The sequence below is a fragment of the Jaculus jaculus genome, chromosome 4, assembly GCF_020740685.1.
Source record: "Jaculus jaculus isolate mJacJac1 chromosome 4, mJacJac1.mat.Y.cur, whole genome shotgun sequence".
In the NCBI taxonomy this organism is placed as follows: domain Eukaryota; kingdom Metazoa; phylum Chordata; class Mammalia; order Rodentia; family Dipodidae; genus Jaculus; species Jaculus jaculus.
This window is the reverse complement of record NC_059105.1, coordinates 76498836-77606229: the sequence shown is the minus strand read 5'-3', so window position 1 is coordinate 77606229 and position 1107394 is coordinate 76498836. Positions and strand designations below refer to the sequence as shown.

General features: G+C 36.9%; 5 protein-coding genes, 2 non-coding genes and 3 pseudogenes across 18 annotated transcripts; 3 read left to right on the top strand and 7 right to left on the bottom strand.

Moving 5' to 3' along the window:
• Positions 1–84440: 84440 nt before the first annotated feature.
• Gcg (glucagon) lies at positions 84441–96021 on the bottom strand. 2 transcript variants are annotated; one of them, XM_045148225.1, is made up of 6 exons: positions 95967–96021; positions 91516–91615; positions 89508–89657; positions 87722–87859; positions 86312–86455; positions 84441–84602 (listed from the first exon to the last, which is right to left on the bottom strand). In XM_045148225.1, the coding sequence occupies exons 2-6, from the start codon at positions 91605–91607 to the stop codon at positions 84596–84598; spliced, it is 531 nt and encodes a 176-aa protein (XP_045004160.1). In that variant the 5' UTR covers positions 91608–91615; positions 95967–96021; the 3' UTR covers positions 84441–84595. The 2 variants fall into 2 exon arrangements, with proteins under 2 accessions (XP_045004160.1, XP_012802824.1); XM_012947370.2 differs by lacking the exons at positions 84441–84602; positions 95967–96021 and adding an exon at positions 94589–94713 and having other exon boundaries at positions 86308–86455.
• A 7034-nt stretch (positions 96022–103055) lies between these two features.
• LOC123460388 lies at positions 103056–103162 on the bottom strand. Its single transcript, XR_006636953.1, has one exon. It is a non-coding gene; the product is annotated as a U6 spliceosomal RNA (small nuclear RNA).
• A 10544-nt stretch (positions 103163–113706) lies between these two features.
• Positions 113707–188634, bottom strand: LOC101615398 (fibroblast activation protein alpha). 4 transcript variants are annotated; one of them, XM_045148008.1, is made up of 26 exons: positions 188504–188634; positions 188093–188177; positions 168596–168694; positions 167619–167713; positions 166377–166451; positions 165402–165454; positions 162134–162206; positions 161345–161465; positions 160200–160354; positions 158454–158557; positions 155959–156094; positions 154365–154409; positions 149208–149312; positions 149039–149109; positions 145120–145173; positions 143127–143251; positions 138685–138732; positions 132679–132777; positions 132177–132246; positions 131242–131436; positions 125756–125810; positions 117845–117944; positions 116807–116871; positions 116252–116324; positions 115905–115978; positions 113707–114071 (listed from the first exon to the last, which is right to left on the bottom strand). In XM_045148008.1, exons 1-26 carry the CDS (start codon positions 188507–188509, stop codon positions 113970–113972), a joined length of 2283 nt encoding a protein of 760 aa, XP_045003943.1. In that variant the 5' UTR covers positions 188510–188634; the 3' UTR covers positions 113707–113969. The 4 variants fall into 4 exon arrangements, 3 of the variants coding, with proteins under 3 accessions (XP_045003943.1, XP_045003944.1, XP_045003945.1); XM_045148009.1 differs by having other exon boundaries at positions 160200–160351; XM_045148010.1 differs by lacking the exons at positions 188093–188177; positions 188504–188634 and adding an exon at positions 184803–184831.
• Positions 188635–227396: 38762 nt separating this feature from the next.
• On the bottom strand, positions 227397–292558 carry Ifih1 (interferon induced with helicase C domain 1). 3 transcript variants are annotated; one of them, XM_004651892.2, is made up of 16 exons: positions 292093–292558; positions 285047–285215; positions 276789–276935; positions 264296–264400; positions 258450–258670; positions 254723–254933; positions 253721–253938; positions 252508–252624; positions 244337–244460; positions 243183–243464; positions 235578–235837; positions 232774–232923; positions 232023–232184; positions 228667–228857; positions 228101–228191; positions 227397–228009 (listed from the first exon to the last, which is right to left on the bottom strand). In XM_004651892.2, exons 1-16 carry the CDS (start codon positions 292543–292545, stop codon positions 227830–227832), a joined length of 3081 nt encoding a protein of 1026 aa, XP_004651949.2. In that variant the 5' UTR covers positions 292546–292558; the 3' UTR covers positions 227397–227829. The 3 variants fall into 3 exon arrangements, with proteins under 3 accessions (XP_004651949.2, XP_045004255.1, XP_004651950.2); XM_045148320.1 differs by having other exon boundaries at positions 276789–276878; XM_004651893.2 differs by lacking the exon at positions 276789–276935.
• Positions 292559–316297: 23739 nt separating this feature from the next.
• On the top strand, positions 316298–350233 carry Gca (grancalcin). 2 transcript variants are annotated; one of them, XM_004651894.3, is made up of 8 exons: positions 316298–316457; positions 323914–324081; positions 335528–335597; positions 339733–339776; positions 340038–340185; positions 348678–348791; positions 349106–349164; positions 350045–350233. In XM_004651894.3, exons 1-8 carry the CDS (start codon positions 316431–316433, stop codon positions 350069–350071), a joined length of 657 nt encoding a protein of 218 aa, XP_004651951.2. In that variant the 5' UTR covers positions 316298–316430; the 3' UTR covers positions 350072–350233. The 2 variants fall into 2 exon arrangements, with proteins under 2 accessions (XP_004651951.2, XP_045002631.1); XM_045146696.1 differs by lacking the exon at positions 323914–324081.
• Positions 350234–361665: 11432 nt separating this feature from the next.
• Kcnh7 (potassium voltage-gated channel subfamily H member 7) lies at positions 361666–823552 on the bottom strand. 5 transcript variants are annotated; one of them, XM_045147424.1, is made up of 17 exons: positions 823246–823552; positions 821333–821563; positions 504656–504811; positions 480919–481347; positions 478957–478977; positions 478504–478527; positions 473157–473371; positions 432570–432995; positions 424888–425287; positions 418730–418929; positions 396097–396340; positions 388484–388689; positions 386148–386247; positions 375814–376077; positions 370255–370423; positions 363696–363888; positions 361666–362530 (listed from the first exon to the last, which is right to left on the bottom strand). In XM_045147424.1, exons 1-17 carry the CDS (start codon positions 823319–823321, stop codon positions 362264–362266), a joined length of 3621 nt encoding a protein of 1206 aa, XP_045003359.1. In that variant the 5' UTR covers positions 823322–823552; the 3' UTR covers positions 361666–362263. The 5 variants fall into 5 exon arrangements, with proteins under 5 accessions (XP_045003359.1, XP_045003363.1, XP_045003361.1 ...); XM_045147428.1 differs by lacking the exon at positions 478504–478527 and adding an exon at positions 417040–417042 and having other exon boundaries at positions 396097–396349; XM_045147426.1 differs by lacking the exon at positions 478504–478527.
• On the top strand, positions 514759–514884 carry LOC123460545. The gene has a single exon (XR_006637086.1). It is a non-coding gene; the product is annotated as a U6atac minor spliceosomal RNA (small nuclear RNA).
• LOC105945115 lies at positions 527977–618682 on the bottom strand (annotated as a pseudogene).
• LOC101601310 lies at positions 626300–627233 on the bottom strand (annotated as a pseudogene).
• Positions 823553–915692: 92140 nt separating the features above from the next.
• On the top strand, positions 915693–917348 carry LOC101615683 (annotated as a pseudogene).
• The last annotated feature ends 190046 nt before the right edge of the window (positions 917349–1107394 follow it).

Below are 1107394 nucleotides of genomic sequence, written 5' to 3'. Positions count from 1 at the left end.
AAATTTAAAAAAAAAAAAAAGAAGTACAAATAGTGGTAATATAGTTGCAAAATGATATGATAATCCAGAGATGGATGAAAGGCAGTTTTATTATTCAGTTCTCAGTAATTAAATATGAGCCTTATAATTATAAAATACCTTAGTTCATCATAAAGCCAATAACATTTTATGAAACAACTCATTAGTATGTTCTTGTGCCAGAGGTAAAGTATCTTGAGAAAGTTCAAGGGGCCTTTTCTTCTGTTTTACTGAGGGATGCATGATGGTTTCAGTCAGACTGGGCTATAACAAAATATTATAGATTGGGTAGTATTTAACTACAAAACTTATTTTTCTTCTGCAAATTTTGATACAATCTGTCATTATGTAGTTCAATTTCACCTTGAACTCATGGTGATCTGCCTGTCTCAGTCTTCTGAGTATTGGAATTACAGTTGTGAGTTATACGACCAATTTTTAAATTATTTCATGTATTAACAACATATTTTGTGTGGCTCCATCATGTCCCTCATCCCTGTCCCCATTCTACTGAACACCTTCCTTGGTGGGGTTGCAGGTATTTCCCTATGGGATTGTGGCTTATACATTGTTGGAGCAGCACTCAGTTTTTGGAGGGAAGGCAATGCCTCTGGATATGATGTCTCAACCTGGGGCTTGTATACTCTTTCTGCCCTGTCTTCCACAAAATTTCCTGAGCCATGGTGGGTATGTTTTAAGTTTACTTCAGTGATGAGCTCTTAGGAGCCTCTGGATCTCTGCTTTCCAACATCTATCCCTTTTATTTCTTTCTCCTGTCTTATTGTTTGGGGTAGGACTTCTATGATGCTGAAGAGCAGTGGTGAGAGTGAGCACCCCTATGTTCTTCCAAATCTCAACTCTAACTCTTTCCATATTAAGAATTATTTGGGCTTTAGGTGACTTCTATGTAGCATTTATTGTGTTGAGATATAAACCCTCCATGCCTATTCTCTCCAGTGTTTTCATCATGAAGTATTATTGCATTTTGTCAAAGGCCTTCTCTGCATCAATTTAGATGATCATGGTTCTTATGATTAAGTTTATTTATGTGGTATATTATGTTGCCCTATTTCTGATTATACCTACTACTTGATTAAGATGGATAATGCCTTTGATGAGTTGTTGAATTTGGCTTGCAAGGATTTTGTTCAGGATCTTTGCATCTAAATTCATCATGGATATGGGCCTATAGTTTTCTTGTTTCTCTGTCTGGATTTGGTATAAGGGACGTTCTAACTTCATAAAGAGAGTTGAGGAACATTCCCTGGTCTCTGATTATGTGAAACAGTTTGAGAACAATTGGTGTCAGTTCTTCAATGAAGATTTGAGAAATTTTGCTGAGAATCCATCTGGTCATGGACTTTTCTTTTGGGGGAGGTTTTTGATTAACTTTTCAATCTTGATGTATTTTATAGGTTTCTTTAGGAGATTAATCTGCTCTCAGGTTAATTTTTTATCGGTGGTATGTGGCTCAAAATCTGTCCATTTCTTCCAGATTATCCAATTTTGTGGAATAGAGGTTTTACAAGTGTGTACTGATGATTTTTCCAATTTCATTGATGTCTGTTATGACCTCTCCTTTTTCATTTCTGATTTTGTTAATTTAAGACTTCTCTTTTCTTCAGTTGGTATAATTGGTCATGGGTTTATCGATCTTGTTTACTGTTTCAAAGAACCAACTCTTTATTTCAGGGATTTTCTTGTTTCTTAGTTTCCAATTAATTAATTTCTGCTCTGATCTTGATTATTTATTTCTATCTGGAGGTCTTGGGGTTTTATTCTTCTTTTTTTTTTCCAGTGCCTTCAGATGGAATATTTGGTTGCTAATCTGTGATCTCTCTGTCTTTGTTATGAAGGTATTTAGTGCTATGAATTTTCCTGGTAAGACTGCCTTCATTGTGTGCCATCAAATTTGGTAAGTTGTGTTTTTATTATGATTCAATTCTAGAGATTTTACAAGTTCTTTTTTAACTTTTTCCACAACCTATTCATTGTTTAAAAGTGTGTTGTTCAAATTCCAGGAGATGGTGGAGTTCCTAATATGTGTCTTATTGTTAATTTCTAGCCTTAAAGCATTGTGATCTAATATAAAGCAATTTCAATGTTTCTGAGTTTATGGAGGCATATTTTATGGCCTAATATACTGTCTATTTTGGAGAAGGTTCCATGGGCTGATGAAAAGAATGTGTCTTCTGTAGTACTGGGTTGCAATGTACTATGTTTAGTTGATCTAAGATGTTGTTGAGCTCTATTATTCCACTGTTGGTTTTATGCTTGGATGATCTGTATATTGATGATAGTGAAGTGTTAAAGTCTCCAACTATGATACTGTTGTTTGTTTTGTTATGAAGTAGGTTGTGTTTTATAAACAGTCGTGCACCTGTGTTTGGTGCATGTAGATTTATGATTGTGATGTCCTCATGTTGGGTCATTCCTTTGATGAGAAAGAAGTGGCCTTGATTGTCCCTTTTGATTACTTTTGGTTTGAAGTATACTTTATCAGATATTAATATAGCAACACCTGTTTGTTTCCTATTTGCATTTGCTTAGAATATCATTTTCCATCCTTTCACCCTGAGGAGGTGTTTGTTTGTAGTGATGAGGTGGGTTTCTTGAAGACAGCCGATAGGAGGGTCAATTTTTCTGATCCAGCCTGTTATCTTTTGTCATTGATGGTTGAATTAAGACTGTTAATATTTAAGGTTATTACTGGGAAGTTTTATTTAATCGCTGCCATGATGGGGCGCTTTATGGGGTTTTGTGCTTCCTTGTGCTTTGTACATTTTTGAGCCTGCTCTATTTTTTGGTTATTAGGATCAACTTCTTGTAGGCTCTTGACATTGGTTCTTTGACGCATCTATGTGGAGTATTCCTTGAAGTATTCTCTGTAGGTTTGGCTGTGCTTTCACATAATCATAGAGCTGATATTTTTCATCAAAAGCTTTCTACTCACCATCTACTGTGAGGGATAATTTTGCTGGGTACATTATTTTGGGTTGGGAGCCATGGTTTTTAGACTTTGAAGAGTTCAATTCTAGGCTTTTCTTACTTTCAGGGTTTCCATTGAGAAACCTGAGTTAATTCTGATGGACTTGTCTTTGTATGTAGTGAGTTGTTTCTCTCTTGCTGCTTGTAGTACTCTGTCTTTGTTTTCATTGTTAAGAGTTTTAACCATGATATTATCGCATTTAACTGGTGTGGACTTTACTCTCTGCTGGAGAATCTGCTTCTCTTTTTCAGATGGGAACTAGACTTGAGAAGATAAATGACCTAGCCCACGGTGCCTTAGCCACAGATGAAACTACAGAGGAATTGGGGAAATGAGCAAGAATGCTGCTTTCTTAGTTAAGCTGATATCAGCACAAGGGTGATGGAGAAAGATATGGAGGACATTCAACACCTACCAAACCAGATACCTGGATGCTCCTAAGTGCCCATCACTGAAGTAGACTTAAAATGCTCCCAGCATGGCTCAGGGAATTTTGCAAAAGAAGGGGGGCAGAAATCTTGTTAGAGCCACAGTTGGGACATTTTGCACAAAGACATTGCCTCCCCCTCATAACTGGCTGCTGCTCCCATAAGGCATGACCCACAATCCCCATGGGGTTGACCTGAAAACCCAATGAGGAAGGCCTCTTCAGAAAAGGGGCAGGGAGGAAGGAAAGGATGGTACCAACATGTGATGTTTACATACAAAATATGTCCATATAAAATAGAAAATAGGAGATTTAAACATGTTTACATACAAAATATGTCCATATAAAATAAAAAATAGGAGTTTTAAACATGCTGTTCCTTTGGTCCTATTTGGTGTTTTTTGAGCTACTTATATCTGTTTGGCTCTCTCTTTTGCAAGATTAGGAAAATATTCTTCAATAATTTTGTTGAATATGTTCTTGTTGTCTCTGGCTTAGATTTCCTCTCCTTCTGGTATACCCATGATCCAGACATTTGGTCATTTTAGGGCATCCCACAGTTGTATTCTGTTCACATAATTTTTTGAATTTAGCGAAGGTTTTATACTCCCCATCAATTTTTTACTGTCTTGTCTTTCAGCTTAGAGGTTGTCTTCCACATGAATGACTGTTATATTAGTGAGATGTTCTAGAGAGGTTCTTAAAAGCTCCATTTGATTTTTTGTTTTCTGTTGTGTTATTTTGCATCATGTCCATCTCCGTTTTGAGGTACAATTTCAGTTCAAGGTCTGATTTTCTTGATGCTTCCTGGAATTCATTCTTACATTTGATCATGTCTTCATTATGCTTAATCAGCTGATTATCCTCTATTTGTTGACTTCCCTTCAATTCATTGATGTCCTTTTTGAGGCTTTCTTCAATTAAGTTAAGACTGGTGACAAAAGCTCTAAGAGGCAATTCTGCTCAATTTCATTTATGCAATTGTTGTTTTTTTGATGATTTGCTTCCAGTTCAGCAATTATTTTGATCAGGTTCACATCACTTGTTGTGTTTTCATTGCAGGATTCAATTTCTGTTGTTTTGTCTATTATTTCACTGGAGGCTACTATTGTGAGAATAGGCAACCTTGGTGGAGAACTTACACGATTTTTTTCCCTTTTTTAATATATATTTTATTTTATTTATTTGACAGACAAAAAGAAGGAAAGATAGATAGATATATAGCAAGAGACAGAATGGGTGTGTCAGGGCATCTAGCTGCTGCAAACAAACTCCAGATGCTTGAGCCACCTTGTGCATCTTGTTTACATGGGTCCTGGGGAATCAAACCTGAGTGCTTTGGCTTTGCAGGCAAGTGCATCAATTGCTAAGCCATTCCTCCATTTCAATCTTACAGTTTTCTCACTTTCTTTGTTTGTGTTTATTTGTTTTTGCATTGTGGTCTACCCTTGTTGGGGAACATTTTTATTTTATTGAAAGGGAAGAAAGTATTTGTCCTTGCAGGATCTTTGGTGAGTGTTCTGTTTTAAATGTGAATTGGATTTGTGTATGATGGGGTTATAACTGCAGATTGCAAGTACTTCGTAGGTACCTGGGGAAGTGAGAGGTGGGGAACGGGGAGCTCTGGCCTACTTATTCCACTTGTGTGTATTCTTCAGCACAAGGTGACCAGGGGTGGAGGATCCAGAGCTGGGAAGCTGGGAAGCCAAGGGCAAAAGGCCCATTCCCACAGTGGGTACTATACTCTCTGGCTTGGCAAAATAAGGATTTGGGGACCCAGAGGATGGTCAATCAGGAAATCCAAGCAGAAGGTCCAGGACCAGGCCTTCCCAATATAGCAGCAGAGGTACAGGGACCAAGGAACTAGGAGGTGGGGAATGAACCAGGAGCTCTTGCCTCTTCAATCTGCACACACTCTCTGTAACAGGGGAATAGGAATTTGGGGAGCAGGGGCTGGTCAATCAGGAAACTAGAGTAAAAGGCCTTGCTTTCACAGCACACATGTAGACATGAGGCTACTCAAGCCAGTAGCAGGAGTACTGGGACCAGGAAACTGGGAGGTAGGGGTTCATCTGGAAGTTGGGGACCCAGGGCTATTTAATCAGGAAGGTGGAGCAAGGGACCTCCTTCCCCAGCAAACTGGCATGGTACAGGTAGCCCTAAGCCAGCAGCAGGGGAACCAGGACCAGGGAATTGGAAGGTGGGTAAGGAACTGGAATCTGTGCTCTACTCACTCTGCATGCACACCCTCTGCAGCAGGGGATCTGGGAGTTGGGGCCCTAGGGGCCATTCAGTCAGGAATCTGGAGCAAAGGGCCTGTTTCCATAGCAAGTTCACAGGGCCCAGGCAGCCCCAAGACAGCAGCAGGAGAAAGTTTGTTTTTATTTATTTTGAGGTAGGGTCTCACTGTAGCTCAGGTTGTCTTGGACTCTGTAGCCCAGGCTGGCCTCAAAGTGAATGCAATTCTCTTACCTCAACCTCCATAGTTTTGAGATTAGAGGCTTGCAACATCATGCCCAGCAAAAAGGCAGTTTGTGCCCATCTTTAATACATTTTAAAATTCTGAAAGTCCAAGATCAAGGTGACAACACAGGTGAGTTCTGTGAAGAGTCCTCTGTAGGGCTGCAGAGTGATGTCTCTGCTATATCTTCACAAGATATAAAGAGACCAACTGAGCTTTCCCCTCTTAGTGGACCCTGGCCTCATTCATGAGAACTCAACCTCTATGATCTATTTCTCAAAAGTTCAATTTCTATGTAGACCATGTTGGGATAAAAGTTTCAACATAACATTTTAGAGACACAAACATTTAGTTGATGGCAATATTTTAATAAGAAATATTTTAAAATTTTAAACTGTCATGTATATGTCTAAAAATAACATGCAAAACAAAATTGATAATCATTGTAATTAAATCTTATAATGCACGTATGAAGAAATGAAACATTTTGTGGTTGGAAAAGTTATGGCTACTTTCCAAAAGTCATGTCCTTTTCTTTCATATTTTGGTCTCGGGTTCATTAACAATTCACAACTCAGAAGAATCCAAAACATTTCATACTCTTCTTCTGCTTGTATGCATCTGATAGTCTTAATAAAGGAACTAATTAGCATCTGATGGCATGGAGCAGTGTAAACATGAGGAGGAACCTAGCAGTCTCAGTAGTCAGAGAACAAGTCTCATTCTTTGGGAAGCAAAACTAAAATCAGGATCACAGAATGACTGCATCTTGCCTGGAAAGAAGGATGGTGTATCCTCACTGATTCCACAATGCCAGATCATAGCCCTCAACTCCTCAGGATTCTTGATCACCTCCCCAGTCAAAAGAAGCAGTATACTTTAGGACTTGTGAGACCTTGAGAGCATTATTTAGGATTTGTTTCCCTTAGAGCCCATAGGGATGGGACTTGATCTCTATCATTGTTTGAATGCTCTCCTAGATAGCCTGAAAGTCTGAAACTTTCTGTGTTCCTGAAGTGTGTTCTCTGTCCCTCAAATCAGACCCCACTTCCCTGTCAGTACTGCCACTTAGGATTACAGGCTATCAGGCCTCTGAGCTAAACTCCAGGCTGCAGGCTCCTTGTCCACATCTCTTCCTCTGTCCTTCCATCAGTTGTTTGCACTCTGTTCAGAGAGACTGCTCTCAAATGGAGGTGAATCGATTGCTTCTAATCCCTTGAACATGTCTATATGTGTGATGCTTTGCAACATCGCTTCCATTACCCTTTCACACCCACTACCTTTCCATGCCACCGTGTTCTTTATCCCAGTCCTTTGCTCATTCAGAACCCTCCTCTAAGAAGTTTGTCCATAGTAGCCTTCTATATCTTGCACCTGGGCACCCTATTCACTTGTAAAGCCTATGCTCTTCCCCCAAATCTGTTTCCCTGGTACCTCCCCCTTTTCTCCCTGTAACACTGACCATGCTGTTTTGTCAGTGCTTTTATGCCCTCTGCAATCCTCCAAGAACCTTGTAGGAAGGATGCCCTGTCTGTCTTGTTCCCGCTTATATTTCTAGCATACTCCCTAACTCAGAGTAGACACAGAATATCTGTATACTTGTTGAGTGAATAAATGAATGACTATAGACAAGTATAGAGATATACAGTAATATTCTGGCTAGAGAGTCTATCTTCAAAGAGCATGTAGTGTGCCTTATTTTTGATATGTTAGAAGATTCTTTTGTGTAATAAAATTAATTTTTAAAAATATTTTATTTATATTTTTTATTTGACAGAGGGAGGGAGAGAGAGAGAGAAAAAAAAAATGGGCACACCAGGGCCTCCAGCCACTGCAAACATACACCAGACATAGGGTCTACCTTGTGCATCTGGTTTATGTGGGTCCTGGGGAATTGAACCTGGGTCCTTTGGCTTTGTAGGCAAATGCCTTAACTGCTAAGCCATCCTTCCAGCCCAAAGTAATATATTTTTAAATTAGATCTGAGTTAATGTCCCAGCTTTATAAATTACCAGCATTGTCAATTTGAGTAATTTAACCTTCTTGAATCTTGTCACATGAATAAGGATAGCAAAGAAATGAAAAATTGCCTTATGAGTTTCATCTAAACACTAAAGAAAGAAGTGCTGAATATTGTGATTCCCATTCTCTATTTATATAATCACAAACTAATATGATTTTTAAAAATCATATTGAAGAGGGCATAGTGGTTTGAATCAGGGTCCACTATAAACTCATGTGTTCTGAATGCTTGGTTCACAGCTGGTGGCAATATGGGAAGTGGAGCTTTGCTGAAGGAGGCATAATTCTGGGGGTAGGCCTTGAGGTTTATTAGCCATGCCTTGCCAGTGTTGGCCTGGCATACTCTCCTGCTGCTATTGTCAACTTAATATTGGCTAGGAGATGATGTCCAGCCTCTGCTTATGTCACGTTTCTGCCTGCCATCTTAGAATTTACCCTCAAGTCTATAACAACATTCTTTCTGCTCATAAACTGCTTCTGATAGGGTTTTTTTTTTGTGTGTGTCAGCAACAAGAAGCTAACTGTAACAGAGGTTAAGATAATTTACATTCATTTAGACTAATATTTAAAATCCTGGCATGATAAAACATGTCTGTGTTCCTAGCACTTGGGAGGTTGAAGCAGTTAGGATGGTGAGCTGGGGCCAGCCTATGATACACAGTGAGACTATAGCCTCAACCCCACTTCACCCAAAAATCAATTAGATTTCAATAGATATAGTTCAGTATTATAGGGTAGTGTTCAAAATTTACATTACTATTAATTTTTATTATTGCTTATAACTGCTTAAACTTAATTTCACATTTTGAACAAAATTAAAATATATTAGGGGCTTGAGAGTTGGTTTATTGGTTAAGAGGCTTGCCTGCAAAGCCAAAGGACTCAGGTTTAATTCTCCAGGGCCCATGTAAGCCAAATGCACAAGGTGGCACATGCATCTGGAGCTTGCAGTGCCTGGACACCTTATAGTGCCCACTCATTCTCTATCTCTCTCTCTTTCTCTTGTTTGCTCTCTTTCTCTCTCTGCCTCTTTCTCTCTCAAGTAAATAAATAAAATTAAAATTAAAAACATATTATAATTGTATTTTCATTTACACTAATAACATACTTTAGTTTTATTACTCTGTGTAGTGGGGTTAAGTGATATGCAGGAAAAGATATATGACATCTTTCATTGCTATTATTCCTCTAGTAAGAGCATATATTCTAAAGGAGGAAAGTAGAGTGTATCAAGACAGTCTTATTTCCATAAAATTTACAACCCAAGGGCTAATTGTGCATGTTTTCCTTGCCGGCTCAATTGTGGCCAATCCTGGCCAAGTGTTTTGATGCTGTTGGTTTGGCTCTTAAATGAAAACGGATTCTGACAAGAAAGTTCAAGAATTATTGTCGGCTTCTTTGCATAACTTAGAAGCATCTCCAAAGGCATATGTACTATTGCCCTGGCAGACATATATACACGAGCACAGTGTAACACCTCCATCCTCCATGCTTGGCAAGTTAATGTGGTTGTTCATTTTTATAGCCGCTAACTTATTAGCTGTGGATTACGTTGTCACTTTGTGTGTTACATTTCCAAGCATAGAAAGTGTGAGTGAGTTCTAAGACATGTGAAATGAAGGATCAGCTTGAAAAAGCTGGTCTTGAAGGCATCAGAGAGGAGAGATAAAGACTTCCTCATGTGGTTTATGCAGCCTGCCAATTCCTTGATTGACAGCTCTCTGTATGGCAAGTCTTGAGGGATTGGGTATTTAAATCTTAATTACAAAAAAGTGTTACAGAATACTAAAAATCATTCAAGGAAACTGGAAAGCTTCTAATGTGGTATTCCTCTATTAATCTCTTGTACAGAATAAATTTGATTGACAAGATCCGTACAAATAGTGTAAAGGAATTTAGGAAATCAGTACAAAACTGAAGGGAAAATTTTAAGCCATGTGCTATAAATGTATCCTCTTTTGTAAATTAAATTACCACAAAATTGTGTACACAAAAATAAAACAGACTAAAGCAAACTTGTTATAAGATATATTCTTAACTGGCCTAAATAACAAAAATATCAACATAATTCAAGCAAACAAAAATATAATACAAATAGCTCCTTTGCTTAGAAAGAAATGAGCTAAAAGACTTAATACATAAAAGTGATTGGATTCCAAAAGATACAAATAAAACAACTCTAAAGAACATTTAAATTAAGTTTTGAAGCTGGGCGTGGTGGAGCACACCTTTAATCCCAGCACTTGGGAGGCAGAGGTAGGAGGATCACCGTGAGTTCGAGCCCACCCTGAAACTGCATAGTGAATTCCAGGTCAGCCTGGGCCAGAGTGAGACCCTGCCTCACAAAACCAAAAATAAAAAATAAAAATAAAAAAATAAAATAAGTTTTGAGCAATATTCAAGAACACTAGGCATGCTGTTGGTGTACTCATGCCATGTGTTCATTAATTCATTAATGCAATGGGCACTTGCTAGGAGGCCAGTTTAGTCTAAGCCTTTTGCTTCATGCAAAGATTGAGATAATATGGGCAGGCTAAACAGCAGTAGAATGTCATAAAAGCATAAAGGTCTCTGTACCCCCTGAACATCTGATCTTTCACATCCCTGCATGTACTTGCTATCCTTCTCTGTTTGGTTCCTTTCCTGAGCAAGATAGTCTCTATTGACTGTATCATGTGTGCCTGTGTTAGCCAGGATTCATCAATGAAGCAGAACAAGTATGAGCTATAATCTGTCTATCTACCCATCATCTATCTAACTGTCTATTATCTATCTATCTCTCTATAAATATATATGTATATAGACATCTATGATGAAGATTGGCTCATATAATTACAGAGGCTAAGAGGACTCTTGATTAGCTGTCTGCATACTAGAGGCCCCAGAAAGCCAAAGCCAATGAATTTTTTACTTTTTTTGTGACAAATACCTGACCAAAGCAACTCAAGGAAGGAAAGGACTCCTTTGGCTTATAGTTCAAGAGGATTCTGTTCACGTTGCTGAGAAGACATGGAAGCAGGAACATGGAGCAGCTAATCACATTGCATCTGCACTCAGGAAGCTATAAGCAATGAATGCTGGTTTTCAGTTAGCTTGTTCCTTTGTATACAATCCAGAACCCCCAGACCATGGAATGGTACTGCTGACATTTAGGGTGGTATTCCAACTCAATTAATCAAATCTAGAAAACCTCTCACAAAGCATGACCAGAGATTTGTTTCCATGATGATTCTAGATCCTGTCAAATTGACAAGTGAGTTGACAAGTGAGTCAGAGAAGCTATCAGTTTCAGTTCAAATTTTGAAGGCCCAAGTACCAGAAGATCAGCTGTCCAAGAGCAGTAAAGGTAAATGAATCATGGTAAATAGAGAGAAAATATTCCCTTCCCTGATTTTTGTTCTAGTCAAGCTATTAGCATGGGTCATACCCACTCATAGTAGTGAGATTCACCTCTTTTATTCAACTTGCTGATGCAATAGTAGTCTCCTATAAAAATGCCCTCCCAGACACACTCAGAAATGGTGTTTTGCTAGCTTTGAGTACATTCTTTAGCCCAGTTGTGCTAACAGTAGAATAATTCTCATAGTTCGTATCTTTGTCTTCTGGTATGAGTCCATCAACATGGCCTCTATAAGTGTATCAGAGGAAGGGAGAAATATAAGAGATACTGATGTTTCAGCTGTACTAGCTATCTCTCTCAATACACAAAAAGTCAAAGCTCTACTCCAAGTATATCCTCAAACTAGCCATCTAGGTGTTTGTTGTGTTTCCTGCCAGATATATTGTGAAAGTACAGAATCCTACAGGAATTCCAAAAGACTTTACAGAAGAAGTGACTCTGGGACAGTGTCCTTTGTAAACAGTAGGAATTCCTGAGGAGATGGGGAAATCATCCAGGGAAGCTTGAACATATGAGAAATGGATGAAGGAAAGAACAAACTGAGATAATTTAGGGGTTGATAGTGAAAAGCTTTCTATCTCCAGTAGTTATCGCTGTTTTTAAATCAAAGAATATGAGGAATATGTGTCTTGGTGGGTGTCCGAGAAGCTCTAAGACACAGTGCTTATCAGAGCTGATTATGATGTGCAATTTTTTATTTTGGTTTTATTCAAGGTAGGTCTTGCCTTAGCCCAGGCTGACCTGGTAATTCACTATGTAGTCTTAGGGTGGTCTCAAACTCATGGTGATGAACCCACCTCAGCCTCCCAAATGCTGGGATTAAAGGCATGTGCCACCAAGCCTGGCCCTATTATGTATACTCTGGAAGGTCTTATGGAGCCCACCTCTTGATAGAAAGAGTGTCACAGAACTTTGGGCCACTTTTAATACTGCCATGAGAATTATCATGTCAAACACAAAATTTAGATGCAGGACACTGAAAATGCATCCCTTTACATTATATGCTGGCCATCTAAATGATTTAGAATATTCTTATTGTGATCATAATAATAAGACTGAGTTTTTTAGGTTTTTAAAAATTGGCAATTAAGACACACACACACACACACACACACACCCCACCAAACTGAACATGCATGTGGTGGTAAGTACTCCCATTTTAGAGACTCTTTGTTCAGGTATTAAGTATACTTTTTAGCACTTATATGGCCAATGCCCTCCTTTCTTATTTCCCCTGGAAGACACAGAGACATGAGCACCCCATGGAGAAGCAGACAACACTCACTTCTCTGCCAAACACAGTCCTTTCTCAGCATGGCCGTGGTAGCTGTTTGCCATCTAGATGCTATCTCTCCACTTTACTAGGCAGTTGCAGATAACCCAACCTGATAAAGGTCCAACACAAAATGCCACTTGTATATTATTTCACATTATCTCAGACAACCTTTACAACTACGATTATGGTGACCAGTTCTACACAGACTTATCAAGCTTCCTATGAATACAACCTTGAAGCTTTCAGCTTCTGAGGAACTGTGTGTGTCCTTGAGCTCCTGTGGGGACCACTTGTGCTTAAGGCCAGTACTGAAGGGAAGGGGGTGTTATAACAAAAGCTGGGCTGCTCCTTCTGTGGCATAAAGGGCCCACATTACTGTTTGCATTATATTGGCTACTTGTCTATTTTTGACCAATGTTCTCTTCAGTAGTATGGAAACTAGACAAGATAACAGTTCCACAAAGCATAAATGTGTTCTGTAAATTATTCACATCAATATTATACAAGATAATTAATTTGTGTGGTAGCTATCTTCCAAGTAGGCCCTAATGATTCCTGTTTTCCCAAAGTCATGCTCAATATAGTCCAACCCAACTGAATAGGTCTCACTTATATAACCAAGAGGAGACTATAGAAATAATGAAGTGTTACATTTAAGATCAGGTCATAGAAGACATTGTGAATCACTTGCTTTGGAACAATTGGCTCCTTTTCCATGAGAATATTCAAGAAGCCCTACAGAGACATCCATGTGGTAAGAAACAGGTCTTCTACCAAAAGCCATCACCAAAATACTATTATTTTAAGTTCCTATTATTGCTGCAATAACTGTAAGTTTCATATCTTAAAACAACATAGATTTAACATCATGAAATAACTAAGATCAAAAGTCAAACATCACTCTTATAAAGTTAGTGATAGTGTTGGCAAGCCTAGTTTCTTTTGGAAGAACATTCAGAGAGAACCTATCTTATCACCTGCCTTCGTTGGCCCATGAGCCCTGCCCTGCATCACTCCTAACTCCTGCTTTGGTCTTTATATCTACTGTGCAACCTGATCCTCTACATATTACTCACATGGATACTATATGGAATTATGTAATCTCTCTTATCTCAGGATCTTAAGGTAACTGGACCTGGTGGTACAGGCCTGTAATCTAAGCTATTAGGGAGGGTAAGGCAAGACAGCTAAAATGCCAGGTCTGTCAAAGCTACCAAATAAGTTTAAGGCCAATCTGAGCAACTAACATACTGAGATTCTGTCCCAAAATAAAAACTGAAAAAGGAACTGGGATCATAGCTCAGCGATTACATGCTTATCTGATATGGACAATGTTCTGCGTTCAATCCAGTACTCAGCAACAGCAAAAGACCCTAGGGTAATCAAAACCCTACAAAGTGTCATTTTCTATGTAATGCATCTTATTAACAAATTTGGCTAATTGGGACATTGGCATTTTTAGAGGAGTAATAGTCACTGGACTATACCAGCTATCTGAGTGAGCCAGCTCATAGTCATAGAAGGAATTCCCCCATCTTCAGTCCACTCTTCAGATGGCTTGAAGTCTCTTCTTGAAATTGGACTGAAATTTCATAAGAAACCTGAAGCAGATACAACCAGCTAAACCATTCCTAATTACTAATTGGCAGAAATTGTATGAAATGCTGAATTTTTATTATTGTTCTAAGCCATGAGTTTTGGGACAATGTGTTTTCCAGAAATAGCTAATTAATACACAATGGAAAATATCAATATGTAAAATGTTATTTACTTTTCAGGGAAAAATAAATAGTAGTTTCATTAAGGAAATATGTCTTTAGATCTATTATTTTAATGTCAACTTTGAAAATAGTGGATTAGTTTCAAATTGACTTTAAATGTGTATGCACTTAGGTGAATAAAGTTTTATTGTCAAACTCCAAGGATATAAAGAAATAATCATTTAAAAGTTTTACTGTAGACTGAGGGTAAACTGAGGGTTTCTAGAAAATGACTCTGAATGAGTGTAAGGTTTCAATCTATTTGTTTGAGACAGGATCTCTCTGTATAATTCCATGTTTTCCTGGAATTTGCTATGAATCTCAGATTGGTCTTGACCTGACTCTCCTGCGTCAACATTCACAGTGTGAGGGGGTTATAGGCATGTACCACAATACCTGGCTCTGAAGTTTTTTTCTGAATGCTGACTTTTAAAAAAAATTAGATCACAGATACATTTATACACCCATGAATATATTTTTAAAAAATCACAGAACTATATAGCTATAAGGACATGTAAATTATGTATCAGATTAAAAATTTTCATTTGGCATTACTGATGAAGTTAGAAGTACAATCAGGATTTCCATGTGGAGAACAGGGGCGAGGAAGAGGCACAGGTGGGCTTTGATGATGCTTTTGACTTTGTTGCTGGGTGTATTCATATGGGAAATATTTATTAGACACTAAATGATTTGTGTGCCCCCTTGTAAATATATTATACTTTAGATGAACTTTGCTTTTATAAAGGAATACAAAAGGCAAGTTAGTATTGTTGAAGCCCTAAGTTCTCAGTGGTGCATGTAGAATACATAATTATCATTGCTGTAGTAAATAATGAAGGGTTACATATACAAGTAAAAATTGTGTCAGGGGCAGTAAATTTCAATGATTTTTAAGATTAAATAAGTTGTGATTTATTTGTCATTCCCATAAAGTTCTCTATTCTTTTATAATTAAATATTTTTAAAAATAGATAAATGTTAATGTAGTGTGGTGATTTGAAAGTGAATGTATGCCCACCACTGCTTCATGTATTTTGGATTAAGGTTAAGCTTCCTGCTTAAGTCTAGTAGCCCATTGGAGGAGATATTACTGGGGACACATCTGATTCCAGCCCAAAGATATGGAGAGAGCAGTTTGAAGTTAAGTCAGTTCATGCTTGCTTGCCTTTGGTGTTGGCTGGCTATTTGGTGGTATCTCTATGCTTGGATCTATGAAAGGGAGCCAGCTTCTTCTGCCACCAATGGAACTTCCCCTAGATTTGTAAACTGAAATAAACATCTTCCTACTATACATTGTCTGGTTGGATGTTTGTTCTAGCAATGAAGAGCTCATTACATATAGCATGTACACAACTACAGAATTGTAGTAGTTATTTGAAAACTTTTAATTTAAAAGACAACCAAGGCACATTATTTTAAAGTATAATATAGTAATCATGCTCACGGATGATATCTTAAGATTCCTTTTTAAATTTGTAAATATATTTTAATTTGAATTCAATGTTTAGTCTTCTTCCTCATGCATTCATTGTCTTTATACATTGTGTTTATAACACAACGCAATAGCATAATGTATAGTAAATGTGATATTTTGTTCCAATTCTTCAAAGTCTCAAAGTGAAGCCATTGTGTGCCTGTGATTAATATTATTATGTGAATTTATCAAATTTCTCAAAATGTGAGTCTCAAGAATTATGAAGGGTTGGGAATCCCATCCTGTAACATGATAACAAGTTAGTTAGTATAACTTTATAATAGGTTAGTTAGTTGACCAAAGAGTTTTAGATGTTATCAGAAGTCAAGAAACTCCTGGGTCAGAAACAAAGCAGTTTATTGTTCATACTATAGCAGAAGCCTCATTAGTTTTGCCCAGAGTTAACTAATCCTCAAGTATCACATAACACAAATAGTATCAATGTTATTAGCTCAAGAAGTAGAATTTTACAGGAGAAACAAAATCTTTTATGATAGTCATCAAAGTCACTTATGATGGACTTTGCATTTGCCCCAAGAAGAGACACTATTTCTACATTGCAGTAAACAAACATGACTTTTGTTTCATAGGAAAGTGCTATCTATTTTTCCAAGGTTTCCACTATATAAACATTCTCAAAAATATCACCTTCTTTTTATAATTTGGACAAATGAATCTTTATTTTTATTTATTTATTTATTTTTGGTTTTTTGAAGGTAGGGTCACACTTTGGCCCAGGCTGACCAGGAATTCACTAGTAGTCTCAGGGTGCTCTTGAACTCACAATGATCCATCTACCTCTGCCTTCCAAGTGCTGGGATTAAAGGCATGTACCACCACACCTGGCTTGAGTGTTTTTATTTTTTTAAATTAAGATCATAGTTTGTATTGATACATCATGTTAGGTACCATCTTTTCCTTTTGTTCTGTCCCCACAAGGGGACCTCCTTAGTGGGGCTTCTGGCATTCCCCATGGACTTGCATGCTATGTGTTGTGTGGGGGCAGCAGTCAGTTACTGGGCGGAGGCAATGCCTCTGGGCATGATGTCTCAAACTGCAGCTCTTACAATCTTTGAAACCCTCTCTCCCACAAAATTCCCTGAGCCTTGGTATTTTTAAGTCTACTTCAGAGATGAGTTCTCAGAATCCTCTGGGGCTCTGCTTTAGTAGGTGTTGAATATTCTTAACATCTGTCTTCTTCACCCTGATGCTATTTGTCAGCCTCTCCATGGAAGCAGCTCTCTTGCTCTTCTCCCCAATCCCTCTGTGGTTTCACCTGGGCCTTAACTGAGATGTGAGGGACAGTTTCTTTCCTTGGGTCTGGCTATCTTTTGAAAAAGAGATAGTTCGGTCAGTAAAGTGCTTGACTTGCAAGTGGAAGGATCTGATTTGACTCCCCAGTACCTACTTAAATGCCAGGCATGTTGTTACATACTTGTAATCCCACTGCTAGGGAGGCAGAGATAGAAGGAACTATGGGGAAATCTGCCTTGGTGAACTCCAGGCCAGTGAGAGACCCTGTCTTTAAAAAAATACCTTTTTTTTTGTCCTCTGGCCTCTACACATGCACACACATGAACCCTCCCCCCAACATGAATATGCATATATGTATGCACACTAGACATACGTACACATGCAAAAAAAAAACATAAAAAACAAAGAAAGAAAGAAAGATATATTGGAAAGTTCCCCCTTTGGCCTTACTAGAGTATCCATAATTGTTTTTTAGATGCTTTAGGTGAATGATTTTCCTTTTACCTTTGTCATGTAAGGTGAGATTGAGTACCCAGTATCTGCTTTTGAAAGAACAGCAATTTCCTAATAAGCTATCACAGCAATATTTTTTTTAGATTAATAGGTTTATTAGTAATACTAAATCCATAGCCACATCCTCATCTCACAATCTAATGTTAACATTGGATGAGGAGAAGAAATGGAGTAAAATATTGGCTGAGTCTTACAGTTGGGATGAATGATTTGGTAAATGTGACAATTTTTTTTGTAGAATTCACTCATTTTGGTTTAATACAGGAATATTTCTAAAAGGCTTTTTTAATGCAAATATGTTATCTACTTCAACTAAAAAGTAAGGATAAAACTTAAACTGTGTTACTAGTGAGACAACGACTAGTTTATAAGAAAACATTGCTGTTTAACTTAGTAGATTCTCAAGAGACCAGCAGCAAAAGTTAATGATTTATATATGTATGTTCACATTATGCACAAATATGTATGTGTGTGTATGTGTATCTTAAGTTATTTTTAAAACTGCTGAAATGTTTTAAAACTTACAGAAGAATTGTAAAATGAAAAAATGTTCTTATGTACCCTTCATGCATCGTCCCCTTATTCTGACATTTTACTTAAGTAGAACATTTGTTAAAATTAAGAAGTTAATGTCATTACAATGCTATTAATATTAACTAAAGTAAGGAATTAAAAGTAGAAATGTTATGAGCCTTTTTGCTAGCATTTTCTCAACTGTTCCAGGCTCTCCTTTTTTTTTTTTTTTTCACATTTAGCATCTGTCAGTTTGACAGTGTATTGTGAGAAGATACCTGATGTCGTGATGTGTTTCTTTTCTTTTTCTAAAATTTTTTGAAAATATATTTATTTGCAAGGAGAGAAAAGAAGAGTGGGAAAAGAGAGAGAATGGGTGCTCCAGGGTTTCCTCTAGCCACTGCAAACGAAGTCCAGAGGCATGCATCACTTTGTGCATCTGGCTTTATATGGTGTTGCAGTCTGGTTCGCATTGCTGGTAGAAATCACCCAACCAAGAGCAGCTTCTGGGAAAAAGAGATTTATTTTGGCTTACAGGCCTGAGGGGAAGATTCATGATGGCAGGGGATAATGATGGCATGAGCAGAGGGTGAACATCATCCCCTGGCCAACATAAGGTGGACAATAGCAACAGGAGAGTATGTCAAACACTGGCAAGGGTAAACTGGCTATAATACCCATATAAGCCCACCCCCAACAATACACTTCCTCCAGGAGGCATTAATTCCCAACTCTCCATCAGATGGGAACCTAGCATTCAGAACACCTAAGTTTATAGGTGACACCTGAATCAAACCACCACATTCTGCCCTGCCTCCCCTAAACTGATAACCATACATGGTATAAAATACAATGCATTCATCTAACTTTAAAAGTCCCATAGTTTTTATCAATTCTAATGATGTTCATACATCCCCATAGTCCAAGATCTTTTTTTAAAATTTTATTTATTTATGTAGTTTTATTTATTTGAGAGCAACAGAGAGAGAAAGAGTGAGAGAGAGAATGGGTGCTCCAGGGCTAACAGCCACTGCAAATAAACTCCAGACGTATGTGCCCCCTTGTGCATCTGGCTAACGTGGGTCCTGGGGAATCAAGCCTCGAACTGCGATCCTTAGGCTTCACAGGTGAGCGCTTAACCACTAAGCCATCTCTCCAGCCCCCAAGATCTTTTAAATGAGCCATAATACCAAAAAATAAGCTCAAAAAACCCATAATGTCACAGAATAAATATTCACACTGCAAAAGATAGCAGTGGGCATAACAAAGAAACATTGAACCAATACAAGATTTAAAACAACCAGGGCAAACATCAGACTCTGTAGCTTCAAGACCAGCAACTCTACCCAGTGACAAATCTCCAAGTCCAATAATTCCAACTAGCAACAAGTCTCTGGCTTTCTGATTCTGCCCCTTCAGCTAGGCTACTCACAGTCCTGGAAAACTTCACTGGGGGCCAGCAGCTCCTTAGCAGCCATCTCATGGTCCTGGCATCTTCACTGGGTCTCCACTGCAATCCACGGTTCATCCTCATGGCCCCATGGGGTCTCCATGCATACATCCAGCAAACCTGCTTCACACTGCCCATGGCCAATTCCAAAACACAAAATCGTTTTGCAAACTCAATGACCTGCATTTCTTATATTCCACAATAGCAGGGAGGGTGCCAATTTGTTAATCCAGGGGGGAATAAAGCAAACTTTGAAAAACAGGACACTCCCTGAGCACTCAGGCCCCTTCAAAAGAGTCTACATTCTTCCTGTTGCCCCAGTGCAGGTCTGCTAGCCCAGTCTCAAAGGTTGTAATCTCTCAGTTGCAGCTGAACGGGCAACAGTTCACCCAAAGATTTTTCTTTCTGTGCCATATCCCTCTGCTCACACCAGTTCATTTCTATGCAAAGCAACCCTGCACAACTTCTCAGGACATGGGCATAAGAGCAACCTTCTCACACACCCTGCTAGCCCAGTCCAAGCAAAGCTTTTCTCACCCTCATAAGCCAAACCTCACAGTCTATAGTTCTTACTGCATTCAGGTCTTTCATCCATCAAGCTGTACTTACAGCACTGCAAGGCATCTCTTAGGTCAAGGTTTCAAATCCTACCACATTCCTCTTGAAAATCACCTCCAAAAGGCCAAAGCCATACAGTCAGGTGTCAAGCAGCAATCCCACTCCTTGGTACCACTTTACTGTTGAGTCCTGTCGCATTGCTGGTAGAAATCACCCAACCAAGAGCAGCTTCTAGGAAAAAGAGATTTATTTTGGCTTACAGGCTTGAGGAGAAGCTCCACGATGACAGGGGAAATTTATGGCATGGGCAGAGGGTGGACATCACCCCCTGGCCAACCTAAGGCATAAAATAGCAACAGGAAAGTGTGCCCCGTGATGTGTTTCTTGTTTTGGTAATATTGATCACCATGTTAAAGTGGTGTCTGCTAGGATTCTCTATTGTAACCTTACCATGTTTTCCTTTATTATTACTAAAGATTCACCAGAGATACTTTGAGACTATGTGAATGCCCTGTTTCTGCTTAAAATGTGCCCACTCCTCTTCCTATCAATTGGCAGATCTTACTTTGTGACAGTCACTGTGATGTTCTAGTGGTAATTTTCTATTTCTCTTACTTCTACATTTAATAATTGGGATTTGGCCTCTGAATTTATATTTTTAATTACAATAACATATTCAGGATAGGTATAAAATTAGATCTTATAGAAGTAAACCATGTTAAAATGATTTCATAAGCTAGCATCAATGAAAAGAAAGCTAAGTTGTTAATATGTCTCAGAAAATATCATGAACTTAAGGAAAATAGTATTTATGATTTGCAAAATTTGTTCAGTTTTTTTTTTTTACTTAACACTGACTTAAAACTGAAATTAATTTTCTTTAGAAATTGTGCATCCAAACTTTTTAACAGGGTCTAAATTTATTTTACTTTGGGGATCTTTTTCTTTCTTTTTTTGTCAAAATATTGAATAATGTTACCTAGACCAGGATTGATTTAAAAGAAAAAAAGAAAAGGAAAGGAAAAAAAAAAACAGATTTTCCAGCAGAGAGTGAAGTCAGCATGGGTTAAATTCAATAAACATTATTAATTTAGGGAGAGATATAGCCTTTCTTTTAGCCAAAGACTAGTGGGAGCTTGACATTGGAAAGGATTTTTGACTCCATAGGATTCAGACCAGGTCCCCAGTTCCAGATATGGGCTCCTTTCTACTGAGCAGATCTCTTAGCCAGCCAGAAAGCCACAGGTTACTTACCAAGGCTGTGTGCCACCACTGCACTGGTATGTAGTTCTTGTCAGGCTGGTTCCTTCTGAGTAGCTTAGACTCTTGCTAGCTCACACTGTTGCGGGCCACTTTCCCTCAGTAGCTCATGTAGCACTTTCTAGCACTAGATGGGCTATTTGGGAACTGGCTCTCTTCTGTATTTCAGCCAGGTCTCTCTGTGTTCTGGGCCAGCAGCATATGTTGTCTTCAGCAATAGAGTCATGGCTTTTATCTCAGGTGGGTAATCAAGTGGTTTGACAGAAGCCTGTCTTGTTTGGGGGCCCTCCTAAGTCTCTCTGATCAATAGGTCAACCAATTACTGGTACTGCAAGTTACAGGTCAGAGCCAAACTTTTTAAGGCTAGGCTTCATCTTACCTTCTCCAATACCCTTCTTCAAAGGTGCTCACTCTTCAGTCCTGTTGAGGGTTATATCTTTTAGTCTATCTTCAAGGAGAAAGGGTTTTTTGGTACAAGTTCACTTTGGGTTTATTTTTGTGTTTATTTTCCCTCAACCTTCCCTTGTCTTCCTACCAAAACCTTCTATCTCTATTGTCTATGCCTGAAGTTGCCTATCTGGTATGTCAGCAACTCAAGCTGATCCAGGTTAAGAAGCATAAATGAGTGATCACATGAGATGCTTTTCTTTCTGTGATTGTGTGTTTTTGCTAAGTGTGATCTGTTCTAAGTCCACCCATTTTCATACAAATTTAATTGTATCATTTTTTCTTACTGCTAAGTAGAATTCCATTGTGTATATGTACCACAACTTCATTATCCATTTGTCCAATGATGGGCACCTGGGTTGATTCCAATTCTTAGCTATTATGAATTGAGCAGCTATAAACATGGTTGAGCAAATATGTCTATAGTGAAGCATGGAACATTTAGGGTAAAGGCCCAGTAAGGGAATTCAGGAAGGATCAGTTCTTTCTTCTTCCCCCTCTAAGCCACCTCCCACATCTACAAGCAATTCTCTTGGACTCTTCTTCAGAGAGAGAAAGATTGGGATTGAAGGAAATAGGGAGAATGGATTAACACTTTCCACTAACAGACGTCTCAAGAACTTGCTTTTGATGCCTTTCCTGGTCAATTTTTAAATGACTTTAGTGTGGATGTTTGATCATCTTCAAAAATATTGAGGGCCACGGGCTGGAGAGGTGGCTTAGCAGTTTAAGTACTTGCCTGCAAAACCAAAGGACAAAGGTTTGATTCCCCAGGACTCACATAAGCCAGATGAACAAGGTGGTACTTGTGTCTGGAGTTCATTTACAGTGTCTAGAGGGCCTGGTACACCTATTTCTTTCTCTCTCTCTCTCTCTCTCTCTCTCTCTCTTTCTCTCTCTTTCTCTCTCCCTCTTTCTCTCTGCCAAATAGATAAAAATAAAAGTAAATGTTAAATAAAGAAATATTGAGGACCACAAAATGCTCATATGGAATGTAGCTAATTAAAATTATTATATTACAAATTGAAAGAAAGTTTCACAACTTTGAAGAACACATTCTATGAACAAACACATAATTGGCATCATATCATATAGCCCTTTGAAGTTCCTAGTGATAACCATTCAGACAATGAGAATTAGAGTAGCAAATGATGTTTTTACATTACAAAGTTTTGTCTTCACAAATGCGACACATTCAAGTTCTCAGGGAATTTTAGTTTTTCCTATGAACTATAAAGAGAAAACTCTCGAAGATTCTCTCAGCTTCTGCATGACTTTCAAGAATAAGCCCCAACTTACTTTGTCTTCCACCCTTTCACCCCGAGGACATGTTTGTCTTTAGTGGTGAGGTGGGTTTATTTATTTATTTATTTATTTGCCTGTCTTATTGCTTGGGCTAGGACTTCTAATACTTTGTTAAAGAGCAGTGCTGAGAGTGGACACCCCTGTCTTGTTCCCAATCTCAATGGAAACTTGTTGAGTCTTTCTCCATTAAGTATTATTTGGACCTTAGGTACTTTATATAGCTTTTATTGTATTGAGATATAAGCCATTCTATGCCTATTCTCTCCAGCATTTTGATCATAAAGTGATGTTGTATTTTGTCAAAGGCCTTCTCTGCATCTATTGAAATGAAAATGTGGTTCTTGTGACTAATTTTATTTATGTGGTAGATTATGTTGATTGATTTCCATATGTTGAACCATCTCTGTATCACTGGGGTGAATCCTGATTGTTCAATGTGGACAATGCTTTTGATGTGTTGTTGAATTTAGGTTGTGAGGATTTTTTATTTATTTATTTATTTGAGAGTGACAGACAGAGATAGAAAGAGGCAGAGAGAGAGAGAGAGAGAGTGAGAATGGGCACGCCAGGACTTCCAGCCACTGCAAAATCTCCAGATGCAAGCAGCCCCTTGTGCATCTGGATAATGTGGGTCCTGGGGAATCAAGCCTCGAACCAGGGTCCTTAGGCTTCACAGGCAAGAGTTTACCCACTAAGCCATCTCTCCAGCCCAGTTGTGAGGATTTTGATCAGGATCTTTGCATCTGAGTTCATCAGAGATATAGGCCTATAGTTTTCTTTTCTTTTCTTGTTGCATCTCTGTTTGGTTTGGGTATTAGGGTGATGCTAGCTTCATAAGAGGAGTTGGGGAGCATTTCCTATTCTCCAATTATGTAAATCAGTTTGAGAAAAATTGGTTTCAATTCTTCAATGATGGTCTGATAGAATTTGGCTGAAGCCTTCCTATCCTAGACTTTTCTTTTAGGGAGTAAATAAAATAATCTTTTATAAAACAATCCTTATTTATTTATAAGGCATAGAGAGATGAGAGATGTGGAAGGGCCTCCAGCTGCTGCAAATGAAACCCAGATGCATGCTCCACTGTGCATCTGGCTTTATGTAGGTACTGGGGAATCAAACTCGGGTTGCTAGGCTTTTCAAGCAAGCACCTTAACCAATGAACCATTTCTTCAGCTCATAATGATATTTTTAAATTAAAAAAAATGAATAAAATTAATTATCTGATCAAAGTAAGGTGGGGGACTTCCAGCCAAGATGGCGACCATCTAGCTGCACTGCAAATCCTGGGGAAAGAAAGGTAAGACATTAAGGGTTCACTGAGTCTTTTGGGGGAGAGCAATCACCAATAGATTGCTAGTGGGAGGGCATGGGGGAAGGAAACAGGGAATCATGGATCCCCTCGTGGGCAGGTAGCCCACCCCCCCCCCCAAATATCTGCTGTGTCTGCTGCAGAGCGGATCTATCCCTGCCTGTGGCAGTTTAGACTGCTCCACCCACTCACTCATTTACTGCTCCTGCTGCTGCATGTTCAGTGAGCCTGGTCCCACAGCAACTGCCACACAAGCTCAGACTGTGTCTCTCACTTGCACCAGCTCAGGTGCCATCCCTTACCTGTCTGCTGCACTGGCCATCCTCCATTGTCCTGTGGCAAGGGAGTGCAGACTACTTCCAGGTCCCAGTGTTCCCAGCCAGAGTTTGTTCTGCTTCAGTGCTTGGTACCTCAGTGTCCCTCCTAGTTCGAAGGCAGGCAGCTTTGGTGCATTACCACTTGAGAATTCAGGCAACTTTGGTGCCCCCTGCCAGGCAGTAGATAGGTGGCTTTGGCAAGTGAGAGCCAAAGCACAGGCTGCTTGGCAACTGCCCCAGGCTGCCTCAGATTCCCATTGCGCTTGAGCCCAGGCTGATCCACCCACCTACATGCCCATACACTGTCATGGGTAGACAACAGCGCAAAAGAAATAACATGAAAAATCAAATGCAAGAGAATCCAGTAAGATCACCCAGTCCTACAGTGAATATATCCAACCAAAACATATAGGAGTCATTATGATCAGAACACCATCATGAAGCTATGAGCAATGCAACCCTGACCAACCTACTGGTAGAACTTGCAGGAAAGCAACAAGGGACTGATTATCATGTGGATGCTGCCATCACTAAACTAGAACTAACATTTAAGAAATTGGAAGGAGTTGAAAGAGAGTTAAGAGTTTTGAGGAAGAGTGAAAAAGGACCTTAAAAATCAGCTGGCCATGCTAAATGAAGACATAAAAAAAGGCAAGGATAAATTCCAAGAATCATCAAGAAAATCAGAAAATGATGTGAAAAGGGAGCTTGACAGAGGGATGGAAATTATACATAGAAAAGTAGTAGAAAATGCAAACTTAATTGAACAAGTCCAAAACTGTAGAAGCTCTAAAGAATAGAGTCAGCCAGGGCTGGAGAGATGGCTTAGTGGTTAAGCTCTTGCCTGTGAAGCCTAAGGACCCCAGTTTGAGGCTCGGTTCCCCAGGTCCCACGTTAGCCAGATGCACCAGGGGCCACACGCGTCTGGAGTTCGTTTGCAGAGGCTAGAAGCCCTGGCGCACCCATTCTCTCTCTCTCCCTCTATCTGTCTTTCTCTCTGTGTCTGTTTCTCTCAAATAAATAAATAAAATTTTTTTTAAAAATTAAAAAAAAATAAAAAATAAAATAAAATGTTAAAAAAAAGAATAGAGTCAGCCAAATGGAGGATAGAAACTCTGATCTGGAAGACAAGATGGAAGAAATAGTTCGAGAGTTCAAAAATGTCAGTAAGTTCAAAAGTCCCTGTGGGCTGGAGGGAAGGTTAAGTGCTTGCTTGTGAAGCCTAAGGACCCCAGTTTGAGGCTGAGTTCCCCAGGACACAAGTTAGCCAGATGCACAAGGGGGCACACGCATCTGGAGTTCATTTGCAGTGGCTGGAGACCCTGGAGCGCCCATTCTCTCTCTCTCTCTCTAATTGCCTCTTTCTCTCTCTGTCACTCTCAAATAAATATATATATATATAAATACACAAAATATTTTTTTTTAAAGTCCCTGTGAACAGAACATGAGGTAATTGTGGGATACACTCAAACGTCCTAATATCAGGATCACTGGAATACCAGAAGGAGAAGAAATTCAGTCCAAAGGCATGGAGAACTTATTTAACAAAATAATTGAAGAAAACTTCCCCAGTCTCTTAAAAGAAAGGCCCATCAAGATACAAGAAGCCAACAGGACTCCAAGCAGACTGGACCAAAGGAAAAATTCTCCAAGACATATTGTCATTAAGACTCTAAACATTGACATCAAAGAGAAAATCCTAAAAGCAGCTAGGAAAAAACAGCACACCACTTTCAATCAGAATTACTTCAGACTTCTTAATGGAAACCCTGAAAGCTAGAAGGGCCTGGGAAGAAACACTGCAAAGTCTAAGAACCTATGGCTTCCAACCCAAACTACTCTACCCAGCAAAAGTCTCCCTCATAATAGATGGTGAAAGAAAAACTTTCCATGACAAAACTCAGCTTTACAATTATATGAACACAAAAACAAACCTACAGAAAGTATTTCAGGAAATTCTCCACAGATAAGAAACAAATAATCAAACTCAAATGCCTACAAGAAGCAGATCACAATAACCAAACTCAGAGTAGGCACAAAAAACTTCAAAGTCCCTGAAAACACCAACAAACATCTACCATCACAATATGGCAGGGATCAAATCAAATCTCACAGTTATTACCATAAATATTAATGGCATTAATTCACCCATCAAGAGACACAAGCTAACAGGATGGATCAAAAAATTAGACCCCTCAATCTCTTGCCTTCAAGAAACCCACCTCACCACTAAAGACAGACACCTCCTCAGGGTGAAATGGTGGAGAACAAAGTAAGTTGGGGCTTATTCTTGAAAATCATGCAGAAGCTGAGAGAATCTTCGAGAGTTTTCTCTTTATAATTCATAGGAAAAACTAAAATTCCCTGAGAACTTGAATGTGTCGCATTTGTGAAGACAAAACTTTGTAATGTAAAAACATCATTTGCTACTCTAATTCTCATTGTCTGAATGGTTATCACTAGGAACTTCAAAGGGCTATATGATATGATGCCAATTATGTGCTTGTTCGTAGAATGTGTTCTTCAAAGTTGTGAAACTTTCTTTCAATTTGTAATGTCATAATTTTAATTAGCTACATCCCACATAAGCATTTTGTGGTCCTCGATATTTCTTTATTTAACATTTACTTTTATTTTTATCTATTTGGCAGAGAGAAAGAGGGAGAGAGAAAGAGAGAGAGAGAGAGACAGACAGACAGACAGAAAATAGGTGCGCCAGGGCCTCTAGCCACTGTAAATGAACTCCAGACACAAGCACCACCTTGTTCATCTGGCTTATGTGGGTCCTAGGGAATCAAACCTTTGTCCTTTGGTTTTGCAGGCAAGCACTTTAACTGCTAAGCCACCCCTCCAGCCCGTGGCCCTCAATATTTTTGAAGATGATCAAACATCCACACTAAAGTCATTTAAAAATTGACCAGGAAAGGCATCAAAAGCAAGTTCTTGAGACGTCTGTTAGTGGAAAGTGTTAATCCATTCTCCCTATTTCCTTCAATCCCAATCTTTCTCTCTCTGAAGAAGAGTCCAAGAGAATTGCTTGTAGATGTGGGAGGTGGCTTAGAGGGGGAAGAAGAAAGGACTGATCCTTCTTGAATTCTCATGAGTTGGTTCCTGCACTTCTACTATTCTGAGTACAAAGAGCGACAGCGAAGTAAGTGAGAGACAGGGTGCTGTTGTCAGCACTTGCACTGTGATGTGGGAAGGACACACATTTTCTTATGAAACACTTAGTAGCAGTTACCCTATAGCCATCTTGTTAGAGATCTGTCCAGATTAGTTGTCTTCTTGATGAAGAACGGTGAACATTGTAGAAATTGTAGGAGATATGATTAGGTATGTTATATATACTAGTGTAACTCCCCCAGGAGGAAACCAAAAAGTCTAGCATATGTTTGGCTTAACAGGAAAATACTAGGATTGTGCCTTTTCTGATCATTTCTATAGTGTTAATTCTCCATCCATGGCTAATTCCAAGATATCAGTCAATGCCTTAACAACCATTTTATACATTTTGGAGATTTTACCACTGGCTAATATGACCAAGCATGAGTATAAAACTCAGATGGAAAAACTTGAGTAAGTCAAGGGCAATCAGATATCATTTAACCAGGACTATGTAGTAAGTTAGCCTACAACTAAAGTACATTGTACCCAAAATTAAAATACTGTAACCCCCCCCCCAAAGAACTGGTGTTTATATTCCTGCCACCTTGATTGTGAATAAATAAGTAAAACATCACTCACTGAGTGGGGACTCCATCATTCCTTTCATAATCCTTATTCCTTCCTTGGTACTACTCAGCTGAAACATGGGGCTATGGAGGCATAAGGACCACCCCCTTTAGTCTATGGGTCATTAATCAAGTAGCATTACCAAGGAAAAGTGAAGGAACACTGTGAGAATTAAGTATTCAGTAAGTTAAAATGGATAGGACTTGGGCTGGAGAGATGGCTTATCAGTTAATGTGTTTGCCTGCAAAGCCTAAGGACTTGAATTTGATTCCTCAGTACACAAGTAAAGCCAGATACACCAAGTAGTGCATGTGTCTGGCGTTCATTTTTAGTCACTAGAGTCCCTGGCACTCCCACTGTGCTTCTGGCTTTATGAGGGTACTGAAGAATTGAACTCAGGCCAGAAGGCTTTGCAAGCAAGCATTTTAAAGCACTGAGCCATCTCCTTACTGCAATAAAAACATTAAAAAATAAAGGTAAAAGGTAATAAGGCAATATAGAACTAATGGGGTATTTGATATTTATTTGAGAAACTAATGCATCAGTATCTGCTTCAATGCAGTTATTTGCCGTTCACTAAGTTCTCAAGATGCTCACCAGATATTTTCCTTCTAATTTTACTCTTAGTGTGCTTTATTCTTGAAATAAACTTCTCACAAATGAATGTGCTTCAAAAAGTGATGTCATGAGTGTGGCTGGCTGGGAAGTGATGGGTATTTGTCTCTGGGAAAGTAGGGCCTTTCGTACTGGAGAGATGATTAGTGGTTAAAGGCACTTGTCTGCAAAGCCTAACGACCCAGATTTGATTCCCCAGTACCCACATAAAGCCAGATGCACAAGGTAGCACATGCATGTGGAGTGTTATTCCAGTGCCTAGAGGCTCTGCCATGCCCATTTTCTCTCTCTCTCTTTCCCTTTCTCCCTCATCTTCTCTCCCTTTCTCTGTCAAATAAATAAATAAATAGAATATTAAAAAAAGAAATAGGACCTTTAAAATCTAGTAAAGACATACACCTTTTCTTTAAGTTAAACATTATATTACATATCTCTGTATTACATTTGAAAATGGAAGGTACAATATTTATGTGAACTGAAAACTGAATCAAAAATATGTCAAAACAGCAATTATTGTGCTGAGAATCTTGAAATCTATTTTCAACTTCTTTTATCAAATTGAAAAATAAGGCTGCATATTTTTCACTGTTAACTGCACTGAATTTGATCAATGTGCTAAAATGCATGAAAATTTTTACCTTAATTGAGCTTGCTATAATTTCAGTATTATTTGGGATTCTGTTATGATTTCAAATAAAACATTTCCAAAGAGAATGAAATAATGTTGAGGAGAAAATAAATGGGAAGAGAAAATGAAAATGTCAGCTGAGAAAAAGTTGTTTTAAGGGACCAGTGAAAAATGTTTGAGAAAGCCCTGAAGGAAGTGAGGAAAAGACCAGGTGGTGATCCAAGGAAAGAGTGTTAAGAGAGATTTCTTAACCCCCTGCCCCAAGGCTCAGGGAATACTGTGTAAGAGAATAGGGAAGAGTGATCTGGAATTCTGTCTTCTCAAAATGAGTTGGCCATTGCATCCATAACCTAACGGTAGCTGTCATCACCTGCCAATACTGGGCCCATCAACTTGTCATCACAGATGATGAAAGAAGGAAAACAAATAAGCAAACAAAAAACCACATCAAAATAGAAGGACTAATTGGAAGAAAGAAGGACTAGTTGGAAAGAAAAGGTTTAGTGAAAGAGGTACAGGAAAAGGAGGACAGAAGAAAGTAATGAAAGGTGGTTATGATCAAAAAATATCATGCACATGTCTGAGAATTATCAATAAAAAGTTTTATTTATTTTTATTTATTTATTTGAGAGTGACAGACAGAGAGAAAGAGAATGGGTGTGCCAGGGCCTCCAGCCACTGCAAACAAACTCCAGATGCATGTGCCCCTTGGGCATCTGGCTAATGTGGATCCTGGGGAATCAAGCCTCGAACTGGGATCCTTAGGCTTCACAGGCAAGCGCTTAACCACTAAGCCATCTCTCCGGCCCCAAACATTTTTTTTTTTTTAATTAGCAAAAAAGTGGGGGCTGGAAAGATGGCTTAGCAGTGAAGGTGTTTGCCGGCAAAGTCAAAGGGTCTCAGTTCAACTCCCTAGGACCCACATAAGCCAGATGCCTAAGGGAGTGCATGTGTCTGAGTTTGTTTGCAGTGGCTGGAGGCCATGGCAAGCCCATTCATTCTCTCTCTCTTTCTCTCTCTTAAATAAATAAATAAGTATTCAAAAACATATCAAAAGATTATCAAAAAGTTGTCTGAAGTATGTTTACAACTGTGTGGTGGCCACATTCACAGCCGCCTTGAACTGTAGGTGGTCTGTAGGATATGGGTTGGATTCCTCTGTCTATGCAGTGCATATAGTACAATTCATATTTCCTTTCTTTGAAAATTTGCAAGTTAGTGCCATTTCCCTTGTGTGTTATCATAATGTGTACCACACTGGAAACATTCCCCTGGTGCTCAGTATTAGGATGAACCAGGAAGACAAAATGGTATTAAAAATAGTTTATTCTCAAGTTGGAGACAGACTGTGTAGGCACTTATTTGTGTGTTTTGTAATTGCCATGTACTATGAATATTATCTGGTATGTATCAAACATTACATTTCCAAAGAGAACAAAATAATGTTAAGGAGAAAATAAATGGAAAGGGAAAATGAGAATGTCAACTAAGATTAGAAAGAAGTCATTTTAAGGGACCAGTGGAAAATGTTTGGGAAATCCACAAAGGAAGTAAGGAAAGGACCAGGAGGTGATCCAGGAAAAGAGTGTTAATACAGGCATGTATGTGGGGGAGGGGGGGAAAGGGGTAGAACTGAAGAAATGGCTCAGTAGTTAAGGAACTTGCCTGCAGAGCCTAATGACCAGGTTCAATTCCACAGTATGCATGTAAAAGCCAGATGTACAAAGAGGTGCCTATGCCTGGAGTTCCTTTGCATGGCTAGAGGCCCTGCATGCCCATTCTCTGTCCCTCTCCCACCCTCTCCTCTCTTTCTTTCTTCACTTGCAAGTAAACAAAAATTATAATATCATACAGGCCTGCTGTAAAAGAGTTTGCAGCTCATAAGAGAAATCTACTGCCCTGACTCCTTTTAATCTTCTTTGCTGGCTGTCCAGCTGGATGGCTGCCATCACCATGACTCAGACACTCAAAACAAGTCTACTGAGCTTCCTTGAGCAAAATAAAACAGATCTTCTTTTCACTTAGTTTTTGAAAAATATGCATATACATGTACATGCAGACATACATGCACACATGGACACACAGGACTTTATGCAATAAAAAACATGGAAATGGATCAATTTGTAAGAAACATTGATTTTATTCAAAGTGCTGTAACCTTATCACTTTTATAGGGGAAGAGCATGCCAAGCACCTCTCTGTACTTTAATTTTCTGTTCCTAATTTTTTCCACAGGTTTCACTCTCCTTAGAAGCAGAACTGAGGCAAAGATGTGCACTGTAGATTTTTCTGCCTAGGTAAGGAGGTGTCTCCTGAATTTACAGACATCCTGTTATTTATCTTGGCTTTTCCCTGTATCTCCTCACATGACTTGCTCTATGGTAAATATATCTTTCCCAACCAGTCTGCTCTTAAAAATGTTATTAAAGAGTTTGCATACAATGTTATTTGCAACATGCTTTAAGTAAGGTGGCTAAAATAATAATGGTGTTAATGAAAAGCCATTTTTTAGAAAACTACTTTAAAAACTGTGCAATTGCACAGGGTTTATTTTCCTCCTTGATGGTGAAAATTTCCTGTTATCCTATTAAAGCAAGAACAATGCTACTATTGATAAAAAAAAAAATGAAGAAATTCATGGAGCATAAAGTTATTGTAAGGAGCCCTTATATTTGTTGGTGGAGGAATGACACTTTTGGCAAGGAAGCATGGCTCTGACAAACAAAATCAGTGTGCAGTGCAAACAGAATGCAAACCGAACTTTCTCCGGCCACACCCACCTGAAAGAGGATGGTTAATGCGATGCCTGAGTCTCCCAGTTCCCTAGCCAACACTTACTATTGCAGTAAAAACTGAGTGTATCAGGGTCTCTTCAGCAGCATGAAAGCCACAGTCAATATACTGACAAAACTTTAGCCCAGACACTGGCTTTCTTACATGGCTGATGTTTCCTTTTAAATTCAACTAAGCTTTGAGTACCTAGTTCTATAGGACCTGACTAGTGCTCTATAGACTTCAAACTGTCTTTAGTACTCCTAATTACAAATTTTCCTTCCTCTTTGCAAAGTTTGGTGGGGGGCTGGAGGGAGGATCAGGGATGTTATAGGGAAGGAAGCCTCGAGGGGTACTCTTCTAGCCTTCTGAATTATTATCTGTGAAATGAGAATATGGGGTTTAGAGACAGTGAAAGTGTCTTGGTGAACGGGGTAGCTTTTATCCAGCCAGGGCCTATAGCAGGCTGGGGTATTAGGAACCAGCCAAGAACACAGCATTGGTGTGTCTAGTTGCAGCTACACTGCTCTGGCAATGGCATTCTGGATTTGCAGATCAGTGCCCACGCTGACCTAAGATGATAGGTTGTCAGGCCCAAGTAGACCCAAGGCCTTCCCACCAATGAACAAGGAGACTAAGTTTGGAAGTGCAAAGACACCTACAATGCCTGCTGGCATCCAGGTCAGTGAATAAATGCCCCTGCAGTGGGATGAACTTGTAACTCCTATGCTTTCCACTCCATTACCCTGAATGCCAGTCACTTTACTCTCAATTGCATGATAAGAATAAATGCCCCAACACAGAGTCACTTCTTACTCAGATTACATGCTCATTGTGCAATGACTCAACTCTGCATCTTTTATCAGTGACCCAGCTTTCACCTGAAGCATGCAGGTATCATGCCAGGGGGAAAAGGTAGAAAAACCAGTCTGCAAACTTATATTGGAATCAGCGTCCAGCCTCACACTTATATTTCATTGGCCTAAGCTCATCATATCAAGCCTAAGGTTAGGGTGTAGCAAAATCCAATCCTTGTACTCTGTGGAGCAGACAACTGTAGAAAGCAGTAACAACGCCTGCAATTTTTTGTGAGCTTGAGCAAGTCATTTCACCTTCCCAGCCTCAGCTCTAGCTGATATATACAAAATGCTAATGGCAGTTAGTTCTGGAGTCAGAATCTATGGTTTGCTGCTTAGATGACAAAAAGAAGCCGTCTATTCAAAGCTATCTACATGATAAGAGATGAAAGAATTAAAAGACCATTCCAAGATTGCTTAATGTATATAATTATTGTTCAAAAAACTGCACAATCTTCCCTGTTCAATATTTTACTCAACATAGAAATAATTATACGGGAAAAAGCGTTTTAGTAAAGCTATTTGAAATTAAGTAACATATGTAATTGTTCAAAACTGGGTTAGTTCTCTTATGACATTTTCATACATATGTTATATAGTTTATTGACATTTACTCCACCATTACAGTCCCTTGCTTTCCCTTCTCCATACTGCTGGTTTCCTTTCATTGTGGTTTGAATGAGAAATGACTTCTATAAGTTCATGTGTTTGAACTCTTGGTCCCTGGCAGGTGGTAGTGTTTGGGAAAGTGGTGGAGCCTAGCAGAAGGAAGTGAGCTTTGAGGTTTCATACTCCAGGACACATTTCCTGTTCACTGATTGTTTCCTGACTGTTCTGCAATATGAGAAATGGCCTCTTGCTCATGATGCCCCACCTCTCTTCCATGATGTAATGCAAGAGCTTCAAAACTAAAATGTATATTATTTCAAAAATGTAAGTCAGAATAAAGCTACCTTTCCTTCCTTAAGTTGCTCTGGTCATGTATTGGGTCGCAGTAATAAATAAAGTAACTAATACAGAAAATGAGGACTGAGAAGTGGGGCCATTGCTCTGATAAACTTGACCATGTGGTTCTTGGGTCTTTGGAAGGTTTGTGTGAGGGACATGGAAGAGTTTGGAACTCTGTTCCAAAGAAGCCCTAGAATGCCACAAGCAAAATTTAAGGAGCCATTGTGGTGGGAGTATGGGAGACCAGAATAAAGATAGAGTGGAGGCTTGGCTTATAAAGTTTCAGAAGGGAACAAGAACTCTACTAGGAACTGGGATAGAGGTCATTCATGTTATGGTCTTGCAAATAATCTGGCTGTATTCCTCCCATGTCCTGGGAAGTTAAATGAAACTTAATTTAAAAATAATGGATTAGCTTGTTTGAAAGAGGAAATTTCAAGATAGACCAGCATTCAGGTTGTATTGTAAGTACTGCTCATTGTTCTTATCAAGGTCTATAGTGGAAAAGAGCAACAGAGTAAAAAGGATAAGAAAAACTGAGATATTTGGCAAGGAAGGGAGCAAGTTTTAATATTTCTTCCATAGCATGCTAAGAAAGTTGTGATTATTAAATTAAAATGATATAGATATTAATAAATTAAAAATTAACCTCCCACTCTTAACTAGGACAATAAGAAAGATGTCTTGAGCCTACCAATTGAAGACTTAACTTGAAAGCAAGCAAATTCATTTGAAAGGGGAAGGTCTGAAGGGAGAATACTGAAGATGTTCCCTGATACTACACAGCAGTTACATGGGGAAGGGTTTCCTCATGGGCATTATACAGAACCTGTGCAACTGACAAGGGGGATAGGTTTCATCCAGAGCTGGGAGCAGAACTTTACAACTTTGTCCTTGTGATACTGGTTTTATGGACATAAAAAATGCAAGATTGCGGGGGTCGTGGTATAGTTCTCCATTGTCTTAAAGAACCACTAAGTTTGGGCTACGTGAGGCAGAGTTTTACTCCCTGAAAAGAGGCCCTTGTGTAAGTCTGTGACTGTTGGGCCTTGAGAGGCCTGGGTGTGAGGTCTAGTGGAACTTCTGGAGCCTAGCTAAAGTTTGGCGACCTGTCTCTGGCCAGTTAGGACTCAGCAAGATGCCTAATGGCTTCTTGCATGCTACTTCCACACAGGAGTTGGAATTATCATTTTAATAGTCAGTTTACTATCGCCCCTTACCTCTCCCCCCATCATAAAATCCCCACCTTCATTCTCAACATTATATAGGCAACTGCTTGTGACAATAAAGTGAGTTCCTGCTTCGGCAAGACTCCCGACTCAGTGTGGTTTTTCTCCAGTGACTAGGAGAGGTTCTGAATCGTCCGATGTTCATCCCTTCTTCCTCAACCCCTTGGGAGGAACCAGCGGGCCTGGTCCCTCCTCAGCACTACCTGCCCACCAGGGGAGAGCCCGGCATCTGGCGCCTAATGTGCGGATCCGGGAACCTGGCAGACTAGTGCCCTGTGTGAGGCATTCTCATTGAGGAGGTCAATCAGTGTACATATGCGGGTGAGCGTACCCTCATAAGTTATGAGGCAGTCTTCATATTTAATGTGCTAAACTTTGCTTCTATAACCTGTACTTGCTTGTCAACATCTCTTCATTCCCTTGCTCTTTCCGTTCACTTTTGGTTCCCCAGCAAGCAGCATCTGCAGGTTTTGTATTTCTGAATGGGTCCCGGCAAGCTACATCTGTGGCTTTTGTATGTATAAGCGGGTCATATGTCCCCAGTGGACACACTGTGTGGCTTTTGACCTTTAGGCTTGTGCTTCTCTCTCTCTTTCTCTCCACCCCCCCCTCCCCAGCTTGGGCCTATGAAGGCAGGCCAACTTTTTCTGCTATTATGGAACTTCCCCTGGATCTGTAAGCTTCAATAAATATCCCTGCCTCCATAACTGTACCTGGTCTGGAAGTTTATCTCAGCAAACCTAACACTGTCTGATACAGAACTTGGTACCAAGAAATGGACTGAGATAAACCTGACCATGTGGATGTTGATCTTTTGAAACCTTTGTTTTAAAGAAAAAGGCATGGACTTGGTGCTTACAATTGAAGGTGTCTTCTGGAGTGGTAAGCCAAATTTTATGGACTATTCTGATGAGAATCTGAGAATGCTAAGTAATTTCAAGGCTTGGCTTATGAGTTTTCTAAGGAAAAGGAAAGACTGCAGAGGACTTTGTTGGAACTGGGCTACTGGCATAAGGACTGACTGCATCCTGCTGCCTGGGCCCAGAAAGTTTAATCAAGGTTAAACTTATAGTGGACTGATGTGCTTATGTAGGAAAGAATTTTCAGGCTAAACCCAAATGCCATGACTAAAGTTAGAGATTTTTCAACTGTTTACAGACTCTTAAGGATACTCTAAAAGTTTTATATAGGGACATAATCTTAATCTAAATTCATCTTACATTAGACACAGGTGATGCCTATGTTAGGTGGGTCACAAAGTCATAAATACAGATGTAATTGGAGGTTTAACCAGGTTAAACATAGACAAGAGTCTATCAGCTTGTGTTTTGCGAATGGGTAAATTTGCTATGTAAAAACAAACAATTTCAGAATAGGATAAAAAATGTCAAGATACTTATCTCTCTGCTCTGTAATTTCATTTTGCTTTTGCTTTCCAACATATGCTACTTAAATTCATGGAAAGCTGGACTCTAAAAACAATGAATAAAACCCCCTTTATCTCAGACCCCATACAAGTTTAAGCCGTGTCCCCCAGACTCTGACTAGAGACAAAATGGCCAATTGTCTCTGACAAAGAAAAAGGAGTACAACATATAACTGTGGTTCTCTTTAGTTATTCTATTTTAAACACCTAAAGTCACATCTGTTAGATAAAATTTCTCACTAGACAAAATGTTAAATAGGTCAACTGAGTCAAGGTATTTGACCAGGTTACAAACTCCTTACATAAAATAAGCATCAGTCTGACCTAATGTGTATATCAGAGAAAGGGCCCCTTCATTAAAACATTTAATTGGATTGAATCTAATGTTTACCTGATGCCAAGGTTTTAATCAATGAAGAAACTGAGTCTTATGATAAGACCTCACTCATTAACAAGTCACTGATGCAAATTTGTTATGATTTAAGGGTTATAAAACTGGCTTTAAGTCTCTCTCAGTAAAATAAATTATGTTCCTCTTTTCATCAAGGTTTTAACTATTCTTAAGATAAAGGCTCACATAGAAGTGGTTATTTTCCGGTGAAGTTCTCATACCTAAAGACATTGTAACTTTAAAAATAGCTTCTGTCTTATTTATGCTAATTCTATTGAATGGTCATAACTAGGCTTAATCACTTAGGATTAAGTGATTTTATTTCAATAATGATAACTTTTATCTTCCTGGGATATGTTAGGATAGCTTGCTTAAGCTTTATCAAATGTAAGTAATGGGTAAAATATAAAATTGTTTTACATTAATAAAAGCTTCTGTGGTACATAAAATCAATAACTATCAAGCTTAAGCCAAATTCATGGGTTATCAAATAATGTTTTTTCTTTCAAAAAGATTTATCATGGGTTATATTAAAATTTAGCTAGCTGTTTTGGTTTAAAAAAAATATCAAAGTCTATGGTTCTGTTTCCAATGTTCTCTGGGTACTTTGTACCAACACATGTATATAAAATAATCAGAGATGTTTTCAAACACAGGTATGAAAAATTTCTAGGTTAAATGAGTTAATCTATAAAGCAATTGGTACTGTTTTCAAGACTGGGGACAGGTTCTGCCTGTGTTTATAAATGTTAAGTATTTAAAATGTGAGATATTTATAAATATTAGATATATAAAATATGAGATATATCTACTTTCTATACTTCATATATAAGGCTTATACTACCATAGTACAACTAAAATTTTAAAGATAGGGTAATCAGGCTCTCAAGTCTCAATTATAAAAACAAGAGGGGAATACTTACCCCACATGACCAACTAAAAAAGGCATTATTTACCCTAAATATTTTAAATTTTTCTAAAGATCCCCTTTTCAAACTTGCATTTGGGCCCCACCTTCCCCTAATAATTCCAATATAGATGTGGGATACATTCATCCTTCCTTCTGTACTTTAAACACAACTGAGTCTAATGCTCAATGCTGCCCGCCTTCTGGAATGGTTTATGTTTGTAGAGGTGGGATGACCTATGACTTTCTGCCCACCAATTGGATGGGCCTTTGTGCCCCAGCCACCTTAATCCCAGATGTAGATATTCCTGGAAGCTAGATTCCTTGGCTGAAGTAGTCCTACAAAGCAGAAGGGGACTAGACCTACTAATGGCCAAAAAGGGAGGCATATGCTTGTTTTTATAGGAAAAATGATGCTTTTACACCAATAAATCAGGAATCATCCAGGACAAGATTAAGAGGCTCCAGGAAGACTTGGAGAGGAAGCAGTGGGACCTCCAGGACAGCCCGCTGTGAATGGGCTTACATGGCATCTTACTCTACCTCCTCCCTCTACTTAGGCCCCTCCTTCTCCTTATCCTTATCCTCACTGTCGGGCCTTGTGTAATTAACAAAATTACACAATTCATTCACCAGAGGCTAGAAGCAATAAAACTCCATCAGGTCGAGATACATTATCACAGGCTGGCAACTCAGGAATTAAGTTCCTCAGATGACCCACTGCCCCCTCCTCTGCCTTCCATGTGACCGATGATGGGTAAGATCTCAGACTGACTGAGATAACCTAAGACAGGCCATGGAGTGGGTTCTCAGTGAGCTAAACACATGGTACCCAGTGACGTGTAAGATCCCTAGAAGGGGACAACCTAAGACAGGGGCCATGGTGACTAATGCTCTTACAAAACAAAAGGGGGAGATGTTGGGCCTTGAGAGGCCTGGGCATGAGGCCTACTGGAACTTCCTGAGCCTAGCTAAAGTTTGGTGACCTGTCTTTAGTCAGCTAGGACTCAGCAAGACGCCTAATGGCTTCTTGCCTGCTACTTCCGAGCAGGAGTTGGAATTATCATTTCAACAGTTGGCCCTTACCTTTCCCCCCATCTTAAAATCCCCGCCTTCCTTCTCCAATTATATAGGCAACTGCTTGTGACAATAAAGTGAGTTCCTGCTTCGACAAGACTCCCAACTCAGTGTGGTTTTTCTCCAGTGACTAGGAGAGGTTCTGAGTCGTCTGATGTTCATCCCTTCTTTCTCAACCCCTTGGGAAGAACCAGCGGGCCTGGTCCCTCCTCAGCACTACCTACCCGCTGGGGAGGAGACCAGCATGTGACAGTTAAGCCTAAATTATAATGGAGATGCTAGGATGGGAGGGCATCTCCTACAGAAGTTTATAAAAGCTACTGCCTCTCTCTCTTGGGTCAGATGAGTGGAGCTGACCCAAGAGAGAGAAGCATCAGGCAGCAGAGCTGGGTGGGGGAAGCAGAGATACCCAAACCCCTTGGAGAGATTGCTCAGCACTTAGGGCACTTGCATGCAAAGCCTCATTACCTGGGTTCAGTTCCTTTTTGCCCACATAAAGACAGATGCACAAAGTGACACATGCATCTCGAGTTTGTTTGCAACAGCTAAAGGCCCTGACAAACCCATTGTCTCTCTTGCTCTGTCTGTCTCTTTCTCTCTGCCTCTCTCTTCCTTAATTTTTAGGTTTTCTGAATTACTGTTTGATTCTTTTGTAATGCCACTTTTCATCTATTACTCTATTGTATTTATTCTTTCCCAAGCTCTTATGGTTATATTTAGTGTTCTTCCTTTAATATGTGTAGTGTTTCTTTAAGTAAGTTCTGTAAAAATTGCTTACTTGTCAAAAATTGCTTTAGTTATGCTTATAGTAGAAAGAAAAATATGTAAATAAAATGACGTGAAGGATGGGCTGGAGAGATGGCTTAGCGGTTAAACGCTTGCCTGTGAAGCCTAAGGACCCTGGTTCGAGGCTCGGTTCCCCAGGTCCCACGTTAGCCAGATGCACAAGGGGGCGCATGCGTCTGGAGTTCGTTTGCAGTGGCTGGAAGCCCTGGCGCGCCCATTCTCTCTCTCTCTCTATCTGTCTTTCTCTCTGTGTCTGTCACTCTCAAAAAATAAATAAATAAAAAATAAAAAAAATGACGTGAAGGCAGATGAGGACTAAAATAAAGTATAACAGGTTTTAAAAGGAAAAAGAATAAATAATGCTATAATATAGTTTAAAAATCTTAAAAATAATAAACAAGACAAAGACTCAGAGAAACTTTTTTCTTTGTTCTCCAACATTAGAAACAAATCTGGGAGTAGAGGTATGTAGTGAGATGTTGCTTGTATCTCTTATAGGACCCTTCTGTTCTCCCCTTGCCTGTTAGTTCTTGATGTGGGTTGAGGATTGGGCTAGCCAAAGTATGTTATAAGGATTAGAGTTGCATTCACTTCCAAAATTTACTTTTTTTGGCACACCAGCATATACAGTTGGCTCAAACCCATTTTGAGGTCCCAGACAGATTTCCCCTTACTTTACATTTCTTCCAGGCTGTTTCCTCAGGGGCAGCCAATATCTAAGCCAATGAGTAAAACCCACAGGTGTTGGACAGGGGAAGAAACAAGAGTACTAATACCTTCAATAGAGGGGCCGACCCAGGAGATCCAGCACTCTGCAGGCTCATCTCAGGGAAGAGACAAGGCTACAGGAATCAAGTGGTCCACTGGAACTAGACTCAGAGGTCACAGGAGTAACCCTTCCCACTACCATATTGCCCCTCACAGTAGGCAGCTCTAAAGGCTAAGGAATCCTCTAGAAATTGGCTCAGAACTCTGGGGTTCTGCAGTAATACACGGGGTGGGGGTGAAACAGAGGCTGGGGCCATGAACCATTATCTATCTATCTATCTATCTATCTATCTATCTATCTATCTATCTATCCATCCATCCATCCATCCATCCATCCATCCATCCATACATACATACATACGTATGTATACATTGGGTATGGGATAGAGATACTGAAACAATGGTTTCTTGAGTTTAAGATGATAGTAATGGGTGAGAAAGAGAAGGGTTGAGAGGGAGAGAAGAGAGAGAGAGGTAAAGAGGGAAACAGAGAGGGCAAGAAGGAGGAGGTAAAGAGAGAAGGGAGGGTGTATACACCAAGAAGAGAATACAAAGATAGAGAAGAGAAAGAAGGAAGGAGGAAGAGGACAGAGGAGGAGAGAGTAGGGTTGGCATGGGATGAAGAGGGAAACTGTACTGTGAGGGGGACTTGGTTGATGTGCTGAGGTAGTTGTTATAGAGGAAGTGGCAGTTCCCCCTTTTCAGCCCAGTGATATCCCGAATTTCCACAATACAGATAGTTCCAGAATTCCAGACCTAACCTAGGCATGGTCAGGTGGGAGGGACAAGAGAGCTCAGGCATTGTTTCAGTCTATTTCATAGCTAGAGCTCCCTGATGTTCTAACTTTTAAGCAGGTCCATGTCTGTCCCCCTCCTTCTCCTCTTGTGGGCCTCTCATGGCTATTTCCCACCCAGACACTATAATAGGGTATCCTCAGACTCCCTAGTTTTTTATTGTTCCTTGTTTTCACTTCTTCAGAATTGCTCAGTCTTAAGCTATAGGCTCTCTGTGTGGCTATATCTCTCTGGGATTAGGTGACGTTGACATGGATTTCTTCTCAAATGCTGGCCTGCACATAAGATGGCCCAATGCCACACAAAGTCCTTGCACTGGATGTAAGGCTTGTAAGAAGTGTAGGTTGTTCATGAGGTTAGGACTGCCAGTCTGGTTTTACAGGGCTTTCTGGCTTGCCTTGTGACTCTGGCTCCCTCCATCCCTTCCAGAAAGCCAGGGTTGGAGACTTGTTTCCTGCTTTTCTCTGCCTTTGCTCTTTTGTTACTCTGTGCTTTATACCTGCCTTATTACCTCTTCCATGACTTTCAGTGTTCTCCCTCCTTTCTGTCTTCATAATATATACTCTCTCTCTCTCTCTCTGGCTCCTCTCTGAGTAAAATTGTTTGCACATATAAAAAGGTATTTTTTCAAAACTGTTTCTTTTGGGGGGGAATGTAGGGCTGGGGAGATTGTTTAGTGGTTAAGGTGCTTGCTGGCAAAGCCAAGGAACCTAAGTTCAATTCTCCAGAACTCACATAAAACAAGATGTACAAGATGGTGCTTTCATCTGGAGTTTGTTTGCAGTGGCTAGAGGACTTGGTACATACATTCTCTCTTTCTATCTGCCTCTTTCCCTCTTTCTCACTATCTTAAATTAATAAATCAACAAATCATTCAATCAATAAATAATAAAAACTGACTTTTTCCTTTCACATTTTTACATATTTTACTTATTTATTTGAAAGAGGGAGCGAGGGAGAAAGAGAGGGAGGCAGAGGCAGATAGAGAGATAATGGGCATGCCAGGGCCTCCTAACCACTGCAAACAAACTCCAGATACATGCACCACCTTGTGAATCTGGCTTTATGGGGTAAGAGAGAATTGAACCTGGACCCTTTGGCTTTGCCAGCAAATGCCTTAACTATTAAGGTATTTCTTCAGCCCCTTTCATTTTAAATCTGTTGTGTGACTTCCCATTGTTTCCTGCCCTTGTCCCTTTCCTCATAAAGTGATGTTTGGCCTTGATTTCTTTCCTTCCTGCCTCCCATGGAGGTTCTTCCATGGCCCATAAGTCACATATAAAGGATGATACAGGATCTGAAGAATGTGAATGAGAAGCTAGAGCCCAAAGGTAGGGAGGTAAAGAAAGCACAGAATGCCAAGAACACTGTCTGTGGGAGAGGAGATGATTTTATCTTGGAGAGGAAAGAAAATCCCCTTGCAATGGTATTCTCAGAGGTTTCAAGTAGGGAGTTTTTCAAAGAACTTTTGGAAAAGGAGACTTTTGAGATATTGCATGTAAGGGAATTGGCTTTGAATCAGGTGAGCTGTTTTTGGCTGCAAGCTATAGAACATCTTCTAAATAGTAAGTCACTTTTACTATATTGAGTATTATTGCTGGATCACACAAGTGTCCTGACTTAGGTAGTACATCTTTGTTAAGAAAGCTCCATGGTCAATAAGGGGAGCCATCTCTCCTTCTTCCCTTACTGTTGGTGTACACTTGTTCAAAGCAGGTATTTAAGCTCTGGCCAAATTTTCTTTATTACTGCACCATGAAGGAAGAAACCAAGAAAATATACCAGATCCTTTTCAGATATTTCCCAGAAAGTTCTCCACTATTTCTAATTCAACTCATTGCTAGGGATTTAGTCACATGGCCACACTTGGGTAATGTTTTACTTTATTGCAGGTAGGAGTCTGGATTAATCAGGGAGTTCTACTTCTGAGGAAGAAAGGGAGAATGGTCACCGAGTGAGTTATGAGCAGACATCCGAGAAAGGGGAAAGAACTTCAAGGAGGTTTGTGAACTGTACAAAATATACTTTTCACACTATTTGAAAAAATCAAGTTAATAGCTTGAGATGAAATCTTGATTTCTGCACTATATTCCACTGCCTGTGACACAGATTTGAGGCTTGACCATAGGAACTGTGGCTCAGTGTTCATCAAGCCATTGCAGTGGTCACTGGACTCTTATTCTGGGTTATTATGCACAAGCTCCTCCCACTGAAACACCTTCATTTTACCATTTGTATCTACATGTCAGACAGAAAAGAACTTTCTGTTCACCATTGTTTAAGTTTATTGGAATTTAAATTTTAAAGGATAGTCTTGATCTCTTGTTCTCTATGCTTAAGTGAGATAAATATTTAATTATATTTATTCCTTCTCCAGTTAGACCCCATTTTGAAAAACTAGGACTATTTTTACTTGTACTAGGTCAAATAGCATTGATGTAAGTATTAGTGCCCAAAGAACATTTGTGCTTTAGGAAAATTCCTGGAACCTTAGACTTTTTGATGTGTCATGGGATGGTTACTGCCTGTAGGAGAATCTAGAAAATATTCAGATAATTTATTTCACTTTCATAAGGTTGTCAGTGTTGAGGTCTATGAATATTACCTCCAGCTGCCTCAAAATCTACATTTCATTTTTTTGTCAAGTATTATATTACATTCTATGCATATTTGCCATTTTATGGTATCTTTAGAAAGGCTTTGTTCCAGAAATAAGTGTTAAGATTGACTCCTCATTTTTCTTTCTTTGTAGCATGCTAATTACACATGGTAGATACATAATATATTGTACTTTTTGTTATAAAAGCATAAATTTTCATTGTTGTAAATTTGGAAAAGTATAATGAAGGAGAAAGTCACTCATATCTCAACCATCTTGTTCACATTCATGGGACTTTTTCTAGTCTTTGTTTCATGAGTATATATGTACATGTATATGTATATATGTGTACATATACATTTATATTTTAAGCAGAATTGGGAACATTCTATAAACATACACTATTTTCCACTTGAGCACTTTCTATCTTCAAAGGTTTTTTGAAGGCATAGTTTTAAGTTCTGCATAGTAGTAGTTATATACACCATTAAAATAGGATTCAATGGGACTTAAGCTTTTTGTTGTGTGGTATTTAAAGTTAAAATAACCTTGGCAATTATATGATAAGGCTAAGATTAGTAGTCACAGTTACAACTCTTAGTTCAGTGGTTATTAACCACTTAGAGTATCTGAGATTAGAGGTCATGCTGCTTCTGTCCTGTTTAGGTTTCAAAGACAGCTCCCAACAAAGGATACAACCTACATCCAAGTTGCATTCAGGGCCTTGGCCATCCTTTTTTTTACAAGGAATCTGGGCTTTTCCAATGTAGGTGACAGAATTCAGTAGAAGTGATATGGTATAACTTCTGGGGCAAGGCCACAAAAGGCTTCTCAGCTTTTTCTTTAGTTTCCTTGCATTTTGTAAGAATAAAGAAGCTATTTAAATACATGGAGCTACTGACTTTAAGTACATAGGATGCTTAGTTAACAATGAAGAGTGGAAAAGAGAGAAAAAGAGGGAATGAGGGAGTAAGAAATAGAGGGAACACAGAGAGTGGATGCAGAGAGAGAGAGAGAGACAGAGGAAGAAGGAGGAAGAGGGGAAATAGAAAGGATGAGGAGGAAAAAGAGGAGGAGGAGGAGAGATTAATTGCTGAATAGCCCTGCATTTTAGGTATTTGCTAACAAGCCAACTTCGACATCTAGACCAGACAAGCTTCCATAGGATTCCAGGGTCAACCATTATCTGATTAACTCTGAGTGTGGAGTAACCTTTTTCATTTTGGCTGTAGTTTCAGAGGCTTCAGTCCATGGCAGGATCTATTGCTTACCTGATCATGTCAAGGCAAAAACATCATGAAGAGAGAGCATGACAGAAGACAAATATTCACCTCATCATGGCCAGGAGAGAGAGGAGGAGGGCCTCCCAAGCACCAAACTTCTTTTCTTTAGGAAGGCCTGTTTCCTAAACTCCCAGGGGCTCACTCAGTAGTGCCACCACCTGAGGATCAAGAATTAAACAAATGAGCCTGAAGTGAGAATTTTACATTTCAACCCTAGCCCTCTTCCTTTGACTTCAAAAGGTTCATATCCATCTCATAATGCAAATGCATTTCTGTTATATCCAACAGTCTTTAATAGTCTTGATAGTTCTACCATTGCTTAAAAGCCCAAAGTTTATTCTGAAACTCAAGATAAACACTTAGCCATGAATGGCATCAATAGTTATATGCTTCCAAGATAAAATTGCCTAGAGTAAATATTCCCATTGTATAAGTCCAGAATAGGGAAAATAGAAAGGAAGAATAGAACCAATAGGAGACCAAAATTCAACAGAGTAAATATTAAATCTTTAGATTCATGTTTGGCATCTGGGGGTCACGTTGCATGATATGACATTCAAATGACATGGGCAGCCTTACTCTATGGCTCTGTCTGGCTTCAACCCAGACAGCAAGCTCTTGGACTGGCTCTGCTCACTGCCTTCTACTTTCCTCAGAAAATATTCATGTTCCTGACATCTCTAGCTTCCTGGTTTCTTCACTGCTTCTTTGGATCCAACCTTACCACTTTATACATTGTCTTCTTGAGTCCTGCCTGAAGGATGCTCCCACTGCCTCACATTGCATGGCATCCCAGGCCTTCCTAGGACACCTGAGTGGAAGCCTGCAAGATCCTATAACAGATTCATTCTTTGTGCCTGCAAAGCCAGCATCATATGAATGACACCAAGGTCTACCACCACCTTGAGGGATGTCAGGTCCTCTTGGAACTGGAAAGGATCTGGTTGGCTAAGCATGGTGAAACAAACACTGAGGACATCACTTCCTATGTAACTGTGGGGACAGGGCCTCCAAAGGTTCTGTCTACTTAGGGAGAAAACCTTAAGCACATAATGATTGGGGTCTTGCTGATTCCTGTGATGACCTCAAGGCACAAAGTATTTGGAATTTTTGTTTGTTTTATAATACATATCTTTATCATATATTAATTGTACAAAATAGTATGCTTCATTATGACATTTTAATATATCTGTATAATATATTTTATCATATTAACTTACTCTACTACTCTTTCTTATCTCCCCTTTCTTCTTTCACATTTCTAATAGGCCCCCTTTGCTTTCAGACTCTCCCCACATTCCACATATGAGATAAAATATGTGATAGTTGTCTTTTTGAGAATAGCTTATGATCTCCATTTCTTTTCATTTTTCAAATATATTTTACTTGTTTGTTTATTTGAGAGAGAGATAAAGATAAAGAGAGAGAGAGAGAGAATAGGCACACCAGGGCCTCCAGTCACTGCAAAGGAATTCCAGGGTCCTAGAGAATTGAACAAGGATCCTTTAGCTTTGCAAGCAAATGCCTTAACCACTAGCCATCCCTCCAGCCAATGATCTCCATTTCTATCCTGTCCTAAAAATATAGTTCTGTTCTGTATGGTGAATAAAACTCCATGTGTATACATAGAACACTTTCTTTATCCACTCGTGTTTTGATGGACATCTAGATTAATTCTACAACTTGGCTTTTGTGTTTGACTACTTCCTAATGGCTCTCATCTCTTCAAGAACTATGACTGTAGCATACAGCTTCTGATTGCTGAGATGAATTTCCAAACCAGGCACAGTTATGGAGGAAGGGATATTTATTGAAGCTTACAGATCCATGGGAAGTTCCATAATGGCAGAATAAGCTGACCTGCTTTCACAGGTCCAAGCAAAGAAAGAGAAGCCACAAGCCAAATCCCAAAAGCCCCACCACAAAACAAGTACACTTCAGGAGCTATAGGCACTTTGTATATCTTTAGACTGGAATTGCAAATCCATCACCACTAGGGATGGACCCAAAGATTGTCCCAGTGACACCTCCTCCAGCCAGGTGGCTGCAGATCCAAATTACAAATTAATAAGACACTCAATATATTGGGGGCCAAATCTTCAAACTATCACATTGATTTTCTTTTACTTTTTTTTTTTTTTTTTTTTGAGGTAGGGTCTTTCTCTAGCCCAGGCTGACCTGGAATTCACTATGGAGTCTCAAGGTGGCCTTGAACTCACCGTGATCCTCCTACCTCTGCCTCCCAAATTCTGGGATTAAAGGCATGTGCCACCACGCCCAGTTTATTTTATTTTATTTTTTTGACCAAACATTTTTTGCCTGAGTCTATTCCCTATTCTTTACTTTCTTGAGACAAAACAATGAATGATAAGAAAAAAGACAAAAAATGAAAACAAGGTAGAGAAAAGATGAATATCGAGGAGGACAACACACTTCCCCAGTGCTTACATTCTTTTTTTTAAAGTAGAAAACAATACTCTATCAGAAGAAGTAGGGTTCTGTTTTCTCAGTTGTTTTTCTCTCTATTTCCATCCCTTTCAGTGTAATCAAAGTGTAGATTTTTATCATTATGAACTTTGGAAGAATAAGAGAAAGAACAGGGGCTGGGAAAAATGGCCCAATGGTTAAAGGATCTTGCAACACAAGACAGAGTTATCATCCCTAGCATCCATGCAAAAACAGTCTTGTGCACATCTATCATATCAAATGCCTATAGCAATAGGAAGTGGAGTCAGGAGAATTCTGTATTCTGAGGGCCAGCTAGTCTGGTATGTTCAGCATCCAAACAAGAGGATGTCTCAAAAACTGTGGGAGGAGAGGACAAATTTCAAGGTTATCCTCAGATCACACATACGCTGTGACACACACACACACACACTTTAACGAGAGAGAGAGAGAGAGAGAGAGAGAGAGAGAGAGAGAGGAGACACTCTTTCACCTTCCTGTGAGAAGGGAAGGTGAGCGTAGAAGGGAAATGGGACTTAGGTGGAGGTACAGCAGTGTGTGTCTACTATCCTCAAGCTGTGGATATGTTGAGGCATGACAATCACAGTCTTGGTACTTCAGTATCAAGGGTCCTGCCACTCTGCCAAGATATTCAGCAACAAATATAGAGAGGCCAACATGGAGTAAAGACTCAACCAATATCTCTTATTTCTGTGGTTCAGGCTCCTTGTCACAGGGTCCTAAATTCATACAGCCCAGCTGCACACTATTCCCTTGCACAAATAAAATAGCTCTTACAATAATACATTCTAGGATATTTACTGTCAGAATCCCTTTAGATGTTAGAGAAGGCCAAAGACTCATCCTGTCACATTGGAGAGGGCACCTATCCACCATGAACATGTGAAATATTGTTCTACATGTACATAGAACTTCCATGAATATTCCTATGACCACAGAGTTTATCCTGAGGGGAAATTTTAATAGAAATTACCAATCAATTTGTGACTTCTGTCAAAAAACTTGAAACACACTGAATAAGGTGGACCCATGTAGGTTGCTGCCAAATTTCTACTCCATAAAGTGGGGCACTTCTCTCAAGGTTGCTATAAAGGACTGGCTGCTTACTGTGCACCATGGGAGATTCCTGGGATGGCTTCTTCTCACTTTATTATTTTTTTAACCAAATAAATTCTGATTTCAGCTTTCAACATTTCTCTGCTCAGATTATCCACTTTAAACAGACAGCCCACTGACATTCCTTTGTTCTCCCAGAAACTGTGGGAGCTACTTGGTCTCACCTTGGACCAGAGAGGATTTTGCCTTGTGAAACTTGAAAGGCCCTTTAAGTTGGTGTTGGTTTCTTAACTTTGGAACCGTCCAGCTTATTATCACTTCTATATTTTTTTAGCTGATTTTTTTTTATCACACCCACTAAGTCAATCCAACAAATGTGTTTTCTCCTAAAACAAGCTACCCAAGGTATCTGCTATAGAAAGTGTGAGGTTTGTGGTATGATGTAATGTTTGACAGTGTCCCCTCTGCTCTGGAATCTTATACTTTAATCCTACTAGGAGGAATATTCAGCTACCTGTGAGGTCTCATTGCATCCATGACTCATTGGTGAAATAATGAGCCAACTTAAATAATTGATAGTAAGTATGAGGTTAAACTATGAAGCAACTGCAGTAATTTGTGATACTTTGTTATCTTTAGGATGCTCATGGGTTTTGTGACACATATTTATGGTCCTTGGAGTCTACTTTGAGGAATACTAATTTGGACAAAGTGTAGCTGTTTCCCCAGCTAATTTTTAAGGGTTAGTATCATCTGCACCCCGGGAACCTGTCTGCTTCCACAGCTGTTTATCATTACATCATCCACTCAGGAAAACAGCACTTGAGTTACCTCTGCTGCCTCTGGACCACTTTCCTCGAATGCACTTATCAAGCTTAGCTTTGACAAGTTCACAGATAAAAAGACAGACAAAAGGATGTGGTGCTAGATGTGTAATGCTAGAAGAGCCTTGGACGTAGGGGTGGATCTGCAACCCCAGGGCTTCTCCTGAGTAATGGCAATAGTGTTGTTCATCTTGAAAGTTGTGAGGGAGGTACAAATGAGATAAGTTACATCATTTTATTTAACACACATAACTGGGTGGCTATGTAGAGCTAAGTATTGTGAAACCATTCCAAAGTACTTTAAAGTACCTCCATCTATTTCATAACCGATTTCGAGGGCTGATATCTCTAACTCTACACTATTAGGCAAGACAGCCTCCTATTGTTACCTAACATCCTGTTTTTAGATTTTCCAGCTAGAAAGTCACATTTCCTTATAACTCATTGTCATTCCTACTCTGTAGCTATCTCTCAGTGCGAATACTCCTGCAGGGAACCTGAGCAGTATTTGGATGACCTTTCTTTATGATCATGCTTGGCTTAGTTTGGACTTGGCTCGGGGAAAGGGAAAGAGTAAAGAAACTTTGCACATTTATGTTTTAATAATTCAACATAGTTCCCTTGGGGGCACAATGTGGTTTTATTTTCATTTTTATTATGGTTTGTATTTCTTCAATAAACCAGCAAGTGCTTGGGTACGGGGAACAAGTTTGAGAGAATTTTAGTTTATTTGACAGCTAGATAACAAAGAAAATGTAAGATATATTTTTAAGGTTGGAGAATACTTAGGTTGTTAAGGAGTAGGCATAATGTAAGTTAATGTTTGCATGCCCCTGAAATGGTCAATGCATTAAAATATAGCTGAAAATAAAAGCTAGGGGAAAAAACAGAACTTCAGTTAGGAATATCTAAACTAAAAGACTAACAAGAACTGAACAGATAATTCAGAAAGTTATATGGAATAAATTCACTATGGTAAGAAAATCATTTCATTTGAGAACATTTCTACATTTTTTCAAAATAACTCATAACATCATTTTGTATAATGGATGAGTTTCTCTCAGTGGTCATGGTTTCATAATTTGTAAAACCTATAAAAAAGCCTAACCTTCCAGTTAGAGTTTTTATTTTTATACTTCTTTTCTAGAATGCTGTGGCATATTAAATTACATTGAGTTGAGTGCTTTAAATTCCAAAAGATACGGCTCCCAAAGGCACTCATGCATGCAGAAAGGACAGTCATTGGCTCCCAGCAGCTACTTAAGTTGATGGGTTGTGTGAGATCACAGAATGGACTGTGGTTCTTAACTAATAAAAAGACTGGGTTTCAAAATCTTAAGGTTTGCATCTAAGCCTCTCATTTTCATAGAAATCCTAATATAAATGATGTATATAAACTCAGAATCCACTGAATTTGGCCATTTAAGAAATTATTTATTATTTATTTATTTGAGAGAGAGAGAGAGGGAGAATAGACATGCCAGGGCCTCCAGCCACTGCAAATGAACTCCAGATGAATCCACCCCCTTTTGCATCTGGCTTATGTGGGTCCTGGAGAATTGAACCTGGATCCTTTGGCTTTATAGGCAAATGCCTTAACTGCTAAGCCAGCTCTCCAGCCACAACATGGCCATTTTAATGTATGTGGTTCCTGGAATGATAGCCCCCAAATCTGAAAATAGGGAGCTGGTTTTATCAGGAAGTGTGCCTCGTAGGTTGCCTATAGTAAAGGAGCTGTGCAGTCTCAGTGGCCCTTATGACCCAAGGATCACACTGCAGACATATGTGCAATGTGCAGTGTTGATGTTTGATGAGGATACCTGCACAAAACAATGGCTGCTTCAGGCAGCGGAGGGGAGAAAAAGGAGAGCTTTGGTGCTCTGTCTTTGGTGAGCTATGATGACTGTTCTACAGTGTTGTGGGCCTTCCTTAGCAACACTGGGGAAGACATAGGTAGCTATTATTGGATACTGGAGTGGGCAAACATTCGCCCAGGAAAAAGGGCAGATGTGACTGGGCTACAGCCTAAGTCATATCCAAAAACATGCTATCCTAGTGTCTGTGCCTTTGTGGCAATTCCAAAATGCAATGGCACCAAACAACCATGGATTCTTTGGTCAGAGCATAATGAAAGCAGTTTGTTTTTGTGAGGTCTAGGCTCTCCTGCAGAAGACTCAAAGGCTGAGGCTGGCATCATTTGGATGCTTGCTTTCTCACATGGCTGGCAGTTAATGCTGCCTGTTAGATTATATTCAAGTGCTATTTCTATGGAATCAATGTTCATGCTCTTCACATCTAAGTGCAATCCCAAGATGATGACACATGGAGGTGGGGCCTTAAGGAGAAAATTAACTCATAGGGGTGAAACCTTCATGAATATGATTAGTCCTCTTGGGCGGGGGAGATGGTTCAATAGTTAAAGTGGTTAAAGATGCTTGTTTGTAAAGCCTGCTGGCCTGTGTTTGATTTCCCAGTCCTTCCATAAAGCCAAATGCACAATGTGGCACATGCATCTGGAATTTGCCTACAGTAGCAAGAGGCTCTGTTGTGCCCATTCTCTCTCTTTCTCTCTTATAAATAAATACAAAAAGGAAAATACATTAGTGCTCTTATAAAAAATTGTGAGAGGGAGATACTGCCATCTGTAAAGTGCTTGCCTCACAAACATAAGGACCTGAGTTCAGTCCCTACTACTTAGGTAAAATTCTGGGTGTGGCAGTGCCCAACCACAATCCCATCAGTGGGGAGACAGAGGCAGGAAGATTCCCAGGAGCTTGGGGGATATCTAGATTAGCCTAACTGGTGATCTTAAAGCCATTGAGAGACCCTGTCTCAAAAAGAGTTGGTTAGTACCAGAAAACAAATCTTTAGCTGGTGCTCTGGCCTCCACATGTATACACATACATGTGCAGTGCACCTGACACACATGTGTAGCCACACACACATAGGAACGCAGACATACTATGAATATGCAAAAAGGAGCTATCTCACCTTTTCTGAAAATACGGCAAGAACAGGAGTAGGGCACTCACTCACATCTGACTCAGTGGTGATTTTGATCTTGGGCTTTTAGCCTCTAAAATCAGAAATAAATGCTTTCTGTTAGAACTACTCTGATTATGGCATTTTGTTATCACAGCTCAAACTGGCCAAGACAGTTCTCAACTGGAAGCTCCAGCTTCTTTGTTTGGTCTAGGTTTCCTTCCAACATGGTGGCTGGTAAGCATATGAATCAGGGACTGGCTTCATAGGCCTGTGACCTGTGCAGGTACATAGGACCTACATGAAGAGTGGCTTAGGCTTCCCACTTGCTGGAAATTCTTAATTTTGAGTAACTGAAAGCTAGAGGAAGCATAAGGAAGAGGGAGAGAGACTTAGAGTGAGGGGAGAAGACAAGAGAGAGAAGGAAAAGAGGAAAGAGAGAGGCTAGGAGAGAAAGGAGGAAAAAGAGAGGAAACAAAGAATAAGGAGGGAGAGAGATAGAGGAGGGAAGAGAAGGCACAAGGGGAAAGAAGGAGGGGAGAGAGAAGAGAGAATTAGCCAGAAGCTATATTGAGCTTTTCTTCTTTTACATTGTCTAGGGAGTCAGGTAATATTACTGTAATACCCTGAGTAACTGAGATGTTCAAAATTCAAAGAGACTAGGTCATACTGCTTGGTGGAAGGTGATCAAGGCTCAGAGAGAAGATGTGGGAACATAAATATTGCTGTGGACATCTGTGGAAAATATCATCAGCCCAACATGCTCTGTACATTTCCGCAGGTGGATTAGTTTTTATTTGGTTTCTTGTGTGACGCAATGCTAAAGTTAGAGACTGGGGCACCCAGATGGATTGGATGTGATACTGCATAGCCAGATCATAGTTTGCAAAATCCCTTCCATGATTCAAATTTCACAGCCGTTTTCTACATAAGATAGGTTGGTGGGAAGATAGACTCTAAAATGATTTCTTTGGAAAGAACAGCTATTCTATCCTAGTTTACCCTGAATTTAGTGAGTAAGGCCTCTATTGATTCACTTAGAAGGTCTTGAATCTTATTTCTTATAGTTGAGATTCTCTGAGGAGTAAGGTCCAATTTATACTTTAAAAAGTCAAAGAAGGTAGTGGCCACAGGGTAAGGTACTACTGGGCTAGGGATGTGGCTCAGTGACAAAGCACTTGGCTGGGATCAGTCCTCAACATTGCCAAGGATAAAGTGCCATCCTGTTTGTATCAAAAATATTACTTTATTAAAATATATAGTGTTGCAGTCAAGTTTGCATTGCTGGTAGAAATCACCCAACCAAGAGCAGTTTGTGGGAAAAAGAGGTTTATTTTGGCTTACAGGCTCAAGAGAAAGCTCCATGATGGCAGGGGAAAAATGGCATGAACAGAGGGTGGACATCAACCCCTGGCCAACATAAGGTGGACAATAGCAACAGGAGAGTGTGCCATACACTGGCAAGGGAAATTGGCTATAACACCCATAAGCCTACCCCCAACAATACACTGCCTCCAGAAGGTGATAATTCCCAAATGTCCATCAGCTGGGAACCTAGCATTGAGAATACCTAAGTTTATGGGGGACACCTGAATCAAACCACCACTTATACTTTATTACTTCATCTAAAAGAACGATTTAAAAGGTGGTTTCATATATAGCACAAGGATTTCAGGACACTTGAACAAATCTGTGATAATCATGCATCTTCTCTCCAAGCTCTATCTGAACACTCATCAAGGCTTCTTAGTCATTGCTCATCTTTCTCAGAGGCAAGGGGAAGGGGTCCAAAGTAGTGGGCCCAGCACAATTCTGAGTGTCTCCAGAAGAGGGGTGGCCAAGGATTTGTTTGCCCTATGCATATGGAGATGAGCATGTTACACACTGAACCCAAGCAGGAAGCAGCACTTACAGCTGCAGAATTCAAAGGCAAAGGGGTGTTCTCCATGTGTGGGACACTACTTCCCCAATGTGGGAGTCAGTGTGAGTTGATCCTGAGCTCATCCAGTAGTATGTTGGAAGGATTAAGGACCAGAAGTCAGAAGTTGGGATTGATACCAGGTAAGTAGGGACTGTTGAAGGATTCACAGGTGGCCCCTGCTCAGTCATTTTGGTTTGCCAGAACTGAGACATTCTCATGGTATAATAGGGATATTTCTGAGCAATCTTGGTTGTTCACTTTCCTACCCTTGATCCTCTATAACAGGATGTGTCTATCTGGGACCAGAGGACTATAGGGGACTGGACCAGCAAAATTCCTACAAGACACCTATAAAAGTATCCATGAAAGACAAACATGTGCCAGACCTAGAAAGCTCAAAGTCAGTACAAGAAGGACATGTACTCCCTTATCCATTCTCTCTTCTAGTTCCAATTCAGAAACTGACCAGTAAGCTGCAAGGTAGGCTCCAGAAAGGAGAACAGAAAGCATAAGGTGGAGGCACAGAGAATAAGAAATACAGAAAGCCACACACAGTGAAGCAAACATTAAGGAGGCCGAGGAAATTTAGTGCAGACTCAATTCCTGGTTCTAATTCTGTTAAGATATTTAAATTTTTCTGTTACTAGAGGGACTATGTCTTGATAGAGCTACTTTAACAAGTCTAGGAAAGCTATGGGATATTCCTGAATGTTCCGTCATGGGGAAGGCAATGTTAATTCCACTGAACACATGTCGAAGAGGAGTGGTTCATAGAGTCATGGGTGCTAAGATTTCATCACTGACCATACTTCTTCACATACCTGTCACAACTGAACTTACAACACCTTGTTCCAAGAAGAAGTAAAACAGCATGTCAAAGCAAAATGCAGTTTATTTTTTAGAAGGGTCCCATGCTGTTCATGAACGGCTTAGGTTCTTAGAATGATGATTTAGGTAAATAAAGGATGGAATTGCACCTTTCTCATTTCTTCCTCAGTCCACTATGCCTATCACATTAGGTCAAATATTTGCCTCTTCCATAGGCTGGAGAACAAGTATCTCTAGAAAGTAAGCATCACACCATCAATAGAGAGCTTCAGGTTTAGTTAGTCTCTGAGACGACTGTCAAAAATTAACCAGCTTCCTCCATGGCCACTACGGACATGAGTCAAGTGAGCTTACCTGCTCCCTCCACCTGCGCTCAACCCTGCTTCCTCTGTCTTTCATGTGCATGTATCTGTGTGGATGTGTAAGATGTGTATGTGGGTAAGAACATACCATCACACATTGTGGAGGTCTGATGTCAACCTCAGGGTATCTGTCTTCTCCATCCATCTGGCTTGTGATAGAGCCTCTGCTATTTTGTTTGTGCTGCTGGACTTCATGTGTGCTAATCCATATTTTATTTATTAATTTTAGAGGGGGGAGGAGATAGAAAAAATATGGGTACCCCAGAGCCTTTAGCCACTGTAAGTGAACTTCAGATACATTTGCCACCTTGTGCATCTGGCTTATGTGGGTATTGGTGAATTAAACCTGGACCCTTAAGCTTTGCAGGCAAGCACCTTAACCATGAAGCCATCTTTCCAGCCCATGTATGCCCATCTAGCTGGTCCATATAGGAGCTTCAAGATTTTCCTGGCTCTGCCACCCATTGCTATAGGTGTGCTAGAATTACACATACATACCTCACTTTACATCAGGCTTTATTCAGGTGCTAAGGAATCTAACTAGGGCCAGCAAACTTGCAACCAATTGCCTTTAACTATTGAGCCATCTTTTCAGCCTCCAAGTGCAGTACCCCTTTCCCTGACCCTGGCTTGTCAGCAATCTTACCTACTCCCATCTAGCCCTAGACACAGCCATATCTGAACCTCAGCCCATTACTCTTTCTGGACCAAGTGACTTGATGCTTCTCATTCTGCTGCTTCTGAGGATGCATTTTAGGGATGTGACTGCTGATGCCTGAGCACTGCTTCTTGGTTTTCTTGGATCTGGATTCTAGTCTTAACTTTGTGAAAGATCTCTTTATAGCATTAAACAACTTTATTAGCTCCATAAGTGTTTTTTTAATCACACACAAAAAACAGGTTTGCTGTCCAAGGATATTGTGAAGAAATAAACTAATAGCTGTGAAAGAAGTTTATTATAAAGATAAAGATTAAATGGACGTGTGGTACTATTACCACAAAGTGAAGTAGAGATTTCTATTTCTCTTCCCTAGCCTCTTATTAGTGCATTCTCTTGGCCTTTGTCTGGATTCTTGATATTCAGGAGGAAATATACATACATATATATATATATACATACATATATATATATTCATAAATCTGACACAAGGTCATCATCCAGGGACAGTGTCTTCTTACAGAATCAAACAAAAGCCAGTTACTCTCTTTCAATCCCAGGCAAGCCTCCTGTGGCTTCTCCTTTAGACTACATTTCTCACTGACCTAATTTGCTAATGACTACAGAAACCTGTAAAATTCCAGTTAAAACAACACTCTTCTACTTTCTTCCCTTTGAGCTATCACGTGGGAGAAAATCAGGACAGCAAGTGTCCTGGAAACCCTCAAGGAAAGAAAGCAGAAGAAAGACAGAGGATACCACATCATATTCTCTGGCCTCTGCACATGTTTTCACATATGTATTCCCATGGGGCATATGTATCTGCACACACAACATGTGCATTTACCATACACACACCAAAATTAAAAAATAAAGATGGAACAATTATGAACAAAGAACTTCTGGTTTTTGTAACTTACTGGAAGATGAGAATGGCTGTGAGGTTGTGCACATGAAGGAAGTCGAGGTTAGGAGCCCTGCAGGAGCTCTTCTATTTTTGTGGCCCCAACACAAACCACATCATCTCTCAGGGGCAGTAGCAGGAAATATGTTTAGAAAACCCATCAGAAACATACTGTCTGATATATTCAAGCTTTTCCAACTTGGGATATCAATGAAACTATTCATTTAATAATTACTGAAGAATCAAGCAACAAATTAAACTATCTAAGAAAATGCCTTAGCTTTGCAATTTCCATGAAGCTCAATTGTTTGAAAAGGTTAGATGTTTGTTTCTTTGATTCTGATAACAATATCTGTCACTGTACAAGATGTAGAAAAAATTTAAAAGAATGAGGAAAACATGTATTTATGCTTCCCAGGATGAATGAGCCTCTATAGTGCTTCCTGCATCTAGTTTTAAACAAAATTTGTCTCATATTTTATAACTTTATGCCTACTAGAGTGACTTTTAAATCGAATTTTTTGATTTAGTGATCATTTAAATTTATAATTAATTAATTCTGCTCCATATTTAATGGAGTTATAAATTATATTTGGGGTACATAAATATATTTAGTTAATCTGCTTTAATTATATGGACTCCACTCACATTTCCCTCTTTCATAATGAATTCTTAAGTGTGTACCCCCCTATATATTAATTTGTTACACACACGCACCCCAAGAACTCTGCAAATGTATATTACTGGTTCAACTGTATCCATTTTAGTGAAGGAATCAAATATTATGAAGATTTAACATCCTCTAAAATTAGTTTATGCATTTATTATTATTCCTATTGTTGAATTTATTGATAATTCCCAAATTAAATGAAGTTGTCTTGTTGGGAAAAGTGGAAACGTTTTGAAACTGAAAATATTATTTGAGAAAGAATAATGGTGACAGCAAATACTAAAATTTATTATAAAGCAATAAAAATAAAACAATAGGGTTTGGTAATGAATATTGAGACATTCCTGGGGAATATAATCTAGTATGTAAAAAAAAAACAAAAAAAAACACTATTTAATTAAAGGTAGGATGGCAAATAAACAATGACATTACTCAAAATTCAATTAACAGCGGGAAAATGCTATGATTCTTTGAGAATAAAAACAAATCCCTTTTCATTTGCTCTCACCCAAAAGGTCAAGGAAGTGTTCACAAATCCTTTTTCTAAAAAGCTAGTGTGATAAAATTGGAAGAAAAGATGTATGGTGCCATCTAGTGGTTACATAGTAGAGAACTGCATACATATTTCACTTACTCTATTGGCAGAAATTAAACCTTAAAATACTTGAGGAAGGTAAAGCATTCATTAATAAAATGGTTCATGGTTCGTATTTTAGCAGTAATTTAAGTAACTAACGATTTTAATGTTGATGATATGATTTTACTTTTTCAGAGGTTAAGGTAGCCTTTACCCAAAAGTTAATGTACGAGGAATTACAGATCCAGACATTCGCATAAACAGGCATGCCAACCTGTCATACTTTTTTTAGTAACACAATGAAACAAAAGAAAAATTTGAATAAAAGCATGCTGATTGAAAATTCATATACGAGAGCAGAACCTGCCAGCAGTTAATGCTTTGAATAAAGAACACGATTGGAGAAACTGGTTGTCTGGATTAAGTAGCCTGACGGAGCTTCTGGGCAGTGGCTAGTATGGCCGAGTGCGCCCTGGGCTCAGTGGAGACTACACCTCTCCTCCTTGACCCCAGAGACGAAGTCCGTAATGCAACCATCTCCACGCCGATTCTGCGTCTACGTCTGTGTCTGCGTCCTTCCCTCCGAGCAAGCCAAAGCTGCTGCAGAGACACGTGCACTATGTGCAAAGCAGCCCTTCCATCTTGGGAACAAGTTCTTCTCCAGCCATGTGCCTGCGGGGCAGCAGCTGTCTGCTGTGACTCACCTCTGCTCCCTAGCGACAGCAACTTGGTCCAGGGAAAAGCACCTAGACCAAGCTGTCCCCTTCCTCGTAATTTTGGATTTGGGAGTAAGGGAATTGGGCCAGTCTATTTCAGGGTTGTCTTAACTTGCACGCCTAAAATTCAGGAGCTTTGGGCCCATTAATGTAAACTGGAAACACAGAAATAGCAAGTAGAAGGGGCGAAGTCCAGAGCGGCAGCAGTGGGAGATGATTGCAAAAGCATCCAGTGCTTCTCGGTTTTATTGTCCCGCTCAGCTTCATTATTCAGTTACTTCTTGGATTTCCAGTATGTGCTCCATAAATCCCGCCTTTTGCTGAACCATTTGAAAATGTCTGATTATCCCTTGGATTCACAAGCATACTAATAAATCTTTCGAAAGGATAAACCTCCACCTGTAACGTTCATGTTCAGTGGCTGGTCATTACTTCCCCATTAAGTCCAAATTCACTTGTGTGGCCTGCGGGGTTTCTTGTGGCCTTTGAAACAACACCCAGGACTTCTTGATCTTTTGTCTCCTTCTTCTCATCCTTCATCTCCCTGTCCTCTTGCCATGCCAAGCTGCATCCAAAGATTCCAGCCCGTTTTCATTCCATGGAATATGTTTTCACCATCCCCCACCCAGCAGCTCCTTTTCATCCTTCATGTAAGAGTTTAAGCGTCACTTCTTCCAAAAATCCCCAGCTCTTTCTGTGTCATCTTACTGCGTGATATTTCTCAACCCACTATAGCTTTGGTGAATTATGTTCAAATAACCTTGTCCTCTGTTTTCTACCCTGTTGCTTTATACTGACCCTATTATACAGTCAGCATTCAAATATCTGTTCAATGAGTTAAGGAATACATACTGAGAATCATGTCTTACGGTAAGTGGGAACCACTAAGGCTTGAGTGAGTGGTAAAGTCCTTTGACAGCAGTGTCCGATTGACCTCCTTTCTCCTTAGACCAGGATTTGGAAATCTCTCATCACATTTCTGAGAGCTGCTGTTTCAGGTTTCAAAACCAATGCAACTGTCTTTTACTTAAGTCAAAGCTAAATGCATGTGAAGCAATATACAGATCATCTATATTTTGTGGACATGGGTGGTCCAGACACCCACGAGGAGATAAATAAATGTTTGAGGTGGGTCCCTCAATGATTTTTACAATGGATGCCAATTTGGCAAGCTTGACTGGACCCTACCAGTGTGAGGAACCATGATTTTGGTATGATGTTGGGGAATTTGTGGCTTCCATCTGCTGGTTATCTCACAAAATGTAGAGCTGAGAAAAATCACATACTGATTAAATCATAGAATCCCACACTTGGAAGGGACTTCATGAGCTGAAGGCCCGCCTCCTGAAGGTCAATGCATAAATCATCTTGTGCAGATGGCTGTTTATACTATTTTTAAAGCTCTTTAAGGATGGAGATTACACAGCTTCCCTTGGTAGTCTGATCTTCATGGTCAAGAACTTCCTTTTTTAAAAGCCCAGCTTCTCACTGCAGTTTGGCTCATTTCCTCTTTTTTTTTTTTTTTTTTTTTTTCCAGCTCTCTGTGAATGCGAAGTACATGATCAACCATCCCTGCTAATTATCCCTGGCCCACAGGCCCACATCTCACACCCTCCTGGCTAATTATTAAGATCTATGCTATTTTTCACTCCTCGGCAACACAGTTGCAATTCCTTTATTTTTCAGGAGACTTACCTCCTCCCATCTTATTATTTTGCTAATTTAAATTTTTTTGCCTGAGAATCTCTCCCATAGCTCACTATGCACAACTGGTAATCACATTTCTGCTTGTGGCCTGACCAGCTGTAAATAAACAGCAAGATTTTCCTATCTTGTTCCAGGATCCTATTTGCTATTTCAATCACAGCATTTCCTTGTTTTTTGGCAGATTACACTCTAAGAAATCTCAAGCCTCTTCCTGTCAAACTGCTACTTGACATGTCACATATGTGGACTGAGTCATGAACCCATCCACAGATGAACACATTCTGACCTCCAGAACTGTGAATAGAGTTCCCATCTTGGCAAAAGGCATTTTGTGTTTGTGATTAAGGATCTTGAGTTCAAGGTCCTGTGTTATCCAAGTGGGTTCAGGGTAGATACAAAAGTCCTGATGAAATGAAGGCAGGAGGATCTAGATAAGAGAGAAAAGACAAACCAAATCTTGGTGTGGGAACTGTTCTGAGGATGGAATAAGGGACCACAGAACAAGTACTATATGGATTTTTTTCAACTGTGAAAGTGGTGGGATATCAGTTCTTCCTTGGAATTTCCACAGAGAGTATAGCACTGCTGTCACTTTGATTTCAGCCCAGGAAAAAACAATTTAAGCTTTTGGTGTTTTCCCCTGTCAGTGCTGAAGGGTGAACCTAGAACCCTATGCATGTTAGACCACTGAACTCTGTATCCAGCTCTCTTTTCACTTTTTATTTTGAGACAGGGTTTCACTATGTAGTCCGGGCTGACATGGAACTCATGACATAATCCTGGTTAGCCTTGAACTTGTGAATTTACTGCCTCTCTTGTAGCTGGAGTTATAGGCCTGCACCAACAGTTCCAGTTCAATTTGGGCTTCTGACCTGCCAATTGTAAGGGAATAATCGAGTGTTGTTTTAAAATAACTTAAGTTTGTGGGAATAAGAAACAGAGATCATTTGTTAATGAAATCTCTGTGCTTAACATGAATTTACTAGCTTGAATTCCCAGACCACTTTTGGATATTTGAAGGGTCTTAATAGTACATTCCCATCATTCAAACCAAAGAAAAAACTAATGGAAATATACTAGATGATTGGTAAACTTATTACTGCTTTCCAGTTTTTTTTCAAATAACATATGTAATAAAGGGTCCCTTCTATTGAAGGGATTCTGTGTCAGGGGCTGTTCCATGACCTTGGATGCTCCATCTCACTCTGTGTTGCAACAGAACTGCAAGGATAAGAGTGACCACTTATTGGTGCTAGAAGACGGGAGGCAACATAACCACCCACTCTCAGTGCTGACACTTGAGCCATTGATCTGATTTTAAAGCTCGGCCCCTCTATCATACATGTTTGACCTGTGATGGTACTATGCCTGATATTTCTGGATAGAGTGCAGAACTGTGAAGGATCTGAAAACATCATTCACTAATTAAAGAAGATATGTTACTATAAATGCAACTTTCTGGGGAAAAAACAAAACATTGCAGGTTTCCTAGAATTGCCTTGTATTTGTTTCAGATGTCAAAAGAAAATGTTTCAAACATCCAAAACAAAATTATAATTGTTGGAAAAGTGAAAGGGATCACTCAGATACAAGGTGGGAGCAGGCAGAAGCGCATGCGCTCTGCCTTAACAGGCACCTGTGATTCCCTGGGGGAAATTGCTTCTAAAAAGAAAAGCATCTAAATTGGTTTGCAGCACAGCATGGTTTGAACTCTGATTCTGCCCTCTGAAAGTTTCTGACCTTGTTGTTCTGAAGTAGAATTTTATTCCTTACGTAATTTGACGCATGTAGCAAGGAGGGATGACATTTCACATTTCTGTCTCTTTCTTCTCAGTTCTCTCTGTTGAAAAGGGGAGAGTACAATTTTATTTTTAATACAATTCCCAACCAATATGTTCCATGTGTCCTGCTAAAGTGGAGATAATTCATGTGTGTTGTCGTCATCTCATCTTAAGCCAGCGAGGATATATTCAGTTGACCAATAACCAACAAGATACCTGACCCACTTATTCTGATCTGAACACACTTGTTTTTTTTTTTTTTCACAAGTACTCAAATGTGGTTTGAAGTTTCACCCTTCCTCCCACCAGACTACTTCTCTGATATTCCTCTTATGTATAAACTTTACCATTGACCTCAGCTGTTTTCTTCCTGGCAAACTGTGAAAGACCCCAGTGGTTTAAGGCACTCTGTATCCCTCACTTTGTTGATTCCTCTTAGTCCATTATAACTCATTCTGTTCCACCATTCTTTCACAAGACAGTTGAGCTACACACACACACACACACACACACACACACACACACACACCCTGAGTTCTTGTGGGGTGAGAGTGGTAGTGAATATCAACTAGCTAGATGCCATTTTTCCTCTATATCCCAAACAAAACCTACTATTTACCTGGCCTGTAAACATTGCTTCTTGTTCAGTATTTACTCTTCAATACATGCATGACACCACTTAGATGCTGAATGAGAAATCTAACTTGTACCTGCCTCCTTGTATCCATGATGTTTCCTTAACACTTTCTGCACCTCTTCTGATCATTCTTGGCTAGTGAGCTCAGGTATGCATCAGTTTTTAATTGAATCTTAAATTATTCTGCTACTTGCCTTCAGTCTGTAACATTGCATTAGGAGATCAACAGATTATTCAGAGTAACAGAAGAAAGAGGGCTGGAGGGATGGCTCAGTGTTTAAATGCACTTGCTTGCAAAGCCTAACAACCTGGGTTCAATTCTCTAATATCCATATAAAGCCAGATGCACAAAGCAGCACATACATCTGGAGTTCATTTGCAGTTGCTGGAGGCCCTAGTGCACCCATATTCTCTCTCTCTCTCTCTCTCTCTCTCTCTCTCTCTCAGCTCTGTCTGCCTCTTTCTCTCTCAAGTAAATAAATAAAAATGTTCTTTTAAAAAAAGGAGAAAGAAAATAGGAGAGGGACATCTCAGCTGAAGAAGATGCAGATATTTGTGGTTGAAGCAAAAGCTTTCTAGGGAATTATATAAGTTACTGTCTCATTGCTGAGACAAAATACTCAACCAGAAGCAATTTCTGGAAAGACAAATCTTATTTTGGCTTACAATTGCAAAGTGTAGTGTCCATCATTTGGACAGAGGGTCAGGAGCAGGAACCCAGGGTCACATCATCAGGGAAGAGGTAGATTAAGTGATTAATACTGGTGCTCAGCTAGCTTTCTCCTTTCTAGACAGTCCAGGACCCTCATCCCATGGAATCATACCACCCAAAGTTAGAGTGCATCTTCCTACCCCAATTAATTTAAGTTGAAAATTTCTAACAGATATGCCAAGGAATTTGTTTGCATGATGATTCTTAATATCCCGTCAACTTGACAGCCATCAAGAGATTAACCATTACAGGAATTAACAATAGAGATGATAAGAAAAGTTAAAATGGAACTGAAGAAATGGTCTAAATAGGGTCACAGTGATAGCTCTAAATTATTTGCAGACAAATGTGTTACTAAATACACCATCATATTCAATATTATGGTATAATTGAACATAATTAGATGAAATATAACCTATATAGACATGCAGCTATGCCATAGGGTTGTTTATACTGAGAAAAATTGAGTTTATAGACATTTAAACAGAATTGCCAGCAATGGCTAAAAAAATCATGGATGATAATTGTCACTGTTTTATTGTTGTGAATATTTTACTCCTTTTTTATTTTGTGTTTACTTTCTTTTTCTTGCTTACACTCTTATTTCCTTTGCAAATTGTTATATATTTAAACTTTTCAAATCTATTTGAAGAGCTTTACATTTCCAATAGTTATTTATAATAGTTCCTATTCTTTGGCAACTCCACCTGCCTATGATGGTACCATATTTCGCCAATATCCTTAGCATATATGACACCATTGTTACAATGTACATTTGTAATTACTATTGATATAAATATTGGCAATTTAGTTTTTATTTTCTACAAATTCTCTGTTGATTTTTATTTAGCAAATTTCTATTAGGTATTTTGGAGGCGTTGAGGTAGGGTCTCACTGTAGCCTAGGCTGACCTGGAATTTACTATGTTGTCTCAACGTGGTCTCAAATTCATGGTGGTCCACCTACCTCTGCCTCCCAAGTTCTGGGATTAAAGGCGTATGCCACCATGCCCCACCTTTTATTAGGTTTTTCTTTTTTTATTGATATGTAATTTTTCCACTTTTTATATATTAGTTGGAATATACTCTATTAAACTTAGGAAGTCGAAGGTTAACATTTCTGATAAATCAGCAATTTCCTGGATGATATTTTGTCTCTGGAAACTCTTAAATACATAACTTTACATTGTTTTAACTAAAACGTTTTTAATAGCAGAGAAGTGGAAGTATATATCAGCTGTCAAAGAAACTGGATTTTTTTCTCATAATATGATAATATATTTCCATGAAATATATTGATTTGCATATTCATTAATTTTTAGAAATAACCATAACCTTAATATGGAGAAAAATATGAAAACGTTAAATTTTCAAAAAGTAGTTAAAATAGGCATTTTACTGGAGGTATAGGTGAGTGGTAGAGCACTTGTATAGCATTCCTGAGGCCCTGGGTTCTATACCTATCATGGCAAAATACATAAACTAATTGAAATGTATACAATTCATGTAACACTTAAAACATACATATTATTGGATGTTACATAGGGTTTTTTTTGTTTGTTTGGTTTTTTTTTTTGTTTGTTTTGTTTGTTTTGTTTTTCAAGGTAGGGTCTCACTCTAGCCCAGGCTGACCTGGAATTCACTATGTAGTGGCCTCAAACTCATAGTAATCCTCCTACCTCTGCCTCCCGAGTCATAGTTTTATATTACATATTGGTAAGCTAAAGACAAACTTTATGGGAACATCAACACTACATTATTAACCATTTTTTCTCCTAGGAGGCAAGAAAGGAGAAAAGATGGGGGGTTAATAAGTGCCATATCTCCTGAAACTGTTAACACTTGGTTTGACTTTTAAAGATAATAATCCAGAGAAAAATATAGCAAAGCATTGAGTCTTTATACAGTCACAATAGTTTCTTATATTTTTATTTTGTAATTTTTCTTTATTTACATTGTATCATTTTAAAATATTAAAATTACAATTTTTTAAGCCGGGCATGGTGGTGCATGCCTTTAATCCCAGAACTTAGGAGGCAGAGGCAGGAGGATTGCCATGAGTTCGAGGCCACCCTGAGACTCCACAGTGAATTGCAGGTTCTAGCCTGGGCTAGAGATCCTACCTCGAAAATACAAAAAAAAAAAAATTACAAGTTTTTTATCATAATTTGAGTTTATAATTATGTAAACATTGACTATCACTTAATGTATACAAACAACAAATTTATTTATTAATTTTTAAAAATTATTTATTATTCACTTACAAAATTAAAATGGAGAGAGAGAGAGAGTGAGCATGGGCATAACAGGGCCTTTGCTGCTACATATGAAATCCAAACACCTGTGCCACTTTGTGCATCTGATTTTATGTATGTACTGGGAATGAACCTGGGTCAGCAGGCTTTGCCAGACATTTTTTTAACTACTGAGTCATTTCTCCTGACTCCAAACAACATTTCTATATCAACCCAGACTTGAAGATACTCTGTGTAGGATTCAGACTTTAGAGCTACCAAATAAGTTCTTTAATTCTGTACAGTAAAGCCTATAGGTATTATTAATGACATACATTTATTAACCATCAGTCTTGGCCTATAAAATTCTAAGCAGCATAATAAATGCAGCACTGTGCCTGGCTCCTTGTCCTCCTCTCTGATCCCTCCCAAGGGTGCCACACTATTCTGCAATTTATGCTGTTTCAGTTGAATATATAACATTCCAAGTCCGAAAAACTCTCACTTATCTAATGTGGTATTTTAGCTACTCTACCCAATTTTCAAAGTCACAAACTTAGGAGTTTTGATTCATTGTATTGTCTAATCCTGCTGTTTGGGCATGGGCTTCCATAGTGGGAAACTGCAAATATACAACTTTTCCCAAGTTTATGCTCAGTTTGAGATCTGCTCTGTCAAGTGTAGTTACACCATAAAAATTGACAAATGCTACAAACTAAGGTCTCCCTTGCCCTCCCAGAACAGCAGGCTGAAGGCTGGATGCTGCATGGCACATATCACTGCTCACTTCCCTTCAGTTCTGCAAGTTCCCCTCCACATTCTATTTTTGATTGACCACTGGTCTCACCCAATTGCTGCAATCTAAACCAAACCACTCTTACCTTTTCTCTCCACCAACCCTCTACTCAGAAATTAAAACATTTCCATCACTTCAGAAAGCTTTCTTTTTTAAAAAGTATTTATTTATTTGAATATTGTATGTATCTGTGTGTATAATGCTTGCTGCTGTAAATGAACTCTAGACTCGTGTGCCACTTTTTGTGTCCAACTTCACATTGATGCTGGAAAGTTGAATGTGGGTTGTTATACTTTGCAAGCAAGTGCCTTTAACCACTGAACAATCTTCCCCAGCCCACAGAAAACTTTCTTCCTCCCATTTTCTACTCAAATTCCTTCCCCAGAGGTAACTAGGCTATCCCAAAGTCATTGCTTACTTTGTACTATTCTTAAACTCTGTATCAATGGAATCACAATACATTCTATTTTGTGTCTAGTTTTTTTGTTGTGACACATGATTTGTTAGTGGTAGATTTGTTAATGTTGTATTATGGTGTTGCCCTGTAGTACTCCACTGTGTGACTATCCAACTTTTCTACTCTTTCTGCTATTCAACATTTGTGGGCTTTTTTTTTTTTTTTTGGCTATAATGAAAGTCACTAAGAATACTCCTGTTCAAATTATTCTGTCATTATTTACTTCTCCAATTTGCCTATGTAACTTGACTCATTCAAATAGTGTCCTATGGAGATATTTTAGTTTATTTGCATATTTCTAATTCTCATGTGTTTATACTTTTAGTAAGTTACCAAACAATTTTCCTAAGGAAGTGGTCCATCTTATAGTACCATTAAGAGCACCTGTACTGGTCAATCATTCCCACTCCTGACAATCATCCTGCCTTTTGTAGGTTTGGCATAAATATATAGTGCATCAGTTCCATTTTACTAACTGTTATCCAAAGCCTATGCAGTAAGTGTGGAGTTAATAGTGAAAATCTTCTTTCTTAATTTGGCATATAACATTAATAGATTTCCAAATATGATACCACCCTTGACAGTCTTAATCATTATATTTGATCATAATGTATTATGTATTATTGTTTTAGATGGATTATTGAATTCTACTTTCTGATTTTTTCTAGAAATTTGCAATCAATATTCATTGCTAATATGATTTTCCTTTCTTTGTTATTTTCTTCTTTATCAAATTTAAGTAAAACTTTTATACTTGCATATAGCGGTTTTCTTTCTCTCTGTGTCTTTCTTTCTTTCTTTTTCTTTGTTTTTTTTTAACTAGTCCCAAGAATAATTTTCATAGAATTATAATTACCCATATTTTGAAAATGTTCAAACAATTAAATAGAAAATCACTTGAACCTGGTACTTCTTCATGGGATACATTCTGTTTGTTTGTTGTGGTACTAGAAATTGAACACAGGCAGTGAACATGCCTGGCAGATGTTCAACCATGGAGTTAAATCCCCAGTCCCATGGGAGAGTTCATAATACTTACATTTCATCTGTATAAATTGGTTTCTCTTAGATGTTTTTCTTTAACATCTCTACTGGTGTCAGTTTTAATTAGATTTTCTTTAAAAATCATTTATTTAAATTTTTAAATTCACCAATTTCCTAGACTCTATTTGTTTTAATTTACCATTTAAATGGTTATTTTCCAATTCATTTTATTTGATAGATTACTTCCATTATTTTTTACTTGAGGTTAGATAGTGATTTTTTATTTTGTTGTTTCTTTTCAGAGTCCTAATTTTATTAGTCCTATTTTTCCTTTGTTTTCTATCTAATTTCTATCTATTTTTACATTTGTTATTTCCTTCTGAGAGTTTAAAGGTCACAAATGTGCTCTGAATGCCAGCAAATGAGTACTCTGTGTTTACTGAGAAGTGCATATGCATATCCTTCTTTTTCTCTTTCCTCACTGTTATAAATTACATTAATTGTTTGGGAAAAGATAGTGCACCTCAGAATTGCTATCACTTACCTTGTTTGTACTTTACTCTTCCTTATATAAGTTGCTACATTTTATTGTTTTCACTGGTGTTTTGTGTAAAATTTTTCATGAATCAGATTGGTCTGTGATTTTCAATTCTTGTAAAATTCATATGAGATTTTCCATATGAAAGTTATCCTGGTCTTTTGAAATGAACTGTAAAGTAAAACTTTTTCCCTGTTTTCATTTTTTGTTTAATTTTAGTGTTTTTCTTAAATATTGAAAAGAATTCTCCTGTGAAGAGATTTGGACCTAATGGCCTGTTTTTGGAAAGATCTCAAATGATATCTTTTTCTTTTTTGCTTGTAAGATTTTTAGAGATATTCACTTTTTACAGAATTAGGTTACATTGCTTCTTCTTTTCTTGTCTAGTGCTGTTAACAACTTAACAATTTTGTTTGTCTTTTCAAAGAATCAGCTTTCAGCTTTATTGATTTTTGCTATAACTGCTACCTTATTTCATTATTTTCTCATGTCTTTTATTTGCCTTTCCTTGCTTTTGGGGATTTGCTAATCCTTTTTTCTTCTTTTTAAGATAAAATTTGAAGCCCAATTGGTTTTAAAATTTTATTTATTTTACTAACATTACATTTTAAGCTATGCAATCCTCTTATACTGCTCCCATTGCTCATTACATCCTTTGTTATCTAGGAGTTCAAAGTATTTTTAAATTCTCCTTTATTACTTCCTTGAAGACTTACGGCTTATTTAGAAGTTGTTACCTAATTTCTAGACGTTTTGAGCTTTAAGATACATTTTGGTTACTGATATCTAGCCTGATTCTGCCATGGCCAGAGAACACAATGAAAAGGATTTTATTCTTTGCATTTTGTTGAAGGTTTCAATCTAGTATATGGTAACCTGCTAAATATTTTTTGTGCACTTGGAATATCGACTCTCTTGTTTGTTGTGGTGTTTGACACCTGTCAGGCTTACTTTATTGATTGCATTTATCAGATCTGATATTAGACACACTATTATCACTATTACAGCAGATTTATCAGGTCCTTTTAATTCTGTTATCTTAAGCTTCAACTATTTTGAAGCTATGCTATTTGCTGTATAAAGATTCCCAACTATATATTCCTAGTAAAGATCACTTTTGGCCTTTTGGCTAAGATCAAGTGTAGTATATTCCTAATGGATTGATTTCTTCAACAACTCTTTTTCAATCTGAATCCTACCTTAAATGAAACTTATGGAGTATAAAGTCCTAAAGAAATACTTCAGAAACCCTTCTAGAAAACAGAGACCACACAACCCCTATGGAAAGGATGAAAATAATTTTTAGCTCACCAAGGCATCTCTGTATAAAGGTCTCAGGTCACCCAAATGAAATTTTAACAATCTCATTTCTGTGCCTCACCTTCTCCAATTTTTATTTAATCAGAAGACAAAAAAAAGCCATAATGTTTGAAATCATTACAGTCTCAAGAAATTTAAAGAAGGCCAGGCGTGATGGCACACGCCTTTAATCCCAGCACTTGGGAGGCAGAGGTAGGAGGATTGCTGTGAGTTCGAGGCCACCCTGAGACTCCATACTGAATTCCAGGACAGCCTGGGCTAGAGTGAGACCCCACGTCAGAAAACCAAAAAAAAAAAAAAAAAAAAAAAAAGAAATTTAAAAAGACTTTAAGTAGCTGAGCATTCAAAACATAAATATCAAGAAAATGAGCGCACCTTAAAAGTCACTTTGCTAGTAAATAGGAAACAGATTGAGTTATTCTGGATATAATTTCCTGAAGATTTCAATCTACCTAGGGGAAATATAGCACAATTATGCCATTTTATAACCCAAGTTTAGAAAGGGCTTACTACCCAAATCAAGAAAAGTTGGGGCTCATAGGTAGTTATTTATAAAATCTCACTCCTCCTGTGGTGGTTTGAATACATGGACCCCAATATATTCAGTTTTTTTTTTAATTTTTCATTTATTTATTTGAGAGAAACAGACACAGAGAGAAAGACAGGTAGAGGGAGAGAGAGAATGGGCGCGCCAGGGCTTCCAGCCTCTGCAAACGAACTCCAGACGCGTGCGCCCCCTTGTGCATCTGGCAAACGTGGGACCTGGGGAACTGAGCCTCGAACCGGGGTCCTTAGGCTTCACAGGCAAGCGCTTAAATGCTAAGCCATCTCTCCAGCCCTATATTCAGTTTTTTATTTGTTTGCAGTTTGCATCGGCAGCCACTTGGCTGGAGGCAGTGTCACTGGGTGGATCTTAAGGTGGGGTGGTGGGTTTCAGATTTCAATCTAAAGATATGCAAAATGTGCCTCACAGGAGTTCCTAAAGTGTGTTGTACTGTGTAGCTTTTGGCTTGTGCTTCTCTCTCTCTCTCTCTCTCTGCTTAGACTTGTGAAGGTAGGCCAGCTTCTTCTGCCATTATGGAATTTCCCCTGAGTCTGTAAGCTTCAATAAATATCCCTTCCTCCATAACTGTGCCTGGTCTGGAAGCTTATCTCAGCAAACCTGAAGCTGACTGCTACACCTCCAAAATAGCATATATCTATCTACTCTGTGTTCCCTTGTCTGTGTCAAAAATACCAGTGTGGCTTCTTCAGGAGGAATGGGTAATTCAAGTTAATATAATACATCTAAAGAGAAAAATGCTGAAAACTCTGAAAGAAAGATATAAGAGAGCCCACATGGAAGAAAAAGTTCAAGGAGTATCTAATTCATTCCGAAGTCCAAGTCAAACACTTACCAATCCTTTTCCCTAAAACATCTGGTTATTGAAGAGGGGAGCCTGGACATAATGTCTGTAGAGCACACAGAAAGGACTGCCTGTCAAGGAGAAAAGAGGAAGAGGTTTGGTAGCTAATTAGCAAGTGCTTGTGCAGCCAGGTCCTTTTTGATGTGGATCAACTGACATAGAAGGAAAGGAAACCATTGACACGAAAAGCAGCTTTCTATTTGAGACTGAAAAATGGAGTGCCCTAGCTTGTCAAAAGAGAAAACTATTTATGCATATTACGGGACAGGCAGTACAGATGGGCACTTCTGTCCTTTGTTTTCTCATCAGCATCTCATCACACTTGGGCGTCTACGTGGCCTGGCTTTGTGGGTCCCAACTTCTTCTGAAGTACAGGGAACTCTTTAAGAGTTTGTTTGAATTTTATCATGTCTCTCTCTCTCTCTCTCTCTCTCTCTTTTTTTTTTTTTTTTTGGTGATACTATGCTGGCCCATCTCATCCTGAAAATTACTAAATTCATTTCAAGCCAATTCTATCTGTGGTTTGAGGTCATCTGAAAGCTTGGCATCCTTCTCTGTCTAGAGCTTCTTTACCTCCGAGGCTTCACTCGTCACACTTGGCTGTTTCTCCCCTTAGACAGCAGGTACTCCTTATCCTGTTTCCTTACTGCCTGTAACTGGGCATCCACCTGAGTCTTCAGAGCCAAAGAGCCGAACCCATCTTCTCTTCTTGCTTCACTAAAATGTCTGACTGGACTCGATCTGCTCTGACATGAGGTCGAAATTTCCATTATCCTTCTCTTGTGATTACTGCATTTCACATATTCATTGTATCTTTCAAAGGCCTGGCCATTAGCACCCTGTGGGTAGTTTCTTTTGTGGGTATTCTATCTGCTTTTCCATTGCTCCAAACTTTCTCAAGGCATCTTCTTCAGAAAGTTTTTGCTTCTTTTTTAATTTTCTAGATCTTTAAACCTTTTGTTTTAGATCTTTCAAACCTACCTCAGAGTTCTTGACTGCAAAGAACTGAACTGTTCCCTTGGTGCAGAGTGGTACATATCCAACAATAGCTCCTTGTTTTTCTGTGCCTTCTTGAATTCGGTCTTCAATTGTTTGATATTTTCTACTGTCTTTTTCTTTCTGTCATCATGTTTCCCATTCTTTTTATCCTTAACAAAATCCTTTTTCTATTAGTTTATACTTTTCTCTCTTCTTTTCTTTCTCTCATTCCCCTGCTTACTCCCATTTATTCTTCCTTGTTTATAACTCACTTTTCATGACACTTAACTTTATTGACACAGTCCTGAAGGAACTTTGATACTGAGGACTAGGTGTGAAAATCCTGGAAATCTTGCTTTAATTCTACAACTTCACCTTTAGTGTCTTCAGTGCTAAACCCAGATAGTGGGACACTGCCTTTGCATAGACTTTTCTCAGTTTTGACTTACACCTTAGGATCTCCAAATTCAACTGCTGATTGTAAGTCTAGGAAGTGTTGCTGAGTTATATTATTGTTTGGTTCATAGGACTATTCTTTCACTGGCAGTAGGGTTCCATACTCAGCATTTCATACTTCATGTGGCCCTAAGAAAATCTATCTTTTAGCTATATCACTTCAGTTCTCAGCTTCATAGGAAGGTAACCTCATCTCACTCAGTGAATTTAACCTGGCACTGGTGGGCTTCCTGGAAAAATGAGGCAGGGCTCAAGTCTCACTGAAGCATCAAATGTATACTTTCATTGTACAGTACAGAGAACTCTAACTGCTATTGTTTACCTTTCTTAACCAATACCATCACTGAGTTCCACAATTTCATTTTTTTATTCTATATGATGGCCCCTCAAAATCTCACTGAATCTTGTCCAGTGACAGGTTTGAGCCAGATGTTTGTTGTCTTCAAGCTCTGCATTGATTTCCTCAAACTTCCAGGGATTGATAGTGATTCTTCCCCCTGTTCCATATTCCATAAAGCCTTCCAGAGTCAACCCATTATAGGACTTGTGCTAAGTGCCAGCTGAATCTCTGTTCTTTTTTTTAAAATTTTTATTAGCATTTTTCCATGATTATAAAAAATATCCCATGGTAATTCCGCCCCCCCCACTTTCCCCTTTGAAATTCCATTCTCCATCATATTACCTCCCCATCTCAATCATTGTACTTATATATATACAATATCAACCTACTAAGTACCCTCCTCCCTTCCTTTCTCCTCCCTTTATGTCTCCTTTTTAACTTACTGGCCTCTGCTACTAAGTATTTTCATTCTCATGCAGAAGCCCAATCATCTGTAGCTAGGATCCACATATGAGAGAGAACATGTGGTGCTTGGCTTTCTGGGCCTGGGTTACCTCACTTAGTATAATCCTTTCCAGGTCCATCCATTTTTCTGCAAATTTCATAACTTCATTTTGCTTTACCACTGAGTAGAACTCCATTGTATAAATGTGCCACATCTTCATTATCCACTCATCAGTTGAGGGACATCTAGGCTGGTTCCATTTCCCAGCTATCATAAATTGAGCAACAATAAACATGGTTGAGCATGTACTTCTAAGGAAATGAGATGATTCCTTTGGATATATGCCTAGGAGTGCTATAACTGGGTCATATGGTAGATCAATCTTTAGCTGTTTTAGGAACCTCCACACTGATATCCACAATGGCTGGACCAAATTGCATTCCCACCAGCAGTGTAGAAGGGTTCCTCTTTTTCCACATCCCTGCCAACATTTACAATCATTTGTTTTCATGATTGTTCTTTTTTTATGAAGTTTGTAAATATCCTTCATCAGATCATCAATCATGGGCATCTAGGACAGACATTCATGACTCAGTTTTTTCCAGTATATGCTGAAGGTTAAAGAACTTCTGAGACACAATATATTGCTCCTACTGAAGGGCATCTGTCTGTCCCTGTGGCTTCTCCCGAAGGGGATCTGTCTGCCCCCATACCCTCGTATTCTCTTGCACCATTTCCTCACAAATTAGATTAGCTTCACTAAGCTTCTGGGATATGAGCTCCACTTTTTTCTTGCAATTTCTCTAAATTTGGGACCCAGCTCAGTGGGAGCACTCTTCAGCTGAATCTATATCCTTTCCCTGGAGCTAGTAGCCAGATAAGCAAGGACAGAGAAAACTCTTTTTCCATCATCTTTGTATTTTTAGTTGCTATCACAGTATTGCTTGTGACATAACCAGGCTTTCCTTCCTGCGAGTAAGTCTGCTAAGCCCTGGTATAGATATAGATCATAACATCGAAGGACAATATGAATATTTCCACCAAACAGAGTCCGGGATCACTTGACAATCAATACTGAGGCTTCCTCACCGTCCTTGTTGAGTTCTTTGGTGCACCACAAAGTTCATCCTTGGTCCTACATTTGATCCAGTATTTCTTCTAGCTTATAGTTCCTGGCTTGTATTCTTCGACTATCTAGCTGCTTTGTTGAAAAAAAAAAATTCCTTAGTGGTTCTTTTTGTTTGTTTGTTTGTTTGTTTCCATGGTGGTCCTTGAATCTTGAAACACTGTCTTCTATCTAGCTCTCCAGCTGCTCTGGCATGAGATGATTACCATTTTCCTGACTCCCATCATTTTTTAGAACAAAGGAAGAGGATGGCTTTTCTCTTTCTCAGGAAGAATTCCCAAAATTACCAAGACTCCTTACTACTCTGCTTCAAATTCAAGCTCCAGGGTCTGTGGCAGAAATCTGAACTGGACCTCACCTGCATTTTTCCAGGTGGTGGTTTGATTCAGGTGTTTGCCATAAACTTAGGTGTTCTGAATGCTAGGTTCCCAGCTGGTGGAGATTTGAGAACTAATGCCTCCTGGAGGGAGTGTATTGTTGGGGGCAGGCTTATGAGTGTTCTAGCCAGCTCCCCCTTTTCTAGTGTTTGGCACACTGTCCTGTTGCTATTGTCTGCCTTATGTTGGCCAGGGAGTGATGTCTACCCTCTGCTCATGCCGTCATTTACCCTGCCATCATGGAGCTTCCCCCTCAGGCCTGTACACCAAAATAAACCTCTTTAATCCCACAAGCTGCTCTTGGGTGGGTGATTTCTACCAGCAATGCATACCTGATTGCAACAGTACATTTCATGCTGATGGAGCCTTAGTCATTATTGATGTAGGCCTGCACAGGCTCCTCATACTTTGCCTCTGACCAGTGGCAGAAAAAGCTCTTTTATCATTGTTAAATCATCCTCTTTAACTTCTTTAAAGCTACATCCTTATGCAATTTATTTACTCATATTTTGTGACAGTTTAGAAGTTATGCGCCCAAAAAATAAAAGTGAGGAATGTTCTTGAGCTTATAAACTCAAGGATATTTCTCGCTTTTACTTCATATAAAATATATATATATATATATATATATATATATATATATATATATATATATTACATACTGGTATCCCTATTTTTAATTATTATTTCTATCTCTATTTTTATTTATTTATTATTATTATATACTGTCTCTATTTATTATTATTAACAACATATTTTGTATGGATACACATGTGTTGATACCCTCTTTTCCTTTGACCCTACCCCCACTTTCTGCCAGGGTCTCTCTGTAGTGGGGTTTCAGGTATTCCCTATGGACTTGTATATTTTAATGAGAGAGAGAATGAGATCTGGCACACTAGTGCCTCCAGCCACTGTAATTGAACTCCAGATGTGTGTTACACCTTGTATGCATATGCAACCTTGTGCACTTGTGCACTTACATCACCTTATGTGTCAGGCTTATGTGGGGCCTGGAGAGTTAAACACGGGTCCTCAGGCTTTGCACACAAGTACTTTAGCGGCGAAGCCACCTACAGAGCCCATGAATATATTTTTCCCCTTCTTATCTCTTGTTTGCTAAAACCTCATCATAAGATGTGAATAGGTGCACCTGGTCTTTTCTCAGAGCGACCTACTAGATCTCCCAAGACAAACAAGATAAAGCTCTGTCAGAGCACTTGATTACCCACCAGAGGTTCATTAACCTCTAGTTAGTAGGACCCTACTGCTGAAGATGCCATACACTGTTGGCACAGATCAGGGAGAGACCTGGTTGGAATTTGGAAGAGAGCCAGTCCCCAGACAATTAGTCCATCCAGTGCTGGAAGGCACTACATGAGTTACCCGGGGAACGTGGCCAACATCTGTCCAAGCAACTCAAAGTGTAAGTGACTCAGAAGCAAACAATCTGATGTGATGCTCACCCAACTGCAATAGTGGCACATAGTTATGATGGATAACCAACTGCTCTTGGATTGGCTAACCAATCTGCTCAGTGGAAAGGAAACCATATTTGGAAGTGGGAAACAAGTCAGAACCATATCCAGATAATGTTTCTGCTTTCTACTGTCAAGCTCCCACTAATCTTGGGCTATAAGAGGATACATGTCCTTTAAATTCTCTCTAAATTAATAATGGTTATCCAATTTAACCAATGCTGACTTCAATCTCCATTGGAGAATATGCTTCTCATTTTTTATTTTTTTTAAATTTTTTATTTGTTTATTTGAGAGCGACAGACAGAGAGAGAAAGACAGATAAAGGGAGAGAGAGAATGGGCGTGCCAGGGCTTCCAGCCTCTGCAACGCGTGCGCCCCCTTGTGCATCTGGCTAACTGGGACCTGGGGAACCGAGCCTCGAACGGGGATCCTTAGGCTTCACAGGCAAGCGCTTAACCGCTAAGCCATCTCTCCAGCCCTGCTTCTCCTTTTTTAGCTGGCAGCTGGACCTGAAGAGATAAATGATACAGTGCTTTCCTCTCTGTCCCCAGCTGAAACCACATTGGAATTAGAGAAATGAGAAAGAGTGCTGCTTTCTCTGTGAACCTGATATCAGCACAAGGGTGAAGGAGGTAGATACTCAGGACACTCAACAGCTACTAAACCAAAGATCTAGAGGCTCCTAACAGCCCATCCCTGAAGTAGACTTAAAACACACCCAGCATGGCTCAGGAAATTTTGTGGAAGAGGGGACAGAAAAATTGTCAGAGCCACAAGTTGGAACATTTTGCAGACATTGCCTCTCCCTCATAACTGACTGTTGCCCCCATAATGCATGACCTCCAATCCCATGGATTGACCTGCATCCCCAATCAGGAAGGCCTCTTCAGAAAAGGGGCAGGGAGGAGGGAAAGCATGGTACCAATATGTGATGTTTGCATACTAAATATATCCATATCTAATACAAATTTTAAAAAAATTAAAAAGAAAAGAAAAAATGTAAAGTGATTGCTTCCTTGCTTGAGAACTTGGCTACATCGTGATACCTGATATTGGAGCTAGACAAAACAGTTTAGCCCCTATCCAGAAAATTCCATAAATGATTCTGATCTGGGTCTTTGGGTGGCCTTTCCCATTTCTGGTGACCCTTAGAAGCACTGTCTTCTTCCCTTCTCTAAGGTTCTATAAACTCTCTCTAGAGAAATTTTATAGCAAAATCTTAGTAAACATAACTTTCTATAGTCTGTGAATATCATTCATTGAAATTTATAAGACAGGAACCTAAAGGCCACTGACTCTGGAGGCATTGTGTGACTGCTCCTGAATTATTGCATAGCCAAGAGCCAAGAAAGACTACCAGTCTCAAAGATATCTCAAATTTCAATATTATTTCCTTAAATTATTGTTAGCTTGCTATACACTTTTCAATTGCTTTGTTTTAGCATCTTAAATCTTTATATATACAATATTTTTTTGAATAGTTGGATTTTTATTCAGTTAGATGACCTATGTCTTCAATTCGAGTATCTGTTTATATTTTCCATCTTATTCTAGTTCTTATCTGAGATACAGTCCATTGTTATAATTCACACATTTCACATATTCAAATTCACCTACTCACTAAAATTTATTGTAATCTCAAAGTCAATACCCATAGCATTGCTATGGTTATTTATATTCAGAGGTTAAAAAAAAATTGAGTCCACACCCATCATCAATTATAGGCTCCTAGCTGTGATCATGAAAGGTAATACTCTTCTCACCTGTTAGTTCATACTTCAAGAATTCTTAATTGTTTTATTGCTGATAATGGTGTCCAAGCATAGTGTTTAAATTCTTTCTAGTGTTGCTAAGTACAGGTTGACTTCTTTGTGGATTCCGGAAATAACCACTAATATTTAAAACGCACCATGATAAAAAGCATTGCTATGAGACTAAAAGCTAAAATAGTGGGGATTTTATGTTATGCAGAATCAAGGAATTCTCAAACTCATCTTAGATAATACTGGCTGGCTTGCGTATTTCAAAAGGTGATACAATATAAAACCATTTTAAGCTTGCAGGTAAAAGAGGTAGGTTCTACACATTAAGAGGCTGCAGAAGAATTTGTAAAATACCTGATAGAGTTCTGCAGGAAGAGAAGTATGGGAAGAGCAGGTTTTTAGAGGTGATAAAACTGGCTTACTTCCCAAGGAAACTGGCAAACGAACCTACACAAAGAAAATGATATTTTCGTTGACAAAAATGTTACCAGAGGCTTTCAAAAAATTAAATCTATGTTCCTGATAGGAGTAGTAGTTCAGTCTTCAGTGTTTATGGTAACTTTATACAACATAGCTACCAAAAATATTGATAATTGTTGTTTCTTTGTTTCCTTTTTCCGAAGACTATTAATTTTGTATATTTATCTATTTCCTTCTAATAAACTAAGTTGTCTTATAGCTTGTAGTACTTTTCCTATTGGTCAATTTGTCTTAACTTTTCAGATATACAAAGATATACCTAAATATATATATTTTACTGTACTCTTGCTAATTGTGCACTTTCTCTTGTTTAACTGTATTTCTTAACACTTCTAAAACAAAGTTAAGTAATCATCAAACTAATAAACATCTTTCCTTTGGTTCTGACTCTATGGAGCATTCCTCTACTGTTTCCCATCAAATGCGAAACTTTTAAGCTGAAGCATATGTTTTATTACATTTAAAGCTATCCCTCAATTACTATCTCATTGTGGATTAGAATTTGGTATAGTATACTGTTTTTTAGTATCTTGGAAGATGATACTGTGTTTTTTTTTTTACAGCTATTAATTTGAAGATTTTTATTATTGGATTTTTCAATATAAAACTGTGTCATTAATAGTATAATTCTTTTTGGTCATTATATATATGTATATATTTGGATTATTTTAGTATTTTAACTTATTTGCATTATTAATATTCATAAGTCTTATTCATCAATAAAAGCTAGAAGAAATTTTCTCACATATTGATATCAGCATTATAGTCATTCACTTCAGAAAAAGTAATCATAAATTTTTATTCTTTCAATATACTTGACTACATTATAAATCATCAAATTATCATATTTCAAGATTAAATATAAATCTGTGATTAAACCTTTTTGTTGAGACTTTTTCATTTTATTCAGTTTTTGGCCTCATGTTAATTTGTTTCTAGTTTTTTTTTTTTTTTTTTGTGAGTTAGGATCTTGCTCCAGCACAGGCTGACCTAGAATTCACTATGTAGTCTCAGGCTGGTCTTGAATTCAGAGATCCTCCTACCTCTGCCTCCTGGGCCCTGAGTCCTGAGCCCTGGGATTAAAGAATGTATATCACCATGCTCAGGAGAGGGGGGGGGAGAAAGAATAAGCACATCACTGCAAAGTAACTCCAGACACATATCCATTTTGTACATGCGGCTTTATATGGATATGGGGAATCAAACTCAGGTCATTAGACATTATGGGCAAATGCCTTAACCACTGAATATCACTCCAGTCCCTGTTTCTAGCTTCTTGAGGTTTGTGTTTCATTTATATTTCTTTCTTTCTATATTTCCTTGTATTTCACAGTAAAACTATTCTGGAAGCTTTGTTTTAATAATCTCATTTAGATTCTGGTGGTAATTTCAGTTTCATCATTACTATTTTCTGTGATTTCTAGAAATTTTGTTTCAGTTTTTTTTAGAGTCAATAATTGTTTAATATCAAGTATAGGTACCAGAAAGCTTTTAAGAGATTTTCATTTTTCATTCCATTGTAACCAGAGAGCATTATTCAATCATTGATTCATGTGTGTGTATGTGTTTGGGTCAGTCACTATATGTGATCAGCTTGTTTGCATTGTCCACTTGTTCTTGGATAACAGGTCTTTTCTTCATCACAATCCACAGTTCCACTTACATTCCATTGTATTCAAAGAACACTATTAAATCATTTAGTTTGTGTGTGTGTGTGTGTGTGTGTGTGTGTGTGTGTGTGTGTTTATGTTACTATATGTAATCAGCTTGTTTGTATCATCCATGTGTTCATAGAGAACATGTGTCTTCATTACAATCCACAGTTCCATTTAGATCCATAAAATCCTCCTTACTCACCATGTTGTTCATTTCTCTGTTTCTTAGATTTTCCTTCATTTGCTGCACCTTAGACTAAAATGAGAGTGTTAAGGTTTATTATTATTGTATCTCCCAGAATCTGCACATAGCTTCTGCATTATATAAGTGACCAGTATACAATTGATACAAGCATATTAATAAATGTACTATGTTTTCAGTCATGAATTATAATATTTAGCATTTAGAAGTGTTCCTTTGCTTACTTATTTTTTCTTCTCCTTTTTCTGTTACCCAAAGCACAACCTCTTTGTTTTATATTTATATTTTCTTGATTTCATTTTATGTTTATTTTTAATACTTTTACTTTTAACCCTCATATCTCTCCTATGTGTAACTTTGTATATAGCATAGGGTTAAGCTTTATATAATATTCTGTTAATTCTTTCATAATATTAGATTTAAATTTATTTATATTAATTGGCATAACTTAGATTTGTCTTAGTTTCATATGTTGTATATAATGTAAGTACTAAAATTGTGTGTCACATTAACAAAATGAAGTTCATCTCATCTGTCTCTTTCACTTTGTTATCTCTATTACTTGATCTTAGTGCCACGGTTGTTGAATGTCTAATGCTGAATATTCTTCAGTGATTTTCATTGGGAATTTTACTTTTATTCACATATTTAGAGGCTATTTAATGTTTATAGACCCATTTGAACTAAAACTATTTCCATTAAGCTCTATACTCCAAAAGAGACAGTAAAGGAAGCCCTCTGCATCTCAACTCTGATGGTAGCTTTCACCTTAACAGACTATGTAACACCTACTTTCTCTTTTTCTTACTAGTGGACTTTTGGTTATTGTATAAAATGCAATATATTCAGCTTAAAAACAATATTTTACTGGCTCCCTTATAGTCAAGATATATGATGAGATATGTATCTAGCAGGTTATAAATAAAAATCTAGGGATTTCAAGGAATAAATTGGTACATTTCCTTCTTGACTGCCAGTTATCCTTTCCTTTATATATTGTCTTCCTCTTCATCCTTTTCTTCTTCCCTTCCTTACTTTTTTCCTTCATTGATTCTAAGAAATGACAGGAGCAGAGAGACGATGTAGACATCATTCAGTCTTGAAGTATCCATGGGAGGAAAGCCATTGGCGCTATTGGACCTTGAACTTTCTGCTTTTGTACAGTTTTATTTTTAAAAAATGAACAAACAATAAAAACCCCAAACACTTGCTATTTCATTTAATCCCTGTGGCTGTTTTTTTAATACATACTCACACATAATAACTAGCACATTTCTCATGCCAGTGCTATATGATAATTCATTTTCCACTGTACTTAAGTTTGCCTCTAGATCTTAATGGCAAATTCATATACCCTGTTTGTAACTTTGGGCAGTTTTTTTGGACTGGACTCATGTTGACTATCTCTTTTTCCTTTCTCTACAGCAAGTGTTTGTATCAGATAATCTCCTTATTTTTATGAGTGTATTCTGCGAGTAGATTCTAAAAGCAGCTACGTAATGGAGTGTGCTCAGAAATGCATTCAAAGGGTTGACTCTTGGATCACAAGAATGCATAACAATATATTCTACACAGACATATCAAATCTCCTGTGGCCACACAATTTGCCTAGAAATAATTTACATGAAAGAAAATATGGTGGATTGTAATGTATAAATTGCTTTGAGTTCATATGAAAAATCTAGTTCTTTGTTTCTATCAGTTGAGTGTCTCAAGTAAGATAACTAACAGAAACCTGTTTGGAGGAAGATGAGGTGGTTCTGGAGAAAGAGATATACAAAGGTAATATACTGCCTTAAGCACTTATGTGACAACCACTTTAGGGTGCTATTATTTCTGAGACCTTATTGTATTATAATTATATGTTAGAATTATAAATAAAATGCCTGTATGATATGATCATGGTTAGATGATATTAATCTATTGTTTACATGAGGAGGTTAGGCTTAAAGAACTTAAATAACCTTCAAATCCTTCTGATAGCTCTAACTTTTCTCAAATAACTCTAATCTTAAATTTTCTAGTCATCTCAGAGAAAAAAACAACTCATCATTACATAAATCATGAATGAGTTACAGTATTAAAGGTATTTCAAGTTCAAGATTGCAGATTAAAGTATATGAGTCATTTACAAACTTTGGAATCTTATTAGTAGTTAATTCTACCTTATAGGAGTGCTTTGGACTTGGATAAAATAGAAATAATACACGGTACATAGCAGAGAAAAAGTTCAGGACCCAGCCCCCTAGAGATATTTGTCATGGTAGAACTAGGAGAATGGGGTATATATTGTGGACAAACTCAGTTATCTACTAGTATAAGGCAGTTGAAGTGTTTGGGGACCAGAAATAAATGTATGAATATATGAATATCTAGGGCGTATGAGCATGAGCAGGTGTGTGTGTGTGTGTGTGTGTGTGTGTGTGTGTGTGTGTGTGTGTCAGTGACTCTTTAGAAAGTATCAGCTGCTATTTGGCCCTAAGAGTGATTTACTTTTTAGTCCCATGGTAGTTGATATATTTTATTAATGTGAGAAATAAACCAGCATTTTATATGAGACTGATTTTGCAGGGTCAGCTCAACATTTTAAGGCACAGTTAAATCCTTCAAAATATGGAGTCATTCCTGAGTATTAGATTTAAATAGTGAGCTACCAGCTTGGGAAGAATGGGTGTGTGGAAAGGGAGGCATATAAAGAGAAAAGAAACATAGTAAAGTAGGTTGAAATTTTTATTTGAGTGTATTCTGATACATTAAAAGTCAAGCATTTTTATGACTAAGGCTCCAAGCATGAAGTTCTCTTTTTAGGCTCATTACTGTGGTTAGTAGTTCTTTACCTATTATTATAATGCAGATGTGCTGGGATTGTAATAATTTACATTTATAAATTATGGCATACAAAAATAATCTGACTGCTAGATGTAAAAAGGCCAGGGAGCTTTAAAATAAGAGGAAATATAAGAATCCAACACTTTTGTACTTTAAAGTTGATATTTTATCAAGATTCTGACAATAATTTATTTCGTTTACAATCTTTTAGCTACACAATGCTAAAGGAAAATATATTTATTGGCATGCAAAGCAATATGGCTTCAGAATACACCTCTTAAGTTTATATAACTTAAAATTTCAATATACCAAATGGCCTGTAGGTGATGTTGTGAAGATGATCTTGAATAACGGCACACTTACTTCCTATAGATAAAAATATAAAATTAGAAATTTAATATAATTATAACAAAATGATATAATAAACTTTTCCAGGCGTTTCACTGATTCTTTTAGAAAAAAAAAAACTTGTTGACAGGTTTAATATATGTACATAATATATTTTGTTCATAAATCCTTCTCACTACCTTCTTGTAACCTCTCTCTACCAGCCTCCTTCCACTGAACCCCTTACACAAGCCCCTCTTCTACAATGATGTATTTTTCACCTCTTATACCATTCATGATTTACCACTGATGGGCCCAATATTATGCAGTCCTTTGCAAGTAACGGCATTAACTGTGAGGTCATAAATACATTCAATGATTCTTTTAAAATTTTTTTATATGTATGTGTGTGTGTGTGTGTGAGAGAGAGAGAGAGAGAGAGAGAGAGAGAGAGAGAGAGAGAGAGAGAGAGAGAGAGAGAATTGATGCACCAGGGCCTCCAGCCACTGTAATTGAACTCCAGGTGCATGTACCACCTTGTAAGCATGTGTGACCTTGCATTTCTGGTTTATGTGGGACCTGGAGAGTTGAACATCACTCCTGAGGCTTCATAGGCAAGTACCTTAACCACTAAGCATCTCTCCAGCTCAGCATTCAATGATTCTTACTAATATTTGTTTTTCATTCCCTTCATTTGTAAATACCTTAGTATTTCTACTCTGATAGATTTTCATTTAAGGCAGAATTTTTTAAAGTCTTCCCATCACAAAACAAAAATCTATGCATAATGTTAAAATTAAAATTCATCAATAATCTGTGAAATTGTGGCATTTTTTTTTTTTACAATTATGTTTTTTGTTTTCTAGTGCTGGAGATTGAACCTTGTGTTCTGTCTATGCTAGGCAAGTGCTTTACCACTGTAGTATCTACTCAGTCTCTCAGTCTACAACCTCACCTTTTTTGGTTTTGTTTTGTTTTACGAGGTAGAGTCTCACTCTAGCCCAGGCTGATCTGCAATTAACTACGTAGTTCCAGGGTAGCCTCAAACTCACAGTGAAACTCCTATCTGTGCCTTCCGAGTGGTGAGATTAAAGGCATGAGCTACTATGCCCAGCAACCCCACTTTTAATTTAAGTAAATAATATCACATATACTAGCATTTCACCTTTATGTTAAAATTTCAGCAATTTTCATGTGAATTTAATGTGTACTGACTCAATATCCCTATGCTTCATTTATGCTTGTGTTCCTGGCACCCTGTCTATCAGACACTCAGTGACTGCTTTGAGATTAAGTTAGTGTATTAAAAACTGTAAAAATTAAAAATAATATGCATAAACTATTACATAATTTTAAAACATACCATTTTAGTATATACAAAAGTATAAATAAATGAAAATATGTAAAATATTTTTTAATGGGCTGGACAGATGGCTTAGTGGTTAAGGTGTTTGCCTACAAAGCCAAAGGATCCTGGTTCTATTCTCCAGGACCCATGTAAGCCAGATGAACAAGTGGGTACATGCATTTGGAGTTCTTTTGCAGTGGCTGGAGGCCCTGGCATGCCCATTCATTCTCTCTCTCTCTATCAAACAAATAAATTAAAATATATAAAATATATTTTAAAAAATAAAAATATTTTTTTTAAAAAAGAGTAAAAATGTTTTCCCATATGGGAAACTTACAATAATACAATTCATGTTTATGAAACTGTTAACTGTTTTCAGGATAAACTAAAAATCAGTCACCTGTCAGTGATTTTGGTTTGAATCAGCCAGTTGATAAAATCCCTGGTGGCAAGATTATCAAGAACCGTGTTCATCTCATCAGAGAAGGAGCCATCAGCATGTCTGCGGCGGAGTTCTTCAACAATGGCGACTTCTTCTGGAAACCTGAGAAAAGAGTTAGAATTAATGTTAGGTTATTCTGCATAAATGCTATAGATTTCTGACCACTGGTAATATGTGTAGGAAGTGCTGAGAAAATAGAGATTCTGTGTATTGAGGGCCTCCAATGAAACCCCTCATACAAACCCACATGAACTGGGAGCTGTTGAAAGCCAGGAAGTTGCAGAGCTAGGATCAGAAACCCAGCCTGCATAGTTCCATGGCCTTTTCAATGCTGCAGGTTGCCTCAGAGATTTTTAGTATCTTCCGAAGATAGGAACTAATGGAAACTATCAAATTGTCGTGTATAGTAAAACCAGTAACTGTGAAAACAGCCTTGCAAAGTTAGTAAGGGGTTAAAACTTAGCATATATAAGATTTTCTTTTTCACTGATTTGTCACAGTAGAATTTTTGATATCCCTTATAACACTATAAATGTTCCATAGTGTATCAGCTCTTTTACCATTGATGTTGTCTGTATGATTGTCAATGAATACCAGATCGCTTTCATCATGAACTCTTTTTGAGTCTCTGTAAGAATGTTTTAAATCTGATTTAAAAATGAAAGTTGAACATGATTTTCTTTGATTTTTATTTTAAATGCAACTCAAAAGGGTCTTAAGAAAATTAGGTGTTTCAGGGATGTGTCATTAATATCTAAAATAAAGGTCTTAGTCCCTCATTTTTAACTTATTATGTATCTGACTGACAGCCCATACAAGGTGAGTATGTAGTTAGCTATGTTATGCTTCTACCTGTCTACTGTTGAAGTAACATTTTGTAATTAGCTAATATTTGGTCTTTTTAAATATTCACATGTTTATCTAAAATCTTTAAACATATAAATATATGCTGAAAATGTGTAATTATTTCAAGTCAAGTTATCAATTTTTGTCTGAATATTGAAATACTGTGAGTTTTCAGCATTATTTATCCTTTTTTCTTTCTCTTGTCTTCATGGACAAGTCCTAGGTTAAATTTATTATTCCAGTATAGTTACCAAAAGAATATTATTTATCCTTAAGTGTGTTCTTCTCTAGACACATCAAGGATTATTGTAACAATTATAATGAAGTAATTAAACATGACCTGTTGAAATTTATTATCAAGGCTTACTACCAAAACTTGTATAATGTTTCATGGTTTTAGGAGTTTATGTTATCACTTTTTGAGACTATACTGACTGCTTCTGAAACTCAAATTCATATATAGATAGTTGTATTCTTAAATATCTGTACTGAGGGGAAAAAAGATAAAAACTACAGACTTACTCTCGTCTTCCTCTGCCTTTCACTAGCCAGGCAATGAATTCCTTGGCAGCCTGACCTTCCAAATAAGAACTTACATCACTGGTAAAAGTCCCTTCAGCATGTCTCTCAAATTCATCATGACGTTTGGCAATGTTATTCCTGAAAGAAATGTGAAAGCTAAGTTGAAGTCTGTCTCTTTGGCAATATGGTTCTCACCTATAAGCAGTGACAACCTCAGGCACAGGAATCAACAGAGAGGGCGCCTGGGGAGTCTGGGAGATGAGGGTGGCAAGGGGATTCATCTTGATGTTACATTAATTAGCAGGATTAAAGTTTTGTGGGAAAGGCTGATAGTATTTAAGAAGACATTAAAAGGTCTATCCTTTTCCAGTATGCCCATTTTCACCTTCCTTGCATACCTATGCCATTGGTTATCAAGGCTGAACTTACCTTTTACTTTATCCTCTATCAATGTGGCTATCCATTTGTATGTGCAATTCTATCAGAAATATCAAGGTAGATACTTGTTTCAGTAAGCATGGTGGCAGAGTCAGTTAACTGATTCAAGGTAAACAAAAGACCATCTTGAAATGTCACGAGAACCACATGATAACCCACTAAAAGAAAACATGTGGTCTACTAGGAGGTAGGTAAGGTGAGCCCATGTCAAACATAAGTATGTGCAGGGCACTCAGAGGAGAAGGAGGTGGTGCCCATTGCTTTTAGCTCCACAGTATTCATCACACCTGGAAGACTTCATCTTAAACATACAGCAAATAGCTAAGGCTGAGGATTGCTTTATGTTAGTTTACTACATTATAGCATACCCACTCTAGAAAATGAAGATTGTTGTTTCCATTTTTATAAATATGTGATTTCCATTTTCCATACCTATAGTACTTGACAGAGTTCCCCATGTCTGTTCTGAACATGGTGGCCATCTTTAGTGCTAATGGACCCTCACTTTAAAATTATTTGGCTACCAATTCAATTTCTCTCATTCCTCATGCCTGCTTGTTCTCTGTCTCCCAGTCTTTCTCCCTCTTCCTCCTTCTATCTAGACACATCTCTGTCCTTTTCCTCAGTTTGAGATTCTTACAGCTACTTTGTATGCATAACTCCCCTCCCCATGTGGGCCACTCTCCAAAGAAATTGTGAAATTCCACCATCTCTGTGAAACTTTTGTGGATAATTTTCTCCAGTAGCCTAGAAGCAGCAAAACCCCCAACTCTCACCAAAGAAAACCCAGCATTAAAATGTATGCTTTTGGAGAGCTTTGTGTTCTTGTTTGCCGCCTTCTCTATGCTGTGCAGCTAGCTGGGCTGTAATTTTAAATGCATATCTTGGATTTTATTTTATGAGAAAAGTAATGCATCTGCTTCCATGCTTTATCCTGGTTAACTTGGCTAGGGGATGATTTTAATGTAATCAGCCATGGGTTTGAACCCCGCAAGTTAATGTTGAATTTGCTCTAACTTTTAGTCAGAAATTCAATTTGTAACCTTGAAGGCCACAAAGCTCAGTTTCCTATTCTAAGGTAATATACATGAGAAGTATTACTGAGACTATAACTGTGCAAAGAATTTAAGCTTCATATCACATGAGGGTATAGTAAGCATGAGACATCCAGAGGAATAATAAATACAAAAATTACAAAGATTGGCACCCCAACCTTGAAAAGCACAGAATTGAACAAGCATGTGGGCACTGCTTACTTGTTGTGCATGATCACTTATGAAAGTTAGGAGAACTTTTATCTGCACTCCGCACATATGTATACAATCTTGGGAACAGGATTAGTTCTTACCTGCCCCTCTTGGCATTCATCAACCATTGCACAAAATCTTGGGCACGCCGGGAGTCCAGATACTTGCTGTAGTCACTGGTGAATGTGCCCTGTGAGTGGCGCTTGTCTTCAGTCATCTGATCAGGGTCATCAAGGGGGGTTGTCTGGAATCTGTGAAGAACAGAGGTTGAATGGAATAAATATCTCCAAAAGTAGGCTTATTTGAGAAGACCCATCACTACAAAATATAGGGCCATGTATCACAGTGAGGCAGATATCTTTTGGGAATATCATATTTTTGTTACTTTGAAGATATTCTTTAAATTCTAGTAACAGGGTTCTCAACTGGGTTCATTGTTTTCTAAAATAGGATTAAATAAACTCTTTATTCAACTAATTAATCAACTCATAATTATGCCAACAAGGCAAAAAGAATAGTGACTTGAATATCTTAACAGACTGAGAATCTCAAATAATTTGTTTGGGCAATAGATTTATGTTCCCAAATTTATTTGCACATACTAATGTATTTTTAAAAAATAGCTCAACTGACTAGTTAATTGGTAGCTAATGGTTGAAGAAAGGCACAAAACAACCATTTGCTAATCTGAATCTTCCTGGTGGGAAATCCTTAAATCTGTAATCAATAGTTAGGTGGCATAATAAAATAAATATTATTAATAAGAAATTAAGTGCTATTCTCTTTTTTTATTTATTTATTTTTTTTTGAGGTAGGGTCTCACTCTAGCCCAGGCTGGCATGGAATTTACTCTGTAGTCCTAGGCTGGCCTGGAACTCATGGTGATCCTCTTACTGTTGCCTCCTGAGTGCTGAGATTAAAGACGTGAGCACCGCAAAACCACCTTCAAGTGCTATTCTTACTTGTCAAATTTTAGAAAAAGATTGAATATTAGGGAGGACAAAATATTTTTATACATCTTAAGGAATGGCCATGTATGTGATATTTTTGAAAGGAAATTCAGCAAGATACTTTTTCAAACTCTTTGGTTTAAACTCATACAAACCCTTTGACATATTAATTTTTTTAATTTTTATTTTACTTAGTTGAGAGAGAAAAAGAGGCATAGAGAGAGAGAGAGAATGAGTGCACCAGGGCTTCTATCCACTGCAAACAAACTCCAGACACATGTGCTACCTTGTGCCTTTGACTTACATGGGCACTGGGGACTTGAACCTGGGTCTTTAGGCTTTGCAGACAAGCTCCCTAACCACTAAGCAATTTCTCTAGCACTGGCATATTAATCTCATTATTAGAAATGTGCTCTAAGAAAGCAGTAACAAATTCACAGTAGATGAGCCAAATATTGCTTATGGTATTCATGAGCAAATCTGAAAGCATGCTGAGTGCCCAATAGAAAAGGAATACATAGATAAATATTAAATATTAATGAAATGGAAAGCATGCAACTCTTAAATATCACTCACTTAATGGATATTCTAGTGATAAAAGAAAATAGCAGCAGAATGTGAAGGTAAAAGCATGTTAAACAGCTATGAAACCTGAGAGGTATTTACATACAGTATATACAGATAGAATCTAGCAAAGCAATATAACATTTTTCTTTATTTTCAGTTATATTGAGTAGTAGAAACTTGAGCACTTAAAATTTTTGTATGTTTTTCATATTTTATATTATGGACATGTATAATTTTTATAATTAGCAAAGAGCACTATTTTTAAAACCTTAAAAGAGGGACACAAGTTAGAGTAATTAAAATAATCTGCTATGCAGTGTGTTAGTAATGAATGTAGAGTATCATTGGAAGAATCCAAAGGGTTCTCTATAGTTCCCTCTTTACATGGTTTTCAGCCTTCCTCGCCCCTCTATGGTGAAAACACACATTCTCTGATTGGTTCTCTAGAGCAGCCTAAGTTTATCATCACAATACTTCAGACACTTAACTGTGCAGAGCACCCACCCCAAGTCTTTGAAACCCTACTCACCAGAGTTCCAACAAACTGTATTCTAACCATAGCCCATATTAGTTTGACTTTAGAAGTAAATACCTGGGTTTCTCCTCTGTGTCTTGAAGGGAACGTTGCCAGCTGCCTTGCACCAGCATTATAAACAGTCCAGCCACAAAGTAAATGTTCTTCATTATTTGTGCTGTCAGAACAGAGTTGGGTTAAGAGAAGATGGGGCAACAGGAAGTAATATTTAAACATGGCAGGCTAAATGAGCTTGATTTTAACAAAGTAAACATTATTTTTGAAAATATTAATCTTACCAATTTTATTCTGCTTATAGTTTCAATCCCAACTTAATTTCAAATGTTAGATTATATTTTCTCCCATAACTTTTTATAAGCAAAAGAATACAAAAGATGTGCTCTATTATTAAGCTTTTTCATTAATGTAAGACACTTCTGTTAATGATTACAAGGCTCCTTTCCAGACTTGAAATAAAAAAAATATATCCACAATGAACATTTAAAATACCCCGTGTAGATGATATGCTGCACATGGCTAGCTTGAGTGGCACCTTATCCATAATGCTGCCCCCTTCGCTATCAGCCTGGCTTTCAATTAATTGTCCTTCACTTCCAAGCATTTACATTATACTGCATTTCAACCATTTTAAAGCAGCCTCAGGCTACAACTTGGCATACCAGCTGTCGGTTCAGATGTATTATTCATTTATATTTTAAATAGTGTAACTTGGTCTAGACTTTGTAATTATAAAGCGGCCAACAGATTTGAGGTATTTTAGGGTGCTTTGACCTGTTCTAAATTAAAGGGAAAATCATTTTAAAGACAAGCAATTTGCAACAAGAACTAATGCTTCTGGCAACTTGAACAATCACAACTAAGAAATTAGAGATTAGTATCTAAAGGAAAATTGTTACTAGCATTTGACATCTCAGAAGTCCCCAGGTTATTTTGGAATTAAACTGCATCTAGGACATGGCATTCCTTCTTAGTGACACTGTGGATGTGGCTGTAAACTACCCATGAATTCCTGCCATTATATCATAAACAGAGATTTTAGGAGACCATAATATATCCAGGGTGTGATGACGCAGTATGGATGGGGACCCACATTCACCTGGCTAGGTTGTCCCTATAGAGCAAGCTCCTCTACTTTCTGGCTTGAAACTTCCAGAGCACTTTGGTCACAGACTCCTCTCAGCCACTGTCAAAAGAACCTTTTTTTTGAGGAATGAGTATTTCAATCCAAGTTTCATTATGTTTATCCATAAATAATTTTAATGAATGTTTTAACCAAATAACATTTGGTTTGGAATAAAGATTTTACAAATATTATTATTTTAAACCATCAATCTTTTCTTTAACATAGTAACCATATTTACTATCTGTTCCTGGCAATAAAATAGAGTCTGTAATACCTGCAATGGTAATATTTTTCTTTGAGATATTAAGTCCTTTTAGATTAAATGTTCAATTATATAAAGCAATACAGTAGAATTAAAAACATACTTCTTATTCATCACATTAAATATCTTCAATTTTTGTATGTTTCAGTTTACTTGGAAAAGTTTAGAAAGTTCACAGTATTTTTAGGTAATATCTTTCGAATATACCTCTCAATCATAGTGTCTTTTTAGTAATATTGAAAAGTTAAAGCAAGCACATCGTTTTGGAGTTATTCTACCATTGAAAGATTTCTTATAAAAGACTAAAAACTATGAATTCAGTCTGAGATAATTCTTTCTACCCAAAGTCCCCAAAGGTTCTGTGATGTCATCTATTATGTTGGGTTGAGGCAGATATAGAACAGGCTTATGTTATGTGGAAGCTAGAGGATGCAAAAACAACACAAAGAAGTGAGTGTTCAAAGTACTCTGATATAATCCAGTAGGTTCTCATGAAGGGACTGGCTTTAAAAGTTTCATTTATTCACTTTTTGGAAGTTAGCAAAGTTGTTTGGATAGGAATAAAAGTAATTCAATGTTTGAGCTCTATTGATAAGAAATTAAATCTGAATGTTATTTTAGTATCAAAACTTCATTCAATAAGAAAGGAATTTCCTCTTACTTTCCTGCTGTTTAGATAGTGTAAGGAAAGCCTATGCTATTTCAAACCACACACACACACACACACACACACACACACACACACACACATACATTTCCACTCAAAATTAAAAGAATATGTTAACAATAGGATTAACTGTCTAGAAATTCTTTTATAAAAATTAACCTATAAAATAAGAAATTACATTATATTATATATGTATATGTATATTATCTATATAATATTCCTACATATGTTGCCTTTTTAGGATATATAACATTTTCCTAAGTGGTTAGCTAATTTCATTATAAATCTCTACTATGTAATGCTTAATGGTTTGCTCCACTGATATGCTTATGAATTTATTCTTTGCCTTTAGAAACTTAAGTAAGTACTTTAATGTATCTGGTTTATCTTTCTAAAGTGAATACATAAAATTTTATTCTAGAGTGTAGCTACTTGAGATTTTAGTTACAACCATTACTCCTCAGTACAATACTAATAATTATTAGTTTATGACCCATACAAAGAAATCCCCAGTAATCAATGATACATGTTCTACACTCAGTATGCTATCTCTTATGTGCAAAGAGCTAATTTTATGGTCATTGATTTTTGAAACACTCATTATAAATGAGAATATTTGAAAGATATTGAATATGTTTCTTGGAGAAGCCAGAAGGCTTTAATTGATAAAGAAAAATTGCTTTTATAGCCTCTGTAATATACACATTTCTGCTGAATTTAAAAGATGCCTTCTGTTCAAAGTAGTATGCACATCTATTGAATTCAGGAAAATATTTTCCAAGTGTTTCCACTTATTTGAACAAGCGGTTCTCATAATAGCTATGTCTTGTAAAAGCTGCATTGTTTCTTTCTCTCATATCTTTATGTTATTTCTTTGAATCATTTGCTACTTCATTATGCTAAAGTAAGTATAAATATATTTGATAACAATTTTTCATCTCAATTGTGCCTTGCATAGTACAAGTCATAAAGTAAACAAGAAAAGAATAATAACTTTATTCATAATATTTATAAAACACTTAACTGTCCCCTTCCAAACACACCTTACAGATTGCCTGCCCTCCAGTGTTCACCTTACCTTCTGATGTTGAAGCGTGGTGGAGAGCAGGGGGAGAGGCAGGCTTCCCTCTTTGGAACTTTGAGTGTGCTCTATGCCCTGAGCTCTCCACTCATGCACCCGAGGGTTGTGCTTTTATACGTTCTTCAGCTCTGTTTAGTCTCCCAGAGATTACACTGACAATATAAATTTCTCATCTGTAAATAATGGGGCTTTGTTCAAGTGATTACACTCGCCCACTCACTTTGCTCATCTTCACTCTACACTTATGTTGGGACCTCAGAGACGCAGAAACTTTATTTACTCATGTGACTCTCTTATTTGGAATGCAAAGGGCACTTAGAAAATTCACCTTCCAATTTCAGTCAGGCATGAAAAGTGCTGATGTTCTCTGAGGTGAGTTTTGATGTTGAAGAACATGACTTCATGTGAGGAGCAGATAAGAACCGTATGTCATAACTTAGCCAAGATGAATTTTCCTCAATAACTGACTATTCATTAATCTCAACAGAGAACAAGCCATTGATTCAACACACAGTGACTAGGAACACTATAGTCCAAACTATATGGAGTTAACTTGCATTATTTTGTCTGGAATTTAAGACATGGCCATTTAGACCTAATAAGTTTTGCTTTAATAAACTGGATTTAGGCATAGTATATAAAAGAAAATGAGGGGCTGGAGCGATGGCTTAGCAGTTTAAGTGCTTGCCTGTGAAGCCTAAGGACCCCGGTTCGAGTCTCGATTCCCCAGGACCCACGTTAGCCAGATGCACGAGGGGCGCACGCGTCTCGAGTTCGTTTGCAGTGGCTGGAGGCCCTGGCACACCCATTCTCTCTCTCTCTCTCTCTCTCTCTCTCTCTCTCTCTCTCTCTCTCTCTGTCATTCTCAAATAAATAAATAAAAATGAACAAAAAAATTTAAGAAAAAAGAAAGAAAATGAGGATGAAATCCAAGGTAGGTGATGCTAAAGAAAACAGTCTAGCATTTCTTTCTCATCTTACTTCATATTAAAAATATAACTTCACTGATAAAGAGTGGGGCACAACATTAAAAAAGAAGAAATGAGCCTGGCGTGGTGGTGCATGCCTTTAATCCCAGCACTCAGAGACAGAGCTAGGAGGATCACCATAAATTCAAGGCCACCCTGAGACTACATAGTGAATTTCAGGTCAGCCTGGACTGGAGTGAAACCCTACCTCAAAAAAAAAAAAAAAAAAAAAGAAGAAGAAGAAGAAATGAGAAGTGAGATGAATATTGTATATTTCTTAACATTTGAATTGCATATAGGTCCTTCATAGTCTATAGGATTTAGCATATATAATTCTTGTCATTGACATGGAAAAGAATCAGGAAAGAATAGATAGGCAACATGAAAACTCCTGTGCACATACGTACATTTTCTGCTGTGGTTGATAAGCTGTGTTAGTTTGGTCAAGTCACATACTTTCTTTGTGCCCCTGCTACTCATTTATAAGATGAGAAAATTGGTTAAATATCCACTTTAAAATGAAAGCCATATTCCATGTGACAAAATCATCATAGTACTTTCAAATTGGGCTGCAATTTTCTTATATCATCAACTTCATGTGCATTATGGATGATCTGTAGTTCACTGAGGCAACTGGAGGAAAATCCCAAGCGAGTTTAATTCTTCAGTGTTTTCATCAGGTCCATTACTGGGTACAGAACCACATGATAAGACGTAGATAGCAGTTCCCATGTCAATTGGGAGACCTTTCTGAGGGGTTTCATGCTGGTGACTATTGACAAAAAGCCTTGTGATTTAGAGTGAGGTCCAAGGAGTGGCATCACATGGGAGCTCATTAAAAATGAAGAATTTTATGCTGCAGCCTGAATTCACAGAGCCAGAATCTGCATTTTAACAAGGTCTCCATAAAATTCATGTACATATTAAGCTGAGAAACACAGCTGTATAAAATGTCCATCTCACCTTCTTCACTGTTGCAGCTGTCTTGATCCAAGGGCTGCTCTTGGCAGAACCAGCAGAGGGGGTGAAAGAGCAGAAAAAGGTGTCAAGCCTCAGGTCTGCGTGGAGTAACACTAAGGCAATAATAGCTTCAAAGTGTGGATTGCTTTAGCACAGGATTAAATTGCTCTGTCTGACTATAGCCTTCATGGACATAATAGCTACACTTTTATTAAGTGATTTGACAGAAGCTGTTTTTATTTTTCTTATTGTCTATTTGAAACTTTCTTTCCTTACTTCTACTTCCCTCTCTTGGCCCCTCCCCTGTCCCTTTTCTTTTCACATAGGACCTATTTGAGGAACAGGCCTAATCAGGGAGCTCTGCAGATGACATATTAAATTCCATAACAACATCAGCATCTTGGTTAATACTTTCTCCTAATATCACCATACAAAGTGTTGCTTTTTCTTCCATCTTAATTTGCTTTCTGCTATCTTAGAAGTAACTATACCAATATGTTTTTAAATTTTCTTTTCCCTCCGTGTCCATTTTATCAACACAGTTTTGTGGGCCTTCACACCATGAATAGTGTGAGGTTCATTTTGACATTTGTTCAGGATATAGAGAATGTTTGAGAATGCAAAGGAATTGATGCAGAATATATGCTGGTTGTAAGTCTCATGGCAAAGAGTTGGCCAATCTATTTCTTGTGGGATTTCGTTGTATTACAACCCCTTTGGAAGTCAACTTGGTAATATTTATCAAAGTTATCAATACCCATAGCCTTTGGCCCTGTAAAGATAAAGCACTATCCTAAAATTTTATTGTACACATACTTTAGCATACATATCTAATGATAGGTGCAAGGCTTTTTGTTGTACTGTTGTGTAGAATCACAATTGTTTATAGTAATCTGAGATACCATTCAAAAAGCACTGATCTCAAAAAAATTAGAAAGTCTTTATCATCATAGAAAGTCTCCGATATAAATTATTAGTTTAAGGGCTGGAGAGGTGGCTTAGCGGTTAAGCGCTTGCCTATGAAGCCTAAGGACCCTGGTTAGAGGCTCGATTCCCCAGGACCCACATTAGCCAGGTGCACAAGGGGGCGCACGTGTCTGGAGTTCGTTTGCAGTGGCTGGAAGCCCTGGCGCACCCATTCTCTCTCTCTCTCCCTCCCTCTCTCTCTCTCCCTCTCTCTCTCTCCCTCTTTCTCTCTCTGTCTGTTGCTCTCAAATAAATAAATAAAAATAAACATAAAAAATAAATTATTAGTTTAAAAAGCATAGGTTCCAAATGTGTGTATAGCAAGCCACCTTTTATGTTAGAAGGGAACAGATACATGTTTATTTACTTATAACTGCATTAAAATTGGAGGAAACAGGTGAGTGCTCCTTCCTGTAGGGTGCAGTGTGGAGTGAGAGCCACAGCGACAGAGGCAGAGTCCTGTTCACTATACATCTCTTACTAGAATTCTCTGACTGCTTGATTGAACCATCTATTCAAAGCAAGCAAGTGCCATTTTAAAAGGAATACTATAGGGCTGGAGAGATGGCTTAGTGGTGAAGCACTTGCCTGTGAAGCCTAAGGACCAGGTTCAAGGCTCAGTTCCCCAGGACCCATGTTAGCCAGATGCACAAGGGGGCACATGCATCTGGAGTTCTTTTGCAGTGGCTGGAGGCCCTGGCACGCCCATTCTGTCTGTTTGTCTCTCTCTCTCTCTCCCTCTTTCTCTGTCACTTTCAAATAAATAAATAAAAATAAACAAAAAAATTAAAAGGAATACTACAAACATTTTCGGAAGAGGATAAAAACCTTTAGAGCACAATGCCCTCTTTGACTTGGTAAGTCTACTCTTAACCTACTTCATCAAAAAGAAAAGAAAACATATGTCCACAAAAAATGTACAAAAAATGTTCAAAGTAGTTTTATCTACAATAGTTAGAAACTAGGAATAAGTGATAGACTCATCAAGAGAAATAAGTAAATTGTGACATTCATTTCATGAACCACTACTTAACACCAACTTAGAACCAACAGCAGAAGCAGGCAGCAATAAAGATAAATTAGACACAAAATATGCTAAACACACACACACACACACACACACACACACACACACACACACACATGGCAGGGGTGGTTGGAGAGAACATGAATCTAGGTACAGAAGTTGAACAACTCTAAAAATGGACATTTATATAAACCCTCGGTCTGTGGTTGTTTCCTGAATGAATATAGGAGAAGATGCCTGCAATGGAAATTTTTGGTGAGAATGAAATATGCTATATTACAATTGTCAAAATAGCAAAGCTAAAATTAATGATTTCAGTTTGCATCAGTTTTATCTAAAATTTGAAAAAGAAGCTTTTTTTTAAAGGATCACAACATTTGTATTGAAATATAGATAATACAAGCAGGGCAAAATAGAATTGTATGAGTTGATGATAATTAAATGGGTTTATTATGTGAATCTGCTTCATTGAGTATGTTAAAATTTTAATTCCAAATAGTTCAGAGTCCAAAGTGTTCACGATCTTAAATATTTATTTATTTGAGAGAGAAAAAGAGAGAGGCAGATACAGAATTGGTGTGCCTGGGCTTCTAGCCATTGCAAACAAGCTCCAGATGCATGTGCCACCTTGCGCATCTGGCTTAAGTGGGCACTGTGGAATTGAACCTGAGTACTTAGACTTCACAGGCAGCCACCTTAACTGCTAATTCATTTTTTCAGCCCCAGAATGTTCCCTATTACACCATAAGATCCATCACACAAAACATTTCAGATAGGACTATGATGGGATGGTTAGTAGAGATATTAGCACCAAATGATCAGTAATTTTTGAAGTTAAGAATCTGCCCCTTCAGTGACTAAGTAGAATCTACTTTGAAAATGAAAGTGAAGTTCAAAGAGACACAGTGACAACAGAGATCAGGGGTAAAACAGTGGCCCAGAACAGGGCCAAGGTAACAGGAAACCACTGCAGTGAAGCAGGGAGGTGAGTCACCATTTGAAGGTGCAGGACCTTTCCCTTGGTATCCCTCTAGACCCATGCTGGACTATCTATCAGATCTGTTAGGGAATCTGTCAAGCAGTACTGAGGAATCTGTGGTCCATCTCTGATTATTGGAGGTAACTATAATATGCCATGCCCTTTTTAGGTTAAGAACTCCTCCCCATAAAAAAGGGGTTTCCTCAAATAGGCATAAACCTTCAAAAGACAAAAATAGAAAATTTGAAAAAAATATGTATAATATTTGAGAAAAAAAAAACTTACATCAATTAGTTTTGAAGATTAAAAAGAGTTTGATGGAGCCAGACATGGTGGCACATGCCTTTAATCCCAGCACTTGGGAAGCAGAAGTGAAGAAGTGAGAGGATTGCCATGAGTTTGAGGTCACCCTGAGACTACATAGTGACTTTCAGGTCAGCCTGGACTAGAGCATAATCCTACCTCGAAACACACACACACACACACACACACACACACACAAAAAAAAAAAAAAAAGTTGATAGTCATTTAACAATCTAAAACTTCAGAAACTGAATATCTAAGAATATTATAATTTGGTGTCCTTCACCACTCTATGAGTGACCTGATGAGCCAAGGGATTCAGTGGCAATAAAGGAAGAACTTATGGGGAAGTTCTGAGCATGCCAAAGGATGTGAGAACTCCCCTTCCTGAGGGGTACTTTAGAATCATTTTGTGACCTTCCATCTGGAAGGATTTGGAGGAAGCCAGCTGGGGGAGGGGAGTTTCCTAGTGACATCAATGGACAGTTTTCCTGCCCTGAGGCTCTGAGACCCTGTAGACAGCTTGCTTACAAGTCTGTGCAGGGGACCGTGTGGCATCATGGATTTGCAGTCGTTGATTTTATCTTTTGCAAGATCCCTTGTATAATGAGATGTTTAAAATTGTTCGAAGTTTCAGTTGTTATTTTTATTCCTAAAGGGAACAAGAAAGAGAAAGAAAACAAAATCACATTTGTACAAAAGAAACTTATCTCATAATTTATAAGCAGAATATATATTTATATGTATAAATACATATATATCATTGGATACATGTGTTATGCTACTATTTTTTGCATATTGTAGCTATAAAAAAACAAACCATATGTCATTACATTTATCCAACCTCTTGCTCATCTGGAAAGACTTTTTTCTTCAAGCTTCTAAGAGTCTTTAATGTGAACCAATTAAAACATTGTAATTTTCAAAGTCTTCTCTAAAAGAAAGTAACTTCAGCCATTAGAAAATTTCAAATTTGAGATCTGGAAACAAAATACTGCATAAAATGTAAAAGGAGTTATCAACACTTTTTTTTAAATTCATTATGCCTTGTAATCAGACTTGCCCCCTGCCTAGAACTTGCTTAGTGTTGCCAACTCATATGTAATCAGATGTATTGTGAAGATGGGCCTAGCTTTCTGGTGACATTGAAATGCTATAACCATAGAGGATAATTTATCAATCTATCAAGCCTATTTTAAAATAGAAATTTACATAATGGATTTAAAATTTTTGTTTGGATATTCTATTCTTCAAACCTAAAAAAAAGATTTTATGTATTTTCACTATGTAATAAAATACCAAAATAACTTACTTGTATAGTCAACACCATTTCTGTGGCCAGAAGTCTTCCAATCTTGACTCTTTTCTTGCTAAGAAGTTAGTCCCTTCTTTGTTGTTATGTTGCCGGAGTACAAGAAGACTGACTTGTTAGTCACATTTTAATAAGAATACTTTAAAACTCTTATTTTAATAAAACTCCTTTTCATAGAGCTCAATAAGATATTAACTATCATATATATATAATCCATTATCCTTTTACATGTCTGACCAATAAAACTTTTTTTGAAATCAAACACTATGGTTATCACATTTCTTTTTCATTCCTTCCCCTCCATCTCTAGGCATAATTCAAAACAAACACTGCTACAGTAAATATCTTATAATTTGATTTGATTCATTAAGCATTAGTTTGGATCTTTATTATAGATAGGAGAGTTGGTGATTCAAATATCAATATAATGAGGATAAATTTAGAGCTATATATGGCCAGCACCTTGGTGAAAAGAACAGCAATAACTTATTCTGGTGGTTATCACAGAACCTACAGATCAGATTTATTTTTTTCATTTTTCACTTGAATTTACATTGCCAATTGTAGGTACAATTTCAAAAGTAGTAATAATTTGACTAGACTGGAAAACATTTATATTTATATTTATATTCTTTAAGAGCAGAAGGTTTTTTGTTGTTTGTTTGTTTTTTCAAGTCTGGGATGAGGAATAAGACTAAGAACAGAAATAGCTTACATTTACTCTAAGCAAAATCTTAGTTCCTCAAAAACTGCTCTGACTACTAACTCCATTCACAGCTATCAGATAGCAGGCAAGACTTCTAAATATTAAATAATTGGCAATTGGAGTGTTTTCTGGTGTACTCAGAGCACTGTGTAATATTGCTCCTATAATGTTTTCCACCCCAAGAAGAATGCACTCATTCCCCATTGTCTCTTTTCTGAGCTCTGACAACACAGGTCTCTGTGTATAGAAGTAACTATATTGTATGTTTTATGTAACCATTCATTATGGGCCTACATCTTCAATACTTTACTAAGATAACAATGTTCCTTCATCTCAATAGGACACAGCATTTCCTTTATTTATTTATTTATTTATTTATTGCTGAATAATGCCCAACTATATGTACCTGTAGTAGTTTGCTTACCCATCTCTCCTTGACAGACATTTGGGTTAAAATATACAATGGCCCTTTTTTCTAGTTTCTGGCATTTAGCATATGTTCAAGATGGATCCATGTTGTGCCATGCATTATTACTTCACTTCTTTTCATGTTTGAATAATATTCTGTTCTCTGTATATACCACAGTTGTTCAGCCCTTCACCCACTGATAGACATTTGGACGGCATAAACCCATCCACTGTTGTGAATAACACTGTTGTTTTGACTTTATTTCCCTAGTAGATAAGGCTTTTGTGCATCTCTTCAAGTGTTTGTTGGATATTTCAATAAAGACTTTTGCCCAATTTAAAATTGTGTTTAGGGCTGGAGAGATGGCTTAATGGTTAAGCGCTTGCCTGTGAAGCCTAAGGACCCCAGTTCGAGGCTCGGTTCCCCAGGTCCCACGTTAGCCAGATGCACAAGGGGGCGCACGCATCTGGAGTACGTTTGCAGAGGCTAGAAGCCCTGGTGCGCCCATTCTCTCTCTTTATCTGTCTTTCTCTCTGTGTCTGTCGCTCTCAAATTAAAAAAAAAAAATGTGTTTATTTTTTGTTATTTTATTTTGGGAATTCTACATATATCCAAGACACTAGACCCTATAAATAACATTTTATATTCTATGTACATAAATAGGCATATATAACTATAAAAGATAAATAAAAATATACATTTAGATATTTTTCCAAAGATGAATAAAAATTAATAGTAAAAATTACATATTTTATGTTATACATCTTAACATGATATTCACATTTTTATTACTTCACTTACTTTCTGGGTAATATTTTTTTTTTTTTACTTTTTTTTTTTATGGAACGCTTCATGAATTTGCGTGTCATCCTTGCGCATGGGCCATGCTAATCTTCTCTGTATCGTTCCAATTTTAGTATATGTGCTGCCGAAGCAAGCACATGGATAATATTTTTAAATAAAATATTGTTTTATTAGGCTCATGAACTGTAAGTTGCAAAGGAAAGAATAACAGAACTCTAAATATGAAGTGCCTTTGTAGTATGGTCTTGTATGTGTGGCAATATTAAAACACAAAGAAAGAAAGAGAGGTGGAAGACATTTTACATGGAATATTGTTAGTTTTATTTTTCCTTTATAACAACCTAACCTTGAAAAACAAAACTTTAAGTTTACACATTCATTGTTCTGGGATCTTTTCTTTCGTAGTTTAAATATACTTATAATGTACAAGTTTCCAATTTGGGGACCATTGTTATGTAATATTGTGAAAGTATTCCCCACCCTGCTCCCATCTGGAGTTCCATGGCTGTGGTGTGGGAGCTGGCAGGAGAGCAGGTATGGGAGGACACAATGCATGGGTAATACTGGTGAGAAGATATTAAGAAGGGACACAGGGTGGAGGAGAGGATGAGAAGATCAGAAAGTTTGTATCATTTGAGTGCAGGTATGAATTGGACTTACATGTTGGTTGTCCTGCTTTTGTATGCATACAGTTCTGTTGTGTTCAGAAATAAGGGGTAGACCTTCCAATAGCCAGTAAATTATTAGAGAAACATAAAAACCCCATTTTTCTAAATAACTTATAAGTATTTACTTAGCAACCATCCAATGGGCATTTCATTAATTGTACTTAAATGCTAATAATGTGTTATAAGTTCTTACTGCCAGGGTTGGGTTTATTTATATGATATATTGGACAATTGACTAATGACAATAATATGTAATGGAGGCATCTGAAAGGCATTGCACTGTTTTATTTATTTATTTTTTTTTCCTGGAATTCTGATCCAGAGGGACTGACAGTATTTCATGGGGCCATGGTGTAGTGAGGACTAGGGTCAGAGTCCAGTAGCAGTGAGGTACGTTACATAACTTATTTTCCTTATTACAAATATATGTATTTTAGTTTCTTAAATTTACTTATTTATTTATTTGAGAGAGAGGAAGAGACGAAGGGAAAGAGAGAATGGGCACACCAGGGCCTCCAACCACTGCAAATGAACTCCAGATGTGTGTGCCCCCTTGTGCATCTGGCTTACCTGGGTGCTGGGGAATTGAATCTGGGTCCTTAAGCTTCATGGGCAAACCCCTAACTGTTAAGCAATTTCCCCAGACCTCTCTATCTTAATTTTTAATTTATGTAGTTTCAAAACTTAAATGGGTTAAGATATGACACTCTCTGAGACACATTTAAGAGAAGACAAACAAATTTGTACTTAAAATGGAAACTGATATCCAGAGTTCAAATCTGGCATAGAAATACATTTATTTTACTCATAAATAAGCTGTCAAAAGTTCAAGATGAAGAGAGAAAGCAAGAAAGGAGGAAAGAAAAATTGCATTTGAGTACCCACCATCCTTCTGTTGTACTGATTTCTCTTAACAAGACCAGGCAGAACTGGCCATAACAGGCCTGCATTTCTGGGAAGTGGAAGTTTGAGACACTAGTTCTTGTGCCTGCAGATGCCCTTACAAGTTCATTAGCCTCTCACCCTTAGATTTCCAGAGACCTTTTCTTCACACTTGGATGGCTTCACTCATTCTGATTGCCTACCTAGCTTCAGAGATTGTGTGAACAAAGAATTCTGTATCAAGGCATCAGTAACATTTATCCAGTGCAAGATTTTCAACTATCAATTTAATTCATATAAAATGAATCTCACCAATGAAGGTTGGTGGTGGATTGTGATGATGAAGGCAACTCCTTGAGAATGTTCTCATTCAGAACTACCTAAGTCAAAGCATCTATGATAGCTACTCAACTAAGGATTTCCAACTCTATCCCTAAAGAATGGAGCCTCAGAAAGACCCATTGACGAACCATGCTGAGAGATCAAGGTGTAAACTTGGATCTTAGAATACGCTTAGACCCAGGGTAAAGGGGAGTGAATTAAAATATGGATTGCCTATGATTTCAATATGGAAAACTATGCATGGCCTAGGAACTGCCTTGAACTGCCCCTTAGTGAATGCAGAAGAACCCCAGTACTTGCTGCACCTGATTTGAAAATTATGAGTTCAGTTCCACTGCTGTAGCACAGTGAGAATAAAGAGGGACATTGTCCAAAACACAAAACTGAAGCTCAGTTCCCATTATTTAATGATGCCTGACATTTTTACAGGAGCACGGGCTGCATTCACCTGAATCAGTGGGAGCCTAGAAAGTTGACTTCACTCATATTGAGTCACCAGCTACTAAATAAAACATGATCCAAAATGGAGGTTTTGGAAGATGTATTTTACTGACTAGCTCTTCATGAATTCACATTTATCATCTGAATTTGAAAGAATGGGTCAACAAAAGTTTCAAGAGTTAAACTTGAGATCTGCTTGAGAGAGAAAGATACTATAAGGTCTAGACATAATTGTTTTTTATTGTAAAATAAACCTTTTAGCACCTGAAATGTACTTATTAAATATAATACATTTTAAAGTAGTATTTGTGAAAGGGTGATTTATACAACCTGAAGTGAAACCAGAGGGAAGCAGTGTTTTAAAATATAGGCTCTTAAATTCCTCAATAGCATCTCAGATACTTATTTGACATCTTCCCGTCTGAACATTCTGTGCCAAATGTCCTCAGTGTGTGGGGCCCTTCGGTGATTCATCGAGAGGCAGCACGTATCTAAGTTGGGACAAGGCAGTAGGCTGTTGCCATTTCCTAATCCAAATTATTTTTGTTTAAAAGACCAATTTCTTTTATATCTCTGGCTAAGACTCATGTCCTCCTTAACCTTATTTTGCTGCATGGGGCCACCTGTTTCTCAGGTATCTCATTTGTTTTTGTTTTTTTTTTTTTTTTTTTACCAAGGAAAACAAATTTTATTTCACACTAAGCTTTAGGAAGGGTAAGATTTGTCTCCCCAAGAAGAAGGTTGCACAAGATTCTTGTTCCATTGACTCTTCTATCCCCAAAATGTGGGGATCCATCAGCAAACAGTCACTGAACTTTTCTTATCTAATTTCTGGGACTGTCTTGGTATTGGAGGTAGATAGCTGAAATGACAGATGAGGTGCCTGGTATTTCAATAGAAGCAATAAGACATACATAAGTAATATAATTTTTGATACTTCTAAGCACTGTAAAGAAAGCAAAACTAGGTGCTGTGGTTGGAAGTCTCATCATGGAAAAACAACATTAAATTCAGTTTCCAGAGAAATTCCTTCCAGGGTAGAACTTCCTTTCAAGCCAAGACCTAGATCAAAAGGACAAAATCAAAAGCCAAGTGGAGTACTGGGGAGATGGCTCAGAGGTTAAAAGTGTTTGCTTGCCAAGACTGACACCCAAGTTACATTTTCTTTGGCATCCATGTAAAACTAGATGCAAAGCTGCCCACATCTGTGATTCCAATATGCCCATGGCAATGGGAAACTGCGAGGCAGAGCCCTCAGTGTCTGGCCACTAGTAAGCAGCAACAATTAGAGTGAGCTTTCTCAGAGGAGAAAGCGGGAAGGGAGGAGAAACGTGTGCTCATGCCCAAGCACACATATGTATACATGTCCACATGCAACAAGTGAATAATATAAATAGAGCAATAATAAAATCCAAGTGGAGAGATGCTCAAGGCTCTAAAGCAGAAATAAAGTTGGCCTTGCACAAAAACCACAAGAAAACCCAGAGTGGCTGGAGCTTGGCGAGCAATGGGAGATCCTTGTAAATCATGTCAAGAAGAAATGCTCTGTGGGTATATTGCCTTCACCTGCATAGTTCCCTGGCAATTTGTCCTCCTCTCAGATGATTCTACCACTGCTATCAACACATTAGGCTGTTCAAACAGGTATTGAGATACAAGGGTGAATGACGCATTCAGGAGTAGAACCAAGTTAGATGAGCTTTGCTAGTGGATCAAACTTTAATATTGGTTATTCCTAAAAGGCTATTATTTACAAAATAGGTCTAGTGATCTATATAAGTGACTCAAGATTCTAAACCTTATGTTAAATTCACAGAGATGAGCAAGAGACTAGATTGATTTCAGACTTAGTCTATTAATTTCTTGAGTATTAATTTGTTGAAAATGACAAATACTAGTTTATTTTGTATTAAACAAACACAAAATGTGTCCTTTAAAGTAGACACCATTAGTTCTACAAGTAATATTTATTTTAATCAACCAATCAGCTTCATGGGGTAAGAACTATTATCTCTATTTCACTTACAAGGACATGGAAGTTAAGACAACAAAAGAAAATTGATGATAGTTAACATAACTAGTATATACTAGGTTGGATTCAAACCAGGTAGTCTGACCTTGCCACCCATGCACTTACCAAATCCAGATGGCTGCCTATAAAGTGAGCCATCGTGAGTTGGTTATACTTACAAGACTAATATATGAATTATGTTGTGTTCTTTCTGAAAGAAATGAGCTTGCAATAATACCAAGTATTGCTATAATGTTATAAAGGAAATGAGGTGGCAGTAATGTTCCCTGTTGGTACAAAAATGTGTATATATTAAAATATCATAATTTTAAATTTTCACTTATTAAAATTGGAAATTTAGTAATGTGATATAAGAAAAATTGGAAATATATCTAAAAGGATATCTGAGAGGATGACTCAATAACAACTTAAATCATGTGTGAATAGATAATATATATTAAACATAACAATCATTTTGTATTTTATTAAATGCTCCATGAAGACATCCAAAAGTTTACTTTCTATAGCAGTGCCAAAAATTGCTGTTCTCAGTAATTAGTGACTATGACAGATGATATGAGCAGTACTAAGAAGGGGGGTTATCAAACCATCATGTTATGACTCTGGCTTGACTGTGCCCTTTTTTCAGTCAGAAAGCACAGACTATCAAACACAGAACAAAGATGCAGGGCTGTACCAACAAGTATTTGTTAAAACAGAAAATCAAAGCAGTTTTCTTTTTAAAGAAAGTAGTTAGCAATGGAGTATTAATTAAAAACCAATAGAATGAGATCATACTGCTTTCATATGCCAAAGACACTACCTGCGTGTCAAAAGAAGTGTTTATGGCCAGCACACTAGGATTGCATGACAATAATTTGGCAGGTGGTCATTAGAGGCATTGTTGGAAGCCAGATGATGTTCCCCTGAATAGTTTAGTGAGGTCCAGGGACCAACTCCTCCCTCAATTAGAGATCATTCCACTCTGAACTGCAGAGATAGATACCTATCCATGGTGCCAACATGGTGTTTCTGTAATGCTTTCATAGGTGGGGAATGCTTTACTGAGTTCACAATTTTCCAATCTGTTTTATTGGATAAACTCAGAATATCTGCTTTATTGAATCCGTTCAAAATCTCTGTTAGGTGCCTTCTTTCTTCCTTACAAACAGCATAATTGAAAGCATTGTTTTGGTTGAATCTTCTCAGAAGACCACATAATCACCATTTAAATTAGCCCTAATTCATTTTTACATTTGCTTATTTTACTTTCCCAGAACTACTTTTTTTTTTTTTTACAATTAGAACATCTGAATTTTAATTACATTACCATCAAGAAGCTCATTAAAGTGACTTAATTGGCAACATTTCCAAAAAAACCTTAGCTGGGTTTAATATATTTTAAAGAGTTACTGTCAAAGTATAATTTCACCATTACAAACAGCTTGGCAACAACATTTGCATAAAGATCTGTCAGCTTCTGAGAAGTGCTTAAATGTTGGGAAAATCAGATTCGTTAAGTTTCCTTTACTGAAAGCGCTTAGAAATGGAGAGATTGTCACATTTAGTCATCCTTGTAACCCCTAAAATACCCTACAACATTCCTGGAATAAGGACTAAGTATTTCTTGAAAAGAACTAATAATTCATTTATATTCTGAGGTAGATTTTTTAAGAAAATTAAATCCCAATATAAGTTTCCTCATTTGTGTTAAGTTTAACCAAATTTTTCATATGCCCACTGCTTGTTCTATACTCTCTCTAAGAATTATTAGATTATCATTTTAAAGTTTGAAGCTTTTATAAGTAGTTCTAGGGCCAGTATCATGAGACTAAAATGATATTATTTTTAGAAATAATTTTATCATTTCCTTTCACACATATTAGCATTTTGTTTTTCAGATACTAGCGTAGAATCTAAAACAGTGATTTGCATTTGTTGAATGAATGAATTAATGAAAACCTAAAGTTTGTGATAGGTGGATAATTACATTTTATAACATTAACTTGGGTGTTGAGATACTCATTTCCAAATATCAATCTAAGAATATATTGTGGTAAATATAAGTATTATAATATGCCAATATTTAAAAAAAATATTTTTATTTCCAAGCAAAGAGAGAGAGATAGAAGAGAGACAAACAGAGAGAATGGGCACACCAGAGCCTCCAGCAGCTGCAAATAGACTCTAAATGTGTGGACCACTTTGCATATCTGGCTTCACATGGGTACTGTGGAATTGCACTCAGGCCGTTCGGCTTTGCAGGCAAGCTCTTTATCCGCTAAGTCTTCTCTTCAGCCCATATGCTAGATTTGTGTTGTTGTTGCTGTTGTTTTTAGAAGTTGGGTCTCACTCTAGCTCAGGATGGCCTGGAATTTACTATGTAGTCTCAGGGTGGCCTAGAACTCACAGCGTTCCTCCTACTTCTGCCTCCTGAGTGCTAGGATTAAGGGCGTGTGCCACCATACCCAGTTCCATATGAAAGATTTTTTAAACAGAAGAGATGAAGTGTTTTTGAAGTACCCTTTAATTTGGCATTTTCTACTTAAAATATTTCCCCTTTGTCCTTTCCATACCTTTTTCTCCTCCAAGCCAATGAAGAATCTAGTAAGGCAATAGAAAATGTAAACATTAAAATGCTTCTGAGCATATTGCTGCCTTGCTCTCCCCAAAGTATTTCCAAGTGCCTGATACACAGCCAGATTCAACAAATGTCTATTGAATGAATAAATGAATAAATATGTATTGAGAGCCCTGACGAAGACCTGGATGATTCCACCTACAGAGTGAGAAAAGGCTTCATTGACAAGAATATAAAAAACAAAACAAAACATAACAAAAAACCCCTCAATTTCTCATAACTCAGAGACACTTGTTCAGTTGGTGAGCTTCTGTGATATGTCATGTTTTAAGACATGGGCTATGGTGATTTCTCTAGGATAAAGCTGTCCAGTGTCACTTTCTGTGATGATGGAAACATCATGTGTTCATACCATCTAATAAGGTAGCTACTAGCTTTATTTTTATTTACTTAAAAGAGGGGGAGGAAAGAGAGAAAGAATGGGCATTCCAGGGCCTCCAGCCACTGGAAACAAACTCCAGATGCATGTGTCACATTATGGACCTGGCTTATGTGGGTCCTTGGGAGTTGAACCTGGGTCCTTTAGTTTTGCAGACTAGCACCTTAACCCCTATGCCATCTCTCCAACCCCCGCTACTAGCTTTACGTGGCTAGTATGGTCAAGGTGCAAATTTTATCTTATTGTAATTCACTTAAATCAAAATAGTCACATGCAGTTAGTGGCTACCATAGTAGGTAGCCTTTTGAAACTTTTATAATGTGTAGAGATGTGGAAGAATATGGTATATTTGAGCAAATTCAGAGTTTGTGGAAACTGATGTGAAGAGAAAGGTCAGAAAAACTTCATGAAGGCAGATCACCAAAGGCTCTGTGTGTTATACAATTGAGTTTATTCATCTGCAAACAGTGAAGAATCAAGGAGGGTTTCAAAGTGGGCCAATGATCTAATTAGATTTATCTCTGGGAAGTTGCCTTTATGGCCATGGAAGCCCAGGTCTGAGGCTGGAGGACCACACTTCTGCACAATGATATTAGAAGTAGGCTTTACAAATTCCACTGAGATGGAAAGTAAATTGGAACAGTAAGTTGTCTGTTGCTCCTCTTGTTTATAATTACCCTATGTGCTCCAGACATGGAGCAGTAGGAAATAACTACTGATGATTCTCCTCTCCCAAGAGGGAAAGAGTGAAAGATAGGAAAACTCTGAGCCTGCTTCGGGTTTGCTCCAGTAGCTTCCACTGTCTCTCAGGGCATCAGCCACTGTGCAGGTAGAGAAGGCCTCTGGATCTATAAAATTGCATTCCAGACTCCATGACCAGCACAGGAGCAGGCCTTCCTGCTGTGGTAGGTGGGGTGATGGGATTTGAGCAGGACTTGTGGCTTTAAAAAGGAGTAGTGGAAAGAAGGCTGCACTGAGAAATATCTGAACACTATGGAAAAGATTGTACACTATGATCTTTGAAGCCTTGTGCTGCTGCAAGTTTATCCTTGGGTTGGTTCTTTTGGCTATAGAAATGAGAAAGGCTTGACAGTTAAGCCATGGGCAAAGAACTAACTAGAGAAGCCCATCACTGGGAAACATATATATGGATGAAAACTCCCTGGGGCAGTAGGGTGGTGGTTGTTTTCAAATTCATTTAAGAATATTTCCTGGTGAAGTGGAGGGATCATTCAAATACTGCGGCAATCACAGAGATGGCAGGCTGCCCATAGTTTGTAATTGATGGTGACAGTTACTGGCAGAGCATTGCTTTTGAGATCATAGGCACGCAAGATTTTTTTTTTTTTTTGCATGTTGTACATGTAGGCACGCGCACACGTTTGTGTGTGTGCGTGTATGTGTGTGTACAGACACATATATTCAGAGGCCAAAGGTTGTCATCATATGTCTTCCTCAATAGCTCCTTATTTACTTCAGCAAGGTCTCTTAAATGAACTCAGAGCTCACTAATTCTAGTCCAGCTAGCCAACTTGCTCCTCCTGTTTCCTATACCCTCTTAAGCTCTGTGTTTACAGGCATGCTGCCACCCCCACTCAGTATTTAAGTTGGTGCTTGGGATCCAAACTCCAGACCTCATGCTTGCATGGTGAACATTTATCTACCCAATGAGGCATCTCTGCAGGCCCCTAACATTAGCAGTTTCTTATCTTTTTTATTTTTTTATTTTTTTAATTTTTTTATTTATTTATTTATTTGAGAGCGACAGACACAGAGAGAAAGACAGATAGAGGGAGAGAGAGGGAATGGGCATGCCAGGGCTTCCAGCCTCTGCAAACAAACTCCAGATGCGTGCGCCCCCTTGTGCATCTGGCTAACATGGGACCTGGGGAACCAAGCCTCGAACCGGGGTCCTTAGGCTTCACAGGCAAGCGCTTAACCGCTAAGCCATCTCTCCAGCCCTCTTTTCTATTTTATTAATGTACTTTATAATATAGAACTTTATTGTGTAAATATACAAAAAAATCTCTTAGATATAAAATTTTCTTCTGCTGCTGTTGTCCATTTTATTTTATTTAGTTTATCTCAATCATTTCCTAGTAATCTAAGGGCAGGTTTTATTAGTAATTCTAGAAGGTAGTATTACTAATTCCTAAAATAGGATCAGTTCAAAATTTGAAGCACTTATTAAAAGAGAACCTGGTACACCAAGAAAGCAACACTCTTGCTCATTTCCCCAATTACTCTATGGTGGGCTACCCCACAATGCACAACCCACATTCCCCAACTAGAGGGTCCCTTTGGAGGGGGGGAGGACAGGGAGGAGGCTAACGATGGTACCAACATGGCTGTATACACACTGTGTATATAACTAATAAAAAATAGAGAGAGAGAGAAACTGAGTTGAAAAGTCTGACCTTTTTCTTATAAAGTAAACTCTTGTACCATCAAGCATTGCTGGGGCTTGTTGGGGGGGTTACCTGGCTGTGGGGCGTATTCTGAGGCTGGATGATTGAGAATGCTGGGGCAAACCAGAATACATCAATACATCAGAACTAGCCAACTATCTACCATGAGATGGGGCACCTCCAACTCATCTGCCCAGACCCAGAAGTCATTGCAGAAGAAGCAGTGACACAAATACTGCTCACAAGGCCAGTCTGAAAATCAATTCCAGGGAGATAGACACTATTGTCATTCAGACCTCATCAAAACAGAGATTCAGAGACTACAGAGAAAGCATCCCATAACATGGCTCTATCTTGCCTGCCCAGGTTCAGGGAACATAGCAAAAGAAGGAGCAAAATGAGTGTAAGGGCTGCAGGGTGCGTGGGAGTAGCCTGAGGCACCATGCCCTCCCCCACTACAGAGACTGACTAATGTCATTGGTCTGCACAATGAGTACCAATAACCCAACCGTGGAAGACCCACAGCAGAACTGGGGCAGGGTAGAAGTAATAATATAAGAGTGCAAATTTTATATAAAAAATCAATTTTAAAAAGTCTGACTTTATCCTTACCAAGTGCTTCTGGCAATGGTGAAGATGTCTTTGAGAAAATTTCATGAACATATTTTGGAGAGACAGCATTGAATAAAAACATCTCTGATTTGATTCATTGCATTTTCTGAACTGTTTTTCTCTACTGTGATCTATTTGTCCCAGAATTTGGAGCTCTCAATACAAAAATCCCAAATTGCAGCTAGATTATTCTTCAAAATGACCATCATATTATTCATGTATTTGTCTTGCATAAGCACTTCTCTCCAACATAGGAACAGACATTGCGATCAATGAACACAGACAACATGCCAGCACTTGGACTTCTGACTTTATTTTTCCCTCCATTTCTATGTCCAGAGTAAGATGCATATGCATGGCTCTCTTTCCTTCCACAGAGGATTAGAACATGTAAACAATATTGAGCTTGAATTTCTGAGCACTCCCAAGTTTGAACCAGCCTTTACTATAATGGTCAACACATATACCAGTATTTTTGCAAGATATAGAAGGAAAAGGAGAAGTCTAAGGCTTCCATGTGCAGTTTTCAGATAGTGATACAGGCTTGTATCTGCATTAATTTAATCTGATGAAGAAAAGCATTGCTTGAGGAAGTGGGTCATGTGGGTGTATAAATGGTTCGTGGACAGGCCAGAGAGCCCATGGTTCTGATCCGAGTACCACTGAAATACAAAGAAAATGAGCTTGCTTTATTCCCAGAGCTGCAAAATGCATCTAGCTTTAGTTTCTTTTGTTCTCTCCGTTCCAGATAACTGGAAGATTCTATGCAAGAGTACTTCAATAAATAGTTCTCATATAAACATTAAGAGCAGGATGATGGTAAGAGCTTTTGTTAACCTCTTCTACCATTTTATATTCTTTAAATGTATATTCTAGACCTCAGAGGCTGAGCTTTCACAGTGGTGAGTGCAGGATCCCCAGGTAGGATCAGGCTCAAAGGCAGGGATTCCAGAGCTAGCATATTAAATAGGGAAATCTGCTTCTCTAGTGCTCAGGTTCTTCTTTTAAAAAACAAAATCATTGATTTTTCCCTATTACTGCTAGTAGCTCAAAAATTCCATGAGGCTTTTAGCCTGTGAATCTTATTTGTCACTATTGCAGAAAAATCCTCCACATTTTATGTCACAAAAATATGTTATAGAAGTTAAAATCATCATTGTAAAAGAAAAAGAGGTAGGGAGCTAGAGAGATGGCTTAGTGGTTAAGGTGTTTGCCTGTGAAGCGTAAGGTACTATGTTCAATTCCCCAGGACCCATGTAAGCCAGAAGCACAAGATGGTTCTAGTCTGGACTTTGCAGTGGCTGGAGGCCCTGATGGGCACATTCTCTCTCTCTCTCTCTCTCTCTCTTTCTCTCATAAATAAATAAATAAAAACATTTTTTAAAAATAAGTAAGGGGGGCTGGAGAAATGGCTTAGCAGTTAAGCACTTGCCTGTGAAGCCTAAGGACCCCGGTTTGAGGCTCGATTCTCCAGGACCCACGTTAGCCAGATGCACAAGGGGGCGCACACATCTGGAATTCATCTGCAGTGGCTGGAAGCCCTGGAGTGCCCATTCTCTCTCTCTCTCTCTCTCTGCCTCTTTCTCTGTCGCTCTCAAATAAATAAATAAATAAATAAAAACCAAATAAATAAATAAATAAATAAAACCAAAAAGTTTTTTAAAAAAATAAGTGAGGGGTAATACAACTAAACTTCATTGTTGGAAACACTCCAGTAAGAATGTTTTCACTGTACAATGGTGGCAGTGGATAGGGTGCAATGCTATATATTTACTGAATTGAATCTATCCTTGGAAAGTCACAATAAACACCGAAAAATCGCATCTCATCTTTTGCAAAATATTAATGAAAAAAACCCAAGCTTTCAAAAGATGAAGGAATTCCCTTCCTGGATTCTTATCCAATAAAAGCAATTGAAGGAGAAATATTACTCACTGAATAGGTGACATTATGGTTACCAATGATGGCCCACACCCTTCCTTACTGCCTTCTATGATTTCATCTCTCATTCTTCAAGTAGCCTGGATTACATTTACCAGGTTCTAAGCATACACACAAACTGATTCTCTAGCTCTAAATGGAGCTGAATGAATTCAGGGCACCATTAAGGTTCTGGTAACATCATGCAATTGCTTCTTATTAAATAGACTCTTCTAGCTGCTTTGTGAGTCCTAGGTTTTGTAAGGACTTGAAACATGTACCTACATAAGGACATAGGATTGCAGAAGTATTAAATATTTGAGCTAGATTACTTAATCTCATAAATAACTTTATCTTGTATGAATCAAGTGGAAACTCTAGGTGATTTGGCTAGCCTAGAGGCCTTCATGGACTTTGTAAGAGGTCCAATATTCATTTACTAATGTTATGCTTATTTTACTCTGTAGTATGTTTTCAGGTTTTACTAAATTAAGTAAATATGTAAATAAAGAAGACTCTCTCTTTTTAGCTTAGAGGTCAAAGGTCATAAACATGCGTAAAACAACATTATGTACCATTGCCTGGAAATCCACTTGTGCATTAACCAGAGCCTTAGCAATCTGTGCCGAGTTTTGAAAATGCACATTATCTGCAACAAAGAGAGAGAGGAGTGAGAGAGTTAAAGTGCTGCTAAATACCAGAAAGCCTAGAGTGACAATGTACTGCCTGCAAATGAACACCAACAATTATCTAGTCATGCATTTGACATTGTCAGCAGTGAGTAATCACACTCAGATATGGAAATGTCCCTGACTCTTAGGTACTGACCCTGAACATAGGCATAGGAGGATGCTTAATGTTTCTTAAACAAAGTGATGCTGGCTCAGTATTTTTATGTGTAAGAGTCTTGCTTAAACCTCACCATCTGCTGTTCCGTGGATGAGAAGATAGTCTACATTTCTGAAATATTCTGCTCTTGCCATCACAGTTGAATTCTGGAAAAGAGGAAAAATTAACATTTTAGTTGCTGCAAATTCTAATAGAAAACTAGCTAAATCATTGTGCAATGGACTTAGCACCAATACTGAAATTATGTATTGCTTTGGTTGATAAATATTTAAGAGTCAGAGCAACACATTTTCATCATCATTTGCATTACTTCCATCTGATTCTTAGCCTGAAAAACTGAAAGTTTTTGTGTCATATGTTACATATGAGTGAGACCTTAGGCATAAATGATGCCCGTTCAAGCTGTGTGGGGGCTTGGGGGGTGGGGAGGAGGAATGGGAAAATGGAGGTTAGGGAAAGAAAATTGGGGAAAGAAAGAATAGCATCTGAAAGCAGTAAAATCCTTTCTAGTAAGGGTTTGTAGTTAACAAAAGAACATTTTTGCCTAGAGACACAGAATTGAAACTACAAAGTCATTTACAGCATTTGACCTAAATTAGTGACCTAGTTAAAAGGGAAAAGTGCTCACTTTATAGTGCTCCAGATTGTCGTCCTTTGTTGGGAAGCCCATGAATCTCTCTGTGTAGATAGATGCTGCAAAATTAAGAAGGATATACTGTTTGCTGAGGATATACACCATCTTACTCCCCAAATGCCTTCTAGTTTAATAACTTCTCAGTTCAGTCACATAGCAATCTTGAGATGAACTCTTGCTTTACATGGTGCAATGGTTGGCCAGAATGAAGGTATGACATTTCCACAATCCAATTCACTGGGGCCAGAGAAATATTGTAGATAGTTTAAGGATGCTTTTATATTTCTTCACTTAATCTTTCTTGGGAAATGTTTAGAGTAGAGTGTCATTATATTTTAAAATAAATAAGAAAACCACCACCATTAATACTTTTACTTGTGTTTCATTTCATCTTGTGAAATGTGAATCAGCACCATACACACATATAAAAACGCATACATTTTTTTATGAATAAACATTCCCTGAAAGGGAATCATAATTGTCTCATTTTTAACCCTGAGCAGAGAAGACCTAGCAGAGCTCATTTCTGTACAATTATTAGAGTTATTTCTGAATTCTGCATTCATGTTAATCAGACACACATAGGAAAGGGTACTTCTCAAGCACAGTGTTTCTTTCTCTCACTTCTGGAGATGAAGGAGCTGTGTTCCAAACTGCAGTGTGAAGGTAAATTGCTTGGCCCATGGCCTGACTGCACAAGATGTGCTTGAAAGTTAGACATGCTGCAGCTCTGTGCCTTCAAAAAACACAGCGAGAGCTTTGCTTTTAGAGATTTGGTTCGACAGAGGCTCCAGGTTTTAGAGAGAAAATTAGATATATTGGATTTCTGAAGGGTTATTCCTCCTTAAGTGTTCTCTAATTGTGACAGCATGATAATAATGAATCATATGAACAACTTCATTTATAGATTATATTTTTCCCAGTGATGCTGGGGTGAATTTTACCACATAATTTGTTTTCCTAGCAACCTCAAATATAGAGTAATTATGTGTTAACTGTTTTCACGGCAACATTTATAAAATGTTTCCATACCATAATATTCCCAGCTGGAGACTGGAGCCACTGCTATTCCACATTTGAAAAGACCAGTACCAGATGCGAGGGCCAGGGATGAAACATAACCACCGTAGGACTGTAGAGACATTGTTTAGAATCAGCCCCAGATAAATGCTCAGAGGCTTCTCCATATTTTTATAGAAAGTCTACTCACAACCAGCACTGCAGAGAGCTGGGGGGGGGGGATACATAAATCTATCATACAAACCAGAAGCAAGCTCCCCCAGCAATTCCACATCCTTAATAAATCAGACATAAATGGTGTGCCAATCAGGACAAACCCTTCTATAACAGGGTAGGAACAGTTTAAGAATAGCAGTAAATACATTGATTTTTGTAAAAAAAAACAACTCTATTTTTCTTTTATAGCTTTCCAAGTATGACTTTGCTAGAACAAAACAGGTTCTCCTTGAAAGAGATACACAGAAAAATGGAATTATTCCAAAAATATAAATTTATGACACCTACTAAACTTTTCAAAAGTTCTGTGAGGTACAACATATAGCTATGAATTTACTTATTTTTATAACAGAATACCAGAAGATGGACATAAGAACTTTCTAGACAGTTTCAGACAGTGTTTAAGTTTGTGTATTATGTAATTGTGTGTCCTGATTTGAAGAATTCTGGTATAGCAGCTCAAGAGAGGAAAAGCCATTGCTATCTTATAAAACCTTATATTTCTCACTACAAATTTCACCGGAAAAGAAAGAAATATAAAATTAAATACAGTACATAGAGATCTTTCCCTGAGGAATGACTAGGCAATTCAAAAATAGGACCCTGAACACCAAATTGCTATATCATTTTTATATTTGAAACTTTCTATAAATACAAAGAAATGAATAGGACATCACAACAAGGCTGCATGTCCTCCTGGAAAGCAAACCTGGTGGGAGGAGAATGCTTCTCTCAGGAACATAGATTAAGCCATCTTCTGGAACTTGGACCAAAAACAAGTGCAGGAGATAAGAAAATGATTCCCAGTGATTTTGCTTGGCATAGGTACAATCATCGGTAGACATCACAAGGGAACAGCATGACTTTCTAACTACAGCCGTTCTACCCATCGTTCTTGTTAGGAATTTATTGCCACACACTTTGGGGAATTACTTTCCTCAAGTCACAGAAGAATTTGTTTTTCTTTTCCACAGAAATAGCAATCTTCAGAGGATGGACAAGAGAAAGAGAGAGAGGAGGGAAGGGAATTTGGGGAGAGAAGGGGACAAGGGAAGAGGAGAGGAGAGAGAAAAAAGAGAGGAGACAGAAGGGCTCTGTTCTTAATCCATGAAATATCGAGAGTGGGAGAATAAGATAAGCATTCTTGTCAAATTCAACAGTTAAATGAAGAATCCTCTCAGTAGCTTATAGTTTTATGCTTCCAGCTCTAGGAAGTTTTATTGAGGGCCCTTGGTTGCAAAACACAGAATAAAAGAGGCCACTCCAATTATACCATGGCCTCTTTTTATTATACTTGGAGAACTAAACTATGTTTTAATAGGGAAATATATTTTAAAAACAGAAGGAACATTTGGGTCTTAAAATCATTTTGGTAAGTGAAAATTCTCTATCTGATTCAAACTTTCACTTATAAAAATAATTTGATTTGATTAGTATAAGAGCAAGAACCATTCCTAAGATGGAAAGGATTTTCTCCTTCCTCAACATTAAATTCAAGTGAGAACAGATTAAGTCCAAGGCTTTGAGGGAAAAAAATATTATTTATAGTTTTATTGTAAGAGTATTTACCAAAATTATAATACTGAGTACTGCCTCTCTTATCCTATTCTACAGAATAAGCAATGGCATAAAGTGTTATTTGGCATTGAAAGCGTTTGTGCACTGTAAAAAGCTTCATCAAAAATTGATGTTCAAAATATAGGGAATGATTAGTATGTGCTCAGTCAGGAACTAGAGGATAGTGCTGTGCTTACATACACCTTCGTCCATTTTCAGATCATGTACAATTCTCTCTAGGAATCTCTTACAGCAAAGCAGGTCCTGCATGCACAGCACAGCAGATGAAGGTTAAGCTTTCAATTTCCAGACAGTTTGGAAAAGCTATTCCTATTGTAGAAATGAATAGGGAGAGAAAACCTCGCATTGACTTTTTCTGCTCCCCCAAGAGTGGGGCTCCCAGGCAGAGTGGGTGGTTTCTGCAAGAGAAGAACCCACAGAGCAGATTGGCCATAAGAATATTCTAGAATTGTGTCCTTTGCACTTAGATGCCTTGCCATTTTGTTTAAATGAAGGATGTCTTTTAAAACATTCTTGGAAGGACACAGAATTTTAAAAGAGGGTTTATGGAACAGTCTTATTTGAGCTATAATACTGAAACATTTTACCTTCAAGCAATTATAATAACTAGCTAACATTTGTCTGGCCAAATTCATTGCAATGGTTTTTGCGGTTCTGCACAGTCTCCTTTCTCATTCCTTGTGCCTTCCTCGCCTTTTTCTCCCTTGGCTCATTGCCTGTCTTGCTATTCTTTGAACCCTATAAGCATGACCTAGCCCCAGGATGTTTACAAAAACCCCACATCTTCTGCCTGGATTGTTCTTTCTCCAGAAGACAGTAGACCTCACTTCCTCCTTTTGAATCTCAACATAAATGTCCCCTCAAAAGAGCCTTGGGCTTTATAGTTTAAAATCATACAATTGTACCAACTCTTCTGTACTCTCCTTTCTTGTTATGTTTTGTTTTTACATATTTTTATTGATCCTTGTCATTTTATATTTTGCCTATTTATCTTTCATACTCTTTTTTTCCCAACCATTCCTAAAGTATGAATAGAATTTTGTCTGTCTTGATGTGTGTATCCCCAACACTGAAAGTTATGGTTTGACACACAGAAGGGCTAGGATACATCTTTATTGATTATATGACTTTACTGTTAACTCCTATAATCCCCCACAGTGAGTTGGGGAGGAAATGGCTTTTTACAATGAGAGGACTGAGATCAGAATGAATTATACTGGTTATAGAGCCAGTAAGCACCAGAGCTGGGATTCAAACCTGCTGCCGTAACACATGACATATCCTCTGTTCCCCCCACACCAGGGCAGCCTCTTTTGGGAGAAATCATCTAACCTAGTCTTATTAGAAGTGCATTCATCTGACTCTTACATTGTTGACTGCACATAGTAATTCAAATTGCTTATAATTCATCACTGTGAGAGAAATGAACTAGGATAAATAATGAACTAATGCTTATTCAATGCCACCTGGCTAGGTCTATAGCAACAAAGCAAAGCCCTTAAATGAGGCTGTCTATTCAGAATTTAGGCAAAAACCCTTTCTACTCTTCAATAAAATTGCTTCAATTTTCCATTGCATGCATGTTTTTAACCTTATTGATGTAGTAGAATATGTGATTCTTTGTTATAGAGGGTTGTTCAGAGCATTGTGGAATGTTTAAATCCTTCCCTGGCCTTTTGTTCCTACATGTGAATAGCCTTCCCCAGTATAAAATCCCAAATGTCCCAGGAGCAAAATCAGCACTAAGGAATCACTGTAATAAACAGATGTCCACTTGGCAACACAATGGGGACATAATATATGTTTAGTAATCACCTCTAGTGATGGTTATAGGGCTTTGGTTTATTTGACCCAGAAAAATGAAAATAGATGTTGAAAATGTTTCTTTCCCCTTTTGATATGTATAATAGAGAAAAATGTTGGTTTTGCAGCTTATTAATTGTAAGAATGTATGTTGAATTGAGCATGAGCCATTTTACAGACCACAAAGATGCTTAATTCTACACAGGAAAGACTTTTCTTTCCTAAAATGAAGCATATTAAAAGCTAAATAACCCTTAAGGTCATTCCCAATGTCTTTCTTTTTTCCCATCTACAATTTCCAGTAGATTTTGGCTCAATAGTTTTTGAAAGAACATTCTGAGTTATAGTCTCTTTGTAATTACTGTTTGTGTTGATAATCTCCTAATCCTTTACCAAATTTATCCCTCTGCCTCAGGCCACATCTACTCTGTAGCCAAGATTATCTTTCCAAGACACCACTAGAGTGATATCACTGACTTCCATAACTCTTCTTTTAGACAAGTCCACAGAGATCTCTGTTAATGTGTATTTAGGGATGAAGAAATAATTTAAAAAATAGAATCAAGTACTTTTTGTATTAAAATTTAACTTATTCTGGGCTGGAGAGATGGCTTAGTGGTTAGGCACTTGCCTGTGAAGCCTAAGGACCCTGGTTTGAGGCTCAATTCTGCAGGACCCACGTTAGCCAGATGCACAAGGGGGGCACACACATCTGGAGTTTGTTTGCAGTGGCTGAAGGCCCTGTCATGCCCATTCTCTCTCTCTCTCTCTCTCTCTCTCTCTCTCTCTCTCTCTCTCTCTCTCTCTCTCTCTCTTTCTCTCCCCTCCTTCCCTCTTTCTCTGTCACTTTCAAATAGATAAAGAAATAAATAAAAATAAATAAATTTAAAAAATTAACTGATTCCTTAAGTAGTCTTTCATAGAACCTTCATACACTATTCTGAATAATTATTTACCAAACTACTAGATCATAGAACATTACCCTTAAAAATCTCCTAGGCTTGTAGGACAACTTATGGAGAACATTGACTTTTAGGAGTAAATTAAATTTGAACAACATGATAGATGCTTGACATGATCATACATTGTGCTCAATATTTAAGAAGCAAAGTTGAGAAAATTTCAGTCCATTCCCTTAATGAGCTTGCATTCGATAGGAGAAATGAATGGAAAGAAATGATGTGCTAATTTCTATAAGTACAAAAAGTTTTGGCGGATAAGGAAAATCATGTTGAGTTAGATCTTCAAGAACAAGTAACTTTCCATTTTTGAGGGAGGAAGAGGTGAGTAATGAAGGAAATGAATGGGCATGGATGGAGGCTAATGACTCAAGGAAATTTATGAACATATAGGAAAAGGAAATGCAGCCACAGCTAAATTACTTATAAGATATGGGCAGAAGTGGAGAGAAATAAGACTAAGAAAGTAAGGAGGAAATAGATTGCCAAGAACTTTACATAAAAGGAAATATACTTGTGCTTTATGTTGTGGGCAATGTGGGACCCTAGGAAATACATAAGGAAAAGAACTACATGTGGTAAATTGTGCCTTCCAATGACCTTTTTTTAAGCAAAATTGGAGTTTGCAAGAATAAAGTAGGTAACATAATTATAATGTGATTGAGATCATCTAAACCATTGAACAAAAACATTAGCATTACCTAGAATCTTGTCAAAAATGTAAACTCCTGAGCCTCCCTATGAAGTTCTATATATCTTAACCTCTGGAAGCTAGACTCTGGAAGCTCTGTGATAAAAAGTTCTGGATGCTACTAGTGCATTTGAAATTTGAAAAATTCTGTTCTAATATCTTTTGAAGAAGCTCAAACTAAGCCACATGAGTGGACATGACAAGAACTAATTTGTTGTCTGAACTGAAAGAATTAACTAACAGACATAATGTTATAATCAGGTAGAAGGAGATGTTAGAAGTAACTCTGAGCTTTCTGATTTGGATGACTAGATGTATGGTGAAGCCTTCAATGAAGGTGATGACTTGGTTTTGGAAGTAGACCATAATAAGGTTACTATGGAGTAAGTTAAGTTTCAGGTGTATGTAAGTAAGACAATTAGGAGAAATAATCAGTAAGCATTTAAAATCTGAATCTCAGAAGGAAAGTAGAATAGCAGCCAGGATCTGACAGACACCATTATCTGTGAAACCACAGGTTTGTTCCTATATTTTGAAGAGTATTGACAGGTTAAAGTCAGATTCAGAAACACACCAGTATTTAAAGAACTAATGGACTGTAATGACATAGAAATGCAATGATTGAAAACAGAAAGGCATCAAAGAGACATGCACAAAATTTCCTACTCATAATGTGATTAATGGTCCTTGTTATCTACCATCTACCTCTCTAGACTCCTCACCTAGTTCCTCCTCATTACACTTTACACTTTCAAAGTTTCACATATTCCTGACTAAACCACACATGTCTTGGGCTTTGCTTCTTCAAGACTTGGGCAATGTGACCTTTCTGGAGTGCTGATTCGTATCTGAAGCCTCCTTTAGCTCTCACAGCTACAGTTAACCACTCTTCTTCCTATCATTGTCCATAGCAAGTGATGTCTCTCTTAACCCTTCAAATATTGATGAGCATTGCTTTTCTGCTATATTTTCCAGCAAGAAGGTTAGGTGTATGACTTAGCTAGCTTGTCATTTGCTTAAAAACCTGTCATAGATCTAGTTGAGATCTAGTGAAAATTTACCATGATGAATAAGTTGAGACCAGAGAGAGGGTTAACAAGTACATACTGGTCTAAAACCTAAAGAACTGATCAAAATAGCATGGTATTGATATTTATTTTAGCACCTTGTTTCCTTCTACTGACTTGGGTCTGCTTAACCATTGCCTGTACTGTCAATTCACTTACTAATTACTTCTCTCAAACATGTTCTCAAAGTCTGCTTCATCATGGCCATAGCCATCTTGGGAAGTAAGCAATAAGGGTAGACTAATATGCTGTCTTTTAATGGCATTTGCACAGTTAGATGTGGTGACAATCTCTTTTTGAAGGATTCCAAAGATTCCAGGCTGATATGGATGTAATTTTGGTGATGAGTGGGTTCTCTAAGTCATCCCACATAGAAGATTCTCTACCAAACTAATACCTAGGATGTTCTATAAATGAAATGAAAAGTTCTACTTTATGGTTGTTTTAAAGCTTGCATCAAAAAACCAAGCATAATTCTAAAAGAAATGTTAATGACATATATGTGTTCATCTTGAAATAAGATTTTTCCAAAGATATACTTAAGAACTTTCATAAAAATGGTTGGTAGGAAAAGTCTTATCTGAAATAATCCACTATAAAAATATTTCACTTATTTCTTCCCATTTTAATTCCATTCTGTTTAGATACTTAACATTTGATAGTTTGTAGAAGAACCAAATGGTTTGAAAAAACAACTTTCTCCAAATTCATAACAGCCCTTCATCTGGTCACTGAGCTGAGAGTTGAGTCGAATCCTGCAGATTCCCTTCAAGGCTGGGTTTGATTCCCTCCATCTTATGCAGGCCTCTCAGAGAAAACAGCCAAGAAAAACAACCCAAGCACAACCGGCTGCAAATTGACTTGCAAATGTACAAATTCAGACCAAAAAGTGAAGCAGGAAAACTTCTTTGAAGGGTAATTATCATAATTTATAATGGGCAAACAAAACTCTTTCCAGTATTTCTCTAAACTTTCCAGTGACTTCATTGCCCACAATTGATAAGTTTTACTACTTTATTTAATGTGTATTTTCAATGACTGCAGAGGTCCTCATGCATGACAAAGTATCTCCATGACCAATAGCTAGGAAACCAAATAATACTTCTTCCAAATCAGCACAAATTTACATTGGTTATACTAAGAGAACTGGATTGCCAAAAAAGAAGAAAGAAATATAACAGCCTGGCTAAGACTATACTAGGCTAAGTCCTAATGAGTTTATGTGTTTAAAGTTCCTCAGATTTAAAACTTTAGTTTAGCTCTTCACAAAAAAGGAAACCTGAAATATAAGATTAAAGTCCAAAATAACAAATGCAATTAAATCTTTAATGATCATAGTTCAGCTCAGTATGCTGTAATTTAGATCCAAAAATTAAGTAAAATATGTGTCAACTATGAGTTCATTTGTTATGCAGGGAAGAAGCTAATTTTTATCAAAGGAACTAATGAAACCACCCCTTCAAAGCTGATATTACACAAGTTGACTATTTCCATTGACAGATTAAATTATGTTGCAGCATTAACATCTTCTAAGAAACCTTATAAGCGAACTCTTTAGAAAATGATTGCTGAACAAAATAACAGCCATGAAACATATAAAACAACTCACCCAGCCCCATATGGCTATTCTTTTTTCATCAATGAAACCCATTTCTATGAATTTTCTAAAGTAAAAGAAACAAATTTTTAGAATTTTAAGTGTGTACACATGACATTTACTTCATTACACAGGCATATTTTATCAAAAGATTTAATAGAAATGCTCCATTTTCTTTGTTTAAACACATGCATAATAAAGCTGCATGTACAAGTAATTAAAACAATATTATCATGTTTTCTGAAGGATGAAAGGATTCTATTAGACTCCACTGTACATCTTCAGTGATCTCAGTGCTCTGAAACCCAGTATTCCTGTCCTGGAGGGAAGTTACCTGAAAGTGTGGAAAGACCTGTTATAGAAATACCAGTATCACCAACTCCTCTGAACAAGAACAATTTCTAAATCTCTGAGTTTGAGGAAGAATTTTGTTTTGTTTAATGTTATTAATTTTTATTACTTTATTTACTTAGTCATTGGTCATAATCTTCATTTTATTTTAATTTGTATCTGAGAAAAATATCTATCCTCATCCTCCCATTTCATAATTAGGCACCCTCAATCTATTCATGGTATGGCCAATGGCATGTATCTTAAAACAGGGAAATTATTCATTTAGCTCCATCACATTGAAAAACCCACTTTGAAAATAATCTTAAACTACCATTTAAAAGATCATGAGACCCCTTTAAAGTCAATACAAGACAAATCTCTTTATGGCAATTTATTCCATGATCCCTGTATGGCTGGTTTCTAGAACGAATATTTATTTGGAGAAGAAAACCTAAGAGAAAGGCTGGTTAAGGATGTCAGAAGTGAATGGGGCTCAGAACAGGATGCACAGTAAAGTGAAAGAAGATAGAGGGCCAAAGTGGGACACATCCCCAGAGCATACAATGGTTTGGTCTATGGATATCTTTTAGTGACCTTCCTCATTTGTTCTCTGGCAGTAGAATGAAGTGATGTTTATTAGTTGAATAATGGAACTTTTGGGTTTTGTTTCTGTAGTGCTGTGCTTGGGACTGGACCCTGGAGTATGCTATTCAAGGGTACTGTCGAGCTATATGCCCAGCCCCATACAGTTTCTTACAGGAATTTTACAGCAACCATTTCGCTCATTGCATCGACTCAACATGCACGTTTCTGACGCATTGAGGAGTTGGGCAAATGCCCGGTACAAACAGATGGGAAGAGGCCCCGTTAGTCACAGCTTACCCGACACTGATTCTGAAGGACACTGAGGAGTGTTGGGGAAGAAATGCAGTAGCAAAAGGAAAATTGCTACCTGTATGGATGCTGCTGATGGGAAAGCAGAAGCAAATGTGCCTCAAATTGATGCCCTTTGTCCATACACGTCAAAAACAGCCAAGTAAAAGAAGAGAAGGCTTACTTTCCTGTCAAAAAAAACAGTCTTGACACTTGTGCTAGAAGACAGCTCTGAGCCATAAATTCGGCTGTGATTTTTATGATCACCCAGAAGCTAGCAATCATATTGCCTTGCATCTGGGGCAGAAAGCAAACAACAGGTGATGCACAGGAACAGGAAATTCTTAACAGCTCTTTTCCAAGGTTTATTCTCAAGGGATGACATTTACAGGACATGATAGTGCCACAGTTAACATGGAAATCAAACATTAACACTTAATGTGGCAGGATTAGGTTAAAGGTTAGCTAGATAATCTGACCATTTTGAGATCAACAAGGGCCTATAAAATTTACCTCCAAAATCTGACATGTTTCCTGGAAGGTTATCACAAATAGTGGTGATAATGTAGTTAAATCAACACAATCAGTAACAAATAAGGTATTCGTTTTGAATTTTATACTTCTACTAAATTTTATACTTCTCTGATAAAAATGGCCTAGGTCAAGGTCAACTTGGAATTCTGGTGATCAGTAATAGTATTTTAGAAACGTTTTTATTGGTGTCATGAATAACAGTGTAAGTAGCATCTTTTGCTCATGTAATTCTTTATGACTAAACCTATCTATAATGAAAAAAGTAAAACTATGGGAAATACACAATGCCAAGTATTCTTCAAATGTATGGAGTTGAACCTATCACTGAAATTTTATGATTCTTTATATATGCCATTTTCCAAGAAGCCTGAAGAAATCAGATCCTGTTTCACTAACTTCCATGACTTCATCAATAACTCCTTTAGAAGAATTCTATCATATAGATAGAAAGTGGAAGGTTGTATTGCTTTCCATCCCCTTCTATGCTTTGTTTTAATCTACTCATTTGACTTACCCACATTTTACTGATATTTCAAATCATACATATGCTTTTCTTTTTATGTATAGAAAATTTAGCTGCACTGCATTTTGTAAGACATTCAAGGGGACCAATTTCATCTCTGAGAGAAAGAGGGTGACTGTGGAAGGATTACAATTCATGTTCCCCAGGTCATGTACTTGGTTTCTGATTCTTAAAACAAAACAAAACAAGCAACAACAAAAAACAAGCAACAACAACAAAAGCAAACAAACAAAAAACGCCTTCTTGTGATATGCAGTTGGCTAATCTCCAGGATTAGCATTATAGTTCCATCCACATTGGCTTTTCATTTTTCAAAGCATTAGATTCTAAGGCCTCCTTTATACTTTTGCCTAACAATGATTTTTTCCATTTTTTTGTGGGGAAAAAAGTTTTATTTTGGCTTATAGACTGGAGTGGAAGCTCCATGATGGCAGAAGAAAATGATGGCATGAACAGAGTGTGGACATCATCTCCTGGCCAACATCAGATGGGCAATAGGAACTGGAGAGTGTGCTCCTAACAGTGATTTCAAGCCAAGCCAAAGCCATCTCTGGAACTATTTTTATTAATAGTTGCACGTCTACCATGAATGGACCAATGTGATAATTAAAGTTCCATCTAACAATAATTCTGTCCCCTCAAAGGACAATTGCTTATCCATGTTTAACAGATTTTTAAGTGCATTGAAAGCAGAGATTTCACATTGCAAAATTTCATAGAGAATATGCTTCAGTGGTATATATTAAAATTTGATATGTCATTGTTAAATGAGTAAATGACAGAACATATTCTTGCCCTATTACAGAGAAGATTTTATTTATTTTATATGGAAAAACTTAGAGAAGATCATGATATCAAGTTATGACCTCTCATAAATCTTTAATTTAAATACCCAAGACAAATTAGCATTCGTATGACAAATGGTAGAAGGTAGACTTTGTGGTTTTGTGTTTTATATATTGAGCATCAGAAATACTTTGCATATATGAGGGACTCAGATTTAAGCTTTCATTCCATCCAAAGGAAAACATTATGAAGTCAATTCTGGACTGAGGAGATGGTTCAGTGGGTAAAGAACTTGCCAAGCAGGAGGATATACCTGGTTTTGAATCCTTAGAACCCATGCAAAGCAATCTTCTGTAATCTCAACACTACTTCAGTGAGGTAGAAGGTAGAGACGAGAACCCTGAAAGCTTATAGGTCACCTAGCCTGGCATATGCAGCAGAGAGCTAGAAATCCTGCCTCCAAAGAGGCAGAAAAAAGGGCTAACACAGGTTTGTTCTCAGACCCCCATGTGTGTGCCATGCTATACATGTGGCCTATACTCACATAACATGAGCACATATACATACAAAGGTAATAAATATTTTTTTTTAGAGCAGCCATTTTTTTCTTAAGTTGGAGTACTGCATTTGTGGTGGTGGACCATTGACAATAATATAATGCCATATATTTTTATTATTGGTGCACTATGGATGATAATGGGAGAGATGATGATTTTTTTAAAGCCTTGTCCAAACCACTTTCTAAGTCTAGTAGCCTTAGAAAAGATCTGACTGAAATAGAAATAAGGCATAATTTTAATTGGTACACTTTAGTATTTAGAAGGATTACAGTCCCTTCGTGTTTATCACATAGTTCAAGTATAAGGTGCTCCTTATAAAAAATCATAAGAAATTAAGGCTACAGTGAAGATAATTGTGTTAATACTCTTGATGGGGCACAACATAGTCTATACAAGAAACTAAGAAGAGGTTGTCGCTCAGTGGTCAAGTGCTCATCTAGTATTTACAACATCCTGGGTTTGGCCTCAAGCACCAGAAACCAACCAACCAACCAACCAAACAAACAAACAAACAAACAAACAGTTATCTTAGTGAAATTACTTCTTTCTTGAGCGTTGGAAGAGATTACTCTAAACAATAGTGAAAAATGCCTGTAATCTCAAGCCATAAGAATCATGAAGACTCTAAGTAAGGTACTCACATGGTGACAGATTTTAACAGCTTATTAATTTACTATTGTTTATCAAAGCAGACTATTTTTATGTAAAAATTTTGTGTGTGCAAAATGGAATGGAAAAACGTACAAATATTTGATTTATGATTGCCTATCTATTTTTAGAAACAATTATTTGCGAGTCTAGCTTTTCTGCTTTGGCTAGAGATAAAAATACAAAGAAAGTATTGGCTGGGCCTGGATTCTAGCTGTTAAATATAATTTGTTTTGTAGAGTTACATTAAAATCACTAATAATGTCACAAAGGGGTAAAATGAATATACTTAATAACTTTTATACATAGTCCTTCACTGTGTCTCAGAGTTCACCCAGGTTGTAACTGTCCCATATGCAAATATATCCACAGCAATTAAATCTACTTACCTCTAGCTTTTAGAAACTACTTTACAAACCACTGTTCTCTAACTTCACTTTCTACCTTACAGTTAAGGGTTCAATAGCTGAGAAATACAAAAAACTTTGACAGTGTTTCCAATGCAGGAGGAGTTTCGGTGGCAATATTCTTTTAGTTTCAGAACACTGAGCCATTAATTGTGGTTGAAATATAGCTGGGGAAGAACTTAGACCTACATTTGTTTCAATATTTTCATATTATTTTCTTATGAAAAGTAGGATGTTTTGTCAAATTTAAATAATGATGGACTTTATTGATAACATTGCTAAAATTTACCGATAGTTTAACTATAAATGCATGTCCCATACCAAGAATATATAGAGCCAGTGGACACTTCAGGCATCTCTAAATATAAGAGGTAGAATTAACAATATTTGACAAATTCAAATATTTGGTTTACTGAAGATTATCCTGAGTTATACATTTTCTCCCAATTGAGATCCATGCTAGTAAATGGAAAGCAAACTGGAAAGACTAACATCCTCAAAGAGGGTATATGTCACATAATATTATCAAACATTTTTCTAAGCATGTATTAACTCTTTTTAATAAATAACTTTCCCTATATTTGGCAAAAATATTCCCTTAAAATTAATGATAGTTTTATATCAAGTTGACAAAATAGTCAAAAAAGAGTGGTGATTACTGGAAGAGAGGGTTGGGGTGTAACTCTGGGAGGGTTCATGCCTACCACGTGCAAGGCCCAGGTAGATTCCAAGAAGCATAAAAACAGAGGAAAACAAAGGAGACAAAACGCAGCAGCTCAGTTGTGCTACCACAAGTTTTGCTGAGTGTGGACAGTGTGATAAGAAGGTGCTCACCTGACAGCTGTAATCTGGTCCTCGACTTCATAAACACCCAGTTTCCGATACACTGCATACAGGAATTTGTCACCTTGGAAGGCTGTACCTCGACCATCCACCAAGGCAATGACTATCCCTTCCTTACTCGCCAGATAAGATATCCAATTAACAGCAAAGACAGACCTTACACTCTGGCTGCAGGGACCACCATACCTGAAGGAAATAAAGAAAATAGTTTCTGAATCTTTCACAAAACTCAACTTCCCACAGTGGCCTAGCACTGGCTCTAGTAATTCCCAGTACAATTATGTGATAAAATTTCAATCACAACAGCATTAGAGCTGGCTCCAGATCAAGAGGAGACCAGGCTTTTCCCAGAGGTTTGCTACAAGGAAGTTGTTTTGGGACACAGCCTCTCCTATTCCCCAAAACGGATACATCTAGGGTTGGCATTTCAAGGAATATGTGTGGGTTTTTCGTCATTTCTGCCACCTGCCACTTGCTAAAAGCAGACATAAGATATACTAAAAAAATGCATGGTGTTTTAAGCAAATTGTGTGTAGGTCAGCACTGATTTTGGGTGTGATTCCACTGAATGTATTCTGTTCCTTTATTTCATTTCTAACTCAATTACATAAGATGTTAAGATGATTTACAATATTTTTTTGGCTGCAAATACTCTATCTCAAAGGTATTCTGACACATTCGGCAATTTGCCATACAAAGGAAATTCAACGCAGAAAATGCAAGCAAGTCCATCTAAAAATCTCAAAACTTCCTCAATCTATTTTAAATAGCCATATTTTATTTACTCTGATTAGTTGAGGAATATATAAAAACAGCATCAATAGGAACTGTTACCAAGGAGAATGGTTCATTCTATTTCATAAATGTGTAATTCATCCAACATATTTTCAGTAAATAGTTTTTATACCAAAGAAAATATTACATACACTTGAATTAGCAAGGGATATTTCCTTGATCTGTCAAATTGTGGAGGAAGAATCATCTTGTACCATAAAGCTTTGAAAAAAAGAAATAAAAGGGAGCATCATCATTCCAAACATGCCCATCATCATTTTTAGTAACAATATACACTATAAAATCAATTTGCAATTAATAAATTGTTAAAGAATTAAGAATATATATTCAAGTTTACGTCTAATTTACAAATGACTAGGATTCTCAAATTACAGGTTTCTCTAGATGCATATATTCTAAAATTAAAATTATACAACCTCCTTTTTTAAAAAAAAGTCAGTGTTGAAAGTAAAGTATATGATTAGCCATATTCTTACTCATATTAAATGTTTAACAGAACCATTATTATAATAAGGTTATTTTAAATGAGATTATAATGTGTTGCCGGATTTGGACTCTAAAATTTACTCTATAATTTTTAAAAGAATATTTTTGCTGCTTCATATTTAAGTAAGGAATTTTTAAGTATCTTACTAATTTCATCCACTTCAAGTTTCTTAATCTCCTCTGTAGGCAGCTGGATATATTTCAAAGCAGTTTCCAATTCCTTGTTTTCTTCCAGGATTTTTATTTCTTAAAAAATAAAATGTTCATTTTCAGTTAATTTCATATCTATAAATAATTTCTTTCATAAAAACCCTTTGGATTTCATATGGATGAAAGTGAAACTGTATGAAGCTTCTTTAAGGTACTTCACATTAGCCATTTTAACCCAGCCTTTAGTGCAGATACAAGTTTAGGAAGGACATCATATCCAAGCACTGTACTATATATAATGCTCCTTGTGACATCAGTTAATTTTTTTTGAGCCAGGCATGGTGACTTATGCCTTTAAAAATATTTATTTATTTACTTACTTACTTAAGAGAGAGTAAAAGGCAGATAGAGAGAGAGAAAATGGGTATACAAGGCCTCTAACCACTGCAAACAAAGTCCAGATACAATTGCCACCTTGTGCACCTGGCTTTCATGGTACGGTGGAATTGAACTTAGGTCCTTAGGCTTTGCAGGTAAGCACTTTAACTGCTAAGTAATCTCTCCAGCCCTCAGTTAATATTTTTGACAGTTTGACTAGAAGCACAAAAGCAACTTGGCAAATTCCACCATGTTTACCCATTTCCAATGATATTTTTTTAATTTTCACCTTAAAGCTATATAGCTAACTAGGCAACAATTTTTTAAGTCAATTAAAAGTAAGTAGTGTGTATAATATCTAGATTATTAACTTGTCAAATTTAAAATAATTGTGTATTTATAAGTAAAAAATTGTGAAAAACAATTATATTTGTGATTTTTTTATATCTATGTCTTGAACTTAATATAGAAATTTCTCCTATTTTTGAAATTGAATACTTTCTCCCAAGGTTGGTATATAACAGCAAAGCAATATACACTATCCTCCTTTTCTGTCTTACACCTTAAAAAAAATTCTTGCCATGTGTGGTGGCACATGCCTTTAATCCCAGCATTTAGGAGGCAGAGGTAGGAGGATTGCTGTGAGTTCAAGCACCCTAAGAGTACATAGTGAATTCCAGGTCAGGCTGGGCCAGAGTGAGACCCTACCTCGAAAAACCAAAAAAAAAAAAAAATAATAAATAAATAAATAAAAATAAATAAATCTTCTAAAAATTGCTGTTTATAATAGGGCACTGCTCATGCATGTTAATCCCAGCATGAGTATGCCAAGGGAGGAAGATCTCCATGAGTTCATGGCCAACCTGGTCTGCATAGTGAGTTCTAGGTCACTTTGGGCTACAGAGTGAAACATTCTAAAAACAAACAAAACAGCAAAAAAAGACTGCTGTTTATATTTAGAGCTCAGTTATGTTTTACACTTTAATGTTTGAAACTGAAAAAAATCCATTGATCCTGAATATTATAAATTAGTAATACATGTGAACATATTGCTAGTAGTAGCTTTTATAAGCTTTATTTTGAACTGAGATTTGATATCATAGTCTTCCAGAGTAAAGTTAGTCTTTCATATAATACAGAGATTCTATCCTTTCCTGAAAGAGGTTAAGTAGATGACTCACATTACATAGTGATTGCTACAAAAGAAATCCTGAGGACTTTTTGTTTAGGTGCATTTTTAAAATAGTGGTTCTCTTAGATAGTGAATTAGAGACTGATAACTACACCAGGTTTTTAAACCATTTCCCTTGTAACTCTCAGTTTGCATTTACTCATGGCATTTGGCTCCAATGTGTTATATTTAATCTTAGCACAAGTAAATATGCTCTGGGGCTAATTTATATAAGAACAATAAATTTTGCATTTGCTTTGGGTAATCCATCAGGAAGGAGAGACTTGTGATTTACTATAAGTTAAGATGCACAAAAATGAACACAGAAGGTTGAGCAGACAGACCCTGCTCTGCACTCCATGCGGAGTTTGTAAGTAGAGCTGTCACAGGGGAAGGGATGCTGTGTTAAGCAAGCTCACACACATAGAAAAAACAGCTGATTAGGTTATTGATTTCCATTTTTAATATTTTAGCACAGCACTGAAAATAGGATGTCTTCACATTGCACGACTCTGACTCTATCTCTATTCTACTGCTGTTGAACTTCTAAAATGTAGACAATGAGGTGACAGATTTAATTGAAAGACTCAACAATAATTTTACAGTCAGAGTTGCAATTTTATGAATAGTGAGTGAGGATTTTTTTTTATCCCTACTTCAATCGCAAATAATTTGATTAAAAAGTGGTGAGAGTGAGAGAAAGTCACTGGACTTTTCTATAGGGCTCTACAATAAAAACCCACAACCTATAAGAGGTGGTATAACACCTTTTCTTCACTCACTCAACAGCTTGTACTCAGTACCAAGTCCACTGATAATCTGTAAATAGTATCTGTCATGGAGTAGGTGTTTCACATATAGTTGTAGATATGAATCCTTTTTTAATAATGAAGCTGAATTGAACTGTAAGGGCAATAGACCTTACATTTGATTTTCTCAGTCATGTTAAAGTGCTATATTGGTCATTAGTTAAATTATGTGAAGAATATGTAGAAAGATGATAACTGAAGTCAACCAGTCAATTAATTTTAATGAGAACCTTTAATGTCCAAAGCAACTAAACTTCAACAGGGAGTTTACTCTTCTGGGTTTCTATAGCATCTAGTTCAGTATGATGTACTATTTTCAAGTGAACTTCCCCTTCACAAGGAAAACTGAGGGCAATGCACTGTCTTCTGTGATAGCCACAGACTTTCATATAATTGTTCCACTAGTTTCTTCATTCTCTCCACAAGAGAGTAATCTCTTCACTCATATCTGGTCTCCCCATCCCCTCTCAACTTCTTCTAGATATCCTTCCTCTATTTCTTCCATCACCCTCCATCCACAACCTTTTTAATCCTAAAACAGGGTCTCATGTAGCCTAGACTGGCCTCAAACCCCTGATCCTCCTACCTCTGCTCTTCAAGTGCTGGAATTACAGACATGTGCCACTGCGCCTGACATTTATCAACCCCTTTCTGTCTCCTAATTTCTTTAATCTATATTTAAACATACTCAAATACTTTAAATATTTCAAAAGCAAAATAAAAATTTCATTAATTGATCCAAACTAATATACAACTTTCCTGTGCCTCTCTTCACAGACAAACCCACCCTCAACTACCATGTTTTAACACTAATTTGTCATGCAGACACAGCCTTGATTAGATCTAGCTAGTACTTCCACTGCTCTGCAGAAACTGCTCTGATCAAGGTAACTTCAGTATCTGCCTTGCTGTAGAACAGATCTTGCTTTATTTTCTACAAAAGGTTCTTAGCTGTGAAGTGTCACCTTGAAATCTTCTCTCCCTTATCTTCCCTGGCACCAGTTCAGGACTCTTTATCTTCTGTGCTTGGGTACCTTTACAGGCTCAATTTTCCTTTTCGGGTTCTCAGGCCACTGGCATCCCACATTTTGTTCCAGACTCACTTTCTATTAACTCACCCACCCACATTTTTTCCCCATTCTGCTAATCTCTCATCTCCTTCCAAGGTCATAGTCACCATGTGTTCCATCAACTAAGTAATGAGTTCTTCATGATTACTGTCAGTAAGCTGGTGCTTTGACATCCAGATCTAAACTTCCTGTAACAATAGGACCAGTTCCACTTGAGTGTCTTATCAGTGCCATAAAATCAACATTCAAAGCAAAGTTAATCATTTCCTCAAAGATCTGCTCTCCGTGGTGTGTAATTTTTCAGTACCAAGCATTTGGATATTTCAATCATGAAATAGTGGACCAGGTCAACAATCCAGATAATACCTGTTTTGTACTCATCAGTCTCGGGGTTGGCTTATTTGTCATTAGGAAATATTCCCTAGTGAAACACAGACAAGGAGCTCTGTATGAGTGTTTCATGTTTCCTGTATTTCTTCTCTCATAACTTCTACCAACTCTCTCATTAATGCTGCTCACACACCCGTGTCCTCCACTGGTCTACAATCTCCTTGAGGGAAGGTACAATGTCTAACACTGCATCTATCATTTTACAAAACAAACATATACCTTGAGCCAGTATGTGCTTTAAATGTAAGTGCCTAATAAATAATTGGTGAATGAACATTGCTGGTCCCTAACGCAATGGAAAGTGGATATAAAAAAGAACCTATAAACACAGAGAACACAGCATCTGCTATAAAATAGCAGTTGGACATTTGTCAAAAGTACAGATTCCTAAGCATGCTCCAAGAGCTACTGAACTGAAATCACTGAGGAAGGCCTGAGAATCTTTATTTGTGATAAGCATATGTCATAGTTAGAATGTGAAATGTCCTCTGCTAGTTCATGTGTTTGAACAGTTGGCCTCTACTTGGTAGTGCTGTTTTGGAAAATTGTGGTACCTTTAGGAGATAGTCTTGTGGAAAAATGAGTCCCTATGGATTGTGAAGTTTGATAGCCCAGTCCAATTCTTTTCCTTTCCTTGATTCCTGATTGCAGATATAATGTGACCAGCTGCCTCAATCTCCTGCTGACATGCTGAATACTCTAAACTCTTTTTCCAATTTCCTACTGTGTTGGGCAGTAGCCCCTTGAACTGTACTCTAAAACCCTTCTTTTCAGATGTTGTTTCCTATCAGGTATTGTCTCATAACAATGAGAAAAACAGCTATTATAGCATCTAGGAAGAGTATTGTCATTAGACATGTTTGTGGAACTGCTCTAAAAATTTGAGTTGTTTCTTAAATAAAACATATAAAACTATATTGATATATGAGTGATATAATATAACTTTAAAGGTGGTTCAGAGGTTAATATCTGTCTGAAATATAATAACAAGGATATTAAGAAATAAAAACTAAGATACAGAAATCCATGTCACAAGAAGAAAGAAGCTGACTTACATTTCATAGTCATGATAAAATAAATTTCATAGGCTGATGGTGATATCTACTAAAACAAAAACTTAGGAATTTAAAGTAGCTGTGAATTTTCTTTCCCTGAAGGCTAAACATTCTAAACCAGCAGATATCACCTGTTATTCATTAAAGTATTTTATTAGCCACAAAGTTAAATCAACTTGAAAATGAAGCTTAATTTAGTCCTACATTATGATGCCTGTCCTGTCCAGAGCGCCTGAATTGACTTTTTCTTCATGACTTTATTTTCACCTATTCTTGAGCCATTAAACTGACACTAGAACTAATCCCAAAGTAGTGTCCTGACTTGTCAACACAGCTATCCAGGGACAACTCTAGCGTGAGTGCTGAAGGAAGTAGCATGTTGGTCCCATGATATTTCTGCTCTCCAACAACTCTGCTGCTATAATGTGGCCTAAAGGCAATTCAGAAGATAACGGAAAACCAGGAGGAAGAGTATCACAACAAACAAATATTTTGATAACTCTACTGAAAGCAAAAATGACTATTCTGACCTGTGAACTCTTTTAACCAATATTACAAGTTCAGGGTAGAGGAGGTCTCTGATAATAGCAGTCAAAAATGGAAAGTGCCTCCAAATTTCAGGGCTTTCCTTTCATATGTGGCAACAACACAATATAGCTTTTAAAGCAACAACCAAAAGCTGGCATGATAACCACCCCATGCTCTGAATTGAACTGAAGAGGTTTTGTCTAGATTGTGTCTCCAGTTTGGGATGTTAGAAAACATAAAAGTAAAAAAAAAATGAAGATGTTCAAAAATAAAACAGGAATTCTTTTGGGGAAGGAAAGTGCACTGAATGTGCTAAATTTCTTTCTAATTCTAATCGTCTGTGGTTTTTATAAGGCCAGGTAGAGAAGATAATGTGATCCCTGTCATATAACTTGTCTATGTTATGCCAGAATCTCACTGAAAATAATCACTGTTTCATATGGTTAGGATTGACTCAAAAGATGACAAAGATCTGTGAAATAATAAACTGTGGTAATGACATTTCATCATGATTACTATTGTCTATGTATGCCAACTGTCCTGCCCTCTGCAGTGGAGCAAAACAGACAATTCAGGACGTCTTTAGATGCAAAAGAGAGTACCTTGATCAGTGCGGCCATCGTGAAGGGTGGAAATGGGGAGTCCAGGGCCTGGATGCAAGATGAAAAGTATGTAGTTATTGTTAATATAATTTGTCACTTTCAACAAGGATGGCTGGTTGTATTCATGATTATTGTCAAGCATAAGTAAATTTTAAAATTCTGAAGTGAACTGTTCCCATAGAAAAGTAAACATTACCTTTTTAAGTTACACTTAAACCACATATAAGATCAGAGCCCAAGAAAGGAAGAGATGTGAGCGGAGCATTACCTGTAGCTATAACAAGAGTGACCCTGAATAGCTGAGTACTAGTTCCACACACAGTACTCAGAAATGGTAAATGGCCTTCTGGGAAGATGTCATTCTGCACTGGACTACATGTGTCCATTTACTTGTGTCTTTATTACTAAAAATCTTTTATCAGCATCCAGATTACACTTTTGATCTGCCTTTTAATTTAATATTCAGTTTATTTTAAATGAAAAAAAGACATCTTTTTTTCCATGTAATTACTACATATAAAAGGACAAATGGATAAAGAATTTATTTCCTTTTCAAATGTGCTGTTTAGGCAGAGCATAGTGGTGCACACCTTTAATCCCAGCACTCAGGAGGCAGAGGTAGGAGGATCGCCATGTGTTCAAGGCCACCCTGAGACAACATAATTAATTCCAGGTCAGCCTGGACCAGAGTGAAACCCTACCTTGAAAAACGAAAACAAAAACAAACAAACAAAAAGTGATGCTTAGGTATTGTTTCATGGGAAATAAACACAGAAGAAAGTCTGTGGCCTAGAAGTTCATGGGAGGAGGAAGATTGGTGTTGAGATCCATTCCTGTGGGGTTAACAGAGGACTGGGAGGACAAGGCAAGGAGGCAGATTTCAAAGCTGTCACAAAGGGATTCATCCCACCACCACCCCCCCCCCGGATCCAGATGATCTACATAATTGACCCAATGGGGCAATAGACCAGATTTTTATCCCCCAGCATACAGCACAGTCATTGGATGTCATTTTGTACTAGAGCAATCTCAAGAGATAGGAGCTCAGATGCAAACTGTCAGCGTCCAATACTCTGAGCAAATCCGTTTTAAAGATGGTGGTAAGTTCAAGGCCACCCTAAGACTACATAGTAATTCCTAAGTCAGCCTGGTCTAGAACAAAACCCTACCTTGTAAAATCATCAAAAAAAAAAAAAGGAAAAATATGGTGGTTCTGGGGCTGGAGATATGGCCTAGCAGTTAAGGTACTTGCCTGCAAAGCCTAAGGACCCACGTTCAACTCCCCAGAACCCGCATAAGCCAGACATACAAGGTGATGCGTGAGCACAAGGTCACGAATGCACACAAAGGTGGTGCTCATATATGGAATTTGATTGCAATAGCTAGAGGCCCTGGCGAGCCAATTTTCTACCTCCCCCCACCTCTCGTAAATAAATAAATAAATAATAAAAACAAATAAATAAAGAAAGATGGTTCTGGCTGACTTACCACCATGCACTCTATATTCCAATTTTCAGCTTTTCTGTATAAAAACTAGTCATTTTAACATCTATAAACAAACACTATCACTGATCTATAGAATAAAATAATGCTTGAAATGCATTTTTAAAACAATATTTACTCAGGCACTTAATGAACTCAACACAGGTGGAAGTTGGGTCAATGCTCTGGTGATTTCAGATATCCCCTTCTAGTTAGAGGGACCCCCATGAGAGAAGTGTCCTTGGCCCCGAGCAAAGCAGAGAAGGGGCTTTTCTGACAAGTTCTGAGAAGACCTGGGTAGGAATAGTGCCTTCTGGCTTGCTCCTGGCAGCTTTCTGCCTGCAGAAAACATGCTGTAGATTTATTCCTCAGAGCTGTAAGTGTGACAGTGCCAAACCCATGGGGGAAATCCTGTAACTGTACAATTGTACCCATATTTGTGCAACTGAAATTCTGGGGTGCAATGTTAAAAAGACACACCTCAGTCTCATTTACCAACTAGTCTTTATAAATAATAGCAACTATTTTTGACTTATTGCTTGACACTTCAGTCTAACATGGGAATGTAGAAAAGGGATATTATTTGGTGTTCTCAAATGTTAACAGTGTTTCTGTGCAATCTTAGAGGGCTAGAGAATGGAACTGCAGAGTCTCATTTGAGTCAGTGCTTCTTCAAAGTCATTAAAAAGGACACACATGCATATTGCATTTAATGTAAGACTGTAAAGAAACAAGACCCGGAAGTAAATCCCTAGGCTTTAACCTATTAAAATTTTCATGGGGTGCTTTACCAATAATGAATGAATGACTGCTCTTGACCTAGTAGCCTGAGGATGTGGCCCTAGAGGTGCAATCATCAATGCTTAAGGCTTTGCTCTTATTCTATCAGTGCTACCAATATGATTATACCTGCATTAATCCTGTTCTCCAGGGTTTAGCAGCCCTTTGGAAAGTCTGAAGTTACATAATGAAGCGTTACTCTTAGCCTACAGGGAAAGATTTCAAGGTTTTTCCTATGATGGTGCAGTGACTCATTTTACTGGAGCTTCAAAAACACCAGACGATGTGATGCTTCCCACACAGTATATTTTTTGCTAAATGGGAAATTACCATACTGCCGAGGAAGAGTGAGTGGTAGAAAAGTCAGGCGATTCAAGTTCTAGAAAGGACTCCTCCACCAACTTTTGATGAGAGCTTAGTCTGTGGTTCCTTATCTCCTTAGTGGACACTTAAGCTCAAGTAGATATTAGGAAGACATGATGACATAAAAGATGGTGGAGAACCCCCCCCCCCAAGAGGTGACTGTGCTATTTGTATTTGGGGTTACTGTTGTAAATCCATGTGTGTTAATGTACTGCCACGGATGTCTTTATCAGTGAATGCCACAGCATGAAGCAAGGTTTTTGGTAGGCTTTTTAAAAGACAACAAAGCCTTTTTATGCTCCCTACTTCCTAGGTGTTTTTCTCCAAACACCTAATGCCTGCAATGTAGTTGGCATTCAGCTTAGCCATGAATACCATGATTAAAAGAAATCAGCCAGTGCTTTTTAGACAAGTAAGAAAAACAGATGTTGCTGTATGGTTAGTTCAGTGATGCTATGGCATGTAAGCTTTTGATACATGTCACATAAATATAGAGCTTAGGTTGAAAAATGTTGCATATACTTTGAAAGGGACATTTACCATTTACCTTTAAATGCCATCATCACAATCAGCACATACAGTCAAGAACGACAATCTCTTGACATTTCAAAGATGCCACTGACCAAACATTTTATGGGAGTGTTATTTCAAACTGACATCTTGTGTCATCTTGAAGGAAGCATTTGGGCTTAAACGCGTATTCATATATACATAATCCAATGGACTGTGACTACAGGTTCTAGAGTCAAGATGAAGGTAAGGGGTAAGATATGGTGGCCTTCATTCTGATTCTTTTTATGGGAAACCCACAGAAGGCCTCTGCAGCTGAGTAGTGCCCCAGTTGGTAAAAGCTTCAACTTGTTCTCTAAGTCATCTACCTTCTCATGGGAAGTTGATGCCAAAACAGGAGGTGACCTGCTTTTCATAATACCTCCTGCCAAATGCTATATTCCCTCACTTAAAATTGGGATTAACTAGGGTGAGGAGACAAAGATTGGAGAATGGGAGATTTTCCAATTTAGTTTTCCATATCCTCATGATGACTGCTAAAACCTCAGTACACTGCATTGATCTGGAGTGTTATTTTTGCCTGTTTTGTTTCTTGTCAATATCGAAGATAACATATTGTGAATAATATAATTTATTTAGAGAGCAATTATTCATGAAATGTATACATGGCCTTAACCAGAAAATATTCTATATGTTTTATTACGTATAGTTCTCTTTCCATACTTGAATGATTTATTAAAAAATATTTCCCAATTTTAAAAAGGACATGTTTAATGACTAAAGTTCACTTTTTGTATTTTTGTTGAAACTAGACTTGGAATAATGATGGTCTTCCTTGTGCAAACATCAGCTTTCTAGGCCATTGTTCTCTCTAGGTATAAAGTTTGACATTTCCCCAGCAAGTGAGGGACATGTTGAAGAACCGTTTTATCAGAGAAAAACACATCTTTCCATGATAATGCTCCAGGGATAACAGCTGGTAGGTTGTGTCTGCATGCAGCTTCATGGTGCTGTGGAGCATACTGGCTAAAAGCACAAGATTCAGAAGCACTAGACTCCCACGCTATTTCCCACTGATGCTTATCAGTGGTGCATACCTTTCACAAGCTACTGAGGTGCTCCAAACGCAAACAAGTTAGGCTAATTTCTTCCTGTCCTCTTTTTTATTTTACCCTTAGGCATTAAATATGAAACTTACATATAACCAGTACTCCAAAACCTGTAGCTAAGAACTAATCATATAGGAGTGACAGGTTGATGACAATGGCCATGGAGCTGGCAATGCTCATGTGACGTCCGTCACCTACCATAACAGATGAGTGCATAGTACTTGGCGTAGTCGCTGAAACTCGCTGTGTAATATTGGCACCTTTCTTTCCTTAGATGGCAAGTAACACACTTCTTGCTCGGGGGATAGCTTCCAATGCTAATTCTAGAGGGAAATGAAAATAAAACTAAGCTGAAATTTTGAGATTGTATTTATCAAAATGTACTACTCCATGTAAAGTGACTAATTTACATATTGACATCAAACCCACTCTATTTTTCTGTTGCCAATATCATTTAAAGTAAAGGGGAATCACAGTGTTTTGATGTAGCTTGATTTTTGATCCATTTTTGCCTGAAGAGGCACAAGCTTTGAGGGAGAAGCCCTCTGCGGTTTTCCCAAAGTGGGAGAAATATCTAACACTTGTGATGCGAGTGAGGTAGTTACTTTCCATAATGATTAATCTCTTGGGAAGTGATTGGGAATCCATAGCTCTTCATCTTCCTGCCTTTCTTTTTTTTCTATCCCACATCAAAACACACAAGGAAAATCTGGCAGTATCACCAAAAAAGGGGTCCCTGTTCTTTTCTATATCTGGAAAGGGAATTTGTAATAAGCAAATTGGAAATAAGAAGCCACAGTTCCATGTGCCTGCTGTGCTTTTCATTCCCTTCCTCAAGAAATTCAGGCTCCTGGGAGCTCATTCTGGACGTGCTGCCTTCTCCTACCCCATTCCCTGCACCTTCCACAATGCCCTGAGCTCTCTCAAGCAGAGCCTGAGTCTTAAATAGGCTGATTAGTTTCCACAGATAATGGACTTCTGGGTCTTTTGTCAAACTCAGAATTAGAATCTCTATTCAGGGACAATGGGTGCTGTTACATCAGGCAGCAGGCTGTATCAGAACCTTGCTGTGCTTCCAGAGTGACCTGTTGCCATGTCCCAGGTCCTGAGGCTGAAGCTGCCTGAGCTTGCCTTAAGTATGGCAGAATGTGTCTGGAGAGAAGTCTGGCTCCCAAATGGGAAGCAAGAGTGGGATCCCAGGAAGGAGCAGAATATGACAGAGGGGACATGTCTTCATTCTCGCTTACAGTTAGTTTCCATGCTCATTTTTATGAGAGGTCTTGGAAATAAAAGGTGGGGAGTTACAAGTAAGGGCTTAGAGGTCAGCCCATCCAAGCTCAGATCCCCACCTCTCCTGTTACTGCCGTCTTCTGGAGTTGTGGGAATTAAACAAAATGATATATACAAATCAGATAAGAAGGTGCTTGGCATCCAGTAGGCTACTAGTACCTGGGAACTGTTGCTTCTATTTCTACATCCAGAAAGGAGTGCTTCCCAATCACCAAAAGGATAATATAATGGAACTTAAATGCTAATAACTAATATTGGAATTGAGCTGCATATGCCAAGTGAGTCAGTGGAGAAAACTACATGTCTGGGAAATAAAAACAATGCTTGGCACAGAGTATATACTCAACAAATGTGCATTCAGTAAACAAATGCCCCTAATTACCTTTAAACCTTTTGAGGTATTTAGCACAATATGCATGGTATTTTGTATTTACATTAACATTAGTATTTTCTTGTTTTTCTTCATGAAACCATGTTTAATTGGCTTATGCTTAGGCAGAATATAATTTTTATACTGATGTAGTGTACACAATGCATCATTCTTGGAACATTTCACCTTGATTCATTAATGGATTTTATTGCATTTCACACTTTTAAAAGTATTGCACGCCGGGCGTGGTGGCGCATGCCTTTAATCTCAACACTTGCGAGGCAGAGGTAGGAGGATTGCCATGAGTTTGAGGCCACCCTGAGACCCCACAGTGATTCCAGGTCAGCCTGGGCTAGAGTGAGACCTTACCTCAAAAAAAAAAACCAAACAAACAAACAAGTAAGTATTCCACAAGCAATCAAATATATGACATATTTTATTCAAAAATCTATGTATTAGATATATGTGTATGTATCTAACGAACTACATTTATCTCTAAATCCATACCCACAATGCATTGACATATATTACCTGTAGATATTTCTTCTGCCAGGGTAATCTTCAAATTCATTGCTAGAATAAAACCTGAAAATATAGTCAGAAACCAAATGTAGATTAAATGAGTTAAATCCACTGGCACCAATATTAAAGTTATAAAAAATATGGGCAAACATTTATTTAACAAAACTAATAATTAACACTTAAGTATACAAATCATTGCTGTGAATAATTGAATTTTGGACATTTAATGTGACTTGGAAATCATTAGAGAAAAGTGAAATTATGCTGAATACTCTTTTACTTTCAATATATTGTATTCTGATATATTAGGATGCATGCAAAATAAATTATTATTTTAAATTAATATTATATGTCTCCTTTTCCCCTGATTAATAACTTTGCTGACCTTTTAGTACCATAGCATTCAATTTTATCTATGATTATGAGAACATTTAGATTTTGTTTTATAAGCCCTGATAATTTTGCTGTAAGTCAGAGGCACTCATCCAAATTGGGATAGCACACACCTGAGGGCATGTTAACTCACTTGAATGCAAAACAAATCACAGGAGAACCTCCTTGCTTCTTTAGTGTCCTGGTGCTGATTCTATCCTGGCTTAATATAGCTATGAAGTGGGAAATCCAGTTCAGTGGCATGATTTTCATTCCTCTGTGAATTCATCTGTATATCACAAAGTTACTGCTATTTTTTTTTTTTCAGGAAGATCATAATAGAGTGTGAAAGTTTGGAATAAACAAGGTTTGGCTTAATTCACAGGAGGGTTGATCAGTCCAAGTCATCTTTGTCCATAGTGTAATAGAAACTTTCTTAGCCCCAAAGAAAATGGAAAGGCAACGGAATGCAATGCATTTTTAGTACTGAATTTATATTCTAAACCTGCATGTGTCTAGTTTGTTTATGTCTTTACTACTGCCACAGGACTCCAGTCATCACTTACCCTTCCTTTCCCACATCCTCCCCAACAACCTGTGAATAAACTGCTCAGTCTCTCTTCCCAAGGGCCCCCAGCAGCTTGCCTAGGCTGTCATCTGTTGCCATCAGCTCTAACACTACGGCCCAGCCCACTTTCCCACTTGTCTCTCCCTTTCTTCACAGACAGGAATTTGTCAGTTTTCTTCCACTTCCATCTCAATCATCTGCCCTTTCTTCTCATTGACTTATCAAGTAAGCCTCGAATTTTTCCTATGTTCCACAGAACTAAGTGCTAAGAACATACCTTAAAGGCGGCATAATTTTGTTTTCCCAGTCTGTACTTAATTGTCATCATTCCAGCTCTGGCTTCTGTCACCCCAGAACACTATTATGACCACAGTAGGATTTTCTTGTCTTGAGTTATTTTTTTTTTTTTTTACTACTCCTGAAATTTATCTCCCATCTGGTTTTAGCTTACTACACTTTACTCTAATGATTTTAATGGATGCATCATATAATATTCAAACCCCTTTGTTTCTCATTCAGATGGTTCCAAATTAGCAGTAGGTATCTGATATGTGCCTAGTATATTGAACTAATGATCCTACTCTTGTGGTCCTCAAATTCCAGTTAATGGCAGCCAATGAGATTGTGAACAATGAAGGTGTCCTTCTGATTTACACAGCATTAAAGTGACAGACAAAAAAAATGAATACTGGGCTGGAGGGATGGCTTAGCAGTTAAGGCATTGCCTGCAAAGCCAAAGACCCAGGTTCAATTCCCTAGGACTCACATTAGCCAGATGCACAAGGGGGCGCAAGTGTTTGGAGTTTGCAGTGGCTAGAGGCCCTGATGTGCCCATTCTCTCTCTCTCTCTCTCTCTCTCTCTCTCTCTGAAATAAATAAATAAAAATGAAATATAAAAAATGAATACTTGGGCTGGAGAGATGGCTTAGCGGTTAAGCACTTGCCTGGTGTATTAATCAGTATTCTCTGGAGTAACAGAACTGCTAGAATGAGAGATTACAATCTTTAAGCCTGGGCTAGCTGACCTGCGCTGGGGCAACAAGAAGAATGTAGACTCTTTTGAAGGGGCCTGAGTGCTCACGGGGTGTCCTGTTCTTCAAACTCTGCTTTATTTCCCCCTGGATTAACAAATTTGTATCCTACCTGGTATCGTGGAGATTAAGACATTCTGGAAAGAGTGTCATTGAGTTTGCAACATGATCTTGTGTTTTGGAAATGGCCACGGGCAATGTGAAGCAGGTTTGCTGGATGCCTGCATGGAGACCACATGGAGCCATGAGGATGAACCATGGCTTGCAGTGGAGACCCAGTGGAGATGCCAGGACCACGAGATGGCTGCTAAGGAGCTGCCAGCCCCGATGAAGTTTTCCAGGACTGTAAGTAGCCTAGCTGGAGGGACAGAATTGGAATGCCAGAGACTTGTTGCTGGTTAGAATTATCAGACTTGGAGATTTCTCACTGGCAAGAATTGTTGGGACTTGAAGCTACAGAGTTTGATGTTTTCCCTGGTTGTTTTAAATCTTATATTGGTTGAATGTTTTTTTGCTATGCCCAATGTCATCTTTTGCAGTGTGAATACTTATTCTGTGACATTATGGGCTTTTTGAGGTTATTTTTTTGGTATTATGGCTCAGTTAAAAGACCTTGGACTATGGGGATGTTTGAACATCATGGGGATTGATAAAAACTATGGGGACTTTTAAAGTCTGACTGAAAGCATTATATTTTACATCATGTATGGATATTAGTTTATGGGGGCCAGGGGCAGAATGTGGTGGTTTGATTCAGGTGTCCGCCATAAACTTAGGTGTTCTGAATGCTAGGTTCACAGCTGATGGATATTTGGGAATTAATGCCTCCTGGAGGGAGTGTATTGTTGGGGGTGGGCTTATGTGTGTTATAGCCAGTTTCCACTTGCCAGTGTTTGGCACACTCTCCTGTTGCTGTTGTCCACCTTAATGTTGTCCACGGGGTGATGTCCACCCTCTGCTCATGCCATCATTTTCCCCTGCCATCGTGGAGCTTCCCCTCAAGCCTGTAAGCCAAAATAAATCTCTTTTTCTCAGAAGCTGCTCTTGGTTGGGTGATTTCAACAGCAATGCGAACCAGACTACAACAACTGTGAAGCCTATGGACCCAGTTTGAGGCTCTATTCCCTAGGACCCATGTTAACCAGGTGCACAAGGGGGCGCACACATCTGGAGTTCATTTCCAGTGGCTGAGGCCCTGGAACACCATTCTCACTCCTTCTGCCTCTTTGTCGCTCTGTCTGTCATTCTCAAATAAATAAATAAAAATAAACAATTTTTAAATGAATACTTATTAGAGAAATTTTTATCACAAATGACTCTTTCAGGATGGTTTGTTGAAGAAGTACATTGGATGGACTGAAAAGGATAAAAAACAGCTAAAGAACTCTGTGGAGGGAAACAAGAAGAGTCTTAGATTTAATATGCTTTAGATCTAAATCCTCATCTTCCACTAAGTAGCCTTTAATCAAGTTCATTACATGTTCTGCACATGAGTTTTCTTATCTGCAAACTTGAGGAAATCATTTCTACTTCACTATATTTGGTAGACAGAAATGCTTCAATAATTGAAAGCTGTTACAAATGATAACATCAATTACAAAAATCTCCATATCTGTGTGCTACTTTCCATGGATTTTAGGAACTTGCTCACTGCTTCAAGTGTTAAAGAATAAGTTTGCATTTAGAATCAATTTTTAGTTTAATTTTTAAAATATTTTTCTTAAAAAAATTGTCAAGTGTTAGAAATGACTGCTTACTAGGTATTCTTTCCAAAAAGAAATCATGTTGACTGTCTTTTATATTAATTAAATTACAGCTGTCTGATCCAAACCCTAGAGAGGCAAAGATGATTGTTCAAGAATTAGCTGAAGGAAATGGTGCCGGCCATCATTTGTACGTCCATCAGTTGGTGCCAATTAAAACCTGAATGGCACATCATGCTGCATGCAATACTTACAGTGAATCCTGTGTTACTCTGAATATATTTATGGCCTCCCACTTGCCACTTGTAATTTGAATAGCATTTTCCTATAAAAAGACAAACATTATGTTGTGTGAAGCTGAGCGTTATTTGAGCAACCTCAAGTGAATGATCTTTGAGGAGATAAATTTTGGAAGGAACGTACCACAGTGTCTTTGATATAGTGAATATGTTTGTAGCCATCCTTGTCGCTAAATATTTTGTAGTATGAAATGGCATCATAGCTAAAAACTGGTGTTGAAACAAAGAACTGAAAGAAATTAAGAAGAGAGGTTATGCTCAAAAGACCAGCTAAACTAAAGTCACAGGATTTTCTTAATGCCATGTATGGTCATGTTTATAGGAATCTGTGTGGATTGTCTCCTGTCACCAATCACATACATCTGAAATTCCAGCTCTTCAGCTTTTGCAATGCTTCTAACAGGCACTTGAGTACTTTGTCTATTGCTTGATGCTATTGCATACCCCTACTACTCCTTCTTTCACAATGTTTAACTTGAGTAAATCTCTATATTTTGTGATAATGTGATTTGAAAAAGTTAAGTGAATAACAAATGAACGTTGATAGTAACTGAATCAGACTTTAAAATGACTCTCATTAAAACTTACAGCACTTTTAATTCTTGATTCATTGAATGACAAGTACTTAATGTTAGTGATTCAGTGAAGACATTTAATGACTAGAATGTCATATCCTGCTAGCTATAAATTTTAATAGTAGAGAGGCTTGTGTGCTGGAGAGAACAACATGACCTGCAATTAGGGTGCGGGGGGGGGGGAGCTTTACTCCAGAGATAAGGAAACAGAGCTGACCTCATTAGCTGAGTTTGACCAATTCAACATTCCCTGAAGGGTACTTGCAGAGAACCACCAACTGCTTAGGGAGGTCTAGACACTGCTGTGAGCCTTGCAACAGAACAAGCAATAATTTGAGATCTTAAATGGTATGGACAACTTAAGTTCTGTAAATGGCCTCATACCAAATTTCCACCAACATTTCTTGTTGGACAAGCGTAACACCTTTATAAAAAAAATTACACTGGTACAAAGTTCCTTTACATAACATAGAGTAGATAATTCCAGTAATTCCTTAAAACAGATGTCTTTATCTGATTTCAGTCTACATTACAATATACTAAGATGTTTAGCTATTTTATGACTGAGGAAAACAAGAAATAATAACATCCCAGTATCTTTAAGCTGGAAACTTCTGATCTGATCTGAGACCGATTTTTGAGGCGGGAGAGAGTGGGGAAAATCACTACAAGTTTCTTTAATGATGGCTTTAATGGCCGCATGCGGATGTGATCTGATACTAGGTGCCGTTAACTGTGATTGTGAATATGTGACTTATTTAATGTATCTGTAGTGAACTAAATAATGTTCTTTGAAATGCATTCCACCTGTATTGAACTTTTTTGCATGTATATATGTATGTAGTATGTGTGTGTGTAGGAACACATGTGGAGGCCAGAGGTCAATGGCATGTATCTTCTTGTTATTTTGAGTAGGGGCTTTCACTGAGCCTGAAGCTTACAGAATCAGTTAGGCTAGCTAGTCAGCTAGCAGCAGTGATTCTTCTGGATCCCCCTCCTAAGGACTGGAATTTTATGCCATTGTGTCTAGCTTTTTACATGGTTGCTGGGGATCCAAAGCGATTTACTGACTGCAGCTCCCAAGCCCCTGAATGGAACCTTTAGAGATAAAATTAAGATTAAATTTGGAAGATGTGATTAAACTATATTATGGTTGACCTGAAATCCAATGAGTATAGCTCTAAGAAGAGACAGGACACAAAGCTCAATGACAGTCACAGAAAAGGAAACTACATGAAAGCAGAAATAGCTATACACCAAGGGCCACCAAGGATAGAAGGTGGAAGAAGCAAGGCATGACTCATTCCCTGTAGCCTTCAGAGGGAAACCAGCCCTGAAAGAACCCTGGCTCTAGCCATCTATCCTTCAGGAAAATAAGAGAATAAAGTTCTGTGTTTGGCCGCCAAGTTTGTGTAATTTATTACAGCAGCCCCTGAAAATTAATACAGTCTTATGCCATGGAAATAAACCATAGGTCATTAGTCTCAGGTTATCTCCAGGCATTGAGTTTTATATAATGAAATTCTACTTACTCCTGGAAGCTATAACATACTGTAATAAATAGCTGAGTTCCAGCCAATCTCAGGCAGCCAACTCATCATGGCTGGATACATGGTCAAATACAACAGGCTCGGAGCTGTAGCCAATCAGATGAGTTCTCTGCTTTACTTTGGTGGTGTTTGCACTTCTGAAGTTGAGCTCTGTGAACAACTTCTGGTTATGAGAGCTGTCTGATTCCCAAATTATTCTTTGCTCAAAACCCTCTAGTAAATGTAATTTGTCTGGAGTTTGTCTTTAAATAAATCTTTAACAAAATGTTAAATTATTTTTTACCAAAATGGAAAATCCTCCTTATAGGATTCATTGCCATTATTAACGATAAGATCAACCTAGGTAGGATTTTTCATAGAAGACCAATGATTTTGATTGAAATTAAAAGTCCAAAGGCTTAAGAATAGGAAATTGATTTTCAACTTGGTAGGTGGAATTTCATTAGTAAAAGTATTCGACAATTTTGTAATTTCAGAATAAAGTTTTGTCTTCATCCCAATTATTACATAATTGCATACAAGTGCCCTCTTTCCAACATTCTCTCAGACCCTGGTGTGAGAACTGTAACTGTTTTGCATTGTCTTAGTCATTGAAATGGAACCTGAATCACAGAATATTTTAAGGTAAAACTTTAGTGAAAAATTATTCTCCACACACCTTAATGAGTTGTTTATGAGACATTAAAAAGATTTTGTTCTGTAGTAATGCATAAATTTTTTTATTGAAAATAAAAAAAATAATAGGACAGAGTGATATTGGGCCAGGCAAACAGGAAGACTCTCAGCTAAGCAAAGGCTGTTATCTGTTCCCTATCAACTGCACATATTGAAGACAGCTGCTTTAGATGGTCAGGTTACTTGGGGGAGGTCAAGAGAGTGTGAAATATTTCCGCTCTTATGCTTCCAGAGCTAGGCCCATAATGCATCCTGAGTTAAGTGCTTCTTGTAGCACATTGCACCTGGACCTGGATAAGTACACACAACTAGCTTGACCTCAGTTCTAACAAGGGCCATGCCCAGTTTCCTTTATCATGCTTAAATTTTTCTGGCAAGTTATTCATCTCCATGTGAAGTGCAAAGCCATTTAAAATAACTTACTGTGAAAGGACAATTATTATTTACCACAGTGTCATATCTTACTATCCTTGTTAAATGACATGACTGATTCCTAACTGGAGCTAACATTTAGTTAAAAGTACAGACTTTCAAACATCAAGTACAAAGTTTACTTACTTATTTAATTACTTATTTTGAAACAAGGGGTTTAGCTAACAGATCAAAGGAGGCCTGGTGCATTGCTTAACTAGTTTAGTATAGTGTGGTCATGACTGTGTGGTCTGAGAAATAGGCTGTCAGAGCTTGTTCTCCACTTTTTAAGAGTCAAGACTAGATTCCTTTTTATTATCTGATCTTTACAATAAATTACAAGAGGTCATTTATTTAGAATTGTTATTACTTTTCTGACCAAATATCAAAGAATTGGTTAGGTTACTTACCCCATATTAAAAGTTAGAATATCAATGCTAGAAGAAAGAAAATCCAGAGTAAAGTTCCTAGGAAATCTATTTGCTATTTCTATGTATACAAATGACAGCTATGTTTTTGTCAGCAAATAATTTAAGGTGTGTGAGTGTGTGTGTGTAGTTTTGGTGATCCATTTAGGGCCTCACATATTCTAGATTATACCCTTAACCCTAATCTCACCTTTCTAATTCACAGATCATCCCCCAATTTCTTTTAGTTTAAATTTCTTTGATAAATTATGAAAGAACCACTTGTTTAAATTGATTTTTAAATTTATTCTATGATTACCATACATAATTGCTATAAAGAATCAGTAAATACTCACTGAAGAAGGGGTGGAGATATAGGTCCAGGCAGACCACTTGCCTAGAAGATGTGAGGCTATAGGCTTGATCCCCAGTATCCACCAATCCCCACATTTCCTGAACAAATGCCTGAAGTATATACTCTTATATAAGGTATCTCTGGTTATTTTCATAGCTACTAGTTTGATTACAGGTCAAAAGAAGCTATCCAACATTTTATGACCACCTAAAGTTGTTACCTGTTTCAAAAGCCACACCAGAACATACAGGGCAGGTATGAGAAGATGTGAACTTACTCCAGAAAGTTAACCCAGGAATTTGAAAATTTCTCTTCTGGAATTTAGAAACTTTACTATTAGATAGATTTAAAGACACCAAAATTATCACATACATTTCCCTTGTTGATTAATGTGTCTAAATCTCAGCTAAGCTGCTTCCCTCAGCTCAAATCTTGCTGAACTCAGTTATTGTTTGTGATAAGTGGCACTCAATACCCACATATTCTCCATTTTATTTTGATTTCTTTGGTAGAAAATGGGATATGATTGATTTCTGTGAAATATTATTTTTACAATAAGAATCCTCTTATATAACTGAATAACCCTACCCTAAGCTTACAGACAAAAGTAACACAAATTATAATAAAACACAAGTCCCTATTTGTACTTATAAACTGTAATAACCATGACGTTATCAAATTCAGTTAAGTTTAGATTAAATTTAATATGGTATGTTGCTTTCTAGTAATAAGGATCATCAATGTAAACTCTTTTCCTGGATTCAAATGACAGAATTATTAAACTGATCTTAGATAACTCAAATGAGTTATGTGTTGAAATATGTTGTATATATATATATATATATATATATATATATATATTGGTTTTTCGAGGTAGGGTCTCATACTAGTCCAGTCCAGGCTGACCTGGAATTCACTATGTAGTCTCAGGGTGGCCTCAAACTCACGGCGATCCTCCTACCTCTGCCTCCCAGGTGCTGGGATTAAAGGCATGCACCACCACGCCCGGCTGTGTATTGTATATTTTTAGAAGTAAATATTAGGAGTTGCTTGACAAGCTTGAGGTTGAGGCATGAAGAATATTTATTTTCAATAGACTTTTAAAAATATAGGCATTTAAACAGTCTGGCAACAATTCACTCTAAGTCACTACATTTGTGTTTTCTTTTTTACCTTGAGTATTTTATTTTAAAAGAATGCTACCAATTTGGGTATACTGCAATTTGGGTATACTGCAAAGAGCCCTTTGATAAGCTGCAAATCTGTTGGTATAATTAAAAACATAAGGAAAAGATAGCAAAATCATACTCCACCAGCCCATCCTGTTCTGCTTTCTTCTATATGCTCCTGGGTCTAAAAAACAAAAGGTCATATAAATAATAACAAAAACATATTTTAGAATATTTCATGTGGGCATTGAAAGCTAGCTGTCCTGCCTGAGCAAGATGTCCTATTGCTGCTTATCTACTCAAATCTTGAGTTTCAGAAGACTTTTCACTGCATTAACCCACTAAATTATTGTAATTTGCTACAGCAGTTCATTTACCTTGAAAAAACAGAATAACATGGAAAGTAGACTATCTAGGTAAGAGTAAGAGCTAGAAAAGAATAGTCAAACAAAGAGACGTACATACTTCTCTTATGAGAGGTTGATTCTTGTAAATGGTATAGAATAATGAGTTTTTTGGTTTTTTTTTTTAAAGCAATTTGGGTTTTCTCCTCTAGGGATAGGCCAGTCCCTCAAAAAGAACAAATTAGACAAGACTTGAAAGAAATTAGCAAATCTTTTTCAATTAATTACTTTCAACTATAAAGATAAATTAATTTTAGTCTCCTTTTCATAAAGTAAGAATAATATGTAAGATTTTTGATCCTCAGACTACAAATTTCTTAAGAAGCTTCACCAATCTAATACAGGTTAACTGTTACCATTTTTTGTCTCTTGTGGTTGTGATTCCCAACAGGATAATATATTGATAGATCACTGCCCCTTAAATATTTGGGTATTAAAAACAGAAAACCATACTTGTCATGATTATGGCTGTTGGAAAAGTTAAAACTGTTGTACTCAAATCTGAAAATACAGCCCATATTTTATCTTACTATTTTGATCCAGAGGTTGTTTAGAAATCTTTGTTACTTAGTTGTGATATCTTAAATGCAATTATTGTTCTAGCTATAATTTATTCTATACTTCATTGAAGGAGTACCTTATGTTCTGACCATTTAGGTGAAAGTGGTCTCAGATTTTGATAAATTGGGATCTCAGATTCCAAGTTCATCAAAGCTTGTAAATGTCAAGTTTTATTAGGTAAAACTTTTCTGGCTGGGCATGGTGCCACATACCTGTTAGGAGGCCAAGGTAGGAGGATCACCCCAGGCTAGAGCAAGACCTAACCTCAAAAAACCTAAAAGTAACAGGAAAAACTTGTTTCTACCAGATTAAATCCATTTGTTTTGCTTTGCATATCAAAATGTACATAAGATAAAAAGGTTTTAGGGTTGGAGTGATGACTTAATGCTTATGGCATTTGCCTGCCAAGCCTAATGATCCAAGTTCAGTTCCCCAGTACCTACATGAAGCCAGTTGAACAAAGTGGCTCATACATCTGGAGTTCATTTGCAGTGGCATGCCAATTCTCTCCTCTCTCTTTCTCTCTCTTTCTCCCTCATCTCTCTCCTCATTTTCTCTCTCTCAGTGTCACATTGTCCAAGTCTTTCTCTCTATTCAACTCCAAAGTAAAAGTCATTTTAAAATAAGTGATAGATGTTGCCTATTGGAGCAATCACAAATTAAATACAGCAAGTCTGGCTTTAAACTATATAATGTTAGCTATAGGTAAGAGTCTACTGCTTGGTTATCAGTTTCAGAAATTTGTGTCAGTTGTTTAATACACTTTACCTTTGGACAGTCCCATGCATGCCAGTCTTCTCTGAAATCACAAATAGACAAGACTGAGACATTCTGCACTCGTTTTAGCCACTGCAAACAGACTCGTTCATCAGTTACCCATGTGAGCCAGCTGAAGTAATAGTCACTACAAATAAATGCAACAGACAGACTTAACCACCAGCTCATTACCACATGTAAATAATTCCTTAATTTAAGTTTTCCAAAATAGATGTTTTGTTATTATGCAATACTTATTCAGTATATAATGAAGACAGTTTTTCTCTGGAGAGAGTTGAAACAGATCTGTTGATTAAAAAATAAGAGCTTATTTATCAAATGAAATAGCTTCACACTTGAGTTTTCTCTTCATTTTTTCAAAATTAAAAGATAGGGCAAAGCTTCTGATCTATCTAAAAGTGATAAAACATTAAATTTGATGTTTTGTACTAGAAAGTTCAAATTTCACTGTGTAATTAGTACAGTGATTAGTGGAGAGAGAGAGAGATGGGCAGAGAGAGAGAGAGGGAGAAAACTAAGTACAGTGAAAAGACCATCTTTGTCTCCAGGTGTGTGTTTGTAGGAAGCCACATATGAGCTGTCATCATGGTCAAGTGTTGAAATTTGTGTTCATATAATATTCAGATGATGTTAACAGCTTCAGTAGTGTTTGTTATACACTTAGATGGCAGTAAATGGCAGCAGCAATGATTGCTTGTCTGAGGTTTTGTATAGAGAATCACAAAACTTTTGAGTCTTCCTCAGAGCTAGATAGTATCCGGGGCTCAAATCTTGGCGTTGTATCTTTTCAGTTGTGTAATCTCATGGCCATTGTTTAACTGTTACGTGTCTCTGTTTCTATATAAAACACCTTTAATCCCAGCACTTGGGAGGCAGAGATAGGAGGATCGTCATGAGTTTGAGGCCACCCTGAGTCTACATAGTGAATTCCAGGTCAGCCTGGGCCAGAGTGAGACCCTTCCTCAAAAAACAAAAAAACAAACAAACAAAAAAACTGAAATGATAATGTATCTGATTTTAAATCTGAAAAGAGGAACCCAATGTTCAAAGCACTTATGAAACTATTTCTGTCACACAGAAAATGTTCAAATGTGTGAGATGTACTGTTACCACTGTTATTGTCATATTGTACAGATATCCAAGCGATCCTCTTGACTTGTGCTATTTCCATTATCCCACTTGTCCCCTAAGCAGAATATCGGGTTTTACTTGCCACTTAAGGAAAATAACAAAATTTTCTTTGTAATCATTCAAATTTCCATGAACTACATTATGGAGAGCAATAGCAAATAATTTGAATGATTAAATGCAGACAGATTATGTAAGAGTGGATTCACCTTGGAAAAACCAGCAGAAGCTTCTGATGTTCTTTTTTAAAAAAGATTATGAGCAATCATTTGGCTCTCAGTGATTTTTCTTTGTATGGTAGCAGAAGACCCAAGCCCTGTCTACTGGGCACTGGAAGGTGGCAAGAAGACATCAGTTAAGGCTCAAGGAGCCCTTGCCTTTGTAAGTTTCAACAGGAAAGAAAACATAGGATTGACCTGGGGCTGGAAGGGTGCTATTATCAAGGCTAATCACACAAACATACCTAATGCATCATTCTGCCCTGCCTGTCTATAGAGGACTCCTACACAGGTAATTCCACAGCTAATAGCTAAAACCAAATCTCATGAGGCAATACTAATATTCAGAGAGAGTTGGCTTATCTTTTCCTGTTTATAATCCACATATATCCATTGACCTTGGCTTGTGGGAAAGTAGACCAGACTTAAAAGGAGCCACACTGACGAAATGTGTATATTTATTGCCTCAAATGGAACCCATGTGTACTTCTATTCATCTAAGAAAAAAAATCTCAGATGAAAAGTCTTAGATTCATCACTGTGGTCACTTATGTATGCATAAAAGGATTACTTAAGATAGTATAAGAAATTTATTTGTGACATTTAACTTTTGTGTGTATGTATATGCGTGTGCATGCTCATGTATGTGTGAGTGCATATATGTGTGTGAACATATGTGTGCATGTGTGTATGGAGGCCAGAAGACAACCTTGGGTATTGCTTTTCAGGAAAGCTATTCACTTGTTTTATTTATTTATTTATTTATTTATTTATTTATTTATTTATTTATTTATTTGAGGCAGGGTCTCGCTTGGCATATGACTAACCAATTAGCTTAGACTGTTTGGCCGGTAAGCCCCAAACATCTTCTTGTCTCTGTCTCCCCAGTTCCAGGCATACACTACCACTCTGGAAAATTTTGTGTGGGTTCTGAGGATTGAACTCAGGTCCTCATGTTTGTGAGACAAGCACATTGCCAACTGAGTTATGGCACTAACCCTGATTTGTATAAATTTTGCAAGTTAATGTTCTTTTTATATGCACATCATAAACTCACATGAAAAGAAATATAAAAGAACTCTATGAAATTTCAGAAGGTTTAAATTTGCTTTAAAATGTGAGGGATATGAGATTACTTACCTTGAAGCTATCATTGATGGAACTGGCACTTCTATGGGGCCCACATGCTGAGGGTATATGGTATCAACAATAAAGATGCGAACAACAGGGTTCTTAGCTCCAGCCTTAAGCAGAAACAAATAACTTGGTAACATTCCATTCACCATCAGTATATTAAAGATACTTTAGAAAAGTAGGCATATGTTAATAAGCTGGTCAAGTATACTGCAATTGAAGATACTCTGTTTATATGGTGACCAGGGCCTTCATTTCAAATTTACTTGGAGAATAATTATAAATGTTGTTTTAACCATCATAAAGACATAAACATATCTCAAGTGCTTAATAAGGGTCCTTTAATTTATAGGATGAAATATTGGGGATAGGAAAGTACAGTTCTATTTTCTGATTTTGAAGGCAGATCTTCATTGTTGCTAGAATAGTAATAATTAGAACCATACCTCCCTGTGCCCAGGAAAGCAGAGAGAATATTGGTTTGAGAGGAGTAGAAGACAGAATCAAATGAAATTAACCTTTTACTCTTGCCACACAATTTGGATTTGAACAATTAGCAGAATGCTTATTCTCCTGGTTACTGGCATTATCTCTACTACCATACCAAAGGAAAGAAAAGGCTTTACTTCCAAATAATTGTCCATGGACTTTATACATTTCTTGTTTGGTATGTCCTGTGTTGCTATATGCTTAAACTTTATGTGACGATATATCTCATGCCTAGACAGTGGCTTAGAGCTCCTGTACTTTCTTACAGAAATAATTTTACAGTTATAATAAAATTTAAACCCACAAAGTTTAGGTGGACAGTGTTTAATGACTCATAGCTACTTGAATTCACCTAAAAGGTGTTTTGTATCTTAAGTTCCCCCAGGTTTAGTTGGAAAATCTTTGTTGCCTTGGAATTTTCTCCATCTAATGCTACAGGTTTTAGAAATTCTACTTCTATCTCTGGAGCCCTTTGGGATTGCAGGACAATTCACTTTTAAAATGCCACATCCAGATAGTGATTCACTGAGATCATTCATGCCACATGCTAAAAAGCATTGCATTTCTTGGGCAATAGATTAATTTATGCTTTAATCTTCCTTCACATTTCTTGTTGAAGTTAAAATTAGGACATATTACTTATTCATTGTTGACTTATCCATTCTGTTTCACATTCAGTTTTCATTTCTGTAGATTTGGGACTTAATGAAAAGTATGTGCAATGTTTACTTTAGTTTCTGTAAGGAAGAAACTGAGGTTCTTAAACTTTGTTTACCTTGTACAGCCACAAAAGAACATAGCTTGTGCCTGATTCTGACAGGAACATCAAATACAAAATGTGAATTTCCCATTCTGGTTTAAATTTACATGAGAATTCAATAGGGAATTATGGAACAGAACTTTATCCTGAATTTGGAGCATGATATATATATATATATATATATATATATATATATATATATATATATATATATATATATATGTAATTATAACTAAGTTAAGCTTGTTTTTCCTCCATGATCTAGACCATATGCTTTTCAAAAATTCTGTAATGGTTTTTGCAAAGACTACTTCATCCAACAAAACCAGATGTCCAAAGCAACAGATGTCCACATAAACAATAGAGCACAGTATAAGGTTTACTTTTGGGTGCACGAGGACAAGGAGCTCTCCAAACCAGTGCCTCCCATCTCTGTTCAGGGTAATGACTGTCCACTTTGATATCAGGGAATTGAAGGCGTCTGCTAAAAGTACTCAGCTTACCTTTGGGTATGGAATATTTATTGTTCTAGGATACTGTTCATCACCATAATAGGAATAAGCAATAATTGGAATATCTGAATCATTAAATTCTGCATATGCCAAATATTTTCCATTAGGAGACCACCAGAGAGCATATTTTGTGGCAAGCATTTCTTCTGAAAAAATAAGTATTAGCATATTAATTACTGTTATATATAAATATATATATATATATATATATATATATATATATATATATATATAAAGTATCTTAAAATCATTGTCAACCCTTGTAAGCTATATTTCTTGACTTAACTAATTTCTTTAATGTAGATAGGGCATATGCCTTACTTTTGTTATTAAAATATATTCTGAAGTAAGATGAACAGAGTGACATTGCACTCCATACCAAACATCAATTAGTCTCTCTGGCTCACGATGTTAATCAGAAATGCACTATATAAAATAAATAAATAACACACCAGCAATAATTAATTTTTCCTTCAGGCAGTTTTTGTTTTTATATAGTAACCTAAAATTGCCCCAACAGGCTATACTATAAAATTATGCAGATGAGATAGGTTACTAAATAAACTCCAAAATAGACAAAACAGGCCCTGATTGTACTGCAGTGTAACAAAGCCATTGAAAGTTTGATTTCCTACCTGCAAACAAAAAATTAAAATCCTGGGGGAATATATATATATATGTAGAGAATATATATATGTGCGTGTGTGTAATTAAGACCTGTATCCTGCAAGATCAAGAAAGAATGAAGACACAATTCAAAAGAGTATCAAACACTGAGAACATATTTTCACAAAGTTACATGGAAAGTTGTTTAGTTTGGGTGAGGGGGAACAAAGAGAAGGATATATTTCCTTAGAAAAACAAACATTGGAAAGTGCATTAACTCTGTACCTAAGGGTCATATACTTCCTGGAATATCGATTGCTAATGTACTTTATACCAATACTTATGAATATAAATTCTGCAAGTCTTTTCATTTAGAAGAAGCACATACTGTTCATAACCTAATAACAGCTTTCAGAAGTGTAGCCACTTATTGAAACAAAATAGCACTCATCCTAATATTACTGAATGTATGAAATTATTTTCACTTATATGCCTGTAAAGGCAACACCAGAAAAAAAAATACAGCTTACCTTCATAAACCCAGTCTGGGATTCCATTAAATATTTTATTCTCTCTTCCATTGTATGTTATTTGATAAGGTGGATCTCCTGGTCTTTGTTTCAAATAAATATTGTTTTGATAGACATATGCCTAGAAATGGTGTTAAATTGGTCAATGAGAGGAAATTCCTACCAACTACAATAAAAGGTATATTTTATATTCACCTGCTGTGTCTAAAATAGGATGATAATTCAGTCCCAAAGAAAATTTACAATCAAAATATTTTAACAGATCAAAAAACATAAGAAAACTATATTAACAACAACTTTGGTTTTTAAAATCTGTATCAAATAACCAATAAAGCTTACTACTATATTAGGTATTTTATTATCTAAATAATTATACATATTGACAGGCAGTCAAATAAATCTCTGAATATTAATAGCTAGCCAGATCTAATCTTTATTTAGAGTCCTTAAATAAGAGCTTGGACAAAATTTCATGTTGTCTGAAGCTAGTCTGGGAAACTTGTGAAAACCATATTTTTCCTGAGTTTTCTGGCACAGCGCATTCTGGCTGAGTATAAGGATAAAGTTTCTGACTGCGATATTTAAAGAAGTCTATCCATGAGCTGGAGATTTTGCGGAATTCTCAAACGGGTTTCAATTTATCCAAACTCTTCCCGTTTTTAACCACTGAAATAGTCATGAATGTATTTTTTTTTTTTTCTTTCAGGAAGGGAAATTTAACAAAGGCCAAAATCAAATGGCTCCTCTTTTATTTAAATGATCAAACACTTCTATAATTTAAACACTTACTAATTTACTCCCAACAGGAGACCAGCATAAATATTGAATTGGCCGAGGAAGCTCATACCCTCTTAAAAATTCTCTAGAAGGAAAAAAAAGAAAGAAAAGAGAAGAAAAGGAAAGAAACACAACAACCCTTGCTGTTCAATGTGAAAAAAAATCTGCATAAACAAAAAAGTAAACAAACCATTAAAATAAGGAACAATTCTGAGAAATATCCCTGCTTCCACAAAGCTAAAAGAAGGAATTCATGAATGTGATTGTTGTATAGTGGTTGCCATTTTTTTCCACTAGTTACTTAAAAGTCATTTACTATTTCTGCCTCAGTCCTTAATAGGGAAGTAAATGCATAATAGATTTACAGACCATCCCTAGATATTATCTAGTAGAATCCCTTCATTTTATAAAAGATAATTTTCAGGATTACAGGTATGACAATGACTTTTAAAGAGAACATTGATAGTTTTTGGAAAGACCCCAAATTAAACTCCAGTCATTTAACCCCTAAGACTGTAAAATTTGCACACACCAGACTAAGATGGTCTCTGCAGTGCCTTCCAGCACTGAAATTCTATAATTGTGCTGAAGTTTAATATGTGCTCTTCCACATTCTCATTCACAACCCCCATTTCTGTGAATGCATATGAATTTCAAATTTTTGAAAATAAGATGCCATTTGACAATCTCCACAGGGATCCGACTTGAAATCAGAAAAGGAAAGGAACATCTGATCTCAAGTTAAACTGAAAAACAGATCGTGTGCTGGGCAGTGTGCCTTAAGCTTGCAAAGTTCTCCACCCAGGGGGAAATTTCAAATATTCTATTGGCCAAGAATCTCACTTGGGTATTTTGAGTCACTATGCAAGTTCTCCATTGTGCGATTTGATGGTGGAACCTGTACAGTTCTTCAGCAAGTACACATTAAATATTTACATTAAAGAATCATAAGATGCTGTACTTAAGATTTGACTTATCCTTTTGAGGATTATATTAAGTTTAATTAATACTGGTTTTGCAGGACAAAAAGAAGGAACACTAACCTCCAAAGTTTAGTTTGAGGATACTCAAGACAAACCCTCTTCCATCTCCTAAGACAATCTTTTCACCCTGACCCTAACATTTCTGTCCTTTCTACCTTCCCTAACTTTGGCATGCCTGAATTTCCACAAAGATCTGTAATACACTTGCTCTTGACTGAATTTGGTAGATCATACAGCCGAATATTTAACAACCAATGAGAAAATGTGGCATAGAAGGATAGAAGTGATGTCCTTGGAGGAAGGTGCTGTAGTGGGAATTCTGGCCGCCAGAGGGCAGCAAATAAGCCCCAGACCTATGGTAGGTCAGGGGAAAGGAGTGAAGGTAATGTTCCAGAAGACATTCTTCACCTGCTTTCCAATTCTGTTTCAAATTTACTTTGACTGGCATTGCAACGCTCCTCTGGTTTTCTCTATGAGGTGGAATTAATCAATGCAGTGATGTAGACATTACCAAATGGGAAGTTCCATTACACATCTCTTCATTAATGGCAGCCTACCACAGCTACCACTTTCTGTTTCTATGAAACTGATAGTGTGAGAGACACAGAAGGATGCTATACTAAAGCCTTATTTCCTCAGTATTCCTTACCTATATTTTCTATGTGCTAGATTTTTTGTTTTTTACAGACTTAATATGCTTGGGATTAGTGACATTCAGTCATGCCTTGATTCCCATCAAGTTTGACATCTCTCAACTAAATTATACTATTTTGACCTGCCAAAAAAAGTCTGGAAAATTAAATAATTAAGGAGAAGAAAAAACACCCAAAAGGGGAACTCATTAATTTACTGAAAATAAGCTATATATTAATATATTTCTAGGCCCTAAAGCTTATGTGAGCCATGATATTAATATTATCATATTCCTTTGGAATGCTATTGGTAAAATACAACATTGAGAATTTCAAAATTACCAATAAAAAAGTAAGGATATGGCTAATATATGAATAAGCTGTATTGAAAGACTTAAGATTATCACTTCAGTAGACTAAGGGGCTTCTGGGGGTAATGGTACAACCTCTCAATCATTTGCATTCTCCTATATACACTTCCACACAATAGGTACTCAGAAAATACTTCTTTCCTATGGTGACGGTGCAGCTATGGAGAAGAGAAAGCCTCAGAATCCATTAAGTTCTACTTCAAGAACTGGATCCTATTTCTGAGTTTGTCAATTTAAGGAGATCAGTTATTCTTTTCTGAATACATAAAAGGAGATAACTTAATTATTTTGTTTCTTCCCTAAACAAAAGGGGAAATCGACCAGAAGATGGTTTTCAATGTCTCTTCAAACCATATAATTATTCTCTCCCTTTATATAACAGCAAAGAGGGTATCACATTAAGATGAGTAACTAAACCAATTCATTGTCCACAGTTAGCCAGGGTGATTTTTGTAAAGTACAAATCTGATTATTTCCCATTAAAAACCTTTCAATGATTTCCTATTGTCACCAGGAACAGATCTAAACTCCTTCTTAATGCTTTTTTCATTGTTTTTGGCCCATTGTTCCAAGTTTCAACTCCTTCTCAACATTACACAACTCCCACAGGGAGGTCAGCCCCTCCTCCAATTTGATTTAAATGGACATACTCAGGTTTGCTGAGCACTACTTTCTCTGTCTTTAAGAATTTATATATTCTTCTTTCTCTCTAGAATTCTGTCCCTTAGTCCTTGCTTTCCTGTGCATTAATTTGATTTTTGTTATAAGTAATAACTATATCAAGAAGTTAAAATTCAAACAAAAATAAAGCTAATAACACCATAAATGATGTTCTATATTCCATCCAAATTTAAGAGAATATTTCAAATTTTAATTGTCAAATTAAATAATTTGACATTAAAATAAATTTTAAATCAATGACTGGATTATGCGTGTAGATATAGCCTTGGTCATATCTCCTCCTCCAACCTGTGATAAAGTAGTCATCCTCTGAAAAATAGTCTCATTTTCTTGCATGTTTTCATCATTTTACTACATGTGTATATATCTATAAATAACACATGTATAAATTTATCTTTGAAAGTTACAAAACTAAAATTATATTGTGCATAAAAGTGCGAAATATTAATCAAATATATGCACATGTACATATTTCATAGGAAGAACCTGCTGTTTTATGGTCTCATAAGAAGTTAATAACAGTTACAAGATGGTGTACCCTTCCACTCAAATCAGAGCTAGACATAAAAGGGTTAGAGTTTATATCTATTAATAAGCAGAGATGGTGTGTTACCCATTTATAAGGTCGTAGATGTGATAGGTTGCTGTGTAAGAATATCGCCAAAGCTGTTAGAAAGAGGGACAAAGACAGATTACAAGTTTTAAAAAGCACATATCAACAGTGTATGACTACAGGTTATCCATTCAGAATTCAAAATTATGAGGGGATGATTCTCCCAGAGCACTCTAAAATAATATTTCAATACCTATATTTATTTTTGTTTAGTTTTACTGTCAACTTTTGTGCTTTTGGTTTCAGTTACAGAATTAATCTCAACAGTGATGCAACTTTTACTACATAAAAGTATCCCAAAGTCATTTCCTAAGAGAAAAACACTTATCTTTGACATATGCTGTCCTAGTAATTTTCCCTTTATGCTTTTATCTTGATTGATAGGAAGCCACCAATTTATGTAACATACAGGGACTAAACTTCTCCTTTGTAAAGAGAAATCTTTTAATATTGCGTGGAGAGAATTTCATATAAATAATAACATGTTCTGAAACCCTTTCCTGAGTATACATTTTCAAATAAACAGAAGTTGACAAAGTACATAGGAGACATGATAACAAGTAATAGAAACAGTAATACTACTAAATTGGGCTTTCAAACACACAAATCTAAACACTCATCTATTGACTGTTTACTACCAAATGAATAAACTCTTTTATGATATCAAATAGTTTTAGCAATACAAAGAAACTTCTCCTCCTACTAGATAGCAATGTACCCAAGTGAAATTTTCTTACCAGCAAAAGTAGTTTCCACTACTTGATAGCTAAAGAAAAGAACACCAAATTTTAAATTATTTGTGTATCATTTAGATATAAGTTATGGGCACATCAACTTCTTGAATATTTAGAAATAAAGATAAACTCCCATGGTTAGGTGGACACTTCCTCCAATTTCAGCTAAATTTTCTCTTACTTTTATAAACTAACCTATAGATTAATATAATCATATATCCTCAAAATAAATAGTTGATACCTTTGAGTAATCACTTTCGAGATATGCAAATTGCCGGTCAGGTGATAAACCATAATTTGAAGCATTCACACTTTTCTGAAATTATGAAGATGTTGGTTAGAAGACGGACAAAATAGCAGTCATAAATTTTTAGTTCTAAAAGAATATCAAAACATGGATGTACTGCTATATATTTTTTGAATGAAATTTTTGAATATTTATGTCATACCTAGTGTAAGTGTATGAACACACTAAACAGAGAGGGACATGATACAATGAAAAAGACAGACTGTGATTTTTTTAAAGTTTATAATGTTAAACTTGTAAATAAGTAACAGAAAAAAAAATTAGAAAGTTTGATGAAAGTGATTAGTGTTGCAAAAGCTTTAAAAAAGAAGTGATTGGATTGAAGTGAGAGGATAATTGGTTCCCTTTGAGCTTAAAAATTAGCAGCTGTTTGCTGGTAGAGGAAGCAGAATCAGAGCAGCATGTACCCAAACATCCTAGCTACCATGCATTGAGCATTTTTTTCTATGTTAGGCACTCTCCTCAATCTTTTTTAAGTGTTATTCTATTTAATTTTAAATTTAATTATAGAAATATTATTATTCCTTTTGTAGAGGAAGAACCTGAGGGATAGTGATGTTAGTGTCTTGTAGAATCTTACTCAAGCTTTCACTACTCTAGTGATGGGGGTTGATCCTCAGTTTCTCTGATTCAAAGGACTTTTTTGGTGGTTTTGGGAAAAGAGAAAAGTGTAGATGTCAGTGACGTTTATATACATGTTCCTATATGTGGGCACATGTGTGTGCGTGCATACAAAGGCCCAATGTTCATCTTGGGTATCTTCCCCAATTACTCTCCAGCATATTCTTTGAGACAGGACATCTGGCTGTACCCAGAGCTCACCTATTTAGTTAGACTATCTTATCAATAAGTGGTGAGACACCAGGTATTTTACATGATTGCTTGGGATCTGAACTCAGGTTCTCATGCTTCAGTACTTTATCTACTGAATTATCTCCCCAGGCCAAGAATTAGTTCCAAACTTTTATGCCATGTGATCACCACAAAGGAGAGAGGATTCTAGGAGAAAGAACAGAGCAGGAAGGCAGTGGTCCAGTGTAACTAGAATCAAGAGCACTGTGAATGGAATTGGGAAAGAGGGTTGTGTCCAGATCATTGCTAAGAATTTGGACGTGGTCCTGAGTCAGTTAGGTTCTGGGAAAGATTTCGGGGGTGGGGGATGATGTTGATACATACCATGGTGCTATTACTCAGGATGACATACGATTCTCCCGTTTCAATATTATAAAGTACTATATTATTATCTGCAGATTGATGAAGATATTCTTGTCCTTTAAATAAGAAAAAAACAGGCAAAGCTTGAAATGATCTCTCCTAACAGGAAGTAGTTTTATAACAAAAGAAATCCCTTTCATTTCACAGGCTTCCTTCATTTTTCCTCCCTGTCCAGCAATACTGCTTTGTCAGACTTCAGATACTAAGCTGGTGATGGAGAGAGCAACAGGGTTCTTTCCCACTCCATACAGAGTGCTTTGTTTCTAGTAGCAGCCCTAGTCTACCTAGTTAGGTGTGCTTGTGAATAACACTGCATTTTCACTGAGTTACAAAGAGGATAGCATTTCTTTTGTAATAATAAAAAGGAATATATATGGGTTTTGTCTGATTTAGTTCAACAACAACTTCATGTGGATTTTATGTTCTAAAGAGAAAATGAAAATACATTTTGGTAAATTGTATGCTATATAGGTAACCATAAAGTAATAAACTAGTTCATCCTTCCACTTATTTGATTAGCCCTACTTAGTCATCCTCTAACTAGAAGAACTATGCCAATTTTTCAACCCCTTAAAAGTTACTTATCTATTTTTTCAGGGTTGGGATTTGTTTCTTTTCTCGGCTACCTAGGTTAATGATGGAATGACTAAATAAAATTCACATCTCTCATCTCTGAATCTATACCACTCAATGAATGTACTTCCACAAGGCATTCACAACCTTTACTTTTCTACTTAAATTAATACTGTTCTCATTACAGTGGGACAAGCCCAGCTGGAATGGTGCTATGAAGTGTGTTGGTGGGTACCTGAATGTCCCAAATAATTTCTATTTAGGTTTATTTCATATGATTTAACTTCAGTTACCATAGAAGTACATTAGCACTAAATCAAAATATACTTTATAAACCCTCAGAAGATAAGAAATAATTCATTTACCTGATATCCAGTTTGGAAAAAATGTTTTATAAGAGAATGTCCCATTTAAAACATCCTTCAGTGTGAGTGCTCTCAGGCTGCTTCCTGTTGGGCTGTGGACTTTAGAGGAGGCAGAAACATATTATTATTGGAACAAGGTTAATGGCCCAAATAAATTCCAAACTTGGCTTTCATCTGTTCCTTTTCATATAATGATAGGATCTGCCATTGCTAAGTCTGTTTAGCTCCCATCTTAATTAAAATTTTGTAGATGGGGTAACCAAGGCTTAGAGAGGGCAGTTTGTCTCCTCTGTAGATGGGGAGATTAAAGGACCCTATGGAGGTAGGTGAAGACAGTAGAGGACCATTTAGGACAGCAGACACATTGTTCTTTAGGCAATGAAGAACTATTTCAATAACTTGGGGCCTGGAAAAACTGTGTTTCACTAAAACCAGCCTCTTCAGTATGTTCCTGGACTGATTTTTAAGTGATATACTTAAGCATCCCATTTAGTTGAATGAGATTAGCCACTCTGCTCTCTCCATCACCAGCTTAGTATCTGAAGTCTAACAAAGCAGTATTGCTGGACAGGGAGGAAAACTGAAGGAAGCCTGTGAAATGAAAGAGGTTTCTTCTGTTACAAAACTACTACTACTACTCACCTTTTATAATCTCAAAGAAGGCCTTAGTGAACATAGATAATTATCTTTGCCTGAATATATATTCTTACAAAGAGAAATTAGGCTAGAAATAGAGAAAAATCACACAATCTCACTATTTCACAAATATCAGAGTAGAGCTCTAGTGTAACTCATAAACCACATGTGATTGTCTTCTATGTGTGAATCCGTTTAAACAATCATGTGTTTTAAACATGAGGTTACTCTTAGGAACACTCATTAGAGAGACATAAGAGGTCTGCAAGATGGGTAACAAGGCAACTCAATCCCCATCCCTCGTCCTTACCACATTGCCCTTCTCCCTTCCCTCTATCTGCTCCTTCTTCAGTCTGCCACTTTTAACCCCAAAGTTACTGGAAAGTTAAATGAGTCTGGCATTTAAACTGTCAGAGATGAGAACCATAATATTATCCTTCTGCTAACAGTCTTGAATAGCTTCCCATCACACTTGTTATAAAGATCAATGAAATTGTAACCTTGGACTACAGGTCTTGGTTGGTCTGGGACAACCTATCTCCACAAACAGCCATTCCTGCCCCTCACCATTCCTTTCTAGGTGCCAACCAGGCTGCACTTTCTACTCTTTCTGCTCCTTGGTTTCCCTGTAGGACTTCTGCACCTTTCTATCCTCTTTTAGTTTCCTTATTTCTATTGAGACTTTAATGCTTAACTCCAGTCCATATCTTCCCAGAAGCCCTTCCTGACTTCCTCACTTCAGTCAGTTTCTCTTGTTACAGTTTTCTAAAAGATATGCTTCTTTCTTTCAGAGAACTTGTGTTTATTTGTAACTATTTGTGAATTTGTATCATCATTTCATTAATGTTCCTGTCACCTCTGCTATATAATGAGAACAGTCCAGAGAAAATTCTATTTTAATCATCATCTCAGGTCCTGTGTCTAACATTCATTGAGTGAGTGAATGCATGGAATGAATGATGGATAGACTATGAATGGATGAATGAGATGTGTGCTCTTCCTTTAATTCCCTGTATGACTGATCTATCTCTGGAACCCTTGCTTGCTTCACCTGTAAAATAATTGGCAGAAATAGAGTTGTTGACAATGTCACTTTAGCTTCAGTATCCTAGATGTGAATCTGTGAGTATGGGCCTGCCACGTTATTTGGGGTTATTAGAGGGAAATTGTCAACTAATGGCAGCATCTTATACAATTCTAATCTATTCCCACTGGTATGAGTATGCTGTGCATATTTGATTAAGACCATAAGTTTGCTTGGCTTCTTCATTATTTTGTTGCTTTAGTGTGGGGGAAGGAGCTGAGGGGTGTGGTGTGTGTGTATGTGTTCCCACATGACACCAAATGCACTTACCATAAGCAGTGTGCACTTGTAATGTCCAGAGAGAACACATGATGACCCACTCTATTACTCCTGCTTTTATTATTATTATTATTTTTTATTTTTTTTTTTTTTTTGGTTTTTCAAGGTAGGGTCTCACTCTGGCTCAGGCTGACCTGGAATTCACTATGTAGTCTCAGGGTGGCCTTGAACTCATGGTGATCCTCCTACCTCTGCCTCCCGAGTGCTGGGATTAAAGGCGTGCGCCACCACACCTGGCTCCTGCTTTTATTATTGAAGCTATGTCTCTTACTAAACCTGGAGCTTGTATTTTGTCTCGAGCTCTTAGAATCCCAGTGCTTCAGCTTTTCAGTGGGACTGGGTTAATGGTGCACATGGCCACATTCTGCTGTTTATGTGGGTTCTAGTGATTTGAACTCAAGGGATCTCAGGGTCTCATGCTTGTACAGGAAGTGTACTTTAATTACTGAGCCATCTCTCCAGCCCGGCTTAGCTTCTTAATTTACCAAAATTTATTCTGGTGGTCATGCTGCACGTAGCTGATAACCCCTTTGTAAACAGATGGGCTACTTCATAACATTTGTTCTGTATTTTGAATAAACATTTTTCTACACTCCATTTGTATGCTAACTAAAGTTGTATGTTCTACACAATTATTTGTAATGAAGTTTTTTGTGACTGAATAATCTTATACAGAATTGATGCCAATGACTGTAATTCACATTCCATGACTAAAAGATCATTTACCACAACAGCATTAAAACAATTATCAACAATTTAATTCAACTTTATTTAGCTATTTAAAACCAAGTTGCAATCTGTTTCTAATGTAGTCACGGGAAAATTGTAACACTATTTACACTAGAAATTACTCCCCAATGGAGATACATTTGTTTTGTATCTCTACATTTCTAAATATCCAGATGGAAAAATTAAACATTTAGTGAACCTATTAGCTGTGAGTACCGAAATAACTACATAATTGTATGTTTAAAATTGGTATTATTCATTCAGTAAATAAAAAAAAAAAACCTTGGTGATGTCTTGTGTTTTAAATCTAACATAAGTATACTTTGGTTATGGATAATGTCTTAATAGCATAGTATCTTCAATTTAAAAATCTTTTCATATAATTCCCCTGATGTATAGTTATGCCTAGTTCAGACAGTCATAACTATACTTAGTCATTTATATAGAAGGTTGCATTATGTATGATAATTCAACTTAAACACTTAGCTCTTATTCTTGGCACAGTGGTGAGTAGTACCTCAGTGTTACCTTTCAGTTGTATCATAACTTGTAAGTATTTTTATTGTCTATTTACTTATTTGAAAGACAGAAGGAGAGAAAGTCGGGGAGAGACAGAGAGAGAGAATGAGCACACCAAGGTTTCTAGCCACTGCAAACAAACTCCAGACACATCTGCCACTTTGTGCATGAGGTTTACCTGGGTACTGGGGAATCAAATTTGGGTCCTTAAGCCTTGTAGGCAAGTGCCTTAACCACGAAGCTACTTCTCCCCAACCCCTTATCAGGATTTTAAAAGGTTTTTTATTAATATTTTTTAAAAATATTTTTATTATTTGCAAGTAGAGATGGGGGAAGAGATAGAGAGGGAATGGGTATGGCAGGGCCACCTGCCACTGCTAACAAACTGCAGATGCATGTGTCACTTTGTGATCTGGCTTTATGTGGGTACTGGGCAATTGAATACAGACTTCTAGGCCTTGCAATCAAGTGTCTTTAACCACTGATAAGTCTCTCCAGCCCTCTCATTCTTTCAATATTGTGCAACAATGTTTCCTAAACAGGTTAATAACTGGATGTTTTAATTTTTGTAATTGTTGAATATGCACTAAAACCATAGTTTGTACAATACAGTTTCATGTCCGTTCTAGTTTAATAAATTCATCAGTTACACTTGAAACAGTTTGGCTATTGTGTAACTCCATAACAAAACTATTGCAATTATAATTTTAATTGCATTAGCACCAATATTGTATAAATAGTCTTTTTTCCAATTATTTGAAAATACCTACTCATTTTGCTTTTAATATCACTAGTTACCACCCTGATCCTTGCAAGTTTTCTCAAAATGATACCAAGGATTTGCCATGTTCTTTGTGAAATCTCTGAATTAGATATCCAGTAAGGTTGTACTTGATAGTATCTTTTATATTATTTCCTATTTAGTTACTTGCTAATACCGGTACCTAGTAGCTCTAAATGCCAACAATCATTACAGAAAATTTAGCATATGTTTCTATTATGACTCAAGATAGCTGTAAAGTATTTAAATATGCATTAATTATACTATTAATTGATATAACAAAAATAATCCTTACCACCACAAAGACGTACTTAGGGTATATATAACATACTGATAAGATAAGCCAGTTACATTAATGTTAACCTTTATAAACTGCCCATATGTGATGAATCCAGGTCACCAAAAGTGTAATTATGTTGCCAGTAGGCTGGATGCAGCTAAATCCATACCCAGTAAAACAGGAAAAATTTAAATTGGGCATTATTCTCTTCCTTCTGTGATTCACTGTGCTTATAACTAAGTGGAGTGATATATCTATTTTAGATTGTTGTATTGGTCCATGTGAAACTGGGAATCAAACAATATTTATGTATAATTTCTAATCCAGTGTTTTTTATGATAATATCAACGTTCATCACCAACTCTGGAATAAATAACCTTCCCTTGGGCACTATAATAATACCTATGGTTATGAGCATTTATATTTGCATATATATACATATATATATATATATATATATATATATATATATATATATATATATATGGCTAAGTATTCTATAAGGTATAGATTTCTGGTCATGAACACAGAAGCTGTGTTTGATTTTTCTTACTATTATGTACCCAGCATCTGCATACAGTGGAGGCACAAGAAATATTTGTTAGATGAAATGAATAAACTGATTTAGCAACAATTGTGTTAGCATGTTTTAGGTAAATATGTACCTTCATTTTAGGTAAATAATGCCTTTATTTTCTATGCTGTAGTCCATGTCATAAACTTTATGTATATAATCTTCTACCTATTAATGCCTTCATTTAAATACTTATTCAAATTTAAGCCAGGTGTGGTGGTAGACACCTTTTACTCTGCAGGCAGAGTTAGGAGGATCTCTGAGTTCAAAGGCAGCCTGGGACTATAGAGTGAGTTCCAGGTCAGCTACAGATAAAGTGAGTCCCTTCCTTGAAAAGACCTAAATAAATAAATAAGCAAACACTTACTCAAATTTTCTCCTTGGAGCCACATGTTAGACCTCTTTAATACAGACTTCTAAGATTTCTGGTGCCACAGGCTTATAATTCTAGCTATCAGGAGGCTGGGCCAGAAGGCATAAATTCAAAAGTTCAAGGCCTACCTGGGCTACTGAGTACATTCAAGGCCAGCTTAAGCATCATACTGAAACACTAGTCAGAATAAAAAAAAGAAAAAGAAAATATCAAGACTGCAAGATGCAGTCCAGTGCTAGAGTATTTGGCTAATATATATACAACTCTAGATTCAATTGCAAGTACGCAAACCAACCACCAAGTTTCTAAACTAGGCACACATTATAAATGGATCACATTCATAATCCCAACACTCTAAAGGCAAAATGAATGACTATGAGATTGAGGCTAGCCTGGGCTACATAGTGAATTCCAGGCAAGCCTGGGCTACAGTATGAAATACTGCCTCAACAACAAACAAATAAACAAATTTTTCATCTTTATCTCAAATTCAAACCTAATGAATTGTGTTTTCACCTAGTACTCTTGAATATTAACTCCAATGGGCTTTCTTTAGGAACATTTCCTTTGCTAATCATCTAATCCAGATTACATGTGAGACTATGGAAAAAGCATTGGGGTCATTGCATGGTAAGAGTGTGTGAGGGGGAGGTGTGTGGGTGATTATAAAATATATATTCAAAGAATCAATCACATAAAGATGTTCACATCACTGGAAAAAATAACCCATTGTTCAAATTATTAGATGAATAAATGGATTTTCTAGTCTTGATCCAAATAATGCTTAATATTGAAATATACTGTTGACTTAGGAGAATAGCTTGGGCATTTGTATTATTAAACATGAATGGTTTAAAAGAAGTAGAATGCATTTCTGGAATCAGGTCTCTCTTCAATACACACTGACACTTGTCTGATTAACACTTAATTCCTGGTAGTACCTTTAAACTTAATTGGCCTCTCTTTGGCAGAGTTACTCACACACTTCTTAAATGTTCTAATTAACTATGCTTTAATTATTTGGATTTTCAACTTATTGAGCAAAGCTGAAAGTTATTTCAATGATGTAGCTAAGAAATTACAATTCATGAAATGATTCACAAGCAAGTAATGAGTCACTATCCTCGTTCTTGCCTCAGATTTCCAGTTCTTTATGAGTGCTGTCTGCCTGTCAAGTCCTTCAAGATAAGGAGTAAACATCAGAGTACAAGCATCTAATCTTAGCTCTAATGTTCACCATCAAACACAGAAAATACACTTTAGCAAATAGGCACCCATTGAAATGTGGAACCTTTTATTCTCAATCTCACACTTGCATGGGATTGAAGCCTACATGGCTACTCCTCTGAAAGCACTTTGGGGGGCCAGGCACATGGTCCTCATTCCTCTATTAGTTCTGCAAAGAACCTACTTAAGAGGACATATCATGCCAATCACCCACTGGCCATATTTGTTTCTGGAGAAGTCCACAGGAGCAAAGTGCAGGAGATATTCTGTGAGAAATATACCATTTTCTAGCTACTTATGATCAAATGTGGGCCCAAACTGACAAATATGAATAAATGGGCTTAATGTAATTTTTCTGCCAGTGACATGAAATATTACAATTTACTAAGCGCTTATAAACAGCAAACACTTTACATGCATGTTCCTGTTAACTCTCCATAGCAATCCTCTGCGTTAAATAAATATGGTTACAGATACCATTTTCAAGGTAGGAAATAGAAATTAGAGAGGTCAAGTAAGATGTTCAGTGCTTAGTCAATCCAGGAATTAAATCATTCTGATTTCAGAGGCTGGGGATTTTACTGCTATAATTTAACACAAAATGACATTTGAAGTAAAACATCATACACCAAGGATAAAAATAAGAGCAAGAATGAAGTAGAATACAAGGGATTGAATAATTATCTCCTACAGTGTAAAATAAGATAAAATGTGAAAATTTATCTTTATCTAAAGAAAGAGGTTTCCAGCTTTATGACCCTTTTAGTATCTACTTGAAGAAAGTAGTAAGTTTTAGCTCTCAAAGTGATTCTCCATGGTTGTGTCCACCTACAACACTGAATAAATCACAAAATATTCAAAGAAATTATCAGGCTTTGCTAGTAGCCTACTGTGTGTTAGGATTGCTCTTCATAATAATTCAAACTTTATAAGATCATGGGACATGATCAATATAATGTGTTCAAAAACAGACAATCCCATTTGGTTTTGGTTTTGCTTTTTTGAGGTAGGGTATCACTATGGCCCAGGCTGACCCGTAATTAACTATGTAGTCTCAGGGTGGCCTTGAACTCAAGGCAATTCTCCTACCTCTGCCTCCCGAGTGCTGGGATTAAGGGCATGCACCACCATGCCCAGTGACAATCCCATTTGGGACTTCACAATTACCTTCTCTATTTCTATTCCCCTTTCTCCTTTGACAGGTCATCTTCTAGCTGATATTTGAAATTGTAGTGTGGCTTTTTTATTGCTATGGCATCAGGCCTGAGGAAAAGCCACCTTAGTCATTTCACTCGTTCTTACCTATCCCTGGGCTAACACAACCCCTAATACTAGTGCCCCATCTGATCCTTCACTGAATTTCTTCTCTACACTCTGACCTGTATGTTAAATTTCCACTTACACTTATCTATTTGTACTTCAAAATCAGTATGTCCAATGCTAAAGAGAAAAATTCCATCTGAGGGTATAACTTAGTAGCAAAGTACTTGCTTAGTGTACATAAGGCACTGGGTTTGATCACCAGTGCCCCCACACATAGCAATGGAAGGAGGGAAAGAAGGAAGGAAGGAAGGAAGGAAGGAAGGAAGGAAGGAAGGAAGGAAGGAAGGAAGGAAGGAAGGAAGGGGAAGGGAAGGGAAGGGAAGGGAAGGGAAGGGAAGGGAAGGGAAGGGAAGGGAAGGGAAGGGAAGGGAAGGGAAGGGAAGGGAAGGGAAGGGAAGGGAAGGGAAGGGAAGGGAAGGGAAGGGAAGGGAAGGGAAGGGAAGGGAAGGAAGGAAAGAAGGAGAGAAGGAGAGAAGGCAGTGAGGGAGGGAGGGAGGGAAGAAGGAAGGAAAGAAAGAGTGATAGAAAGAATAAAAAATTCCATGCACCTCTTTCACATTTCTTCACGAAAATGTCACTACCTACTCTCCAGTGTAATTCAAATGTTTGTGAATAATCTTTGATCTCTGTCTTTCCTTACTGTCTTTTCTAACACTGAGACTAGACAATCCCATAGACCACTATACTTCTGTCTTCTGTTCTTCATTTCTATTGACCCCTAAGAGCAGGGAATGTTATGTGAGGTGGATGCATACTCACTTCACCTTCTATTTCATTTCTAGTATTCAATGGTGGTTTTGGTTTACAGTTATCTAGTAATGAATAAATGATTTATGTGCTTATTAGTTATTTGCATATCTTTGTCAAAATATATTTATATCTTTCTCCAGGTTTTTACTTTTTTGTCATTACCTATTGAGTTGTTAGAGTTGCTTAAATGCTCTGGAAGTCAGTTGGTTATCAGATACATTACTTGCCAATATTCTCTCTCATTTTGTGGACAGTCTTTTCACTTTTGTCATGTTTTCCTTGGCAGCTCCAAAGTGCTAAAATTTGAAGAATTCCAACTTATGTATTTTGCGTTTTATTGCTTGTGCTTTTGGTCATAGTTAGGAAATCCATCCAAGGGCATAGAGATTGTTGAGTTTTAAAGCATTGCTCTTTTATTTAGATCTGTGGTCCACTTTGAGCAATTTTTTTTATATGATGTGAGAATATAGATTCATAGACATATACTTGTTCCAGCAGAACTTCTTGTTGATAGGTTCTTCAATGTCATAAATTCATATCTTTATGAAAAATTAATAAACCACTAATGCAAAGCTTTATTTCTAAACTATATTTTGTTGCACAGATTTATGTATCTACCTTTATGCTACTGCCATAATCTTGATTGCAGAGCTTTGTAGTAAATTTAAAATACAGAGTATGATTTACCTAGTTTTGTTTTCAATGTAGTCTTAGCGATTCTTGGACCTATTACATTTTCTTATGAATTTAAACATCAAAATCAATTTCTATCAAAACTGTATAGAATTTGAATAGGCTTAATCTACTAAAAATCAAAGAGTGTTATCATTCTAAAATATTAGGTTTTTTTGATCATCAAACATGAGGTATCTTTCAATGTACTCATATATTTTTTCTGCATTTTCATTGCTAATGTATATGAACATAGTGATCTTATATCCTAAAAAATTGCTAAACTTGCTTTCTTTTTGTGCTAATTGGTCTGTAATAAATTCCTGAAGGTCTTCTATAAACAAGTTTGGCTTTTTGCCAATAGAGGCAATATGAATTTGCAATATGAACACAATTTATTTATTTGTGTTGCCTAAGTATACGAATAAAATGCTGAAGAGAAATTATGACAATAGATATGGTTTTCTGTTTTTTTTAATATTGTTATATATGATTTGTATTAGTGTTTGGTATGTAGATGTATATGAATGCTTGGACATGTGTGGACACATATATTGGTCATTGTGCATGTATATGTGTGCATGTTGATTCAAGAGGTTGAAGCTAAATGTGCTCCTCAGTTACCCACTACCTTAATTTTAGAGATAGGATCTTTTTTTGTATTTTATTTATTTATTTGTCAGAGAAAGAGGGAGAGAGAGAAAGAATGGGCACACCAGCATTTCCAGCCACTGAAAACAAACTCCAGATGCATGCACCCCTTGTGCATCTGGCTAATGTGGGTCCTGGGGAATTGAACCTGGTCCTTTCGCTTTTCAGGCAAATGACTTATCCACTAAGCCATCCCTCCATCCCAAGGATCTTTTTATAAACCTAGAGCTCATAGACTTTACTAGACTAGCTATCCAGCACTCCCTTGGAATATTCCTGTCTCTAGCTACCCAGTGTTGGGATTTGGCATGAGGTACCATGCCTGGCTTTTACATTGGTTCTGGGATGTGAAGTCAGGTCGTTATGCATGCATAGCAATCACGTTAGCCACTGCAACATCTCATGGCCCATCTTCTTCTGATGTCGACCTTAGAAAGAAAGGTCTTTCATCATCAAGTGTGATGTTTATATCAAGTAGGAGTTTCTCCTATTAGGAAATCTACTTAGAGATCTCATTACATTGTTAAATTTTTGCTGTGCTTGTTGTGATATGTTTTGGGACATAATCTTTCTATGTGGGCCTGGCTGACTTGTACCTCACCATGTAGACCAGGCTGACTTCGAACCTGCAGTCTTATTTTCTATACCAGTATCCCCCACACTAGTGTTATAGGAATCTGCCACTCCCTCTGGCTCTATTCAATGTTTATATCATGAACAAGAGCTGGATTTTGTCATATCTTTTCCTTTTAATGACCTTGTGCATGCTTTTTTCTGCCCAAAAGGCTTATTCCATTTATTTAAAAATTTTAAAGCAACTTTATGTTCTTGGTAGAATCCCACTTGGTTTTGATATTTAACATTTAAAATACCACTAGCTTTGCCTTAGTATTATACTTTGTTGGAAATCTTGAAATTTATATTCATAAAATATTTTGGTCCTCACTTTTCTTCTTGTGTTATTTGTTGGCTTTAATATAAAGTAACATTGGACTTTAGAGTAAATAGGGAAGTTTCTTTCCTGTCTTTGGAAGGCATGTCATTTTTTGAGGGTGTTTCAAGTTTTAAAATAACATGCAATCACTTTTTGTTTAAATTTTATTTTATTTTTTAGATTTTGAGACAGGTTCTCATTGAATAGCACAGGCTGGCTTCACCCCTCAAACCCACAATCCTGATCCTTTTGACTCAGAGGTGTCTGTAGTTCTGGGGTCACCAAAATGTGCCAACATACCTAGCTCCAGTTCCAGATCTTAGGTACATAGCTCCATTCTAGTTTCCTATTTTTTGAGTAACTTTTGATAGCTAATATGTTGACATAAATGTGTTGGGACATCCCTTTAATTCCAGCACTCAGGAAGCTGAGGTATGAATATTACCGTGGGTTGCTTGAGGTCAGCCTGGGGCTATATAGTGAGTTTCAGGTCAACCTGGGCTAAAGTAAGACCCTGCTTCAAAAAAAAAAAAAATAAATTAAAAAAAATGTGTTTCTTTTTGACATGCAACTGTTATAATCTGTTTCTTTAAAGTATACTAAACACTTTAATTTTTATAACAAATATGAAATCAGGGTTTACATAAAAATTTAGTTCTTAAACAATATTACTATTTTATTATTAAAAGAAGAAATAAAAGTTAATAAAGATAATGAGCTATTTTGTTTTGCTATACAGTTTTAATCAATTCACAAAAGTTTAAAAATGAGTACATTTTTCTGACTATAAGGACACTTAGAAAACATTTAGAGCTGGGTGTGGTGGCACACGCCTTTATCCCAGCACTCAGAAGGCAGAGGTAGGAGGATTGCCATGAGTTCAAGGCCACCCTGAGACTACAGAGTTAATTCCAGGTCAGCCTGGACCAGAGTGAGACCCTACATCAAAAGACCAAAAAAAAAAAAAAAAAAAAGAAAAGAAAACATTTAGATAAGGTGTGGTGGCCCATACCTTTAATTCCAGCATTTGGGAGGCAAAGGTAGGAGAATCACCATAAGTCTGAGGCCACCTTGAAGATACATAGTGAATTCCAGGTCAGCCTGGCTAGAGCAAGACCCTACTTCAAAACACCAAAATAATAATAATAATAATTGTTATTATTAATTAATTAATTAATTTATTATTATTATTATTAACACACATTTAGCCTTTGATGGACACCTCTAAAACATACATTTCACCCGATTCCATGTCCTCAACTGAAGATTAAGAACATGTTTTTCTCAAGGTGTATCTATGCCTCTTTCCTTGTGTAAGGTGTAGCACAACTTGCTTTGGAAATAGGAGAGAGGTTAACTTCTCTCCGGTATCATCCAAAGACTTGGATTATTTTTATAATTATTTAGAAGTTGGCAAGCCTCAAAGAGAGTTTTCCAAGATTCATCTTCTGTGATTTTAGAATTTAAGTGACAATTAGAGAAATATAATTTACAAAAGCGATTTATTTAAACCCCACTCAAATGCTCCTTTGTATCTGTGAGTTTTCAAAGCCTTTCCTCCACCTTTCAAAGTTCTCCACATTTTCTTCAAGAGAACAGTGAATAAGTATGCTTAAAACATTTGAGGAATCTGTTTCCCAACTGCAATTGTTAATACAAATTAATAAAATTTCAAATCATACAAACATATTCTTGACTTCTTTTTAAGATTATTGTTTTCACACCAATCTTATTTTATTAAAAGTGATTTTTGAGGTTGTTACAATAGCTACAAAGTGACAAGATTTCTGCCAACAATATATTCTAAATAATTTTTTAGAAAATATTAATCTCTGTTCTGTAACCTATGACCTGAGCAATCTCCTAAATTATTATTATTTTTTTAACATAGAGTCTCAGTCTAGCCCAGGCTGACCTGTAATTCACTAGGTAGTCTCAGGCTGGCCTAGAACTCAGAGCCATCCTCCTACTCCTGCTTCTTTAGTACTGGGATTCAAGGCATGCACCACCATGCCTGGCTCTAAATTCTTTATATAAGATATTCTATCTAAATAAATAACATGGTTTGTAGTGCATATATATATAGAAAATGCACACACATATATCTATTTTACTTTCTAATTTGTTAAAATAATTTTGATCTCACAGCTCTGTCATTCTCTTTTTGTTTCCATAAACTTCCTAACTTTCCTTTTCCTGAGTCTTTGTACTTAATTTCCCTCTACATTTAGAACTTGCCATTAGGTTTTGGCCTCCTTGTCGTTCAAATTCTAGTTTAAATATTATTTCAGCAAAGCTTTTGTTGACTACTTATTATGGATGAAATCATATTCCCTTAAAAATTATAAATTGATATACAAGTTTAAACCCTATGTGATTATATTTGGAAATAGGGCCTTTAAGGAAATAAAGTTGAATGAGGTCAGAGGAGTAGGGTTCAAATATGATAGAATAGGAGCAACACCAGGGATACATATGCTCTGGGAAAAGACCAAGTGAAGATATAACTAACTGTCTCCACATCACAGAGAGCAGTCTCTGGAGAAACAAACCAACTGGAACCTTGATCTTGGACTTACAGACTCCAGCAATGTGGACAATCCATCTAGTCTAGGGAATTTTGTTCTTTTGACTAAATAGACTTGTTCAAATGTTGGTACTGACAATGCTGCTCTAACAAGCATTTGAAAAGAAGCTGAAATCTAATTTTTGTGTGTGAAATCGGTTTTTTGCAATTGGCAGCCAAGACAAATGTGGATGAGACATGTCTGGGCAGAACAACAATAACAAAAGAAAGAAAAGAGCATAAAGGTAAGCAAGAGGACTTCAGGAAAGTCTGAGGCTATCTCCTTCACTGCAAACCACCAGAGACACTGGCTGGGAGAAACTAAGAGTCTTCACACTGACGTGGGTTCTTCTTGCTCTGTTTTATTTCTCTGTTTTTTTTCTAGATTGCCTCCTGCACAAAAGTTTCTGGCGTATTTGTTCTTTCAGGGTATAGGATCAGGGATGTCATTGTGTGACAGTGTTTCTATTGTCAAAATTTAGGAAAACATACTAAAAAGTGGAATACTCCAAACAGAAGAGCTTTCTTTTCTTGCCTTGCCATCTCAAATCTTATTCTCACCAGAAACAGGGAAAATGTGAGATGTAAGAAAACATGAGGGTGGTCAGAAGGAGGAAGTCAGCACACTGATGAAACTCATCTTTGATTGTATGTGCATGCCTGTATTAGGCAAAAATGACAATTAAGTTGTAAATGCCATTGTTTGAATATCTACTACTTGTGTTATGTTGTTGACATAGCTAGCATTTATTTTGTGTTTTTTTTTTTTTATTGTCATGTGGGATAATCTACATTCAATAGAATTTAAGAAAAGGGCAGACAGATCCTATAATTCCTTTTACAAACACCTAGGAATTCAGAAAACATAAAACATGAAGCCAGGAAATGATACAGATAAGGAGTAAGATAGTTATTTTGTATTTTTGTTCTTTTTTCCTGATACATAGTTAGCTAGGGAATAGAACCTGTGTCTGATATAGTTTCATCCAAAATGACTACAGTCATCAATTTTAGCATCAGCTTCCTGCTTCCTTCTCAATCTTTCTCAGACTCAGAACACCTGTGAGCTGGCCTTTCCTGAGTCAGGACTTGAACTCACCAACCAATCAGGTCTCTCCCTTACACACTTGAGTGTGATGATGAGGCTCATCCTCACTGGAAGTCTGATTCATATAAATGTATCTAAAATACTGGCATAAGTCTTCTGGCTATTACCTCTCTGCCCCTTAGCCCTCTCTTAGGGCTCTTTCCCTATGAAAGGGGGAGTTTTTTTCTGTCTCCCCAGTCTGGCTGGGATTTGCTCTTGGCTCATGCTTTCTTAATTTGCTTTCCATCCTAATCCTATGTAAAATACATCTCTCTAATTCATAAATTTATCCCTATCTGAGCCTGTGTTTTTAATTCTTTTTTTTTTTTTTTTTTTTTTTTGGTTTTTTGAGGTAGGGTCTCACTCTAGCCCAGGCTGACCTGGAATTCACTATGTAGTCTCAGGGTGGCCTTGAACTCACAGCGATCCTCCTACCTCTGCCTCCCAAGTGCTGGGATTAAAGGCGTGCGCCACCACGCCCGGCTTGTTTTTAATTCTTTGATAACTTGGACAAGGGGCTGGAGTTGTGGTTCCCTGGTCTGAGGGCTCCTTCATCTTAATGCACATCTAATGTCTTCCGGGAATTCATGGCCATATTTAAATCTGGCTCTTCAGAATTTACTAGGACTCTGGAACATCTGGAACTTTCCAGTTCTGGTCTTTAGTTTTTGTCACCTCTGTAAATTTCTTGAGCAAGGGAAGTAAAGAGAAATGGGGAGCTTTATTTTCACTTTCTGACTGGCTACATCTTCATACCAGAGGAGGGATACAATTTATTGCTTCTTGAATCAACAGTAGTTGTGCTTATCTATTCAGATGAATATAGGAATATAATTAGAATGACTGTCAGAAAAAACCATATGTCTAAATAATTTTTGGAGAATATTTTATTACAGTATTGTATCAATTTATACATATTTTCAACATTTTTCTTATTTCTATTATATTCATAAGGAAAATATTTCTATCTGAGGAGTAAAAATTAATTTAGTAAAATTATATAGATTAAGCTGGTAGTCACTCCCATTATGCTTAGATCAACAAGATCTTTAAAAATTCTATAAATAACAATGTTCATAGAATATATCCTACAAAAAAATACAAAAGTACATAGAACAATATGGGGAGAAAATTAATGTAAAATATTAAGCACAATTAAAAATCAATATAAATAAAGCTAATTTAAATGAACTAATTCATTTTGACAAAAAAATAAAATATTTTTATATTTTAAAACAAGCTCTTCCTTATTTTCATATATAAGTGATCTAGCTGGAGCATTCTCATCCACTGCCACATAATCCTGCTTGTCCTATAATTCTTTGTGTAATTCCTCTAAACTGTTTTAAACTGAAGACTGCTTCTATGGAACTTTGTCCCTTGAAGGAAAAGTTCTTCTCTCCTCACTTTATTCCTTTCACCTAGCCCTGTGGGAAGTGATTGTCTTTGAGCACACACGGTAAGGAATTCTTCCTTGTTTACCTTTCTGAGGGAAATGGAGAATGCTATGCATTTCTAATTCCAGTAACCAGCACATCAGATAGGTAATCACTGGGACAAGGTATATTAGAATATAAATAAATGAAATGGATGAAACTTTCTTAAATATGTCTTAAATTTTTTCAAGACTTCTCTTACATTGGCCCTTATATCCTGGGCTAGAAATACAAGGACTCTTAGGCTAAGTGCGAGGTAATTGGGTTTCTGATGAAGTGTGAGAAGAAGCCTAAGTAGAAACTTACTTGGCTCCAAATTCTCCATTTTGTTCCCTTCCAAGACTTTGCTTTGTTATCTCAAATCTGTTTCTCACCAGACACTGGGAAGATGCAAGATATAAGAAAAAGGGAGGGAGGTCAGATGGAGAAAGCCACCAAACTGATGAAAAAACAGGAGATAGAAATTGACTAGGCAGTTTAGAAGGGCCCCTGGAAAGGGAACTATTTTGTTTTCTTTTGGCTAAAAGTGGGAAATATCCTTTAGCCTGTGAGGACAATCTCGTTCTTCCTTATCTCTCTTTCTTTTTTTTTTCCTAAAGGAGTTTCCCTTTCCTGGAAACCATATGTGAGGATGTGACTAAGACTGCAAGGTGCTTGGACACTTGGCATGGGTCCTAGCCTGACCAGATTATCCCCCATCCAGTAAAGCCTTATTAACTCCAAGCTGGTAATCTTCAATGGTCTTCCACTCTGTGAGATCACCCAGCTATATAGAAGGTCTGCCTTCTTTCCTTCTCTTAAGCTCCAGGAAAATATTTCTGAACTTTACCCTCTATGGCCTATGGATTTCATTATTTGAATTAACAAGACCTGGAAGCCACTGACTCAGTGGAAGTGTTGTGTGACTGAGGACTTGGCACCCTAACCTCTGAGTTAAGGTCCCATCCAAGACCCAAGAAAGGCTGTCATTCTAAGACACATCAAACTCCCTTTCAACACCAGACTCTGGGCCTGCTCAGGGAAGTATGGAGTTACTAGTTTCATTTGATGTCTATCTAGGTGGCATTTTAATAAGAGTTTCAACATAAAAGATTTATGATATAGACCAAAAAGTAGTTTTGGTTTTAGTCATGATTTTTTCTACTTCTGAATTAGTACTAAATTAGTGATAAAGTTTATCTTATTTAATGTATGGTTTTACTCTAGCAAGAGTTTTTATGGGCTGGAGAGAAGGCTCAGTGGTTAAAGGTATTTGCTTGCTTGCTAAGCTTGAAAGCCCAATAACCCGGGTTTGATTCCCCAATAACCACATAAAGCCAGATGCACAAAGTGGTGCCTAGGTCCAGAGTTCATTTGCAGTGGCAGGACATCCTGACATACCCATACTCTGTCTCTTTCTGTCTGCTTCTTTCTCACTGTCTCAAACAAATAAAATAAAATAAATATAATAAATAAGTTTACTTGTGATATTTTTTTCTATTTCTAAATTAGTATTGTGAATATCAAAGTTAATTTGATTATTTCACCCTGGCAGGAAATTACTTAGAGAATTAATTATTCATAGAAATATACAGAGAGGGCTGGAGAGATGGCTTAGCAGTTAAGGTGCTTTCTTGCAAAGCCAAAGGACCCAGGTTTGATTCCCCAGGATCCACATAAGCCAGATTTACATGGCAGCACATGAATCTGGAGTTCATTTGTGCAAACATTCCCTCTCTCTCTTCCTCTTTTTTCTCAAATAAGTAAGTAAATAAAAACTTTTTTTATTTTTATTTATTTATTTGCAAGAGAGAGAGAGAAAGGCAGAGAAAGAAAGGGAGAGAGTAGGCGCTCCAGGGCCTCCAGCCACTGCAAACAAACTCCATATGCCCCCTTGTGAATCTGGTTTTTGTGGGTCCTAGGGAATCTAACTGGGGTCCTTTGGCTTTTCAGGCAAACACCTTAGCTGCTAAGCCATCTCTCCAGCCCAAAAACAAAATATACTTTAAAAAGAGATATCTATAGAAAGTCATGTTATAAAAGTCACAGGACCTTTATGCTATAAATAGTTTAATATATTTTGAGTATGCTATGCATATTAACCCTTGAAAGAGTAAAGATTGGGATTAGACATAATTACACATAGATCTATCTGTGCAAATAAATGTAAATATAGACACAAATATTTATACTTACATATTATTTGAAATGTATAAATCTATTTCTTATTAGAAACATAATTCAATTCTCAAAGTGCAACACTTGTAGGCATGGAACATTATCCTAACAAAACCCACATACTTTTGCTCTAAAAACTTTTATTTTTGAGGAAGCAGAATATAAATTTCAAGTACTGTTAAATTTTTGCAAAAATCAGAGGATCTTTTTTAATGAATTAGATTCAAAATATCAGACTTCACCTACCATGTGATAACTACTGGGTTGAGGGAAATGTGTCCTCAAACCATTGAGGTGACAGTATGGTTTAAAAACAATTTGAACTTGAAAATGTATTTTTTTAAACAGGACCAGACATCCAAATAGCTTAGGAAAACTTGGGTGCTAGCAGAAAGTAGAAATGCAAGTTAAAAAATCAAACTACATATACAAGGACACCTTTTTCATTTTGTTAGCCTGTATTCATTTTCCAATTCTGTGAAAATCCTATGATCATTTTGAATTTTTTTAAATGTTTATTTTACTTTTCTAAGACAATAGATTATTCAGTACTTAAACATATTTGGTTAATGGTGTGCCATAAGCCTTCCTTTATGATCAGCTAACTTTTAACTGAAGATATTTATCATCTTAACTCTCATAAATGTTTAGAAGTTGTTTGTATAAATTTATACCATTTCCCAAAACAGTAAGGCACAAGATCTATTATTGTATCTTTTATTTTAGTTGTAGTTTCTCTACTTAGATAGGGTAGGAATTTTTCTAATAAAGAAACCATTGTTATTTAATATTACTATATTATCAATAGATAGTATTAAATTGAAAACCAGCCTCAGAGTTTAAAAGCATACCATCAGTTTTTGGTAACGTGAGATCAATGTTGGTCTAAGCCTGTTTGTAAAAGAATCCAATTTATTGTTATTATAATAATGCCTGCTTAACTATATTCACCTTCTTTATTTAACTGTTCATTGTTACTGCATCTAGAACTACAATTTCACTTTTATCCATATAGCTGTTCTTGAGAATTCTCAACTTCTTCCTCAAATTTTTGGAAAGACTACTTTAAAACTTCCACAGATTCTCCTTTGTGTTTTAAATTTTTACTCCTTTTAAAATTTGCCACAAGGCAAACCTAGTAATGAAAAGCAGTGATAAGTCAACATACTGCCTTTAGAAGCCCATCAAAGATTGTTCTTTACACACATTTTGGGGGTAATGGGGTTTTCCTGTTGCCGTAAATCTCTTCCTGCTGAGTCTTTAAATTTTCCTGTATTTCTGGTCTTCTATAACACATCTGTGATCTTATATGTCTTAAGAGAAATAATAGCCATACTTTGGAAAATAAGCACTTAGGAAATGTTCATCTACTTGCTATCACACATTAGCACATTTCCCAAGCTAGCCTAGGCAGACTGAGTGAGTCAGAAATTTCTTACCTCTTGAGGGACGTAAGACAATGCACATCACCAGTAAAGCCAGCACGGCTGAGGTAGCAACTCCAAACACAATTTTTAGCCATGTCTACATAAAATAAAGAAAATTAGGCATAGGCACAGCTCCTTCTAAGTAGTAGAAGTGGTAAGACTTTGTTTATACTTATATCCTCCTTCTCCTTCCCCATAAAGCTTTTGATTGTCTTCCACTGATCTGGAGATAATTGCTGGAATTCTTCCAATTCAGCCAGGACACATGTTTCTACAGTATTTTTAGAACAATTTCCCAATCCTAACACAGACCACGAAGCAAATGCACACATATCCTCACCTTCTAAACAATAGACCCTTCTGATCATACACAGTCCAGCCAACCTTCCTTCTGTAGGAATGTTAGAAGCTTCACACACTAACCTTCATTGTTCCAGATGTATCTGAAAGTTAGCTGACTCTTCCTGCAAAGCGTGGGTCACTGGAGCTGTGAAAACAGTTGAAAAGAAGCAAGTCTGTCTTCCTACTTGGAAGCTGAAGTCGGGACAAGAGGTTTTTTTTTTTTTTTTTTCCCCTTTCCACGGACTTTTAAATGCCGTGCCAAATTTCAAAAGATTTCTGTAAAATTAGAAACAGATTTTGGGGGCGTTCTTGGCCTTGAAATGAACTATGAGTGGCTCAAGGGAGGTTTTATAGCCTTCTAGTCCTTGTAAATTCTACACCAACATCTGCTTACATTGCTATATAAAAGTTATTTTTTTATTTATATCTGAGGCTATGTTTCACTTTTTCCTCTAGAAATCACTCAGATTGCTTTGGTAATTCATTGAGTTTTATACAATATATTTGAAACTAAAACATGAATTTCAAATACTAAAAGGTTCTGATATATATATATATTTAAAGCAGGGAAGAACATTGGTGATACCACATAACATAAAATTCTGTGAGAAGTACAGCATGTAACTGCACATTTTCCTCCTGGGAGACTATGAGATACTTGAGGCAGAAATGTTTTTCTTTCAGCACAATTTCTTTGTCCATATAGCACCATATGCACTTTCAGTAAATACAGAAGTTTAAAAATTCAACTGTCTAAACCCACGGCTGCTTTACTTTAAAGAAATAAAATGCCATCTGGTGAAATTTAGTATGGGTTAGGTGTGTTTGTACAGGCTAGAAAGATGGAAAGATCAGTGGGAATAATTTACCAGCAGACCTTTGGAAGAATGAAAATGGCTTTGCAAGAAGGATATTTTTGCTTTACTCCAAGAATATCTTCTGAAAATGGAGAATTTTCAGTAATTATAAAAACCTTAAAAATAAATTTAAAAGGCATGTGAAAAGTGTAGTTTTGTGTGCAGCTTCAATTTGGCTAAGTCTTCGCAACTACAAAGTGGTTGGTTAACCTGGTAGATCAGTAAAATGGTTGACTTGAGTTAAAACACACATGCACACATGGAACCCTTTCTTATGATAACCTGGCTGATTCAAAGCATTTTCTTGGAACAATTCTCTGATTCCACCGGTGCCAGTTGTTAGCCTACTGCATCTTCAGGTTTTCCACTTTGGGTTTCTTCTTTAAAAGTTTACAATGTTCTTGACCTGACAACGCAAACTTCATGGAGCACTATCATGAATGCCTCATGGAAGGTAATGAGGAAACATTACTGTAGTCTGTTTTTGTTTGCTTTAGTCGACTGGTCTGGCTACCACAGGAAACTTTTCCTAGCAAAGACCAGGCTAGTGGCTTGTAAGCTTCCTCTCAGACATTCTCCAGACAGCCCTCCCTGAATTCCAGTCTTACGAAATTTCTGTTGAGGAAAATGAATCATTAAGCACTTACTGGCAGAGAAATGTATCCACAGCAGCTCCCAGATGAGCCCCCTTAATTTGCAGCCGGTGGGCCCCTTCTTTACAAGAAGAAGCAAGCACTAAGGCATTACAAGGAACGCTGAGCCCTTGTCGGCACCTCCATGGGATGTGTCTGTGAAATCCTCAAATCCAATATAAAAGCCACAAATCTGAACCTGAACAAACCGCTCCCATGTGCCTCTCAGACTGATGGACTTCTTTGGAACATCCACACGGTACTTTCTTAAAAGTTCTGTCCCAGCCTGCTATAGTCCCCACATCCACGTGAGTTTCCATGACCTCACAATCTGGAAATAAATTGGCAGCAATAAATGATTAAGGTATAATTAAAAGGCATAGTTTGCTTTAGCAATTAAAAATGCACTGACCTGTCTGTGTGATTAGTTTGAGGGCCACTTGGGATTCTAAGGCTGAGTGTGGGTGTCCTCAGTAGACTCATTGACAGGCTTTGTGGGGAAATCGGAACACATTTAAGTTGAAACAGTTAGTGTTGGGGAAAATTATAAGGATGAAACAGTTTATTTTTGTTTGTGTTTTCCTTGGAAGGTTATACTAGTCAAACTATAACCCTTTGGAAAATTCTAACTGGTTTGAACTGTTTTAGGAAAAATATGACTGTGTATAGAGAAATAAAAACATCAGCGGCTTTTCCATATGATTTCATTGTGGCTATATTGTTTATAACAGAGCTACAGATGTTCCTTTCTGTGAGGCAATATGCATGTGACCTGATTTGTATCCAAGCAAAAATTTTTGCAAAACTGAATGTTTTAAAGCATTTTAACATCTTTTCTTTTTTTTTTTTTTTTTCTCTTTGGGGATCAAAATAAAAATGCTTTTGCTAAAGTCTTTTGTTTTTAAATTTAAGAAAACTAACTTGTAAACTTTACCTAGTTAGGGCTGGAGAGATGGTTTAATGGTTAAGGGGCATGCCTACGAATCCTAAGCACACAGGTTCAATTCTCCAGGTCCCACTTAAGCCAGATGCACACGGTGGCATTTGTAGTGGCTAGAGGCTCTGGGCTGCCCATACTCTCTGGCCCTGGCGTGCCCATATTATCTCTCTGTCTTTAAATATAAATAAATAAATAAAAGATGTGCATTACCAAACCTGGCTTTCTACATTAAAAAAAAAAAAAAAAAAACTTTACATAGTCAGTTACCATCTAGTCATTGTTTTGCTGAGAAGGCAAAAATGAATGAGGGAGAGCCTGTTTCCTTGAAAAGCATACTTTTGTACAAGTTTGCCTGGTAAGTTGCTACATTCTGCTTCCTTTTGCTTTGTGGAGCTCTAGCTGACACTGGGCTTCCAGGTGGACCTGTGCTTAGTAGGAGTACCCTGATTGGCTGGTGATTCTGTATGGACAAAAGAGGAGTAGGGAAACAAAGGACACAAGGGCTGGAGAGATGGCTTAGTGGTTAAGTTGCTTGCCTGCAAATCCAAAGGACCCGGTTTCAATTACCCAGGACCCAAGTAAGCCAGCTGCACAAGGTGGCACATGAGTCTGGAGTTCATTTTCAGTGGCTGGAGGCCCTGGTGTGCCCATTCACTCTTTCTTTCACCCTTTCTCTGTCTCTCAAATAAGTAAAAAATAAATTTAAAAAATGTGGAAGGAATCAAAACACATGACATCAGCTGTAGCCATTTTTCAGTATGGAAACTTCTCTTACAAAGCAACTCAGATCTCTTCAAATGTTATAAAAAGAGAAAAGTTGACTTCAGAGCATAAACATTTCAAGGCAAGTATTAGAATAATAGAGGCTTATAAACCGACCTCCTTCTAATGAGGGTCCTTATAAGACATTTCAGAATATGATGAAACTGTTAAGAACACTGTATAAGCTATAACATAAATCCTTGGGATATGAACAGAGATTTCTAGAACTATTTACTGGTAGCCACTGTATATATTCCAAAAATGATTTTGGTACCATTATGTTTTGGAGCTGAATGTCCTCCAAATGCTCATATTTTGAAGCAATGGTTACAGCTAATGGACTGACTTATGGTGCAGTGTTGGAAATTTAGAAGGTGGAGCCTAACTAGAGAAATAGGTCACTGGGGCATGTATCCCTGGAGTTGTATTAGGACTGTAGACCCTTCTCCATTTTTGCTTCCCAGTCACCATGAGATGAGAAGTTACACTACACTCTTGACCATAATATTCTGCCATACCAGCAGCCTAGAAACAATGGAGCCAGCAGACTCTGAACTGGAAGAGATGAAACTGCAACTTGCAGCAAACCTTTTCCTCCTTAGTCCATTTTCCTCAAGTCCTTTGTTGCAGTGATGGAAAAACAGATTCACACAGATATTAAATATGTGTTCTAAGAAAACACATTTAGCTATGCTTTCCTAGAGTGTGTAGGAGAAAAACCATGCTGAGAACATAAAAATGGGTGCTGTTTATTTGTGGGAAAAAGATAAAGAAGTATTAATCTACTAACCAAAAATAATAAAAATTGTTCTTAAAGATTTTTATTTCAAGTGTGTCTGTGTATGCGTGTGGGTGCCTGCCTGTCATGCCTCACATGGGGAGGTCAGACAGCATCTTCTCTGGAGTTCATCATCACTGTCCCTTCATTGAGTGAGGGTAGCTCTTTCTGGATCTTGCTGTTTTGTTGCACTCCCTGTGAGCTTTGGGGCAATTCTCCTGTCTCTGATTCCCATCCCTACCTCAGCATCAGCGTGCAAGGATTATAGATGCCCATCAAGGGTTTCTGGATTTTTACATGGGGTCTGTGGATGTGAACTTGGGTTCTCTGGCTTCAACAGCAAGCACTTATCCACTGAATTGTCTCCCCAGCACTGACAACATTGTTTAAAGAACTATTTATAAGTAACAAGGATGAAAGCCCAAGTAGGTCAACAGAAGCTTGCTTATATATTCTTTAAATTTAGAATATGTTCCTAAAATGCATAAATGCTGGAGGGTGCAGTGTTGTAGCTTAGTGGCAGTTAATTTTCTCAGCATGTATAGGCTCATTTGATCCCCAGTGTATGGAAAATAAAAACAAAAAAAACAAAACCTAAGGGTTTCTAAAAGTCTACCTGTTTGGTTCATCAGATTTTATTTTATTTTATCTTTGTTTGCAAAAAGAAAGCTTTATACACACACACACACACACACACACACATATGTGTGTGTGTGTGTGTGTGTGTGTGTGTGTGTGTGTGTGTGTATGTAAGTTTAGAGATGTTAATACAGAAAGTCATCCAAGGTATATTAAATTTAAATGCAAAAATGAATTAGTATTATCCTATTTGGTTTTTTAAAAATATTTTATTTTTATGTATTTATTTGTGTGAGAGAGAGATATATACATAAATAGGCAGGTATACAGAAAGAATGGGCGTGCCAGGGCTTCCAGCCACTGCAAACGAACTCCAGACAGGTACACCCCTTTGTGCATCTGGCTAACATGGGTCTTGGGGAATCCAGCCTTAGAACCAGGGTCCTTAGGCTTCACAGGCAAGCGCTTAACTGCTAAACCATCTCTCCAGCCCCTATTTATTTTTTTAATGTTTTCTTTATTAATTAGATTTGTAGTCAGTGAATACAGTCAAGTTGGTACCATTCTGAGGCTCCTCCATGTCCGACCTCTCCCCCTGGCCCTCCTTGTTGAGGTATATGGGTCACATTGTGGAGTTAGCCCACAGTTATGGGTAGGAGGAAATGTCTCTGTGTATCATGACCCAATGTGTGGCTCTGACATTCTTCCCGTCCCCTCTTCCACAAAATTTCCCTGAGCCATGTTGGGTTCATTTTGGGTCTGCTTCAGTGATGAGGTGTTGTCAGCCTCTGTGTCTATGGATGTCTGATTTGATAGGAGTTGGTTGTTCTCTGGGTCGATCTCCTTCATCCTTGTTCTGGTACCAGGTTAACCAAGAAAACAGCACCCTTGCTTGTTTTGCCAATTATTTTTAGTTTCAGTTGGGGCCCTTTTGAAGTATGATGGGGTGGTTCTCTCCTTAGGATCGGCATCTATCTGAAAAGGAGAAACAGACTCTCCAACGGAGAGTAAAATTAGCACAAGAGAAATGGGATAACCCTTATTTTTTTTATAGAGAATTTAATGGGTTTATGCCCTCTTGTAGCCCATGATTGGTGGTAGCTTGAACATGGAGAGAGGGCTCATGTTTGGATATGGTTCTGACTTGTTTCCCAGCTCCAGCTGGGTCCTGTTCCACTGAGCGGATTAGTTAGCCAAATCAAGAGCAGCTGGTTTCCCACCATGGCTGTGTGCCACTATTGCACTTGTGTGAGTATCACAATACGTTATTTGCTGCTACATATGTTAGACCATGAGTTGCTTGGACAGATATTGGTCATTCTCCCCCAGTTGCCCACGTAGCACCTTCTGGCACTAGACACACTGACGGTTGGGGACTGACTCTCTTCCAGCTTTCAGACATGTCATACCATTTTATGTGTCAACTGCATATGGTGTCTTCAGCAGTAAGGTCTTACCACTAACCTTTGGTGGTTCATCAAGTACTCTGACAGAAATGTGTCTTTCTTTTAGGAAACCTTTTAGGTCTCTCTGATCGAAAGCTCATTGTGGATGATAGCCACCTGCTGGTAATGGGAGTTGCAGTTCAGTGCCCACTAAGAGAAGGAATAAAAGATAACTAATATAAAAGAGTTGGAGAGAAGAAAGAGAGAGAGAGAGAGGCTGTAGAAGATTAAGGTCAGTCTTCATTGTACCCTCTCCAGTGCCTTATGACTCAGGTGTTCCCTCTAAGGGCCTGGTGAAGGTTCAACCATTTAGTCTGCCTTTTAGGATGTAGAATTTTATGGTATCATTGCCATGTAGGTTTAGATTTGGGTGCCCCACCCCCTCCCTTACTCTCCCACCCCCCTTGCTCTCCCCCCCTCCCCATCAACCCTATTATCTAGTCCTCGCTGGGTATGCCTGCATCTTGGGTAGATTCATGTTAGGTGCTCTAGATGAGTGAGACTGTACGGCGATTATCTTTCTGTGATTGGTTAAGTTCACTGAGAATGATCTGTTCCAGCTTCAACCATTTTTCTTTAAATTGAATTGTGTCATTTTTTCTCTTACCGCTGTGCAAAATTCCATAGTATAGATATGCCACATCTTAGTTATCCATTCTTCTAGTGATGGACATCTGTGTTGATTCCAGCTTTTAGCTATTACAAATTGAGCCACTGTAGACATGTTTGAGCAAATCTCTCTGGACTGAAGCTCAAAGATATTAGGGCACATGCCCAGTAAGGGAATAACTGGGTCTGTTCATAACTCTATAGTCAGCTTTTTAAGGAGTCTCCATATTGCTTTCCAAGGTGGTTCTACCATCTTACATTCCCACCAATTGTGGATGAGGGTTCCTATTTCTCCACATCCTTGCCAGCATTTATTGTCATTTGATTTTTTGAAGTTTGTTATCCTTACTGGGGAATGTGGGGTCTCATCGTTGCTTTAATTTCAATTTCCCTGATGATTAAGGATGTTGAACATTTTCTTAAGTATGTGTTTGCCATTTGTAATTCTTCCACTGTGAACTGCCTGTCTAGCTCTTTACTCCATTTTGTGAGTGGGTTGTTTGACTTTTTATTGTTTAGGTTTTAGAGATTAGGCCTCTATAAGTTGGATATTCAGCAAGTATTTTCTCCCATTTTGTGGGTAATCTATTGACTTTGCTTACTGTATGCTTATCTATGAAGAAACTCTTCAGCTTCATGTGATCCCATTGGTTTAGTGACTGTTTAAGATTCTGTGCTACTGGGGTTTTGTTCAGGAAGTCTTTTCCCCTTCCTATATCATAGAAAGTTCCTCCTATATTTTCTTCAAGTAGTAGCCAAGTTTCTGGTCTTATATTGAGGTCTTTGATCCATTTGGACTTGAGTGTTATGCACAGAGAGATGTATGGATCAAGTTTTAATTTCCTGTATATGGCTATCCAGTTTCTCCAGCACCATTTATTGAAGATGCTGTCTTTTTCCCAGCCTATATTGTTAGGGCCTTTGTCAAATATTAAGTAACTGTAGTTGCTTGATCCAAAGTCTGGGTCCTCAATTCTATTCCATTGGTCTATAATCCTATTTTTAATGCCAGTACCATGCTGTTTTATTACTATGGCTTTGTAATATAGCTTTAGATCTGGTATGGTGGTGCCTCCGGAGGTATTTCTTTTGCTAATGATATGCTTGAATATCTGAGGACTTCTGCCTTTCCATATGATCTTTGAGATCATTTTTTCTATTTCTGTGAAGTACAATGTTGGGATTTTAATTGGAATTGCATTAAATCTGTATACTGCCTTTGGTAGGATTGCCATCTTCGCAATGTTAGTTCTGCCTATCCAGGATCATGGGAGGTCTTTCCCATTTTCTCAAGTCCTCCTCAATTTCTTTTTTTAGTATTTTTATGTTTTCATTTTATAGATCTTTCATTTCCTTGGTTAACATTATTCCGAGGTATTTTATTTTTTGTTGCTGTTGCTGTTGAAAATGGGACCATGTCCCTTATTTCTTTCTCTGTGTCTTTGCAATTTGTATATAGAAAGGCTACTGATTTTTGTGCATTGATTTTGTGCCCTGCTACTTTGCTATAGGAGGTAATCACCTTCAGGAGTTTTGGGATTGAGTCTCTTGGGCCTCTTATGTATATAATCATGTCATCAGTGAATAGAGCTAACTTAACTTCTTCCTTTCCAAATTGTATCCCTTTTATTTCTTTCTCTTGTCTTATTGCTTGAGCTAGGACTTCCAGTACTATATTGAAGAGCAGAGGTGAGAGTGGACAACCCTGTCTTGTTCCTGATCTCAATGGGAATTCCTCCAGCCTCTCTCCATTAAGTATTATTTAGGCCTTAGGAGCTTTGTATATTGCCTTTATTATGTTAAGATATGAACCAACCGTGCCAATTCTCTCCAATGTTTTGAACATGAAGTGATGTTGTATTTTGTCAAAGGCCTTTTCTGCATCTATTGAAATGATCATGTGGTTTTTGTGTTTAACCTTGTTTATGTGGTGTATTACATTGACAGATTTTCATATGTTGAACCACCCCTGCATTCCTGGGATGAATCCCACTTGATCAAGGTGGACAATGCTTTTGATGTGTTGTTAGATTAAGCCTGTGAGGATTTTATTCAAGATCTTTGCATCTAAGTTCATCAGGAAAATAGGCCGGTAGTTTTCTTTTCTTGTGGCTTATCTGCCTGGTCTTGGAATTAGGGTGATACTAGCTTCATAGAAGGATTGGGAAGCTTTCCCTGTTCTCAAATTGTGTGGCATAGTTTGAGAAAGATTGGTTTGAGTTCTTCCATGAAGGTTTGATAGAATTCAGCTGAGAAGCCATCTGGTTCTGGACTCTTCCTTTTGGGGAAGTTTTTTTTATTACTTTTTCAATCTTGATGAGTGTGATAGGTTTGTTTAGGAGATTAATCTGTTCTGAGTTTAGTTTTGATAGATGTTATGTGTCCAGGATTTTATCCATTTCCTCCATATTATCCAGTTTTGTGGAGTAGAGGTTTTTTTAAATAAGTCCTTAGGATTCTCCCAATTTCACTTATGTCCATTGTGATCTCTCCTTTTTCATTTTGTTAATTTGAAGCATCTCTTTTTTTTGCTTGATAAAATTGGCTAGGGGTTTGTCAATCTTGTTTATTTTTTCTTTTTTTTTTAATTTTTTATTTATTTATTTGAGAGTGACAGACACAGAGAGAAAGACAGATAGAGGGAGAGAGAGAATGGGCGCACCAGGGCTTCCAGCCTCTGCAAACGAACTCCAGACGTGTGCGCCCCCTTGTGCATCTGGCTAATGTGGGACCTGGGGAACCGAGCCTCGAACCGGGGTCCTTAGGCTTCACAGGCAAGCGCTTAACCGCTAAGCCATCTCTCCAGCCCTCTTGTTTATTTTTCAAAGAACCAGCTCTTTGTTTTGTCAATTATCTTCATTGTTTTCTTAGTTTCCAGTTCATTAATTTCTGCTCTGATCTTAATTATTTCTTTCCTTCTGGAGCTTTTTGGGTTGTATTCTTCTTGCTTTTCCAGTGCCTTTGGTGGATGGTTAGGTTATTCATTTGGAATCTCTCTGTCTTTGTTATGAAAGCATTTAGTGCTATGAATTTTCCCCTGGGTACCACCTTCATTGTATCCCATAAGCTTTGGTATGATGTGTTCTCATCATCATTCATTTCTAGAAATTTTGCAATTTCATTTTTAATTTCATCCATTTATTGTTTAAAAGTGTGCTGTTCAGTTTCCAGGCACTGATAGGATTTTTGATAGACGTTTTGTTGTTAATTTCTAGCAATATAGCATTGTGATCTGATATCATGCAGGGAATTATGTCAATCTTCCTAAATATGTGGAGGCAGGCTTTGTGAACCAGTATATGGTGAGAATGAAAATACTTAGTAGCAGAGGCCAGTAAGTTAAAAAGGAGACATAAAGGGAAGAGAAAGGAAAGAAGGAGTGTACTTAATAGGTTGATATTGTATATATGTAAGTACAATGATTGTGATGGGCAGGTAATATGATGGAGAATGGAATTTCAAAGGGGAAAGTGTGGGGGGGGGGGAAGGAGGGAATTACCATGGGATAATTTTTTATAATCATGGAAAATGTTAATAAAAATTAAATTTAAAAAAAAAGAATGTTCCATGGGCTGCTGAGAATGTATAGTCTGTGGATTTGGGATGGAAAGTTCTGTAGATGTCTGTTAGGTCTAAGTGATCTATGTTTTGAGTTCTCTTACTTCCCTGTTGAGTTTCTGTTTGGATGATCTGTCTATTACTGATAATGGTGTACTGAAGTCCCCAACCATGATGGTATTGGTGGTTATTTCTGTTTTCTTGTCAAATAGGTTTTGTTTTATGAACTGTGATGCCCTATATTTTGTGCATACAGATTTATGATTGTGATATCCTCTTGATGGATCATTCTCTTGTTAAGTAGGAAGTGTCTTTCTTTGTCTTTTTTGATTATTTTTGGTTTGAAGTCTGTTTTATTCCCATTTGCTTGGAATACTGTTTTCCACCCTTTCACACTGAGGAGGTGTCTGTGTTTAATGGTAAGATGGGTTTCTTGAAGATAACAGATTGAGGGGTCTAATTTTCTGATCCATCCTGTTAGCTTGTGTCTCTTGATGGGTGAATTAAGGCCATTAATATTTAGGGTAATGACTGTGAGGTTTGATTTGATCTCTGCAATTTTATGTTGGTTTATATGGTTTGGTGTTTTCATGGACTTTGAAGGTTTTTTGTGCCTTCTCTGAGTCTGGTTATTGTTATCTTCTTGAAGTTATTCTGATGGGATTACTTTTGAAAGTGATGTGTCATTTTTCTCTAGCTGCTTTTAGGATTTTCCCTTTGGTGTCAATGTTTAGAGTCTTAATGACAATATAATTGGGAGAGTTTCTTCTTTGGTCCAATCTGTTTGGAGTTCTGTTAGCTTCTTGTATCTTTATGGGCCTTTCTTTTGAAACAGTGGGAAAGTTTTCTTCAATTATTTTGTTAAATAAGTTCTCCATGCCTTTGGTCTTAATTTCTTCCCCTTCTGGTATTACCATGGTCCAATGTTAGGATGTTTAAGGGTATCCCACAATTCCCTCATGTTCTGTTCATAGGAATTTTTGAACTTATTGAAACTTCTGAACTCTCAAAGTATGTCTTCTGTTTTGTCTTCCAGATCAGAGTTTCTATCCTCCACATGGCTGATTTTATTCTTGCTAGCTTCTAGAGAGTTTTGAACTTGTTCAATTAGGTTTGCATTTTCTACTACTTTTCTATGTATACTTTCCATGCCTCTGTCAAGCTCCCTTTTCACATCATTTTCTGATCTTCTTGATGCTTCTTGGAATTCATCCTTGCATTTATTTGTCATCATTTAGCATCACCAGCTGATTTTTGAGGTCCTCTTTTTTTCACTCTCCTTCATATCTCTTAACTGTCTTCGAACTCCTTCCATTTTCTCATGTATTAGGTCTAGTCTGGTGATGGCAACACCCACATGATTATCGCTCCTTTGTTGCTTTTCTGCAAGCTCCATCAGTAGCTTGTTCAGGGTTGCATTGCTCATAGCTTCATTTTGGTGTTCTGATCCTAATGTCTTTTCTATGTTTTAATTAGAAATGTTCATTGTAGGATTGGGTGATCTTACTGGATTTACTTGCATTTGATTTTTCATGTTATTTCTTTTGTACTGTGGTCTGCCCATCACAGTGTATAGGCAGGGATAGTAGGACTGTGGTCTCAATGGGCGGGGAAATGGTGCTTCTTTGGGGAGCTGATCTGAGCTAGCAGCAGGCAAGAAGATGGGCAGAGTGGTCCTGAGGTAACATGGGGGTGGGTGGATCAGCCTGAGCTCAGGCACAGTGGGAAGCTGAAGCAGCCTGAGGCCCTATGCTGAAGCAGTCTGAGCTCTCACTCAGTGGAATGCCAAAGCAGCCTGAACTCCTGCGTGGCAGGGGTGCCAAAGTTTCCTGAGCTCTCATGTGGTGATGACCCAAAGCTGCCTGCGCTAGCGCTTAGAGGGATGCTGAAGCACCAAGCACCAAAGCAGCCTAAACTAACACATGGTGAAACACTAGGACACTGAAGCAGTCTGCCTGCAGGACACTGGTGGGCAGCTTGCGGGGTAGACAATCAGGGGATTGGGCCTGAGCTGCTGCAGGCAGACAGGCAGAGTGAGCCTGAGCTCACACGGGCAGGGGGAAAGGGCCTGAGCTCATGTGTGGAAGGACAGTGGCTGGAGCAGTAAGTGGGCACATGGGCAGAGCAGGCTAAGCTTGCACAGGGGGGATGGGCTGCATGTGTGTGGTGGGCAGATGGATCCATGGAGCCTGAGCTGGAGGAGCCCAGTGGGAAGAGCCTGCCCGAGGTCACTGTGGGCAGGTGTAGCAGGGTGATTACCCCTGTGCAGTGAGGCAAGTGGAACTATGGTCTGGGTCCCCTTTCCTACAGTAAGTGTGCGTGTATCCTGAAGCTGGGCCTGTGGGTACAGCAGCTGTGGGCTACCCAGCAGCAAGGGAATCAGTGATTTCCCTTTTTTCTCCTCTGCACCCTCCTACTGATCATCTATTAGAGATTTCTCTCCCTTAAAAGACCCAGTGAACCCTTAATACCTTACCTTTTTTCCCCCAAGGTAGGCAGTCGCCATCTTGACCAGAAGTCTGGTTCCTCAGATTTTAAAACAAACATTTCTTCTTCACTGTGATTTACATAGTGCCTTAAGGTATAGTTTCATTTTACATAAACTCATTTTACTGATGAGAAAATAGAGTCCAGAAAAATAATAAGGTAATTTGCCCAAGATTTTTTCAGGGTCAAGTTTTAACATATTACATTGTTTCTTTATGATACTTCCTAAAGTTGCTTTGAAAGTCATGAAGGTTTTAAATGAAAGAACATCGCAGTAATTTTCTATGAAGACACACCCTAAGAGTGTGGTGGTAGAATCATTAAAACCACACGTGTCCAACCCTTACAGCCTCAGTGTGCTTTGCCATGAATGCCTCAGAGGAACACTGTCAGTCCATGAAGTTCAGATCCAAAGCTGGCTGAGTTTTATCTACTATGCTTTGTCTAGGATTTTAATTCTTTAGGTTTTTTTGTTTTGTTTTGTTTTGTTTTATTGAGGTAGGGTCTCACTCTTGCCCAGGCTGACCTGGAATTCACTATGGAGTCTCAGGGTGGCCTTGAACTCACTGCGATCCTCCTACCTTTGCCTCCCAGGTGTTGGGATTAAAGGCATGCTCCACCACATCCTGTTTAAAGTTTTTTTTTTTTTAATTTAAGGAATTTATCAGATTATATGACAAAAGGATTTCTGAGATCCAAGCTCTACTGAGTCCTGATGTCTTGCAAGTTCATTAAAACTGTCACATAGTTATAGATCTGGAAGAAGTGTTAGGACATAACATCAGAGAGAAAAGATATCACTGAAACAACTTTTGAATGGGATCTAATTCCTGAAAGCACAATTTTATATAAGGAAAAATATGAAACAACACATCTCTCAAGTTATAATTGGTACCTCCCCCTTTGTAAATGTCATATATGTCAATGGTTCATTATCCCATCGTAATCTCCTGGAGGCAAAGAGAATTAGTTATTAAAGTTGGACACAAAAGTAAATAATCCATTTCTTTCAATACTAACTAAGAGCATAAAGACCTAGAAGATAAATCAGTACTTCAATGAAGTTTACTTTATTTTATGTATGCATGTGTATGTGTGCATGTTCACATGGGTGTACATGTATGTGCAGGTACATGTCTATGCATGCAGAAACAAGAGGACAACCTTGGGTATTGTTCTTTTTTGAGATCGCAATTAGGCTAGAATGGCTGGTCAGCAAGTCCTAAGGAAACATCTGGCTTGGCCACTCCTGCATTAGTATGACAAGCCATGCTACCAAGCCTAGATGTTTTTTTCACATGGGTACTGGGTATTAAAATAAGGTCCTATGCTTGCAAGACAAGTGCTTTATTAACTGAGCTATCTTCCCAACCCCCTGAAATTTATTCATTTTGGCTTTTCATTTTTATCTCCTCTTTTTTGAGACAAGGTCTTCCCATATATTCCAAGTTGGCCTATGTAGCCGTGGCTCGCCTTGAACTCCTGCTTCTGTTCCTGAAAGAGCCAGAAGTTCAGGCACACAGCACCACATCTGGCTTTATCACATTTAAAAGTACAAATATATTTCCTGGCCTGGCATGGTGGCACACACCTTCGATCCCAGCACTTGGGAGGCAGAGGTAGGAGGATCACCATAAGTTCGAGGTCACCCTAAGACTACATAGTGAATACCAGGTTAGCCTGGGCTAGAGTGAGACCCTACCTCAAAAAACCAAAAAATGTACATATATACATACATATATGTGTGTATGTATGTATGTGTATTATTATATTATAATATATATTATATTATAATATTATTATAATATATATTACCTTGGAAGTGACCATTCAATAAGAAGATTAATTACATACTGCAAATTTTATATGTAAGCACTTCATATATTATAGCTTCTTAAAGTATACTTCTACTTAATTAGCATTGCTAGGTTAGAAAATATTACGACAAAAAGTTGATGTTTATTGAATGCTTTTATTGAGCCTGAATTTTTTTTATTTTAATTTATTTATTTATTTTGATTTTTCGAGGTAGGATCTCACTCTAGTGCAGGCTGATCTGCAATTCACTGTGGCCTTGAACTCACGGTGATCCTCCTACCTCTGCCTCCCGAGTGCTGGGATTGAAGGCGTGTGCCACCACGCCTGGCTCCAAGCCTGAAATTTTTTCTAAGGACTTCACAGTTACTATACTATTTAATCTCCAGAATGTTACTTCCATTATTATCCTTGTGGTACAGATGAGAACATGGATGCACAAAACATTGTCAGTAACATTCTTAAGTTATATAGTTATGAGTGGTAGAGATAAACCTAAGTAGACTAACTTTATAATACAATTTTATTGATCCATGTTTAAGTTTTTCTCACAGGAGGACATTTACAGAGGGAAAAAAAAAGATTGTTAATGAAGACTAGAGCAAGGAGAATATGAATACTGAAAGAAGAACTTAGATGAAGTAGTGAACTAGACATTTTCATTAATCCACAAGTATGTGTTCTGCTTTAGTCAAATGTGAAGCAGGTTTCAGCGCAAGATGTCAGACCAAGGTACTAAGAGGGATCAGGTCATATGCACAGGAATGGATGAAATAAAGGAAAGCAATAAAGATCCCTAACCAACAGATCTCAAGTAGCCATGACAAGCTAAAACATCATGTTAATATTTGAAATTAATTCAACAAAGATATATATAAAGCAACAATTGAGGGCAGGTGAGAAAGATTCTGAGTCTTATTCCAATTTTTTTAATCTAATTGCTAAAGAGACAAGAGTTCAAGATGGAAAGCTGTGCATACATATTGACCCCTTTTCCTGCTGCAAAGCTCTATTACTTGAGTCTAGAAGAGGAAAGCACTGTCAGCTAGCAATAAAGAAGATGGAGATGGTTTCATGAAAAGATAATGCAGAGCAAAAACAGAAGCTGCCTGAGATGGGCTTCGGACACCTTTGTTGGGCAAAGAGAGGGACATTCTGGAATGACCTGGTATTTACCATTGTGGGTGGGAGGGTAAGATGGAGTTGAAAACAGAGGACTAGTTGGACAGCCACAGATAAACTTGTTTTGTTTTTAGAGGTAGGGTATCATGCTAGTCCTGGCTGACCTGGAATTCACCATGTAGTTTCAGGGTGGCCTTGAACTCATGGCGATCCTCTTACCTCTGCCTCCCGAGTGCTGGGATTAAAGGCATGAGCCACCATGCAAGACCACACTTTTTTGTTTTGTTTTTGTTTTTTGTTTTTCAAGGTAGGGTCTCCCACTAGTCCAGGCTGACCTGGAATTCACTATGTAGTCTCAGGGTGGCCTCAAACTCATGGTGATCCTCCTACCTCTGTCTCTTGAGGGCTAGGATTAAAGGTGTGCACCACCACACCTGACCAGATGAACTTTTTTAAACCTTTGGATGTAAAGCAGTCTAGAGCTGGGCATTGATCTCAGGCAAAAAATAGGAGGTTTGATTTTAAGTGATATTCAGCTGCAGCAGGAGAGGCTCAGTGTTCCAGAGCTAATCGAATCATCCAGCTTCACAGCTTCATTCTATATCCTTAAATTTAATGGTCACAAACCAGGGTATATCTATCTCTACTTCATTCATATAGCTATTCCAAAAACATGGGTAACATGTATAGAAAACTGGCTTTTAAAAAAAGGGGATAAATTAACAGCCTAAAAGACATTTACAAAACACAGATGAATAAGTGAGAAAAAACATATTCAAGCAAAAGGGAAACAGAAAAAAAACTGACCATCAGATGATCTAGAAATAGAAGATTTTTTTTAAGCTTGAATTTTTAGAAGCTTGCTGAATATTTTCAATGTTAGTCAGCCAGATACTGCCATCATTTTGACACCAGGCTATGAAAAAGTTGCACTTAAACAATCTTATGATAGATTAGTTTATGTCCATATGACTGTTCTAAGGGAGGTCTGAATAACTGGTGAAATACTATTTCTGAGAATGTCTATGAAGGTATTTCTGAAAAGACTGGCATCTGAATGGGAGGCAAAGAGAATCAATCTTCACCAATGTGCGTTGGAAACATCTGATCTCTGGAGGGTCTGAATAGATCAAAACAGCAGTGTGCATGCTTATCTCCAACCACTTGTGAAGTCTCTTGTTTTCTTCTGAGTAAGGCATTGTTTCCCATTTGAGTTGGATTTTATACCATTTTTAACCAAAAATCCCAATGTGTTGCATATAGTGTATCTGGAGGTATTTGAAGGAAAATAAAAGTAGAATCAACATTGTCTATTGAGCACCAAGAGGGTTAGAAGCAAAGGGTAGGAAAAGTGGAACCTTGTCAATCTATTTAAAATCAAAGTGCAAAGCTTCATAACAAAACTGAACTGTTTGTTGTAGATAAATTGGCTTAAAGATTCTATAACCTGGGCTAGAGAGATGGCTTAGTGGTTAAGCACTTGCCTGTGAAGCCTAAGGACCCTGGTTCGAGGCTCAATTTTCCAGGACCCACGTTAGCCAGATGCACATGGGGGCGCATGCATCTGGAGTTCGTTTACAGAGGCTGGAAGCTCTGGCATGCCCATTCTCTCTCTCTCTCCCTCCTCTCTGTCGCTCTCAAATAAAAATAAACAAAAAAAAAATTTTTTAAAAAAGATTCTATAACCTGAGCTGGAGAGATGACTCAGCAGTTAAAGGCATTGCTTGCAAAGCATGATAGCCCAGGGTTTGATTCTCCAGTACTCACATAAAACCAGATGTGCAAAGTGGTGCATTCATCTGGAATTCTTTGCACTGGCAATAGGCCATGACATGCCAATTCTCTTTCTCTCTCTCTCTTTCCTTGAAAATAAAAATATTTTTTTTAAAAAATCTATAATTCACTAAGAGCAAGTTACAAAAGACTTTATAGTCAGATATATTAACAATCTTAACAAGTGTGAAAATATATGTACATTACCGAAAAGTCAGAATGGGACAGGGAAGTCAAGAATAGTAGGCTCATGCCCTTCTCTCTAGAGATCACATCAAAATGAACAGAGGAATTAGGGGTGTATAAGCCATTCTGAAAGAAGGAAGAAAGACTGAGATCCATGGAGCTCTACTAATACCCTCTGTGGATTCAATTTAGACACTGAAAGGCACCCTTTTGGGCATGGCCAGTAAAGGGTTAAGTTTATTTCTGTGAAGCAACAGTATATCAGCCATTATTGTGTGACAATGGTCATGTAATCCCTGTGCTACTGCATCTAGGTGCTTTCACCATGGATTGCAGGATGTTTTTTTACAAAGTGTAGAATTAGTAACATGAGATTTTACTGCAACTATTCAGGTATTTTTCCCTGAGAACTGAGGAAAGATTACCAGCTATTTATAAGAAGTATCTCTTCTATGGATTAGTAAAGTGAGAGTTAGTTGAACTCCATGTCTCCTTCCTATGACATTTCAATTAGTGAAATTTTAATAAATACATAATCTAATCAGTAAGTGTTATGTTCAATTGATATTCTAGTAGCTTATACTTAAAAAATCTATAATGATATCAGAATATTATTTAATTATAAAAAGTTGTAGAAATGATTTATATTTCTATAATATAAATTCTATGAATGGTGGGAGTCTAGAAAACTCACTGTGGAGTTCCTGTACCAAAACTGTAGGACATTGGCAAGTGATTTATCCTGCTCTTATTGGATGATTTTGAATCAGATCATTTTTAAGAAAGTCCTGAGCTGATGTAGGTTGTATGGGGCCTCAGAGCTCTGCAAAGCCTCCAGGGCCATCTGGATTATCCAACTGCAGAGGGGTTGGGTTTTTCTCCCCTTGGAGGAAATTCTTCAGTGGGTTCTTCCTTCCAGCTCTCTCCTCCTCCAGATTCAATTTGATGGGAGTGTTACAGGGGAGAGAGCTATGAAAAATGACAGAGAAGCACTAGGCAGGAGAAAAGATGCAACAGAGGAAAATACTGGATTCCAACGCCTCAGCCAGCCCCATAGGACCTGAGGATTTGGGATGTCACTTTAGACTGTAGTGGATGAAGAGAACAGACTGGTTTGTCCATCAGTCATCACCTATTTGGCTTCAAGTCACCTGCAATTAATAATAGTAATAGTCCTCTGGAAGGCATTCTCCACAGCCTAGGACAGTTCATTCACAGCCCTCTAAAGAAGGAAACTGGGAAGAGGGTCTGTTGGAGCTTCTGCAACAAAGATCTGAGGCTGGGGAATTTCTCACAGTTCAAGGGGCTGGAAATCCCAAGGCCAAAGCACTAGAATTTGGTGTATGGTGAAGGTCTTGTTTCCACACCCCAGATGGAAGAAAGTGGGAAGGCAAAAAGTGCTGCTTACACTTCCTTAAGCTATTATCCATACAGGTGCTAACCTTACCTGTCTCTCTTCAGTGCCTGGGTACCAATACCCTTAGGCTTTGAATGAATTGTCCTAGGCTGTGTGGAATGCCTCCCTGAGGACTATTTCTATTTGGGTGTGGCTTGAAGCCAAATAGGTGATGAGTGGTGGGGATCACAGTCTCTTCCCATCACTCCACTTTAGACTGTCTGGAGCTGGCTAAGGCCTTGGTTTCTACCTCTTAGTATTTCACATTGTTGCAGATTGCAACATGTGACTCTTGGGCAGACACATTCAAACCAAACCAGAATCCAGAACAATAAGAACACTTTAAAGAACCAAAAGAAGATGTGGGCTCTGACCACTTGGGAACTTCCAGATGTGGGTGAGTTTTCCCTGTACTGGGCCTGGACTGTCTTGGTCCAGGTCCAGCCAGGGAGGGTCCATTAGCCCTTACTCTCCACATGAGCTCCTTTATCCCTTCCAACTTCCCACATGGCAGGAGTTCTTAGAACTTTCTTTTCTTTTTTCTTTCCACACATTTATTTTTTCTAGCCACACTTTTTTCTAGGCATATGGGTACTTTTCCTTGGCTTTGTACTTCCCTTGATGCCCTTAAGAATTAAATTTGAACTTAAGGTTTAAACTGAATTTTGGCTATATCTTTCTTAAAAAGTGAAATTTCTAGAACTAACACCATCCACTATCTTGGCTGCAAACTCCCCAGCTCCAATGCCATGTCCTTAATGATAGCATTTTACTCTACTGAGATAAATAAAATAAAAAGGTAAATTGAATTTTTTTTTGTAAATTGAATTTTATCTACTTATTTTTATCTAGAAATTGTGGTCATTAGAAAAAAGAATTAAATTGGTCTAGAAGAATCTTTCTGTGTTTTTTCTTCCGCAACGTGAGGATAAAACCCAGATCTCATGAATCTAAAGTTAATATTCTAAACGGAGCTCCATCCTCTGCTCAAGAAGATGGAAATCATAAATGAGTCATGATCTGGGGCCATACCTCATGAAAGGGGTCAAGAGTAAAGAGTGCCAAAGCTATCCTTTTTATATCCTCAGAAACCTATCTCTAGATCTTTTTGGAACAGTAGCCCAATTTTTTTTTAACTGTTGAGAGATGGCAATAGTCAACCACTAGTGTCAAAATAAGACAACGTGGCCAGGGCCACACAGACACAGGACACTCATGTCACCATACTGGAGACCCAGAGTCAAGGCAACAGTGAAATGGGGCTCTGGCAAAGGCTCTCCCCCCCATTGCTCTGCTGTGCACCCAGTGGCACAGAGCCTGGAAAGTAGTCTGATCCTTCCCTACCATCCCTTTCATCCCACTGAAAGAACTCCACATTCACAGCCTCTTTCAGACTACCTTAACTCCTTAAGGTCCCATCACCAATTTCCACCACATGGATATAAGGATTTTTGCATACTTATTTATAAGGTGGGGGAAAAAAAGCTTGGCCTATATAAAGACTGAGATAGCATCGGATCACACAGCAAATTTTTCATTGGCATACTGGAAACGGACACCCAGAGACTCACTATACCACTCCTCTAGGGAAGCAGACTTTCTGGGAAACCAAAGGGCTGGCTTTATTCACAGCTAGAGGAGATTCTGGCTCACTTTAAACTGTTTCCTCAGGGCAAGAGAATTCTACCCACCATGACTCAGTCAGTGATCATGTGTAACTAGACTAGGAAACAGCTGGAGCCTGGCTAGTGAGCTGTTGGATACAATGAACTAGGAAATTCCTATGCCAGATAAATATCTACATGTGGCAACAGATGACAACTGAACAGAAGTATGAGTCATATTTAGGGCAAAAATAAGGTAATGCAAAGAAATTACTTATATTTGTTTCTCTTGCCAACTGTGCTGTACTTTTATATTTGTTTTATACATTGCCATCAATTTCATGCCAGCCGTGTTTTCCTCAGCCCATGATTTTATTACAACAGCATCCAGAACCACTCATTCCTTCCATTCCCACTGCCAATGACCAAGTCCAGATTTCCCTTACCTCAGCCAGAATGAGTGCTTCCAGCTCCTTCCTTAATCTTTTTCTGTCCAACTTTTTTTTTTCTCTTCAATCTATGATTTAGCCTGTTAACTCCTTGTAGGTCATCTTTCCCAAAACATGTCATTTCTCTGTTCAAGAAACTAGTATAACAAGAAACATGTCATTTTCTTTTCCTAAAACATGTCATTTCCTTGCTTAAGAAACTAGAATGACATCATATTGTCCAGACAGTATGGCAAGCCCAGACACAGTATGGCATTCCATCAAATCCAGACACAGTATGGCACTCCAATAGACGTGTAAAATATGTTAGTCTTTCTTCTTCTGTCTTCCTCATTTAGAACACACTTCCTATCCTAATCCACTCTTTAAATTGTTTTAAATAAATGTGGATTGAACATCTAATGTGTATGACACTATTTAAATTCCTTATTAGTCTTAATTCAGAAACCTTTCTTAAACAATTCAGGGCTTTTCTCTTAATCTCCAGCTTTTCTGAAACCTCCAACACCTACCTACACTTCGTATTAAATGCTATTATATGCTTCTCCTTTATTTTCTTCTAATTCTTTCATGCTTCTAATTGTTAAGCTCTTAACAGATTTGTTAACCCTTCAAGGTCAGAGATGCCATCTTATACCTCAACTCAGGAAGGAAATTAATATTTATTGACTCCATTCCCTGTGCCAGTCACTGTAGTATAAAATGTGTTTAACATTTGTTATTCAGGATTCTCTGCATCACTTTTCCTGTGTGTGTGCTTTCTCTTCATCATCTCCATATTGCCCTGCCAGACAGCCCTGACTACTAATGCCAAATAACACCAACTCAAGCAAGTCAGTAGCAGATTTACTGGTGTTTTGAGACAATGATGGAATTTCCACTCGTCATCACATCTACTTGGGCTGCACCCTCCTACCTTGCTTCTGAGACTCCTCATTCACCAACATTTCCACATCATTTCTAGCTGCTTCTAACTGATTCTGTTTTATGCAAAACAGTTTATCTATCTTTTGATTCATGCCCAATAGAACCATAAGAGAGCTTCATTTTAATAGAAAAATGAGGGAGTTTCTAAAACTAAAACGTTTCTATTTAAGATGTTCCCTGCAAGTCATAAAATGTCCTTTTCTTCTTCTAATGCCACAAACATAGACATATTTTCTCATTTAATATTCTCAGCAGCCCATCCACAGCAGCTAACAATAAGTATTTATTGTTTACTTGGCACCAAGGCTATTCAAAGAGCATTATCCACATTATTTGATTAAACTTCCTCCATAAACACAGACGGAGGTATTATTATTATTATTATTACTCACATTTTACAGACTAAGAGTGAAGATAAGCATCTGTGTAAGAGAACCTGGAGAATAATTGATAAGGCCAAAGTTAAAACCTAGGGAGTTTATTACAAAGCCCAAACTCTAGATGTTGCTAATCTTTCCAAGAAAAATACATTGAGATTTGAAAGGTTAGAAGACCTACAATGCTAACAGAGATGGTGACCTATGCAACAGGGACTCTTGCTTTGCCCACCAGAGGAAGACATTCTATCCTCTGCCTTGCTCTCATCCACTCAAGATTTTCATGGCCACCAAGAGTTTAGTTATTCCCATTAATGTCACAGAAATACACAGGAGAGTTAGAATTAGAATTCTTGATTTGTCTTTTTCCTTGATTTCCTGTATCCTGAACATCAAAAAAAAAAAAAAAAAGAAAAGGGAAAAAAAAAGTCTTCCACCTGTCCTTTCCATTTCCTTTACTGAACTCATACTGATAGACTTGCCCACTACCATCTAGTTGCTCACACTGCTCCTGTAATGTCCTTTCCAACTAATTCTTCAGAGTGACCGGATGGAGAGTACTCAATTCTTGCCACTCCCCTGATGATTATCTGCAGGGGCTTATGATTATGCTTGGATCGAAACCCAACGATTGATAGTGGCATACAGAGATACGTTTGACCTGGAATGCCCTCTGTTCACCTTCTTGGAAATCGTTCTTACTCATTCCATTTAACCACACTGAGCATTTTCTAAGTTTACTGAATAGAGAGAATTTTGCTCATTTGGAAATCTGTCTATGACCTATTTTGGTCTTAAATTACATTTGTCTTTCCTGTTTTCCTCCTGCCATCCTTCTCCTGCCCCACCCTGCCCCGTCTCTCTGCATGTGGAGAGCAGAGGACAACCTTAATTGTTACTCCTCAGGTGCAGTCTGCCTTTTTTTTGATACAGAGTCTTTCACTGGCCTGGAGATCACCACCTGACTATGTAAGGAGCCTCAGCGATCCATATGTCTCCACCTCCAGAGAGATAGATTTGTAAGTGTATGCACTATGTCTGGCTGCTACTGCTGCTTCTCCTCCTCCTCCTTTTTTCACATGGGTCCTATCCTTGCAAGGCAAGTACTATATCTACTGAGATATCTCCCAGTTCCCTCTCCACTCTAAGATGGTTGTCTTCTGGATATATATATATATATATATATATATATATATATATATATATATATATATCTTGGTAGATATATATGGCATTATATGCGAGGAAAGTCAAATAACTGAGGAATAATTAATAAATAGGGTTAATCCAAAGATGCCTTCTTAGTATAATAAGATATTTAAAAAACATCATTCTTCCTTTTCTTTGGTGGTGGGATGGTGGCAGTACTGGGTTTTTTGTTTGTTTTTACTTTGGTTATAAGATTCAAATACTTCTAATGCATGTAAGCAGATGGATGCTTTATTTTGAATAAAAACTTGTTTTGGCAATTTTCATACATGTGCATAATGTATTTTGATCACAATTCTACAATTCTCTCCTATTGACTTTTTTGTCCTTTGTCTCTTTCCCCTCTTCCACTGAAACCCCTCTTCTTTCCAGTCCCTGTTCTATTCTGATGTCTCTTTTATCTTCCTCTATCATAAATGATAGAATATTAATGGGCCTAATATTGGGTAGGTCTTGAGTATGTAATGATAGCTGCTGTGAGGTCAGGAAGGCAAGTGCTACTTCATGTCTGGAAGGCAGCATCCCAAAGCACACCTCCCCATCCTCTGGATCTTACATTCTTCCATTCCTCTCATATAGTGTTCCCTGGAACATATTTTCATAGAAGAAAAATGTTTAATTTTATAATCTGGTGTCAGGTAAGTGAATATTCCCTATATTTCTTCACTCAATACCAGAATACTATATTGATGTTTATCAGAGAATAATCAATATTTTTGTTAGGATCCTAAACAGTGTTATTAGTATGTTTTATTAGAGAAGCAAAGAATAAATAATTTGTGTGCAGCAGTAAGGATAATGTATGGTATTATGAATAGTCAAATATTGTTTGAATTTATAGTAATCATATTTTAGAACTCAATATCTTCTGTAGTTTAATTATACCTTTATCAGTGCTAATCTATAGGAGCAGTGGAGGTGATGGAGTAAGCCAATATAGAATGTTGAAGTAACATGATCTTTCATATATTATAGGGCTTAGTTTTGCTTCAGTTTGTGACTAGCATTACAGAACTATTTTTTGTATCTAGAAAATAAAAGTATCTAGTAATAGAATGCATTCTGTCGTCCCTATAAATGATTTACTTAGCTAATTGGTCAGATGTGTTTGAGTCATTTCCTATGGGTGTGATGCATACACACACAGTAATGTGGTATTTGGAAACTAGAGCTTTGTTCTAATTCTCATATTACTTTAGTTATAATTGTAGCAATCAAAAATCTAGAAGGAATCAATTCTATAGAGATAAAACTTATAGTAATTGAGTAGGTTAAGTTGAAGATAAATACTAAATGGGATTAGACTAATAGGCAATTAGCTAATTCTAAGTAAAAAGACATCTGAAAGCTAGCAAGAGAAACTATGTTAAGTGGCTCCCACTCTTAAAGCAGAAGTAGAGTATGCAAGGCTATTCTGAAGAAGGAATGTGGATCGCTGGTTCATGAAGCTGCCATGTGCCACTGGAACTTGTCAGACAGTGTCCTCAGAGATGCTAAATAAAACTCCCCAGGAGGCAACTCAACCTAGGCACTCTACCAAACTGCCTGAGCAGGTGCCAGCAGAGCCACTGGTTTCTGAGTACTGCTGGCAGGAGTGTACCTCAGTAGCCTGGTCCTGGAAAAAGCCTAGGATCTTTAGTCCACTTGGATGCTGGAATCACCCGTGCTGGAAAACTGGCCAAGGAAACACCCAAAAGTCACAAAGCAACCCCTTTTGCCTCTCCAACCTCTGCTACTAGCAAAGCAGACATATTTCTCATTGAGGGCTAGCACTCTCATTTATCACTTGTTTTCAGCACTTCACAGGTGATTCTTTGTATTGAATGCCTCTCACTGCCAAAACTAAAAATCAAAATAAATAAAGGGCTATGATGCATTTTCAGAGAACAGCCAAAAGGATGAGTTTGGAGATAGGAGATAATAAACTAATTGCTGGCACTTTTCTGATCTTTTAATATACTAAAATATTGTAATATAAAATTTCTCAAAAATTCCCTCCTCCCCATCTCCTACTTCTAAGTCAGAAAAACCACTTGTGGCTCAAGCATCTGCTAAGCCTGAGATAATGAACAAGAGAGGGGCAAAAAACTAAACATAGTAAAAACAGATTGACTTACCTTATAGAAGAAAGACTAGAAGAAGGGTTCAGCAAGATAAAAATAATGCAAGATGATTTTATGGAGATAATTATGAGGAATTTCAAGAAAGCAAAGTAGGAGTGGTGTAGCAGTTCTCATACAATACTGAATATTCTTTGTTGGGAAACAAAAAAAAGGATTTTTATAATATATAGTTTTTCTTTATGCATTTTTATGCATGGCAGAAACACAAATTGTGTTTTAAATAATTTAAAAATTAATGTTCTTATTATCCTAAATACAAAATCATGCTGAGAGAGATCTGCCTTTATTTGGTTAAAGTGACCATAACATTAAAAAATAACTTTTTTCTTTTATTTTCATTTTTTTTTCTTTTCTTTTTCTTTTTGTGGTGTTAAGATGTAACCCATAGCCTTACACCATCATAAGCAAGCCTTCACCATGGATTCTTTTCCTTTTCTGTGTGTATCTATGTCTATGTGGTATACATGTGGTTGTATTTTTTTTGGGGGGGTGTATGTGTGAGTGTGTGTGGATTTCAGCTGTCTTCTTTCATTCTTTATTTTATTTCCTGAGGCAGGATCTTTCACTTGAACACAAAACTCCTTCTTCCTGGTCTAGTTAGTCAGGTTGCCTCTCAATCCCCTGTCTCTGTTTTCTAAGCAATTCAACTACAAATGGGCCCCCACATTTACCCAGAATTTTTGTGTATGCTGGTGATTCCAATTTTGAAAGACTTGTTTTCAGGGCAAGAACTTTATCCACTGAGCCAATTTCCCAGTCTTTCCCCTATCTTAACAATAAGTTTTATTTGGAAATTTAAAATATAAACATGCTGCAAATCTGTTGTATTCCTATAAGGTTATCCTCCGACATCCCCTCTCCCCATTCTCCATTCCACTGAAAGCCCTCTTTAGTGGGGGCATCTGTAATCACTGTAGGATCATGGATGCACCAGCCAGTTTCTATGGTAAGAACAATGCTTCACAGTATGATTTTCCACCCTGTGACTCTTACATTCTTTCTGTGCTTTTCCTCAATGTTCCTTGAGCCTCATAGACACTGTTATAAGTCTCCTCTTTGTGTTGAGCTCTTGGCAGCCTCTGATTTGATGAACTTTGAGTCTCCTCAGTGTCTTCCAGCAACTCCCTGGAAAAGGGTCTCTGGCTAGCAATGAGAGTAGCACTCTTATTTAATCTGATGACTGACTCCTGCTGTAATTTTCTGGAAGGTGTGAATATAGATGACTCACCCTGTGCTATGCACTCAGCTTTCTCCTCATTCTACTAGGTTTAGATTTTGGATTTCCCTGTTTTTCATGACTATCTGTTGAAACATTTTCTTTTTTAAAAATTTATTTTATTTTAGAGAGAGAGAGAGAGAAAGAAAGAGAGAGAGAATGAGCATGCCAGGGCCTTTAGCCACTGTCAATGAACTCCAGACACATGTGCCACCTTGTGCATCTGGTTTACATGGGTCCTGGGAAATCAAACCTGAACCCTTTGGATTTGCAGGCAAATGCCTTAACCACTAAGCTATCTCCCCATCCCCTGTGTAAACATTTTCTAACCAAGAGTGAGAACAGCATTGCTCACCTGCTCAAAAAGGATAAATGTATGCATTTAGAAGACTTTTGCTGGCATAACTTCTTCATTTATCCAAAGGACCATGAAAGCTTCCCTCTGTGGTGCACTATCTTCCAAGCATAGTCTTCTGATTAGGTTCTCAGTACCAAAAGTGAATTCCCTCCCACTGAGCTGGCCTCCTATCCAATCAGTGAGCAGTTGATTACCCCAATAACTTCTATGCCACTATTTCCCTGGTGGGTTAATCTTGTCTGGTTGATTTTGAAGCTTGCAAGATCCACTGATTTATCAGAACATTGGTGACTTTTATCTCACAGGATCTTGCATAGTGCTTTGCAGCACTATGGCAATGAATTGGCAGAGAGCTGTTGGTCAAGGAGGACAATGAGGTCTCCAAAACAATGCAGGCAATTCCCAAAGCACATGACCCATTAGAATTAGAGGGCAAGATTGCTGAATTCACCACAGGCTGTAGTGACACGGTATTGAGAAATCAAGTGGAACAGAGATGTGAGCAGGCTTTCTGCCTGCACTGGGATTCATCTACAGCAGCCTATGGTTTTAGGGTAAAGCTTTCTCTACCCCAGCAGGGAACTTATACCTAAACTATCCTTCTCTCTATCTTTATTTCTCTTTTTAATAGAGTTATACCATTTAATTAGCACAGACAAATGGGATAATCCTTATTTTTTTTAGTAGAGAATTTAATAAGTGTAGGCCCACTTGTAGCCCACGATTGGTGGTAGCTTGATCATAGAGAGTGAGCTTATGTTTGGATATGGTTCTGACTTGTTTCCCAGCTTCAGCTATGGGTCCCATACCACTTAGGGGATCAGTTAGGGGGATCAGTTAGCCAAATCAAGAGCAGTTGGTTTCCTACCATGGCCTTGTGCCACTATTGCACTTGTATGAGCATCACAACAGGCTATATGCTGCTAAGTAGGTTAGACCATGAGTTGCTTGGACAGATATTGGTCATTTTCTCCCAGTTGCCAATGTAGCACCTTCTGGCACTAGATGTGCTGTCTGGGAACTGACTCTCTTCCAGCTTTCAGCCATGTCATTCCATTTTACGTGTCAACCGCACATGTCTTCAGCAGTAGGGTCTTACCACTTACCTTCGGTAGGTCATCAAGTACTCTGACAGAAATCTTTCTTTCTTTTAGGAAACCTTTTAGGTCTCTCTGATCAAAAGCTCATTGTGGATGATAGCCACCTGCTAGAACTGGGAGTTGCAGGTCAGTGCCCACTAAGAAAAGGAAGAAAAGATAACTAATATAAAAGAATTAGAGAGAAGTGAGTGAGTGAGAGAGAGGGAGAGAGAGAGAGAGACTATAGAAGAACTTACCTAATCACAGAAAGATAATCACCTCATAGTCTCATCTACAGCATCTAACCTGAATCTACGCAAGATGCTGACACACCCAGCAAGCAGCTCAAGGACTAGACAGTAGGGTGAGTAGGGAGGGAGGGAATGGTAAGGGAGGGTGTGGGAGACACAAATCTATTTTACTGTTTTTAAAAAGTTTATTTATTTATTTTCAAGGGAGAGAGAAAAAATATGAGTGCTCCAGGGCCTCTAGCTGCTGCAAATGCACACCAAATGCTTTTGCCCTTGTACATCTGGCTTTATGTGGGTACTGGGGAATTGAACTGGAGTCAATGGGCTTTGAAGGCAAATACCTTAACTGCACAGCCATCACTCTAACCCTCTTGTTCTTTTATAAATTCTCTTCCATTTCATTCAACCATCTGTTTATGGACTAAGTTTTTGTATATACTTACCATAATTATTGCATTTTTGGAATTCTTTGTCTAGAGTTTCCTCTAAGTAGTCCTCATTGGAGGCTTTAAATATGGGACTATACACTTTTGGTGAGGAGGTCTTGCCTTGGATTCTTGTGTTACTTGTTTTGCTTTAGGGTTTGCCCTTCTGGAGAAAATCCCTTTGTTTTGCTGAGAATTCACCAAGAGAAGCTCCAGTGTAGCACGTGTTAAGTGGCCTGGTCCACCATGCTTTGTGCAGGCCTGGACGGGTCCTCTACCCATAGATGTGGGCTGGGAGCACTGGGAAGTGTGACCAGTGTTGGGGAGGCCTAGTTGTACCTACTTTGTGCAGGTGTGGACAGGAGCTGGAATGAGACCAGCACTAAGTGGGCCTAGTACCTATGCCATGTGGGTAATGTGTGATTTATATATGTGACTGATCAGAGCACAGGATAGTGTTCACCTTGGGCTTCTGTGGCCTATATATACCACCTTGCTTGGGGTAGGAGTGATTGATTGTATGAGGTGGGTGTACTAGGTTGTGACACCTGCATCAAGAGGACCTACTCTTTCCTAGTCTGGGTGGGTGGGTGATTGGGAACAGTCCCTATTCACAGCTGCACAAGGAGGCAGTTTATACACTTGGGGCAGTGGAAGAATGCTCACCTTGAACCTGAAAGGCTTACCTTACCTTGTTCATTCTGTCACATGGTCTCTCTGAGTCTGCATTTTGGTTCCTGGGGGGTGGTACCAGTGGTGCCAGGACAGGGTTCATGAGCAGTCTATTTGAGGGGTCGATCCCAGCACAGTAGGGAGGGCTTTGACTTTTGTCAAATCTGGGGAAACTATCTAAGAAGCAAGATGAGAGAACAAAAGGGCATTCAGGAGTCACAGCCTGGGAACCAGCACCATGAGAGAAGCTGACCAAGAGTCCACCAAGAACTCACTCCTGAGCAACAGAAGACCTCGCCCTTTTATGAGACAAGTTATTTTTAAATAGTGAACATGGAATTTATTATGGAGTGTTGCCTGGCCTCAAACTCATGGGAAACCCCCTATGTCAGCCTCCTGAGTATGGGGATTGCAGGCATATGCCACCATATCCCACTTTTAAAAACTTCCTGAGCATACAAATATGACCTCATGTAAATATTAATTAAATCATCATTGCTATGTTTACTATTTCTGATTTTGTGCTGTTACTGCTGCATAGTAATCTGTTTCAAGGAGACATTTATGAATCCATCAAAGCAGGTTTACTACTTCCCTATGTGCCCATCTCCATCTTTACATCTTAATGGACAGTCCAGCAGCCCATGTTATAGAATAAATTCCATGTGATGATCTGCTGCTGCTTTGGTATCTTTACTGTAAGCTATCTTTCAATCACCCTGTTCTTCTTCCTCCTCTTCTTGCTTTGTCAGTGGCACTGGAAGCTGCCTTTCTGTTCATCCTTCCTCTACTCAAGGAATTTTTGTGAACAAAAGCCTCATGAGATATACATGCCACCCACTCTGCATCCCTCCATCTTCCTTTCTGTCTCCAGAGTGAACGCTGTGCATTCTTTAATTCAGAATAGCTATGCTGTAATGACCTCATTTGAGGCAGATGATTATTGGGTCTTTTGCTGAGGCGTTTGTCTAGAATTTTGGGAAAACAGGATTGTTCTTAGGGAATTTGAGAAAAGGATGAATGTGGTCAAAACCAAAATATCAGTTTTCCTCCCACTGCTGGTTTTATTCAGAGCACTTGACTTCTTCTCTGTTATATGTTATTTCAGAAATCAGCATTGTTTTCATCAGTTTGTTTCCTTTTCCATCACTTACAGAAAAGTTGAATCTTACTAATATTAATTTAACTATTGCATAGTTACTTAGATAAGTGAAGGTTAGTGAATTTTTTATTAAACATTTTTAAATGTGTGCATATGTTTAAATTTTGAACTCAACACAAATTTACCAAAAATTATTGAAAGTAAAGTCATGAAAATTCCAACCACAGCCAGGTGTGGTGGCTCATGCCTTTAATCCCAGCACTCAGGAGGCAGAGGTAAGAGGATCGCCATGAGTTCGAGGCCAACCTGAGAAAACATAGTGAATTCCAGGTCAACATGGACTAGAGTGAGACCCTACCTCAAATAAAAAAAATTCCAACCAGGCTCATATTCTAAGGAAAAGAATAAATTTAGTGTTAGAAACTTTAATGTGATACTGGCTTAAATTTTAAGATAACTCTAAATCAATTATTTTGCTCATTTTCATATTATACAAAGCTCCAGAACTTGATGAGAATGTTATAGACTGCTAAGGGGTTCACAGTGAAAAAGAGTAGTGATCCCAGAGACTATTCATCCAATGCACACACAGGAAGATACACAAGCTCACCCAGGAAAGTAGGAGACAAGATTGAAAGGAAATGTTGAAGTTGGAATCATGCTCTTCTTTGACTCATTATTGCATTATTTACATAACCAAATTAATTACTTACACTTGTCTCCATAAATAAAATAATGTACATTTTTGAAATATACAAAAAACTAAGATAATGAATCATACTCAAATAAGTCAGTAGGTTGGCCATGTGTATACATCAGATGTATGGTTAAATATTATTTCCTCTTAACAGTCTTCTTTCTGTGGTCCTATGTAGGAAGTGAACTTTACTAAGATGTAAAACTTACAAACTAGCCGGGTGTGGCAGCGCACGCCTTTAATCCCAGCCCTCGGGAGGCAGAGGTAGGAGGATCGCTGTGAGTTCGAGCCACCCTGAGACTCCATAGTGAATTCCAGGTCAGCCTGGGCTAGAGTGAGACCCTACCTTGAAAAACCAAAAAGAAAAAAAAAAAAAAAAACTTACAAACTAACAGTGTTCACCTCTATTCACATTTCAAATTCAAGTGAAGTGATCATGGGATAATTAATTTCATGTAAAGTGGCCTTTGGTATTACACTATAAAAAAACTCTGCTCATAACAAAGAATATCAGCAAGGTTTTCCATATTTTATATGCTGGGATCTAAGAAAAAATGAGACTTAGAAACATTAGACAAATAACATTTGTGATGAACAAAACTACTATTCAATCCAGTTCCTCTGCCTTTCTCTCTTAATCAGTTTCTGACTGAGTCAGTAAAATAGTATTTTTTAAAAACTTTATTGGAGTCAGAATTTCACTAAAATTATTCCTATGTGAAGACTAATTAAGTCAGATAGTCATTGAATATGCTGATATTTATATTTATGCCTATCTTACTGCAAATATTATTTCTTATTTCCTCAGCCATATTAAGTGGCTTAATCTCAAAATCCTAAATCTATTGGTTTTTCTCACTCTATGCTCTATGCTTAAATTCAAAGACATACTGATTCTAGCCAGGCGTGGTGGCACACGCCTTTAATCCCAGCACTGGGGAAGCAGAGGTAGGAGGATCACCATGAGTTTGAGGCCACCCTGAGACTACATAGTGAATTCCAGGTCAGCCAGAACTAGAGTGAGACCCTACCTCGAAAAAACAAACAAACAAACAAACAAACAAAAAAATATACTGATTCGAGTATGACTGTGTAAGGCAAAATGTACAAATTGAAGAAGAGAAATTATGACTATTTCAAATTAACTTCATAATCTTTAGAATGGCATCAAATGTGTCTTATTTTGTATTTGTTGCTATGACTCATATTATTCATTTACACATCTGGGGAGTGTTTTATTTTGCTCAGGGTGAATGAACAATACTTTCCTTACATGTTCTCTCTACTTCAGTTGTGGAAATATAAACAGTGCTAAATTCTGAGTTTTATTTTTTATTTCTTTTTTTTCTGTGTTGTTTGCAGTATTTCTTTTATTTTAAATTTATTAGTTTTCTTTTTAGCAAATACAGGCAGTTTGGTACCATTGTTTAGGCTCATCCATGATCTACCCCTTCTCATTGGACCCTCCTTGTTGATGTAAATGGGTCGTGCATTGTGGAGTTAGCCCACAGTTATTGGTACGATAAATGTCTCTGCATATCATGACCCAATATGTGACTCTGACATTCTTTCTGCCCCTCTTCCGCAAAATTTCCCTGAGCAATGTTGGGTTCATTTTTGGTCTGCTTCACTGCTGAGGTGTTGGGGGCCTTTGAGGCTTTGGCTTTCTGATTTGGTAGGAGTTGATTTTTCTCTGTGTTGGTCTCCTTCCCCTTTGTGCTGGTATCCGGTTCATCAGAAAAACATCACCCTTGTTTGATTCGCCAATTGTCCTTAGTTTCAGTTGGGCCCCTTTTGAGGTATGTTGGGGCAGCTCTCTCCTTAGGATCTGCATCTATCTGAAAAAGAGAAGCAGATTCTCCAACGGAGAGTAAATTGGCACCCGGAAAATTGAGATAACAATTACTTTTTTGAGAGAGAGTTTGATAGGTGTAGGCCCTCTTGTAGCTCATGATTGATGGTAGCTTGATATTGGAGAGTGGGCTTATGTTTGGGTATGGTTCTGACTTGTTTCCCAGATCCAGCTATGTGTCTCATACCACTGAGGGGATCAGTTAGCCAAATCAAGAGCAGTTGGTTCCCCACCATGGCTTTGTGCCAATATTGCACTTGTGTGGGCATCACATCAGGTTATTTGTTGCTAATTAGGTTAGACAATGAGTTGCTTGGACAGATATTGGTCATTTCCCCCAGTCGCTCATGTAGCACCTTCTGGCCCAAGACATGCTGACTGTCTTGACCCAAAATCCGGGTCCTCAAGTCTATTCCATTGGTCTATACTCCTGTTTTTATGCCAGTACCATGCTGTTTTATTACTATGGCTTTGTAGTATAGCTTTAGATCAGGTATGGTGATGCAACCAGAGGTATTTCTTTTGCTGAGGATATGTTTGGATATGCAAGGCCTTCTGTTTTCCCATATGAATTTTGAGATCATATTTTCTATCTCTGTGAAGAACACTGTAGGGATTTTAAATGGAATTTTGTTAAATCTGTAGATTGCCTTTGTTAGGATTGTCATCTTCACAATGTTAATTCTGCCTATCCAGGAGCATGGGAGGTCTTTCCATCTTCTCAAGTCCTCCTCCATTTCTCTTTTGAGAGTTTTTATATTTTTGTTGTATAGATCTTTTACTTCCTTGGTTAACGTTATTCCAAGGTATTTTATTTTTTTTGTTGCTATTGAAAATGGGACTATGTCCTTTATTTCTTTTTCTGTATCTTTGTCATTTGCATACAGAAATGCTACCGATTTTTGTGCATTGATTTTGTATCCTGCTACTTTGCTATAGGAGTTAATCACCTTCAGGAGTTTTGGGATGGAGTCTCTCGGGTCTCTTACATATACAATCATGTCATCAGCAAATAGAGCTAACTTAACTTCTTCCTTTCCAAATTGTATCCCTTTTATTTCCTTCTCCTGTCTTATTGCTTGAGCTAGGACTTCCAGAACTATACTGAAAAGCAGAGGTGAGAGAGGACATCCCTGTCTTGTTCCTGATCTCAATGGGAATTCCTCCAGTCTCTCTCCATTAAGTATTATTTGGGCCTTTGGAGCTTTGTATATTGCCTTTATTATGTTAAGATGTGAACCGGCCATGCCGATTCTCTCCCATGTTTTGATCATGATGTGATGTTGTATCTTGTCAAAGGCCTTTTCTGCATCTATGTAAATGATCATGTGGTTTTTATGTTTAAGCTTGTATGTGGTGTATTACCTTGGCAGATTTTCGTATGTTGAACCACCCTTGTGTTCCTGGGATAAATCCCACTTGGTCAAGGTGGATAATGCTTTTGATGTGTTGTTGGATTCGGTTTGTGAGTATTTTGTTCAGGATCTTTGCATCTATGTTCATTAGGGAAACAGGCCAGTAGTTTTCTTTTCTTGTGGCATCTCTGTTTGGTTTTGGGATTACGGTGATACTAGCTTCATAGAAGGAGTTGGGTAGCTTTCCCTGTTCTTCAATTGTGTGGCACAGTTTTAGAAAGATTGGTTTGAGTTCTTCCATGAAGGTTTCATAAAATTTGGCTGGGAATCCATCTGGTCCTGGACTCTTCTTTTTTGGGAGGTTTTTTAAATTACTTTTTCAATCTCCATGAGTGTGATGTGTTCATTGAGGTGATTAATCTCCTCTGAGTTTAGCTTTGGGAGATGATATGCATCCAGGAATTTATCCATCTCCTCCACATTTTCCAGTTTTGTGGAGTAGAGGTTTTTGAAATAAGTCCTGATGATTCTGCTAATTTCACTTATGTCTGTTGTGATCTCTCCTTTTTCATTTTGAATTTTGTTAATTTGGAGTCTCTCCTTTTTCTGCTTGATCAAATTGGCCAGAGGTTTGTCAATCTTTTTTCTTTTTTCTTTTTTTTTTTTTTGTAATATCAAAATAGAGCAATTTATTCATATTTTTTCAAAGAACCAGCTCTTTCTTTTGTCAATTGCCTTAATTGTTTCCTTGGTTTCCAATTCATTAATTTCTGCTCTGATTTTAATTATTTATTTCCTTCTGGAGCTCTTTGGGTTGGATTTTTCTTGTTTTTCCAAAGCCTTTAGGTGGGTGGTTAGGCTATTAATTTGGGATCTTTCTGTATTTTTTATGAAGGCATTGAGTGCTATAATTTTCCCATGTGGACTGCCTTCATTGTATCCCATAAGTTTTGGTATGATGTATTCTCATTGTCATTCAATTCCAGGAATTTTGCAATTTCATTTTTTATTTCATCCACTATCCATTTATTGTTTAAGAGTGTGCTATTCAGTTTCCAGTTGCCGTTGGGATTCTTGGTGGGTTTTTTGTTGTTGATTACTAGCAATATAACATTATGATATGATATCATGCAGGGAATTATGTCGATTTTCCTAAATATGTGGAGGCAGTCTTTGTGACCCAGTATATGGTCTATTTTAGAGAATGTTCCATGGGCTGCTGAGAAGAATGTGTAGTCTGTGGATTTGGGCTGGAAAGTTCTGTAGATATCTGTTAGGTCTAAGTGTTCTATGGTTTTGTTGAGCTCTCTTACTTCCCTGTTTAGTTTCTGTTTGGATGATCTGTCCATTACTGATAATGGTGGGTTGAAGTCCCCAGCTATGATGGTGTTGGTGGTTATTTCTGTTTTACTGTCAAGTAGGTTTTGTTTTATGAACTCTGGTGCCCCTGTGTTTAGTGCATACAGATTTATGATTGTAATATCCTCTTGATGGATTGTTTCCTTTATAAGTAGGAAGTAGCCTTTGTCTTTTTTCATTGTTTTGGTTTAAAGTCAATTTTATCAGATATTAATATAGCTACTCCTGATTGTTTCTTATTCCTATTTGCTTGGAATATTGTTTTCCACCCTTTCACCCTGAGGAGGTTTCTGTCTTTAGTGGTAAGGTGGGTTTCTTGAAGGCAGCAGATTGAGGGGTCTAATTTTTTGATCCATCCTGTTAGCTTGTGTCTCTTGATGGGTGAATTAAGGCCATTAATATTTACGGTGATGACTGTGAGATTTGATTTGATCCCTGCCATGTTGTGGTGGTAGAGGTGTGTTGGTGTTTTCATAGAATTTGAAATTTTTTTGTCTGAGTTTTATTTTTTAAAATCATAGAAAATATATGCTGAAAAAGTAGCAAAGAATGATTTCATGTTTGATTAAGGGTCAAAGTGACCAGAAAATACTGTCATAAGAGCATCAGAAAGATAATATCAATTATACCCAATAAGTGATTTGAATTGGGCAATACTAAAATATTTTTACTGTGTATTCTGTTTTCCATCTTCATCTAATTATGTTTGGGTTTCTTCCACTTCAAAGCACCAACAATGAAAAGAAACTCTAAAGCCTCTTGGTTTCATATTCAAATGAAGTGAAAACAATTCAAGAGCTTTATATTAAAGATGTTTGTACAAACTCTATACTACTGTACTTTAATTTCACTTTTCCTGAATAGATCTTAGACATAGCTACATTTCAGTTTCTAGAGTACTCAGCAGGTATTTAGCCCATAGCTAATATTACCCCAACACTGAACTATGTTAACAGACAAAATCAGCAGACATGTAGCCTGAAGTATAAACTATGAGAATGTTAAGTTTGTAAGGAAATTAGCCAATACTTAATCCAACCTCTCATGTTCCAGCAGAAGAAAGATGTTTGAGATGAAGCTGGTCAAAGACATCCAATCACCTGAAGGCCTTATAGCAACTAAATCTCAAACATTTTAACTGCCAGACAGATGTCTTTATGTCAAAAGTACATTATATTAACCAATGCTAAAATGTGAGCATTAAATTGTTCAAAGATAATTAATGTACAATACTTATCATTGCTTCTTGAATGAAATACATGCACAATAATTCATGTTTTCAGGTAACATCCCATATTGTTTTATACTATCTGAAATATGTATTTTAAAACTTTAGAGCTATTGAAAAAAAGTCAGTAGAAAACATAGATGGGAAAACCTGATATTTGTTGATACCTCAAAAACAGTCTACATATGTTACAGTAGTACATTTAGCTATCTTATACATTTGGTTTCTTGCATAGTTTCCAAAACATTTTAGAATACAGCAATACTTTAAATGGAGTCAGATGGAGTTCTAGAAAGTATTTTAAGAAAACCAAGTCTTCTTTTGTCTTCCTGTGTTTCCAAGTGCTCTAACTGATCTTTGGTCAGGTCTCATCAAGAAAAAATTCAGGCCCGGCAAGGTGGCACATGTCTAATCCCAGCACTCAAGAGGCTGAATTAGGAGGATTATCAAATGTCTGAAGCCAGACTGGACTATGAAGTGAATTCCATGTCAACCTGGACTAGAATGAGATCCTGTCTCAAAAATAAAATAAATAAATAATAGTAAAATTCAACCCCTTATATTGATTTGAACTAATTCGTCAAACCTACAGAAAGATTTTCTTTTCACTAGTTCCAACATTTGTTTATCCTTAATCATAAGCGGTGTCTGTATCTGTAAAGTAAGCCATCCATGAGGCTGGATAAGTCCCAGTCAAATTGGTCAGAGTAGTTTCTACTTGGAAAAGGTCCCATAGTGAAGACTGCTGGCCTTGTATCCATCTCTAAATGATGGTATTGGAAATGTCATCAACCAGAGTAGTTACTCTTCTGCCACAACATGAGGAATAGGGACAGTCTTTTTTATTTCCTGATAAATCCCATATAAACTGTGGACAAGAAAGTGAGCTGTTTTCTCAATAGATGCAGATAATCTAATTGGCATTAGAATTAGTGCTTTCCTGTGAATACATATTGCTTATGGCAAACTTAGGAGTGATGTTGGGAGCAAAAGATGATCCCCAATATTCCTCCCCTAAATCATATCAATTTGTCTGTGACATCTTGAATAACCCCTTTGTTTTTGGTATGGGAAGGGCTTGTGGATCTCATAGGGTAGTCACTCCTTTGTAAAGTTATATAAGGTTCCTTACCAGCTGTGAGGAGCCCTGAAGAAGCAAATAATATGTTGGGAATGAACCTTGAGTAGGTCACAGTATAAGGGCATTGTTAGGATTTTGGAGCCATTTCTAGTGGACATTTATCAAGAACAAAGGATCCCTAGTTAGATATCTGCATGGAAACTAATTCTTGCACAAATAAGTCTGTAAGGAGAGTTTTTCTTTTGTGCCTCTGGATAAGAATATATCCTGCTAAAACTTTCATCTCAGCTTTGTGAGACCCTGAGAAGAAAAAAAAGAAAAAACAAAACATGTACTTATGGCCTACAAATTAGCTGTTATATTAAATATATATTGCTTTATGACAAAACATGTGACTTGTACAACAGAAATAAAATAAAACCAACACAGAGAACATTATAGCTATTTCACTAATAGGGAGACAATTTCAGAAAGATACCCAATTTGCCCAATTAGATTCTTAAAATTTGTGGCAAAGCTAAGATTGGTAAATTGGATTTCCATTTATATTCTAGTCTACTTTCCATAGTACTATGACAGTTTACACTAATAAATACTATTGGTTGATTTTCTTTATCCCTAATTTTGCAGTTACCTTTGCATTGTTGGACAAACATACAACCAGAAGCAGCTTATAGAAATAAACGATTTATTTCAGGCTTACAGAGTGCAGAGGAAACACCATAAGTGGCAGAAGAAACTGGCTCACTTCCATAGATACATAGCAGAGAGACACCACCAAACATCCAGCTAATACTAACAGCCAGAGCTACAACTTCTCTGAAGAGTTTGATCCACCCCTAGTGACACCTCCTTCAGTATACTGCTGGTGATTCAAGTTATAAGCCTAATCAAAATACCTCAGGCTGCAGGAGGATATGCATTCAAACCATTATATCCACCAACAAATAAGAGAATTAAATACACAATATACTGTGTTCCTTTAAATAACTCAATGCAAAATAAAAATAATGTTTATTAATTCTAGCATGAGTTCAATGATGTAAAGAAAATACTAATGAAAATTATAGGAAATAATATGGTTTTGTAACCTTAAATTAAGTATTAATCTTCATCACTAAACCAACAATATTCGGAGTAGTCAAGGTCGGGAAAAGTGATAGGTAACTCTACCCATTTCTTGTATTGTTTCTTTAATGCATTATTTTTGAAAACCACTACAAAGTTCTTTATTTTCAGACAAGGTAAATCTAAGCCTTTGTGTACCATCATTGTTCCCCAAGCCTGGAAAACAAAAGAGTAGAAGGAAAAAATTAAAAGTATATTCAACTTAACATTCCTTTTAACCCAAGTAAGACCACCACAAATGACTCACCTGGCCACATTTGCAGATGATCTCTGCATTTGTTTGATAGTCTGCACATTTACTTTTCAGTGCTTTGTTTTCTCTCACGATGTAAAGTCGTCTAAAATTATCACAGGGTATGAACTGACAGTAAGAATCAGCAAACTAACAATCTGCAGCCCCTTGGTCCATGGTGGACCTGCTGATTATCTGCACACCTATGTTATCCCACTCATCCTGCCTCTCCTGTCCCCCAGGATCATGTGATAGATCAGAATGAAAGATTCTTTCCTTCCACACCTCCCAAGAGTCCCCTTGCATGGTGTGCCTACTTTGAAGTTAGTTTTACTTGGCTTTTGCCCTTCAGAAATTTGAGAACAACCACAGTTTTTGTACCTTGGATCAAGATGGCTTTTGGTCTTACATTTCCTCCTTTATGCCCTGTGCAAGTTATTATAAAAACTGACACTTATAATATGAATATAACTGGAGTACCACCAAGGGGGAAATTTGGGAAAAACTCACTTTGGTTATTTTGAATACCATGGCCCTCACCACTAGTAAAGAAACTTAGAAATCAGTCTTCCTGGACTCACTTGAACTCTGGAGTCATGTTGACATGATGCATCTTCTCTATCATGTGGATGTGCTCTCCTGAGAAGGCAAGCACACTACAATTTTTGCAATGAAAAGTTATTAATGATGGTTTGTCCTTGCAGTGCTTTGCAATGCTTCTCTTGGTTTTCATTTTCTTTTCCAATATACTTTGTACCTGCAATTCCAAAATCTGTAGAAAGAAATGGTCTATTTGAAAAAGTGTTTCCTGAAAGCCAGAGATCTTAGATAGAGTTATAAAAACATACATGAAGCTTGTACTCTAAGAATGGAAATAATGAAGCAAGGGCATTGGAAGTATTAAGTATATATCTTCTACTATAGTCTACCTACCTCCACATTCAAAGAAATGATGTGGCAAAAAAAAAAAAAGTTAGATCCATGCCAGGGGAAAGGTTTAAAATACTCAACTACAGCTAGAGAAATTGCTTACAGGTTAAGGCACTTGCCTTCAAAGCCTAAGGAGCCAGGTTTGATTCTCCAGTACCCACATAAACCAAATGTATATGGTGGTACATGCATCTGGTTGTTCATTTGCTAGAAGCTCTGGCATGCCAATTTTCTCTCCTCTCTCTTTCTCTCACTAATAAATACATATAAATTAAAAATTAAAAAAAATAAAATACTCAACTCCCTGCTAGAAGTTTGATATGATTTTAGGCTTCCTCTTGCTTAGAATAACATGTTTATGACACAGAAAATAAATACTTTCTTATGTGTCTACCCTCACTTTTTATGAGTGGTTGCCTAAGTTTTGTATTGAGAAGGATTCTAAAACTGGAAGAATGGAGATGTTCTTCTAGCAGTTATGAATAAGTAACCATGCTTTCTAGGGGTTTTAACATGGCAGCAATATCTTCCCTCCACTCCATGGTCTTCTTTATCATCCATCTGTAAAAGTCTTGGGGTGGGGGGCAGATGCCTTCCCCAAAGGATGCTAAGAAAGGACATACATCCTGGAGTCCCCAAAATGATGTCATTTATTACAGTTTAAATATGGCTTGTCCTCCACATCCAGGCAAGAATCAAATTCACAAAGTCTTTAACATGTTAATAGTAATGAGAAAAGAAACTTAATCTAGTTGTGGTGTTTACAACAGGGACCATTAGGAAGTGATTACCTTAGACTAGGACATTGGAGAGGCTCTCACATTGAATCATGATGGTTTCATAAGGATAGATGGAAACCCAGAGGCGCACATGCACACACACACACACACACACACACACACACACACACACCACAAACACAGCTGTCATGATGTGATACAACTCAGGTGTGTGTGGGTGGCAGGTGATGGGTTCTCATGCAGACTTCCATGCTATTGAACTATATGACTATGAGGCAAAACAAACCTGCTTGTATAGCAGCCTACCTTGGTTAGTTCACCAAAGTAGTGAAAAGCTGATTAGTGCAATCACTAGCAAAAAGATCGCACCCACAGGTTGCAGAGCTTGTCCTAGAGTACATTCTAAACAGTAGTCTTGAACATTAGCAATTACAATCACCTGAATGATTCATGCTCATGAGTCCTAAATGTGAGGCAACAACTTTCTAGCAGCATTATTTATTGAAAGAAAAAGTTTGGTATGTCAAAATGCTTGGTTTGCTTTATATTTAAAGTGGTTTTATAGATATAATTTGTACATAATCCTGGCCAGAAAACCTTGGAATTGGTTATAGCTTTGCACACCAATTTGAAAGCATCCCTTTCCTAAAACTCTATTTAGGGTAGAGCCAATTCTAATGTTAAGAAACTAACATTCACACCCATATGCAAGGGTGTGAATTTTCTTCTAAATGGATTGTTTGCTATTATAGTAGTTACATGAAGGATTCCCTGAAATATCGTAGAAATATATTTTTTCACTGCATTCCTTTACACAATTAAAATAACTATGTTAGTAAATTGAGCTTCAGATAGGTGACATATTATATGTATTTTAATCATGCAGAACCATCCTAAATGTGACTCTGACCCTCTAAGTGGCACTACTCAAAAGTAGCCATCTAATGACTTTAAAAAATTTTTATAATTATAATTACAATTGTAATCATAATTATAATTATAAAGGAAGCGTGGTAGTGCACTCCTTTAATCCCAGCATTCCAGAGGCAGAGTAGGTGGACTGCCATGAGTTTGAGGCCATCCTGAGGCTACACAGTGAATTCCAGGTCAGCTTGAGCTGGAGTGAGACTCTATCTTGGAAAACAAAACAAAAAAAATTGTGTTTCTCTCTCTCTTTATCTTCTCTCTTCTCTTTTCTCCTTTCCTCTTCCCTTCCCCCACCACTGTCTCCAGAATCTCACTGTGGCCTAGGCTAGCCTTATGGGGAGCCTCAGACTCCCAAGTACTAGGATTATATGGATGAGCCACTATGTCCTACGATATAATCCTTGAATTTCCTAGTACATTTATATATGATGTGTATCATGCTTTTGGGTTTTTTTTGTTTGTTTTTTGTTTTTGTCTACTGTTTGCCTTCTTCAAAGTTTACCAAGCACACAGTGGAATATCCACTTCATATAGCAGTGGTCTTGCCTACTTTGTCACCATGTTCTCTGATTGGATAATATTCCTTGATACCAAACAGGGACTTCCTCTCTCTCTCTCTCTCTCTCTTTCTGTGTGTGTGTGTTTGTGTTGAGGGGTGTATGCATGTGGTACATGCATGTGCAGTGCCCCATGCAACCACGTGTGGCAGGGTATGCTCTCTTGTACTGGGTAAAGAGGAGCAACTGGTGTATAGCTCCTACACCTGCTGTTACCTGAGCCAGAGTCCCTTACAGATTACCTAGTTTGTCTTGTTTCTCATGAGCTCTAGTAATTCTCGGGCCTCTGTTCCCCTATGGACCTAGGATTATAGATGCTTGTGGCCATTAACAGCTGTTTCTGTGGGTTCTGAGGACTGAGAGAATCAAACCATTTTTTTAGGTTTGCATAGGAAGTTCTCTTGACCACTTAGTCAGCTCTACAGTTCCCAACAGGTATTTCCTAACAATTTCTGGGGGAAAAAACGTTGTGTCTATACAAATAGATTGGATCAAACCAAAATTACCACATCAAATTGAGTAGGTGAGCTACATGAGTCTTTCTGGATCAAGGGTAGCCTAAAATTAAATTACTAAAGCTTATGTTTGGTTTCCCTGGATTTATCAAAGGCTCCTTTATAAATTCCTGCCCACCATAAATTTGGATCTTTGTACATGAATATGAACTAAGCACTATTCATCAAACAGGAACTTTATAATTAGTTTCTTTAGAAGAGGCCACAGAGATAGATACCATTGTCAACCACAGCCATTTATCAATCAATACTGAATTCAGAATACTACCTTATGAGCATAATCCTCTGGCTTCATATTTTGTACATAGTGTATAGCCTTATGCATCATCTTCTCTCGGAAATCATTAACCAACTCACGTTCAATGACACCTGAACCACTGGTGGTAACCAGGATGTAGGTGCTGTCATCAGCTCTGGCTCGACCACGGGCCTGAGAACATGAACAAAATCAAGTAAATTAAAGACTATGCTTTGCTACAGACTGTCCTGGTTTGGGTCTGGGAAGATAGTCCTCAGGCAGTATACTAACCTTCAAATGACCACTGTTAGTACAGGTAGTTATTTCTCAATAGTTTATGATAAAAAAATTAAACATACAAACGAGTTGAATAAATTAGGGAAGAAAACACAGAAAAGCAGAGGCTCACTAAGGCCTGTGTGTGGCACTTTGTCAGACATCTATGAGACAGCATGGTTCAGATTCCTGATCCCACAAGGGGCTCACAGAATAATTGGGAACAATATTATGATTTTGAAAAGTCTTAGGACCCAATAACCACCCAAACCGGGTTGTTGACTAAAACACAACAGGGTGTCATGTGAGTTAAAGAACAGAGGTGTAAAAGGCAGGGCTGCATAGCTCCTCATACTTGTCTTTCAGCCAAAAGAAACAAAAGAAAAAAGAAAAAAAAAGACAGTGACAACTAAAAAACGAGGTCTTGTGCTGTTTTACAAAAGGAAAGCAATTACAGGAGGAACACAGAAATAGAAAAGAGAATCCATGAGGTAAGAATCTGTACCTGGATCATGGCTATTTCATTAGTAATGAGACCATAGCAGATAATGACGTTGCATTCTTTGATATCTAGACCTTCTTCTGCCACCGTGGTAGCAATAAGCAGATTTATTTTTCCAGTGCGAAATTTACTAATGACTTCTTTTTGTTCATTCTGTGGAAACATTTTAATAAATTGTATTTTGTGACGCTAAACATTTAAATCTTCTAATTAGGAAAAAGACATAATAAATTGCAACTGGTCAGTGTAAATCAGAGGATTAGATCATACAAGGATTTGCTGCCATCTGTTTTTGGCATTGAATAAAGACATTATGGTGAGACAACATTTGATTTCCAATCTGGGATTACCACACAATAACAAAAATATTTCCATCTACCAGTCTGGAGGTGGGAAGACAATTCTCTATGCCAAAAAAATAAATTGATGAGTTATTTGGGAGAGAGAAGGGGGAGGATATGGCAAGGAGAAACTAAAATGCATTATTACTTTCACTTAACTACTGAATTATTTGCAGATGGTTCAGCTTTGAGTCACAAAGAAAATGTACACTGTAGACTACATTTGGACACTGAAAATATTCTGGAAAGAAACAACAAATACTCTATAAAGTACACCTGAGAATTTGAATTCACTTCCAGTCAGGGGAGTTGAACGATGAGAAGCAACATTATGTTTTAATCCCATTAATTGTAAGCAAGCTGGATATATGACCTATTCAAAGGACTAATATAGATACAGATAAAATAAAAGGTTAGTAAAATATAAGTGTTCTAAATGAAAATATTTCCACTTTGAAAGTTAATATATTAACTTTAGCATTGGCATAAGAATGATAGCTGAGTATAAATCTACCTTGATAATGACATTGAGTAATGCTACATTCTCATATCCACACTCATCAAAACTACTGGTACAGGTAGCATTTGTGCCCCCTCACACTATCTTTTTCTAACTATGCTTGTAGCAAAAACGAACCTGCCAGAGCAAATGTGTCATCCTATCCCTTCCCTTTCTTCTTTGGAGGTGGGGGGCAGAATGAGATTTATTTGATTCCTACCTGTGGGAAAGCCCTATGGAAAGATTCTTCTTGAGGGGCTGGAGAGGTGGCATAGCGGTTAAAATGCACAAGGTGACACATGTATCTGGGTTTGTTTGCAGTGGCTGGAGACCCTGGCATGTCCATTCTCTCTCTATCTGCCTCTTCCTCTCTCTCCCTCCCTCCTTCTTTTAAATAAATAAATAAAATAAAATATTTTAAAAAAGAAATATCTTTTTTAAATTTTAAATTCTTGAATCTTTGATAATTTCTACTTAATGCCTTCATATCCACTGATAAAACATGCCCTTGGATTGTAGCATATGTCTGTGCTTAAGTTCAGAGAATAATTTTCATAATGTAATTTCAGGCACAGTGCTAGGTTCTTAGAATATAGCAAATAGATGTCTAACTCTGTCTACTTTGTTTCACAAGGTGAGGCTGGTCTGTGTTTGACGTTTTGGCCTATAGCCCTTGGTTTGATAAGGAGAAATAAGTAGCTTTTCATTTACACTTAACTCTTTCTTTTTTTGCAAATAGGTTGGGTTCACTTAAGAAAAATTACAACACTAAAGCTTATAAATAGGATGTGAGTTTATATGTATTCTTTGTAAGGATTAACACAGAGGGTATTAACACAGAGACTGAATTTCCCATTTGCCACTAAGCATCCTAGAAGCAAGAGCAAAAATTCAAAATACATTAAGTAAACTAACTTTCAACCAAGAGGAAACAAAGTGGTCATCCAAGTGCTTTCTCTGGCACTAGATTTCATGCGCTCTAGCCCAAGAGAACGTATAGTATAAATTGAGCTTTGCAGTGGATAATTTCAAGTACCCCTTGTTCTTAAATAAATACTGAAGCAGATTTAGTTTGTTCCAGTGGTGGGAACGGGAACAATGATGACCATAATAGAATAGAAACATTCCAGTGTCCCACCAGACTCTGGTTGGACATGGCTTAAACTTTCACAAGAACATTTTACTATAAGAGGCCATTATTGTGCTTCTCATGTCCATATGTGTCATTTTTTTCTTTCTTAAGTATGTTTTTCTTATATATAAAATAAGTAATATAATGAATGTTTTTTATAAAACAGGGAGTAGAAAATTTCTCAAAACCCAAAGTCTCTAACATGTCAAATACTTGAATTTGTCCAAGTTATGATGTAGATTTCACCCTACGAAAAGATTTACTGCATAGTTTTACTTATAATTCAGACATTTTGGGGAGATTTAGATTTTTTGCTTGATTTTATACTTTTTTAAGAAATATTTTATTTATTTTCTTACCTATTTGAGAGATAAGGGGGGGCAGAGAAAATGGGCTTTCCAGGGCCACTAGCCACTGCAAATGAACTTCAGATGCATGTGCCATTTTGTATATCCATGTTTAGATGGGTACTGGGGAATCAAACCTTGGTCCTTAGGCTTTGCAGGCAAATGCCTTAACTGCTGAGCCATATCTCCAGCCCTGACTTATATTTTAAACATTCCTTTACACTTTTGTTCATATAAAAGTCATTAATTTTTTGCAAGAAAAACTCAACATAAGGAGTTCCTCTAAATATGTGGGGAGAACCACATTTAAGGCAATGTTTAGATCAACAAAGGTCACATATCAACTGCTATTATTTCAAAATTCCAAGAAGAGATCCCTCATTGTATGAGTGACCTTGTGAGGTGGTGAGAGAATCAATGAAAAGCATTATAAACAAGTTAGAAGAGTAATAATGGCATAGGAAAAGAAGTCCAAAAGATGCAGATACCTGTGTCATAGGCTTCACCTCACTGCTGTGTCCAGCTCCGATCAGATGGTGGGCTCTAACTCCTACTTCTGCAAATTTTTCATTTTCAGAAATCCATTGGGAAAGTGCATATGTGGATTGCCGTGTTTTTGTGAAAATGATTCCTCGTGCTGATTCCTCAGCCTTTGTAAATTGTTCCAATATAGTGTTTCTTAATTTGGTGAGCTTTTCGTTTTCATAGTTTGGGTTTTTAGCCAGTTTTTTCAACATTATCTTGTTTTCTTCAAGAAATAATAATAATTCTTAATGTTAATGAGCTTGATTTAGTTTAGCTATGCCACATCACACACATATATACTCAATCAATAAACCCTGAACACATCATACATAAGTACAAGTTATTTTGGTTTGTTTTGTTTTTTTGTTTTTCAAGGTAGGGTCTCACTCTAGCCCAGGCTGACCTGGAATTCACTATGTAGTCTCAGGGTAGCCTCGAACTCACGGTGATCCTCCTACCTCTGCCTCCTGAGTGCTGGGATTAAATGCATGCGCCACCATGCCCAGCGATAAGTACAAGTTTTATTAAGGAAGAAATTAATTTAAAACAATTAAGAAATAAAATTAGTATGAATTAATAAATTATCCATGCACAAAAAACATTATCTTCCATAGTGATGCACTATAGGTAATCTTGTGGCTCTTATAATCAGGCTGCTAATAACTAGCACATTAATCATAATTGTCTTGACAATTATAATGATCACATGATTTATTGTGCTCAGCAACAAATAGTTAACCTTGTCACATCAATTAGAAGCCTGAATTTTAATGGAATTTTTTCCTTTAAAATTAAATTCTTCAGAGGTTTCTTATGGAGGCCTTTTTAAAAAGTTGTTAAAAGACTTCTGGTTAAGATGGCGGTGTAGGCACCACGCCAAAGCAGTGTGTGTGTGTGGGGGGGGGGGAAGACCAAAAAACTCAGCAAAATACACACTTTTAATAAAAAGTGAGGTGTATAGGAAATTGAAATGGCAGTGGGGTAGTAGAAGAGATCCAGAGCATCCAGAGCCCGCACAGGCTGGCAAAAGTGGCCCCGGCATGTCCGCTGACTGTGGCAGCACAAGTGCACCAGAAAGCCACCAGGCTCAGCTTGAGCCACAGGAAAAGCCAGGTGAGGGAAGCTTCCACTCACACTGGAGCTCTCCACAACTCAAGAAATGTGAAGGGAGAGCGGCAATGAACAACAGAGGAGCACATCACAAGGTAGAAGAACATGTGGAACAGCAAGAGAACTAGAGCAGCTGCGGCTCCCTCCCCGCCCCACCGCCTGTGACTAGCTCCAGCGAACAGAGCAGTGGCCCCGGGACCTGGCCACACAAACTTGAGCTGACAGGGGGACCCAAGCAGGAGCAGAATCTGGCAGCAACATCAGCAGCTCCAGCAACGGGAACAGCAGCCCTAGCAGCAGCAGATCCAGCAGCAGAAGATCTAGCAGCAGCAGCTTTAGAGGTAGCAGAAGCGGTTCCACGAGCAGCAGCTTCAGAGGCAGCAGTGGCGGTTCCAGCATAGTAGCAACAGCAGCAGCAGCAGCAGCAGCAGTGGTAGTGGTAGCAGCAGCGGTGGATCTAGCAGCAGCAGTAGTGGTTCCAGAAGCGGGGGTGCCGATCTGCAGAGCCACAGTTGCCAGGCTCAATTTGCCCTACAGGAAAAGCCAGTGCCCAGCTCCAGAAAACAGAACAGCAGCCCAATGACCCAGGCAGCAACTTGACTGAGACCAAAACCATCCAAAAAGGTAACTGGGATTGTACCAGGGAAGGGACTCACTTGGGCACAAGTTGACTTGGATCCCTCAACAGACCAGAAATCTTAACCTCTTTGTTGATAGCGGATCTGGTTATTATAATAACTACTCTTGCATAAATACTTGGTGCTGTTTTTCATTGAATGTGTACAGTGTTTAGTGAAATTTTAGATTCTGCCTGTATTTTATTCCACTCAGCCTACTTGAATACTCCCATAGCAGGGAAACTCAACCCCTAGGAACAGTTTTGAAGATACTCTGAGAGTCTTAAAAGCCACACCGAACATCTTAAGTTCCTACCCTGAAGATATATAACATCAAATCAATTGATACAGCTAAGAATACCCACCTAGCTAGAAAATCCATGCATTAACTTAATCCAAGATGCAAAAATATATACATTATAACACAAAAACCACTAAAAAGCAGACAATATAAATCCACCCAGAAGTATTAATGCATCAGAAATGACCTCCTGTGAAAACGAATTAGAGGAAATGCCTGAGAAAGATTTCAAAAGAATGATTGTAAATATGTTCAAAGAAGTCAAAGAACTAATCAAAGGGATCAAAGGAGGAATCAAAGAGGAAATCAAAGGAATCAAAGAAGACTCAGGACACCAATTTAATGAAATAAAGAAGGCAATACAAGACATAAATAAGGAAGTAGAAATAATAAGGAAAAACAAGTCAGAATTACTAGCAATGAAGAACACAGTTAATGAAATAAAAAAACCTCTGTAGAAAATCTCACCAGTAGAATGGATGAAGGAGAGGACAGAATATCTAAGCTAGAAGACCAGATAGCAGATCTAATACAGTCCAACAAAGAGAAATAGAAAAGTATGAGTGGGAATTTCAAGATATTTGGGACACGATGTAAAGATCAAATATAAGAATTCAGGGCATAGTAGGCATCTTCAACAAAATCATAGAAGAAAACTTCCACCAAATTGGGAAAGAGGTGACAATGCAGATACAGGAAGCCTTTAGAACCCCAGCCAGACAAAACCTGGAAAGAACCTCTCCTCACCATATTATAATCAAACTTGCAAACACACAAACCAAAGAAAATATATTGAAAGCAGTTAGAGAGAAAAATCAAGTTACATACAAAAGCAAGCCCATAGGATTACAGCAGATTATTCCACACAAACTTTAATAGCTAGAAGGGCTTGGAGTGATGTATTCCAAGTTCTGAAAGATAACTGTCAACCAACATTACTTTATCCTAAAATACTACCCATTCAAATAGACAGAGAAATAAGGACATTCCATGACAAAAGCAGGTTAAAGGAGTATTTGAAGACAAAAACCAGCTCTACAGAAAATACGTGATAGAATCCTCCATGCTGAATAAAAGGAAAAGCACACATATAAGGAACCTGAAAAAAACAAGCAGCACTCAAATACCAGTTAACACAAGAGAGCAAAGGTAGAACCGGAACCACATACAAAAAATGGCAAACATAAATACACACCTTTCAATAATGTCTGTTAATATCAATGGCCTCAATGCCTCAACCAAAAGACATAGGTTTGCAGACAGGGTTAAAAAGCAGGATCCTACAATTTGTTGTCTCCAAGAAACGCACCTTTCTACAAAGGATAGATATTATCGTAGGGTGAAAGGTTGGAAAAAGATGTTTCAAGCAAATGGGCCTAGAAAACAAGCAGGAGTTGCTATCCTAATATCAGACAAGGTACACTTCAGTCCAACTTTAGTCAAGAAAGATAAGGAAGGTCACTTTATATTGATTAAGGGCACACTCCAACAGGAGGACATTACAATCTTAAACATATATGCGCCTAACATGGGGGCTCCCAAATTCATCAAACAAACACTATTAGAACTAAGGTCACAGATAACACCAAACACAGTGGTGGTGGGTGACTTTAATACCCCACTCTCATCAATTGACAGGTCATCTCAGGAAAAAATAAGCAGAGAGGCATCTGGACTAAATGAGGTCATAGAAGGAATGGACCTAACAGATATGTACAGTATATTTCATCCAAATGCTGAAGAATATACATTCTTTTCAGCAGCACATGGAACATTCTCTAAAATAGACCATATATTGGGACACAAAGCAAATCTTAACAAATTCAGGAAAACTGAAATAATCCTTGCATTCTCTCTGACCACAATGGAATTAAACTACAAATCAGTAGCAAGAAAGTCTATAAAGCATACACAAATCATGGAAACTAAACAATACACTACAAAATGATGAATGGGTCAATGAAGAAATCAAGAAGGAAATCAAAAAATTTATAGAGTCAAACGATAATGAGAACACAACATATCAAAACCTCTGGGACACAATGAAGGCAGTTCTAAGAGGTAAATTTATAGCCTTAAGTGCCTATATTAAGAAATTAGAAAGGTCGCAAGTAAACGACCTAATGCTTCACCTTAGAGCCTTGGAAAAAGAAGAACAAGGCAAACCAAAAATCAGTAGACGGGAAGAAATAATAAAGATTAGGGCAGAAATTAATGAAACAGAAACAACAACAACAACAAAAAATCCAAAGAATTAATGAAACAAAGAGTTGGTTCTTTGAAAGGATAAAAAGATGATTGATAAACCCTTAGCAAATCTGACCAAAAGAAAGAGAGAAGAGACACAAATTAATAAAATCAGAGATGAAAAAGGTAACATCACAACAGATTTCAGAGAAACTCAAAAAATCATAGGGACATACTATAAAAGCCTATACTCCACAAAGTATGAAAATCTGAAAGAAATAGATGATTTACTTGATTAATATAACCTACCTAAATTAAATCAAAATGAGATTAATCACTTAAATAGACCTATAACAAACATGGAGATCCAAACAGTTATCAATAATCTCCCAACTAAAAAAAGCCCAGGCCCAGATGGATTCACTGCTGAATTTTACCAGACCTTTAAGGAAGAGCTAACACCATTGCTTCTTAAGCTTTTCCAGGAAATAGAAAAAGAAGGAATTGTACTAAACTGCTTCTATGAAGCCAGTATCACCCTGATACCAAAACCAGGCAAAGATAGAACAAAAAAAGAAAATTACAGACCAATCTCTCTCATGAATATAGATGCAAAAATTCTCAACAAAATATTGGCAAACAGAATACAAAAATATATCAAAAAGATCATTCACCCTGACCAAGTAGGCTTTATCCCAGAGATGCAGGGATGGTTCAATATATGCAAATCTATAAATGTAATTCATTATATAAACGGGTTGAAGGACAAAAAGCACATGATCATCTCATTAGACGAAGAGAAAGCGTTCGACAAAATCCAACATCCCTTCATGTTAAAAGTCCGACAGAGACCTGGAATAGAAGGAACATATCTCAATATAATAAAGGCTATTTATGACAAGCCTACAGCCAACATATTACTAAATGGGGAAAAACTGGAAGCTTTTCCACTAAAATCAGGAACAAGACAAGGGTGTCCACTATCCCCACTTTTATTTAATATAGTTCTGGAAGTCTTAGCCATAGCAATAAGGCAAGAGACACACATAAAAGGGATACAAATTGGAAAGGAAGAGATCAAGTTATCATTATTTGCAGATGACATGATTCTATGGATAAAGGACCCTAAAGACTCTACTAGCAAACTGTTAGAGCTGATAAAAACCTACAGTCATGTAGCAGGATACAAAATAAATACACAGAAATCAGTAGCCTTCATATATGCTAACAACAAACACATAGAGGATGAAATCAGAGAATCGCTCCCATTCACAATTGCATCAAAAAAAAATATAAAGTACCTTGGAATAAACCTAACCAAGGAAGTAAAGAATCTCTACAATGAGAACTTTAAAACACTCAAGCGAGAAATTGCAGAAGACACTAGAAAGTGGAGAAACATCCCCTGTTCCTGGATTGGAAGAATCAATATTGTGAAAATGGCAATCTTACCAAAAGCAATGTACACATTTAATGCAATCCCTATCAAAATACCAAAGACATTCTTCATGGAAATAGAAAAAACAATCCAAAAATTCATTTGGAATCACAAAAAACCTCGAATATCTAAAACAATACTGAGCAACAAAAATAAGGCTGGTGGTTTCACCATACCTGATTTTAACCTACAGTACAGAGCCATAGTAACAAAAACAGTGTGGTACTGGCACAAAAACAGACATGTAGATCAATAGAACAGAATAGAGGACCCAGATGTAAGTCCAGGTAGCTATAGCCACCTGATATTCGATAAAAATGTCAAAAATACTCATTGGAGAAAAGACAGCCTCTTCAGCAAGTAGTGTTGGGAAAACTGGATATATATCTGTAGAAGGATAAAAATAGATTTTTCGCTCTCTCCATGCACAAGAATTAAGTCCAAATAGATTAAAGACCTTAACATCAGACCTGAAACTCTGAAACTGCTAGAGGAAAAAGTAGGTTAAAGCCTTCAACATATTGGTCTTGGCAAAGACTTTCTGAATACAACCCCAATTGCTGAGGCAATGAAACCACAGATTAATCACTGGGACCTCATGAAATTACAAAGATTTTGCACTGCAAATGACACAGTGAAAAAAGCAAAGAGGCATCCTACAGAATGGGAAAAAATCTTTGCCAGTTATATACCTGATATATATATATATATATATATATATATATATATATATATATATATATATATATATGGTAGACAATTAATATCTAGGATATACAAAGAACTCAAAAAGTTAAATAACAAGGAATCAAACAAGCTAATCCAAAAGTGGGCTATGGAGCTAAATAGAGCATTCTCACAGGAAGAAATACAAATGGCATATAAGCATCTAAAAAAATGTTCTACATCACTAGTTATCAGGGGAAATGCAGATTAAAACTACATTGAGATTCCATCTCACTCCTGTCAGATTGGCTACCATCATGAAAACAAATGATCATAAATGTTGGTGGGGATGTGGAAAAAGAGGAACCCTCCTACACTGCTGGTGGGAATGCAGTCTGGTCCAGCCATTGTGGGAATCAGTGTGGACGTTCCTAAAACAGCTAAAGATTGTTCTACCATATGACCCAGCTATAGCACTCCTAGGCTTATATCCTAAGGACTCATCTCATTTCCTTAGAAGTACGTGCTCAACCATGTTTATTGCTGCTCAATTTATAATAGCTGGGAAATGGAACCAGCCTAGATGTCCCTCAACTGATGAGTGGATAATGAAGATGTGGCACATTTACAAAATGGAGTTCTACTCAGCAGTAAAGAAAATTGAAGTTATGAAAAATGGATGGATCTGGAAAGGATTATACTAAGTGAGGTAACCTAGGCCCAGAAAGCCAAGTGCCACATGTTCTCCCTCATATGTGGACCCTAGCTCAGATGATTGGGCTTCTGCATGAGAAGGAAAATACTTAGTAGCAGAGGCCAGTAAGTTAAAAAGGAGATATAAAGGGAAGAGAAAGGAAATGAGGAGGGTACTTAATAGGTTGGTATTGTATATATGTAAGTACAATGATTGAGATGGGGAGGTAATATGAGGGAGAATGGAATTTCAAAGGGGAAAGTGTGTGGGGGAGGGAATTGTCATGGGATATTTTTTATAATCATGGAAAATGGTAATAAAAATTGTGAAAAGAAAAAAATAAAATTAAAATTGAAAAAATATTGTTAAAAGTATTTTATTTATTTATTTACTTGAGATAGAGAGGGAGGGATGGAGAGAGAGGGCAAGAAGCAGATAAAGAGAGAATGGGCATGACAGGGCATGGAGGCCTTCTTGAGCACTTACAGAAAGCAATAAGTTTCTGTCAGAGATCAGTGCATCATACCATCTTACACATGTTCCATTGAGTCTTACCAAAGAACAAATTCATGAGAAATGTATCAGTGTCATCCAGTTTCAATGGCTTCTTTAAACCATCCTCGTGTTCCTTTTCATGACAGTTGCCATCATCATCACAACTCTCATCACTGCTATCCTCTAAGACCGCAAACCTCTTTTCTTTCTCATCGTTATAGAAAGTTTCAAGGTGGTTATATGCATCAATCATTCTGATTGTGTCATTGATTTGTAGGGCTTCATTGTACTTCCTCAAATGGTCTGCACAAACTCGACCTTTGTGATTTCCTTCTTTAGCAGCTGATAAATAAAACATTGTAAGTGAAACAATGAGCATATAACTGTCTTATAATTGTATTGTAGACTTGAGTATATTATGACTTTAAACCCAATTCACCTTTTTTTGCATGTGCATGTGTGTGGGGTGTGTATGTATGCTTGTGCTTGTATGTGTTTGGGTGCACATGTGGTGTGTGTGTGTACACAAATGTACACTTGTGTGGGCAAGCACTTAGACATGGAAGCTAGGGGTCAACATCCTTTATCTTCCTGAGATATATTCCACTTTACTTTTTGTTTTTAAGTTGGGGTCTTCCACTGAATGCAGAACTCATTAAATTGGCTAGACTAGCTTGAACCCCAGTGATCTTCTACCTCTGCCTTGCCTGGCACTGTATTATCAGCACATGATGTCATGCCTGGCTGTTATGTGAGTGCTGGAAATCCAAACTCAGATCCTCATTCTTGGATGAACCACATCTTCAGATGTTCATCCTAGTTCTGAAATGAGCAAATTAAAGCCATGGGTTTTGAAAGAGAACAGTTTTCCAATTCTCCCAGACCTGCTGCTTGAGCTCTGCATGAGCAGAACAAGTACTTGACCTATGGGGGAATGCTTAAGAAACAAGTTAGTGAAATTTTCTTTGGAGACAGAGCTAAGTTATCAGAGCTATCTGAATAATTTAAATATGTGATAAATGTGAGTGAAACTAGATAACTTGGCACATCTTTCCCTAGATAAGGAACTGGAACAAGTTTATGCTTGTCTTACATACAACACAGAAATTGCACTTGATATTCCACTGGGATTCAGATTGCCTGTGGATATAACAAACCATCTAAAAATCTTGGTGCAAATATGAAATGAATTATTAGATCAAAATCTAAATTACCTTTCTTTTCCATTTGAATGACCCATTGCTCATACTGCTGAGTCCCAAAATCTGACTTTGGAATCATTTCACAGTAAGTTTGAATGTTTGTCATTATTTCCAGAAGTTTCTTCTTGAATGGATCCTGAAAATGAATTATGCAAGTATTTTTAACATTTATTTTGTTATAGAATAACTTTATCTGTATACAATATATGTTGTTCATAATCATTATCTAGACAAAATGGCAGGATGATCACTGACAGTGACTTCATATATTAGATTTACATTTTTCAGCTCCATTTTTACTTCCACCGTCAAGCCATACCCATACCGCTGCACACATGCAGTGGCTGGGGTGGAAGTTCAAATGTTCCTCCATTGCTTTTATACCTGGTCTGGTTTTGAACAGGTATCTCATACTCCTTACTGCTGCTGGAGCTTGGGGGAGGCTCCGAAGATTCTTGGGTCTCTGCTCCTCTGTGGGACTGGTGTTACAAGCAGGCAGGGCACACCCAGCTGTTTTATGTAGGAGTCAGATATTTGAACTCAGGCAGTCTGAGGCTCCCTTAGCCTCTCATGCTTGTGCAAGAAGAGCATTTAACCACTGAGCAATCTCTCCAGCTCATCTTAATCTTACTTTGTATTTTATTAGCATGGGCATGTTTAGGAAATCTACCAGTACACTAATAAATTTATGTGTTTTTCTGTGTGTATTATACTTCCATGAAAATGCTTTATAAAGTTCAGCACGATAAAAATATGACAAATTGTATTTTAATGATTTTAATGATTATGAGTAGAAAAATGAATTTAAACTTATCAAGTAAACCTGAATGAATAAAAAAGGGTTAAAGTACATGTAATGTATGTGATGTGCTATTACCCCTCAAATATACCTATACAGATACCTATATACCTATGTTATTGCTGCTCATATAATCTTACACAGATACACTGTGAAGGGCCACTGGCCATGGTTTGAGGCCCACTACATTTCAACCACAGCTATTGCACCTAACATTTTTTGTGTATACTTGTATGCATATGTAATGCATGAGTGTGGGGCACATGCATGCCAAGGTTCATACGTGGAGGTCAGAAGACAACCTTAGGTGATGGTCCTCACCATCCACCTTGAAGCATGATCTCTTATTGGTTATCACTGCATCCTCCAGGCTAGCTGGCCCACACTGACAATTCTGATTCTGCTTCCCTTCTCATTGCATGTGCTCTGGTATTGCAGAAGCCTGCTACTGTATCTAGCTTTACTTGACAGAATCCACACTCAGGTATTCACACTTCACATGGCAAGCCCTATATCCACTAAGCCATCTGTACAGCCCAATATCCCATCATTTTCTCCCAATAAACTTACAAGGTAGGTTGTTAATGAGATTAAGCTTATTATATATAACTAAAATTCATCAGGACTTTTCAATTAAAAAAAGAGAAAATAATGATATAGCCATTCATCATAATTTCCAAATGTCAGGTTAATTTTTTTAATTAATTAATTTATTTATTTGAGAGCGACAGACACAGAGAGAAAGACAGATAGAGAGAGAGAGAGAGAATGGGTGCGCCAGGGCTTCCAGTCTCTGCAAATGAACTCCAGATGCGTGCGCCCCCTTGTGCATCTGGCTAACGTGGGACCTGGGGAACCGAGCCTTGAACCGGGGTCCTTAGGCTTCACAGGCAAGCGCTTAACTGCTAAGCCATCTCTCCAGCCCAGGTTAATTTTTTAATTAGTGAAAACAGTTACCAGAAAAGCACCTTTCTATTACATATTCCACTTCTTTACCACCACAGTTATTTCCTAAGAAAGTCAATATGCAGATCATCATTCCCGTTTCCATTTCAAATTGTAATTTAGTAACTAAAAAATAGCTCCATGGAATGTTAGAACGGCAATCCTGGAAATCCCAAGCAGTAAAAATGAAGACAACTATTATAATCCATGTTGGGGTGATTTGAATCAGATCCTCCCTGAACTCATGTGATCTGAAGGCCTGTACCACAGCTGGAAGCATCTGTGGAGATGGAGCCTTTCTGGAGGTGGCATGTTTATGGTGACCAGCTTAGGGGTGCTATAGCCTGCTCTCCCTAGCCAGAGTTCAGCTCAAAATCTTGCTACTAATACCTTCCACTGTTTTGGCAAGGAGTGATGTCAAGACTGTGCTCTACCATGCTTTTTGCTGCCATCATGACATTTCCCCTCAAGATTGTGAGCCAAGGGGACTTCCGGTTAAGATGGCAGTGTAGGTACAACGCCAAAGCAGCCTGGGGGAAAAAAAGACCAAAAAACCCCAGCAAAATACACACTTTTACTAAAAAGTGAGATGTATAGGAAATTGAACCAGCAGCGGAGAAGTAGAAGAAATCCAGAGCATCCAGAGCCCGCCCAGGCCAGGAAAAGCACCCCGGCAGCTCCGCCAACCACGGCGGAGGTGGTGGGCACACTAAAAAGCCACCAGAATCGGCTCCAGCCGCAGGAAAAGCCAGGTGTGGGGATTTTCCACTCATACCGGTGCTCTCCACAGCTCAGGAAATGTGAAGGGAGAGTAGCAGTGAGCAAAGGAGGAGCAGACCACGTGGTAGAAGAACACATGGAACAGTGAGAGAACCGGAGCAGCTGTGGCTCCCTCCCCTCCCCTACCGCCTGAACCCAGCTCCAGCGAACAGAGCAGTGGTCCAGGGACCCGGCCATGCCAACTTGAGCTGACAGCATGACCCAATTAGAAGCAGAATCCGGCAGCAACATCAGTGCCTCCGGCACCCGTAACAGAGGCCCCAACAGCAGCAGACCCAGGAGCGGCAGCAGCAGCAGCTTCAGTGGCAGCAGCGGAAGTGGACCCAGTAGCAGCAGCTTCAATAGCAGCTGTGGCTCCAGAAGTGGCAGCTACAGCAGCAGCAGCAGCAGCTTCAGCAGCAGCAGTGGTGGGCCCAGCAGCAGCAGCTTCAGCTGCTGACAGACCCAACAGAGGCACCTTTAGCAGCAGCAGTTCCAGCAGTGGGGGTGCTGATCTGCAGGGCCACAGTTGCCAGGCTTGGTTTGCCCTGCAGGAAAAGCCAGTGCCCAGCTCCAGAAATCAGAACAGTAGCCCAACAACCAGGCAGCAACTTGACTGAGACCAAAATCATCCAAGGTAACTGGGATTGCACCAGGGAAGGGTCTCACTTGATCACAAGCTGAGTTGGATCCCTCAACAGACCAGATATCTTAACCTCTATGTTGATAGAGGATCTGGTTGTTATAATAACTACTCTGGCATACATACTTGGGGCTATTTTTGATTGAATGTGTAGTGTTTAGTTAACTTTTAGAATCTACCTGTATTTTATTCCACTCAGCCTACTTGAATACTCCCATAGCAGGGAAACTCAACCCCTAGGAGCACCTTTGTAGATACTCTGTGAGTCTGAAGAGCCACACCTAACACCTTAAGCTCCTACCCTGAAAATATATAACATCAAATCAACTGATACAGCTAAGAATACCCAGCTAGCTAGAAAATCCAAGCATTAACTTAATCCAAGATGCAAAAATATATACATTATAACACAAGATACACTAAAAAGCAAGACGATATAAATCCACCTAAAAGTATCAATGCATCAGAAATGACCTCCAGTGAGAATGAGTTAGAGGAAATGCCTGAGCAAGATTTCAAAAGAATGATTGTAAATATGTTCAAAGAATTCAGAGAACAAATCAAAGGAGTCAAAGAGGAACTTAAAGAGGAAATCAAAGGACTCAAAGAAGATGCAGGACACCAATTTCATGAAATAAAGAAGGCAATACAAAACATAAAGAAGGAAATAGAAATAATAAAGAAAAACCAGTCAGAATTACTAGCAATGAAGAACACAGTTAATGAAATAAAAAACTCTGTAGAAAATCTCACCAGTAGAATGGATGAAGGAGAGGACAGAATATCTAAGCTAGAAGACCAGGTGGCAGATCTAATACAGTCCAAAAAAGAGAAAGACAAAATTATAGAAAAGTATGAGTGGGAATTTCAAGATATTCAGGACACTATGAAAAGATCAAATATAAGAATTCAGGGAATAGTAGAAGGAGAATAATTCCACTCCAAAGGCATAGTAGGCGTCTTCAACAAAATCATAGAAGAAAATTTCCCCCAAATTGGGAAAGAGGTGCCAATGCAGATACAGGAAGCTGTTAGAACCCCAGCCAGACAAAACCTGGAAAGAACCTTTCCTCGTCATATTATAATCAAACTACCAAACACACAAACCAAAGAAAAAATATTGAAAGCAATTAGAGAGAAAAATCAAGTTACCTACAAAAGCAAGCCCATCAGGATTACAGCAGATTATTCAACACAAACTTTTAAAGCCAGAAGGGCTTGGAGTGATATATTCCAAGTGCTGAAATATAACAACTGTCAACCAAGGTTACTGTATCCTGCAAAGTTATCCATTCAAATAGACGGAGAAATAAGGACATTCCATGACAAAAGCAGGTTAAAGGAGTATTTGAAGACAAAACCAGCTCTACAGAACATATTTTATAGAATCCTCCATGCTGAAGAAAAGGAAAAGCATACATGTAAGGAACCTAGAAAAAACAAGCAATACTCAAATACTAGTTAACACAAGAGAGCACAGGTAGAACCGGAACCACAAAAAAAAAAAAAAAGTGGCAAACATAAATACACACCTTTCAATAATATCTGTTAATATCAACGGCGTCAATGCCCCAACGAAAAGACATAGGTTTACAGACTGGGTTAAAAAGCAAGATCCTACAAGTTGTTGTGTCCAAGAAACTCACCTTTCTACAAAGGATAGACATTATCTTAGGGTGAAAGGTTGGAAGACGGTGTTTCAAGCAAATGGGCCTAGAAAACAAGCAGGGGTTGCTATCTTAATATCTGACAAGGTAGACTTTAGTCCAACGTTAGTCAAGAAAGATAAAGAAGGTCACTTTATATTGATTAAGGGCACACTCCAACAGGAGGACATTACAATCCTAAACATATATGCACCTAACATGGGGGCTTCCAAATTCATCAAACAAACACTATTAGAACTAAGGTCACAGATAACACCAAACACAGTGGTGGTGGGTGACTTTAACACCCCACTCTCATCAATTGACAGGTCATCCTGGGAAAAAAATAAGCAGAGAGGCATCTGGACTAAATGAGGTCATAGAAGGAATGGACCTAACAGATATATACAGGACATTTCATCCAAAGGCTGCAGAATATAAATTCTTTTCAGAAGCACATGGAACATTCTCTAAATAGCAAGAAAGGCTATAGATCATACACAAAATCATGGAAACTAAACAATACACTACTAAATGATGAATGGGTCAATGAAGAAATCAAGAAGGAAATCAAAAAGAATGAAATGGCAGGGCCTAAAGCCCCAGGTAGCTAGAAAGACAAACAATCACAGGAGGAAATTCGCTCTTGGTGGCCAGTGATAGCCAGTGATTCCAAGCGTGGCTTTACTTGCAATAATAAACTGGGCAAGGAGAGAAGGCAAGTGTGCTCTGCTGTCCTGGTGAGGGAAACGGCTCAGCCCAAAGAACAAGTCAGCAACAAGCTTCATGCTTATTCATGAAACATGAAGTTAGGTTCGAGGTTCCAAATGCCTGTCGTGTTTCTGAGGGCAGGCAACACGACTTGTAAGTTGCAACTGTATTTTTTTTTAATTTTATTTATTTATTTATTTATTTGAGAGCGACAGACGCAGAGAGAAAGACAGATAGAGGGAGAGAGAGAGAATGGGTGCGCCAGGGCTTCCAGCCTCTGCAAACAAACTCCAGATGCGTGCGCCCCCTTGTGCATCTGGCTAACGTGGGACCTGGAGAACCAAGCCTCGAACCGGGGTCCTTAGGCTTCACAGGCAAGCGCTTAACCACTAAGCCATCTCTCCAGCCCTGCAACTGTATTTTAAGGAAAATATTCCAAGGGATTTGTAGCCACTGCCATAGGCTAACTGTGAAAAGAGCATTTGCCTCCAGGCCAGTGACAGACCCTGTCACAAATAAAGGAGGACTGTGTTCCTAAGGATGACACCCAAGCTTGTTTTCTGGCCTGTACATATACCCACTTAAAACAGTGTCTCGGGCTGGAGAGATGGCATAGCCGTTAAGCGCTTGCCTGTGAAGCCTAAGGACCCCGGTTGGAGACTCAGTTCTGCAGGTCCCACGTTAGCCAGATGCACAAGGGGGCGCACGCGTCTGGAGTTCGTTTGCAGAGGCTGGAAGCCCTGGTGTGCCCATTCTCTCTCTCCCTCTATCTGTCTGTCTCTCTGTGTCTGTCACTCTCAAATAAATAAATAAAAAAAAAATTAAAAAAAAAAAAACAGTGTCTCCCAGTTTGGAGGCTGAACATACATTCCACGTTCACTTACTCCATGGGTGAAGAAGTTCCTTATGCTCTGTGATTACAGGATGTTCCCTCCAGTCTTCTGACAGATAGATCTAAGCTAAATATGTGAAAATAATTACAGAAATATGAACGGCTTTTTCTTTGGTTGTTGTCTTTTCGTTCTTTGTGCTAGTCAATAGGGCCAAATTCAGACCACAAGCAATTTGTGAAATTTAGCCTTCTTTATGTTATCCTTGTGAACAAAGCTACTTGAGGGTCCTTTAAGGGGTCTGTGGGACCCAACAATCTTTACAATAATACTATGATGTCACATGCCCTGTGCACTTCCATCTTCCACAGTCCTATGGTGGAATTTTCTAGAGGCTACATGCCACAAGATCTCATCACTCTGCAACGAATGGATGGTGTGTTTGTGTGCTCTTGTACCTAAAACATTCTTCACTGGGGTGGGGAGATACTCAGTGGATTACAGTACTTGTCACATACGCATGAGGATCTGAGTTTGAATCCTCAACATCCATGTAAAACTTAGATATAGTGATGCACATCTGCAGTCACAGTGCCAGGAAGGCAAGGATAAGCAGATCGCCAGGGAAAAATGGCTCACTAGTAACTGCGTAGTCTAACCAACTCAATAAACTCTGAGTTTAGTGAAAGAACCTATTTCAATGAATAAGGGCTATAGAAAGGTTCCTGAAGTGAATTTCTGGCTTCCATACACACTTATATATGCACAGGCACACTTACACACATGTGTACACACACTCTCATGCATGCACACACCACACACATGCAAAGCAATTTTTCTATATATTTAATAAAACACATTTATTGGCACTACAATAAATGTTGATAGATGTAATCTGCATAAACAAAAGCTTTTGGAGTCCCCACTTAACAAGAATGTAAAGAGGTTCTGTGACATTTTATCAGGGAAAAGGGGTCTTCTTCAGACAGACTTTAGCCAGCCATGGTGGTGCACACCTGTATTTCCATCATTTGCAGGGTTACAGTGGCAGGATCATGAGTTCAAGTCCAACTTAGGCTACACAGGGAAATCTTAAATGGGGAATTTTGCATGAAATTTTTTTCAACCCATTTTCTTATTTTATACTTCTATTAAACAATCTCTTGTTATATATAAGTATTTAATAAAGTTTTTTTTTTTATTTTCAAAAAAAAAAAAAAAAAGATTGTGAGCCAAAATCAACCCTTTTGTCCCATCAGCTGCTTTTGGTCAAGTGTTTTGTCCCAGCAACACAGAAGTAACTATAATGTCTCTAGTTATATACACTCCTCCCCACCTAAATACTCTCCTCACCAAAGGCTCATATAAAGCCTATCACTACACTACCTTTTATATAAATTAGAAATAGGATAGAGAGTACAATTAACAGCAATGCCTTTCTGTCTGTTATCAATTGTTTAAAAAGTATAAACTGATAACTAATCTGCAAATATTTTTAAATATTATTCAGATGATAAAAATAAAATTTTGGGCTGGAGAGATTGCTAAACGTTTAAGCGCTTGCCTGTGAAGCCTAAGGACCCTGGTTCGAGGCTCGATTCTCCAGGACCCACATTAGCCAGGTGCACAAGGGGGCACACACGTCTGGAGTTTGTTTGCAGTGGCCAGAGGCCCTGGCGCACCCATTCTCTCTCTCTCTCTCTCTATCTGCCTCTTTCTCTCTCTCTCTGCCCATCACTTTCAAATAAATAAATAAAAGTAAACAAAAAATAAAAATAAAATTTCATTCATCACTTTTCAATTAAATATGGTATTGCCAACTTAACAGATACAAAATGTTTCAAACATACTTCTCTGTTGTCATCTGTGATTGCAAACTTCTTGCATGGCTCCTTTATTTGCTGTTTGAGTTGTTCAACATTCTCTTTTACCGTTTCAATGGTAACTGCGTCAAGATTGGCACATATCTAGAAAAGAGACATTTTTAAGCAAGTTCATTTCCCTTATAATTAATTATGTGTATATTTTTATATAAGAAGTATTTAATGTTATTTTTAGCAGAAATATCTAGCATGGAATTTCATGTAAGTAATGGGTATTACTTGTCTAAATTAAAGTATTTTAGTATTGATTCACTGTGAATCTCATAAATCAATGACCAATTGTGTTTGTGTTATATGTAGCAAAAAGAATCTTTTAAGTCAAGTTACTGGATAATTCTAAGGGGAAATAAAGGTGTTCTTCACACCCCTTACCTTCTATTCTGCAGGTGGATATTGGCCATGAAAAGAACAAAGCAATTTACAGAAGCTGTTTTTGAGATAAACATATCACATGGACTCATTAAAGGGCATTTGCTGTCCATCAATCATTACTCCCAATCTCTTTTACACACAAAGAAGATAGCGTAGAGGAGGAAGCAGCCTTAGTCTTCATGTTTGATTCAAGGGTGAGAGTTGGCCCTTAATAAATTATATCTTGAAGACACTAACTGTCTCAGTGTTGTTTACATTCATGACCTTTTTACTACACTCAATTCAACACTTAGGGATTGTAAATTCAAATGTAATTACATCTTCAGCTATGCTTATTCATTTAACATTTAGGATCCATAGCAACATTTTGGGAAGCTGCAATGTCCATCTTGAACCTCACTGGAACAGGAAATGATACACACACACACACACACACACACACACACACACACACATCATGCTGCTTTGAAGTTATGAAGTACAATGTATATTGACTAAAAACTAGCAATCCTTATAGTTCACACATGCTTCTACCAAGGAGATCATGAAGCTTAACAGAAATAGAATCATTGAAAAGGTGGTTCTACTTGCAGTTTTCAGTGAACCATTATCTGTTTTTCATAACTGTTGAGATATTTGTTTATCATATCACTGTTTTACAGAAGAGCAAGAATATTTTTTAGAGGTAAAGCAAACAAATTTCAATGAACTTATTATCTTGGCAGATGTTTTTCTTACTTAGAAAGTCTAAAGAAACACAGACATTAGATTTGCTGTTTTTTGAGTGTACACAAAGTCACAGACTTACATTTAAAATGTGTTTTACAGCTTCGGCTTGGTTTTTGGCCCCTCCAACACCAGGGGATGCTGTTAGTCCTATTATTTGTGGCAGGGGGATTACTGGTTTGTTTTCTTTCTTGAAGGTATTGTTTTTCAACTTCTGTTTCAAGTACCGTCTCATGATGTTGTTATAAACAGCTTCTTTGTGGGTGTGATGACATTCATCAATGATAATGAGGGAAAAGTCTTAAAAGAAAAATCAACTAGTTTGACATTGATAAATTCTTTGAGACCTAGAAGATTGTGTCTTTCCTTTGACAGAGTATCAGCACAGCCCTTTTTCAGTTTTCCAGTATGACTCTAACCATACAAGGCCTCTGTACATAGAAATTTCGTACACACTAATCATAACACTATTCAGTCAAATATCATCCCTGGTTCATAAATGAGACTCACAAAGTTAATATGGCTAAAAAGTGTAGATAGTGAAATTCTCATCCTGCTTTCTTATAAATAAAAATAAATAAATAAAAATAAAAGTTTCCTAAGGATACTACTTTGTTCTTGAATAAAATATTTCAATTCGGTTGATAAACTTTATTTGTAATATGTCAAGTGAAATGTTCTAATTTAAGAAGAACAAGTTGGTTGTGTTTTAGTATTATATTCAATTATAATTAATTGACTCTTTCCCTGCCTTTTTCTTAACTTCTTAACCCATCCCAAGTAAAGTAGTACCTATGGACAATAAGGTAATGTTAATAGGATCCACTTGCAAATTAAAAATAAAAATGTCAATGATATACAAAGTGTCCTGTGAGTGCTTGATTTACTAATCATCCACTTATGCAAAAGAAAATGAACTCATAAAAAACAGTAATCTATTTGTTTCTCCTGAGAAATAGAGATCTTCAGTGAAATCTTAAGAAATAGAAGGCAATTTAAATGCAGGTTAAGACTGAAAAAACATCCTCTTTTAAAAATATGATTATTAGTTTTGCTTTTTCTAAAAATAATAACATCAACCAACCTGACAACTGGACACAGGTATCTTCTCCATTTTCCTGATTTAAGAGAGAGTTCTCAAGGATTTGAGCTGTACTGATAATAACATCATAAGATTTGACAACTTCTGGAAATGATATTTTCAGCTGGGAATCACCACTTAATCCAATAATACGATACCATTTCTTCAAAAATGGATTGAACTCTTTGCGAAAAAGCTGTTCAACTAGTATTACCTTTAAAATGAAATGATTCAGAGCTTTAAAAAAGAGAGTGAAAGCAAGGTCAAAGAACAAGACATATTGATCAAACAACTAAGTATGGAGATTAAAGGGAAGCATTTACATTTAATTGGTTAATTTGGAATAACAGCCTATACATTAGTCTTTATATTCACCTGTTAGCAAACATCTTCATGTTTGTTAGAGGCAAACATTTTATAGGGAACATGAAGGTGTTTTTAGTATGGTTGATGACTTAGAGCAACTTGGTCTAGCTGTACACACACTAAAGAAGACAACTTATCATACACAACATGCATACCAAGTGAGAGCAAAAGGAAGACCACCTGACCTCTCAAAAAAAGGATTTAGAGAAAATCTCATAAGTTTTGGGTCAGTCAAAACTTGCATTGAAAGTAAGAGTGGATATAGAATATATATATATATATATATATATATATATATATATATATATATATATATATATATATTTTAATTTGTAGAGCAAGGCCAGCTGTGAATAATAAGTGGAATATTTTAAATCTAGGGTAACAGTTCACAGAATCCCTATGTGTTGAATGTTGGGATCATTTATTCCTGTTGTGTGGGGATCAAGCCAGAGGCCAACATGCCTACAAGCCTCAGAAGAGCAGGGAACCCAGAAAATATGAGGGAATATATTTGTTGGGAGAATGCATAGCAAGTGAAGGGATAAACTCCTAGAATAGCTGTGCTACTTAACTAAAACAAAACAGCAAATAGGTTTGGCAAAAGAATGAAAACATTCCATCCTTTCCAGCCAACTCTAAATTATGGAATGTCTGCTGAAAGTGGCTGTTGACACTCAATGCTACGTAAACATTACTAGTCATCTAGACTACCACCTGGACCCCAGAGGGTGAACCAGGATATCTTGTAGGTTTTATTATAGAAGGATTTATATAACAAAAGTACAAAATTGGTAGGAAGAGTTCCAATGCCACACTTCAACAAACTGGCATTCTATTCCTCATAAAGAAACAATGATAATGAGATTAGTAGTATAAAGGACATATAAGGTTCTATAACTAAGTAGAAATGGTAAAGGTTTCCAGAATGGATGTCTGGGTCAAAGGTAAGGTAAAATGAAATTTTAAAGAAACAAAATGGTTTAAAAATCCATGATCCAAGTTACTGAGTGTAGTAATATTGCCACATGGTGGTAAGATTAGTGAGAAACTGTCATTCAGAATTTTGTACTTGCTACAAAATCCCATGAGAGATTTGAAAAATGTATATTCCTGAACCCCATTAAAGAACTACTTATGTAAGGACCATATCTAATGCCAGAGCCTCAAAACTTGCACTTTAATGAAGCTCCCATATAACATGTGAAGCCTTAACATTGGAGAACCACAGATATTTTCACAAAGCTTTCCTGATTTGAGTTTTCTGTGAGTCGTCTTAAAATTGTATAAGACAGAAACAAAAATAAGTTGAAAAAAGAGTGAGAGAGAAAGAGTCTGGAAAGAGAACAGAAACTAAATTTAGTGCAAAGAAATTGTATGACTCAGAAAGAACAAGGCTAGACCTGAAAGCAGGAACCTTAGCCCCTTGGTTGGTTGTGACTATGACAAGATCTGCAACATGTCAGTCGTTTTGATTTTCTTATTCTAAGATGATTGTGTGTTAATCTGTCATGGGGCTGTGAAAGTTAGGTGAAGCAGAGGCTGGCATATTGCTGGTGACCAGAAGACTTCCGAGATATGGCGTCTGCCCTTTCAGTCTATTCATAAAGGATGGTGGAGAGAGAAACCTGGTGACTTAGAAGAACCGACTGAATTCTCATCTCTGCTGCTATTGCCTGAGTAAACCTTTGTTGGCTAATTAAAGTCTTCGAGTTTTAATTTTCTGATGGGAAAAAATGACTACCTCAGAGCTAGCAGAACAGATTTAATATGATGACATGCATTAGGGTGCTTTAAAAGTACCATAAACAGTAATTATTACATGAACATATGTCTCTCATCTCTTTCAAAGCTATAGATTCCTTGGGACTAAGGTTGTATCAGATCTGTCTTTAAATAAATTCATGATCAAAGACATCACAAATTTTCATACCATGATGAGTTAGCAAAATTAGTCTCTCCACCGCCTACCCCCACTCCCCACCACCAGTGGTAACTGAAAACTTTCCAGAGAAGCAGAGTTCTCTGATCTACAGAACATAAAAAGTTGTTACAGGAAATAGCAAGTGCAGGATAATCCTGAAACTCACTCTGGTTGGTACTGACTTCCTAGTGAAGGATATAGAGGAAGCCAGATGCAAGTCTGACATGGCTAATTGGGAGGTGTGTGGTCCTCTTGGAGCCTTTTCTAAGATGTGACAGAGTTCCTGCCAAGACTAATCAAACCCAACTGCTACCCACTTCTGCTGAATCACATGGGGCTGCATAATGGCATCTGAAGGAACCTGGGATGTATCTCTCATGATGTTGAAGCCCCAGATAGAAGACTGAAAAGTCTGGGCGCACAGGTGGTGTTTTCATTTACCCCTACAATTGAAGCCTGTAACTCTCAAAAGAATGGAGCAAAGGAAAGGAAAAGTAAAATGGTATTAGGGAACCAGAATAGAATGGGGTCTATATTAGATCAAATCTTATACTACTTTGCTATTGAGCTATATGTGAGTACACATAAAGGTTTTGACGTAATAGAAATTTAGAAATCTAAAAATTATATGAAGTTTTATAAAGTATTTACCTTTTTTCTACAAGGTAATACATGAGAATGTAAATAAGGCTACTGTTTATCATGAAAGGTACACTAAATTTTATTCCACAGATACTGAAAATTAGTATTACCAATTTGCATATTTATAAATTCACAAACCATATATCTGAATAAAGATCAAATAACTAGACATTATTTTATGATGAAACATATACCTGTTTATGAAGATCTCTATATGTCCCAATATATTAATTGTCAAAGAAAATTCAATTGTTCAATTGTATTTAATTTGTAATTGCATCAAATACTGTATGTGTACAAAAGCTTTTAACATTATTTACTTATTTAGCTTATTATAGATAAACTAAATATTCAATTTTCATTTTACTTCCAAATATGCACACACATGGATACACCTATATTCTGGATTAAAAAGACTCACTGTGTTTGATATGAGTTAATGGTTAAGGAGACTCTAAAAGACAGTATTTGATGCTATATGCCAGGGATATTTTTCAAGTCATTCATGGTCACATACAATGAGAACTTGAGTCAGTTTTAGTTGGCCTTGGAGCACATGTTGGCAAATTTAATTTGTATGTATAAATCAGACATTTGATTTAATGCTCTGGTCTTAGGAAAAAAAAATCCTTTTTTAAGGTTAATCACTTAAATATTAAAATGATATACCTTTAAAACAGACTGAAGTAAAAAGTTATACTAAGTATGTGTGATTCATTGCTACACGTTACTATGCAAAATTTTCAAAATAGTAAAACAAAACGGAAGAATAGTGCTACTTTGCATCTGCTTTAACACCTTGTTGACAAGCACGATAACTTTCCCAGGCTGTGATGCTTGCTTTTTCTTGTCCAGGTGATCCTTGGTGATGTAGACAGCTACTCTGGTTTTCCCGCTCCCCGTAGGAAGGCAGATGATGATATTCTTTCCCTCCAGGGCTGGCTGAGCCACTTCCATTTGGTAAGGCCTGAGCTGCAGTTCTGGCACAGGGGATGCTCTTTCTGCCACCTTTCTTTCATCTGAAGACCGTTTAACAGAAGAGACATAAGGGAAAGAACAAAGAAGTAACTAGGGTTAGGAAGCCTGAAATTGAACACAGAGCTCTTATGACGTAAATTCCATTTCTTATGTGGTCCAAACTAATCCATGTTCTTTTTGTCTGTACCAGGGTGTCAGCTCTGCTTGCAGGACACATCAGGAACCCTGTCAAGGAGTGAATTAACAGCATGGAAGACTAGGGAAGGGAAATGAGAGGGCATACTCAAGGAGGAACCAAAGCCATGGTATTTACTGAAAGGGCTGTGGTATGGTCTTAGCAATTACATTGCTAATGCATAGAAATTTCCATTCTTTAACTAGCCATGCTATCTGCCAGTTTCTTTTAGCCCTTTCAGACATAAATCAGGAATTAGTATTGTAAAATCCACTGTATTTCCTTGTTCTCTGCTCCTTCTTATTTCATTACAAAGAAGGTGTAATAGGGCTGAAGAGATGGCTCAGTGGCACTTGCTTGCAAGGTCTGAAAGACCAGTTTCAATCCCCAGTGCTGATGTAAAGCCACATGCACAAAGTGGCACATGCGTCTGGAATTCATTTGTAGTGTAAGAGGCCCTTGTGTGCCCATTTTCTTGCTCTTTGGGTGTGTCTCTTTCTCTCGCAGATAAATAAAATTATTTTTAAAAGAAGGTATTACAGCCTAAACCATTGTCTTTTACTTATTAAACTATTTCTTGACAACTAAATACCACAAAACATAAACCTACAATTGTCTATTGGAATTTGCAGGGGTTGGTTCCTGGATGCGCTTAGGGAACAAAAATCAGTAAGCTGTCAAGTCCTCTATATAATCTGTCACATTATTTGCATGTAACCTTCACATATCCTGTCTTATACTTTAAATTATCTTTACCTAGAATACTTATTATGATGTAAACATTTGTGAAAAGTGGTGATTTTATTGGTTTGGAGAATAATAGCATGAAAAATATCTATAGATGTTCAGTCTAAACATTTCTTACAACATGTTTTGGATCTACCATTGGATGAATTTATAAATGTGGAACCTGTGGATATAAAGGGATAACTCTGTGTGTGTGTGTATGAGAGAGAGAGAGACAGAGAGAGAGAGAGAGAGAGAGAGAGAGAGAGAGAAATCTGAAATCTTTTGCATTTGCAGGTTAATTAAGTTGTTCAGAGTCAATATTTAGGAAATAAGAATAGAAACTTTTACTATTAAGTCCTTTTAATTTAAAGGACTTCAATGACAGGTAAAGCAGAATTTTTGAGCTTTAAATTAAACTGCGACTAATTTTGCCATTTAGTTTTCAATTGTCATGTTTTACATTATATATGCATATCTCCATAAATTCAGTTTCATGAAACTGAAATCCACTTTCTGTTGTATAAAATCACAAGGATTAAAATGAATGACAGTATAAGTCAGTATTTCGTCACACATGAAATAAATGTCCTTTCTCTTATCAGTGATTGCAAGAAAACTAAACTAACATAATACCATTATCTTCTAAATACTTGCTGATGGCTCCATTTCAGCAACTGGCTACTCTGGTTAAGTGAGTTTTAATTTGTTGTGATGGTTCTGTCTGAACAGGTAGGAAAATTCACACCAAACACCACTTAGTAAGAATCATCTATTTGACTTTGCAGGAAATTTGCCTTCGGTATGGATGAATGAAACCAGATGAGTGTATTTAAACTATCATTGGGTCCTCTGCTGATTCATTTAATATGGCTTTTATGAGAAACACACACAGGATCATCAGTGTGTAATGTACACATTCATGAAGCTTCTTTCTATGCTTGTTTTGAGCTTTTAAGTTCATTTTCTATTATATGTATATAAGGTTTGGCTTTATATAGCTCGTATAGGTAAAGAAATTTTTAATTATCACCTAACTTTCTGTCAGTGGTAAACTATTTATAAAGCAAGATGTATTTTAAGCAGTATCTAAACTAAAATCTAGAAGTTTATATTGAGAAATTAACTGTTTAATTTCATTCTAGAAAAATTTTGGTACAGATTTTAAAAACAACAAAATGTGTCTTTTCTTATAGTAGTTATATGTGCTTTTTATCTATCTTTGTTTTTCATGCTTTCTATAGCTATCCTTGGGTAACAAAAATTAAATGGAGAAACATAGAGCAATTTTCTAAATCTTTTCCAGGAACCAAAAACCAAGTTACATGAGTAAAATAACAGCATCATCTAATGCATATGTTCTGGTTTGAATGTAAAATATGTTTGCACACTTGGTCTCCAGCAGGTGGCTTTGTTTTGAGAGATTGTGGAGCCTTGAGAAGGTTGAGTCTAGAAGGAAGAAGCAGGTAAGAGGCAGCTCTGTTGCCTTAGAGATTATGGCCTGGTCCACTGGTCTACTTTGGTCCCACACTCTCTGCTTCAGTTCTGTAGTAGGGGGCATAGCAAGCCACCTCACTCTTTTTTCCATGGTGCCTCGCCACAGAGGACTGTATTCCTTGAAATCATCAGCCAAAATAAATCCTTCCTCCTTTAAGTTGCTTCTTGCCAGGTATTTTGGTCATGGTGACAAGAAAAGAAATCGATATAGCATAGAAGAAATTTAATATTAAATATGAGAAGTTAGAAGGTCAAAATGGCTATCATTTGTACAATTTAACCTCGGAACTAATTTTATGAAATTTCACTGCTACTTAAACTGGTCATGTAATTCATTTAGTAGGCACCTACTACATAGCTTATACTGCCAAAATACATTTGTTTCCCAAAGGACTTCAGTCTAGAGAATTACACAGTTATTACTTAATATATTTAGCTAAATAATTAGATTGCTCCACAGTTTCCTTTGGTTTGTTCAGTTCAGAATAGAAGGTCTGATGGGTAGCCCCAAGTTTTAAAGCTGATAAAAAGCAAATCTGGGGGAAAAAATTGAAGTTGAATTCAACGTGAGAACAGCATCCAAAGGAAAAGAGCTGGATGAGTGCTAAATATTCCACCTGATTCTTGCCTTATCACATCTTCTGACATGGAGATGGAAGAATTTATCCACATAAGCAATGAAAAAAGAATTGTATATTCTTTATCACCAGAAGGAGAAAATTAGGCTAGAATCAATGAACAATGAGCCAATTTCCATTAAAAAAGAAATGTTTGGGGTTGTTGTTTATTTATTATTGGCTTTTTCTGAAAATCATAATCAATTAACATGATAATGAAAATAGTATTTTTAAAAATATACAGGCTTGGAATCACGTTGTGCCCTCCCTTTAACTCAAGAAAATGGTTGAAAAATCTTAAAAATTACTTCCCACCACAAAAGTGGTCAAAAATAAAATCAAATAAGGTTTAAATAATACTATTCTATTGGAACTACACCATGTGGCAAATTTCATTCACACTTGGATTTTGACAGCTGAGTTATTCTTGGAGAGAAAAGGTCTGTCACTGCATGTGTTTGAAACTGACAAATATTCTTTTACCTATACTATGGAACCAGAGAAAAATACACCATTCCTGTTGGACAGGTATTAATAGCATTATTTTAGAAAGGGTAAGACTCACTTTATATATATATCAGGTCAGTATATGGTAAAAAAAAATGCCTCACTGCTTTCAGAAGCAATATATATTTTTTAAACTGGGAAATGAGAAAACAGGGACCTTTAGAAAATAATTAGTGTATGTAAAATTTAGAAGTAATGGTAATCATGCTTTGCTGTGACATCATGGTTTTAAAAGGTCATGATATTACTGTTCACACACCTATTTTTTTGGTTCCATTATGTGACTTTCGAAGGAGGACTAAGGGTGTTTAGAATAATGTCCATTTTGATGTCAGCCTATAACACTGTTCAGTGAGTCAATGTGTGTTAGCTCACCAATTTACCAAAATCTTTTATTAAAATGATTTCTATATCAATTTTAGCATGCATTGAAGGGTAAAAATTTTTCATAAATATTAGCTAGCATTTAAAAATTTTACTGTCCACTATGCAAAATCAATCTTTGTTCCTAAACACTTATCCATCTAGACCATTAAGGGTATTCCCTTGAAAATGTATTTGTCTTAAAAAATGTGTTTGCTTTCGAAAATGTATTTGCTTTTTAAAAGTAGGTTGAGTTCAGAGTTATCATATCTTTCATGCCACATTGAAGACTAAAAATCAGCAAATACATTTGCTAACTGCTCTAAACAGACAAAACACCCTGCAAACAGAGGGTGTGTCTTAGATATTTATTGAATGAATGGATTTTGTGGAAAAGCCCTTATTTAGACAAAGCAGAATAAGGATGAGGCACAGAAGCTTAAAACAATCCATATATTGGTTAACTACACTAGCTAGAGAATCTTTTGAGTTCTAGCATAAATACCATATAGTATAAATATTGCTAAATGATCAAAAACCAAATGCAATGCACAGCAAGAGGCACCTGCAGAATTTAGCAAGAATTAAACATATTAAACAGAAAATTAATCATCTTTTTCCAAGGAGAAAGTCATGACTGACATTAGTTGAAATGCTTTCTGAAACTAAATTATTTGAAGGGATTCAGGAGTGTGACTGCGAGAGAAGAATACACCAATAGAAGTAACTATGCTACTCAATTTAGAAGCTTTTAAGGCAGATGACTATGTTCATATAAACAATTTTCCCTATTGTACAATATATTTCTATAATTCTGTGAATGCCAGATAATACTAAGCACACAGTATCTTTCTAAGCAGAAATAACTCAATCACAAATTAATTAATAGTGTTTTTTAATTTGTCAGTTTAAATTTGTGTCTTAGCTGGCCCATTGCTCAGCATTTTTGTTGGTAATTTGTTAATTTTAACTGTGAATTAGTTCAAATATATGGTCAAGTGAATATTGAATAGACATTAAATAATTTATCACCCAGACTTAAAAGATGCTGATCTTAACTCAGGAACAATCAGAGAATACTCAACCAAAAAACAGAAAAAAAATTAATTTAAATCTATAAAACTGATATGTTAGGAAATCTCAAGATGATGCACTGGTGAAGGGTAAGTGTTTGGAAACAGGTGTTCTCACTTGCTATAGGTAAGAGGTAGCCAATAGGGAGAGTAGCTTGGAAAATACCTAGTAAAGTTTTATTTATTGGTTGATGTATCATGTATGTTCTACGCCTATTCAAGAGTCATGTATACAAATCATAAATCTTCACACTCCAATGTTACTACCAGGTTTTCATTTTAAGTGGGATTCTGTTTCTTACCTGCAGTTATTCTTTTGATTGATAGTATTTTTGTTTAAATATATTTTAACAAAAAAAGAACTTTTGGAAATGGTAAATGTATCATAATTGCACAAAGAATTTAAGTGCAGGAAAATTAGTTGAAGCACATATGTAAATAGAATAGATGACATTATTCTATAAAATGGGGCTTATAAAAGATGAAAAGAAGGCTAGATGTGAGATCAAAATTAGAGTTTGGTCCTAAGACTTTATTGGGTTGTACTTTTGAAGAAAGTAAATGGCAAAATTCCAAACTGACTCGCTGTAGAAAAGAATTGCTTTAATTACATAAATACATTAGGGAGGTATAAACAGCCCCCGGGCATCCCACTATATGGTGTCTTATTTCACACTTTTTAAGGTTTGCACAACAGTTAGGCAGTACCTGAATCACTTCCCATGGTGCCTGAATCACTGCCCATGTTGCTGTTATGTCCAAGACTTTCATCTAAGCAGCTGACACTTCCTTCTGCCAAACTTGTGTCTGATTCTGCAAAGGAAAACATTTTAAAATATTTTAAAAATATTTCTGAGAATAAACGTATTTTAACTGCACACCTCTACAGCACACAGTACATACAGTTCAATGCAAAGTGGAGAAGGCACACCCAGACAACGATGAATAAAAGGTAATAGCTCCTGGCAGGCTACACTAAAAACACCCCACTGTGGATGAGCAGCTGCCGGCAGTGACTCAAATACATATTACCACCTACCTACACCCAGCACGAGAGCTCCTGAGCCTTTATGATTCTGTAGTATGTGTCATCCTTTTACAAGAAGATCCTGCCCCCTAAAACAGGACCAAAGTTTGATAGTGGCTTTTATTTATATTTTTTTGAGTTTCACTCTACCCAGGGTGATTTTGAATTCACTATGTAGTCTCAGAGTGGCCTTAAACTCACCCTGATCCTCTACCTTTGCCTACCAAGCATTGGATTAAAGGCTTGCCCCACCAGGTCTGGCTGTTAGTAGTTTTTTTTTTTTTTAAATTATAAACATATATAAGTACATCTATATGGAGAAAACTAAATAAACTAAAAACCAATAAAATATATAGATCTATGGATCAACTATAAAACAACATTTCAGGGGTAAGTATAAATTCAAAAATCTCAAAAAGAATCTTTTCTAAAATAATATCACTAAAGCTAGATATCACAAGTTCTTAGAAGCATATGTGAAAGCTTGGAAGTGTTTTCTTTTCCTGAATAAACTAAACCTCCATTAACTGGTTGTATGGCAAAGTGGATATCCATCCCTAAACCAATATTCTGCTTTTTGTCACTGGCATGAATTCTTATTGAAAAACTTTGTTTCTTCCAGAAACAATATATCCAATATATTCTCATTGATATTCACAGCCTTATATTCAAGGGTCAGAACCACCATTAAACTGGAGAAACTTGTGGCACAGGAGTTTCTGAAGTTGGCTTGGAATCAGAAGAGCTTGAAAATTTTCTGTAGATACTTCTCTGATCCCAGGTTCCTCTCATGTACGATGCACACTATACCATTTACCTCACAGCACTGAATAAGATTATGTAACACTAGACACAATCAGCTCTTGACATACTACCTTTATTACTAATTATTAGAAAATAAAGTGAAAATGAAGTGGTTGGTGAGTGACTATAACAGGCATTCCATGAATGATGCTCTTACAATAATAATTCATAATATTTATACTTGTTATGTCATTATTATTTAATCCTATATTGCTCCAAAACACTAATCAACTATATTAAAGTAGCTTTTATCTACCTAAAATTATTATTGAAATCATATTTTCAGAGCTGGAACAAGAAATGGTTGAAAAACAAACACAGTATGCTCTCAGGAAAACTACAGAAAGAGATAGCATATAGGGAAACCTGTATGTTCTTCAGTGAATTAATGTTTCTAAGTCAGATGATGTATAACTTCATTGTGAAAATCATGCATTTCGTGGATGGTTGCTGAGTCTAATCAATGGGACAGTTCCTCATTCCCCTCACCCTATAAATCTCCACAAATGCCTTAGTTGTCAATACCATCCTAATATCCCCTGACAACTGGTAATCTAGTTTCTGATACTATAGAATTTCCATTTCCACAATGTCATATAAGTGGATTTAAGCAGTATATAACCTTATTTAACCTAGCATAAATACTTTTGAGACCATTCACATTGTTGCATATGTCAGTAATTTCTTGCTTTTTTGTATACTCCTATTTCAAGGAGTACCTATTTGTGATATCTGAACCATCTATCTCAGTTTGACTTGGTTAAGTCCATTTCAGTTGGGAGAAAGAATGAAATTACAGGCAAAGTTAATGAAATATGTAAGGCATATTTCTTAAAAGTTAGAAGAAAGCTCATAAGAAATTTGTTGAAAATTCTCAATGGACATACATACTGTTTAAGTACATTAGCACAACATAAATATACTAATGTGAAATACTGTGCTTATCAGTTGTCATAGATTAGCTCTAAAACTCAGATTTGAGGAATCCCTCATGATCACACGGGAAAACCTGTGTATCTTGCAGAAAGATTCTAAATATGGCACTTTGCAATTCCCAGAGGTACATCTTGTTAGGAGCTCAGAGGCGAGTGTGGGATAGAACTGTCAAGTCAGAGAGTGTTTGGGGCAGATGTACTGATGAAAAAAGATTATGATTTGTAAGGAAAAGGCAAGGTGTAAAATGAGATGGGAAAATGTCATTGCAAGGATAATTCTAGATCTTATACATATAGGCCAAGACTTTTGAGGAAAGATGTAAATGTTGATTTCCCTGTGAGATTTTAAATGTAGAATCAAGAACTGAAGATAATACCAAAATGGCTGAAAAATATTATCAGAGACAATCTGAAAGCTAACATTGTTGCTATTGAATAATATAATATAATATAATATAATATAATATAATATATATATAATATATATATATAATATAATATAATATAATATAATATAATAATAGAAATGGAAGTAATTTTGATTTTCATTTCATTTACTAATCACCAACAGCTAAGCCATGACTTTAAACCTATTATTTGCATATGTAAATTCTAGATTGTTAAAAGTTTTGTTCTAAGCATGTATATATTTTGGGGGGAGGGATATATTCACACAGTAAGTACAAATAATATATTGATAATAAAATTGTTATCAAAATAGGATATTATGAATAGTATACCATGAATTAAGTTCATTATGAAATCTGCAATGTTTCAGAAAGACACTAGGCTCAGAGCTTTCCCAGATATAATCTACATTATGGCTTAAATTCTAACATTCTCTGTGGTAGGTATCCATTATCAGCTCAATTTTGTAAGTGAGAAACCAAGACTCAGAGGGTTTAAATGCTTTAGTCACGTCACGGAGCTCTGGGGCAGAGTCCCCATTTTCTGAAACCAAGCCCAGTGTTCTAGTGCTTTTTAACCAACATGCAGCTCTGCTCATAATTCGTGAGAAGCTGTGCAAACATGCAAACAGTCCTGCAACCACAGGGTGAAGTGAAATGAAACTCATTTCAAAAAACAGCAGCAGACATTTCCATTGTGATGCCTTTGTCCATAAAAATCAAAACAGAGATTATCTTTCAAAGAAAAATTAGAGATAACTGTATTTCCCTAACATTTCTGATTCCAACAGACACTCATTATCCCGCTCATTTTGCACACAATTAAAAGAGGAGCTCTTCTGTCTTCATTGCAAAAAAGACATTGCAAGAATCCTGTTAGAGACCACTGTCAAGAGGAAAACGAATACAAATAGCTCCATTTCTTTGTCATTTAAAGGGTATATAAATCTCCAGCTTCTCTTCACAAAAATAATTTAGTTTCCTAGGCAGCAAATTCTTATGCATTTTGATTGTTTTCTTTCTTAGAAATGGAAGTACTAAGGGAAATAAGTTTAATAGGAGAAAATGTATTGTACCTCCCAGAACATTGATACTACCTCCACCACCTGGTTACTTTCTGCATTCAATTTAAAAAGTCTTATCATGCACACATTTGTGTACAAACACACACACATGTACACACACATGCACCCATGCACACTCACATGCATGCAAGCAATATCAAAGTACATAAGTGCTAAAAACAAGCAAAAATAACTATTGAGTTAATGTAACAAAAATTGCTACAACTGCTTTAGTTTTGGTTGTCTTTTTTATCTGTACTTTTCAAGATCTGTCACTGTGGATTAAGGCCCTAACAACCAAAATTATGTGTGTATTATTGTGAAGATGATCATATTAAATAGAACCAACAGGAGGCAGGGTGCTGATGTGAAGAGAACATGGGCTTTGGAGTCCGTTGCCAGTTTCTAGACCTGAAATCAGACACTGATCACAGGTGTTTTAAAACAGAATACTTTCTACACATTTTTATGTATTGTAAGAATGATCCTGTTAAATCAGAAAAGGGAATCTTGGAAGAAGAAAGTAAATCTAATTTTTTGTGAAGTTGCTACTTAAAAGATATATTGAATATTAGTGACATAATGTATAATGGGTTTAATTAGCTTTCACATAAGTCATTTCCTCTAGGGGAGTTAAAAATCAATGCTAACAATAACATTGATTTAAAATTTCTATTCAAATAGCTGTCCACACCAAAATACTGGAACCAAATATAATTATTTTTTTAGCTAAGATATAGTATTTTAAGAGCAAAAAAAGTTATAATAATTTCATAAACAAGATAAAAGCAACAGCTTTTCTAACATCAATAATAACTGTCCAAGAGCAGGCCATAAGCCATGGGGAAAATTGCTTCATTTTGGAAACACATCTTGAACATTTTGCTAATAGGGAAGAAATATTAACCTAAGGAATTTCACCTTTAATTTACTCTTGTTTCAAATAATTGAAAATATTTTAAAATCAGTTAGAAGCCAAGAAAAATAAAATAAAATAAACAACTAAAAAATGCAAAGGAGCGCTGGGCATGGTGGTGCACTCCTTTAATCCCAGCACTCGAGAGGTAGTGGTAGGAGGATCGCCATGAGTTCGAGGCCACCCTTAGACTACATAATTACTGGTCAGCCTGGACCAGAGTGAGCCCCTACCTCAAAAAAAAAAAAAAAAAAAAAAAAAGTAAAGGAGGGGGGAAGAAAAAAAAAAACCCTTGATCTTTTAGTTATTTTAATGTAACGTCTGCCCTCTGCTGGAAAGTCCTGTTATAACAAGTAGTGGACAAATGGTTTTCAATACCTGCACTTCAGTAGTTAAAAACCAACTTGCAGGGATGGAGAGATGGCTTAGTGCTTAAGGCATTTGTGCATGCAGCTGGTTATAGCTGCTGAAGACCCTGGTGTGCCCGTTCTCTCTCTCTCAAATAAATCAAATAAAAAGTTATTTATTTAAAAAAAAAAACAACTTGTATCTTGCTTCTTTCCTTCCAGGTCTCCCTCGCTTTCAGTTTGCATATTCTTTCCCTCGGCAGAGTTCTATCTTCTCATGCTTTGCCTCACTCTGCCACAGATTCTCTTACCAAATATTGTTTCTTCATTCCTGTAAGAAACAGTGCAAGGGAAAGGCCATCTGTACGGCTCATTTCTCCTGGGAACTCATGCTTCCATGGTCTTTTAGTTCACTAATTTCAATTTCCATGGTAGTTTTAGTTTATTCTACCTTTGACATCACATCCACCTACCTTCCAGTTTCATAGCACACACACACACACACACACACACACACACACACACACACACACACAGGCTCCTTAAATGTGCTTACTTTCATCGTACTAATAATACACATTTCCTTTTCTTTGGAAGTAACAATCTTTCCTGAAAGGAAATAGATTACTTTTATTTTCAGCTCTATGTATATGATACACACACACACACACACACACACACACACACACGCATACACGCTCACATTTTGGTCTGTCATATTTTGCTCTCTGTGCCAGGGAACATGTGTTCCCACAGAATGGAGAAAAGCCACCTCCACCCACCTTGCATATTCTCTCCTGGATCCAAGCTTCTAGGAAATGAGTTCCCCAAAGATAAAAATCTCTCTTAGAGCCACAAGCCCACATGGGTATCCGTGGAGCTCCTCTGGTCCTGTTTATAGAATTTTTAGTGCTGAAACATTTCAGCCAGAATTATATTTGAATTGTGCGTAAAGATTTTGTCTTGAAGTGTATGAGTGATGCCTGTTATCCTTTGCTCTGGGGTCTGAGTACAGAAGGGCAGTTATTAATATACAGTATCTTGAGGATCAATGTACCTACCAGAAGGACCCATTCATCCACTACCAATAAGTGATGCAGGTAGAGTATCATATAGTGGATCAGCTATGATTATTGGCCAGAAGACTGGACTGGGGTGGAATGTGTGGACGATTGCAAGATTTAGGTACAGCAAGATAGAAGTGAATGAATCTGAAACTTTTTAAACTTCTGTGCACTCAAGATGAAGCAGAGATCAGAAAATAAGAGGAGATAGGTGCAATGGTGTCCACATAATGGTCACTAACAGACTGTTTACAGGGATAAAAGTCATGATTGAGAAGTTCTTTCCAACTTGTATGGTGTAAATATTCTTATCATTAGCAATTTCAAGCTATCAGTGTAATGCCCTTGAATGGAGTTTCCTACAATGATCATCTGATAAGGTCACACATGCATTGTGCTGCTATTTCTGAATTAGCCAAACTATATATATTTTTTGCTTTAGGATAAGCAATTGTAAAATATATATATACTCAGAGAAGCCCTTAGCTCTCTTTGATCTTATAGGTGATACTTCTTGCCACTGTCTTCCACAAATATTTCCTTTCCATAAGTCTGGTCTGAACACATTTTGAGATGTTTTGTAGTTGCACTTTTGCTCACAATGTTCACGCAGGCTGCAGTGTGGCCTGTCACCTCTACTCACAAATCCAGCTCAAGCCCTCCAAGGCTCTGGAGCCCTGTCTGACTTTCCCCCTCAGGTGAGCCACCTCAGGTAGACTTCTTTCACAAGACTTCTCCCCCTGCTCTTCAATGCACTGATATTAGCTTTGTGAAATCACTGGTGCTTCTTTTTGAGTGCATGTGTCTTATTTCTTCCTAACCTAGATTATAGTATTTACAAATGAACACAAAGGCTCAGTATTTGACTCCCTTTATAACACGACCTGACCAGTACACCTCTTTCTTCCTAGCACTATAGCTTCAAGCCCTCATTTACATCCAAAAATAGAGAAGGTAAGTTCTGTAAACAAAATTAATATTTAAAAATCATTACTTGTTAAAACTCTGCTAAAATGCTAAAGTTTTCCTATTAAGTAGACATAGACATCATAAGCTCATACATTAGGAAGCTTTTTAAAAAAATAAGCTTGATATGTCCTTGTCCCTGAAATATGAGCGATAACCTTTTAGGACTATGCAATTATGAGTCACATAACTAAAGCACCTTGCAGAAAGTTTGTAATAAAATACAAACTTGGGAAAGCCCTTTAGCCTGCACCAGTACCATCCTCATCATCAGCCCCACCCCACCCCAAACCCAAATTATAAGCTGTCCTTGAATTCCCTCGGTAGTACTGCTAGTTCTCAGTAATCAGTGATAACTATATTTAGAAAGATATAAAAGTAGAAAAAAGAGCTGACTTACTTCAAGCCAATTCTGAAACAGTGGGGTGAGACAATGTGATTTTGCACTACGCTAGCAATGATCTTCACTTCGTCTCAAATGCTGTGGTATTTATTTCTCGAGATCCTACACACTGCTAGATTTCTACAGGTTAGTGATACAGAACAGTATTCTGGTCCTGGAGTGCAAGGATAAATGCTGTGGCACTTTCACAGAAATTATTATAGACCAAATCTAAGATTGGACTTTGGTCTATAAAAAGGCAAAAACAAACCAACAACAACAAAAAGTGCTGCAACAGATTGGACCAGGGAGAAGGAGGCTGTTTCATAAAGGTCAATTTTTAAACCCCTCCTACAGAACATGATCTATGCAAAATATATCCACAATATATTCCAAAGCATAATGTCACCGGATAAACGTAAGGAGTTGAACATATGGGGGAATATGAAAAAGAAGGTATTAAAGTCTGAAAACAAGCAGGTTGGTGAGCTCATTAGCTGGGGTGGAATTTTAAAATCTTCACGTGAACGAATATATAAATCAAAATATACACACGCATCCTTAGTCATGCGCACTGTGTGTTCACACATGGCACGCTACAGTTACATTGTAATCTTCCACGCTGGAACAGAGAAATTCTCTTTATTATAAATGTAAAGGCGCCCTCTGCTGGTCAACTAGAAGAATTGCTACAGTCCCAGAATGATAAAAGAAATTTCACTGATATTTATGTCCAGCTGCAAAAAAGTGATTATTCCTAATTCACAAATTTTTGTTTGAATAGAATATACTTTTATTGCTTTTCTTTTACCATAGTGTATATTCCTAAAATAATACAATTAAAAGATCCATGGCAAAGCAATAATAATAGATAAATAAAAATCACTGCACATTAATTTTCTGTAAAATTACAGAATTAACGATATCCCATATATTTAATGTCATATTTAAAAATATTTACTAGAAGAAAAAAAGTAGGTTTGTGTTTCTCTCTGGTGGTTTCCAGGTAAGTAAAGCCTAGATAGACACAAAAGTTTTGTGATATCTTCTTATAAAATGACTGGAGACAGAATTAATCTAGCAGTAAAATGTCACTAATAGCTGTAAAATTTTCAAATGTCATTTAAAAATTACTGTCTTAATCTAAAAAAGAGCCAGATTAGGACATTTTTGGGCTATTTTAATTAGTGATTTAGTGATTACTTTTTTAATAGAAAATAATTGATTATGTATAGTGAACAAGAAAGAAAAGGAAATGCACTCTGAAGTGTGGGTAGAAGGAAATACTGCTCTTTCAAACCTTCACCGGAAGACTCTGACATTTACCCTTATGAGAAAGGAGAGATTCTATTACAGTGGCTCTCAGAGTGCTCCACTGCTTAGGTATGTACAGGAGGAAAAGGTGATTTAAAAAACAAAACAAAACAAAAAAAGCAACATTCAACATTGCATTACATTAAAGCCTACCTAGTTAATAATCTTACACCTTTATGTTGAGGAATCTTTACATTAAGGCATAATTAGTCAACAATAGTTGAAAACAGCAAAAATACCATTCTGTGAAAAATATACAAATGGGTTCTGCAACAATAACGAGAAAGTTCTAAAATTACAAATGAATTTTTGATTTTTTCTTCCTACACATAAAAATTCATATTTACAGAATGTGTGATGCTTAAGTAACAGGTTATCTTCATTGCTACTTTGACAACCATTCAACATACTGGAGCCCAAAATAAACCTACAATATCTTTATCAGTAAGATGCACACAATTATGTAAAATGCCTATTAGAAACTACAGGATACTTTCACACTTATTTTTATAGGAATGAGTGTGTAGGCTAAACCTATCTGTATTTTACAACGCAGAAGCAATCAGATAATTGCATGGCCACGGGATACAACCAGAGGTACAGCATGTGTCCAACATGCTTGAGACCATGAATTCAATCCCCAGCACTGGGAAAAGATAAACAACAACAAAAAGTATGTGCTTTACATGTTTTTCCTATCAGTAATACTCAGTTCTTAAGAACAAGAAAATGAGCTTCTTTTTTTTTTAATATTTTTTGTTCATTTTTTATTTATTTGAGAGTGACAGACAGAGAGAAAGACAGATAGAGGAGAGAGAGAGAATGGGCGAGCCAGGGCTTCCAGCCACTGCAAACGAACTCCAGACGCGTGCGCCCCCTTGTGCATCTGGCTAACGTGGGACCTGGGGAACCGAGCCTCGAACCGGGGTCCTTAGGCTTCACAGGCAAGCGCGTAACCGCTAAGCCATCTCTCCAGCCCGAAAATGAGATTCTTGGAGATGCTCTTATCAGTAGGGCCCTGGAGCAAAGACTGCAGCACCATCAAGTTTCCTTGTTGCTGCCTTGGACAGGGTCAGAATGGGCTGTTCTGACCTATTCATAAGTCAAGGCAGCCTAGCAAGGATGCTTCAGACTAGAAGAGCCCTGTAATCCAGATGGATCCTCAGACTACATGACTACACACTTTCAGACTATCACGTCTTAATACTCGGCGTCTTTCTTTCACTGCACTTCGGGTGAATGTAGCTCTAAGGTGAGTATTGTGTGGCCAGCACCCCACAGTGGAAGAAACTTCAGGGGTGCAGGCTTGCTGGGTGTACCCAGTGGTATATATCCAACAGAAGGTTAATAAATGTTTCTAAGTAAAAGAAGTGAAAAGAGGGGAAGCAGTGAGGTCAGAAAAAAAGAGAGGGAGGAGGAGAGGGAGGGATATCAAGAGGAAAAATGGCCAAAACAAACCAACACACAGAACAAACCCCTAAGTCATATTTTAGATGAGGAAGAGATCTCTCCAGGGAAGCAGGACAGAGAGGGAACTGGAATGCATGTTATTAGAAAGCAGAATTCAGACACCGAGGAAGAAAGGGAGCCAGCCAGGGGGGCAGGAACACAGAGGGCAGAGCTGGAGGGGAAAGAAGAAGAGCAAAATACAATGACATAAAGAGGCCAATATGAAACTCATCACTTCATATGCTAACCTAAAAAAAAAAAAGATTAAAAAATTCTAGATTTTCTTTCTCAGTCTAGATAACTGCATGCTCTCCCACTAAGTGGTTCATTCACACACTAATGCCTCAGAGAAGCACTGCATTTAAAACAAACCAAAACTAAACTAAACTAAACTAAAATACTACAAAGACAAAGGAAGAGAAATATCACATGTTCTCTATTATATGTGAAAATGAACCCAAACAGAGGATCTAAAGTTAGATACTGGATTCTGGGGATGAGGTAGACAAATGCACAATGCCCACATGCAGAGGAGTTTCCAAGTGAATTCATCTGTACAAATAATGCATGCTGGTAATTTCAATAAAAACCTAAAATGCTATGAGAAGAGCACAGGTCAAGGAAACCATAAAGATATTGTTTATGGCAAAGTTTCATACCTCACATATTTCAATAGAATATAAATGTTCTAACATAACAACATAGACAACCAAAAACAACACAAAGATAATGAATTTGCAAAACACTTTCAGTAGAAATTAGAAATTTCAGGCTGGGGAGATGGGTCAGTGATTAATAAAAGGCCCTTGCTTGCAAAACCTGCTGGTCCAGGTTCAATTTCCCAGTACCCACATAAAGCCAGATACACAAAGTAGAAAATGTTATGAGTCAATTTGCAGCTATAAGAGGCCCTGTTGTACCCATTCTCTCTCTCTCTCTCCCTATCTCTCTTTCTTTCAAATCAATAAAAATATTATAAAAAGAAATCAGAAAATGCAAATAATAAAATATCACTTTATATCCATCAAATTGACAAAGATTGAAAGCAATTCCAGAGAATGTTAGGGAGGAAACAGACTCTTATACTGTGAGAGAGCATCTAAATTGCTTTAAATTCCTGCAGTGAAATTTGGCATTAAGTATCAAATGTGCTAAAATTGTATAAAACATTTGACCCAGAAATTCCAATTATATATGGTTTTAATACTAAACTATGACATGTGTACAGAATGTTATCAAAGCATTATTCACAATGTAGCAATTTGGAAACATACTAAGTGCTCAATGCTTGGGTGATTAATTATATTGCATTTAAGTGATGGGACTATTATTCAGACAATAAAAATCATTATGTGTAATATCTAAAATGAACACAGGAGAAATGTAGTTACACACACACACGCATATGCAAAAGGGTGAGAATAAGAAAATTCCACTGTTCTGTTTACTTGCAAAACAGGGAGAATATAGTGTCTTTGCTGTGTTCCTGCAATGCAGCTGTACTGTTTCCTTAAGATGAATTAATGCACTCATTAGTAGTTAGTTTGTGCTAGAGCACAGGGGTCTACTATTAAATTTTCAGAAATATTGTGAGCCATATGTTAAAATAGCTGTTTTTTTTTAAAGTTACATTTTACAATTCAGCAAATTTCTAAAGGTAGTGAATACTTAAAACTTAGCACTCATCAACCATCTGACTAGATTGCACTGTATCTTTCTTTGATGATGGTTAAGCCTAGTTTATCCGGATGGGAAATGGTGAGCTATTACACATCTCTTCCCAACTTTGTGTCTGGTGAACTCGTGGCTGAGTCCTGAAGAAGCCTTAAAGTAAATATGTATACTGGGACGACAGGCAATATGCATAATGGCTTTCCTCTGTTCTCCAGGTAGCTTCTGCTTGTTGTACCAGCACACTACACACTTTAAGCAACACTTTCTTGTGAAAGTAGAATATATGTGATCTTTTGGTAGAGGAGGAAAGAGGTGGCTTTGCTTAGTATGAGCATATTGGAGAAGGGATGGTTAAATTGACTTGTTTCTTCCAGGGCTGTTCCCATATCAAAGGGCAGACAGTTACATCTAGTGTTCACCTCATTTTGTTACTGTTCATCTTCCTTTTTAAAATAGCCTTGGTTTTGGCCACTGAAACACACACACACTTTCTCTTTCTCATAAGACATGATTATCTATAAAATAGGAGAAAGGAGAATGGCAATTTAGATGAATTAATGTATTCAAAGACAATATGAAAATAAGCACATAATTATGCTACTTATCACATTAGAATTACCACAAAACTTTCTGGAAAGTAAAATTAAACAGAAGTATGTTCAAAGTCTTATCAGTAATATTACATTCACCTAAGAAAACTAAGGCTTCAAGAGGAGTCACTTTAGTCTCCTTTAAACCTATTATTTTAGCTAAGTGCTCACATATTCAAGTTTCCACATCCCCCTGCTGAAGAGATCCTGATGCCATAAATGTACCAATCAGTGTCACACAGCATCTGCATGTGTCAAGTACCTGTAACTATAGAAGAATCTATGAAAGATGACTCTGGTGAATTGTCCTCCGAGTCTCTATCCGCTTTGTCTGGACTTGGCTGATCTGTGACTGAAGAAAGTGGCTCGTTTACTTCAGAACCATCTTTGTGCAATAAATTATCAAACTCTGTGAATACAAAGGTTTTAGAGCATAAGCGACAGCGCAACAAGTTTTCATACAGTGTGTACAGCTGTTACTGCTATTTTAAAGATGAAATGGGGTTTCCAAATGCAATTTTTTCTGAATATATTTAAATACTCTGGAACTCTTAACAGAATGTAAACTAAACTGCAATGAAAATTTCATATAATGTCAATGGTTATTCCTGTCATTTTGAAAACAAAACAGGGATCCCTTACTTTTGAATTACTATAATATTCTTTAAGACTTTGACATCTTGAAAGACTGAGAACATATTTTTTGACATGACACAATGCACACTATTTTTACTTTTAATATGAACACAATTGAATATTTTTCATAATGAACAAGTTTGTCTACAAAGACAATGGACTGAATAGTGTGCTAATCACAAGAAGGGTGAGGTAATTTCCTGCCTGACCATTGTCTTTAGGGAGTCAGCCACTGACTAGATGATGCAAAGCTCTATTTAAGACTGAATTAATGAAAATGCAAATTTGGTAGTTTTCTTTAGCTTGTTCTCTTGCCATTTTGTTCCCTGACTGCATGTTCTCCATGAGATGTACATCTGCTTTAATGTCAGACTAAATGCAAGTGCTCTGAATTCCTGGGGATTTTTTTTAATTCATTGAAATATTCCCACTTTTTATATTATTTCACTCTGCTCCTCCTGCTCTTGAGCCTTCAGGTCATGAGCACCAAGTGTTTTATTAAGGGTCTAGAGTCTCTGTTCATTCTGAAACTACAGTCTGAAGTCTGTCAGTCATAAAGAAAATTCCTTAAAGGATCATTTCAGGTTATCCCTCATTAAAGACCAGGGGGAAATATATCCGGTATTGACTACATGGAGAATTTCCTGACAAAAACAGTTGTGGCTTCAAGCAGGAAGGTCATTATCAATGCCTATAGGTAGCTATTATCTACATGCTGGGGATTCATAATTATAATAGTCAACAGACTATGTGTTTTCCATGAAGCTTTTACATATATCAAATAATTTATCTCTCAAAATAAAACTAGCTGACAAGTGATATTATTATCCCCATTTCACAGAGAAGGGAGGTGATAATCTGGGAGGTCTATTACCTGACCAAGGGTTATACTTCTAGGGAAAAAGCTAGAAGTAGATACAAGGTTCAGAGCCTGGGTTCCTATATCACACCAATACATGATATAGCGGTGGTTTACAGAAGAGAAATTTCTTTCTCAGATATCTGGACATTGGGAGACCACTCTCATGGTTCCAGGAGGGCTTATGCCCATTTAGGCTCTCATTAAATTGCACTAATGACCTTCTCACTGTGTCTTCACAGCATGAAAGAGGTACTTTTTCTTTCTTTTCTGAAAAGACCACAAAACACAAAATGTTAGGACCTTATCTTTATGACATCATTTAATCTTAGTTACTTCCTTAAGAGAATCTCCAGATATAATAAGTGCAGTTAGGGTTTCAATATATGAATTTGGAGGGGCACAGAATTTCTTCCATAGCATCTTCCCATACAAAATATATACATTCCATCCCTACAACCTTAACTCATTTTAGAGTTACTAACTAATATCTATCTAAATAACATATTATCTAAATCAGTTTTGGCTAAGAGTTTTGATCAGTTAACCTAAAATAAATTGCCCTTCAGCTGTGAGCTGTGAAATCAGACAAGCTTTGTGATTCCAAAGTATACTGTTGGGACAGACAAGACAATGCAGGATAATCCATCCTTTCAAAGAAGGAGAAGTAGGAAAAAAGAAAGAAATCACTTACCCTAAACAAGCTCAAAACTTAGCAAGAGAAGTCCTGGGCTGTGAAGGACAGCCTCACCTTACCCCCTCCCCATCCTGAACCCAAAGCATTGCCCTTTCAGATTTCTCTGATGATGTCCCACTCCCGAGGCACCTTATCAAAAACCAGATAGCTATCTCCACAACTCTGACAAAAAAGAGGAACCAGCCTTGGAGGCTGGGCCTCTGCTCATTCCTGGGGTCATTTCTTCTTTTCCTAGAAAACCCGTTTATGTTCCCAGCCACATAGCTTAATGATTAATGGTCTGGTTCAGTAGAGTACAGGAAGTCTGGCAGCTGTCCCTTATTCTATCCTGTTTTGCCTGTCCAGTTAGTTCAAACTTACACTGTCTTTGCTGTTGTAATCTAACCCTGAGCTGAAGTGACTGGTTCAGTCAGTGACTCACATCTGTATTCTCCTTCTGAGGTATTTGTTCAGCTGTACTTTTATGTTTCCCAATATGGACAAGGTAAGAATTCTCCAAATCTCTAAAAGTTGAGGTTTGGTCCCTTTTTGGAAAATGATTATTTCTTTACTTTCATTTACATTTTACCATAATCAGGACAGAGAAACAAAACCACTTTTTAAGCATTTTTTGGTAGAAATATCCTCAGCTACATATCCATTTTCGTCACACAGAATTGACCTTCACAAAATTACAGAAAATTATCCAACTAAACTCTGTGCTATTTTATGAAGGTTACTTCCTTTCCAGTTTTCAACAGTGCATTCCTTATTTCCTTCTAAGGCCTCACCAGAATCACAGTGAACATCTTTATTTCTAACTTTCATCTCAAAACTCTTCCATTTTCCTCCTACTACCTGAGTTCAAAGCCATTTCCATGTTTGTCATGATCCTACTTTTGACACCAATATTTGTATTGGCTTTCTATGATCACTCAAACAAAATATCATAGACTAGGTCACTTAAACAGCAGTAATGTTCCCACAATTTTGAGATCTGAAGTCTAAGGTCAGGGGGTCAGCGAGGTCAGTGTCTAGAGATCTCTTTTCTTGAGTTGCAGATACCTGACTTTTTGGTGCATCATCACATGATAGAGAATGACCTCTCTGTTTCTCTCTTCTTATAAGACTACATTCCTACTGGATTCTGGCCTCACCCTCATACTCTCATTTATCCTCATACTCTATTTCATGATACAGTCACATTTTTAGCAGGCACCATTAGGTTCACAATAGTTCTTAATCCCAAAAGTAATCATAGCTACCTTTATTCTTGTCATTATGCCTGCAAGGAAACTGCTCAGATATATAGCTCAGCAAACAATACCACAAAATATTGTTCTGTCTCTCCTCATTAAGTTTACTGAGATGGCAGAAATTAAGGCCTACTTAAGAGTGAGTAGGTCAGAAGTAAGGGGAATGTGTAAGAACACAGAGCCCTAGGTGGGGGTTGGCATTTTTTACAAAGTCATTACATAAAACTTAGGTACCCATTTCTACCCTGTTGTCTTTCTTCATAACTGGACTCATAACTGAGTCCACAACCATCATTACTGATTTTGACTGAAAGGTATAAAAGCACCATCTAGGAGGGTTCTTTATACTGGGGACATGAAGGGATAAAAGGGTAGTAATAATTATTACCCATAGTATTAGTTACTTTTCACATTGATACACAAAAAGGCCCAACAAAAGCAATTTAAAGAAGGAGCAAAGGGCTTATTTTGGCCACAGTTTGAGGTACAGTTCATTACGGATGAGAATCCATGGCTACAGAATCTTGAAGCAGCTGGTCATACTGTGTTCACAATCAGTAAGAGAAAGAGATGAGTGCTGGTACTCAGCTAGCTTTCTTCTTTTTGTTCAGTCAAGGACCCCACCCACCTCAATTAAACTAATCTGGAAACTCCCTCACAACATGGCCAGAGATATGTCTTCTAGATAATTCTAGATCAATTGTTAACCATAGAGGTTAGACATTATACTCCATTAGTCTTTCATGGGATTTCCTCAATTGTGTGTGTATGCCACATTGTGCATGTGGAGATCAGAGGACAAACTCAAGGTATCATTCTTTGCCTTCCATCTCTGTCTTTTTCCTTCTTTTCTTTTTTTTCTTTTCTTTCTCTCTCTCTCTCTCTTTTTTTTTCAGAGAGAGAGAGGGAGACAAAGAGAATTGGTGTGCCAGGGCCTCAGCCAGTACAATCAAATGCCAGATGCTTGCACCACCTAGTGGTCATGTGTGACCTTGCACTTGTCTCACTTTTGTGCATCTGGCTTACGTGGGATCTGGAGAGTCCAACTGGGTTCTTTAGACTACTCAGGCAAGTGCCTTAACTACTAAGCTATCTTTCCAGCCCTTCCACCTCTTTTCAAACAGGGTCTATCTCAGGGTTTTGTTGCTATGATGGCCAAGCTACTTGGCCCATGAGCTTTGGGATTCCCCTGACTGTACTTCCCATTATCTTAGGCACACTGGGATAACAGATGCATGTACTACTTGTGCTGCTCACATTCGGCTTTGCATGGGTTCTGAGGATATGAACCACAGTTGTCAACCCTGCATAGCTAGCACTTTTAACCACTGAGTCATCTGCCCAGTCCTGGATTTCCCCAATTTTATAGTGTTTGACCCTGGTCAACCAGCATATATGCACTGGCTGGTAGACATTTAATAAACTAGTCCTAAAGCTGTTTTTAAACAGGCTCATATAGGAAAACAGTTGAAGTTTCTACAATAAGGAAAATTTAAATGAAAGTTTGTTGATATTATCCATATGTAATAAGATGAGATAGTACTGACATTATATAAGATCTGCTAAATATATTCTACTTACATTGCTATTGTCCAAAAATTATCATTTGAAAATTACACTGAAGTACTGGGTACTGAGGTACCCAGTAAAGTAAAACTTAAAAATATCTGTGTGGAAATACTGCATACAAATTGAACACTCCATCCTGGAGGGAAGCTCATAAGACTAAAGAAGATAAGGAAATTGCCAAGGCTCAGGAAACTCAGACTGTTATAAGATGCCCAAGACTCTCCAGAGGTTATATAAGCAGAAACAATTGTTGAGGGAGAGGAGACTCTGAGTTTAACCTGCCTTGAAATTTTTCAGGGAGCTCCAGAGGTGTAGCTTTCTTGAGTGGGTTTCTTGATGACACATCTGTCTTTAAGTACCCCATAACTGCCAACAAACTCCTTGTTTCACCAACTAGATTTGGGTGGAATTGTTTCTGTGATCTATACTGGTATTCTATCTTGGATAAATAGTTTCTTTGCCTTTCCAGAGCAACAATGTTGTAGCAAGAAATTTTCTAGGTCAAAAGGATATGGAGACACTGTGGGGAAGATAATGATAGGCTCTACTGAACAAATTTCACCATTGGATGTAAACATAAAACAAGTGGGTTCTCTCAAACATATATGACTACAACAAGGTGTTTGCCATCTGAAAAGCTGTCTTTTCTAACACTCTTATTACACTGAGGTCAAAATTTCCTGGGAAACAAATAAAATGTAGACTGTAGTCTCTTCCTTGTGAAATTTATATCCTAGGTGATTCTTGTCCTAGATGATTCTTACAGATGGTCATGGACTTACAAGTCCCTGAGTAGGAACATATCATAAGTGAAAACCCATGTGGTCTGGACTAGACCCAGGCTCATCTTTGAGGTGTGTGTAGGAAAAATCTGGCCATATCATGGTATGTGGCTTTGACTGTAACCATGGCCAGCCATCTTGATTACACCACACTTTTCATGATTCATTTGCATATATAATGTCATTTTATAATTCTTTAATTTTTAATAGCTCATAATAAAAACAAAATATACTCTGTTGCTATTTCTGTTTTACTTTCACTGTGTCTGTCTCTCTCCATCTCATATAGGTAGATATAAGTGTAGATTAGATGAAGATACATATTCATCCACCAACAGTAGAGAGGAACACTGGGATTTGTTGGCAGAAAGACTATGGAATTACTATTTGAATTTTGAAAGTTATATTAATCATTTTTAAATAAAGAATAAAAAGTAATTTTCTCTTTCTGTACTTTATTCTAGCAGAAAAAATAAGTTTTTCATGAAATCATACAAAACATAGCAAGTATTTCTTTTACAATTTATTGATATTAGTTTATTACTAACCATTTATTTTCATACTACCTCTAATCATTTTTATTTTGCATGGGTAATTCAGAAAATTGTTTATTGCATATCTTCATTTCACTAGAAAGTATGGGTAAAGGGGCATTGCATATCTTATTTAGTTATACATTTTCATCATCTAAAAAATATTGAGTCATGCTCACTGAATGACTGACGAAATAACTGAGTGAAGAGAAGTAATGTAGGAAATGATTATAATAGTTATAATTAATTTGTTCATAACTTTTGAGTTGTTATATATACAATATTTTTTAAATAGGACACATACTATGAAGAGAAAATAAGTTAAACTAGATTTACAATTAAATGTGAAAATATATATTATTTTTATTGAAATTATTGAAAGGTGATTATTAATTTTAAAAATAATATATAATAAAGTTTAGGCATGCTGGTGATTATATGCCTTTTCTCAAATTGTTAGACCACTGTATTAGTTAACTTTTGGTTGCTGGGACCAAATTCCTATCAACTTGATACCCAAACATATAACATTTAAGTCATAACCTGCTACTCCTTTTCTCCATATATCCATAGCCATATTAAAAGGCCTCATATTCTTTAACAGTTTCAACACTATTCAAAAGTCTAAAGTCTCATCTGCTACTCAAGGTAGTGTCTTAAACTGTGGCTCTGGGATCCACTCTCCAAATCTACAAAGCAATGGGCTCTTTCCTTTGCCTAAAAGGCTGCTGTTTTCTTCCTTTCTGCCACTAGCTCTGCCCTGCTCCACTCTGCTCAGCTCCACTCTACTTTTCTGGCTTGCTTGCTTCCCATCTCAGCTTGATTACACTTGCGTTTAGGGAGGAAAACATAACACCATTTTTTGGTCTGGGGGAACTTTTCTGCTTCCCTCTGCTTTTTAGTTTAGGTCATCTTCTCACTTTGATTACTCTTCAGGATCCACCATGTGGGTAACTCCCTTATACTCTAGATCTACCATGTGGGTGCTCTCACCAACTATAGGCTTGCTACCTGTGCAATTTCTTTAAACTCAGGGTAACCATGAGTTTAACGCTCTTCATTACCCATTCCTCTTATTCTCCTGGTCTCTGTTTTGACATCTGCCTCTCATTTTTCCCCCGAGCCTCACCATTTACCTCTTAACTCCCCTACGTGGAAAATCACATGGCAGATTCCATTTGGGCTCCTCCCAAGTCTCCCTGCACAAGCCCCTAGATCCTACTTGACATGAGTTTTCAGCTCAACTCTCAACTCTCTTTAAAAGCCTCAGTTACTTTTAAAAGAGCTTTATAAACTCCTACCACCCCCTGTGCTTGCAGCTTTACTCTAGTCTTTCTCTACAAACCTCAATTTCTCTTAAATGAACTCACAGACTATGCTGTATTTTCCACGAGTGCATTTTTCCACCTCCCATGTGCTTATGACGCTGCTCTAGTCTCCTAGATCCCAGTTTCCCTTAAGTAAATCCCACAAATTGTGACTTCTCCCTAAATAAATTTAATAATACCCTTCTTGAGTCTGTTTATATCAATTATTTTTAAATATTTTTATTTATTTATTTGAGAGAGAGAGAAGAAGAGGCAGATAGAGAATAGGTGCACCAGGGCCTCCAGCCACTACAAATGAACTTGGGATGCATCTACCACCTTGTATATCTGGTTTACATGGATACTAGGGAATTGCACCTAGGTCCTTAGGCTTCAAAGGCAAGTGCCTTAACTGCTAAGCCATCTCTCCGACCCCTATCAATTATTTGTTAAAGGTAGTAGAGAACCCAAACTTGGGGTTCATAAATGTTGGAGACCCTTCCTGAACCCTAAAATCCTGCATCTATTCCATGTGGGTGATGCTTCCAAGTTCTCTGTCAGATCAAGATGAAGCCTGGTGTCCACAAAACACAGTTGTAGCAGCCTCTGTAAGGAAGGGTTTATTTCAGCTTTCACTTTCAGGTTACATTTCATCATGGCAGAGAAATCATTGAAGAATGGGAAGCCAATGACATATTGTCACATTATTAGGGAGGAAATAAAGAAAAGAAGAACAGCAAGCTGGGCTGGGTTGTAATACTTCAAGACACACTCTCAGGGACAAAGTTTATCTAGCAAGGAAAGGTTGCAACTTTCCCAAATAGCACCACTTTGCTGAGGATCAAGTATTAAGTTCTCAATCACACTATGTACAAAATCTTCATCAATAAAATTAGAAATACCTGTATTGATTTTTGAGCAATCAACACCTGTTAAATTTAGCACAAGTTCATTGTACCCAGCTTGCCGAAGAATGTTCAGAAATGTAGAAAACCACTTTTCTTTCTGCACAATCCTTCTTAGTAGCTCTCTTACACCTGACTCATTTCCATTGGTTTCTGCAGCAGAAATCTGTTATAAGAGGAAAAAAAAATAAAAGAAGATGGAATATCTTCTGGATATATCGAAGCTGGAACTACTCTTTAGAAAAATTAGACACTTCAGCATGCGTACAAATAAGGCTTACATTCAGACACTAAGGAAAACAGCAATGTTCCTTGTAGCAGGAAGAAACATCACCAAGCCAAGCCAAGCCCCCTTCTAAACATGTATCATTTTTAAGCCAAAGAAATATTCAAAATTGGCAGGAAATACAAGCTTAACCTGAACTGCTCTGAATAAGGAGAGCAAGAGAAAGCATCTTCAATCTGAAACCATGTTGTTTCCTTTTGCCAGTTTCCTTCAGTGTATCCAAGGCTTGCTATTGCCTTTCAACCCAGCAGATTTACAAATGGAAAATGAAACACTTATTATATCCTGTTCCTTTTTCTTTAGTTTACTAGGAAGTAATTACTATCAAAGATTTACATTTTTGTTTATTAAATATTTGCATTATTTATTACTGCTTTAATTAAATTGTCTCAAATTTTTATTTCATGTTATGAGAAATTTATTTATCTATTCTTATATACATATGAGGAAGAATTACTTCATTACTCGTCATTCACAATCTGTAGTTATCACTTTTTAAAAAAAATTTGTTTATTTTTATTTATTTATTTGATAGTGACAGACAGACAGACAAAGAGGCAGATAGAGAGAGAGAATGGGCACGCCAGGGCCTCCAGCCACTGCAAATGAACTCCAGATGCATGTGCCCCCTTGTGTATCTGGCTAATGTGGGTCCTGGGGCACTGAGCCTCGAACAGGGGTCCTCAGGCTTCACAGGCAAGCGCTTAACTGCTAAGCCATCTCTCCAGCCCTAGTTATCACTTGGTAAATGGGGACCATATCTATAGTCAATATCACAGAGCATCTTCCCAGGCCCTAGCTGCATGATAAGCATTTGGTGGAAAGATTAACACAAGTGACGTTAGGAAGAACTCAGGGCCTCCTCCTTCTCTGTGGCATCAGACAAGCCAACTATTCTCCCTAGGTTCCTGTTTATACACTTGGAAAACAAAACAAAAAAAAAAAAAAAATAAGCAAAAGAAAGGAAACTTCCAGGTTTCTCAGGGCTTCTTTCCTTCCTTCTCTGTGGCATCAGACAAGTCAACTATTCTTTCTGGGTTCCTGTTTATACACCTGGAAAACAAAGCAAATAGTGGAAAGAAACTTCAAGGTTTCACCATGTCAGCTACACATTAGAAGCACCCTGTGTTTAAAACACCCTGAATGTCCCAAGCTAGTCAAGGAGGTCATGATTTATTTTGTCCATGTTGGGAACTCCTAATTTTTTTTTTCAAACATTTTTCTGTATCTCATGCAATTGTATTAGCATGCTAGATGACAGATACTGGCTAAAATGTTTCCACAGCTTCTGCCAATCATCTAAATCATTCAGATTGTTTGAGTCAATTCTTTCCTACAAATTCACACATTTTCTAGTCTTAAAATTGCATTACAAAACATTACTATATCAGGGATTTGCTAATATTTTTGCAACAATGTCTGATGCAAATTTAGTACTAGATGTTGTTATGGAAGACTGAAAAAAGAATAAGGAGGAAGAGCAAAAAAGGACATCAGACTTCTCCTTTGTCCTCACTATATATTAACGTGAGTTGCACATATTTGCACACACACTTGCATTCACCTTACACACACACAACCAAAAAAATTTGTAAGTGTTTGTTAATGAATATTGTCAATGTCACAGCTAATTTCTTATTCATACCTTTTTTCTTTCTTGTTTACTATGAAGACACTTACTCTTCTTAATTTGCCTCATGAAATATTCAGCTAAGGGAAACTCACTGAGACCTTCAACTTCCTGATGGAAGAAGTAGACTTATTATCTCTCTGGGCTAGCATGGTATCTCAGTTCTGTGTCAATGACAGGCTATTTCTTTAACAAGACAGGCTGAAACATGCACCTCTCCTCAGCTGTTCAGACTGATATTAGGATAATACTGAAATGTATCAATTATGTTTCCGAGTCCGTTTATATCAATGCAAATAGATATACCAAGTTGTCATTAAGCACCCTGGGGAAGTCAGCACAAGAAAGAACCTGTTAGGGATTATTCTATTGTGATGAGCTATAAAATTACTCATATTTATTGCTAAGTCTCTAGCAGTTGGATTAGCTCCTCACATAAAGTAGAAATTCTTAAACTGTGGGTGGAGAGAATGAACCTTAATACATTTATGATTCCATCATAAGCTCCAGGAAAGTAAACAATGTCTATGTTTTCCTCTTGTCTTCTCACACTAGCATGGTGTCTAGCACAAAGCTGGCACTCAAAAAACTCAAAAAAAGAATAAATCGATAAATTAAATATGTTATTTGGAAGTTTTTGGACACAAAGCTAAGGCTCAGATCATTTTCAAAAGACCTACTAGAATTGGGGAGTAGGTACTGAGAGATGTTGGTGGGAACCCAAACGTAAAATAACTAATCAAGTAGAAAATATCTACATGATCACTCCTTTTTTTTTTTTTTTTTTTGGCTAAAGTTAAGGGAAAATTGTCTACAAGAAAAGAACAAAAAGAACATATCACTTTTATAATTCTTGATTACTTAGTTAAGTTTAACTTTTGAAATATTTTGTTAAGCTGCAAAAGTTCTGATCTAAGGCCCATAATTCATTCTTGCCTCTGTGTCTGACATTCACTTTCTCATGTGTTCTCCAGTTCTTGAGGTAGGCAACACTTTTAAATGAATTCAAACACCAAGTTAGTACTGAGAATGGACAAATTTTGGCTATTTCTGAGAGATTTCCAAGTACTCAGAGGGCAGAGGTAGGAGGATTGCCGTGAGTTCAAGGCCACCCTGAGACCTGAGACTATATACTGAGTACTGGGCTACAGTGAGACCCTATCTCAAAAAAAAAAAAAAAAAGCTAAGAGCCAAGCTTCTCCTTCAAATCAGTTTAACCCAGACTTTAAGAAGTAAATATTTGCATAAGAGGTTTACCTAAATCTCTTAAACTTCAACTTTAAAAAGGAAATATAACCAAATATGTGATAGTAAAAGTCAGTATCACCTTCATATCAAAATGTTTTTTGTTATATACAAAACATTTTATCAACACTTTTTCATTTGATATTGAAATTAGGAAAGAAATTACAACATTTATTTTAAAAGGTAATCTTAAGGTCAGGGAACTAAATTTGACACATAGTCAGACTCAAACATAGACCTCCAACCTGCACCTTGCCATGCTAAATTCTTACAAGTGCCTTGTCATGCTTTCATGCCATAAGATAGAATTCTCCAAAATATATTGGTCCCTGCTCATTGTCCATGACACTTATTTTTAGAACTGATATTATGAAGGAATGTATACCATAATGTTTGTAGACTCTCACAGACATAGCACTCCTCCTTAGAGAGCCTCAAATCAACAGCTCTTCAGTCCTTCAGGGCCTCCTTTGAAATGTGAAATTGCAGAAACTTCAGGTTGTTTTAGACTTAACTGCTGCCAGTATACAAAAGTCCCTTTACTTTCCATTTTCTTTGTGTCAAATCTCTTGCATTGGTGCTAGCTGCTTCCAAGCATGCCAGAATCAAGAACTTGGATAAAATGTAGCTGGCAGAAATTCAATACAGGCAAGACAAAAGTGATGCTGATAGGCAGACGTATTTAGAGTAAATAAGAGAAGTGCTGTTGCGCTGGCAATCGGGACATCATACCACCAAACACAAACAGTTTTGTGGTGTGACTGGACTCTGTTGCTTCTGGACTTCGTAACAGCTACTGTGGCTGGAAATGCCATCTTCCATCTCCAGCTGGCTTGGAGGCTGCATAGTTTCTTCCAAATTAAGATTCTGCCACAGTGATGTACACATTTGTCATATCCAGCTGGACCACGATAATGCGTTCTAGTTGGTTCTCAATACAAGATGACATAAATGCTACTGACAACAGTGTAAAGTAATTTACTCGTTAGGGAAACTGGCCATCAAAATTAGATGCATATTTGGCTCTTCGGATAGGTCCAGGTGCTGTTGTGTCTACAAAGTACCATTCACTAACTTTAGTCACTCATGACCAAGTCAATCACATAATCAATGTAGTATCTAGAGTTTATAATGAAGACAATGATGACTCAAAATGAAAGGAAGAGCAGGGTGTGGTGGGACATGCCTTTAATCCCAGCACTTACGAGGCAGAGGTAGGAGGACCACCCTGAGAATGGACACGTGAATTTCAGGTTAGCCTGAGCTAGAGTGAGACCCTAACTTGAAAAGCCAAAAGACAAAAAAATGAAGAAAATGTTAAAATCATATAGATGGATAAGCATAGACAAAGCTCATGACTTAAGGTTTTATTGTATGTCTACATGTCTTTCAAAGCAAGATTTTTGACCTACGATGCTGAATAAGTCAGATTCAAATAGGTCAAGTATATATGTATACATATACATATTTCCTGGTACATTATCACTTAATGAAAGTACACTTGCATTAAGTTACCTGTAAATTTTATCCAAATGCTACCCTGTTCCTCTACTAAAAATGTAAAAATCTACAACTGGGCTGGCTTAGCAGTTAAGGCACTTGCTTGTGAAGCCCAAGGACTCAGGTTCAATTCCCAGTACCCATGTAAGCCAGATGCACAAGGTGGTGCATGCATCTGGAGTTTGTTTGCAGTGGCTACAGGCCCTGGCATGCACATTCTCTCTTCATCCCGCCTCCCTCTTTTCCTCCCTTTCCCCCTCTCAAATAAATAAACAAATAAAAATATTTAAATAAAACTACAACTAACAATACATTTCTATTTCAATGGATAATTTCTAAACATTACTTCAAGAAAATGTGGAAACTCTGAATTAAAAAAGTGTGTGTGTGTGTGTGTGTGTGTATGTGTGTGTGTGGTGGGGGGCAGATATAAACAGAGAGAGAGGTTGGGGGGATGATTTCCTCACTGGGATCAAGACTAAATGGAATGATATATAGTATAGAGTACATCTAGGAGAACATTTTCTCTAAAGGGGCTGATAATAAATCCTTTTGGGGCTGGAGAGATGGCTTAGCGGTTAAGCGCTTGCCTGTGAAGCCTAAGGACCCCAGTTCGAGGCTCGGTTCCCCAGGACCCACGTTATCCATATGCACAAGGGGGCAAACGTGTCTGGAGTTCGTTTGCAGTGGCTGGAAGCCCTGGCGTGTCCATTCTCTCCCTCTCTCTCTCCCTCTCTCTCTCTCTCTCTCTCTCTCTCTCTCTCTGTCACTCTCAAATAAATAAGAATGAACCAAAAGAATTTTTTTTAAATCCTTTTGGATTTATGGGTCATATCACCTCTGCAAACCTCTAAATAAGCAGCTAAAAGAAGGTTGTAAACAAGCACAACTGTATTTCAATAAAAATTTTTGAACACTTAAAATTCAATATTCAGGGCTGAAGAGATGACTCAGTGGTTAAGGCACTTGCTTGCAAAGCCTAACAGCCCAGGTTCTGGGTTCTGTTCCCCAGTACCCATGTAAAGCAGATGCACTAAGTGGTGCATGCAACTGATGTTTGTTTTCATTGGCTAGAGGTCCTGTGCCTATTCTCCTCTCTTCTCTCTCTCTCTCCTTGCGAAATATACAAATAAAATATCTTTTTAAATAAAAGGGGGCTAGAGAGATGGCTCAGCAGTTAAGGTGCTTGCCTGTAAAACCTAACAATCCAGGTTCAATTCCCCAATCAGATGCAAAAAGTGGTGCATGCAATCTGGAGTTTATTTGCAGTGGCTAGAGGACCTGGAGCACTCACTCATTCCCTCTCTCTCTCATTCTCTCTCTCCCTCCCTCCCTTCCTCTTTCTGTCTTACCTTGCAAATAAGTAAATCTAAAGGCAGTCCATGGCTTGTGCCTTCAAAAATGAATCCTAGTGGCCTGGGTAGATGGCTGAACAGTTGAAGGTGTTTGTTTGCAATGCCTGTCTACTGGAGGTCAATTCCGCAGCACCCACTCAAAGCCATGAAGCCAAGATGCAAAGCGGTGCATGCACCTGTGATCCTAATGCTCCTACAACAATGGGAAGTGGAGCCAAAAGAATATGAAGCTCCTTCCTGAGCAGATAATGTGACAGTTATCTGCACTGAAACTTATCGGCAGTAGCAAGAGACTTTGTTTCAAAGGTGAGGCATAGACACCCCAAAATTGTCCTCTGACCTCTGTACATCCATAATAAATGAGTAAATGAGTAAATAAATAAATAAACCACTGGCAGGCTGGATTCAGCCCTGAGGACCATAGTTTGTTGAGCCCCTCCTATGGAAGCATGTACTTAAAAAAAAAAAAATAGAAAATTCAGCAACATCAGGACTTGGGTCTTAGTGACATTTGTAGTTCTGCTCTACAGACCCAGAGAGAAGAGAATCAGATTCATTGTTTCTGTACAAGTATTCAAGTTATTGATTTTAGTGTGCGTCCTGTTTAGCTACTTTAGGTTTTAATTTTCAATTTGTAAAATTGGGTTTGTATTATCAGGGTCCTATGTGGGGTCCATAATTTGAACATAAACCGTTATAACACATTTAAAAAGTTACAATAGTACATAGTCTTCATGAGAGTGACCACTGTCTACTGCACTAAGCAGGCGCCTGTAGTTAGTGTTCTACATTATTAGCATACATTCCTATGCCAATATTGTCTAATTGTACAAGGATTAGAAAATTGGTTCTTTTCTGTTTTACATTTTCACAATTCCCTTTTAAAGTTATTACTATTTTTAAAGAAGGCGTGGACCAGCTTTGCTCACAGAAGTGAAAGGACATTCCATTTGGAGTAAATGTCCATGTAACCCAGCTTGGTAAAAGCGTCGCTGAGAGCCCAGCCCCATCGGCAAGTGACACCTACCCGATTTCTGTCTTCCACTGTCAACAGCTCCTCCCCGACGCAGGCATCCAAGACGTCTCTAACCAAGAGCTTGTCCACCAAGGTGGGCTGCAGGAGCGTGAGCAGCTGCAGGCACTCATCGTGGGCGGCCTCAAAGGACGGGGAGGGCAGGTCGGCGAGCGCAGGGTCCACGTAGCGCGCGGCCAGGCCGCTGCCCGCCCTCCTGAGGGCCTCCACGAACTCCTGGGTCCAGCCTGGCTGCCAATACCCATTCTCCAGGGTGCTCAGCAGCAGATCCACGGCGGCCAGGTTCCCCGAGGTGGCGGCCCTGTGGAGAATCCGCTCCTTGGTCTCGGCAGGCAGGAAGGTGAGGTGGTCCAGCACGGGCTCCACCTGGATGGACTCCTTCACCCTGGCCCTGAAGCACGAGAGCAGGTAGCGGAAGCTCTTGTCTGCGGAGGGGCCGCGGGACATCTTTGGTTCTTCGGGACGGGGGCGGGGGCGGAGAGGGGTGTCCGGGCCGCAGGGGCCACAGGTGCGGCCGGCCGGGCGCGCGGTGGGGACGCGGAGGCAGGGGGCTGGATCTGGGCAGCCCCTCGCCCCGGGCCGCCGCTCCGCCAAGCCCTCGGCTGGCAGCTGAGTCAGGCGCTCCGCCTCCACTTCTTAAAATTTGCAGCACTGGTTTCTGTTTCGATTCTCTCCTGGGAACTTGCGGGCGGGGCGGGAGTTTCATCCCTGAGGCGCAAAGTTGTTAGTCATCACTGGTCTGAAGAGGACTTTGGTCGAAGGCACCACGGGAACCAAACCGAGGAAGGAAACTGATTCTCTTCTGGCCCTGGGGAATATAATACGATCCTACAAAGTTTTCTTTGCCACTTCACTTGTCAACGAAAATGCCAAAGGCAGAGGACGGGGAAATTCATGACCTTGGACTTTCCTCTGGAATAAACGAAGAGGAAGTGTCCCAGACTGCAATAGAAAGGAGTTACTCACTCTTACCAGGGAACGAGGCAGGCCTGCAAGGGTAAGGTCTGAAGATAGAAAGTTGGAGTCCTTTCTGCACCTTTGCTAAAATAAACCCCGCATCGTGCTTTGCTGGTATGTTAACACAGCCTTGACCTGAGCCTCCCATGGCACATGGGGGGCGGGGAAGGGAAGGGGTAACTTTAGCCACCAGTTTAGGAGGAAGCCAAGATTGAAAGCTTTCTGTCTCACGGCGTCTAAGTTCCCTGTATTCCTCCTGTACTCTTTAACAGACAACTTTATTTTAATAAAAAATAATAATAATAAAAAATCCCCAGTAACCTATTTTTGATAGAGCTGTCACTCTTCTTTTCTTGGATTCAATACAGCAAGTTTTGGCTGAAGCAGCCAGGAACTTAATTAGCAACTAATGTACCAACTTGTAGTAAACATCAACATTTGTCTATGTCATGAGAGGGGGGGAAGAGGAATTCACACTGAAAAATGGCAGTTCCATTTCAGTACAGAAACCTCATAAACCTGAAGGGCCATAAGGCTGCTGTACACCTAGGAAGCCACAAGGTAACTGGACTTGATAGTAGCACACAGACGCTATAATTGGCCCAGAATTATATGGAGGATGGAAGGGCTGTCAAGGCTATCAAAAAGACATATTTAGAGAAAGTAATGTTAGCCAAGCATATTCAGTGAAATCTGGCAAGTTCAGGGAAGCCTGGTAGCTCTTTGGACAAGAGAGAGAATCGTACAATTTTTTATAAGCATCGCAGCAGCACTCAAAATATCCAAAGAAACACTTTTAAGCATGCCCTTCTTTTATTCTCTAATCAATATTATAGAGCTAAGAGCACCCCCAGCCTCTGCTCAAAAGATTGTAAGTTGCTACCAGTAAGAACTGGATACTAAGGTCTTGACTTCTCCTGCAAATGGAAGCTTAAGAGTTGATTGTGGAGGCAGGTCTATGGTCAAATACATAAACATTCTTGACATAAGTGGAACCATAGCCTCACAGCTTCTTTGTCCTCCATTTCTTCTGCTACTGCTTTATATAATTTTTGAGTTGGCTTTGACCCAGAGAGAAGAGAATCAGATTCATTGTTTCTGTACAAGTATTCAAGTTATTGATTTTAGTTATTGAATCTACAAGGAATATGACTTTTTGAACTATCGTAAAACTGGACTCCCAGAGTCCCCCAGCTCCTGTGGGTTTTATTCAGTATGTTAGAGCACACACTAACTGACTGAACTGAAATTCTTTCCATTCTCTGGCACTTACCCTTTTATGTTTTAGTTTAAACCATTGCATAATGAGAAGGGATTGCTGAGCAAATATAGGAAACAATTTCATTTTCCAATACCTAATACCATAGTCCTTGGTGGAGAAAGCACCTAAATAGATGTTTAAATGTTTGGTATTCAAATTATATCATCCATTTATTCACTTACTTAAAGATATTTACCAAGTACTTACTATAAAAGCAGCCTTGTTTGGGTGTACTTAGTAAGTTAAACACAATTCTTATTTTTGTTGCACAAACATACATACTGAGAAGACAGGTAAGTTACAATGAAAATTTTTACAATGTGCCAGATAAGAATAACTGTTGTGAAGATTATGCTAGAGCTGAAAATGTTCAGTTATTTCACTTCTTGTATTTCCATGCAGGTTCCTCACTGAACACCCTCAACTGGCATTCTGTGATAGTCATTAGGAGTAATATTTATTTTCAAGCGACTGTCACTGTACTGGATGAGGACAGTTTGATAAGATGCCTTCTAGAGACAGGATGGCAAGGTCATGAAAGCCATGCCACAATTTCCCCCAAATTATCATCCATCTGTATTTATTACATGAAAATTTAGTTTATTTTCTGGTTTTTCTTTTAAAACAACTATTTTCTAAGGAGATGGTTTAGTCAATAAAGTGCTTGCCACCCAAGCTTAAGTGTCTGAGTGCGGATACCCAAATACCAGCCAGAAGCCATGATGGATTTCTATTATTGCAACACATCTATGAGATGATAGGGAGGGAGACTGGAGCATTTTCCAGAAGCTCATGAACCAGATAACTTGGCTCATTGAATGGTGAATCATGACAGACCCTGCCGCAATGGAGGTGGAATGTAAGGCCCTCCACACCTACCCCCACAGTTTAGGCATAGCTACACTCATACACACACACACACTACACACATACTAGAAAGAAAAAAAAGGTATTTTCCTTTCTCAAGTTTTCTCTCATTAGTTTATTTTTCATTGATTTTCATCCTCTTTCCATTTTTCTAAATGTCTGAGTTTCTGTTTCTTTTCTCCCCCCTGAGAGGGACTGCTGGCCTGTTTTTTTTTGTTTTGTTTTTTTTTTTTCTTTTCCTAGACTATTGCTTAAATCACCAAAGACCCTGTTGGTTTCTGAGTCACCCTTTAGTAGTCTATTCTCTGAACTGATAACTTGAGAAGATCCTAAATTACAGATTCCCATTATTGTCCAAGCTTATAGTCAAAGTTTTAAGAGAAAGGACAGTCATAATTGCCATGAGCAACAGTAATGCCTTTTTACAAAGAAAATGACAATAAGTCTAAATAAGATAGTATTTATAAATTGATAGTCTCTCCTCTCATTGCTTACCACATTATATCAATAAAGAGCCCACCACATGTAACTTAAAGTGTTAGATATTCATAACCTAGCAGCCTGAAGTTGTTATGTGAGAATACGCTGAGTTCACAGTGTCTGGGTGCATACCCTAGCACTATTTTTTAATTGTTGTGTGATTAGGAAAGTCACCTCAAACACATCATTAAAATAAAAGTAACAAGAGTATAATGTCCTAAGGATGGTCTATGAAGCACTTACCACAAGGCCTGAAATGTCTATATGACTGGTAAGTGACTGAAGCCCAGTGTATTTTATAAGGAATGAGCAATAGATAGTGCCAGCTCTCAAACAACACAAAATGTGGAAAGGAAATAATTATGGACATAAACACTATACAATAACTAGCCATTTAATTGAGCTTTCAGTCAGGATCTGTTTTGTAAGAATCTGATATGATGACTTACCAGGAATGTTTATTAAAAGGATACTGTCATAATATTGTTTCAAAAACATTAATAGCCCCTAAATACAAAATAAAATCATGGCTATGTTTATTAGATCTTTATATTCACTTCCTAATTATTTCCACCAACTAAATTAAATATCCAGTCACAAGTTAGTGTACACTTATAAAAAGTTTTCTAGATAACAGATATTTTTGACAAGCAAACCATATGTCAATGGGTAATGTTCTAAGATTCACTCTTCCAAAGCTGCCACCAGAGCTTGAAGTTCTTCAGAAAACCATCCTATTAGAGGTTTGTGATAGTCAGCTTCACATTACTGGGATAAGCCTCCAGACCAGACACATTTATGGGAGGAAGGGAATTTATATTAAGCTTAAAGATCCAGGGGCAGTTCCATAATGGTGGAAGAGGCTGCACCCTTTTACAGGTCCACTTAGAGAAATACCACCACTAGCACCATAAGCAAGCACACTCCAGGAATCCCAGGCAGAGCTCAAGCACTCTGCATATTTTAGACTAGAATTCCAGATTTGCCCCCACACCTTAGGGCTGGATCCTAGGATCTTCCCACAGTGACACCTCTTCCAGCCAAGCAGTTGGAAATCCAAGAAAGTTTAATAAACTCCTGAATCTATTCAGGGAGATCCATTCAGAGTACCATGAGTGGTTTTTTTTTCTTTTTTTTTTTTTTTGTGTGTGTGTGTATTTATATTTCTTTTTTTTTAAATTTTTTAATTTTTATTAACATTTTCCATGATTATAAAAGAAATCCCATGGTAGGTTTTTTTTTAAATTAAAACAATACTTATACCTCAAAAAATTATAGATTGTGCTTTCTACTTTATTTTGAAGTATAATCAAGGGCAAACTACTGTCAAATGCAGTTATACTGTCATTGTATGTAACTTGACATCTATCTGGAGACACACTGAGGATAGATATTCCACCAATGTCCATTCTGATTGAGAAGCGCTTTTTTTCTCAATATTTCATGCCTACTTTACACACAATTTTTGAATACTTTTATTTTGCTCTTGCTCATATTACAATTGGCAAAGTCTTGATGGAGAAGAGCTATGTAATGAGTTATTAAAATCTACTATTACATTAAACCAAACTTCTGAATTGCTAACTCACGGAATGTTAAGTTAATACTTAAACATATAAACCACTGATATGAAAGTTAAAGGAGGAATAGTGAAGGGAAGTTTAAGCAGGGATAGAGGATTAAAGGAGGGGTTGTAGGGAGATTACTAAAAGCTAAGAATGAATGAAAAATGTCATACAGAAAACCGACTACTTCAATAGCTAATTAAAGTATAATGAAAAAATAAAGAGCATGATGAAGGTTTCCTACATGGTTGGATAAAGCACTCCCAGAAATCATGTGTTATTGATTTTGGTGGCATGGTCATTTTCATAATAATATTGAGGTTCCTTGCCAATATACCAATACATCAACACACCAATAAATTTAGGTTACTCTGGATTCTTCTCTTACGAATTTAAAGAATTAAAACCCACAGACCAGATGGTAAGATTTAGAGAGACTTTATTAGATTAAGAGAAGGAAACAGGAGAAATTACAGAGGGCTCCTGCCATGTGGAGAGCAAGGGGAAGTACTGAGCCATGTGGGAGTAGTAGGGTCTCCCCCCTTCCCAGCCGGGCTTGGCAAAGGCGAGGGGAGACTTACTAGGACTTGAAAGATCAGGAGAGATGGACAGCCAGCAAGGAGAGACCTGCCCAGTTGACAAGAGGCTACCAATAACCTTATTGTGCTGGGTCTTACTTTCAGGCTCAGGAGAGCCAGGGTGAAGGCTAATTGGTCTGGGCTAGGGGCTGGCTCAAGAAGAGGCTGGCCATTAACTCTAGTTTTAGGGCTGAGTTTAACTGACCACAGTGCCAGCATCAGATTTAAATTCTAGGAAAAGGGAACACCCTTCCAGGTGAAGCTCAGGTTGTTTATGGAAAACCAAATCTAAGAAACTCCTTTAGTCAAGAGATAAGGATAGGAGAAATACTTCCCTGATCTCTCATGAAATGGAGATTGCAGGGACAAACTTAAGGACATTTCTTCTTATTTTTGTAGCCCAGTCACCCTAAACTACCTAACAAAGGTACATGACTCCCTCTCAGTTAAATTGAAGGTAGTTTCATGGATACTTCAGGATTCTATGCCCAGGAAAAGAGCTGGAAGAGAGCCTAGGGCTCAAAAGGGACATGTTTATATTGTGATAGATTATTCTGTTCAATTATATAACATTTGAAATTACTTTATGATTCCAAATGACCTCCTGAAAAATACTTCAAGATGAAACATTTATAATTTTGATAGACAAAAGTAAGTAAGGTTGCAGCCTGAGTGTTATCTAATACAGATATCAGAAATGTGTAGTGCATTCCATGAACAAACTGCTTATTACACATAACCGTGCTGCATAATGTTTGTTAGAAATTAAGAATGATATTTAGTATTGTGGAGTGTCCATAAAAAACTATAGAGGAAAAAAAAATGCCTGAAACATTTCACAAAAGGAATTTAAGGCTGACTAGAGTTTGCAGAAGTGGCGAAGAACCACCTAAACTCGTGAAGCCATCCCTGGAAAGTTGTCTTCTCTGAAGAGACAAAAGACACAAAGCTGTCCATGTCAAGTCCTGGATGTTGTCCCTCTTAGGCTTATCTGGAAAGGGAGTTAAGTTTGAAAACCTTCCCTAGCTTCCTCAGGCTTTTCTTACAGCGTTGAATGTTCCCTCTGCTGCCACCTTGTGGTGTCCAGAGTATCAAATCTTAGAAATCTGAAGCAAAATTGTAACTATGCACAGTCATAGATTTTTTTTTTTTTTGAAGTAGAAAATAGAAACAACAGGCACTCTATATTTCCCAATGGGAAGATAAAAACCGCAGCTATAATTTAAAATGTTATGTTTTATAAAAGCATAATTTAACCTTCTCACTGTTTATACTGCTAATGTTCTGCCCAGTTTTGGAAAGAAAGTCATTTTAAAGGAAACTGCTCAGGGGGTTCAAGGTCCTTCTGGTCCAGAGAAATGGGTTGAGAGGGAAAACATGTAAGGGGAAGGATGGCAAGCACGGATTCTGTGTTCTAGATTAGTTTTCATGACTATGCCTACCTTACCTTACCCCTCCATGCACTTGTTTCTCTGATAGCATAGCATTCTGGGCTTTCCTCCAGACATCCAGAGAGATCAGTTACCTCACTTTGTTGCAATTGTACTTTGACTCATTTGTCGTTCCTAGTAAGCTCTATAGGCCCTTGTGGTGGTTTGATTCAGGTGTCCCCCATAAATTTAGGTGTTCTGACTGCTAGGTTCCCAGCTGATGGATATTTGGGAATTAATGCCTCCTGGAGGGAGTGTACTGTTGGTGGCGGGCTTATGGGCTTTATAGCCAGTTTCCCCATGCGAATGTTTGGCACACCCTCCTGTTGCTGTGGTCCACCTTATGTTGGCCAGGGGGTGATGTCCACCTCTGCTCATGCCATCGTTTTCCCCTGCCATCGTGGAGCTTCCCCTGGAGCCTGTAAGCCAAAATAAATCTCTTTTTCCCAGAAGCTGCTCTTGGTTGGGTGATTTCTACCAGCAATTTAAACCGGACTACAACAGCCCTGTACATGTCTTTATACTTTTGAGTCCTCTTACATCACCTGCTAAGGAGATCCTTTAACACAGGAGACATCCAGTGAATACTTACTGAATGAGTGAATATTGAGTGTGTTCCATATGTTGAGTGTTGAAGAAAAATATGATTCTTTTCCAGAACTTTCTACATGTTACCACCTTACTGTTCACAATTTTGTAAGCCTGTGAATGAGTATGACACCTTTTCACGCACAGTGTTCATTATTCTAGTATTGGTGAAACTGTTCCAAGCATTTCTTTGGAGGGTAATCACCTCTTTTGCTATCATGAAATCTTGTTTTGAGTAATGAATCCCTTTCTCACAAAAAAGAAATCTCTAGGGTTTGGGTTTTGTTGGTTATTTTCTCACTGTTGGACAAACACCTGACTAGAAGAAGCTATTGGGAGGAAAGTTTTTTTTTTTTTTTTTTTTTTTTTCCAGGCTTACAGAATCCAAGGGAAGTTCCACCATGGCATAAAAGCTGGCTTATTTCCATAGATATATAGCAGAGAGACCCCACCAACCAGCCAGCAAACACATACAGCCAGAGCTCAAAATGTCTCTGAACACACTTTAGGGCTAGACCACTGGATCCATCCCCTGGTGACACCACCTCCAGCAGGATATTGGAGACCAAAGCTGCAAGCTTAAACAAAATACCTCCTGCTTAAAGTGCAATCTACCAGACACAAAATCCTTTATATTCATGACCTTGCTGTGCCTGACACTATCTACACAAGATTTTCATAATAGGAGGAAAAGATGATGACATCAAAATAAAAGACTAGGGCTAGAGAGATGGCTTGGCAGTTGAGGTGCTGGCCTGCAAAGCTGGAGAACCCAAGTTCACTTTTTAAAATCTCATGTAAGCCAGATGCACAAGGTGATGCACGTGCAAAGTCGCACATGTGCACAAGGTGGTGCATGTGTCTGGAGTTTGACTACAGTGGCTGGAGGCCCTGGTGTGCCAATTCTCTCTCACACTCTCACACACTTTCTCTCTCACATAAAAAAATATGGCCAGTCTTTTGGGCTTGCCTCAAAAATAAAATAAAATAAAAATTAATAAAAGACTAATTGGAAAGGGGGGATTCAATGGAAGGTAGATTTGAGAGGCAGGGAATGGGAGTGGAGGGAAGGAATTATGTTTTTTTTTTTATACTTATGGAAGCTGTTAATAAAATGTGGAAAAAAAAAAGGGCCTCATGCATAGGGGAGACAAAGATGGGAAGGCACAGATTGGAGGATTGTCTGAGTTCAAGGCCAACCTGAGATTATAGGGTGTCAGATCAGCTGGGCTAGAGTGAGACCCTACCTTGGTTGGGGTGTACCTCAGGCCACTGGGGCCATATATTCACATTCAAACCAAACAGGCTTGAGTAGTTGAACTATGCCTCACCTTCTAGCTATACTATCAGGTAAGGTCAGGTAAGGGATGGGCATGAAGCCCAGTAAGAACTGGAGAGATGAGAGAGGGCAGTGAGTGGTTCTCATTCAAGGATTCAGAGGAACTTTGGGAGGAGGCATCCCTCCCTTGTGTCTTAGGGGACAGCTGGAGAAATACTCTTCCTTGGAAAACTGATGGTATACCAGATGAAGCCTAATTTGATGCCAATCTTGGACTTTGGGTTACATAACTAATAAATTCCCTTGTTTATACATATTGAGTTGAAAGTTCTGTCACAACATGAAAAGGAATTAATTGATCTTCTAATAGTAAATGTCTCCATTTTGCAAAGGAGAAGCTTAGATTTGAAGAAATTGCATGATGCTTGCCAAATGTTTCATATCCAACAGTTAAACTTGGAGTCAATTGCCGTTTCAAGGATCCTTCAAGAGTTTGCATTAGAAATACTGAAGAAAACCAATTAATATATTCTCAATATCTGAATGTGTCTGATTAATGAAATCAGTATTCTGCAAACCTAAAATAATCAGTAAAGAGGAATTGTCCCAACTGTTAGTATTGGTATTGATATTGGTAGTACTTGTATTATATGGTTAACTAATATATTTCAAAAGCATGTTTTTTCCCTAGTATACTAATGTCTTTATTCCTTCTAAATATGTCCTGACTTGGGTATGAATTCATCAGTTGTTAAAACATACTTTTAAAAATTCTTTTGTTTTATGTTTATTTATTTATTTGAAAGTGACAGAGAAAGAAGGAGAGAAAGAGAGAGAGAGAGAGAGGGGGAGGGAGCACGCCAGAGCTTCCAGCCACTGCAAATGAACTCCTGACGCATATGCCCCCTTGTGCATCTGGCTAATGTGGGTATTGGGGAATCGAGCCTTGAACCGGGGTCCTTAGGCTTCACAGGCAAGCACTTAACCGCTAAGCCATCTCTCTAGCCCTAAAACATATTTTATTTAAGAAATTTAACATGACTATTTGATCTTTCTTATCTTTATATCTTTTATGTGAGCCTATATACCCCATTTTTATCTTCTTTTGCTTAATTATGATATCACAGAAAATTATTTTATTAGACACTTTGTGGGCAAAGTGTTGCATAGAGATTCTGTTGCTAGGTAACATCCTCTTTTATCTTTCCTTTCATCTTCACCCTTTTTCCTGGACTTGTTATCATAGTTCCTCTTGCTAATAAGTGGTCAAAGTCTTCCCTGAAATCTCTGTGGCTAAACAAAAGCTTTGTGTTCTCCCTTTTCCCTCCCTGCTTCTCCCCTTCTTTCCTCTTTCCCTCTCCCTACAACTTCCATATAGTCTAGTCACTCAGTCATGTGTTTACATTTAATTAAGAATAGATGGGCTGGAGAGAGGGCTTAGTGGTTAAGCGCTTGCCATGAAGCCTAAAGACCCCGGTTCGAGGCTCGGTTCCCCAGGTCCCACGTTAGCCAGATGCACAAGGGGGCGCACGTGTCTGGAGTTCGTTTGCAGAGGCTGGAAGCCCTGGCGCGCCCATTCTCTCTCTCTCCCTCTATCTGTCTTTCTCTCTCTGTGTCTGTCACTCTCAAATAAATAAATAAAAAAATTTTAAAAAAAAGTTTAAAAAAAAAAAGAATAGATACACACGAACCCTCCAAAGGCAAAAACACAACTCAATATAATTATTACATAAATATTTATTTTATATAACATATCTGAATTTTCCCCTTTCTTACATATTTAAAATAATTACACAGGTTAAAGCTCTTGTTGAGGAGCTCTTCAATTTGGGTAGCACTATGAGTTTTAGAACTTCCTTTTCTTTAATGTACTTGATATTTTCCAGCTGCCCCTGAAGATCCACCCTTCTCCACCATGCTCTTTATCCTGCGAGGTGATCTTGCATGACTGCCCCAATGGATTTGCTGCTCCTGTGGATTCTGAAGAGATACCATATCTCCAGCCCAAACAGATATTTTTTTAAATTTATTTGAGACAGAGAGAGGGAGGAAGGGAGAGAAAGAGAGAGAGAGACAGGAAAGAGAGAGAGAGAGGAGAGAATGGGAACATCAGGGCCTCTGGGCACTACAAATGAACTCCAGATGCATGTACCACCATGTGCATCCGGGTTATGTGGGACCTGGAGAATCAAACCTGGGTCTTTAGTCTTTGCAGGGAAGTACCTTAACTGCTAAGCTATCTCTTCAGCCCATATTTTGTTCATTCTTATTGCCTGGTTATTTACAAAGTTGAATGAGTGGTTTTATTTTACATACCCTCATAAAAACACTGGCATCAGCTTTTATCCAGCCCTTAATCAACTTAAGAATTTGGCAAGTTACTAACAAAAGTGGATAGGCAGGGCAGGATAGATGCTCATCAGTAAAAATGCTTGCTGTGGCAGCATAAGGATATGAATTTGAATCCCCATGTGCTGGTTTGAATATGATGGTTTTAGTGGAAATGAATATTCCCCATAGGTAGAGGGATTTTTGAATAAGGCTGTTTCCTACTTGTCGCCCACAGCCTGCTGGAGGATGTGTCACTGGAGGCAGATATTGTAGTATAGCCCCAAGGAGTATAAAGAGCTAGTTGGATCTCTGGCTGTTCATGCTTGCTGGCTGTTTGGTGGTGTTTCTCTGCTATGTATCTATGGATGTGAGCCAATGTCTTCTGCCATTGATGGTGTTTCCCCTAAAGTCTATAAGCCTAAAATAAACCCTTTCCTCATATAAGCTACTTCTGTTTGGGTGTTCATCCATCAATGAGAAAGCAACTGCTACACACACTCAATATCCACAAAAATGTTGGGTGCGATAAAGTACCTGTTTTGAGGAGGTGGACATAAGGTATTCCTAGGACTTTCTGGCCTAGCTTGTCTAGCTGAATCAGTGAGGTCTAGATACAGTGAGAGAACATGTGTCCAAAAGTAAGGTGGAGAGCAATTGAGGAAGACATCTGACATTACCTTCCACATGCATGCACACACATGTGAATGTTCACCTACACATACACATGCATGTGCCCATACATACATGCACACATATATACACATGCATATATACCACACATGCACTAAAAATGAATAAGTACTTAGAAAAAAACTGTGATGGTTGGAATCAAATGTCCCCCCATAAATGTATTTGTTTTGAATGCTTGGTTTCCACATGGTGGAAATTGTGGAGGTAGAGCCGTGCTGGAGGAGGAGACTTTCTGGAGGAGGTGTGCTTCTGGGGGCAGCCTTAAGGGTGCTATTGACAACTCCCTACTTTCTAGAGATTGGCTCACATTTTTGCTGTTATATTCTACTTGTGGTAGCAGAGGTGATGTCCAGCCTCTGCTTATACCATGCTTTCTCCTGCCATCACAAAGCTTCTCCTCTAGACTATAAGCCACAATGAAACCTTTCCATTCATCAACTGCTTATGTTCAGGTGTTTTGTTCCAGCAACAGAAAGGTAACTGCAACATTTTCTATGAAGTCAATTTTATGACTTTATACCACATTTTATCTTTATACAATCTATATTTAAAAGCATGTAAACTAGAGTAAAAATTCAAGATAGACATTTGTTTTTTTTTTTTGTTTTTTTTTTTGGTTTTTTTTTTTTTTTGGTTTTTTGAGGTAGGGTCTCACTGTAGCCCAGGCTGACCTGGAATTCACTATGGAGTCTCAGGGTGGCCTCAAACTCACGGCAATTCTCCCACCTCTGCCTCCCGAGTGCTGGGATTAAAGGCGTGCGCCACCACGCCTGGCAAGATAGACATTTTTATAGCGATGCCTGAGCAACATATTGCTTTCCCGAGGTTACCAATTATAGTGTTATAGCTATTATTGAGCACTACTTGTGTACACATATTGTGATCAATATTTCTCAAGTTTGCACTGAATCCAAACTGCTTAGTAGGGCTAAATAATCAAAGCAGGATGTGTGTGCTCAGACTCTTGCAAAGAGCCCTGTTGACACTTTTCATATGTGCACAATTTGCTAAATTGCTTCAAGTTTGTGCTTCTGCCAGCAGAGTACTTCATATTACTAGAATTAGAAAACTGTTGTTGAAAGCTTAGCTGAATAAAGGTCAGTTTGTCAAGTGCTTGGGATAATAAATGGAAAATAGCATTTATTTTTTTTTTATTTGAGAAGCTTATTTCTTCTCTCTGTCCTCACTTTTGAATAGTAACTTTACTGAAAGAAACCCTTATTCTCTTTTAAAGATATTGTTACTTAATGGCTTTATCTTGAACTATCATTTATATTATCAGATAGCATGTCTATAAACCACTAATCTACATTAAAATACAATGAACAATTGATTTTTGGAATATATATATATATATTCTCTAAGTGTCTCTTCTTTCTTCTTCACCCTTAAGATTCTATGTGATATAGATAGACTGGATTGTATACCCTCACAAATACATATGCCTTGTCCCTGACCCTTAATGCACTAACATTTTTAGTAGGGTCTTTAGAAGATAATTTTTAAAACATATTTTATTTAATTGTTTGATACAGAGACAGAGGAGAGAGAGAGTGACGGGGAATGGGTGTGCCAGGACCTTTAGCCACTGCAAACAAATTTCAGAAGCACGTGACACTTTGTGCATCTGGCTTTATGTGGTTACTGGGGAATCAAACCTTAGCCCTTAGGATATGCAGGCAAGCACCTTAACTGCTAAGCCATCTCTCTAGCACATAGAAGACAATTGTTTTTACATGATGCTGAGGTTCTCCTGCTGGGTTAGTGCTGGGATGTATAAGAAGAGACTCAATAGCATTTGTCTTTCCTCTTTCTGTTCTCATCCAACAAGCATGATGTTAGACACAGGGAAAAAAAAAACAAAAAAAAAAAACAGCTGCTTGAAGTCCAAGGCTGGCACATCACCAGCCACTGACCCCATGGGCACCTTGATCTTAATCTTTTAGTTTCCAGAATTATGAGAAATAAATTCCTATTGTTTTAACCATTTAGAATGCAGGGTTTTTTTTCATGGAAATATGATCTGAAAGAGATAGTGTGTATATGTACTCTTTCAAGCAATACATAAGCTTAGAATTATTATGTCAGAATTATTTTGTACATGTAATAGGCTCTATATTTACTTCACTATGTCATAGAGCTATTTTTTTTATTTTGAGGCAATTTCCATTCTAGCAGAGGCTGATCTCACTCTGTAGCCAAGTCTGGCTTTGAACTCATGGCCATCCTCCTACCTCAGCCTCTCAAGTGCTGGAATTAAATGGATAAGCCTCCACACCAGTTCATAGTGATATTTTTATTTCATTTTTTCTTTTGATTCTGTTATACATATATGTATACGCATGTTTATATATGTGTAGGCCCATGTATGTGGTCATGTATGCACATGTGTATATATGTGCATGGATGCACAATCATGTGGGGAGACCCGAGTTGACATTAGGTCTTTCCTGAGGTCACTCTCAACCTTATTCTCTTTGAGAGAGATTTTCTCACCAAGCCTAAAGTTTATTGATTCTGATACTCTAACAAGTCAGTGAATCCATGAATTTCCTGCCACCACCTCTCCAGCACTGGAATTATGAGTATGTCACCACTCCTGGCATTTACCTGCCTACTGGGGATTCAAACTCAGGTTCTCATGCTTGCATGCCAGTCACTTTATATACTGAGCCATCCTCTGTTCCAAGCTATTAATTTTATGGGAAATGACGCCAAAAGAAATTAATTTCTCAGCTTCTTTCATGTCTATATAAACATTAAAAATTAGTTTTCATGTTAGGATCATTTTGGAGTAATCCCTTTCCTTCTCAAAATAAACTTCTTTGTCATTTCTCAACAGTTGTTGTATATGAAGTGCAGAATACCATAAGCTCTTCTAAGACAGATGCTTTGTGTTGGTGTCCATGCTCATCAGGCAAGCTTTGCACATCCTGCATTGTTAAGTCAACAATGTACTTGCCCTAGCCAGTCAAGTCCAAATTTAATATGAGCATTACTGACTCTTCAGCCTCATCTTGTCAGGAACTGCCAGGCATAGGCAGGAGCCTTCAGGAGAGGGGTCCGAGTTTTTAGGCACTAAGGACCCCTGGCTATAGGAGGCCACTCCCTCTCCAAACCCAAACACCTGAACTTAGGCTTTGCCCATAGCCCTGTGACCTTTGGCCAGTTGCCTAGGAAACTCCTTACCAGCCAGCACCTTCACACAGCCCACCCACTGAGACCCTAGATAACATCTCCCCCCCCCCCCCCCCGCCCTCCCCCATTGCTTATGTGCTGGAATGAATGTCACCATATGCTACTTAGGCATCAACAAGGAACCTTGTACATCCAATCCCTTTTGGGCCCTCAACTGCTTATACAACCCATTTCCCTGACAATAAAGGGAGGGAGCTGTTCACTGAAACTATCTCCGGAAAGTCTTTACTCTTGTGGGCTGACCACCCCGGTTGCCTGGGCACCTTTCAGGGACTGCAGCCTTCCTGGAGCAAAGACCCAGGAAGCTATATCATCTCAGCTCCTGCAGAAAGGCTTTATCCCTTGTCATTACAGGGAAAATCTAAACCACCCAAAATCCCACTATTTTACAAATAAAATCACTTCTCTCCACCTTAACGGTACAAATGGTCCAATGGTCTATAAGCTGTCATAGGACTTGCCCCAATGTCTTTGTTTCATAACTAATTCTACTTCCCTCCCTCTGGCTCAGTCTTCTCCAGGCTCACTGGCTTCCTTGCTGTTCTTCAAACAGTTCATACAAGCTTCTACTTGAGGTCTTTAGTAAAGGAACTGAACTTGAGCATATTAACTTAATCAGTGATGGCTGTGGCATGGGTGAAAGAATTCTCTCTCTCTCTCTCTTTCTGTTTCTGTGATCTTGCATTTTCCTCACAGCCTATGAGATGCAAACTCATTTTGGAAAGTTAAGGGCTTCTGTGAAACCCTCATCCCCATCACGGCAGTCCCAGGTTGCATCAAGGACAATGTCAGCAGGCTGCAAGAAATGTGGCTACCCTAGTCATCTTACTTCTTTATTTTGTTTGTTTTTTGGTTTTCCGAGGTAGGGTTTCACTCTAGTTTGGGCTGGCCTCGAATTCACTACGTAGTCTCAGGGTGGCCTCGAACTCACGGTGACCCTCCTACTCTACCTCCCTGGGCAGAGTGCTGGAATTAAAGAGGTGTGCTACCACACCTGGCTCATCTTACTTTTGAATGCTGCAACTTTCTTCAGGAAGACCCCAAAAGGGACATTGTTTTGGATGTCAGAAGTATGAGCAGTAAAGATAGTGATGAAGAGAATGAAGGACTTAATAAGCTGCAGACATTGCAGGAGAAAAGAACACATGAAGAAGAGGAGAAGAAAAAAGAGAAAATCAAATTGAAAAAAAAAGTCTTCATCCAGTTCTACCAAGAGGACTCTTCAAAATAAAAGAAGCAAAATTATCAGAAGAAAGAAAAGAAAAAAAAGAGCAAATCTAAAAAAGGGAAACACCACAAAAAAGAAAAAAGGAAAACCATTCTTCCCATTATCATTTGTACTTCACCAAAAAGTAATTGAGTCTTCGGCCTATGTCATGAAATTTAAGAACTCATTTTTTTTTTTTTTGATATTATCTGCTTGTCCTTGGAATTTGCTGTGTAATTATGCTTCACAACAGACCCCAGCCTTTTCCATTCAGACACTTTACACATATGAGACCACTACCCCAAAGCCACAGTATTAAATCAGTCTTGTTACTTGACAACTCTGCCTCAAGAATAGCTATTTGTACATACATTGCACATTCTTTGGGTGTTTGTACTTCTATGTGTTTGGGTAGTATTATTCATAAGTTGACTTTAAAATGGATTGGTTATAGTCAACACAAGTAAGGTGCCTAGTAGCTAATGAGTATAGCTGAGTCAAGCATTCACCATTTAGTCAGGAAGCCAGATAGGGAGAAATGACTTGCTTTTGATACTGCAAGATGTAATAGCTTTATATATTGTGGTGTAATGTACAAAGAGAGTGATTCCTCACTGTTGTTTTTAAATCTAGGCATTTTTTTTTTTTAATATCAGAAAAGGTAAAACTGTTTTGCTGGTCTTGAGTATTAGTACTTTTTAGATTAATGGCATCCACAGGAAGATAATAATGAATGTATTTCTTACACAATTTCATTGTTTTATGAAGTTTAGGGTTTCCAGCACCTGACTCTTGTGTATATATATATATGGCTGTTGTGGTGGCTCATGCCCATATTTTCAGTCACTCAGGAGGTGGAGATAAGAGGATCTAGGTGGCTCAAAGTCAGCCTGGGTTAGAGTAAGACCCTGCCTAAAAAAAAAAAAAAAAAAAAAAAAAAAAAAAAAAAAAACTCTTCCTTTTGACTAGTTTAGCTTATTAGAAAGTCTGCTGAGATAAGTGAGTGTTGGTCAAGATTTTAGGATAGACTCCTGTGCCATATTGGCATGTCTTACAGTGATATCTCAAATGCAGAAACTTCACTTTGGAAGAAAGAAAAATCTAATTGGAACTGATTTTTTTTTATTGTATTTGGTGTATAAATTTTATGAAAATTGTGTCAATGGGCAATGTAATTTTTTAAATAAATCTTAACTTATATGTTTCTTATGTCTAAAGTGATTTATAGTTTCAAAACAAGTTTCACACTGAACTTTTGGTTTCATGGATAATCAATTTAAGATGTCCCTTTACTGCAGTCACAGATTTTAGTAGCAATGTTAAAAATTTGGAATTAGGGCTGGAGAGATGGCTTAGCAGTTAAGCGCTTGCCTGTGAAGCCTAAGGACCCCGGTTCGAGGCTCGGTTCCACAGGTCCCACGTTAGCCAGATGCACAAGGGGGCGCACGCGTCTGGAGTTCGTTTGCAGAGGCTGGAAGCCCTGGCGCGCCCATTCTCTCTCTCTCCCTCTATCTGTCTTTCTCTCTGTGTCTGTCGCTTTCAAAAAAAAAAAAAAATTTGGAATTAAGGATTTTATTTTGTATTTTAAAAACTTTAGTAGCTAGGGAATGGCATCATGAAAGGCTTTACATAATAATGGAGTATTTTTTTTATAATCGGGCATTATAAATTTACATGTATGATATGCCTCACCATGGTACGCAAAAAATTTCAAATTGGTCTCCTCCAGACATGCAAGTAAATTTATAATGTGAAATTGGGTTAGTACACTTGACCTCACAAGCTGGAAAGGTTTACCGATTCCTTCACCCAGCACCTATCCTGGCACGCCCCGTGAGACTTGGAGCCTCCTAACACCTCTGATCATGTCCTTACCTATGCTTAAGCTTTACAGTAACTACTATACCCACAGCCTTCCTGTGGCAGTTTGAATGTTGAGTGTCCACCCATAGCCTCAAGTGTTTATGATTAAGCCTCATACTGGATTGCCAAACGGTGAAGTCTTACTGGAGGAGGTGTGTCACTGAAAGAAGGCCTTGGGATTTTATAATCAAGCCCAGGCTAGCTAGCTCACTCTAGCTGCTTCCTCCCAGCCTGTGTGACAAGATGTGATGCCTTGTAACAAGATGTGATGCCTTGCTGTCTCTTTTTCCCATCCCTTCCCTGCCATGATGAAACTTCCCCTTGAAATTGTCATCTGAAATATCCTTCCATAAGCTGCTTCTGGTCAAGTGTTTCATCCCCATTAACGAGAAAGTAACTGCTACACTGTCTGAGTGCTGCAGTCCTGGAAGCTCTCATACTTAAAAACTTTTTTATAAACCAATTAATTTTGTGATCCTCTCAAACAGAAATTCTTTTGTTTAAAAAAGCTCAACCATAGGCTGGAGAGATGGCTTAGCCATTAAGAGGCTTGTCTACAAAGCCAAAGGACCCAGGTTTGATTCCCCAGTACCCACATAAGCCAGATGCACAAGGTGATGCATTCATTTAGAGTTCATTTGCAGTGGCTAGAGGCTCTGGTGTGTTCATTCTCTCTATTTGTATCTTTCTCTTTCAAATAAATAAAATGTTTTTTGTTTTTTTTTTTCATCATTTGGGCTGGAGAAATAGTTAGGTGGTTAAAGGCATTTGCTTGGGAAGCCTGACATCCAGGTACAACTGGCATATGCATCTGAAGTTCATTTTGCAGTGGCAAGACACCTTGGCATGCCTATTCCTCCCCCCCTTTCACTCTCCTTATAAATAAATAACATTTTTGTTTAATCCATTGGTTAATCCATTGATGAGTTCACAGATGAATGGGCTATTTAGGAAGTGGGACCTAGTTCAAGGAAGTAAACCCCTGAGAGTTTTCCTTTGAAGGGTTTTTCTTATTCCTGAAATCTTTCTCTTCTTTCTTTCTTTCCTTGTCCTTCATCTCTTCCTTACTCTCCCCTTTCTTTCTCCCTCCCCCCCCATCTCTGCCTGTCCTCTCTCTCCCTTCTTCTTTCCCTCTCTTGATAATTTCTTTTTTAAAGGTAGGTTTCACTCTAGCCCAGACTGACCTGTAATTCACTATGTAGTCTCAGGGTGGCCTTGAACTCACGACAATCCTCTAACTTCTGCCTCTGGGAGTGCTGGGATTAAAGGCTTGTGCCACCACACATGACTATTCCCACTCTTGATTCCTATTCCTCTTTCTCAGCTCTTCCTGATAGTCATGAGCTGATTAGCTTTCATCTGACATGCCTTTCTGTCATACTTCTGTACTTCCACAGGCCTAAAGACAAATGAGCCAGCTGACCTAAGCTCTTAAATTGTGAGTCAAAAATAAATCCACCTTCAAATAAACTATTTGTTTTGGGGTATTCAATCACAAGTGTGCAGCACTGACTCTGTGAGGGGATGGCTCCATCTCTATACACGGAGGCTTGCTGTGAATCAGTAAGATTCATAAGGCTCACATTTGTATGGTCCATTCATTCATAAAGAGGGAACAACACAATTAGGTGAAAATAGATAGGAGAGAAAGCTAAAATTAATTTCATGATCACGATTTTCTGGTAAATGTATTGGTTAAATGAATATCTAAACTTGCAATTAGTCAAAAGAATACAAAGTTTTGGAAGAAATTTCACAGATATGCATAATTATATAAGTTCATGATGGTCAGAAAGCATGTACCCTGTGTTAAATAAGTGATTTGATCAATTAATCTTGGTTAAAACAATGTATTTTCTATTTCTTTCTTAATTTTTTTGCATGGGTTTTTGAGGTAGGATCCCAGTCTAGCTCAGAGCTGACCTGGAATTCACTCTGTAGATTCAGGGTGGCCTGGAACACATGGTGATCCTCCTACCTCTGCCTTTCGAGTGATGGGATTAAAGGTGTATGCCATCACACCCAACTTGCATTTTCTATTTCTATAGTTAGTTTTCCTATTGCCATTTTACTTTCCCCTGTACCATTTCTTTTTATAACATAAGTATTTTTATTAGTTTGAAATATTATAGTTGGAGGTGGGGAGAGAAGGGAAAATACTTTAAAAAGACCACATAACATTCTGTAGCCAAATGGCCTGATTCTAATCTTAGCTTTTCTAATATGTGTTGCAGTCACCTTCTTCTTGCAGGGACTAAACACCCATCCAAAAGCAGATTATGGGAGGAAAGGATATATTTAAGTTTGTAGTCTCAAGGGAAAGTTTCATGGTGGACAGAGCATGGCAAAGCAGACAACTGAGCACCGCATCCTGTCACATAGCAGGTGAAGGAGGTAGTCTAAGTGAGTTGTCTCTGAACACCCAGTGGGCCAGACTAATAAAGCTCCAGGTCCCTCCACCCAGTGACATACTTCCTGTAGCAAGGCTGCACCTCTCAAAGACAGCACCAGCTGGAGATCAAGTAGGAGGCTTAATCATAAACACAGGAGGCTCTGCGGGACACTTCACACTTAATCCATCACACTATGGAACTGCAAGTAAGTGAAATATAATGCACCTTATTTTCACATTAGTAAAATGAGAATGATAGTATATGCTTGATACAGCTCTGCACTGAGAAATAGTGCCTTGCAACTCGCAGCACCTGTTACTTAGTACTCATTCTTCAAAGAGCCATGTTATAATGAAGCACTTACTAGAAAGAAAAGCATACAATTTAAAACTGTTTTCATACATTACATTTTCATTAAATGCTATTACCCTTAGATGCAAACTGAATCAAGGAGACAGATTATCACCATTATTAAATCTCTTTATGGCCCTCTTGGGAGATTTTTACTTGAATTTTATAATACTAGAAAATCTGCTTTTAAATCCTAGGTTTAGGTAGCATCTAAAGACTTCTGTAGACTGATTTTGAAAACCCTTTCTGGGGCTGGAGAAATGGCTCAGTGATCAAGGTAGTTGCACTGAAAAACTAGCTAAATTCCCCAGTACCCATATAAGGTCAGATGCACAAAAGGGGCACATACATCTTCAGTTCATTTGCAATAGCTTGAGGTACTGCCATACCCATTCACTCTCTGTCTATCATCTCTCTCTTTCTCTCCTCTCTCTGTCATGTCTCTCTCTGCTTACAAATGAATAAATAAATAAATATTTTTAAAGATAACAAAAGAAAATCCTTTGTGTAGCCATCTTCATGGTGGGAGTCTCCCTGGTAGCCTTTTCTCTAAGGAAGAGGTACATTGTCAGGATTTTGTATATTGTCCTACTTGCAAGCTGAAAAGCAACTTCTCAGTTTTTATACAAGTTGGCAGAAGACATGAGATTCCTAGGTCTGATACAAAGGGCTTTATAACTCCATGCACTAACGTGGCCCTGAGCAAAGTCTCACAAGAACACCAGTGTTCTTCATAAGCAGCAGGCTTATTATCAGACTGGAGGAAGTCTATGCTCAGGAAAATGATCTCTTAAATGGATTGTCAGCAAGCATGTCCAAACTTTGCCCTGGTAGGAAACACTTCCCTTGAGATAAGACATGTACAAATGGTAAAGAACCACGATTTGACTCTCAACCTTCAGAAATAGTAAAACTATTTGATGAAAAGGAGATACATGAGAATTCTGACCTTACATTTGGACTGACGTAACAAATGCAAACACTCAATCCTTCCTAAGCATTTCTTGGAGAATGTAATTCATAAATTGGGAAAAGAAAACTACCTTGACAACAGTTTGTTCTGCTTTCTAACATTCATCCCTTGATGCGTTAATGCAATCTCCACTCTTTCCTCTTGTCAAGTATGTTTACTCCTTTGAATTTATCCATGTTCTTACCATCTTAGTTAATATATTTGTTTTTACTGCTAGAGGAACTGACAGTTTCTCAACCATAGCTTGTACCTTTGCAATCATGTTTCTGTCTCTTCTGATGAAATGGCTTCACAAGGTTAAGAAAGTTCTTCCTCTAGCAAAGCCCAGAGACTGCTGAGTTACTCCTCTCCACCAGGCCCCTTCCTTCCTTGCTCCCTTCCGTCAGCTTTGGGCACACTCATTTTCTTTAATAGAAACTTCATTTTAACAGAAAAAAAAAAAAAAACCTGAAAATAACACAAAGTTAAGTAAACTGGTGAATGGATAAGCACACTTTTTAAACCCATACAATGGAACTCTACACCTTAATTTAAAAAGTACTGAATTGGAGCTGGGAAGATTGCTCAGTGGTTCAAGGCACTTACTTGCAAATTCTGCTGGATTTCATTTCAAAACCCCCATGTAAGCCTGATGTAAAAACTGGCACATGTGTCTGGTGTACCTTAGCAGAGGCAACAGGTCCTTCCGTGGTGTGAATACACACCACACCACATACACAAATACTTATTTTATGTTTTGCTTCTTCCCAATGTTTGTTTATTGGCCATTAGATTTGGGGGTACTGCTCTAGCCACAGAGAAATCAAATAGGACATAGTCTTAGCCTTCAAGAAACTTTGTCCCTCTACTCATGGATTTGTGGAGACTCTCCTAACTTCTATACTGGTAGAATCTTTGGTCTTTTGAAAAAATATTAATTATGTACTTTTCTGTATAAAAAATTGCGTGTTGGTTGTATTCCCCCCTTGGGTTATCCTCTTATATCCCCTCACCCTCACTCCTATCCCTCTGAGTGTCTTCCTCAGTGTGGTTATTGTTATTCACCATGGAGTCATGAATGCATCAGTCAGTGTCTATGGGGGAGGGCAATGCCTCAGGATAAACTTCCCAGTCAGTCTTTTAGCCCCCTCTTCTGCAATGTTCCCTGAGACTTGGCAGTTTATAAGTCTACTTTAGTGTTGAGCTTTCTGCACCCTCTGGATTTTGGCTTTGATGAGTTTTGAGTGTCTTCAGTGGACAGCCTCACTGTCCAAAATATATTGGCTCCTTTCTTAGTCTTCAAAAATAAGTCATATTATCTTTTCATTTGTTTGTAAGGCAATTCTACAGATGCCTTATAGTAAACTATTTAGACTTGGAGATACAAAATTCATGTGAAAATAACAGAAAATAACACTCATCAATTGCCTTTTTATCAAATGATAAAAACAGACAGACACACACACACACACACACACACACACACATATATTCAAACATGTGCATGTGTTCCTGTAAAATCAGGAGGTACATCTCAAGAATTTATTCACAGGTTCAAAAGTTGATTCACCAGTAAAATTGCCATGTAATATACTTGGTTCCCTCCATTATAAGCATATAAACAGGATTTCTGTGTCTCACACACACATGTGCATGCATACATTTGTGCATGTGCATGTATGTCCTGTACAATATTTGGGACATACACTAATTTAAAATATTTATTCAAATCAATTTCAACTAGATATATTATATTTTTATTTATTACACCTGGTAACTGTGGCCACCATTTATTTCCCAAGCCACACATAACCTTTCCTTTCTTAGGTGGCAAGTAGATTTTAGTGCAGAATTAGTCCCTTGGGGCATACCTGCAGTCATGATTTCAAAGTTCTGATGTGCCTTCTTCATTGTAAATGTAACTGAAATGCTGAAAGCCAAAAACTAGAAGTCCAGCTCCAAAGAGTACAGGGATAGAAAGGTTAAAGAAGTCACCCACAGGCCGATTTGGGATTTCTACAGTGCAAACAAACTATAGGAGTTGATAGCTTAGAGGACTTTTGCAGGCAGGGTGGGGGCTGACACAGGAAAAGCTTTCTGGGGTAAGAAGTTGAGCGAGCCAATCAGATAGCAGCAGAGAGGCGCTGGGCGCTGAGGGTAGCACTTCAGCCAATCAGCTTGGAGGAGGGCTGGGCTGGGCTCAGGGAAGGGGCGGGCTAGAGTCTAGGGTCACACCCGGCCTCCCCGCTCAGCGTCTGCTGCACCTGCAGGGCACCTGCTCGCATCTCCGGGACTGGCGGACTTTGCCTCGAGGGGGGAAGGGTGACGCTGATCGGCTGGTCATGGCCTACCCGGGCTACGGAGGAGGGGTGAGTCCCTCACGGGATGCAGTGCCCTGCAGGGCGGCCTAGGCCCGGAGCTTTCTTCCCTGGCTGGTTCCTGGACTGTGCTAGGCGCTGGGCGGGGCTGACCTGAACCTGGAGCCCCAGGTCGAGCGCGGTTCTGCTCCCAGAGCACCACCGAGAGTCTGAATGGAAACACGGGCGTGAATCTGGTTTCTACTCTTTTTTTTTTTTTTTTTTAAATAGAAATTGTTTCTAGATGGAGGAACAAAATACCCTGTTCTTGCTCTAGTTTCTTTTAAAAGTTATTTACTCTCAACCTAACAGTTTTGCCAGCGATTCTTGTTCTACACTTTTTGACCAGTTCTTGTTTTTAAAGCTAGTCATGAATAAATTAAGATGTACTTGCTCTGTTTACTAAACTTTAGAGAATTATACTTTCTTATGAAAGCGTATAACCTGCACTATAAGCGTAAAACTCTCACTTCTGATAGTTCCAAGTTGTGATTGTGGCCTCTGGCTTGTCCTTTTTGTGAAGGAAGCCAAAGCCTTTATTTAGTATACTTATCAGTGCTCCTGGGAGGGCTGAGAGAACTCCCTGTTACCATGTGGGAAGGCTCGGTGACCCATGGCAATGTGGGCAGAAGATAATCTATTTGCTATGCATATTGCTGTTGATTTTTCCCAAAAATCCAAACTGCTTTGCTGAATTGAATATAGGAGTTGGCACTGGCATATAAAGTCTGCAATCAAATTACTCCTCCTGTGAGTTAATAGTAGTTATTTTCTTTTTAAGGTAATGCATTTCCAGGCCCTTGACTTGGACATAGATGCCTTGCTAACATTAATTTTCTTAAAAAACTCACCTGAAATCTGTTTGGTGTCTTGTCCAGTATAGGTGCTATCCTAGCCCTGTACAATTAGTAGGAAAGTTTCAGATGCCCAAGGAAGGTAAATAGCTTGAAAGATTAGTTGCCGACGCAAATCCATGGCGCATTTATCTGCATTTCTACCACCTTCTACATCATTTCATTTGATTGAAACTTCTTGTTAGAAATGTGGTGGGTGCTCTTGGGCTGGTGAGATGGCTTAGCAGTTAAAGCGCTTGCCTGTGAAGCCTAAGGATCCGTGTTTGACTGCCCAGATCCTAGGTAAACCACATTCACAAGGTGGTGTGCTGTGTCTGGAGTTTGATTTCAATGGCTGGAGACCCTGGCACACCGGTTCCCTCCCCCCCCCCCCCCACGTGCACACATTAAAAAGGTAAGGTATAGTAGTCTTACTACTGTTTGTGTGGTCTGAGTTTATGAACATGGCAGAGTGTGGTGGAGAGAGTTATGTCTTCACTGAAGAACTTGTAATCGGTTTCCCTAATGGTTGTCAAAGGATTCTGACAAAAGAAAGCATGTAAGGGTTTTTTATCATTTGATTAAACATGTGGAGATCTCTTTGGTGCTATTAGCAACTGGAAAGAAAAGTTGGCTTAAACTGCTCAGGTAGTGTAGGGGAGAGACACTGATTCCCTTTTGGAAGCTTTCTGTAATTTTTATACATACTTTATTTAAGAGAGAGAGAGAGAGAGAGAGAGAGAGAGAGAGAGAGAGAGCGCGCGCGCGCGCGCGCGCGCGGAGGGGGAGAGGGAGAGGGAGGGAGGGAGAAAAGGAGGAAGAGAAAGAGAGAAGGAAAGAAAAGCAGATACAGAGAAAGAAGGGGTGTACCAAGGGCTTCTTGTCACTGCAAACAGACTCCAGATGCAAACACCACTTTGTGCATCAAGCTTTACTTGGCTACTGGGGAGTCAAGCCCAGGCCTTAGGCTTTGTAGGTAAGCACCTTTACCATTGAGAAATCTCTCCAGCCCTTCTCTAAGTTTTCTAAAAACATTTTTATCTCATAATATGTATGCTTACCTTAAACAGCAGAAGTAATACAGCTCAGTGACATTGATTCTTGTAAGTTTTCTAAAAACTTGATTTATCATCATAAAATGTATGCTTTCCCTTAGGGGCAAGGAAGCAAAACCTTTAAAGCACATCAACTGATGGTGCTAGAAATGTGCTGAGGAATGAGGTGTGATTGGCCTTGAACCCATTTTGATTTTGTCTATTGTGACTTAAGATAATTGCTATAGGCTGGGTTCTCTGAGTTTATATCTCAGAGATATATAATATCGCAGATTATATGAACCCGTTTTAACCAACATAACCATTACACAAGGAAACAAATAGCTTGAAAATACCTGGGAAGAAAATTGAGGACTGAAGATAATGCAAAAGATTGAGAAACATAAAAGTGGTATCAAAGTGTGTCTGAGATTTCTTAGTGCATTTCTAGATAGCTGTTGGTGATCATGAGTTAGGAAGACAAACAAGAGGTAAATTTATAGAAACTGTTTATAGGGATTAACCTTACTGTCCAGAGCCCTGGTTTTCCCCTCAGTTGGCCCCTTTCCATGGTTCTTCAGCCTTCTTAGAACATGGTGGCCACATTCTTCCTCAGGATAGTCTGCTCTCATCCTCCTGAAATCTTAAGCCTGGAGGCAGCATAGGGCTGTTGCAACCACATGCTCCAGATGCAGTGAAGCACATCCAGTACAGATTCAAGGGAGAGTCTGCCTTAGATGGAACAAGGGACACCCAGTGCTGCTGTATCCATCTCTAATCTGATCAAAAAGGCTCTTAGGGTACTGGGTTTGGAAAAGCTAGTGAGGCAAAGGTAGAGAGAGGGTTCTTTGTAAGTTCAAATCTTCATAGAATTGTTCTTCCTGACTTTGGCTTGGAACCCAAGGAATGTGTGTCTCCCCTTTGGGTAGGCAGGATGCCACAGCAGAGGGTCCAGAGGCGATCTTCTGATAACAATCTCCATTCACTTTCTACTAAGATCTTTATGTTTAGGTTGACTTCTTTTTTTCCTCTTCATCAAATTTTTGTGTTTAGTTTTCTTGTTTATGAGAAGCCAAGGGGAAGAAAGGTCTCCACTGAGCCTTTGACATGTGATTTTTTATATAATTTATTGAATGTGCCCTATGCCTTGATTGTCGTCCATGTCCATGCAGTGTCAATGACTGCCACATGCTCTGAGAGCAAAAGGTGATTAGAGGTTTTCCTAATTCTTTTTTAAATGTTGTATTTTTATTTATTTATTTGAGAAAGCAAAACTGGCAGAAAGAGAGAGGGAGGGGGGCTGGAGAGATGGCTTACCGGTTAAGCGCTTGCCTGTGAAGCCTAAGGACCCTGGTTCGAGGCTCGGTTCCCCAGGTGCCACGTTAGCCAGATGCACAAGGGGCACACACGTCTGGAGTTCGTTTGCAGAGGCTGGAAGCCCTGGCGTGCCCATTCTCTCTCTCTCCCTCTATCTGTTTTTCTCTCTGTGTCTGTTGCTCTCAAATAAATAAATTAAAAAATTAAAAAAAAAATAAGTGACTTAAAAAAAAAAGAGAGAGAGGGAGGGAGGGAGAGGAAGAGACAGAGAGAGAGGGGGAGGGCAGGAGGAAGAATGGGTGCATCAGGATATCCAGGGACTATAAATGAACTCCACATGTATGTGCCAACTTGTGTGTCAGGCTTATGTGGGTCCTGGGAATTGAACCTGGTTCCTTTGGCTTTGCTCGCAAGCAACTTAACTGCTAGACCATCTCTTCAGCCAGTTTTCCTAATTCTTATACCTCTTCAACCTTAGTCCTATTACTGAAGTTTAAGGTGATTTAAACATAATTGTAAAACGCTTAATTTTCTTTCCTTTTTGACTTTCTGAGGTAGGGTCTCACTCTGGCCCAGGCTGACCTATAATTCACTATGGAGTCTCAGGGTGGCCTCGAAGTCTTGGAGATCCTCCTACCTCTGTTTCCCGAGTGCTGAGATTAAAAGGTGTGTGCCACCACATCTTCAATGTCAAGGTACATCAAATTATCCTTGTGCATAGTTATTAGACAGGATATAATCTTATCTAAAATTTAAAATCTTCAATGTTAAGGTACATCACATTATCCTTGTGCATAGTTATTAGACAGGATATAATCTTATCTAAAATTTAAAATCTTCAGTGTTAAGGTACATCACATTATCCTTGTGCATAGTTATTAGACAGGATATAATCTTATCTAAAATTTAAAATCTTCAATGTTAAGGTACATCACATTATCCTTGTGCATAGTTATTAGAAAGGATATAATCTTATCTAAAATTTAATAAAATCTACTGAGGGCTGAGCGTGGTGGCGCACGCCTTTAATCTCAGCACTCGGGAGGCAGAGGTAGGAGGATATCCAAGACTTCGAGGCCACCCTGAGACTCCATAGTGAATTATAGGTCAGCCTGGACCAGAGTGAGACCCTACCTTGAAAAAGCAAAAAAATAAAATAAAATAAAATAAATAAAAATAAAAACATAAAATCTATTGACAAAGTGTTCATGTTATATTTTTATATTATATCATATATACATATACATACATACACATATACATATACATATATATATATATATATATATATATATATATATATTTCAAATACTATTTGTGGTCGTATATCTCTCCTTAGTTATACTTCTGTAATTCATCTGCCCTATGCTCTTTTGAGATAGTCATTTTGAGGTTTTAATTCAATAAACTCAGTTTTTTTTTTAATTATTTATTTATTTATTTGAGAGCGACAGACACAGAGAGAAAGACAGGTAGAGGGAGAGAGAGAGAATGGGTGCGCCAGGGCTTCCAGCCTCTGCAAACGAACTCCAGACGCGTGCGCCCCCTTGTGCATCTGGCTAACGTGGGACCTGAGGAACTGAGCCTCGAACCGGGGTTCTTAGGCTTCACAGGCAAGCGCTTAACCGCTAAGCCATCTCTCCAGCCCTCAGTTTTTTTTTTTTAATAATTTTATTTATTTATTTATTTGAGAGTGACAGACACAGAGAGAAAGACAGATAGAGGGAGAGAGAGAATGGGCACGCCAGGGCTTCCAGCCTATGCAAACGAACTCCAGATGCGTGCGCCCCCTTGTGCATCTGGCTAACGTGGGACCTGGTGTACCGAGCCTCGAACCGGGGTCCTTAGGCTTCACAGGCAAGCACTTAACCGCTAAGCCATCTCTCCAGCCCTAAACTCAGTTTTAATGTTTACTCTTTCCTTTTTCTTACTGCTTTGCTTCATAACCTAGTTGTGATGGCCTTCTGGAATGCATTTGCTGGCACTGCAGCCCCTCCTCCAGGCTTTTCCCCTTACCAATGCCCCGTCCTTCCCCCCCACCCCCCAGAGCAGCTGTACCACTGCTTGTAGGTCCTTGTGTTACATTCTGAGTCTGTGTTTCTCCTTCATTCTTGTGATTCTCTTCACTTGTCCTCTGACAGTCACCAGCTCCCTTCCAGGTTGTATGTAAAGATGGTTTTTTTTTTGAGAATTGAATAATGAATAGCTTTAAGGCCTCTTCTGCCTCTGAACTTACAAAATTCATAGTAAAGGACATTTCTAAAGTATTAAATATATATAACAAAGCCCAAGGGGAATAGGCAGTCACCACAGTCATAGAAAGAAATGAATGAGTGTACAGCTTCTGAGGTCAGACTGGCTGAAGACATGGACTCCTCAATCGCTGTTGGACCTTGATCAATTCAAGATACTATGATGTTTCAGATCCTCAAATGCAGAAAGGTCATAGTACTCTCACGACTCATAGAATTATGAAAATCAACAAAACTATGGAGAGTAATTACAATAGTACTGGAATAGAAAAAGTTCCCGCATACATATTAGCTGTTTATTATCACTGCCATTAGTGTTATTGTTATTTTTCCTGTTAGCTTTTAAGAGAAGTGTTATCAGAATTACTGCTTTGTGGATTTCATTCTTGTCAACTTGCTTTTTTTAAAAAATAAATCTGTGTGGAGAGCACTTTCATCCTCATAATTTCCCACAGTTGGGACACAGTCTCATTGCATTAACCATCTTGACAATGTGTCTTGTGGTATCCTTAAGTTATTGCAGGTGAAATTCTCTTATGTTTTTGTTTATGCTGGTGATGATGGTAAACAGTTTTTAAAGGTGCATTCATATACTTCTGTAAACAATACTTAGAAGTCAGGGTGGGCATGGTGGTGCATGCCTTTAATTCCAGCACTCAGGAGACAGAGGTAGGAGAATTACCGTGAGTTCGAGGCCACCCTGAGACGACAGTGAGTTCCAGGTCAACCTGAGCTAGAGTGAGATACTACCTTGAAAAACCAAAACAACAACAACAACAAAAAACTTAGAAGTCAGAAACTTTTATCATTTACACATCTGTTAATGTGGATAATATGTCATACGAACTGCATTTTACTGTAGGGCATCTGATAATGGGTAGTAAAAGCTCTGGTGAGAAGTTGTTATGCTTAGATTTAAAAAAAAAAATCTTTCCTTTTATTTTATTTTTTTTAATTTTTAAAATTTTTTTGTTGTTATTTTATTTATTTTAGAGCGACAGACAGAGAGAAAGAGGCAGAGAGATAGAGAGAGAATGGGCACACAAAGGCCTCCAGCCACTGCAAACAAACTCCAGATGCGTGTGCCCCCTTATGCATCTGGCTAACGTGGGTCCTGGGTAATTGAGCCTTGAACCAGGGTCCTTAGGCTTCACAGGCAAGTGCTTAACTGCTAAGCCATCTCTGCAGCCCAAATATTTCCTTTAAAACAAATTTACTGAAACCAGTTATTAGAGCTTCAAGAATCGAGTCATTGAATCCCAAGCTCTAAATTTGTGGTTACTTTTAACCGAAGAATTGGGCAAAAAAAACTGAGAAGGATAATTATTAAATTATTATAGGGAAGTAGAAAACCATGGGAAGGAATATGAATATACCCACATGGTCTGAGAGTCCATGTGGGCCTAAAAGAAATTTGAAAAGAGATTTAGAGATTAAAAAAAAGATAAAGTACAGAGGTCTCTTGCCATGTAGTGGGCAAGAGGGGATAGAGAGCCCATGTGGGAATCAGGGGGTTGGTTTCCCTTTTCTTGGCCAAGTCAGGCCAAGACAAGGGAAGCTTACTAGATCCTCAAAGTTCAGGAGCTGGCCAAGGGAGTTTGTTCCCCCATGATGAATGTATTTATAACCTTATGGTGGTGGGTCCTACCTTCCAGCTCAGTTGAGCCAGAGAGATGCTTGATTGGTCTGGGCCAAAGGCTGGCTCAGGAAGAGGCTAGCCATGATGCCAAGGTATGGAGACTGAACCTGACCAACCATAATATCAGGATTAGATTTAAATTCTAGGAAAGGGGACCCTCCTTCTCAGGAGGGACTTAGGTTGTTTGTTGAAAAACAGATGTAAGGAAGAGATAAGAAGTCAGAATACGCTTTAATCTATGGCAAAGTGGAGACTGCTAGGACTGGTCCAAAGACATTCCTGCTTCGTACTTTCAGGGACCCACTTACACTAACCTGCCTAGCAAAGCTACCTCAATCCCTCTCGTTACTAGATAGACGTTTTCTCACTAGCATTCTTCTCTCACTCTGACAGTTTGGAAGTTTTGGTGGTCAGATACCAGGAATGCAGATGGGACAGCCCGTGCCTGGTGTGGGTCCAAACATGCTCCCCGGGGGCTACCCTGTGTACCCGGTGCACTCAGACACCTGCTCCTCAGCTGATGCCTCCATGTGGACATACTTCACAGCTGTTGCTGGACAGGTGAGGGGCTCAGACTGTTGCCCAGTATGAGTTTAAGAATTTTTTTTTTTTTATTTCTGAGAAAAGCCAAATGATTTTATTAGTTTATTATTTTAAATGTTTAGGAAATGCATGTTTAACATATCTTCTTGAGTGCGAAGATGAGAGTAAGCATAATCATTTCATTTTCAGAACTCTGTTAGCACAACATATGTTATATTGTTCATCTGAAAGAGAAACCACATTCAAGAGGGAATTCTGATGGTTCCTTACGTGGCATGCTTCCTGCAGTGGCTTTATGTGGATTTTCTCCACCAAAACTCAATGTGAAAATTTTAATTACCAATGTTACTGAGAGATAGGGGGCCATTAAAAGCTAATATGGTTACAGGGGGTTCCATCTTCATGAAAATCAATGTGATTCCAGTAGGCAGTTTGAAAGCAAGTCAGGTATTTTCCCTCTTTCTGACTTGCTCATGTGTCTCTCTTCCTCACATGCCAACTTGTATTTTCTGGTTTTCTGCCATGCACAGAGCAGCAAGGGCCCTTCACCAGAGGCTGAGCCAATGTCTTTCTATATTCTAAAACTGTGAGCCAAAACGCACTTTTTTTTCTTTGTAAAATTTCCAGCCTTTGGTGTTTCATTGCACCAAAATTCAATGGAAAATATGACACAACTCTTGCTGAAATTATTCAAAAAGGGTGTTTTATTAGTGCTTAAATATTGCATAAAAGCTTAAGAACACTAACATGTGTATATCTTCTTTCTTTTGTAAAAACTTTAAATTAGTTTGCAATGAGAGAGAGAGAGAGAGAGGGAGGTAGGGAGGGAGGGAGGGAGGGAGGGAGGGAGAGGGAGAGAGAGGAGGGGGCGGGGAGGGAAGAATGGAGCATGGACACACCAGGGTCTCTAGCTGCCACAAACAAACTCCAGTTGCATGTTCTACTTGGTGCATCTGGCTTTACTTGGGTACTGGGGAATTGAACCTGGGTTGTTAGGCTTTGCAGGCAAGCACCTTAACCACTGAGCCATTGTTCCAGCCACTTATTTCATTTGAATTAAAGTTTTATCTTTATTTAATTCTTCATTACATTTCACATTGGGAGGCATCCCACTCTCCTAGAACGACTGAAAATATAAAGCTAAATACATGTATTATAGGCTTGGAAAGTTATTCAAAATTTTATGGAACATGAGAGATTTTTAGAAATATCAGTAGGTAGTCAAACAAACAGTATTTTAACTAGGACATCAATCCCATTTCAAAACATACCTTTCTATTTCAGATCAACCCCAACTATGGCAAATGGCATGTTAGCAAATCACTTAAAAACATCATGACTTTATTCAAGTTTAGAAATTACACATTTTTTCCAAATAAGATTATATCATATTTAGCAATGTTGATTTAGATTATTGGCATGTTTTATAAAAAGATCAAAATAATTATATTGTGACTTTTCTATTTATAGTGAAAATCTAAAGAAAATGGTGTGGTATGGTATTAACGTGTTATTAGTATGTAATAAATTTGAACAACTATTTAAAAGGCTGGCTTTATTTTGACCAATGGAGCACTCTGAGCCTGCCATTTCAGGAATGTGAGCTCTTTGTAAATTATTGACAGTGTTGCTCACTGTGGCCAAGTGAAGACTTTTTTTTTTTTTTAACTCTTATTTTACCTGCTGTTTATTATAGCATACTTTATTCTTTTTAAAAATAATTTATAGGTATTATCTTATAAAATTTCAAGCGAAAGTAGTCAAGTTATGACTTGAATGTGAAGCATTTACCACAGGGTCAGATACTGACATCTTGGTCCCTAGCTGGTAGGACTCTTTGAAAGTTGTTGAACCTTTTGACCATGTGGCATGGCCATGGGCCACAGAGGTGAGACCTAAACGTTATAGCCCAGCTCTGTGCCTGTGGGAATTCTTTGCTACCTGATCCAGTGAGATGTGACAAGCCATACTATAACTTTATGCCACCAAGAATACACCCCAGGCTGCCTTGTTTTACCGACCATACCTTCCGTTCATGATCGAATGGACTGTGTCCATGTAAACCATGGGCCGAAATAAACCTGTCCTCTGTCATGATGTTTCTCTCAAGCATTCTGTCATAGTGATGAAGTAAATGATTCAACTGATCCATTTTTGTATTCATTTGTGCCAGTTATCACTTACCTTTGGCCTAAAGGAAGAGTTGAGGAAATATTTACAACTAGAATACAATTTTGACTTCTACACATGTGAACATGTGAACATATGCATATATAATCGCACTTACATTATGTAAATGTGTGTACACATTTTCATCTGTGGTTCTTGTAGGTAGGGTACAGAAACTCCTATCACCCCCTGGCTTTTGACAGTTATGAAGAAAACCTCTTATTTTATCTGATAGTATTTCACAAGACCTTTATCCAGAGGAATCCTGGTTTATGCCCTGGAGGAAGCAACACTGCCTGTTTCCAGAGGAAAAACAGGATACTTTTTTTTCTGAGACAAAAATTATTGAAAGATGGGTTGGAGAGATGGCTTAGTGGTTAAGGTGCTTGCCTGAAAAGGCAGATTCTCCAGGATCCACATAAGCAAGGTGCACAAGGTGGCTCATGCATATGGAGTTGGTTTGCAGTGGCTGGAAGCCCTGGCACACCCATTAAATAAAAGGAAAAAAAAATATTGAAAGGTGATAGTCTTTTCCAAATAGTACTTGAATCAAATTCCTGGGATTATTTTCTTTCCTTTGTGACACTTGCCAAAATGCAGATTCAGAGTTATGTCTTGTTTCATGATAGGAACATGTTCTGAAGCATTAAACAATTGAAGCAGAGAGATGAGGCCAGATTCACATAATCACTTTTGAGTGTTTGCATCCAGTCACCAAGTACCTTGCACTAGGCTTGGCTCCCCAAAGGTCCCGACTCTTTTCATTTGCATCAGCCTGTGGACCAAAAATTTAACCACTGGGCTTGTACTAAGTGATAGGACTTTCTCAGCTCCAGTATAATTTTGGGGGATGACTTTTTCACACGTCAGCCTTGCCTCTGTTTGCTCTTTCATTCTTCCCTGTGGAAAGAGGACATGGTATAACAGCCACCTGTAGCATTGAAGCAAGAGCCTTGAGATTAAGCCTGTGAATGGGGAATGGAAAAAATGTACAGATTGATGGCATCATTAAGGTACTGTGCATCCCTGTTCATCCCTGTTCCAGATTTTCTTTGTGAAACCAGGAGCCCTGATTGACTTCAGCCACTTTAATAATATTTTCTATTGTTTGCTAATACTTTTTTGAGGCAAACCCAACAGACTGCTCTTTTTTTTTTTTTTTTAATGAGAGAGCAAGAGAGAGAGAGTGAGAGAGAGAGTAAGACAGAGAGAGAAAGGGAGTGAGAGAGATAATGAATGAGCAAGTGAGAGAGCGAGCATGAAAGAGAATTGGTGCACCAGGGCCTCCAGCCACTGAAGCCGAACTTGACATGAGTGCCACTTTAGACACATGCAATTTTGTGTGCTTGTGTCACTTTGTGCATCTGGCTTATGTGGGATCTGGAGAGGAGAACATGGGTCCTTAGGCTTCATAGGCAAGTGCCTTAACAACTAAGCCTTCCTTCCAGCCCTGTTTGCTAATACTTTTTACATAGCACCTCTGTGAAATTGGAATGGTAGGTAAATGTGTAGAATCAGATTAGCTTAAATAGGACTTGGAGGTATCATTTCAAAATCTTAATATGTATCAGATGAGCTAATGTTACTTCTTAAATTAATTGTGTACGTAAAGCTCTTTCATTAGCAAATGCAGTACTCCATCACTTAAACTGCTACTATTTGGTGGGGGTCAGTTGTGATTCTTCATGAGTACCAGCTCTTAACTATAAGTGTTGTAGTTACTTTGTCCTTGCTGGGACAAAACACCCAACCAAAAGTTGCTGATAGGAAGAAAGTTTTTATTTTGGCTTACAGACTCCAGGAAAAGTTTTATGATGGTGATAAAAGAGTGGCACAAGCAGAGGCTGGACATCACCTCTGTCATAGCAGATGGAGAACAGCAGCAGAAGAGTGAGCCAAAACTCTGGCAATGGAGAGATACCTTAACACACCTAAACCTGTCCCCAACAACACATCTCTTCCAGCAAGGCACCACCTCCCAAACTGCCATCAGATGGGAACCAAGCATTTATGAGTCTATGGGGGACATGTGATTCAAACCACCACAGTAGGTTTATAGTTATAGAAAGTATTGCTTAGGTTTTACTCATATAGTTCAGGAAAACATTGCACTGATTTTTCAGTCACCTACAATAACTGTTGTCATAAAATGCATAGTCATGTAATAGAAGGATGAGTGCTGACAGTGATAAGTAAATTTTAGTAAAATTTAGGTGGCTTTTTCATCTCCAAAAACTTTGAAAAAACTGCATGTGAATAGGTTTTCTTATGTTATGTTAAGTTTTAGGTTTAAAGTGTAGTCCACCCTTGAGTGAAAAGTTAAAATATTTTCAACCTTCTAAAGTAGTAAACATGCCTACTGTGAGAAATGATAGTTTACCTGAGAGCCAGCTGTCATTGCCATCATTCTACGTCATAAGCACAAGTCTTTGTACTAGATATTGTACTAGGTCTTGGGAATGTGAAGGTTCTCACTACATCTCTATGTAGTCAGGGAGGAAGACAAGTAAGGAATGCTGAAAGTGGGAATGAAGTGTGATGACATAAGTGGTTTTTTGAATTTATTTCCAATGAAGTTTATGTTTCCTTTTTCCTTTCTCTCCTGTGTCTTTTACTCCTCTCCCTGTATTGCTCTTCTCTATCTGTTTTGTGATGTCTTCACCTGGCTTCTGTCCAGAATCAGCAGGTTTCAGAAAGTCCAGGGTTTCTGCCCAGTAGTGATACTTCACAAGGAGCACTTATATCCAGTCTTTTTTTTTTTTTTAAATTATTTATTTATTTATTTGAGAGCGACAGACACAGAGAGAAAGACAGATAGAGGGAGAGAGAGAGAATGGGCGCGCCAGGGCTTCCAGCCTCTGCAAACGAACTCCAGACGCGTGCGCCCCCTTGTGCATCTGGCTAACGTGGGACCTGGGGAACCGAGCCTCGAACCGGGGTCCTTAGGCTTCACAGGCAAGCGCTTAACCGCTAAGCCATCTCTCTCCAGCCCTATCCAGTCTTTTTTTGCTAGTCTTCAGGCTCTTGGCATAGGGTGGAGGTATCCTTAGGCATTAGTCTAGTACATTTTGCTTGTTTTGGTTTGGTTTTGTTCTTTCCAAGAACCTGGTGCCCCATCTCACTTCTTGGATTTAAAGAATAAAATACTCATATCCCAACAACATGGGCAATGATCAGAGGCAAATTTCTGACTCTTTTGCAGCTCTCCTCTCACTCTACTTCATAGTTTTTGCTTTTACATAATACACAGAAACCCAGTTTAGAGAAAGAGAGAGAGAGAAAGAAAGAGAGAGAGAGAGAGAGAGAATGTGTGCACTTTAGCTTGCTGTAACTTTAAAAATAGAAAATAATACAATAAAGCACTAAGGACCAAGTACATTTAGGAAAATAAACATTCTTCTCACTTATTATTCACCTTAGTTGCCATGGAAGATTCCCTAATGTAAACTTTTGATGTAACCTTTGATTGCTGCTGTCTTGTTAATTAAATTTATGTCAGGCACATGAGATTTTTGTCTTGGACACAAAGCTTAGGAGGCTTAAAAGCTAGTAATGGGAATGAATAAAGCCATAATGTAACATAAAAAGCATAGTATGTACAATATAGCCATTTTTTCTTGAATTTTAAGTAAAAAGAGGATCTGACCAGTGCTTGCACCCATGTTTCATGTCACTTCTTAAAATAATAATCACTTTGTGCTGGAGAGATGGCTTAGTGGTTAAGGTGCTTGCCTGCAAAGCCTAAGAACTCATGTTCACATCTCCAAGTCTCACATAGCCAGATGCACAGTGGCACAAGCATGCAACATCGCACATACACCACAAGGGGGAGAATGTGTCTGGAGTTCATTCACAGCAGGCTGAAGATCCTGGCCTGCCCATTCTCTCTCTCTCAAAAATAAAAATAATTAAAAAAAATCATTGCTGTGTAAGTATACAAACCCTCTTCAAACTGCTGTGTGATTTTACATTTGTCAGACATTAAAATATGAGCCAGCTTATCATATTTAAGTGTGTATTTTTAAAGACATAATTAGGTAAAATAATGTTTTACTTCACTTACAAATATCAAAAGTTCCATCAGGTGCAGAGGCTGTAAAAGATAAGCTGGTCACAGTGGTGTCTGCTGTGCTCCAGCTGCCCAGGAGTCTAAGGAAGAAGTGTCACTTGTGCTCAGAAGCTTGAGACCAGCTGGGGAAACATATTAAGAGGCCATCTTCATCTCACCAAGCAAAACAAAACAAGTAAATAAAATATCAGGGATTTTGAAGATTTTTTTTTTTTTTTTTTTTGTCTTTTGAGGTAGGATCTTACTCTGGCCCAGGCTGACCTGTAATTCAATATGGAGTCTAAGGGTGGCCTTGAACTCACAGTGATCCTCTTATCTTTGCCTCCTAAATTCTGGGATTAAAGGTCTGCACCACAATGCCAGGCTGATTTCAAGGAATTTAATGAAAAATTTTTGGTTCTATAGCATTTTCAACTCTGACAAAGCAATAAGCAACTTTCTATTACAGGATGCTCACCCACTTCTATGCAGAGTGGGAAAGTGTACGTCATGCTGTATAAGCAGAAAGTGGAAGTGTCATAGGCACAGGAAGCTCTGGTTTATTTCATGAGACATGCTTCTTAATTTTTATTTTGTTCAGAAAGAAGCTACTAAAAATATATTTTTTTTAAATGTTCTTCAACTTAAATTTGGAGTATTTTATTCTAGGCTTCCTCTTTTTACTTTTTTTTTTTCCAAGTTCACATTCTCTATAAACTTTTTGTTGTTGTTGTTTTTGTTGAAAAGGTAATTCCACATCCTTCTAGGTTTTTCTTCTATGTCTAGAAGTGTACAATGGAAAAAACCTGACCTGTAGGGGCTGTGTGAAATGTTACTTAATAGCTGGTGCTTGAACAGAAAATTTCAGACTACACAGAATTTATTTCATTTTATTTTAATTGGATTGGTGAAGATTTTTGAAGATACTCAAATTTTTTTTGAAAGTTTTAATTTTGTATTGTCTGCTCATTGAATTATTTGTGGCATTGTGTTTTCAGTACATTGCATTATTTTTATAAGTGACAAAAATATCATTGAAGCTCAGTGATTCTCATTAATTTTACTCAAGTAGAATAGCATTGTCCTACTTAAAAACTGGAGGGAAAAATAATCTGTACCTATTTAACTCCAGTATACAACATGACATTGAAAATATGAATGATATCAAAAAGTCAGTCCTGTGCTAGAGAGATGGCTCAATGGTTCAGACAATTGCTTGCAAAGCCTGATGGCCTGGGTTTGATTCCTCAGTACCCATGTGGAGCCAGATGCACAAAGTGACACATGCATCTGGAAATCATTTGCAGTAGTAGGAGATCTTGGCACACCCATATTCTCATTCTCTCTCTTTCTCTACTTATAAATAAATAGCTATTTAAAAATATAAAAATAAGTCATTTTCCATAGTTTATTTTAAAAAGTCATTTACCATTTTCTGTGTAGTAATTGGCCACATCCTGCTGGGGTTGTTTTCCTTGTCACTGGTATTGATGGTGGTGGCTGTCAGACTTCAGAATGTTTCATTATTCATTTCTGTTCATAACATATTAGGCGCGTGTTCGTAATTTTTGAGGTCTTAAAATATAATTGTTGCAGTCAGGTTTGCATTGCAGGCAAAAAACACCTGATCAAGATCAGCTTGTGGGAAAAGAAAAGGTTTATTTTGGCTTACAGACTTGAGGGGAATCTCCACGATGGCAGGGGAAAATGATGGCATTAGCAGAGGTTGGCCATCACCTCCTTGCCAATATCAGATGGGCAATAGCAACAGGAGAGTGTGCCAAACACTGGCAAGGGAAAACTGGCTATAACACCCATAAACCAGCACAACCCCCCCCCCCCAAAGCACACTGCCTTCAGGAGGTGCTAATTCCCAAAGCTCTTATCAATTGGGAACCTAGCATTCAGAATCCCTAAGTTTATGGGCAATACCTGAATCAAACCACCGTGTTCTGCACCTGGTCCCCATAAACTGATAACCATCCATGATTTAAAACACAATGCATGCAGTCCAAAAAAGTTCCCATAGTTTTTATCAATACTAATGATGTTCAAACAGTCCCATAGTCTGAGATCTTTTAACTGAGCCATAACACTAAAAAAATCTTCAAAATAACCATAATGCAAAGAACAAATACTCACACTTGAAAAGATGGCATTGGGCATAGCAAAGAAATATTCAACCAATTACAAAATTTAAACAGGGCAAACATCAAACTCTGTAGCAACAAGTCCACCTACTCTAGTCAGTGACAAATCTCCAAGTCCTATAACCAGGAACAAGTCTCTGATGTTCCATTTCTTCCCTTCCTGCTAGGCTACTCACAGTCCTGGAGAATTCATCTGGGGCCAGTAGCTCTCCTTAACCACCATCTTGTGTTTCAAGCATCTTCTGAGTCTGCATTGCAATCCATGGTCCATTGTCACGGTTCCAGGGTCTCCATGTAGGCATCCAGCAAACTTGCTTCACATTGCCTAAGACCATTTCCAAAACACAAGACTGTGTTGCAAATTCAATGACCCTCTGTTTCCTGCATTTCTCACACTCCATAATACAAGGTAGGGTGTCAATTTGTTAATCCAGAGGGGAATAAAGCAGGCTTTAAAGAACAGGGCACTCCTTCAGCATTCAGGGACCCTCAAACAAGTCTGCATTCTTCCTGTTGCCCCAGACTCGAAGGTTATAATCTCTCTTACAATTGCAGCTGAATGGGCAGAAATTTCAGCCCAGAGATTTCATTTTTTTTCTGTGCCATATCCTTGTGCTCATACCAGACCATTTCTACATAGTGCAACCCTCCACAAATCCTCAGGACACAGGCATAATAGCAAGTTCTCACACAAATTGCTTCTGGTCCAGACCAAGCAAAGCTCTTTGTCACCCTCATAAACCAAGCCTCACAGTCCATAGTACTCCCTGAATTCATGTCTTTCAATTCTGATGAGAATAGTCCATCAAGCTGTACTTACAGCACTGCAAGGAATCTCTTACCCCAAGGTTTCAAGTTCTTCCATATTCCTCTTGAAAATCAGCTTCTAAAGGCCAAAGCCACACAGTCAGGTGTCTGGTAGCAATCCCCCTCCTCTCGTACCAACTTTACTGTTGCAGACAGGTTTCTAGCAGCACTGACACCACTCTTGATGTCAACTTTACTGTTGTAGAAATCATCTGATCAAGAGCAGCTTGTGGGGACAAAGGCTTTATTTTGGCTGACAGACTCAAGGGGAAGCTCCATGATGGCAGGGAAAACAAGCAGAGGGTGGATATCACCTCCTCACCAACATCAGATGGACAACAGCAACGGGAGAATGTGCCAAACACTGCCAAGGGGAAGCTGGCTATAACACCCATAAATCCGCCTCCAATAATACACTGCCTTCAGGAGGCATTAATTCCCAAATTTCTATCAGCTGGGAACCTACCATTCAGAACACCTAAGTTTATGGGGGACACCTGAATCAAACCACCATACTAATCCTTGGGAATTGTTCCAGGCATCATAGTAGCTGGTAGGTAGTTGTAGGTTGAATAAAATGCGACAAAAGTCCCCTGAAGTCCATGTAATTTGAGAAAACTTTTTCTAACAGAGTCTTTGCCTTTAAAGACCTGGCTTATTTTTTTAAAAAAATTATTTACTTATTGGCAAGTAGAGAGGGATAGAAGAAAGACAGACAGGGAGAATGGGCACCCTAGAGTCTCCAGCTATTACCAGCAGACTCCAAACGTGCCACTTTGTGCATCTGGCTCCATGTGGGCACTGGGGAATCAAAGTAGGGTTGTTAGGCTCTGCAGGCAAGTGCCTTAAATGCTGAGCCATTTCTGTAGCCCTGTGGCTTATTTTTCTTAAAGTATTTTTTCTAATTATTTAATTTAAAATTTAGTAAAGGTCTTCAAAGAGTGCATGACTGTAAAAGGAGAATGTAGATGGTCTGCTGAGAAGACACTACATTGGTATTTTCTAGCTCAAGTTATAGACACTGAAATTGTTCTCAGGAGTCACACCTTGGAATGCTTCTCAGCAGTTCAACAAAAGGTTTTTATTTGCTTTTTCGGTTTCTTATGAAGCACATGTTATTAATCTGACTCGATGTTTCGCCCTGCTTCATGGTTGCATGCCAGTGTTTATGATGCTTCTAAGTGAATTATTTGGCTGTTACATTAGTACTTTTCACTCTGCTGTGACTGAATACCGACAGAATCTATGTAAGGAAGGGAAGGGTTATTCTGGCTCAGGGTTTCAGACAGGTTCAGTCCATCATAGCTGGGATGACAGTGGTGGCGGTAGCATGTCCAGTTGTTGTCTACATGGCATAGAGCAGTAGTAGAGAGACTGGCAGTAAGGAAAAGTGAGTTGAACCTTTGAATATCTATTCCTAGTGACCTACTTGTGCCAACCAGGAGCTCCACAGTCTTAAAAATAGAGCTCCCATCTGGGGACTGAGCCTTTATGATTCCAGTGTCAAACCATAATACCTATTGATTTGTGTAGACAGTAGAATTAGGTATAGTATATCATGAGAATATAACCTAATTCGTTTCCACTTATGTCCATCTTGTGTTTAAAAACCTTTATTTCCCAAAAGTCACAAGAATGTTAGAAACAATAGGAGAAATAGGAGGACTCTGAAATTTTGCTAGAGGAGATGATGTGGAAGGGAGAGATATTTTCTTTCCTGGTTAAAGCTTTTTATATACAATTTTTCCTTTAGAAAGATTCTTCCTTCCCTGCCCATTCTCCCCACTCCCATAACCATAAATAGGAAAGTTTTTGATACTCTGCTGAAAACATTTTGGGCATTTGTAAGTATATTATTTTGTTTTACTTTTGGTGGTTTTTGAGGTAGGATCTCACTATAGCCCAGGCTGACCTGGAACTCACTATGTAGTCTCAGGATAGCCTTGAACTCATGGTGATTTTCCCAACCTGCCTCCCGAGTGCTGGGATTAAAGGTGTGTGTCACCATGCCCGGAAATTTGTAAGAATTTTAAATACACAAAGACATTACCTTAAACCATAATAGACAAGGTGAGTGTACTTTTTTTATGGAAGCAGGGAAAATGATTCACTACATGAGGTAAGATGTGTAGGATGCTTTTGCTGTTTGAATAATTATCTCTGGCATTTTGCCGTTGATAGTAATATTCTGAAAATTGACTGTCTTGGTGGCTTTAGGGCAGTCAGTTAATACTGTAATTTGTTTTTATTCTGTAGCACACTGATTCTGCTTACTGCTCTTTGTTAACAGGATGGTGAAGTGGATGCTGAGGAACTTCAGAGGTGTTTAACACAGTCTGGCATTAGTGGAACTTACGCTCGTGAGATCTTGTTTGTTTTCCTTTTGCCTTCTTGTTGAAATTGGAATAGGAAATTCATTTCTAACCCTTTTTGCCCCATACTTAGAATATGCTAAAAAGTCTTAAGTTCTCTGTACGCAATATAATGAGTCAAATGGTTCTACAGAACTAGTTATGAAAATAGCTCATTGTACACACATTAGTAATGACCACTTACAGAAGAGTAATTCACATTGTTTTTAGCTAATGTTATTGAAATTCACTCAAAAATTATGGTTATAGCATTATATGTCCATAGTTTAATGATTGATTTCCTGCAGTGAAAGATGTGAATTTAATTCTCTTTCCACCTTAAAACCTCCTGCCTGTCCACAGGAGAACCTTCTACCCTCCAATAAGAGTTTATGTGAAGTCAGTAATCAGAACTTATTTTTAGTATTTTTACACTGCTTATGGTTGTGTCCTGTCATAATGTGTGCTTGGTTTTTCCTTTTTCTCCATAGCTTTTTTCTTTGCCTGAAATTAACAGTTAGCAGTCTTTCTTACCATCTTGGCCCTTTCTGGGGCCTCTGTTCCATGCAGCTGTCTTTCCCAGTCTCTTGACTTACCTCTCCCTTAGTCCATCTCTTGTTTTTTTATTCTTTTTCAAGTTTAGTTTATCTTTTCAGTGAATAATAGCATTAGGTAGCTACATAGTAATAAAATGCATGGGTGGTGGTAACCTTTTGAGGTCGTATGTATCTTAAAATGCTTTAATTTTGCTATGAACATTGGGAGTTGTTTGTTTGGGTGTGGAATTCTAGGCTTCAAATCATTTTCATACAGAATTTTAAAGGTATTTCTTCATGCAGAAGGGAGTATTCCAGCTAGACAGAGGCAAGAAGGGGACTGGGGCTTTAACTGCTGTCCTAGACTCTGAGTTGTGCCTAGTATCCTACCATCTTGATACGGCTCCAGAGAATGAAACTCCAGATTCTGCTGGGGTTAAAGTAGGTTTGATCACTGTCTAACTAATAGAGTCAGGGAGAATATCACGCTTTTAAGTGCTACGAAGATATTCACACAGCTCTGTTTCTGTCCCCACATTCAGGCACATGTTCAGAGATACTGCCTGTTCTCAGACATATGGAGTCTTCTCCAAGCTAACTAGGTTGTGTCTCAGTTTTTCTACTTATGAGTAAACATTAAGTAATTCACATTCCTTGACTTTCTTACTTGCAGAATCTTCTTCTGTCTGTTGTTTCCTCTCTCATCCTCCTTTTCTTTAAAAATTTATAACTTTCTGCTGGGCATGATGGCACATGCCTTTAATCTCAGCACTTCAGAGGCAGAGGTAGGATTGTCGTAAGTTCTAGGCCACCCTGCGACTCCATAGTGAATTCCCGGCCAGCCTAGGCTAGAGTGAGGCCCTACCTCGAAAAACCAAAACAGAAAAATAAAAGAATTTATAACTTTCAAAAATCAGTTTATCACCCTTTCTAATAAGTTATATTGGAGGAAGTGATAGCTCAACTTTGAAAAAAATCTCTCTCTCCACTCTGTCAAACATATTACATATGTTTATGCCTAATCCTATTCTGAAATTTAAGATGTGATTTTCATTTGTTGATTTAGTTGTTGACATTTATTCCATTTAAATTCTCCCACTTCATGAATATGGGCCAAGTTAAGTTGGCAAAAAGATAGACTGCCACTTCAAAAGCTTCTCATGTAACTTTCTCAACCCTCAATATTTTGTGTATGGAGGAATGTCAGATGCCAGTCCTTGGACTCATCTATTATTATTATTATTTTTTTCCTTTTTTGTTTTATTTTATTTGTTTCTTTGAGAGCAACAGATAGACGGGGAGCATGAGGGAGAGAGAGAGCTAGAGAGACAGAGAGAGAATGGGTGTGCCTCCAGCCACTGCAAATGAAACTCCAGATCCATGCACCATCTTGTGTATCTGGCTTACGTGGGTCCTGGGGAATTGAGCCTTGAACCAAGGTCCTTAGGCTTCACAGGCAAGCGCTTAACCACTAAACCATCTCTCCAGCCGCACATCTATTATTTTTATGAACTTGAAACTATCTCTGAGTTTTTTATTTGTAAAGTTGGGGCTATTTTATGTTTGACATGTTTGTATGAAATCATGTCAACAATGTGAAGGTTCATCTTCATTGTCAACTTGACTGGATTTGTGATCACCTGAGAGACACATCTCTGGATGTGTCTATAAGGATGCACCATAGGGGATTAACTGAGGATGGAAGACCTACTCTGAATGTGAGGGACACCAACTATGGGCTTGGGACTGAGACTGAATGAAAGAGAAAAGGGAGACACATGAGTACTGGTAGCATTCCTCCCCCACTTCCTGATTGCAGACTCAGTCTGACTGGCTGCCTTATGCTGCATGCTTTCCCTGCTATGAGAGATGTGATTCCTCAAGCTGTGAGTCAGACCTTCCCTTTCTTAACTCACTTTGGTCTGGTATTATGTCACAACAATGATACAAGTAACTAATAATATGCTCAGACTATATGACTCATGATTACTCATTGAGTTATCACTCTGAAAATACTATAACCAACATCCCTTGCATTGACTTCATATGAAACATTTCAAGAAAAGCAGCTATTTTAATTGGCAATGTGTTTTATAACTTTCAAAATATTTTTATTGATTTATTTGTATGTGAGAGAGAAAAGATGAAAGGGAGAAAGAGATTATGGGCATGCCATGGCCTCTTGCCACTACAAATAAACTCCACATGCATATGCCACTTTATGCATCTTGCTTTATGTGAGTAATGGCGAACTGAACTTGTGCTGGTGGCAGTCTTTGTATGCAAGTGCCTTTAACCAGTGAGCAGTCACCCCAGCCCCTGTTTTATAACTTTTACAGTGACTTTGGAATTTAGCTCATATAATTTTATTTTTAAATATTTCAAAATGAGGCTGAGATAAGGGCACAGTTGGTAAAGTGCTTGCTACACAAGTAGGGAAACCTGAGTTCAGATCCCTAGAGATTTCTCAAGACTTGCAGTTAGTATGGTTGAATTCTGAATAGGCAACTGTCAGCTCCAGTGAGAGACTCTGTCTTGAAAAATAATAGGGAGAAAACCAGTTGAGGAAGACACCAGTTTTGACCTCTGGCTTCTATATGTATATTTACACACTTGCTGTCCCACACATTACACACACACATACAAAATTTCAAAATATAAATAAGAACCCAAAATAAAATAAATTTAATAATTGTTAATTCTCTCATTCATATCAAGCTGAACATAAGGACTTGGAAGTTTGACTGAACTGTACTAACATATCTTCTTGCTGAGATAAACTAGCTGAATATACTTATGATAAAATTTAAAAACATTGAAGTGTTAGTGGCCTCATTGAGTACTGTAACTATGAAAATAGTGTTTCTAATAACCTATTACTTTAAGAAAACATGTGTTGCTTTTTTTCTTCCTTCTTTTCCCCAAGACAAATGTTGCTGAAGTTCAGATACTCATTGTTTTCTTGTTTCTTTCTTTCTCTATTGCATTAAGCCACCAAATGATTTAACTTCTTCCAGTATGATCTCACTTTTAAGTCTATTCTCTGCAAACTAAATTTCATAAAATGGAATGTTTTACTTTTTTTTTTTTTCTGCTTCTTAAAGTGCCTTAGTGATATTCGTTGGTCTGAACTCTAGGGTGGTATTGAAGAAGGCTCTGAATTTCATTGTCCTTATGGGTCACTCCCTCACACGATCTTACCTTCTTGATGTTTTATGATTTCTAACTAAATGTCAAACTTCCACTTAAATCAACCCCTTGTTACTGATGATAGGAAGTTTGAAACCCTCTATTGCTATAGGCCTGAGGCAAAGCCAAGTACTTTAAACACCTCTAACAACACATCTGCTACAGTAATTTCCAGTTTTTTTTAATTGTCATTGCTATTTAATTACCTTACTGCCCCAAGTAAGTATGAGTAGTTTGAAGACAGTGATATTTTTGTCTTTTTTTTAACCATGAATGTTTAACATTCAATAAAAATTTGTTGCTTATGATAATTTAATATTGTTGGAAAATTTAATTGTTATACAAGTGATGATTAACTTAATTTTACATGGATATACTTGAGAAGGGTCTAACATTGAAATATCACATGTATTTTACAGCCTTCAGTTTGGAAACCTGTAGAATTATGATTGCCATGTTGGATGTATCCTTGAGTAAATATGGAAAATATGAGAATATAGTTATTGCTTTCTGAATATTAAATCAACCATTAATTATAAATGCCCATAAACTAGTAGCACTACTTTTATAAGATTCTGTTTGAAATTTGAACAAAAATATATTCATATGCTAGACTAGGTTAACACTTAAGACACATACTTAAGTTCAGTTTATTGATAAGGAGTTCTAAGTCAGGTGAATTCTCCCTGCTTCTAAAACTTATTTTTGTTAATGAAACTGTTAGCGAGATTTCACAGGAAAAATGGGATTCAATGAATTCAGGGAGCTGTGGGCAGCTCTTAATGCCTGGAAACAGAACTTTGTGGCTGTTGACCAAGACTGCAGTGGCACCGTAGAGCACCATGAGCTGAGTCAAGCCATTGCTGAGATGGGTAAGAATGTCAAGCTCGTTGAAATCTAGAGGTGCCATCTTTGCATTTTAATCTAGTGAATTGTAATTTCTTCAATTAGCTATAATAAAGGGATATATTTTCCCATTAGCATTTTCCTTAGCTTAGTTTAAAGATTGTAATCGAATGTTGGTCAAAGACTTCATAACAATAATTGTTGTTACTATTATTTGTTTGTGTATATTTAGGTGTAAAGCATTGAATTCTTGGCTTTCAATATATACTTTGCCACTTGCCAAATACCCAGTTCAATTATTTTAACTAAAAGTTCTCGCAAGGCAGTCTTTTATGTATGCATTCATCCTGAATTTCCTAACTATGTTTAAACTATATCTTTAGTTGGTAGTGTTTACAGTCTGCCTTCTATTCTTTTGTAGTTTGGTGAAATGTTTAACCATTAAAGGCTTATCTCAGTCAAACACAAGTCATTTGTTTCACATTTATTCATATATATTGAAAATTGAAAGACAAAAATACTTCCAAATGGGAAGATTTTATTTTAGAATGCTTTAAAAGAATGCAGCTTTATTTTCATTGCACCTCTCACAGGCAATGGTTGTTGGTTTACTTTTAAAAGTGGCAATATGCATTCATGCTTAATTTGCTTACAGATAATGCAGTTTTAATTACTTTTCTTAATTATTTTACCCTTATAATTTATTTATGCTTATTTATGGGCAAAATAAATTTTGTGTAAATTAAATTTTTAAACATTTAAAATAATATTGGAGATTAATGTACATGGACTAATCTCAAATTACTAATGTCAAAGATCAAGATACTGGGCTACAGAGATGGCTTAGCAGTTAAGTTTGGGCTTGTCTGAAAACTCTAATGACTTGGGTTTTATTTTCCAGTACCTATGGAAAGCCAGATGCACTGGATGACACATGTATCTGGTATTTTTTAGTTGAGGCTGGAGGCCCTAGAACACCTTTTCTGCCTGTCTTTCTGTTCTCTCTGTTTGCAATAAATATTAAAAAGTACTTTTAACAAAAGGGAAAGTGCAGGGGGGGAGGTATTACCATGGGATATTTTTTATAATTATGGAAAATGTTAATAAAAATTGTGAAAATAAAAAAAAAAGATAAATAAAAAGAAAAAAATACAAAATTTTTTTTTAAAAAAGTGCTTTTAAGGACTTCTAGCCAAGATGGTGACCACCTAGCTGTGCTGCAAATCCCAGGGAGAGAAAGGCAAGACATTAAGGGTTTTCTGGGTCTTCTTGTCAGTGGGAGGGCACAGAGGGGAGGAAAACAGGGAATCGCAGATCCCCTGGTGGGCTGGTAGCTCACCCCCCCCCCACCAAATAGCCCCTTGCCTGTTGCCGCTGCTGCCATTCTCTGATCACATGGCAATCGTGTGCCGATTGCATGCCAATTGATCTCTGCGTGTGGAAGCTTAAACTGCTCTGCACACTCGCCCACCTTATTACTCCTGCCACTGCACGTTCAGCGAGCCCAGTTCCACAGCAACTGCCACACAAGCCCAGACTGTGTCTCTCACTTGTGCTAGCTCAGGTGCCATCCCCTACCTGTCTGCCCTGCTGGCCATCTTCCATTGTCCTATGGCGGGGCAGCGCATACTGTTTCCAAGTCCCAGTGTTCCCAGCCAGAGTTTGGGCTGCTTCAGTGCTTGGTACCTCAGTCCCCCTCCAAGCTCTAACGTAGGCAGCTTTGGCACTTTACTGCTTGAGAATTCAGGCAACTTTGGCGTCCCTGTCAGGCAGTAGATAAGCGGCTTTGGCAAGTGGGAGCCAAAGCCTAGGCTGCTTCACAACTGCCCCAGGCTGCCTCAGATTCCCATTGTGCTAGAGCCCAGGCTGATCCACCCACCTATGTGCCCATACACTGTCATGGGCAGACCACAGCGCAAAAGAAATAACATGAAACATCAAATGCAAGAAAATCCAATTAGATCACCCAGTCCTACAATGAATACATCTAACCAAAACATAGAAGAGTCATTAGGATCAGAACATCAAATTGAAGCTATGAGCAATGAAACCCTGACCAACATACTGGTGGAACTTGCAAGAAAGCAACAAAGGACTGATAATCTTGTGGATGCTACCATCACTAAGCTAGAACAAATTAATAAGAAATTAGAAGGAGTTAAAAGAGAGTTAAGAGTTTTGAGGGAGAGTGAAAAAGAAGACCTTAAAAACCAGCTGGCCATACTAAATGAAGACATAAAGAAATGCAAGGATGAATTCTAAGAGTCATCAAGAAAATCAGAAAATGATGTGAAAAGGGAGCTTGACAGAGGGATGGAAATGATACATAGAAAAGTAGTAGAAAATGCAAACTTAGTTGAATAAGTCCAAAACTCTCTAGAAGCTCTCAAGAATAGAGTTAGCAAAGTGGAGGATAGAAACTGTGATCTGGAAGACAAGATGGAAAAAAACAGTTTGAGAGTTCAAAAATTTCAGGAAGTTCAAAAGTTCCTGTGAACAGAACATGAGGGAATTCTGGGATACACTTAAACATCCTAATATCAGAATCATTGGAATACAAGAAGGAGAAGAATTTCAGACCAAAGGCATGTAGAGCTTATTTAACAAAATAATTGAAGAAAACTTCCCCAGTCTCTTAAAAGAAAGGCCCATCAAGATACAGTAAGCCAACAGAACTCCAAACAGACTGGACCAAAGGAGAAACTCTCCCAAGACATAATAGCATTAAGACTCTAAACATTGACACCAAAGAGAAAATCATGAAAGCAGCTAGGAAAAACAGCACACCACTTTCAATGGTAACCCCATCAGAATTACTTCAGACTTCTCAATGGAAACCCTGAAAGCTAGAAGGGCCTGGAAAAAAACACCCCAAAGTCTAAGAACCTATGGCTTCCAACCCAAACTACTCTACCCAGCAAAAGTATCCCTCATAATAGATGGTGAAAGAAAAACTTTCCATGACAAAACTCAGCTTTACAATTATATGAACACAAAACCAAACCTACAGAAAGTATTTCAGGAAATTCTCCACAGAAAAGAAACAAATTATCAAACTCAAATGCCTACAAGTAGTAGATCACAATAACCAAACTCAGATTAGGCACAAAAAACTTCAAAGTCCATGAAACACCAACACACATCTACCATCACAATATGGCAGGGATCAAATCAAATCTCACAGTCGTTACCCTAAATATTAATGACCTTAATTCACCCATCAAGAGACACAAGCTAAAAGGATGGATCAAAAAATTAGACCCCTCAATCTCTTGCCTTCAAGAAACCCACCTCACCACTGAAGACACACACCTCCTCAGGGTGAAAGGGTGGAAAACAATATTCCAAGCAAATAGGAATAAGAAACCAGCAGGTGTAGCTATATTAATATTGGATAAAATAGACTTAAAACCAAAAATAATCAAAAAAGACAAAGAAGGCCACATCCTACTTATCAAGGGAATGATCCATCAAGAGGACAGTACAATCATAAATCTGTATGCACCAAACACAGGGACACCACAGTTCATAAAACAAAACCTACTTGACAATAAAACAGAAATAACCACCAACACCATTATAGCTGGAGACTTCAATACACTATTATCAGTAATAGATCATCCAAACAGAAACTAAACAGGGAGGTAAAAGAGCTCGACAAAACCATAGATCACTTAGACCTAATGGACATCTACAGAACTTTCCATCCCAAATCCACAGACTACACATTATTAGCAGCCCATGGAACATTCTCTAAAATAGACCATATACTGGGCCACAAAGACTGCCTCCACATATTTAGGAAAATTGACATAATTCCCTGCATGATATCAGATCACAATGCTATATTGGTAGAAATCAACAACAAAAGACCCACCAAGAATCCCAATGGCACCTGGAAACTGAACAGCCCACTTTTAAACAATAAATGGATAGTGGATGAAATAAAAAATGAAATTGCAAAATACCTGGAATTGAATGACAATGAGAACACATCTGTAGCAGACACATCCAGGTTCACTTAGCTGAACTTTCAGACCAGGCACAGTTATGGAGGAAGGGATTTATTGACGCTTACAGGTCCAGGGGAAGCTCCATAATGGCAGAAGAAGCTGGCCTTCCTTCACAGGACCAAGCAGAGGGAGAGAAGCACAAACCTAAAAGCCCTAGCACACTTCAGGAACTCTAGCTAGGCACACTTTGCATATCTTTAGATTGAAATCTGAAACCCACCACCACACCTTAAGAATCACCCAGTGACATTGCCTCCAGCCAGGTAGCCAGCAGATGCAAACTACAAGAAATAAAGAACTGAATATACTGGGGGCCATATATCCAAACCACCACAACATCATGCCAAAACTTATGGGACACAATGAAGGCAGTACTCAGTGTAAAATTCATAGTACTCAATGCCTTCATAAAAAAGACAGAAAGATCACAAATCAATAACCTAACCATCCACCTAAAGGCACTGGAAAAAACAAGAAAAATCCAACCCAAAGAGCTCCAGAAGGAAAGAAATAATTAAAATCAGAGCAGAAATTAATGAAGGAAACAATTAAGACAATTGACAAAACAAAGAGCTGGTTCTTTGAAACAATAAACAAGATTGACAGACCCCTGGCCAATTTGATCAAGCAAAAAAAGGAGAAGCTTTAAATAACAAAATTCAAACAGAAAAAAGGAGAGATCCCAAAAGACATAAGTGAAATTGGGAGAATCATCAGGACTTATTTCAAAAACATCTACTCCACAAAAGTGGATAATGTGGAGGAGAGGGATAAATTCCTGGATGGATACCATCTATCAAAGCTAAACTCAGAGCAGATTAATCACCTCAATGAACCCATCACACTCATGGAGATTGAAAAAGTAATAAAACCCTCCCCAAAAAGAAGAGTCCAGGACCAGATGGCTTCTCAGCTGAATTCTATCAAACATTCATGGAAGAACTCAAACCAATCTTTGTTTCTCAAATTGTGCCACACACTTGAAGAACACAGAAAGCTACCCAACTCCTTTTATGAAGCTAGTATCACCCTAACTCCTAAACCAGGCAGAGATGCCACAAGAAAAGAAAACTATGGGCCTATTTCCCTAATGAACTTAGATGCAAAGATCCTGAACAAAATACTCACAAACCAAGTCCAACAACACATCAAAAGCATTATCCATTTTGACCAAGTGGGATTCATCCCAGGAACACAGGGCTGGTTCAATATATGGAAATCTGTCAATGTAATACACCACATAAACAACATAAAAACCACATGATCATTTCGATAGATGCAGAAAAGGCCTTTGACAAGATACAACATAACTTCATGATCAAAACATTGGAGAGAATTGGCATGGTTGGTTCATATCTTAACATAATAAAGGCAATATACAAAACTCCGAAGGCCCAAATAATACTTAATGGAGAGAGACTGCAGGAATTCCCATTAAGATCAGGAACAAGATAGGGTTGTTCTCTCTCACCTCTGCTTTTCAATATAGTTCTGGAAGTCCTAACTCAAGCAATAAGACAGGAGAAGGAAATGAAAGGGATACAGTTTGGAAAGGAAGAAGTTAAGTTAGCTCTATTCACTGATTACATGTAGCCAGAAGGTGCTACATGGGCAACTGGGGGAAATGACCCAATGTCTGTCCAAGCAACTCATGTTCTAACCTATTTAGCAGCAAATAACATGTTGTGATGCCCACACAAGTGCATTAGTGGCAAACAGCCATGGTGGGGAACCAACTGCTCTTGATTTGGCTAACTGATCCCCTCAGTGGTACAGGACCCATAGCTGGAGCTGGGAAACAAGTCAGAACCATATCCAAACATAAGCCCATTCTCCAATATCAAGCTACCATCAATCATGGGCTACAAGAGGGCCTACACCTATTAAACTCTTTATTAAAAAAGTAAGTGCTATCTCATTTCTCCTGGTGCTAACTTACTTTCTGTTGGAGAATCTGCTTCTCTTTCAGATAGATGCAGATCCTAAGGAGAGAGCTACCCCATCATACCTCAAAAGGGCCCTGGCTGAAACTAAGGAAAATTGGTAAACAAGCAAGGTGCTGTTTGCCTGATGAACTAGATTCCAGCACAAGGGGAAGGAGACCAACACAGAGAAAAATCAACTTCTACCAAATCAGACAGACAGAGCCTCAGAGGCCCCCAACACGTTATCACTGATGCAGACCAAAAATGAAACCAACATGGCTCAGGGAAATTTTTTGGAAGAGGGGGTGGAAAGAATGTCAGAGCCACATGTTGGGTCATGATATGCAGAAACATTCATTGTACCAATAACTGGGCTAACTCCACAATGCATGACCCATATACCTCATCATGAGGGGCCAGTGGGGAGGGGGTAGGTCACGGATGAACCTAATAATGGTACCAAACTGCCTGTGTTTGCTGAATACAAAACTAATAAATAAAAAAGAGAAAATAAAAAGTACTTTTAAAACAGATGGAAGTACTGATATTTTTCTTTGTTGTAAAATAGACATTTTATTTTATTAGTTTTATTAGCAATGTCTTGATCATATAAACCTGTACAAGTGAATTACTGAGCCTTAATACCTAATAGGTAGATTAAAATTCATCTTTAATTCAGCATGGTGTTGAAAAAATATATGTATGTGTGTGTAAAAAAAAATATATATATATATATACATATATATATATATTTGTAAAAATACAGAAAAAAATTTTAAAAAAACCTAAAGAGTTCAAATAGGCATCTGAGGGTAAGATGGGAGTTATTCTTTATTACTCAAAATTTAATACCTTCAAAATATTTTTAGAAAATCATTAGTTATTTTGCCAAAATATTTTGGGAAAGTTTTAGGAGAGTTATCACCACATCCAGATCATAATTCACAATGTGAAATGTAATGTAAATTTTCATATAATTAGGTTACTTGTGGGTTTTGTTACTTCTTCCAGTCAATTATATTTCCATGAAGCAAGTTTCCTGGGAGGATGATTATATGTTTAATTCATTATATATATATATACACACACATACCCACACACATACATATGTGTGCATATTTATATGTACATATATATTTGTTTAGTGTTGGGTATTGAACCTAGAGTCTGATGCATGTTAGGCAGATGTTCTGTCCTCAGCTCTCTGGGTTATATTTTATTATATCTACAGGTGATTTTTTTCCCTCTGCCATTGATTTTGCCTGTAACCAGATTATTGTCAGTTTTATAAATTTAGTAATCAACTACATGTTGACTGTAATATCATTGTCCTTAGTAAAGTGTACACATTTCATTGAATTTATAGGACCATACTAGGGCACAGCAAATAGAATATATTGATTTATATTTCCATATTTTTCTATTTTTGTTTTTTTATTTTAGAAAGAGAGGGAGAGAGAGAGAGGGAGAGAGTGAGTGTGTTAGCCTGCCAGGGTTTTCAGCCACTGAAATTGAACTCCAGATGCTTGTGCCACCTGGTGGGCATTGTGACTTTGTGCTCGTCTCACCTTTGTGTGTCTGGCTAATGTGGGATCTGCAGGGTAGAACAAGGGTCCTTAGGCTTCACAGGCAAGCAAGCACCTTGATTGCTAAGCCATCTCTCCAGCCCTGTATTTTCATTTTTAATTTAACTCTTTTAAAGCTTTACTTATTATGTATATATTCACATATAATAAAAGAGTGATATATGTGTAGAATTTGAAACTCACTAAACATACAACAATGACACACTCAGAAATGTTGGTGGCAATGAGAATTGATGAAGGAGCTAATGAATTAATAAATACGTGTGAAAGAGACAAAAATTTTAAAAAATGACATTTTCCCATGTTTCACTTTAGGTACCATAATTGATTTTCTGATTTCATTTAGCTTTAAATAAACAAACTTTCAATCAGAAATTCATGACTGAATGATAGCAAAGTTCAGCAATAATGTTTGCTCTCATGTTTAAGAACTACCTAAATCCATAGTTGAAATACTGAAGTGTTAAAAAGTTACCAAATATCTAATATATATTTTCAGAAGTAACATATATATTGAATGCACAAGAACATAATTATTTTCTTTCTTTAGGTCTGGTTTTGTTGCAAAGTAGAATTGTGTCTTTTCATATTTTTATTTATTTATTTGACAGAGAAAGAGAAAGAGGGGGATGGGGAGGGAGAGAATGGGCATGCCAGGACCTGAAGCCACTGCAAACAAGCTCTAGACACATGTGCATCCTTGTGCATCTGGCTAGTATGGGTCCTGGGGAGTCAAACTTCGGTCCTTTGGCTTTGCAGGCAAACGCCTTAATTGCCGTGGCATCCCTCCAGCCCAGAATTGTGTCTTTTATGTACTATTCACCAGTGTTAATAGCAAAGATTTTGTTTTAATTTTAACATTAATTTCATTCCTAGTATATGTTGTATTGGAATCATAAAGTTAATGTATTTCATGACTTAATTAATAAGGTAATGTTGCAGTATTTTTATAGTACTTAGTTTTAGAAGTTTTAATTTCCCTTCTTCTTTTCAGGTTATAGGTTGAGTCCTCAAACATTAGCTGCTATTGTGAATCGTTACAGCAAGAATGGCAGAATTTTCTTTGATGACTATGTTGCTTGCTGTGTGAAGCTTCGGGCATTGACAGGTAGTTGGTTCAATGTTATGTGCTTATTTTTCCCTGAATAGTGCTTGTGTTTCTTTTTATAAATCTATAATACTTTCCCCTCTATCCACTATGAAATCTAATCAGTCCTAAGACTATAAAATATGAATAATTGCAACTACAGAAATATTGCGATAGTTAAATTTTAGAAAGTTTTCTTAAATGTTTCCTAGAATATTAAAATACATATGTCTTAAATGAGTAGTACATTATCAATCTTTCTACATGAAAATACTAGCTGTGGGAAATTATGGATTTTCTAGTACAATTCTAAAATGTGACTTTGTTCTTTAAAGATTTCTTTAGGAGGAGAGACTACTTGCAACAGGGATTTGTGAATTTCATATATGAGGATGTGAGTAATTATATATAGTGTACTGGGTTCTTGCTTATAATAAATTTCAATGAACCATGGTGCAAATACTGGAAATAACATATTTATAGGTAACATTATTTTCTATGTTTAACTAATATAAATATATTTCAGTGTTGGTACAATACCAATTTTACTTTATAAAATATAAATATGGCCTAAATTTTATTTAATCATTTTATTAGAGAGAGAGAGAGAGAGAGAGAGAGAGAGAGAGAGAGAGAGAATTGGCATGCCAGGGCCTCCAGCTACTGATATCGAACTCCAGACATGTGCACCATCTTGTGCACATGTGTGACATTGCACCCTTCTTTCACCTTGTGCATCTGGCTTACCTGGACCTGGAGAGTCAAACATGAGTCCTTAGGCTTCACTGGAAAATACCTTAACCACTAAGCCAGTTCACTTTTCACATCATTTTAATGGTTTAAAATACTTTCATTTTCATAAAGGATTTTTCATTTGTGACTACCTTTTTTTTTTTTAAACAGATAGGATATTTTAATCAGGACACATTGTGAAGCTGTTTATTTTTCATCATGCGGTTATGTGAACCCAATTCCAGGTGTTTTTTTTTTTTTTAAACTGAAGCTACAGGAAGTGGTATTTTATAGAAAGTGATGTTTTATACATTTTAGTTTTGTTTTATTATATGTATTGGTAGAAGTTATAATTTGGTTTTATTATATTTATTGGTGGAAGTTATGAGATTAACAATACTCTATCAGTATATATTGGCTTGAATTATAAACCTTAAAAACAAAGCTTTATTTCTGATGGAATAGTTTTATGGAATGTAGTTAATTAATAATGGGTGGAAAACTTTTTGTTGTAGCTGGGTAATAATTTTGCTTATTGTTAGTTTTTGCAGGGCACTATGACAATTTGAATGCTGGGAATTCGAAAGCTGGAGAAAATACTGTGAGGCCTTTTTCTTGATCAGAAAACTGGACTACTGAAAATTAAAAGTCTTGGATATTTTTCATATTCATACCTGTCATAACTCTTTCTTTTCTGTGTTTTCCAATTTAAAGCATACTTCAGAGCCATACATGAAATGTGTTTTTACTTGGGATGAACTACTATCTTGGGAAACATTATCACTGTAGATATGTGCTTGGTGCCATGCAATATGGTTATGGAACAAATGTCAATACTTCTTATCTTTAATTTTTTTTTTTTACATTTTACCTTACATATAATATAACACCTTCTATTCTCTCACCTCCTTGCCCTGGCCCCTGCCACTTTGGTGGTCTTCTCCTTTGGGGTCATGATGTCCATTGTGGCGCATGATGACCTCAGTCAGTTCTTGTGCGGACGAAGGGGACTGTGTCTCAGGGTATTCCTACCCACTCTGTGGCTCTTACAGTCTTCCCACCGTCTCTTCCACAACATTCCCTGAGGCATGGCTGGCTTGTTGGCAGTCTGATTTAGTGTTGCTTCCTCTGTAGCCTCTAGATTTTGGCTTTAATAAAATTCTAGAGGAATATATTTACATGATAGACTTATGAGAAGCCAAATGACAAAGTTCTAGGTAAATTATTTTTACTTATCTAAAGGTTACAAATTATATTTTTACTGTTATAGTTGTAGGAGTTTGAGAACCAGATAGAAGATGTCGGGATTCTCCCTTGACATAAGTTCCTCTCTACTCACATTATTAGAGAATGTTATGGGCTTTGCCTGTGAATAAGAACTTTCTAGTTCCTAGAAATCTATCTCAATTTGAGTCTAATGAAATTAGATATATATTTTATATCCATATGTATATTAAGTATATATTTATATACTAATTTAATTTATATCATATAATTGATTTAATTTAAATATATATTTAATATATTTTACTGTCCTCTGAGTATGAATTTTATATATAAAGTTTAGCCTAGTTTTGTGAGACAGGATCTTACTATGTAGCTCAGGCTGGCCACAAACTTGTAATCTTCCTGCTTCAGCCACCTAAGCATTCAGGTGCCAGGTGTGTATCCCTGTGCCCAATCTAAAAATTTCAAAATATAGTTTCTGTGTCTGCATTCTGTTTCATTAGTGAAGACAGAGTTAAACCAAGATAGTACTGTTATGTATTGACATAAAGTTAAAAACTTCAAGTTGGTCAGCCAGTGTGCTTGACTGCTTAGAAATTCTACATGTGGCCTGTTAGGCAGCATTGGCTAGTGGCTTAGATTTTGCTTTGTTTGTAAAGCACAGAAGCCTTCAGAACTGTGTTTCTGGGCAGTTTGTGCAGAGATGGCCAAGCAGTCCACAGATTCTTCCCACATAAGCCCTCGGCTAGAAGGTGTCACAGCTAATTTAATTCCTCACTTGGCAAGCACCCAACTGAAGATGAAACAAGCCACCTATTTTCTTATACATTAGCTGTCTTCTAGCTGAAAATAAATACAGAGAATTGGGGAATAGCTGGTTATAAAAATTAATATAGAGTCTTAAAAATAAAACCATATTTCATAGGGCAAAACATATAATTTTTGATAGAAGAAACCTTTTATAAATATGTAGAATTATAATCAGCTTTGAAAACTCCCAGATAGGCGGTAATGTGTAATTGCTTTGAAATAGATAACTCTGGATAACTTGATGGTGAATTTACTTGGTCAGTTTTATAACATTGGCTTAATAAACAATCTCCATACATGTTGCCCTCTATTGTTTTTATGGGGATATATTTTATAATGTGAGAATATATAACCGAACCATAAAATGTGCAGAATCTAACTAAAAGTATTATAGGAAAAACCAGCCACATAGTATAACATACTATGTTGAATAACAGTGGTACTATGATGAAGCAATTGTTAATCTTGCTGGGTAATAGATTGTCAATGATACATTATTACAAATCTAACACACACAATATTAGTTCCCTAATTCTTGTTTTAAAAAGAAATTCATCAGAGTTGAGGAGATGGCTCAGTAGTTAAAGTGCTTCCCTGCAAAGCCTAAGGACCTGAGTTCAGTTCTCCAGTGCCAACATAAAACCAGATGCACAAGGTGGCACATGCATCTGGAGTTTGTTTGCAGTGGCCAGAGGCCCTGGCATACCCATTCTCTTTCTCTAGCTGCCTCTTTCTCTCACTCTCTCTCAAATAAATAAATAATTTTTTTTTAAAGATGCTCCTATGAACATTTGTGGTAGATCTCTGAAGGAGTTTCCATGTCCAAACACACTTGCAATTCTCCAGGGAGTTTAAAACCATACACCAGCCTATCAGCACTTACTACTTGTAAAAAAACATATTGTTTGACCAAAACCTATTTGACAATAGATCCCATTTTTCTGGTGATGGTTAAGTTCCACCCTGACCTTATAATTTCATTATAAGGTAATTATTTGGCACTTGTGTCAAATGAACACTTTAAAATACATTAGGCATGGAAAATATTTTACTGAAATTTTCATACTGAAGTCCAATGTATTTTTTTGATGCTTTTAGAATAATTATTGTAAATGAGTATCATTTGTTATGGTATGGATTAAATAATTTTATGATGAACACAATTGCAATATGCAGATTGTTTGATAGTTTGTTCTGGCCAACTCCCCACTTTTCTTAGGATGACAAGTTATTGAATAATGTACACTTTTAATGTATAAGTGCTTTTATTTATACAGTAAACATGTTTCCATGTCATTTTCAGAATTTTTTAATAAACATTCAAATAACTTGCTGTAAAGATTTGTATCATACAAAATTTGTTACATATATACTATTATGAGATGCTTCAGTTCAAACAACAGTGCATTGCTTCCGCTATAATCTAAAAGATTGCCAAATGATTACATGTAAGGTATTGCACTTCTATTCTGAGTGGCAGTTTACACATTTTAAATTACATCAAGGGGAAATCAATACTATGAGAATCTTAATTTGGTCCACTTTAAATATAATTTTAAGGACTGTGCTCATTAACTTAAGCATGCATCCAGAAAAAAAGTAACAAATATGTATTCAAGTTATATATTTATTTCCAGAAAAGACATCTACCTTAGAAGAAAGTAGAATTTATTATGGTACTTTAGAATCTGTGCAATTAAAAAAATAATAAAATCTATATGTGATATTTCTTTAATTAAAATATACAAATCAAGTTCATTTGTAACCTTATGGCATTACTCATTGGACAAACAAAATGAATAATATTTGTATGAAATGTACTTTTCTGTGTCTTTTGTATTTAACAAACTCAAGTGATATAGTTTTTCTTTTGAAAGTTTTCTGTGAAATTGATGGAAGTATATCTGTTAATTCTGAAAATTAAATTTTTTGAGCAGAATCCGAGACTTCTTTCAGGTTAGCATATTCTTTCTCTTAAACTGTACTCACAACCATGGGTGTTTTATAACTTTGGAACTTGAGATAATTGGTACCATTTGTTTGTTTGAATGTAGTAATTTCCTTAGTGAATTAATCTCTCTCAAACACATGCACAATGCTAAGGTATCACCTAACATATGCTGAGTGTATCCATAATATTAGATGATACAAAGAAAATGGTTAGACCTACTATTATAATAATTGTTGACAACCTTTTAAATGGTACTGGTCAGATAATCTGTTCTAGAATAATATCAAATAACATCATTTATGTCCAAATATTTTTTTTATTTTAAAAATTCTGCTATTGAGACTACTGAAAATAAAACAACTTCCTAGAAAATGTTTGGGAAACAGAAAATACTTCTGACCCACACTACTTGTTGCATCATCTGAATGCTAGGAAATCTGTGCTTTTAAGCCCTTTGTGCCATGTTTCTGTCTACCTATATTTAGACATGTTTTGAATAGCATACTAAAAGAATCATGAATTTAATCTTTCCTTATCCAAATAGTCTGGAAATATGCAGTCCAAGGTATTATTGTGAGACCATTCAAAACTCAGGCTTGCTTCTGTCCATCTAGTATACAGTAAGTAGATAGACATAGCAGTGCTTCAGTACCACTTCAGCATGACACACAGTTGAGGATGTACAGAGTCCTTGCCTATGAGTCACGATTTCAGGTGTTCCCTTTCAGCAATACCAGGAGATGGTGGCTATTTGGAAATCTTACCAAAACTAAGAAGAACAGGCCTAGATCATCATTTAATAGACATGTAGACCAGGAATGAGTTCCCTATTCTGATACATTGTGAAGAGAGGAGATTAGAACCTTTTCTCTTAAGCATAAAACATAAATAGGTTCAGATGCATGCATAGTTATTTGCATTTTATCGACTGTGTTATTGATTTAGTGCTTTATTTTTTCATGATTCATCAAATTCCAAAGAATAACCCAAACTGTGCTAGTGTGACTGTGCTAGAAATATGGTAAAGACTCATGTTCTTTTGAAAAGTATAGGCTATTTAAAAATGACCTTTGAATTTAATGAACTTGTAGTTCATGTTTAGTTTCTCACAGCTATGTAAATTCAAGACCCAAATATTTTTGAGGCAGGGTCTCACTAGCCCAGGCTGACCTAGAATTCACTCTGTAGTCCCAAGCTGGCCTTGAACTCATTGCTAACCTCCTACCTCTGCTTCCTGAGTGCTAGGATTACAGGTGTGTGCCATCACACTTGGCTCATGATGGAAACTTTTAAAGTATTTTTCCTTCTATAATTAGATTCTTAGATTTTTATTATCAGCTTCACTTACAGTAGATATAATATTTTCTGCTATCTGTATTTGCTTTGGTTTTACATGTATGACAGGGGAATATTCTCTTAGTTTCTAAAAGCTTAAAGATGAAGGGTGGATAACCTTAGCCACTAAATAGATTGTACTGCCCATAACTTAATACATGCCACATAACCAAAAAATTTTGTTGAAAAGTTTCTTTGAAGATACTTTGATCATTTTAAAAACAATAGAAAAGCAACTAGGGGAGAATAAGGGAATGAAACTTAACAGAAAAGCAAATAATATATAGAAATTTTCATTCTTAAGAAATGAATTAACTTTTCATTATAAAATAAGTTATTGTTATATAAGTTAAAACCTGTTTTTCCAATGGAAATTTTAAGTAAGCAATAAATGTTTTAGCCAAGTACTACTGATTTGAGGGACAGTAAGTAAATTGATTTAAGTTTCTTTGAGTTCAGACTTTAATGCTTTTGACCTCTCAGCTCAGCTTGTGGTGACTTACTGGAACTAAGTAAAATGCAGCACTGTTGTGGTTAGGTAATGTAATGAAGTGCCTCAGCACCACCGTGCCTATATTTAGTACTGTCTCTAGTAAGATGTTGGAAAGAGTTGGCTTCTCAAGTAGAAGTGTCCTAGCTAGCTAATGAGATTTACTTTCTTTTTCCCCAAAATATTTTCTTTTACAAATTATTGAATTTTTCATGTATAAATAGATCAGAAATGATATGTTTCACTCTTAAATTGTGTGTGTATGTATGTATACTATATTTTCAATACAGCTTGTGTACTTCTTTCAGCTACCAAAAATTTGCAACCATTTTACATGAAATTTACATTTTTCATATATACAGTTATTTTCAGGTTATTGCAAAACTAGTTGTGCAAGTAGATTACACTGTCAATACTACATACCAATCTTTGAAGAAAATATTTGCTAAAAAATAAATATTTCTGCACGGAATATTTTCAAAACATCATGATTCCATGCTACATTATGTGCATAAAGACTACAAAATAGTGTGTGGTTTTGGTAGGTTGTTTCATTTCCTTTAAAGCATCCCACAACTTATCATGATGTGAGTGCATTTCTTTATATCAGATGACTGACGTTTTCAAGTGATCGCACACATTCTTTTTCAAAATACATTATTCGTTTACTGACAAACCTAATGTATAACATTTTCTCTTCAAAATTATTAAATGAAAATTCCAGTTATCAATAAGCAATGCGCCTTTTCTCAAAAATCAGGAGGATTCTAGGAGATGTTAGGGATTCTTAAGTATTTTCATTGTATTTCTTTGACATTTGGAAGAAAGGTGTCATGGCATTTTTAGGCGATTCTAAACCAATGGGCATTTGAAGATTCTGAATGGAGGATCCAATAATATAAATGATCCTTTAATTTTACTCCTAAATAAGGATATTGAAAGTGGGTAGGATATTTTTATGAACATAAACACTTAATATATATACACAAATGAAAACAGGGACAGTAAAAATGTTACAGTTCTGAGCATTCAGATGTGAGAATATTAAGATATACTCAAGAGAAGGTGCAAAGAATATTGGTTGAAATATGCTACTTTAAAACTACAGGCATATCAAATTATTTCACATCTTTTAAAATGCAAGTTAACTAATGGAAGTACATGATGTGAGTATAATTTAGGAATTTATCTAAGTTTGATTGGTTTTAAAAACAACCATGTTGATGTGGCCACTTCTTAAAATATTATATTGGGAGAATTTCTGTAATAACTTTTGCTGCTTATATTGGACTTTTTATTATGACCATCCAAAACAATGGCATTGTCCACTTGCATATATAGTTTGTATACATTGCACTTCTATAACTTCTAATATTAACAGGGAGAGTATGGTAGTTTTAAATAACTTCTAGCTAGTCATCCACTTAAGCCTTGTGGTTACTTCTTTTCATGCTCTCAGTTTCTAATAATTCATATATCCTATGTTTTTTTCTGTATTGGACATTAAAATAAAGTATATTTTTACCACAAGAGACTGTAAGTGTGGTACTTCAAAAGTCCCACTGCCCAATACTTAATAAAGCATGTAGAATGTACCTGTTTAGTTACTTAATGCCACAAGAGAATAGCTGTGAATGAAAACATGTAGGACACGTGGGAGAGAGGGGTAGAAATTGTATGCCTAGAAAGCAGCTACAGTGTGAATGTGTAATTTTATGGATGCTGGCCATCAGCAATATTTGGCAACTGCTGGGTTGCACATGCAGAGGAGGCAGCCTCAGTGTGTTAGATCTTTGGGAAGTATGTGAAAATCATGCTCTGGGTTTCTGTTACTGGGGTGAATATTCAGTGGAGGAAAGAGCAGTACAAATTTTCGGGTAGGGCTACTGCACTGCCACCAGAATGTCACACTCTGTTATAATGCAGGCTTGCTCTGTACTATGATCACGGGTTACATACCACTTCTACATGGACATGTCCAAGGAGCCTCACCACAGTGAGATATTTCAGAAATTACTCCCATTTTTATAGTTTGGACCCTAGGGCTCACTGAGGGCTTATTTTTAAAGCAAAGTAGAGAAGGCAGGATTGCATTCAGTTTTATCGCACTGAGTCTCTTGCCATTTCCAACTTCTTGCCTGAGAACTTAAGTGGTTTAAGGTCTGTATACTTGTGCAGTGAGGGAGTGAGTGAGGGGTCTAGGTTCCAGCAAAGAACCCTCACAACTGTGAAATTGCCTTTTATGTTTACCTGGAAATGGTATTTCCTTTCCAAGTTATATTGTGTAAATATATTTTCAAATATCTATCTAGGAATCTTTCCATATCCAAGGAGGCCTCTTCAGTGCAGCGTCCTTTATAGAATACATTCCAATAATTCTGAACTTGACAGGTCACTTTGACATAACTGATGGTTGACATCAATTCAGAACAGGAACAGATATATTTTAAAAATGAAATTCTTAATCTTATCATTATTATAAATAGTACTACTACTATCAAGCTATAAATGTATAGGTGCAAAATACAATTAAGGGAGATAATAATAGCTACACTTGAGATTTTTCTGAATTAAAAAATTGTTAGTTTTGGAAACAGCCACTGAGTTGGTGGCATAGCTTTTGTGCATAGCAGAATTGTAGAAAATTATTTGTCTGGTTGTTTTTGGTGTCATGTTGTTTCTGGACAAGAAACAAAGATTCAAATACTTCTTGAGCACTTACTTTGTGCCAGGCACTTTTTGACATTTTGTTTCCATTGTTTTCCTCAAAATTTAGTGAAGCAGATACCTCATGTTTTTTCTTTCTTTGTTTTTTCCAGATCCATACAAGATTCAGGGATGCTAATTTAATTTCTTCAGGGTCATACAGCATATCAGTGAAAGAGCTGTGGTTCAGATTGAGTTGGGATGGTTGTGGAGCTTTGGCTTGCTCTTAGCATTCATGAAATCAAGCTTTTAGTGTGCATAAAGATCATGTAGAAGAGTGCTTATGCTTACTGCTGAGCAGCCTCACAGGGCCTGGTGTAGTAGATTTGGACAAGACCACGGCACTGCATTTCTATGTCTCAAGTGATGCTAGTACTCAAGGACCACACCTTTCTGACTCTTGTCCACATCCTCCAATCTCCCAACTGCCTCTTTGAACTCACAATGATAAACCCATTTGTGTTACTGCAAAAATGTGATTAGAAATTTAGTAACATTTTGAAATATTGATCTATAAAATTTTTCACTTGCAATAAATCTACTTGTATGTATTGATTTGGCTTGTATAAACCCTTGAGTAAACAATGTAAAGCCTTTCCTACATTAAATGATAAAGCAGTTAAAGTTACTATTCATTTCCAACAACTGATTGATTGAACTGCTTTTTTTTTCCCTAACCACTAAAAACAGTCTGTGAAAGCATGTTGTTATTAGTAATTACTCTTGTAAATATACTGATGAGTTAATAAAATTTATCCTTGGCTACCACTGTATATGATAGAATTTTGAGAATAGTATTTGGAAAAGAACATTTTCCTTACAGGCATTTTGGAACCTATATAAAAGCTGGAACTCTAAAAGGGCTTTGTAAGCAATTGTGATATAAACACTTTAATCCTGACTCCCAGTGTCACTGTTCTGACTTAACTTTACATATCTCTAACTAGAAGGATAAAATGCTTAATTCTGATGGCCAGATGGCCACTCCATTATAACAGAATTAAAAGATTATGCTGTTCCAAATTGGCCCCCTGCTTTCCCATGTTGTTATAGCTATTAAATTAAAAATCTTATGAAAAATTACTTCCATGTTGTTTTTCTTTTTATTCTGGGTTTTCTCATCAGCTAATTAAGGTGTAGGACTCCTCTCTGGATTCTAGTGATGTGTGTCAGCTCTCTGTCCAGCAATTAATAGTAGCAGGAAAACATCTAATTCAAATTCACTTCAGATGAAAGATCACATCACATTTAGGCCATAAGACTAGGTAACTTTATATTTAGGTGCAAAGCCAAAGGTATTAATTATATCAGAGATTTTAGTTACCATGAGGGAAGGAAGAAGCTACACTGCTCTTCTGATGGCCTACTGCAGTTAGACCTGGCCTTGAACAGGATCCTAAAATGGAAGTGTTAGATTGCTTTTGTTGCAGTTGATGGGCTTTAAAAGCAGCTGTTTGGCTGGGGACAGGGGTTGTGTTTGCACATCAAGATAATTGCTTTGATTAAATCATCTGACATTTCTGCCTATTCTCTTTCTTTAAATTGTTCAGGCTGTTTTAAAACTACTGTGGTGTAGAAAATGAAAGATCATTCATGATCTTAACTCGGAGACTGAAGACTTTAATAGCAAGCAACTATTTTATGTCAAAAAATTAAGAAAAGGGACTGATGTTCTGTGAGAATTTAAGCTGGGTGCTTGTTCACCATTTCCATATGCTCATGTTTTATAGAGAAGTCTAAATAGAGGCAATAGAAGGGAGGATGAACTTGATGCACATATAACGAATGTTGCAGCTGAAGCATTCACTAATCAGAGAGTCAATCTCCATGCCTCACCTGCCAAATTCTCCCTACAAACCAGGAATCTCTACTGAATTTACTCCAAATGTTCATGGAGCTTAGATGGACAGTCCTCAGGAAATTTGTTACAGCTGCAGAAATGTGCCCCAATATGGAAATAACATTCCAAAATATATCTCTGAATCAAAGTTTACCATTTCGTGATTCTCCCCTGCCACATGCACATCAAATGTTTGTGGGATGATGGATTGAAGGGTGCATTTGATCTCTAAGTTTGTATCTGTGCACCGTCAAAACAGTTTGGTAAGCCCAGTTTAATTATACTTGTGTTGACATGATGGTACTCAATCTTATTATTTCCGTTAAATTAAGTAGGCATTAAAAACGCTCATGTTTACAGACTTTCTCCCATACAAATTAGTAAATTCTGTGACAGCTTAAAAATATATAGGGAACAATTTAAGGTCACTTTTAAAACATTTTACATAGTAAAATAGTTTTCTGCAAGCTTGAATAAATTGTGTTTTAAATTGATGGATTAGTGTCAAATATGAAGGAAAATCAATAGATTATGTTTTATCTGGAAGAGACAGATACTAAAAATTTTAAATACAGGTGCGATATTTCTCTAGTGCTATATGAAAACAGAATTAGTCAAGAACTAAGAAGTCAACAAGCTTTATAAAATTTTGTTCAGAATAAAACAATGTAATAGGCTAGTCTACAATAACTTAAAGTTTTTTGTGTTAAAGAAGTTTATAACTGACCAATCAAAAGTGTAAATAAACTCATATATTTTTCTGTATGGATTATATAGAACTCTTTTCCATCTCTCTGGCCCCTAAACAGTATCTGTCAGTTAAAGATAATAGAATGTACTCTTCTACTGTATGTCTACTATTTGAAGTCACTGTCATCAGTTCATTTCATACATAAAAGACTCTCAAGCTTCAAGTAGCATAGGTAATTAAATAACAAAACAGAAAAAAAAATTTAATGCTGGTGTGTGCATTTCCTTTCTAGGTGTGTAAATGCATAATAGTTTATTTACAGCTGGGGATAAAAAGCAGTGAACATCCTGTGCTTGATAGAAGATAGTTTAACCAAGACAAATCCCCTGAAATTTCACATTTTTAAAACAATGTATGTGAACTGTTTTGGTTAAACTGGATTGTGGTCATATATGAATCCAGTGGAAGTGGTGGATAGCTATATGTGTTGGTCACATGTTAGCAATTCTGAAGGACCACTCCCCCGACACACACACACACAAAACTTTAAGGAAAAGTACCAGTGTAAGATACTGTAGATGGTTTGTGAATGCAGCTACTACAGAGTTTTAATAAAGACACCTTTCATTCTCGTGACTGTTTTCTCATGTAATGATTGTTTAGCTGAAGACAGAAAGCTCAAGGGAAGCTTTCTGCCTTCTCAATCTGTCCAAAGCAGGGCAGAAATTCACCAAGATAGGTCTTTTCTAGTCTCCTCCTACTTTCCTGCCTAAAAGCTGAATGTATACCCTCCTTTGCAACAGACAGATTGCTTATCAGCTCAGAAACTGCAGCTCAGAGAATCTGGGAACAGACTTCACTGCTTCCCACAGTTTTCTCACCTTTGGAAGCTGGGTCCTATTTCCTCTTTGTCCTATCACTTCTCTAAAGTGTGTTGCTCTTGCTGAAGATCTTATATAAGTTGGGACACCAAGCCAGTGTGCCTTGAGTTACTCTGGAAACCTTACATGGGATTCCTCCCTTATGATCTGCAGCATACTCATTAATAAATTTGCTTTATTTTCTCCTTGGATCTGCCTTTTGTATATAGAGTTCTGTCCCACTCCAGATTTATGTTGGAGGAAAAAATTCATTTTAACTCTTTCCTATTTTTGGAGGTAACTCCTTTTGCTGTCTGAGATTTAAAACTCAAAACTTTTCATCTTTTTTTTTCTCATTATGGAGAAACAAAGATAATGAGCTATCTATATCTGTTCATAAAAGTGACTAATTCCTCTTTGTCCCCCTTGAATTCCCAAAAGTCAAGGTTCATCTAAATTGTATCCATGAACACTGTTATCCCTTGGTTTCTAATTTGCTTGGAAGGCATTTTCATAATGAAGTACTGGTTCAGTGAAAGCAGTGAGCAGGGCATCTCCATGCAAGAGAAACTGGAGTTTCTTAGCATGCATATGATTTAAAAAACAAAAATAAAAAATAACATGCCATGAGATGCTGGCCGTCTTAACATTTGGAACCAAATGCTTATGGATATTTACATCCTAACTGCACAACTTTACCTTACAAGCTTCAATTTAGGAAAATATACAGTACTTTTGCATATAATGGTACCTTGTGAGCCCCTGAGTCAAGTAAAGAGGATTTAAATACAAAAAGGAAAACAGCCATTAAAAGCACTTACGTTGCATGTGGAATAAATAGTACAAAATGATCATTTCCCTGGAAGACCAGGGTCAGAAACATGCCTGTGAAGACCCAACATTCCTACAGTGCTTAGGGAAGAGTCTGGCAAAGATGGGTGCCTGATGGGATGCAGGTATGTTTTCCTTTGCCGCAGGTGGAGCTCCAAAGAGACGTCCCTATCTTGTTTTAGAAGTGAAGTCAAGTTGTCTTCTGAAGCTGTGTTCAGATGCATTCTGCTTGAGAGAGATTCTTTGGATTTAAGTTTAGATTTTTCAAGGTCTAGGAATTCTGGACACTGGTAGAAAAAGAAAAGAAGCCATAGTTTTATAATGTACCCTAATGGCCAACTAAAATTGCACTCATGCCACTTAAAATGTGTCTTCTCTCCCCACTCATCTTAATTTGATTTGAAATTAACCAACATTTCCCTCCTAAGATGATCAAGACATGGTGTTTCTCATTATCAGTTTACATAACAGTCTTAGACAATTTCTAAAACATTTATTTCACTTTGAAGCCAGGTTAAAAAGACCAGTTTTTTTTTTTTAATATTCGCTTTTAGTTAAGTTTTTAAGACAAAGCTGGGATAGGAAATGTGTTCACTTGATAACTGGTTGGACCTAACAAGAAAAGAAGAGATGAAATGAAATCAGCGTTCCTGTCAGATATTGCCATCTATGTCAACTGAACAGAAAGAATGGACTATATAGTTTTACATGTTTTCCAGCAATTAAACACTAGTTAAAGATAACTTTCATAGTTTGGAAAGATTGTAATTACTTTCTTACTGGCACATCACCTTCTGATACCACACTGTTTCACTTCCTAGAATTCCACATTAAACTCCCACATGTAAGAATTTTCTACTAGATTATTCTGTAAGTCTTTATTGAAGTACTCTTTCTTGCTTCAATTCCACATGATGTTTAGCTGAATCTAGTTCCTCAAATGGAAATCCAAGGGAGTTAGATATATTAAGAGAATTCAAAATGCCTACTGGGAGGTCTTCAGAGGTATTTTCACACTCTGCGTATCATTCAAGTGAAAGAAATTTAGAGCTTTCTGGTGTCAAGTGGGGCCCAGAGGACTACCATTCTTACTGCATTTGAACCTTAAGTCTAGTATTGTCAACTATTCCTTTCAAAGAACCCACCCTGTTTATTGGCACTATAGCTAGTTATAGCTATTTCTCTGTTGTATCTGTTTTGGACCAAGAGGTATTTCAAATCTCTATAGTCATATGACTTTCCACGGGTTGATTCTTGAATAAAACATTTTTTTTTCCTTTTTCAACTTTGAAAGGAATAAAATGCAAAATACAGGGCCAATTAATGTAAATTCTAGCTGAGCAGAAGTAGGAATAAAATCTATTATATTCCTTAGCACCTTGGATGGGTCTTAGGTGATCCCTAGAATCATGCTCAAAGAGACATTTTTGGATGTACAGTGTCTACACTCACTTGTGAAGAGGGGCTGAAACTGCGGTCAGTCTTAATGGATGCCCTGGGGTGACTGGCTCTCAGCAAATGGAGTGTGGGCCTCTGATACTCTGCTCCCGCAGTCACCATGCTATAGGCTGGGGGGACCACCGTGGTTTGTTTCTGCAGCAGCTGTAAGATGGTTTGGATATCTGTTGTCACTTGTGATTCAAGTCTGCAAAACAGAAGAGGGTAAGAGTCTTAAAGCTTGCAACAGCATCTGAGAAAAATGTCAGCTCTGCCCACAGTTTTAATGCAGCACTGCTTTAAACAGAAAGGACAGAAGAGGGAGCACAGAGATTTTCTCCTGACTGATGCTTTCTACTTATTACTAATCATTCCAATGAAGACCACTGCTTTCCATGCTCGTATTAACAGGAAACCAGAGGAACTGAGACTATAGTTTTACTAGTTTGTATTGATTTTAAAATGTAAAATACATTTAGAATCTAATTTTAATCAGCATTTACCTTTGCTTTTTAAAGTAGGCTTTTACTCAATTTCTTGGGAATATTTTTGTTTTACTCTTTAAAGACATTGTGAGGACCTTTCTTTTAAAAGCCCATCTCAGGAAAAATTCTTAGGTGTCTCAAAGGTATATCTGCATTACTTTATCTTGTTTTTTCTTTAGTCAGCAAATTCTCTATATTATTCATCATATTCCTTAATGTTCACAGCTGTTGTGTTAAATTCCTTGCCTACCTATAGTCCAAAGTTTGTGTTTAAGAAATAACTGAACTAAAACTTGCTTTCTCTAAAATTTACAAGTAAATATGTGACTTGTTAACGTCATTCTCATTTTAAGTTAAAATTCAAGAGAAAGTGGCAAAATATAATTGGCCCAATTTCCCTTTGCTGCATGTCTTAATGGAATTAAGATAAGGGATTTCAGGGAGATAGGAACACAGTCTGGACAACATAACTCCAGAAAAGTATCATTCAGCTTATTGATAGTGTATATTTATAGTTAGGATTTATCTTTGAATGAAAAAATATAAAGAATGGTAAATCTCAGACTTAATTTTGCCAATTAAAATACATGTGGTGTTTGTGTAACTTGAAGTGAAATTAACCATGGATTTAAAAACAAAGACCCAGATAATAAGAAAATAGAGTATTTTAATTATATTGATTTTTGCAATTATAGGGTCTCTTTCTATAAGGAGGCTGGGCTGACATAGAAATTACTCCTCAGTCTCTGGAGTTTCTGGGATTATAATTATGTGTAGCCATACAAGCTCTTTAAAAAAATTTATTGACAATTTCCATAATTATAGACAATAAACCATGATAATTCTCTCCCTTCCCCTCTTCTGCCTTCATGAATCCACTGTTCATCATATCCACTTCCTCTCTCAATTAGTCTCTCTTTTATTTTGATGTCATCATCTTTTGCTCCTATTATGAGAGTCTTGTGACGGTAGTGCTAGAAACTGTGGGATCATGGATATCAAGGACAATTTCTGTCTGAACCATTGCATTTAAGCAGTCCTACCCTTCCATTGGCTCTTACATTCTTTCGACCATCTCTTCTGCAATGGGCCCTGAGCACAAAGCTCTTTTTTAATGTTAGCTAACACCCCATCTCTTCTTTCCTTTAATTGTATGTCATTGAGTTATTAGATGATGAAAACATTCAGAGGTAGGACCAAGTTGGAGCACATGGGTCCCTGGGGTGTGTCATCTGGGATTATAGTTTGCTCCCAGAACCTAGTTTTCATGCTCTCTGCTCTTTGTCACTATGAAGTGAACAGCTATTCTCCACTGTGTTCTTCTTCATGATGCTCTGCTCCCCACTGGTCCAACAGACCATGGCATGTAACTTCTGAAACCAGGAACCAAGGAAAGCCTTTCCTCCCTTTAAATGAGTCTTCATAAGTATTTATCACAGCATACAAAAAACTCACTAAAATAGCTCCTGCCTACTTTGAAAGCACCAATGCTTGTAAACCTCGTACTTCTTACTGATCATTCTGAGACTCAGTGAAGTTGACAAGCTCTCTGTGCTATTTAAAAAATTTAGAGATTTTTTTAAAATTAAATACTTGATGGATATTTGGATAGGTAATTCAATAAAAGGGACTTCTATACTAAAAACTTTTTTCACTATGCAAAAGTTTGCATTTTCATGTTTTATTTTCAGTGTCTATTAGTAATTTCAATAAAGTTAATATAGAATTTGTGAGACTAAATAATCCAAATTACTTAGGAAGAATTTAAAAAGGCTGAAACACAATCAGGTTTTGTTTTGGTTTTTAATACACAAAATTACCCAGTTTTAGGACTTTTTTGTTAGTATAACTATAAAGCTGTGGAAAATGACTGTTTTCAATCACTCAGAGACTCCCCTATATCACACGTGATACTGCGTAGGATGAGGAGATGAAAACATGGTGGTGAATAAATATGGTATCTGATCTCTCAGTGCTGTCGGGATCTGACCATTTCAGATGGAAAACGAAGGGCATGTGTAAACACTAGCTGAAACATGTTCTAAATATAGATCTAGAAGCTCTGGGTGTTCTGTAAAGCAAGAAGCCATTACAAAAAGGTTTTGCATTTTTAAGTATGCTCCTTTGACAAGAAGTATTCGGCATTCCTAGGAGCCTATTAAATTGCACTAGTTCCTGACCCATTAACTTAGGTTCCATATTTTAACAAAACTTCTGGGTATCTGAATTCACAATAAAGTATGAAAAGCTCTTTTGTAGAATTAAATATCAATAATTTTACTATGTAGGTATCTAGGCAAACTATAAAAATATATTAGAACATGTCTTATATAAACTTTTAATCATGCATATCACTTAATTGTCCATTAATATAGAAAAGAAGAAATAGCAGGGGCCATCCTAGGCATGCTGTTTATATTTGGTTTCATTATATTGTTGATTTATGAGTTTTATATTTATGAATATTTATATTTTGAGAATGAGTCTTAGGATTAGACAACAGCATACAGATTCACGCCAAACATATTTGAAGACATACCAAACATGTAGAAAATATCCCAGAAATCATCCAGAAAAATAGAGTCAGAGTTAGACTAACTGCTTCAAACATGTTTTCCATATATTTTGCATTGTAAGGCAAAGTGGTAATGTTGGAAATTCCAGAGAAGCAAAAATATGTTTTTGAATTCTAAGCTGATTTAGGCCCTAAAATATTTATGCAAATACCACTAATAATTTTAAAAATTTAATCAAAAGTAATATTCATGGTCACAATTCAAAACATATTCAGAAGCAGATACATGCTGAGGTTATGTTAAAGGAAATTTAATTACATTTTTATTTGTAGAAAGATGTCATATAAAATATGCTAACATAAGAAAATAATTACCATTATTAATGCATGGTTACAAACCAAATAGATCCTAGACATATATTGCTTAAAACTTTACACTTTGCTTTATAGAACCTATTGAAAGCAAATGTTTTAGTAATTTGTGACATATCTTAGTAGAAGTGATTGTATCCTATGACAGAACAGTAAAGCAACACTCTAACAATAATCTTGAAGAAGGATGAAAGCTTTAGAATATATGTCAAGTAAGAATATTCTCAAATGAACACCAGTAATAGAGGTTAGGTTCTTTGTTGATCAGGTATTATCCGGCTAGCTACAGATACATCTTCCACTGTGGGTTGTATTTGGAAACCCTCTAGATTGAAATTCTACACCTTCAGGTTCAATCGATCACAGATTATTGATCAAGAATATTGAAAAGTATTGCATCTTTTGTGGTTATATGAAAAACTATTTGTTATGATTCATGAAAGAGTTCAGCACAAATATGTACACAAAGTTCATATTGTATTAGGTACTATAAGTAATCTAGGGATGATTTCAACTATACAGGAACTTTCAGCTTTGGTCAGAGAAGCCATCTTCAAAATAGCCTCTACCCATACTCATGCAAGTAACCATAATTAAACTCAGTGGGACATACATGATGCACATACCCAAAAGTAAAAAAAAAAAAAAAAAAAAGAAGACATCAAAGTATACAAGGGACTAATTGGAAACAAAACAAGTTTCCATAAAAGGAGAATGGGGGAAGGGTTTGAGAGGAGGTAATGAGAGTGGCTTATGATCAAAATTCATTACAATAATTTAAAAGTTTAGTATTTGGTAGCAAGTACCATTAATTCCAACACCCAGGTTAAGGTAGGGGGTTTGTCATGAATTCCAGGCCAGCCTGGGGTTACAGAGTGAATTCCAGGTCAGCCTGGGCTAAGTTGAAACCCTATCTTGATCAAACAAAAAATAACAATTTAAAAATAAAGTATTCAGGAGAATATGTGTAAGTTAGATGCCATTTTACATAAGAGGTTTGAGCAAAAGGAGATTTTTGTTACTTTGGGGACATCCTCAAATGAATCCCTTGTAGAAACTATGAGATGACTGTACATTATTTCTGTTCTTGCAATAGCAGCATTGTAGGTGGTATAAGGAGGAGGAAATGAGGGAGAAAAAGAAGAGAGAGAGAGAGAGAGAGAGAGAGAGAGAGAGAGAGAGAGGGAGGGGGGAGAGAGAAGGAACATTTAAATGATTTCATGTAGTAACAGATAATTTAGAGGCATGGTTATCACTTACCTAGGCTAGCTAATTTCAATTACTGTGTTAGTGTAGTGCTAAAGAAATCACTGTTGTCTCTGCCATTACTTACAACTACCACCACCATGAGCATGGACAAAATGGATAAAGTTAAGCACAGATGAGAAGTAACTGCATTTAGTTTCTTTTCTGACACTATGGTCAAATACATGATAAGAAGAAACTTAAGCAATAAATTCAATCCCCCAATTTGGTCACTAATTGATTTCATTTTGCTGATTAATCTTGTCAAGTTGATGAGATTTAGAATCATAATAGAAGCAAACCTCTGGGGTTTGTCTATGAGGGAGTTTTTAGATCAATTGCAGTGAGAAGAACCTTCCTAACTGTAGTTGGTACCATTCCGTGCGCTGAAGGTCCTGGACTACATAAAAAGGAGAAAGAGATCTGAGCACCAGCATTCACCTTTCTCTGCTTCCTGACTGCCAGTTGAATGTGACAAGCTGCTTCATGCTCTTATTTTTATGAGTTTTCCTTCAGGATGCACTATATCTTCTTGAACTGTAGGTTGAAATAAATTCTTTCTTCCTTAAGGTGCTTCTTAATAGAAATTTTATGACAGTAGTAAGAAAAGTAATTAGTACATATACCTAGAATATAATCTTATTCTGGCTTCACATGTGGTCTGTGTACAGCCCTTACATCTGTGTGACATAGTCAGTAGACGCCATAGGAGTTTAGGTTTGTCTGTGAACCTCTCAAGGGAATCTTCAGCTCTGGTCTTACAACCACACTACAGTTATAGAAGGCTGATGTGGATAAGTGAACTTTGTCTACATTAGGATTGAAGTAGTCTCATTCTTTCACCATGCTTGGTGCATATTTGAAATATATTAATAACCTCTTTTTTTATTAGTTACAGACATACTCAGTATATAAACATCACTTGTTCTTACCATCCTTATCTTCATCCCTGCCCCCTCTAAAGGGATCTTCCTCATTGGGGATTCTGGTTATTCCCATAGGGATTGTGGGTCATGCATTTTGGAGGTGGCCTTCAGTTATAGGGAAGAAGTAATATCTCTGTATAAATGCTCCAACTTGTGGCTCTAACAACCTTTCTGCTCCCTCATCTGTGAAATTCCAAGCCATGTTGGGTTTTAGGTCTACTTCAGTGATGGGCTCTTAGGATCTTCCAGATCTCTCGATCGGGAGGAGTTGAGTGTCATCAGTGTCTATCTTCTTCACCCTTTTAAACTAGATTTAGTAAATCCTTGATGTGGGTGGGTTTTACTTAAGCCACACAGTGTTCTTTCTGTGACCATTGGAGTATTGTGCCTAGTGGGACACGTGAAGTCCACTATGGATGAAAGCAAATTCCCAAACACACTATCAAACAAGCAAGTATCATAGTCATATTTTTCTGAATATTTCTGACAAATTTAACTTTAAAGTACCAACACAGATTAAAAAGGGTTATTCTCTACAACCAAAATTATTTCTCATGTTGTATCATCTAGATCAAAGAAAAAGGGGAAATGGAGAGGCTATAGCCTTTAATTTATGGAGTCCATTCACATTTTCTGAAAAATTCACTAAGTAAATATTTAAATAACTGTTTTGAGTATTTAAATATGATAAAACATGACTAGCTTATCAGCAACAACTAAATATCATAAGAAGAGAATTAGTAGAATGAGAGTTTCCATTAAATTAAACAAATTATTTTGAAGAAGCACAAAGGTGGCTTTTAGGTAGTCAGTTCAGATGATTTATTAATTGTATGATGAAGGAAAAAACAGAATTCATGCTGATGAAAGTATGAAGTGTCCTAAATAAATAAACCTTGTATCAGATTATTCTCTCAACTTCTAGATTTACTTAATATGGTGTCTGGGTAATTTGGGATTACAGTAAGTGTGATTTGCTATTTATTTCAAGGATTGGGTTTGTTCTCCTTTTGTCCCACTACCACTTGTACCTGTTAAGTTGTTCTTGAAGCAAATCTAATCTTTGCTCCACTTCCCCATAGGTGAGGTCACTTTCCGTTTCAGAGATACCCCAGGCAGCTCGCTGAAGTACTGAGGGACTGGGCTCTTCAGGCTGAGCCCCTGCACGCTCTCCTTCCCAGCTCTGCATGTCAGTGATATCTGTACAAGAGAGCAAATAGACATCAACTTCTGTGGATACTCCTTTGCCCTAGTGGTACACAGACACCTTGAAAGGATCTTCAAGTATATGAAACTCAGCAGACAAGAGAACCAAAGCTATTCAGAAACATGGCCAGGTTCCACCACCAACTGTCCAGAATCATGTTTTAACCTATGTTTTATCTCCACCATTCATTTTCATAGAATTTCAAATCTACGGCAGGTAGTGAGACTTGGTTAAGATTTTCTGTTCTCTGTGAGTGCTGAGAAGATATGGATGGACAAACAAAAACTGATATGAAAGCATTGATTTTTATGTTAGTGAGTTTAGGATGGAAATGGCACATTTTGTTTGAATTGCTTTGCCTACCATTTAGAGTTTTAGGACTCTTTCCCATGGAATAATTTGTATACATTAGGACTTAATGTGGGCTCAAGAGGAAAGGAAATGCAGACATTGTGTGTGAGAGGGGCAGGAATGCTCTTCTCTTACTTTTCTTATACCAACATCAGTATAGAGCATTAAGTCACAACCTGTGAAGAAGAAAAGAATATTCAAAGTTCTCTGGTCTTAAGCTACTATTTCATGTTTTTAATGCTTCCTTGCAGCCCCTTCTGTACTTTCTTTCAATATAACCCAATTGCTTTCTTGATTTTTTTTTTTTTGATTATGGGTCTTTTATTATGAGGAACTTTTTAGTGTGAGTATGCTTTAAAATAAATTGCTTACCCATTCAAAAGTGCTTTTCCAGTGTTCTAAGTATCTGTTATGTGCTAGACACTGCTAAATATGGAGGAACTAAAAGACCAAGGCTGTGAACTTGACGAATTCAGTGTAGTAAGGTTGTGACCGTTTTCATACAGATTAATATTCTGAATGTTTTCCAGTTCACCATTTGTATCTTCAAGCTATCATTATCTATGTCAAACATGTATTACTTTCTCCTAAATTTTATTATAGGTTTTGGGTGCCTAGGCAATTATATATTAGCCTCTACAAAATGAATAAAGGATTAGAAAATAAAGCCAATTAACATTCAACTGGAATTGAGATTATATCAGAGATAAAGTATGGAAACTTCTTCACAGGACACCTTGAAGGAAGGTAAGATGAACTCAAGCTGATCTTTGCTTCCACATGGAAACAAATTTGAATTAGGCAATCTGAGTTTGGATTGATAGACTTAAAAAAAGTTTTGACATACTGTAGCTATGATTAAATATTGAGAAAAGTTATTACATAAAGTTAGGGAATTTCCATCCTCAGCTATTTTAAAAAATTGGAGATAAAGCAAGTGAATTGAGTAGGATTAGCTATGAGTCCAGAAATAGGGACTAGAATGTTAGATTTTCTTTGCTGCAGCTTGTTTAACTGTATAGTAAGGGAACATATGTGAATTCCCTTTCTCTATGCAGAAGATAGAAAATCATCTCTATGCTTCCTTCATAGATTTCCCCTCACTATCTTTTACTACTGAACACACATAAAAAAATTTCTCCAATGAGGCGGTTATAATTTCTACCTCAGTCAGGGAGGCTGCAACAAAGAAATGAATGTAACCAAGCATAGCCTGAAAGAAACATCAAGTCAGTGTTCATTGTTCTGTAGGAAGGACTTAACAGACTTCAGAGACCTTGCTGTGACATCCATCTCTTTGCTTATGGCATATTTGCTCTGTAAGATCCTGGCGTTTAATGTTGTTTTAATTTACCATTTACTTTTTAAAATTTTGCTAGGCATGCAAAATATAAGTGAACATACAAAAATGATGTATGATTTGTTGTTCACAGACATTTGAACCAATTTAAGATGCAAGCAATAGCATGGGATCTTAAAAACTAGATGTTCAGCTTTTGGCCAACAATGCTAAATCAGCACTCAAAGCATGAACAAATGGCCTGGTAATGCCAGTGATGGCCCCCATCAGGTCTTCCCCCACCACCCACTGCCAATTCATGTGTGAACATTTCTTTAGAGAATCAATAGGATAACAGCTACACAATGTCCTTGTGAATCTTGTGACAAGAGGCCTCATCAAATTTCCACTTACACTTAAAAGGGCCTCATTTTAAAAATCATCCGTGCTAGACTGACTTTTAAATGAGACTATGAATCCCATATAAAATTTGGAGGATACTGCTTTTTCTTCAATGCTTAAGTGAAAAGGATTATTTTAGCAGAAATGAATAAAATGTATACTGGAAGATTGAAGCTTCTTTGATCATAATTTAATTTTTTTTGAAATCTAGAGGTATATGATTAGCTTGTTTTAAGGGCAGTATAAAAACTAGAATTGAAAAGGGACAAATCCTGGTTAGTTGTCTTAATCAAATGAGCATCTTTGTAGACACTTCTAAATATAGCTCAGATTAAATCTGTACTTGGTTGCCTTGGAAAATGTTGCTATAGTTGCAAGATACATTTCTGCAAATGGATGAGCAGAGGCTAAACTTTCAATTTGCACTGGGTTCACAGTTTCCTTCTAGTCAACTTTTGACCTCATTATTAGGAACCAGATCGATTCAATTTTTTTTTTTTTTCTTTTTCCTTTGGCTTAAATGATCTTTTCTTTTGCCTAAAAGAGTATGAAAAATGCCAAGAATATGAGGGAGTGAAATTTCCTATGGATGGTGAAACTAAACCATGGACATTTAGTAGGTCAAACTGCTGTAGTTATAGTTTCACTAAAGTTCTTAGACATAGTATTTCATTTTGAAAATCATCAGAGAATCAACTTTGTAGCAAATCACACTTTTTCCAATTTTCCCTTGCTAAATTATATTAATTAGTAATGTTATGTGTGTCACCTTGAGTGAAGCTAAATGCTATCATTTATATCAATGATATGAATATTTGGCTATATAGTATTAAGATGATTATGTATGACTTGATGTGGTTTACATTAAAAATTAAAAAAACTATACACTTGTAGTTATTAAATCATTGAAAGCTAATTTTTATTGGGAACATAGAAGAGATAATTAAAATTTTGGAGAATAGAAAAGGAAAATATGAAGGGCATTAGAATTTGCTATAAGGGAACTCATTATAATGTCAAATAAAATATGAAATATAACTTAGTGACTTGGCACCCAAAAGTATAAAATTCAAGAAGAAATTTTTTGTTTTGTTTTGCTTGGAGGTAAGTTCTCACTCTAGCTCAGGCTGACCTGGAATTCACTATGGAGTCTCAGGGTGGCCTGAACTCATGGTGATCCTCCTACCTCTTCCTGCTGAGTTCTGGGATTAAAGGCATTCTTGAGAAAGTTCATATTTTGCTAAACTTTAGATATAGTAGAGATTGTTCACCAGCTCCTCAGAGCTTCTGACTTCAATGATGCAACCTCTTCCTATTTTTAGTATTTCCCAAAATCTAGTTTCATAAATAACTAAAATGAGACATTTAATAATCACATTTAATATTCCATTCTTTCCCTGTGATAAATGAGGGACTATTTCCATGCACTTCATCAAGATTTTAGATCTGCTAGAGTACATTTGCATGCATTCTTAGCTTACATCCATGTGAGGTCATTGCAAAAGCTGTTATGACAGGAAGGGAAAAGGAACTCTTGAAAAATATGAATTCTATACACTATAGACTCCACAAACTTTTGTTAGAGATTAGTCTTTGGAAAAATGGTTATGGTGATAGGCAATATTTACATACTTGATGTCATTATTTTTCTATCCTTCCAAGCCAAAGCTTTCTATTTTTCCCTTGTGTGCTTATTTATTTTTTGTTTTGTTTTTTGTTTTTCAAGGTAAGGTCTCACTCTAGCTCAGGCTGACCTGGAATTTACTGTGGAGCCTCAGGGTGGCCTCCAATTTACAACAATCCTCCTACCTCTGCCTCCTGAGTGCTGGGATTAAAGGCGTGCGCCATCAGGCCCGGCTGCTTATTTACTTTTAGTTTAGAGAGAGAACGAGAAACAGAGAATGAATGAATCATGCCAGGGTCTCTTACCAATGCAGATAAATCCAGACATATAACCCACTTTATGTAATTGTCCATATGTGGGTACTTGGGAATTGAACCTGGGCTTGCAGGCTTATGTTTGTAAGAAAATGCCTTTAATCTCTGAGACATCTCTCTAGCCTGTTTTCTTCACTTTTGTTATATTCTTTTTATGTTTTGTGATGACTTCTTAATTTATATAATATTTCTGGGGTTATATTAAATAATTAAAAATTTAAAATTAAATCTAGGATAAAATACTATATGGAGCTCGGGATTTTAATCCTAGAGAATTTCATTTACATATTACCTTGTTTAGTACTTGTAACCAATGAATTAGTTAGATGATATTAATTTTATCTTTCAAAAATGGATTAATCTGGGCAGAGAGATGGCCCATCAGTTAAAGAAGTCTGCTTGAAAAGTCTAATGGTCTAATAGTAGTTACTCACTACCCTTATAAAGCCAAACATACAAAGCGGCTCATGCATATCTGGAGTTCATTTACAGTGGCATGATGCCCTGTTATCATGATGTCATATTTATCTATCTATCTATCTATCTATCTATCTATCTATCTATCTATCTATCTATCATCTATCTATCTATCTAGTATCAGTTATCTCTTAAATAAATTTCAAATATTCATTGTTTGGGTTCTGAGGTAAGATCAAGTCATATACTTAGACTCATAAATGAGGTCGGGGGCAAAGCTATTCTTAGAACCCAGGCAGTTTGACCCACATCTACAGGTACATTTAATAGCTAATACAGCTGGATATACAGATCTAGCTCCTGGGATGGTAAATCAACTATTGTTCTTTGTAGACATTTTTCAATTTTCCCATTTCTCATCCTTCATAGGATCTGCATATATGAATCAAGAATTATTGATCAACACATGTATTTTCTCCAATAAAACCTCTTCATTTGGGTGGTCCTTGTGTAAATATGTTAGAGTCATCTTAAAAATATGCTTTATTTCAGGAAATTGATCCTTTTTATCATTTACAGTAAAATGCAGTTCTGCTTGGCATATTATGCAGTGTAATTTCATGGAATTTTCATAGTTTAAAGTTATAAGATTAGGTTTTAAGTATGTTTGAAGGATAAATTGGTTGATTCTCTTAAAATAGGCACCAAGCCTCTTGTTCCATTGGAATCCATTGCTTGAATAGGTTTTTCACTTGGCACAACACTAAGTCTGGTTGGCCACAAATCCTCTCAAGCAAAAATTGCTTGCAAATGATTACCACTTAGTAGAAAATTATGCACACACTGTATACATGACCTAAAATATACACACTTTACCAACATTTCACAAATTCAAACAGTTTTAACATATGGCTTATGTAGTTCTTATTGTGTGAAGAGTTACCATCCCATAGTTACCAATGGAGAGAATTAACCTGATTCTGGATCCTTGATTACCTTTGCAAGACTGACTTTTCTTATCTATGCGAATTCTTCCTGAGGTGGGGATGGTTTCTTCAAAATGGAGCCCAGAAGCTTTTCCTATTCTGGGAGTAGAATCAACTATCCCTGAGAAGAGGGGCTTCTGCTCGTCGTCAATGGAGGAAACAAAAGATGATGATCTACTTTTTTTCTCTTCAAAGTGTTTCTTGGAACTCTGATAATGTCTTATAGTATCTGTAGAGTCCTCAGGATCATTTGTGCTATTTTCTTTGCCAAAATCTATTAGAGAAAAATTATTTTTATTGTAAATAACCAAGTGTGAGAATTTATGCATGTCACACTACCTGGTTGTAAGCAAGCTACTTAAATATGTAGTTGCTTAGAAACTTTTTAAATTCAAGAGTTATCTGCTTGCCTTAGTGAAATAAATTATTCATTTAAAATCCAGAAGGAAATATGCAGTAGGAGTTTGACTCAAGAGAAACTGCACAATAACTTATAAACTCAGTTATGCATGGTCAACTCATATTTGTAGTCTTAGAAGCAGGTATACCATCTCTTTAGGGAAATGAAGAGTCAAGGGGAATGTGTCCTAATTCTAAAATATCACCACTAAGCAGTTTGCTATTAGTTTCTAATCACTGGGTCCTATCACAGATGACAGTCATTCACAGAACGGAAAGGTTACTTTGCAAACCTCTTTCTAGTAAAGGCTGGCAGGCTATGTCAGCTTTAGCTGAGTGTGCGAATGGTCCTGACCCTCTAGACAGTTTAGTTAGGTAGCATATTGTGAAGCATCTAAAGCTTAAATACAATAAGTGAGGTAGGTTTGTACCTAGTTACATGAAAGCCACTGGTACTCATTGGCTGCTGAATAGTGAAATGTCAGAGTAATTTCAGCACTGGAGGTTGAGTTAGAACATATTTTAGCAGGAGTAACTCAGAAACAAATCTCAGAACTTGTTTTTATTAGTGTCCTGGGGAGACAGTATAATTCTCCATCTGGTTCCTGCTAATAACTAACCAACAAAACTCCAAGAGGTATGTCATTTTCTAGAAAATGTTAAAGATAACATTCTCATCTACTCTATGCTTGGGTGTGCTCACTTTGTCATTTATAGAAGGTCAAATGAACTCATTTAAGGCCAGTCTTGAGAAACTTCCAACTACTTCTCAAACTTCCTGTACAGTACTGAAATTAAACAAATTTTTCCCTTTTGTTAAAACATGATGATTTAAAATATGAAAAACCAGAATGTAGTTCAAAGTATATAAATGGTGTTTAAAAATAAGCTTCCTCTTACATCATTATTGAGGAGTTTATGGCCTTTCAGTTAAAATCTAGCAAATTGTTGCTCAATTTATGTTTTTGAAGATTCCACACCTGTTCAGTCATTCCTACATTGTCAAAAATCCATAGACCTGTTCATTCTCGTGTTGTGTCTACTTATGATACCCTGACTTACATTTTATCCCTCATCCACTAATATAATTGTATGTATCAGATCAGATCCTATAAAGGTAATTTTCCACAGCGTCATTGATCTGCCAGACTTTCTCCACCATTTCCATTGTCTTATTCAACTCCTCCAAAGCTAAAAATCCCATTAACAATCTTCACATTTTAAACATATAATTTCATTCCTCAAAAAAAAAAAAGTTACAAATTTTATGTTAGTATAAAGAAAAAGGTTAAAACTTCACTTGCCCAAATTATCCTTATCTCTGATTAGTGTATGGCATGGGTTCCCTAAGTCTACTGAAGGCCATGACTTGAGTACAGTGGGATTTGCACCAGTTCAGGCTTCTCATCTTCCTGAAAATGACATTCTTAGAAATATTTTCATAGAGTCATTCTAAGCAAAATTGAATAAAAAAATAACCATTATTGTACATGCCACCAATCTAAGTATGCACAATTATACTAAATGCCCATCACAGACTAAGAAGCCATTTTTTGTCTGTCTTGAGGGGTTTTTGAATTCTCTCTGAGTTTTTAAATCCTTACACATGGCAGACTGCTTCTTACTTTCTACAAGGACCTCCGTGTTAATTTACTATCATGTAGTTCACATACAGATATTTAGTGATATGAGTCATTGGTTAACATGCATTGTTAGGCAGAGTGAGACATGCTTATTTCAGCTCATGATAGCTATTCACAAAATGCAGTAGCAATCACTAATATTCCTAATACTATATGAACAGAATGACTAATATTGATAAGAAAGAAGACAACTCTTTCACATACATAGAGCCTGAATCACTTCACAAAAATTCCTGGTAAAAGGTGGAACAATGAAAGAAGAAAAGAAGTTTGATATTCTTTAACTTTTCCAATGTATATCGATAAATACACTATGTTTATTTCTGCTTCCCACTGGAATATTACACAGGCACTATGACTTGATGTAGCATTGTTGAAGCATAATTTTCTGTTTCATTCTAGATATGTTTTCTATTATGTAAAAGGAAAGTTAAACTAACGATATAAATGCAGTTTAAAAATAGTTTCTTGGCTTGGTCTGGATGTTGGAAGGTATAGTACATGGAATTGGAAATCCACAACACAATATTTTCTTCCAGGTACTTGTAGATTTTGATGGGCTGTCACATTTATGCCTCTATTGTAGTTTAACTGAATTATTTTATAGTCATTAAATTATATTAAGTGGTATGTCTCTTGATGCTCCTCATGATCTATGTGTTCTATGTAGATTTTGTAGATATATAAACAGTATTCTGAAAACAGAAATTTAAATTGTTCATCTTTTCTAGAAATAAGATTGTATACTTGCTCCTGTTATCATCACTGACAAAGAAAAATTTTATCTGCTTGTTCAAACATCAAGTTTACTGACTTAGATGATGTAAAAATCATATTTTTCTCACCTGTTTTTATAGGCTTCCAATACATCTCTTTCTTTATCACAGGACAAAGTTTGAAGGCATTGTTTTGTGGGGAAATGTCTAGCTTCAAAGTAAATTCCAGTTCATAGAATAAGTTTCCTGAGGGAGTAACTGACCTACCTTTCTTACAAATGATAATAGAAAAAAATTTCCATATCAAAAAATCTCAGAATAAGTACTTATGATCACTCTATCTTTTATAGAATCTTCATGTCAGATTAATTACCATTTTATTTGGAAGGCCCAACAAGGAGATAAAACTTTTGGCCATTTATAGTAACTTCTAATTGAAAGAGGACCATGTAGTCTAACTATTTTTTTCTCCACAAGCACAAAAATAAACACACCTAAAACTAAAAGAAATGACGCATTGGAAGATTTCAAAGGTTACAAAGTATCCTTTTGAGTGAAGAGACTTGTGAGGCCATATAAAACCAGTAACCTCCACTTCTGAAAGTAGAAGTGAAGAATGTCTTTAAGCCTAAAGCATGAGAATCTAGGTCATTATATTTTGTTCTTGTCTCTTCTCCTCTCAAGGAGTTTCCCTTTTCCCTTTCCAAGAAAGCCCTACTTGGAAAATTATGATTCCTGGAAAGATTGCTCTTTCCCAGAAAACCTGATTCCAGACACCTGATATCAGCACTGAAAGAACAAGTTCTGTCCCTCTATCCAAAGAGCTCCCATAAAAGAACCCAAACTGCATCCCTAAATGGGATTTTTATTTTCTGAGGATTCCGTTCCTGGCCAATGCATTTATTTCTTTTTCCTTAGCTCTATTATCTTCCTTTCCTAAGCTATACTAAATCTTTCTAAACTTTACCTTCTGGTCTGTGGGTGTCATACATCAAAATTCATAGACAAAGATCCAAGAGGGCACTGACTCAGTGTAAGTGCTGTGGGACCTTGAACCTCTGGGACCCTCACACTTTAGATATTGCCTACAGCAAAGTCAAGAAAGCTCCTTTGCTCTCAAATTCCCTGTGTCAATTGGACAGCATGGTAGCTGTAATTAATGTATGGCATGCTTAAAAATGATGAGAGAGGCTGGAGAGATGGCTTAGAGATTAAGTGCTTGCCTGTGAAGCCTAAGGACCCCAGTTCAAGGCTCGGTTCCCCAGGTCCCACGTTAGCCAGATGCACAAGGGGGCACACACATCTGGAGTTCGTTAGCAGAGGCTGGAAGCCCTAGCGGGTCCATTCTCTCTCTCTCCCTCTATCTGTCTTTCTCTCTGTGTCTGTCTCTCTCAAAACAAATAAAAAAATTTTAAAAAAAATGATGAGAGAAGATGTTAAATGCTCATTCCACACACAGAGAAAAGAGGGGGATATTTTAGTAAGATAGACTATGGTAATCACATCAAAACGTATTCCTATATTGGAATAAAACATTATCAGTTTATATATATTGATTTTTAACCATGTTTCAAATAAAGCCTGAAAAAGAAAGAAAACATGTATCTATGTGTTTACTAAAGTGGGTGAGAGAAAGGAACATAATTATTTGGTATTGAGTTTTTTGTTTATTTATTTATTAGGCAATGTCTCATGCATCCTAGGCTGTTATTTATTGGGCAATGTCTCATGCATCCTAGGCTGCCCTCAAACAAGCAGGATAGCTGAAGATGACTTTGAACTTCTGATTCCCCTGCTTCTATTTCCCAAGTGTTGGGATTATAGGCCTGCACTCCTGCAGTGGAGAGGAATGCTAAGAATGTTTTCATCTTGATGTCCATCCATTTGCTTGTCATAGGTACATTTTATTTTATTTCTTAATTTTGTTTCATTTTTAGTAGAAATATTTTTGTTTTGTTTTTTAACTATGAGATTTACTGTGTTTATTACCTGGACCAATGTAGTATTCTTAGGTTGGAAAACTATTTTCTAGATTTTCAAAATTAATAGAGTAATATATATTCTACATTATTACTGTAGTTTTGAATTTTATGTCTTTAGAAATGATGATGAGGTAAGATGGTCAGAAGAAGTTAGATAATTCTTCTGGGGTCTAATTGGAACCTAAGTAAAGGTATCAATGATAGACATGTTTCTTGGGAGATTTTTATATGCTTTTGTCCTTTGATTCCACTTTTATAATGATTCATCATGACTTCTATACTTTAGGTGAAAAAAAAAGCACCAGTAGTACATTTCTCTTGAAACTTAAAATAGCAGCAGGTACTATATGTCACTTTTTCCCCCCACAGCATCAGTAATTTCCAAAGAGTAAGATCAATTTTAAAATTCCTTTTTCTAGGTTAACCTTCTTTCTTGCTCGCTTCTTGGTACAAAAATATATGGCTAAATTTTGCAGAATATTATAGTAATCTTGATTTTTACTACTAGTTGATAGAAACCATGTAACAAGAGTCTGGAATGTTGCTCAGCTGGTAAAGTACTTGCTATGGAAGAACTGAATATGGTTCCTCAACACTAGCATCGAAGTAGTAATGGGTGGGTGATTAGCAGAAACAGGAGGACTTCCTGGGCTTGCTTGCTTGTTACTTAATCCAGCCAAAGTGGTGAATTCCAGGTTCAGAGAGATACTGTGCCACCACCCCCACACACAGTTTCTCTCAAATTTGTAGTGGCTTCTCTTTTCCTATGAGGAAGTAGACTTATTTCCTCAGAAGAAATGTTTAATCCAAATTGCCAGAGGTTCTATGCACCATTTCTTTTTTTAAAAAAATTTTTGTTTATTATTTATTTATTTGAGAGTGACAGACAGAGAAAGAAAGACGCAGACAGAGAGAGAGAATGGGCATGCCAGGGCCTCTAGACACTGTAAACGAACACCAGACATGTGTGCCCCCTTGTGCATCTGGCTAACGTGGGTCCTGGGGAATTGAGCCTCGAACCGGGGTCCTTAGGCTTCACAGGCAAGTGCTTAACCGCTAAGCCATCTCTCCAGCCCTGCACCATTTCTTTTAAAATATACATTATTAAAAGTGAGTGTCTTAGTTCTCAGCACTAAGCATACTTGGGTTGAAGGCTCAAGAGTTCTTGGGTCCTGTTGAATAGGCCTTAAGATACAATGGGAGACTCAAATTCTCTCTGCCTTTACTACCTGACCACATGCTCTTTCCTCTCTTCCCCGATGCTTCTGCTTCTTGATTTCATAGGCACCAGTGCTCTTGGAATTCTACCCTCAAGGATTTGATTCCTATGAACAATAAACTAAACCTAAAGTTATCAGTGTATCTCTGAGGCATGTTTTGTTTGTATAGCCCTAGGCCACTTAGCATCAGAGTATCTCTGTTTTATGTATATATGTGTTGCTCTTCTACATGTTGATTCTATGTCCAAAAGTATGACATTCATGGTCACTTTAATTCATTCAATTAGACTTCTTTCAGGAAATGTTGCACCGGAATCCTTTGAAATAGGCTCTGAAACTTTGGATTACCGGATTTAATTTGTTTTCACATTTGATCCAACTTGTAGTAACATGCTGACATGCCAGAAAACCCTTGAACACTACAGGCAGACAAATCTCTTGCTATCTACACTTTATATAAAATGGATCTCATAGACTAAGCCTATGGCTAAAAGAAAAAAAATTCAAAATAAATGAAAAAAGTCTGGCTGCATGAACTCCTTATCAATTGTGACATGACTTTAGAGACTTATCAGTAGACAAAAATACAAGATTATTTACCTTGAGAATGAGAAAACTGAATGAGATTGAAGAAGGATTTAATAAATCTTCAATTGTATGGAAAATATTACTATACATACCACATTGTGAGGCTACTTTTCATTTCTGGTCAAATAAAACCAAGAGATTAACTTCCCTATAAGGGATTTAGATTAACTCTATGGAAAAAATAGCTTGACAGTAGTAATGCTGATTTTAGAAAAAGCCACCAAGAGAATAAAGGACATTGCAGAAAAAAAAAATACTGGCTATTTATGAGTAATTTATTACTATGCAATTGACATAAAAGATGGAACAATTGATTCAATTTGACAAATATTCATCAAGTATATTTTGATGAAGGAATCTGGAGTTTGGTACAGATTTACTAATTACCAAAGCACAAGGAAATTATAAGAAATTAGTTCCTGGGACATTCATGAGACTATGTATGCATCTAAAGTGATAAAGAAAAATACCACTGAACAAGAAGTAAAACAAAATTTTAATGAATTTAAAAGTAGTGTAGTGTGTTTGTGTGTGTGTGTGTGTGTGTGTGTGGTTGTTTGTGTGTTTAAAAACAGGGAGGTAAATCATGTTTCAGAGAACAATTTGAAATAAGAACACAGAAGCATTGCACATGGAAGAGAGAGTAAGTGAGCTAGTAGATGATCTTCCCTAGGGCAAATAGTGAGGAGAGAAAGTAAAACAAACAAACAACAAAAAACCCCACATGAATTAAAAAGACAAAAAGAAGATAATAAGAAAAATGATGCTCAGATGTTATTTATTAGGCTTTAAAAAATTATCAGGGTGGCTTTGAACTCATGGTGATCCTCCTACCTCTGCCTCCTGAGTGCTAGGATGAAAGCTGTGCACTACTATACCTGGCTTTATATACATACATATATATATATATATGTATATGTATATATGTATATGTATATATACATATTTATATATATATATATATATTCTTTACTAGGTTTCTCAATTTGGTCTCAAGCTTACAATCCTCTTGCCTCAAATTCCTGAGTGCTTTGTTATAGACATGCTTGCTATGCCTTGCTCATTCACAATTTCAACAGATAATATAACACATCTACCATGCAGCAAATACTGAACTTAATGGAAATCAAATGTTCCCCACCTCTGTGGAGTTTGCTTCCTAGAGTTAGAAAATGTTGAGAGACCATATTGTGAATAACTACAAGTGGAACAAAGGCTTCAGAGAAGATTAACAGATGGGGGAAGAACAGGAAATAATGGGGGTAGTGAAGGGTTGAGTAGTGTGATAAGACTAGATAAGTAAGAAGAGACCAACTATAGTTAAGGATACACAAAATGGGAAGTCATTACAAGAGTTTGAAAATATGAGAGACATTAACATAATTTCATTTGGCAAAAAAATGTCATCAGTAGCCCGAAATGCAGAATAGATGCAAAGGAGATAAGTTGTATGTGGGATGGTGAGTTGAAAGCTCATTTTTTAATTTCATAAAAACAGGATATGGAAATTTGTTTGAAGATTATTACTGTGGAAATGGAGAGAATTGAACCAAAAGAAGACCTAGCTTGAAGACAAGAAATCTGTGGGAGAGAGCAATGCAAAGCTGCTATAGAATTTGAAGAAGGTTGGCTTCTATATATATTTGTTGAACTGATTTGGATGGTGTCATCATTTGTAGAGACATAGGTATTGAAAGAGAGCTGTGCTTCCAAGAAATACACCAAGTTAACTTTGAAGTTACGAGTAGATAGTTTAGTAGAATGTTGGATGCATAAAACTGATGCTCAAGAGGTCTATAGTTACCATGTAAACATGCACACTTATCATGTGAGGATAAACTTAAATGTACATAAATAAAAATATCCAGAAAAAGAGTATGATATAAGTTTTAAAAAAAGGAGGACCTAAGATAATGTTTTAAGAAACTCTAGGAACTGCTAGGCATCATGGTGCATGCCTTTAATCCTAGCACTGGAGAGACAGAGGTAAGAGGGTCACTGTGAGCTCGAGGCCACCCTGACTGCATAGTGAATTCCAGGTAAGCCTGAGCTAGAGTGAAACCCTACCTTGAAAAAGAAAAAATAAAAATAAAAAAAAGAAACTCTAGCAACTACCAGATTAAAAGATGATCCTGAAATTATCTTCTGGAAATAGTGAGGTTAGGTGGAAAAATAGCAGGGGGAGAGGGAAATGAGGTGTCACAGAGGCTAAGAAAAGAGCATATTCAAGACAAAGAAAAATTGATTCAGTGTCAGATATTTTTCTCAGACCAAATAAGATAAGATTAGAATTTCTCCTGGAGCATCATGGTACAAAAGTTTACATTTCTTTATCAGATCCTCTCTTACCTACCAAGTACTTAAATGTTTCCATAATTTGTCTCCCACAGAGGTGTACTTATTCTTGTCACAATTTGAAGGTGGATTCATTTCATTTCTTGGGATCATAAGGGCTCTTTTGACCCTTCATCCAAACTGTTTTAGTTACCTTACAGTCCCTAGGACAAAGCACTTGACCAAAAGCAGCTGATGGGAGGAATGCTTATCTTAAGTTAAAGTCTTGGAGGGGAACTTTATGATGGCAGGGAAAAAGTGTCATGAGCAGAGACTGGACATCACTTCTGCCACAGCAGGTGGAACACTGCAGCAAGAAAGTGAGCTGAGCTCTGTCAAGGGGGAGCTGGATATAACACCCAAAATCTTGCCCTTCAAAATACACCTCCAGCAAGGCTTCATTTCCTAATTTACCATTAGCTGAAACAAAATATTCAAAATATGCAACTTTATGGGGACACATATTTCCACCACCACATTTTGCCCCTATCCCTATGAACTGATGACCAATCATCAGCTATAAATTTGAAAATGCACTGCATTCAGTCCAACTTTAAAAGTCCCCATAGAACCACACAATGCTGTTCAAAGATCCCCATAGTTCAAGGTCTCTTAACTGTGAGCTAGAAAAACTGAAAAGCTAATGGCACAGATTAAACATTCACAGTGTAAAAGATGGTACTGAGCATAACAAGGAAAGAGTTAACCAATACAGGATCCAAAACAAACAGGGAAAATCTCAAATCCTGTAGCTCCAAATCTGACATCGCTAGCCAGTGAAAAAGTCTCTGGAGTTCCAATTATGCTCTTCCAACTGGGCTGCTAACAGCCCATAAAGCAATGCATCTCCTTGGCAGCCATGCCATAGTTCTGGCATCTCCTTGGGTCTGTTCTATAACCCACAGTTCATCCACATTAAGACTCCATAGGTTCTCCACACAGGGATTCCAATAACCTTGCTCACATCATCCAGTGGATATTTCTAATAAAAAAAAGCTGTGATGCAAAACCAAAACCCCTTTCTTTCCTACATTTGTCATAATCTCACAGTATCAGTATCAGTATCAGGCTATTAAATTTGTTAATTTTATGGGAGTATAAAACTGACTTTAAATAGTAGGGTATTTCATTATTTAGGCCCATTACTTGCAGAAATTCTGCTTTCTTTCTGCTGTCCCAGTGCATAAAAGTTCATGGAGAAACGTGATTCAAACTACCATATTACTCAGTTTCATTACAAGTGATATCCTTGTAGATATCAAATGGTTTTGTTGAATGACACAGTTGAAAATATCAATAAAAAAACTAGAATCTGTGTCACTAGTTATTGAAAGAAAAACTGAAAGGATTTGCCCTTGAAATCATGAGTATAATACTCTCTTAAATCTGAACTACAAGTTTTTATGAGAAAAGTCAATAGCCACATGCTCTAGATTCAAGCTTTGAAAATAGAATGAATTACCTTTCTCTCCATCACTTTCAAAAGACAGTCTCCTCCTTCGCAGTTTAAAGTTGACCCCTTCAGAATCATTCATGGATTGGGATCGTAGTAAAAGATCAGCCTTTGTTAAATGGAACCCAAAAATGAAATGGAAGGTTACTAAACTGGAACATGATAAATTGTAAACTCTTTACTAGGTCCAATCACTTTATGTTTTGTTATATTTCAAGCAAAAAGCATCCATACTTTGCAAAGGGGCTGTTTCTAAGTTATAAAGTACACCAATTGAATGATTCTACTAGTATCATAATATTACTAGGCAAATTGTTGTTCGTAAAATTTGTTAGTCATGGTGTGGGGATGGGTGTCTTATGAGTATGATTGCCACTATGGATGTGTGGGAAATGTTGGAAGTTGGTACCTACATTGCAAAGCTTAATATTCCTTTATGGTGGAAAGTTTTGTATAGCTTCATAGAGTTAAAAATAATTTGCAAAGGTTTGAAGAATATGTATTACTGCAGATAAATATGTATAGAAAAATTACAATTAGCTACACTGTTTAAATTACAGAGTAATTATGACAAGGTTAAAGTTTATAACAAGTATAAAGTCTAAATTAGTAAATATTAGCTTGAGAGCCCATTATTATGCTTGTTTCAGATCCTCCTACTTATCTCATTCACTCTGTGCTATATTAATCTTGTAAATAAAATTTGAAGCTACTGGGCTGGAGAGATCACTTAGCAGTTAAGTGCTTGCCTGTGAAGCCTAAGGACCCCAGTTCAAGGTTCGATTCCTCAGGACCCACGTTATCCAGATGCACAAGGGGGAGCATGTGTCTTTAGTTCATTTGCAATGGCTGGAGGCCCTGGTGTGCCCATTCTTTCTCTCTCTCTGTTTCTTTCTCTCTCTGTTGCTCTCAAATAAATAAACAAATAAAAATGAACAAAAATATTTAAAAAATTGAAACTATCAAATTTATTAATTAGTTGCTTCCTGAACATTTATGTAAAGAAGCTACCTGAGATATTGGCTTTTTAGGCAACACCAGAATGAGGCTGGTGACATTTGATTGAGGTCATGGAACTCATTCAATTAAACTATTATAAAAATATGTTTTTAAGCTAATTATAAAAATATGTTTTCAGTAACTTGAATCTTTTTGTCACCCAAACATTTTAATTTATCAGTGATTTAAAAATATAACTTTTTTTTTATTTTTGGTTTTTCGATGAAGGGTCTCACTCTCGCCCAGGCTGAACTGGAATTCACTATGGAGTCTCAGGGTGACCTTGAACTCATGGTAATCCTCTTAGCTCTGCCTCCTGAGTGCTGGGATTAAAGGCATGCACCACCATGCCCAGCTAAAAGATAACTTTTCTGAGCGGGTGTATTAAGACGTTGAATGACACCCTAGTTACCTTAAAAAATGGTTATCTTTTAAGGCCCTCAAAGTACCTGATACTATGATTTCAGGACAAATTAAATCTTACACCTTTCACCTACATATTGACTTAAGAATCTTCATCTCTCAGTGAATACATCAGCCAGCAGGTAAATATACTGGCAAGTATCAAACCGCCAATATTTTATTTAGAAGGACAAAGTATTGAGAATTGAAGCAGCTTTTTTGGGCTTTGGGGAAAAAACCTAGTAAAAAATTGTGAGTTGCAATGTAAATTCTGTATTCTCCAGAATAATAGTTCACAAGGGCATGTCTCTCAGTGGAAGAGAGAGAGGGATATAAGAGCTAGACTCTCAGAATTCATTTGAGGTTAAAGAATTTGAAAAATTATTTAAAATATTTTTCCTATAGCATATTTTATTCATATTGATTCAGTCAGCCTTAATTTTGACTCTATTATAAGACCTCATTAATTTATAATTCAATAATTTGAAAATTATGTTGAATATTTTCTTAAACTTGAATAAGGTTGATCTTTTCATAATTATTGAGAAGTCAGTCATAATAATTTATGGCATACATGATAGCTAAGAAAATACTTTGTCCTTGAAGTAAGATAAACTCTTTTAAAGGATTTTCAATAGCATAAAATAATCAATTTACCTACAAATAATCAGAACCTATGTAAATCAAGTGATTTTGAATATGTATGATACCTAAAAGTTCTTAGAAGGTCAAGTTTAAATGAAGGCTTAAAGTTAGTCACAATCTTTGATAGTAATTTTACTGAATTTATTTTCTGTAAATGAGGATTTAGTTGGCCTTTTCTTTAAATACTTGGAATTATTTAATAATTATTGTAATATATTGCTTTATTTTTCAGAAGAATGTGTATAACACACAAATGAAATGAAATGTCATAAATAGAAAACTAAGCAAACAGCACATACCTTTGCACCCTCATGCCGTAGGTTGAAAGTCAGCTCTAGATTTGTTAGAAAGTTGTCAGAAAATTCTGGATACATATCTAAAACCTCCAACAAGTCTTCTCGTTGAATTTTGTGCAAGTCACAGTATGTAAGAGCTCGTACGTCTGCATTAGACTTGCCAGGTTTGGCATAAAGGTGAACCATTTCTCCAAAGATATCATTTTTTCCTTAAAAAAAGATAGAAAAGAAAGGCTACTGATTTTTGTGCATTGCTTTGTATCCTGCTACTTTGCTGAAGAAAGTACTGACCCTTAAGAGTTTTGAGATGAAGGTTCTCATGTCTCTTATGTCTAGAACTTAATTTGTTCCTTTCCAGTTTGTATCTCTTTTATTTCTTTCTCCTGTCTTATTGCTTGAGCTAAGACTTCCAGTACTATGTTGAAGAACAGAAGTGAGAATGGACACCTCTGTCTTGTTCCTGATCTCAATGGTAATTTCTTCAGTCTTTCCCCATTAAGTATTATTTGGACATTAAAAGCTTTATGTATAGCCTTTATTATGTTGAGATATAAACCATCCATGCCTATTCTCTCCAATGTTTTGATCATGAAGTGATATATTTTGTTGAAAGCCTTTTTTTGGATCTACTGAAATGATCATGTGGTTTTGGTATTTAAGCTTATTTATGTGTTATATTCCACTGACAGATTTCCATACTTTGAACCAACCCTGCATTCCTGGGATAAAGCCTACTTGATCAAGGTGGATAATAATTTTGATGTGTTGTTGAATTTTGTTTGTGAGGATTTTGTTCAGGATCTCTGTGTCTAAGTTCATCAGGGTAGTAGGCCTATAGTTTTCTTTTCTTGTGGCATCTCTACCTAATTTTGGTATTAGGGTGATACTAGTCTCATAAAAGGAGTTGGGGAGCTTTCCTTGTTCTCTGATTATGTGGCACAGTTTGAGAAAATTTGGTTTCAATTCTTCCATGAAGGTTTGATATACTTCAGCTGAGAAGCTATCTGATCCTTGACTCTTCTTTTTGGGGAGGTTTTTGATTACCTTTTCAATCTCAATGTGTGTAATAGGTTTGTTTAGGAGATTAATCTGATCTGATTTTAACTTTGGGAGGTGGAATGTGTCTAGGAATTCATCCATTTCCTCTATACTATCCAGTTTTGTAGAGTAGAGGTTTTTGAAATAAGTCCTGATGATTCTCCCAGTTTCACTTATGTCTGTTGTAACCTCTCCTTTTTCATTTCTCATTTTGTTAATTTTAAGCATTTCTTTTTTTTTTTTCACCTGATCAAATTGGACAAATTTGATTTGCTGGTTTTCTCAAAGAACAAGCTCTTTGTTTCATCAATTTTCTTAATTGTTTTCTTAGTTTCTAATTTATTAATTTCTGCTCTGATCTTAATCATTCATTACCAGGAGCTGGTGTGACTTATGGCACATCTTTTGTTAATTTCTAGCAATAAAGCATTGTGATAATATCATGCAGGAAATTATGTAGGTCTTCCTAAATATATGGAGGCAGGATTTATGGCCCAGTACACAATCTATACAAAATTAAGGGATAAAAATTAGTAGCCTTTCTATATGCAAAAGAGAAAGATACAGAGAAAGAAATTAATTGACATTTTCCCATTTTCAATAGCAACAAAAATTAAAATACCTTGGAAAAACATTAACCAATGATGTGAAAGGCTCATATAATGAATACATCAAAACACTCAAGAAAGAAATTGAGGAGGCCTAGAGAAAATGGAAAGACCTCCCATGCTCTTGGACAATTAGAATTAACATTTTGAAAATGGCAATCTTACCAAAGGCAATATACAGATTTAATGTAATACCAATAAAAATCCCAACATTTTTCTTCACAGAGATAGAAGAAATTATCTCAAAATTCAAGTGGAATGGCAGAAGGCCTCCTATCCAAAAACATCTTTGGCAAAATAAACACCTTTGGAGGCACCACCATACATGATCTAAAGCTATATTACAAGGCCATAGTAACAAAAACAACATGAACTCGCATAAATATAGGACTATAGACCAATGGAACAGAATAAGGGACCTGTATTTTGGGTCAAGTAACTATCCCTATTTGATATTCAACAAAGGCCCTAACAATGTAGACTGGAAAAAAGACAACTTCAGCAATGGTGCTAGATAAACTCAATAACCATATGCAAGGAAATGTAACTAGATCCGCACATCACACAATGCACAAAAAACAAGTCCAAATAGATCAAAGACCTCAATATAGGACTGGAAACTCTGCTACTCTTGTAACAAAAAAAATAGGAAGAACTTTCCATAATATAGGAGTGGAAAAAGACTTCCTGAATGAAATTAAACCATCACTCACTCATTGGGATCTCATGAAACTGAAAAGTTTTTTTTTCATAGACAAACATACAATAAATAGAGTCAATAGATTACCCACAGAATGGGATCAAATTTTTGCCTGCTATACAACTGAGAGAGGCATAATTTCTAGAATCTACAAAGAACTCAAACAGCTAAACAACAACAACAACAACAAAATCAAACAATCCACACAAAGTGGGATAGAGAACTGAACAGGGAGTTCTCAGAGGAAGAAATACTAATGGCAAACACATACTTAGACAATGTTCAACATCCCTAACCATCAGGGAAATGCAAACTAAAACAACTATGGGATTCCACCTTACCCCAGTAAGGATAGCAAACATTAAAAAATCAAAAGAAGGGTGGAGAGATGGATTAGTGGTTAAGGCACATGCCTTCAAAATCTAAGGATCCTGGTTTGATCCTCCAGGTTCCACATAAGCCAGATGCACATGGTGGCACATGTGTCTGGAGTTTGTTTGCAGTGGCTAGAGGTTCTGGTGCTCCCATTCTCTCTCTTACACACACTCTCTCTCCTTCCCACTATCTTAAATAAATAAATAAAACTTTAATTTTTTTTAAATCAAATGAAAACAAATGCTGGAGAGGATGTGGAGAAATAGGAACCCTCATTCACTATTGGTGGGAATGTAAGATGGTACAACCAGTATATAAAACAATATGGAGACTCCAGAAAAGGTTGAATATAAAGTTACCATTAGGCACAGTTATTCCCTTACTGGGCATTTACCCTAAAATCTCTATGCCTCAATTTAGAGAGATTTGCTTAACCATGTTTATAGCTGCTCACTTCATGATAGCTAAGAACTGGAATCAACCCAGATGTCCATCATTATATGAATGGATAACCAAGATGTGGTATATCTATATGATGGAATTTGACACAGCAGTAAGGAAAAATGACACAAGGAAATTTTTAGAAAAATGGTTGAACTCAGAACAGATAATTCTCAGGGAACTCACCCAATCACAGAAAGAAAATCATTGCATGTTCTCACTCATCTGTGGCTCTTAACCTGAATCTTCCTGAGATGCTGATATACCTAATAAGCATCTTGAGGACCAGACAATAGGGAGGATGGGGTGGGAGGGGAGGGTAAAGGTAGGAAAGGGTACACAAAGTTGGACCCAATTGGTATTATAAAATCCTATATCCTGAATGTCAAACTAAAAGTTTGAACTTTCATCAGGTCTTTAGAGGGAACACCTGAATCAAAGGACCCTGGAGAGGTTATGAAAAAGGCTAACCTTAATCTTCTCCTGTTTCTCTCTCTCTCTCTCTCTCTCTCTCTCTCTCTCTCTCTCTCTCTCCCTCTCTCTTTCTATTTTATGTTACCTATCTTTTTCTCCTTTCTTTTCCCTGGTTGTTGGCCTGTAACTGCCAGTACCAGGATGTGGTTAACATTGACAATGAGCTGTTGATCAGTGACGTAAAAGGTTTCACAAAAGAAGACAGATTTCTGTCAGAACATTTGATTACACACCAAAGTTTAATGGTAAGATACTACTGCTGAAGACACCATATGCTGTTGGTGTGGAAAGTGGAGAGACCTGACTGGAATCTGGAAGTCAGTCCCCAGACATCTTAACTAGTGTCAGAAGGTGCTACATGAGTGATTGGGGGGAAATGGCCAACATCTATGTGAAAAACTTGTGGTCTAAGCTACTAAGCAGCAAACAACCTGATGTGATGCTCATCCAAGTGCAATAGTAACACATAGCCATGGTGGGTAACCACCTGATCTTGAATTGGCTAATGGATCCACTGAGTGGAACAAAACTCATAGCAGGAACTGGGAAACAAGTCAGAACCATATCCACAAAATGAGTTCACTCTCCAATATCAAGCTCCCACCAATCTTGAGCTACATGAGGACCTGCACTTATTAAATTCTCTCTAAAATAGTAATGTTTACCCCATTTATCCAGTTCTGACTTCACTCACTGTTGGAGATTCTGCTTCTCTTTTTCAGATGGATACAGAGAACCTGAGGATAGAATCAGCCCATTGCACCACATCAGGTCCCCAGCTGAAACCTTAAAGTAATTGGGCAAATAAACAAGAGTGCTGCTTTTTTGGTGAGCCTGGTATCAGCACAAGGATAAAGGAGTTACACCCAGAAAACACTCAACTCCTACCAAACCAGATATCCAGAAACAGAGAGGCTCCCAAGAACTCATCACTGAAGTATACCTAAAAGGAATCCAGGTAAATTCGTGGAAGGAGGTTGGAAAGATTGTTAGGGCCACAAGTTGGGACATTATGCGCAGAAACATTTCTTCTTCCTCATAATTGATGGCTACCCCACAATACCCAACCCATAATCCCTAACAAGGAGGGTCCTTTTGAAGGGGGAAGGACAGGGAGGAGGCTAAAGATGATATCATCATGGCTGTTTATACACTGACTATGTATGTAACTAATAAAGAAAAAAGAAAATGAGAAAAGAAGGAAGAGAAAAGTAATCCACATTTAATATTTTCTATACAAAACAAGAAGAGAACCACTGATCAAATCACAAGCCCTTGCAGCACAGTTTTCACAAGTATGGTCCCATAGCCTGCACACACTTGTGGGGCTCAATTTAAGTGTCTGGATTTACTGTTCCTTGTTTGCTGAGTAGAATTTGGCTTCTAAAACTCACTGACCTGGGAGTGATATCTATCTTTATTTTGGTTCTGTGGCTAAGCATCTAGAAGGTAACAAAAGTGTTCAATTTGCTATGTGCCTGTTACCTAGAAAAATATTGTATTTAAATATACTTCCAAGTAGACATACTCTGATCTTTTCAATCCAGGAATATGAAAGGCTGTCAAGAAAATCAGATTCATGGCCATTCTGACTCAGCAGGATCATTTCTGCAGGTGATTCTAAGAGCTCCCTAAACTTCAGAACATAGTAATGCTGGAGAATATTTTGAATATGCTTTGTGTCCTTGAATAACCACTTTTGTATTTGCCTTTATGAAACTTTCCATTTGATAAAAATATTTACTTATATGTCCTCAAAATTTGTAGCTAGCCATGCTTTTGTTCTTAGTCTTTTTTTATTATCCTGATAGATCATTTTCCTTGCTTTCCTACAAAAACTGGAAGCCAGTATCTGGCTTATGATAGCCCCTCTCTGTCACCTCTGTCTAACCACATGCTACTTGATTTTAAGTCCTATTCAATGAGAATGAGAATTATTTTCAATAAGAATGAGGATTAAGTTATGAGTCAAGCACTATGATAAATAAATATATATGCTCATTGCCTCATTTTATGCCCCCAAAACTTTCTGAAGAAGTAATTAATTAGTGTACACTTTTATGAACACTGAAAGAGAGTTTAAGAGGCAAACTTATTAGTGTAAGGTCTTGGCCATTTTTCTGTTTCTGAATATATGACCTATGTACTTAATTAATATTGATAGACTATCAAGTTACTTTAAAATATCATTAATACCACTATAAAGTGATATTTTTATATGTATCATAATTCTTCTTTTAAGATTTAAGAAATATTTCTTTTGTGTTATTTTAACAATTGGTAGATAACCACATTTGCACATTCACTTTGGGAACCATTAAAGCTCTTTAAAGAATACGATTCTAATGAGTCAAAATGATATAATGTCTTTATTAAGTGAGAAGTTTAGAGAAATCTCAAATGACTAAATATCTTAACGATATATGAAAACTAACAGTGGAGTAAAATCATGAACCATATTTAAGGCAAATGCTTGTCAGCCTTTAAAAACTGGCATGGATAATCAAGATTTGTAAGGGCATTATGAGCTGACTTATATGAAACTAAAAACAGAAAATGCCATTATCTGAGAATTCTTGTTTTTGTAACTCAGTACAGATATTGTATTTTAAAGCTACAAATTAAATTAGCATAGGACTTATATCTTAATTATCTCCTGTGGCTCTCAATGGGCAAGGAGCAGGCCATTTACACAGCAAAACAGCACTCCATAGGGACTACTTCATAATAGATGGAAGCTTGTTGTTAGTTTTCTATAGAAACTAGGACTGGTAGATTTGAAGTTCAGCATACTCTATCCTTAGTAGCATACCACAGCAAGATGTCAAGACCAAATCTAGTGAAAATAAAACTTTGTTATGTGGTCTTGAATAGATGTATGTGTTTTTACTATCTATTTGTTTAGAAACCAAATTTCATACATTATCAATTTTTAGAAAATATTTAAAAATTTGTAATAATAAAATTAGTAAAATACCAAGTAAACTACTCTAACATCTTCCTTTATATATTTACGTCTTCTATTCTGTCACATTCGGGTTCCATACAATAGTAGACATATACTACCCCTGTCCTTTTGGAGCTTATATGCATATATTAGCATTAAGAGTTGAAATCATTGAATTTTAAGTGTGTTTGTTTATTTACTTACTGGTATGGGGATTAAATTTAGAACCTTATACTTATGAGGTAAGGACTCTATTTCTCAGCTGCTTTCACAGTCCTGCATGCCCACTGTTTAAATAAAGCTTAAGGAAAAAAAAAAAATAGGACAAATCTTCACAGGTACTGAGGGTAATATCACCTTGACACACATAGCTGAGGTGGCCAGAGTGCAGGAAAATGGACCTGGAGTTTATTTGTTCCCTACTCTTCCCTACTGTACTACTAGTAAAAAATGTACTAGTTAACGCACATTAAATTTATTTGTGTGGAGACAGAATAAGTTTTCTCTTACATTCTCACCAGTTTCTTACTGATTTTAATCTCATCACCTTTAGTTCTAGGTTATGATCATAGTTTTATTTTATGTAGGTAAGGACTCATATAATTCCCTTTGTAAAAGTACAAAATAAATACACAAAATTCAACTATAACAATTAGCATATGTTACCAAGTATGTCTATAACATCATATATTTCATTTATAATGTTAAGAGATCAAGAATGAATTCTAGATCTCACAAGGAAAGAAAAATTCTGGATATTTTCATATATTTAGCTTCAAATTTTAAGAATCTGTCAATAGCTAAAGAGAATCATGGAAGCATTTACATGTACACATCATAGAAAAACTGAATCATCAAAGAACACATATTTTTTGCAAGGTTAATTTGCTCTGAATTAAATTGAAACAAAGACAAAATTACTCACCAATATTAAAGTCCTTGTATATAAACATATTAGTCATTTTATCTGTTATTGAAACTATATTACAATCACTAATTTCTGTATATCATCATTTCATTCTAAAACACTCACCAAGAATAGCTACCACAATGTCATCTTTGAGGATTTCAATGGAGCCTCTGGATAAGAAATAAAGTGCAGTTAGGACATCCCCACAATGAACAAGGGTATCTCCTGGAGGTGCATGCGTGGTCTTGAACTTCATTGCCAAAGCTCTAAGGCAACCTTTACTTGCGCCTCGAAAGGCTTTGCAATTTTGCAGCAAAGTTTGGTTTAGATGTAGACAGATATCAGCTTGTAAGCATTCTGGAAATCCCTTTAGGACCTGAAATGAAAAATTAAAGAGTTTCATACTACCAGGACACTGGACACTTCAACCTGAAATAAAGTATATTTCTTGTCCCCAGAACTGCAGGTATACAAATTGTCACAAAGGAGGAGTGTTTTATAACACACATCTACCTTGCCTACTTTAATGAATATTTGGTTTGCTAAAAGTCAGATTTTCTTTGAATTAACTTTAGGCATTCAGACTCAACACAAAGACTGTCTCGTTAAAATGTTATGCCTACAAATCTCACATTACTTTTCTTTCTTCTCTGAATCATGTTATGCAGCATCCTATTATGCACAGATACAATGTAATGTGACAACTAATAAATCATAGCTAATGAAAGTTACTACAACTAGAATAATAAGCAATCTTGTAAAGTAATTTCAATTCAATTTTGATTGTCATTGCCGTTATATATCTTGCTTATAATTACTATACGTGCTGGTCCTCAAAGAGCATGGCATTGGCAATGTCATGTATAAGGGAATATCTTTTTTAACAGTAGTTGGGGCATTTATGTATTGTATATTAATTATTAAGACTAATATTTTGTTCAACACTGAAAATAGAGAAAAGAAAGGAGAACTGTAAACATACTTAAAAAGTAGAGTTAAATTTTCATAAGTGGAAATTGTGCTAGAACCTACAGTGCACATATAAGCTTATAAAGTGCTACTCTTTTGGCAACTTATTCAGGGTACAATTTAAGATTTGAGGAACTAATTGGATAATAGTATATGACAAGTAATCCTTAATGGAGTATTATTTTTGTGTGTGATTTCTGTAAAAGTCTAAGACCCTGGGTCAGAAATACTTGCTCCTGTTTCCCACTCTTTCACATGTCAAATGCAGAATTTAATTTCCATGCTTACTTTTTCCTACCAATGTAAATAGTATGCTATGAGATGGGTGGAGGGGGATTTTATAGTATAATTTATAGTGCAATAATATACTTTGGGGATTTTTTTCTTTTTTTCCCCTCAACCTCCCTATGCAATTCAATATATTGAAAAATAGTAATGAATTACTTTTATAAGGGAATTCAAATTTATTTGGCTCTTAAAGAAATCTGATTAAATTGTATTTGAGTAAAATTAAAATTATTTCTTCAAAATAGCAAAGAGTATATTGCTTCCATGAAGCCTCTGTCTGATGTAATTGGTCAACTTAATTATAATATAATATAATATGAAAGAATCGATAAAAGATGTGAAATCTAGAAGCTGTATTTTTTAACTTGTTTTATTCATTGTGTATATTCACCTTCAATAGGCACAGTTTATTTTAGAGGGAAAAACAAATAAACATGGAACTGAATTCTGGTGAAGAATTTGCCACAGTTTGACTATTGTGCAAGTCACTTTACCCATTTGTGTTTCTCTGTTAAAGGAACAGAGCCTTTACATTATGAAAATTAGCCACAAGTTACCAATAAATGATAAGCCAATTGACAGACTATTCTCATCCTGCTCCATGGTGCTCACCCTCATCATGATGAATCTCTATTCCCTGACTCAATTCCAATAGAAATAAGCTTTCCTCTGTTATATGCTTCTGGTCATGCACCTGGATGCTCTTACCTATGACTTCTGTCTATATGATTAGACTTCTGCTGGATTACCTGTCTGGACTGAAGACATCTCCATTTTAACTTTCTAATCTTTTCAAGTTCTGCTTCTGAAGCCTGAATTTTTGTTGTTGTTGTTGTTACTCTTTGATGGGTTCCTTTATCAAATTAGGTCCACTCATTGAACCAACCCTCAGGATCACTGATCCATTCCTTCATCTAAATCATTGTATTAAAATATTTGGCAAGTTGTGCCAGACTGGCCATGAACTTACTTTGAGCACTGTTTGAGTTGAAAGTCACTTTATTTTGGAATTGTATAAAAGAAAAATAATACAATTTACTGGTCTCTTAATATAACTTATTCCTCCTTAAATCCCACTTTTTTAATCTCAGCTAAATTCTTAAAAGATTCTATATGAAGAAAGATGGATAGAGTATTATATCAAGGAATAAATTAGATATGTCCATCTTTCCTTAAAATACAGCTGATGATACATCTTTCACATTGCATAAGTGGGGGAGGGTACTTCTACTGTATAGTTTGAATGAAAATACTGAGTGTGGAGTTGCTACTTCTGGCATTTTTCTGGAAATTTTCCTGAGTATAGCCAAATAACTGTGTGTGTGTGTGTGTGTGTGTGTGTGTGTGTGTGTGTGTGTGTGTGTCTGTGTGTGTGCTGCAGATGCATTTGTTGACATACTTGGAGATGGAAAGCAGAATCTGGAGAGAGGTGGCTTTCCTGATTCTTCATGCTTTATTTATACGAGCTGTGGCATTAGATGGGTATTAGCAGAAGTCCTAGCTCCTTCATATACTAGTTCTGATTTTGGTGGCTAGTTAATTTCTCTAGGACACAGTTTCTATTTGTGCAAGATTACATTAGTGATATCTACTTTACAGAATTGTGACCTCAATTAACATGATAATATATCCAATGTACAGTTAGTATTCAATTCATAATTTATTTCTTGCTTCATTTTTCAGGGAGGGTTGGGCAAGGCAATATAAATTTTCAAAGAAGTTTTTTCACCTAGATTTATGTTTTATTGTCTGAGCATAGTTTAAATGTTTTGTTACAGGCATTATCTGTGTGTGAACTTTTCCCTTGCATCTTTCTATAATTCTTATTCCTCTTTCTAACTTCCCAAATGTTCTGCTGATGTGTTAGATTTCCACTGAAACTTGACTGAACTTTGGTGTAAGAGAAGGCAGCTAATAAAATGTATTCACTAAAAGGCTTTTTAAAATGCTAGTAGTGTTGACAGCTGCCATTACCTCCACAGGTCCTGCCACATATTGAGCCCATTCTCATTTTGACATAGAGGATAAAGGATGGCAAAAAGAAAGAGATATCAAAGAAGAAGGACTACTCAAAAGAGGCAGAAGATCAGTAGAATGGGGATGAGGAAGGGGACCAGAAGAAGGCAATGGGAAGAGATTTTGGTCAAATTACAGCATGTTCATATATTAAAATGCTATTTTTTTAAAGTGTTGGAGCTGGGGCTTAGACTCCAAAGTTTGGGTCTTGCTAACTATACTGTATTGTTATAGCCTCTTTCACAATCTTAATTTATACCATATAACAGCTCCCACTATGTCATGGTATGAAATGTAGAATGTAAATTGAAGCACTTGTGAGCCACTGAAATTTAAAAAAAATCTCTAGATTAAAAAAGAAAATTCTATGGTCTTATAATTATTGCAAAACTTTAAATGCACCTGGGAAGTTTTTTCCTTGTGAAGCGTTCTTAGTGCTCACCCTTCATTCTAATAAGATGGCATCCACTTAAAGGATTCTTTCAAGTTGGAGGTGCCATAGACCTTTATTTTCATAGGATGAAGTTATATAGACATTGGCATAAACTTGTCCAGATAAGGAATTCTTGTGTGATCTTAGCCCTTCACTGACTTTCTCAATTTCCTTAATTTAGTTGTATCAATTGTGTGCATGGAAAATCAGTAAGAGCTGTAACTGAGTTGCTGGATATTGTAGTAATTCAATAGTTTGGACTTTTCAAACAAATTAAATCTGGGTTAAACTTTGAGAAAGGAATTATAACAGGGGTAGTTAGCAAAGAGGGAGTTATAGTGAAATAGAACAAGAGGTACATTGAAGAAAGTGGAAAATAAGATGTGGTTTTAAGTGGTTATTTAAGGCTTCATGTTTCTATCTGGGTTGCCTTCTTTGCTTTCTTCTTATCAGGCTTTTTTTTTTTTCCCTATGTTCCTTTTCTCTGCTAAGCTCCTTGAATTAGAATCTCCTTGTCTACTATCACACTACTGACATTGTAGCAGGCCTAGAAAATTAGGTTGCAAAAAGTCATAGTGCAAAGTAGCTAAGTTGTGATGGTTATATTCCTAACTACTATACATTCTTGTCTGTCAAGTTGTGGTGCTACAAAGGTACCTATCACTATCTGCCAGGCATTTGAAGCTATTGTTTTATGGAATGAAGCTAATTTTAAAGACCAAAAAGCATCATTCAGAATCAGTTTCATGGCATGCAGATAAGAATAACATTGCATATACTTTTAGCATATTTTAAATATTTACTATATGCTAGACTCATAAAATCATAATAAATACATAAAATATGTGCTGAAAATACACTTTGTGTTCAAGTCAGATTACACTCAATTTTTGCAGATATAATCAGAATCGCCTGCAGAGTTATTCATGCTAAATTTAGGTGTTGTTGTGTATGCATGTTATACAGTTGGTCATTCAAATGAAACCTCAAGTAAAAGTTAATTAAAGATAAGTTAAAGTCCTAATCTCAGTTGTCTAACACTACTAGTTTGGGTCAAATTTATAAAACTTTCTGAAATTACAGAAAACTGTTGTGAAAGCTGGCAGAAATAACATATATTTATTATTTTATATATCATTTACATTTTTATAAATATAAAGTTTTGAACTTTTAAAATAATTTTAGTGGGAACCTTAATAAATGAGCATAGTATAAGTATGTACATTTTGATTTTTTGTGACTATAAGAAGTTACTTTTGAATTTATGTAAATAAAAGCTTAGGTACTCTCAAAATGAAACTAATGAGAATTTGTTCATTTAAGTATGAAATAATTCCTGTTATTTCTATAATTTTATAATAATTTCTGTTAAATTTGGGTTACATCAGTTTTATAGTTTAATACTATAGAACTTCAAATTTGTGCACTTTTGAACATGAACAACAGCCCAATAGCTACAAAACAAGGTAGCATTAAATTCATTTAAAAGGTGACACAAAACAGAGAGTACAAAATTGTTACATAATAAACATCTGCCAAACATGATGTTATAAATTCTGAAGTATCTGACTTTTTGCTAAACTTCCCTAAGTATTATATATACTGACATGTACTTAGTTGCAGAAAATTACAATACTGTTGACATTTGTAATTATAGTACTTGAATTTATATTTTCTTTATATTGACAAGTAATATAGTATTTACAATTGAATGGATGTTGATGTTTTTACTAACAAAATGATATAAAATAGTTCTGTTTATATATTGGAACACAAATGATCTAGGCCTATGACTTTATAATTAAACAACTATATCATAGGCTTTGAGCAGAGAGATACCCAAATTAGTAAGTCCTTTAAAAATATGAACATGCCATTAGTATATCACCTTTCAAAAAGAATAAAGGAGTATTTATTTCCTTAACTAAATGTTACCTTGTTGTTGAAAAAAAGAATTTCTAAATAAAATTAAGTCATTCATAGTATAGTAATAGGACATGTTATTCTTAAATTTAAGATGCAGGACTCACAGTTTATTGTTTCTGATTGTAAAACACTCTCATGGTGGGAACACTTTCAAGATTCTGCTTGAAAGAATGTCAAAAATATGATGCTGTTGTTGTTGTTGCTTTTGAACCAAAACACTTACCGGGCTTCTTTCATAGTCCTTCCAGTCACTATGCTGGCTTTTTGAAACCAATTAAAATGTATTTAAAAATGCATTTTTTACATCCTGAGGTTGGTCTATTGTGTAATGAATGACTTCTTATTCATTTCACTTAGCATAACTGCAGAAGGGAGCATTCCCAAAGGAAAGCTGAATAGAGCACATTAAGAAAGGCAGCCCAAGTGTCAGCAAATGGTTCCCCTAAATAGGAGATTAATCATATGGACAACTTTGGTGGCTGTGGTGTCATTAGGAAATTTTCTAGGGAGATTCTCTGGGTCATTAACTATACTTAAATCTTGACAAATTAGGATTAATCAAAACAGAAATTAACACTCCCTATGAAACACTAAAACTCCAACATCATTATCAAATACATTATGCAAGTAATACATTAAATTTTAAGTCTCTGCCCTAGAGTACAGCTTTAATATTAATATAGCATTTTCTGATTCTGGTAGAATCACTGCTTTTTTATATATACATTCATCTTTTGATAATTTTTAATTATTTTTATTTACTTATTTATTTGAGACACACACACACACACACACACACAGAGAGAGAGAGAGAGAGAGAGAGAGAGAGAGAGAGAGAGGGAGAGAGAGAGAGAGAGAGAATGGGTATGCAGGCCTCCAACTGCTGCAAACGAACTCCAGATGTATGTGCTACCTTGTACATATGACTTACATGGGTCCTGGGGAATCGAACCTGGGTCCTTTGGCTTTTCAGGCATGTGCCTTAACTGCCAAGCCATCTTTCCAGCCCCTTTTTTATTTTCTGTTTTTATTTTTGGGTTTGTCAAGGTAAGGTCTCACTCTAGCTCAGGCTGACCTGAAATTCCCTATGTAGTCTCAGGGTGACCTCGAACTCATTACAATCCTACTACCTCTGCCTCCTAAATGCTGGGATTAAAGACATGTGCCAGCACACCTGGCTATTTTTTGTTTTTGGAGGTTGGGTCTTGCTCTAATCCAGGCTGACTTGGAATTCACTACAAGTCTCTAGTCTCAGGCTAGCTTCAAACTAATAGTGATCCTCCTAACTCTGCCTCCCAAATGCTGGGATTAAAGGTATGTGCCACTATGCCTGGCCTTGATAAATCTTTAGTACCTTTAAGTTTGTGAACCTTACTTTTTTTCTGTTTCAAAAGGCTATAGCCCTAATATACTCACTACATTCTACAATTTTTAGGTCATTCCATCTCATATTTTTTTTCTCTGATTTGGCACACATATGTTTTATATTCCATTGGTGAGTATATGTTTAATATTATATTGCAATCACTGATTATGGTAAGGATATTCTTCATAGGTACACATACCCTTATGTGTAGCTCAGATTGCATTGCCAGCTACTTTCTTATTTTTCCTCATGTGGCTGATACACATAAGCCATTACTTAATGTTTATGGTGAGCATTCTGTTCATACTATTGATCATACATACTACAGCATTATAGAATCCATGAATGTGGGAATATTTGCAAGCATTGGGAGAGTAAAACAGATTTACTGCGTGTAACTTATTAGCTTCGCTCATCTTTATATTTCTTAGGACGCAACATATCATCAGAACAAACCTTGTCATGCTTAGACATGGGTAACTGAGACAAAAAAAATCTTGAAGCAGTTTTGGTATCTGAAAAAAATGAAATGGGGTTGGGAAGATGGTACAGTGGGTAAAAACACTTGCCAGGCACAAGCGTGGTGGCCTGTGAGTTAAGAGAGCACTGAAGCCCAATCACCAGCACACAGGGAAGAAAAACCTATGGTCATGGTCATGCACATCTGTAACTGCCGTCCTACAGGGCCTACGTTGGAGAAGTGGTAAATAGCTGGGGCTTCAATGAAGAAACAACAGCTCTGGTTTGAAAGACAAACTCTATCTCAAGGAATCACTCAGGTGAGTGATAGAGGACACCTTAGGTTTGCTTCTGGCCTCTGCATGTATGTATACATATACACACATGCTTGAACAATAATATATCACATCATATCACATACCATCTATGCTTTACATACACACTGCCAGACACCAAAAAGGCATGGAATTGGTGAGATGGCTCAGACTTTAAATACACCTGCTTTCAAAGTCCAATTCCCCAGTACTCATATAAAGCCAGAAAGTGGCACATGCATCTGGAATTTGATCATAGCTCTGGTGCTTCTCTCTCTCCTCATATAAATAAATAAAATATTAAGCAAAACAGAAACAGAATCTCCTTCCTACATGCTCTTCTTCCTTTTCCCACCAACTCCAGCTAACATTTTCATTATGAAATACTTTCTTCTTTTTAGTAGGAAACTTAAACTTTAACCAGACTCAAATTAAGGCAGGGTCCACAATGAGCTGTGGTGTGGGTGATGTGTAAGCTGATGGGAATCATTGTTTTTATACAGACTTGGTGGAAGCTTGACTTCAAATGACTGCTTCAGGACTCAAGGGAACACTCCAGAAGCCATTAGAATTTCTAATGATAATAGGAGGGACCAAGATCCTCAGGACCACTTCCTGGGTTCCCTTCTTTCCTGCTTCTCAATTAACTAAAGAGACAGTAGAAAAAAGACTAACAGACGGTAACTAGAGTGGGTTCTCCTGGGTGCATTTCAGATTTTTTTTATTCTCCAAATAGTTGAATTAAAGTTTATCTTGCTTACAGAGTAAGGAAAAGGGAAATTTAGGTTTCCAGGTGACATAAACAAGAATTAAAGTTGGTATCATCTTGCACTTAAAGTACTATTGCTAATTTGAATTATGTTATGATTTCGAAAATTTTCTCATGTATTATATTTTGGAAGCAAAAATTTGTCTGAACTCTCAATATTATACATGGTATACAGAGTAGCAATTGTCCCAATTTACAACTGTGAAAGACAAGATACAGCACACTGAGGGATTTTTGTTTGTGGTAGAACTAAGTTCCCAAAGTTAAAAATTCCTTCAACTATTGTGATTTACCATAGCTGTCCTTCAAGTTGGACCTCTAACATTTCTAAGACTATGAGACACAAAATATTTCCCATTGATTTTATGCATAGATTTCATTTACAAGTTAAATGGACCATGGTCCAGAGTAGTTTCCCTCTTCATTTTGGATGAGGCATTTGCTCCTCAGAAATGTTGAGATTATTAAAAAAAAATAGCTAATTATTTTATAGGAAAAGTTGTAAACTGTATTAGCAATTTTCTAATCTGATACAAAACTGCAGAATTTTTCAAATAAGAAGATTTTTACCTGTCTATACTAGATTCTCTTCCCATACAAGGTATTGACTTTTACCTGAAATTTTGAATATTCCAGGCGTTGCACATTTCTGCTTTTACTGAGTTGTAATAGCATTAGCTATTTTCCAACACCTATTTTCTAACTTTTTTTTACATGATCTAATCATATAATACAAAAAACACAACATATGTACAAAAGAGGATGTCTCGGACTGGAAGGCTGGCTTAGTGGTTAAGGGTTAAGGTGCATGCCTGCAAAGTCTTAGGACCCAGGTTTGATTCTCCAGTTCCCATGTAAGCCATGATGCACATGGTGGCACATGTGTCTGGAGTTCATTTATAGTGGATAGAGGTCCTGGCATACCCATTCTCACTCTGTCTCTCTCCTTCTCTCTGTCTCTATAAATAAATAAAAATAAAAAAAATTAAAAAGAGAAAGTTTCCACCTTCCTTACATTATGTAAATATAGCTGGAAGTTCCACTTTTGTTCCTAATATAATTATGTACTTAGCACATCCAAAGAGTAAATATTTAAGAAAAGTCCTCTATGAAACAAATTAAATCAAAGTGATTTGATTCAAACTTAAGACAAAACCCTAGTGGGTGAAGTTAAGAATTGGTGAAAGTGGCTGAATAGAAAAGAGTGTTATACTTCCTTATCCATTAATAGGTAAACATAGAAATATTTAATATATTACATTTGTCCCACATAAACAATATTAAATTTAAGAACAAATTGAGTAGCAAAGGCAGGTATTCCTGAGAAGAAACTGATGAAACTTATTGAAGGAGATTTTAAATTTTAGATATAAACAATTGGTTTCCTCCCTGGCTACATATTAGTAGAGACTCATAAAAATTCTGTTACTCTGAGTTCGTAATCTTAAAACTACTATAAAGTGGGCCTGGAACACTGAAATTATTAAATTAACAAATTAATATAAAATACCAAGTTTGAGAACTTAATATTAAAATAACAAATATGTATAAAAATCAGAGTAACATTTGTAGGATAGAAAAGTTAACAACAGACCCATAGCCCGCTTTTTTTTTTTCTGTTCTTCTTTTCTTAAATTAGAGGAACATCTTGCAAGGAAAAGGAACCATTAATAAAAAAAACCTTAATGCCCCACTTGCAGCAAAAGCACTAAGGGCATTTGTAGTGGTATAATGTCTATTTACACAGTGATTTCAATTGGATAGGTCTAGTCAAAATTATTTATTCCAAGCAAGTCTTTCATCAATATATTTATAGGTTATTGTTATCTCAAAATGTCATGTAAACTATTTAACATAACAGTATAAAATACAATTAATGGCTAAAATTTTTTCTGCTTATATGTCATATTATTAAATATATTGTATATATCATCACATGCAACAATTTAACCTATTGTGTTAAATCTGAGCCCAAATTCATACTATATGGAAAGAAAGGGTCTTCATCTTGATGCTTCATGATTTAATATGTAACTGTAAGTAAAGCTTAATACTGATTATAATTTCTAATTCTCAGCCAAATCTGACACCTTTATCTTTCATGTATTGCAAAAAACTTAACAGGAAATATCTTGCAACTGAATAAAATAGTAATATACTTTACATTAAATAATAATGCTGTAAAACAACGAAAGAAAAGTAAAACAAGATTAGTAAGGACTGACCTATATTACGAGATGTTGAAATGTGATATTCAGCCACCAAGGGAAAGCATTTTATTAGTATGATCAGAAAGGGCAAATGGAACAGATGCCTGGCAGTCTAATCTGAACCTTAGGTAGTATATTAATTCAATGAAAAGCAAATGACTTATTAAATACATTGTATCAGTGCTATTATAACACAATAGAGAAAATTATTTGTAAAAATAGACTTAAAGCATCTACAAGGTTTTCTTTGTAATAATAGAAGAAACAAGAAAAAAATCTATGAGGAAACTCATACAATTCAAACATTTAATAGGAACTTTTAAAATAAGAAATGATCCTCATCCACTGTTGGTGGGACTGTAAGAGGGTACAACCACTTTGGAAAGTAATATGAAGACTCCTAAAAAGCTGACTATAGAGTTACTAACAGACCCAGTTATTCCTTTACTGGATAAGTGCCCTAAAACCTCCAAGCTTCAGTCCAGAGAGATTTGCTCAATCATGTTTATAGCTGCTCAATTTGGAATAGCTAAGAGCTGGAATCAACCTAGATGTCCATCAGTAGACAAATGGATCACTAAGATGTGGTATATCTACACAATGGAATACTATACAACAGTAAGAAAAAAATGACACCATGAAATTTGAAGAAAAATGGTCAAACCTGGAACAGATCATTCTTAGTGAACTCACCCAATCACAGAAAGATAATTGCTGCATAATCTCATTCATCTACAGCACCTAACCTGAATCTACCCAAGATGCTGACATACCTAGAAAGAATCTCAAGGACCATACAATAGGGTAGGTGGGGAGGGAGGGGAGAGCAAGGGAGGGAGTAGGGGACAGAAATCTGGACCCAAAGGGCAATGGTACCATAGAATTCTACATCCTAAAAGACAGACCAAATGGTTGAACCTTCACTTAGAGGGAACACCTGAGTCACAAGGCCCTGGAGAGGGCATGATGAAGACTGACCTTAATCTTTTACTGCTTCTCTCTCTCCCTCTCTTCTCTATAACGCTTTTATATTACTTATCTTTTTATTGCTTCTCTTTGTGGGCACTGACCTGTAGCTCCCAGTACCAGCAGGTGACTATCATCCACAATAAGCTTTTGATCAGAGAGACATACAAGGTTTCCTAAAAAAGGTTAGTGGTAAGACCCTACTGCTGAAGACACAATATGCAGTTGACATGTAACATGGAGTGACATGGCTGAAATCTATAAAAGACTCAGTCCCCAGACAGTGCGTCTAGTGCCAGAATGCGCTAAATGGGTGACTGGGGGAAAATGAACAATATCTGTCCAAGCAACTCATGGTCTAACCTACTTAGTAGCAAATAACCTGTTGTGATGCTCACACAAGTGCAAAAGTGGTGCACACCCATGGTTTGATCCATTCAGTGGGATGGAATCCAGAGTTGGACTTGAGAAACATTTAGAACCAGATCCAAAAATGAGCCTGCTCTCCATTATCAAGCTACCACCAATCGTGGGCTACAAGAAGGTCTATACCTATTAAATTCTCTCTAAAAATATAATGTTTATCCCATATATCTGGTGCTAACTTTACTTTGTGTCAGAGAATCTACTTCTTTTTGCCAGATAGATGTGGATTCTAAGGACAGGATCACCCCATCATACCTCAAAAGGGTCCCAGCTGAAACTAAGTATGATTGGCAAAACAAAGAAGCATGCTGTTTTCTTGGTGAACCTAGTGCCAACATAAGGGTGAAGAAGATTGACCCAGAGAACAATAAACTCCTACAAAATCAGATATCCAGAGACACAGAGGCTCCCAAGAACTCATCACTGAAGCAGATCTAAAATGAACCCAACATGGCTCAGGGAAATTTGCAGAAGAGGGGGCAGAAAGAATGTCAGAGCCACATGTTGGGTCCTGATATACATAGATATTTCCTCCTACCCATAACTGATGGCTAATCCCATAATGCATGACCCATATACCACAACAAGGAGGGGTCAAGTGGAGGGGAAGGACAGGGAGGAGGCTAACAATGGTACCAACCTGACTGTATTCATTGAGTACAAAACTAATTTTTAAAAAAAAGAAAGATGAGAATCAGCAAAAACAAATTGTATTTGAAAATGCCAAAAGGAAGATGCTCTGTATGCTAACTAAATAAAAAGATTTTAAAGAAAAAAAAAGAAGAAATGATCCTGAACAATATAAAAAATGTTGGCCAATTAGAGGATATTTAAAATAACAGCAAAAATTGTTTTCCTAAAGACCTTTTAAACAAAACTAATGTATTGAAACTGTGTTAGGAACAACATATCACATAAATGACTGATAAAGTACTAATATCTATAATTTACCAAGAACTCTTATATAGTAAAGAAACAACCAACAGATGTAAAATATTAAAATGGCAAATGCATAAAAGAAAAATTACATGTAGATTATATTTAGCCAGAGAAATGTCATTAAACTAACCACAAATTCTCTCATATCTGTGAAACTGACAAAAATTAAAAGAAACTCAATACCCATTGCTAGACAAGGGAAGATGGATAAGTATTACCATTCTTGTTAAAAATATAAATTGTCATAATAACAATGGGTAATTATCCAGGTCTTTTTGTTGTAAGTTACTTGTTTCAAAACACATCATACCTGAGTCTGTATTTCTGTCCTTGAAAATTAATATCTAGTTTTCTTTCCAAATATGTTTTCCTTCCTGCAGGAAAATCACAAGCTTTTTCTCTCATACTAGTCCATTCCCTTTTCACTAAACACCATCATGACTTGATAAAGTGTATGATATTCTACTACAGTTTAGTATGTGAACACATCTTTCAAATTACGCCAATAAATCATTAAATTTCAAAAGGTTTAATGAAGGTATCTTGCTTGTTATATTGAATGTTGTGCTTTTGTTTCCAAATAAATCAGCTGGCTATTCAGGTTAGTGGAGGGAAAAAAATATATATATATATATAAATTGTCAAACTTTTTGGAGTGTAATTTTAAAGTAACAATAAAAATTAAGATAATCATAATCTTTAACTCAGAAATTCCTTGTTTGAGAATCTACTCATATATCTTAAAGCATCATAAAAAATATATGTAATAATATTATTGCAGTATTACTTGAAGTGTCATGAATCTAGAATCAAAATTCAAATCTATTAATGACAGAATAGTTCACTATTATAAATATGGCATAAAATTATAAAATCGTGCACTATATACCACATAATTATGGTATGTAGAATGAATTGCTATAGAAAGTTATGTCAAGTAGTTTTGACTTAGATGATTTGGATAGATTTTCACAAGGCAAAACTTGAGAAAGATCAACTGTAAATGTAAATTGAATTATGCATATATCTATAGATAGGATTGGGTGCACATATAATATATATGAGAATGTGACCACATTATGTTAGAATAAGGAAAATATGCTTATGCATCATGGATAATGCATGGATAAATTCCTGATGTGGAGAGAGGGCAGGAATGGAAATAAAAATTGTCAAAAATATTGCATTAAAACCATTCACATATAAAACACCTATTTTCTTTTCTGTCATTGGAGTTGGGATTCCTTGGCTGACTTTGTGCACAGCTGTCTTCTTTTAGCACTCCATCCCATCAGCTCCCATATTCACTCTCCTTGTTGCCACCAGCTCTGAGTCCAGTGAGCATGAGCCCAGGAGCAGTTGCCTGATCCTACTGAGTCTTCTCTTATTCTTACTCTGCTTTTGCAGACACCACAGGCACCAGGGGCCAGTATACTCGAGTCTAGATACTGCCATGAAACCTCACCACATCTTTCTCTCACTCCCAGTATCTACCCACCACTCACATGATCTCACACATGAATATGAACATACTGACCAGCTCCCCACATTACCCTTTTGCCTTTGACCCCAGAATAAGTCACCCCAAACCTCAAAGATCAAAAGTTGTGCATTCCCTCTTAGCAAAACTGAGATCACCTCATCTAGCCCATCTGCATCACCATGTATCTCCATGACTGAATTATAAGCAGTACAGAGCATGGGAAGAAAAAGAACCCAAAGATTCAATCCAAATACTTCCAACACACAGGTGTTCCATGAAGGCCTGTCTGACATCCAGATGGATGACTCTCAACACAATATGAAAATAAAACAATATGTTACCTTTAAAGATTACCAGTCCCATAGTAGAGGCCACCTCCATGAGAAGTACTTGAAGGAATAACACAAAAGGATGCTTATAAATGTGTAGAAAGAACACTAAGAGGACATGGATGAATGGCATGGCTTGAATGAAATCAAAGAAAACATACAAACAGCTACATGGATGAGGAAATCAAGTCAGCATATGAAAATGGAATGCAATAAAGAGATCAATAATGAAGGGAAACCTAACTTAACTGATGCTGGAAATGTAAAATACAGTAAGTCAAATAAAAAGCTTCATGGGAAGCCTTACCAATAGCATGGATTAAGTTGAGCACAGACTATCAGGCCTTGAATGAGGAATTAGATCAGTTGAAAAGTTCAAAGGTTGTCTGAATGGGACACAAGAAATATTTGGGACAGCATTAAAATAACAAATTTACAAATAATGGGCATTGAAGGAGAACTTTAGGCCAAATGTATAAAAATACTATCAAAATTACAGAAGAAAAATTCACAATTTTATGGAAATAGATCCTAATCAGGTATGAGTCATACAGAACACTAAATAGGGCCAGAAAAGAAACTCCCCATGCCATTTTATAATCAAAATACTACATTCTCATAATGAAGAAAGGATTATGAAAGCCACAAAGAATGAGTAAGTGGCTAGACAAATCACTATACCTTAAAGAATACTAGTATATAGAATAGAGGGATAGTTCAGTTATTAAAGGCTGTTGCTTGCAAAGCCTGCTGGCTAGGGTTCAGTTCATTCCCTAGTGCCCACATAGGGCTAGATGGACAAAGTGGTACATGCATCTGGAGTTTATTTGCACTGGCAAGAATCCCTGGCATACCTATTCTCTCTCTCTCTCTCTCTCTCTCTCCCCTTGGAAATAAATAAAGAAAATATTATTAAAAGAAAGCTACTATAAAAGCCATATCTATGGGCACTATTATTTTACTATGAACTATTTCTATTTTTTTATTATAAATTGTAACTTGTTGTATAAAGATGGGTAATATATATACAGGGAACCAAGAAATGTGTTGCTATTAATTCCACTTACTATGATTCTCATGACTAAGGATGATGAAACAAAATCACGTATAACCAGATTCTTTTTCTTACAAGCAATGAAATGCCCACTGCTTTTCAAAATTCTGATCATCATTCTTGTGCCTCACCCTTTAGATATTGCTCCAAGAATATCTCCATCTCTGCTTCTTAAAAAATTTTGTTTATTTATTTATTTGAGTGAAAGAGACAAAGAGAAAGAGGGAGGGAAGGGGGGGAGAGAGAGGGGGAGGGAGAGAGAGAGAGAGAGAGGGAGAGAGAAAGATTGAGAATGGGTATGTCAAGACATGTAGGCACTCCAAATGAACTCCAGATTCATATGCTATCTGTGCATAAGGCTTGATGTAAGTAATGGGGAATCGAACTTGGGTTCTTTGGCTTTTACAGACAAGTGCCTTAACTACTAAGCCATGTCTCCAGTCCCATCTCTAATTAAAATTATTTTTCCATCTCTGATTACTTTAACCAAAGCTAGCCCATATGCTTTTGTTCCGTTTTATCAACATGGTATATTTCTCCCCTCAATTCTTTTTTTGTTAATTTATTTTTAATTGAAAATTTACAATAATTTGATTATGATCCCATCTCTTTATCCTTTTATTTGTTCCCTCTTCTACCCTTCCCCTCCAGTTAAGAACCTTTCAATGAAGGCCTTTCTCTTGACTCCTTCCTTCCTTTTGTCCTCCTTTTCCCTCCATGTTACAAAGTTGATGGGCTCAGAACTGTGCAGGGCTGGGGGTGAGGGTGGGCTATTGATAACCATTGTGGGTCTCCCCTCAGTTTTTTAGATAGTCAAAAGAAATTGACTTATTATGAATCTGGTTTATCAGTAATGGTGTTACTTACTCTTGATTATTAAGCATAGATTATAGGGCTAGAGAGCTGGCTTAGCAGTTAAGGTGCTTGCCTGCAAAGCTAAAGGACCCAGGTTCCATTCCCCAGGATCTAGATAAGCCAAATGCATAAGGTGGCTCATGGAGTTCTTTGTAGAGGTTCGAGGCCTTAGCATGCCCATTCTCTCTCTCTCTCCCTGCCTCCCTCCCTCTTTCAAATAAATAAATAAAAATAAAATATCAAAACATTTTTTAAAAAAGGAATAGTGTATAGACAAAGCATCAAATTAGACTATGAGTCAAAAGTTATATCTTGGAAAAAGGATTTCATTTTCTAAATGTTCATGCATTGTTCTTCATAGCTCAGATCAGCTAAAATGCAGAGATAAACTTTTTTTGGTTCAAATAAAATTATTACATTGAGATGGTGTCAATGAAATTCTGGTTTCTAATGGTTACCAGTAGAAAGGGCAAAATGATATACAGAATAACTTTTAAAAAATATTCATTATAGCTCTGAAATGCTAGAAATCCGCCAGTAGAGGTAATAGCTCCCCCATATGGAAAGCTTACGTTAGGTATTCACTAAGTATAAACTTGCCTGACTAATAGTAGCCAAGAAAAACTAAAAGAGGTTCTTTAGGTAAATCTGTCTTTAAAAAATGCAGTGAAAGTGTAGTTTTCCACCTACACACATGCACATGGATAACAATAATTCTGAATCTTGAGCAATTATTATAATATAACTGAACATACAGAGTATTTCCTTCTAACAGCTACATAATAATTTGGTTTAGATGGACTATTTGTACTGATTTTCATCCTTAGAAATGATGAAGAAATTTAACGCATTTGGTAATAAGACAAATACCTAGATCATTCAATATGTTTTTCACTAAGGCAAATATAAGGGTTTTATTCTGTGGTAGATTATCGATGGTCTGGTTTGATTAAATTCAGGAAATAATGCGTTTTTTCTGTATTTGAGCTATAGGAAACTTAAAACAACATTTGCCAAGAATTGTTTATCATTTAATGCTGATATGCTCTTGTTTTTTTTTAATTTAATTTATTAGTTTTCTTTTCAGTAAATACAGGCAGTTTGGTACCATTATTTAGGCTCATCTGTGATCTACCCCCTCCCATTAGACCCTCCTTGCTATTGAAAATGGGTCGTGCATTGTGGAGTTAGCCCCCAGTTATTAGTATGATAAATGTCTCTGAAAATCATGACCCAACATGTAACTCTGACATTCTTTCCGCCCCCTCTTCTGCAAGATTTCCCTGAGCCATGTTGGGTTCCTTTTTGGTCTGCTTAATTATTAGCCTAACCTTTGTTCGAAACTAACACGAAGCTGAGTTGAGTTTGAATAACTTCTTTGTTCCTTTCTATATCTCCAAACAAAGTGTCTTGAAACACATCATACCCTACTCCATGAGAAACTTACTCTAGTGTCTTGTTCAAACAGCACTATTATTTCAAGGAGTTTCCAACAAATGGAAATATCATTTCTACTTTTCTGCTCCTGAAAGAGAATATTAGTAATAAATGTAGAAACAAAAGTCCAGAGCATGTTCAATGCCCTGTCACTGATTCTATAGTGGCTGTTGATCAAATGCAGAGCCCAAGCCAGACTGTCAATATTTTGCCTGTCTCTGAACTGCTAAAGGTCAGATTCCATCTGAAGTAGCATGATGCCAGCTATAGATAAGCCAGTCTTGATGACAGTAAGAGACCAGAATGACTGAATGTCATCACTTGTGATAGGTGATTGAAAATGTACTACTTTATAACCCAGCTAAAACCACCAGATATCTATCTTATGCTTATTGCTGATCATGCCATGCAACTTTGATACTTTTTATTGTTCAGTATTATATTTTAAATAGGCATAAGACAGAGGTGTCAACCCTTTTGACACTGCAACAAATATGTTGGGTCCATAGCTATGCTGACATACATGGAGCCTTCTGGCTACCATAGAAGGAGATTTCTCTTTCTCCCTGGCAGTGCTCACTATAACTGTGTCTCTTTACTTTCCTACCTGCCTTCATGGAAAATTTATCCATTTACTCTCTGGAGGATTTATTCCTGTTGTAGTTTATAATTCTACTTACCTTCTAAATCTATCTTTTAAATTTTCCTTCACTAAGCTTTAAAATATTCAATTATCCATTTTCTCCCTATAATAAATTATGCAAAATTATTTTAGGACTTCCTATCTAATTCTGCCTTGTGCTCTACATGTATGTATGCCTTGACTCTTGCCCTTACAGTTCCTAAAAGTTTCCTTGAACCTCTGCAATCAACCATTCTAACTCCACTAAGCCCACAGGTTTTGAGATGTACCACATGCTGAGGCAGGTGTTCCATGAGGAAGACAGATACTCTGCACAGGAAGTGGAGGCATGAGCAGCACGTAGCTAATGATACACACTGAGCACAGGCAATTTCAAGTGTTTGCAAAATATTTGAAAGTGACAACTTTATTGGAATTGCAAAAGGATAAGTAACTTGTTCAAGAGTAGTGGCAGATTAAGTGGCTGGGGGCTTCTGAATCTATTCCATTTTTTAAATCATTTTATTCTATTATTTAAGCATCACTTGGCTAATGTGCAGGGGTATATTCTTAGGGAGGGGATGAATTCTCCATTAAATATACATAAAGGATTTGGTTCCATGCAAATATTAAATTATTATTTTCTGTCCTAAATAATTAATTTATCTCTATTCAGAAATTTATTCTTACCTTTATGGCCCTTTTTCCCTTTAAACAACCATTAAATTTGATGTGAGGTCACCGGATTCTACACTTACATGGAAAGTCATTTTCATTTTTTTTTTGTTAGTGTTCTAATTAAAACAATATTGTCTAATCTCAAAAAAGTTTCAGACCGGATCAAAAGAAAAGTAGCTTTGATTATGGACAATTCCTCGAGATAACATCAGTTGTATTTGAGAAAGTGTCCCTTTCTTTCTAATTATTCACAATTCTGCAGGAAGAAAAAAAAAGATTTCAAGAATTTACTTGAGTGTATACTTGGGACAATTTTATAGTCTTATGTCTGAAACTAAATTCTAAGGAATGCATTCCTTATACTATCTTCATTATCTCACCCTTTCTTTTTTATATTGTGAACTACTTTGGTTCAGCTGGAAGTCAAAACTTGTTCCTAGGATGTTTTCCATTCTAGGCAATTCTGGCAATAGTTTTCCCAAAAGAAAAGATACAAGAAATAAAGAATATGGCCCCACTTCTTGGATTACTTTGTTTCTGACTATGAATACTCTACCAAATCATCAAATGTTTTTGATTATTGAAAATATTTTATATCAAATAATACAGTGTGACTAGAAACATTTGGACATGGTTAAACAGTAAAAATGACCTGAAATGTTTCATGAGAAATTAAACACAACTATATATTTAGATGAAATAACATGGAATGCTGATGTAAAATATAACAACTTCATATACTTTATGTATCATAATACATAAATCACTTCAATATAACTGTTAAGTTATAATTTTAGAAACAATTATTTGACAAGATCAAAGATTTTTAACAATGTGGTTTTAGAGGTAAAATAAAAGGTTCATTTTAGTTGTTTTTAACCTTTCCATGGTCTAAAAGAGTACAGTTGTTTTTATCTATTCAAAGTTGTTTTACACATGGTGTTTAATAAACAAGCATTATCCATTTACCGAGTGTTCAGAGCTATCTTGCACTTTTATTTGTTTACTCACTTTGCAGTCACAAAATGAGAAATGTAGACATCGTGTACAAACAAGAAGTTCGTGCAAAGTCAAGTTCTCAAAACCACATGCAAGTCTCAGCGGCACATGGTTTAGAGCTCACACGCTCCAGGGTCATGTAATACTGGCATGCAGATGAGAGGAAAGAAAGGCACCTATGTCATGAAAATAGAGGATGATGAAAAAGAATGACATTTTCTTTATGACAGTTATCTAATGCAAACCGTATACCCATAACTTTACCAATGGGGGCCATGAAGTCAATTTAGTGAGGCATGGGAGACTGTACATAAATATTATTGGAGGTCAAGTGGTTATGAAGTATAAGCATTTCCATTGGCCTCTTTCAGGTTACCTTCCCCAGTTTCTTGCTTTGTTATTTCCTTTGCTATGCCATGCAAAAAAGGATAAGAACTAACACTAGAAATCATTGAACAAGCTCTCAACCTGACAGATAACAAAGGTGTTCTTCACAATTTACACGAGAATTAAATTGGATATAAATACCTCCTGTTCTTACCGGTGCGTGTTGTGATTCCATGTGTTAAGGTGTGAAGCAGACGGGAAAGAGATAAATCTTTCATAAGTACATTATAAATAGGCAAGTGGTATATAAACCATATTCATAGGTAATAGAATTACACAATGAAATGTAAATAGTTGTCACAAAATACTTTATCGCAAAACTTGGTCATAAATCTATATTTTATGGAGAAGGGGGGGTAAAAATAAATGATGTTTTACTATTGTTATTGAAATAATCTGGCAGTATGGAACAATGAAATTGAGTGACATGTATTTTAATTAAAAATTCTTGACACTGCCTCATTCAGACCAGCAGTAGAGATTCCCCAATAGTTTTGAATGCTGGTATCATTGAAAAGAATCAAGATAGAAGTTTAGAAAAGTGGTTGTTACATAGGTGTTCTTTCTTGCAAGATTAAAGTGTTCTCATGGGGAAATCAAGTTTTTAAATGATATTTTCCACAATGAACTTGGGACATTTGGAAATAATTCATGGAGTTAAGCTACAGTTTTGTCTGAAAATGTGTTCATCTGTTTTTTTTTTTCTTCAGATTAATAGGACTATAATGGTATGTGCTTATTTCTCAGCCAAGTACATGCCAAGAAATTATGATAAACTTATCTCTATATGAATGTGTCTTTTTTGTTGGTCATTTTTTATAATGTATCTCATACCATTACTGCAAATTTTCCACCTTTGTCTTTCTGTTAGAATATTTCTTGTCAAATAAAAAATACCAAGTTGTACAAGTATACTCACATTAAAAATACATTATACAATTAAGTATAAATTATTTTCAAATGAATTCTCATAGAGGAGAAGTTGAATGGGAGGCACCATATTTTTTCTTTTACTTATAGCTCTGTGGTATATTTTGGAATTTGGCTATGTTATATAATTTATTGACAACAATCAATCTTTAAAGAAAATTGACAAAATAAGTCATTTGAGAAGTTCTAATTTGGAAAGAGTTTTCTTGAAGCCCATTAATGGTAATTCTGTTAACTTTTGCATAAGGATTCTGGTGGTAATTATGATGTGATTTTTAATAGCAAATTTGCTTTAACAGTATGAAGTAAACTATATTCCCACCTTGAAAGGACATTTTCACCAAATCAAGTATATTAAATGGGAATATAGTTAATTGTTTGAGATTTTAAAAATATTTTTTAAAGAAACCATGAAGCTTCCTATCTGACACTGCTCATGACATACTTAACCATTCTGATCTTGCCTACAAATTTTCAAAATGTCCTACTTGAAAAATTGTGTTAACACTGAATTTCTGTTTGAGACATAATTGTCACAGTTTATTTGCCACTTCTTAATTACACATGGGTCCAGCTAACTTTTTGGGCAGTTTGGCCATGCCGTGAAAGCCCAAGTCCTAGCTAAGACAATGTTTTCTTTAGCTGGAAATGGGAACTCTACAACACACAGACAGTTATATCAGTTTGCATCATGTTATAATGCCTTTGCCACACAGTATAACTAGGTATAGCACCATGCAATGCCATGAATTGAGAATGAGAAACTATCTTGAGGGAGAAAATAAACATCCAAGAGGAAAAACAAAAGCAAGGGGCTCAAAGCTGGTGATACTGGCCTTTTCATTTTGGCTATAGCTAGAATGCCTGTGGAGTTTCCGTTTTGGGAAACAGAAATACATACCATGTTCATGTCAATGCCATTGGTGTAAGTCCATGCATGCTGGAAGTATTCTTCAAGACGTTGCCGCAGAGGGTTGGGGATTTGGTGGAAGCGAATGAACTCTTTTACTCGCAGCATCTGCATGTGGTACCTGGCAGTTCCCGAGTATAGTCTTTGAATAATTGCAGAAACGTTCCCAAAAATACTTGCATACATTAGGGCTGGATTGGATAAAAAACAAAGTTATGGGGGAGCATTTCACTTAGGCAGAGTGTATTTTCTCAGAATATTGGGCATGCTGATTTTCATTATCTACTAGAGTTATACCAACCGACCACTGACCTATGGGGAAAATGAAATTAAACTAATGCTACTATACATTTTATGTTTCTAACCATAAATAAAGTGTTCAAATTCATCATGGATTCTATGTAAAACTCAGGCTAGTTTACAATATATAATTGTAGCCAGAAGTACTAAGTATGTATTGGATACATTTAAAATAAAACATCATATGTGCAACAGAATACACCATGAGTCATAAAAAGCACACACACATTTTTTGAAGATTGTTTTATTACCTCTCTCTCCCCCCATTTGTGTAAGTGTGTGTGTGTGTGTGTGTGTGTGTCTATGTGTGTGTGTGTGTGTGTGTGTGTGTGAGAGAGAGAGAGAGAGAGAGAGAGAGTCTATATGCATGCCTTTGTTCTCACAGCAAGCATTCTACCCACTGAGCTATCTCATCAGCCCTCTTTTTAAGATTTTTAAACCACTCTTTTAATCAATGAATATTATTTCCTAAAAAATATTTTTTTTAAGTTGTGACATATCTTAACCTTATGCTTTAGTCTAACGTTGTGGTAATAACACTTAAAAATTGTAAGCTTATTTTGAACAATTTGGATTTTCTAAAGGATGACCACTTGTGTTGTAGAACATGTCACATTTAAAGTGTTAATTTAGTGCTGGAGAGATTGCTTAGAAGTTAAGGCACATGCCTGTGAAGTGTAAGGATCCAGGTTTGTTTCTCCGGATCCCAAGTAAGCCAGATGCACATGGCGGTACATGTGTCTGGAGTTCCTTTGCAGTGGCTAGAGGGTCTGGCCTGGAGCGCCCATTCTCTCTCTCCCTTTCTTTCTCTTTCTGTCATAAATAAATAAAAATAGATCTTTAAAAAAGTAAAAATATTAAAGTGTTAATTTACATGCAATTGTAAATCTATTCCAATTCACTTTCACATATTTTTGCATAAGTACATATCTCTGGCTTAGAATATGTATAAATTTAATTTTTGTAAGGAAAGACATAATGCTTTTTTTTTTTTTTTTGAGGTAGGGCCTCACTGTAGCTCAGGCTGACCTGGAATTCACTATGGAGTCTCAGGGTGGCCTCAAACTCATGGCAATCCTCCTACCTCTGCCTCCCAAGTGCTGGGATATAATGCATTTTTTTATTCATAAAACGTTTTGGTACATCTTGCTGTATATTCCACTCTTATAAAATCCTCATTAATACTTTGGATAAATCTTGACAATTTAAAATAAGCTCTTCATTAACTTTCTCTCTTTCTTTGTATATTTTTGTTTAGGATAATTCTAACAAAGAACTATTTTATACAGGAGATCACATGATTTGTGTTTCTGCATATGAATTGGGTATCTGTCAGGAACTGAAAGATGTAGTGATGATTAAAAGCTATGGAACTACAGCACATCGAGAAGGTAGGGAAACAACATTTGCTATACAAACTTGAAGTAGGTGAGAAACAGTAAAGACACTGCCTGAAACATGTGATCTGACCAGTTCATTCATCTTGAAATGAGTGTTACAAACTTTAAAAATTACTTGTCCATCTGATAAAATAAATTTGGCCAGATTTAGGTTTGGTTGAAGTAACACATTTTATTTAGTTTGTTTTCCAGCTTATCTCCCTTGCACATCTTATCCTTCATTATCAAGGCCCTTATTGGCCACAGATGTCCCCAGGAAAAGAATGTCCTTGGATAAGAAGTGGCCCTTTGTCTTTAACAATTAAAAGGGATGAAACTGATAAGAAGTGAGGATGACTTTTGTGGCAATTTGACTGGGCCACACACAGAGTTGTGAGATAATTTGACTGGGTATCACTCTGTGTGAGTCTGTTTACTTGCATCAGGAGATAAGTAAAACAGATTGAACTCTTCACTGAGGGTGGCCCTCTTCCAGTCCATTTAAGGTTTGAATAGAAGAAAACCTAGAGCACGGAAGAAATCATTCTGCCTGACTGTTTGAGGTGAGATTTCTTTTGCCCTTTGGACTTGGCTATAATGCCATCAGTTTTCTGGCAATGCTGCATAGGCCAGGTCTTTATACTAAATCTCCATATCTCTGTATTTGCCTACCAATTTCCTGTTTCCCTGGAAATGTAGACTATTTAGTAGAAGAGATCTGCAGTGTGGGTGAGTTGGCATGTGTGTGAAACATTAATTCTCACATGTCATTCAGTTATTTATATTGTAGCTTCCAAAGGAAGAGACATCAGACATAAATTGATTCTATTTTGAGTAAATTAATACTTTATTAAGAGAGTTAACAATATTCCCCAGAAGCTGATTCCTATGACTCAATGTGAGAAACATATTTACTAATTAGAAATTTTTTATGTGCTGTTAAATTTTCAATTCATTTATCATTTGCTCAGGAAACAAATTTTGAAAGCCCACGAGTACATGATAACATGGAGAAAGGTCAAGATAAAAATTCTTACTTGGTTTTCAATAGATACTATGATTTAATCTCCATATCCCCATCTAAATGAATCAATATGTTAACATCATAACTATGTAACTTTCCACTCACTGTCAAGTTGGAAAATCTAGGATATAAATAAGTAAATATTTAGATATCACCATGAAAAATAAAATACATATAACAGGGTATTCTATGTTGATATACCTTTTTAATTTTATTTTTAAAAATATTTTATTTGGCTGGAGAGATAGCTTAGCAGTTAAGCACTTGCTTGTGAAGCCTAAGGATCTCAGTTTGAGGCTTGATTACCCAGGACTCACGTTAGCCAGAAGCACAGGGGGCATACACATCTGGAGTTTGTTTGCAGTGCCTGGAGGCCCTAGTGCTCCCAATCTCTCTCTCTCTATCTCACTCTCTTTTTCTGTCTGTCCTTCTCAAATAAATAAATAAAAACAAACAAAAAATGTTTTAAATTATTTTATTATTTTTTATTGGCAAGTAGAGAGAGGTGAAAGAGACAGAGAGAATGGGGTGTGCCAGGGCCTCTAGCTGCAGCAAACAAATCCCAGGTGTACTTACATGGGTACTGGGAAATCAAACCCACCTTACAGGTAAGTATATTAACTGCTGAGTCATATCTCCAGCCCTATTTTTATTTATTTTATTTTTATTTATAACAGGTGTTCCAGGGCCTTCGGGCACTGTAAATAAACTCCAGGGGCATGTGCCCCCTTGGGCATCTGGTTTATGTGGGTCCTGGGTAATCGAAACAAGGTCCTTTGATTATGTAGGCACTTTAACCACTAAGCCATCTTTCCAGCCCCTTAATTTTATTTTTAATATTAATTAATTTATTTATTTGAGAGATAGAGCATGTGTGTATTTGTGTCAAAGATTGAGATTGAGAGAGAGAGAGGGAAGTATGCCAGGGCCTCTTGTGCCTGAAAAAACTCTCGACCTATGTGCCACTTTGTGCATCTAGATTTACATGGGTACTAGGGTGTTAAGCCCAGAATATCATGGTTTGCAAGTGAGTGCCTTAACCATTGATCCATATCTCCATCCCTCATTTAAAAATTATAATGAATACATGAGTTTTTTCTAATTTTTAGGAAGCAAGTAGAATATTGTGTTGCCAGCTAGAGAGAACAAAATTATTGTATTCTGTATACGTTATTTACTTGATGCCTGTTAATTGACTTATACTGTCAGTTAAAATTATATTATCAAAAATGCTTACATATGAGCATTACACTCTTTAACTTAATATTTCATATAGTTTTCCTTAGAAGAGTTCTACATCAAAATGATTACTAAGTTGATAAAATTATTGAAATAAAATAAGCTGATTTTAAAACTTCTTTCAACAAACTATATCCAAACTCTGGCATATTATCCAAGATAATAAATGTGGTTGGTTATTAGGCATTAGCTGAAATATGCCACTAGAGCAAGCACACTTTGCTTTTCTATTGATTCCATTTATTTAGAAAATATAACTTAAGAATATAAGTATATTGATGGAAAATTTACATATAACAAGATGATATAATTTATATATACCATGTTAAGTGTATCGTGTAGTGACAAATGTATGCATCCCAATACAGTCAAGAAAGAGACTATTCCCATCATCCCCAAAGATTTCCTGATGGCTGCTGGTGCTCCTCGTTTCAGACATTAGATAGCCCAGAGCTCTACAAGTCATCACAGATGTGTTTCCTCTCCTATGGCTTCATACAAATGCAAACATAATATGCACGCCATTTGAGTCTGACTTTTTCTCAATGAAAAGTTCAAAATCATTGCATACATTAGTAACATTTTCTTTTTTTTATATTATGGAACTGATTTGCATCATATGTCTGTATCTCAGTTAGTTCATGTCATCTCATGGTGGAAATAACACTATTTCTAAATTCTGGCTACTATGAATAAAGCTGCCACAATATTTGTGTACAAATCTTCTGTGGGCATATATTTTTATTTCCTTTGTAAACACCTTGGAGTAGAATTACTGAGTGGTATGGAATAGTTAACTTTATATGAAACAAATAGTTTGCCAAAGTTATGTTATTTTACATTCTTACTGAAGCATGCAATGAAAATAAAATGTGCTCATATTTGTAGAAAAAAGCTACATAAGTGTATACAGATTTATAGCAAGTGTGGGATTCCTGAATCATATGATAGTTCTATTTTAATTTTTATATTATTGACAATAATTGTATTAATTTATATTTCCATTAACAGTGTCCAAAGATTTCCTTTCCCTTACATTCTTAGCAGCATTTATTTTCAGGTTTTTTGATGATACAAATTTTTCCTAGAATGATGTGATATTTCATTGTAGTTTTAATTATGTTACTATGAGGTTTTCTAATGTTGGACATTTTCATATACTTGGTTATTTTTATGCCTTCTTTTGTTAAATATCTTTTTATGTCTAGTACTCATTTTAACTGTTTCATTTTTGCTTTATTGTTTTTACATTTTGGATATCAATCTCTAATCAGTTGGGTAGTTAGCATATATTTTCTCCTATTCTTTAGCCTTTCTCTGTGTTGCTTCCTTTGCTGTATGGATAGCTTTGTACTTTGTTGAAATCTGGCATGTCTATTTTGCTTTGTTTGGATCTTGTCCTTCTTAACTTACCAACTCCCTATAACCCCACTCCCGAAAATAATCTTCATCACTCATAAATTGGTCTTACAGATAGCTATATCATTTGAAGATCAGGGTTCCCCCCCCCCCCCAGTTCTTGGGATTTAAACGTAGTCTTGCACATGCCAGACAAGTGTTCTATTACTGAGCTATATCTTTAGCTCAAAGAATAAGTTTGAGGCTGGCTTTAAAAAGAAACTTAATTGCTAACTTAGTTCTGATACTATGGCTTTAATTTTCTGAGAATTCTTTTGAGTGCCTTAGGTGTTCAGCGAGGGCCTACTACCCTTCTAGTTTGATTTGACTATCTCTCATACTGTGTGAGCTCTGACAGTAGTTCAGGTAGGACATGAATGGTTCTTTGGCAGGCTTGAGGACTTTCGCCCTACATGTTTGCCCCTTACAATTCTTCAGTAGATCTGACAACATCTTATATAAGGGACTTGAGGATCCTCAGGCTTGGGTATCTGTGGGAGGTATGAGAATCAATCCACTGGGAGCACCAAAAGTTGACTTTTAGTTAGTCACTCCTCTAAAGTGAGTTCTTATTAAAAAAAACAAACAAAAACAAAAAAAAAAAAACAAAAACAAAAAACAACAGGCTTTTTTTTGTGTGTCTTCACACAGAGAAAAACAGATTCAATAGAATACAGTACCCTCATAAGTTGACCTGTTATCTCCACAATATTCTAAAATTTGCTTTGCTCTCAAAGTTCTAGAGATATTAGTTTTGCAGATATATTTTAACCTAACAAATTTAAAAAAAAAAATAGAAATCTACTTACAGCCAATCAACATGACACAAATTGAAAAGATTTTCTCCGAATTGGTGTTAGGAGACACATTTCCAAATCCTACACTGGTTAGACTGCTGAAGGTAAAATAAAGTGCTGTGACGTATTTGTCTTTAATAGATGGTCCAGAACTTGAGTCACTGTCATTGTAACGTTTCCCAATTTGTTGTCCTAAGGAATCCAACCATCCAATTTTGTCAGTCAGATATGGCCTTTCTACATTCCCAATTGCATACCAAATGCAAGCCAGCCAGTGAGCAATCAGAGCAAAGATGCACATTAAGAGCATCAGAACTGCAGCACCGTATTCTGAGTATCGATCCAGTTTCCTGGCCACTCGCACAAGACGTAGGAGTCGAGCAGTCTTCAAAAGACCAATTAAGGTTGTTGTCTGTGAAAGTAAATGTGTATGGTCAGAAACAGATGGTAAGGAAGACAAAATATGTTCATGTAAGGCAGTGTGGATGAAAGAAATGGAAGCTGAGAATGGCTTCATGCTTCCATTGTTTTAGGATTAGTTTTTCTCAAAATAATAAAAAAAGAGTTTTCAATCTATTTTGGAAAATTCTTTTCAATGTGCAGGGCAGGACACATTAACCTAGTATCTTTGCATGCAAGACTCATGACAGTGGGAGTCTATTTTGTTTAAGCTCTAGGCAAGTCCCTTGTTCATGTGTACTCAGAAATGCATTCATTCACCAAATAATATTTGAAGAACTGTTTACCTGTCAAGTGCCACACTCCAGGACAATAGGGTTGAGAAGAAATACTTTTAATAAATGTGATATTAGTTGATACACAAGGTGTCTTTTCTAATGAAGAGAACAAGGCCCACTATCTCCTCAGAAAGACTGAGAAATGTGATGATGACAGTTGACTGTGCAATGGAGTATATTGGAGTTGTGGCTTATGGCAAAGACCACAGGAAAGGAAGACCAAGAGCTTGTTGAGCAGACATTAAGTTATAAAAAAAAAAAAAAAAAAAAAAAAAAAAAACTGAATAATGAGAAGGGGTCAGTCAAAGTCAAACTCCTTCTTGTAACTGTGGGAACACTTCTTAGTTAACTGCATGTATGAATTACAATTTATATTTAAATACATTTTTCTTGTCAAATGTGTTAAATAAATAAATTGTTTCTTGAGAGCCTGTTGTTATTATAATTGTCTTTGGTTTTGGCGTATAATGTGTGTAACTAATTATGTGATTATTACTGACCAGGTAGCTAATGATAGGATACTTTTATATAATAATAGGATACTTTAGTATGGTTTGGACTTGAAATCTGATAAGCACAAATTACAAGTGCATGTCTTAGATTTCCAAAATAATGTCAACTATAAGTACTATATAATTCACAGGGCACATAATTATTCTATAGTTACATGGTATTTACCAATCAATTATCAAGTCATTTTATCTGTTTATTGTGTTTATTTTACAAAGTACATCCAACTGTGTTAAGAATACTCATATTTTAATTAAAGAAACAGCACATGAAATAACTAACATCTCCCTATCAATTACTATTGACTCAGTGAAAAAGGAACATTAAAAATACAGGAAAACTTTTCTCTAGAACATTATAGCAAATATTTTCTTTTCCTCTTATTGTTTCTTAGTGGTCACAAGTGAATGAGGACCCACAGTCTCTTGAATTCTGTAATAATAGAACAATCCAAATGCAGGAACAGTCTGTGTGGCAGGGGTAGGCTTATTATAACTAGATTGTGGTTTTGTTGATCATGAGTTATGTAGGGAGGTATTTTTTTTCCATTTCTAATCCTTTTACTATTTCCTAGATTGTAATAATAAGTAAAGATTTTTCTCTCAGATGCTTTTTCCCCTATTTTTTTTAAATAATAAAAATATTGTGCACTGGTTGTTATTTTGGGACATATTTTAAAATCATAAAAGCTCATTAGTTGCTAAACTGATTATTTTTATACAATGGATGCCCACAATGAAAATAAATCAGATAAAAAAGGAGTGAGCCATTTTATAGGAGGTTGAATTAAGGTACTTTGCTCATGATCTGTAGGAAGAGAGAAGTAAGGGATAAAATAAAAGTTTGCCATGGCTCTGTCTTATAGAAGCTACATAATATCAAAGCTGAGTTCATTTGTCTGATTGAAAAACATTTTGCTGTTTTCACTTATGTGTCACAGTAAAGGGAAGTTACTTGTACAATACTTTATTTTTAATACATTGGTCAAAATTATTTTTAATTTTAAAGGACTCTTATCATAAATGTATTTGTTTATGTTTTTTAGAGGGCAATGAATATCACCCAGTTTCAAATTTTAAAGACACATATCCACACCCATTATTAGTGACCAGAGATACTGTCTTACATTGAGGTAAGAGTTGGTTTTCTTCTCATAGTTATATATGAAATTATAATTTGGAAATATTTTATATAATGGACATGGGCTCAGAATGACAGACTATATCAAACATTAAATAGACATTCTTAAATCAAGCAATAGTCTCTCTTTATGCAAGTGGAATTCTTTATGAACAACTGAAATTTGGTAATTTATTAGTATTAAACTCTTTACTCAAGAATAAATTTGGCTATAGCTAAAATAAGAGTATTACCAGAAGAGAAAATTAAAGAATTAAAAAAATTCTTCTTTATTGTTGTAAGCATTTCCAAGAATCTTAAACTAAAATAATTTGTCTCAGAGGCTTATTCACAAGTATTTATCTATAGGTAACTGATAACAATTGTTCTTTTGTAAATGATGAAATATACATATGTGCAATTTTCCTTCATCTACAGAACTTATAAAATCAATCATTTTTGAAATATTCAGCATAATCTATCATTCTTTCCTATTTTGTCAAGAAGTATGTAGTTACAACTAGGAAGACAGTAATACCTTCCAAGTAATATATGTCATGACTCTAATTTCATCTTTGCTTTAAATTTCATTGCAGCTATTTCCTACATTGCTTCATACTTATATACATAGTTTTGTGAATTACAAAATACAGTTAGATAATGCCAAAATTAATTTATAGTGCTTCATTTAGCTATGTCAATATTTCCAAGAAAATACTCAAACCATCAAAGACTATAGGTTGAATATGTGCATAACCTTAGGGAATTATACAGTTTGCCATTTCTTTATTCATACCAAACTTTGATTATTTACAACAACAATGGCTTTAAAATTTGTTTATCATTTACTTATTTGATAAAGATGGAGAAAAAGAGGGGAAGAGAAAGACAGGGAAAAAGAGAGGGAGATAATGGGCATGCCAGGGCCTTTAACCTTTGCAGACCAATACCAGATGCATGTGCCACTCTGTGCATCTGGCTTATATGGGTCCTGGGGAAGTGAAATGGGTCTTTTGGCCTCACAGGCTAGTGCTTTAAGAGCTACACCATCTCTCCAGGCCCCAACTATGACTTTTAAAGAGATTTTATAACTTCACTGAGAAATTTCTTCCCATATTTAACAATCTTGCTATAGTTTTTAGATTTTCCTTTATAGCTAATATTCTATTGAAATGAAATTTGAATTTACTTTCTCCTTTATTATAGTACCATGGAAAACTGGTTATCAAATTATTGTAAACCTTAATATGTAAATTTTACATCAAATAAATATGATTGCTATACCTTTTCATTTGATTTGGTCCTGATGAGCATCATATTTTATGACAGCTCTATCAATATGTAGTTAATCAGATAGAAAGGATGAGACAGTTATCAACTTAAAACAAAACAATTTATTCAACTGGTTAACCTAGGTCTCGTGCTACAGAATTTTGAAGACAAGAGCAAAGTTCCAAAAAACACTCAATTGAAACTTTTATGTAGTACAAGTCAAAGACAAGAGAAAGAAATTACTTCTTTACTATATGCATCTCAACATTCACACATTGTCAAAATAATCCTTAATTTAAAATAGAACTTGAATAGGTTGCATTTTATCAAGTAAGTTCTTATAAACTAATGCCACATTCAGAAAGAATAGCTCAGAAGATGATCAGAATTTCTATATAGAGGAATAATAAGATTTTCCTTATATTCATCACACAATTCATCTGTCAGTCTAATTTGTAAATCAAATTAATGTGAACAGAAATCCTTCTTTTCTGATAGAATTTTCCTTCAACAAAGCCTATAGTTTACTTTTGAAAGATCTTTCATATTTAGAATTCATTAAAAAATAGTAAGGTGAGAAAGAAGAAAGGTCAACTAAGAAAGTATTTGATGACAGGAATATTAGTTTCCAGAGGAGGAAGGAACTAATGAACCATGTTACTAAGCAGAGCTCACTGAGTACTGTTAATATATCATAAACTAAAATTTGTCACAGATAAGCTATATAAGGGAAAATTTGAAACAGATCATCAAGGTTGACTTTCTGGAAACAAACAAAATGTTATTGTTCTTTTGCACCAGTAATACTGGGTTATTTGCTATTAGTAGTGTCATGTTTCATGATGTAAAAAGTTAGGAAATACAGAAGTATTTCCCTCTCTGGGTAGTATTAAAGATATCCACAGCACAGGTAAGCCCAGAAATTGCCAGTAGTCACATTCTTCAAAGTTTATAATATAAAAGTATTATTATTGTGAAAACATGAGCCATTATATTGTCATGTTTTTCTCTCATTACCAATATAGGTTTTACATACAAAATAATATGGTTTCAATTTTTCTCTTTAGAGTTGAATATAAGAAATAAAAGTGTTTTAGTGGTTTAACATCCAGGATAATTAACTGTTAAGAAAGACAGTAATATAAATACAAAAGTATTTTAAGCTAATTGATAATGCTAATGCATAGAAGGAAACATTTGAATAATTCAGTTAAAATTAAGCAAGTTTGAAATTATTCCTCTTAATAATTAGTAGACATTCACTTCCTCAGTTATTTACTATGCATTTTTGCATTCACTATAGAAATGCTCATCTATGAGCACATGTAATCTTTTCCCTAGACATTTTTATGACATATGGGCTACCACCGCTATGTGCCACAGCAAACACAATTGAAGTTTCAAAGCTGTCATGCAGAACTTCCATATTGGAACCTCCAGGTTTTTGAAAAAGTCTTGCTATATAGCATAGACTGGCCTCCTTGTCCCAGGAGCTGAGATTACAGGCAAGTGACAACATGCCCAGCCTCAAAATGCTTTTTAAAAATACACACAGAAATTGGTACACAGTCCTGGTGAAAAGAAGTAGCACTGATTCACACCATCCACAGATAGGATTATATCTCATTTTTGACTTATAGATTCTCTTTTCTTCTACACAGAAGTATATCTCTCAGGTTGCTTATGGAGTATCTGGTTCACCTATAAGTCATCTATAACAGTAGACTAACAAATATTTCAAAAGTTAAGGTAGTCAAAACAAGATTTTTGGGCTGGAGAGATGGCTGAGTGGTTAAATGCTTGCCTGTGAAGCCTAAGGACCTCAGTTTGAGACTCAATTCCCCAGGATCCACGTTAGCCAGATGCACAAAGGGGTGCATGTGTATGGAGTTTGTTTGCAGTGGCTGGAGGCCCTGATGTGCCCATTCTCACTCTATCTAATTGCTTTTTCTCTCTGTGTCTGTCTGTGTCAAATAAATAACTAAATAAAAATATTTTTAAAACAACAAACAAACAAGATTCCCCCTCCAAAACATACATTTTTCTTCCCAGGTTGTTACCATCTGATTAAAGACATTATGATCTATAAAAGTTGCCTAAAAATCCCCCCAATTAAGCTGCTTATGGCAGCCAGAAGAGGATGTTGGCTATCCTCTTTCACTTTTCCTATGCCCTATATCCCTGCTGCAGTTTCTCATTGAACCTGGAGCTCACTGTGTTTTGATTAAACTATCTAACCAGCTAATGTCAAAAGTCCTGTCTCTTCTAACTCAGGGTTGGGGCTACAGGTGTGCACAACCATGCTAGCTTTTTACCTTGGTACAGGGGATTGGACTCAGGTCTTCATGTTTGTACAGCAAGTAAACTTACCTAGTGAGCCATCTCCCTGGCAACCGTATGTAATTTTTTGTTGTTGCTATTGTTTTGAGGTAAGGTCTTGCTTTAGCTCATTATGACCTGGAATTCACTATGTTGTCTCAAGGTGGCCTGGAATTTACAGTACTCCTCCTACCTCAGCCTCGGAATGCTAGGATTAATGGTGTCTGCCACTATGCCTGGCTGATATGTAAATTTTTACGGTTAGTTATTAGGAAAGAGGTATGCTCATCCAAAGAGATGCAGAGGAAAAGAGAAATAAGCTTGGTAGGCAATAACATGTATCTAGAACTGGACTAGTCTTTTTCATAAAATGCTGATTTTTAAAACAAAAGCTTACTTCTCGGTGTTTCACAAAGAAGGGAAATAAAACCTTAAAAATGTTAAATAATTCCAAGTAAATAGCATAGAGAAGAAGCAAACCTGGGTCTTTCTGACTCTAAAGCAATGTCTTTCCATATTGCACCACATCTTAACTATTATGAGAAGTGATTTTAGAATTTATTTCATGAAATTACTCGGGAACTCAGGACTGACACTGCTTTTTCTGATACAAACTGCAACTTACCCTTGGTTCTTCATTGCAAAGGTGATCTGGACATCCTCTTTCCCACAAGAATTTCTTCCTACATTGTTGACAATAACTTAAGTTTCTCTTGTTTCAAAGAAAGCCTTTTGATCTAGTGATTATCTGAATCACACATTTTAATGGAATTTAAAAAAATTTAAAATTGTCCAGAAATTTAAGTAAAACTAATCTTGTAATTATTCTAGAAAGTCAAAAAGTCCAATTTTGAACCTATTGATTCCTTTGGCAGAGGAGGGTCCTCTGGTCCTGAATCCTTCAGTGTCTATGGAGCACCTATCTGTTAAGATTGTCCTTTTGTGGAAAAATTACAAATTAACAAAAGAAACAAAAGATGATGAGAAGTTTTTTTGGACAGAAAAGGATACTGAATTTTAAAAATGCAGCACATTGAGTTGAACTAGTTTTCAGCTGACTATCTTAAAACACCTTTAATAAGTTCGGTAAATCAGTCATAGAACCCAGCAAATTCATGTGTAATAATATTTATGATAATTAAAGGAAAGGGACTTTAGGAGACTTTTTTTTGGATCAAACAGTCCTTTAAAGATTAGATTATAGTTTCAGACTCTCTATTCAGAAAATGCATCAGTATACACACACTTCTACTTCCTTAAGTTTTCCAGTTTATACTGTATAGAGACAAGCAATAAGTATTTTCCAAAATGGTTGATACTGAAGTGAAATAGTGTGACCATTTCAAAAAGTGCTCTCTTCTCCATAGTGTAAAGAAAACCAGGTCCCTCCTTTCTCAAGTCCCAGTAATAACTTAGACATCTTTAATGTTTGAGAGTTTTGCAACTATGAATTTAAAGGTTTTACCTACTAGGGAGATACTGTATGCTGTATAGTACTTGTTTCAAAATTTAATTTGATGGTTAAAGAGAATATTTTGTATTTCTTGCAAAGTATAAAAATTACAGTATTTGTATGAAAAAGTGACTCAATTTCATTTTATAGCATTTCCAGGTGAAAATGAATTTCATCTGTGAGATATTGAAAGTTTATAAAGAAATTGCTTTCTTGCAGTTAAAGTGGATTTACTATTACAATTTTAATCTTTCAGAAAAATAAGACTCTTAAGCAGCTCTTACCTCATCAGAACCTGACCCAAAGATGAGCAAGTCAAAAGGAATAGCGGCAACCATGTCGATCAGGAACCAGCCTTTGAAGTAGTGGATGGCTATCTTGGCAGGGTCACTTACCACTTCTTCATTCTGATTTACATAGGTTGTTCTGAAGTTTATGAGAATGTCTATAATAAACATAATATCCACAATCAAGTCTACCACATTCAAAGGGCTACAAGAATAGCCACATTCTCGCCTTTTCTGTTCTTCTCTGTCATTGAGGAGAAAGGCTGCAGAGTAGGGAGTGAATATAGCAGTGTAAATGACCAAGAGCAAAATGAGCCAATCCCAGACTGCTTTGAAGGGGCTGTAGTGCAATATTGTAAACTTGTTGATGCGTGGTGTCTGCAGTTTATATTCTGGCAGGACGTCTGCTCCCAAAGAAAGAACCTGTATGTAGGCAAGAAAAGCATACACTACATAAAAATGTCATTTCCTAATCTGGAAGGTATACACACACACACACACACACACACACATACACACACATATATATAATTATACAGCATAATCTATCAGAAAATATTCATATTGCTTTGAAGTATGTATGAAAACTCTCATACATTTACATGAATCCATATATTTATATAAATACATATTTTGTAATATAGTTGGCTTATGAAACCTTAATAGCATTTCTTGATAAGTATGTTTTTCACTGAAAAATAATGAACACTATTCTTGAGATACTGAGAAATGGTTGTTTCTGAAACAAAGTACATGAATTATTTCAGAAAATCATAACTCAGTTTTGGCACTTGAGTAATAAACCGCTTTCATACTTAGCATAGGTTGGCTATAATAGAAGCATACTTTGATCTATACTTTGGTTTGACTTACCCATGTTTGATCCATAAATAAATCTCAATAAATCAATTGAATGATAATATATTAATATAATTATTCAAATACTTAATTAAACATCATTTCCTCCTATAACTTATTGTTAATACAGAAGGAAGCAAATGAGATTAATGTACAAAACAGTCCTTTTTACAAGGTATTTCATATTCTAGGATAATATACATCAATAAAAACTCATGAGAGTTATAGAATCATGAAAGGACTGTGCTACAGAAAAAGTTCAGATATTGATTTAGAATTTCCAGATTCTTATAGAGGTGCATGAAATACTAAGATTTGTTATATAATTTATTAACAAAAACCATAGGTCAACTAAAACAATTTACCTCCTTGAGTTCTAGTTTATCTGGAGTAAGTAAGTTAATTATTTTGTGAGTTTTAAGAAGTTTCAAAAACCAAAAGTTAGAACAAAAATATTTTAACTATAAGATGTGCCATATAGAAGAATTATGTTTAAAGGACATAAGTTTCATCTATTAAGTTTTCTTAGCCTAGATTCTTTTAAGCAGAAAATGTATTATTGGTTTTCCAGCATGGATCTTAGATAATCTGCTGGATAGTTAAATGGTACTCTATGTTTTTGGTAGTTGTATCCACTTTGAATTTATCTTGAGAATAATAATGCACTAACTAAGGCAAACTTCAATATTAAATTTATATTACTGTTATATCCAATACTTTATTTCACATGTAAATTACTATGACTATATTTTAACAAATTTGAAAAGTTAATCCATAAATAAGACGTGACATGACTTCTTTTTTTTTTTTTTTTTTTTGAGGTAGGGTCTCATTCTAGCTCAGGCTGACCTGGAATTCACTATGTAGTCTCAGGGTGGCCTTGAACTCAAGGTAATCCTCCCACCTCTGCCTGCCAAGTGCTGTGATTAAAGGTGTGCACCACCAAGCCTGGCATGAGATGACTTTTAAATGTAAATTTAAGATAAGCAAGTTTGGTTTTTTTTACATAACAATTAAACCAATTTAAAGGGTTTTGAAAAACTAATAAATGTTATGACCTGATCATTTGGCCAGCTCAGTGTATATCTGAATCAAGTATCTGTAGAGTTCAGACTTTATTTTAAGCCATTGTGGAAAAATGATAGGAATTAAGTACTAGCATCAGGTACACATAAGAAAAGTAATTGTATCACTTAAAACTGCTAAAAATCTCAGAATTTAAGATATACAAATATATAAGCATTTAACTTTCAAACCCAAATGGTAAAAAAAAAAAATATTTAATTAGTTTTCACTTGAAGAGTACTAATTAGTGTACTTGTATTCCCTTTGAATTTAGCATAGACAACAAGTGAATGACAGCTTTGTCTGAAAGAATGGTTCATTGCTTAAGCTATTGTTATATTCATTTCTCAAAATCCAGGGCCTACTCAACTTACACAAAGTGAAATCTAAAATATTATTTGTCCTTTAGCCATCATGTAAAATATGTATCCATCACATTCTCCCAGCTCTCATAAAAAGTGCACATGATCCTCCAAAGAGAATAACAACATTCCCCATATGTGGCGAACTGGTAGAAATAGAAACAAAAATGTCTACAGTATCTCGAACTTTCACTGAGATGGCAAGTTCCATACATACATTTGACATCTGCTGGTCCACTGTGATCAGAGTTAGAGACTAACAAATGGGGACATCACTGTTTCTGACAACATGGAGTGGAGGCCATGTAGGGAAACAGATGCACAGGAAAATGGGGACCTTGTTGATGTCCACTTGTCCCCAGTATCTGAGGCTGTGGGGGATGGGCTCCTCATAGAAGACTTTTAGGAAAAGATGGAAGCTGTGTTGAGATGCTGAGAACTTAAAAATGAATGTTGTAGGGACATGCATGAGTTTGAAAGGGTGGAACTGTATGAGGAGGGGAGAAAATCAACAAAGTTAAAGAAGCATAAAATAATATGTGATTTTTTTTATTTTTTATTTTTTTAAATTTTTATTTATTTGAGAGTGACAGACACAGAGAGAAAGACAGATAGAGGGAGAGAGAGAGAATGGGCGCACCAGGGCTTCCAGCCTCTGCAAATGAACTCCAGACGCGTGCGCCCCCTTGTGCATCTGGCTAACGTGGGACCTGGGGAACCGAGCTTCGAACCGGGGTCCTTAGGCTTCACAGGCAAGCACTTAACCGCTAAGCAATCTCTCCAGCCCAATATGTGATATTTTGAGGAATTGTAAGAAAACTTCATTTTTGCAGCAGGATAAAAATGTAAGATAAATAGTAATGGAGGATAGCAATGGGGAGGGTATGGGCCAGACTAAATGGGACATGTTAGAGACTTTAGGCATTAAGTTTTAGGTTAAGCCTTTTCATACTTAGTGATACTTAAGAGCTTTTTAAAAAGAAATATATTTATTTTAAAATCTGTGAGATTTATATTCCTAATTATAATTCTTACAGATGAAGTAGTTAAAATTGCTTGGATTTCACAATATGGCTGTTATGGGTTAATTTGTAAACATCCTAAATACATGTCTGAGTCCTAATCCTTTGTACCTGTGAATGTGACCTTATTTGGAAATAAGGCTAATACAGGTTTAATCAAGTCAAATTGAGTTCATAATGGTTTGGATTAGGCCTGTGATGGATTATATTAATTGCCAACTTGACGGTATCTGGAATTATCTAGAAAATTATCCTCTAGGCATGTTTTTGAGGGATGATCTAGTTTAGGTTAGCCTCTGTGCATGCCTGTGAGGGGTTAACTTAATATGGTTAATTGAATTGGGGAGACTCAACAGCAGCACATTCCGTGGGCTGAGTTCCTTGACTGGACAGAAAGGAGAGAACTGGCTGAGCACCAGCACGCATCCCTCTCTGCTCCTATGCTGTGCCGAGCGTGACCAGCTGCCTCAAGCTCCTGCTGCCATGTCTTCCTTGCCATGATGGACAACAGCTATAAACTGAAATAAGGCCCTTTTTTAATTGCTTCTAGTCTGATGTTTTGTTCCACTAGTGAGAAAGTAACTAACACAAGGCCTGAATCTAATACACGATGTTCTTATAAAAAAAGAGGTTTATATGTAAAGACATAAAGACATACAGGGAGAATCCCACAAAACAATGGAGGTAGATATAGCTACAGGCTAAGAAATGACAAATGTCAAAGCTTCTTATACCTAAAAGGGGCACATAACACATTTTTTCCACTCTATCTGGAGGTAGCCTGTTGGGCCCTCAAAGGCCCAGGCATGAGGCCTAGTGGAACTTCCTGAGCCTAGCTAAAGTTTGGTGACCTGTCTCTGGCCAGCTATGACTCAGCAAGATGCCTAATGGCTTCTGGCCTGCTACCTCCCTGTGGCAATTATAATTACCATTTCAATAGTTAAAGTTTACTATTGGCCCTTACCTCTTCCCCCATCCCAAAATCCCCACCTTCGTCCCCAACATAATATAGGCAACTGCTCAGAGTAATAAAGCGAGTTGTTTCTGCGAGTTCCTGCATTGAAAAGACTCCCAATTCAGTGTGGTCTTTCTCCGGTGGCCAGGAGAGGTTTCTGAGTCGTCCGATGCTCATCATCCCCTCAACCCCTAGGGAGGAACCAGCAGGCCTGGTCCTTCCCTTGGCACTACTTGACTGGGAAGGAGCCCAGCATCTGGCGCCCAACATGGGGCTCTGGGACCCCGACAGACTAGTGTACTCCATGAGAGGCAGTTGTTGAGGAGGTAATTGGTGTATGTGGGTGAGCATACCCTCATGAGCTATGAGGCAGTCTTCATATTTAGTGCACTAAACTTTGCTTCTATAACCTGTACTTACTTGTTGACATCTCTTTGTTCCCTTTCTCTTCCCCTTCCCCTTCGGTTCGCTGGCAGCTTTTGTATTTCTAAAGGCTTGTGCTTCTCTCTCTTTCTGCTTGGGTTTGTGAAGGCAGGCCAGCTTTTTCTGTCATTATGGAACTTCCCCTGGATCTGTAAGCTTCAATAAATATTCCTTCCTCCATAACTTTACCTGGTCTGGAAGTTTATCTCAGCAAACCTAAAGCTGTCTAATGAGCTGAGATGAACCTGACCATGTGGATGTTAATCTATTGGAACCTTTGCTTTAAAAAAATAGACATAAACTTGGTACTTACAATTAAATGTGTCTTCTGGAGTGGTAAGCCAAATTTTATGGACTATTCAGAGGAAAGTTTAAAAATTCTAAGTACAGACAGCATTAAACTTTGAGGCTTAGCTTATAAGCTTTCTAAGAGGAAAGAAAGACTATGGGGAACTTTGTTGGAACTGAAATACTGGCATAAGGGCTGGCTACATCCTGCTGCCCAGGCCCAAAAAGAGTTTAATCAAGGTTAAATTTGTAATAGACTGATATGCTTAGCTAGAGATATTAAATTAAAGTATTTAAGATTTGTTTTTTCTTTGTTTTAGTTTTTAGTTTTTCGAGGTAGGATTTTACTCTAGCCCAAGCTGACCTGAAATTCCCTATGGAACTTCAGGGTGGCCTAAAACTCATAGTAATCCTCCTACCTCCACCTCCCAAGTGCTGGGATTAAAGGTGTACACCACCATGCCTGGCTGAGACTTAAGATTTTAAGTTAAAAAACCACAAGCAAGTTAAAATTACAGGCACTGAGACAAATTTTAGGTTATGATAGTTCAATTTACATTGTTTTAGTCTTTCCTTGCTATGCCTTATACCAGTTAGAAATGTTTATTCTGTGCCTTTATACATTAGAAGTGTTTAACTTGTTTAATTTTACAAATCTCAATATCTTAAATTGGTCAAGACTGTGGAGACCTTTAAAATTAAACTGAGAACAATTTATAATATATGATAATTATAAATCTACTGGGAGCCAGGGGCAGAATTTGGTAATTTAAATAGATGGACCCCTCCTGGCAGCTTGTGGTTGACCCTTCCCTACTGGGAAATAGTGGGCAATCCACCTTCTAGGAGACTGCCACATGGCCCCCTTGGACTGATCCAGGTGGGGACAGGGGAGACATCCGCCATCTCGTGGTGACTGGGCTCAATGGCCTTTTTCTGTGCCTACTGGGCATTGGCACATGCTGAAAAAAAAGAAATCTAAACATGCCATTAATTAAATGCTTCAATGTTTCACCACTCTTGGGCTGCCTGATCAAATTAAAACAAATAATGGCCCCTACTTTGAAAGCAAGGCCTTTATAGATTTTCTCCAGACCTGAAAAATCTCACATTCCATAGGCATCCCATACAACCTGGGGCCAGGCTATTATTAAAAGATATAATCATGGGCTGGAGAGAAGGCTTAGTGGTTAAGCGCTTGCCTGTGAAGCCTAAGGACCCAGGTTCAAGGCTCAACTCCCCAGGACCCATGTTAGCCAGATGCACAAGGGGGCACACGCGTCTGGAATTCATTTACAATAGCTAAAGGCCCTGACATACCCGTTCTCTGTCCCTCTCTCTATCTGCCTCTTTCTCTGTCTGTTGCTTTCAAATAAATAAATAGAAATATTTTAAAAAATATGTAATCAAACTCTCAAATCTCAATTACAAAAACAAAAGGGGGAATCCTTACCCCCACACGACCAACTAAAAAGGGCCTTATTTACCCTAAATATTTTAATTTTTTCTAACAATTTATAGTGTGTGATGGCTATTGGGCTCCAGGGGCAAAATGTGATAATTTAAATAAATGGCCCCAATATATTCAATTGTTTATCTTAAGGTGTGATGGTGGGTTTCAGATTTCAATATAAAGATATACAAAGTGTGCCTAACAGGAGTTCCTAAAATGTACTGTGGCTTTTGGCTTTAGGCTTGTACTTTTAATGTCTAACTATCCTTCATACTCACAGCTTTAAAGTAGTTCCTAAGAAAGTTCAAACTATACCTCCCCTTAAGATCTTGGGCTTGATCCTTACCATAGATACATACATAGATACCTGTTAGATACTCTATATACTAGGGTTAAAAGTTAAAACTCGTTTGGAATGTCATATAGATTTTCAATGGATTTGTGTTACTTCTAAAAAATATATAATAACAACTAACAGCGTTGGGAAAATACATTTAAGCGATATTTGGCACAACGATAATATTTCCTTAGATCTAATTCAGTTACATTCAGAGATTTTGTCTTTACAAAATAATCAGCTTATTTTTGATACAGCTAAAACTGCTGATGACTTAATATCTACTTTTAAGTCTGCCTTGCCTAGAGGAAATTCTGTCACTTCTTGGATAGGAAACTTTACTACTACAGGTGTTTGTCTTTTACTCATTCTGTGTCTGCTGCCCATACTCGTTAAATGCCTTTTAAGATCCTTTATGGATATCCATACAGAAATACATGGGATACAGCTACAGACCCGACCCCAGCTTCCTGAGACATTATCTTAAAGCCCCTGCAGAGGCTGATAGTAAAAGACGGGTAAGATTCTCTTGAGTTAGGTCAACCTAAGACAGGGCATGAATGATGGAATTCACGTACCGATGATGGGTAAGGCCTAAATATCGTAAAGAACAACCTAAGACAGACATAGTCTTTCTGCACCGAGGCCTGGAGGGGCCCAGTTCATAAAAAATAAACAAAAAAGGGGGAATTGTCTGGAGCCATTTTGGCTGGACTTGTATCCATAGCTCTGGCCATTTGATAAAAAGGCTTTAGCAAGACATTAGCACTTACATGTAAGCAAGATTATATATATTCAGTGTTGGAAGCCATTTGGCTGGCCTTAATAGTCTTTTGTACTGAGAAGTAATTAAAATACAAATCTCTGTTAACAGAAAGGAGTTTTTTGACAGAAACTTGTGTGAAGCTCATAAAATTTTTGTCCATGGGAAAACTTTGTTTAAAAAAAAAAAAAAGACCCATTTGGGTATCAGCGAGAGACCTAAAATATTTTCCCAACAAGGAGACACTGACAATCACTTCCAGGGAGTGTCCCGCCCCTGAGGACTCTTCCTAAAATGGTCCTTCACCCTGCTAAACTAAATAACTCCCTCCCTTATAGATGATTACTGGCTTTGCCTCCGATCTGGGCCTCTCTGGCTGCTTATAGTACAATTGCCCATACGACCTTAAAAAAACTGCTCAGCCACCTTCCCCATCCCTGTCCAGCTTTTCCCAATGTTTCCTCTGGGCATTTGGGCCCTGCCTTCCCCTAATAATTCCTGTATAGATGTGGGATACATTCATCCTTCCTTCTGTATTTTTAACACAATTGAGCCCAATGCTCAATGCTGCCCGCTTTCTGGAATGGTTTATGTTTGTGGAGGCAAGATGGCCAATAACTTTCTGCCCAGCAATTGGACGGGCCTTTGTGTGCCAACCACCTTAATCCCAGATGTAGATATCATTTCTAGAAGCTAGATTCCCTGGTGGAGGTACTCCTACAAAACAGGAGAGGACTAGACCTACTAATGGCCGAAAAGGGAGGCGTATATTTGTTTTTACAGGAAAAATGCAGCTTTTACGCCAATAAATCAGGAATCGTCCAGTACAAGATTAAGAGCCTCCAGGAAGACTTGGAGAGGAGGCAATGGGTCCTCCAGGATGACCCGCTGCAGACAGGCTTACATGACTTCTTACCTTACCTCCTCCCTCTACTTGGACCCCTCCACCTCCTTCTCCTTCCTCTCCTCCTTGTTTATTCACCGGCAGCTAGAGGCAATACCACAGGCTGGAAACTCAGGAATTAAGTTCCTCAGATGACCCACTGCCACCTCCCCTGCCCTCCATGTGACCAATGACGGGTAAGTCCCCAGAGGGGTACAACCTAAGACAGGGCATGGAGTGGGTTCTCAGTGAGCTAAACACCTGGTACTCAATGATGGGTAAGATCCCCAGAGGGGGACAACCTAAGACAGGGGCCATGGTGACTAATGCTCTTACAAAAACAAAAGGGGGAGATGTTGGGCCCTCAACGGCCCAGGCATGAGGCCTGGCAGAACTTCCTGAGCCTAGCTAAAGTTTGTTGACCTGTCTCTGGCCTGCTCTGACTCAGCAAGACACCTAATGGCTTCTGGCCTGCTACCTCTGTGTGGCAATTGTAATTACCATTTCAATAGTTAAAGTTTACTATTGGCCCTTACCTCTGCCCCATCCCAAAATCCCTGCCTTCGTCCCCAACATGATATAGGCAACTGCTCAGAGTAATAAAGCGAGTTGTTTCTGCGAGTTCCTGCATTGAAAAGACTCCCGACTCACAGTGGTTTTTCTCCGGTGGCCAGGAGAGGTTTCTGAGTCGTCCGGCGCTCGTCATCCCCTCAACCCCTAGGGAGGAACCAGCAGGCCTGGTCCTTCCCTTGGCACTACCTGAGCGGGAAGGAGCCCGGCAGTAGCCACCTTGCCAACACCCTAATTTGGATCTTACAGAACCAAGATTTGGGAGAAAATAAAATTTCATTATTTCAAGTTACTCAGTTTATGATATTTTATTACCTGTAGCATTAGGAAACTAACAAAATGGAGGGAAAACCAGATGAATTATAAAATACTTGAATTCAGTGAATGATTCAAAGCTATTGTCATTAATTAAGTATTTGGTAACTATACAGAAAGAATAAACCAAGTGCTACTTTTTATGATGCAATAGAATAGGTAAACTAGGTTTTCAGTTTTATTTCTCAGCTCAATACCTGATTGAAAAATATGAATTAAAATAAAATAGTGTTACAATGTTCAAAGATGTAGTTGCTATTTCAGTATAATCCAACATAAGTCTTAAGGCACAAACTGCTCTTGTGGGGCTTTCAATATCAATTTAAATGGTATTAGTTGATACTTCTATAAAAAGTTTTATTTACTTAAAGTTAACTTTTAAGCTTTAGGGAACTATTGAAGTCTGCACTAAATGATTAATCCAATCATCTCTGACACTGGGTTTAGAAGGATATTTTACTTATTATATTGTGATATACATACTTGTATAGAACTATTGCATCCTTTTATTTACAGTAGATCTTGTTTTGGTTATAAATTGTTAGTAATTGGTGTGGTACCAAACGTTACAGTTTAGGTTCTTTTGACTTCTGCCTGGTTCCACATGTATTATATTATCATCCAACTATCATTTGACTTTTACTGATCAGATTATTTATACATTATACTTTAGTACTATGATGTCTCACTATAAATTTAAATATATTCTTGGACATCAAAATCAGGTAGGTGGAAATTCTGAGCTACTAGTTAATCATTTTCCTGATTCAGACAAATATTTCATTACATTAAAATTTTCACTAATAGCGGAATTTATGAGAGTTTTCTAAAAGAACTCGGGTCTTTGGGAATATTTCTTTTCATGAATATCAGTTTGAGAACTGTTAAATGTTAAATTCAAGGTGGCCATATATGGCTTTGATGAACGTATCTGATAATATAGTGTTTGCAAAAATCAAAGCATATCAGAGCTCAGTGAGGATTTCAGTATTTCAAGAAATATATAAGAGACAGCAGTAGAGACTAGGCATCAGAAAAAGATAGGACACGACACACCTGAGAAGTGTCCCTGATATTGAAAACCTGAAACAGGGGTAGTCATGAGCCCTAGGGGTGAAACATCTGCTGCTGTCTGGCCAAATGTATATACTATGCTCACCAAACTGCCCAGTAAGCACTTCTTTTAATGTTCATACCCCATATATTAATGCTACTCTCACTTTTGGTTGAGAATCTCTTTTCAGATGGCAGTGACCTTGGGATGACTCAGAAGGCATCATGGTGCTGAAAAGAAGTGACAGAGGAGTGTCCAGCACTACAATATCTCTATTACACCTTCCAAGGCTTAGGGTACATTGTGGAAAAGGTGGCAGAAAGAATATAAGAGCCAAAGGAAGGGTAGGACTCCTTACAATGTGCTCCTCCAGACACAAAATGGCTTGGAAATCCATGACCTCACAGTGCCTGACACTACCTACACAAGACCATCATAATAGGAGGAAAAGATCATGGCATCAAAATAAATGAGTATCAGATGCCATTATGGACTAGTTATATCTGAAACATATTTTTTATATTTTTCCCATAAACCTATCATCAAATTCGTGATTTTATTATCTAGTGCTAGCATTGTACATGCATAATCACTTCTTTTAGAATTCATTTCTAACAAACAGTTGCTCTCTTGAATGTCAAAAGGATTTATCTATTTTTAAATGACAATATTATTTCATTAATTACACTTTTTCTACTTTCAGTAAACTGAGTTTAGAATTAGCATCTTATTTTTTTTTCTATCTCCTTTTGTATTTTTTACGTAGTGTAAACGAAAATATAGTTTAAAAAGTTAATAATGTGTTTTGAGAAGAAGATAAATTTTAAAAGTCAAAGTTAAGTTAAAATTTGACATTAAAACAGTTTAGGACACTGTTTTGAAAGATGAATATTAGGTAGTTAAATACCTATCAAATTTAACAGACTTCTTAGAGTCTACTAAATAGAAATATCTACTTCCTAGTGTATTTTGTTTTCTTAAAAGTGCCAACTTCTCCCACACATTTGAGTAGTAACATACTTTAGAAGGATAAAATATGATTAATTGAACTATTATAAGAATTTTCTTTTAAGAGAGAAAGAAATAAAGGGGGGGACTCTCCCTTTATAAAAAAGGGAAATTCTATGTTCTTCAGAAAGCCACTTCTATTTCTTTTCCCCAAAAACCATTAATTAAATGTACAGTTTATCATAAATTAAAATATGGTTTTCTTTACAAGTATAATTTTTCTTCTTGCCAGCATGTTGCTATTTGTTTAACTTTTAAGTTAAGTGTTATATAAAACTAAAATCTTTATATGAAATGGCTCCATTTATTCAATGGAGATCTACTGTGAAAATTTTGTGCGAACACCAGGATTAATAACTACTCTTGTCTTTTGAAAAGTGCAATAGGGAACGATTAAGTCTTCCAAAAGATTATACAGTACTTTTGGCAGCTGCTAAACGCCATGCTGAGGTGTTGGTAGAGCCTGCTCATCTGTTATTTATCTTTTACTCAGGACTTGCACTTAACTAATAGGCTGGCTGTATTTTTATCTATGAGAAAGAGTATTCAGTAACAAAATGAATCAGATAAATTATGCAGTATCAGGAAAGATTTAAACTCCCCAACTTTTCAGCATATAATTTGATACAAACCTGAGTAATTATCACTGAAACAAGCATTTACTGATGACTACTCAGAATTCAAATAATCTATGCATAAATTTATAACATTTCAAATCTGTCAGAAAGGAAGTTATTTTTAATCAAATAAAATGTTAAAATTTGTTAGTAGAGTTACTGAAGTACTTTGAATTCAAATTATTTTCTAAGGCTTAGATTAAAATAGACTGTGATCTGGATTGAATATGAGTTATTGGATTATTTTGCAAAAATCAGAATCACTTAGCTTCATTCAGGTTCAACCACATATCAAATTTATCATTGTGTTTTGATCTGTTTTATAGACTAACCTAAATAACATTTGCTTTTGTATGTATATGACTTAGAATGCTATGTTGGAGGGAAGGAGAGGCTTAGAAAATCAAGTAGAGAAAGCTGAAATGTCAAAGTCACATGTCAACTACCCATTGTTATAGGGGCTGTGGTGGTTTGAATGAGATGTTTCTTTTAACCTCATGTGCTTAGAATATTTGGTTCCCAGCTGGTGACAATTTTGGAGGTGGAACCTTTTTAGAGAAGGTATGTTGCTCTGTATTACCATCCTTTCTCAGCCATGATGAAGGTTTCCCTCCAGGATGCAAGCCAGAACAAACTCTTTTGCCTATCAGCTACTTTAGGTCAGGTGGTTTATTTTAGCAGCATGCAGGTAACTACAATAGGAACAGGAAACATCTACTGAGAGGCAGATTCTGACCAATATTTTGTGAGCTCTCTTCTGAGAAAAACAACTGTTGCCAGTTTATAAGAAGAAGCTGGGGCCACTCATGAGATAACTTTGAATTTGGATCTGTTGACACTCCCCAATTGAAGGAACTGCCACATGCCCACTGAATGCAATGATACATAAGGTCTTGTGATCTCAGGAGATGAAGTATACAGAAGGAAGATCAAGGCATGGGCATTTTCATATACATAGCTATGGGGAGATCATCATTCATGCTGAAATAAGACTTCTCCATGTTATGACTGCTTTGGGGTCTCTACACTCTTAACCCCTAACTCTTGCTCTGTAAGTAATCCTGATAAACTCATTGGTTCATTAAAATTGGTTTTGGTGCAGCTGTGCTTTTGTTTGTCATTTGTGCCCTATCTAGGATGAATAAACACATGTTTGTATCTCTCCAGGGGAAAATATTTACACAGAAGTATAGGTTGGATGATAACTCGAACACTTATTGTCTTTAAAAGTTACTGTATACACAGAAAATGAGAGGTTCTTACAGAGCCATATGCTCTTAAATTCCAAGCAAGTCAATGGCCGGTTGGACAGTGCATCTCATCATTATACCACAGCCCTTGTACCTGGCTTCTCTGAGGGGTATATGGTAACATCATGCAGCTGATTCCAGATTTCCTCTTGCCTAATAAATAATTCATCTACATCCCTTCTCTGCTTTTACCCTTCTCTTGGAAATTATGGTGCACATTTCTCTCCATGTTCCTTATCCTTGTTTAAAAATTAATTTAATTAATAATGAAATAGAATTCAAGAGAATGAACACTTAGCACAGTTGTGCATGAGTGAGGCTTTTGCAGATGATTTTCAAAAGTACATCTGACTGAGGAGCAAGTTTGAAGATAGGGAAGCAAAGTAAAAGTTTGATTAGAATAACCTGGAATATAGATGCTGATGCCAATAGTAAAAAGGTCTGGGATAGAGCTTGGAAGGAGGTTAGAACTAGTAACTTTTACCCTCCTGAGATAATGATTAAAGTTCTGGAAAGTGGATTAGTTTTCTAGGAGACTTTAAAGAGAAAGGAAAAGCACTGGGGAATAATTAATTTTCATTCAAAAGTGAATTGTTGCTACATGGGCTTAATGATAAGTTAAGGAGGAATAAGAAAGACATAACAAAACAGAAAAATCATGGGCAAAAGTAATATATTAGAGACATCTGCTGTGAGTTAAAATTTATTGTTCTCCCTTCCATGGGGCAGAACTATTTCTAACATGTGACTACTGAGCCAAGAATCATCTTTTCCTGCTCTGTTTACAACTAGATATGGCCATGTATCTGATGACTAGCTCTCCTTGGGAAGGGCTTCTAAGAAGCCAATGTGTTTCTCCTTATTCTTCTTCCTTTCTGCTAATTTGCTTTTCCACAGGCTGAGTACTCCGTATTCTCCACACAAAGGATATCCTTTAGTTTCAGTGTTCTTGGATGATGTGTTCTGAGTTGACTTACCATATCCATTGGAGTTGAGGCAGGAGCACATGAAGGACACATGAAGGACACGTGAAAGACAAGGCAGACATATTAGAGCCATGCATGCCATTATGGTATGGATGTAAAATGTCCTCCGTAGGCTTATTTCTTGAAGGCTTTGTCTCCAACTGTTGCTGCTGCTGTGGTAGGTTATGAAAACTATAGTTGTTTGGGCTGAGTTGGAGAATATAGACCTTGGGGTTGTGTCCTTGGTGGATATGCCATGACTCCTATCTATCACATTTGCGGCTTACTGTCTGCCATGTGTAAGTGACTTTGCTTTACCACACGATTTTTTTAAGCATATTTTTAAGCCTCAGTTTAAGCCCACAACAGTGGAAACAGTCATCAATGATCCAATGATCCAGATATTTGAAAATTATGAAGCAAAATAAATCTTTTTTTTTTGTTTGTTTGTTTGTTTTTTCAAGGTCTCACTGTGGCCCAGGCTGACCTGGAATTCACTATGGAGTCTCAGGCTGGCCTCGAACTCATGGCAATCCTCATACCTCTGCCTCCTGAGTGCTGGGATTAAAGGCATGCATCACCAAACTGGCTTTTAAGTCTTTTTTTTTTTTCATTTTAGTTTTTCCAGTAAAGAAGTAGGTAATGTCACATTGGTATGAAATAACTAATACATGTTAGCATCAACAATAAGAAAAAAGTAAGACATTCTGGGTTAGGGTTTTAGCACAGTTGGTAGAATTTGTATTCAATCTTCAGTACTCATGTAAAATGCAGTGTGGCAATGTGTATCTGAAATCCCAGAGCTGGAGTAGCAGAAATAGTATGATCCCCCTAGCTTACCTAATAGCTAGGGTAAGTTAATTGATGAGCTCTAAACCAATGAGAAACAATGTCTCAAAAAGAACTAGACTGTGCTCTGAATTAAAGCAATGGAGTATGACCCTTGGGCTCCATACACACATGCATACACATGTGCACTCCTGCACCTGTACATACACATGACCACATACCTAATACACACCCAACACAACACACAAAGATAAGGTATACTAATTAGAAATTCATTACATGCCAAATATTGTTGACAGTGCAGGTTCCAGATTTAATCAGGACCCTGTTTCCTACAGCAGCATTTCCATTGCTAACCCTGCATCTGAGCATGATGTCATATATCTGTAATCTGAGTGCTCAAATTTGGCATGTTTTAGGCTAGCCTAGACTACCTAGTGAGTTCTACAACAGCTTGCACTACATAACTAGACCCTCTGTCAAAAATAAAATATCTCCCCAAGTATCTATTACAGCAAAATGAGGACAGCAATGTCTATTGGCAAGTATAAACTAATTAAGATTAATACATAAAATTCCACGTATGGTCCCTGCTTAACACAAATGCCCTTATGCAAATTATATTTACCTAAAATCAATAAAAGTTAAATGACAAATAATAGTGTCAATGATAATTATTGAATGAATTTAGTTCTTTGTCACCCTTGGAATATGTCAGTTGTGCAAAATTAGACACATCAGAAGACAGGTGATTAAGTCATTGATTACTGTGCTTACTAATAAGATAAAAAATGTTAACTTCTCATTTATCACACTTTGGTCCATGTGTCTTGGTGAAATGGTAATTCAAGGAAGCAATGCTCTCTTTAAAAAGTCATTGCTTTAAAAAGACCCGGTTTAAGCAAGGGGCAAGATATGTCCTCATAAACTCAAGTGCCCTCAAATTGGGGGACATTTTGTTGGCCTGGATGGAATAGCTATCATAAAAAAGAATGGAATATCGAATGAGTGGTTGGAGAAAATTACTTTTAAAATCTTGGGAGATTGTATGAATTTCATGATGTTACTCTAAGTAGTGAAATGGATTTTTAAAAAATGAATTCAGTAGATATTTATGGTGGCTCTGTCAGTTTTAAAGGTTTAGTGTACTTTCCAAGGATCCTATAGAAATGATATATATTGCAAAATGATTAGTATAGATGATTTCTTAGAATATTCAATTTTTATTATTTTCTTAACTTGAAGTTTGTTTAAACACACAAATTCATGTGATTTTTGCTGTATTTTTCATCATGCACAAGTTAAGGATTAAGGTATGTTAAGGGAATACATCAGAAACACTACCCATAAGAATTACAGGACAATGGGAAATATAAATAATTGTGTATGGAAGCAAACAGACAATAGTGCATTGCCATTGCCCCAGATGGATGGATAGGCTTTTGTGAACTCTATGACATTATTTAAAATAGTTTAGTTTATGTGGAGCTGTTATTTCTCATGGTGTATGTGTTTACTCTCTTTGTCAAGTTCTCAAAGTCATTTATTACCCCTAAGAAGTTCAAAAGGCTGGCAAAGGGCATGAACTTCTGTGAGTCTCTTGGGACTACAAACACAACTATAATCAGTAGGAGAGAGAGAGAGAGAGAGGGAGAAAGGAAGAGAGATATTAGTAGAACATGTGCTCAAAGTCATGATAAAATAAAGGATGGCATCTTGCCTGAAAGATAGATGGATCCCCATATTGATACACAGTTTATGAATATTTAAAAAGTGAAGGTTCTCCTATCTCAGACCTGAGCTTTGATTTGGTTTTGTGATTGGTATGTTCATTACTCTTATTTGATTATGGCGTATATTAAACAAGTAAGAAAGCATCATATTCTATTCCATGAATATATATGATTATTATTTGTCAGTAAGAAATAAAATTAAATTAGGGATATAAAGAAAGGTCATTTATCAACCTAGCTATAGTTACAACTGGAAAATGTCATTTTATCAGAGATTGAGCTAACTTCATCACTAAGTTGCCTTCACAACTGTGACATTCCTGATTTGCAATTGATGAGTCTTACTTTGTTGGGCCATATCTGATGGTTAAGAGTTGCCTTATCTTCTGTAATATTCAACTCAACTGCAGTAATCTACTCAAGTCATTTACTTTAGTAACAGGTTCCTAGAAGCCTGTTTTTGTCTTCCAGGCTTATTTTTTTGGGAGGTCTGACAAACTTTACTGGGGACTCATAAACATCAAGGAATTTTCCAGTACCAAAATAGTATAGTCCAACTAAGCACAATCATAAGAAGTAAAAAAAGAAAGAAAAACATTGATACCTTCTGTAAAATACACTGTTAAATCTTATATATTTTTCTTTCATATTTGTCCTTACTTTCACTCTCTCCTTTCTCTCCTTCCCATGCTTTCTTTTGCTTCTTCCAAAATGAAAAGACATGGCAGAAATCAAATTTGTACAAAGGATAATTATGAATTAAGTATTGGATTTGTTACATTTTATATTCCTTGAGGGCTTTAACCAGGGCTACACTATTCTCTGTACATGATATCACCTCACAACCATTGTCACCCATATTATAAACATTAAGTGACATTTTCTATTCACTGACTAACCTGTGACTTAAGTGGTAAAACATAGATGAGGATAAAGGTATTGGTTGTGGGATGGAGAGCTGGCTTAGAGGTTACAAAGTCAAAGGACCCAGGTTGGATTCCTTAGAACCCACGTAAGCAAGATGCACAAGGGAGAGCATTCATGTGGAGTACATTTGCAGCAGCTGGAGGCCTTGGTGTACCCATTCTCTTTCTCTTTTGCTCTCTTTCCCTCTCTCTTTCTCCTTGCCTATTTTACTCTCTTTCTCTGAAATAAATAAATCTCTATGAAATAAATAAATCTCTATGAAAGGCTAATTTGTTTTAAATTTCAAAAATCTTTTGAAAATGTTTTTCTAGGAATAAAAATATTTCCTAAGTGTGATATGGCTAATTTGGTTACAAAAATGAGGAATATATTTTATGGTACACATTAAAAAAAATAGAGCAACATTAATAAATATGGTTAAATAGTCATTCAATCCTCAAAACAAAAACCTACTGAATATACCTGCATCATAAGAGAAAACTTTAAAAATAATATTAGATTTTACTTATTATATATTTTCTGTTCTCCCAAGAATAAAAACAAACCATGTCTATTGCTAAAAATTGTGATGAATCTTAGAATTATCTCAGAGTAATAGTCAATCAAGAGTTATTCCTAAAAGCTGGCTAGGAATATCAGTGAAATAACATTATGGCTTAACCAACTAGCAACCATGACTTTTAAAAGTAAATCCCTTTCATGTCATATTGAGAAATTCTGATACCTTTCATTCCAAAATCACCTTTGATCTTTTTACTAACTTTAATCCAATGAGCACAAGAATGATTTGAAATAAATGAAGAGAAATAAATGTGACATTTTAGCTCATGTAGAAGATGAAGTAGAAAAATAATTTGTACCAGAAATTCATTCACTCCTTATTTTTGTTCATTACCTCACAGGGATAACTTCATAGGTGGTATTATTTTTTTTTTTCATGAATCTAAATGGTACTGAATTCCCTTTTGGCTGATATTATGCCATATGTCTCATGAGAAATGACATTTAGCTCTATTATTTTTAGAAAAAATAAACTTCAAAGATTTTTGATTCTTATCTCTGTTCATTGAGTAGGTATGAATCTGATATACCTAGCTGATACAAAAACATTATCCAAGTGTGATGAACAAATAGCAATCAAGCCAGTACATGCCTCCTGATGACTTACTCAATAATTCCTAGCTTATCCTATGTGGAAAATATTATTCTAAACATGCACCCATTTCCTTGGTTTCTTTATTCTTATGGTTTTTATATCTCATGACTGTATAAAGATATGCCAGTTGTTTTTTTTTTTTCAAATGCAGCTAAATCTACTATATCTAATTTTCTATCAGGTAGGTATAAATAACAAAAGGCACATATTATCTCCTTCATATCCTCTTTCTAATTTTGTATGAAAAGTAGGAAAATGTCCTTTAATGTAAGTCATTTTATAAATAGCTCATACTACTTGCCTTAAGCATTTCATGAGTAAAATGTAAAATAAAGGAAGCCATTAGATATTGGCATCGACATGTTTCTTCTCCAAAGCTTGGATTTCATGGTCCAGTAAAATTTGAAAAGCAGCAGGCATATCAAAGGTTCACAGATTTTTATTTCATAATTATGCATATGTGGAAAAATTATCTTTGCCATGATTATCTCAAAAAATGATATAAAAGTGAAAAAGGAATAACAATAAGAGAGAATTGTCATTTTAAACAGGTAAATTCAGCTTTATGAAACACTATCTTATTTGGCTTAACCTTCTTCATTTTGTAGTAGGTTTAGCTAATCATTGAATAACACTGCTTTGCAGCCCAGGCAGTGGGCAGATTGTGAAATAAATGATCTCAACTATAAAATAAGTTGAATGATCTATCTCTGATTCCCTTCCAGCTTTAACACTGAATTTCTCTTTTGTAGTTACTTTTTGTTCTGTTAATTATTTTACTTTTCAGTAGTACTTACTATGTTGGTGAAACTGAATGCAAGCACCAAGGGAATTTCCTATTAACATAGTTTAAATTTACTCAGCTTCCCAACATATGAACTTGATTTCCTTAAGCATAAACATGTGTCATGTGTACTTAATGACATAATTGTTGTGGCTTGGTACAACTTCATGGTATGAGGTCTCTGGGGACAAGGGTTTACACCTGAGTGCAATTTGTGTTTACTTCTACTGTACTAGGGTGAAAACTGCCTGAGATCAATCATTTAGTCACAGGGTTATTGCTCTGTGCAGAGATAATATTGCAATTAATCTATGTAACAGTGGGTGTTACTCTATTGTTGAAGATATATGTAGGATCTGACTCTAGTTAACTGAATATTAATATTATACATTTATCAAAAAATCCACTAAATAGTGCATCAACATGCATTCTATTGTACAGTCACACATCCTCATTATGCCATTTTTATCTTTTTTTCAATACATACTTAAGTAGTTTTAGATCCAACGGAGACATCCACTTTCATGAATAACAGGATAGAGGCTATTAATTAAATTTCAAATTTATCATCAGTTTTATATTATGGTGTGTTCCTTTGAACTAAACTGAAACTATGAAGATAATCAGAATTTACCCAATATTGCATGAAATTAAAGTTAATATCTCATTATTGAACTGTTTATCTTAGATTCCTTTGCTTAACTACTGCAGATATTTTTTTTTTATCTCTATAGCTTCAATGTTATAACTGCATTATGGAAATGCTTATAAATTATATCTAGACACACATATGATATCATTGTATAGATAGACAGAGTAAAAATCTAAAAATAATGAAAGAGACTGTATACTAAATGTGCTAGGGAACTAACTCTTGTTTGGCAAGAGTGCGCTATGAAAGAAAACTTTAAACACACCAAAAATATATCTCTATCACACCTTCAAATGGCTCAGGGATATAACAGAAGAGGTGGTAGAAAGAATGTAATAGCCAATGGATGGGGAGAAACATGTTGGAATGCTGTCTTCCAGGTCCAGAGTGGCCATTGTATTTATGAACTCACCAAAGCTGTCATTACCAACACAACACATGCATACTATTGAGCCCCTCAACAGGTTGTCATGAATCATGGAAAAGGGAAAAAAAAAACAACAACAACAAAAAAAAAAAAACCCATAAAAAACCAGCTATAGCACTCCTAGGCATATATCCAAAGGACTCATCTCATTTCCTTAGAAGTACGTGCTCAACCATGTTTATTGCTGCTCAATTTATAATAGCTGGGAAATGGAACCAGCCTCGATGTCCCTCAACTGATGAGTGGATAATGAAGATGTGGCACATTTATACAATGGAGTTCTACTCAGCGGTAAAGAAAAATGAAATTATGAAATTTGCAGAAAAATGGATGGACCTGGAAAGGATTATACTTAGTGAGGTAACCCAGGCCCAGAAAGCCAAGTGTTCTCTCTCATATGTGGATCCTAGCTACAGATGATTGGGCTTCTGCGTGAGAATGAAAATACTTAGTAGCAGAGGCCAGTAAGTTAAAAAGGAGACATAAAAGGAAGAGAAAGGAAGGGAGGAGGATACTTAATAGGTTGGTATTGTATATATGTAATTACAATAATTGTAATGGGGAGGTAATATGATGGAGAATGGAATTTCAAAGGGGAAAGTGTGGGGGTGGGGTGGGAGGGAATTACCATGGGATATATTTTATAATCATGGAAAATGTTAATAAAAATTTAAAAAAAAAAGACATCAATACAGAAGAGGGACTAGAAGGAAAGAAGTAATCTCACTGGTGACTAGTTTTGTTCCTCATTTAATTTGAGGAAACATAAACAGGCTTTAAATAATTGCTATTCAACCACCATACTTAAAGTTATCTAATTACAAGTGTATTTTGGAAAATTTCAATTTAATGTTAATATTTAAAACAACTTCTGAAATGGGGAACGATGATTCAAATATTTTAAATGTTAAATACATGTGAATAATATAAAAACGTTGAGGGTGAAAGAATAATTCCAAAATGAAGCAACTCATCATCTTATGGTGTCTCTACTTGTATCTTCTCTGGTGGGAGATGGTGGCTCCGTGGGTAAAGTGCTTGCTTTGCCACCATGCAAATTTCCCTAACAGCATGTTATCACCAAATAACTCTTCCTGAATTCAGACTGGCTCTTACTTCCTTGTTATGACAGCGGGAGCCTTTGTTCTGGGATTTCACAAGGTGTTGAAAGAAAAATCATGTAGTCTAAAGGATTCTACACCTAGAAAGTGGAGCTGATCGTCTTTAGGGAAGTGATCAGGCTATTAAAGTTTCCACGGAACTGGCAAGTTGAATGTGATGCTTTAACTAAAGGTTGTGAAATAAATAAATTTTGACTAACTTACAAATGTAGTTCACCATGCTCAATCAACTGGTGAGGATTTACATTTGTGTGCAAGGTTCAATTTAGACCATGTGTACACACACACACACACGCACACAACACATGCACACATGTGTGTGATGTGTTATAGATGAGTATATGTGTATTCATATGTTCATATGCACAGAGTGTATGTGTGTGTGTACAAGTTTGTGCCCCTGATTGTGGACTAGAGAGGTTGATGGTAGTTTCTTTTTTAGTCACTCTCCACATTATTCTTTGAAGCAGGGATTTTTTTTTTCTGAGTCTAGAGCTTACTGCTTCTGCTAGAATAGCTAGCTAGTTGACTCATCAGAGTCCTTGTCTTCCTTCCAAGGGCTAGAATGATAGGTGTGCACCACCATGCCTAGCATTTACATGGTGGCAAAGCAAGCACTTTACCCACTGAGCCATCTCCCTAGTCCCATCATTCTTTAGGGCTACTATAAGAAAACACCATAGGGCTGGAGAGATGGCTTAGCGGTTAAGCGCTCGCCTGTGAAGCCTATGGACCCCGGTTCGAGGCTTGGTTCCCCAGGTCCCAGTTAGCCAGATGCACAAGGGGGCGCACGCGTCTGGAGTTCGTTTGCAGAGGCTGGAAGCCCTCGCGCGCCCATTCTCTCTCTCTCCCTCTATCTGTCTTTCTCTCTGTGTCTGTTGCTCTCAAATAAATAAATAAATAAATTGAACAAAAAATATTAAAAAAAGAGAAAACACCATAGACCAGATAGCTTATAATCCCAAATTGATTTCTGATAATTTTGTGTAGTCTAGAAAGTCCAATATTAAGGACTGTGGTCCATAAGCCTTTTTAAAAATTTATTTTATTTTATTTTTCATCTTTTCACAATTTTTATTAGCATTTTCCATGATTATAAAATATATCCCATGGTAATACCCTCCCTCCCCCTGCACTTTCCCCTTTGAAATTCCATTCTTCATCATATTACCTCCCCATCTCAATCATTCTATTTACCCATAAGCCTTTTCAATGCATGTCAATATAGCTTTTCCAGAGGCTGACTTTCTGCCATTTTCCCTCAGAGTATAGGCAAAGCCCAGAAATTTGAATTTTAATAAGTACATATAATAATTAAATGTAGTTAGTTTAATACAGTATATATTGTGTGTTGGTTTAGATGTGAATTTACATGTATACTTTGGTGTATTTAGTATATATATATGTTTGTGTACACAGGCTTTTGGGAACAGGAAAAGAAAGCTTAGAAGGTGGTTTGTGGAAAGGCTGGAGGGACTAGATTTAGTGAGTCTTAAATGTTTGACTGCGGATTTGAGCTTGTGAAATGATGCAGTTATTATGAGGTTTCAGACTTCAAAACATAAAATAGCAGGAATTCAGAGAATTATTGACTTTCATCTAAATTATACCTTAAGAGATACAATGGGAAAGAATTATGTCCTTTGATCTAAACAGCTCTTGGTTGAGCAGCTGTCTCTTCAAAGCAATAGTAGAAATGTCCTTATGGATCAGGTCAGGAGTTTCCAGTGAGTGTGTGTGGTAGGATCAAGTAAAGGAGAAGGACAGAAGGATAGAGATTACACCAAAATCTTTCAAATAATTCATCTCATAAATAATTTGACTCATTTATTGAAAACATACTACATGCATGTTAGGCACTGAGCTAAACTTTGTGGATACAGAAATGAAATACTCATACTTTCCCATAATGAGCTCACATTTTAATAAATGTCATATGTAAATAGACAATGTTCAAAGTAAGCAGAGTAATTAACAATACAAAGTGGTTTATATCATGATAGAATTGCCATTGAGCTTACAGAGAAAGGTCACCTGGTCCAGAATTATATGTATGTATAATGGCTTCCTGGAAGAAAACAACACTCTGAATTAAGATACAAAGGTCTAAGGGAAGACTTTTCTTTCTTTTTTTTTTTTTTCTTTTTTTTTTTTTTTTTTTGTTTTTCAAGGTAGGGTCTCACTCTGGTCCAGGCTGACCTGGAATTAACTATGTAGTCTCAGGGTGGCCTCAAACTTTTGGCAATCCTCCTACCTCTGCCTCCCGAGTGCTGGAATTAAAGGTTTGTGCCACCGCGCACGGCATAAGGGAAGACTTTTCTAAGATCATGTTAATAGTTATGTAGGTCCAGCATGGAACTTCTGCAGGTTGTACATTATGCTATGAAATGGTTCCAGATACACTAGGGAAGTTATAGTAACAACCGTAACTAAGGTATTTCTAAGTAGTAGACACTGTGACAAGAGGTACACCAGGACGTAAGAGTGAATTCTCACAATAACTTTATAAAGTTTCAAATTTCAATGAGAAAATTTAAATCCCATGAATTTAATTAACTTGTCAGGATCAAAAATTGAAAAATGGCAGAACCAGGGTTAGAACTCAGGCAGCTTGGGTTTAAAGTTTGGGATCTTAAACTATTTAGTATTATATGCATGAAACTGCATATAAGTGATCATATACAGTCATAAGATTGGGCATTCCCCTGTGGACAGTTAGTGGGTGGTCAGTTTTTAAAGACCACTTTGTCATAACAAAGGGAGTTTGGTGGAAATTGATTAAAATTGGAGTCTCTAAAACTGACTTGAGGTGAATGCTCTTCTAGAGCAATTTTGGGCCTTAGAACTAAGGCAGCCTCTCTATGTCGTAGGCAATCACATTGGAGTTCCCCAGTGATCTTTGTTTCCTATTCTCAAGCCATGTGTAATTCTAACCTCAAGAATGCGGGCTGAATTATTGACATGGTCTTAGTGGACAGAAAGTAGTAGAAGTGATGTGTGTACTTCATCATGTCAAGTTTTAAGAAGGAAGTATCTCTGCATCATGTGCAATCTCTCACTGCAGATCCACTTTCTACCAGTTTCTTCTTTAGTCTGAATATTTAACCTGTATCAATGTGTGTAAGAAGCCACATGTCTTACACTGTAGTTACTGAAACATATATAACCCAGCAAAGAAAGAGACTGTACAGATACATACAGCACATGTCTTTGATAGAGATAAGGTTATTCTGCACTCCTATAGCAGAATTTCATGACTATATAGGATATTTATACTCCTTAAATAACTACCTTTCACATTGCATTTTCATCCAAATAGTAGACAAAGAAGAAAGCAAATTTAAAATGGAGTCCTTGAAATCCCCCACCCACCCATGATGTGTACTTTCTCCTTCTCATGAGTCACAGGCTGTGTGCATACAGTTGGCTCAGATGAGCTGGCACCCTTGGAACTGCAGCAGCTGCACTTAACAATTACCAGGCTCTAACTGAGAAAATCTCCCAAGAGGGACAAAGAGCCAGCTGGGCATTGCTAGTGCTTGTCTGGTGGACGTTTGTTAGTTTGTATGCACACTGAAATTCCCAGGGCAGCAATCAATGGGTGAGATAATTCCACCAAGAATACATTAACCCAGAAAACTGCCACTGGAGGAGACCCTTTTGTAGTGGCACTCTGTGCCTTCAGCAAATCAGGCTGTCAAGCCTTGTCCTGAGCAGTTAGAACCCTGCTGAAACCTCCTGTGTCCTGCAGCTTATTAAAGGAGGCTGATGACCATTAATGAAGCTCCATTTATCAGTCCTCAGCCTCTCCAGGTTAACTTGCTGAAATAAAGTCCTTCAACTTTCTGGTCCAAATTAACTTAGAACTCTATACTTCAAGTATTAATCTTCTAAGACATATTCATTATACCAAAGGCTATTTCAAAATGTTAATATTTGCTTGGCATTACTGTCAAATAAGAATAACTCAGAGCACTTGATATATCCAGTAATTCAAAAAATTCATTATCTTGGAACTATCACATACTTTGTTATGAAGATAGATTCTAAAATGAAGATATTTTGCAGCAGATTCCATATTTTAAGGTAATGTACACTTAAAATAAAGGTTATGAATCTTACACTGATGAAGTATTTTCTTATGAGTTCATTTTAAATTAATTTAATTTTCCTGAACTATATATAATTTGCTCTTTGCCTCCATTATTATGGATTTATTAAATATACTTTCCAGCACCTTTAAGCAAAACTAATCATGAGATAATCGATGGGACATAATGGGTGAACTGTAGTACCATCTATAGAAAGTAATAATGACAAAACACAATTTTTCATTTCTTTATGATTATAAAAAGAATATCTTTCTAGGTAATATGTAAAAATTTGAACATTCACAAAATAAGACCTTATTGTTATATCTAGGAGAGATAGCCACATAGATGTGAAAACGATTATGCACAGGAGTAAGCCCCATATTTGCAATACCAACTTTTATTATAGCACTAAAAATGCTCATGGGTAAGAAGCAGAAAACCATCAGATTTATTTACGGTTCAGGTACCACAGAACTTTGCAAACAAGACAGATACAGCTTAAAAACAATCACAGAAACTTTCTCAGTATTGCTCTGAGAGTAAAGGGGGAGGGATTTGAATTGCAATAAGAAGGAAAGAGAAACAATGGGGTTCTGGCCTGGCTCTAAATGCCAGTTAAAGACAGTGCCATGAATGTTGGGATAATTCCTGACATTCTGCAAGATTTTTTTTTTTCTACCAAGACATTTTCTCCCCTACTACAGTGGACTCAGATGGCAGGACACTTGGCCCTTCATGTCAGAAGTGCTCAGAGAGTAAAGGGGGAAGGAGTTCAAAAGGCAAAGCCAAGAGTGAAGAGCAGCACCACACACCTTCTGCTTTTGGCTCCCCTCCAGGAAGTAGGCTTCAGAAGTCACAGCCAGCAGTTTTTGTTCTACTGGCTTCTGAGATAGAATGAAGAGGAAGGGCTTAAAGGGAGTCTTTTATTTTATTTTATTTTTATTTTATATAGCAGACAGACTCCTCAAAATAATTCCTGCCATTATTGTTTTTACAGAGAAAAATATGGACACATACAAGAAAAACAAAACATAGATTGTACAAAAGTATTTTTTAAATTTCCATTTTCATTCTACTACTAGAGAAGCTATTGCTTGGTCCTTCAAAACCCTACAATTAATTTAGGCAATAACGATATACTTCTGGTTCTTTCTTGCCTTTTCAAACATATGCTTACTCTATTCACTCACCCATTCATCCACCTAACCATCCACCCATCCATTCACATAACTATCTATCTAGCCATCATTCCAAATGTAGCAGATACTGACAAAATCATGAGGAGCAAAAAAACACATAGCTCTTCTCATCACAGAGTTCTTCAAATAATGGCAGAAGAACAGCAAAGCACAGACATGAAAGCACAGATTTCATCACATCTGTGATATGCATCATAAAAGGGCTATAGTACTGGGTGAGTTTACTTCTAGACTAAAGAAGGCATCTTTGAGGAACTGCTATTTCAGATGTAGTGGGCCAGGGATGCTGCAGATGGGACATGGATGGGATAGACCCCACACAAGGATAGACCCTGTGGGGTAGGGCCTTTTATAGGCCCTCACACACCAGAAAAAAATAAATAGCTTAAGGCTTCTAATCATTCCCTAGACTTGGGAGTAAGGCTTAGAGAAGCTGTATCTATCTTTCCTTGCCAGTTCCAAACAATATCTTCCCACTTAATTGCTTTTGACAGTGGCTTATTATAGATTGTTGGAGACTGAAGTGTGGCAACAGATAGTCTAGCAAGCATCTGTGACATGCCTGTACCAGAGCATCATGTCTTATCTCAGTGATAAGAGTCTTGTAGATTTAATCAATATGCTTGGTTGAAAAGGTTTGCAGTTTGTAATTATCACATTCTATGCTTCTGGTAAAATAATACTGGATGATATCTAGTTGGTCTGTGATCTTACAGGTTAACTGTCCCTTTACTTATTAAAAATAAAAAAAAACCCTGCCTATCCACTTCACATTAACCCACTCACAAAATGCATAAAGCACTTTCAAACAAAGTCATTATCTGAATTAACTTAAATCAAAAGCCACAAGTCAGAATGAGTGAGGTTTTTAGGGCTTATTAAGCATTTTATTTCCCCCTCCAGTCCAATATTAAGTCATTGAATCATGATCCATTGAAGTTTCTGGCACTAATTTAATCCCCCACCCCCGGCCTGCCTCCAGTGTAAGGTAGACCCTAAGGCAGTTTTAGCTCCCAACCTACTTCAGCATTTCTTTTATGCTCTGGAGAGAGCAGTGTAAACTCTAGAACAAGTCATTAATCATTGTGACTCCCTGGGCTTTCCTGGTGCTTTTGAGAAGGAAGCAGAACTGATACAAATAAAACAAGTGGGGAAATTTTATTTTAAAAGCTTCAGATCTGTTCACAGAAATCATGAAGGAGGAAAGAAAAAAAAAAGTACTCTAAATTTATGTAAGTGGCAATGACTCAATTACTGAACAATTCTTTTTCCTAACTGAAAGACTGAAACCTTTAAGTGGGAAAGGAGAAAATAAGTCTCTTCAAGATTTCTTTTAACTTATAGAAAAAGGTATACAAAATCTTGAATTTTATGCCTTATATTTGTTGATAGCAATAAAATTATCCTGTAAAACAAATAATGTTCATTACTTATTAGCAAAGGAATACCCATATATATTGATTAGAGATTTTATTTCATACTATCTGAATATCATAGTCTGAATATCTAGTGAAGTAGAAGGCTTGTGATCTTTAGCTATGTACAGATTTTAAGCACACGTATTTATTTATTGACAAGAGTATTATTCAGTAACAGAGCAGAATTCAAGAGTCAATGTGAAAAGCAACTGGTTTCATAGTTAAAGCATAAATCAAATAGTGACATATACTTTTCACCTTTTCAATTTTTCTATGTTAGAAATGAAATTGTGATACATGCTTATATGATAAATAAGCACTCAAGGAACATTAATTTGAAGAAAACCAATAAATTACTTCTTAGACAGAGATAATATAGAACATGGCATTAAGGACTTGTGTGTGTGCACATGTTTAATGTGTGTGTGTGTGTACATGTGTTGTGATGACTTTATAACTAAAGGAAACGATGCAATCAGATGTGAGGAGCTGAAGAATACTCATATTTCTCTTACATGGGAATGCTGTTAGAGTACTGCTAAGAGTCCCTCTGAATGTACTTTTTCCTATTCAATTAGTTTCTTACTTTCAATAATTTTATTTATTTATTATTTTTATTTATTTATTTTGCTTTTTAGAGATACAGTTTCAAGTTTCACTCTAGCCCAAGTTGACTTGGAATTTACTATGTAGTCTCACAGTGATTCTCCTACCTCTGTCTTCCAGAGTGCTAGGACTAAAGGTGTGCACAACCACACATGGCTGATTTTTAGAATGAAAATAAGTATATGTCAATCCTTAAGATAAAGGGAGGAATTTATCTTTAATGTCTATTTAGTGACAATGTCATTTTAGAGTTTATTTGGAAGGTTTTGCAAATGTACCCTGATATTTCATGAAGAATACTTTTGTGATGGAGACTCTCATTTTCCATGGTTTTGATGAAGCTATTTTATGAAGTTAGGAAAGAAAATAGAGTTGAAGGAAGGCACTAAATTAAGTTATAGAAAGACATCAGAATACTTAGATAAGAATTTTTTTAAACTTCAGATTTATTTAAATACTAGTGTTTTTAAAAGATAACTATGGTATATACTTTTAAATTTATTTTTTCTGACTAGTTAGTACATTGTGAATAGTTCAGAATTCAGTAAACATAGGATGTCTAACAAATTCATAACTGTGTTTTGAAATTCAGATAATACCCCTTCTTCTTTTTTTTTAAATAAATTTGGCTAGGCCTGGTGGCACACGCCTTTATTATTATTTTTATTTATTTGAGAGCGACAGAGAGAGAGAGAGAGAGAAAGAGGAAGAGAGCAAGAGAGAGAATGGGCACGCCAGGCTTCCAGCCACTGCAAACGAATTCCAGACGCGTGCGCCCCCTTGTGCATCTGGCTAACATGCGTCCTGGGGAATCGAGCCTCGAAACAGGGTCCTTAGGCTTCACAGGCAAGAGCTTAACTGCTAAGCCAACTCTCCAGCCCAATACCCCTTCTTTTAAAAATATTTTTATTGATTTTTGAGGAGAGAAAGAATAATAATGAATATGGGAGTATCAAGGAACCAGGACCTCTTGCCACTGCAAACAAACTCCACACACATGTACCACTTTCTGTATCTGGCTTTACATGAGTATTGGGGAGTCAAATACAGTGCAGCAGACTTTGCAAGAAAGTACCGTTAGTAGATGAGCCATCTTACCAGTGCAGTAGCCCTTGACTACTGAAGATGAAGAAAGGACAATGCTTTAGCTGTGAGGCTGAATATACCCGAGGAAAGTGGAGTGGTAGGACTGGAGGTAGTTTATCAATAGAACCAGAAAGCTCATTTCTAAAACTTCTACCTGAAATGTGCTCATCTCTCCCTCCTATGCTTCTATCAATAAAATCTTCATTTGACTTAATGAGTTTCTCCTTCACGATACAAACAAATCCTCGTAAGGAAAAAAACTCTATTTTTCATGCAAATTTTTATATGAAATACTATAATCAAATTGGAAACATTGTGAAAATGGATTTTTATTACAATGGAAAGAACTGAAGGAATTAAAAAACTTTATAATTCTGAATTTGACATTAAAACATTTAGATAGTATACCATATAGTTGCTTGTGAAGTGAAGCACTTTGGAGAGGAAAGCCAGCCTGGAAAGATGGTTTACTTCTAGAAGAAGGCATTGTTAGGTGCAAACAGAGAAGAAAATAGGATGCAAGGAATAGGAAACTGATTCAAAAATAGAAGTTATCTCTTGATATTTATCCCACAGTTAAGTCTGGTACTTTTCCTCCCCTACTCATTCATCTGGTCTTTGCTATGCTATTATGCTGTTTTGGCATAGGAATTGGAAAATTCGGTGTAAGCTATTAAGCTTGCCACATTTAGTTGAAGATTATCTTAACCTCAGAAGTTAGAGGTGTTTGGTCCATGGAGATAAGAATAACAATACTGATAACAACATTTTAAGATATATGTATGACACAGAAATGGCAAAGGGAGCTTAAATGTGGTTACTGGACTAACCCAAACATTTGTGCTGAAGAGGAATGAGAATACAGTAAGAGAGAAAGCATGTATTGTGTCAGAGTACAATGAAGTGAGATATGCTCAAAAAGTAGTGTGTGTGTGTGTGTGTGTGTGTGTGTGTGTTTCTTACAGGATGATGGGAAGAATTAATTCTAAGGGATATATTAAAGTGAGCTCACATGGGTGACAGTTCAACAAACAGCCTATTCAGACAAATAGTTTTCTCTCTTTGATTTGGCAATAGGGAGCTAAGCCATGCTAGTGCTTTTAAACAGCCACATTACGTTTACTGGTTGTAACAGAATGCAGGTTTGCAGCAGGTCAGTCAGGTTAAGCATTAAGCCAGAGGAGAAGAAGTGACAGATATTACTGAAGTGTGCTGTTTCTTACAGCTACAGCACCCTGGGAAATTGAAAATATTTCAGAAGGTGGTTATCTTAACCTTTACAGATTAGTTAGGAATCATTTTTTTCCCCCTATATTAGGTAACTGTAATCCCCCACAAACAGTTTCATTACAAATTTTAGTGTTTGTAATTGATGCTTTCTAGAATATGTTCCAGACATCAAGGGCCAACTGAATATAATTATGTACCAGCTATTAGAAAGTTAATTGACACCTGCTGTAACTGAAAATTCCTGGAACTGCTATGTATATGTTTATGTTCCCTGGTTCTCCTCAGACCCCAATCTATTCACCTCTGCTGAGACCATTAAATTAGCATCTCTAGTACTACGAACCCAGTATCACTAGGACAGGAGGTAGACAAGGGGGCATTTCAGCTTTAGCCACTGTAGTACAGCAGAAGGTCAATTTAACCATGGTCTGAGAAAGAAGTTTGGACTGTGGCTCCTTGTTCCATTGTTCTCCCCCAACTCTCAACACAAGGGATTGTAAAGGAATAGGTTTCTAAATACACTATTCATAACACTAATATTTAAGACAGAAAAGGCAATATAAACTGCATTTTATTTAGCTTCTCTGAGCTAAGCTCTATGTTTGCCAGATGGTTAGAAATGAACCCTAATTAGACTTCAGTTTATCCACTCTGATCCATGCTATTCTCATTCTTGGCTAGAAAAATCTGCTTTTGGGGACTATAGAGATGGCTCTGAAATTAAAGGTACTTGCTTTCAAAACCTGTTGGTATGGCTTTGATTCCCCATTACCCAAGTAAAGCCAGATGCCCAAAGTGGAACATACATCTGGAGTTCCTTTGCAGTGGCAGGAGGCCTCTCCCTCCCTCGCCCCTATCTTCTTTCCTTTATCCTTCTCTCACTCCCTCATTACTTTCAAATAAACAAATAAATAAATGAGTAAATAACCTATTTTTATAGATGGTGGTGAATACCTGGATATTGGGGATGCTCAAAACCCATCAGTATGACAAGAAAAGAAAGCCAACTACCTCTCAGGGGAGGAGTCATCTCTATCACATCTGTCGGGGCCCAAGAAACATTATAGAGAAAGTGATAAACTAAGTATGATTTCTGCTCTCATGGATAACCAGAAAACCTCCTCCAGGAAGATAGCAGTAGACACAGAGGAAACTCAAAAATCATCAAAGCAGAAAATCAGGCTGCTGAGAGCTTAACACTAAAGGAGACTTATAACCTGCTCTCTGGAACAGAAAGAGTCTAAGAGCCACAGGGTGGGAAAGTATACTCTGAGACATTTTACACCCCCACAAAGACTGACTGGTGCATTTGTTATCCCACAGTGAATATTTGTAACTCACTAGTGAGGGCTCTCAGGGTATGGTGGGGAGGGAACATGAATGTAATCCAATATGACCAATTTGCTTCTTGTTCAGATAATATAGTTCTCAATAAAAATAAGCAAAAAATAGCAAGGAAGAAAATGTATTCCTATTACTCATCTACCCCACATCAATCTTCTTCCTTTAAGAAAGAATCAAAATTTCAACAAAATTCATACTTGAGCTAAACATCTAGTTCACATCTTATCTATGAGAACTCTTTTGTCTAGTGTTTCCTACAGTGTTATTGTCCAATCTTAACTCCTCAAGACATCAGTAAATATTATATGTAAACTAATAGGAAATTAAATAGGATTCTGTCTTCAAAAACTTTTAGAAATATTGTAGAAAGCAAAAAATTACATATTTCTTTAAGTCAGGACTTCTAATAGAGATTCTTGTCTAGGAAAACATTGTGAGGTCAGTGTCAAGAGGAAGATAGTTCAGAGCACTGTAGCTTGTGCAAGCTCTCTGGAGTGGAGTTGTTTCCTGGAGTGGACAGTAATTCACCATGGCACCAGCTATTCTGAGAAGTCAGCAACTGCCTTTAGGAAGTAAGTGAAGTTCTCCTTTCGATTACTTTCACTCAAACATATTAGAAAAATATCACAAGAATGTATGATTGACCCAGTGACCTCCTTAGAAACTACGAAAATAGATGCAGCTTATGAGAACAATTGCGGAAACATAAAATTCTGCTCCATGCCAGATTCCCTTGACAGTTTCATCTGAAGAATGAGGAACTGGGATCAGCTATGCTTCCAAGATTGTCTGAGTTTAATGATGTGGAAGTAGAAGTTACCAAAAAGATGTAGATTGCTAAAAGTTCTGAATTTGTAGGCTCCATTAAACTTGTTGATTTTCTGAGGATGGAGAGAGAGAGAGAGAGAGAGAGAGAGACAGATGGAGATAGACAGAGAGAGAAAGAGAACAGAGATACAAAGATATTCAATATTATTCCATTGGTGGGCAAATTTAAGGATCTCTGGGTGAGATGATACATAAAATTCTTTTGAATTTTAAATTATGTGATTACATGCTTCATAATGCACCATTTAGAAACAAATGCATTTTAGATGCTTGTGATCTAACTTCATAACTTCCACTATAAATGAGGTCTTCTAAGTAGAAGTAGAGCTAGAGAAGGAAAAGGAATAAATTCCCACATAATCAATGAAAATTTTATTAATTTATTTTACTTTACTTTCTTATATAAGTTTTATTTTCAAAGTTGATTCTGCTGGACTCAGTTCCTAACTCAAGGAATATTATGGTCACCTAACATTCTAAGTCCTTGAGCTGTTTGGATATATGAAAATATCATATGGCTCTGAGATTTTGATATCTTATAAAAATCCTTGGCTTAATTCTATCCTATGAAACATGAAAAACAAAAGCACTGATTCTGCTGGTTCATCCTCTCTCATTAGATAATCCCCCATGAACTATGCTGGTCACACGTCTAAGGCACAAGGGCAATTGAGCATAGAGGAACTCTCCTTTTGTACTTTCTTTCTGTCCCTTGGTTTGACTTTTATCTCAAGGCTCTGCTAATTGGAGGGTGTGCGGGTGGGAATGGGAAAAAATTATCTTAGCAACAGATCCCAATCTTCTGTGCCTTGGTTGCCATAACAACCAGGCTATTGCTATGTACCCTAAGCTAAATTATTTTTACCTGTCTCTCCTGACCACTCATTTTTTTTTTTTTTAATTTCGAGCATCTATTTTCAAGCAGATTTCTTTTGCTGATACAACTTTTAAAGGAGGGGCCTTTCTTTATCTTCTGTTCATTTTAAAAGTATGATGGGTATACAAAACAAAAAGGAGGTTTCTTTATAAGCAGTAAGTCAATTGCTATTAAAATATCTCTAAGTACTTTGACTTATTTTTGCATTATTGTCAACATTTAAAATATATTTATTTGACCAGAAAAGTTTGGAAAACATACTCTAGGATCTGTAGTTTCAAACTTTTGTGTTTAAACAAAAGTCCAATAGTGGTTTGAGTCACTTGTCCCTTACAAACTCAAGTGCTCTGAATGCTTGGTACCCAGCTGGTGGCAGTTTGGTAAGTGGAGCCTTGCTGGAGGAGGTGAATTGCCAAAGCGGGCTTATAGGTGTTACATCCAGAGTCCCCCTTGCTAGAGGTCAGCTCACTCTTGCTGCTTTCTGCCAGTTGCTGCAGCAAGAAGTGGTGCTCTACCATCCTTTCCTACCATACGGAAACTTTCTTGAGACTATAATTCAAATTAAACCCTTTCTTCCTATCAACTGTTTTTGGTTGGGTGTTTTGCTATAGCAACAAGAATGTAACTATAAAAGGCCCTTAAGGGAAAATCCTTGCTTTATACATAGTTTTTTTCAGCCATAATTTGGAAGACAGGCTTATGTATTCACAGATACTGAATCCCTACTTAACCTGATAAATGTGCTTTATTCCTAGTTTCAGCATCCATACATACAATTTTCATTTCAATTTGCATTGATATAAATGGTTCTACTATACTTAAGTTTGATGTTATTTTTCAAGTTACAGAAAGATGGATATAAAATGAATGTCACATATATTGGTAGTATTCAGAGAAAAATATTTCTTCAGATTTGCATTTCAATTTTATCTTGTAGTTTTGTGATTACTGGCATTTTTGGGCACATTAAGATAATCTGTAGAGTTTTATTGAGATTTATATGATATTTATACAGTTTAGATACAAAATGAAGTTTATAAGAACACATTACTCATGCTGTAGAAATATTGTGAATTTGTTTTTTGTAACTTGAAGAATTAGGAATCAGTGAATCTGTAAAAATCTGTTGAAAACTAGAATTTTAAGTTTAACTTTAAACTCAATATTATTAATGAAAACTGTTGCTATGTAAAATCACTTTAAATTTTATTTATTACTGTAAAATAATTTTCTATTAGCTAATGAAATGAAATCATTATGTCTGTATTAAAAGTCCTATATAAATTAATCTTTCCTCCTAAAGAAGTCTTAAGACAAAATTGTTAGTTCGGTGTTATTGATTCATAATGAAGAGATTATGAACAAATTTATATTGGATAATTTTCAATAAAAAGCAAAACTAAGCCTGGCATGGTGGTACACGCCTTTAATCCCAACATTTGGGAGGCAGAGGTAGGAAGATCGCTATGAGGTCAAGGCCACCCTGAGATTACAGAATGAATTTTCAGGTTAGCTTGGGCTAGAGTGAGACCCTACTTCGAAAAACCAAAAATAATTTAAAAACAGAAAAACTACCCTACTTTTGAGCTCTTCATGTTAGTAATGTCAGTGTGATATTACTTGGTGTGCAAATGTATATTGCCCAAAGAAACTAAAATCCTGCCTCCTCATGTAAATTTAGTCTCAGTAGATGGACATAAGTTTCAAAAGAACATGGAGTTAGAAATGAAGGTTCTGGGTCAAGCCTTTCTAAAAAGTTGGCGAATCTGTACCACATTCTGTTCCAGTTTCTAGAGTCTTATTTCTCTGATTACTTATTACTGTTTCGATTTTGGCATTTGGCCATTAAGCCACAAGTTAAATGTCCAGTTGCTGTGCTAAATCCTGGTGTCTTCAGGGGATAAAGGAGTAGCAGGGCAGAATCATACAGAAGGTATACTTAGAGACTGAGGACTTCCTTTATGGGGTCAGGGGATACTGGACAATGTCAGAACTTATTAAATTTACCATAATTCTATTTTTGTGCCAATAATACTCTTAACATGAGTCCTAAACTTTGGAAATACATTTTACTTTAAACTTTTATATAGCCTTAAAGATTATATGGCTGTTTAAATGTTCAAAAATTCTTTCTTAATAACTCATTTTTAGTGGTTATAGTTAAACTAATTTCTTGAATATTTTCCTCATTAAATCTATAGGAAAAATACTTATTGACTAATAAATCTTTTTTAACTTCCATTTTCCACATTCAAGTCTCTTAATTCATTTAGGTACTTTCATAAATCTTAGTTTCTGCTGATGTCTTTGTGGATTTGCATTAAATTAATTAGACATTCCTCATTATAAAGACCACCTTATAGAATAATTTGGACATAATTTGTCCAATTTTGAGAACAGGGGAATGTAAAATACCCTTTCTTTCCTAACATGATATTGCATTATTTTATCACATTAGCACTTGTAAATGCTATTTTTATAAACTATGACACATTGGTTCTGTGTCATGTGCAGTGTCATTACATTGGGCATGATGCTCTTATAGTTCTTACACTATTTATGATGGTTTATATTGGTTGTCAACTTGACAGCACCTAGAAACAGCTAGGAAATGAGCTTCTGGCTGCCTGTTAGGAATTTTCTAGATTAAGTTAACTGAGGTGGGAAGATATACTTTAATTCTTGGCAGAACAATTCCATGGTATGGCATTCTGGACTCGATAAAATGGATTAAACAGGTTGGAGGGATGGCTTAGTAATTAAGACATTTGCCTTCAAAGCCAAAGGACCCAGGTTAGACTCCTCAGGACCCACATTAGCCAGATGCATCTGGAGTTCATTTGCAGTGGCTGGGAGCCCTGGTGCCCATTTTCTTTCTCTCTCTCTCTCTCTCTCTCTCTCTCTCTCTCTCTCTCTCTCTCTGTCAAATGAATAAATAAATAATGGGCTATTCTGGTCAATGCTTGGAAGACAAGAATGCTGAAAGAATCATATTAGTTGAACTCATCTTTTGAAGCTTCATAAAGGAACAAGGATGTTATCAAAAACCAGTTGATGTGTGGCTTCTGAGTGCAATTTATCAGTGTTCTGAGAACTTAAGTGATATTGAACTCAAACATGATGGGCTTATTTTGTCTGGTAAAGGAAGTCTCAAAACAGATTAGCATCCAGGCTAGTATTGAAAAAAGTAGCTTTAATTGTTAGAGATTAGCACCATTGCAGGAAAACCCCTTGCACTGCATAGACAATAGGAAAGATGCCCTGAGGGCAAAACCTCAGCCATTAAAGCCTCTATCTTGTGAAGGTCCAAATTCATTTGAAGGAAGTAATCCAAAACTCAAGGGATTCCCTATTGGAACATAGCCACCTAAAGAAAAGTTTTGCCACGGTCACCCAGGGAAGGCACACAGAGGCACCCATAGCTGTGGTCCAAGTGAGTCAGGCCTTCCCACTAGCTCCAGAACTTGGCAGGATCATCCACGTTTTGGAGGTGTGGTGGAATGAATCATATGTATCCCACAAACTAATATGCTATGAATGCTTGGTCCCCAGATGGTGGCCATTTTGGGGAGTGAAGTCCTGCTGGATGCTGTGTGTTATTGGGGGTAGGCTTAGGGGTATTACCGTCAGCCTACTTTTGTCAGAGTTCAGCACATTTTATTGCGGCTGTTTTCCAGTTGCTGTAGCAGAGGTGATATTCACCTTTGCTTGTAATGCTGGCTGTTTTTGGTGGTGTCTCTCTCTCTGCTTGGATTATGAACAGAAGCCAGCTTTTTCCACAATAGATGGAACTTCCCCTGGATCTGTAAACCTGAAATACATGCTTTATCCTATGAACTATGTCTGGTTTAGAAGTTCATCCCAGCAATATGGAGCTGACACCACCTTTTTTAAAACACTCTTTATTCCTTCTATCCTTCTTTCCTTCCTCCATCCCTCCTTCAATCCTTCTTTTCCTCCCTCCTTTGCTTCTTCCCCACCTTAACACCATCCTATCCTAACTTTCTACCTTTTTTTTTTTTCTTTTTAGCAAACATTTGATGAATTCCCCTCTGTATCTGTTCTAGAAGGCCCTAAGCATTTTGGATAAAGGGGTTCTTTATAGCCAGTGAAAGGGGAACAATGAGAGTCATAGAAGAATATTAATAAGCACAATAGTTGAACATTACCTGTTAGATGCTTAACCCAGTGACAGATAATTTCTACCTATAGTTATCTTTGTGCTACATCAACTCTTGAGAAACTTTGCTAGTCCTTAGCGTCTTTGACTCTGACTAGGACCTCAAGCATCACTTGTTGCCCAAATTTGTAAGTAACTGTCCAGGTCCTGCTTAAGTACTAAGCCCATTTTATTTTCTTTGAAAATTCTGTCCATAAGCATTATTATATCCTCCCTAAACTGTGTTTCTCTTTCTCTCTCTCTCTCTCTTTTTTTTTTTTTTTTACAAAAAAAAAATGACTTTCATATGACTCTTCCGTTAGACTAGGATGAGATCTCCCCCAAAGTGGGTACCAACTCTGGCCCACATCTGCTTCAATCTGTTTTGGGACAAAGGACCAGCAGGAGAGGGGGCCCATGGTGAAATGATACATGATATCTTGACTGCTCAGGGGGGGATAATGTGTATTTTGTTTGCCCTTGGAAGAATTAAAAGACATTTTTCAAATTATTTTGTTAACTTTTGGAAATGAAGATATTATCTTACACTTTAAGTTTCTATTGTCTTTTCCTTGAATGGGAAGGTTTTGGAATTTTGTTGGGTCAAATATTCTCACCTGACCACAGTGAGTTGGAAATGAGTGGCAGCCTCGGCTTTGTGGTTGTGTACTCTAGCCTCTGAGACTCCTCTCTTGCCGTGCTCCCATGCCAGCTTCACTGACTTCAGCCACTGCGTGCCAACCCTAATACCTCTAACCTGTCTTCTATCGCTTCTCAGGTCTTTAAGTTTCCATATGTCCTCATAATGGTCATTATCCATTACAAGCACATTCAAGAGATAAGTAGATGCAAGTGCAAGTAAATATCAAAGCATTCAAATTGTTATCATTACAATGTGAATAACAGTAGACTAGTCACTTCGTACTGTCATACCTAAATTTATCTTTGTTAGCCTAAGAAGAGGAAAATTCTCAGAGAAGTATGCCTTATTAGCACACAAATATGAAAGTATATGCTGGGGGTGCTAATTGCTCAACTCTAATTATAATTGCTTCATGGACTTCATAGTGATCTTAGATCACATGAAATGTGTGGTTTTATACAAATAGCACAGTATTGCCATTTGTGGTAATTAAAACTACAGAAAATGCTTTTATTAATTCAAAGTCTTCGGTGCTTGGAATAGAGATTGAGAACAAATTTACCTTTATATTGGTACTATATGCAGGCTTGCTAGGCAAATATACTAACTAAATTGTTTGCAAAAGAACTGATTACTTGACACATTTTAGAGCCACAAATTCCTAACAATGTAAGTGCATTGTAAGCAAAAGCTAGATACTGCTTAGGTTGGTATTTTGATATAAGAACAAATCATCTTCATCTATTCTTTGAGGCAAGGCCTCTTCTAGACAATGCCTCTTTATCCTAATTCAAATTGCAGTATTTATTTGAAAATGATACAATATTGTGTTGTAAGATATATTGTTTCAATCTAATATTTCTTCATCTCAGACAGCTATTCCTTGTCAGTTGACTCAGATATGACTTTATTTAGTAGAGTCAGTTTAAGAAAAGGAGGCCAAAGTTAAGAATAAATCCAATTATTTCTCAAAAAGTTTTAGTAGGTTCTTCTACTATGTTAAAAATAGAACATGCTTAATAATGTGAGTTAGTAGCTAAACAATGAATGTCCAAACATGATGAATAGTAGGTTAACCATTTCCACTCAATAGGTCCAATACCAAGTTAGTATAGTTCTGCTTAGAGTAGACACTGATAAAAATCACAATAGATAGCTTTATTTATCTGTTATATTAGAGAGTCAGTCAACACTTCAAGATAATAGGAGTACAGACAAAGATCTTGCCATGACTGATAAGCATTCATAAGAGAAAGAAAATGTTTTATGGTACAGAAAATAACCTCAAAAATGGTTGAAGGTGACAGTAAAATCATGTCCTACCTGGGTTACTTTCTCTGTCACATTGTGTGTTCGATCTTTAACCTTGGGTGCAATAATAGTTTTATCTGAAGAAGGAGGGGATGAATTCTTTTTTTCAGTTTTGACATCAGAAAAATTCAGAGTGAGTTGTGGAATCTTGTTGATGGTGCTGTATTTGTTGAGGTTTGAATCTGACGTGGATCCCAGGAGGCTTGACTTGATATGATTAAAAGGCCCTAAAAAAATTGGAAAGTATTTGTAAACATAATAGCAGAAGAAATTAAAAAAATGTGGTAATCTTGAATGCCTTGCTAAATGATTGATGACCAATGTGACACTGATTCTAGTGACTAAGTGCAGTCTACTGAAACCTGAATGTAAGGCTTTAGGATCACCTTTTGACACAAGCAAGGACATATGAGTAACAAGGAGAAAACTGGTGCTAGATGCGCACCCAGACAGCAAAATGGCAGCTTTGGCTGCTAACTGGAATCTTTTATTAATAGCTGAAATAAAATAAAAACAATTAACTCTATGCCCTGCTATTTGCCAACTGTACCTTCAAAATTTTGTATGAATTTTGTTTTATAATCTGAAGATGATTTAAGAAAGAACTTGCCAATAGCTAGAGTTATGTTGCTCATGAGATTTGTGAATGGTTTGTTTACTTGCTGTAATTTAAATTTACTTTTGTCTGTGTCACTGAGAAATAACAAGCCAGTTGTTCTCTTCAGATGCTTCCACTACCTATAGGGAATGGCTTATGGAGAGTTAAACCCAAATGAAGCAAAGGAGAGAGTGTCATTGTGTGTGTGTGTGTGTGTGTGTGTGTGTGTGTACCTGAGTGTATATTTTATTGCTTTGTAGAAGATGCTATCATTCTCTGTACCTTTACATCTTCCTTCTCAGTCTATCTTTCATTTATATTTAAGAAAAAAAGACGCCTCTATTAAAAAAAAAAAAAAACAAAACTTAAGATAGATGCTTCAGCCAACTGAACAGTAGAAACAATCATAGCTAGTTAGCAAAAGGTGTCAGGCACTGTAATTCCCTGTCACTTCTCATATTCATTCTGCTTAACAAGGACAATTGGACAGGATACCAAGATCCTTGGTTTTCTTGTTGAGGATGAGGAACCTGAGCAGCACTATCCTCTTTGGGGATAATTCTATTGCTTGTTCCTTGTGGAGAGTCAAGAAATGGTTTGAAGAGTTTCTCAAGTAATGATACATTACTTTTAAAGTCATCATTCATATGTAACTATAACACATTGTGTTTTCTGTGTAATGAACTTTGAATATTAGCATATTGAAATAAATATATTTGATTATAAATCATTTTTCTTTTAGCAATCCTTCATATTAAAGTATGGGTATCATGCTAATGTTTTACAAGCAAGGTTAATGTATCTCTAAATTTTATTCAGTAGAGTAAAATGCATAATAGAATAATTGTTGAAACAAAGATACATCAGGTCTGTTCTCATTCAGACTCTCTAACAAAAATGTCATACTCCAATAATTTGCAACTTCAATGTGTCTCCAGTTTTACCTTCTTCCCTTTTATGTTAGAAAAAGAAGAAGAAAAAAACACAACTACATGGTTACTCTATTCTGTTTTCTTTTAAACTTTTTGTTTTAGTTAATCTAGATTTCCTTTTAAATCAATACAGTTAATAAGTTCATTATAACAATATACTTAACCTATTTGTGCTACTTAGTTAAGGTAAATTTAAAGACTATTTTATCCAGATGTACAACAAATATTATTCTTTTTTCTCTTGATTTTTAATCTGATGTTTATAAGCCCTTTAGCGTCTGTAAGACATCAGTGTTCCTTTGTGTTCTTCTAACATCCCATGGAAAAATTTTCCACAACTTTAAGGTAGGAATTAATAACATCTTTACCATTTCTAAAACTAAGTTGATAGAATATGAGGCTAAAGGGGCACAAGAGTGAAAGACTAAAAATGAAAACACAAGGTTTCCTACCTCCTAGGTCTACATTCAGAGAGGCCTTGGCTGAGGACTTAGAGGCGAGTCAGCCTCACTGACAGTGGGTCATGAACAGATGGGCTTAGGGTTCTAATGAAAGAAAGAATAGCCTGAAAAACAAAGGAAATGAATTTAAACAGGAGGAGTGGTCAGGAAAAAAAGGGGCATAACAGATTCAGTTGAAGAGAATATAAAACTCAAGTGTATACAGGAGCACCTGATTTATTTTTTGAGGGAAATTTGTAAGAGGGATGACCAGATTGCATTTATCCTATAGTAGGAGAAGGTGGAAAGCAGGTAATGAGGTAAACTAAATCAAGAGCTGGAAAAAGTCTTAATATGTTACAAGTGTCTGATTAACCATAAAGTTGGCTACGCTTTCTATCTACAAAGAAAAGTAAACAATAATTGGGAAGAATTTCAGATCAAACACATTTAGAGTCTACATGATGAGATTATAAATAGATCAAGTTAGATGCTAATGGAGAATGTATTCTTTTTTGATAGTACTAAAAGTATTTCTGAGAATTATATATTAAAATAATATTGCCATGTAATTTTTTAACTTGTGAAGGCCAAATGCAACATGAAAGAAGGAAATCAATTGAATTAAAGTTGTGTGAAAATCATTGTATCTTTGTGTAATATTGGGCACTGAGTTCATTTTGTTAATGTTTAATAAAACTCAGATTACTGAAGCATCTTCACATTAAGGATCATGCAAATGGAGCATGGAGCATGTGTATTTAAGCTTTTCCAAGGAACTCTGTCAATAAGCATCAAGGAGCAACTGGGACACTTAGAATGACATGTGAGAAGTGCTCTTTAAATTACTTGGCTTCAATATCCACAAATTCTGTTCCACTGCCTGATATATAATTTGCAAAAGAAAATTGTCATTACTGAAAATCAATTTGCAAATTCTTATCAAATCATGGAATTGTGGGTAATTGCATAATTTATGAGAAACAAATTGTGCCATATCATTTATTTATTTTCTGTATGACAGCCTTCCTGGCTAGAGAGCTGAATGCTGTTAAAAAATATTGTGAGCAGTGTTGTTTCTGACTCATGCTATCCTCATGGACAAGTTGGAAACTGAGCACAACAATGTAACAGGAAATCAGGGATACTTGAGAAACAATCTAGGGATATAATTTTGTTAATAACTTGCTAAAAGGTAAGTGGGATAAATTTTTTGTTAAATTTGAATGCAGAACTAAGTTTGAGGTGGTTTATGAGTGAATGTGGTAAGACTGAGTAGCCCTTTCACATGCTAGAGGTGTTACCCAAAACAATAATACAGACATCAATCATGCAATTTATTTGAAAAAGAAACAAAACTATTCTACTCCTTGAAATGCTCTGAAGTGTCATTCTAAGGTGTCAGAATGATAAACAAATTTATTAAAGGTAAAATGAAAAGAGATCTTAAGAAAGATGGTTAGGTAGCAATTACTTAGTTACATGAGAAGTTACATAAAAAAATCATCAAGTGCCAATTTGCTATGATCTGATTGTGGTGTTTGATGTTAAGATCTATAATGGACAGAATATCACTGCCTAGTGGAGTAAGATGGAGGGGATGGAAGTATATTATAGGGAGAAGGATTTCATTAGCTCTCTCTGCGTTAGGGATGAAACAGACTTCCCAGTAAAGTTAAAGTATTGCAACTTTGGAAAATGAAGATAACACAAAGGAATCAGGCAGAACCTGCATTCAAGAGAATAAACAAGGTAATCTTGCAAACTTTCCACCTGCATTTTCAAGTTATCTATGTTCTTTTGTAAAGAATTTCTTTTGGACGAAGTAGATATTGAAATCTTAACTATAATTGTGCATTTTATACTCTAGGCAATGTAGAGTTGGATCTTTAATTTTCCAGTCCTTTACTTAGATCTGGCTTCAAAGCAAACCCAACATTTTTAAAGAATACTTAATGTATAATTCTGTATCTAATATAGTAGTTGTTTTGTGAAAACTGTGACTGTAAAATTGGTGTGCCATATGAAATATATGTACATAATAAGAGCTGTTTTGTTTAGATTACTGCTATTACAAAATGGAGTAGGGGTGTGTATAAAGGATTGGTTAAATTGATTATGTGATGGAATTAAAATAAAATTATATTGACAAATTGATGAACTACTGACTTTTTAAATCATAATACTTATTTAACTTTTTAGTTCGTTAGTTAGTTCATTCATTCTTTTGCCAGGGATCAAACGAGATTCTGTCACAGGGTAGGTAGTGTTCTACCATTGAGCTATGTCATTATCCTTGAACTATTAGTTTGGTAGATAAGTCAATCCATTTTTCCAACTATTTTAACCAAATTATATACCTTTCTTACATCAGTTTAAAAGTCACTGAAAAATTCATGTCTACTAATTTACTAATCTGAAACTAGTCATATTCCATTCAAGCAAATAGACAAGACTGCATTGCATTCTGTTTCTTGAGAATATATTCTGAATTATGTCAGCTAAATCCTATAGCTGATACTACTATGCTCCTTACATACTGTACTACTACTCCTATATTATACACTATACATACTATACAACTATGAAGTAGTTTATGTGCTTCTTATATGCTGGAATATGTTTTGCTTGTTTTTTTTCTTTTTAACTTATTTAAATTTTTATGAAGTGTTCTCTGTTATCTTGGGTTACTATGACCTTACAGTAGACAGAATCATTATGTAGATAAAACCCCATCACTCTATTGGAGGCCACATGCATAGAGCATTTTTTCCAGTGCTTAAAAAATAAAGTGAGGATGAAGATTCCTTTAAATCCCTTACTTTCAAATTATCCTGAGCTGTGGAATACATGACATCATTGGTGTCTAGTGCTATTAATTCATCACCATCATTAGTGCTGAAGTCATTAGGAAAGTAAGCAAGTAATCAATACACAAAATTGCACAGTGGTCAGATTACTAGTGACATACAAAAGAGGTCAAGACAGTAAGTTCTAAGTAATGATGGTCACTGGTGGAGACATGTTCATGCAACATACATGCACAAAATGAGTCACTGTCACTATCTGCACACCCACAGCAGCATGCATGGCCAAGGTAAAAAGATAAGCCAAAAGAGTTTTCAACTTGATGAGAATTATATGACTATTTGTTTTTTATTCCTTTATATATGTGATATAGTAGGAAACAGAACTGATTTTCAAATGCTTCACCAAATCCAAATTAATCCAAAATATTGTCCAATTAACATTACCCTGTGATAGCTGTAGGTCATGCCAGTGATTTCAGACTAATATAGGACACAATTATAAATGATAAAAATATAGGAAAATAGTAAATGGGTGGCATGCATGTACAGTATACTACTACAGTAAGCTGAAAACCATACCCCCTGCCATCCACGATCGTGAAACTAGTTTTAGGGAAACAAAAAAGGAAGAAGTAAAGTGATGCTGTCATATAGCACTTTGTTCATTTTATTTAATCTTGTATTCGAGAAAGAAGCCCTGAAGTAGTTTATGTGCTTCTTATATGCTGGGATATATTTAGCTTGATATTTTTCTCTTTTTAAATGATTTAAATATTTATGAAGTGTTCTCTGTCATCTAAGGTTACATTTTTTTTTTTTACAGAAAAAAAGGTGTTCATAATCACTTTGATGACACAGCTGAGAAAGTAACAGTCTCCAGCAAAATCAAGCCGTGATGTCTCCACCAGGCACCTGGACTAGTTAAGGGCAGCATGAAGATGTGGCATCAAACAGGGCAACAGCAGGCAAGTTAACATGCCGAGTCAAGGGCACTTGAAGCATCAGATGGTGAAATTTGAGTTTGTACTTTACCTTTGACATTGCGACCATTGTCTGTTTTGAGCATATAAGGATAAAAGAGAGAAAAATATAAAAAGAGAAGACTAAAATTATACCAACCAAATTACCTAAGTAGAAACAGAGACAACAGGATATAATTATGAAAATGTCTTTCATTGAAATTAATATTGTGAACTACTCAATGAGGTAAATTGTAAATGCTAGAATACCAGCAATCCTCCTACCTCTGCTTCCTGAGTGCTGGAATTACAAGCATTCTACCACTCCTGACAGGATTCAATATATTTTCTAAGGATGACTAATATGATCAGCACTAAGAATATTCTGGTCATTTTAGTTACCATATTGAGTTTGTTGCTGGGAGTTCAATGCCAACCTGAGAATACAGAGTGAATTTCAGGTCAGCCTCGGCTACAGTGAGAACCTGCCTTAAACATGCAACTTTATTCTAATTTCTCTTTAAAAACCCCAGTTCCTTTTAAATCCCAATCTCCCTTAAATAAACTCCACAATTTGTGATTCTGCCTTAAATGAACTTAATAATTTATCCTTCTTGAGTCCATCTTTATTAATTCTTTATTAAAGGTAGGACACAGGCTGGAGAGATGGCTTAGCAGTTAAGGTGCTTGCCTATGAAGCCTAAGGATCTGAGTTTGATTCCCCAGTATCCACACAAAGCCAGAGGCACAAGATGGTACATGAGTCTGCAGTTCATTTGCAGTGGCTAGAGGCCCTGGCACACCCATTCTTTCTCCCTCTCTTTCTGCTTGCATATAAATTAAAAAAAAAATAATAAGGGTAGGACAGAACCAAAACTTGGGGTTCATAAATTTTTGGGTACTCCTCCTGAACCCACAAACTCTGCATTACTTGCATGGTCAGCACTTTGCGGACTGACCTATCTCCCCAGATCAACTATGGTCACTTAGTAAAGTGCCTAGTGTGCCTAGGAGCCTCATGTTCAGATTAATTCTATAGAAGACAGCTGGCAGCAGTTTAGGTGAGCATGGCACTTAAAAGAAAGAGCTGAAAGCCTTTCAAGGATCTAATTATGCAGAAATGAAGAGAAGGACTGGTGTGGGCATGCAGGATACTCAGGTCCCCGGATTCTGAGGACTCAGCATAGCACACTTGTAATGAGATCTCATGGAGCAAGATGAGGGAGGAAAATCGTTGCATGGATTTGAAGTTCCTAGAAAGAGGCAGCCCTGGATTTGAGGATCTAGTCAGGCTCCAACACTCTTGGGCCAATGATTTATTTTACCCACATAAAGCAGTTTAGTCATCTATAAAACTGGGTTAAAACTGGTTCCTAAATTACAGATTTGCTATTAGAATTAAATGAGACTAAATGTGTGTTAAGCACCAACATTGCCTCAGGCAGAGTAAATAGTTTACCAGTGCTATCTGTTATCATGCTAAGGGTGACTTGTTCCATTGATGCTTTAAGAATCCCTACTTTCACTCTTGCTAATAAAATAGGGATGACTTTGTTTTTCAAGTTGGTTGGTGGATTAACCCTTCTAAACTTTTTCTTCCTCCTAACTATTCCCCATCCTTGTTGATCAATAGCATACTCCTTCCTGTGAGGACACCGTTCTGTTCTTTCTTCCAGAGTATGATTATTTGCTAAATACAGCACTATTAATTATGCTTAAGAGGATCATTTTCATCACTTAACCACATCTTACTTAAATTAAGCATTAATTAATTAGCACTCCATGAAATATGCACATAATGGTTATACTATGTCAGAAACACAGATAAAAAACCATAAGGAACCAAATTACTCACTAGGGTTCAAAGAGGAAATGAGAAATGATTCTGAATGTATGATTAACATTTTTAATAGCTTTTAATCACATTTCTTCTTTTGAGACACAAATATTAATGTTCAACTTTAAAGTATCATAAAAACAATCTTTCCTGACCCACTAAAGTATGTTTTAGTGTTAAAATAAATCACAACCATACCTTCACTGGCATGTCGATCTCTAAAGATGTTCTTGGGGTGCACACTGAACCCTTCTATGTCATGAACTGAGGATGCTCTTCGTATGCTGCAGAGGCTTTCCCTTGATCTGGAGTGAGTTAGTTGGGAACTGGACTGCAGCATGTCAGGGTAGAGTCGGTCCCATTGCCTTTTGGGAGAAGAATGGTCCAGAGGTCCTGATATGTTCACCAGAGGAGAACATTGGCTGGGTTGGATCAAGGCTTTTGTATCATCTGCTTCAGAGGGACTGCAGCTCTCTTTCGTGGGAGATTTGAAATGCTTCATGGCCACTGAGTCATCACTGTGCTTTGATGAGTCTATGACTACCACATCTGGGTCTTCCTGTGGTAGGGACTGCTTTCTATATGTGAGAACTCTCAAACCAGGGAATTTGAACCCAAAAAGTTTACCTACAAAGGGAGTAAAACAATGAGAGAGAGAAAGGGAAAAAAGAAAGAAAAATAGGCATTCCTTAAAACAATGAGTATATCTTTTAAACAAACAAAAAACCTTTAATGACTGATATTTAAGTACCATGTAAAAATAATTACTAATCAATTATTTACTCAGCTATATTTGGAATTGGGAATATTGTGGTTTTGTCATGTTTTTATAATTATATAACACCCCCATGACATGAAAACATTATTTAATGACAAGAGACTTTTATTTTTAATTAATTTAAAATGTGTATTCACTGCACACCCAGTTGTAACAAAAAATAAAATAAAAAACCTAGCCATCTTATATTCAGGAAAAGTCATGGCCATGAGTGTGATTCATGTGTGGGGTGGGCAGCAGGTATTGTAAAGGTGTGGGAGTAGGAAGGAAAGAAGTGAAGTAGGGTTTGAAATAGACTTGATATTTGTTGAATGTTGTATTGTATCCGGTTGTGAGATGAGTTTGGGTGGGTAAAGTCATCAAAATGGGGTCAGATATATACTGAGGGGTTCTCAGTTTACCTGGAATTCTTGGTTGCCAAAAGAGATATAAAAATATTTATTTATTTATTTATTTATTTATTTATTCAGAATTTGTTATTTTTTTTCCAAAATCCAAGAGTGTGGCATAGAATGTAATACATATACCAGAGTGGGTACTACATATAAAAATAACTAAATATAAACATTAAAGTATGGATATTAAAAATTAAATATTAATTAATACATACAAACAAATCTTCAGCATTAAAATATTAGCTAAATAAACATGTTAGTAATAAACTTGGTAAATAAAAGAAAAGGAATTTATCTTTCTACCCTTCAGTTTAGCAGTAAATAGGGGAGGAGAGGAAGCACAACATCTAGTGCCAGCAAAGAATTCTGCTAACCATTTACTAGAATCGAAAAATTATGCTTCTCACATGGTACAGTAACTCATATTTAAGATACCACTAGTGCACATTTTCATTAGAAGGAGAATATTTGAATGGAAATGTTATTTGTTTGTTGGAGAGATGGCTCAGTTGTTAAGGCACTTGCTTGCAAAACCTAATGACCCTGGTTTGATTACCCAGTACCTACATGAAGCCAGATACACAAAGTTGTGCTTGCATCTGGTGTTCATTTGCAGAGACTGGAGGCCCTAAAACACTAATTCTCTCTGTCTCTCTTCTCTCTTTCACATTCTAAGATAACAAGTGAGTTCTGAGTCCATATAGGAGTACTATGTTAGTATTACTTGAATGGCAGTAGAGAAAAAAATATGGAAGACACTCCAAACTTCTAAATGTTGATTAGCTCAGTGAGTGTGCCTGGAATTAGAGAAAATATGCATTTTATCTTGGGGGCTTTAAAGGTATGAATCCCTATAGGTTCCTGTGTTTGCATACTTAATCACAGGCTGGTGGCTGTCTAGGGATGTTGTGAAACCTCTCAGAAGCAGAGCCTTGCAGTAGGAGTGTGTCACTACTACCTGGGCCTTGGGATTTTATGGCCTGCATCCCATTCCCTGCTCTCTGACTCCTACTTGCTGATGTGAGATTTGACTATATTTCTGCTCCACTCCATCCTCTGCAACTGTAAGCAAAATCAAGCCCTTTTTCTTTCAGAAGTTGCTTCTGTCAGGTATTTGTCCCTGCAATGAGAAAGTGACCTAGAACAGGCTGACCTGGAATTCACTGTGCAGTCTCAGGATGATCTCAAACTCATGGTAATTCTCCTACCTCTGCCTTCTGAGTCCTGGGATTAAAGGTGTGTGCCACCACACCTGGATAAAAAATATTTTATTAATGATTTTGAGAGAGTGAGAGAAAGAGGCAGTCATACAGAGAATGGGTGCACCAGAGCCTCTAGCCACTGCAAATGAACTCCTGATTGCATGTGCCACTTTGTGCTTTATGTAGGGACTGGGGAATTGAACCTGGGTATCTCTCTATCCCCTCAGATCCTTCTTATATCTCTCTCTTGTTTGTTTTTTTGCACTGAGCATACATTACTTTTATAAAGTTAAAAAAGAAAGCAAATGAAATTTTCACTTACAAAGAAAATAGAAAGGTAAAAACAAGCATATAAACTGTTATCTGTAATCTAAAGCTATTCTAAGCACTGTTAAGTGTGAATTATTTTCCTAGCATGGTAACTGAGGCTCATATCATTCATTACATGATTGTAGAATTAAATACTGCAGTTCTGGAAATTCAGCATGTCTTTAAACTATAATACTTTACACCTTTTTTGCATTCTTTCAAATACATGGGCATTAGATGCAGTCTTTAAATATATGAACTTTCAATCCATTATTGCTTTCCTTCAGTGTAAACTCCTATGGATAATCCAACTTGTTTCTTTCAATAGGAATATAAATCACTTTTCATATATTCTCAGCATCTTTGGCCATCTCCATAAAAATCATTTTCATTTTTATCTTTAAAAAATCACATCAGGGCTGGAGAGATGCCTTAGCGGTTAAGCGCTTGCCTGTGAAGGCTAAGGATCCCAGTTCGAGGCTCGACTCCCCAGGACCCACGTTAGCCAGATGCACAAGGGGGCGCACATGTCTGAAGTTCGTTTGCAGTGGCTGGAGGCCCTGGCACACCCATTCTCTCCTCCTCTCTCCCTCTGCCTCTTTCTTTCTCTGTCTGTAGCTCTCAAATAAATAAATAAAATAAACAAAAAAATTAAAAATAAAAAAAAATTCACATCACATCCAGTAGACTATATCTAGGCAAGCACTGTCAAATATATTTAAATTTTGATTTATTATTTATTGAGAGAGAAAGAAGGACAGGGAGAGAGAGAGAGAGAGAGAGAGAGAGAGAGAGAGAGAGAGGGGGAGGGAGAGAGAGAGAGAGACAATAGGTGTACCAAGGCCTCTAGTCATTGCAAATGAACTCCAGAGGCATGTGCCACCTTGTGCATCTGGCTTATATGGGTACTGGGGAATTGAGCCTGGGTCCTTAGGCTTCTTGGGCAAGTGCCTTAACTGCTAAACAATCTCTCCAGTCCCTCAAATACATTTTTCTAGTAGATCTACATACATATTTTTTTAAAATTTAATTTATTAGTTTTCTTTTCAGCAAACACAGGCAGTTTGGTACCATTGTTTAGGCTCATACATGATCTACCCCCTCCCATTGGACCCTCCTTGTTGATGTGAATGGGTCGTGCATTGTGGAGTTAGCCCACAGTTATTGGTACAATAAATGTCTCTGCATATCATGACCCAACATGTTATTTTACTTATCTTTTTATTTGCAAGAAGAGAGATACAGACAGATGACAGAGAGAGTAAGAATCAGCATGTCAGGGCCTCTAATCATCACAAACAAACTCCAGATGCATGTGCCACTTTATGCATCTGCCTTTACCTGGGTACTGGGGAACTGGGTTGTTAGATTTGCAGACAATTCCCTTAATCACTGAACTGTCTCTCCAGCCACTAGTACATATTTTTAATCTTGCTTTTAATCCAATGACTATAGATTTATATATCTAGGCAAGACTTCCATCTTGAGTACCATTCATGTGTATCTAATGGCGTCACCAAATTTCCACTTAAAATTCTTTAAGACACTTCAAAAATCTCACAAGCAAATCCTAAAGTCCAAACTACCTGATGTACCCTGGTATTTATTTATGTATAACATTATATTCCATCTAATTAGATAAGCCTGAGAATTAAGGACCATCCTAGATACTGTTCTTTGTCCCACTCAATCCCTATAGCCAACCAATATCAATTTCTTATCTATTTCATTTCCCTCTCCTTTTACTGCTTTCCTGAAGTGTAATCTCCTCTGAATAGCACAACCGATTTTTTGCAAGAGGAAATGAAATCACTTTTCATATATTCTCAGCAGCATTGACCATGCCCTCAAGAATCATTTTCATCTTTAAAAAAATTCACATCACATCAAGTGGACTATCACTCATTTCCCTTTATAACTTCCTACCATGAGACAGAAGACAAGCTATCTCCACCCTGCTACTTTCTGATTCCTCTGGAGGGTTGTATTGCTTTCAGATTCAGGGCTTCCTTGTGTGCGATCTGTGCTGCCCATTTAGATCATCCTTTAGACTATAGCCCCAAATTAACTTCCTCAGAGAAGTTCTTCCTTCCTTCTGAACCAGAACTGCCCCTTTTCATGGTTTTCATCACATAAAATCATTATAGGTTCAGTTATTTCCTGATTAACATTTTCTTGCCCCCCGCCCCCAGTAGTGGGGGCTTTGTAATGGATGATCCTGTCTATTTTGCTCACCATTGACAGAATATCTGAACATGGGAATGGATTTTCATAGACACATTCTAAATTGAGTTGATGATGTGCTTAATTTAGACTGTGAAATATCTAGAATATTTCATTATTCTGGCCATAAAAAATTAGATAATCTTAACTTTTGGAACTGTATTTACTCCTAATTACTGGAAATGACTGATTAGAAATGAACAAATAATGAACTATATATATCATGCCCTAAATACATGAAGCATCTCCTATTGTAATGTCATCATTTCACAGAGGCTGTTAATTGTTTCTATTCTAAGTCCAGAGGGTCATGGAATTGTCTTTAAGCTACTTGTCACCTAGCAAGTAGAGTTACATAAAATGCCTGTTGGAGGACATTGTAGAATTAAGCAGCTTAATTTATTATTGTAAATTTCATTTGTGGTCTAGGAATTAACAGTGTTAAATATAATTTAAATAGGCTTTATCTCACTGGTAAAAATATATGACACAATGCAAGGAAAAAATACCAAGCACATTAGGTATTGTGTTGTGAATTAATATGCAAAGATTAGAGTAACCAAAGTGTACAAATATTATTAAGTACCTTGCATGGAAATAATTGTTTTAAAAGCATTTTACATAGTTCTGCTAACATTTATATGTGCAAGTACATTGTTACGTTAAAAATCAGTGAACTGCTTCAGCTATTTGATTAGTTTTTAATGCACATGAAATTGAATTATAGTTTACAAATCAATTTTGCAAGCTTATTATAATTCACTGAAGGTCAAGGCCTACTTCTTTTCACTTTTCATCAGTTATATTGTCCTCCCCTCTTAAAAACAATCCACTGGCTTTCTTAAATTAATAACTACCCAGGCATTAATTTTGATCTTACAGTTTTGTCATATCCAAGGTGGTACAGATGGTCTTTTCTGCATCAGTAGGCTAATATGATCATGTTATATTGCATTACAGATTTAGTTGTCTCACTGTAGTTCATCCAGAAAGAATACACATTGAGAAATTTGCTCTGTGTTAGCACTTTCAAGCATAGAATATAAAACACAGATGAGTGTACTTCTGCTGTAGACTCAAAAAATTATTTGTAATCTGTCTTCCAATCTTATATTTGCTTTTGAATTTGAATAATTATAGAAGACACTTTTTCATCTCACATATCTAAACTACTCAATAAATCTGGACTAAGGAGAAAAAAGTCTTATACATTCTTAGAAGGAAAAGTAAACTACTTCTAAGAACAAAATTAAATTTGAACACATAACTTTAATTCCAAATGGTATTGATATATAAGAATATTAGATATGATAATCTTTCTTTTTAAAATTTATTTCCATAAAATTTTCTTATTTGTTGGACCTAGTCACAAATTATTTAAATATAAAAAAAGTTATTTAGATAAATAATTATTTAATATAAATAAATAAGTTGTATGTTATTTCTTTGATTCCAATTCTTCTTCAAATTCAGAACAGTGAATAATAATTTTACTACTAAACCTTATGCATGTGAATTAATGGAATTATGTACTGATAAGTGGAGAGAAACTTAAGCAAAGAGAGACTATAGTGAGGCAAGGGGAGGACTTGTTGGTGCTGAGCGAAATGAGATCCTGTGAGAAATGGAAGCAGAGGACTAGGAGTGGGGTTAGATTGGATCACTGAAAAAGACTGCTAGGAGGTTTCTTGGGAAGTGCCCTTTGGAGCTACAGCTCTAAAGAAGGACTAGGAAGTCTAAATTACACTGCTATTGAAATGCACCTGAAGCTTCCGCCCACCTCCAGGGACCTTAGGAGTTGGAATCTCGTCCCTTAGAGTTGCTGCTGCTGCTATAGTTACACTCATGCCTTGCTGCAGTGCTGACTCTCACATGCCCTCCACCACTGCCTTAGAACACATTACTCCAAGATTCAATTTTTTTTTTCTACACTCACTGTTGCTAATTTGAAGCCAAGGTAATTGGCCCTTGAATCTGTATCACTCAAGTTTCTGCTTTGGTCATTCCTTAAGAAATATGATTGACCCTGTGTAAGGCAATTTCTACCTTTGATGAGGAAGATACTTGGACCTTAAAAGAGGCAGACTTCGATATATGTTCTGCAGTCATTTTTCCCAGAAGCTGGGCTTTCATATTCAGGAGCAAGGTATCCTGGGAGTGTCCATACAGAAAGAATAAGAGAGTGGGAGAGGGAGAGGGAAGGGGAGGGGGAGGGGAAGGTGGAGGGGGGAGGGGGAGGGGGAGAGGAAGAGAGAGTACTGTCTTTTGGACTAAAAAGTTATAAATTAAATCTATAGTCATTTGTTAGATGTGTGAACTGATTCAATGTAACTTTTCATATAGCTGACAGTTAAAACCTTAAACTCAGTGTGAGAAATTCTCCAGCTAGATATCTTTGGATATGTAGAGGAGTATGGTTTTAATTCATAGTAAAATAGAAATTTTAAAACTCAAATTTGATGAGAAAATCTGAAGATATTTTTGTCTTTTCTTTTTATGATATACTTTTCATTGAAGTATTATGTAGGGAGATAAGTGTTTACTATTTCTTAAGGAGATGTATCACACTGTCTATAAGAACAGCCCAGAGCACTATAAAAGGTTTTCACTAGTAGTTACACTGAGACAAAGGCTCTTTCAGTATGAATTTAGTACTGATAAAGTGGCTACCTTGTTTAGTAATTGGCATGTAGACCAGTACAGCCAGTGTAATATTGGTCCTACTGAAGAAGAGAGAAAGAGAGTTCTGAGAGTTCACAGGCCTAGTAAACTTGAAAATAGTCAAACACAGTATCCTTTAAAGAAGATGTTATCAGAAAAAGCAGTAAAAATAAAGACTCATATGCTACATCCTTGAGAGTGGGGTACTCGAAAAAGCAAGACCTTACAAGATGGCAATGAGCATTCAGCAAATTGGAATCTTGAAGAAAGACATGTGAATTTCAATGTGCTTGATGGAGACAGAGGGAAAATGAGGCCAAAGCAAGGCATGAGAAAGATCATAGCAGAAGCAACAGTGTGCCTTTCCAGACATGATAAAACATGCAGCTGGTGTCTTAAAGGCACGGCTTCAAATCTGGACATGCTGTCATGACAACAGAAAGACAGAAAACACAGATTTGGAAGAGGGAGTTAAGGAAGAAGACAGCGCAAGCTGATAACTGCTTTTCACCACTCCATGTTAAAAAAATCTTTCAGTGAAAGAGAAGATGAATGTAACATACCAGTAATTATATATGCCTAGTTAGGTCTCTATGTGTTTAAAATAACTTTAATAAATGCATAATTTTCCCATCCTGTTACTTAGTTTCTTTTTCTGTAGATTTCTTTTTTCCAAGTGCCAAATTTAAGAATCAGTTCAAGTTTCATGAAAGTTATAACATCATAGCCCGGATTGATCTTGGATGATCTTGAAGCCATCATATTCACAGGAGCTCTGGATTGAATGTCAAAAACATGAATGAAACATAGACCAGTCTTCCATATGTTGTATGGATAAAAAATGCCTTTGTTTGACATATTGCCAGGTAACACAGTCTGCCAGATGCTACTGGGTAGGTTGGTTTGGGTGTTTGCTAACATCCATTATTGAAAATGGAATAAAACAATATTTTCAACATTAAACAATCTTATTGATGTTAGAAATATATCCTTTGTCCAAATATTCAGGAGAATATGACAAAATTTATTGCAACTTTGACTGAACTTTTCCTCTATTTGTGTTTACAGTCATGCCATGGTTCCTTTTTCTTTATCAAATTTAATCTCTAAAGAGATTTCCAAACACATGATGAAACAGTAAACATTAGTTACATTCTAAAACCTTTAATTAAATCTGAGTAGTAGATTGTTTCAACAGTAATGTGTGCCGAGTGGGAAATTCTATATTAGCACTGCAGCTCATCATCTTTGAATTAAGGAATGGTTTTCAGCTCCAGTGGAGAATAGTAAACACACAGTGAAAGCCCTTTCATAAATAAGCTATACAGAAAATGTCTTTGTATCATAGCTTGGGGTCTAAAACCAGATAAATTTGAAGGGGTAATGTAGCTGAATTGTTGAGATAAATGACTATTTTATGTGTTAATTATTTTAACTGAGTCCAAAGCATATGACGATGTTCTCAGTGGCTAACATTCGACAGATAATTGCCGACATTATCAACTGCAATTTTGTGTATATAAAGTTAGCTTTGGTTGAAGCTTTTAGGATAATTCAAACTTTTAGTATACATAAAAGTAAAATCTCTTTGGAGTATGTATTTTAATCTTTTAAAGGATAATAAGATCTCTTAATAAAATTAAATAGAAAAGTTCATTTCTGAAAGTTGCTGTCAGGATAAAGCCTACAGAAATCTTAGATTTGGGGCTGGAGAGATGGTTTTGCAGTTAAGGCACTTGCCTACAAAGCATGACTGGGTTTGATACCCTGGTACCTATGTTAAGCCAGATGTACAAAGTGGAGTTGGTTTATAGTGGCTGGAGTCCCAACACACCCATTCTCTCTCTTTCTCTCTCTGTGCAAATAAATAAAAAATTAAATATTTTTTAAATTCTTTGATTTTTTTTTTAATTTGTGAAGTATATTTACTTTCACTTCAAATTAATTTTATAATTTAATCTAAATATTAAAACAGAACATGGTTTTCACAATTTTGGGGGCATCAGAGTGGCATAAGGGTTGGAACTTATCACAGATTACTGAATTTCCATGTTCTGTATTAGGTATTGTAGCATGGGGACCCAAAATTTGCATATTTAACATATTGACTGTTGACGAAATTCTTACTTCTTGGAGAATCATTGCTGTGGGCAATCTGGTCAATGTTCATTCATTAGAACACAATAATTTAATCAGTTTATGCCAAAGTAACATGCAATTATTAATGTCTTTTATAAATATGTACTGTTATTCTTAATTTGCAAAATATTGAAAATGCTACCAAGATGATATAGTAACTCTGAATAGAGCTGAAAGGTTTCTAGCCACTGGACAAGATGGGAATTCTCCACAGATGAAAGGTCTTTTGCTACAGAAATTATAGCATTCTAATAAGACAACATGCTATTCAAATATAGCAATAGATAATGAGAGGTTATTTCAAAGATTTCACTAAAATATAGGCTGTGGTGAATGTGATGAGCAATGATACTAAAGAAGTATTAGAAACCATATTATGTGTTGCATTATGTATACACAGGGTTTGGAATCTTATAAAAGACATTGTAAAAATTACAACCAGCTGACTACTATAAGCTGCTGTCTGATGGGAAGTAATATTACATGTAATACTGAAGAAGTGTTCTGATAGGATGGGTTCAGTGATCACCAGAGATGGGAAAAGGTTTAACTTGAAAGGTAAATCTTCCAGAAATAATAGTATCTTCCATAGGACATATATACTGAATAACTAAATATATGAGACTATAGGTAATGTGATATAACTAAAGAAATTATGGCCTGAGATAGTGATTTGTGAAAAGGTCTTGATCCTGCAGGGAACAGTTGTCATGGTCCATGTGGAAGATGTGCATGTGGGATGAACACTGAAAGAAGCTTCTGGGAGATAAACAGTGCTTAGGAATATAGAAACAGGGGAGCTGGAATGTGGTTTAGGGGTAGTGCCCTTGTCTAGCATGTGCAAGCCCAGGATGAAACCACAGCACTAGAAGAAAAGCCGGATGGAGGGGTGGGAGGGAGCAAGTTAGAGCAGAGGAAAAGAGAGACACAGCAAATGTTGATATTGATTAAGTAACTTGAGCATTGATTTTGTATCCTGCTACTTTGCTATAGGAGTCAATCACCTTCAGGAGTTTTGGGATGGAGTCTCTCAGGTCTCATATACATATATAGTCTTGTCATCAGTGAGTAGAGCTATCTTAACTTCTTCCTTTCCAAATTGTATCCCTTTTATTTCCTTCTCTGTCTTATTGCTTGAGCTAGGACTTCCAGTACTATATTGAACAGCAGAGGTGAGAGTGGACAACCCTGTCTTGTTCCTGATCTCAATGGGAATTCCTCCAGTCTCTCTTCATTAAGTATTATTTGGGCCTTCGGAGCTTTGTATATTGCCTTTATTATGTGAAGATATGAACCAACCATGCCAATTCTCTCCAATGTTTTGATCATGAAGTGATGTTGTATCTTGTCAAAGGCCTTTTCTGCATCTATCGAAATGATCATATGGTTTTTATGTTTAACCTTGTTTATGTGGTATATTACATTGGCAGATTTCCATATATTGAACCACCCATGTGTTACTGGGATGAATCCCACTTGGTCAAGGTGGATAATACTTTTAATGTGTTGGATTCAGTTTGCGAGGATTTTGTTCAGGATCTTTGCCTCTAAGTTTATCAGGGAAATAGGCCGGTAGTTTTATTTTGTTGTGGCATCTCTGCCTGGTTTAGGAATTAGGGTGATACTAGCTTCATAAAAGGAGTTGGGTAGCTTTTCCTGTTCTCCAATTGTGTGGCACAGTTTGAGAAAGATTGGTTTGAGATCTTCCATGAAGGTTTGATAGAATTCAGCTGAGAAGCCATTTGGTTCTGGACTCTTCTTTTTGACGAAGTTATTTATTACTTTTTCGATCTCAATGAGTGTGATAGGTTCATTTAGGAGATTAATCTGTTCTGAGTTTAGCTTTGATAGATGGTATGCATCCAAAATTTTATCCATCTCCTCCACATTATCCAGTTTTGTGGAGTAGAAGTTTTTGAAATAAGTCCTGATGATTCTCCCAATTTCACTTATGTCTGTTGTGATCTCTCCTTTTTCATTTTGAATTTTGTTAATTTGAAGCATCTCTTTTTTTTTTGCTTGATCAAATTGGCCAGAGGTTTGTCAATCTTGTTTACTTTTTCAAAGAACCAACTCTTTGTTTTGTCAATTGTCTTAATTGTTTTCTCATGATTAAGTAACTTGAGTTGGAATATGCAGTGAGTATGGTGGCCCTGGATGTAAATGATGGAGAAGTGAGTCTAACTCAAAAATGTGAATCAGTGTAAATGGCAGCCTAGAGATTTAAGTACTGAGAGTTCAAATGGAATAGTGTGGGTAATGATGGGCATAGTGGGGATAGGCGTAGGTGAAGAAACTCCAAACAGAAAACAAGAAACCCAGCTTTACACAAAAATTAAGGAGAGATGAGGAAAAATAAGTTGAAAAGTACAGACTCCACTGGATGGGCTGGCCAGTATCTTGCACTGGCTTATTACAAACATTTGGAGTGTATAGCAAGATATTCATATTTTTTTAAAGCCAGATATCCTAATTTTAATGTGCAATGTTCCAATTTTAAAATGTTGGCAACAAATTAAACTCATTAAAACTTTTAAAAAATATGATGTGGCATAAACAAAATGTGTCTGTTGAAATGTAGGCTATTTATTCTCAGCAGATTGAGTATGAGCAACAGAGGAAGGAGCCAGAAGAAAACATTGGCAAGAAAGGAGCCACTGGAGGAGAGCGTGCATCCCAAGGGGAGCTTCTAGCTTCCCTTAGGTTCTGTCAGCAGGATGTGACATGCACTTGATGAGGGAATTCCCACCCCAAACCCTCCTTTGTGGTGAGGTACAAAAACAACAAAGGAAAGAATTGAAGGCTAAAGTCAGGAGGAGTCCTGTGGATTTGCAATAATTTCTAAGAGAACTGTGAATATGTGAGAAAATACAGTTTGATATACTATATAGTTATTGACTTGATAAAAGGCATTATCTTTCTGAAAATAAAGAAAACTAAACTGGAACCTTTTGCTTGCTAGAAAAATAATTTTAGTACAATCTTAATTCCTCATGTATTTTTTGGCAGTGATTTGACAGTGAGCAAAGGAGACCTAAATTTAGACACAACATACTTTATACTGATGAAGGAGTGATGTTACCACTTAAAATCTGTTTGCAAAGATAAATTTCAGTTCAACATTTATTTGTCTCAAACTATTTTGTTTTAAAACAATATAAAACCAGAATATATTCCCTTTCTCTTTGTTTGTATGTTGTTAAATCAGGATTTTTGTTCTTTGTTGTTGTTGCTATTTAAGGTAGGTTTTCCTAAGTATCTCAAGAAAGTTTCAGCAGATTACAATATGTCTATATGTTTGTGTTTGAATCAGAGTATAATGCTATTTTGTCATCATATACAATAGAAGAAATGTAACCTTCAGCTATACTTTTTTATCTGGGCCTTGTGACACACTCCTGTGATCCCAGCACCGAGAAGTAGAGGTGGGAGTGCCTCTTAAAAAGTTTGTGGCTAGCCTGGTCTAGGGAGCTCTGCCAGTTGGAGCAAATAAAAATCAAAATAATCAAAAGTCAAAGAGCACTTATTAATAATTTAAAATAAAATCTCAAAATTATTTTATTTTAAATAATAAGCATAGTATACTTAAGGACATTCAACTTAAGCATGAACACATAATTTGGTTGAGCATAACTATGGGCACATAATTTGGTTGTGTTCTCTATGTGTAAATATTTCATAGCCATTATATTGAGCAGAAAAACTAAAAACACATGTTTGCATTTATGTTACAATTTTCCCATGTAGAGTTCCTGGCCCTAAATAGCTGCATGTGAATGTGTGTATGTGTATGTTTATGTATATACTGACAAAATTTTCATACTCTGTTTGATACAAAACAATTTTTTGGTTATCCAGATTTACTCAGCTAATTATTCATATTACTTTTTATGACAAATCTTCCTTTTGTGTGCTTAATATATTTACCTCAATTGCTTAATCTAATACTTTATTTAAGGGATATCTAGTTTTGGGCTGGAGAGATTACTCAGTTGTTGTGGCATTTGCCTGCAAAACCTAAGGACCTCGGTTGGATTCCCCAGTATCCATGTAAAGCCAGATGCCCAAGTGTTGTGCCAAGTGGAGTTCCTTTGCAGTAATTAGGTAGAGGGCCTACCATGCCCATTCTCTACTTACTGCTCTCACTCATAAAAATAAATACTTTAAAAATAATATACTAAAATGTCTATTTTACTTCAAAATTTGCCTTTACATTGTCAACATCTTATGAAAGGGAGGTAAATTTACAGAAACTTACATGTTCAACACACAATGACTTTTCCTCATTACTCTAGCTTAAATCTCACTTATATTGGGCATGCATGCACATGTGTACTTTCTCATTTAAATAAAAGATTAAGAATTGACTAAAAGAAAATGCCATTCCAGTTTAAAATATGCTTTCATAAACTTCATAATATCTGTCACCATAACTGTGTGTCTGTTTCTGATTATTTTACATGATGCCAAGCTTACAGATGGATGGTAGGTTAAAATTAATAACAGTTTTTATGAGGTTAACATTTATTTGCAAAAGCTGTTGTCGTTGAATTTGGTCTTCTTTTTCCCCTTCTTTCTCTCCTTTTATTCCTTCTCTCTTTTCCCCTCTCTTTCCCTGCCTTTTCACTCACCTTTTCTTTGTTTTGGCTGGCTATCAAACTGTATTTGAAATAGCCAAAAATAACTATTTTCCATTGGCAGTGAAATTTTACTTTCAAGGAACTAAATTATCAGGCTTTGCTAGAGATGAGACCTAATATGAAGTAAAAATTGGGTAGAATCAGAAGCTATCAAGCATAATTTGAATCTTTTAAACTTTTCTGCCTGATTTAACAATCAGTTCTTCAAACCTGACAAAGTGAAGAGAAATACATAGCATAGAATGACAAAAGAGTACAATCAAATCCAATATCCTGGTTGTAAATAATGGGACTGAAATGCCTGGAAACAATTCTTTATGCATAATTTTGACTCTATAGAGTTATTTCATGTGTGAGTGACAACTGCACCACAGGGGAACAAGGCATATTTAGAAAGTAAGGAGTGGCATTGCCATTGGATTTGCCATGACCTCCCAGGGCATTGAAGGATTATAGGAGAAAGCTGGCTTTGTCAAGCAGTTTCAGTTAAGGATCGAGGCTCAAGGAGAACCACGACTTGAGGTGCCAGCTCGCTCACCCTGGCACCAGAAACTCTTGGCAAAAATGTTTGATTGCGACTTTTCTACAGTGTCCCTTACTGTCCACAGTCTACTGCATTACCTGGGTGGGCTGACCCTCCAAACTTACCAGCCAATCAGGTCTTCCCCTTACATACCTGAAAAGGCTGCAGCCTCTGCAGCCTTCCAGCCCCTCCTTCTCTATGGACATGACCCTCAGTGTGTGTGTGTGTGTGTGTGTGTGTGTGTGTGTCTAGTAGAGCTCTCTCTTTCTCTCTCTGGTGGTTCTGACTCTGTGCAGTCTGAATACACGTGAGTCTGGCCTGGTATTACATGTGTCTCTTGAACTAAACTTTTTTGCTCTCCTCTGCTATATAGTTTAGGGTAACTTCTCATAATTACATGTATATTTCTCTAATCTCTGAATCTACCACAGTGAGTGCTGTCAGCAACTCTAGACTTGCTACCTGTGGAGTTACTCTAAACTCAGAGTCTCCATGAGCAAAACCCTCTTCATCACTCCTTTCTCCTATGAATCTTAGTCTTTTCTTTAATATCTGCCCTCTCATTATTATTTTTTTCCCATTGAGCCTACCCATTTGTTCTCTTAACTCCCTAAAAATGCATGGCAGATGCTGTGTGGGTTCCTCCTAGGTCTCCATACACAAGCTCCTAGATTCTGTTTTTCAATTATTTGCAGCTTTACCCTAATTTCTCTCTAAAAGCCTCAGTTTCTCTCAAGTTCATCTGCTTGCAGCTTTATTTCAGTTCTCCCCCCCCCCCTCAGAGAGCCTCAATTTCTTTCCTGCTTTGACACTTTTCCTCTTATAGACAGCACACGGCCATGTGTGTTCTTTCTGAGTGTCCCTATACTTTCCTTCTTCAGGACAGCACATGGCTGGTGTTATATGTGTGCTTTCTGAGCCTCTTCACATGCACGTCTAAATTCTACTTTCCATGTGCTTACAATTCTTTCCCAGTTATTTTCTTTGTTTGCTTTTTTTTTTTTTTTTTTTTTTTTTGTTTTTGGAGGTAGGGTCTCACTCTAGCCCAGGCTGACCTGGAATTCACTACGGAGTCTCAGGGTGGCCTTGAACTCACGGCAATCCTCCTACCTCTGCCTCCCGAGTGCTGGGATTAAAGGTGTGCGCCACCATGCCCGGCTCCCAGTTATTTTCTAAAGATCTCAACTTCTCTTAAATGAACCTTACAAACTATGTAGTTTTCCATATGACTGTGTTTCCCAAACCCCACAATTAGTGATTTCCCTTAAATAAACTTGATAATTCATAATTTATCCTTCTTGAGTCCATATTTACTAATAATTAAAGATAGAACAGAATAGAAAACTTGGTGTTCATAAATTCTGGGATCCCTTCTGAACCCCCAGATCCTGCATCAACATGACATTGTAACTGATGATAAAATGGCATTATAAAGATTTTGCATAATATCCTGGGATCTAGTGTGTAGATTCCTTCTGGCTAGGGAAGCAGAGTTTCAATTATCCATCTGTATTTTAGTTTTAAAGGAACACATTAGTTCTAAATCCCCTATTCTTTCATGCTACTGATGCACCACACCATTGGTTCTTTCTTCCACTCAATTGATGGGCCTCACAGGGCAATTATTCTGTAGGTAAAATGTAGAAATTGAGAAAGCAATAAAGGAAATGAATGAGGCTCTTTCTCTACCACTAAACAATTGTTCTTACACACATCATGACAGAGACAGAGGCTGGCATTAGCAAAAGTTTACTGCAAGAGATCATGTAATAACCACTGAATTTGGCAGCAGGAACCATAACAAACTTGAAATTGATGGGATTTGAACAGGACAATATTTGGGAATTGAAATTTTCTTAGCAGTAGTTTAATTTTGCATCTAAATATATCATTTGGAAGATGGATGAACTAGTGATTTTGAAAGATTTTTCATAAAGTGTGATGTTGTTTGTGGTAAAGCTTTCAAAATATTATAATTTTATTACATTAATATATTTGTTTAATTTTTTTTATTTTTTAAAAATATTTTATTTATATGGAGAGAGCAGGTATGAAGCAGATAAAGAGAGAGAATGGGCAGACAAGGGCCTCTAACCACTGCAAACAAACTCCAGATGCATGCAACATCTTGTGCATCTAGCTTGCATGGGTACTGGGGAATTAAACCAGGGTTCTTAGGCTTCCCAGGCAAGCACCTTAACCACTAATCCATCTCTCCAGCGAAATTAATGACTTTCTTGAAAGCTGAATCTCTAATAACTCCAGACACAGACATGTCACTTTCAAATTATACACAATAATAAACACAAGAAAGTTACAAGTAACAGCTGAGCTTTAGGGAACGCATTTGACATGTAGAATCAAACAAAAAATAAACAAAAAAAAACCCAAAAAACAAACAAACAAAAAAATTGTTTATAGGATGTAACATAAATGAATGAACACATACAATTCATATGTGGATACTTCCCTACTAGTTGGCTGTTAAACCCTAATCTTTATTAGGACACTGTTAAAATGCCATTTCTTGGGGAAATTCTGTTCTGATTCAAGATAATATAAATTTTTAAATGCAGCTCTTTGTTTCTTATGATTTTATCAAAGTACAGCTACTACTTTCACTCTTTATCATGTGCTAGATATAGGGCTGTTTTCACATGCCTCTTTGATAAGGTTTCTTTTAAATATTTTTTGGAATATATGATCCTATTGTTATTTAAACATACTTAGGCATATATATATATATATATATATATATATATATATATATATATAAATAAAATATTTTACTATACATTAGGGTTTTTAAATCTCTGATTTTAATATTTTATGTCTTCCACCATCTCCTAGACAGATAGCTTAATTCCAATTTTCTCAAGAGTCCTCCCTAATAAAATCACAAGAAAAAATAAGTAAGGAGGCAAAGGAGAGGACCCATCAAGAGTGTCTATAGCATAAATACATAAAGCAACCCTACAAACTTCAATTTTCATGCTTCCAGACACATCATCACTTAGGATGAGATGTGAAGAGTTTGCTCATAAGAGGACACAGCAAGTTGCTCAAAAACCATATGACAAAGGAGGAATACAGAAGTCTCCATATATTGATAGACCACATATCCTAGAGTTCACTTTCAGAGGACTACATACAGTGAGAAAGAAATAGAAAATATGCAATGTTAATGACCAGAGCACTAGCAATGGAAGCAGTAATTGAAGGAGCTTAAAAAGTTGGTAGGACTCCAGATCCAACACCACTCTAAGTGGTCAAGTAGATGGGCATTAAACTTCTTGTCAGCATTGGTTTCTCAGTTCACAAGGCAATAAAATGTGGCCAGTTAGGTTGTATCAACCAAGGCTTTACTTCTACTGTCAAGACATGTGTGCAATTGTGTACAGTATGAAAGAGCTCTGAAAATATGTCACCCATCCTCTTTTCCCCATGAGAGTTCTATTATTTATTTATTTATTTATTTATTTGGAAATAGAGACAGAGAGAAAGAGACAGAGAGAGAAACATAGAGAGAATGAGTGCACCAGGGCCTTCAGCCACTGCAAGTACAAGCAAACCTCAGATATGTGTGCTGCCTTGTGCATATGTGTAACATTGAGTGATTGTGTCACTGTATATCCAACTGTGCAGGACCTGGAGATTTAGACATGTTCTTAGACTTAGCAGGCTATCACCTTAACTGGTCAGCATCTCCCCAGCCTCCCACAAGAGTTTTATAATTTTGCGTTTATGGAAACTGACAAAACAGCAACAACCCCACCCCAAAAAGACTGATGTGAACATTGAGTGTATTTCACTAGAAATTTAAGACAAAATAAAGGTGAATAACATAAAACATTATATACTAGACTAACTAGAAATATCACAAAAAAACAAATTGTGAAAGAATGAGAAGAAAATTCAAAATTAAGTAACATGTTCACAATACATAGTAGTCAAATAATATAACACAAACTAACAAACTGAACAGTAAATAACTAAGAATATTAAGTAACAAAAAAATATGTGCTAAGATGTATATTATCACCTAAAATTCCATTCTGGGAAAGGCAGAAAAGTAAGTTAAGAGCAGTAACTTATTATTACTTTTGCTCACAGAAAGGAATCAAAATACATTGCTTAATGGGAAAGGGAAAGATTAATGATTAGAACCAGATCTGTAAATTCTAAAAACTGTATAATTCCTAATATGTAACACTGAAAGCAACAACTATTTTATAAAGTTAACTATTAGAAAAGTCCATATTACCAAATACAAAAAGAAACAAAAGTAGAGCCAGGTATGGTGGTTGCACACCTTTGATCCCAGCACTTGGGAGGCAGAGGTAGGAGGATTGCCATGAGTTTGAGGCCACTCTGAGACTACAGAGTGAATTATAGGTCAGCCTGGGCTAACCTATAATTGCTTAAAAAAAAAAAAAAAAGAAGGAGAAACAAAAGTAGAATTAAACAAATAAAAACAGAGAAAAGAATACAACATAAGAAAATGGAACATATTAATGTAGAATATGTAAGTATTAGGAAAAATCATATTCGCCAATGACTATGCATACCCACTAGAATTGTTACCAAAGAAAAATGAAGTATAACTTCCTTATGAGTTATAAAATCCCAGCATTGTACTGTATAAAAAGATAAAAATAAGGAAAATATTAAGGATTAACTTACTTTATCAATATAAAATTATTTATATGAATATCAGTGAAATGATAACATCTAAGAAAGAAATAGCAGTATCAACACTTATGAAGCAGAACATACAAGAAATAAATGAAAGCCAGGCATGGTGGCGCATGCCTTTAATCCCAGCACTCTGGAAGCAGAGGTAGGAGGATTTCCATGATACTCCATAGTGAATTCCAGGTCAGCCTGAGATAGAGGGAGACCCTACCTCAAAAAACCAAAAAAAAAAAAAAAAAAAAATAGAAGACTCATCCATTGTTTAAATTTTCAGAATTATCTAGAAGACAGAATATAAGAACATAGAAGGCAACAAAAAAGGCAGAATTTTTAAAAGTAGAGATGAACTTAAAAAAATGTTTTTGTTCATTTTTATTTATTTGAGAACAACAGACAGAGAGAGAAAGAGGCAGATATAGAGAGAGAATGGGCACCTCAGAGCCTCCAGCCACTGCAAACAAACTCCAGAGGCAGCGTATGCCCACTTGTGCATCTGGCTAACGTGGGTCCTGGGGGATCAAGCTTCAAACTGGGGTCCTTAGGCTTCATAAGCAAACGCTTAACTGCTAAACCAAGAGATGAACTTTTCAATGCAAACAAACTCCAGATGCATGCCCCACCTTGTGCATCAAGCTTGACATGGGCATGGGGAACCAAACCTGGATCCTTTGGCTTTGTCAGCAAGTAACTTTATTTCTAAGCCATCTCCTCAGCCCTGAGATGAACTTTTTGTTTTTATTTTTTATTTTTTTTGTTTATTTTTATTTATTTATTTGAGAACAACAGACAGATAGAGAAAGAGAAGAGAGTGGGTGCGCCAGGGCTTCTAGCCACTGCAAACGAACTCCAGATGCGTGTGCCCCCTTGTGCATTTGGCTAACGTAGGTCCTGGGGAATAGAGACTTGAACCAGGGCTCTTAGGCTTCTCAGGCAAGCGCTTAACCGCTAAGCCATCTCTCCAGCCCCTGAGATGAACTTTTGAGTTCGGATATTATTACATGCAAACTTATTGTCATGTTCATATGAAGCATTAATGAAAAGTGACCAAATGAAGCACAGGGTTGTTGTTATGTAGCTCAGTGGTATAGTGCTTGCTAAGCATATGTAAGGTCATTTATTTTTAGTGACACACTGGACGTAATAGCCATGCTATTTTGACAAGACAAAACTATTCATTTTTCCTATGAAAGAATACTTTAGAATTTATGAGAAACAAAGTATAAGCAACTGTACACTAAGACAATTCACTAAGATAGTGAAGAATGGGTTCAATTCTTAGTGCAGAAAAAAAAAAAACCAAAAATCTCAGGAAATTACAAAAGGGTAAATAATGCATAGTATCTTATGAATCTATGATAATAAAAGCAGAAGGTAATAGTAAAACACGAATAATTAAAATAACTTTTTAATTGGAAAATTAATATTATTTAAATCAAAATATTACATATCTGAATTCATTGGGTATAGGTTAAATAGTACTTACAGTGAAGGATAGGGAATTTCTAGTTTAGCCTCTATGGAAATCAGCATGGAGGTTTCTCAAGATACTGAAAATAGATCTACCACATGACCCAGCTCTAGCAGCCCTGAGTGTTTATCTGAAGAGATACAAATAAACATATCACGGAGATCCTGGCCCATAAAAGTTTATTATAGCACTATTCACAATAACTAAGTTATGGAAATAACATATTTGTCCAACAAAGAGGAATGGATAAAAAGTATATGGTTATATAGACATAATAGAATTGTTTCCTTCCTTAAAAAGAATGAAGTTACATTGCTTTTAGGAAAGTATTTGCAGGTCTGGAGAGATGGCTTAGCATTTAAGGCATTTGCTTGCAAAGCCAAAAGATCTCAGTTTGATTCTCCAGAACCTACATAAGCTAGATGCACAAGGGGGCACCTGCATCTGGAGTTCATTTGTAGTGGTTGGAGGCCCTGGCAAGCCCATTCTCTCTCCCTCCCTCTCTCTCTCTGTCTGTCTCTCTCAAATAAATAAATAAAATATATTTTTTAAAAATAAAAAAAAACAGTGTTAGGCACTGTGAGGTCATGGATATCCAGGCCATTTTGCGTGTGGGGGGAGCACATTGTAAGGAGTCCTACCCTTCCTTTGCTTCTTACATGCTTTCCACCACAAGACCATCATAATAGGAGGAAAGATGATGACATCAAAATAAAAGAGAGACTGATTGAGATGGGGAGGGGATATGATGGAGAATGGAGTTTCAAAGGGGAAAGTGGAGGAAGGGAGTGTATTACCATGGAATATTTTTTATAATCATGGATGTTGTTAATAAAAATTTGAAAAAGTAAAAAAAAAAAACTAAAAAATGCAAGTGGAGACAATAATTTTAAGCAAATTAAACCAGCCTCAGCAAGACAAATGTTATACTTTTTCCCTTTTGACAGTCTAGATTTTTATATAGTTATATAAAATATAGAATGAAAGTAGATTTTAAAAATCCTGTCTAGAGGAACAAAGGAGACAGATGGGAGAGCAAGGAATAAGAAAGTATAAGAATATAGAGATTTAATATGTGATCATTATACATTATATGCCTGCATGAACACTTAACAGAAGTACAGAAACAAAATCAAGAACTAACTCTAAATCCCTAAAAATTATCAGCAAATGAAGGAGTTTGTATCTCAAACATTAACTGCCTTTGTAAAAAGCTGGCATGATTCTAATGATAAACTGCCACCAGGACAGAAAACAAACACACAAAACAAACAAAAAGTCCAGAAAGGGACTCAAATATATAAGAAATTTTACTATGTGATAATCATGGTATCTTCTTAAATTACTATGGAAATAATGTTAGAACAACTGGTGAGGGAATAATAAAATCAAAGTCTCTCCTTATGATACACCAAAATAGACTCAGAATAGATTAGAGATCCAAAAAGAGCAATAGCATACAAAGAGTAAATGAGTGATTTGATTTACCACCATGGAACAGTAAATCATTTTCTAAATTCAGTAGTAAGTATGCGCTTTACCTTTCTACAATGATACATCTTTTATTATACATCAAAATTACGAAAAGGTAGGGCTGGAGAGATGGCTTAGCAATTAAGGCATTTGACTGCGAAGCCCAAGGACCCTAGCCAGATATACCAGGTGGTGCATGTGTCTGTAGTTCATTTGTAGTAGCTAGAGGCCCTAGCATGCCCATTCTCTCTCTCTCTATCTGCCTTCTTCTCTCTTGAAATAAATAAATAAAATATTTTTTAAAATATTAAATTAAAATAAATTAAATATGTATATTTAATAAAAGTTATGAAATAATAAAGACAAAGCATTCTTTGGAACAAGGGACTTGCAAGCTACATTATATATTGGCAAGAATGTGAGGTAATCCAGGCCCAGAAAGCCCAATGTTGCATGTTCTCTCTATGTGGATCCTAGCTACAAATGTTTAGATTTATATGTGAGTTGGAGTAAAAACCGGTAGTAGAGGCCAGTAAACTAGAGAAGGACTATAAGCGGGGGGGGGGGGGGGGGGGGGGTGGGGGGGGATAAGAGGGGAGGACTAAAGGTATGGTAATGTATATACATAAGTAAATGAACAGATTAGTGGGGGTGCAATGGCCTAAGCAAGGTCATGGGAAGAGATTGAGTAAAAGAAGCGTGGGGGTAGGGTAAATCAACATTGAAGATGTTGTAAATAAGCCACATGAAAACCTAGGTTTTGGATTGCGGCACACCCAGAAGCCATATACTGTTACTAGAAAAATTTCAGTGCCAAGGACGAAAGAAATGAAGAGTTGATAAGAAAAAGAAATGTACATAGTCCTGAAAAATATGAGTGTGCCTCAACAACAGAAATATAAAATTAAAGCTAACAGGTATTATTTTTTACCTACTACTGTGATGAATCAAGAAAACTGACTTTGACTCACTCTGCTATTGCTTTGGGAAACAGGGCTAATCTGTTGTTGATTTTTAGTATAAAACAGCTCACACCATGTGGAGGAAAATGTGGAAGTATCTGAAAGATTACATGTGTATTTAAATTTGACCCAGGAATTATGGTCCTGGAAGGTATAGTTGTGTTTGGATATATATGAAGATGTATATGTGCAATTGATTCAGATATAATGATTGGATATAACCTACATATCTCTCAATAAAGCATTGGTTAAAAAATGGCTGTATATCTAAGGCATATGACTTCCACAGCAGCTGATTAATTCTATATGGTACAAACAAAAACATCAGCAATGGATTTATGACATAAAATGATATCATTTTATGAGGAAAAATGTTTTGAGAACTGAATGAAAGTAAAAACACATCTAAATTATAACCACAGTAGATGATCATCAGGAGCTTTATGGACATGTGGCCTTTTACTTACGGTTTACAGTTTTGACTGGTAATATTGGGTTTACCCTCTCTGGGGAGGTAGCATTTTCTTCATCTGTCACATATTCAAAGTTAATGATGAACATCATAGCCACACCCTCTTGGTTTTTCACTGGAATTATGTGAGTGTTACAAATGAAAGTGGACCCTAAGGAGATGAAAAATGAGTGTTAGATCAAAAATATTTTTTCAGCTTAAACTATCAGTAATATTAGAGCTAAAACAAATTCCAACAGCACTTTCTATCTTAAATTACCATTAAATTAAAATTAAGTTAGTATTTACTTTTCAATTTATTACATACATATTTATATATATTTATATATATACATTTATATATATTTTTATATATACATATAGAAAGTGTAGGGTAATTTAATTGCTACAATGTGGAAAAACACAATATCAAGTTCCATTAGCTTTACACATCCCTGAAATAATAATTATAGAAAATATCTTTTCAAAGATCCTAGGAAATATCACATTTCCTTGCACATTTCTATGTAAAATATCTTTGTAAGAACAATTAAGACAACTCAATTTCTATCATAATAGCTTTCACATTTACTAAATTATAAGCTTTCTATCCTGTAATTTATTGGGCATGGCAAATTATTTCCTATGTTATATATGTTGCAATCAATGTGCACAATGCACAGTACACAAACCACAATCTTTTATTTGCTTTTAATTTGTTGGACAATAGGAAAATGTCTATTTTTGTGTTAATTTGTTCCTTTATTGCCATCAGCTACCACTATAGATCCACTATTAATGCCAGCCACCCATGATATATGAAAGACAGTTAGGGGTTGATTTTCTATAAATTAGTTGCCTTCTGTCTGACTCCTTGGAGCTATCTGACTTCTAGTATTTTCCTCAAGCAGTTCCTTCACATTCTTCTCATCTGCGTACTTTCTTTAATCTTATTGAGGGAAACTATATAATCTAGGAGTTTTGAAGGCCTCAAAAGTACTGTAGAGCTATAGAAATGGATCAGTAGTTAAAGGTGCTTGGTTGCAAAGCTTGAAGGCTGTGGTTCAGTTCCCCAGTACCCATGTAAATCCAGATTCACAAAGTGGCACATGTGTCTGGAGTTCATTTGCAATGGCAGGAGGCCCTGGTGCAACCAGACTCTCTCGTTCTCTGTCTCTGTGTTTCTCTCTCTCTCTCTCACTCTTTCTTTCTTTGTCAAGTAAATTGATATTTCTTTTAAAAAATCATGTTAAGAATATTTGTTTGCCTTGTGATGTGATGTGATTGTTTGTATTTCTTAAAGATTACCTAAGATCATTTTGAGAGTGAAGGTTCAAGGTAGAGACAAGAATGGAGTGTGAGCAAGGTTGGGTTGGCAGGATACTTTAGAGATAACGTTGAGAGATTGCTTGGATACCTGGAGGCTGAAATGGGAGCATGGATAGATAATTGAAGGATGCAACTAGGACCCCCAATATCCACAAGGCCAGTGGATGTTAGCATTCCAAAGTGATGTACTACATCAACTCTACTACAAACAAAACAAGTATGAGCTAACGCCTTCTCCAGAACCATGCCTGTGAGCACAAGATCGGAGAATAAATTTGGTCCTGATACTCGGCTACAGGCCTATAGATGATGAGACTAGACAGCTAATTATGACGGGTAAATAATTCAATGGGTAAACAGGTTCTAATTTCTACAAGATTGCTTTACATATATGCTTTTAGAGCATAGATTCTTTATAATTTAGGAATAACAATGTTCTTCAATTATAATTTAGATTTTCAAACACAGATACAGTTCCAAATTTGAAATTGAATGGATTTTTCATAATCATTTTCATATTTTATCTAAAAGTGGCCCACATTTTTAAAGATGCTAGACAATATGCATCAAGATTGTCATGCTGCACCTTCAGTCTTCTGTTATATATTCAATTCATTTAATAAAATATTTAGCTACAGAACTTGTCAGTTTCCATGGAAACAAAAAGGCCGACTTTAGTCAACACAAAATAAGCAATTTAAGAGTGATCCATTAGAACTAAATATAGCAGAGCTCCAGGCCAAGCATCACAATACACACTGCTTAAACAGTCTGAAGGGATGTGAGAAATAGTCAGTATGTACTTTCATAATAAACCAAAATACATATTGATTTTCCTAGTTCAAATGACATTTCTTGGACCATTTAGACTATAATTGTGAATTCACAGAAGTGCTAGTTAACATGTTTAGATATTTTATCTTTTGGGATATACTGTTGATTATGGAGCAAAATATATAGCACAGATTTTTGAAAAATCAATAAATAAAAGATATGAGAATAGAGATTTAATTGTTTTGTAATATAACAGAGTAATATTGCTTTTGGTAGTAAATGTAAAACCATGCCTTTCAATACAAATCCTTAAAATTTACTGTCTACTACTGAAAATCATAAAATTACAGTGCTTTAGAAAAACAGTTTGATGCATACATGCATTGGCTCCACAGGATATCGAGTTAGTGTAATTAATCTGAGATTTATTGCCCACTACTATTGTTTCCTATGTTTCTATTGAGCAATATATCTTATTTATAGTCAACTAAAGAATCACATTTACTTGCTTTCTATTTTTAGTTTGGGGATTTAATATACCCATCAATCTTATTATCTTTGGAAGGCAGACAATGAAAGAAGGTATATGGAATTTAGATGAGGAGGAGAATATGTGGGATGTATTTTAGCTTGAATAATCGCACAACATCCAAGTTCTGTCAAAGCTCTGCTTTTGTCAAGTAACATTTCTCTAAGAAGTCATTACTGCATAAACATAAATATTTTTCTTGAATGAAAAGTCAGGAGCAAATCAATGGCAAAAATATAGGAAACACTAATTTAATGTGGAAAATAGACATATTGAATGTTTCACTAAGAGAATTAAACATTTTAGGAAAGGATGCAGGGCTTGTTAAAAAGAATTCTGTATTCAAATGAAATTAACAGTGTCAGTTAAGAAGCAGAGTATTGACAATAATTTTAGGCATTTGTCAAGTCATGCATGGAATCATATTGTCCTACTATTAGTTTGACTCATGATTATTTCCATATGTTTTATGAGTGAAAACAATCTCAATGTGGAAAATCCTGTCAGGTGGTATAGTGCTTATTTTTTTAAACAAAATCCAAGAATGTAAAAAAAAAAAAAAAAATTGAGGCAAACCCGAGAGACTGACTTATGTTTTAGTAAATGCATGGTAGTGAGAGCGAGAAAGAGAAAGAGAGACAGAATTGGTGTGCCAGGACCTCCAGCCACTGTGATCAAACTCCAGATGCATGTGCTCCCTTGGTACATGTGCAACTTTGCATGCTTGCGTAACCTTGTGCATTTGGCTTATATGGGGCCTGGAGTGTCCTTAGGCTTCTCCTGCAAGCACCTAACCTGCTAAGCCATCTCTCCAGCCCCCCAAAGTAAGTTTTGTTTTTTTTTTTGAAGTAGGGTCTCTAGCTCAGGCTGACCTGGATTTCACTATATAATCTCAGGGTGGCCTCGAATTCATGGTGATCCTCCTACTTCTGCCTCCCGAGTGCTGGGATTAAAGGTGTGTTCCCAGCCTCCAAAAGTAAATTTTTAATAGTCACCACTGAATAAGTAAAGTAGGCTAATATGAATCATGAAAAATAACCTTTTTATTAATAAATCTATGGTATATACATAGCTGCATTTGGTAATACAAGGCCCTTCCTTATGAGCTTCCTTAAAGTTGTGATGTTTCCTCAAGGAACACTATTGACATATGAGCACTGACACCAGGGGAAAAGGGTGGGAAGTATTCCGAAAGGAGGGCACCATAAACTGCACACATTTTGCTGAGAGCCACTATGAGAACTCAGAGACCTGGAGTTCCTTGAGAGATATTTTGGTGGAATAATGGTCACAAGGCTACTGGATGTATTTAAGAGTAAATGAAAGTGTAGGAAGTGGATGCAACTATAGAAAATTCTCTTAAGGTGTTTTACTAAGTTCATGAAATGAAACATAGGCCAGATGCTGAAAGAGATATTAAAGGTATGGGATTGTGTTTTGATAGAGATTATAGTGTATTTATATACATCTACAAAGTTGATTAAAATGTTTTAAGTAACTCATTTACATTTTGTTGCATAAAGACTTATTGTTACTCAGTTTCAACCAAAGTTTAAACTCCTCTTTAGGACATGCAATGTAGTTTTGTTTCCTTTAATGTTAACCAATGTCTATGTGCATAGAATCTGCACAGCATAGACTTTAGCTTACGAGTTCTGGCTCTGCATTGAAACTTAGTATGAATCCTGATTCTAGTCTGCCTGCTGAATCAACCTCTAGCTATTTTTTAAATGTTACCAGCCCTCGTTTTACTCATGTGTACTCTAGGGATAATCTGTATTTCCTGAACCTTCCATAGGATCAAATGAGTTCATATCAGTGCAGCAAGATATTAGAATGTTCTTCTTTTATCTCTGTTACACTATGCTAGTATATGTATCAGGGAACTACAGTGAGAATGACCTTCCACCCATGAGAGATTTACAAAATGACAAAACTATTGCATCAAGGATATTATGTAGCATGGGAACAGAGAGGAGAATAGTATGAGGAGAATGAGGAAGAGATTTCTCTGGAGAAAACTGGTCATTGCTATGGTTGTGAGTTTCCTTCTCTCATTTCTGGAGCTTTGCCTTCCAAGGTCAGATAATAATCAGAAAAGTTAAGAGTTCAGCTCAAGACCACTGGAATGTGTTCCTTGCAGTTTGGATAGATGGCAGGTATTTTAAAGACACTAAACAGTAGGTTGGTTGTGGATATGTGGCCTCAACTCTGCAATTGTAGAGGATGGAGAACATAAAAGCTTTCTGCTTAGTCTTCAGAGCCAGGCATTCGTGACCAGATAACTGGGTCAGGACTGTGGTTGGTCCTAGTTTTGTTTGCTTTCCTGGAACTATGCATTGGATTGGGACCCTCATGGGATAAGGAGCAATGGAACAGCAGAGGAAAAGCCAGTTGGCAAATCCCCCAGTGATAAAGACCAAGAAAGGAATGAAAAAGGAATCCTGGAAAGGAGAGAAAACCTATAGGAAAGAGCAGCTGAAAGGATAAAGGGTATTGGCAGGTCCTCTAGAGCCCATGCAAGTGTCTGGAGACACAGTGCCAGCTCTGACCATTTGCTAATCTATCTCAGAGAGGGCCACCCCCTCAAAAAAAAAAAAATCCCTAGCCAGATAAGACCTGCTCTGCTCTTGTATCTCACTGTACCTGGAGAGGAGCAAGTATGAGCCAGCCTGGGATGAGTCATCAAATGGAAGATAGCTGGCCATGGTGGTCTCACTTGAAGCAGGTCAGAAGTTAAAGCTTCAGTACTGTTTTTATAAGAGGATATCCCAGAATGGTGAAAAACAAAAGTGAGCTACATTTGAGCATTGTGCTACATACTAATGCACATGAGAAGCTTTGAGAAAAGATTTGTCATAAATCAAAATTCTATGATGTGATGATCTACTATATTCACCTATTGTTGGATGGTCTCTAGAGGGCAATGCAACCTGTAAAACTCTGTATGTCATTTTCTCCCATCAACTACCATTCCTGGGGATATAGTTCATGGTGCTTATTCATCTTCTGGGGCACTAAGTAGAGATGATTCTTTACAGAACTGATCAGTTTATAGAGAACTTGTTTTGATTCATTCTTCCTATTAGACAGAAAACCTTTGAAAATTAAAACAAATTATTAAATACCTGCTCTAGAAGGAAAAACAAAACAGCAACCTCAGGATTAAAAACAAAAGCCTCAAGTAAGAAGTAGCCTTGTTTATTTTGAAAAGAAAGTCTTGTTAGAAAGGAAAAGAGAAATGTAGAAGAAAAAAGTTGCTGGTCACAGGGACATGGTAGAGCTTGGTGAAAGCATGTGTGAGAAACAATATTTGGACTTGGTTGTATAGAATATTTAGTTTTATTGCTTTCTTTTAGCAACATTTTAGCTAGGACTGTCTACATATTCTTAGCGACATTCCTTAGTGTCTTCTAATAACAGCTGGACAAGTTGTGACCTAAAGGAAAGGACCATGAAGTGAAGGCCTGGAATGTAACTAGAATTTCTTCTTGGAGAGTTTATCTGACATCATTTAGCCATGTGCATATTAGCAGATGTTATTATGTTCCTAATAATAAAAATAAACACATCCACATCTCCATCCTTGTAATCAACTTCCTTAACTCCTCATACTGTTTTCAGAATAGAGTAGTGAAAATGATCCATGTTACAATATATTCATATTAAGTCTATATATTTCCCAAAAGACTGATTTGAACAATGTATGGACATAGGCCCTAATACACACTAGTAGCTCAATAGAGTCCTGGGTCCTCAATTTGCAAAATTATTTAGCTTTGCTGTGTTCTGGCTTCCTTTTCTGTGGACTCAGGATATAGCATCTATCTTTTAAAATTTGAACAAGCAGAGGGGACACCCTAATAGTAAATATCTACCTTGTAGTATATCTTTAACATATGGTAGCTTATTAGGTGAAGCATTTTTACTACAGTATTAGGCATAGAAACCAGATGTCCTAAAAGAGTTATGAAAATCTAGGAAATGCTAGACCTACATTATACTGCTGAGGAAGAGTAAACTCAGAGTCAACAGTTATACTTGCTAAATTAATTTTCCTTTAAGATCAGATTGTTCAGGACAACTCCTAGAACTTCTCTAAGCACTGTAGATTGAAGCAGAAACAAAACAGACCCAAAACAGACCCCTCCTGTGTATATAGTCCAGTGGAGGCACAGGAGAGAAGACAAACACATAAACACAGACATGTTGCATGATATGTAGAAGGTCCTAACCAAATAAAGGAAGGGAGAAGTAAGGACCAACGATGGGAAAAATTTATGCTTTTTAATATAAAGCAGAAAGTCTTGATGAGTTTATAAGGCATATTTTGGTACAGAATTGAGGAAAATGAGAATGACAAGACTGGAAAATGGTTTACAATACACGTAAAGGCTCTATTAGGGACCAAAATCTGTCCTTTCAGAACAGACATGAAGGACCTTTAAATATGTAAATAAATTTAAGTAATAAGGGTGGGGTTCAGTATTATATCCTCATATGGAGAAGAAAATAGGCCATGAGTTCCTAGGCACAGAGAAAAGGCCATAAGAGGACACAGAAAGGATGGCTATCTATGAGCTAGCAAGAAAGGACTCCCTAGAAACCAACCCTGCCAGCATCTTTATCTTGGACTCCTAGCCTCAAGAACTATGAGAAAACTTTCTGCTACTTAAGCTACTGAGTTTGTGGTATTTTGTTTAAGCATCTTGGGTAGACTGTGCAGAGTCCTAAAGCCAGAGCAAACCAGTGCAGCCTGTCAGTGTGATTGAAAAAGAGTAAGGTTAGGGCTAACATAGGAGGAGAGGGGAAAGTGGCAGAGGAAATAGTGATAACTGTAATGACCTCAATTGTCAATGGTCAGAGAGGCTGGATACAGTGAGGAGGGAATCTATGACTTTTGCATCTTGGTACTGAAAGAAATAGATGGGCACATGAAATTCATATATAACTATAATTGTATTATTTGTGACACTTAGTGTGTTTGATAACTTGGTTTTAATCAACTAAGAGTATATTGGGATATGACAAATTGTACTAAAATAGGAGTGTCTACTGAATACGTATTTTCATTTATGGAACACTGAAACCTGGACTGCTGCAACTACTCTTGTGACACAACACAATAGTAAACAGAAGTTCAAATATGTAGGAGATATTTACTTGATTGAAGAAACAGAGTTACCTTTCGAACGACTTTAAGACAACTCTTACACAATGCCATATGAACAAGAATATATGAAACATTCAGTTGAAGAGAGCACATATAGTCAGTTTAGTCTGATGTATGGGGTCAAACTTGACTACTGTGGGAATTATGAAGCCATCAGCAGAATTGATGGGTATTTTTCATACTTCACAAATTACCTATGAACTATAAAAAACATGCTGAAAACAAATAGGAGGAACTTGAGCAAGTTAATAAAAAGCACTATGAGAGAAGCAGTTTTGTTTCTAAAAAGGTACTCATGAGTCCCTTTGAAAAAGGCACAGGGATAAGAGGAGAAGGATGGTACCAACATGTGCTGTTTACATACTATGTCCACAACTAATAGAAAATATAAATATATTTTTTTCTCACCATGAAAAAGTCACCCACAAAGTTGTTAGTGGATCTAATAACACATTACACTTTAGGAAAGATGCTCAACATAATAATACAATTACGAACAATTAAATCATAGCAATGATGAACACATTTAGATTAGTGATGTCCCTAATGTTGTAACATGGAACTAGAATTATGCTTTTAGGATTTCTTGGAGAAATTGTATTCTTATCATTGGAAAAATGGAGAATAAACCTAATTTATATGAACTTTGTTATCACTGTTCATGTTCTGCTGTGTGGTAATATCAGCATATGTCACTGACGTTTATAGCAGGAGTGATTAATTCTTGTGTCTTATTCAAAGTATTTTCTGTACTAAAAATATGATCATGCTGTACTCTTCTTGGTCATTCACTCTGTATGGTGCATAGAATGGGTCTGATTCAACTTGTTATTTAATGAGGGTCTTAGGCAGGTATATAATTTATCTCTAAGGTCCAGGTTATTCATTTGTAAAGTGAGTAAAGAAAGATAGTACATTGTTGTAGGCACATGAAATGGGATAATACATTTATGTACTTAGCAAGAAGTATGGCATACAGGAAGCAAGACAGAATGAATGCTATTGTTGTTAACTAGTATGGAAAACTCCATTTCTCAGTTTGAAACAGTTGGTAAATATCTTCCAAAGATCTAATAATATGAGGATAATATTCAACTATTGAAACAATTCAGATATGGAGTCATCAATTTAATCCCCTTGGCTTCAGATGAGGGGGATATAACAGAGGTATGGTATTGAATGAGGCACTAGATCTCTTCTTACACATGTTGTCTTTATAGACTGTTTCCCAAAAGCATGTAGTATATTAACTATCTATAAGGTTATTCTTTCTTATTGAAAAAGTCCATTTTCTATGGAATTTGTATGCACTGAAATGTATTTAAACCATCTATATTTCTGGATTTTTTTAGTACCTTGGTCAATATTTTGAAAGTGCATTTTAGGAAGAAGGGTAGTGCCAATAGCTAACAATTACTGGATACTAGCCACTGCTTTGAGGGTTTTATGCATTCTAACATAACCACATGAAAATTTAATGATAATACACAATATCATCATTATGACCCCATAGTGCAGACATGAAGGGAGTTATGCATCCATCCATCTATCTATCTGTCTGTCTATCTATGTTTCTGTCTATCTATCTTTCTTTGTATCTCTCTCTCTCTCTCTCTCTCTCTCTCTCTCTATCTATCTATCTCCTTTCTCTCTCTCTCTCTCTCTCTCTCTTTTGGTTTTTCGAGGTAGGGTCTCACTCTAGCTCAGGCTGACCTGGAGGAGTTCACTATGTAGTCTCAGGGTAGCCTCAAACTCACGGTGATCCTTCTACCTCTGCCTCCCGAGTGCTGGGATTAAAGGCATGCACCACCAAGCCCAGCTTACCCTTTCTTGATATTTTATGGCATTGTGATTAGGAGAGAAAGCATTATCTCCAATTCTTTGTTATGCCAACACCCTGTATTCCATACTTTTCAAATCAGATATATATTGATAGATATTTTTTATTACTGATAAGCAATGTCCTGAGAAGTGCATTCTTGCTCCCCACCTCAGTCTTGTGTATTTCCACAGCATTCTTGGCCTAAGTAGATTCTCTTCCCTTGCTACCTGGAAGGCTGGTCTCTGCCTCCTTATAGGACACCACATTTCATATCAATTCATTCAGTTATGTACCAGCTCACAGTCATTGTTAACTACCTTCCTTGTTTTATTATCCTGGGGCTTTCTAAGAATAAACATGCTCTACTCTGTAACAGAACCCTTACATATTATCCCTGCAACTATTAATAACCACATAGTCAAATTATGACCATCATTTGTTCATGTATATATTTTATAAGCCATGACTTCTCATGGTAAAATTTTCTCTTAGGTGTTGTATGAATGAAGATAAGGTTAGCACTCCCCTTGAAAAGGATGGAAGAGACCCTCATGCCTTACAACATGCATATGGTTAAGGAATTTCCATCTACTTTGTGGCATGCAACCACTGCTTTTAGGAAAATTAAAAAATGAAAAAAGTACATAGTAGAATCAAGGATTTGAACTCAGAATGCCCTAGTTCATTCTTCCACAGATTACAATGTAGGCAAGTTCTAAGAGGAATTTCTATAACTAATATACAGGACATGTTCTTTTAAAGGAGATAAGCCGTCTTCAATAGTAGTAGTATCATTGGTTCAGATAAATTCTACAGGTAAACATTTTGTTCACTGCAACATTTCTTTTCACTTATGGAAGTGCTCTACCAATGAGCTATGTGCCTATCCATCCAATTCTAGTTTAGATAAATTTGTGATGAAGTCTAGCTCTGTGCAATGTCAGTGAAACACATGAAATTGTGTCATTTTCTCTTTTTTAAAGACACCCTTCTGAGAGTGTGGAAAGGAAATATCACAGGTCACCAAGATGCTTATTAAATAGGGAGATCTATAGGGAACAAGGGACTAGGTCAGGAGGGGAAAGAAAATGCCAATGGCCACTGCCACCTATTTGAAATATTTTCCCTGGTGATGATTCTTGTCTGAGCCCTCACAATTACAATTAACAAAATATGGTCATACCTGATCACACATCTAGCATCAATGATTTTTCTCATAAGCTGTTGAAAGCATAAGAAGTAACAAGAAAATTGAAAGATTATTGCTAAATAAAATAAAATAGTTTTTCACATTCTAGAACCAGTTCCTACCTCATGACAGAGATCAGGCTCATAACATAATTATTGTAGTACTGATTTTAATAAAATTATTTACTAGAAATTCCATGTGATAACTGTAAAGTGTGCAATTTTTTTTCCACTGTGCTTCATCAGGAGTCATTTCCTCTTGTTTTAAGAGTGAGAGTATATATGAATTTGTAATTATTTATTGACTATGATTCCTTTCCATTGACACATTTGTTCAGGTGTTATTTTCTCCTCATGCTTACAAATTCAGCTGTTTTCTATTTGTGATAAACCAAAGAAAAATTATTTGATGACTGAAATTACAAAGGAAACACCGTACATCTTGCTTGGCTCATAATTAAGATCTCTTATTATAGACTAGTATTGATTTTACTCTGTTCCTATGAATCTGTTCTGTTTTTGGAGTTTTATATATTGACAGCAAAGAAAATATGAGTGTTCGAACAAGCCGAGGCTGTTGTCTAGTGCAATATATTTAGTCTCCTGGAAAACCAAGGCTACATTTATGATCAGGAAATTTGAAGCATGTTTGTGATAATTTTTTAAGACTTTGTGCCTTTTGTTTATACTCAAGTAAATATTTGGTTATTTGATTCAAAATGTTTTCCACAAAATATGTTCATTTTACCAAGCCCACAATACAATGACATATCCTGCTCTCATTTGTTCAGCCAAGTTGCATTAACATGGAGCTGACTGAGAACATAAGCAAATATGCACATCATGGTATGTGCACAGGATTGTCAAGGTCAAAAGACAATGAGGATCCTGGGGCTAGCCAACCCCTATGTGGATCTCATTGCCAACTGAGCCCATATATGGATATATGAAGGACAAGCTTGCTTTATTATGCCTGTGTGGTTGTTGAAAAGAACCACGCTGTCTTTCGTTCATTTCTTTCTTTTCTTCTTTTTGTTCTCACTATGCAACTTTGGAGCAGGCCTCAAAGTTACAGAAAAATGTGAGTATCTCTTGAAATGTGTAAATATACATTTTATGTTTATAAAATTTAGCTGTAATGTGTTGAGTATCCACTATGCACAAGGCACTGCACCACAAATTGCAAGAAGTACAAACATATGTAAAACAGGGTGTCAGGACCTGTCAGAACCCACTGGTATAGCATTGGCCTAACAACAGGGATTATTGATCAAAGAAATAATCCACTCTTGGGAAGGTGATGGAGTGTTTGTGGAGAGACACCTACATCATCACAGAGATATTGGAATTTTCTTGAAAGATACATCATTTACTAGATCTTACATGTTTATGCTAGGAATTTTGAGGAGAGGCATTTCAAGCTGAGTAACTGAGCAATGAAGAAACCCATTGGAGCTAGGGCAACTGTGTGGTTTCTGGAGAAAGAGTGGTATGTGAGAAGTAAACTTCTATGTCTTTCTCTCAGTCTTGTTTTCACATGTCTATAGCAATGGGCTTTACCTGCTACCTGAGAGGCACTATGTATATACAGAGCTCCACATTTTGTTTTTATCCATTCAGTTCTTTCAGGCAACTAATTTAGTTGTCACATTGCCAAGTATTTCTAACTTTGATAACAATTTCATCCATCATCTTCTCCATGCCACTTGTCATAAGTCTCTTTTACATACTTAATCTCATCAAATCCTCACAAGAGCCATACTCAATTTTATAAGATAAATATCATCATTTCAATGAGGAACTTGAGACATAGGAAAAACAAACACAAAGCAAGAAAACTCCCCTGAGTTACATAGCTTCTCTGTAGGACAGTTAGGATTATATTCCACAAGGTAGAACTCACACCAAGGTCTTTATGCAGTGCAGTGTGACTCTTGTTTGTAGCAGTTTATAGGTGATGCCAGCGATCTAAGCTGTCCAGAACATTATATTTGTTTCAGAGTTCTACTTCAACATCTTTGAGTCCTCTACTTTACTTAACATACTGAAAGGGCAAATTTGAAAATAGTAAGCAAATCATTGAATAGCTCAGACCTTTTTTTATGTTAGGGACAGATGTAATACAGGCACAAAAAGGTGAAATTGAAGTGTATGTGTATATTTTGTATCTTAGCCTTCTACTTTTTCTTTAACAAATAAAAATCCTATCCTGTTTATATGTTGTATCTTGGATATTTTAGTTTTCTTTTACAAATGCCTACACAGTTTTGACAGGAGCAAGGGACACATAAGTATGTTTTGGTGAACTAATGATGTCAAGGCCTTTGTTCCTACCAGGAGTGCTCTCTGCAGGACCAGCATTAGTGTGATGCACCCTGCTCCTACCCTGGGCTTTGACACCAGGCCTTGGGGCATATGGCTACTACAGATGTTCTCTGCTCCCAAAGGCTCTCTGAGGCATGGGCCTATAGCAGATTCCTGATGGCCAGGGTTACTTTGCAATGATTCATTTTGCCCTGAATATGTTTTGCCAAAGGCAACAGGAGGGGCTGACCACATTTACTGCTGTTTTTGTGTCTAATCCTTATCAGAATTCATTGCCTAGGTTAGTCCTTCTTCAAAGTGACAGGGGCATGAATGCTGTGGTCCAGCTGTCCACTGAGACTGTCGAGAAAGGTATGGGATGAGAATGATGTGATATGTTCACACAGCTGCATATGCTGTCTGAGTGGCTGTGAGTGTTCCCCATATCCCTAGAGCCTGCATAATGTAGCTGCATCAGATCTCCAGAGGCTAATTCCCAAGTGAGATACTTTTCAGTGTTTAATTTTCAAATAAGGAGACTCAATGCTCTAAGGAGTTTTTCCTCATCTGTAAAATGGAGATAGTAATATATCTCACTTCATGGAATTATTGTAGAGATTAAATTACCAGTATCTGTGAAAAGCTTATAATATTGCCTTGTATACTTAGAAGGTATGAGTTATCAAAATGAAATATCACAAAGTAGTTTTGAGTTCTATAGCTAATAATTCATTGATTCAAAGATAGGTTTTAAATATTTTCAATCAGGAAGAAGAGAAAAATGGGCTTGTGGTATAGTCATTGCCCTTGTGCACTTCTGACTGCCTCTACTCCACATTTACCATCCCACTAGCCTGAAGATGCACAGTTGCCTCTCCCGTTGGTGATAGTAGTTGTGAGCTTCTCTTGAGTCTTTGTCCTTATGTAAAGTTCTCAGTGCATGCATTTATCCAGTACTCTTTCTTACATACTTGCTGGCTTTGAAACATATAGAAACTAACTTCAGATAAGAGAATAACTTCTCAGGTCTGGGTAGGAGAATTTTGTTAGGAAATCTTTGTGTATTTCAACTTTTAAAAAGAAGTTTTAAAAATATTTTATATTTATTTATTTAGTTGACAGACAGAGAAAGAGAGAGAGAGAGAGAGAGAGAGAGAGAGAGAGAGAGAGACTTGGCATGCCAGGGCCTCCAGCCACTGCAAAAAAAAAAAAAACCCCACAAAAAACCTGCAGATGTATGCATCCTCTTATACATCTGGTTCTGGGGAATAGAACCTGGGTCCTTTGGCTTTGTAGGCAAGTACCTTAGCTGCTAAGCCATCCCTCCAGCTGTATTTTAACTTTTTATATGTAACTGGAATATATGGATATAAGAGTTACAGTTAATTCTATCAGCTGAAATTTAGGTCTAAATAATAACTTTCATCCTAACACCAGTGGCTCTTTTTGCCTGATGACTTTGAAACTTTTAGTGAATGTATCAACATAGGATGAATCTGAGGTTATCTAAGTTCACTTCCTAAGTGCTTTTTGGAAATAAAGTGATACATCAGAGAAGTAATTTAATGGTGCAAATTTTAAGCACTAAAGTAAACCAATGAATGAGATTTTTTGTTTGTTTGTTTGTTTTTTGAGGTAGGGCTTCAATCTAGCTCAGGCTGACCTAGAATTCACCCTGTAGTCTCAGAGTGGCCTTGAACTCATAGTGATTCTCCTACCTCTGCCTCCCAAGTGCTGGGATCTAAAGGAAGAGATTTTTTTAAATGTCAGTGGTGACTTTTGTCACCCCTCAAATAAGAAAGAAGCGAAATAATATTAGAATGAACACACTGGTGGGGTTACAATGGACATTATAGTACTACTACTAGGGCTGACCTATCATGTATTATACTTGAAAAAAAAAGATTAAAAAAGTTTTTAAGATAAAAGAGATTAAATTTTTATATTCCTTTCTCTTACTGGCATTGTAAATTGCCAGGGACAAAGAATACTGACATTATTATGGTTTCAATGCTAATGAGAACAAGCCCACCATCTTCTCATGGTATAACATCACTAGAAGAACCTAAGAAGGTCCTGCTCCAAAATTTCACCTGACAGGAAAAGACTTACTTTAATTCAATGATAGTCTTTCCCCCTCACTTTTTTTTTTTTTCTTCTGGAGACTGGCTTCTGTTATATAACCTAGGCTGGCCTTCTTATTCAAGATGGTCCTGCTTCAGCCTCCTGGGTTCTGGGTACATGTGTCACTGTTGTTCTTTAAATCACTCTTCTATGAACTGTATATGAGAAGCTATGCACATTTGAGACTGTGAATTTTAGAGAAGGATTCCTACTAAGATGAAGTCTGTATCTTCATGGAGAAGGAAAGAATATGTCCAAACTAGCTTTAGAAGACAAAAATAGTATAAAATGCTTGGCCAAATGACAATGGGATTAGAAAAAAAAATTAATTAGTGTCATAAACTGTTTCTAATCCACAATCTCTCCAAGAAGGAATGTAGGTATCATATCACTGTATTTCTTCTAGATTTCATCAGCATGACCTTGCAGGCTGACTTTCTATCCCTCTTTTCTTCTTTGTAATGGGCACAAGATGCCACAACAATTTCTGTGATTTTTCTCCCAGTTGCTTTTCAGTCAGTGTGAAATTCCAGCAAGAAATTGAAAGGAGGAAGAAAAAGGATGTAGGGATATGCATTCCTTAGATTACAACCCTATTGTATTGCTATGGCTGTATGCCTCTTGCACAAAAGTTCATAGTACATGTTTGTCCTCAGCACAGATTTGCACCACAGGTCCTAGAAACAATCATTCCCTCTGGATCTCTTCTAATGGCTCTCTTCCACTGTTCCTAACCTTAGAGCATAAAATTGCTATTTTGCTTCTCTTAACATCTGTTCATACTTTCATGAATAATATTTTCATTAATGTCCCTTCATTTGCTTATTTAAATGCTTACACGATGGATCTTGATTCACAATGAACAAATATTACTGGACAAGGAAAGTAAATGAAATGTTCAAAGGCAGGCATTCCGTATTTTAAAAGTAACTATATAACAACATACTAGGATAATGAAAATCAATTGTACATGCTAATCAGGACAAAATAAGCTCAACATTGGGCCAGAAACTAAAGATACACCACTGCATTTGTTCACACATAGTTTGGCAGAAACCTGAATCAGACAAATGAAGGTATTGGGTATTTAGTGATGGTAAATGGATTTCAAGTTTACAATTGCATTAGAAATTTAAGATGTTTAAATACAACAGATTTAGTTCTGTGTAGTGCTCAGAAGAATAGCAAATTACTAGGCAGCAATTTGCCATGATCAAATTCAGCATTTTAGTGAAAATGAAAGAGAATTAAAAGTACCAATCAGAAAAGGACTGCTTAATGACAGAAAAGAAAGCAAAGAAACACCAAACAACACAATATTTACATTATTTTAAAACTGCCATTGCTGCCTCAGGGAAAGCCTCCAATTCATGTGAAAGCATTAAAATGAATTTTTAAGATAATAGCTTTACCTTAAATTGCGCATAGTTGAGCAGTGATGCACATGAGTGAAAAAACACTTTTTTTTTTTTTTTTTTTTTGGTTTTTTAAGGTAGGGTCTCCCTCTAGCCCAGGCTGACCTGGAATTCACTATGTATTCTCAGGGTGGCCTCAAACTCATGGCAATCCTCCTACCTCTGCCTCCTGAGTCCTGGGATTAAAGGTGTGTCTCACCACGCCTGGCTTTGTTTTTTTTTTTTTTTTTTTTTTTTTTTTTTGAGATAGGGTCTCACATTAGCCCAGGCTGGCCTAGAACTCACAATGATTCTCCTACTGCTGCCTTCTGAGTGCTGGGATTAAAGGTGTGTGCCACCATGCCCCAGCTGAGTGCAAAAACAAAAAGTATCAAAACAAACAAACAAAAACTTAAGGTATTTTCAAAGTGAAGAAATAGCCAAAGCCAGCCGGGAAACCTAGTAAGAACTGAAAGTCAAGTGTAAAGTATAAATGAAGCCAAAATAATTTGAGCCATTAATTAAAATGATATGAATTTGGAACAATCTTAAATACAGAGGTGGTAAAAAGAAAATTGTGTTGCAAAAAGCATGCTCAGGGTAGAAAAACAGTATGTCAGCAAAAAAGAATGTTGTATTGGATATGGAAGAGTTTTAGAACTACTATATATAAAAAGTAGAGCACATTAAGTGTGTTTGGAAAAACAAAAACAGCATGAATAAATCTCTTCCTATAATCAATTTTTAAAGGGCTCCAAGTTTGGTGCAGGTGCCCTAAGTATGTAATTTATTATTCTAATAATCAATGTGCTGGCTCATGTGATTCCTATAATAAGCATTTAAGAAAACAACAGATTAGAGTAGTATTTCTGTGCCAAGCAGTCTGTTGGCCCTGAAAATCAATTGTCAGGTTACTGAAGACCATTGAGAATAACGAGTTGGTAGAAAGGTGACATTTTTCTGTAAGGGAAAATCCAATCCGTTTCATCTATTGGATGTGTTTGTACTTAAATAAAAATCCAAGTAGACCAAAAAAGGAAAGGAAACCAAAATAGAAGACTAGAACGGAATTGTTAGCCAACCACTCTGGACCCAAGATTGTACCAAAATTTTCATCAAATCAGTTAAAACTTCTTGGTGTCCAAAAGGGAAAGAATTCCTACTGCCATTTTATAAAGGAAACTATCTGAAAGAGTCCTGCATCCACCTTGCCAAACTACTAATGTCTAATCTGTTAGGAAGTAGAAATCAGACATTTGCCTACATCTATCTGATTCTTGGTGCCTTATTTATTTCAATAACTTACTTAGATTAAAAACAGATACATCAAATAACAGGGCTGGAGGAATGTCCCAGTGGCTAAGGCACTTGCCTGCAAAGCCTAACAACCTCAATTCAATTCCCCAGTACCTAGGTAAATACAGATGCACAAAGTGAGGCATGCATCTTGAGTTCATTTGCAGCAGTTTGGTATGCTCCATTCTGCTTTCTCTATTCTCTCTCTCTTTCTCTGCTGGCAAATAAATAAAATATTTAAAAACCCAGATATTTGTCATGAACTTTAGAAGGTTTTCAATCACATTCCAATTTGGATGCTGTTTTGCAAAGATAAGGGGCTGATTAAGAGGAAAATATAATAGTAACAATCAAGTATTTATCTTTAGAAATGAACAGTGTTTGCTAGAGAGAGTTCTACAATGGTCCCCATATTTTATTACCATGGTATACATTTCCTCCATAATTCCAGGACTGTGAATATGATGGATATTCAACTCCCCCGTGTCATATGGATTATATGGTAGCAGTGAATTTAAGAAAAGGAGGATATCAGCTGGGTTATAGTTCTGTACCCATGAAACCCTACCACTTTGGAGGCTGGGGCAGAATGATCTCAAGTTGGAGGCTGGTCTGGGCTACACAGAGAGACTCTGTCAGAAAGCTTACAAAACAAGCAAACAATGGAAACAAGGAAAGAACACTAAAGGGAGATTAAGTTGTTTAATATAATCACATGAAACTTATCAAAGCTGAGATTTCACTGGCTTGTTCAGGATAGCAAACCAAATGTGCTCTTGCTGGCCTAGGAATAAGTAAACACCCATGTGGAAACTACTCATTGACAAGGGATTCCCTTAACAGTCATGTTGCAGTCAGGTTCTTATTGCTGGTAGAAACCACCTAACCAAGAACAGCTTTTGGGAAAAAGGTTTAGTTTGGTTTACAGGCTCCAGGGGAAGCTCCACAATGGCAGGGGAAAACGATGGCATGAGCAGAGGGTGGACGTCACCCCCTGGCCAACACAAAACAGACAATAGCAACAGGAGGGTGTGCCAAACACTGGCAAGGGAACACTGACTATAACACCCATAAGCCCTCCCCCAACAGTACACTCCCTCCATGAGGCATTAATTCCCAAATCTCCCATCAGCTGGGTACCTAGCATTCAGAACACCTAAGTTTATGGGGGACACCTGAACCAAAGCACCACAAGCTACTTGCGGTACTTGGCAGAGAACTAGTAGCACAGTGGGCACTCTGTCCAAAAACCACAGGAAATGGATTCTGCAATTAACAGTGCGTTTGGAAGATTATCTGAGTCTAAATGAGAACTTCAGCTCTTCAGTGACACCTGGGTTTCTGCCTCCTAAAATCTTGAGCAGGGAAATAGCCATGCTATATTTGTGCTCTGATCTACAGATCTGGAAGCTAAAAGTTGACACTCGAAAGCTGTGTAGTGTTTGTAGATAAGAAACTCATACTGAGAACATTCTCTCAGGAATTTGTCATATCTGACAACTTTACAAAAGTCCATTGGCCTGGTTATGGGGAATATATACATGGAGACTGAGTTGGGTTGAATGACAGAAGCTTCAGTGTGGGCAAGGCACTTCAGGAAGAATTAATATGGTTGATATTTGCAAGATGATGGATGGATTTTAATCTCAGTTATGATTATTAAAAGGCTATAGGGGATATTTTCATAGTTTTGACATTAATCTAATGCACAACTGTTGTAAGTACAAATGGGGTGGTGGTGGAAACATAAACATCATCAGGAGGGTATGGGAAACTAACTAAAGCAAAACATTTGGAGAAAAAATTATGGTAGTCTCCCAGAATGTTTGGAGAGCTACTTATCTTAAACAGACTCTAGGAAATGCAGGAGTTTAGACAAGGTCCCCACATGACAGTCCAAATAAATATCAGGAAAGACTTATAGAAAATGCATTAAATATTGAATTTACAAAAATAAAATGACTACATAGCAGGCATGTTGGCAACAATTTTTGAATCTAGTTCATGCAAGGTGTTTCTTTTCCTCTTTCTCTTTTGTCTTTCTGTGTCTAGACTTGAGACTAGCACAGCAGACCTGACCTTTCCTCACCCTTTGGATCTCTGTGCTCTGGGGAGAAAGTGAGACTTATTTGTTTGGTAAAATCTGGACAACATATTGGGCATGTTTGATTCAGCTCATTCATTTTGAGCACTGAGCATAGGCTACTTTTCTATGTTTCTCTAAGTAAGGAGCGATTTCACTCTGGGATTCAGCCTGAAGCAGCAAAATCCTTCCCAATATATAAAGTATGAACTCCATCCTAACAATTTTTACAAGTCATAAAGGTGAGAATTTACTTCAGATATTTTTTGATTTGTTTTTTAGAGTAAAGTTTGGTGTATGATAGGAAATATAGTCCTATTTATTAGGCCTCTACAGTGGTCCTCACAGTAAGAAAATGTAGCATTTCCTAATACTACCAAGAGAAATTTTAACATTTGGGATAAAGCAAAATCATAGTTTAATTTATAATTTACAATATATTTAATAATTTTGGTATTTTGAGGAAGTTGTATGGGGCTTAGTAGTAAAGTGGTTGCTTAGTGAGTGAGGCCTTGTCTTCAAGCCATAGAACCGCAAAAAACAAACAAACAAATATAAACAATGATATATACGAAATTAAAGATTTGAAGAAGTGCTTGATCAACCTAATTATTATGCAAACAAAAGAATAGAGCTTCCAGTTATAGCTCTTCTTGATCATATGACTATTGTATTATTTTGTACAGCACTCATTGTACATTTTAATTCATTTTCTCATTTATTAACCCAATAGTCAAAGTTTGCACAGTGCCTTTAATATTCAAAGAAATTTTCCAGTGTTGGCAATCAGGTAATAAATGGATAAAGATCTTGATTACTGGGTCATTTAAGTATCATAATCTCATAGTTAACTAATCATAATACTGAGAAGGAAATGTCTTCATCTAGAAAACAGAATTTAAAATCTGACCTTTTTTCTTGTTGAAGAAATTTAAATAGCCCAGGGCAATGTATTGGATGAATTTAAAGACTTCTAGTTATCTGCCCACTGAAGAATTCTGTACTTTTTTATATGACTATGTACATCTACTCCATTTCAGAGGAGTATACTACATTATTTGTATATGTTACCTCACAAATTTGTTAATACATTGGGACTATGCCTCTTCACTTATTTATGTTTATTAATAGCATGTAACTGTGGCTGGAGAGATGGCTTAGCAGTTAAGTGCTTGCCTGTGAAGCCTAAGGACCCTGGTTTGAAGCTCAATTCCCCGGTACCCATATTAGCCAGATGCACAAGGGGGCACATGTGCCTGGAGTTCCTTTGCAGTGGCTAGAGGCCCTGGCATGCCTATTCTCTCTCTTTCTCTACCTGCTTCTTTCTCTCTCTCTCTGCCACTCTCAAATAAATAAATAAATAGCAATTAAAAAACTAATAAAAACATGTAACCTATCAGTGGACAAATATTTTAATTCAGCTTAATGAGTAAATACATTTTCCATATTAGATACTAACAGAAATTGCATGACTATGATTCAGACCTGGTTCTGGCCTGAAGCAACTGTGATGGTTTACAGTATATGTGCTGTACTTTTCTTTGATATTTAGGAAATGTCCATGAGTCTTCTCTTTAGACTTCTAGCTTCAAATCACAAGTCACTTCATCTTTCCTTTAAATAGAGAAAAGTATGATCTCTAACGAAAGTCAGTGGAAGGCATATGTTACTCTGTACACTTTGTGCCCTTTGGAGGGATGCAAGTAGAAAGAAAGTGAAAACATGGTGAGGAGGGTTACAAAGTGAGATGGAACTCATGATCAGTTTAATTAGATAGGTGGTTAAATTTTTAGATCATCACATTTTTAACGTATTTTAAAATATTTAATTAATTTATTTATTTTAGAGAGAGAGAGAGTGAATAGGTATGCCAGTGCCTCTAGCCACTGCAAATGAACTCCAGAGGCATGCAACACTTTGTACATCTGGCATTATGTGGGTACTGGGGACTCAAACCTCATCCTTAGGTTTTGCAAGCAAGTGCCTTAACTGCTAAACTATTTCTCCAACCCACTTTCCTCTTTTAAAAAGTTTTGGTTTTAACTTTGTTATTTATGAGAGAGAGAGAGAGAGAGAGAGGGAGAGAGAGAGAGAGAGAATAGACACAACAGGGTCTCTTAGCCACTGTAAATGAACTACAGATGCATGCACAACCATGTGAATCTGGCTTATGTGGGTAAAAGGGAATCAAACCTTAGGCTTCACAGGCTAACGCCTTAACCACTAAGCCATCTCTTCAGCCCCTAATAAAATGTTTTTTAAAGACAGGCATGGTGGTGCGTGCCTTTCATCCCAGCACATGGGAAAGAGAGGAAGAAGGATCACCATGAGTTTGAGGCCATCCTCAAACATAGTGAATTCTATGTCAGCCTGGGTTAGAGTGAGACCCTACCTCAAGCCCCCCCCATGCCAATTTTTTAAAAAAAAATTATTTGCACATGAGTGTATGGGTGTTCCAGAGACTCTTGTTGCCACTACAAATCAATGCCATAACCTTGCACCACATTTTGTGCCTGGCTTCACTTGGGTACTAGGGAATTGAACCTTTGCTGTCACTTTGCAAGCAAGCACTTTTACTCACTGAGTCACCTTCCCAGCACTACTTTCCTCACCTCCCTTTTTTGTCTCTTTTGTAATTTTAATTGAAGCACTGCTAAGTTATTTTTTTTTAATCTGTCATAAAAGCACCAAATTTTAAAAGCTAAATCAAATTTTGGGGAGGGGAAGAAACACCATTAAGCACTTCCCTCCAGAACAAAACAGTGATATTCATTTCTCCAAATGTCTAACTCGATGGTCTAGTGAAACGAAAACAAAACTATTTTTTTTTTAAATTAGGTTCTGGCTTTTATTTTTATTTTTTTTATTATTATTATTTTTAAATTTTTATTTATTTATTTGAGAGTGACAGACACAGAGAGAAAGACAGATAGAGGGAGAGAGAGAGAATGGGTGCGCCAGGGCTTCCAGCCTCTGCAAACGAACTCCAGACACGTGCGCCCCCTTGTGCATCTGGCTAACTGGGACCTGGGGAACCGAGCCTCTAACCGGGGTCCATAGGCTTCACAGGCGAGCGCTTAACCGCTAAGCCATCTCTCCAGCCCCCAAACTAAATTTTAAAAAACCCACACAGAAATAAAAATGAAAATCACAATCTTGGGGTGGGGGTCAGTGCATAGCATAGTCTTTGCTGTGCTGTCTGATTGTCCTTAGGCTGATTTTCAAAAAGGTTAACACCCTAGCTCATCAAAATATACATTTTCCACTGGCTTGTCAAAATTAAAAATAATAATTTAAAAAGAAAGAAAAGGTTGAAGGAATTCACAATATTTGCCTGACTCGTCTTGATGACCTATAGAGCAGAAGGCAGTCAGAAAGGCGGCTCGCAGCACACTTGATTGGGGGATGCTCATCTTCAGGGATTAGCTTTCTTCTAGACTGTAAAATACTCAATTCCAAATATGAAGAAACAGACAATCTCCTTGAAAATTCCACAGGACGATATTGGCACCCAAGCTGTCCTTCATAAAGTGATAGAGCTTCCACCAAATAAACAGTTCCCCTGTGTAAGATATTTTCCATCCTGTTTCAATACTTTCTTTGAAAGGACAAGAATCAGTCTGAGAAACTCCCATGTGGAATCTTCTTCTGGAGATGTAGAAAATGGGATAGCAGTCAAATCCCTAATCACATAATTAAACTCTCTCTCTTTGGCATATCTCTTCAGTACTGGAATGCAATCTTCTATGAGGACCTGATAGCAGTCTCTTTTTAGATTGTCCAACACATCACCACATGTTCTTTACATGACTTTCTTACATCCATCCATCACTGTTTGTTCAATTTCTACCATAATAACCATCTTTTGTTTCAGTTTGACGATTTCACATCATTTGCCCCATCTCCACCTTCCAGAATCAGGACATCTTTACCAGTGTAATCTTCTTTCCCACTGTCCATGATTGCCCAGGTATACGCCAGGTCACTCTGCAAAATTAACATCCCCGCTGAGAATAAGAATACTTCCAAACTGCTTCGAGTATAGAAATTTAATGTCCCCATAAGGGGAATCTTCATCATACGCCACTACATCGATATCATACTCAAGTAGGTGCCCAACGGCAGTGGGCCAGTGCCTGAAAATGGCCCCTCCTTGAACTATGGATGGTCAATGCTTCACCCACCCAGTACTGTCCTAACTCAGTTCTTTCATTTTTTCTTCTATTTTGTTCAAAAAACTGTCAGTTTCTTCTTTGCTTTGTATGTCATTGTCATAAGTCTGGAGATCTAGCAACACCAATCTAACATGGATAAATTCTCAAGTTGGCGAAGCTTCCATTTTTGTTGCTGTAGGCTGCTAAATAGCCATGTTCCTGCCAGGTGTACATGGACTCCACAATAACCTGCTCCTGGAAAATGAACTGCAGGCCTTGTAGAATGTTTGCATCATCTGCTTTGGTGCCAAGCATGAGGGAGAGTGTGCTGTGCAGTGCTGCTGCCAAAGTGAGGCGAGGTCCTGTACCATGCCTGGGGAAGGCCACCTCGGGAGACTGGGGCACTCAGCCATGTTGTGGCTGGTAGGAACTACTTTCCTTTTTATATTTTTATCTTTAAATTTTATTGACAATTTCCATACTTACAGACAATAAACCATGATATTTCACTCCCCTCCCCAACAGTGGCATGTCTGCTCTGGGGGAAACCAAGTGTTCACTAATTGGACTGGAGGCCTGCTCTATGGGAGGCAATACATGCCTGGTACTGAAAACCTAATCAAAAGCCCATGGCAGGGGAGGTCATGTTCCTTAGGGGAATAAAGTCTTCTCTTGTCTGGCATATATTATTGTCTCCAAACTGCCCTGAAAGTACTCCACTTAATGTTCACATTCATATATTAATGCTACTCTCACTTTTGGCTAGAAAAGTGTCTCTTTTCAGATGATGGTGACCATTAGGATGACCCAAAAGGCAACATAGTGCTGAGAAGAAGTGACTGAAACATCTCTATCACACACTCCGAGGCTCAGGGTCCATTGCATAAGAGGCAGCAGAAACAAGAGCCAAAGGAAGGGAACCACACCTTATAATGCAACTGTCCAGACAGAAATTGGCCTCGATATCCATGACCTCACAGTGCCTAGAAATACCTTCACAAGACCCTCATAGTAGGAGAAAAAGATCATGACGTCAAAATAAAAGAGAGATCATCACATTCTTTTGTGACAAATTTAACATATATAGCTATTTCACCACAATGAAATGAATGTCTTTGGAATTTGTCATCACAGCATGCCATGTGGGGAATGCACTAGTTTTTTTTTTTTATCAATGATGTAACAAATTATTAAAATTTATGCACTAAACATAGTACAAATTTATTATCTTATATTTCTGGAGACCAGAAATTTCAAATAATTTTCAAATCTGCATTCTTACAGAAGACTAGAGGGATTAATCGATCCATTTCATTCCCTACTCCAGACTTTAGAATGCCATATAATCCTTGCCTTTTAGCTATGTTCATGTGTGAGTGTGCCTCAGTTTCCCTCAATTCCTCACTATCTAGGGTAGGATATTCTTTTTTTCCTAATTCTTTCCTCATACACACATACACATTTGAAATTCAGTACTTTGTTATTAGGTTTTTACATGATGTCATAAGATAAAGTTTCTCTATGTAACATGCTGAACACAGGGTGTTCATAAACAGTTGTTTATGAGATCTAATCCTACAATGCTATGGTATTTTTACTTTATTCTAGTCCCAGTCATCTTTCTTCAGAATTTCTTAACTATATACTTATTAGCACCTCATATTTTACAAAAATTAACATCTTTAATAGTATTTATCACATGATAAAAAAGCACAAGTATTCTTGCTTACTTCAGTGAAAAAGTTTACATATTTTTAAAGGATTATATTTCCTATTTTTATGTTTTTGAGAATCTGGGTATCATTTTCAAAATAAGGATGTTTATTGTTCATTACAGGTAAAATTGCCTTATAAAGTTGCATGTATAAGATCCTGGGTGGAGCCTGTTACGGTCAACTTTGTGTTGTTGGTGGAAAACAACTGATAAAGAGCCACTTGTGGGAAGAAAGGGTTCATTTTGGTTTGTAGACTTCAGTGGAATCTCCATGAATCAAACCATCATATCCCACTTCCGGCCCTCATAAAGTGATAACCATTCATGGTGTAAAATACAATGAACTTAGTCCAATTTTAAAAGTTCCCATAGTTTTTTATCAATCCTAATGATGTTCAAACATCCAATGTCTTTTAACTGATCCATGACACACACATACATACACACAAATCCCCACAATGGCGTAGAATAAACATTCATACTGCAAAAGATATCATTGAGCATAACAAAGAAAACTGAACCAATTCTAGATTTAAAACAAATAGTGCAAACATCAAATTCCAAGTCCAACAACTCTAACTAGTGACACGTCTCCAAGACCAGTAATTCTAACCAGTGATGAGTCTCTGGAGCTCCAATTCTAACCCTCCAGCTAGGCTATGCATAGTCCTAGAAAACTTCATCTGGTGCTGGCAGCTCTCCTTGGCAGCAATACCATAGTCCTGGCACCTTCATTAATTCTTTACTACAACCAACCATTCATCCTCATGGCTCCTTTGGGTCTCCACACAGATAATCCAATAAGCCTGCTTCACATTTCCCATAGGCATTTCCAAGAAACAAAACCATGTTGCAAATTGAATGTTCCTCTCTTTCCTGCTTTTGTCATACTCCATAGTAGTAGGTGGGCTACCACGTTAATCCATTGGGAGATAAAGCCAACTTGAAGAACAGGGCACTTCTTCAGTATTCAGTCCCTTTCAAAAGATTGCATTCTTCCTGTTGTCCCAAAATAGATCAGCTGGCCTAGTCACAATGGTGGTAATCTCTCAAACAATTTCAGTTGATCAGGTGCTAGTTTTGGTGCAAATATTTCATTTTTTTTTTCAGTATCATATCTTTCTGCTCACACCAGTCCATGTCTGTACAAAGTAACCCTGGACAAGTTCTCAGAACACAGGCACGCAGAATGCATCAATCCTCTCACACAAACAACTTCTAGACCAGTCCTAAAAATGTTCTTTCTTCCCCCCATAAGGCTAACCTCACAGTCCATAGTTCTTACTGTATTCAGATCTTTCAACTCTGATCACAATGGTCCATGAAGCTCTACTTATGGGCCTGCAAGGCTTCCCTTAGGCCAAGGTTTCAAATATGTCCACATTCCTCTCACAAATCAGTTCCAGATGGCCAAATGCCACACAGGTTTCTAGAAGTAATAGCCCCACACCTCTGGTACCAATCTTATTTGTTGCAGTCATCTTCTTTGCTGGCAGAAAACACCTGACCAAGAGCAGTTTGTGGGAGGAAAAGGTTTATTTTGGTTTACAGACTTGAGGGGAAGCCTCATGGTAGCAGGGGAAAACAATGGCACGAGAAGAGGATGGAAATCAATTCCTGGCCAAAATCACGTGGATAAAAGCATCAGGAGAGTGTGCCAAATACTAGCAAGGGAAAGCTGATTATAACACCTATATGCCTTCCCTCTACAATACACTGCCAGCAGGGGGCTCCCATTACCAAATTGCCACAATCTGGGGACCAAGCATTCAGAACACATAAGTTTATAGGGGACACCTGAATCAAACCACAGAATCTTAGTGCACCTCAACACATAAATATCAAATAGAACCTTAGATATTTTCATATCTATTGAACTATGAATAAATTAAAATGCAACATAATTAAGAAAACAAATGAGGTGCATTTCTATACTTTTAATGAAACCATGTCCATACACTGAAAAGTTCAAAGCTTGTCTTAAAAACTGCATTTATGATGAATTTCATTAAAGATTTGTTCATGCAATTATTCATACTTTGAAAAGAATATGGAAGGAAATATACAAATTAGCTTGTTACTCCTTAAAGCTAACATTTGTGGAATATTTATTACATCACAAGCTCTTTTCTAAATGCCTAGCATGTATCATTCTATATATTCCCCAAATGAGCTCATATGTATTTTGTCATCATTTTATAAAGAAGCTAAGTCACAGGGTGATAAAAATACTTATTCAACACTTGCTTTTGTACATAAATATCCAGAGGATACTTATTTCTACTGTGCCCACAGTCTAAGCTGAAAACTCTTAATCATTATATATATTACTTTATAATTATTGAAATGAAGATTTTCATTTTGAGAACAATGATGTTCACAAGTCAGTTGTTAGCATCTTAATTTACCTTAATTAAATTTAAGGTAATTACTTAATATGTAAGAGAACTGATATTTAACAGCCTCTCTTTCTGAGTATTTAAAATCCACAACTTTTAGCTAGGAATGGTGGCTTATGCAAGTCGTCATAGTACTCAGGTGGCTATGGAATGAGGAACTTCAGTTTAGGTCAACCTGGGCAATAAAGGAATACCTACCTAAAAAAACCAACATATGGGATAGAGAGATGGCTTAGTGGTTAATGTGCTTGACTGCAAAGCCTAAGGATCCATGTTCTATTCTCCAAATCCCATGTTAGCCAGACACAGAAAGGTGAGGCAAGTGCATGGTCTCACATGCCCATTAGGTGGCAGAAGCGTCTGGCGATCAATTTCAGTGGCTGGGGCCCAATTCTCTATCTCTCCCTTCTCTAAAAAAAATTTAAAAATTTTAATTAAAAATATTTCAAGGGCTGGAGAGATGGCTTAGGAGTTAAGGCATTTGTCTGAAAAGCCAAAGGACCCAGGTTCGATTCCTCAGGACCCATGTAAGCCAGATGCACAAGGTGGCACAAGTGTGTGGAGTTCATTTACAACAGCTTAATGCTCTGGCATGTCCATTCTCTCTCTCCCCTGCCCATTCTCCCTCTCAAATGAATAAAATAAAATAAAATATTTAAAAAATGTCTTATATAATCTTTCAAAAAATTTTAAAATCCAAGATTTCATATTTTAAAAAATTTAGTAGTTTCCCAAATCTCTAAGGATGAAATAAATCAATATTTAGTTTACATATTTTTATGTGCATGTTGCACATTCATTCCCAATAATTAATTATCAGAGAAACTTGTAAAACACATTAAAAAATATTTTGAAATCGGTGAAAAATTGTCAGTATAATTTTATTTAAAAATTGTGTTTGTTGCAGTCAGAAGTATTGGAGTTATAGGGAGAAACAATGGAGATGCCATGAAGCAGATTAGGTTACATTCTGCTTGTAAACTTTGGTATGTCAGACTCCCTCACCTCCCACATTAGTCACTAAAACATTTTTATCTCTACAAGTTCTGAGCCAAGAGGTTTCACCTCATATTTTGAAGCAGTTAAGTTTTTTTGTGTTTTCAGTCAACTGAGGGCAGGACTGGGCTAGCTCCCAACATGATATTCTTCTGCCTGGAACCTCTATCCACCTGATAGGTGGAGGCTTAGCTAATGTTACTAACCATAATACATCCAGGTTCTTTTTTGGAGCCTGGGGTTTGCAGAAAACACCTAAATCTCTAAGGGAGGTATTCAAGAAGGGAATGTTCAACAGAATACTTTCAAGAGACAGAAGTCAGAAGCAACTAGACCACAAAATATTCATCCTAGAACCAGGACACTATCAATCCTTCCATATTGTTCTAAATAAGGGACCATAGTGCCTACCTGTATCCAAGGCTGTAGAGAAATGGCTTCTACTGCTTAATGATTAGTGGCAAGAGATGGGAGAGTGTAGAGGCAATGCTACAGCTGTCATTGGAAAAATGCAATCTGATGCACAATTAGTAGAACAGTAACTTTTATTAAGTCCTTGCAAAAATACAATTTACTTAGAACCTACTGGGACAGTGACAGGCAAGGATTTGATCTCTGCATTCTGAGTTGGTAATCTTAACTAGTAGTGATTCTTGTATATAATAAGGAATATGCCAGTTTATATTTCTGATTGTGTGAGCGTGCGCACATGTGCATGCGTGCATGTGTGATTGTGCTTGTCTCAGTTTTGTCTTTTGATTGTTAGTGATTATAGAGTGAAGGTGTGTATAAAGGTGTGTAGGGTGACAATAAATAGAAGCTACTGAAAAATGAACCATGTCAATAAATGGAAGGGAAGTTTGCCAATACTATTAGCCTTCAAGGTTAATAAACAAAAGATGAATGATAATCCTTTTACATAATTGTGGCAAGACTGTGTATTTGCATATCATGTAATTTACAAAGCCTTCCTGCTTACATCCTGCTTTGAGCCTTCATGAAACAACTTCCTTTGTGGGTTAGAATATGGATGAACACATCGAGTAAATGATAACTTGAAGGACACTGATCAGGTAATGGGGACAGAGTGCCTCTGTGTTTGGGATCCTTCCAGTATCTCATTAGCAGGATTTGTGGACAAAACTGTTTAAAAAGCAGGAAAGAAAGACGAAGACAGAATGGAAAGAACAAAGGCAAACAAGCAGAGGCAAGAAAATGGACTTTTTTTTTTTTATCCTGGAAAGGAAGTAAAATGGAAATGATAATAGCAGTGTCTGTGCTGGGAAGAATGAATGGGAAAAAACACAGGCAAAGGAGGTCTTTACTAAGGGTGATTTTATTCTCTTTCTATGACATTCTAATCATAATTATCACCAAAAAATGCATGCTGCAGTAGAAAGAATGTGGAATCCGATTTTACAATATATCTGACAATTTTATTTTTTACAGTAGAAAGTTACTAAATATCTTTCTGATATTAAAATTGCCTGGTAAGCTGCTATTTAAGTTTTCCCATACAACAGTTATTTTTGGCAGGCTACATACAGCATAAGAAAATAAACTCCCAAATATGTTCTTTTCTCCAGAAATGGCTATTTTTCTTTTACACTGTGGCAGATGTGGGGTGTTAGTGGTTCTGATGACAGATCCTTCTTTGCTCCAAGATGCAGTGTAATGGATCTGCCACTCTTAGGGACATACAGATTTCATGGACAAGGGAAAATGCAACGCCATTTGAACACACCATTCATTAGCCCAAGATACGACATACTTAAAGTCAATATGATTGTAGTCAGGAAGATTATTACATCACTAGGAACAGTAAAATAGCTTAATATGGACCAAGATAATGTGAACTTAGGTTCCCAGAAAATAGCCATCTGCTATGCCTATTTCCAGCAAGGCTGAGTGTACTGATAAAGCTCCTATGATCACAGAGAGATTGATTGTTGTAAGTCAGAGCCAAATACCTTGGGCTACCTGTAGCCCTTTAATAGACATTTATTGCCCATCTCTGTGTCTGAACTAACATTCTTGTGACTATCAGTTGATCATGTGTTATCCATTTTAGAATGCAAGAACAGACCCCAGCTTCCACCAACCCAAGGGCTAAGAATATCTTCAAGGTAGCATCTGAGGCCTATGGGGGAGATTTCCTCACTTTGCAATAACTGCTCTATCTGATGGTCAGCCAATGTATTTGAAAAGTGCCTTGATTTATGACATTCTTTTGTTCTGTAACTATAAAAGACATTGGGGCATGGAATTTGGGGTAACCTACATCTGTGTTTCCCTGCCATGGTCACTCATATTGGCTCCAGAATAAACTATCTCTTATTCCCTTTGAGGTGAGAGCTGTGTCTTTTTCACTGACCATGAGAATCACATTAAGTGCAAGACTGGAATTTCCTGGAGGCAAAACCTTATATGAAATATTAAAAAAAAAAAACAGGTCTCTGTATTCAGGGCATAGCTTCATGCATGACAGGAAGCACTTGTTAAATATTAATGTCTCAATTTATCATATAGGCAAAGATTAACATGTAGTAGTTTTGCATTGTGACCCTTATCTGCCCCTGAGCCCAACTGAGGAAGCATTGAATAAAATTTAAATTTCTGCTGTTAATGTGGAAGTGTATTCAAGCATACTCTGATCATGAATAAAATGTACTTTATAGAAGTGAAATCCAACAGGGAGCATACTAACACAGACAATTAGGCCAAGTTAAAATAGTTCATTTATTCATTCAATAAATAGGCTATTAAAATGTACCATTAAAGCTTTGTATGTACCAGGCACTGAACAAGATATTTAGAGATGAGTTAGGTGCAATTCTAGCTTTTGCCCTTAATGAGGTATAATAACTTACCAGGCCAGTAGTAAGTTTCATAATGAAAAGTTTAAAGAATTAATTTGTTTTTATTTAAAATATCCTAAGGATTTGGGTGTGTGTCCGTGAATATGAATGAATTATTTCAACAAACAATTTCCTTTGAAAGTCTATTTATCCTAAAGTGTTTCCCTAATATTCTTAAGCACAGGAGGAAGCACTGCAGACAAATATCTTAAAAAGACCACTTAAATCTGAGCCAAATTATCTTTACATACTGTGTGAAGCAGCCAATTAAAAGCATATTCAAGCCGGGTGTGGTGGAGCACGCCTTTAATCCCAGCACTCGTGAGGCATAGGTGGCAGTGTAGCTGTGAGTTTGAGGTCACCCTGAGATTACATAGTGAATTCCAGGTCAGCCTGGACTGGAGTGAAACCCTACCTCAAGAAAACAAAACAAAACAAAACAACAAACAAAAAAAATATATAAAAGCATATTCAGTACACACACAAAGGATATAGAGTTCAAATTCCAAACTTTACATCATCATGTGTAGATGATTTTAAGAGATAAAATATTTTGCTAGGACATATGTTTGAAGCCAAAAGAAAATCATACAATGTTTTGAAACTCTTTCTACATTGGGGCCAGAGTCAAAAACTTTCCGTTTCTTTCCCATTCCTTCTCTTTACTTTTTTTCCTTTCCCTTCCTTTCATTTACTTTCTTCTTTTCTTTCCTAACATAAGTTTTAGATACACACTCAAGAGATATCCAGATATGATCAATGAATAGAATGAATGTTGGTAGAAACATAAAGGAACAATCACTAAGAAGTATGCCAATAAATAGGTCAGGGGGCTGAAGAGATCACTGAGTGGTTAAAGGTGCTGGAGCTGTGTGCACTTCATGACCTGCATCCAAGTATTTTTCATGCTTTCAAAACTAATATCAGGTGTGCAGCCACACAGCCTTTTTGTTAAACCAAGGGGGAAATCAGTTATGACCTTGAAGAGCAGGTTTCTTCCCAAGTCATCTCCTTCCAAGAGTTTGCATTCCCATTCATCCAGCCTTTCCTGGGTGAACTTCACCTCAGGCATCTTTTCCATTGTTTCAATGTAAAGCAGTTGGGCCACTCTTAATGGTGGTAATCTGTCTAACAATAGCATATTTAGCCACCTAAAACCAATCTCTGTGCCAGTGACTTTAACATTTCTTGAATTTTTCCTATAATGAACCATACATTTTCAATTCTGTATCTTCTACTAAGCACACCAGTCCATTAATTTTAAATTCAACCTTGATCAAACTCTTTTGGGCATGGAAGAAGAATGCAGCCAGCTTTATGCCACTTAGCCAGTTACAACTAAGTTCTCTGATGTCTTTCCTTCCCTTGTGACAGTTCATAAGCCAACACATTTCTTTTTGCACTTCCTGTTTGCAAACTATCACAGAATAGCCCATAAAATTTAGCTTAACACTCTGTATGGCTTCTTCAGCCACAGGTACCAAATCCATTAATATTCCTCCGGCAAACAATTTCCAAAAGACCAAAATCCACATGGTTAGATTGATCTCAGCAGCATCCCAAGTCTCTGGTCCCAAATTCTGTTATAGTCAGTTCCATGTTTCTGGGATGAATATCAAACCAGACATGGTTTACGGTAGGCAGAGATTTATTTCAACTTTCAGATCCAGGGGAAGTTCCATCCGGGGCAGAAGAAGCTGCTAACTTCCATACAGTCAAGCAGAGAGAAAACCCGCGGCAAACAAATGCCCAAACCAGCAAGCACAAACTTTTCCAGAGCTTCAAACTGCTCTCTGAATACCTTTGGGTTGGAATAAGATCTGCCTCCAGACACACATTTGGGCTGAAACCCAGGATCTGGCCCCAGTGACACCTCCTCCATCTAGTTGGCTATTGACCCAAGTTACAAACTTAACCAAACATCCCAGTCTATGGCAGATATAAATTCACATTCAGGCCACCACAGATATGGAACCTGAGTCTAGAGAACTTAAGGAACTGTGTTTTAGAATAACAAAATTTCTGAAGCACTTTTACTTACAAGGTCATGTTCAAAGAACTCTTCTTATTAAACAGTCTGAATGAATCATGTGGTGAAAAATCTGATGGAGTCAACTATGATCAGTAATGGCAGGATTAGTGATGAAGGTGGTGAGTTATGGCAGAAAATCCTTTCAATATCTGCTACTGATCCTAGTAGTGATCTTGTTTGTAAAACTATTCCATTTAAAACAAAAAATGATACAAGCTAATATCATTATTATTTATTCTGTCTGTAACTACATGCTCTGTAATAAAACACTCATGCCTTCTTTATAATAATAATATCTGCAAGGTGCTTGATTGGTTCCTTGGAGTCATTATAGAATTAACACTGTCATTGAAACCCCCTTAAAAATGAAGCCACAGAAAGGAATAAATGTAACAAGTAAAATAGTGAAATTAGTGATAGTTGTCCACAAAGTTGTATCTGCATGGACTATATACCTGTGTTTATGTGGATATTGGCCAGACAGTGGCTGAGGGCATGTAAATCAGAAGTGATAACAAATATATATGTGAGTAATGTACCCTATTAAGCTATATCAAAATATTCATTGCTAACAAACAGGTTCAAATTCATTCTCAATTTTAGATTGTGGGCATTAGTTAAAGATTTCTAAAAATATTTTATTTTCTTTCTGACAGACAAACTTGACCTACATACTTGCTGCAATAAAGTTTTCTTTCTTTGGTGGTAAACTGTAAAATGTAGTGAGGTTGCCAAATGTAAGAATAATTCCTAATTCTGCATGGCATCTATCCAGAACAACATGTTCCCAGAATTCAATGAAGTATGTCTCAAATTGCATTGCTACAAAATTTATGAATCAGTGAGGATTATTTTTTTCTGTTTGAAAGTTTGCACTTCTGGAGTATTTCTTTGCCATCTCTGTCTCTTGTGAGGGCTTTGCTCTCAGATCAGCTTTGTTTACTTCCATGTAAGATGATAATGCTAAAAACAACATAAGAGCAGAAGCAAAATTTTCATCCTGCACTTAAGGAGAAATAATGGAAAAATGAGGCTGTGGCCTAAAGGAAAGGGTCCCACTTATTAAGGCTGAGAAAACTCAGAGTCAAGAGTAGGATGTTAGCCAGGGCCAACAAGACTACATATAATATAATAGACCTAGATTTGTATCTTCTATGTAGAAGGGAATACCTGAAGTATTCAAAATGAAAAGGTGATGATTTTGAACCAATAAAGCTGATTAATATGCCAGACAATCAAATTTTAAATGTACAGTTTTAATGTCAATATCATTTTTTATAGCACAGAAGTTGAAGAAATACCAGATTAACTGATGTGCTTTCATGACCTCTATGTTCAATCATTAAAAATTTGGCAGAGTTGACGAAAATTGATGAGGCTTTCATCAGATTCTTTGGAGTGATTGATTCTAGGCAGCAGCTCATTCCATGATTCACTCTTCTTGAAATAAACAAGTATAAGCGACATGTTTTCCAGGATATTAGTGTTTGAAAGGTGTCTGATGTCAAAATGGAATGATTTCTATATAGAAAGGTGGAGGCCAGATAAATTTTTATTAAAATCACAGTAATAGAGTAATTTTTATGATTTGCTAATGCTTGTAGTAATGATTGAATTCTATCATGTCACAGACTGTCCCCCTCTCCAAAAGGCAGATTTTGCTCAATTCTATAATTCTTCTATTTATATTCTAACAGGACCATATTGATGCATTGGATTTGCATTGAAAATCCATGATATTTGATACATTTGCTTCTCTTTTTCTTTGAAAGCTTCCTTTTATGTATATATGGATTTATGCATGTATGCATGTATTTGTTTATTTTTCCCTGGCTGTTGCTTTTGCTATGAAACAACAGTAATCATTGCCATTGCTACAGTTGCTGAGGAAAATCAGCTTTGAATTTTCATTAAATTAGTTTTCAAGTTTTTATTTAAAATGACACATGTGCCAAACCTCATTTTAATTAGAATTCAAAATTAATGTGTAATATGGGCAATTTTATTAAAGTACAACTGACATTACATGACTACAAAATTAGATGATTAAGACAATCCATTGTAAGGACATTGGTTTGACAGTATGGCAAGTAACTAAACTAGTAGAGGTATTTATGTAACTGGCCTGAGGTTAGGCAGCTCATGTAGTGCTCTAAAGAGCTGGGCAGTGACTTTGGGGGAGCCTGAACTGTTGTTAAAACACAAATGATAAACCAGTGGGTACTAGTGGTGTTAGCCAACTCAGAAAATGCAGCTGGTTCTCAGCTCCTATGCTAGGCATAGGAGGTACACTTGCCTCTTTCTAGGTCTATTCTCCTGGGGCAGGGATTTTAGGAGTGAGTGTATTAACAGAAGGAAGAGGGAGGCTTTTAACAAAAAGAAATAGCTTGATAAGCTATCCCCAGTGGACTGAGATCCTGTACCCTAGCTCTTCTATGTCTAGTTCGCTTTCTTTGCCTGACCTATGTTGATCTTCCGTGACCCTGGAGATCTTATTTAAATGTTGTGGCATATACTCAGCCCTTGTAGACTCGACACTCGTGCTGCATGGTCCAGTTTGGCCATGGCAGCAAAGAATGTTTGCCATTATGGAAATTCTACAACCCTTTCCAAGGTTTGAGGATAAAATAGGGTTCTTGACTTTAGAGTATTTCATAGCTGACTAATAAGCACAAGGTTACTTTCATAGGGCACCTATTTTTGCCTTATATAATTTAAGTGACTGCCACTAAATCAAAGGTGGCTTATTCACTGATATTAAAGGTATAGGGCTCAGTACCTTCCAGACAGCAACCTTGAGTTTGCATTCTCCCACTTACTTACTGAGGAAACGAGCCCTTTTCTTCTGAGCCCTCAGTTCATACTAACCCCTTATCAGTTGCTTTCTGCATCAGAGCAGATGATGACTTATGGGAGAGTGCCGGACATAAATAATAGTTGATAATACTCTCAGAAGAAGAGGCATTAGTATTTTAACCACTCTAATTTTTATTGCATTCATATTGTATATGAAAATTTACAACACTTTCTGAGAGGTAATTATATTTACACAGCATAGAATATGGGACAATTGTGTGTTTTTTAGCTAACAGTTAATCTAACATGAGATGGTATAAATCTAGCAAATCCAGCCTTTTGATATTAGAACAACAAAGCTCATGCTCAAGAGTCACTGTGGAGAAAAAAAAAAAAAACACGCATGTTTTTAAAGTAATATTATGATTTTCTAAGCTATCATGGGCTAGATAAAGTTTACACTATAAACATATCTGATGATTACTGCTATTACAATGATTCAACATCTTCTTGTGTTGTGTTGAATTACCACAGATGAGTTCTTATCTACTAAGTTTTTTGTTTCAAGGAGTGTAAATGCGTTGAAAGTTGACAAAGTACAAAAGTACAAGACCCCAAAACCAAACAAAATACGCCCAGTATGTTGGCTATTGTACTGGAGCAGATAATTAGAGTCTTGTAAGAGAAATGACTACATTGCTTGTCTTCTTATGGTAATAGATACTGTCTGACATCTGCCAGCCCACAATAACAATATATTCTTCATTCTTTATCTCAACATTCTTTTATACCTGATATGTATATCGGTGATATATTGTAGTGTAATACAAAAAGTATATTTCCTGTTAAGCACACTCTTCTTATCAGAGGTTTTAAAAAATTTATTATTAATAATAAGTTTTCACTGAACATTTATTCTCTGATTAATGAATACTGGTAAAATTCAAAATTATTTTATTTCAAAAATTAATGTATATAAGTATTTCATCTTTTTAATCTATATACATCTTCATACATACCACTGTCTTTAAAAATTATTGCTATGAATAACTCATGCTTTAAATTCACTGAATATATTTCTCTTCTGTGGCTATTTTTCCATCTCTATTTTCACCTCCCCATTATTTTCAATTTAATTCTCTCTCTTTCTCTATAACCCTGAAGAACAAAGTTAGCACCTATAATTTTTTCCACTTGACTTATAGATTTGACCTAGAGAGTTCAAATGACTTCAGAAGGATGGGGAGACAGAAATTTTGCAGGCACCGAGTTCCAGTGAAAATTATCATTTCAGACCTTGAGAAGGCATATGCATTTGCAGAATTCTTCTCAATGATTTTTCTTAGTTCTGTCAATGTGATGCAGGCCATGTATGCCTGAGATAATTGAGGTCACACAGGTTAAAGAGAATTTACTAAGCCCTAAAATTGTCTATACAATGAATCTGTTCTGTTTTTCTTTCTTGGTAAACCTTGGGAAGATCCTTTGTGATCATTTTAGAGAGGCATTTACATAGGTTATATTTTTCTTGCTACATGAAATATTTAATGCATGACCTTGATCACTAACTCTTTGTGACATTAAAGGATAAGAAGGATTATTGGCTTAGGATTAAGGAGAAACAACACAATATTGCTGGATTTGTAAAATTACTACATGATTCTATTTCTGAAGTTTGTCTAAGGCTTGGTATCCACTGGGTTCCCTATTGTCCCTACATCAGTATGTCTGCATTTGCATCTGTATCATCTAGTTTCTTTTATAAAATTTCAGGAACTTGTAAAATCACAGAAGTTTTCTACAGTTAAATAAGTATAATGTTTGGTAAGGCATAATATTGAGACATATTTACTATTAAAGTTTATTTCAGCTTAGAGATGGATTCGTAATGATATATACCATTCACTTCCAAATAAGTTGTTTTAATGTTTTCAGGTTGCAATAATGCCCTCACTGTTAAGATTTAATGTCAACGAGCAGGGGCTTCAAATTGTCCATCTGTTGAGCTGGGAAAGTACCTATCATCCATGTATTGATATTACCCTTAGGAACAAATGAAGATTGTCAGTCTTCCTTGATGTTGTTCCCCCCACCACCACCACCTTTTTACTGCTTTCTAGGCAATTTTAAAACTAAAGTAACATAAAATAGATTTTAATCATGGTCATCACTTATTATATAACATGTTCAAATATAAGAGCTTTTCTAGGAAAACATTAATTAGCATTAAATTACATGATGACTTATATAAGCTAGATAAAACTGAATGTTTAAATGCAGTTTAATTATTCAATATATAACCCAAATTAAATATTTGGTATGTAAGTCTTGTTCAAAAATATGGCACACAAAAATATCTTGACATGAAGTATCAGAGCATGGTGAATTTTATTGAATAGTAAAATAATAATGGTAAGGAAAAAGTCAGCATTATATGTCTGCATAAAATATCCCATTAGTCACATGTTGAATGGTGTTATAGAATGGGCACTTTTCAGTATGACTGTGAACACATATTATGACATTGCATTTGTGAAAACAGTTCTTGGTCTACAAGAACATTACAAAGGATGGAAAGTTGCAGTCATAAAATTTTATCCTCTGAAAAGTTTTCTCCATATACTTAAGTTTGTGACAAGTTTAACAGCTAAGAATATACTACTACTGTTGTAGTCAGGCTTGCATTGCTGGCAGAAATCACCTGACCAAGAGCAGCTTTTGGGGGAAAAGGAGGGTTATTTTGGCTTGCAAATTAGAGGGGAAGCTCCATGATGGCAGAATGGCATGAACAGGGGGTGGACATCACCCCTTGGCCAATAACAGGTGGACAACAGGATCAGAAGAGTGTCAAACACTGGCAAGGAGAAACTGGCTATAACACCCATAAGCCTGCCCACAACAATACACTGCCTCCAGGAGGCATTAATTCCCAAATCTCCATCAGCTAGGAACCTAGCATTTAGAATGCCTATGTTTATGGGGGACACCTGAATCAAACCAACACAACTACCATAATATCATTCAGTTTTAATTTAAATATTAGCTTCTTTATTTTGAAGTGACCTCAGACAACTTGCTGAGCTCTTTTTCCCCTTCTGTTTCTACACCATAAAATACATGAGGGCAAATGATTTTTGTGGGGATAAATAAAATGATGGCTACAGAGTGTCTAGTATAGTAAATACTTAATAACTATTGGCTTATTCTTTAGTGATTTAAGGACTTTATGAGTCACTTTCATCTGTCTTGGAAATTTACCCTTCCACATTAATATAGTTAAAGACCAAAAGTCTCAGAATGATATGAAACCACGAGACTACGTGTCCTTTGTCATTTTCTGTTCTGTTCTTTTTCTTTCTGTTATTTCACAAGTCTCATAGACAGAATAATTGTTTTGATTTAATGACTTCTCAAAAATCTATTTCATTATAAATTATGGCCACTCTACCCAGTTCAATTTTATTTAGGAATAACATAATATTTTGGACTTTTGGGCACCCAATAAATGCTTTGTCACCATTTTCAGATTATTTATTTATGACAAGGTAAAAATGAAATTCATTTCACAGAGTGTGTTCCACACAGTGTAGCTGGTGGTCACACACTACCAACTTCAAAAGAATGAGCTTTTAAAAATATGACCATTCAGTGCAAGGACGAATGAGAGGTGGTCAACTTACTTACTTCAACAATATTTTGCTCATTTTATTGTTCATTTAATCAATATATATTTATAAAGTTACTTTCAACGAGTATCTTATATACTTAGTAAAGACCAGGTATATATTGCTTGAAGCATCAAAGGAAGCTTGAATAGAGAAGTTGTCACTATGGTGCTTTCATTCTGACAAGCAAAGGACACTTTGAGGGAAAGATTAAGATCTATGAATCATTAAATATATAGATGAAATACAGCAGTGCCCAAAGGAAAAAGATAATTCAACATGGATACAGTCAATGTGGCAGCAGAATCTATTCTTCTATATTTTTTTATTTGTGTGTGTGTGTGTGAGAGAGAGAGAGAGAGAGAGAGAATGAGATATGAAGACACAAGGGTCTCTTCCTACTGTGAACAATCTCCAGATGCATGCTACATTTTATACCTGGATTTATGTGGGTTCAGGGGAACTGAATTTGAGCCAGTAAGCTTTGCAACAGGTAACTTTAACTACCTAGCCATCTCTCCAGCCCAGCAAGTCTTAAAGTTGAATAGCATTTGTTCCATTGGATGAAAGTGGGCAGATTCATGAATTCCAAGAATAGTCTGCTAGCAACATTAATACTGTTTTTTTTTTTTTTTTTTTTTTTTTTTTTTTTTAGTGAAGAATACTGGGACTATGACTATAACTTTTGAATGCATCATGAAATGAACACTTTTTTGAGGTAGGGTCTCACTCTAGGACAAGCTGACCTGCATTTCACTATGTAGTCTCAGGCTGGCCTCAAACTCAAAGTGATCCGCTTGTCTGGACCCACTTGTAGTGGTTTCAAACAAGCAAAATGACTGGAAAATTTATTGTGTTTAGACCCAGATACCACTTCTAAGATAATATAAGCAAATCTTTAAAATTCAGTATATGTGAGTATGTGAATATATGAAAAATCTGAAATACTTTTGGTCACAGTCATTTCAGATAAAGGATACTTAGCCTGTCTAGCTCTTATTTTTTATCTGTATTATTGCCTCCCTTTTCTAGAATGCAAGATTTATAAGGGTGACTTTTTTTTTTTTACTTCTACTTACTTCCTAGAATAATACCTGACATTGAAATATTGCTCTATAACTTATATTCAGATTAAAAAATAGTGATATGGTCATTAAAAGTTTACATATGAAACAATCATTTAACACCATAAAGGAATTAAACATTTTAGAAAAATTCCACTTGAAGTTGACTAAATCACATTGAAATATTTTACTGAATCTTAGTTGAACAACATTTTTTTTTGTGGGGCAGGGTTCAAGGTAGTATATCACTCTTGGCCCAGGCTAACTTGGAATTTACTATGTAGTCTTAGGGTGGCCTCAAACTCATGGCAATCCTCCTACCTCTGCTTCCTGAGTGCTAGAATTAAAGGCATGTGCCATCATGCCCAGCTTGAACAACATTTTAATTATTATTTTCTATTTTTAAAACTTGATTGTTGAATGGCTTTGCTAGAGTCATGACTTCAGGTGTGGTGCACCCAAGGATGAATTTGGAACAAGAGTGGAAAAACTTCAAGATGAACAAGAAATGAATAAAGGCAAGGTAGGAAAATGTAATTTTGGGAGATTTTTTTGAATGATTATCAATAGAAGTCAAATGTAAGCTGAGTTTAAATACTGTTAGCAGCAGTTATGTGTTTTAAAAATAAAATTCTTGGCTACATCTAGTATTTATTTATTTTTCTCATGTATTGCAGATATCACATAACCACATGGGCACAATAAATTTCAAAGATGTTATAGCTTGGGATTGGAAAAATTCTGTGAAAACATATATCAAATGTAATAATTTTCAGACTAGATCATGAACAAATTCCTTTAGGAAATGTTATAAAAGATAAGAGAGAAAACTTTGTGTAAGTAACTTAAAATATTTTAAACAGCATCATTTATTGAAAGCTCATAAGGGAAATTATCATAAAATATTGAAGAATTATGAAATTAAATCAAAACTGGGTATGAGACATTCAAGGATAAGAATGAGATCTCATTCCCATTGCAATAGTGTCTAGACATTCAATGTCTAAAATGAGAAACTATTAAATATCTATTGATAAAATAAGTACAGTAATAATGAATATTTGCATATAACAAAGGCACTCATAATAGTTATAAGAAATAAGTGTAAATCAGCCATATAGATTAAACTTAAGTGGAAATACATCAGGAGATGGCACAAAAAGCAGTAAAATTTATTGAGAATCCACAAACATTTTACCCATTAATTAAATTATTATTATTTTTAAAAAATATTTTTTGTTCATTTTTATTTATTTATTTGAGAGTGACAGAGAGAGGGAGAGAAAGAGATAGATAGAGAGGGAATGGGCAAGCCAGGGCTTCCAGCCACTGCAAACGAACTCCAGACACGTGCGCTCCATTGTGCATCTGGCTAACGTGGGACCTGGGGAACCGAGCCTCGAACCGGGGTCCTTAGGCTTCACAGGCAAGCACTTAACCACTAAGCAATCTCTCCAGACCAAATTAAATTGTTTTTTTTTTAACATTTCTGTAGTGAATATTACTCTCTTTGATCCAATAGATAGGTATAACTATTACTGTCATCTTTAATTGTTATTATGTCACTCATATTTAAATTAACATTAATGTAATTTTTTTGAGGAATGATGCAGTATGTGTTTTGGTCAGTAAGGTATATTTAACTGTTTTGTAGAATTACTTTACTTTTTTTAAATTTTTGTAGAATTATTTTATTTTTAACTAGTAGGTAGTTTCTAATTTACTTTTTTTTAAAATAAAATTCAGAGAGGTATTTGCATCACAGTTTAATTCATGTTCAAACACACTACTGCATATGCTTACAAAGAAAAAACTCTGTGGGAATAGGTACTACACAAATTATGGATGTGTTACAAAAACAATAGAGGAAATATACTGCTAATCTTATTTTTCATTTATTTGAGATTATGGTCAAATCTCTATTACTAAATGGATAATTTTAAAGAATTTGAAAATTGCGATATATATTGGAATTTAATTATCCTAAATCACATAGCTCACTGACTATTCACTAAGCAAATCTGCAGTCTCAAGTCAGTATAACTTTTCATCTCCAAGAGATGGATAGTCATGTTTTTTAATAGGTACTACAAGGCATATATACAAGTAAGACTAAGCAACACAAATGCTTAACAAACGCAAATGTGACTCAAAGTTTTTTTGTTGTATATTTTAAACTTTAATTATTCATTCTTCAAAATAATTTTTGAGGAGTTTTTCTCAACTCATTATTTGGGGACTTTAATAATCTCTTAGTAACTTTTGCATCATCCTTTTATATCTTAATTTTATCATTGTAAAAAAAAATAGAGGAACAAAAACTCAATTACATATCTGTTAAACACTTGCTTTCATTGCATTGTACTTAAGTGACATTTTTATTTGTGAATTATCTTCAACTACCACATTTTTACCTTGGAACTTGGAAAATCATGTTTATGTGAGTTAAAACATTAGAAGTATATACATCAAAAAAATTAAATGAGCCCATAAACCAAAATACTACTTAAGAAATGAAAACCAGATTACAGAGACAATTTACAATTGAATTCTCAGCCACAGAACTGTAAGATGAACTTAAACCCAACAATTATTTGTTGAATGCTCCAAAAACTATGAGTTATACTTCAGATAGCTGGCTCAATTGAAGGGATGGGGTTATGCCATGTATAAACTGCATTTATAACCATATAATTTGGGTTTAACTTTAAATTGAGCCTTTCAGTTTTAAAAGTGGTCTGAATTTGGCAAAAGTGTATTTTTCTAATATTATCCATTCTCTGCATAGAGATTATGGCAGTTCAAGTACCTGGTAATTTTCAAATTGTGTGGTAATTTAAATTGTCTCATATAATTTTCCAGGTGACTTTATTTACTTTGTTTTTTATATTTTTCTTTCCTTAGGCTTTTCAAATGGCTGTTATTATCATTACTATCATTAATAACAAGATATTTTGTATGGATACATCATGTGTTGGTACCCTCTTTTCCCTCATTCCTGCGTCCATTCCTTTGGGGATGCTCCTCAGGAGGGTTGGAAGTATTCCTCATGGGGTTATAGTTTATGCATTGTGGGAGCAGTAGTCAGTTATTTTGAAGGGGAGAGAAGGTCCCTGGGCATGATGACTCAACCTGTGGCTCTTACCATCTTTCTGCCCCCTCTTCTACAAAATTCACTGAGCCATAATGGGTGAGTTTTAAGTCTACTACAGTGATGTGTGTATATATATATTTTTCTTTAACAATATCTAAGTGGATTAGGGCTTCTTGATCCAAATGTCAAGAAAAATTTCAGATCCCTAAACATCTTTAAAAATTTGCAGGTCACCATATGCTGTTAGCACAGAACATGGAGAGACCTGGTTGGAATCAGGAAGAGAGCCAATTCCCAGAAAGTTAGCCCTTCTAGTGCTGAAAGGCACTACATGAGCTACTGGGGAAAAGTGGCCGATATCTGTCTGAGCTATTCAGAAGCATACAACATGATGTGATGCTCACACAAGTGTAATAGTGGCACACAGCCATGGTGGGTAACCAACTAACCTTGGATTGGCTAAAAGATGTGCTCAATGGAAAGGAAAGCATATGTGGAACTGGGAAGCAAGTCAGAATCATATCCAGATAATAATTTTGATTTACAATGTCAAGCTCCCACTAATCTTGGCATATAAGAGGGTCTACATTCTTTAAATTCTCTCTGAATTAATAATGGTTATCCTGTTTAAGTGGTGCTGAATTCACTCTCCGTTGAAGAATCTGCTTTTTTTTAATTATTTATTTATTATTATTTTTTTTTTATGGGAGTGGGACCAAGCAGATAAAACCACCCAGCGCACGTCACCCCAGTCCCAGCTGAAACCACAGAGGAATTGAAAAAGGAGCAAGATTGCTGCTTTCTTGATGAACTTGATATCAGCACAGGGGTGGAGGAGATAGATGCTGAGGACACTCAACTCCTACTAAACCAGAGATGCAGACACTCCTAAGAGCCCATCAATGAAGTAGACTTAAAATGCACCCAGCATGGCTCAAGGAATTTTGTGGAAGGGGGCCAGAAAGATTGTTAGAACCACAAGTTGGGACATTATGCACAGAGACATTGCCTCTCCAGCATAACTAACTGCTGCCCACACAATGCATGACCCACAATCCCCATGGGTTGGCTTGCATCCCCAGTGAGGAGGGTCTCTTTGAAAAAGGGGTAGGGGAGGGGGAAAGGAAAGGATGGTATCAACATGTGCTGTTTGCATATTAAATATGTCCATATCTAATAAAAATAAATTTTAAAAAAATTGCAGGTAATGTAACTATTTTCTCATCTGTAAAGTAGAGGCTAAGGGGAAGTGAAGTGGAAGGAGATGATATTTTCTGCCATAAAAATATGCCAATAAGTAACTCAGAAAGATGTTTTTCATAAAGGAAGCAAACATGGGACAGTTAATGAAATCCACTACTTTCTATTATCAAGACTAACATTTTCTCTTAACTTATTCTATTTTTTTCTCATCCATGATCCCCCAAAGGCTACTACAATCATAAAATATTTCTAAACTCCTATGGTTTTGTTGTTGATTTCACTTGTTTTTATAAGAGGGTTTTACTTTCTAGTTCAAGGTTCATACACACTTATGCTCTATCTTCCTTTCTCTCTCTCTGTCTCTCTCTCACCTTCTTGATTTCTATCTAGTACATGCACCCTTCTTTTCTCTCTTCTCTCTTTCTCCCTCTACCTCCTAACTTTTCATACTTCTCTTCCCTCCTCTCTGACCACTTTTCTTCTTTATCTCTTTTTCCCTCTTCTCCTTCTCTCTCTTACTCATTAAAGTTTTAAACTCAATAAACCACATTTGTCTCAATGTTTCTAATTCAATCCCCAAATACAACAATTTTTTTCTTGACCAAGTAGAGGTACCACGGAGACAAACTGTCTTCTACCCCTGTTCTACTTTTCCTTCTATGTTTGCTATGGCCTGGGCCCCTTTCTCTATCCCACACCAACTGGCAAATTCACCTGAGCCTTGGGATACCTTAGGAACAGGTCACATAGCCCTATGTTTGACAGACGTTGGGGACCTCTATTCTTGTCCCAAAATCAGTTGAAGATTTATTCTATGTTTTGCCTTAGAGTTTCTTTTAATAAGGATATCTAAAGAGATGTAGAGACATCTGTATTTATTTTTCTTGGTCTGATGGATTGCCAGACCCACCCATCTGAGCCCTAATACATGATCAACGTCAAAAGTATCACCCAAACGTGCCTTTCACAGATCAATGACAAATGGCTCTCTCTCTCTCTCTTTTTCCACTTGCAAATCATTCTCTCTCTCTTATTATGTAGCTTCTATTTCAAATCATATTTCTAGTGTGTTCTCTATCCCTCTGCTAAAAGCTCAGCTTCCAAACATTCAAATGGGTTACACTATAAACATCTTCTCCTTGGTGACCAGGTGCAGCTTCTGCCTGCTCTGATCAGATAGCAAGATTTTCAGCTCAGCTTCTCCTGATTCACCCTTAAACAGAACATCACTTTTTCTAAAATGAGCTTATGTTTACTGACCCTTATGACATCAGTCACACGGACTGATTCACTGGGTAAAATCCCCCCCTTTTTTTTTTTTTCTTTATCATAGGCCAAGAAGAGAGCACAAGAAGTTTACATACAGGACCCTGATGATGTGTCAAAGGCACTGCTTTTGTCAACTCTTACTTTGAAACTCTTATTTAGAGTAGGGAAGAGAAAGGAGGGTCTTCCTGAAATTCTAGTGAAGGCAAATGACATAATTTCAGTTACATCTTAACTTTATTCTTTCCTCAAAGTCATATAAATTAGATAAAGAGGAATCCAAAAAAAGAGCTTAATATATTGCAAAACACCATTACATGAAATAACTTTGTGGTGATTTGGATACAAAATTTCCAACATAGCTTCAAGTGTTTATGATTCAGCCTCCTACTTAGTCTCTAGCTTGTGGGGCCTTTGGGAAATGGAGTCTTGCAGGAGGAGGTGTGTCACTTGGATGTGGACTTGAGGTTTACTGTTGTAGACCATGGGTGTTCAGAGCTAGCCCCTTCAGCTTGCTATGCTTAAGTGCTGCCCCAGATGCCTGCTGTACCATGCTATTGTTACATGACTGTGGTGGTTTGGTTCAGGTGTCCCCCATAAACTTAGGTGTTCTGAATGCTAGCTCCCCAGCTGATGGATATTTGGGAATTAATGCCTCCTGGAGGGAGTGTATTGTTGGGTGCAGACTTAAGGGCTTTATAGCCAGTTTCCCCTTGCCAGTGTTTGGCACACTCTCCTGTTGCTATGGTCCACCTTATGTTGGCCAGGGGGTGATGTCCACCCTCTGCTCATGCCATCGTTTTCCCCTGCCATCGTGGAGCTTCCCCTCAAGCCTGCAAGCCAAAATAAATCTCCTTTTCCCAGAAGCTGCTCTTGGTTGGGTGATTTCTACCAGCAATGAGAACCGGACTGCAACAATGATACAACATAACCTCATAACAGAAGGTTAAATAATGCCTTTCTTCCCATGTGCTCTTAGGATGAGTATTTTGATTCAGCAATGAGATGTGGCAATTACTAAAGAAAATTGGTACTGGGAGTGGGACTTTTGCTGTGATGAACCTGATTTGTGGTTTTTTTTTTTTTTTTTGTTCTTTTGGAATTGGTTTGAAGGAGGAATATGGAAAGATTTGGAACTATGGGCAAGAGAAGCATTGGAATACTATGAGCAGAGCTTGATATGACATTCTGGCGACAGTCTGAAAGATCTAAGGACAGGGAACAATGCGTACTGTAAAGGCTGACCCATGAGGTATGAGAGTACCCTCTCCACCACCCACACCCCCAAGAACTGGGTTAGGGGTAATTCATGTGATATTTGGCTACGTCCTTTCTTTATCCTGAGAACTTAGGCAATATTGGATTTAAAATTAATGGACTGGTGTGTTTGGCAGAGGAAATTCATAGAGCAGAAGGATATGAAGTATGTAAAGTTTGGCATAGGAAGAAATGTAAGTAAATTTGAAGTCCTAGTCCTAGCCCCTTTGGATGCAATTGGTAGAGAAATTGTTATCATTGAGGATGGGCCAGCTGTTCTGCATTGGGACCATGAAACAGGCCATGAAGGCAACACCTAACTTTTAGACAGCTTCACATTGCTGGGATGAACATCCAAACCAGCATGGTTTAGGAGAGAAGGAGATTTACTCCAAACTTACACTACACATCCAGAGGGAAGTTCCATTAGTGGTGGAATAAACTGCTTCCATACATGCAAGCAGAAGAAACCATTGGCAGCCAGAAAATACCAAAGCAATAAGCACAAACCTGCAGCAAGGAGTAGGGATCTTGTCAGCACTCAGACTGCTCTGCATTTGGGCTGGAAATCAGGTTTGCCCCCAAACACATCTTAGGGCTGAACCTGAGGATACACCCCCAGTGATACCTCCTCTAACCAGGTGGCTGGAGACCCAAGTTACAAGCTTTATTAAAACAGTTGGGGGCTGGAGAGATGGCTTAGTCATTAAGGCATTTGCCTGCAAAGCCAAAGGACCCAGGTTCAAATCCCCAGGACCCACATAAGCCAGATGCACAAGGTGATGCATGAGTCTAGAATCCATTTACAGCAGCTGGAGGTACTAATGTGCCCAATCTCTCTCTCTCTCAAATAAATAAATGAATAAAATTTAAAAATTAAAAAAAAAAACACACCTGAGTCTATGGAGGCCATACATTCAAACTACCACATTAATCAACTGAAGGATTTTCCTAGTAAGAATACAAACTTTTTGAAAGGGGATTTCCTGAAAGAAGAATAGTGAAGGAGTTTCCTGCTCAAGACAGATAACATCCCTCCTTGATTTACAATTCAAATGATGTATTTCACCTTCTGCCAGCTTTGGAAGCATGAGGAATGCAGGAAATAGAATCACTGAGTGCAATCATGGATTCAGGAACCATTGAAGTCATGAAATCAGGGTTGTAGTCCATGCATGGATAGCCTGTGATACCTTGGCATGGAGATATGGCCTATGGTGGAGACCCCATAATGTTAGAGATACTGGCAATATGGAATGACTGCTAAGGAAAGATGATGGCTTGCGAAGCTGAAGGGGTAGAGTTACCCTAGCCTTTTGGAGCTCAGAATATTTGATCATGATTTCTAGACAAGGGGCTATAGGATTTCTTATTTGCCTTGCATTGGTACAATCTTTCCCAGTGATGCCTTCCTTTGAAGTGGGAATGTATATTCTGTGCCTTTATTGTTTTGGAAGTATCTCACTTATGTTTTGATTTTAAAAAGTTAAAGAGACAGTCTGGAGTCTCAAATGTGATTTTTTTTTTTTTTTTTTTGAGGTAGGGTTTCACTCTACCCCAGGCTGATCTGGAATTCACTATGTAGTCTCACAGTGGCCTTGAACTCAAAGTGATCCTCTTACCTCTGCCTTGAACAGTATTGGTACCAGCATAAAAACTAAGGGGAATTTTAAAGTTGACCTGAATGTATTTTGCATAATGAGATAATCATGAGTCTATAGAACCAGGGTGAAATGTTGTGGTTTGAATGTAAATGCCTCAAATAGTCTTAAGTGTTTGTGATTAAGCATCTTACTTAGTCCCAGAGGTCACTTGGGGTAACACTTGGTAACTCTTTGGATGTTCAGAGTTAGCTCACTTTGTTACAGTGAAAAGATGTGAGATGCTAGTGGCCTGGTCTGCCATTCTTTTACTGCCATGAAACTATAAACTGAAATAAACCCTTTCTTCCTACAATCTGCTTCTGGATAGGTGTATTGTTCCATAAATGAGAACGCAGTTGATACAAACTTTAATTACTGTTTTTCTCCATAGACTGGACTTTGCCTAACATTCAGTTTTATTAATATAATTTTATTTAAATGATTGTTGTTTGCTAGAATAGTCCACAAGTTCTAAATAAAATGAATAAAAAGTATTTTATATTTAGTAGTGCCTGGCTTTTTCCATGTAGGTATTCATAGTTTCATTTTACAGTTGAAAAAACAGAGCACAATGAGATTATCTATCCAAGGGCATAGAACTCATAAATGACTGAGCTGAGATGACAAATCTGACCAATATCAAAGCTTATAATTCTCCCGCAGGGATTGGGTTCCAAGGACTTATGCAGACAAGGCCTTACCTACAGTGCATACTGAAGTCAAATATGCCTAAATTGATTTAAGACATTTGACAAAGGATATATTTCTACTGTATCTCAAAGTATGACAGTCATTGAATAGTCTCTCTCCCATGTGTTACACTATAGGTGCAAAATCAGATCCTGTGCTGCAAGGAGTGGAATCAAGACCAGCAGAGGACCAGAACAAAACCAGAAAAGCCAGCTCAATTTGAAACCATTTTCAAGGTCCCTATGGTTTTTGCTGTCTTTCTCAGGGATCAGTTGGCACCTGTTCTCTTTAGGGCTTTTGCTACTTTGCAATCTCTCTGTCAGAAATGGTTTTCATAAGGCATCTGTTTTTCATGTTCACATCTTACTGTGAAATTCAATTTTTAAACAAACCTGCTCTAGGAATATTCATTATCTGTAATTTTCTGTGAAATATCCAGATAGCAAAAGGAAAAACAAATCCGAATCAAAGAGCCAAGAGAGGCTTTGTATGTGTGTGTGTGTGTGTGTGTGTGTGTGTAAGCATTTTTGGAAGACAGTGGTCTCTTCAAGGCCAGTTATGGGAAGATATAAATGTGACATTTTCTCATTTATTGGTATGTTTCATTTTCTTTTTCTTTTTCTTTTTTTTTTTTAGCAAATAAATTTCTCTTCATCCAGACATCTTACACAAATTAGTTCAAGGTGAATAAACCTTTGTTTACATTTTGTTTTAAGATTTCAAATGTTCAGGCTGGAGAGATGACTTAGCAGTTAGGGCACTTGCCTGTAAAGCCTAAGGATCCATGTTCTACTCTCCAGATCCCTTGTAAACCAGATACACAAAAGGTGAGGCAAGCATAAGGTCACACATTCTTACTAGGTGGCACAAGCATCACAAGTTCGATTACAGTCACTGAGGCCCTGGCACACCAATTCTCTCTCTTCCTCTGTCTCCATCTCTCTCTTTCTCTAATTTAAAATTTAAAAAACAAATTAAACAAATATTTCTAACATTTTACCACATATGTGTAGATCTTCATCGTGTTCCTGGAAATAAAGCTATCATGAATCTTACCTCACATAGAGAAATAAACAACATCATTAACTCATTAAGGCATAGAAAAACCTGTGGAGATAAAACCCTGTGGCCTGAGGAAGACAACAAGGTAGGGCAAAACACCTATATCGTTTGAAAGCAGGAGCCAAAGCTTAGCTAGTCATAATGACAGAAGAAACTAAATTCTTCACTTACTTTAGGGTTTTTCTTAGTGTTGGCTTTGAACGTGGAACCAGAGTTGGTTATGTCCATGTATGGTATAAAAATTGGAAGCTTGTGCATATCTATTTACATGTTGGAAATGGAAAAGCAATTTCTGGATAAGAATGGCCTATTTTCCTACATAAGACTCCTTTAGCGTCACTGGCAAAACAAATGGACTTCCTCTGTAGAAATTTTACCAAATTATTATTATTTTTCAGTTCTACTAAAAATTGAAAATTAAATTTAATTCAGATTTATGAGATTTTTATATATAGCAAAATAATCAAATCTGTGTTGTCTAATTGTTTACTGAAATACATATGGACTGACTAAATAATTCTATTTATTAGTTAAATCCAGACTTAGTATATGAAGAAAACTATATTGGAGTGTCTTTTTGTGGGGGTGGGAATCTCAGAAACCTTAAGAAACACTCACATATTTTGAGCAGAACCAAGGCATTTTCTATATGTATTAAGAAGAGAATTTCTATTTGTATTAAGAAGAGAAGAATGACAATCTCAAGAAGAAAATGAGGCAATAAGGGAGATTTCCCATCATCTGAACATGAAGCTTTGCAAGAATCAAGAGCACTTTAAACTTTGGCCCATGGCTTCCTCTTGGCCAGAGGCAATCTTTACCTCCTCCTGAGAAACAGAAAGAGAGCAGCAGGCTAAATGCAGATCTAGTCATTGAGCTCTGCAGAGGGAGAAGCAGCATTTCGCAGCATTGGAGAGCTGGTGGAAAGAACTGCAGGGATCTCATTCGAAGGAGGTGATGATGTCCTTTCGGATCTTCTGCTTATTCTACAACAAAGTTTTGTTTTCTTGGAGTCATTAAGCAGCTTGAAGGAGGTTTAATCTCACTGGTGTCTGACTTATCACTCCCTGCACAAACTTCTAAGGATTTCTCATCTCTGGTACAATGAAACAAAGGGAAAATACATTCAAAGGAGACGGTGGAACAGCCAGTGCTACAATCAAGATAAAAGGGGAGAGTTGGGGGGGGGGGCAAAGTCACATTTATTGAATAGGGTGGGCACATATGAAACAGGTGCAAGCCTTTCTGGAGTTCTGTGTCTTAAATAACCACAGAAGTGGGTTAGTGAGTAGACTTAGTCAAGCCAGACACACAGAGAGTACAGAATGGTTATAGGTCAAAAACAGTCCTCCTTCAGACAGGCTGGCAAGTGACACTGGCGATGTTCATGGTCATATGGATCTGGTATTTGTGGCATACTATGGAAATGATTTTCACATGATTCTTGCTGGGACAGTAAAACTTTTCTTTGGATTAATGAAGCACCTAAGAGCTGTTTGCACTTCCTGTAGTAGTTCTCCACCTCACTCAAAGTGGATTAGTGATAAATCAATTCAGATCCCCCAGGCTATTCTCTTAAAAATATCAAGAGAATAAAAGGCTGTGACCTTTCTAGTTTGTGCTAAAGAAATCGTAGCTCAAAGTCAGGGTGGCCTTTCTAAGGTATGGCTGAACCCTTGTCCTGGAGCAGTGTGGATTGTTTACATTATTTATGGCTCATAGTATATGCCCATCACATAGGAAGGGTTTTAGAAGCTGATTCTCTGATATTTTTTTCCCCAGATTCCTACAAAGTGGAAATGTGTTGTAGTTTGGATGTGAACATAGCCTGAAGTACTTTTGATTAAGTTTGTAACTTGAGTCTCCAGCAGGCAGAACAGGAAGAGGTATCACTGGGGGGTGGATCTTAATTCTAGCCTTAAGGTCTCTTCAGAACCAGTTTGATTGCATTCTGGCTGTTCATGTTTTCTGGCTGTTTGGTGGTGTCTCTCTGTTCTGCATCTATGGAAGTGAGCCAGCTTCTTCTGCCATAGATGGTATTGAAGGAGGATAGAAAAAGAAAAATTCTTTAAGGCAATTCCAGTTAGAGATTGAGACCAAAAGAGAACCAGAAGTTGCCACCTCACCCTGGGACAAGGACAGCAATGACACTTGTGTCTTATAAAGTTTGATCTACAGCACCCCTTCTACCCACAGTCTAGCATACTATGTAAATAAATGGCCAGGTGGGCTGGCCCTGGGATCCACCCTCTAAATCTACAAACCAACTGGGTTTTCTCCTTGTGTACTTTCTCTCTTTCTTGGCTGGACTCTCAGTCACATGTGTGTCTCCCCAGCTTTCACCCTGTCCTGCTTGGGCACCTGTGAGTCTGGCTCTTGCACCCCATCCAGCTTAGCTAGGTGGAAGAACATAGAATTGCTTCTTGACCTTACTTTTCTGCTTGCCTCTGTTTTGTAGTTTGGGATAATTAGTTACTTTGATTACTTATATGATTTTCTTCTGGGCTCTGAATCTACCATGTGCATACTTCCCTTATATTCTAGATCTACCATGTAACTGCTAACACCAACTCTAGGCTTGCTACCTGTATAAATTTTAAACTCAAGGTAGCCATAAGCATAACTCTCTTCATTACCCATGTCTTCTCTGAATCTCTTGGTCTCTACTTTGATATCTGCCCTCTCTGTTTTCCTTGAGCTTCACCATTTGTCCTCTTAACTTCCATCCATGGAAAAGGACATGGCAGATACCATGAGAGTTCCTCCTAAGTCTCCCTATACAAGCTCCCAGATTCTACTTTCCACACATTTGTGGTTCTACTCTCTCTCTCTTTAAAAACCTCAGTTTATCATAAGTGAGCTTTCCCCATACTTTCATCTTTACTAGTCTCTCTTAAAAAGTTTTAGTTTCCCTTAAGTGAGCTTTCCACATGCCTGTAGCTCTACTCTCATCCTTTTGTAATTTATTTATGAGAGAGAGAAAGAGAAGTAAAAGGAGAGAAAATGGGCACACTAGGGCCTATAACCACTGAAAAAAAACTCGAGACACATGTGCCACTATGCTCATGTGGCTTATGTGGGTTCTGAGGAGTCAAACATGCATCTTTGGGCTTCACATATAAGCACATTAACCACTAAGCTATCTCTCTATCCCTCTAATCCCTCTTTAAAATTCTCAGTTTCTCTTACCTTCCATACATCTGTGGCTTTACTCTACTCTTTCTTTAAAAACTTCAATTTCTAAGTCTGCATGCTCATGCAGGTTTACTCTAATCTTACTTTAAGATGTCAGTTTCCCTTAAATCCCAATGTCCCTTAAATAAACTCTACAATTTGTTATTTCTTTCTAAATGAACTTAGTAGTTCATAATTTATCCTTCTTGTGTCAATCTTTATTAATTCTTTATTAAAGGTTGGATAGAACATAAAGTGTGGGGTTCATAAATTCTTGGGCACCCCTCTTTAATCCCCAAATCTTGCATCAGTGTTCCCCCTGGATTCTGTGAACATAAAATGATCCCTTTCTTCCCATAAGCTGTTTCTGGTAGGGGACTTGGCCAGCAACATGAAGGTAACTGTAATAAAAAGCAAGAGTTATCCTCCAGGAAGATATATTTCATAATAGCAAATTATTTCATAATACTGATTTAATAAAAAGTGACTATTTGGTTTGGAGAGATGCTTTAGTAGTTAAGGTACTTGCTTGTGAAGCCTAAGGACTCACGTTTGACTCTCCATGTCCCACATAAGCCATATACACCAGGTTAAGCAGGTGCACAATATTGTACATGTGCACAAGGTAGCACACACATCTGGAGTTTGATTATAGTGGTTGTAGGTCCTGGCATGCCACTTCTATCTCTCTCTTGATCTTATAAAAAGGGCCAGTCTTGGAGCTGGAGAGATGGCTTAGCAGTTAAGTGTTTGCCTGTGAAGCCTAAGGACCCCCGTTCAAGACTCAATTCCCCAGGACCCACGTTAGCCAGATGCACAAGGGGGTGCACGCATCTGGAGTTGTTTGCAGTGGCTGGAAGCCATGGCCCACCCATTCTCTTTCTCGCTCTCTGCCTCTCTCTGTCTCTCTCTCTCTCTCTCTCTCTCTCTCTCTCTGACACTCTCAAACAAGTAAAAAAATAAACAAACAAACAAAAAAATTTAAAAAAAGGGCCAGTCTATTGGGCTTGTCTCAAAAAAAAAGTGACTATAAATAAAAGCAAAATACATGGAAGAAACCATCACTTTCAGAAATGAACAGGAAGGCCTTTGACAATGACAAGTTAATCACCTGGCTATTTCATTTCATTTTTCACATTGTAGTTCAGTCCATTCCATTGAATTCAAGTCAAGTTAATTCACTTTTACATTGTTTGCTATAGACAGGAGCTCCAACTTTAATGCCCCATGTCTTAGAAGACCAATAAGTCACTTGGGTGATGGGAGATGATGAAGAGATGGAAACATCCCACCAACCCCACCAGAGAATATGACAAATGGAGGATATCTTCAAGAAGAGTACTTGGTTCAAGTAATAAGCAGATAACATAGTTGCTCATAGAACAACCTCTTAAGAATTGAGGAAGATGCAGGCAAAAATTAGCATTATTTATATATATATATATCAGTTATCTCAATATGTGAAGAGGAATGTGTGATGTAGCAAAATGATTTCCTCAGTTTTTGAATGTAGGTGGTGGTGGTGACGAACCATGGGGCAGACTTAACACAAGCAACATCTCAAAAATCCCTGGATATCTTTCTAATTTCATAGCAGAAAATTTTCTATTTCTGATTGATTTTAATTATAGTGATTGCCATTATTTATTTGTGATGGAGTCAAGCAAACAGAAATATAAGCCCGTGTTTTTTTAAGTTATGTTTTAAAAAATAAATTCTACTAGGGCACATAATATAATTCACTTTGGAAATAATTGCATTTTTAAGTACATAAATGATGGAAGACATTTTAATAAATCACACAACAATGGATAGCTATTTTCAGAACTGCATGAAAGATATGAATGACTGAACAATACAACAATTACTACTATAACAGCTTAGCAAAAATAGAATCATCATTTTATTATAGCTGCTGCCAAGGTATTTGGGACACTGTCTTTTAGAGGTGAGAGCTTTTTCTTTCCCTTATTATAAGGACAGATGCTGCAGGTCATATTCCCTGCTTGTCCTTTCTAACCATGGAAAATTACCTTTTGTTTTATTCCAAATATGAGGTTATTTTTTCTCTAAAATCTATTTATGTACAGATATTCCTCCAAAATGTACTTTATTTTGCCTAATTCCAAAGATTAGATTCTTAGATTGATTTGAAATGATACTTAGTGTGTTGTATAATAATTTAAACTTGATGGGATATAATAACAAATGCTAGGATTAAAATGGCAATATACTTGTTCTATGTATTAATTTATTGGGATATGGTGTGATCCATAATTTAAAAGTGTCAACAGTCTGAAGAAAAGACTGTGACCCTCTCATTGCAACAGAAGGGTTAACTTTGTCACAGAAATGAAAAGCAGTGATGAGGTACTTATGGTGAAAGTATATACTGCCGAGCTGTACCTTGTCTCATTCTTGCTTAGGCTTCTCACTTGAAAATGATTAGCACAGTGTCCCTTGGAAAGGCTGGGGGCTTCTCCATGTACAAGTCAGTTTGCAAAGCAAATGGGCTGGATAAACTGGACAGTGAGTTAGGCACAGCTGGATAAGCATGGCTGCACAGTATGTCCCTTTACACTCTAAGATTTATGAGAAAGGTGATTCTCAAAGGTCATGATTACCCCTACTGGGATAGAATGCAATGGGATAGAATGGCTCTACATGAAATTTACCTGCCCATGTGGTTTGGTTGAGGGTGGTTATTAGGCTGAGATTCATCCCCACCTCACCACAGACATTAACCATGATCTGCCATTCTTTCTTAGGGCTGACTTCTGGAGTCCTTTTATAAAAGCATGAATAAAAGCAGGAGTCATTACCTCACACTCATTGGCACAGTGTATGTAACATGTTAGCATTAGACTCTTTAGTGATAAGAAGTGGCAGAATAAAACATAAAATTGCCATGTTAGAATTACCAGAATCTTCCTTTAGAGAAACCACCCAATTTCAGAGCTTCTGGAGGCTTTCTGTCCTTTTCCTCATGGGGACAGGGGCCAGGAACTCACAGTGCCTGTAGTCTGCAATCTTACATTCAGTGTTACAGATTCGAAGCCATCTTCTCTGAAAGGGACCTGGCTGAGTCATGTTCTTTGTTTCCCAGGCTTGCCTTTCTGTGTTGTTACTAGAAAACAAGCAATTCTCAAGCTTTGGGGCAAATAAGGTCACTTCCTGCTTGAGTTAGAGCAAGTCATATCAAGTGACAAAAATTTCAAATCCTTGGACTTGAAGGCCAGGGATTGGTCTGACAATAATCAGCTGTGTGATCTTCCACAACCAGGGACGCATCCCAAGCAAACCTCATTTTTTCTTAGGTTGAGGAGATGGATCCCGACTGTTCTGGGACCAGTGCTCTGTACATCACATGTCAGCTGTATCCTGAGTCTAGGTACTAAATCCAAAAACAATACAATATAGTTTTGTTATATTGCTTGCTTGTGATCACAACTAAGTATCACTTTAAATATTGTATTTTAGCTGCTCAATAAGAATGAGATATTTCCAATCTATTTTTAGTAAAAGTAAGGCATAGTTGCTTATAAATACTAATTTTCAAAATTGTAATCCCATAGCATATTTTAAATTTTAAAATGCTTAAACTATTCAAAGAAGATGACTTGACTGTAAACTGATTATAGGTGGTTACAATAGATTTAGGGAAACTCACTTTGGAAAACTACAGAGGCTTCAGATAGTTGATCATATGGTTAGTAGAAAAGATGGGCAAAAGATTTGCTTGTTACAAAGAAAAATATAGATTTCCTATAGTAAAGGTAATTATTTCTGTGAGTGAGAAACATTAAATATATTTTCATGAGTATTTTACTAGTAACTAAAACTGTTACATAGGAAAACCTTACATTCAAAATTTAAGTTATAACTACATTATTTTGCCAAGGTAACTTTGTTAACATAACACACAGATTAGATGTCACTCTAAATTATCACCTTGCTTTCCTTTCCTACTTCCTAAGCAGAGTGTTGCAGTATCCCAAGTATGATTAACACATCTATTTTAAGTCAAGCTAGAAAAATTCTCTAGTGGCTCTCTTAGTGTTGACAACATATTTTAGGGTTATGCATGACAATATAAAATGCAGAACTAATCCAAATGTGTTCAATTCTTAATATATTTACAACTAAAATATGCTTAATACAAGCGAACAAAAAAATAAACCTGAAATCCACAACAGTTAGTTTATCATGGCATTTAGAGTGGCCTCTCTGGGGCAAACATTAGCAATAAGAATGGGGTACTAATATCTCAATAAAATGGTCAAAATCTCCACAAGTAGCATAACCTAATTCACTGGTAACTTGGTTCTATACAAAGGCCCTTGAAACCATCAGCAAAAAAGTGTGTAAAGATTAAACAGTTTTTAGTTTTCTGGTGTTTATGTTTTTTCTTTGGTAGTTGTAAATTCAGTAAGGGTTTGCTTATTAATTTGTACATCTCTCACCATCTCACAGCTTCTGTTTCAAAGTTAGCAATCATTTACACATAAAGCAACAGTTGAGTTTTCTTAGTGAACAAAATATAATGATATTATATAACATTACTTTCTGAAATGCAGTATATCTATATACCTACTTTTCCAAACTGGAACACATCTAATCATGTATATATTGTCGTTATTATAATCCAATTTTTTAAAGGGAATGAAATTGAAATTGGTCAAGTGATCTGTTAATATTACTGAATAGCATTTGTAACACACTGCCTAATATATGACTAAATCAGACTTTTTATGTTCTATAAAGGAGCACAACTGGATAAACACTAAAATAAGAAAGTTCAATTGTGCAAAATGTTAAAGAATAGCAATATTCTGCATCATACTTAATAAATTCAAAGTTATGACAGAAATATTCAGGAATACTGTTAGTATTAAGGCAAGCCACAATAGTGTTGAAATTGATCACACTTGTATTTATTTAAAAGGTAAAAAGTTACAGAGAAATTAAACAAATGTGGCAGTTTGAGAGACATAAATCAATTGGTCCTGAATAAGAATTTTCCTACAATATTAAAAACAAATACATTTTACTTAGCTAAAAAGGTTTTTTTTAAAGTAAAATGGATATTATTTTCATATGACCATAAATTCTCCCTGCTTATATATTCACACTCACTAAAAATATAACCTGGCTGTTTTTCCCGTTAAAAAAAGAAGTGTCTCTTTTACGCCCTACTGTTACCTATTAAATCTAGATGATCCTTGCATTGTGCTCAGATGAATAGAATGTTTATAATGTGTTAGGTTGTGTTGTGGTTTGAATGAGAAATGTCTCTTACAGGCTCATGTGTTTGAGTACCTGGTCCTCAGGTAGTAGGACTATTTTGAGAAGTCATAGCAACTTTTGGATGTAGGGTTATACATTCTGTCACAGTACCACAGGTGTGGAGCTACAAGTTTATAGCCATAGCAGTCTGGCTCAAGGTCTCATCTTCCTGGTATGTGAAGATGTGAACAATGCTTGATATAAGCTCCTGCTGCCACGGAGAAGAGCTGGTCAATGGAGGCACCTTCTCTGCCATGAATCTGTGAGGCAAAGTAATACCTTTCTGTCTTATGTTAGGCATTCTGTCACAGTGATAAGAAAAGCACCTAATACTCTCTGTAGTTTTCAGTATGAAGTCCCAAAAGGCCTTGCAGCTTCTAGTTGACCCATTTGACACCCAGAGAGCTGGGCACTGAAGAAAGTAAGAGTGATGACTCAAGGCAAAGAAGACCCAAACTTTCTGGTCATTACAGCCATCCCAGCTGAAACCTCACAACTCTACAAGGGGCTGCCTTAGACATCCCATGTCCAGCCAATCTGCAGATGACTGCAGCCCAGTGAAGGATGCCAGCTGGGTCCAGTCAAACAGAAGAAGCCCATGCCCAGATGACTGGAGTCTAAACTTCAGAATCGTGTGTTCTTAATCTTTTCTTATTTAAATTGTTTTTTTATTTGAAAACATTAAAATTGTTATGATTCTAAAAGTCTAAACATTTGATGTAATGTAACTTTTTTTTTTTTTTTTTTTTTTACTGTTTTCATTTATTTCCGTTAGTAATAGAAAGTTGGGCTTTGGACTCAATATAAAACAAAAATTTTAATTTTAATATGAAATTAGAAATAGTTTTATGTCTAAGGAATGCTTAGTATAAAAAAATTTCAGTATATCATAACAAATATTTAGAAAATCAGGTATACATGTATTAATTCTATAATTTAATATTATCCCTACAATATCTTTTTTACTGTGCTTCCATCATTATCCTGACTAAAATTTGTCAAACTGTCACATTCATGTAAGCTTTAATTCATGTACTACTCACATATTTTCCCCCACAAAATGAAAGACTACTTTCATCTCTATTTTATCATTTAAATGTTACTTGTAAGCAAAGCTCTTGGTTGGTATTAAATGAATTCATATACATGAATGCTGTCATAGTGTAGCTGTAATTTTTGCCTGCAATTTATGCATTTAATTTTCTGCTTGTCTATTATGCTATTTACTTTATATTTATGAATGAAATGTCATTTCCATTAGGGAAACTTGAATAGGTTTCAGCAAACACTCTGACTACCATTGTCGGAACATATTTTAGGGTCTAAGAACTTTTTTTTTTTTTTTTTCCTGGGTAACTATTTAGGATGTTGGATTCAAATAAAATGTTTAGAATACAGTGTATAAAGGTTTTCCCTATAACATATACTCCCTTTCAGTCTCTGACATGCACTCACAAAAACTTCCTGGAGCTATCACAAGCCCAATGTAGAAAATCTAATACAAAGCCCATGTAACAAATTTCACCAAGATTGTTTTTAATATCAATTTCATTGTGAAGACATTGTCTTTGTAGCATGTAGGTTAAAAGAAAAAAAAGAGTAAGCAGCTGAAAAGAACTTTGTTGTTTTATTATATGCACACATGTACATGCACACACACACACACACACACACACACACACACGTGCGATGCAAATCTTTTGTGGTCTTACGAGGTTATTTGAGTTTGCATAATTTTATTACCTCATTGATGAGAAAACTATAAGCCCCCTTACCCTCCTATTATGTTGAGTGATTCTAGTGGGAGAATAAAAACAAACAATGCTTCCTCCCACAGGATTGCCATTTTTCCTTTGTCTTTGTATTCCTTAGCTACCCACTTTATTTAGCCTGGTTTGTTTTTCTTCATTCCCAAAGAGCATAGGATGAGTCAATATATATATAAGAATATTGGTTAACAAAGCATAGATATATATGTTGATTATACTTAAGTGAGCATTCCCCTGTAAATAGCCTTTCATTTGTAGCTGTTGCCTAGAAAAGAGGGAAAGTCACACAACTGGAAAGCAGCAGTGGAGGTATTGCCAATCTGAGCCTTCTTTGTACCACAGTTACTTAGAGAGTAAGCAATTAACAAATTTAGGGATGTAGACAATTAGAACTGTATTAGATGGGTAACCTATGAAAACAGGCAAGGACCATGATGGCTTTAATATGTTAAAGCCTTCCCACCTTATATAGTACTCTCTTTATGATACCAATAAGAGAAGTTAGAGGATAGATTAAGTGCAAATTTAAATTTATTTTTCCAAAACAATAAATTTTATTGGTTTATTTATATAATTTGCAACTTGTAGTATAGATTCTAGCAGCTTCATTATCAGATTTAATGTAAACCAGATATTTTTTATTACTCTATTACTACTAATTGTTCAATTAATGAATATTTTTCTATGAATATTTTTTCTAATACTATGATTTTATGTCTACAACCATCCCAAAACAAAACTTGAATATTTGTCAGATTTAAGACATATGTAACAACTTACGGATCTTTAAAAAAAAAAAAAAAACAGATCATTTCTTGAATCCCCATGATCAATGGCAGGTGCCACCCCACATATGCATTACCATGGTCAACTAGTCCAGTATCACTAACCAGTAACTGTAGGTATAACAGGTAAGTTTTCTTCATCTTCCTTGACTCCAATATATTTTCATCACTGGACAGTCTTGATAGTTAATTTGTATTCTTAAACATGGTCTAAGTATTTCACATTTGAAAGTGTTTTAAACACATCAATTCCTACTTGTTTATTAAGGTGGTGCAGTAAAAATGTAACAAGAATTTGGAGAGAAAAACAGCAATATGTTTATGATATCCTGTGTAAAAACAAACCAGCCCCAATGGAGTTTGTATCTGGTGCAGTGGTGAGAAAGATCCACATTACTCGCTGCATTATGTATTGAAATGGTCAAAACACAACAAACAAATTAAAAAAAAATACACTTCTGTCTAAAGATAGTAGTCTCTTCAATGTTTAAATAAGGTGCCGAGAATAGATTTTTTTTTTTTTTTTTTGGCAGTCTAAGTGCACTTCCATGAGCCTAGGATTGAGATGTATGTGGAATTTGCTCATGTGGTAGATGGTACTCATCATCAAGGATAAAAAATAATGGTCATATCAAGGAGGACAAGTAAGATTGCCTTGTACCTGACTTAAGTTATACAAATCTGGAATGGCATCACACAGTTAGGGTTTCAAACTTTACTTGGTGAAGCACAAAATTATTTTACTTTATTTTATTAGATTTTATGCATATCTGTATGTGTGTGCACAAGTTTATGTGTATGTGGGGAAGCGGTCATATTTACGTATGTACAGAGGCCAGAGGACAGCCTCAGTGTTGCTCCTCTCATGTGCCATTCACCACTTTTGATACAGGGTCTCTTTTGGCATAGTTTACCAAGTATAGACTGGCTGGCCCAGGGATCCCACCTGTCTTTGCTGCCCCAAAGCTAAGATCACAAGGACAGGCCATTGTTCCTGGTTTTTTTTTTTTTTTTTTTTTTTTTCCCTTGGGTTCTTCAGATTGAATTTGGGTCTTTATGGTTGCAAGGCAGTTTGCCAACATGGCTATCTTCCCAGCTTGAGCTTCCCACATCTCGAGTGAAGCATTTATCCAGTGCACTTGGGTGGGAAGGAAGTGCCACCTCCTAAAATTCTGGGAAATACAGTAGCTATTGAGAGGAAAGAACTAGAGCAAGTTTTTTTTTTTTTTTTTTTAACCTCATGTAGAGACAGAAACAACAAAATTCATGGAGATTCACATTCTGTCTGTAATAATCCGAACAGAGTGGCATCATGGAGGTGATTGGTCAGTTCTAGATTGGCTTGGATTGGAAAGCTACCCAGCCTGTCACAAGAGATGGAGATCCACTGTAAGAGCAAAGGGAAACACCCCAGGGCATGTTTCCTGGTTTTCCAGCCATCAACACTAACTCTTCTGAATCTTTTCTTTTTTGTTTCTGAAATTGCCAGCACAAGATATCCTGTCAAATGTATCAGTTGAAAGTCCTCATAGTGGTAGCTCTGAAAGATGCACTAAACCAGTGCTCTCATCTCTATGTATTCATTACCTTATTGCCATCTCTCTCATGGGTAACAGCCCCCACATATACTCATATAATCCATTTCCACACACATCATTTAGATAATTGTTGTAGTCAGCTTCACATTACTGGGATGAACCTCCAACCAGACATTGTTTATGGATGACTGGGTTTGTTTCAGACTTACAAATTCAGAGGAAGTTCCACCAATAGTGTGTAGAAGGTCTTAATTTGGCTAACTGACCCATTCAGTGGAATGCATCCCATAGCTGGAGCTGGGAAACAAATCAGATCCATATCAAAGAAATGAGCCCACTCTCCATTATCATGCTTCCACCAATTGTGGGCTACAAGAGGGCCTACACCTATTAAATTCTCTCTAAAAAAATAATGGTTATACCATTTATCTGGTGCTGACTTCACTCTCCATTGGAGAATTTCCTTCTTTCTTTTACATGGATGCACATCCTGAGGAGAGAATCAGCCCATCACACCTCACCAGGGCCCCAGCTGAAACCAAGAGAAATTGGAGAAATCAGCAAGAGTGCTGTCAAAGAATGGTGAACCTGGTACCAGCACAAGAGTGAAGGAGATAGACACAGAGAACACTCAACTCCTACCAAACCAGATATTCAGAGACACAGAGGCTCCCAAGACCTCATCACTGAAGTTGACTTAAAATGAACCCAATATGGCTCAGGGAAATTTGTGGAAGAGGGGTGGAAAGATTTTTAGAGCCACATGTTGGGACATTTTGCCCAGAGACATTGCCTTTTACCCATAACTGATGGTAAACCCCACAATGCACCACCCACATTCCCCAGCTAGGGGGTCTCTGTAGAGGGGGGAGGACAAGGAGGTGGGTAGGGATTATACCAATATGACTGTATATACTGTGTACATAACTAATAAAAAATAGAAAATAAAAAAGCTGCTTTCTATAATTTGACCTTATGACACTCATTGTTTTAACTGCAGTGCACTTTATCCTCCCAGAACACGCTCAACTCTACTTCTGCCCTGTGTTTGCTGGTCTTCATTTTGACTATATTTCCCAGCTCTTCAATAGCTTTCTCCACCTTTTGCTCAGAGAAAGCATTGTTGATGAACCAGTTCAACACTACAACAAAGTTATTTCTTTACACATCACTGAATTACATACTTATAACATATTACTTAATATTTTGTCCTCCTGCCCTCTCTTCTGTTCTCCTTTTTTCCCCTCCCTCCCTCCTTTTTTCCTCCCTCCCTCCCTTCCTTCCTTCCTTCTTTTTCCTCTTTCTTCCTTCTTTCTCTCTCTACCTTTCCTTCTCTTTCTTAGTCTTCACTAACTAGAATAAACTTTCATTAGAACAAGGGACTTCCTTCACATTCTTCACAGAACTATAAAGATTGAGAATTATCTTGTTAGCTCAGGGACTAATCCACATGCAGCTTCTGGCAAATGGTTGAACAAATAGCTCTCAGTGAGTCATCAGGTGATTTAAATCTCAAGGATTTGGCATAACACTATATATGTATTTAAGTCTAACATACAATCAATAGAATATTTTGTTGGGTATGGTAGCACACGCCTTTAATCCCAGCACTCAGAAGGCAGAGGTAGGAGGATTGCTGTGAGTTTGAGGCCATGCTGAGAATACATAGTGTATTCTAGGTCAGCCTGAGCTAGAGTAAGACCCTGCCTCAAAAAAACAAAAAAAACAAATTAAAATTAAATTGTCATTGGATATATAAAGAAGTTTCATTTTCATTTTTGAAATATAGTCCACATTGTGCATAACTTCTTTTCTACAACTAAAAATCAATACATCAGTTTTTTTTTCTGTTAGCAACTCTTCTCCTTCTTACAGATGACATCCCTTGTTTCAGTGATATAAAGCAACCAGTAATCTACATGCTCTCAATAACTTGTTGATAATCTTGTTTGTGACTTGTAAATATTGACATAATGGTGAAAATCTCAAGTAGAACCCATGAATTTTCATTCCTTATATAATGTATCCTTCAAACAAGGTACTCAAGATTGAAAAGTTGAGGACAGGCAGTCCTATGGTTTTCCATTTTACAAAACACGGGCAAAGAAAACAGTTAAGAATAGTGTGCTAGGTTGGGGTGATTCAAGTCTCCCACAGCTCAAAAGTTACTTAATTCAGAGTTGCACTGAGGGCCCGGATCTATTCCTAGCTTTCTGAGGGACAAAGGTTTTACCCACAATCTGCAGTCAGTGCTAGAGTTATATTTAGGCAAGGAAGCTGATACAATTGGAAGTGCATCATCAAGGAAAGGGGTGGAAGCTATCAAGTAGGGAGGACCCTGCTTAATACAGCATGGTCCAATCTGTAAGTATGGTTCCCACTGGTCTGTGGGAGAGGAGAGAGAAGCAGTGAGCACACTTGTTTAATCAGCACTTCTGTATGACTCCACACCACCAGTTCTGGAGTGCTTTAATAAAGTGGTCTCTTGGCTACTGGTAATGGGTGGGCTGAGACACTTAGCAACAGGAAAGGAACAGGTGTCTGGACTTAGGTGAGCTGGTCCACTTGCACCTGAAGAGACTGCAGAAATTGGCTGCAGCTAGAGCTTAGGCTGTCCCTGCAGTGAGCTCAGATACAGTGAGCTCAGAGCCTTAGGTTATTCTCTGGAAAATTTTACACTATTTCATTTGTATATATGTACCACTATAATGCTATTGAAATGAATCTATAATTACTTATTTTGTGAATCCAGCTTATTGACTAACTGCCAAGGCTTGGCCTTGTGAACTCATTCAGCTTATGTTGAGCTGGCCCAGTTTATAAACAGAAATGTTCTCTTTCTCCTTAATATCAAAATATTGATGCATTTTTGACATCTCTTCAACTCTTTCTATATCAAAGCATATTGTAAGACTTCATGAGTGGGATAATGTCTGTATCCTCCATCAACTTTCAGTGTTCACATAGATGCATCCCATTTTATTCATAGCATCTACTTCACTAGTAACCAGTTAAATTGCACATTAAAGGAACTATATCATGAATGTCTTGACAAAAGGTTAAAGGATATATATCTAGGGTCCATACAAGGTTTTTATCATTTGAATAATTCTTTAAAAATGTAAACAACATTCTTATTCCAAAGGCCTCTTAAAAATAAGCTTCAGGCATGGGCCAACTATGACAGAATTTATTTTTTCTGGTTACTAGAATAAAGAAAATTATGAACTGGCTTCATTCAATAATTCTACATTTCTCATCCAAATAAAGGAATAATAATATAGGCAAACAGAATTGAAATATTTTGTATTGTGAAAAAGCTTTGAGAGGGCTGGAGAGATGGCTTAGAGGTGAAACACTTGCCTGTTAAGCCTAAGGACTCCGGTTCAAGGCTCGATTCCCTCAGACCCACATTAGCCAGATGCACAAGGAGGGGACACATGTCTGGAGTTCATTTGCAATGGCTGGAGGCCCTGGTGTGTCCTTTCTTTTTCTCTTTCTTTCTATCTGTCTCTTTCTATTTGTGTATCTGTTGCTCTCAAATAAATAAAAATAAACAACAACAACAACAACAAAAGCTTGGAGAGAGGATATTAAAGATTTCCAAATGTCCATAGCCATCCTAGACAACATTAGTCTAGTCCCAATGTAATCTTAGAAAGTCAGTGACCCGATAACTTTGTTTTCAAGTACCCCCCCCACTCACTTTGCTTCCAGAAAAGGCATCCTATTTAATGACGAAACTGGAAATACATCTTAAATATTGCTCCTTTTATATTCTATGAGTCTGGACAAGGAAAAGTATTACTATTCTTATATATGATAATATTATTTTTCATCTCATATCCTTTTTCCCTAATTTTAGACCAAATCATCAGTGGTGATACTGAAAGGCCCAAGAATTCAGAAGCCCAGAAATACTATCACGCTCCAAAGGGAGCTTAAGCGGGCCCCTGCATACCTCAAACTCCAGGCTTTACTCTCTGTTGGAAGCAAGTAAAGAAACCCTCTTCTCATTATATCAGAGCCCGCTCCTAATATAAAACTAGGTAAAAAGGGCATGAGATAGCCCTCAAGGATGGGAAATGAATAATAAAGTGAACCACTTATTTGGTTTCTGAAAATAGCCTGCACCATAAGCCCTAATAGCCCGCACCATAAGCCGTAGCAGCCTGCCTCAGACCACCAAGGTCATAGGAGACTGATACCACACTCTGCTACTCCTACACAAGGACCTGCACAAATGCTGACCACCAAGGTCATAGGAGACTGATTGGTCCATGAGGGGCTTGAACAAATTAAACTAATTGGCTTAGAAACTATGGAGTGGCACAAACTGACTGGCTCACACCCCACAGGCTCCTGATGTTAAAAAAAAAAAGATTGGTCTAATGCACAGGCTTTGTTAGAAACCCTATAAAAACTGTCCTGTTCCTACATTCGGGGCTCTGCAGTCCTCTACCCCTGCGTGGTGTATGACTGTGGGCCCCAGCGTGCTTGGAATAAAAATCCTCTTGCTGTTTGCATCAAGACCGTTTCTCGTGAGTGATTTGGGGTGTCGCCATTTCTGGGCAGAGTGTGGGGTCCTCGTTCTGGGGGTCTTACAATACTAATAATTACATTAGGTTCATGTGCCTATTTTACATTTTGTAGCTTACAAAGCTCATTTCTAGATGAAAATAAAGGTGTTTTCTCTAACTTTTATATTTCTGATAATACTTGTCAAAATTTAGTGTCATACTCAAGAAGTAATACTTCAAGAAAAATATCCTTAAAAAATTCATGTATTCAGGGCTGGAGAGGTGGCTTAGTACTTAAGCACTTGCCTATAAAGCCTAAGGAACCTGATTTGAGGCCCAATTCCTCAGGACGCACTTAAGCCAGATGCACAAAGTGGCACATGCATCTGGAGTTTGTTTTCAGTGGCTGGAGGCCCTGGTGCACCCATTATCTCTCTCTCTGGCTCTTTCTCTCTATCTGTTTCTCTCAAATAAAATAATAAAAAAATAAAATGAAATAAATTCATGTATTCACTGACTGAAAATCCCAAGACAAACACTCAAATATTGTCCATTTTCATTCAATTGTTTTGTATGTTCATTACAATATTAACTTTCCAGGCTTATAGCCTTGCATGAGGCTGGTTAATCAATGTAAAAGAATTAAGGATTATGACATTAGTGGTTTCATTTTATACAAGAAGTCTTCCATGGCCTTTTGTGAATAGGTATACAGGTCTTCTCTCATCAAGTAGCATTTTCTTCTGGTTATAGAGGATAGCTCCAAATTCAACAACTTGGTATAGACTTTGAGTATTTGGTGGGTACTCATCCCTCTCAATGTCCTAAAAAAATTCTACTTTACCTCATTGGCATGCTCTTTTATAAATAGAGAATACTCTCTTCATAACTACTGGCTATATGCAATTAGTTTATCAGGGTTCATTCTCTCCCTTCTTCCCCTTCCTCCTTCTTCCATCACCATATTATATTTCTTTACCAAGTTAGCATGATGTCTTCAATGAGACAGCTTTTAAAGTGAAGTCAAGGACAATGGAATATGGTTAATTAAAAATAGCAATTTCAATTGGAATACCCTCAGGTCAATTTTATGAATCCAGAATATATATGAAGCCCTGAATGCAGGATATTCTGGCACTAGAAGAAAAGCAGATTCTCAAGTGCCTCATGAACATAGATATGAAAATTCTCAACAAAATTCCAACCATATTAGACAGTGTATGTAAAGGATAGTTCACCAAGCATGTATCATAGGGAAAGTGAAAACTCCCATAACCCTGCAACATAGATAACACATAAAGGTTGGGACCAGCACAAGGGTGAAGGAGATCAACACAGAGAACACACAACTCCTACCAAAACAGATATCCAGAGACACAGTGTCTTCCAATACCTCATTACTGAAGCAGACCTAAAATGAACCCAACATGGCTCAGGGAAATTTGCAGAAGAGGGGGTGGAGCAACACTTTGAGTCATGATACACAGAGGCATTACCTCTTACCCATATAAGATGGCTAACCCCACAATGCATGACCCATATTCCCCAACTAGGAGGGTCCTTGCAGATGGGAGGTGGGTAGGATGGGAATGAGGCTATCAATGGTACCAACTTGACTGCATTTACTAAGTACAAAACTAATAAAATAAAAAAGAAAATGTTAGCACTATAATCAAATAAATTAACACTGCCCTTTTAAAACCAAAAAATACCTGCATACTGAAAATTTTGAAACATTGAAAAAAATAAATTGATACTAATAAATATATGAATTCATAAATTGAAGAATTAATCTATTTAAAATGTCCATATTGCCAAAGCAGTCTACGTATTCAATGAAATCCTATTCTGATTTTCATGTTATTTTTCACAATAGGGAAAACATTCCCCTTGTTCATATGAAATTTCAAGGTTTCAAATGGCCAAAGCAAATTCTGTGCAAAAAAATCAATTCAAAAGTCATGCTGCCTGACTTAAAAATATGTGACACAATTATTTCCATCAAAACAGTATTTTATTAATATACAAGAAAACACATGGAGCAGTGGAAAAAGGGGTAAAGTCCAGAAAAAAACCTTCACATCTGTAGTCAATTACTCTTTGACAAAGGAACCAAGAATATATATAAAGGACAGTTTCTTCAATAAAAAAAAAAAGTTTGGGAAATTTGCCATGTACATATAAAATAAAACTGGGCCTTTAGCTTATCTGTAGATAAAGAAACAACTCAAAATTAATTAAATTTAATACCAAAAGCTACAAAATACCTAGGATACAACCCAAGAAGAACATTGGTTTGAGAAATAATTTGCATATGAATCCTAACAAGGAGGGGCCAAGGGGAGGGGGTAGGTCATGGATGAGCCTAATAATGGTACCAAACTGACTGTATTTACTGAATACAAAACTATTTAATTAAATAAAAAAATAAAAAAAACACAATAAAACATAGACAATCAAAGCAAAAAAATAAATAAATAAATAAACCATTGGGCTGGAGAGATGGCTTAGTGGTTAAGCGCTTGCCTGTGAAGCCTAAGGACCCTGGTTCAAGGCTCGGTTCCCCAGGTCCCACGTTAGCCAGATGCACAAAGGGGTGCACGCGTCTGGAGTTCGTTTGCAGTGGCTGGAAGCCCTGGCGCGCCCATCCTCTCTCCCTCTATCTGTCTTTCTCCCTGTGTCTGTCACTCTCAAATAAATAAATAAATAATGAACAAAAAATATTAAAATAAAATAAAATAAAATAAAATAAAATAAACAGTAAGATTACATCAAACTATGTAGCTTCTTCACAAAACAAATGTTTCCTGGAGAAAATAAACAATCTGCATAATGGAGCAAATCCATGATAATTATGCAATCTGATAAAGAGTTAATATTCAAAATATATAAGGAACTCAACAAACTCAATAGTAAGAAAGCCACATAATTTAAGAGTGGGAAATGGAGCTGAACATACATTACCAAGAATAACACATACAGATAACCTATGGGTTATGTGAGAAATGCTCATCACTAATCATTAGGGAAATGCAAATTGAAACCACACTGAGATTCGACCTCACACCTGTTAGAATAGCTATTGTTAAAGAGACAACAGAGCAGTGTTGGTGAAAGCATGAATAAAAGGAACTATTTTAGAATGTTGGCCAGAATGGAAGTTAGTTTGCCTCTGTAGGTAACAGAAATAATAAAGTGTTCTGAAAAAGTTAAAAGTAGAAATATAGAAAAAAGAAAAAATACATGATATGTAATTTCTCCTTATGTATTATACATAAACATATATATTTCAATATATGTATTGAAATCAGAATGTGGAAGAACTATTTGTAGCCCTATCTTTAAAACAATATTTTATTTTTATTTATTGAGAGGAGAATGAGTCAGAGGAAGAGAAAGAGAGAAAAAGAATGGTTTTGCACTGCAAATGAACTCCAGATGCATTCACCACCTTGTGCATCTGGCTTACTGGGTCCTGGGGCTTTCCAGGCAAGTGACTTAACCACTAAGTCATCTTTCCAGACCTGTACCTCTATCTTAACTGTTTATTAGTAATTATGACTAAAATATGAAAGCATCTTACTGACCACCAATACACAAATGGATAAAAATTATATATCTATACACACAGGAATCACTGTCAGCCTTAAAAAAAACAATTCTTTCATTTGTGATGCGATTAATTTAGAGTATACTAGACATCAAAGAAAAACCATCATGTGATATCACTCATATGTTGAATCTAAAATCACAAAACTATAGCAATATATAGTTAGCAAAAGATAGAGAGGTGGGCAAATATAGAAGGGGTAAAGGAGATGTTGGCCCAAGGACACAAAGTTTAAGATTACAAGGAAGGAGAACAGGAAATTTATTGAACAGCAAGATGGCTATAATTGATCATAATGGTAATCTATTGTATGTTTCAAAATTGCTAAGAATATATTTTAAAGAGTCTTTCCACAAATATATGACAGCTATGTGAGATGATATATAAATAAGTTGGTAGATTTAAAAATTCTACAATCTATATTTGTATCAAAACATCACATTATGACAAACAAATACATGCAATTATTTTTGATGAAATATTGTTTTATTGAATTATTCTTTTTTCTACTACTGAAAACAAGGAATTTTTTGATTTTGTATTGGATCAAGTATGTAAACTGTGAGATCAAAGTTTGAGTTTTATTGGTGACCTTTTTCTCAGAAACTTTTATTACCTTTAAGTCTGAACATTCCTGGTCAGCACTCAGATTGTGTTTTCCATTTACCTTCAATTATTTTGTTTTCTACTCCCTTTCTGTACTTCCTTGCATACTTTGCATATAGTTAATAATACAGAAATTATTCCCCATAGTAACGGAGAGTCAGTAGTAACCAACACTAAACAAGTTAAATTGTTTCAATTAGAAAAGAGTGCAAACGAGATTTTTGAATAATTACTTTACTTGTAACACTTCTGAGGTTAATGTGAAAAATATCATGTAGTTTTTGCTTTGTTTAAAAATTAGGATATAAGATTATGGAGAGGATATTGCAACAAAATTGTCTCTAACAAATAGCATAAGCAAGAAAAATGCTTTTAATTTTCTGTAATTTATTTGAAGGATATTGCATGTTCTGCAAATTATAAAAGTCCACATTCATGAATAAACCCTAAATTGTTTTAAAATTACAAAAGTTGCTGCTAGTATTTAAGAAAATCAATATAACAAAATTATAGTGGTATCTCTAAATATGTGTCTAGAGCATGCATTTTAGGTATATTTAAGTAAATGTAATGGTTCCAATATAGAATGATTTAGGTTGATTCTTAAGTTACTGCATACTGGGCTGGGAAAATGGCTCAGTGGGCAAGAGTACTTGCTGTCTGAGGATCTGAATGGGTCTGGGTTCAATACTCAGCACCCATGTAAACACTGAGTATAGCCATGAATGCCTCTATCCCCAATCCTATGGAGTACCGTGGATGCCTTCTTCCTAATCCTATGGATAGTTACCATGGGTACCTGCTTCCTCAATCCTATATGATATGGAGACAGGCGCATAACTGAGGATAGGTGGTGAGCCTGTCTGACCCAAAACAATAGCTCCAGTTACAGTGAGAGATATCCTCCCAAGGAAACAACATGAATGAGTGATAGAGAAAGACATCTGACCTTCTCTGGCCTCTGCATTCATGCACACAGAGCTGCATAGATTGTGCATAGACATACATCACACCATTCATGCCATACACACACACATGCAAAAAAAATAATTGCTACATACTGAAGAGTATTTTGTAGCCATAACTCTTCTTTTTTAATCACCATAAGACACTTTTAGGGACTAGGTTTAAATCCCTTAGATAGATTATACGGAAGTTCCCATTGAGGTTTCATTACTTTATGCAATGTTTCTGCAATATTGAGATGTCACATATTTTTGTATTGAATATAAAGTAATATTAAGCATTTTAAAGTTACATGTAATTGTTTTGGAGGAGATTTTGTAGCATTTATGCTTTAGAATAGCTGAAATAACAAAATTGTAATCACTCATTTTGTGAACTTATTTGATTTAAACCACTCTCAGAAATTAGCATATATTCACAAAGAGAAATGAACACCTCTGCATAAATATTATACACTGTTACAAGTTGATAGAATTGTATGTTTTCTTCCCTGTTGTATCCAAGTAAAGCTATAATTTAACAATCTTAGTAAATGCTATCACTATGAGATATTATTAAATCTGAGTTTACAGCATTCAAGAATGTTTGTCACTACTATACATGAACTAATTCACAGAATTAGTTATATATATACACATACACACACATATGGTTGGAAATGTTTATGAGTAATTTATATTTCTACTTGTACATTAAGAAAGTAATACAATATATTTAAAAAATCTTAAATTCAGTTTGAAAAGCATGCAATCCTCTATTTTTCTTCATTGTGTGGTACAGAATTATGTTAACTTTATAATCAGTACAACAATGTTGACCAAAGTACAACTTAGGAATCACTAGCAGCTACCAGTTCTGTGCGCACTCATTCATTTTGATTTTGAATTTGTATAGTTGGAGGTTTCTTTAGTATGTTGCTACACAGTTGATTCTAGAGAACTCAATTTCATTTGCTTGTAATCATTTTTCAAACTGCCAAGGTCATTTTTAATTCTAATCCTGTCTTCCAAGGTGCTCACCCATCCTGATGATGTGATGTACTTGGCAAACTTAATGACTACCTTCTCCAGCTTGTAATCCATCACGCACAGCGATGTTAAATGCACCCAGGACTGATCTCTGCAGAATATCACCTGTTATGAGTTTAGGGGCAATGGTTCTACATCATGTTATTTTTAAATTCTGGTGATTACCTTATTTTTCACACTGTGCCTTAGAGATAGACAAATAGAAAGCTGTCTGCATTAAATGAAACCAGGCTCATTCTGGGAGATGGATGCCAGTAGGTTTGACACATTCCTTACAAATTGCAGCACACTGCCTTGCCATGCACTCTGGGACACGTTCACAAGCCACAGTCTTACTGTACTCTTGACTGCCAAACACTAGCAAGTTGCCCAGGTTTCAGCACAATTTTATTTTGGTCACATGAGAAGAATTTGTTCTGGTGACAACTCCCTCAATAATTTTGTATTGGGTAGAAATAGTAAAGATCTATGCTGAGCAAATTACCTGCTTTGGTTCAGGAATTGGTATGTTGGGCAAAGATATTAAAGTTTCCATCCATGTGTATTCATATTTTAATGAAGGAAAGTTCCTTTTGAATTATTATAGGCTAAAACTCAATTGCAGATTATTATAGGTAACTGTTCCCTGAAGGTAAAGATGGAAATTTAGACTGGATTAAGTAGAGTAGTATTATTGTTGTTATTATTGATATTGCTGAAAATAAATACTGGCATCATGCATCCCAAATAAATGCTATATATCAGCTCCTGTAAGCTTTTTGTTTTGTTTTGTTTTGTTTTGTTTTGTTTTCTGAGGTTGGGTCTCACTCTAGCCCAGGCTGACCTGGAATTCACTATGTAGTCTCAGGCCTTGAACTCATGGCAATCGTCCTACCTCTGCCTCCCAAGTAATGGGGTTAAAGGCATGTGCCATCAAGCCTGGCTCCTTCTAAATATTTTTAACCTGGAATATAAATTGAGTAGCTGCCTTTTAAAATGTCTATTGGAAATTTTGAGATGGATTCTATGCCTAACAGAAGAGAACAACTCATGAAGTAGCCATGTCTCCCATGGGGAGAAACCAGAGGGACAAAATATATTTTATCTTTTTGCTCCTCCTCTAGCTCATTTTCAGCCTCCCTTTGACTAAGAGTCAGTAAGAACTGAGCCAAAAACACTGGGAAACTTGAAGAACTCATATTGTTCAAATCAATACTCCTGGGACAATAGCGTCTGGAGTTTTATTTTCCTCACTAGCTGGAGAAGAGTATCTGTGTTCAAACTGTTCCAGGAAATGCGTGTGAGGTACTGATGGCCAGAACAAATGCTGTGGGCTGCCCAGAGTTCCCTCCATTTATCACCAGGCCATGCAGGTTCTTCTGTATTCATTTCTTAAAATTATTTTGGTGTATGGAATCTATTCTTATTTCTCAATTAAAATATTTCCTTTTACTTTTTATTTTCTTTAAACTTACTTTTATGGCTTCATTTTTTTCTTTTAAGATGAAAATTTTAAAATCAGGATACCAGTCACCTTTAATGATCATACTATTATTCAGTTTGTACTTAAATATCACATTCCATAATGATCAATATAACTAAACTTTAACAATTAATTTGGATGATCAATGGTAAAGTTTAATGCAACCAATCTCGTTTGATGGTTACTATTTCATTGCTTACTCTATCATAGCTGATGAAAGTCAGCAATTCTGAAAAATTGCATCTTATGAAGAAATATTCAATATTACAAACATCTGAGTCTGGATATTATTGTTCACATATTAAGCAATCCTTTCAGGACATTCACCTCATTTGTCTTTCAAAAAACTGCCTAATTTGAATTATTTCTTTTTTTAAAAAAATATTTATTTATTTATTTATTTATTTGAGAGCGACAGACACAGAGAGAAAGACAGATAGAGGGAGAGAGAGAGAGAATGGGCACGCCAGGGCTTCCAGCCTCTGCAAACGAACTCCAGACACGTGCGCCCCCTTGTGCATCTGGCTAACGTGGGACCTGGGGAACCGAGCCTCGAACCGGGGTCCTTAGGCTTCACAGGCAAGCGCTTAACTGCTAAGCCATCTCTCCAGCCCTGAATTATTTCTTAATTCATACTCAGTGACAAAAGAGATGTCAAATCTAAGAAACATAAGACTAGCTTGTAAGTTAAAATTATTACAATCCCTTTAAAATGCACATAAAACGGTAATATACTATGTTCAATCAGCAAAGAACTGTAGCTAGAAGTGAAAGGAGCTGTTGTGAGGGTGGAGGAGGCAAGACATGGGCGAGTCTATTGTGATATTTGGGAATGAAACGCAGTTTTCTTCCATTGTGCATCTGTTGCACTGCAGATGGTTTTGCCACCTACTTCCAGGTGGGTGAATAACAGTAAGCTTGGTTGGCAGTAATACTGCAACACCTAGGAAACATAAGATGGCATCTTCAACTGTAGTCTCCTGAGTCAGAACCAGATCCATACAGAAGCAAGCAGAGAAAAGAAAGTGTACAGCTTCGGGCCCTGTGAAGCTGGGAGGCTGTTCAACACATGTTTCTAAGCTGAAGACTGAGGCAAAGATGCTGAAATTGAACCAAGGTTAGAAATCCAAAGTAGCTGCTAAATGTCAAATTTTCCACCTAGTCTACATGCTCATTGGTGGCTCCGGCTTCTTTCTGTTTCCTGTTCTCCTCTTCTCACTGAAAGCCAGTCTCCGCTCTTCCCTCAGCATGCTAAGCCCACAGACTCCACCGCCAGGCCTCGACAGGTCTGTGTTTCCCCTCTTGCTCACTTTGTACAGGTCTCTGAGCACATTCTAATTTTTTCAGAAAAGTGCCACTTTGACCAACATCATCTACAGTATTGGCATGCTAATTATACATTGCTCTGAGATGATTTTCCCTGGAGCTGCTAATGTCATTTGGTTTAATAAACAATTCTTATATATTAAAGAATAAAGACAGTAGTCATAAGAGGGGAAATAAGTGATGAGAATAAAAGCACAAATTAATGTCATGTAATGAATGAGGTAAGTCAATTGGAAAGAATGAAGACACTGAAATCTGAGGAGAGGAGCTGGGGTCACTTTTGGGGTATTGCTACAGAATGGCATGGGGTTAGTGTGGGACCATTACAAGTACCAGCCAAAGTTGGAGCAGTGTGTCGCCATATGCAGAAGGTGTTTGGGGAACCAAACAGACAGAGCTCAGGAGTCTGAGGGTGAGTTTTGGAGTCAGGGTTGTGATTTTTAAGTCTGGATTTTGTAACTTTTCATTTTTCCTAAATCCTAGGACTCAAGATTAAGGAATAGAATGCACTAGAGATACTGCCACTATGCCATATATGCCAGATCATAATATAATCATGGGATGCATAGATTGTGATCTACTGAAACAGACCATGATTTTGCTGTTTATTCTTAATATAAACAAATGTATTCCCTGTGAGGACACTGATACTCCCACATTCTCATGTTGTTCTTGGATGCATTGTAGGTTTAGAAAACTGTTTTTGTTTCTAAGTGAATATTACAGTTGTATTATATAGAAAGCCATTCTTTTGTTGTATATTATATATGTAAATTGAAATCTGATAAAAAAAAAAGATTGTGAAAATGTTATTCTCACTATCTCTAATAAAGACAACAGAAACACAGTTTTCCAACAGAGGCCTATTTATACACACTTCCACATGAGGTAAAACCAAACTATCAGCCTGAAAGAATGTACTACCTGCTATAAATGACATTCTTTCTATTTGATAGGTAACAGCACTCTGTCCTCAGTCTGTTCCCTTCCAAGAATGTTTAAATAATGTCTCCAGATTTGTAGACTAACTTACTACTCTTTAATAACCTATACCAGTACTGTATTTGAAAAATGCATAAACATATTTACACTACAAATTTCATTTTTTATTGCTGGTAGTCAAACATTGAGTAGTATACACCTTAAAATAAAATTTCAGGGCTGGAGACATGACTCAGCAGGTAAGGAACTTGCCTGCCAAGTCTAAGGACCCAGGTTCCATTCGCCACTACCCATGTAAGCCAGGTACACAAGGTGGCACATGTGTCTTGAGTTCATTTGCAGTGGCTAGAGACCCTGGTGTGCCCATTCTCACTTTTTCTCTATCTGCCTTTATCCCTCTCAAACAAAAATAAATAAAATAGTTAAAACATTTTCAATTGATAAATAATTTATATATTTCAAATTATTGGGAAAAGTTGGTGTTCCAATTCTTTTTTAATTAACATGAAATTATATGATTAGAAAATATACATATTTAGATAGTCAAATTTCTCTTTAATAGTAAAGACTCTTTGATTGTTTCAGGAAAAAAAAACATATTCTCAATTATGGTTCTTTGTCTCATTACTTAACTATGATTTTTTAAAGGTGTGTGTTACCATGCTGATTTATTTATTTAATTTTAAAAAGTATTTTAATTTAATTTTATCTAAATTGAGGGAGAGAGAGAGGGAAGGAGGGAGAGTGGGGAGGAAGAGAGAGAGAATGGGCACGTCTGGGCCTCTAGCTACTGCAAACAATCTCCAGACACGTGCTGGGAAATCAAACCTGGGTTCTTAGGCTTCTCAGTCTGGTGCCTTAACCAGTAAACCATCTCTCCAGATCTTAATTAAGATTTGAATAAGGAAGTTTTGCTTAAACATAGTTAAGTCAATTATTTAGTAAATATTATATAGATAGATGTATGTGTGTATATATATATATATATATATATACATACATTATAAATATTATATATATATGTATATGTATCTATATACATATATATACATGTATATATATACATACATATACATGTATAATCTAGAACCTCTAATCTTTTGTTCAACAATGATTTCCTTTTTTAAATATGGATTTTGGAATATATTGAAGGAGTTAGATTTATTCTGATATGTCGTAGGTACATAACAATGATTCTTAAAACATCCTTTGAAGGCAGGGGAGATGGCTCAGCTATTAAAAGTGTTTGTCTCCAAAGCCTTCTGTCCAGAGTTCAATTCTCCAGTATCCACATAAAGCTAGCCAGATATATAGAATGGTGCTGAGTTTGGAGTTCATTTGAAGCTGACCTGGTATAATATCCTCTCTTAAAAAAAAAAAAAGTTTTTGAAATCCCAATTAAAGAGTGTATATACATATATATATATGGCATACAATGTTTATGTTAATACATATATATAATACTGAAATTAAATTAATAAATGTTCATGGTGAAAATCTTTGAAGATGAAATAGAGAGGTTTTATTTTTACTTTCATGTACTTATTTTTAATTTTTAAAATTAATTATGGGATACTTTAGTGGTCCTAAGGATAAGAAAAGTTCTGAATAATTTTTCATATAGAGAATGGACATTGCTTTATGCATGACTGCTTGCTCTTCTCTACTGTTCCCAATGAATCCTTTAGCATCAATGAACTTTACAGGTAGTATTTCCAAATCACTTGCTTAATTTTTAACTAATATCTTAATTTCTCTCCTATACATCACATTGTCTGTGCCACATTAACTTTACCAATTGAACCTGTGATCAACACTAAACTAAGTTAACTCTATGCCTTTTCTGTAACTATACTTCTATCTTGATGAAAACACCCCTAGCTGCTGGATATCTTGACCCTCACCCCTAATGTCAGCATTTGGGAGTTGGAAGGAAGAGGATGGCCAGGAATTTTAGGACAGAGTGGGCTACATTGTTAAGCCCAGGTTGCCTGGGCCAAAAAAGTGAAGATTCTGTCTCAAAAAAACAAACAAGAAGACAATCAAGCAAATAAACTAAAAGATAAGATGTCCTTAGCTAACTAGTGACTACTGGAATAGGAGACCTACCTATTATAGAACAAGCTCTCTTCTTCATTTTTGCCTCACCTCCAGCCTTTCTCACCTTTTGGTTTTACTGTATCTAAATCTCTCAAACATACCCTCTGCCCCCTTTTCTTATGTTGGTTTTAGCTGGATTGTCTTGTTTTAGGAAAATAAAATACGAATAATCCCATGTACCAGAAAGACAAAGGAAATTTAATGTGAATGGGAAAAAATAAAACCTCCTCCAGCAGTATGTAGAACTAAACACTGGTAAATGCCTAACAACATAGATTTGATCTAGTTTTATTAAAATAGTAGAACACAGGGAGAAAAAAAAAACAAACTTCAAATTGATTATTCCACAAATTCTTAAAATATCAACATTGCACAGTTTTCACAAATTACCATATAGTTTATTCACTTCATTCTTTTAAATATTAGAACATGGAAAAATATGAAAGAAATACAGAGAGAAAATGCATATCATATTCTTAAGAAAATGGGTAGGGGAGAGACTGAAAATATATAAATATTCCAGTCTTGTTTTGTGTTAATGAAATGAATGAGCTTCTGCATACATTAATATTACTATGACTTTTCTTGGTTTTAGCATGGTAACCAAACTACTGCATTAATTACTGACAGAGACTGCATGGTAAGCTAGAGCTCACCTTTGTAGAAGCAGATTAATTTTGCTTTTCAATTTAATTGTCTCTTTCCTTTTGAAATTTACACCTTCTGTGTTAACTTAGCTCAGTCTTCTCAACATTAAAATAATAGACATATGAAAAAGTTAACAAGAACATTTTTCTACAATGTTTATGAGGTCATAAATCTGAGTTTAACTTTTAGTAAGACATAGGTAGGACTAGAGAAAAATATTTAAAGTTCAATTTACCAAGACATAGTATATGTCTTGTTAGTGAATTTCTTACATAGTAGTTTTCCTTTTATTTTGCTGTGTTGGAAAGATTATATTTTGCTCATAATAGATTTTTTTTTTGGTTTTTCTGAATTTTTTTTACATTCTACTTGGCCGTTACTGTTGTTGTGCTTGTATATATGGCATGTGATAAAGAAAAGGTAGACATAAAGGAAAGAAAACTCTGACAAGGTAAAATCTTCAGTGAGAAATATAATTCTGCAATTTAATAAGAAGAAAAAACTGAAACAGAATTGAAGTTAAAAAATCATGTTAGGCTGAAGAAATGGCTCAGAGGTTAAGGTGCTTGCCTTTAAAGCTCAATGACCCAGGTTTGATTTCCCAGTACCCACATAAAGCCAGATACACAAAGTGGTGCATGATTTTGTAGCTCATTTGCAGCACTGGCGGCCCTGGCATGCCTATTCTGTCTGTCTTTCTTCTTTCTATCTCTCTGATTATAAATAAATAAATAAAAACATTAAAAATATTGTTTTGATTATAATTGGCATAGATTTAACTGACAATAAATGAAGACCTGACTTTTAAAAATTCATTTAATCATGTGACATTTACTGTTATATATTACTTTGTTTAATTCAGTGTCTTATATCAGTAGTTCTACTCAATGTAAAAGAAAAATATAGTAAAATTTGAATCCAATTAATAGAAGCAATAAAAGTGTTGTGAAAAATCTTCCTAACTGTTCATGACATCAATGTGAATTTTAGTCAGTTTTCAATTTCTGCCTGTTGTAACAATTCAGGCCAATAAACAGTGTTGTTGAAGACTTCAGGTTCATGTAACTATGTTTAAGTTGGATAAAAGTAAGCAAACAAAGAAACCCAATTTCCCGGTAAAGAAAAGAGACAAAATTATTTACATTTATTTAATTTTAAATTTATTAATTTGTGGTGTGTGTGAGTGTGTGTGTGTTGTATGAGTGTGCCAGGGTCTCTTGCAGCTTCAAATGAATTCCTGTCTAGCTTCACATGGATGGCTATGGATTTCAACCTTGGCTGACAAGCTTCAAATGAATGCTTTAACCACTGAGCTAAAGCATCTCCAACTTGATTTTTTAAGATTTAACATTTTGATTTAATAATTATCCTATAATCATATTTTATTAAAATTATCAGAATCATAAGCAAATATATATTTTAAAATGCTATTTTCAACCAAAAATAGGCATGCTTTAAAACTTATAATAACCAAAGAGTGACTAAATAAATTATGATGTTCATAGTTTAGAAGTTTCTATTATTATTAAAATCAAATTTCCTAAGAGTGAATATTGATCTTGAATAATCTCAAAAAGGTATCATATTAAGAAGACACACAAGCTGGAGAGATGGCTTAGTGGTTAAGTGCTTGCTTATGAAGCATAAGGACCCCTGTTTGAGGCTTGATTTCCCCAGGACCCATGTAAGCCAGATACACAAGGTGGTACATGCATCTGGAGTTCATTTGCAGTGGCTGGAGGCCCTGGTGCCCATCCTCTCTCTCTCTCTCTTACTATTTGCCTCTTTCTCTCTCTGTAGCTCTCAAATAAATAAATAAAAATAAACAAAAAAATAAACGCACACACACACATGATGTATATGTGAGCCTTTTTCTTCACAATAGGATTTATTTTTGTTTCTTTAGGTTGGTCTTGAACTGCTGGGCTGCAGGGTCCATCTGTCTCAGCCCATCCTGAATATATAGGACTATAGGTGTATAGTTTTTGTTTAGCTAAAACTAACATATAAAATAAATGTTATCTTTAAAATATATCTAGAAATTAAGATATCATAATGCATGTATTGATCATTTGTAGCTGATTGGATTACACATTATATTATTTTCTGTCTTTATTAGCCAATGTATTTGACTCACTATTTTTGATGTTTCTAAACTGAATAAATATAATACTTATATTTCTTTGACAGTCTCATTCTAATATGTATTAGTCCTCTAATTAAAAACAAATATTATCTGGGGTTGTACTGGACCTGGGTGCTCACATGGGAGTCACAATTTTTTTTTGCTTTTTTTTTTTTTTTTTAGCATTTGTGAAATAAACTACAGATAATGCTAGCCATAAACCTCAGCAGCTGGTAGGAGGAGGAAGATGGATGCAGGAAGAGAGAAAGTCATGCCTTCTAAGTTAGGGTCCAGAGAATAGTCAGGTTGGGTAATGAGGGATGGAAGAGCAGGGGGTAGTGGGGTCCTCAAAAAACACAAGAAAACCCAGATTTTCAGGGACAACATGCTTAGCATTTCAGCTGGCATGGAAGGAAGAGAAAGGAAAAAGGGAGAAGTTACTTTTGAGTAACATAGAAACAGGTAGACTCAGAAAGTAAGGGCCAGAAATTAAAGGGCCAGTAGCAACTGCCAAGAGGAGCCACATTCTGAGCCTAGAACATGATTTCTACCAATGACCATAACTAAGCAAATAGCTCAGCCAGTGATAGAAAGAGCTTTGGCCCTGAAAAGTTACCTTTTTGTGAGACATTGAAGATACAATTGAGACACCAAAACATATTCAGGTTCTTCATAAGGGGACTTTTAGGGATCTAGAAAGGGAAAGAATAGAAGTAGAAACAAAGACTAAAGAGGATTATACAAATACATTATATGCATCCATGGATATATCATAATGAATATGTTAGCTTACACAGATAATATATGCTAAAAACACTTGTTTGCAATACAGATGGTTCATAAGAGAGTACTAGGATAATAATGCCAAATTCTGGGTTATAGCCAGAACATCTTTCCCCTAGATAGTGGTTAGGCATAATATGAACATTATAGACATAGCTCTGCTCTCAGATGTTATTACTCTGATTTTCTGAACACAGATACTCTTCCATTCTATTGGCCAAGGACTTCCACATTGGGAAGTTACCATATTCATTTGATTCAGCAGTAGGAGAAAAATACATTTGGAAGTGGCAATCTTCCTCTATTTATATCTTGACTTTCATAATTTGTCCTTACAGCTCACTGAAAATTTGTTTCATTATCCTGACTTTTCTTTACTCACATCATTAATTCTACTAGAAATTATCATGCATCATGTCCACATGTGTAAATATCTGCAAGTTTCCACTTTCATTCCATCTATGAAATCCTTGAGCTTCATTTATCTCACAAATAGGCACTTCACTTGCAACTGAGCATGGCATCTCCTGAACTGTACATCATGGCTGGTTTTGTATTGCTGTTCATACATTCTCCAGCCACACAGTGTACTATTTATTTTCTTTAAAAAATGTGCCTGACTGAAAGTTCCAGACTTTTAAAAGTGCTATACCCTTTGATCAGATCATTATTCCCCTCAGATTCTCATAAATGATGTCTCTACGTCATGCTTGCACATGCACCCAAATGCACACACATGCGTACACGCACACACATGCGTGCACGCACACACACACATTCTCTACTGTTAGCTCAGATATCTTCTCCTTCTTTTTTTTTTTTTTTTCCAGAATGCACTTCCCCAAATCGGGAAGGTTCATTCAGGAGCTCTTCTGACACAAACACAGACACAAAATATTAGCTACTTTACCCATTTGGCTCCTTGTCATCACTTAACTCATTATTGGTAGTAAAGTACATAAGATTAGGAGCTCCCTTATCATTCATGAGCGAATGAATATGTATGTATGTGTGTGTGTGTGTATGTATGTATGTATATATATATATATATATATATATATATATATATATATATATATGTATATGTATATGTGGGTTGTTCAAAGTAGGATCCTACTCTAGCCCAGGCTAATCTGAAATGCACTGTGTAGACTCAGGGTGGCCTCAAACTCACATCTATCCTGCCATCTCTGCCTCCCAATTGCTGGGATTAAAGGTGTGTGCCACAATGTCAGACCTCTGCATGTATATTTTCTAAGTTTAATAACTAGGTTATATTGCTGTGAGACTAAGAAATACATCTTTTACTTTTCTGAGTTTTCAAGTATTGAACATTTCCAACACAGCATTTTAATACTCATTTTTCATATATCTTTATTTTTTTAGTACTGAGTTGGATGTTTTCTTTACATTGCTATCCTGATGTGAAATCATATAATTCCTCTCTTGAAATACCCTTGGAGATCACTTAGTCCAATCTTTTCATTGATATTTCTTTTGGATTTCACTGTGAAGATATTTTAGGTATTTTTGGCCTGGAGGCAAGATAGAGTTAGTTAAGGGAGAAAGTGCTAACAGTGCATAAATGAAGTTAAGGCAAACTTATTACCACTATTTTTTTTTTTTTTCATTTTGAAACTATATCTGACTAAAAGTAGAAGAGTGGGAAGGAGAACTAAGGATTGTGGCAGAAATTTCCAGAAGTGATCAAGATACTAAGATTGTCTCTGGAAAAGTCATGGATTTGAGAGGGTAGAAGATAAGACAGGGTTTCAGAGAGCTGAAAGTCTCTGAACTCGGGGAAATCTAGACACAGGGTTGTAGTCTTGAGTAATTTCAAGGTAAATCACATTAAAGTTAATGTGGAGCCAACTCTTGGAAGGTGCAGATTCTGTGGCACTTTAGGAAAATTGTGAGCATGGGGATATCACTCTCCAAATGTTTCTCTCTCTCTCTCCCTGTGCCCCCACCCCAGCAATTTTCTGTAGAATACACAGGACAGAAAATGGCAAAACAAGGTCTAGAGAGTGTGGCATATTACAAGGTCTGGAGAGTGTCATACCTGCTCAATGTAATTCTAGGGCATTGTTCTTAACTTTAAAAAAATTATTTATTTATTTGAGAGCAAGAGAGAGAGAGAGAGAGAGAGAGAGAGAGAGAGAGAGAGAGAGAGAGAGAAAGGGAGAGGGAATGGGTGTGCCAGGGCCTCCAGCTACTGCAAACGAACTCCAGATGCATGCCCCCCCCCCTTGTGCACATGGTTAACATGGGTCCTGGGGAACTGAGCCTCGAACCAGGGTCCTTAGGCTCCCCAGGCAAGCGCTTAACCACTAAGCCATCTCTCCAGCCCAACTTTTTAAAAAATTTTAAATATTTGTATTTATTTATTTGAGAGATAGAAAGAGGCAGTGAGAGACACAGAGAGAGAATGGGCATTCCAGGGCTTCCAGCCACTGCAAACAAACTCCAGATGTATGCACCACCATGTGCACCTGGCTTATGTGGGTCCTGGGGAGTCAAACCAAGTCCTTTGGCTTTGCAGGGAAGCGCCTTAACCACTACGCCATCTCTCCAGCCCCTAGTTTTAACTTTTGAAAAAGAACCTCATAGTCATAAATCCTGAGAGATCATGAAGGCCAAGCAAGCAGGCCTTAGCTGATTCTCTAATAGACATATGTGTTATTTATGTCCTACAGTTCCTTTATGGAGCAGCTAAATTAGCTCTCATCCCATCTAGTTCTGGACATATACTCTCTTCAGAAACCATTACTCCTGGCACTCAGAAAAGTAATCAATTTAGGATTGTTATGCCACTGAGCCAAAAAAATAAGAATAGTTACAGAACTTTAAAGGTGTATATTTCTAGAGAGAAACAAACACTTTCTAATTTTATCAAGTTATATGTGCTTTATAATTTAAGCTATCTTCCAATTTTCTAGCCTCAATTTTCTGTCAATATAATGTAAGCAAATTTATATTCTACAAAATAGAATAGGCATAAGACTGATTTAGCTGTTTTTCAGCAAGGAGAATCCACAGTTTCCATGGGAACTGAACTTTTATTTATTTGTTTATTTGCAAACAGAGATAGAGAGAAAAGAGAGAGAGAAAGAGAGAGAGAGAGAATGAGAATGGACATGCTGAGGACTGTAGCCACTGCAAATGGATTCCAGACACATGTGCCACCTTGTGCATCTGGCGTATGTGGGTAGTAAGGAATCAAACCTGGGTCCTTAGTATTCACAGCCAAATGATTTTACCCTAAGCCATCTCTCCAGTCCTGATTTAGCTATTTTCAATATTAATCTTATTTTATGATAATGTGATAACATAGTGACTGAACTGATATCCTAAAAACTACCGCTCATGTTTTCTCTTTTGCCTTTATGAACAATGTATCTTTATTCTACTTCCTCTCAAGGTAAAGAGAGAGGAATGTAGATAGAATCAGGCTTTTGTTAAGGACAATATTAACAAATATGAAAGAGCAGAGTGCTGTATGAGACAATAGGCTTGAAAAGCCAGTGAAAACATAATGGTGGCTAAAACAGAAGGTGTGTTGAAAACTGAGACAAGGGCTGGAGAGATGGCTTAGCGGTTAAGCGCTTGCCTGTGAAGCCTAAGGACCCCGGTTTGAGGCTCGGTTCCCCAGGTCCCACGTTAGCCAGATGCACAAGGGGGCGCACACGTCTGGAGTTCGTTTGCAGAGGCTGGAAGCCCTGGCGCGCCCATTCTCTCTCTCTCCCTCTATCTGTCTTTCTGTGTCTGTCGCTCTCAAATAAATAAATAAAATTAAAAAAAAAAAATCTGAGACAAGGCACACTCCAGCTCCTTGTATACATACCTTCACACCTGAGGGAGAAACCACCTGGTTCCTCATGTGAAAGTAAACTTGTAAATGCAAAAATAAGATAAAATAAAACCAGCTATAGAAAGGTGATTAGGTTTAATTTTTCAAAGGCATTTCAGTCACACTTGATATGGAAGTACAATTGAGAGTCAGGGCTCCACTAGGGGGCCTTAGAGGTAGCAAATACCTTAGGCTAGCAAATACTCAGGTGATTCAGTCCAAATCAGAGGAGATAAGATCTTGAGTTACAAGGACATGGACATCATGAATCATTGACGAGTTCTAGTAGAGCACACAACAATGGAAGCAACAGGAAATCTTACTCTGTGACGTAAGTAGCCAGATAAGATCATGCCTCTAGACTGTGACTTCTACTCTCTGTTACTGATTAAACAGTATTTATACAATATATTTACACAATAATATTTTATGTGGTTAAAAAATACAACTGTAGATGTTGATATGTCTATCATGGCTATATTGCCTGTTTTGTTCTAGTCTTTTTATTTAAAAGGGCAAATTATTAATTTATGCAAGTTTATAGAAGAAGCCATCATTCAAAAACAGGATCCAGGAAAAGTAACATCCTTGGTGGAAGGTAAAGTTGAAAAAAAAATTCAGTTTTTACTACCTACATTTTTGGGAAAAAGTATTCTTGAAAAATATTTGAATGTTATTACCATATACAACGTGGTTTAAAAGTTCAAATTTGCAATCTCTGGTTGAACTATGAGACCCCCAGATGTGCATACATAGTGTGGCATGATTGCACAGTGCAGAAGCACCTGGCAGGAGATGAGACTTCTCAAGATTCTGAAGCATGAAGTCCTGCCAAACATGAACTCTGAACTTATGATCACAAAACACAGATGGAAGAATCAACAAAATGCATATTGTCAGACTTACAAACTTCATGTTATTTACTGAAAGTACATATGTATGTGTGTAATATATGAGGAAAAGCAAGCTGAAAAATGGAAAAGCAAACTCTGTTTTGAAAAATAGACATGGTTGCAACAAATATTTGTTGAAATAAAAGCTAATAACAAATAAAATGTAAAATCCAATGAACACCTGAAATACCAGGAGACAATAGGCTCCAGCTAAAAGCATAGCAAATAAATAATATCTATCATAAGTTTTTTTTTTCCAAATTTAATGTATAGGCACATGGTAAAATATATGGTAGTTAAAGAGATTTGGAAAACAAAATGAAAAGATTTAATATGTATCTCAACATGACTCTGGAGAACAATTTTCAATGTAATCAGAATGGTAAGTGACAAAATAACCACATATGGTTTTTTAAAATAGAAAAATAGATGTTGGGTCATGATATGCAGAGACATTTATCCTACCCATAACTGTGGGCTAACTCCAGAATGCATGACCCATATACCTCAACAAAGAGGGGCTAAGGGGAGGGGTAGGTCATGGATGAGCCTAATAATGGTACCAAATTGACTGTATTCACTGAGTACAATCTAATTAATAAAAAAATTTAAAAAAGAAAAATAGATTCATTGGAAGAGGCTAATAAATCTCAAGTAAATGAAATGGAATTTATAGCCAACATACTATGTCTCAGGGAAACTACAAAGCCTAAATTCAATTGGACTATTTTAATGGTGGTCTGAGGAAGAAAGAAAACTTTTCTTCACAAGATTAGAGAGTGATTATGACCTTCTATATAGCACCAACAGGAATATGAAGATAGAAGAATGTTTTTCAGCATGTGAAAAGACAATATTGTCACAGAATTTATCAGAGAAAAATTATGTATTTTAATTAAAATATGTAAAAATTGGAGCTGGTCATGGTGGTGCATGCCTTTAATCCTAGCACTTGGGAGGCAGAGGTAGGAGGATCACCATGAGTTCAAGGCCACCCATAGACAACATAGTGAATTCCAGGTCAGCCTGAACTAGAGTGAGACCCTACCTTGAAAAACCAAAAAAACAAAACAAAACAAAAAAAGTAAAAATTGTTTCAATAAATCATTATGAATGAAAAAAAATCACACAATAAACATTTTTTGTTACTAAGAAATAAATTATTATAGAATACTTTTGTTATATTCTTATTTCAGCTTTCAATTAAATTGATTTAAAAACTTTGGCATTTTTTATAACTGCTTTTCAAAATTATGTCTTGCTATTAAGTGTATACATTGTTCTTTCCTATGTTTTTATATTACTCCAAGAGTATGGTCAAAATATATTGGAACAAAAATTGTCTAAACTTAGGTGATCTCCACAAATCACTGGTAGTCTAAAACAATAGATAACTATTATCTTGGAGGTTAAGATGTTGAACAGAACAAATTGACTAGATAAAAATGAAAACAGCACGTAAACTGGAATTGGTGGCTATCTTGTGTTATTCTAGCACTCCAGTGACTATGGCAAGGGGATTATGAATTTCAGGGAAGCCTGGGTTACACAGGGAGAGTCCAGTTCAAAGCAAACAGCAAACAAACACACATCCAGGGTGAAGGTGATTATAGAAAAATATACATGCTACTATTCTGAAAGGTTATCTCTAACATAGTGTGTGATTTTAAAAAGACAGAAAGAAAAATATAGATAATCTTTACTCCAAAAGTATTTACTCAAAACAAAACACTCCCTTCCTAAGAATTCATTTCAATAACCTTCAATGAGAAAATTAATTCTAAAGCATGGCAACTGGAAAGAATAAAGAAGGGGATGAGGCTATGTAGTCTCAGGCTGGCCTCAAACTCACAGTGATTTGCCTATCTCTGCCTCCTGAGTGCTGGGATGTAAAGTGTGTGCCACTGCATCTGGCAAGAATAGTTCTTTTATTACATCTCAGCTGTTCATAGGATCCTGTGTGGTCATCCATATTTATTTCATGGTTTTGCATATTTGACTTTTTTTCCACAATTGACCAAAAATATGTATTTACAAATACTTATTTAATTGAGAGCTTAAATGGTAACAATAGGGTTTATATACAATCACATAAATATAAATATTATATTGATATCTCTCATTTTATTGAATATTTGAAGAATTTTTTTCACTAATCAGGAAACTGCAAATTGTATTCTTACTACATAAAGCTAGCATAAGGATGTCACCTGTGGCTTTGATCATTAGGCCCTTAGCCCTGAGTCACACTCATACACAACAAAAATGTAGGAAACTTGCAGCCAATCAGAGATAACACTTCTGGAACTGATAAGCATGTAAATTTGTTGTTCTTTCTAAATTGTAAACTGGTATAAGTCTATATTTTTCATTTTTTTCATCCTGTACTTCCTTTATTATCTACAAATATACTACTTTTAAATAACAGCTAATTGTTTTTGAAATAAATGTCATTAAAAATACATAGCTCAATTAACTCAATGAACAAAGCTAAGTAGGATTTGTCTCAGTAGTCAAGGTGACTCACGTATTATTTGTTATAGTCTCCTGAGACTTAAAAAATTTATTAAGGTCTCAAATGTAAAGTAGAAATGTGAAGACATAATCCTCCTTTAAGACTTATGTTACATTCTCCACAGAACTATTATCTATTGTTCCTTTTAATTATAATTACTTAACACTTATGCAGCAGTTTCTTCATGCAGAATAATTTCAAGTCATTTTATTTATTTGTTGGTAGCAAAACAATTAAGTTATTAAACTCACCCCCAGCTTCACTATATTTTTTCTTTTAAAAATGTTTTATCAGCAGAAATTGCTAGCTGCGGGACAGTTTGTGGATGCAATTATAATCATGAATGAAAATGCAAATGTGTATAAATGTCCTTTGCTTAATGACACTGGCAAGAAGAACAACTTTTCTTTGCTTACAAGTTACTTTTTAAGTAATTTACAACAAAATGATTTCCTATTTCACACTTAAATAAAAGTTACTAAATCACAAATAGAAAAATTGCTAAGATGGGTCTCTAATATGCTTCTCTAAAATGCCCTCACATCCTAAATGTTGCAATAGTAGAGGTCAGTATCCATTTTAGAATGCCAACAATTCTCATGTATGAAGTCTTGAATAGGCATGTTGTGTCCTTCAATACTGCCTAAGTTTGTCTAGTTTATTTCCAAATGGATGCTAAGCTGGAACTCCATTTTTTAAAATTCCTATCTATGAGAATAGCCCCGTATTTCTTACATGCTATTTTTGTGGTATCTAAAAGTACAGTGGATGCCTCCTCATTTTTTTAAATTTTTTTTTGGTTTATTTTTATTTATTTATTTGAAAGCGACAGACAGAGAAAGAGGTAGAGAGAGAGAGAGAGAGAGAGAGAGAATGGGCGTGCCAGGGCTTCCAGCCATTGCAGACAAATTCCAGATGCATGCGCCCCCTTGTGCATCTGGCTAACGTGGGTCCTGGGGAATCGAGCCTCGAACCGGGGTCCTTAGGCTTCACAGGCAAGCGCTTAACAGCTAAGCCATCTCTCCAGCCCAGCCTCCTCATTTTTATATTTAGTTTTTGGAATGGACACACACACACACACACACACACACACACACACACACACACTCATACTCAATACTTTATAGCTGGTATAGTAGAGCAGTAACCAAGACTTTAGAAACCCTGGGTTAAGGCTGAAGAGATGGCTTAACAGTTAAGGCACTTCTCTACAAAGCCCAAGGACCCAGGCTTGATTCTCCAGAAACCAGATAATCCAGATGCACAAGGTGGAACATGTGTCTGGAGTTCATTTGCAGTGGCTTGAGGTCCTGGTGTGCTCATTCTCTCTATCTGACCCTTGTGTCTCAAATTATATATATGTATTTTTTTTTTTACAAAAAGAAAAGCTGGGTTACTTGGCTGAAGTATTATGTTTATCTCTTGGCATCTTGGTTTGCTCATCTGTAAAATGAGTCAGCCAGATTATACAACATTTAAAATCACTCTGAATTTTTCTGTATCACTTTTCTGATCTCCAGTTATTTATATGGGTTTCCTCATTGGCCTTATCCTCACCTTCAGTATGCCAAGGTTAGAAGAAGATTCAACATGAGAGTGATAGGAAAAGGGATCATGAGAAGGTACTGGGAAATGGTTATGATTAAAATATATTATAAACATTTATAAAAGTATACATAAATAAAATAACTAAAATAAAATTACAAGAAAAAAACAATAAAAGTAGCTTCTAGAGAACTCACTCAAGTTGCCTCTGTCCTGAGGTTCTTTAGCATTGGAGAAATTTAGAATGTGGAAAGAACTATGCAATTTGTGCTAGAGATACTTTATGCTTAGAAAAATAATCTACTTATATTATAATCTGTGCTAGATACTTTATACCTAGATAAATAACCTGCTTATTTGCTTGCTTAAAATTACAAAGACCAATTCTTTTTGCAAGAACTATTTGCAGCATTTATTATGTGTTTTACTCCATCCTTAAAGAAAAAATTTTCTTGACAATTTCATGCCTGCATATAATGCACTTTGATTCCCTACTTGCCCTCTCTATTTCCCTTTCTTCTCCCACTAACCCTTGTTCTTTTCCCTTAAATCCATGTCGGGTCAATTTTATTCTTTGACCAGTTGATTTATATTAGAATCACTTGGTAAGCAGGGGTGGGAGGTTATTACCTGGAGAATAAGCAATCCTCCACTGGCTATGCCACCATAACATATGACTTCTCTCTCAGCAGTCATCAGTTTCCACTATTTCCTTTGGAAGGTATGTGGGCCTCCAGGATCCCTCCCTTGCCTATGATGAGATACTGAAAGGCTTATATACAGGAAAGTCATCATCTTCACTTCTCATCTTCTTACTCTTACCTTGCTTCTATCTCCTCTTCTGCAAGCTTTCCAGAGCCTTTGAATGTGTGGCTTAGATGTTATGTATAAGGCTGAGGATAAATTAGTCACTTATTCTTGTTAACTTTGTCGTCTGTGGATCCATGTAATAATCTCTAGCACTTGTATATAAAAACTTCCATATTCAAGGCTGAGAGTAGTACCAATCCATAGAAACAAAAATAGATATTTACAAGGTAGTTTTACATGCTGTTAAATTAGCATAATCAAAGTATTGGGTAGCCTCATAGAGTCAAGGTTCCAAGCCACAGTCTTTTGGTAAGGTTTACAACACCAGGCAAGGTATACCTCCTGTACTGCAGTTCTCAAATCCAATCAGAGAGCAATTAGTTACTGTCATACACTTCTGCCACTATTGTACCAGTGGAGAAATCTTGCCTTGCAGGTTGGTTGGGAAGTACATAGGGTCTATATCTGGGAAAGAATGATAATGTCTCTTCCTTGGAGCAGCTTGTATAGCACTTCTGGAATTAAGACAGTGAAATGGTAGGGAGTAAGCTTCCAAATCTGTTGCAGCTTTTTTCTTTACTTCCTATGACTGAAGTATGAGTTGACTTTTAGCAGTAGGGATTTTCTGTCTAGTTCTGATGACCAACCAAGTGGAATGGCAAAAGCCACTTTGGTTTTAGGAGACTGTTCAAGCTCTCTGACAAAGGAGATTTCAGTAATGCTGACTGGCACTTGACTTTTAGTTGGTTCATGGATGTCTACCCTTCCTGTCCCTCTGTATTTCTATATCTTCTTCTTTATTTTATTTAAAAGATTTATTTTATTTATTTATTTGAGATAGAGGGATGGGGGAGAGAGAAAGAATGAATGGGTGCACCAGGGCCTGTAGCCACTGCAAACAAACTCCGGACTCATGAGCTACCTTGTGCATCTGGCTTCTGTGGGACCTGGAGAATTGAACATGAATCCTTGGGCTTTGCAGGCATGCACCTTACCTGCTAAGCCATCTCTCTAGCACATGCATTTCTATCTCTTCTAAGTGAATTCTTCAAGTTCGACAGATATTGTCATGACATGGATCTTGACAGGTTTTAAAGTAGGTGAGAGGAGGCTTTGGGAACCAGTGAAGCAAATAAGTATAGAGAACTCAAGTTTAGGGAGTAACACAGCCTAGCCTAACATCTTAGGTGAGAAGAAAATTTGCATCAAATTGGCATGCCTTTTCTAATTTTTTTTTCTAATTGCATGTGTTATTCAAAACTCATTAACAAATTATGGAGATGGATATTTAAGATTTCAGCCTTCATTTTTATTCAGATAATCAGAAGCTAAAATTTTAGGGAACTTTTAAAAATATTTATGCTATTTTTAATTAAAAATGAAATAAACAAATGGTAAAGCTTCTGGTCAAACCAAGTTTAATTAAAGAGGTATATAATATTATTTCATCTTCACAAGCATGGAATTGAAAGAACAAAGATTGGCTATACATTTTATCTAAACACTGCACAGTAACAGTAAAATGATTATAACGCCATGTAACAATACATTATTGCCACTAAAAAATTTATCTATCTCATTCAATACCTAGTCTCATACTTCTTTTGTTGTGAAAGTGAGAAATACCCAGCTGTGCTGCATGCCTACCAGTACCATTAGGAAATATAAAGCTATACTAATTTCATAATCACAGATACTGAATCTCACAGCACAGACCCTGCAGTGTCATTTAGTAAAGTAACTTATTATACAATCTGTATTTTAACATATTAAAACATACTTGCTTATGTAGATTTTTAATTTCAATACATTCAAAGGATTACTAGGTTAAAAACAAATCAAGCACTGATTAATTATGGAGGGATGTTGGATTTTGTTGAAGGCCTTGATTAAAATGAATACTACATCTACTTTTGTACAGTCAGAATAAAATAAACTAATTTATACTGAACACTCTAATCTTTTATAAATTGCAATATTATTTAAATCTTTTATATCTGCAACCTGTGCTAATTTATGAGCTTATGATTGCAGATAATAATGGATTGATGATACAATTTAATTTCTCACAGTAACAGAATTAGCTTACTGCCTCTGGTTCTCTCGTTTTTTTGTACACTGAGAAGGTGTAGAAAATAATCAACATGCAATCCAGCCTTATGGCACATTATTACATAAATGAATGAGACATAAATTTCAAGGAGTAGATTAACTGTTTTAGGAGATGCTTGATGAACATTTTTACAATGGCTCATTAATATATTTAATATATATGTATTTTTCCAGGCTCCAGTCATATCTTCCTGTCACAGATCTTCTGTCATATGATTTCTTGATACACCAATGTAGACAAATTTTCTAAGACCAAGAATAAATTTATCAGAGGGTTTGACATAGGACGCATTTGAGAAAAGCATTATTATTATTGTTATTCTCAGACAAAAGGCATGTACTGGGACTACTCTAGAAATGCAGGACATTTGGTACTTCCAAACAAATATGACCTAACCCTCTTCTCCTGATTTCTAAATGCCACCAAATATTATCTTCTCCCATGCTCTTTTCCATCTCACACATCTTTGACCATAGCACATATTCTTCTGAATAAGTACTTTTCTTCATTACCTCTACATTTTTCATTTTGAATTTTATTGTCTCTATACAAAAAATTCATTAGTGTATTTATATTTTTGTTTTCTTGCTCTTTATTGCCTCAGTATCCGGGTAAATGTATCTTTAAAATCAGAGCAATGAATAAGGTTTTCTCCTGACATGTGGAATATTAAAGTTATTCTACTGTGGAGCCAAAGTACACCACCTAGTTGATTAGCTAGAATTCCCCCTCTCTCGAGCACACTTATGAATTTGATTGTTTTTGTTCCAATATAGTGGGCAAAAAGAGTGTTAGAACTATTTAACGGGGACTGTTACACCACATCTGCTTCTCTAGGATGCTAAATGTAACTTTTGCTTAATATCTTTTTTTGAGTACTGATTATATACCATGACACCACATAGGACTGTTGTCTACATATACTTTTAGTTATAAATTTCAAAAGTATTCAATAATTTTATCATTAGCCCCTACTCTAAAGCAATGTGTATATGAATTGTAAAATTGAAAGTTTTAAGTACTCTTAACTAGTTATGTATTTTGTAATGGCCGAGATGTTATGTAAAATTTTTTATAGTAAAAAATTAACTGTGTAATATGCAAGGCAATCATTAACATTTGTTTTAGCAAATTGAAATCATTTGGTTACATATTTAAAGTATCATTATGTTTTATTCTCTTATCATCATTAGTTATGTGCATAGTGCAAATATTTCTTTTATGAGAAAATGAACCAAAATACTGAAATATGAAATAGCTATTAGAGGGTATTTTTGCCACTTCTCATGTGTCTTTTTAAAGACTGTTCAGTCTAATTTCTCTCTTGATATATAGTTTGCTATTCTATTTCTACCAAATGAGAACATTCTGTTCTATTCATTGTCGCTCTTACTTTAGAAACTGCAGAAAGGCTTAAATTAAACTCTTAAAGAATTAACTGCCATTATTATGCATAGTTATCAAATACACAATACTCCTTTGTGGATGGCTCCTAGGCATTGTGCCTTGCTGGTGAGTGAACAGCAATACATTCACATAAAACATTACAGGCAGGAGGATCAAAACTGGGTCAGGATCAAATCTGCACAAGAGACTTTATACAGCAACAAGGGAACAGAGAATGGGTATTACCCAATAGGTTATGTGTAAATGTACAAAACACTATGGTTTCTTTGAATCTAACAGCCCTTGGGCTCATTACTTTATCAGAAATTGATGTCAAGTTTTATTACACACATCCTCATAGTTTTACAGGTGTCAAATTAATCTGAATTAATTTTTAATACAGAAGAGTTATAGTTAATTAGTTTGTATCAAAGCTTTCTTAGTATCTATATTATTTTGGAAGATACAGTGAAAGAAGAACTGAATTTATTTTTCCGTGTCTCAAATGTTTCCCTTCAATGCCTGGAGTACAGTGGAGCAAATCTCAAATTTACATTTATGTAGGTACTACTAATTATAATTGATCATAGAATTTGGCAGTGGGTCCTCTAATAATAAAATCCTAATTGCCAGTACCCAGCGAATCAAGATATTTCAGTGATGTGAATTGGAAATAAATAATGAGAATTCAGTATGGAATATGTGCCTTGAGTCCAGGCTTTGTCTCTCAGATTTTGTTTTACTGATATTAGTTGTTCAATTATGCCAAGATGAATAGGCAGTAGAAGAGTATTTCATACTCTTATTGTAAAATCAGCAGTTTAAAGACGAATGAGTGTAGGTAAGTTTCTACTTCAGAGAATTTCTTAAATTGCTATGGCCAAGATGAACAGAACACAATGCATGTAGATGAAGATTTTATGCTGAAAGCATCCTTCACATTATATTAGCTGAAAAATGGGTTAAAAGCATACAGATTACTTAGCCTTATGTTCTATTGTTAATAAGCAATTATTTGCACAAAGGCATGAGAGTTTTCCACAGCATTTCCCAACAAAAGTTGGAAATATCTTTCCACATGTATTGTCTCCCTTGGAAGCAAAAACTTGTTCATCACTCACAGTTTTATTAAACCAGAGTGTTCTAAAATGTATGCATTTCACTTAACTACTTGCCCAATGATATTACAGATTATAACCCATCTCTTGTTATTTTGTAAGACTAAAATGTTTTAACACTAGCATTTTCATGCAGTTTAATACAGTGATAACAGTTTACATATGGGTAACATTTCTATTGTACATTTTTTCTAAAATCTTTTGATAATTTATCCAAAACCAGTTTGCTACAGAACTGTTGGCTATATGTAGCTTATTAATATTGTGGCCTACATGGCAATATGCTTATATAATTATGGGGTCCACTTATTGTGGCTGAGTGAAGACATTATGAATATGGATTTCAGGACTAGAGTACTTGAGCTTAAGGCCCAGTTCTTTGAATCAGGAATGTCAGCTTGTGTAAGTTACATAATTTCTTTGGATTTGTGTCAGAGAGGATAATACTATATTACAAAGTTGTAATAAATATTAAATTAACCAAAAATCATAATATTTTAGTAGATGTTAAGTACACACGATACATATATCAGCCAATACAATTACTATTGGTTCAATAGTTTAAGAAATTTTATATGTAGTATTATTTACTAAAAAGGTAGGGGCCATAGGATCAGATAAACCAAGATTCTACCTGCAATCAATATAATTTTGTTTCCCACTTGATAAATGGCCTCCAATAATGCCTAGAAGTCATGTAAAACTAGCTCTGTCATGCTTCCTAGTCAGTGGCTTCCTTTTATTTATGAATTCTCATTTTAAATTTCCTAGATTACATTACATAATTAGATTAGACCTTTATTTATTTGAGTTTTATAATGTACTTTCTTGATTTTTCTGTCATGGAATATTCATAGAATAAGAATTGTAATTATTTTTAACTACTGTGACAGCCTTGGTATCTACATCACAAACTAATTTCTAAGTCTTATCTCCTAACATTCTCTGATTCACTTTTCATAGCATAATCATTACTTTAATCCTATCAAAAGAAATTTCAGATAGCTTTCAGTAGAATGGCATTTAATGTGCAGATATAGTTTAAATCCTTCAATTCTGATCCTGGCTCTTTTGCTCATTAATCCTATGACCTGGGTAATTTATTTAACCCTATATGGCTCCTTCATCCATTTTCTTACATACATAAAAGGACAAAAAAAGTTCCTGCATCATGGAGTGGCTATAAGTATTAAATGAGTCAGTGAGTGTATAGCATATAGATCTTCTCCTGGTTATCAAGTCTTTAATGTATGTTGCCTATATTACTGTATAATTTAATAAATTGGAGACAATGGGGAGTGAAGTCATTAATGGGAGACATTGTGATTTATAGGTAAACTCTCCAATACTGATCTGCCAGGCAAGATGTGCAAACTGTCCTAATAGTGGCATGACTTTATGTGGGTAACCAACTATTTTCTGATGGTATTTGAGGCCAGCCTATGCACAAGTCAATTCAAATCAGGTACTATAAACCTGGCCAAACCTCTGTGGCCAGGGTTGATGGAAGAGCATAGGCCTTAGTGTGGAAACTAGTGCTGTTGCTTTGCTAAATGGACCTGAGGTGCCTGTCAGGTTTCTTTATGCCCACTGATTACTATTGATGACAATTTTGGTCAGAGAAACTTCTTTCTGTAGGAGTCAATGCATAATATAAAGGCTTACCACCTATGATAGTGTGGACAAGAGACTGTGAGTGGGACATTGGTATCACTGCCTTCAATGCTGAAGGGACATCACAGAAAAGGTGATGGAAAGAAGGTAAAAACTGTAGTTATGGTGGGGTGTTGTGGAAAACCATCTTGAGAGCATGGCATGGTCATTGCATGCTTGCAACTTGAAAGAGGCCACACCACGGGACCCAACAATATCCCTTCATGGTAAGGTGAGGGGCTCACAAGGCCTGACCCTTTACTGAGGAATATACATAGTTAACGGTTGCTAGGATGAGGGACTTGTGTGGTTCCAACCCTCTCTGAACATCTCTGGGCAGCCAATGGCTGCTGATGAAGTGTCATTTTCTTGAGTATCATATCCACTGGTAAGTTGTCCATGCTCTTTTAAGCATCTAAATTAAATGCATTAGGTTACAAAAGAAACAAATAAAAACAGGTTAAAAGTACACGTCAAGGGCTGGAGAGATGGCTTAGCGGTTAAGCGCTTGCCTGTGAAGCCTAAGGACCCCGGTTCGAGGCTCGGTTCCCCAGGTCCCACGTTAGCCAGATGCACAAGGGGGCGCACACGTCTGGAGTTCGTTTGCAGAGGCTGGAAGCCTGGGCGCGCCCATTCTCTCTCTCTCCCTCTATCTGTCTTTCTCTCTGTGTCTGTCGCTCTCAAATAAATAAATAAATAATTAAAAAAAAAAAAGTACCCGTCAAAGTAGAAGATTGACTAGCTAGGAATAAAAAATGTATCAGCTAGAATAATAAGAGGATGAGAGATGCTAACAAGGAGAGAATAAGATCAAAATACATCATATACAACCATCCATTATATGTATAATTATTATACACTAACATAAAATAAAAAGTACAGGTATATTTGCCTGTGATAGTTTGAATGGAAGGCCTCCAAAATATTCAGGAATTATTTATTTATTTATTTATTTGAGAGTGACAGACACAGAGAGAAAGACAGATAGAGGGAGAGAGAGAGAATGGGCGCGCCAGGGCTTCCAGCCTCTGCAAACGAACTCCAGACGTGTGCGCCCCCTTGTGCATCTGGCTAATGTGGGACCTGGGGAACCGAGCCTCGAACCGGAGTCCTTAGGCTTCACAGGCAAGCGCTTAACCGCTAAGCCATCTCTCCAGCCCATATTCAGGATTTTAATAAACTTTGTAATTTAGATCTGCAGCCACCTGGCTTGAGGAGAGGTGTCACTATGAATGGATCCTAGAGTACAGCCGTAAGGTGTGGGGATGGATTTAGAATTCCAGTCTAAAGATAGGCTAAGCACCTGAGTTCTTCCTGAAGTGTGCTTACATGTGCTGGTGGTGTGGCTTTTGGGTTTTGGTTTGTGATATTTCTCTCTCTGTTTGGACCTGTGAAAGCAGGCCAGCTTCTTCTGCCATTATTGAACTTCCCTTGGATCCATAAGCTGTAAATAAATTTCCTTCTTCTGATAACTTGTGGCTAGTTTGGAAGTTCATTATAGCTGCCTGAAGCTGACCATTTCACTGCCTTATGAACAATCAGGACCCAGGCAGCATACCCAGCCCTCTTAAATGAAATATGCTTTTCAGTTATTATAAGAATAACCTGATAAACTTGGGTAACTTATAACAAATATTCATGAAAGTGTATTTAAAACTCTGCCACATCCCACATAGCTCTGTTGTACAGCTTTTTAGTATTTTATAATGTATTTAGAAAAAGTCAGAAAGAACTACAGGCTTGATAATTACTTTAAATAATTTCTGCTGGGAAAAGAAAAAAAACTATAAAAATAATTAACAATAAAAGTAGAAGAGAAGTAGAAATAAAAAGAAATGAATTTGAGTCATGAGCAAGGTAAATGTAGTTCTGGCCACCTGGGAAGAAGACCTGTAAGGAAGTTTGGCTGCACGTTCTTGATGCCTTTTTCAATGGATCAAATGGAGTGGTTAGACTTTTCATGTAGCTGTTATTAACTGGACTGCTGTGAATGTGGGAGCAATATGTTTATATGAGTACATGATTATTTAGTTCAATCTTCAATAAATATACACATTTTCATATACACTTTCAGTTATATTCTCAGATACAAAACTGTAGTTGTATGAAAAATGGCTCAGCAAAAATGTTAATAAAAATATGCCATTTGTTAATCAAGATAATAAGTACTTAGAGATGATGAATGCCTATAGAAATTTTGGCAAAAACTTATGTAAACATTACATGTGATAATATTTATAAAACATATTTCTAATAAAATTATATGGTGCTAAAAGCATGAAACATTTAAACTAACTTATGTAAACATTACATGTGATAATATTTATAAAACATATTTCTAATAAAATTATATGGTGCTAAAAGCATGAAACATTTAAACTGGGAAATGCATCTATTTGGTATTATTTCTCAAGACAGAAAACCATAATTCTGAATGTACACTAGATTGAGTGGCTTTTTGTGATTGCACATTCAATGACTATTAAACTAAATAACATAAGTGATTGGAATGTTCAGATATAGTAAAATAACTAAATCTCAGTGAGATTGGGTGCCTTGCAAAGAATCCATTCACAGTATCTGAGCTGGTTTGAACTATAGGATAGCATCATCATTAGGAATAGGATACATAATTGTCTGAACAAGTTCAAATATACTCACTCTCAGAATGACCTTAAAGATCTTTGTAATGTACAGAAATTAGAATAATTTAGTTGGTGTAACACCAGGTGGAAATATTAAAGTTTATTATTTTGAAACATAATACAATATAAAGTAGCAGGGAAATCAGCTGATAGACAAGTGACTATGTGGAGCTATTTTTGTACATCCCCAAGAGTTAATCTATTTTCTTTGTCTGTCAAAGAGGAGATTTTAAAACCATAATGCTAGTAGCTCCTACATAGCAGAGGGAGTTTTTGGAATGAAAGACAGATAAAAGTATTTGTTACTTAGTCAGGAAATTCTGACATCATATTAGGAAGCACTCCTTTGCCACATGCGTTACAACAGGGGAATCAATGTTGATTCTCTCATCTTTTTGCAGAAGCAGTCTTCACAGAAGATTTAATTTGTCTAAGATGTAAGAACATCACAAAATGCATTTGCTTGGGCTGGAGAGGTAACTTAGTGGTTAAGCGCTTGTCTGTGAAGCCTAAGGACCCCAGTTTGAGGCTCAATTCCCCAGGACCCACATAAGCCAGATGCACAAGATGGCGCATGCGTCTGGAGTTCCTTTGCAGTGGCTGGAGACCCTGGCATACCCATTCTCTCTCTCTCTCTCTCTCTCTCTCTCTCTCTCTCTCTCTCTCTCTCTCTTTCTCTTTCTCACTTTCTGCCTCTTCTCTCTCTGTCACTCTCAAATAAAAAGAAAATTTAAAAAATGCATTTTCTGGTTTCTTCCAGATTCTGATACCAACATTGTTAGAGTAGTCCATGGTTGGCCACTATATGCATGCATGTACATATGTGTTCATGTGCATGAGTGTGTGTGTGTGTGTGTGTGTGTGTGTTAGGAATTCCAATAAGATGTTGATATTTATCCATCTATACATAGATTTTTACATATATAGGCAGGTAGAATTTTTTGTAAGTATACTGATTTAAGAAAATGCAGGGCTGGAGAGATGGCTTAGCGGTTAAGTGCTTGTCTGTGAAGCCTAAGGACCCCGGTTCGAGGCTCGGTTCCCTAGGTCCCACGTTAGCCAGATGCACAAGAGGGCGCACGCGTCTGGAGTTCGTTTGCAGAGGCTGGAAGCCCTGGCGCGCCCATTCTCTCTCTCCCTCAATCTTTCTTTCTCTCTGTGTCTGTCGCTGTCAAATAAATAAATAAAATTTAAAAAAAAAAAGAAAAGAAAAAGAAAATGCATTGTTTTATTTCAGTTGGTATCCCATTTAACTTACAATTAAAAATGCATAAAACTAGAAAAAGATCTCTGTCCTCCTTCTGCTTTGTAATTAGTGCTCATATCTATGTATGAACTATCTTTATTCCTATGGGATTTTCTGAGAGCAAACTACAGATACTTCTCAACGTGAGACCAGGATGCACTTCATCTTGTTTCACACATGGGGGCGCACATAAGTTTATCATCATTCTGAGCGTAAGGAATGCAGGCAGCTGGAATCTAGTAATGTATATGGAGAGTTGGGACAAAACAAAAATCAATAACATCTCTCTGTTATCATAGTAGTATACTCACACTTGAATTTCTTCAATAGCCAGGAACTGGGTGACAATGTGGTAATGTGGGGTGGGCAGAAGAGATATGAGTATTCTCCGTCATGGGCTGAATAGGAAAATAGTCCCATGTATGGCTTTTCCAGGTGTCTCCAAGTGGTTTCATGTCCACTGGATCAAGAACACAAGAGACTACACTTGAGTGTTCATTCTTGTGAAAACCAAGAGACACACTCACAGAGCTGGTGCCTGTGAGTAGCCATTGGCCAATACTGCCTTGGGTGAGGACAGCACAGCATTAACCAACTAACAATTTCTCAGTTCTGGTTGGTGACTAGACTCTATTTCCATCCAACTCCCCTCGATGTACCAACTTTAAGTTCTGGAGAGGTTTAGAATCATTTCTGATTCAGGAAGAAGAGGATGGCTAGCTCAAAGCAGTGAGTGAGGACCACTTTAAAGTCCCTTTGCACACACAAGCTCCCCAGAAGGGATTTGCACAACTTTTCTCAGACACTGTATGCAGTGCAGTTATGAGGATAGTTTAAAACTGATCATAGTGGGAAAAGCTACAGCACATTTTTCATATTCTTATCATTAAACATTTAGCAGGATACTATTTCTTTATGTAAAGAATGATGACAAAGATGTTGGAATGTGTATTTACCCCCAAAAGGCCAAGTAAGAGCCTAGAAAGAAGGAGAATGTTGGATAAGAATTATTTACTGGATAAAATAAGGAATTATTAAGGTTTTGAGGTGTGATCTCCGTATATGGCCAGGCTGGACTGGAGTTCCCAGCAATCCTTCTGCTTTGGCCTCAAGGGTTTATCTATGTTTTACCAGCTTCGGCAAAAGGTGATTATCATAGATATCAAATTAACTCAAGGTGATAGTAGAATTTTAGATACGATTTAAGTTTTACAGACATTCATTTGAAGCCTTTATGGGAAACAATGTGTACATTGGCAAGTAATGTCCATAGTATATATAGATTTACAGCTGGGAGGAGTGAAAGTTTTAAAATGCAATTCTGGGACTTACACTTATTATGCTGTCCCTGGGGAGATTATCTGGTAAAATATACAGTTAGAGAACAGAAGTGTGCTGAGGATATGACCTTCAGGAACAGCTACAGCTGAGAAATGGGGCAAACAGAGGAATTCAAAAGAGTAGTGAAAAAGCACATAAGAGAGCACAGATAGAAAAAATGAGGAAAATGCAACTTTACTCTCTATAAAGATGAAGACAAACTCACCCTGGGTAAAGATGAAGACATTGCCTCTGCAATTAGGAATTGCCTTTCAAACATAGTTGTCTTGATCAGGAGATTATGACAATTAATCAGTGAATGCGCTGAAAACAGACTATCTTTTAGAAAGGTTATTAAATTTCAGAGTAAAGGAAATTAAATATAAAATGGAAATATTAGTTCCGGAATAGTTCCTAAGTGTGTTCGAAAATATCAGCTGGGGGAAATTACATCTATGAGAAAATGGTCTCTGAAACTAGATGTCTCTGATCAGGAGTCAAGGGCCTAAAGTGTTAATCCAAGCTGAGCTAGGAATATATAGGCAACTCTCTGTTGGATTTTGGTCTGAGTCTCTGAGCTCTCACCTGAGCAAGGGGAGAGGATTTTGGCATAGCTGTAGTGGCTCAGAAGAGGCCTGCTTTCCTCAGGACCTTTGCAAACACATGCCATTCTCTACCCAGTCAAGGAGGCTGTCTCCATCATAGTGTAAGCTGCAGTTGGACACGCCCACAGTGAGGTTCATACCAGGCCTTCCAGGATGCCAGGCTAGAAAACTGAGTAGATTTGTTCCGGACTATTATTTATCTCTAAAAACTTGACTTTAGGCAGGCAAAAGTTGTAGGTTGCAACCTCCTGGGGTGTGGTAGGTTTCTACATCACTGTCATTTTGTGGGAGCACATGAGATCAATAGCTTGTTCCTTGACCTCACACACACCTATCATAGTAGAGCTCTCTAGGTGCAGATTCTGCACTTCTGCATATGGAGAGTTCTTTACTTTTTCTCTTGTATTTCAAGACATCTGTTAAAACACATCTACTCAGAATAATTATATGTCAGGAATGATTAATATATGGAATGCCTATTTTAGAAACCAGTTTACTAAAATCACCAAAATAAAATAGATTTTTTTTCAAAAATTTGAAGAAAAGTTTTATCTGCATTTTGTTTTTAAATGGAATGGAATATCTAAATCTTAAGAGAACAAAGTTGAAATAAATTCCTGTTATTCTTTTTTTAATTTTTTAATTAATTAATTTTTAATTAAGTATATGCTTTGTATGGATATTTCATATGTTGGTATTATCCTTTCCCTCCTCCCTGTCCCCATGCAGCTGAGGGCCCTCCTCAGTGGGATTGCTGGTATTTCCAAAGGTTGCAGGTTATGAGTTGTAAGAGCAGCAGTTAGTCATTGTGTGTGTGTGGGGTGGGGGAGTTAGCAATGCCTCTTTAGTGCCCTCCCAACCTGTGGCTCTTACCACCTCTTCTTGCACAAAATTCCTTGAACTGAGGTGGGTGTGCTTTAAATATACTTTAGTGTTGTTGAGCTCTCTGGAATGTCTGGATTTCTGCTATGTTATGTGTTTTGTATCCTCAGGGTCTGAATACACATGGTTAATATTCACTTAAGGAAATGTTCAACATCCTTAACCATCAGGAAAAATCAAATTAGAACAACTATGAGATTCCACCTTACTCCAGTCAAGATGGCAAGTATTAACACATCAAATGCCAATAAATGTTGTCCAGGATGTAGGGAAAGAGGATCCCTCATTCACTGAGAGTGGTAATATATATTTGTACAACACTATGGAAATCAATATACTCTTTAAAAAGATGTAAATAGAGCTGCCAACTGTCCAGCCACTCCTCTACTGGGCATTTAACCTAACAGCTCCATTCTTCACTGCAGAGATACTTGCTCAACCATGTATAAAGCTGTTGAATTCATTATAGCTAAGAACTGGAATCAACCCAGGTGCCCATCATTGGATGAATGGATAATGAATATTTAGCACATTTGCACATTGGAATTCTACTCAACAGTAAGAAAAAAACTGATATAATAAAATTTGTAGGAAAATGGACGGACTTGGAACAAATCATACATAGCAAACTCATTCAAGCACAGAAAGACAAACACCACATGTTCTCCATCATCTGTGGCTCCTAACCTGGAACAGCCTGCATTACTGGCATACTTGACAGACAACACAAAGGCCAGATAATAGCAATGAAATGACTGGAGGTGGGCGAATAGGAATGTGAGATTGGAAGGAGATACACAAAAAACTACATCCAAAATAAATTTGGACCATGGATACTTTTTCTCATAGATAGTAGACTAAAAGGCATAACCTTCAATTGAAGCATGGAGGGATCATTAAATAAAAAGGGCCCCAGACTGCTCCCACAATGCACAACCCACAATTCCCATGGGGATAACTGGCATCCCCAGTGAGTAGGGTCCCTGTGAAGGGGCAGGGATGAGGGTAAGGATGGTACCAATATGTGCTATTTACATACTGAGTATAGCCATAACTAATAATAAAACAAAAAGAAGGACCCTGGAAAGGATGGGATGAAGTCTAACCTTAAAACATTTGGTTCTGGTCTGTAATTCCCAGTACCAGAAATCTGTTCCTACCTACATTGAGCTGTTGAGAGAAGAGACCTATGAGGTCTCCAAAACAAGACAGGCTACTGTCAAAGCAATTGATTACCTGCCTGAGGTAAAAGGAAAGACCCTACTGCTGAAGACATCACATGCAGCCAGCACAGAACAGGGAGAGATCTGGCTGGAATCCGGAAGTCAGTTCCCAGATGGTCTTCCCATAGAGTGCTAGAAAGTGCTATATGAGCTTCTGTGGAAAAAAAAATGACCAAGAATGTAGTAAGAAAGAAGGGGACACCGATATTTAAATGCAACCAGTCTGAAAAGAATTACACACCTGTGCAAAGGTGGTGTCCAGAGTTGGTGGGTAACCAATTCCTTATTATTATCATTATCTAACTTTTTTGTGCATAGTTACTTATTCATTCAGAGTGTGATATGGTGGCTAGCTCTCTGTTTACTTTAAGATGTTCTTTAAGGTATTGTTTACTATAAAGTTCTATCAAAGCAAACATGCATATTTTTAAATTGGTAGGATAGGGTGAATCTATTTCAACTTCATATGAGTTGTTATATGTAGTTGCAACACCCTAATGAGTCTGAAACTTCACTGTGAAAAAAAACAAAGGAACTAAACACTACATTACAGTACATCACAGAAAGACTGAAATTAGCGGCTCACTGGCAGGAAGTAATTTGAAGACAAAGAGTGGAAAAATTGGCAGTGGATTAGAAATCATGTCAATAACAATTTTTAATATTAAAATAATTTTTATTTATTTATTTGAGAGTGATAGAAAGAGAGAGAGAGAGAGAGAATGGGCGCCCCAGGGCCTCCAGCCACTGCAAACAAACTCCAGATATGTGTGGCCCCTTGTGCATCTGGCTAACATGGGTCCTGGGGAATCAAGCCTCGAACTGGGGTCGTTAGGCTTCACAGGCAAGCGCTTAACTGCTAAACAATCTCTCCAGCCCATCAATGACATATGATAAGAGAAATAAAATTTAATGTATTGTGTGAAATAAGACAGCTTCCAAAAGACAAGTGGTACATGAGCTCACTCACGTGGAATCTAGAAACGTTTATCTAATGGCACATACATAGAGAGTAGAGAAAAGTGAATGGTTAAAGGAGAGATGGAAAGGGAGAAGTTAGTTAAGTGACAGAGGATTACATTTAGATTGAAAGAATTAAAGTTGTGCTCACTTTAGTCAAGGAGAAACAGAAAATAGATAAGGGGTTTCTGGAAGACTGCAAATTGGAAGAGGTGGCATCTGTTGGGGGATGAACGATAGAGAATGTTCTCACTCTGTCATGGAATTGCAAATAACAGAATAATTTCCTTTTTTGGTTTATTTTTATTTATTTATTTGAGAGCAACAGACAGAGAAAGAGAGAGATAGAGAGAGAGAGAGAGAGAGAGAAAGAGAGAGAGAGAGAATGGGCATGCCAGGGCTTCCAACCACTGCAGATGAATTTCAGATGCAGGTGCCCCTTTGTGCATCTGGCTAACGTGGATCCTGGGGAATCGAGCCTCGAACCAGGGTCGTTAGGCTTCACAGGCAAGCGCTTAACCGCTAAGCCATCTCTCCAGCCCAGAATAATTTCCTTTTATGAATGATTAGTATTTCTCTGTGGGCACATAGATACTATTTTTAATTAATTAATTACCTTTATAAATAGCATCATTTCAATGCTGCATTTGGTATTCTATGTATTGTATATTGCATTGATGACAAATGGTCATAGAGTTTTATTTTTATGTGGTGAAAATGACCTTAATGACCTTAATTTTTTAAAAAAATAAATATATGTATATGTATCAGAATAATTCTGCGTGATAACAGTTTCACCAAACCAAAGACTAGTGTTTCTATAAAGCTAGAACAAGCTGGGCATGGTGGTGCATGCCTTTAATCCCAGCACTCGGGAGGCAGAGGTCAGAGGATTGTCATGAGTTCAAGGCCACCCTGAGATGAGAGAGTTAATTCCAGGTCAGCCTGGACCAGAGTGAGAACCCACCTTGAAAAACCAAAAAATAAATAAATAAATAAATAAATAAATAAATAAATAAATTAATTAATTAGTTAAATAAAAAGGCTAGAACAACCAGACAGGAATTTTAATGTGAAGATAATATCACCTATAATAGCAGTGGCAGTAAATGTTGGTGAGAATGTGGGGAAAGAAGAACCCTCATGCACTGCTTGTGGGAGTGCAAACTTTGTACAACCACTGTGGAAGTCAATATCACGACTCCTGAAAAAGATGAAAATATAACTACCAACTGATCTGGCCATTCCTCTAGTGGGCTTTACCCTAAAGGCTTCGCACTTCACTATAGAGATATTTTCTCATCCATGTTTATAGATGCTCAGTCACATTAAGTAAGAATTGGAATTAACTCAGATGTCCATCATCTGATGAATGGATAATGAAGATGTGGTACATATGCACAATGGTCTTCTACTCTGAAGTAAGGAAAAATGATGTAATGAAATTTATGGGAAAGTGGACAGACTTGGAACAGATCATAGTAAGTGAACTCACATGAGAACATAAAGGCAAATGCAACATGGTCCCCTCATCTGTGGGACCTAAACTGGACCAGCTTGTATTACTGTCATATCCAAAATGCCACCCTGAATAGGAGCATGGAGGGATCATCTTGTAGGGTCAGTCCTGGAGAGGTTGGGCTGAAGTCTCACCCTAAAATATTGGCCCTGGTTGGTAAATTTCAGTACCACAAATGAGTTATTACCCACATTGAGCTGTTGATTGGAGAGATCTATGAGATTCCAAAACATACATATTTACAAATATGTATTATAAATAGAAATTTATAATCCATAAAGTTATGTAGCAAGGATAGTATGCCTTTCTTTTATTTAATCATTCAGGATCTTTACAGTATCCAGGACTGTGTCTCGTCCTTATAACAATAACACTCTTACTAGCTACTATTTAGCATAAATATAACATAATATTTTGTGTATTGACCATTGAAACAAGGCCTAAAAATGATGTACAGTTAACCTTAGACATTAATTCTTCATTGACAGGGAATGTACTGAGTTACTGACTCAGAAGGAACATATTCACAGTTTTGCTGCAAGTCCCTGTCACACCAGATCTGCAACATGTCCGTGTGCAAAGAGCTTCATGATGCTCAGTTGCATTTAAGCATTGTGCCAGTGATTATCGTATGAATTAGTGATGTTTCCATATTGAAAGTTAACAAGAGTAAGATATCATGTTTCACTAATCTGAAATACAACATTTTCTTCCTTCTGCATTTATTAATTCATAAATAAGATAAATTATCAGAAGAGCTAGGGTATAGTCAAATATTGTTAAAGTGGTCAGTTAAAAACTATCCCCTTCAGTTCTTGTCACCTACTATGAAGTGAACACCATGCTGCCCAACATGCAACTACTTGAGGTTGCACTGACATTAACTAAGATTAAATAAATTGGTAAAGCCATTCTGTAATTTTACTAGCTGTATTTCAAGTGCTTAATAGTTACATGCAGCTATCTGTTACCACAAGGACAATGCCGAAATGGTCCATCACTGCAGCGGCTTCTATTGAACAGTGCTGACTTACATCCCACCTAGAGGTCACATTCTGCAGCTACCTTATGATTTTGTTTCCTCAGCGAATATTTAATGCACTCTAAATCCATGCCAGGATGTGAGCAAGTGTATTAGAGTATAAATGTAGTTCAGAAACTTTCTTTCATTAAATTTCTTAAAAGTCTTGTAGCAGACAAATGTAATGAAGTAACCTCTCAGGAATAATACCAAATAATATTGATAATGATATGTTCTCAAAAGGTTACCAAATTTTGGCTATTCTCTCTATATGATCTTTCTTGGTCCCAGTGATATAATTTCTTCTTATTTCAGTTTCATCAAAGTTGTTGTGAAGGATCTATTGCCCTGTGAATCCAAGCTTAGTTCAAAATTTTGATTCTCATTTTGCAAACTTAAGTTCTGATTTCATACCCACCCACACAGGCCAGGAGCTGCCAACTGTAGCACATATTGAATCATAATTTCTGTTAATTCCTTTTAGATAATAAATGCATCTAGGATAATCTATTCATGTCCTGTTTATCTTTGGTACATAAGGAAAAAGGAAGTCTTGGCCTAGAATTCTTCCTGTTTATTTTGCACAAATAAAATGGATGAAATTATCAGCCAAATAGTCCAGTTATTAAATATTTGAAATTATTCACTTAAGGAAGCTGTTGGAAAATCCTGTTGCTCTCTCATACAAAACCAACAAGCAAACAAACAAACCTCCCATTCAGAGTAGGGTATGTTGGATCATGCCTGAATATCAGCACTCTAGAAGAAGCTGAGGTCTGAGGACAGGCTTGGATATGTGGCCTGCCTGTGCTAGAGAATGTGTTGCAGGTCTGCTTGTGATAGACCCAGCCCATGCTTCAAAAAATTATTATTAATTTTTTTACAAAAAGAAAGAGTTGGGCTGGAGAGATGGCTTAGTGGTTAAGAGCTTGCCTGTGAAGCCTAAGGACCCCGGTTCGAGGCTCGGTTCCCCAGGTCCCACGTTAGTCAGATGCACAAGGGGGCGCACGCGTCTGGAGTTCGTTTGCAGAGGCTGGAAGCCCTGGCGCGCCCATTCTCTCTCTCTCCCTCTATCTGTCTTTCTCTCTGTGTCTGTCGCTCTCAAATAAATAAATTAAGAAAAAAAAAAGAAAGAGTAAAGAGGTCATATTCTTGGAGCTTCATACACAAACCCGAAAGGTTTCAGGAAATAATGTGTAACAAAAAGAGCTACAAAATATGCTACTGTGAGCACTTTCCATTTACCTCATTTAGTAAGAGTAATTATGTTCATCAGTTTGCAAAGTACCACAAAAATTCACTTCATCTTCCATGGCGACCCATGCTCCTTTCATTAGAGTTTTCTATCTCCTCTTACTTAAGGTACTTTAAAATCTGTGTCTGGAATGCCTTTTTTTGCACTAGTGCTTTGTAATATTGATTTAGTATAGCTTTTCCATTTTCTAGCACGAAGTTATATTATTTCATGAAAATAGCCTAAATTTAACATGATCACATAAGAGGTAAAGTATAATCTCAGCCAAAGATAGAAAGAAATGACCAAGGAAATCTAAAACATTTATCATCCGGCCTTCAAGGTGGCTATTCTATCTGCCTGCAGCTTCTCCTAACCTATCGCAAGTGCTGCCAAGCAGACTTCTAGCGTCATGTTCATTGCTGCTTCCAGAGGGCTGATGGCCCCTCACTATTTACCAAGCCATGAAAAGCAGTGCTGGCTTCTGTTACATGTTATCTTTTCTTTTTGGTTAAAGCTTTCCTTTGCTGTCTGGGCCTGGATGGCTCAAACCTCTAGGACTGTAATGTTAAATAAAAGGTTGTGCATGAAAGTTCAGAGGCATAATAAAGTCCTTAAATAAGTATATTTTAAAACAAACTGCTCATAATTGCTTTTTAGGGTTTTTTTTTTTTTTTTACTCAAATTCATTGATGTGTTCCATTGATATGGATGGAAACAAATACTTGTATTGGGTTACCTCACAAATTTCTTGAGAGGAAGGAACAAGTCTCGCACCATGTTTGCAAGCCCAGCTGTATAACTGAGTCACAGAGCTGGTGTTTATCTCTGGAAAGTTCACTCTGAACGCCTCATCTTCCTCAACATGTTTTTCACTGAATTTATGTCTAGTTGGCTGCCCACTTTCCCATGCACCTCTATCTGCCATCACCACAGATTTCACAAGACAGGTCAGTTTATAGAAGATTCATTTTAAATTCAATATACAAGGAGTAACATTGGGTTTCTTATTCCTTGCAGACTCTGAGACATTGTCTACATCAAAATGCACCTTCCTCATACTTCCTGTTCTTCTTTCTAAAAGTCAGTGGTGTCATGTTCCACTTCAGTGGTGAGGGGGATCAACTTGTTTTCGTTTGGAGACTTCTTACATTTTAGCTCATCTGTATTACTTAATCCTTCTTATGTGAATGAGTCCTCTTATCTCCACAGACAAGGTCTGGAAATTATTCAGTGATTCTCTCTGTCACTTGTCAGGAAGGTTTTTGCTTTGCAGACCATCCTTGCATCATCTTGTTCTAGAGAAAGAATGCCAGCCTAACGTTCTAAGTGTCCAGACAGCTCGCTTTTATTCTTTAACCCATTGCAATATATGAAAAAGTGATGTTCTATCCACTAATATGTTGATCAAAGATTTCAACTAGAAAGAAGAAATAAGCCCATGAGATTTCTTGTACATGGTGGTTACTATAATTAATAAAAATATCTTTGAAACTTGAAAATGCTACTGAAGTAGATTTTAAATGTTTTAAAAGAAAAATAAGTATGTGGAATATCCTGTTAAGTAGCTTGATTTACCCATTGCACAATGATACAAATAGTACTTCACATTGTGCACACATATATTTTTTTTTAATTTTAAAACAGCAAAAATCTCTATGTGTTTTTGGGATCTCACAAGGGGAGGTAGTGTTTGAAAGTACTTGGTCCCTTAAGATCCAGAAAAAATATGCTTTTTCATATAGGTTGATGAAAAGTTCTAGCTTGGATTTTTTTTTTTTTTTGATAGTCTTAAATGAGAAAACTGGCAGAGTTTACTGTTACAGAGATAATTCAGACTTAATAACAGGCATTAAAATTTTTGTTTAAAGTATTTTATTAGTGTATATAAAAAGAAATGAAATAATGGATTTCATTTCAACATAGTCATATATGTAATTTTTTCATGTCCCCTTCTTTTTCTTTCATTCTCCTTCACTCCTTCATTCATCTTCTTTCTCTACCCTGAAATTCCCCTCTTCTATTTCAAAGACTTATAAAATAAATTAATGCTTGCCTTTCTGCTTCAAAATCTATCATTAAAAAAGACCAGTCTAATTTATTCAAGGTGTTGGAAGCAAAGAGGTTGACTAGTTTAGCTTATCATGAAAATGCTAAGTCCAAATGATCTAGAGATATTTCCTGAGCATTAATTTCAAATTTTTCCTTCAAAGTACAATAGTTGCATGAAAAATGCTTATAGTTAATAAGAAATCTTGCAGGAGTCTACAGAAGGGTCTGGAGGCCCCATAAAGATTCTGCCTTAGATTGGAAGCATTGGGAAATGATTTCTTCTTTCTTTCTTTCCTTCCTTCCTTCCTTCCTTCCTTCTTTCTTTCTTTCTTTCTTTCTTTCTTTCTTTCTTTCTTTCTTTCTTTCTTTCGTTCTTTCTTCTTTTCTTGGTTTGTCAAGGTAGGGTGTTACTCTAGCTCAGGCAGAACTGGAATTCACTCTGTATTCTCAGGGTGGCCTCGAACTCACGGCGATCCTCCTACCTCTGCCTCACAAATGCAGGGATTAAAGACATGTGCCACCATGTCCCGCTTAAGGGAAATGATTTCTACTCAATCATCTTCAGTAGAATTAAATTTCCTAATGATGGCTGATTTCACATTTCAAATGTTGATATCAAAACTATTATGATAACATCTTATACACATTTCTGCTTGAGGTACTTCTAATAGAAAGTATTAATGGGCTGTGCTGTAACACAAGAGGTTTCCGCATTTTGAAAGCAGAAGAATGATTTTCTAGCACTGATACTGAATGTAATAAAAAGATAAGGTTGTACAACATCAAATTTGAGGGGTTGATGAAACAGGCATGAGTTAATTTAAAATGTAACTACCAGTTAGGACTAAAAAGTGAAGACAACAATTATAGCATATATTTGATAAATATCAGCAATATATCATAGCAAAATAGTTATTCCCCAAATCCCTATATGCAAATATTTATTCTCTGGCTGGTGAATGAATTTAGATAAATTTGTATAAATTAATATGTAAACAAATGGGGGTCAAATAAGGGCTACTCTGAATTTAAATCTGGGAGGGCCAATCAGAGAAGAGATAGATCACGGTTAAAGAGAAAATGGTGATGTGGTGAATACTTTTACCTACTTGCCTCCTCTAATTCTCATAGCTCTGTGAGGTAGGTAGATACTGGTAGGAAGCCTTGAAAATACTACTTTTGTTTTAAACATGAAGAATATTTTTAGAAGGTTTAAAAAACTCATTCAAGATAACAAAGTTAGGAAAAGATAAAGAATCAAGTTCAGATTACGTTTAGAGCCCATATGTAGATGTTCTATACTACCAGTTCTTTCAATATAACTTTTATCTGATCTACCATGAAAAAAGTGCATTTAAAATAGATAAAAGAACTAACAAAATGCTATAATTCCATATCAGAAAGTCTGAAAGATTGAATGCATCTTCCAAGATGAGGGACAAGGCAAATGTCCACTTTAATGTCTTCTCCACGCAGTTCTGGGAACTCTGGCTCATGTCATAAATAATAGAAATAAATAAGAACATCCATATAAGAAAGGTGATAAATAAAGATATCCTGTTGACTACATAGAGAATCCTAAGTTGTCTGCTAAAAATTCCTAATCTACTGAATATAATAAGGTGACTGTTTTCCATATAAATGTGTAACAATCAGTTATAGTCCTTCAAAGTATCAATTAACTAATGTAAAAAAATATAGGTTCAAACAGCTCTCAATACGAAATGTCCAAATACAAATCTAACAAAATTTCCTAGAACTTATAATGCTAGAAACTTTGATGTTGATGAAAGAATCAAGGATTTCAGAAACAAGAAAATGGACTATGACCATAGGCTAAAAGACTCATTGCTCAATTTTGCCTGTTTGTAATTTTTATCAGAATCACAAAATTATTATTTTATCTTGAAATAGGCAATATTACCTGAAAATTTATGTGGAAAAGCAAAGCCAATTAGACAACATTTAAAAATGGCAATAAAGTATAAAAAATAGTTCACATTATTTCAAGATGTCATATAGGTATACTAGTCAAGGCTACACAGTATTAATGGAGGCAAAGACATATAAAATGAAACAAAACAGAGAACTCAAATATAGATCAACATAAATTTGTCGAATTTTTTTCACAAAAGTGTACAACCATTTCAGCATATTCAAGTTAACATTTACACCAAATGGGGCCAGACATTTGGCTATCCCACTCACAGACCAAACATACATTCATAGACCAAACACACACATACACACACACACACAAACACAGCAAACAATAACACCTGAAAACGAGTCACTAGACTTAACATAAGTCTACAATGTACATAGAAAAACAAGGAAAACAATTCCTAGGACCTAAGATAAGTAATGGATCCTTAGGTTCAACATCAATGCCAGTGATAATAAAATAACAAGCTTGATTTGCTAAAGGAAAAAATAGACAACTATTACTTCAAATTTAAAGATCTTTTAATAATTATAAACAGATAAAAATAAGATATGCTACATTTTATTAGTTACAAAATAAGCAAATATATTAAATACTTAATGTAAGATATGAACAAAATTACTAAAAGAAAAAAATAAAGGAAGTGTTTTAAAATTTTGAAAAAAACTTTTTGCACCACAAAGAAAACCATCCTAAGAATTAAAAGAAACAACAGACAGAATGGGAGAAAATATTTACGAAGCCTAAATATGACAAGAGGTTGAGATGTAGAATATGTTTGGAATTCTACAACAGATAGGAGAAAGATAAAACATAGTCAAGAGGTCTAAACAGACTCATTTTTTTTCAAAGAAGATATACACATGGCCAACAGGCATATGAGAAAATGTTCAACATCAAGAGAAATGCAAATTAAGCCCAAGTAATATCAACCCAGTCCAGTAAGAATAGATATTATCAAAAAGACAAAAGATAAAAAGTGTTGTAAAGGAAAGAGAATCTTTGAACATATCTGGTTAATAAAAATTAACACAGCCAGAGAATGAAAATACTTAGTAGCAGAGGCCAGTAAGTTGAAAAGGAGACATAAAGGGTGGAGAAAGGAAGGGAGGAGGATACTTAATAGGTTGATATTGTATATATGTAATTACAATGATTGTAATGGGGAGGTAATATGATGGAGATTGGAATTTCAAATGGGAAAGTGTGGGGGTGGGGAGGGAGGGAATTACCATGGGATATATTTTATAATCATGGAAAATGTTAATAAAAATTTAAAAAAAAAATTAACACAGCCAAATGGAAAATGGGATGGAAATGAACATGTAAGTGTATATGACCTTGCTATTGTACTCCTGGAATTTATCTTCACATAAAACATGTATTTGAAGTTTTATAATAACCTTATTCTTAGTGATCCAACTCTGAAATAATAGATTTGTCCTTCAACAAATTAGTAGATAAACAAGCTATGGTGTAACCATAGTATGAAACAATATTCATCAATAAAAAGAAATATATTGATGCATTCAAAATATATATTACTATCTGGAGAATTATTCTGAGTTAAAAATGCCAAGACGAAAGTGATATGTACTCCATGATCATACTTACAACACATTACTGACGTGACATAATTACAGAAGTGGCAAACGAGTCAGAAGTGAAGGACCGAGGAAGAGGTGGAGGAGGTGGTTATAAGGACAACTGAGCCCTGAAAAAAATGTTTCTTAGCCCAGCGTGGTGGCTCATGCTTTTATTCCCAGCACTCGGGAGGGAGAGGTAGGAGGATTGCCATGAGTTCAAGGCCATCCTGAGACTACATAGTGAATTCCAGGTCAGCCTGGTCTAGTGTGAGACCCTACCTCAAAAACGCCCCCCCTCAAAAAAAAGTTTGTTACCTTGACTGTACCAATGGAACTGTCCTACTTTTAAATATAAGTTTGCAATAAGTTACCAACAGGGGATATTAGGTGGAAGATAATGGAATCTCTTTACATTTTAAAAATATAATTGCATCTTTAATAATCTTAGAATACAAATAGTTAAAGATATGAAATAATAAGCATAACACCCTATGGAATTTAACAGAGTTTTATAACTGGAAAACCTTAAGCAGTATTTTAACCTTACAAGCCTTACCTGTCTTCATCACAACTTCACAGTTTGGATTCTTAAGAAATGTATTTGTATAAACAACCCAGCTAAATATTAGCCACAGGAATAAGCATATATTGATTATCATCTACTTCAAAGATATTTAGCTAAGGCATAGCAACCTTTCCATCTTTTTTCATTTAATTTTTTTTTAAATTTTTGTTTCATTTTTATTTATTTATTTGAGTGTGACAGAGAGAGAGAGAGAGAGAGAGAGAGAGAGAGAGAGAGAGAGAGAGAGAGAGAATGGGCGCGCCAGCCACTGCTAACGAACTCCAGACGCGTGCGCCTCCTTGTGCATCTGCCTAACGTGGGTCCTGGGGAATCGAGCCTCGAACCAGGGTCCTTAGTCTTCATAGGCAAGTGCTTAACTGCTAAGCCATCTCTCCAGCCCTCATTTAATTTTTATTTAATGTAATTTTCATTCTCATATTGTCTTCAATCATTTATCAAACACTGTACAAAAAGGTTGATTTTTATCTCTGAGTCTTGTGTGGCTGTTCAACAGGGCTGTATTACAATGACTTATTGTAGCAGGCATGTGATACATATTTCTGATTACTAAAAGCTTCTCAATTCAACTACTCCTTGTACTTTCTCTGGAAAATAAGACCATACATTGGGGGCTCCTAAAGGGATGAAGTGTCAATATATAAGTATCTCCATCACCCCATGATGACTTACTAACAAGAATATACCTGGTAGCAGGAACACCTGCGTATGTCTGCTGGAAGCCACAGATGTGTTTGAAGGCTACAGTAATATATGCCTAACTTAAATCCACATAAGCACACAGCTGGGTTCTTGGTACTGTTGGAGAAGGCAGGTAACCTAGAGGCAGGAGGCAGCACCAAGTAGACAGGAAAACACCAAATAATGTGCCAGAGATTTCAATATGCATTTGCTCTTATGTGGAAACAATTTAACCAAGCAAAGCAAATTGGTCAAAATTTAGGCATTTGCAGAGTACAACATGAAACAATGCATATGGTCTGAGATTTTTAAGTACACTTTCCGGAGTGCAGTGGAGAGAAATTAGCGGGGGGGAAGCAGTATTAATGCAATTACCATTGAAGCTGTAAACAGTCCACTTTGTTAACTGACAGAAAACCTGGCTACAAGGAATATCGTCCTCCTTTGAAATATTTTGATGAGCCTGAGAACTGCCTGCCTAATGCTTTTATGATAAGTTGTATCAAATAATACTCAACCAACTCATTAGTTAAGTGAGCACACTAGCACAGAGCACCCTAGCATGGTCATACTATTGATTTTGTTTTTAAAACTTTGTTGAACAATACATCAGAATTGATTTGTGAACAATATCTCAGAATATTGAATGGCATCCTATTACAGTGTACATTAATACAAAAGTATGGGGACAATATATAACAAATCTGAGCTAGAGTGAAACTGCATTTGCATTATGGAAATAGAATGATGGGTTTGATTGTTTAAAGAAAAATTCTCACTGAAGCAGACTAATACATGATTAGGTTCAATTGGCCTTAACTTATAGAAAATGTTTCTCAGGCTGGAAAGATGACTTAGCAGTTAAGTCTGCAAAACCAAAGGATTCAGGTTCCATTCCTCAGGACCCACATAAGCCAGATGCATAAGGCAATCCATGCATCTGGAGTTCACTTGCAGTGGCTGAAGGCTCTGGCAAACCCATTTTCTCTCTCTCTCTCTATCTGCCTCTTTCCCTCTCTCTCAAATAAATAGATAAAATTTAAAAAAAAAATAAAAATATTTCTCTACTTTTTGAAGACTAGCATATAATGGACAATTCAAAATAGTGCTTCAGTGGGCCACACTGTAGTGCCTTCGTTTATGGGTTGGGAATCACTACCATGAGGACTCCAATTCATGCACTACCTTATCTCATCTCAAATGCAGATAAATATACAGAATGTTTATTTTACAAAATTATTTGACCTTAAAATTTCAGTAATAATATATATTTGTATATATATATACATTTATATATTTCTGTCCTTGTGATACTACAATTAGTCAAGTTATATCTATATCTACATCTATATCTATATATATGTATTTATCATATTATATATGCATATACATATATATAGTATATGTGTGTATATTCATTATGCATATATTATTGAGACTAGATCACACACTCTTTCTCAGCCCAGTCTCCACCTTCTGGGTTTGTGATTGTTGCACTTTAGCAACCTTAATAGTTGGGATCACAAACATATCTGGTGTGATTTATTTTTTTAAAAAGTTCTAATGTATTATTTCTTTTATATTTTATTTAATTCATAATCATTGTATCATTCCTGTAATATCTATGTTTTTAAGAGAAATAAGCCTTTATTTCCATGTTTTCCCAATAAAGTTGGCTTTTTGATTGCTTTCAGGTGATTAGTCGAAGAGACCAAATCCCATGAGCTGTCTGTCTCTGACTTTTCTTTTTGCTTCCACCTTGGCTGGGGCCATGGCTGCAGCAGGAGCAACACTGGTGGTGGTGGCCACAGGGAAAGAGGCCACAAATGCAGATGGATCAGAGAAGAAGGCTAGCAAGTGGGAAGGAGTACTCAGTCTCCACAGACCAAGCCAGGACCCGCTTGTCCCATTAATGATAGAATGAGGCACTGAGGCAGCAGCTGGGTAATGGATCTTCAGATAAACACTGGCAACAGTGCAACACCCTCAAAGAAGCAGGAATTCAGGGTGTTTGCTGTGATGTCAAGTACTTCGGGGTTGTAGATGCTGCCATTGTCAAACATCTGTTGGGTGAACAGCCCAAAGGATAAGAGGGTATGTTCATTGTGTTCAGCAGGATGGCCTTGCCGGCTCCCACTTTATCTCCAGTCTTGATGAGCTGCACAGCACTCAGAGTTTCAATGGTGACTCTGCAGATTTGGTGGTGATGCCCAAAGCCTGAAAGAAGGAGGACTTCTCAGGCCCCAGACTGGTGTTCTGGGTAGGCACAATGACTTCGCATGGTGCAGTGGCACCAGCATGGGCAGCAGCTGACACCTTATTTGCCAGCAGCATGTCCCTTATCTCAGTGAGGTTCTCCTTGGTGACTACAAAGCCCACATTCCCCCGGATATGAGGCAACAGGTTCTCCAGAATTGGGTTGTTCCTCAGGTGCCCTCCAATGGGCTTGCATACCATGGTTTTCTTGACCGTCAGCACCACCACCTTCCCTTGGAGGGTCATGTGGATCTGCCACATCTGCCAGAGCCCACATTGTCTGCTCACATGATGAAGCATTATGGATAATCATCCAAGAATGGATAATATTAAGGAAGTAGTGAGGCTTCCAGGTTGCCCTGTCTTCCCTGGGCATCATGGTGGTGTGTCAGGGATTGCCATGCAGGGTTTAAAGACGATGTCACTCTAAAGAGGAAACCTGTCTTGGAGAGTTTCTCCTTTGGTCCAATCTGTTTGGAGTTGTGTTGGCTTCTTGTATCTTGATGGGCCTTTCTTTTAAGAGACTGGGAAAGTTTTCTTCAATTATTTTGTTAAATAAGTTCTCCATGCCTTTGGTCTGAATTTCTTCTCCTTCTGGTATTCCAATGATCCTGATATTAGGACGTTTAAGTGTATCCCACAATTCTCTCATGTTCTGTTCACAGGAACTTTTGAACTAACTGAAATTTTTGACCTTTCAAACTGTTTCTTCCATCTTGTCTTCCAGATCACAGTTTCTATCCTCCACTTTGCTAACTCTATTCTTGAGAGCTTCTAGAGAGTTTTGGATTTGTTCAATTAAGTTTGCATTTTCTACTACGTTTCTATGTATAATTTCCATCCCTCTGTCAAGCTCCCTTTTCACATCATTTTCTGATTTTCTTGATGATTCTTGGAATTCATCCTTGCATTTCTTTATGTCTTCATTTAGCATGGCCAGCTGATTTTTAAGGTCTTCTTTTTTTTCATTCTTCCTCAAATCTCTTAACTCTCTTTGAACTCATTCCAATTTCTTATCTATTAGTTCTAGTTTAGTGATGGCAGCATCCACACAATTATCGGTCCTTTGTTGCTTTCCTGCAAGTTCTACCAGTAGGTTGGTCAGGGTTGCATTGCTCATAGCTTCAATTTGATGTTCTGATCCTAATGACTCTTCTATGTTTTGGTTAGATATATTCATTGTAGGACTGGATGATCTAACTAGTTTTTCTTTCATTTGATTTTTCATGTTATTTCTTTTGCACTGTGGTCTTCCCATGACAGTGGATGGGAACATAGGTGGGTGGATCAGCCTGGGCTCAAACACAATGGGAATCTGAGGCAGGGCAGTTGCCTGATGAGAGCATCATATCTAATTTTTAAGAAAAAAATTACCAGGGAGGAGAAATAAAACCTTCTTTTGATGAAGTCAGTTGCAGGTTTAATAAGTATGATTGAAACTATTAAATCTAAAGGGGACACTGCTTTTTAAGTTTGTGGAATCATGGAGAACTCTATCTAAATATCTAAAAGAGTTTACTCAGTGAGCTTGGTCTAATGAAAGGAGCTCTCTGAAGCACCTTTACCACTAAGCAATCTCTCTAGCCTTATTTTCTCTATTTTATGTTTTTGACAAAGGATCTCCCACTTAAAATGTAGATCACAGATTTAGGTATACTAGTTATCCAGGTATACCTTCTCACTCTTCCTCTCTAGCAAATGGATTGTAGGTGTGTATCACATCAAACTTTTTTTTTCATTTTTTTCCTACATGTGTGCTCAGGATCTGAGCTCAGGAAGGTCCTCCTGTTTGTGTGGCAAGCACTTTAATGATAACCATCTACCTTGACCCCAGGAAGACATCTTGACTTCAGCTTTCTATGAGTGCCTTTAAAAAGACGATTTATCTAAGTTCATCCAGTCTTTGAGCTCACAGAACTGTGGGATAATAAATTACTATGGTGGTCTGAATGAAATAACCCCTATAGGTGCCTATGTTTTGAAAATGTAGTCCCTAGCTGGTGGGCAAATTAGGAAAGTTGTGGAGCCTTCAAGTGAAGCTTTGTTGGAGGAGGTGTGTCTCTGTAGAGAGGCTTTGGTGTAACTAAGCCAGCTCCAAGCTTAGTACTTGGACTACTTCCTTTATGCTAATATGGAAATGTGACCTAAGTTTCCTGCTCAGGCCTGATGTGCTTTCCCCATCATAATGAACCTTCCTATTGAAACTACCAACTGAAATAAACCCTTCTTCACATGAACTGCTTGCAGTTTGGTTTTCTTTTCTTCTTCTTCTTCTTTTTTTTTTGCCTTAGCAACAATAAGGTAGCTGCCACACCTAGCCATAGGAAAAAAAGAAATCATTTTTGATTAGTTTACATGCTTTCAGTGGATCAGTTAAGTACTTAGGAACTTCTATGGTGCATTCCTATGATCAAGAGGCTGCTGGTGGGTGGGAAAGATGGCTTAGCAGTTAAGATCCTTGCCTGTGAATCCTAAGAACCCAGGTTTGATTCACCAGTACCCACATAAGTCCCAGATGTACATGTGGTGCAGGCATCTGGAGTTTGTTTACAGTGGTGCACCCACTCTCTCTTTCTATCTGCCCTTTTCTCTCTTTGTGTCTCAAATCCATCAATAAAAAGTCTGCTGGTTTAAGCATAAAGATGGAAATTTTAGACTATGTGTCCAAATGATGGCACATGCGGTCTTGCTGTTTAGTAAGTACCTATCTCCTGGTTCCAGCTTGCAAAAGATTTAGCTTCTCAACATTACTATAGTTGTTTCCAAAATGTCCTTCTCATGCAAGTTCATGGTGTGTGTGTGTGTGTGTGTGTGTGTGTTTATGGATACATGGTCTGGTAGGGATAGTTAGACTTATCATATTCAGTAAAAGTAGCTAGCTTCTGTTACACATGAGGCTTTTAAGTATGCTTGCTTGGAATTTTAGAACCATTATGAGGCCCCATCTAAATCTGTGTGGTCACATTTACAAATGTCTTATTTTTATATCCTTTTATGGTCTATTGTTTGTTGTAGACAGTTTCACATTGCTGGGATGAACATCCAACCAGTTTTATGGGAGAAAGGAATTTTATTAAAGCTTGCAGATCCAGGGAGTTTCCATTAATGGTGGAATAAGCTGGGTCCCGTTCATATATCAAAGCAGGGAGGGAAAACACCATCACCAGTCAGCACAAATCAGCAGCAAACAGGACTATGCTAGAGCTCAAACATCTCTGTATGCCTTGGGGCTAGAATTTAGATCCCCCCAAACATAGCTTTGGGCTGGACCTCAGGATCTACCCCAAGTGGCTGGAGATCCATGTTCTAAGCTTTAATAAACACCTGAGTCTATAGGGGACATCCATTCAAACTACCACATGGTTCATTAGACCACAAACCCCCAGAGAATAAGAAGTACATTACACATACTATTACATCCTCAATTAGCCTGAAGTAGGCAGTAAATAACAATTGTTGAAAGTATAATAGTTACTATGTAGTAGTAAATCAGAGAGGTTATAGTACTGAAGCCAGGACCATATTGCAGACAAGATAATGTTGTCTCATCATGAGTGATCAATAAATAATCTGTTATAGCTGGGTATGATGGTGCATGCCTTTAATCCCAGCACCTGGGAGACACAAGCAGGATGATTGTCTTAAGTTCAAGGCCACCCTGAAACTACATAGTGAATTCCAGGTCAGCTTGGACTAGAGTGAGACCCTACCTTGAAAATCTTTAAAAATATATATATTATAAACTTGAAATTTGTAACTAAACACTAAACTTTACTTCATGGTAAGTCCACCTTGATCTAGTTTGTCATACATTTCCTGTTTTAACTTTATCTACTTCTATCTCTGTGTGTTCATGTATCATGAACATACATTGCTGTGAATTATGTCTACTTTTTCTCAGATTAAATGAATTCTTGTTCTTGTACATGCCTTATTTTAAAATAGGGGTCAAAGAATCAAGGAATCTTGGGATCATAGTCAAATCCAGCATTAGACTTTTTTTTTTAAATGCTTACTCCACAAGATAAGAGACTTTTTTCCTTTGTTGTTCCATGCTAGGTATTAAACCTGGGTGTTCACATATGCCAGAAAAATATCCTAAGCCATACCCTAATCCTACTAAGGACTTTAAAAATCGATTTAACTAGCTGCATTTTATATTTATTTTGTATTGTTTGTATGAGAGAGTGGAAGAGAACAAAAGAGAGAAAAAATTGGTTCACCAGGCTCTCCAGCCACTAAAGTAGAACTCCAGATGCATGCACCATGCACCACCTTGCTCTTGCATCATCTTGTGCATCTGGCTTACCTGGGACCTGAGGAATCAAACATGGGTCCTTAGGTTTTACAGGCAAATGTCTTAACTGCTAAGACATATCTCCCGCCCAGTAGTTTCATTTTGAATGGTCATGTAATATCAATGGCTATATAGTAGTCTTGTTTTTTGCCCCAAAGACTTAAAAATTTACTATTTGGTGCTTTTTAGGAACAGTTAGCCCATCTCTGTATTATGAATAGTTCAAATACCATCTTTCCTACAAATACCAGAGTATAACCAATGAGCGCAGTCTTCCTATAAATCTTAGTTAGCTTGCTTCTAGTCCTATTAACCATTCATTTCACAGTGCCTTGCCTATCTCACATGTAAAATGAGCAGGCATATTTAACCCGGTTTTAGCTAGATATTGTTTTCATATATTGTTTTTGCCAAAGAATAATCAAACATGTAGGGACCATTTGAGTAGCATGACTATAATATTATAAATGTTAATATTCAGATGACAGGAAATAGGAAGAAATGAAAGAAACTTGAAATTATTATGCATATCTGATTTTCATTTACCCATTGTTGCTAAAAAGGCTATACATTAAGTAATACTATTAAGGTTCCATGTTTTTAGAACATTACAAGGTATACAATTATAATATATGACTGTTTATATGCATGTTGTTTTGTAAGCTTTTTAAAAATATCTGTCCTAAATTTTACAAAAGAGCAAATATAAAAGCATAGTATAACTGAACCAAGTAAAAGAATTCTGAAAATACACAGAAGAAATACTAATAATATATTTCAAGAAATTCAAATAGATAATGATATCCCAGGACAATGATAAGGAAGATGAAATCACTTAAAAATGACACTTAATGAAATCACTTAAAAATGACTATCTGTGTATAAGAATACTGATATTCTTTGAATCCATCAAGGGGAGCTGATGACTATAAATAATCAATGTTTCAATCAACCTGGAAAGTTGTAATATCAAAAATTGTTATAATTAATAGATGTTTGGGCCTAGACTTGAACACATCTTAAAAAGAAATGTAATGTTAGGGCAGAAAGGTTCTGTGGACTAAAGTCTACAACATATACTTTTCTGAATTTTTGTAAGAAATGTGTCATAGCAAGAACCTGGAACAGAATATAAGAGAGATAGCAAGAAAATTGTATTTGTATTAGAGCCATTGAGTTTCCTTCACTTCGTAGGAATGACCCAAGAATGCCAAATACAAAGCTATGTAACGAGATTGAGTTTGTGTGAATATTTTATGAGTAGCTATTACAACTTGCTACAACAGAGTGTATTTGTAGGAGCTCAGTCAGTAGAGTTATTTGCTATGCAGACTATACTGCTATGATTCTGAGGTATTTATGAGCAAATATTATGTATTATTTATTTATATACCCTGCCTTATCATATTTGCATATATTAACTTAGTTCATACATTTTAAATGAGCAAAAGCATAAAAATTGAATCCATAAATTTTCAGTAAACCTTTCACCAGCCTTATTCTAAAACTGAGATATGTTCTTCTATGGTGACATGAAGGTAAGCACATTTAACAACCAAGTTAATATTTCTTAATCAAATATCAGTTATTTTAAAAATATTTGAAATAATGTAGAATGAAAATAGTTATATATAAGAGACTAAAACAATTTTGACATTAAGTTTTATTTATTTATTTATTTTTATTTTAGAGAGGTGTGAGAGACAAAGGGAGAGAACTGGCATGTCGGGGCCTCAGCCACTGACATTGAACTCCAGGTGCTATCGCCACCTACTGGGCATGTAAGATCTTGTGCTTGCCTCATCTTTGTGCATCTGGCTTATTTGGAGCCTGGAGAGTCCAACATGGGTCCTTAAGATTTGCAGGCAAGTGCCTTGTCTGCTAAGCCCTCTCTCCAGCCCTTCATTAATTTTAATGTGGGAAATAATACTTGCAGATACATATAGTTTGTGCAAAGTGCTTTTTAATCTTTTTATTTGCAGGGATGAATTTTTCCTGTCATTAGGCACATCTTAGTGGTAAAATATGTGCTACTTCATTGGATAAATAGATATAGGGAAATCCAGCTACATGTTCTCTGTTTTAAAATTTCGAATACATAGGTTAATTGCAATACTGAATTTGCTACTGTAAACATAGATGTTCTCTATCTGATCATGTCAAAAGTCTTAGAGCAGTAGTACAAAATCTTCAGATGTTATTTAAGACCTAACACTTACAAATTAGTTTAACATCTTTGGACCTTGTCAACACTAGGGGCAAGTTTATTTCAATTAAATAAGTAAACATACAATTGATGGATGGATGTAAAAAATATATGAGCTTAGCTAGGCATCATGGCATGTACCTTTGCTGCCAGCACTTGGGAGGCAGAGGTAGGAGGATTGCTATGAGTTTGAAGAAAGATTGTGAGACTACATAGTGAATTCCAGGTCAACCTGGGCTAGAGGGAGACCTCACTTCAAAGGAAACAAGAACAAACAAACAAAAAAGAATTTGTGAGTTTGAACAACAAACATAATTAATCACAAGAACTACATTGTTACTAACAGTATGATGTTTAACAAAATGTCTCCAAAACTATTACTTATGTGCAAGATGGGTATAGTTACAGTGTATAATTCAAACTACTGTAAAACTTTGAAGAAATAAAACATGTATAGGGCTTAACATAGTGAACATGCAATTGATTTTACACAAAATTATTAAACAAAAATCAATCCTATAAGAAGAAAGTAGTTATACTAAGTAAGACACTAATAAATATTGGCATCTTTTTTAGAAATGTATGGTTTCCTTACAGTGGCAGTGCTTTCTCATAATGTTAATGAATGCTTTACAGCTTTGAGAAGCCTTCAGCAAGTGCCTGACCTACTTATTAGGAAGAGAACTCCAATAATCTGGCCTTTACAAAGGCTCTGTTTCCCTGGACAGAGGAAATTGTATAATTAATACTTTAGACATTGCTATAGAATGCTTTCAATTACATTAAAGCACTACAGTCCTTAAAGTTGTTAATTGGTCGCTTTTCATAAATTTATTATTTCCAGGACACTAAAAGTGTCTGAAATATATCGAAGAATACAATGAACACATTTTACAAAATATGATTGTAATGTTTAAATACTCATATGTTAAAATATCTGTTCAAAATCATCTCCAGTAGAACAGTACAAATAAGACACTACTAGAGTAACACAATTTCAGTCTGTGTCTCCAAGATGTTTTTGGCCACACTGAGCATCACTATATTAGTTCTGTGCTCTGTGGTATCTAATTATATCAGAATCAGATATATTATAGTATCTCAATCTGAATATCACATTTTATAAGGGAAATTGTTAGACGAGAGTCCCAAAGGCAAGGAGCAACATAAGAGTCACAGTTTGAGGAAAATTATGCTAAAAGAAAAAAATATCAAGAACTTGAGGAGATTCTCAAGGGGCTATCAGAACTTACTCCAAGTGGAAAGATGCTTGCAAAAGGGAGAAAATTGTTAATGTACTTCTAGAGGGCACCAATAAATGAATGTCATCAATACTTGTATTATAAAATGGAAAAGACAGTTGGGAGCAGGTTTGGGTATTTGTTCACCAGCAGGGTTCCTGACAGCCACCACTTCTTTACTGTGTAATGTTGCTGCTTCATTTGGGTGATGGGCCATTGCTACAGATATTCATAATTTGTCAGTGTCTCTGACTTTCTAGCTCTATACCATTAAGCAACTTAACTTCACTTTTTTGGGAGGATTTGAGTATTTTCAGATTTGTAAAATGAAAATATTTTGAAAACGGGCCCTGATATTTAAAGATCTAATCTAAATGAAGGAGATAATTATTTTGAGAAATTTCGAAAGCAGTATAAACTTAGCCAGCTTCAATGAGTTGGTCTTGAATGTAGACTACGGAAAACTCACATAGATAGCCTTTTCAAAGAAACTCTATCAGCATGAATAGTGTTCCTATCTGAAGCTGAAGCTGAAAAATACAGGCTAATTCAAGTTAAACTATGTTGCCTAAGAATGAATGCCTGCTTCTTCACTACAAAATATTGGTTTTATTTGAAACCACTGGAGAAACATGTATGTATGTATTTATGTATGTATGTATGTATGTATGTATATTCAAATTTAGGTTGTGTATTACTCTTAGCAGCTCCAGTAGGTTATATCGGGTAATTGTACACACCAGTATTAACTAATAATATAAGTAATAAATACACAGTTCATGTTTTAGGAAAATAGAAATTTCATTAAGACTATCTCCAATGCCAATTATTAAATACCCTCACTAGTGTACTTTCTTTTTCTACCCTATTCAATAGAAAACCTCAAAAGAAGAACATGCTATATGCCAATGCATGGTGATCTCCAAATTCCCAAAGTCTTTTATATTATAACCTTTTCTAGAGTTGATATATTAGTAATTTTGTCATAACACTTTTTGGTTTTATAAAAGTTCTTATTTATACAAGTGCTAAATTGCAAAGAATAAAGAAAAATGTCAGAGAATTTAAAAATAAATTGTATTTTTAGGGTTTCAATAATAGATATCTAATACTATTTTGCATTTCATGGAATTATCTATTTTTCTGTCTCTGTCTCTATTATGGCAAGAGATCATCATGGAAGCAGATGTGTGCAGTCAAGACTCAGAGTTCATTCTCTGGTTATGCTATTGTCTCACTGAGGAAAGTACTATATTGTTATTCACAGCAATGTGACTTTTCAAAACACAATATTGAAATGACTTCACTGTAATAATTTTATAACATAATAATTCATTAAACTGTTTTTCTCTATATGCTACTTGAATTTAGAAAAGATTCTTAAAATATGTATGTTGCAAAAAAGACAACCTGGAATCTGGACTTGAGTAGCACTTTCAATGGCACTATATAGCTAATCTAACTGTGCGCCACAAAGTGCCTGACTCCCCTGTGACTAGGACTTTGCTTTTTCTAATTTTATCCTCAGGAAAAGCAAGAGCTATAAATCTCTCTCAATTGTAGAAATTGAGGCTTAAGGGACAAGCTCGAGTCTCATAGGTCTTTACCTTGTTTCACTAGAGTTAAATTGAGGAAAATAAATGCATAGAGACTTAGATTATTTTAGCATGTAGCCTGTGAAGTTAAATAAAGCTAGGCAGACTGAGTACACAGGCCTGCTGTTTATTATTATATAACACAAACGTTGTGTTAACACGATGTAAATGGATATGTCTGTCCAATACAGTTCTTTTTTTTTTTTTTTTTTCGAGGTAGGGTCTCACTCTTGCTCAGGCTGACCTGGAATTCACTATGTAGTCTCAGGGTGGCCTCAAACTCTCAGAGATCCTCCTACCTCTGCCTTCCAAGTGCTGGGATTAAAGGCGTGCGCAACCACGCCCAGCCCAATACAGTTCTTGATATCTTGGCTAGAATAATTACACAAGATACATATGCAGATAAAAGTAAAAGGTATAGAAATGGGCAAGCAATGAGTTTACCATTTACAATGGTATAACCATATTCAAAGAAAAAAATTAAAACTCCAGCCAAAAGAAAAAGTAACTGCCTAGGAATAAGAAATAATAAATTTGTAAGATACAAAATTAACAACAAAAGAATTATCAGAAATTGCAAGGTATAAAAACAAGCAGAAGTCTATAGTAGTTCTAACCTCTAATAATATACTACCCCCAAATAATTGAGAAAAACAATATCATTTATTATCCCATCAAAAATACTATGTGGGGCTGAAAAGATGGCTCAGCAGTTAAGGTGCTTGCCTTCAATATCTAACAACCTGGTTTCAATTCCCCTGTACCCAGGTAAAGCCAGATGTACAAAGTAGTGTTTGCATCTGGAATTCATTTTTAGTGGCTGGAAGTCTTGAAGTATCTATTCTCTTCCTCTATCTCTCTCTCTCTCCCTCTTCTTGAAATTAAATAAATAATAATATATTTTAAAAATATTTCAGTGAGCCTGGAAAGATGGCTTAGTTAAGACCTGAGTTTGATAGTCAACACATACATAAAATATAGGTATGGGAAGATAGACAGAAACAGAAGAATACCTGGGGCTTACTCAGTAGCTAGTTAATGAGCTCAGGATTTAGATAAAGACTATTTCAAAAAAAAAAAAAATAATAAGGTGGAATGAAGTTGAAGAAGACATCCAATGTTAACCCCTGAACACACACACACACACACACACACACCACATACAAATGTGCATGCATCTACTCACGTATACACACATGTGCACTATACACAAAAATCATTTTAGGAAAGAATTCAAATGGGGATATGAAAGACTTTACTGAAACTATGAAGTACTAGCTAAAGACATTAAAGAAGACACAAATTGCAAGATAATCTCTTTACAGATAGGGAAATATTAACATTGTTAAAATGTAGATAATAATATCCAAAGAAATCCACAGATTCCATACAACTTCTGTCAAAATACCAATGACACTTTTTTCATAAGCTTACAGAAAATATTAACATTTATATGGAATCAATAATGAACTCTAAAGCAGAAATAATCTTTCACAAAAACAACAATGCAGGTGGCATCACACTATGTAATTTCAGTGTACATTGTCAAGAAATAGATCCATGAGCATCTCTCAATCACTTTCTGACATATATAATGAGGGATAACACATAGAATCATTTCCTTAATAAATGATGTAAGCACAACTGGATGTACACATTTAAAAATATTAAGCTGGGCTTGGTGGCGCATGCCTTTAATCCAGCACTTAGGAGGTAGAGGTAGGAAGACCACTATGAATTCAAGGCCACTCTGAGACTGAATTCCAGTTCAGCCTGGGCTACAGTGAAACCATACCATGAAAAAAAAAAAAAACTTAAAAAATATGAAATTAGACCCTATTAAAATGCTATATATATAAATCATTTCAAAAATTATTAAAGGCTTAAAACAGTGTGAACTGACATTGGTTGGAAGAGTATATTTTTTGGATATTACCGCCAAAGCAAAATGCAGACAAAAAGGATTACATAAAATTAAAAACTTCTACACAGCTGATGAAATAATCAAATGATGAGATAAATAATTGGATAGCACTTTCAAAAAATCATATGATAATTGTTTAGTTTCAAAATCTCAGTTAAAAATGATAATCCCAGAGAATAATGTCAGAGAATGTGTTTTCCTTATCCAGAAGGCAGTGAAAAGCGAAGAGATAAACCACCCCTTACACATCAGCCAGGGCATAGGTTAAACCACCTTGGAATCGGAGAGGTGAGAAGAGTGCTGCTTCAATGGAGAGCCTGGCAAACCAGCTCCAGGTGGTTGGAGTCAGACACTAAGGATACTCAAAATGCACCAAAGCACAAATCCAGAAGCTCTGCTGAGAGCACAGAACTAAAGTAGACATAAAATGCACCCAAAGTGGCTCAGAGAATTTTGCAGAAGAGGGAACAGAAGTGCCACAGAGTGGAGAAGAATGACCAGAAGCATTGCCTCCCCCGCCACCTACAAAGACTGACTGCTGCTCTCACCAAAGCCATGGTGAGCACTAGCAATCCTACTGAGCAGGGCTCTCAGTGGAGTGGGGGGAAGGGAGAAGGGAAATGATGGTACCAATACATGTTATGTACATAGAAACTTTCTACTTAATAGTAATACTAATAAAAACATGGAATTTATATGCCACTCTTGTGTTGCTCTGATCACAATTTGTGACAGAAACAGCTTAACAAATTGGGATGGTTAACGAGGCCATGTTTACAGGATTTAGAACCACCTGGTAGATAAACTATAATAATTTCTGTGAGGGGTTTTCTAGATTAGGTTAATTGAAGTGAGATAACCCGTCCTAAGTTTGACTGTCACCATTCCATCGGTTGCAATCCTAGACTGTAGAAGAAGGAGAAACAGAGCTGAACAGCATCATCCTTTTCTTGGGTGCTTCATGCTCTTGCCACCAAGCTTTCCCGGCCTCACTTGACTGTGGCCTCAGGCTTTCCTGACCCTGATGGACTATAGCCACTTAAATATTCAGCTGAAATAGTCCTCCTTTCCTTTCCTTTCCTTTCCTTTCCTTTCCTTTCCTTTCCTTTCCTTTCCTTTCCTTTCCTTTCCTTTCCTTTCCTTTCCTTTCCTTTCCTTTCCTTTCCTTTCCTTTCCTTTCCTTTCCTTTCCTTTCCTTTCCTTTCCTTTCCTTTTCCTTTTCCCTTTCCTTTCCTTTCCTTCCTTTCCTTCCTTCCTTCCTTCCTTCCTTCCTTCCTTCCTTCCTTCCTTCCCTCCCTCCCTCCCTCCCTCCCTCCCTCCCTCCCTCCCTCCCTCCCTCCCTCCCTCCCTCCCTCCTTTCTTTCTTCTTTCTTTCTTTCTTTCTTTCTTTTTCTTTTTTGAGGCAAGCCCAACCAACTGGCCTTTCTTTTTTATGTGGGTGTGGGTGCGGGGGTGAGGATTGTCAAGGTTGTGCATGGGCAATCTCAGTCACTTGTGTCACTTTGTCCATCTGGCTTATGTGGACCTGCAGAGTTGAACATGGATTCTTAGGCTTGACAGGCAAGCTCCTTAACTACTAATGTGTCTCTCCAGCACCTAAACCTTATTTCTTAAGTTGTTTTTTGTCATAGCAATGGGTAAAGTAACACAAGCATTAAGATTTATTTTGGCTCACAGTTTCAGAGTTTAGTTCCCTCCTGGAAAGGAAGCACGCTGGAAAATCCTGCCATATGGCATGTGGCAGCTGCTGTTTATATCATGACAGACCCGAAAGCCTAAGATGAGGCTGGAATGAGGGCCCAGCCTACACACCCCAAAAAGGCTCACCACTTGTGACCTACTTTCTCCAGATGGCCTTTACTCATTAAGGTTTCACAGCCTCCAAAAATAGTGTCACCAGCTTCGGGACAAGCAAAGAGCAGATTTTTTGATCCATTTGTGAAAATATTAATGAGTATGATAGCTTAATCAAGGGTTATATTCTGTACAAGTCTGTAAGAAACTGCTTGTCTTTCAAAGTTTCTATAACCATTTTCCACTCACAGTAGGAAAACATGAAAGCACATGGTACTCTACTTTCTGTCAATATCAATGTTGAAACCTTACATGCTAATGGATCTGCAACTCTTTTCACTGCTTGTTTACCTTGTAATTTACTAAAGCCATATGATAATTTTTTTCTCATGTGTCTATTTTACATCACTGTTTTTCAATAATGTGTCTGTTCAAATCTTTCATCAGCCAAATTTTTTAAATAGGATTTTATAATTTAAATTTTAGACTTCTTTTCATATGTGGAAAGAGGTTTATTATCAATATGTTGTCTTATGCAAATATTTTCAGCTAATGTCTGGCTTGTGTTCTGACTTTGACAGTGTCTCACACAGGTTTTCTTGAAGTCCAATTTAGAGATAATGCTTTTTCATAGACTGTGAATTTGATGCTGTACTTAAAAAGTCACCACCAGCTGCTACAATAGAATATTGTAGCCTGTGAACATTATAAACAATAGATATTTATTTCTAATCACTTTTGTGATTGAAGAATCCAAAATAAGATGGCAGAAGATTTCATATATAGGTCAAAGTTAGATTTCTTCGTACTATAAGTTCTCAAGGCAGGAGGTGTGTAGCTCTCTGGGTCTTTTTATGAGGTTTCCTAACTCATAAACTAACAAACTACCAATGCCTCCATCCCTTAATAACATAATAGTTCCCATTAGAATTTTAACATATGGATTTCAGACAAGGAAATAGTCAGTCTATAGCACTGAGGCTATCTACATTTTTCCTTTTTTATCTTGAAAGAGATACATACTTTTGCATTAGATTTCCCAGGCCTTTGACTCAGTTTTGAACTATGTTTATGTAGTGCTGAAATACTGTGCTCAGATCCAAAACAACTAGCTGAAAAAGACTCTTTTCATTGTAGAGAATTGGTTCTATGTCAAGGAATATTTGCATGAGCTTAATTCTGGGCTCTGTGTTCTGTTCCAGTGACCTCTTTGTCCTACTGCTGCCCCGTTCTGTCTTCTTGTCTACAACAAGCAGACTTGAAATCAGTTAGTGTCAGCGTCCTGCTATTGTTCTTCACTCCAAAACTGAGCCCACACCACAGTGGCATTTACCTCCTTTTACTTCATTCAACTTGACAATGTTTTACTGAGTACACTTTGCATTTATATTTGTGAAAGGTGTATTTGATTTTGATTTCTTATAATTACTTAGCTTTTAGCACTACTCTGTTCCATTCCTATTTAAATTGTTGTATTTAATTTTATTATTTTTATTTCACTTTGATATTCTTTTACTAGTTTTGTTGAATGGTTGCTTAAATTACTAATTTGAGGAATCACTTCTTTTCTCGTATATGAATTTAATTCTATATAGTCTTCTAATCACTGCTTTCACTGCAACACACAAAAATGTCAAAAATGGGTCATGCATTGTGGAGCTAGCCCCCAGTTATTGGTATGATAAATGTCTCTGCAAATCATGACCCAACATGTAACAAGGAGGGTCTAATGGGAGGGGGTAGATCACAGATGAGCCTAAATAATGGTACCAAACTGCCTGTATTTACTGAAAAGAAAACTAATAAATTAAATAAAAATAAAATAAAAATAAAAATAAACTAGCAAAAAAAAGTCAAAAAATTAGCTTAGTTTAAGGGTCTTTCTTAATTTTTTTTTTTGGTTTCTTATACTAAATCTTCATATCTGATAGACATATCTTGTTTGGGGATGGAGAGATGGCTTAGTGTTAAAGCAAAGCCTAAGTATGCATGTTTTAATCACCAGGTCCCATGTAGCCAGATGCATAGTGACGCAAGTGTGCAATATCGCACATGCACACAAAGGGTCACACATGTCTAGAGTTCACTCACAGTGGTTGAAAGGCCCTGGCATGTCCATTATCTCTCTGTCTGTCTCTCTCTCCTTCTGAAAAATAAAATAATCAAAAAGAAATATATTGTTTAATCCTCAAATAAGTAGGAATTTTCTGGTATAAAGGTTTCTTTTTTTTTCCCAAAGATTATCATTTCCATTGATGGATGAAAATACACATTGCATCATTCTGGTATTTTAAAACTGTGACCTTATGTTTGTTATGCCTTAGTGAATACTTTACATCATCTCGAAAAAAATGCACTTAGCTATTGTTGGATGAACATTAACTATATCAACTTGACTGATTGCATTGAGGAGTTAAAATGTCTCTATGTTTCTTACCCTCTAGTGGGAAACTTTCATTTTAAAAATTATTTTAGTTATTATCTACACACTGATGAAAAGAAAACAGATAGTAGATATACTATGAAATAGTAAAGTGTATATTTAAGTCTAACATCATGTTGCAAATAGTTACTCTCTAAATTTGCAGAATACCAAAATGTTAATACTTGCTCTTAAAAATAGGGAGTAGCTAAGGTGTAAAAGTCAATGTGGAGAAAAAAAAATAAGAAAAAAAAAAAGAGCAAGCAAGAAAGCTTTTAAAAAGCTATCACAGGGCTGAGGAGATGACTGAGTAATTCAAGACACCTGCTTTTAAAGCATACCAACCTGAGGTTACATTTCCAAGTACCCATATAAAGAAGTTTGCAACTGCAAGATGTCCTGGCATTTCTCTCTCTCTCCTCTCTCTCTCTCTCTCTCTCTCTCTCTCTCTCTCTCTCTCTCTCTTTCTCTCTCTCTTTTCTAAACAAGATCTAAGAAACATCACAGATATAAATCAGGAATTGTGGTACAAAGATATTTAAGCTATTCTGATATGATTCTGCATAGTTATGAGCATCATGGTCATGATCTATAGTAAGAATCCACCCTCATCTTAATCATGAATTTCTGGATAAGCAATGAGTGTCCATTTTTAAAATGTTGTAGTCTCAATTTCTGTGGTGTGGATGGGGTGGTATGAATTATAATAGATCAGAAATGACTCTAAGAAACTATTTCTGGTAATGCAAATCTCATAAGTTTTATGAGATAACGATCATGCAATACTGAGAAGAGATAATCCAGATTTAGAAAGACAATGAACAGCAAGAACTCTGCAGTGACACTGACAGATGTGCCCAGAGAGCCACCTTGAGTGTTCCCTCTTTCTCTTTCTCTCTATTTGCTAATACTATTATAATAGGGCCCTGGTCTAAGTGCCTTTGGTTCTAGGAAAGTAAAAAATATTTATATGTTATTGCTTTCTACAGTTTAAAGAAAATTAGGGGCTAGAGAGATGGCTTAGTGGTTAAAGCACTTGCCTGCAAAGCCTAAAGACCTAGGTTCGATTCCCCAGTACCCAAAAAAGCCAGATGTACAAGGGGGCACAAGCATTTAGAGCTTGTTTGCAGTGGCTGCAGGTCATGGCTTCCCCATTCTCTCATTCTCTATCTGCCTCTTTCTCTGTTTCTCTCTGTAAACAAATAAAAATAAAATACTTTTTTAAAAAAAACAGAAAATTAGATTATATGAAAATGTTCGTTTTCCATGTAATACTAACAAAGTCACATGAATTCATTGACTGTCTTTTTTCTATCCTTTGTATGAACTATTGTGAATGATATGTTTATTTCTTTTAGTTTCAATTAAACTTGTGTTCAGACAAAGAAAACTGATGATAGATAATATATAGCACTCAATCTACAAACACATTTCTGATTTCTGATCACATCCTGAGTGAGAAGTTTTATTGCTGTATTCATTTGAAGCTATCAAATCCAATCTATCTAGTTTCTTAGTGCTTTTATACATGCTCTGACATATAACTGCAACATACTTTCTTGCTATATAGCATGACCTTTTAAGGTCTTATTTACTTGTCTTAGTTCCCAGTCAGACATACCATCTTCTGTTAACATTTCTTCTCATGCTTACTCCAATTTGTTTTCCCAAGAGTACAAATAAACACACTGGAATCAGGAACTAGAAGACTTTTGTTTACCATGGTGTATATCAAAACTCTAACCATGTTTCTGGAAGTATCCAGTATACAACAAGTCTTTGCAATGAAAATAGTAAATTCATAAATTTGTCAAGTATAAAGAACATTGAATTAGAGGTCAAAGATTTCACACTACTTTTTGAACTTCTGTTTATCTATAGAATCATTATTTGACTTGACTTGGCTATGGATGTCACTTGTAAATAGGAATAGAACAGAAGAGCTTTTCCTGCATGGTGCATATGAGAAGTAAATTTGACTGGGAATGGCAAACACTTGGTAAACAAAATGGAAGTCACTGTGGTTGTATACACCATAGCCACCACTATTACAACTGTAAATTTATTAAATGTGTGACTATGAAAGTGAACTACGTTTCCTATCAGTTTTATTCTTAACATGGAGAAGGTCCAAGCATAAATTTGTTGAATGTGCATTATCAAAAGGCGTGTTCCCAGTTATTTATTCCCATAATTCATATAATTTTACTTTACATGTTGAGAAAAAAATATGCATAAGTTTCTCTCATTATATGTTCATCAGCATTTATGTTTTCATAGCTAAACTTATTTTAGAGTAATTTATAACAAATTTTCAGGATTTGCTAATTATTTATTATATTAGACTTGAATGTCTATTTACTTTCTTCTCCAAGTAGCACATATAATTTTGATCAATTGTTGCTATATTTTACTTTAATAGGGAGCTAATTAGTTTTATTTCCCATCATTATTTTGTCCAAATTGAAAATGTTCCACAGAATCAAATGATCAGCTGTGACAGAGAATTGAATCTAAAACATAAATATAAATATTTAACCTGTGTAGGAAAGGACTGTGAATAAACTCCAAAATAGTCAGTGTGTTATAAAGAATAAATAACATGAGAAAATGTGGTTGTGACAGTAATTGGAATGTACATAGGTCATCATGGGATGATGGAGATACCAATGTCAAAGTAAAATCTAGCAGTAAACTTATGCATGCTTAATGCTATGTAAACTTACAAATATCAAGGAAATATAAAACAGAAACCACTTAAAATACAATGGCTTCATGGGAATTTGGTGGGAATTGCTACCCTATTTCTTTACACAGTTATACCTCTGACTGGCTTTGATCATTATATCTAGTCCGTCTACTTATTTTCATCAACTTCACCTAATTTTCAGTCCCATACATTATCCCATAAACTATCCATTTTGATTTTTCTTTTTTTTTAAATTTTTTATTTATTTATTTGAGAGCGACAGACACAGAGAGAAAGACAGAGAGAGAGAGAGAGAGAGAATGGGCGCGCCAGGGCTTCCAGCCTCTGCAAACGAACTCCAGACGCGTGCGCCCCCTTGTGCATCTGGCTAACGTGGGACCTGGGGAACCGAGCCTCCAACCGGGGTCCTTAGGCTTCACAGGCAAGCACTTAACTGCTAAGCCATCTCTCCAGCCCTGATTTTTCTTTTTATACTTACAAATATCTGTTTAGTTGTAATTCTGGCTCCAATACTATTCCTTTCTATATCACTTTCTGGATGCTTCCTTCACCTATTTTATCTTCTTGCTTTAAATTCAAAGTGCTCTTTAAGGATCTCTGACATCCCTATGGATATTCTGGGCATAACCTTCATATAGCTCTACGGGAAGAATAATTGTTTTAGCAATATCTTTTAATTCTCACAGCAGGAGTAGCAGTCACTCTCAGGACCATGGGTCACTGTCATGCACCAGATGTTGTAATGAGAAGTCTTTTAATATCTTGTCTATCAACCTCATGAGACCCATTTTAAGGAAGACAAAATTGAATCATCAAGAAGTTAAATGATTTCCAAAAGTTACACAATTAGTTTACTGTGGATATTTTTTATAGAGAATTTAATAGGTGTAGGCCCTCGTGTGAACCTACACTTAATTTTAAAGCTAACTTGTTCCCATCTCATTGTATTGCCTCAAGACATCATTGAGAAGAGACAGACAAACCAACAATGATAGCACAAGTTTCAGGCTAAAAAGCAAAAACAAAACACTATTCAAAACACAAAAATGCCATCTTTTAAAAATTTTTATTTGTTTTTATTTATTTGAGAGAGAGAAAGAGGCAGAAAGAGATAAAGACAGAGATAGAGAGGTGTGCCTCCAGCCACTGCAAATGAACCCCAGACTCATGTGCCCCCTTGTGCATCTGGCTTATGTGGGTCCTGGAGAATAGAACTGGGATTCTTTGGTTGTATAGGCAAATGCTTTAACCACTAAGCATTTTCTCCACCCTACCATCTTTTTTTTTTCAGTTTTTTTTCTTTTTCTAATTGACCACTTGAATAATTATAGAAAATAAACCATAGTAATTCCCTCCCCCCCAACTTTCCCTTTTCAACTCCACTCTCCATAATATCCCTTTCCTACTCAGTCTCTTTCATTTTGGTGTCATCATCTTTTTTTTTTCCTATTATAGTGGTCTTGTTTAAGTATTGTCAGGCACTGAATGGTCATAGATATCAAGGCCATTTTGTGTCTGGAAGAAAGCATTGTAAGGAGTCCCACCCTTCCTGTGGTCTGGTGGGATGGCTTAGTGGTTAATATATACCAAATTTTTATACATAAAAGTGTTAGATAATAATCGACAACATCATTTTTAGACTATAAGCAGTAAGATAGGCATGCTGCATGTCAAGTACTGAAAATGACTATCTACCAACCTGAAAATACTGATTCTTAAGTTTTTTACAATGGTCTCCTTCTTTTATTTTTAATTTATTTTTGTTTATTTTTATTTATTTATTTGAGAGTGACAGACTGAGAAAGAGGGAGAGAGAGAGAGAGAGAGAGAGAGAGAGAGAGAGAGAGAGAGAGAATGGACATGCCAGGGCCTCCAGCCACTGCAATCAAATTGCACATAGTGTGCCCTCTTGTGCATCTAGCTAACATGGGTCCTGGGGAATCAAGCCTCCAAATGAGGTCCTTAGGCTTCACAGGCAAGAGTTTAACTGCTAAGTCATCTCATCTCTCCAGCCCTACAATGTTTTCCTTCTAACTTATATATTTTTTTTAACTGAAAGGACCATCAATAATTGTTGGCTTTTGAGAGACCTACAAGTTTTCCCAAAAGAAGACTGATTTAATCAGAGCACTTGATTACCCACCAAAGGTTAATGGTAAGACCCTATTGCCGAAGACACCATTTGCTTTTGGTATGGAACATGCAGTAACCTGACGAATCTGGAAGAGAGTCAGTCCACAGACAGCTTGTCTAGTGCCAGAAGGTGCTACAAGAGTGACTGGGGGGAAATTTCCAATATCTGTCCAAGCAAATCGTGGTGTAAGTTATTCAGCAGCAAACAAGCTGACATGATGCCAATACAAGTCAAATAGTGTCACAGAGCCATGGTGGGTAACCAGCTGCTCTTGAATTTGGTAACAGATTTACTCAATGGGATGGAACCCATAGCTAGAATTGGAAATAAGTCAGAACCATATCCACAAAGTGAGTTTGTTGTTCAATATCAAGCTCTCACCAATCTTGGGCTACAAGAGGACCTACACCTATTAAATTCTCTCTAAAATAATAATGGTTATCCCATTTATCCAGTGCAGACTTCACTGTCCGTTGGAGAATCTGCTTCTCTTTTTCAGATGTACACAGAACCTGAGGAGACAATCAGCCCCATTGCATTTCATCAAGGCCCCAACTGAAACCATAGAGTATTTGGAGAAATTAGCAAGAGTGTTGCTTTCTTGGTGAACCTGGTACCAGCACAAGGGTGACAGAGATAGACACAGAGAACACTCAGCTCCTACCAAACCTGATGGCCAGAGACACAGAGACTCCCAAGACCCCATCACTAAAGTAGACCTAAAATGGACCCAACATGGCTCAGGGAAGTTCATGGAAGAGGGGGGCAGAAAGATTGTTAGAGGTACAAGTTTGGACATTATGCACAGAGACATTTCCTCTTCTCCATAACTGATGGCTACCCCACAATGTATGACCCAAATCCCTAATGAGGAGGGTTCCTTCAGAGGGGTGAGGACAGGGAGGAGGCTAACAATGGTACCAACATGGCTGTTTATACATTGAGTATGTATAAAACTAATAAAAAAAATGTTGACTTAAAGTTGCCACTGAAGGGCCTACCTATAGCCATTTTATATTTATGGATGTTATATATTTAGAATATTCCAGAGAAGCTGCCCAATTAATCATATTTGTCTTTGTCTCCTCTCCCTATTTAAGAAAATAATGCATAATTAAGTATGGATAACTAACATTTACTTCAATAAACAAAGCCTGTCAGGAGTAAAAATGTGTGGTCAATCCATTATCATTTGAAACATTCTAGCATATGAGTCAAAAATGCTAGTAAGTTAAAACATTTAGCCAACACAAATGGTCACATTTTCCTTTTAAACACATAGGAAATGTTTACAAAATTTAACTGGATTTGTAGGCATGAAACAAGTCTTAGCAAATATTAAGAGGTTGAAGTAGTGCAGTACACATTTTCTAATCACATATGATCCTCTTAACAAACAGTAGTAAAGAAATAACCAGTGTGATCCTATACTTGCCCTTTTTTTTGAAACACATGTAAATATAACGTAGGAGTCAAAAAAGAAAAGTAATGAAACAAAACTATTTGGAATTTATCAGTTAACGTATATATAGAGTAGCATTAGAAGACAAAATAATAACTCTAAATGTATTATTTTCAAATAAGAATAAGCTCAATATTTCACTTACATTGTGTATAACAATGTAACAATGAAATAACAATGAAATTAGTAAAAATTTAAAGTAATGTTGCTGACACCAATGCGGATGATGAAAAGAATTTAAGTCCACCTTAAAAAAATGTAATAAAAATTATGTCCCTAGACAAACAAAGCCAATTGCCTAATAATGTTACGTCTTCCTAAAATTAAAACATAACCCTCAAAAGCACATTAAAATTACAAACACCAATCTATAGAAATTAAAAAGCTTGATGCTGACTTTTCACTGGAATCCTGAACTACAAGAATAATATAGATGATGAAGAAGACAAATCTGGGAATGGATTTGGCATATATCAATATATTTCCTAAAATCATGACTAAAAGATATGATACAGACAGGATAGTAGACAAAAGAGTGATTCAACAAAAAAGAATAAATAGAAATATTTCATGTGTAAGGCAATGATGGCTTAGCAGTTAAGACATTTAACTGCAAAGCCAAAGGGCCAAGGCTCAATTCCCCAGTACCCATGTTAGCCAGATAAACAAGGAGGCACATGTGTCTAGAGTTTGTTTGCAGTGGCAGGAGGCCCTGGCATGTCCATTCTCTCTCTCTCTCTCTCTCTCTCTCTCTCTCTCTCTCTCTCTCTCTCTCTCTCCCTCTTTCTCTCTCAAATAGATAAATAAAAATAAAATATTAAAAAAAGAAAATGTCTTATCCAGGAACAAAAATGTGGCAGACCATTAGACTGAGGACAGTAAGCATAGCTCCTCCAAACTGTACTGAAAAGTAAATCTTGATGAACAGAAGATCACAAAAATTGACAAATTTAGAGAATTATAAAATGTAATTTAAAAAAATATCTTTGAGGTCTGCAGTAAGGTAAGATTTATTAAGCATGGTCCCAACACATTGACCATAAAACCGAACACTGGTAAATTGAATAACATCATAATAAAGGTTTTCTAGTCATCAAAAGAAATTAAAATGATAAGTTGCAAATTGGCTAAAAGATATTTGTAACTAAAAATTAGATGGGAAAATATATAACAACTCATTAAGACAGTGTAATAAAGAGCAGCATTGGTTACATTTTATAACAGCATGATTAACTAACATGACCAATTTAAAGGAGAATTTTATGTTGGTTCCCACTAAAAGCTGTGGTGGCTGGAATGGGCCTGTTGGTAATGGCAGGTTTTGAAAATAATTATATAGATTATCTGAGATTTTATAAAATGGTGTTACGCTTGTTCAGTACTAGTATTCAGTTATTATATTAACTATCTGACCAATAAATCAGAATTGGTTTGATGGTAATGAACAGGGGTGGAAAGATAAGAGAGCAGCACTTAACTCTGTTTACATCCATTCTTCCATAGCCCCTCTTAAAATTGTGGATGAACTTGAATGATGAGAAGCAGCCATGGTGTCTCCTTGTTGCTGCTAATAGCTATAAATAAGGAAGATTTGCATTGTTGGCTCTTCTCAACTTATAAAAAAGCATATGAGTATCTTGTGAAATTTCCAAAGGCCTTGAAGATACTAACTGAAGCAACTGAGAAATCTATTAGGACATCTCATTGAGGAAATGCCAAATTTCAAATAGGCTTAAATAGAAGACAATCTTAGAAGAAAATGGATATATTCTGTTTTATTTTCTATTTGCAATACAACCATAGATTCTTGAGCACTTAGGACTGAAATAAACCAATAGCAATACCAGTACTTCTGTTACTGTTCTCATTGGTTAAATAACATTGAACAATTTCAAAATGAAAAAAAAAAACATATTGAACTCTTCATATCAAGCAAGACACTTTGAATTTAGAATAGATATTCTGAAAATTGTTGTTTATATAATATCAAATTTTCATTTTTACCAGTTGAGAGGTAATACTACCAAAGCTGCAGAAATATTCCTCAAGCCCATTCAAGATATGTTCCTTAGACATGCATTTGTGAGGTTCATCCATATTGTTGCACAGCCTTGTAACTTGTATGTTCCTATTGTGTAGTCTTGCCATTTATACTTCAATATTCTTTGCATTCTGCTATGAAAAGCAGGAACATATTTCAACCAGGCCATTATGAATAGTATTCATGTGAATGCTGGTCAAAATATTATGGATCACAGGTGAATTAATAGATGATAAGGTACACATGCATGAGTTTAGTGGATCATGCCAAACATGATCCAAATTGTAACAATGTATACTCAAAACAGTGACATGTATGAAAGTTTTAGTGAATTCACAGATAATCAGTAGTTTACATGTTCTGTTGGGTATATACTAGTGTCACTGTTCAGTACAAATTTTAATTTGTATTGATAATTATTTCTACAATAATTGGCTTTAGGACACTCTTTTTGAAGTGCCTGTTTAAGCTCCTGTTTAAGTTGCCTTAGTCATTTTTTCGTAGGATTGCCAAATGATTTTTTTTTTATTAAAGAGGGAGGGAAGGAGGGATGGAGGGAGAGAAAGAGTGAGAGAGCAAGAGAATGGGTGTGCCAGGGCCTCCAGCCACTGCAATTGAACTCCAGATACATGCATCCCCTTGGGCATATGGCTAATATGGTTCCTAGGAAATTGAACCTGGGTCCTTTGGCTTTGCAGGCAAGCACCTTAACTGCTAAATTGTCCTTCCAGCCTGCCAAATGATTTTGAATACAAACTAAGAAAATAAAAATAGGACGATCTTTGTAACTAATAAAATGTTAAACAGAGATAAACATGCTTATTATTAATTAGTATATGTAAAAATATTAGTTTAAATCATTGAATGGCTCCACTTTTCTCAAACAAATGAAACTGAATCTTTTCATGTGTCTTTCTTTAAGATTTGTGCTTTCTGATGGTAGGAGATCATATATGGAATTGTCCTAGGATAGAATATGAGATATTGAACAAATTCAATAAATGAATGCTACATATTTTGTTGACTTGAGGTTGAGCCATTGAGAACCTTGATAAGTAATAATGCACCTGGATTTGAGCTCAGAATCAAACATGTGAACAGCAGCTAGCCAATCAGATCAAGAGCTCACATTTCCTGTGTCTAGTACAGCTTTGTTCAGGTTGACTTCATATATGTTGGGAATAAAAGCCATGTATGAATATCATCAGCAAATGCAGAATTATTTAGAATGCCAGGAATCCTAAGCATTATGATTTTGCTGGTAACATTATACAAAACATAAGAATCAGTGAGTATTTATGAGTTTTGCTTTCAGACACCTAAAATAAGAAACTTTTTTAAAAACATATTTTTATTTTTCATTATTTACTTGATAGAAAGAGAGAAAGAGAGAGAAAAAGACAGAGAAATAGGCAAGAGACAGAGAGAGAGAAAGAAAGAAAGAATGGGTGCATCAGGGCCTCTAGCCACTGCAAACCAACTCCAGATGTGTGTGCCCCCTTGTGCATCTCCATTACCACGTAAACAAGGCTTACGTGGGTAATGGAGAATTGAACCTGGGTCCTTTGGCTTTGCAAGCAAGTGTCTTAACCATTAAGCCATTTCTAGAGCCCATAAGAAAAAAAAAAAAAAAACTTTAACACTTACATTTAACAGAAATTGTAGGCATTTGTTGACTTTAGTGAACTCATTCCCTGTTTAACACAGCCAACAAACTCTTTCAGGACTCTTGGAAGGGAACCTGTTTTCCCAGCACATAGTAGGGCTATTAAAGGAATTAGGGTTGTATTTTTCTTATATTCAGCATTTATCCAAATGATGGATTGATAAAAGATTATAGTGTTGAGGTTGAGTGAACATGGTAGTTAGATATTACCACTCATACTGACCACAAAGTTTCAAGTGAATGTAACTGGAACTTGCACCAAATGTTAACAGTAAAGCTTTCATGTTTCAACAAAGACTTGAAGAAATATTCAGAGGCTGGGCAGATGGCAGAGTGTAGAAACTGCTTGTGGGCAAGTATGAGAACAGGTATTTGGATCCTTAACCTGGTGGCTCACCTGTTATCCTAGTACTAAGGAGACAGAGACAAGGTATTCCCAGAACAAGCTAGCTTGCAAAACTAGATGAAACAGCAAGCTTTGCATTCAGGTTGGGGGGCAGTCCAGCCTCAGCTAAACATGATGTGGATAATTATTGAGGAAGATACCTGATGGTACCCTCTGGCTTCCATATACCTACAAACTTGCACACACATGTGCCTACACACATGTGAATATACTTCATATATACACACACACACACAAACACACACACACATACACATATCACATCACATGCCCATGCTTAAAAAGAAATAATATAGGCTGAGGCAATATTTTAATGATGGCTCAGAGGTGTTAAGCTAGAACCAATTTCAGCATACAGATTATTATAGACTGCAAAATGGAAGAAAAGCATTTTTTTAGCCAAGTGGATCATAAATCCTTGAGTTCTCAAGGAAAGAGGAGAGAATCATATGCTAGAACTGGCAAATAGCATTTTCCAAGAATAGCTGATTTATTTGACTAGTGCAAAGACTAGTAAGAATTGTCATTATGTAGCCATATCCATAGTCAGCCCAGAAAACTGTTCAACAATTAATATTGTAATATTGTACACTTGTATTCATGCCTAATATGCTCTTGCATATTAGATTGCATTGGTAGGTGATGAAGACTTATTGTTTTCATTTAGATATTTGTGTGCCATGCTTTGAAGAAAGAAGATTACTAAAGTTCAAAATACTCCTAGAGTTAAGACCAATATCCTATGTTAACACATGCTTGATATGATAATTAATAAAGCATTCTGAGCAGATGTTTGAGAAATAGGATAAATTTAGAGAGTTAAATATAATATTAAACTATTTTGTTACATCATTATTCTTATTTCCCATCCTTTCAGTAATCTGAGTCATATAAAAATACTTTGCAGTGTTGTTTTTAATTATCTTTCTTTTGAGGTAAAAACCAAGGCAGGGTTCAGCTTTGGGCTAATTAATGTATTATGCTTATTTCTGTAATTCATATTTCTCCAGTTTATTTGGTCTTCTGAAATATCTTTCTGAATTTGGTTTAATTTGCTTTTAAAAATCCATTTTAAAAATCATTTGAGAATATTTACTTTGTTTCCTATTTAAGATTCACTTAAGTTAAGAAGATGAACACTTAACAGTTGTTTTATAGGAGACAAAAGCATCCCAGATGTAACCGTACTTCAGAAATAAAATACATTAAGATTAGATTGTCTACTTGAAGAGCAGATATAGATAACTCATTGGCATGTGAGTATTCAATGACACACAGTATGCAAAGTTAATATCTCTGAGTTTTTGCTAATTTACATTGAAAAATCTAAGGGGGAAATAAGACAACTTTCAGTATTTTTTCACCACACTATTCATAGAGGAGAGTGAAAGGAATGATGATCACATAGCAACCAAATCTCCCATTAATAATATTTTTCTTCAGGTCAAAGCCATTCAAAAGACTTGAGTCAGTTTAGAATGCATGAAGCATGATGAAGAGTGACTCCCAACCTGAGACATTTGAGGAAACAGAAATTACCATGTGTTTAGCAGGGATAGGTTTAAAGGACTGGAGAAGAAATGAAAGGAGTTATGTTTGTGTGATCTGCTTATTCAATGCATAAGAAGGCAAGCATTTTAATTTTTTCCCATAGAAACAAGAAGACTTCTGTACATTTGTAACTATATAAAGGATAGAGCTCTGGCTCGATTCACTCATCTATTCAACACATACATGCTAAACTCCAAGATCTGGAGATTACAACAGTAAATAATATACACTTGCGATGAAACCTTAACAATCCAGAGGAACGCTGGCAATATATCAGTTCATACACAAATAATTACATCACCCAAATCATATCTGCTGTGTGTGTTCATAGAAAATCTTGCCACAGTGGCTCAGAGTTTGAACTCTAAGGAGAGTCTTGGGTTTGTTCCATTCATGGCTGTTTAGCTCTTAGTCGTTATAATTTTGTGTTTTTATTTATGAATGGCTAGAATATTATCATCTGCTTTATAAAAATTTCACAAAATCTAGAGATCATGATATGCAGAAAGGGGGTTGGGAGAGGAGGTAAGAAAGAAGCCTACAGGACTTCATTGTTGCTATTGTCACATCCCCTAGCTTGTGTAGTGAATTGTAAATGAGGAGTATCATGTTGATTTACAGCATATTCTTATCTTTTTACCTGATTCCTTATATTGGCCATTGCAAAGCATTTTTAGAAAGAAATTAAGATGTATGACAACTTTTTTTTTATTAGTTATCTACACAGTGTATGCAGTCATGCTGGTACCATCTTAGCCTCCTCATTGCTGCCCACGCCCCCTCCACAGGGACCCTCCTCGTTGGTAAATATGGGTCATGCATTGTGGGGTTAGCCATCAGTTATGGGTAAGATGCAATGCCTCTGTGTATTATATCTCAACGCGTGGCTCTAACATTCTTTCCACCCCCTCTTCTGCAAGTTTCCCTGAGCCATGTTGGGTTCATTTTAGGTATGCTTCAGTGATGACTTCTTGGAAGCATCTGTGTCTCTGGATATCTGTTTTGGTAGTAGTTGAGTGTTCTCTGTGTAGATCTCCTTCACCCTTGTGCTGGCACCAACCCTGATGTGTTATCTATGTTGAGGGGTTATGGGAGTTTTCATTTTCTCTATGATACTTGCTTGAATGGTTTTATTTTCTGAAAGTAAACACATCAATATTTCTTTTTCTTTTTTATATTTTTGTTTATTTTTATTTATTTGAAAGCGACAGACAGAGAGAGAGAAAGAGGCAGATAGAGAGACAGAATGGGTGCGCCAGGGCCTCCGGCCACTGCAAACGAGCTCCAGACGCGTGCGCCCCCTCGTGCATCTAGCTAACGTGGGTCCTGGAGAATCGAGCCTCGAACCGGGATCCTTAGGCCTCACAGGCAAGTGCTTAACCGCTAAGCCATCTCTCCAGCCCCATTATCTCTTTGTAAAAACAGAGATTATACAAAAAATAGAGTAAAGAGTTTTCCAGTCAAGGGAAGAGAGCAAGGAAAAACTTGTACCTCCAGGGGAACATGTAAGTCTAGGATGGGGCTAAAGCTTAGGCCTCAGGTAGGACTAGAAAGTACGAAAAGAAAAATAAAAACTTGTTGGCTAAGTAAAGTTCTGATGGGGTAGTATATCAGGAATAGACAGTTGTAAATAAATACTTAATTGAGTAGAATTTACTAGCAGATAAGAAATGGCCTAAGATTTATACATTATTTGTATAAAATCATGGTTCTCTAACCATTTCTAATGAAGTCAACAAGAAGTTGCATCTTTTTTTTTTTTTTTTTTTTTCCCTAAGATAGGGGGTATAACTACATTGCCTTGGTTAGTCTTACATTCTGGCTTCATACAATCCTTCTGCCTCAAGTTGTTAATATCTTTGACAATAGGTATATGCTACCAGACAAAGTACAGAGTCACTTTTATTGAAAACTAGGCTCTTTGAATGAGCTGTGAACTCTTTGTTTAATATTAGAAAATGTTAAGAACAATTTTGGCAAGTATAACTTTATGTTAAATATAGAAAAAAGAGACATAAGTGGAATTCTGAGTGTCCTCTTGTGAAGCGAGTCTAAAGACACTGCAGCAATGGGTGAGGGTCCCAGATACCCATCACTGTCACTCAGTCTGCCATGAGAGCCACTGATGAAAGTCTAAGACTGGAGCTTAAAGTTCATCCAGCAGTATCACATTAATGTAGGAATTTAGGCTAATGGAGACGTGTTCTTTGCCAATGCACCAATAAAAAAAAAAAATAATAAACATTAAAAATTTAAAAAAAAAGGGACAGAGAGGCAGAGCCTGAATGACATGGTAATTCATCACTACCACCTAAACAAGAGCACCTTGTGCAGCTCAAGATACCCAATTAAGATCACCTCATGTCTCAGTGTTTCCTCAAGATTACTCATTCAAAATATTTCTCATTCATAAGATGTTCTAATAATAACCCATATAAATCATTGTTTGATAAAAACAATAAATACATCAAGTGATTACATCATATCTAATATAATTTAATAACGGACATGGGGTGATGGTTTCAAAATTTATATGTAAGAATATTTTATAAAATTAACATTTTATTTGAGGTAGTGTCTCACTCTAGCCCAGGTTGACCTGGAATTCACTATGTAGTCTCAGGGTGGTCTTGAACCCACAGCAATTCTACCTCTGCCTCCTGAGTGCTGGGATTAAAGGCATGCACCACCATACCTAGTTTAAAATTAACTTTTAATTTCAATATAAATAAAAAAAAATATTAAAACAGATCTTTACCTTCATTGGAGTGTTTATTACTTTGTAGCTGGTACCACATGGAATATGCAGGACTCTACGAGACTTTCAATAGTCTTTATATTTTAACAATTTACAATGGCCAAGCAGAGTAGATAAGCAAGGGCAAATACACTGGAAATCAGTCATTTGACTTGAATTCTGGAACCAAAATTTACATGCTGTATCACCTTGGGAAGGTTATGAAACCTCTGTGCATTATAAATTCCTCATCTGTAATAAGTGAATAGTAAAAGTAACCACTTAGTTCTTAATTCAAAGACTAAATAATTATATTCTCTGTTAAGCAGTTACAGCAGTTAGACATATAGTGAAAATGATAAATGTGCTATTGCTATTTGTAGGGAAAATAAGGCGTGGTATATAAGGAATAAATTTACTGAAAAAGAAAAAGCCAATGTTACAGAGTGCCATAGAAAGAGAGGTTTCATGGCAGGTTAAAAAGACATTTGGAAGTAGTGGATATTGAGCAGTCATGAGGGATGGGATAGTGTGCACCCACCATGCAAACTATTTCTGTACAACTTTCAGGAAGGAGGGGAGGAGAAAGGATTGGATTGGTCCCCAAAACTTATGGGTGTTTATGGTGGTAGTTGATTTCGTAAATGAACAACTATCTGTATATTCATTTTGTGATCATTCAAAAACCCTTAGGTTTATGAAATTTGTACTTTATTTTGTGTTTATTTAAATAAATGAGTTTAGAGAAAATGAAGAAAATGGAGAAGATTTCCACTTTGTCCCTACCAAAAACAAATGTCTTAGTAGTCAGCATCATGTCTGGTCTATTCATGCTATTTCACATTTTGTTAGAGAAGCTACTTTTTTCAAAGGGCAAGGACAACTAGGATGACCCAAAAGGCACTATAGCTCTGAGAAGTGACAGAGGAAAGTTTAGCACTGAAATATCTCTGTCACACCTTTCAAGGCTTAGCGTCCATTGCGGAAGATGTGTCCGAAAGAATATAAGAACTGAAGGAAGCTTACATTGCAATTATCCCCACAGAAACTGGCCTTGATATATATGATCTTGCAGTGCCAAGTGCTACCTTCACAAGACCTTCATGATAGAAGGACATTGAAATAAAAGAGAAACTAATGGAGAGAAGGAGGGGATATGATGTAGTATGGATTTGTGAAGGGGAAAGTGGGGGAATGGATTATCATGGTTTATTGTCTTTAAGTATGGATGCTGTCATTAAAAAATAAATTAAGGGTTGGAGACATGGTTTAGCAGTTAAGGCACTTGCCAGCAAAGCCAAAGGATCCAGGTCCAACTCCCTAGGACCCACATAAGCCAGATGTACAAGGTGGCACATGCATCTGGAGTTAATTTGCAGTGTGCCCATTCTCTCTCTCACAGTACTGCTATCTTCCTCTCTCTCTCAAATAAATAAATAAAAATAATTTTAAAAATAAATTAAAATGCTATGCAAGATGGCACATGCTTGTAATTCCAGTGCTTAGGAGTAAAAGCAGGGGACATTGATTTTGAGGTTAGTTAGGGCTACATAGTTAAACAAAAACCAAAACATGTAATCTCATGAATATTATTAATTCTAGTTTGCTTTTTCAAGTTTGTGCAAAGTCAGAAATTCAGGTTGATAATTATAGGTGTATTAAGAGCATAATAAGAGTTTGCTTTGGTAGATGATATGCATCCAGGAATTTATCCATCTCCTCCACATTTTCCAGTTTTGTGGAGTAGAGGTTTTTGAAATAAGTCCTGATGATTCTGCCGATTTCACTGATGTCTGTTGTGATCTCTCCTTTTTCATTTTGAATTTTGTTAATTTGGAGTCTCTCCTTTTTTTGCTTGATCAAATTGGCCAGAGGTTTGTCAATCTTGTTTATTTTTTCAAAGAACCAGCTCTTTGTTTTGTCAATTGCCTTAATTGTTTCCTTGATTTCCAATTCATTAATTTCTGCTCTGATTTTAATTATTTCTTTCCTTCTGGAGCTCTTTGGGTTGGATTTTTCTTGTTTTTCCAATGCCTTTAGGTGGATGGTTAGGCTATTGATTTGGGATCTTTCTGTCTTTTTTATGAAGGCATTGAGTGCTATGAATTTTCCCCTGAGGACTGCCTTCATTGTATCCCATAAGTTTTGGTATGATGTGTTCTCATTGTCATTCAATTCCAGGAATTTTGCAATTTCATTTTTTATTTCATCCACTATCCATTTATTGTTTAAGAGTGTGCTATTCAGGGGCTGGAGAGATGGCTTAGCGGTTAAGCGCTTGCCTTTGAAGCCTAAGGACCTTGGTTCGAGGCTCGGTTCCCCAGGTCCCACGTTAGCCAGATGCACAAGGGGGCGCACACGTCTGGAGTTCGTTTGCAGAGGCTGGAAGCCCTGGCACACCCATTCTCTCTCTCTCCCTCTATCTGTCTTTCTCTCTGTGTCTGTCGCTCTCAAATAAAAAAATAAAAAATTAAAAAATTAAAAAAAAAAGAGTGTGCTATTCAGTTTCCAGTTGTTGTTGGGTTCTACTTCCTAAAAGACAGACCAAATGGCTGAACCTTCACTAGACCCTTACAGGAAACACCTGAACTACAAGACACTGGAGAGGGTAGGATCAAAACTGACCTAAATCTTCTACATCTTCCCTCCCTCCCTCTCCCCCTCTCCCCTCTATCTCTATCCTCTCTAACTCTTGTATATTAGTTATCTTTTTCCTCAATTTCTTAGTGGACACTGACCTGTAACCCCCACTTCCAGTTTGGGCCTACCATCCACAATGAGCTTTTGATCAGAGAAACCTACAAGGTTTCCCAAAACAATGACAGACTTCTGTCAGAGTACTTGATGACCCACCAAAGGCCAGTGGTAAGACCCTATTGCTGAAGACTCCATACACAGCTGACGTGTAAAATGGAATGGCCAGAAGCCAGGAGAGAGTCAGTCCCCAGACAGTCAGTGTGTCTAGTGCCAGAAGGCGCTACATAGGCGACTGGGGGAAATGACCAAGATCTGTCCAAGCAACACATTGTTTAACCTAATTAGCAACAAATAACCGGATGTGATGCCCACACAAGTGCAATAGTGGTACACAGCCATGGTGAGGAATCAATTGCTCTTGATTTGGCTAACTGATCCACTCAGTGGTACTAGACCCATAGCTGGAGCTGGGAAACAAGTCAGAACCATACCCAAACACAAGCCCACTCTACAATATCAAGCTACCATCAATCACCGGGTATAAGAGGGCCTAAACCTACCATACTGTCTATCAAAAAAGTAAGTCTTATCTCAATTTTCCGGGTGCTAACTTACTCTCCATTGGAGAATCTGCTTCTCTTTTCCAGATAGATGCAGATCCTAAGAAGAGAGCTGCCCCAACATACCTCAAAAGGGGCCCAACTGAAACTAAGGACAACTGGCGAAATAAGCAAGGGTGATGTTTTCCTGTGAACTGGATACCAGCACAAAGGGGAAGGAGATCAACGCAGAGAAAAAATCAACTCTACCAAAGCAGAGAGCCAGAGCCTCAGAGGCCCCCAACACCTCAGCACTGAAGCAGACCAAAAATGAACCCAACATGGCTCAGGGAAATTTTGCGGAAGAGGGGGCGGAAAGAATGTCAGAGTCACATGTTGGGTCATGATTTGCAGAGACATTTATCATACCAATAACTGGGGGCTAACTCCACAATGCACGACCCATTTTCATTAACAAGGAGGGTCTAATGGGAAGGGGTAGATCACAGATGAGCCTAAATAATGGTACCAAACTGCCTGTATTTACTGAAAAGAAAACTAATAAATTAAATTAAAAAAAAAACACATGGTACTAAAAAAAAAAAAAAAAAGAGTTTGCAACCCGCATAAATGTTTAAATAGCATATAGAAAATCCAACTCAAGATTGGAAACTGTGATCTTTCTTTTAAAAAGTAAATTTGCTTGAGGAATATAGACTGAAAACAAAGGGTCCAGGCAAAGCATTCTGAAAATCATAACTCCCTGACAACATTTTTCTCTAATGAGAAAACAATTTTATTCTGAGTTTTTTTTCAAGGGATATTAAATTCTGACCAATCAATAAAAACAGAACTGACATTTGAGAAAAATATAGTAAATCTTAGTTTTAATGTCTATTTATGGATTTCATGAAACCAGAATAGAGTGGCCATACTTCAGTTCCTTTTAAGTCAGGATGTATCCATTCATTGAAAAAAATATTTTTCAATATTCAAAGATGATAAGTACTTTTCTTTGCTACATGACAAACATACTGTTCATGCCAATGAAAATCTCTCATAAAGCCTCATTATTGTCAAGTACTTTGTGATAGTACTTGCTTCAAGAACTGACTTATTTATAAGCATTGTTATAAAACAGGTATGGTTGCACATGCCTATAATTGCAGCATTCCAGACACGGAGGTGGGAAAATCTTTGGAAACAGAGCATTGCAAGCTTAGATGCATGATATCCTGCTGTTTTGAGAGTAAGACTGAGAAATTCTAGAAACTTGGCAACAAAGAATTTAGATTGAGCATATGATGCATTCATTTGCTATTTATTTTAAGAATTGTGCAATCCCTGTAAGATGATAAAGTGGAATTTAATACTTTTTCAGAAGATGTAGCTATATAACATAAAACACTAAAACTTTTTAAACAAATCTTATCCATGGTTATTTTACATAGTGCGGTTATATAAGATTTTATGTTCTTAGAGCTCCTAATAATTTATAGCATTAAAATACATTAAATATTTTTTGTGATCAGAGGAAAACATCAATTTTAAAGGTAGAATGTAAAATTAAGAAAGCTTTGAAATAAAGCTTGAAAAGGTCACTGACTACATCTGTGATGTTCAGTCTTCACATTTAAGTGAAATCAGATATGATGAACCATTATTTCCTGAATATTCATATTGATAAGTTATTTTTAGTCAACATAATTTAAAAACTGAGTATATGGCAGAGCACCTTACACTAAATTTACCATACTTGTTCTATTATATGAAAGTGCAAAGTTTTGCATTTTTTTCTTCGTAAGTGCATGCAAACAGACACAAAAGATTATATTGACCCAGGAGTACTGAAACAGACATTTTTTTTTATATTGCTGGTAGCCCAAAACAAGAAAGATTTCCTATTGAATGTTCCTTTTAGGATGTAATAAGATGATGAATTCTAATTAGCTATACGTACATAGACTAAATTTTCATGTGTAGAGATTAATCTTTCTCTGTGAAAACAGGAATACCAAACTTTCTAAATATATATCTATCATTTAGCACCAAATAAAGTATATAATTTCCTTTTCAGGTATCTTATAAAATGAGAGAAAAATCTCCACAACCTATATAACTGACACAGGATTATTATCTAGACTAAACAAAGAACTCAAAAAACCCTAAACTAAACAAAAAATAAAACAATCCAATCAATAAATGGGCCAGTGAAATCAAGAGATTTATCAAAAAAATGGGATAAAAATTGCCAACAATCACTTCAAGATATTTTGAATTTGTTTAATTCAACATGGAATTCATATTACTAAACCTCAGAGAAATGAAAACCAAATGGGAGTCATTTAGAAAACAACAAATGTGGGCAAGTATGTGGACAGAAGGGAAAGCTTATACACTGCTAGTGATAGTCCAAACTAGTTGAGTCACTACAGAAAGCAGTATGGAATCTTCTAAAAAACTAACAATAGTTCTTCTATTGACCCAGCTAGCTATTCCACTTCTTGCTATTTATTCAAATGACTTGGAGTTAACCTGTCACAGAGATGTCTGTACATCAATATGCATTGTAATAATAGTCACAAAAGCTAAGTTATGGGTTCAATCTAGGTACCAACAATGAAAGAATAAAAAATTCACATGTATAAAATATTTTAGCCATAAGGAATAAAGTTATATTGTTCATAGGAAAGTAAATGGAACTGAAGGTCATCATTCAATATTATTTATTTATAGTATTATTCATTTATTTGAGAGAGAAACAGAGAGAGGAAGGAGGATAGAGACAATGGGCACACCAAGGCCTCTACCCACTGCAATTGAACTCCACATGCATGTGCCATTTTGTGCATCTGGCTTACGAGGGTACTGGGGAATCAAACCTGGGTCCTTGGGCTTCTCGGGTGAGTGCCTTAACTATTAAACCATCAATCCCATCCCCTTAGATATTAATATAATATTATATTAAATCAGTTTATATATATCATGCTATCTGTCATGAGTGTAGATGTAAAGTCCAACAAAAAAGGGAACTAATGGGAAAGGAAGGGATATGAGGGGCAATATGCTCAACATACAATACATATATACAAATGAGGCCTTCAAAAGTAAATAATAGATAAGTAACATGGGATGGGTGTAGTGGAGTGCGCACCCTTAATCTCAGCACTTGGGAGGTGAAATAGGAGGATTGTTGTGAATTTGAAGCCATAGTGAGTTCCAGGTCAGCCTGGGCTAGAGCAAGACCATACCTAGAAAAAAAAAAAAAGAAGAAGCAAACAAACAAAAAGCTTAAGGCTGGAGAGACGACTTAGTGGTTAATGCTCTTTCTTGCCTGTGAAGCCTAAGGACCCAGGTTCAATTCTCCAGTACCCACCTAAGTCAGATGCTCAAGGTGGAACATGTATCTGGAGTTCATTTTCAGGGCCTTGAGGACCTCTCATGCCCATTCTCTCTGGCTCTATCTGCCTCTTTCTCTCCCTCTCATTCTTTCACAAATAAATAAACAAAATATTAACAAAGAAAAGAAATAAGGGGGGGGCTGGAGAGATAGCTCAGCAATTAAAAGTGCTAGATTAGGGCTGGATAGATGGCTTAGCAGTTAAGTGCTTGCCTGTGAAGCCTAAGGACCCCAGTTTGAGGCTCGATCCCCCAGGACCCACATTAGCCAAATGCACAAGGGGGTGCCCGTGTCTGGAGTTCCTTTGCCGTGGCTGGAGGCCCTGGCATGCCCATTCTCTCTCTCTCTGTCTCTTTCTCTCCCTCTTTTTATGTCACTCTCAAATAAGTAAATAAAAATGAACAGATTATGGGATTTCAGCTTTGCACTAATAAAGATTAATCACCAGATCTTCACAATTGCATAGTAGTGATATGGTTGAAGGATTCTCCTGTCCTGTCCTGTCTTCTGTTCTCTCCTCTCCTCTGCTCTCCTCTCCAATCCTCTCCTCTCCTCTTCTTTTCTCTTCTCTTCTTTTTCTTATTTCTCTCACTCTTCTCTCCTTTCCTCGTCTCTATTCATTTTATGTCTGTGTGCATCCATGTGGTACACCTGTGTGTTCAGACATACATGCACATGTGTGTGACTGTGCATGTGGAGGTCAAAGGACAACTTTGGTTACATTCTGCAAATTCATCATCCACCTATTTGAGATAGCATCTGTAATAGGCCTGATACTCAACAAATAGGCTAAACTTGCTAGCTATGGAGCCCCAGTGACCCACCTAACTCAGCACTGGCATAATGAGCATGTCCCACCACATTTTTATATGTGTCTCTGGGAAGGAACTCAGACCCTTATGCTCACATGACAATGGATATTACTGAATAAGCTATTTCCTAGTCCTCTTTCTATCTCAATTTGGTGCCTAGGAATGTGTACATAAACATTTCATAGCCTCCATACATGGGTAATATTAAAGATTTGTAATTATGAGAATATAGGTCTCTTTTAGACTAGTCAGAAAACTTAATTTCTAATCTTTTCAAAATATTCATAAGCCTATGCAACTGAAATTTATGTGAAATGTTTCCCAAATTTAAACCAATGAATGGCTCTCAGAATCAAAGCATGGGAGTTACTGTGACATATAAATTTTCAATATAATTCTCTATTCCTGTAGTGCTATCTCTGCAAGCAGGAATCTAGCTTCCTCATATGTTCTTTCTTTCTTTCTTTTTTTTTTTTGCTCTCTGTTATTCACACTACTATTTAATGATATACTAATTTCCATTGTCATTCAATAGGTAGATGCATATGAATCGTGTTTTAGAGTGTTTTTAAGCTGCCACAGTTAAAAAGAAAGAATTGGAGCCAGTGTGATCTGGAAAACTGGGATGAATCTTGTTACATCATTTCCATCACTTGCTGTACATTTAATTGTAATTTTATTATGTATGACATGAACATATTGCCTCCTATGTTACAAGAGCTATATGTTTTAATAGAAATTATGAATGTGGGCTAGACATATGGCTTAGCAGTTAAGGCACTTGCCTACAAAATGTAAGGATACCAGTTTGATTTCCTAGTATCCACTTAAGCCAGATATACAAGATGGTGCATGCATCTGGAGTTTGTTTGTATTGGCTAAAGGCACTGTCATTCCCACTTTCTCCCTCTCTCTCTCCTCTCTCTCTCTCTCTCTCTCTCTCTCTCTCTCTCTCTCTATATATATATATATATATATATATATATATATATATATATATATATATATATATCGCTGTCCCTCAAAAAATAAATAAAATATAATATTTATAATAAGAAATAATTAATGTTATTTCTATTTCCTTAATGTAGTGTCTGGTACATAATTCATTTTAGTAACTAAAATCTATTACTATGATCTTGTGATACTAAATGCTGAAGATACTTTTTATGATATTGAATATAAGAACTGTATGTATTTGGGTTTTGCTTATACTGTAACACATGAACTATAGAAACATATTAGTATTTCTCTTACACTGAAACAAACTGATTAGTAAAATTCAATTCAAGAATTGTGATTTGCAAAGTTCACCAAATGTAGTCATAATATTTCCAGTTAAAATATATTTAGTACCTATTAGGGCCTTTTTAACTAAAAAGAAGAAATCATGAATGCGAAGACTGTGGTATCAATGATTTTATCTGAGACTAAATGGTTTCTAGAACTCCTATACAGTATAACATACCTGAGGGAGTGAAGAAGATAAGGTATATGAGTTGAATAAGTATTTATAAACTGCTCATGGGTGGTGTCTCTCTGATGGATCTTTGCTTTCTATGGGCATCCTAGAACATTTCTGTATACAACCCAACAAAAGGAAAGAGGAAGAATGGAAGTTGGGCCTACCCTTATTGAACAGAACACAGCCAATATTATCTTTTCTACTAATTGGCATGATAACCATATTTCTTTCTTTCTTTTTTATTGATAAGAGAGAGAGGGAGTGAAAGTGAGAGGAGAGAGAATTTGCATGCCCGGGCCTTAGCCACTGCAAACAAACTCCAGACACATGTGTCACCTTATGCATCTAGTTCAAATTAGTTCTGGGGAGTCAAACATGGGTCCATAGGCTTCTCAGGCAAGCACCTTAACCACTAAACCATTTCTCCAGCCCAATAACCATAATTTTAACTTGGGAGAGGACACTTGCATTGGGACATTATCTTTTCAGTTCTACAAAAAAACCTATTGTCCAGTCCATGTATACCACTATTCTATTTTCTAGAACTTCTGGGTTACTGCTCCATCCCCATTTATTAGTTTGTGTTAAATGTTTCTTGATGCTTTAGGCCAATAGTTAAATGTTTAATCTATAAAGAGCATATTTGGAGTGAAATTTTTACTGATAAACACAACTTGAATACTGATCAAAAAGAGGATTTTTCAGCAGGCCTCATGAGAGGAATTCACACTAAATCAATATTCACATGAAAATTTCTATAATGTAATACTTTTAAAAATGATGAATTATAGTTTATATGATTAAACTTCTATTACTGTAGCCAGTCCATTATTGCAAGTTCATATGAAATATAGTTAGTAGATCATAACTATATATGGAAAGAAAAGAGTTGAAGCATGTTGTTGAGATGTTACTGGGGGTGGATCCTAGCATCCAGCCATAAGGTGTCACTGGGGGCAGATCTGAAATCCAGACCAAAGGTGTCATAGACCAGTTTGAGCTGTGGAATCCTATTTGCTGCCAGTTCATGCTTGCTTTTTGGTGTTTGCTGGCTATTGCTGGTAGTTTTTTTCTGCTTGGATTTACGATGAGAGCCAGTTCCTTCTGCCACTAATGGAACTTCTCCTGGATCTGTAAGCTTGAAATAAATCCCTTAACCCCATAAAGCTGTGTTTGGTTGAAGTTCCATCCCAACAGACTACAACAGAAATTCAGTACCAGAAAATTTGTATGTGCTACATGATGAATCTAACCATGTGGTTCTTGGTCTTTTGGAACTTGTGCACTTAAGGAATGTTGATAGAATTGGTACTTGGGACTGAAGATGTCTTCAAACATGGCAAATCAAATTTTATGGACTATTCTCATGAGAGTTTTAAAATGCTAAATACAGAGAAAATTGTATTTGGAGGCTTTGCTCATGAACTTTCAAAAGAGGAGAGATTCCAGAGAACTTAGTTAAACTAGGCTACTGGCTAGAAAGATGGCTGTGTTCTGCCCATGCCAAGAGAGTTTAATAAAGGTTTAATTTGAATATAATGGACTAGTATGCTTGGTGGAAGATGGAAGATGTAAAGTTGGAAAAATTCAAACATTTAAAGTTACTGGCACAGAGATGTTTTAGATTACCATCATTTAATATGGCTCTACTGTTTTACATGGAAACAATGGAAAATATGCCTGAAGTAAATTCCACCCAGGCAAGACTAAATCATAGAAATGTAAACTGTTTTGGAAGGAGATAACTGAAAGTATGAAATCTTGTCTGCAAGGTTAAATTTGATTTTCTCCCCTGATTAACAATGGTTGTGTTGCTGAACACCTTATATTGATTTTAGAAGCAGGAAAAAATCATAGAAATGCGTCATGAAGTACACATAATTCCAGGAATCATGGCTGCGGACCTGCATGTGAAAGAATTTCCCTGTATGGACAGTGAGGCCATTGCAAGATAGACTGTGGTTTGCAAGTAGAGAGCCAAATATGTTTTTTATATACCAATACTGTGCAACAGATATCACGGAGAACTGCTGGCTCAGGATGGAATTTTTCCATGGCTACTCAGCCTAGCAGGATGGATGGAATTGGAAATCCAGACACTTTTATCACCACTTGTGCATGTTGGGCTTGAACTACAGATGTCTGATGTTTGCCTACTGGTTATTGATTTTATATTATCCCATTCTCTCCTTGTTGTACCTTACAGTAATGGAAATTTTTACTCTGTACAATTATATGTTGGAAGTATGCAACTTGTTTTGATTTTACAGGATTCACAATTAACAGACAATCTTAATGTTGGTAAATACTGCAGGGTCCTTGGAAGTTGGACTAAATTTGTAATGTGAGCCAATTATGAGATGATGGGTCAGACTGTGGTAGTTTGGATGTGTTTCTCCTCATTGACTATTGAAGTTAAAATAAAACTTGTAAGTTGGATCTCCACCTACCTCACTGGAGGAAGTGTCAGTGGGTCAGATCTGAATTCCACCCCAAAGGTGTCACAGACCAATTTGAATTATTGGGGTCCTGCTTGTTGCTGGTTCAGGTCTACTGCTTTTTGATGTTTTCTGTATGGTGATTGTTTCTCTTTCTGCTTAGATTTATGAATGAGAGACTGCTTCTTCTTCCACTGACATTCCTCCTGGATCTGTAAGCTTGAAATAAATCCCTTCCTCCCATAAATCTGTGTTTGGTTGGATGGTCATCTCAGCAAAACTGAGAAACTGTAAACTGACTACAACTTAGGGAATATATATATACATGTGTGTGTTCACACAGGCAATGCTCATCTTACATTTCCATTAAAATAAGGTAAAATATATAAGTATATTTACCTTATATCTTCTTTTATTTATTTATTTTTTTAATTTGAGACCGAAAGAGAGAGAGAGAGAATGAGTGCGCTAAGACCTCTAGCCACTGTAAATGAGCTACAGAAGAATATGCCTCCTTGTGCTTCTGGCTTACATACAACCAGGAAAATTGAACCTGGCTCCTTCGGCTTCACAGGCAAGCACCTTAACCACTAAGTGATATCTCCAGCCCTTATCTAACATTCTCTAGTTCAACATATCTATTGAATGAATAGCAAGGTATGATCACATCTGTTTCCTAATTGTTTCAAAAAATACCTATTATTGGAGCAAATTCATATTTTCAAATCAAATAATTCTGTTTTTACCAATTAACTTAAAAGTCAAAATATTGGTTACATGGAAGATAGGTAGAAATGATTCTCTCCTTTGAGGAACATGACAGACATCAGTAGTGTTAAGGTTATTAAGATTTGATGATAGTGTTTCACTAGTTTAATAGAAATAATTACCTCTCTCACTATGATTTATACTGCTCCGGGGCTCCCAGAATCCTAATAAAATCAATTTGTGTAGATGCAAATGTTATAATCTTCTTCTACTTGTTATTATGACCTTGACACTGATGTTGTCTAGGGGAAGCTACTATTGATATGTGCAACATTAGATTTCATGACCAATGTTGCAACATAGCTACAAAAATCCCCCAATACTAGAGAATAAATGCCAGGACTCTCTAAACAAAATCTAAAAGTGTATATACGTGCATAGTTACCTGTGTGTATGCTTAAAAGTACAAATACACAGACTTCTGCATCTAAGATTTCACTCAAATGAGTGGCTTAATGACTGCATGCTATACTAAGTTTTGATGAGCTGAGGTTTTTTTTTTTTTTTTTTTTTTCTAATAACAAACCCGGTATAGACAATAAAATTTCTTGGTAATGTGACTTTCTTCCTAGTGACATTTTAGAGTGAATGCTGCCATCACACTTGATGTGAGATAGTAAAGGATGAAAGAAGCTGATATCTTTAAATTATTTCTAATCATTGATAAAATAAAATTTTGTGCTTAAGAGCTAGGGGCCACATAAGACATTATGTACAATAAAAACACACAAAAAATGTAGCTAACATTACTGCAAGCAGTTTAGGTAAAGAAGGTGTCAAAATCACAGAACAGGGGAAGCTGGAGTTCCAAAGGAAGATTTAAATACTACAGAGAAAACCACTAAGAAATTAAGTGAAACTAAATATGAACAAAGTAGGAAACTGTTGACCATGTAGGCTAGAAAATCTCATACAAAGATTATAAAAGAACATGACATTTCTTATTTAATGTTTAAGATGAAGGAGGAAATTTTCCAAATCTGTGAAAAAAAGGCAAGACAATATGAGCTAAACACCATTATTAAGTCTTCCCCCTGTGAACAAATAAGGAAAAAGAGAAAACTATGTGAATCATATGCTATCTCATAGATCACAGATAATATGAAGTCAATTAAAATACTACACACAGAAGAAATAATATTCCATTGGTATTAATTTTGAATGATATAGTAGTTTAATAATTTAATGAATGGTATGAGGATTAATGGAAAATGTCTTCAAAGCCTATTAGACAAAGGTGTTATACAAGTGTAGAGTCTGACTATTATATTTTAACAATATACATTCCCATTTTGAAATATACTTGAGGAACTATAATTAATCATTAAAGCTTTAGCTCTACTATCATTCAATGATTTATACAGAATTTGGAACCACTGAACATTCTTCTGCAGTTTAATATCCAGGATTTTACAAGTAACCATGAAAAAGAAAGCACCTGATACCATTGAGAAAAATACCAGGAAGAGGTCACTAATATATTAACTCAAATTCTCTATCATGTATCCTTAACAGATCAGCTTTAAGCAGGGTTATTGTAATCTGTGTGTGAGGCAGTAGACATACAGAGACTTTTTTTAGTATCGGGCACTCTTAGTATAGTATATATGTGGGAGGGGAGGTTTTGTGGGGGTGGGGGGCATAAGCAGACATTCTTCCCATGAGGGATTTGAGTTTTTATAATCCAGTAAGCCTCACATTAGGAACTCCAATGTTACACATTCTGGGAATGACCATGGGTAATCAGAAAGAAGCTGTATCTCTGGTCCATGCTCTTTCAGGGACTGTGCGTCATATGTTGGAACATGACTTCTACAAACTTACTGAGAGGAAATAGTGAGGTAAAGGCACTCCTTACTGCAAGGAAATTTTTTGGAACACAGCTTGGTTAAGAAAGGGACTGGAGTGGAAAAGTACATTAAATCATTAGTTATTACTTTTTAAATTGATAGAGAAGATTTCTCATTATAATATTGAACACCAATGAACTTTGAGTGAATGAAGTTTCAGTTTCCTAGGAAATCTGATAGTCTGTTTGTTGTGTTAGTTAAATAACCTGTTAATTTTATTTTTTGCTAGGCATGCGGGTTTTTCTCTCTTTAGTCAATAATAATCAGTTACTGGATTTGGGAAGGATGGGAATGGCAGAAACAGCTGCATAGTTCTCACACTTCTCTGAATCCTCGAATAAAAATAGTCAGATCAACAGCATGATAAAACTAGAAACCTACGAATAACTCTTACAGAAAATCTAGGTGACAAGATTTCCCATGTTCCTCCCAAAGACAAGAGTCTAATAAAAACCACTGCCAGCTGACAAGACTAAGGGTAATTTGCACATTTTGAGAGAAAGAAAAGTCAGAGGGTCACTAGAGGTTCCAAAAATTTCAAAATAATCCAGTTTGATGGGTTAGTTTGAAAATAGCTGAAACTAGAAGTGACTATGTGTCACGTAATTATCAGTAGTATGGGTGTCCCACACCAGGTGCATTTTATAACACACATATCATACAATTACCAGTAGTCCCTCAAATCCAAAATATTTTGAATGCTGACATGAGGTATTCATGATATGGGACTTTCTACCCCTGATCTCCTGAGTGTCACAGACAAATGCAGCTACACTAAAATACATTAAACAACTATAAATAGTAAATCACCAGGTCATATGAAGGTCATATGAAGAATTAATTTTTTTCAATTTGGATCTCATCTCTGGGATATTTGATAGAGCCAAGACTACCAGGATCTGAGAAAAATAAAAATAACAATCTGAAAGACTTAAGTGTTAAGCACTTCTGATGTGGGATGTTTGCCTTGTACTAATAACAAATTTTGGAATTCTTGTGACAACTGGAAATACAAAAGAAAATTTAGCAGAAACTCAGGAGATATTTTATTTTCACAGATGTATTTCTGAGTTCTATCTATTGAAGTGATCTGGTGAGCTATAGTAACTAAATTCAAGGAGCGTCACTTGCACTCCAGGTATGATGTTGAAATAACCTTTATCAGAAAGAGAGGAAGTTTTTTAAAGAAAGAGCTGATTTCAGATCTTAGCAAGGGATAGCAAATATAATCTGTGGTTGTTTATATTGATTTATCATGTTAAATGTAGGCTCCAGCCTATCTTTTATCTAATTACCTTCCTTAAACCCTTAAGCCTTCTTTTCTGCTGTTTGTACTTCATAGGTATAAAATATTTAACTTTTCCAAGAAGAAAACATTTCACACACATGAGTGGAATACTAATGATAACAATGTGAGGATTTTATTCTGCTAAATGGATGGCTCTGTCTGAACATGACATGCAATTCAGCATTTAATGTTATGAATTGAAAGAGGCAAGACAGCTATAAGCACTAAATCTTCCCTTTTAATAATTTTCCACCTGTGCCTTTTTCTCTAACAGGGAATTTGGCTATTTACTATTGTTTCTTTGCTTATTTTCAGGATAATTGTACTATGTCTCTTTTCCTCCCTTTCTTAATATATGTTTTTCTTATAAGCATGCCATACTCTCAAAAAAATTATTTTGCCTTTCATGTAAGCATCTCCTTCTTTCAATAAGAGGAATCAAATCAGAGACCTCCGAAAGTCAATTTTGTTTAGGGATGTGTTAGAATTTTTCATTTTGACAAAAAAAAGAACAATTTCAAAATAGGAATTTCTCATTTTGCTTTCAGAAGTTTTGGTCCATCATTGCAGTGAAGATGTGGTGGATACAGATGCTCACATCATGGTATCCTAGACACAGAGATGGAGAGAATATGGGCGAAGAGGAAATAAAAGCTTGCTGTCACTTCAGTAGATTTTTTTAAATTATTTCTTTCTTTATTTTTTTCCTTTAATTCTCTGTGGTAGGGTCTTTCTCTACTCAAGGTTGACCTGGAATTCATTCACTATGTAGTCTCAGTGTGGTCTTGAATTCATGGCAGTCCTCCTACCTCTGCCTCCCGAGTGCTGGGATTAAAGGTGTGCACCATCATGCCTGTATCTTTTTTTCCTTTTTTTTTCATCCAAGCCTCTAATAATATGGAATTATGCCATGAATACTCAGAGTGGCTCTCCTTCCATATAATCCTTTCTGGAAGCACTCTAACAAACATACAGAAAGTGTGTTTTATTAATCTCTAGGTGCTTTTCAATTCCACCAAGTTGACAATCAATATTAAACACAATCACAAAACCATTGCTGCAGTCAGGTTCGATTGCTGGTAGAAATCACACAGCCCAGAGAAACTTGTGGGAAAAAGAGGTTTATTTTGGCTTACACACTTGAGGGGAGGAAACTCCACAATGGCAGGGGAAAATAATGGAATGAGCAGACATCACCCCTGTCCCACATAAGATGGAAAATAGGAACAGGAGAGTGTGCCAAACACTACCAAGGGGGAGCTGGCTATACTAACCATAAGCTAGTCCTCAACAATACACTGTCTCCAAGGGGTGTTAATTCCCACATCTCCAATAGCTGGGAACCTAGCAGTCAGACCACCTAAGTTTATGGGGGAAATCAGAATCAAACACCACAATCACTTTCACTAACTTGAGCACCAAACACTTCTCCTTAAACTATACTCTTCCATTCTAGTTTCTCATAAGCTTATGCATATTTCATAATGCAAAATTCCTTTAGTCCATTTCCAAAATATATCTCCCCATCCTCAATAGTCCTTAAAATGTTCAAAATCCAGTTTCCTATGAAAATCAAGGAAAAATTTTAATTTTGAGTCCTTTGCCATAAAAACCAAATTCCATACAATAGTGTAAACATTCCACTCAAAAAGAGAGAAAGAAAGGTTCAGATCAATGCAAGACCCAAGGCCATTAGGACAAACATTACATAATGTCATTTCATGTCCCACAATAACAGTACACAGGGCTTGGGCTCCACCAACCATAAAACCTTGAAGTTTTACAGTGCACATGGTCAGCTCAGTATGTTTCAGCTCAACATGTTCTGTTACAAACTGGTTCTGCTTGTAGCTTGCTAGCTTTCCCCAGGTGCCATTCCTTGTTCTTGGCATCTCTATACTTCTAAGGTTTGTCCTGCACCACGGGCTTGACTATCATTCCTTCACACATCAACTTCAGGAACGCTGGAAAGAATCCAATACACTTACAGTGCATTGCCTCATAACCCTTTGAAACATGAGGAGAAGCTTCCATGTCACAGTTCTTGCATAAGAAGCCCAATACCCTTAAAATGCACAATTACAATGCTCCTGATACCCTTTCAGTGCCCCTGATACCATTACAATGATTCCACTTCCCTTGCAATGATTCCAATACCCTTACAGTGCATTGCCTCAGTACCCTTTGAAATGTAGGCAAGAAAAAATAAAACAAAACAAAACAAAACAAAAACAACCTTCTGTATTACAACTCTTCTATCATGTGTGTGTGCTTAGCCATCCTCATCTAGATAAGATAAAGTTCTTCCATGAACTACTGAAGTAACTGGGCTCCCAAAGACCACCAGGAGTGTCTGGATGATTGAACATGGGACATGTCTTTCTAGATATTCCTCTGTCTACAGGATAACCCAGAGGTGCATTCTTCTCAAAGAAATGTGTCTCAAATGAGTATATAATTTTATATCTACAGTATGTGTTGAGAAAGAGTTGGCCAATACTCAAGATGCCCTCATGGCAGCATTCCTAATGTCCTGTTATGAAATATTGACTTCTTTTTAATGGTACTTATCCCTTCAGCAGCCATGCTATCCTTGTCTTCAACTGCTTTTATTTATTTATGTGTATATTTTTAGCAAACTACAATTTTTGCATGTATTGTCCTTTCTTTTTGTTCTTACTATAAACCTGGCTAAAAGCAGCAATACCAATGCCATAGCTTGAATATTGATCTGTTTTAAATATACTCCAACAAATTAAGTTGTCCATCATTTCAATTTCAGTACCTCAGAAACATCTCAGATTATGGAAAAAATGCATTTTTTTTTTTTCTGCAGCATTCTAGCATGAATGTTTCGGTTCCAATTAGAGTCCTTTTCCCTATCTGAATCCTCATGAGAAGACTTTTCCCTTTCCATTACTATTGGAATTCTGACCTTCTAAGATACCCTCAAAGTCTCTCATTCAGCTCTGCTGCAATATATTAGGCTTTCACTCGCCTGCTTCTCCAAATATTTCCAAATATTTCTCCACCAGTTCTAAAGGTGTCTCAAACACATAGCCTCAGCAACAGCCCATTCCTGGTGCCAATTATATTTGTCAGTCAGGCTTCTCATAGTAGTGACAAAATATCTGATAAAAGAAAGTAATAGAGGGCTGGAGAGATAGCTTAGCAGTTAAGTGCTTGCCTGTGAAGCCTAAGGACTCCTGTTTGAGGCTTGATTCCCCAGGACCCACTTAAGCCAGATGCACAAGGTGGTGCATGCAACTGGAGTTTGTTTGCAGTGGCTGGAGACTCTGACATGCCCATTCTCTCTCTCCCTATTTCTCTGTCTGTCATTCTCAAATAACTCAATAAAAATAAAACAGAAAATTAAAAATGAAATTCATAGATAGAATTATTTGTTTTGTTCATAGCTTCAGATATTTCAGTTCAACCTGGTGAGAAAATGGCAGAGTAGAATAGCCTTTGCAAGAAAGTATCTTTAACTACTAAGCCACCGCCACAGATATCCCTTCCAATTTATTTTTAAAATATGTATCTATTTAGATAGGTAAAAAGAAGCAGATAAAGAGAGGCAGGGAAAGAGAGGTGGCCTCTTGCCATTGCAAACAAGATCCAGATGTGCGTGCCACTCTGTGCATCTGGCTTTACAATGGTGCTGGGAATCAAACTGACTATTAAGTTTTGTAGGCAAGTGCCTTAACTGTTAAGCCATCTCTCCAGGCCCCTTCAATTATTTTTAAATTGAGAAATAAAAGTTATATGTTTTGGTATGTCTAACATGTTATTTTGAAACACATATACACTGAGGAATGGGTAAATCAAGCTAATTATCATATGCATTACCTCACATGTTTGACATTTTGTGGTGAAAACTTAGATAATCTCTTAGAAATTTGGAAGAAATATGGCATTATTATCAACTATAGTCAGTATGCTGAACAATAGATCTTTTGTTTGCTTCTTCTGCCTTGACTGAAATTCTGCATGTTTTCCTAATTATGTCTCCAATGCCCCATATTTTCTGATAACCACAATTCAACGTTCAACTTTTTTAGAGTCCACTTACAAGTATTCTTATTTCTGTATTTGACTTATTTTTCTTACTTTTTGAAGTTGACATCCACCTCTGTAATTAGATTCCAGTCATTTCCTTGTCAAAGAGCTCTCAGTTTATATACAAGTATATTCAAAACACAACAGGTTTCAAAAGTTGAAGTTGATAATCAGACCAAGTACTCTAGTGGTTGAAGTGGTTTTAGAGAAGAAACATCTTTTCAATACCCAGCCACAATAAAGAGAATTGTGTGTGTGTAAATTTTTTTTTATTTATTTATTCTTGTTTTTTTTTTTTTTTTTTTTTTTTTTTTTTTTTTTTTTTTGTAACGTAGGCTTTCACTCTAGCCCTGACTGACCAGGATTCATTATTTAATCTTAGTGTGGCCTTGACCTCATGGTGATCATTCTACCTTTGCCTTGTAAATGCTGGGATTGAAGGTGTTTGCCACCACACCTGGCTTTAAATACTTTATTTATTTATTTGCAAGCACATAGATACAGAAAGAAGAGAGACAGAGAGAAATGGATGCCAGGGCCTCCAGTTGCTGAAAACAAACTCTAGGTGAATGTGCCACTTTGTGCATCTGCTTTATGTGGGTACTGGAGAATCAAACCTGGTCCTTAGATTTTGTAGGCAATTGTCTTAACTGCTGAGCCATTTCTCCAGATACAAGAGAAAGTTAAAGAGAGACAGACAGACAGACAGACAGAGAGAGAGAGAGAGAGAAACTTTGAACATTTTTCATCCACTTAAAAGTTTGCTCTAGAAGGCTCAGATCCCCTTCCAAATCTATGCCAGGCAATGCATCTCACAGGTAGAAAGTGTGTGTGTGTGTGTGTGTGTGTGTGTGTGTGTGTGTGTGTGTGTGTGTGTGACAGAGAGAGAGAGAGGGAGAGAGAGGTGTGTGACAGAGAGAGAGAGAGAGAGAGAGAGAGAGAGAGAGAGAGAGGGAGAGAGAGAGAGAGAGAATGACAGAGAGAGCAAGCCAGCCCCATCTGGCCCAAGCTCTTTACTTATTTCCAGAGGGAAACTTTCTACTGTTTTTGAATAATGATTTGAAGCCCAGTTTTGGTGCATAAGGCAAATATACTGAACTAAATATGATGGATCTGTCATTACTTCTGCCCCACACAACCTCTGCAGACTTCCACACTGAACAATGCAAATGAAATTAAAGAATCTCTTCTGTCAAGACTTCATTACCCTTTGACTATAAGCATATGATTTCAAACTTCTTTGAAGATAACAGCATCTGTTTTTTAGTGATTGTGTCAGAGGGTTAAAAACTGTTACTAGCAGGACTTGGTGCCACACGCCTTTAATCCTAGCACTTGGGAGGCAGAGGTAGGAGGGTCACCATGAGTTCAAGGCTACCCTGAGACTACATAGTGACTTCCAGATCAGCCTGGACTAGAGTGAAACCCTCAAAAGCTTTTAACAAATTGGAAAAATGTTGGTCATTTGGTTAGATTCAGACTTTTTCTGAATGAACATGACACAACAACTCTATCTTTCTGTACTTAAAATGAGACTTTTGGCTCATTAAACTTGTTAAATATCACTTGCTATCCTTAAAGGCCTCAGATTGTCCTTTGAAAAAGATGTTATTCTTATGTTTGCCTGATGTGCCACATCACTAGCTTCATAACTAACTGGACCAATAATATTCCACATAATAACATGTTCAGTTAATGAGAAATGGCAATCATACTGTGGTTCCCTTCAGAACTATTAAATTCACCATCAGTAAATTATTACTAATGAAGTTTATTAATGGTTATCTATTTTACATCTTTATTAAATGCTTAGAGGCTGTTTTAAATATATATGTATTTTCACAAACTATTTATAAATCTTTTGTTAAATACACTAGTTCCAAAATTTTAATGTAGTTTAAATATATTTGTTGTGTTTGTGTTATTTTAAAATACTTGTTCTTATTATTTTCAGTCCCAAATACCCAGAAAATAAGAAATTTGACAGGAAAGATCAGATATGCTTGATTTCACTAGAAGCGGCAATTTTTTTTAAATTTTTTTTAATTTATTTATTTGAGAGCAACAGACACAGAGAAAAAGACAGATAGAGGGAGAGAGAGGAAATGGGCGCGCCAGGGCTTCCAGCCTCTGCAAACAAACTCCAGACGCGTGCGCCCCCTTGTGCATCTGGCTAACGTGGGACCTGGGGAACCGAGCCTCGAACCGGGGTCCTTAGGCTTCACAGGCAAGCGCTTAACCGCTAAGCCATCTCTCCAGCCCTAGAAGCGGCAATTTTTAAAAAGGAAGACATCTTCAATATTATAGTCTAAATAATTTGAAATGAGGGTTAAAGGTTAGAGTTCAATTTAACAAGATGAAAATTTGATCTTGGTGCTCAACAGTATTGTATAGTTTTACCAATATTAATCTGTAAAAAGCATAATATAAAGAAAAATATCATTTTCAAAAAGTCAAGCCCTGGGCTGGAGAGATGGCTTAGCGGTTAAGCTCCTGCCTGTGAAGCCTAAGGACCCTGGTTCGAGGCCCAGTTCCCCAGGTCCCACTTTAGCCAGATGCACAAGGGGGCGCACGCGTCTGGAGTTCGTTTGCAGAGGCTGGAAGCCCCGGCGCACCCATTCTCTCTCTCCCTCTATCTGTCTTTCTCTCTCTGTGTCTGTCACTCTCAAATAAATAAATAAATAAAAATTTAAAAAAAGTCAAGCCCTTTTAAAATAAAAGGACAGTAAAACATCCATATGTTTGGATGATAAACACCACTAATTATTATTGTTGTAACTAATGATGGTCATAAGCAAAACATTATCTGTGGCATTCACACACAACTAGATTTACATGCAGTGTCTCCCTCCTTTATGTCAGAGTATTAAAACATCCCAGCTATCATATCATACTATGCACAGAATTTCACGCTTTATCACTTTAGTACAATCAATGAAATATAGTGTCTCAAATGATATTACTCATCATTTGCTTAAATTGCTTGTAACAGGATAAAACTAATTGCAACAATTATACCATGATAATCTTTCAAATAGTGCATTGTAGATATGATAGGAAAGAACTCGACATGTGTTCCAATATTTTAAGGAAAGAAGTCAGTGTCCTAATTAAATTATTATTCATGATTTTAAGCACTGTGTCTACAATTCTCCTTTATCTCCTATAACCATGGTCTTGTAACTCATCTCTGTGTTGGCAGGTACCTATCTTAACTCTTTTACCATATTAGTGTCTCTCTCCCCACAAAACACTCACTTGGAGATTACCTCTTCTGTATAACACTTTTTAGTCCCAAATGATGGCAATAATTTTGTCTCTATTGTTTTCAAATTAGATTACATGTTCCCTAAGAAATCTGGTTTGATTCAATCTTGAAAACATAGGGTTACTCCATTAGTCTAGCTGTCTGTAGGGACTCCATAAACACTCTGAAGGTGAATAGAGACCTGAAATATGATCTGAAGTATAGAGATGTAGTAAAAATTAAATTATAAACAGTTTTTCATGACTATACATTGTAATGTGGTATAAATAGCAATGATAGTTATGCCAATATCTTTACAATAACTTTTTTGATCCCTATTTTTAAAAAAGCCATGATTTGGGCTGAAAAAATGGCTTAGCAGGTAAGGAACTTGCTGAAAATCCTGTGGACCTATGTTCAACTCTCCAGGTCCCACATAAGACAGATGTATAAGGTGTTGCAAGTGTGCAAGGTTCCGAATGTGCACAAAATGCTGCATGTGTTTTGAGTTCTATTACAGTGACTGGAGGCCCTTGTGAGCCAATTCTCTCTATCTCTCTCACTTTCACATTTTTGTTCTTGCTTTCTTGCATAAAAGAAGGCTAGGGCTATAGAGATTGCCTAATGGTTTTGGTTCCTGTCTACAAAGCCAAAAGACCCAGGTTCAATTCACTAGGACCCACATAAGCCAGATGCACAAGGTGACGATTGCATCTGGAGTTCGTTTGCAGTGGCTGAAGGCCCTGGCCTGCCCATCCTCCCTCTCTCCCTCTCTCTCTCTATCTCTCTCTCTCTCTCTTTCTTTCCCATTTCCCTCTCTGTCTCTCTCTCAAAATAAAAATAAATATTTTTTAAAGACCATTTTGTTGGGCTTGCTTTAAGTTAAAAAAACATAATTCATTACTATCCTCATTTTATGTTTGAATCACCTGAATTACTATAAGATTAATGAACCAGATGAATGAGACATAGTATAAAAGTTTACAATCCAACCAGTATAAATGGCTGCACTCAATCTTTATACTCCACTTTCCCCCAGATGAATAGAGTCACATGACTCAGAGTATTTAAACATTAGAGGATATGTTTAGAGGATATGAAATTTGAAATTTCAGAGGAGGAAATTATTTTATAAGCATATCTCTACTATTATTATTATAAATAAAATATTATGCTTCAATAAAATAAATTTGTTATGACATTGATATTTAACACAACACAGACAAGGTTAACCATGATACATAATGTCTATGTGGCTGCAATGTCTTACATTTAAAAGGAATAGAGAACCATAAACTATAAACTTTAAAAGTAACTATACAATTTGGCTTGTGACTTAAATTGACTTTTTCAAGATAAGCTTATCTGTCTGCATAGTCATCAAATTATTATAAAGATAACATATATCATTTGAAGTACTGACTGTATTTTCTTTCAGCTAAAATTTCTTGTATTTCTGAGATATCATGCATCATTTTAACAAAATGACAGGAATAGTAAAAATGGTTTAACCAAGTAATTGGTCTTTCAACTGTTCAAATATGAAACATTAGATTCTTAGAAAGAAAAGCTGGGGCAAGATAGAAAAAATAAAATTAAAAACTTTTTATTAATATGGAAAATGAGAATTCAAAAATATTGCCTTATAGAAATATTGTGATTTATATTATTCTAATATATTTCGAAGCGATATGATGAAAATTATAATATTAGCAAATAACTATAAGTGAAAATCTATTCATGACAGGCTGTGGTAATATTTCTCAGAGAACAAATAAAGTTTTAGATATCCTGATATGCTTCCCCAGCCATTGAAGTTATGTCTGGCCTTCATGAAATCAAATATATCCTATGTCTGAGTTCCCTTAGAGAAATATACCTACTTCCTATGTAGTCAGGTGTTGATAAATTTGAATATTAAAAGGTAAAATATTAGTTTTACTTTAACGTATTCAATAGCAATAATGAAAAAGTCAATTAGTGAAGCAATCCAATTACAGAAATTTTGGGGAAAGACATTATGGCATAATTCCCCCTCCCCCATAAGTTTTAACTGACTTGACATTCAACATTTGGTTGTAGGGAAGTTATAGTCTATGATTACTGAGTTGTATGAATGAATTCAAGGGAAATGTTGGGATCAACATTTCAGAATACTTGTCTTTTTAAGAGTTATTACTTTTAAATAGGAGATTCAAATGTCTGCAGGGTTAGCTAGTTAGAGTTATTCTCTCTCTGGCTCTAGAAAACAGGAAAGAACCCTACTGGGCAATGGGAGAGCCATTTTATTTCTATTTCCTTATGCAGGTTCCCTGCTGCAGTGAGTCTGAGTATTAACCAGCTGTCTCAACAGGAACCCCAACTGGCTTTTCTAGTGATTGAAGACAAAAATGGCTTTAGAGCAAGACAGTATACAATGTCACCGAAAATATTCCTGAATACCTTTTTCCTCTGTGTTCTCACTCATATTCTGATCCAAAATATGGTTGGATATGCAAAATGAATGCACATAATTTCATTAAGAATTCTCACTTTTTACAAATCTATGTTTTGGTAAAATAAGAAAGATAAAATGTAAAATGATTGAGTTATCTTTCTTAGTACTTTTATAGAGTTTCTAAGTATGGATTAGGTCATATTTTTATAAAACATCATTATTTTATATTTTGTGTGTGTGTGTGTGTGTGTGGTGCTGGGTGGGGTGAAGCCTGGATTTTATGCATTCTAATCATGCTCTGTACTCTGGAGCTCCATCACAGCCCTTAAATCAGAACATGTATATAATTAGGTCTTATATTGTTTGTATTATTCCCCCCACAAGATAAACATATTTAATTCATATTATGTTCAATAAGTGACAAAATATTTCATAATACCCATAAAACTTATCATAACTTAAATAATTACAAACTGCATAATGGTATGTAATATCCCAGCAGACAGTATTGTACATTTAATGCATGTCTTTTTGTCAATCAAAAACACATGTCTTCATATAGAATGTACAGATACTTGTTTAAGTGAAAACAGGTATGGGGTGTCACAATCAAAATTATTTTTACATAGTACCAGTTTGTTCAACTGAAAGGTGTAATGGTAATCACTTTTATTATCCTCAGGGCTCTGATCAAGTAGAAAGGATGCAATAATAGAAAGACTGGACTATTACACAACATTGGCCTCTTTAGAGCAATAAACAAAGTGGGTTCAAGCCATGGGATTCATGCTTCACTACTGAATTATGTACAAACAGATGATGTTGTCTCTTCTGGTATAAGGTTTCTATAGTCTAAACTGTGAAGGTGTGATGCACGGGCCTATGGGTATTGGTGCAGATGTGATACTCCTCATTATCTGAGGACCAAGAAAACAGAATGCTCTTTCTTTTGAATGACTGACAAGACTCAAACAGCTTCAGATTTTTATTTGGCCTTTACTGATCTAATATCATACTCACAGGAAGACCCAACAAAATGTCACTCTTTAGTAATGAAGTTATCAATTTTTTTCTTACTGTGAATTTGGGGAACCAAATTTAAAAACTAAAAAAAAAAAAAAAAAAAAACCACAAAGAACCAAAATACAAAAATAAAAACAAAAATTTGAATTTTACTTAAGTTTAAATATTTGAAACCAACTGTTAAGTGGTGCCTCCAGCTGGAGCACTCATGATGCAGTAAAATTAGATAGTTGGAAAGAAAGCACTCCACACAAATGTACTTGATTTAAAAGTCAGACTTCACATTTCAAAGATTCTGATATTTCAGATAAGCTTCTGTTATGCTTGCCCACAGTGGTACAATTTCAAGTCACACAAGAGTGCTTGACTAAATGTAAAATCTTTTGTGTTCCATTTTCATTCAGGAAGACTTAAGGGGCTTCAGTGGAGGCTGAAGGTTTGCAGCAATGGGATAGCTCAGTCAACCTCACAAAGCCTGGAAACATATTTAATGCTTCGGCCTTCACCCTACATAACTTCAGGAAATGAGAACTTCACAAAATTGAGTAAGTGGGTGTGTAGGGGACGATAATCTCCTTATATGGCATCAGCAATGATATAGATGATCGTAATGATCGATGATGTACTGACAGAAGCAATCCCTGTGTTCAATGGCTTCTGAGTACTTTGTGTACATAATGAGCTCCCCCATCCAAAAAAAAAAAAAAAAAAAACAACCTGTGGTAGGCATCTCTGTTGTCCCCATCTTACAGATAAAGTGAGGAAAATTTACAAGTGTTAAATAAACTGACAAAGTCATATCTAATTTATGGCAGAGCCCAGCTGAGAGCTCGCATGTGCCTTACTACTTCAGTGTTTTATTATCAATCATACAGCCATATGGGATAATCAAGGGTGGTCACACTCCTCCAAAAATAAACCACTGTTTCTGTCATCTGTGAGACATGATTTTATCACTGAAGAGAACAGAGCTTTGGTCACATACTTTGCGGTAATAGTCTCTACTCAGAGGGAAGTTGTGTCGCATACCTGTGAAGCACAGCTGCCTGTAAGACAGAGAAGGCTTGGGATAATGCTGGTCCACATAGGAAATACATTTTTGAAAGTTTAAATTTGCCTCTCATACTTAAACAGCAACAACCATAGTCAGAGGTTGGTCTGGCTATTTTAATCCACACATTTTTTTTTTCTTTTACAGTGTGTTACTGAGACCTTTAATGAGCACAGTTGGAATGGGGAGCATTCTATTTCTGAAAGCCAGAAACATCTCCAGTTCCATGGTGTTCCCTAACAGCATGCTAGAATATACATTCATATAAGCCCAAGGAAACAGCTTAGTATTGTATCTTTTGACAGTGCATTTTTTCCTACAAATGTTTCACATTCATAGAATGTCTCTCTTTTTCTTTATATTTAGAAATCAGTACAAGCTAATCCAATTGCTATGAAATGCCTAATTGCTTCCAGTTTTGTTTGGTTTTTATTTGAGCTATACACTTAAAGTTGTATGCAGGAACTACACTGATATTCCTCTGCACTTGAAAGAGCAGGAACAGAATTTATAAATTTAAAAGATGATGCTCAAACACCTAAGACCATTAACCTTTACGCGGGAAATGAGTATTATCAGCCATTAGTGGCTACATGATAATATTCAAAATAAAACTGGAGAATATGAATTAATGTTTACTATATACTACATATTAAACACTTTAACTGTAATCCAAAAGTAATTGGAATAAGAATTTAAGTATTTCAGAAGATATGTTTTGTGATAATTACATGCTTTATTTTCTTATATTGAAGAAAGAGGATCAACTACATCTTTTGTGTCTAAAACCATAAACGTGTCTCTGGATGAACAAGGTGAAGATGAAGGAGAAGAAGTACGACTAACTTGAACATAAAAATACATAATGGTTAGTCAAAAGAGGGAAAATCCTGTGGTACACAGTGGAGGCTGATAGATGAAATCATATCACCCATCTGACACAATGTCTTCCATCTCTCCCCTTCATGTATAGACTGCCATTCTCGTGATTCTTCAGTGAGTGTGCAGTGCTCACCACCCGGCCTTTTCGTCTGGCTTTCTTCTTTGCCAAAATATGCAGTGTGAGGCTTTCTGTACTGCTTACATACCACAAATCTTACCTATCAGTTATGGTTCTCCCTGCCTTATTTAAAATGGCAACTTCCCACCCACTTTTCCATTTCCTTTACAAATCTTAGTTTTGAAAGAAATATAAAGGGAAGAGAAAGGAATGAGGGGGGGTACTTTATAGGATGGTATTGTATATCAGTAAGTAAAATCATTAATTTTCAAATGAAATATCCTCTGTTTTCATTTAATACATTGCCACTGCTTTCTATATTTAAGACCCACAGGGTAAGAACTTTTATTTTGGTTAAACTAGGAGACCCTATAACACAGAATAGGAACTCAGCAATTATTATTAAAAAATATAATAGAGGGCTGGCGAGGTGGCTTAGCGGTTAAGCGCTTGCCTGTGAAGCCTAAGGACCCCGGTTTGAGGCTCGGTTCCCCAGGTCCCACGTTAGCCAGATGCAAAGGGGGTGCACGTGTCTGGAGTTCGTTTGCAGAGGCTGGAAGCCCTGGTGCGTCCATTCTCTCTCTCTCCCTCTATCTGTCTTTCTCTCTGTGTCTGTCACTCTCAAATAAATAAATAAAAAATTTAAAAAATATATAATAGAGTTTGTAGAGATTAGGGTGTATGTCCTAAGAACAAAGGATTCAAAATGACTTAAGATAGTCACTAGAGCATTAGCAGAAGAAGAACTAAAAGTTAAAAATCCATGTGCAGGCCAATATGAGGAAGGAACAAGAGAATAGGAAAAGAAGTAAGAACAATGAAATCAGTAAGGATCAATTCCTGAAAGAACTGAAGACATAAACAGGTCTAGAGGCATAAGTACAATGAGCTCCCTGCGTATGGGAACAGCTTTTCCTGTCCCTTAAGACATGATCAAAGGAGAAAGGATGGACAGGGATAAAGATGAAGGTTTAAATTGAGAAGAGTGAGGAAGAGGAAACTTATCCCCAAGGTCATTTTCTAAGAGTGAAAAGTGCTGGACAGATAAGGGAATACTTATTAAATAGACTATCATAATAACTGCTAGACATGCTTCAATGGATTTGTCAGTGAGCATTTTGACACAAGTTATCTGCTATGCGCTATAAAGAATATTTATATATACACACTACACTGTTGGAGAAACAAACAAACAAATGCAACACTTCAGACACCATAAGAGCCCAGGGGAAAGGGAGACCAGAGTGAGTGGTATTCTGACTGTTAGGACAGCCATGTGTACAAAATAAGGACATTTTTGGAATCATGTGATCTTGGTTCCTATACCTAGCTATAAAAAGGATTGCACTTACAGTTACCATTTAAAGCGGCACACAGATTACAGACTCAAAGTTATATTTCACGTTAGAGTAGTTGGGAGGTGGCATGCCAGAGGTCATCATTGAAGCTGTGGTTAGCCCTCATCTGCTCTAGGATTCAAAATGTGGCCCATTTTTATCCAAAATGCAACATAGAAATAATATGAGTACCTAACTCATGGTAATGAGCTTATGGTAATGACTAAGTAGAATAAATTCTAATTATAGAGAAAAATATGGGAATTAAAACATAAATTTAAGAAAATATCTAAAATAATATTTGGCTCAGAGTAAACACTACATGTGTTACATTTAAAATAAATAATAAAAAGTAGGGTTGGAGAGATGGGTTAGCAGTTAAGGTGCTTGCCTGAAAAGTCAAAGGACCCAGGTTCAATTCCCCAGTTCTCATGTGAAGCCTGATGCACAAGGTGGCACATGTGTCTGGAATTTGTTTCTAGTGGCTACAGGCTCTATTGTGCCCATTATTTCTCTCTGTCTGATTCTCTCTCTCTTTCATAAGTAAATAAATATAAAAAATAATACTAATAAAATAAAAATAATCTGCTGTTATCTTTGGGTTCAGATGCTCATTCTTGGCTTTTTTTTTTTTTTTGAGCAAAACTCTGAACACTGAAACTTTAAATCTGGCAGACATTTACATTTCTCTATTCACTAAAAAATATCCTAAGAAATAAGACAAGTGAGCATGTCTAATAACTACTTAGTAAGATGGAGGTTCTTCACTAATCATGGAGAAGCAGTCTAAGGCCTGTGTGCCTATTGCCTATGTGGAGAGTATCAACTTTGTACTTCTAAGCCTTACATTCAGGTTTCACCACATGCTGCTTCCCATTTTCCTAGCAGTCAGCACATTTATCTATACTTCTTCCTACAAGGCCAAGGCACAGGGAACATTTGCTATTGTCTCATTCAGAATGCCCTTGCTTACCATACTAGTGGTAGTTCTTTCTGTTACTGCCCCTTGCAAGCCCTCACTAAGCCTTTCTGTGTCTTCCCTACTGCTTAAAGGCAACTCTCACATCTGAAAATTTGAGTTAAAACCTGTTCCATGCAGATTGTCCAATACAGAGTTTGCAGCCAAAAATTTGCACACTATTGATATCATAGAAGTTTTAATGTTGAAGGTGTTCAACTGGGTCACTCGGAATGGATACTGAAAGGAACTTGTCCTACACATACATTCAAGACCTCCAAACAAGAAAAATAATGAGAAAACTAGAGAACAGAAGAAATATAACTATATTACCCCCCAAGGGTGATAGCCAAGGACTTGTCAATCATGTGAGCAGAAATAATCAAAAGTTAAAACAGCTTTGTCCTGTAGTAAAGTGAAAATATATCTAACATCTAAATCAAGAGGAACTTTAAAGGCCACTTGCTCAAAATTAGACTGATAAATCATTTGCATAGCATGCAGCAGTAAAATGAATATGAGGACTACCATAGGAATCTGAAACAAAATGTAAAGCTGAAATTAAAAAATCGCATATATGATAAAAATAGAATAACTTAGTTTTAGGTTTCTTAACCGAGTTTCTAAATAATTTTATATAACTTTACTAGGCAGCAGCATTTCACAATGAGTCACATTGAACCAGGGCATACACACACCCCTTCAGAAAGTGAAAGCAAATTTATACTGTAGTACATTAACATTTAGGAGAGAATACCCTTGTAATTAAGTGTTCTGCTTTTGTGTCTTTAATAACCATCAGAAACTGCACAGCTTTCAAAGAGAGTGTTGTATGTGCACAATGAGGTGAGTGTGAGTTCACAACACAAGTGCTGTACAAAGATGTGGGTGAGTGGCCAGGATTCTGGCACAGTGTCAAACACATACTCTAAGAGGGGCTACTACTTAGCTTTGGCTAACTTTTGTAATTTGTGAATGCAGGCCCAAGGCAACCAGATCTTCCCAATGGTCAAGAGACACTACAGACTCTGACCTCTTAATATGAAATTTGTATATTTTAAAAATGTAACCCAGGAGCAGGCGAGATGGTTCAGCAGTTAAAGGAACTTGGTTGCAAAGCCTGTAGAGCTGGATTTGGTGTCTCAGTAGCAACTTAAAGCCAGATGCACAAAGTGGCACATGTGTCTGGAGTTTGTTTGCAGAGGCAGGAAGTTCTGGCATGCCCATTCTGTCTCTCTTTCTCTCATTATCTCTCTGTCAAATAAAAAATATAAAATAAATTAAAATAAAAATTTGACCCAAATTCTCTTAAAGTATTATTGGTCAGAGTACATATCTTATGACCTGAAAATCACTGTTTTGATGTGCTTTATGTTCATGCAATTAACCTTTTCTGGCACTGAAATTCAATAACCCCATAAAAAGTCACTTGTAAGAATTAAAATAATCATTATTATTTTTTAAATACAGACACACTTTGTCAGACCAAAAAAGATATATCTAATAATAACAAAGAAGACTATGGAATGACATGTGGAAAACCATGAGATAAGAGGCTGGATCTTTCCAGGGGAAGTATAGCTTATATGTTATTCATGGTCCTGTTTTGTTTAGTGTGTGCTCTCTGGGTTGAATATATTCCTACAGAAATAATCCCAGTGTCATTTCTGGACCTTCTATGTCAGCAGAGACTCTGAAAGGTTTTATATTTTTAGTATGCTTTCACTGAGGCTGTTATTGCCACCATTGAACCATTAATTGTATGCTTTTTTAGGAAGCCATTTGAAATAGTCTCTAGGCAATGATGCCTTGATGCAGCATCCACAGGAGAACTGGATGGTTCTCTGGGAAGCAAAATATGCCTCTGATTTACATGCCTGCATGGACACAGGATCCGGCACGTGCTGGACCATTGCTCTGTCATCTAGCTGGAGTCTGGGTATGCAGCACAAAGGTAGCAAACCTGGCTAGCAGGTTCAACTTGCTGATTGTCATTTACAAACCTGTCCACAAATTAATAAAGCTAAAAATTAAGTAAATAAAGAAGGCTGATAAAAATGGCTCAGTGGATAAGAAACTTGCCATGCATTAAGTTCTTGAATTTGAATCCCCAGGACCTATGCCAATTGTAAACTGTGGTCATCCTCTGTAATCATAGCATATCTACAATGAGAAGGTAAGCAGTGCCTGGAGAATCTCTGGAAGCCTTACAGCCTGCTAGCTTAGTGAATATAGCAACAAATAATGAGAGACCCTTTCTAAAATTAGGTGGAAGGTGAAGACCATCACCAGACATTGCCCTCTGTTTCAATTATATACACAAGATTTCCCACACATGCTTATGAGCAGACACACACATGCACACTGAGAAAAGAACAAGAAAGCCAGTGCACATCTAAAGAATTTTTTCCAGCATGTTGCTCAATCAAAGTCACATAATCGTGCCCTTCTTTCACTTACATTCTGTATTTTCAGTAATGGGTTTCAGAGGGAATTTTGATCATATACTTTTCCCTGATAAGAAAAACTTCTAAGCTACTTTGTGCCTATGCAATCACATAGGACTTTTCCCCAATACTCAAAAGTCATGTTTCGCTTTGACCGTTAACATAACTCAAAAGTTGGAAAGGGTGAAATATGTTCTTGACTTAGAAGATAGGCAGCCAGACAATGCTCTAAATGCTTCACACAGAAAATGCGTTCTTGTTCCTGTACAAGGAGAAGCACACTATAGAGGATTCAGTTCCTGCAGTGAAACAGGTTTACAATAGCTATTACATTCAAAGGGAATGGAATAGAAAGAAATAAAATGGAAGAGACTGAACCACATGAAAAAAAAAAAACTGGGTTAAATAGTAATAAATATGAACAACTTTGAAAGGGTAAAGAGCAAGTAGATAATGACAGGAGAGTAGCTGCCTCCTCCTCTCTTCTCATCTGCCTTTGTCCCTTTCCACTCTTATGCACTTAAGCTATTTTTTTCTCTTTGTAGACTCGCAGCAGGGATGCCATACTTTGACCAATGTGTGTGGCCTTCATGTGCAAGATTTTTTTTCCTAAGGTATTTCAAAGGATTCATTCATTGAGTATAGTATAGCCCTTCCCCTCATCATTTGTAGATAGCAAATTCTTCAAAATTTAAAATTAATGTCAGCTAACAAAAAATATATTTTAAGACCTAAAAAGTGTATCTTTGCTGTATACTTTCATTCAAATGTCTAGGAATATTTATTCAGGTTCCCTATAAGAATTACTCCTATTTTATTTTCTCATCAGTCCTCAAAGCTCATCTCCATTCCATCAAGCAAATCATTCTCTGGCATTGGAAAAGTACATTCTGCACTCGCTCTACTTTCTCCTTTGGCTTTTCAGAAAAAAGGACTGTCTTTCTGCTATGCTTACAAGAGTGGCTGTGGATGTAATTAGGAATTGTGTCAATTCTGAATCTAAATAGAGTGATATTTTATTTTTATAAAATGTTTAAATGTTTATATGCACGCACAAGTGTGTGTGTGTAGTGTATGTGTATGTGTGTGTGTACATCATGGTCTCTTGTCACTGCAAACAAATGCCAGATGCTTAGCCACTTTTTGCATTTGGCTTTACATTGGAGCTGGGGAATTGAACCAGGGACAACTGGCTTTGCAAGCAAGCATCTTTCAGCACAGATCATCTTTCCAGGCTCCACAGAGTGGATTTTAAAAGAAAGTACTATAGAATAAACGGAAAAATTCTTCTCAAAATGCTCTTTAAGTAGGTTAATTTGTATTTTCTAGACCTGTACTCAAACTGTGTGTTACAATATGTAACCATGTGGGGATCATGAAAATTCTGACAAGGTCTGAGGAGATAGGTCAGCACTTAAAGGAACTAACTTACAAAGCTGCCAGTCCAAGGTTCAATACCCCAAGACCCATGAAAAGCCAGATACAAAAAGTGGCTCATGAATCTACAGTTAATTTGCAGCAATAAAAGGCCTGCACACCCATTCCCACTCTCTCTCTTTTTACACTTTATTTCAGTTTGTTCAAAAATAAAGAAAATATTTTAAAAAATTGTCAATAGTAAAATGTTTCTGAGTGTCTAGTGACCAAAACACAACATAAATAATGCAATAAATCTGAGGTTTCTGGTAGCATTCACCCATTTTATATTATATCACTTCACTGCAACCTAAGTTCTAAACACACATTACCATCTTTTACTTTACCTGTTGTTACACCCATTATTTTGATGAATGCTAACTGGAGAACCCTAGATTTGATTCAGGATTATTGTATGCTATCAATTTCAGGGTTTTTATATTTTATTTTATTTTACTTTATGGTACTTTCAAACATTATATAATAGGAACATAATGATTTAAGTATAGAAATTCTTTTTAACATTTTTCTATCATCATTTTTCAGCATAAAGAATCAAATTGGTAAGCCTTTAATTGCCTTGTGTTAGAATATGCGAAATGAAGAGATTACTATTTGAGTTGTTGACAAGTTTCATAAAAAAGTGAAAAGAATTTTGGAATGGGTTTAGTGTAGAATTTCCAAAATTTTTTAAATGCCTCTATACTTATGTCTATGAGAGAGAGATAGAATGGGCTCCCATGCCTATAGCCACTCCAGCAGACTCCAGAATGCACGTGCCACCTTATGTGCATCTGACTTATGTGGGTGCTAAAGAATCAAACCCGAGTCCTTAGGCTTCACAGCCAAGTGCCTTAACTGCTAAGACAGCTCTCTAGCCCTAAAAAGTTAAATTTTGAGACAAAGAGATACTAAAAAAACTGCTCTCTGAGCCTGAAAATATAAGCTGGGAAGGCCTCATCATTGGCTGTTATGAGCAAAATTGATGGCAGTATTATCCATAACTTTATTAGTGCCTAGGATTTTTATGAATATATTTCAAGATAAGAACTGGAAGTGCATTCAAGATTAATCTTACATAAGCCAAGTTTGAATAGTTACATAAAAGTCACTTATGCTAGTTCAATGATTACTCATAAAATCAATATATAGATTACTGAAAGCAGCTGAAAACTGTAATGTTGTATATAGAAACATAGTGAGGTAGTTGAATGCATTGCTTTCATTACACATTTAATTATTTTAATGAATATATACATTTAATTCCTTAATCATGAAGAAGAAAAGGGAAGCTAAACATCTAAGGAAAAACACTGTTAGAAGCGATGTATTCTACTTTTTATAGTTACAAAAACATTAATTCACTTATTAACTATTTTGCCATTTTGTGAAAGTTTATGTCTCATATGAGCTTAAAAAGTGAGGTCAGAGCCAGGAGGCCCAGCTTGGCAATCACAGTCTGGTTACAGCTTTCAGGTGACAGGATGGTCAGGTACTTATAAGACTGGACATTTTCTCTAGCAAAACATGTTAGGGTAAAACTTGTCACTGAAAATCCTATTATACAATTTTCCTGTATGGTGATGATGCTCAAGAGGGATAGCCAACTAGTATGATCTTGAAAACTGAAGAAAAAGAGCAATGAGGGAAGATAGAAAGATGGGACCCATGTAACACAACTCTTGTTCAATGAGAGACTAAATTCCCAGACTAGACTTCTTTAGACATTCCTATTTGAAAATCTATGCAGATCCATGAAATTATCCTCAAACAGGAGGGTCAATGGCCATTTTTCTTTTTCTTTTATTTTTTAAAATTTTTATTTGAGAGAGAAAGAGAGAGATAGAGCTAGATAGAGAGAAAGAGAGCTTGACAGAGCTTCTAACCATTAAAAACAAACTCCAGATTCATGTGGCACTTTGTGCATCTGACTTTACGTGGGTACTGGGGAATCAAACCCAGATCCTTAGGCTTCTCAGGCAAGCATCTTAACTGCTAAGCCATCTCTCCAGCCCAGTGGTCATTTTCTATAAAAGGCCAGAGAATAAATAAATATTACATGTATTATAGCTCACAGCTGTTATCAGCTGTTACACCATTTATGGACAATATGTGAATCAATGATGATTGCTGTGCTCCCATCAAATCTTCTATATGAACACAGAAATTTGAATTCAGACAGTTTGTTTTGCACAATATAAAATACAATTATCAAACCTGGATTATTTTCAACTTTCCTAGTTATCTCTGTGAATTATATAAAAAGTTCAATTTGTAATATTTATCCCATGAGTGAAATTTGTTAACTCTTGTTCTAAAGCTGCAAGTTAGTCAAGGTAACTTTAATATAAAACCAGTGGTAACCATGAGGATATATACAATTTCAAAATTCACAAAACTGATAGTAAGGGCCTTCAAGTTCATTATGTCATATTCACCACAACTCTCTATTAAATTTGTTCTTCAGCTCCCTGCAACCATACATTTGGGACAATGTGTAGCATCTACGAGAAAAACAAACAAACAAGAAAAAAAACTTGGAGTATAATTGTTTACCTCTTATTCTGAGTTGAGTCATTTGTTTGTTTTGGCCAATGGTATCTTAGTAATTGAGATAACAGTAAATACTTGAAATATGCTTGGATGCTTCTATTAAGTATGTATTCCCTATCATTACTGTGAGAACATGTTGGGAATAGAAGGATAGAGAACGTATAGTGCAGAGGTAAGAACCCAGAAGTGCTCCTCAAGGACATCACAGATCATTTAACAGGCAATCAGCCATAAACTGCTGACAAAGTTCAGTGTTCATAGGTAGATTTACCTTTCCAATCAATAACTAATCTCAACTACATGAATAAGCATGAATACTACATGAATAGTAGTCTGTGTTATGGATTATAACCACTTAGTTTCACCAATTATCTATTTAAATGAAATCAGGATTTCAATCACTGACAAGTATGAACACAACAGTGATAAAATTCCAGGTAGGGTTTCATATGAGCCAATCTTCTTTTCTTTGCAATAAATGGTCAAGAGTTCAATTGTGGTGTCATATGCAGTTCAGATGTCTTGGTTAATTTTTGGAAATTATGAAATGTTTTCCAGAATTGGGGTACAAGTTTTCAAATATAAATCATTTGTTGACTTCTCAGAGGACCTTCTGATCACATTCATTATGTTAATATTTCTTGATACAGCCTAACTCAGCTTATTTTTTCCCATGGTTCATTTTTCCATATGACCTTATGTCATGCATTCAATTATTTCCCATTAGTTTCTTCCACTGGAAGACAAGCACTTACTTATTCATGTTGGATTCCCAATACCTGAAGGAATAGTTGAAGAAGATGCAACCTGCTTACAGATATGAATACAGTTGTACCAAAGAGAGATTACAACTAGAGAATGAACCTTGAAGAATAAAAAGCTTTAATGGACATTCAAAACTCTAGAAATTCAGAACACCAATATTTGATTTTAAAATCTCATGCTATATTTGACTAATTTTACTGGGTATAAAGATTACAACAAGAAGTTATTTAGCTGTGTATCTGTATAAAATGTGTGATGTGATGTGGGTCTAGATTTTGCCTATGCGCATGACCTGCATACATGTGTGTGGAGAAATGTCAGGTGTTCTCTTTTTGCTCATCTTCCTGTTTCCTTGAGACGGAGTCTTTTACTCAATCCCGAGCTGCTGTTTTCACCATCTTTTTTTTTTTTTTTTTTTTTTTTTTAGCAAGGTCAAGTAATTCTTGAGATTCCATTTCTGCAGGAATAGGGTTACATATGTTCTTAGTAATACTCAGCTGTTTATGTGGGTGATGGGGAATCAAATTCAAATGATCTCAGGTCCTCAAGTTTCTGCAGCATATTCTCTTAAATCCTGATCCATCTCTTTACTTTCAACAATGCAATCTTAACATGCTAATCTGTAATTCTCAAGTATTTTTTCACATTAGCATCAACCTATAGTCATATAGTATACTGGCTTCAGTGACCATCGTTATCCAAAATGTGATCTGCATTATATAGCTTCAGGTTGCTAAGATTAACTTTCAAGCCAGGCAGAGTTATGGGTGAAGGGATTTACTAATGATAGAGAAAAAGTTATGTGATGTCAGAAGATGCTGGACCTCCTTACCTAGGTCCAAGCAGAGAGAGAAAAGCCACAATCCCAAGCCCCTAAAACACACTACATAGAACACTTAGGAACTCCAGGTAAAACTCAGGCATTTTGTATATCTTTACAATTCCAAATACACCACCCCACCTTAGGGGTGGACCAAGATCTGTTGGTGGACTAAGATCCACCAACAGAGATACTCCCCATAGCCTGATGGATGAAGATCTAAATTACAAAGTGTATATTGGGAACCATCCATTCAAACTACCACATTCTGCCCCTGATCCGCCAAAAGATCCATAACTATCTCCCACTGTATATTGTCAAATTCAATGGTCCCCACAGTCTTTACCAACTTAAGATAGTTCTGAAGTCCTAAGTCTCATCTGAGACTTAAGACTGTCTCTTAGCTGTGAATCCAATAAAATTAAACAAGCAATATACTTTCAACATATAAAGTCACAGAGTAAACATTTCCAACTACTATAAGGCATAAGAGGGAGACACTGGAACTATGAAAACTCAATAGCCATCAAGCAAACATCAACTTCTATAGTTCAATGCTGATATCTTAACCAGTGAGTGACAGTCTCCAGATTTTCCAATTCCACACCTCCAGCTGGACTGAGTAGCCAAGGAAAATTTCCATATTCAGTCAACAGCCTCCATGGTAGTCCTTTTATAGTTCTAGCATATCCAAACATCCATGGGACTCCATGAAAACCATGGTCCATCTGCCAATGTCCTTGCCAACCTATCAGAGTCATAATGTCATGCTTCATGCCATGCATCAGTAGGGGATCCTAGGACCATGTGCACTTCATGACCATTCCACACATTCTCATGCTCCTAAAACCAATACCAGGTGTACAAGATAGAGCCATATTCTTTTTATTTATTTATTTTTTTTTTAATTTTTATTAGCATTTTCCATGATTATAAAATAAATTACAGGGACAAAATAAATCTAACCTTGAAAAACAGTACCTTCTCCAGTAAACACTTTGCAAAAGAAGTTGCATCACTTAACAGTCTTTCTTCAAGCATCCTCTCCATTGTTTTTTTTTAATTTTTTTATTCATTTTTATTTATTTAGCTGAGAGTGACAGAGAGAGAAAAAGGCAGATAGAGAGAGAGCTGGAGAATGAGCATGCCAGGGCTTCCAGACACTACAAATGAACTCCAGACACATGTTCCCCCTTGTGCATCTGGCTAACGTGGGTCCTGGGAAATTGAGCCTTGAACTGGGGTCCTTAAGCTTCACAGGCAAGTGCTTAACCAATAAGCTATCTCTCCAACCCCCTCTCAATTGTTTTAATGTAAAACAGTTGGGCCATCTTCCTTAAGATTGCCAACATGTTTAACAATAGCAGCTTCAGTAACCAAAAACCAATTGTAGTGCCAAGAATTTTAACCTGCTTGAATTTTTCCAACTTAAAATTTTACATCTCTCAGTCTAATATTTTTTGCCCAAGCACAATAGTCTATTACAAATTTAACCTTGATTAAACTCTCTGAGCCTGGGCAGCAGAACAAATCCACCCTATATGAGTAGCCCAGTTCTAATAAACAGCAGTCTTTCCTTCTCTTTAGAAAGTTCATAAGCCAAACTTCCCTTCTCTCTGCACTTAGCATTCTCAAACTCTCCTCACAATAATCCGTAATACTTGGCTTACTCCTCCAGAAGGTGTCTTCAGTTACAAATACTAAGTCTATGTGTATTCCTCCAAAACAAAAGTTACAAAAAACCAAAATTGCATAGTCAGATTCATCTCACCCCACTATTGATACCAATTCTCTACTAGACAGCTTCCGGTCACTGAGATTAACTTCCAAACCTAGCACAGTTATGGAGGAAGGGGTTTATTGAAATATAGAGGGGAAGTTCCATAATGGCAGAAGAAGCTGGACCCTTTTTCCAGGTCCAAGCATACAGAGAAATGCCACATGCCGAAACTCAAAAGCCACACCATACAGCACACTTAGAAACTCCAGGTAAACTCAAGCACTTAGCATATTTTTAGAATTTCAAATCCACTACCACACATTAAGGCTGGACCCTAAGACCCACCCACATTGACACCTCCTCCAGCCAGGTGTCTGAAGATCTAAATTACAAACTGTAATAAAATCCTGAATATATTGTGGGTCATCCATTCAAACTATGACAGGTTTCTTGCAACAACTCCATGTAATTACCATCAGAGTTTTGTTAAAATTTAACTATTCTATATTCAATAATGGATATGTTTTATCTAATTGCAAGTGAATTTGTTTTTGGAAATAGAAGTAATTTAACACCTACTGTGGGAAACATGATACAAATAAAGCAGAGCTCATATATTTTTCATCAGAAAGTAGTGTGATTGGGACATAATGAGCCTCTCCTTTGACCTGACAGTACATAGAGTGTCTCTGGAAGAAGTTCAAAATTAGACTGTGAGATATATTTTGGGTATCCTACTATAACAGAATTGATGATATTGACTGGACCAATACTCATTTTGTTCTGCTTTTACTTTATTTCCTGTGTGTAAACTTAATTTATGCTTAAAATATATCAACCTACCTTTATAAAAAATATATCAAGAATTTATAATTAAATGTTTACCACTTCTCATTCTCTAATTCTTTTAATTTCAAGTATTTCTGATTTTGTGCAGGGCCACCTGTATATTTGATTTCTAAATGTACCACACTAACTAGGTGTATGAGTAAACTTTATGCTCATAGCTGTTATAACACAACTCAGTTTTAGAGTCAGACAGTTATACAATTTAAAATGCAAAAATGATTTGGAACCTAGGTTTCCCAGCTGGCTTCCAGTCTGATCACATTTTACTCTCTGCAGAAAAAGGCTACACAAAAGACCTAAGTTATTGTCTTCAGTTGGGCATAAGGTAGATGAAAATTTCTATGAAGACATCTAATGTTCTGGGTCTTTCTACTTATGTCAATGTGAATAAAGTTTTGATTTCCATAATTTATTTCATCCTAGCTCAGCTTATATTCAGTGCATTGGCAAGAAATTGCTATCTCACAATATTATACAAAATGTCTTATAAAGGGAATATTTAATTTTTTACATAGGTATGTGTGTGGCATGAATATGTGTATTCATGTTCACATGTATGTGGATGCATACATATATGGGAAAATGTGCCCATGTATGTGGAGGCCAGAAATTGATGTCCAGTATCTTCCTCCATTGTTCATCTTATTTACTTAGACAGGGTCTCTTGCTTGAACCCAGAGCTCACTGATAGGTTCAGTCTAGCTAGCCTACTTGTCCCAAGGATCTTTTGCCCCCTCCTCCGGAGCACTGGGACTATAGGAGGCCTGACACTCTAACTAGATGTGAGCTGGGAATCTGAACTCAGGTCCTCATGCTTATCGAACAATTACTTTATCTCGACCAAAATCTGAACTTACCTTTTTAAGGAAAATATAGTGACTCTGCACAAAACATGGCAGACTTGGGTAGGCAGCTTTCAACTACACACATGCTGCATATGTGAGCTGCAGGTGACTTTGCTTGCCCTTAATGAATTGTACCATGTAAATTCTAAAGTGCCTTATACACAATTGGCAATCCAAACTACTAAGAAACAAAGGAAAATTATGAGAAGACCTGTCCTGCAGGGGACTCATGTTCTGTCTTTTTCAAGTACTCACAAAATAGCTGTCATTACTTAGACATGAGATTTTGTTATGTTTTCAAATTTAACATATTTTGATATTCTAAAAGAACTCCCTGACTATGCAAATAGCAGTTTTAAACAGACGGAGTGAAAACCCTAATTCTTGCAACTTTGTTTTTAAATAGGAATATGTGGGCTACATACTAAAAACGAAACATGACTTCAACCTACTTACTATCTCTTTGTTTTCTATTTTCAATCAACACCATCAGGGTCAATAAAAAAATAAACAAACAAAAATCTCAACACATAATTTATCATTCTATGTTTTATTTTCTTTTTGTGTTTCTGTTTTTTGTTGTTTGTTTGTTTTGAGGTAGGGTCTTGCTCTAGGCCAGGATGACCTGGAATTAGTGTAAGGCTGGCCTTAAACTCACAGTGATCCTCCTATCTCAGCCTTCTGAGTGCTCAGTGCTGGGATTAAACGTATGTACCACCACACAGGGCCTGAATTTATCATTCATATTTAGTACATCTTGTGTCAAAAAAAATTGAGTACTTAAACCTGCAAGTTTATTTACAACACAATCATTATTTTTGTATACAGAAAATTGTATTCTAAACCATACTAAGAGTTGTTCAATGTGGCTAAAAATTAAAAGTCCTTAATCCTGTCAATCATAATTTTGTTACTTTACAATATTGAGAGGTCATAAACAGATGTACTTCACTGCTACTTTAAGACAGGTTTTACAAGAAAGTCCAATAATCAAATATTTTCTCTTTCATATTTTGGATTGGAACAAACTGGATTAATATCTGTATTACAATTGTTTGCTAGAATGTCAATCTTTATATAGACTAAAAGAAGAAAGCTACAGGGCTGGAGAGATGGCTTAGTGGTCAAGGATCTTGCCTGTGAAGCCTGAGGACCCCAGCTTGACTCTCCAGGACCAGATACACAGGGTGGCACATTCATCTGGAATTTGTTTACAGTGGCTGGAGGACCTGGCATGCCCATTCTAGCTTTCTCTCCCTCCCTCCCTCTCTCTCTCTCTCTCTCTCTCTCTCTCTCTCTCTCTCTCTTTTCTTTCACACACACACACACACACACACACATAAATAACATAAATAAAATATACTGTTTTTTAAAATGGATTTTTTAAAAAAAGCCAAAGATAAATGACATACATAAGGAAATATAAGAAAACACTACAGGCCAAGGATTTTTTTAGAGGAATTTAAACAGGGATTGTTTTAAACTTTTAAATCTAGAAAAATAGTGTAGTGTCTTCAATTATTTAAACTGTACAATGTGAGATGGAATAGAAAGAAATGAAACATTAATAAAAGTTGAAATGCTAATGAGGTTTTCTTACAAATTTTTAGCACCATTTAAGGGAAGCAAGAACAGCTTAATCTTTTTTATCTGCTTCTAAAGCAGGACAGGAGTGAAAGCTATCATGTATCTCAGAAGGTCCCTGCAACTCTCTTCTGCAGATCTAGATAAACATGAAATTGTAGTCATTAGGCCCTGGGTTTGATCTGCAGCCTTCAAATAACAATATAAAATAATTATATCATAAACCCATTTCATTCATAATTATCCATGATACAAGCAGAAATTTTGCAATTTTGTTGTTTTCCTCAATAAGATGAATTGTTTTAACAAGGAAAGGTCAAGTATAGAACAATCTGTTCTCATTACTTTCATGAAGACACCACAATATAAGACCTCTTATATCTGAGTATATGTCTGTGGTCTATGTAGTTTAATAATTCATTTTTTTCTTGCTATGGTTTTGAGCTTTTCTGTCTTTTCTTTTTTTTTTGAAATTTAAAGGATTAAGTACCTTTCATTGTTATTCATTTCAGAAATAATATAGCTAAACACTTCTTCTATACTTCTCTATAAATTTTGAAATATTTACCACATACTGAAATAAATGACACTTGGATTTTTAACTTAGGGTTTAGAATAGTACTGAGTTGACTTTGTTAAAATTCATATATGTTCTTTATTAGATATGCTCCAATAAAAATAATGGGATGTGTCTTCATGTCAGTATATTTAACTTTAATTCCCTTGTAGTTTTCAATAGCTTTCCACATAGATCTAAGGATTCTTTTTCTTTTTTCTTTTTTTTTTTTGGTTTTTTGAGTTAGGGTCTCACTCTGGTCCAGGCTGACCTGGAATTAACTCTGTCATCTCAGGGTGGCCTTGAACTCACGGTGATCCTCCTACCTCTGCCTCCCGAGTGCTGGGATTAAAGGCGTGCGCCACCACGCCCGGCTTCTTTTTCTTTTTTAAAGGCACTGCTTTTAAGATTCTTTTTAAAAATTTTTTTGTTCATTTTTATTTATTTATTTATTTATTTATTTATTTATTTGACAGTGATAAAGAGAGACAGAGAGAGAGAGAGAGAGAGAGAGAGAGAGAGAGAGAGAGATAATGGGTGCACCAGGGCTTCCAGACACTGCAAATGAACTCCAGATGTGTTTGACCCCTTTTGCATCTGGCTAATGTGGGTCCTGGGGAATAGAGCCTCGAATCAAGGTCCTTAGGCTTCACAGGCAAGTGCTTAACCACTAAGCCATCTCTCCAGCTCAGATCTACGCATTCTTTACTAAACTAGCCTTTGTATGATGTGAGGGATTTTACATCTATTAAATATCATCCGTATTTCACAAATCTAAGTAACACTATTATATAAATTTTAACTTTTGATTGTATTATTTTATATGCAATTATGCCATTATTAAATCTAATTGTAATTACCTTTTAGACATTTATAGTACAATTATTCTTACATATGAAGAATATTATTACATTGTTGTAAATATAGTATATAAATATAATAATGAGACATAGAATTTAATTAAGATAATATAATTCAGAGGCAGAGCCCTTGTCTAGCATGTATAGGAAGAAAGGTGAAACAGTGAAGGAAAGGAGAGATAGAAGAAAGAAAGTGTGAGAAAACAAGGAAAAGAAGGAAGGAAGAAAGAAACCAAGAAACAGAGAAATAAAGAAAGAAAAGAGAAGAGAAGGAAAAGGCAATAAGGTAATTTTGGAGAATATCTTGTGACCCAGGTATGACAAAGAATTTTAAACCAGAAGGTTAGAAGTGTCTATGCAGATGATTTGCTCATTTTTCAAATGAGTAACTTGTTTTATTGTGTATGCATGTATGTATGTGTGCATTTGTTTGTGTGTTCATGGTGTGTCTGTATGTTGTTGTTTATAAATTTCTTCAAATATCTGTCTATTGGTCTAAATCATATAAATAATAATTCTTACAGAGAACAAGGAAAGAAGAGCTCAAGGTAACAAACAAACAAAGGGAAATGCTAATTATTCTGATTTAATAAGTGCCCGTGTGATAATTTGAATGTGAAATGCCCCATATAACCTTAAATGTTTTGAATCTTTGTACCTCAGTTGGTGGCAGTTTGAGAGGTGACGTGTTGCTGGAGGAGATGTGTTGGGCAGGCTCAGGGGTGATCTAAGTCAGTTAACTCTCAGTTCATATTCTCACTGCTTTCTGCTACCTGATATGGCCAGAAGTGATGCTCTATTATCATTCTCTTGCTATGATAAAACTTCCCCTTGAGACTGGAAGCCAAAATAACCCCTTTTTACACATCCGCTTCTTTTTTGGTAGGGGGGGATGTATTCTCCTAGCTACATGAAGATAACTACCACAACAACCTTCTCCATGAGCTTAATAAAATATCACACTGAATCCCCTTATTATATATAAGTAATACAAGTAAACTGACAAAGTAGAGTACAGAGCACTTTACTTCTGAAGCTAAAGGTATGAAGGCTATAATTATAACCACAGACTGATCTACACAGTTTCAATTCTACTTTCTTATCATATTTTCCTCAAAAAATTGCATGTGCTAAATTAGAATAAAAAGGTTTTTAATAAATGTAGTTCAAGTAATAGATGTAAAAGATGAGTTAGAAAAAGCTATTTTTTTTTGAAGTTGTAGGTAATAAGAAGTATGACAGCTTAAACCTGTGTAATGTTTCTCTAGTTATAAAACATGGGCAATTAGGTTAACCTGTTAGCATAATTAAACATACTGTATGCACATGAGACATAGCATGAAAAATAATTTCAGCTATTGTATTATGATGGGATTCATTAGAGGAAAGGGTTACTTTTTAAATTGCCATTTAAAAAGCCTGTATTTTACTCTTTGTGTCATGACTCACTGAAAGTATATTTTATTTTTGGAATTTCTTCTGAAAAGCTAAGGTCACATTAGCCAACTTTTTGCTAGTGAACATTTCTTTAATTTGAACAACAAAGCTCATATGTTTAATTTTAGCCATACGGTAGTTCCCTCAATTCAATAGTTTTAGGATTAGAAGATGTTTCAAGTGTTTTTATTGCTTGATATAAAAACAAATCTTCTCTTGGCAGTGTTCATTTCCCTGCTTTCACCTCAACTGTAGCTTGTTATAGCAAAATTTTGAAATATGGTGTAAGTCAAACTGCATTGATACAAAAACCTAATTTTTTCCAAATTGTTTTTTACTTAAGAAATGAATAATTTATTGCAATTTTGTGTACAATTTTATGATGCATATTTTTAAAGATATAGTTTATTTGTAAAAATATATGAAGACAAACAGAAATATACTAATCATAGAGAAACCATAAGCATTTTGGAATATTTATTCACAATATTTCAATATAATTTTAAACAGTTTTTTCTATTAATATTACTCTGTATCATTGGAGGCTTAATTATCTAGTACCACTATAAAATATTTGATTTATGAAAAATTCCTAGTATATTCACTTTGAGAAAAACAGAACAAAAATACTAAAAGGGGCTGGAGAGATGGCTTAGCAGTTAAGTGCTCACCTATGAAGCCTATGGACCCTGGTTCGAGGCTCGGTTCCCCAGGTCCCACGTTAGCCAGATGCACAAGGGGGAGCACACATCTGGAGTTCGTTTGCAGTGGCTGGAAGCCCTGGTGCTTCCATTCTCTCTCTCTCCCTCTATCTGTCTTTCTCTCTGTGTCTGTTGCTCTCAAATAAATAAATAAATAATGAACAAAAAAGTATTTAAAAAAATACTAAAAGTACTACACATACCATGCATTTAGCTTATGCTAAATCAAATTAGAGGGACCTTGTCAATGGAAGCCCTTTCAATTGGCTTTAGAAATTTTATTTTTATTTAAAAAAAATTAGGGCTGGAGAGATTGCTTAGTGGTTAAGTGCTTGCCTGTGACGCCTAAGGACCCTGGTTTGAGGCTCGACTCCCCAGGACCCATGTTAGCCAGATGCACAAGGTGGCCCACGTGTCTGGGATTCGTTTGCAGTGGCTGGAAGCACTGGCATGCCCATTCTCTCTCTCTATCTTTCTTTCTGCCTCTTTCTCTTTCTGTCTGTTGCTCTCAAATAAATAAACAAAAATTAAAACTTAAGTAAAATTTAAAAAATCATTTTATTTGTTTTTCAAGGAGAGGGAGGACATGGGTGTGTCAAGCCTTCTTGACATTGCAAACAAACTCCAGATGCATGTGCCACTTTGTGCATCAGGCTTCATGTGGGTACTGGGGAATCAAACCTGGGAGAGCAGTGTTTGTAGTAAATGTTGTTAACCTCAGAGCTATTTCCCTGGCCCTTTAGTAATTTTTGACAAGTTCTTTATGACCTTAATAGTTTCCCTATTTCTGACATGAATGAAATTAGCTAAATGTCAAGGAATACTATTGAATCATAGTGAGAAATAGTATATAAGGAGCTTAATATAAAAGTTTAGAGGACACCTATCACTGTTCCCAATAATTAATACTCACTTCTAGGGCTTGCTCTTCAATATACAAATCAATAGTTTTAAACATGAAATTATGTGTACATTTAGAAACTTTCAATTCAGATTCAGTTTTGTGGAGGTTTTGATTACACTTATCTCTCTCTCTATATATATACATATACATACATACACACACTCACAGACACACACACACACACACACACACACACACATTCTCTTTGTTTCCAAAACCAATTTTTCAAAAACAACTTATCAAACTATGTTCTGACTATTATAGTACACATGCAATATTCTCAGAAAAAACTACATTAATACTATTTGCCAAATATAGCTTAAAATCAATTGCTTAATCTACATGTATGAAGACTTCTAAAATTTCTTCTAGTACGGTTTATATTTCAGAAAGTGAACAAATGATTTCACTGATGCATGTGGAAATACACAGGAATTAACATGGAGCAAAACAAAAAAATAGAGTTAGAGAAATCCTAATATCTGATTTCAAACCTTATAATATGACACTAATAAAAATATTTTTTTAATTTTTAACCAAATGATAATCATTTGTACCAATATAGAGTTCAGAGGAACACCTACATATTATTTGATTTTTAAAGCAAGTTCAAATATAAGTCAGTGGGAGGTTTTAAAATGTATAAATACTAACACAAATGTAAACTGAGCAACAGATTCATAGCTTATAATTATTAATATATAAATAATAATTTATTTATAAATATTAACTATAAAATAAGTGCTTGCAAGCTATTGCAAATTTAAATGACTGCTGTTTAAAAGCAAAAACATAGGATTCTGATATGGTTTCCAATTCCAGATATGGGTTCCTTAAAGCTGAGCAGATCTCTTAGCCAATCAGAAAGCTATTGGTTTCCCACTGAGGCTGTGTGCCATTATTGCACTGGCGTGTACATGGTATCAGGGTGTTTGCCTCTGAGTAGCTTAGACCTCTGGTTGCTCAGACTGTTGTTGGCCATTTTCCCCCAGTAGCTCATGTAGCCCTTTCCATCACTAGATAGGCTAACTGTCTGGGGACTGGCTTTCTTCTGGTTTCCTGCTAGGTCTCTCCATGCTCTGTGTCAGCAACATTTGTTGTCTTCAGTAATAGGGTCTGAGTTTTTGCCTCAGACATGGAATTAGGAACCAGATCAGAATCCTATGGAGACAAAGAATATGTTCTCCAGTGTCAAGCTCTCACTAGTCTGGCTAAAAGAGGAATTACATGCATCAAATTCTCCCTAAATTAATAATGCTTATCCCATTTAAACTATGCTGGCTTCACTCTCCATTAGAGAATCTGTTCTTTTCCAGAAGTTAGCCAGACCAGAGGAGATAAACTACATATTACATTTCAGTCAAACCACAGCTAAGACAGCAGATGAATTGGGGAGACAAGCAAGATTATTGCTTCCATGCTGGATCTGAAAATAAGTGTCAGGGTGTAGGAGACAGACTCTGAGGATACTCGACACCTACTGAAGCAGAGATCCAGAGGCTCTTAAGAGCTCGTCACTGAAATAGACTTGAAGTTCACCCACCACAGCTCAGGGAATCTTGCTGAAGAGGGGGCACAAAGATTGAAAGAGCCACAGATTGAGATATCATACCCAGAGCATTCCCTCCCCCAGAAAAAAGTAACTTACTACTGCTCCCACAACACATAAACCACAAACCTATGGGAAATACCTGCAATGCCACTAAGGAGTGTCCCCAATGGAATAGGGACAGTGATGAAGGAAAAGAGGGTTGGTTCCAACACATGATGTATCCATACAAAACATCTTGTTAATAATAATAATAAACATTAAAAAAGAAAAAAAATTACCATTAGAAACAATGTACCAAAAAGAAATCAAGGACTATAATCCATGTTAACTTGTAGAAGTTTCATAACCTGCACCTTGCATACATATGCAAATGAATACATACATAAATATTTATTTACCTAGTAAGCATTGAAATTCACTAATGGTGTATAACTATGGCCCTGTGATTTGTAAAACCAAAGTCCAATACAACCATTGCTAAGGCTGCAAAGCAGTGTGGACTAGTACTAAATGCTCCATGTTTAAGAAGTCATTAGATTAATTTGGGAATATTTGGTAAAGTTGAAGCTATGAATATTTATATCTCAGCAATTCTGATTGTAATTATACTCAACAGAAACCCTTTCATGTGTGGACAGGAAGGTGTTTCTGTAAGTCTGAAATAGGGAAAGTGAAAGGAAGATAACAGGAAGGGGAGAGGAGGGAAGAAGAGGAAGAAGGGCTATAAGAAGTCAAGGGGAAAAGTGAAAGAAGAGGTATAATGCGAAAAGAGAAAGAGGGAAATGTGCAAAGGAGAAAGGGAATGGTGAGAAGACAAGGATGTCTGCTCTATTTCTGTATTTACAATGTTTTCTTAATTATAAAAAATGTTGACAAAATGAAAGCAGCTAAATTTCTTGGTGAATGGCAAAGGAAATTAAGCTAAGCAGCTTTGGAAACTTAGAAGGCTGACTGGACACACCTCTTCTTGCAGACACCTGGGACCAGTACAATAGGGCAACAGTGCCACCCTGGTGTTGATGAGGCAAGATACACCAAATATGGATTAACTCTAGAGCATTTAGGCTGTATGTGTAAAGGACAGGTCTATTACTTTCCATTTCTTTAGGAAGTTATTCTCCTGAGCTGATTATAAAGTTAAAGGGACCATAGGAGCTGTCCTCATAAAAGACTTTGGGAAGTAAAAGGTTCCATATGGGAAAAAAAAGAGGAAACAAAGTAAAACTGATAATCAGAGATTTTTTTTTTCCTTTATAGCTTTCTTCAAATGATACATGTATTTAAAGGTGATGTATTTATGTTGGTGTAAGGCTTTTTCCATTTATTCAGTTACTGGTTGCACATTGAAACGGGTGTTTTTGAAGTCATGTGTTAGCAAGCATGTAGGTACACTTAAACTGAATGCAATGAATATGAAAGGCTATGAAAGAAAATGGGGATGCAGTGGACCGCATTTCCAAATTTAAAGTCCATCTACCTGAATGTCCTCACTCATAATAGGAACCTAAACACTCTTGGCATATACCTCGAAGGATTATTGTAAAGATTCAAGAACTTGAGACACGAAAATCCACAGAAATGCTGTGTGTTTTAATATGCCATTCTATAAGCAGAGTAATACTTTTGTTCAGAAGTTGCCAGTCAGGAAAGTGCCAAGCCCTCCACCACACCAACAAGATTGCTCCGAAACTGCCCAGTGAGCCAGATTATCTTCAAAGAGAATCACATTCACTAAAATTGAATTCATTAAATAACACTGGGCATTTGGCATATTGAGGGCCAGTGGAACTCTGTTCCTTTCAGCATGGAATATCATTATCATGCAAGTCTTTACAGGTCTAGGAATCCAGAACTGTCCCAGGAGAAGCCCTTGGCTCAGGGAACAGTGACTGGCATCACTAGTTCCCAAGACTTAAGATTTAAGAATTAGCCACTATGGGCTAAAGAGATGGCTTAGTGGTTAAGGCATTTGCCTGCAAAGCAAAGGACCCAGGTTCTATTCCCCCGGACCCATGTTAGCCAGATACACAAGGTGACACATGCATCTGGAGTTCGTTTGCAGTGGCTGGAGGCACTGATAACCCATTCTTTCTCTCTCTTTCTCCTTCTTTCTCTCTGTCAAATAAATAAATAAAAATCAAAAAAATATTAATAAAAAGCAAAAGAGATTTAGCCATTAAGTTTCAGCTCTGTATAAACTAGCTGCTGGCACTTCTCAGCTTTCTTCAATGTCCATGTTTTTTCTTTAAACTGATTGCTCTTGTCCACTGTGTTTGATTATGACATTGTTCAAAATATTTGTAACCTCTCAACTTATTAAAGTCAGACTTGATCCTATGACTGGCTTTTCCCACCAGATTGGGACACAAAACCCATCCAAACAAAAGTCCCTTCCTTTTTAAAAATATTATATTTTTATTTATTTATTTAAGAGAGGGAAAGAGATAGAGAGAGAGAGAGCGAGAGAGACAGAGAAGGGGCATGCCAGGGCTTCTAGCCACTTCAAATGTACTCCAGATGCATGCACCACCTTGTGCATCTGGCTTATGTGGGTCCTGGGGAATCAAACCTTGGTCCTTTGGCTGTGCAGGCAAGCACCTTAACCGCTAAGCTATCTCTCCAGCCCCCTTCCTTAATTTTCCATCAGCCAATAGACAAAGATTTCACTAGGTGAGAGCTATGTCTTAAGTCTAGACCAAGAATGAAAATGATAGGTAGCAGAGTGGAAACATAACAGGAATGTATCTAACATGAACAAAAGTTAAGTGATGGCTACAAAGAGCCAGATGCTTATAGGGTTATTTTCTGTTGCAGTAGCCCTCAGTCCAAGCTATCCCACACAAGCCTTTAGCAAATTCTGGCCTTTGGTCAAGTCTCTTCTGAGACCTCCTGCTGCCTTAAAAGAAGGGACATTGAATCTAATGATTGAAATCCATCTTATTTTTTTTTGTGAAAAGGAGGCATACAAAGCACAATAAAAGTACCTAATTGTTATGAAAATGTAATGAATGCTTCTTCTCTCATTTTTCTATGTAGAGCAAAATGAATATAAATTAATATTAACTAAAATACTACCACGTACTAGGTGTTAAGCTAAGTACATTATTAAAATGTAGATTCTATCTAAGCGTGATAGTACACACCTTTTATCCCAGTACTCAGGAGGCAGAGGTAGGAGGATTACCATGAGTTTAAGGCCACCCTGACACTACATAGTGAATTCCGAGACAGCCTAGACTAGCGTGAAACCCTACCTCAACAAAACAAAACGAAACAACAGGGCTGGAGAGATGGCTTAGCGGTTAAGCGCTTGCCTGTGAAGCCTAAGGACCCCAGTTTGAGGCTCGGTTCCCCAGGTCCCACGTTAGCCAGATGCACAAGGGGGCGCACGCATCTGGAGTTCGTTTGCAGAGGCTGGAAGCCCTGGCTCGCCCATTCTCTCTCTCTCCCTCTATCTGTCTTTCTCTCTGTGTCTGTCGCTCTCAAATAAATAAATTTTAAAAAAATAAAAATAATAAAAAAAAAACGAAACAACAAAACAACACACCAAAATGCAGATTCTAGGAAATCTTGTCCCAGAAGGTTCTACGTTGGTTTGTGACATTTTTTACATACATCATATCCATATCTCTTCAGGATATATAGAATATGACACACATGACATAAAATGGCTCTTTTCCATTATGTTTCATAGGATCCATAAAGAAAGTTTAAAATTAATAAGCTAGCCTTTATCTTTATATCATGACCTTTCCATTGCTTCTTGGTTAAATGTGTTGTCCTGTGAGAAATAATGGCAGTGACAGTACTGTTTAGCATGATGCTTTTATCTGGAAACATTAGGGCATGTCCTTTTTTGTGTTTGATATTGCTTTTTCCCAGGTGTTTTATTTATTTATTTATTTATTTATTTATTTATTTATTTATTTTGTACAAAGAGCAACGTATTTCCCTCGATGATTGTTCTTTAGTATGAAAGTCCTCCTCCTCAGGAAAGCTGGGCATATGGCAATATACCTCAGGAGCAATTTGTTTAAACAGAAATTGAGTGCTCTCTACTTTAAAATGCACTTTACAAACACTAGGAATATGTAATTGATGAGTCTTTCTTTTAAATTCAAAACCACAGCCTTAAGTATCCAAAGACCCAAGATAAAAGTTATTGCATAAGACATAGTCAACTATGACTAGTTGCCAATCCTTTTTTTATCAACCCATTTTAAATTACCAAAATAATTATGTTAATATGAGAGAGCGTGGGGCTACAGCAAAGGACTCACAAACAAAATCAACAGATTTAGATATTGATGGGACTTTAAAAACGAGTGTTGAACTTTTTCTTTATATTGCTTTGCATATAAGCAAGGATTTGGGGATCTAAAAGCCAAAAGTATTTCTGACTTTAACCCTGGGAGATAGCAAGGCTTACAATAAATAAGCTGTAAAATAGAAATAAATGACTGACTCATGCCCATGCCGACACACTTGATGACAAATGCACTGATCATCTTGTGGCTGACAGTCCTGTTCTTGAGAGGGTCAAGGCAGTAACTGAGAGGTGACCAGTGCAACTGAATGGCCTCAAGGTCAGGTACTGTGTGAGTTCTGTGAGCCAGTGATTTAGTTATATAGGAAAAGGCATTTTAGATAATGCGCATTGGAAATGATATTGGTGATTTATAAAAATAAGTAGTAATAATATAATAATAAACTAGAATCTATGTGCTGCCTGATGTCAGTTTGTGCAAGGTGTGAAAACTGAGGCACAACTTTATTTACCCGGGGCCATTGGAAACAACCCCAAAGAGAAGAGACTATATGTGGGCTAAAGTCCTGGTAGGAAAAGAAAACCTGAATAGAAAGAGTTGCTCATGAAATGAAATGGAATCCCATGAAAAAACTTAATTCAATTCTGGATAAGTAAGTAAAAGTATTCCTTTCCATCAATTATTTTAAGAACTCTAAATACTTTACTGATTGTTTATGGACTCCAAATATTTTGATGTCTATTTTTTGAGGTGCCTACAAGGTATGACTTACATCATGAGGCAGAGCATTGTGTACAGAAATGCTTCAAGGTGACTTGTCCTTGTTCAGTAAAGGGATACACTGTAGCTTGAGAAGGAGACTGCCATCTGGAATTTACCCAGGAAGTCAATGATCCATTTGTGGTTAAGGAACATTTAAATAGCTCACTTATCACAGGTGAAGTGCTATTTTCCAAGAATAGGAGTTACTATAATTTCTGAGGTAACCAAAGTCACAGAAGGAGAAGTGGGTGTTGGATAGCTGTGGCTATTCCAAGAAAGACAGGGGACATCAAGAAGTACTATCAAAATTTAAAGAATGACAGCCATAACACTGAAAGCTTCTTAAAGGAAAAGAGCTATGAAGCAATCCCACAAGACTATAAGAGTTCTGTCACTTGTCCATGTCCTGGTGATTGGCAGTTAAACACTTGTGGAAAAAGAGTCATGCTGTGTTTATGAGTTTTGGCAATTAAATATGTATGGCCTTTTCTTTACCCAACTATATTTTTAGATGCAGACATAAAAAAAAGACAATTGTATTTCCAATTATAAATAAATGTAAGGTAATACAAACCTTAATGTGGTGAGAAAACAAGTTTCACAGACTTAAAATTTGGTATATTTAACTTTAATGTAGCTTCTCAATGAAGCAAGAAGCTCATTTCTTCTTTATTTCTTTTTGTGTGTGTAGTTTGCATGCATGTAAGTGTGTTCATATGTGTGTGCATGTATGTTGGGGATACAGGTGAACATATGAGCATGTGAAGCCAATGGACAACTTTGAGTATATTTCTCAGGTATGGCACCTTCCTCATTTTGAGGCAGTGTTTTTCATTGACTTGGAGTTCATTGATTAGGCTAGATGGCACAGAAAGCAAGCTACAAGGATCCATCTGTTTCTGCCTCTCCAGAGCTAGGATTACAAGTTTCTAGCACCATTCTCTGCATTTATGAAGGCACTGAAGACTGAACTCAGGTCCTTATTGCTTGCAAAGTATTTACTGACTTAACTATTTCTCATCCCCTGGAAACCCATTTCTACCTATAAGTGGACATACACCTTGAAGTCAGGTACCCAAAGAAATGGAACTTTGAAATTAATTTTGGAAAACTTGACAGTATTCAACAAAACATGGCTTTTGTTTGGGACTATCATATTTTGTACAACAATTATCCTATTACATTATAGGTTGTAATGACTGACATTTAATGAAACAAGTCAAAGAGAAGTGACTTGAATTTTCTTTGCTTCTATCCAGTCATCTGATAAGGAAAAGCAAGGGCCAGACATTCTTGAGGCCAGAGACTATTCTGGATTTGCAGGAGTTGGCTTTCTCTTCTTTGAGTGACATGGAGACCTAGAGCAATAGATAAGCACTCCTGAGTTTTAAGAGACACTTATGTGCTAATGGATGTGGATAGTCCCCTGGTTTGGCTCACAGCTCTGAGCAGTGAAAGTGGCCTTGTGACTAACATAAGGTGAGGAGCAATCACTGGAGCAGCTAAGAGACAAAGGCATAACTACAAGGGCAGAGCAAAAGTGAGAGAATGTCAAGTATTCTCAGAATAATTGAGGAAGGTGAAAGGTTCTGCTGTCACTCATGTGATAGATAAAACATGGGCAGACATAGGAGGACATATATTAAATAAGACATTATGGATAAAATATGCACAGATGTAAAATGACATTTGAAAAATATTTCCTCAAATTTACTTACCAAACTTAAAGAAAATTATATGATTGACAGAATCTCCTAAGGACAAGAATAGACTGCTCTAAGTTTGAAAAAAATAAAAGCCTGGGGAAATGGCTTAGCAGTTAAGGCAAATGCCTACAAAGCTTAAGGACCTCAGTTCGATTCCCCAGGACCCATGTAAGCAAGATTCACAAAGGGGCATAAGCATCTGGAGTTTGCAGTGGCTGGAGAACATGGCATACCCAGACTCTTTCTCTCTGCCTCTTCCTTTGTCTCTTTCTCTCAAATAAATAAATAAATAAATAAATATATTCTTTTTTTTTTTTTTTTAAAAAAAGGACAGTCTGAAACTTTACTCAGGAGTCTAAACTTTTCTTCCCTCTGACACTTAGGTGCATTTTCCTGTTTTAGGTGAGGGAGACCAGACATGAGATAGTAATAGCGTGACTTTGGAAAATAGGTGGGAAAAAGCAAAAATGTTCTATTCAATTCTTGGTACAATGAGATAAGATCATACTATATTGTTACCTTTAAAAACATTAGTATTTTATTTTTATTTATTGACTTGAGAGAGAGAGAAAGAAAGAATGGGTGTGCCAGGCCTCCAGCCACTGCAAAAGAACTCTAGATGCATGTGCCACTTTGTGTATCTGGCTTATGTGGGTCCTGGGGAATCAAACTGAGATCCTTTGGGTTTGAGGGCAAGCGCCTTAAACACTAAGCAATCTCTCCAATACAAAACTTTTTTTTTTCTTTTCTTTTCTTTTTTTTTTTTACAAAACTTTAACTTTAATTGCTAAAACATTTCAGGTACTAGCCATGTTATGATGACGATTATGAATATGTATGCTGAGTTACATGTAGTCATTTCTTAATACCCATAGGGACTGGTTTTAATAGCTGAATAGACAGCAAAAGATTCATATTTATTCTTAAAATAGCTTTTTATTTAGATATAACCTATGCACATTTTCCAGCATACTTCATGCCTAGATCACTTATAACATAATACAAGGAAATTCAATGTAAATAGGTGTTGTACTCTATTGTTAGGGAACCATGACAAGGAAACTAAATCTCCATGGGTATTAGTAAAGTTGTTGTTGTTGTTGTTTTAACAGAAAGTATAGACATGGTGAGATATGGAGAGAGTATAGAGGAGAAGGAGGGAGACCGAGAGAGAGAGAGAGAGAGAAAGTGCTGCTAGCCCTCATTTGTAAAGGCCCTCCTCCCTCTGTGTGCAACCTTATTTTGAGCAAGGTCCTAATAATCCTCCCTTGATGACTGGCAAGATGTTTGTCTCCCAGTTCTTCAGCACCCATGAGCACAGCCTTTATACATTAAAGTGATCAGTGCCCTAATTTGACGTTTTGAAAAAGGAAAAGCTTGCCTCAGTTGTTTTCATTTAATCGGGATTCTTCAGAATTTGCTGACAGAGGCTTTCTGCCTTAGTCAGGAGGTATCTGAACTGATAGCTTTTTGCTAAGTCTGCCTGATCTGACCTAGTTCCTCCAAGGGAACAAGAGACCTGAAGGAAGCACTGGAGTTGAGTGGATGGCCGCAGAGCACATGGGCAAGTGCTCAAAATAAACCTCAGTGCCGTTAGGCAATTTCTTCTGAGACTAATCCGTAAGATGAAGGTAACTTTACTTGGCTTTAGAAAAGTTTTCAAAGAAGAACTCTAATTCAATCTTGGTATAGTGAGATGGAATCTTGCTGTGAAAATCACAACATTAAGGTCTGATATTCAAATCTTTAGCCAAATGAGGACCGTAAGCAAAATAAATGACAAATATGTCAGTAGCCCTCTTAATCACCAATCCTCTCTCTTGAAACCCTTACATCCAACTATGAACCAGTTTCCACTTATGCCTATCCTACCTATGCCAATGCACAGCCTTGGAATAAGCTCTGCATGACTTCTCAGGCTCAGGTGTGGTCCAGCCATATTCCAGTCTGAAGGCCTCCTTATGTGGTCCCATTCTGGAAGAGCTGGCCTTGACTTTGCTTCTGGGTTCTAATTTCCACCTGTCCCCCAATGAGAAATTCAACTTTCCCAAGTTCCCCAGGCCTGGTGTCATTCTGATCATCCTAGAATGCCAAATTCCATCTTATTTGGAGATGTCCAGACACCCCATGTCCCTGTATGCTCCTTTAAAAAAAAAAATTTTCCTTTATGCCAATGCCAATCTTCAAAACTACTACTTAAAACTCATTTGTACACTTGCCCTGCTCTCACCCTAACTTTCCTTCTGACCATTCCCACTCAACCATCTGTCTTCCAAGCTAACTACTTCAAATTCCAGAAAAGAGTATAAGGACCACCTCCCAACTAATATTATTATTAATGTCAACTGTGTAGCCCCATTTATGAGTGTCACATTCATGAACCAAAAGATACATCATCACCATGTTCTTACAAACCTTAATATTGACTTGATTTCACCAGCCATTTGATAACTCTTTTGCCTTTTATCTTTTGCAGTCATATTCTTTTTGTTGTTCTATCATTTAAATTTCTTCTAACTGTACCAGGAGTACCATCCTGAGCTGTTATAAGTCATTAGGATATTATGCTAGATCTTACATAAAATCAACATAGTAGATGAGTCTCCTCCTTAAAATTTTTCCTAGTCTTCCTCAGACAGAAAGCAGGGCAAACATTAAAGTCACCCTGGCTCTGACCAAAGTCCTTGGTGAAACCTAATCACTGGAAGAGGTTTTTCTTTTGGCTTTAAGAGGTAGTCGCATTCCCAAAATTATTTCTATTCCTAATTCCATTATAAATACTATGAGAGCAACAGACACATTGGAGCATATGACTGCACATGATGTAAATGATGTAACTATGAGATGGATATCAAGGAGACAGTGCCTGGTGAGAAGGGCTAGGTATTGAGCCTGATAAAAGCTTATTCATTAGATCATTAGACACAGAAGAAATTTAACTGGACTGCGGAAATTAACCCAGAAAAGAGGAGGCAAGTAGTCCATAGACAAGTGTCTCAAGGGACCACTATCAAAGAAGTACCAAACATGTTGAAGCATGCCAGTAGGTAGTGTGGCTCCAGGGCAGTGATGACTCAGTGAGAGATGATAACTCATCTTCAAGTCATCTGGGCCAAACCAGGAGTGTCCAATAGGTGTGCCTGTGTCAGTGGTAGGGAAGAGTTAAAAGATGATAGGACCCATAATCAGAGAAATAAAATATTTTTTTATTTGTGTGGCTTATTGAATGTCCTTGTCTTAGCTAGACCTGTGGTAGCTGATAAAGATGTGATCTGGGACCTAGTTACTTTGTGATTGAAAGGATACAATAATTATACTGTCTTTTCCAGACACATCGGACACTGAAAAGGTTGAGAAAGAATATCTGAATATGCAACTTATAGAGGAAGACTGACCTGCCTCCTGGGTTGGAGGAAGTTCTGCACGTGAGTTTCATGACCACATCCAGTTAATGAGAAAGGTGTGGGATGCAGAAAATAGTATGAGAGACAAATGTTTCTTAAAAAAAAAAAAAATGGTGGTGTCTTATTAAGGGATTGAAATAGGATAGTAAACTTATGGATCAATTTTGTCAATGATATGGATCACAAGATATGGCTTTGAATACTGGCCAGATCTTTAGCAGCTACCTGGCTAGACAACAACACTTGACACCTACGAAGCTCAGCCAGATGATGCTTCTTTTTCCATGACTTTTGCTCTGGTCCTTCAATCTGCACTTTCTCATCCTTTCCCTGTTACATTTTCAGAACCTGCTAAGGAAGTTGAAGTGCTCTAGTTGTGAGAGCCAGTACGAACCTGCAAAGCACTCCCGTGCCCATTCTGGAACTTGAAGTTTTGTCATCATTCCAGGAACATATATTTTGTACTTATCATTTCTTTGGAATTTTCTATGAATCTTAAAACAAAACTGAACATAATAAAAGCTTCATAAATAAATGATTATCTAATTGGTATGGTATTCTTAAGGGAAAACTTGATCAGTGCTTTAGGAAGACGTGTTTAGACATGTTTCCTCATGCCAAACTGATATGCTAGTATTAGAGATAGTATACATGTCATCATCAAGTAAGTTAAAATGAAAAAAAATGAAATCACTGAAGCATTTAAAAATAGTTACATATATTCATTATACCTTAGACTTTTCAGTAATAATATAAAAGTAAGCATTATAAATGCCATTGATATTTAACAACGAGAGACTTGAAAATAATCCACAGAATGGGTGTGGCAATTTAGGAAGTCATTAACCACAGAAGAGGTCTTAAGAGAGCAATTTATAACCAATCTTATCATTATTGAGACAGGGAAGGAAGACCTTTTAGATTAAAAAAAATAAGCAAGCCAGGCGTGGTGGCACACGCCTTTAATCCCAGCACTCGGGAGGCAGAGGTAGGAGGATTGCCGTGAGTTCAAGGCCACCCTGAGACTACAGAGTTAATTCCAGGTCAGTCTGGACCAGAGTGAGACCCTACCTCAAAAAAAAACAAAACAAACAAACAAAAGTAAAGCAAAACAAACCAATGGGTATATTCAAAATAAAAATATTAGATGATACAGAATGTTAGGTAAGAAAAATTTTAAAGAAAATGACAGAACACTAACTGATGTTAATAAAGCTTACTGAAAATTAGAATCAAAGTGCAGATCTACTATAGATGAAATTCCAAGTTCAAAATTCTGATTTTAAAAATTAGACACATGTAAAAACTTTTGATACTTTGATTGACACTAATGGAAGCTAGATTTTAGTGGTATAGAACAAAGTTACAATAAACGTAAGAAAGATAGAGTTTAAAGATGCCCTTTAAAAGTAAATGTTGCCACTGTCAAATGACAGTTAAATGCACAGTCATTAAAAACCTTATCAAGAAATGCATACAAAGGACAATTATGTTTTCTAATACTTCTTTGTATGTTTTCCTAGAGTTTGAAAAGACAATTCAAATTTATGTAGTTAAATATACATGTATCTAAGTCCTGGCAAAATAACACACATAATGCTGGAGTTCATCAAATTCCAAAAATATTAAGATCATAAGTCATTAAAGAGACAGATGAATTTATAAAAAAAATGAAAAAATACATATCCCTTTGTCTACAATATTGTGAAATATGTGACTAATATACCTGAATGCTTTTATCCAAACCACAGAGAATTTGTATAGTTCTGCCTACTAAATTCAAAACAAACAGTCCTCAAATATAAATTATTGAGTAAAACTTGGTAGCATTTTTATTGTATTAAACAAATTCTAATTCTCAATAGAGTCTCTAAGATATATAAATGTTACTAATACAACCATCTAAGATTATACAAGAGCCTTTTTTTTTTTCTTTATGCTTCTGTTATTGTTTTTAACAGTTTCTGTAATTAAGCTCTCTCCAGGCTAACAGCCTTCCTACCAGGCAGGTATTCCCAGTTCCTCTTAGCTCTAATCATCCCTAATCTCACTAGCTCTGTCCTGACAATTTAAATTCTACACACACAATTTTATTTTAATTTACAGAAGTTTTAATTGGCATTCTAACCCATGATTCAGGAAAGGAGACTGATGTGTCAGGTCTGCTGACACTCAGACTCTACTTATTCTGTTGGCTGGTTTCCATTTAATAAACCAAACACCTCACAAGATCCATTAGAGCTTCTGCTCATGATCTTTTACCTGAAGATATTTTTGATACCCAGGTAGCCATAATATTTAAATATGTATTGCCCTTGAAAAGCATTATGGCACTGAAGTTTTAGAAGGTCTTTACATGATTCCTTGACTTAATGTTAATGTGATTAGTAATACAGCCTTTAGACCATTATAGACAAAGACAGCGGAGGTCTTGCCACCAATCATGAAACATGAAGCAATTTGACATAGTCATTTGTCAACTAAAACTCAATTCTGCATTTAGCATCACTTACTTATGGAGGCCCACTCAACTTCAAACATCCAAATTGACAACTTAAGCATCTCCAACTAAAAGCTTTCTAACTAAAGAAATCATAATGTAAAGAATGACCACAAACTTCAGTAGAATCATGGAGGTGGTTGTATAAGCAAATACCCCAAAACAGACTTTCCTTCCTTAGTAATTTCAATAGAAATTTCCTTTATACAAAGCATATTATGACTTCTATTTATTTTTCTTAGAGTACTGTTTGAGAAAATATATTTTTTCACAAAATATCCCTTCCAAGGGGAAGAAATTGATGTTATATATGATAGTTCAAAACATTACATAATAGTGCACCATTTTCTAATTACTAAGATGTTTTGCTTTGTCATAATTAAAAACTTTTAAAAGACAATACTATGTAAATTTAGTCATATGGGCAATATAAATTGTAGAAACAGCCATTGCTAGGAAGTGAGATTAATAATGGCAAACTTACTTGCTTTTTAGCAGAATCATGCTTAATATGGCTATAGCAATATGTTTGTGATCATTAAATACTAATTTGTCATCCCTGCTTGTAAAAGGATGACTAATATGGGCAGTTATGTTATAAATGTTAATATATAAAAATAATTTGAGTTATAGGTCAGAAAGTATTTTTATCCAAAAGTATTTATAGTAACTCCAGCGTCAGTTCATGAGATTCTGTATCCCTTGAGGTTCTCTTTGAAATCCAGGCTTAAATGAACCAGAACACTCAGACTCAAAACTCATTTCACACTGCCAAACTTTACATGATTTCTGCCTGAAATAACAAATCATACTTGAAATTCAGCCCAGATTTGTTGAATACTCTAATTTCATGAAACCACTAAAGTCTTGAAACTTGCAATGAACTTCAAGTAAGTACAGAAATCCGAAATCAGGTAAAATTTCAGCAGATTCACACAGTCAAATGGAGCATGCAGGCTGGAGAAATGTTTTAGTGGTTAAGGTTTGTGCCTATGATACCAAAGGATGCAGGTTCAATTCCCCAAGACCTACATAAGCCAGATGCACACAGTGGCACATGCATCTGGAGTTCATTTACAGTGGCTGAAGGCCCTGGGACAACTTTCTCTCTCCTCTCTCTCTATCTGCCTTCTCTCAATTTCTCTCTCTCTCTCTCTGCATCTCTCTCAAATAAATAAATATAAAATATTTTTTTTTTATAAAATGGAGTGTGTAATCATAACATAATCTTTGGTCACCATCGTTTCTGCAAAGAAAAATCATAAGGACAACAGAACTAATTACCATCAAAACTTTAAATGAGAGCTGGGTGTGGTGGTGCACGCCTTTAATCCCAGCACTCTGGAGACAGAGGAAGGAGGATCACTGTGAGTTTGAGGCCACCCTGAGACTACATAGTGGATTCCAGGTCAGCCTGGGTTAGAGTGAAACCCTACCTCAAAAACCAAAACCAAACAAACAACAACAACAACAAAAAAAACCTTTAAATTATGACTTATTATAAATTAAGAACCTAAGTTTCTCATGAAACCTTTCAAAATGGGGTGGGGGAGATAAAAGGGGTAGGTTAAGCCAAGCCTCTGCTTCTCAAACTTTCTGGCTTGCCAGATTTTAAAATATCTTGTCTTCAGCTGTGGGTAAAATGTCTAGGTCTCTTTTCTATAAGGGAAATGAGAATAGAGGGAAAATGTAAATGACGCAGGACAAAATCAAGAGATGAATATGCTCACTCACCTTATTGTATAAAGATACAGAACGTCCCATAAATATTTTCAATGCATTTATTTTCAGAGATCTAAATTTCATTTTAATTTATTAACCCACACACTTAGTTTTGATTAGGCCAGCCCTTCCCTTCCTATCCCACCTCTTTGCTCACTTCTTTGCTCTCCCCTTGCTCTCTTGTATCACCCCTTTTACTTTCGTATCATTTAAGATGTGCATACTCCTCTGACTTTCTCTCTTGAAACTTCTTTTTTCACTCCAGAATTGTAGCTATTTCCATTGAATGGAGGAGGAACAGGATCATATGATAAGAATAGTCTTAAAATATGGAGCAAAAATAGCCATCTAGTGTGAATAGAAATTGAATAAGAAATTTCTGACTCTTATGAAAGTATCTTTGGGGTGAAGCTGAGGAGATGGCTTAGTGGTTAAAAGCACTTGCTTGCAAAGCCTGCTTGCTTAGCTTTAATTCCCTTCCTATTCAAACAGGCATCCTGTTTCTAATGACAAGAGACCCTGGAGTTCCACCCCACATACTACACACAATCAAATAAGTAAATAACACTTTTATTATAAAAAGTATCTTTGTCTAACTTGTAGTGAGAATTTTGAGGACTGGACACTGGTGAAAGTTGGAAATCATAAGGTAAATGATCAAAAACATTGATCCACTGTCACTGAAAGTAATAAAATCCAGAGTCTTGGTTTCTGGGAATCATTCTTAAAAGTTGCCAAAAAATATATACAAAGATAAATGAGCTTATGTGTTTATTGTTTGTTGATGTCTATAAAACCTAATATGTTTACATGTTAGTTGGATGTGGGTTGAACTATGACTTTATAAATGAAAATGCTGTGGCATGCAGTGATTTGCTAAATGTATTTCTGTAGCAGCTAAACTGAATTTAAAAGATTTTCTATAAGTGCAGGTCACTGGAATGATGGAAAACTCTGCAAATCAAACAGTTGTTTGATATATATATAGCTTTTATGATAGGACACAATTCTTGATTATCTTCTGGTCTCAGTATTCATGTGCTTTATATCATGATTCCTTTTCTTTACTGTTTAGGAATACATCCACGTGTAGGTCTGTCTATGTGGCAGGGCATGCACAAGCATGTGAGAACCAGAAAATAAAATTGAACACCACCTTTAGAAATGCTGGCCAGACTTCCAGTTAAGATGGCAGGGTAGGTACCACGCCAAAGCAGCCTAGCAGGGAAAAAGACCAAAAAAACTCAGCAAAATAAACACTTTTTTTAAAAAGTGAGGTGTATAGGAAATTGAAATGGCAGCAGAGAAGTAGGAGAGATACAGAGCATCCAGTGTCTGCACAGGCTGGCAAAAGTGGCCCCAGCAGGTCCGCCGACTGTGGAGGTGGTGGCAGTGCACCAGAAAGCCACAAGGCTCGGCTTGAACCACAGGAAAAGCCAGGTGCAGGAAGCTTCCACTCACACTGGAGCTCTCCGCAACTCAAGAAACATGAAGGGAGAGTGGCAGGGAACAATGGAGGAGCAGAACACAAGGTAGAAGAACTCGTGGAACAGCGAGAGAACTGGAGCACCTGTGGCTCCCTCCCCTCCCCTACAGAGTCCTGCAGCAACATCAGTGGGTCCAGCACTGGCAACAGTGGCCCCAGCAGCGGCAGATCCAGTAGTGGCAGCAGCAGCAGATGCAGCAGCAGCAGCAGTGGTGGATCCAGCAGCAGCACCTTCAGCAGCAGCAGCAGCAGCAGCAACAGATCCAGCAGTGGCAGCTTCAGCAGCAGCAGTTGCAGTGCCAGCAGCGGGGTGCCATTCTGCAGGGCCACAGTTGCCAGGCTGGGTTTTCCCTGCAGGAAAAGCCAGTACCCAGCTACAGACATCAGAACAGCAGCCCAACGACCCAGTCAGCAACGTGACTGAGACAAAAACCATCCAAGGTAACTGGGATTGCACCAGGGAAGGGTCTGACTTGGTCACAAGCTGACTTGGATCCCTCAACAGACCAGAAATCTTAACCTCTTTGTTGCTACAGGATCTGGTTGTTATAATAACTACTTTTGCATAAATACTTGGTGCTGTTTTTGATTGAATATGTACAGTGTTTAGTTAAATTTTAGAATCTACCTGTATTTTATTCCACTCAGCCTACTTGAATACTCCCATAGCAGGGAAACTCAACACTTAGGAACACCTTTGTTGATACTCTGAGAGTCTTAAGAGCAAAACCTAACACCTTAAGCTCCTACCCTGAAGATATATAACATGAAATCAATTGATACAGCTAAGAATACCTAGAAAATCCAAACATTAACTGAGTCCAAAATGCAAAAATATATACATTATAACACAAGAAGCACTAAAAAGCAAGACAATATAAATCCACCTAAAAGTATTAATGCATCAGAAATGACCTCAGGTGAAAACAAGTTAGAGGAAATGCCTGAGAAAGATTTCTAAAGAATGGTTGTAAATATGTTCAAAGAAGTCAAAGAACAAATCAAAGGGATCAAAGAAGAAATCAAAGAGGGAATCAAAGAGGAAATCAAAGAAGATGCAGGACATCAATTTAATGAAATAAAGAAGGCAATACAAGACATAAAAAGGAAATAGAAATAATAAAGAAAAAACAGAATTACTAGCAATGAAGAACAAAGTTAATGAAATTAAAAAAAAAAAAAAAAAAAACTCTGAAGAAAATCTCACCAGTAGAATGGATGAAGGAGAGGACAGAATATCTAAGCTAGAAGACAAGGTGGCAGATCTAATACAGTCCAACAAATAGAAAGACAAACTTATAGAAAAGTATGAGTGAGAATTTCACGATATTTGGGAAACTATTAAAAGATAAAATATAAGAATTCAGGGCATAGTAGAAAGAAAAGAAATCTACTCCAAAGGCATAGTAGGGTCTTCAACAAAATCATAGAAGAAAACTTCCCCCAAATTGGGAAAGAGGTGCCAATGCAGATCCAGGAAGCCTTTAGAACCCCAGCCAGACAAAACCTGGAAAGAACCTCTCCTCACCATATCATAATCAAATGACAAATCACACAAACCAAAGAAAAATTATTGAAAGCAGTTAGAAAAATCAAGTTACCTATGAAGGCAAGCCCATCAGGATCACAGGAGATTATTCAACACAAACTTTAAGAGCCAAAAGGCTTGGAGTGATATATTCCAAGTTCTGAAAGATAACAACTGTCAACCAAGGTTACTTTATCCTGCAAAGTTATCCATTCAAATAGACAGAGAAATAAGGACATTCCATGACAAAACCAGGTTAAAGGAGTATTTGAAGAAAAAAACAGCTCTACAGAAAATACTTGATAGAATCATCCAGGCTGAAGAAAAGGAAAAGTGCACATATAAGGAACCTAGAAAAAACAAGCAATACTCAAATACTAGTTAACACAAGAGAGCAAAGGTAGAACTGGAACCACACAAAAAAAAGGCAAATATAAATACACACCTTTCAATAATATCTCTTAATATCAACGGCCTCAATGCCCCAACCAAAAGACACAGGTTTGCAGACTGGGTTAAAAATCAGGATCCTACAATTTGTTGTCTCCAAGAAACTCACCTTTCTACAAAGGATAGACATTATCTTAGGGTGAAAGGGTGGAAAACAGTGTTTCAAGCAAATGGGCCTAGAAAACAAGCAGGGGTTGCTATCCTAATATCTGACAAGTTAGGCTTGAGTCCAATGTTGGTCAAGAAAGATAAGGAAGGTCACTTTATATTGATTAAGGGCATACTCCAACAGCAGGACATTACAATCCTAAACATATATGCACCCAACATGGAGGCCCCCAAAATCATCAAACACTATTAGAACTAAGGTCACAGATAACACCAAACACAGTGGTGGTGGGTGACTTTATCACCCCACTCTCATCAATTGACAGGTCATCCCAGGAAAAAATAAACATAGAGGCATCTGAACTAAATGAGGTCATAGAAGGAATGGACCTAACAGATATATACAGGACATTTCATCCAAATGGTTCAAAATATACATTCTTTTCAGCAGCACATGGAACATTCTCTAAAATAGACCATATATTGGGATACAAAGCAAATCTTAACAAATTCAGGAATATTGAAATAATTCCTTGCATTTTATCTGACCACAATGGAATTAAACTACAAATCAGTAGCAAGAAAGGCTACAGAGCATACACAAAATCATGAAAACTGAACAATAAACTACTAAATGATGAATGGGTCAATGAAGAAATCAAGAAGGAAATCAAAAAATTTATAGAGTCAAATGATAATGAGAACAAAACACACCAAAATCTCTGGGACACAATGAAGGCAGTTCTAAGAGGTAAATTTATAGCCATAAGTACCTATATTAAGAAATTACAAAGGTCACAAGTAAACGAACTAATGCTTCACCTTAAAGCCTTGGATAAAGAAGAACAAGGCAAACCAAAAATCAGTAGATGGGAAGAAATAATAAAGATTAGGGCAAATATTAATGAAATAGGAACAACAACAACAACAACAAAAAAAATCCAAAGAATTAATGAAACAAAGAGTTGTTTCTTTGGAAAGATTAACAAGATTAATAAACCCTTAGCAAATCTGACCAAAAGAAAGAGAGAAGAGACAAAAATTAATAAAATCAGAGATGAAAAAGTTAACATAACACCAGATTCAAGAGAAATTCAAAAAAATCATAGGGACATACTATAAAAGCATATACTCCACAAAGTATGAAAATCTGAAAGAAATGGATGATTTCCTTGATTTATATGACCTACCTAAATTAAATCAAGATGACATTAGTCACTTAAATAGACCTATAACAAGCTGGAGATCCGAACAGTTATCAATAATCTCCCAACTAGAAAAAGCCCAGGCCCAGATGGATTCACTGCTGAATTTTACCAGACCTTCAAGGGAGAGCTAACACCATTGCTTCTTAAGCTTTTCCAGGAAATAGAAAAAGGAATTCTACCAAACTCCTTCTATGAAGCCAGCATCACCTTTATACCAAAATCCGGAAAATATAGAACAAAAAAAGAAAATTACAGACCAATCTCCCTCATGAACATAGATGCAAAAATTCTCAACAAAATATTGGCAAATAGAATACAAGAGTATATCAAAAAGATCATTCACCCTGACCAAGTAGGTTTTATCCCAGAGATGCAGGGATGGTTCAATATATGCAAATCGATAAATGTAATACATTATGTAAATGGGTTGATGGACAAAAATCACATGATCATCTCATCACACGCAAAGAAAGCATTTGACAAAATCCAACATCCTTTCATGATAAAAGTCCTACAGAGACTGGGAATAGAAGGAACATATCTCAATATAATAAAAGCTATTTATGACAAGCGTACAGCCAACACATTACTAAATGGGGAAAAACTGGAAGCTTTTCCACTAAAATTAGGAACAAAACAAGGGTGTCCACTGTCCCCACTTTTATTTAATATAGTATTGTAAGTCTTAGCCATAGCAATAAGGCAAGAGACAGACATAAAAGGGATACAAATTGGAAAGGAAGAGATCAAGTTATCATTATTTGCAGATGACATGATTCTATACATAAAGGACCCTAAAGACTCTACTAGCAAACTGTTAGAGCTGATCAAATACTACAGCCATGTAGCAGGATACAAAATAAATACACAGAAATCAGTAGCCTTCATATATGCTAACAACAAACACACAGAGGATGAAATCAGAGAATCAGTCCCATTCACAATTGCATCAAAAAAAAATAATAATAAAGTACCTTGGAATAAACCTAACCAAGGAAGTAAAGAATCTCTACAATGAGAACTTTAAAACACTCAAGAAAGAAATTACAGAAGACACTAGAAAGTGGAGAAATATCCCTTGTTCCTGGATTGGAAGAATCAATATTGTGAAAATGGCAATCTTACCAAAAGCAATCTACACATTTAATGCAATCCCTATCAAAATTCCAAAGGAATTCTTCATGGAAAGTAAAAAACAATCCAAAAATTCAGTTGGAATCACAAAAAAACCCTCAAATATCTAAAATTATACTAAACAACAAAAACAAGGCTGATGGTATCACCATACCTGATTTTAACCTATACTACAGAGTCATAGTAACAAAACAGTGTGGCACTGGCACAAAAACAGACATGTAGATCAGTGGAACAGAATAGAGGAACCAGATATAAGTCCAGGTAGCTATAACCACCTGATATTCGATATAAATGCCAAAAATACTCACTGGAGAAAAGACAGCCTCTTCAGCAAATGGTGTTGGGAAAATTGGATATATATCTGTAGAAGGATGAAAATAGATTCTTCTCTCTCTCCATGTACAAGAATTAAGTCCAAATGGATTAAAGACCTTAACATCAGACCTGAAACTCTGAAACTGCTAGAGGAAAAAATAGGGGAAACCCTTCAATATATTGGTCTTGGCAAAGACTTTTGGAATACAACCCCAATCGTTCAGGCAATGAAACCATAGATTAATCACTGGGACCTCATGAAATTACAAAGATTTTGCACTGAAAAGGATGCAATGAAAAAAGGAAAGAGGCAACCTACAGAATGGGAAAAAATCTTCCCCAGCTATATATCTGACAGAGGATTAATATCTAGGATATACAAAGAACTCAAAAAGTTAAATAATAAGGAATCAAACAAGCCAATCAAAAAATTGGCTATGGAGCTAAATAGAGCATTCTCAAAGGAAGAAATATGAATGGCATATAAGCATCTAAAAAAATGTTCTACATCACTAGTCATCAGGGAAATGCAGATTAAAAGTACATTGGGATTCCATCTCAATCCTCTCAGATTGGCCACCATCATGAAAACAAATGAACATAAATGTTGGTGGGGATATGGAAAAAGAGGAACCCTTCTACACTGCTGGTGGGAATGCTATCTGGTCTGGCCATTGTGGAAATCAGTTCCTAAAACAGCTAAAGATTGATCTACCATATGACCCACCTATAGCACTCCTAAGCATATATCCTAAGGACTCATCTCATTTCCTTAGAAGCACATGCTCAACCATGTTTATTGCTGCTCAATTTATAATTGCTGGGAAATGGAACCAGCCTAAATGTCCCTCAACTGATGCGTGGATAATGAAGATGTGGCACATTTATATAATGGAGTTCTACTTAGTGGTAAAGAAAAATAAAGTTATGAAATTTGCAGAAAAAATGGGTGGATCTGGAAAGGATTATACTAAGTGAGGTAACCCAGGCCCAGAAAGCCAAGTACCACATGTTCTCCCTCATATATGGATCCTAGCTACAGATGATTGGGCTTCTGTGTGAGAAGGAATATACTTAGTATCAGAGACCAGTAAGTTAAAAAGGAGATATAAAGGGAAGAGAAAGGAAGGGAGGAGGGTACTTAATAGGTTGGTATTGTACATATGTAAGTATAATGATTGAGATGGGGAGGTAATATGATGGAGAATGGAATTTCAAAGAGGAAAGTGCGGGGGGGAGGGAATGCAGTGTATTACCATGACATATTTTTTATAATCATGGAAAATGTTAATAAAAATTGTGAAAAGAAAAAATAAAAGAAAGAAATGCTGGCCACATCCTTTGATATAGAGTCTCTTTTTGGCTTGGAGTTCACCTGTTAGAGTAGAATGGCTGTCCAGTCCTGCCTCTGCCTCCCTCAACCTAGGATTACAGGCTCATTCCACATCTGACTTTTTCACTTGGGCACTAGGGATTTAACTCTAGTATTCATGTTTGCAAAGCAAACACTTAACCTATTCAGCTATCTCCCAAACTTTAAATGAGGCTTAGGAACTACTTATTCCTATAGAGGAAGATAACTATTTTATATACTATGCCCACCAAAAACTCATTCTCATTTTCTATTCTAACCTTTCCTAATAACCCTTTGTACAGTTTACAGGTTGCATGGTTGGTGAGCCTGAGAATCGAAGCAAATGGTTATTCTTGAAATGATAATCCCATTAGAAAACAATTTCAAAAGCATGTTACTCTTAAGTCAAAATATATTAAACATGGCCTACTATGCACACATAAGAAAAACGCAAGTGGTGCCACAGCCTAACTACCTTCATGTCCATAGAAAAACCTGTTGGGACAACATTTCTTATGATATATGATAGGGTTTTACATGTAATAGGATTTTCTTTGTATTCTAAAAATGTGTAATTGTGTCTTACCATTCTATAGTATATACATTTTGTATGGTACTCAGTGGTACCCAAGCTGAACATCTCATGTTTTTGCACATTTATCAGCCAGATCAAAGATTCAAAGATACTTCCACTCAGATGAAATATGCTATGTGTTTATGTACCTTTGCAGATATGTTTAATAGCTCAAAATGTGTATTGTGTGGGTGTGTGTGAAGTTGCATGCCTATGTCAAGGCCCCGAAGATAGAAAGAAATATGATATTCTTCATGTATTATTCTTTTTTGTTCATTTGTATTTATTTATTTGAGAATGAGAGAGACAGGATGGGCACGCCAGAGCCTCCAACCACTGCAAACGAACTCCAGACATGTGCCCACTTGTGCATCTGACAAATGTGGGTCCTGGGGAAAGGAGCCTCGAACCAGGGTTCTTAAGCTTCACAGGCAAGCGCTTATCCTCTAAAGCATCTCTCCAGCCCCAGCCCCATGTATTATTCTTACTTGAGTGTTCTTATTGATTCAGTTAATCAAGGCAGCTAAGCAGCTATCTTCTTTCCTATAATTCTAGTTTGTCTTCTAAGGTTTGTTTGTCAGAAAAAGTGGAATGAGATTTTTAATTTTACAATGTTTGTACTAAGTATTCTAAAGAATCCTAATGATTATAGATATATGGCAATCAGAAAAGGAAAATATATAACATCAAAACAGTACTTATCAAAGGCCAAGGCAACATACACCTCTTTTATCTTTTTGCTCCTCTTTTTTGTGTGAAATATACTGCATTATCTGTTAAGGCCAATGGGGACGTAATGCAATGTGCAAGACAGTCAGTGATTCATTTAATTTCTACTTTTAGAGCAAGTTAGGCAATTATGAAAGCACTCGAAGTATAGCTTGGCAAGAATTAAATAGATTAAAAGTACCAAGAAGCAATGTTGCCAAGGGCAAATTAGTTGAATATAGTGTGTTTTCATGAGTACCAAAGGAATCCATAGCCTGAAATTGATGAGAATCTAACAATGATCATTCAGATTGCATGAACCAAAGACAACAGCTCAATTGAGTTGTGAGAAGCATGGAGGTGTAAAGAAATGAATGCATTGATAATAATAGGCAAATCTTTTTAATGAGTAAACTTAATTTCATTTTAGTGATAATCTGAAATGACCTTCAAAGAGGTGTTTTTCTAGCTTAAAATGTGAAATTTATACTTGGGACTTATGTGACCCTAGAAAAGTTAATCAGATCAGTTAATGGCATGGCAATGCTAGCTTCATTTACATAAAGGTAATAAAAATGAAAATTAAAAATATATATTAGTGACAGAGGTAGCCATTGCAAATCCTAGGAATCAAGAAATGCTCCAGAAATTAGCTTCAAGATAGTACTTTATTATGAAGGTGAAAACTGGGGAGAATACACAGAAAAGGAGCAAAAATTTGTGAAAAAAACAAATGTATAAAGCATGTTCTTAGGTTAAGCTTATCTTTAGTAAACACAATTATGTGATATACCCATACTCATGCCAATTCTCAGTTATAAGCAGCATATTAAATCATTTATAAAAGTTAAAGGTCAGATTAACATTATCATATTTTGATTTAAGTAGTTTTCATTAGTAATTAATTTTTGACTCAGTGTTTTTCATGGGCTGTAGGGAAGAATGTGCCACCTTGGAAATATTTTAGTACATGTTCTCACACACAGGAACAAGAGAGGGAAAAGTTTTGAATCTGAAAAGCATAACAGCTACACAGAAAATAAGCTAAATCGGAAATAATCTTATTGGAAAATCTCTTTTTCATTCATTCATGTTAAAATAAATTCATTTTTAATTGTGAATTTTAAAACCCTAAGAATTTCATTTTTATTTCCTTCCTCCCTCTGTTTATCTTTTATTTTCCAATATATCTTGCCAAGGATTTGTAACCCTGTGTTTAGCTTCGACTCCCTGTTTTAAAAAGTTAAAAAAGGGCTGGAGAGATGGCTTAGTGGTTAAGCACTTGCCTGTGAAGCCTAAGGACCCTGGTTCAAGGCTTGATTCCCCAGGACCCACGTTAGCCAGATGCACAAGGGGCGCACACGACTGGAGTTCATTTGCAGTGGCTGGAGGCCCTGGCACACCCATTCTATCTCTGTCTGTCATTCTCAAATAAATAAATAATTTTTTTTAAAAAGCCACAATCATCCAAGACAATAACATCAATTAATTCTTGAATGCATAGTTTATTCCTAAGATTCTTGTATAATCCTCATATAGTCTTAGAAAATGAATTAATATTTGGGAATTACATACATCTAGAGGCCATGGGTATATTTTATCCTACAGAAGACATTTTTTTCCACCATTCTTGCCAATTAGAAATAAATATAGTTTCACACCACATACAATATTGTACCAGCAACAAAATATTAGATACATACACCACATCCTTGAAATAATATTGTTAGAACTTTATACCTAATGTACTATTGAAAGAAAACCATTTATAGTTTATAAAAATAATGTCATACTTTAAGGACTGAGAAGATGGTTCACGTAATAAAATAATTGTTGCATAAGCATGAGATCCTCAGTTCACATCCCCAGCACACATTTAAAGCTATGCTCAGTGGAGGCAGAGACAGAAGGATTTCTGGGGTTTGCTGGTTTACGAGTCTAGGTGGATTTCTAAGCTCCAGATTTAGTAACAGACTGTATCTCAAAAAATAACTGTAGAAAAACATTACGATAGACATATGACATCAACCTCTGCACACACACACATTTGCATATGTACCCACACACATGTCTTCATATATCTGGTTAGATTTTTGAAAATGGTCATAAACATTTAAATTTCCTTCAACACTGTTTTCTGTCACAGTTGTTTTCCATACTGGAAATAAGGCTTTTTTTTTTTTTTTATTTCTCAGAAGCTCACAGAGATTAGGGGTAATGGCTTATATCAGGCCACAAAGAACTCCCTCCTCCTCCCTATAATCTGGATCATGGGCAGATACCCTCCTTAGAGAGCAATGAGACTGAGAACACCACGTCCTCAGTCTACCCAAGAAGGAATACTAAAATGAATACCACCACAGGTGGTTTTGCTGAATGCCTAATTTTCTTTCAGTAATTTCAGCCTCATTTATGTAAACTGAAAGGAGTTCTGCCGAAACCCCAAGTTCTAATTCTATAATCTCTCAGTTGTTTTCCTTGAGGAATTGTGCAGATGGGACTATTCCATTTTTATAATTTTTAAATTAGTTTGGAGCAAGCTGCTCACGCTTTGCTAATAAGATTTCCTAGTTGAATGACTTTGGGTTCAAGAATTATTGCATCTTCTTGTTTACTTTCTCTTTTTACTTTTTTTTTTTTTTTTTTGCTCTAAAAGACTAGCAAACTCATGTAGTTGTTACATATTAAGAATGTAAAACACTGACCTGCATAGAAATAGCTGTCATATTTTCACATGAAGTCCAGCAGTGGCTATAATATGAAAAAATATTTCTCACTTTTAATCTTGAGGATAATCTATATAGAATCAGGTGAAAACACAATGCAAATACAAGAGAATGAAAATGAGAGCTATCCCACTAATTACAGTGATATTTATGATTTTGGTCAAATGTCCTTTGACCTGGCCTTTCCCATTCTAAAATATACAATGCTCAAGCAAATCCAAAACTCCAGTGATGATAAATGATAAAATGCAGAAAGAGAAAAGTGAAACCAGGGAGAGGAGGGAGGATATTGTAACAAATCCAGAGGCAACAGCCTACATTGTACATCAGTAGTAGAAATCAGAAATTGAAAAGTAAAAGGAATAAACAACGTATCACAGAGATTGAATTGATAACATCACAACTGGTTTATAAGTGTGTAGAGGGGCAATTAAATATAAGATTTCTGGGCTGGTGAGATGACTTAGCAGTTAAGGTATTTGCTTACGAAGCCTAAGGACCCAGGTTTAATTCCTCAGAAACCATGAAAGCCAGATGCACAAGGTAGCAAATGCATCTATAATTTGTTTGCAGTGGCTCTCTCCCTCTTTCCTCTCTTTTCTCTCATAAAATAAATAAATAAATAATGAGTTTTCTGGACAAATAAAACTAATAGATTTTTCAGGTAAAAATGTGAGGAAAATAATGAAAATAATTCAGGTTTCAATGAGAAGAGCGCTTGAGCGCAAGGATGATTTCTAGATGTGAATCGCCATGTAGCAGACAAGAGTAGGTCTGTGTCTGCAAGATCCTATTTGCCAAACAAAGATAGTTATTGAAATTATTAAAAGGTTGAGAATATAAAAGCAAGCCTAGGGATAAAACTTGAGGAATTTATATTAATATATAATAGATTAAGTGGTTTAATATATGGGTAGGAGTAAAACAGGTAACAAAAGAGATGGGAAGAGGCATTATAGAACCAAGACACTGTACTGCTCTCAGATGCAAAAGTATAAAGTAGAGGAAAAAAAATAAAAGAAAAATAAAGGCATGATGACGAAGCTACTAGATTTAGTACTTGTCAAACTTCTGGATCCTCTTGGGAAAACAGTTTTGATAGTGGTAAGAGCAGAATTCCATTGGAAAGGAACTATCTTTTCTCAAAAAATGAAAAAAATAGATATAAAGTGCTTGGCATAAGAGCCAAGCTGGGCTGAAATCTATAACCTGGCTCCATATCTAATAGCTGCCACAAAACTGATCTTCTCAGAAATCATTTTCTTACTTTGTTGCTTTCTTCTTGTTTATTTCTGCTTAAAATAAATAGAATCATAATTTATAATTAAAATTTATTACTGAAATATTATGTAATACTATAATTTTTTCTAGAAAATACAAGAAAAAAATAACACTTTCTCCAAAAGAATCCAACTTCATTTGAAGAGATGTCATTTCCTATGGAGTTCATGTGAAAACATAGATTTATTAAGTAATTAAGTACACTCCAACATTTACCAATTAGTTTTATTTAATACAGTATGGTAATTGTGCAGGTTTACTCCGAATTGTTTAGTTAGAATCTGTGGATTTAGATTTTTTTTTTAATTTTTTATTTATTTATTTGAGAGCGACAGACACAGAGAGAAAGACAGATAGAGGGAGAGAGAGAGATTGGGCGCGCCAGGGCTTCCAGCCTCTGCAAACGAACTCCAGACGCATGCGCCCCCTTGTGCATCTGGCTAATGTGGGACCTGGGGAACCGAGCCTCGAACCCGGGTCCTTAGGCTGCACAGGCAAGCGCTTAACTGCTAAGCCATCTCTCCAGCCCATGGATTTAGATTTTTAAGTTAAAGATATTCACATTGAATAGTGTCCAGCAAAACACACAGGGTAGAACTGGTGCTATATGTCTACTCTAAGATGAAGTGACAGAAATTTCAATGTAAAACACAGACATCCAACAGATAGTATCATACACATTATGAAAACAATTATTACTCTATGTGTCTTGTGACATGTAATAATTATGAGCTCAGATTGGCTTGTATTTTGAGAAATAAAATCAAGAGTTTACACTTGGTATATCTGCATGACATTCTGTAATAAATCTATACCTGGTGTAGTATGTACTATGGCCAAAACAGTATACTTATGTATATTTGTCTTTTTGATGTTAAATAAGATAAGTTAAAATCTGCTTCTTCTGTTTCTGTTTTTGACACATGGCAACTAGTTTTTGGGAGTTACTTACGTTATTATTATTATTAAGACATGGGGCCATATTGACCAGGTTGACCTTAAACTCACTGTGCAACCAATTCTGCCATCAAATTCCCAATCCTTTTGTAAAATCCCAATCTCAAAAAAGTGCTAAGGTAAATAAGGAGAATCAAGTAGCATTTCTTAACTCAGTGTTTTACATACAGACACATGTGGAATTAATTAGGTTGTTAGGTAGTTAGTTAGGTTGATCAAAATATGGTAATTCTATTTAGAGTTCTTATAGTCATTCATCAAGACTTCATAAATAAGTAATCAAATGAACTGAAGAAACTAATAAAAACACACTTGTTTATTATTCAGAAGACTTTAAGAGATTGATGAAGTTTTATGTATATTCTTTCAGAGTAATCAATTTCAGCAGTATGAACTAACAAGGGCAATCTGAATTAAGAAACATATGGAAAAGGCTCTTCTCTAGTTTGTCCTATAGACTTACAAGTAAATTTCATGAAAGCAATAGCTTTGTTCATTTGTTGCTACTCCCAAAATGTAAGATGAATTTAGGGATATATTAGGTTCTCGATAACTTCTTACCATTCAAGTGATAGTTCCCCTAGTTTAGCCTTCCCTTTATAATTGGGTAAATGTTCTTCTTGATTCCTCTGATGTTAATGAATCTTACTTCAAACTTCTTGAGGTCTTGTTTTCATTAGTAAGTTATACACAGAATATAGTCTACTTAGAGTGTAGCTGGCTGGGTGTAGTGGCACACGTCTTTAATCCTAGTGCTTGGGAGGCAGAGGTAGGAGAATCACAGTGAGTTTGAGGACAGCCTGAGACTAGAGTAAGTTCCAGGCTAGCCTGGGATAGAGTAAGACCCTAGCTCAAAACACAACAAAATAAAAATATACTATCTTGTCTAAAGTAGACTGTGTTAATAGACAATGTAAATTCAAAAACAAATATAACATAATCCTTTATATAGATAAATCTTCATAAAGTTTAAATTAATGAAGTCTGAATCAATATCAACTCAAAAGATATTCAAGTTAACCATCAAAACATAAGCAGAGTTAATTAGGCCCTGTTTACATTTCACTGTGTAATTTATTTTCCACCATTTAGGAGTTTACAGAGGAAAAAATATCTTGGTTTAAGAATATTTTTCCAATGTTTAATTTTAGTTGTACATTTTTCATTTTTAGATTATTATTTTTTATTTGAATCTGTAAAACTGTTAAAATGTGGAATAAATTACTGGAGTAATCATCTGTTGTTTTACCATTTCCTTCTGGTGCCAGCTAAAATTAAAATGGGAATATCAGTGTTTAGAGATTTAAATGCTAGGCCTGATTGAAATAGTATCATTTGAAAGAATGACACCCAGAGCAACCTCTCAATACATATGAAATGGCAGCTGATTTTAATGACTACCCTTCAGGGTACCCAATTAGTCTATTTAATACATCTTTTTACTCTCCAAAAGTTCAATCTTAATCAGACCACTGATGAAATGAAGTAGCTATGTTGGTAGAATTTAAATTGGGTAATAAATATAAAACGTTTCAAATATTCTTGAAATTACTGTGTTAGTTATTTCCCCATCTAACCACCAGTAAACTTGTATACATTTAGAAGTTTCTCACCACAGAGGTAGCTCATCTTTCAAAGATCCAATATAAAATGATCTATAGTGTAAAAGTAACCATTTCCTTAGCATTCACAGAGAATGATTTGAAGGGATTTCCTCCCATTCCATGAGGGCAGTTGATATCAGACCCTAGATGTTTCAGAAGGAAATAACTACAACGCATGTGTACTGGGACAATTAGAAGCCATGTGGATATTTTCTCCCATAACTCAGTGCTTCTCAGCCATACTGTCTTTGCATGATACACTTTCATGAATACCTAACATTTATTGCTTAGCTGCCCTTACCATCAATCAATTCCATGACCTTGGATAGAACCATTATAGCCAGCATAACCAGGAAGACTGAGGATTTTAAATACATAGCTGTCTTATTGACATCAAAAGAAAAAAAATAACTCAGCTCCTGTAGCTTTCATGTGACCTGTGGCACCTGAAACATATTAAGAGAACAGTATTTATTGAATAAACAAATGGAAGTTTCAAGAGTTTATTTTCTAAGAGGTAACAAGAGTCATTGACCCGGAACTAAGAGAAATTTCAGATAAAGTACTCTGGAAGAAGCAGTGGATCTCTGAGATCCTGGGAAGTTACAAAGGCAGGGTCAGGTAATGGCAAAAGCAGCCAGGTTACCTTGTTCCTGGAGAATATAGTATTTAGCCAGTTAGGAAAACTACTGCTTCCTAATGAGCAGTGGAACAAAGGGATTAGGAATATACTTAGCTTTAATACCATAATGATAGATTAAAAAAAAACAACAATTACGTGTATATGTTTGTTTATAAATTTCTTGATGCTTTAATATAGTATCTAACCAAGAATCTCTAAAAATCAGTAAATTAGAGATTATTTCTTATGACAAAGCCTCATCATTGAATTCCCCCTCAGATGCTTGTCATGTATACTTAATAAATGTGGGCCAGAGTGGTGAAGGTTTGATAAAAACTGAAAGCAAATAAACAATAAAAAACCCATTGTAGGGCTGGAGAGATGGCTTAGCAGTTAAGCGCTTGCCTGTGAAGCCTAAGGACCCCAGTTCGAGGCTCAGTTCCCCAGGTCCCACGTTAGCCAGATGCACAAGGGGGCGCACGCATCTGGAGTTCTTTTGCAGTGGCTGGAAGCCCTGGCGCTCCCATTCTCTCTCTCTCTCTCCCTCTATCTGTCTTTCTCTCTGTGTCTGTCGCTCTCAAATAAATAAATAAAAAATTAAAAACAAATCCATTGTATTTTACCTAAGTTTTAAAATCTCACGATTCCCAAGATGAAGAAAGAATTTAAAGATAACTTTATGAAGTCATTTTGAAGTCAAAGAAATGAAAAGGAAGTAGATAGTGGTGGAAATAAAGGAAGATGCAAAGTATATTCTAATATAATATAATAGACCGCTAGGATGAAAATCCCTTTAAAGAATCAAATGAGAACTGTTTGCCTCTTGAAGAAAGAAGTATATTTTCCTGCCTGATAGGGGTGCTAAGGATCTAGTCTGAGCTTCTTTACCTCTAATGGAAATACCACCTTAGTTGTAGAAAACTAAGATCTTTACTCAATTGAAAATATAAAAGAAGAAGAAAATAGACTTTAGGATTTTGTATTTCAGGCAGCCCAGAAAGAATTTTTAGCTAGATTGTCATTTTTGTCAGTGATGGATATTTTAAACCTTGCCTCTGCAGCGCCTAGGAACTTATGCATAGGATTGCCTGAGAAATTAAAAATGCACAGGTGTCATTGGAGCCTTGAGAAACCAGACCAGCCTGGCACTAGGGTGTGAAATGGAAAAGCCATCTTTCAAATAAACCCCAGAACTAGTCAAGGTGGATTTGTATTGCTCATCCTATGGGTTAACCAATCATATCTCACTCTCCAGTTTCTTAGATATATAAGTCCTGGGACTCTGCTCCAGGGAATAAGGGGCCATTAAGATCATTGCTCCTGGACTGAAAAAAAATATTGCACACCAGGTTTTGATGTACTTAGGAAAAATAAGAAGAGGAGGAGGAGGAGGAATAAAAACCTTAAGGGAAGAAGGGAAAGAGGAAGAATGGAAAAAGGAGTAAAATGGAGAAAAGGTTGGAGAGGTAGGTCAGTGTTAAAGGACCTGAATAAGATGCATAAATCACCAGGCACAATACCTACTAACACATAAAGAAGATAAACACAGAGGAAAAGAACCAGAAAAGAAATGACTTCAGAATTTTTGAGATGAGAGAATTTTGAAGCAAGTTAAACCTGATACAATGCATCAGTAATTGCTGTATAGAAGATAATGAACACTTAATCCCACTAATTGTTCAACTTTGCCAACAGTATTTTCAAATTAGAACTTCAGAGTCTGGCTTATTAAAATAACCAAAAGAGGCAAGTTCCTGAAGAATCAATATGTACTAATATTATACATACTGTTTATTAAAAACCAGACAGAGTTAATAAAGTTCTCTAAGTGGAAAATTGCCTTACTATATTCATGTTAAGTAATTGTGTGGCATTCAGCAGATAATGCCTTCATGCTCAAATGAGCACAGTTTATGATAGCCAGCAGGAGATTTATTTACCTTCAACAACCATTGTTGTGCTTTATAAACATGACAAGTCAATCGGAAGTTCAAGCAGGAGATACACTTTCCAGTTAAAGAAAAACACTGTATCTTTTATAAAGCCATGCATTTTACTTTGTTCTTGTATACCTTGATTTTTGAAATTAGAAGTCCTAGATCATTCTTCAATAAACATTTTAAATTGTTAAATTTAAATTTTAAATTAATTCACTTTTTGTCAATTTGAACTAAACTACTTCATATATATATGAAAATATGTGTGTGTGTGTGTGTGTGTGTGTGTGTGTGTGTGAAGATATATATGTATCTTGGAACTCCCTCTGTAGTCCCACACTGGATTCAAACTTATGGTGTTCTACCAATTTCTGCCTCCCGAGCACTGGGATTAAAGTCATGCTCCTTGGCTCCTTGACAAAATCTTCTCCATATATTTGAAAGAATTTAACATATGTGTAAATTGAATTAAGTGATTTTTTTTTCAGTTTAGAGAGAGATTATTTTTCCTGTGGGTTAATCAGGCAAATGAAATTTTAACTGTGCATTCTTTTAAGGTCTATGACTCCTCAGTTTGATGACTATTATCAGTTGGTTTGGGGCAGATGTGAAATTAATGATCCTACTTTCATGGCTTCTAGGAATGAAGTCTATAGATGATTATCTTAATGTAACCAAAGTAGTGAATAGCATGTCTTTCAAATATAATTAGAAATTTTTAGCATCTGGTATACATTCAGGTAAGACCAGCTTCAATATTTTTTTCATTGAAGCATCTAAATGATAAGGATTTATCCTTTTAAATATATGCTTTATTAAATAAACATATACAATCTTTTTCAGAAGCATGCTTAAAATATCTTTACATAAGTACGGTAATAAATCTTGCTTAGAAATACCAGGAAATACTTAATTTTTCTACTTATATACAATACATAATTTACATGTAAAATAACAATAATGTATAATGTATAAATCATTCTCTTTAAAGATATGTATAACTTTCTAAAGTTTTCATATAAGAATCAGATGAATACATTTCTTTTTTTTAAATATGTTTTTATTCATTTTTCATTTATTTATTTGAGAGCGACAGACACAGAAAGAAGACAGATAAGAGGGAGAGAGAGAGAATAGGCGTGCCAGGGCCTCCAGCCACTGCAAACGAACTCCAGACGCGTGCGCCCCCTTGTGCATCTGGCTAACGTGGGTCCTGGGGAATCGAGCCTCGAACTGGGGTCCTTAGGCTTCACAGGCAAGCACTTAACTGCTAAGCCATCTCTCCAGCCCTGAATACATTTCAATAAAAGTAATCTCAGTTTTAATGGCTATACAAACAAAACATAGTTATATTTTGTCCATATTACATTTATCAACTTTGACTCTGTTGATTTTTTTCTTCACTTATAATTATGGCTGTATTTGTATCAACACTTGTGTCCATTAGAAAACAACTGAAGTGAGGTTAAGTCAAGGTGAGAGGTGCTTTAAGTATGTGTTGCATTGTGTTTATCTGTGAGGGAATCACCTAATTGGACTTCACAGCACCCTTTCTACCTCTCCTGGGAATGTCCCTTCCCTGACTTCAACATTGCAATTTTAAAGTATCTGTATCCTTACATTTAGAATATATGACTGGAAAATCCAAAGCTTTTATGTTCTCAAAAAAACAGAACTAAAGAGAGAAGTACTATGTCTTTCTAGCATAAATATGGTGAGAAGGGAGCATCCAAGGACAAAATGCCTATTGTGATTACAGCAGTAGGTAACAGTTGTTGGATTCAGGTATAATACTAGACACTTTAAATATTTGACAATCACTCGTCATTCACTATAAATGAGAATTTTTTAGGTTAGAGTCATTGTCTATGTCTTTGAGAAAATAAAATAAAGGATATAGAGAGAACAGTGGTGTTAACTCAGGCAGTCTTACTTGAATGGGTTGACTGTCACTATTTCTTGCTCTAAAAGGTACCTCTTCATGCCCTGAAGGTCCACTGCACAGATGCTGACAAGGCTGGATGGTGTCATTTGTCTATATCACCAGTTGCTTCTGAGTTATGGTTGCACCTTTGCCTTTCCTATGGTTTCTTTAAATGTTCTCTTGTTTCTGACATCATCTCCTTTTCTCCTAATAGGCTTCAGTATCTGTTTCTCTAAAACTCACTTGAGTTGTTGAAACTCCTGTGAGTGGAACTTCAGTAAAGTGCAATCACTTAGGAAATGGTAGGAGAGTGAAGAAAAAAGAACTGTCACTTTCTCTTCTTTCCAAGGAAGAAAAGCCACGTCTTTCTGCTCCCTGTTTCTTCTCTGTATTTTTTCCTGCTAAGTACTCATTTTATTCTCCATGGCTAGTCTTGCCTTTTGTATTAAAAAATAGCTGCTGTTTTCTTTATACTTCTACAAAATGTACATTTATTTTCAAATAAATAGATCTAGTAATAATAACAAATCAAATGTATTTTTGTAACATCTGAGCAGCAGGTGATTTAGACTAACACAGGACTTGCTGGAGAAGGAGTGAGACAAGTAGACTTAGTATGGACAAAGGGTGGAGCCTCTGGAAGAGGGGAGATTACAAAATATCCTTGGAAAAAGTTGGAGAAGGGGCTGCTCTTCTCCCCAAAGGTGCAGAATTGCATGTATCATTGATTTACAACTTATAATTAACATCTCCTATATTTGGAAAATTGAGCACCTTTAAAGGGAGGAAGGAAGAAACCTTTAAAGGGACAACAGCAGGAAGAAACTTGCTGGTTCCATGAACATCAGAGTTTGGTCACAGCACCACAGTATGTCATAGTAATATAATGAAAGGATACTAACTCTTCCTTTTTCTACCAGACAGAGGTAGTTGATACAAATATACATGAATATCACCAATATACTTAAGTCTGTAAGCACTGAAGCATTAATTCTTAATTGTGTTTTATTGAAAATAAGTAACTAATATGGTTCTTATTGTTAAGAGTCATTATATTAAAAGTTTTGAACTTGACTAAGAAGAAAGCTAGACCTTCAGTCACTACAATAACACATTAATCATGACAACTTAAACTATTTTATAATAGTAGGAACAAAATGGAAAAGTTCCAGTCTATCATTCTTGCTATAAATTCTTTCTTATCTACAGTTTTTATTCATCTTCTGATGTATGGTTCAGGAGCCATGTCCTGAGGGATCAACCAAACTGACTCCTTTTTAAAACTTCTATAAGTGCGGTGGTTGATTCAGGTGTTCTGAATGCTAGGTTCCCAGCTAATGGATATTTGAGAATTAACGCCTTCTAAAGGCAGTGTATTGTTGGGGGCAGGTTTATGGGTGTTATAGTCAGTTTTCCCATGCCAGTGTTTGGCACACTCTCCTGTTCCTGTTGTCCACCTTATGTGGGCCAGGGGGTGATGTCCACCCTCTGCTCAGGTCATCATTTTCCCCTGACATCGTAGAGCTTCCCTTCAAGCCTGTAAGCCAAAATAAGCCTCTTTTTCCCCACAAGCTGCTCTTGATTGATTATTACCAACAATGTGAACCTACCATTTCCACCAGCAATATTAAAGTATTACTGAGGAGTGGGATTGCTGCTAGATATCTGACTATGTGGATTTGGCCTTTCGGAGCTGATATTCAAGAGGAATGTGGAAGGATTTGAAACCTTGGCCTAAGAGATGCTTTGCAGTGCTGTAAGTACAGTTTATGGACTATTCTGGTCAGAGTTGAAAGGCCTGAATGCAGTAAGAACTATGAACTATGAGGTTTGCCTTAAGAGGGTGAGAAAGAGCTTTGCGATTGGGCTAGCAGTTTACGTGGGACACTTGCTCTTATATGTGGGTCCTGAGAAGTTGGGCAGAGTTGCTTTGGGTAGAAATGAACTGGTGTGAGCAGAGGGATATGGCATAGGAAGAAAATCTTCAGGTGAACTGCTGCCCATTCAGCTGCAATTGGGATATTACAACACTTGAGATTGGGCCAGCTGACTTGCACTGGGGCAAAAGGAAGAATGTAGACTCTTTTGAAGGGACCCAAGTGCTCAAGGAGTGTCCTATTCTTCAAAGTCTGCTTTATTCCCCCTGGATTAACAAATTGGCACACTTCCTGGTATTGTGGAGTATAAAAAAAAATGCAGGAAAGAGAGGGTTGTTGATTTTGCAACATGATCTTGTGTTTTGGAAATGGGCATGGGCAGTATGAAACAGATTTGCTGGATGTTTTCAGGGAAATCCTATGGGACAATGAGGATGGACTGTGGGTTTCAGTGAAGACCCAGTGGAGATGCTAGGACCACGAGATGGCTGCCAAGGAGAGCTGCTGGCTCCAGATGAAGTTTTCCAGGACCTAGCTGGAGGGGTGGAATTGGAATGCCAGAGACTTGCTGGTTAGAATTATCAGACTTGGAGATTTGTCACTAACTAGAGTTGTTAGATGTGAAGCTACAGAGCTTGATGTTTGCCCTGATTGTTTTTAATCTTGTATTGGTTGAAGATTTCTTTGTTATGCCTAATGCCAAATTTTTCAGTGTGAATGTTTATTCTATGCCATCATGTGTTTTCTGGGGAATTTTTGGTATTATGGCTCAGTTAAAAGGTCTTGGACTATGGGGATGTTTGATCATCATTGGTATTGATTAAAAACTATGGGGACTTTTAAAATTGGATGAATGCATTGCATTGTACCTCATGTATGGTTATCAGTTTATGGGGGCCAAAGAAAAAAAGTGGTAGTTTGATTCGGGTGTCCCCCATAAAGTTAGGTGTTCTTAATTCTAGGATCCCAGCTGGTGGAGATTTTGGAATTAATGCCTCCTGGAGGCAGTGTATTGCTGGGGGTGGGCTTATGGGTTTTATAGCCAGTTTCCCTGTGCCAGTGTTCGGCACACTCTACTCTTCCTGTTGTCCACCTTATGTGGTCCAGGGTGTGATGTCCACCTTCTGCTCATGCCATCGTTGTCCCTGCCATCATGGAGCTTCCCCTCAAGCCTGTAAGCCAAAATAAACTTCTTTTTCCCCACAAGCTGCTGTTGGTTGGGTGATTTCTACCAGCAATGTGAACCTGACTGCAACAGTAAGTTTATCTAAATTTTACACTTGATTTTCACAAGTGAATGGGAGCTGTGTGAAGACTCAAGCATAGTTCTCTGAGCACTATTCTGAATAGACATGGAACACTCAAATTATTTTCCCCAAACATTTTAAAAATCACATAGTAGATTAGTTATTCAACTAAATAATACTGCAGTAATACCCACTGTTACATAAATCACTATTCTACCATTTTGCTTTCTATTTAAATCATGCCAAGTAATATGGTTGCTCTATTTTCAGTCAATGATACCACTGCTTTTCATCATATAAAATGACTACTTAGAGGAGGGATCAGTGGATAAAGTATGAGCATGTAAATTCAGATCATCAGAATGCACATTTTGTAGTTTCTTCTCATTCTTGGGACAAAACAAAATTTGACCAAAGGGAGCTGAAGGGAGAATGTATTCTGGCTTACTGTCTTTATGGAAAGCTTCATGATGGCAGGGAAAGGATGGTAGAGCAGATATTGGGCATTACCTCTGCCAAGTAGGTGGAAAATAGCAGCAAGAGAATAAACAAAACTTTGGCAAGGGAGATTGGCTACAACAACCCTGAGTCTGCCCAAAGCAACTCACAACCTCCATCAAGGCTCCACCTTCCAAATTGCCACCAATTTGGGACCAAGCATTCAGCATACATGAGTTTTTGTGGGACATCTGTTTCAAGCCATCACACCACTTAAAAGCCTAAAGTGGCAGATGACGTTCACAATTCTAGTATGCCTGTAGCAGGATGGGAGAGGGACAAATGAAAATTTGCTTTAATCTCATATCTGCAATATATGAGCAGTTAGATGAACCAGTGATGCAGCAATGCCTTGGTTTTATTGCAGGTGTGACCACAGAAATTCAAGCAGGAGTACTTTTTTATGTAAGTATCAGGAAGTAGATCATTTACGAGAATATATTATTTATGTAGCATTCTATATTTTATCATTCTTCAATTATTTAAATATGGATAAAATTTGTAAACTCTACTACATACTACCAAGAGTATTCTAAGATACCAACAGAAACTTTTGCAAATATAGTGCCTAACTTTTAAAAGTAGTCAGAACACATGTCTTTTCTTATAGAATTATGAGTAGGCATACTCATTCCCTTTATAGATTAGCTTAAGCACAAAAGTTAGTTAAATAAAAACTGAAGTAAATGAAAATGTAGGATTAAATAAAGATACATATGAAGTCAATACATCAATTATTTTGTAAAAAAACAAAACAAAACAAAAAAAAACAACTAAACTAAACACTTCTTAAAGCACCCAAACCAAACATAGCTACATATGACAAGGTGCAGTACAAGTTCAACTTGAGGATTTTTTTATACTTCAGTATGTTATAAAGTATCATACATTAAGTTTCATTTACCCAAAATAAATTCATTTTTTAACAGGTGGAGAGCCCAACCAACATCTTTTTGTTAGCTAGCATAATTTTGTCTTTTGTCTTTTGTATTTTTATTTTTGTATTTTGTCTTTTGTATTTTTGTATCATATGTATATGATAGCTATACATATATATATACTTTATAATATATAATATATAATAATATATAATCTCCATAAAACATCAGATACTGCCATAAAAAGAAATCCAAGACTCATAAAAATGTCATAATGTTTGCATGAGTATTAATGCCTATGGTATATTATTTGTTACAGTAGAAAGCATGAAGCAGGATACAAAATGGCAGTACATAGAATAGGCTGCTACTTTCAAGTGCAATAGTGGTGCATAGTTGTGATGGGTAGCCAACTGACATATCCACTCAGTGGAATGGAACCCATAGGTGGAACTGGAAACAAGTCAGAACCACATCCAAAAAACAAGTTTGTTCTCCTATATCAAGCTCCCACCAGTCTTGGGCTACAAGAGAGCCTACACCTACTAAATTTTCTCTAAAATAATAATGGTTACCCCACTTATCCAATGCTGACATCACTCTACATTGGAGAATCTGCTTCTATTTTCCAGATGGATGCACACTCTAAGGAAAGAATCAGTCAGTCACACATCACCAGGCCCCCAACTGAAAGGAAGAGTAATTGGGGAAATGAGCAAGAGTGCTGCTCCCTTGGTGAACCTGGTACCAGCACAAAGGTGAAGGAGATAGACACAGAGAACACTCAATTCCTACCAAATCAGATATCCAGAGACACAGAGGCTCACAAGACCTCATTACTAAAGTAGATCTAAAATGAAACCAACATGACTCAGGGAAATTTGTGGAAGAGGGGGTGGAAATATTGTTAGAGCCACAAGTTGGGACACGGTGCAGAGACATTTCCTCTTCCCCATAACTGATAGCTATCCACACAATGCATGACCCACAATCCCCAAGGAGGGTCCCTTTGGAGGGGAGAGGACAGGGAGGAGGCTAACAATAGTACCAACATGGCTGTTTACACACTGAGTATGTACATAAATGATAAAGAAACAAAAGAAAAGAAATAAATAAAAATCATTCAAAATACCACAAAAAAAAAAAAGGCTGCTACTGAATCCCAGACTCAAAAACAGCCTAAGGTATATAATGTAGATGAAAACCTGAACCAATCTCCATTCAGAGTACAGGAAAAGAAAAATCAGATATAGCTACAATGTCAAAGCTCCATTTATAGATGATTGCTAGAATGCTGTTTACTGATGAAGTACCAAAATATGTTTATCTTGTATTAATCTAAATACTAAATACTCATCAGGTGCTGTGAAGATGGCTCATAGTTGGTAAAGTGATTGCTATATAACTATGAGAACTAGGTTTGGATGCACAGTACCCATGTAAGTGTCATGTGGTGGTACAAATTTGTAACCCTACTGTTGGGGTGATTAGAAAAAGGAGGATCCTGCAGCTCATCTGTTTGTTAGTCTAGCTGAGTTAGTAAGGTTTAACTTCTGTAAGAGACACTATATCGAGATGATGATGATCATCATCATGCTGAGGATGATGGGAAGAGCAGCTGAAGAAGACACTTGACATCAACCTCTGGCCTCCACGTTTACAGTGTAATCCCTTCGCTTCCAGTGTGTCTAATTGTACTTGCACCTTTCTAGGAATGAAGTCACTCATATTAGGTCTATATATTTTAAAAGCTGTACTTGAATATTCTTCATAGAAATTTTGTGAATTTAGACATCTACCAGCAATAGATGATTATTTAACCCTATATTCTCATCACCATCTGACATAATCACATTACTGTTTTCAATCTTTTGTGTGTGTGTGTGTGTGTGTGTGTGTGTGTGTGTGTAGTAAACAACCATTTTAATTATTTTTTTTATTTTTATTTATTTATTTGAGAGCAAAAGACAGACAGAAAGAGGCAAATACAGAGAGAGAGAGATAAAGAGCATGACAGGGCTTCCAGCCACTGCAAACGAACTCCAGACACGTGCGCCCCCTTGTGCATCTGGCTAATGTGAGTCCTAGGGAGTTTAGCCTCGAACGGGTGTCCTTAGGCTTCACAGGCAAGTGCTTAACTGCTAAGCCATCTGTCCAGCCCAAACAACCATTTTAAAATGATACTTACATTACTTATTATTCCCTATTCTTTTCCCACAGATTGGAAAGCTAGGTCAATTATATACCATAATTGTAAGCATTATATTTGGAGTCAAGTTTTAAATGTTTACATTATAAAATTCCATTTTATAAGATTTTGTTTTATTACTTAGCTTATTTATTTCAGGTAAGATCTCCTGTAACACAGGGTGGTCTCAAACTCACTGTGTAGTTGAGGATGAGCTTGAATTCTGGATTCTCTTGCCTCTGTCACTTGACTGCTAGGACTAAACACCTGTTGCCACATTGCTCAGTTTGCAGGGTGTTGGAAATCAAACCCAGGGCCTTTTGCATGCTAAGAAGGCACTCATCAAGTAAGTCATAGCTCCAGACCAATAATATAGGTATCCCTAGTTAGAATGTCAAATTTCAGACACTGTTGGCTCCTAAAGGACCAGAATGTAAATTTAAACATAAAACACTATCCTGTAATATTTTATGTACAGGCAATTTCAGTATCATGTGGAATACAAAAATTTGTTGGCATTGTGCCTAAGCACATTTCTCTGTTAGTAGATAGTAAATAAGATCTCCAACAAAATATTTTCCAACTTTTAAATTAGTGATTTAAAAATGAATGTTAAGTTCCTAAATTATTGATTTGATTTCCAGTTTTGGAGTTCAAGCAGTTAGTAAATTGAGGCGAATTCTAACACATGTAGAATTAAATTAAATATATTATTGTAAGATTTATCAAAACACCAAATTTCCAGACTGAAATACAAGTGAAATCACTGAAATTTTTATTACTTAGGTCATATTTTCTGATGCAGTGCTTACTTTGATAAATTGTGGCTTTATGGTAGATGCATGGGAAAAGAATTGCTAATCTATCTCAAAGAATAGCAACTATCAAATTAGCAATAAACACACATTTATTGAGCCAACTCCCATTGCCTTCTTGGCATTTCTATGAGCTAAAATTGAAAACCAAAAGAAAAAGCATAAGTGAAAGAGATATCCTTATTTCATCATTATCAATGAGAGTTGCCAGTCACATTTCTTAGGGGAGAAAAGAAAAGCTCATGAACCCAGTAACGAGAGCTGGACAGATGTCAGATTCTGCAGTCTTCACAGATGCTTAGTCTGAAGCAAGTCTTCCATCTCACGTAAACTGCGCATGCACACTGCAGGGGTGGCCCCCGCCCCATGTGCAATCCAGTCACCCAGAACCATGTGTGTCATTGGTGGTCTGCTGGTACACAAATGAAAAGAACAGAGGGTTGAAGAAGAGAGGTTGGCTAGTGCTAAAGGAAGAGCATTCCCACAGGGTTCTATGGTTGTTATAGAAACCACATCTTTTGTTTGTACATATTCATAACAGCTGTTTCACTTGGCTTCTGGTGGCAGGAATATGTATCAGGAGGTAAAAGTAAGAGAAAGAAGTACCACCAGTCTGATGGAGAATAGTTGCCATAGTCACATACTGTCACCTGCTTTAACTCTATACTGGGGCTCAATGGGGCTTTTGAATGTTTGTAAGGCTTTTTCAAATCTGAATTCAAAGTAGGAAAGACCACACCATGCTGTAATCTACAAAAGATCTTGTGATAACTTGAACAATAGACCTATAATGCTCCGTGCCCTCAACATGTAAAACACTCCATTTTATTGCTATCTGGGATATATACAACCATATTGCAAGTGCACTAAGCAGGCTTTTATTTTTTTTCTCAACAGGAGAAAATACCCCTTCTAAATGACCAAAAATCCCTGCATACCTTTCCAACTCCTAATTAATTCTTCTAATTAGAGCTTTTTCTGGCTGCAACCATTTGCAAAGTTGAATGTCTGTATTAAAACCAATTTAATGAATATGCATGAACTAATAATCACAGAATTAACACTCTTACTGCCCACTTACAGCTATTGAAACAGCTTATTTGAGACTTTACTAGACCTTACTAAAGAAGGTTATCTCCAAGGAAAAGTCAGAGAAAATATCTTTTGTGAAATGTCTCCTGACCAACTGGTTTTTATATTGTTTATGTTGTTTTGATATTACAGTCTACATATATGTATATATAAAGTATTTATGGCTTCCGTGATACACACACATACACACACACACATACACACACACGTTACATTGAAACCAGTCAGTTAAAAGCTCGCAGTGAAACAGTGAAAGTAGCATCTGCAGGAAGAATAGTCAAATTGTGTGCATACACAAACTTTGGATGCAAATAAGCAGAGCAGAAGGCACAGCTGTCCTTATAAACAAATGGCACTGAGCATGGGTATATGATCATGTTTCTACCCATTTGGGATTTATGAAAAGTATGATATGAAAACAGACTAATACATTTGTTTTTAAATTAAATGTGTAGCATTTGTCCAACTAATTTAAGCTTTGACTCTTTGGTTAAAACCCATAAGACATTTGGTTGGTCCAGCTGGGCAATTGCAGATACTCAAGTAAGCAAATGGTGTGAAGTTTTACTTTAATTTCATCAGTGTGACTCCATCATTCCAGTGACCCTTAACACACAAACATACCTGGGTTCTATTCATGCAAAAATCCAATTAATCCTAGAACAATATAAAGTTGAACTTACTTTAATAATATTTTGCAAAATTCACATTTGGTATCAAAGGAAGGGTGTTAAGAGAGAACATACTAATAAGAATTGCTAAAAAATAAAAATAAAACTATCTAAAATAAACACTTTACAAATCCTATGCTGGAAATTTCTCAGATTATGTTACTCATGAATTAGTAGAATCAAATTCTAAACAGCACAACTTAAGGAACAAAAAGAAATTAAGGCATTGCTAATTCAATTTTCATTAATTTGTTAAATTGTCATTAATTGTCAGGAATTATGACAGTACAACAAACAGTAAAGTGCTTCTTGACTTCCAGGAATGTATAAATAAATCATACATTCATTGGAAGATTTCCCATTAAATTGATTTTTTTTTTTTTTTTTTGGTTTTTCGAGGTAGGGTCTCACTCTGGTCCAGGCTGACCTGGAATTAACTCTGTAGTCTCAGGGTGGCCTTGAGCTCACGGCGATCCTCCTACCTCTACCTCCCGAGTGCTGGGATTAAAGGCGTGTGCCACCACGCCCGGCTCCAATAAATTCTTAATAGATGCTTTATTACTGTACTGCTTCCTTGGCCCTTATTACTGGTAAGTGGCAAAAATGAGTTTTCAATAATCAAAATATTATATATAATGAAGAAATGGAAGATTAAATACAGTTAGGTAAATATAGAATTAAAAGTCCTTTGTTTATAATATCCACAAAAATATAACTTTAATTATTTACAATATGCTTTCATAAGAAGAAATAATTTAGGAGCTCATATCTTCACAATTAAAAGCTAGGCAAATGTTAGAGGGAAAAAGGATCATAAGTTATGACTCACTAACTGCAAAAGGCATGGAGAAACAATCAAAAAAGAACACACGATAGGTGACACCTACAAAGACAGTGCTGGAATGTCTGTGAAATAAGCTGGGCATACTTGAAAAGGAACCATCCTATTAGGTGTGTGATGGTGGAAAACCTAAATTTTTATAGTAAAGAAAGACATAGAACTTAGGAAAATAGAATAAAAGAAGAGAGAGTTCAGAGTTTTGTTTTTTTGGTTTTTTTTTTGTTGTTTGTTTGTTTGTTTGTTTTCCAATGGCTGAACCTCAATTAGAAGTGTTCTTTACCTGTGAGCTCCAGGATCAGGGAAAAAAAAAGAAAAAAGAACAAAGAAAAACAGCACATAAATATAATACAGAACATTAGTAGGATCAAGGACAGAAACCAATACACATGTATAAAGGAATAAAACTGGATCCCTATGTCTCACCCTGTACAGAAAATAACATATATCAAAACTTTAATATAAGAATTGGAACTTGAAAATGTTGTGAAAATGTAGGGAACATACGTTAAGAAATGGGCATAGGCAAAGACTTTCTGTAAAGAATTCCAAGGAACGGGACCCAAAGCTGGAGCTGGGAAACATTTCAGAACCATATCCAAATATGAACCCGCTCTCTATTATCAAGCTACCACCAATTGCGGGCTACAAGAGGGCCTACACCTATTCAAATTTCTATAAAAATATAAGGGTTATCCAATTTATCTGGTGCTAACTTTACTCTCCATTGGAGAATCTGCTTCTCTTTTTCAGACAGACACAGATCCTAAGGTAAAAACCACCCCATCGTTCCTCGAAAGGGCTCCGGCTGAAACTAAGAATAATTGGAGAAACAAGGAAGGTTTCTGTTTTCTTGGTGAACCTGGTACCAGCACAAGGGTGAAGGAGATTTACACAGAGAACAATCAACTCCTACCAAACCAGATATCCAGAGACACAGAGGGTCCCAACGTCTCACCACTGAAGCAGAAACAAAATGAAACCAATATGTTTCAGGGAAATTTTGTGGAGGGGGGGTGTGGAAAGAATGTCAGAGCCACATGTTGGGTCATAATACTCAGAGACATTTCTTCCTACCCATAACTGTGGGCTAACTCCACAATGTATGACCCATATACCTCAACAAGGAGGGGCCAGAGGGAGGGGGAAGGACAGGGAGGAGGAGGCAAATGATGGTACCAACTTGACTGTATTCACTGAGTGCAAAACTAATTAATATTAAAGAAGCCAAGAATTGAAAAGTGGGATTGAGTAACATAAAATTTTCTGTATAGCAAAATAAATATACGAATTTGAATATAGTCTATGGGATTGTTGTAAGCTATATCCTGACAGAGGATCAATATTCAAGAAATATAATGAAAAGAAAAATAAACAACAGAGCAACACAGATGAATGGGCTAAAGAAATGAGCATACAGTTCTCAAAAGAGGTAGTACATATGGAAAAAAAAAATTCAGCATATTTAGTATGGTTGTTTGAATATAAAATGTCCCCTCATGTGTTTGTGATTATGCTTCACATTTAATTCCCAGCTGGTGGGGCCTTTGGGAGATAGAGCCTTGTAAAAGGATGTGTAACACTGCTGAGGGCAGAGCTTAGGGTATTATAGCCCAATCCTGACTGTCACACTCAGAGCATTCTCTCTACTTCCTTCCTCCTGGTGTGAGGATATTATGCAGGATGACTGTTCCTGCCATGTACTCTGTACCATGATGAAACTTTCCTTTGGAACTGTAAGTCAGGTATTAGCCCTTTGCATCCATAGCCTTCTTCTAGTTGGCTGAATTGTCACAGCAATGACATGGTAGTTAATATGTTAGTCATCTTGGAAATGTAGTTTTAAATCTACTGAAATTCCTTCTTTCCCCAATCATAGTGAATTTTATTTTAATTTATTTTTATTAAGAACATACTTTGTATGGATGCATCATGTGTTGGTAGCATCTTTTCCCTCATCTCTGCTCCCATTCTGCTGGGGTCCCTCAAATAAAAGAAAATAACAATTACTAGTAAGGGTGTAGGGAAAACAAAATCTTTAAACACTTCTGGTATGGAATGAAAGTTAATCTTTCTTCTATGTATATCAGAGGTGTTTCTTAATAAATTAAAAATAGAATTACCACTCCTGGCTATATGTCTGAAGGACTCCAAGTCAATATGTCGTAGACACTTGCACATCCATTTTCACTGCAGCACTATTTGCAATAGCTATGGAATCAATTTAGTTATATATTAACAGAAAAATCAGTAGAGAAAATGCTGCATATATTTTCCAATGCAGTTTTATTTACACATAAAGAAGACTAAAATTATGCCATTTGCTAGAATCACAGATGCACCTGAAGATAAAGGATACAGAAGCCAGAGGAAGACTCAAGGAAGGAAGTCTTCGTGAAAATGAAAAAAGTGTGTGGGAAGCAAGAAGCCAGTGGGTGAATTGGGTCAAAGTACAAAATATACTTGAAGTACATTATCTTTATGAAACCCATTATTCTACACAATAAGCACACACCAATAAAAATACAAAAATACTACAAAAACCTGTTAGAGATATAAACAAAGAGGATAAATAAACTTGTTTATAGCCATGATATAACCATGCATTTTGGAGCTAGAATCTCCTTTAGCTTAATAAAACCACATTTATCATAAAAGTAATAGCATAAATCAGTTCTGAAGTATAACAGTATGTCATAAATGGTTTTCTGATTATAATAATCAGAAAATGACTTGATAGGCATTGTGTTTCTTTAACAATTTCAAACACAAAATATTTAATCTTACATTCACAAACTCTGATAACATTCAAAATTCAAGCATAATGATTTTAGCCACATTTTTTCTGGTTATACAATTATTTTATTAAATAACAATTTCATAAGCTATTTTGGTTGACTTTTGTATCTCTTATAATTAGACATCATTCTCACATATGTATTTCTCAATTAGTTGTCAAACTACCTAGGCAGGAAAGCATATCATTTAGACTTCATGAAAGTTTAGGCACTAAGTTGATTACAGGCCTGATGTGTGTATGTGTATGTGTTTAAACCCAAGAAATTTTTGCACTGTATATTATGACTATATGTATAGATTTGAGATCTCTTCACTGATAAATGTACTTAAAAGGTAGGCTAGATAGATAGCTTAGCAGTTTTGGCCTACAAAGCCAAAAGACCTAGGTTATATTCCCCAGGATCCATGTAAACCAGATGCACAAGGTGGCACATATATCTGGAGTTTGTTTGCAGTGGCTAGAGGTCCTGGAATGCCCATTCTTTCTCTCTCTCTCTCTCTCTCTCTCTCTGCCTTTTTCTCACAGTCTCTCCCAAATAAATAAAATAACAACTTAAAGAAAATATAAACTTAAAAGGATTTGCTTTTCTTAAATTTTATTTGCATAATGTATGTATTATAAAAATGCAAACCATGCAGAATGATTAGGTAAGATTTGAATAGCAAAAAATAAAATAAATAAATCTTGTGAAGAAATTATTCAATAAATCATTTTTCAAGACTTTGGAAATAACCTGGAAGTTGTCTTTTTTTTTTTCTTGGAAAAAATTTTTTCCTCTTATTGCATACCATTCTTTCTTTTCTACTGGCATTATGTTTTGAGAAACTGTGGGTAATTTGTGGTTTACGGGTACAGAACTGAATAGAAATTTAGTAAAGTGGTTTATATAATAAGCATATATATTATATTTAATAATCTAATAAATGTGGATGAAGTTAATCCTATTCCCCAAAAAATTATGCATACAGAATAGGAAAATGGAAAGTTTGTTAAGTCATTAACTAGATTGGAAGAAAAGGGAGAAAAGGCAATGGATGTTAGGAACAAAGTAGGTATACTTCTTTGCCTACCACTAGTACTGCATATCAGGAAACTCTGACCTTCTTTGGTGACTGAATCTGCTACCTACTTCTCCATCCTATTTTCTTAGCAATCATGCCAGAATGTCAGATATCAGGTGTCATGTACTAGTATAGCTCTGCTGCTCTTATGCCTTCTTTATAGTGCAAGGTGAGTGTGGGTACTGCAGCCAACGTGCCTCAGCATACAATTTGACTAATGGAATGAGCACTGAATAATGTTTGGTTCATAATTACCATTCTGTATGTACCGGTGGTTAGTTGTCAGCACAACTATGAAAGTTGAATAAGCCATATATTTACCAAAGCAAGCCACAGAGTTTGTATTATCTCATTTATTCAGCTGGTATTTCATGAGCCCATCTTATGGTCTAGTAATGTAATCTTTTCTAGCAAAGACTGTTGCTAGGGCCTCTGGAAGGCCAGGTTACAATTGACATCTGCATGTACACAGCCTCCATGTATTCATCTTTACAACCAGGGAACCAATTCATTTTCTAATACAGGTGATCTGGCCCCAAACAAACTCTAAGAAGTCTAATTAAAATATTTGAAGATTGGCCTGGTGTGGTGGCACATGTTTTTAATCCCAGCACTTGGGAGGCAGAGGTAGGAGAATCGCCATGAATTTGAGGCCATCCTGAGACTACATAGTGAATTCCAGGTCAGCCTGAGGTAAAATGAAACCCTACCTTGAAAAAAAAAAAAAAAAAAAGAATTTGAAGATCAAGTGAGTGTGACTCATGTGAAGACTGCCTTTTAGATGAAGAACAAATACTGACTAAGAGAGAAGAGAAAAAAGAAGAAAAAAAAACAGAAAGTTAGAAGAGGTAAAAAAAGGTAGCAGAAAAGATGGAGAAAAGTTGGTGGGCTGGGAAGTAAATGACAGAACTTGAAACCCTGAGGCCTTTAAAAAGAGACAGTAGTGGAGCCTAGGACATAATAATCACTCATTCAAATTTTTGAATCATGAAGAGATACTTCTATAAGCTGTGCCTGGAAGCAAAACCACTGGGACCATTCTGCCTTTCACTTAAAATATACAAGTGCTCTCATCTCTTTCTGTGACATTAATGTTGCCACAAAAATATTGAAGTTGAGGAGACAAATATATGACGAGTATAATTTATAAAGTTAAGTAGTATGCTAAGTATCGTTCATGGAGTAGCAATATTATTTTATTCTTATAACAACTTTGTGATGTTTGCATCATTCTCATATAATGAGAAAATGGACAAAGCTAAGTGAGCCGAATCAGTTGAGATCCACTGAAAGAGCTAAGAGGGGCTGGGAAGATAGCTCAGCCATAAGTCCAATGCAAAATGTGACACAAGCCTCCGATGGTTGTTTGCAGAGGCAATAGTCCCTGGAGTACCCGTGCAGACACACATAAACGAAAAAATATTATTTTTAATAAATTAAGCTAAGATTTCATCTATGGTTAAAATGTAACTCTGATTATATTCATGAGAGGATGTCATAAGGATTATCATACTGGGTCATCTTACCCATTGTTTGGAAAAGGTAGAATGGGAGGAAAAAAGAATTTGTAGTGAGTGCTTTAAAATAATTAATATCATATTAAACTAAAGCAAATTTTAACATAATTCTAAGACATGCTAATAGTATTGTTTTAATTTTTTTTTTATTTGAGAGAGAGACACAGAGAGAAAGACAGATAGAGGGAGAGAGAGAGAATGGGCGCGCCAGGGCTTCCAGCCTCTGCAAACGAACTCCAGACGCGTGCGCCCCTTTGTGCATCTGGCTAACGTGGGACCTGGGGAACCGAGCCTTGAACCGGGGTCCTTAGGCTTCACAGGCAAGCGCTTAACCGCTAAGCCATCTCTCCAGCCTCTAGTATTGTTTTAAACACTAACTTGCTTATATGAAGATACTCTGATATGTCTTAGATAAATAAATTATTGGATACATATAATTGTGCATAATAATAAAATAATAATAAAGAATTTAGTTGTAGGTTTATATATGCTTCTAAATCCTTAAAATGTTAAGTCAGTATGAGCTAAAGTAAGGAACATGCATGACAGTCACATAATGCTAATGGAAACACTAGAATAACCCTCCATATGAACTGGAGAATACATACATGTCATGACTGTATAAAAACAAAAGATTAACCAATAAAAAACCAGTTTAGTTGTATAGCAAAACATCAAAATTTGGGATAAAGTACTTACATGTAAAGGAAAACATGCATGCTAAAGTAAGATTTTCTCAAGAAAGCTTTACATACAAATTGAGAGATTGGGAAAACAATGTGTGGTAGTTTGAATAGATTCCCACTCCCATAATAGATTCAGTTTATTAAAACATCTTAGATGTCCAGCCACCTGGCTGGAGTTGTCAGGGGCAAATCTTATGGTTCAGCCCTAAAGTGTGGCCGTGGATTTGAAATTCCACTCTAAAGATATGCAAAGTGCCTGAGTTCAGCATAGAATTCATGAGTATGTTTGTATGTGATGTGGTTTTTGAAATTTGCTTTGTGGCTTTTTCTCTGTGTGGGGACCTGTGAAAGCAGGCATGATTCTGCCATTTTGGAACTTCCCCTGGATCTGTAAGCTTCAATAAATATCCCTTCCTCCATAAATGTGCCTGGCCTGGAAGTTCATCTCAGCTATTTGAAGCTGTTTACTACACACTGATTTGTTTATATTAAAATAAACTGGGAGCATATAGTTTTCTTTTCCAGGGTAATACTGGTTTTGTCAAATGAATTTGGAATTTGGAAGTGTTCATTCCCTTTATTGCAGAAAACCTTGAGAAGAGATGTTATTAGGTTGTCTGGTCAGCATTTTGTGGTGAATCCACCTGGTCCTGGGCTTTTCTTTGTGGGAAGAATTTTAATTAGAGCATCTGTCTCACTGCTTGTAGTTGATCTGTTTAACTTATTGACATCATCCACTTTTAATATTGGGAGGTTAAATATGTTTAGAAATTTCTCAACTTCTTATAGTTTTCCAGGTTTTTGGAAGATAAGTTTGCAAAGTATTTTCTAATGATGTTTGGATTTCATTCAGGTCTGTTTTAACAACTCTCTATTAATCTCTAATTTTGTTCATTTGGGTCTTGTCTCTCTTGTTTTCTTATTTGACTAAGGGTTTATCAATCTTATTTATTTTATTAAAGAACCAACTCTGTTTTATTCTGTGTACTGATAGTTTAGTGTCTATTTCATTAATTTCTGCCCTAATTTTACATTTCATTGCTCTCTACTGGGATTAAGATGGACTTGTTTTTCTAGAGTGAAATTGTGGGTGATTTATTTGAAGTATCTCTAATTTCTTGATGTTAGCATTAATAGCTATAAATTTTCCTCTGTTGACTATATGGGATATATTTCAGAGGGTCTGGTGGATTGTTTTATCATTTTGTTCATTTCTAATTTTTTTAATTTCTTCCTTGACTTCTTTAATTACTTATTTTCACTCAAAAGTGCTGAGTTTCCAAGAAGTTTTATAGCTTCTAGATATGCTCTTTATATTAAATTCTATTTTTATTGTGCTATGATATGACAGGATACAAGAGATTACTTCAGGAATTTTTTTTGTATTTGTTATGATTTGTTTTGTGTTCTATTATGTGATCAATTTTACTGAAGATTTCATGAGCCACTGAGAAGAATGTGTATTTCCTGTTAGGTGGAATATATGTATATATCTGTGAGATCCAATAGCAAAGGTGTGGTCTAAGTTTGAATTTTCTTTGGTGATTTGCAGTCTCGATGACCTATTTAGGTATGAGAGATGGGTTTTAAAGATTCCTGCCATTGTGTCTCATTCCATATATTCTTTTATATCTTTTAGTGTTTGCTTTATGAAGTTAGGAACCCCAACACTTAGTGAATAAATGTTTATAACTATAATATCTTTTTGACACATAATTCCCTTTATTAAAATGAAATGTTTTTTTTTTTTTGTCTTTTTGGATTAGATTTGAAGTCTACTGTAACTTCTATAAGAGTACCACCACTGCCTGTTTGCAGCCATATAATTGCTTCACTTAAACATACTTAAATGGAAGAATTATTAAATTTCTTTAAAGATGCCATGAGCAACATTCACTCTTTACTTTTGAGATTTTTTTGTGGAAGTTTATGCTATATCACAATACTATTGGTCTTTTAAACCTTTCTAAAGCAGCAAATTAAAGGTTATTTTTATTGAGAATTATTACAATATGAAATTGTTAGCATCTTAGCCAAATTTATAAACCTCAACTTTCTAGTAATGTAGGTGATCTAGCCAATGGATCTCTGTAACTAATTCTCATTTAGTTGTCAAAGGCAGGAAGTACATGCTTTCAAATTTCATGAAAAATTAGCAATCAAGGCTATTAGGTGGAATGATATGTATATACATATGTACATACACATACACATGTGAATACAGATTTTAAAAAGCACTGGAATGACCCAAAAGGCAGGATAATGCTGAGAAGAAGAGAGAGAGTAATTTCCAGCGCTGAAACATCTCACATTCTCCAAGGGTCAGGGTCCATTGTGGAAGAGGTGGCAGTTTTTTCTCTCCTCAAATAAATAAGTACATAAAAATAATAGTTTTGGGATGAAGGGATGGTTTATCAATTAAGACATTTGCCTGCAAAGCCAAAGGACCCAGGTTCAATTCCCCAGATCCCACGTTAGCCAGATGTACAAGGGGTTGCATCTGGAGTTTGTTGGCAGTGGCTGGGGGACCTGGCATGCCCATATTCTCTCTCTCTTTCTCCGTCAAATAGATAAAATATTTTAAAACAATAAAGTTTAAAACACAGGAAAACAAAGAATGTAAGAGCCAAAGGAAGGGTACCAATCCTTACATTCAACTGTCAGGACAGAAATTGGCCTTGATATCCAAGACTTCCCAATACCTAGCAATACCTACATGAGACCCTCATAATAGGGGGAAAAGATGATGACATCAAATTAAAGAGAGACTAATGGAGAGAGTGAGGGGATATGATGGAGAGCAGAGTTTTGAAGGGGAAAGTGGGGAGGGGAGGGAAATATCATGGTTCATTGTCTGTAAGTATAGAAGTTGTCAATAAAAAATATATAATTAAAAATATTAAAAAAACATAAAATGTGTTTAAATCATACATTATGGCTATTTAAGTAGGTATAAAACCTATTCTTTGGCATGATTCAATGGGAGCAGACAGGGAGTGGTATCAAGAGAAGATATTGGGAGAGGATTATCATCAAAGCATATTATATACCTGTAGAAAACAAAACACAACAGGAACAAATTCTTCATTTTAGTTGTTGTTGTTTTGTTCATGTGTAACATTTTATTTAGAATGATCAGTGAAGATTAGAATATCAATGAAAGATAAAAAGCTTTTAGGACAAATTCTTCAGTGACTAGTGAGGTAACTATATCAATCTAATGGTACCCTGGGATTGTGCTACAAAGATAAATGGGTTTAAAACATTTGTTGAAAATAAAAATAAATGTGAAACTTGAATACTATTTTCCAGAAGGGTATAATCTGATTCCATACTATAATTCCATTAAAGTTATCATAATTGTAACAATATTTCTGTGATGTTAATAAGTTATTTTAGTATATTTTTTAATCTTCAGGACGTTGGTGTTATGTTAGAAAATTTCCTATTTGGGTATATGATTGGCTGTCTCTTGTAAAATTCTAAGAAAATAACTGTTAAAAGGGTAGGACAAAGCAAAGCTAAAGGTTTGTTTTACATACCAATAGAAATGAAGTGTACTTATTATATGACATAACACTTGAAATAACAACTTCCTTTACATATTAAATCATTTTGAAAAATAACATTTTTATAACCCATAGCAATAATAATTAATAAATGCTATAATTATCTACCATATACCATAAATAGTGCTAGATGCATGACATCTTATTTTTACTTCATTATAAGGTAACAGGACAGACATAATTACTGTATTATATAAATATATATATTTATTTATTTATTATATAAATAATGGCTATGGACTATCATTTCCTAGTGCCACAAATGAACAATTGGGACCTTCAAGGACTCAAATTCAAGTATCTAAGATCTGAAATCTACATTCTTTCTACTATGGCACATAGTATTCCATAGTTCTAATCTGTATCAGACAGCTTCAGGTTCGCTGAGATGAACTTCCAGACCAGGCACAGTTATGAAGGAAGGGATATTAATTGAAGCCTACAGATCCAGGGGACGTTCCATAATGGCCAAAGAAGTTGGCCTGCCCTCACAGGTTCAAGCAGAGAGAAAGAAGCATAAGCCAGAAGCCCAAAGCCACACAGCACACTTCAGGAACTCCAGCTAGGCACACTTTGCATATCTTTAGATTGAAATCTGAAACCCACCACCACACCTTAAGATCTACTCAGTGACACTGCCTCTAGCCAGGTGGCTGCAGATGCAAAGTACAAACTAATAAAAAACTGAATATACTGGGGGCCATGTATTCAACCCATCACATACCTAACATTCTCCACCTTCCACTCTACCTCCTTCCAGTCCGGACTTCCTTAGTTCTATAGTTAAGCACTTAAACTCACTGCAGCAGCTTCTGGAAACTTCTCCTTCAGTACCCTCATTCCATCAGTTCTCAGCACCATATCATCCATTCCTGACTTCTTGATGCTCCTTTTCTGGAATTATACCACATTCCCTATAAGTTTATCCTAAATAAATGACTAATAATCTTGTTTTACACATATATCTTCTTATAGGGTCATGTGATTGGGTCTGGTTTTGTTAATAATGTGTAGCAATTTCATTTTTTCTAGAAGGCCAAAGTAAAACTTTCCTCTGGCCAAGTTGTGTGAACCACATAGTCTTTGAATCACCATTTTGTCTCTCAGGATAATGTAAAACCATCCATAGTCTAAATGTGTGTAGGTGAGTGTAGATGTGTTTCTACAAAACTTAACTGGAAAAACAAAACCAGCTTGGAATTTTGCAAGCTATATTGTGCTGATCCCTGGTATAGGATGAACTAAAAATTAGATAATTTATCTGTTCTTCATGGCCTTCTGAACTTTAATCTCTATCCACTTAGTACAGTTTTACACATATAATCCAGCAGAGTACATAGCTCATTGCTTTTCTTTCAGGGTCAAATTTCCTAAAAGTATTGTATACATAAAAAATGTTTGTCTTGTGTTCATTCTCATCCACTATACCAAATCACCTTATCTTTTGAACACTCATGTGATAGTCACCAAGAATTTTGTAATTTGACAAATTATATATATATATATATATATATATATATATATATATATATATATATAGTCATGTGTGTATAAGTCAGAAGAAAACACCAAATTATCTCCTCTATCACTTATCCATTCTGCTTCCATGAGACAGAGTCTCTCACTGAAACCTAAAGCTGGCTAAACAGTAAGCCCATCTATACTCTTGTCCCCATTCCCCACAGTGCTAGTGTTACAGATGTGTGAAAATGGACAAGTTATAACATGGGTACCAGAGATTCAATTCAGGCTGTGTTAGGCCCTTTCACATCCTCAGACTTCTATGGCAAATAGTCTTACCCATGGAGGTGAAGCCACCTCCCCAGCTATATACTTTTTCCTTTACCTTCTGTCATCCTACATTTATGTTGTTTCTGCTCACCCCTATATATCCTTCTGTCTCAGTAGGCTTTGTTTTCATTTTCTTTGGCATGTTATTTCTTGACATGTAGGTTTCAGCCAGCATCACTCAAGATGCTTCTGAGATCATTGAATCCAGTTAGCCCTGCATCTCCTGCCTCTCATATCAACCTATTTCAACCCCCTAAACAACACTGCCATGAACAGAACATTCTGTTGTTTTTGTTGTTATTGATATCTTTTTAAAAGTCTCTTTTTATAAGAATTTAGCTAGCACCATCCTTTCACCACTATTTTTCTAGTAGGTGGAAGGAACTGTGTCAGGCATGCAGCAGATGATCAATAAACCTTTATATAGTATCCTTATGAACTTAAGGCTACCCCAGGTCTCTGTCTTTACCTCACTTCTCTCCTCACTGTAAATTACTCCCCAAGCAAGTTCATACACTCTCAGAACCTCATGTCCACAACGTATTTCACTTATGGAATGGTATTTTTTTCTTTCCCAGGAGCCTAACTTCTTCCCTATTTCCCCGTTCTACTTTGTTTCTTTAAATACTACAGGGTTGGCTTTCTAATTTGCAAATTTAAATTCCTAATATCTTATGTGAAATCCATTCTTAATTTCTCATCAGCTACAGAAGAGAGCTGGGATCACTCTGTCTTCCTTTAGTCTGCCAATGCTACTTTTCAACTCTTCTCAAAATGATAATACAGTAAATATGATTGCATTCTTATTGTGAATATGGAGATAGAAAAAGAGAGCTTTCCATCTTACAAAATAAGGCTTTAATATTAAAACTGATCTAAAGATCCATAAGTCAAATAGAATTGTACTTCTGTGGAAATTATTGGTTTGCTATTAGGGATGTGAGGAATATCTACATATGACTTTTTGTTCAACCATATTGCAATGTTATAGCAATTATTTTAATCTACCTGAAAAGAAAAATCTTCATTTATCCAAATAAAACATGTGTAAGTATTTAATTCACTATGGTTTGCCAAGAAGATCAATCTATAATAGGCTGTGGTAGCTGTTTCATGATAATTTTTGAACAGGGAATTTGAGAGGTAGAAATTTGTCAGAGCATTAGAGTCAACGCAGAAACTTTATTTTTTGAGAAACTATTAACGTAAGAAAAATGCTGTTTGTGTACTTGTTGCCACCATAACTTCTGTGTGTTGCTTACACACTGGTTACCACTTCTTAACCCAAAATCCTTTCATTTCAACCCTGCCTCCATTAACCCACTTCTAAGTATCTGAACTGTCTTGAGTTAATGATGCCACCTGCTGTCAGGAAAATTTATGAGTCAACACATACCCTAGGGTATATCCATCCTTCTCAGAGAAATCTTGTTACATCTTGTCTCACTGCAATCTTTCTCTCCTAAGCCTTAATTGACTTTGCTTTACATAACCTTTTTCCACATATGTATTTTCTTGGATATCTTCCACCAACTCTTTTTGAGTTGCCTCCATTTTCTCAAGGTCCATGTCTCTGTCTCTTCTCCTTCTACCTGCTATAATTGCAATTTGATACAAAAACTTCCAAGTGCATGACAATTTGTGCACTAATAAAACAAGTGATACAGAATTTTTTCAAAAAGGTAGAAAACATGAAGGTAAATAATTGGGATGTGACTTTAGTAGATTAAGAACAGTGAACATTTAGTCTTTCCCTTTTCAGGAAATTAATTCCCATATATAGAGGCAACAGTAGTACTCTCCAAAAAATTGCAGTTTCCTTTCAGAAACTATAGCTTATTATTCAAATCTTTCCATATGTCAATCCACTTATAAGTGTCTTAGTGATGTGTTCAGATAGCTCTCAAAGATCTGCCTCATTCTTTGTAAGGGATGCATAGTATTTCACTCTGCATTTGTATTAGTGTTTGTGCAGTAGGTTTTCTACTGTAATTCTTTTGTATTTTCTTCCTACTCTTTAAAAATGCAAAATATTATGTACAGAATAAGATCATGCCAATGTTAGAATAGGTGTACAATAGTTACAATCATTAAGTTGTAAATATAGGATAGAATATATTACTGTGTTTAGGTAAAGATAAAGATAACAAGTCAGAGACTAAAGTTTTATGACAGTCTCAAAAACTTGAAGCTGTGTCAGACCATTTCAGTTTACCTACTTCTCTTTTTCTTTTTCTCTTTCTTTTTCTTTTTTTACTTGAGAGAGAGAGGAATACAGAAATAGGTGGGGAGAGAGAGGGGGGGGGGCGGAGAGAGAGAGAGAGAAAGGGAGGGAGAGAGAGAGAGAGAATAGATGTGCCAGGGCCTCCTGCCACTGTAAATAAACTCCAGATATGTGTTCTCCTTTGTGCATCTGACTTACGTGGGTCCTGGGGACTTGAACCTGGGTTCTTTGGCTTTTCAGGCAAGCACCTTAACTGCTAATCCATCTCTCCAGCCCCTTTATTTTTTCTTCTTGAACTATTGTTTTGTCATTTCTAATCTTATGTAGTTACCTTGGGGGCTGGTTGAGGTACTTGCTTACAAAGCCTGATAGCATGGATTTGATTCCCCAGTACCCACATAAAGCTAGATGCACAAAGTGGTGCAAGCATTTGGAGATCACTTGCAGTGGCGAGAGGCCCTGATGTGACCATCACCTCTTCCTCCTTCTCTCTTGCGTGCTCTCATTCTCCCTCTCCTTGCAAATAAATAGGTAAAAATATGTGTTTAAAAAATGACCTGAAGACCCTATTGCTGAAGATACCACATGTTGCTGACACAGAACATTGAGATAATCTGGATGGAATCAGGAAGGAAGTCAGTCCTCCCATGGTCTTCCCACATAGTGCTGGAAAGTGCTGCATGAGCTCTATGGGAAAATGGCCAACAACCTTGTGTGGTAACAGGAGCCACTGCTATACCAAAGTAACCAGCTAGACAATAAAGACATTCTTGTGCAATAGTGACACCCAGCCTAGGTGGGTAACTTATGGCTCCCCGATTGGCTAGGGGATCCATTCAATAGAAAGCAACCCTTACCTGGAACTGGGAACCAAGTCAGAATCTGACTGAGACCAACATTATGGACTCCAACAAGAAGCTCCCCTGGACTTTAGCCAAAAGAGTGAATATACTTGTCTAAACCTCTCAGAATTAATGATTATTATCCCACTGAACCTTTGTTGGCCTCAGTTTCCTTTGAAGAATCTGTTTTTCTTTCTCAAAAGGAAGCTAGAATGAGGAATACCACCTTTTGCACATCAGCCAGGGCCCAAGTGAAACCACAGAGGAACTGAGAAGATGAACAAAAGTGCTTCTTCAATAGTGAGTCTGTCAACCAGAGCCAGGGTCATGAAGACATAGAGGGTACACAAAAAGCACAAAAGAGCATTTGTGTACAAATGCTGAGAGCACAGCACTCAAGTAGACTCAAAACATTCCCACCATAGCTCAGGGAATTTTGTGGAAAAGGAGGCAGAAAGAACGTGAGAGCCACAGAGTAGCAGGGAATGTCCAAAGGTTCTGCCCCCTCTTACAATGACTGACTGATGTTCTCACATTTGTACCATGCAATCCTATGGGAAATACCAACAATCCCACTGGGCAGGACCTCAGCAGAATGGGGTCAGAGAAGATAGTAGTGATGGTACTGACATATGATGTAACCATATAGCTTTCTACTTAATAAAAAAAAAAAAACATGGAGGTAATGTTTTCTTTTGTGATAGAATTAATTTGCAAATATGGACATTTTTCAAGACATTAATTTTAACTAGTTATTAAGCACACATTTTGAAACAACTTGAAAAATATACTGCATTTAATTCATATTGACTTTATTACTTGATTTCCCTTAAGAACAGAACAGCTGCTATATATAATGAAGAAAATAAACTGTTATGATGATACCATATATCCTACCATCGTTGTTTGTTTAGCTTGTGAGAAAATTTGAGATTATGTTATATGCTTATATATGCAACTTGACAATTTACTCACTATATATAATATAGGCTCATAATTTTATGGTGGGAACAGAAAGTGGATACTTTAAATTTTGCATTCTATTATTCTATTCCCAATGAACCTGAGAACTTGTGATATGAGGCATTCTATAGAAAATGTGTGTTCACATATGTAGATAATGATATCACTATGGTATGAATTAATGTGCCTTGTGTCTTTTGCATCATGCTAAGTCATGTGTTGCCTCATTTATTCCTAATAAAAGGCCTTACTTAGAAGACTGTATCATCACTTCATGTCATTCTTATTTTTATATAGTTTAGCAGAAGAGGCTAAGTACAGTAAGATGTTTTCACCATGTCAGGTTTTATTATGTGATAAGGCCACGGGCTAGACTCTGGCCGCTCTGCACTAACTATGGTCCATGATGAACCCTAATTTTTACTACTAAAGTCATTGTGCTTATTAGGACTCACCATTTTTCATGCTTTAATGACCTAGAAAAATTAGTGCTAAATGTATGAGACAGAACAGGAAAATAAAAATTGGAAGGAAAGTAGAAAAGTAAATTGAAAGCAATTTTAGAATGGAAGGCAGAAATGGTATAGTAAGTAACTGTTTTAGGATTTTATTACTCAAATGCTCAAAAGTAGCACTAGAATGTGGAGAGATTGCATAGCAGTTAAGTCACTTGCTTGCAAAGCTAAAAATCCAAGGTTCGATTTCCCAGGACCCATGTAAGCCATATAACATGGTGGCACATGTGTCTGGAGTTTATTTGCAGTGGCTGGAGGCCCTGTTGCATCTATTCTCACTTTCTCTATCTTCCTCTTTCTCTCTCTCTCATAAATAATAAATAAATAAAAATATATTTTAAAATAGCACTATAGAATGAGATCCTTAAAGAATAATGTCTATGCATTGAAAAAGCAGAATAGGAAAATGTTGATACTTGGTTTTGGACTGCTCTTCCATTAAGTCTCTAAACTCAAACTGTTAGGATTTCTGCAGAATCATCTGGAAACAGAACTAATTCTGAGTTTTGAGAAGAGAGGTTAAGTATTAATGTGGTGGCAAAAAAATGCCCTTAAATGACTGAGTGTTTCATCAACCCACAAAGTCAATACATTGTTTACATTTAAGATCTCATAAATAAGATGAAAATGTTCACATATGATAATCAGGAAATGTTTTTCTGAGAAGTTGACTCTTGAAGAAAAAAACCAGAAGAGAAATGTGGCTGTTTGGGAGAAGAGCCTTCTAGGAACAGTGGGCACATATGCACCAGACACCTAGACAAAAATTCAAGGGAAGTCATATGGCCACAGATGAGGGAGGGAGAGACTGGCATAGAGGCTCAGAGATAAATTCAGGCATCCAGTCATCAAAAACTTTTGAAACTTTGGTCTTAACAAAGAGGAAATCTAGGAGGCCCATTTTGAAGGTTCAGTGAAGAAAAGAAGAAAGAAATGACATACATCTGAGTAGGGAAAATGTTTCTGTATGCCATTTCTATGGCATTATTCTGAAAATAAAATAGCTTGCAGTGGAGGCTGCCCTACTGGAATGGCAACAGTAATATGTAGCATTGGCTTCAGTGATCTGTGCCATGTTTCTAGTGAAGCTGAACATTTTTACACACCCATTTCCACTTGTTTGTATAATTACCAAAACTTCCTAGGAAGATTTGGGAGGTCAAAGTGCAGTGGTCATGAGCCATCGTGTACTTGTTCAGTGATATACCTGAAATGCACCAGACTCTCCCTGTTCCATCTACTGCAAAAGAGCCTCCTACCCCTGCCCTTGTTGTCCAGTAATGGTCAAGGCCAGCACCACATGCTGCTGAGATTCTTAGAGGCAAAGGTTCCCTTTAGATTTGCAGGCAAGCTTTGCGGCAGTTTGTTCTGGTAACTGGAAATGCTGTTTTCTCAGATTGCATCTCTGATGAATTCACTATCATTTCTGGGCTTTGGTTCTATTGCTCTATCCATAATTGCATATGATTTATTTTTCACAGTAAATTACTTATCCTATGACACTCCCTGCCTCCTATACTTGCCTAAAATAGTAACTTACAAGAAAATATCTAATTGCCTCATCATTTGATAAAATGGTAAATATTGACCATTTGGGAATTATTTTTATTCAACCTATGTACTGTAGTGTATATTTGGATCAGGTGAACAATTTTTGAGATATTTTTAAGGTGACTTGTTTTCTGTAATGGTTTTATAACCTGATTCCAGGTTTAAGTGTAACTCTTAATCCCAACATGTGCTTGTGAATACTGTCAATTTGGAAATTGAACACAGATGTTGACAGAGTTATATTTGTCAGTCTGATGCCTCAGCAAACACTCTCTGAAGGAAAGACAACATGAGACTAGACTGAATAAATATCCTATTTTAAATTTATTTGGCAAATTCTTGCAGCAGTATCCCCTAAAGATAGCATATGTAAGACGATACAAAAAGATACTGCTATTACAACTCAGCAGCTTCCACACTTTAATAGCAAAGCTTCTAACATAAGAAATCCACATTAAAGTGAATATTTCACTGTACTTCAGTTGGAAATATAAATGAATGCCTACTTTACTCATCAGTGATTCCCATCTCAGAGATTCTCCTTTCTAAGTGTATTGAATGTGTCTACCTGTAGTTCAAGGAACTCACAAATGGTATGTCTGAGGGAAATCTTGGAAATACCTTGGAACAAAAAGAGGTATGAAGAGTTTCCTTTTCTATTTAAGAAAACTCAAGCCGGGCGTGGTGGTGCATGCCTTTAATCGCAGCACTCAGGAGGCAGAGGTAGGAGTATTGCCGTGAGTTCTAGGCCACCCTGAGACTCCATAGTGAATTCCAGGTCAGCCTGGGCTAGAGTGAGACTCTACCTTGAAAAATAAAAAAAAAAAAAAGAAAACTCATTTAACTTTAATTAATATTACCTTCCTTATCTAGTGTTTGGGTTTTGTGAAATACAGTTGGTCATAGAAAAACAGTGTATGTCTTCAGCAGAGTGATGATATTTTAATACAATTGGTGCAAAGTCAGAAATGTTTGATTTGCTCATAATGCTTTTAGGAAATATTGCATTCATCTTACCCATGATTCGTGTGAAAGAAATTGCTGGATTGTTATAAAAGAGGTAAACCAAGATACATTAGTTTTTTCACTATCATGAATCATAATAAGCTGCAGATAAATACACAGTAGACAATCTTTGTGCTTATTAGTGATAGAGTTGAACATTCCATACGAATGGACATTTGTTTTTCTATTTGTTCCTAATCTGCTACTGTAGCATTTTCCAGTATGTTGATATCAATTATGTAAGAACTACAGAGTATTTTACATCAACATTTCATTGACTTTGCCTACTTAAAATCACAGCTTAATATTATTTGGGTGTCCTGACTTTCCTCTCTGGGCCTTTCTGCATTCACTCAAATTTACCTTGTTTTAAACATTCAAGTGTGTGGGTTAAACAGGAAGGATTTCTATGTTTTGCAATTTATCTTCTTCTGGCCTCCATTACTGTTCTCTGTTCAGGATACATTTGGGATTTGTTTCATAATGCATAGAGGTAGATTTAAAGGAGTTTAGTTTGTCTGTGTGTGTGTTTTAACTTGGCTTCAGGAGTTGTTTTACTATTGAGGGAACAATGTCTTGGGAAAGAAGACACAGTTCTACACATTTGATTTCTACTTAGCACCTCCAGAGAATGAAACTGAATTGTGACCACTCCACCCTTATTGGCTTATTCATTTTCCCAGTGACTTAATGATATTCCATTTTAGTGGTTCTGAAAACCTTCATTAAAACAAGTAATGTGAGCCCACATTCATTAAGCTACTTTCAGACATAGTGAGAGAGAGAAAGAGAGAGAGAGAGAGGGAGAAAGAAATGAAAATTCTATACAGACACATAGCCCTCTGTGTATCTGGCTTTACAAGATTATTGGGGAAATCAAATCCAGGCTGTCAGGCTTTGCAGTCAGGTGTCTTTAACCACTGAGCAATATCCCTAGCCCAGATTTAAATTTATATTAAAATTAAAATAACCTCAAAAAAACATATGATTTAATGTATGCTTGGATAAATGCAAGTGTAAAAGATTTGAAAGAGTTTGAAAAGTTTGAGTTTTAAAATAAAGTGCTTTTAATGTATGTTTCCAGTGTAAATAAATGTTTGAAATATAAATTACTGTCCAACATGAATACAGTGGAATTCACCAAGTGAGACCTAAATTAATTTGGGGAATTCCTGAGTTGTTCAAGTTTTTTTTTTTTTTATTTTTTATTTATTTATTTGAGAGCCACAGACACAGAGAGAAAGACAGAGAGAAAGAGAGAGAGAATGGGCGCGCCAGGGCTTCCATCCTCTGCAAACGAACTCCAGACGCGTGCGCCCCCTTGTGCATCTGGCTAACTTGGGACCTGGGGAACTGAGCCTCGAACCGGGGTCCTTAGGCTTCACAGGCAAGCGCTTAACCGCTAAGCCATCTCTCCAGCCCCAAGTTTTTAAGCAGTATTACAAGGCACTATCAGCAAGACGGTAGTCATTTCCAGAGTATCACTATGAGCAACTCTCCAGAACATGACTTCAAAAGAGTACAGTAACTCAAGTGAGTATTTCTAGTACTTGAATAGAAGGCAAAAGTAAGAAAGATCTTTAAAGCAGAGAGAAAGGCCATTCCACATTATCTGCATTGGTTTTCTCCCAGTCTCATGCAGCACAGTATGAAGATATGACTCTGTGTGGAGAAAGACAAGAGAGTTTCACATGAACACAAGCACTAGTCTACCTTGGTGAACCTCAGCACATGGCTGGTCCCCATGGTTAAGGTCCACACCAACAACCATACTTCTAGGCTCTAGACAGGTACATGATAGACCCTGGGCCCATGCCTAACCCATGATGCCAGATTCTAGGTTTATCAATTTGTCACAGGGTTAAGATGATTGTAGCAGACAGCATTTCCACTATAGCCCTATAGTCCTGTCACTGAGCCCTTTACCTGAACTCATGCTCCAGGCTCACTTGAAAACCATCCAAGTCACTCCAAACTCAGATTCAAGGCCTAGCCAATGCCATATCAAGTGACATAGTTTTGAGTCACCAGGCCTCAGTGGACCCTGCTATCAGGTAGGCACATGTAACCCGAAAACTGGATCCACTCACAAGATCCCAGGTGTACTCTCATTCATCTGTTGCTTAAAGTGCCAACCCCCCCCCCGCCCATCTGTGGAATTAGGCAGTGTTTCAGTCAGGTTTGCATTGCTGGTAGGTGTGACCAAGAGCAGCTTGTGGGAAAAAGAGGTTTATTTTGGCTTATGGGCTTGAGGGGAAGCTCCATGATGGCAGGGAAAATGAGAGCATGAGCAGAGGGTAGACATCAGTTAGTGGCCAACATAAGGTGGATAATAGCAGCAGGAGAGTGTGCCAAACACTGGCAAGGGGACATTAGCTATAACACCCATAAGTCTGCCCCCAACAACACATTGCCTCCAGGGCATTAATTCCCAAATCTCCATCAGATAGGGACCTAGCATTCAGAACACCTAAGTTTATGAGGGACACCTGAATCACACCACCACATTCCGCCCCTGACTCCCATAAACTGATAGCCATCCATGATGTAAAATGCAATGCATTCAGTCCAACTTTAAATGTCCCCAAGTTTTTATCAATTCCAGTGATTTCATACATCCCCATAGTCCAAGATCTTTTAACTGAGCCATAATACCAAAAAATAACCTCAAAAAAAACCCTTAATGGCACAGAATAAACATTCACAGTGCAAAAGATGGCACTGGGCATAGCAAAGAAATACTCAAGCAATACATGATTTAAACAGGATAAAGACCAAACTCTGTAGCTCCAAGTCCAACAACTCTGTGCAGTGACAAATCTCCAAGTCCAATAATTCTAATCAGCAACAAGTCTCTGGAGTTCCAATTCTGCCCCTCCAGCTAGGCTACTCACAGTCCTGGAAAACTTTATCTGGGGCTTGCAGCATTTCCTTAGCAGACATCTCATGGTCCCACCATCTCCACTGCAGTCCTTGGTTCATCCTCATGGTCCCATGTGGTCTTCATGCAAGCATCCAGCAAACCTGCTTCACACTGCCTATGGCCATTTCCAAAACATAAGACCGTGTTGCAAACTCAATGACCTTCTCTTTCCTGCATTTCTTATGCTCCATAATACCAGGTAGGGTGCCAATTTGTTAATCCAGAATAGAATAATGCAGACTTCACTCCCTGAGTACTCAGGTCCCTTCAAAAGCGTCAACACTCTTCCTGTTGCTCCAGTGCAGGTCAGCTGGCCCAATCTCAAAGATTGTAATCTCTCAATTGCAGCTGGACAGGCAGCAGTTCACCCAAAGATTTTTCTTTCTGTGCCATATCCCTCTGCCCACACCAGTTCATTTCTATGCAAAGTAACCCTGCACAACTTCTTAAAACATGGGCATAACAGCATGCTTCTCACACAAACTGCTAACCCAGTCCAAGCAAAGCTCTTTCTTACCCTCATAAACCAAACCTCACACTTCATAGTTCGATTGCTTTCAGATCTTTCAACTCTGACTAGAATACTCTGTCAACCTGTACTTACCATACTGCAAGGAAACTCTTAAGCCAATGTTTCAAATCCTTCCACATTCCTCTATAAAATCAGCTCAAAAAGACCAAAGCCACATATTCAGGTGTCTAGCAGCAACCCCATTCTCTGTACCACAGTCAGGTTTACATTGCTGATAGAAATCATCCAACCAAGAGCGGCTTGTGGGGAAAAAAAAAAAAAAAAGTTTTATTTTGGCTTACAGGCTTCAGGGGGAAGCTCCATGATGGCAGGGAAAATGATGGTATGAGCAGAGGGTGGACATCACCCCCTGGCCAATAAGGTGGACAATAGCAACAGGACAGTGTGCCAAACACTGGCAAGGGGACACTGGTTATAATACTCATAAGCCTGCCCCCAATAATACACTGTCTCCAGGAGCTATTAATTCCCAAATCTCCATCAGCTGGGGACCTAGCATTCAGAACACCTAAGTTTATGGGGGATACCTGAACCAAACCACCGCAGGCAGGAAGCCCACCCTCAGATACCACAACTAGTTCATACACAGTAACTCCTCATGGACTAACAGAGGGTTTTCCATATTGAAGACATATGGAAAGGGCACACAGTACTAATTCTTCAAATTCCCTGATAGGAAGGCTGTGAGGATTAGAGATAATTATGGAATCATCCAATAAAAAAGCAAAAATAATGCACCAGTAACCAATGCTATAAGCAAAGAGCTACATACTGCCTGACAAAGAATTCAAACTAATTGTCTTAAAAAATCTTAAAGATCCAAAAGAGAATTTCAGCCACTAAACAAAATTAGCAAAATAATACGAATAAAAGGAGAGATGCACCAACCACCAATAGATACTACATAAAAGAATAAAACAAATCCTGCAGCAAAAAAAAAGCACAGTGGGCTGGAGAGATGGCTTAGCGGTTAAGCGCTTGCCTGTGAAGCCTAAGGACCCCGGTTCGAGGCTCGGTTCCCCAGGTCCCACGTTAGCCAGATGCACAAGGGGGCGCACGCGTCTGGAGTTCGTTTGCAGAGGTTGGAAGCCCTGGCGCGCCCGTTCTCTCTCTCTCCCTCTATCTGTCTTTCTCTCTGTGTCTATCGCTCTCAAATAAAAAAATAAAATTAAAAAAAAAGCACAGTAATTGAGCTCTACAACCCATCTATCTTCACCTGCAGACTCAATAAGTGCAAAGGAAGTGGCCAGTTCAATGATAGTCACTAAAATTGACCTAATTAGAGAAGAAAAAGAAATAATGGAAAAAATGAGGAAAGCCTATGACAATTCCTCTTTAGAAGTTAATTATCTAAGATATTATGTCACAAATGATAAAAAACAAGACTAACACAAATCAATACAGTGTGAGGGAATGATAAAGTGTGTATTTATGCATGCAGTTCAAGCTAAATTGGTGGCTTTGTATTGACTTTTAGAAGCTATTTTAACTAAGCATCATAAGGAAGATAGCAAGATCAAAGATTGGAAAAAAAACTATAAAACAGTCAAAAGACAGTTAATGAAAGAAAGTAAGTAGTAAATTCTTACCTGTAAATGATCCTTGTAAAAGTAAATGAATTAAATTATACAAAAGCTTAGAATATGTGTATAAATTTAAACATAAGAGTACAAATCTATGTTATCTATATAACACTTTGGCACACATAGATTGAAAGTGAAAAGAAGCAAAATGATATTCTATACCAATGGGAACCACAACAAAATAGGGTACTTCGATTAAGTTGAAAACTGTCATTAAAAAGCACAATAAGTCATTATATGATGAAAAGAGATTATTCCAAAGAGTGTAGTGATTGTGAACATCTATGAAACCAACATCAGAGAATATAAGCAGGTTAAGTAAATTTAAAGGACCTAAAGGGAGAAATAAGAAGCATTCACAGAAGATTTAAATATTCCATTTTCAACACTGTAGAATTCGTCCAGATAAAAATCAGGGAGGAAGTTATGGACTTAATGATAACCAATGTAAACCTTTTTCCATATATAAACTTTGAATCCCTTTATGTACAATATTACAGTTGATAAGGGGGCTCAGAAAATACCTTCTCCTCTACCTTCATTTAACTTTATCCCAATGATACAATTACTATTCCATGCATAAAATTCTAAATGTCACAGGGACACACAGGTGTTTAAAAATGCAGGTCTTTCCATAAGGATTGCATTCTAGTGGAAGGATGGTGGGTCACTGTAATAAGTAAATAACTCATATTCCTTATATGCCATCAAACAGCTCAGATATAGCAACTACCCAATCATCGTGCATGCAAAATCTCTTCCTGGTCCTGCTGCAGACAGCATCACTTCTCACAACTTCACTCTTTCTAGAGCAGGACAAAGACACTGGACACAGAGAAATTATTATAGCTATGGCTTCTGTCTTCCCTGCAGAACGTATTCACTACATTACAGAATATGCCTCACAAATATTTAACCATCACTATCCTTGCAGTATAAGACTTTTAATACAGTGATTACTTTAGCCTATTCCTGCTGCACATGAAGAAACTGAGTCTTAGAGAGGTTCCTCTTGATTACATTACATTGTTATCCTATTAATCAGGTTTATTAAACCAAGTTATTGTGCTATTTATTTCATCCTATGGTTAATATATAATATTGAACTTCAAACTGATTGGTAGTATGGGTTTTAGAAGAATTTGATGTGGGAAAATGACCTTATTAATATGCATAGAATCACATTAATTTTATTTCCCAATATCTTCCTACTTGAATAGTTTTAAACTTATGATTCATGATCTTCAGTAAAATACATATCAGAACTAGTAAGTTACAATCTATAATTTTTGATATTCATTGCTCTCAACTAATTTGCCAGTTTGGTAGTAATTAAGAACATGCTTTAGTTTCTAATATCATTAAAAAATGAATGCATTACTACAAATTCTGTATTCTCAGACAGTTAATTTATTTCATCAATGCAAAGGAGCTTATTAATTAGTAGTAGAGATTTGACCTTGTATATTATCAAAAATTTAGTATCATGTTATTCACTTTTGTGGGGATATAATTAATATTTCCTAAAATAATTCATATTCTTATAAAATTCAGTGCATACATGTGAATGAAATGATTTTAAACTTTAGCTCATTCAGAAGTGTTTGATATTGAAAGGGGAAAACAGACCATAAGAAATGAAGAGGTCTGAAACAGATTGATAATCTATATTCTACTTCTTTTGTCACTCAAATTTCTTATTTTTATTCTAGGAAAGCACTCATCAAAGGATATCTAATTCCAATAGAGCCAGTCTGGTCAAAGTAAGGTGAAGTCTGAACCACAGCCATCTGCCTATTTGTGTTTGTCATCTTCTGGACTCACCATGTTACTATCTACTGGCCAGAAGCTCTGAAAGTCAACAATGGCCAATCTAATAATTTGGAAGAATGTTAAAAAGAGCTTGGCATGAGTGCAAGGCTATCATTCAGATTCTGACACTGAAGGTTTCTCTGGTCATAGTAAAATGCAGCATGAAACCTTCTCTGGAGATGATGAACCATTTATTTCCATGGTCTCTTGAGTTATACCCAGGATAAAAGGATACAACTCTAGTGTAGAAAATTTGAGGTACTTGTTCTCTCACTGGCTGTATTTCTGCAGTCAGGGAAAATAAGTCTTATATTTTTCCTATGAGCACATATGAGATTATAGGATTATGGACATCTCCATAAAATAAAAATATGCAGGTACATTTTATACAATTCATTTCTGAGAGATAAAAGGAGATAAATAAAGACCACTGCAGTGTAAAAAATGCTACCTAAATGAATAAATCTGAATATAAACACATGTGGGTTTAATAAGTCAGGAAAAGTCACTGAAAAGTTGAAGTAGATAGCTGTACAACATTAGAAAACATACTTCATTTTCTAAACCTCAATCTTCTTATATATAAATAAGTATTAGAGTTGTAACTTCAAAGGTTTTATGAGAGCAATAAATGAGATAATGTATGCCAGGGTAAGGATAAAATCTGGAGTATAAAAACAGCTTCAAGCCAACATTTTTTAGCAATGTGAACATAGAAATGTAGGGAGCAAGTGTCTAATTCAAATGAGTAAGAGTGTGTCCAGAAAGATGCTGAACTGCCTACCTAGGGTAGGTTCACTGGATTCTACTACTTCAATAATGAGAGAGAGATTGATGATCTCTCCTTGTGTAATCCAGATGTTGCAACATTGTAACTGTTCAGAGTCCCTGTACTTCTCAAGCTGTGGGGGATAATGCAAATTGCATGGCATCATGGCACATCACTTATCAGGAAAATATTTCAGAGGACAGGTGCTGTCTGCAGCATCTTAGTAGCAGCATCTGTGTGTAACATCTTTCCTGTTATGTCTAACATGGTCCATATGTGAATGCTTAATATATCACATTTCCCATGCACTAGCAAACACAATATAACAGTAAGAGATGTGTAGGTTCAATAATTAAGCTGTGTTCATCTGTGTTTGAAAGGCATTTATCACTGAGTTATTTTAAAAATCCTGCTTTTTTGTTTTATTTTTCAATTTTGAAACTGTATGGAAAACTTAAGCAGTAGAGAAGGGGTTATCAAGCTACCCCTACATCCTGACATGATGTAACTTCATTCCAAGGATATGGGCTGCTTTCTTTGTGTAAAGCTCTAAGGCAAGTACTAAAGGGAGGAACACAATGATATTTAAAGTACAGATCCAAACACCAGGGAATGCAATCTGTTTGAAGGAAAATTAAGTAATGTTATAAGTACATAATTCTCAATACTATATCATATGTTATAGCAAATTCTTTATCAATTCAGACTATAGATGCTGACTAAAGCTAATGTCTCATCACAAGTCATAATTAAAGGCTGAAACCTTTTTCTGTAAATCTGGGATTTGATTTCAGAAATCTTTTTAACATCTGTCAAATCAGTAGTTCATTATTAGAGTCGCTAATCTCTTTAGTTTCCCTTGATTATGATTATGATGGTTAATCTTGATTGTCAACTTGATAGTGGTTAGAATCACAATGGGAATAGACCTTCAGATATGCTTTTCAGAAATATCTTTTTTATTGTACTTTATTTTCTTTCATTTTTAAATTTTGTGTGTGTAAATATATATGTGTATGTGTGTTTGGGCATCTGAATGCTATGTCATGTGTGGAAATCAGAGGACAACATTGGAGTGTTGGTCCTTTGTTTCCACCTTGCTTAAAACAAGATATCTCATTTGATCCTGGGAAGGCCAGACTAGCTGGCCTGAAAGCTTTGGGATTTGATGATTTTCCTGATTCTGCCTCCCATTTCTATGGGTGAAGTTTTAACATGCAAGCTACAAATCAAAACTCTGGTTGGCAAGCTTGTATAGTAAGCACTTTTAACCACTAAGCCACATCTACAGTCCTAGTAGGAGACTGTCTTTATTAATTGGGCCAATTGATGTAGGAAGAACAACCCTAAATATGGTCTGGAGCCCTGACCCAAAATAAAATAAAAACAAAAGAAGCAAACTGAGCACCAGCTTTCATCACTCTGCTTTTTGACTGAGAATGCAATGCGACCAGCAGCCTCACTCTTCTGTCACCATGCCTTCCTTGCCATGGCAAAGAAGAGATTTCACTCTAAATTTAAGCCAAAACAAACCTTTTCTACTATAAGTTGCTTCTTGTCATGTATGTGGTCACATCCATGAAACAAAAACTAATAAAATGAAGTTTACATTTTTTTTCACTGAAAAATATACAAGTTATATAGGAGATACTTCTCACTAAGCACTTCTAACTAAGGAACTGCAGATTTAGATTGCTACAAGCTGTGAATTGAGGTTCATTTCTTAATTGAATTTTTTTAAATTTAATTTAACACTTTAAAAAAGTATAGATAAGGAAAAGAATAGCATAATTAATATCAGTGAAAACTTCTGCCAAGGAAACAAAATATATCTAGGTTTAGGTAATTAAAGACAAAAGTAAAAAGCTATCCCCTGACTCTGTTCCACACAATCTCTTAGAAGCAAAGAATATTGACAATGAATTTTTAAGTGCATATTTCAAATACATTTTAGAATTTATATTTTTTCTTTAAGAATTTGCTATCTCAAAGATTTGCTAACAGAAATGTTATAGTGCTAACACTCTGAGGGGAAGAAAAATAAAACAAGGAATTTTTTGGTCTTGACCTATGATGTAATTATATTGGTGGGATGATAGTTTTAGAAGACATATGGAGTAGAATATTGCATACAGATAGTTCATAACTTTCACTGAAAATTTTACATATTATGTGATAACTTTTGAGCAAATGTCTAAGATTCATTTTTCCATGGATGTTTTGTTTGTAGTCCAGGAATATAAGTGGCAGACATGGTCTCAATGCATTATATATGAAGTTATGTTGCAAACAAAAATAGCAGTAAATACTAACCTTTCAGATCAGTGTTTGATTCTGTTACTCCTCAAAATGTTAAGCAATATGAAAAATATGTCTTTCAACATGTCGTCTAAAACATTGCCTTAAAATAATATCACTTTTAACATTCAGAAGTAATTGTCTCAATAATTTGTTGAGCAAAGAGCTATTACAGACACATTTTAAACTATTTTTTCTTTAAGAAGTGTCTTTATTAGTGAATATTACACTATGAATAAAATTGATACCTATCTGTAAGGAGTTCCAGATTGAAAAGGAAGGCAGACATATAAACAGTGTTTATGGCATTGCAGAAAATGGTTTCATCTAATAGACCACACATGTTGAATATACTTCTTATAGTGAAACACTGATAGTGATTAATACTGAGATGATTTGGGTTTTCTTTCTTATGTGAAAAAAGTGGCCCCTTATCAACAATGGAAGATTCTCTTTGCCTTAAAGTATTGGCCAGAAAAGAGAATATTCAAATGCCTTTAATGCAGTAATAATATAACTGAAAGAAATAAGAAAATCTGAAGTTATTTATAAAATGTTCTTACTAGAAATTCTCAGGATTTTTTTTTCATTTTTATTTATTTATTTATTTATTTATTTATTTATTTATTTATTTATTTATTTAACAGAGAAAGATGGAGAGAGACAGAAAGAGAATGGGCATGCCAGGGCCTCCAGCCACTGAAAATGAACTCCAAACACGTGTGTCCCCTTGTGCATCTGGCTAACATGGGTCCTGGGGAATCAAACAGAGGTCCTTTGGTTTTGCAGGCAAACACCTTAACCACTAACGCATCCCTCCAGCCCTCTCAGTTTTATTTTTAATATATAATAGTGAATTGATTTTTAAGAATGTTTGCTGGTTTTGTTGGTGAACCCTGGAAGAAACAAGTTCATTTTCAAGTTTTCTGTCACAATTATACTGGAATAGACTCACACCAAAGACCTTCAGTGTGAAGACCTACTTGAGAAATAAGCTTTAAGTACTAAAGAAAGCTTTCCTTCCCCTTAGAAACAGATGTTTCTGTTTTGAACTGGCACTTTCTTCATTTCCCTGTAGTTGGCAAGAAATCCAAGGCTAAATTCAAAGCCTAAATATAGCAATATCAGTAACTGAATTGTTCATATTTTTTATTTAAGTTTTGCTCCTCAAGTTAATTTAATTCATTGTCTTACTATTTAAATTTTTGGAGAAGAAATTTACTATTGTATTATATACATATTTATTCAAATAGCCATATATGTATTATTTAATGGAATGGGATATAGGTAACAATTAGTGAGTTGATATTTTAAAAGTAATGTTAAGGTTAATATTATCAAAGGTTATAACTTAGACCTTAAAATGTTAAAGCTTCTGTTTGTCATTATAAATAGTAATTCTATTGAGCAAAGTGTTCAGTTCAAAAAACAGATTCACAGAATTAGAAAACATCTAAGGTCATACTTAAAAGCATATGAACAATCAAGTTCCATTCATAGAACTGTTTAAGACTGAAAGAATGATAGAAGCGAAATTCCATCCAGTTAAAGAATAATGGTGGTGCACAAGTGAGCAGAGTTTGTTATCAAGCAGTACGCATATCCATTTCTGGTATTAAAATTACCAGGTCTGATTCTGGTTTCAAAACCTTGGAAAGCCCAAGGGTTCACATTTATATACCTGACTTTGTTGATTTCAAAGGCTAAGTGTATGGTGGGGCTTTCTATTAGAAGCTCAAAACAATAGGAAGCAACAGTTCAAAACATTTGAATACATAAGAAAACATTTATTTATAGACTTTTCCATTTTTTTTTCTGATAAATTGATCACTTATTTACCTGTTACCATATCAAACATGTCAACTTGATCATCAACTTGATAGTGATTAGAATCACAATGGGAATAGACCTTCAGATATGCTTGTCAGAAATATCATTTTTATTGTAGTTTATTTGGCAGCAGGCAAAGTGTATTGACAACCACAAGCCTTGCAGGAAGAATCAAAGGTGGATGGCACAGAAGTTGAACAAGTTCAGAAAAATGACCAGGTGCAAGAATGAAAGATTTTTAGCCATATAATTATGTAGAAAGTCATATATGGTATCAGTATTTTTAAACTTCCACTGAACAAATTATTTTAATTATAGTATGCTCATTATCTCCAGCTAAAAATCTTAGAAAAAGGGAGTTCAAGTTCAGGAGACCTCAAGCTCTAATTCCAAATTATCCATTGCCCCTTTGAAATATTGAATCTTCTTGTCACAGTAAAACATATTATTCTATTACTTACTCATAATGAAGTAGTGCATTATTGGGTCAAATTACTTAGTAAATGACTCAATTTTATGAAGTCATTAGTCATGTACATAAGCAACACTAATAAGGATGTCTTCTATGGTTTTGACTTTTCTAGATGTTTGAGGTTATACAAGTCATCAGGGTTGACATGAATGGTAAATGACAGAGTGTTCAGATTTTGATGCTCTTTTTTACCTACAGCATTATGCAGGTCTTCTTTTATAAAGGGCTCAAAATACTTCTGTATTTCTGAATGCATGCCCAGGTAACTGTACATTTCCTGGTTGTGTGCTGGCATGATTTTGGAAAGACACAATGAAAGTGGAAGCACTTAGCAGCAATTCATGTTAGAGTTTATCTTCTTGTAACAAAGTAAAATAGTCTCAAATACTATGCCCAGGTAGTGACTTTTATTAAACATTTTGAAATAAAACTAATGTCTTACTTATTTTAAATCCACACTTTATGCCTATGCAAGGATAGAGACAAAGATTGACCATTTTTAAATGCAAAAATGCATGTGATGTATTTGGAATTAATGTGACATGGGTAAAAATGTTTGTGGAATAAGTACAATATATTTTGTAGATTAATTGGATCTAGAATATGTGAGCAATAAGTGAAAATGTATAAATAGAAATTCAAAACATGAAAAATAAAACTTTCCTTTTAAGGTAAATATTATTATTTTGCCTTAAGCATTCAATTTAAGTATTGAAGGCACTGAAATTAGCAGCAGAGGTAGCAATGCTCAACAAGCAATTGGCTTTTATTTTTTATTTATATAAAGAAAATCTACAATGTATAAATAGTAGAATTGTGAAGTGATTTCTTGGGACCCTGCTTTTCCTTCCCAAGAATGTCATAGTCAAAATAATTCAGCAGTATGAAATGTTACATAATGGTTGTGACATTCTCAAAAGTCAGTTCAATCATTTTTTTTATTGCAAAAAAAATGAATCTTGGTGGGACTCCTTTAAACTAGCATAGCATTCCATTCAGCAATCCTCCTGTGCACATTAAAAAATGGAAAGCATCATGGGGATGAAAAGTACTTGTATCACAATAAAACAGAAGTTGTTAAAGGACGGTAAGCAATTAACTCCAGTAAAAATTCAATTAATAAAAATTAAACTCTAAACCAGGAAAACAATTACCTAGATTCCTTCCTGGATATTTAATATTTTAAGGTTGTTGGAGAAAGGAAATATGCAACCTCAGCCCTCATTATTGCCTATAGTGGGTTATCCACTAAATAACTGTTGCCCTACAGAGATCTCAGTCTATTTATCAGAGAGACATTTGTCTCAATTACCAAGAATATTTAGTATTATAGTACAGTGGTTTGCAGAGTTGTATGCACCAGAATCACCTGCAGGCTTAAGCAAGAGTTCCTCACACTTAAGCAAGTGTTACCCACAGATTTTTCTGAGCTGGAAGCTGTGATAAGTGTGGATGTGATGTTGACACTATTCCTACTTTGACAACTACTTTGGCAACTTCCTTCTTATGAATAAAACAATTCTAGTTTATTATTTTTTTTTAATTCTGAGAAGATTATATAATTAAGTGTTTTAGTACTCAAAAGGACTAGGAAATTCTTTGTTGTTATTGATTAGTTAAAGCCACAGATGGCACTGTATGTACTAGCTGCTGTGTCTATATTTTTCAGCACCTTTATAAAATATTCTTCTAGAGCAGACAGCCTTCTCTCTTTTGTGCAACATGCTACCTTTTCTCTCAGGTCACATTCTCAGTCCCACTTGACTTATCTAAGGCCTGCAACTAATTCTCAGTAGGATTAGAGCTGAGTAATTTTGCTTCAGCCATCTCTCTACACCAATGTCATCCAATAAAAATGCAAACAAAGTATGCCACGAGCACAATTTAAATTTTCTAGTAGCTACAGAAAAAAGTAAAAGGAATACATTTTAATAACATACCTTACTTAACTCAATGTATCCTAAATAATATCTTTATAAAATGTAACAATGTACAAAACTTACTGAGATATTTACATTTTTTCACTAAATCCTTGAAACAATATGTATATTGTACTTGTAAATGTATCATAATTCAGGCTCTAAGTTTTCTGGAATTAAAAATGTGGCAAATAATAATATGCTTTAAATATTTGAACTATTAAGCATTTTGTTAATTTATATTTATATTATTAAAAACAGTTTCTTCACAATACTAGTTGGACATTCATATCAAGTACCTTGTAGCTACATATGGGTAGATGTATACCTTGAAAGACCATACAATTCTGTATTTTTACCTATAACATGAATCAATTTCCTTTGGCAGGAGATCTAGGAAGACCTAAGTGCAGGTGATTTTATCAGGGAAATTTTTGAGCTTCTAAAATAGCTCAAGTTCCATTGAACATAGCAGAAGAGGGAGGAGAAACCGAACAGGTTAAGGAAGGGCACATTCAGCCTGGTCATCCAGACAAAGGAGAAAAATCTCCATCCCGACTGAAATGAATTTTGTTCAAATAACCAACCACAGCTAAAATACAATCCATGAGAAATTACCATTTGTTTCTGCGTATTGTTTGGTTTCCCCACAATTTCTGTTTTCAGAAATAACTGGTATCTTAGCTACAATATAAATGAAATACTAGAATATGAATAGAACTTTGGAGTAGCTGTGATTGATAAATTAATAGTGTTTATAATAAATGCATAGGCACCATTCTTGCTTTGCATCTGTGCTGCTGTGAGACTATTGAAGTATGTGGTATCATTGAAATTAACTTTCCACACATGCATGTTTATCATCCCAGGGCTACAGAAGATGAAGAAGAGAACATACAATTTGCCCAGTTATGTCTCTAGTAAAGGATCAAAGTTTACCTGTGGAAAAGCCAAAGTTCTCCCTACTGAATAACTCCAGTCCTGGGAAATAGTATAAAATTTCACTTTTTAAAGGCCATTATTCATATGCCAATTATCTGGAAACCAAAACTATTGGCAAATATTGTTTTAATCATAAAACTACCTGTGGAATCTTGGCCAATGAAGAAATGACTTTTTACGTAGATATATGTCATAGTTCACTGACTAGAAAAATTAAGGAACATTAAAGTTTCCCAAAACATGGGTCTCAATGGTGGTTGCATGTTAATAACCATTGCAGTATGTGCCCAGTGGTCACAGGGAATAATACATTCCATATACTAGCTCACATCCTAGCATGTAGCAAGGAATTTTTCTATAAAAGCATTTAAAAATCAAAACAATTTAATTACATGTTGTTGCAGTCCGGTTCACATTGCTGGTAGAAATCACCCAACCAAGAGTAGCTTCTGGGAAAAAGAGGTTTATTTTGGCTTACAAGCTCGAGGGGAAGCTTCACAATGGCCGGGGAAAACGACGGCATGAGCAGAGGATGGACATCACACCCTGGCCAACATAAGATGGACCGCAGCAACAGAAGGGTGTGCCAAACACTGGCAAGGGAAAACTGGCTTTAATACCCATAAGCCCGCCCCCAAAATACACTCCCTCCAGGAGGCATTAATTCCCAAATCTCCATCAGCTGGGAACCTCACATTCAGAACAACTAGGTTTATGGGGGACACCTGAATCAAACCACCACACATGTAAAATATATTTCCTATTTATAAAAACTTACAATTTTACTATGTATGAATACTTGAAAAAGTAGTTGATGAGTAAAAAGGCAAAACTAAATTCACAGCATGAAATCATCTACTATCAATGCCTCAACAATGATGAGTCTATACAACTACTCCAAACTTACTGTAAATTTAGTTAACAGTTTTTATAATAACAGTTTATGCCCATTAATTATACTAAATAGATGGATTTTGTATAAATGAGAAGACCTACTCATTGACTACTGAGTTCTTACTATATGCTCTATTTTATGATACCAAAAATATTCAACACCTTTGGGCCATGCCTGCTGTTGCAATCTGGTTCACATTGCTGGCAGAAATCACCCAACCAAGAGTAGCTCCTGGTAAAAAGATTTATTTTAGCTTACAGGCTCGAGGGGAAACTCCACAAAGGCAGGGGAAAATGGCATGAGCAGAGGGTGGACATCACCCCCTGGCCAACATAAGGTGGACCACAGCAACAGGAGGGTGTGCCAAACACTGGCAAGGGGAAACTGGCTTTAATACCCATAAGCCGGCCCCCAACAATACACTCCCTCCAGGAGGCATTAATTCCCAAATTACCATCAGCTGGGAACCTAGCATTCAGAACACCTAAGTTTATGGGGGACACCTGAATCAAACCACCACATTCCGCCCCTGGCCCCCATAAACTGATATCCATACATGATGTAAAAGACAATGCATTCAGTCTGACTTTAAAAGTCCCCATAGTTTTTATCAATTCCAATGAAGTTCATACATCCCCATAGTTCAAGATCTTATAACTGAGCCATAATACCAATATATATATAATGTGTGTGTGTGTGTGTGTGTGTGTGTGTGTGTGTGTGTGTGTGTGTATATATACACACACACATATATATGACCCTCATAATGGCACAGAATAAATGTTCATACTGCAAAAGATAGCATTGGGCATAGTAAATAAACATTCAATCAATACAACATTTAAAACAACCAGGGCAAACATAAAACTCTGTAGCTTCAAGTCCAACAGTTCTAGCCAGTGACAAATCTCCAAGTCTGATAATCCAACAAGCAACAAGCCTCTGGCATCCCAATTCTGCCCCTCCAGCTAGGCTACTCACAGTCCTGGAAAACTTCATCAGGGCTGGCTGCTCTCCATGGCAGCCATCTCATGGTCCCAGCATCTCCACTGGGTCTCCACTGCAATCCACGGTTTATTCTCATGGCTCCATTGGGTCTCCATGCAGGCAACCAGCAAACCTGCTTCACACTGCCCATGGCCATTTCCAAAACATAAGACCATGTTGCAAACTCAATGACCCTCTTTCCAGCATTTCTTATACTCCATGGTACCAGGTAGGGTGCCAATTTGTTAATCCAAGGGGGGAATAAAACAGACTTTGAAGAACAGGACACTCCTTGAGCACTCAAGCCCTTTCTAAAAAGTCTACATTCTTCTTATTTCCCCAGCACAGGTCAACTAACCCAGTCTCAAAAATTATAATCTCTCAGTTGCAGCTGAATGGGCAAGAGTTCGCCCAAAGATTTTTCTTTCTGTTCCATATCCCTGTGCTCACACCAGTTCATTTCTACGCAAAGCAACCCTGCACAACTCCTCAGGACATGGGCATAAGAGCAAGCTTCTCACACAAACTGTTAGCTCAGTCCAGGCAAAGCTCTTTCACACCCTCATAAGCCAAACCTCACACTTCATAGTTCTTACTGCATTCAGGTCATGCAGCTCAGACCAGAACAGTCCATCAAGCTATACTTACAGCACTGCAAGGCATCTATTAGGCCAAGGTTTCAACTCCTTCCACTTTCCTCTTGAAAATCAGCTCAAAAAGGCCAAAGCCACAAAGTAAGGTGTCTAGCAGGAACCCCACTCCTCGGTACCACTTTACTGTTGCAGTCTGGTTCACATTGCTGGTAAAAATTACCCAACCAAGAGTAGCTTCTGGGAAAAAGAGATTTATTTTGGCTTACAGGCTTGAGGGGAAGCTCCACGAAGGGAGGGGAAAACAATAGCATGAGCAGAGGGTGGATATCACTCCCTGGCCAACATAAGGTGGACCACAACAACAGGAGGGTGTGCCAAACACTGGCATGGGGAAACTGGTTTTAATGCCCATAAGCCTGCCCCCAACAATACACTCCCTCCAGGAGACATTAATTCCCAAATCTCCATCAGCTGGGAACCTCATATTCAGAACACCTAAGTATATGGGGGACACCTGAATCAAACCACCACACCTGCCATATTTTATTACTGTGGTTCATAGATTTTCTTATATTAAAAGTGCAGGGTTAGAGAGTGGACAACTACTAACAGCTGTCATACTGCTAATAAAAATGACAAATTTCAGCCTTCTGCTCTCAAATTCTGCTATTCAGTGTTAAAATGTGTGCTGCATTTTAGAGTTTTATTTTAAATACAGCAATAGAAGAAATACTAGTAATAAGTGAAAATAAGGTTTAGGTTAATAAAGCAGAAATGGCCTGCATTCCATTATGAATACACAGCATAAGCAATGCTGAAAATTTACATGGGGTTTGTGGTTGTGATAAAATTAGAGTTGAGAGAATAATGAACTCTTTAATGATATTAAAACAAAACAAAAGTAGATTACTATATAGATAAATAATTAAGAGTACAGACTAAACTAGAAAATAATCAAAATATTATTGTACTGATACAACAGTGGAAAAAAAGTTAGAGTAACATTAATGCAATGGGGGAATACCAAACTCTATCTTGTAAAAATGAAGAAAGGAAGGGAGGAAGAAGAAAAAGGAGAAGGGAGTATGGAAGAGGGGAGAGAGGAAGACCAAAACATCCCTCTAAAAATAATTAACTCTAAGGATTATATATTGGTTGATTTGAGGAAAACCTTATGTCTTACATCTTGCTGAAAGTAGTTAAAAGATGATGTATAAAAACAGGGTTTTAGGGCTGGAGAGATGGCTTAGCGGTTAAGTGCTTGCCTGTGAAGCCTAAGGACCCCGGTTTGAGGCTCAGTTCCCCAGGTCCCACGTTAGCCAGATGCACAAGGGGGCGCACGCGTCTGGAGTTCGTTTGCAGAGGCTGGAAGCCCTGGCACGCCCATTCTCTCTCTCTCCCTCTATCTGTCTTTCTCTCTGTATCTGTCGCTCTCAAATAAATAAATAAATAAAAACAGGGTTTTATCAAGAGTTTATCTCCCATGGACATTGAAACATTGTAGAATTTATATCATTTTCACTTATTCATTTATCTTCTCTTTACTTCCTTCAAGAAGTATTAATGTCTAGAATATATGCAATACTTCAAAGTTCATAAACTGTGGTAATAGTCTCTTCACCATGGAGCTTTCTAGTATGGAGGGAACCCAAAAGTTGTTTAAACAGAGTTTATCTCTGAGGACTAGGATGGGTTTCTAAGGAACACAATACTTGCTCACTTTTTCACTTCATACTATCTAGTCTTTTGGGATTTTGTTTTACACATTTTTTAATTAACTGTTAAATAACATGAAAAGTTTTAAATTTAGAAATAATCAGTCCACACAGGAAAGACAAAAAAAAAAAAAAAAAAAAAAAAAACCTCTAGGTCTCTCTCATCTGAATATCTCACCTGAACATGCCCATGATGCTGACATACCTAATAAACATCTTGAGGACTGGGCAATAGGGATGGTGGGGTGGCAAGAGAGGGTGAGAATATAGGGGGAGGGAAAAAAAACTGGTAATGGTACCATAAAATCATACATCCTGAAAGACATACTAAAAGTCTAACCTTCATCAAGTACTAAAAGAGAATACTTGATTCACAGGGGCCTGGAGAGGGTATGATAGAGACTATCCTCAATATTCACCTATTTCTCTCTCTCTTTTCTCTCTTTCTCTTTTATATTATCTATCTTTGTCTTCCTTATTTTCTTTGATGCTGGCCTGTAGCTCCAAGTACCAGCATGTGGTTTAACATCCACAATGAGCTGTTGATTAGAGACATGTACAAGATTTCCCAAAAGAACAGAGAATTCTGTCAAAGTACTTGATGACCCACCAAAGGTTAATGGTAAGACCCTACTGCTGAAGACACTATATGTTGTTGGGATGGAACATGGAGCAACCTTGCTGGAAACTGGAAGAGAGTCAATCCCCAGACAGTTAGCTTGTCTAGTGACAGTACTGGGGAAAAATGACCAACATCTGTCCAAGCAATTCGTGCTCTAAGCTACTTAGCAGCAAACAACCTGACTTGATGCTCACACAAGTACAATAGTGGCACAAAGCCATGGTGGGTTACCAACTGCTCTTGATTTGGCTAATGGATCTGCTCAGTGGAATGGAACCCATATCTGGAGCTGGGAAACAAGTCAGAACCATTTCCAAAAATGAGCCTGCTCTCCAATATCAACCTCCCCCCAATAGTGGGCTACAAGAGGGCCTACACCTATTAAATTCTCTCTAAAATAATAATAGATATTCATGTATCTTACACTGACCTCACTTTGCACTGGAGTATTTTATATTCTTTTTCAGATGGCTGCAGAACCTGAGGAGAGAATCAGCCCATCACATCCCACCAAGGCACCAGCTGAAACCATACAGTTAGTGGGGTAATGAGCAAGAGCTGCTTCATAGGTTAACATAGTACCAGCACAAGGGTGAAGGAGATAGACACAGAGAACACTCAGCTCCTACCAAATCAAATATTCAGAGATACCACGACTCTCAAGACTTCATCACTGAAATAGACCTAAAATGAAACTAATGTGGCTCAGGAAAATTTGTGGAAGAGGGGCCAGAAAGATTGACAGAGCTATAAGTTGGGTCAATGTACACAGAGACATTGCCTATCCCCATAACTGATGACCACCACCACAATGCAACACTCACAGTCCTCATGGGGGAATGACAGAGAGGAGGCTAACAATGGTACCATCCTGGCTGTATACACACTATATACATAACTAATGAAAATTAAAAAAATCTCTAATAATGAAATTAAATGTAGCAGGTTATGCAAATATGACTCCCCACCTTTATATCTCATGTCTCCACTCATTTTGGCATGGGTGTGTGCACACATGCACACAGCAAAATTGTTTATACGGCTATGTTCTCAGCATGATGTGTCTGCCTTATTTCAGTTAAGAAACTCCCATGGCCCAGACAAGACCACATAAATGCCAGACTCCCCTCCACCACTTTTTGCAAAACTATAACAGTGACACTGGCAAGTAGACCCACAGAAATGCATATTGAACCCTGGCTGGCCTCGAAATTGACTTTTACTGTTGAATAAATACTAGCTTAATGATTTGACTAGATTAGAAAATGCAGGATCCTGGATAAGTTGCATGTTCATATATATGTGCAAAATATTATAAAAAGAAATTTAATTATATTCTTCATAAATTATTTTAGAATGAATTTGCAGTACTAGAAAGTAGTAACAACAATAGAATCCAATATTGAAGTGGGGAGGTAGCTGCATGAAGAGTGACTGTCTAGCATGCATGAGGCCTTGATTTCACTCCTAGCATTGAAGTGTGTGTGTGTGTGTGTGTGTGTGTGTGTGTGTGTGTGTGTATGCATGCACATATACTTCATGTGTCAGGGGGTGAAGTGGGAGAAAGGCAGATAAATACCGAAATATATCAGAGAGAAAGATTCTAGTGGTATAATAAAGGCATCTTGTTGATGAGTCTTGCCTATGCTAGGCATCCTGGTACTTTTACATTGGACAATTCAGTATTATCTCTCCAAGGAAACTGAGAGCTGTTTTGCACATATGAGTGATTAGCCAGTACCTCCAGATAGACTTTGCTTCTAACTCATTTGAATCAATATTTATACGGAGTAGTTTTTGAGAGTTATCAATTAGGCATTGGACTTTTAAGATGGCTATTACTGTTATATATTAGTTATAGGGAACTAAGTGTTAATGAGCCCATATTATTAGAACAGAGGAGGTTGAAAGTGTTTTGTTACTGTTCAGATATATTTTGAGGCAATCTGAATTAACTAAATGCATACATTGGCTTATATCATGTCTTTTTTTTACATTCTTTCACTTTTTTGTTGTGAATTTATGAATTACTAGCTTTATCAAAGATGTTATTGTTTAACTTGTAACACTAGGAACTATTGGAATATCATTTAAAAACAGAAAAAAAAAAGAAGAAAAAGAAAAGAAAAAATCCCAGTTGGCCCTCATTCTGGAAGAAGAGGTCAAAGCTTCATTGATATTGAACAACACCTGACTAAAGGTAAAGCTGTATTCAGCACTTAGGACTCCTAAATTGCTATCATTACTCATCTTCACATTAAATGTGTCAGGCTTATATATAAGAAATCTACTTTTTTTTTAAAAAATTATTTATTTATTTATTTGAGAGTGACAGACACAGAGAGAAAGACAGATAGAGGGGGAGAGAGAGAATGGGCGCGCCAGGCCTTCCAGCCTCTGCAAACGAACTCCAGACGCGTGCGCCCCCTTGTGCATCTGGCTAACGTGGGACCTGGGGAACCGAGCCTCGAACCGGGGTCCTTAGGCTTCACAGGCAAGCGCTTAACCGCTAAGCCATCTCTCCAGCCCAAGAAATCTACTTTTATAGAAACACAAAAGACTTTATTATTATTATTTTTTAAATAGTATGAGAACTGTTGCTTCAAAATATTTCTTTTTCAGGGCTGAGGAGATGGCTTAGCAGTTAAGGCTCTTTCCTGAATAGCCAAAAGACTAAAGTTTGATTCCTCAGGACCCATGTAAGCCAGATGCACAAGGTGGTGCATGCATCTGGAATTTGTTTGCAGCAGCAGAAGGCCCTGGTGCACCCATTCTCTCTCTATCTGCCTCTCTCTCTCTGCTTCTCTCTCAAATAAAGAAACAAAAACTAAAATATTAAAAAATAATTACTTTACAAAGATTAGGATGGTGCAGGCCTACCTTTTACTAATCATTCTGAAGGTAGCAAACACATAGGCAGGAAATCATTTTCAAATTGTATGTATTAATGAAAGTGTCAGAGGTAAGATAAAACTGGAATAATATTAATTCATTTTTTAAACAATAAATTATAATTTTTATTAACATAATTTATTTACTTCAACATTATTTTGTAGAATATATATTATCAATTATGCTGAATGTGATATACAATTTATAATCTAACAACATTTATAATATTCATATCATAGTTAAATTTCCTGAAACAAAAAATGGTTGTAATTTTAAAATGATTATAATTTTAACGTACAAATAAGTTTAACATGCTGGTAGCATATCTACAAAATTTTGAGAACAATAAATAAATCAGGACATAGAGTAAGAGATTAGCAAAATGTCTTCCTGAAACCTGCCATTATATCACAAGACACATTTTAACACATAGAATAAAAAAGACAAAGGAAACAAGAAAGAGAACTGTTTTATGTTGCATTTGTTAGAGGAGAAGTAACCTAGTACCAACATAAAAACCATGTTTATATTCACCTAGTCCCCTTCAGTTTTTCTATCTGCTATCAGTCTCCATTAACTTATGCCATTTCACTAAAGCCTGAAAATATACGCCAGTAAGTACCACTCTTGGGAAGAGTTGGTAAGTGAAAAAGTATTTTTTTAAGTTTAAAATGCTGAACAGATATGATTTTATCTGTGTCACTTTCCTTTTAATCTGCATATATCACAGTACAGAATGTTGAAAATGAATTTAAATTTAGTTCTAAAATCTGATGCAATATGTGCCTCTAAAACTTAATGTCCTAGTTTGTCTTAAAATACAAAAACCTTCCCCAGACAAATTAAAAGAGAAAAGCACATTATAATTGGTCAACAAACTTTATTCTAAAAGCTAATTCTCCACCTCTAAAATATGAAGTTAACTTAGAATATTCTATATTTATACATAAACTTATTTTTTTTTTTTACTTTTAAAGGAAAATGTATCAAATCAATTTAATTTGGAAAACTGAGCTTTCACATTTGGTGATAGAAAATCTTATGATGAATGACTTCTCCAAATAACAAATGTAGAGTTTGGTTTTATGTCTTTTTCTTTCCACTAGCACATTAGTTATATGCATGGTGTTACAAAAGAAGAGAGGAACCTAGGGACATACATATTTTTCTAATAGATTCCTCATTAGACTTTTCAAGTTGTATCTAGTAAGTAACTGGAAAATTTAGAAAAGTATTTTGGAGAAAGGTATTTGAGAACAATACAAACAGAAAATAATTAGAAAAGGTTTTGAAAAGCTTATGGGCTAAGATGGCATAGTTAAAAGGACTAGTCACCATGTGTGAAGTGAATGCTAAGAATATACATGGGTTTTGTCCTTTTCACAGTTTTCTTTTCCTCCCTCCCTCCCTCCCTCCCTCCCTCCCTCCCTCCCTCCCTCCCTCCCTCCCTTCCTTCCTTCCTTCCTTCCTTTCTTTGAGATAGAGAGAGAAAGAATAGTTGAGCCAAGGCCTCTAGCCACTGTAAATGAACTCCAGATACATGTGATACCATGTGCATCTGGCTTATGTGGGACCATGAGAATCAAACCTAGTGCATAGGCTTCACAAGCATGCACCTTAACTGCTAAGCCATATCTCCATCCCCTTTTCAAAATTTTCTAATGCTGGTTCTAGACTTCCTGTTTAATACTTGAAAATGAGATGTTATAGATTTGCTTAAGATCACAGGAATTGTAAGTAGCAAAACTAGGCAGATTCATACCTAGATATGAGAAGCTAAATTATTTCCATATCGTTAAATAAATCCAGCAATTTAGTATGAATTATCTTATTCTATCAATGATAAATGAACCTACTACATTTGTTTTGATCATATAAAGTACTATAGAGAGCAAAATATTACCTTTAATTAGCATAACAACTAGATATAAAAGACAATTTACTATCATAAAGCAAATATAAACTCAGAAGAAGCAATGGCTATCTTATAGCGAACAGCTTATAAATGTTCTTCAGAGAAATTTTAATAGTTAAAGACGGAAGGGCAAAATTCATAATGGTAATAGCCTTCATCAAGAAAACATAAATGAGGGCTGGAGAGATGGCTTAGCAGTTAAGCACTTGCCTGTGAAGCCTAAGGACCCTGGTTCAAGGCTCCATTCCCCAGGTCCCACGTTAGCCAGATGCACAAGAGGGCACAAGTATCTGGAGTTCGTTTGCAGTGGCTGGAGGCCCTGGTGCGTCCATTCTCTCTCTCTATCTGCCTCTTTCTCTCTCTGTTGTTCTCAAATAAATAAATAAAAATAAACAAAAAAATTAAAAGAAAAGAAAACATAAATGAAAAGTTGGAAGCCAGTGTGTATTTGTGGGGGGAGGGAGGTATAAATTGTCAAGATATAGGAGAGGAAGTAAAGTAGGAAAAGAAGAGGTGTAACACCAGACAAATTGGGCCACTTGAAGCTATTAATCATTAGAGAAAGTCAACTTTAGGTCTTATAAAACTCATGTAAAGGCAATATAAGGGATAGATTAAAAAATAAGAGTAACTTACATAAAATTATTGTATTGTTTTATATTTTAAATTATGTGGGCTTAGAGGACAATATGTGTGAACTTACCCAATCACAGAAAAAAAATCGACACATAGTCTCACTCATCTGCAACACCTAACCTGAATCTACCCAAGATACCTTACATACCCAGCAAACACCTCATGGACTAGACAATAGGATAGATGGGGAGGGCGGGAATGGCATCGAAAGGTGGAAAACAGTAATCTGGACCCAAAAGGCAATGGTACCATAAAATTTTACTTCCTAAAAGACAGACCAAATGGCTTAACCTTCACTAGACCCTTACAGGAAACACCTGAACCACAAGACACTGGAAAGGGTAGGATCAAGAATAACCTACATCTTCCCTCCCTCCCTCTCCCTCTCCCTCTCCCTCTCCCTCTCTCCCCTCTCTCTCTCTCCTCTCTAACTCTTGTATATTAGCTATGTTTTTCCTCAATTTCTTAGTGGGCACTGACCTGTAACCCCCTCTACCAGCTTGGGGCTACCATCCACAATGAGCTTTTGATCAGAGAAAACTACAAGGTTTCCCAAAACAATGACAAACTTCTGTCAGAGTACTTGATGACCCATCAAAGGCCAGTGGTACGACGCTATTGCTGAAGACTCCATACGCAGCTGACACATAAAATGGAATGGCATGGCTGGAAGCCAGGAGAGAGTCAGTTCCCAGATAGTCAGTGTGCCTAGTGCCAGAAGGTGCTACATGGGCGACTGGGGGAAATGACCAATATCTGTCCAAGCAACTCATTGTCTAACCTAATTAGCAACAAATAACCTAATGTGATGCCCACGCAAGTGCAATAGTGGCACACAGCCATGGTGGGGAATCAACTGCTCTTGATTTGGCTAACTGATCCCCTCAGTGGTACTAGACCCTTAGCTGGAGCTGGGAAACAAGTCAGAACCATACCCAAACATAAGCCCACTCTCCAATATCAAGCTACCATCAATCATGGGGTACAAGAGGGCCTACACCTATCAAACTCTCTTTCAAAAAAGTAATGGTTATCTCAATTTTCCAGGTGCTAACTTACTCTCCGCTGGAGAATCTGCTTCTCTTTTTCAGATAGATGCAGATCCTAAGGAGAGAGCTGCCCCAACATACCTCAAAAGGGTCCCAACTGAAACTAAGGACAACTGGCAAAATAAGCAAGGGTGCTGTTTTCCTGATGAACCTGATACCAGCACAAAGGGGAAGGAGACCAACACAGAGAAAAATCAACTCCTACCCAATCAGAGAGCCAGAGCCTCAGAGGCCCCCAACACCTCAGCACTGAAGCAGACCAAAAATGAGCCCAACATGGCTCAGGGAAATTTTGTGGAAGAGAGGGCGGAAAGAATGTCAGAGTCACATGTTGGGTCATGATATGCAGAGACATTTATTGTACCAATAACTGTGGGCTAACTCCACAAGGCACGACCCATTTACATCAACAATGAGGGTCCAATGGGAGGGGGTAGATCATGGATGAGCCTAAACAATGGTACCAAACTGCCTGTATTTGCTGAGATAAATAAAATAAAATAAATTAAATTAAAAAAAATTAAAGCTTTAGGAATTGGATGTAGGATGTAGAATGGAATTAGTTATTTGGGTTTCTGAAAACTTCAAAAAGCAACAAAAACATAACAGAATGGAAGCCTTTTAAATATGTTCAGTAAAAGGCATATAATGAAAATAGGCTAAAAGTGAGATTATACTGACAGTAAAATGTAATATAATTGGAGGTAATGAAGAGATTAGCCTGAATGAGAAAAACAAGAAGACACTGTAGACACCTCATTATAGATTTTGAATCTAAAGTCATACACCAGCTATGTGTATAATGAAAATAAAAGGAAGGATTAGCATTTAAGAGTGCAAATATAAAAGATGACTGAAACAAAATAAATATAAGGAGTAAATCAGAAAGGTCATGGGTGTTTAGAAAATTACTGGGATAAATAGATGACTGAGAGGTTCAAGGCACTTGCTTGCAAAGAAAGTTAAGACAATTAGAAATAACAAATCACCCCAGAGCTATAGTTTTCTGTCCTGCCAGGACAGTTTTCCTTAATGAAGTATGCACCTCTACTTTCATATACACTATTATGACGTGTCTAAACATTAGGAAGAACGTTTGGTTAGAGGGGCTGTAAAATACCAGGCTGTCATTAGAGGTATTTGTGAGGCTCTTTAAAATCTAGGTAACTACTAAAAACAATCAGATTAGCACCTTTCATCTATCATACCTTTTCTCTGCCAACTGTTGCTGGTAAAGCTAAGAAAGTACAGATAGACTTACATTCTATCCATAATTGACCAGAGTTTACATAGCTTTAAGATTTAATGACTCACCTGAACTTCATTTCCCTCTAACATTAGAGATATTTTGTTTGGTATTTTTATACCTTTTAACGTCATTAAACATACTAGTTTTGGTGGAAATATTTGATGAGTCATGCTCTAGCATTATGCATATACAGTAAAAACATCATAGCTTCCAGTGAACTGTCTTATGAGTAACATTTCCACTCTTTCAAGGCTGTTGTAATAACATAAATCTCATTTAGTAAAGAGACCATAAGCAAACATGAGAAAATGATTAAAAATCATTGAGATAAACATGGGCGTGCTCTAATAATTCACCAATAAAATTATGAAATATGAGATCAATATATTTAGTATAATCATTCAAACTATAATGCTTACTTCATGTGGTATTGGTATGATCTCCAATATTATCTCTCAATCACTAATGTCATTTGCTCCTAGAACTAAGGTTTTAGTAACATTCTTTAAGAGAAATAAACTTACTATACTAATCTTTACCAAAAGAATTGTGTCTTTATTCAAGTATGAAAATCTCTTTGCACTATGTCACCATTCATAATCTCCATTTCAAAAAATTTCAGAAAGCCAGGTGTAGAGGCACATGTTTATAATCCCAGAAGTTTGGGGAAGGAAGCATTGCCATGAATTTGAGAGTATCCTGAGACTACATAGTGAATTCTAGGTCAGCCTGTGTAGAGCTAGACTCTACCTCAAAAAAATGAAATAACTGAACAATAGGGTGGGTAGGGTGGGTGGGTGGGGTGAGAGGAGAGGGTAAGGGTAGGGTTGGGGGACACAAAACTGGATCCAAATGGCAATGATAACATAAAATTCTATATCCTAAATGACAGACTAAATGGTTGAACCTTCATCAGGTAATTACAGGGATCACCTGGATCAAGGCCCTAGAAAAGTTATGATAAAGACTGACCTTAATCTTCTCCCCTACCCTTCTCTCTCTTTCCCCCTTTTCTCTCTACCTCTTTTATATTACCTATCTTTTTGTTCTTTCTTTTCTTTAGCACTGGCCTGTAACCTCCAGTACCAGCATGTGGCTAACATCCACAATGAGCTGTTGATCAGAGAGACCTACAAAGTTTCCCAAAAGAAGACAGATTTCTGTCAGAGTAATTGATGACCCATCAAAGGTTAGGGGTAAGATCCTACTCCTTAGGACACCATATGCTATTGGTACAGAACATGGAGTAACCTGGCTGGAATCTGGAAGAAAATCAGTCCCTAGAAAGATAGCTTTTCTAGTGCCAGAAGGTGACACATGAGGTACTGGGGAAAATGACCAACATCTGTCCAAGCAATCTGTGCTCTAAGCTACTCAGCAGCAAACAACCTGACGTGATGCCCACGCAAGTGCAAAAGTGGCACACAGCCATGGTGGGAAACCAACTTCTCATGATTTGGCTAACTGATCTACTCAGGGGAACAGAACTCATAGCTGGAGTTGGGAAATAAGTCAGAACTATCTCCAAAAATGAGCCTACTCTCCATTATCAAACTCCCACAAATCATGGGCTACAGGAGGGCCTACACCTATTAAATTCCCTCTAAAATAATAATGGTTATCCCATCTATACGATACTTTCTTCACTCTTTAATGGAGAATGAGCTTCTCTTTTTTAGATAGACACACATCCTGAAGAGAGAATCAGCCTATTGCCTCACCAGGACCCCAGCTGAAACCATAGAGTAATTGGGGAAATAAGCAAGAGTGCTGCTTTCTTGGCAAAACTGGTACCAGCACAAGGATGAAGGAGATAGACACAGAGAATACTCAACTCATACCAAACCAGATATCCATAGACACAGAGGCTCCCAAGACCTCATCACTGAAGCAGACCTAAAACGAACCCAACATGGCTCAGGGAAATTTGCGGAAGAAGGGGTGGAAAGAATGTTAGAACCACATGTTGGGTCATGATACACAGTGACATTGCCTCTTACCCATAACTGATGGATAACCCCACAATGTACAACCCATATTCCCCAATGAAGAAAGTCCCTGTGGAGGGGGGAGGATAGGGAGGAGGCTAATGATGGTATCAACATGACTGTATACACACTGTGTATATAACTAATAAAAAAATGGAAAAGTCTGATGTGGCATCAAGATGCAAGTAATTAGGAGATAATGTTGGGCTTATCTCATAAAACATAATAAATTTCTACTCATGACCAAGTAGTCATGCTAGTTACATCATTTATACAAAAGCATGCATACATGTAATGGAATGTACATAATAAGGGCATTATGTGATATATGCATAAGAAATATAAATGACATTTCATTCAAAATTTCCATTACTGTTACTTCATGTATTTTGTAAACAGCCACTCACCAGAGCCCTCTGAATGCTTCCTACCTATGCAGGCTACACCATTATGACCACCAAATAATCATGCTACTTCATGATTATTTCAGGGACAGACATTTCAGTGCTCTTCGGGAATCTGTTCTAACTTACTCTATCCAATTCCCTACATTAATGGGTAGTAGTATTCTGCTCTATTTGTGATGTGAGCCCATGTAAAACATGCTGAGGAATGTTCCACTCATCCTCTCTTTTAGCAATCAACCACTATTATGACTACTACATTTATATTCCTTTATGTTCTTAGATATGCAACACTTTTGAAGTATTACTATGGTTTAATAGTTTGTAATGAAATCATGATTTGCATTCAGAGCTACTTTATTATAATTCCACTTCCATGTACAGGTTTCTCAAAGACTTTGTACTATAATTTTATAATGGAATCAGAAAAGACTAAATATAGGTTGGGGGAAAAAAAAACAGGGGTTAAATGAAATTCCTGAACAATCATGAAGGACTTAGGAGGCCTGAACTCACCTGAGTTCAAATCTCTAGAACCCATGAAAATAACTGGGTGTGGGCACACGGACCTGGAGTCCCAGTCCTGCAAAGGGGAACAAAGGCCATGAAGTTGCCTTGGCTCATGACATGAACAAACAGCAAGGTCCAGTGTCAATAAAAGACACAAGTCAAATAAAAAAGGGGGAGAAGACAGTGATGGAGCCAAATAGCATGGGGAGGAACACAAGCACATACAAAACACACACACACACATACACACACACACACAGCAAAACAAAATATAGACTAATTACAATATTAACCTATATGAAGGTTCCTCCAGTAATATGAAAATCCAACATCAATTAGGTCCTAAAGAAAAGATTTTAAATAAAATAAGTAATGTGATCCATCTTTATTATTAGTTTTTAAATTTTTTTTTATTTTTTATTACCTTTTAAAAATTGAAGCAGAAATGCCTAAATAGCACACCATATACAATGAGATAGTCGAGGTAACAAAACATCTATTAAATGAAGATACCAGCAAATTGAACTGTGTACTTTCAAAACTCTGACCAAAAACATTTCTTTGCAAGAGATGACATTAAATATAAATTGAATGCTTCATAGCTAAGAAAGTTAAGACTAACTAGCAAGGTAGAAAGGCCAGAATAAAAGAACATTAACTGGGTTTCTGTAATTGTCCTTCAATTAATGTCCTTCTAAGCAAAACGGGAAGAACGCTGAATGAGATCATAGTCTGGAGGAGGGCAGTGCACTGGATAGGGACTAATCTCCAAGGAGAGTATTAAAAAGTCAAGTTCAGAAATTGAACCTATGAAACACAAACAAACACATAATTGTAGCTGTAATGAAAATGTACAGTCCTCATTTAATTATTTTCTCCACAGTGAACATGAATTGTCTTCATTGTATCAGCAAGCCTGGATAATGTTAGCTTTCCTTATAGACACGGACACAAGTGTTTCCTTAAACTATCTAAGAGCTCATTACCCACAACCACCTGCACGGACTCATAAAGCCTAATAAATCATATTTATCAACTCTAACAGATCTGCATTCCAAGTTATTTGTAATGCCCCTGTAGATGCTACATGAGATATGAGATCCTTTCTTAAAATATTGCAACACAATGTTGTGGCAAATAGCAATGCCTCACTATTTTAATATACAATACAAATAGCACCAGCTCTTCTCAAGAGGCTTAAATCAATTTATAGATTCATATGCTTCATGTGCTGTACTGGATTTAAAAAAAAAAAAAGGTGTCAGAAAAGGTTATTTTAAAAGCAGCCACAAGAGCAAAAAAAAAAAAAAAAAAAAATCAATGAAGAAATCAAAAGCTATATCATTGCCTCAAACTCAGTGAGAAATGCTGATTTGAAATTCAGGTAAGTAGTCCTCGTCTATACAGAAAAGGAACTAAATCTTCATTGATCCTTGTAAGAATATCAGAATATCACTTATTTGTAAAAATGAGCAAGATGACAATGCTTTCTGTATAGAATGGTGGCACCATTCAAAACACAGTGATCCCAAGTGACCTTTGGCAGGTTACCAGACCTTGGCTTTTACATTTTTGTAGAACAAGAATAAATAAAAGAAAAAGAAAAGGAAAGAATAGAAAAGGAAAGAAAGCGAATAAAGTACAGAAGAAGGGACGATAGAGGAAGGCAAGGAGGAAGAAAGGTGGGGTGGGAGGAGGGGCTACAGGACGAACACGGGCAGGTGGCCTTTGTGGGGCAGCCTCTCTTGTCCAGAAACCAATGATGAACATCCTCAATGACTGCAATATGTACCACCAGTCACTTTTGCTTAAAATTTTGTGATCCCACAGCATCAGCATTTCATACTTGGATAATATTGTTTGAAATTGACTACAGGGTGAAAATACATTTACTTTTGTTATCTTGTTTTCCAGGAGACTTCATCTAATTTCTTTGCCAAAGACACAAGGCAGGGAAGGCAGAATTTGCACCAAGTATTATCTTATACTTCTGGAAAGGTAAATCTGTTGTTTGGAACAAAGACCTGTTATCTATTGAATGGGAGCACTTTCATCTGTGTAGCTGTCAGTAGATGGCTCTCACACAATGAGCTGTAATGAATTCCAGGGCTTTAGCCTTTGTTCCAAAGACAGTTACGGTGTCTTGCTATCCATTATTCATCACTCTTGCCTCAGTTCCAAATGGAATGGTAAACAGATCTAAGGAATGAGTGTTTTTCACATTAAAGAATTCATCCTTCTAGGATCATAGTGTCTATTCTCAAATAACCTCCTTGAATTTATGCTTGTCATATATTTTATTGGCAAGCTGTCTAATGAAGAAAGGAAACATCAATCATTCTTTTTTTTTATCTATCTACTGTATATATATCTAACAATATCTATCTGTATCATCTATTCATTTATTTCCTTCCTATCAATGTGTCATAATATTAAAACAGTTTCACTTTCCTTCTCCCTGGACTAAGCCTCATGAATTGTTTTGTATATCATAAATTTGTTTGCCTACATTTGAATCCTCTATCCTTTATCTGCTACTTTGCTTGCTTTCTTAATTGCCATAAGAGGAGTTGATATGAGCTATGTCCTCATATTAGAAAAGTCATAACTCCTCACAGTATATGTGGCTTCTCCAAATATCTTAAATCAAAATTCCCTGAGCTCTTATCAAAAAAAAACAAGCAAAGATGAAAATATATCTTACCTCCTAACTTATCTTATGCATACTGACTTAATTCATAAGCAGAACAGATTATCAAGGGGAAACCTACTCCCATACCCAGAAAGCCAAGTGCCTCATGTTCTCCCTCATATGTGGATCCTAGCTACAGATGATTGGGCTTCTGTGTTAGAAGGAAAAACCTCAGTAGCAGAGACCAGTAAGTTAAAAAGGAGCTATAAAGGGAAGAGAAAGGAAGGGAGGAGTGTACTTAATAACTTGGTATTGTATATATGCAAGTAGAAGAATAGATTAATGGGGGTGAAAAGGCCCAAAGTGAGGTGAGGGGAAGAGATTGAGTAAAGGAAAGGTGGAGGGAGGGCTAATCAAAATCTAAGAGGATGCAAATAAATCATATGGAATCCTCCAGTTTCAGACAATGGAACATTCAGGAGCCATAGGTCCTTGTTAGAAAATTTTCAGTGCTAGGGATGGGATACCTCCAGTGAGTTGTTTGTCAGGGAGGTCCCTGATGCCCCCAAAACATTATAGGCCATTGCCAAGGCCCTTGGTTTCCCACCAAGAATAGATGGTAAGACCCTATTGCTGAAGACTCCACATACTTGGGTTGCAAGGCCACTGAAAAATCCTGTTGGAACTGAGCTGATAACCTCCTCTATGTAGACCAGCTGACAGAAAGCTGGAAGAAGCCATTCTACAGGTAGTTCAATGGGAGAAAGAGATACCACCAGTGAAGATACTCAACAGTGGACACTGCAAGCCTTATAATTGGCCAGCTAGGCCAAATGAGCCAACGGGTACAATAGTGGCATGTCTGTCATGGTGGAAACCAACTGCCCAACAATTGGACTGGAGGCCCATTCCATGGGGGAAATACATCCCTGATACTGAAAACTTAAAACAGTGGTAGTAATGAGCCCTAGGGGTATAACATCTGCTGATGTCTGGATAAGTGTATATACTATGCTTATCAAACTGCCTAATAAGCACCTCTGTTAATATTTATACCCTTATATTAATGCTACTGTCACTTTGGGTAGAGAATCTTCTCTTTTCAGATGGCAGTGACCTTGGTATGACTCAGAAGGTACCATGGTGCTGGAAAGAAGTGACTAGAGTATAGAGGAACATCTCGATCACACCTTCCAAGGCTCAGGGTCTAATGCGGAAGAGGTGGCGGAAAGAATGTAAGAGCCAAAGGAAGGGTAGGACTCCTTACAACATGCTCCTCCAGACACAAAATGGCCTGGATATCCATGATCTCACAGTGCTTGACACTACCTACACAAGACCATCATAAGAGGAGGAAAAGATCATGACATCAAAATAAAAGAGAGACTGACTGAAATGGGGAGGGGATATGATGGAGAATGGAATTTCAAAGGGGAAATTGTGGGGGGAAGGAGGGTATTACCATGGGATATTTTTTATAATCATGGAAAATGTTAATAAAAATTGAGAAAAAAATTAATTAATTTTTAAAAGTTGGGAAAATTTTAAAACTCCAAATAGAAATAATCACTATTATCATAATTTTACACATGAAGTGTGATTTTACCAAGAAATATATGGTATGTTTAATAAAGTCTGGTGATTTGTCACAAGAAAATAATCTGCATGGAGCACAAGCTTTCACAACACATATGAATATCCCAGAACATTCCCCTGCTAGGAAAACCTTGGGAAGTGATGCAGTTGTTTGTACACTGTTTTAGATGTGGTTTTGAGTTAAATTTGACACAATTAAAAATAATGAAAAGGACGCTGTAGAGATGGATCAGTGGGTAAAGTGGTTGCTATAAAAGCATTAGGACCTTCTTTATATTCCCAATACCCAACATAGCTAAGGGATATTTTACAGAAAAGGGGGTGGAAAGAATGTCAGAGACACATGCTGGGTCATAATATGCAGAGCATTTATCTTACCCATAACTGTGGGCTAACTCCACAATGCACGACCCATGTACCTCAACAAGGAAGGGCCGATGGGGAGGGGGTAGGTCACGGATGAGCCTAATAATGGTACTAAACTGACTGTATTTGCTGAATACAAAACTAATTAATAAAAACAAATTAATCTGTCCCACATTTCTAGTAGTCCAATTTTCCTTCTTCATTGACCATGTTTGGCTTTAGTAGAGTTCTTTGGATCTGCACAAAATAAAAATAGACTTTCATGAAACTGGTCATTTCTACCCTTTCCCATAATGCAATCTCCAAAACAATAAGCAGAAATCAATAGAAAATACCCTAGCCACGGGCTCATAGATTACTAAAGATACATTGGCCACTTAAGAATAAAAGTAATTTCCTTAAACAAAACTGAGGAATAATTTGCTAACACAGAAAAGAATTAAATACAATTGGTTTATATATAGTTTTAAGAGAATGAAATATTAGGTTAAGAGCTATGACTCATCATGGCTACTAGGGATCAGAATGGAAGAAAGGAAAAATATAAAAAGTGAAACAGGCCATATATATGATAATAATCAGCACAGTTCCTTAGAGGCTTTACTCCAAACTGAGGTTGGGAAGAATAAACAAAACAATGTGCTAATCCATACATGCCACCCTAGTTTCTGAAATCACTAGGGAAAGTCCTGGCCTGTATATGAGGCTATTTCTGAAAAATTTCAACCTTAAAAATAAATAAAATCTGGCTGGAGAGATGGCTTGGTAGTTAAGCGCTTGCCTGTGAAGCCTAAGGACCCTGTTTCAAGGCTTGGTTCCCCAGGACCCACGTTAACCAGATGTACAAGTGGGTGCATGCGTCTGGAGTTTGTTTGCAGGGACTGGAGGCCCTGGTGTGCCCATTCTCATTCTCTCTCACTCTCTCTCTCTGCCTTTCTCTCTGTGTCTATTGCTCTCAAATAAATAAATAAAAATAAACAAAAAAAAATTTTAAGTAAAAGGGCCAGGTGTGGTCCCATTCAGCAAGAAAAAAAGTAAAATAAATAAATAAATAAAATCACAGAAAATTAAATAAGGATTGTGATGTTTTTTGTTTGTTTGTTTTTACTGCTGTTAAAACATAAGCAAGACAACACTGGCTCTAAACTAATTCCCCTATACTTGAAGGTGAAAGGCCAGAAAATAAAAACGAAAAATTAATTAATCTTCTTAATTCATACTGACATCTGGATAATGATTGCATGGGCACAGTAAAATTCCTCTGACTGTGAAAGTAAACAGCAACTTTATTAAATCAAGGTAACATTTCCCTACAATGCAAATAGAAACAAGTTGAAATATATACAAAAATAGCTAGCACCCTAATCAAGATATAGATTATATCAACCATTTATCAACATTCTAGGGTGCTTCATTTATACACATCTTATTCCTTTCATACTGCACATTAATTACTGTTTGCTGTCTATCATTATTTCCTAATCTTAAGCTTTATATATTTGGAGGTATGTAACATTCTCTTTTGTTTCTATGTGTCTTTTTTTCTCAGTGTGTTGTTGGGTGTTATTCACTTTTTATTATTAACAATTTACTGTTATTCATTACTAACTAATATAGCATTATTTTGTGTATACTATAACAAGAATCAAGATCAAATTTATAACCACATTACATTTTCTTTCTTTTTGTTTGTTTTGGTTTTTAGAGATAGGGTCTCACTCTAGCCTAGGCTGACCTGGAATTCACTATGCAGTCTCAGAATGGCCTTGAATTCATGGCGATCCTCCTACCTCTGCCTCCTGCGTGCTGGGATTAAAGGCGTTTGCCACCACGCCTGGCTCACATTACATTTTCTAGTTACTCTAGATTTCTGTTTCCTTATTAACTTTGCAGAAATTATCCAAATCAGTCATTTGGTCTGTGAGAATCTGTTAATGTCCCATTGAACAAACTATGCACACTTACGCAGGTACTGCACACACTCACACACTCACACACTCACACATTAACCCAACATCAACATAGAGAAAGCAAATGTGGCAATTTCCAAACTAGTTGCATCTATGTAAAGATTAAGGAGCATTACCGGTCATACAACTCTTCTGTGTGTCTGAATGTTTTGTTCACCGGGATTTTTAATAGAATTGATAATTTCAAAGTTGACACAAAGTTGTTCTTTCCTCTAATTTCCCAAGATCTGTGCTCTACTCCTGTTGTTATTTGAAAGACTTTTGAGCTACAAAGATTTGTATAATCTCTTGATTTTCTTTTCATTGTTTGAAGGAAGATTAATATATCCCTACAATAGCACTGAAAGAAAATGTGAGATGGAGGATAAAAAATATTTCCCAGATAAAGGATTACATGTGCTGCTCTTTCTTTTCTATCACTAATTTTTAACAATAGATGAGGAATCAAAATAATCCTGACTAAACATATGAATTTTGTTTTATTTTGTTTCCTCCATAGTTTAGTTAACTAAAGAAGAAAACATTTTAAGTTCAAAATAAGACATACCCAATAGTAGCAACTTTCATTTCCTACATTATATACTATAGTACATTTATTCAGTCCATAGTTTACTCCATGAATTTTTATTTAGTAAATACAGTGTCAAACGATATCATAAACCAACACAAAATTAGATAATGTGAGCAAGTTATAATTTCTCAGACCTCTATTTATTTTGCTAACATTCTTTGAGCAATACTTCATTATGTAAAATGACCTCCACAACCAAGGCTAATTTAAAAGGAAAAGATAGTTGAATCTGGTAGGAATGGAGGATATTTATATCTATTGTAATTCATAGGGATATTTCTCTTATTGCATTGTAATTGCAAAAGTTGAATTTATTTATGAAGCCAATTTTCACAGAAAAAGATGACTTTTTGTTTGTACTGACTATACAAAAACACAAACAAAATATGAGAGTGTCTGCTGTACCACTTTAATGTAACATCCCTCTGGGAAAATAAAATGATTTTATTTTCTTTCTTTTTGACTTTGTGATATCTGTATGTTCTTCTTGACACCCGACGAGATTAATTTCTACATAAGATTAGTAGAATAATTAGACTGAGTTTGCATAGCAAAATCTGAATCAATTAACCTATTTATCCTTTGTTGTTGTTTTAATGTTTTTTGTATATTTTATTTATTTATTTATTTGAGAGCAACAGACAGAGAGAAAAAGAGGCAGATAGATAGAAAATGGGCTGACAGGGCCTCCAGCCACTGCAAATGAACTCCAGACGCTTGTGCCCTCTTGTGCATCTGGCTTATGTGGGTCCTAGGGAATCAAGTCTTGAACCAGGGTCCTTAAGCTTCACAGGCAAGCGCTTAGCCACTAAGCCATCTTTCCAGACCCCTTTGTTGTTTTTATTAGAATATTGATATCATTCTCCTGAATTAAGCTCCAACTCTTAGAAAACTCCCTTCCACTTAATACACATCAGACTCCAGTTTTTTGTGTGGTGTGTATATTTGTGTGTGTGTGTGTGTGTGTGTGTGTGTGTGTGTGTACGCAGCTATATATGGTGGCCAGAACTCAATGTCAGTGCCATTTTCTACCTTACCGTTTGAGACAGAGATTCTTGCTGAATGTAAAAATTACCAATTCAGCTAGATGAGTTAGTCACTACACCATAAAGAATCCTTCTTTCTCTCTCCCTAGCACTGGGATTCCAGGTGTTCACCACCAGATCTAGCATTTTACAAGGGAACTGTGGATCCAAACACATGCCCTCATGCTGATTTAGCAAGCACTTTACACTCAGCCATTGCCATAGCTCCCATACAACCAACTTTATATACTATGCAAGAAGAGTTTTATCACAAGATTACAGATATACTAATGCATACTGCCAAGGCCTGATGGAGAAACTGGGGTCAGGAATCAGGGGTGACACTGCACCTGCTACATGAACACCCTTTCTTCAGCAGCATACAAGATTAAGATTCTTTTGAGAGTCAAAGATATACTGTAAGAGACTGTTGGCATTCAGCAAGGAGCTTAGTCTTTTACCTTAACTCCATTGCCGCCTTCCAGACACACAAAACAGTTAAGGTTAATTCCATTTACTAAGAGCCGCAGTCAACATGGTATTTATAGAGGGATTCATTTGCAGTCTCTTTTCAAAGAGGTCAGCAGGTGCAATGTGTTCTTTAGCGGAATTCTGACTCATTTCTCCAGATTGCAAGATACTGTCTTTGTCTACACAGTAAGCATTTTAGGCATTGAAAGAATGAGTGGCTACATTTTCAACTCATCCATTTGGAAACCCCTAAACAATGTTCAAGAAATATGTACTATAGAATGGCTTTCCTTAAAAAAATTTCTACTACACAATGCTAAATATTGATTTTACTTAAAATTCAAATGTCCAGTTTGCCTGCAACAAACCTGGATTTTCCTGATCTTCTATTATATTAATTAATAAAAGCCCTCCTTTTGCTTTAGAAAGAATTCTTGGGTGCTCTGTTATATTGTCACATTAGTAATGGTGTTCATAAGTGAGGATTTACATCTACATATGCTCTGTGAGTAGATAAGTTTCAAATATTTCCACATCTTTGCTGTAAATAAGATTCATTTTGATTCTCACTGAATCTGGCCACAGAGGAGCGAACTAAGCTTACACATCACTGTAGCAATTTAGAAAATTTCCTTCCAAATACTCTGGTTTCTGAAATATTATATGTGGAACTGGTTATGCTATAACTAAAAGACAGCTGCATACACACAAAATTATAAGAATACAACTCTTCTAAACATTAATATTTTCAAGATAACAGAAGTTTAAATGAGGTTCTGCAATTTAAAACAGTGATAAATTAAATTGACTTATCCAGAAGTTGATTAAGGAGACAATCTCCAGGTAAAGGCCTCAGAATTAGATTCTTTTTTTCTAAACTCAATCTAGTTTTATTTTTCCTTACTGACCTCAGAATTGTGTTTCTATTTTTTACTGAGCTACACATATGATTGTAAATTTCCCTTTGTACTTGAGAGTCATTAAGCATAGAATTTTAAAATAGATTTTGACTCAATTCTTATTTACATCTTCCAATATTTACATGTTAATTCTTATACTTCACTAACTAGGTACCAAGATTTGCTTTTATTCCTTTTAGAAACAGGAACAAGTTTAGTCCTATGAGTTAGTTACAAAATAGATTCTATTATTAATCATGGTCCTCTTGTCACTGATGATGCAACCATGGGCTGAGAATTTGGTAATCTGTGGAAAGTCACTTTGGTATGCAGGTTCAGAATTTAGAGCCAACGTGTGATTTTAGTCTCATAATCTGAATCTCTATGCTTGGCTCCTTCTTTAGCACCCCTCATCTACCACCATATCCAAAAAGCAGATGGCCAACGAATTCTGATGGTTAAGGAAGTTTGTTTCACATTTTAATTCAGTCAGTGATTTAGAGAAATAATTTTAGGAATGGCCACTCTCTGTAAATATTGTGGAAACCAAGGTAAATTTAAATGAGTTCTTCAGAATTCATATATCAGCAGATCATCATGTTAAAATGGTTGCCAAACCCTATGGTGAACTGGAAACATAAGGACTTTATAATCTTTTCCTGTTATTTCCAAAGGAAAATATGATTGAGATACTAAACACATACAGACCCTAGTGTCCTCCATAGGAAAAGGCAGGTTTTCACATAATTATAGTAAAGGGAAATAAAAAATTATATGCTTATGTGCAAATTTCAATAATCAGAAATATTTCATCCTTTTCTGTCAAGTTAAGATTTGACTCTGCTGGTGTAGTGTATGTGATATTGCCTCTACATTAAAGAAGATGGGCTGAGGAGGAGCAGTGAGCTCTAAGCACAAGCACTGGAAGAAGACAAGGGATGGTCAGATGGTGACTGTTTTATAGGCCTGTGTGACCTTGTGCACATTACCCACCTCCATGTTTTAATCTGCAAAGTAGGGAGAATAAAATATCTACTTCTTTAGTTATTAAAGATCTTCTTATGAAGGTAGATATTTAGAAGAATAAGGACCCATTTCAAGGACACAATAATGGATAGTAATTATTAATGTTAAGTACAATACACAAACTATAATCTATCATTTACTTATTCTCAACTATAAAATTACATATAAATTCCTTGAAATAAACTAGCAAAATATTTGAATTCATTAGCAAGCTATATGTATATAAATTAATGTAAATGAAGGAATGAAGAAAATGAACAGAAAGAGCAAAATTTTGGGATCTGAATTTTAACCTGGGTTATTACTAATCTGGAATGGGGAAGTGGAATGGAAGGTCATTTAAACTCTGGAACAGTACAAATAGGGACTCTCTTGTCATTGGTATAAAAATAGATTTCTAGTATTTTGAGTTTATATTTATTGAAATTCTTTATAGAGGTAAACACAAGGAATATTTAATTAAATTAAAATGAAAAATCTAGGATATTTCTTTTGTTGGTCTTTTCCAGTATTCTTTATGGAACTCAAACAGTTAAAAGAATGGGTTTCATTTTCCATTCTTTGCATCTGAAGCACGTGTTACTGGAGATTCTTCAAGTGTCATATACTAAGTACTTAGCATCTGCTTTTGTCTCTCTTTTTTTATACTTGAAATTCTGGCTTCTGAAATGGAGCTGTAGCTCTCCCAGACATTTTAATTGATTTTCTAATATTGAAGGAAAACCAAGATGATATTATAAAAATCCTCCTTGGCAAAGACTTTTAAAGTGGAAGCAGCATTGCTCACATTTTCAAATGTGAAGACTAATTAATAGCAACTGTTTAATAGGAAGCATTTGCCAAAGGAAAATTCATCACTGAAATTATTGGCATCTTTAAATGAGCCAGTAATTAAAGTGAAATGTTGTATAATCCACACTACACATGTGTTTAACCGAATATATTTGAAAAAATGATGTTGGTAGGTATGAAATTTTAGTAGGATCCTTCTGTTCACTCTAGAATCACGAACTGTGAAGAAACAAGTCCTGCAATTTTATAATGTGAAACAAATAGTTGCTGACTAATAGGACCATGGAAGTTGAACATCATTAGTGGCATTTCTGTGTAGTTCTTCATTCAGGGAGAAAATTCTGAGAACAGCAATCTGGGAATCCATAAATCCTACTGAGTCTTGGATAAGTGACATTCATTATGCAGAACACCTGGAGGGAAGACCTGAGCCTTGAGTCATAGCTGGAGAGATAATATTACCTGAGCTCTGCATGTCTTGGTTAAAGAAGACAGCACAGGAAGAGAATGAACTTTCCTTATAGTCTTTCAATGGTTTTATATTGGTATATTTTAATAAAGTTGGTTGTTTATCTACACAATGTTGAGTTTCTCTGTTTTTTCTTACACATTTTTTTGTGTAGTTTTCAGCACTTAATGACACTTATAGTGTTATAAATATATTTACTGCTGTTATATGGTATTCTAGTAGGATATTTATTTACCATGAATTATCTATATATTATGGCCACCTCTTTGTATCTGAGTAACATTTTACAATATCATACAAAATGTATACTTTCACAATAAAACATTGAATTTAGAAATTCTTTTCACTGCTCATATTGCTAATCAGAATTTAAACACATATAATAAATAAGCTAAAATACCACTTATTTCATATAGAAAAGAGACAAAGTTCAAATAAGTGCCTAAACTTACAAATGGCAAGTGAATTAGTAAAGAATTAGGACTAGTCTCTGAATTTGAGACAAAATTTTCTGGTAAATTTCCCAAATAAAATTCACATATGCAGAGCAGTTTTTGAAAGTGTGTGTCTGCTGTGTAAGAGGGTGTCTAGCCAGCCAACCAGCTGTTAAGAAGAGTCTCATTGTTTCCTGATAAGGACAATTCTCAGCCCTAGTGTTCATAAAGAAGAAAACAAATTATTTTCCTACATGCCTTTCAATATATATTTAGAATTAGAATTAGTGATTAGGCAATAGGGTACCATTTTTACCAAGGGAACTAAAGAGAATGCCAAGTTTTATTATATACATGAAATTACATTCCCTTTCAGTGTACATATTTTTAAAGTGCCAAAAATTAATCAGTTTTTAAATACAGATGCAGTTTTACCAGCAGTTATAAGGTATATAACTATAAAATATAAATATATATACACTAATACATACAGAAAAGAATCAATAGTACAAATAAGCAAGATGGATGTGACGTGTCCTGGCATTTTTATAATTGCAAATGTTGGAAACTGTGAAGTGTCCCATAATTAGACATTTTGATAATTCTCTACTCCATTAAGTGAAATATATAAAATAACTTCTGGTCTGTCTATATGAAAATATTATACAGTCATTAAATTAATCTATCATAGATTTATCAGTGAGGAAAACAAGCTATGGATTAAAAATAAAAGTATAATGTTATCCTACACTTGTTTTAAAATGCCCATATGCCTTCATACAAGTATATCTATATAGATTACTATAAACAAAATTCACGTCATATTTTTTTCAGTGGATATCACTTAGTTAGAAAGGTATAGGTCTTTGTTTTCTATTTCTTTCTGTATTTTCTAGTTTTTCAGTTGTGGAGTTGAATCACTTTGACAGTGGCAGAGGAAGAAGAGATATGAGGTCCTTGCTCTGGTGTTGAAATTCTATAACAGAGTGTGACTGATGAGGTGCTTTCTGACATCATGCAGGTTTCACAATCTCAGTTAATGACCTAGGGTTTCTAGATTAAAAAGAAGAAGAAGAAGGAAGGAGAAATACATAAAGAATTATCCATGTTAGAAGACTAGTGTAAGGATGAGGTTATTAGTAGTATATGGAGAATAACAGCACAAACAGTTCTCAGACTAATTATGAGATTTATAAGTTCTTTAACACAGGGATTTAAGAAAATGCAAAGAAGGCTAAGATTAGTTTAAACTTTCCTGTGAATGGATAAGAACATATGGACAAATTCTTCCTTTCATTGATCTGTGATAATACCTTATGTGGTAATTTGAATGAGATGTCCCCTATAGACATGGATTCTGTGATGTTTGGTTCCCAAGTGTTGGCATTTTGGTAGGTGGAGCCTTGCTGGAGGAGGTGTATTATTGGGGACAGGCTTAGGGATATTATAGCCACCTCCCCCTTGCTAGAATTCAGCTCACTTTCCTACTGCTATTTTCCACCTGCAGTGGCAGAGGTGATGCCCATCCTCTGCTCATACCATGCTGTTCCTTGTTATCATGGAGCTTCCTATCTATACCTCAAGTCAAAACAAAACTTATTCCCATCAGCTGCTTTTGGTCAGGTGAATTGTTCCAGCAAGTAACTACAACATCCCGTCAGTGGGCTGGGTGTGGTCGTGCTTGCCTTTAATCTGAGCACTTGGGAAGCAGATGTAGGAGGATCACAGGGAATTACAGGTCACCCTGAGACTACATAGTGAATTACAGATCAGCATGGGCTAGAACAAGATCCTACCTTGTAAAACCAAAAACAAATAAATGATAAAATAAAATAAAGAGCCTGGCTAAACCACTCTGATATTAGTATTTCTATTTCCAGGCTCACTAAGAAATGTGATTAGTTGCCATGTATCTTATTTTATTTTATTTATTTGTTTGACAGAATGAAAGAGGGAAGGAGAGAGAGAGAGAGAATGGGTATGCCAGGGCCTCCAGCTACTGCAAACAAACTCCAGATGCATGTGCCACCTTGTGCATCTGGCTTACGTGGGTACTGGAGAATTGAACCTGGGTCCTTTGGCTTTGCAGGCAAGTGCCTTAAATGCTAAGCCATCTCTACAGCCTGTCATGTATTTGTAGATGGTATAAGCTAACTCATAGTTAGCACATTAGTTATTGAAACTAATAAAAGACTATAGAGATGTATGTTTTTAATTCTTAACTCTAGCAAAATAATTGGTAAATAATTTGAACAAATGAATGCATTCAGCTTTTTGAAATCCTGTCACACAATTTATATTATTATGCCCATAATCTTCTGTTATTAGTACAGGTTGCACTGAACAGAATCTAAAAGAATACTTTGAACATTGAAATCAGTGATCTGAATGAGAGATGACAGCTATTTCAACTTTTCTGGAATGCAAGCATGTTTCTCAAAGCCAAGGTTGGAGAACATTATAAAACCGAGGCAGTTAACAGGGCTGGAGAGATGGCTTAGCGATTAAGCGCTTGCCTGTGAAGCCTAAGGACCCCGGTTCGAGGCTCGGTTCCCCAGGTCCCACGTTACACAGATGCACAAGGGGGCGCACGCGTCTGGAGTTTGTTTGCAGAGGCTGGAAGCCCTGGCGCGCCCATTCTCTCTCTCTCCCTCTATCTGTCTGTCTCTCTGTGTCTGTCACTCTCAAATAAATAAATAAAAAATTTAAAAAAAAACTGAGGCAGTTAAGGATGGAAAACATTTCACTCTTCCTGACTATTTCTGCCCATCAAGAACCAGCCACTGCCAATTTTACCACTTGTCTGAACACAAAGTAGTATGAGACATTCTATCAACAATAAAAACCATGAAAAGACAAATGTGTACACAAACATACCTCTTTTAAATAGTGAGCAGTCACAGGGGCTTCCCCCAACCATAATCTGAGTTAGTACTGAAAGAGCACTTTGTTTTTTACAGTTAGAATTTTAATTAAAGTAAAGAAGAGAATATTATAGAGTGTACAATCCTGATCTGTATTTTGAATGATGATTAGTATTTCTGTAAGGTGAGAAGCAGAAGGAAGGGAAAGCTATTCAATAATTCATATTTTGAACAATTTTTCTGGGATAAAAGAAAACTTATGAAGGGCAATTAAAACACTGAATTCAATAGGATTGCATTATTTTTAAAAACTCTCAGCAATCAAGTATAATTGGAACATAAGATTTGTAGAGGAAACAAACTTGCTAATATATCTAACTAATTCACATTTACTGAGCATACTGTGGGCAACAAAAAAAAAAACTATATCATAAATAATGTTCTGCTTTGTCTTGTACTCAGTGCAATTACTTAGCATTGAAAAGAGATGTTATGTGTAATATATATGAGAAAAAGTAATTATGACACCAAGAAAGTAAACTTGGTCCTGATCACCTTGGTGGTGACAAAGCTGAGAATCTAGCATGGTTCAACTAAATCCAAAACCAAAATTGAAAACCAAAATAAATTTTATTTGGAAAACCACCAAGTACCATACAAATAAGCCTAGAACTGTTTTCTGAGCTATTTTACAAGTCTAAATAGGATTTTTAGGCCAATATATGACACAGTAAAGAAAAGCTGCTGAGACCTTAGGCTCTATCATGGAAACACTATGTGATCTGGCAATTCATTCACATTGACTTGTTTTGGCTTCAAAACTTAGTGTGCTACACTGGAAAGAAGGCTTAGCAGTTATTATGCTTACCAGCAAAGGACGCAGGTTCGAACCCCAAGTACCCATGTAAAGCCAAATGCTACATGGAAGACTTCTGTACTAACAAAAGTGGATCACTTACACTTTAATCAGAGTATCAGAATATTTGGTTGTGGATGAAGAAGTAAAGTTAGAATTGTGAGACATATATTGATGAATGTTTTAAGAAATTGGAGAGACAGATAAACAGAAATAACTCTCCACTTTCTGGTTCAGATGGTCAATGAATGGTGGTTCCTCAGCAGTGCATGCTACACCTAACACTTCCATGCAGTTGTTACTTGGTAGCTGGCTGGTAGCAATTAATTATTTAGAGTAAACAACAGAGCAAACATATCCTCTTAGAATCCAGAAAACTAAGTTGTTCCTACTTAGCATACTCTATACAGGTGACTTCAGACTGACCTTCTAAAGTTCTTTAGGTATAAAAATGATAACACAATTCTCTCTGAGACCAACAAAAAACATTGTCTCTTCTTGTTTCCATATAGTGTACAGGTACAGAGCTAGCGAAGGGTACATAAGAACTGATGGACCAAGCTCACTCTCATTTTTCAGTATGCTTTGACTTCACTTGGGACAATAATGAAATGAAAATTTCACATTGTGGGCAGGGCTGTTTCTTGACAATATTTATTTTATAAATGGGGACAACTGTTCAAAAGTAAGTCCAGAATACATGAAACATTATGCAATTTGGGTCTGTGAACCAAAATAAATTTTAGAATGACTTGTTACAATATCCTATTGAATCAAACACATGAGATATAGATGACAGTTAAACTGCCACTAAAACAAATGCTACGCAACATATTCCTTGGAAGTCTTCCCTATTGCTTAAATTACACACACATAAAATATATTCCTATTTTTGTCTTTAAAACTACCATCTGTATCTCTACTACCCAATCCAAGACTGTATTATGTGTCATATAGCTTATGTAAATCTATTATAATAGCCATGTTAGTATAACTAAAATTTTAACTGAACTGCATTGATTTTTTTAAGAATTCATTATTGCATACAAGTTACAAATGGTTAGGAAAAAGTATGTGTGGACAGTTTCCTTTATAAGCTCGGGAACAGAAACAAATGGTAACTGACCCAAATTGTTCTACACATTAAAAGAATGTTTCTTTACTTTATAGCTCACATATTAACTTTTTGTTTAAAAAAAATCTTCATGGAAACATCTGTGCTTCACAAGATACAAAGGAATGTTAGTCACTCTATCACATAAATGCCTCAACACAAGACAAGTCATATCTTCCCTTGCATCTCCTTTCTACTGTAGTGCTGAAAATGTCACCTTTCAAAGAGAGAGCATACACAGGATGTGTCTTCAGCCTTACATACAAAGCAGCACTTTTTAGAAGCTGTTTCTAAATAATTTCAGAGATAAGAGACCCAATGTTCTTAAACTAAGACCACTTCTGGGTTCAGAAAAATCAAATGTTGTCTTTGAAACCATAATGATCCTTGTCTGGCTCAGCCACTTGTTATCGCTCAGTCATTTTAAAGCAACACAAGTGTGAGGAAAGAGTGCCAAAGATTCCTGATTTTTTAACAAAATCACTATGGTGTTTAGAAGCATGATGCCACAATTACAAGACAACTCTGATTCTAAAAGACACATGTTAGGTGCTGAATTCCTTCTGAATAAAGCCTTCATGTATCCAGTAAAATTTACTTTGGTTTTCTAGATATTTAAAGATGTTTGGCAACTGAAAATGATATTCCCAAATATGATTGAAGGGAATGAGCTCTTCAAATGGCTATTTCTATCCTACAATACACTCCAGATATATTATAAGTTAAAGCAGGTATACCTAAGCCATTATTTTACTTATTTTTTCCCTGTTCCCACCATCTACAAACTGTGAACTAGGTAATAACAAAAGTTTTTCTACTTCTTAATGACCTCTAGCCCAAAAGTTGTTTTACAATATGAATGTATCATACTATTAAAGTACATACCCATCTTTATATAAGCCTCAACATAATTATAGTTTTGTATAATTAGAGTTTTATGTCAAAAGATTTACAGCTTTATCACCTCAAGCAATAGTCACAGCTGCCAAGAATGATTTATGCAATAATGACTTAAACTGCAAAATAGAATTCTCAAAGGAAGGGCTGTCAAATATTTCTCCTGAAAATAACTGGGTTTTTAAGAATTGACATTCTCATAAGCAGCAAGTTGAATGTACCTAGCACTATCACATCAAAGAGTGAAAAAATGAGGAAGTGCTGCTTTCCAACGGACCATAAAAACCAGCACACTGAATTAGTGTGAACTCAATGCATAGATCCTGGGTTTAGGATGCTTAGGAAACCACTAGGTCATTTCAGAGACAACAATTTTTGTTGTTGTTGTTTGTTTGTTTTGTTTTGTTTTTCCTTGCTGCTTTATTATGAAAAATGAAGAGACTGACTATCTCATCTATTGTTAACCTTCACATTACATTCATTACATGACTTATATTGGAGCGGATTGCTGAATTGAGAATAAATAAAGAAGCATTTACAGAATAGAATTAAGAAACCAACAAACAAGCTGGGTGTGGTAGCTCACGCCTTTAATCCCAGCTCTTGGGAGGCAAAGGTAGGAGTATCACCATGAGTTCAAGACCACTCTGAAATTACATAGTGAATTTCAGGTCAGTCTGGGCCGGAGTGAGACCCTACCTTGAAAAACAAAAACAAGAAAAAAAAAAAAGAAAGAAAAAGAAAAAGGAAAAGAAAGAAAGAAAGAAACCAACAAACTACCAAAAGTAAATGATTGCTATATATTTTTAATTTTATTTATTTATTTTGGTTTTATGAGGTAGGTCTCACTCTAGCCCAGGCTGACCTGGAATTCACTATGGAGTCTCAGGGTGGCCTCAAACTCACAGCAATGCTCCTACCTCTGCCTCCCGAGTGCTGGGATTAAAGGTGTGCGCTACCACACCCGGCTAAATGATTGCCATATAAAAAAAGAATAAAGCAAAATTTAAACACTAAATTTTTGAAATTATTTGTGACTTTTAAAATTCCTCTTTCTCCCTGATTTTATAAATAAAAAGTGGCTGATCAATAAGAGGCAAGACTATAAAAGCATTTGAATTTCATTAGTTCTGTTTTAATTTACAGTTATCATGTGAATAAAATCAAGAAGTTAGGAAAAGTCGATTAAATGTACCTAACAAAACCACAGGTTTTTCATTCAAAGAAGTGTATGACTGTACCTTGATAATCTCCAAAATCATTTAAATTCATCATTGTTTTTCTTGAGAAAATGAAAACATTTTAGCCCATGGCTTCTTGTTTTCCACATCAATTAAAACTCAGTGACGCAGGGCATGGTGGTGCACACCTTTAATCACAACACTCGGGAGGCAGAGGTAGGAGCATCGCTGTGAGTTCGAGGCCACCCTGAGACTCCATAGTGAATTCCGGGTCAGCCTGAGCTAAAGTGAGACCCTACCCTGAAAAACAAAATAAAACAAAACAACAACAACAACAACAAAAAATACTCAACAACAACTTTGTTCTTAAAACTAAAGATACCAAAGTCCTGTAATAATGAGCCATGTCTGAGCAAACATCAATAGAAGCAAAACTGTCCACAAAGACAGGCATCTACAGTTTAACAGGATTCCAAACAAACATGCATTATAAAAAACAGAAGCACTTCAATTCATATAACCAAGCAAAATCACTCAGGTATAGATTTGCAATAATGAACATACTAACATCTTCCATACGTACATATTGTATCCTCATATTTGAGATTCCATATAAATTTATCTTTAAAAGGTGTATTGAGATTTATTTTGTAGTTATACAGTATGAACTAACTAGGCATTAAATTTCAACTTTTCAGTTACATTGTCATAGGTAGCAAATTCTATTTAAGCACTCTGAAAACTGTTACTATCTAAGTGACTTGTTTAGATCAGATGTATTTTCTACTTAAATTCTATAAATTGGCAAAGACAATCTGAATAGCCTTGAAGACATAATGACCACTGGTAGGTCGACATGCTTTGAAGAACCATAGCATAGATCATGTCTACCTTAAATAGATGATAGGTATATTTAGATAGATGATAGATTTACAGATAGATAGATAGATGTGTACAAAAGTCCACATTATTGATATCAGGAAGGAAAAAGGAATGAGTTCATGGGTAGTGAGAACCTCAGCACAAAAAGTACTTTCTAGGCAATAAAGCACTAGACAAGTTACACTAATGGTACCGATTGAAAAGAAAAGGTAAGAGGAGAAGATTTAAATATCCGTGGTATTTGATAATCATATTATTGCTTTCTTGCCAGATTAATGTGAAGTTATACAAACCTGTTTTGCCAGTAAAACTTGGTTGCACATACTCACTCAATTTCAAACAATGAAAAAATACAGTAATTGAAGATTATACAATTTCTACCATGGAACATTTAATTACAAGGAAATAGGAGAAAGGGTTAAAGCTTTTTTTTTTTTCTTTGTTATTTTCTCCCTAGTTTATCAAATGATGAGCCATGATATGATATCAGCTATGAGTATTATAACTTAATCAAACTTAAGACTTTTTCTGAAAATCTGTACAGCTACATTTCTGCCTCATTAATTTCTGTAAATAGAATAGAATGTACATAATGATGCAATCTTGATAAATTAACTGTAATGTTCTCTAAAACATGTTTTCTAAAAGTGTTTTACTAAATTTCCAAACATCATTAGGTACACACCTGAGGAAATATATTTTCAAATGGGGGTATCTGAGAAGTAATTTATTGTATATTAAATGTGTGTAATTTACTCCTATACTAAGCCTGAGTGAAGGTGGTATGTCCTTGAAGTTGAAATTTGACCTTAACTTTGAAATAACAGTTTTCCTCTAGCTGTAAAAGTGAGTATGAATAACTCTATAGAATCAAAGTTCATCTATATTTCTTACTTTATAACAAATAAATATACACAGGTTTACTGCACCCACTTTTAAAACTTTCTATGTTTTATGTTTCATATTCTATGCAAATAAAAGGAATAGGAGATGCTGCTCATCAATATCTAAAGAACCATGCAAAACATACAACTGTAATAAGTTGAGTTTCTGACTATATGCTTGTCAATGAGGCCTTGTGAAATAAATTCATATTCAACTAAAATGGTGTTTCCTACTGAACACATGTGGATGTGAGAAGCAGATTGCTGATGTTCATGTCCTTCCTTTAAGAAAGCACTATGCAAGGCTGATTCGTGACAGTTTTGCCTTCAGCTATATCAAGTTACTACACTTCTGAAGATTTCAAACAAAGCACCCTTATTTGAAAGAGAAAACTTTCCTTCTTAGATAACAACTTGTAAAGCCAAAACATTGTTTCTGATTATATATTTAGGAATCTCTGCAATATGAGCTTTCATTAATCAAATTTTCTCTTCAAAAGAATTAAATGCAAGGAATCCTAAAATAGACAGACTTTACCATTTTTATGATAGTACGTGACCTCCACTTTCCTCTCCTCTGACCCCAGCAATGCCTGGGCAATTTGGGCAATATCGTGCCTCTTGGTTTCCGGTCCATGGAGAAAGTCGCAGGTGCAGGGCTTCTGCATGACATCTGGCCTGGAGAAACCAGTCATCTCACAGAATCCATCATTGCAATAGATGATGGCACAGTTCTGCACTCTGGCATTTGCAATGATAAATTTTTTATCTGTAATAAGATGATGGTAAGGCATCATTTAAAAATATTCCACAAGATGATCATAAAAGCTAAAGCATTTTGTTGCATAATAATAGGCCTGAAATGCAAGTCCTTTCCCCAAATGCTAATCACCCAGACCTTTAAAAGAAAACACACACACACACACACACACACACACACACACACACGCACTTTAAATGTAAGGTTAGCTGTCATATAGGTAATATAAACAATAGATATTAAGAACTTCTCTTCCAAATACAAGAACAGTATTTCCCAAATTGTCTAGTTCTCAAGTTCTACAATGTGGGGGACTCTGAGTGGACTTGGAGACAAACATCTACCCTCCCCCCAGTGCTTCCCAAATGCTCCTTAATTGTACAATTACGATATCTTTATCCAGAAAAGTGAAACATCTGGTAACTGTCAGATTTCTTACTTCAGCTTTGGGGCCTTTCCTTACAGTACAACTTTTTCAAAGTTGTCATTATACTGGGATATGCTTTTGTTTCTTTTTCTTGATTTCTGTAAGGCATACAACAATTTTTTTAAGCCAATTCACTTCAGAAGTGGAACTCCTTCATATGAGTTATCAATTCAATAATACAAAGTTTCTCCTTTTCACAATATGCAATCTTCAAAGATAAATATTCACACACATATGTAGCAAATTTCATGTTCACACCTTTTTCCTTTTACTTTGGGAGAAACTACAATTTTGCACTACAGTAGATATTTTAATACAAATATGATTGCTTTTGATAGCAAAGTGCATATACTATTTCCAGAAAAAAAATCTATGAAGCCAGAAAGGCAAGTTTATTTTGTATAATAAATATTAAATAAAGTGTGGAATATTTGCAAAGTATACAACATAAATACGTAGCGATATAGACTTAATATAACATATAAATTGATGACTTTAGGGGTTTTGATGACTATATTTTTGTAAACTAATTAATTATGAGTAGTTAGTCTACATGAATATATTGAATATTTCTGCATTGAGTCTGTATGGGATTTACTTACTGCATTCGAGTTTAAAATTTCTAGACAGAACACTAAGGGAATTAATAGAGACATAACTATTCTTTTGAACTGTGAAGTGTTTGCTTTGGAAAGACTCGCACAAGAGACACCGCCTGCCCAAATTATCTTGTTTGGTGTCTATTTGAATTGATTCCATAGAAAGTTTAGCTTCTATCAGCTCGCATCAGGCAAGCATCCTTGTCATTCCTCAGCCGTGCAGTATACCCAGATAAAATACAGTTTGCATAGCCATTTACATCGCAGCTATTATTTACATGCTCTTGTTTCCATACTCAGGTCCTACCCTGCTACAGACTTTAAAAAAAAAAAAATGTGCCTCAACATATCAACCCATGTTACACCAGCATGTTCCCTTTAAGGTAGTGGAATAGTAGGACATTAAGTGGCAAGGCAGATAATGGAGCAGTAGGAAAGGAGGATCAAATCGCTTTGTATAATGGAGTCCATAATCTCAAATGCAAATCAAAATTAATATTAGCTAGAGCACACACCCCTCTGCTATCCGAGCCGCCTGGCTGGGTTTCCTAGTGTCTTAACTTGCCAGTCTGGAGTTGCTGGTCTCCTGGGCTTGGAAGTGGCGGACGCCAAGCGCACTAGCAAAGCCGAAAGCGAGTGAGAAAAAAGAGAACAAATGAACTTACTTTGCCCTTCAAATTTCCGTATGATGGTCCCCAGGAATGTGTTTTGCGGTGCCACATGCCCCCTGCGAACAGGCATGTTGACCCGGGTCTTGTGGAGCGCTTGGGGCTCGGAGTTCTCCCGGGATCTTCCCGGGCTAGAGCCCAGGCCGGCGCGAGAGCCGCTCTTTGTGACAGCGCATCCTCCCAGGAAGCCAGCGATCTCTTCCCATTAGTACCACTTCGAGACACCCGCCTTCCCCACCGGAGCCCAATCCATTCCCCTCACCTTCCGGAGGGGGCCTCGCTCCGGACTGCCCAGCCTCGGGTGAGAGGCTTGGGGGGTGGGGAGAGGCCGGGAGGCGGGGTGAGGGGAGGTGGCGGGCGGGGGAGGGCCGAGGGAAGGAGCGGTGGGGGTGGGGTGGGCCGGGAGGGGGGTGCGGGGAGTCACAAGGGCAATCGATCGATCTGTTTCTCGGCTTCCAAACAGCGCCAATTTCCCAGTGCAAATGGGCTTAACCTGGCTGGTGCCCAGAGCCTTGAGGATGGCTGGGGGAGGGTTGGGGTGTGGAAGACTTGTGCGCCTTTTGCAGGAAGGGAAAAAAGAAAAGGAACTGGGGTGTGCGGGGTTGACGTTTCTGTCCCCGCCCTCTCCCCCTACACACACACACACACACACACACACACACACACACACACACACACACACACACCCTTTATCCCCGGAGAGCTTGGGCGCCGCCACAGCTCAGATTACTCGAGCGTGCTTTAGAGGAAGGTAGCCAAGACGTATCCCAAACTCAGTGACAAACAGCTACTGTAGGTAGGTGATCTCCAGGGACACTATCCACACGGCTCCTCCATCCTTGGACTCTTGACGCTGCAGTAGCTAAAACACACTTAGCTGCGAAGAAAAGACAAGTGGGAAGACAGTCCTCGGGGAGGAGTGAAATCTCCGCTGGTATTATTCAGCCGCCTGAAGATCGGCGATGAACCACTTAAGAGTGAAGGGTTACTCTTGGGGTGCAGCTCAGATCCTCGAGGATCACAAGGGTGGGCGCTGAAGCCCGGACGAAATGTGTAGGATGGACCCTGCCCAGCGATGAGCTTCAGTTCCAAAAAATACTGAAGGCTGCCAACACACACCGCTGAGCATGCCCAGTTTCCCGCAAGAGTGTCCAAGGAGTTGCGAGGTTGATGGGTGAAGGGGTCTCCAGGTGCCAGAGGATGCAAGAAAGAGGAAAAGAGGCTATCGGTTGTGTGAGCTGGTACAAAACAAGCAAGAGTTTGTTTGAAATGGGCGAGGCTGGGCGCCAGGGGGAAGGAACAAAAGGTGGGTGGAGCTAAGAGTTAGCAGCCGTGTTGTGACCTCCCGCACCACTCATTTCCTCAGCCTATTAGCCCATCCTTTTGCTTTCTCCACCATTTCTAACCGAGCATTTACTGAGGGTAGGAAAAGACTCCGAGGGCGGAATAGAAACCTCTCCATCCTTTCTTCTCTGAGGTGGCCAACTTGGGAACCTCCTGCTCAAATACACTCCTGTCAAATACTGAAGATTTTGCACAAGCCATGCTAGAATAGCGTGTTTTCAAAGTTGATTGTTGTTTTTTATATTGCTTCTTTTCCTTCTTTAATCTTTTCTCCTTTACCAGCCCTACCTATATCCCTTTTTCTAAATGAGTTTTCCACCACTGAAGGCTCAGAAGTAGAACCAAGACAAACCTCTGCTTCCTAGAGCACCATAAGGGTCCAGAGACCTCTGTAGAGATGTGGTTACACAATAGGGGGTCTTGGGGTGCAATATATTTTCTTTTTGTCACAGCCTCAAATCTGAAGAAAAATATGGAAGGTGAAACTGAGATGGGCTAAGAAGTTTAGGGAAGGTGAATGATGAGGCATATCCCCCAAATTCAAGCAAAAACAGCATAAGAAATTCTAACTTTTTGTATTATGCCATTGAGAATGAATCAAACAGAAGTAACTGATTAGGAATGCTATAAACCCCCATCTAAATGGGTACAATTTTCCCTCTCGAAATATTAAAAAGGCACTGCCCTTGAATTACTAGTTTTATTCCCTCCCTCCCTCCCTCTTCCTCCATATATCTCTCTCTCTCTCTCCCTCCCTCCCTCCCTCCTTTTTCTCTTTCTGTAAGTAGATCTTTCTGTTATTTTGTTCTCCAGCTGTAGCTGGGGTTGCAGAGAGTTCCTCTTCCAGGTTCCAATGGTGAATGGTCAGAGCTGTCCGTGGTGCTGACTTGACTTTAACACTGCTTTTATCAACATCTCTGTCTACCGCCAATCACGTACAATGTAACTGCAAACTCCACTCACAATCCCTATGGGGTTGACCTGCATCCCCAAGAAGGAGGGCCTCTTCGGAAAAGGGAGAGGAATGAGGGAAAGGATGGTACCAACATGTATTGTTTACATACTAAGTATTTTCATGTCTAAAATGAACATTTTAAAATAAGTTGATGGGCTAGGGAGATGGTCAGAACTTAAAGACACTTACTGGCAAAGCCTGATGGTTGGGCTTCAATCTCCCCACCCCCAGTACCCACATAAGGCCAGATGGACAAAGTGGTGCATTTTTCTGGAATTCACTTGCTGTGGCAGGAGGCCCTGGTGTAGCCATTTGCATTCTCTTTCTATCTTTCACATCTTGCAAATGAATAATAAATAAAAATATATTTTAGGACTGGAGAGATTGCTCAGTGGTTAAGCACTTGCCTGTGAAGCCTAAGGACCCCGGTTCAAGGCTCTATTCCACAGGATCCACATTAGCCAGATGCACAAGGTGGTGCACGTGTCTGGAGTTTGTTTGCAATGGCTGGAAGCCCTGGCAAGCCCAGTCTCTCTCTCCCTATCTGCCTCTTTCTCTCTCTCTCTGTCACTTTCAAATAAATAAATAAAAGTGAACAAAAAAAATTAAAAAATATTTTAAAAAGAACTACAAACTTCAGCAAGTGCCTTTGATCAATCACATAACCCAATGTTATTCACCAAATACCCACAGAAACCTACAGTGCTATTGTCATCACATTTCTAAAGTTACTTTTCTACTTAGCTTCTTAACTAAACCCATGTCCACTCCCACCTAAAATCAAATATTCTAGAGAAAGCTAAAACTGCAAAATATGTGGATTGTAAGTAAGGTCTGCTATAAAGATTCGATTTTATAAAGGTTTCCCATCATACCAGGTCAGCAGTAATTTGTAGCAAAATAATATGGTTAATAAAATTTAAATGACATTACTACTTATTTAGGGTAATAGCCATTCACAACAGTATTTCGAGTCATAATGTCTATCATCCATAGGCTGAGATATGATACGTTGATATGCGGCAGTTTATTATGTAATGTTTGCATATATTAATGTAATACTAACATCCCCAAGGTATTTTGTCTGCACACCCTAAAATTCCACATTCATTCTTCAAAAGTACAAATGGCTCTCTGACGTATTCTCTTTTCCTAAGCCATTCAGAGTGATCTCTGTTTAGATCAGCTAATTAAATATATACTGAAGTTCTGATGTCTGTGGTACATATTAATGAGTTATATGGGCTTCACATTTTTCCTAGCAATACTTTGTTCTAAGATTAGTTCTGTTAAGGAGTCAGTATAAGTCATAGAACACTGTATATTTTATGTATGGTAGTGGATTGATATGAACAGAAAATTAAAAGCATTCTTTTTCGAAATTACCCAAGTATACATGCTCATGAATTATATGGTATAATGGAGGCAAGTAAGTTAATCTGTGATCAACCAATAATGGAATCAATAGAACATGGCAATCATGGCTGGTTGCTAGCTAAAAAGTTTTCTTCCAGGCCTACTTCCTGAAAAAAGCTAACTTCAGATATTATGTGTTTTTAACTATTTAGTGTTCATAAGTATTTAGCATTTTTGGAGTTTGGAGAGTACAAATATTGAACAAATTGCATAAACTGAGCTATAGAAGTCCTATGATGATTGTACCTAAGAAATCATTAGAACCTAAATATATATGTAATAAATCATCTTAATATTCATATTACCTTTATTTTATTTATTTATTTTCATTTTAGATAGAGAGGGAGAATTGGAACACCAGGGCCTTTAGATACTGTAAAAGAACTGTAGACATTCGCACCACCTAGTGAGCACGTGTGACCTTGCATTTGCCTCTTACCTTTGCACTTGCACTTACTTACCTTTGTGTATCTGACTTATGTAGGATCCAAAGATTAGAACATGGGTCCTTAGGCTTCACAGGCAAGCACCTTAACAACTAAGCCATCTCCCCAATCCTCATGTTACCTTTAATTCTAAATTATTCAGAAATTTAAAATGTAGCACTTCAGTAATCCCTACCATATTGTAAATATTAAGTTTCTAACACACAAATTTCTACATATGTGTAAATTTCTGTATACAACCCAGTACTAGAGCACTTGCCTAGCATACATGTAGTGCTAGGTTTAATTCTCAGCACTATATAAAATTAATGGAAATTTACTTAAGCATTGTACATTAAATTATTCAATCATCATATATTGTTATTGGTGTTTAAGGAAAGAGTGGCAAACATTATGGAATGCTTAAGTTTCTTTCTTACTTTAACAGAAAATCAGATTTTTAGTGATCAGATACATAATGTTATTAATTTTGAACATTTTTAATTGTATAGAAATAAATTAATGAAATGTATGTAAAATTTTCTTAATTTAGCAAAAACTATCTTATTGACTAAATGACCACAATGCATCATTTTAACGGCTAATTTAAAATGTAGCCTTCCATGGAGAGTATGGGTACTGTTTTTCTAATTAGGTCACATTTAACTTAAGAAACATCTGACCCTACAGTTATGACTTAGGTAGAATTTTGCTTGTATAATTTGTAACTTCAGCAGAACTTTGCATATCACCTATTAATGAAAGGTTATTTCTGTGAAGCTTGGGGTTACTAAAAGGTCAGGGGAAGTCTGGGCTGAAGCCTGAAGCTGTTTTGTGTAACAGAAGCTATTGAAAAAAGTTAAAATATTTTGTTCATGGCTTTACTTATAAAACTAATAGAACAATAACTTTCAGTTTTGGGGGGAAGCATATATAGGAGAACATTTATGCTTAGCATAAAATTTGGCATATATTATATATTTAAAATAGTTAAATATGCAATACAAGTACTCTTGTTTTAATTAAAATAGTATTAAAATATAAGCTTTAAATTATTTAAGCTATGTTACTCGGGAGTGGTAAAAATAGAAAAAGAGGGTGGAGAATGGAAAGGAGATTTTATATATAACATATATGGAGAGAGAGACGAAGAGAGAAGGATTAGAACATAAGAAGTTAAGAATTAAGGTGTATAGAGCCAGGGAGATGGTTCAGTACATTAATCACTTGCCACTTAAGCTAAATATTTAAATTCAATCTCCCTAGATTTCAGGTAAAATACCTGTTGTGGGCTTCTGGGAGATGAGAGGCAGAGACAAGAGAATTTCCTAGATGCTCACAGTGAGTTTTATAGATAACAACACAGCAAGATCCAGAGAGAAACCCTGCCTCACATAATATGTAAAGGGGAAGACTGGCCAAAAAGTTGTTCTCTGAACTCCACAAGCTCACTTTGGCTAGGAATACACATACATGAACACACACACACACACACACACACACACACACACACACGAAGTGAGATATAGAATTCAGGAGATACATCACACTTGCTCAAGTAACTTTATGATATGTTGGCATAAGCACAATATAGATCCATTTCTGATAACATCATTTATATGTTGGTTTAAATACCAATGGTTATTACTCCCTTCACCTCACAAACATGTTTTGAAATAGTCAATGCAGTAATTTTTACCTAATTTACTATTTTGTACATTTCATTTATAATATATAAAAATGACTACAGGGGCTGGAGAAATTGCTTAGCAGTTAGGGCCTTGCTTGTGAAGCCTAAGGACCCCGGTTCAAGGCTCAATTCCCCAGGACTCACGTAAGCCAGATGCACAATGGAGCGCATGAGTCTGGAATTTGCTTGCCATGGCTGGAGGCCCTGGTGTGCCCATTCTCTCTCTCTCTCTCTCTCTCTCTCTCTCTCTCTCTCTCTCTCTCTCTCTCTCTGCCTCTTTCTCTCTCTATCTGTCTGTCACTTTCAAATAAATAAATAAAAATAAACTCACAAAAATATTTAAAAATAACTATGAAATAAATTCTTTTCTGTGAAGAAAGAGGAGATAACTCTTTCCTAATAAAATTCATCTATTTCTACAGCAAATAATATGTTCAAATAACTTCTTTGTACATTCATCTATAAGTGATGAAGGAAACAGTGACATTGAGGTGGTTTTGGATCAACAGGGCCCCAGAGGTAAATTAAAATTTGCTGAAGGCAATAAATGTCCTTAAGCCTCCAATCTGTCTTTTTCTCATCTTCTTTCCCCTATAGGAGTTTCCTCCTTCCTAGATGAATACCTTCCTGCCTAAAGAAGTTCTCTTTCCTGTTAAAAACTAAACTAAACAACAGATCAGAGACACTAGGTGGATTAGCTGCTGGCTCAGGTCCTTCCTGTTTTACAAGTGCTTTGCCTTCTCTTATTCTCTAAATCTCTGTAATATGCTAAAATAAAGTCTATAACATTCGCCTCATATAGTCTGTGGATAAAATTCTTTGAATTCATAAGGCAATAACCCAAAGGCTACTGACTAAGCAGAAGTTTGTGTGACTGTGACAGTCCAGAATCCTAATTCCAGGTTTAAAGCCCAACAAAGAGGCAAGAATGGCTCCACTGCTCTCAAAGCACTCCAAGTTCCCATAACAACATAACTATAACATTTTTTGATAAGCAAACACCCAGAAATATGTTCCTTAAAAATAAAAGATTACATAGGTGATCTAGATGAATGTTTAATGGTGGCCATTGGTGAAATTGTTTAGATGATTTATCTTTTCAATTTAATACACATTCTGTAAGTGTAAGAAAATAAGAAAATTCATCATCATTAATTTGGGGAGACTAATACTGTTTGAAACTTCTTAATATCATTTAATGTTAAAATCCTTTTAGTTGTTATATTCACACAAATTATCTAAATTAATTATTTGGCATAGTGTATCTTTGCAACAATAAAGATGACCATCTTAACCAAACTTTCATAGTCCATATATAGTTAACTATATTACATGAAGTTATGGATCATGCTTTACAATAATTTGTTAATTTCTATAATGAACACAACATTAGAACTCTAAAATAAGTAGTCAATAGATATATAAAATTAAATTGGATTTACAAGGGTTACTTAAATTTCTTTTTATTCTGAAGGAAGCCTTCCAATCTATTTCTGATAAATTTTGCTGCATGTTGGAGAACTTCAAGCAAAATGATGTGGCTTACTTATGACTCCTATTGATGGAAAAGATTGAAGAGCCATTTGGGAAAATATTGAACCTAAGGGAAAAAGAATAAATGTGGATTTGATAATGAAAAATTCCCATCAGCAATTGAATGTATGAATGTCTCTGGCTATTATCTGAAGGGAAATAATATAATAAATGAAAGAATTTACAATTGTATTTCAGTCTTAGCCTTTTACTAACAATTATATCAAGATTTCATATTTCTGTCTTAAAGCACTTGTTTGAAATCCAGATATTTCAGAATCAGTTGCATTGTAGTATAATTGATATGAAATACAATATATACATCTCAAGTACATAGTCAAAAAGTTATTTATAAAAATAGTTTAATTTGAAATCACTATAAGTTTATATGAAGTTGTCAGAAAGAAATAGTACACAATAATCCCTTTACCTTCACCCATTTTCTCCCATCCTTTCAGCCTGTAGGATGAGTGGTCTGAAGGGTACGTGGTAAAGTGTGCAGTATCTCTGTTATTCTCTGCAATACCATTGAGCCCTACTTGCAGTTTCAGGTTTGTATATCACTGGAAAGCTGGAAAGACTCCCTGAAACTGTAAAGTTGTCATGCTATTGCAATATATTTTTTATTCTTATTTATTTAATTGACAGGGAGGGAATAAATTGATGAATGTGCTAGGAGCGAGAGAGGGAGAAAGAAAGAGAAAGTGCATTGGCATGCCACTTTGTGCATCTCAATTTATCTGGATACTGGAGATTAAATATGGGCTGGCAGGCTTTGTAGCCAAGCACCCTTAAATAATGAACCATCTACTCAGACCCCTGCTATAGTTTTTTTTTTTTTTTAATAGATTATAGTAAAAAGATACAGATTGAGGTCAACAAAATGGAAAAGCACATGAATAGAATTTAGAAGTACCCAGTACAAATGTTCAAGTGTGTCAACTCAGAGGGCTTACTAAGCAACTTGTTCAATTGTCCTAAGAATAGTTTTTGACCATGCACGTGAAGAGCTACTAGCCAGGAAGCTTACTTGATGTTTAGTGTTCAAGCTTGTTATTAGAGATAGATAATAGAGGCCCACAGTGTTTCTGTGACATATTTCAGTTGCTGAGCTTCCAACCTTCAGATGTCAAACTGATATTGCATGACCTAATGCCTCAGGCACAGATAAACACTTATCAGGTAAGATATTCCCATGAGCTTAGCTGGAGGAGCCAGTTCTAAAGGCAAGATTTTCTCTGGGAAATCTAGCATTTGAGAAACCTAAGCATGTTTTCTGCTGCTTTTAAAATCCAAAGTATCTTCAGGATGAAAATTTTATTATTTGATAATTTAGTAAGTGAAAATACTGTCATTTGATTTTATTACTCCCTAATACCCATTTTTGTCCCCCTCTCAAGTCCCCATTCCACTGAGCACTCTCCTCTTCACAAAGTAGTCCTTTTTTTTTTAAATTAATTTATTTATTTGAGAGAAAAAGAGAGGAGAGGAAGAGGCAGATAGACAGAATAGGTACAAAAGGGTTTCTAGCCACTGCAAACAAACTCCTGATGTGTGTGCTTCCTTGTGCATATGGCTTACATGTGTACTGAGGAATCAAACCTGGATCCTTAGGCTTTGTAGACAAGCACCTGAACTGCTAAGACATCTCTCCAGCCCCTTTCTTATGTTTTGATGTCCCCATTCTTTTGGTGCTCCTTTATACTTTATGTCAAATATAAAGAACTCAATACTGTTCAGGTCTTATGAGGGTGATGACATCCACTGTAAGCTCATGAATGCACCAGTCACTTCATGTCTAGAGGACAGTGCTTCTTCTAATCCTGTGGATCTTACATTCTTTCCATAACTTCATCTGAAATGTTCCCTGATTCATGGGGTACATGATATTCAAATGGCTGTGGGAAGAAAACCGTCTTAACCAGCAATGTATCCATCAACCTGTACAGTTGATCAGCCAGGAAAGAATTGCCCATGGGTGTAATAGTGGCATATCAGTTATGAAAGTAACCAACTGCTTCCTAACTGGATTTTAAGCCTGCTCCAAGGGGAAGGGGTCTGTGCCTAGTAGTAGTAATTAAGTCAAAAGCTTGGGAGTTCATAGAATATATGGTGGAAGTTAAGAGTGTTTTTTGGCTAAATAGATGTATTGTGCCCATCAAATTGTCCTTTAAATGGTCATGTGTATACCCAAGAATTAAACCTTACGTATAATATCCTTTTTGGTATGAGAAGCTTCTTTTTGCATACAGTGGATTCTAGGGAGACATAGCAAGCTCACAAGAAGAGAAACTTTAGTGCCAATGACTGGACAAGATATCTCTATCACACCCACTAGGGTGCAGGAAACACAGGGAAGGAGATGATGAAGATTAAAAACAGTGTTGCTCTTGCAGATAGTCACAGAGTCTTCTCTTATACAGATGGATCTAAAACTCATGCATGTACTGCACATAAGAGGCTGTTGAGAGCTCAGTGCTAAATGAGATACAGCATATTTAAATAACAGTGTGATTGTGAGGGGCTATTGTTAAAAGTCTTCAGATCTCTACAGAGAACAATTCTTGATAGTCGTGATAGTATCTACCATACTGCATCACAGTAAGGGGAGGGGGTTGTTGCCTGTACTGTATACCTGCAAGTGATCTCTGAAATTAGGATGGAGAGAAAGGTGAGATTATAAATAAGACTAATTTTCCTAGCCTATACTTCATTCTACATTGTCTACCATGTGATTTCACTAACTAGTTTTAATTTTGTTTCTTTTCTTCTTTTAGACATATATTTAGTATCTTGGTGACCATGTGTTATTTATTTCAAGATTTGTAATATTGAACATGCCATCTGCCACAGAGTGAAATTCAATAAGTTTTTCTATGAGAAAGAAAATAATACAGAGTGAAGATATGAATGGACAGACAGAAATAGACAGGATGGATAAAGAAAGTTAGTTGACATACTTAAGATAGAGGAAAGAAAGAAAGAAGTGGGAATGAAATAAGATGAAAAGATGATAGTGACGGGAAGGAAAATAAATAGAAGAGAAGAAAGAAGAGGAGGAAGAGGACAAGAGTGCAGGACTAAGAGAAATAGACATACAGAGAGGCGTAAGGAGAACAAAAAGGAAGCAAAGGTAAAAGGAAGGAAAGAAAACAAAGAAAGGTGAGGAAAAGGAAAGAAGAGAAAGGAAGGAAGGAAGGTAACCATGAGTTTACTGTATCCTTTCTGGAGGCTGACCACCTTTTGTCTCTATAATACAGAAAACATAGAAAATAGAATTATCATGAATCCTAATAAAATTGAGCATGGTCACATTTCCATTCAGGCTGATGTACAAATATGGCCTATGCTTAGTACTCTAAAGGTGTCAACAAAAATTTTGCTACAAAATGACATCCATTGTAAGGACATTATATAGAAGTATAAACACACTTTTTTGTTTGTTTGTTTGAGGTACAGTTTCACTCTGGCCTAGGTTTACCTGGAATTCACTAGGTAGTTTCAGGGGGGCCTCAAACTCATAGTGATCCTCCTACCTCTGCCTCCCGAGTGCTGGGATTAAAGGCGTGCTCCACCACGCCAGGCTAAACACTCTTTTTGGTAATATGAAATCCATTCTACCTTGAAACTGCTAAGTATTTGCAGGTCAATAGCTTTTGCTTGCTGTAAATCAAAGTTAATCATATTTGAAAGTGATGGTTATTAATTGTAACACTAAAGCCTATGGCTTAGCTATGTGGGCATTAAAGTGTCTGTAATGCCCTATCCTTTCTACAATTTTGTCTGCCAGCTTTGAAGGGAACATCCTACTAACAGAGAGGAGAAGGCGAGGCACCTAGAACTCTGTTCATCTGGGCTCAGTGTTACATCTAAAGAAAATTGAGACAGAAAGTTCAGTTCAGTTCATTTTTCAGCCTTGTAACTAATATGTGAATCTCTTCCCCTTGCTAACTGCTCTAACTCCTTCTCCTAAATCTGTTAAATTTCTATATTTAATAGCTAATTTGAATGTTTCTTTTAAACTAAAACTGCATCTCCAAGTCATACTTCACATTAAAATGCCTTTAAGTAAAGCTTTGCAACACTTTGAGTTTTGAAGCTTTTTCCCAATGTGGACATATTTTATCTTTTTTAGGATAAATTTCCATTTCTCTGCCTCTAATTTGGCCTAGCTGAATATTCTGTTTCATCTTGGACAAAATATAATTATGAAACTGTATCACAGTAATATTTTATTTCAAGACTCCTGCATCAAATTCTTTTATGAATACCGTTGATGCATTTCATAAAGGGACTTTATCTAAATAACGAAATTGATGTCTGCCCTCCACTGAATCAGCCATTAGCATTATTAGCTCCTGATAGACCTAACCACTGGAAATAATTTTCAGCTGCCACATCCATTCTTTATTCTGTGCTTTAAAAGGTTTAATTCCTTACCATTTTTCATTCAAATTGTTATTTTATAGCAATTTAATGTCACATTGTAGCAAATAATACTAGATCATTTTTGCTGGCAGTTCATTTTTCCCTGTCATTTCACATTATTCTGTCAACTCTAATCTCAAGAATGAATTCAGGTCAGAATCTCCCTTTTCAAATCTTTTCACTTTTTATATTTTGTCATGCACTATTATGGACCAAAATGGGGCTTCTTACTTTATCCTGGCAGACATTACATTATGAAAGATGCTAAAATTAAAGCAAGAGATAAGAAGTTCTACACATATGCCAATCCTTTGCTGTAAATGATTGTTCAAGCAGTCCCTGCATGAAAATGCCTTGGGCATTACGTTGTTTGTGTATGGCACTTTTAAAAGTAAATTTCCAGTGTAATCATACAGAATCCTTCTAGAATCTAGTATTTTCACAAAGACAACACTGACATTCACATTAAGCACCATCACATTGGCATTCTACAGGAAGTTCAGGTTATCTCTCTGGCTTTGGCACTGAAACATGATTAGTAAGTGGTGAAGGAGACAGTTCCCTTTCTGGTGTGTGATTAGAAGTGTATCTGTCAGGGTTACACTTGACTGTCAGCAATGGAAAACTCTATGTTAGTGCACTTGAGTCAGAAGCCCATCAGTTTTAAGTCCTGGGTAGCATAGCTCCAGCATTGCCACTGGAGATAAAGTTATTCTGTTGCTTGGCCCTGTCCTTGTGTTTGTTTCTTGCTGGCTATAAAATAGCTGAATGCCTAGTTACTGTGAAATAGCTACTAGTATGTCTTGCTTGTAATAGTATTCCAGGCAAGATGAATTGCAGCAAAAGGAAATGTGAGGAAAAACAAGAGAACAAAACTATATGCCAGCTCATTTTTTAAAATCAGATAAACCTTCATTTTCCTTAGGAATTCTACCCTGCAAACATCCCATTATGACTTTTTGATCAAAATTATGCATTGTATCAACCCTCATCTTATAACTGAATAAGGGATACTTTAACAAGTTTGATATCTGAAATTTTATTAAACAATTTCCTTATATTCTATAAAATGCAAAGGCTCTGGGAAAATATTTGCATGTGTTACCTAAAAAATAAAGATCATTCCCTACACTTTCTCATGTAATTCACAAAAGATTTCCTATTAGAAGAATTTGTATAATATTTTTAGTGCCCAATATTCAAGCCCTTGCATTGTCAGTTGCTTTAATTAAAAATATACATGGTTGTTAATAGCAATATAAAAGAAACATCTTATATATTGTTTTGACATATTGTTTTAAAGAAAATTCTATATTTTCTAAAGTTATTCCAATAATATTACCTATCCATTCCTCACATACACAAGAAGGCCTAACTCTCAAGGAAGCTGATTCCCAGATGGCTTTACTTTCTGTCATTCTGCATACATTACACCAAGAAGAATAATGATTTCCTGTAAAACTTAAAATCACAGTTAATTATCTAATGATTCCCCACATGGTGGTTCAGTTGGTATGGCTAAAGGTTAAGTTTCATTTTTGTCAAACATACCATTAACTGACATGATTGCACATGATCTATGATTCTCTAATTATTATCATAACTATGTTCCATACCTATATATATGCATGCATACATGTACATATATTAAACATATCCAAAAGCTGAAATGTTTTGACCTTTCATAGCTATGCATAAAGTTTATTTTAAATTATGTAATTTGAACAACCACTTTATAGTATATATTGATGTTATTAAAGTGATAAAATATTTCCCCATCTCCAGAGCAAGATTTTAGAAAACAAAAGTTGGGTAGTATGTCACTATAACTTTAGTCATTTATATTAGAAGTTTTATAAAGCAATATTATTCTAACAAATATAATTCTTTGTTTTTATCTCTTAGCTTTTATAATTTGTATGAGAGAATCAGAACTCATAACTGTATTATGGGAATAGTTCATACATACAGAAATTATTCATGGGAAATGTTCTTGTATTAGGATATTTAGCACACATCAATATATTTAAAAATATAAGTAGAACCTTAAGTAATATATTGTTTATATTTGCCCAAATGTTTGAAGAATCATTTAAAATGGAGTAGACACTAAACATATTCTACATGTATTTATTGTAACACATTTATAAGTTAAAAACATGCAGCTAATTGAAATTAAAAACAGACTACATTAGTGAAGTTCCTATGCTTAAATATTAAAATTAATTTTGTATTTTAAATATCCAAAGAGAAAATACAAATGTGAAATTTTGTATAATTTTAGGTGTTTCATATAAATCATACAATATTTCAAGTAAATCAAATATTAATTTTATATTGAGTTCTAAAATATCTTGATGTTACAGTTATTTGTCACAGGAACACATACCTTGGATGCATAAAATAAGAAGAGGGAAATGCTGATATTTGGATGGCAAAGTAGGTCCGTGAAGGATTTATAGAATTTTGAGTAGGGAAGAGATCCTGAGGTCTTATAATATGTAAAATAACTGCTATTTCATATTTCATAAGATTCCTCAGTTGTTTCAAGACATTAAAATTCTAATCTAAGATATGCTTTTAACAAGAACTAAATAAATTTAATTGTACTGGTTGAAAATCAAATGAATATCTTTAGATGAAGTATAGAAATGTGGGCTTAGAAATGTTCTTCTTAGTTATTAATAAAATCAAACACCTATTGCCCACAAAAAGCATATGAGTGACACAAGGCCTTTGTGTTTTTCTATTACTGCTCTGTTGGCTGTGCTATGTTCTCTCATGTACCTTCTCCAATCTTGGCCAAAGAAACAAAAATAAATAAACAAATCTTCATTCTACAGGGACCAACTCAAATATTTGTCACTTTAGCAGGATCATTTCTATATTATGAAAAGTTGTCTTTCTCAACTCCAATGTCCAGTTCCAATCAATGTACATCAGAAATTATTTTTGCCTTTAATTTCATTTCTCTTTTCCCCATATTTCTTCCAAAGTCAGTTTAAAAACTTCTTAAGGACATTTTCTATGGAATGTATATTTCATGCGCCATGCATGTAAGCACTGAACATACTGCTTTGTATAATGTACACAATAAGATTGTTCGATTGTTGTCTGAAAGTAAATAGTGAATGTCTAAGATGCTGTTCATTAAGATTAATTCTAAGTGTTTAGGAGAATACTTATTTGAATGTTGGGCATTTTGAATAATAATCTGTGGACATTGGTGATCTTGATCAAAAGTATTTTGGTAAAATTTCAGGGAAGTAGGGGGTTAATGCAGCTTGATAACAGAAGCAAAGAAGTTCTCATTATAGTGTTAAAAAATCAGTGCATTAGAATGGAAACCGAATTAGTGTAGTTTCCATACTTGACATTTGAAAATCTTTAAAACTCCTGTTAGAGCCCTTCATCTACCATGGAAATATCTAAAAGTCATATAATTTCTATTGAGCATTTTTATCTTATAGATATTTTAATATCTTTATGGGGAATGTAGTGAGTGGTATATTTCTACATAGTGTACTGATCACCAAAGTATTTGTTATTTCAAATATTTATAATTTTATCAATCATTTATGATTAGATCATTCAAACTCCTTTCTTCTAGACATTTTGTCTTACATTATATGTTAACTATAACCACCTATTCTCCATAACAGAACATGCACTTGTAGTAATTAATCAATCTCTCTCCACCTTCTTTCATTACATGTAGCCATTACTTTGTTATTTCTACGATCACATCCTTTTAGATTCCATATGTGCATAGCTTTATATTTGAGTGTTTGTCTGTATCTGGCTTAATTTCACTTGTGATATCCACATACACATAGCTTCAAATGAAGTCTTTCAACCTTTATTGGCCGGCTATGTTCCATTTTGTATATGTACTTCATTTTCTTCATCCATTTGTTTGCTGATGAAATTCCCAGTGTTAAGTCTGTGCTATTGTAATTAAATCAGAATCTCTGAAACTAGAACATTTCAAAAAGCCATATGAGTCATGTGTTGATGGTCATATTTCAGAGGTAGTCATTTAAAGGAACATATCATATTTGAGTTAAGCAGAGTGTTGTTACAATGTTTTATAGTTACAGGAATTATTTTTAGATAATATTTTTTGTATTTTATAACACACTATGACACAATAAATTATAGATACCTCAAATAAGTTTCACTCAGATGGGTACTCTAACTTCTAGAAGAAAAGTCTTTGAAGAGTATTAGAATCACTTTCTTTGATGAAAACAATACTTGTTGAAGACACCCTCAGATCCTTATTGATACAATTGTTATAACTCTCTCATGAAAATAGTATAAGTCACTTTTCATAATCATTCCAGAACTAGCTATAACCTCAAAATGCATATTTGATGTTTTTTGAATTTCAATAAAACTATGAATTACCAATACTTAAATAGTGCAAATCACCATTAAATAAATTTTTCAAAAGATTTGTAGAATTTAAATGAGGTGTGCATTAACCAGAAGTCAATCATAGTTCATGTGTTAGGAAATGTAAAATAAGAGTGATGCTCACAGCATGAAAACTTATTTGTTTTTCTCAGAATTAATATGTCAAGAGAAGCAGTTCTGATGTCATTTCCAGTTTTTCAAGGACCCAGATTTCTAGGGTGCTTATCCTCGAATATTAGTAAATTGCATCAGATTGGCTGCCAGGGGTCTATTCATTACATTCAAACTCCATGCAACAGGAAATTAAAGAATAAATAAAAATAATCAAAATAAAAAATGAACACAAGCTATATAAGACTAACACCTTTATTTAATGACCTTCTATAAAAGTTTCACATAGGTTTCTGCTCATTAGCCAATATTATACAAACATTTTCATTACACACACTAAGATGAGGAAAAAAAATATTATCTATATGGCAATGTGATTTTCTCATTGAAGTAGATAACCAAAGAGAAAATGGGATGCATTCAGTATTGTTTGTCATGAAATAAAGGGAGAGAATCTTCACAGCTAGTTGCACAGAAATGCAAGTTTAAGGTATACTGACATACTCCCAGAACCTATTGGATTACTTTCCATGTGATTTTAAGGCATTTGTGTAGAATGCTCTACTGAGTCTATATGCTTCAATGAGATTGGTTAGGTATAATATTCTAAGACCCTATGTCTCAGTGGGAGAGATTTTGTTTCACCCCAATTTTCCTTTACAGAACATTTGGCATTGTCTAGGGTCCTAATTTTCAAAATGTAAGATAGTTCCCATAGCTTGTGAGAAGAGGCCTGAGGTACTGGTGCATAACATATAAGCCCCAAGGTAGCTCCCAGCATAAATAATTATCCAGCCCCAAATGTCAATGTTTACCTCAAAACCTAGATTTGTCCTTCTTTATACTTTCAGTTAAGACAAAGTCAATATCCAAAATGTCAACAATTGCATCAAAAGAATAAAAACAACAGAAACAAAACTATAAAGCTATTTTATGTTTCTGATCTAGGAGGAAATGTACAACTGTGAAATAACAGAAATGAACATATTAACATACATATAGTACAGTATCAAAAACTGAAGGGCGAAGTTCATATGGGGACCAACATGTATATTAACATGAAAGTCTGTTTCTATGAAAGATGACAAATGACGTTGAGATATGGTGACAAAGAAATGGCACAGCGTGACACTGACTGTCCTGAGATCCTTGAACAGAAAATTGAACAGGGTGAATAGCTTGAACAGGAACAGGGTGAATAGCTGTTACAGTCAGCTTCATGTTACTCAGATAAATATCGAACCAGACATAGCTTATGGGAAGAAGGGGGTTTATTTGAAGCTTACAAAATCCAGGGGAACACCATCAATGGCAGAAGAAGCTGGCTCACTTCCATAGATCAGTACCAGAGAGAAACCATCAAATGGCCAGGAGAAACCAACACTAGCAATTGTGAAGTGCCAGGGCCCAAAAAACTCTCCACATACCTTAAGACTGGACTAAACACAAACATACTCCCAAACTAGGGATGGACTCCAAGATCTACCCTCAGTGCCATCCCTCCTATAGCAGACATATACCTTTTAGGGGCTCCAGTAGGGAGTTTACCCAAAAATGTCTGAGTCTACAGGGCCATATATTTAAACCATCACATTCAAACTACCACAGTAGCCTTGTCCTTTGCAGCCAGTTGTTGCTGTAATATAACCCTAGGGCTACACAAGCTGGGAGGCTCAGCAAATAGGAAACGTTAATCAAGGTGTTGAAAGAGCCATGGGTTTTCTCCATGAGGAGAGGATGCTTCCTTGTCATCTCCTGGTCATAGCAATCCTTAGTACTCTTCTTATAGGCAGATATTCCAATCTACCATATTCTCTCTCTCTCCCTCCCTCTCTCTCTCTCTCTCTCTCTCTCTCTCTCTCTCTCTCTCTCTCTCTCTCTCCACTATATAACCCAGATTGACCACAATTCTCCTAGTTTAAACATACTTGTATTGGGATGGTGTACCATTATGCTCCTTTCAGATATCCCTTCTCATAAAGATGTAAGTTATTGGATAAAGCCCCACCTGAATCCTGGATCACCTCGTCTTAGTTTGTTTACTTCCTTAAAGTTATGACTTCCAAATAACATCTCATTTACACAGCCTAGATGTTAAGCCTTCATTTTATCTTTTTGCAGAAAACAATGCAACCCACAACAGATACCATGCAAGGAGTTAGGCTCTAAACTTTTAGCAATTACTTTTAAAGGAAGCTAGAATCTTAGCTTTTCCCCTAATGTGGGGATTAAGCCTAATGTCTCAAAAATACTAAGCTAATCTTCCAATTTGTAGAATAATATACATTGTAGCTTAGCTTTATAAACGTGCTACCTCTCTTGTTGGGTAAAGCTTGTGAAGAAATTGTGCCCTGACACCCTTAAAGAAATGCAATTATACATAACTTTATTTATTTAAAGGTGATGATGGACTAGAAAGCTGGAGAAGAGAACAGTGGAGCACAGTAGAGGCTAGATTTTATGACTGAAGGGAAAAGGAAAGTCATGAGTTAAATGTGGCTGCTGTGTCATGTGCATCAAAAGGCTATCTGCATACAGGATGTGCTTAAAGATGTTCTCGGCAGAAGTTCAAGCCAGTTTTCATAAAGAGCATGTAAACTTGCATCCAAGGACTCATTTGCATGGGTAAATGAGTTTATACATCATTGAAATTAATGTGCTCTTTCAAAAATAAGACTTCTGGGGGTATAACACCTGCTTGATATCTAGTCGGCATTCTAATCTTGTTGATATGTATTTTAAAGGTGTAGTGAACATCTAATCTGACATGTTTTTTTAAATAAGTACTAATTATCTATTCTTGAAATATTTGAGCATTCCAATCTTCTGCATTCAAAATTGGCAGGCAAAGTTAATACTTCTATTGCCAAAGTCCACATGAACCTTCTTGAAGCCAAGTATACAATCAAGTCGACCTCAGTTACCTAGATTGAGCAGGAGAGGGCACTTCTACTAAAGCTACCACTGGAAAGATGGGTTGATTGATAGCAGATTGGCTCAAAGATACATTTCTTTACCTCTCTTCCTCCTTTCTTAATCCCCGCTTGCTTCTCTTACCTCCCTTAGATTTCTTTGCCTTTTTCCCCATTTCCTTCCATTCTTTTCTTTTTCCTTCCTTCCCTTATTCCTTGTTTCCATTTTTTTTTTGTATTCTTACATATAGTGAATAATACCTGATGATTCTAAATACTTGAGAAAACATCAATAATAACAAAATAACAAACAAAAATAGTCCATTCCTTAAAGGAGATGAGTCTAGCAGCAAAATACAGCCCATGACAAATGATGTAAGTGACTAGAAACATATACAGGCAATAATGAGAACAATGAAGAAGTGAATGGATCTGTCCACATATAGTGTCTGGTTGTTTTACAAGAGAAAGATTTGAAAATTTTTATAAAATATGTATAGGAAATAGCCATTTGAAAATTATCATAACTATTTATTCAAAAGGCAGACTTGGACATTTCAGAAAGCATCAAGAGAATGAGGCAGTCAGGAAGCTGACAAATGATTTGGTATGGCTTCTTATCTGTGGATGCATGGTAGGGAACACTAGGAAATAGCTGCCAGGGCACAGCAGGCATCTTCTGTGAACTTTGAACTTAATCTTAAGGACATCTTCAAGACTGGTAAGACAAGAGAGAAGAAATGAGAATTGTTACAGAGGGACAGGAGATAGAGCAAGAAGAAGGTGGTAAAAGTAGCCTCCAAACAGGTAAGAGGTGCCTCATAGTGGTAAAGCCCTAGCCTACAGTGTATTAGGTCTTGGGTTCCACCCCCATCACTGCAAAACAATAACCTACCAAACTGATGGAAGTTACTTAGGAGACTCAAGGTAATATCATGCATTACTTCAGTAAGAACTAGATATTTGGGGAGAGAAGAGAGTAGATGAAACCATCAGATCTAGCGACAACAAAAGCCACAGCAAATCCAGGAAAGAATATTAAAGAGACAGTGAACATGTTTAGATTTTAAATGAGAAGGGATCTGCCTTAGTCAGAACCTGAGGACTTAGTCAAAGTCCTGTATTGATTTGAGGTATTCCTTTCCCCAGGGGTAAGGATAGAAGCAAAAGCATGGAATGAGTAAGGAGTTGGTGGGAAATGAGGAAGTAGAGACTGTCAAAGTCATGCGACTAAGGTAAAGCCAGTGGGTGAGAAGAAGAGGCTTCAGGGACTGTGTGAATTTCTTTCTTTCTTTTCTTTTCTTTCTTTCTTTCTTTCTTTCTTTCTTTCTTTCTTTCTTTCTTTCTTTCTTTCTTTCTTTCTTTCTTTCTTTCTTTCTTTCTTTCTGCTTGCTTTCTTGCTTTCTCTCTTTGGTTGAGGTAAGTTCTCACTATAGCCCAAGCCGACCTGGAATTCACTATGGAGTATCAGGGAGGCCTCAAACTCATGGAGATCCTCCTACCTCTGCCTCCCGAGTACTGGGATTAAAGGTGCACCCTACCATGCCCAGCTTGAGAATATTTTTCTTGACAGAAAGATTTATAACATGTAAAGAAATTAGGAAAAATAGCCAATGTACTGACATGAAAAAACTAAAGATCATTAAGTCAAACAGGTAAATGGACTACTATGCATAGAGACTTGTCTTTATTTCAGGCATACTTTCACTTTAGACACTTCTCTTTGGCCTTTACTCATTCTGTTGTAAACTGAAGTCTTATAGCCAAGAAGGGCCTTTTGTGAACCTTTTCAGGAACATGATACTAATAAAAGCTACTCCTTCTCAGTTCTGTCCTTTATCCATAGCACCAAATTATGGAACAGAGGCAAAAATATGTGACAAGTCACAAAATTTCTCTCTGTTTTCTCCCTCGTTCTCTCTCCCTTTCTCTCTCTTTTCCTTCTTTTACTTCTTCCCTTTAAAGGGTTATCTGATGCCCAGACAGACAACAAATGGCTCCAACAACTTCAGGCCCCTTGTTGCTGCCTTGCTGCAGTAACTAGTAAGACATCCTTAACCGTCTGTGAAAACTACAGCATGACTGCTATAAGGTTCCTCCTCCAGCCATAACTTAGGAGTAGAGCAGACTGCAGGTATCCTTTCTCCTTGTAGTTATGATGGCAAAGAAAAATGCAATTAACACCAGGGGAGCTGGATCTACATACAGAGTGATTCCATTTTTTTTTTAATTCCTGTATGAGAAATGCAATTTGATAACAATGGTGGAACTGAGGTGCAGGTGGTGAATTTTGGCAGATCTTATTACCTGAAGAGACAGAGTCCAGCTTTCCTTCGACAGCTGTAATTGGCCTCTTCTAGCCTCTTTGGAACTAGGGTAAAAACATTACCTCTGAGTCCTTGGTGGTTTTGCAATACAAATGGAACGGTTTACTTTTCATTTATTGCTTCTGACAGGTATTGAAAAAAGAAGAGTTGGCCTAAATTTATGAGACAGCAATTCTGGAAGAAAGTCTCACCTCCCAGGAGACAAGAAGCCATAAAGGTATGCATAATTTTCACATAATTTTGTAGTTATGGCAAATATTGGGTAGGAGTCAAATGATAAAACTCTTTTAATTGGTCAGTTCAACATCCAGACCAGCTGCAGCTGTGTCAGATGGCCCTGTGAATATAGAGCAACACCATGGACACATGGTACCTCTAAAGCATGTATTACTCCCAAACTCTCTTTTCTGGCATGGGGATTTAATTAAAATTGAATGTTCTGGCTGGTTCATTGCCTGTTAAAGCTTGTGGCCAGCCCTTGCTATCAGATCTGAGACTTGTGACAGCTTTTCACTGATGATGCTAGCTGTTCAAATAAGGTTTGATCAAGTAAGAATGGGATTAGATTAATTCTTTTGCCCTCCATTCACACCTTGCTCTTCAAAATGCAAAGCAATTATTTCTAAATGCAAATATAAAGGATAAGTTGTATTTTAGGCTTCCTGCCTCCCTGAACTGTAAAGAAGGTAACATGAAAAGTGCTGGTTTATGAAATGAGATTATGTTTTGTTTTGGGTGTTGTAGGAGAGAATATCTCAGTAACATTTTTGAACAAAACTCAAAATCAAGTGTAGCATCTGAATCCCAGTAGTGAGTGCACTTTCCTATATGGAAATATTTGTTTTACAACACAGACTTCACTCCACAGTTTTATCTCCCAAAGTTAAAAGCTTTCATTGCCTAATGTCTTTCTTGTAACTATATATATAAGCTTTGAAGTACAAAACTCTCAACTACCAATAAATGACTTTGTCTATTTTAATTTTCTGGAATCAGTTTAATGTTTAATTCCATTAATATATGCTGAATATTTAATGAAGGTTTCAGAAGGGTACATGCCACACTTGTAAGCCTTTCATCCCAGTGAATGTACAAATTTGGATCAAATCAGGACAATAAATAAATGGATCCCAACAGAAAAGACAAAAGAAATATGTCATTTACCTAAATAAGGCCTTCTTCTATCAGAATGCCCTCTGCTATCAGTCTAGAACCAGCAGCAGAAAATATTTATGCCTATGGAAAAAGAAATCCAAAGTTATGATCATTTAGTAGTTCTGATTTTTATCTTGAAGTAATAATTCCAATTCAATTTGTTTTACTTCAGTCATTTTCTATTAGGTATAAACTGTTCTATATATTGTCATGGTAAATGTTAACAAATCCTTTCACAGGTGACAAATGCTCCTCTTTGGAAAGAAAAATTTCTTCAACAAAACCTAACTTTGCATTAATTATTACCCAGTCAAACGTACTAGAGTTTTGCAACTGAAAAGTCCACCTAGGGAATAATGTAGCTAAGGTTCCTGTGTAGAGCTCCTATGAAGTTTCTAAATATAGCTGTTGTCAGGAACCTCATAGACAATGGTTTTCCAGCCATAAGAGCTATGGATGTCCTAGGAATGCACCATGTAACTTTTTACTCCAAATTCTAGTGCATAATATACACTTAATAGATGGTTGAATAAATGAATGGTTGAAATGCTGAATAAGTTTCTAAATTTGGTAATGACAGTGAACTCTAGACACCTAAACCTAGATCATTCTTCCATCCCCACTTCCAGTTTCTATTAATTTAGCATGTTTCTTAATCTTTCTAATGCATCAGTTTCCTTGTTTGCAAATAAATAAACTAAACCAAATGAAAGAATGTGGCTCAATCCACAGTGTGTGACATGTGAAACCTGGCTGGCATTTGACTGTGGGGATTGGTCATTGTTTGTCAGTTGCCAGTGGCCATGTTGGCTTCTATGGATTCTACCTCCAAAATTCAAATTCAAATTAATCACTGATTTTATCTAGCATCTGTCTATCTATCTTTCTATCTATCTATCTATCTATCTATCTATCTATCTATCTATCTATCTATCATCATCATCATCATCATTTTGCTATATAATTAACATCTATCTACTTATCTATAACCCATCTCCTTATCTGAGAGATAGAGGGGGCAAAAATGGGCATGCCATGGTCCCTGCTGCTGCAAATGAACTCAAGACATATGTGCCCCTTTGTGTATCTGACTTTCTGGGTTACAGCAGAATCAACCCTGGGGCCAAGTATTTTAAGCAAGCATCTTGAATTACTGAATCATCTCTCCAGCTCCAAGTTTTGCTTTCAAGTAGAAGCACCTCTTCTTTCACAAAGGATTCAAATGATCCCAGTGATTGTAAGATGAAACCAAGACAAGAGAGTTGTGGACAAACCATGCACAATGCAAACACACACACACACACACACACACACACACACACACCTTTTTTTCCTTAAAAAAAAATGCTGCTCAGTAAAGGTAGACCACATCCAGCCACTGTACTTTCTCTGTACTTCTGGGGACTTCCAGTTAAGTACCTGTACTGTCTCAGGTCTGTTCACTTCCTCCCTGAGTCTTTTGTTCACTATAACTAGACTGTGGAGGTTGCTATTTAATCTTCTTGTGGTTTATTTTTCTCCAAAGATCAATTTTGAGCAAGAACTGAGTACTCCCGTCTCTTTATTATGGTATCAGAGAAGAATCATAGTCCAACAATTCACATCTGATGAGTCAGGTGCCTAAAGCCTGGATCTTTTCATTTGTTTTTTCATTTTTCTATCAGCCCTTAGATGTATTATGGTCTCCTTTTAGTAAGGCAATTTCCTTGCCTAACTTGTAGACCATCTATTATAATGCTTGTATCTCTGTGATACCTAAGACCGCAATCTGAGTGTGCAGTTTTATTTTATTTTGCCTCATGCATGAGACTGTCAGAACATCCTCTATGATCTTTAAACTCAGGTGATTTTTAATTATCATCTTTTGAAAATTAAATTGTAAATTAAGTGCACTGGTGGAACTTTCTGTGTAAAGGAGTGCTGTGTTTCACAAAGAAAACAATTAATTCTAAAGTTATTTTTAATTTAATGTTATATATTTAATTAAAGACAGTTTTATCTTTTTATCATAGCTATAAATATTCTGAACCAAATTTATACCTTTTTAGTATTTGCATATAAATATGAATTTTAAATTTTGTATAGGAACTGTAGACCTTTGAAAATAGTTTCATTTATTTTATCAGATTCCCTTAGATCTCTCTGTGTATATGTTTCTGTTTTACCATGAAACTATTCTACTAAAATGTTAGCAATCACTGTAGCTGTCTTTTCTATCAAAGCCCTCTTTCCTATGTTTCTTGTATAAGGAATTACTACCTTGAGGACATGTTGGCCTCAGCACACCAGAGTGATTTTCAGTAACGATCTGTCTTTTTCTCCAGGCCTGTTACTGTCTGTTTTCACATTATTTTCTGAGATACTAAATTAGGTAGATTCTCTTGGCAAGCATCCATGTCATTTCCTCTTAATCCTGTGGAAAAAAAAAAAAAACACTCTTTTTATTTACCTATAGAAACATTTTGGCACATAAATTTTTCATTATTGAAACACACAAATGTGTGAACATACAAATGTGTATACACCAGACAGTCTTTCATCCAGTAATGATCATATATGGCTGGGTTTTCATTTGTCACACTGTGAAGTTTCTTTTCTCCCTTTTAGCTTACATAGTCAGTTGGGTGATGCTGTGGGTTTTATTAGCTTGTTTGTTTTCTTAAATCTCTCTTGCTAGGAATAAAATAGCCCCTTACAGCCTGGCTGGTTGGAACTAACCAAACTAGCTCTAGATATGTGAACTGGTTTGAGATGTTAATTACCTGTCACATTCTTCTCTATCAGTTACCATGTGAGGCACCTCCCAAGGCAACAGCAACAGGGTAGCTCTGGATCAGGAAAAACATCTAGGAGGATAGTGAAGGTGAGCCATAAACACTTCCATTTTTCACAGAGGACCTGTCTTCAGTAATGATAATGGATATTTTTAAATGCATACTAGGAATTAACTCTAATCCTCTTATTAAGCTGGAGAGGAATGTGTTGTAATGCTGCTTTTTTAGCTGATACTATGCCATACACCTACTAAATCCAAAGACAGTTTTCCTTCACTCTGTTCCACTACCATGAAATCTTTTTCTGAGAAGCACTCCAGTTTCCCTCAAGGGCATGGGGTTTTAGGGGACATTCAAGAAGCAAAGAGTTGCCCTTGTGTTTGTTGTGACAGTGGGGGGAAAAAAAAATCTCTGGCTTTATAATGAGATTGTCTTCTCATTTGTCAATTTAGGTTTTGATTTACTTACTCGCATAATATGGACTCATTTCTTACCCCTTTCTATCACTGACAATTTTCATATGTGTACATAATGCATTTTTAAGCAAGTGCCTGTAAGTGCTTAGTCATCTATCCAGCTCTATGCATTTTAACATCTTGGTCATAATCCTGTCACATAACTTTCTTTTGTTCTCATTCCTTTTCTTCCTTACAAGTGGTCCCTCTTCTATTTTGAAGTAATCTTTTCTCTTCCTTGATCATCCATGATGATGTGTTGATGGGCCCTATATTGTGCAGGCTTTGTACAGTTAATACCAGCCACTTTTAGGTCATGAATGCCATGGCCACTTCATACTGGGAAGACAGAATTTCAAAGCACTCCTTCCCATTTTTGGCTCTTGCACTTTTCCCAACACCTCTTTGGCGGTGTTCCCTGAGCCTTAGAGGTTGTAACAGAGATGACAAGACAATTTTTGAGAACCAGATGCAAAATGTGAAGAAACTGACAAAAATGCAAAGCACTAATTTAATACTGAATATGTACACACACTGACTTAGTTCCAGTATAAAAATATACCATAGTATGTAAGAATAACTCAAATATGACATACATATCATATTGCCTCCCCCACACACAACTTTCACATGTGCTAGAAGCCTTAAATGAGAAAATCTGAAAGTAGATAACAAATTAACACTGACTCCATGATTTAGTCACTTTAAACAAAATAAATTACTAACATTCAAGTAGCAAGTAACAATGTGATACTCAGTATTTTTATTTTCTTTAAAATATATTATTTCAGATAAAATAATGACATTTCTGTACTTAGGGGGGAAATGCCACTTAGAACTCTTCTAAATTGTAATGTACGTAATATTGCAAGCAAACCCTTGGTGTTTTTAGAACTTTGCACAAAACTCATTGAAAGAGGTCAAACTTAGTTTTAGAAAATGTTTGTGCTACACGTCTATGGAAAAAAGAAAAGAAAAGAAAAGAAAAATCTCAGAACCTGTGATCCTTTTCCAGTTGTAACTCAGCTTTCAACCATCTTTGCCTCCTTTTCTATACATTTACCACCAGGTGGCAGTGAGGAGACACAAACTGTTAGTGTGCAATTTCTCACATTTTGGTATGAAATAGGGATGGGGAGGGATTGGAAGACAGCCCTGAGTTAATCACTACCGACTAGGCTCTTGATAAGTAGATGCTCATATAGAAAAGTTAAATTAATATGCTGGCTACATGGACACTGACATAATCATAAATGCGTATATTAACATATGAAGAAGCCTGACTAAATCACCTAGTCTTATCTAAATCCTATAAAAAACACTGCCATAGAACAAATCAGTAAAGGTCATCTGTGAAATGTTTAAAGGACTAATCATCCTTGGAAAATAATATGAAAGAAAAACAGGCAGAAATTCATGACCTTTGAAACTACTAGAGGTACTTACACCAATCTATCCATGGCACAACTGAGAATGGTGTGTTCATCAATAAGTTCTTATGGCTACTGTGAGGTAAGCACGCAAATGAGAACTACTGTAAACAGAGAAAATGCTAAGTCAATGGTTATCAGTGACTCCTTGGTGATGATACATACATAGGTAGACTAAGGGAAAATACAATATAGGAAAGTTTGAAGTTCCATAATCTGCCAACTATGGGACATTCCTATGAGAATTTACTTCAGAGCTTATGCTTCCTTTCCCAATTCACTTTTTTTAAAGTTCACATCTCAGTAAAATCACCATTATTTTTTTTAAAGAGACTGGGCTGTCTTCTATGATGAGGTGAATTCTCCCTATTGTAGGTTCTAATCATACCACCATGTTTTGCCAATCCAATTACTATTTAAATAAGTATTAAATTAATATTTATTTCTGTCACAATACTTGATACTCTGTGTGACAAAAGATATTTACAATTTTAATTGGAAGTTCTGCCCCAGTGCATTTAATCTACTCTGGTCTTTGACACACACAAATATTTAACAAATTAATAAATGTAATATAATAAGTATTCTGTCATTGGCCACACAAATTATAATGGATATTTTTGTTCTGCAACCAATGTATTCTGTTGACAGTAAATGGCTTTATTAGCTCAAGGGGAAAGCTGTAGTTCTTTTGTCCTTTCTAGGTAACAGAATTTTGCAAAGCTAAATATCATTTAGAAAGAAAGACACATCTGTATTTAGATAGAAAATTGCTTCCCTAACTTATGTAAAGGAGCATGTGGTTTCACCATGAAGCTAACTTTGTGTGGAGAGGAAACCACAGTATGCACAGTGACTGTTCATTACATGGGCTTTTAACTTTTAGATTCTTCACTTGGAGTCCAAGTCTGGGCTTCATTGCTTTGCATCCAAATCTGCCATGGATGATAGGAATGGAGAAACATTTGGTTTAAAATAAATGAAAAAAATATATTAAGACCTTGTTAACTTCAAAAATTGTAATAAATTGATTAAAGACAAATTCTATTCTCAACTTTTTTTCTTCTAATTGGATATTAGTATTTCAAATATTGTAAATAATGATGATATTTGCAATATGCTAATATTATATTTTCATATTTTTCTAATGTTTATTGATGAAACTATAATATTAACATGTCCAAATTCTATTATCAAATTTATTCATTCATCTCTGTTGGCTTTTCCTTTCTGAATTTTTGGGCTCAATTTTGTAGAGCATGCATGATTATAATTGTTATATATTGATAATATTTTTGTTATCTGTATACTCCTTTGAAACATTCTTTGTTTTAAAGTTGATATGTCTGATATTAGTAGAGTCCAACTATTTTATGGTTGCCATTTGTATGATAAAACTTTCTATACTCTTAATTTTTGCATACCTTCATCATTGATGTTAAACTCTATTTTTGGAAGATATTATATTTTGGAAGATCCTTAAAATCTAGACTTTAGAATAATGAATTGTTTAATTCTTTCTCATTTAAAATTATTATTATTCACATATTTGGACCTAAATTTGTCACTGGACTTCTATTTTTTGTTTCCATTATGTTTTCCTTTTACTGTTGGTATTTTCATTAAGCAAGTATTTTACAATGTAACATTTAAATTCTTTTAATTATTTCTTTCACTGTGTTTCAAAACACTTGTCTTAGGGCTTATCATATACAACTTAATTTTACAAACTTTTAGTAAATGATAGAAATGGAAGGTATAGAACTATAATTTATATATATATATATATATATATATATATATATTTTATATATAATTTATATACAATTTTATATATAATTTATAATATATGGATTTTGGTTTTTCATGGCAGGTCTCACTCTAGGTCAGGCTTACCTGGAATTCACTGTGTGTTCTCAGGATGTCCTTGAACTCATGGCAATCCACCCACCTCTGCCTCCTGAGTGCTGGGATTAAAGGCATGTGCTTTATGCGCCTGGCTTATGAACCATTATTCTTATATAGCTCTATTTACACTTTTAATGTTGTAATACTATGGTTATATATATTGATGCAGGATTTTGGAATTGAAGATGGGTCCCCCAAGTTTATAAACCCCAATTTTGGATCCTGTTCTACTTTTAAGAAAGACTATATAAAAATGAACACAGGAAGAACAAACTTTCAATTATTAAGTTTCCTTAGGGAGAAATCACAATTTTTGTGGTTTATTTAAGGGAAATTAGGATCTTTGAACAAAGGTAGAGTTATAAGCACGTGGGAAGCAGAAAACATGCACTCATGTGGAAAACATAGTATAGTTTATGAGATTCATTTAAGAGAAATTGAGGATTTTAAAGAGACTGGAGTAGAGCCATAAGCATTTGGAAGATAGAATATAGGAGTTTGTGTAGTGAGATTGAGAAGGAGCACCCATATCATCCACTGTTTCTCCATGGAAGAAAACTAAAAGTGCAGATGGTGGTGACTTAAGGAAGAATAGCAGAGAAAAAAATATTCAGGTGAGAAATGAGTAGTCAAGAGTATTATACCCATGGTTACCCCTAGTTTAGAGTAATTACCCAGGTAACAGGCCTAGAGTTAGAGAAAACACTTATGTGGTAGATCTAGAGTATAAATGAGAACTGTCCCCAAACTATCAAACACAGCAAGCAGGAAAACCATCCAGACCAAGAAGCAGTATTCTCTTCCCCAGCCCCAGCCAGGCTGGGTGAGAGGGAAAGCCATGCGAGTGTATCCAAGCAGGGATGAAAGTGAATCCAGAGAGCAAAGGGGAGCTGAAATAGCCTTTATAGTTGATTGAAAAAGTATATATTTTTGTCAGATTAAGATAGGCAAGGGAAAGACCAGATTGGTTTTGAGATTTGGAGCATGGATCCTAGGTTAGAATGCTAGACTATTGCCAGCAGGAAGCATTATAAATCACACTCAATCAGACACCAGTTGCATTTTTACCAAGAGTTCCATTTTTGCAGGAGGGTGAGATGGCATGTGGGGTGGCATTTTCTCATTTTCTCTGACCCTCAATTTCTAACTGAAACTTCCTTAAAAAGTTTAGCTTTCTATTCTCCTTCAAAGTTGCATGTGCATATGCTACAATTTTGATAATTAATTGTTATACATTAACTTTATATAATTTTGAATCTTTAAAAGAGATTAAAAAAAGATAGCATATCCATTAAAAAGTTTTGTACAGTTTATACTACCTGTTAAAATCTCTAATTCTTACAATTGTTCTTAAGATTCATGTTTTTACCTGATGTCACTTTGTTTTCCATCTCTTCCTTTGGGCTTTTTCAAAAATATTGCAGTTGATTTTTTAATATATTAGAAACAGAGGAGAAAATGGACATTTTAAATTGTGAAGACATCTGAAATGACACTCATTTTAGAAGCCTCTTTCCTATCTCTTTCCGGGAATTTTCTGTTAGACTCTCTGCTTTTATTGGCAATATGCCAGCTGTTAGGCTCCATTAATTGCCAGGTGATTGCTACACTGCTTTCAACAATGCCCTTAGGCATCCACTGCTTCTCATTCAGATCCAATTAAACCCAGGCCACCCTGAAGGGACAGTTTTTAAGGCCAATCATTGAGTTGTTTTCCTTACCTTAGCAGGGCTCTTCCTAAATCTTCCTTTTCTCTGGCTGTTGGGTGGACTAGCTAATTTACAGGTGACACTCTAGGGAGCCTTTAGACTCTTTTTAATTGCTTTTCAAGTTAACCCCCATTGTTTTTAAGAGTGACCTTAGGCTCCAATTTTCCTACAAGTGTTTCAAATATATTGTTTCTATGGGGAAGTCTTTGGACTAATACGTACCTAGGGCTTGCTCCTACCATTAGGCAAGATTTCTGCTCTGAGTAAGGGGATGGTGGTCTTCTAATGAAAGTTGCAATTAAGAGCTCCTCATTCCATTGGCTTGCCTCTGCCACTATGGAACCTCTACACTGTGACAAGGATCATTGAGAAACCAATATTCCCAGTCAGCTATAACACCCTTTGTTTAGAAGTTGGTTAGAGGGAGGGCATCACAAGCTTACCAGGCTTAGCAAAACTTAGAAACTTAAAGCTGCCCTTGTAGATGAGAAATGCTGAAGGTGAGCTCCTCCTACAGAAAGAAAGTATGCCTCAATTAGGAGCATGGTGAAGACCTGCATCTTGGCCAAACTTACATATTTTGTGGAACTTTTGTCACACAAAGGTGAGACTACAAGGTGGTAATTTGTGATTTAAGTTTTAAAGACTACAATTATTCATTCTAAAACACATTTTTTACTATATCTCCATTTTCTATATGACATTTGGACACTATTTAGAGAGTAAAAACAGTTGATTTCCTTAAAAAAAAAATTTACTCTCATAGTTATACCTTCATACTGCTGGAACAAAACACCAGAAGCAGCTAATGGGAGGGAAGAGTTTATTTTGGCTTAAAGACTCCAGGGGAAAGCTCCATGATGATGTGGACAAAGACAGTAAAGCAGAGGCTGTGAATCACTTCTTGCCACAGCAGCTTCAGAAAGCAACAAAAGAATGAGTTGTGCTCTGGTCAGGGGACAGCTATGATGTAATAACACACAGAAGATCGTACCCAGCAAGAGACCTCCTCTAGCATGGATCCACTTCCTAAATTACCACCAGCTGGAGACAAAGCATTGCAAACACAAGTTTATGGAGGACCTGCTTCAAACCACCACAAACCTAGTTCTAGTTGTTTAAAGAGGGAAAATGTAGCTGTGGATCAACACAGATGTCATTCTAAAGAAAGAACTATCTTTTATGAGGGTCCTAGTTTTGAGTAATTTTTCTTTTTTTCTTATAAAGTTTACTAATTGTTTTGCCAAATATTGTCCTGTCTAGTTGTTTGCACATTTGTTTGTTCACATTATAAATTTTAAGTCCTAGAATTTTCTTTTTCTCTCCCTAATTTCCATTTTGCTGATTAAGTGTTGAGTAGCTTTTGCTTGGTCTAGCCTTATGATTAATTCCTATACTATATTAATAACAGCTTTCATTTTTAATCAATAATATTTCTATTTCTCCAATTTCTTTGCATAAAACAATAGTTTTACTAACTTACTAATTCCTCAAAGTAAAGCCTTGAGTTATTCTTGGGATTTTTCCTTTACTGACCTCCTTTATTCCAACTCACCTCCAAATAAATGGTAAACCCATATGCATTGCCAGGTTATTGTATATTATTCCTTCTACATAGACTAGTGGGTTACTTCCTGGTTATCCTTGGTACTACTGGTCTCCTGCAACCCATTTACTACTCAGTAGCTAGAGTAATAATTGCTGTCATGTTTTAAGGCCTTTTAGTGTCTTTGAATTTTATTGACAACAAGCCCAAGCTGTCTACCAGAGCCTAAAAGCCCTAAATCCTGCCTCAGCCATTTCATTGATTTTGTCTCTCATCACTCCCCAATTCTCATGACTCTTCAGTTTATTAAAACAAAAAAAAACAAAAAAAAAACATATTTTTTTTCTGTTTCTCTGATTATCAAATACAGTAAACTCATTGCTAATCTGGGGACTCTACATTTGTTGTTTCTTCTTCCTGAGAAATTCTTCCCTAGAATTGAACTTTATTTCTTAGCAAAGCTGGTTGAATTGATTTTTCTGGTCTTGCTGCAACAAATTGCCATAAACATGCTGGCTCAAAAATTATTATCTTATACAGCTCTATGTTAGAAGTCTGGCATAGGTCTCTCTTGACTAACATCAAACTATCTAGCCATGCATGTTGGTGCATGCCTTTAATCCCAGCACTGGGGAGGCAGAGATGGGAGGATTGCCATGTGTTTGAGGCAAGCCTGAGGCTACATAGTGAATTCCAGGTCAGCCTGAGCTCGACTAAGACCCAACCTTGAAAAACAAACAAAAATCTATGTGCATCTGAAAGCAGGCTGTTTATCTTTGCAAAGGCACTTAAGAAAGCCTATTTGTCATTGGGGGTATAGAGAATACTTACTTGCAGAAGTGAAGTTCCCTTATTGCTGGCTGAGAGTTGCTATTCTCAGCTTCTAAGGGCTATGGAATTATGGCTCTGGATGCTTTTCTTCCAGCTTCAAAGTGAGGAAAGCACAGGGCAATTCCTTATGATGTCTCATCTCTCTGACATATTCTTCTGCAGTTTCCACTCTCAAATGTTCTTAAAATTAGATTTGGCCCAATCAAAGATTCAAGATTATCTCTGACCTTACAAAGATAATATTGCAGTGAGGTGAGAAAATAACAAATGAGTAAGTAAATGATAGAAAACATTTCAGATCAGCTCTCTTTGTTCTGTCCCTTTTGTTATGGTTGGTAACATAGTTCTGGGTTTCAGAGATGAGGCCAAGAGAACATCATATTCCCTATCACATTAGTTCATTATCATTATCTGGATTTTAGCAGAATTATTACCAACATAATAAAACATCTCACTTGCATCAACATCATTCTTTACTATATAACTGTATTATATTTATTTCAATGCATGTTGTATTCTCTGAAAAATCCTTTATAATGTACCCATTTATTATCTATCACATTGGTAATGCAGCCCTTATAATAACAGAGATTTTGTTTTATGTTTGTTCACTTTCTTGTCCCTAGAACCCTAAACAGTGCTTGTCATAGATAATATATCAGTGAACCATTTTAAATTAGAGTGAATGAGTGAAAGAATAATTATATTTACGTGCCATTTTCCACACTCTATGACTGCTTTGGTGGAAATAATGTTTTGATGTTAATTTGATAGACATAGTATTATTTCCTCTACTACTCAAGCACACATTTTTATTCCTTCTAATTGGTACAATTGTGCCTTTGTATAAATTTACAGGATGTTTACGTTTTTTTGGGGGGGGGGTGTTACTATTATTATCAAAACAGAACTGGAGAAATTTATGTCTTACTTTTGCTTACAGTGATGTAATTACATTTGACACGTAGCACTTTTTCTATCAAACCATGTAAGACCTGTTTTCAATACTTTCCATTAAGTTTCTAAAGTGACTTTAGATTCATGGATTTAGAAGTCACTCGTCAATACTAAATATTTTCTTTCATACTTCTGCCTAGAAGAACCTCCACATTGTTATGAGAGTACATATAAATATAAAAGCACATCAATTCTCTTTGGAAATAATCACTGCCTGTGAGGTATGAAAGTTAACATTAGTTCCCTTAACAATAAAATAAATTTCTCCTCAGCATAAAAATAATTCTTTTTCTTTCAAATTTATATCTTAGCTATAGATTACATTGTATCTTCGAAGCTCAAATGTTGAATCCATAACTCTCTATGTAAGGGTATTTGGTAATATCATACTTCAGAGGCAACTGATTTCACAGGAAGTCAAGAAATTGAAACCTTCAAGATGACCCCACATAATGACATAAGAGAACTTTCCACTCTCTACCAGGTGAAGTCAAAGTGAGCAGGTAGTTAAGTAAGTTAAGTAAGAAAGAGCATTCTTCTGAGACCGTAACTGTGCTCTGATTCAAACTCTAGCTTCCAAAGCTGTGACTCCATTATTTATAGCCACCCTGTCATACTTTTGTTATGGTGATTTAAGCTAAACAACAAATTCCTTAAAATTTCATTTGCAAGGTTGTTTTGTCTCAAATGAGAAAAACTAGGGCTAAGTGTAATAATGGCCAGTGTCTAACTGATGTTTTTATTGGAAATTAATACAAAATCCTGAATGAGAAGTGACCACATCCAGTCCACTGATCTTTCTACCACAATCCACTCCTTCACTGCAAAAGGCAAGCCACATGGTGAGTTGCAAATCCTTTCCTATTAATAATTTAAGATGAAAAGCCAAAAATGTCTGCATTTAATTTCTAAAGTGATATGACTGGTGGGTGTCTTGCTGAATGGTCTTTGTTCTTATCATGTAATGAAATTGGCCTTTTAAATGTAACTCTTCAAAGGATCAAAGCCCACAACTTTTTATGTTATAATTACAACCTTGGGACTTGTTAGCAACTTCTATAATAATTACAGGAACAACTCAGCTCAAGAACATAATAATCTCATCTCTGATATTCTGGTCTGATGATCACACTCATCACTGCTGGGAGGGTCAAAGAGAGGTCCAGGTACGAAGCCAGTGTGTCTGTGTCCAGTATTTCCCAAGTTGATTCTAACTTCTCAAAACCAGCCAACATGCTCATAAACACACAGATTGTTAGATTATTTTAATTCTGACCACCTTTTATGGAATAATCAAGGGAACCAGAATAGTGATGAAAAAGTTAGGGTTTATTTCAGTATTGAATATTTGCTATTCATGAAATATCTTTCCAATTTTCTTTTTATTGAAATTTATATCTGCTATTGATCTCCATGTAAGGACATAACCATTCTGTTTGAAGACTTCCCTCCACATGGAACAAAAAAGTTAATAAACATTATTAACTGCTTTTTTTGTTTTGTTTTGTTTTGTTTGTTTTTGTTTTTTGAGGTAGGGTCTCACTCTGGTTCAGGCTGACCTGGAATTAACTCTGTCATCTCAGGGTGGCCTTGAACTCATGGCGATCCTCCTACCTCTGCCTCCCGAGTGCTGGGATTAAAGGCGTGCGCCACCATACCCGGCTTAACTGCTTTTATTATGAAATTTTTCTCTCTTTTGATTTATACCCATCCCTATATTTTCATCACAAGATAATACCCATTCTTGGTAAGCTGACTTTTCAATATTCTGTTTGTATGAATGATGCAGACCCAAAAGATGCTGAATACTTCTTTTCTATGTAGCTTACTCAGGCAAGCAGGACTAGATAACTTAGAACCTTGCCCATAAACTCTTGATTCCTACATATTTCTCTTACTATATACCATCTTTATCATGTAGCTTAAGTTTTATTTAATGGTTTTATTAACATGTAAATATCCAACATGCATAACTTAAAGGTATCAACATTGAATTACTCACTTTCCTAGTATCTCACAATATCATTTATTGAAGGTAAAGAATATTTACTGATATAATCAAGCTAACAGATTATCACAAGTGGATTCCAAACCAATATGGTTGACATCTTAAAAACAGGTGCATTTTGACAGAGTTATCCAGACAGAATGCCATCTAATAACAGAGGCAAGGGCAGGAGTAAGCTAAACAAAAAATTCCTTAATATTTTATTTGTAATTTTTTGTCTCAAATGAGAAAAACTGGGACTAAATGTCATAATGGCCAGTGTATAACTGATGTTTTTATAGGAAATTAATACAAAATCAGACTTAAAGACATGGTAGGAAGGATTCTGATTTTCAGGGAGATCATGACCATTCTGAACCTGTATTTCATACTTACAGATTCTAGATATTAAAGGGAATAGGTTTTCAATATTTTAAGTTAACCAGTTTACAGTCACTTTTTATGATAGACTTAGGAATTTAGTAAACTTCCATTCCACTGCTTCTTTATCCTCTATTCAATTGATGACAAAATCTTTGGAAACATTTATTTTTTTCTCTGCAGAAACACAAAAAGAAGAGCTTCTCTGATCCTCTTATAAATTCCAAACTAAGCCTTAAGGTATTAGATTGACCACTTAATACTCAATGAATGTTTAGAAATGAAAAGAAAGGGGATGAAATGGGAGAGGTATCACAACAGTAGAAATCTTTATTCTTTATCAATATCCTCCTTATTTACCAAGGTTCAAATACAGACAGGGGAGCAAGTGAATCTTAGTAATATTTTGAAACCACATTTCATGTTCTTGGAGATGGCAGCAGGTCTTCCTAAATTAACTGAAAAGTATAGGGGAAGTCTGAAAAAATCTAAATTTCCTAATTATTATGACTTTAGGATTCCCTTAGAAGACCCTACAGAGAAAAAAGGACTCTGGCTAAAATATGCCTCCTATTTCAGGATCTTTTTTGAGTCCTCTGGAAGGACACTATGATTTTTTCATTTTTTTCGTAATTAAAGTCCTTAACATCTGCATCTCAATAGAGGTGACAGACCAACTGGGCCTATGACTACACTCTTAGAAACACCTCAGAGAAGTTAATGTCTTGCTATTGTTGAATCTTAGTCACATACACATTTTTAGATTTGGGCACTCCCTATTTACCTCTCTGTTTTTCCCAGCAAGATTGCACAGTTATTAAGATAAAGGACAACACATGTTCTTTGTTATAATCTACATAGTACGTGCACAGAGAATAAAATTAACTAAAGTATCCAAGTAACATACAATATGCTATCTGAATTTATTTAATATGGTTGTTTATGTCTTTAATATCTGGATGATACTAGAAGTGTATCCTCATAAGAATACTTAAAATGTATTTATTTTCAAGCAGAGAGAGAATGAATGGGAACACCAGGGTCTCTTGACACTGTAAATGAACTCCAGATGTATGTGCTACTTTTTGCATCTGGCTTTATGAGGGTACTGCAAATTTGAACCTGGGCTGTCAGGTTTTGCAAGCAAGTGCCTTTAATTTCTCAACCATCTGTCTAGCCCAAGATTTTTGATTAATGTACTGTGTTTAACAAAACACACAAAAACAGATAAGAGCCCTTCTTGTATAGTCACATTTGGAAACAGTAAGAACTCTGTAGATTAACTTGATTATGATGGTTTTTAGAAAGATGCTCCTATATCTAAAATGGAAACTGCATCATGAAAGCTATGATGTAACATTCAGATCCATTTTCAGAATGAAGGCTTTATTCTCCAGCTGCTGGGAAGAGTGGTGGAATGCCAGTCCTGTTTTGGACTTTCCATGGTTGAAGAAGATTGCTGTATTCAATGTTACACTTCTTTCCAGAAGTTTTGGGGATAAAGACCCTCCTTTTCTCACACTGATGCAGCTCTGATTGGCATCATTTTCCCAAAACTGCATGTGATACCAGTTAATTTCAAGGCATCATTTTATTAGCCTTGTCTGGCATAAAATAGTATCACATTGTTTGCTTCCCACATGAAGTTACATGTAGTATTGTCAGTGTTGGAGAAACTAGACATTGAAGAGAATTTCAAACATGGAACACCTGCCCCTGGCTAGAAATAGAATTGAAGATCCAAAAATCAATAGTGGGTGGGCACAGATAGCCTGAGAGCATAAAATACCAATACAGTTATTAAAATATACATATTAGTGACCAAATGGAAGGAATGCTCAGGAAGGACTGTATTAGCTAGCATAATATTTCAGCTACCTGAGAAATATGGGGTAGTGACTCCAAGGGCATTGCAGCTTGGCTATTTTTGCCAAATTCTATCAACTTTTAAAGGGAAAAAAAGTAAGTGAAAAATGATAAATCAATTACAAAAGCTAAGTTTGAAAGTTATAAGACCTCCTTATAACTTTTCATCTTATATTAAAAGAAGACACAGAAAGCTGAAAGCTGAGGACCAGGTCTAGAATTGAATTATATGGATAGCCCAGCTCCAAAATAAAGTTTAATCTTTTCTAAGAATGAATGAGAGACTGAAACCAATAATGAGGATACCTGGGATGATGTAACAGCAAACTTGCATTTCAAGTTCCCTTAACCATCTCTGCTTATAGAATGATCTAATTAGTTTATGTACAGTTACCAACAACTATTTTTGAGCTCCAGGATTGGATCCACATAAATCTGCATGAAGTGTTAGGTTGGCTTAGACTGGATAATGAGATGCAGGTCTGAGTGTAAGGGTAGAACATTCACACAATTAATCACTCTGGAAGGAAGTGGGAACACAAGATAAAAAGTGCACCGATGTCTAATCAGTTGCCACTTAAATGAACCATTCAAAGGGAGTGAAAGTGTTGAAATTTCCATGACACATGGCACAGGAAAAATAAAAGTGTGTGACATGTGGGTACTTTACATGAGGATATTACATGTGGTAAAAATTTTATTAGACTTTTCTGATCTGTGGGTTGAGAAAGCCAGTGGGATGTCAAGGAATTATTAATGTTCTAGAAATGCTGGTCCCACATCTCTGAGAGGCTCACTTATTGATCCTTCTAGACATAGTGAGAACAAGTAGAACACAGAGCTGAGATGAGGTTCAGAAATGGCAGTGTTAGGAAGCAGACAGTAGCCCTTCACCATCAGAAGGCAGCTAGTAACTGTGGTCAATTCCAGGTTCCAGGTTGACTAGATTGAGGGTGGCCAAAGATTGGTAAAGCATATTCTGCTTTTGTCTCTGAATCATGTTTCTAAATAAGCTTGGCATGCAGACCATTAGAGCTAGTGGGATAGATCTGCCATGAATATGACCAGTCATCAAATCAGTTCCTTATCTGGATGGAGCAGGAAGGCAGAAGAAAGGATCTTTGGCTCTGTTTTGGGGCAAGGTATATGTAGTTCCTTCCTCCAGCCCTTGGCCACCTGGCTGTAGGTTTGCAAGTCTTTTGGCATTAAGATTGCCCTGCAGTTCTGCAAATGTATTCCAATGTTCAGGATTAGACTGAAGACTTCACTGCCAGTCTTCTGAATTCCATCATTCAATCAAGCTTTCTGTTCTAGCTAAATTTTTCTTTGGCTTTCCAGCTTGTAGCTACCCTATCATGGGAACTTTAACCTTTATGATAATGTGAGTTAATTCCTGAATAAATAAATTCAATTACATATGTAATTTGGTAATTTCTCTAGAAAATCTGATTAATATAGCATAGTAGCATTTGCCATGGGAATTAAGAATAGAATTAATTTGAGAAGCTAAGAAAGTACAACCCACAGTTATAGTGATGGCTGAAAGAATAGATTTCTGCAAAGGGAATAATGACCAATTTACCCCAAGGTGTATTAATCTATAAAACAAATGATGAGTAATTGAGTGGTTATAGAATAAGTGGATATGCAGATGAAAAGCCATATGACTTTCTCAGTTTATATTTCAGAGCCAAATTCTAAACTTTCACTATTTTTAATTTTTTTTTATTAATTAGTTTTGTATTCAGAAAATACAGTCAGTTTGGTACCATTATTAGGCTCATCCATGACCTACTCCCTCCCCTTGGCCCCTCCTTGTTGAGGTATATGGGTCATGCATTGTGGAGTTAGCCCACAGTTATGGGTAAGATAAATGTCTCTGCATATCATGACCCAATATGTGGCTCTGACATTCTTTCCATCAAGCTACCATCAATTATGGGCTACAAGAGGGCCTACACCTATTAAATTCTATATAAAAAAGTAATAAAGATTATCTCATTTGTCCTGGTGCTAACTTACTCTCTGTTGGAGAATCTGCTTCTCTTTTTCAGATAGCTGTAGATCCTAAGGAGAGAGCCACCCCATCATACCTCAAAAGGGCCCTGGCTGAAACAGAAAAATTGGCAAAACAAGCAAGGGTGCTGTTTTCCTGGTGAACTGGATACCAGCTCAAGGGGGAAGATCAACACAGAGAAAAATCAACTCCTACCAAATCAGAGAGCCAGGGACCCAAAAGCCCCCAATACCTCATCGCTGAAGCAGACCAAAAATAAACTTTTACTTTATAACATGGAGAAACATCTCATTTGCAGCAGGTAGAAAGGCCCTACAAAGATTTAGCAGTTGCATAGCTGTGGTTACCAATGTATATACATGGGGGCCTACAGCAGGAAAAGAGAACAGTCAATCATTTCAAAAACTCTTGGACCTTGGTTTGAGATAATCTGACACTTAAGACACATGGTAATTATCATTACTTCTCTATTATCATTGGGTAAATAGAGATAATGGAAATTTCCCAGAACTTTCATAGATTGCAATAGGTCTATCAGATCTAAAGTCTTACTTATTAGTTCTTTTTAGAGTCCCAGTATTTACATTGTCCATGTCTGCTACTTGTCATTCTACTAAACACTGGGTTATTGGCATAGGCTCAATCAAATCTAATTAGACATCTCTATAGCTCTTTTTTTGTTTGTTTGTTTGTTTTTGTTTTTCCAGGTAGAGTCTCACTCTAGTTCAGGCTGACCTGAAATTCATTATGTAGTCTCAGGGTGGCCTTGAACTCACAGTGATCCTCTGACCTCTGCCTCCTGAGTTCTGGGATTAAGGCATGCGACACCACGCCTGAGTTCTATAACTATAAATAGGTCTCACCAGTATAGTGAAGAAAATATACTATCTCTTGGAGGAGAAATGAAAAAAAAAAAATAAGTATCACCCAAAAGGATACAATGATGGTAGCAATCATTATATCTTTTTTTTTTCAATAAATAAGTCTTCTTGATGCAAAACAAAGCAATATAGAAAACACAGATATTGGAAGATAATGTGGATGAATTACTGCAAATTTAAGAAAAGTGCAGTCCTGATTATTGTTGTAGTGTCAGATGTGGAACATTTGTAGAATAAATTAACATGGCCTCAAAAATGTGGTAAGTGGTCAATGAATTTTCTCTGGTGAATAATGCTTTTGTTTCTTTCTTTGAAAAGTAAGAACAAGCCACAGAGTATATTCATACTTACTCAAAGATGGTAATAATGCTCAGTCCTTTGTTATAACAGAAGAAATACAAGCCATCTGAATATCTCATAGACCACATAAGGCTCTATGACTACACAAATAGCATTATTTGAATTGGACTGGACATGCAAGAAATGGCTTGCAAAATGAAAAGTCACATGTACTTCAGAACATGGTAAATGGATCCTTTGATTTTAAAAAAATATTTTATTTATTTACATTTATTTATTTGAGAGAGAATGGGCATGCCAGTACCTCTAGCCACTGCAAACAAACTCCAGATGCATGTGCCACCATGTGTATCTGGCTTACATGGGTTCTGGGGATTTCAACTTTGTCCTTAGTCTTCTCAAGAAAGTGTCTTAATTGCTAAGTCATCTCTCCATCCCAATCCAGTGATCTTTTGAGGAACCACCATGTTGACAAATGTTTTACAGTTCTAATATGCTGGGAAATTCTTTCCAAACAAAGTCTTGTATCTAGTGTGCCTCACCATGTACAGTGAAACAATTTATGGTGGTCCTGGTAGCCTGTTTCTCACTGGAAATGTACCTACTGACTCAAAACACTGGTAGATTCCAGTGGGCTCCAGAGTAGAAAGTAGTTCCGTAGTAATGCCCAGCTGTATTTCAAGGAGTGTTACAATCTTGAGTTGTGATTATATGACTCAGAAGACTCTTTAGTTCTGAAGAGATAAGTGCCTGGAACAATTCTTATATGGAACTCATGAAAAGCCCTAGTGGGACGATCACGTGCAGACAAGATAATATCACCTATAGATAAGGTTTATAGCCATTGAGAAATTTTCAGTGTATGATAGCTGTGCATGGCAGGGAAACTAATTTGTTTCATACTCTCCCACTTTTATCTGCCTATTTCCATGCTGAAGGTGGTAGCACTCTCCTCAGTACAGGGAATCTGTTTCATGGAGTCACAGTTGTTTTAGGATCTGTTTCAATCCCTTATATGTTTTGAATGTGAAAGTCTTTATGTGATGAATAGTTTGCAAATATTTCTTTCCATTCTTTTTGTGGTCTCTGAACTCTGTTGACTGTTTTCTTTGTGCCAGAGCTTCATGGATTGATATAATCCTATTTGTGTATTTTCTTTAGTTGTCCACACTTTGGGGGGGTCCTACCCAAAATATCTTTTCCTACACCAATAATTAGAAGTGTTCAAGTCCTATCATTAATTTATTCATCCATTTTTAGTAGCTTTGTGTATATTGAGAAAGAGGGATCTTATTTCATTCTTCTTTATGCTTATATACATATTTTAACCACGATTTATAATTTTGCCATAAATTGAAATTGTTTTACTTATAGTATTGTGGGTAGAATTGGAAGCTATTTTATTATATGCCTAAATATGAAGTTAAATACCATATATCCTAACCAATTTGTGGTAAGAAATCATGAATCTGTTAGAATAACAAAATATAGTAATAGTCCCCAGACATTGAGAACAGTGGGGAAAAAATGGGTAAGGGCATAAAGTTCCACAAGTGGCACCAAGACATGGAGGAGTTGCTTCTGGTTTCAATGGCATTGTAGGGCATAGGGTTTGAAAATGACTGAACAGAAACAAAGATGTGGGAAAAGACACAAGCCATTAGCATTGTCTTTTAGAAGCTTTAATTATACAGAAATTCATAGTTCTTTTATAGTACATGTATCTCGCTTGGTTGTGCAGCATATAAATATTTAAAAATCAGGCATATGCTACAATGTTATAATCCCTGCACATGCAAGATTGAAGCAGGAGATGGGAGAGTTTGAGGCAGGTGACCTACATAGCAGGATTGTGTTAAGAAATAAAAAATAAGTGCATCCAAATGGGCAAAAAAACCCCACATGTTATTTATTCTACTTTAAGCATTAAGAAAAAGTTTAGAATTAAAAGGAGGCGGGCTGGAGAGATGGCTTAGCAATTAAACGATTGCCTGTGAAGCCTAAGGACCCCAGTTCGAGGCTTGGTTCCCCAGGTCCCACGTTAGCCAGATGCACAAGGGGGCGCACGCATCTGGAGTTCGTTTGCAGAGGCTGGAAGCCCTGGCACGCCCATTCTCTCTATCTCCTCTATCTGTCCTTCTCTCTGTGTCTGTAACTCTCAAATAAATAAATAAATAATTTAAAAAAAAGGAGGATACTAGATTTAACTGTGGTGATGGAAATGAGCATATTAATAAATATCAATAATGTCATTGCTAAAGCCATATTACAGATCAGGACACTTGAAATATGGAATAGGAGAATACAAGGTACAGAAAAATGACTGGACAAGACATTATCTTATTTTGTATGAGAGAATCAATACATGTTATTGAAATTTGATAAAAGAAGAAATAAATGTATCACTTAAAATTATATATGAACAACTAAAATAAAAATATGCAATTTATGGCTACATGAAAATGGAAGGTAGTCTAAATATAACAATTTCTCTAACATTTTAAATGAAATGACTAGTTATAGTTTAGTAATAAATATGAAGTATGGCACAGGATTTAAAGTTGTGATAGTAAAGTCAGCATGACAAATAAAATAAACTCTTGGTAGTAACTGCAATAATAAAATTGAAATGATGTCATATGAAAGCAGATTGTATTGAATGTTTCCTAATTACAGCTTGCACCATATCTGCCTAGCACTTCTACAGCTATCAAATATGCAATGATAAACCCACAATGTACAATATATTTTTAGAGTTCACAGAAAGCTTTACAAAATATTGAGTGAAAACAAAGTGATAGAAGTTCACACAGTATGATCATATATACATATAATACATATAATATATACATATGCACACACACATATATCACACTATACCTAAAATGTATAGTAAATTATAGCAAATTTACATATTACATATGCCTTATCAGACGCATACAATGAACTGCAAGCATTTTTGAGGAATGGGTAGTTTGGGTTCACATTGTAGTTATGAGTATGGAGAACAAAAAACAGATAAACTTTTAGAAAAAAATGATAAATTAGATGTAAACAACAAAGGGTATGGGAGAAAAGTAACATTTCTTACTTGAACATTAGGTGAATATTCTTTCTCGTATAGTAAAAGAAACATTGGGAGAAGATAAGGGAAATTTTTCTGTCATATTCTTTTAGCAGGTGGCATGAGTAGTAATGTTTAATTTTGACAAAATGCCATTTTGTTTGTAATTCATGTACATGATTATACTTAGTAGGCACTTGTATGGATATACAGACTTTACAGAAATTCAAGTTACTGATACTAACTGGTAAGGGCTAATTTTTAGTGGCTTACTCAGTACCTAAAATGTGGATTATAGATTTCCCTAAATAGAGTCACATTATTTTGGAGGCACAGAAGCATTTCAGGATCACAGGTAAATTAGGTGCAGAAAGGTTTGTTCTGTGAATGGGGAGGAAAAGTATTTATACATTGTTTTTTGTAAGTTATTCCAAGATCATTGAGGTATTGGCTTAATTACAGGAATATGTTCTCTTGCCATCCTAATAACTGGTTAAATACTCTATGTAACAATACCCATTATGGGGCTGGAGAGATTGCTCAGTGGTTAAGTCACTTGCTTGCAAAGCCTAATGGCCTGACTTTGTTTCCCCAGTACCCACCTAAAGCAAGATGCACAAGGTGGTATATATATCTGGAGGTCATTTATAGCAGCTACAGTGCCTGGTTTACCCATTGTCTTTTACTTTCTCTCTCTTTTTCTCTCTGTCTTCTTGTAAATAATATATTGTTTTAAAAAAGTAACCATTCTGTGTCAGATATGGATCTTGAAATCATTATTAGGGCACAGAAGGGAAAGGGAGATGGATGCACATCATGGGAGAAGTACAGGATCAGCTGTAACATGGGAGTACAGAGTGGAAGTGGCTCCTGTTTTAATGATGTGGCTATGATTCAGGGGAAGCCAGTATCCCTGGTTAGAGCTCAACATATGACAGGATCCCTGGAATTAAGAGAAATTATAGAATCAGGGAAATATGAGGCAGTCCCAAGCCTGCTTACTACTCCTAGATGTACAGATTTGAACTGCAGGTGAATAATAGCAAGCCTGAGGTACCAATTCATGCTTAGACAAAATAGCTGACGATTCACTCAACTGTTCAAATCAAAACAGTGAAAATATCTCTTGCTACCCACCTTCACTAGGAAGTTGGGGAGAATTCTGGAAAATCCATGTTCAATTTAGAGCAAGCTGGCATTAAAAAAAAAGATATTTATTTATTTGAGAGAGAGAGAAAGAGTATGGGAGTGCCAGTCACTGCAAACAATCTCCAGATGCATGTACCACTTTGTGCATCTGGCTTTACATGGGTACTAGGGAATCAAAGAAACCCAGACAATCAGGTTTTGCCAACAAGTGCTTTTAACCCTGAGCCATCTTTCCAGCCCCAAGCTGGTATTTTTAAATGCAACAAAATCTAGTGATACTTTTAAGAAAGTTGTAAAATATACTATTAGTATCTTGCTACTTTTTGTTGCCTAGCCAAAAGGTACTTGAGTTTCTCCTTTGATGTGCTTTAAAAAATTATAACCAGGGCTGGAAAGATGGCTTAGCAGTTAAGCGCTTGCCTGTGAAGCCTAAGGACCCCAGTTCAAGGCTCGGTTCCCCAGGTCCCACGTTAGCCAGATGCACAAGGGGGCACATGCGTCTGGAGTTCGTTTGCAGTGGCTGGAAGCCCTGGCGCGCCCATTCTATCTCTCTCCCTCTATCTGTCTTTCTCCCTGTGTCTGTCACTCTCAAATAAATAAATAAAAAATGAACAAAAAATATTAAAAAAAAAATATAACCAATGCACCAGTTTGATAAACCCCAGATCAAACTCAAAGCAGCTTGAGTGAGGCTGAAGAAAATCACACCAAATGCCACACCGTCCTGAAGAAATACTGAATTCTGGATGAATAAATATGTTTCTAAATGGAGTTCACTCACATGAAAATATGAAGGGCTGGTCATGTAGATGACTGTGGAAGGGTGGGGAAGGATCCAGGATACTGCTTCCTACATCCATGTCTCTCTGAATTTTGGCTCCATAACTTTGGTCCTGATAGATTACTTAAGCATTTTCTGTGCTTTTGGTCCTTTATGTCTTAAATTTGATTAGCACATTATAGCTTGGGGTGGTTGAGAGGAAAAAAGTGTCTATCAAAATGCTTATTACTTAGCAGGAACTCAACAGTTATTAGATATTTCAGGTAATCCTTGAACTCCAACTAGAGACATATGACCTCATTTCCTACTATGCAACTGAGTGAAAAATTCAGCTTGTAAGTACATGAAGCACATGATGATGTTAAGATTCAGTGGCTGGTCACTAAGTAGGCCTATCAGTACGAAATAATAAATAATAAAGAATACCAAACTCTATTTCCCCTAAGATAAACACAAATTCTCTCTCTCTCTCATTGTCTTTCTCTCTCTCTCCGACTTCATTCATTCCTTTGCTTTGCTTTTCATCCACAGGCTCCTTACTGAGTGGTGATTTTGAACTTTTTCCAAAAGTACTACCACAGAATGGGAAGCTGGAGAGACACAGGAGAAGGTGAGGGAAAAATCAGTGGTGTGGAGAGGCACTAGGAACAATAACAGGTACTTTTTCTACATGTCACTATTAAGTTACGGGCTGATGGTAAAATGTAGCTTTAGTCAATAAGTGTTTTCACGAGTCCCCAATCTTCAAGCATGCTGTGAGTTGGCACTGTTAAAACTGCAGCGTGGTGCATACCCTTTACTAGAAACACTGTAGGAACCAAGAAGAAAATATACTAAGCACAACAAAAGGCTTCAAAACAGCCGAAAAATTCTTATTCAGGTAAAAATACTGTTGCCAGTGTTCTACCAGTGTATTCTTCTTAGCGAAATTTGAAAGGTTTGTCATATCATTTGGTAAAAATTTATTCTGTTTACCCCAGTAGCACTATCCACAGTCTTTGCTTTTCTACTGATTACACATACATTTATGTGTTTACTGCTGTTTATCTTGTTCTTTTTTTTCCCTTTTGTAATTCTCAGCTGAATGGAAACCTCTGTGTTCAGGATCACAGGGTAGGAGAAGGTATTTTAATCTGATTTATTTATAGAAGTTTCCAGTAAAAACACATTTTTTATCATGAAAACATCCATGTGTCTTTATGAACATTCTATGTCATCTCATTCAAGGACTACACAAGGAATCCTAAAATAAAGTAAACATGCATTTCTCTAGTTGTTTCCACATTTACTGCTGGTTAGACTAATAGAAACAAATTTGTGATTAAAATTACATTAAGATTTCACCTACAGTTTATAATTCTGAATTTTACAAGAACAGTGTCCATTTGAAAATCATTTAGTATAATCTTTACAATTTGAACCCAATGCAATTGTTCCTCAGTACTGATAAAACTTCCTAAACCCAAGGCTCTCTTCTTAGGATTAAAAAATTAAAGAGTCATACTTTAATACCTTTTTAAAAAATTCTTTGCACACATGATTTTCTCCTTTTCGAAATTAGCTGTGGAGCTGGAGAGATTGCCTAGTGGTTAAGGTGCTTGGCTAGGAATACTAAGGACCCAGCTTCAATAACCTAGAACCCATGTAAGCCAGATGTGCATGGTGGCACATTGGTCTGAAGTTCATTTGCAGCGGCTAAAGTCCCTATTGTGTCCGTTCTCTCTCTCTCTCTCTCTCTCTCTCTCTCTCTCTCTCTCTCTCTCTCTCTCTCATAAATAAATAAATAAATAAATAAATAAATAAATAAATAAATAAAAATAGAAATCACCTGTCTCTCACATCTGATCTTGATACTGATGATCATTGATATTCTGGACATGTGTAGCTGGATCTGGGCAAAAATAAGTATAGCTTGTTTTCCTACCTACACAGATCCCACAGGAAATTGGATCTACTAGTATTGCTAATAGAGTTTGTGTCCATAGTACCGATAGGACAGAAATCTGTCCATAGTGTCTATAGGACATAAATGGGTAGAGTCAGGACAGAGGTAGAGTGAGCATCAGATGTTTGGTGTCTTATAGACCCAAGAACTGAATGCAGCTTTGACTCATTGCTGTGAAACTGGCTGTGCTCCAGGCACTTGCTTGCAGCCCTCCTGCCTTGTACTGAAGTTCTGAAGACGATCCTAGGGAAGGCTGATGAGACAGCTGTGCCAGCATGAAGTGTTATCTGTGGCAAGTCCAAGTCTGGCATGTGTTTTTACAACAACATGTTCTGCAAGTTACTTTGTGAAAGATAATATTTGAAAGTCAATGAGATATGAAAATATCTTAAGAATAGAAAGCATGTCATGAACAGGCATTTACCAAAAACTGAGTAAGAAATATCTAAAATGTTTAAGGAATTAATTTGTTATCATTTTGAAAGTCATAATTGAAAGGTGAAATGAGAAACTAACCAGTTTAGCTTGCAGCAAGCTTGGATTTATGATATGATGCTGGGGAATCAAGAACTTCATTTCACTTCCTCAAATTGGAGTTGACTACAAATGACTTAGGTTGCCCATCTCAAAAGTAGGTCAGCTCCCAGAATGCCTTTCTCTATTTCAATTCCAATCATGAGGCTGATAGAAGAGAAGCATAAAATTGGCAACTTTTCATCTTTTTGTCTGATGATTTATTCATTGATAAACTATTTTCTACTCATAATACATAGCAAAATATAGGTTATATAAATATGAACAAAGTATTTCTACATTGTGGCAATCTCATTAATCTATGATTATGCATGTCACCTACCATAAACATGCAAAGCACATTTTTCAGTCTCAAAATTTATATGAAATATTATCATCTCAAAATATTGTGAAGTACTATATGAAAACACTAAACTGGAAAGCAAAGGCACTACCCAGAGCTGGAAGATAAAGGTTCTACTGAAGATAAACACAGCTTCTGCTTGAAAAGCAAATACAAATACTATGCGTAGAACAAGGGAAACAAAATCTTGATCTTCTCCATGGCTCACACACAAGAATCACTTAGACAATGAGTAACATTCAATACCATCTAGGTAGAATTTGGGCACTGCATATGGAAAGGAATAGTGCTTATTTAATAAACAGTGATTATTTAAAAGCCAAAGAAACAACTAATAAATTGAGAATTAGGAAGCTGTTTTTGAAGGATAAGTGAACAAATGTCAATACTCTCTGCCTTGAATTGAAATTACTTTGTGTCTTCGAAATTCTTAAGAAGCTTGGCTTGGGCTGGAGAGATGGCTTAGCAGTTAAGTGCTTGCCTGTGAAAGCCTAAGGACCACAGTTTGAGGCCAGATTCCCCAGGACCCACGTTAGTCAGATGCACAAGGGGGCACATACATCTGGAGTTCATTTGTAGGGGCTGGAGGCCCTGGTGCGCCCATTCTCTCTCTCTCTCTCTCTCTCTCTCTCTCTCTCTCTGCCTTTTTCTGTTGCTCTCAAATAAGTAAATAAAAATAAATTTTAAAAAATTTTTAAAAAAGAAGCTTGGCTTGCAGCATAGCACTTATTGAGGTAGATGTTCTATTTTATTTCAAAATAGAAGTTCTTTTGCAAAATTTCTCATATGTACAATGAACTTAATGAATTTGTATGAGTCCAAGGTATTCTAATATTGCAACATCAATTTTGCAAACTATTGACCTTATACTTTGGGTTTGTTCCCTAAAGAGAAAGTCTGCCCCTAAACACTGCAGTTCTCTATTCACATGAGACATTTTAATTCATGATATAATAGTTAATGTCTGACAGGATCATATGAGAGTACTCTGACCCTTATTTTAATCTCCATGAATTAATTTGTTAAAGTGTTCAAAATATTGGAATATGTTTAACTTATGATTTTGCCCTCACTTATCTTTCAATAATCCTTGCATTTGTTCATAAATAATCAACATTTTCTAGAATGGTTGGTGATAGATGAAGATTTGAATAGAATGGATTTCAGAGTGTGTGTGTGGGCGGGGGTGTTAGTGTGGCTAGTCTGTTTCTAAGATCAGCATCACTAAAGAAAAAGTGCTCAGACTATCTTCTTAAAATATATAATGGCACCATGAACTATTGATAACATAAAAAAAAAAAACTCTAAGAGATGACTTTATGTTCATCAAAACCCATCCAGTTTTTCATGAAGACTGCTGGGTTTCCTTTACTACATTTGTCAGAAATAGATCAATACTATGCTTTTTTTCTGTTATGTCTCAGTAAAATGCTATCTATGTCTTAAAATTTCTATGCTTTTTCTGTTTTACTCCTGACATTTAAGCTCTATTGGATTCCTAAATAGCATCAAATGAAAGCCTGGAACATAGTCTCTAATAACACAGTTATGTAAGGAAAAATGTAACAATCTACTCTGACCACAGACCTTCAGTTCCTCCACATTTCCCATACCTGCCATAAATGGACAATGTTTTCAACTAATCATAATAAATAATCTTAATATATATTTTCCATGCAAGAGCCCAAACAGGAGCATGTTGTTGGTATACACGCCAACCACTGTGCTCTCTATCTGGACCACCCCCAGCAGTTTTTCTCTGCCTTAGTGAAACTGGAGCCAGACCCTAAGAAACTATAAACCATACTATAGTCCAAACAGAAGTTATTCAAACTAGCTCACACAAACTCTTCACCCTGCCTTGTTTTCTTAAATGGAATAAAACAAATAATAAAAGCCGCAACAGTCATAAGACTTCTTTCCTTTCACTTCTACCACCTTATTCTATAGCCCTATGCCATTACATAGTACCACACGTTCCAAAGTATCTTGCTTCTTCTTGATAGAGCAGAGTATAATTAACTCTTATTCTGTTGAGAATTATTTATAATTAATGGGACTATTCACAGAAATTTTACTTTGTAAATCAGTGGTAATGGTAAATAATACTGTATCATTTCAGTTAATGTAAACTAATGGTATCTAATGTTTACTTTTTTAATGGAGGAGGTTATGAGGTTCTATGCATCCATTTAAGCTAGGGGGGCATCATTTGAAAATTAGATTGGTGGCAAATATGGAGACCCGAGACTCACCAAAGAGGGTGATTTCTATCGTATCTATCAGGGCCCTGGAAACATTTCAGAGGAAGTAGCAGGTTGGATATGTGTGTTCCTCTCTCTAACAAAGAATCTTCTCTCTATAAATGGTGATAAACACTGAGAAGACTCATAAGTTATCAAAGAAAGTAAGAGGCCACTAACATCCCAGTGTTAAAGGAGCTATCAAACATGTTCTCCAACACAGTAAAGACTGGAAAAAGGGGTGAAAAGAATATATGAGCAAGATAGGATGGTGTACTGTGAGACACTGTCCTTCCAACATAAACCAAGTGGTACAGTCATGAGTCCACAGTTATTACTGATACTCCCACAAGAACTCATCAGTTCTGAGCACATGAACATTTTGACATAAAGGACAGAGGAGCACAAAAGAAATGCAACAAGAAAACAGGAAGGACTGTTTTGAAAGAAGTATGTCCTCAGTGGAATGGGAGGGGGAAGAAGACACAAAATAGAACATGATGGAAACATAATCAAATTACAATATGTTCATATATTAAAGAAGCAAAAAATTGCTGGGTGTGGTGTGCACATCTTTAATCCCAGCACTTGGAAGGCCAAAGTAGGAGAATCTCCATGAGACTACAGAGTTTCAGATCAGTCTGGGCTAGGGGGAAACCCTGCTCCTCCCCACAAAAAGAAACAATAAATTTAAAAGCCAAAAAATCAAGAACTAAAAAATTGATTGAATGCAATAGGCTTTCATCACCAAAGTATAATATCTGAAAGAGGCATGTATATATATGGAAGCAGAGTCCCACTCTAGCTAAGGCTGACCTCTGGAACACAGACTAGAATTAAATACATGACTATCTCCCTCTTTCCCAAGTGTTAGGATTAAAATTGTACACCACAATGTCCAGCTGAGCCATATATTTTAAAAATTATTTTTCTTAAATATTAAAAGATCCCAATTTTTAATATACTGTGTATAATCCTAGACTTATTGGACAGAGTTGGGGTGATATTAGTTGAATCATGGAGTTTATTGCTTCTTGCAAGATTTTCAATTGTTAGGTATCTTTTGCACTGTTGTGTTCATTTCAATTCATTGCATATGTTGTAAAATGTAGTTGTCCTACTTTCTTCACATGCATAAGGCCATGGGCTTGATCCCTACACTGCACAGTAATAGGTGAGTGAGTGAATGAATGAATGTATAATTTTATAAATGAATTAATAAATAGTTTTTTTTTCTCCTGAACCTCTTTTTTCATGATCAGAAATGCCTGATAAAGTATGAAAAAATGTAAAACTTGTTTTTACATCTATATGTAGACTCATGCATTCATATCTATAGACAATGCTTAACCAGATTGAAGCAAATTTAAAAGTTTATATTCCAGCCTTTTTCTTAATAAGTTATGCTTGGCATTCATATCAGTTCCTATGCCATTTCAATAAGTATAGATTGTTCCACACTGTTTATGTGACATGGCTATTTTGTCAGATAACTTTAGCATGACCACTGAGATATGCATTCTACTCAGCACTGTTCTGCAATCTAGGAATCAGTCTCCCATTGTATCTGGTGGGTGGACAAATAGAAAGCTATGGTAGATCATTAACAACAAGGACAAGGCTCAACAGAAAGCCACCTCTCTGCTCAACTCTATTTTCTTCTCCTAAAGTTTGGTCACAATCTGTGAGGGAAGATAATAGTTCAACTACAACTATAATTCAGTTACAGAGATAGTGCTTCTGTTTTTCCTGCATGCTGATTATAACATTATAATGTTCCCTTCATAGAGAAACCTCTCCAAATTATCATGAATTCTCACTTTGAATGTCAGAATAAGTATCCCATGTTCAAGCTGGAGAGATGGCTTAGCAGTTAAGGCACTTACCTGAAATGCCAAAGGACCCAGTTTTGATTCCTCAGTACTCATATAAAGCCAGATGCACAGGGTGGCACATGTGTCTGAAGTTTGTTTTCAGTGGATAGAAGTCCTGGTATGCCCATTCTTTCTCTTTCTCATTTAAATAAACTAATAAAATGTAAAAAGAAGTGCCACTGCTCCTCTGCTGATGTACATTTGGTTTGTTTTCAGTATTTTTTATAAAAAATCATGCTTCATAAATTCCTAAACATTGATACTTTTTATTTCTGTAACATACGAGCCCAAAGTGTTGATAGGCATTCAAATTTATGTGAATTTTTAATATTTATAGCTATTTCCAGATAACTTTCTAAAAGATTTTAGTAAAATCCCACTTGAAATAGTCATTTAGTTATGCACTTAGTTGTTGCGATGGTTGTTCTGAACTTTAAGGTTTACTTCCTGCCAAGCACTCTGTAAAAGTTTAGCAAATAACATCTTATGTTAACCAGTATATGTAGATTCCTATTGCTATATAGCCTTACCATTATTCCATGTTATTAATCTTTTATAATTGCTCCAGTTGGCTATATGCAAAATTATGTCTCACCATTTAAATTTGCATTTTCATCTTGTCTATTAGTGAGACTGAATGTCTATTTCTCTACTATGTATCTTGTCTAATTATATTTCCTTTTCAATGAACTATCTATTCACATTCTTTGCCTCTCTAGTGTGTGTTTTTATCAATTAGATAAATTAGATTGGGAGGATTAGGGTGAGCAGTTAGAATCCAGTTAATTTAATAGTCTTGAAAATATATCATAATTTTCATATTAAACAATTTTGTATATACTGTCAAATCACAGCCTTATTCACCTACACTAAGACAGATGGTGCTATTATTCACAGCCACTAGAGTGTGATCAGAAAGAATGCTGTGTGTTTCAGTAATAGATCTGACGTACATGCAGATTGAGGACCTGTGAAAACATAACATAGATTAAAGAAGTCATAAAGTAACTGACTATACTTAATAGGCATCTAAAATATATCAAAGTGACTTGAAAATAAGCTGTATCATCTGAATATCATTTGAACAAAAAATATTTAATGTTACAAATTTAAAAAATCCAGTTCTTCTAACAGAATGTACTGAGACATTCATGTAGAAAGCTTCTGAAACTTTTAAAGAATAGAATACCTTCATTGCTTTGGAATTTTTTTCTCAACTGTAAACCTGGGAAACACAGAACAAGACAAATTAAAAGAGACAATGGTGTGTTCCAATGTTAGAAAACTCCAACCCTAAGTACAAATGCATGACATTGATTTAGGGAAACACCAAGTCTAGTACTCTTGTGTCATGGTCTTTCTGTCTCAGACACTTTGTGCTGTCTGACCTCTAGGAAATCCTGCCCAGATGCATTTTTGTTGATCAGAACACACTTAGGTAAAGGCATGGAAAATCAATTTGTTGGGTAGTCTTTAGTTTTCATAAACCTAGGAATTCTTTTTACTCAGAGTTTGGCAACAGAGGTAATAGTCAAAACAAACAACTAATATTTTTAGCTAAAAGCTGCCAGATGAGAAGTAACTCCTTTTAAGAGAAAAACTCAAGTCTATGTGTTTGCTCACACACCAGGCCTATCACCCTTCCCCTCATACCTCTGCAGCACCACATAAAGTACTTGATGACGACAATGCAGAACCTCCAACTCTGCTAAGAATAAATTATGCAAAGCAAGTATAAGTAAGAAAACTGGAGAACAGATCATGAGCCTGAAAGACACCTGAAGCTCTTCCCAATGCCAAAAGGCTCCCATCAGCAGGGAATTCAGCAAAAGACTGTTATATAGTTGATACCTCTAGTCTACAGCTCTGTTCATAAAGTTGGGAGACCAAGACTAGAGGGTTACTTGGATATAAAAGTTTAAAATTAGCCTGCACAAATAAGCAAGGTCCCTTCTCAGAATGTTTCTACAATGTCATGATTAGTTACTTGATGAGACTTGTTGGTTAACTGAGAAGGGAACTCAACCTGAATGTGGTTGACACTATCTCATGGACAAGAATCCCGGACTGAACAAAAAGGAGCTAAAGTGAAGAAGCCAGCTGAATACTGGTATTCATCTCTCTGCACTTACCAACTTGACATGATGAGCCTACCCTCCTCACACTTCTACTGACATGAACTCTGTGCTATGATGGACTGTACCTTCAAATCATGAGCCAAAATAAACCCTTCTTTCATTTTCTCATATTCAATTTTTAAAAGTATTTTTTGCTGGATGGAGAGATGCCTTAGCTGTTAAGGTGCTTGGCTACAAAGCCTAAGGACCCAGGTTCAATTCCCCAGTACCCATGTAAGCCAGATGCACAAGGTGGTACTTGGGTCTGGAGTTGATTTGCAGTGGCTAGAGGCCCTGGTGTGCCCCCATCCCCCTCTCTCTCATATAAATAAATATTTTAAAAAATTAAAATAAAGTTTTGGGGGAATTTAATACTTGAGCATTCTGCAAATTGGGTTTATTTCTACCAGGTTTTCATGTCTTGTTCCCTCTCCCTCAACCTTATTCCACCGAAGGCCCTCCTCAGTGAGGTTTTTAGTGATTACTACCCATTGTTGCTCAGTTGATTGGCATCTGTTCCCTACTTATTTTGAGTAAGCACCAACAAACATGGATGAGCAAGATTCTCTATTGTAAAGCATGTGGCAGGCTGGAGAGATGGCTTAGCGGTAAAACGCTTGCCTGTGAAGCCTAAGTATCCCGGTTCGAGGCTTGGTTCCCCAGGACCCACATTAGCCAGATGCACAAGGGGGCACATGTGTCTGGAGTTCGTTTGTAGTGGCTAGAAGCCCTGGCGTGCCCGTTCCCTCTCTTGCTTTCTCTAACCCTGTCCCCTCTCTCTCTGTAGCTCTCAAATAAATATTTTTTAAGTTAATAATACATTATAGTAAATTATATAGTCTTTAGGTTATATGTCCAGGAATGGGTCAAATATTTGATATATTTATGTTTTAGATTTTTGAGAAATCTCTATACTGATTTTTGTAATGCCTGTGCAAGTGTATTGGCCCACCAAGAGTGAAAAAAGGTTCCTCTTTCTACATACCTTCACAAGTATTTGTTGTCTTTTGTTGGGCCTTGAGAGGCTTGGTGGGGAGGCCTAGTGGAACTTCCTGAGACTAGCTAAAGTTTGGTCACCTGTCTCTGGCCAGCTATGACTAAGCAGGGCACCAAATTGTCTTTGGCCTGCTACTTCTGCAAATAAGTCCCCACCCGCTTAGAACCAATCATTTCAAAAGTCGCAATATGCTATTGGTCCTTACACCTCACCCCATCCTGAGATCCTCACCTTCCTTCTCAGCACTACATAAGCAGCTGCCTGTTACAATAAAGTGAGATCCTTCTTCAACAAGACTCCAGACTCAGGGTGTTTCTCTCTGGTGACTAGGAGAGGGACTGGGTCATGGACATTCACCATCCCGCTCAGCTCCAAGGAAAGACTGGCAGACCAGCTCTCCTACAGCCCTACCTGCTGGCAGTCTTTTTTTTTTTTTTTTTTATGACAGTAACTTTGACCAGAATGAGATGGGATCTCAAAGGAGTTTTAATCTGCATTTTCCTGATTGACTAGAGATGTTGGGAGTTTTTACATATTTAAAAGCACTTATATGTCTTCCTTTAACTCTATTCAGTTTCATGATCCATTTTTGACTGGGTTGATTGATTTGTTTTATTGCTTAGCTTTTTTTGTTTATTGTAGACATTAAATGTCTGACAAATATATAGCTGGGAAGTATTTTCTACTATTCTGTAGGTTATATATTGATTCTGTTGATGATTTGCCTAGCTATACAATAAATTTATTGTTTCTTGAGATTCTAATGGCTGAGTCCATGTTTTATGCCCTGAACTACATCAGAATATCTTTCCTTGGCCTGTATCTTAGAGTGATTCCTCTAATTTTTGCTCAGGTTTTTTCAGTTTCAGGTCTATGTTCAGGTCCTTGATCCCACCAAATTAATCTTTGTACAGTGTAATAGAAGAGGGTGTAGATTCATTGTTCCACATGTATTTATCCAGTCTCTCCAGCAACACTTGTTGAGAATACTGTAATTTCTCTTTGTGGAATTTTTTTGGCCTCTTTCTCAATAATAGGGTGGCTGTACATATTTGAAATTACACTTGGACATTTTTTATTCCATTGATCTGTGTGTTTATTTTTATGCCAGTACTGTGCTATTTTTATTACTATGGATTTTCAGTTTATCTTGAAATCAGGTGTGGTGATACCACCAGTAATATTCTTTTAGCTGAGGATATTTTTCGCTACCTGAGGCCTTTTGTACATCCACATGAATGTTGAGACTATTTTTTCTTTCTATTTCTGTGAAGCATTCTACAGGAATGTCATTGAATTTATATATTGCTTTATTTCTAGTTGTGTTAGAGTTTCAGGTTTTGTATTGATGTCTTTAATCCATTTGGAGTTGACTTTTGTGCAGGGTGAGAGAAATGGGACTAATTTCACTTTTCTACATGTGGTTATCCAAATTCTCTAGCACCATTTGTTGAAGATACTGTCTCCAGTGCATATTTTTGGTTAGATGGCTGTTTTCATGATGTTAATTCTTCTAGTCTACCATTATGGGAAATCTTTTCATTTTCTGGTGTCTTCATTAATTATTTTCTTCAGGTTTTAAGGATTTCATTATAGAGATCTTTCAATCACACACACACACACACACACACACACACGTTTGTGAGTATTGTAAAGGACACTTTTTCCTGAATTCCTTTCTTTCTCTGTTTACATTAGCATATATGAAAGCTTTTTGTGTTAATTTCATATTCTGCTATTTTGCTAAAAGTGCTTATTAGCTGTTGAATTTTCTGGTAGAGTTTTTAGGGTGTCTTAAGTACAAAACTCATATTTGCAAATAAGGGTAGTTTGACTTCTTTTTTCTAATTTTATTTTATTTTATTATTTCTTCCTTTCTTTACTTATTTTCTTTAATCCTTTCTCTTATCATTCTAGCCATGACATCAAGTGCTGTGATAAATAGCAATGGGGAGAGTGGACACCCCTATATTCCTCCAGAACTTAGTGCAAATGTTTCAAGTTTTTCATCAATTAGTATGATATTGGCTTTTGGCCTTTTTATGTAGCCTTTGTTATGTTGAAATAAAATCCCTCCTGTCTCCAGTACTTTACAAATGAAGGGATGTTGTATTTGCCTTTTCTTCCTGTATTGAGATGATAATGTGATTTCTACCCCCAAGTTTGTTTATATGCTTTTGTTGCAGTAAGCTCCAAATTTCTAGGATGAGTATGGAACCAGACACAGTTTATGGGAACAAGTAACTTATTTCAAGCTTACAACAGAGAGGAAGTTCCAACACTGGAAGAAGAAGCTGCTTACTTCCATACATACATCCAAGCAGAGAGAAACAACTACAACAAGCAAAACCAACACCAGCAGACAGCATAAACCTAGCCAGATATCAAACTGCTCTCCACATCATTGCAGTGTTGTTCTTGTTGTTTTGAGGTAGGGGCTTATTGTAGCTGAGGCTGACTTGGAATTCACTTTGTAGTTCCTGGCTGGCCTTGAAATCACAGCCATCCTCTAACCTCTGCCTCCCAGGTGCTGAGATTAAAGGCATGCACCACCATGCCTTCTAAATTTACAATTTTTTTCTATGACAGTATTAATCTTTTAAATAGTTTAATTAAGTTAAATTTCAGTCTGCTGTTATTCTACTCAAATAAATATTAATTATATTTATATTGTATGTTGATATCCTGCAAATCTAATTATGCAATGGGTAGACTTGTAGCAATGAAGATTATATTACATCACACATGTAAACCTCATCCAATCATGACAAAGGGATTCAATGCAGAACTGAGACTTCAGTAATAAAGATGTATTGTGGACAACAGCTTCCTTCTGTGTCTGGGAGGTCAAGCTTCTCACTCCTTCTGGCCAGTCCTACAAATGTCACATATACTTAGCTAGTGTAAACATCTGCTAGTGTTAACTAATTCCTTTCAATTTCCATCTCCTGTTTATTCTATTGCTCTTGTTTAATATTCATAATATAATTATGTTAATTATAATCACTAACATAATATGAACCAATGATATAGATGTCAGGATTAATAAACTGTGTTTCCTTAAGTTGATAAGAATATTATATTAAGAATTTATTATATTAATGTCAGTGATTATATGTCACTATTATTCTTTTAGTTATATGAAAGTTTATTTTCTGTGCTATCTATTTTTATCACTGTAATTCTAGCTTATTGAATCCTGATATTTTTCATATTTTATTCTTTAGATAACTATAAAACTGCATATATTATAAATGTATACCTATAAGTTAATATTAAAGAAAGGTGTCTTTTTAATGCACACCTTACATAATCTTTAGCTTTCTAAAGAAACGTATGATATTCTCCCTTCTTCAGTCAACCTCAACATATAACTAAAAGTCTGAGATGCTGAATTATAGTAGCAAAATAACCTCTAAAAGAAATATTTCATGGATCTCCATTGAAATTTTTTTTAAAATTTGATTTATTAGTTTTCTTTTCATCAAATACAGGCAGTTTGGTACCATTGTTTAGGCTCATCTATGATCTACCCTCTCCCATTAGACCCTCCTTGTTGATGTAAATGGGTCGTGCATTGTGGAGTTAGTCCCCAGTTATTGGTATGCTAAATGTCTCTGCAAATCATGACCCAACATGTGACTCTGACATTCTTTCCGCCCCCTCTAAAAATGAACCCAACATGGCTCAGGGAAATTTTGCAGAAGAAGGGGCTGAAAGAATGTCCACTGAAATTTTTGTTTTCATTTTTTGCTTAAGAAAATGCTACCATCATGCCTCACAATCTATCATGTTAGAAGGGACAATGTTACATTCAATCCAGGTCCAGTTCCTAAGCACAAAAATATGGATAATAAGATATTCTAATGTCTTTTCAGTTTATTCTTCTTAGGTTGTTTATGATCTTAAATTAACCTCATTTTATTTTTTTTTTGTTAATTTTTATTTATTTATTTGAGAGTAACAGAGAGACAGAGAGAGAGAGAGAGAGAGAGAGAATGGGTGCGCCAGGGCTTCCAGCCACTGCAAACGAACTCCAGACGCCTGTGCCCCCTTGTGCATCTGGCTAATGTGGGTTCTGGGGAATCGAGCCTCAAACCAGGGTTCTTAGGCTTCACAGGCAAGCTCTTAACCACTAAGCCATCTCTCCAGCCCTAACTTCATTTTAAATAAGATTGTTTTTACACTTTTCATTGTAAGTAAATTTCCAAAAGTTACAATCTGCTGAAAATTCTTTACTCATTCGAGCAAGGTTAGTTTTCCCACTCTTATTTACAGTGTATGTTTGTAGGAATAGTTTGATCTGTGCTTAAGAAGGGGCCTGACAGCAAATCTCCTGACTCACTGAATTGCTACCCACCTGACCAATTTAATATCATCTCAACAACATTTTATGATACAAACTCCAAAAATTTCCTTACCCTTACTTTTTTGAGCTATATGTTGATGACATTTGATAATAATTTTAAGCTCTAGAGGTTTCATTACAGCGCTAACAAATAGCCTTCTGATCAATGTTGAAGGACATTGAGTGTTATAATCATGTGTTAGTATTGATATATACTATTGAATATATGAATTTAATTTCAAAGTATTATATCTGTATTATCCAACTACTGAGATATCATCAGTACTGCTATAAGCTATCTTTCTGAATGAGAACTATAGTTTGTTTTATTTTATTTTTTTCCATGAACATATATTTAATAGTATTCAGATTAGAAATCCTGTGGGCTGAGGATAGTAAAAGAAAACCTCTCTTTCTCATGTTGATCTATCAAAAAGTTCATAATTACATGGGAAACGGAAGATGGCTTAGAGGTCAGAGCCTTTGACTGTGACTGTGAAGTCAAAGGACGCCGGTTCGAATCTCCGGGACGTAGGCAAGCCCGAGACACAAAAAGTTCATAATTACAAAACTCCAATGTCTGACTTATCCACAGGTGTTTTGCTCGCTCACTACTATGATGTAAAGTGTGAAAAAGTTCTTACCTATCCACATCAGTTAACACTGGGGTAATATGCAGAGGCCAAGGCCCCTGACGGGAGGGTCTCACTGAACAGAGGAAACAGTGAGGAAGTCAGAAGGGTGGGAGACACTTCTGAGAATACCTGCTAGTGTTCAACTAAAGATTAGTAATTAGGAGTGAATTAAAAATCAGTGCAGTATGATCAGTAACTTTAAAGACAAACTAGTTCTGGTACTAATGATTTTTCCATGATTCTATCCAAATTATAGAAAAGGATAAGAAGAGTAACAAAAATAGAGAATGTAGATACTTCTGGCTTTGTGCTTCCAGCAATGGCACACTAGCTGATTCCTTTGGGAGCCAGAGGGATGCTACTACCTACAATGGGAAGATACAATTGATGGTAGAACAATGGGATTTTTCATGCAACCATCCAGCCTGAGGTTTTTTTTAAGTATAGCCAGAGAGAGTTTATTCATTTAAGCAAGTTAATAGTTAAATGCAAGGTCATCAGGAGCAATGAACTTCAGAGTAAAATATGTCAGAGTATACAATATACATTCTCTTTCTCTTCATGATATTGTCAGCTAGCAGAGATAGATAGCTCTGAGGAGACCTATAAAATACATTTCCCAATGGAGTCAGAGATCTTCATCTTTCAAAATTATTAACTACTTTTATTTATACAATCTATAGCTATCAAGTTCTTTTAACATCACTTTTTAATTATGAAGGAGAGATGAAACTATCTCTCATAAAAGTTATTCTTTCCTGGTGTGCTTCCTATTTCTAAATTTCCTCATAAAATTGAGGAGTATTTATTTTGGAATTCAGGAGCTCCATGTTGAGGAAGCAGACAGCAAAGGTCATTGTAACAAGTAATTTACTCAAAGTAGACATTTCTTATATGCCTGATTTGAAATGAACCTCAGAACTGATGTCCAGAGCCTGTGTCTGCAGAAGAGATGGAAACTCACTTTTTTTCCTGGCATAGAATTCACAAATATAACACTATATATTAGGATGTATATTTTATACAATAGGATTAATGAAACCTGTCTAAAATTTCAGAATGCCTCCTTGATGGCATTGAAAATCAAAACAAAAAAGTTGCTTTAAAGGCATTTAAAAACTACATATGCAGGAAAGCCCAAGACCACATTTTTTTAAATAAAAATTAAAAAGGAAAAAAGAACCACTGAGTTTAAAACTGTCAGTTATCTTTCATGGGTGTGTGGCCATTCTGAGTGTGCTCCTGAACCTGCAGATCTGGGTTTCCTTCACGGAGAGAACCGATGTCGTAGAATCACTTGTGGGTGGGGACTGATAATGCTTCAAACCTAGAGCACAACCTAAGTAACAGATAGAGAAAATGGTTGAAGATCCATGCTACACATATGAGAAAATCAGAGCAGAATACTGACATCTCATTGTCAGAGAGAAAGACATTAAATACACATTTTTTGGATTATGAATATAGTGACAAATTGATCTGAACAATGTAGCAAGAGCTTCCCATTTTACATATATTTGTGCTTTCTACTATAACAAAAGGTAAAACCTAAGCTTCATCCCTGACAGAAATTTTTTTGGAAATAAGAAACAGAAATTAGCTAGGAAGTAGACAGATTTTTTTTTTTTTTTCAAGATTCTTGACTCTCAGAAGCTGCCTATGGCAGAATGGAGCTGAAAATAATTCTCCAGGCACAATAGAGAAGATCCTACATCTTCCAGTATGGAGAGACAAATGCTTCCAGATTCTCCATTAAAAATAGGGGTATAAGCTACTCAGAAACAACCAGCCTGACCAAAAGTACACACTAGTACAATAATGGCACACAATGTTGGTAGGTAAGCAATGGCTTTCTATTTGGCTAAGAGATCTGTCAGGGGAAAGGAATCAACCCATAGTTGGAATTGGGAAGCAGGCCAGAATCCTATGGAGAGAAATACGATCTCCAAAGACAAGCTCTCCCTAGTCTTTGGTGAAAAGAAGACCTACAACCATCATAATTTCCATAAATTAAAAAAAAAAATAACAATGCTTACCCCATTTAACCTATGCTGACTTCATTCTCCATTGGAGAATCTATTTTTTTTTTTTTTTATTTTTCAGAAGTAATGAGACTGGTGGAGATAAACCACCTCTCACGCTTTAGCCAAGGCTAAGCTGGAACCACAGAGGCACTGGGGAGATGATCAAGAATGCTGCTTCCATGGCTAGCCTGACAATCAGCACTAGGGTGAAGGAGAGAGATGCTGAGAATACTCAGCACATACCAGAGCAAAAATTCTTGAGAGCTTAACACTGAAGTAGACTTACAACACAGCCACCACTGCTCAGAGAGTTTTGTGGAAGAGGGAATGGAAATATTTTAAGAACCATAGGTTGGGTCATCATACCCAGAGGCATTGCCTTCCCCCTCAATAACTAACCGCAACTCTTACAGTGCTTAACCCGCAACCCCATGGGTAATACTAGCAACCCCACTGAGGAGTTGAAGTCTCCAAACTGCAGCACAAAATGTTAATAATAACCAAAAGCATAGCAGGCACAAGGGAGTCTGAGAACAATAGCCATATCTGTGGAAGGATAAAAGAGACAGCTAAAGATATGTTAGCCAAGGTAATTATTAAATAGATATTTGCTGTCAATACACACATAAAAGAACCTTAGTTAACAAAAAGCAACTTAAACATATAACTGGACATTTCAGTCAAATCTCTAAAAGGTAGAGACAAGAAAAATATCTGAAAGTTGTTAAACAATCCAAAGATATTATTTTGAAAGAACAACAACAAAGTGTATAACAGATGGCTTCCTTCTGGAAACAAAGCAAGTGGGAACAGTTGAGTTGATATTTTCAAGTTATTAAAGTAAAATAATTGTTTATCTAGAATTCTATTTATGCTAGAATATTTTTCAGGACATATATAAACTTAATATGCTTCCACAATAAAAACTGAAGATGCATGAGAATCATTTGAAAATATGCGAGAGATGATTTTTAAGCTAAATAAAAAAAGTATTCGGACAAATGAATTTAATTAAAAAAGAATAAATAGGTGTGAATATTAGGGTAAATTTTCACCCAGCATGCTATTTCTAGTGTGTAAAACAGTAACAGTAACAGCTCTTAAAAATCTTACAAAAGTATAAGTTCCATTAGCCTATAATGCAAACATGAGACATGAATTCTTGAAAATATTCTAATATTAAGGAGAATTAAAACTCTTAATAATATATCATAATGCTATAAATCACAAATAAAATTTTAATCAGTAAGTACTAAAAGAATAGAAAATGAATGTTTAATTCACAAAGTAATATGTAGAAGGGAAATGGAATAGTAATAGTGTGAGTTTAGACTAATGTCTAAATGTTAAAAAGGAGACTAAGAAATAGAGATACTGAAAATGACACAACTAATAGCAAAATAATAGCTTTAAGTCAAAGTATAAAAGTAATTACATTAAAGGCAAATGGATTAGACATCTTAATTGAAGTAGTTTTTCTGTTATATACATAAAAGAATGACTATATTCTGCCCTAAAAGACTTTTGAATATGAAGGTAGAGAAACGATAAAGTATAAGAAACTGAAGCAAAAAGCACTGATAATAACTCTAGGGATACCAGTAATGTTATAGTCATGTATTTTTGTTGTTACTGTTTTATTTATTTTACCTATCATCTTCCTACAGTGTGCTAAATTTAGCAATAGCCAATAGATGACAGTTAACAGAGTACAGTCAGTGTGAAGGGAACAGTAAATTATCTGAACAAAATTTACTAGAGCAAATGCATTTAAGATAGTTAAATGATAGTCTAACTCTTGTCTTCAGTATTGAAATACTGTCTGTGGAAATTATCATATAAAACCAGAAAAACATTAACTTTGAAGTCAACATGGATTAAAGAGATGTGTAACATACAAGGGAATCTCAGTAAGACTATTATTGCATTTCTCAGAAGAAATCTAGCAAACCCAGACAGAATGAGATGATAAAAGTGCTAACATTAGAAAAAAAAAGTGAAGAAGATTAAAATGGCAAAGCTTTACTTAAGAAGCAAAGAAGACATAAATAATTATTCACTGATAAATTTCCCTTATAAGCAACACTAGAAATTATTAAAATTATTTAAAATATTTTAAAACTTGAAACTTACTAGTAAATTTAATTATGTAGTTGAAGTCATAATTTCCCAATATAGTAATTATGGAATAGAAATGTGAATAATTATAAAGTAGAGAATCTTTCCTGTAGAGTTAGAAATATAATATACAAAAAACCAGACAAAGAGTTTTGAATTTGATGACTGAGGGAATGAACCAATAATTAGAGAATGTGGTAAAAAAAGATAGAAGTGAGGAAAGGAAGATAATGAATTATTTTGTATAGTCATGAGAGATATACAGCATTAACTATAATTTCTATCCCAATAAAATACAAATCCTTAGTTATATAACAGAAATATATTCAATTTTTGATGCTGTATGGCATGGCGATGTTCATATAGTAGTTTCTTATACTAAACAAGAAATTCTACAGTTACAAACATCCCACTAGTATATAAATAAAGCCTATATATATATGTATATATAACCATATATCCATACAATTTTGTATATATGTGAGAACATATAAAATTATAAGTCTACTAATCAAACATTTTTCCCAAATTAAGCACACCTATATAATTACCAACTTTGTCAGGAGCAGGGGTTTAAAAACTGTCTGGAGCCTTCCTTTAATGCCTCATTTGAATAACTACCCTGTTGTCCAGGATAATCACCAAACCATTTTTAACAGAATGTTTTATACCTAATTTGAACCTTTAATGTTTGAAATTGTGTGGTGTGTACTATTTCATATCTACCTTCTTTAGTAAACATAATATTTCCTAGATTTGTGTATACTGTGGTTGTCAATACAGTTAGCTCATTCTCATTACCTCATAAAATTCTACTATATGAATAAAGTATATTTAGTTTTCAACATCTGGGCATTACAATAACTTGGAGATATTAAATGTGTTGTTGTTTTGAGTATTTTTTCATATTTAAGTGAACATATAACTATAATTCTATTGTGTCCATAAGTAGAAATGGAATTTCTGAGTCATAGGTAATGTATAAACTGAATGTAAGTGCAGATCAGTTCATCAAGTTTATTCTTTTTTTCTTTTTTATTCAGCAGTTATAAAATGGACAACCAGATATAATATGACTTTGAAGCCAACAGGAACTATATACTGAGTTCCTGGACCAATTGAGCTACCTAACAAGGCCATGTCTAAACAATAAATAAAACAAATGAAATGAAATATTAAAACATATTTTTATTTTTACCATTAATACATGAGAATTTTCCATACAGTGCATCTTCTTCAATAGTCTTTTGCATCTTAATCATTCTTTTTGATGATGGTATTCGAATGCAATTTTATTTTGTAATATTTAAGACTTGATTTGCCATTTTCATATTTGTTGAATTTTATCAAACTCCTTTTCCACTTTTCTTAAGGTAGTTACATAAATTTTCTCTACTATTTTTTATCTTTCTTTCTTTCCTCAATAGTTTATTAAATTTCCATCCTGTGACCAATTACCCTAAACAGTCAACTTGTTGGGAGGAAAGATTTATTTTGGCTCATGGTTTAGAGGCTTCAGTTCATGACAGCTTCTGAAACACACAGATTACTTGGTACTTCCAAGATTATTGGGTATCAGAGGGTTGTTTTTATTAGGTTTTAGATTACTTCCAATTTGATAAAACAATGTACACACAATAACCTAAGTGAATTGATATTTCTGATATTTCCTGTATGATCTAACTCATAGTGAATTTGGTGAATGTTTCAGTGAAATGTCATTCATGTTTATATATATATTTATATATATATTCTATCTATGAGAGAGAGAGAAGGAAAGAGAGAGAGAGAGCAAGAGAAAAGGGAAGTAAGAGAGAGAGGGAGATCATGTTTTGCAGGCACATGCTTTAACCATTGAACCATATCTCCAGCCCCAAAGATATAGTTTTTTAATGATGTATGAATTATTTACTTTGGGAACAAATTAGGCAAACATACTCAAATTCAATGATATCAGCGATCTCAACCTATCACATTTCCTATTATCCACTTCTTAATTAAAGAGCTAAAGATTCCCTTTAACAGTTACTAAAATGTCCTCATTTTCTAAAGCATGAGCAAGATATTTACACAGTCCAACATAAAGAATTCTAGACCTTATGACTTCACATCACCCACATCTTCTAGATAGATCCACATCTATTGTAGCTCAGGGAAATCTGCCATTTTAAATGTGAATGATTTCTCGTGCTATATACATATGGCTAAAATTAACCATTACGGTTATATGACTGCAGTTTAGAACCTAGTGTCCGTAGCTTTGGTGGAGTCTCCACACAGTTGCCTTTATCTATCCCTCATCAGTCTGTGCTAAACAAATGCACCCTTAAATTTCAGCGACAAGCAACTCACGTAGAGCATGGCAGGTCATTTTCCAAACCTGAAGTGGTAGAATAATATCCTAATGTTTTCTTTTATCTAAGTGAGAAATTTGATCTCCTAGGGATCACTCAAGGCTTCTAATTCTGGTGCTTTTAAAGCTAGGACAGTGTGCACTGTCTTCCTGAGAAGTTCCATTAAAATGCAAAATGACTTCTATTTCTCACTACTCCACATGACTCCAGAGTTACAAAAATGTACTATACATCCTGACATATCCTGCTGTGATTTTTCTCACCAACCCTACTTCCTGAAGCCATTAATCTTATACGCTGGAGTTGTAAGTGTGAGGAGAGTTTTCAATGAGCAAGTGTACCCACAAGCCACAGCAAAAACCCCTAGCCATGTTGACTCACTACCTTACAAATTACAACAATCCTTAAAAGAATTCCACTTCCACAATGGAAATAAAACAGGACACCGCTTACATACATTTCAGTCTGGAGAAGAGTAGAGCAATTAGGGAGGAGTTACTCATCTGGGACAGTGTAATTTGAGGATACATTTTTGGAGAGGTAAGCTCTTGTCATTTTTTTGATAAAAGCCTCAATTGGTCAGTAAGAATTTTCAGAACAACTTGTGGTACCCCAAAATCACTCCTACTTTCCTCCTACGTCTTCCCTTAAGATGCTATATACAAAGGTCCTTATCTGAAACAAACTTGAAGGCATACAGTGATCATAACTGTCTCCCAGTACTTCTATATTAGAATGCAAGCTGCAGAAAGCTCAAAATGGTGAAGTTTGTAGGGATGTTGATACAAGCTTTGGGCAGTGAAAACAAAAGAATCCAAGGTACTTTGGGCTGACTTTGAGAGTTTAAATACAGTTCTCCTTCAAGTAGTCTTTCCCACATTACCCTCTGTTTGACACTCTTGAGAACAGTATAATTAACTTGTGTGTCCTCTATGTGTGACTTTTGCATCAGTATAGTTATAAGACACTGAAATGAGGTTTGTGTCTAAGTAACCAGAAAGTCCCAGGTTGCTATACAAGGCAAGTAGCTCTGCCAAGAACACAAAGAAATGGAACAGACAAGTCAGCAAAACGCCTGTTTCATTCAAGAGTGAGAAAAAGAAAGTTTAGTTTAGATTAGATCACAAAGTCTGTCAGCTAAGAGGCATTAGTTCCAGGTGCCTGTAACTGCACTCCACTGTACTGTCCATCAGGTTTATCTGTCTTTTGCTTTAATTGTTATAAACAATAAACACTAGCTCTTGTTATTTCTAATTTTATTTGTCAAATTATTATAACCTTTTTTGTATCAGCAAATGAATTTATAATGCATTTCCTTGTATGACTATCATATAACTAAATATCCATAACTATCTGGCTTTTACTGAACATTTACTACTCAAAATGTTTACTGATGGCTCATCCTGTATAAAATGTTCTGCTCTAAGGAATGTGCTTATAAATGTATTTTTATTTTACTTTTTTATTTTTTTATATATTTATATTTTAACATTTTTATGTTTATATTTATTTTTATTTTACTTTTTATTATTCAGTGATTTCAGATAAATTCTTAAACAACTCTTTATTTAATTTAATTTAATTAATTTATTTATTTTTTGGTTTTTCAAGGTAGGGTCTCACTCTAGCCCAGGCTGACCTGGAATTAACTATGTAGTCTCAGAGTGGCCTTGAACTCATGGTGATCCTCCTACCTCTGCCTCCTGAGTGCTGGGATTAAAGGCATGCACCACCACACCCGGCTATTTTATTTTATTTTTAGTTATTTTAGAGAGTGAGTGAGAGAGAGAGAGAAAGAAGCAGATAGAGAAACAATGGGCATGGCAGGGCCTTGAGCCACTGCAAATGAACTCCAGACACATGAGCCACCTTGAGCATCTGGCTTATGTGGGTCTTAGGGAATCAAACTGGGGTCATTAAGCTTTGCAGACATGTGCCTTAACTGCTAAGCTATCTCTCCAGCCCTCAGATAAATTCTTGAAATACAATTGTAGGGATAAATAAAGAGGTAAATAGTCACTATGTGAAGGATTAAGCATTTTATCATTTGTAACCATATATCAGTACCAGAAGTATAGGAAAATATAAATTTCCTCTCTAGTACATGATACACAAAATTTTTCAAATGCTAATCTGGTAAGGAAAATATTGCCATATTATCTTAATTTTCAGAAAATATGTATATTCATACATATGTCTGTTGTCATTTTTATACTTTACATTTATGCCTTTTGAGTAAATTTTACCAAGTAATTCTATTTAAATAAAAATGCCTGAGAACATTTTTGTGGTATTTTGGATACAGGGTCACACCACATGATCCAGGCTGTTATCAGACTTAATATTCTACTGCCAAAGAAAAATTAGTCCTAGGATTGTGAGTGTGAACTAGCATCCTACCACATCTTAACCAAAATTGTTCTGTAAAATATTAAATGCATCACAAATAATACTTTGCTCAAAATTCCATATTTTGGATTTATAAATTAATTTATGGAATATTAGCATCTTTAAAATTATGAGATTTCCAATTCAATCATATCCATTCTATAACCTATAACCTACATTATCCACAATTTATTTTTTATCTTAAAATCTTGTATTTATTAATTTATTTGAGAGAGAAAGAAAGAGAGAGAAAATGGGTACACCAGGGCCTCTAGTGACTACAAACAAACTCCAAATGCATGCACCACCTTGTACATCTGGCTTAAGTGGGTTCTGGGGAATGCAACCTGTGTCCTTTGGTTTTGAAGTCAAGAACCTTAACCATTAAGTCATCTCTCCAGCCTATACTCTTTTTTATTTGCAAAGAAAGAAAAAGAGAGAGAGACAATGTGAGCACCAAGGCATCTAGTCACTGCATGTGCTACTTTGTGCAGCTGGCTTATGTGGGTACTGGGGAATAGAACTCAGATTACTAGACTTTGATGGAAAGCACCTTAACCACTGAACAATCTCTCCAGCCTTCCACATTGTATTTTATGTGCACATTTAAATGGCCATTTTCCTGTCTTTATTTGGCATAAATACTAGTACATTATTATACACAGACATTGTAAATGCGGTACCTATGACGTACAACCATTTCAGTGACTAAAGAATGAAAGAAAGAAAATTAAAGAACAAAACAGAATAGAAAACTCAAGAAGTAGGTAAGGTTAATTTTTGTTAATTGGTTAGTATGTAGGATGGACACCAAAATTTCTCTGAATGTTTTATTTATACTTGCATACAATCATAGAAACTCTACAAATCCTAGACCATGTACCACTACAAACTTGTGTTTGTAACATAACATGCTTCTAGGATAAGATTCTTCTGCTAAATACATGAAAATAAGAGTATCGAGGTGGAAACTCGTGTGATATATCCTCAATAGACACAGGGTGAAAACTAACATAAGCTGTTTTTTTTTTTTTTTTTTTTTTTTTTAAATAACTGTTACTTTCTACGTAATTAAACATATGTTCTAGTCTGGAAACCTGTAAAAAAAAAAAAAAACTATCATTAAACTCTAAATCTTATAAGTCTATGAAACTCAAAGATGGTCCATCCCCAATGAGAATCTCTCTCATCTGAGAAGTTTACAGAAGGCAGGCAGTCATGTCTGAGTGGGGAATAATGCATACTAAACTCTTGAAGGGTTTTTGAAATTCTACATGCCTATCACTCATAAGATTTCAGTACATGTTTCATTTTAATTTTTTTAAGTTTTTTTTTTAAATTTTTTTATTAGTTTTCTATTCTGCAAGTACAGGCAGTTTGGTACCATTACTAGGCTCATCCATGACCTATCCCCTCCCCATCAGCCCCTCCTTGTTGAAGTGTATGGGTCGTGCATTGTGGGGTTAGCCCACAGTTACTGGTATGATAAATGTCTCTGTATATCATGACCCAACATGTGGCTCTGACATTCTTGCCACCCCCTCTTCCGCAAAATTTCCCTGAGCAATGTTGGGTTCATTTTTGGTCTGCTTCAGTGATGAGGTGTTGGGGGCCTCTGAGGCTCTGGCTCTCTGATTTGGTAGGAGTTGATTTTTCTCTGTGTTGGTCTTCTTCCCCCTTGTGCTGATATCCTGTTCATCAGGAAAACAGCACCCTTGCTTGTTTCACCAATTTTCCTTAGTTTCAGTCAGGGCCCTTTTGAGGTATGATGGGGTTGCTCTCTCCTTAGGATCTGCATCTATCTGAAAAAGAGAAGCAGATTCTCCAATGGAGAGTAAGTTAGCACCAGGTCAAATGAGATAACCCTTACTTTTTTTTATAGAGTGTTTAATAGGTGTAGGCCCTTTTGTACCCCATGATTGATGGTAACTTGATATTGGAGAGTGGGCTTATGTTTGAATATGGTTCTGACTTGTTTCCCAGTTCCTGCTATGGGTCTGGTACCACTGAGGGGATCAGTTAGCTGAATCAAGAGCAGTTGGTTCCCCACCATGGCTTGGTGCCACTATTGCACTTGTGTGGGCATCACAACAGGTTATTTGCTGCTAGGTAGGTTGGACCATGAGTTCCTTGGACAGATATTGGTTGTTTCCCCCAGTCGCCCATGCATCTTCTGGCACTAGACACTCTGTCTGGGGACTGACTCTCTCCTGGCTTCCAGCCATGCCGTTCCATTTTACGTGTCAGCTGCATATGGTGTCTTCAGCAATAAGGTCTTACCACTAACATTTGGTGGGTCATCAAGTACTCTGACAGAAATCTGTCATTCCTTTAGGAAACCTTGTAGGTCTCTCTGATCAAAAGTACCTTTAAAGCAGTATATGATTATAAAGTATAGTTAGTCTCAAGTGGCTATAAACTCAAATAGTTAAATACCAGGTTTTTTTTGTTTCTAAAAAATCAGTAGTTTAGAGCAACTTGGATATCAAGATTGTGTTGCTCATAAATTTCAATCACATGATGGGTATGTTAGTATTATAATTGAGTTTGTTTGGTATTTGAGTCCTTTTCTCAACCTATCCAGTAAATCGAGACCTAGTAAGATTCCCCATAAGTGAACCTTTGAGAAGACCCATTTGGTGCCATACTATGTTTGTAGGTACTCTGGAGGACATTGAAGTATATATTTTTATTCCCTACTATCACACATAGTGTTACTAAAATGGCTGATATCTACATCTGCTATATTTCAATGATGTCAGAATTTTGCAAAAAAAAAAGTCAACAGCAAGACCAAAAATCGTATGTGTAGACATGTAGAAACTATCAGTAGACATTTAAGTTACGGGCAGAGAGGATATTAATTGAAAAGAACACAAGGGATTTATTCAACTGAGGTAGATAGAACAATTGCTCATACGAGATTTAAATTTCCATCAAAGAACGAGGAATCTGGATTTGCAATGAATGGGAGAAATTGCACACCAAATTGGCTCATGGTCACAGAAGCTCATGAACTTTGAAATCAAATAGCACTGTGCATCTGAACAACTTGGCTACATCCACTACACTTTGCATTCATTTGAACATTTTGATAAATATAGGTTCTACCTTGTAGGAGGAAGGAAAGTGGACACACATGCCTCAAGGATGGAGAGTATCAAGAGACATGAATGTACATGGCATACAGGATTTCTCAGGGAGCATGTTATTGTAGTGAGACTGGCAGTGATAGAAATATCATATTACAGTATTACCCTTTATAGTTTGATTTGTTCTTCATGCAAACAGGAATGTTCTTTGCTTTGTTATGGTTAAAGATTCCCTATGAATGACAGTAAAGCAGTCATATTAATTGTTTAAAACAATAAGGTAGATCATTGGCACTTTACTCATATTTAAAATTCCTAACCATTCACTTTTGTTTAATAATAAAGGTGGGTTAGAACCATAACTGCTCTAGCTTTCGTAATACAGTAAACTGTAATTAGCTACATCTACCTTTCTACTTAGGAGGCTGCTCCACGTATCTCAAGGCCTCCTCCCTTCAGGCTCTGCAGTTAAAATTTCCACAGAGGCTCTTAAAAAGGTTGACTATAAAGTTATCAACAGACCCAGTTGCTCCCTTACTGTTCATTCACCCTAAAAGCTTCATGCCTCAGTTCATAGATATTTGCTCAACCATATTCATAGCTGCTCAATTCATAATAGCTAAGAACTGGAATCAACCCAGGTACCCATAATCAGACAAATGGATAAGCAAGATGCTGAATTCTACTCAACAGTTAGAAAAAAAAAAATGACACAATAAAATTTGTAGAAAATGGTCAAATTTGAGAAAGATCATACTCAGTGAACTCACACAATCACAAAAAGATCATTGTAGCATGATCTCACTCATTTCCTAACTAGGGTTGGCCCAAGCTGCTGACATACCTAATAAGCATCATGAAGCTTGGACAATAGTGTGGGTAGGGCTTGAAGGTAGGGAAGAGATTGGGTGGGGGAAGACACAAAACTGAACCTAAATGGAACTGTTGCCATATAATCCTTTATCTTGGAAGACAGACTAAAATATTGAACTATCAATAGGACCTTAGAGTGGGCACCTGAATTGAAGGGTCCTCAAGGGTGAGATGAAGCCTAACTTTAAATTTCTCCTGTTTATGGGTTTTGTTTTGTTTTTTTCAATTTTCTTTCTTTTTCTTCTTTCTTTTCCCTTGGCACTGGCCTGTAACTCCTAGTATCAGGAGGTGGTTAGCGGCCACAATGAGCTATTGATCACAGAGACATACAAAGTCTCCCAAAATAAGACAGACTTCTGTCAGAGCACTTGATTACTCACCAAAGGTTAACAGTAAGACTTTACTCCTGAAGATAACAGATGCTGTTGGTATGGAACATAGCTGGAATCTGGAAGAGAGCCAGTCCCCAGACAGTTATCCTATCTGGTGCTAGAAGGTACTACATGTGCTACTGGGGGAAAATAACTAGCATCTGTCTGAGCAACTCGAGGTCTAAGTGACTCAGAAGAAAACAACCTGACATGATGCTCATACAAGTACAACAGTGGCACACAGCCATGGTAGGTAACCAACTGCTCTTTCATTGGTAATAGATCTGCTAAGTGGAAAGGAACCGATATCTGGAACTGGAAAATAAATCAGAATCATATCCAGATAATGAGTTTGCTTTCCAAAATCAAACTTCAACTAATCTTGGGGTACAAGAGGTCTACACTAATTAAATTCTCTCTAAATTAATAATGGTTATCCCACTTAACCTGTGCTCACTTCACTCTCCATTGGAGAATCTTCTTCTCTTTTTCATATGGAATCAGGACCTGGGGAGAGAAATGACCCATCACACTTCACTACAGCCCCAGCTGAAACCACAGGAGAATTGAAGAAACAAGAAAGAGTGCTGCTTTCTTGGTGAACCTGATAACAGCATGAGGATAAAGGAGATAGACAGTGTGGAAACTAACCACTTACAAGCAGAAACCCAGAGGACCCTAAGAGCCCATGGCTTAGGTAGACTTAAAATGAACCCAACATGGCTCACAGAGGAGGAAAGGTTGTCAAAGCCACTAGTTGGGACATTATGCACAGAGACATTGCCTCTTCCCCATAACTGACAGCTGCCCCAACAATGCACAATCCCCATGAGGATGACAGGCATCCCCAATAAAGAGTGTCCCTTTGGAGGAGGGGCAGGGATAAGGAAAAGGATGGTACCAACATGTGCTGTTTACACACTATGTCCATAATTAATAAAATAAATAAGTAAATAAAATTATTTGAAATTAGAAAAAGAATCCACAGGAATGTGCATATTGGGGTTCCTCCTCATGATTGTCATGGTCACCCTTCTTTTGTGTTCCTCATTCTCTGGTGACTTTACTGTCAGATTATCTTTCCACACTCATTCTACCATCATATTGGAGAAAATGTATCCCACAAAGATGATCTTGCATGGTCTAACCTCTCAGTATTGTCATCTCAGTTCCACAACTGTCATATTTGTTCGTTTTTAACATGATATTTCTAGAATCTTTTCATCAAATGCCCCTTTTGCAGGTTCTACAAAGTAGCCAATGAATGCTTGTGGATAAATTTTAAAAAAATTGTACAAATAATATTTTTTCATTATTACTTCTACATGGCTTTAATGTGACTAAGTAATTTCTAATTTCTCAATTTAAAAAAGTTGAATAATTCAAGTTTTTCAACAAATTGTAAAACATGACATTCTAGCATACCATCATTATCATTATGAGAACTAAGAATTTAAACCTTTCATGTCAACATTAGTCTCCATCACACTTATCAATCTTATTGAGGAAGCATAAAATGTCCTATTTTTGGTATCCAATACCTGTCACTAAATTTATAGGCTTTCCTGTATTTTTTTTTGTTTCCATTTATTAGGAAAGAAGAATATTTTCCTTGAATATGGCAGAAATCTACATATGCTCTTAACTTTTATTCTCTCCTTATACTTTGGGGTCATAAAGTATTTTATACTTGCATTAAGTTTTAAGATTTTCTAAATTTTGACTTTTTCACTGCCTTTAACAGTATTCCCTGAGATTTACCCAATCACTACCCCATGCTCATCATTGGCTTCACCCTTGTTGCAATGAGCCATAATTAACCTCCATGTTTTCTTTCAACTTTCACCTCTTGCAATCATACTTCTGCACATAATAAACTGAATTCATCATTTCAAATTCCATTGACATTCTCCATATCAGGGTTACTAAGAATCAATTTCTACTCCATGCCATAAACACCTTCCAGGGTTATCTTGAACATGTTTGTTTTATAAAATGCATAATTGTTGGGCCTTGAGAGGCCTGGATGTGAGGCCTAGCGGAACTTCCTGAGACTAGCTAAAGTTTGGCAACCTGTCTCTGGCCATCTATGAGTCAGCAGGACACCTAATGGCCTCAGGCCTGCTACTTCCACATAGGAAGTTGGAGTTCTCTCTTGCACACTTAGAACCAATCATCTCAAAAGTCATGGTATGCTATTGGCCCTTACACCTCACCCCATCCTAAAATCCCCACCCTTGTTCTCAAAGCTGTATAAAGCACCTTCCTGTTACAACAAAGTGAGTTCCTGCTTCAATAAGACTCCTGGCTTTGAGGTTTGTTCCTGGCAGTCGACGCCCACCCTCTTCCTCAACCCGGTGGGAGGAACCAACAGGCCTGGTCCTTCCTCAGCACTACCTGCTGGGGTAATCCAGCAGTTTGGCGCCCAACATGGGGCAACAGGAACCCGGCACACTGGTCACCCATGTGAGGCATTCTCGTTGAGGAGGTCAATTGGTGTGTGGATGAGTGTACCCTCATAAGATATGAGGCAGTCTTCATATTTAATGTGCTAAACATTGCTTCTATAACCTGTAGTTGTTTGTCAACATCTCTCCATTCCCTTTCTCTTTCCTTTCACTTTTCATTTGCTGGCAAGCTGCATCTGTGACTTTTGTATTTCTGAATGGGTCATACGTCCCTAGTGGACACATGCTTTAGGCAGACCTGGAGGAGACTCAAGGTGTATTGCTGCCTAATTTGAGTGAGGTTTCCATCCTGGAAGACAAAGCAAATCTGCTGGGGAGACCTTCTCCTATCTGCACCACGTCTGGCATCATTGAGCCGTCCCCTAAGGGCACAGACTCGTCTCACGGATCTAAATCTGAACTTAATTCTAAAGCATGCTTACCTATCTTTTAAGTCCTTGTGTTTGTGTTGTACTCGTGTGTCTGTGGGTTGCTATTGCCCTAATTTTACAGACATTTCTCTCTTGAGTTTATAATATGGGACAGTCTACCTTTAAATCCAATCCTGCCTTAGAATCTCTCAGGACACTCCTGAAGAATACAGGGCTTGATTTGACTGGTAATCAGGCTCCACAGACCTGGGATTGCCTTCTTAAGGTGGCGCCATGGCTGCTGGAAGGAAATCTCTTTGATTGTGATACTTGAGACAGGGTGGAGGCCCTTGTTCATCGGGCACATGTGGAAAAGTGTCAGATACCCCCCTTAGGGGTCTTCCCTAAGATCATGGCCATTAAGGGCTGATTTCCTAAAAAACCAACCAAACAAAAACAAAAGACAGAGGAAAAAGGAAAAGATCATATACAGCCTGATCCAGCTACTCCTCCTGGAGATGCAGCTTTAAAAAAACCCAGAAAAAGGGGCCCTCACTTGTTCCCTTTGGGAGTACTCCTTGGCCTTCTGGGGGACCTCCCCGATCTTCTCTATTGACTAATCCTTTCCAGACCCTTTTGCCCCACTCCTTCATATTTGACCACTAAGCTGCCAGAAAATGAAACTACTTTTCTATTTCCTGTCAATCTAAATCTTGGAGGTAATCACCCTGCTGCCTGGTATCCATGGGAAGCTCAGGACCTTAAGGAGCTTTAAAAGGCAGTCTTGGAGGATGGACCTAACTCTTCTTGGGCTAAGACCCTGTTACAGGGACTTGCCCATCAACCTTGTACAATCCAAGATTGGAAAAATCTAGTTAAGGCTGTCTTGTCAGGTCCCCTATACATTAAGTGGTGTGCCTTTTTTCAAGATGAGATCCATATACAGGCAGAGAAAAACCAAAGTCAACAGCCCCCTGTGCCCATAACTTTTGAGATGCTCTCCGGTTCCTCTGATGAATATGCTACAGGCACTCAACAGGCGGCTAGACCTGATCCATATATGGACCAGGTCAGGGCAATGGGCTTGGCAGCATGGAAAAATCTTGATGAGGGACCCTCTGAACACTCCCCCTTATGGGTATTACTCAGAAACCATCTGAGGACTTGGCTACATTTATAGATAGGGTGGAAAAAAGTCTCCAAAAAAATTTTCACCCAGGTCCATTACGGGATCTGTTTACAAGAATGTTAGTTTGGGAAGGGATGATGGCCGATTATTGCCTTGCCTGTGCAGGTCTCAAGGACAACTCCATGAGTAGATGGATTGTAGCCACCAAGGACATTGGCACTGTCTCCCATCAGGCTAGAGCCATGCTGCCACCCTTCAGGTAAATAGACAAAGAGATTTGGCTGCTGTGATATACGCATTACAGTGAAATCCTAAAAAACTAACATGTTTTGGGTGTGGGGCAAGGGCCATTTTAAAAAGGAGTGCCCCAACAAGACAAAGCCTCCCCTGCCCTCTGGGGGGATGACCAATGCCCCTCACACCCTCTGCCCTAAATGCAAGAAGGGGTTTCATTGGGCTAGGGAGTGTCGGTCGAAGTTTGACATACAGGGAAAGCCTTTAAACTCCTCCTGGGGCTCCCCCCAGCCCCGTTAAATAAGGGGAAAGAGACCATCAAAGCCTATTGGACCATCCCTCTGGTCCCCAGCCTTAGACCCAAAATTATTTTAAATATTGGCAATAAAGATTCAAACTTCTTATCAACACTGGAGTGGACCGAACGGTCCTGAGAAAGGAGGAAGTGCCCCCCTCCTGGCAGCTTGTGCCCAGCCCTCCCCTACTGGGAGTTGGCAGGCAGTCCACCTCCTGGGAGACTGCCATGTGGCTGCCTTGGACTGACCCAAGGGGGGCAGGGGAGAAGTCCAAACCCTCGTGGTGACTGGGCTCACTGCTAACTTACTAGGGCAAGACATCCTTGGAGATGTCGAGGCTTTCGTCACTACTGAGCATAAGGTCATTCATAATGATTTGTTAGATGAAGAATATTAACAACAGTTTGAGGAAGGGAGAGAATGTCAATCTAATTATAGAGTGAACCTTACTTTAAGCAATTCAGACAAAAGTAGTCCAATGAACACCTCTAATTCTAAGGGCCACTGTCCAGACCCCCCCCCCCCCATTTAAAATTCAGTGGAGGAAGGGAGGAGGGTACTTAATAGGTTGATATTGTATATATGTAAGTACAATGATTGTGATGGGGAGGTAATATGATAGGGAATGGAATTTCAAAGGGGAAAGTGTGGGGGGGGGAGGGAAGGAATTAACATGGGATTTTTTTTATAATCATGGAAAATGCTAATAAAATTTTTTTAAAAAAATAAATAAAATAAAATTCAGTGGAGACCATGGGATCCTATCTGGATTGAACAGTGGCCTCTCCCTTCCTCTAAGTTACACCAACTCCACATACTTATTGATCAACAGTTGGAGGCTGGACATATCCATCCCTCCACTCATCCCTAGAACTCTCCTGTCTTTGTCATAAAAAAAAAGCCTAATGGGTCCTGGAGATATTTACATGATTTAAAGAGGATCAATGAAAGCATGAACCCCTTCAGAGCCCCCCAGAGGGGATCCCATGGATCCCAGCTATTCCCAATATATACCATCTTACTATCTTTGGCATTAAAGATTGCTTCTTCTCTACCCCTTTCCATCCAGGAGACATGGAAAAAATTTTCATTCTCTGTACCCACTATTAATTTTTGTGGCCCAGATAGGAGATTTGAGTGGACTGTCTTACCTCAGGGCATGGCTAATAGCCCACCCATTTGTCAATATTACCTGTCATCCATTTTTTCTTCTCTTATCATTCTCCCCAATAATCTGTTTTATATTTACATAGATGATATTATTCTTGGGTACCTAGATCCCTCCACACTCCAGGACCTTACCCACCAATGAGTAACTACCCTTCATACTCACAGCTTTAAAGTGGCTCCTGAGAAAGTTCAAACTAAGACTCTCTTTAAGATCTTGGGCTTGATGCTTACCCTAGATACAGTTTCACCTGTTAAACCACAACTTTATATTCAGGATTCTTACACCTTGCCTCCAGAAGCTCTTGGGAGAAATTAACTGGATGAGGCCTTGGATACCTATAACCACTGAGGAATTATCCCCCTTGTTTGACCTACTAAGGGGCCTTGATCTTTCATCCCAAGTAACCTTAGCAACTGGGCAGAGACAAGTCCTCCATAGAGTTCAGGAGGCCATAGGTAACTCTAATCTCAAATGATTCGACCCTAATTTCCCTCTTTCCCTTTACCTTTTCCCTGGGGAGACCCTGACCACTGCCCTGCTGGCTCAAAAGGGAGAGCCTATTAGGTGGATTCACCTCTCGATCAGTGGGGCCCCTATGGTCTATTCTTTAAGTAACCAAGTAGCTGATTGCATCATTAAAGGAAGGGATACTGCCATTAGCCTCTTTGGTATTGAGCCTCACTCCATCATTACCCCATATAAAACAACTGATTTCACTTGGCTCCAAAGAAATAATGTAAGAGTCTCTATGGCACTTGAAGGGTTTCTGGCACCATAGTCTGCCATTATGGCCTTCATAAGTGGATGAGCTCCTTCTCTAGGTTGGAGTGGAGACCTCTCAGGCTTTTCCTACCTCAACCCAACCCTGACTTCCTCATTACCTTTACAGATGGGGGACACCTGGGGGTTTCCCTGGTTGTGCATCCCACCTTTAAATTGGGAGTCAAACCTGAACCCATCATGTCTATCTCTCAGGAAATAGAGGGATCAGCATAGTACAAAGAGCTTTTTGCAATTGTTCTCTACATACCATTCAATAGCCATTAGACTTATTTTCTGACAGCCTCTACGTGGTAAATCTATTGCCCAATCTCATTGAAGCTCAGATTGGACTTGATTCCAACCCTGTATCCCCCTTAATGATCCAGGTTCACACCCTACTCAAACAGAGTCCACCCTATCTTCATAAAATACCTTAGAGGCCATCCAGATTTACCAGGTTTCCTGTCCAAAGGAAACAGCTTGACTGATCAATTAGCCTCTGCAGCTCATTGTCACACTGTCTCAGAGGCTATCCACTTTCATTCACTAACTGACACCAACTGGAGAGGCCTTAAACAAGATTCCCCCAAATACCAAATAAATATCTTAAAAAGATTATTAGGACATGAAAGTCTTGCCAACCCTTCCTCCCAGTTCCCCCAGTCCAAACTTCCAGGAGTAAACCTCAGGGCCTTCAACCCAACCATCTTTGGCAAATAGATGTTACTCATTATTCCCCCTTTGGAAAACTTAAATACATTTTCTTATCAGTTGATACTTTCTCCTGTGCCTGTTGGGTATCTGCATATGCTGGGGAGAAATCTAAACATACCATTAGTCATATGCTTCAATGCTTTGCCACTCTCAGGCTGCCTATTCAAGTAAAAACAGATAATGGCCCCTGCTTTGTAAGTAACAACTTTACAAGTTTCCTCCAGATGTGGCTACAGGCATTCTATATAATCAGCTAAAGAAAGCATTATTCACCTTAAATATTTTAAATTTTTCTAGAAATGAAAAAAAATGTCTCTATTCCAAAAACATTGGTCATTCTCTGTCACATACAGGTTAATTAAAGTCAGATGGAGAGACTCATTGACTGGGGCCTGGAGAGGACCAGACCCACTCCTCACAGCAGGGAGAGGTTTAGGATGCATCTTCTCTCAGGATGCAAAAAGACCAATTTGCATACCAGTGAGGGACCTAAAATATTTACCCCAGCAAGGAGACACTGACAAACACTTCTGCAAGGAGTGTCCCACCCCTGAAATAGTCTTTACCCTGCTACACCAAACAACTCCCTCCCTTGCGTAGGATTTCTGGCTTTGTCTCCAGTCTGGGCCTCCCCAGCTGCTTGTAGTAATCACCAATGATACAACTGCAGTTGTCCATATGACCCCAAAAATTGCTCAGCCACCTTCCCCATCCCTTTTCCCAATGTCTCATTCTGGAACTTGTATTTGGGCTCCGTCTTCCCCTAATGTTTGCAGAGGCAGGATGGCCTACAAAACCTGAGAGGACTAGACCTACTAATGGCCAAAAAGGGAGGCATATGCTTGTTTTTACAAAAAATGCTGTTTCTACACCAATAGAACAGGAATAATTCAAGACAAAATCAAAAGACTTCAAGGAAACCTGGAGAAGAGATGGCAGGACCTCCAGGATAACCTACTGTGGACGGGCCTGCATGGCTTCTTACCCTACCTCCTCCCTCTATTTGGACCTCTTCTTCTCCTTTCCCTTATCCTCACTGTCGGGCCTTGTGTAATTAAAATTACACAATTCATTCACCAGTGGCTAGAGGCAATAAAACTCCATCAGGTTGGGATACATTACCACAGACTGGCAACTCAGGAATTAAGTTCCTCAGATGACCCACTGCCACCTCTTCTGCCCTACATGTGACCAATGATGGGTAAGATCTCAGACTGACTAAGACAACCTAAAACAGGCCATGGAGTGGGTTCTTAGCGAGCTAAACACATGGTACCCAGTGACAGGTAAGATCCCCAGAGGGGATCAACAACCTAAGACAGGGGTCATGGTGACTAATGCTCTTACAAAAACAAAAGGGGGAGATGTTGCGCCTTGAGAGGCCTGGATGTGAGGCCTAGTGGAACTTCCTGAGCCTAGATTAAGTTTGGTGACCTGAATCTGGCCAGCTAAGACTCAGCAGGATGCCTAATGGCCTCGGTCCTGCTACTTCCATGTAGGAAGTTGGAGTTCTCTCTCTCACGCTTAGAACCAATCATCTCAAAAGTCGTGGTATGCTATTGGCCCTTACACCTGACCCCATCCTAAAATCCCCACCCTCATTCTCAACGCTATATAAGAACCTGCCTTTTACAATAAAGTGAGTTCCTGCTTCGACAAGACTCCTGGCTTGGTAGTTTGTTCCTGGCTGTCGACACCCACCCTCCTCCTCAACCCAATGGGAGGAACCAGCAGGCCTGGTCCTTCCTCAGCACTACCTGCTGGGGGAGCCTGGCACATAAGAAACCATGATAGACTTTTTTGTACTTAGTAAATAGTCTTCCTTTAGCATTCACATCAGTATACTTTTCTAGTTATTCTTATAACATTTCTACTGGTATTTTCTTCTTTAAATTTTTAGTGTTTTCTTTATTTGCAAGTAGAGAGGGAACGAATAGGTATGCCAGAGCCTCTTGTCACACATGAACTCCAGATGCATGGGACACTTTGTGCATCTGACTAACATGGGTCCTGGGGAATCGAGCCTCGAACCTGTGTCCTTAGGCTTCACGGTCAAGTGATTAACTGCTAAGCCATCTGTCCAGCCCTGATATTTTTCTTTTAAACACTCCCATCAACACACTCCTCTGCAGATACACACACATACACACACAAATACACACACACAGAGAGAGAGGCAGAGAAAGAGAGAGGGGGAGAAGAAAAGAGGCATAGACAGGATATATTTTACTTAAGTGCATTCTATATTCACTAGATAGTATGGATCCTCTGAATAGTCTCTTTGTCCCATGGTCCCACTGTAGTTTATCTGTACCTTGTCAAACCATGCACATCCTAATATACTCAATGCACTCTGATTTTACTCATGGGAGAAAATGTTCACCACTGGGTCCTAAAACAATGCAGATTTCTCTATAGTGACTACTCTTGCTTTTATCTATTTTTCTTTCTACTTCAACTGATATGTAAAATGTTGTTAATCCCACTCAATGCCCTGTCAAAGTTCTTCCAAATCTATTTGCTTTTTCTTCCTTTTCCTTTACAACTATATATCTGACATACAGTTGTAATATATGCTTATATGTTATCTTTTCTGTTTTCATTATATGATAAGCTCCTAGAATTAAAAGAATGTATGTACCAATCCACTGCTAAAATCAAGGTCCACTCAGGTATAGATGGAATATTTGTCAAACTGAATGAATAAATACATCATAACATTAATATGCATTTTGGTTAATTTAACATTATGCCATGGAAATGTTTTGGAATGAATTATTGAACAGATCCTTTGTAAGCACTAGAATAGCTTATGGATTCACAAAGAACAGGTTATACCTCTATTAATTAGATTTCTTCTGGTAGAACCAAATGCCCCCAATAAAAAATTTATGTGTAATGGCTTTACTTCCAAAATACCTACTGACTTACATCTTTATCTTACATCATTTTACTTCATCATGGGCAAGATGGTAAAGGAGGTCAGGTATATACAAAGAAATTACAATGTTTCTTATATGTCTCCAGTGCTACAGAATTATCATTTAGCCCTCTTTCATTCAACACTTTCAAAAATACCTTTGTTTAATTTATAGAAGAAAAATGTAGCAGAAATTATGAAATGGAATAATTGCAGAACCTTCAAACAGTCTGAGTGATAATTTATGTCAGGGATATCCTTGTCAGAGAAGGTATTTCCATCCTGAATGGGAGGTTGGCTATATCACTTTCAAAGTCTTTTTCTAAATTTAAAGCATCATGATTCTGTGAAGTATTATTATCTCAGGGTGTGCTGGGGAAGCCTGTTTAATCTGTGAATGTTCTTCATTGAACGAATTATAAAGTATCTCACTGACACAGAGATATAAATGCATCAACTTACATCCTTGCTGGGTTTTAAAAAGAACATAGAATAAAAGGGACAAGTATAAATGTCTGAATACTTCATGTGACAATATATGTTCAAGAAATGTTAAAGAGATAGCATTCCTTATGCATCTCAAGCAACACTGATTTGATTATTCACCTTTTATCATTAGAATATATCCAACTATATGAAAACTCCAGATATGAAATATTACTTTTTCTTAGATTTTCAGTTTTTAGAAGTTTTTGAGGGTTTTGATTTTGTGATTGTTTTTTCCACCTTCCACACTGATTTCTCTATATACCATCACCTTAAGTGCTGACAAGCTAAGTGGAGCTTTTATATGGTCAAATTCATAACCTTTGTGTTTTCAAAATCCTTTTAAATGATAATGAAGCTGCATTGCTGTAGAGTTTAATGTTATTTTCTGTCTGCACTACAGAGAGATGGTTCTCCCTCTGTCAGTTATGATTTGGAAAGGACATCAGAGGCCAAGGAACATTGTTGGCTTGGATAAGTTCCATAGATGAAGAGGCTTAATTGAGAGGGCTGGCTAAATTTTAGTAGGCAGCATATGAGTGAAATGCTGTTTCAAATGCTGTTTGAGTAATTTTATCCAAATAAGAAGCTTTCAGGTTTGACTTGTGTGACCTTTTAAGTAGTAAATTGTCACACATTCAACTGAGCTAATATTTCACAAATCTACTCATTTGAGACTTCTGATCAGAGTTGAAAGATAGAAATACTAAAGTAAATAAGCAGCAGTTGCCACGTCTCTTCTGTTCTTTCTTTAGCTAAATTCTTGCATTTGACATTTTCCATTGGCATGGCCCATATTCAGGCTCGCATTCCCTTATGTCTGTTCTACTTTGATGACTTCATTACGTGTCTTCATCCACATTTCTCTTCTTTCCAATCCATTCTGTATTAATTGCAAATCAAATTCTTGCAAATATAGTTTTGATCACAAATTTTTACCCTTTATGAACATTTTTAAAGAATCGAAATAAAGAAATAAAGGCCTAAGTTAATGTGAGTTTGTGTCACTGTAACAAAAGAAAAATCCTACATAAAACAACTTATGTAAATACAGAGTTATTTTTGTGTGTGTTTTCAGGGAGTTTCTGTTTATCATGGTCAGGAGAATGTGGTGTAACAGAACAGCTCAGAATGGTTCAAGGAACACAGCTAAAGATGCTTGTGCTATTGGACTTTCTTCCCTTTCCCTTTCTTTATGCCCATGCCCCAAACTTGTGGAATAGTACTATTTTCAAAGTATATCTTACCAACTTAGTTAATACCTGTGGAAATTCTCTCACATGCACAACCAGAAGATTAATTTACTAATTTCTTAAGCACTTGTCAATCCAATCAACTTGATAATCATGACTGTATTCACTACATAGTGTATGTTCAATAACTTAACCCTATGTGTCCTTTCCAAAAAATTTTACTACTATAAAGTCAAATATTAATTAAAATAATCTTAAAATTCTTTTTCTAAGTATTGAATTATACAATGCGTCTTCTCCAGAACATTACTATCTATTTATACTCATTCATATTATTCTCCTACAAATGGACACTTAAAACATTATTTGGTATCTTAAAGCCATTATAATCTTAAATTCTCCTCATGCAATTAATCTATGTTCTTGTGACATATTTTCTATTAATATATTTGCAATTTATTTATCATCTATCATAGCCTTTAGTATTTAGCTGTTGAAGGGATAATAATGTCTTAATATTTTCTGTTTTGCTCAATATTTTATTTATTTATTTTCAAGCAGAGAGAGACTGACAGAAAGAGAAAGAGAGACAGAATGGGTGTGACAGGGCCTCTAGCCACTGCAAATAAAGTCCAGATGAATGTGTCACTTTGTGCATCTGGATTTATGTGAGTACTGAGGAATTGAACCTGGGTCCTTTGGCTTTGCAGGCTAATGCTTTACTGCTAAGCCATCCCTGCAGCCCCTGCCTGAATATTTTCAATTAAATCCAACATAATGTCTATGATGTTTCCTTTGCCTCAGGTTGTATAAACTAAATATAACTGCAGACGAAAATTCCTGGACCTTCACTTGCAGGCATTAATAAGAATTTAATCTAGAATAAAATAAAATCCAAATCATTAGCTCACTATTAGGTTATTTAGAAAGCTTCCTAATACTTATCTAAGAATGGTGCTCTCCTGTGGCATGAATCCAAGCTCAGATCCCACTAGGAATGCTCTCTAATCTCTGCAGGCACTGAGGTTATTTTTTTTTTTTTCCTGCCTCTGTCTTTATCTCCAATTTACTTTAGGTATCTTTTAATAGTAACTGGGTCCACTTCAATAAGTATATATATTTATTTTTAGTTCCTCAATATACTGACTATTCCTGCTGTCTTTTCCAAGCTCTTATTCTAACAATGTGCTTTATATAATAAATGTTCCACACCACTATCCATAGGAATAATTGATATTTCCTACAAACCATGATAGTCTCCATGAATAAAAACACACACCCTTGCATATATATGTAATCTGATTTCTATCATTACTGTTCTGTTATTTGAAGCTGGAAACACAAAATTAAAGCAAGTGTGACAAAACTTCCAAAATAACATGTTTTCTAAATATTCTCTTTTAAGTTAAATTTTTGTTCTCTTCCCATTACTTCTTGAGACTATTTCCTCTGCCTCTTAACCATGCTCTTCTCACTTATTGTTTTCACCATAAACCCAGAATCTTTAGTGAAAAGGAGTATTCTATAAAGTAACACTATTTTATACTTATGATGTACAAAGTCAAGCATATTTAAGATCTATAAGCTTTGTAGGCTATAATCACAAGTGACTTGTTCATTTCCTGTTGTAAACAATGAACGTCTCAAATTCATGAAAGCCCTTAGTGTTCTACTTCTCTGACATATGAAGGCATTCTCTAGAAGAGATTGTAGAACCAATCCATGGCTAAGCTAGATCAAATTCTGATCCTACAAATGCATGCCTGCATTGCCTGACAATTTCTTAAATGTCTTAGCATCATATGTTCCACCTTCATCAGGGATTTATGGTGATTGTGTATGAGCTTGTTAATAATATGTGTGTTGATGTATATGCCCATCTTTCTTTATACTTGAATCTTTATACTTGAATGTTACCAATATCACTTGAAGAGAAATGCTGCAATCAGGGGTGTTTATGTGGTAATTATTTTTCATAATGTTATTCTTATATAATTTTCATCCAAATGATATTGTTGTATAGTATTTCTTTTATTTTACAAGTTTTTTATTTATTTCTTTGCAAGGATAGGAAAGAGAAAGAAAGAGAACATGAAGGACGCTAGTCACTACTAACTCCAGACGCATGCACCCCTCTGTATCTGCCTTTTCATAGGTCCTGGGAAATTTAACCTGGGTCATTAGACTCCTTAAGCAAGGACCTTAACTGCTGAGCCATGTTTCCCTTCCTGTTATATGTTTTTATAATTAAAGGTTGATCTGTTGAGGCTAGAGAGATAGCTTAGTGGTTAAGGTGCTTGCCTGTGAAGCTTAAGGATCTAGGTTTGATTTTAGAGGTCCCATGTAAGCCAGATGTATAAAATGACACATGTATCTGGAGTTTGCTTGCAATGGCTAGAGTCCCTGACATACTTTCTCTCTCTCTCTCTCTCTCTCTCTCTCTCTCTCTCTCTCTCTCTCTCTTTCTCTTTCTCTCTTTCTCCCTTTCTCTCTGTCTCAAAAACAAAAACAAAAACAAAGACAAAAACAAAAACAAAAAAACATAAAATAAAAAATGTTCAAGACCATGCCAAAGCAGCCTAGGGGAGAAAGATCCAAAGAAAAACCAGCAAAATACACACTTTTACTAAAAAGTGAGGTGTATAAGAAATGAAAATGGCAGCAGAGAAGTAGGAGAGATCCAGAGCATCCAGAGCCCAAACAGGCAGGGTGAAGCGGCTCCATCAGCGGTGGCTCCAACTCCAGCAGTGACAGCAGAAGTGGTGGCAGAAGAAATGGCTCTGGCTTTGGTAGTGGTAGCAGCAACTCCAGCAGTGGCAGCAGCAGCTCCAGCAGCAGCATCAGTGGCAGTGGCAGCTCCAGCAGTGGCAGTGCAGGTCTGAAGGGCCACAGCTTCCAGGTTCAGTTTGCCACCCAGGAAAAACCAGTGCCCAACTCCAGAAAACAGAACAGTAGTCCAGCAACCCAGCCAGCCTACTTGAACCCACAGGGCACCAAAGAGGGATGCAAGCAGAGCTCAGCATAACTGAGACCAATATCATACAAAAAGGTAACTGGGATTGCACCAGGAAAGGGTCTTACTTGGTCACAAGCTGACTTGGAACCCTCAGCAGATCAAAAATCTTAACCTCCTTGTTGATAGAGGATCTGGTTGTTATAATACCTACTCTTGCATATATACTCAGTGCTGTTTTTGATTGAATGTGCACATTGTTTAGTTAAATTTTAGAATCTATCTGTATTTTGTTCTACTCAGCCTACTTGACTACTCACATAGCAGGCAAACCAAAACCCTAGGAACACTTTTGTAGATACTCTGAGAGTGTTAAGAGCCATACCTAACATCTTAAACTCCTACCCTGAAGATACATAACATCAGATCAATTGATACAGCTAAGAATACCCAGCTAACTAGAAAATCCAAGCATTAACTTAATCCAAAATGCAAAAAAAATGTATACATTATAACACAAGAAACACCAAAAATCAAGACAATATAAATCCACCTAAAACTATTAATGCAACAGAAATGACCTCCAGTAAGAACGAGTTAGAGGAAATGCCTGAGAAAGATTTTAAAAGAATTATTGTAAATATGTTCAAAGAAGCCAAAGAAGAAAGGAAAGGAATCAAAGAGGATATCAAAGGAATCACAGAAGACACAGGACACCAATTTAATGAAACAAAGAAGTCAATACAAGACATAAATAAGGAAATAGAAATAATAAAGAAAAACCAGTCAGAATTACTAGCAATGAAGAACACAGTTAATGAAATAAAAACTCTGTAGAAAACCTCACCAGTAGAATGGATGAAGGAGAAAACAGAATATTTAAGCTAGAAGACCAGGTGGCAGATCTAATACAGTCCAACAAAGAGAAAGAAAAAAACTAATAGAAAAGTATGAATGGGAATTTCAAGATATTTGAGACACTATGAAAAGATCAAACATAAGAATTCAGGGCATAGTAGAAGGAGAAGAATTTCACTCCAAAGGCTTAGTAGGCATCCTCAACAAAATCATAGAAGAAAACTTCCCCTAAATTGTGAAAGAGGTGCCAATTCAGATACAGGAAGCCTTTAGAACACCAGCCAGACAAAACCTGGAAAGAACCTCTCCTTGCCATATTATAATCAAACTAGCAAAGACACAATCCAAGGAAAAAAAATATTAAAAGCAGTTAGAATGAAAAGTCAAGTTACCTACAAAGGCAAGCCCATCAGGACTACAGCAGATTACTCAACACAAAATTTAAAAGCCAGAAGGGTTTACAGTGATGTATTCCAAGTTCTGAAAGGTAACAACTGTCAAGGTCACTTTATCCTGCAAAGCTATCCATTCAAATAGATGAAGAACTAAGGACATTCCACAACAAAAGCAGGTTAAAGGAGTATTTGAAGACAAAACCAGCTCTATAGAAAATACTTGATGGGGAGGTAATATGATGGAGAATGGAATTTCAAAGGAGAAAGTGTGGGGGGGAGGGAATTAACATGGGATTTTTTTTATAATCATGGAAAATGCTAATAAAAATTTAAAAAAATATATAAGTAAAATAATCCTGTTTTGTACTTTGTAAGATGGTAACTGCTAAGCCAAAAAATAAAATAAACCATTCAACCAGAAAAAAAAAAAGAAAATACTTGAAAGAATCCTCCATGCTAAAGAGAAGGAAAAGCACACATATAAGGAACCTGGAAAAAACAAACAATACTCAAATACTGGTTAACACAAGAGAGCAAAGGTAGAACCAGAACCACCAAAAAAAAAAAAAAAAGGCAAACATAAATACACACCTTTCAATAATATGTCTTAATATCAATGGCCTCAATGCCCCAATCAAATGACATATGTTTGCAGACTGGGTTAAAATGCAAGATCCTAAAACTTGTTGTCTCCAAGAAACTCACCTTTCTACAAAGGATGGACATTATCTTAGGGTGAAAGGTTGGTAAATGGTGTTTCAAGCAATTGGGCCTAGAAAACAAGCAGGGGTTGAAATCCTAATATCTGACAAGGTAGACCTCAGTCCAATGTTAATCCAGAAAGATAAGGAAGGTCACTTTGTATTGATTAAGGGCACACTCCAACAGGAGGACATTGCAATCCTAAACAAATATGCATCTAACAAGGGGGCTCCCAAATTCATCAGACAAATGCAATTAAAACTAAGGTCACAGATAACACCAAACACAGTGGTAGTGGGTGACTTTATCACCCCACTCTCATCAATTGACAGGTCATCCCAGGAAAATATAAACAGAGAGGCATCTGGACTAAATGAGGTCATAGAAAAAATGGACCTAACAGATATATACAGGACATTTCATCCAAATGGTTCAAAATATACATTCTTTTCAGCAGTACATGGAACATTCTCTAAAATAGACCACATATTAGGACACAAAGCAAATCTTACCAAATACAGGAAAATTGAAATAATCCCTTGCATTCTATCTGACCACAATGGAATTAAACTACAAATCAATATCAAGAAAGGCTATAGAGCATACACAAAATCATGGAAACTAAACAATGCACTACTAAATGATTAATGGGCCAATGAAATCAAGAAGGAAATCAAAAAAATTCATAGAGTCAAATGATAATGAGAACACAACATACCCAAATCTGTGGGACACAATGAAGGCAGTTCTAAGAGGTAAATTTATAGCTGTAAGTGCCTATATTAAGAAATTAGAGAGCCACCGTTATGCAAGTATACTAGGTGCTGCTGCTACTGCTGGGTCTCAGGCTGTCCCATGGCATCACCCCAGGTACTGGGGCTCCCCTACCTGCTTGCCCCTCACCCCCACACACTGGCCTTCAGTCTGACCCTGCCTCTGGTCTCCCCTTGGCCAGTGGAGGAGGAGAACCCAGCCTTCTGGAACCGAAAGGCGGCTGAGGCCCTGGACGCCGCCAAGAAGCTGCGGCCCATTCAAACCTCAGCCAAGAACCTCGTCATCTTCCTGGGGGAAGGCATGGGAGTATCTATGGTGACAGCCACCCGGATCCTAAAGGGACAGAGGGCAGGCAATCCAGGGCCCGAGACACCCCTGGCCATGGACCGCTTCCCATACATGGCTTTGTCCAAGACATACAACGTGAACAGACAGGTCCCAGACAGCGCAGGCACAGCCATAGCCTATCCCTGCGGAGTCGAGACCAACTTCAAGATCATCGGCTTGAGCGCAGCTGCCCAAGTTGACCAGGGCAACGCAACATGGGGCAGCAAGGTCATCTCTGTGATACACCGTGCCAAGAAAGCAGGAAAGTCCTTGGGCGTGGTGACCACCACCTCGGTGCAGCACGCTTCCCCCGCCGCCACCTACGCGCACACGGTGAACCAAAACTGGTACTCGGACGCACAGATGCCCACCTCAGCACTGCAAGAAGGCTGCAAGGACATCGCTATGCAGCTGGTCTCCAACATGGACATTGATGTGATCCTCAGTGGGGGCCGCAAGTTCATGTTTCCCAGGGAGACACAGGACCCTGAACACTCAGCCCAGTATGGAACCAGGCTGGATGGACGGAACCTGGTAAAGGAATGGCTGGCTAAGCACCAGGGGGCCCGGTATGTCTGGAATCACACAGAACTCATTCAGGCATCGCAGGACCCAGCAGTGACTCACCTCATGGGTCTCTTTGAGCCTGAACACTTGAGGTATGAGAGCCACCTGGATCCCACACTCGACCCATCCCTGATGGAGATGACAGAAGTGGCTGTGCGCCTGCTGAATAGGAACCCCAGGGGTTTCTACCTCTTTGTGGAAGGTGGCCACATCGACCATGGTCACCACAAGTCCTCAGCTTACCTGGCACTGAATGAAGCTGTCATGTTTGACGCTGCCATCGAAAGGGCTAGCCAGCTCACCAATGAGAAGGACACGCTGACGGTGGTCACTGCTGATCACTCCCATGTCTTCTCCTTTGGTGGCTACACATATCGGGGTACCTCCATGTTCAGGCTGGCTCCCTTCAATGGTCAGGATGGCAAATCCTTTACCTCCATCTTGTACGGGAACGGCCCAGGCTACATACTCAGGAGAGGGGTCCGGCCTGATGTTACTGACCAAGAGAGCAGCCACCCCGCGTACTGGCAGCAGGCGGCGGAGCGGCTGTCGTCGGAGACGCACGGCGGCGAGGACGTGGCCGTTTTCGCGCGCGGCCCGCAGGCGCACCTGGTGCACGGCTTCCAGGAGCAGAACAACATCGCGCACGTCATGGCCTTCGTGGGCTGCTTGGAGCCCTACTCGGACTGCGGACTGCCGCCCCTGCCGGTCACAACGAGGGCCCCGGCCCCACCTCGGCCCTGTGGTTGCTGGTAGGGATGCTGTTGCTGCTGGTGGGGGAGTCTGAACTCTGACCCCTGGTGCCCACCCCCGTGCCTCAGCTGGTTTCTTAGTGCCCTCATCCGGTGCTCCCTTACTGGCTTCTCCTTTCCCCCTTGGTTCCCTGCACCCCCCCTTCCAGGCCTCCAATTCCAGACCATTAATCCGGACACTTCACTATGGCTCCCACAGGCCTCCCTGCCTCCCTCCCAGACTACCCTTAATCCAACCAAATTCCTTGGATCATTTTCTTGGGTCAGTTGTCTGGTGCGCATCCCTGGCCTCGGCTTCCAGATAAGGTGGTGGTACTGCCCTACCTGCACCTTGGGGAGTACAAAGTAGGTACCAGGTATACACTCAGGGCTGGGACTGGACAGGATACAATGCCAGACTTTCTTTTTTCTTTTTATTTTTTTGGTTTTTCTTTTTCTGTTTCTCGAGGTAGGGTCTCGCGCTAGCCCAGGCTGACCTGGCATTCACTATGCAGTCTCAGGCTGGCCTTGAACCCACAGCGATCTTCCTACTTCTGCCTCCTGAATGCCACCATGCCCAGCCAGTGACAGACTTTCTAAGCTTGTCTCCACATCAAAGCTTTGGACAGCCATCTGCTGCTACCTTCACCCAGGCTGAAATAGCCCAAGTCACTGAGGCACATGAGTCCTGCATTTTTGGTCACTATTCCACCCCATGCTGGAAAATTGAAGGAAAACCCTGTGCTTTGTAGGGGGACAGTGAGGGCAATTGAATAGCCAGACCTTCCTGAGACCAGCTGGAGTTGAACTTTTGTTTGTTTTAGGGTCTCACTCTAGTTGAGGCTGACTTGGAATTGACTATGTAATCTCAGAGTGGCTTCGAACTCAGGGCAATCCTCCTACCTCTGCCTCCCTAGTGCTGGGATTAAAGGCGTGAGCCACCACGCCCGTTTTTTGTTTTTTGTTTTTTGTTTTTGTTTTTTAATCCCATGCCAGGCTGACACAAAGGCCATTTTCTGCCTTTCTGGAGCCTCCTTTCTTCTGGGATAGACATAGCAATAATAAAACGAACTGTTACACTGCTATATCAGTAGTGCTTTCTAGAAAACACAAACAAGGGGCTGGAGAAATGGCTGACAGGTAAGGCATTTGCCTGCAAAGCCTAAGGATCCACATTCAATTCCCCAGAATCCACGTATTTAGAAATAAAAGATTTACAAAATGGTTAAAAAAAAAGAAAGAAAGAAATCAGAAATGTCACAAGTAAACTACCTAATGCTTCACCTTAAAGCCTTGGAAAAAGAATAAGGCAAACCAAAAATCAGTAGATGGGAAGAAATAATAAAGATTACGGCAGGAATTAATGAAACAGAAAAAAAAATGTTCAATCTTTAAAAAAGGTTTATCTGATACTTGGAATCTATAATTCTAAGATGGCTGCTAATGATGCTAAAAAGCCTGCCATTTGAATTTAAGATTCAGGAAACTATCACAAAATAAACAGCAATGCAGTTTTGTCAAACTCATCAAAACATTAAGAATGCCTGGATTGAATGGATTTTTCAGTTTTAATAGACAAGAATTTCTTTTTCTAAAGTTGGCTTCTATTGCTACAGAGGAGCCTATTCAGAATTTGGCAGCTGCTGTCACTTCTTAGTATTGGAGTTTTGGTCTCTTCTTCAGTCTTTGAAAACATTAGTGAAGAAAAGCACTTCAATTGGATGAGTGTTCATCGGGCAGTTCCTAATTGTCCATAATCTGATACAGGAGAAGCATTTGACCCATTTATATTCTTAAGAAATTGATAGAAATACTGGAGGGCCAACATTTATATAAATTCACAAAACAGATATGAAACTTTGTGAAGACGTCATTAGATTAAAGTGCCCTGGGTGACCAAATGTGTGCATTGTTTTATTTGTTGTTGTTGTTTGTTTGTTAATTTGTTTTGTTTTTCGAGGTAGGGTCTCACTCTAGCCCAGGCTGACCTGGAATTTTTTAAAAACCTACTACTGGGGAGAGACTAAAAGGTGCACAGAAAGTAAAAAGGTGACTGTCAAAGAGAAACTAGAAGAATTGGAGCCCGGTCACATGTGGGTGCCTCATACCACTAAAAATAGTTGGTTAGAGGCTGAGGCAGGATAATTGCCCTGAGTTCAAGGCCATCCTGGGTAACAGAGTGAGGCTTTTTCTTAAATGTAATTAAAGCAAAAGAAGTATCCAAGCGATGGGGCACAGTAGTTGAGTGTTCCAAGAAACGGTTTCCCTTGGGTAAATAGCCACACAGAAACAAAGGTCTGAAAGAAGTCATACTGGTACACTGAAGCAACTAGAAATAACACATTAAGTTTTAGTAATGGTTTAAATGACTAATGAATTCAGTTTCAGTGCGATTTCAAAATAGGTGTCCATGAATGTAGACCTCACATTTTCAAAGTAGTCATTTTTATAGTATGTATGTGCAAATATGTTTAGATAATATAGGCTTTAGGAGGACATTACAAACATTGGCTAAAGAATAACTATTAGTATTATTTATTATTATTTGGCCCTAGTAATAGAGTTTCTGAATAAATAGATATTATCTCATAAATTAAACCTTATAGACTTAAGAAACAATAGGCAGTGTTAAAATCACTTGCATTTGAAAATAGTGACCATGTAGTCATTGTTATGTTATTGCACAGAATCTTCATGTTATGTGAAACAGGTACATCGTACACAATGTTCTAGGTAAAAAGCGACTTTTATCTGTAAGGTTAAGAGAATTATATTGTGCACTCCATTTTTTTTTTCCATTCATTTGTTCAAAGATAAGCAGCAAGCTATTACACTCTCTTGGAGTTGTGTGCCGAGGCTATTTTTGGTCACCACTTATGGGAATGCTTTATGAGATGTCAGCATGTATGAGAAGAGATAGCTTGGTTTGTCATGGGCAGATAGGCCATATTCTGGTACAGACTGATGGCTTTGTCTTTTATCATTGCCACAGGCTTATTTAACAATCTGTGACTCTGTTTCATCACAAAGAAAACTGTCATTCCCCAGACATGTGGCCTGAACATCCTTTCATCTTCCAGACCAGCATCAAGCAGACCAGCAACTCCAGATGGACAGTGAAGGCTGTAACCATGTAACAAGGAAGTTTGTTCTGGCATCAATCCAGGGTTTGCACTTTTGATTTGATTAAAATGTTGTGGAAAACATATCTAAACTCTTAAGTTGTATAGGCTATTATGTTACCAATGTCACTTGAAAGGAAATGCTTCAATCAGCTGTGTTTAAGTGGTAATTATTTTTCATGATATTATTCTAATTTCTAGATAAATCAACTAAGATTGATTTAGTGCCACCATCTTCAGCTCTGCTCTAAGCCCAAGGTGTTATGATATGTTATTCTTTGAAGCAAGACTGCTGAGAATTGACTAATACATTGATCAAATGTGAGTGTGCAGCAAGTCTGCCACAATTCTGAAGATGTCAGTTGTTTTGCTCATTTTATCAATTAATGAACATCATGTGCAGTGATAAGAAGGAAGGTTTTTCAACATTTATAGGGGAGTTTTGTGGCTGTATGTTGATGGAGTATCAAAAGTTGCAGCATTTCTACAATAGCCGATAAGGACACATGCTGGCAGTGAAAGTGGGCCTTCTCTGCTGCTTCAGCACATCATCTGACCCCAGACATTGTATCTGATACAACTGTGACTTGGCAGATCAGATTAAACTACTTGGGGGACATTAAAGTATAAATATTTCATAAGTCCTCTCGTGGGATTGAATTTAAACTGAAACACTTCAAAGCCTCAGATGCTTGGTCTCACTGATTACTTTTGCCTCTTTCTTCTCTTCAAATTTCTACATTTTGCAAGGTCATCGCTTGTGGAGTTTACTTTTATGGGGTTAGGGTTACTGTTTTATGATAAAGGAGAAACAAGGATGTCTAAAGAATTGGAATCTTGGCTACAATGTTTTAAAGCTAAAAGTGAAGGTGTCCTTTGGCAAATAAGGTCTCTTATGAAAAGACAGATGATTAATGCTAATGAGAAGGGACTTTTGTTTTGTATTGTAACTGAGAACAGAGAAAACGATCGCAGAGGAAGGGCAAACTAAGAACCCTCATGCAAATCAGACACTAGGCCTAAGGTGCCAGCTAGGGTCCCAGATCCAGATGAATACTCACTTCTGAGTCCAACTCTGCTAACTCAGATTGGGAGCAAATGCCAAAGGGACAGACAGTTATCTCTCCCTTCTGCTATCCATCAGCATTTCAATATAGGCTAATAGTGGTCTGTGCCAGGCATGTCCAACCTGTGATTCATGGGCAGCATTCAAACAAAGGTAGCTCTGAATATGACCCAAGACAAAATAGTAAACTTTTAAAAAGGTATTATTATATGTGTATGTGTGTGTGAGAGAGAGAATAATGTTTATAATTCAATATTAGAGTTCTCTAATGTAAACTTTGTGATAATAATATTGTCATAATATCAAAAGTTTCGACAAGACTAAATGAGCTATTCTAAAATTTGCATTGGTTTTTGGGAACAAAAGACAATAAAATACATACATAACACACTTATTGTGGGGGGTGAGATACAGAGAAGAATGGAGAGAGAATAATATTTATAATTCAATTGTAGAGTTCTCTAGTGGAAAATTTACAGACAACAAAATGGTGTTACAATATCAAACTTGGACAAGAACTACAGAGATGGCTTACTGGTTAAGGAACTTTCCTGCAAAGCCAAAGGACCCAAGTTCAATTCCCTAGTACCCATTTAAAGTGAGATACACAGGTCACACAGGTGTCCAGTTTGTCTATAGTGGCTATAGGCTCAGGCATACCCATTCTCTCTATATATCTGTCTTTTCTTTCTCTCTCTCATAAAGAAATAAAATAAAATATATTTTCTTAAAATGTAGGACAAACCTACATGAATTATCTTAATTTTTTATGGTGTTTGGGGGAAAAAGTAAGAAAATAAAATACATATATACATGTAGATACTCATACATTTCTCTCTCTCTCTCTCTCTCTCTCTCTCTCTCTCTCTCTCTCTCTTGTGTGCTGTGTGTGTTTGTGTGTATGTATGTCATTAGGTATTTACAAATGCATATAGACTTTTGAAATTCTATTTCTTTTTTTTAAAAACTTCGATCACAATCTGCATGATGACTCTCCCTACTATTCTATGAACATTACCTATGTTCTCAATTAGAAAAAAACAAAACTTTTCTTCATTTTAGTAGTCTATCACTTCCTAAGAAATATCTATTGGCCAAATGATTACTTCTTTTTCTTTAATTGAAACATTGCCATCAAGCTTCTTACTTTTTCAATTTTTTCCTAATTAAAGTTATTTAGTGGCCCAGATTAGGTTTGAGTTTTCTTGGTAGTCTACTTTAAATATACTGAAGTACCATTTTAAAGTAGACAAACATTTCTTGTAATTAGTAAATCTTTCTGGGAAAATTATAATCTTGATGAACATGATGCAATTAGCCTGTACGTTTAGGGCATGGCATTCACTGATTTTGTCAACTTTGACTTCCATCCAACTTTAGATTTAAAAAAAAAGGGGTGTAGACCCTCTTATAGTCTAAGGTTAGTGGCAGCTTGACAATGGAAAGCAGAATCATTATATGGATATGATTCTGCCTTATTTCCCAGTTCTAGATATGGTTTCCTTTCCACTGAGCAGATCTATTAGCCAATGCAAGAGTAGTTGGTTACCCACCATGGCTGTGTGCCACTATTGCACTTGTGTGAGCATCACATCAGGTTGTTTGCGTCTGAGTCACTTAGAATTTGAGTTACCTGGACAGATGTTGGCTACTTTTCCCCAACAGGTCATGTAGCTCATTCCAGCACTGGATGGACTAATTATCTGGGGACTGGCTCTCCTCCAGATTCCAAGAAGTTCTCTCCATGGTCTGTGCCAACAGTGTTTGGTGTCTTTAACAGCAGGGTCTTACCATTAACCTCTGGTGAGAAATCAAGTGCTCTGACAGAAGTTTGTCTTGTTTGTTTTTGGAGATCTAGTAGGTCTCTCTGATCAGCAGCTCATTGTGGATATAGTCCACAAACTGATATAGAGAATTATAGGCCACCACTAAAGGAAAAGAAAAAAGTAAAAACCAGAGAAGAAATTAAAACAGGAGAAATATGCAGTTAGGTTTTGTCTCACTCCAGGGCCCTTTGATTTGGGTGCTCCCCCTAAGGTATTCCACCTTTTAGTCTGACTTCCAGGATATAGGATTCTATGGAACCAGTTCAATATGTGTTAAGTTTTGTGTGTCTTCCCCCTCCCCCCCCACACACCTTTCCCCTTTCCCCAAGTCCTACCCTCCCTATTGTCCAAGCCTCAAGATGTTACTCAGTTCTGTCAGCAATTTGGGCTGATCCAGGTTAGGAACTGCAAATGAGTGAGACAGTTGTCTTTCTATGATTATGTGAGTTCACTTAAAATTATCTATTCAAAATTTGACCATTTATCTACAAATTTCAATGTATCACCTTTTCTTGCTGCTGAATAGAATTCAATTATGTAGATATACCACATTTGGTTATCCATTCATCCAAAACTGGGCACTTAGGTTGATTCCAGATTTTCAGAAGTCTCCATATTGATTTCCACAATGGTTGTACGAGCTTACATTCCCACCAACAGTGAATGAGTGTTCCTATTTCTACACAGCCTCACCAACATTTTTTTTTCATTTGATTTTTAATATTTGTTATCCTTACTTGGATAGGGTGGAATCTCATAGTTGTTTTAATTTAAATTTCCCTAATGGCTAGGGGTGTTGAATATTTTCTTAAGTGTGTTTTAGCCATTTATATTAATTCTTCCTGTAAGAACTCACTATTTAGTTCTCTGACCCATTGGAGTGGCTGCTTGATTTTTTATTGTTTAGTTTTTTGAGTGCTTTGTAGATTGTAGATATTAGTTTTCTGACAGTGGTATAGCTGGCAAAGATTTTATCCCATTCTGTGAGTCATCTATTGCCTCTGTTTATGGTATGTATGTCTGTGCAAAAGGTTTTTAGCTTCATGGAATCCCATTGGTTGAGTGCTTGTTTAATTTCCTGGGATGTTGGGGTTTTGTTCAGGAAGTCTTTTCCCAGTCCTATATTTTGGAGAGTGCCTCCTACTTTTTCTCCCAGTAGTTGAAGAGTTTCAGGTCTTATACTGAGGTTTTTAATCCATTTGGACTTAATTTTTATGACGAAATGAGTGAGTCTAATTTCATTTTTCTACCTACGATCATCCAATTTGTCCAACACCATTTGTTGAAGAGGCTGTCTTTCCTCCAGTCTGCATTGTTGGCACCTTTGTCAAAGCTCATCCAGCTGTAGGTGCTTGCCATACAGTCTGGGTCTTCAACTCCTTTCCACTCGTCTATATTTCTTTTCCTGTTTTGTTTTTTCCCCCCTAGTACCATGCTGTTTTTGTCACCACGGGTTAGTAATATAGCTTTAGATCAAGTATGGTGATACCACCAGAGGTGTTTCTTTTGCTGAGTACATATTTAGATATCCGAGGCCTTCTGCCATTCCATGTGAATTTTGAGAACAGTTTTTCATTCTCTCTGAAGAATGATGCTGGTATTTTTTATTGGTATTGTGTTAAATATGTATATTGCTTTTGGTAGAGTTGTCATTTTCACAATATTAATTCTACCTCTCCAGGAGCATGGGAGGTCTTTCCATCTTCTCAAATCCTTTTTTAGTGTTATCCCAAATATTTGATTTTTTTTTTTTTGGTTGCTATTGAAAAGAGAACATCCTCATTGATTTTTTCTCTTTATATATATATGTATGTATTTTCCCTTTGCATATAGAAAGCCTACTGATTTTTGTGCATTGATTTTGTACCCTGCCATTTTGCTGAAGGAACTTGTCACCTTTAGAAGTTTTGAGATGGAGACTTTCAGGTCACTTATATACAGAATCATGTCATCTGTAAGTACAGCTTAGTTGACTTCTTCCTTTCCAATTTGAATCCCTTTTATTTCTTGCTCCTTTGTATTGCTTGGGCTAGTACTGCTAGTACTATGCTGAACATCAGTGGTGAGAGTGGCACCCCTGTTTTGTTCACAATTTCAGTGGTAAATCGTTGAGTTTTCCCCCATTAAGCATTATTTGGGCCTTAGGAGCTTTATATATAGCCTTTATAGTGTTGAGATATAAGCCCTCCATGCTTATTCTTTCCAGTATTTTGATCATGAAGTGGTGTTGTATTTTGTCAAAGGCCTTCTCTGCATCAATTGAGATGATCATATGCTTCTTATGGCTCAGTTTATTTATGTGGTTTAATTACATTGACTGATTTCCATACGTTAAACCATCCCTGCATCCCTGGGATGAAGCCTACTTGGTCAAGGTGGGTAATGCTTTTGATGTGTTGTTGAATTCAGTTGGCAAGGATTTTGTTCAGGATCTTTGCATCTAAGTTTGTTAGAGATATAGGCCTATAATTTTCTTTTTTTTGTTGCATCTCTGTCTGGTTTTGGTAATAGGGTGATGTTAGCTTCATAAAAGTAGTCAGGGAGAATTCCCTGGTCTCTGATTATGTAAAACAGTTTGAGAAAAATTGGTTTCAGTTCTTCTATGAAGGTTTGGTAAAATTCAGCTTGGAAGCCATCCAGTTCTACACTTTTCTCTTGGGGGGAGGTTTTTGATTACCTTTCCAATCGCCATGGATTTTATAGGTTATTTTAGGAGATTAATCTGTACTGAGTTTAGTTTTGGTAGGTAGTATGTATCTAGGGGTTTATCCATTCCTTCCAGATTACTTAATTTTGTGAAGTAGAGATTTTAGAAGGATGCCCTGATGCTTCTTTCAATTTCATTGATGTCTGTTGTGATCTCTGCTGTTTCATTTATGATTTTATTAATTTGAGACTTATGTTATTTTTGCTTGATCACTTTGGCTAGGAGTTTGTAAATCTTTTATTTTTTCAAAGAATCAGCTCTTCATTTCATCAATTTTGTGTTCATAGTTTCCCATTCATTAATTTCTGCTCTAATCTTGATTATTTCCATCTGGAGCTCTTTGGGTTGGATTCTTCTTGTTTTGCTAGTACATTTAGGTAAACAGTCAGCTTATTAATTTAGGATCTTTATGTCTTTGTAATTAAGGCATTTAGGTGCATGAATTTTCCCCTTATGACTGCCTTCATTGAGTGCCATAAGTTTTTATAGGTTGTGTTTCATTATCAATTCAATTCTAAGAATTTTACAATTTATTTTTTGATTTATTCCATGACCCATTCATTGCTTAAAAGTGTGTTGTTTAGTCTCCAGGAGTTTCTGGTATTCTTGATGTGTCTCTTGTTAATTTCTAGCTTCAAAGTATTATGACCTGACATGGTGCAGGATGTTACTTCAATTTTCCTGATTTTATGAAGGCTTACTTTATGGCCTAATATATGGTCAATTTTGGAGAAGGTTACTTGGGCTGCTGAGAAGAATGAGTGTTCTGTAGAGTTGGGGTGGAAATGCCTGTAAATATCTATTAGGTCTAGTTAATCTATGATGTTGTTGAGATCTGTTATTTCCCTGTTGATTTTCTGCTTGGATGATCGGTCTATTTATGATAGTAGAGTATTGAAGTCCCTGACTGTGATCATGTTGATGTTTATTTCTATTTTATTGTTTGGTAAGTTTTGTTATATAACTATGGTGCACCTGTGTTTGGTGCACATTTATTTATGATTGTGATGTCCTCATGTTGTATGATCCACTGGATTAGGAAGTAGTGGCCTTCTTTGTCCATTTTGATTACTTTTGGTTTGAAGTCTATTTTATCAGATATTAATATAGCAACACCCACATTCTAATTATCATTTTTTTGGAATATTGTTTTCCAACCTTTCACCCTGAGGAGGTGTCTATCTTTAGTGGTGATAACCTGTGTCTTTTGATGGGTGATTTAAGATCATTAATATTGGCTCTTGAGATTGGCTATTTAACTGTTCTGTGTGGAATATTTCCTCAAGTATTTTCTGTAGTTCTGTCTTTGTGTTCATATAATCATAGAGGTGGCTTTTTTTCATTGAAATTTTTTCTTTCACCATCTATTATAAGAGATACTTTTTCTGGGTCAAGTAGCTTGGGTTGGAAGCCATAGTTTTTCAGACTTTGAAGTGTTCCATTCCAAGCCCTTCTAGCTTTCCAGATTTCCATTGAGAAATCTGATTCAATTCTGATGGGATTGCCTTTGTATGTTGTGAATTGCTTCACTCTTGTATCTTAAGACACTTTCTCTTTGTTTTTGTTGTTAAGACTTTTAACTATGATGTGTCTTGGAGAGTTTCTTCTTTGGTTCTGTCTGGTGTTCTGTGGGCATCTTATATTTGGATGGGCCTCTGTTTTGCAAGATTCAGAAAATTTTCTTCAATAATTTTGTTGAGTATAAAGATTTCACTAATGGCTTCTTTTCTAAAACAAATCTTTAACTCATTTCACCATAAGATGCCAGCAGATGAGACATGACAGCATTTCCCCACCAGCTATCATGTAATATATTCACTCTTATTTTTATTTAAATAAAGTATATGTTCCGATTAGATATCTATGAAACAACCAGATTTTTAAAAGCTTATATGTTAGACAAAGTATTGAAAATATTTCATGACAGAAGCGATTAAAGTTCTATAACATCTTAACTCTCTGTCCTTAAAGAAAAAAAATCATATACAATTCAAAGGGAATACTTGATACTCTATACACACAGGGACCCAATACTTAATATTATCAGGTACATAAATGCATGATAAGTTGAAGTCAGTTAACTCAATAAAAATATTATTTTATATTTGATAAAAATAAAATCTTTGGATTTAAATTAAATGACTGATACAAAATATTCAATTGTTGGGATTTTATTGTGAGACTATGTTTTACTCTGTCATCTAGATTTGTCTCCAACTTGTGTCCGTTCTCATGCCTCAGCCTCTTAAGTACAGAGATTATAGCCAATAGACTTGGCTTGAACCTTTTAGAGACTCAACAATGATAAGCTGCTTTTGTCCTGGTTCAGGGATTGAACTAAGGTCCTTGCACATGCTATACATCACTTTCCCGCTGAGCTACATCCCCAGCCCCAGGATTCACACTTCTGTTTGTTTGTCTGGAAAGCACTCTTTGCAACATGTGACCTAATGTGAACCACAAAAGTTTCTTCCATTCGGAATCAGAGTATATTAAAATAAGGAATCACACATAGCATAAATTACTTTAATATTAATTTTCTGCCAGAATTCAACAAGTAGTATATATATGATTTGTATATATGTGCTATACACATAAATATAAACATAAATATAAATAATGAAGCAAAATTGGCTTGCCAGTGAAAACTAGGCATTCTATAGCTCCTTGCCAGGATAACTATTGAATTTCTGGCCAGGTTATTATACATAATGAGGATCCTACCAGATTACAACTCATTCCTTTCTCCCTTCTGCAATTCAGGCTGAGTGAGAACTATGGCAATACTCAGTGTTTTTCCTGCTGCATGCAGGGAAAACTTCCCTCTCTTTGTGCTTGATTTGCTACATTTCATTAAGTAAATAGCTACCTTTCTGTCACCCTGGCACAAGTTATATGCCCCCAAAACATTCACTGAACAGAGTCAGCGTGGTTATGACTACTCACAATGGGGCTTCCTTCCTGTGGAATGGAGTTGAGTTTCCAGTCTCCCATGACTCTAGTGACACTTGAGGCCATGCTTTCTCAGACAGGAAATAAAACCTTGAAAGTAATGTACTAGGTGTCTCTGTAATGCAGGGTAATGTATTATTTTTCTTTTGCTTCACACAGTCTGTGCCTAGCCTGAAGCTAAAGAGTATTACCTTGTTCATATTTATCAACATTTAGAAAGAAGTGCAACTTGACATATGGCATTCAGTGACATCATATATATTTTCAGAAAGAAAATTATATTTATTAGTGACCACACCTTTTATTTGCCAGTTTGAATTCAAAACATCAAAAAGTGATTTAGATCAGAACAAAAAATTCTAAAATACAATATTAAAAATGTTCTCATGTCCAGTAGATGTCCCTAGTTGGAAGTCCCATAGTCCCATTTATAAATTAAATATTTGTATTTTATTATATGATGAAATGAGGTGAGGCTTTTCTTTTTCCTACTAAGAACAATATATAAAGTTAGCATATTTCTTTCATATAGTCAAACATTATGAAATTCAGAGGATATTAATTTTACTAAATTATCACTTTTATTAACACTAAGACTAACTTGGGATTATTTTAAAGAAAATTTTAATGCCATTGTGGACACACACTACTCTGAAATGGTAAGGCTGATAGCAATGTGGATGCCAGCCACTCTTTTCAGAACTGGTACATATGGCCTTATAAATGAAATCACACAGGGAAGCAGTTTCAGAATAAAACAATTCAGTTCAATGCTCTAGAGCTTTTCTTTTCTTTTCCTTCTCTTGAAACAGGCTGTGACAGTGGAGCCCAGTCTATGATCAAACTGATGACCCTTCTGCCTCTACCTCCCAGGTAGCTGGCGTGTCAAGTATATGCCATGGAATTGAAAGCAGCTTTGTTCTGCATGTCTTAAAATGAGGGAGAGAAGCAAAGAGATCATTTCCATTGTTTTTTTTTTTTTTGTCTTTTCTATAGTAAATGAAAATTATAGTGTCATTGTATATACTAACAAGAACCTATACTTGATTATTCATTTTATTTAGCTATTTTCCCCCCTTTTTCAAATAGCATGATCAAAAATCTAGGATTTTAAGTCTCACTTCAAATTTTACCATATTTTGTCTATTACAGGGAAATGCTACCAATCAGTATAGGAAACACTATTTTATAGTCTGTTTTGCATGAACATGTAATCATTGCTTTCCAAACACAAAGCATTTTTGAATATTTCAAAGCTAGCTGAATTTAGTTTAGATTCATTGTCATCTGTCTCAGAAAATGAAGTGTCAGTATTTACCTTGTCTGTGCTTTTTAAACTTACACATCTTCTATTTTTAAATTTTTATTTAAGGAAGATTTTAGATGCAAAGACAACTAACTAGCTCTTCTGTCTAACTGTCCTATCTTCAGTCATCTATGAATATCTTTTCTTTTTGTAAAGAGTTCTATTGAGAACATTAACATTAATTTAGAAAATACAACACTTAAATACATAATCTGGGACATAGTAAGTAATGATAAACAAAAAAGAATATGTACATACACAACACAATGACCACACACACACACACACACACACACACACACACACACACACACACACTTATACCAAAACAACATCCCTCCCCAGAGAGTCAAACAATGGTAGGAAAGGCATGTGAAGAAAAAAAGTAGCATGGAAAAGTAAAAACAAGACAAAATGAGTTAGAATACTTCCCCTAAATCTTTTTCTTATACTGTTGCACTTAGCTTTCTATTGTTGGCAGAAAGTATCCAAACAAAACCAGCTGTGGAAGGAAAGGGTTTTGTTTTGGTTTAGAGACTGATGCAGAAGCTTCATGATAGGAAAGCCTGGCATAAGCAGAGGCTGTCCGTCACCTTCTGGCCAAAACCAGTTGGATGAGAGCAGCAGGACTGTGTGACAAATACTGGCCAAGGGAAACGGCCAAGGGAAACTGCCACAACCCTACCCTCAACAACACATCTCCAGCCAGATTGTAATAACCAATTTGCTATCAGCTTGGGATCAAGCATGCAGAGCACAAAAGTTTATGTGAGACCCCTGAATCAAGCAATCATGTTCTGCTCTTGGCCTCCATCAACTGATAACCATCCATGATGTAAAATGCATTGTATTCAGTCCAACTTTAAAAGTTTCCATAGTTTTTATCAATCCCATTGATATTTAAATATCTTCATTATCCATAGTTTTTTTTAACTGAGTTATAATATATATATTGGAAAACCCCACCATAATGACACAGAATAAACACTGACACTCACTGCAAAACATGTCATTGGGCATAGCAAATAGAGATCAAATCAGAAAAAGTTCTAATAAACAGGTCAAATAATTAAGTTCAGTAGCTCCAAGTACAATATATCTAACCAGTGACAAACTCTGGAGTTCCAATTCTATCCAGCAATGAGTCTCTGGAGTTCAAATCCACCCTGCTCAGCTCTACTACTTATATCCCCGAGGTCTACTCCATCTGGTGCAGTGCTGGAAGGTCTCCTTGGCAGCTATTCCATAGTCCTGCTATCTCCTTTGGGTCTACACTGAAAGCAACAGTTCAAATTCATGGGTCCATCTTGTCTCCATGTAGGTAATGCAATAAGCCTGCTTCACACTGCCCATGGCCATTTCCAAAAAACAAAACTGTTGTGAATTCAATGACCTTCTTTTTCCTACACTTGTTATATTCCATAGTATGAGGTGGGCTACCAACTTACTAATTCAAAGTTGAATAAAGCTGACTTTGAAGAGCAGAACACTCCTTCAGCATTCAGATCCCATACTTTCAAAAGAGTAGCATTCTTCCTGCTGTCTTAATGCAGATCAGCTGGCCCAACATCAATGTGTAGTAGTTTTGGCCCTAAAGATTTGATTTCTTTCTGCTCCATATCCATCTATTCACCCCAGTCCATTTCTATGCAACACAGCCCTGCACAAGTTCTCAGGACACAGGCAGGCTGAATGCAATAAACCACTCCTACAAAGGGCTTCTAGCCCAGTCCACACTAATGTCTTTCTCACCCACATCAGCCAAACCTCACAATCCATAATTCTTAATGAATCCGTGTCTTTCAACTCTGACCAGAATGATCCATGAAACTCTGCCTTCAATATTTCAAGATATCTCTTAGACCAAGGTTTCAAATCCTTTCACATTTTTCCTGCAAATCAGTTACAAAAGGCACACAGTCAGGTTTCCAGCAGTGATAACCACACTCCTCTGGTACCATTTTGGTTGTGGTCAATTTCTCCTTGCTTCAACAAACATCCAAAGCAGCTTGTGAGAGGAAAGTTGTTTATTTTGGCATATAGACTTGAGGGGATGGCTCCATGATTGCAGAGAAAATAACCTTGGCATAAGCAGAGGCTGGACATGATCTCCTGGCTAACATTAGGTAGACAGTAACAGCAGGACGATGTGCCAAACACTAGCAAAGGGAAACTGGCTAAAATACTAATGAGCCTGCCCCCAACAACATACTTCCAACAAAGTTCTAATTCCAAGATTGCCATCAGCTGTGGATCAAATAGTCAAAATTCATAAGTTTATGGGGACACCTGAATCAAACCATCACAGCTACTAAAAGGAAATTTTCTTGCTGTGTTTCTTAAAAAGATGGTCATAAAATGAAAGTCAAGTTAATAGTCCTCAGTGTCAGTTATACTTACATCGATTATTTCTAAAGTATAGAACTGAGTTCAAATAAGCCAAGTACATGAATTCTTCCCCTGAGTTTACAGTCTGCTACTTGGCAATAGATGGAATGGAAAGGCTGCTAGATTCGAACCCAGAAAGCTCAGATTTGAGAGTTAGATGGATATCTGAAGGCCAATTATGAGACCTTACACAAGAGACTGCATCAAACTGTGCTAATTTTCTTCTTGAGATTCATGTAAAAATTACTTTAAATTTATGAACTCTTCTAATCATAGATATACATTTATATGTTAAAATCATTAATTGACAGAATTTTTCTCAGGGTTTTATGTTTCCTTGGGTATGTAATTGAAATATATGTAGGTTTTTAAACATTTGTAATAATAATAATAATAGTTTAATTATATTAAAGAACTTAGATTAAATATAATTTCTTCATTTAGTAGTCATAGAAAAAGGCCATGACTATTCCCATTTATTATTGAATCTATGGTACATCTTCTAGAAAGTTTCCTTTTTATTTCACAAATAAAAACAGAAAATAGGAAAATGAAATGAGAAATGGCAGTATGTAACTGTAATTTAAGTACTCAAGCAGTTGAGTCATAAAAATTAACATTTATTCGAAAACAATCTAAGCTACAAAGTACCAGATGAGCCAGTGCCACATAGCCGGACAGTAGTTCAAAAAATAGGAAATCAAGCCAGCCAGCTGTGGTGGTGCACGACTTTATGCCCAGCATTCGGGAGGCAGAGATAGGAGGATTGCCATGAGTTCAAGACCACCCTGGATTACATAGCGAATTCCAGGTCTTGATCTTTTATTTCTCATAGAGAGTTTCAAGGAAATTCAAGACTCATAACAGTATCAGAGAAGCTATTGAAAGATTACTGATAGTGAGGTAGAGATAACTTAGTAGTTAAAATGCTTACCTGCAAAGCCTGAGGACCCAGGTTCAATTGTCCAATACCCATATAAGCCAAATGTACAAGGTAGCACATGTGTCTGGAGTTCATTTGCAGTAGCTGGAGGCCCTGGCATACCCATTCTCTATCTGCTGCTTCTTTCTCTCTCTTTAATAAATAAAATTTAAAAAGAATGGTGACTATTAGATTAAAAATAATGAGTATGTGCTTTTTCTCTTATAGTTTTCTGTCAGAGCAATTAAAACCTACTTAAACACAACAAAATTAAAACTAATTTTGATGCAACCTTACCTAGGAAACCAGCATATTATTGTGTAAAGCATATGTGTATTTCTACGTGTGTGTGTGTGTGTGTGTGTGTGTGTGTGTGTGTGTGCAGATAAGTAGGTAAGTCAGGATTATAATTTATAAGCAATAGGAAATGCTTGCCTTTTGTCAGAATTCCTTTGAAGTCAAGAAGAGCAAGTGTAGTGAAAGTAAAGGAAAGTAAAATTGATTCAAATTACTTCTGTAGCCTATCACATGATAAATTCTATGTTTCTTCATGTATTTGTTTATCAGATATTTTATTTATTATTTTCACCAAATACCTGATAAGAAGTAGATTAAGGAATAAAGTAATTGTGACTGCTGACAATTCAAGAGGTACAGTCCCTTCAGTGCAGGGAAGATATGGTGGCAGAAAGCTAACTTCTCATATTGAATCCAAAGCAGAGCATGAATAGGAAGTAAAACCCTTCTCAATGTTGCCATAGTAACTCATGTTCTCAAACAAGAAAAACATCCTAAAGGTTGCACAACCTTCCCAAACAGTGTCCTTAGCTGAGGTCCCAGTGTTCAAACACATAAGTCTATAGGGAATGTTTTATATCCAAATCAGAGAGTTTGTCCTATACCCCATAGGCTCATAACTACCTCATGATATAAACTCCATTGATTGATGTCAACTTCCAAATTCTCCATAGCCTTCAATAGTCCCAATTATTTTCAAAATCCAAGGTCTCTTTTGAGAATCAAGACCATCTTTTAACTGTGTAAATCAAAACACAGTTTAAAAATTTCCAACGTGTAATGGTATGTAGTAAATAATCCTATTTCAAATGGATAATAGCAAGGAAAGACTGGACCAAAACAAGACTGAAACCCAGCAGAACAAACACCACACTTATAGCTCCGTGTCTTGGATCTAGTACTCTTAATAAAATGACCTGTGGTCCAAAGAGCTTGGAGTGTCCCATCTCTCCAGCACTACAATATGTATATGGCCTCTATCTTGAGCCAGCTTCACACCAACTTCAAGCCATAGCTTTTCTGGATGCCCATCCCATAGTCCTGGCATTGCCAAGTTCTTTATGTCTCTACTGCAACGTAGTCTTCCTCTGCAGAGTTTACCACAATGGCTTGTTAGGGCTTCCTTTCATGGAAATTAAACCTGTTGTTCATACTTCTAATCTTCAGGAATTTTCAGAAACCATGGAGAAATATGTCAAGACCACTCTTAATCTTACATCTTTCGTGTATATAAAAATATTACCTTGTGGATTATGTTTCCAACTTCTTCCTACACTGATGGAGCCAGACCCACTTGCACCAAAGATGTAGTGGCATCTGCATGCCTTTGTTGCAGAATTGGTGAAAACATTTTATTTGGGATTTGTTTTTGAACAAGTAATAACTTTTGAACTACTCTCCCTTCAGGTTTTACATTTACATTCTCTGGCTGCAGAGATGGCTTAGTGGGTAAAGGTTCTTCTTTGCAAAGTCTGCCACCCTGGGTTCAATTCTCCAGTAACCACATAGATCCAGGTACACAAGCATCTGGAGTTCATTTGCAGTAGCAAAAGACCCTGAAAGGCTCATTTTTCTCCCCTATGTATCATACAAACAAACAAATGAATATGAGTTAAAAAGAAAAAAGAATTTACCTTCTCAAAAGGTGGGCAGGCCTTGCCCTTAGGGCAGTTTTTCTTTGTCCTAATGAAGATAATAAGGTTCTCTTTAATTCCATTAATCTCTTTTAAAAGTATTAATGCAGTTTCCTCTTCCAAAGCTTCAAACTTTCTCATAATTCTTTCCTCCCTGTATTTAAGGGTTTTTCCCACATATATTTTTTTTTTTCTGAAGATCATAATAAGAACAGTGTGTAGTAACCATGGCAGAGGATCAAAACTATCCTCCCTTGAACTTCCCTCTGCCAAACACATTAGTCTATTACTTTCAAATTCAGCCTTATGAAATTTATCAGGACACAGGCAAAATGCAGACAAATTATTTGCCAAAATATACCCTAACTGGCCTCTACTAACTGATAGTTCTTCATAAGCTAGCTCTCCACTCTCTGAATTTTTTTGGGTATTCTGGCCTTCACACTTCCACAATAATGTCTACTTGTACTCAGCTTACAGCATGGTAGAACTTCTTTAGCTTAAGCTCCAAACCCATCCATGTTCCTCTCACAAACTGCTTCCAAAGACCTATGTATGAATCACATTATTAGGTTTATCACAACAATGACTTCATTCCTGGTAGCAGAACTCTATATCTACTACTTTACTCATTTCTGTGACCAAATATCTGAGAAGCAGCAGCTTTGAGAAAGGAAAAAGTTTCATCAGGTTGCAGTTACAGGGGATACACATCATCATGTCAAGGAGGGGTTGTGAGTAAAAGATGAGGGACGGATGATCACATTGCAGAAGCAATCAGGAAGCAGAGCTAAATAAGAAATTAGAACAAGCTATAAAACACTAATTCCCACTTTTGGTGACACATTTCTTCCAGCATGCCTACCCCTTTTAATGGTTCCACAATCTCCTTCCCAAGCAGTGCCACCAATTGTGTACCAAGTGTTCAAACATGAGTCTATGAGGGACAATTTATACTCAAAGCACAACAGTTCGCTTAACTATACAACACGTATTTTGTGTTTATAACAATTTCCATGTCATTATTTTTAACTGATGAGAAAAACTGTTTCATAAACTTAGCAAGGCCAAAGGATAATCTGCTGACCATTAGTATTTATCAAATTTACCATCTGTAACAACTTTCAGTAACTAATACTTATATGTCATATCTGGAAAAGATAGAAAACAAGTGGAATGAAAAGAAGAAAGAAAAGATGTAGGGAAGAGAGGAAAGAAGTAGGAAAATAGGAAGGAGGTTGGGAAGCAGAGAGGAGTCTAGGAAGAAAGAAAATAAAGTATTAATCCAATGTACATTATCTAATTATTTATTCTTCTTGAAAGAAAAGACCCACTTCATTTCATGATACTTTATTGGGAAGGAATGTCTCCAGTTATTTTGTGTTTTTTTTTTAATATAAACTTACAAATATATATTGACAAATGTTTATTCTTTACATTTTTCAATTTGTTGCCAAGAAAAATAAGATAAGCAGTATAGGTCAATTCTGCAGCATGTAGATGACTCAAAATTATCACTCCCTCAGAGAGCTCCAAAATAACCTTGGGAAAGGCCTTACTTGTACCCTTTGCCACAGGTAATGTTGTTTATACAGTCTAGTAAGGTAGAAACATTCAGTATCATTTCAGCATTTCAATAGTTGATGTAAAGTTTCAATAGCATAAGAACAAAAACTTGATGTATTCAATCACTTTATTATAGATTATTTTGTTTTACATAGTTGGTTATTTATTAATCTACTGAAATGTAATGAGAATATTGGACATTTTGCTTCTATGGCAATGATTCATTTACCTAAAGAACGTTATTTTCCAAATATCAATAATGCCAGCTTTTGTAGTACATTAACTGTGAATTCATCTGGGGAATAATTTTATTGTATTCTGTAGAAACAAAGATTTTACTTCCTTTTAGCTCCAAACTCATCCCTTTTCTGGGCTGCCAGTGTGTTCTGATTGTTTAGTTTTCCCTCCACTTCTGATTTGTCTCTCTTAAGTTTTGGTTGCCAGAAGAGACAGGTGGTGCATGAAGGTTACTTAAAACAGTGCCAATTTTAGCTCTGTAGCAGACATGGGTCAAATCAAGTGGAAATAGATGTCATGGTGAGAAAGAACTCAGAAAGTTAGAAATTGGCACAATTTTTTTTCCCATCCTCTGGATGAAATTTAATATCTTTCCTCTGACTCTGACTATAACTGAGATGTCTGAGATTTGAATTACCAAATTGTTTCTTTTCTGTGTTCCATGGTAGGTCCTGCAATATGGCATCTCAGTTAGTCTTCATAGCACATCTGTACAGAAGTTCTCATTGAGACACTTGAGGAATAGGTGGCAAATAATGTGATGATCAAAAGGGCAAATAGGGCTGGAGAGATTGCTTAGTGGTTAAAGCATTTTCTTACAAAGCCTAAGGGTGCAGGTTTGATTCCCCAGTACCTATGTAAGCCAGATGCACAAGGTGGCACATGCATCTGGAGTATATTTTCTGTAGCTGGGGCCCTTGCTGGCCCATTCTCTCTCTCTTCCCCCCCTCTTTCCCTCTCTCTCTCTCTCTCTCTCTCTCTCTCTCTCTCTCTCTCTCATAAGTAGATAAAATAAAATAAAATAGAACAAGTAGAAATAGATAAGTAGTTAGCTTAGTTTTTATCAGTTGGGGACGCTTCTTACTCTAGAGGATCATTGGTTAATTTCAGAAGGTGATATTTTGGGTTGCCTTTGCTGGGAAAAGAACATTTCTAGCATTGGGCATATAGAAATAAGTGTTTTCTCAAGTAGCCTGAAATATATAGGGATATCTCTAACTATAGTTATAGCTCAATATAAACCCTAAAGTAAATATTTTCAAACTTCTGGTTCAATATTCTCTCCTTTATAGCACTATTTCTCCTCTGGGGCTAATAATGAACCCAACAGAGCAATAACAAGAAGCATAGCATTTAAGATCCTATGTAAGATACATTGAAGGAAGGATCTTGGCTCCAATATATAAAAGAGAAAGAATAATATGGAAAATCATGAAATGAATACTAATATATCACATTTGTTTGTAAGTCTTGCTCAACAGTGTGGGGTAGATGGCATTGAATACTTAAGATACAGCTTACAGGTTTAGTTCTCAACCACTATTTACATGAATAAAATACTGACTATCTGGGCATGGGAGGGTATGTTAGATATGCTGTGTAGGAGGAATAAAACAGAATATTAGCAAAAAGATTCAGCCTTTGTTTTTTTTTAATGTAAGAAAAGGATCCATGCTTGCTTCATGTATATATGTGTATAAATTGCTCAATATGAATCGATAAAAATAGTTGTAAAAGTAGCATATGCTCAGCACAAGGATGGAATAGATGTTAAATAATGCATGCCAATATTAAACAGTACTTACAATATGTCACACATACACATGAGGTAGATACTACTGTCGTCATTAACTTCCAACCAAGAAACTGAACATCAGAAAGCTGAAGCAACTTTTCCAAAAGAAAATCACATGTAAAATTCTAGTTCTGATTTAAACTGTGACATCTGGCTCTAGACAGTGTTCTTAATGATTATGGAAAACTTATGCTGCTACAAGCTGCCATAGGACTAGCAAAGAGGCTTTTATAAAATGATTATACTCATTCAAGTTAGGCTTTTAGGAAGTGGAGCTCTGATTCAATTTAAAGTAGAGGGCACAAATGAATGGAAAAGGTCATGAGGTGTTGGGGAACTAGTAAGAAGCACAACTGGGGTCTAGAGAGATGGCTTAGTGGTTAAGGCACTTGGCTGCAAAGCAAAAGGACCTAGGTTCAACTCCCCAGGACACATGTAAGCCAGATGAACAAGGGGTTGCATGCATTTGGAGTTCGTTTCCAGTGGCTGGGAGGCCCTGGTGCTCCCACCCCCCCCCCAATAAATAAATAAAAATAAAATAAGCATGTGCTATGTTTTCAATGGTTATCTCTTACTTGAATGAAAGGTTAATGCCTTTGTTGTAACATAGTCCCCCTCCTAATATCCCTATACTTCAATAGAACTTCAATGTTTTTCCTCATTTTTTTTCTTTGTTAATGAGCTGGAACCCTTTATGCATCCTTTAGATCAGTAATTATCAAACATCACTATGCATGGCATATTGCATAAAGAGAATATCCATGCACATGGCTCCTGATTTGCATTATATATCTTAGACAACTTTGTTCTGTATCTTCAGAACATTTGCTTTAGGGAGGCTCTTGCCTCCATGAGGTAGAGGTAATGTTGAGACCTGGTAGCATGTTGAGTTTGTTACTGGAAATTCAGAATCAAGCCAGGTGTGGTGGTGCACACCTTTCATACCAGAGGCAGAGGAAGGAGGATCACTGCAAGTTCAAGGCCACCCTGAGACTCCATAGTGAATTCCAGGTAAGCCTGGGCTAGAGTGAGACCCTACCTCAAACCCCCCCCCCTCAAGAAAGAAACTCAGAACCAACCAAGCATGCAAGTAAATGTGTGTATGTTTTTGTGTGTGTGTGTGTGTGTGTGTCTATCTGAAAATAATATATTTTCCATTTTATTCAATGAGAAATTTATGTGCTGCCTAAAATGTGTTATTATGCCCCACCTAGTAGATGTTTGACTTTAACATTGTTCTCATTTAAGTTCTTATATTTAGTAAAGTTGGGATAGGGTTTGTATTGCAAGAAAGTGGGTAAAAACTTTTTAGGTTTTAGAATTTTGGGATTTTAGAAATAAACAAGATTTTATGAACCTTGGAACACAGATGAATACACTACTTATTAATTTTGTATTTGATGCTTCTTCATTTCTTTGTCTTTTAATTAAGAAAAACTTTGAATACATCATGTGTTGGCAGCATCCTTTCCCTCCTCCCTACCCCCATTCTACTGGGATCCCTCCTCAGTGGGATTGTTGGCATTCCCCATAGGGTGTGAGTTATGCCTTGTGGAAGCAATAGTCAGGTATTGGGGTGAAGTAATGCCTCTGGCATGAGGTACCTACCTGTGGCTCTTAAAATCATTCTGCTCCCTCTTCTGCAAAATTCCCTGACCTTGGTGGGTGTCATAAGTCTATTTCAGTGCTGAGCTCTTAGCAACCCCTGGGTTTCTGCTTTGGTGTGAGTTGATGATGCTCAGTGTCTGTCTCCTCCTTTACTCTTTCACTGACCACCAGGCTCACCATGGAAGGAGCACTCTTAATTTTTCCCCAGTCTCTCTGTGGGTTCACCTGGGCCTGCCATGAAATGTGAGAGTAGTTCATCCTTTCAGGTCTTGCTACCTTATGAAAAAGAAAAACAGATTCTCCAGAGGAGAGTGAAGATTCTCCAATGGTAAGCATAGGTTAAATTGGATAAGCATCTTAATTTAGGGAGATTTTGATGTATTAGTCCCTCTTTTAGCCAAAGACTAGTTGGACCTTGACACTGGAATGCATAATATTTCTTTCCATAGGATTCAGACCTGGTTCAAGACATGGGATCCTTTGCACTTAATGGATCTCTTAGCCAATCAGAAAGCCATTGGTTATCCACCAAGTCGGTGTGTAACCATTGCACAGGTGTGTGCTTCTTGTCAGACTGGTTGCTTCTGAGCAGCTTGGGCCCCTGCTTGCTAACACCATTGTTGGCACTTTCCAGCACTAACTGTCTGGGGACTGGCTCTCTTTCAGATTTCAACCAGGTCCCTCAATGCTCTTTGTCAGCAGCAGATGGTATCTTCAGCAATAGGGTAATCAAGTCCTTTGACAGAAGTTTGCCTTGTTTTGGAAACTTTGTAGATCTCCCCATCAACAACTCAATGTGGGTAGCACTGACAGATTTATGGTTCTGAGAGATACAGGTAAGAACCAAGATGTTTTTAAGGATAGGCTTCATCCCGCCATCTCCAGAGCCCTTCTTTTCAGATGCTTCCCCTATACTCCTGTTGACAGTTAAAGGTACCAGTTTATTTGGGGTTTAGTTTTATGTTTATTTCCTGCCAATTTCCCCATTCCTTCACCCCAACCCTTTCCATCTCTATTGTCTGGGACTCAGGTTGCCTATCCGCTATGCCACCAACTCAAGCTAATAAAAGGGTAGGAACTGCAATGAGTGAGTACATGCAGTATTTATCTTTCTGTGATTGTGTGGGATAGCTGAGTATGATCGGTTCTATGTCCATCCATTTCCCTACAAATTGCATTGTGTTGTGTTTTCTTTCTGCTGCCTAGAATTCCATTGTGTATATGTACCACAACTTTATTAACCATTTGTCCAGTGATGGGCACCTGAGTTGATTTCTAGTTCCTAGCCATTGTGAATTGAGCAACTATAAACATGGTTGAGTAAATATCTCTGTTTTGGAGCATAGAGCATGTAGTGTAAATGCCCAGTAAAATAACTGGGTCTTTTGGTAGTTATATATTCATCTTTTACAGGAATCTCCATATTGCTTCCCATAGTGGTTGTACAATCTAGTATTTACCCAACAGTGAATGAGGGTTCCTCCTTCCTCACATTTTTACCAACATTTGCTATCATTTGATTTATTTTATTTTATTTTTAGTGATTGCCATCTTTACTGGAGTAAGGTGGAATCTCATTGTTTTTTAAATTTGCAGTTCCATGATGGTTAGTGATGTTGAACATTTCTTAAGTGTGTATTAGCCATTTGTATTTCTTCCAGTGAGAACTCCCTATTCAATTCTCTACCTATTTTTTGTGTGGGTTGTTTAATTTTATGTTATTGTTTAGTTTTTTGAGTTATTTGCAGATTCTAGATATTAGGCTTCTGCCAGTGGTATAGCTGGTAAAAATTTTCTCTCATTCAGTGGGTAATTTATTGGCTTTGCTTATGGTATGTCTGTACAAAAGGTGTTTTTTTGTTTTGTTTTGTTTTTATTTTTTTTTGGTTTTTTTTTTTTTTTAGCTTTATGAGATCCCAGTGGTTGGCTGATTATTTAATTTTCTGGGCTATTTGGGGTATTGCTAAAGAAGTCATTCCCTATTCCTATGTTATTGAGAGCTCCTCCTGTTTTTCTTCTATTAGTTGAATAGTTTCTGGTCTTACATTGTCTTTAATCCATTTGGAATTGACTTTTTTTGTATGCTGAGATGAGTGGGTCTAGTTTCACTGTTCTACATGTGATTATACAATTTGTCCAGCACCATTTGTTGAAGATGCTGCCTTTTCTCCAGTCTATGTTATTGTCACCTTTGTCAAAGATCAAGTAGCTGTAGTTACTTGATCTAAATTCTGGGTCTTCAGTTCTGTTCCATTGATCTATATAGCTGTTTTTATGCCAGTGCCATGATATTTTTGTTACTATGTATTCATAATATATCTTTAGACCTGGCCTGTTGATACCTCCAGAGGTGTTTCTTTTGCTGAGTACATGTTTAAATATCTGAGGTATGCTAGCATTTTGTATGAATTTTGTGATTACTTTTTCTATCTCTATGAAAAATGATGCTGGAATTTTTATTGGTATTGCATTAAATCTGTATATTGTTTTAGTAGAATTGCCGTTCTCACAATATTAATTCTACCTATCCAGGAGCATGGGAGATCTTTCCATCTTCTCAAGTATCCTCTTCAATTTCTTTCTTGAGTGTTTTTATGTTTTCATTATATAGGCACATCATTGGTTTTGCAGTCAGATTCGCATTGCTGACAGAAATCACCCAACCAAGAGAAGCTTGTGGGGAAAAAAGATTTACTTTGGCTTACAGACTCGAGCAGAAGCTCAATGATCACAGAGAAAATGGTGGCATGAGCAGAGGGTGGACATCACCTCCTGACCAACATCAGGTGGAAAACAGGAACAGGAGAGTGTGCCAAACACTGGGAAGGGGAAACTGGCTGTACTACCCAAAAGCCTGCCCCCAACAATACACTGCTTCCCAGAGGTGTTAATTCCCAAATCTTCATCAGCTGGGAACCTAGTATTCAGAAACGCCTGTTTATGGGGGACACCTGAATCAAACTACCACATTCTGCCTCTGGCCTCCATAAACTGATAACCATACATGATGTAAAATTCAATGCATTCATCCAACTTTAAAAGTTCCCATAGCTTTTATCATTCCTAATGATGGTAAGACATCTCCACAATCGAAGGTCATTTAAGTGAGCCATAATACCGAAAAATCTGCCCCAGATCCCATAATGGTACCGAATAAACATTCACACTGCAAAAGATGGCATTGGGCATAGCAAAGAACTACTCAACCAATACAAGATTTAAACTGGGTAAACATCAAACTCTGTAGCTCCAAGTCCAACAAGTTTAGCCAATGACAAGTTTCCAAGTCCAATAATTCTAACCAGCAACAAGCTCTGGAGTTCCAATTCCACCTTTCCAGCTAGGCAACTCAGAGTCCTGGAAAACTTAGCAGCCATCTTATGATCCTGGCATCTCCACTAAAACATAGGGTCCATCCTTGTGGTTCCCTCGTGTCTCCATGCAGGCAATCCTGCTTCACATGGTGCATGGCCATTTCCAAAACCCAAGATATGTTTCAAAATCAATGGCTCTCCCTTTCCCGCATTTCTTAAACTCCATAAATACTTATGGGGTGCCAATTTGTTAATGCAGGGAGGAATAACGCAGACTTTGAAGAAAAGGACACTCCTTCAGTATTCAGACTCCTACATTCTTTCTATTGTCCCAACTCAGGTCAGCTGGCCCAATCTCAAAGGTTGTAATCTCTCAATTGCAGCTGAATAGGCAGAAATTCACCCTTTTTTTTTTTTTCTGTGCCATATCCCTCTGCTCACACAAGTTCATTTCTGTGCAAAGCAACCCTGCATAATTTGTCAGGACACGGGCATAACAGCAAGCTTCTCCCACAAACTGCTAACCTAGTCCAAGTAAAGCTCTTTCTCACCCTAATAAGCCAAACCTCAAGTCCATACTTCTTACTTCATTCAGATCTTTCAACTCTGACCAGAATAGTCCATAAAGGTCTACTTATAACACTGCAAGGCATCTCTTAGGACAAGGTTTCAAATCCCTCCAAATTCCTTTTTGAAAATCAGCTCCAAAAGGTCAAAACTACATAGTCATGTGTCTTGCAGCAACCCCACTCTGTGTGCCACTTTACAGCTGCAGTCAGGTTTGCAGTGCTGGAGATATCACCCAACCAAGAGCTGATTGTGGTAAAGAAAAAAAAAAAAAAAAGGTTTATTTTGTCTTATAGGCCTAAGGGGGAAGCTCCATGATGGCAGGGAAAATGATAGCATGAGTAGAGGGTGAACTCACCCCCTGGCTAACATCAGTTGTACAACAGAAACAGGGGAATGCCAAACACTGGCAAGGAGAAACTGACTATACTAACCATAATCCCACCCCAAATGTTACACTTTCTGCTGGAGGCATAATTCCCAAATCTCCATTAGCTGGGAACCTAGCATTCAGAATATCAAAATATTTGGTGGACACCTGAATCAAACCACCACACTTAGTTTGTGTCATTTTAGGATAACTGTTTTGTGTGTGTGTGTGTGTCTATTGAAAATATGATAGCTTTGCTGATTTCTATTTTTGTATATTTGTCCTTTGCATGTAGAAAGGCTACTTATTTTTTATTTTGTTTCCTGCCACATTGCAGAAGGGATTAATCACTTCCTTAAGTGTACAAAGAGAATATCACTAGTACAATTGGAATGTGGTTGAGTAGAGTAGGTATCCTACATAGAGTAAGTGGTCTGTACAAAAACAAATAAAACTATTAAAAAAAAAAAAAACTAGAATGGAATTTCAAAGGGGAAAGTGGGTAGGGGGAGGGAATTACCATGGGGTATTTTTTTATAATCATGGAAAATGCTAATAAAAATTTTAAAATAAAATAAATAAAAAAACTGCTGAAGAGTCTGAGTTAGTTTCCATGATTCTTAGGCTCTCCAAATCACCATCTCACCCTCATTATATTGACAATGTTCCAACTGGTTTCATCTGTGATGATACATCACTATAAGTCAGAAACTAATTATATATATATATAATCAGGTTCTTGGATTTAAAATTGAACTAAACTACAATCAAAACACAATATTTGGGGCTGGAGAGATGACTTAGTGATTAAGGCATTTGCCTGCAAAGCCAAAGGACCTTGGTTTGATTCCTCAGGACTCATGTAAGCCAGATACACAAGAGGGCGCATGTGTCTGGAGTTTGTTTGCAGAGGCTGGAGGCTCTGGTGCATCCATTCTATCTCTCCCTCTCTCTGCCTCTTTCTCTTTTTCTCAAATAAATAAATAAAAATAAGGTTTAAAAAAACCAAGATATCTTACATTCCTTCAAAATCAAATTTCTAGGACATAAAGTAAATAAATACACAATTTCTGATTCTGCATTTTGTCTTCTATTTAAATGAGAACTAGACCCAATAATATTTTAGAACATAGGAAATTTACACTAAAGATCTTAATGTGGGTGAAACTATGGACTATTTGTAAACTTTAAAGAGACCAGGTAGTGTCAGTGCAAAAGGCTTAAATTATTAGTGGCAGTGCTGCATCCTTACACTCATCTTAACTGTATTTAATATTTGCTTGTGGTATTGACAAAGTCCAGTTCCATGCTTCTTGAGTGTCTGAATCTGTGACTTCTTGGATCTAATAGAGTAGGAACAGATGAAGTACATTTCCAGGCATCTTGAGTTTGGCTCAACCTGTGGTTTCCTTGGGTAATGGAGGAGAAATAGAAGTGGAAGAATGCCAAATATAAATAGACTCTACAAATTTGTTTTTGTTTTGCTTTGGTGTGTTCCCTTTGTCATCTGCCATCTCCACAAGAAGGGCATGCACACTTAGCCCACTTGTCCAAGAAAGATGTGAGAAGCATGAAGCAGAGCCATCTGGCTGGCTGGAAAGTTATCAGTATGAAACCAAGCTGTGCAGAGGAGTCTGCCTAGTCTACCCATGGTGGATTCATGAAGCTAAGATCAGAAGATCCATTCCAGCCACCTCACAGGCATGTAAAGAGATTGCATATTATTGTATTTCAGTAAGAGTTTGTAGTTGTTTATTTTGAAATAAGAACTGGCTAGTATAGCTGACAAGGTAGACAAAATCAAGTTATGACCTATATAAAACTGTAACATATTTTGTTGAACCAGAAATAGAAATCAAGTTACAAAATCTAGAGAGCAAGGAAAAATAAACAGGAAAACAATGTTGCCTATAGCATCATGAAAGCCAATAAAAAAGTGATTCATTATAAAGGAATGCTCGATTTAGGCATGACAACCTAAATCCAGAGAGTGAAATAAGAGCTGATAAATGTCCATTGGACTTCAAGTATACCTGTGGCCTTAGCACTGGTAAAATTGAACTGAAACAAAGAGTAAATAAACTAAGAATTAATGGAGAACTTAGTAATAGACAGCACTTTCCTAGGTCTTTGTATGGCAAAATTTGCTTTCCAACACATAGTGCAGAAATAAGCTTCTACGTATGCTATTTGAAGTGAAATTTCACATACATCTTGATTTAAAAATAGGTCTCAGTGGTTTCTTAAGAGAACATCTTTCACCCATGTAAGGGGGCTTACATCTTTAGCTCTAGCCATTTTGGATAGAGGCTAGATGATTTCTCTTGAGTCCTGAAGTTTGAGAACCTGAAACCCAACTGGGCAGCAACATACTAAGTGAGAGAGAGAGAGAGAGAATAGCCTTTGACTATAAACAAAATAGTTTAAAATAGCTTAAATTATAAGTCAGATGTCTAGTAATATTTTTGATATGTGTAAGATGTGTATATGGTGTTTGTGTGTACCTGTGTGTGTGTATACATGATGTCAGAAAAGAACATTCAGATGTCGGTCCTTATCTTCTACCTTGTCTGAGACAGAGTGTTACATTATTCACCATTGCTTTCACTAGGCTAGCATTCCCCAATCTTCACGTGGATTCTTCTGTCTCTGCCTTCCTTCTCACCTGCCAGGCATAATTAGGATTACAAATGCCTGCTATAGCTTCTGCCTGTCTTATGTGATTGCTGGGGTTCCAAAATCTTACTCATACTTGTGCAATAAGAGTTCTATACACTGATCCCTCTACCCAGACCTGAAATAATCTCATAAACAATAAATCATAATGTGTATCCATGTCAGTATTCATAACTGAATTTGTACAATGAAGAAATACTGATATGCATTACCATCTATGATCCACTGGTGGGGTATCTACTTCAATCATCTTTAAAAGACTATGGAAGAAAAATTTTACTGAAGGCAAACAGCAAAGGAAAACTATGATAGTCACAGTGGGTGAAACTATAGGTGAAAGAATAGTAATTAATGAAGAACCTTGTGGATAGATACCTAGATTTATTTAAGCCCAACAGATATGCAAAATAGTTTTAACATAAGATAATAAATGATCTTGATTCAAAACAATAATAGTGCCGGACGTGGTGGCGCACGCCTTTAATCCCAGCACTTGGGAGGCAGAGGTAGGAGGATCGCCGTGAGTTTGAGGCCATCCTGAGATACCATAGTGAATTCCAGGTCAGCCTGGGCTAGAGTGAGACCCTACCTCAAAAAAGCAAAAAAAAAAAAAACCCAATAATAGTATGGATAATATTCCTCCACATGGACTGACCACATATTTGAGAAGAACTTGCAGTCTCAAGCTAACAGATTGTTAGTATACAGTGCATTCTATTTAAAAGACAAGCAGAATAAATTATGTCATGTTTTTACTTGATAATATTTTCTTATAAACTGCTAAGAATAAGGTTTAGTACTCTTACATATATTTTTAATATATATGGGGAAACATATATTAAGGTGACAAAGCACACCAGGCAATTGGTGATTTTTTAATCTTTATATACCTGCCAAACTGACAAATCTTAGAATGGCACAGCTTGAGTTTGAGAGCTATTCTGTCAGCCTGCACCCTAAAAAGGTGGATTTTTATATTATTGGAAATCAGAAACAAGTTCAAAAAATGATAAATCCAACCCAAAATAGCTCAGGGAAATTTTGAGGAAGAGGGGGCAGAAAGAATGTCAGAGCCACATTTTGGGTCAGGATATGCAGAGACATTTATCGTACCAATAACTGTGGGCTAACTGCACAAGGCATGACCCATATACCTCAACAAGAAGGGGTCAATGGGGAGGGGTAGGTCATGGATGAGCCTAATAATTGTACCAAACTGCCTGTATTTGCTGAATAGAAAACTAATTAAAAAATGATAAATCCCTATATACAGTCATCTAAAACATCACCTACTCAGCAATAAGGATATGTGAGCACAAACACAAGGAGGTAAATACACATAGGGTTAGATTTACAATACCTTAGACAAAAATATAATTTAGAATTCCTTCCAATAGACTAGCTTTAAAGTGGGTTCAAAATGCTTTTAGGAAGGCCAGAAACAGTATCTGAGAAAATTAGCTTATTGGTTTGTGTATGCACTCTGCATTTGAAGAAACTACCTAATATAATGACAGCAAAAGTAATGTACAATTAGCAATCACTTTAGACAGACAGGAGATAGCAAGCATTATTTTTACTTTTGTGTGAAAATTATGAGTTTACTCTGTTTGAATCTCCTTCCAATAAAATTTTCAGCACAGAGAATATTTGACTGAGTTTCCAGACTACTTTTCATGCACCCTGAAAGCTACATTCTCCTAAGCTGCTTTGAGTCATGATTTATGCCAAAGTTACTAGATCGGGGCCATTTGTGCCTGACATGAAGTTCTGTCAGGAAAACTTTTCTAAAGACTCTTAATCACACAGGCCAGCTTTTCAAGTCTCTGTTGTTCTGAAATTCTGCTAACCTAATTCACATTCTTTCCTTCTCTCATTTCATAGGTGTCAAACCTACAGTCAGAAAACAATACAAAGATTTTGAATTCACATGTAATTAAAAAAATCATATTACAATTTTTTCACAATTGCATGAACACTTCCATTATTTTTCATAATGTGGTCTAAACAAAACTGTACATTCTGAACTGTGTCTCAGATGCAGGCTGTAGTTCATGTTCAGTAGGGTAAGAGAACTGAGGAAATAAATATGTGCTAAAAGGGATTTATTGGATTAGTTTAAAATATACAGCTTGGACAGCCCAACAGTAGTGGTCCACAATCTGGAGAATCATTAAATGTGCAGCAGCTCAATCCATGAAGCTCTATAGAGAGTGGGTTCCATTGTATTTAGAAGATAGGCAAGTGGTGCCAGCATGCTAGGGAAGCCAGGGAAAAAGAGCACACCATCAAGTAGCATAGTGCAGAAGGACAAATGAATGAAGCTCCTTGTTCTCCTGGAGCTACTTGATATACATTTCCCAATCTGCCACCTAAGAGATACCCACTCTGGAGAAAGCTAATCCTTCCTGGAAAATCAGTCACAGCGTCACCCAAAGGGATCATCTTTCACATGATTCCGAATATGATAAGTTTACAGTACAACTTACCTATCACAAGTCCAGTCCTTGTCCACTTGTCACCAAACCACATTTCCTTATGTCATGCTTAATTTCAAAATGAAGACAATGCCAAAGTCATGATTCTACCTTCCATGACATGACATTGTAACTCCTTTTTCTTACCCTCTTGATTCAAGGGCATCAGAAGCCCAGTCTTTTGATGGTGGAGGGTGGAGAGCTTAACATCAAGTTCAGTGGAATTCTCTTTACGCCTCCTGTAAGAACAATGCCCTCTACTGGAACCAAAACTTCTATGCCAATGGAGCATAAAGTTTTGGGAACAGTAGGCAAGAATTTGACTAGTAGGTCGCAGGGTGATGGTGAGTGGTACCACTTTTACTTCCACTCCTTGATTCCTGCACTCGTGAATGCAGTCCATAGCATGAATACAATTGTATATTCGATGCTGATTAAGAGCATAGGCAGAATTCTGGAGAATTCTGTGTCAGCCCTCCAGGCTACTTGACACTATAACATTTTCTTTTCTTTTCTTTTCTTTTCTTTTTTTTTTTTTTTTTTTTTTTGAGGTAGGGTCTCACTCTGGTGCAGGCTGACCTGGAATTCACTATGTAATCTCAGGGTGGCCTTGAACTCACGGTGATCCTCCTACCTCTGCCTCCCAAGTGCTAGGATTAAAGGTGTGCACTACCACACCTATAACTCTTTTTTAAAGGCTATTCCACTGTTATGTCAAGCCAGCTTCTTTCTGATGGTGGGTAACATAGAAAGGCCAGCGAATTCCATGAGCATGAGCCCACTGCCACATTTCTTTGATTGTGAAGTGAGTTTCTAGGTCAGAAGTAATGCTGGGTGGAATGCCATGAGAGTGAATGGCATTCTATAAGTCCATGGGGCTCAGTTTGGGCAGAAGGACTATTTTTTTTTAAGTCAAATTTAGGCTAGAGAGATTGATAAGAGGTTAAGGCATTTGCCTGCAAAGTCAAGGGACCCAGGTTTGACTTCCCAGGACCCATGTAAGTCAGATGCACAAGGGGACACATGCATCTGGAGTTTGTTTCCAGTGCCTGGAGGCCCTGGTGCACCCATCTCTCTCTCCCCCATCTCTCAAATACATCATTTTTTAAATACATTTTTTAAAGCTTGTGAGGTTACTTACAGGAGCATAGACAATTTATTTTTTTGTTTATTTTTATTTATGAATTTGAGAACAACAGACAGAGAGAGAAAGAGGCAGAGAGAGAGAAAGAGAGAATGGCCACACCATATCCTCCAGCCACTGGGAATGAACTCCATATGCATGTGCCACCTTGTACATCTGGCTAACATGGGTCCTGGGGAATTGAGCCTCGAACTAGGGTCCTTAGGCTTCACAGGCAAGCATTTAGCTGCTAAGCCATCTCTCCAGCCCACATAATTTTATTAAAAGGCAAACCCATACTCAGAATATGCATATATTCCAGTTAAGACAGATCCTTACACTTGCCAAAATGGAACTTTTAGTCAACCTGCCATCAGTTCCTGTCTCGTCACCCCTGCTATATAGGGACTTACTATAAGCTTCTTATTCTGGCAGATTTGGCCTCCAGCAGCAGCTCTAGCCAGGTCAGTTTTGTTGAGTGAAACACTATGTTGTTGACACCATGCATAGCTTCCATCCCTGCTACCATAGCCACTTTGTATATGGACCATTGGGCAATGGTAGAAAAGTCTGTGAGAGACTGGATTACTCTTGTAGTCAGCTTCATGTTGCTGGGATCAACTTCCAAACCAGGCAGTTTAAGGGAGAAATGGGATTCATGGAAGCTTACAGATCCAGGGGAAGTTCCATAATGACAAAAAAAAAAAAAAAAATCTATGGGGCAAAGAGATCCTTAGTGGTTAAACACTTGCCTGTGAAGCCTAATGACCCCAGTTTGAGGCTCTATTCCCCAGTACCCACATAAGCCAGATGCACAAGGTGGCACATGCATCTGGAATTAATTTGCAGTGGCTGGATGCCCTGATGCACCCATTCTCTTTCTCTCTCTCTGCCTCTGTCTCTCTGTGTCTGTCTGCCACTCTCAAATAAATAAATAAAAAATTCTAAAACCTGAATCTATCCAAGTTGCTGACATACCTAGCAAGCATCTCGAGGACCAGACAATAGGGAGGGTGTGGAGGGAGAGGAGTGTAAGGGAGGGGTTGGGGGACACAAAACTGGACCTAAACAGCAATGGTACCATAAAACTGAACTGCTTTGAGTGACCACCAGGGCCAACATGTATGGCTATATCACTTACATCTGCCTCCTAAAAGACAGACCAAAAGGTTGACCTTCACCAGGCCCTTTGAGGGAATATTGGATTCACAAGGTCCTGGAGAGGGTATGACAAAAACTGACACTTTCCCTCCCTCCCTCTCTCTCTCTCTCTCTCTCTCTCTCTCTCCTTATTCTCTCTCATCTCTCTATCTGTTTTATGTCACTTATCTATTTTTTTTTCCTTCTCTTCTTGGACATTGATTTGTAACTCCCTGTACCAGCAGGTGGATATCATCCATAGTGAGAGTTTGATCAGAGAGACTTACAAGGTCTCCCAAAAGAAAATAGGTTTATATAGAGCACTTGATGATCTACCATAGGTTAATGGTAAAACCCTACTGCTGAAGACACCATACACTGTTGGCACATATCATGGAGTGACATGGCTAGTAGCTGGAAGAGAGTCAGTCCCCAGAAAGTGTGTCTAGTGCCAGAAGGTGTTACATGAACAACTAGGGGACAATGACCAATATCTGTCCAAGCAATGCATGGTCTAACCTACTTAGCAGCAAACAAGCTGATGTGATCTTATACAAATGCAATAGCAGTGCATAGCCATGGTAGGAAACCAACTGTTCTCAATTTGGCTAACTGATCTGGTCAGTGGAAAGGAACCCATAGCTGGAGCTGGGAAACAAGTCAGCAACGTATCCAAAAATGAGCCCATTCTCCATTATACTCTCTTAAAAAATAATGGTTATCACATTTATTTGATGCTAACTTTACCCTCCCTTGGAGAATCTGCTTCTCTTTTTCAGATAGACACAGAGCTTAAGGAGAGAACCACCCCCATCATGCCCCAAAAAGGCCCCAGCTGAAACTAAGAATAATTGGGGAAAAGTGCAAAATGCTGTTTTCTTGGTGAACTGGGAACCAGCACAATTGTGAAGGAGATAGACACAGAGAATACTCCACCACTACCAAACCAGATACCAGAGACACAGAGGCTCCCAAGGTCTCAACACTGTAGCAGACCTAATATTAACCCACATGGCTCAGGGAACTTTGTAGAAGAGGGGGCAGAAAGAATGTCAGAGCCACATGCTGGGTCACGACACACAGAGACATTTCCTCCTACCCCAAACTAAAGGTTAACCCCACAACGCACAACTCATATACCCCAACAAGGAGGGTCTCTGTGGTGGGGGGGGGGAGTACATGGAGGAGGCTAACAATGGTACCAACTTGGCCAAGCTCAAGCACTCTACATACATTAGGCTAAAAATCAGATCCACCCCTAATGACATGTCCTCCTCCCACAGCAGGAGTCAGCCAGGTAGGGACAGAAGCTGCAAACTCAATTTTCTTTTCTTTTTCTTTTTTTAGGCAAGCCCAGTTGATTGGTCTTTATTAATGTGAACTAGTAAGAGAGAGAGAGAGAATTGGCATACCAGGGCCTCCAGTCACTGAAACCAAACTGCAGACATGAATGCCTCCTTGTGCGCATGCTCAGCTTTGTGCACTTGTGTCATTTTGTGTGTTTGCTTAGGTGGGACTTGGAGAGTCGAACATAAGTCCTTAGCCTTTATAAGCAAGTGCCTTAACCACTAAGCAATCTCTCAGCCCTGCAAATTCAATTTTAATAACACCTGACTCTATTAGGAGACATAAATTCTAACTACCAAAACTGCTATTTATGAAATTAGTCATATTATCTAGATGATTATTTAGTCATCCTCTAATGAGATCAACCTTTGGTGAATATTTACATGGAACACAAGTGTATTTGCATCTTTTGCCCATTCAGAAGACTCTGACCATATACCCCTGCCCCAAATATGTTTTATAACCAATTCTATTCGTGTTTCTTCTGTGTCATGGACCATCGAGTCAAAGCATTTCCTAGAGCCCATGGATGAGAAAATGACTACACATTCAGTCATTTTTCCTTCCAAGCATGATGCAAGAATATGTATATTACATAAAGTTCTGACAAATACAAAGATTTCCTTTCAACATTGTCCTTAATACACACACACACACACACACACACACACACACACACACACACACACACATTTGAGGTAGGGTCTCACTATAGCCCAGGCTGACATGGAATTCACTATGTAATCTCAGATGGGCTTGAACTCATGGCAATCCTCCTACCTCTGCCTCCTGAGTGCTGGGATTAAAGGTGTGTACCACCACACCTGTCAGTCCTTCAAATTTATTACAGAAAAGGGTTCTAATGCCATGGCTATCTCCTTTCTGGGTTCTTCTTGCATAGCATGCAGATCCATCTGTAAACCAGGGCATAATGTTCTTCACCTCAGTCACTTGAACACAAGGCACATGATGATACAGGTACATTCTTGGGAGCAGAAGACCATGTTACAAGTAAGAGTTATACATAGATACTTGGGCCTCTCCTTCATATAACTTACTTGGCATTCATGACTTCATAACTTACTCAGGCCTGATTGTATATATACCATTTCCATTTGATGATGTCTTATTTCTGTGCATGTCCAACTTTATGGCCTTGTGGGTAAGATGACAACAAACTCATAATGAGTGGGCCACCATCATGCTTTCAGTTTCCACTAAGGCCCAATAGTAGGCTAAGAGCTGTCCCTCAAAGGAAGAATAGTTCTGTTCAGTTGATAGCAGAACCTTGCTCCAAAATCTCAAGGGTTTCCTTTGTGACTCATCTATGGGGCCAATTAAAGGCTCCAAACAGCATCCCTGTCTGTCACTGACATATCAAGTACCATAAGGTCTCCTGGACCATATGGTATCAGTGTCCGACCAGTTTTCATGTTTGCTTGTACCTGCACAAATCTAGCAACTTTCCAAATCACATGGCTTATAAACTAAGTCACACACCCAAGTGAGGATCCAAAATCCAAATAGGACCACTAGTCATTGCACTTCTTTCTTGCTGGTAAGAAGAGCCATGTGAATCAACTTGTCCTTATCCTTCTGGAAATATCTCTGCATGCCCCACACAACTGAATTTCTAGAAATTTTACAGCAGTAAAAGGCCATTGAGTTTTAGCTGGATTTATTTCCTGTCCCTTGCTGTGCATATAATGTAACAAAAACTCCATAGTGGATGTTGCTTCCTGATTAATTGACTCAATGAGCATAATATTATCCATATCATGGGCTAATGTGATACTTTGTGGAATGGACAAATGAACATGAGCCTGGCAAACTAACGACAGGCCTGAAGAATTAATATAACCTTGAATTAATAGAGTAAAGATGTACTGGTAGCCTTGTCAGTTGGAAGTAAATTTGTCAGATCAATACCTATAAACCAGGAAATAGGAGAGTGGTAATTTGCTCTAGTTAAAACATGTGTGTGTGTGCGTGTGTGTGTGCGTGCGTGTGTGTGTGTGTGTGTGTATGAGTGCAAGTGCACACACACAAACAAACATGGTGAAGTGGCTGAAATTGAAGTCTTTCTGTAATTAAATTTTTGATAACCAATTATCACTCTCTATTTGTCTTCTGAACAGGCCAAATAGGAGAGATGATGTGGTGGTAACAATCATCCCTGCATCTTGAAAGTCCTTTTTGTTGGCATTATCTCTGTAACCTTTTGAGGATGTTTTGTTTTGGGTTCACTGTTTTCACTAATAGAGGCAGCTCTAATGACTTTCATTTGGCCTTTCCAACTGTAATAGCCCTCACTCCACAGGACAGGGAACCAATATAGGTAGTCTGCCAATTTCTAAGTACAGCTATCCTAATAATGCATTTGAGGACTGGGTAAATAACTACAGCATGAAATTTTGCACACCGCTTACTTAATTCCTAATGCAATCAAGTTGACAAGAAAACAGCCTTCACACAATCATGTCAGAATGAATGAAAAGGTTAATATATTGGAGGGCTTGGTAAGACACATGTACTGAAAAGTATAAATTAGTATCTAAGAAGGGTAAGATTTATAGACACTTACCTTTCATCTAAAATGTTACTTTTCATGGTCAAAAGCATGTCATGGCTTTCTTCCCAAAGTAATAGAAAAAGTGATTCACTGTGTATTGTCTACCTTGGAGAAGAAAACACAGAACCTACTTTGCATTTTTAAGTTGCTAAGTTATCCATTTCACCCTAGGAGTACTTATGCCTATATCCTATACAATATGGGTGGTTTATAGCACTGAAAAGGATCTAGTGTAGGATAGGTTTTCTCAGGTGTTCTCTTGGTCCATATCTTACAGACTTGATGATACTAGATATATAGGTCATAGGAGAACATCAGTATGAAATGTAAACATGTCCCAGTTAAAACACAGGCTTTTGAGATTCTAGAGCAAAATCATGCCATTTACAATGAGATCAAGCTGTATTTTCCTGGGGACTCCCCCTTCTACATTATTTGGACCTTTGTAACCCATGATTGTATGTACATAAAGTAGATTCTATTGGACTAAGAAAGTAACAAAAGGGGGCTGGAGAGATGGCTTAGCAGTTAAGTGCTTGTCTATGAAGCCTAAGGACCCCAGTTTGAGGCTCATATTCCCCAAGACCAATGTAAGCCAGATGCGCAATGTGGCACATACATCTGGAGTTCCTTTGCAGGTGCTAGAGGCCCTGGCATGCTCTCTCTCTCTCTCTCTCTCTCTCTCTCTTCCCCCGCCCGTTGCTTTCAAATAAATAAATAAAAACAAACAAAAATTTAGAAGAAAGAAAGTCACAAAAGGCCAGTTGCTGCTTTAAGATGGAAAATGAACATCTGAACATCTGAAATTGAGCTTGGAGAAATGTAGAGTGCTCAAGTAACTTGTATATGGAGACACCCCAACTGTCAGTAGCACTTACGAAGGTGTGCAACTTCTATGCTACAATGTACTCCCGTGGTTTTATAAGACTAAGGACGTTATTTCAAAGAATAATCTCTACTGAATAGGAAGCACTAGACAACTGTTATGCAAAATGATGAGGCCATGGACAAAAACCCACAGTGCATCATTGCTCACTCCAGATTTAGCATAGTATACAAATCAGCAGAGAAGTCATTGCAACATAGATGTGTATTATATATACACCTGTTTGGCAAACATAATTTAGCTACTGTTTTACCTCAATATTTATAATAATTACCACATTGATCCAGTAATATGAAACTATTCCTTATATACATTAAATAGCCACTTGGTGGAAAGTCAATTGCACTGGGAGTCTTCTTTTCTGGAAGTGGCAGAAATTTATGTAAATAGAGATGAGTCCTTTAGGTTGACTTACATGGCACAGGCTTGGCAGTCTAACAATGGTGTCTACAAGCTGAAGAGGTTGAGAACCCCAAAGCTTCCTAGTCCACAGGGCTGAATTTCTCAGGAGTCCAAAACTACTGTTGAAGGCCCAGAAAATTCCTAGAGAGCTGATCTTCACTATCACAAAGTTAAGAAACCTGAAGGGGAAGACAGCAGGGACTGGCTGGGCAACTGCTGAAGGAGAACACAAACAGGACCAGCTGAAGAGCTCTGATGCAACTCCAGGCATACTGCACAGTCTCCAGAGAACTCCATGGTGCACAACTTCAATCCCAGCACTCAAGAGGCAAAAAAAAAAACTACATAGTGAGTTCCAATTCTAGGGTCCAGGTCAAACTAGACTATGGCAAGGCTGTAAGTCCAAAAACAAAACAAACAAACAAAGGATATAACAAGTGTTAAGTCAGGACACATTGGAGTCACTGAAGACAGCAGGAGGCAGGAGGGAGGGCAACAGAGACATAAGGAAGTGGGTCATCCACATTCCTCAAGGAACCACCCAGCCATTATCCCTTCTTTGCCTAACAATGCTCCAGGTCTAGGTTTCCTGCCCCTTTTCTCCCACATGGTCATCTGGTATCACACCCTAGCTATTTTAAATGTCAAGAACAAAAGAATTCTTTCTTTCTCAAATTCCCCTAACTGAAGATCTCTATATAGCCCACTATCTGTATTCTCAAAGTTGACTGCTCTGCTGCTCTGCCCTTGAAAGTCAGCTCATGTATTTCCTGAATAAAAGCTTCCATCTTTGCCTCAGAGTGGTCTCTGTGGTCTTGGTCACTCCTGAACCTTACAACAAGGAACCCAATGGACATTGGACATTAAGCTATAACTATCAATGTAACTCTTCTGATTCCTTGTGACTAAAAGACAGCAGAGAAACTATCATATTTACCTTGCAACTGATCCAGATCAGTGAGAGAAGTTGGTTTTGCATTTATACTGATGTCTTTGTCTATGAAAACAGCATTAATAAAATTCAAAACCAACAGAATTTATTTGTTTATTTATTTATTTATTGTTTATTATTTACTCTATTATCTGCCTTCTATTTATCTATCAAATATCACTCATCAAATGTCTATCATGGTTCTTTAGTCTACAAGCCTGAGGCTAGAGTGCTCATGTTAACCATGCCTGATTTTTCACAAAATTTATTTTAAATAGATAAAATGTGAAAACATATTAATATTTAGTGAACTATGACTTTAGGAGGTCATGCTTAGTGGAAACATATTTCTGTTCTTTTACTTACCTAGACATAGCATACTTTTACTAATAATTTGCATTGGATTTTTAAGAAATGTCTTACTTATTCATTCTATTTCAATTTAAGTAGAAGTCTATTAGAGGGCCCTTATACATTCTTTTGTGGAGAAATTTGCAGTGTATTATTTCTGGTTTCCTCTTTTCTTCTAAAGTTTGAAATAAACCTCATAGTTCTCTACTTAGAATGGCCCTGGTGATTTAAAAAACTCATCACACTACAAATCACCTTTACTATTTGGCCTTATACTTGTTTCATCATGGTCCTAAGCAAATGAGTCAGATGTATCTCCGGTGTTACTCATGAGACGGAGTTGAAAATGAACTCTACTCCAGAGCACATAGGAAATTACAAAGAGAGATGCTAATAATATATCGTGGCTAATAAAACTACATCCCAAAGCCAAAAAACAAAATTAATACAATAATAGGTTTCCTCATTGGTCTTCAGCACATATTTTAAGCATAAGGACATTTTCTGCTTGCTGGAATTTGAGCTGTATTGATCTTTTTCTTTCTAAAATGTTTATTGATCTAGATATTTTGCACAGCATAAAGCATTAATGTGTGAGTTGAGAATGTCTTGTCTCTAAAATACTCACTTTCTTAAAAGGTACAACAGTTAAAAGTACTGATAGTGCAGATATGAAATGTAGTGGGGTCCAGAGTTGCACAAGTAAGACCACTGACTCACAAAGTACTGGGTGTCAATCGACACATGTCAGAGCTGCACATCAGAGGACAGGATCTCTGAGAGCAGCCTCAAACTGCTTGGGGTGTCAGCTTTTGTTGGAAAAATGACAAAATGTTTATTGTAAAAACAAGATGGGAGTTAATCATAAATCACAACATAATATAACATTTTGCTCTCTTTACATTTCCCCTTCTGATATCCACTGAGTGAAATCTTTGACTCATGAGGAATAATTTCTAGGGTTTGTTCAGTTTCAGATAGGTGGATATATTGTGTCTATAATATCATAAACTTAATGGAACTAAGTATTTTTAACATACTTTACCAGAGTATTAATAATGCAGGGTTCTATGGTGAGGCCTAGCAATACTAACAAAAGTAGTCCAGTGGCTATGGAAATAAGAGTAGTTAACCATGGAGACCAATTATACATAGACTGAAACCAATTTCCAGTAGTCTGTCTTTAGAGATTTCTTTCTCTAAGGTTTTTTTCTGACTAAGGACACGGCATTTCTGCTTATTCTGGATAGGTTAACATGAAAGCAACAAGTTCATAAGCAAAAGACTCTTATCTTTAGTGGGTCCCTTGGATGTTTTAGGAATCATCATCTCTTGTTTTTTTCTCGTTGTTCTGAGACATCCTCAGGTAGCGTTGTCTTTTTAACTTGAGAGTGGTGGATCCAGGTATGGATTCTGTCCATTTTTACAACCGTTGGTGTGGTCAGGATGACTTGAGGACCTTTCCAGAGAGGATCCAATGCTCCAGAACAATGTCTTCTGATTCAGACTCTGTCTCTGGGCTGAAAAGAATGGGGGCAAATAGGAGATGACTGAAAAGCTGCCCTGACTGTTGAGGCAATGGATTCCTGGGCCTTTTGTAAGGCTTGTATAGACTGGTGGGATTTTTCATTATTAAAGTCAGTCATTTGTTCAAGTCCCATCTTAAACAGGATGGGAGGGGTTTTTCTACACAAAAGTTTAAATGGAGTAATTCCCTTTATGTATGGAGCACATCTGGCCCTTAATAGGGTAAAGGAAAGGAGTCCCACCCAACCTTCACCAGTCTCTATAGTTAATTTAGTTAAAGTCTCCTTTAAAGTCTGATCCATCCTCTCTAACTATCCTAAACTCTGGGGATGGTAACCACAGTGTAATTTCCAATTAATTCCCAATATTTTAGTTAATTCTTTAATAAATTTTTATACAAAGGCAGGTCTGATCCTATGATGAGGGGCAATCCATATTGGGGAATTATATCATCTACTAATTTCTTTGCTACTACCTTGGCTGTCTCAGACTTTCTTGGAAATGGCTCTATCTATCCTGAGAAAGTATCAACATAAACAAGTAGATACTTAAACCCATACTGGCCTGGCTTTACCTTGGTAAAAGCAACTTCCCAGTATCTTCCTGGCTCCATCCCTCTTTCTCTTGACCCTATTGGTGGCACATTACCAGAAGAAGCATTTGTTTATTGGCAGGCCTGACAGTAGGTGGTGGTTTCCTTGATGATTGAATCCATATCTGAGAAGAAAAAACTCTTTTCTCATTAGTTCAGATAGCTTATTGCTGCTAAGTGGGTTCTTTCATGTAGTTGTCCAGCCAGTGTTCTATCCTTGGGAAAGCAACAGCCATCCATCTTTGAGTTGAAACCATCCTTGTGGGGTCTGCTCCTTAACTAGATAGAGGTGAACCATATGTTGTGTTCTTTGTATGTTAGTCTCTCAGGAAGAGTGGGTGCCAGAAGGATGACTAGATAATCTGATGGATGCTGAGAAGCAGCACTCTTTGCTGCAAGGTCTGCCAGTCTGTTCCCTCTTGCTTCTGTGGTCACCCCTTTCTCATAGCGCAGACAATGAATTATAGCCATTTTTGCAGGCTCCCAAATGGGAGCCAATAAGTCCAGAATTTCATTTTTATTTTTGTTGTCTTTACCTTCTGCTGTTTTTAGCCCTTGCTCCCAGCAGATGGCCACATGTACAAGTGCCATGGCAAAGGTATAATGACTGTCTGTGTAGATGTTCACTGTCTTGTCTTTTCCCATTATCAAAGCCTTGGTCAGTACTATCAGTTCATCTTTCTGAACTGATGTAACCCAAGGCAGGGCCTCAGCACATAGAATTTTTTTCCAAAGTCACCACAGCTGCCCCTGCATACCTGATTCCACCCATGACAAAGTTTCTGCCATCAGAATAAATCACAAGGTCAGGGTCCAGCCAAGCCACATCTGTCAGGTCTGGGTGGAATCTATGGAAGGCGGAGGTGATCTCTAGGCAGGCATACAGAGTAATTGACTCCTTGTCAGTTTCTGGCAGAAGGGATGTTTGATTCAAAGCAGCAGTTTGACGAAACTGTATCCTTGGTTGATCTAAATGCAAGGTCTGATAGTGGGTTATGCGAGAATTGGAGAGCCATCAGTTGCAAGGGCTTTTTAGAAGAGTCTCTTTGGCATGTGAGGCTGTAATTGATAAAATCTGTCCCAAAGTTACTTTGTCTGTATCCTTTGTCAGAATAGCAGCAGCTTCTATAGCCTAGAGGCAAGGGGGGGCAATCAGCAGCTACTGGGTATAACTTCTTAGAAAAGTAGGCCACTGGGCGATGCCATGGCCCCAGTCTCTGTGTTAGGATGGTCCTGGAGGTCCACTTCTTCTAGTCCCTTTACCAGTGGAAGGGTTTAGTTAAATCTGGGAGTGTCAGGACAGGAGCTGATCATAGAGCTGACTTCAGTTTTTAAATTGCTTGCTCTTCATTTATAGTCCAATTAAAATTTTCTTCTTGCCCTCTAGTGGCCTCATATAGGGGCTTGGCTAATTCGGCAAACCTTGGGATCCAAATTCTGCAATACCCCAGAGCTCCGTGGAATTCTTGGATTTGTCTCTTATTCTGAGGTGTCGGGACTTGGGTGTTGGCCTGAATTATAGAGGCAGACAACATCCTCTTACCTCTTTGAAGTGTGTATCCCAAGTAGGTTGCATGATGCTTCACAATTGAGCCTTCCTTGCTGACACATGATAGCCCAGATGTTTTCACGTGTCCACAAGATGTTCTGTGGCAGTGAGACATTTCTGATATGTTTCTGTGGCTAGGAGGAGATTTTCCATGTACTGCAAGAGAGTTGCCTCAGGTGTTTCATTTCAAAAAAACCTGTAAATCCTTATGGATTTTAAAAAGATATTCTTCTCCCAGTGGCACAGTTACTAAAATTTTTGTCTTGTCAATAGACACATTTATGTCTTGGCTTCCAAATGGAATTCTTCCTTTCAGTTTATCTAGTAAGTCTCTCCTCAACACAGGGTAGAGGTACTCAGGGATAGCAAGAGAGGAATGTGTCACAGGACCTTGTGTGAAATCCACTTGTCTCTTGGTGGTCTACAGATAAAGTTTTGATCCAGTTGCACCCTGAACCAGGGTCTGTTTTCCTGAGAAGGAGCCATCTACTTTCTGAAGAACTGAAAAATGTGACATAATATTGGCCAGGAATCTTATACATTTTTCCCCACTTATAGCCTGGGTTTGATGGGGATGGGGGGACTACTTCAAGCCTTGACCCCATCAGTCTGTTAATTCTAAGGTGGTTGTAATTTTCTGACTTCATTGGGGACATTTGTTTTTCGAATGACTGTTTCTTTATGATAAGCACATTGGGTTTTTGTTTTGTTTTGTTTTGTTTTGTTTTGCTTTTCAAGGTAGGGTTTAGTTCAGGCTGGAATTCACTATGTAGTCTCTCAGGGTTGCCTCAAACTCTTGTCAATCCTCCTACCTTTGCCTCCCAAGTGCTTGGATTAAAGGCATGCACCACCACACCTGGCTTTATTGGTTCTTTTTAAGTGGGGGTTTTTGTCCTGCCTTCACGAGGTCCTCTAGCATTTCCTCTTTGGTTCTGAGGCCTTGTGCCTTCTAAAAGGTAGCTACCATAACATTAGCCATTTTTCTAGCCTGTCTATCTTCTGGAGTACCCCTATTGTTATATACCCTGGTAACAATCGCTACTAACTCTGTAAGAAATTTACTTTCAAAGCCTTCTATTTTCTGAGTCTTCTTTCTAACATCTGGTGCAGACTGAGTAACAAAAGCAATGTTAATAGCATGCCTATTCTCAGGGGCCTTAGGATATATGGGGGAATATGTCCTATATCTTCCCTGTAACCTTTCTAGGAAAAGCAATGGGAGACTCAGTGGGTCCTTGGTCACTCACTCACCTTAGACAAATTTGTGGGGTACCAGGTGGCTGCCTGGATACCACCCAGAAGAATATAGTTAAAGAGGTTAATGGATACCCTGCCTTCAGCAGGGTTGTGATCCCAGTTTGGTCATGTGGAAGAGAAAACCTCATCAATAACATTAGGGTCTTCCATGGGGCAGCCATAAACTCCCAACATGGGGCTGGAGAGAGGTACAATGAAAGATTCTCTTCTTCTTGAGAGACAACCTGCTTGGGTTTAGGCTTATTTACAAGGGTAGAGTTGAGGCCAGAGGCAGAAACTAATTTCTTTAACCAGAATGGGAGCTCTTTTACAAGGTTTCTCCAGGCAATGATGTAGAGAGCCTGGTCTGGATGTCCTGGGGGAGGAAAAGATTTTATTTTGAACAGAATAAATTATAGATAGATTAAAGATGCCCCCTGATGGCCATCCTGTGTTAAATAATGGCTATTCAAGTGCACACTAAGTATCTAATTTTCCAGGAAAGACCTGGTCACCTGATTCTACAGTCTTCTTTTGGAAATCTTTAAAGTATTTCTTAACCAGTTCCAAAGGAGTTCTTTCAATGGACTTGTTCTGACCCATATCTCTGAAGACAAGGACAAGACACATGAACACAACACAAAATTCAAAACTGCTAGCAATTCTGACCTTCCTATTAATGCCATACAGCTGCAAACCTGAAATTTCACCAGGAACAGACTTTTGTTTGAAAATTTTAAGCACAGCCAGTGAGGGTTGAGGGTGGCCCCTCAATCCCTCATGCAGGAGAATTAATGCTGTGTCCAGCTTCCCTCTTGGACCCAGAAAAGGGTGTGAAACCAGGAAACCAAAAAACAAAACAAAAAGAATAGTAAAAATAGGCAACTCTGGAGGTTTCTTACCCAGCAAAGGAAGGGACTGGTCTTTCTAGGAGAAAGCTCCCCATCACTGGCTTGCTACCAGCTCCAACTCCAAGAACATGGACACAAGTGGAGATATGGTTCTTGGGCCAAGATTGGGGTCCTTCCCCAGTCCAGTCACCCCAGAATAAGGAGGGTGAGTCTTGAAATGTGGATCCCGGACAAGCCCCCATGAATGTAGGGGGTCTGGTGTCAAACAAGTAAGATCACTGACTGACAAAGTGCTGGGTGTCAACTGATGCACACTAGGGCTGAACATCTGAGGGTGGGATCTCTGAGAGCAGTCCCAAACTGCTCAGAGTGTCAGCTTGTATTGGAAAAAACTACAAAATATTTATTGCAAAAATTGAATGGGAATTAAACTGTAAATCACAATCACATCACAACTCACATGTTACAATTACAACCATAAAAGTAATTTTAGATATAAAGGAGAATTTGGTGCATTATAGTACAGACATTCTATTCTTAGAAGTTTATAGGGAATAAAAAACAAAACAAACTTGTGAACAGGTCTGATGGTCAGTTACAGGAAGCACATAATGGGTGTGTGAGGTGGGCCAGCAACCTAAGAGTCTCTGAATGTCCCACTTATCTGCAATTAAGGATTTTGTTCAATAATGCTGGCCTGGTATAATGCTATTTAGACCAGCAGAACATCCTGTTTACCTACTAACCCCATCTGCTTAAGCAAGTGCTTCGTTCAATTCTTTCATGAGCTCCTACAAGGAAGTGACTTCTATTTTCTCTCTAAGTTCAATATAAAGAAATGTAGAGAAATGTACCATTTTATTCTCTTTATAAAATATTTGATATACCACGGAGTGATGGAGAAACTCAAAAGATATTTTGAACATAATAAATTGTGAATGTTCACTTCCTACAAAGTAATAAATAACTGAGTCTGTGAAAATCATCTAATATTCAAATCTATTTAAATTTTATTTTAACAAGGAAGAAATTAATTTTAGGTAAAAACTATCAATTTCTAAATTTATATAATTATTCTTTATTACTATTAAGTGAGTCATGATTTTTTTTATCTGAGATACAGTTTTATTGGCCATGATATATTATTAGCATATCCCTTTGTAATTTCTTGTTTTAAATTTTTTTTGTTCATTTTTATTTATTTATTTAAGAGTGACAGAGAAAGAAAAAAAAGGCAGATAGAGAGACAGAGAATGGGCATGCCAGGGCTTCTAGCCACTGCAAATGAACTCCAGATGCATGTGCCCCCTTGTGCATCTGGCTAATGTGGATCCTGGGGAGTCAAGCCTTGAACCAGGATCCTTAGGCTTCACAGGCAAATGCTTAACTGCTAAGCCAGTCCTCCCTTTGTAATTTCTTGTGTAATCTGGAGTATAGCTCATTTTCAATTCTATCTATCTCACATATAACACCTGAGATGAATCTGATTCATTTGTACATTACCATGATGAAATGATTATAATGGCAAATATTAAAGATTATTTGTTGTGTGATGATTGTTTTTAAAATCAGCAGGGCCATTCTAAGTGGAGAACTATGAGGTTTATTTGATGAATATCAACACTATTGAGCAAGCATGAATTATCTACATACTAAAGGTTTTTTTTTAATCTTTTAAAACTATTTCAATATCAATTATAGCCTATATAGGTATACTTCTGGAAAGTTATATTATAATAAAATTTGATGCTTTATTCTTACACAATCATGTAAAAGACCATAAGTCTCATGGATTTCTGATGGTGTTGGGTACTAATTATATTTCCATTTCTTCTGAAGAGCCAAGTGTCCTGACACCATTACAATCTATCATCTCATTCAAAGTGAAACACAGAGGTGAGTGTTAGTTAGTCTCTGACTTGAAAGGGATAGTGAAAAATAAACAAACAAACAAACAAATAAATAAATAAATAAACAAATAACATTGCGTCCCCAGAGTACTGTGACAAAGCTAAACATATGTATAGATACAGCATAAAGATGAATAACACAACAGACAGAAACCTGTAAAAGTGGATATTGAAAGGTGTGTGTGAAAAACAGAATGGGCATGTCCCTTAAATGAGTGTAGGTGAGTGAGTACATTTGTAATGTTAGGTAATACATGTCCCAAGAAAGGCCACAGACCTGCACATATAGCTCCACAGACTCCCTTCCTGCTTGTGTTTGTTGAAGAGACAACCACAGAGAAACTGATGTTGGTGAGCCTTGAGTAACCTAGAAATGATGGTGTGGTAGTTTAAGTAAATGCTCCCCAATAGATTCAGGAGTTTGTTAAAACTTCTTGGATATCCAGCCACCTGGCTAGAGGAAGTGCCACTGGGCAGTCCAGCCCTAAGGTGTGGTAGTGGACTTGACATTCCATTCTGAAGATATGCAAAGTGCCTGAAGTTTCTGATGTGTGTTTGTTTTATGGTATGTTTTTACTGAATTCTCTTGTGGTTTCTCTTTCTGCCTGGTCCTTCAAGAGGGGGCCAAGTTCATATACTATCATCGAACTTCTCCTGGATCTGTAAGCTGCAATAAATATCCCTTCCTCTATAACTTTGCCTGATTTGGAAGTTCATCTCAGTGACCCTAAAACTGTCTACTACAAAATTTAGAACCAGAATGTGGGTTGAGATTATCTGACCATGTGTATTTGGGTCCTCTAGAACTTTTGTTTTGGAGAATAGGCATTGACTGGGTAGTTAAAACTGAAGATGCCTTTTGGAAGGCTAAGTCAAGTTTAATGCACTATTTTGCTGAGAGTGTGGGAATGCTAAGTGCAGCAAGAATTGTATTTGTACATGCAACTTATAAACTTGTAGGCTTGGCTTATGAACTTTCTAAGGGGAAGGAAAGACTGCTGAGGACTTTGTTGGAACTGGGATACTGGCACAAGGGCTGGCTGCTTTCTGCTACCCATATCCAGAGAGTTTGATCAAGGTTAAATATGCCATGGACTGATGTACTTGGCTAAAGATATTGGACTGAGAGATTTAAGAGCTTACGCTGAAAGACCTCAAGCAAGTGAAAAACAAACAAACAACAACAGCAATAAAAATAAAAACAGGTACTGAGCCTGGATTTAGGTTACTGAAGCTGTTTTTGTCAAACACATTAGCAATCTTATGGAAAATGTTCCAATTGCTTTACAATATAACAATGGACAGTGCTGTAAGTACAGCTTGATGAACCATTCTGGTCAGAGTTGAAAGACCCGAATGCAGTTAAGAACTATGGACTGCTCCCTCCAGACATAAAATTGCCTGTATATCCATGACCTTATAGTGCCTGACACTACCTACACAAGACCATCATAAGAGGAGGATCATGACATCAAAATAAAAGAGAGACTGATTGAGATGGGGAGGGGATATGATGGAGAATGGAATTTCTTTTTTTTGTTGTTGTTGTTTTGTTTTTTGAGAATGAAATTTCAAAGGGGAAAGTGGGAGAAGGGAGGGAATTACCATGGAATATTGTTTATAATCATGGAAAATGTTAATAAAAATTGAGAAGAAAAAAAAGGAAAAAATAAATAAACAATGGAGAGAATTCCCAAGCAAAGATTGGTATAAATGCAAACTCTTGGAAAAAGTTGACTGGAGAAGGAACTTGCTTTTAAAGGTCATGATTTATTTCATCCCTGAATTAAGAATATGGCTGTGTCCTGCACACCTGGTATTAGTTTTGGAAGCATGAAAAAATGCATGGAATAGATTAAGAAGTGCACACAAAGTTCCAAGGTCTGCTGCAGAGATACAGAATTAGGTAGGGCATGATGACTCTGACAGGCTAGAAAAACCACTGGAAGATGAACCATGGTTTGCATGAAGACCCCAAGATGTTTTTGATATACCAGGAATATGGAGTGCACTATTAGGCTTGGATGGAAATTTTCCCTGGCTACTCTGCCCAGCTGGAGGGGTGGAATTAGAAAATCCAGAGATTGTCAGTTACTGGTTATATCAGACTTGAACTGTAGAAGTTTGATGTTTGCTTGAAGGTGATAGAGTTTGCTTTGTTCTAGTTTCTCCTTGCTATGCCTTACTCAAGTTGAAATGTTTACTCTGTGCCTTTAAATGTTGAAAGTACATAACTTGTTTCCTTGATAACTGTGCCTGGTTTGGAAATTCATTTCAGTGATCCTAAAGTTGTCTACTACAGATGGCATAGCCATCTCTTGGGAGGATACTGTAACCAAGGACAAACATTTAAAAGACTTTAATGACTGGCCAAGAACAATTTTGCCTCAGCAATTATAAGTCCAGAGGATAGTCCAGACTCACCATACTACCTCTTTTACTAAGTAACATTTGAAACCTTTTTACAGATTTGAGACCCCGTCTTCATTCTCCACTTTATTCAGACATAGTGTTTATAAGCATAGCTTTGTTTTATTTTGAAAAGATCTAGGAAAATCCCAGGTAAGAGGGGAAATGGGAGTTATCTTTAATATATGTTGTATTTAATATATGTTGTATAGGAAAAAAATGGATTTATTTGACCCAATTGATGTATATTGAGTTACTTTTCTTTATGGAATGGGCATAATGTGGAAAGTTTTTAAAGGAGGTTAAGTATCTTATAGAAAATATGAAAAACTTATTTTTTGCCTGCATGTGAGAATAATGTGTGAATCTCAGATCAATCCCCAATAACCTGAGTCTTTAGGATGAGTTATACACATCACTGAATGACCAGTTTACACACAAAGTAAAAAGTAGGTAATTAGTTTGTGGGTTTTCCACCTCTTGATTACCCATTAATAAGAAGAATGCCTTCGGAAGATATATGGTACAGAAACTTCCTATTCTAACAGAAAAAAAAAAAAAAACTTTTATATTTAAGACTCAGCTAAAAGAATGCACTCAGGAAGGGTGGCCCGTGATAGAATGATTCTCTGCCTCTTGACTGGTCTCCAAAAGGCATCCCATAAGTTTGTCAATTTTGACAAACTCCAGATGCTTACCCAGAGGCCTAATAAAAATCCAGCTGCGTTTCTGGGATGCCTAACTGAGGCACTCACCCAATATACTCACCTCGACCCTGCTTCCCAAGAAGGCATGATAGTTCTCAATTCCCATTTCCTGTCCCAATCTGCCCCTGACATCAGGAAAGAACTTAAATGCTTAGAAAAAGGCCCTCAGACCCCTCAGGGAGATCTGCCTGACCTAGCATTTAAAGATTTTAACAACAGAGAGAACTAGGAATGGACTGAGACAGTGGCCAGAGACAGGCAGAATTTCCAGCTACTGTATACAGCCCTGAAGCCTCCTGCAAAGAAGACAATGGGGCTGAAATGCTCACCACCAGGACTCTGCTTCAAATGCAACCATGCCAGCCACTAGGCACAAACCTGCTGCAGCCCATGCCTGCAGTCTGAGCACTCACTGAGCTTACTGCAGACTTGCCAGACACTGGGAGGTGGACTATCCTTCTTTGGCTCAACAAGGTAGGCCAGCCCCTTCCCCTCATCCTTCAAGAGAGCTGATGGCTGATCTTCTGGGCCTGACAGCCAAAGATTGACAGTGCCCTGGGACCTCAGCCTCCAACAACACTCTCCATATCACAATGAAAGAGCCCAGGATCACAGTCTAGCTGGCAAGAAGGCCTATCTTGTTTCTGATTGATACAGGGTCCAGTTGGTCAGTCTTGCAATTTTACTCTGGTAAGACTTTTCCCTTGCACATCTCCGTGTGTCGGATATTGATGACCTAGCCCATTCCCCACGTGTCAACTCCCTAACCCTGCATAATCTGAGACACTCCCCTCTCCCATTCATTTCCCATAATACCCTCTTGTCCTGTTCCTCTCCTAGGTTGGGATCTTATGCAAAAACTCTTTCTAACTTACCACCCACACCCTGTCTTCTTCCTCACTCCTCACCCCTCCTTTACAAAGGATCCAGGATTTCCCCTCCCTGCCTCCAAGTTAATCCCAGAGTGTTGACACTTCCTGTCCAGCACTAGCCTCTCATCACATGCCTAGACTCAAAGACCCCATATCCTTTTCATGCTGTCTGCAATTCCCAATCTCATTTAAACATCACTAAGGTCTCAAACCTATTACTTATCACCTGCTCCAAGCTGCACTCCTTGGCCCCAGTCACTCCACTTGCAATACTCCAATTCTGCCTGTTATTAAACCTGATGGGACCTACAGCTTAGTCCAAGACCTGCACCTAGTCAATGCTGCTGTTATACCCATTCATCCTTTAGTCCCCAATCCCTATACTCTCCTCTCTCACATCACCTCCCCCACTACTCATTTTTCAGTTCTTGACCTCAAAGATACCTTCTTCTCCATCCCCCTCTACCCTGATTCCTACAATCTCTTTGCTTTCACCTGAGAGGACCCCTATACTCATACTGCTTCTCAACTCAGCTAGACTGTTTTTCCCCAGGGTTTTAGAGACAGCCCCCACCTATTTGGTCAAGCTCTCTCCACTGGCCTTTTGTCCCTGAATCTGTTGCCAAGTGCACTTTTACAATATGTAGATGATCTTTTACTCTGCTCACTCTCTCTATCTAAATTACATAACAACAAACTTCTTAACTTTCTTGGATCTGATGGATATCAAGTTTTGCCCCCCCCCCAAAAATCTCAACTTTCCTTAACCAAGGTCAGGCACCTGGGCTTTCTCCTCACCCCACCTCATGACAACTCACCCTAGACCACAAACAACATCTTTGCTCTCTCTCCCCACCTGCTTCTGAGGAAGAAATTCTCTCCTTTCTTGGCTTTGCTGGGTTCCTTATAATGTGGATTCCAAACTTTGCCCTCCTGGCAAAGCCCCTTTACATCAAGGCTAAGGGAAGTGTCATGAGCCCCTAGACCCTAAGTCAGAGACAGACGCTGCCTTCTCCCAGCTGCTCTTGGAAGTTCCAGTCCTTGCACTTCCATATCTTCAATGGCCCTTTCTTCTTCATTCCACAGAAAAAGGGGGTATGGCAGTAGGAGTTCTAGGTCAAATGAAGAGCCCATCCTTTGTCTCTGTAGCCTATCTCTCTAAACAACTAGAAACCTCTGTCAGGGGCTGGCAAACATGACTATGTGCTCTTGCTATAGCTGCTTTTCTGGCCCAAGAGGCACATAAATTCACTTTTGTACAACTCATTGTCCTCCCCCGCCCCCAACAGACTTAAAGATCCACTCTCCAACTCTTGCCTTTCTACTCTGACCCCATCTAAAATTCAACTCTTCCATATCACTTTCCTTGACAACCTTGACATCACACTTGACTCCTGTTACCCACTTAACCCAGCTACACTCCTGCCTCTACCCAAACAACTTATACATTCCTGTTTAGAGAGCCTAGAGGAACTCCCCTACCATAATCCTAGAATCTCTGTATCTCCTCTCCCCAACACTGATCACACCTGCTATATACATGGCAACTCCTCCACTAACTCACAGGGCTTTTGAATAGCAGGGTATGCTACTTTCTCAGATGACTAAATAATAGAGACTGGCCCATTGCCTAAGGGAAGTACATCACAAAAGGCCAAGCTAGTACCTCTCACTGGAGCCCTGACCTTGGCACAAGGCAAGACAGATAACATCTATACTGAGTCTAAATATGCTTTCCATATCCTATGTCGCCATGCTGCTATGTGTGCCAGGCTCCTCCGGCGGGCTGGTAGTGCTGAAGGAAGGACCAGGCCTGCTGGTTCCTCCCAAGAGGTTGAGGAGGAAGATGAGTGTTGGATGACTCAGGCCTCTTCTAGCCACCGGAGAAAAACCACACTGAGTCGGGAGTCTTTTTAAAGCAGGAACTCACAGGAACTCACTTTATTGCTATGAGCAGTTGCCTATATAATGTTGAGAACAAAGGCAGGGATTTTAGGATGGGGGGAGAGGTAAGGGCCAATAGTAAACTGCAACCTTTGAGATGATTAGTCCCAAGTGCACAGGCAGGAATTCCAACTCCTATGCGGAAGTAGCAGGCCAGAAGCTATTAGGCATCTTGCTGAGTTATAGCTGGCCAGAGACAGGTCACCAAACTTTATCTAGGCTCAGGAGGTTCCAATAGGCCTCATACCTGGGCCTTTCAGGGCCCAACATCTCCCCCTTTTGTTTTTGTAAGAGCATTAGTCACCATGGCCCCTGTCTTAGATTGTCCTCCTCTGGGGATCTTACCCGTCATTAGTCACATAGAGGGCAGAGGAGGTGGCAGTGGGTCATCTGAGGAACTTAATTCCTGAGTTGCCAGCCTGTGATAATGTATCTTGACCTGATGAAGTTTTATTGCCTCTAGCAGCTGGTGAACAAATTGTGTAATTTTGTTAATTACACAAGACCCAACAGTGAGGATAAGGAGAAGGAGAAGGAGGAGGAGGGGTCCAGGTAGAGGGAAAAGGAAGGGTAAGAAGTCATGTAAGCCCATCCACAGTGGGTTGTCCTGGAGGTCCCATTGCCTCCTCTCCAAATCTCCAAGCCTCTTAATCTTGTCCTGGATGATTCCCAATATATTGGTGTAAAAGTGGCATTTTTCCTGTAAAAACAAACATATGCCTCCCTTTTTGGCCATTAGTAGGTCAAGTCCTCTCCTGTTTTGTAGGATTAACTCAGCCAGGGAATCTAGCTGTTGTTGGAGATAGGTCTCCCTCTGATATAATCAAAAGAGGGCATAGGGAGGAACTCATTTCCAGGAATGATATCTACATCTGGGATTAAGGTGGCTGGGGCACAAAGGCCTGTCGAATTGGTGAGCAGAAAGTCATAGGCCATCCTGCTTCCACAAACATGAACCATTCCAAAAGTCAGGCAGCATTGAGCACTGGGCTTAGTTGTGTTAAAATTAGAGAAGGAAGGATGACTGTATCCCACATCTATACTGGAATTATTAGGGGAAGGTGGGGCCCAAATGCCCAGAGGAAACATTGAGAAAAGCTGGATAGGGATGGGAAGGTGGCTGAGCAATTTTTTAAGGTCTTATGGGCAACTGTACTGCAAATATCCAGGGAGATATTTTAGGTCTCTCACTTTCCATGCAGTGGACTGGCAGATAGATTTTACTCACATGCCTACTCACAAAAAACTAAGTATCTTCTCACTAGGCAGGATACTTTCTCCAGGTGGGTTGAAGCTTTTCCTATGACAGAAGAAACTGAAAACATAGTCACCTCCCACATTTTTTTTTTATCTATTCTGCCCCATTTTGGCCTTCCCCTTACCATTTAATCAGACAGTGGACCCACCTTCATTTCCAAGGTAACCCAGGAAGTATCCAGAGCCCTGGGAATAGATTGGAAACTTCATATTTCATATAGGCCTCAGTCCTCAAGTAAAGTAGAAAGAGCAAATACCATTCTGAAAATTCACCTGTCTAAACTGACTTCTGAACGTCACCTGTCCTGGACCCAGCTACTCTTGCTTTCCTTACCCTGAATCAGAGTTACTCTTGGGCCTTCCTTCCTTAGTCCTTTTGAATTCATGTATGCGTGCACCTTCCTGTTGAAAAACCTGCCCCCACTACCAGAAACACCTCTCCATGGGTATTTACCAACTTTCACCTTTAACCACACCTTACCTAAGGGAATTTATTTTTGATGTGACTCCATGCTGTATACATGCATCTCTCCTAGAACACACTTGGGCCCTTGCACCCCAGTCACTTTGGTACCTAGCCTCACGGCTAATGTAAAGAACAGAGACTTACTGCCCCAACAAAGAAATTACTTCCCTACCTCACCTTCCCCCAACTGAAGAGCCTATAAACCTCACTACCTGTAACCCCAAGATGACTGCTTTGCTCTTGAGAGTCAGTCCTGGTACCTTGTGTTTTCCTGAATAAAAACTTTCATCTTTGCCTCAGAGTGCTCTCCATGGTCTTGGTCACTCCTGAACTTTACAATGTTAGACTTGGTACTGCAGATATGTAATGTTTACCTGGTGGTTATTGATCTTACATTGGCCCAGTATCCTCTTATGTTTGTTTTTTTTTTTTTTTTTTGTAATGGGAATGACTATCATTATGTGATAGAAGTATATGACTTATGTTTAATTTTATGAGGCTTACAGTTAAGAGACTAGAATCTCTTTGGATGTTTGAACAGTGGAAAAATTGCTAAAAAACTATGGGCTGAGTGGAATTTGAATCATAAGATGGTTTTAAATATAAGGCCCTCATAGCCTTGGGTGTTTGTGATTAAGTTTCCTACTTAGACCCCACCAAGTAGAGCATTTGAGAGGTATAGCCCTGTTTGAGGATGGGTGTAACCAGGGGCAGACCTGAGAGTGGAGTCCAGCTCTAAACTATATTCTGGTCCAGCTTGAACTTTTTCTGTCCTCTTTCTGTCTCTGCTGGGGATGTATGATGAAATGAGCCAGCTTCTTCCACCATGATAGAATATCGCCTTGAAACCATGAGTACAAAATAAACCCTTCTTTCTCATAAACTGCTTCTTGTCATGTGTTTTTCCCAGTGATGTGAAATAGAATCTCAAATTTAGAAGAAATAAACTTAAACAGCCATAGACGTGGCTACTGCAAGAGTGGTTGACATAATGCCCTTTAGTTCGGTACTCGTTTCCATAATCCCTAGAACATTATCAGTGACTTGAGCTTTTAATATAAATTAGAAATATTGATGGAGATTGAAAAGAGTGAGAGAAGGAAAGAAAGAGGATAAGAAGGAAGAAAACACTTTTTTTTTTGAAAAGCAAGCAAGCATCATGGACTTGTAATAATCTTTAAAATCTTAAAATATGTCAACTGATCTGCCATATTATATAAACACTTGGTCAATTGATAGCATTACTGTCTTTCAAACTTTTAATGCAAAATAGTCCTCTTTCTAATTATACAAACACCTGCCATTGTATTGAGTCTAAGTAGAGAATAAAAATTAACTAATTTGACCTCCCTAATATGCTTAGAAATGATTCAAAGTCAACACTAATTCCCTGACAACAAGCCCAATACCATGTCAGTTAGTAGAGGTGGTGACTCTCATAAGAATGAACTCATCACCACAGAGAGCATTAATCTATAAGTAAATGTATATATATGTATATATATTTATTCACTATAAAGTCCATCCCCAGTGACATACCTCTTCCTCAGAAGGGCTTTGCCCACTGGATACTCAAGTTGCTAGATCAATCTCATTAACAACAACAACAAAAAATTCAATCTGTGAAGCCATATATTCAAGCTATCATAACATTTAATTCAAGGCAGGATTGAACTAACACTCATTACCATTAAAAATTTTCCACAAAAAATTCCACAAAAGTACACTCCTTTCTACAAACAAACTAAACATATGAAAAATAGAATTGACATTTCCTTACAATGAATGAGGAATGTGTACTTTGACAATGGCCAGTGATATATATTCTCAAAAAGGCCACATTCTAGCAGGTATTACTCAACAGATTCATGTTTGCTATGCTTTGGTCTTATTGCATATTACTTGCAGAAGAAAATGTCTAGAATTTGTTTTCAAATGTTCCTTTGGTCGTGGATTTGGGGGGCATGAGATGACCCACTTTGTCGTTTCTGTTGACTTGTCCTTTGGTTTCTTTTTCTTTTCTTTTCTTTTTTTTTTTTTTTTTTTTTGGTTTTTCAAGGTAGGGTCTCACTCTGGCTCAGGCTGACCTGGAATTCACTATGTAGTCTCAGGGTGGCCTCGAACTCTCAGCGATTCTCCTACCTCTGCCTCCCAAGTGCTGGGATTAAAGGTGCTCACCAGCACGCCCCGCCTCTTGTTTTCTTTTTGATAAAAATTCCTATTGACTTGTCCTTTTTTCTCTTGGTTTCTTTTTGATAAAAATTCATAGAGTATAAATTCTATAAAAAATATTCAAATTGTACATTTGTATTACACTGACAAAAATTCTAATGATTAAAATAATATCCAATTATTGCTATACTGCAGACTGGTAATCCATCCCTTAACTTTCACTCACCTCTCTTACATACTGTCAATGTCAATGTCAAAGTCATCATGATGAATATTATTTAAGAAAGTCAGATTAAAGATTCCAAGATTATTTTACATGCTTAATTTTTGCATATATTGGTTTCATTGCATGCTTGTTGAGTTCTTGACCTGCTTATTGGATCTTGTCATTTTCTAAATACTCCACATTTAGGGGTGCAACTTCAGGGAATAAATTGAGACAGTTTCTCACCATCTGACAAGTGATAAGCATCAATGTCAGTTTTCCAGACCCTGCCACTTAATAGATATTTTGCGTATGGTTTTAATAAGACTGTCCATTTATACTAACTGTCACTGTGCCATACTACTGGAGCATCTACAACCATTTCAATACCCAACATATCTGGAGTATTGTGATAATATCATTATTCACCATCTGTTTGTTTCCCATTGATGAATTTGACTCTCAAATCTTTTATTGCACAAATATCCTTTTTTCCAGTTGGTATTAATTCATTTATTCTGTATCAATTCAAATATTATCTCTTCAATGAGTCCTTCATTAAGTCAGTTCTAAAGTGCCTTCCTAGTTTTCCTTCTTTTATCCCTCCTTGTTTCCTACAGAAATGCTATCATAGTCTATTTATTATGTGTGATACTTATTCATATATGTATTGAATTGATCAGAGCTTTTGTCCTCATTTATGATGCATGTTTATGAAGGCAGAAAAAATTTCTTTGTTTCTCTCTGAGATTATAGCCTAAAAGAAAGATTATGAACTATGTGGTTTATGAGAAAGATGATTCCAGGAAGCATATGTGAGGGAGTACAACAACGGACACAGATAAGAGGGAAAAACCAATTAATCTTCCTGTTAATGGGGATGCTACTGGATAGCCAATTGAGGCTTAGCTCCTCTGGGAAGCTTCTGAGAAACACTGGAGAAAGTTTTTCTTTGACAGGGAGATAATTCTATAAAGCCATGCAATGAAATTGAAATGGCTTATTGAACACCATGGAATTCAGTGTACAACATTCAAAAATTGTATCATTCACATAGAAAAAAAAGATGTAATACTTTAAAAACTATCAGAGTTTCACATGTGATGTTATTTTAAAAATCCACAAACCCAAGCCGGGCGTGGTGGCGCACGCCTTTAATCCCAGCACTCGGGAGGCAGAGGTAGGAGGATTGCCATGAGTTCAAGGCCACCCTGAGATGACAGAGTTAATTCCAGGTCAGCCTGGACCAGAGTGAGACCCTACCTCAAAAAAAAAAAAAAAAAATCCACAAATCCACAATGATGGGACTTGTCTCTAAACAAGGGCTGATGTAAGCATGTGGAAGACTCAATAGGAGCAGTGCAATTTGAAAGTTAGTGAAATGTAGTGGAAGAAGAATTAGGTAAAAGCTGATTGAAAATTGTGACACCAACTATGTGAGGTTCATAATATGTGAGGTCACTGGTAGATATTTGAGAGATGTTCAAATACCCATGTACTTGTATAATTATGTGACTTCAGTGGATATATATTGATTCCTGCCTTTATTCATGTCAGACATTATTACAAATCCAGAAAACTCTCTTTTACAATGCACTGAACTAGTATTTTTTTATTTAATAATTGACTATCTGACTGCTAGAAACCATCAAAACCAAACAGAAAATCTGCCCTGCTCAAAATTTCCCTTATATATTGTGTTGGAAATAATTCACATTTTCAAAATAATCATGCTGAGCTGGCTGAATTTTGACCAGACTTTTCCCATTGAGAGTATTTCTTGTGGGAATGAGAAATTTCCTGAGTTTTGTGGTTGCCTATTGTGTGGGTGAGCAATTGCCTGAGAAATTTAGAACCAGAGGCAAAGTACCTGAGTAGAAACTGACTTCACCTCAGAAGCAAAGACGCTAGGAGATCATGGACATTTGAGAGACATGGTTGTCTTTTCTCCTTGTGTATTTTTAGTAGCTGAAATGGATTAAACTTGAACAAATTACTTACCCTGGCAAAGGAATTCAATAACAAGGGACCTAAGAATGAAGCCAGGTTATTCCATTGTTAAGTGAGATGGTTACCCCACATAGTCAGAATAATAAGATTTCTACCTCTTTCTTATTATTTCTTACTGACACCTTTGATGCTTTCCCCTTGACTACAAATATATTTTACACCTAAAAAGCCAACATGCATTTTCAAGTATAGCATTTTTATAATTACATATTCCACAAACAAAAACATTACACATTAGTTTTACTTTATTTAATAAACTTCTATACTTTTAAAGGATTTCCATTATATTCAATATTACTGAGCAATGCCTTGGGGATGTTTATTTAAGCATGCCTTTCACAGTGAAGAAAACCAATGAATTGAAGAGGAAAAAAAATCTTTTTTTGTAAGAAATTATATCCCTCAAAATTTTATATGTTGGAGTTTTAACCTTGGATATTAGACACTGAACCTTTTGGGAGGCTATTAATTTTAAGTAAGTTTAATTGTAGGGCTCTAATCTGATTGATTGGGTGGATAGTCTATAGAAACACTAGACTCCTCTTTCTGTTCCTCCCTCCTTCCCTTCTTCCTTCCTGCCTTCTGCCTCAAACTCCCAGATATGCCTAGAAGAAGAAGGAAGGAGGAGGAGGAAGAAGAAGAGGAAGAGGAAGCGGAGGAGGAGGAATCTGAAGAAAACCTCCAAAGACAGAGAAAAGATGGCTGTTTGAAATGGCAAAAGAATCACCAGAAACTAATGGTGTTGGCATCTGATTTTGGATTGCTAACTTCCTGAATATTGAACAAATAAATTTCTGTTTTCTAAACTGTAAGATTTTGTTATGAGAACTCTAGAAGGTAATACATATCTAGACACATGAAATAAACTTTTACTGTGCCAAATTTTGTAAAAGGCAGCAATGGCTTTAGAAATGGGTGATGGGTAGAGCCTGGAACAATTTTAAAAATACATGACATTGAAAACCTGGGCCACATTTAAGGGATTGTTAATAGAATTACATGAGGATTCTAGAGAGGGCCATAGAAAGGAAAAAGGAAACCTAGAGAGAAAGTTGTTTCTATTACCCTAGAACATAAATAACTCTATCATGAACAGAATCCTGGTAGAAATATGTATGTTAAATGTGATTGTGAAGCCCTAGGGATAAATATGTTATTGAAAATGGGAGGAGAGGTAATCATATTATAATTTCATAAAGAACTTGAATAAACATTCTTCCGTGTTTTCAGGAATATAGAACTTGTGTGATCTGATTGTGAATACTGACCAGAGATTTATAAGCAAATTATAGCTCCTGAGGCCTGATTTCTTCTGACTGCATTAACTACAATACAACAAAAGAAAAACATATTTAGAGTATTTTTAAGTAAAACATAGTAAGAACAGGAAGATTTGGAAAACATACAGCTTGCCCTCATTATATAAAATAACATGGTATATCTAGAAAAAAAAAATCAAAGGCCTGTTCAGACAATCACTCCATTAATACAATTATTATGATATAATCATCTATATCAGCAGAAGCCAGACACAGAAATAGGATTATATCAACAGGAGAACCTTCATCAGTTTTAAATAGGGACATTGAAGGAGGAGTCTGAATTCTGAATCCTGGGCTTCTACAGGATATCCAGTCTTTAAAAAAATAAATGAGGGCTGGAGAGATGGCTTAGCGGTTAAGCGCTTGCCTGTGAAGCCTAAGGACCCCGGTTCGAGGCTCGGTTCCCCAGGTCCCACGTTAGCCAGATGCACAAGGGGGGCGCACGCGTCTGGAGTTCGTTTGCAGAGGCTGGAAGCCCTGGCGCGCCCATTCTCTCTCTCTCCCTCTATCTGTCTTTCTCTCTGTGTCTGTTGCTCTCAAATAAATAAATAAAAAAAAAATTAAAAAAATAAGTGAATAAAACAAAGAAGAAGAATAACTTTGAAGTGGATCCTCAGACCTGCTATGCCTATCATACTGAACACAAGCATGGGGCAAGGCTATTTCTTTTCATTTTCCAGTGATCAGGTATAAAACCAACCCAGTGATTTGAAAGGTAGATGAGCATGCAGGGGCAAAGCAGGACAGACCTAATAATAAAGCCAAGAGGCAATTCTGTTGTCTCAGTGGATCTGTAGGGAATTACATCCAACCACTTAGCAAATGCAGTTTTCCATATAGGGTTTGTAATCACATGAGGCCTGTGGTTGTTTGATTCGGGTGTGTCCTATCAATATAGGTGTTCTGAATACTAGGTTCCCAGCTGATGGAGATTTGGGAATTAAGGTCTCCTGGAAGCAGGGCTGTTTTGGTGGGGGTGGGGGTGGGCTTATGGGTGTTATAGCCAGTTTCCCCATGCCAGTGTTTGGCACACTGTCCTATTCCTGTTGTTCACCTTATGTTGGCCAGGGTGTGACGTCCACTCTCTGTTCATGCTGTCGTTTTCCCCTGCCATCGTGGAGCTTCCCCTAGAGCCCCTAAGCCAAAATAAACCTTTTGTTTTTCTCCCACAAGCTCCTCTTGGTTGGGTGTTTTCTACCAGCAATGCAAACTTGATTGTGACAGTAAAGTTGGTACTTAGGAGTGGTGTGATTTGCTGCTAGACACCTGGGTGTGTGGCTTAGGCCTTTTGGAGCTGATTTTCAAGAGGAATCTGGAGGGATTTGAAACCTTGGCCTAAGAGACACATTGCAGGGCAATAAGTACAGTTTGATGGACTATTCTGCTCAAACTCAGACCTGAATGTAGTAAGAACTATGGCCTGTGAGGTTTGGCTTATGAGGGTGGACTTGGCTAGCTGTTTGTGTGAGAGGCTTGCTGTTATGCCTGTGTCCTTTTGCATGGTTGCAGTGCATAGAAATGTACTGGTGGGAACAGATGTATATGACACAAAAAAAATCTTTGGGCTTAAACTCTACCTGTTCTGTTACAATTCTATGAGAAATTACATCCATTGCAATTGGGCCAGCTGACCTGTATTTGGACAACAGACAGGATGCAATTTTTTGAAGGGGCCTGATGTTGAAGGAATGCCCTGTTATTCAAAGTATGCTTTATTTCCCCCTGGAATAACAAATTGGCACCCCACCTGGTATTATGGAGTTTAGAACTGCAGAAAAGAGAAAGGGTCACTGAATTTGCAACACAGTCTTGTGTTTTGGAAATGGCCATGGACAGTGTGAAGCAGGTTTGCTGGATGCCTGCATGGAGCCCCATTGGAGCCCTGAGGGTGGACCATGGATTGCAGCAGAACCCAGTGGAGATGCCAGGACCACAAAATAGCTGAGGAGAGCTGTAGGTCTCCGGATGAAATTTTTCAGGACTGTGATTAGCGTAGCTGGAGGTGCTGGATTTGAACTCCAGAGACTTGTCAGCAGTGGTTAGAATTATCAAACTTGGAGATTTGTCACTGACTAGAGTTGTTGGACTTTGGAGCTACAGTGCTTGATGTTTGCCCTGTTTAAATCATGTATTTGTTGAATGTTTCTTTGCTATTCCCAGTGACATCTTTTGCAGTGTGAATGTTCTGTGTCATTATGAGTTTTGGGGGCTTTTTTGGTATTTTGGTTCAGCTAAAAGACCTGGGACTATGGGGATGTTGAATACCCTTGGGATTGATAAAAGCGATGAGGACTTTTACAGTTCAACTGAATACATTACATTTTACATCATGGATGGTGATCAGTGTATGGGTTCCAGGGAAAGAACGTGGTCATTTGATTAAGGTGCCCCCCATCAGCATAGGAGTTCTGAATGTAAACTTCCAGCTGATGGAGATTTGGGAATTAACACCTTCTTTAGGCAGTATATTGTTGGGGATGGGCCTATAGGTGTTATAGCCAGCTTTCCCTTGTGAGTGTTTGGCACACTCTCCTGTTGCTGTTGTCCACCTGATGTTGGTGAGGAGCTGATGTCCACCCTCTGCTTATACCATCATTTCACCCTGCCATGCTGGAGCTTCCCCTTCAGTCTTTGAGCTACAGAAAAGCTTACCCACTCCCCTACTCTTTTTTTTTTTCCAAAAACTGCTCATGGTCAGGTGATTTCTGCCAGCAATGCGAACCTGACTACAACAAAGCCCATCATCCTTCAATTTATCTCTTTTTCTGTATTTCAGAGTGGGAAAGCCTATCCTATCCTTGTGCCATAGTCATAGTTGGGAAGCTTATATCCTGTCTGATTTCATAAGATCATAGATGGAGAAGAATTTTTAAAACATTCATTTATTTATTTGAGAGAGAGAGAGAGAGAGAGAGAGAGAGAGAGTGAATGGGCATGCCAGGGCCTCTGTCCATTGCAACAAACTAATTCCAGATACATGGCCACCCTTGTGCATCTGGCTTTATGTGGAATCAAACTAGGGTACTTACACTTTGCTGGCAAGTGCCTTAACCACTGAGCAATCTCTCCAGCCTGAGAAGTTTTATCTTCACACCTATTTCATTTCTACATTATTTGCATAATATTTAGACAAGAATTTGGATTTGGAATTGATATGGGAACTGCTTAAGGCTGTGGGGGCTGCATTGATGAGGTGAATTTATATTGCAGTTGGACACCAATTTGGGGAACTTCAGAAGACAAATGGTTATGTAAAACAATTTCATGTTGCAGTAAGCTCTGCATTGCTGGTAAAAAAAAAAAAAAAAAAAAATACCTGACCAAAAGCAGTTTATGGAGGTAATGCGTTTCTTTTGGCTTACTAACTTAAGGGATGACAGTGAAAATGATGACATGAAAAGAACTTGGACATCATCTTCTGGTCAATATCAGGTGAATAACAGCAGCAGGCGGGTGAGCCAAACACTGGCAAGAGAAGCTGGCTATAATACCTATAAGTCCACCCCCAACAACACACCTCCACCAAGGTTCCAATTCCTAAATTTTCATCAGCTGAAGATGAAGCATTTGAAACATATGAGTTTACTAGAGACACCTGAGACAATGATCTTCCAGAATCCATACATTGAAGCCTTAATGTTCCAATCTTTGGCTACATAGCTTTTAAAGAAGTAAAAAATGAGATTAAATATTGTTATAAGATTTTAGCCCTAATCAAATATGTCTGGTGTGTTTTATAAGCATAGGGAGAAATCATAAGTGTTTCCTCCCTTACATCCCATTGTGTGAATGGGGGCTGGAGGCACACACACATAGATAGGTAGGTAGGTAGATAGATAGATAGATAGACAGACAGATAGATAGATGAAAGAGAAATGGCAAGAAGCAAGAAGTCAGGTTTCGTCCGCACCTGTTGCTTTACCAGAATCCAGCTCTGTTTATAGCTAGATCTTATATAGTAGCTTTAAGAGGTGGAGAAAATAAATGTCTGTTTTCACAGCCACCCAGAATGACAGTCTATGTAGATTATATAAAGAGTGTTTAGTTTGAAGTAAAAAAAAAAAAAAAAAAAAAAACAGGGAAAGAAAGATTTCTAAAATAAGAGAAAATTTCTCATACTAGAAGCAACTGTGAACCAGAGAATAATTTTTCAATACACATTTGTTAGGTGCTGTATCCTGAAGACATTTTGTCTGAATGTTAATAATTATGGGTTGTCCTTATCCACTACCATTTCCGCTTTATTCATAGCATAACAGATTTCTACCTGAGAGATACAGATCAAGGGAAAATTAATATGAAAATTTAAAATATCAGTGTGTTTGTTTCAGCATGCCACATTTAGCAAGGAGGCTGTATAAAAAAGAGATTTATCCTAGACTTGGTTCATCTGAAAGGGAGAAGTGAGGAAATATAGAAATAAAAAGGTTAATTGCTGTCTAGAACAGGCTTTCCACAGTCCCTTTATTTGGTACTTTCTGCATTACACCAAAACCTGTTCCATCACCAGTTATCACTTAGAAATTACTCAGGTATTTCCATGTCCACAAAGTAATGCTAAGAACAAGAAGCAACTGAATTTATTATTGTGTTCACTTTGCATGAAAGTCCTTCTTAGATGTTTTGTAATGGACCAGAATTTTATAAGTTACATTTTGATTGTGAATACTCCAACCAACCGTCTCATCCAACAAAACACAATGTGCTGGGCCTTCTCTTGTACCAAGGTTCTGATTTCTTACCTTTTCATCTTGTCAGTCATCTGGCTGTGACTTAAATTGGAGTATCTTGTATATATGTTAGGAATACTGACTTTTATTTTGGCAAAATATGCCTAACCCCAAATTAACAATTTTAAAGTGCAATGCTGTGGAACTTATTACTGTAGTAAATTATCATTACTGTCAAATTCCACAAAAGACAACCTCATACCTATTATGTGATCACTGTCTATTCCCTCCTCCTCCTCCTGAGAGAAATTAAACTACTTTTTCTGTCTATGGATTTACATATTCTGATTACCATGTAGAATTTCCTATTATTGGTTTATTTTCCCCTAAGATTCATTCAGAGAAGAAAATCAAATATTTCATAAAATTGTAAAAATTGAAGGAATTTTAGGATAAGGTCTTACCAGACAATTAAAAATTACCAGGATATTTTGTTTTACACAAAACACCCACTTTAGGAGACTAAACAAATCAGTTAGGGTTGTTATTTTCTGATTTCTTCACCAACAGAATTTCAAAATTTCCTTGAAAAATTCTCCATACTTATATATGTAAATGGTCTTACTTTTAAGTGTGTATTAAGAGAAGATAATCAGTTTCAGAAATTAACAGCTTTCCTTTACAAGTATAAAATCCTCCCTTTGCTTCCCTCCCAAAAGAATTTTGTCTTACTTAAAAAAATATTTATTTATTACAAGAAAAGAGAGAGAGAGAAGAAAAAGGAGATAAGCAGACAGAATGGGACAGAATGGGTGTGCAGGGATTCCATCTGTTGCAAACAAATTTCCAATGCATGTGTCAGTTTGTACAACTTACTTCATGGGTACTGAGGAATTGAGCCTGGGTCCTTTCAGGCATATACTTTAACTTCTGAGCCACCTCTACAACCCCTCATCTTTAGTTTGTTGCTTCAAGTGAATCTGTTTCTTTTGACTTCCGTTTTTTTTTTTTTTTTGTTAAGTATGTGAACATAGTATTGGATATTTATTAAGAACTGCTCTTGCTTGTATGTTTTTACATGCTAAACTCTGAATTTTAAAATCCTAGATATTTTCAAAGGTTTAAAGAAATGAATTAACCTTTAATTAATGATTGTAATGTTGTGGGACCAAATTGGCAATGCCCGGAGATTTCTGTGGAGTGTTGTGGGGTGCTAGAGTCTACTCCTGCAAGAAATGTGCACACTCAAATTGAAATGAAATAGCTAAGGTAAAAAATAACACCAACTTATTTGCTAACCTTCTCTATTGTTCATTTGGAAAAAGAGTCTTTTAGAAGCCAGAAGAAGGGAGTGACTTTTTCACTGACCGTGGTATTGAAATCTATTATTATTGCCCAAGTACTGGATCATGATGACAATTTTGTTTACGATATAGTATTCATCTTTCTTTCATTGGAATGGTGAGACTATTTGTCTAATGGAAAATGTGAAGAAGTTGACTATCCATGCTTAACTAATCTCCACCTTCCTTCCTCAGGAATGCAAACTTATCTGCTAGAATGACAGCCCATCCACTACAACTCCAGGACTGCATAGTCATAGGGGTGGTGATGTACACACACACAGGGCAAGGCGACTAGCATAGTTTGTCTAACACTGGTGGTGGTGGGGGGAACAATAGCATATTATAATATGCTCACTACTAGTAACAAAGGGATGTTTTCTTTCCCAAAGTGTCATTCTTTGTTTTTACTTTCCAAATTGCTTACTGAGTAGTAAACAATGAAGGTGGTGGTAAGGAAAGAGATAAAATGTTAGCATACACTTCTATTCAACACTTGATGCATTTTATTACCCCCACACAAATTATGCCTCATTAATTTTGAAGCAATGTCAGCAGGAATATACCTTAACAGTAGATCACTTAACTAGCATATGTTCCCTCAAATGCCTGTACACAGGAGCAAATATCTTCACCTTAAAGGTAAGCTAACCCCAACCTGAACAAAATAGGAAAGCCATAGGTTTAAGTTGCTTATTTGATTTCACATTCAACATCATACTGTTGATAACTTAGGAGAATTTTTATAATCAATAAAAATGGACAATGGAATATATTTTGCATTAATATATATTTTTTGGTTTTTCGAGGTAGTGTCTCACTCTGGCTCAGGCTGACCTGGAATTAACTATGTAGTCTCAAGGTGGCCTCAAACTCATGGCAATCCTCCTACCTCTGCCTCCTGAGTGCTGGGATTAAAGGTGTAGGCCACCACACCCGGCTTACATTACTATTTTTAACCTGTCCTTTTTTTATTTTATTTCTCATGTTCTACTAACATGGGCAAATTCTTTGGAAAATATATTGATATATTGGTGAAATGTTAAAATAACACTTAAAATGGTCTGACAACGTTGTAGGATTGCTCATAAGATTATAAGGTTCTCATTGCTGATGTTCACCAAAAGCTGAAGCACTGATTATGCAGAAGGGATAACTATTATTTGAATATTATTTTCTCTATCTTTCCTATACTTAAAGTTGAACTTAAAGTATTTTATATTTTAATCTTCAATCATTGTTTAACAGAATTAAGTAGTATATGACTATTACATATGGGAATAATTTACTATAAACCATAACTATAATGATGGGATCACAACTTCATACTGTTAAAAAAATGTATAAAGCAATGTATAAACAAATGTATAACTTGAGAACATGGCATCAATGTTAGAAAATGTAGAGCTCAAATGTTGTCTGTCTTAGTTCCTTGAACATTAATTACTTATACTTTCCCCATGTTGTAGAACAAATTCTTGACATTCTATTCAATGAAGCAGGGTCAGGAGAGAATACCAACAGACCTGATTTGGACTTTAATCAAGGGGAAAAAAATCCATTTGCAATCTTGAGGGTATGCCATTGAGTGATACGATTCTTTTAACTGGACCATCAGGAAAATATCCTCTAACACATGGACTTTTGAAGGTGTAAGTAAATTTAGAGGATTTGACTAAGATGATATATCTGCTTCTGAGTATGTTAATATACTGCATTATTTTGCCAAGCACATTAGAACAAATGCCATCCAATTGTTTATAGTCAATAAATAAATTAATTGAATAACCTATATATTTACTATATAGTTACCTCTTTAATTGAAGGAAAGCTATAACATAAAGAATCCACATCATATGCTGCATTTTCAAGAGAAAAATTTCAGCTTATTTAGCCTTTGATATATACTATGGATTTATAGATCATATGTTTATTAAAAATGCAATATATATTTTTATAACATAAATTCAACTTAAATGATACCTTGGAGATGTGTTGATGACAGTAATAATTAACTAAGATTTTTGATTAAAATTTGTTTTTTTAATTTTTATTAATGCAATAGTTTATACTTAAATAACATAATTAATTTCCAGTATCTTAGCTAAAACATGGCCCATATGTTAAACTACTCAAAATTACAAAACAGAATTAAATATCAGTCATTCACATACATAGTACTATGTAAGAAGTAAAGCAGCTAAAATATTGTATGCAATATACAGATATGAGAGTCATCCAGATATAGATAGTTGGCAGTTATACATATCTTTTAGCATAAGTAAAGATAAGCAAAATGAATATTAAGGAAGATGGAAGGCTTAATTAATATTTTCCCCAAAGCATGCCACTTTATCATATACACCTTTCCATAATTAACATCATACTTACTTTCTCTCTTGGTTTCTTTTTTTTTTTTTTTTTTTTTGGTTTTTTGAGGTAGGGTCTCACTCTGGTCCGACCTGGAATTAACTAATTAACTATGTCATCTCAGGGTGGCCTTGAACTCATGGCAATCCTCCTACCTCTGCCTCCCGAGTGCTGGGATTAAAGGTGTGTGCCACCACACCCAGCTTTCTGTTGGTTTCTTATACTGATTTTGCACGAGTACCAGGAAGCACAATATATAAGCATGAGACAAGTAGGGTTTTGTTTTGTTTTGTTTTGTTTTTTTGCTTAACATTGAGTAATAGAGATATTGTGGTACTGATGTCAGAGAGAACAGAGTATATGATAGAAATTATGAGAAATAAACATTTATTTGTTATGTGTGCAATAGATATTAATCAACACTCTACAATTTTAGGGGGAAAAAAAGCCATAATAAAGACATAACTGTGTGATGATGGGCAGATACCTACAATCAAACCTGACAATTATAATGATTTACTTCCACTCTAAATTAGTGTCATTATTATAGAGAATCCAGTACTTAGAATTTACAAGTGAGACTTTTAATAGTACCAAAATCTTTCAGTTAAATGTCAAAAACATTGAAAGCTGTCATGAATAGGATCACACTGTAAAAAAATCATAAAATTCATGCTTAAATAATAAATTTGCTTTTAATCAATAAATTATATTTCAAACTTTATATATTTAGAATTTAGTAAATAAAGTATATTAAATATGTATATTGATTTACTCAGTAAGGTGCAATATCTTAAAGGTATTTTATGTCCATAATACTCCATGATTATCTTTAAAAGAAGTGATTAATTGTATTAAAGGTTTTCTCAGAAAATGATATGTTAATCCTTCCAAAGGCAGTCTTTTCATGAATTTGCAAGCCCAGTAAGAAAAAGCAGAGTGGGATAGAGAGATGGCTTAGTGGTTAAGTGCTTGCCTGTGAAGCCTAAGAACTCCGGTTCGAGGCTCGATTCCCCAGGACCCACGTTAGCCAGATGCATGGGGGGGGGGGCGCACACCTATAGAATTCATCTGCAGTGGCTGGAAGCCCTGGCACGCCCATTCTCTCTCTCTCTCTCTCCGCCTCTTTCTCTGTCTGTCACTCTAAAATAAATAATTAAAAATAAACCAAAAAAAAAGTTTTTAAAAAGAAAAAGCAGAGTAAAGGACAAAGGCACCAGCTTCAGAGAGTGAAAAGACAGACCATAAGGAAAGCATACTTAGGGAGTTTGGAAACGTACTGTTTGTGCAGAGAAACTCATTGTTTCATTCTCTGACCATAATTAAAATTTTATTTCACTCATTTTCATTAATAAAGCACTTAAAAATGTATCGCCTTGTCTGTAAGGAGGATTTATATTTGACTCCTGAGGTTATATAAGGAAATTTCAAAAATCTGTTCTAAACTATAAGAGTATGCCTTTAAATTTATAAAATTGAACTTCTTCAGTCAAGGAGTACTGGCTGATTATTTCCTGGCAGAGATGCTTGAAAAATTTTCAAATGGTTTCTAAAGGCTTTTGAAGAAAATAATATGACCTCTGTGTTCAACTGTAGTTTCTCATGTGCATGCCCAAAAACACTTGTCCACAATTTATAAGTAGAGATACACATAATGATTGTAACATAAGTTGATGAAGGACTTAACTTTTCTTTATTATTAATTTTTATTTATTATTCCTTACAAGTATTAGGTATAAATGAAATGTTCCCATGTGGCACAATTGAGACTCAGCTAAAAATCATATTTTAGCATGGGTTTTATAAAGACATATTCTATAATTCTTTGCAATTTAAAACATCACCTATATACTAGATCAAACAGAAGAAAAGATATCAATGATGAAATATGAATTGGAGGAAATACTATCTCCACACATCAAAAAAGGAAAAAAAATGAGTAGCTAAATAAGCATGACCAGTACTACCAAGGATTCAAGTGCATGACCTAAAGATTGAACCTAAAAATTCATGGAGTATTGGAAGAATTGGAGATAAAAATTAAAAACATATGAAATATTTGCAATGAAATTATAGTAACAAAAGTTTCCTAATCTAAGAAAATAAGTGGATATCTAAGGGTAATATTTTCTTAAACCCCAAGTAGAAAACACAAGAGAAGTATCTCTCTCAAACATTCTTATTCAAGATGCTAAAAGTACAAAATAAATGCATAATATTTAGAGGTGGAAGTTAAAAATATCATAGTACTTATCAAGATAAATAATTCAGAATAAAATCAGAGTTCTACATGGAAAACTCAAGACAGAAAAGCATGGATTATTATATTTCAAACTCTGAAAGTAAATAACTATCAAACAAAATTGCTATGTCCAGCATATTTATCTTTTTAAAATTGGTGATAAAATAAGGAACTTCCAAGAAAAGCACAAAAATAATCATTTAATGGTAATCAAGATAGCACTATAGAAACTACTTTAAGGAATGCTAAACACAAAGGAAAAAAAAAAATTCTAAAAGCTGTCTTAATCCAGGAAACAATTTCATGAGAGGAATAGAGAAACAAACCAAAGATACAAAAAGAATCCATCAGGACCAGTAGCACAGCTACCTTCTTATAGTAGTAGGAGAAAAGGATCAAACTCAACCAATCAAAAGAATTCACAAATTTGTAGGGGTTAGTAAACCTATCACAATAATTCTTTGTTTTTCACAATTTTTATTAATATTTTCCATAATTATAAAAAATATCCCATGGTAATACCTCCCCCCCACACTTTCCCCTTTGAAATTCCATTCCTCATCATATTACCTCCCCATCTCAATCATTGTACTTACATATATACAATATCAACCTATTAAGTATCCTCCTCCCTTCCTTTCTTTTCCCTTTATGTCTCCTTTTTAACTTGCTGGCCTCTGCTACTAAGTATTTTCATTCTCACTCAGAAGCCCAGTTATCTGTAGCTAGGATCCACATATGAGGGAGAACATGTGGCGCTTGGCTTTCTGGGCCTGGGTTACTTCATTTAGTATAATACTTTCCAGGTCCATCCATTTTTCTGCCAATTTTATAACTTCATTTTTCTTTACCACTGAGTAGAACTCCATTGTATAAATGTGCCACATCTTCATTATCCACTCATCAGTTGAGGGACATCTAGGCTGGTTCCATTTCCCAGCTATTATAAATTAAGCAGCAGTAAACATGGTTAAGCATGTTTCTAAGGAAATGAAATGAGTCCTTAGGATATATGCCTAGGAGTGCTATAGCTGGGTCATAATGGAAGATCAATCTTTAGCTGTTTTAGGAACCTCCACAATGATTCCCACAATGGCTGGACCAGATTGCATTCCCACCAGCAGTGTAGAAGGGTTCCTCTATTTTCCACATCCCTGCCAGCATTTATGATCATTTGTTTTCATGATGGTTGACAATCTAACAGGAGTGAGATGGAATCTCAATGTAGTTTTAATCTGCATTTCCCTGATGACTAGTGACATAGAACATCTTTTTAGATGCTTATATGCCATTCATATTTCTTCCTTTGAGAATGCTCTATTTAGCTCCATAGCCCATGTTTTGATTGGCTTGTCTGATTCCTTATTAGTTAACTTTTTGAGTTCTTTGTATATCCTAGATATTAATCCTCTATCAGATATATAGCTGGCAAAGATTTTTTCCCATTCTGAAGGTTACCTTTTTGCTTTTTGCACTGTATCCTTTGCAGTGCAAAATCTTTGTAATTTCATGAGGTCCCAGTGATTAATCTGTGGTTTTATTGCCTGATCAATTGGAGTTGTATTCAGAAAGTCTTTTCCAAGAACAATATGTTGAAGGGTTTCCCCTAGTTTTTCCTCTAGCAGTTTCAGTTTCAGGTCTGATGTTAAGGTCTTTAATCCATTTGGACTTAATTCTTGTGCATGGAGATAGAGAAGAATCTATTTTTATCCTTCTACAGATATATATCCAGTTTTCCCAACACCATTTGCTGAAGAGGCTGTCTTCTCTTCAATGAGTATTTTTGGCAGTTTTATCGAATATCAGGTGGCTATAGCTACCTGGACTTACATCTGGGTCCTCTATTATGTTCCACTGATCTACATGTCTGTTTTTGTGCCAGTACCATGCTGTTTTTGATACTATGGCTCTGTAGTACAGGTTAAAATCAGGTATGGTGATACCACCAGCCTCTTTTTTGTTGCTCAGTATTATTTTAGATATTTGAGGTTTTTTGTGATTCCAAATGAATTTTTGGATTGTTTTTTCTCTTTCCATGAAGAATGCCTTTGGAATTTTGATAGGGATTGCATTAAATGTGTAGATTGCTTTTGGTAAGATGGCCATTTTCACAATATTGATTCTTCCAATCCATGAACAGGGGATGTTTCTCCACTTTCTAGTGTCTTCTGTAATCTCTTGCTTGAGAGTTTTAAAGTTCTATTGTAGAGAGTCTTTACTTCCTTGGTTAGGTTTATTCCAAGGTACTTTATTTTTTTGGATGCAATTGTGAATGGGAGTGATTCTCTGATTTCATCCTCTGTGTGTTTGATGTTAGCATATATGAAGGGTACTTATTTCTGTGTATTTATTTTGTGTACTACTACATGGCTATAGGTTTTTATCAGCTCTAACAGTTTGCTAGTAGTCTTTAGGGTCCTTTATCCATAGAATCATGTCATCTGTAAATTATGATAACTTGATCTCTTCCTTTCCAATTTGTATCCCTTTTATGTATGTCTCTTGCCTTATTGTTATGGCTAAGACTTCCAAAACTATATTAAATAAACGTGGGGACAGTGGATACCCTTGTCTTGTTCCTGACTTTAGTGGAAAAGCTTCCAGTTTTTCCCCATTAGTAATATGTTGGCTGTAGGCTTGTCATAAATAGCCTTTATTATATTGAGATATGTTCCTTCTATTCCCAGTCTCTGTAAGACTTTTATCATAAAGGGATGTTGGATTTTGTTAAATGCTTTCTCTGTGTCTAATGACATGATCTTGTGATATTTTTTTCTTCAACCCATTTATATAATGGATTATATTTATAGATTTGCATATATTGAACCATCCCTGCATCTCTAGGATAAAGCCTACTTGGTCAGGGTGAATGATCTTTTGATATACTTTTGTATTCTGTTTGCCAATATTTTGTTGAGAATTTTTGCATGTATGTTCATGAGGGAGATTGGTCTGTAATTTTCTTTTTTGTTCTGTCTTTGCCTGGTTTTGGTATCAGGGTGTTGCTGGCCTCATAGAAGGAGTTTGGTAGAATTCCTTCTTTTTCTATTTCCTTGAAAAGCTTAAGAAACAATGCTGTTACCTCTTCCTTGAACGTTTGGTAAAATTTAGCAGTGAATCCATCTGGGCCTGGGCTTTTTTTTGGTTGAGAGATTATTGATAACTGTTTGGATCTCCATGCTTGTTATAGGTCTATTTGAGTGATTATTCTCATCTTGATTTAATTTTGGTAGGTCATATAAATCAAGGAAATCATCAATTTCTTTCAGATTTTCATACTTTGTGGAGTATATGCTTTTATAGTAAGTCCCTATAATTTTTTGAATTTGTCTGGAATCTGAGTGATGTTACCTTTTTCATCTCTGATTTTATTAATTTGTGTCTCTTCTCTCTTTCTTTTGTTCAGATTTGCTAATAGTTTATCAATCTTGTTTATCCTTTCAAAGAACCAACTCTTTGTTTGATTAATTTTTTTGATTTTTGTTGTTGTTGTTGTTGTTTCTATTTCAGTAATTTCTGCCCTAATATTTATTATTTCTTCCCATCTACTGATTTTTTTTTGCTTTGTTCTTCTTTTTCCAAGGCTTTAAGGTGAAGCATTAGCTCATTTACTTGTGACCTACCTAGTTTCTTAATATAGGCACTTAATGCTGTAAATTTACCTCTTAGAACTGCCTTCATTGTGTCCCAGAGATTTTGGTATGTTGTGTTATCATTATTGTTTGACACTATAAATATTTTGATTTCCTTCTTGATTTCTTCAGTGACCCATTCATCATTTAGTAGTGTATTGTTTAGTTTCCATGAGTTTGTGTGTGCACTATAGCCTTTCTTGCTACTGATTTGTAGTTTAATTCCATTGTGGTCAGAGAGAATGCAAAGAATTATTTCAATTTTCCTGAATTTGTTAAGATTTGCTTTGTGTTCTAATATATGGTCTATTTTAGAGAATGTTCCATGTGCTGCTGAAAAGAATGTATATTCTGTAGCCTTTGAATGAAATGTCATGTATATATCTGTTAGGTCCATTCCTTCTATGACCTCATTTAGTCCACATGCCTCTCCGTTTACTTTTTCTCAGGATGACCTGCCAATTGATGAGAGTGGGGTGTTAAAGTCACCCACTACCACTGTGTTTGGTGTTATCTGTGACCTTAGTTCTAATAGTGTTTGTTTGATGAATTTGGGAGCCCCCATGTTAGGTGCATATATGTTTAGGATTGTAATATCCTCCTGTTGGAGGGTGCCCTTAATCAATATAAAGTGACCTTCCTTATCTTTTTTGACTAACGTTGGACTGAGGTCTACCTTGTCAGATATTAGGATAGCAACTCCTGCTTGTTTTCTAGGCCCATTTGCTTGAAACAACTTACACCTTTTTCCAACCTTTCACCCTAAGATAATGTCCATCCTTTGTAGAAAGGTGAGTTTCCTGGAGACAACAAATTGTAGGATCCTGCTTTTTAACCCAGTCTACAAACCTATGTCTTTTGATTGGGGCATTGAGACCATTGATATTAAGAGATATTATTGAAAGTTGTGTATTTATGTTTGCCATTTTGTGTGTGTGTGTGTGTGTGTGTGTGTGTGTGTGTGTGTTTATGGTTCTACCTTTGCTCTCTTGTGTTAACTAGTATTTGAATATTGCTTGTTTTTCCAGGTTCCTTATATATGTGCTTTCCCTTTTCTTCAGCATGGAGGATTCTATAAAGTATTTTCTGTAGAGCTGGTTTTGTGTTAAAATATTCCTTTAACCCGCTTTTGTCACGGAATATCCTTATTTCTCCATCTATTTGAATGGATAGCTTTTCAGTGTAAAGTAACCTTGGTTGACAGTTGTTATCTTTCAGAACTTGGAATACATCACTCCAAGCCCTTCTGGCTTTTAAAGTTTGGGTTGAATAATCTGCTGTAATTCTGATGGGCTTGCCTTTGTAGGTAACTTGATTTTTCTCTCTAACTGCTTTCAATACTTTTTTCTTGGTTTGTGTGTTTGGTAGTTTGATTATAATATGGCAAGGAGAGGTTCTTTCCAGGTTTTGTCTGGCTGGGGTTCTAAAGGCTTCCTTTATCTGCATTGGCACCTCTTTCCCAATTTGGGGGAAGTTTTCTTCTATGATTTTGTTGAAGACACCTACTATGACTTTGGAGTGGAATTCTTGTCCTACTACTATGCCCTGAATTTTTATATTTGATCCTTTCAAAGTGTCCTGAATATCTTGAAATTCCCACTCATACTTTTTTATAAGTTTGTCTTTCTCTTTGTTGTCCTGTATTAGATCTGCCACCTGGTCTTCTAGCTTAGATATTCTGTCCTCTCCTACATCCATTCTACTTTTGAGATTTTCTATAGAGTTTTTATTTCATTAACTGTGTTCATCATTGATAGTAATTCTGATTGGTTTTTCTTTATTATTTATATTTCCTTATTTATGTCTTTCATTACCTTCCTTTTTTCATGAAATTGTTGTCCTTCATCTTCTTTGATTCCTTTGATTTCCTCTTTGAGCTCCTCTTTGACTCCTTTGACTTGTTCTCTGACTTCTTTGAACATATTTACAATTATTCTTTTGAAATCTTTCTCAGGCATTTCCTCTAACTCAATCTCACTGGAGGTCATTTCTGATGCATTAATTCTGTTAGGTGGATTTATATTGTCTTGCTTTTTAGTGTTTCTTGTGTTATAATGCATATATTTTTGAATCTTGGGTTAAGTTAATGTTTGGATTTTCTAGCTAGCTGGGTATTCTTAGCTGTATCAATTGATTTGTTGTTATATATTTTCAGGGTAGGAGCTTAAGGTGTTAGGTGTGGCTCTTAAGACTCAGAGTATCTACAATGGTGCTCCTAGGGGTTAAGTTTCCCTGCTATGGGAGTATTCAAGTAGGCTGAGTGGAATAAAATACAGGTAGATTCTGAAAGTTAACTAAACACTGTACCCATTCAATCAAATACAGCCCCAAGTATGTATGCCAGAGTAGTTATTATAATAACCAGATCCTCTATCAACAAAGAGGTTAAGATTTCTGGTCTGTTGAGGGATCCAAGTCAGTTTGTGACCAAGTGAGACCCTTCCCTGGTGCAATCAATCCCAGTTACCTTTTTGGATGATTTTGGTCTCAGTCACATTGCTGGCTGGGTTGTTGGGCTGCTGTCCTGATTTCTGAAGCTGGGCACTGGCTTTTCCTGCAGGGTAAACTGAGGCTGGCAACTATGGCCCTGAAAATCAGTACTCCTGCTGCTGGAATTGCTACTGCTGCTGATGAAGTTACCACTGCTGCATCTGTCGCTGCTGCTGCTAAAGCTGCCAATGCTGGGTCTGTCACTGCTGCTGCTGAAGCTGCTGCTGTAGCTACCACTGCTGGTTCCACCACTACTCCTTTGAGGCTGCCACTGCTGGATCTGCTGCTGAAGCTGCTGCTGCTGGATCAGCTGCTGCTGCCTCTGAAGCTGCCACTACTGGATTCATCACTGCTGGGGCCACTATTGCCAGCGCTGGAACCGCTGATGTTGCTGCTGGACCCTGCTTCTGCTTGGGTCCTGCTATCAGCTCAAGTTGTTATGGCTGGGTCCCGGGACTGCTGCTCTGTTTGCTGGAGCTTGGTTCAGGAGGTGGGGGAGGGGAGGGAGCCACAGATGCTGTAGTTCTCTCACTGTTCCGCGTGTTCTTCTACCTTGTGGTCTGTTCCTCCGTTTTTCAATGCCGCTCTCCCTTCATGTATCTTGCATTGCGGAGAATTCCAGTGTGAGTGGAAGCTCCCCTCACCTGGCTTTTCCTGTGGCTCGAGCTGAGCCTGGCATCTTTCTGGTGTGCTGCTGCCACCGCTGCACTTGGCGGACCTGCTGGGGCCACTTTTGCCAGCCTGTGCGGGCTCTGGATGCTCTGGATCTCTTCTACTTCTCCCCTGCCATTTCAATTTCCTATACACTTTACTTTTTAGGAAAAGTGTGTATTTTGCTGAGTTTTTTTGGTCTCTCCCCCCCCCCCCCAGGCTGCTTTGGCATGGTACCTATGCCGCCATCTTAACTGGAAGTCCGTCACAATAATTCTTTATCAATGGTCTTAATACTCCAGTTAAAGAAATACAATAGCTGACTGGACTGGAAAAATGCAAATTTCTGTTGTACACCTAGAAATTGTCCATTATATGCTAATGAAATTCAGGGACAGAAAATGATTCATTTTATCAAACTATTAGAACACCAAATAAGCTAAAATAGATTTCTGGTAATGGCAATCTAGCCTTCAGATCAAAAATAGTCATAAGTGATAAAGAATGCTACTACAAGTTAATAGTGGTTAAAATCTATCAACAAGATATAGAAATTACAAGTAGAACAAATATAACCAAATGTTGGAGACTCCTAATTTCATAAAACAAATACTAATAGACATAAAATCCAACAAAGTTCTGAGGCCATAACAGTGAGTGATTTCAACTCCTCACACTCATCAATATATTGACCATTCAAACTAAAAATCAATAAAAGAATTAGAGTCAATGAGCACCACAAATTAAAGGAATTTAAGAGAATATTCTATTCCCCACCTACAAAGTATACATTCTCTCAGAAACTCAAGGAAACAAGTGAGAAGAATTGACGATTCCAACAGCATGCGATTTAAAGTCTTCTGTACTATAAAGGAACAGTAGATAGACCACACAGAATGGGAGGAAACTTTGCTAACCATATGCCTGGCAAGGAATTAATGTCTAGATCCATGAGGAACACCAAAGTCACCAAATCACTCAATCATTAAACAAGCAAATGAAGTTAACATGCTATTCTGAAAAGAAATACAAATGACCATAAATATTTGAATTTATATTTTATATTCTGGTGACAGTGTGCTAAAAGAGGACCTCTTATATACTGCTGGTGAGCATGTGAACTGGAGCAGCAATTGTGGATGCTAACAGCATCCAGGTACACCTCCTGGGTATATACCTGAAACTATATAAATCAGCATATAGTAGTGATGCTTGCACATTCATGATAATTGCCACACTGTTCCCATTAATCATGTCATGGAAAGGCCAGGTGCCTATCAACTGATAAAGAGAATATGACACATATGCAATGGAGTTTGAATAAAACTCCAAGAAGATTTTTTTTTTCCCCTTGGAGCCAACTTGATGGAACTAGAAATCATTTTAAGCTAAGTTGGACTTGGATAGGAAAATATTGTTCATATATATATTACATATACATGTATATATGGCTGCCATATATACATACATGTATACAATATTCATATGACATGGAAACATATGCTGTGTACTTAAAAAGACAAAAAGTACAAACAACTAGAGGTGGAAAAGAGAAATGGGGAAGTATGTGTGATGAACAAAGATATGTATGATTAAAAATGTTGAAAGCAATTCTTTGTGTATGCTAACTAAAATAACCTTAGAGATACCTGCACATCCATATTTATTGTCATTTTATTTACAATTGTTAAGAAGTGGAACCATCCCAGAGGTCTCTCAAATGATGAATGGGTAATGAAGATGTGGTATATATATATACCGGAGTTCTGCTCAGTGGTAAAGAAAAATAAAATTATAAAATTTGCAGGGAAGTGGATGCATCTGGAAAGGATTATACTTAGTGAGATAACCCACACAGAGAAAGTCAAACACCACATGTTCTATCTCATATGTGGATCCTAGCTACAAATGTTTACATTTTTATGTGAGTTGAGTATAAATCATTAGCAAAGACCAGTAAGCGACAAAGTGGCTATGAGGGAGGAAGGAGAAGGGAAGACTTGAGGGGACGGTATTGTACATGTTTAAATAGATGAACAGATTACTAGGGGTGGCATGGTCTAAGTGAGGTCAGGGGAAGAGATTAAGTAAAAGAAGTGTGAATGAGAGTTAATAAAATTTTAAGAGGGTATGAATAAGCCATATGGACACCTACTTTTTGGACAATGGTGCACCCACAAGTCATAGATTTTTAGTAGAAAATTTTCAGTACCTCAAATGGGATCCCTTCCAGTGAATTGTTGGCCAGGGAGGCCCATGACTCCACATGGTTGGGTTATAAGATCACCGAGAAATTAAGCTGGAGCTGAGCTGAAAATATCCTCCCTGTGGACCAGCTGAAAGAACGCTTGGAAAAGCTATGTTGCATGTAGCCTTATGGAAGAATAAGTCATCAGTGGAGATAAACTACAGTGGGCACTGCAAGTCTTTAGCTTGGCCAGGCAGGCCAAATGAGCCAACAGGTGCAATAGTGGCATGTCTGTTATGGGTAAAACCATATGGGAAAAAGTAACTGGACTGGATGCCCACTCCATGGAAGGGAATACATGCTTGGTACTGAAAACCTATGAAAAGGGAGGTCATGAGCCCTAGCGGTATAATGGCTGCTAGTGTCTGGCTAAATGCATACATTATGCTCACCAAACTGCCCACTACACACTTCTTTTAGTATTTATACCTATATATTAATGCTACTTTCAGTTTTGGGTTAGAGAAGCTTCTCTTGTCAGACAGTGGTAACCTCCGGAATGAGTCAAAAGGCACAACAATGCTGGGAAGAAGTGATAGAGAAGTGTTCAGCACTGAAACATCTCTATCACACCCTCCAAGGCTCAGGGTCCATTGTGAAAGAGGTGGTAGAAAGAATGTAAGAACAAAAGGAATGGTATAATTGCTTACAATGAAGTCTTCCAGACACAAAATGCCCTGGGTGTCCATGACTTCACAATGTCTGGTACTATCTACACCAGATCCACATAATAAGAGGGAAAGATGATGACATCAATATAAAAGAGAGACTGGAGCTGGAGAGATGGCTTAGCAGTTAAGCACTTATTTGTGAAGCCTAAGGACCCTGGTTTGAGGCTCAATTCCCCAGTACCCATGTAAGCCAGATGCACAAGGTGGCACATGCATCTGGAGCTCATTTGCAGTGGCTAGAGTCCATGGTATGCCCATTCTCTCTCTCTCTCTCTCTCTCGCTCTCGCTCTCGCTCTCACTCTCTCTCTTCCTCTCTGTCTGTCACTCTCAAATAAATTAATTAAAGAAATATAAGGCTAATGGAAAGAGGGGAGGGATATGATGGAAAATAGATTTGTGAAGGGGAAAGTGGAAAGGGGAGGGAATTATCATGGTTTATTGTCTATAACTATGGAAGTTGTCAAGAAAAGTTGATTTTTAAGCACGAAAAAAAAATCATGTAATCCAAATTGTGACTTTGTTCTACTTCCTGAGCTAGTCTATCCAGATAGCTCTTGCCTATATGTGTATCTTGAGATGTTTTCTCATGGTTTTACTCTAGTAGTTTCAATGGTCAAACATTGCTGCCTTTGATCAATTTTGATTTTTTTATGTAGATGTAAGGATAGAGACTTATTTTATTATCCTACATGTGTACATCCAATTTTCCTACCAATAATTGTTGCTGAGTCTGTCTCAACTCCAACTTATATTTTTGGCATTTTTGTTGAAAATCACATTGCTATAGCTATATGTCTCCCCACTGCCTCCTTAGGTCTTGTATTTGATTCCATTTGTACATATATCTGTTTATGTGGCATTACATTTTGTTATCATGGCCTGGTCATATGATTTGAAACCATGATTCACATTTCCTTTCCTGCCTTCTTTTTACTGAATGTTCTTTTTTATATATGATCATCTTAAATTTTTTATGGTTTTGAATAATTTTTCTCTTTCTGTGAAGAATGGCATCGGGATTTTGATAAGGATTACAATGAATCTTCAGGTCACTTTCAGCAATACAGCCATTGACATAGTATTGATTCTGATAGTTCATGAATATGGAAAGTATATCCAGTATCTGGTTTTATTCCTTGGTATTTTTGAGGTTATTGTGAGTGATTTTTCTTTTGTAAGTAAGTTGGTGCTTTTCTGGTCAACTGTATTTGGAGTTCTACATATTTAGGTGTCCATTACCCTCTAGAGCATTTTTGAGCTAAAATTATGAGAATACTTTAATCCTGTAAAATTAAGCTTCTTCAGTCAAAGAAAACTGTTAAATTACTCCTTGACAGTTAAAGCTGCTTGCAATATTTCTGACAGTTTTTGTGTTTTTTTTTTTTTTTTTCCTTCAAAGTAGGGACTCACTCTGGTCCAGGCTGACCTGGAATTAACTATGTAGTCTCACGGTGGTCTTGAACTCACAGAAGTCCTCCTGCCTCTGCTTTCCAAGTGCTGAGATTAAAGGCATGCACACTACCACACCAAGCCCTTCTAACAGGTTTTTCAAGGCTTTTGAAAAAGACATGGCATATATGCACTAAGAGATCTACATGGCATGCTGATATATACTTCATCTTAAATGAATGCTGGCAGGAACATGGACCCCTTTTATGAGAGAAGAAAAGGAGTGGCAGAAGATTCAGGGTTCTTGTTTGTTCTTCATTGTGACTTTTACTCATTAATTATCAAAATATTGAAGTAATCTTTGGTTTAATTTTAACTATTTTATAATTATTTCAGTACTCAAGTAATTTTTCAAATTATATAATTGATGAAATAAAAAACAAAAATAAATATGGTGGATATAAATGTATTGGTAGTTATTTTTACTATATAAAAACTCTGAAAAACCTTGAACCATTACAAGAAACCTTTGGAATGACTAATTTGTTTCTTTTTAAATATTTCATTTTTATTTATTTATTTGAGAAGGAAAAAAGCAGAGAGACAGAGAGAAAAAAAGAGAGGCAGATTAGAGAAAATAGGTGTGCCAGGGTATTCAGTTCCTGTAAATGAACTCCAGATGCACGTGCCACCTTGTGCATATGGCTTACACGGGTCCAGGGAATTGAATCTGAGTTCGTTGGCTTTTCAGATTTGACCAATAAATAGTTTATGCATTCATTTTTTTCTCCCTTGTGTCAACAGTGATGGTTCCTAAAGAAATAAAAACACAGTAATGAAGACGACATATTTTTATTTGTTTGTATTAGTTTGAAACATTTAAATTCACAACCTTTAGAGCATTGTATAAATTGGGGAACTGGAACTGGACATAGGGTGTGGACTCTATGGAGAAATCAACCTGAAAGGATGGTTTCACTATTGATGAGGACAGCAAAAGAAGGGCTGGAGAATGTTACAGCAGACCTGACTGCTCTACAAAGTGGCACAGGACAACTGACTTCTGGTCAAGATGGCAACCACCTAACTGAGCCCCTAGTTCCTGGGAAACTAAGGCCAGAAATTAAGGGTTCACTAGGTCTTTTAGGGGATAGCAATCAGCAATAGAATGCAGTAGGAAGGCACAGAGGGGGAAAAACAGGGAATAGATGATTCCCTTAGAGGCAGGTAGGTTTCCCCTTCACCCAAGCAGCCGCTGTTCCCACAGTCCCAGCTTCAGGAAACTCCCACACTTACTGTAGGAAAAGGGTCCCAGGCCAACATAGTTCTGCCTGCCTCTCTACACAGTGTCGATTGCCCTGCTACCCTTGCCCACAAGTAACCTGGGACAGGCTGTGCCTGCTGGCCGATTGGAGTTCATGTACCTGTGATCAATTTGCGCACCAAATGGCCAGGGTACTGATTGATCACTGTGTGTGAAAGTTTAACTGCTCCACCCACTCACTCACTTACTGCTCTGGCTGCTTCACTTTAATGTGAGCCCAGGCCCAGAGCAACTGCCATGTGAATCTAGACTGTGTTTGTCACTTATGCCAGCTCATGTGCCATCCTCTCCCTGTCTGTCATGTCAGCTGTCCACCATTGTCCTGCTGCCCGGGAGTGAGGACTGCATCCAGGTCCCAGTGTTCCCTGCCAGACTTTGGGCTGCTTCAGTGCTTGATGCCTCAGTGTCCCGCTTAACATGAGCACAGGCAGCTTTAGTGCATTACCATGTGAGAGCTCAGGCAACTTTGGTGCCCCAGCCATGCAGGTGCTCTTGCAGCCTTGGCAATTAGAGCCAAAGCCCAGCCTGCTTGGCAATTGCCTCAGGCTACAGATTCCCATTGTTCTTGAGCCCAGGTCAATCCACCCAACTACTTGCCCATACACTGTGATGGACAGATCACAGCGCAAATGAGATAACATGAAAAATCAAATGCAAGAAAATCCAATTAGATCACCCAGCCCTACAATGAAGATCTCTATTCAAAACATAGAAGAGTCATTAGGATTAGAACACCAAAATGAAGCTACAACCATTGCAAGTCTGACCAAGCCACTTATACAACTTGTAGAAAAGCAACAAAGGACCGATAATCATGTGGATGCTGCCATAACTAGACGAGACCTAATAGATAAGAAAATGGAAGGACTTCAAAGACAGTTAAAAGATTTGAGGGAGAGTGAAAAAAAAAAAGAACCTCAAAAATCAGCTGCCCATGCTAAATAAAGACATAAAGAAATGCAAGGATGAATTCCAAGAAGCATCAAGAAAATCTGAAAATGATGTGAAAAGGGAGCTTGATAGAGGGATGGAAATTATACATAGAAAAGTAGTAGAAAATGCAAACCTAATTGAACAAGTCCAAAACTCTCTAGAAGCTCTCAAGAATAGAGTCAGCCATGTGGAGGATAGAAACTCTGACCTGGAAGACAAGATGGAAGAAACAGTTCAAGAGTTCAAAATTTTCAGTAAGTTCAAAAGTTTCTGTGAAAAGAACATGAGCAAATTGTGAGATACACTTAAACGTCCTAATATCAGGATCATTGGAATACCAGAAGGAGAAGAAATTCAGACAAAGGCATTGAGAACTTATTTAACAAAATAATTGAAGAGAACTTCCCCAGTCTCTTAAAAGAAAGACCCATCAAGAGGCAAGAAGCCAACAGAACTCCAAACAGACTGGACCAAAGGAGAAATTGTCCAAGACATATTGTCATCAAGACTCTAATCATTGACACCAAAGAGAAAATCCTGCAAGCAGCTAGGAAAAACAGCACACCACTTTCAAAGGTAACCCCATCAAAATTACTACAGACTTCTCAATGGAAACCATATAAGCTAGGATGGCCAGGAATGAAACACAGCAAAGCCTAAGAACCTATGGCTTCCAACCCTAACTACTATACCCAGCAAAAGTCTCCCTCATAATAGATGGTGAAAGAAAAACTTTCCATGACAAATCTCAGCTTTACAATTATATGAACACAAAACCAAACCTACAGAGAGTATTTCAGGAAATTCTCCACAAATAAAAACAAACAATCAAACTCAAATGCCTAGAAGAAGCAGATCACATCAACCAAACTCAGAGTAGGCACAAAAAAAAAAAAAGAAAAAAAAAAAACCCTTAACATCCATGAAAACACCAACCAATATATAGCATCACAATATGGTAGGGAACAAATCAAATCTCAGTCATTACCCTAAATATTGATGCCCTTATTTCACCCATTAAGAGACACAAGCTAACAGGATGGATCAAAAAACTAGATCCCTAAATCTCTTGTCTTCCAGAAACACACCTCACCACTATAGACAGACACCTCATCAGGGTGAAAGGGTGAAAAACAATATTCCAAGCAAATGGGAATAAGAAACAAGCAGGCATAGCTATATTAATATCATATAAAATAGACTTCAAAGCAAAAATAATCAAAAAAGACAAAGATGGCCACTTCCTACTAATCAAGGAAATGATCCATCAAGAGGATATTACAATCATAAGTGTGTATGCACCAAACACAGGGGCACCACAGTTTATATATTAAAAAAAAAAAAACACTTGACAATAAAAAAGAAATAAACACCAACACCATCATAGCTGGGGACCTCAATACACCATTATCAGTGATAGACAGATCATCCAAACAGAAACTCAACAGGGAAGTAAGAGAACTCAACAAAAGCATATATCACGTAGAACTAACGGACATCTACAGAACATTCCATCCCAAATCCACAGACTATATATTCTTCTCAGCAGCCCATGGAACATTCTCTAAAAGAGACCATATACTGGGTCACATAGCCTGTCTCCTCATATTTAGGAAGATTGACAAAATTCCCTGCATGATATCAGATCACAATGCTATATTGCTAGAAATCAACAACAAAAGACCCACCAAGAATCCCAATAGAACCTGGAAACTGAACAGCACACTTTTAAACAATAAATGGATAGTGAATGAAATAAAAAATGAAGTTGCAAAATTTCTAGAACTGAAAGACAATGAGAACACATCATACCAAAACTTATGGAACACAGTGAAGACAATCCTCAGGGGAAAACTCATACACTCAATTTCATAAAAAAGAAAGAGTGATCCCAAATCAATAACCTAACCATCCACATAAAGGCACTGGAAAAGCAAGAAAAGTCCAACCCAAAGAGCTCCAGAAGGAAAGAAATAATTAAAATCAGAGCAGAAATTAATGAATTGGAAACCAAGGAAACAATTAAAACAATTGGCAAAGCAAAGAGCTGGTTCTTTGAAAAAATAAACAAGATTGATAAGATCATGGCCAAATTGATCAAGAAAAAAAAAAAAAAAGAAAGAAAGAAAAAAAAAAGAGAGATGCTTCAAAATAACAAAATTTAATATGAAAAAGTAGAGATCACAACAGACATTACTAAAATTGGGAGAATCATCATGTCTAACTTCAAAAACCTCTACTCCATAAAAGTGGATAATGTGGAGGAGATGGATAAATTCCTGGAAGCATACTATCTATCAAAGGTAAACTCAGAGCAGGTTAATCTCCTCAATGAACACATCACATTCATGGACAGTGAAAAAGTAATAAAAAAAAAAAAAACCTCCCCAAAAAGAAGAGTCCAGGACCAGATGGTTTCTCAGCTGAATTCTATCAAACCTTCATGGAAGAACTCAAACCAACCATCCTCAAACTGTGCCACACAATTGGAGAGCAGAGAAAGCTACCCAACTCCTTTTATGAAGCTAGTATCACCCTAATTCCAAAACCAGGCAGAAATGCCACTAGAAAACAAAACTACCAGCCTATTTCCCTGATGAACTTAGATTCAAAGATTCTGAACAAAATCACAAAATCCTTGCAAACTGAATCCAAAAACACATCCAAATCATTATCCACCTTGACCAAGTGGGATTCATCCCAGGAATACAGGGGTGGTTCAACATACAGAAATCTGTCAATGTAATACACTACATAAACAAGGTTAAACACAAAAAACATATGATCATTTTGATAGATCCAGAAATGGCCTTTGACAACATACAACATCCCTTCATGATCAAAACATTGGAGAGAATTTGCATGGTTGGTTCATATCTTAACATAATAAAGGCAATATACAAAGCTCCTAATGCCCAAATAATACTTTATGGAGAGAGACTGGAGGAATTTCCATTAAAATCAGGAACAAGACAGGGTTTTCCACTCCCACCTGTGCTTTGTAATACACTACTGGAAGTCCTAGCTCAAGCAATAAGACAGGAGAAGGAAATAAAAGGGATACAATTTGGAAATGAAGAAGTTAAGTTAGCTCTATTCACTGATGACATGATTGTATATGTAAGAAACCCGAGAGACTCCATACCAAAACTCCTGAAGGTGATTAACTCCTATAGCAAAGTAGCAGGATACAAAATCAATGCACAAAAATCAGTAGCCTTTCTATATGCAAATGACAAAGATAAAAAAGAAACAAATAAGTGACATGGTGCCATTTTCAATAGCAACAAAAAAAATGTCTTAGAATAATTTTAAGACAGGAAGTGAAAGATCTATACAACAAAAAATATAAAAACACTCAAAAAAGAAATTGAGGAGGACTTGAGAAAATGGAGAGACCTCCCATGCTCCTGGATAGACAGAATTAACATTGTGAAGACAGCAATCCTACAAAGGCAATATATAGATTTAATGCAATTCCAATTAAAATCCCTATAGGTTTCTTCACAGAGATAGAAAAAGTGATCTCAAATTTCATATGGGGAAGCAGAAGGCCTCTTATATCTAAACATATACTCAGCAAAAGAAATACCTCTGAAGGTATCACCATACCTGATTGAAAGCTATATATAAAGCCATAGTAATAAAAACCACTTGGTACTGGCATAAAAACAGGAGTATAGACCAATGGAATAGACTTGAGGACCCAGACTTTGGGTCAAGCAACTACAGCTACTTGATATTTGACAAAGGCCCTAACAATGTACGCTGGTAAAAAGACAGCATCTTCAATAAATGGTGCTCGACAAACTGGATAACCATATGCAAGAAACTGAACCTTGATCCACACATTTCACCATGCACTATACTCGAGTCCAAATGGATCAAAGACCTCAATATAAGACCAGAAACTCAACTACTACTTGAAGAAAATATAGAAAGTACTTTCCATGATATAGGGATGGAAAAAGACTTCCTGAGCAAAACCCCAGTAGTTCACAATCTTAAACAGTCACTCAACCAAAGGGATCATATGAAGCTGAAGAGTTTCTTTACAGACAAGCATACAGTAAGCAAAACCAATAGATTACCCACAGAATGGGAAAAAAATATTTGTGGATTACCCAACTGATAGAGGCCTAATCTCTAGAATCTACAAAGAACTCTAAATCTAAACAGTAAAAAGTCAAACACCCCACTAACAAAATTGGCAAAGAGCTGAACAGGCAGATCACAGAGGAAGAAATACAAATGGCAAACACAAATTTAAGAAAATGTTCACCATCCCTAATCATTAGAGAAATGCAAATTAAAACAACTATGTGATCCCACCTAATCCCAATAAGGATAGCAAACATCAAAAAATCAAAGAAAATAAACACTGGTGAGGATGTGGAGAAGTAGGAACACTCATCCACTGTTGATGGGAATGGAAGACCACTTTGGAAAGCAATCTGGAGACTCCTGAAAAAGCTGACTGTAGAGATAGCAACAGATCCACTTAATCCCTTACTGGTCATCTACCCTAAAACATTCAAACCACAGGACAGAAAGATTTGATCATCCATGTTTTTAGTGGCTCAATTTGTAATAGCTAAGAGCTGGAATCAATCCAGATGTCCATCATTGGAAGAATGGATAACTAAGATGTAGTATAGCTACACAGTGGAATTCTATAAAGCAGTAAGAAAAAAATGACGCAATGAAATTTGAGGAAAAATGGTTGAACCTAGAACAGAGCATTCTCATTGAACTTACTCAATCACAGAAAAAAACTTGCCACATAGTCTCACTCATCTACAGCATGTAACCTGAATCTACCCAAGATGCCTTACATACCCAGCAAGCATTTCATGGACTAGTCAATAGGATAGGTGGTCAGGGAGGGAAGGGCAACAGAGTAGGTGGGAAACACAAATCTAGACCCAACCAGCAATGGTACCATGAAATTCTACTTTCTAGAAGGCAGACCAAATGGCTGAACATTACTTGAGACATATGACAATGGAGAGTGTGATGATGACTGAACCTAATCTTCTAAAGCTTTTCTCCCTCCCTCCCTCTCTCTCTCTTTCTCTTTTTTTCTCAAATTCTTTTTTATTAGTTATCTTTTTCTTCCTTTTCTTAGTGGGCACTGACCTATAATTCTTAGTACCAGCATGTGGCTATCATCCATAATGAGCTTTTGATCAGAGATACCTATAAGGTTTCCTAAATGAAAGACAGATTTCTGTCAGAGATCTTGATGACCCACCAAAGGTTAGTGGTAAGACCCTACTGCTGAAGACACATTTTGTGGTTGACACATAAAATGGAATGGCATGGCTGGAAGCTAGAAGAGAATCAGTTCCCAGACAGTCAGTGCATCTGGTGTCAGAAGGTGGCACATGGGCAATTTGGGGAAAATGACCAATATTGGTTCAAGCAACTCATGGTCTAACTTACTTAGCAGCAAATAACTGTCATGATGCCCACCCAAGTAAAATAGTTGCACACAGCCATGGTGGGTAACCAACTGCTCTTGATTCGGCTAACTAACCCCTCAGTGGTATGGGACCCATAGCTGGAGCTGGGAAACAAGTCAGAATCATATCCAAACATAAGCCCACTCTCCATTATCAAGCTACCATCAATCATGACTCCAAGAGGGCCTATACCTATTAAATTCTCTATAAAAACAGTAAGAGGTATCTTATTTGTCAGGTACTAAGTTACTCTCTGTTGGAGAATCTGCTTCTCTTTTTCAGATAGATGTAGATCCTGTGGAGAGAGCCATCCCATCATACCTCAAAAGTGCCCTGGCTGAAACTAATAATAATTGGTGAAACAAGCAAGGGTGCTTTATTCATGGTGAACTGGGTACCAGCACAAGGGTGAAGGAGATCAACACAGAGAAAAATCAACTCCTACCAAGTCAGAGATCCAGAGACCCGGAGGCTCCCAACACCCCATCACTGAAGCAGACCAAAAATGAACCCAACATGGCTGAGGGAAATGTTGTGGAAGAGGGGGTGGAAAGAATGTCAGATCCACATGTTAGTTCATAATATGCAAAGACATTTATCCTGCCCATAACTGTGGGCTAACTCCACAGTGCATGACCCATACACCTCAACAAGGAAGAGTCAAGGGGAGGGGAGTAGGTCACAGATGAGCCTAATAATGGTACCAAACTGACTGTATTCGCTGAGTACAAAACTAATTAATGAAAAAAAAGAGTTGTTAAAAAAAAAAAAAGAAAAAGAAAACACCTTCCTGAAGTCTTCAATGACATAAAGGCTATTTTTAATATCAAAAATTAAAATAAAGAAACAACAGGAGAAGTATGAAAGACAAAAACTAACTTCAACTCTGCTAATGTGTAAACAAAGAAAAGCCTTTCAAAGTCAACACTCAAAGGAAGTTAAATTCATTAAATTAATTTATTAGTTCCATCCTGATTTAGAAGTATGGCCAGCCAAACGGAGTAGCCCCTGGTGTCATCCTGTAAATGCAGCAGCTGCCTTCCCAGACGCTGCTCTGAGGGTTCCCCTTTAACGATGCCACCTGAGAAGCAGTCTCCTCCACTCCTGAGTTCCATTTCATTCCTGTCTTTTCCATTCTCCTGGAATGCATGTCAACTGTTTGCCATTTTGGTGTTTGCAGTTCTAGCTGCTATTAAGTTAGACGTAGAAAGATTGGCAGAGGGAGGCCAAATGCTTGCTTGAAGCTCCAGGACATTTCCACATTATTCTGAGCAATCTCTAAGGCTCTCCTCAGCTCCTCATAGGTATAACCCTCTCCTAGGAGTTTCATAATTTATACATAGTCATTTTCCAGTGGTGCCTCAGCTCCACAGGGGTTTGTGTGGTGAATGTCTGTTGAAGTTATGGGCATTTGCTGAGTTAAATAAGGGGATGCAAGATGATAAGGAAAAGATCCTGTGCTGAGAAAAAGCCAGCTACTTTGTACTGGTAAATATATCAAATGTAAATGTGATTAGTGTTCCAATTGAAAAGTAGAGAAAAGGAAGACACAACTATCTGTTTTCAAGATGGTATTCTCTTTTAATAACAAGAAATGACAGTGTTACACTAAAAAGACAAAAGTGCTATGACATGTTAAAAGATATTTGAAATTACTACATGAATAAGTAGGGTGTATTTCAATTTTAGGAATATCATAAGGAATAAAAATTAGGGTAATATTGGCATCATATAATGACTTTGGTAGCATTCCTTCCCTATTTCTTTTGTGAAACAATTTGAGAAGTGTTATTAGACCTTACTTAAAAGTGAGATAATTTGATAGTGAATCCATTTGGTCTTGAACTTAAAAAAAAAAAAAAAAGTTTTCTAGCTTTAATTATGATAGGTCATGTGCATGTAGAAATTTGTTTTGGGGGCTGGAGAGATGGCTTGGCATTGAGGTGTTTGCCAGCAATGTCTTACAACCCGTGTTCAGTTCTTCAGCACCCATTTAAAGCCAGATGCACAAAGTGGCACATGCATCTAAAGTTTGTTTTCAGTGGCTGGAGGCCCTAGCAATCCTAATATTCTCCCTCTCTCTCCCTCTCTGCAATTAAAATATTTTCCAACAGAAATTTGTCTATCTCGTGTAGTTTTTTAGCTTTTTGGAATGTAACTTTTTCTTAGGTTTTCCTAATTATCATTTTGGCTAGGAGTTTGTCAATCTTGTCAACTTTCAAAGGACGATTTCTTTGATTGATTCTGTATATTGTCATTTTAGTCCTTTTTTCATTAATCCCTGCCCATTTTTTAAATTTTTTATTTATTTATTTGAGAGTGATAGACAGAGGGAGAAAGCGGCAGAGAGAGAAAGACAGAGGGAGAATGGGCGTCCCAGGGCCTCCAGCCACTGCAAATGAATCCAGACGTGTGCGCCCCCTTGTGCATCTTGCTAACGTGGGTCCTGGGGAATCGAGCCTCAAACCAGGATCCTTAGGCTTCACAGTCAAACTAAACCATCTATACAGCCTATTCCTGCCCTAATTTTGTAATTTCTTACCAACTCCTGGATTTGGGACTTGTTGCTTTTCTAGCACCTTAACTTGAATCATTAGGTTGGTTTTTGAGATGTCTGAAAAAATGTGATTACTTATTATTTTAAACTTATATGAAGCCAGTAGCATTCTGATAAAAAAAAAAAACTGGATAAAGACACAATAATATAAAAAAATTAGCACCAAAATCCCTATAGACAAATTTCCCTGATGAATAAAGACACAAATATTCTCAACAAAAGACTTCCAAACAAAATCCAAAAACACTGTGGGAAGATTCTATATCATTGCCAAGTTGGTTTCATCACAGGGTAGGGATAGTTCAGTATGCCCAATGTAATAAACATAACTCACCATATAAATAAATGTAAGAACAGAAAGCAAATGAGCATCTCAAAAGACATGGAGAAGTCATAAAAGGATAAATTGGAATAGATGGAATGTAACTCAAAGTAATGTCTATAGTTACCATTATATTAAATGGCAGGAAAACTGGAAACATTTCCTCTATAATATGGAATGAGACAAAGATTTCCACTATTTTAATTTTTATTCCATATAATGCTTTAAGACTTAGCAAAATTTGAGACAAGAGAACTATATAAAATGAATAACAAAAATAATGGAAGATAATTTTTTTCCTAGTCACAGACAGTACAATTCACACTTATGAGACCCTACAGAGTCTACTAGGAGACTTTTATATTTATTAAACACTACCAGTAAATTTGAAAGATAAAAATCAATATATATAAAATATTAGTCTCCATGTATTGTAGCAATGAACTTGCTGAGAAAGATATTAAGGATGCTATCCCTTTTCCTATAGCTCCCCCACCAAAAATAAAAGTATGTAGAAATAAGCCTCAACAAAGTTATGAAAATCCTTTACAAAGAAAACCTTAAGACACCAAGTAAAGAAATAATAGAAGACACTAGCCAAAACTAGAAATGCTGTCCTGCAGAATGAACCTGATCCACATCCAAGTCCAAATTCATTAATGACCATAATTTAAGGCCAGAACATTGCCACTACTCGAGTAAAACATAGGAAAAACAGTGGAAGTTATAGTACTAATAAGAACTTTCTAAGTAATAGACTCTAATATCACAGGACCTATTCCCCAAAATATCAATAAAGAGGGGTACATGAAGTTGAAAAGTTTCAGCACAACAAATGAAACCATCAGTAGAACAAGCACAAAACCAACAGAATGGAAGAAAATATTTGCCAGCTATAAATGAATTCAGTGTCTAGAATATATGAAGAACATTAAAAATAAAATACTGTAAAACAAAATTCCCAACCAATCAAGGAGCTAAGGAAATGGACACTTCCCCAAAGAAGAAATACAAATGGCCACATACCCAAAGGACTCTATAATTTATGATGGAGGTATTTGTACATCCATGTTCATTGTTCTATTCAAAGTAGCTAAGTAATGGAATCAATATAGCTAGTCATCAACTGATAACTGGATAATGAAATGTTAGATATCCACAATGGAAATTTATTCACCTATAGTATAAAATAAAGTTAGGAAGTTTGCATGAAAATTGATGGGCTATGAAAAAAATAATGCTGAGTAAATTCAGGCTAACCAAAACAAAAATTGCATGTTCTCTCCCCTGCTGATCCTAATTTTTAAGGTTTTTTATGTATGTAAATAATAGGTTCTGGGGCAAATATAGGCTATAATACTTGATAGAAAACTATTTGACCTTGGAGGTTCATTTTACTTGTAAAAATCCCCAGAACTAAAATATTTAGTTTTGTTTTTTTTTTTTTTCTTTTCTCTCTAATCTGAAACTTGGAGTCCCCTCTTCCTTCTACCTAATAGGATTAGTAACACCTATACCCTTCTCCTCCTCTAATGGGTTTAGGTATCTACAAAACTTTCCACCTCCATCACTCTATGCCCTTCTTCCCCAGGGCCCTGCTATATAAGTAGATCATGGTGGGCTCCATGTCCTCTTCCAAAGCCTCCATTTGCAGGTGTTTACCCAGAACAAAAGTTGTTCTGTTGTTGCAAAGCTCTCCCTTCTCTTTCTTTCTCATTCTCTGCCAAACTTGAATCTTACAGAGGCTCTGATGGAGGAATAAGAGAAAGTCAGTCACTGGGGGTGGGAAACAAAAGGAAATCTGAAACATGAAAGCAGAAAGAAGGCTATAGTGCAAGGAGGGAAAAGAAGGGGGGGAAGGTAGGAGAGAGGAGAAAGGCAAACAAATAACAAAGTTTGAGGAAGAACATAAATAATTTCTACCTATATGCTGCTACAAAAAGCATAACTAGTAATGCTTTTAATGTTTAAAAGGTCAGTTGATCAAAGACTCATAAACCCTAAACATTTATATCCACGTATAAAGATGAAAGAGGTGATAATACCAATACCTCTTACTACTTAGCAGACAGTTCAATATACCTTTGCTTCTCTGAACCTCATTCAAATGTGGAGATCAGTGAAGCATGAGGCTTGTAGCAGCACATTTCCAGTCTTTTCTAGCAAGAAGTCAGCATGATGGCCAGACCTAAGTACATACTTGGGGAAGAAAAGATTGGGTAAGAATAAATGGAAATGATATAGCATAAAGTTCCATGGTAAAGAAGTTAATAAAGAATTACTCAGGACTGCAGAGATAGCTTAGTGGTTAAGGCACTTACCCACAAAGTCTAAGAACCCAGGTTCAATTTCTTAGAACCCAGGTAAGCTAGATGTACAAGGTGGCAGATGAGTCTGGAGTTTATTTGCAGTGACTAGAGGCTCTGGAGTGTCCATTCTCCCTCTCTCTAATAGACAAAGAAATAAAAATAAAAAATATTCATAAGGAATATCAAACGTCATTTTGGTGCATTGAAAAAAACATCCAAAGCCAATATGTTTTTCTCTCAGGTTTCATTCAGATATATGTGAAATTTATATATTATTAGTTACTGCCTCACTTCAGTAGGACAAAATGACATGACCTGGAATATGATATTAATAAAAATCACTACTGGGAGCCAGGTGTGGTGGCATGTGTCTGTAATCTCAGCACTCAGGAGGCAGAGGTAGGAGGACCGCTGAGAGTTCAAGGCTACCCTGAGACTATATAGTGAATTCCAGGATAGTCTGAGCTACAGTGACACCCTATCTTGAAAAACAAAACAAAAAAAAAAATTACTACTGGAATGGCTTGTGTAGGATGTTTGATAAAACAAGAGAAACCACTGTGATAGCTACCTGACACAACACTAGTGTGACGTTTCTTTTGGTTCTTATCTTACAGTATATATTAACTGTCAGGACCACCCAATAAGACTATATGTATATGTATTTCTGTTCCTAGATCAAATTGCTTCCAGTGGTTTTCTCCATTAGAATTCTAAACCTTGGTGGAGTTTTATAATGAAACAAAACTTGCCTCTTGTTTAGTAATTTATAGCAATATACATCAAAACATTTCACAAAATATTGAAGAATATGATGATTATTGGGTTTGAAATAATTATATTTATATTAAATATAATATAAATATTTAATTATTTATATATCATGATCCCTTACTGAGATCATATAAAGGGTATAATATATACAATTTTGAAAAGTTACCTATGTAGAAATGCTCTTGAACTCAAAGACATGTATAAAGGCCTTAATTTTCTATTTGACTTGAAGAATATGATATATTTCATCCTAGCTATGTTTCATAATTGTGTGCATAATAATTATACACTAGAATCAATTTACATGATGAATAAAACATTTAATATGTCAAAAAGAAGATTAGAAAAAAAAAGTATTAGGCCCATAGTTATTTAGAACAACAGCATTTGCTTAAAGAATGTGCTAAGCAAAAGAGATCTTGCACAGAATGGTAGCTTGAAAACTATTCAAATCTGTGAAGAAACACACTATTTAAAGATGTTTTTTTTTTTTTAAAATTATGCAGCTCTTAAATGCAAATAAGTTATGATACTACATTTAAATACAACAGTGGGAAATTTTTTTTTTTTGTACTATAACACAAGCAGGTATTTTAGATATACTCCTTCAAATGAAAATAAAAATAGAAAATGCAAAATGTCTGGTTTACTACAGAGATACAGGTGATCAACTAATGAGAGAGCTATGAATTCCCTAATACAACTTACAAGTTACCAAATGAGGAATATATATTCTTAAAAATTCTGAAAAATAAATTAATAGCCCAAAATAAAAGCCTAATTTTGCAACTTGTAGTATATAAAAATATAAATTTTACATTACTCTCTCAAGAGAATGTTAAAGGATATTCATAAAAGTATCCTTCCATTTTCATTTTCCTGATGATTAGGGATGATGAACATTTCCTTAGGTGTGTGTTTTCCATTTGCATTTCTTCCTCTAGGAACTGCCTGTCCAGTTCATTTCCCATTTTGTGAGTGGGTTGTTTGACTTTTTATTGCTTAGGTTTTTGAGTTCTTTGTGATTCCAGAAACTTGGCCTCTGTCAGTTGGATATTTTCTCCCATTCTGTGGGTAATCTATTGGCTTTGCTTATGGTATGCTTGTCTGTGAAGAAAATTTTCAGCTTCATAAGATCACATTGGTTGAGTGATTAAGATCCACCTTACCCCAGTGAGGATAGCAAATATCAAAAAAGCAAATACAAACAAATGCTGGTGTGGATATGAGAAATAAAACCCCTCATCCGCTGTTGGTACAACCACTTTGGAAAGCCATATGGACACTTCTTAAAAAAATGACTATAGAGTTACCAATAGACCCAGTTATATCTTATTGAGCATGTACCTCTAAAGCTCCACACATCAGCTCATAGAGATTTTCATCTTTGTAGCTGCTCAATTCATAATAGCCAAGAGCTGGAATCAACCCAAATGTCTACCATTACAGGAATAGATAACTAAGATGTAGTATATCTACAAGATGGAATTCTAAACAGCATTAAGGAAAAATGACACAATGAAATTTGAAGAAAAATAGTCAAACCTGGAACAGATCATCCTCAGTGAGTTCACCTAATCACATAAATATAATCACCACATAGTCTCACTCATCTACAGCTCCTAACCTGAATTTACACAAGTTGCTGACATCCTTAGCAAGCATCTTGAGGACCAGACAATAGGGAGGGTGGGGAGGGGAGGGTAAGAGAGGGAGTATGGACACAAAACTGGGCCCAAAAGGCAATGGTACCATAAAACTCTACATCCTAAAAGACAGACCAAATGGCTGAACCTCCACCAGGCCCTTAGAGGGAACATTGGATTCATAAGGCCTTGGAGAGGGTATGATGAAAACTGACCATTATCCCATTATCTCCTGTTTCTGCTTCTCTCTCTCTCACTTTCTTTCCCTCCCTCCCTCCTTCCCTCCCTCCCTCTTCTCTCTCATCTCTCTATTTTATATCACTTTTCCTTTTCTTCCTTCTCTTCTTGGGTGCTGAACATCCTCTCCCCCCCAAAAAAAGTCTCCTTCCATTTGAAACTCATTTCTATTTGATTGTGTAGGGAAACTGAATGTATCTCCCTGCCAATACCTGTAATGATTTATTTCATTGAAACATAGCCATTGATTAACAATATTGGTCATTATATACATAGTACAAAAGAAATAGTATCTGTAATAAAATAATAATAAATACTACAGTCATATGTACATACATTTTTATATGTAAATACATATGTGTACATGTGTGCTCATTTCTGTGTGAGTGCTTATATGTGTGGGGACAAATCTATGTATCTATGTATGTGTATGTGTGAGAAAGCCCGAGGAAACCTCTTTGGAGACAAGGTCTTTCATTGCCCTGGAGCTCAGAAATAAAGCTATCTAGGGGTTATTATTGAGCCCAGGAATCTACCCATATCTTTCTTCCAAGCAGTAGAATGACTGGTAAACAACACCACATTGGTACTAGGTAAGACAAGCACTTTACTGACTTCCCATTTCCTCAATATATTTTATGTATTAATATTTATAATTCTCAATATACTGCAAAACTAGGAGTAATAAGGAAGTGAGTTTAATAGATGACAAGAAGATTCATACCTATGAAAATAGATTTATTCATAAGTACTGTAACATTACTTAGAATTCTCTTAGGAGCTAACACCAGCACAAAATAATGAGCTATAAGAGGTCACAGATTTTATTATTAATGAAAGGATAACTTTAATAACCTTAGCTCATTATAAATTTCAGGTGCCATTTACCAATATTGTAGTAGAATTTTTAGAGTGTGTATAAATGTGTGAAAAAATATTCCTGAGAAGTACATTCTATTTTAGCTGTATTTTTAAATTAATACACAGACCTCACACAGGTGTGGTGTCCATGGCTATAAAGAGTGCATACAGTAGGCTAAGGTAAGAATTCAAGGTCAGCCTGGACTAAAAGGAGATCCTGCCTGAAAATTACAAAAACAAAAAAAAATTCAGACAAAATTAAACCCATAAAATAAAACAGAAAAAGATATTTTCTAAATATATATTTTATAAAGTGATTTGTGCTTCAACACATGAAAAATCACACAAAATAATGTCAGAAATATACAAGAGGGATGGAGAAATGGCTCAGTGATTAAGGCACTTGCCTGCAAAGCCAAAAAATTCAGGTTTGATTCTCTGGGACCCATGTAAGCCAGATCTACATGATGACACATGGATCAAGAGTATGTTTGCAGTGGCTGGAGGGCCTTTCATGCCCATTCTCTCTATATATCTGCCTCTTTCTATCTGTCTCAAATAAATAAATAAAAACAAAAAGCAAATATCTTTCTTATTAATAAAAATAGTTCTTTAAAAGACTAGTCATTAACTCATCTTTAAAAATATTATAAATATAAATGGATATATTGCTATTTAAATACAGCTCTTTGCTATCTTTGAAGCTATATATTTAGCAACTATTGAACAAGATGTAGAGCTTAGGTTTTTTTAAACTTTTTTATTTTTTTATTAATTAGTTTTGTATTCAGCAAATACAGTCAGTTTGGTACCATTATTAGGCTCATCCGTGACCTACCCCCTCCCGTTGGCCCCTCCTTGTTGAGGTATATGGGTCATGCATTGTGGAGTTAGCCTACAGTTATGGGTGGGATAAATGTCTCTGCATATCATGACCCAACATGTGGCTCTGACATTCTTTCCACGCCCTCTTCCGCAAAATTTCCCTGAGCTATGTTGGGTTCATTTTTGGTCTGCTTCAGTGATGAGGTGTTGGGGCCTCTGGGACTCTGGCTCTGATTTGGTAGGAGTTGATTTTTCTCTGTGTTGATCTCCTTCACCTTTGTGCTGTTGTCCTGTTCACCAGGAAAACAGCACCCTTGCTTGTTTCACTAATTGTTCTTACTTTCAGACCAGGCCCTTTTGAGGTATGATGAGGTGGCTCTCTCCTTAGGATCTACATCAATCTGAAAAAGAGAAGCAGATTCTCCAAAGGAGAGTAAGTTAGCACAAGGAAAAATGAGATAACCCTTACTTTTTTTTTTTTTAATAGAGAATTTAATAGGTGTAGGCCCTCTTGTAGCCCATGATTGATGGTAGCTTGATAGCTTGATAATGGAGAGTGGGCTTATGTTTGGATATGGTTCTGAATTGCTTCCCAACTCCAGCTATGGGTCCCATACAACTGAGGGGACAGTTAGCTGAATCAAGAGCAGTTGGTTCCCCACCATAGCTGTGTGCCACAATTGCACTTGTGTGAGCATCACAACAGGTGCTGGTAAGTAAGTTCGACCATCAGTTGCTTGGACAGCTATTGGTCATTTTCCTTCAGTCGCCCATGTAGCACCTTCTGGCACTAGATGGGGTGACTGTGTGTGAACTGACTCTCTTCCAGCTTCAAGCCATGCCATTCCATTTTATGTGTCGACACATAAGGTGTTGTCAGTAGTATGGTCTTACCACTAACATTTGATGGGTCATCAAGTACTCGGACATAAATCTGTCTTTCTTTTAGGAAAACTTGTAGTTCTCTCTGATCAAAAGTTCATTGTCAATGATAGCCACGTGCTGTTACTGGGAGTTATAGGTCAGTGCCCACTAAGAAAAGGAAGAAAAAAGATAACTAATATACAAGAGTTAGAGAGAAGAGAGAGAGAGACAGAGAGACAGGCGGGGGGGAGGGAAGGAAGCTCAGAAGATTAAGGTCAATCTTCATCATACCCTCTCCAGTATTTTGCACTTCAGGTGTTCCATCTAAGGGCCTTGTGAATGTTCAGCCATTTGGTCTGCCTTCTAGGAAGTAGAATTTTATGGTACCATTGCTGGTTGGGTCTAGATTTGTGTTTCCCACCCTTCTGTTGCCCTCTCCTCCCTCCCTCCCATCCTATTGTCTAGTCCACAAGAGGCTTGCTGGGTATGTACGGCATCTTGGATATATTCAGGTTAGGTGCTGTAGATGAGTGAGCCTATTTGGTGATTTTTTTTTTTTTTCTTCTGTGATTGGGTAAGTTCACTGAGAATGATCTGTTCCAGGTTCAACCACTTTTCCTCAAATTTCATTGTGTCATTTTTTCTTACGACTTTATAGAATTCCATTGTGTAGATATACCACATCTTAGTTATCCATTCTTCTAGTGATGGGCATCTGGGTTGATTCCAGCTCTTAGCTATTACAAATTGAGCAGCTACAAACATGGTTGAGAAAATCTCTCTGACCTGTGGTTTGAATGTTTTAGGGTAGATGACCAGTAAGGGAATAACTGGGTCTGTTGGTATCTCTACAGTCAGCTTTTACAGGAGTCTCCAGATTGCTTTCCAAAGTGATTGTCCCATCTTCCATTTCCACCAACAGTGGATGAGTGTTCCTACTTCTCCACATGCTCACCAGCATTTATTTTCATTTGATTTTTTGATGTTTGCTATCCTTCTTGGTGTTAGGCAGAATCTCACATTTGTTTTAATTTGCATTTATCTGATGATTAGGGATGATAAACATTTTCTTAAGTGTGTGTTTTCCATTTGTATTTTTTCCTCTATGATCTGCCTGTTCAGCTCTTTGCCCATTTTGTTAGTGGGGTGTTTGACTTTTTAGATTTTTTAGTTCTTTGTACATTATAGAGATTAGGCCTCTGTCAGTTGGATACCCCACAAATATTTTCTCCCATTCTGTGGGTAATCTATTGGCTTTGCTTATTGTATGTTTGTCTGTAAAGAAATTCTTCAGCTGCATATGATCCCATTGGTTGGGTGACTGTTTAAGATCATGAGCTACTGGGGTTTAGTTCATGAAGACTTTTTCCATTCCTGTATCACGGAAAGTACTTCCTATATTCTATTCCAGTAAGATTCAAGGTTCTGGTCTTATATTGAGGTCTTTGATCCATTTGGACTTGAGTATAGTGCATGGCAAAATCTGTGAATCAAGTTTCAGTTTCCTGTATATATTTATACAGTTTGTCCAGCATCATTTATTGAAGATACTGTCTTTTTTCCAGCCTATATTGTTAGGACCTTTGTCGAATATCAAGTAACTATAGATGCTTGACCCAAAGACCTGGTCCTCAAGTCTATTCCATTGGTCTATACTCCTGTTTTTATGCCAGTAACAAGCTGTTTTTATTACTATGGCTTTGTAATATAGCTTTAGATCAGGTATGATGATGCCTCCAGAGGTATTTTTTTGCTGAGGATATGTTTGGATATGAGGGGCCTTCTGCCATTCCATATGAAATTTGAGATCATTTTTTCTATCTCTTTGAAGAACACTGTAGGGATTTTAATTGTAATTGCATTAAATCTATATATTGCCTTTGGTAGGATTGTCATATTCACAATGTTAATTCTGCCTATCCAGGAGCAGGGGAGGTCTTTCTATTTTCTCAAGTCCTCCTCATTTTCTTTTTTGAGTGTTTTTATGTTTTTGTTGTATAGATCTTTCACTTCCTTGGTTAATGTTATTCCAAGGTATTTTATTTTATTTTTGTTGCTATTGAAAATGGGACCATGTCCCTTATTTCTTTCTCTGTATCTTTGTCATTTGCATATAGAAAGGCTACTGATCTTTGTGCATTGATTGTGTATTCTGCTACTTTGCTCTAGGAGTTAATCACCTTCAGGAGTTTTGGGATGGAGACTCTCAGGTCTCTTACATATACAATCATGTCATCAGCGAATAGAGCTAACTTAACTTCTTCATTTCCAAATTGTACCCTTTTTATTTCCACCTCCTCTCTTATTGCTTGAGCTAGGACTTCCAGTACTATATTGAAAAGCAGAGGTGGGAGTGGAAAACCCTGTCTTGTTCCTGATCTTAATGGGAATTCCTCCAGTGTCTCTCCATTAAGTACTATTTGGGCCTTCAGAGCTTTGTATATTGCCTTATTAAGTTAAGTTATGAACTAACCATGCAAATATGCAAATTCTCTCCAAATTTTTGATTGTGAAGTGATGTTGTATCTTGTCAAAGGCCTTTTCTGCATCTATTGAAATGATCATGTGGTTTTTATGTTTAACCTTGCTTATGTGGTGTATTACATTGACAGATTTCTGTATGTTGAACTACCCCTGTGTTCCTGGGATGAATCCCACTTGGTAAAGGTAGATAACACTTTTGATGCATTGTTGGATTCAGTTTATGAGGATTTTTTTCAGGATCTTTGCATCTATGTTCATCAGGGAAATAGGCCGGTAGTTTTCTTTTTTTTACCTGGTTTTGGAATTAGGGTGACACTAGCTCATAAAAGGAGTTGGTAGCTTTTCCTGTTCTCCACTTGTGTGGCACAGTTTGAGGAAGATTGGTTTGAGTGCTTCCATGAAGGTTTTATAGAATTCAGCTGAGAAGCCATCTGTTCCTGGAATTTTCTTTGTGAGGAGGTTTTTTACGACTTTTTCAATCTCCATGAGTGTGATGGGTTCGTTGAGGAGAATAGTCTGCTCTTAGTTTAGCTTTGATAGATGGTATGATTCCAGGAATTTATCCATCTCCTCCACAGTATCCAGTTTTGTGGAGTAGAGGTTTGTGAAATAAGTCCTGATGATTCTCCTAATTTCAGTAATGTCTGTTTTGATCTTTCCTTTTTCATTATGAATTTTGTTAATTTGAAGCAACTCTTTTTTTTTTTTTTTTTTTTTTTTTTTGCTTGGACAGGGGCTTGTCAATCTTTTTTTTTTTTTTTAATTTTTTCAAACAACCAGCTCTTTGTTTTGCCAGTTGTCTTAATTATTTCCTTGGTTTCCAGCTCATTAATTTCTGCTCTGATTTTAATTATTTCTTTCCTTCTGGAGCTCTTTGGGTTGGATTTTTCTTGCTTTTCCAGTGCCTTTACATGGATGGTTAGGTTATTGATTTTGAATCTCTCTTGTTTTTATTTTTTTATTTTTAATTTTTTAAAGAAATTGAGTGCTATGAGTTTTCCCCTGAGGACTGCCTTTATTGTGTCCCATAAATTTTGGTATGTTGTGTTCTCATTGTCATTCAATTCTAGAAATTTTTCAATTTCAGTTTTTATTTCATCCACTATCCATTTATTGTTTAAAAGTGTGCTGTTTAGTTCCCAGGTTCCTTTGGGATTCTTGGTGAGTTTTTTGTTGTTGATTTCTAGCAATATAGCATTGTGATCTGCTATCATGCAGGGCATTATGTCAATCTTCCCAAATATGTGGAGGCGGGCTTTGTGACCCAGTATATGGTCTATTTTAGAGAATGTTCCTTGGGCTGCTGAGAAGTGTGTAGTCTGTGGATTTGGGCTGTAATATTCTGTAGATGTCCGTTAGGTCTAAAGGATGTATGGTTTTGTTGAGCTCCTACTTCACTGTTGAGTTTCTGTTTGGATGATCTGTCTATTACTGATAATGGCATATTGAAGTCCCCAGCTATGATGGCATTGGTGCTTATTTCTCTTTTATTGTCAAGTAGGTTTTAGTTTATGAACTGTGGTGCCCCTGTGTTTGGTGCATACAGATTTATGATTGTAATAGCCTCTTTATGGATTGCTCCCTTGATAAGTAGGAAATGGCCTTCTTTGTCTTCTTTGATATTAATATAGCTATGCCTGGTTGTTTCTTATTCCCATTTGCTTGCAATATTGTTTTTCACCCTTTCATCCTGAGGAAGTGTCTGTCTATAGTGGTGAGGTGGGTTTCTTAAAGACAACAGACTGAGGGACCTAGTTTTTTGATCCATCCTGTTACCTTGTGTCTCTTGATGGGTGAAATGAGGGCATCATATTTAGGGTAATGACTGTGAGATTTGATTTGATCCCTGCCATATTGTGATGGTACATGTGGGTTGGTGTTTTCATAGACTTTGAACTATTTATTTATTTATTTATTTTGTGCCTACTCTGTGTTTGGTTGATGTGATCTGCTTCTTCTAGGCATTTCAGTTTGATTACTTGTTTCTTCTCTGTGGAGAATTTCCTGAAATACTCTCTGTAAATTTAGTTTTGTGTTCATGTAACCGTAAAGCTGAGATTTGTCATGGAAAGTTTTTTTTTCACCATATATTATGAAGGATACTTTTTCTGGGTAGAGTAGTTTGGGTTGGAAGCCATAGGTTCTTAGGCTTTGTTGTGTTTCATTCCAGGCCCTTCTAGCTTTCTGTTTTTCCATTGAGAAGTCTGGTGTAATTCTTATTGGGTTACCTTTGAAAGTTGTGTGCTGTTTTCCCTAGCTGCTTTTAGAATTTTCTCTTTTGTGTCAATGTTTAGAGTCTTACTGACAATATTTCTTGGAGAGTTTCTCCTTTGGTCCAGTCTGTTTGGAGTTCTGTTGGCTTCTTGTATCTTGATGGGCCTTTTTTTTTTTTTTTTTTAAGAGACTGGGGAAGTTTTCTTCAATTATTTTGTTAAATAAGTTCTCTATGCCTTTTGTCTGAATTACTTCTCCTTCTGGTATTCCAATGATCCTGATATTAGGACATTTAAGGGTATCACACAATTTTCTCATGTTCTGTTCACAGAAAATTTTGAACTTAATGAAATTTTTGAGCCTTGAACTGTTTCTTCCATCTTGTCTTCCAGATCAGAGTTTCTGTCCTCCACATGGCTTTCTCTATTCTTGAGAGTGTCTAGAGAGTTTTGGGCTTGTTCAATTAGGTTTGCATTTTCTACTACTTTTCTATGTATAATTTCCATCCCTCTGTCAAGTTCCCTTTTCATATCATCTTCAGATTTTCTTGATATTTCTTGGAATTCATTCTTGCATTTCTTTCTGTCTTTATTTAGCATGGGCAGCTGATTTTTGAGGTTCTTTTTGTTTTCACTCTCCCTCAAATCTCTTAACTGTCTTTGAACTCCTTCCACTTTCTCATCTATTCATTGTAGCTTAGTGATGGCAGCAGCCACATGATTATTGTTCCTTTGTTGTTTTTCTACAAGTTCTACCAGTAGGTTGATCAGAGTTGCATTGCTCATGGCTTCATTTTGGTGTTCTGATCCTAATGATGCTTTTATGTTTTGATTAGAGATGTTCATTGTAAGACTGGGTGATCTAACTGGATTTTCCTTCATTGATTTTTCACATTATTTCTTTTGCTCTGTGGTCTACCCATCGAAGTGTATGGGCACATAGGTGGGTGGATCAGCCTGGGCTGAAACACAATGGGAATCTGAAGCAGCCTGAGGCATTTGCCAGGAAGCCTGGGCTTTGGCTTTCACTTACCAAAGCCTCCTGATCTACCGCCTGTCCAGTGCACCAAAGTTGCCTGAGCTCTCAAGCAGTAATGTACCATAGGTGCCTGCACTTGAGCTAGGAGGGACTGAGGCACCAAGCACTGAAGCATCCCAAACTCTGGTGGGGGAACACCTGGACCTGGAAGCAGTCTGCGCTCCCCCGCAACAGGACAATGGTGGATGGTCAGGGTGGCAGATGGGTAGGGGATGACACCTGAGCTGGCACACGCAACAGACATAGTCTGAGCTTGCTGGCAGCTTCTGTGGGCCTGGACTCGCTGAACGTGTGGAGGTTAGAGCAGTAATTGAGTGAGTGGGTGGAGAACTCTAAGCTTCCAGACACAGGGATCAATAGGTGTGGTGCAGTGGATACAGTGGCTACTTGGGGCGAGGGGTGGGCTACCCATCATGAGGGAATCAGAAATACCCTGTTTTTCCCCCTCAGTGCCCTCCCACTGGCAATCTGTTGGTGATTACTCTCCCCTAAAAGACCCAGTAAACCTTTAATGTCTTGCCTTTCTTTCCCTGGGATCTGTTACGCAGCTAGGCAGTCGCCATCTTGGCCAGAAGTCTCCAACAAATATCTTTTAATAGATAACATTACTAAACAAATTATAGAATAAAAAAATAATTGCATGAAAATATGTTAATGCCATGTCAAAAAGGAAATGCATATTAAAAACTTGAGACAACTCATGGAAATCATTTGACTGTTGAACCAGAGCAAACCAAAGAATAATATTTCCTTGTAAGGTCAAAAATTTCCATATAGTCTATTAATGCAATGCCTAATTAATTGTGTAAGTAGATAAGTGAAAACAATTTTAATAAAAGGCTTGTTTTTAATTCCATATAACAACCTTTATTCTGTAGTTCAAAACTCACAGGATCCTAAGATATCAAGTGTCTCATAAATCAACAAATCATGGTAAATTCAAATAAAAAAAGTGAAATGAATGAAAATACAGGAGAAAATTGCTAACTTTCAAAACAAATGTATTATAGAAATCATCACTGGAAATAAATAAAGTGGACAGCCAAGCATGACATCTGATACATGTAATTATATACAATCCCACAGCAGACAGAGCTATAGTATTTGAAAGCAGATCTGTGGTTCATGAGAACAGAAATTGGGACCCAGCAAGGAAAGATAAATATGGGAAATATACAAAAAAAGCATGTGGAAAATGTTTGGAGCAAGGAATTTTGGGTGTTATAAACTTTGTTGTTATATGGCTGGTATATATTTATTAAAACCTTTTATTTATACAGTTAAGATTATAAACTATTATTTGTGTGCTATATATAAAGTTTATTTTAATGAGTTATTAACTAATAATACAGAATTATTTCTTAAAGGTTAGGCTGGATAAATAAAATCACATACAACACAGTAAACACTCATTATATTCAATATTCTTTAAAAATAGTTATTTTTAAATCCCTAGAGACATTAGTTAGCAATAATCTTATTCAAAATAACTACTGTAGTGCTGTAAAGTTTATGTGCATTATTGCTTCTTTTTTTTTAACATGGCTTATACATTTACCAGAACTCATCAAAATATGCACTGCATTTTGAAAATAATTTTTGTTATATATTAGCATTGTTTCAGAAAGGGAAAAGGATTATTTTCCCTACTGGATACATACTAAAAGTATATACATGAAGTCTTATGGCTTCATACTGTGTCATTTATTTCAGGAGTTATTAAAACACTTGGTTATTCTCTAGCTAGCACCTTGCAAATGTCATAAGAAAGTTACCTAGACAAACATGATAGACCAAAAGTCTACAACTTTGAAATTTTATATTTAATCTGTTAAGATAAAATTAAACATAAGTTTACCAGAAGTTATCTCTGTCTAAAATTTTCTGAACTTAATGTAGCCTTTGAGAGCCGGGGATATTTTATTTTAAGATATCATAAACTTACAGCAGCAGTTTTCTTCATTAGCCTGTCTACTAAGGTACTGAAGCTATAGATACCTCTTATAAGGGAAATCGATGGGATCTATTGGCAAGACTGAATATAACGTAATATACCCTTTAATTTTTTAATTATTATATAAATTTGTTTTAAGTTCAGTGGATCCTTTAACTTCAATTCTTCAATTCCTGAGTAATTTAAAAGTGAGGATTTGGGCTAAGAATATGGCTCAGTCAGTAGTAAAGTATTTGCTGCCCAAGCATGATGTCCTGGATTTGGTTCTCAGCACCCGTGTAAAGGCTAGGCATATTGATACACACTTGGAACCCCACAGCTTGCAAGGCATAGCAGGTGGGTCCCTGAGGCAAGATGGTTTAAGTCTAGCAGAACTGATAGGCATTAGATACTCTATCTCAAAGAATAAGATGGATATCCGTCAGGGGAGATATCCAAAGTTGACCACTGATCTCCACATGCACAAGCATGTACGTACATTCATGCACATATACATATATGCTAGCATACATACAAATGAACATACATACATGCATGAACATACATGTGCCAGCATATGTACAAGTATACACAATATATGAGACACACACACAATGACTTTACTTTTATAAACCTCTACTAATGGGTATATGAATCCATTCTATTCATACTATAAAAACACAAATTAAACAGGCTTAGACAAAAGAAGAGAATAAGAGATTTATCTGACTAAAACATGGCTTCTGGCACTGAGGATCACACCTGCTTAAATATTACTATGGAGACAAATCTTCTGCTTCTCTCTGCACTGTTCTCTGCCCTGTTGACTTCAATTTCCAATCCAATATTTTTCCTGATGGTAGCCCCCAAAGCTGAATGCCAGTGGCTCAGTGGTTCCTTTTAAAAGTATTGTTTGTCTTTCTTAATAGTTCCAGGACAATTTCCCAAACTGATTGCCTTTGCTGTAGTATGGATAGATCTCTGAACCAATTACTAGAGACACTTAAAATAACTGTGTCCCTGCTCATGGAAGATTATGATTTGACCAGTGGTATGACTACTCCTTGACATCATGAATAGCAGAGTTAAGAGCTGTGATTTCCAAAAGCAAATCAATGTCCTCATAGAAAAGGCTTGGGATTAGAGGCTAATCCATATACAAATATAATGAACAAAACAGAAACCTGCCAAACAAGATCTGTCCTCTCTAGAAATAGAACAAGATTTAGTGAAATCCATTCTATTGGGCTGTTAAGAACTATTTCTTCATTGAATGACAGTGTTGTAATGCTTTTACTTCCTGTATAAATTCATGCTGCTGTTAAAATTGGAAATATTTCTGTCAAGACTATTATAACCTACCTAACTTTAGAAACAGTACTTTTAGTATGGATTTAAATCTAGGAGAGAACTGTGTTAATCCCTTCTGTACTTTAACTTCTGCTTCTGTATGTTTCTTCTGGTTCACTTTTGCTCTGTGACTACTAATTAGCACCGGGACTCTTTCTAAGAGGCTACCTCAGTAATGTTCTGAAAAGTAGGACTGGAATAAAATCAATAAAAGATTGTGTATATCCCCAAAGGATGACTGATGGAAACATTACCCAGGCAGCATGGTTTTGAGGTTATTCATACAATAAGGGAAACACAGATTCCAGTGACTCATGCACAGTCTGTCCTGGCTCTATACATTATTCAAAGAAAAACCCTTCCAGAAAGTTATCAAAATGAGGGAGACAAAGTGACACAGACCTTCCTTCTGTTAAAGGAGTCTAACTAGTTTGGTGAATACTTATTAACTTTGTTATTATGAAAAATCCAGTTTGGTGGGTAAACAATTTTTAAACCAATGCAAAGATGGGGAGTCTTTGGAAATCAGAATTCTGACATGCAAGATATTCTCATTCACAAGAATCTTCTTTTCTCTTAATAGTGGGTTTTTATCACATCCTTTTCAAGTGTGACCCCTGCTTGAATCAAAGCAGCCATCAAACCTTGTACTATGTTCCAGATCTGCCCACATAATCTGAATGAAGCTAATAAGATATTAATTCTGTTGTTACCAGGAAGAAAAAAAAAAATGTTTCTGTTTCCTACTAGAGAGAAAAGCAAATAGAGAAATGAATTAATGATGATAAAGGCCTCATTTCAGCACCCAGATTAATTTTCTTGGGTAACTATGTTACTTATGGGTGAATTTTCTAACATTAGTTATAAAAGTGTACCTATTAAAATCTCTCTAAAATAGTAATGGCTATCCTATTTATCTAGTGTTGACTTCACTCTCCATTGGAGAATTTGCTTTTCTTTTTCAGATGGACCCAAATCCTGAGGAAAGAATCATCCCATCACACTGCACCAGGGCCCCAACTGAAACCAAGAATAATTGTGGGCAATGAGCAAGAGTGCTGCTTTTTTGGTGAACCTGGTATGAGCATAAGGGTGAAGGAGATAGAGAGAACACTCAACTCCTACGAAACAAGATATCCCGAGACACAGAAGCTCCTAAGACCTCCTCACTGAAGTAGACCTAACATGAACCCAACATGGCTCAGGGAAATTTGAGGAAGAGGGGGCAGAAAGATTGCTAGAGCCACATGTTGGGAAATTATACATAGAAACATCGCCTCTTACCCATAACTGACGGCTAACCCCAAAATGCACAACCTACATTCCCCAAAAAGGAGGGTTCCTTTGGAGTGGGGGGGGGGCAGGGAAGAGGCTAACAATGGCACAAACAGGGCTGTATACATACTATGTACATAACTAATAAAAAAGTGTACTAGTTATCCATTCAAGAGTCATTCATTGTCAACTGTTTAGTCCAGGGCATGAAAATTTTTCATGACTTGTAACAAAAAAAAATCCAGGAGACTAAGGATTTATATAAATATTTAGTGATAATTATTTTAAAATTATTTTTCAACAAATATTAAAACAAAGCATAATTAGAGACACAACACTAATTGTATCCCAGAACCAACTGGTCACATGCAACTATCCTTTATTCAAATCCTTTTAGCCATAACATGGAACTCAAATATTTCCCTGTACATTTTTAGACTAAAATGTCATAATCTCTATTAAATAATAATTTGCATTCATTTAAAAGGTTACCAAAATTCAGTTTAATATGTTGTGAAAGTTAGCAAAAGACCAACACTGATGCTATAGAAGCACCCTTGACCATTGGGGTTAATTTGGCCACTAAGGATAATGGGTTTGGATGAAGTGAGGATAAATTTAGGTCAAGTCTCCTTTGACAAGGCAGAAAAATCAGTGCAGTTCCCCAGGTAATTCAAAGAGCAAATGAGCCTTCTCAGAGAATGACCCAGTTCCTCTCAATTCTCTGGTCAGTTGCATCCACTGGGTGTCCTGTTCATGAGTAGGGACCTTTTGTGGCAGCATGCCCTATCCTCAGAGGATGGGGGGGGGGGTGCATTGTCCATTCTTTTCTCTTCATTTTATGACTCATGATGACCTGTTTATAATCCCACACCATATTCATATTCTTGTAGGAATGGATGTGAAAGAAAATATGAAAATCAACTATAATTAAGAAAGAAATCTCATACCAACACCTAGAAAATGGTTTAACTTAGCTTGGATACAATGTAAACAGATGTGGATTTGGTATGAGTAATTCTTATAATAGAAATATTTTCAACTTTTCATGAGCACCAGTAGGCTGGTGCCCATGAAACTAGTTTTATGACCCTGTCCTTTGTCTCAAAAAGGCACAAACCAATTTCAGAACTCAAAACCTAACCACAACTTATGTTGCTCCACCCTTTTTCTAGTTAATTATTTGGTCTTTTTAGCTAATATATTTTAGTTTATTGTTGGGAAACAATTGTCTTAAGACATACATTAAGTATTCTCTTATTAAAAATAAACTTTCAAATTCACACCTAGGTCTCCACTATCATGAATGTGAGTGACACATTGACAATGCAAGCTTTATGTTAAATTGACCTTTTCCATAGGAGGCCTAGCAGAGCACGTGGTGATGCAGACAGAGGACACTAGCAGTTGCACATAGATAGTTAATGATGCTATCCCTCAAACCCCTTTAGCTGTGTGAAAACAAATACAATCACATTGCTTCTGTTTTTAAAATAGCAGATCCTAGTTCCTTTGCCTGTAAGCTTACTCATCCAATTTTTTTGTGAGAAATTTTAGCATAGGCATATTGTACATTCATGGCACCAGGTTATTTTGGCACAATAACTTGAGATTAAAGATCCACTGAGACATCCTGTAAATCTAGGGAAAACAGTTCTCAACATCTGTGACTATCAGTGCGGTGGCTCCAAATACACACAGTCTGCCCAGAATCTCTGACTTGCATCACAGTCTACCTACAACCAGGCTTTGCTTGACATAGAAAATCAAATGTATCCAAACACTGTGAACTAGTTGCACAGAGGAAAAAGAAAAGAAAAGAAAAGAAAAGAAAAGAAAAGAAAAGAAAGAAAGAAAGAAAGAGAGAAAGAAAGAAGAAACTTTAGGAATATAGAACCTAAATTTAAAAAAAAAAATTCAGTTTCCATTTATATGTGTACTCAGAAAAAGAATGAAAGGGTGAGTGAAGAAAGCAAAAAAAAAAAAAAAAAAACCATATAGGTTTAAAATAATATTGCTGGGCTGAAAATATAGCTGCATTGTCGGGAGCCATAGAGCAAAAGCCTATCCATTTTTGCCTGGGCCTGCTCATAAACTGACTCATTACTCAGAAAGCTGGTCCATCCAGCTTTCTGTTAGGTACTTCTGGAACCAATCAGCAGACTGCTTACAGAATCTTATCTTTTGCAAAAGGCCAGTTTATGGTCAGGATGTGAAGCCTGGTACAGTCAGGATGTTAAGCCAGTGAGGCAAGATTAGATGAACACCTAATTACATCCCTCTAGGCTTCCTAACAACTCCTTGCCCTGGCCACGTCCCCTTCCCCCTACAACTCCTTGCCCTGACCACGTCCCCTTACCCCTACAACCCTATATAAACCTACATGTAAGAATAAACTCTCGAGGCCATGACAAACATCTAGCATGGTCTCCTTCTTGTGTCTGTTTGCCTTGTTTCATTCAGGTTGATTTTCACCTCACTTCTCTGTTCAACTCCCCGCTGGCCGGGGCAAATGGTGCCCAAACGTGAGGCCCAAGGTACAAAGTGTGACCTGAATGTCGCTCAAACTGGACGGCTGTCCCAGCCATTAGACCGCCACCCCACTGGAGGGGTGAGTGAAGGTCTGCATAGAGGTCACTACAGACAATACACCTGTAAAATAGACCCGCACTGTGATCGATGAAGAAAAGCCCACCTGTGAAACTGATTCGTTTGAGGTAAGTGATGAATTTTAGGCAATTAAAAACTATTGAGTCATTTTTTTCAAGGCACAAGAACTGCGGGACTTCCTTCTTGCACTTCTCTTCCTCCTTTTACTTTTGGTTGGCGCCATTGTGTGGAATTGCAACATATCGACAGGGCAACTGAAGCCTCTTGGCCAGGGCTACCCTCTGGCATTGGCTGAAGGCCCCTAGCTCCCTGTGCAAATCCTGACAGCCCTTTTGGGTGTTACCAAAGACCTCCTACCTAGCCTCTCTTCCTATCACCAAAACTGGGTACGCAACAGCCAGTAAATGCTCTTAGAGCAGCTGCCAGTTCTTAGAGTTATGGTCAGGCTCATGTCAGGCCCACTGGGGAACCCCCGTGCTGGTTCTCCGACCAGGAATGTTGCCCTCTGGTCTTGCCATTTCTCCTCTTTCCTTTTCTATCATGGGACAGACCTTAAGTAAGCATAAATTGTTGAAAGGCTTAAAACTTCTCTCAAGGCATAAGGAACATGGGTTAAAGAAAAAAAAAAAAGAGATTTAACAAAGAGTAAAAAGGAGCTAATTGCCATAGTAAAAGATATTTTAAAAACACAAGGAATTGAGATTGCAAGTTCTTTTTGATTTTATAAGGAGGATATGTTCTTTTTATGTGTGTGTATATGTGTATATGTGTTTATGTGTGCTCATTGTGCTTGCTAGCTGTGTCATGTTTGTGACTGTTTGTAACTAAAGAGATGAGACGGACACAGGTGACATTCCTTTCTCTTCTAGAGAATGATTTCAAGGAAATCAAAGACCTAAGCATAGAAATTAAAAAGGAAAAGTTAAATGTCTTTTACAGGAGTGAATTTGCCAGAAATTTGTTCTAGGTCAACTTCACCTTACATAGAGGATCATTAAAAACAACAGAACTTCCTTGAAAGAGGTAACTTATAAGTTTTCAGACATTTTAAAAAAGATTGTAATGTCCTCTTACTTAAAAGGAGGAGGTAACTGATCTGACTTCTGAGCCAGCCTGCCTCAAGATAACAACATTGTAAAATCATTATTGACCTACAGGATTGCTTTTTTACAATTCCCTTACACTCCTTGTCGGCATTTTACATTTAGTTTACCTGTGGTAAATTTTAGAGGCCCTGAAGATAGTGGAGGTTACAATTCTGAGCCAAAGAGTCACTTTTATCTCTTATAAAAAGCCTCTTCTCCTGGTCATTTGTGCCACTGACTTTACACCCACTGGGGTGTTCTGGCAGGAGGGTCCCCTCTTCTGGGCCCATTTACCCTCCAAAAGTTAAAAACGGGGGATTTATATCCCATTAAAGACTCTCCAAAAACATTCTTCATCATGCAGTTTGTCCTAAACTTTTTAACCCTTGATGCTCAAGGAAAGTCAGCAGGTGATCGCTTTTGGCACACAAATACAAAAAAATACCTTTGCCAAAGCCATGTGGAAAGATCCTTTAACCTTAAAATGGAATGGCCCAGACCCAGTACTCATTTGGGGCCGAGGATCAGTATGCTTGTCTGACCAGAGAGACTTGTAAAAATGCTGATGATCCTCCAGTGACATCTCACATATCCAAGGAAGAAACACTTCCCTGAGAGAATCTCCCTTTTTTCCATAACAGGACAAAGCTAGAAGGACCTCTACTTATCTTAATCCTCTTACTCACAATCAGACCCATTATTATAATTAAAATCATGTCTTTTATATGTCAACAGATTGAAGCCATTAAGGTGCAACCTTTACAGGTCCATTATCACAGACTGGAGCTGGCGATCAAGGTGAGGAATTGCCACTGAAGACCTACCACCTGCACCTGTCAATCTCCCTTGATCTTACAGTCTATACTTATTTACTATACTGCTGTCCTCTACACCTCTGCTATTGCTGTGGTCTACCTGTCTTGGCCAAATAGCTACCCCTCCTACGGGAGCTGCATGAGGATCCAGACCTATACATGTCAGCTCACAATGAAGTGCGTGTGATATGGGCACCAATGTGGGTGCAAGGCAAAGCACTACAGAGGAAGGTCCTTATCTGACCGCTTCTGGATTCCCTGAGAGGTATACCTGGTTTGCATGGAGGTTGGTACCTTAACTATTATCAGTAAGGCTGTGCCTTGCTCTCCGTCCACGTAGGCCCTGCCGCCCCTCCCCAAAAGGTACCAAGGGCCAAAGATTGTGGGAAAAAGACATCCCATGGGAGGAGTCAGGTCCCTACTCCCCCAGTTGGTTAATGCACACCGCTACAAAGCAGGCCTCCCCCAAGGAGATGTTGGGAGCTATGAATCAAACCTCGGCCATGTTAACAGAAACTGCCATATAGCAAGTTAAGTTTCTACTTCCTCACCTAATACTCAACTACCACAAACAAAGACTGCCATATAGCAAGTTACATTTCTACTTCCTCACTTAATAGTCAACTACCAGGGGATCATACACTTGTCTGAATACTCTCCAGTGCTGTCGGTAGCTGATGAAGAAACAAAGGCATTGCAGCCCACCACTGAATAGCGGGCCTCCCTCTCTTTTGTATAAAAGAAGGGAGGAGGTGTCAGGAGCCATAAAGCAAAAGCCTCTCCATTTTGCTTGGGCCTGCTCATAAACTGACTCATTACTCAGAAAGCTGGTCCATCCAGCTTTCTGTTAGGTACTTCTGGAACCAGTCAGCAGACTGCTTACAGAATCTTATCTTTTGCAAAAGGCCAGTTTATGGTCAGGATGTAAAGCCTGGTGCAGTCAGGATGTTAAGCCAGTGAGGCAAGATTAGATGAACACCTAATTACATCACTCTAGGTTTCCTAACAATTCCTTGCCCTGGCCACGTCCCCTTCCCCTTACAACTCCTTGCCCTGACCACGTCCCCTTACCCCTACAACCCTATATAAACCTACATGTAAGAATAAACTCTCGAGGCCATGACAAACATCTAGCATGGTCTTCTTCTTGTGTCTGTTTGCCTTGTTTCATTCAGGTTGGTTTTCACCTCACTTCTTTGTTCGACTCCCCACTGGCCGGGGCAAATGGTGCCCAAACGTGAGGCCCAAGGTACAAAGTGTGACCTGAATGTCGCTCAAACTGGACGGCCGTCCCTGCCATTAGACCGCCACCCCACTGGAGGGGTGGGTGAAGGTCTGCATAGAGGTCACTACAGGCAATACACCTGTAAAACAGACCCACACTGTAATCGATAGCCGAAACACTGCATGTTGGAGTGCTTGACTACAGTCCACATGACCCTTTGTTCATTATCTAGTGCTTCAAAATAAATGAGTTAATTAATACCTGGAAATATATTGTTTATATTTTCAAAATATGGGTTTACCAAAAGCAAGCAATGTCAGTATGTAATTCAAACACCCAATCTTAAAAAGAAAAAAAATCAAGTACTATATAACTGGCCTCTTTGTGAGATAATGAGACATAAACATTTCACTCTGTAGCCTCAGAGCTCCAGGCCAGAAAAATTTAAACTTCCAACTGTGAATAGTATGAATAATTTTCTAACAACTTCCAATCATTTCTATTTCTATTGTTGCCTCACTTGGGAGCCTTGGGATGGAAGTAGAAGGATGGGACAAACAAGCTCAGTTTGTCTGTGGAGTGTAATTGATTCAATAAGCATACTCTAGTCAGGTTGCAACACAACATTTGAAGACCATAGAGTAACATAGTCTCTGATATAAGAAATAATTCTCCTTGGTATTCTATGTCTCATCATGGCTTGACCACAGTCCTGTGAGTGGTGAGGTTTATAGGACACTTTTTCATCTGTTTTGTCTCAAAAGACTTGGTTATCTCATCCTGAGAAGTTCCTTCCAACGATTTTTCCTTAACCAACTTTTTTAAGAAGGCCATTTTTAATGTTTAACCTTTCCTTATAGTTTAACATGTAACCACTATTCCATTTTAATTACTTTTGTCAATGTCCTCATTTACTTCATGAATGGTGACTGATTTTTAGTGTTTCTTTCAAGGGGCATATGTATGTTATTATTTAAGTAATTTGCTTAAAGAGTACTGAGTGGAGCTGGGGAGATGCTTTAATGGGTAAATTACTTGTCTTTCCAACATGAGAACCTGATTTTGGATTCCAAGGATTCATGTAAAATACCAGACATGTTGGCACATACTTATAATACCACTGCTGGATAGGTATAGGCAAAGAATCCCTGAGGCTTGTTGGCTACTTTGATAATCTGAATCAGTGAGCTCTAAGTTTAGTGAGAGACACTGTCTCAAAACATATAGTGGAGATAGACTGAGGAAGACATCAGATGTTGGCCTCTGGCCTCCACATACATGTGTATATACATGCAAGCACTCTCATACACATATATGAACACATATGCAGACACATATCCCATGCACATACACAAGCAAAAATAATGTGTACCAAGTGCCCATAAGGCCCAAATATTGTGTGAGGATCAACAGTGAGCATGTCAGGTAGGCCTACACTTCAGGTGAATATTTACATTGGTAACACTCAAAGTCATTGAAAGGCTGCTGTTCTTCTACTTCGATGACCTTCCCCACTCAGTTTCTTTTTGGGACCATTTAATTCTATTTATTTGTATTAAAAAAATTATCCTCAAACTGTTTTATTTTACTTCTCCTCATGCTTTCATGATTAGAGTTCATCAATTCTAAGTTCCATATACTTAACCCAGCTAAACTTCTGTGTTCAACTATGAAGTTTGCTGGAGTGTCAGACTTTCATATCACTGGCTGGTTATATAAATTTCACCATATTTTGTGAATCTCCAAATTAATATACCCATGTTTAATTCATCATATTACTCCAACCAATAGTGTCTCCTGTTTATTGTATCTTTCATTAATCATTCAATGAAAAGATAAAAAACCAACAAATAAAATCAATCCTTGAAAACCACCCTCAATTTTTTTTCCTTTCCTTTAGAAGTTCCCAACCCCATAAGTCCCAGAAGTAACCACTTTGTATCTTTAAGGTTTCTTGAATTCTTCTCTATCACCGGTCTTGCAACCTAAGTCAACACTCCATATTCCTTGCCTGGATTATACCATCAAGTTGCTACTTGCAGTCTTTACCTCAGATTCAGCTCTCAGGCAGGATTCAGCTGCCTAGCACAATTAAATACCTTTTATCAGAAAAGATCAAGTAGACAGTATGACATACAGTACATATATATAGCAAATATTCATTGAACTTAATTGTTCTATATATGGTAGTTTAGTTCCTCTTGTAATCTTATTTAAAAATATTTGTATTTATTTGAAAGACAAACAGAAACAAGGAGAAAAGAAGAGTAGGAGTGAGGAAGAGAGGGAGGGGGGAAGAATGTGTATGACAGGGCCCCCTTGCACTGCAAGGGAACTCCAGAGGCATGTGCCACATTTTGTATTTGTGTATCTGGCTTTACAAGGACAATGGGGAATTGAACCTGGGCCATCAAACTCTGAAAGTAAGTGCTTTTAATTGCTGAGCCATCTGTTCAGCTCATAATCTGAATTTTTGTTTATTTTTTTCTTTATTTGAGAGTGACAGAGAGAGCAAGAGGCAGTTAGAGGGAGAATGGGTATACCAGGGTCTCCAGCCACTGCAAACAAGCTCCAGATGCATGCACCACCTCGTGCATGTGGCTTATGTGGGTTCTGGAGAATATGAGCCTTGAACCAGGGTCCTTGGGCTTCACAGGCAAGCGCTTAACTGCTAAGCCCTCTCTCCAGCCCCCATAATCTGATTTTTACAACAATATAGAATGAAATAATAATATATTACAAGGTTGTTCATTATTACTAAAAATCTGTAAGTTCTCCCTACAAATTTGGGGCTAAAGAGATTGCTTAATAGTTAAATGTTGCTTGTCTATGAAAGCTAAAGACCCAGGTTTGATTCTCATCACCCATGTAATCCAGATGCACAAGGTGGTACATGTGTCTGGAATTTGTTTGCAGTAACTGGAAGATTGGGTGAGCCCATTCTTTCTTTCTTTCTTTCTCTCTATTTGACTCTTCCCCTAGCTATATCCCTCTCTCCCTAGTTCTAATAAATAAATACATAAAATATTTAAAAAAGAAAATATGCAATTTTTATCTAGGAAATAATGTATGCTTTCAGTAAAATTGTGATATGAAAATTATTCCATGCTGCTTTCAGTCTTGGTTGGAGTATCTGCTTTTATTTTTAACAGATGACAGTGAAAACTGGGTAGAATCAAGATCCACCAATATGACAAAAAGAATATAGCCAACTGGCTCACATGAGATCATGTCTGTTGCATCTACTGGGCCCCAAGATAAATGCAAAAGAAGTGGGGATCTAAACATGAGTGTTGCTCACACCACTGACCTAACAATCAGCTCCAGAAAGATGGCATAGACACTGCAGACACGCAAAGTCACCAAAACAAAAATTCAGAAGTTTCAATGAGCTCAACACTAAGTTAGACCCTTAAAGGCTCAGGGAACAGTGTACAAAGGGGTGCGGTGGCTTGATTCAGGTCCCCCATAAACTTAAATGTTATGAATGCTAGGTTCCCCTGCTGATGGAGTTTTAGGAATTGACACCTCCAGGAGGCAGTGTATTTTGGGGGGCAGGCTTATGGGTGTTGCTGTTTTCCACTTATGTTGGCCAGGGGGGTGATATCCACCCTCTGCTCATGTTTTTATTACCCCTGGCACCATGGAGCTTCCCCTTGAGCCTATAAGCCAAAATAACTCCACTTCCCATCCCCTCAAAAAAGCTGCTCTTGGTCAAGTGATTTCTTCCAGCAATGCGAACCTGACTGTGAAAGTAATGCTGATACTGAGGAGTAGTTTCATCTGCTGCTAGACACCTGACTGTGTAGCTTTGGCCTTTTGGAACCGATTTTCAAGAGGACTGTGGAATGATTTGAAACCATGGCCTAAGAGATCCTTGAGCTATCTGGTCAGAGTTGAAAGACCTGAATGCAGTAAGATCTATGCACTGTGAAGTTTGGATTGTGAGGGTTAAAGGAGCTTTGTCTGGATTGGGCTAGAAGAAATTTGCGTAAGAGGCTTTCTGTTATACCCATGTCCTGTGAACTTGTGCAGGGTTGCAGTGCATAGTAATGGACTGATGTGTGCAGAGAGATATGGCACAGAAAAAAAAGAAAAGAAATCTTTGGGTCCAAACTGCTGCATGTTCATCTGTAATTGTATGAGAGATTACAATCTTTGAGATTGGGGCAAGGGCAATAGGAAGAATTCAAACTCTTTTGAGGGGGACTGAGTGCTCAAGGACTGTTTTGTTCTTCAAAGTCTGTTTTATTCCCCCTTGGATTAACAAACTTGCTCCCTACCTTGTATTGCAGAGTGTAATAAATGCAGGAAAGAGAGGGTCATTGGGTTTGCAATGTGGTCTTGTGTTTTGGAAATGGCCATGGGTAGTGTGAAGTAGGTTTACTGGATGCCTGCATGGAGACCTAATGGAACAGTGAGGATGCATCATAAGTTGCAATGGAGACCCAGTGGAAATGCTGAGACCACAGATGGCTGCTAAGGAAAGCTACCAGCCCTGATGAAGTTTTATAGGACTGTGAGTAACCCAGCTGTAGAGGCAGAATTGGAACTCCATTAACTTGTTGCTGATTAGAATTATCTGATTTAGAGATTTGTCATTGACTAGTGTTGTTGGACTTGGAGCTACATAGTTTGAGGTTTGCCCTGGTGGTTTTAACTCTTGCACTGGTTAAATATTTATTTGCTATATACAATGCTGTCTTTTGCAGTATGAGTGTTTATTCTGTGCCATTATGGATTTCGACAGGGGGGGGGATTTTTAGTATTATGGCTCAGGTTAAAGACCTTGGAATATGGGAATGTTTGAACATTATTTGGATTGATAAAAACTATGGGGACTTTTAAAGTTGGATGAATGTAGTGCATTTTGTGTCATGTATGGTTATCAGCTATGAGGGCCAAGGTTGGAATGTAGTGGCTTGATTCAGGTGTCTCCCATAAGCTTAGGTGTTCTGAATTCTAGGTTCCCCAGTTGATGGAGATTTAGGAATTAACATCTGCTGGAGGCAGTGCTATTTTTGGGAGTGGGCTTATGGGTTTTATAGCCAGTTTCCCCTTTTCAGTGTTTGGCACATTTTCCTGTCCCTGTTGTCCACCTGATGTTGGCCAGGGAGTGATGTCTACCCTCTGCTCGTTCTATTATTTTTCCCTGCTGTTATGGAGCTTTCCCCTCAAGACTGTAAGCCAAAATAAACCCCTTTCCTTTTCTTGGTCAGGTGACTTTTGCCAGCAATGCAGACCTAACTGCAAGAAGCCACAGGGTGAAGGAGTATCTCAAGGCATTGGCCCCAACATACTCCATAGATACTGGTGTATTCATGACCCCACAATGAATATCAATATCCCCACTGAAGAGATCCCTCAGTGGAATGGGGTGGGGGAAATGGAATATAAGAGTAAAACCTCATGGAAATATAACCAACACCTGATATGTTCAGATAGTAAAATTCATCCATTTCAGGAAATGCCATATTTATTTCCATAATGGTTGTACAACTTTACAATGCATCAAGTTACAAAGTATTTACAAAATAAGTTTTCTAACTATGTAATATGATTGTTATTCTTTTCCTCTTAAAAATTATATAATTAGGGGCTGTAGAGATTGCTTAGCGGTTAAGGTATTTGCCTGCAAAACCAAAAGATCCTGGTTCAACTCTCCAGGCCCCACATAAGCCAGATGCACAAGGCGGTGCATGTATCTAGAGTCTGATAACAGTGGCTGGAGGCCCTTGCGCACCCATTCTCTCTATTTCTCTGCCTCCTTCTCTCTCTCAAATAAACAAATAACACACACACACACACACACACACACACACACACACACACACATATATATATATATTACATACAGACAAAGATAACATATCACTTTCATGAGATGTATCTTTGGGAAAAATGTGTGTTTAAAATAAGAAGTATTCACAGGATTTCTCTGAAAGCATTTTCCTTAATATTCTGATAAGCTATCAACAGAATATCTAGCCTCATGAAGAACTTGGCATCCAAAGGTTCTTGAATAGCTTTACTTCTCTGAGGGAATTAAGAAATCAGGAAATAAAGAAGAATGTCCCATAATTTGAAATTCTACTTTTCACCTTTTGAGTTACCCACAGTCAACTATAGCCCAACAGTATTAAATGGATGATCCCAGGAATCAACACGTTCTAAGTTTTAATCTGTGCCCTGCTTGAGTTGAATGATATTGTTCTCTTCCTATGGTATGTACCTATGCTGTATGTATTAACTTTTTGTTATCCACTAAGTTTCTATCTTAATTCTAAGGCATAGTATTGCATTATCACAGTACTTATAATCAAGCAACTCTGATTCCTCTTCACAATGACCCCAAAGTGCAGTGATGCTGGCATGTTTTATGCCACAAGGAAAACCGCAAAGTGCTTGCTTTCAATAAAGTAAAGTAAAAATGTCTAGATTAAAAAAGTAAAACACATGCATTGAGATACCTAAGGAATATTTATTCATTTTTATCACCTATTGTGCTTTCGTCACAACTTAAATTTTATCATGTGTAAGTATGGACAAGGGAGGAAAAATATCCTTCTATAGTTCTAGTATTACCCAGATTTTGAGGTACTCATTTTGAGCCTGGGAACATAATACCTATTAAAAAAGGGAACAATGGCATATTTTCTTTATCTCTAAAATAGTATCACTTGAATATTTTTTACCAATCATTTATACATCTACTGTCTGACTGAATACAAGGTCTTAGGGAAATTTTACTATAATTCCATTCTTTTTGACTGAATGAGGAGTCAAACTCTGGGGACTAAGCATTGTTTTCTTCATAGCAAGCACACTTTAACACAAAGGGTCAATGCCAATACTCTTACATATGCTGGGCTACCTTGTGATTAGTAAGACTTGTGTATGCTCTTCAGCTCTGAGTACTGTCATTTTTTTTTTTAATGCTCCCCTTATAAACAGGCTAAGAGGGAGCCATCATGTGAACAGGATGCATCTGTTCCATCTTGCCAGCACCTTCCTTCTTGTTAGGTTCCTGTGACAGGCTGGGTTGAATATTTATCTGTGACTAATAGAGAACTCTTTTCTCAACTCCAATTGACTCATAGCATTTTGCAAAGGCAGTGATATTGACATCCCAATTTCCACTTCTGGGACAGCTTCTCAAGCAGGAAATAAAAGTGTCTGCTGTTCCTTTCATATTAGATGCACCTGTGTGGAAAAAGCTATCAAATAAGTAAAGGCCGTTACTTGCTAGTTTTTGCAGACCCATGTAACATTTTAATTCTGTTTCTTATTATTCCCTTGATATAGAAAAAAAAATGTTCTTAACCACGCTCACTATGTGCATCAATGTTTCCAAACCCTGGCTGAAGTTTTCCTCTCTCCACAGAGCCCTGTCTGTGTGTTCATGGGTTATTGATCCTTCATGATCCTAAATGTAACTTCACGCCATCCATCCTCTCCACAACAATACATAGTCCTTCTTCTTGCACTTCCATAGAACTTCACCTCTACTTGTGTGGTGAAATTTCTATTTAATATATTGCTAAAAATATTACTTTTTTATTTCGAGGTAGGGTATCTCTCTAGTTCAGGATGAACTGGAATCCACTCTATAGTCCCAGGATGGCATCGACTCAAGGTGCCTCCAAAATGCTGGGATTAAAGGTGTGCACTACCATACCCTTCTTCAAAATATTACTTTTACCTTGTAGATGTTTCTATAGTTTCTTATTTTCCATGTCTTCTTTGAATCCAAGTTTTCCTTTCCTAAACATTACCCATAAAATGTGAACTAGAGCACTATCACTTCTAAAACTGACTGAGCTTTACTTGGAATCAGTTAATAATAGTAAACAATGCACACTGTATCATTTTATCCCTAATGGTGTCTGTAAGTTAGTTTATCAACCACACCATGAAGAAGGAAGGGGTCAGAAATGTAAACACTGAAGCTATTTTCCAAAACATGATCATGTATCCAAAGGTAACGTATGAATCTAAAGCAGTTTCTACCACATTATAACACAAAACACTCCTTATGGAAAGGGAATCATTTGATGAATTTCACTGAAGCTAAATATTTCAATTAATTTTCATATGTTTGGGTAAGTATTCTGTTTCTTTTTTTATATACTTAAGATAAAGCTTTTGCCTGTAGCTAAAATAGTACAGCCATTTTCAAGGTCCATTTACATTGGAATCAAAGAACAGGAATAAAATCACAAACTCTGAACTACACCCTACATATACAGAATAAATTGCCATGAAATGCTGGTTTAGAGGTCCCCAATGAACCGGAGACACCGTGGGTTTTATGAAACTCTTGCTACCATGGAACAGATAAGGCTTCTTGTCTCTATGATGATGGCTGCTGGGAAGGACACGGCCTCTTCTGGTTGTAAGGTCAGCATTTACGTTTTCAGGCTTTCTTGTTCCAGCAATGAAGTAGCTGCTCTGACTCTTAAGTTCATTCTTCACAACTCATGTCATTCAATTATTGCCTGCCACAAAAAGTGTTTCAAGTAGCCATGTCCGAGTTTTGGGCTCAGACTTGAAAGCCATGCCACAACTCTTCAGAGCCAGCTAGGACAAACCTATGCACTGGCTCTGGAAGTTTGAAGGCAGCCTTCACGGTTTCCTATATCCATGTTCTAGCACAGTGATAGGAAGGATAGCAATTTCACTCCCCCCCCCCATGACTTGTTTTTGTTCATTTATATCTCCTTAATTAAGATTTATTTTAGTTGAACTTATTCAATCATTCACAAATGTGTTAAGAATAGTTTATGCAAGGCATGAATGATACAAATACATAATTATAAGTAAATGAAATGATCTCTCCTATGGAAGAGTAGTGGAAGAACAACACAAGGATGATTATGTAGGGTATTGTTGACCAAGTGAAGACTACTCTGGTAAGTAAAGTTAAGAAAGTCCTTCAAGAAGAAAAGATTATAGTCAGAAGAAACAGGAGGAACAGGGAGACAGAAGCCCATCTTCAAGGGGCAAGCACAGGACAGACCTAAATCTTCCCAAAGCAAGGGAAAGCTTTCTCCCTTATCTTCCCTAGTACAATGGAAAATATGTTGTACTCTCTGCTGAAAGTCCTTCTTAAAGCTCCTTTTTATTTCCCTTTCTTCTTTTTCACTTCGTTTTAGCATTCCTCTTTGCAATTTCATCATATTTTCCCTTTCTCACAAATAGATTGAGATAATTTCTGAGATGGTAGCTTACTCAAACTTCTTTAAACTAGCAGGTAAACTATATAAGAACAAAAAAAATATGATTGTACTAAGAGTTAATTAGGTCTTAATCTTTGGTAATGACAAACATGGAATGTCATTAAATCTTCATATATATTCTATATATTTATCAACTATCTATCTCTATTACTGCTAGAGGTAAAACTCAATGCTTTATATATTATAAGCAAGCACTCCACCACTGAGCTATATCTCAGCCTTATTTTAACATATTTTCTTCACTCTTAACCAAACTATTGGCAATGAAAGTTGAAAATTACTGATTTCACCTATTTTATTTTCTGTTCATCACTATACACACACACTCACACATATAGTCAAGAAAGTGATGGCAGACACATGTAGTCGGAAGAGAGCAAATAGATCATCATCATGTTGAACTCTGAATTGTCCCCAGTAAATGAATTTTACTTCTCCTTATTATAAAGCCTACTGTACACTGACACATTAGTTCCTGCTATCAGAGTGCATCAAAATGACCTGAACATACAGATGAAAGAATCAATGCACAATCTCCTAGAGATCTCCATAGTAAGCCTGTAGTGTGGTATGGCCATCTGTGACAAATTTTTAGCAAGCTCTGTAGGTCATTATGATGTAAATCAAAAAATTAAATCAATGAAAATGATGCATTGAAATCTATTATTTTTTTACAGTTAACATATACTAATTATATATGCTATTCTATAATATATACCTATGTGTATGAATGTATAGTCACTGTGGTAGTTGGCCAGTAATAGCAGCATTTGTTTTTGCTATCAACTCATTTTTAGGATAAGGTGAGAGGATTTTGATGCTCTGACTTTTCCAACTCTGTTGGTCTTGAGTTGTTTGCATTTTATTTTGAATCAGTGTTTCCTGGATTGTTTAGTCTCTTCATAATTCTTCAACTTTCTAACTTTGTTCTTTATGGGTCTATTAAGATATAAGAAATTTTTATAGAATAAGCAACTTGGATTTTTTTAATTCATCCGTCTTTCTTTCTAGACTTATAGCCCATTTTTTAAAAAATAGTCCTAGAAATCAGTAAAATTGAGTAAATTCAAGTTTTTCATATATTTTCTGCACTATAAAAAGAAAATCCTTGGAGATCATACTGAGTTCTCAAATAACATGTAACAATTGAACAGCTGTCTCAGAGATTTCTGCAGAGACAAAACCCTGAGTGAGAAACAATCAGTGGCATTGATATGTCCCTTATGTGCATCAGGAAGTGAACAATGATTTTCAATTTGTATATCTTTTCATGTGGATTGGGTAGCTGAGCAGTGGACTGAGTTAAATTGTGCACATTCAGCAGGCTTGCCACCATGCACGTATAAACCGTCAAGATAACAAAATGGAATCCCAAAGCAACCCAAATAAATAGCTAACTGCCAATCCCCTTAACAGTAGTAAAAATATGTCCCATGATGATATATTTGAGCTTAGTTTCCAAGGCAATTTTCCAATAGCTGCACAGATTTTACAGAGAAAACACAGTGACATATTTTTACCAATATTAACAGCTGGAATTGAGGATCAAATAACATATCTTTAAAGGGAATCATGGTAAGTGATGAGCATAGAATAATGAAACTGGGCATGAAGTTCAGTGGTACAGTACTTTTACTGGATTAGGGACTGAGCAGGGCAAGGAAATACTAATGTGCAGGTACATTTAACATTATTACACACATTTGGTCATTCTATATAAAATTTAGAATCAACTTTATGAATTTAGGTTGGTATTTCATTTACTACAAATTTGAAAAAAAAACATATATTTATGTGTCAAAACACAAATAAGATTCTTTCCATTTAAATCACCTTTATTCTTTCCAGGAGTGTTTGAAAGTTTTCATACACAGATTCTGTTCATAGTTGGTGGATTCAGGCTTGATTTTTAAAATGATCATATTATAGGTCATATTTTCCATTTTAATTTTTTTATTTATGACAGAGCAAGAGAAAGAGAGAGAGAGAATTGTCATGTCAAGGCCTTAGCGATTGGAAATAAATTCCTGCATCTGTCTTATATGGGTTCTGGGGAGTCAAAACTGAGTCCTTAGGCTTTGCAGGCAAGTGCCTTAACCACTAAACAATCTCCCCAGCCCAGTATTTTTTTTTAATTTTTATTTATTTATTTGAGAGTGACAGACAGAGAGAGAAAGACAGATAGAGGGAGAGAGAGAGAATGGGCGCGCCAGGGCTTCCAGCCACTGCAAACGAACTCCAGACGCGTGCGCCCCCTTGTGCATCTGGCTAACGTGGGACCTGGGGAACCGAGCCTCGAACCGGGGTCCTTAGGCTTCACAGGCAAGCGCTTAACCGCTAAGCCATCTCTCCAGCCCCCCAGCCCAGTATTTTTAATTTAAAAATTTCAATTATTTGTCAACGATGCATAGTGACTCAATTCACTTTTACAAATGACCTTTTATCTTGCTACCCATCATACTCTTAAGATCCTTTAGATTATAAAAAGAAAAAAAAAAAAACACCTCTTTATCTTTTTTTTTTTTTTTTTCAAGGTAAGGTCTCACTCTAGCCCAGGCTGATCTGGAATCCACTATGGTGTCTCAGGGTGGCCTCGAACTCACGGCGACTCTCCTACCTCTGCCTCCCGAGTGCTGGGATTAAAGGTGTGCGCCACCACGCCCTGCTAAAAACACCTCTTTAATATGATGGAGAATGGAATTTCAAAGGGGAAAGTGTGTGGGGGGGGGAAGGGAGGATATTACCACGGAATATTTTTTGTAATCATGGAAAATGTTAATAAAGATTGTGAAAAGAAAAGAAAAAATTACAGATTTAAAAAAAACACCTCTTGTTCACACAATCATTGTACTTGCAAATAAAAGCAGTTTACTTTCTCCTATTTATTCAATAACAATTTTCCCTTTTTTCTTGTCATGTTGTTCTAAAATGATATAAAACAGGAGTGATGTGATGATACAACCTGCTTCTTTACTTTTAATGTTATAAGTGATACTTAGTCCCAACTTTGACCTACTTTTTACTAGAATCAATATGTACTTCATATATTATCATAATCACATTAACAATAAATTTATAATAACTATAATATATTGATTGATTTATGCATATTTTAGGAATGATTTTAGTTTGTTATAGTAATTGACTTTGTAATTCTACCTGTTTTAGTGCTTTGCATCTCTTCTTTTGGCTGAATAGCCCTTGGATAACATCTGTGGCTTTTTTTCTTTCTTTCTTTCTTTCTTTTTTTTTTTTTTTTTGAGAGCGACAGACACAGAGAGAAAGACAGATAGAGGGAGAAAGAAAGAATGGGCACGCCAGGGCTTCCAGCCTCTGCAAACGAACTCCAGAGGCGTGCGCCCCCTTGTGCATCTGGCTAATGTGGGACCTGGGGAACCGAGCCTCCAACTGGGGTCCTTAGGCTTCACAGGCAAGCCCTGAACCGCTAAGCCATCTCTCCAGCCCCATCTGTGGCTTTTGAAATCATATATCTAACATGTATCCAATAATTGTCTTTTTCATATTTCCCTCTTCACACCAATCTATATCCAATTCCTTCTACAATGTCAAGGTAACATTTATGCACTATTTTCGCACCCATTTCCGCTGCTTCCTTCAGTTCTAACAGATGCACACATAGAGTTATTGCCAGCCACTCATTTATCAAGACTCCCCTGGAATGTCTTGGCTGCTTTTACTCATCTACAGTAGATTACTCACAAGTGATTCATGTATACAATATTCCCTGGGTTTTGCACAGTTGGAATCATTTTTGTATGGTCTTCATTCTCCAAAGGATGAAGAAAACTCAGCTGAATATAAAATCTTGATTAATTTTTGCCTTGTTAACCATGTGAAGAATGATGCTGCTCTCTTCCTATGTTCTGTATATTGCTCTTGAGGAGAATATTGTGTGGCTCTGACATTCTTTCCTCCCCATCTTCCACAAAATTTTCCTGAGCCATGTTGGCTTCAATTTGGTCTGCTTCAGTGATGAGGTGTTGGGGGCCTCTGGGTCTCTGGATATCTCATTTGGTTAAGAGTTGATTTTTCTCTGTGTGTATCTCCCTCACCCTTGTGCTAGTACCTGGTTCACTAAGAAAACAGCACCATTGCTTGTTTTGCCAATTGTTCTTAGTTTCAGCTGGGGGCCTTTTGAGGGAAGATGGGGGTGGCTCTCTCCTTAGGATCTATGTCTATCTGAAAAAGAGAAGCACCAGACAAAGGAGATAACCCTTACTTTTTTATAGAGAATTTAATAGGTGTAGGCCCTCTTTTAGACCACGATTGGTAGTAGCTTGATAATGGAGAGCAGGCTTATGTTTGGATATGGTTCTGATTTGTTTCCCAGATATAGCTATGGGTCCCATACCACTAAGGGGATCAGTTAGCCAAATCAAGAGCAATGGCTGTGTGCCACTATTGCCCTTGTGTGAGCATGACAGGTTATTTGCTACTAAGTAGGTTAAACCTTGAGTTGCTTGAACAGATATTGATCATTTTCCCCCAGTCACCCATGTAGCACCTTCTGGTACTAGACACGCTGACTGTCTGGGGACTGACTCTCTTCCAGTTTCCAGCCATGCCATTCCATTTTAGATGGATAAGGTGTCTTCAGCAGTAGGGTCTTATCACTAACCTTTGGTGGGTCATCGAGTACTCTGACAGAAATCTGTCTTTATTTAGGAAATCTTGTAGATCTCTCTGATCAAAAGCTCATTGTGGATGATAGACACATGCTGATACTGGGAGTAACAGGTCAGTGCCCACTAAGAAAAGGAAGAAAAAGATAACTAATTATAAAAGAGTTAGAGAGAAGAGAGAGAGAGAGAGAGACAAAGAGAAAGGGAAAGGAAAACAGAAAGAGAAAAAGAGGGAGAGAGATTTAGGTCAGTCTTCATCATACCCTCTCCAGTGTCTTGTGGCTCAGTTGTACCTTCTGCCTTTTCCATATGAAAACCTGGTGAAGGTTCAGCCATTTGGTGTGCCTTTTAGGATGTAGTAGGTACCATTGCTATTTGGGCTAGATTTGGCGCCCTCCCCTCCCTCCCCATCTATCCTAGTGTCTAGTCCATGAGATGCTTGCTGGGTATGTAAGGTATCTTGGGTAGATTCAGGTTAGGTGCTATAGATGAGTGAGACTATGTGGCGATATTTCCTTTTTTTGTGATTGGGTAAGTTCACTAAGAATGATCTGTTCCAGGTTCAACCATTTCTCCCCAAATTTCTTTGTGTCATTTTTTTATTACCGCTGTATAGAATAACATTGTGTAGATATACCACATCTTAGCTATCCATTCTTCTAGTGATGGACATCTGGATTGATTCCAGCACAAAGCTATTATGAAGTGAGCTGGTACAAACATGTTTGAGCAAATCTCTCTAGCCTGTGGTTTGAAGGTTTTAGGGTAGATGCCCAGTAAGGGAATAACTGGGTCTGTTGGTATCTCTATAGTCAGCCTTTTCAGGAGTCTCCATATTGCTTTCCAAAGTGGTTGTACCATCCTACATTCCCACCAACAGTGGATGAGTGTTCCTACTTCTCCACAGCCTTGCCAGCATTTATTTTCATTTGATTTTTTGATGTTTGCTATCCTTATTGGGGTAAGGTGGAATCTCATAGTTGTTTTAATTTGCATTTCTCTAATAATTAGGGATGACGAACATTTTCTTAAGTGTGTGCTTTCCATTTGTATTTTTTCCTCTGTGATCTGCCTGTTCAGCTCTTTGCCCCATTTTGTTAGTGGGGTGTTTGACTTCTTACTGTTTAGGTTTTTGAGTTATTTGTAGATTCTAGAGATTAGGCCTCTATTAGTTGGATACCCCACAAATATTTTCTCCCATTCTGTGAGTAATCTATTGGCTTTGCTTACTGTATGTCTTTTTCCATTCCTGTATCATAGAAAGTACTTCCTAAATTTTCTTCCAGTAGTATTCGAGTTTCTGGTCTTATATTGAGGTCTTTGATCCATTTGGATTTGAGTGTGGTGCATGGTGAAAAGTGTGGATCATGTTTCAGTTTCCTGCATGTGGTTATCCAGTCTGTCCAGCACCATTTGTTGAAGATGCTGCCTTTTTTCCAGCCTATATTGTTAGGGCCTTTGTCGAATATCAAGTAGCTATAGCTGCTTGACCCAATGTCCGGGTCCTCAAGTCTATTCCATTGGTCTGTACGCCTTTTGTTATGCCAGTACCAAGCTGTTTTTATGACTATGGCTTTGTAATATAGCATTAGATCAGGTAAGGTGATGCCTCCAGAAGTATTTCTTCTGCTTAGGATATTTTTGGATATGTGAGGCCTTCTGCTTTTCCATATGAAATTTGAGATCATTTTTTTCTATGTCTGTGAAGAACACTGTAGAGATTTTAATTGGAATTGCATTAAATCTATATATTGCCTTTGGTAGGATTGCCATCTTCACAATGTTAATTCTGCCTATCCAGGAGCATGGGAGGGCTTTCCATTTTCTCAAGTCCTCCTCACTTTCTTTTTTGAGTGTTTTTATGTTTTTGTTGTATAGATCCTTCACTTCCTTGGTTAACGTTATTCCAAGGTATTTTATTTTTTTTTGTTGCTATTAAAAATGGGACTATGTCCCTTATTTCTTTTTCTGTACCTTTGTCATTTGCATATAGAAATGCTACTGATTTTTATGCATTGACTTTGTATCCTGCTACTTTGCTATAGGAGTTAATCACCTTCAGGAATTTTGGGATGGAGTCTCTTGGGTCTCTTACATATACAATCATGTCATCAGTGAATAGAGCTAACTTAACTTCTTCCTTTCCAAATTGTATCCATTTTATTTCTTTCTCCTGTCTTATTGTTTGAGGTAGGACTTCCAGAACTATATTGAAAAGCAGAGTTGAGAGAGGACAACCCTATCTTGATCCTGATCTTAATGAGAATTCCTCCAGTCTCTCCATTAAGTATTATTTGGGCCTTAGGAGCTTTGTGTATTGCTTTTATTATGTTAAGATATGAACCAACCATACCAATACTCTCCAATGTTTTGATCATGAAGTGATTTTATATGTTGTCAAAGGCCTTTTCTGCATCTATCAAGATGATCATGTGGTTTTTATGTTTAACCTTGTTTATGTGGTGTATTTCATTGACAGATTTCCACATGTTGAACCACCCCTGTGTTCCTGGGATGAATCCCACTTGGTCAAAGTGGATAATGCTTTTGATGTGTTGTTGGATTTGTTTTGTGAGGATTTTGTTCAGGATCTTTGCATCTATGTTCATTAGAGAAATAGGCCGGTAGTTTTCTTTTCTTAGGTATCTCTGCCTGGTATTGGAATTAGGGTGATACCAGCTTCATAAAAGGAGTTTGGCACAGTTTTAGGAAGATTGATTTAAGTTCTTCCATGAAGGTTTGATAGAATTCAGCTGAGAAGACCTCTGGTCCTGGACTGTTGTTTTGGGGGGAGGTTTTTTTTATTACTTTTTCAATCTCCATGAGTGTGATGGATTCATTGAGGTGATTAATATGCTTTGAGTTTAGCTTTGATAGATGGTACACATCCAGGAATTTATCCATCTCCTCCACATTATCCAGTTTTGTGGAGTAGAGGTTTTTTGAAATAAGTCCTGATGATTCTCCCAATTTCACTTATATCTGTTGTGATCTGTCCTTTTTCATTTTGAATTTTGTTACTTGAAGCTTCTACTTTTTTGCTTGATCAAATAGGTCAGGGGTTTGTCAGTCTGTTGATTTTTTCAAAGAACCAGCTCTTTGTTTTGTAAATTGTCTTAATTGTTTCCTTGGTTTCCAATTCATTAATTTCTTCTCTGATTTTAATTACTTCTTCCCTTCTGGAGCTCTTTGGGTGGGATTTTTCTTGTTTTTCCAGTGCCTTTAGGTGGATGGTTAGGTTATTGACTTGGGATCTTTCTGTCTTTTTTATGAAGGCATTGAGTGCTATGAATTTTCCCCTGAGCACTGCCTTCATTTTGCCATAAGTTTTGGTACGATGTGTTCTCATAGTCATTCAATTCCAGGAATTTTGAAATTTCATTTTTTATTTCATCCATTATCCATTTATTGTTTAAAAGAGTGTTGTTCAGTTTCCAGTTGCCATTGGGATTCTTGGTGGGTCTTTTGTTGTTGATTTCTAGCACTACCGCATTGTGATCTGATATCATGCAGGGAATCACATCAATTTTCCTAAATATGTGAAGGCAGTCTTTGTGACCCAGTATATGGTCTATTTTAGAGAATGCTGTATGGGCTGCTGAAAAGAATGTGTAGTCTGTGGATGTGGGATTGAAAGTTCTGTAGATTTCTGTCAGGTCTAAGTGATCTATGGTTTTGTTGAGCTCTCTTACTTCCCTGTTGAATTTCTGTTTGATCTGTCTATTACTGATAATGGTGTATTGAAGTCCCCAGCTATGATGTTGTTGGTGGTTATTTCTGTTCTATTTTTGGGTAGATTTTGTTTTATAAACTGTGGTGTCCCTGTGTTTGGTGCATACATATTTATGATTGCAATATCCTCTTGATGGATCTTTCCCTTGATAATTAGGATGTGGCCTTCTTTGTCTGTTTTGATTATTTTTGGTTTTAAGTCTATTTTATCTGATATTAATATAGCTACACCTGCTTGTTTCTTATTCCCATTTGCTTGGAATATTGTTTTCCACCCTTTCACCCTGAGGATGTGTCTGTCTTTAGTGGTGAGGTGGGTTTCTTGAAGACAACAGATTGAGGGGTCTAATTTTTTCATCCATCCTGTTAGCTTGTGTCTCTTGATGTGTGAATTAAGACCATTAATATTTAGGGTAATGACTGTGAAATTAGATTTGATCCCTGCCATATTGTAATGGTAGATGTGTGTTGGTGTTTTCATGGGCTTTGAAGATTTTTGTGCCTACTCTGCATTTGTTTTTTGTGATCTACTTCTTGTCATTATTTGAGTTTGATTATTTGATTCTTCTCTGTGGAGAATTTCCTGAAATACTCTCTGTAGGTTTGGTTTTGTGTTCATATAATTGTAAAGCTAAGTTTTGTCATGGACAGTTTTTCTTTCACCATCTATTATGAGGGATATTTTTGCCTGGCAGAGTAATTTGGTTTGGAAGCCATAGGTTATTAGACTTTGAAGTGTTTTTTTCCAGGCCCTTCTAGCTTTCAGGGTTTCCAATGAGAAGTCTGAATTCTGATGGGGTTACCTTTGAAAGTGGTGTGCTGTTTTTCCCTAGCTGCTTTTAGGATTTTCTCCTTGGTGTCAATGTTTAGAGACTTAATGACAACATGTCGTGGAAAGTTTCTCCTTTGGTCGAGTCTGTTTGGAGTTCTGTTGGCTTCTTGTATCTTGATGGGCCTTTCTTTTAAGAGACTGGGGAAGTTTTCTTCAATTATTTTGTTAAATAAGTTCTCAATGTTTTTGGTCTGAAATTTTTCTCCTTCTGGTATTCCAGTGATTCTGATATTAGGACATTTCAGTGTATCACACAATTCCCTCATGTTCTTTTCACAGGAACTTGTGAATGTACAGAAATTTTTGAGCTCTTGAACTGATTCTTCCACCTTGTCTTCCAGATCAGAGCTTCTATCCTCCACTTCACTGACTTTATTCTTGAGAGCCTCTAGATAGTTTTGGACTTGCTCAATTAGGTTTGCATTTTCTACTACTTTTCTATGTATAATTTCCATCCCACTTTCAAGCTCCCTTTTCACATTATTTTCTGATTTTTAAAAATTATTTATTTATTTATTTATTTATTTGAGAGTGACAGACACAGAGAGAAAGACAGACAGAGGGAGAGAGAGAGAATGGGCGCACCAGGGCTTCCAGCCTCTGCAAACGAACTCCAGATGCGTGCGCCTCCTTGTGCATCTGGCTAACGTGGGACCTGGGGAACCGAGCCTCGAACCGGGGTCCTTAGGCTTCACAGGCAAGCGCTTAACCACTAAGCCATCTCTCCAGCCCTATTTTATGATTTTCTTGATGATTCTTGGAATTCATCCTTGCATTTCTTTATGTCTTCATTTGCTATGGCCAGCTGATTTTTAAGGTCTTCTTTTTTTTTTTTTTTTTCACTCTCCCTCAAAACTCTTTGGTCTCTTTGAACTCCTTCCAGTTTCTCATCTATTTGTTCTAGCTTAGTGACGGTAGACTCCACATGATTATTGGTCCTTTGTTGCTTTCCTGCAAGTTCTACCAGAAGGTTGGTCAGGGTTGCATTGCTCATAGCTTCATTTTGGTGTTCTGATCCTAATGACTCTTTTATGTTTCCATTAGAGATGTGCATTGTAGGACTGGGTGATCTAACTGGATTTTCTTGCATTTGATTTCTCATGTTATTTCTTTTGTGCTGTGGTCTACCCATGATAGTGTATGGGCACATAGGTTGGTGGATCAGCCTGGGCTCTAGTGCAATGGAAATCTGAGGCAGCCTGGGGCAGTTGCCAAGCAGCCTGGGCTTTGTCTCCCACTTGCCAAAGCCGCCTATCTACTGCCTGACAGGGGCACCAAAGTTGCCTGAATTCTCAAGTGGGAATGAGCCAAAGCTGCCTGTATTTGAGCTTGGAGGGGGACTGAGGTACCAAGCACTGAAGCAGCCCAAACACTGGCTGGGACCACTGGGCCCCTGAAACTATCTACGCTCCTCTGCTACAGGACAATGGTGGATGGCTGGCATGGCAGACAGGTAGGGATGGCACCTGAGCTGGCGCAAGTGAGAAACACTATCTGGGCTTGTGTGGCAGTTGCTGTGGGACTGGGCTCGCTGAACGTGCAGCAGCAATAGCAGTAATGTGGGCGAGTGTGCAGAACAGTTTAACCTTCCTCACAAAGGGATCAATTGGCACACAATCAGCATGTGATTGGCCTGCAATCAGAGTGCTGCCAGGGTGGCAGGCCTGGCGGCAGCAGTGCCAAGCACAGCAGCTATTTGATGGGAGGGGTGGGCAACCTGCCCACGAGGGCATCCATGATTCCCTGTTTTCCCTCCCTCTGTGCCCTCCCACTGACAAAAAGACCCAGAAAACCCTTAATGTCTTGCCTTTCTTTCCCTGGGATTTGCAGTGCAGCTAGATGGTCACCATCTTGGCTGGAAGTATGACTTTTTACTGTTTATGTTTTTGAGTTCTTTGTACATTATAGAGATTAGAGATTAGGCCTCTTTCAGTTGGATAGCTAGCAAATATTTTCTCTTGCTTATTTTATGCTTGTCTGTAAAGAAACTCTTCAGTTTCATGTGATCCCATTGGGTGAGTGACTGTTTAAGTTCATGAGCTACTGGGGTTTTGTTCAGGAAGTCTTTTTCCATTTCTATATAATGGGAAGTACTTCCTATATTTCTTTTGAGTAGTAGTCAAGTTTCTGGTCTTATATTGAGGTCTTTGATCCATTTAGACTTGAGTGTAGTGCATGGCTAAATGTGTGGCTCAAGTTTCAATTTCTTGCATCAAACCACATATACCATCACAATATGGAACAGATCAAATCAAATTTCACAGTCATTACCCTAAATATTAATGGTCTTAATTCCCCCATCAAAAGAAACAAGCTAACAGGATGGATCAAAAAATTAGATCCCTCAATCTGTTGTCTTCAAGAAACCAACTTCACCACTAAAGACAGACACATCTTCAGGGTGAAAAGGTGGAAAACAATATTCCAAGCAAATGGGAATAAGAAACAAGCAGGTGTAGCTATATTAATATCAGATAAAATAGACTTAAAACCAAAAATAATCAAAAAAGACAAAGAAGGCCACATCCTAATTATCAAGGGAAAGATCCATCAAGAGGATATTACAATCATAAATCTATATGCACCAAACCCAGGGGCACCACAGTTCATAAACCAAAACCTGCTTGGCAATAAAACAGAAATAATCACCAACCCCATCACAGTTTGGGACTTCAATACACCATTATTAGTAATAGACAGATTGTGTGTGGGTAGCCCACCCCTCCCTCCAAGCAGCTGCTGTACCCACAGTTCCAACTTCAGGAAACTCCCACACTTACTGTAGGTAAAGTGTCCCAGGCCAACATAGCTCCACTTGCTCCACTGCACAGGGGCAATCACCCTGCTACTCCTGCCCATGAGTGACCTTGGCCAGGCTATGCCTGCTGGCTCATTGGAGCTCAGGCTCCTTTGATCAATATGCTTGCCAAATACACCACCACACCAATCCCTGCTTGTGCAAGCTTAGCCTTCTTGGCCCATTTGGTCACTTACTGCTCCAGCCACTGCAGCACATTCATGCATGAGCTCAGGCCCATTGCAACTGCCCACACGAGCTCAGGCTGTCTTTATCTGTGCTTGTGCCAGCTCAGGTGCCATCCCCTCTCCCCCATCTGCCATGCTGGCTGACTGACATTGTCCTGTGCCAGGGAGCACAGACTGCTTTCAGGTCCCAGTGCTCCCCTACGCCGGAGGTTGGGCTGCTTCGGTGCTTGGTACCTCAGTGTCCCTCCTAAGGCAAGTGCAGGCAGCTTTGGCACACTACTGCATAAGAGCTTAGGCAACTTTGGCACCCCTGCCAGTCAGGAGCTCAGGAGGCTTTGGCAAGTGAGAACCAAAACCCAGACTTCTTGGCAACTGCCACAGGCTGCTTCAGATTCCCATTGCATTTCAGACCAGGCTGATCCACCCACCAACGTGCCCATACACTGCGATGGGCAGACCACAGAGAAAAAGAAATAGCATGAAAAATAAAAGGCAAGAAAATATAGTTAGATCACTCAGTCCTACAATGAACATCTCTAATCAAAACATAAAAGAGTCATTAGGATCAGAACACCAAAATGAAGCTATGAGTAATGCAACCCTGACCAAGCTACTGGTAGAACTTGCAGAAAAGCAACAAAAGACTGATAATCATGTAAATGCTGCAATCACTAGAATAGAATTAATAGATAAGAAAATGGAAGGAGTTCAAAGACAGTTAAGAGATATGAGGGAGAGTGAAAAAAAGAGGACCTCAAAAATCAGCTTGCAATGCTAAATAAAGACATAAATGCAAGCATGAATTCCAAGAAGCATCAAGAAAATCAGAATATGATATGAAAAGGGAGCTTGACAGAGGGATGGAAACCATGCACAGAAAAGTAGTAGAAAATTCAAACCTAAAACTCTCTAGTCCAAAACTCTCTAGAAGGAGGATAGAAACTCTGATCTGGAAGACAAGATGGAAGAAACTGTTTGAGAGTTCAAAAATTTCAGTAAGTTCAAAGAACATATGGGAATTGTGGGAAACCCTTAAACATCCTAATATCAGAATTATTGGAATACCAGAAGGAGAAGAAATTGAGACAAAAGGCATGGAAAACTTATTCAACAAAATAATTGAAGAAAACTTCCCCAGTCTCTTAAGAAAAAGGCCCATCAAGATACAAGAAGCCAACAGAACTCCAAACAGACTCGACCAAAGGAGAAACTCTCCAAGACATATTGTCATTAAGACTCTAAACACTGACACCAAAGAGAAAATCCTAAACACAGCTAGGGAAAAACAGCATACCACTTTCAAAGGTAACCCCATCAGAATTACTACAGAGTTTTCATTGGAAACCCTGAAAACTAGAAGGGCCTGGAATGAAACACTGCAAAGTCTAAGAACCTATGGCTTCCACCCCAAAGTACTATACCCAGCAAAAGTATCCCACATAATAGATGGTGAAAGAAAAACTTTCCATGACAAAACTCAGCTTTACAGTTATATGAACACAAACCAAAGCTACAGAGAGTATTTCAGGAAATTCTCCACAGAGAAGAATCCAATAATCAACCTCCAATGCCTATAAGAAGCAGAACACAATAACCAAACTCAGAGAAGGCACAAAAAAAAACTTCAGAATCCATGAAAATACCAAAGCACATATAATATCTTACCTAGTTTTTTTGGCCTCATTTTCTTCAACTCAGCTTGGACCTTATTAGATGGATGTATAAGTTCTTCACTTTTCAGGGTATTACTATGGCTGATTTAAATAATACTATTGTTCTTTTCTCATTTGTTTTACAGGAACTCTAATTATTCAAATTATTTTTTGTCTGTCTTGCACTTCACCCACTTTTTCTTTAAAAAACCTACTTTTTTTTTCCTGCATATCTGGGAGTTATAGGCAAGTACCATACCCAGTGAGCTATTTTTTTTTTTCAGTCCCTGAACAATTAACTCACTTAAAAAGTCTCAAATTTATTATATAGTAGGTTTCTGCCACATTCTCATTATTGCTTACTAGTATGATATTCTATTATATATGTTCTATAAGCAAATTATAACTCATTCCTCATTTCCTACTTGATCTTGAACTTGCTTCACCTTCTTTTCTGAATTACAGTGATTCTAATTGCATTTTAATGTAGTGTTTTTTCAGCTATTTTCAAATTTCTCATCCAATGTATTTTTAAATTTGTAGCTAATCTAGTAGACCATTAGTCCATTTGGAAGTATGTGTTAAATGATTGTGTTGGCTTATTGATTTGGGAGGGTGAGGGGGAAGACACTTATCAGAAGATATTTTATATACACATTTTCTGTTTACTTTTGTAGTACTCTTGTTATGAATTGTTTTAAATTATTTATTTCTTAGTCCTTTTGTTTGTATTCCTAGCTCAATAATGCTGCCCATTTAGTACCATTATACATACACATGCAAGTGTGCACACACACAATATGGCACATTTAAGCAGTGATTATACTGAAGATGGAAATGATGGCATATCATGATTATATTTTTTTTCTATGGGTATCTTTTTTTTTTTTTTTTTTTTTTTTTTTTTTTTTTAGTGCTGCATCTGCTTGTGAGTCAGGCCCATGCTGGTAGCTGATGCTTGGAACTGCCAATTCTTTGACTTGTATTTAGTATTTGGGCACTTACTCTTGTTTCTTCTGTTCCTGGTGGTGACTTTGTCTGTCTTTTACCTGCATGCATATTTTGGTCCAGTCCTCTTTCTTAAAGAAATTGTCAAGTATCCTCTCCCATTTTCAATACCTGAAAACTTTTCCCAGTTATGAAAGCCTTATGGGAATTTGACTTCACTTGTATGATTACCTGTAATTAAATGTTTACAGAGCAACTCTATTCACTTATAATCGCAAAAGCATGGGAGTTGTCTTCTCATTTACTTATGTTCTTGTCTGATATTTTAATGTGTTCAGAAGGCTATGTGGGGAGAATCTGACTTGGCCCCATATCTGCTTGGGGAATGTATTAAGCAAGCAGATGCCAATTTTTAAAAATTTGATGTAGCAAGTTTCCAAAATTCAAATAGTCAAATTATGGACAGTGCACTAATTGTTCAGATTAATAACATTGCTCACCATAACAATGAACAACAGAATTTTAAAAGTTAGAATAAGTACTAATTGTACCCAACATGTATTAAGTGCTATGTCTCTGTTTAAAAGAACTGTGAGTTACGAAGTTAATATTTTATCCATCAATAGAAAAATTATTAGTTGATCATCATGCATCATGATAAATTTTATCTTTCTCTTTTTATTTTATTATGGTTACTTAAGGTTTTACTTAAAGGATTTAATTTAGTTAATCAAATTATTTTATTCTTTGTTTAAGTTAATTATTGTAACTCTTAGACACTTGGCGTTTTGCTATGGAAAAAGCAAATAGATCTAGAGTGAACTGTGGTTCACATGAATTGCCAACAATATAAAATAGGTATAGAACTATAATATTTGTTTAACTTATTCTGAGTATTTAAACATCAATAGTAATAAGATATCTGGAATAACATGTTACACATTTTAATAACTTAGTAAACATTAGCAATGTTTAGAACATGAGCTAAAGTAACTTATTTTATTGTATCTATGTCTCTTTTAGACAAGGCTTATATCAGTAATGGCAAAAAAAAAAAAAGCATTTTTGTAGGTCATTTCTATCTGACTGTGGTCAATATACTAAAAATATCTCAAGAAACCTTTCCATTTTTAGAGTCAAAGGTCTAAACCTGAGAGAAGTTTCTGGAAGCATTCATGCTGCTTTTAAAAAGCAAAGACCATTGTTGAAAACATGGATTATAACCCCCCAAAATAAGAATTTAGTTCAGAAGAAGAACACAAATATATTTTAAATCTAATTTCCTTTCATTGTAATTCTTTACTCCAATTTCATAGTAATATTTCTTAATTCAATAAATTATTAATTCTTTGACCAAATATAATATGACCATAAATATCTAAATATTTTTTCTCAGGTAAGCAATAGACTTAGCAGTTACAGATTGTGATTGACTTAAATGACTCCATTGTGGACCTGCTACCACACCCTGTCTGACTGTAGGAATGTCTCTCTCTCTGACGCTCTCTCTGTTTCCTTGTGGTTATAGGTACAAAAAATAATCTGAAGTTATCTTCAGAAAAAGTCATAAGTAGGTGAGGGGAACAGGAACAGACATCATATTCTATTTGTTCTTACTCCCACTTCCTGCTTAGGATGTCAAAAGGAATAAGTGACTTTAAATGTTTGTTAAGGCAACAGTTGAAGAGGAAACTTACATTCAATAGAGATGAAATAAGTTGCTTTGAGTCTTCCCAGAATCTTTGTTCAAGCTGAAATTCTTTGGGCCATGTTTAATTTCACCATGCTCCAAAAAGAGAAATACAAATGACATTAACTCCTACTTTGAAGAATCATTACTTTTTTTAATCCTCTGAGGATAGACAATGGAAATTATAATAATGTCAAGAAATAAGTATGAAAATGATAAATAAGGATCGATGGCCGGCACTGTACTTGGACCCATCAAAGACCCACAGTTTGAAAATTTAGACCCTATACTCCTATCCAGGAGATCAGGATGCTGCTAAAGGTAGGCAACATTCATTCATACCAGTGTGTGTGTAAACCCCAAAGGAAGATGAAACACTAGAAAGTTATCACTGGAACTGAAACATAGGGCCTTGCAAAAGCTGTGCTCACCAATGAAGAAAAAAAAAAATCACCTTCTACTTTTTACTTCCATTGACACACACACTGTGCCTGTAACATTTGCTTGACTTCCCTTTTGGCAAAAGCAGGGCCATGCACAGGGGACATCAGTACAGAGGTCTGTACACAATGAGCAGCTTTGATAAGTAATGATGTATACACTCTGGCTCACTTATATGAAGGCCCATTCTGACAGCTAGAAGAATGCTGGAATCCTTAAAGGCTAGGGAACAGTTTCAATAATATTTTAAAATAGATCTCATTTGTGCTATTATAAGCTAAAAATGATGGAGGTCAAATGTAAATAAGTTCATAATGTCCTGTGTAAAATGCAGGGGAAAAAAGTACACTGGGAAACAAAATTAAGAAGATTTTGTGTTTTGCCAAAAAATATGCATAAACCTAAAATGAAGTCACACAAAGGCATGTTCAATAAAACCTTATTATAAAGATTGCTAGTAGAAGTGATTAACTATATTTCTTTTTTTTTTTTTTTAAATTTATTTGAGAGTGACAGACACAGAGAGAAAGACAGATAGAGGGAGAGAGAGAGAATGGGCGCGCCAGGGCTTCCAGCCTCTGCAAACGAACTCCAGACGCGTGCGCCCCCTTGTGCATCTGGCTAACGTGGGACCTGGGGAACTGAGCCTCGAACCGGGGTCCTTAGGCTTCACAGGCAAGCGCTTAACTGCTAAGCCATCTCTCCAGTCCGATTAACTATATTTCTTACTGTTGTAGATTTAGTATGAGATCTATTTTTCTTAAGAGATAGTTTGAGTCCTTTTCAGACAGCGTGTCTAGCATTGCGGGACTGGTGCAGTTAAGAGTGTGGAGGGAGAGCACATAAGCGCACAGCCTGTCCTCGAGCACCGCTTTCCTACAAGGAGGGGGCAGGAAACGAGAAAGGAGGTGGTGGGTGGGAACAGATGCTACTTAAGTACAATTCCATTTGGATTATTTTAAGATTTAAATCCTCTACAATCTGAATTTATGATTTATTTTCTATTTGGGTAGTGTGCTGTTGTTGTAGTTGTGAAACAGAAGCTTCTCCAACAAATATTCACTGTAAACTACATATTATTTTTAAATATGACATTAATTAAATGGTCTTGGGCAAATTGCCTGCTTGTGATAAGCCTTACTTCCTTTGTTAAAGTGGTTCCTTCTGTATTTCGCGACATAATATAATAAAAAAATAAAATTTAAATACCATGTTGCGTTGTTGAAGTTTAATTCAATCATTTTCCTGAGAGCCAAAGCCATAAAAAGTGAAAGGTACAAGAGGGGCCTACACCTATTAAATTCCCTATAAAAAAATAAGGGTTATCACATTTGTCCTGGTGCTAACTTACTCTCCATTGGAGAACCTACTTCTCTTTGGCAGATAGATGTAGATCCTAAGGGGAGAGCCACCCCATCATACCTCAAAAGGGCCCGGGGTTAAAACTAAGAAAAATTGGTGAAACAAGCAAGGGTGCTGTTTTCCTGATGAACTGGATACCAGCACAAAGTGGAAGGAGATCAACACAGAGAAATATCAACTCCTACAAAATCAGAGAATCAGAGCCCCAGAGGCCCCCAACACCTCATCACTGAAGCAGACCAAAAATGAACCCAACATGGATCAGGGGAATTTTGCGGAAGAGGGGGCGGAAAGATTGTCAGAGTCACATGTTGGGTCATGATATGCAGAGACATTTATCGTACCAATAACTGTGGACTAACTCCACAATGCATGATCCATATACCTCAGCAAGGAGGGGCCATGGGGAGGGGGTAGGTCACAGATGAGTCTAATAATGGTACCAAACTGACTGTATTTGCTGAATAAAAAACATTTTAAAAAGTGAAAGGTAAAAGTCAAATTTTTATTGATGATAATGTAAATAATCATTGAGTTAATAAATTAAGATGCATAGTTTTATAAATAGATAAAATATGTTTTAAAGAAAGGGCTGGAGAGATGGCTTAGCTGTTAAGGCATTGGCCTGCAAAGCTAAATGACCCAAGTTCAATTCCTAAGGACCCATGTTAGCCAGATGCGCAAAGGGTGTGTGTTTCTGGAGTTCGTTTGAAGTGGCTGGAGATCCTAGTGTGCCCATTCTCTCTCTCTCTCTCTCTCACTCTCTCATTCTCAAATATATATAAAAAAAGATGCATAGTTATGCAAATGTATTCACGTGGTTATATTGGGATTATTGTGAAGTCACAGACCTAATGAAGTTTCAGCCACTAATTATAAATTATAATATTTAAAAACCTCAGGCTTGGAAAGATGGCTTAGTGTTAAAGTGTTTGCCTATAAACCTAACAATCCAGGTTCATATTCCCAGTATCCAGATAAAGCCAGATGCAGGAAGGGGCACGTACATCTGGGGTTCATTTATAGTAGCTAGAGGCCCTAGCATACCCATTCTTTCTCTCTCTTCTCTCTGTATCACTTTCTCACTTTCTGCTTGCAAATAAATAAATAAGTTTATTCTTTTTCTTATTCTTCTTCTTAACAACATATTTTGTTTGGATACAACATGTGTCGGTACCATCTTTTCGATATTTCCTGCCCCTATTCCATTGGGGACTCTCTTCAGTGGAGTTGAAAGTATTACTTATGCAATTGTGGTTTATGCATTGTGGCAGCAGCCATCAGTTATTTTTTTTGCGGGGGTGGGGGCATGCCTCTTATCCTGATGTCTCAACCTGTGACTTTTAGATTATTTCCACCCCCTCATCTAAGAAATTCCTGGAGCCCGGGTGGGTGAGTTTTAAGTCTACTTCAGTGATGAGCTCTTAGGACCCTTTGGATCTCTGCTTTGGCAAGTGTTGAGAATCCTCACTATCTGTTTTCTTCACCCTAGCTCTGATTGTGAGGTTTAGCATGGAAACAGCACTGGTGCTTGCCTCCCAATTTTTCTGTTGTGTCAGCTATGGCTTGGCTGAAGTGCACGGGGTAGTTTATCTTCTCAGGTCTCCTTACCTTCTGAGAAAGAACAGATTCCTCTACAGAGTGACGTCAGCATGAGATATGTGTAACCTCTCTTTTAGCCAAATTCTAGTGAGAGCTTGACACTGGAGATTGGGGCCCCAATTCCCAGATCCCCTGCTCTGGAGGGTAGGTGCACATGTTGTGAGTGGGGCAGATCTCAAAATACTTTTTAAAGTACATCGAGGCTAAAATATGTGAAAGGAAACTCTGTCATACATTAATAAAGCAAAGACAGTGCTCAGTCATGTTAAATTTGTTAAAAATAAGAGAAGGGGTCAATCTCTAGTCTGTATGATAAATATTTCCTCAATAATTTCTATTTTCCATACTAGTGAATATCAAATGTTTGTTAGTTCTCATTCATCCTATTTTGATGTTGTTGGAGATTGAATCCAGAGCCTCAGGCATAGTAGGCAATGCACTGAGTTTCTTACTGTATGCTGCTCTTTATTTCTCAAACCTCTAACAGGCATATTCTCTGAGGAATTTGGGGTTCATAGGAAACTAATGTGGAAGTTATATATTCTGCCCCCTGTTCTTATATATTCACAGCCTTTCCAATTACTATTCCCTTACAGAGGGATGCATCCAATGAGTGATGAAATTATATTAATCTATGACAATCACCCAGAATCCATAATTCATAAGAGAGTTTACTCTTACTCTCTGTGGGTTGGACACATTTGTAATGATGGCTGTCCACAGTATAGGTCTTACAGTGCAGTTCCATATCCTGAGTGTTGTGTGCTCTACTGTTTTCTACCGTTCTTCATACACTGTACTCAGAATGTCACATACGTGACATTATCTTAAATCATAGTTTGGAGCTGTTTACTGTTGCTTTCTTCACTTAGTACTATGGATCTAAGGCTCCTACTCAACTCGTGGTTTGATATGTTTTAATTCTTTTTTAGCACAGAATACAATTGTATTATTCAGATACACCATGGTTTGGGCATTTATAATATAATAAGCTTCCACATATAGGTTTTTGACTTGATGAATTTTTTTCAGTCACTCTAGACCACAAAAAAAGTTAGCAATAGTTGTGTGGCACTGTCATAGTATGTTTAGTTATCTACTTATGAAATTGTCAAATTGTATCCTAAAGAGGTTGTAATGTCTTCATTCCTGTCATCACCAGATAACAGTTCTTGTTACATGACTTTGCCAGTATTTAGTGGAGTCAGTGCTAGTCTGAGCCTTTCTGACAGATGTGTAGAGTTACCTCACTATGTTTCAATATGCCTTTCTCTAACGGCATGTGGTGTAGCACATTTTTTCATCTGCTAGATTTACATCTTCATAGATCCCTTCAGTGAGATGCCTGGTAAGATCTTTTCTATTTATTTATTTATTGGTACTTCGAGATAGGGTCTCACTCTAGCTCAGGCTGAACTGAAATTCACTATGTAGTCTCAGGCTGGTTTCAAACTCATCACAATCTTCCTATATCTGCCTCCCAAGTGCTTGTATTTTTGAATCAATTTTAGTGGTGGTATTTTCATTCATACCATTGAGTTTAAAAGTCCTTTGTATAATTTGGATAGTGGTCATTTATCAAATATATCTTTGAAAATATTCTTTACAACCTATAGTTTGTGCCTTCACTCTCTTCATAATATATCTGCAGAAGAGAAATTTTAATTTTAATGAGCTCCAGCTTACAACTTCTTTCCTTATGTATTGTCCCTTTAGCCTTGCCATCTAGACTTCCTGCTATATTGTTTTCCAAGAGATTTATGTTTTATACTTATAATCCATTTTTTGTGTTTTATATAATGGCATAAAGGAGGAGGTGGAATTGGAAATCTAGCTACTGATAACTAGAAACAAACTTACTTCTGAATAATGTGATAAATCAAAACCTGCAGTGAATATTAAGTGGATTATAGTGCAAAGCTTGTTTTCTCTCCAAATCTGTTAGTTTACAGTTGGTAACAGAGAAGAGTCACTAAACTGAGCTACTTTGGCATATAAATAAAAATGAAGTCTAGATACCAAAATAGATTCAACTAGGGAGCTTTGTATATATTTTTTCTGTTGCTGGAAATGTGCACAGTTTTATACTTCAGACTACATTGTCTAATACATATTTTGTAAATTTGATTTTCCCCTGAAGTTTCCTCACTCTATCCGTCCATATGCTTCAAGTTCCTTGATCTTAATATAATTAATTTGTTTGTCATGTAAATATATGATATTTAAATTAACATATTTTAAAATATTTATCTATTTTATTTTGACAGAGAAAGGCAGAGAAAAAGATACAGATAGATAGATAGATAGATAGATAGATAGAGAGAGAGCACACCAGGGACCCTAGCCACTGAAAATGAACTCCAGATACATATGCTACCTTTTGCATCTGGCTTATGTAGTTATTGGTGAATCAAATCTGAAACCTTGGGCCTTGCAGGCAAGCACCTTAATCACTAAGTCATCTACCCAGCCCAGTTTATATATTTTAAAATAATAAATTATATATTATACATGCATGTGTGAAACGGACTGAAATAAGAAAACATATTTTTCCAGATGAATGTAAGCTATGAGTTCTGTAAAGAAGGCTGATGAATTAAAAGAAACTTAAGCTCTATATTTAGTGAATATTCATTTATTTTCTCACAATGACAAGCAAATACTCTCGTTTTTATGGGGGGGGGACAACAGGAGCACCAAGGCATCATACCACTGCAAATGAACTTCAGATGCATGTGACACTTTGTACGTCTGGCTTTACTTTGGTACTGGGGAAGCAAACCCAGGCTGCCAGGCTTTTTAAGTAAGTGCCTTAAAACTGCTTAGCCATCTCTCCAGCTCTACTTCCAATTTTTTAAAAATATTTTATTTATTTGTTTTAGAGCGAGAAATAGAAGCAAATATATGTATATATAGAGATAATGGGCTGAACAGGGCCTCTGGCCACTGCAGACGAACTTCAAACTGCATGTGCCACCTTGTGCATCTGGCTTTAAGTTGACACTGGGGAATTAAAACTGGGTCCTTTAGCTTTGTTGTCAAGCACCTTAACTGCTAAGCTATCTTTCCAGCCCCCTGCCTCTATTTTTTTATAAAATACATTCACATTTTATATATTACAAATAACAGTATTCTCTTTTAACACTCAAGTATAAAAAACTGTATTTGTCAATAGAATGAAAATATTAATTTTGTATGTGACAATCTATTTTATCATTCAATGTTTTAAATAGGATGCAAAGGCTCAGTATTAAGTGAAGATCCCTATATTGTTCTAATACTATGTAGATTCAGAATGAAAGACTAAAGGATGTTTTAATTTGTCCTATTTACTTGCAAAAAAATTATGTCAGAAGATGTGCTTGCCAAATCTCTCTCTAAATAAAATATAAGGTTAGGGCTGGCAAGATTGCCTAGTGGTTGAAGATGCTCGCTTGCAAGCTCAAGTGCAATTCCCCAGTACACATATAAAGCCAGATGCACAAGGTGAAGCACCCATCTGGAAACTGCAGTAGCAAGAGATCCTGGTGCACAATAAATAAAGAAAATAAAAATATTAAAAATAAAAAATTCACAGCTGGCAGTGAGAATGGAAGTTTTATTTTTTGGCATGTGTATCTGTATGTGAGATATAGACAATTGTGCATACTTGGAATCTGCAGGGCAATGTTGGATAGCTTCTTATGTTGTTCTCTGCCTCTTTTGGAACAATGTCTCTCAATGAATGTAGAGCTTGCCACCTGGGCTTGAAAAGCTAGCCAGTAACATGTAGGGATTCTTTTGTCTCTTCTTCTAGCTCTAGGATGATACCACTACACATAACGTTTTATTTACCTGTGTATTTTATTCACTCTTTCCAGGTTACAAGGGTAACAAAATAGGTGCCTCAAAATTACTTTCTGTATCATGCCATATTGAATACCTTTAATATTGGAAGGTTTCACATAAAAATGTGCTGCTTCATATTTAATTATTCCAAACATCTATATCAACTTGATCTATTATTGTTCTCATATATTAAAGTACTAAAAATTTAGGTAAATGTCCATGATTTTTATGTTCCTTATTTGTTTGCTTGAACCCTTTTACAAATGCTTCGTTAAACATGCTGACTTATGTGTGTGAGGTGTGGTGTGGATGATGTGCAGTGCATGTAAATGCATGCACATAAGACACCATGTGTACATGCATGTAGGGGCCAGAGCTCTAACAATGTCAGATATATTTTTTTTCATTTCTTATCCTTGTATTGCTCCCTTGAGACAGGGTCTCTTAATCCTGATCTCCTGTCAACCTGCAAGACTTAATTGCTTTCTCAGACTCTTCACCACAGACTGTGGAGTTGATCTTGGTGTTGGTGGCCTCAGACCTGAGAGACCCTCATGCTTAAGTGGCAAGCATTCTTAACTACTTAGCCATCTTCCCAGCTCAAGTTTTAATAATTATTTATTAAGAATAAGTTTCTGGGCTGGAAGGATGGTGTAGCACTTAAAACATTTGCCTGCAAAGCCAAAGGATGTGGATTCAACTCTCCAGCACCCACATAAGCCAGGTGCACAAGAGGGCATATGGATCTTGAGTTCATTTTCAGTGGCTGGTGGCCCTGGCGTGCCCATTCTCTCTCTTTCTCTTTCTTTCTCTTTCTCCCTCTTTCTCTCTCCTAAATAAATAAATAAATGTAAAAAGAATAAGTTTTTATATTTATTTTAGAAAAGTTTGTTTTGGAAACAAAACAGATTTGTTTCAAGTTAAGAAATATGTGCTTTATTTATTTTTAACATTTTAATCATTTAATTTATTTTTATTTTTTAAAATTTTTTATTTATTTGTTTGAGAGCGACAGATACAGAGAGAAAGGCAGATAGAGGGAGAGAGAGAATGGGCGCGCCAGGGCTTCCAGCCTCTGCAAACGAACTCCAGACGCGTGTGCCCCCTTGTGCATCTGGCTAACGTGGGACCTGGGGAACCGAGCCTCGAACTGGGGTCCTTAGGCTTCACAGGCAAGCGCTTAACCGCCAAGCCATCTCTCCAGCCCAATTAATTTATTTTTTTAAGGCAGGGTCTCACTGTAGCCCAGGCTGACATGAAAACTCAATCTGTAGCCCAGGTGGGTCTGGAACTCACAGTGATCTTTCTATTTCAGCTTCCTGAGAACTGGAATTTTTAAAGGCATGTGCCTTTACATATGGCTCCATTTTTAAACATTATATTTTAAAATATTTTATTTTTATTTATTTATTTATTTGAGAGAGAGGAAGAAGCAGATAGAGAGAAAGAGAATGGATGTACCTGGGCCTCCAGCCACTGCAAATGAACTCCAGACACGTGCGCACCCTTGTGTATCTGGCTAAAGTGTGTCCTGGGAATCAAACCTAGGTCCTTACAGATGTCCATCAATTAATGAAGGCATTATGAAGATGTGATACATATACAAAATGGAGTTTTCTTCAGCAGTGAAGAAAAATGAAATTATGAAAATTTCAAGAAAACAAGTGGATCTGGAATACTATGTGAGGTATTTGAGCTCAGAAAGGCAATCATTCTGTGTTCTCTCTCATATTCAGATCTTATCTTGAGTACTTAAATTTGTTCCTAAATTGGAGTATGAATCAGTAGTAGAGGCCATGAAGCTACAATGAGCCTTGGATGTAGGAGAAATTGGGGAGGACTGTGGATTCCTGGGTTCTTGCTCTGGGGCCAGCTGCAGTCCCTCTTAAATTCCCTGGTAACTGGGGTGGGTAAGTGCCCAAAAGTAAAAGACATTGGGGAGGAGTTTCAGTGAACAGCTCTCTCCGTTTATTGTCAGTGAAATGGGTTTATAAGCATCTGAGTGTGGGAGAAGGATCCTAAGGGGACTGGATTTGCAAGGCTCCTATGGGAACATTCATTCCAGCACATAGGCAATGGTAGCGGGTGTGTGTGTGTGGGGGGTGTGCATAGATAATCTAGGATTTCTGGGGGATGGGCTGTGTGAAGGCTGATAAGGAGTTTCCTAGGCAACTGGCCAAAGGTTACAGGGCTATGGGCACAGCCTAAATTCAGATGTGCTGGGCTTGGAGAGGGAGTGGCTTCCTGTATCCCAGGGGTCCTTAGCTGTGCCTGGCAGATCAGGCCCTTTTCCTGAAGGCCCCAGACTGTGCTTGGTAGTGCCCAACAAAGGACTAAGGGAGGAAAGAGTAGATAGGCAAGTAGAAGGAAAGAATACAAGGGGAGGAAAGATCTAAATGTGTGCTCAAAGGGAAAGGGGAAAGAGGCTGAGAGGGAAGAATACAAAAACAAAATATATTTTAAGTGATTTTTAAGAAATGTTAAAGTATCTCAGTTTCAAAGATGCAAATTACACAGTAAGATGAAATTAAAATAATCTGTAATAGTATTAATATTTTAAATCACAATTTTAACTTTGTTTAATAGCTTATCCTTCATTGTAGCTCGTTTTGTGATATAGCAACATTTTACATCATCATTTCCCATTTCATAGATTTTTATGAGCTATTAAGCTATTTTGCAGTGACTAATGACATACACATACAAGCTGTTTAAGTATATACTTTGACTTAATAGATATGTACATGCATGATCTTGCCAATAATTTATACTACATAGAAGTCTTTTGTGAATATATTTTCCACAAAATGCATATTATATGATCAATTGTTAAATATTGGTCAGCAGCTATATATTATTCATAATTACATATTCATATTATAAATATTTATTTATAATATTTGTTTATACTATAAAAGAAAGCTATTGTTTGTCTTATAAAACTACTTACCATAAGTAAGTAAGTGGATGAATGAGTTGGCATGAAGAAGTTTAGTTATGCTGTTGAAAATTCAGCACATGAATTGAAAACTAAAACAATACAATTTCTTTGTTACTGGATTAATCTCTCATTAACAGTGCTAAGGCAACAAATTAAGCATTGAGGCCTATTTGAATGTGAGTGCTCTATATTCATTATATGGTACAGAGAAAAAAAATACGAGCCCCCAGTGATTTTCTTCTTAATGAGTTTTGACTCCTGAACACCTGTTTTTCATTATCTGTCAGGAGAATTAGAGCAACTGTGAAAGACAGAAAGGGAAAAAAAATGTCAGCTTGGCCACAAACTCAAGGCAGGTTTGCAACTGACTAATGTTATACTATCTTCTGATTGTAATGGAGAAAACAGTTTAAAAGGATTCAAGTTTTTGAAAGAAATGTGAAAGTATTATCTTTAAGAGCATTTCAATTATTGGACATATATGGGCAAGAAATAAATGTGAACTGCTTTTTATCTTCTTTCCTTTTCTTGCAAAAATAGAAAGAACCTTTATTCTCAGGGGAAAACACTACATATGAAGTTGAGGGAAAGATGTAGAAGTCTTAAGAAGCAGCATTAGCTATTAAATCCACAACTACTTTTTAAAAAAATCATAATTTAGTTCATTAAAGGAAATAACAATAGAACTTTCCCCCCAAGTAGCATTCTGTCATCTTTTAGGAGTCGTTGTACAAATATTTTTAGTTATCCAACTCAGTAAGTATAATTCTACATTGATCACATTTTTCCACATGTGACATTGAATTCTTAAAGAAAATTTCATTAAATAGATTAAATAGTTCTTTAACCATGTAAGCAAATTCAAGTACTCTGTTTTTTCATAAGTTTTATGCTCTTTCTATGAAGTATTATTTATAAAATTCATTACATACACTGAGCCACTATATCAAATGCTTAATAGGTACTAATGCACTTGTTTGCAAACTCATATTACAAAGTTTAATTGTTGTTATTCTAAAATTCAGAAATTAAAGCTTAAAAATATTAAATTTCTAGAGTTCTCAAGGCTAGTAAGACAGAAATATGTGTTAATCCCAGAATTTACACAGTCAACTGTGTAACTTAAGTTCAGATAAGTTTATTGTGTAACTTAAATTCAGATTAGTTAATACTATTTCTGAATATTTATTTAATTATTCTAAGAATACAATGTAAAATTTATTATATTGGAACATATGGTAGAATTTATGCCTCAAAATTTCAAAATATTTATTGTAGAGAAGAGCAATTTTTATTTTACTTTAGTGACTTTTAAAAGTGACAATAGGGGCTAGAGACATGGATCCAATTGTTAAGGTACTTGCAAATCCTAATAACCCAGGTTCAGTTACCCAGTAACCATGTAGTAGCCAGGTGCACAAAGTGGCACATGCATCTGGGGTTTATTTGCAGTGGCTGGAGGCCCTGATGTGGCCATTCTCTCTGCCTGTCTCTCTTCTTTTTAAATGAGTAAAAACATCAAAGAAAAAAAAAAAAAGAACAATAAGACTTCCTTTGCCTACTCTTCATACTACTATAGAAGATGAAGCTCATGTTACATATAAGACTCTGTTAATTGACATAAAGTATGAGTAGTAACTATTGTCTATAGTTTTCACATATTAAGCATGACTATAACATAGAAAGTAGTTGATTGTCTGGTCAAATAGCTTGTGATTTAAAATTGTCGAAAAAGGATTCTGGTCTATTTGAGGAGATGTACTGTAATACTGAAAAGCAATACTATGTCTTAAACTCAAAAGTCTCCCTTAAAATCCAGAGGTTTTTTAGAAAATCAAACGGATAACCTTGTACTGAAATTTGAAGTGTTCATACTGAGACGTGCAGGCTCATAGGGTCTAAGTACTTCCAGATTGTGGGAAGGCAAAACACACAGATATATATTACTTTTCCTGTAGTGTCATATCTGAACTCATAAAGAGTGATAAAACACAATGTCCTAAAAATTGGGATTGCTAGATACCATCTTCTAGAAGATAATATTTTGAGATTTTATTTGGTGTTTCCAAGTGACATTCAGGGGCAATTTTCACATGCCATGCAACTTTTGAAGCAGTATTTGCACACTTATGTTGCCAAGTGATATACAAAATAGATCATACAATATGTAAAACTGTCACCCATTACATAAATGATAATTTACTACTAGCAGTGTATATTTCTTTCCATTTAGGTCAAATTTGAAGGCTACTATAAAAAATTCAGTCAAGAAATTTCCCCTAGTTTAGTCAATTATTTCTTCTTCCTGAAGTAGAAGTATTGGTTTTAATGTTCAGTCCTAAATTCATACTGTTCTAGAAAATACCTCTTCCTCATTGTTGTATACACCATTGGAATTTCACATGAGTAGGAGCAGGTGCTTTTCTGGGAAGCTCTTCAATTAAACACAGGACCCAAATATACTCAAGTGTACTTGGCCATTGTTGTGATGGAGGGTAATGCTTGCTTTCATAAACTTCAATGATAAAACCAGAGTCTCTCTGGTAATTATGAAGACCAAATGTCTGAGCACTGTGGGAACTTCTTGCTAAATATGGAATGACACACAACCAGCTTCTCTTTAAACTCCTAGGTGCAAGGTGACTTCTCTTACAATAGAACTAATTCAGTATCCCTCTATTAAAATGACTTTGTCTCAGTGATGGAAAGATCTGGGAGAAAGAAAAGAGAGGAGGGAGGAGGGGATTATGATTATGGTGCATTGTCTATATTTGTGGAAATCATCAATAAAAAAATTTAAAATAAAAAAAATTAAAAATGACTTTGTGAAGAAATGGGCTAAGAAACAAAACATCTCAAATATACCTTGTCCAGCAACTTTAAAACTTATGTAAGTCTAATGTGCTCATAACAAAAGATAAAATAGAATTAGAGAAACGTTCTAACTTTTGCTACAAACATAACCATTCTACCTTTTACTTAGTTTAGGTTCATCCATGATCTGCCCCCTCCCAATGGACCCTCCTTGTTGATGTAAATGGGTAGTGCATTGTGGAGTTAGTCCACAGTTATTGGTATGATAAATATCTCTGCATATCATGACCCAACATGTGACTCTGACATTCTTTCCGCCCCCTCTTCCGCAAAATTTCCCTGAGCCACGTTGGGTTCATTTTTGGTCTGCTTCAGTGATGAGGTGTTGGGGACTCTCTGATTTGGTAGGAGTTGATTTTTCTCTGTGTTGGTCTCCTTCCCCTTTGTGCTGGTATCCAGCTCATCAGGAAAACAGCATCCTTGCTTGTTTTGCCAATTTTCTTTAGTTTAAGTGGGGCCCCTTTTGAGGTATGTTGGGGCAGCTCTCTCCTCAGGATCTGCATCTATCTGAAAAAGAGAAGCAGATTCTCCAACGGAGAGTAAGTTAACACCCAGCGAGCACCTCATGGACTAGACACTAGATGAATGGGGAAGGAGGGGAGGGCATTGAAGGGGTGGGAAACACTAATCTGGACCCAAACGGCAATGGTACCATAAAATTATACTTCCTAAAATCCAGACCAAATGGCTAAACCTTCACTAGACCCTTACAGGAAACACCTGAACCACAGACACTGGAGAGGGTAGGATCGAGACTAACCTAAATCTTGGACATCTTCCCTCCCTCCCTCTAGCCCTCCCCCCTCTCTTTCTCTCCTCTCTAACTCTTGTATAGTAGTTATGTTTTTCCTCATTTTCTTAGTGGGCACTGACCTGTAACCCCCACTACCAGCATAGGGCTATCATCCACAATGAGCTTTTGATCAGAGAAAACTACAAGGTTTCCTAAAACAATGACAGACTTTTGTCAGAGTACTTGATGACCCACCAAAGGTCAGTGGTAAGACCCTATTGCTGAAGACTCCATACGCAGCTGACATGTAAAATGGAATGGCATGGCTGGAAGCCAGGAGAGAGTCAGTCCCCAGACAGTCAGCGTGTCTAGTGCCAAAAGGTGCTACATGACCGACTGGGGGAAATGACCAATATCTGTCCAAGCAACTCATGGTCTAATCTAATTAGCAACAAATAACCTGGTGTGATGCCCACACAAGTGCAATAGTGGCACACAGCCATGGTGGGGAACCAACTGCTAACTGATGCCCTCAGTGGTAGGAGACCCATAGCTGGAGCTGGGAAACAAGTCAGAACCATATCCAAACATAAGACCACTCTCCAATATCAAGCTACCATTAATCATGGAGTATAAGAGGGCCTACACCTATTAAACTCTTTATCAAAAAAATAAGTGTTAATTTATTTTTTTAAACTACAAATCTCCTAGGTATATAGTTAGTATAGATGAAGATGATTTGGTGAAGATCTTGGAAATGTGTTAGGGTCTTACATTGAGGGATTGTTTTCTATATTTAGAGTCAGATTATTGCTGAGATATATTAAACTAAACTATGTAGTTTCTTTAAATTGGCTTACTTTCTGAACTAAAGTACAAATATATGTTCAATACTTGATGCTAACATGGTCACAATAGAAAACAATTGCAAGATAAAGTGACATAGAGATATTGCTTTTAAAGTGTATTTAAGCTAAATGTTTCTACCTGACATAGTAAGCTTTACATTGTGAACTTGCTTTGTGTTTATGAACTTGCTTTGCATTTGTGAAAAAGCAAGATACACAAGTCATGACAAGAGTTTTATATATATATAATAAGTAATGAAAAATATATCTCAAATAATCAACAGTGGAAGCTATATGAACTTTTTTGGAATGTTAAATTGCCTCAGGATCAGAGAGTTAGGAAAAAAGTGAAATTGGGAAATTACATTTAGTATATGGAAAATTAAGGGCTGGAAAGATGACTTAGCTGTTAAGGCATTTGCCTGCCAGAAAGACCTGATGTCAATTGCTCATGGGCATGAAAATTCAGAGTACTAGTGACAATGCTACAATTTCAGTGCACAGTAATAAGGCTTATTGATATTACTCTTTTGAGTCACATGGTGAAAATATAATGAAGTCGATAATTTTTACTGGAGAAGTATATTAGAAGATCTGAAAAACTTTCTGCTAAAAAAACTAAAAATTTATTTGATCAAAGTTAATTAACTGTGCATGACAAGCAGAAACAAAATGCTAAATGTTAAAACATAGCTAAAGAAAAACAATATCTAAAAATGTAACAAAAACTAGGGCCAGTGTATCAGCTTGTTCTTGTGAAAGAAAGAAAGTCTGAACAACAAACTCTGGTGAGTGTCCATGAGATGGAGGACATACTGGAATTTCTGTGTCAGTGAGAGATAATGGAAATAAACAAACAAACAAACAATTATTTTCCCATGTCAATGGCTTACCTATGCTCATACTCAAATTACCCACTGTCTAAGAAATAAACCATCATTAGTAGTGCTTAGAAAAAAAATCTATTAGCAGAAATCAGATACACAATATTTCTGACTTTAAAGAGATGAGCTAGAGTATATGAAGTAAATGTGTTTAACATTGAATGAGTCTTACAAATTTGAGCCATTAATGAAGTTTTTAAAATATTTTATTTATTTATTTATTTGAGAGAATAAAAAGAGAGAATGGGCACACTATGTCCTCTGGCCATGGCAAACGAATTCCAGATGCATGTATTACCTAACACATCTGGTTTTACATGGGTACTAAGGAATTGAACCTCGGTTCTTTGGTTTTTCTGGCAACTAACTGAACTGCTAAGCCATCTCTATAGACCCAAAACTGTTTGTATAATTTTATTTGTTCATTTGTAAGGAGACAGAGAGAGAGAGAGAGAGAGAGAGAGAGAGAGAGAGAGAGAGAGAGAGAGAGAGAGAGGGAGGGAGAGAATATGTATGCCAGGGCCTAGTACTACTGTAAGCAAATTCCAGACACATGTGCCACTTTCTGTATCTGGCTTTTTACATGGGTGGCTGGCAATGTAATACAGGTCTTCAGACCTTGAAAGCAAGTGCCTTTAACAGCTGGACCATGTCTCTAACCTCCACGAGAAATTTTTATAAGCATTAAAAGCTATTGAAACCAAACATTTTAAAACCACAAATGGAACATCTACAATAAACATGTAATAACTGAAATGAACAGAGTGCATAGGTATCTGCTACAAATGCCATGAAGAAAGCGAATTGAATTGTTACACTTGAAATCCAGGCAAGCAAAGAGATAAAATCCATTAGATTTGAAGAGATAAGAAGCAAAACCTCAAATACATTTATTTAACAGAATTCCAGAAAGAGAATATAAAATGTTAGAGGCAATATTAGATGTTAATGGCTTGAACATTTTCAATAACTAAAGATATTGCTAGATTCAAAAATCTTAATAAGGCAGTAAAATCACACTGAACCTAGTGATGGTGAAATCATAGAAGTTAAAAACAGAGTATTTTAAAATTTACTGACGATAAAGGAGAGATTACTTAAAAATAAACACCAGATTTGCACAGCCTTAGAACTGTGAACCCACCTTGTCCTACATTTATGAGCAAGAAAAGGTAAGGACAATTTAGATAAAATATAAAAAGTTTTCTTTCAAGTAACTTAAAGAAACTTAATGAAAAGGAAAAAAAATAAACTACAAATGAAAGATTTTAAAGACAGGACAGTGTGAAAAATGTTGATAGATGTATGAACAAGTCTATATTATTACTGAAACTATGGAAATAAATCCTTATTTGTGGTATTTGAAACAGAAACTATAATTTTAGAATCCAGAAAAATAATGCTCCTTAAGACAAAGGCATCTGATATTGTCAGATAATTCTGTTCTTTGTGCAGTTGTGTGAAAAGGATAGACATGATGAATTACTTGGGGCTGGGAAGATGGTTCAGCAGTTAAGAGGGCCTGCCATTTGAGCAAGATATCACCAAGTTCAACTCCCCAGAACGAACATAAAAGGCTGGACATGGCCATATTCTTCTGTAAACCATCTAGGTGAGGGATGCAAAGACCTGAAAATCATTGTTGTTTGTGGGTCTCCCCGGTCGAGGAAGAGACCCTTCTCAAGGAAATATGTGGATGAACAATGTGAGAAATGTCACCAGTGTTTTCCTCTACCGTTCACATCGAAGTGTATGGGATATGCATCTATACATATGCCACACATATGCATATACCAATATACCGTACCTCACACACCACACCACACTACACACTTACTCTACACCCCCCCACAGAAATGATGAATATATTTAAATTTAGCTCAATATATTAAAATACTAAGGATAACCATGAAACATGTGGAAATAATGTTCTTTTTTTTTTTTTTAAATCTGAGGTAACTATGGAATGAAAACCAGAGCCAGGTGATCAACCAAGCCCTAGGAGATATAGCAGTGCAAAGAATTATAACACTGCTTAACACTCTTTTGGGGGCCTGTAGAGATGAACATTTTCACTGGGTGCTGGAGTCTATGACACATGACGTGCTCTGGCTTTCATTAGATATAGGACACAGTCTACTGCACCCTAGTCACTACTGTGACAGTTATCAAAGGGCAAAGATGATTCCCAACCTTGGAATAGCTTACATTCCAGATCCACACAGCATATTATTTTGGGGAAGTTTCTGCAACTTTCAAAGGATAGCTGTAGGCAGCAGTGGGAATGACTGCTTAGCTACTTTTGAAGCTTGTGGGTAGAATAATTCCAAATTATGGTAACATTTATTAGACTTAATTGGATCCCTTGCTGTGATTCATGGTAGGCTGAAGCTGTAACACCAATGAACATATGGTCCTTTCCTCCTGTTGTTATCAACCAGTGTGGTGGTTTGAATCAGGTGTCCCCCATAAACTTAGGTGCTCTGAATGTTAGGTTCCCAGCTGATGGATATTTGGGAATTAATGCCTCCTGGAAGGAGTGTATTGTTGGGGGCAGGCTGGTGGGCTTTATAGCCAGTTTCCCCATGCCAGTGTTTGGCATACCCTCCTGTTTCTATAGTCCACCTTATGTTGGCCAGGGGGTGATGTCCACCCTCTGCTTATGCCATCTTTTCCCCCTGCCATCGTGGAGCTTCCCCTCGAGCCTGTAAGCCAAAATAAATCTCTTTTTCCCAGAAGCTGCTCTTGGTTGGGTGATTTCTACCAGCAGTGCGAACCGGACTGCAACAACCAGTGACTAAGACTATCCCAAAACTTCAAATCTCACTTCCCCATATCTGACTACAGGCTGCCTTTAGGTCTAAGCAAACCATGAAAAAATTAGATTGTGAAAATCAGACTTATTCCTAAAACTTAAGAAATACATTTAAATCAAAAGCCAATTTCAAGGGTTAAAAACTGGCTTAACCTGAGAAGCTTCAGGATGGGGGGTTCAGTTCCCCAGTACCCACATACACCAGATGCAGAAGGTGATGCAGGAGTCTGGTGATCATTTGCAGTGGCTGGAGGCCTTGGCATGCCCATTCTCTCTCTCTCTCTCTCTCTCTCTCTCTCTCTCTCTTTCTCCTTTCATAAATAAAATATTTCAAACCTTTAAAAAATATACTTTTTTTAAAAAATCCAATTTCAAACAATAGCAATAATACATGCTATCACTGACTCAGATGAATCCTTCTCCTCATCATCCCATACTAAGCAAGCCTATAGTGATATAAATTTCTCAATTTTTGGATGAATTTTCTCAAATTATTTTTAACCAACTCAAGAAAGCTTTCCAATTTTATGGTTTTTAATGATATCTTTTTTTCTTTCTTTCTTTTTTTTTTTTTTTGGTATCTCCAGGTAGGGTCTCACTGTAGACCAGGTTGACCTGGAATTCACTATGGAGTCTCAGGGTGGCCTCGAACTCATGGCAAATCTCCTATCTCTGCCTCCCAAGTTCTGGGATTAAAGGTGTGTGCCACCATACCCGGCTTCTCTTATTTATTTTAATTTTTAATTCGTAAAAAAACATTTTTTCTTTAAATCTGTGGCCTCCAAACATACAAAAGCATTGTGATTCTTGATACTACACTCAAGTCTTGTTTTAGCCAGTCAGCAGGTTTTAATGGAAGTATTTACTCTGAAGTAAGAGTCAGATTTTAGAACATTAAAATATGAAGGATCTTTTCCTACTAAGAACGTAGAAGCAAATAATTACCAGGATATGCTTTCTGGAGCCTGGGTCCTAAGGCAGGATGAAGCCAAGCTTCATGAAGGCTAGGTAGAAAATAGAAAAATATAAATAGAAATGCAGAAACTTTTGGTAAAATAAACACTACATCTTGTGCTACAGGAGGGAGCACATTGTAAGGAGTCCTACCCTTCTTACATTCCTTCTGCCACCTCTACCGCATTAGGCCCTGAGCCTTGGAAGGTGTGATCAAGATGTTACTCAGTACTCCAGACACTTCTTTCCAGCAGTATGGTACCTTATGAGTCGTCCCAAGGTCACTGCCATCTGAAAAGAGAAGATTCTCTACCCAAAGTGACAGTAGCGTTAATATAAGGGTATAAATATTAAGAAAAGTGCTTACTGGGCAGTTTAATAAGCATAGTATCTACATTTATCCAGATATCAGCAGGTTTTACACCCCTAGGGCTCATGACTACCCCTGTTTTAAGTTTTCAGTATCAGGGATGTATTCCTCTCCATGGAGTGGGCCTCCAGTCCAATTAGAGGGCAGTTGGTTTCCACCATGACAGATGTGCCACTATTGCACCCATTGGCTCATTTGGCCTGGCTGGCCAATTATAAGGCTTTCAATGTCCACTGTTGAGTATCTTCACTGGTGGTATCTCCTTCTCCCATTGAACTACAGGTAGAATGGCTTCTTCCAGCTTCTGTCAGCTGGTCTACATGGAGGAGGTTATAAGCTCAGTTCCAGCAGGCATTCTCAGTGGCCTTTCAGCCCAAGTATGTGGAGTCTTCAGTAATAGGGTCTTAGCATCTATTCCTGATAGGAAACCAAGGACCTTGGCAATGGCCTATAATGTTTTGGGGGGCATCAGGGACCTCCCTGGCCAACAACTCACTGGAGGTATCCCATCCCTGGCACTGAAAATATTCTAACAACATTGTATGGCTCTTGAGTGTTCCATTGTCCAAATTCAGAGAGTTCCATATGATTTATTTGTATCCTCTTAGATTTTGATTAGTCCTCCCTCCACCTTTGCTTTACTCAATCCCTTCCCATGACTTCACTTTGGGCCTTTTCACCCCCATTAATATATTCTTCTACTTGCATATATACAATTCCAACCTATTAAGTACCCTCCTCCCTTCCTTTCTCTTCCATTTTTATCTCCTTTTTAACTTACAGGCCTCTGCTACTGAGTTTTTTCCTTCTCACACAGAAACTCAACCATCTGTAGCTAGGATCCACATGTAAGAAAGAACATGCGGTGTTTGGCTTTCTGGGTCTGGGTTACCTCACTTAGTATAATCCTTTCCAGATCCATCCATTTTCCTGCAAATTTCATAACTTCATTTTTCTTTACTGCTGAGTAGAACTCCATTGTATAAATGGGTCATATCTTCATTATCCACTCATCAGTTGAGGGACATCTAGGCTGGTTCCATTTCCTAGCTATTATGAATTGAGTGGCAATAAACATGGTTGAGCATGTATTTCTAAGGGAATGAGATGAGTCCTTAGCATATATGCCTAGGAGTCCTATATCTGGGTCATATGGTAGATCAATCTTTAGGAGTTTTAGGAACCTCCACACTGATTTCCACAGTGGCTGGACCAGATTGCATTCCCACCAACTGTGCAGAAGGGTTCCTCTTTTTCCACATCCCTGCCAACATTTATGATCATTTGTTTTCATGATGGTAGCCAATCTGACAGGAGTGAGATGAAATGTCAGTTTACTTTTAATCTGCATTTCCCTTATGACTAGGGACGTAGAACATTTTTTTATTTTTTTGATGCTTATATGCCATCCATATTTCTTCCTTTGAGAACTCTCTATTTAGCTCCATAGCCCATTTTTTAATTCGCTTGTTTGATTTCTTATTATCTAACTTTTTGAGTTCTTTGTATATCCTATATTATAATACTCTATCAGATATATAGCTGGCAAAGATTTTTTTCCCATTCTGTAGGTTGCCTCTTTGCTTTATTCACAGTGTCCTTTTCAGTACAAAATCTTTGTAATTTCATGATGTCTCAGAGGTTAGTCTGCGGTTTTATTGCCTGAACAATTGGGGTTATATTCAGAAAATCTTTGCAAAGACCAGTATGTTAAAGGGTTTCCCCTACTTTTTCCTCTAGCAATTTAACAGTTTCAGGTCTGATGTTAAGGTCTTTAGTCCATTTGAACTTAATTCTGGTGCATGGAGAGAGAGAAGAATCTATTTCTATCCTCCTTCAGATACATATCCAGTTTTCCCAGCACCATTTGCTAAAGAGGCTGTCTTTTCTCCAAAGTGCATTTTTGGCATTTTTATCAAATATCAGGTAGCTATAGCTACCTGGACTTATATCTGTGTCCTCCATTCTGTTTCACTGATCTACATGTCTGCTTTTGTGCCAGTACCGTGCTGTTTTTGTTACTATGGCTCTGTAGTATAGGTTAAAATGAGGCATAGTGATACCACCAGCCTTATTTTTGTTGCTGAGTATTATTTTAGATATTCAAGGTTTTTTGTGATTCCAAATGAATTTTTAGATTGTTTATTTTTTTTTTAATTTCTGTGAAGAATGCCTTTGGAATTTTGATGGGGATTGCATTAAATTTATAGATTGCATTTGGCAAGATTGCCATTTTCACAATATTGATTCTTCCAATCCAGGAACAAGGGATGTTTTTCCATTTCTTAGTGTCTTCTGCAATTTCTTGCTTGAGTATTTTATAGTTTTCATTGTTGAGATACTTTACTTCCTTGGTTAGGTTTATTCCAAGGTACTTCATTTTCTTTGGTACAATTTTGAATGACAGTGATTCTCTGATTTCATCCTCTGTGTGTTTGTTGTTAGCATATATGAATGTATGAATGCTACTGATTTCAGTGTATTTATTTTTTATCCTGCTACAAGGCTGTAGGTGTTTATCATCTCTGAAAGTTGCTGGTAGAGTCTTTAGGGTCCTTTATATATAGAATCATGTCATCCGCAAATAATGATAATTTGATTTCTTCCTTTCCAAATTGTATCCCTTTTATGTGTGTCTCTTGCCTTATTACTATGGCTAAGATTTCCAGTACTATATTAAATAAAGTGGGGACAATGGACACCCTTGTCTTCTTCCTGATTTTAGTGGAAAAGCTTCCAGTTTTTCCCCATTTAGTAATATGTTGGCTGTAGGCTTGTCATAAATAGCCCTTATTATATTGAGATATGTTCTTTCTATTTCCAGTCTCTGTAGGCCTTTTATCATGAAGGGATGTTGGATTTTGTCAAACACTTTCTCTGAGTCTAAGGAGATAATCATGTGATTTTTGTCCTTCAGTCAATTTATATAATGTATTACATTTATCAATTTGTGTATGCTGAACCATCCCTGAATTTCTATGATGAAGCCTACTTGGTCAGGGTGTATGATCTTTCTGATATATTCTTGTATTCTGTTTGCCAATATTTTGTTGAGAATTTTGGCATCTATGTTCATGAGGGAGATTGGTCTGTAATTTTCTTTTCTAGTTTATCTGCCTGGTTTTGGTATCAGGGTGATGCTAATTTCATAGAAGGAGTTTTGTAGGACTCTTTCTTTTTCTATTTTATGGAAAAGCTTAAGAAACAATGGTGCTAGTTCTTTCCTGAAGGCCTGGTAAAATTCAGCAGTGAATCCATCTGGGACTGGGCTTTTTTTTAGTTGGGGATTTTTTTTTTTTTTTTATTTATTTGAGAGCGACAGACACAGAGAGAAAGACAGATAGAGGAAGAGAGAGAGAATGGGCGCGCCAGGGCTTCCAGCCACTGTAAACGAACTCCAGACGCATGCGCCCCCTTGTGCATCTGGCTAACGTGGGACCTGGGGAACCGAGCCTCGAACCGGGGTCCTTAGGCTTCACAGGCAAGCGCTTAACCGCTAAGCCATCTCTCCAGCCCTAGTTGGGGATTTTTGAGAACTGTTCGGATCTCCGTGCTTGTTATAGGTCTACTTAAGTGATTAATCTCATCTTGATTTAATTTAGGTAGGTCATATATATCAAGGAAATCATCCATTTTGTTCAGATTTTCATATTTTGTGGAGTATATGCTTTTATAGTATGTCCCTATGATTTTTTGAATTTCTCTAGCATCTGTTGTAATGTTACCTTTTTCTTTTTTTTTATTTTTATTTTTTTAATTTTTATTAACATTTTCCATGATTATAAAATATCTCCCATGGTAATTCCCTCCCTCCCCATCCCCACACTTTCCCATTTGAAATTCCATTCTCCATCATATTACCTCCCAGTTACAATCATTGTAACTACATATATACAATATCAACCTAATAAGTATCCTCCTCCCTTCCTTTCTCCACCCTTTATGTCTCCTTTTCAACTTAATGGCCTCTGCTACTAAGTATTTTCATTCTCATGCAGAAGCCCAGTCATCTGTAGCTAGGATCCACATATGAGAGAGAACATGTGGCACTTGGCTTTCTGGGCCTGGGTTACCTGACTTAGTATAATACTTTCCAGGTCCATCCATTTTTCTGCAAATTTCATAACTTCATTTTTCTTTACCGCTGAGTAGAACTCCATTGTATAAATGTACCACATCTTCATTATCCACTCATCTGTTGAGGGACATCTAGGCTGGTTCCATTTCCCAGCTATTATAAATTGAGCAGCAATAAACATGGTTGAGCATGTACTTCTAAGGAAATGAGATGAGTCCTTTGGATATATGCCTAGGAGTGCTATAGCTGGGTCATATGGTAGATCAATCTCTAGCTGTTTTAGGAACCTCCACACTGTTTTCCACAATGGCTGGACCAGATTGCATTCCCACCAGCAGTGCAGAAGGGTTCCTTTTTTTCCACATCCCCGCCAGTAATGTTACCTTTTTCATCTCTAATTTTATTAATTTGTATCTCTTCTCTCTTTCTTTTGGAAAAATTTTCTAAGGGTTTATCAAGCTTGTTTATCCTGTCAAAGAACCAACTCTTTGTTTCATTGATTCTTTGGATTGTTTTTCTGGTTTCTATTTCATTAATTTCTGCCCATATCTTTATTATTTCTTCCCATGTACTGAATTTTGGTTTATCTTGTTCTTCTTTTTCCAAGGCTTTAAGGTGAGGCATTAGGTCGTTTACTTGTGACCTCTCTAATTTCTTAATATAGGTGCTTAAAGCTATAAATTTACCTCTTAGAACTGCCTTCATTGTGTCCCAGAGATTTTGGTATGTTGTATTGTCATTATCATTTGACTCTATCAATGTTTTGATTTCCTTCTTGATTTCATTAACCCATTCATCATTTAGTAGTGTGTTGTTTAATTTCCATGATTTTGTGTATGCTCTATAGCCTTTCTTCCTATTGATTTGTAGTTTGATTCCATTGTGGTCAGATAGAATGCAAGGAATTATTTCAATTTTCCTTTATTTGTTAATATTCACTTTGTATCCTAATATATGGTGTATTTTAGAGAATGTTCCATGTGCTGCTGAAAAGAATAAATATTCTGCAGCCTTTGGATGAAATGTCCTGTAGATATCTGTTAGGTCCATTCCTTCTATGACCTCATTTAGTCCAGATGTCTCTCTGTTTATTTTTTCCAGTGATGACGTGTCAATTGATGAGAGTGGGGTGTTGAAGTCACCCACCACCACTGTGTTTGGTGTTATCTGTGACCTGAGTTCTAATAGTGTTTGTTTGATGACAGTGGGGGCCCCTATGTTATATGCATATATGTTTAGGGTTGTAATGTCCTCCTGTTGGAGGGTGCCTTTAATCAATATAAAGTGGCCTTGCTTATCTCTCTTAACTAATGTTGGACTGAAGTCTACTTTGCCAGATATTAGGATAGCAACCCCTGCTTGTTTCCTAGGTCCATTTTCTTGAAACACTTTTTTGTAACCTTTCACCCTAAGATAGTGTCCATCCTTTGTAGGTAGGTTTCTTGGGGGCAACAAATTGAAAGATCCTGCTTTTTAACCCATTCTGCAAACCTATCCCTTTTGGTTAGGGCATTGAGGCCTTTGATATTAACAGATGATATTGAAAGGTATGGATTCATTTTTGCCATTTTTTTGGTAGTTCTTGTAGTTTTACCTTTGCTCTCTTGTGTTAACTAGTATTTGGGTATTGTTTGTTTTTTCCTGGTTCCTTATATGTGTGCTTTACCTTTTCTTCAGCATGGAGGATTCTTTGAAGTATTTTCTGTAGAGCTGGTTTTGTCTTCAAATATTCCTTTAGCTTGCTTTTGTCACAGAATGACCTTATTTTTCCGTCTACTTGAATGGATAGCTTTGCAGGATAAAGTAACCTTGGTTGACAGTTGTTATCTTTCAGAACTTGGAATACATCATTCCATGTCCTTCTGACTTTTAAAGATTGTGTTGAGTAATGTGCTGCAATTCTTATAGGCTTGCCTTTGTAGGTAACTTGATTTTTCTCTCTGACTGCTTTTAATGTTTTTTTCTTTGGTTTGTGTGTTTGGTACTTCGACTATGGTATGGTGAGGAGAGGTCCTTTCCAGGTTTTGTCTGGCTCATGTTCTAAAGGATTCTTATATCTGCATTGACACTTCTTTCCCAATTTGGGGGAAGTTTTCTTCTATGATTTTGTTGAATATGCCTACTATGCCTTTAGAGTGAATTTCTTCTCCTCCTACTATGCCCTGAATTGTTATGTTTGATCTTTTCATAGTTTCCCAAATGAAATTCCCATTCATAGTTTTCTATTAGTTTGTCTTTCTCTTTGTTGGACTGTATTAGATCTGCCACCTGTTCTTCTAGCTTAGATATTCTGTCTTCTCCTTTATCCATTCTACTGGTAAGATTTTCTACAGAGTTTTTTTTTTTTTTTATTTCATTAACTGTGTACTTCATTGCTAATAATTCAGACTGGATTTCTTTATTACTTATATTTCCTTATTTATGTCTTGTATTGACCTCTTTATTTCATTAAATTGGTGCCCTATGTTTTCTTTGATTCCTTTGATTTCTTTTTTCATTCCTTTGACTTCTTTGAACATATTTATAATCATTCTTTTGAAATCTTTCTAAGGCATTTCATCTAACTCATTCTCACTGGAGGTCATTTCTGATGCATTAATACTTCTTGGTGGATTTGTATTGTCTTCATTTTTAATGTTTCTTGTGTTATAATATATATATATATATTTGCATCCTGGATTATTTAATGATTGGATTTTCTAGATAGCTGGGTATTATTAGATGTATTAATCTCTCTGATGTTTTATAACTTCAGGGCAGGAGCTTAAGGTGCTAGATGTGGCCCTCAAGACTCTCAGAGTATCTACAAAAGTGACCCTAGGTGTTGGGTTTGCCTGCTATAAGAATATTCATGTAGGTTGAGTGGAACCAAATACAGATAGTTTAAAATTTAAGTAAACAATGTACACTTTCAATGAAAAATAGCTCAGGGTATTTATCCAAGAGTAGGTGTTATCACAACTAGATACTCTGTCTGTCCCTTAGGCTATGTGGACCCTCACCTACTCACTCACTTGACAGCAAGGAGGTTAAGATTGCTGGTCTGTTGAGGGTTACAAGTTAGCTTTTGACTAGATGAGACCCTTCCCTCATGTTATCCCAGTTACTCACTATGGAGTCTCAGGGTGGCCTCAAACTCCTGGCAATTCTCCTACCTCTGTTTCATAAGTGCTGGAATTAAAGGCATGCACCACCACACCAGGCTCTTGTCAAGGTCTTTTTTTTTTTCTCTCTCTCTTTTTTAAAAAAAATTTTATTAGCATTTTCCATGTCTTCTCAAGGTTTTAGAAATTTGTTAGTAACATGTGGAGAAACACTTTAAAGAAACTTTGAAAATTCTATAGAATAATAAGTTTTCACGAAATAATTTTATTTTATTTGTTTATTTGAAAGCAAAGAGATACACAGAGTGTGAGAAAGACAGAAAGAGAGAGAGTGTATGAGCATGCCAGGGACTCTAGCCACTGCAAAGGAACTCCAGATGCAGGTTCCACTTTGTGAAACAGGCTTTATGTTGGTACTGAGGAATTGAAACTAGGTTATTAGGTTTTTCAGTTAAATGCCTTAACCACTGAGCCATTTCTCCAGCCAGCAAAGACAAGAACTTTAACATCAGTTTATTTGTTCTTACATGAATGGGTAATTACTATGGTGATAATGTAATTCTATCAAAAATGTATCTATAGATTAGCATTACATAATTAAAAAGCTTTGTTCTTTTTTATTTCCACATTTTAACAACATATCTGCACAGCTCATGAATTCATTTTTATTCAGTGTTATACAGACATTTAGATTAATATTATTTAAAAAAATATTTTTATTTATTTATTTGAGAGAAAGAGAGAGAGAGAGAGAGAGAGAGAGATTGGCATATAAGAGAGAAAGAGAGAACCGGCATGCCAGGGCTTCTAGCCACTGCAAACAAACTCCAGACACATGCACCCCTTCTGCATCTGGCTTATATGGGTCCTGGGGAAACAATCCAAGGTACTTAGGCTTCATAGGCAAATACCTTAACTGCTAAGCCATTTCCCCAGGCCAGATTAATATTACTTTTATGGTCAAAATAAACCAAATCTGACCTGTGACTATCCTTTACTTGGTTGCTGGGTCCTTTATCTCCATCTTCTCTGGACTTGTTTTATCTTCTTCCTAATATGTTGCCAACTGGTACTTTTCATTTATCATTCTGATCAATTTTCCAAAATATCCTTCATGAATTTTAGCAGACAATTACATAAATACAAACAAGATATGGTTACTTTCTGACTACTAACCTTCTGAGTTGTCTAAGAGAACAATGGTAAAAATGCATCAATGCAGCTTCTGGTTAAGATGGCATCCGCCTAACAGCCCTGCAACTCCCTGGAAGAAGAGGCAAGGAATCAAGGGGTCACTGGGACTTTTAGGGGAGAACAATCCCTAATAGATCACCAGTGGGAGGGTGCAGAGGGGCAAAAAAGGAATGGCTGATTCCTATGTTCTTGGGTAATACACCAGTCCCACAATAACCCCAAGCAACTGTCCTAACCAGAGTCCCAGCCTCAGGCTACTCTTGCAGTAACTGCAAGCTCAGGACCCAGGCCAGTAGCTCCACCTGAGCCCCCAGGCACAGGCAATTGCTGGGATCTACCCAGCCCCCACAAGGTCAGATATCCCTCATACCCCACATGTCTTCAGACCCCCCTCACCTCCACTCCCATCCTTCTCAACCCAGACCCCACGGACCAGGACTTTGGAATTGATTCACTCTGCCCTTCCCACACCTAGACTTCCACCCATTCTGCTTGGCCCTGCCCCTGGCCTGGACTTCAGATCCAACCTGACCCACTCCACTCCGCTCTGCCCTCAGTGCAGGATGCTTGAAACATCAGACCTTCTCTGCTCAGCTCTGCTAGGGCCCTGCCTAACCCAAACCTCCTGTGAATTCAGGCCTGCTCTGCTCCACCCCACTCTGCCCCAGGTGAGTCTTGACCCTCTCCACTCCACCCCCATGCTCAGTCCCCTCTATGACCACTTGCTCCACTCTGCCCCACCAACGCCTAAATTTCAGACCTCTATGCCCCGGCATCTTCCTTCCACCCACTCTGCTTGGCGCCACCCATACCCTGTGACATCAGATCTAACCACTGAGTCCCACCCTCATGCAAATTCTGACCCCACCTGTTCTGAGACACCCCCAACCCCCTGGACTTCAGACCTGCTCTGCTCCCATCTTCTCAGCCCCACACAAGCCCCTTTTGAATTTAGACCTGCTCTGCTCCACCCACTCCAGCCCCAGGCAAGTCTTGACCCTCCTAACTCTATCCCAGCGTGACATGCCTGCATGCTTCCCCTCTCCCACTGTGACAGCTAGCTCCACCCTTCCCCATCACTGCCTAGACTACCACCAGCCCCACCCCACATCTTCCTTCTACCCACTCTGCTTGGCTCCACACCCACCTTCTGTGAATTTAGACCAACTCAGCTTCAGAAGGGCGTGGAATGGAACACTGCAGTCTAAGAACCTATGTCTTCCAACCCAAACTACTCTTCCCAGCAAAAGTATCCTTCATAAGAGATGGTGAAAGAAAAAAAAAAGAGAGAGATGGTGAAAACCTTCCATGACAAAACAACTTTACAACGATATGAATACAAAACCAAATCTACAGAGAGTATTGCAGGAAATTTTCCACACAGAAGAATCAAATAATCAACCTCAAGTACCTACAAGAAGCAGATCACAATGACCTAACTCAGAGAAGGCACAAAAACTTCAAAGTACATGAAAGCACCAAGCCATATAAACCAACATAATATGACAGGGATCAAGACAAACCTCACAGTCATTACCCTAAATGTCAATGGCCTTAATTCACCCATCAAGAGACACAAACTAAGAGGGTGGATCTGAAAATTAGACCCCTCAATCTGATGTCTTTAAGAAACCCACCTCACCACTAAAGACAGACACCTCCTCAGGGTGAAAGGTGGAAAACGAGATTTCAAGCAAATATGAATAAGAAATAAGCAGGTATAGCCATTCTAATATCAGATAAAATAGACTTCAACAATAATTAAAAAAAAAGACAAAGGCCCCTTCCTACTGATCAAGGGAACAATCCTGCAAGAAGATATTGCAATCATCAATCTTTATGCATCAAACATGGGTGCATCACAATTCATAAGACAATACCTACCTGACAATAAAACAGAAATAACCACCAACACCATCATAGTTGAGGACTTCAATACATCATTATCAGCAATACATAGACCATCCAAACAGAAAATCAGCAGAGAAGTGAGAGAGCTCAATAAAACCCTAGAATATTTAGACCTAATGGACATCTATAGAACATTCCATCCCAAACCCATGGATTACACATTCTTCTCAGCAGTACATGAAACCTTCTCTAAAATGGATCATATACTGTGTCACAAAGTTTGCCTCCATATGTTTAGGAAGATTGACATTATCTCCTGTGTGATATCAAAACACAATGCTATGGTGCAAGAAATTAATAACAAAACACTCACTAAAAATCCCATCAGTTCCTGGAAACTGAACAGCACACTTTTAAACAATAAATGGGTACTGGAACAAATTTTTTAAAAAAATGAAATAGAGAAATTTCTAGAAATGAATGAAAATGAGAACACATTGTACCAAAAGTTATGGGATACAATGAAGGTGATCCTCAGGGGAAAATTCATAGCACTAAATGCCTTCATAAGAAACACAGATAAATCCCAAATCAATAACCTAACCATCCACATAAAGACACTGGAAAAGCAAGAAAAATCTAACCCCCAAATCTCCAGATGGAAAGAAATAATTAAGATCACAGCAGAAATTAATTAATTGGAAATTAAGAAAACAATTAAGAAAATTGATGAAACAAAAAGTTGGTTCTTTAAAAAACAAACAAAACTGGCAAACCCTGGACAATTTGATCAAGCAAAAAAATTAAGAGGTGTTTCAAATTAACAAAATTAGAAGTAAAAAAGGAGAGATCACAACAGACATAAGTGAAATTGGAAGAATCGTCAGTTCTAACTTCAAAAACCTCTACTCTACAAAATTGGAAAATATAGAGGAAAAGGATGAATTCCTAGACATATACCATCTACCAAAGCTAAACTCAGGGCAGATTAATCTTCTAAACAAACCATTCACACATATCAAAATTGAAAAGGCTATCAAAAACCTCCCCCAAAAGAAGAGTCCAGGACCAGATGGCTTCTTAGCTGAATTCTATCAAACTTTGTGGAAGAACTGAAACCGTATTTCTCAAACTGTGCCACACAATTGGAGATCAAGGAAGTCTCCCCAACTCCTTCTATGAAGCTACTATCACCCTAATACCAAAACTAGGCAGAGATGCCACAAGAAAAGAAAACTACAAGCCTATTTCCCTGATGGAGTTAGACTCAAAGATCCTGAAAAAAATCTTTGCAAATGGAATTCAAACAACACATCAAATCTCTTATCCACCTTCATCAAGTAGGCTTCATCCTAGCAATACAGGGGTGGTTCATCATATGGAAATCTGTCAATGGAATATACCACATAAACAAGGCTAATCACAAATACCACATGTTCATTTCGATAGATGCAGATAAGGCCTTTGACAAAATACAATATCACTTCATGATCAAAACATTGGAGAGAATCGGATGGTTGGTTTATATATTAATACAATAAAGCCTATATGCAAAGCTCATAAAGCCCAAATAATACTTAGTGGAGAGGGACGGAAGGAATTTCTGTTGAGATCAGGAACAAGACAAAGGTGTGTATTCTCACCTCTGCTCTTTAATATAGTACTGGAAGTCCTCACTCAAGCAATAAGTCAGGAAAAATAAATAAAGGGGATACAATTTGGAAAGGAAGAAGTCAAGTTAGTGCTATCTGCAGATTACATGATTCTGTATGTAAGGGACCAGAGAGCCCCCATTCCAAAACTCTTAAAAGTGATAAATTCCTTCAGCAAAGTAGCAGAATACAAAATCAATGCACAGAAATCAGTAGCCTATCTATATGCAAATGACAAAGATAAGGAGAAAGAAATAACTGACATTATCCCATTTTCAATAGCAACAAAAAAATAATAAAATACCTTGGAATAACATTAACCAAGGAAGTGAAATATCTATACAATGAAAACATAAAAACACTCAGAAAAGAAATTGAGGAGGACTTAAAAGATAGAAAGACCTCCCATGCTCCTGGATTTTCAGAATTAACATTAAATCATTCCAAAGGCAATCTATAGATTTAATGCAATTCCCATCAAAATCCCAACATTGTTCTTCACAGAGATAAAAAAAATTGATCTCAACATTCATACTGAAGAGCAAGAGGCTGCAGATATCCAAGCATATACTCAGAAAAAGAAACATCTCTGGAGGCATCACCATACCTGATCTAAAGCTATATTACAAAGCCATAGTAATAAAAACAGCATGGTACTGGCATAAAAGCAGGATTATAGACCAATGGAATAGAATTTAGAACCCAGACTTTGGATCAAGCAACTACAGTTACTTGATAGTTGACAAAGGCCCTAACAATATAGTCTGGAAAAAAGATAGCATCTTCAACAAATGGTGCTGGACAAACTGGATATCCATATGCAAGAAACTGAAACTTGACCCACACATCTTACCATACACAACAACCAAGTCCAAATGGATCAAAGACCTCAATTTAACACCAGAAACTCAGCTAGTACTGGGAGAAAAGTTAGGAGGAACATTCCATGATTTAGGAATGGGAAACAACTTCCTGAAAAAAAAAAAAAGCCCAGAAGCATAGGATCTTAAACAATCACTGAACCAATGGGATGTTATGAAGCTGAAAAGTTTCTTCACAGACAAGCATACAATAAGCAGAGCCAAGAGATTACCCACAGAATGGGAGAAAATATTTGCTGAATATCCAACCGACAGAGGCCTAATCTCTAGAATCTACAAAGAACTAACAAACCCTAAACAATAAAAAGTCAAACAACCCACTCACAAAATGAGGCAAGGAACTGGACAGGCAGTTCACAGAGGAAGAAATACAAATGGAAAACACACAGCTAAGGAAATGTTCATCATTCCTAATCATCACGGAAATGCAAATTAAAACTCCTATCCCAGTAAGGATAGCAAACACCAAAAAATCAAATGAAAATAAATACTGGTGAGGATGTGAAGAAATAGGAACCCTCATCCACTGTTGGTGAGAATGCAAGATGGTACAACCACTTTGGAAAGCAATATGGAGGCTCCTAAGAAAACTATAGAGTTAACATCAGACCCAGTTATTTCCTTACTGGGCATGTACCCTGAAATCTCCATTCCTCAGCTCAGAGAGATTTGCTCAACCATGTTTATAGTTGCTCAATTTGTAATAGCCAAGAGCTGGATTCAACTAAGATGTCCATCACTAGACAAATGGATAACTAAGATGTGTTATATCTACATGATGTAATTCTACACAGCAGTAAGGAAAAATGAAACAATGAAATTTGAAGAAACATGGTCTAACATGGAATAGATAATCCTCAGTGAGCTTACCCAATCACAGAAAGGTAATTGCTACATAGTCTCACTTATCTACAGCTCCTAACCTGAATTTACCCAAGTTGCAAACATACCTACCAAGCATCTCTAGGACCGGACAATAGGGAGGGTGAGGAGGGAGGGGGAGTAAGGAAAAGCAGGGGTTGGGGGGTACACAAAACTGGACCCAAAAGGCAATGGTGCCATAAAACTCTACATCCTAAAAGACAGAACAACTGGCTGAACCTCCACCAGGCCCTTAGAGGAAACACAGGATTCACAATGCCCTGGGGAGGGTATGACAAAAACTGTTCATTATCTACTTTTATTTTTGCTTCTCTCTCTCTCTCTCTTCTCTATCATCTCTCTATCTCTTTTATATCACTTATCTGGATCTTCAGTTCTTCCTTCTCTTCTTGGCCACTGTCATGTAACTCCCAGTATCAGCAGGTGGTACTCAAACACAATGAGCTTTTGATCACAGAGACCTACAAGGTTTCAGAAAAGAAGACAGATTTATGTCAGAGTGCTTCATGACCCACCATAGGTTAGTGGGAAGACCCTACTTCTGAAGACACCATACACTGATGGCACTTATTATGGAGTGACATGGCTGGAAGCTGGAAGAGAGACAGTTCCCAGAGAGCTCATCTAGTGCCATAAGGTGCTACATGAGCAACTGGGAGATACCTGCCCAAGCAATGCATGGTCTAACTTACTTATCAGCAAAAAACCTGATGTGATGCTCATACAAGTGCAATAGTGGTGCATAGCCAGGGTCGGAAACCAAGTGCTCTGAATTAGGCTAACTGATTTGCTCAGTGGAATACAACATATAGCTGGAGATGGAAAACAAGTCAGAACCATATCCAAAAATGAGGAGACTTCCGGTTAAGATGGCGGCGTAGGTACCACGCCAAAGCAGCCTAGGGGGGAAAAAGACCCAAAAAACTCAGCAAACTACACACTTTTACTAAAAACTGAGGTGTATAGGAAATTGAAGCGGCAGTGGAGAAGTAGAAGAGTTATAGAGAATCCAGAGCCCGCACAGGCGGGAAAAGCGGCTCCGGCAGCTCGGCCAATCACCACGGCCACGGCGCAGCAGAAAATCGCCAGACTCGGCTTGAGCCGCAGGAAAAGCCAGGTGCGGGATTTTCCCCTCACACCGCGCTCTCTGCAAGTCGGGAAACGTGAGGGGAGAGCGGCAGCGAGCAGCGGAGGAGCAGACCGCGAGGTAGAAGAACACGTGGAACAGCGAGACAACCAGAGCAGCCGTGGCTCCCTCCCCTCCCCCACCGCCTGAACCCAGCTCCAGCGAACACAGCAGCGGCCCGGGACCCGGCCACGCCAACTTGGGCTGACAGCGGGACCCAAGCAGGAGCAGAGTTCGGCAGCAACTTCAGCGTCTCCAGCACCGGTACGAGTGGCCCCAGCAGCAGCGGACCCAGGAGCGGCAGCGGACCCAGGAGCGGCAGCAGCGGCAGATCCCGCAGCAGTGGCATCGGGGGGAGCAGCAGCGGTGGACACGGCAGCAGCAGCTTCAGCAGCGGTGGTAGCTCCGGTGGTGGCAGCTACAGCAGCAGCAGAGGCAGCAGCAGTGGCTCGGTTTGCCCAGTAGGAAAAGCAAGTGCCCAGCTCCAGAAATCAGAACAGCAGCCCAGACGACCCAGGCAGCAACTTGACTGAGACCAAAAATACCCAAGGTAACTGGGATTACACCAGGGAAGGGTCTCACTTGGTCACAAGCTGACTTGGATCCCTCAACAGACCAGAAATCTAAACCTCTTTGTTGATAGAGGATCTGGTCATTATAATAACTACTCTTGCATACATACTTGGGGCTGTTTTTGATTGAATGTGTACAGTGTTTAGTTAAATTTTAGAATCTACCTGTATTTTATTCCACTCAGCCTGCTAGAATACTCCTATAGCAGGGAAACTCAACCCCTAAGAACATCTTTGTAGATACTCTGAGAGTCTTAAGAGCCACACCTAATACCTTAAGGTCCTACCCTGAAAATATATTACACCAAATCAATTGATACAGCTAAGAATACACAGCTAGCTAGAAAATCCAAGCATTAACTTAATCCAAGATGCAAAAATATATACATTATAAGACAAGAAACACAAAAAGCAAGACGATATAAATCCACCTAAAAGTATTAATGCATCAGAAATGTCCTCCAGTGAGAAAGAGTTAGAGGAAATGCCTGAGAAAGAGTTCAAAAGAATAATTATAAATATGTTCAAAGAGGTCAAAGAACACATGAAAACAATCAAAGAAGAAATCAAAGAGGAAATCAAAGGAATCAAAGAAGATGCAGGACACCAATTTAATGAAATAAAGAAGGCAATACAAGACATAAATAGGGAAGTAGAAATAATAAAGAAAAAACAGTCAGAATTACTAGCAATGAAGAACACAGTTAATGAAATAAAAAACTCTGTAGAAAATCTCACCAGTAGGATGGATGAGGGAGAGGACAGAATATCTAAGCTAGAAGACCAGGTGGCAGACCTAATGCAGTCCAACAAAGAGAAAGACAAACTTATAGAAAAGTATGTGTGGGAATTTCAAGATATTCGGGACACTATGAAAAGACCCAATATAAGAATTCAGGGCATAGTATAAGGAGAAGAACTCCACTCCAGAGGCATAGTAGGCATCTTCAACAAAATCATAGAGGAAAATTTCCTCCAAATTGGGAAAGAGGTGCCAATACAGATACAGGAAGCCTTTAGAACCCCAGCCAGACAAAACCCAGAAAGAACCTCTCCTCGCCATATTATAATCAAACTCCCAAACACACACACCAAAGAAAAAATATAGAAAGCAGTTAGAGAGAAAAATCAAGTTACCTACAAAAGCAAGCCCATCAGGATTACAGCAGATTATTCAACACAAACTTTTAAAGCCAGAAGGGCTTGGAGTGATATATTCCAAGTTCTGAAAGATAACAACTGTCAACCAAGGTTACTTTATCCTGCAAAGTTATCCATTCAAATAGATGGAGAAATAAAGACATTCCATGACAAAAGCAGGTTAAAGGAGTATTTGAAGACAAAACCAGCTCTACAGAAAATACTTGATAGAATCCTCCATGCTGAACAAAAGGAAAAGCACACATATAAGGAACCGAGAAAATACAAGCTATACTCAAATACCAGTTAACAGAAGAGAGCACAGGTAGAACCAGAAACACACACACACACACACAAAAATGGCAAACATAAATACACACCTTTCAATAATATCTCTTAATATCAACGGTCTCAATGCCCCAATGAAAAGACATAGCTTTGCAGACTAGGTTAAAAAGCAGGATCCTACAATTTGTTGTCTCCAAGAAACTCACCTTTCTACAAAGGATAGACATTATCTTAGGGTGAAAGGTTGGAAGACAGGTGTTTCAAGCAAATGGGCCTAGAAAACAAGCAGGGGTTGCTATCCTAATATCAGACAGGGTAGACTTTAGTCCGACGTTAGTCAAGAAAGATAAGGAAGGTCACTTTATATTGATTAAGGGCACACTCCAACAGGAGGACATTACAATCCTAAACATATATGCACCTAACATGGGGGCTCCCAAATTCGTCAAACAAACACTATTAGAACTAAGGTCACAGATAACACCAAACACAGTGGTGGTGGGTGACTTTAACACCCCACTCCCATCTATTGACAGGTCATCCAGGGAAAGAATAAACAGAGAGGCATCTGGACTAAATGAGGTCATAGAAGGAATGGACTTAACAGATATATACAGGACATTTCATCCAAAGGCTGCAGAATATACATTCTTTTCAGCCGCACATGGAACATTGTCTAAAATAGAGCATATATTAGGACACAAAGCAAATCTTAACAAATTCAGGAAAATTGAAATAATTCCTTGCATTCTATCTGACCACAATGGAATTAAACTACAAATCAGTAGCAAGAAAGGCTATAGAGCATACACAAAATCATGGAAACTAAACAGTACACTACTAAATGATGAGTGGGTCAATGAAGAAATCAAAAAGGAATTCAAAAAATATATAGAGTCAAATGATAATGAGAACTCAACATACCAAAATCTCTGCGACACAATGAAGGCAGTTCTAAGAGGTAAATTTATAGCCTTAAGTGCCTATATTAAGAAATTAGAAAGGTCACAAGTAAACGACCTAATGCTTCGCCTTAAAGCCCTGGAAAAAGAAGAACAAGGCAAACCAAAAATCAGTAAACGGGAAGAAATAATAAAGATTAGGGCAGAAATTAATGAAATAGAAACAAAAAGAACAATCCAAAGAATGAAACAAAGAGTTTGTTCCTTGAAAGGATAAACAAGATTGATAAACCCTTAGCAAATCTGACCAAAAGAAAGAGAGAAGAGACACAAATTAATAAAATCAGAGATGAACAAGGTAACATCACAACAGATTCCAGAGAAATTCAAAAAATCATAGGGACATACTATAAAAGCATATACTCCACAAAGTATGAAAATCTGAAAGAAATGGATGATTTCCTTAATCTATATGACCTACCTAAATTAAATCAAAATGAGATTAATCACTTAAATAGACCTATAACAAACATGGAGATCTGAACAGTTATCAATAATCTCCCAACTAAAAAAAGCCCAGGCCCGGATGGATTCACTGCTGAATTTTACCAGACTTTTAAGGAAGAGCTAACACCATTGCTTCTTAAGCTTTTCCAGGAATTAAAAAAAGAAGGAATTCTACCAAACTCCTTCTATGAGGCGAGTATCACCTGATACCAAAACCAGGCAAAGATAGAACAAAAAAAGAAAATTACAGACCAATCTCCCTCATGAACATAGATGCAAAAAATCTCAACAAAATATTGGCAAACAGAATGCAAGAGTATATCAAAAAGATCATTCACCCTGACCAAGTAGGCTTTATCCCAGAGATACAGGGATGGTTCAACGTACGCAAATCTATAAATGTAATACATTACATAAACGGGTTGAAGGACAAAAATCACATGATCATCTCATTAGATGCAGAGAAAGCATTTGACAAAATCCAACATCCCTTCATGATAAAAGTCCTACAGAGACTGGGAATAGAAGGAACATATCTCAATATAAAAAAGGCTATTTATGACAAGCCTACAGCCAACATATTACTAAATGGGGAAAAACTGGAAGCTTTTCCACTAAAATCAGGAACAAGACAAGGGTGTCCACTGTCCCCACTTATATTTCATATAGTTTTGGAAGTCTTAGCCATAGCAATAAGGCAAGAGACATGCATAAAAAGGATACAAATTGGAAAGGAAGAGATCAAGTTATCATTATTTGCAGATGACATGATTCTATACATAAAGGACCCTAAAGACTCTACTAGCAAGCTGTTAGAGCTGATCAAAACCTACAGCAATGTAGCAGGATACAAAATAAATACACAGAAATCAGTAGCCTTCATATATGCTAACAACAAACACACAGAGGATGAAATCAGAGAATCACTCCCATTCACAATTGCATCAAAAAAAATAAAATACCTTGGAATAAACCTAACCAAGGAAGTAAAGAATCTATACAATGAGAACTTTAAAACACTCAAGCGAGAAATTGCAGAAGACACTAGAAAGTGGAGAAACATCCCTTGTTCCTGGATTGGAAGAATCAATATCGTGAAAATGGCAATCTTACCTAAAGCAATCTACACATTTAATGCAATCCCTATCAAAATTCCAAAGGCTTTCTTCATGGAAATAGAAAAAACAATCCAAAAATTCATTTGGAATCACAAAAAACCTCGAATATCTAAAATAATACTGAGCAACAAAAAAGAGGCTGGTGGTATCACCATACCTGATTTTAACCTATACTACAGAGCCATAGTAACAAAAACAGCATGGTACTGGCACAAAAACAGACATGTAGATCAGTGGAACAGAATAGAGGACCCAGATGTAAGCCCAAGTAGCTATAGCCACCTGATATTTGATAAAAATGCCAAAAATACTCATTGGAGAAGAGACAGCCTCTTCAGCAAATGGTGTTTTGAAAACTGGATATATATCTGCAGAAGGATGAAACTAGATTCTTCTCTCTCGCCATGCACAAGAATTAAGTCCAAATGAATTAAAGACCTTAACATCAGACCGGAAACTTTGAAACTGCTAGAGGAAAAAGTAGGGGAAACACTTCAACATATTGGTCTTGGCAAAGACTTTCTGAATACAACCCCAATTGCTCAGGCAATAAAACCACAGATTAACCACTGGGACCTAATGAAATTACAAAGATTTTGCACCGCAAAGGACACAGTGAAAAAAGCAAAGAGGCAACCTACAGAATGGGAAAAAGTCTTCGCCAGCCATATATCTGATAGAGGATTAATATCTAGGATATACAAAGAACTCAAAAAGTTAAATAATAAGGAATCAAACAAGCCAATCAAAAAATGGGCTATGGAGCTAAATAGAGAGTTCTCAAAGGAAGAAATACGAATGGCATATAAGCATCTAAAAATATGTTCTACGTCACTAGTCATCAGGGAAATGCAGATTAAAACTACATTGAGATTCCATCTCACGCCTGTCAGATTGGCCACCATCATGAAAACAAATGATCATAAATGTTGGCGGGGATGTCGAAAAAGAGGAACCCTTCTGCACTGCTGTTGGGAATGTAATCTGGTCCAGCCATTGTGGAAAACAGTGTGGAGGTTCCTAAAACAGCTAGAGATTGATCTACCATATGACCCAGCTATAGCACTCCTAGGCATATATCCAAAGGACTCATCTCATTTCCTTAGAAGTACATGCTCAGCCATGTTTATTGCTGCTCAATTTATAATAGCTGGGAAATGGAACCAGCCTAGATGTCCCTCAACAGATGAGTGGATAATGAAGATGTGGTACATTTATACAATGGAGTTCTACTCAGCGGTAAAGAAAAATGAAGTTATGAAATCTGCAGAAAAATGGATGGACCTGGAAAGTATTATACTAAGTCAGGTAACCCAGGCCCAGAAAGCCAAGCGCCACATGTTCTCTCTCATATGTGGATCCTAGCTACAGATGACTGGGCTTCTGTGTGAGAATGAAAATACTTAGTAGCAGAGGCCAGTAAGTTGAAAAGGAGACATAAAGGGTGGAGAAAGGAAGGGAGGAGGATACTTAATAGGTTGATATTGTATATATGTAACTACAATGATTGTAACTGGGAGGTAATATGATGGAGAATGGAATTTCAAAAGGGAAAGTGTGGGGGTGGGGAGGGAGGGAATTACCATGGCATATATTTTATAATCATGGAAAATGTTAATAAAAATTAAAAAAACAAAAAATGAACCCGCTTTCCACTAAACTCTTCCTCCTCCAAAAAAACAAAGAACAATGGTTATCACATTTACTTGGTGCTAACTTTACTCTCTGTTGGGAAATCTGCTTCTCTTTTTTAGATAGACACACCTTCTAAAGAGAGAACTACTCCATCGCACCTCAATAGAACCCCAGCTGAAACTAAGAATAATTGGGGAAACATGCAAGAATGCTGTTTTTTTTGGCATACCAGGAACCAGCACAATGTTGAAGGAGATAGACACAGAGAACAATCAAGCCCTGCTAAACCAGATATCCAGAGACACAGAGGCACCCATGATCTCAACATGGCAGCAGACCTAATATGAACCCAACATGGCCCAGGGAAATTTTGTGGAAGAGGGGGTGGAAAGAATGTCAGAGCCACACGTTGGTCATAACATGCAGAAACATTTCCTCCCACTCAAAACTAAAGGCTAACTCCACAATGCATGACCCATATACCCCAACAAGGAGGGTCCCTATGGAGGGGGAAGGACAGGAAGGAGCCTAACAATGGTACCAACTTTACTGTATTCACTGACTACAAAAAATAAAAAAAAATAAACTGCATCAATTAAGACTACAAATAAGATAGGTCATCAGTATAAAAGTAATTATAAATAATTGAAACATAACATAGACAATTATTGGTATTTATACCATTTTAATCAAAGCTAATCGAATTAATTTTGTTTTGAATTTTATTCCTCCTAAAATAAGAACTTAGTTCCCAACAACATCATTATTTTCTGTCCTTTTCTTCCTTGTATATTGCAATGCTGCTCAAACTTACAACAGATGATGTAGTTTGGAATTGCTATACCTGCTACTGCTAACACCAAGCTTAATTTCTAAGGACTAATGTTAGTCTGACAGCATTTGTGCCATTCCTGTAGAGTATGTCCTATCTAGAATGTCCTGACAATAAGTAGAATATAGTATATGTGGTGGTTTGATTCAGGTGTCCCCCATAAACTTAGGCGTTCTGGATGTTAGGTTCCCCAGCTGATGGCAATTGGAAATGAAAGCCTCATGGAGGTAGTGTATTGTTGGGGGTGGGCTTATGGGTGTTACAGTCAGTTTCCCCATGCCAGTGTTTGGCACACTATCCTGTTGCTATGGTCCACCTCATGTTGGCCAGGGGTGATGTCCACCCTCTGCTCATGCCATAATTTTCCTCTGCCATTGTGGAACTTCCCCCTCAAGCCTGTAAATCAAAATAAACCTCTTTTTCCCAGAAGCTGCTCTTGGTTGGGTGATTTCTACCAGCAATGTGAACTGATTGCAACAGTAAAGTGGTACCAGGTGCGGGGTTGCTGCTAGACACCTGACAGTATGGCTTTGGCCTTTTGGAGTTGATTTTCAAGAGGAATGCGGAAGGATTTGAAACCTTGGTCTAAGAGATGCCTTGCAGTGCTGTAAGTACAGTTTGATGGACTATTCTGGTCAGAGTTGAAAGGTCTGAATGCAGTAAGAACTATGGACTGTGAGGTTTGGCTTATGAGGGTGAGAAAGAGCTTTGCTTGGACTTGGCTAGCAGTTTGTGTGAGGCCTGCTGTTATGCCCATGTCCTGAGAAGTTGTGCAGGGTTGCTTTCTGTAGAAATGAACTGGTGTGAGCAGAGAGATATGGCACAGAAAGAAAAATCTTTGAGTGAACTGCTGCCTGTTCAGATGCAATTGAGAGATTACAACCTGTGACATTAGGCCAGCTGACCTGCACTGGGGCAACAGGAAGAATGTAGACTCTTTTGAAGGGGCCTGGGTGCTCAAGGAATGTCCTTTTCTTCAAAGTTTGCTTTATTTCTCCCTGGATTAACAAGTTGGCATCCTACCTGGTATTGCAGAGTATAAGAAATGCTGGAAAGAGGGTCATTGAGTTTGCAACACAGTCCTATGTTTTGGAAATGGCTATGGGCAGTTTGAAGCAGGTTTGCTGGATGCCTGCATGGAGACCCCATGGGCCATGAAGATGAACCATAGATTGCAGTGGAGGCCTAGTGGAGATGCCAGTACCATGAGATGGCTGCTAAGGGAAGCTTCCAGCCCCAATGAAGTTTTCCAGGACTTTGAGTAGCCTAGCTGGAGGGGTGGAATTGGAAATCCAGAGACATGTTACTAGTTAGATTTATTGGACTGAGAGATTTGCCACTTACTAGAGTTGTTGGACTTGAAGCTACAGAGTTTGGTATTTTCCCTGTTTAAATCATGTATTGCTTGAATATTTCTTTGCTATGCCAAATGCCATCTTTTGCAGTGTGAATATTCTGTGTTATTATGCATTTAGGGGGGATATCTGGTATTATGGCTCAGTTAAACGATCTTGGACTATGGGGATGTATGACCATCATTGGGATTGATAAACACTATGGGGACTTTTAAATTTGGACTGAATGCATTGTATTTTACATCATGTATGGATATCAGTTTATGGAGGCCAGGGGCAGAATGTGGTAGTTTGATTCAGGTGCCCCCCATAAAGTTAGGTGTCCCAGATGTTTGCTTCCCAAACTGATAGAAATTGGAAATTAAAGCTTCCTGAAGGGAGGTGTTGTAATGTTGGGGTCAGACTTATTGGTGTTATAGCCAGTTTCCCCATGCCAGTGTTTGGCACACTATCCTGTTGCTATGGTCCACCTTATGTTGGCCAGGGGGTGATGTCCACCCTCTGCTCATGCCATCATTTTCCCCTGCCATTGTGGAGCTTCCCCCTCAAGCCTGTAAATCAAAATACACCTCTTTTTCCCAGAAGCTGCTCTTGGTTGGATGATTTCTACCAGCAATGTGAACCTGACTACAACATATGATTATATGATTAAGATTATACAATGATATGATTGGTTATATTACAATGTTTGGTTTCTTTGTTTGGGGTTATTTACATGCTTCTCAACATACCAAACATGTAAGCTGCTGTCAGTGTGAATGTGACACTTTCATAAAGATACTCCTCATGTGGTCAGTTACTACCCTGTGTTTCTTTCATCTTTCTTTTGTCTTCAGAGCTTTGCTTGATTTCCTTATGAAACCTTTGGCATTCTCATTCCACATCTGCCTGGTGACCTGTAGGACTTACTGGACATGGGTATATTTTTAGCACTGGCAGTTTATTATTGTCTGAAATCTCCTTGGTGATCTCTGGATCAACAAGAACCAGTGAGTCTAATATTCACTCTGTCATCCAGATTTGTCTGGTGTGAATTTTCTGATATGCATGAAGCCCCAGAATACAGCAGAAGGATTTTCACATGCAAAGGATCATGGTTTTATCCTGTATAAAATTTCTAATATTCATGGTGAACTTCCAACTGAAGGCTTTCCCACATTTACCATATATAAATGTTTCTATCCTGAACTAGTTTCCTGCTATGTCTAAAGGAATACCTTATAGATTTTTTCATGCTTACTTTATTCATGAGACTTCATTGGTGAATTATTTGGTGTATAGTTACCTATTATTTTCCACGGAAGGTTTTCTTACACAGGCAATGTTTGTAGGCTCTCTTACTTGCATGCATTCTTCTGCACTTGAAGAGGTCCTACCTACTGCCCAAAGACTTTCTGCCAGCACTGACTTAATCCATAGCACATCTTTGCTGAATGTGCTCACAGGCCAGCAGTCAGCTCCTCCTTCAAGGCAAAGGCATCCAACAGTTATAAGTGTTGTTTACAGTGTGATAATTATACATTTAATTTGTAAGTAAGTAATTTACATGTTTAAATAAATGAAATCAAAATTAATGCAAAAGTAATTGTTGCATGGACTTCAAACTTATACTGGTTTCCCAATCAAGCTTTCCATAATTCTATCAACTTATACTATTCACAGAACAATTTAATTGTCTTTTAGTGCTTTTGAAATTCACAGAGCCTGACCACAAAGGAAATGTATCTGTTATCTTGTAGTATATCTACATTCAGATCTGACGATTTAACCAGATTCCTTCCTTCACTCCATTCCTTATATTTTTAATACAGAATACACAAAAGTTGTAAGATTTCAGTGCTACCTTGTAGTATCCTCCAGCTCTGTGTCATATGCATATATATATATATATATATATATATATATATATGCATATATATATATATACATACATATATATGTGTATATATGTATATATACATGTATAATTTTAAATCATAAAAGTTGCTTTATTAAACAAAATTTATACCAACTTTTCTAACTATTTGCAAACGTTTCAAAATCACAGTAGTAGACACAAACTGTTCACATAGGGGCTCTAACAATGCTTCAATTTCAAGAATAGAAGAACTAGGATGCAAGGCATGGTGGTGCATGCCTTTAAGCCCAGCACTTGGGAGGCAGACTTAGGAGGATCACCATGAGTTCGAGGCTACCCTGAGACTACATAGTGAATTCCAGGTCATCCTGGGATAGAGTGAGACCCTACCTCAAAATCAAATGTAGAAAAAAAGAATAAAAGATTTGGATAGTCATATGCTTCTTTGCCATTCAAACATGACCAAGGGAACTGAGAAGATAGCACATGAGTTAAAATTCTTGGCTTGCAAGAATGAGGATCTAAATCTGATCTTCACTATATATATTTGTATATATATTTGTATGTATGTATTATGGTGGTACAAACATTTTATGCAAGCACAGGGAAAGCAGAGACAGAATTTTAAATGTATCTTATTTATTTATTTGAGAGAGAAAAAGAAAGAGAGAGAGAGAGAATAGGTGTGCCAGGGCCTCCAGCCACTGCAAACAAACTCCAGATGCATGCACCCCTTTGTGCATCTGGCTTAGGTGGGTCCTGGAGAGTTGAACTGGGATCCTTTGGCGTTGCAGGCAAATGTCTCAACCCCTAGGCCATCTCTCCAGCCCCAGCAATGCAGAATTTTAGATAAAGACACTAAAATTTTAAAGCAAAAAAACAAATGACAAATAAAAACTGAAAAATATTTCAGAAATCAAAAATTCTTTAGGTATGGTTAAATAAAGATTAGGCAAAAGGGAGAAAGAAATCAGTGTTTTATTATTATTATTTATTATTATTATTACTATTATTAGAGAGAGAGAAAGAGTGAGAAAGGGGAAGAAAGAGAATGGATGCAACAGGGCCTTTCAGCCACTGTGAACAAACTCCAGATGTGTGTGCTCCCTCGTGTGCATGTGCGACATGGAATTCTTGTGACACTGTGCATCTGACTATGTAGGAACTGGAAATTCAAACATGTGTTCTTAGGCTTTGCAGGCAAGCATCTTAATTACTAAGCCATCTCTTCATCTCCTATTTTGTGTTTTCTTTTGTATCTTGAGAAGTAGCATGAATTAAATCCCTTATATTCCACTGGGAATTTTACTCTGATTAGAAATTTTCATGGTTTATGAAAAGATGTTAACTATGTTGCTTCCTCTGAGTTTCCCTTGGGAAGTTGATTTATAAACCTTTTCTTTTTAATTACCTAGAAGATATTGTGGTAGGAAACCTGTAATGTTTTTATAAGAGGACAGAGCTAACCTATTTGCAATCTTATTTCTTCAGCTTGCCAAAAATTGTTGATGTAAAC

Coding starts and splice junctions, on each gene's coding strand:
- Gcg (XM_045148225.1), bottom strand. CDS start 91,607: ATGAAGAACATTTACTTTGTGGCTGGACTGTTTATAATGCTGGTGCAA. Junction 89,658..91,515: donor GACACAGAGGAGAAACCCAG/GTATTTACTTCT, acceptor TGTTCTTCACAG/ATTCCAGACAACCCCCCTTG. Junction 86,456..87,721: donor AAAGGCAGAGGAAGACGAGA/GTAAGTCTGTAG, acceptor CTCTTTTCTCAG/GTTTCCAGAAGAAGTCGCCA.
- LOC101615398 (XM_045148008.1), bottom strand. Junction 166,452..167,618: donor TCCTGAGTAATAGCACCATG/GTATGTATCAAC, acceptor TCATAATTTCAG/AAAAGTGTGAATGCTTCAAA. Junction 143,252..145,119: donor GGCAGAAGAAATATCTACAG/GTAATATATGTC, acceptor ATTTCCCTCTAG/AATTAGCATTGGAAGCTATC.
- Ifih1 (XM_004651892.2), bottom strand. CDS start 292,545: ATGTCCCGCGGCCCCTCCGCAGACAAGAGCTTCCGCTACCTGCTCTCG. Junction 243,465..244,336: donor CATTCAAATGGAAAAGAAAG/GTAATTTAGATT, acceptor TTTATTTATCAG/CTGCTAAAGAAGGAAATCAC. Junction 228,010..228,100: donor TCATCTGCAAATGTGGCCAG/GTGAGTCATTTG, acceptor TTTGTTTTCCAG/GCTTGGGGAACAATGATGGT.
- Gca (XM_004651894.3), top strand. CDS start 316,431: ATGGCCTACCCGGGCTACGGAGGAGGG. Junction 335,598..339,732: donor CATTAGTGGAACTTACGCTC/GTGAGATCTTGT, acceptor TGTATTTTACAG/CCTTCAGTTTGGAAACCTGT. Junction 348,792..349,105: donor GAAGCTTCGGGCATTGACAG/GTAGTTGGTTCA, acceptor TGTTCTTTAAAG/ATTTCTTTAGGAGGAGAGAC.
- Kcnh7 (XM_045147424.1), bottom strand. CDS start 823,321: ATGCCTGTTCGCAGGGGGCATGTGGCACCGCAAAACACATTCCTGGGG. Junction 418,930..424,887: donor TTGTGTCATGTTGATTGGCT/GTAAGTAGATTT, acceptor TATCCAATCCAG/CCCTAATGTATGCAAGTATT. Junction 362,531..363,695: donor GTTTCAGCCCCTCTTCACAA/GTGAGTGTAGAC, acceptor TTTTTCTACCAG/TGTCCAGAATTCCTAGACCT.